This window comes from Tursiops truncatus, chromosome 11 (genome assembly GCF_011762595.2).
Source record: "Tursiops truncatus isolate mTurTru1 chromosome 11, mTurTru1.mat.Y, whole genome shotgun sequence".
Lineage (NCBI taxonomy): Eukaryota > Metazoa > Chordata > Mammalia > Artiodactyla > Delphinidae > Tursiops > Tursiops truncatus.
The window spans coordinates 67,213,146-68,366,578 of NC_047044.1; the positions used below are offsets into that span (position 1 = coordinate 67,213,146).

Here is a 1,153,433-nt window from a genome sequence, read left to right on the forward strand (position 1 = left end):
AGAGGAGTTAATCCAATATTGCCCTAGTCATATGTTTTGTGCTAGGGTGAAAAAGGAAATATATTATTAAATTCACTTTTAGTTTAGAGACTTCTTTAAAGAAAAAAAAAAAGGAAAGGAACAGGATATGACTCCCACAAGCTACAGAAATGGTAAAGTGGCATTTTAACTACCCCTTCCCCATTGTTATGGGAACAACCTAACAGGAGCTGAGCTAAAGGATAATTTATAAATGTCTTAATACTTTGGCATGTGTAATATTTATTAAATGTGTGAATTCAAGTATCTCAATATTCCCTGGTTTTATCATAAACGATTTTTTCTGCAGCCTTTTTATATTTAATTTAAAATTTCAGCAGAGCATAAAGTTTATTTTACTTTATAAAAATTTTTTTTGGGCTGCGTTGGGTCTTCGTTGCTGCTTGCGGGCTTTCTCTAGTTGCGGCGAGCAGGGGCTACTCTTCGTTGTGGTGTGCGGGCTTCTCATTGCAGTGGCCTTTCTTGTTGCGGAGCATGGACTCTAGGTGCGTGGGCTTCAGTAGTTGTGGCGCACAGACTCAGTATTTGTGGGGCTCTAGAACACAGGCTGAGTAGTTGTGGCGCATGGGCTTAGTTGCTCGGTGGCATGTGTGATCTTCCCATACCAGGAATCGAACCTGTGTCATCTGTATTGGCAGGCAGATTCTTAACCACTGCGCCACGAGGGAAGTCCTAAGTTTATTTTGGGGGGGCATTATTTACTATGGTAACTAGCAATTTAGTCTCCAAGAAGGTATTAATTTGAAGTTTTTTCTACATATTTCTCCCATATATAGATTTGGGATTTCATATTAAATCTCCCTAAAGTATATTTTATTTGCTTTTATGAGGAGAGTGAGAAATAGTATGTGCCTGTGCGTGTGTGTATACACACACATACTCAATCTACATCCATATATTTGTATATATTCATCAATCAGTGGGATCAGCAATAAACAAAATGTGGTATGTTTATATTACAGACTACTCTAGAGGATGCAAATGAATACATACAGCAACATGGATGAATCTCAGAAACATGTTGAGTAAAAAACAAGATGCAAAAAAGGAACATTTTTTACAGTATTTACATAAAATTTTTAAATGCGCAAAACTTTGTGTTATGTTTATGCAAGTACAAATATGCATAAAATGCATATCAAAATGCATGGGAATGATAAATATCAAATTAGGATAGTGGCTGTCTCTGAGAGGTGGAAGAGGGGTGCCAGGTGCACAGGATGTGTAACTGTGTTGGTAATATCTGTTTATCGTTTTATTCTGTATATTTCAGATATTTTAAAATAATGCTATCTATTGCTGACATTCAGGTAAATGAATTTACAAATTGACTAAATGTGGGTTTTTTTTTGTTTTTTGGGGTTTTTTTGTCCATGCTGCATGGCATGTGGGATCTTAGTTCCTGACCAGGGATGGAACCTCTGCCTCCTGCAGTGGAAGCTAGGAGTCTTAACCAATGGACTGCCAGGGAAGTCCCGACTAGATGTGTTTTCATTTATATTTCTATACCCAAAACTAAGCCAGTTAGTTTTTACATGCACGTATGGAAGTACCTAGATTTGTGGAAGCAAGGCTTTAAACAAATATACACCGTAACGCCTACAAGGTTTCCATTCCTAATTATGTTTTTAAATAAATACAATACTAGTTAAAGGCAGGTAATAAAAGAAAAAAAAAATGGTCACATGATATCACCACCTTTGGTACTGGTTTTCTTTGCTCTTTGTCAAATGCTTACATATTTTACATTGTTGCAATCACAGTATCATTTTTATTTCTACATTTTGCATAATATTTTATTGTAAACAATGTTTATATTATTATAAGTTTATAAAATTTTAAGGACTAGTAAATATTTCATTGATGTTAGAAATATAGTCTATTTCCTTCTAACTTTTTCACTATTATAGGTGCTGCTGCAATTCATATGGTGTAAGTTATTTTTTAGACTATATTATCAACAGTAGATTTAATGAAGCAAGTTGTGAACTGTTCAAATAATGTAGTTTAGCTGAGGTATAGTTGATGTACAATATTATATAAGTTTCAGGTATACAACATAGTGAGTCATAATTTTTAAAGTTTATATTACATTTATTTTTATTATATATATTGGCTATATTCCCTGTGTTGTACAATATATCCTTGTAGCTTATTTATTTTATACATAGTAGTTTGCACCTCTTAATCCCCTACCCTTATCTTGATTTAACATGTTTTATTGCTTGTCCAAAGGCTGTATCAAAGAACATTCCACTGGCAATGTATGCAATTACTTTTTATTTTTTGATAGATTTATTTTGTTTATTTAATTATTTATTATTTATTTATTTATTGGCTGCATTGGGTCTTCTGTGGCTGTGCACAGGCTTTCTCTATTTGCCAAGGGCTTCTCATTGCGATGGTTTCTCTTGTTGCGGAGCACAGGCTCCAGGCGTGCAGGCTTCAGTAGTTGTGGCACACGAGCTTCAGTAGTTGTGGCTCGTGGGCTCTAGAGCACAGGCTCAGTAGTTGTGGTGCACGGGCTTAGTTGCTCCGCAGCATGTGGGATCTTCCCTGACCAGGACTCAAACCCGTGTCCCCTGCATTGACAGGTGGATTCTTAACCACTGTGCCACCAGGGAAGCCCTGCAATTACTTTTAAAACAACCTTGTTGCCATTGGATATTATCAATTTAATTTTTGCTCTCCATTGTAGTTTTTTATAGGTGTAAAATGGTACATTACTGTTTTAATTTTAATGTCTTTAAATAACTGTGAGGTTAAACTTATGTAGGCATTGCCATTTTCTACATATGTCCTTTGCTCATATATCTCTAGTCCTTTGATCAATTATACATGAGATAAACAGTAAAAAAATATTCATGTATAATTGTTGGAAATCCTTCCACAAATCTTTGCCAATGTTTTTCTCAAAATATTGTTACTTTTTATAGTTTATTTCTTTTCATTTTTAGTATAAAGAATTTTAATATGTATCACTGATGGTTACTTTTATAACCTCTTATATTTGTTCAAAATTCGTATTATTACATCTCCAAATAGTTCCCTACATATATTCCATACATGGGAAAGCACCTCCTCTAGAAAACATCCAAGAACTATTTGAGTTCTTCTGAACATCAACTGAAATGAGTTTTCTTAAATTTCAACTTAATGTATGTCACGTTGGTCCTAGCTCTATTCGCTGGGACATGTTAACTCATCTTCAGATATTCTTCTGGAACCCTCTTCTTCCACTATTAAATTCCTCTAATTCCTTTAATCTGTCTTGAGAAAAAATATCTCAGTGGTTCTCTTCTAGATGTTTTCCTGTTGTTCATGTGCCCGTGTATGTGTCATGCCTAGAACTAAACACCATATTCCAAGAGAAATATCTCCAGCCAGGGACGCACTTGGTTTAGGACCTGAGACTATAAATAAGGAATCCTTAACTGAGCTTTATTTTACAGACAAGAAAAAAATTTTTTTCTCCCAATTCACCAACTGAGCTCTTCTGATATATTTGAAATTCATAAAAACTTTAAAATGCTAAATAAGAGAACATTTATATTCAAATTATATTCTCCCAAGTGTGTTTATGAAATCGTCTTTCTTAGAGCATATTCAGTGCTGTATAAAATCGTGTTCTATTCGATGGTATTTCACTATTCCGTAAAGAATCTAGTAGCATGTATTTTCTACTTCAAATTGAATTTTCCTAGTAATTTGGGCTTTTCGTCTATAGTAAATACATTTATCAGTGTGGGTCTTTGTGCATCATTTCATCATCTCTAAAATATATTCCAAAGGAAGATAGCTTTGCCTTGTTCTGAAGAAAACAACTTGATTTTATTTCAGTAATTTGAATCTTTTTTTTTTTTTTTTTTTTTTTTGCGGTACGCGGGCCTCTCACTGTTGTGGCCTCTCCCGTTGAGGAGCACAGGCTCCGAAACGCGCAGGCTGAACGGCCATGGCTCACGGGCCCAGTCGCTCCGCGGCATGTGGGATCTTCCCAGACCGGGGCATGAACCCGTGTCCCCTGCATCGGCAGGCGGACTCTCAACCACTGCGCCACCAGGGAAGCCCCAGTAATTTGAATCATTTTAACTGTGAAGCAAAGCCAATAGAAACAGAGTCGTATCACCTTGGTGAAATTCTCACTCTACATAGAGTGGGACACCAGTAAATCACTTCATTAAATGATGATTAACAATAAAGATAGTTATTGCATTGGCATATTTGGCCCATGGCTAGCACAGAATAGACTATCAATACTTTTATGCTTTAGATTTTTTTTCAGCTTTATTGAGGTATAATCCACAAAAAAATTGTAATATATTTAAAGAGTATATCATGATGAATTTCAATTTGTATACATTGTGAAAGGATTTCTACCATCTAGTTAATTAACACATTACATTCATTACATATATATATAGAGAGAGAGAGTGTACATTTAAATTTTACTCTGTTAGCAAATTTCAATTATACAGTACAGTGTTATCAACTATAGTCACCATGTTCTACATTAGATACTCAGACCTTATTCATCTTATAGCTGAAAGTTTTTACCTTTTTACCAGCCTCTCCCTATTTCCTCTGTCCCTAACCCCTGGCAACCACTTTCCTACTCTATGTTTTGATGAGTTTGATTTTTTATTTTAGATTCCATATATAAGTGATACAATGCAGTACATGTTTTTCTCTGTCTGGCTTGTTTCACTTAGCATACTGCCCTCTAGGTCCATCCATGTTGTCACAAACTGCAGGATTTCCTTCTTTTTCATGGTTGAATAATATTCCAATATATGTTGGAATATTATACACACACACACACACAAGATCTCTATTCATTCATCTGTTGACAGACATGAAGATTGTTTCTGTATCTTGGCTATTGTGAATAATGCTGCAGTGAACATGGGAATGCAGATATCTCTTTAAGATCCTGATTTCATTTCCTTCAGCTATATACCCAGAAGTCAGATTTCTGGGCCATATGGTTGCTCTACTTCTAAGTTTTTGAGGAAACTCTATACTATTTTCCATAGTGATGGTACCTATTTACATTCCCAACAGTGCACAAGACTTTCATTTTCTCCACATTCTTGCCCAAACGTGTTATCTCTTGTCTTTCTGATGATAGCTATTCTAACGGGTGTGAGGTAATATCTCATTGTAAAATTGATTTGCAATTCCCTGATTATTAGTGAGATAGAGCACCTTTTAGTATACCTGTTGGACATCTGTATACCTTCTTTGGGAAAATGTCTATACAGATCATCTGCTCATTTTTTAAATCAGAATGTTTCTGTTGTTTGCTATTGAGTTGTGTGAGTTCATATATTTTGGATATGAACCCCTTATTATATATATGATGTGCAAATATTTCCTCCCATTCCACAGGTTGCCTTTTCATTATGTTGATTAGTTTCTTTGCTGTGCAGATGCTTTTTAGCTTTATGTAGTCTTACTTATTTATTTTTCCTTTTACTGACTTTGCTGTTGGTTTCAAGTCCAAAAAAATCATTGCCAAAACCAAGGTCATAGCTTATCCCCTTTTGTTTTTCTAGGAGTTTTACAGTTTCAGGAGTTTTACAGTTTTCTTTTTCTCCGAGTTTTACAGTTTCAGGTCTTAAATATAAGACTTTAGTCCATTTTGAGTTGCTTTTTGTGTATGATATAAGATGGTGGTCCTGTTTCATTCTTTTGCATGTGGCTGTCAGGTTTCCCAAAATCATTTATTAAACACACTATCATTTCCCCATGGTTCATTCTTGGCTCCCTTGTCGTATCAATTGACCATACTTCCGTGGGTTTCTTTGTAGGCTCTCTATTTTGTTTCCATTGATCTATGTGTCTACTATTATGCCGTAGATTTAGTATGTCCATGGGAGAATGTGAATTCGGGAGGCTCTTTTCTCCATCTTGGACCAGATTCTGCCTATAGCATCAGGTCTTAGACTAAGGAAGAATGAAAGAAGTTCCAGCTCACATAGAGTCCAGAGAGTTGACTAAAAGTGAGTTTGAGGCCAAAGCCTCGTTTAACGGCCAGAGAGTAAATAGTTGAGGTACACATTCTCTGCTGCAACTGCTCAACTCTGCTATTGTAGAGCTAATATACCAAGGTAAAGCATGTGTTGGAGAGCATAATATATAAGTGAATGAGCGACCATTTTTGGCCAATAGCCCATAGTTTGTCAACCTCTACCCTATGCTATATGAACCAGGGGAAACGTCAACAGCAATATATGTAACCCATTGGGTATTCAGAAATTTGTTGCCCCAAACAGTTGTTCTCTTTCTTATATGTAAACATAGAGAAAATTCATGATCAAAATCCCAAAAGCATTTTATTAAAGCCAAAGTGAAGGCATCACATTTGCTGAATCCACACATAACCCACCTCAATGAAACTTGCCTCCCTCTTCCCTTAGCCCCAAACTCTCTACCTTTTCACCCTAAATCAATGAAAGCTGAGGATCTATGTCCACAGAAAGGCTTCTGCCTTTCCAAAGACCTATAAATGTCTTACTGCTGCACCTGTGAAGACCTCAGGGCTCTAGAAACTGATTCTCAGGGTTCATCAGGCATAAGGGACAGAGCCAACCAAACCCAGCACCCAGGATTTTCTTTCCCTATTTGACATGCAGAGGCAAGTGAGTTTATTTTCCCTAATTTTGGGCTAAGTGCAGTTACCCAGGGAGGTAAGTGGAACCCAGGGAGGCAGACTCAGATATCTTCCCTAGGCCTGACAGCCTAAGTCTGCTCACCTACAAAATGGAGTTAACAATACTGCCTACATTGTAGAGCTTTTGGGAGGATTTAATGAATATTCATAAGTATCTAGCCCAGTACTTAATATAAGTATGCAGTAAGTATATTTTTCTTAATACTTATTATTATTCTCAGGTGCCAAAGAGGCTGGTAGGAGAATCTCACTCTTACCTCCTTTACAAAAAGCCACTAACAGCAACCTAAAGCCACTAGTTTGCTACCAATTATTCTGTTAAATTTTCTTCCCAAGAGATATTCATTTATTCAGATCCTCAAATGAGTCAGTCTTTCCCTGTTAGCAAATATAAGTCATACTTTCTACATTTCTCTTCCTGAGCCCGTTACATTTATTATTATTCAAACACAGAATTTTTCTCTCAGAGCCTAGAGGCGGCTGCAGAATCTAGCTCACCAGGGCTCTGGGAAGCCCAGTCTTGTCCTGGCTCCTCTGGATATGAGGCAGATGTACCAGACGGCTGTCCCATGAGGGCTGCTAATTTAGCCAAAGCCCTGCAGAGAAAGGCTTCAGTTCCTCAGTTCAGAAAAGTTTAGGAAAGACTGCAGAGCAACCTGATTTCTAACTACCAAAACTGTAAGAGAGATAGATTTAGAGTTCTTGAGATCCCTAGAAATAGCATCAGAATGTTCCTCCATTTGAAGCAAATGAAGGCTAAATATCCTTAACATAAGCGCTAAGAAAATATCGCCTCTACTCAGGGCAAGTCCTACCCACTGCCCTCTGAAGTGGTCCATTTACTATCTAGCAGGATCAATACGGGATCCCAAGCCATTACCCCAACTCAAGGACGTGCCAGCACTTACAGGCACCTCTTTTTTAGTCTATGTCCTCAAAGATATCTGCATCTTGGGGTTATTGGAGGAGCAGCAAAATTCCCTTAAATATTCTGAAAGTCGTTAAAAACCAAGAATGTGTTGGACCTGAGTTCACATCCCTGCCCTGTCATTTCCTAACTTAATCATGGTGAAGCTCACTTTCTAAAAAATGGGTATCTATCCTAACATTATTGTCCTATCGACAATAATATCTAACGTGCAAAGTTGTCAAGAAGATTACATTCTTTTACTTATTTGTATGTTATAGTTATAGTCACTGAGATTAGTGGCTTTAACTGGGAAAAGAAAGAAACTCAAAGAAGGTTCACCATAGGACTGAATACACAGCTAATCCTGATATAAATAACTCTGTGAGTTCCCAAACAAAACAAAAGAAATTGAAAGGTACTCCTAAGCTTTAAACCAACTTCTACAGTTACAATGCAAATGATGAGAAATACAAGGAAAGAGTGACGACTCCCACTTTAAAAGCAGGAGCTCTGCCCAGGTCCTGGTCAACTCACAAGCTAGGGTGCCCCTTGGAGGGAGATGTAACAGCTCTCTGGTCTCCTTTCCTGTCGCCTTCTAGATCCTACAGCTGAGGCCAATATATGCCTCCCTGCTGATTGGAGTTTCTTGATCAATCCTAGGAGAATCCGAGGAGATATTTTAAGAGCTTTAGCCCAATTCTCTGGCACTTGACAGCTAATGAGTCTTGCTCCTTATCTGGACCTAAGTTTTGGTTTACTTTTTCCTAAGATGTACAAGTTCCTCTCTTATACCTAAACTCCTATTTCATTAGGTTTGAAACCTTATATAGCTCTTTCAAATCCCCTCCCAAGGACTAGAGTCTGAATGACTGCCTAGAAAGCTGCCCAGTGAACACCAAATTGTTTCATGATATGAATGAGAAAAAAAATTGCATTGCTTTAAGCTGTTGAGATTGTAATGTTGTTTGCTACTGCACTTAGCCTAAATAATACTTAAATTTTCCAGTGGAAATTGGAGACTATGGTTTATCAGTAGGAAGGTAGTCAGCAGATTGAAAATCAGGAAAGCATTGTGTTATGGGAAAGACGTTTGCAAAAATCTGTTGCCAGCAATAATTTGGTAGGCAGATCTTGTGCTTACTGAATTGAAACTCTAGGGAAAGAGGTTAGAAAACAATGTTAGTGCATACAAACTAGTGTTGTCCACATCTGGCACAAGAAAGAAATGAAATGAGCTCCGGAAAAAGTTGGTCACTTTATAAGCAGAAATGAGAGGGAATAGCAAAAAATCTAAAAATGTGGGCCATCAGAGTGTTGGAAATATCTTTGTTTCTAGATCCTAAACTGTAAGTGATGTGATTGAGAAAGGCTTGGAGTAACTAAAAAACTTCTGCTGCTCAAAGTGACTTAAGTCTTGCAGCAAAGATCACACACATTAATAACCATTTTTAGCCACTATTAAATTAGGAAAAAACAATTGGAGGGATCTGGCAATAAAATCAAGCTGATTAGAGACCAACGTCTGGGAAGCATCTTTGGGTATGGTTACAGGCACATGGTACTGATTGCAAGCAAATAGACCTGAAGCTTTGCTCATGAAGAAATTGCATATCACATAAAACCTCGTGGGTGGTCTCAGGGAGCATAAAATAATCATCGGGCAAACAGTGGGCCGACAAAACTCTGCAGCCCCAGGAAGGCACAGCCCACTTCAGATGTGCAAGGAGGATAATAGATAAGGAGGAAGCTCCCAAAGGATAGAGTCAGGGGGCCACAGAGCACAATGTGCAAAAGAGTTTCTTCCAGAGAGCTGATTCAGAAAAGAGTCAAAGATACTCCCCCTGCTCTCTGGGTTTGTCCAGCTGGATTACCTCTGACAGTAACGGCTGTGTCTCCCTGTTTTACCCTTTCCAAACGGAACTATTCTTTATGGTGGATATCAGGGATGGATACTAAGTGCATAGTCACAGGACTATGAGAAACTGTATCTGATAGATTGTAGAGGACATGCATTATCTGAGATCCTGGAAATGAGTGTAATCTATATGTGGGAAAAGGGGAAAGAATGAAAATTTGGTTATCAGAAAGAGCAGGCAATGGTGAAAATGCTAATGTTCAGCAATACACATATTCCCTTTTCTTGGACACATAGAAAAACTACATTTCCCAGCCTCCTTTGCAGTTAGGTATGATCAGGTAATTGAGTTCTAAGTAATGGAAGGTGGGCAGAAGTGAAGTAGTCTAACTCTAGGCATAGTCCACACAGCCTCCTGCAGTGGAGGGCTCCAAGGCCCTAGAAGTAGGTAGAAAACTACAGCCCATAGGCCAAATATGGCTCACTGCCTATTTTTTTTGCATATTTTTATTAAAAGTAACTTTTTCAAAAAAAAAAATCATTAGAAGAGCAGCATTTTTGCAAATCTCTTTTATATCTGACAATAGAAGACAGCTGGATTCTCATGTCAGCTTCGTCATTCAACATGTTTCTTTGGTTGAAGCATATAAAGAAAAGCTGGCCTCATGGTCATGCAGTTGGAAAAGGAACTTCATGAAATTTCTGAAAGGGTTTCAGGTACCCCCAGGAGTCCTCAGACCATATTTTGAGAACCACTGCAGTAAACTATACTGTTTCTCAGTTAGAGACTATATGGCTATTGTATCAGTATTAGACCAAGATATTTTAAACAGGGACTTCGCTGGTGGTCCAGTGGTTAAGACTCAGCACTTCCAATGCAAGGGGGCACAGGTTCAATCCCTGGTCAGGGAACTAAGATCCCACATGACGCATGCACTGCCAAAAAAAAAAAAAAAAACATTTTAAACAAATTGCAAAGGGTGGTAGTAGGGAAGGAAACTTGAATTCTCCCATTAACTCAATTTTAAATATCAATTTTCAATTTAAGTTCAAAAATTGCTCTTAGCCAGCCAAGATTACATATTAGGTTTTTTTAAGTTTACTTTTCCAAACTAAGAAGAGAAAGCAACATGTCATACAGAAAGTTCACATTTGTACAGTGTCTTTACAGTTTACAAAGACTCTTTCTGTATCCACCTGATGCCATTTAATCCTTAGAAGCCACTTGATAGAGGAGGAAAACTTGGAGCAGAGAGGCAACTTTCCCAAGATTGCCGTCAGTAAGCAGGCTTCCTCGTGGCCAAGCGATGTGCTCACAGGACAATTCTGCTCTGTCTCTAATGAACAAACATCTCTCTTGCAAAAGCTGGCTTTCCAACCTGGGAAGAGGGGACTCTTTATTTATGTTCACTTTTTTCACATCTGTACAACAGACAGCATCTGTTCTAGAATCCACCTGGATTTCATTTGACACAGAATATCCATACGATATGGCTGCAGGAACAGCAAACTGGAAAGACAAAGCATAAAAGACACGGGTCTATCTAATTTATAATTAAGGAACAAGAGGGCAAGTCATTAAATGAATAACAGAACAGCTGAGCTTGATGGAAGAATTCTTTTTTTCTAGTGCACATACTTTTGGAATTCCCACTATCTGTTGTCCAACAGACACACCTGCCATGTTTTGAGCCAGCAGGAGAAGCAGTGGAAGTGAAAAGCATGGTCACAGACTCCCCATGCAATGGTGCACTCTTCAGAAGTAGCAGATGCCTGGTTAGCTCAGCATCCTATGGAAAGATCCATAATGTGGTTCCTGCAGATGGCACAGTTATGAGCCACAATATCCCAGGCCCAGAGGGCTACTGCATTTCATTTTTTCACTTCAGTGTGCTGCTTTCCCATGCTGTTGTTGGTGCCACTTGGGATATCCATCACTACTGCCATTTTGGAAACATACCCCCTGTGGTCCTCACTGCCTATTCTTGTACAACCATGAGCAAAAATGGCTTTACATTTTTAAATTACCTTTAAAAATAAGAATAATAATATTCCACAACATTCAAAATTATATATTTGCAATGTAAAGTTTTATTGGAACACATTCACATTCATTTCTATATTGTTTCTGGCCGCTTTCACATTAAGTGGCAGGGTTGAATAGCTACAGCAGAGACCATGTGTGGTGCCCTCACTGCTGCCCCCTGCTGACTCAGTGCATTCTACATTGCAATGATGCAGTTATAACTTGACCACATTTTGACAGCCATCCGTATCACTGTACTGTAACATTTTATTTTATTTTATCCTTTTACTATCAGTGCATATTCATCAGGTGAAAACAAGAAAGGAAGAAAAAAGTGGACTTCATATGGTGCATGTTTGAGGCATACTGGAGTGTGGATTATTTTGTTAACAAATTAGGTGGCAAAGCATTGTTTTTTTATACAATGACCTTTTAGCTGTGGTAAGCAAAATAATACCACCACCCCCCAGATGTCCATATCCTAATTCCTGGAACCTGTGAATATGTTATTTTACATGTCAAAAGGAACTGTATATACATAAAGTAAAAATATTAAGGAAAAAAAGGAACTATGCAGGTGCAACTAATTTAATGGATCTTGAGATAGAGATTTTAAAATTTAATCTAGATACAAGACTTTATTTACAAATATTTAGATTGATAACATTTTGGCACATCAAATGAAGAGCACAGCAGTCTGAATAAATCCTGTCACAAAAACAGTAAGACCCATTGTAAATAATTTTGTAAATCAGGGAATTGCACCTCAAAAAGCCACACAGTCTTTAGTTGTGACAGCTACCTTGTATCCCAATGGGTAACTTTTTCTTTTGTTTTTGTAAATATATACACACACCGGCAAGTCATGGTTCCTGGGGGAGTCCCTTGTGATACAACACTATAAGCAAAATGGAATGCTGTAAATCTTTATCAGAATGTACCAACCTATTCTAGGAATCTTGTTTTCAAAAAAAGACAAACATAAAAATGATGCCACAAATTAACCAAATCCTATTTTCTGCACATTCCACTTTTGGGTTTTATTTAACATTGACTGTATAATATTGTTATTATCACATGTTTACAACCCAGAAAGACATATTTTTTACTTTAGTGTCTGTAAAAAGGGATTTAAAATGTGTAATTTAAACACTACAGCTGACCTGAATGAATTTTATATTATATGCTGATGTTTACCTATCCTACTTCAAACAACTTCTCAATTCCCAGCATAAAGCATGAAGTCAATTAGAAATCAATGAACAGAAGTGAAGAACTTTTTAAAATATAAGTTTGTTGTCTTAAGAAATAAGATTGTTTCCTTTGCAATACAGTATTTTCTCAGTGGCCAAAACACCCAGAGCAAAGTAATAACTTACTTTGTATCAATACAAACACTGAAACACCATTAGAAACACCTTCCCTTTAACAAAACAATTTATGCCAACATGACATATAGTAGCCCCTCATACTAAGAACACAAAGAATATCTTAAGTTATTTCACTGCAGTGTTAAAAGCACACAATTTAAAATCCCTTAACAGCAGCTCTGGCTGTCTGGTTCAGAATCTCATCATTCCAGAAAGGCATTGAGACCATTATTACCCTAGTGGTTCTAATGTAATCACAATGAACATCGTTTTTACAAAGGGAGAAATGGGACAGTCAGTCAGAGGAGGAAATGGGATGATGGAAGCAGATGTTGGAGTGATGTAATTGCTGGCTGGGGCCATGTGCCAAGGAATTTAGGAATCCTCTAGAGACTGTGAAAAAGCAAGATTTGGATTGTCCCATAGATCCTCCAGAAAAATCACAGACTCCCCAATATTTTAATTTTAGCCAGTTAGACTCCCTTTGGATTTTTAACCTCCAGAACTGTAAGATAATAAATTTGTGTTAAGTCAGTAAGTTTGTGGTGTTATAACAGCAATAAGAAACTAATACAATAAGTCTTGATATTACCAAACAGAGCACATATTGAAATATTCCCAACTGACAGGAAAACAATGTCCAGAAAAATTAGAAAATTTAAAACAAAATATCTTATCACAGTAGAATTTCTTCACAAAAGTAAAGAAAAAAATAAGGCTGCAACCTAAATACATTTTCCAGTGACTCATTTTTTAGCCAAGCAAGAAAGCTCTTTACTTCTGGTGAGTTAATTAAATTGTGTTTGATTGAAGCTGAAGAAATGCATCCAGAAAAAATAATTCAAAACTATTACCCTTTTGATGAGAACAGTTGCTCAAAAAGTTAAGGATATTGGAAACAACATGGAGAGTTGACAAAAACATTAATCATAACGTAGATGATTTTGAGAGGTTTGTTTTGGTTCTTGATGAGTAAATGTTACCTATACCACTCAGTTGTTTATTGGATGCCAAGTTTTAAGTTACTTAATCATCTGAGTGGAACAACTACAGGTGAGTACCTTTTCAGAGAAGTTGAAGAAAACATTAATTCAGTACAACCTAAAGTGGAATCTGCTAAGATGTATTACAACCGATGACGGTAAAAATATGTGTGGAACAGAAAAAGGTTCTGTTGGACAAATTCACAAAGTTTGTGAAAAAATAAGGTATTTAAAGCCTATGTTTTTTGGCCTCTCCTGTTGTGGAGCACAGGCTCCGGACGCGCAGGCCCAGCGGCCACGGCTCACGGGCCCAGCCGCTCCACGGCACGTGGGATCTTCCCGGACCGTGGCACGAACCCGCGTCCCCTGCATCGGCAGTTGGACTCTCAACCACTGCGCCACCAGGGAAGCCCCTAGCCTATGGTTTTTAATTGTCTTACTTATGAGCAAAGACTCTGCGGAAAATATTTGAATCTATCATGTGTTATTGAAACAGAAGTGTCAACAGTATATTTCATTTGCTTTCATGGATTTATCCATCTCCAGTTCCATGAATTTTTGTCAGAAATAGAAGCTGGATTTCTTACCCTGCCCTACTACACAGTACTTTGATGGTTTAGCAGTGTTAATTTATTGTCAAAATAAACAGACTCAAAATTAAAAATTTTCTGAACAAGGAAAGCTGTGCTCAGCCACTATCATCAAATACTGAATGACTTTGGAAATCATCTTTTTGCACAGAATTGATAATGCATACTGAATTCAACCTAGAATTTCAAGGCAAAATAGCACTTACATGTGAAACACATACACTGTAGTCATTTCCATAACAACCTAATTTTGTTTGAGCCACAGGTAACCTCAAGCTGCTTTATACACTTTCTGTGGTGTAAATTTAAAACAAAAACCCAAATCTCCATTCCCACACAAATTTGCAGTGATATGCTTTCCCAGCTCAGACTACTGTAACAGCAGTATTTTTGGCATCTCGATGCAAGTACAAAAATTTTCATATTTCATAATCCATATAATTGTTCAATTGAGGAGCTTCCTTCTAATCTTCAATCAGAAGTGATTAGTCTACAATGTAATGATAGGTTAAAAGGCAAGAGAAGAATCTTTTAGAATCCTGAAACTACCTTTCAAGAGATGAATATAGTCAATTAAAATCATACACTCATGGATTGATATCAGTATTGGCAGAACTTATCCAGGTGAAAAGATGAAATAAAAAAATTCAATAGAGACTAGTATTAACTGATGAACATTTGTAGTCATTTTGACCATAGGGAAAGTAATTAAACCTCAATTAAGCAAAATTGTATCCCCCAACAAAATAATTCAATTTTTCTCATTGGTAGGCTTGTATTACAAATAACTATACTCAGTTATCATATTTTGAATTTCATCAAAATAATATTTGCTGAAATTTGTTTTCTCTCTTGTTCAGTAAGCACCTACATAATATCTTTGATTTTGCCTCCTGACTGGCAAAGCCTAATATACTATCTGGCCCTTTACACAAAATGTTTTTTGACTCTGATTTAGGAGAGGTAGAGCAATTAGATACCAGCAAACTACAATACTAATCACTAGATGGAGGGCTGATCACTCAACAGTCAGTTGGATCACTGAATAAGAAATTAACCTTCATTGTCTTAAGCTGCCAAGACTTGTGGGTTGTTTGTTACAACAGCCAGTGTTACTTACCATGACTAAAACAACCTTTTAATTACATGATTGAAATTCACATTTATGGAAACCTCAAAAACCATGAGAATTTCCAGGAAGTACTAAGTCACTTTGGGGAAAAGCTGCAGATGCATTATCTTAGCAAAGTAAATCAGCACAGGGAATTCAACTTTCATTAATTCAGCCAACATTGTTCAAGGCACTGTGAGGAAGGTTATATGCAAGGTTGATTTGAAGTTTCTCTTTGAATTATAAATTCCCACTTATTTTTGAGTTGAGCAATTTAATGCATTTAAATCAATAAATCTTTAGAAGCCAGATGCAATCATTTATTCAATGGAAATCTTCCCCTAGATGAAGAAAGAACATGCGTTTTTGCTTTCCTAAATGAGCAATTTCTCATTCCTTGGAATAACGCTAAACTGTTCCTTGCTTGCAAACTAGAAAAGAGTAAATTTTGAGGTCTGAATAGGACACTACTTTGAAATACCCCCAGAGAGAGCACTAGGCGAACTTCTGTAAGAAAATGCAGCCACCAAATTGTCAATATTTGTCCCAGTTGCATGAAGAACTAGAGAGAGCAAAACACTGAGGAGAGAAATTTTTTTTTTCCCATTTCGCATTGTGAAGTGAAAAACTACCTGAGATGATAAGCATTTCACTTTCTGATTCAGAGTAGAGTCAGGTCCATAAAATTAAATTATATAAGCATGGCTCAATATTTCTTTTTAAATCACATATTTAAAAAATATTTTCTGGTTGTTTAATATGACTGTGTATCCCAGATCTCGTTCTAATCATTCTAATTAATTTTTTCCCAAATGTTCCTAAGCATGAGAATCCCTTAGGGTAAGTGTTTGTTAACACGTCCGTTTTTGTACCCAGAAACAGATTCATTAGGTCAAATGAAGGCCTAAGACTCTGTACTTTCACATATTCACCTTGGAGGTTAAAGTGGATGCCACATATTTTGCATGGGGCTCACTCAGCCTCCATTCTGCCTGCTTAGACTCTCTTGCAGCTAGAGTTCTGGCTGCAAATTAATTCCACTAGTTAGAGTGCAGTTGCAGAAAATTTGGAAGGTGGAAAGCAAGGTGGAAGCTACCTTTCTTCCCCTTTTTGGCTATTTCTTCTCTCAGGCATGGTTGTGGTCATGAGCTTTCTCAGGTAATATTTCAGTATCTGTTGTCCAGTTTTCTGTGTGTTGAACAGTGGCGGTTTCAGAGGTAGTAGCGGTGTCCCTTTTTCCTGGCATAGTTCCAGTGATGACCTATTGTTCTAGAATATTCCTGGAGGCCCAAACAGGAAAGTACCTTTTTATATAACTTCTAACTATTCTGTAAGCATCTAATTCTCTGCATCATGTCAGTTCCTGCTTAAAATACCCAGAGTTGTTTCTGTTTCTTCAACTAAACTGTGACCAATAAAGAATATGACATCAATGTTAACATTATACCACAGTGGGTTCTAGACCAGTACCATTGTTTCTGTCTCTTAGAAACCTATTCTTTTCTCATTGTATAGGAATGTGTTTGTAAGAAAATTCATTAATGGCATCAAGATGCCACTGAGATCCTGGGTTGATATTTGGACAGCAAGTATGATTGCCCACTGATTCCCTACTCCACCTCCCTTCCCAACACAAAGGATCAAGGATCATAGTAAGCCTTTTTACCACTGCTTCTCCAGGTGGGGTCCACCCTTAGGCTGAGACCACAGACCCTTTCTAGAAGAGCAGCAAATGTGATAGATGAGGGAAGAAGACCATCTGAATATAAACTTCATAAGGGCAGAAATTTCTGCTTGTTTTTTTTTGTTCAATATTACAATCCTAACACCTAGAATAGTGCCTGACAGCACTGTTACCTACTAATTACATAATGAATTTTATGAACTGATGAATAGTCAGTAAATATTTGTTGAATGATGAATTAATATAGCACTGTCTAAAGGAGTTATTACTTCTTATCAAGGTAAAACTTCCAGAGACTTGTCTTGCCTCAAGGCTTGAATGGTATATTAGGGCTAAAAAAAAAAAAAGAATATGCAGGGTCTAGAAACAAGCATTGGACCTACATAGTCTGGAATTTTACTTACCAGCCTAAATCTCTGAATACTATGATTTTCACCTCTTTGCATTGCTCACTGGCTGGCCACTCTGTAACCCTATGTCATGTTTCAAATGTTGCTCTGAGCTAGTATTGGTCACTGCCAGTCCATCAAGATATGTCCTGGAAACGACTCTGCTACCTTCTGTTGGAATGCCATGCCTACCTTTGCATGGTTTTGGTTTTCTAAACCCCTTACAATGAAGTGGGTGTTGATGTGATAGCTTGGTCTTAGTAATAAGAACAAAATCTAAGTTATCAAAATCAGCACTCACATTTAGAGTCAAGTTGCCATTAAGTGGCTTAAAATTAAGCCCCAGAACACTGGACTAGTACATACATCCCTCTTGCCTAAGGTCAAGATTGCCCTAAGAAATGGTATGGCTGATGATTGGTGGTGGACATTGAGGTGTAAGAGCTATGAGAAGTAGGTTATACAAGTTGATATAAACTCTGCTGAGGAACATTTTATTTTATTCATTTATATCAGTCCCACTTGCTGATCTTTATCATCAAACATGGAATTCCCAAGGTTTGAATAGAGGGGAGCTTTGGGACAAGAATCCCCAAATAATATTTCATCTAGCTCCATGACTTGTATCTTTCTGCTAGGGTTCCCTCACTCCCATTATCATGCCGTATTCACTCTTTAAAACCATGATCCACCAATGGAAAAAAAACAAAAAACAAAAAAAAACTTAATAACTTTCTGCACAGGTGAGCTATATTGGCATTTAAAAAATTACCTATGATTCTAAGATAAAATTAAACAAGAGGAAAATATAAACTATCTAATTCCCTAAGAACAAACTCCCTTCTAGCCTTTGTAAAGGCCTGATACATTTTCACCTGTCTAATTTGGCTTCCAGCCCTCTTTGATTCTTTCTTCTTTCCACGAGACAGAATGCATCTCTGTCCTCAGATATGCTGATAAATTTCCCAATCTTTTCTCTTTGGCAAAAATATCTTCTGTTCCAGTGAATATTGAAGTTGCTCTTGTACAACTCAATTAGCCTTTCTAAATCACTTAGCCCATATCAGAACAAAAGATTAGATTTTATTTTTATGATTCAGCTTCCAATCACTGTTTGAACTTATCCATTGGTTTAATATAGCAAATATTTGTTGGACTCCTTTCATGGACCAAGCATTATGCAAAGTTCTAGGCATACAAAGATGAGTGGCCACTGCCTTTCCCATCAAAAACTGTCTGTGGTACCATGGACAGAGTCACAAAAACCAACTAAAATGCAAGTCATGATATTACTTGAATTGGAAACTGAATTATCAGAATAATTACCAAATATGGCAGGTTTTGAGCAAAATGAAGGTTGAGATTCTTCTCATAGAACAGAGGACCGGAAACAGCAAAAAGTGACTGGCAACATTTAAATTACAGTGGGACTGGGCTGTACTATTTGTGAGATAGAACTTTTTTCTAAATCAGATTATATCAATTATGAAAGTGGTTCTTTAGTTGTCAAAAAAAAGGAATTGAGTTATAGGTTTATATTCCTTTTAGCCTTCTTTTTAACTTTATTTTTTTTAATTACATACAAAAATTTCTTTTCTTTTGACGGGATACATAACATATAGTAATAATTTTGACAGTGTTATATCAATATTTTTACATTTAATATTAATAATCCAGAGTCAAGGTGATTTTAGATAATTTGCATTTGTTTTAAGTTTTTACAATCTCTTTAATTTCAAATGAGTGACCTATCAATAAAACGATGAACTATAGGTACACAAAGTATTTGAAAGTTAAATTTTAATAACAAATGGGTTCTACTGACCTTATTCTTTCTAAATCTCTAGAGATCAGGAATGCAGTATACAGTCAATTCTGTTAATTTTCATTAAATATTCTTTACACTGTTTAGTATTTTTCTTATTTTCAACAATAGACATTTTTTCATTAAAAAAATCTTATTTTAAAGTAATTCTTACAAATTTTCCTCACATGGGTGCTACATAGTTTCTCTCAGTTTGTCTAACCATAAAACCATTTCACTTGTATTTGACAAGACAAAGGTAAAGGGTTTTGTTACAAGTAGTTGTGAGAATCCATACATTGTTCAAATGTCCTTGAAACTTTTAAACTTGATATCAGCACTTACATAGCATCACTGAAGAATCATGGGAATTATTGAATCCTGCTTCCTCAGTCTCCTGCTGAGACTCAGAAAAGAGAACTGATGTACACAGATAAGATCACATACTTTCTTAGTTTATGACAACAATGGGAATATAACCCAGAAATTTAGGTTTCTATTTTAGGACACTTTTATTATAACACAGCTGTCTTCTTAATTAACTATAAAGTAATAAAAGGTCACTTTTAACATAAAAGTTGTAAGTAAAAAGTTCTTTATACCCCAGATACTTAAATAGATCTGTGATAAATAATGATACAAAATTACAGTTTTATAATTTAGGATATTTAAGAAATTTTCACTTAACATCAGTGTTTGACTTGAATGATAAACAAGGTAGCATGTAGTTTTAAGTCAACATAATACCCTAATAATATATTACAGTAAATATTTTAAATCCATAAGTATTCTTTGAACATGCCTACTTGCAGAGCACTGTCCTAGTTTTCAGGGAAAATGGTTGAGGAGGTTGGAGAGGATTAAAGAAAAGTAAAGGACATCATGTTTCTTTTTTTTTTTTAAATAAAACCTTCAATGTATTAATAGAAGTGGGGGGAAAAACATGATTAAATAAAAGAACTTTCTTACCAATTTTTTTTGTCTTTAAAATTTTTTATTTGCCAAGATATAGTGAGGGAGGGAATCATCCTTAACTTCTCTCTTTCCCTTGCATTTCAATTTCCATTCCAAGTATAAATATTATACCTCTGTCTTTAAAAGAGCTCCAGAATCTGATCACCTCTTATCATCTCTCCCATTATGTAATAAAGAATCTGACTCCATTTTTGGATGTTTGACTGCTTACCCCTCCCTCTTCCCCTTCTGCCCCAGGTGCTCTCCCTCCTTTGGCACCAGGAGAGAGTCAAACCACTCATGGGAACCCTCACTCCAGCCCCGCTCCCTGACCACCCTAAACCCCCAGGCAGTGTAGTCTTCCTGCTCTCTCAGCCATTTTTGGACCATCTTGGGAGGTCTGCCCAGTTCTCTTCACAAAGCCTTGTTATATAAATAATAAACCTTTCCATGCTCCCTCTTAATGCATGTTGGCGGGGATGGGGGATTGCGTGGTAATAATGTCTGACATCTGAGCTCAGTTTTGGACAGGGATGCATCCCGTGGAGAGGCCACAACACATTATAACCCTGGTTTAAGCTACCTCTGCCCCTTGCCTAGAGTATCACAATAACCTACATTTTTGGTCTCCCAACTTCAGCTCTTGTCCCATTTTTGCCTATTTTCCATAGGGTAACCAGGGTAATAACTTAAACATGTAAGTCATGTCTTGTCACTCTTCCATTCCAAATCCTCTAATGGAATCACTTGGAATAAGAGTCAGACTCCTGACCATAGACAATAAGACTTTTTGTGATCTTTCCTTCCCTACTGCTTTTATGACATCATCTCTTACCCTCTTACCATTCCCCCCTTTATCATTCCACTCTGGCTCGCCACGGTGGCCTCCCTGTTGTTTCTCAGACGTGCTAAGCATGGCCTACCTTATTTTCATGTACTGTTCCCTCTGCTGGACTTCAGTTCTCTCCTATTCCTTCTCATAGCCTGGTGGCTACTTCCTTCATATTCTTCATATCTCTGCTCAAATATCACCTTATCACTGTGGACTTCTCTGACCATCTGCATAAAAAATAGAAATTCCCTCACTCTCTAACATTCCCAATCTCTATTTGCACACACCCATATCCCCCCCGACACACACACCCCAGAATACATGGTTTTAAGAATACACTGCTTGGATAACTAAGTAATTATTTAATCCCTCATTCTCCTATAGACACATAAATATACAATGAACATCAAAAGCATTTTTTGACTAGTCCAAATCTCTATTCTCTCTGGGCAAGTAGATAAGGAATAATATACACAATTAAAAAGTTACACTACAAATAACTTAGTGTTGGGACTTCCCTGGTGGCACAGGGCTTAAGAATCCACCTGCCAATGCAGGGGACACGGGTTCGAGCCCTGGTCTGGGAAGATCCCACGTGCCGCGGAGCAACTAAGCCCGTGTGCCACAAGTACTCAGCCTGTGCTCTAGAGCCCACGAGTCACAACTACTGAGCCCATGCACCACAACTACGGAAGCCCATGCACCTGGAGCCAGTGCTCCACAACAAGAGAAGCCACCACATTGAGAAGCCCACGCACCGCAACAAAGAGTAGCCCCTGCTCGCCGCAACTAGAGAAAGTCCGTGCACATCAATGAAAACCCAACACAGCCAAAAATTAATTAATTAATTAATTTTAAAAAAAAAACCTTAGTTTTGTTTCCTGGTCTTATTCTGGACATAACTTTTGCTATCAAAGAATTTCAATTGGTCTGTCACTTCTGCAGGGAATGTGAGGCTACATCTTCAACTGAGAGCCATGAGCTGGTTTTATATTCAGGTGGGAATATAAAGGAGGGAAATAGGAAAAGGAAGATGCTGGAATCAGTTGGTCCTAGTTTACATCAGGCACTGTGGTAATTAAATAGAATGATTATTCTGCCATCTGTTTTCTGAATGCCCCTATGTTTCCCTTCGATTTCTGCCCTGCAATTTATACATGGAAGCGCTATGAATGCTATCTGGGAAGGTACAGCTTATCTCAACTATTTTCTTTTTATCCTATTGAGTTGGCTCAGCATGGCAGTCCTTTGAAGGCAGTGGGAGCCCTGTGTCTGCATCCCTTCCAAATAGATGCACTCTTACTGAAGGCTCAGGAGAGAATGTAGAAATCAGACTCCTCCTCCAACCAAGATGCTTTCCACAGAAAGCTGCATGAAGTAAGGGTCTCACAGGAACTTCCAGGTTTTTACAGTTTAATCTTCTACATGTTTCTTTTGTTAAATCATAATTTAAGAAATAGATTTAAAGCTACTCTTAGATGCAAGAATCAAGGATGTGTGATGCCCTAATAGACCCCATGGTCTATTTATCATATTATAAATATGATACTATATTATAAATATAGTATAAATATTATATATATTTAATAGTATATATATTTAATATATAGTAGATATATAATATACTATATATATACTATATAGTATATACTATATATATTTATATAGTATATACTATATAAATATTACATATTATAAATATGATACTATTGCACTTTAAACTTGTGGCAATTCTGACACTGGATGTGAAGTAAAAACCTGGGTTTCTATCACCCTGCATTTGAATTAGTGACTTTTAATTCATTTTTTCATACTTTGGCTTTGCCTTTATTTGTAACTCTCTTTGTGACACTTAGTATCCTAAGCCTTGTATACTTTTGCTTCTACCATTCTTATCACATTTACCAGGCTGTTAGACGAGCAGCTGGTCTGCATTTTCTTGCCCACTGTTTGCAAGGTAGGGCTTTCCTGAAGCAACATATGAAAATACATAGAACATAAGGGATAATCAATAAATATTAGTTCACTTTCCTCCTCCAACCCACTTTCTTCCTTCATTCCTTATTTACAAAGAGAGGACCTGAAGCCACCCCATACATTATCAGCAGAGGGAATGCATGCATGCATCACTCGCTCAACAGCAATTCCTGGGGGGCTGCTATATGGCAGGACCACACTAGACACTGAGAGAAAGCAATAAACCAAACAGACATGGTTCTTATTCTTATGGAACTAATAGCCTTGCACAGCTGTAAACTTTAAATCAATGATTACTTAACATCCTTCATGATGTTATATGTGATATGACGTGATATGTGATATGACGATAAAAGGGACAACCACCCGGAATCCAAGGAGTGAAAAGGAAGGATGTCCAGACCTAGAAATAGTCCTCCTTTTCTTCTTTCTTCCTCCTTCTTTAGCCAGGGATCCCACACCTGAAATAACTTTAAATCAATGAAACTTTAAATCAATGATTACTTAACATCCTTCATGATGTTATATGTGATATGACGTGATATGTGATATGACGATAAAAGGGACAACCACCCGGAATCCAAGGAGTGAAAAGGAAGGATGTCCAGACCTAGAAATAGTCCTCCTTTTCTTCTTTCTTCCTCCTTCTTTAGCCAGGGATCCCACACCTGAAATAATTGGGCAGGAATGGAAGAATAGGATATAGTACTGTTAGTGTTTACATAAATCAGGTTGTACCTTGCCTCCAGCTCAGACTCAGGCCAAAACCTTGAGTTCCACCCAGTGTCCTTAGGGAGCGGGCACATGGTTGGCTACTTTGAGTTGCCTCTGTCCCCGGGAAGCTCCTGGCAACACACTCTGAGCCAGAATCTCAGGTATCCTTAAAATAGGCAAGCAAAGGATGTCTGAGATGGCAGATGCTCTTGTGTTAATGTCCGTAGAAGATGATGGGGTTGCGTTCTTACCTTATATTTTCTGTGTCCTTAAATCTCCATGTGGCTTTATAACTAAGAAATTGTTCTTGTCATGGCACTTTGCTTTGGAGGATCTTTATATCATAAACATAGAGACATATAAGAGCTGTCTAATATGTGTGGGCAGCCAAAAACGATATCTTGATAATAATCGTTAACTTTTATTAAATACATGCCAAAACATTTCAGACACGATCTCTTGGGGCGTCATTATCCTACTTCATTGAAACCGTGATGCTGTAGCTAGTCAGGATTGGGAGTTTTGAAATTTAATTCAGTCCCTAAGAGCTTAAATATTTCATTTTGAACAGAAGACTTCAAATCCGTATCTCAGAATTGTATTTAATATCAGGGCAATTCTTTTTATCATGTCACCTAAGGCAAGTTATTTAGCCCCTTGGGCAATGGTTCTTACAGTGAAGGGGTTAAACTAGATAAACTCTAAGATTCTTTCCAGTGGCCATCTTTCTCTTTCAAACAGATGAATCCTGCTTTCTACATAGAAGAGAGAATGGTGGTCATAAAGAGTTTTAGATAGTTTGCTTTACCTATTCAAGAGAATACATGAAAACAAAAAGAGAAGCTGATGTTAATAACACCTAGACTGAAGCAGTATTTAGTTTCTTGTTTTTACAAAAATGTTTTCTAATTTCCCATGGATATTCTTTATACCTGATAAGATAGAAACTTCAGAAGTGAAACTCATGTCTTTTCCAATGAATCTAAAATGAAGTCCTAATGAGAGTACGTTCTATTTATATACGGGTGAGAGTAGGGAGGGGAACAGCTTTCCCCTACCACATTGGCAGCAAGCTTCTGAAAAATGACAATTTAGATAAGATTTGTCACCACCATGGATAGATTTCAAACCTCCGGGAAGTTGGAAATGAGTATTGTTCTCCCAACTAGAGCATCAGACCAAGTTCAATTTTCTGCTTTATCCAAGATTTTTGGGTAATCATGAAAAAAAAATCTTTAAAGTTATTCTTGCAAATTTCTCTGCCGCCAAAGAGAGGAAAATAAAATATTTCATGCCGCACCAGAGAGCTGTGAGTACTCATTCTTGTTTGTAAACATTAATCAAATGATAGGCATGGATACCTGCAAAGTATGGTTTCTGTCTAATTTAAAATTGGCCAGATTCTTGACTGAGGTCTGAGTAATGATTACAGCTGGGGTTTGGTGTGTATTCAGTGCCATTCTTCCCTTTGCATTAATTTGGAGCTGGGTGGGAGCTTTAGGGCTTTCGGTGGAAACAGTGCCTATAATGATTTATTTAAATTCTGACCATGCTTTCTAATTATGTAAATATTCAATCACCTCTATTGGTGACTTGACTCTTAAGATGTTGAGAACATTTCCTGTACATAACATTTGGCAGTTTCCTGGCTCCTATGCTTTAAATGCTATGAGAAAGGATGTGTTGCAGGGAAAAAAGAATCAAGCTGAGTGCTTTTCAACAATTCACCATTCTTCTGGGGTGAAAATCCGACACTTACATTCAGAAGTGCTATCCATACATCCAACAATGTTGAAATTGCTTTTGTTCACTGGAAGAGCTGGAGGTGTCATCAGACGCTCTGTGTCTTTGGGGGTGTAACAATTGTGCGGTGGCACATAATGTATCAGCATATTTCCTTGGCCATTCCAGGGCAGGAAGTGTACACCCAGTCTTGACTGAATTCACAGTGGTCAGTTTGGAATGGCCATAACTTTTCATGTGCAATCCCAAGAGAAAAGGACCAAGAGTTAGCAAGCTCTAACTATTTCTCATCATTACATCCTGTTATCACTCACTTCCTCCCAAACCTTCTGACTTCCATCTCTTAAGACTTTCCCCTCTGCTCATCGTATGGCAGCTACACTGGCTTCCTTGTTCCCCCAGACACTGTAAGGCACATACCACCCACTCTCACCCCTACCCTTGGGGCCAGGGCTGCTAACCTTCCAAATACAGCCCAGCTTGCTCCCCACTTCCTGCTGATCTCAAATGCCACTTATCAGAGACATCTTCCCTGACCACCTTCCTCAATAATCCCATTCCCCCCACCCCTTCCTTTGTCTCAAACTCGTTATCTCCCCAACATGGTTTATTTTTCTTCATTTGATAACATTATTTGACATATATTTATCTATCTTTCCTCACTTATTATCCTTTTTCCTTCCACAACAGTTTTCTCAATATGACATTTATTTTTTATTGAAGTATTGTTGATTTACAATGTTGTATTAATTACTGCTGTACAGCAAAGTGATTCAGTCATACATATATACATTCTTTTTTTTAATATTCTTTTCTCTTATGGTTTATCATAGGATATTGAATATAGTTCTGTGCTATACAGGAGGACCTTGTTGTCTGTCCATTCTATATATGAAAGCTTACATCTGCTGACCCCAACCTCTCACTCCACCCCTCCCCCAAACCCCTCCCCTTGGCAACCACCAGTCTGTTCTCTATGTCTGTGATTCTGTTTCATAGGTAGGTTCATTTGTGTCATATTTCAGATTCCATATATAAGTGATATCATATGTTCTTTGTGCAGCCACTGTGGAGAAATGTATGGAGGTTCCTCAGAAAACTGTTTGTTTGTTTTATGTATTTTTTGTCTCTCTCCTTCTACTGTATCCTCAGTGCCTAGAACAATATAGCAGTCATTCAATAAGTGCTTGTTGATTAAATGAGTGATTGAATTATGATTGATAAGATTCTCTTCAACTTAACAATGTGTGAATTGTTACATAAAATAAACAGAAACAAAAAAACCCAACAAAACAAAAATCCACCAGAAAAACTCCCCATAAAATTCCATGCCCCCAAGCTTATCAGCATAACATTCCAGGTTTTCAGCAGCTGGGCTCCCAAATCCTGATATAATCTTAACTTCCACTGCATATTTGTCTCCTGGCTCATGCAACATTTGTTCCACTCCTGAGGAGTATCAGCTGGTCACAGGATACACTCAGCATTCTTCTCACTTTAGATTTTTTTCCAGGTGTATTGTGCATCTCCCTATTTGCCTGATTAAATCTTTTCCTTCTGTGTTAGTTTGCTAAGGCTGCTGTAACCAAGTACCACAAACTCAGTGTCTCAAACAACAGAAATTTGTTGTCTCACAGTTTTGGAGTCTACATGTCTGAAATCAGGTTTCCTCAAGGTTGGTTTCTTCTAAAGGCTGTACGGAAGGGTCTGTTCCAGGCCCTTCTCTCCTAGCTTCTGGTGGTTTATTGTCAGTCTTTGGTGTTCCTTGGCCTCTGCTATATTGCTCTGATCTCTGCCTTTATCTTTACTGGTGTTATCCCTGTGTGCATATCTGTGTCCAAATTTCCTCTTTTTATAATCATATAAATATAATCAATCATATCTATTAGCGGCCTACCCTACTCTAGTATGACCTCATCTTAACTAATTATTTCTGCAGTGACATATCCATATAAGGACACATTCTGAGGTACTGGGGGTTAGAACTTCAACATATGTATTTTTAGGGGATACAGTTCAACCCATAGTACCTTCCTTCAAAGTCTAGAACAAATATCACTTCCTCTAAAATGCTTTCCTGATGCTTGTAGTGGGAGTCCCTCTCCCTTCTGTGTTCCCATTATGTTTTCTTTATATCTGTATTCTTCCTTTGACAATACCTATTTCACTAACTCATTCACTTACCATTCAATTCTTAAGGGTGTTTAGTTTGTCTCTGAGAACATGCAGTAACTGAAATATGCCTTCTGTCCTCTTGGAGCTCTTAGACTAATGATAATGAGATTCTAAACTCCAGAAGGACAGAGATTTTAATCTCCTGGTAAACTTTAGTTGATTTCAATAATTACTCTTTGATTTAATATTGACATGATGGATATATATAAAGAGTCAATGGTATAACAAAGGAGGCTGTTTTCACAGAAGGGACCCTTGCTTTTCTCTGGAAAGGTCAATAGAAATTAGGCTGACCCAGTGGGAAACAACAGAGATTTCCATGAGAAGTGGCAATAATTTGGGGGAGGCATGAAAGAACAAATCATGTTTGGGATGTTACCAGAAATCAAGGACATTGGCAGTGTAGAAGTCAGGGAATCAGATCTTGAGTGTCTTCTGAGTCATAATTAGGAAATCAGAAGTGACTGAATATTGAATACAATTCTTCTTCTCTCCAAATTTGTCTAAAGCCCCCAAATTGAGGGTCATTGTGAAGAGGAGCAACAGACACCTTATTAGATCTTATTAAGATGAGTCCAAAGCACTCTTCCTCCTCTTTTCCCCACCCCTTCTTCCAGCTTATATAAGAATTCAGTTTGTTGAAGAGAGGATTGATAGAGGCAGTGAATCTTATGCTTAGAGGAAAAGTATTTTGCATTTTCTTTCTTCTCTTCATCTCCCCAAACTAGGAGGAATGGAGAGAGATAGAGAGAGAGAGACAGAGAGAATGAATGAGAGAGAGACATTCAGAGAGGCTGAGGGTGCCAGCATTTTATCCCTATGCTGATGCTTGTTCAACTACAGAAACTTTTAGGCTCTTCCCATTGGGGCTGCCAGAGGGGAGAGAATTATTGAGAAACATACATAGACCTGGAGGATGTATATATTTCCTGACCAGAGAACCCTGAGGATGAGAAGTTGGGCAGAGGTCCACATTCAGGCAGCAAGGCTGGGAATAAGGAGAATGTCAGGGCTCTTTTCTCACCTGACATCAGGGTGGCCAAAGGTGAAACAGGAGGGAAACAGGCAGGGCACAACCTTTGAAAGAATGGCATGACATAAACTGATTAGAACCACATGGGCCCAAGATGGTGGACAAGTTGACTTCCACTAGACATTGAGACTTGGTATACTCAAGTTGCTCATTGTAACATATCAGCAACCTAAATGACACACCCACAGGTGCCATGACAGTTCCAAGGCCAACCATAAGGATCAAAAGGTGGGCGGTGGCCCAATTCTTGGAAATCCCTGCCACTTCCTGAAATAGATAGAATATTCCTCCCACTCATTAGCCTATGAAATTACCCACCCCTATAAAAACTGACAACACCATACCCTGGTGCCGCTCTCACCTTCTGAGATGGCCCACACTCTGTCTGTGGAGTATGTTTCTCTCTAAATAAATCCACTTCTTACCTATCACTTTGTCTCTCACAGAATTCTTTCTGTGATAAGACATCAAGAACTTGAGCTTCATTAAGTCCTGAAACCAGGTGTGTGATCTCACTTGGAAGACCATGGGTTTGGGCTGAGTTCGAGTCCTGGCTGCGTGGGTTCAAGTCCCAGTAAGGGTTTTGGCTGGGTTAGAGTCCTGGCATGTGGGTTCAAGTCCCAATCTGACGTGCCCAGTTTCAAAGGTGCCTCATAGATGCTCACCCAAGGGAGAGCTGCTTCCCAGGGTGAGGGTGCCTCAGGGATAAGACACCATGTGATGAGTTTCCAGGGCAAGTGCTGTCAGGCAGGTGGGTGGGGGGCATGGAAGGGTCCAAAACAGGTTCCTGAGAAAATGCTTTACCCACTGTGTGAATTATGTAGTGTGGAGATCCATCTGAGGAGCCCACAAAAATGTTCCACAAGACAGCCAGCATCGGGATGCTGCTACTGGGAGGGCACTGTTGGTGAAGAGAGAATTACATACATCCCTATGTGATTAAAAAGCTTTCACCCAGCCATAAAAAGAAACGAAATTGAGCTATTTGTAATGAGGTGGATAGACCTAGAGTCTGTCATACAGAGTGAAGTAAGTCAGAAAGAAAAAGACAAATACCGTATGCTAACACATATATATGGAATTTAAGAAAAAAAAATGTCATGAAGAACCTAGGGGTAAAGCAGGAATAAAGACGCAGACCTCCTAGAGAACGGACTTGAGGTTATGGGGAGGGGGAAGGGTGAGCTGTGACAGGGCGGGAGAGAGTCATGGGCATATACACACTAACAAACGTAGTAGGGTAGATGGCTAGTGGGAAGCAGCTGCATGGCACAGGGATATTGGCTCGGTGCTTTGTGACGGCCTGGAGGGGTGGGATGGGGAGGGTGGGAGGGAGGGAGACGCAAGAGGGAGGACATATGGGAACATGTGTTTATGTATGACTGATTCGCTTTGTTGTAAAGCAGAAACTAACACACCATTGTAAAGCAATTGTACCCCAATAAAGATGTTAAAAAAAAAAGTGAAAAAAAAAAAAAAGCTTTCACCCCTTGTTTTTCTCAGTCTTTTCACCAGCCCAGATCCTAGAGCTAGAAGCAACAGAATGAGAGGAGAAATTAGAGAAAAACAAAAGAAGAGACAATGCTTCCCCACCCCTTCTCTGCTACAGGATCCCCTAGCTTTGAATTGGGTGCTAAACTGAAATATTAATTCAGACTGGGCTGGATGTGTTTCTCCATCTGAGCTGCAAATCGGTTGTATCATCTGATTCAGTCCATTGGATAAGCCTGTTACACAGAACTTATCTTACAGTGGATGCAAAGATGCTAAATGTTTTCAATCAAGGAGACGTGTACTGAAGTTGTCATCCTGAAAGATAATGCTAGTAAAATTCTACACTTCTTCCACAGCCCAGTTATTACTGACTCAGGTAAGCCTCCTCCTCCATCACCTCAGTCACTTCTCCCTGCTTCTAACATTTACCCATGTAGCAGTATTTGCCTCTCTTTCAGAGAAGCACAGGAGCTGTGCAAACAAAGAAGAGAAAGGGAAATTGCTCCCAGCAGCCTCAGGAGCAGCAGATTACAATCAAGTTGATGTACCCTGCATCTGTGGAATACCTGAATAGACAACGAATCACCCCCAAATTGAGGTGGTAGATTTTGGGAGCAATGACGTATACATTTTTTTCTTTTTTCTCTTTTTGTGAGTGTGTATGTGTATGCTTCTTTGTGTGATTTTTGTCTGTATAGCTTTGCTTTTACCATTTGTCCTAAGGTTCTGTCCGTCCTTTTTTGTTTGTTTGTTTTTTATTATAGTTTTTAGCACTTGTTATCATTGGTAGATTTGGTTTTTGGTTTGGTTGCTCTCTTCTATCCTTTGTTCTTGCTTAATTACTTTTAAAGTTTTTTATTTTTAATAATTATTTTTTTATTTAATAAATTTATTTTATTTTTTCCTTTCTTTCTTTCTTTTTTTCTCCATTTTCATATGAGCTGTGTGGCTGACAGTGTCTTTGTGCTCCAGCCAGGTGTCAGGCCTGTGCCTCTGAGGTGAGAGAGCTGAGTTCAGGACATTGGACCACAAGAAACCTCCCAGCTCTACATAATATCAAATGGTGAAAGCTCTCCCAGAGATCTCCATCTCAATGATAAGCCCCAGCTCCACTCAACAACAAGCAAGCTACAGTGCTGGACACACTATGCCAAACAACTAGCAAGACAGGAACACAACCCCACTAGTTAGTGGAGAGTCTGACTAAAATCATAATAAGGTCACAGACACCCCAAAGTGCACCACCAGACGTGGTACTGTCCACCAGAAAGACAAGATACAGACCCAACCACTAGAACACAGACACTAGTCCCCTCAACCAGGAAGCCTACATAACCCACTGAAACAACCTTAGCCTCTGGGGGCAGACACCAAAAACAATGGGAACTATGAACCTGCAGCCCATGAAAAGGAGACCCCAAACAGAATAAGTTAAGCAAAATGTGAAGACAGAGAAACACACAGCATATGAAGAAGCAAGGTAAATGCCCACTGGGCCAAACAAATTAAGAGGAAATAGACAGTCTACCTGAAAAAGAATTCAGAGTAATAATACTAAAGATGATCCAAAATCTTGGAAATAGAGTGGAGAAAATAAAAGAAATGATTAACAAGGACCTAGAAGAAGTAAAGAGCAAAAAACCAATGATAAACAACACAATAAATGAAATTAAAAATTCTATAGGGCTTCCCTGGTGGCGCAGTGGTTGAGAGTCCTCCTGCCGATGCAGGGGACACGGGTTCATGCCCCAGCCCAGGAAGATCCCACGTGCCATGGAGTGGCTAGGCCCGTGAGCCATGGCCGCTGAGCCTGCGCGTCCGGAGCCTGTGCTCTGCAACGGGAGAGGCCACAACAGTGAGAGGCTCACGTACCACCAAAAAAAAAAAAAATTCTATAGATAGAATTAATAGCAGAATAACTGAGGCAAAAGAATGGATAAGTGACCTGGAAGATAAAATAATGGAAATAACTACTGCAGAGTAGAATAAAGAAAAAAGAATGAAAAGCATTGAGGACAGTCTCAGAGACCTCTGAGACAACATTAAACTCACCAACATTTGAATTATAGGGTTTGCAGAAGAAGAAGAGAAAAAGAAAGGGACTGAGAAAATATTTGAAGAGATTATAGTTGAAAACTTGCTAATATGGGAAATGAAATAATTAATCAAGTCTAGGAAGCACAGAGGGTCCCATACAGGATAAATCCAAGGAGAAACACACCAAGACACATGTCAATCAAACTATCAAAAATTAAATACAAAGAAAAAATATTAAAAGCAGCAAGGGAAAAATAACAAATAACATACAAGGGAAGCCCCATAATGTTAACAGCTGATCTTTCAGCAGAAACTCTGCAAGCCAGAAGGGAGAGTCAGGACATATGTAAAGTGATGAAAGGGAAAAATCTACAACCAATATTACTCTACCCAGCAAGGATCTCATTCAGATTCAATGGAGAAATTAAAAATTTACAGAAAGCAAAAGCTAAGAGAATACAGCACCACCAAACCAGCTTTACAACAAATGCTGAAGGAACTTCTCTAGGCAGGAAACACAAGAGAAGGAAAAGACCTACAATAACAAACCCAAAACAATTAAGAAAATGGTAATAAGAACATACATACCGATACTTACCTTATATGTAAATGGATTCAGTGCTCCAGCCAAAAGACACAGACTGGCTGAATGGATACAAAAACAAGAACCATATATATGCTGTCTACAAGAGACCCACTTCAGACCTAGGGACACATACAGAATGAAAGTGAGGGGATAGAAAAAGATATTCCATGTAAATGGAAATCAAAAGAAAGCTGGAGTAGCAATTCTCATAGCAGACAAAACAGTTTTAAAATAAAGACTTTTACAAGAGACAAAGAAGGACACTACATAATGATCAAGGGATCAATCCAAGAATAAGATATAATAATTGTAAATATTTATGCACCCAACATATGAGCACCTCAATGCATAAGGGAAATGCTAACAGCCATAAAAGGGGAAATTGACAATAACACAATCATAGTAGGGTACTTTAATACCCCACTTTCACCAATGGAAAGAACATCCAAAGTGAAAATAAATAAGGAAACACAAGCTATAAATGATACATTAAACAAGATGGAGTTAATTGATATTTATAGGACCTTCCATCCAAAAATGACAGAATACACTTTCTTCCCAAGTGTTCATGGAACATTCTCCAGGATAGGTCATATCTTGGGTCACATATCAAGCCTTGGTAGATTTAAGAAAATGGAAATCATATCACATATCTTTTCTGACCACAACGCTATGAGATGAGATATCAATTACAGGGAAAAATCTGTAAAACTACAAACACATGGAGGTTAAATAATACACTACTTAATAACCAAGAGATCACTGAAGAAATCAAAATATACCTAGAAACAAATGACAATGAAAACATGATGACCCAAAACATATGGGTTGCAGCAAAAGAAGTTCTAAGAGGGAAGTTTATAACAATACAATCCTATCTCAAAAAACAAGAAACATCTCAAATAAAAAACCTAACCTTACACTTAGTAATTAGAGAAAGAAGAACAAAAAAAACTGCCAAAAGTAGCAGAAGGAAAGAAATCATAAAAATTAGATCAGAAATAATTGGAAAAGAAATGAAGGAAACAATAGCAAAGATCAATAAAACTAAAAGCTGGTTCTTTGAGAAGATAAACAAAATGGATAAACCATTAGCCAGACTCATCAAGAATAAAAGAGAGAAGACATAAATCAATAGAATTAGAAATGAAAAAGGAGAAGTAACAACTGACACTGCAGAAATACAAAGCACCCTAAGTGACTACTACAAGGAACTCTATGCCAATAAAATGGACAACCTGGAAGAAATGGGTAAATTCTTTGAAAAGCACAACCTTCCAAGACTGAACCAGGAAGAAATAGAAAATATAAACAGACCACTCACAAGCACTGAAATTGAAATTATGATTAAAAATCTTCCAACAAACAAAAGCCCAGGACCAGATGGCTTCACAGGTGAATTCTATCAAACATTTAGAGAAGAGCTAACACCTATCCTTCTCAAACTCTTCCAAAATATAGCAGAGGGAGGAACACTCCCAAACTCATTGTATGAGGCCACCATCACCCTTATACCAAAACCAGACAAAGATGTCACAAAGAAAGAAAACTACAGGCCAATATCACTGATGAACATAGATGCAAAAATCCTCAACAAAATACTAGCAAACAGAATCGAACAGCTCATTAAAAGATTCATACATCATGAACAAGTGAGGTTTATCCCAGTAATGCAAGGATTCTTCAGTATACGCAAATCAATCAATGTGATACACCATATTAACAAACTGAAGGATGAAAAGCCATAGGATCATCTCAATCGAGGCAGAGAAAGCTTTTGACAAAATTCAACACCCATTAATGATAAAAACCCTCCAGAGAGTAGGCATAGAGGGAACTTACCTCAATATAATACAGGCCATATATGACAAACCCACAGCCAACATCGTCCTTCACGGTGAAAAACTGAAACCGTTTCCACTAAGATCAGGAAGATGATAAGGTTGCCCACTCTCACCACTATTATTCAACATAGTTTTGGAAGTTTCAGCCACAGCAATCAGAGAAGAAACAGAAATAAAAGGAATCCAAATTGGAAAAAAGAAGTAAAGCTGTCACTGTTTGCAGATGACATGATACTATACATAGAGAATCCTAAAAATGCCACCAGAAAACTACTAGAGCTAATCAATGAATTTGGTAAAGTAGCAGGATACAAAATTAATGCACAGAAATCTTTTCCATTCCTATACAGTAATGATGAGAAATCTGAAAGAGAAATTAAGGAAATACTCTCATTTACCACTGCAACTAAAAGAATCAAATACCTAGGAATAAACCTACCTAAGGAGACAAAAAACTTATATGCAGAAAACTATAAGACACTGATGAAAGAAATTAAATATTATACAAACAGATGGAGAGATATACCATGTTCTTAGATTGGAAGAATCAACATTGTGAAAATTACTATACTACCCAAAGCAATCTACAGATTCAATGAAATCCCTATCACACTACCAATGGCATTTTTCACAGAACTAGAACAAAAAATTTCACACTTTGTGTGGAAACACAAAAGATCCCGAATAGCCAAAGCAATCTTGAGGGAAGAAAATGGAGCTGGAGGCATCAGACTCCCAGACTTCAGACTATACTACAAATCTACAGTAATCAAGACAATTTGGTACTGGCACAAAAACAGAAATATAGATCAATGGAACAGGATAGAAAGCCCAGAGATAAATCCACACATATATGGTCACCTTATGCTTGATAAAGGAGGCAAGTATATACAATGGAGGAAAGACAGCCTCTTCAATAAGTGTTGCTGGGAAAACTGGACAGCTACATGTAAAAGCACGAAATTGCAATACTCCCTAACACCGTATATAAAAACAAACTCAAAATGGATTAAAGACCTAAATATAGGGCCAGACACTGAAACTCTTGGAGGAAAACTTAGGCAGAACACTCTATGACATAAATCACAACAAGATCCTTTTTGACCCACCTCCTAGAGAATAAATAAATAAATAAAAACAAAAACAAATAGGACCTAATGAAACTTAAAACTTTTTGCATAGCAAAGGAAACCATAAACAAGACGAAAAGACAACCCTCAGAATGGGAGAAAATATTTGCAAATGAAGCAACTGGCAAAGGATTAATCTCCAGAATTTATAAGCAGCTCATGCAGCTCAATATCAAAAAAACAATCAACCCAAACCAAAAATGGGCAGAAGACCTAAGTAGACATTTCTCCAAGGAAGATATACAAATTGCCAACAAACACATGAAATAATGCTCTACATCACTAATCATTAGAGAAATGCAAATCAAAACTACAACAAGGTATCACCTCACACCAATCAGAATTGCCATCATCAAAAAATCTATAAACAATAAATGCTAGAGAGGGTGTGAAGAAAAGAGAACGCTCTTGCACCTTTGGTGGGAATGTAAATTGATACAGCCACTATAGAGAACAATATAGAGATTCCTCAAAAAACTGAAAATAGAACTACCATATGACCAAGCAATCCCACTACTGGGCATATACCCAGAGGAAACCATAGTTCATAAAGGGTCATGTACCACAGTGTTCATTGCAGCTCTATTTACAATAGCTAGGACATGGAAGCAACGTTAAGTGTCCATCCACAGATGAATGGATAAGGAAGATGTGGCACGTATATACAGTGGAATATTACTCAGCCATAAAAAGAAATGAAGTTGAGTTATTTGTAGTGAGGTGAATGGACCTAGAGTCTGTCATACAGAGTGAAGTAAATCAGAAAGGGAAAAACAAATACTGTATGCTAACACATATATTTGGCATCTAAAAAAAAAAAAAGGTTCTGAAGAACCTAGGGGGAGGACAGGAATGAAATGAAGACGCAGATGTAGAGAATAGACTTGAGGACACAGGGAGGAGGAAGGGTAAGCTTGGATGAAGTTAGTGAGTGGCATGGACTTATATATTCTACCAAATGTTAAATAGATAGCTAGTGGGAAGAAGCTGCATAGCACAGGGAGAACAGTTCAGTGTTTTGTGACCACCTAGAGGGGCGGGAGAGCGTGAGTGGGAGGGAGGGAGATGGAAGAGGAAAGAGATATGGGGATATATGTATATGTATAGCTGATTCACTTTGTTATAAAGCAGAAACTAACATACCATTGTAAAGCAATTATACTCTAATAAAGATGTTTAAAAAAATACTAAATAAAAAGAAAAAATATACACATAGGCATAACTCGTTTTATTGTGCTTTGACTGATTGCATTGCTTCACAGATATTGCATTTTCTACAAATTTCAGGTCTGTGGCAATCCTACATTTTAAGATGATAATTAGTAACTTTTTGCAATAAAATATTTTAAAATTAAGTTATGGAATTTTTAAGGCATAATTCTATTGTACACAATAGGCTACAGTATAGTGTAAACATAACTTTTATATATATTTGGAAAACAAAACGTCATGTGGCTGGCTTTATTTAGATGTTTGTTTTGTTGGGGTAGTCAGAAACAGAACCTGCAATATCTCCAAGGTCTGCCTGTACATATTTTCTATGACTACACTGTAAATTCCCTGAAAGTGGGAACAATGCTTTATTGGTATTTACATTACTGATTTTATCTAGAGGAGTACTCAACAACTCTTTGTTGCAATTAAAATAATTTTAAATTACCTTTAGTGATTTTGAATTCCAAGGTATCTGATAATTCCCACTTGCTATCTGGAATTTCAGGATTTGCCTTTGTTTATTCTCTTCTGCTGGTCTCAGTCACGTTGTCTTATCTTCTCATGGGTTTTGTTATATCATTGATTCTCTGTGTGGCTTTGGTTTGAAAAAGTACTTCCAGAAATACTTTGAGGTATAAAACAATGTATTCCTCCAGGAGAATTTTTATTTGCTTCTACAGGTACCTGGAGGCATTAATATTCAGGGATCCTTTCACTTCAATTTCAGAATGAGATTTTCTGAGTGATATAGATGGTTTTGTTACCGAACAAAAGTTCGTGTGCCTAATGCACAGTGAAGCCAAATAAGCCGAAACATTGGACTTTGGAGCAAAGAAAGGTTTCTCGTAAGGCCAAGCAAGGAGAACGGGTGGCTCATGCTCAAAAACCGTGAACTCCTTGGTGGTTTGCAGAGAGTTTTTATAGGCAAAATTTGGGGTGAGGGCTGCAAAGTGTGTGACTTTCTTCTGATAGGCTGGTGTTGAAGTAACAGGGCAGGTTTTCCAGGAATATTCTGCTCAGCCTGAAATTACCATCCTCCACCTGGGTGAGGCCCTTTGTTCCTGCAGAAGAACTCAAAGATATTCCCTGAGGAGGAAACAGGACACTGCCCCAAGGCTGAACTATTGTTCTTCGACTTCTCCTCCCTTGTTTCTGCATTCCTTCCCTTCCTTGATTAACAAATGTTTGAATCTGCCCTTTGGAAATCAGGGAAGGGCAAGGAGGCTGAATGAAGCCTATTTCCTACAAACAAGAAATGAGAGACACAGAAAGAATTTTGTGCTCAGGAGGGTCCCACAGTATCCTGTTTGGTTTCATTTTGAAACTAGGCTTCAGTCAGAGAAAGGCTAGTTTACTTCTGGGTCCCCTTTTCTCCTGAGGTATAGCATTTTGGGGTCCCAATCTAAGATACAGCTGATTTAGCAAACTCCAGCTGTGGACCTTTAAGGTTTTGAAAATTTTGTTTAGTCTTCAGCTGTCTCACCAGGATCAGCAAATGTCCCCAGGGCAGAACCAGCCATTCGGGAGGAGTCTCTTTCTCTTGCCAATGCTGACCTGATGTTCCTCACTGTCTGTTATCTCTGAACCTTTAAGCAGCTGATTTTTATCTTGTGTCCATCTTTCCTAGTTGTTCTCAGTGACAGTCCTCAGAGCTGATCCAAATTACTTAGTCCATATTTACTGGATGCTGAATCTTGAAAACCACAATGTTGAACTGACTCAGTGTTCTTTTCTAACTTTAAAAGAATGACCATTGACTTTGGCAGATTTTAAATTAGCCATAGCAGGAATCTTGGATTGTTGCCTGACTACTGGGTAACATTTTGGAAGTTACCAGGAAATGTTAATGAAATATCAGATTCTATGCTTCCAGAGTTCAGCCAAGTGCCTCCTCAACTTCAGAGTGAAACAATAGATTTAAACTTCTATGCAAGTCAGTCTTAATTCCCTATGAATCTGTTTTCATCTTGGGTATGATAAAATGTGAGTAAGAATTAACATTGTGATAACTTAGTTTCCACATAGAATCCACTTATCAAAACAACAGGATATGTGAACAGGTGAAAAGAAATGGAAGAATTATGGCCAGACTCCATGGACAAGGCTTCTTTCTGTGGTGACTTTAAGATTATTTGTCCATTAATTCATCCAGCATTTATCAGAACTCCAAAATGTGTCAGGTGTGATAAGGATTCTGAGAATGGGAAGAAGAATTGAAAAAGAAAGCCATGGTTCCTGTCCTCCCAGCAACCACTTAATGTACTATTACTCTAAGAACATTCCAAAACTTTCCAACACTCATTCAAGAGTGTTTTCTTTGTTCTACTGTCCAGACATATTTGCAGTGGGTCCTGAAATTAACACCTCATGGCAACAAGAAGTTACCGTGTGCTGGGAGCAGTGACTAGGGGGAGGGAGCGAGAAAGAGTTGGCAGTAGGAGCAGGAGGAGAGTTTCCTGCTGTGCTGTTTGGGATGGGGATGGGCAAGGAAGCTAATCTACAAGGTCACACTGAGCCCCAGCTTCCACTCCACTGTTTTTTCTTTGTGTTGAGGGACTACTCCCTGGATGAGAATCCCTTTTTCCTACTTCACCTCCCTTTTCACTGCGACCAAAGCAAAATATCATAATGCGACTTCTGCTCTGATGGATGAGTGGATGTCTGTAATGAGGCCACAGATAAGACATAGCACTGTTCCTGACATTTTTTTTTTTTTTTTTTTTGCGGTACATGGACCTCTCACTGTTGTGGCCTCTCCCGTTGCAGAGCACAGGCTCCGGACGTGCAGGCTTAACGACCATGGCTCACGGGCCCAGCCGCTCCACGGCATGTGGGATCTTCCCAGACCAGGGCACAAACCCGTGTTCCCTGCATCGGCAGGCGGACTCTCAACCACTGCGGCACCAGGGAAGCCCTGTTCCTGACATTTTAATAGATCAGAAGCTTTAATTAAAGCCAAGAGAGAACTGAAATTGTTCAACATCACTACTTTTGCTTACACCTTAGACTTTTTCCAGGAATTCCTGGGAAGAAAGCAACTGTTAGGCCAAGCACACTTCCTAAGTATGAAAGAGAATTAGAAAGTTAAATATACTAGCAAAATGCCATGGAAATTAAGCAAGCTCCTCCTATTAGTTCTTCTTGTGTCTTAAAACCAGGACTATGACCTAGAAGTCACAATGTGTCTCGTCTCTCTCTCTATTGTAAATAATTCAACCAAAATGACACATCTTGGTGAAGTTCAAATATTTATGAATAAGCTGGTTGAACAAACCTGCTTTGAGCTTGGATGTGGAAACTAAAGACAAACTCCAGTGTTGTGATTTGACAGAGTTAGAAAATAAGAAGTGGGAGGATTACAAATGTGAAAGATTTGAGAATTAAAGGGCTAAAATGTGAACGTAAATGCAGCTGTGTTAACACCATTAACACCACAGTAATTCATGTTTCCTGAGGAAGCAAATCTGATTCATTGTAAAATTAATGCAATTGGTTTGCTATTATATTAGGTAGTTAATTAATTAATTAATTGAAATTGAGCTTGGTTGTCCAATTAAATTTTAATTAATACAATAATTGGAAGTAGTCAAAAAAGCATTGCTTACCAGCAGCCCTTTGGGACCTGTTTTTGAACAGATCAAAATGATTGTAATTAGGTGTAGCTAAAGGGCCTGAGGACACCTTGAAAAGTTTATTCTGAAGAGGCTTAAACTCCTTTCCACCTGTAACCTTATTTATATTTATTATTAATTTTCATAGAAAGGTATATTCACAGAGAATAAACTAGCTTTTTTCTCTGCTTGTCTGAAAAAATTCTAAACTTATGGTGAGTAATTAATAGAATTTTCTTATGTTTTATTTAGTTTAGTCTTTCAAATAGGAGCTCATCAATGGATGGCATTGTGTCTATTTACAAGAACCAGTTTGACTAAATTCAGCTTAAATCTGGTTCTTTTTTTCTTTTTTAAGAGGAAATATGTCATCAACTAGATTGGCTGATTTCTTCTTTCCCTTCCTTTCCTTTTTTTTCTCCCTTCCTTCCCTCCTTCCTTCCGCTATGATCAGGCCACCCAAGATAGCTGTTCTCTTGCTCTCCGTACATCCTCTGCTCAAAAAGCCCCTGCCTCACCTATACCCTACTCACATGACAGACCTTCCATCTTTTTTTTTTTAATTGGGGTATAGTTGCTTTACAATGTTGTGTTAGTTTCTGCTGTACAATGAAGTGAATCAGCTATATGTATACATATATCCACTCCCTCTTGGGTCTCCTTCCCACGCCCTCCCCATCCCACTCATCTAGGTCACCCTGGAGCACCAAGCTGAGACCCCTGCGCTATACAGCAGGTTTCCACTAGCTATCTGTTTTACACATGGTAGTGCATATATGTCAATCCCAATCTCCCAATTCATCTCCCCCTTCCCCCCACCCCCCTCACTGTGTCCACACGTCCATTCTCCATGTCTGCGTTTCTATTCCTGCCCTGTAAATAGGTTCATCTGTACCATTTTTCTAGATTCCATATCTTAATCATAGAGCCTAATCAGTAAGTGCCTACTTGCCCCCCGCCCAGCTAGTGATTGTTCTAATCTTTAGATCAGAATGTCTCCACTATGATAGTTTATCAAGGGGGTAGTAAGGTGCGTGCTCCTCTGCTGGTTTCTCTGGTAACCAGTGAGCCAACCTGCCATGTCCTGCCTGCCACCTGCCATACATGGTGGGGTGTCGCTCCAGGACTCTTTTGCTTCCAATGTGTAAGATCCCCTCTCCAAAAATCATTGATGTCTCTGTCACTGTCTCTGGGCTTGCTCTTTCTTTCGTTTTTCTTCCTTTCTTTCTTTCTTTCTTTCTTTCTTTCTTCCTTCCTTCCTCTCTTTCTCTCTACTTCCCTTCCTCACTGCTACTTTGTAGGAAGGTCCTGAGCCTTTCTGTTTATCTGTGTGTGGGGACACACTGATCAAGTGTTTGTTAAACGTAGTTTTTATCAAAGATATTTTATACTCATATAAAACTTACACATATTCTCCTTTAATCCCCACAATTTAATAATACTTAGAGATAATGATTTTTTTCATTTTACAGATGGGAACCTAAGTTTCAGAAAAGCAAAGGATCCAACTCAAGATCAATGGTTACTAAGTAATGGAATTGCTACTATTACAACATGCTTGTCAATATTAACCAACTTTATATGCCATAAAATTACAGAGTAAAATATCTATTAAATGTTTCATGATTATGCCACCTGCACACATGGCAGAGTCTGGTCGGCCTGCAAATATTCTCTTTTCCTCTCACTTCATTGCTCTTTCTTCTATCTTCAGAGGCTAAGAGAACACCAGCATCTCTCCATGTTAGTTAAACTTAGACCCTCCACCAATTCCAGTTTCCAAACACAGAATCCCCTGAAACCCAATCAGAAAAACTCAAAATATTTTAAATGGTTTTCACCCTCTAATTTTACCTGTAAAGTTAGAACATATTTGTTCTAATGTACATTTTCAGCCCTAGGTCAAAACTACATTTTATGTCTCCTATAAGAAGACCTGGGTCCTTAAAATGCTTTTTCCCTGAAACTAAACAAAAGGGTGACACCATCTAAATGTAACTTTAACTTGTAATTTGGTGAATGCACCTATGTTGAACCACATCACCTTGCCCATTATAATTTCATATTTGTACTTGTATAAATGCCCAGAACTAAGCATTTTTTTCATTTAAAAAATATCTAAAGCTATTTTCTTTAACAAGCACATGATCTCTACACCTCTTCCTCTAACCTTTCTGACAATGTTAAAGTTTCCTAACTGGATAGATTTATGAATTTGAAAAATAATCAGTGGGATAGCATGTCCTCCATTAACCTAGGACAAAAATGGTTTATCCATTAAAAACAAAGTCCCAAAAACCTGACAATAACATTCCATGGAAATATTTCTGAAGAGGCAAATACAGTCATTGTTGAAGAGCTGATACAGAAAATAGGGATATGATTTTAAAAATATATTAAAATGTATGTGCACGTACGTGAAAGTAAAAATACATTTAAACATGTTCATGCAGGCTAAAATATATATAACACAATCACATAATGTATATAAATATGCCAGTAGTACTCATTTCCCCTTACATAAGGGGAATATGTTGGCTGATTTCCTTGGTAATAGATTAGAAGATGGAATGTTTTGAGTCTCAGGCTCCTAACTATTGCTTTACTATTATATTTACATTTAATTCTCATTTTTACAATTGGCTAAAACGTTAGTAGAAGAAATGGCTTCAGGAACTGGCAGGTGTCATAGAACCCTGGAATTGCATGGACAAGCAGTGGATGTAAGCAACTGCATATATTACAATTACTTTCTTATTAAAAACCTTAGAAAACTGTGGCTGCAGAAGGAGGTCCTCAAGAGGACATGACTACCAGTTGACCCAAGAGCTGGACCTGGGCAGGGCAATCGGGATCCTCACCACCTCCCTTGGTGTTGGAATGTACATTCTGTCCACCATTCCCACAGTGGGAGCTGCTTTCAAGGGCGCAGCCCTGAAAGAGTAAGGTGTTGTTGAAACCATCTGGATGGTATATGTGACTGAACCCAATTAAGACCTCTATATAAACTTTTAAAATTCTGGCAGGTGAGGGTGGAGAGCTACTCATCTTGTGGCTGCCCAGGACAAGTCTTGTATGTAAATTCCCTTGATTATTAAACTTGCCACCTACCAATCTGGAAAGGTCTGCCTTTTTCTTGGGACTCCCCTTGCCTGCCATATATGGGGACCAGTTTCAGATTTTATCCGGGAAGGACCAAAGGTCTTGACTTGAGAATGTGTTGCCTAATTAAAGGTTGTTGACTAAAGAAAAACAAAAAAACACAACATAAAAAGTGTGAGTTGGGCTTCCCTGGCGGCGCAGTGGTTGACAGTCCGCCTGCCGATGCAGGGGACACAGGTTCGTGCCCCGGTCCGGGAAGATCCCACATGCCGCGTAGCGGCTGGGCCCGTGAGCCGTGGCCACTGAGCCTACGCGTCTGGAGCCTGTGCTCCACAACAGGTGTGAGTCAAGTTTATTCAGTGATTACTGAGGACTATAGCCTGGGAGACAACCACCTCTCAGACAGCTCTGAGAAACTTCAGAAGAGGTAAGGGGGGATGTCAGTATATAGGTGATTTTGGTGAAGAGGGTACATGCAACCAATCTCACATTTCAGGAGAAGGTTGTTGCTAGTCATGAGGAACAGGCATCTTAGTTAATGGTTTTAATGTTTTTCTAAGTATGGGAAGATGCAAGAATCCAGGTTCATAAAAAAATTTCTTCTGAAAATATCTATCTGAAGACCTGTTCTGCCAGTTTTCCCAGAGCACAGAGTGCCTCATTCCTGATCTCTACCCTGAACTCCTTTCAGGCGGTGTTGAAGGTCAGTGACTGCAGTGGTTAATGACTCAATCCTTGTAGAGCTGGATGGCAAGTAACATTCTTTAGCTGGCAAGGTACTTCCCCCATTCCACTCTCCATAGTTCTACATGCTCAGCTGACAGAAGTTAAAATAGAGAAGAACTTAATCTTTGTTTCCAAGGCATCCCCAACTTGTGAGTAGAGAATGAGGTTAATCTTTATAAAGTTATACTTTCTTATTTATAATAATTAAAACATATAATTATTATAAATAAATTTCATTGGCTCTTGCACCCACTTGTAGATTCAGCTCCTGCAATATTCACTCCCAAGTAGTTCTAAGAAATCCAAAGGGCTATCTAATGTGTTCTCACATACAGTTAAGCCCCCTTGGGACTCTGCTATTGCTCCATTAGGTTCCAAAGATCCCTCTGGGCACCATAATCTTCTAGAAAACTCTGCCATTGCTCCCCCAGGCATCATTGCCAATGCACTCAGGTCCACAGTAGATAAATGGGTAGGGGGTGGAACGCCTCTCTTCCCTTGTGTTATAATTTGTCAGAGGGGTCCCCAAGCAGCACTGCCTGTACACCAACATTTTCAGAGCTTTTATGTAAAGCTGCTCTTTCAGTTTTTAGTTATCATATTCTCTCTCTCTAGACATGCATCCGGGATAGAGATGGATCTGAGTGACAGCCATTATGTACTCAAAATGCTCATTCTCTTTCAATGACAAAGCCTTTGTTACAAGTGTGTCATGCCTGCTTCCTTCTTCCCTTTATACGAACATATTTCCAGGAGGCCTCTCAGACCCTGTGAAAAGAGACTTCAGTCAGTGCCATGCCAGAGTGTTCTAGACTTACCAGAATGTCAGCTACACATAGATTGGACTAAAGATGAAATCCTTGCTATAGAAATAAGAACACATTGATGGACTAGTAGAACTGAAAGGGCAGTTGGTGCTCTGATATTGAGTTCAAAAAAAAAAAAGATTAATGGCAATTTCAGAAGAGAGCAACTCAATGCCTAATAGTCATATTCTTTTGGGGAAGAGTGTGAGGGAAAACTACATAACTGGGAGTTAGCTTGGAGTTCCAAAATGGACCCCCTCCCAAACTGAGGATGATAATTCTGGAGATAAAGATCTGGTTTTATCACTTATTGGTTATAAAATCTCTTTTATTTTTAATTTTCTCATCTGTAAAATGGAAGATCCTAATAGAATAAGGAGAAAACTATGGACTTAGACACTTCTCCTCCCTGGACAAAATATATATGAGTATACATATATATATATATATATATATATATATATATATATATATATAAAATTTTCTCTCCTTTCATTTAGTGAAAATGTGTATTTTAAAATTTTTTTAGTGTGAGAATTTAAAAAAACATTTTGTACAGTTTTGTAATATATGAACATCAAGGGCAGGTTGTTTTAATATTTTACAAATACGTCACTTCTACAAAGTCAGGATAAGACAGCCTGAGCCTGAACATAGGTTCCTTTTCACAGAAGTCCTCTGTACCTAATTGCAGCTTTCTTCTGCTGATTCTTCAGAATGACCTGTTTAATGTTGCTCGGGCTCCAGGCCTGAATGAAGTGGGGGGAAGGGGGTCCCATTGATGCTAGTGTATCTCATTGAATTCTCTCTGTTCCTTTGAGGTCCTGAACTGTGCCCTGGGACAGTGGGAGAAACAACTGAGAGTGAAATTATTTGCATTTGCTGAGCACTGTGAGAAATTTTGCCTTTAAGCACTGAATTTCTCAGTCTGATTAAGAAGAACCAGGGATTAAAATGAAGTTCATGGCTCTTCCCTTTGAATTCACTGAATTCTTTCCCTAAAACCCAAACTTTACTCTCATTACTGAGTTGCTGGGCGGATTGGCTTTGTACACTATAAAGCACTATATGAATATTTTTAGAGTAGTCATCATGTGAGATAGAATATCAGAGCTGATTTATTAAGCAGCCATTTATTTCCAAGACTGAGGACCAAAGTCCCAGTGAAGATTGATGTTATGCACCAGAAATGCAATATCTAGTACAATAGCCTGGAGTTAAAAATTAGAATTCCAACAATAGAATCAATTCTCCATTCTTAACAGGTCACCTTAATTAAACCCATAATGATCCAAGAGTCTTTGGGGACTATTTCTCAGCCGCCGTGTCCTGTTTGGCATTGACACAATGATTGCTGCCGTAGAGGCCAGAGATGAATGAAATCACCAAGACAGAATGTCCTCCTCTGTGGTGTCTCCTTTCCAGATGTTCATTGTTCTGTTTTGCTGTTGGAGCTCCTAGGTTCACACTGTGCTACAACAAAAATTACAAATGGGAAGTCCACCCTTCACTGTCCTGCAAACTGCACTCATCATAGGCTACAGAGAAGAGCTGCCTTGTGCCTCCACTGTCTCCACATTAGTGAAACAGCTCTTTAAGGTGTCTTTGGAATTTTGATATGTTCTCCTTTCCTTTGCCCTTAGGAGCGGGGTTAGAAACTTTATGTCCAGCCCAAAATGGCTCTTCCCTTTTGTCGTTAGCTTTTGTTTTCAATAATGGCCCATTTTCCTTTGTCCAAATGTATGAACCTCAGTCCTCTATTCCCTTAGGTTAACATTTTTTCCCCAAGGACATTACTCTCAGTTCCCAAAGCAAATAAACTGATGTCATACTCATTCTCATTAGTCTTTCAGAAGTATTTAGTCAAATCTGGATTCCAGAGAAAAATAAAAAAGACTTACACTGGCAAACTGGGCCTCCCTGCTATAAGCATAGTACCCTAGCCATAAAGTATTGAGAGTCACATGTAGATTCTACACTTTAGGACATTTTTAACAAAAGAGTATGCAACTAGCTGCCGGAGGTTTATTTCTCTTTGCCTAGAAATGGAATGGAGTAGAATCTGTGACTCAATCAGTGAACTATAAACTGGATTTTCACTAAAACATTGGTATTTCACCCCTCAAATAATCCTTGAAGGAAAAATATCACATTTGGAAGAAATGTCTCATCAGTGCATCATTGCTCATTTATTCAAAGATTGTTGTTCAGTATCTACGATGTGTGTGTCAGTCAATGTTCTAGCTGCTGTGTAGAGCAGTGAATAAGACAATAAAGCTCTGGCCTTTGTGGAGCTAAACAAATAAACAAGATAAATCCAGATTGTGATATATGCTGTATAGGAAATTGTTTCAGTCATCTTGGGCTGTCATGACAAAATATCATAGACTGGATGGCTTAAACAAGAGAAATTTATTTCTTCACAGTTCTGGAGTCTGGAAATCTGAGATCAGAAAGCCAGCATGGTCAGGTTCCAGTGTGGGCTCTCTTCTTGGCTTGCAGGTGGCTGATGTTTTACTATGGCCTCACATGGTGGGGGAAGAGGGGGAGAAAGGGAGAGGGGGAGAGAGAGAGAGAGCGTGCAAACTCTCTGTTATATCTTCTTAATAAGGGCACTAATCCAATCATAAGGGACCCACCCTCATGACCTTATGTAAACCTAATTACCTCCCAAAGGCCTTGTCTCCAAATATCATCACACTGGGGACTAGGGCTTCAACATATGAATTTTAGGGAGACAAAATTCAGCCCATAGCAAAGCAGAACAATTGACAACCTTATAAGATGTTCAAGTAGAAGTTATTCTGGACACAGAACAGCAAATACAAAAGCCCTGAATATCTAAAGAGTATAGAAGCCAGAGACAAAGGGGGAAGAGAGGATCTTGGCTTGGAATAGGATGGAGACTCTGGACAGAGAAGGAAGTGGATGAATCAGTAATCAGAACTATCAGGATTTATGGATTAGATGTGGAAGATAAGGGAGAGGAGGAATCAAGGTGATTCCTGAGCTCTTGGATGTACATTAACTCAGAAGGGAATTCCGAGCTTATGACCCAGGAGAGCAAAAGCAACTCTTTATAAACTCAGAAAATTTGTAAACAGTTAACGTAAATGATCCCACAAAGATGCCCAAATAGCTATGGGTTGATCATTCTGAAATATAATAAACGTATCATCAAAATAAGTTCTTATCCAAAATAAGTCTCAGAGACTTTGAGGCTGGTAAAATGAAAACCAAAAGATGGAATGGATCAAAATCAAGTCATGGATCATAAATTCACATAATACATTTTGATTTGCCTTTCGCATATTTATTTCATTTTTATGATATCTATCCATGTGAGAAACAAATTATTTCCACATTAAAATAAACCATGAATAGCCATAATAACTAATATTTATGAAGTGCGTACTTTGTTCTACTTTTTAGGGGTTTCACATGTTATTAATTAACTAGTGCAATTAATTGATCCTTACAACAGTGCTTTCATTAGGCCCACTTTACAGATGGTAGAATTGAGGCACAGTTAGCTGAAATGAACATCATAAGGTGTCACAGCTAATGAGTGGGCAGAGCCAGGATTAAACACAGGAATCTGAAACCAGAGCCCGCCTCACTGTAGTGTCTCATTCATGATTAAGAAGGCTAAAGAGGGTGGGGCAATTAATGGGTTAACTACACGTGTTTGCAGAACTAATGATTTTGGAAAAAAGCATTTGTAAAGATACTTTTATGTACCATGTAGTCCCCAATAAAGCACGCTTCCAAGTGTTTTAAGGTCTTTATAACACGATAAGGACATTTTGAGAGCAATCCAATGAACTGGTCATGAGAAAAACGGACTCCGCACTGTAATTTCTCTCCTGGAGTTTGAACACTGGGCATCATTATCCTCTAGAAGTTGTTTGATCCATTCTACTGACTATGAACTGTTAAAAACATCAATTACTAATATTTACCTGTTTGTGCAAGCTGTCAGCGGATCTATTACTATAAATATCACAATCTGACAAATCGAAAGCAAAATATAATTTATTTCTTCAGTACAGAACTATTTATTGATTTCCTACCCTGTGCCACTTACTGCACTAAGCATTGGGTCCTCTCACAGTTTTAATTGCTCCTTAATAAACACAAGGCTTAGTTTCCAGTTTGGGGTATAGAGAAAGATAATGACTGAATTTTAATATGACAATTTTAGAACCAAAAGTTGCTTTATAACCAATTCATTTTTTTCTCTGCATCATGATACTTTTTTCTGATAATGAGTAATACATCAGTGCCCCTAAAATGATCCAACTGTCTTCAGTGATTTTGCTGAAAGAATATGTTTTCAAAGATGTCATTTATTTGCAGAGAAGGAGGTACTATTAATAGCGTGCTAGTCCAGCATTGCATTTAATGACAGAATAACCTGAGATGAGATTTGGGACACAAACTTTAAAATGTTTCATATAATGGTAACTGGCTTTGTATTCTGAGTGGTGCTCACTAATTAGTGCTACATGTTTCAAAACTTTTCCAGCATCTCATTTTTATAGCATAATAACCTTAGCTTGCTTTTTGTTGGGTAGGTGCCTCTGCTAGTTTTCCTCAACAGACTGTATGGAGTGAGAAAAGTCAACAGCCCATTTTTAACCTCAGTGAGATGAATAAGCCCAGGAAAAGATTCAGTCAAGCTCTGCATCCTCCTGACAGTGAAATACATGTTTTTCCTATTTAGATGCACAGTTTACAAGGAGTAATTGACAGTTTTGCAGAACTTCTCAAGGTTAGACCTTATGGCTCTTTAAGGTCTTACTGAGGATGTTATGAGTGTATCAATAACCACCCTTTCCTGCCAAATTCAATTCCAAGAGCTTTCTATCCTTGAATGTGCTCAATGAATGTTAAGGCTGGCTAAGTAACTGGAAGAAAGTTATTCATCACCTGCAAAGCTGTGTGGTAGTGACTGAACAAAGAGAAATCTGAACACTTTCCACATGTCAAAAAGTGCAAGGTTAGTATGATTGTGTTATTGATTTTAAATACCTGTCAAATGTAGTAATTTTAACCTACTTAATATTGCTGATTGTTGAGAAAGGAATAATGGAGGGTTGGTTTAATCAGAGCTGGAAGTCATTTTTGTGCACTTGAGCATAATGAATTCATATGTACATTCTGGTGAGTATATGGCTTTTGTTACTTTTAAACTTAAGGCAAAACATACTAGTGGAAAATTGCCTTGGAGCAAAAACTGTATTTTATACTGCTTATCATGGTAGGATGCATTTTTATTAAAAATCATGACTCCTACACAGAAGTAGTAGAAGTAGTCCTGGTCTGGAATGTCATTAAAACGAATACTGCTGTACGTAAGCAGATTTGAGAAGAACCACATTTTAGTTCTTTGTTTCATTACTCACTCCTACCTTTCCAAGAAGAATGTCACCTATGTTCTTTTTCTGCCTTTTTCTCACCTAACCTTTCCAGAGCTATATCACTTTAACCACATCTCTACCCATTCCTGCTAAACTCCTTTTTCCAGGAATAAGGACATAAAATTCTACTAATAATCATTACAGAGTGGTTTGCATCTTACAAAGAATATCCTTTGCATTTCTTAATGCAGTTCTTTCAAGTAAGATCCATTTAATTCCAGATGTTCATGTGATGAAACTGAGGCTCAGGACCATTGAGTGCCATTGTCCATGGCCACATACCAATAACCAGCAGAGTGGGAAAAGGAAATATGGGTGCAATAATTATGCTACTCTGAGTATTTCTGCACATGTGGATCTGAACCACTGGTATCTGAATTGTCTGGGTAGTTGTTATAAATGGTGATTTCTGGGCTCCATCCCAGAACTACAGAATCAGAATCTCTTGCAATAGCGCCCATTGAATCTCATTTGAAATAAGTACTATAAGTAATTCCAATGCAATGTATATGCAGTTTAAGCATACTATAGTATCATTGAGCAAATCATCTACATAAGACTGTTGAATGGTTTTATGTTTTGTTTTGTGTGCTTTCACACATTTCATCCTCAGAACAAATCTGGTTGTTGCACAGAACAGGTATTAATTTTCCCACCTCTCTCTTTCCCCTAATGTCTTTTAAGATAAACTGAGACAAGGGGGAAAGTGATTTGCCCAAAGCCACATAGCAAGTCCCAGATTTAAAAGCATTTATGCAATTTAAATATAAAGTGCCATTACCAGAAATCATTTGAGTAAGACTGACTTTTAATGTGAATCTATGTTAGATGTGCTATGGAGGAAAATACTTACGTTTCAGTAATGCTCATTTCTGTGGTGTAGTCTATGCCCATGCAGACACTGAAAATGGAGTGTAGATTTTTAAATTAGGAGCAATGAGCAAATCTTGACAGAAAATGCAACACTGCCCTTTGAGAGCGACTTTCTACTCTAAGTTCTAATTGATTATATTATTTGTTTAGGTCTCCAAAGGTCTAATTAGAGAAAGCAGAGGTAATAAATTCAAAGCCTCTGCAATGGGTCAATAGGAATGTACCCTTTGGTTGTGACTGTTAGATTGAATGATGTTCCTACTAATATGGAAGACATGGTCATTGACTAATGGTCTTCTCTGACTTTTTTTTTTTTTTTGATTATGAAAGGCTTTATTTTTTTAACTTTTCATTTTATATTGGAGTATAGCTGATTAACACTGTTGTGATAGTTTCAGATACACAGCAAAGTGACCCAGCCATACATATACATGTCTCCATTCTCCCCCAAACTCCCCTCGCATCCAGGCTGCCACATGACATTGAGCAGAGTTCCCTATGCTATACAGTAGGTCCTTGTTTGTTATCCATTTTAAATATAGCAGTGTGTACATCATGTTGATTCCAAACTCCCTAACTATCCCTTCTCCCCACCCTTCCCCCTGGGTAACAATAAGTTCATTTTCTAAGTCTGTGAGTCTGTTTCTATTTTGTAAATAAGTTCATTTGTATTTCTTTTTAGATTCTGCATATAAGGGATACCATACAATATTTCTCTTTCTCTGTCTTCACTCAGTATGACAATCTCTTGGTCCATCCATGTTGCTGCAAATGGCATTATTTCATTCGTTTTAATGGCTGAGTGATATTCCATTGTATATATGTACCACATCTTCTTTATCCATTCCATGTTCTGGTGACTGTAAATAGCGCTTCATTGTCCATGTCCTGGTGACTGTAAATAGTGCTGCAATGAACCTTGTGGTGTATGTGTCTTTTTGAATTGTGTTTTCTCTGGGTATATGCCCAGGAGTGGGATTGAAAGGTCATATGGTAGCTCTGCTTTTAGTTTTTTAAGGAACCTCCATACTGTTCTCCATAGTGGCTGTGTCAGTTTACATTCCCACGAACAGCATAGGAGGGTTCCTTTCTCTCCATACCCTCTTCAACATTTAGTGTTTGTGGATTTTTGTTGGTAGCCATTCTGACTGGTGTGAGGTGATACCTCACTGTAGTTTTTATTTGCATGTCTCTAATAATTAGTGATGTTAAACTTCTTTTCATGTGCTTCTTGGCCATCTGCATGTCTTGTTTGGAGAAATGTCTATTTAGGTCTTCTGCCCATTTTTTTGATTGGATTGTTTGTTTTGATGATATTAAGCCTCATGAGTTGCATGTAAATTTTGGAGACTAATCTCTTGTTGGTCACATCATTTGCAAATATTTTCTCCCAATCTGTGGATTGTCTTTTTGTTTTGTTTATGATTTCCTTTGCTGTGCAAAAGCTTTTGAGTTTAATTGGGTCCCTTTTGTGTATTTTTGTTTTTATTTCCATTATTCTGGGAGAGAAATCAAAAAAGATATTGCTGCAATTTATGTTAGACAGTGTTCTTCCTATGTTTTCCTCTATGAGTTTTTTATAGTGCCTGGTCTCACATTTAGGTCTTTAATCCATTTTTGAGCTTATTTTTGTGTATGATGTTAAAGAATGATCTAATTTCATTTTCTTTACATGTAGCTGTCCAGTTTTCCCAGCACCATTTGTTGAAGAGACTGTCTTTCCACCATTGTGTGGTCTTGCCTCCTTTGTTGTAGATAAATTGACCATATGTGAGTGGGTTTATTTCTGGATTTTGTATCCTGTTCTATTGATCAATATTTCTATTTTTAGGCCAGTACCATACTGTTTAGATGACTATAGCTTTAGAGTATAGTTTGAAGTCAGGGAGCCTGATTCCTCCAGAGCCGTTTTTCTTACTCAAGGTTGTTTTGGCTATTTGGGGTCTTTTGTGTCTCCATACAAATTTTAAGATTTTTTTGTTCTAGTTCTGTGAAAAATGCCATTGATAATTTGATAGGGATTGTACTGAATCTGTAGATTGCCTTGGGTAGTATAGTCATTTTGACAATATTGAGTCTTCCAATCCACAAACATGGTATATCTTTCCATCTGTTCATGCCTTCTTCGATTTCTTTCATCAGTGTCTTATAGTTTTCAGAGTACAGGTCTTTTGTCTCCTTAAGTAGGTTTATTCCTAGGTATTTTATTCTTTTTGATGTGATGGCAAATGAGATTGTTTCTTGAGTTTCTCTTTCTGCACTTTCATTGTTAGTGTTTAGAAATGCAACAGATTTCTGTGTGTTAATTTTGTAACCTGCAACTTTACAAAATTCATTGATGAGCTCTAATAGTTTTCCGGTAGTGTCTTTAGGATTTTCTATGTAATATATCATGTCATATGCAAACAGTGGCAGTTTAACTTCTTTTCCAATTTGGATTCTTTTTATTTCTTTTTCTTCTCTGATTGCCAAACTATGTTGAATAAAAGTGGCAAGAGTGGAAATCCTTGTCTTGTTTCTGATCTTAGAGGAAATGCTTTCAGATTTTCACCATTGAGTATAATGTTAGCCATAGGTTTGTCATATATGACCTTTATTATGTTAAGGTATATTCTCTCTATGCTCACTTTCTGGAGAGTTATCATAGATGGGTGTTGAATTTTTTCAAAGGCTTTTTCTGCATCTATTGAGATGATCATATGGTTTTTATTCTTCAATTTGTTGATGTGGTGTATCACACTGGTTTGCAGATATTGAAAAATCCTTGCATCTCTGGGATAAATCCCACTTGATCATGGTGTATGATCCTTTTAAGGTATTGTTTGGTTTGGATCATTAGTATTTTGTCGAGGATTTTTGCATCTATGTTCATCAGTGATATTGGCCTGTAGTTTCTTTCTTTGTGGTATCTTTGTCAGGTTTTGGTATCAGGGTGATGGTGGCCTCATAGAATGAGTTTGGGAGTTTTCCTTCCTCTGCCATTTTTTGGAACAGTTTGAGAAGGATAGGTGTTAGCTCTTTTCTAAACGTTTGATAGAATTCACCCATGAAGCCATCAGGTCCTGGACTTTTGTTTGATGGGAGTTTTTTAATCACAGTTTCAATTTCACTGCTTGTGATTGGCCTGTTCATGTCTTCTATTTCTTCCTTGTTCAGTCTTGGGAGACTGTACCTCTCTAAAAATTTGTCCATTTCTTCCAGGTTGCCCATTTTATTGGCATACAGTTTTTTGTAGTGGTCTCTTATGATCCTTTGTATTTCTGTGGTGTCTGTTGTAACTTCTCCTTTTTCATTTATAATTTTATTGATTTGAGTCCTCTCCCTTTTTTTCTTGATGAGTCTGCCTTTTTTTCTTGATGAGTCTTGTTTATCCTTTAAAAGAACTAGCTTTTAGTTTCATTCATATTTGCTATTGTTTTCTTTGTTTCTATTTCATTTATTTCTGCTGTGATCTTTATGAATTCTTTCCTCCTACTAACTTTAGGTTTTGTTTATTCTTCTTTCTCTAGTTGCTTTAGGTGTAAGGTTAGGTTGTTTATTTGTGATTTTTCTTGTTTCCTGAGGTAATATTTTATTGCTATAAACTTCCCTCTTAGAACTGCTTTTGCTGCATCCCATAGGTTTTGGATCATTGTGCTTTCATTTTATTTGTCTCTAGGTATTTTTTAATTTCCTCTTTGATTTCTTCAGTTATCCATTGGTTGTTTAGGCTCCACGTGTTTGTGTTTTTATAGTTTTTTCTTGTAGTTTATTTCTAATCTCATAGCATTGTGATCGGAAAAGATGTTTGATATAATTTCAGTTTTCTTAAATTTAGCAGGGCTTGCCTTGTGGTCCAGCATGTAGTCAATCCTGGAGAATGTTCTGTGTGCACTTGGGAAGAATGTATATTCTGCTGCTTTGGTATGGAATGCTCTATAAATATCAGTTAAATCTATCTGATCTAGTGTGTCATTGAAGGCCTGCGTTTCCTTATTGATTTTCTATATGGATGCTCTATCCATCGATGAAAGTGGGGTGTTAAAATCCCCCACTATTATTGTGTTACTGTCAATTTCTCACTTTATTGCTGTTAGTATTTGCCTTATATGTTGAGGTGATCCTATGTTAGGTGCATAGATATTTATAATTGTTACGTCTTCTTCTTGGATTGATCCCTTGATCATTATGTAGTTTCCTTCTTTGTCTCTTATAATAGTCTTTATTTTGAAGTCTGTTTTGTCTGATATGAATATTGCTACTCCAGCTTTCTTTTAATTCCCATTTGCATGGAATATCTTCTTCCATCCCCTCACTTTCGGTCTGTATGTGTCCCTAGATCTGAAGTGGATCTCTTGTAGACAGCATATATACAGGTCTTGTTTCTGTATCCATTCAGCCAGTCTCTTTTGTTGACACATTTAATCCATTTACATTTAAGGTAATTATTGATATGTACATTCATTTGCCATTTTCTTAATTGTTTTAGGTTTGTTTTTGTAGGTCTTTTTTCTTCTCTTCCTCTTTTGTTCTCTTCTCTTGTGGTTTGATGACCATCTTTAGTGTTGTGTCTGGCTTGCTTTTTCCTTTTTGTTTGTGTATCTATTGTAATTTTGGGGTTTGCTGTTCCCATGAGGTTTTGATATAGCAGTCTATATATGTACAAGGTTTTTTTAAGTTGCTAGTCTCTTTCCCGCCTAGAGGAGTTCCTTTAGCATTCGTTGCAAAGCTGGCCTAGTGGTGCTGAATTCTCTTAGCTTTTGCTTGTCTGTAAAGCTTTTGATTTCTCTGTCAAATCTGAATGAGAGCCTTGTTAGGTAGAGTATTCTTGGTTGTAGCTTCTTCCCTTTTATCACTTTAAATATACCATGTCACTCCTTTCTGGCTTGAAGAGTTTCTGCTGAGAAACCAGCTGATAACCTTATGGGAGTTCCCTTGTATGTTATTTGTCATATTTCCTATGTTGCTTTTAATATTTTTTCTTTGTCTTTAATTTTTGTCAGCTTATTACTATGTGTCTTGGCATGTTCCTGCTTGGGTTTATCCTGCCTGGGACTCTCTGTGCTTCCTGGACTTGGTTGACTGTTGCCTTTCCCATGTTAGGGAATTTTTCAGATATTATCTCTTCAAATATTTTCTTGGGTCCTTTCTCTCTCTCTTCTCCTTCTGGGACCCCTATAATGCAAATGTTGGAGCATTTAATATTGTCCCAGAGGTCTCTTAGGTTGTCTTCATTTCTTTTCATTCTTTTTTCTTTATTCTGTTCTGCAGCAGTGAATTCCACCATTCTGTCTTCCAGGTAACTTATCTGTTCTTCTGTCTCAGTTATTCTGCTATTGATTCCTTTTAGTGTATTTTTCATTTCAGTTATTGTATTGTTCATCTCTGTTTGTTTATTCCTAACTCTTCTAAGTCTTTGTTAAACATTTCTTGCATTTTCTCAATCTTTGCCTCCATTCTTTTCCCAAGATCCTGGATCATTTTCACTATCATTATTCTGAATCCTTTTTCTGGAAGGTTGCCTATCTCCACTTCATTTAATTGTTTTCCTGGGGTTTTATCTTGTTCCTTCATCTGGTACATAGCCCTCTGCCATTGCACTTTGTCTAACTTTCCGTGATTGTGGTTTTTGTTCTGCTGCAGGGTTGTAGTTCTTCTTGCCTCTGATCTCTGTTCTCTCATGGATGAGGCTGTCTAAGAGCCTTGCACAAGTTTCCTAATGGGAGGGAATGGTGGTAGGTAGAACTGGGTCTTGCTCTGGTGGGCAAGGCAGTGCTCAGTAAAACTTTAATCTGCTTGTCTGCTGATGGGTGGGGCTGTGTTCCTTCCCTGTTAGTTGTTTGGTCTGAGGTGACCTAGCCCTGGAGCCTACAGGCTGTATGGTGGGGCTAATGGCAGCCTCTGGGAGGGCTCATGCCAGTGAGTATGTCCCAGAACTGCTGCTGCCAGTACCTTTTTCCCTGCATTGAGCCACAGCCACTGCCCACCTCTGCAGGAGACCCTCCAACACTAGCAGGTAGGTCTGGCTCAGTCTCCTATAGGGTAACTGCTCCTTTCCCCCAGGTCCTGGTGCACACAAGACTTTGTGTGTACTATCTAAGAATGTAGTCTCTGTTTCCCCCAGTCCCATGGAAGTCCTGCAATCCAATCCCGCTGGCCTTCAAAGTCAAATTCTCTGGGGATTTCTACTCCTGTTGTTGGGCCCCCAGGCTGGGAAGCCTGACGTGGGGCTACCTTCACTCCAGTGGGTGGACTTCTGTGGTATAATTATTCTCCAGTTGGTGGGTCACCCACTGGTAGTTACGGGATTTGATTTTATCGTGATTGCACCCCTTGTACCATCTTATTGTGGCTTCTCCTTTGTCTTTGGATGTGGGATATCTTTTTGGTGAGTTCCAGCATGTTTCTGTCAATGGTTATTCAGCAGTTAGTTGTGATTTCAGTGCTGTCAGAAGAAGAGGTGAGTGCACCACCTTCTACTCTGCCATCTTGAACGAATCTCCTCTTCTCTGACTTTGGTGTCCCTTTTGAGCACTTTTCCATTTGTGGCACTAAGGCTTAAGGAAATCAGTTTGGCATTCACCTAGGATGGTATATTTTATTTTTTGCAGTTAAATTTGGGTGGAATGACATGGCAAATTGCCATTGAAAAAGGCGAATCAAAGATAAAAGACCAAAAAGATTGTGGACGTTATTGGATTGATTAGTAACTCATTCTTCTATCACTTCCTTCTCCTCCATCCCCCAAAGTTATGTCCCCTTCATACAGGGTTCAAGTCCTTGGTCCAATCTGGGGCAACTCTGAAGGGCTCTCCAGCTCTAGAGCTCTCTGTAGGGTTAGCTGAAATTTTTGTTGCAACTTCTTCACAGTTTAATTTCTTCCTGTGCCCCATTCCACTTCACTCACCCCTCATAGGTGTAGGTCTGGAGTACATTCCCCATATACCTCCTGCATGCAAATCTCAGAGTCTCAGAGTCTATTCTCAGAGAACTAATTGTACATCTGGGCTTTTTGAAGACAATTGGTGATAACTTCTCCCAAAGTCTAATAAGAGGTGCTGAGACATCCATGCTGAATATACTTAAAGAGAGCAGAACTAGTCTGTGACCATGAACTCTTATTAAACATTACAGTCTATTTGAAATAAGAATTGAAGAATGATATAAACCTACAGAGGGAATAATTGAACTTTTGCTCTCCTTTCCTGTGGACTACACCTGCTTTTTACTCCAAGTCAAAGAAGGGGAACTAGAAGAGTTTTCAAGTGAGTTTGGGGCTGCCTACACAGAGATACATTTTATTCCCTAGTTGGAAATTACCAGAACTGCAGAATCCTGGGTGATGAGGATACGTTGGTCCCAACAGAACACCATAAGAGAGTTCTTGGGAGAGCTGAACAAGTCATCATCTAAAGTTGAGGCCATATGTTAACATGCTGCTTCCTCTAGGTTTGGAGAAGTTTAAGCTAAGCAGTGTTGTGTAAGCCCTGACAGTTGTTTTTCTTTTTTGTAATGCAAGTTCTTGACGTAAGCTGTGATTGTCCAGGTATCCATTTCAAAAAGGCAGCCATTTCAAAGACAGCTATCTCAAATAAACACATTGACAACCACCCAACTGTATGAAGAGCCAGGCTACCTCCCCAACTGAGGTTCTTTTGTTTTAGAGATCTTGGTTGATTTTGATAGCTTACCATTTGGGCCACTTTTAAAAATTCTCTTCCTAAGCTTTAAATTCCTGCTCTTCTGTTTAAAATTCACCAATAAAGATTGAGCCCTTGAAATCTTAGGCCTGTATCCTCACCCCCAATAAAAACAGAACCCCAGGCCTGCCTGTTACCTCACTGTGTGGTCCCAGGTGTGCTATTATAATTTCCAGATTCTGTAAGTAATAAACGTTTATTTTTTCAAAGTTTCCTGATGGTTGTTACTAAAGATGTGTTATAATCAAAATAAAGAGCATAAGGACTGGTCCAATCATGACATTGGTTATTGATAGGCTGAGACCTGCACAAAACAGGCAAGAAGTTAAAACAGCCTGTATTTTCAGGGAGAAAAGAGAAGTAACAGGTCACAGTGTCAAGTAGGTGTGAGTTTCCATATTCCAGGGGGATGCTGTGGCTGGTAGCTGTGCTATAGCTCTCTTGATGCGGCTTCATTAGTGAAAGGCCAAGTGATATTAATCTAGCAACAAGAGCTGAGGGAGAGGTAAAGGAGGTAAGCTGGCCAGTGCACCCCCCATGTCAGTTTCTGAGCTCTACATCAAGGGTTATTGGACTAGACATATGCATGAGATACCCTGAGGGATTTTCATTGGTCATCTCTTGTATCTGAGCTCTACACTCCCAGTGTTTATTATACTCCTTTCTCTCTGATTCAGTCTCCTCTCCCTTGTTTTTCCTCCCAAAATCACTTTCTTCCAACCCTAATAACTTTTCCTTAATTTCTTCAGGAGAGCAGTTTACTTTTCTCTTTGTCTTACTCCTCATCTATGCCCCAAATTGCCCCCAAAATTATTTAGTTAACCCACCTGTTCTCTAATGTTTTGGATCCAGAACCACTTAAAATATCTGTCAAAATTGCAGAAACTTACAACTCATTTTTATTTATTGTGGATTTTTAAAATTTATTTATTCAAAATTATTTGATTATGATTTCAAGAAAAAAATGTTAGAAAGAGAAGATCCCTTAAATTTAGGAAGTAAAGGGATCCAGTGTTATTGGTTACTCAAGATGATTTGATTACCATAATTAGGTCTTAATTTGGCTGAATTAAATTTCCTGGCATTGAGGGGGAAAAAAAGGGAGAGAGAAGATGGGGGAGTTAAGCATTGACATTCTGGCAGAAGAAAATATTTAAATTTGTCAACAGAGAAACTTTTTTCATAAACTAAACTCAAGCATAAATTTATTTCATGTCATTAAATAAGAGGTGCTATGACTTGCAAAAGATGTATAAATGCTTTCAGAATGGACAGCCCTCATTCTTTAAAGCCAGAGCACATAATATTACATTGTAAGGGCAATGCTGTGGAATAGTGGAAAGCACTTTGGACCTGGAATCAAAGATCTGAGTTTGAATTCTGTAAAAACTTTATAGAAGCTCAGAGCAACATTTTTCTTATCTCTAAAGAATATATTTGTTCATGGGTCTTTTTGTGGAAATAAAATAAATATATATGAAAATGTACATAAGATTGTCTGGCTTAAACTAGAAGATAATTAAGAGTTTTTTAAATTTAATCAGGGAGGAAGAGGAAGATACGGAAATATATTCATCTATCAACTACATATATTTTTCACATTGCATTTAATTTTATTTTTGCATTTTATACATATAATTTTATTTCTCTCAAGAATATTATTCCCATTTTAGAGAGTGAAAAGTGGCTCTTGGATCCTGATTGATCTTGGTCCTTAGAGATCCATAGACATTCAAAAAGAATAAAACAAAACAACAGTGGTAACATTCTTCTTGATTGTTCTTGTAAGGATGTGCTGGTAGCCTCACCTTCTAAGCCAGCAGAGTTTCACAGTGGGCTGAACCCTCTTTACTCCTGAAATTAGAGACTAGTAAGCTTCATAGCTTGGGAGGCAACAGAGCACAGTGTTCTTCTTGGAACCCCAATACAGGATTGACAACTTTCCAAATTAGCCCACAGCAACAGAAACTGCTGTACTCTCACCAGCACACAAGGGAATGCTGCTGCTCAAGGAGGACTAGAAGCTCTTTCTAAGCCCCTGTTGTAAACATATCTATGTGTGGCAACTCCTCTAAGGAAAAGTAAGTGTCCTTAAAGACATTCAATTATAGCCTCTCAAAGGACTGATTTTCAACTTAAATATTTAATAAATGAATTTAAAAAAAGAATTATCATTATTGAGAACCAAAATTGAAGCTTGAGAAACTAAGTAGAAGAAATATTTCAAAATACAGAAAAAAATACAAAGGTATGCAAACCATCAGGGAAGATGTAAAAGACTTGGAGGACAGATTTAATAAACATAACATAGACATATGGGAATTCCAGAAGAAGGTAACGGAGTATATGGAACATAGGTTATAATTTAAAGAAGAAGAAGAGAAGAAGGAAGAGGAGGAGGAGAGGGAATTAATTTCATCTGAGTTAAAGAATGACTTGAGGGCTTCCCTGGTGGCTCAGTGGTTGAGAGTCCGCCTGCCGATGCAGGGGACACGGGTTCATGCCCCGGTCCCGGAAGATCCCACATGCAGCGGAGCAGCTGGGCCCGTGAGCCATGGCCGCTGAGCCTGCGTGTCCGGAGCCTGTGTTCCGCAACGGGAGAGGTCACAACAGTGAGAGGCCTGCGTACCGCAAAAAAAAAAAAAAAAAAAAAAGAATCACTTGAATCTAGAGATTAGAAGGGCTTGCTGAGATCTAGGAAGGAATGGCTGAAAAAAAAAATAACATATACCTAGGCATATTCTGGTAAAGTTTCTGAACTCTAAGAATAAGAGGAAAACATACAAGCTTCCAATAACAATGAAAACCCTTAAAAAGGAAAGCAATTTTGTATCAGACTTCTCAGTAGCAGCAATAAAACTAGACACAGTGGGAAAAAAACCTTACAGACTGATGAGAAGAGAGGACTCCAGCCTAGAAATCTCATATCTGAGCATGATATTCTCCACTAGTTATGATGAAAAATTTGAGGATACACAATTCAAAGAACATGCCATGATACCACCCTGTCAGAGAAAAACCACTCAAGAATAATAGACATTATAAATGAATCAGAATAGAAACTTCAAGATAGGGGAAGTGTAAGAGGAGAGGCATTGGTTATGAGCAAATAGTTCTGCATTTGCATAGTTAAATCTAAATAGTTAACAGTAGAGTGATTGGAAACACACAAAAGGAATACTAAATAAAGATAATTAGAAAGAAGGAACACCCTGCAATCAGGACAATCCCTAAGAGCTGGGTGGCCCAGAACACCTCTATGGTGTGTGATGGGGAGAATAATGGCCCCCCAAAGATGTCCATGTCCTGATCCTTATGAATATGCTGTGTTACATGGCAAGAGGGACTTTGCAAATGTGATTAAATTATGAACCTTGAGATAGGACAATTATTCTAGATTGTCTGAGTGGGCTCAATCTAAGCATATGAGTCATTTCCGTAGAAACTTTCCAAGATATGACCAGTAGGAAGTTTCACTACAGATGAATGGTCAGAAATATGCAACTTCACTGGCTTTGAAGAAGAAGTAAAGGCCCATAAGCCAAGGAATGTGGGAGTCCTATAGAAATTGGAAAATGTAAGGAAATATATTCTTCCCTAGAGCCACCGGAAAGGAACACAGCCCTGCTTATACCTTGATTGTAAGCCTTTGAAATCCATGTTAGACTTCTAACCAACAGAAACTAATACAACACTGTAAATCAACTATACTCCAATAAAAATTTAAAAAAATAAAAAATTTAAAAAAGGAAAAAAACTTGGGAAATTTGTATTTTACTAGGGTAGTTTTCTATAATTGTCTCTGAATTTTATTTAGTATTCCTTTACAGTTCTTTTAAACTCCCCTTATTTCTGGTTCTCCATGATTGGTCCTTAGCTACATTTTCAGTCGCATCTTGCATTAGTCTGCTTCATGCTCATGGCCAAATCCTTAGCAGATTACCAACCCCTTCCACATCATCCTCTTCCTTGAATGTTCTCTTGGCCTTCGTGTTCTGATTGAACTAAGGTTTCCTCTTAAATCATAATTTCCCTCTCAGACAAGAGAAATTCTTGTCCTTCTTGCTCTTTACTGTTATTTCTAGACCATTTCTTCTTCTGTACATCTGTAAAAACCCCAGGTGACATCCTGCAACATTTTTTTTTTGGAGTCCTCTATACCCCATTCTTCCTCATTTCTTGACTATTTTAGCACTTGGCTCCCTGTATTATCTCCAAGGATGCCTTTGCCATAAATATATGACCAACTGTTGAAACTGGGAAGAGTTTCCTCCACCTAGTCCTAAATCTTGGTGATTTCAGTGATCACATGGACGATCCTTCCAATGTCTTGGCCCCTGGGCACCTTAATCTCTTCTTTAATATTCTCATTTTATCAGTACTTATGCCACATTCCCCTTTCATAGGGAATTCTAGGACATGTTAGTGCTGAAAACTGCACAACCTTGGTAATATAAATTTCAACACTCTTTCTCTCTGATTATATTAACTGGCTTACTCTATTATCTAAATTACACAACTTCTGTGACTCTATTCACAGACATATAATCAAATGATCACCTTTACAGTATTTCTCAATTTTTTATATCCTATATTTCCTTATATGCTTACATCCCATATTCTATCACTTTAATTTTCTTTTTGTATACTCTTATCTTTTGTGCCTTTTTCTCCCTGCAACATATCTGTCTGGCAGAAGTCTGTTTAACTCCAACTCTCTGCCTGTTCCCAATCTATACTCACAGTTTATGTCATGGTTGGAGAAAAGACAAACCATTGGGTTGGCCAAAAACTTTGTTCGAGTTTTTCCATAAGATGTTTCCATAACATCTTACAGAAGTCAATATGTTGACTTTTTCTGCTTAAATTCAAACTGAATTTTGTTGTCTGCCAATCTGATAACATTTCCCTAGCCTTTTTCCCATCCTCTCAGAAAACTATGTCACAACTTACCCTCTCTCTTCAGAAGTCTAGCACATTTTGTCCCCTCTTACCTGGTGCTGTTTTCTTTTTCATTGAAAAAAGAAAAAGCACTGAACCAATGAGGCCTTCCACTAGCTCCCACTATACCTACCTACTTCACTAGATCTAAACCCATATACTCTGCCCTCCCACCTTTTACCATGGCTCTGAGGTCACTCTTTCCAACTGTGCTCTAAATACCTCACTCTCTCATCTCTTCAAGAACTTCATCCAGCAATTATCCCTTATCTTTCTTTCTCTACTAAGTCCTGCCTATCAACATACAGCATAAAGTAATAATTCCCATCATAACAATTCTTCTCATGACCCTCATTTCTTTTCCAGTTATGTCTCATTTTTCTGTTCTCCCTTATACCAGAGCTTCACTAAAGAACCACAGAAAATCAGTGTTTCCACTTCCTCCTTTCTCATTCTTTCTAAAACCCACTTTAATCAAGCTTTTATAACTCACCATTCCAACAAAATAGCTCTTGTCAAGGTCATTCATGGCCCCTACCTTGCTAAACCCGATGACCATTCTCAGTCTCCATCTTACCCAACTAATTGGCAGATTCGACACACTGATCAATGTTTCTTGAAAAATTCTCATGATTTAGCTTCTGGGATACCACCCTCTTGATTCTCATACCTCACTGACCATTTATGAGACAGGCCTGCAGACTGGGATGCTTTGCTGCAGAGCTGCAGTGTTGGCACTTGGACACACCTCTCCTCTAGGAACAGAAGACAAAGAAACTGTATGGGACTAAAAATAACTGCGTGCATGTGCAGTTGGGTCAAATTCTGGACCAAAAGATACAAAAAGACAAACCCAACTGCCTTTTCTGAAGGGCTGGGAGCAAAAATTGGGTGTTGGGAGCAAAAGCAGGGTACTGTGCAAGCCCCTTGCACTCAACACCACAAAGGGGTGGGCAGAACACCTAAGCCATCCCTCTGGCCCAACCCCTGGGCACACCCCTACCCTCATAAGGAACCAGCTCGCCTCCCTCAGAGAGCGAACAAGGGAACCTATTCCTTGCCTTCTCTCCCTCCTGCAGCTGGTCCCAATAAAGCCTTGCCTGAATTTCTTGTCTGGCCTCTAGTCAATTTCTATTGATTGGGGAAGGCCAAGAACCCTGGTCAGTATCATTTACACTCAGTCTCCTTTACCAGTTGTACCTAATCCTCCTGACTTCTAAATTTTAGAGTATGCCCAGGCTCAGTGCTAGGATATCTCTCTACACTCACCTGGTGATCTCCTCTCATCTCATAGCATGAAGTAACATCTCTACCCTCACCGTTTCTAAATTTATATCTCAACCTTGGCCCTTTTCCCTGAACTACAGATTCATATACTATTTCATTTGTTAGGACCAAATCCTTGGAGTCATCCTTGACCTCTCTCTTACTCTCACATGACAAATTTAATTTGTTGGTAAAAGTCCTTTCAGCTATTTGAAAAACATATCAAAAACTCAACTGTTTCTTGTTACTCTTCCACAGCTATCTTAGTCCAAATCACCATTACCTCTTGAATGTATTTCAAATGCCTCCTGTTTTCCCTGAATCTGCCTTTGACCCCCGAGATGCACCTGGCAGATGATACTACTCCTTAAAATATCCTCCAAGGTCCTAATCCTTTTTATTTAAAAGTAATCTCACATCACCTGTGAGCTTGCTGGAATTGCAAAGTCTCAGGCCCTATCCCTAGACCAACTGAATCAAAATCTGAAGATTTAATGTGATCTCCAGGTGGTTCATATTGCAGACTAATGAGAACCACAGCCCTGTGAGCTCTGCCCCTCTCCTACCATCCCCATCACTCTCTAGATTTCTTGCCAAGCTCCCCCTTGATCTCCTCCTGGAGTCACTACATCCTTCCTTGTTCATTGCTGTTCTCTGAACGCACCTGTCATGCTCCATCTTCAAGGTCTTGGCGTTAACTCTTCCTTTGTTCTGAAATGTGCTTCCTCCAGATATATGCAGTGATCTTTATTCATGATTCTACTCAAATGTCACCCTTTCAGAGAGGCCCTTGCTGACTACCTCATCTAACAAAGTGACCCAATCCCCCACCCCTAAATTCTCTTTTCTCTTTTCTCAGCTATATATTGCACAGCTGATGTATTATAAATTTATTTGTTTTTCGTATGTCTCTCCACATTAGAATGTAAGATCCATGAAAGCAGGAACTTCATATTGTCTGCTGTGAGAGTGTCCGGTTCTAGCGGGCCATCAATAAAATATTGCTGAATTAATGAATAAATGCAACATGTACCCCAGTCATACCTGATTCTTTGCCATCACCTGTACACTCTATTGGTGCTTCTTCCTCCATCTTCTTCTATTGAAATGCCATCCAGACCTGAAACCTCCACTCAAACACTGTGTCTTCCATTAGGCCTTGTCTAACTTCTCCAGGTGAAAGTAATTTTTCTTTCTTCCTTTGATATTTAACTTTCTATTGTTATGGTAGCACTTACCACATCCTGCCTCATGCTTTGTATATTTAAATTATCAACCATCTTTTTTTATCAGCTTTATTGAGGTAAAAAAAATTACATGTAATAAAATACACACATTGTAAGTTTATAGCTTGAGGAGTTTGACAAATGTATACCCCATCTAACCACTAACTCAGTCAAGATATAGACAATTTCCATCACCACAGAGATATTTGTCATGCCTTTTGCAGTCAGTCCCCCTTGTCCCACTGATTCCTGCATCAAGCAATGACTAATCAAATTTGTATCATTAGAGCTTATTTTGCCAATTCTAGGGCTAGAATAAATCATATAGTACAAACTCTTTAGAATTTGGCTGATTTCACTCAGCATAATATTTGAAATTCATTCATGCTGTTGTGTGTATCAGTAGTTTCTCCTTTTTTATTGCCGAGTAGTATTCAGTTATATAGATATATTATAATTTGTTTATTCATTCACCCACTGATAGACCATTTGGTCACTTCCAGTTTGGGTTATTTATTTATTTGTTTTTTGCGGTACGCAGGCCTCTCACTGTTGTGGCCTCTCCCGTTGTGGAACACAGGCTCCGGACACGCAGGCTCAGCGGCCATGGCTCACGGGCCCAGCCGCTCCACGGCATGTGGGATCTTCCCGGACCGGGGCACGAACCCGTGTCCCCTGCATCGGCAGGCGGACTCTCAACCACTGCGCCACCAGGGAAGCCCCCAGTTTGGGCTATTTTGAATACAGCTCCAGTGAAGATTTATGTGGATGCCTTTGTGGACAAAAGTTTTTATTTATTTTGTGTAAATACCTCAGGGTAGAAGAGGTGGATTTTATGATAAGCATTGTTTATCTATATAAAATAGATAACATGCTTTTAAAAGTGGTTTTATAATTTATACTCCCACCACCAACGTATGAGAGTTTATTTTTCATTTCTTTGATGACTAAAGATGTTGACCATCTTTTCATGCGCTTACTGCTGTTCCTATATCTTCTTTTGAAAAATATCTATTCAAGTCTTTTGCTCATTTAAAAAATTGGTTTGTTTGTCTTCTTATTGTTGAGTTGTAAGAGTCCTTTCTATATTATTTATACTTATATCAATTTATTTTCTTATGTATTTATATATTCTGGATAGAAGTCATTTATTAGAAATTGCAAATATTTTCTCCCATTGTTGCTTGCCTTTTCATTTTCTTAAAATTATCTTTTAAAGAGCAGAAGTTTAAATATCTTTTTTCCTTAGTACTATTTATGGCCTAAAAAAATCTTTGCCTACCTATGTCACCATTTTAAAGTCAAGAATTATTTCTAATTCAAGGCACCGTTTGCAGGTATTCAGTGATGTTTATGTGACTGTTGAATCCAAGATTATGAGAGCTGGAAGAGCATGAATCTAATGCAGCTAATTGTCATCCCAGTTGTTTAGTTGATGATTAAACATATGGGTGGTCAGTTCAAGTCATATGTGACACCATCAAAATGGGATTTCATCTGTCATAATGTTCCCACTAACTGTGATCTTAGCAGCTACTCTTCTGTAGGCACCAAAGAAGCATAAATTCCGTATCAGTCACATAGCTTCAAGAAACAGGAACCAGATCTGCTTGAAGAAAAAATGGATTTATAGAAAGGATATTGAGTAGCTCACAAGACTTGGGAGAGTCTGCTAAAGCAGGATTTGAGAACAGGCAGGAACCCAGAGGTCTTTGGAAGCTGAAAGGCAGGTGGGTTCTAGCATGACTCTTCCTCTGCTAGTGCAGTGGTTCTGCGGACATAATCTCTGTTGAGTACCTCCACCAAACACCTTGACTTCTATGGTCCACCAGCTGGAATAAATTTTAACTCCCTTAATTTCTGCGTTATTTGTTCATAACTCAATATTATAGACAGAAGCATCAAATCCACTGAGGCCTTTTTTGCGTGTTAAGTTGCATTCCATGTGCTGGGGATATACTCACAAACAAAATATATAAAAGTGCTCTCCCTTATGAAGCTTATGGTATTGAAGAAAGTGCAGACAGTAACGATAAATATGATAAATAAACAAATATATAGTAGGATGATGTGCCTGTTACTGGTTTTCTGGAAGTAAGTAGAGGGCATATCTCCTATTTCAGCTTCTGTAATAATCAAAGTGGGCACTTCATCACATATATGCAGATGGGCAGTTCCCAATGTGGGGAAGAAATGGGATGTTGGAGAGGCAAAAAGAAAGAAAGAAAAATATTATAATATGGATATCGTTTAATTTAAAGAATGGATGAATACTTATTATTATTTCACACTTACCCAGTAATATTTATTGACCTCTTTGTTCCAGGTACCATACAAGTCAGCTTCACATATATTATTATTTCATTTTATTCTCTAACTATCTTATAATATCTAAATTACTATCCACCTTTTCTTGAGATAAGGCAACTGGGAGTTCAGAGTAGTTGTCTAGCTTATTTGAGGTTGGACAACAGAATTAATTCCCAAGTCCTTTCATTCTATACTCTGTGTTTCTTTCATTATGCTGTTCTTCTGGTTAAGAGAGGTTTGGTTACTGGAACCTCCAATGATAGGAAGTTTATTGTGTGTTCTACTACCTTCACGTGGTTCCCGTTCCTGACCCTCACACATGATAAAATCCAGAAATGTCCCTAATCCACAGAATGAGCCTTAACCATAGCCTTACCTATGGCCTTCACCAATATTTCAAAATAATAACTGGCCTCTACTGCAGTTCAGGGCTGATTATTTCTACTTCTGGGGATAAGATATCAGAGGAAGAAAAGCAATTATTGCATCTTGCACTGACTGAGGAGGTGCTTCTCAGCCATATCAAGTCAGATCAAAAAGTACATAAAACTGCAAAAAAAAATTACCAGCAAGTAGGAAAGTGTTTCCACTGACCTCAAAAGCACTCAAAGTGTCACTTATCTGGGGGTCACAAGAAGGACCATTATCATTCCTTGCTTTCTTTCATTAAGTGTTTACACTTGGCATTCTATTTGGCAATAAGCTCAAGGTTATGCTGTCAGTGCAAGATCATTAGCTTTACAATTTTTCAAAAAGCGTTTACCTTAGCAAATGTTCATCCCAACCTCAGTGAACATGTTTATGTCCAGGTGTAAATCCTGTTGCTGGAAGATCTGCTTGCTAATTACACTGGCTGCTGTTCTTTATTTCTCTGTGCATGAATTGGGCAGCAGAAATTCATCAGAAACCTTCTCTTCCTGAACGACATTAGCTGAAGATTTTAACATAAGCATGAGTTGTTGTGCCTTGGTAAGCAATTTCCTCCTGCCAGCTGTCCAGGGCCAGGTCTGAGGAGCTGTACCTCTTTCACCGCAGCATCATCAAGGCAATTAGAAAAGGTGACAAACGTCTAGTTATTTTTGGTTAAAGCGGTATCAGTTTGATGTCAGAAAATGTTCAGGCTGATAAATATCTTCCTTTTTTTTTTTTTCTTTCTCTGAATGCTCTTTGAAAAGGAAAGGGGATGTGATTTAGAGGGGAGGTAGAAGGGGTTGGTAGATGAAAATGAGACTTCGAAGAGCAACTAGAGTACGGTGGATACTGTGTTCAGGGCTTACGCTACAAGGGTGACACTGCCCCTACCTTCAAAAAAACCCCCCAAACCACAAAACCCTCAGTCTAGGGGACAGAAGACCATGTAACAACGTAGTTGCAATATATTGCAATACATGTTTATTACTCGGATTGGCTCAGGTGATTATAGAGGCCAACCAGGAAAGCTGATGTAAGGCAGTGGAATAAGGAAAACGGTTAGACTTTGAGTATGTTGGAGTGGCTGCAATGGGGCGTGTGTTAGAAGGTATGGCAAGATGAGAGGGAGGAAGAGTTAAAAAATGTTTCTAGAGTTCCAGGAATAAGAGGGAGGGTCTGAATTACGGCACATTTATCAAGGATGTAGTTGAAGAAACGTATGGTTGTAGAGACTAGGTATGTGGACTGATTGAATGGGTGAAGTTAGGGAAAGCAAATAATCTAGGATAACTTCTACCTTCAAGACTTGAGCATCTGGGTGAACTGTAGGGCCAGTTAACAAATAAAAAATAGATGCAAACTGTTCTAAAGCCAATTTGGCAGATCAGAAGACATCAGCTTATTTGGTAAATATGGTAGCCTCTGGTGGAGCAGAGGTAGGTGGGGTCTAAGCTTTCTCTTCCCCACAACCTTGCTACTAGATGGTGTGCCACTGTGAAAGCCAGTCTTAGGCCAAGTTCTACTAAAAGCCCAAACGTGCTTAGCCAGAAGTCACAAAAACAGTGCCACACTCTGCACAAACCACCTGACTAAGCACCTTGTGGAAAAGGCTTAGGAGAAGTGATTCCAGAACTTTCTGAGAAAAGGGGCAGCCAGGCTTCTGGCCTGGTTGGGTTACAAAGTTCTGTGTGGAGTGGGGGGTTGCCCCACCACTGGCATGTTAGCCTCAGGCTCTTGTCGTGTTCTTACTCCATGTTTGTGCAAATGAAGACTGTAGAACATAGCCAGTCATTTTTCTTGAACACATTCATATCTTTAATAATTTTTTTTTAAGGTTCTAATAGCACTTAGGCTAATTACTTACTCGAGGGTCTTAGATTTTGATAATGGTAATTCAAATATTTAGTAAAAACCCTCGGAGCTTGATTTCTGTTGGGGTACTTGTAATACTAACTAAACCCCCCTGGGGGTGTAGCATGAAATTAACTTGTATAATTGTTTAAAACTTAAAAATACTCCACACTGTTTATGAAGTAAAATTTTAAGTAAATTATCAATATAATAGGAAGGCCTGTGGGAAAGTCTTAGATACAGTAAATGTACAATGTCTTTGGTGACTAAGTGTATACATTTGGCAGGTATTTACATATTTAAATCTAAAGTTAAGGAGCGAGATCTTAGAAATGTAGAATTAGGCATCACTAATACAAAGAGAATTGCTGGAAAATGAGGGACAAAATGAATTGGTCTGAGTAGTATACATATAAGTTAAAAATTCATTTGCATAATCAACCCTGGGTAGATTGATTGATTTCCGTTCCTCATGGATAATAATCAGAATGGTTGCACTCATTGCTTATATTGACTTATAAATCCTCAAAAGTCCCTGTAAGGTAGGTGTTATCATTGTACCTATTGTAGATGAGGGAACCAAGCCACAAATAAGTTAACTTACTTGCCCAACATCTCATCACTACAAAAAAAGCAATGTGATGCCTGTGCCCTTTGTTACTAAAATAAAAATTAATGTCATTTTAGCAACGGAGACAAGGGAGGTGGTTTTACTAGGTGAGTGAAATGTAGGGATTTTCTTTTATTTGTTTATATCTAAAACAGAAAATCAAGTTACTCTCTCTAAATAAAAACTGTTTAAATACTCTGTTCCCGGAAGGCCCAGGCCTGTCTCAGAGCATAATGAAGCTTTTTTCTTTTTTTTTAAAGTTAATTAATTTATTTTGTTTACAATAGTCTTTATGTTTCCTTTTTTGAATGATAATTTTACTGAGTAGAGAATTCTAAGTTGATTTTTTTCTTTCAGCTCTTAAATATTTCACCAGCTTCTTGCTTGCATGGTTTCTGACAAGAAGTCCAATGTAACTTCTATCCTTACTCCTTTTTGGGTAAGACATAATTTTTTTCTCTGCCTTCATTTTACAGTTTTCTCTTTTTCTTTGGTTTTTTCGGCCGTTTGAATGTGACATGCCTATGTATTGATTATTTAGTATTAATCATGCTTGGTATTCTCTAAACTTCCTTTACCTGTAGTTTAGTGTCTGTTACTGATTTTGGAAAATTCTCAGAATTATAAATATTAATACTTCTTCTGTGTTGTCTTCTCTTTCTTCTCCTTCTGGTATTTCAATTACAGAAATGTTATACCTTTTGAAATTATCCCACAGTTCTAGATGTTCTAGTTCTTGAATTTTTATTCTTTTTTTTTCTCTCTTTGCATTTCAGTTAGAAAGTTTCTAGTGACATATCTTCAAGTCCACTTCCTTGGCTGTGTTTAGTCTATTGATAAGCCCACCAAGGCATTCTTCATTTTAATTACAGTTTTTAATCTTTAGCATTTTCTGTTTATTTTATTATATTTTTCATCTCTCTGTTTACAGTACATATCTGTTCTTCTATGTTGTCTACTTTTTCATTAGAGACCTTGGTGTATTAATCATAGTGTGTATATTCCCTAACTGATAATTCTAAAATCTATGCCATCTCTGAATCTAGTTATTATGCTTGCTTTTTCTCCTTAGACTGTGTTTTATTCTTGCCTCATAACATGCCTTGTAATATTTTGTTGAAAGCTGGATATGCATAGGATAATAGGAACTAGTGTGAGGTTTTATGTTAATCTGACTGGGACTTGGGCCATGTTTAATATTTATTGTAGTTGTAGGTGACAGAGGCTTCAGTTTCCTTTAATGTCCTTGTTTGTATATCTTCTCATCTTGGGTTTCCCAAAGAACTGCTTCTTAAATAGAATTTCTATCTTGCAGCTCTTTCAGCTGTTATCCACTATTATTATACTGAAGCCCTGTTGATGTGATGGTAGGGTTTGGCGGGGATGAGAAACGTTCTACAATTTTATGATTGAATCTCAGTCTTTTAGTGGGTCTGTGTCCCTGGGCTGTGACTTTTACAGAGGTTCTAAACTTGCTTTTATCTCTCCATAGGTGAGATGGGAGAGCTAGAAGGAACTGGAGTTGGATAATTGCTCTTCCCTCAGGTGGATGAGGGTCTGGCAAAATTGTTTCTCTTAGAGATTGGGCTTTTGTTATAAAGAATGGATATTTCTCAAAATGATTTATTTTGCCCTCTCCCTGCAAGAAATTGGTGAATTTTTTTCTTGGCTGTTCAGCATGAGAACCTGGGGATTACAAGGAAGTGTGTGGGCCCCCCAAAGACTGGGCCCCCAACAGTTCTTACTCTCAAGCTAGTCTGCACTCAGTCTCTAGCCACTCATCAAAATTATCATTTAAGTATTCTTATCAGTTTTGGGCTCCAGTAGCTTCTAATCCAGATAAGCTGATGTCAGCTGTGTTTGGCTGTGATTCTCTGCATTCACCTGTCTTTCCAACTTTCAGGGTAGCAGTTCGCCCCTGTGACCTCAATTTCTCTGACGAGTCTAAGAAACATTGATTTTCAGTTAGTTCAACTTTTTCATGGTGTAAAGATGGGAACCTCCAAGTTCTTTACATGTTGCAGCTGAGACCAGAACTGTTTTACTTATCCTTTTAAATGATCAACTGCTAATTTTTTCATTTATTTATTATAATACAATTGAGCTTAAGCACTTGGATTAATGATTACAGAAGAACTACTACTGATTGGTTACAAATTGTTTCAGCCTACAATGATGGGATTCTATTAGACTTTCCTTCTACCAACCCCACCCCCCAGCCCCCGCGCCACTTCCTGACTTAAATACCAAAGTCTGTTAAATAACTTCCGGTATGCTCTGTTCAAAATAAGGAAATAGTCAACACTGATGTATGCCTGCAGGTGGCCTTTAAGAGTAATTCAACACAAAGAATGTTGCCACAGATCACTTTACTCTTCAGTGAAATCCTACAACATCAATTTGGGTTTATTGGTGCAATATGGAGACAGAGCACCCAGAGAGAATGGCATTCTGCCAACTAGCTCTCCAGGCTTCCTTTCTCAGTGCCAGTGAGTCCTTCTCCCTGGACCCACATTAGTATTTCCTAGTTCATTCCCTGCCACCCACTCATATATCAGGATGTGATCCTGGAATCATCTGCTTCAGAATTACTTGGGCTATGAGTTTAAAAGTGCGTGTTCTAGATCCTGAGTCAGGATCTTGGGGTTTGGGCTGTAGAATCTGAAAACATAATCCCCTCGTCCTCCTGTTCCACCATCACAACCATAGTTTTTATATTCACTTAAATTTGAATGCCACTGCTCTTAGATTAAACATTTAAGAAACCACTAAGTTAAACTGAGTTTGAATGCACTGCATGCAATTCAAAGGTATCAAGTGGGTATATACTATTACTGTGCTATAAAGAACATGAAGGTGTGATCCATGTCTTTAAAACACTCAGATTTAGTAGGGGGTCAGAATAAAATGACTAATTATGATGCTTATCAAACTTACACACATGTAGTACTAGAAGCAGGAAAGATCACTTCTGAGTAAGGGGATCAGGAAAGATTAGTGGAGGAGGTGAAATTTACATTTAAGCTTTGAAAGGTAAAGAAGGAAAGGTGTGTGTTCTAGGCAGAGGGAACCCCAGGAGCAATAGCAAGGACCTTGGCAATGACCGGCGGGTGTGTGGCAACTGTGCGAGAATTGGGAGGAGGAGATGAAACCAGAAAGTAAACTGGTGACAGTCCTTAAATTCCAATGTAAGAAATTCTGTTTTATTCTTATAAAAGGAAAAGAGGGAGGGGAATTATTGAAGGTTTCTGAACAATGGGTGACACTGAAATATTATGGTAGAAATGTGAAAGGGCAGATCAAGAAGAAAGACAGGTGGCAGTAATTCATGTGATAGACGATAAATAGGTAGTCTGCATGGTAGCCGTGGAGGTAGAGAAAGTATTTGAAGTATATTGGAAAGGTTTAGATTTGCTGCTAGTTTCAATTTATTTTTTTAAAAATTGAGTAATATCAAAGTTGATGCTGAGGTTTCTGGCTTGTGTAAGTAGATGAATGATAACAATAACCAAATGCAAACAGTCTTAAATTGATTGGGTGATGCACCCCTCTTAGATGCTTTCATAGATAAATACAGTCTCTAAAATCTGAGATGATGAAGATTACCTATTATGCGTTAAGGGTAGCATTTCATAATGAAAGCAGGTTCTTAGACAAAATTCTGCCTCCCCCTTAGACATTTATTATTTTCTAAATAGGCATGAAACAGTGCATACAAACTGTCTTGTAATCTTATTGACATTCCATCTCTCTGTGCTCTTAGGTGACAATGCAACTTGCATGAAAGTTTCACCTGAGACAGATTGAACAATACTTTAGAGGCAGAATGTGGTCACTTTTCTAGTAATTATCAGGAAACAGGGATTTTCTGATCCAGTGGCTGGACCCCCACGGGTCCTCTAGGGATTAAGTCTTGAGTGAACTAAGAGTACAATTCGCCGGATTTGCCAGGTTCTTATTCTGCGTTCATCCAAAAATGAGAAGTATCATTAAAATAGCCTCATCACTTAAATATTAATTTCACCAATGAGAGCTCATTTCTGGCATTCATCATACTAACCCCCCTAGAAATGAGATTTCCTTCAAGACCACTTACTGCCTAGAACATAGTTTACACAAACATGCACACATTTGTATCACCCTATGTTGAAGAACTTTGAAGTAAATTTTACATATTATAACAGCAAGATCTGGTATACAAGAAGAGGAATGATTTTAAGGAAGGAAAAATAATTTGCTTATGTAAATCCTGACATTTAAAAAAATATATAGCTGTGCATAATAGGTGGATGTTTGGTCATTAAAAACAATCTCTTTTCAAATTTAATTATTCTTTGCTTTTCTTTGGCACCATGTAAAATCCTCTGCCAACAGAAGTATACAGCAAAAGCTAAAAGCAGTTTTCCACTAGCATTTTTTCTTGGGATCTGCATTTGAGAAAACTGGTTTTCCAAAGGAGTAAAAAAGAAAGATCATATCATAGCAAAAACTGGACAAAGAAATGACACATTCCAACATGTAGGAATTTTGTGTGTTAATTCTCACAGAATGCTGCAGAAAATGAAGCATACAATATGTTTGTAATCCAATTTGATTCAGTGATACTGAGACTTCCCCACCTTAATGCTACAGGATGTTACAGGGAGGGCATGAAAAATAAATTCTGTTTGTAGGGCCGTGGCAAGGGACCACAACGGCACAGGCAAAAAGACAAAATGAGCTGACCTCTACTGGAAGAATCTCTTTGATCTCTCCCTCCATGCCTCCTGCTGTCTTCCCATCATACTACTGGTATGAAATCTGGGTGTAAGCACAGAGCAGGGCTATACATATTGTTGGGGAGGAAGGAATTTTCCTCTACCCTTCTAGGTTCTTCTGGCTGATCATAGAATGAAATTGACATGAGACAGGTTAACAGGAGAAAATCAAACAAAAGTTTAATAACATATGTACATGGGAGAGACTCAGCAAAATTGAGTAACTCACCAAAATGGCCAAAGCTCTCACCTTAAATACCACCTTCAGCTAAAGACAAAAAAGGATGTTTGTTAGGGGTAGTGGTTTGAGACCTCAAAGTGGAGGGAGGCAATTCGCAAGGAGATGAAAAAGCAAACGTTTGCTGGGCCAGGCAGAGACAATGGGACACAGAGTAGACTCTGATCTCTAGGCCCTGCCTAGAGTTTCCTCCACCAAAACTAGCCTATATTCTTTGCAGATATCTCTGGTGATAGCTCTATTCTGGGACAGGCCCTCTGTTCTTTCAGGTAGTTAAGGGTTAGGCCAAAGTTTCTTCCCTGAGTCTTTTGGGCCTTCCTAGTGTTTTCATCTCAAAATACTCTGCAAGCCAAAGAGATAATTTAGGGTAGCAAGCTTTGCTCCCCTAACATAACTATATATCTATAGATTACTTATATGTCCATAAATTTGAATCTGGCTATACTAGTTCTGCGACTTTATCCATGTTTCTGAACTTCTCTTAGCCTCAGTTTCTTAATCTGTAAAAAAGGAGATAATGATTGTGTCTATCACAGAGATTATGTGGGGATCAAGTGAGCTAATGAGTGTGAAGTGCTTAACAAAAGGCCTGGCTCACAGTAAGGGATTCAACACATGTTACTGTCTTCACTGCAGTGCAGTGTTGGGTGAGACTGAACTCAAAACTGTTGTAGCAGCTGTGGTCCTTTGCCATGGCCCTGTTGTTTTTTCCTTTGTTGAGTAGACCCAACAATTTACCCTGTGGCAGCTCTTCTGTGTTTAGGTCATAGGCTGTTGAGTAGTTCTTAGTTACGTAAAGGTAAGGCTGATTTCCCTTGAGGAAGAAAGAGTAGGGCATTGGTCATGGACAAGGGGATACCCTCTTGGTATGTAGAGGAGAGTAAATATGGGGCCCAGAAGCCTTCTGGGAGGAAGAGAGACCTGCATCACCTCTTTGAGGTTTAATATTATCAGCAACTCTATAACGGATTCCCATGCTTTCAGTTAGTTATCTGGCAAGAAGGAACATCAAGGGCCCCAAAGGAGTGTGCACCATATAGGAAGGGAGGGTCTAGGCTCAACTCCAAGTTTAAAAATGCTTTGTGGGCAGGGCTGCTTTCAATACATCATGATACCGAAGCCAAAGGACTCTCAGGACCCAGCATCCTGTCCATTGCATTGTGCTCTGTATAAAAAAATGGCCGTACACTGAGGATAAATAAACTAAAGAGCTTCATTTTGGGAACTTAAAGCGGGGGTGCGGGGGGGGATTCCTCTTGATCCTATCCCTTTTAAAGAGTATAAATTCTTAAGGGAGTCATCTCAGCAGTGTGAATCAACCCCTGTGACTAAAAGGGACCAATTTCCAACAGCAACCACATATGGCAATGAGGATCAGTAATGATAATGGACTAGCAGACCTGGCATATCTCTCAAATGCAGATGGGCTGAGTGACCTGGGGTTAACAGTTGAAGTGAGAACACTTCAGGGAGGTGTTACTGGATTCTGGATAATTTGGGCAAACAAGTTTTAAGAGATTAGTTATGAAAATGAAAGGGATAAAATCATATATTATGTAAAGCTCTCACACCACATACATAGTATTCATCCATCCTTCCATTCATCTATTCATTTATTCATTCATTCATTCATTCATTTATTCATTCATTCATTCAATATGTATTTATTGAAGATGCTATTTAAGATAGAAAGCTTTATAAGACATGCTTTTTGCTATGAAGGGGCCAATAATCCCATCAACCAGACAGGTTTCATGGAGCAGCTCATGAAGGAATATCATTACATTTAATTTGTTACTATCTTTCCAATGAAACATTGCATACTCAGAAAATCCAAATCATCATCTCATCACAGGTGCTGAAATGGTTCACTTTGTGAGTGTATGTGTGTGTGTGTGTGTGTGTGTGCACGCACATGCATGCATGCTTACACAAGCTTTGTGTTTAGAGATTTTGGGGGTGTACAAAATACTTATGCTAATCTACTTGGGTTTAGTGTAGTGACCACTATCTTGGTGTGGAAATTTGTTCTGCAAAACAAAATTAAAGCTCCATAACACACTACTTGGAGAAGAAAACCTCAGAAAGCATGCCATGGTGGGGTCTCCCTCCTCTACCTAGGGAGACAATTCAATATCAGATTTGGCTCCCATGGGAGCACTATTTGTCTTTTCTTCTGATGCCCACACTGGAAGATGTACTTACAGAGACAGCTTGCCTAATCACCTGGTAATGAATATCCATCCCCTGCCACATCAGCCTTTATGGTTCTAGAATAAGTGAATTCCCACCTGTTATGGATTATCGGATATTTCTGCATCTGCTCAATAAGGGTGATATTATTTTAGTGCAGTAAAAACAGGACTGCATCTGTGTATCTGTCTTTGTTTCTTTGCCAGTCTTCTATATTTTGCTTTTCGATCTCAAGATGCTGGAATAAACATGTTCTTTGGATGCAAGAAGACATCTGATCCAATATTCCCTAATTAACGTACTCTCTTAAAAAGCATCTCAATATCCTTAGAAAGTCTTTGAGTACCCAGGCAGAATGAGGAAAGAGCTTACTGCACTTATTTAAGAATTCCTATTCATAGCAGCGTCTCGCTGAAGTATTCTAATCAGCTGTCAGGACAGGCAGGTCTCCCCATCGCTTCTGGACAGCCCCAAGGCTCACAGAAAGATGGTGGAGAGGGTCAGGCTGACATATTGTTTTGCTGTTTTAATGAGCACAAAGTAACTGATTTTGCTGAAAAATCTCTCTGGATTATGACAGACAAAACATCTCTCACAACATGATAGGTTTTCAGTGGGCAGCTCTGGTTTCTTCCTGTAGAGGCTGCCCATCCAGCTTGCTGTTCTAGTTTATCCCTTGTTAATTTTTTTGCCGTGACGACTCAGCCCCAGCAATTCCCCAAAATGCACAAATGCAAGATTAGAAAGCAAAGGCAGAATACGTCATATATATTTTTTTCACCTGGGGTGTCCAGTGGTAGAGGCTGACATCAACTGTTGAGTCATTTTTTCTATTTTGTAGTTTAATTCCTTTTTCATGGTGAATGCTTTCTTGTGAGCATTAACATATGATACAAAGACCTTCACACTTTGTGATCCCTCTCTTTATGTCTTTTCATATGCCTCCACAACCCCTGACTAGCCTGCCAGGCCTCATGCCACAACCTGTAAGTCCATATATATTCCAACCTTGGGTTACTTTTTTCTTCCACACAAAGTATGTGACCAGATAAACCAACCACAGCACTGCGCATTGGGAAGAATTTCTCTTTCCCATGTCTTTCAAGGTCACCCCTGAATGAGCCATATTAGATTTGCTGTTCATATTTAGCTGACTCTCATATACCAAGTCAAGCCATCCATAAACCAAGCTTGAGTTTTTTTCCTATTAGTTGGTCATTTGGGATCTGTCCTATGTCCATACAAGAGATGAGAGAAGTATGCTATTATGATAGATATGGATGCTGTCTTAGTCAGTTCAGGCTGCTATAACAAAAATATCATAGACTGAATGGCTTAAACAACAGACATTTATTTCTTACATTTCTGGAGGCTGAGAAGTCCGAGATCAAGGTACCAGCAGATTTGGTGTCTGGTAAGGACCGGCTTCCAGGTTCATAGACAGCTGTCTTCTTGTAAGATCCTCACGTGTCAGAGAGATTCCACTCTGGGCTCTTTATCTCCTTATAAAAGCACATATCCCACCATGGGGTCTCTACTCCCAAAACCTCATCCAAATCTGATAGCCTCCCAGAGTCCCCACCTCCAAATGCCATCATATTGGGGATTAAGCTTCAGTATATGAATTTGAGGAATTCATATGCAGATGCCATGGCAGGGAGGGGTGGGGTCTGGCCTACCTTCTTACGCCCCTTACTTGTGCTCTTTCCTCCTGCTTGTGCTTGACACCAGATGTATCACTTTCATCTTACAACGAACTGTTGCTGGGCCTACCCAACCTATCACTGGACAATAAGCAATGGAGCTGTATGATCAGATGGTGTCCCATCTCTACCACGGCCTAATACCATGTCAGGAGTTGTTTTACACATATAATTCTCTGCTGCAGATGGCATGGCCTTGCTTCAGAAACCCGGGGGTCTGTGTTGTGACTCTTTCAGTGGGGCATGGCACAAACTCCACTCAGCCTCTTTATTCATCACTGATGCCACCAACACTGTAGGGTCTGCAGATCTTATGATCCAAGTGGTGGCAGAGTTGCTTGCCCCTCATCTTAAACCTGCTTCAGTCCTTTCCTGATCAAGGCTTAAATCCACTTAAATCTAGAAGCCTTTCTCATTGCCTGGTATGTGAACTGGGGCTATATTTCTATATGTGAAATGTAGCTCATCATTAGGCAGTGTTCTTCTTCTCCTTCTCCTTCTCCTTCTCTTCCTTCTCCTCCATCACTGTGTTCTTCTCCTTCTTCCTCTTCTTCTTCTTCTTCAATTCTCTTTTCCTTCTTTTTTTGTGGTAGGAGATGCAAGATACACTAATTTTGAGGAGGATATCTCAGTATGTTCTCAACCACTGGACCCCTGAAAATTTTATGAATGTGTCAGTCCGCTGAATTTTCTCAGGACCCATCATATCTCTTACCAAGACCTTCTGTATGCTAGCCATCTTTTGCTCATTTGGCCCTATAGATATGATATCATTGATAAAATTAGTCAGTGTGAAGTTCTGTAGGACGTCTAGATGATCCAGATTTCTTTGGATGATGTTTTTATTAAGGGCAGGTGAGTTCTCCATGCGTAGCACTGTAAGTAAATATTTTGTTTGATCCATGTGAATGCAAATGGCTTCTGAAACTCCTTTCTGACTGAGATAGAAAATAATGTATTTATGTTGCTGTAGGAAGGGTATGGCCCTGGGCAGGGTGGTTCTGCAGCTGAGGTTGACCAGAGGAGCTGACAGTTAGAGGTGTCTGCTGACAGCATCCCTTGCAGCTGGGCAGCAAGTCCTTTGTAGGACAGCACATCTCCATGTTCATCACAAGTCATTAAGAGGCTTTTTATTGGCATTGTTGGTGTTTTTGCTGCTGTTGCTTTTTTTTTTTTTTTTTTTTTTTTTTTTTAAGGAGTGGACCAGAGCTAGAACTGAGATACAATGATTACATTTCTACTTGCATGTTATCTGTGTATGTAAACCCAGACACATCTACCTCTTTATTTTCCTGTCTCTAGGCTTAGGTTAACTTTCTGAAGAACAGTATATATTTCACTTCATTGTATGAGCTGAAATCTTTGCAGGTAATCTTTCAGTCCTTTTGAAGATCTAAGTTACAAGAGCCTCTTCTGGGGTCTTTAAACTGGATACTCCAACCCACATTTGTTACCATTTCCCTGTTGCAGACAGTGAACTCACAAACTAAGAATCCTAGTTAAAACAAGGCCTGTTTGGTGTGTCATTCTCACACAGGCAGCAGATGAGTAATTTGTCCAATTGTGGAGAAGGGACCTAAAGACAGCAAAGTCAAAGCTAGGTTGATTTAATTATCTTATTGTACTGATGGGGTCTTGACATCCATTCTTTGTCAGAGTGATCTTTTAAAATATGCTATATCTAATGATATTATTTCCTACGTAAAATTCTTTAGAGGTTTCCCATTATCTTGAGAAAAACATGCAAAGTCCTCAGCTTGGTCAAGAAGGCCTAAGCATGATCTGCGCCACCCACCTCTCCCACCTGAGAGAGGAGCTAGAGATACAGGAGTGAGCCTTAAAAACAACTAGAGAGAGAGAGAGAGAGAAATATATGGTAAGTACCCGATTACACAAATAATAACTTAATCAGGCTTAACAAGAAGCACTACCATTACTTCTGGGGTTTTTTTGAAGGTAGCCTGTTGTAAAAGCTAATGCAATCTTTTCTGCCTCAGCCTGGCATTATTCTCTGGCTTTTGTTTTTTGTTTTTGATTTCACAAGAACGTCCTTATATCTGTGGATTCAGCTTTGTTCAGTCACTGTGTGACTCCTACCAACATTTCTCAGTGTCCCGGAAGAGCCATCCTTAGCAGTGAGGTCTGTTCTCATAAGCCAGCTCCTGTTTGGAGTGCGGTGGGCGTTAAGATATTTCTTTTCCCCCTCCTACTCGGTGTGTCTGGTGGGCAGGGTTAAAACACAGCCTGGGCTCTTGTCTGCCTTCCAGCTCTACTGGTATCCTTCCCTGAATCCCACACCACTTAAATATAAGCCAAGTGCCCCAGAAATTGCAAACTGGTCCATCTTCCAGCTCTGGGCCATCCCTGTGCCCCTCCTTGGACCTCTCCCAGGAATGCTGCCTGCATCAAGCTGGACAGATTACTCTGGAACCATGACCACACCGTGACAGATTCAGCAGTGTCTGCTGCCACCCCTCCCCCTCACTGGATCCCTTGGATACAGAGCATTTTCTGCCTTTTTGGACAGCTGCTCCTCGGCCTTTTCAAATGGATGAACCATGCAGGGAAATGAAACCCTTGGCCCTGACTCTTGTTTTCCTCAACGCGCAGACTCATTACCCTGTTTTTTCAGGTTGGGCTGTGACACATATGTAAGCCCTTGGGTTTTAGAAAAACACTTCTCTGCTCTGTCCTTTAGAAAGGACATCAAGGAGTGAGGCTGGTGGTGGAGTGGAGTAGGATACAGCGTACATCCACTGCCTGGAACTAAGAGGTGACTGATGATAAAATGCCAAGGAGGCAGAAGGAGAGGACATGAGGCATCTCCTCCCTGACATTTTGCTCTCCACCACAGCCATCATTCTGCTGGATCTCAGGCTGGTGAGGCTGGCTGGGATACTCACACTTAGACCCCACCCTATTGATTCAGTTAGCGCTGTGTGCCAGTTTTCTCTTCCAGCCCATACAAAACTAATCAAATTAATGGATGCCGCTGCTGGTTCTCACCAAAGGCCATTAAAATATAACTCTTTCATGAATAATTCTGAACATTGACTCAAAGCAGTTGATTACAAGGACTACGTATTTCAAATGGGAGGAATAATTGATGTTTTCAATATGTAAATGGCTTCTAAGGAATTCTGAGATACAAGTTATAGGAGTACTGCTATAATCACAGTTCATCTGAGTTTCAGAGCTCCTGACTTGTGTTTCTTTTCCAATTTTGGCTTCCAGAGAACAACACGTAAAATCCCGCAAACTGTTCCATCATCTCTCTTCAATTTGTGGTGCCCTGCCCCTGGATTCCCTGAGTGCTTTGGATCTGCAGAGAGCTATGAACTGCTCACAAAGTTACATAGAATGAAGTAGTGTATTTCCTTTCTTCTAAGACACAGCGTCTCAGGATACACAGTCAGTCATCATGTCACTGCCTACCCAATATCACAGTAACCTCACCCATGCTAATCTGTAGTAGAAGCAGCTGACCCGTCAGGTGAGGGTCTAGAACCTCTGTCTCAGGATTAGAATATAGACTTCCAGTTGCCGCTCTGATTTGTTTCTCTTCGCTCATGCTTTGTCCTGGTTTGGTTCTTAGCTCCTATCTTGAGCCTCCTTTACTTGAGGAAGAGTTTGTACACATTTTTTGGCTCAACTGTGACGCTCCCTTTCAATTAGATTTTGGTTAACTTTATGTGTCAAGTTGAGGGGGCCTGGGATGCTCAGGTTAAATATTGTATCTGGGTGTGTCTGTAGGAGTGTATCCAGAGGGTATAAGCCCTTGAGTTGGTGGACTCAGTAGATTGCCTTCCCCAGCGTGGTTCGGTATCATCCAATCCACTGACGGCCTGAAGAGAATGGAAGGGCAGAGGAGGGAGGAATCTGTCCCTCCTTCCTTGCTTTACTGATTGAGCTGGAATGTCTCATTTCATCTTCTCCTGTCCCCAGACTGAGATTTGTAGCATCAGCTCCGTTGGTTCTCAGGCCTTCAGACTCACACTGAATTACATCACCACTTTCCTGGGTCTCCAGCTTGCAGAGAGCAGCTGTGGGACTTCTTTGCCTCTATTATCTTTTGAACCAATTCCTCATGATAAATCTTCATATCTGTATGTACATATCTGTAGCGCTTACATCTATATCTCTATATTCTATTGGTTCTGTTTCTCTAGAGAACCCTCACTCCCCAGATCAAATGTAAATAATGACTCTGCCTCCTACCTAACTGAAAGGGTTTGTTTGGCAGAGTTCACACCCCTACAATATTTATCATCAAGGGGATCAGAGAATTTGAGAATATTATGCTACACAAATGAGTCAGTTCTAAGTACATTGCTTCACTACATAGTTATTCAATCAAATTTTACCTCACGTCATCATTATATGCAAGATCAAGGAGTTTATAATTGAACAGGAGGTACAGACATGCAAACCTAAAAAGGAAGAGAATGTTAAAGACGCTTTGATAGATAAAAGGTAGGTCATGTAGGAATACTATGGACGGGCAGTAATTTTCACTTTGGAAGGGGAAGAAAGACTTAAAAGAGATGATAGTTGAGTTAATCCTAGGTGTCATGGTGGAAAAGGGATTCCAAACAGGAGACACTGTGACAATAGCAGAGTTGAGTGGTACAGTGGCTCATTAGGAAAGTAGTAAGTAGTTCAACATGGATGGATGATCAGAATTCTCTGGGCATGGAAGAGTCAGAGAGGGTCCTTAGTGCCAGAGAGGATTCTGCATTTTATGAATGATCCCCAAGTTGATGTTTGTGAGACAGTCACCTATGGAACTTTTAAAACTCAGCTCAGGGCTTCCCTGGTGATGCAGTGGTTGAGAGTCCACCTGCTGATGCACGGGACACAGGTTCGTGCCCTGGTCCGGGAAGATCCCACATGCCACGGAGCGGCTGGGTCCGTGGGCCATGGCCACTGAGCGTGCGCGTCTGGAGCCTGTGCTCCGCAATGGGAGAGGCCACAGCAGTGAGAGGCGCGCGTACCACAAACAAACAAACAAAAACCTCAGCTCAGCTGCTGTTGTATCCTAAAGCCACTGAGTTTGAACTTGCAGATGTGAGACTTGGCTGAGTTTATATTTTTTAAATGCTTCTCTGACTAGAAATTACCCCAATTGTCCCTGTCCTTTGTGGGCAGAGAGCTGAAGGCGTTTCCTAGCATCCCGTGCAGTTAGGCAGACCCCGCAACAGAGTTCTGGCCAACGGCATGCAGAAAGTGATGTATGTCACTTCCAGGTCTCTTCCTAAAACTTTCTGTAAGATTTTACTCACCCTCTCTCTTTCCTCACCAGCCAACTAGATACACAGAAAACTTAGACTCAAGGAACTGCTTGTTGGAATAGGTTGGATCCCCACATGGCTGAATGGAAGGCCAGTCAGTGGACACCCAGTTCAATGGCAACATGAGCAAGAAATGAAATCTTACTGCGTGAAGGCATTGGGAATGTGGAATTGTGCAGAATAATATTAAAAACCACTACTGAGCAATCAGTGGTAACTGAAAAGGTGAAGTAATATGATCAGACTCTGGAAAGATTGTTCGGTAAATGTGTGGAAAATGGATTACACTGGATAAGGGGAGCATTGGGAAGACCAGTTAAGACAACACTGCAGCTATCCTGCAGAGAGACGATGAGATCTCTGCATGGCACTAAGTGATAATGACAGACAGTAGGAGAGAAGACCTGTGAGACACAAAGTAAATACAATCTATTCCCACTGGAAGCCATTTGGATATGTAAATGGCAGGATCTCCCAGCTTTCTGGCATATTTCAAGCTCTAAATACTGCTCTTAAAATTAAGAAACATTATAATTCGTTCAAGGATAATTTTATAGTAATTTCATCGTTATCAAATCTGAATAGTAAGTGTTAGAGTTCCTGATGTGGCCATTGCTCTTTCTCCGATCTTACAAATTTTGTTTCAGTCAAGAGTGACTATTTTAAACTGCAGATCTTTTCTGGTGTTGGTTAGATTGAAGTCAACAGGGCTATCCAGATAAAATAATGAATTCAAGGCAAATAAGCCTATAAGCTGAATGGAAAACCACCATCCTGTTTGAAAATATCATTCTATAAAGCACCATGGCTTGGCCGAGGTGTCAGCTCGATGCCCTGGGATATGGAGGTGGGGTCTTCCTAAAAGGCAAGGTTGGGGTGACACCCTGATTCAGAAATGGCTACCTCAACTGCGTCCAAATACAGCCGGAAGATGCTGAAGGGCAGGGGCTCAGGTGTGTGTGTTGGCTCTCATTTAAATGTGAAGACACAAGCACTTGCACGTCAGGATTTATGAAAGGTGGTGGATTACTGGCATGATGAGAAAGTCCCTATAAGAGAAGCTGGTAAAGCAATCATAAAAGGAAGGAAATAATTGAAGAACTGTAGAGCAGAGGAAACCTTGAGGAATAAGTTTGGCCCAGCAGCTCCAAGGGATTATGGCCATTGATTTCAGACAATTTAGTCACTTGCTTTAAACTAAGGAACATGAACTTCCGTTAAAAGTGAAAAGGGATTACATTGCAGTTTGTAGAGTTCAAAACAACTACAGAGAGAGAGAAAATTGGGAACAAACTGCCTAACCATGTTCAAGGGTGTCTGGAGCTGTTGGTGAAGGCAAGCCCAGTGAGCTCCCTGGAAAGGGGAGCACTGGAGGGAACTGGAGCTCACGTCTGTGATATTACCTTCCAACTGCACGGCTCACTGCAGTTCACAGAATGCGTTCAGATACAGTCTAAGCTGATTCTCTTAAAAAACTCTGTGCGCTATTCCCATTTTGGGGATGAGAAACTAAGGTTCATAGTGTTCAAGGGACATGTTTTCAATATCAGTGCTTGTTTATACCACAGTATAGTTTGCTCACCTTGGTAAAGATTTTAAAAGATAAATTATGGACGATTACTTCAAAATATAGTTGTTTCCAGAGCCCATATTCAAATTATGCTTTCTAAAACTGGCCAATCTCTAATCAATTTTTCCCTAGTTTAAATATTCATACCTACCTATTACTCTTCTGACATCTGCCTGGGGATGTATTCAAAACGTGCAGAGGTCCATTCTTTCCCCTCCCCCCAGAAAAGTGAAACCATGAAAGAAACCAATGCCAATGCTGGAAATTGTATTAGGACAAATCTGTGCTGTGGTTTTATAAATGTAGCTTAAATCAGAACACCTGGCAATGAACGGAATGCTTCTGCCATTTAATTCAGACTTATCTTTTCGATCATATGATTTAACTTGTAAATTGCTTCCAGACAGCTGTTAGAAATTATTTAACTTAGATTCTTGAGAGATAAAAACGGCTAGAAATCAAGCATCTTATGATTTTACAACTGCTCCTCAGGTTATTCTCAACAAAGATCCTGTTTGAAACAGACACTCTAGTTTGGCTGGATCTTTATGAAGGATTGTCATGGAAAATAATGGGGCTTTGGAGTCAGACAAACGCGTTCAAACATTAACTCTGCATTTGCCAGCTTCGTGACCTTGAGCAAGTTAAGAAACCTCTTTGAATCTCAGTTTCATCATCTATAAGGTGAAACTAAGCATACTTACCTTTAATGGTTAATGTGAGGATTAAGTGGGATAATTTGTTTGCACATAGAAAATACTCAAAATGGTATAATATTAATGAGGGTTGAACAAAGATCTAGATAGAGCAAGATATTTATTAAGATGAGGAACATCTATAAATTTGTTTTATTACTGTAGTTCTCAGTTATAAATTATAGTGGTCCTTCTCAATCATGCAGGTTAAGTCCTCAAAATGCCCAATAGCACAATTATTTGGTGTTAAAAAACTTAAGACCTTATGAAAAACTGTGTTGAGGACAGAGCTTTAGAATAAACCTATGAAATACCTTGTATGTGTTTTATATTCTCTGAAGTAAAATAACTGATACTTCACACACAATTAAAATAATATCGGTGGTATTTTACACATGTTAAATTAGTAATAATACTATCTAATTTTGTTTCTCACTAAAATTTTTCAGAATGTCTATTGCAAAATATTTTTATTTACAAGGTGTCGGCTTTTATTTGCTGATAATATGTTAACAGACAGACTCTGCCCTCGTGCGTGTTCTCCCGTTAAGGATGCTGCAGTCTCTCTGAAATGTTGTGTTGATTTTGTCCTTCTCTTCTCGTGTTGCCCACTCTCCCCACACCTACTTCTGTAGTTTGTTTCCCAGGTCCCACACCTTGTCCTCTCCCCGGTCTCACCACACTCCCTGGGGCAGAAGTGGCATAACTTGAGTGCAAGCAAGAATGCTTAAGAAACCAACCAACCAACCTTTTGTGTAACCCCCTCAGTTGTGTTGAACATATGTTTTTGAGTCTCCTGCCTAACAGGTAGGAGTACTGCACTCATGATAACTTTACGTTGAAGCTCCTTTGACAACGTGTCCCTCCTCTCCCTGAAGTTTTAAAGCTCATTTGCACTACAGCTGCCATTTTTCATTTCCAGGTCTTCCTTGCTGCTGCTTCCATCCATTCTCCACCATCTGCCTTACCTTGTCTTTCCATTATAAATATCCACAGCTTTTTCCAATTATCTTCAACAAGAGTGACTTGTGAGCTACAAATACTACATCTCAACTTCTCTAATTGTTCAAATTATAGTACAGTTCTGGTCCAGCCGAAATGGTAGTAAGCCAAACATGTATGACCTCGAGTCTCTTATCTATTTTTGTTCTCATTAATCACAACCCCATGCACACAAACATCTTTAAAAATGAAAATAGGGATCAAGGAGAAAAGTGCCAGTTTATCTGTTGTGAAATGAATTCAATTGCTCTACCCCTCTTAAGGGCAGGGCTGGCTAATATGCTAGAGTTGTGTCCTGAAACACAAAGCTGGAGGAAATCAGGCCAGCTAGAGTGAGAAGCCATTTCACTGTCTGAGGGAAGAAAAGACAATAAAAGCACAAGACCCAGACTGGGGTTGCGTATCCAAGAGTGTTAATTTAAAATAAGGGTCAGTTCACAGTGAGGACAGATAGGTGACAAGCAATGGTGGGGTGCTGAGATTTTGGGTGAATGTCAGATAATACAGTAGCATCATAAGCCATTAGTTATAGGGGCAGCTAAGAGTGGTTTATTAGCGTTACCTTTCTTTTTTAATTTTTGAATTTTATTTATTTTTTTATACAGCATGTTCATATGAGTCATCAATTTTTTCCACATCAGTGTATACATGTCAATCCCAATCTCCCAATTCATCACACCCCCGCCCCCTGCCACTTTCCCCCCTTGGTGTCCATACGTTTGTTCTCTACATCTGTGTCTCAATTTCTGCCCTGCAAACCGGTTCATCTGTACCATTTTTCTAGGTTCCACATATATGCGTTAATATACAATATTTGTTTCTCTCTTTCTGACTTACTTCACTCTGTATGACAGTCTCTAGATCCATCCACGTCTCTACAAATAACCCAATTTCATGCCTTTTTCTGGCTGAGTAATATTCCATCGTATACATGTACTACATCTTCTTTATCCATTTGTCTGTTAATGGGCATTTAGGTTGTGTCCATGACCTGGCTATTGTAAATAGTGCTGCAAAGAATATTGGGGTGCATGTGTTTTTTTGAATTATGGTTTTCTCTGGGTATATGCTCAGTAGTGGGATTGCTGGGTCATATGGTAATTCTATTTTTAGATTTTTAAGGAACCTCCATACTGTTCTCCATAGTGGCTGTATCAATTTACATTCCCACCAACAGTGCAAGAGGGTTCCCTTTCCTCCACACCCTCTCCAGCTTTTGTTGTTTGTAGATTTTCTGATGATGCCCATTCTAACTGGTGTGAGATGGTATCTCATTGTAGTTTTGATTTGCATTTCTCTAATAGTTACAGATGTTGAGCAGCTTTTCATGTGCTTCTTGGCCATCTGTATGTCTTCTTTGGAGAAGTGTCTATTTAGGTCTTCTGCCCATTTTTGGATTGGGTTCTTTGTTTTTTAAATATTGAGCTGCATGAGCTGTTTATATATTTTGGAGATTAATCCTTTGTCCATTGCTTCGTTTGCAAATATGTTCTCCCATTCTGAGGGTTGTCTTTTCATCTTGTTTGTAGTTTCCTTTGCTGTGCAAAAGCTTTGAAGTTTAATTAGGTCCCATTTGTTTATTTTTGTTTTTATTTCCATTACTCTAGGAGGTGGATCAAAAAAGATCTGGCTGTGATTTATGTCAAAGAGTGTTCTTCCTATGTTTTCCTCTAAGAGTTTTACAGAGTCTGGTCTTACATTTAGGTCTCTAATCCATTTTGAGTTTATTTTTGTGTTTAGTGTTAGAGAGTGTTCTAATTTCATTCCTTTATATGTAGCTGTCCAGTTTTCCCAGCACCACTTATTGAAGAGACTGTCTTTTCTCCATTGTATATCCTTGCCTCTTTTGTCATAGTTGAGTTAACCATAGGTGCATGGATTTATCTCTGAAGTTTCTATCCTCTTCCATTGATCTATATTTCTGTTTCTGTGGCAGTACCATATTGTCTTGATTACTGTAGTTTTGTAGTATGGTCTGAAGTCAGGGAGTCTGATTCCTCCAGCTCTGTTTTTTCCCTCAAGACTGCTTTGGCTATTCAGGGTCTATTGTGTTTCCATACAAATTTTAAGATTTTTTGTTCTAGTTCTGGAAAAATGCCATTGGTAATTTGATAGGGATTGCATTGAATCTGTAGATTGCTTTGGGTAATATAGTCGTTTTCACAATATTGATTCTTCCAATCCAAGAACATGGTATATCTCTCCATCTGCTGGTATCATATTTAATTTCTTTCATCAGTGTCTGTTTTCTGCATACAGGTCTTTTGTCTCCCTAGGTAGGTTTATTCCTAGGTATTTTATTCTTTTTGTTGCAGTGGTAAATGGGAGTGTTTCTGTAAACTGTCTTTCAGATTTTTCATCATTAGTGTATAGGAATGCAAGAGATTTCTGTGTTTTAATTTTGTATCCTGCAACTTTACCAAATTCATTGATTAGCTCTAGTAGTTTTCTGGTGGCATCTTGAGGATTCTGTATGTAGAGTAACATGTCATCTGTGAACAGTGACAGTTTTACTTCTTCTTTTCCAATTTGTATTCCTTTTATTTCTTCTTCTCTGATTCCCGTGGCTAGACTTCCAAAACTATGTTGAATAGTGCTGAGAGTGGACATCCTTGTCTTGTTCCTGATCTTAGAGGAAATGCTTTCAGATTTTCACCATTGAGAATGATGTTTGCTGAGGGTTTGTCATATATGTCCTTTAGTATGTTGAGGAAGATTCCCTCTATGTCCACTTTCTGGAGAGTTTTTATCATAAATGGGTGCTGAATTTTGTCAAAAGCTTTTTCTACATGTATTGAAATGAGCATATGGTTTTTCTTCTTCAATTTATTAATATGGTGTATCAGATTGGTTGATTTGCATATACAGAAGAATCCTTGCATCCCTTGGATAAATCCCACTTGATTATGGTGTATGATCCTTTTAATGTGTTTTTGGATTCTGTTTGCTAGTATTTTGTTGAGGTTTTTTGCATCTATATTCATGGGTGATATTGGTCTATAATTTTCTTTTTTTGTAGTATCTCTGTCTGGTTTTGGTATCAGGTTGATGGTGGCCTCATAGAATGAGTTTGGGAGTTTTCCTTCCTCTGCAATTTTTTGGAAGAGTTTGAGAAGGATAGGTGCTAGTTCTTCTCTAAATGTTTGATACAATTCACCTCTGAAGCCATCTGATCCTCGACTTTTGTTTGTTGGAAGATTTTTAATCACAGTTTCAACTTCATTACTTGTGATTGGTCTGTTCATGTTTTCTATTTCTTCCTGGCTATGTCGTGGAATGTTATACCTTTCTAAGAATTTGTCCATTTCTTCCAGGTTGTCCATTTTATTGGCATAGAGTTGCTTGTAGTAGTCTCTTAGGGTGCTTTGTATTTCTGCAGTTGTAATTTCTCCTTTTTTGTTTCTAATTTTACTGATTTGAGTCCTCTCCCTCTTTTTCTTGATGAGAATGGCTAATGGTTTATCAATTTTGTTTATCTTCTCAAAGAACCAGCTTTTAGTTTTATTGATCTCTGCTATTTTTTTCTTTGTTTCTATTTCATTTATTTCTGCTCTGTTCTTTGTGATTTCTTTCTCTCTACTAACTTTGGGTTTTGTTTGTTCTTCTTCCTCTAGTTCCTTTAGGTGTAAGGTTAGATTGTTTATTTGAGATGTTTATTGTTTCTTGAGGTAGGCTTGTATTGCTATAAACTTCCCTCTTAGAACTGCTTCTGCTGCATCCCATAGGTTTTGGATCATTGTTTTTCATTGTCATTTGTCTCTAGGTATTTTTTCATTTCCTGTTTGATTTCTTCAGTGATCTCTTGGTTATTTAGCAACATATTGTTTAGTCTCCATGTCTTTGTGTTTTTTACGTTTTTTTCCCCTGTAATTGATTTCTAATCTCGTAGCCTTGTGGTCAGAAAAGCTGTTTGATATGATTTCAATTTTCTTAAATTTACTGAGGCTTTATTTGTGACCCAAGATGTGATCCATCCTGGAGAATGTTCTGTGAGCACTTGAGAAGAAAGTGTAATCTGCTGTTTTTGGATGGAATGTTCTATAAATATCAATTAAATCTATCTTTTCTATTATGTCATTTAAAGCTTGTGTTTCCTTATTAATTTTCTGTTTGGATGATCTGTGCATTGGTGTAAGTGAGGTATTAAAGTTCCCCACTATTATTGTGTTACTGTCAATTTCCTTTTTTGTAGCTGTTAGCAGTTGCTTTATGTATTGAGGTGCTCCCATGTTGGGTGCATATATATTTATAATTGTTATGTCTTCTTCCTGGATTGATCCCTTGATCATTATGTAGTCTCCTTCCTTGTCTCTTGTAACATTCTTTATTTTAAAGTCTATTTTATCTGATATGAGTATTGCTACACCAGCTTTCTTTTGATTTCCATTTGCATGGAATATCTTTTTCCATCTCCTCACTTTCAGTCTGCATGTGTCCCTAGGTCTGAAGTAGGTCTCTTGTAGACAGCATATGTATGGGTCTTATTTTTGTATCTCTTCAGCGAGCCTGTGTCTTTTGGGTAGAGCATTTAATCCACTCATGTTTAAGGTAATTATCGATATGTATGTTCCTATTACCATTTTCTTAATTGTTTTTGGTTTGTTTTTGTAAGTCCTTTTCTTCTCTTGTGTTTCCCACTTAGAGAAGTTCCTTTAGCCTTTGTTGTAGAGCTGTTTGGTGGTGCTGAATTCTCTTAGCTTTTACTTGTCTGTAAAGCTTTTGATTTCTCCATCAAATCTGAATGAGATCCTTTCCAGGTAGAGGAATGTTGGTTGTAGGTTCTTCCTTTTCATCACTTTAAATATGTCATACCACTCCCTTCTGGCTTGTAGAGTTTCTGCTGAGAAATCAGCTGTTAACCTTATGGGAGTTCTCTTTTATGTTATTTGTCATTTTTCCCTTGTTGCTTTCAATAATTTTTCTTTGTCTTTAATTTTTGCCAGTTTGATTACTCTGTGTCTCAGTGTGTTTCTCCTTGGGTTTATCCTGTATGGGACTCTCTGTGCTTCCTGGACTTGGGTGGCTATTTCCCTTCACATGTTAGGGAAGTTTTTGAGTATAATCTCTTCAAATATTTTCTCTGGTCCTTTCTCTCTCTCTTCTCCTTCAGGGACCCCTATAATGCAAATGTTGTCACGTTTAATGTTGTCCCAGAGGTCTCTTAGGCTGTCTTCGTTTCTTTTCATTCTCTTTTTTAAATTCTGTCCCACAGCAGTGAATTCCACCATTCTGTCTTCCAGGTCACTTATCTGTTCTTCTGCCTCAGTTATTCTGCTATTGATTCCTTCTGGTGTAGTTTTCATTTCTGTTATTGCATTGTTCATCTCTGTTTGTTTGTTCTTTAATTTTTCTAGGTCTTTGTTAAACATTTCTTGCATTTTCTTGATGTTTGCCTCCATTCTTTTTCCAAGGTCCTGGATCATCTTCACTGTCATTATTCTGAATTCTCTTTCTGGAAGGTTGCCTATCTCCACTTCATTTACTTTTTTTTCTGGGTTTTTATCTTGCCCCTTCATCTGGTACATAGCCCTTTGCCTTTTCATCTTGTCTATCTTTATATGAATGTGATTTTTGTTCCACAGGCTGCAGGATTGTAGTTCTTCTTGCTTCTGCTGTCTGCCCTCTGGTGGAAGAGGCTATATAAGAGGTTTGTCAGCATTACCTTTCTCATGTTTTGTTTTGGGTTGTGTTGGGACTCACAGGACAGCCAAAGAATGTAACAGAATTGCTCCAGAGCCCAGTGGTGAGACACGACAGTGCTACTCGCACCTTCAAATCTGAGTGTCTGTGTTGAACAACTTCTTTCCTTGTACTGTCAGCTCATAGTGCTATTGGACACTACTTGTGAAATCCGATGGTATAAAAGTGACAGGAAATTTTTATGCCTGACTGACTCTTAGGACAAATGAGGAGGAAATAATTCTTAGCATTTCTAATAGGATTCACTGATGATTTTAGATGTGCTAGAAGATAAGTGGACAGGATAAGGAGCCACCATGGGGAGATGGGATAACTGACTGTGGCTATATAATTTAAATGAGCACGTGGTGAAAGGATTTATGTCTAGGTATATATTATCAGGCATAAAGTCATAGAGTTTATTTAATTTTCAATTTATACTACTAATGAAGTTCTCTATGATGCCGGTTACTAAAATTGTGTCAAATAAGTACAGATTCTGAACTGCATGAAAGGAAATACTATAATTACTGAACAGTAGATATATAATTGTTTATAGTCTTTAAGCATCACTTCAATTAAGGCATCATATTTGTTATGCTTTCTTTAGAATTTTGGTTAGTAATTTTTTAATCCTCCTTTTAAACTCACCATTTTTCTGAATTTTAAAAATGTTTCTGAATTTACTACACATTTTTTAAGTGTCCTCCATAGTCCAAAAGTTTTGGTATTCATAAAGCTCTGCAGGGTCATAGTCCAGTGACATATGTCTCAGGATCTGAGACTAAACATGGATGGGTGAGATTTTGACTTAGATTTTATTTCATTTTGTAATCTTTAGTTGGAATAGTTGCAAAAGGAATGTGCAATACACAAAAGAGGTAGCAAAAGAAGGAGGGAGACCCACACATAGATAAAAAAGGTCAAGATTGGTCTATACAATTGAATATTGGAAGCCTTTGAAGGATCAAATCTTGTTTGACTATTAACGTGTCATCCCTGGATATTATTCTATTTGATACTAAACTCATGGAAACTTTAAAGACAAATATTCATATCAGCTGATAGCCAATTTCTCTAGTCAATCCTTTGAAATGTATAAGCATAGTGCTCTAAGATTGGTTGGTTGGTTTGTTTTCTATCTTACTTCTGCTGACTAGAATCCTTCATTGAAGCACTTTTTCCTTAAAAGCCACATAAAGATTCTCAAATAATATTTTCATAAGGACTACATACTGATAATAACACCCACTTTCTAAATCAACTTTCATCTTCATTCTACAAGACAATGACTTTCAGAATAAATAAAAATATAGTCCTAAGTGGCATTATTTACTTGTCCCAGAGTCAAAAGTTGAATCATCCACTATGCAAATTTGGTCATGGTCAATGTTCCTACATGTCAGGGATAACATCGTAAGTTTCTTTGTACAGAACGGTCAGTGGGTTACTATAGTGAGCTTGATCTCTGCAATTTTAGTGTCAGAGATCCTTATGATTCTAAGTACCCCATGTGTGGCTATTAAAAGTAAAATAAACAGCAGGGGTATGATTACAATTGCCTAGTAAACAATCATAGAAAGATGTTTATTAAAGCTGACTCTCAAGTGACAGATAAATGCACAGTTCTATTATGTATGCTAAATTTAACATGCTGCAAGCTTAAAAGCAGATAGATCAAAACAATAGAGGTTTTAAAAAATCATAAAGACAAAATACAGCTATGTCAGTATGTGACAGGAAAATAATTTTGCCTTAAAAGTGATCTTCCCCAACCCCCTCAAGGAACATGTAACCACAATTTACGGAACAAAATTAAAGCAAGTTGGGAGCATTCCATTTCTTAGCCTGCTTGGCTCTGAGTTAAAAAAAAAAAATTAATGAACTGTTGTTAAACTAAGATACAATTGATCTCTTCTACTATAAACAAAAAACTACAATACATAATTACTGATGTATAATTCTGATTTATTAATGTGTGATGTTTAGTTCTTAAAAAAAGAAAACAAAAACAACAAAACACACACAAAACAAGCCAGTAAACAGACTCTTTCATGCACATCCTTTTTTCTACCTTACATAGTTCCACAGCATGATTTTTTAGAGGAGTTCCCTTGCTCAGGGTTGGCATATGTTTTTCAATTTTCACTGTCAACAACCATATTTACAGAAAGATGTACAAATATTGTGAATGGTAGGCTGTGCAACCCTCACATAATTAAAACTTCAGTTTCTTGGTTTTCTAGGGCTTTGTGTAAATGCCAATAAATTTGAGAGTTCACCTAACTGTGCATCTTAACCTTTGTTCCCAAAGGTGAAGGGCAGGATTTTTAATCAGGTAGCAATTTACCTTAATTGGGAAAACATAATTAGGTATTATTATCTAATTGCAATTACTGGTTGGAGAAAGTCACATTTCACAAGTAGTGACCCATGATGGATTATCACTCTCCTATTACTGAATTCTGCATCTGTATTTGTGTTTGGCAGACAGCCAATAAAAATTCAAAGGTAATCATAATGCTTCTCTGCAGTCCAGCTGTCAAAGTCACCAGCTCCGCTGCTGAATAAGAAACCGAGACATACTTCCTGAGCCACATCTTGGCTATATCTGTTTCCTGCTCAGACATCAAGTGGAGATCAAAATAATTGTATAAAAAAAACCCATGTGAAGCAGGTTAGAGAACTGTTCCATACTTCGTTTCTGGTACAGTTAAAAAGTTTAATGTCTCAAGGCACCACTATGGTTGAACATCAGATACATGGGTAACCAGCTAATCTACTAGGCTGTAAAGTCAGTAAGTAGCTTGTACAACTGTGAAAAAGCAATCTCTAGAGGACTGTTAGATATACTGTAGGCACAGGTATCATAATACAAATAGAAAACAATGAGTCCTAGAAAAAGCATGTTGAGCACCGTTGTGGCATCATTTGTATTTCTTTACCTAACGCTATGTAAACCTTAACATTTACAAAAGGAAAGACTAACTTTTGAAAGTTACACCCAGGGTTGCTCTTTGTGCTATCCCCCAATAATCGGTTCTAGTTCGTTGGTGTACTTTTAGAAGTCGTTGGATCTGGGTCGCCTCCCCCTGTGGCGCTGGTCGATTCATTTAAGTGCGAGCTCAAGTTCTCCGACGTTAGGTGGGAAGACTTGTAGACGATCTCGTTGAAGTCAGACCTGATGCACACCAAGGGGGGATCATTCAACGGGTCTTCCACTGAGGCCTGGGTGTTTTCTCGCGTGATTCCCATGTCCTTGCTTTGTTCTGATGGGGATTTTCTTTTCATGCGTGTGTAAGTATTGTCTTGATTCTCCATGCCTTGCTCATTTTTCAAAAACCGTCCAAAGAACCAAATGAAGAATCCAAACCACACAAAAGCTATCAGACTTGGCACAAAAGCCAGACACTTGACATCAAGGCTTGCCCCTATGAACCTGCTGTGTAAGAACATGTCTCCCTCAACATAGGTTTTATTAGTCTGAGGGTTGGTGTGATTGGACCGCCATTCCCAGGATAGCTTGGTTCTGTTCAAATCCTTTAGACTCTCTGAGTCTTTCACTGTATATATCTTCTGCCCTGGGCCAATATACTGTCCATATTCATGAGGCTTATAAAATATCTGATTCTTCCACATATTAAGATCCAAAATCAAGACGAGAAAGATAATCCCATAGTTAAACCATTTACCTGCATTAAAAAAGAAATACTGCATATTAGTCAAAGACCTATAAAACTGCAATAGAGTTTTCTCCTACAACATGGAGATACTGGTATTATAGCATAAATTGTTAATATTTTAGACCTGCTAAAAATTTTTTGAGAGTGTTATGCTGCCATTAACTGAATTGGCAATGGGGATTTCCTAAATGGATTCTAGGCATGTGAAAATGTAACTGTAGATCCCAGAGCCAGTAATTTACGGTAACTACACTTTCTAAATTAAGTCTCCTGGTTTTTAAGGCACCACAGTTATACTCAAATTTGGTTCCATGTAGGTTATTCTATAGAACAATTTAATTAAGGTTTAAAAACAAAGTTCTGATGAAATTCTTAAGAAAAGTCCAACGTATGATTGACTATCTCTTACAGTTTTATAATTAAGCCAGGGAAAGAAATAAATCATTTTGCAGTGCAAGCACAGCAGTATATCAATTGAATTCACATTGCTCTTTGTAGGTGACCTGTTGATTAAACTATTAGTTGATGTGATTCAGATCAATAATCCTTGAGCATTCATTTCAAGACTTTAAAAATAATTGCATCAAATTCTCATTGAACAGAATCCATTTGTCAGACATATAAATATAACCATAGCTGTAGAAGACATGATTTGGAGAGACTGTAATTATTATGACTTCTTTGTAGTATTTAAAAATCTTACATAAATAAGGTATTATTTAGAGACATACTACCTAGTGAAACCTTTGCATCTTTAAATGGAAAGAATGTTGAAAAAATTTCAAGGGATACTAGATTCCATTATAATTTTTATTATAATTTATTCCAAGTTTTAGTGTGTCATAATAATATAGTAATACTCAGCTCATAGTTTTGCAAAATTATGTGATATTTATAACAGGTTCTAAAAGTTTTAGTTATAATTATATGTGTTATGTCAAAATTATTTTATTTTGTATTTAAAAATAGTGATAGTGAACATTATTAAGTTAGTGCTTCACATGAGAGATAGGATCTTGGGCAAACTTCTTAAACTAAGATTGGTAAAAATGTATTTTTAAATATGTACTCCAATAGAACACATAGCTCTATAAAAATATAACTTTGTAAGGAGTTTAAGAAAGTATTTTATCATCGTCATTACACATTTTCAATCTCCTATTATATGCAAGGTTGAAGAACTTTAATCCGGGACTGGCTCCCAAACCTACTAGCTATGTGACCTTGGGTTAGTTGTTTAACTTCTCTAAACTCCAATTTCTTTACAAGCAGAAAATAACAGTACTTATTAAGCTGTTAGCATTTCATGAGATTATTAGATACTAAGCACAATGCCTGGTACATAATAGGAACTCAGTAATTGTTACTATTATTATCATCAAAGCCTTGCCTAAGTCATGATAATGTCTTCATTTGCATGGGAAGGTGCAACTTCTTCTCTATGAAGAGAATTTGTATAAATCATATGAAGGGAAATTATAACTCTGCCTGTCCTGAAATCATTCAACTATACAGGGTTTATAATATTTGTAATGGAAGCTCTTGCCTGAATGATTTATTTGGCACACCCAAACTGCAAAGTACGATAGAACATTGGAAACTTTTCCAGATATGATAAAATGTTTATAACATCTGGTACTATTAAGTTCAAACCACTCCTGCCCTCTTGAATCTTCAAAACGAAAACAGAATCAACCATACAACAAATTAAGAAAGCTCAAGCCAGAGAAATTCAAATACAAAGGTGAGCGTCATTACCAAACATTTACTGTGCTCAGAATAGACTCTGTGGAGGGTACCTTAGTAGATGCTGAAGACATATGCTACTGCCTTCTAGGAAGGAACTCATCATCTTATGGGGGAAATAGGAAACAGACATCAACAGATAAATAATAATAAGAGGCCACATTTAAGAGGTGCCAAAGGAGTGATACAAACCATTAATGCTGCAGATGTTGAGAAAACAGAATAAAAACTGAGGGCTAAATTCTGCAGAAAAGATTTTGAAGGAAATAGCAATTCATGTGGTCCCAGAAAGAAAAGCAAGACAGGGAACGGTTTGGAAAATGTTATGTTTCTTTCTAGTATATGCTTTTATTTTGCTGCAGATAGAATAACATACAGAAAAAGATCAGGTAATGTGGAAGAGAGGGTCTGAGGGGAGAGAGAAGGGAAAGAATGGAGAATATCATAGGAAAAAAAGGCCAACCGGAATGAGAGACAGGTGATATATAAAAGTTCAGGGATTATCATTCAGTATCTCGGAGGCACTAATTTGTAGCTTCTGTGATAGAAGCAGTTGGGAGAGGGGCTTTGGATACTTCTTTGTTGTAGAAGATCCATACTTATTCCCTTGTTGTAACCTACACGGGTTATAAAGCCAGACTGGATGGTGAGGGGAAGAGGTCCTTGGACTTGTGTGACTGACCATCACCTTCTTGACTCATAAAGGTCCCTTGGAAAAATGTGTATCCTCTCTTAGTCACTTTTATAAACTCATGAACAGAGCAGTCCTTCATAAAGGGTCCTGTTTCCAGGGTAATGACGTCAGAAACTGAACATTAACAGCATCGTGGAATCAGCGAGGAAAAACAGGAATGCTCATGGAGCTTGGAGAAGGGTGCTTTCCTGGTGGGGAGAAGATGCTCAGGGAATGTTTAATAGTCAAAGGAAAAAAATAAAACCAGAGAATAAAAGTGATAGTGAATGTACAGCGATCAAACTGAAGGAACCCTGAGGATAGAAGGGGATTTTTTCAAATTATTTTCTCTACCCAAGTTGAATGGTGCTGGGTCAGTTTGACCACTAAACTGTCACACTAAAGGATCACATTATGTTGCTTCTCACATGACCTGGTGTCTGAATATTTAGATAGGACGAAGGAGACATGCATTAAGAATGTGTTGCCTGACAGGGATACCATCACCCTGCTGTAACACATCTTTACTGATTTGTGAGAGAGAGTACCATAGTGACAAAAACTGCAGGCTAGACATCAGCAGATGGAGATCTAATACTCATCTTAAATAATACAACCTTGGGTAACTTGTTTAACCTCTCCAGATCTCAGCAATTTTATTTTCAAATTGAGGAAACAGAACTAGATGCCTCCCAGTTCTATGATTCTGTCCTCTTCCCCCAAATCCTTCTACTTATTAACTATTCAATTTTTTGTTCTATGAAATGGAGAATAATACCAACATACCCACTTCAAAGGATTATTGTTAGGATAAAATGAGAGGTTATATTTAAAAGTTCTCTGAAATGTATTGTTTGCCAAAAATGTAGGGTAGTGTTATTTCTGCCATTTCTTCCTTCTACTTCTTCAATCCAGTTAATACAAGATCTTAGTGATAGAAAAGAGAGAGAGAAGAGTGTGTAAGGATTTGTAACAAAGATATATCCTAAATGTTTCAGTTTGGATAAAACAGAATAAATTACTAAGCACTGACATTACTGGGTAGATATCACTGGACTAATTATCCAAGAGGATCCAGTGTATAGTTATATATAAATATGCTTTCTGAATCACCATATTTAACTTGTTAAAAATCCTTAGCAACTGTAATTTGTCTACAGCTTGCAGTAGTATTAGTCCAGAGACAAGGTCTTTTATACACACAAATTTGGAAGCAGATAGATTCTTCCCTCCTCTGCAGACAGATCGTGTAAGAAAGGGCCATTCAGTTGTACTGAATTAGATGACTCTCAAACTCTGACTTTCTTGAGATTGGGAACTGTGCCACTCATTTCCGTATTCCCTAGATCTTAGCTTAGCTTTAGACACGTTAACTCAGAAAATGTCCACTAATCATTACGTAAATGTCTGAGATACTATGTCCAGAAAAATTTCGAGGAGTGAAGTTCTAGTCTTTCAAGTCAAATACACGTGTCGCCATGATCTGGTGAATTCCAGGATACTGCTAAAATAAAATAAAATTAAGATAAAAATAAGATAAAATCTGGAAAATTGGGAAAAACAAAATATTTGTCTCAAAGATTATATTAATTATATATTTCAAGTCTTTCTTCTGGATGTAAAGACAAATTCCTGAAAATCACGTGAGTTTTATTACAAAAATCCTCATCTATGCATAAGTGAACCCAGAATATCTCAGCCTGGACAGGACAGACCAGCTTAGGGACAGCAAGGACTGACAGGCAGTGGGCAAAGCAACCAGGGCCTTGAAGAAGATGAGTTTGGGACAAATAAAAGGGATTGCTGCTTTATGTAGAAGTAAACATAGTTTACTTACATAGTACATTCCTAGAGCTTCACAAATGCGCTGAAAATGGAAATTGCTGCAGGAAAGGTTTAGAAAAGTTCATAACTGAGAGAATAGCAAGAGATCCTTGTGTACTTTGGATAAATTCACGATCCCTGGGGACTGTCATGGTGAAGGGGATGCATTGTATTTCCCTATAACAAGTCCCTTGCTAATTTTGCCAGACAAAATATTCTGCTGGATGGACCACTGGCCTGCCCTCGCCAGCACTTTCCATGATCTGTTTGACACAGGAGAGCTCTTTAAAAAACAATCTTTGGGAACTCATTTGCCAGAAATCAGGCACCTATGGAAATAAAATGAAGGGGTTTTCAGCATTATTTTCCACATTCTCACCATTGTAAAGCACCTGTGCCCTCACGCATCTCAGGAAACTGAAATAGAACACAGACCTACACAGGCTTGTTTACTTCTACATTTTCCATTTTTGCCGAAAGGCTTCCCATGGGTATCATCGTGCCAGCAGTGTGAATTCTCTCCTCACAGATGCACAGGCCTCCCTTCTGGCCTTTCCCCCAACCCTCTCCTAATTTACTCAGATGATGGCCACCAATGGGACACTTCCTTTGTCTGGCTGGGATGACAGATGGCAGAGCTTCCACCGGGATTGGCATTAATAGGACTCATAGGAGCTTCCAAGACTAAATTGAGAGGCCATTCCTCTCTTGAGACTTAGTACATCACATTTTGAATCCATCTTTGCACTCACCTTATAGGTAAAAGGGAAGAGGGCAAAAGAGATAATTACACAGTTGCATTTAGCACTGACTTTTAGGAGAACAATGGAGTTGCGCTGAAAGCACCAATGTGACCGAATCACTAACCATTTATCCCCTTTATTACTGAAGTCAAAATTCCCAGAAAAAAATATTTTAACACACCCTTGGATAGAGATGATTTATTTTTTATAAGCTGTAGCCCAGCTTATAAACTGAAAGCTCAGACATACTGCAGCAAACCATCTGTCAAGGGGGATCCAGATGAGCTAAACAGATGCAACAATTCAAGTTATTTCTGACATGCATAAATAAAACAAGCTAGGAATCAGGATTAAAAAATACTCAAATCATAAAGGCTTTTAGAATGTCAATGGGAACTCATCAGTGTCGGATAACCGTCTACATACAGAGCATTTCATTGGGAGAGAGATTTTTTTATTTTCATTCTTAGATTTCTCTTTCTTGAGGACTCAGCCCAGTAAATAACAGGAAAGAACTCAGAATAGTGGAAAAGTAATTTGAGAGCCCTCTCTCAGGCTACCTAATGTTTGTGAATTAAATAGGAAAGCCAGATTCTGGAGGGATGAAAGGAAAAGCTTTAGGTAAAAATACTGAGAGCTTATTGAGTGCTTACTTCATGGCAGGCAGTGTTTTAAGTGCCTTGTACATATTAATTAATTTCATTCTCACTGCAATCCTATGGGATAAGTACCATTACTGTCCCCATTTAACAGATGAGAAAACTGAACCTCTAAGAGGTTAAAGAGCTTGACAAGGGCCCTGCCACCAGTTAGTAGCAGGGCTGGAACCTATGCACCAAGTCTTTACATTCCATTGCCTCAGCTTGCACTGAACATCTTTTCTAGATCACAGAGAAGTAATAGTTGAGGCCATCAAGCCATCCTTGACCCTGGGAGAACCCCAGCCATTGCTGTCTAGGCTCTTCTGGTGCAGAACAAACACAGACAGAGAAAGCAATAGACAGAGCTATCTGGAGGTCTGCAGGATCCTTTCCTAGCCCTGGCTCCAGCTTCTTCTGGACCTTTTCCCCAGTCATGCTCTGCTTTGGGACCTCCTCTGTCGGCCCCAGCTCTGAACTTTCTAGCTTCTGTCAGGCCCCTACATGTGCCTTTCTCACTGGCTACCCCATTTCTATTGAATTTGCATTCTGCCCCTTGGCTTTTGTTTTAAGAAGTGCATAGAAAATAAATAAAAGCTGAGATGAGAGGAATTCTAACTATAGAAAATGTTTCTCAGTCGCAGTGTTTCTCAAAGTGTGGCTCTCTGGCTGCCTGCGTAGGCAGCATTGGTGGTGCTTCAGAGGATGGCAGATTCTGGGCTCCACCTCCTACCTCAGGCATCTGACTCTGGGTGTGTGGCTGATAGACCTTTCATACAAGCTCTTCAGGTGATTCTCATACACATAAAGTTTGAGAAACCTAGACGGATATAGAGGGTTTCACGCTTAATACTCCCAGGGGTGATTTGCTAACCAAGGAAAGCATTAGGGTCTCTTTACAAAAAGAAGCAGAACTTGAAGGAACCTCTCAAGCTAGCATTTGTAGTTCACTTGGAAATTTGTGGGCTACTAACGACTGAGCATGTTAAAATACATGTAGCACTGTGTTTGGGGGATTTTACCTGGGTTTGCCCAGAAACAACTATCTTACAACATCAGATAAAGTCAAAGGCCTTTCAGGGGAGATGGGTGATACTCCAGAGTGGCTTCAGCAACCTCTTCACCAATTCACAGAACAAAGAGAGCAGCAGAACAAAACAAGAGGGGAAAGTTCTTTTTTCAGCCTCCAAACCTGTCACCATTTTCCTAGAAATTTTTATCTTGGATCTGGGGAAGCACACGACCATCTTACCACAAACTGGATTTAAATAGTTTATGGTGGAGCCCTTCACCCCAAAACCCACATGTATCCTATCTTATTTTGAATTTAAGCCCCTTGAAAGCCTCCCTAGTAGGTCCAGATACCCAATCATTTGCATGGCTCTTCTCAGGGAGACAGCCTGACCTCACCGGTGTCCTCTCAATCAGAAAGGAGCAGTTCTCAATGGTCAGCATCACCCAGGGCAGCTTTACAAAAGTCCCATTCCTTGGCCTTTGCCCAGACCTACTGGGTTGGGACCACTAGGAATGGGGCCCAACAATCTGTATATTTATAAAATTCCTGGATGATATGATAATCAGCATAATTTGGCAAATACTACCCCAAAGCCTTAATTATAATATATTTCCATCTTCTGGAAAACTTTATTAATGTGAAGTCTCTATTGCAAAAACTTAGCTAGCCTTTCCTCCTTTTACATTTTTAGAAAATAATACTTGGTGGGATGAATGTTTTAGTTCAAAGGCACAGGAGGCTTTACCTTGAAAGTAATGATGCTGAATCATCAGAGATTCCTGTGTGCCTGGCTCCCTTCCCAGACACTGAATACAAGTTTTAGTTGTAATTTTGTATTCATATTCTTAAGTAAAGCATTCCAAATTGTGTAAGCTTTGGGAACCACAAAACCTACCCCTGCCCCTGTCTATAAATGGCAGCATATATGACAAAGCTATGCAAAAGCGACCGAAATTAAATATTTTAACAGCTTTATTTTTCTTTCTGGTCGGTGGATTTTCTGAGTCTTCCTCCATTACCCCCTTTTTTAAACCTGATATTTTGCACTCAAACAGTATATTTTTGATAAGGCTTCTGATATTCAGTCAGAGACAATATTAGTGCCACGATGGTCTGAGACAAGAGCTGATAGCAAGAACAGATGGTCCCGTCAAAAGCCCACCCAAAGGGATATGATGATACCACGTGTGTCATAGCTGCTTTAGAAGTCGGAGAGGGTAGCATGCTGCAGAGATTAAGTGGGGACTCTGAAACCACACTATGTGACCTGAACTCAAATTGATTGATTTACCCAGTGAATTTAATAGAAGAGCCTCATTCATTTTGAATAGGAAAAGAAACCTGCTGCATCTTCCCTATTCATGAGCTCATTCTCCAATTTAGGAAGGTTGCCTCATGCTCAAAGCAAAAAACAGCCTTCAAGTTGAGCAAAGGTTTTTTGCAGTACTCAGATGTTCACGTTTTCTGTGCTCAGGCTATTTTTATTCGGCAGCACAGACGGTCGTGTAAGCACAGATTTCTTCAGCAGTTTTTATTATAGCAGGTGTGGGATCCTAGGCCATTGTCCTTAAAACACACACACATTCATTACCTGCATTTGAACAGCTTGAGAACTAATGCCATTCTCTCTTTGTGAACATTCAGCTGACTGCTTCTTGTTATAAGGAGAAAAAGAGGTACAAAACGAAGCTCTGGGAAGCCTTGTTTAGATGAGAATGACTGAGTTGTCATGGAAGAAGATTATAATAAATCATATTCGAGCTACTTCAAGAGCAGGACACATCTGAAAATGGAATAATCTGAGGATCCACAAGAGAATCGCCCGAGACAAACATGAGCCCTGCCACAGCCATAAGTTTTACTCAATCAAATGAGAAGCGGCCCAACTCCCTAAAGGCACATGGTCTGATTGGAGCTCTAGGGTATCACTGTTTTGATCTCAGAAATAAATGAAGAACAAAGCATAAAGAGTATTCACGACGAAAAAATATACTGAGCTGTATGTTGTGAAAAAGAAACCCACCTAATGAACAAAACCGAGGTGTAGTGGTCTGTGGAGGGTGGCAGAGATAGCAAACAATCCATAACAAAGATATGACTCACCTCTGATACTCCTAGGCTAGAACATGAGACCTGACATCACAAGTGGCTGCCCAATGGGGGACCATATCTCTCTGCTCTCCTCAACTCTACGTGGGGCTATCTCACTCGTTATTCCCCATGGAATGTGCATGGAGGTGACATGTTTTATTTCCAGGCCAGGGGGTTAAGAAACAGGCAAACCCTCTTAGTCATTTTCCCCATTCTCATTATTGCCATTTGCCCACTGGATGTTGAAGTTGAAATTGTTAAAGTCACCAGGAATCTAAGTCCCAGAATGATGGTCCACAGCCCCTTGCTGATCTGGAACCGCCTTGCACTGTTACGTGAGTAAAATAAAACCATATTCCTGTAGGCCTCTAAAATGTTACCATTTGCTTTGCCTTTTATAGCAGCTAGCATGACTCTAACTAGGAGACAATCAAATTGTGTTCAAAATTATACCTGTTATGTGAATACGATATTCCTCCTTGAAGATCTTCTGGAAGAAAGGAATCTTGAACTGCATGTGAGGCGTGTGCAAACCAGGAAGATTTACATCGACGTCTCCCATGAAATGTGGGAATTCCCAGTCCTGCCAGAGAAAATCAACATGAAAACATATCTGTGATTTGTTTCATTCCTAAGCAGATAAACACCAAAAATTGACTTTTTATAAGCACCTATTTTAAAATCATTTAAATGCAGCTAGCTGTTGGGTGTATCCGTTTTGTTCTGTGATGGTTGTTTTATGTACATTAGGTAGCGGTATGCAAACAAAATCAAAATTAAGTCATAACTTATATCCTTAGATTGTCTCTTTAATGTGATAATAAGAAACCAATGCAGATTTGATGTGCATCAATACATGTTTCTGTCTTTCTTTCTGGAGACTTGGTCTTAAATTTTTATAGGAAGGAAGTGACCCATATTTTTAAAATATGGGGTAATTTAGTTGTATTTTGTTCCACTACTTTAAAAAAATAAGAACCTTATAATAGCATATTTGTGTAAGAAGACAAAGTAAATAGGATCTAATTCACTTAACCGAGTTCCTTAATTCACATCAAGGGAGCTTTATTAATCATCTCTGCTAGCAACTATATGGAATGGAAAAATGCCAAAGACTCCTGTCCTACCCTCTTGCAATTTAGCATCAATTTGAACCAAACGATGGAGGGCCTGACATACTAGCTTGCGAGATGAACAGTGAATTCATTCCCAAATTGTCATTAGTTATTTCCTTGTTTTCAAGGCAAAATCAGGTGGGATGACTCTCCGTCTCATAAGGAAGGAAAACAGATGCAAATGAAGATATTTTTAGGTGTCTCATCTGCTCTTGGTTTTTGGATAGAGGTACCAAATTAAAGTTCATAATTAGCATGTGAAGAAGAAATACACTAAATAATGAAGAAACCTTTAAGCTGAATCCATATTTTTATTTCTAGTAATGAAATGATCATTAATTAACAGTCCTATACTTAAAGAATATTTTTTAAAAACTTGGATATGAAAAAATAATAAACAAAATATTAATTTAAGATTTCAATCTGCCATCTCAATATAAAAAACTTATTTTTTCCCAAGATTTCTATATATGCAGCTAATAGAGGTGTGTTGATAATAGTGTGCCTGAACATTTTAGGAGTTTCCATGTCCATTCCACCCCCCTCTTTAGTAAAAATTCTGACTAAGGCAGAATAGACCTTAAAGGAAAGGCGAGTATGTGAGTGGTGGTAACCAGGAAAGTTTTCAATGTCTATTAATTTCTTGATCAATGGATCACTTTAAACCACAAATAAGAAATAAATATATAAGAAGAAAATGATGCATTATCATCCCTTTCTATTGGTGTGTACGCAAATTTCTTGTTGGTCTCACCTCTTCTGGTTTTTCAGATTTTAGCAGCAAATAGACATGTAATTTTGGAAATTCAGAAAACCCAAAGCATTGGAGCCAAATGAATTTGGTACATTTTGATCTAAAATATTAGTAGGAAATGGATTGGTAATAATACTTGTGAATGATTGCATTTTATTAAAGTGCATTTGATTTTGTTTTTTTCCCCCACTGATAATATCTTGTTCTTTCTATGTTACTTGAAAGACTCTTGCAAGAGAATTGAAAATGAATTTAGTCTTTTACTAAAATATAACTGACATCTGCCATAAAAAATTTATGCTTGGCAATGGTAACCAGAGAATATTTCACTAGCCCTGGATAAAAAACACAGAGCATGATCAATAGAGAAATTCTCTCTCTTATTTCTTGGTGTAAGTAGGAGTTTAGGATTAACAGATACACACTATTATCTATATAAAATAGATACACAATAATGACCTACTGTATAGCACAGGGAACTATATTCATTACCTTGTAATAACCTATGACGGAAAAGAACCCGAAAAAGAATACCTATATCTGTATCTCTTTCTATATATATATATCTGAATCACTTTTCTGTACACCTGAAACTGACACAACATTGTAAATCAACTACACTTCAATTTTTTTTAAAAAAAGTTAAAAAAAAAAAGGAAGAGAATACATCTTGGTAGTAATTCGGCAAGTGTACTTAGGGTGCCTTCTTTTGGAAAGATGTTCTTAGACTGTTATCATTTAGATTTTCATTTCATGAAATGAAAGCTTTCTACTGGGTATGAAATCGATTTTAGTTTGAAAGTAATCTCTAGAGATTTCTTGTAGACTGGAATCAAAATTTCATTCCCCCCCAAATTGTTCCTCAATTATTTCCCACCTGTACTTGGAGATAGAAAGATGAATTAAGGAAATGGAAAGTAGGGGAAAGAGAAGAGAAAGTCTTACTCTTCATCTAGAAGATGGCATTACTTGTCTTTTTATTTTTTTAAAGAAGGGATCAAGGCAGGGATTTAGGGGGAAAGTGTGAGAAAAGTATCTTATGCCATCTAATAAATTAAAAACAAAGAGAACTACTAAAAGAGATGATACGTAAATTCTCTTAGATTCCCTCCTTATACATTATTTTTTATAATGACCAGATTTTGGTTTTCAAAACTGTCTTCCTTAGTCTTTTAACTCCCTACCCCCATTCTCTCCCTGGTACTCTGATTTCTGTAGTTCAGTTCCTACTCTGTATATTTCTGCAGACTCGTTGAATCAGCATAAATTTTGACCTTGACTTAGAATGGGATGATAATAATAATCATTGCTGGGACTTCCCTGGTGGGCCAGTGGTTAAGGCTTCACCTTCCAGTGCAGGGGGTGTGAGTTCAATCCCTGGTCAGGGAGCTAAGATCCCCACATGCCTCGCTGCCAAAAAACCAAAACATAAAACAGAAGCAATATTGTAACAAATTCAATAAAGACTTTAAAAATGGTTCACATCAAAAAAGTCTTTAAAAAAATAATAACCATTGCTACCACTTGCAATGTGTTTTAGACTCATCTTAATGGGAGCATCTGAGGGTGGTGATACCCCAAGTATTTATATATAGGAGATAGAAGAGGAGAGAGGATGATATTCTGAGTCCCCATCTTCATCTGTCAATCTTACAGGCTTCTTGTGAGGATGGGATAATGCCTGGACAGCAATTAGCACACTGCTGGAGACAGATGGAAGAGACAGAGACAGGCCAGCAAGCAAGGTTGATTTCTGAGCATGATTCCAAGGTCAGGGTTATCCTGAGAGTGAAGCAGAGGAAGCAGATTGGTCTGTTTTCAGGAGGATTGCATCCAAGGCTGCCTCAAGGTCCAGATGAAAAAGGAAAACAGCCATCTTCTCCTTTCTGCCCTCATCCATGGCACAGCACTGGCCTCCTGAGATCTCTGATGGGACTTGGGTCAGAGCTGAGTCCTCCCAGAGGGCACCAGGAGCAGGACCATAGAGAAGGGCACCTCTCTCAAAGAGATGCATGAGGTGGCTTCAAAGAAGGATAGAAGAACAGGAGCAAATTGTGGGTCACACTGTGGCGACACACAAATAACTGTGGGGGACTTGCAGTGTGGTGGGGCTGGCACTGCTACTGTGTAGGCGGGAGCTGGTAAACCAGCAACATGAGAGGCTAAAGGAAACCTGCGGATGCTTGCGGTATAAAGTATCGGGCACTGGCAGTGTTCTAGCATCATCCTAAGCTACAGAGTTACATTACATACAAAATCATCCCCAAATGTTGCTATTATTAATCCATTTTATGGATGAGAAGAATTTGCCTCACAAAGGTTGAATTGTCACAAAATAATGTAGCTGTCATGTGGCAGAGCCAGGGCCAAAGAATACATACTTTCTGCTGGGACATGCAGGCTCTAACCATGAAAAGTGACAACCCTTTTTGTTTTTGACTCAGTAATGGAATTATTTGTACCTGCTGTACCTGTTCTAATAGAGAATCATTGATGACACTCATCACCTGCTCATCTCTCACCCAAAGTCAGTTCCATGAGGGGCTTTAAACTATCCCTCCCTGCCACCACATAAGGTTCTCATATTTTAGCTGACCCTAATTTGAACAAGAAGACCAACTGTAAATTTTTCTCCACTAAGCAACTGCCTCAGTATAGTTGGTTTCCAATCAGACTGCTGAGTAGGGAGATTTGACGAACGGGAGATTACTAGAAACTACTGAGATTCTCTTGGCATGAAATCTATGTATGTATAGTAGTTTCATGCACAGATTGTATGTACATGTTATGAGAGCCATGGCTTCCTTTCCTTCTGCATACTTTTTTTTTAACATATTTACTGGAGTATAATTGCTTTATAATGGTATGTTAGTTTCTGCTTTATAACAAAATGAATCAGCTATACATATATCCCCGTACCTCCTCCTTCTTTCATCTCCCTCCCACCCTCCTTATCCCACACCTCTAGGTGGTCACAAAGCACCAAGCTGATCTCCCTGTGCTATGTGGTTGCTTCCCACTAGCTATCTGTTTACATACCCATCAACAGTGCAAGAGGGTTCCCATTTCTCCACACCCTCTCCAACATTTATTGCATGTAGACTTTTTGATGATGGCCATTCTGACTGGTGTGAGGTGACACCTCATTGAAGTTTTGATTTGCATTTCTCTAATGATTAGTGATGTTGAGCATTCTTTCATGTGTTTGTTGGCAAACTGTATATCCTCTTTGAAGAAAAGTCTGTTTAGGTCTTCTGCCCATTTTTGGATTGGGTTGTTTATTTTTTTAATATTGAGCTGCATGAGCTGCTTGTAAATTTTGGAGATTAATCCTTTGTCAGTTGCTTCCTTTGCAAATACTTTCTCCCATTCTGAGGGTTGTCTTTTCATCTTGTTTATGGTTTCCTTTGCTATGCAAAAGCTTTGAAGTTTCATTAGGTCCCATTTGTTTATTTTTGTTTTTATTTCCATTTCTCTAGGAGGTGGGTCAAAAAGGATCTTGCTGTGATTTATGTCATAGAGTGTTCTGCCTATGTTTTCCTTTAAGAGTTTTAGAGTGTCTGGTCTTATATTTAGGTCTTTAATCTGTTTTGAGTTTACTCTTGTGTATGGTGTTAGGGAGTGTTCTAATGTCATTCTTTTACATGTAGCTGTCCAGTTTTCCCAGCACCAGTTATTGAAGAGGCTGTCTTCTCCCCATTGTATATTCTTGCCTCCTTTATCAAAAATAAGGTGACAGTATGTGCTATCTGGGCTTTCTATCCTGTTCCATTGATCTATATTTCTTTTTTTGTGCCACTACCATACTGTCTTGGTTACTTTAGTATTTGTACTGTAGTCTGAAGTCTGGGAGCCTGATTCCTCCAGATATGTTTTTCTTTCTCAAGATTGCTTTGGCTATTTGGGGTCTCTTGTGCTTCCATAGAAATTGTGAAATTTTTGGTTCTAGTTCTGTGAAAAATGCCAGTGGTAGTTTGAAAGGGATTACATTGAATCTGCAGACTGGTTTGGATAGTATAGTCATTTTCAAATTGTTGATTCTTCCAATCCAAGAACATGGTATATCTCTCCATCTGTTTGTATTATCTTTAATTTCTTTCATCAGTGTATTATAGTTTTCTGCATACAGGTCTTTTGTCTCCTTAGGTAGGTTTATTCCTAGGTATTTGATTCTTTTTGTTTCAATGGTAAATGGGAGTGTTTCCTTAATCTCTCTTTCAGATTGTTCATCATTAGTGTATAGGAATGCAAGAGATTTTTGTGCACTAATTTTGTATCCTGCTACTTTACCAAATTCATTGATTAGCTCTAGTAGTTTTCTGGTAGCTTCTTTAGGATTCTCTATGTATACTATCATGTCATCTGCAAACAGTGACAACTTTACTTCTTCTTTTCTGATTTGGATTCCTTTTATTTCTTTTTCTTCTCTGATTGCCATGGCAAAAACTTCCAGAACTATGTTGAATGATAGTGGTGAGAGTGGACAACCTTGTCTTTCTCCTGATCTTAGAGGAAATGCTTTCAGTTTTTCACCATTGAGAACAATGTTGGCTGTGGGTTTGTCATATATGGCCTTTATTATGTTGAGGTAAGTTCCCTCTATGCCTACTTTCTGGAGGGTTTTTATCATAAATGGGTGGTGAACTTGGCCAAAAGATTCTTCTACATCTATTAAGGTGAACATATGGCTTTTTTCATTCAGTTTGTTAATATGGTGTATCACATTGATTGATTTGTGTATATTAAAGAACTCTTGCATACCTGGGATAAACCCCACTTGATCATGGTGTATCAACCATTTAATGTGCTGTTGGAGTCCATTTGTTAGTATTTTTTTTGAGGATTATTGCATGGTTGTTCATCAGTAATATTGGCCTGTAGTTTTCTTTCTTTGTGACATCTTTGCCTGGTTTTGGTATCATGGTGATGGTGGCCTCGTAGAATGAGTTTGGGAGTGTTCCTCTCTCTGCTATATTTTGGAAGGGTTTGAGAAGGATAGGTGTTAGCTCTTCTCTAAATGTTTGATAGAATTCACCTCTGAAGCCATCTGGTCCTGGGCTTTTGTTTGTTGGAAGATTTTTAATCACAGTCTCAATTTCAGTGCTTGTAATTGGTCTGTTTCTATTTTCTAGGTCTTCCTGGCTCAGTCTCAGAAGGTTGTGATTTTCTAAGAATTTCTCCATTTCTTCCAGGTTGTCCATTTTATTGGCATGTAGTTGCTTGTAGTAATCTCTCATGATCCTTTGTATTTCTGCAGTGTAAGTTGTTACTTCTCCTTTTTCATTTCTAATTCTATTGTTTTGAGTTTTCTCCCTTTTTTTCTTGATGAGTCTGGCTAATGGTTTATCAATTTTGTTCATCTTCTGAAAGAATAAGCTTTCAATTTATTGATCTTTGCTATCGTTTGTTTCATTGCTTTTTCATGTATTTCTAATCTGATCTTTATTATTTCTTTCCTTCTGCTAACTTTGGGGTTTTTTTGTTCTTCTTTCTCTAACTGATTTAAGTGTAAGGTTAGGTTGTTTATTTGAGATGTTTCTTGTTTCTTGAGGTAGGATTGTATTGCTATAAACTTCCTTCTTAGAACTGCTTTTGCAGCATCCCATAGGTTATGGGCCGTTGTGTTTTCACTGTCATTTGTTTCTAGGTATTTTTTGATTTCCTCTTTGATTTCTTCAGTGATCTCTTGGTTATTTAGTAGTGTATTGTTTAGCCTCCATGTGTTTGTATTTTTTACAGATTTTTTCCTGTAATTCATATCTAGTCCTATAGCATTGTGGTCAGAATAGATACTTGGTATGATTTCAATTTTCTTAAATTTACCAAGGCTTGATTTGTGATCCAAGATATGATCTATCCTGGAGAATGTTCCATGAGCCCTTGAGAAGAAAGTGTATTCTGTTGTTTTTGAATGGGATGTCCTATAAATATCAATTAAGTCCATCTTGTTTAATGTATCATTTAAAGCTTGTGTTTCCATATTTATTTTCATTATGGATGATCTGTCCATTGATGAAAGTGGGGTGTTAAAGTCCCCTACTATCATAGTGTTGCTGTTGATTTCCCCTTTTATGGCTGTTAGCATTTTCCTTATGTATTGAGGTACTCTTATGTTGGGTGCATAAATATTTATGTGTTATATCTTCCTCTTGGATTGGTCCCTTTATCATTATGTAGTGTCCTTCTCTGTCTCCTGTAATAGTCTTTATTTAAAAGTCTATTTTGTCTGATATGAGAATTGCTACTCCAGCTTTCTTTTGGTTTCCATTTGCATGGAATATCTTTTTCCATCACCTCACTTTCAGTCTGTATGTGTCCTACATCTGAAGTAGGTCTCTTGTAGACAGCATATATACAGGTCTTGTTTTTGTATCCATTCAGCCAGTCTATGTCTTTTGGTTGGAGCATTGAATCCATTTACATTTGAGGTAGTTATTGATATGTATGTTCCTATTACCAATTTCTTAGTTGTGTTGGGTTTGTTATTGTAGGTCTTTTCCTTCTCTTGTGTTTTCTGCCTAGAGAAGTTCCTTTAGCATTTGTTGTAAAGCTGGTTTGGTGGTGTTTAATTCTCTTAGCTTTTGCTTGTCTGTAAAGGTTTTAATTTCTCCATCAAATCTGAATGAGATCCTTGATGGGTAGAGTAATTTTGGTTGTAGGTTTTTCCCTTTCATCACTTTAAATATGTCCTGCCACTCCCTTCTGGCTTGCAGAGTTTCTGCTGAAAGATCAGCTGTTAACCTTATGGGAATTCCCTTGTATGTTATTTATTGTTTTTCTCTTGCTGTTTTTAATATTTTGTCTTTGTGTTTAATTTTTGATAGTTTGATTAATATGTGTCTTTGGCATGTTTCTCCTTGGATTTATCCTGTATGGGACTCTCTACACTTCTTGGACTTGACTATTTCCTTTCCCATATTAGGGAAGTTTTCAACTATAATCTGTTCAAGTATTTTCTCAGTCCCTTTCATTTTCTCTTCTTCTTCTGGACCCCTATAATTCAAATGTTGGTGATTTTAATGCTGTCCTAGAGGTCTCTAAGACTGTCCTCAATTCTTTTCATTCTTTTTTCTTTATTCTGCTCTGCAGTAGTTATTTCCACTATTTTATATTCTAGGTCACTTATCTGTTTTTCTGCCTCAGTTATTCTGCTACTGATCCCTTCTAGAGAATATTTAATTTCATTTATTGTGTTTGCTCTTTAGTTCTTCTAGGTCCTTGTTAATCATTTCTTTTATTTTCTCCATTCTATTTCCAAGATTTTGGATCATCTTTACTATCATTACTGTGAATTATTTTTCAGGTTGCATGCCTATTTCCTCTTCATTTGTTTGGTCTGGTGGGTTTTTACTTTGCTCCTTCATCTGCTGTGTGTTTCTGTGTCTTCTCATTTTGCTTCACCTACTGTGTTTGGGGTCTCCTTTTCACAGGCTGCAGGTTCGTCGTTCCCATTGTTTGGTGTCTGCCCCCAGTGGGTAAGTTTGGTTCAGTGGGTTGTGTAGGCTTCTTGGTGGAGGGGACTGGTGCCTGTGTTCTGGTGGATGAAACTGGATCTTGTCCTTCTGGTAGGCAGGACCACGTTCGGTGGTGTGTTTTCGGGGTGTCTGTGACCTTATGATTTTAGGTAGCCTCTCTGCTAATGGGTGGGGCTGTGTTCCTCTCTTGCTAGTTGTTTGGCCTAGGGTGTGCAGCATTGTAGCTTTCTGGTTGTTGAGTGGAGCTGGGTCTTAGCTTTGAGATGGAGATTTCTGGGAGAGCTTTCGCCATTTGATATTACATGGAGCTGGGAGGTCTCTGGTGGACCAATGTCCTGAACTCAGCTCTCCCACCTCAGAGGCACAGGCCTGACACCTGGCCGGAGCACCAAGACCCATGGCTCGGAAGAAAAGAGAGAAAAAAAGAAAGAAAAAAATAAAATAGAATAGTTATTAGAATAAAAAGTTATTGAAAATAAAAAAAAATTAAATAATAAAAAGAAAGAAAGACAGAAAGAAGAGAGCAACGGAAACAAAAAAACAAATCCACCAGTGATAACAAGTGCTAAAAGCTATACTAAAATAAAGAAAAAAATGGACAGACAGAATCCTTGGACAAATGGTGAAAGCAATGCTATACAGACAAAATCATACAAAGAAGCATACAGATACACACTCACAAAAAGAGAAAAAGGAAAAAAATATGTATATCTATATATATAAATAAAAAGGAAGAGAGCAACCAAATTAATAAACAAATCTACCAATGATAATAAACTCTAAATTTAAACTAAGATAAACATAAAACCAGAAAAAATTAGATGCAGAAAGCAAACCCCAAGTCTACAGTTGCTCCCAAAGTCCACGGTCTCAATTTTGGGATGATTCATTGTCTATTCAGGTATTCCAGAGATGCAGGGTACATCAAGTTGATTGTGGAGATTTAATCTGCTGCTCCTGAGGCTGCTGGGAGAGATTTCCCTTTCTCTTCTTTGTTCGCATAGCTCCCAGGTTTCAGCTTTGGATTTGGCCACACCTCTGCGTGTAGGTCACCTGAGGGCGTCTGTTCCCACCCAGACAGGATTAAAGGAGCAGCTGATTAAGGGGCTCTGGCTCACTCAGGCCAGGGGGGAGGGAGGGGTACAGAATGCGGGGCTAGCCTGCAGCGGCAGAGGCCAGCGTGACGTTGCACCAGCCTGAGGCGCGCAGTGAGTTCTCCCGGGGAAGTTGTACCTGGATCACGGGACCCTGGCAGTGGAGGGCTGCACAGGCTCCCGGGAGGGTAGGTGTGGATAGTGACCTGTGCTCGCACACAGGCTTCTTGTTGGCTGCAGCAGCAGCCCTAGCATCTCATGACCGTCTCCGGGGTCCACGCTGATAGCCGCAGCTCCTGCCCGTCTCTGGACCTCGTTTAAGCGGTGCTCTGAATCCTCTCTCCTCGCGCACCCCGAAGCAGTGTTCTCTTGCCTCTTAGGCAGGTCCAGATTTTTTCCTGGACTCTCTCCTGTTTAGCTGTGGCGCACTAGCCCCCTTCAGGCTGTGTTCAAGCAGCGAACCCCAGTCCTCTCCCTGGGATCTGACCTCCGAAGCCGGAGCCTCAGCTCCCAGCCCCGCCTGCCCCGGCGGGTGAACAGACAAGCCTCTCGGGCTGGTGAGTGCCGGTCGGCACCGACCCTCTGTGCAGGAATCTCTCCGCTTTGCCTTCTGCACCCCTGTTGCTGCGCTCTCCTCCGTGGCTCTGAAGCTTCCCCCTGTCACCCCCTCATCTCCACCAGTGAAGGGGCTTCCTAGTGTGTGGAAACCTTGCCTCCTTCACAGCTCCCTCCCACTGGTGCAGGTCCCGTCCCTATTCTTTTGTCTCTGTTTTTTCTTTTCCCCTACCCAGGTACGTGGGGGGTTTCTTGCCTTTTGGGAAGTCTGAGGTCTTCTGCCAGCATTCAGTAGGTGTTCTGTAGGAGTTGTTCCACATGTAGATGTATTTCTGATGTATTTGTGGGGAGGAAGGTGATCTCCACATCTTACTCCTCTGCCATCTTGAAGGTCTCCCCGCTGCATACGTTTTATAAATTATATTTTGAAAACCAGATGAAAGTGTTGAATTAAGAGAATTACAAGGCAAGATGTGTTTGGCTACTAAGACCGGGGTACAGGCAGGCTGGTCCTGTGATTGTATATTATAAAATGTTCCTTTACTCTGTTCTTTAAGAAATGTTATCAGTATTCAGTAATTCAAAGCTTCCTTATTACAGTCTGCTATCAAATCTAACAATGCCTTCAGCTGTCTGTCCCATTTGTGACTCAGTGATGTGAGAATGATTTAGGTACATTGTGTCACACACCCTATTGTAGTTCTCATCAGTTTATGGTGATGAACAGAGTTTCAACTTTGTATCTTGCTTCATATAGGAGAAAAAGTTAATTTTTATTCAGAAGGGTATATTTCCCATATAAAAATAAATGAGCAGCACCATGGTATGTATCTACTCCTATTTCTTACGTACAATGGTTTACTTTTGCCTATAGCTATAAAAAATTACATTTGAACACTGATGTGCAAATTGCATTTGGACATGTAATTTGGATGGATGTGACCAAATGTGATTACATCCAAGTGTGGCCCTATTAATCATGGGCCACATCTAGACAGAATTTCAGGACAATGTTAAGTATATAGGCAATATGGTCTCAGGATATCCTCGATTCATCATTTCCCCACATTTTCTCATTGAGACACATGCCTTGGGGCCAAGGAAAAGAACTTGGTACTGTGCAGAGAAACTCAAGCTTGAAACCAACATGGTTTTGAATTCCCCAACTGGCATTCAATTTCCCAAATCAAATGAAGGGACCCCATTTCTATTTAGAGAAGCGTTAAAGCATAAAAATGTAATAACATTGAATACTCTACCCTGCAAAAATGAAACCATGGTATCAGAACAAAAGTCGTATTTTGGAGGCTAAAGACTGGCCACCTGGTTTTTGAGAAATTTAAGACGCATATTATATTATAGTTTAACAAAAAGTATTGATAACCACTTAGAATAGAATGACAATAGATTCCTAAATACCAATAAAATATCAACATTTTTCAATGTAATAATTTGTATATCTCCTCTTTATAGGCATTAGATTATACAGCTTTAAATAATTTCAAAAGCCAACTTTACAGATATGCTTCTTTCTCTTTGTTAATTTCTATTTCTCCTATTCAGAACTGAATTTAGATCCATGAATATCAGAACATCATTCTACCAAAAATGTCCCCAGCTTGTAAAGTGTCCTTAGCTTTTCTATGCTTACCATGTCCTAGCAACAAGATTTTAGATGACAGTGAGCAGTGGTGGCCTGAAGAATTGTACTCATGCTTTGGGTGATATTTTTGTTTCTCATTAAGAATCTCCAGTGCCTGATTTCTTTCAGTAACCCTATGCTTCTCCTAATTAGCAAAACTGCCATGGTGTCACTTAGCTGAATAAATCCTTGGAAATCTTGATATATAGTAGGTGTTGCTCATTTGTTTGTTTATTACCTGCCTCTCCCATTGGAATGTAAACTCCAAGGAGCGTACAGAAATTTTTCCTGTTTTGTTCACTGTTATATTCCCCATATCTGAAGCAGTACTCAGCATATAGTAAGAACTCAAATATTTGTTGAATTGATGAATGGAGCTCTCTGAAAGTTAAAGATAAACAACCATCTCTTTTTGGTTTCATGTAAATGGAATTTAGGTAAACAGAGACAAAAATACTTGTTTTTATAAATAATATTACACGTCAAACTGAGATTCATTATTATGAAAGAAAATTGTTGCTTTATTTTTTCCCTATAAACAAGGTATACTGGAATTACACAGAGAGTAACCTAAAGATAAAGCCATTTGCCAAAGATCACAGAGGAGAAGAGAGTGGATAATGTGAGGAAGAAAGTGGTCAAATGTAAATGTTGTGAGATGAGGCAGTTAATGTTTGGAAAATTAGTAAAAATGCTCATTGGGATGATCCAAGACATACTTTTAGTTACCATATAAATGTAAAGAAGCTTATGAGACACGTCCAACCAAGTCAGAGAACATGAAAAGAGAATGTAAACCAACATGTGATTAAAAAAATATGGAGGATCATTTCCCACAGTGGATGACGCCAGGAAGGTGGTCAAGGCAATGTTGAATATCAGAGACACCCTGCAGTAAATGTGAAGGATGTACTAAAGAGAAAGACCAGCAGCTTACTTCTTAGACGTCTTTTGACAAATATTCTTTTCTTATAAATTATACTCTTATTTTCTCCTAATATTCACTATTGTTTTTTTTTCCCTCAATGGCAAATGAATTCCATAACCTTTTGGAGTTTTCTCTCAGGAGTCACATATGCTATTTAAAAGATTTAAAACCTTTGGGGAAAAATCTTGGCTTTCTGGTTGAAGTAGGCTTTTTTCAACAAGTAGAAGAGACGGCAGATCTCATTCATCATTAAAACAAATCCAAGTCAAACTGTAAATCCTTACTTAAAATGTTTAAAGAAGTTGACAGGTGCTTTTTATGCATTCTAAGATATCGATAAGCTCTCAAAATTGTTGTTGTCTAAACAATCTAATTCATCCTGAAGGCCTATTTTGTAGTGTGGTTTAATGTATTTTCTTCATCAGTAATCTTTCTTACTTGCAAAGGCCAATAGGAATTTTCCTGTCTAATTCTGAAGCCAACATACATCAATGAGATATAAGTAACAGTTTAGTGCCTGTAGAAAAAGCAAATAAGTCAAGAAGTGAGAAGTGAGTGTAGTTTGTTACTTTTAAGAGACTTTACTGTGAGGCTCTGGCAAGATAGCAGTGGGTTGTTAAAGACAAGTTTTTTATATTTAGACAGCTTGAAAGCATCATTATTTTAAGCACCAAGGTGGAAGAGTGTCTGATGAAATGCACTGGGCCTCATTTACAGATGTCCTGCCCTGGCAGACTGATGTGATGGAGCAGAAAATAAAAGTCAGTCTTGTAAGTGTTTACAACTAATAGAAATGCATCATGTGGCATCTAGGAATAATAGGAAATCAATATCCCTCACTAGGGCAATAGAGTTCACCAATATGCAAGGAAAGAGTGCTTGACATTGTAGAGACTCCTACGTGTATATGTGTGTGGAGGTGTGTAGACAAACCATTGACTAGGAGAAGTTGCTGACAACTAAAGATAGTGCAAAGTCTAAGGAAACACAGTGTCATAACTCAATGATAGATCCTTTTGGATAAAGTCTTCCATCCATCATCAAACAACAACTTGACCTACTTTGCACTTCTTAAGAAGAGTGAATATTAGCTACATAATAAACTGATATATTTTTTAATTAAATGAGAACTCCTGATAACTCCTCTTTTCCTAAAGAGGAAAGAGTGAAATCTAGTGGAAGGAAATTTTTAGACAGCATAATTTCATGTTATTTTTCAGACACTGGCTGCGGTTCAATGTCACATAGCCCTTGCTTATTCTGTGCTTTATTGTATTTGGACATTTGGTATAAAATGTCACTGCTCCAGTATCTGTTCTGGCTCTATGCACGCTGCCAGGAATGGTCACATTCAATTGTCTGAATGACTAATTTCTTCTATAGGCTATATAGGAAAATTAATTGCATACTGTCAAAAGAGTAGATATTGTGCTTGGTAAAATTTTTATTTAATATTGAAGTCATTTTTCTCTGTAAAAAATTAATAATAGTGGAGATCAGTGGATAAATGTGATTCAATATAAAAATATTCACTTCACAAACAATAGAGAGGGTATGAAGTTGATCTAAATATCAGATGGGTGGTTGAGGTAAAGGGCCTCTAGTGTTTCTTGCAATAAGTTCATTTCTATTTTCATAATTTTTTGTCAAGAATGTCTCATGGAGCATATATTCTAATAGAAGAGAGACCAGTCAATCAGCAAATAGCAATAAAATATGGTGTCAAATAGAGATAAATGCTTTAAAGGAAATAAAACAGGGTAAGGTGATGGAGAGTGGTGAGTTAGAGGTGGGTGCTAGTTTAGTTAGTCAAAAGAAAGCCTCTTTGAGGATGACCTTTGTATGGAGTGCTGACTGGTATGAAAGAACAAGCTCTGTAAATCTCTGGAGGAGGCTGATCAGCTAGAAGGAAGAGCAAATGCAAAGGCCCTGAGCAGGAAATGAGCTGGGAATGTCCAGAAACAGCAAGGATAGAGTGGCTATAGGAGTGTGAGTGATGTGGAGAGTGGGAGGTTGGCTGTAGGTGGAATAAAGTCCAGTTTAAAGACAACTGTAGTAATTTAGGTGCGAGATGATGGTGGTTAAACAATGGTGGTCAGGTGTTCAGATCAAGATGTATTTTGAAGTGTCGCCAGCTGAGTTTCTGGATTTACCAGTTGCTCCGGCAACTGGTAAATGACAGCATCATTTACCGAGAAGGGAGAATTCGGGGAACCAATAAACTTGTAGCAGATAGGGAGGTGGGTAAGAAATCCAGAGGTCTATTTAGAACACACTATATATCAAGTGGAGGTATTGCACAGGCAGCTGGGAAGCATAAGGGAGGGATCAAGACTGGAGATGTCATGTGGAAGTCACCCATGCACCTACTGATCTAAAACCATGAAGCTGGATGAAATCATCTAGAAAGGGAGTACAGAAAGCCAAGAGAAGAGGGCTGGGGACTGAGCGCTGAGGTACTCTGACATTTGGAAGTTGCAAGAGGCAGTAAGGAAAACAAAGCAAGAATGGTGTATAAGAACAGGAGAAAGTGCATCCTAGAAGCTAGGTGAAAAGTGTCTCAAGAAGGCAGAAGTGGTCAACTTTATTGAATGCAGCTGAAAGTAAGAAGACTGAAAGTTAACCATAGGATTCAGTACTGTAGGAGAGGGGTTACGGGTTTTTTTTTTGGCTGCACTGTGCGGCATCTTTGTTCCCTTACCAGGGATGGAACCTGCACCCCCCACACGGAGTCCTAACCCCTGGACCGCCAGGGAACTCCCAGGAGTTGTTGATCTCGATAAGACCTCCAAGCTCCAGAGGAAGCTGATGTTGGAGACAAAGACCTGACTGCAGTTGGTTCAAGAGAAAATGGGAAGTGAGAAGTAGAGACAATAATTACAGAACTCTTACGAGGAGCTTTGCTGTGAGTGGGAACACAGTAAAGAGGCAGTAACTGGAGAGAGATTATGATTCTGTTAATTTCAAATAAATTTGTTAGTGTCAAATAAAGTCAATTTTGGCAGGATAAGGGACTCTGAGTGGGACCTGAAATTTCCTTTTTATATTTTAAGTAGCTTCTGCAATGGCTAAAGTTAAAAGCTGGTGTGCACCAGGGTGGATGCGCTGATACTTTACAGCGGGTGTCCGTTCTGGTTGATGAATACCTCCACTGTATCAGTAGCTAAATACTTTGACTATCACTGTCTGTGAAGTCAAAATGGCTGTTTTCCTGAAAAAACAAAACAACGCTAGGCTAAGTTAATTGTATCTGGAAAGTAGCAGAGTTTTAGAAACAATAGGCTGGATCCTTGTTGCTCTACCGATGTGATTTCCTTCTGTTTCATCTTTCTCAGTAAAGACAATCACAGAATGTCTGCCTCTGACCCCCACGGACCACCCAGTGATAACACGAACAGAAAGTAAAACCTTTAGAGCAATGTATTTGAACGGCCAGACATCCCAGGCCTTTCTTCAGTGTGTTTTGGGTCAAGAGTGTTCATCCTCTGAGCTCTTGAGAAAAATTATCAACCCTCAAGTAAGAGAGGATAGACTAGGAAAACAAGATATATAGAGACAGGGTGGAGGGATGGGAACAATAAAATACATTTTGTTGCTGGAGAATTATACCGTCAGTGAGATGAAAAGTTTTCTGAACCTAGTTTTAGTCCAGAGGTCAATGGCCAAGAAAAACCTAAAATACATTGTTTTCCTTGTTGGGAACCTATGTGAGAGAGATTCTACCACCCTCAGGATCTTTTTGGGAAACAAGTTTCCAAGCTGGGGTAAAGAAGCCTTACACTCATGTTAGCAGTTGCCTGTCCTTATGCTGACACGATGCATTCAGAAAAGCCCGAGGTGACTACAGTGGGCTTGGTTTATAGAGTCCACATGGCACTTTTAGAGTGAATGTGAAGTCTATATTTCTTGCAGAAGTTTCCAGTAACTCACGCAACTTCCGCATAGGATAGTATCACACTATTATTCAACTAATTCAATACTTATTGAATGCTGACTATAGGCAAAGCATTTATTCTCAAAGAATATCTAATGGCATTAATAAAGAAAGAAATTACACTCTTCCTTTTGCAGATATAGACAGTGATGGTCAGTGAGGTCACTAGATTCTTCCCATATTACCCAACAGACAACTGGTAGAGAAAAGATTAGATGAAATTCAATCAGTACATCTTGAACTGTATTTCACTGCATCTGCCTTATTGAGAATCCTATTTAGGAGAAAGCAAACCCTGTTTAGGAGATTGACTTTATTTTCATATGCTATTCAGACAAAGCAAACCAACATTTATCATAAACTTGCTCTGTGTCAAGAATTTGATCCACTGTAAACCACATGCAAATATATATGGCAAGTGAGCTTCTTCTCATTTTATAAGGAAGTAAACTGAGGCTAAGAGAACAGTCAAGTAGCTTGCCCAATGCTGCCCAATGGGTACCAAAAGGATTGGTTACCAGGTTAGTCTGACTCCAAAGATATTTTTTATACCATACCAAGCTTGTTCATGACTTTTTTTCATTAAGCTCTAATGTTGCAATTATCTTCCCACCTAAAAGCCAACTGTCATGCCAATATGTATTTCCTTTGGATGCTAACTTATCTGTAATGAAAACTTTCCTTTAAGTGGTGTGTTGTAGCTCATCTTGAAATAATGTTGGTACCTGCAGCACACGAAGAAGGAATCCTGTCTCACTTCCACTGCAAAGTGAAATAATGGCAGCGGGTCTATGTTTATCCTGAGAGTCATTGACAAAGCCTGCAAAATATGCAGGTTGAGGTGCCCATTTAACTCTAGATGGTTTATGACCATCTTAGAATTTTTACTGCCAATGCATAGATTTGTCTCTAAACTTAGAATATTTCTAGTAATGAATACTATCTCCCCAACTTCTTTGCACTTCGGTTTTCTCACCCGAGGAAATTTTTCATCATACATAGGCACTCTGATGGCAGACTCCTATATCACTGCAATGGAAAACAGGATGGATTTGGGGATGATTTAGTGCCCACTAGTGTTGGCTATCAAACTTTGCAACTTCCTAAAGAGACAAAACTTTTATGTTTCTTTGGAAGTTGTATGACAGTGAGATTTGTGCTGTTAACACATTGTGGCTGGACATATCATTAAGTGATAAAATTTTGTATTACGTAGGTGACTCGAGGCAGTGCAAAAACATTAGAAAGAGAACTATAAGGACAATATAACAAATATACATTATCCTTATAGTTTTCTTTCTTATGTTTATCTATATACGTATGTATAGTATAATTTTATGTAATGTATATATAAAATATACATATTCCGCATAGTTATCTAAAAAACTATTTTATTTTATCTCAAGTCTTCCTTGTTCTGTATATCAGTGGACTAAGTTACTATGTTACTGGGCACCTTTTACTTCAAGGATTAATTCTTCTTGCTCATAATTATGACAGGTAGAAGATGACACAATTTCCATAAATGTAACATTATTGATAATCTATTCAAAGCCCATCTTGATATTTGATTTTAAATAGAATTATCAGTGTAGACAACATTGAAAAATACATTGGTAATGTTATGAGGATGAAGCTTCACATAACATCTCTGTGTAATATATCAGATTTCTAATGACATGCGTCATATTTAGAAATATTACAAACAATATCCTTAAGCATATGTGGAAACAAAGTAACAGTTAACTTGGGAAGGTGGTAAAAATTATCAGAAAATAATTTTATGGTACCTCAGGATAATATCTCCTAACATGTTTATTTGTAAAAATTGGTAAGCCTATCGTTCTGAAAATTGACTTTTAATGCACAGAGAAGCTACATGAAAGCAATCATAAAAACTAAACATAAAACACAAAATTTTGCCTTCAAGCACTGGATTGTACTTGGTGAGTCATACGTAAATGTGAAATTATTACATTTGCCAGTTGCCAAGGGCTTTGCTTTATGGATATCTGCAACACATAGACATAAATCAATTAATATGCTATTTTTCCTGTATAAACCCAGGTGCACTTGATTCATTACCTCTCACTAGAGGAGAAGTTGGCAAATCAACATCATTATGAAACTGTTCAGGCAATAGATTATCTTCAGAAATTAGTTTTCTGAAAATGGTTCCAAATTGTTTTACAAAGTTATGACTTGCTGACAGATCCCCACCCCCACTCCCAATTCAGAGATACCAGGACTTTTAACGTTGTGTTTCTCTTTTAAATAATAAATCACTCTTTAACATCTACACACCCGTATTAAAAACTTCAACTAATCATGTACCATTTGCTTTTCAATACAGATTCATGATTGCCTTAGCCAGAAATGCAGACTTCTTCATATCTCTTCTTTGGAAACAATACAGATGAAGAATGTTTGGGTGTTTTAATGTAAGCACCTGCAAGAGTTGCTAATTAACTCAGCATCAGTGAAAGATTTCAATTGTACTTTCTGAGGCTCAATTACGTACAATGCGAAAAAATAAATATGAGCATAATTAACAGTTTTTCTATTTTTCTGTTTCAAGTCAGTGGTTTATGATTTAGCATTCCTTCACTGACAATTATATAGCATGATCAATAGTTTACTCATGCTATGGTCCAAAATAAAGATATGCCCTCTAAAGTGATTTAAATGTGAGGAAATGGATTTCTTTTTACTAATATTATCAAATATTCTGCTTGCCACACCTCCAGCTGGGCACTGTAAGTGGTGAACTGTTATGACAACGGCCACTATTCAATGAGCTAAATGAAACAGGCTCCGCACCAGCATAGCTATTTACATACATTTCCTTATTTTATCTTTAAAACTATGGTATGAAGTAGGTTTTCTTTTTCCCATTTTGCAGTTATGGAAACCCAGGTTCAGAGAAGGTACCAGACTTACCCACTATCATACAGGTAATAAGTGGAAGAGTAGGAGCCAAACCCAGGTCTTCCCAGCCTCACACCCGGTGTTCTTTATACCACACTCAGGAAGGTGAGTAGGAATTTAGCATGTCCTGCCTCTAAATGACCTATTACTGTTTTAGTTTAACCATTGTTTTTTCATTGTTGTTTTTGTTTTATTATCTCCCACATTGAGCCCTAAGGGAGCCAATGAGTTGGCCACGATTTTTTCTTTCTTTTCCCTCCTCCCCACTCTGTGATTTCTACAGACATTATTTTCCATTAAAAGTAGACCTTGCTTCCGCCACCACCATTTCTAAGCTAACACTTGTTTTGCTATCCTGGCTGAAAGCTAATCCCCCTCTTTGTTTTTTTTGCCTTTTTTTAAAAGAAATGTATCTTGTCTTTTCCTTTCATGCCACATATTTTATTTACTAAATATTTGTACACACGGCAGTTGGTTGTGTCAGCCCCTTTTCTCCACACCGGCAATACAGTAAGGAACCAGGTAGATCTGGTTCTAGGCTCTGCCTTCATGGGGTTTACAGTTTGAATGTAGCATAAACACAAGAACAGAATAATTTCAGAAAATGATTAGTGCTAAAGAGAAAATAAGTCAAGATGATTGAGTAGCAGAAGCTACTTTAGATAGGGTTAGAGAAGATCTTTTGGTGGATAAAACCTCTCCAGTGAAAGGTACCAGGTACTGTGATATATGCTATGAATGCAACAGGGACCAAAACAAACCAACAGAGTCCCTACTCTCAAGTAGCTTAAGTCTAGAGGGAGCAAAAGATGAAAGACTTAGTGTCAATTAAATGAAATAAGAAGTAATAAGTGCTTTGAAGGAAATAAACTGAAGACTGAGAAAGAGAATAACAAAGTCGCCACTCAGGAAGGCATCTTGGCAGAGATGATACCTGATCTGAGAACTGATGATGGGACTGATCCAGCCACACAAAGAACAGAGGATATTGTGCAAAGCAAGTGCTCAATTCTCTACTTTATGCCAGGTACTCTGCTTGGTCCTAGTGATACAATGATGAACAAAAGCCTATATGCACTATGATTTCTTGGTTCTTATAGTCTAGTGGGTAATTTAGACATGAATCACATAATGATGGAAATAGACCTTGATACTTCTGGGTTAACTTGCATGGCCATGCCCATCCATCACTCACTTAACCATCGCAATGTCACAGTCTTTTGTATACGTAACTCTTCTTGGCTATTTTCTTCAGTGCTGGTGCCAAGGAATCTTCTGTTATAGCTACATGATATACTACTGCATGGTGTTCATTAACTTTTTATATTTATGTGTTGATTATATGCTCTTTGAAGTTACACTTCTTTATGTTTCTCTCAGTCCTCAGCATAATGCTAAATACATAGTAGGAAGTACAAACCATTCATTGTTTAATTATTCATCAATATTTACAAGGTGCTTACAGTGTGCTAGAAACTGTACAAGGCTGTGGGATACCAAAGATATAAATCAGAATTCAAGAAACTCATTCTCTACAGGGGAAATAAACAAGTTAAACAGTACTTGCAGGAAAATATGGAAGTATAATAACAGAGGCATTAAACAGGTCCCCAGTAGGAGTTTCTATTCAAACCTTGAGAGAACAAGTGAATTAACCAATCGTTTCCTATCTTCCATTTGCACAGTAACCACAGGCTATTGAGAGTGTGTAGATCATCACCATGCTGTAGGAATAAGATGGAGCCATACAAATTGCTCACCTTTGCTATAATTTGAGGAGTTACTGGTTTTAAACACAGACCAAATGAACTTTTCCCAGTGAATAATTTTGGTTTATCTAACTTTAGGTTGTCTAATGATCATCATTCACAAGTCCACTTTTTCCCCCCGTTTTATTAAGATATAATTGACATATAGCACTGCGTAAGTTTAAGGTATACAACATAATGATTTGACTTACATATGTCATGATTTGATTACCACAAATTTAGTGAACATCCAACACCTCATATAGATTCAACACTAAAGAAATAGAAAATCTTTTTCCTTGTGAAGAGAACTCTAGGATTTACTCTCTTAACAAATTTCATATATAATGTACAGCAGTATTAATTATCTTTATCATGTTGTACACTGCATCCCTAGTACGTATTTATCTTGTAACTGGAGTTTGTACCTTTTAACTGCCTTCATCTAATTCCTCCTCATCCCCCACCTTTGGTAGCCACAAATCTGATCTCTTTTTCTATGTTTGTTTGTTTGTTTGTTTTTGAAGTGTAGTTGACCTACAAAGCTATGTTTGCTCCTGGCAGACAACATAGTGAGTCCATATTTCTGTACATTTCAAAATGATCACCATAAGTCTAGTCATCATTCCATGTGTTCTCTGTATCTATGACTCTGCTTCTGTAAGTTATGTTTGTTCATTTGTTTTGTTTTTAGATTCTGCGTGTAAGTGAAATCATACTTTGTCATAGACTAATTGCCCATATAAGTGTGAATTCATTTCTGGGTTGTCTATTCTATTCCATTGATCTTTATGTCTGTTTTCCTGCCAGTAACATACTGTTTTCACTACTGTAGCTTTGTACTATAGTTTGAAATAAGGGAATGCTCTTTGTTCTTCTTCCAGCTTTGTTCTTCTTTCTCAAGCTTGTTTTGGCTATTCGAGGTCTTAAACTAATTTGTTCTAGTTCTGTGAAAAGTTCCTTGGTATTTTGATAAGGATTGCAATTACTCTGTGGATTGTCTTGGGTAGTATGGTAATTTTAACAATATTAATTCTCCCAATCCATAAGCACAGTGTATCTTTCCATCTGTTTGTGTCACTTTCAATATCTTTCATCAGTTTTCCAAGTACAGATCTTTTACCTCCTTAGTTAGATTTATTCCCAGGAATTTTATCCCTTTTGATGCAATTGTGAATGGGACTTTCTTAATCTCTCTTTCTGATAGTTCATTTTTAGTGTATAGAAATGCAACAGATTTTTGTATATTAATTTTATATCCTGCAATTTTACCAAATTCATTGGTGAGTTCTAATAGTTTTTTACTCGTGTCTTTAGGATTTTCTATGTATAGCATCATGTCGCCTGCAAACAGTGACACTTTCACTTCTTTTCCAATTTTGATTACTTTAATTTATTTTTCTTGTCTCATTACTGTGGCTAGGACTTCCAATACTATGTTGGATAAAAAGTGGCAAGGGTGGGCATTTTTAGCTTGTTCCTGATCTTCAGGAACTGCTTTCAGCTTTTCACCATTGACTATGATGTTAACTGTAAGGTTGTCATATATGGATTTTATTAGGTTAAGGTATGTTCCCTCTATACCCACTTTGTTTAGAGGATTTATCATAAATAAATGTTGAATTTTGTCAAATGCTTTTCTGCATCTATTGAGATGAGCATATGATTTTTATTCTTTAATTTGTTAAGGTAGTGTAACACATTGATTGATTTGTTGATATTGAAAAATCCTTGCATCCCTGGGATAAATCCCACTTGATCACAGTGTATGATCCTTTTAATGTATTGTTGGATTTGGTTTGCTAATATTTTGTTGAGGATTTCTGTATCTATGTTCATCAGTGATATTGGCCCATAATTTTCTTTTTTTGTGATATCTTTGTCTGGTTTTATTATCAGAGTGATGTCAGCCTTGTAGAAAGAGTTCAGAGGTGTTCTTTCCTCTACAATTTTTTGGAATAGTTTGACTCTTCTCTAAATGTTTGGAAGAACTAACATGTAAATGTCTGGTCCTGGACTTCTGTTTGTTGGGAGGTTTTTTTTTTTAAAATTAATGATTCAATTTCATTATTGGCAATTGGTCTGTTCATATTTTCTATTCCCTCCTGATTCAGTCTTGAGGCAATTACTTTGGTAAATGACTATGGCATAAATCAGATAACCTTATAACAACTCACCACTGAAAACAGCTATGTGCATACCATTTCCCCCAATGCTTCTATAATTAATAAGAAAACTACAATCTTATTTACCTCCTTGAAATGGGACTTCATGTATTGGTATACGCACACATACCTAATTATTTTCAGAGAACATTTGTCCATGTAAATTAAAATGGCAGAGAAATTATCTGTTCTATCCAAGTAAATCTACTTTCCTACATCTGGTACAAATCTGTGTTTTCTATGAGAGTCAACTTTCTCTTTTTTATCTGGTTTCACACTATCAAAGTAATTAAATATAGACATGGTGGAAAATAATATCAAAACACTTGTTTGTGCATAGAAAAATATTGCTTACTTTTCCACTTTTAAAGTGGTTGCTTTGCCAACTTATAAACATAGTAAGTTTTTAGATAGATTTATTTTCTTACTATTTCTTTTTCTGACTTATTCGTTAATTTTGGAGTATGTTTATGTAGACTTGTTTTAACATACTTATACATCCATATTAATTTGATAATTCTACATGTGGAAATCTTTCTGCTAAGGAAATAATTTAAAATATAAAAATCCTTATGCATACAGATAGAGTTTCAATTTACTGTTACTCAATAAAGTGAAAAAGTGGAAACAATCTTATGATAGAAGAGTGAAACAAATTACAGTATATCATTCCATGGAAAATTATACAAGCTTCTCAGAATTAAAACTATGCAAACTTTATGATATATTGTTAAGTTAAAAATACATAATATAAAATTGAATATACACTATAATTCTAAGAGTAATCTTGCATATATACTTTTTTAAAAAACAAACCAAACAAAAAGCTAGCAAAAGATATGAAGATAATATACCAAATTTGTTCTGTATTGCAGTAAAATTACCAATGGTTTAAAAAGCCCTTGCTTTTCAAATTTCTAAAGTGTCATATATTATTTTAATTTTTTAGCTACAAATATTTATAAACACACTCTAGATACTTTCACATTTTTCAGAGCAATTCCTTTTTTTTAATCTCTCTTTAATTCCAACAATTTCTTTCTTTAAACTCTAATCTTATATTGTCTTATAAATCTTGCTTTTATTCAATCTTGCTTTTATTTAGTTTTGGTTGAAGCAATTCCTTTTCAACTCTGGGTTCAAAGGGGATACAATATCACCTGCATCCTCTCAATGTCCCCAGTGCACTGTGAGATTTAATGAGATAACGTCCATGCAGCACTTTATGTTCCTTAGAGAAAGGTGCTGTATAAAAACAATGCATTATAATGATTTATGTTATTATAAAACCACAGAGATATTAGACCTACAATTTAGCACAAGGAGACAGGGTTGGACTCAATCCAAGTTCAGACTGGGCAATGTCCCTTAATGCCAAACTAGAAGGCAGGAGTGGGAGGAAGTTGCTTCCTGCACTGAGAGTACCAAAAGGCAAATGCCCACTTCCTTTCAAGGTTAAAAACAGGATACTTTAGTTTTTATGTACAATCCTCTAAAAATTACAGTGTGCCATTTGTGTTTGCTTGATATACCACTCTCCCTGTCTCTGCTGAGTTCCAACTGAATACATTCACAGTTATTTATGGGAAATAAGTTTCCAGAGCTAGAGTTAAAATTCAGCTATTACTGATTACTCGAAATCATCAGATGATCTGAGGACTGTGTACTAATGAAGAATAACACAACTTCTGAACTGAATTAGAGGCATACAGTACGGCCACCCCTTACTTTATGTACAAATCCCCTAGCCAACCACTCATAAGTGGTCAACCACTTCCAAGCTTTTCTACGGAAGGGACACTTTTACTTCCTAAAAAGAGCTCTGACACTTAGAACGTTCTGCTCTGCATTTAGCCAGATCCTGCCCTCCTATTGTTCTGCTTTCTGAAGCCACACTAAGTGTCCATCCTCTGACTTAGTCATTTCACTATGCTTTTTTATTCATTCATATAGTCAACACTTACTCTGTAGCCATTGTGTAGGCTCCCCGTGAGGCTCTGGGGACACAGAGAATTTTTGATACTTCTCTGTCCTACAGGATCTCACAGTCTAATGGGACACAGACACCAAGATAGGGAAATCATCAGGAACATGGTAAGTGCTAGGTTGCAGGTAGGAAGTAAAGTGTCAAAGGACAGAGATGGGGGAAGAAAGTCATCCTGCCCGAAAGCATTCAAAAAGGCTCCCCAGAGAAGGTGATTTTTGTCCTCCTGTTGAAAAGATGACTAAGATGGCTAAGATTTTTCTAACTAAAGCGAAAGAGCATAAAATAGTTGTGAATGGTCAAGGTTTGTGCAGGGAAGGGTGAGAAGTTCAGTATGGCTGAATCTGAGTGGTAGGAATGAGACTGAGAGGCCAGTACCTGAGGGTTTTATTTCCAATGCTTCCATGATTGGACTTTATACAACATGCAATGGGGCCAACAAGAGATTCTGGAGCTGGTGAATGACATGATCAGACCTGTCCTTAGGAAGATGACTATAGTAATAATGTAGGTAGATTAATGACTAGAGTGGGGAGCATCTTGTGATAAGAAGTTACTGTAAAAGTCTATGGAAGACTTGATGAGGCCAGTGCTAGGAAGGCAGGAGTGAGGTTTGAGAAATTAATGATGGCACTGATGTCAATATATTGGATATGAGAACCAAAGGTGTGGGAGAAGCAAAAGGCAAATCTATTTTCCTTACTTGAGAGACTGAATAGATGGTGACATAATTAACAACAACCACAAAATATAGGAGGCAGAGCAATTTGGGGGAGAATGGTAAGGTCATATAATAGGTTCTGACTGTTAAGTATGAGACTCCTGTGGGATATTCAGGTGGCAGTGTCCAGAAGACAAGTGGAATGTGGGTCTGCAGCTTGGGGAAGAAGTCAATTCTGGAAATAAACTGGAAAAAATATTCCAAATATAATAAACAGAAGAAAATCGTTTATAGGAATTTAGTTGAATACCTAGTGAGGCACTACTGTGATCCCCCTTATCCTATTAATTCTGTTATTTCTTCCTAAGATTCTGCTGACTCCACAAACTCATTCAGAAGACAATACTATACATGTGAAATGGATGGAAGGAGCTTAATTTCACTACACTTTGCGTCTTTATACTTTTAATTTGGGTTTCATTTTGTTGTTGTTTGACAAGTGCAGCTCTTTTCCTTTATCTGCTTTACATGTAATCTGTCCTTCTTTTTCTTATCATATCTTACTCATTTGTCTTCCCCAAGACACCTCCAGAGGAAAAGGAAGTCAAGGCATTTCAAGACCTCTTATTCTTAAAAAATTGCCTCATCATCTCCCCCCACACTGCCACACATACACTAGTACTGGGAAGTTGACCAATGGGTCTCACAATTGCACATGAACTTGGTTCTTGCTTTTACCAAGTAGCATCTGCCTTTTCCATTTTTTTCTTTTCTGACTCACAACAGATATTGACCACAAAAGATATTATTCATGAACTTGCTAGGAAAATGCTGGAAAGACACTGAGGATTCTGATTAGCCTTTGTGAAACTGTCTGCCTCCACTGCTAGAATTACTGGTTTTGCCTCCAACCAATGACTGTTGAAGATGTTTCCAGTTCTGCTTCTTCTTGGGGTCAGGTATCAATTAGGCTGATCCAGCCTCCTGTTGCAGTCATTCTTTCTGTTCTATGAACTCCATTCTTCTGGTGCTATATATAGCCTACTCTATCAAGCTTCTCTATTCCTATAGGATGGATTATTTCCCCAAATCCTCCTCAATCCATCATGCAAATGAACTCTTGGCAAGCCAGTCCCCTAGGGCTCTCCATACATATGTGATCATGTCTGATTCAAGGTAAATACAGATTGGGTGATCCTGGGTAATGCCACATGTCTCAAATGAGTAACCAGGTAGAGTCTATGTAATTTCCAAATAGCCAATGGAAAGGAAGTGTCAAATCAAACAGAACTAAATCTCTTTATGTCTTAGACTTTCATTTTGAGAAGCTCAAAACACTGTCTCATTACTATATTCAAACAGAAACTTGATCATTCTAAAGCAATATCAACCAGAAGATATAGACTTCTAAACAAAAATATAGAGCTGAAAAGGCCAACTTGTATAAGAAAAACTCATTTTTCAAATTATTGTGCATCATTTAATTTTTACAACATCATGCATGAAACTTCAGTTACCTCAGCCTTTGGAAATAGTAATAAAAACAGCACTGTATATCCATTTACTTTGGGTCTGCTGATTTTATTATTTTTAATACTAATAAAAAGTTATATATTATAAGTATGCTGGTCGGATTAATTATAATTTCATGCTTTTTCCAGTGATTATGGTGCTGCACAGAATTTTCAAAAGAACTAGAAGACATAAAATTTCTTCCTATGACATTCTCTTTACAGCTTAATACTACTAAAAATTAATTCTCAAATTAAAAGCAGTTAACTTTCTTTTCAGTAAAATGTTCTTTTTACAGCATTTAGTTATCATGCATATACGTCTGTCTTAAGAAACAAAAGGGGAAAAGGCAAGAAAAGTAAATAAAAATGAAGGGAAGATAAAGCTGTTCACTAGCCTCCTATATGACCCCAATGCAGAGAAGACTTTATTGAGGGCGATTGCTGTGAAATGCAATTTCAGCTTTTTTTATGCCATGGTGATATAGCTACCAATTTCAGTGCTGTGTGGAGAACAGGAACATCATTCTAAAAGCAGTTCTGTTTTCAGAAATCACTTGAGATGAGTTGTCAAAAATACTCTAAAATATATTCTAATTGCTGTAAACTCACTTGAATTTTGACAAATGCAATAGTTTGATTTGAATTTTAAAATAATTTTTATTAAAAATACACAAGCAAAATGTAATTATTATTTTCCCTGTGTGACAAATTAGATTTCTGTACCAGAATCAAAATTTATTTATAGGACTTGAATGAATCAAAAAGTATGTCAGGCAAGTCTTTCCCAGTGAAGATAGGCCAGTCCCAGAAACGAACTATTTTTAGAAGAAATAGAAAATAATACTGAGGATTTTTAAGAAAATATCAATGATATGAGCATACGCTTTGGATAACACTGAGTCAGTTGAAAACATAACCTATTGGTTGGCTACTTCTCTCCATCCTGTATTTCATTTCCTTTCATTGACATTTGAAGCCAGGATCCTCATGACCTTCTTTGGATGCCATCTCTGCTTTTCCTGGCTGAATTAGGAGTACCCTGCATATGGCAAGTTGGCTGATTTTGTCTTTCTCCTCTGCTACATTGCAATAACTTGAAGGCAAGGACTTTGTCTTTTTCATCTTTTATGTCCTTAGCGCCTGATAGAGTTTTGAGAACAGAGTAAGAGGATGGGGAAAAAAAAAAAAAAAAACCAGAAGAGTGGGTGAGTGAGTGAGCGGCTGAGTGAATCTACTCTATAAGGCAGCTGCGTTTTACTAAATTAGGAAAAAAAATGACAGATTAAGCCCTCAGGGGGAGAAGGATGCTACTTCCAAAAGAATGCTCAGCATTTGTCTGGGAACCTCAAGAGTAGATTCCAGAATGTATTCTCACATGGAGTGACATAGACCAGCACCCAGCACTCTGAAGTTGATCTGACAGGAATGTCAGTTGCCATGCTGCGATTAATAATGGAGACATACTACAAGAGCTTAGAAAGCAGCAGCTTGCACTGCTTAAACCAACACACATGAAACAGAGCCTAATTTCCTCCATTACAAATTCTGCCAAAGCACCCAGACGACCTGATTCCAGTTTTCATATCTGTTGAAGTAACTACCTCATTCATATTTTACTGAAAGGGTGGCTTTCTTTTAACATGTGTTTGTAATAAAGAAATTTACTTATTGTTTAAACAACAGAAAATTCGTATAACAGAGGCCCTGAAGAATGAGTTAAATTGATCTATTATCTATTAACTTTTACAGAAAAAAATTAAACATAGGTTTGCAAACGTTTGAAGATATTCCATCATACTTTATGATCTAAGCCTTTGAAAGTGATAAGGAAACATATCATTGATATCAGCCTATAGTATTTTAAGAGGGGCAAACAGTTTGTTTGAACTCCTGTACCAGTGGATCTGTGTTAAAAATGTATATTTGATTAATAATAATAATATAATTTCAGTACTCACTGTGATTGGGAAAGGCTTTCAACCCAAAATTTTGTTTAGTTATCTCACTGGCACAGGACTTTAAACCTGGAAATACAGGTTAGGATGTAAAGGAATCAGCTCTTTAACAAAAGCAACACTCTTTAAGGATGAGAAAAAAGTGAGCTTTGTAGAGAAAAATAAACTCTGGTGGAAGAAGAGGTCCATAGTAATAATCTCAATGCTTTACCCTCAAGCTTCATTCTATGTCTTGAGGCTTTTTAGTTTGGTTCTTCCTGCCATCAGCACACATTGCCGCAAAGATAAAAAAGTCCCCTTTTGTTAATCCAAAAACAAAAACCACAACTGAAACAAAATGCTTTTCCTTTTGCTCTTTTAAATGTAACTAGGTCTAGTATTAACATTCCAAAGAAAACTTAAGAAAAAAATTGAGATACAAACATAAAAAATACAAAAATAATTTATATATATATATATATATATATATATATATATATAGTTTCTATATATAACTATATATACAGTTTCTGAAACTACAGTAATTAATGCCATGACCTACTAGGCACTAAATTTTTTATCTGGTGTGTTCTACCGTAAAGCATGCCTTGGTAATTTCTGAGATGTCCTTATGTTAAATAATGTTCTTGTTTTAAGAAAATCTCCATTAAAAACACTTTTTATAGCCTCCAAACAAATCAACTCCCAAAGGTTCCTCTGGTTTTTTTTTTTGTTATCACAATGCCCACGTAAGATTCTAACTAGAAGCCAAGTCAAGTATTTTCTATTACTCTGTTGGTCCCTGTTTGTGATTAACCCTCTTAATAAAGTATAAATATATCCCTTTGAGGCCATGGTGCTCATTCCTGACTCACTGGATTCTACCCTTACAGAGTCACTTCAATTATTTGACAGTGAGATTCAGATATAGGTATTTTTTAAAAGCTCAGGACATTCTTTTTTTTTTTTAACATCTTTATTGGAGTATAATTGCTTTACAATGGTGTGTTAGTTTCTGCTTTATAACAAAGTGAATCAGCTATACGTATACATATATCCCCATATCTCCTCCCTCTTGCATCTCCCTCCCACCCTCCCTATCCCACCCCTCTAGTTGGATACAAAGCACTGAGCTGATCTCCCTGTGCTATGAGGCTGTTTCCCACTAGCTATCTATTTTACATTTGGTAGTGTATATATGTCCATGCCACCCTCTCACTTCGTCCCAGTTTACCCTTTCCCCTCCCCGTGTCCACAAGTCCATTCTCTATGTCTGCGTCTTTATTCTTGTCCTGCCCCTAGGTTCATCAGAACAATTTTTTTTTTTTTTTTAGATTTCATGTACATGTGTTAGCATACGGTATTTGTTTTTCTCTTTCTGACTTACTTCACTCTGTATGACAGACTCTAGGTCCATCCACCTCGCTACAAATAACTCAATTTCATTTCTTTTTATGGCTAATATTCCATTGTATATATGTGCCACATCTTCTTTATCCATTCATCTGTTGATGGACACTTATGTTAAAAGCTCAGGACACTCTAATGTACAGCTGAATTTGAAACCATTGTTCTAAGAGCTGAATACGGAAACATTTACAGGAAAAATTCTGATGATAGGGATAGCTAATGTTTTCTATTTCTCTGAGTTTTTAAAAATGCTGTCCAGTCACTTTGGTCCCGTGATTACTAACTCTTGTAAGAAAATGATCTCTATTATTAAGCAAAACGCAAAGTTCCCTAAGAGGGAAGCAACATCTTACTTGAAGAATGTCACCACCCTGAATTATTTTGGGAACAGAGCCAGATATAAGAAAATTAATGAATGATGATTGTCTCTTCAGAGCACTTCTATGCTCATACACAGAAGATTTGGGGTTTATGTGGGAGAATTTCCTTCACAACTAAATACATACTTAATGCACACCATCGAAACTGTGAGGTTATGCTGAAAGACAGGAATCATTCAGAGAAACGAATACCTTTTTCCTCTGTGAATACTTAAAACTTAAGTTCCTTTGAACCCAAGAGTACTTGGGAGCACACGAGAGATTTTTATGATTCTATCACAGGTTGTGAGTTTTTCTGAGTTCAAATTTATTTCTACATCTTTGTACCTTAAGTAGAGGTTTAACATGCATGGCTTTGAGATCCTTCCAGAATCTGTAAACTGTGGGGAAAATTTCAAACTTTTAACTTAGAAAACTATTTACCATGGAATAAAATATTAAAGGATAGGTAAGATTGATTTAATTGCAAGACTACACATACACACAGTGTGTGTGTGTGTGTGTGCATGTAAAAATAGACTGGATATAAATCATGATGGAGAAGATTGACAAATAAACAAATTATATTCAGTTGTGTAAGCAAATGCCAAATCAATGTCCTTATCAGACAAAAAGCAATTAAAATTAATTCATTGGCCCCCAAAATGATTTCTTCTCACAAGGCATCCCTCAGAGGGACATTATTTTCAATGATATGCTTATTTAATACACCCATTTGCAAAGGCACAACCGCTTCAGTGAGCTGAAGATTTTACTTATATTTGGCCTGTGGCATCTTTTCCCCTGTGTTGGAAAACTCAGTTAAAATTCACAGAGGCTGTCAACCACAGAGCAGGCACTCAACTCTCAACTGGTCAAGCTGCATTTGACACAGTGAGGAGCAACTCAGCAACACATGCTGAAGCGACACAGCCTAGAAAACAAGGAACCAAGCATGTTCTGCTGCTTCAGACCTCGGCTATCATGCAGTGTGTGCAAGAGTCTAAGAGTCAAATAGACTTATGAGTCCTTCTCCTGTTGAGAAAAGGAAAAAGAGGAAGAGAGAGAGAGAGGGAGACTGAAAGAGAGACTCTGTTGTGTTTTTTGTGTGCTGCATGTTGCCTGTGTATTTTGAAAATGAGATTATGGACAACCACACTCCGTATTTTGAAGCAGAATGACCAAAACCCTATTTACACACTGAATGAGTGAAGGGCATAGAATACGCATCATTGTGCAGGAACTGAAAGTTGTGCGGGTAAAATAATTTAAATCCACCCTGGTGGAATATGGCAAGTGGTATACACCATTACTAAAGCAACATGCCATTTATAAATTAAATACACTGGCAAGCACCTGTCCAAAATAATCATTTCAAGAGCGTAATAAAAGGAGAGCAAAGGAACCAAATAACAGAAGTCTTGTTTCCCAGCTTGGACCTAGACTGAAGTGATGTAAGTTAACTTATTTAAAGATAACCGAATTAAACAAATAAAATGATTTTATTTTTATTGAACAGATAGAATTTTAGAGGAAAGTAATTCAATACTGTAAAAGACACAGTTTCACAGATCTCAATTTCTTCATTTGTTAAAAGAGGAAACCTTAGTAGATGATCTGTAAGGTCCCGTTTACCTTTAAAATATCCTGTTTTTCTACACACAAAATAAATAATCTTAGTAGAGTATAAGGAGCTATCCCTAACAGTAGGGACAGCTATCTACTGTCACTAATTGTCATTTTATTTGCAGAACCATAAAAAAAGAGACTCTAACAGTACCAGGCTCACTATTCAGTATATTTTCAATTTTAAATGTAGAATTAATTAAATCTATACCTACAAAATAACATTAACAATCAGAAAATAAAGTAATAATCATGATATGTTGACTATGTAAATGAATCATAGTTAGCTCTCTGTTCACCTTAATCCCTATAGACTTTTGTACTAGTCTGTCTGATATGTTTTCAGCCCTTCACTATCTGCAAGATATTATAATGCCTATAATATTAATAATAGATACAAGTCATTTAGGATCTGTTTTGTGCTCTTACACTTGACATATTTTATGTTATTTAATCTTCACAGTAATATTATGAAAGTGTGTTTCATCTGTTTTATAAAATTAAGAATATGTAAACTCAGCTCTGAGAGGTAAAATAACCTATTCAAAGTGTCCCTCCCATCTGCTCTGTGACAATTCCAGGAAATGAGTTCAGGTCAGACTGAAGACAAGGTGCTGCGATGGCTCTCTCGCTTTTCCACGTGACAAAGGAACTGAGGGGAACATGCCCTGAAGGAAAGGGAGCCAGTGAAATGAATTGAAATTCAGAGCTAATACAATTCCCTCCAGACGACTCAGCTCAGGTGACTCCACCCAGACAACAGTCCTCCTTTGGTGAGAGCCCTGGGCCTGGATCCATCTCCTTTCCACCATGCCAGGTGCCAAAGGAGCCCCCCTCTCTCCCTTCTGCCCTTCACCCAGCCCTCAAGTCCCAGCTTGCAGCTTGGAAATCCCATTCCCCTCCCAGTTCCCAGCTGGTTGAAATCTCTGGTCTAAAACCCGATTACTGGTTTAATGTGCCCCAATCTGGGCAGGCCCATCCTGCTGGGGACTAAAGATGCAAAATGACAACAAGAGCTGTAAGAGCAAGTAAGCAATAAGATGTCCCGGTGGGAGGCGTGGGGGACCCTGCAATCCAAGTCAGGTCACTTGGAGAACCAGAGACAGAGCCTTGGCCTTTTCCCATCCAGGATCTCCTTCATGGTGTGAGTAGAAAGGCAGGAAAAATGTGGGTTTGCAACCGTGTAACTGCATAATGACACTGCCCACCCACAGGGCTCTGTCCCCAGCAGTGGACCGACAGGCATGCTTAGAGTCACGTATGTATACAACAGCACATATTTCCCTGTCTGTGATCCTTTTTTGACTCCACCAGATTCTGTACCAACCTCAGTCCTTTGGGTGATACACCTCATCTGCCCAAATTCGGCTTGTGCATCCACCTCTTTGCATTACCATGATATTTTAACCTAGGTAGCCGTTTGGTGTTCTGATTATTGCCAGCAGGACTGGCTACATCATTTGTGGAGCTCGGCACAAAGTGAAATGTCAGGTCCCTTGTTCAAAAAGTATTAAAAATTTTGAGAGCCCCGCAGCAGAGCCTTAAACCAAGTGCAGGTCCTCTGCGCATGGGACCCATGTGACTGCACAGGCTGCACACCTATGAAGCTGACCCAGGATGCCTGTTCAGTCTTTACTTGGTGAAAATCATACTCCCAGCTGGCTTTCCTTTGAGGATATGAAAACAATATGATGCCTCTATTATTAAAGATATGTAGAGCAGCAGACATGTGCTTTCCAGCATAACTTTTGGTTCTCAGGTGGCATTAATTAGTTACCTATAGTTCTGTGACATTGTAGTTGTGGTTTTGAATGCAAGCCTGCTTCTCCCTACTTACTTCTCAACTATTATAAGACCTGCTTTAATATTTACTCCCCATCACCCTTGAGCTCAGCATCGACCAACCCAGGCAATCTACCAGTCTGAGCTGCCCTCCCTGTCTGACCCTATCAGGCTTCCAAACTCCCTGCCAGGACCATGGGCTTGGTCCCGACTCATGGTCCACTTCAGTGTCCGCCCAACACACTCAAGGATGATCAGCTTAGTGTCAAGCTCCTCCCACTAAAAATATTATTCCAGAGAGACTGTGACACAGCAGATGCAAAACTGTGGACTTTTTAAGCCAGTCACTATAATATTCTTGTCTATGGATATCATTTACTAATCTTTAACTTTTTTGTTTATTTTAAATTGTGGTTAAATAACATAAAATTGACCATCTTTACCTTTTTTTGTTTGTTTGTTTTTTGCAGTACGCGGGCCTCTCACTGTTTGTGGCGTCTCCCGCTGCCGAGCACAGGTTCCGGACGCGTAGGCTCAGCGGCCATGGCTCACGGGCCCACCCGCTCCGCGGCATGTGGGATCTTCCCAGACCAGGGCACGAACCCGTGTCCCCTGCATTAGCAGGCGGACTCTCAACCACTGCGCCACCAGGGAAGGCCCCATCTTAACCATTTTTAAGTTCAGTAGTGTTAAGTACATTTACTCTGTTGTGTAACCTCATAATCATCCACCTCCAGAACTTTTTTCATCTGCCCAAACTGCAACTCTGTACCCATTAGACAATAACGCCCCATTCTCCCCTCCCCCTAGCAACCACCATTCTACTTTCTGCTTCTATGAATTTGACTACTCCAGTTATCTCACGTAAGTGGAACAATGCAACACTTGTCTTTTGGGGACTGGCTTATGTGATATTAACTTTTGATGTAAATTTTTCAGGTGAGTGTGTAGAACTGAAGGAGAGTCCCAGTTCTAATTAGGGGCAATTAATAGACAGCCACTAACTTTTAGAGAATTTGCTCATCACTGTAGGAAATAAGGCCTGAAAAGGAGAGTTGGATCTTGTCTCTGGGTTGGAAATATTGTCTCTATCACCAATTCCCTCAAGCTGGCTGTCTCTTTTCCTTCACGTCTTCCTTATTTGTCAAAAATGTTAAAATCTTTTGAATTCAAATGTCTCAATCTAAACTTGCAAAGGGTTTTGTTTCTTGGGTTATTATAAAAGAAGAAAAACATCTTTTTGTCTACATACTAATAAAACAAAATCATTCAGGTAAACAGCCTGCAAACTCTTCCATTGTTAGATATTTAATGAGTCATTTTTTTTTTGACTAATCAGCACCTCATTTCTGCTTTCCTTATCCTGAGTTCACCCTTTGTACTAGGAACACTTTGCCTAGATATGCAACTCGTTGCAGGATGGCCTTGATAAATGGTCTGTGTTTGTGTAATTTAGATTAGTTCAGTAATTGTTTGGAACAAAGGCCAGAAATCTTCCCGAGGGTATTAAACATTCACTGTCAGGGCTTGGTGGTCTGTGATGAAGGGAAGGTCGGACCAAAGTTGCTTTACCACCTTTGCCCCAAGGTCACACCTCCTCTTGCTGCCTACAAGCAGCTGTCTGGAATCCATCAGCTGGAAGCTGGCTGAAAAGAACAGGGTTGATTCCCTCAATTTTCCAGGAAGCTGAGATGTAGTAAAGCTGGCTAATCTTCAGAAAAAATCAGAGAGCAAAGCAAAAGCAAAATCGAAAAGGTAGTAAAAGTGGTCCTGTGGCCTTTAGACGTGACAAACATTCTGCTGTGGTTCTGCTTTAAAGAGCTGGTTCCCCAGAATAGCTCTTGAGAGACTAGCTGGCTGACTCCTAGCTTTAAAACTTATTTTAAGTTTGTTTTCTTATATAGAACTATTCCTTTCTTGTCTTTTAAAATATCTGGGGACTCTTACTAACAGTGAGTACAAGATGGATTATGACAGCCTCTAAGAACTCTGAGTTTGTTTTATTTATTTTATTGATGTATAGTTGATTTACAATGTTGTGTTAATGTCTGCTGTACAGCAAAGGGATTCAGACTATATATATATATACACACATTCTTTTTCATATTCTTTTCCATTATGGTTTATCACAGGATACTGAATATAGTTAGTTCCCTGTGCTATACAGTAGGACCTTGCTGTTTATCCATTCTGTATATAATAGTTTGCGTCTGCTATCCCCAAACTCCCAATCCATCCCTCCGCAACCCCCTCTCCCCCTTGGCGGCCGTGAGTCTGTTCTCTACGTCTGTGAGTCTGTAGAATCCCGAGTTTGATCTCTATCCCTTTTGCTCCCCTTACCTGATTGACAGGAGGCTCAGTTCTGAACAGCTCTCACAATGGGAGAACTCACTACCGAACATGGCAGCCTCCTTGGAGAGCCTCACTGCTTAGCATTCTCTTCTTTCATCAATCCCAAATTGTTTCCTTTAATATCCTCCCTGATGCCATCATATCCCTTGAGCCCACAGCCAACATGTTTTCATGCCTTTTCCAGACTCTCTTTCATGAACACTGCTCTAATTTCTATCCCAGTTCCTCATCCAACTACATGACACATCCGGATGCTTGTTCTGGCATGACTGCAAATTCCCTTATGTCACGGTTGCTTTTCCTACAACGTTCTGGCTGGTTCACAGACCAATCTTAGAGGGTAGTGTCTACATCTGAACCCAATCCCAGCCCAGTTCACCCCCTCAGGACACAGCATGACAAACACCAACCCTGTTCTAGATGCTAGGGCTCTTTTGAAATATGAAAATGTTCATGTGGTCAGAAATTCCAACATGCCTATAGGCATATAGATACCTCTAATTCAAAACCAGTCTCCCCCTCCTCCAAGGCCTCTAGCCCACGCCTCCCCACCTCCCCACCAAAGGCAACTATGTGGTATCTCTTGAGAAAACAAATTCTTTACATGCACAGCTGAGTAGTTAGATGGTTAGAGATGAGAGGATGAGCTGTTTCTTCCCCAAGCTTCTTATATTTTTAACAGGAAAGGACCTCATACCTGGAAACTGGCTAAAAAGTGAGCAGGCAGGCTCCCCAGACATTCTAAAACTGAACTGTGGTAATGCTGGCTAACCTTTCCAGAAAAGTAGAAAGCACAGTCAGATCACAGTGTTTATAAATGCAATCCTATGGCCTGTAGATCTGATAGGTAAAAAATGATACATCTTTACTTTGATTGGTTTTTCTTAAGTTATGAGTGAAGTTGAACCTCCTTTAATGGTTATTACCCATTTATATTTATCAACTATCTTTTCATATTTTTACTAATTTTTCACCTTAATATACTTGTTTCATCTAGAAGTGATTTTGCTGTTAATGATTTAGGTTGAGACCCAACTTTATTTTTTTCCAAATACCCAGCCCGTTGTCTCAGGAGTTATTGAATAATCTATCTTTTCCCCACTGATATGAAATATCACCTTCATTTTACATTAAATTATTTCTATATGTATTTTAGCTGTGTTCTAAATCTCTACCCTAATCCAGTGAAGTTCTGTCTATTTCTTTCCTAATGCAGAAATGATTTTAGTTATGGCTTCATGATATATTTTAATATCTGGCTCAGATAGTCATGGCTAATTTTGCATACGTATTTTTTCATTTTAAATGTGGAACTGTCAGGTTCAAAAAAAGTCTTGTTGACTTGGGAATATATATTATAATAACTATATTATACCTATATATATCTTACATATGATTAAGGAAAATTAAAATACTGGTAATATTGAATCTTGCTATTCAAAGCAAAGCATGCTTTTACATGTGTTTTTTCTTATATACTCTAGCAGGAATTTTCAAGGCCTTCTTCACATAAAACTTACACATTTTTATTAATTTTATGGGATCTGGTATATGTTTTGTTGTTTTGGTTGTGCTTATAAATGGGATAACTTCTTTCATTGTATTGTCTAAGTGGTTACTGATTATAGAAAAGCTATTTGATTTCTATATATTAATTTTAAAACCAAATATCTTTCTGAAAACTTTCTAGTAGTGTTTGTGCTGATTCTCTTGGTTTTCTGAGTATATGTCCATATTAACTAAAAACATGATAATTCTGCTTCCTGCTTTATACCTCTGCTTTCTTTCTCTTTTTAAATTTCATTGGCTACTACTTCCAGAGCAATGGGGTAGTAATGTGGCAGATGTTTTAGATCATTTCAATCATGGCTGCTTCACTTTCCTTTTAAAATGACTTATTGCTTGCTAAAGGCTAGGAAACTAAGACAATATTTCCCAGGGTCACTTCAAGCTTGGATTCTACCTGTAATCTATCTCACACTGAGAAGGAGAAGATGTCTCCTCATGGGATATGGAGGGTGGAAGTAAGGCAAACTGGGCTGTGCTTCTGGTCTGCTGATTCTGCAAACCAGGAGCACCGTCACAGAGGTTTTGAGGTTATCTCAACCATACAGAGATCCTGGTCTAATGGCTACTTTTGTAGGTATTGAGAGGTAGTGGGCAGGGCATTCATTTTGCTGCCATAGGTCATACCTGAGATGGTGTGGTCACGGAGCCAGCCGTGGGGTAGTGGCTGCCAGATTTCCCCACTTCATAATCACGACAGTGAGAGCAGCTCTCCTGGCAGGCCAGTTCTAGACTGGCATTCTGGGAGACACACTTGGAATCTAAGCCTAGAGCCTGCTCCACAAACTCTTCCAACAATTTCATAATCAGTTCTGCCATGTGATCATATTTACTTAAACTAGCTAGAATGCCTTCTGTTATCTGCCAACCAACTCTAATGAGAGAACATCCTTATCTTGTTCCTAAGTTGAAAGGAAATGTATTGAGAGTTCTAATATTTAACCATTAAGTATGTTGTTGGCTTTTGAAAGTGTGTGTGCCTGTGTACACAGGTACAAATATATTTGCATAATGCTTTTGAAATTATTCCTTTAATTTCCTCTATATTCATGGTTATTTACTCTTCTCATTTATAATTTTATGGGTTTTTTTCCTCCTCGGTTCCTTTAGTTTCTGGCTTTGAAAGCCAATTTATAGTCAATAAACATCCACTTTTCAACCACTGTTTTAAAAAATATTTTATACATGTTACTTTAAAGACTATTTTCCACCATCTTTTTCATCTGTGTATGTGTGTGTGCGCACGCATATGTGTGTGTTTAAAGGATAGAAGTCACACTTTACTTCTGTTAAACTGCATCTTCTTAGATTTGGCCTAGAGTTTTATAATCCAATATATTATCTATACGTGTCATCTTTTTTTCATCTGTAAATTTGACCAGAATACAATTTATATAATGTACTTAAAAAGAAAGAATTTAAATAGGAGAGGCCTAAAAATAAAAGTCTGCTGCAAACCTTTAGAAGTCACATTAGAGACTGACACTGATTTTTTTAATTAATATATTTTTAAGTCCAATCTTCAATCAGTTCTGAATCCACCAAATTATGCTCACACTTATCCCACATTTCTTCACCTTAATTTAGATCAGGAAATTGTGTTAAATTTCTCAAATAATTCATCAATTTCCTAGAAGGTCAAGATCTGTTTTTAAGAAATAATTATTTCAATAAATTTTTAAAAATATTTCTTATAAAAATATTTTAAAAACAAATTTCTGCAAACTTTAGTTCTAATGTAACATTTATAATATCCCTTAAAATCAAAAATCACTTAGAAAGGTACAACCTTCCAAGACTGAACCAGGAAGAAATAGAAAATATGAACAGACCAATCACAAGCAATGAAATTGAAACTGTGACTAAAAATCTTCCAAAAAACAAAAGCCCAGGACCAGATGGCTTCACAGGTGAATTCTATCAAACACTTAGAGAAGAGCTAACACCCATGCTTCTCAAACTCTTCCAAAAAATTGCAGAGAAAGGAACACTCCTAAACTCATTCTACGAGGCCACCATCACCCTGATACCAAAACCAGACATAGATACTACAAAAACAGAAAATTACAGACCAATATCACTGATGAATATAGATGCAAAAATCCTCAACAAAATACTAGCAAATAGAAGCCAACAACACATTAAAAGCATCATACACTATGATCAAGTGAGATTTATCCCAGGGATGCAAGGATTCTTCAATATGTGCAAATCAATCAATGTGATATACCATATTAACAAACTGAAGAATAAAAACCATATGATCATCTCAATAGATGCAGAAAAAGCTTTTGACAAAATTTAACACACATTTATGATAAAAACTCTCCAGAAAGTGGGCACAGAAGGAACCTACCTCAACATAATAAAGGCCATATACAACAAACCCACAGCGAACATCATTCTCAATGGTGAAAAACTGAAAGCATTTCCTCTCAGATCAGGAAAAAGACAAGGATGTCCACTCTTACCACTATTATTCAACATAGTTTTGGAAGTGCTAGCCACAGCAATCAGAGAAGAAAAAGAAATAAAAGGAATACAAATTGGAAAAGAAGAATTAAAACGGTCACTGTTTGCAGATGACATGATACTATACTTAGAGAATCCTAAAGATGCCACCAGAAGACTAGAGCTAATCAATGAATTTGGTAAAGTTGCAGGATACAAAATTAATGCACAGAAATCTCTTGCATTCCTATACACTAATGATGAAAAATCTGAAAGAGAAATTAAGGAAACACTCCCATTTACCATTGCAACAAAAAGAATAAAATACCTAGGAATAACCTATTTAGGGAGGCAAAAAACCTGTATGCAGAAAACTATAAGACACTGATGAAAGAAATTAAAGATGATACCAACAGATGGAGAGATATACCATGTTCTTGGATTAGAAGAATCAATATTGTGAAAATGACTATACTACTCAAAGCAATCTACAAATTCAATGCAATCCCTATCAAATTACCAATGGCATTTTTTACACAGCTAGAACAAAAAATCTTAAAATTTGTATGGAGATGCAAAAGACCCTGAATAGCCAAAGCAGTCTTGAGGGGAAAAAATGGAGCTGGAGGAATCAGACTCCCTGACTTCAGGCTATACTACCAAGTTGCAGTAATCAAGACAGTATGGTAGTGGCACAAAAAAATAAATATAGATCAATGGAACAGGATAGAAGGCCCAGAGATAAACCCATGCACCTATGGTCAACTAATCTATGACAAAGGAGGCAAGGATATACAATGGAGAAAAGACAGTCTCTTCAATAAGTGGTTCTGGGAAAACTGGACAGCTACATGTAAAAGAATGAAATTAGAACACTCCCTAACACCATACACACAAATAAACTCAAAATGGATTAGAGACCTATATGTAAGACCGGACACTATAAAACTCTTAGAGGAAAGCATAGGAAGAACACTCTTTGACATAAATCACAGCAAGATCTTTTTTGATTCTTCCCCTAGAGTAATGGAAAAAAAAATCAAAAATCAACAGTGCTTCTCCTTCTACTTTAAATATTATCAGCATTTCCCCACCATAGATTAGTGGTTCTTAATCATTCACTGCTGCTTTCTCTGTTCTGTGGTTTGCAAAGGAATGAAATATTGTTAGACTGTACATATTTTCATCAACATTTGATTTATACAATTTTTCACAAAGTAAATATTTTGCATTTCTTAATTCAGTTAATGCCAAAATATTTTGAATGTATATGTGTGTATATAAAGTATATATATATATAATAAATGAAATAAATATGTTTACATATATAGTGAATATATAGTCTATTATAAGACACACTAACAATTAATTTAATAAAAATTTTTTTGAATGAAAAGAATATAGAATTAATGCATTAAATGTATTCACTGACTTTTGAGATGCATTTAGATGTGAAAATGTGCGTGTTAGAACGGCTTGCATGCTGTGACTCTGACTCCTAAGGATCTCTTCCAAGGCTGGTTGTCTTCATCTCTGTCAGAAGATACATTATTTTTCTTTTCAGACAAATATATGATTTGGTCCTTTGGAACTCCTTTGGAGTTCGGTTTTCAGTCCATAGCAGAGGGTGTCACTGAAGGATGGAAGGCATGACTGACCAGAACTGGGATCACCCCTCCATCTCCTTGGACCTCTTTATCCCCTCACAGCAGCTCTGCTACATTCTTACCTTATTAGATGCCACCAGATATTTTCTACAAGTTTCCACAACCACAAAGCCTATCACACACAGCAGAAAGGAATATCAGTTACTGAAGGCATTGAGTTTCAAATAATATTTAAAACATCATTCTTACTTCTCACATGTTTAAATTCATAGCACTAGCCCTGTCAGCAGCTTCAAGTTCTGGGTGTGCAAGAACTGCTCTAGCCAACAGCAGGTCTTGTTGATGAAGTTTACTCAAGTTGTTTTGAATGAATAATTTTGTAACAGATGTAGAGTGCAGCATGAGAGGGGAGGAAGGGCAAGGAAGAAAAATCTAGATTTAAACATTTATAAAATACAGTCATAGAGTAAGTACTCTTACCAACAAGTACTTACCCTATGACTGATATAATGTTTTACATATAAACCTTATTGGGAAAAAAAAAAGCTTTGGTTTAAAAAGAAAAGCCTTTAAAATGTAACTTTCAGGCACTTTTCCAATGCCTAATGGATTGCTTTAAAACATAAAACTAGGAATACAGGAATAATTTTTTTCTGGTATCCAATAAAACTTCGTTAATCACCACAGATCACTAAAAATCAGTAAAATGTCATAAAAGCTTCCATTCCATTTTCCTGCAAACTTAACAATGACACTTCTGGAGTGAATGGTTAGAAAACTGAATGGAATAGACATGTCCTAGAATACAAATTAGTAGTTCACGGCAAATAGGAAATATATGTATGGCTGTACCTATGTATAAAATATATGCATAGCAGTGGTTTTGCTTGCATGAGAACTTTTTATTCCTTACCATCAATTAATTTATTTATTCCTATACTATTTTAAAGGACTCATAGATAAAATTTACTATTACTATTATCCACATTTTATAGACAAAGACAATAAGACGTACAGAGGTTAAGAAACTTGCATAAAATAACAGATTAGTAAATGGGGGATCAGGGTTTGTACCACAGCAAATCTGACTCCAGAATCTGTCTTCTTTAGCACAAATACTACACAGACTCGCCTAAAGCATTCAGCAGTAAATGGTCACATGCATTGTTCTCTGGCCAAAGGGTATGAATCAGCTAACAGAACTCAAGAAATTAAGTTAAATGTGTTGATTGCCATGTCCTAAATTCGCTCTATTTATAGAACACATATCATATCTCTTCTACAGGAAAAAGCAGCCTCTGTAGTAAATACTAATTTCTTGTTTTATTTCTTATACTTGAAATATCTTCCCTTTAAAACTGCAGTGTAAAGTCTATGTGGTTTTAATGGCAAGAATTGTTTCTGGCTTTTTGTATGTAAGCTAAAGTAACATTTATTACTATTTGAGTATTATTCCATGTAAGTATTATAAATTTGGGTTTATCCAGCAAAATCTGACTAATGTTCTTCAATGCTGTTTTGTGGGTTTACAAACATGCATATGTTTTTAACCTAAAAGCAAAAAAGCCTCACCAACAAAAATCTCTACATATTTTCACCAAGATTATGGTAAAAATGTCTTTAGACAATATATACTAAAAAACGGAACTATAGCATTGCTACCATTAGATAAATTTTATCTAAAGTTTTATCATTATCATAATTTTATCATTAAAGTTATGACTTTAATGATATAGATTTGAAATTCAGGAATTCTGCCTTTTAATCCTGAGTCTGCCATTAATTAACTAGAGGACCCTGAACATGTTACTTAACCTCTCTGAGCATCTGTTCTTCCTCTGTAAATGCTGCCCTACCTGGTTGAACTGCTATGATGATCAATGAGATAAAAGAAATGGGCATGAGTTAGATGTTCAGGACATTATTTAAATATAAAATATTATTTTAAAATGACTTTGTTCAGAGCCTTCCTTCTTTTAGACTTACTTCTATCCTAAAAATCTATCCTAAATTTCTAGAAACTTTATTATGAGCATATTAGTTTCATGTTCAATGCCATCAGGGGCCCACATTTCCAAACCCATCAAGTGCACACTCCTCTTGATTTTTTTTTCATTATTAAAATGTTTAAACACAGCTAAATGTAAAGTTAATAAAAACAAAAGAGACGGAGTCTGTGCCAAAGGTGGTATAAATTCTGAATCAGTTGGGTGTTTTCTTTTTCTTTCCTTCTATCCCTTCTTTCCTAATCATTTTCTTCTTTTATTCCCATGCTCTACTTTAAAGAGGAAATGTTCACCTACTTAATTCTAGGCCAAAATCTTTTCTAAATAAGAAAGATAAGTTGTATTTCTTAAATACAATTGACTCAGTCTTACTATTTGCATGATTACTTTCTTTCTCAACCTTCTCCTAACTTGCTTTATTAGCGTTTTTTTTTTAACAAAAGATTCTTAAAATTCTCCGCACATGAAAAGATGCTCAACATCACTAATCATCAGGGAAATGCAAATCAAAACCACAACAAGGTATCACTTCACATCCGTCAGAATGGCTATCATCAAAAGAACACAAATAACAAATATTGGCAAGGATGTGGAGAAAAGGGAACCCTCCTATAGTGTTGGTGGGAATGTAAATTGGTTCAGCCACTGTGGAAAACAGTATGGAGGTTCCTCAAAAAACTAAAAATAGAATTTCCATATGACCCAGCAGTTCCATTGCTGGGTATATATCTGAAAAAACCAGAAACACTAATTGGAAAAGATACATGCACCTCAATATTCATAGCAGCGTTATTTATAATTGCTAAAGTATGGAAGCCCCTAAGTGTTCATCAACAGATGAATGGATAAAGAAGATACGGTGTGTGTGTGTGTGTGTGTGTGTGTGTGTGTGTGTGTGTGTGTATACACACACACAATGGAATACTACTCAGCCATAAAGAAGAAGGAAATTTTCCCATTTGCAGCAACACGGATGGACTTGGAGGGCATTGTGCTAAGTGAAATAAGTCAGACAGAGAAAGACAAATACTGTATGTCGCATCTAAAAAATACAACAAACTAGTGAATAAAGCAAAAAAGAAGCAGACTCACAGGCATAGAGAACAAACTAGTGGTTACCAGTGGGGAGAGGGAAGGAGGGAGGAGCAATGTAAGAGTAGAGGATTAAAAATGAGGGTTACTACGGGATTATATGAAATCATGTGTGTGAAACTTCTGAAAATTGTAAATGGCTCCTTTGATGTACAAGACCCTTCACTGCCTGACTTCCGGCTTCAGTTCCCACAACTAACTACCATGGATCCCGCTGCTCTTTTCAGCCCTGACTGACACACTGTTTCATATTTCAGTCATGACCTGTCCATTCCTTTTCTACTTAGTGAATTCTCTTCCAGTCTTCAAAGCCCCATCTTTTCCATGACCATCATTGGACCCCATGAAGAATTTATGATGCATACCTCATCTTATGATACGCTTTTTTTTTTAAATAAATTTATTTATTTATTTATTTTTGGCTGTGTTGGGTCTTCATTGCTGCGTGCGGGCTTTCTCTAGTTGCGGTGAGCAGGGGATACTCTTCGTTGTGGTGTGAGGGCTTCTCATTGGGTGGCTTCTCTTGTTGCAGAGCACAGGCTGTAGGTGCGCGGGCTTCAGTAGTTTTGGCACGCAGGCTCAGTAGTTGTGGCTGTCAGGCTCTAGAGTGCCAGCTCAGTAGTTGTGGTGCACAGGCTTAGTTGCTCTGCAGCATGTGGGGTCTTCCCAGACCAGGGATCGAACCTGTGTCCCCTGCATTGGCAGGTGGATTCTTAGCCACTGTACCACTAGGGAAGTCCAGTGATGCCATTCTTATATTGTCTGATTTTTGCTTGTTTGTGTTTTAGTCTTTTTTTTAAATTGGAGTATCGTTGCTTTACAATATTGTGTTAGTTTCTGCTGTACAGCAAAGTGAATCAGTTATACGTATACCTATATCCACTCTGTTTTTAGATTTCCTTCCCATTTTGGTCACCACAGATTATTGAGTAGAGTTCCCCGTGCTATACAGTAGGTTCTCATTAGTTACCTATTTTATACATAGTAGTGTATATATGTCAAGCCCAATCTCCCCATTCACCACCCCCCTTACCCCTTGGTAACCATAAGTTTATTCTCTACATCTGTGATGTGTTTTAGTCTTGCACTGCTCACTTAACTATAATCTCCTTAAGGTGAAAGTTCAGCCTATATGGTTTTTCAGAACATTTTTATGGTGCTGAGCACGTAACTGGTGATCTTTTTTCTGACTTAGATGACGCACCAAATATTGTCTCAGCAGCATGGCGCCTATTAAGTGTTGGGCACTGTACCAAGAGCTGAGGCGTGAGGTGGGCACTGTTCACCTCCTCACGGAGAGCATAGTGTGGGGAAGATTCAGTCCTATGTGCACACATTCAGTAAATAGTAGCCAGATTCTTCTTTTAAGGGAGCCTAGGGGAGTGACAATAGCCCAAACCTTAGGTAGTCAGAGCAGGTTTCTCAGAGGAGGTGATGCTCAAGCTAAGAATCCCAGAAAGAATAAGAATCAACCATGTGAACTGGGCACTAATTTAATTTTTCAGCTTCCCAAGATGATTGAGCTAAAAGGGATTTAAAATTGGTCTGAGACCCAGAGCTGCACCCTGACTTTTCAAGCATCTCATTTACAATCATGTTCTCCTAACTCTTAGTTTGGTGGGTTTTCCATTAAGACACATGGTTTTACTCAGTCAAGCTAATGATATGCATAATGCATGCTATTTTCCTAAAGTCAATGAATCCATTCTCTTAATTACACTCCTGGTCAAACATTTGACTTGAAATAAAATGCCCTATATTGAATTCTAGTATTTACTGCAGGTACAATGCTATTGTGTAATTACTAGTCTTTGACTTGGATAGAATCTGTAATAATACTTAAGAAGAAGAATGCTACTGTATTAGGCATTAAGAAAAAGTTTGTCATTAAAGGAGCAATGGAGAGATAGGACACTATCATTTACTACATGCACATTATGTGCCAGCCACGAACAAATCTGTTTTACAGTCTTTAAGAACTGTGTTGAGGTAAATACAATAAAGTCCTTTTACAAATGAGAAAACTGAGATTTCAAATAATTTAAGCAACTCACCTCAGGACAAAGAAGACATATTTGAAACTCAAGCTTATATCCATCCAAAGTCCAATGTCTTTCCCTACATCACCATCTTTACCTAGTTGATTGGTCAGAGAAGTGATCTGTAATCAAGCTTTCCAGACCATGCCACGTCCCCCCTTTTCAATATTCTCATATCTCCTTGTACTTTTCCATAAGAAAAATCACCACAGCTTGTATTTTTGTATTTATTTCTATACTTCATTGATTAATATCTGCTTCTGCCACTAGATTCCAGGTTCCAAAAGGGCAATACCATTTTTATCCACCACACTTTATGCCCAGGGCATGGAATATTGTTGGCATTTAATAAATACTTATCAAACAAATGATGTTTATACCCTGCAGTCTGAAGCAAGAAACTTGGAAGTGGTTGATCAAAGACACTTCCAGTAAGAACAACACAGCCTCAGAGAGGTGAGAGATGTGCAAATTGTCTGAGTTGTTTTTGACAACACAATTGTTATTTATTGGTTTGAAAATATTAAGAAACATTCTAGTAATCTATCACTCATCAATTGTAATAAAAATATATAACGTGATAAAAAACTGTCAACATACGAAGACCTATTTTAAATCTATTAGTATAAGTTTCAGCTGAATAGGTATAGCTTTATATAAAATTATTTTAAAGGTATTTTAAAGTTACAGATATTTAAAATCCTCTGGTATTAGTTAAAACTGTGTATACACACATTCAGATGCTTGACTAGAAATATCAGTATTCAATATAAATTGAATATCAGTATTTCCATAGTGATATAATTCTACATTTGTGTGTGTATGTGTGTGTGTGTGTGTGTGTGTGTGTGTGTGTGTGTGTGTGTGTGTGTAGTTTAATTTTGTTTTTATAAGCCTCCAGATGTAAGCTGATACTGCCTAAAAAAAGTCTTAGGATTATATTGGGGTCTTTTTTTGCTGTACGCGGGCCTCTCACTGTGTGGCCTCTCCTGCTGCGGAGCACAGGCTCCAGACGCGCAGGCTCAGCGCCCATTGCTCACAGGCCCAGCCGCTCTGCGGCGTGTGTGATCTCCCCGGACCGGGGCACGAACCCGCGTCCCCTGCATCTGCAGGCGGACTCTCAACCACTGCGCCACCAGGGAAGCCCTGGGGTCATAATTTTTAACTCAGACTACAACAGGGATCTACAGAACAGTTTCACCAGTGCTCATATTATTACAAAACATTCCAAGGTAGCCTTAAATAAGCAGATTTAGTTTTTGTTTCATTTGGCCCAGTTCTTTGTCTGATACAGAACAATCCGGTATAATGCAGTGAAAGACTGGCTTCATTAGTCTAAATGAGGAGATATTTTTTCCACTTCTGATAAGAAGTGAAATGCTGTGTGCAAACTTATTCCATTTCTGCAAAGTGAAGAAAAGAAGAAAAGGGATAAAATAAAGCATTACATAATTTATTTCTTACAGCAACACTTAGTGGCAGTAATACTGATCCCATCGCATAAATAAGACAAGCTGAAGCCCAGAGAAGTTCCATAACGTATCCAGTGCACCAGGGCTGGTAAGTGACCCATGCAGGGTGTGTCTCCTCTGGGCCTCAGTTTACACACACATAACAGAAAAATAATCAGTGCTTGATTTATGTGATAAATTAATAAGTGTGATGCCTCCAGCACAGAGATGGCACTTGGTAGGCACTCACATAATTATTGAATAAATATTACTTTAATGAGCTAAATTTATTTTTGGAAGCATAGGTAAAACCACTGTGCCCAAGGTGTAAGAATGAAAATTTTCCTTGCCAGTCCAGCCAGTCCATGGGTATGTGTCACTGAGCATTATGGTGGAGCTGGGTGCCCTGAGGGACAGAAGAGTGGCAGCAGGCAGGGATTCAGTCCCCACGCAGCTACTCTCTAGAAGGGAGGGAGCAATCCAGTGTACAAGAAGGGGTATCCAGTACTCTGAGTAGTAAAAAATGTTGAATTCTATAGGAAGCTTAGAAAGGTAGTCAATACTGTCCATTAAATTTCAATGAACCTCACTGTACCACTAATTCATGAACAATTACCCTGTGATCCAAACTGTCAACAGTTAAGCTTAAACTGACAAGAGGTTCCTTCTTAATTGTTTAAAAGCTCTTTAACTTTTTGGCATGCAGGCTGTACATAGATGAAACAAATATGAAACCCTGAGGAGCACTGAAATGGGCTAGAACTTAATGGCTATTAGTGACAGGTTGGCCCCAAAGGGGACTCTTGGCTTATGAAACGGCACTGTTATTAAAACCAACAATGATCTCGGAAGATCTAATATCTCACGTGACAATTTCTGATTTGGCACCACTGGTGCCTTATTTACAGGATAGTGCCTTAGCTCCTGCAGAGATTAGAAAGGCACTTAGATAATCAAGGAGTTTGAATGGTACCACTTATGTGACTCCCGGGCTGCAAAGAAAATGAAAACGAAAAACTTAAAATCAGCATGCCAATAGGGGAAATATTAGAGCTGATTAAAAAGGCCTTTATGTGATCCACAAATCAAATATTGAAGAAGTCACCTCTATACAGAAACTGACCAATTCATAAATGATGTGATTCCAAACTTTGTTTATATATTGGTTCCTGGGCAATCAAAGCATTTGTGGTTCAGACTAGCTGAACCATGTTTTACAACTTAGAGTTTAGTTGAAATATTGTGAGTTTTTAAAAAATGTAAAATAGTAGAAAACAATACTATCACCTAGCAGTAATATAGCAAAATGGAGAGACCCTCTGGCTGCTGCTGTCCAGAGGGAGATTTCCTTCCGTATGTGAGTCTGTGTACACGTGTATTCAATATGTGGATGGTGGTGAGGCAGCAATGTGTCCTCATCCACCCACAAGCTGCCCGTGTACAAAGAATTTCTGTACGTCATGTACTGATAACTGGTTTTTCTTGCCTTATAATTTTTCATAGCTTTAATGAGTATTTAATTAGAATCAAGAGCTTAGACCTGTGCAACACGGTAGCCACTGGCCACATGTGGCTATTGAGCATTTGAAATGGGCACAGTTAGAATTGAGTGAGATATGCTATAAGCAGAAACCACACACTAACGACTTAGTATGAAAAAGGAATGTAAAATATCCCAATAATATTTATACTGATTACATGTTAAAATAATTGTTTTCTAGATATATTGTATTAAAATATATTATTAAAATTAATTTTATACATTTATTTTTTTAAATGTGGCTACTAGAAAACTTAAAATTACATAGATAGTTCACATTGTATTTCTATTGGACAGAGCTATCTTACAACATAGGAGCTTAGGAGGTTAGAGGGCTCCAAATAACGCAGAAATACAAAAAAGTTTATAATTTTAAAGGAAAACAAGAATGGCTCATCATTAGGGAATGCAAATGAAAACTACAATGAGGTAGCACTTTACATTCATTAGGATGGATATTATTTAAAAAAAAAACAGAAAATGACAAGTGTTTGAGAGGATGTGGGAAATTGGAACCCTTGTGCTCTATTGGTGGGAATGGAAAATGGTGCAGTTGCTATGGAAAATGGTATGGCAATTCCTCAAAAGATTAGAATTAAATTTAAATTACAATTACAATATGATATGGCAATTCTATTTGTGAGTATATACACCAAATATTGAAAGCTGGGACACAAGTAGATATTTGTACACCCACGTTCACAGCAGCACTATTCACAATAACCAAAAGGTAGAAGCAACCCAAGTGTCCATGATGGATGAATGCATGAACGAAATGTGGTATATCCAAACAATGGAATATTATTCAGTCTTTTTTTAAAAATTAAATTAAATTAATTTATTTTTTATATAGCAGGTTCTTATTAGTTATCCATTTTATACATATTAGTGTATATATGTCAATCCCAATCTCCCAATTCATCCCACCACCCGCCCCCCCCCCCCCGCCATTTAGTCTTAAAATGGAAGGAAATTCTGACACATGCTACAACATGAATAAATCTTAAAGATACTGTGTTAAGTGAAATGGTCAGTCACAAAAGGTATAATACCATGTGATTCTACTTATATGAGATACGTGGAGAAGTCAAGTTCATAGAGACAGAATGTAGCACCGTGGTTGTCAAGGCCTAGGTTAGGAGAGAATGAGGAGTTACTGTTTAATGAGTACAGAGTTTCAGTTTTCCAACATGAAAAAATTCTGGAGATGGATGGTGGTGATGATTTTGTTTAGAAAAAAATCATTTTGACACTGTTAAAATGGTAAAACATCATTCTGACACTGTTAATCATTCTGACACTGTTAAAATAGTCTTTATTCAGGACTATTGCAATAGGTGTCAAGACCACTGTAATAAAGGAGAGAGATTGGGCTCAACTCTAAACACAGTAGAGACAGCTGGGAATTTACATCTAAGGAACAGAGTGGCTGGGGAAAGGGGGTGCGGCGGTGGTGTCCCTGGGTGGAAAATTACTAAAAGGACACACCAAGGGTAGGGGATTATTACTAAACGACCTTAACAGGATTCTTGCTGAAGGCATGCCAGGTGATCAGATATCCAAGGCTGGGCAGTCACTCCAAGCTGATTTATTATGATATTTGCTACAACTGGGCTCGGCAGGCTTGAGGACAAGGCCCAAGGAGGAGGCCTGGTGGAGAAGAGCTCTCAGAGGAGCCTGACTAGACTCTGGTCACGGAGAGAGCCTTTGTCAAAAGCTCAACAATGTGAATGTACTTCATGTCACAGAGCTGTACACCTAAAAATGGTTAAGTTGGTCAATTTTAGGTTATCATTATTTTACCACAATAAAAAAATTACAAAAAAAACCCACCCCAAGCTATGGCTCATATCTATCATACTTCTCTTTTTCTCACAATCTAAATTTTGAAAACTTCATTTCCATCACCTAATAAGATTAAGGACTTTATCCTTAGGACAAAGTCTCTGTCTTATATCAACATCTTAGTATTTTAAGAAAATTATCTTATTTCTATTGAAAACTTTCTCTTCCAAACTTTTTAGTAACCTTCACTATCCTGGACAATTTCTTCTGAAAATGGTCCAGTTTTACATGGATATTTCTTTTTTTTTAAATTTTATTTTACTTATTTTTTTATATAGCAGGTTGTTATTAATTATCTATTTTATACATATTAGTGTATATATGTCAATCACAATCTCCCAAATCATCCCACCCCTCCCCCCCTGCTTTCCCTCCTTGGTGATCATACATTTGTTCTCTACATCTGTGTCTCTATTTCTGCCTTGCAAACTGGTTCATCTGTACCATTTTTCTAGATTCCACATATATGCATTAATATACAATATTTGTTTTTCTTTCTGACTTTACTCTGTATGACAGTCTCTAGGTCCATCCATGTCTCTACAAATGACCCAATTTCATTCCTTTTTATGGCTGAGTAATATTCCATTGTATATATGTACCACATCTTCTTTATCCATTTGTCTGTTGATGGGCATTTAGGTTGCTTCCATGACCTGGCTATTATAAGTAGTGCTGCAATGAACATGTATCTTTTTGAATTATGGTTTTCTCTGGGTATATGCCCGTTAGGGGGATTGCTGGCTCATATGGTAATTCTATTTTTAGTTTTTTAAGGAACCTCCATGCTACTCTCCATAGTGGCTGTATCAATTTACATTCCCACTGACAGTGCATGAGGGTTCCCTTTTCTCCACACCCTCTCCAGCATTTGTTGTTTTTGTAGATTTTCCGATGATGCCCATTCTAACTGGCATAAGGTGATACCTCATTGTAGTTTTGATTTGCATATCTCTAATAATTAGTGATGTTGAGCAGCTTTTCATGTGCTTCTTGGCCATCTGTATGTCTTCTTTGGAGAAATGTCTTTTTAGGTCCTCTGCCCATTTTTGGATTGAGTTGTTTGTTTTTTTAATATTGAGCAGCATGAGCTGTTTATATATTTTGGAGATTACTCCTTTGTCCATTGATTTGTTTGCAAATATTTTCTCCCATTCTGAGTGTTGCCTTTTTGTCTTGTTTATAGTTTCCTTTGCTGTGCAAAAGCTTTTAAGTTTCATTAGGTCCCATTTGTTTATTTTTGTTTTTATTAGCATTACTCTAGGAGGTGGGTCAAAAAAGATCTTGCTGTGATTTATGTCAAAGAGTCTTCTTCCTATGTTTTCCTCTAAGAGTTTTATAGTGTCATGGTTTTACATTTAGGTCTCTAATCCATTTTGAGTTTATTTTTGTGTATGGTGTTAGGGAGTGTTCTAATTTCATTCTTTCACATGTAGCTGTCCAGTTTTCCCAGCACCACTTATTGAAGAGACTGTCTTTTCTCCATTGTATATCCTTGCTTCTTTTGTCATAGATTAGTTGACCATAGGTGCATGGGTTTATCTCTGGGCTTTCTATCCTGTTCCATTGATGTATATTTCTGCTTTTGTGCCACTACCATATTGTCTTGATTTCTGTAGCTATGTAGTATAGTTTGAAGTCAGGGAGTCTGATTCCTCCAGTTCCGTTTTTTCCCTCAGATTGCTTTGGCTATTCAGGATCTTTTGTGTCTCCATACAAAATTCAAGACTTTTTTGTTCTAGTTCTGTAAAAAATGTCATTGGTAATTTGATAGGGATTGCACTGAATCTGTAGATTGCTTTGGGTAATACAGTCATTTTCATAATATTTATTTTTCCAATCCAAGAATATAGTATATCTTTCCATCTGTTTGTGTCATCTTTGATTTCTTTCATCAGTGTCTAATAGTTTTCTGACTACAGGTCTTTAACCTCCTTGGGTAGCTTTATTCCTAGGTATTTTATACTTCTTGTTGCAATGGTGAATGGGATTGTTTCCTTAAAATCTCTTTCTTATCATTCATTTTTAGTGTATAGGGATGCAAGAGATTTCTGTGCATTAATTTTGTATCTGCTACTTTACCAAATTCATTGGTTAGCTCTAGTAGTTTTCTGGTGGCATCTTTAGGATTATCTATGTGTAGTGTCATGTCATCTGCAAACAGTGACAGTTTTACTTCTTTTCCAATTTGGATTTCTTTTATTTCTTTTTCTTCTCTGATTGCCATGGCTAGGACTTCTAAACTATGGTGAATAATAGTGGTGAGAGTGGACATCCTTATCTTGTTCCTGATCTGAGAGGAAATGCTTTCAGTACTTCACCATTGAGAATGATGTTTTCTGTGGGTTTGTCATATATGGCCTTTCTTATGTTGAGATAGGTTCCCTCTATGCCCACTTTCTGGAGAGTTTTTATCATAAATCGGTGTTGAATTTTGTCAAAAGCTTTTTCTGCATCTATAGAGATGATAGTATGGTTTTTATTCAATTTTTTTAATATGGTGCATCACATTGATTGATTTGCATATATTGAAGAATCCTTGCATCCCTGTGATAAATCTCACTTGATCATAGTGTATGATCCTTTTAATATGTTGTTGGATTCTGTTTCCTAGTATTTTGTTGAGGATTTTTGCATCTATATTCATCAGCAATACTGGTCTGTAATTTTCTTTTTTTGTAGTATCTTTGTCTGGTTTTGGTATCAGGGTGATGGTGGCCTCATAAAATGAGTTTGGGAGTGTTCCTTCCTCTGCAAGTTTTTGGAAGAGTTTGAGAAGGATGGGTGTTAGATCGTCTCTAAATGTTTCATAGAATTCACCTGTGAAGCCATCTGGTTCTGGAGTTTTGTTTGTTGGAAGATTTTTAATCACAGTTTCAATTTCATTACTTGTGATTGGTCTGTTCATCTTTTCTATTTCTTCCTGGTTCAGTCTTGGAAGGTTATACATTTCTAAGAATTTGTCCATTTCTTCCAGGTTGTCCATTTTATTGGCATAGAGTTGCTTGCAGTAGTGGATTAGGACGCTTTGTATTTCTACAGTGTCTGTTGTAACTTTTTTCATTTCTAATTTTATTGATTTGAGTCCTTTCCCTCTTTTTTTTGATGAGTCTGGCTAAAAGGTTATCAATTTTGTCTATCTTCTCAAAGAACCAGCTTTTAGGTTTATTGATCTTTGCTATTGTTGTCTTTGTTTCTATTTCATTTATTTCTGCTCTGATCTTTATGATTTCTTTCCTTCTACTAACTTTGGGTTTGTTTCTTCTTCTTTCTCTAGTTCCTTTAGGTGTAAGGTTAGATTGTTTATATGAGACTTTTCTTGTTTCTTGAGGTAGGATTGTATTTCTATAAACTTCCCTCTTAGAACTGCTTTTGCTGCATCCATAGGTTTTTGATCATTGTGTTTTTGTTGTCATTTGTCTCTAGGTTTTTTTTGTTGTTGTTTTTGTTTTTTGCGGTACGCGGGCCTCTCACTGTTATGGCCTCTCCCATTGCGGAGCACAGGCTCTGGACACGCAGGCTCAATGGCTATGGCTCATGGGCCCAGCCACTCCACGGCATGTGGGACCTTCCAGACCGGGGCACGAACCCATGTCCCCTGCATCGGCAGGCAGATTCTCAACCACTGCGCCACCAGGGAAGCCCTGTCTCTAGGTATTTTATGATTTTCCCAGTGATCTCTTGGTTATTTAGTAACATATTGTTTAGCCTCCATGTGTTTGTGTTTTTTACATTTTTTTCCCCTGTAATTGATTTCTAATCTCATAGCATTGTAGTTGGAAAAGATGCTTGATATGTTTTCAATTTTCTTAAATTTACTGAAGCTTGATTTGTGACCCAAGATGTGATCTATCCTGGAGAATGTTCCGTGTGTGAAGAAAGTGTAATCTGCTGTTTTCAGATGGAATGTCCTATTAATATCAATAAAATCTATCTGGACTATTGTGTCATTTAAAGCTTGTGTTTCCTTATTAATTTTCTGTCTGGATGATCTGTCCATTGGTGTAAGTGAGGTGTTAAAGTCCCCCACTATTATTGTGTTACTGTCTATTTCCTCTTTTATAGCTGTTAGCATTTGCCTTATGTATTGAGGTGCTCATATGTTGGGTGCATATATATTTATAATTGTTATATCCTCTTCTTGCATCGACCCCTTTATCATTCCAGTGTCTTCCTGTTGATGAGTTCTGGTGTCTTCCTGTTGATGATTGTTCAGCAGTTAGTTGTGATTCTTGTGCTCTTGCAAGAGGGAGTGAGCGCACGTCCTTCTACTCCACCATCTCGAACCAATCTCTATGTGATCTTTCTGAACACAGTTCTGGATAACTTGGGCTGATCAGTTCAGACTAGAACTGAATTTATCACCTTCAATATTTTAAATTCCATATTTCTTTTAATACAGCCTTAGTTCCTATTGTTTTTTGGTTTGTTTGTTTTTTGATTTGGCAGCCACAGCATGGTGTTGGTTCAAACTTAGCAATGTTTTCATGCCTGTTGTTACTAAGCTTGTATTCTGTATGTTGGCAGCTTGATTTTTCAAAATCTTACACTTCTTCATAAGTAATTTAAAATTACTTTTGTCCATTGTTTTAGAGGAGTGGTGTCCAAAATATTTTGAACAGTGAAACTCTGAGAGACATTGTATAGGAATCTGCAATAAAACTGAAAGTGTTTGAAGGTGGATAATCTCTTTTCTATTCACTACCGCTTTTATGGCCTTTGACTCCCCCTCAATGGCCCCTGTAGCATATCTGCAGAAGCTAGGGTTCTGGAAATACAATTGTGTCTTGAGATAGCAAGATATATTTTCTTACTTCTGACATCATATCAGCTCCATAAATTCCTTAAGCAACTCACCCTGATTTCAAGAGTCATTGAGAGAAGACATTATTGATGCAACAGGAGACTGTTTATATACTGTATCTTTTAAAAACTATTTCTGACTTTCCCTTTACCTCATATCACTAGGCTTTTTAATGGTCTCTGAACTCCCTGGTAAAGAGAAGATCTTTCTGCTACAGAAGATTCTGGAATTCTCTAGAAACAAATGAGTTGAAATGGTAGAAAAAATTTAGGTGAAGATTGGGAAAAATTGGTCCAAATCCCAAAAAAAGATATCTTTTAGTTATAAATTATAACATCGATTATAACATTTGCTTTGCCTTGGCTAGAATTTGCTGCTGTATCTGGTCTGGGATGATAGTTTTCCAAAAGTAGCTGAACGAATGAACTATAAGAGCTAATAGTTCTCTCATGGAGTCATTGACTTACTGGAAGAATAAAATGCACTGTTCCTTAAAGCTTCAAACTCTTAAGTAGAACTGAGAGTGTTAATAGTGCTGAAATTCTTCGTAGTTTTTATAATCCATGGCAAATGAAGTTAATTCAACTCAATACATATTTATGGAAACTCTTATTGCATCACACTGGTCAAATGGTGGTGATGCTAAGATAAATATGATGTCTCATGCTTTCAAGGAGCTCACAATATAGTGCATGCTGCATTGCTTTGGAACTTGCAAAGAAAATCAGCCTCAGCTAATACAATTAGCATCAAATTTCAAGACGTTCTATAGTCAAAGAATAAAAGTGTTATTAATTCCTTGAGAAAAAGCTCAGGGTTTTGATCAACTAGAGATAATGTCAAACTGCATTTGGATGACAAGTCTACTATTTAGAAATTACTTAGCTGGCTCACTGCTCTACAGAGTAAAACACATTTGTAATCTGTCACAGAAGTTCGGGCTTGGGTCTGGCCATTTAAGTCACTGTGTGTAACACTGAGGAATGCTTTCCTTAATGGGCATTCCATGACAGCTTACTAGCCAACTCTGGAAGTGTGGAGATATGAGATTAAAATATTGAGAGCTTCTGACCTAGCAACTGTGGCATTCTTACTGACTTGGAAATTCAGCGGCACACCACACATACCTGAAAGGAGTGACTCCAAATACAATAATATACTTGAGTAATTTGCTTCTAGAAAAACTACAACTCCTACTTCAAATTGCTGTGTGACAATAAGAAAAAAACCATTTCTACTATACAGTGGAAAGGAAAAATATCCATTAATGGTCACAATAAAATATAAATGTAACAGATGCTAAAATGTGTAACAGGTTCATTATCCCAAGACATTCAGTGATTAACTAGGCACTTTCCCTTTTGTTATGCAAAAACATGCAGCCGCTTTATTGAACATTATAGGGATGCCTAAGCAAGTAAAAATGAGCATGTCTTTCAGTTAACATGCTGTATAACACCAATCAAATTTTCAACAGAAGCATAAACATCTTCCATTTAATCATCTCGGCAAAAATTATGCATTTGGTTCAGAACACAATGCTGCTAGTCTTCTATATAAATAAGGCAAACTTAATGCTTTTCTTTCTTATTTATTCTCTTAAACATAGTTTTATGTCTGAATGCATTATAAATCACTGGAATTTCGATAACTGCTGAAATGTGAATTACATAGTCGCGATGCCCTCTCCAATTTTTAAATATTCACTAAACTTTCCCATTTAATTTTCCTTAATTCTTCTTTTCTGAGATGTTGAGAATTTTAGAAAAAAGGATACATATTTTATTCATCTTCATAGCCCTAATACCTAGCCTATAAAATATTAACTACATATTAATATATGTAAGTGCATATAAATACAACTTTGGGCTTTTCAATGACTTCTTTTCTGGGTAAGGTCACAGTGGTGAGATTCCAGAAAGAGGATCATGTGAGAAACGAACTCCCAAGGATTCTGGCCTGACCAGAGCTCAACATCTGGCTCAGGGCAGAGGGAAGGGGGGTTAGCAGATCAGATAGCTTGTGAAACTCAGATTTGAGAAGGAGGAAAGACTCATGAACCTGTTGAGATTTTGAGAAACATCAAGCCCTCATTTGGGCAGCACATTGGGTGAGTGTGGAAGGGGTGAGGCTGGCAGATGAGGCTGGGATTGTGAGGGCTCTCATAGGACACTGAGTGTTCTCCAAGAGACAACAAAAGCCATAAAGGATTCCAGAGAAGTGACGTGATGAAAGACATTTTGTAAATGGAAATTCACAATGGAAGATGGATTTGATGCCCTGGACTTCAAGATACTGCTCTTAGTACAGCCTTCTGGTACAGCAGAGAATGGTTACATGCTCTGTTCCACTTGACAGTGGAAGAGAGTTAGCATGTTCCTTCCCAAAATCTATGCTTCAAGCTAAATATTGCATTCCTTCCATCATTCCTTTGTCATTCTGGTTCTCTCAGCATCCTGGTTGTTGGCCTTTGGGCATGTTCTCTAGTTTGTCTATGTCTCTTTTGAAACACAGTGCCCACAGCTTAACATAAAAGGCAGAAATCACAGAGGAAAAGATTGATAAATTTCACCAGACCTAAACTGAAAACAGCTACATATTGAACAAACTTAGCCACAAACCAAAATGTGAGTCTTTGATTACCTGTATCAGAATCACATTTGGGCCTTCTAAGATTCAGACTCCAGAATTCTACCCTGACCTTTTATATCATATTTTCTATGAGCAGTGTTTAGGAATTTGCATCAAACATTTATGTGCATACACATACACACACATGCATGCACACATACACAACTACTCCTCACCACACACAGACAAGCTAGGTGATTCTTGGGTAGACCCAAGCTTGACAACAGCTGTTGCAAACAATCTTAATAACAAAACTCAGGACAATATTTATGATACATGTAACAGGAAAAGAAGTAAGATCTTCAAAGTGCAAACAGCAATTACAAGCCAATGAGGAAAATAGTAAGCATCCTAATAAAAAGCTGAGCCACTAATTTATAAAAAGAATAAATATAGGGCTTCCCTGGTGGCGCAGTGGTTGAGAGTCTGCCTGCAGATGCAGGGAACACGGGTTCGTGCCCCGCTCCAGGAAGATCCCACATGCCGCGGAGCGGCTGGTCCCGTGAGCCATGGCCGCTGAGCCTGCGCGTCCGGAGCCTGTGCTCCGCAACGGGAGAGGCCACAAAAAAAAAAAAAAAAAAAAGAAAAAAAGAATAAATATAAATAGACAATAGAGAAGGAAAAAAATGACCATCTTCACTACATGTCTACCATCCCTTACACTCAATTTCGAAGTAGAAAAGCTCTGAAAATAAAGATATTTTCAGCATTCATACAGCAGTAAAATTTAATCTGACTTGAGCTCATTTGGTGGTAAAACCCATCAAGAAGAGAGGGTATTGATAGTCTCTGTATGTCGTACTTAGTGTGGATAGTCATGTTTCACTGCAGAGGGATGCAGAAGGTTTTGTTTGTTTATAGTTGGCTATGCTACCCCAGGCCCCCTGAGGTGGCTGGAGAATGTACAGATCTGTATTATCTTGCTAAAACTCAAAAAGAAATCCAAATTTTAAAAGAGTTGAATTAAAATGATCATGGATAAGTATAATTAAGGAAATGTATATCAAAATGAAATACTCCTTTTTTTGCCAGTCAAGTTGGAAACTATTAATACAAATCCAATATTCTTTGCTGTTGAGGGGGATGGTCACCTTCCAGCACTTATTGTGGAATTATAAATAAAACAACCTCTAGAGGGAAATTAAGCCAAGCATATTAGAAGTCATTATAACATGCAACTCTTTTTACCTAGCAATTCAACTTGTAGGAATTTATCTCAAGAAAATATTCACTGTGTCATGTTCATTGAAGCACCACATATAGTAATAAAATGGAAACAAAGGTTGAACAATAGAGAATCTGTCAATACCATCACTGATAAAATTATAATACATTGATTAAAATAATTTTGTGAAAGAACATGTAATAACGTGGAAAATTTTAATAACATTGTGAAGTGAAAAATCAGGTTATAAAACAATAATAATGTAGAGTATGATTCTGTTTTCAGAAAAATAGATGTAATTATTATCATAAGCTAAAGTCTACAACTAATGATGAATTTATCTGCAATAGTATATTATAAATAATTGTATTTCTTCTTTATTCTGCTCTATCTTTCCAATTTTTTTCAAAAACTTGTAAAGTTTCTGTAATTTAAAAGTCAATACATGAGGAGTGGAGATCAAGAGGGTGGAGTAGAAGGACATGGAGCTCACTTTCCTCCACAAACACATTGAAAATACATCTACATGTGGAACAATTCTCACAGAAAAGTAACTAAAAACTGGCAGATCTCTTACACAACAAAAGCTGCAAGAAAGATTCCCTTACAATTGGGTAGGACCAAAAAAAAAAAAAAACCCATCAGGACAGGACCTCTACCCCTGGGAGGGATCTGTGAAAGAGGAAATGTTCCCTTGCTCTGGGAACCCCCATTGCCAGCTGAGAGGTCTCCCGGGACAGATAGGGAGCTAGAGAGGAGTGTATTCTGCTCACAGGAGTGTGCAGGTGCTGGCTTGCTCACAATCAGGACAGAGAGAGATGGGCACTGATGGCTGCCAGTTGCTGTACTTCCCAGCTGGAAACCAAAGCCAGATGGGGCTGCTGGTACGCACAGTACCTAACTGCTGAAACTCAGGCTCCAGTGACAGTCCCTGAGAGAGGACTCAGTCTAGCTGTGCAGAGACAGCCAGAAGGGCCTAGAGTGTGGTCCCCAGCTGCCATTGTTAATGTGCACAGGGTGGGGTGTGGTTCCACCATAGGAGCCCCAATATCACTCCACACAGGACAGGGCATGGGTCTGCCATTAGAACCCCATTGTCAGCGTGCTCAACAGGGCATGGCTCCAGTGGCAGTAGGCTTTGTGATATCACACGGGATGGAGCAGGGCTGATACCTGAGCCTATCATCAGCTCTACCACAGTAGGGACGGGTCAGAGGGCAGGTCCAGCAGCAGCAGACTTTGTTGGTTTGCACACCAAGTGATGGGCAGCATCAGAATTCCACGTCCCACAGACAGACCCTGTGGAAGAGTACTCAGCCACTCCTTTCCCCACAGGAGCACTCCAGTCTTACCTACCTCACACTGAAGCTTGGAACCAGATCTGGGAGCTTCTATTCCAAGTGGAGAGCTGATCCTACCCCCAACAGAGCTATGACAGCCACAGAACAAAGAGTGCCCAACATCCAGTGCAGGCTCTGGTCACCACAACACCAGTCACACCCCCTATCAAGGTGATAACGGCCAGCACACACTGAGGAAAGACATGGCTGGCATCCATACCAAAAACACTCCTCACACCAAAAATATTGGACTCACACAGTCTACGCAGGGATACTCCCACATAAAAAACAGTCCTGCAAGACGACAGTAGATAACTGTTTCTCCTAAACTCACAAAGACAGAGAAACATACGTAAAACGAAAAAAGCAGAGGAACTACTCCCAATCAAATGAACAAGAGAAATTCCCTGAGAGAACAAAGAATGAAACAGACCTCACCAGTCTACTAGACCCCAGGTTTAAAAAGGAGGTAATAAAATTGCTAAAGGAATTAAGGAAGATTATGGATAAATGCAGATCACTGTAACAAGGAACTAGAAACTATAAAGAGGAATGAATAAATATTAGACAACTCAGTTGCCAAGATAAAAATTGAGCTAAAATCAATGACTAGCAGACTAAGTAATGCAGAAGGATGAATAAGTGATCTGGAAGATAGAATAATGGAAATCACCCAATCAGAACAGCAGACAGAAAGACAAATTAGAAAAAAAGAAAGCAACATATGAGAGCTATGGGACAATATAAATCGTGCCAATCTATGCATAATAGGGGCTCCAGAAGGAGAAGAAAGAGAAAAGAGAATCAAAAATGTATTTGAAGAAATTATGGTTGAAAACTTACCAAAATTCCTTCCTTCCAGGTACAGGAAGCACATAGTGTCCCAAACAAGATGAACCCAAACAGACCCACACCTAGACATATCATAATTAAATTGGCAAAAGTAAAAGATAAAGAAAAGGGACTTCCCTGGTGGTCCAGTGGTTAAGACTCCACGCTCCCAATGCAGGGGGCCTGGGTTCTATCCCTGATTCAGGAACTAAGATCCCACATACTGCAACTAAGCCCATGTGCCGCAACTAGAGGAACCCACATGCCACAATGAAGACCCAACGCAGCCAAAATAAATAAATAAATTAATTAATTAAAAAAGATATAGAGGATTCTACAACAAGAGCCCACAGTATAGCACAGGGAATGCTACTCAATACTCTGTAATAACCTATATGGGAAAAGAATCTGAAAAAGGATAGATATATGTATATGTATAACTTAATCACTTTGCTGTACACCTGAAACTAACACAACATTGTAAATCAACTATATTCTAGTATAAAATAAAAGTTAAAAAATAAATAAATTTAAAAAAGCAAAAAAGAGAAAGGATTCTAAAGGCAGCAAGAGAAAACAAAAAGTCAGTTACAAGGGAGCCCCCATGAGGCTATTTGCTGATTTCTATACAGAAACTTTGCAGGCCAGAAGGGAGTGGCAGGATATATTCAAAGTCCTGAAAGGGAAAAACCTGCAACCCAGGATACTCTACCCAGCAATAATATTATTTAGAATATAAGGAGAAACTAAGAATTTCTCAGACAAGCAAAAACTAAAAGAACACAGCAATACTAAATCTACCCTAAAACAAATATTGAAAGGTCTTCTCGAAATAGAAAATAAGCAAGAATCTATAGGAAAGGTAAGAAGGCAATAGGAAAGGCAAATATATAAAAGGATTGAAGGACTTCCCTGGTGGTGCGGTGGTTAAGAATCCGCCTGCCAATGCAGGGGACATGGGTTCGAGCCCTGGAAGATCCAGGAAGATCCCACATATGGCAGAGCAACTAAGCCCGCGCACCACAACTACTGAGCCTGTGCTCTAGAGCTCACAAGCCACAACTACTGAGCCTGCTTGCCACAACTACTGAAGCCCACACACCTAGAGCCCGTGCTCTGCAACAAGAGAAGCCACTGCAGTGAGAAGCCCGCACACCACAACGAAGAGTATCCCTCGCTTGCTGCAACTAGAGAAAGCCCACACACGGCAATGAAGACCCAACACAGCCAAAAATAAATAACTTAATTAATTAAAAAGAAAAAAACGGATTGAAGATCACTTAAATGCCATACATAGATTAAACCAATCAAAAAATTGTGTAAAAGCAATTATAACTATAATTAACAGCAAAAGGATAAACATGCAGATGTAAAATAGGACATCAAAATCACAAAATGTAGGGGCAAGGAGTAAAAAATATAGATCTTTTAGAATGTGTTTGAACTCACATGACTATCAGTCTAAAGCAAGTAGATACAGTTATGGGTTAACATACTTGAAAATCAGGGTAACCACAAATCATAAATGTACAATAGATTCACAAAAACACAAAAGAAAGAACTTAAGCATAATATAAAATAAAACCATCAAACCACAAAAGGAAAAAAAAGAAGAAAAATACAAAGAACAACTACAAAATCAACTGGAAAACAATGTTTAAAATGGCACGAATACATACTTATCAATAATTACTTTAAATGTCAATGGAAAAAATGCTTCAATAAAGAGACACAGAGTAGCAGATTGGACTAAAAAAGCAAGACCCTGCAATATGCTGCTTATTAGAGACTCACCTTAGAGCAAAAGACATGCATAGATTGAAAGTGAGGGGATGAAAAAAGTTTTTCATGCAAATGGAAATGACTAAAAAAACAGGGGTAGCAATATTCATATCAGACAAAATAGACTTTAAAATAAAGTTCACAAAGAAAGGCAAAGAAGGACACTATATAATGATACAAGAAGAGAGTATTACACTTGTTAACATATATGTACCCAATATAGGAGCACCCAAATATATAAAACAAATACTAACAGACTCAAAGGAAAAATTGACAGGAATACAATAATAGTAAGAGACTTTAATACTCCACTGACATCAATGGACAGATCTTCCAGACAGAAAATCAATAAGGCAGCAGAGATCCTAAATGACACAGTAGAACAGTCGGACTTGATATCTATATGCCACTACATCCAAAAACAACCCAGAATACAGATTTTTTTCAAGTGGCATGGAACATTCTCTAGCATTGACCACATACTAGGGCACAAAACAAGCCTCAACAAATTTAAGAGGATAGAAATTATTTCAAGCATCTTTTCTGAACACAACACTGTGAAACTAGAAATCAACTGCAGAAAGAAAAACAAGAAAAAAAATGATTACATGGAGACTAAACAATATGCTACTAAAAATCCAATGGGTCATTGATGAAATCAAAGAGGAAATCAGAAAATACCTTGAGACAAATGGCAATGAAAACACAACCATACAAAATCTATGGGATGCAACAAAAGCAGTTTTTAGAGGGAAGTTCATAGTGATAACAGGATTTCCTCAAGAAACAAGAAAAAATTCAAATAAACAACTTACCCTACCACCAAAAAAATTACAAAAAGAGGAACAAAAAAGCCCAAGCAGAAGGAAGGCTATAATAAAGATCAGAAGGGAAATAAATAAAATAGAGATCAAAAAACAGTAGAAAATATCAAGAAAACCAAGAGCTGCTATTTTGAAAAGAAAACCAAATAAACAAATGTCTAGGCAGGCTCACCAAGAAGAAAACAGAGAGGACCCAAATAAACAAACTAAAAAATGAAAGAGGAGAAATAACAATCAATACCAGAGAAATATAAAAAATCATAAGAGAATACTATGAATACTATATGGCAACAAATTGGACAACCTAGAAAAAAATGGACAAGTTTCTAGAAACATACAGCTTGCCAAGACTGAGTCAAGGAGAAACAAATAATTTGAGCATACTGATAACTGGAAGTGAAATAGAATCTGTAATTTAAAAAAAAAACTCCTTGCATACAAAAGTCCAGAACCAGATGGCTTCACTGGGAAATTCTACCAAACTTACAAAGAAGAACTTATACCTATCCTTCTCAAAGTACTCCAAAAGACTGAAGAGAAGGGAACATTCCCAAAGTCATTCTATGAAGCCACCATCACCCTGATACCAAAACCAAACAAACACACTACAAAAAAGCAAAATTACAAGCCAATATCTTTGGTGCATATAAATGCAAAGATCCTCAACAAAATATTAGCAGGCTGAATTCAACAATACATAAAAAGGATCATACATCACGATCAAGTGGGATTCATTCCAGGGTTGCAAGGATGGTTCCACATATGCAAATTAACCAACATGATACAGCACATTAACAAAAGGAAAGACAAAACCCACATCATCTCAATAGATGCAGAAAAAGCATTTGATAAAATTCAACATCCATTCATGATAAAAAGTCTCACCAAAGTGGGTATAGAGAGAACGTATCTCAACATAATATGAGCCATTTATGACAAACCAGCATACTCAGTGAAAAGCTGAAAGCCTTTCTGCCACTAACACAATATTGGAAATCAACTTCAATTTAAAGAAAGTCAATACATTTTTAATATAGTACTCCAAACTCAACACAATTCTGCTGAAATGTTCTGACCATGATAAAATAACATGGGGCTATTACCTCTTTCACCCTGGATACTTCTATTAGTACAGTCCAAGTTGACATAATACAAGATGAATTAACAATATATTTATAACTTGGTATACTACAAACAGGATTTTATATAAGGCATAATCATGATAGTGATAAAGACAGTCAGAGTAATAACAATAAAACACCATAGGGAAAGAAATCTAATGACATTACAGGCAACGAGAAGCTATGTTGCCCAAAACACTTCTCCATGGAGGTCCTTTCTTATGTCTCACCTCCTTTTTCTTCCATAATGAGAGGAATGGCTGAAGGATGTGAAAAAATAAAACTCTAATTTTAAAAGATGGGGGTAAGGAGGTACTCAAAATAGCAGTCTGAGATAATATGGGTATTTTCCTTCTCTCTCTAAACATCTTTGAGATTACTGACTTTACACAAAAAAGGGGTAGAGAAAGAGGATGTGCAGCAAGGCATGGAATAATAGAGTGTAACACAAATAGCTCCTGTATGGTTCCAGAGTACAGCAAAAGTCAGAGGCTTTCACTTCATTTAAGGACTAAAGTAAAGATGACAAAAATTAGCAGGAAAAAAGGTGGCACACATCTCACTTAGAAGTACATTTGCAAAAATTGATTCAGCTGTTTATTATAAATAATGCACTGTCACAAAGTGGGATATACTCTAGTGATGTAAGGTGGGTCAAAATAAGAAATCTATTCTTACAGTTTATTGTATTAAGAGTTCAAAGTGTAAAACATACTAAAAGAAAACACATCTGTGATAGTCTCCCATGATATTGAAAAGCTGCCTTATTTTATAAAAATTCACCATAAATTCCTGATAAAACTTAGAAAACACTTTTCTTAATGTGTTAGACACCAACAGCAAAAATGAAACTTAATAGTCAAATGAATATGTAAGGAAAAAAACCTAGAACCTCAATAATAAAATAGGATCACTTTGTCCCAGCTTACACTTCCCCCTCCATGTGTCCTCAAGTCCATGCTCTACATCTGCATCTTTATTCTTGCCCTGCCCCTAGGTTCTTCAGAACTTTTTGTTTGTTTGTTTTTAGATTCCATATATATGTGTTAGCATATGGTATTTGTTTTTCTCTTTCTGACTTACTTCACTCTGTATGACAGACTCTATGTCCATCCACCTCACTACAAATAACTCAATTTCGTTTCCTTTTATGGCTGAGTAATATTCCATTGTATATATGTGCCACATCTTCTTTATCCATTCATCTGTCGATGATGACCACTTAGGTTGCTTCCATGTCCTGGCTATTGTAAATAGAGCTGCAGTGAGCACTGTGGTACATGACTCTTTTTGAATTATGGTTTTCTCAGGGTATATGCCCAGTAGTGGGATTGCTGGGTGAAAGAATGGCATGGACATACATACACTACCAAATGCAAAATAGATAGCTAGTGGGAAGCAGCCACATAGCACAGGGAGATCAGCTCGGTGCTTTGTGACCACCTAGAGGGGTGGGATAGGGAGGGTGGGAGGGAGACGCAAGAGGGAGGAGATATGGGGATATATGTATATGTATAGCTGATTCACTTTGTTATAAAGCAGAAACTAACACATCATTGTAAAGCAATTATACTCCAGTAAAGATGTTAAAAAAAATCAATCAATCAATAAATAAAACAGGATCAGCTCATGAGCTGGATGTTCATAAAGCAATTTTAATATCCATCAAATATCTAGGAGAAGGAAATAAGCTCTAACTAACAATGAAAAAATTGAAACACAGTAAGATATTTTTGACCTTTGGACTAGCAAAAGGTTTAAAAGATCAATAATACCCAATATTAGCAAAGATGTGGAGAAAGATATATTAGTTTCCTATTACTGCTATAAAAAATTACTACAAACTTGGTGACTTAAAACAACACAAATTTGTTATCTTATAGTTTTGGAGGTCAAAAGTTCAAAATGGTTCGCATGGAGCTAAAATCAAGGTGTTGGAAGGGCTGTCTTTGTTCTGGAAGCTCTAGGAAAAATCCATTTCCTTGCCCTTTTCTGATTCTAGATGCTGCCTGCATTGCTTGGCTAATTGGCCTTCTTCCTTTATCTGCAAAGCCAGCAGTGTTGGGCCAAGTCTTTTTCATGCTACCATGTCTCTGGTTCTGCCTCCCTTTTCCTCTTTTAAAGACCTTTATAATTACATTGGGCACTCCAGGGTGTTCTAGGAAAATCTCCCTATTTTAAGGTCAGCTGACTGGAAACGTTAATTCCAGTGTAAACTTAACTTCCCTTTTCCATATACTTTAACATATTTGGAGGTTCCAGGGATTAGGATGTGAATATCTCTGTGTGTGTGTGTGTGTGTGTGTGTGTGTGTGTGTGTGTGTGTGCGCGTGTGTGCGTGTGTGTGTGTGTGTAGTGGTGGGAGGACATTATTCTGCCTACCATGCCAGGTATTTTTAGTCACTGTTGGTGTGTATATATTGTCATAATCTTTCTGGCAGATTGGCTTTGAAACATCCCTGAAGGTTACTGTGCATCATGGGACTATGGTTGTATATTAATTCGATTTGCAAATTCCCTTTTTTAGAGCACAGCTTTAAAACAGATCTCAAAAGAAGTATTGAAACTACTTACACTGGCCCACCTCCATCAAGCTTGGTGGCTGATGCTCTACCCTTTCTGATTTCATAAGCAAGTCACAATCATTCAGAGATGGAAATAATTGTCTAAAACATTCAAAAACATATCAGATTTATTCTTACTGAGAGATGAGGAAGTCAGAAAGCCATTTTAGTGGTGAGATGAAGTGGCTCATGAATTTGAACAGAAAGAGTGAGACTGCTAAACCCTCTAGATCTTTGAGAAGTTCCATTATTCATTTAAGTATTTATCTCATTGGGACCATCTCAGAAAATACACATTGTATTATCAAGAGAACTCTAGAGGTCAAACAGAAAATGTTCTTGAGCTGCTAACCATACAAATGCAGAAAGAAATAACACCTGGACCATGCTGAGGATGATAGGTTTAGTGTCTTCTCCATGACAAGGCTTGTCTGATAAACATCATCAGCTCATTTTATTCTAATCAAATTATGTCCTTTTTATAGTTCATTGTCCTCCAGATCATACAGCTAGAGATTTTTCCAGTTACAACATCTCATTTGATTAGAATCCCTTTTTCAAGTTCTCCCACTTTACCTTGTTAAAATCTACAAATTTTTTCCTCTCTTCATCGAAATAAGCCATAACTTTTTATAATTTTATTATAAAAATTTAGTAAATATATATTTAAATGTATATCTGTCACTAAGTTTGAACCCTTGAGTGATTCTATACTAAGATACAAAACAGACTGATGTTATTATTAATATTATGTGGTACGTAGGTCTCTCACTGTTGTGGCCTCTCCCTTTGCGGAGCACGGGCTCTGGACGCGCAGGTTCAGCGGCCATGGCTCACGGGCCTAGTCGCTCCGCGGCATGTGGGATCTTCCCGAACCGGGGGCACGAACCTGTGTCCCCTGCATAGGAAGGCGGGCTCTCAACCACTGCACCACTAGGGAAGCCCCGATGGTTGCTATTTTTATAAATTAATAAAGTATCATGGACTCTCTATGACTGAATTTAGGATTATGAGCTTTTAAAGTTTTAAAGTGTTAATTTATTTGGTGTCGTTTTCTCACCCATAATAACAGACGGTTTTACTCCTAATGTGAAAGTCAGTTGTAGTTCTCCATCACTCCATCCATAAGGAAGCCCTTCTGGGGGAGTCACCATGTCTCTCCTAACAACAGTGACAGCGTAAGTCAAGGCTTAGTCATAATATTCTTACCACTTTTCCTTCTTTCAGGGATTAGGAAAAGTATAGCAGGTCTGTCATGCTCAGAATCTCTTTCTGATGACTTTTCAATCAGGACTTTTCTAGCCTGTTTCATATTACAGGGAGGAGCAATCATAGCACCAAAATTTCTTATTCTTTTAGCCTCTTTTGTACCTGTCTGTAAGTGGTATGCTAATAGCAGTCGTGGAGGATACCAGTTTCAACTAGGAGAGTCTACCTGAGCAAAAACTGGGCTCAGGGAAACACACAGTATAGTCAGAACAAAGACTATACTCTGGGTCTATGATGGTTGTGTCTTGCAAAATACAAAGAAAATTGAATTAGATGATAAATATTTCTAGAACCTACACCAAATTTAATGTATAAGTTGTCTAATATCAACAAAACCTTAAATAAGCCCTGTAAAAACAAAGGTTTCAACTTCTGATCAATACAAATACAATTCTCACTAGAAAACCTATAAGTAGCTCATACAAGTACACTGACCCCAAAGCCTAAAAAAAAATTACTTTTATTTGCAAATATTATAAATAATTTCATTTAAAACATGTTTATTGAGTCCCAGCAACCTGTCAGTACTGGTCTTGGTACTGGTCTAAGTTTAACCAACATCTGTTGAATATTCTCTGTTTGACCTAACCATTCCACACAGTTCTCACAACTTTTCAGTGAAATAGTTATATACATACAAATGAATAAATGTAATTCAATAGGGGAATAACTGTAATTGAATTTCCATGGACATATAAGAAAAGAAGCACTTAGTTTATCTGAGAGAGGCAGATGAGGCTTCACAGAGAAGATAGCATTTAAGCTGAGGGTTGAAAGATGGCGGAGGGCAACCAAGCATGTGCATTGAGGAGAGGCTCTTGCCTCTCTTGCACTCTTTGCATGTGCAAAGGCCTGTGCCATGAGGAAAGACTTTACCAATTTGGTAATCAATAGGTATTTAAGAATTAATGGAATATAAAATGTAAAGGGTGGGGATCAGGGAGGAAAGGGAAGGTGTCAGCCAGGAATAGGTGAGAAGCAAGGCATGGACTAGATGATAAAAGGCCCAGTATAGCATGGAAATGAATTTCTATTTGAAGAATTTTGAGGATCAAATTTTTATGTTAAAAAGATTATTTTGGAGAAATGGGGTTAGCCTAAAAGAAGCAAAATACTATTGTACTCATGTAAGTGAAAGTTGATGGTACCCTGAACTGAGGAAGAGGTTTATTAAAGGGTCTAAAGGAGAAACAAATTCAAGAGATGTTTAGCAAAAAGAACACATAAGCTTGACTGTTGGCTGGAAGATATGTGAGAGAGAGAGACATATTTTATATTTCCCAATTTTTTTTATTTGAGTGACTGAGTTGATAGCAGTCTGAGGGATTCATGACTGGTTGGTTTTAAACATGATAAACCAGAGAAGCCCATCGAACATCTAGGCAGATATAGCCAGTGGGCAGTTAGATATCCAGGTCTGAAATTCAGCAGAGGCATCTGGACTTGGGAAATATTAGAGAAAGATCAGTCTATAAGGACTGGAAGTCATGGTGGTGGATGAAACTGCCTTGGAAAAATAGCTGGGAAGAAAAGATAAAGAGGCTAGGACAGAACCTCAGAGTATACTGATGTTTAAAGGTAGTAAGAGGAAGGGGATTTGACAAATGGGATTGAAAAGAAAGAGACATACAGTTCGGCTTTGAGCCAGTACAGAGGTAGTTCCATGGAAACCCAAAAACGAAAGAATTTCAAATGTTTAATAATTGAGGCAGTCGTAAGATAAAGCAAATGCCCCCTTGAGATCTTATTTCTACACTTACTCATTACATCCACTAATTTTCATACGTGTGTAATCAAAACGTACCTTGGCCTCTACAACCTTGTCCTTCCCCTGAATCTTGTCCAGAAGCCCATCTTGAATTGAAAAAGCAGGATGGGGCTGGAGGAAAATAATGCCAAAAGGATTGGAGAATATATATTTTAACTGAAATTTTCTTGGGAATCTGGGTATAACATTGCATATGATAGAACAAAACTTTTCTCTCTCTCCCGAGTTCTATTAGCTGTAGCAGCTGCCACCTCTATGTATTCTCTCTTTCTTTTCCCACAACAACTCCTTCCAGCTTCCTGGCTCCTACTGTCCTACTGCATAAGCAGGAACTGCCTCTATGTCCTTGAGTTTCCTAATTTTGCATCCATACCTATCAATCCATTCATTAAAACAAACGATATTCCTTGCTACCTATTCACTTTAGAAGGAATGAAAAGAATTATAAACAACTAATTTACTAATTTTCTTTTTTCTCCCAGACATACTTTTGTGTAGAAATTAATTTTGTTATAAAACTGAGAAATATATACCTCTTTGGTTTCATGCTATTACTATACTTTAGATCTTACTCAACTTGCCAAATAAACGTACGCAGCTATTGAAATCAAACAAAGATTAAATAAATGGTAAGCATCTCAGACATAAATACATTTTCAGCAAAGGGATATTTATAAAATATATTTTCATCAAAAATTAGAGAAAAGTGCACCACATACATATTTGATGTTAACTGTTCAGCTTTTCACAATATGCACCACAGGAATGATTTATTTTTATAGGAGAAATGCAGAATTCTGAACAATTCATCAAATGCAATAAATTCCAAGTACCATCTGGAAATTTGGAATTTTCTTGGGTTTCTTTTATGTATAGCTATCTGAATCGTAGTAACTATAGACATTCACTTATTTCTAGGGCATTACCTTAGAGCAGTGAGCTTCAGAGAAATCACATTTAGGCTAAATAAAAACGCATATTCACAGGCCAAATCCTCTAGTACTTCTGATGTCACTAGCTGTAAGAAGAAGACCCAAGAATCTGCATTTTTAACCGGTTTCTAGGTGACTGTGGTCACAAGAATCATCTGTAATGCTTAATCCCCTGGCACCATTGCACACATATGAAGCCAGAAACTTCTGGCAATCTTCCTATAGCCAGAGAATTCACATATTTTGTAAGAATTTTGGTGATTTTTATGATCAGGTAAGGGTTTGAATCATCCCCTTAGCATACATCTCTTTTAGCATATTATGGCTGCAATGCACTGAGACTCCAAGGTCTTTATATACCACCACATTATTATAGTTTTCTCTAGCTAAGATCAAAAGAAGCCTGAATGATTAATTGTAATGCAAAGCATAACGCTGAAACTTTTTTCCAACCAAATTGTTTTCTTCTATCCAGATTATGTAATTTCAATATGTAAAAATAGCTCACTTCAAGGGCCTTTTTAAGACTATCATAAAAATAACATGGGTCAGGAAAAAATTGTCATGACAGAGATGAGAAAATGGATTCCTAGACATGAAGTGACTTAACCAAGATCACACTCTAAGAAATAGAGCAAAGGAAACCATAAGCAAGACGAAAATACAAACCTCAGGATGAGAGAAAACAGTTGCAAATGAAGCAACTGACAAAGGATTAATCTCCAAAATACACAAACAGCTCATGCAGCTCAATAACAACAACAACAAAAACAACCCAATCAAAAAATAGGCTGAAGACCTAAATAGACATTTCTCCAAAGAAGACATACAGATGGCCAACAAACACATGAAAAGATGCTTAACATCACTAATCATTAGAGAAAGGCAAATCAAAACTACAATGAGATATCACCTCACACCAGTCAGAATGGCCATCATCACAAAATCTACAAATGATACATTCTGGAGAGGGTGTGGAGAAAAGGGAAACCTCATGCATTGTTGGTGGGAATGTAAATTGATACAGCCACTACAGAGAACAGTATGGAGATTCCTTAAAAAACTAAAAATAGAGCTACCATATGACCCAGCAATCCCATTACTGGGCATATACCCAGAGAAAACCATAATTCAAAAAGACACATGCAGCCCAATGTTCACTGAAGAACTATTTACAATAGCCAGGACATGGAAGCAACCTAAATGTCCATCAACAGAGGAATGGATAAAGAGGATGTGGCACATATATACAATGGAATATTACTCAGCCATAAAAAGGAACAAAATTGGGTCATTTGTAGAGACGTGGATGGACCTAGAGACTGTCAGACAGAGTGAAGTAAGACAGAGAAAAACAAATATCGTATATTAACGCATATATGTGGAATCTGAAAAAATTGGCATAGATGATCTCATTTACAAAGCAGAAATAGAGACACAGGTGTAGAGAAAAACATATGGATACCAAGGGGGAAAAGGGGGGGCGGTGGGATGAATTGGGAAATTGGGATTGACATATATACACTATTGATACTATATATAAAATAGATGACTAATGAGAACCTACTGTATAGCACAGGGAACTCTACTCAGTCCTCTGTGGTGACCTAAATGGGAAGTAAATCCAAAAAAGAGGGGATATCTGTATACATATAGCTGATTCACTCTGCTGTACAGTAAAAACTAACACAACATTGTAAATCAATTATACTCCAATAAAATTATTTTTTAAAAAAGAGAAAAGAAATAGAGTCCTGGCTCTAGTCTATTGCAGGAGTGTTCCCTTCATTCACCAAGCTTCCTGCCACATGTCAAGTGCTTTGCTTTGGACATTACTTGTGTATATTACTTAATTTGATATACACAATATTACAAGGTCTGAAAAATGTACGGGCTTTGGAGTCATACAGTTCTGTTTTTTAATCCCCATTCTGCTGAAGCCAGACTCTATCTGTGTACCTTGGGCAATTCCCATCTTCATTTATAAAATTATAGATAATAACAATATGAATCCTGTAGGGGGGTTTGAGAAGATTAAAAAAGATATAGTGTGTCTAGGCATCCAGGTCATAGTAAGTGCTCAGTGAATGCTAGCCTTTTACATTTCTTTCTGCCTCCCTGCTTCCTTGTCTCCCTCCATCTCTGTTTTCTTTTTAGTCCAGTTATGTTTCCATTGCACACTCTGCCCCTCTTCAAAGCTTGTTCCTCATTTCCACTATGAAAGGTTCTCACTATGGTCTCCTAGTATTAGACCCAATCTCTAGTCTAACTAGACTAGACTGGAGTTTGAGCCGCTTGCTGCACAGTATTTCTTGCATGTTCAAATCCAGAGTTAATGGACCTTTGACTTAGAAACTACCTGTCAGATGGTCTCCGCTAGATTTTGATCTCTCAAGCCTGCACCCTTGAAAAGAGCTCCCACTATGGGAAAAGTGGACAGCAGGTATACCAAACACAGGGGAGCAGGGAGAAGTCTTCAAGTATCAGGTCCTGCTTGGGATCAACTGGTGGGGTCACATCCTCTTCATTACCTCCTCCAAAAAAACTTATAAAGCTCTGACCTGAAGTATAATACTCTGTTTGAAACCTGCCCCAGTGAAGCTGAGGGCCTGATGAAATGACCAACCATGTCAGTCTTCGATATTGCACTTTTTTTGTCATGTACAGTTGATGCAATAAGTGGCAACACTACACAAGACATCCAGGGAGAATCGTGATACACACACACAAAGATGGGGTGGAGGCCAGGGCTGGAAAACTCTTTCAGGATGACGATCAAGCACTGATCATTCCACAGCACCTGGAAACAATGCAGCCACTGGAAAAATACTAATTTATGGGAGATCTGTTTTGCTGCCTCAGCATGGCTTTGAAAAAATTACTGCTCATGTGCAATAGTATAGAATTTATATCTTCCCAGTTTTTTAAACACGTTCTAGCTCTTTTTTAAAAAATACCTCAGGGTTTGAAGCATTTAAATGGGGCTAAAATTTGAATGTCTCTATTTTCCGCTCGCTTAACCAAATCTTATAATTCCTTCAAGCTACATTCTCCCCACATTATCCATAAAGACTTCCGTGATCTTTCCTGCTCACAATAATCCCTCATAGAACTTACTGCCTGTTTCAAAATTGTGATCTATTTCATATGCTAAGCAGACTATTAGTTTCATTTTCGAGTGAGTGTATTTGTCACACTAGTACCCATGATTGGATGCTAAATTTTGTTTTGCCTGATAACCCCAATGCTTCCAGCTCACTTATTACCTTCTGCCAAATGTTCCTGATACCTTGGGTCACCTGCCAAGGTCTGTTCTCTGGCATCTCCTGCCCACTTGGCTGGCCTCCGTCAGGCTGCGTGAACATGACTTACCGTGGTAAGTCTGTCTGCTATGTGGAGACCAGTTTCTGGGACCACTAATAAATATATTGATTTATATCTGTATATATATAAATATATAACAGTCTGTCTACCCACTGGACCAACAATGATGTCAGAAGCACAAAACGGTGACAGTAAATAAAGTTGCGATTCAACCTCTAAGACACATATCATGAAGAGAACAGGCATTTATGGTTAATCTAGGAACTATTTAAAGAATTAACCGTTATTCCATGTCAACATGTGGGACCCATAACAGAAATTACCATTACTGCGTTTTCAAATAGGACTGTAGACCTTGCATAAGAAAAATAAAGATGAAAAATAAATGTGAAGAGGAACTTTAAATACTTTGAATAAAGCTATATAAAGTATTCCCAAAGCTGAACAATATGTTAACAATATGTTAAAACTGGTGAACAGACATTTAAACAACCCTTTCTAAGTAACCTGTAAGCAAAACAGTTGAAATAACTTATCCGAAAAATAGATGACCACTTGTCAAAACACTGTGGCTCTTTAATTAAAATAGTTTCACACTTGTTGCTCTGCTCTACGTTCTAAAGGAACTGACTCCACTTTCAAAAATTATGACCTCAAAAGAAGTGCCCTACTAAAGTCAGGTCAACAGAGTTTGAAAATCTACCAAGAGGCATAATGTCTATTTTTTTTTAAACTAGTCAATCTGCTTCTAAGAATGATGCACGAAACAGAAAAAAAAAATTAGATTTTTAGATGTTACACAGTGAGATGTTTGTTGAATGTAATTTTCATCATTATTTCTTCAGTGCATTAAGAATTAATGCACTGAAATATTTTCAGAACTTTTCAGGAAATATCACTTCTCTCTACGTGCTTTCCAACTAGTCCAAAGAGTTCTTTTTAACACTTAACTGAGCATTTTATTCAAATTTTTATTTGGATATTTAATTACTGTGGGATCATACTTCAGTGGATATGACTTAATCTAATAGTATTGATGGTTCATTCTCTTGCTGTTGGTAAACATTTTACTTCTTGAAAAATCTCATGATCTTTGGCTTTCCTGAAATAATGTTATGTTCATTCCTTTGTTCTTTCATTCAGCAAAATATTTATGGTAAAGCTGCAATGTACTGAACATGAGTTAGCTATGGGAATGAAAAAATACATTTCCTCTCCTCGAGCTCACATGTTACAGGGGGAAGGCAGGTATGTAGGTACAAAGATAATAGGCAGGTATATAGATAAATTACAAGAAATTATGAGAAGTATTGAAAGGATGTATCAACAGTGTTTTCACACATGTATTCATGAAAATATGATCCTTGAATCTTTTTTCTTCTCTTTAAAAGCCTCTCTTCTAAAAGATTTCTCTCATCACCTTGAAGCACGTAAAGCTATTATATATATGATGTGCATTTTATCTATATTATGTATCTATTTATATACATAATATACATAAATCTAAGATACACACACACAGACAAGATGATGCGAGAAGCTTTCTAGGGGAGAGGCTGTTAAAGAAAAGGAAGGTTCAAGGATACATATATATGTGCAAAACCTTCCCATAGTTACCTATAAACTCTAGCAATTTAGCTCACAACTGTATCCACCTCCTGGGCACCTTGTTCAGCAGATGCTATCTTGATGCTAGGCTACACTGGTCCAGTTGTGAAGCTGAAGAGTTTTTTAATCTCCTTACACCAATCTGCCAGAGTCCAGTTATGTAAAGCATTTATGAGAAACTTGCCCATAGATATAACTTCATCAGCCTCCGTGGTCATCACCACTGCCTAATCCTGCCACCTGCCCCACACACTGGCTCCTGCACTCGCTCCTGCCTGTATCCATCTTTCTGGCTTCTCACCTCTCCTACTCCGTCTCCTCCTCTCTCTTCCCTCTCTCACTCTCTCTCTTCTTGTCTAGTAAAAAGCCCAGAATGTTCTTTAGCTTATGAAGAGAAACTTCCTTCTTCTAAAGCCTTCATATCAGAAAATAGATCCTGGCAGCGTGGGTTAGTTGAATTTAAAAGTGCGAGGTGGGAATTTTTACTTTCTACCTGAACCATTCATCTAAATAAAGATAGTCTTTCTCAAATGTCTCTACTTTTCTACTCCTATTTATTCTATTAAACTGTGAATTCCTCTCTGCAGCTACAAACTCCTGTGCGGTGTGTCACTGATCTTTGATCTCCCTTCCCCCTGTCCCCTGTCTCCAGCACCGGGTGCAGTGCACACTAGAAATGAATCTGTCAACATTTTCTGAACTTAATGGAACAAAACTCATTCTTACCTTGATGATTACGATACTACTCCCAGCTAGAAAACTTTTCTTGTTCATTGCTCTGCCTTTTCAAATTCTAGCTGCCTGTCCTTCTAATCTAATCTCTTCTCTGAAGCTTTCCCTCACTACGTTGGCTACATGTCTACACTGCTCTCTCTCTCTTTATTTTTGGTGAACTCCTAAGACACATTTTTGTTCTTTACTTACTCTATAACATGTTGTATTTTTAATTCTTATATGTCTTAGGTATATCTTTTCTTCAATCTAGCAGAAAAGATGAGTAGGTGGGATAGAACTGCAAATTAAATACTTATGCAAGGAATTAAAGGAGTATATAAAAGTTAAGTGATGTAATTATAAATATTAAATGAATTTGAGATAAGATTTCCTCAGAGGGAAGTGTTCTGTACAATTTACCTCTTATGTTCTGTAGTAATGTGTGATTTATATGAGTCATGTTATACTTTACTGGCAACTGTTTATGCCTTAGTTCTAGTGAATTTCCTAAAACTACAGAAATATGTGATACAACCAATAGTTTTCACAATAAACATACAAAATTCTATTTAAAATATTCATAAAAATAAATAATTGCACTTTCTCTACAAGTATTCAGAATTGGCCTACTAATTTTGTTAAAATAAAATCTTTACAGCAGTAATATCATATTCTAATGGTTTCTTTTCTTTTTTTTTTTTTTTAACCAAACATTAAAATCTCTTTCAATCATATAAGTTGAATTTTCCTACCATTAGAAAAGCCTAGGGTCTATTGCTTTTAAATCACTTAATTCTAATGAGGGAAAACCTTTCAGTAAAACTACTGCATCCATTTCCACGAAGTTTGCTACTTTTCTATTGTTCTCTTGTCTAAAATATGTGAACATAAAGTGGATTAGATCAGAGTTTAGCTGGTTATGGACTTGTTAGGACATTTGTATTAGATATTTTTAAAAAGCTTGACTATATATGGCTTCTGGGGCTGTTTCCTTAAATTCACTCTCTCACCACATGCACTAGTTCCTTGCACTTCAACATGATGCTCCCAGAGCGGGACAGAGTTTGCATGAGACTCAGTGCTGAAATGCCACTTCTTTATCCTCTATTACTCTGGGCCTATTGCCGCCCTTGTAAGGCTCTGTGCTAGAGAGGCTCCAGGGATATATCATTATAAGCTATGGTTTCTGCTCTATAGAGCAGGAAAAGGTGAAATGCTGATCTGCAGTTCAGGTAAAATGTGCTGCAGGACTTGCAAGGAGGAATTCATCCCCTGGCTTTACTGAGGGCATTGGAATGGTCTTCAATGGTAAAGTGTAAATGAGCAGAGCAGGAGACAGATACAACCTGAGGAGGAAACAGAGGCTCACAGACATCCTGGAATAAGCGTGCTGTGGTTGGGGCCAAGCAACAGCCCTCAGGGCTGGGTAGAGCCAGAGCACAGAAGATATGGGAGAAAACACAGCCAAGGGCAGACCGTGGAGAGCCCTGAGAGAGAGCTCCTAGAGTCTGGACTTCATTCTCGGACAATGGGAGTCACTGACAATATTTTTGGTTGAAAAGTGACATATACAACATGGCATTTCAGCTTGGAAGCTTAGGAAGGTGAGCTGTGTAGGGCGTGTGGGACAAGGGGACATCTGGAGGCAGAAGGTTTCACTGGAAATTATTTTACAATAGTATAGAGGAGAGCCAGGACTGGAATGGTGGCAGAGAAATGAGCAGGGAAGGTATGGCTACAAGAGACGTAACAAACAATGAATCGATAGGCCTGGCTGGCTGACCAGGTGTTGGGGGAGAGAGAAAAGGAGTTAACAGACCTACTTTGGGGGCCCCATTTTCAACTCCTTGTATTAATTTGGTTTTTGAGGCCCAACCTCTCCCCCTTTTTCTCTGGGACTGCTTCACCCCCAGTCAGTTCACAGCTGGATGCAGGACAATCCAGTCCCTGCTATTCCTTCCCTGGAATCCAGAATTAGACCCGACAGCCAAGAGTAGTCTCCCTCTGAGGTGTTGGCTGTGGCCACCTTCTTCTACGTGAACTGGAAAGCTGAAAAAGCTGCTTTACAGTAAGAGAGAAAAAGAAAGCAGAAGTGAAAGAGAAAAAGATGAGAGATGGAGAATAAGAGCTAGGACTGGGTTCCCTGTTACACTTTAGTCTCTGCTTTCATGTGTCCCTAAAATGCTACTGCATCCCTCCTCTTTAATTCTGCAGGCCATCCTTATAATGCAGTAATACATTTCCTTCTTTGATTAAGCTGGCTTGGCAGGGTTATTGTTACCTGTAGCCAAAATGGTCCAAACTGATATATTCCTCAGCAGGGGCCCTCCATCTTCAGTCAACTGGTGCTCTGGCCACTCTGTACACACTTCAGTACTTTACTGACTCCACATTTTCATGCCATTTCCTTCATCTAGAATGCCTTTCCCTTCTAAATCCTGCTGACTCTGCCTGCATAAATCCTGACTATCCTTCCTTCCATCTCTCTTTATGAAGTACTTTTTGAGTGAGTCCATAATATCTGCAAATTTTAATGTTACATTTTCCCACTTCAAGTCCCTGATTTTAGTGAACCTATTGCAAGAATAATTAAAACTATATGAAGAGGGTAAAAGATGGTGGATGGTAGTAGGAAATCAGGAAATTTATGCTCTCACATATACAATTTTTTTTTCACATATATAAATTTAAACAAATTAAAAGATAGGGCTTCCCTGGTGGCGCAGTGGTTGGGAGTCCACCTGCCGATGCAGGGGACACGGGTTCGTGCCCCGGTCCGGGAAGATCCCACATGCCGCGGAGTGGCTGGGCCCGTGAACCATGGCCTCTGAGCCTGCGCATCCGGAGCCTGTACTCCGCAACGGGAGAGGCCACAGCAGTGAGGCTGGCGTACCGCAAAAAAAAAAAAAAAAAAAAAGATAATGGTCTACTTGGCTACTAGTACCTTTGACTTTAAGGTGGGTTCAATGAGGTACCAGTAGGCCACTTGGCCAAAGCAGATATTTTACATATAATAGTATGTTAGTTAGGAGGAGTATTAGATGAAAAAAGATTAAATAGCCTTTAAAAAGTAATGCACGACATTATTGCGTAAGTGCTATAAATTCAGTTTTATAAATATCCAGAGGAGGTCCTATAGCAAGTGAGAGACAGATACGGAACCTTGCCAGTGCTTCCTTACTCAAAGTCCAGGGCTTTCTTCACTATGCTAAACTATCCCATGGGAAATAAAAAAGAAATACATCAATTTTTAGATGAGACAAAGAATTCAATTTCATTTAATTTTTAAAAACAATAACGTATTTTAAATCATCATCTATTAAAATAATAATATACTCTAGGAACCCTCTTGAGCCTCTCACACCTCGGCTATGTTATATACCAAAAAAACCCAAAAACCAAAACAAAGCCATGCCAGATTGTTATTCTCTTTTAAAACACTAACACTAAAACACTTAATCTCTTATAAAGGCCTCTCTTTGCCTGTAGCAATGAGAAAACCAATCTGCTATCCTGTGAAATCTCACATAAATTCAGAACACAATGAAGTTTCCTTTCCCTTCAGCAATGGAGCCTTTGTTCTGGTCACTTACAATGCCTCTGGAGAGGAAAACACAAAATTGCCTTATGAAAGTAATAAGAAAAGGTCTAGCAAATGGATGGGTATTTAATGAACAAGATAAAGTGCCAAGTAATGGTTAATGTCTCTTTTCGCTGGATTCAAAGGAACACCCCTAAGACCCCAAAGCATTCACACCAGAAGATTACACGAGTAGCACTGATAAGCACGATGCCATTGTACAAAGAATCTGTTGCTAAGCAGGGCAGAAATATTGTTTACATGAAAATGGAATGATCTCTGGTGAATACTGAAAGAAAGTGATAATTTCCATAAGCAGAAAAAGCATTTTTATATTATTCCATTTCAACTGCTCTAAAGCCCTAAGTTGCTTTGGCAATCGCTTATCCCTGCTTTGTTGGTTTATATCATCCTCATCTCTGCAGCTTTCCATTTTCTAAATGGCAGGCGTTTTTTTGTTTTGCTTTGTTTTGTTTTTTTCCCTGAAGCTTTGGCAAAAATACCACAACCATTCTGTATGGTTTCCAGGGGCCACCTTTCAATGGTCGTACAATGACTTTTTGGTACCCTTTTCATAAAAGCCCAGTTGGTTTATCCTCTCAGTAAAATTGCTGAAAATATGATCGGAGAAGGCTCCATTTATAGCAACTGTAAACTATGCATTTCTCTAGCTTTATGGAGCCTTTCACTGTATAGTGTTTGTTTACTGAGAACAGAGCATGGAGTGGCTTCAGTGAGAGGAGGAAAATACAAAGCCACTTACCTGCATTACAATAAGGAGGTCAAAGACCAAGATGAAAGAAGCCAGGAAGGCTCTGGAAACTTCATCACTGGGCAAAAATCCCCGATTCAGCTTGTCCCAGCTGATCCAGTCAGTTGTAATGACAAGTACAACCACAGATGTCAGAGTGAAAAGAACCGTCCTGAAAGGAACAAGACACTCAGTAAAAAACATTAGACGTAATAATATAAACAGTGCAGAGTGCATGTGATCTGCTGTATTAAAAGTCTACCCCTTGCCAAGTACCTATCCTAAGGCATAGTCACCAGAGGAAGATGAAAAAAGAAGCAAATTAAGAGCTTTCTTTCAAAAGCAATTAGAAAAAGGTATGACAGCATCTCTTCCAAGATTTTCCCTAAAGGGCAATAAGGTAATGGTTATAGAACAAATAGTTAAACAATAAAATATTACGAATAATCTTGGTTAGTGCAATATATGTCCCCAAAAGAGCATTGGTTGTAACTCTCATTACACATACATTGTTTTACTGAGGGTGGTGAACAAACATATATAGGAACATAAGGCATGTGGGTAAGGAAGTCTTTGGATTCCATGGTTATTCTACAGAAGAGAGGGAAGATAGACTGGTCCCTTCATTATTCCCTAGCCTGATGAGCTCTGTAGAGGAACCACCTCTACGTGCCAACTGTGTAGCCTCTTCTCCTCATGGTACTCATATCATAGATATCTTGTGGCCTAGTGACCTGTCCAGGTCACACCATGTCTAATCCTCCATCCATCGTTATAAGATACTAGGGGCCTGAGATTTTTCTCTTACTTATTTTTGTAGTTCTTGTAAAATCTTACATAATTATATGCAGATGGAGTTCAAAGAATGTTTGTTGAAATTGTAACAATTATCAATTAAGCTTTTTATAGAAATCAAAAAATATTTAAATTAGTCTTTAATATTGACATTCAAAGTAAATCTGAAATCCGGGCAGTGAAAATTCAATCTGCCAGAGAATTGTCCATAATGTTGTAAAGCCTCTGCTTTCAGAGCTATATTTGTATATAGAGATTGTTTTGAATTATAAAAAGGAAAATAAAGAACAACAAATATTTTGAAAATAATTTTAATGTAAAGGAATAAATAAATAAGAGAAAAGAAAAATGGAATAATATGAATCATCCTGGAATTCTCTTAACAATTGAACAGAATAGAAATTTCTAAACTGAAATTTTGGTTTTCCTTTTCACAACTTTTTATCTGGAACAAGTTATACTCTGATAAAATAAGTATAATGAACTCCTCTTTAGATTTTTTCCCCCATGAATAGAAAATATACATTTTTTTTAATTTTGGAAAATAAAATTTTTTTTAAATTTACTTATTTTATTAAAATTGCAGACTCTCAAAAGAATTTGACTCATGATCTCCAAAACATAAATTAAAAATTATCTTTGCTATTGTTTAGAATATCTTTGAGCACTTCCAGAAATTCAAATGGATTAAATGAGCATGGGAGAAATCCAAAATAATTATTAAAATACAAATAGAAAGAAATTGCAAATATTATATAGTCAAACATAAGAATATTGGAATTTTAAACAAAATTTTCTCCAGGTTAAGTTGATTCATTTGTTTTTGTCTTTTTGAGTTTGAGAAACTTCAAGGAAATTTGAATGCAATTACCACAATTTCTTTTGTCAACAAGGAACATAACAACTTCCATGAAGAACAGATAAATATTGACTATTCTTTGAATCTCCTTTTGGTGATAAGGGTACTTCCTCATCACTCTTGGCTTTTCATATGTGTGTTTCACAAGGATGCTATGAATATATATAATTCTTCAGGATGTACTGTATGACCGTACAGGTTGGTAAATGGTTGGGATCCCAATTCTCTCAAGCTCCCCCTTCTTTTCCTCCCCAGCTTCCTTCACAAGGCCCCACACCTTCCTGTTATCCAGCACTACAGGGTGGAGTCTTGGTGAAACATGGGTACTCCAGCACCTCACTCCAACTCTATGGCCAGCATCCATTCTATTGGTTCAAGCCTGTGGTTGACAGGTTAGTTTTTTTTGTTTTGTTTTGTTTTTTTGATTTTTTTGATGTGGACCATTTTTAAAGTCTTTATTAAATTTGTTACAATATTGCTTCTGTTTTTTTTTATATTTTGGTTTTTTGGCCCTGAGCCATGTGGGATCTTAGTTCCCAACCAGGAAAAAATGAACCCATGTCCCCTGTGTTGGAAGGCAAAGTCTTAACCACTGGAATGTCAGGGAAGTCCTAACAGGTTAGTATTTTTAATATCATCCCTGCATTTTCCCCAAGAGCTATGTGGAAACTTCTTTTTGTGAAGACAGATGATTACATTGGAATTCATACTCTAATGTTACTTTGTTGGTCTAAATATGTAAACTGATACTGTAAAATTAAATACTAATGCAGAGGAATATTTTTAGGTGACAAAATCTGAGATTTTGGAATAAGCGTTTGTTGAGCAATCACAAACCTCATCTATTACAAGATTTATAAAGGAGTTATTCTTTTTTAATTTATTTTATTGAAGAATAGTTGATTTACAATGTTGCATTAATTTCTGCTGTACAGCAAACTGATTTAGTTATACATATATATATATATATATATATATATATATATATATATATATATATATATATATATATATATACATTCTTTTTCATATCCTTTTCCATTATGGTTTATCACAGGGTATTGAATATATTTCCTTGGGCTATTCAGTAGGACCTTGTTGTTTATCCATTCTATATATAACTGTTTGCATCTGCTAATCCCAAACTCCCAATTCATCCCTGCCTTACCCCCTCTCCCTTGGCAGCCACAAATCTGTTCAAAGGAGTTATTCTTATTCATGCTAACAATTTCATTGTGAATAAAGTCATTAAAATTAATCATTAAAACTCTTTGGTAATGAGAATTTATCATAAAGCCTGTTGTATAAGAGCTTCCTGAGATCAAATCTGCACCAATTCATGTCTTAGATGTTTGCTTTATTTGATACATTTCATTTATCCAATATATAATAATACTCTTCCTAAGACCTTTTCATAGGTGTTTTCCTGGCTTTATTAAGTACTTCTGTTTTGACAAAGAGTATTGCTACAGATCTTAAGAAAAAGTTACTGGTAATATTTTATTACTCTAAAGAGAAATTAAAGGAGGTATTCTGCCCTATATTTAATATTTAATACTAAAAAAAGAATAAAAATGGCAATCATTAAATATGAATGCATATAGCTCAGAGAAAGCTGTAAAAATGAGTCAAGAGAACGGAAAAAAGAAAAGGAAAAGGGGGACCAAAATACATTAATTGGTCATTCCACCTCCAAAATTATATTCAATGCCTTATCTAGATATAGGTATGGAAGCAAATGTATTGCTTGTGGCTTGTTTTTCTGAGCCACATCTTGTAAAACTGATAGACTTTACCATGCTATGATAATTCAGTTAAAACACCAGTTTAAAAGAACCATGATTCAATTACAAATTACTGTTACAGTCATATGCCACTTGTAATGTGTCAGGGTCTGGTATAAGAGCTTTACACAAAATAGTATAATCCTTACTACAAGTCTACTGTCACTACCTCCAATTTACAAGTGCAGAAACTGAGTCACAGAAAGTTCAAATAACTGGACGTGAGTTAAAGACTTTATACGTTATATAAGATATAAGATGATTCAAACCTAGGCTGACTCATGACAGTATGTGTCACAACCATTGTACGTATTGTCTCTCATAGGAAGCACTTGATTTTACACTCTTGTTACTAGGTCTGTAGCTAAGATTTCACTTATTTTCCATTTTTATTATAAGTATAATGTTGGAAAATTATCATCCAGGAATACTTAATATTGAAAAGTAAAACTCACAGAGACTCTGACAAGGACTGACAGGAAACAGTTAACAGGGATATTTTCATGGCAGTGAAAATGGACCCTCAGGGATGCTACCCATCAATGCAGCACCCTTGGGTTTTTATTTAACCAGAACGGTTGAAAAGATGTTTACTCTGGATCACGATTCTTGGGAGTTTCAGCTTCTCTTTTTAAATAGCATCCAATTAAACAATTATCTGGATTATTTCCTTTCAATATGCAGCCAGCACCAGCAGGACATCCTGGCTCATCAATTCTACTGTCTCTGGTTTCTGGCCACCAGTCAAAGGGAAAGAACTCATACATAATTATCAGCTCGAGTGGTTAGTCTCACTTCCCTGTTTTCAGATTTCTAGTTTGTTTGCTTTTCCTCAATTGTTGCTAATTCCTCTTAGATTAATAGGAATTAGAATGTGAGACCAAGAAAGGATAACAGAGCTTTTTTAATTCACTGCTTCCCAATCTCTGGGCTGAGCTCCTGGGAAGCACAGAGTTGCTAAGAAGTGTGAATTTATATGTGCACTATGAGTTGTCTGTAAAGTGAAAAAATGAAATGTTTCCAGAGAGGTTAGGGGACTCACTCATGTCACACAGACTGCCAGGGACAGAACTACCATGAGAACTAACTCTGAGCAAGGACTTGCCCTGTAGTAAACCACTTTCTCTCTTTTGCTAAAAATCTTCAGATATGCTAATTTTTTTTTTTTTTTTTTTTGCAGTATGTGGGCCTCTCACCGTTGGGGCCTCTCACTGTTGTGGCTTCTCCCGTTGCAGAGCACAGGTTCCGGACGCGCAGGCTCAGCGGCCATGGCTCACGGGCCCAGCTGCTCCACGGCATGTGGGATCTTCCCGGACCGGGGCACGAACCCGTGTCCCCTGCATCGGTAGGCGGACTCTCAACCACTGTGCCACCAGGGAAGCCCATGCTAAAAATTTTAATATCATCTGGATCTCATCTGGGAACATACTTTATAGCCTACCCAAATATCTATTGTGTATGTTGACTGGAAACAGAGTAGTACATATAAATGAATCAAGATAATCCCCCAATTTGGTTTAATTCATAGTCTAAACCACTCTTTCACACTAATTTCTGGATTTTAAAAAATACTGAACTTCTATTTTAAGTAATTAAATTAGTTAATATTGCTTTTCTTCTTCCAATCATAACCACTTTAAGATAGACTTATTGCATAGTTAAACAGCCTGAAATCAGGGATTAAATCAAGAGAGAAAAGAACTGGCATTAGGCTTCGATTATCCACAGAGGGCTAACTCAGTGTTAATTATCACACAATTTCATTTTGATTAAACCAGGCGGCAGGAATGTACAGAATCTCCTAACTAAAAGAATATATGTTGAACCAAACAAAATTGCCAAAATTTGACCATGTTTTATCCTACTAAAAATAGCCATTTCATGTGATTCAAGATAATAAATATGCTTTTATGTGTTTTAATATATTAGCCATTTTTCATGTTCTAAAATGTTTATAATCTTTGATTCCAGTTATGAATATCATATTCCTTTCTGATCTGGCTGCACAATTACTGTGATGGTTACAGGAAGAAAAAATCACTTTAATTTCTTTCTATAATACTTGTGTTAAAATTTCAGAACTCAATCAAAACAAGTCAGATCGTGTTTCATGATTTCTCATAGCAATATAAAAATCTGCAAATCTTATTACAAATGAAAGGTTTAATGTTATCACTACAAAAAAGAATGAATGCACAGATCAAGATAGTAAATTTAGTCTCACAATTAAGTTAGATATAGTCTCATATTTCAAAGTACGAAATACATGAAATGAAATGTGGCATGGCAATAGAATTTTAAATGATTTAATATCATAATTTCTCACCATGTGGTTTAGAGGGAAAAATACAACAAGCAGGCATAAACAGAAGGATGCTTTCCTTCACTTTTCGTTGCAAAACTGAGAGCCAGTTCAAGCATCCAGTTCCATTCTGAATACCAACTACCAGCACAGAGAAGTCACAGATGGCCATGAGAGAATGCTGACACTTTCCGTTTTGCTTGTTTTAATGATCAATGTTGCCATTGCAACTCTGTTAGTAAAACAATCACCACTTGGGTCCTCAAGCCAGTTCATCCTGAAATTCATGAGTTTACTCAGTACTGTAGCCTAGCTGACGAAGTCAAGATCGCTCCTTAGAAGTCTGTAAGGAAATGGTTTTAGTGTCCTTCCAGTTTCCCACTCTTGGGATCAGGAAGCACCAAGGGAACACAAAGGTGATGTTTGCTAAATGACCTAGGGAGGGAGCACAGCTTCTCCATGTGGCTTTCATTAAGTAAATGTCACAGTCAGTTCTTGGCCAACCTGAACACACTTGTTAAGATAGGATCCCTGAGAAAGAAGATGCAGTTATTAACTTGTCTTATTTGTGGCTGCACTGGGATCTGGAGTCTATAAAGGAAATTATTAGACTCTAATGTTGTCCATTAAAATATACCTTTATGTGTTATTTATATCTGTCTATTATTCCATGAAGGAAAGTGATCTGAACATAGCAGGAGCTCAAAAAACACTAAGCAAATTGGAATGAAGAAGGAACTTGGTAACTTGTTCCTGCAAGGGCATGAAAGAGGTGGCTGAAAAAGGCACTTCTGGGTTGGGCCATTTGGCCACACAGATTGTAATTTACGTGGACAGTGTCCTGGCATCCTAATCTATGTAAACAATGTCCCTTGGAGTTCTGCAGTGTCCAACCATCGCAACTTTATGTGGAGCCCTGGCCATTGGCAATCTTGATATAAGAGGTGGAAATGAAATGACCACATTTCTTTTAGTGGCTTTGAATTCTTCTACCTATGTTTGAGTGATGTTAGTTTACTCAGAGGTTCTTAAAAGTAGCTTATTGATACAGAGCAGAGTTAGTCTTGGTCAGGAGAAATCATTTTATTTTCTTTGTGTTTCATAGTTTTAGGGGTGGAATAAAACACATGTTCTAGGAAAAAGTACTTAGTAGACTGCAAAGTCCTTAGGATTTGGGCTGTGTCATTCATTACTGATTATCAATGACCAGCACACTGTTGATATTTAAAAAACAGTATGAATAAATCAATCTATTTAACCTGATGTAGGAAATACTTATCCCTTACCCTTCACCAAGTTCAGATTCTTCTGCAACTCATGGTACTTCCTCCAGTATTTACAGAGCAAAGAAAGAGGCCTGTGCAATGCAAAATTAGGTTGCATGGACTTAATGGGCATGTTAATCCTCTGTGTCTCTTAGCAAACTCACCAGCACAATTTTTCTTCCTAGTGAATTACCTTGTAATTACTAAATAATTCACCAATTCAGTAGGATGAAGCATATGAGATATACTCTACTAATTGTTACCCCAGGTATAAAATATTACCACAAGTTCAGTAATGAAAGTGGTAATAAAGATAAGGGTATAAATAAACGCTCATTAACTACAGATAATGCCAGCAAGAACTATACCCATTATTGTTTATTTAATGAAAATAAAACGATAGCTATGATACTCCAAACATACTTTTGACTTTTCAAAATGCAAAGTAGAAAATTTAAGTTAAACATACCATGTTGCATTTTTTTCCTGTTAAATTTGCTTTTTAAAAAAATAAGAAAAACCAGGATCTTCTGGGGTGAGCAGGACGAAAGTATGCTTTATTTGATTTAAAAAATAGGATGAATTTACATACTGGGTTAAAAATAAAGGTTCAGGTAAAATTTTGCGACTTTGTTGAAGCCAGCCAAGATGTTTACATAAGTCAAACCAAGACCAAAAGTATATTTTCAGTATCATTTCAAATATCTGTTGAAGAAGATGTATCATCAGGAGACTGTCCATTAGGAAGAATGCTTTCAGAACTCTCCACAAGTATCCCTGGAAGAAAGAATCTTTTCAAAGACATTGAGGACATGATATAATGGCTAGGAAAGTAGAGATTATGAACATAAAATACTTTTCTTTTATGAAAGAAGACTACAAAGTAGACTCCAGGAACAGAAAAATTCCCTAAAGTTATGCAAAAATATTTAAAGGAAATAATGTCATGTCACAATGGAAGATCAAAAAATTAATATTAGGCTTCATAAGGGACATGATTCATTCTTGAATTCTAATGGAAAGGATTTTTAAAAACATCTAAAGCTTTATGACCACAGATATATATTTATTTTCTTTTGGGAACCTGTGAAGAATCTTTGATTTATTTATAAATAATTCAGGACCAGCTAGAAAAAATACATCACTCAAAAATAGGGAAAGAGCATGTTGGCACTAGTGATCAGAGGACCAACTTATAAATTTGATTTAATTAAGGATAGATTGTTGGCAATTTAAAAGCACATTATCCACCTTGTCTGGTCAACCCAGTGGAGAATTTTGAAGCTACGTAAAAGTGTAATTTTATCAAGAATTTAGATAGCTCCCTGGTAGAAAAAGCAATTTCAGGTAATGTACAAGATTGAAAAACAGTTGCTTTTTGAAAGAGAAAGTCATATTGTAATGCATGCAAGGGCACAGAGAATTCAAAAAACATTTATTGAGCATATAAGGCACAGACGTAAGTTGAAGGGACATGGGAATGATCTCTGCCCTTAAGGAACTTGTCACCAGCTAAATGATGGCAATATATACAAAACAATCAAACCCGAAGTTAAGCAAAAACCATGATGCTATGGAAGTTTTCAGGAATATCTGATTTATTTTTATTCAGGTATGAAAAGTAGCTAGGACATTTAATGAAATTAGACCTAAAAAATGAGTAGATTGCAATAGTGGAATGGATATTGCAGGCAAAAAACAAATTTGAAAGAAAATATGGAAATGGTAGTGGGTGGTAGTGAAGTATTAGGGAAGAGTGCCAGATGTTTCCAAAGTTTTTAGGTTTTGTGACTAAAAAGATTGTGATGTCACTAACTGAAGTGAGAAATATGAAAGAAACCAGGAATGAAATATTATGAGTCCTGTTTTGAACACTTTGTTGAGTTTAAGGAGCTGGTGGGACATCTATACAGGAATGAATAATAGTCAACTGGAGATAGGAATCTGGGTCAAGGAAAGATCAGGCCCTGAATTTTGATTCATTCAAATACAAGTAATTGTTAAAGACATGACGATTAATAAAATTTTTCAGATAAAAAAAGAAAAAGGAATAAAAAGAACAGAGAAAATCAAGGACAGAGTCTTGAAGATCACCTCTTTTTATGGTATATCCAGAGAAGGCTGGAGGATGACAAGGCCATAGACATATGACATGATATATGAAGAAATCCAAAATAAAATAATATTATAGAAGCCAGAGAGAAAGATAATTTCAGGAATGAATTTGTGGTCAAAACCCCCAAATACTATATAGAGGTTTTATGGGATATAGACTGAAGATGGACCACTGTTGAGCACACTTCTTTCTTTAACACGGCTCCTTTGAAAATTGCAAAATTGGATGTAAATATAGTTTCAGATATTTTCTCTGTAAACTCAGATATGGGCCTAATTCGTGTTCTGCTCCCAGGATCTCTACTAGTAAAGAGGAAGAGACAAATGAGGAAATTATTTGGGTAATCAATTTAAAACCATTTGGTTGCAATTAGCCAAGTAATTGACAATTTTATTAGAGTTTATGCAAATATCACAAGCAAAATCGTTGTTTTGCAGGATGGCTTCAGTCCTGGAGGGAAGTTAAAGCACAGATCGACAAAGAGTAGAATGTAGACAATTGCAGTAATGCATGAATGATATGGTTATAATGATACAGAGGATAAATAAAAAATATATTTGAAAGCAAAAGTAATAGAACTTATGCTAAACCTGGATAGTACTTAATGAAGTAGGGAAGTTGGAAAGAAAGTTGGTTTGAGAACAGACTATGAGATAGCTATTCAGAGAGCTGCAGAAACCTATATTTGCCCTGGTAGTACCCTGGGCCCTGCAAGTGGGCAAAATTCTAAGATGACCTTCAATGATCCTTGACCTTGTACGATCTCTTCCCCTTGAGTCTGGGCAGAACCTATGAATACTGTGAGATATCATTCCTGTGATTATGTTACTTTATATGTCAGAAGGGATATTTACAGACTTAATTAAGATTACTAATCAGTTGGCCTCTGGTTAATCAAATGGGAGATTATCTGGGTGGGCCTAACCTAATCACATGAGCTCTTTAAAAACAGAGAGTTTTTTCTGGCTGGTAGCAGTAGAGGCAGTTGGAGAGATTTGCAGTGTGAGAGGGAGGTTCTCTGTTGTTGAGCTGGAGGGGGTCATGGGACAAGAACATGAGACCCTCTAGGAGCTGAAAGCAGCCCTGGCAGACAGCATGAAAATGGGGATGTCAGTCCTCTAACTACAAGGAACTGAAATCTGCCAACAACAGGAAGGAGCTTGGAAAGGACCCTGTGCTCCAGATGAGAAGGCAGCTGACAACTTGATTAAAGCCTGACCAGAGAATCCAGACACATCTTGCCAGCCCTGACCTACAGACTATAAGAAAATAAATGAGTGGTTTTTTTTTTTAAACACTATGTTTGTGGTGATTTGTTATACAGCAATAGAAAACGAATACAGCTCTAGAAATTTAGGATTCTTGGGATCCTAAAATAATTGCTTATTGGAAATATTTCCAAGCCACATATAGAAATGCTTAGCTCTTGAAATCTGAGATAATTAAGATCAATTAAAATCATTACCTATCCAATCTGGAAAATAAAGCCAGGCTTCTGTGAAACATCTAATCACAGGAAAATGCTCACTGAATTAAAAAACCAAAATTAGCCTTAAAAAAAGTTTTGGTCCAGCTTCTTGTCTTCAAGTGCATAAATAATTGTACAGGGAAGGTTCTATTGATGTCTTTTCTTAAAATGTAACAAGAAAAAACGATGCTTTCAAAGTGCATCCAAGCATATTAAAATGCCACCTAATACCTAAATGCAATTTCTCTTAGTTAAATTTAACTATCCTTGCACTAAAAGGTTATTAGTCAGAATCTACTCCATGAGAAAAACTCTTCATATATTTAAAAAGAAAACCTCGTCAAGGGAAAGAGAAGAACAGGCTTCTGGTCATGGCTTATAGTACTCATTTATGTGCACTCAGAAAAGTCAGTTACCCTCTCAGGATTAATTTCTTATCTCTGAACTGGTGATAATGATTATGATGATGATGAAGAGGAAGTAAATGATGATGATAGCAGTTATAAAGTATTAGGTAGTTATATTACTGCACCCATATACTCAATTCTCAAACCAATCGTATGAGGTAAGTACAATTAATCACCTCGTTTTGCATAAGGAACACTGGACTTTGAGAGATTACGTAATCCAAGATCGCAAATCTATTAAATATGGAGCTTAGGTTTTAAACCCATGTGTCTCTGACTTCAATGCCAAGCTCTTAGCCACTGTGCTATTCTGACTTACCTATTTATGATGTTGTGAGGAATGTATGTGAGATAACTGAAGATTTTAAATATTGTTTTTATAATTTAAAGGTAATACTCCAATCATTCTTTAGTCTTATTTCTCCAAATTATTCAGCAGGTATTCAAGGATAAAGCTACTATGAATTATCTCACTCTCAAGTAGTTAAGGAGATTTTCTTTGAATTATAAGACTTGTGCGTTTTTTTAAAAAATTAGAGGTGATGTGTTTAATACACAAACCCTTATTTCTCATTGATAATGATTTGCTCTGCTTTGTTTGGTAGCATTAAGTTAAAAAAGACTACCCACCCTGGAGCTGGTTGTGTGCTTGCACAGGCACAGAAATATCTGATTTGGCCCAATGCAGACTTGGAAAGTATCATCCATTAACTTAATGAAATTAGGTGATTTTCAAAAATTATCATCATATTATGATTAATTTCAAGAACATTTAAAGGATCTAAGGTGTGTGACTCTCTGGTAGGTAGTTTTCAAAGGGAGGTTTTTTTTTTTTTTTTCTGAAATAAATAAAATTCGGATGAATTAACTCATCCAGTTCAAACTTGTACATTTTCATTATACTTAGTTTACTGGCCCCATTCCCGGTAGCTACAATTTAGACTCTTATCATTCTAACACCATCTATTCCTCATCTAAGAATGAAGGGCTCTAGTGCCATTCTGCCTTCCTTTCCAGCTGAGGGATTTTAGAAGGTCATCCTTTTTTCCTCATTTCCACTGTAAGATGTTTATACTCTTTCCTGGTTCACAGATCTTTTGACACTGGTGATGCCACATGAATTTCACTGTGTGTTTGGTAACAAGATGTTGGGACTGCATGAGCCCAATAAGCACTATTACAGCATACTGGATGGGAACCTTCAAAAGAAATGTCAAACATCTACTCTTATGCTCGTGATAATAGTTCGAACTGTTCATTGTGGGATACAGGAGTCTAAAATGTTGGTACTAGCTGGTGGGAACTCTTTCTTCCTACATTCTTCCCCTTCCAGACCCCAGATGGGCCACCCTCAAGGAGAAGTGAGATGTGTATAGGAGGGGGAAGTGGGAAATGCTGCCATAGAGTTGAAGCTTAACTACAGAACAATGCAATATATATAGAGAAAAAAACTCAGCCATAAAATAGAATGAAATAATGCCATTTGCAGGAACATGGATGGACCTAGAGATTATCATACTAAGTGAAGTAAGTCGGAAAGAGAAAGACAAATACCATATGATATCACTTGTATGTGGAATCTAAAATATGATACAAATGAACTTATTTACAAAACAGAAACAGATATAGAAAACAAATTTATGGTTACCAAAGGGGAAAGAGGGTGGGGGAAGGATAAATTAGTAGTTTGAGATTAGCAGATACAAACTACTATATATAAAATAGATAAACAAAAAGGTCCTACTATATAGCACAGGGAATGATATTCAATATCTTATAAATAAACCATAAATGAAAAGAATTTGAAAAAATGTGTGTATATATATCATATATTTATATATAACTGAATCGCTTTGCTGTACAACAGAAACTAACACAACATTGTAAATCAACTATACTCCAATAAAAAAATTTTAGAAAAAAGAAAAAAGAGAAAAACATGTGAAAAGAAAAACAAAGAAAATTAGTCTTTTAAAATCCCTTCTTTCTAGTACTTAAATGTATGACTTTTGATCCTGAAAGAGTTTTCTGAACCTATCTTATCAAATAGTCTTAATCTATGCTTTGCTTTTCCAGATAAGCCTTGACTAGACCCCTATGCCTGCTTGTGCCAAGCCTCAAATTCTTACCTGTTTATACTTGTTAGGGAAAGTAATTTTTCCTTTTCTACCAATAGCCTTTTTTTCATGGTGCAGTTATGGACTTTTAGCAAACGTTAAACCACAATTAGCTAAGATAAACATCTTTTACACCAAGATGATAAACTGAGTTCTTTTGTTAACCATTCCCAATCCCACTGATGTTTTAGTGATGATCTATAAAAGGAAGTAAACCCATAATAGCAAGGAGAACATGAGTGAGAAAGATTTTGAATTTCCAGAAGAAGGGGATAATTGGATTTAGATATATGTGACACAGAATGAAGGAAGCAGGAGCATAGGTACACACAAAGGCTTAGTAGAGAGGTCTTCATTTCAGTAAGATTCTGGGGAGCTCAAAGCAAGGAGATGGCAGGTATGAAAAGCAGGAAGAGAAGTGCCGTGGTAGAATTCTCTCTATTCTCTTCTCTTACTATCCATGATTTTGGGCAGCTGTTTGAATATGAAAAGAGAGGATCTATCTGACATTGGTACCAGTTACGTGGTCTTCTCTTAATGACAGATTTAATGTTATCACCTTAATTACATGATCAGTCATATTATTTGATTCTTCAGTGAATCAAATTTAAAAATATAGTGTATAATTTAAAAACCATTAGTGGGTTTACAAATGTTGGGCTGAATCAATAGATAAAACATGGAAGGCAATTACAGTTCCAACAATGTGTGTAATTAACCTCAACAGTGTAAAAAAAATATACCTGATAGAAGCTTGGAGGGTGTGGAAGGGCAAAAAAGGCACAGAGAAATATGGAGCCATTACTTAAAGGCAAGAAATAGAAGAACCAACACTAAGAAAATAAATAAGAAATGCTGCAAAGACTGGGCTGAAGGGGCATTAGAAGGTGGTATAGGAGAGTAAATTTCCTATTTTTGATAGTTTGTTGTTATTACTGTTTAAACTTGATACAATTTAAAATTGTTTAGGATTATTTAAGATTAGAAAAACCAGAAGAACCAAATACAGGAAAAGTTTTAAGTGGCCACTTTTGGGAGTGGGCCTAGGGGTGGTAATGGTTTGCTTTTTATTTTATGTCTTTTGGTGCCACTTGAATTTTTGTCTTTACCATAATACATGTATTAGTTACAGGGTAATAACATCACATAACAAACCACAAAGCCATTCTAGTTTAAACATTAGACAGTAGAGACAGAAGAAAACTTGTTTTAGGTATCAGACCTCTATAAAGTTAATATTATTATAAAGCATAGGAGAAAGTTTCCCAATTCATTTAATGTCTGACAAAGTAACAAAATGAAAACTATGGGTCAATCTTAATATGAAATGGTGCTCTTACTAATTAAAGTTCAAGGAAATTAAAATTTAAACCATGAAGAAATACTTCCACACACCTGCTAGTGTGACAAAAATGTAAGTCTGACAATACCAAGTAGTGTTGAGGATATGGAACAGTGTGAACTAAATTATAGTGTTTAAACTGTTATAACCACTTTGGAAAACCATTTAGTGTTATGTAATATAATTGAAAATGCACATACTGTACAAGCCACTTCTGGGTATATACTCTAAAGAAGTTCTTGCAATGCACACTAGAATATTTCTAGCATTACTGATCATAATGACTAACAAAAAGATAACTGGAAGCAACATTAATTCAATGGATAAGTAAATTGCCTTGTATTAATGCAAAGAAACATTCACAGTGATGAAGATGAATAACCCACAGGTACACCAACAACACAGAGGAAACTCACAGATGTAATGTTGAGTAAAAAAAGCAAGGTGTAAAAGAATATATACAATCACATAAAATTCAAAAATGGGTAATCCATAATATATTATTTAGGGATGTTTGTGTAAGTTTGTAAAACTATAAAGAAAATCAAATAAATTATTATTATAAGACATGAATTCTGGTTACCTTAATCTGTTTACCTCACAGAGTAAAGAACTGTAATCTAGGAGGCTGGTGGGTGGTCTGTCCCTATATTTGTTTATTTCTTGACCTAAGTAGTGGGTACTTGGTATACTGTTTGTAGTTTTTGATTCCCTATGATATATGCTGCACAGAGCAACAAAAATGACCTGTTGAACATAATCCAGGTTGTATCACTTGCTTCCTCCAATGGTGTCTCAATTGCACTGGGAATGAAATCCAAAAACCCTGCCTTAGACCTACATGATCTCACCTTGTTTCCATCTCCAGTGTCATCTGGTACCACTTTCACTCTGGCCTGTCCTATGTTCCTGGGTCACACCAAGTTCCTTCCTGCTTTGCAGCCTTTGAATTCCTGTTCTTATCTTTGCTTTCCTGGTTTCTTATACAGTATTCAGCTTAAACCTCAGATAAGTGTTCTCTGAACTCCCAATCAAAACTAGTCACCTAAGCATTCTTTTTCATGTCATCTTATTTTACTTCTTAACAAGCAATCTTCACAAAGCTGATATTTTTTCTCTTGCTGGTTTTTCATTTGTTTGTTCATCAATCCACTATGCCTACAACACATTTTCTGCAATCATACTGCCTGGTTTCTAATTCCAGCTCTGTCACTTTGGGAACCACTTACATTATCTGTACATAACTCATCAGGTTGTTGTTGGGAGGATTAAACAAGGTAATGTTTATAGAATGTTCAAAAATGTTGCTAGCTTTAATATATGGTAGTTACTATTATTTATTTTGGCTCTTTCAGTGAATAACCATATACATGGTTAAATTCAGTATTATATGTATGTATTATATGTAATATATATTATAATATAATGTAATATGTATTATATTATATGTAATATACATATTATAATATATAATGTAATATATATTATATTATAATATATGTAGTAAAACCACATCTTTATATTTTCTCCTTTTGTTGGTTTTATGGTATCTAGAAAAGCATCTGCTTTGTCAGATTTCTGTGGTTCTCTGAGTAGTTTAGTCCACCTGACACACATACACATATGCACTAAAGAACAAAGGTTGCCCATGCTATCATTTACTTCCCTTGCCTCAGTTAGGTGAGACTTCTCCCCTCTCCTTTGCCTTCCCTTACATCTTCTCATCAATGCCATTCTCATCTGAGGGATCTCTGAGTAGGTTTCTCCACTCTACCCCCTGCCAACACACACACATACCCTCCTCTCATAAACACTGTCCTATGTCCCCAGACCCACAGGGTTAAGATAACAGATATTCAGGGGAATAGCACTGCTACTGAGTCATGGTGAAGGTCAATGTTCACATTTGTGCTTGGTGAAGAAAACAAAATGTCATAGAGTGAAGCTTAATTAATAGTTGTAAAATCAAGGAGGTGAGAGAGAACACTGAGAATGGATTCTGAATTTCCAGCTAGTGGGAAATCTTTTAGGCAGAAAACAGAGACAGAAAAAATGAATAAGAAACAGAGGAAAAATAACCTATTCAGAAAACAATATGTTATCTCCTAATCACGCATTAAACTGATAGTTCTATCATATTAACTGTAGCTCATATATATAGATAGTCAATGTTGGCTTGTTTGTAACTATACCAAGAATTCTTTAGAAAGACATGAAACTGAGTAAGTAACATTTTAGAGCCTAAAACAGAGATTCTAATTATTAAGTTGAAATGTTGTAAAACATTAAACAATTCTATTACTTTGAAAATGTTAATGGGATCCTTCAATGAAATAAATTATGAACTATAAGAATATGGCTTGATTACTCTATTTTGTTTTAGCTGGTGAAAGAACATGTGCATTTTCTATTTGTGTTTCTCATGTACAGTACAGAATTTTTCAATTATTTTTCCTTACAAGAAGCATAATGACAAATAATTCCAAAAAAAGATATAGCATCATTGATGGCAGCTCAATCAAATGGCCAATTATCTCCAGGGATAGCCCTCTTATCTAGATGGCAATATCTTGCCTTAAAGGTGCCATATCATCCAAGAAATGCTTAAAATAATAAATGCAGAACGATCCCATATTTTTCTCAATGGCATGAGAAATCATATTAAACAAACAAACAGAGAAGCATTAGAATTCTAAAAAAACTTAATGTTATAGGTGAAAGCAACTCTGAATTTATTTTACCATATCATTAACTTCCCAAATTGAAAGTAATATCTACTTCAACACCAGCCTATTTATTTTATTTTATTTTAATAACATCTTTATTGGAGTATAATTGCTTTACAGTGTTGTGTTAGTTTCTGCTTTATAACAAAGTGAATCAGCTATATGTAAACATATATCCCCATATCCCCCCCCTTACGTCTCCCTCCCACCCTCTGTATCCCACCCTCTAGGTGATCACAAGCACCGAGCTGATCTCCCTGTGCTATGCAGCTGCTTCCCACTAGCTATCTATTTTACATTTGGTAGTGTACATATGTCAATGCTACTCTCTCACTTCATCCCAGCTTACCCTTCCCTCTCCCCATGTCCTCACGTCCATTCTCTATGTCTGTGTCTTTATTCCTGTCCTGCCCCTAGGTTCATCAGAACCATTTTTTTTAATTCCATATATATATATGTGTCAGTATACGGTATTTGTCTTTCCCTTTCTGACTTACTTCACTCTGTATGACAGACTCTAGGTCCATCCACCTCACTAAAAATAACTCAATTACGTTTCTTTTTATGGCTGAGTAATATTCCATTGTATATATGTGCCACATCTTCTTTATCCATTCATCTCTCAATGGACACTTAGGTTGCTTCCATGTCCTGGCTACTGTAAATAGTGCTGCAATGAACATTGTGGCACATGAATCTTTTTCAATTATGGTTTTCTCAAGGTATATGCCCAGTAGTGGGATTACTGGGTATTATGGTAGCTCTATTTTTAGTTTTTTTAGGAACCTCCATACTGTTCTCCATAGTGACTGTATCAATTTACATTCCCACCAGCAGTGCAAGAAGTTTCCCTTTTCTCCACACCCTCTCAAGCATTTATTGTTGGTAGATTTTTTGAGGATGGCCATTCTAACCAGTGTGAGGTGATATCTCATTGTGGTTTTGATTTGCATTTCTCTAATGATTAGTGATGTTGAGCACCTTTTCATGCGTTTGTTGGAGATCTGTATGTCTTCTTTGGAGAAATATCTATTTAGGCCTTCTGCCCATTTTTGGATTGGGTTGTTTGTTTCTTTGATATTGAGCTTCATGAGCTGCTGTAAATTTTGGAGATTAATCCTTCGTCAGTTGGAGATTAATCCTTTGTCAGTTTCTTCATTTGCAAATATTTTCTCCCATTCTGAGGGTTGTCTTTTCATCTTGTTTATGGTTTCCTTTGCTGTGCAAAAGTTTTTAAGTTTCATTAGGTCTCATTTGTTTATTTTTGTTTTCATTTCGATTTCTCTAGGAGGTGGGTCAAAAAGGATCTTGCTGTGATTTATGTCATAGAGTGTTCTGCCTATGTTTTCCTCTAGGAGTTTTATAGTGTCAGGCCCTACATTTAGGTCTTTAATCCATTTTGAGTTTATCCCTGTGCAGGGTGTTAGGAAGCCTCATGTAGCTGTCCAGTTTTCCCAGCACCACTTATTGAAGAAGCTGTCTTCTCTCCATCGTACATTCTGCCTCCTCTATCAAAGATAAGGTGACCATATGTGCGTGGGTTTATCTCTTGGCTTTCTATCCTGTTCCATTGATCTATATTTCTGTCTCTGTGCCAGTAGCATACTATCTTGATCACTGTAGCCCTGTAGTATAGTCTGAAGTCAGGGAGCCTGATTCCTCCGGCTCCATTTTTCTTTCTCAAAACTGCTCTGGACATCCAAGGTCCCTTGTGTTTCCATACAAGTTGTGAAATTTTTTGTTCTAGTTCTGTGAAGAATGCCATTGGTAGTTTTTTTTTTTTGCTTTTTTTTGTGGTACATGGGCCTCTCACTGTTGTGGCCTCTCCCGTTGTGGAGCAGAGGCTCCACACGTGCAGGCTCAGAGGCCATGGGTCATGGGCCTAGCCACTCCGCGGCATGTGGGATCTTCCCGGACTGAGGCATGAACCCGTGTCCCCTGCATCAGCAGGCGGACTCTCAACCACTGCGCCACCAGGGAAGCCCCCCTCCCATTGGTAGTTTGATAGGGATTGCATTGAATCTTTAGATTGCTTTGGGTACTATAGCCATTTTCACAATGTTGATTCTTCCAATCCAAGAACATGATATATCTTTCCATCTGTTTGTATCGTCTTTGATTTCTTTCATCAGTGTCATAGTTTTTGCGTACAGGTCTTTTGCCTCCTTAGGTAGGTTTATTCCTAGGTATTTTATTCTTTTTGTTGCAGTGGTAAATGGGAGTGTTTCCTTAATTTCTCTTTCTGTGTTTTCATTGTTAGTGTATAGGAATGCAAGAGATTTCTGTGCATTTTGTATCCTGCTACTTTACCAAATTAATTGATTAGCTCTAGTAGTTTTCTGGTAGCATCTTTAAGATTCTCTATGTATAGTATCATGTCATCTGCAAACAGTGACAGTTTTACTTTTTCTTTTCTGATTTGGCTTCATTTTATTTCTTTTTCTTCTCTGATTGCCATGGCTAAAACTTCCAAAGCTATGTTGAGTAATAGTGGTGAGAGTGGGGAACTTTGTCTTGTTCCTGATCTTAGATGGAATGGTTTCAGTTTTCACCATTGAGAACGATGTTGGCTGTGGGTTTGTCATATATGGCCTTTATTATGTTGAGGTAGTTTCCCTCTGTGCCTAGTTTCCGGAGAGTTTTTTTCATAAATGGGTGTTGAATTTTGTTGAAAGCTTTTTCTGTAACTATTGAGATTATCATATAGTTTTTATCCTTCAATTTATTAATATGGTGTATCACATTGATTGATTTGCATGTATTGAAGAATCCTTTCATTCCTGGGATAAATGCCACTTAAGCATGACACTGGCCTATTTAAATTAAAGTGTTAACTTATAAATGCCACTACCTCTCCGTGATAGAGCAAAAATCAGAGGTTTATACAAAGCACAATTTCAATAAATAATATTACATAAAAAATAGAGAGCAGGAATTAACACAAATTCTGGTCAAGAAATTTTTCTTACCTAGCTTGCATTCTTAAAGGTAACTGCTTCATTTAGGAAGATAGTAATATTAAAAATGAATCACATTCCATGAAAATAGTGGTATATCATATTAAGTTAACTGCTATAAAATTATACAAAATTGAACACAAACCACATGAAACTTTACTTAGGTGGCTGAGTATGAAGGTATTCATATCTATTACTTTTGTACCTCAGACAAGCTGCCTCCTTCATCTTCCCTCAAACATATGCATTTGTGGAAGCAACAGGAATGAACAGAATTCCCATTCTTCACTGAGTGAATAAAGGATCCCTGCCATCGACATTCAGCCAAAGGAAAAGTGAGTTTTCTTTTTATTTCTATAGTATTATAGCTACAAACAAATAAATCATGTTTATTTGCAAATTTATAGAAATTGGAACACACACATACATACACATTACTTTATATGTTTATGTGTGATAAACTGAAAAATTTGTGGTACAATTCAAATTTTAGAATGTTGAATATAGTCTGTATAATACCTTTTTCTTACTTTTAAGACAGAACTTGTCTTTAGTATCAAAAATGTTCAGGGAAAACCCTGAAGAAGTTGGCACACACCTATATTAATCCTTACAGGTATCTCTCTTACGTAAAGCCCGTATGGATTTTCTTTTAATTGCAAAAACATTGGCTGTTTACGTTCCAGTTCATTAAACAAGGTAGTTTTCCAACTTTGAACAAAGGTCACTATCGTGAAATTTATACTCAAATCAATAGAGAATTACCATAAGGTGATTTTTATAGGATGCAAAGTAAAAAAAATGCTACTCCAGAACTTCTTTCAGATGGGCTTCCTGACTTGCTTTTAATTGAGCTTTACTATAATGCATCTTTCCAAACTCCATTCAAAATGCTGGCACATGTAAAGGTTTTTCAAACATTCCTACTTTTCAATTTATCACTCAACTGGGAAAATTACAGCGGTTTTCTTTACCAGTTAAGTGGCATAATATCAACAGCAGGAGTAATTGAACATCACAGTATCTTCCATCTATGTTCCTATTATTAAATTGGACTGCTTCCTTAAGCTTTATTTTTTAATATGACTTTTTCATATAACAATAATACTCACAAATATCTGCAGCATCAACTTTTTTGAACATAAACCTTTAAGTAAATGAAAATAGGCCAAATCTTTAATGATATCAAAATGCTTTCTAACTAAGATACTAAAAATCCATAATTTTGGTGATATAGGGACCAAAAACTTCAGATTCTTTGCACTTTCCATATTATATTTTGATATTTTGATCAAATGGCATGGAAAATTAGTTTTTGAGTTAGGCAAACATACGTCTGAATCACAACTCGGCTACTTACTAATTATGTGATAATGAGTAAGTTATTTACCCTCTTCGAGCCCTAGTGTCTTCACCTGTGAGAAAAAGATAGTACCTACCCTGATTTCCAAGGGGGATGGGGGGAGAACAAGATGGTGGAGTAGAAGGATGTGGAGCTCATGTGCCCCCAAGAACAGATCAAAAATACACCTACATGTGAAGCAATTCTCGCTGAAAACTGACTTGAGACTGGCAGGGAAACTCTTGTAAATAATACTCAAGGCTGTAAGAAAGATCACACAGAATCAGGTAGGAAGACAAGAGAAGCAATCAGGTGGGACCTGCACCCCTAGGAGGGGCATGTTATATTTAAAGTACTGAAAGGGAAAAGTCTGCAACCTAGGATACCCTACCCAGCAAGATTATCACCAAGAACTGAAGGAGAGAGAAAGAATTTTTTAGGCCAGTGAAATCTAAGAGTTCACCACTATTAAACTACCATAAATGTTAAAGGGTCTTCTCTAATGGAAGAGAAAAGGCTACAAGAAGAAGTCAGTATCTATAGGAAAGAAAAAAATCCCACTAGTAAAGGCAAATATATAGTAAATGCTGGGGATCAACCTTACTAAATAATATAAATGTGTTTCATTTATTTTTTTGCATTTTAATTTATATTTTTTTAAATTTATATTTTAAGAAGGACAGTATACAGTATATTTTTATAACCTGTATATACTTACTGTTCAAAAATATATAAAAATTCCAAGACAAATGAAGAACTCAATTTATTCAATTAATAAGGATACTTGTAGATTAAAGTGTATGCTATATAAATTCTAATATGCAACTCATAAATACAAACCTGAATATTTTTAAAGCAGCTTGTTAAAATTTTTTCTCCCTCTTTTTACTTGTGGAGTCTGATTAAGATGCTTAACCTCAAGATTTATGCCCATCTGCCTCTTCTCCAGCTGCCAGGATCTATAATTTACATATGGTTTCTCACTGTAAAACTAGTGGGGAGTAAGGAAATATGGAAGATAGTTTAAAAAAATGAAACTAAACTCTATCCATGAATTGATATTTGTCTTTTTTTCCTCCTAAACTTTCATAGCCTGAAGTACATATTGTCATGGCAAATAACAATCACTGGAGTAGCCAGCTTTAAAATGAATTCACTCTGAATAGTATTTTCCCCAAATATCAAGTAAGAAATAATGTACAAATTTTGGGGTTTTGTATTTATTGTAGGAGATAATAATGGATGGTATGACCAATGGATTGAAAATAGAGGATATCAGATAAAGCCTACAGAATGGAAAGTTCTTTCTAACTGAAGACCTCTTTTCGATAAGTAACAATTATAGCATCCTTTAGGTACAATTTCTTTTGATATCACATGGCTTCTCATCTAACATTAAAGGAGTTTTTACATCTGTGCACCTGATTACCAAGGCAGGATCTGAGGAAAGGTTTAGACCCCTCTTAGCCAGGAAAGAAGTCAGAAAATCACAAGTGGATCTATAAGGCACAATTTCATAGGAATTCCCCTTGTAAACACAGTGGTGACTACAGATTGCTTAAGAACATGCTTTCTTACCTTTCTCTAACCTATGGATACTTGTGGGATTATTTTGGTGGCCAAGTTGGGTCTTCTGGACAGAAGAACTATGTGCCCTGGAAAAATACCTCAGCTACCACCAGTCCCTACCTTGGCCTATTAAGCTGATAGGGAAGATGCCCCACAGTCAATTTTGAGCAGTGAAGTGAACCAGAATAACCTAGTCGAAGCAGGTATCAACACAATATTCTAAATGTTCTCAAATATCATGTACCTCTGTAATCATTTTCATGTTAGTTTTTTAAAGAAGAAAATGATTTCATAAACAAATGGGTTTCATTATTCAATTCATCAAATATTAGTAGTACTAAATATGGGCAAGGGTATAAATGATTTAATAATGAGTTTTTATAGTATATATTTGGTTTCCAATGCCTTTTTCTCTAAGAAATCATTTTGGTTTGAAGATGCTAATGTTATTTTTAATATGTTTAGTATGCACTGTTATTATTTAATCATTGTATTGATAAATTGATAAATGTGCACAGAAATATCAAAATGCCCATTTCAGTGAATGCCATGATTTATTGTCCCTCAAGTTACATATTTAATTGCATACTAATTGTAGAGCAGCTAAGGTTGGAGAAATCTTGTATAACTGGTTGCCCATAATCATCCTAATCATGATCATCGCCCCCAAAGATGAATACACTTTGACATCTCTCCTGGATAGAAGTCAACATCTTAATAGATTTCCTGGAAAGGCTTGAAATAGAAGAAAGAAAAGCAGTTCACAGTAAAAAAGAAAAAAGAAGCATGGGCTATAAAGACTCTAACTTAGTTTTGAATCCTGACTCAGATACTTAGTCACTCTGTAATATCAGGCAAATTTTTAAGCCATCTCAGATTCAGTTTCCTCCTTTTGAACCTGGGGTTAGTTAATAACTACATCACTGCATGTTGAGAAGAGTAAATGAGTGGATTTATGTAACTCACCCAGTATATTGTAGGAATTCATACTGTAGGCTACCATATTGCATAACTAGAACATTGAGTATAAGGCTTGCCACCTCATAGAAGGACTCAGCTCAGGCCATTAGGAGAGCAGTTCTTCCTCACATGTAATTTAGTAAGCAACAGTGACTTGGACATGAATAGAGAAGCATATTTTCATTCAAATGTTTTGTACACAAAGACAGAAATATAACACAGGCCACATATGTGAGCCACATACATAACATTTAATTTTCTAGTAGCCACATTTAAAAAAAAGTGAAAGGAAATGGTGACATTTATTTTAATAATGTATTTAGCCCAATGTATCTAAATATTATCATTACAACATATAATCCATGTAAACTTAGGGATTTGATATTTTACATTCTTTTTTCTCTTACTAAATCCTTGATATCCATGGTATACTTTACACTTACTGCACATCTCAGGTCAGACTGCCATATTTCACACACTCAGTAGCCACCTGTTGCTGGTGGCCCCCTGTTGAAAAATGCAGACTGATGCAACACCTGGATGAGGGGCTGAACTGATCAATACTAATCTCAACGTTCCAGCAGCCTGTGAGCACAGTCACTACTGCACATTTGCTAATTCTGAGTTTTACATGTGATTCTCAAGGAAATCTATCTTCTTCATCGAGATGCCTTAAAAGAAACATTGACTATTGAATTGTGGAAAGCTTTCCAAGGTAAAATGCAATTGCAAATGTTTTGAACCCATCTTTAATGTTTCTTCAAAAGAGTTTGAATAAATATAGATTCTTTCATCTAACAAGGTTGATTTTTCTCCTCTAAGAATTTAAATAAAAGAAATGTCAAAACACTCTAATCTTTTTTTCCCTGGTGATGCTTTAATGTTAAAAATATTTCCCTAGAATACACACCATATGTCATCAGGGAAGAAGAAAAAAAATTTTTTTATAAGTGAATGAAACTTCATAATCAGTCATGTGAGCGACAAGTCTTTCAAACTATTGAAAGAAATAGAACAGCCATTATTCAATGAGGCCATACCTGTTCATACATTAAAGACAGTAATTGCCTAAGGCTACAAGAGCTAATGTCAAAGCAAAAATATAAACACATACTTTTAAAAACTTAATGGAATGAATAGAGAGCTTCTTTTATGCTTTGGAAGGGTTTGTATTACTGTCTAACATCAAACATGACGGCACAGATGCATTTTGTTCACAAATTTCTACCTAACACTTTAGTACCTACTGAGTTGAAATGAAAGCTAAGCCAAGATAAGAAAATTCCTAGTAAAAAGGTAATTAAGCTTCATGATGAAAAAAAGTAATATTCAAACTATTTTTAATACAATTTATTTATTTTCTTTTTTTATTTTATTGAGGTGTAATTGACAAAAACTGTATATATTTATGGTGTACAATGTGATGTTTTGCTAAACACATAATTGTGGAATGATTACCACAATCAAGCTAATTAACAAATCCTTGACCTCACATAGTTATCCTTTTTATCGTGGTGAGAACATTTAAGATCTACTCTCCTAGCAAATTTCTAGTATACAATACAATATAATTAACTATAGTCATCATGCTGTATATTAGTGGTCCAGAACTTATTCATCCTGCCTAAGTGAAACTTCGTACGCTTTGACAAAATCAATGTCTCTCCATTTCAAATTATGTTTTTTCTTTCTATAATGGTGATAAATATAAATAATCTCCAGGTTTTCTGAATCTTCTTATTTTAAAGATATGGGATACAAATTATTCTAAAGAAGAGGATGAAAACTACCAAAGTTATGACTGAACAGCAATGAGTTAAGAAATGTTATAGCAGAAATAATTTTGGCTCAACTGAAAAACATATGTGCACAACATATACTTTATTTAAAATAGAAACACCATATTTTTCCCCTGGATTTCCTCCTTATTGAGTATTATACCTCTTTGTTCTGAGAAGAAAATGCAAAACAAAAAGTTTACTCTGCATGATGTGTTTTATTTCACTGAGTAGAACGAATGGACTGGGAGTCGAGTGGCATCCAGATTAGAGTGGCTGGTTTAAGAAAGAGGAGAGTCTCATGGGTGTGGAACATCTCCTTCCCCTCTCTTCCAGTGACCTAATACGCGGGCTATTTGAGGGGTCAATGAGGTAGCATGTGTATAAGCATCTGGTATATAATAGACATTTTATAAATCCTTTTTCTTCTATGTGAGGAAGGGTTAATAGGATGGGTAGAGGTCATTTGTTAGGGGCAGCTGGACCGAGTTACAGACCTGGAAAAATGGAAGAGACTAAGCATAGAACAGGGCTGTTTATCTAAATAATGTTCAAGTTACAAACCCTTTTGAAAAAGACTTAAAACCAAACAAATTATCATCACATAATGGGATTGGTAAAAATCAATAGCCTGTAGAAAAAAATTGTGCATCTTTTTAAGATAATGAAAATGCTTTAAAGGCACTGATCATTTAAAACATAACCATTTCTTTTATTATCACAAATAATGCTATTTTCAGAAGCAGAATTCAAATAAAATAAAAGCTCATGTTATTTTACACTTTATAATTGTATCTGTAAATTCTTTTTGGGGGTTGTGACATCATACTAAATTCTAATGCATTATATTACTACTGACCATAACTTTTGGTATAAAATCCAAGAATGCATAGTAATATAAGGCAGTAAAATTCCACATTGTATAAATCTACATCAAAATCCACATGAAACACCCATGTATTATTTATAAGAGTAATTTCATCTTGTGATTTTGATCAAATCATGAGATGAGGCTGAAATGAAATTTAGTTTTAGTGAAATATATGATTGCATATTTCTTCCATTTTTCATATTTAAAAGGTTAAAACATGACATTTTGGGTCCACATTCAATACTAACTGCTTGAAGTATAATAATGAGATTCTATATATCTGACCAACAGAGCTTTAAATACTATAGGTCAGATGTGGCTGCAATTTTTAAAAATGCAGAAATGCAATAAAAAAATCAGAAAAAGGTATGCTATTCCTTTCAAAATATACATGTAGTTTGTTATATATGTACATACATGATATATAAAATTTATATATAAACTTAGGTATATATAAATTATATATACATCTTTATATGTGTGTATATATATGTGCATATAGTGTGTATGTATATATTTGAAAACAAAGTTTTTTCAAAACTGCTGACCACAAATGATGTCCCTAACTAGTGTTTCTGGTACTGTAACTGGAGTTATAAGTGACTGATATGAATAATTTAATATAAAATGCCGTTGGGGATCTGAGGCATTGTCTGGATTGTCTCGCTAAGTCAGGTGATCAACAATTCACTTCACTGAATAACAATCCTGTAGTTATCATCAATATCCAGCAATGTTTAGAATGACAATTGTAAAATATGAAAAGATTGTTTTTCAAAACCTATTTTCCTTTTTAAAATTATGTTCTAATACTCATGAAAGTTACAGAAAAGTACATAATAGAAAATAAAATTACTCTTACAGTAATTTGATGGATGATTTCCTGCCAGTGCTTTGTAATTCTTTGGTTGTATTTCATTCCAGTATTTTCTCTATAGCTATGTGTGCATGCCCATGTGCGTGTATGTACACATGTCCACGTGTATGGACAAAACTGTGGACTACAAAACTGTGATCCTGCCATTTCCAAGTTTGTCTCCTGATTTTACACTAAACTTGTTACACTGGATATTTCTTATCAGAAAACTTTAATATCCTTCAAAAACATTATCTTAGCTAAACAGCTAACATTAAACAATATTCCAAAACACAAACTTATTTAACTTATTTAGACTTGTTATTTGTTTCTAATATGTCAGTATTATAGATCTTAGTCAATCTCTAGTATTTTCTTAAGGTATACTATTACAAGCAGAATAATTACTGAATCAAGGGTATGATTATTTTATGAGTACTTTGCATATTGTAAAAGTTGTTTCTTGGAAACTTGATTCAAATTACACTCTCCACCAGCAGTGTAAGAGAGTGTCTATTTTTATCTTACTCAGTAGAAAGTTAAAAAATATCTAGGCCAGTTTGATGGGTGAAGATGGTATAGTGCAGTTTTCATTTGAATTTCTGTGACTAATAATAAGTTGTTAAATTTACATTTTTAGTAGTCATAATTATGCATTTTCTATAAACTTTGTCTATTTTCACAGTGTTTTCCAAATTGATTGATTCCTTATCTAGTAAGAATATTAATCATCTCCTCTGAAAATAGTTTTCCAGTGTGCCAATCATTTAAAAACTTTTATAACTATTTTCTATCCAAAATATATGTAAGCAAATATACATACATATATATTATGTAGTCAATATAACAATCTTTTCATTTGTGATTTTTTATTTTGATGGTTATAAATTTGTTATGAGGTTACTTAACTATTCACACATAAGCCATTCTAATCAATACTTCTTTTTATTTTTTGTTTCATAGTGGTTATTATTACTTTGCTTGAATTGTTGTTTAGTCTGCCTTTTTTTTTGCCAAATGGGGTAAAGGGAAAGAAATGAGGATCAAACAATTTTTTTCCCAAAAGATCATTTTCTAAGCTTCTCTACTGACAACAAGACCTTTCTTCATGTTTTTGTAATGTTTGCCTTCGATTGTGTCTGTGTGTGTTTGTTGTCAGGGTGCGCAGGGGTGTCAGTATAGCATCGTGGCTTTTATGCACATTCTGAAGTCACAGTGGATGTGTGTGGCTCTTCCACTTATTAGTGTGTGGCCTTAAACAAATTACCTAATCTCTCTCTGCCCAAATGGTCTAAGTGCAAAGTGTGGGTAACAATGTCAGCCTCATACAAATGCTGTGAGAATGGCATGAAGTCAGCATATAAAGCACCTAGAGAATACCGACTTACCAGCTGAATCAATCAAGCCATCAAACAATCCGGTTTCTAATCTCCTGGAGTCCATTACTTAGATTTGTCTTTGGGAAAAGGAGCTCTTTACAACCAACGCTTGAAATTCAGCAATTCTGCCCTTGTGGCTTTCAATTTGGGGAAGTTCATGTAAGTCTACTGCCACCCCCTGCCTCATTATTTGTAGGAGAAAATAATTGCAGCCTTCTTAGCATAGCATTTACAACAGCACCTGGTTCATTCCCCATTTCCAGTCTTTTCTCCATCTCTTGACGTGGTTATGCTCCAGTTTTCTAGCTTCAGTGTGTTGAGTGGATGGCTGCTTCTTGCCTTAAGGTGCCTCCTTAGGGCAGACTGAGCTGTGCATAAATCATAGGAGCCCACATTTTAAGTTGATCCTCCTGAACATCCTTTCCAAATATGGTGAAAATTTCAGCAATGTCTACCCTCATACTTTGATCTTCTTTTTGATTCTGGGGCCAATATCAGACTGCTTTAACTTTTAATTGTATAATTAAAAAATATAATAAATCAGGTCAAATATGTCCTCCTCAACCCACAGATACTCACCATATTCATTAATGTTTGGTTACCAATTTGAAAAAGTAACCATATTGAAATATACAAATGTATCAAACCAACACATTTTACGCTTTGAACTTACACTATATTACATGCCATAATTATCTCAATAAAAAATAATTTAAAAAATTCTCATTCATTTATTTCTTTCCTGTGTTTTGATGGGTAAATTTTCTAAGAAGTAGGAAGGTAATCTTAGACATACCGTTTAAAACCATAGATCAAAAATGCATTGGTTCTTAGACCTTTGTGTTTCAAGCATTGATTTTTTTAAAATTAGAGGCTCAATACAGAGAGGATTGCATTTTTTCTTATCTTTCTCTCTGTCTTTTCTCTCTCTTTCTCTTCTTTCTTAATCATTGTTTTTGTCTTCTTCTCTTTGCTAAGTAATTACTATAACAACAACAACAACAACAACTAGTTGATAATCTTTATTGTTCTCATTTTGCTGGAGAACAATAAGTTTTGTTCTTTCCTGGACAGGGGTAGGTGGGTCTGACATTCCTTAAATGTCTTTAATGCTTACTTTGCGTCAAACACCATTAGGGGCTTTCCACAACCCTGTGGAAAAACTGAGGCTCAGAAGGTTAAATGAGGTGTTCCAGGTCACTCAGCTGAGAAATGCATTCCATCCCAGGGTAAATCAAGCCCGTGTCAACACCCAACTCAAATACTAGGAAGCAATTCTATAATGTAAGGATGAACCAAGGGAAGTAAAAATGAAGAGAAGGAGCCCTAAATATGTAATAGAGATGGAGGAGGACTCCATAAAAAATGGCATTTAAGCTGAATCTTGGGATATGGATAAAGTTAAATAAGTGGAAAAGGGAGGAAGGCCTTCTAGGCAAGGGTGGCGCATGGTGCATATCTCCCCAAAGACGCACATGGAGAGCTTGTGGGCTTGTGAGTAGATGGCAGGCAAGCAGATGTACAGGAAGTCAAAGGATGGAAACAGCAAATGGGGTTGGACCAGATGACGTAAAGCCTTGAACACTATGGTAAGAAGCTATCTTTCTGTTAGTAATGAAGCTGGAGGCAGGGGGCGGTGAGGGTGAGGTAGGGATGATCTCTGGCTGGGTTCTTACCACTGAGATAGGAGAGATTTCTGAAAGTGATCCAGCCCAATCAGCATTTTCAGAAGCTAGTGATGCCTGTTTTACTTTGTTATCTACTAGTCTGTGACCTCAGAAATGTGTGATTGACTTACCTACAGGTGAAGGACTTTAACATCATTTTCTTTAACTCTTGTACACCTAGGGTACAAGAGTCACTAATGAAAAGATTAGTTAGGACTGCTGGTAGATTCAGTGTCAACTAATAAGATTGTTCAATATTTCTAAATATTCAGTGGCCAAGGTTATAAGTTAATTACACCATTTTAAAAAACTACCTTACATATGTGTGAAGGAGCTGTGAAACATTTCCTCGGTGATCTGGGACAGTGGTCAAACTACACTTGGCCGTATGTTGCCATCACAGACCATTAAATGTCAGGTCTCAGGGGAGCTGAATCAATTATCTTATAAGCACCTTTAGGATTTCCTCGGGGTAAGAAAAGCATCCAACCAACGGCCTATGTGCTCTAAATGTCGGGGTCCTAAAAGAAGCTTTGAAAGCAGGGAGCTTTCACAGCTCATAAATTGGCCATGACACATCTGTCAGTAACCACCTTTTAAATGCCTCCCTGGGATTTTAGGTTTCCATTTTAGAAGGCCTGCTTTCATTTTACATCCAGTTAAATTATGGTGATGCTTCAGCCTTTTCCTTTAATAATGTTGTAAATCTATTTCAAAGATGAGTGCCTGGGCTTTGTGGTGCATCCCTCAGAGTTGTCACTCACTCTGCTGCATGGCTCTCATCCCTGTAATGCCAGTTTCCCAGGATCACATTATATGTAACAGGGAAAGAGTAGGGGCATCTACCAGAGTGATCATTCCACTGAGAACTCTCTCAAAACCCTGACCTTTTTGGGATATTCTGCCCATTATATGGATTCTAGTTGTTTGATAATTTCATGTACTGCAGACTTCAGCCTAGAATAATGGGCATCATTATCCAGTTGGAGATCATTAGTAGTGCCCCACATACATTTGAATATAAACCCCCAGAAAAATAAACAAAACAACCTTTCTCTATTAAATATCTTCATGTTCTTTGTAATTAAAAAAAAGACTAGCGCATAGAAGAAAATATTGCCTTATCACTCTGTTGCCTTTTATTCACAAAATCTTTTTTATAGTTGATTTAATCAGTAATATTACAATAGCTCCATTATTCACTAACGGCATAAAGTGCAGCTAGTCACTACCACACAGACTTCTCTTTGTGAGAGGGAAAAGTAATGATCTGAAGATGCAGATTACAGCAATAACATAAGTGAACTGTAATTTGAAGGCCTAAATGCCACTGCTGTGAGCAGAAACAGGAGTTTTGATAATGCTGATACTTTCAATTAAATGGGTTGAAGACTGTCTGGCATAGGCTTAACAGTGCCAAATTTATTCACGAGGCAGTGCTGGGTACCCGAATGCTAATCTCAAACTCCTATTCTCCCTCCTCTCCTGCACTTCTTGAGATGATTAAAAGTAACCACAGTTTCTGAGTGATTGTCAGTCAAAGCTCTGTGCAGGATGCAGTGTACACAGGTCCCAGAAATGTCTTTAGACCATTAAGCATCAGCTCACTGGAAGGTGCTGAATAAATTAAACCAAAAATATAAACCCCAGGTTGATGTGTTTGAACTTCTCAGCAAACATTCTTCATACATATTTAATTGCTCCATTGAGACTGTTATTGTTTGGAGAGGTTCCAGGCATTATTTCCACTCCATTAATTAATAAGCTTTCAGGGTGTCTACTCCTTAACCCAAAATGATTGATTCTATAAATGCCTTCCTACTGACCTGAACGCTAATTGAGTTTGTGTATAGATTAAAAGAAAAAGTGTGTTTTCAGGAATTGTTCAAAATATATTGCTGTCATTTAAATTCCTTGTAGCAGGAGAAAACAGCATGTCTAAATGATGACACTAAACATCTTATCTGAATTGGCTTTTTAAAACACGATGTGCAGCAAACTAAGTTACAGAAACTAGAGAAAAAAAAAGAAGTTGAAACAGATTTTTGAAGGCAAAAGCACACTGTCTTCTTTAAAAGGAGAATAAACATTGTGGATACATTAATAACTTATTCTGCCAACTTCTAGCTCTCCTTCATGTGGTAAATGTATTTATAGTAAGAAAACATAAATCTTGTACTCAGAAACAGAAAGCTAAAACCCAGAATACCTTATTATTTAGTTATACTCAAGAGAGAAAGCTAAATGTTTCATAATATTCTTTTACAAACAAACTTAAAATGGTGAAGTGTACATTACCTTACCAACAAAGTAAAATTTCTACCTTCATACATGGGTCATTAAAGATAAAATATAACTAATTAATTTTAACGTAATGTGGTTCAGCTTGAGAAACTGACCTCATCATTTTCATATTTATTCACCTCTTTGTTATGCTACAGTCTGTGGTCAAATTAAAATTCTTAAACCTCTAGCCTAATATAGAATGAGTGAAAGCAGTTTCTACAAAATGATGCATTAATAATTGTTTTGACCCTGAACATATGAAGTTATAGGAATGCTATGTACCACTGTATCTGTAATACATTTCTTTTAAATGGTCGTTTCCATCTAAAAATGTAAGCTAAATTGAGATTATAGAGAGTCCTGTTTTCCTGATCCTACTACCTTTTCTTCCTAATAATCATTCTAATGTCCACCAAAAGTGCTCCTTTTAGCCCTCTTAACTATCCCATCTAGAGATCTCAGTAGTACTTTCTTAGTTCCCCCTCCCAATTTTTTCCTTAAATAATTAAATTTAAAGAATAAATGGTTTGAATTCATTCGTACTTAGTATTTAATCTGATTTTTTTCACCTGAGAAATATGTAAACTCTTAGATTGTAATAACAGATAAAGTCGCCTCCAGGGTTTCTCAGGCATAGCCTTCTAATTAATTGATCCTGGCCTTAAATCATACAAGATATTAACCTAGAGAACAATTTCTGTATACTCTGTGAAGACATTAGCTCTAATCTGATCTAAATCTGATAATGCCAGCATAAAAAGATAATGTAGATTCTGGAACCAATCCCCTGTAGATACCAAGGGACGATTTTTTATCAAAAGCTAACGGACGGAGGAGACCTTCAAGATGGCGTCAGAGTAAGACGTGGAGATCACCTTTCTCCCCACAGATACATCAGAAATACATCTACATGTGGAACAACTCCTACAGAACACCTAATGAACACTGGCAGAAGACCTCAGACCTCCCAAAAGGCAAAAAACTCCCCACGTACCTGAGTAGGGAAAAAGAAAAAAGAATAAACAGAGACAAAAGGATAGGGACGGGAACTGCACCAGTGGGAGGGAGCTGTGAAGAAGGAAAGGTTTCCACACACTAGGAAGCCCATTTGCAGGTGGAGACTGCGGATGGTGGAGGGGGGAAGCTTTGGAGCCACGGAGGAGAGCACAGCCACAGGGGTGCGGAGGGCAAAGCGGAGAGATTCCAGCACAGAGGATTGGTGCCGACCAGCACTCACCAGCCCGAGAGGCTTGTCTGTTCACCCGCCGGGGCGGGCAGGGGCTGGGAGCTGAGGCTCGGGTTTCGGTCGGATCCCAGGGAGAGGACTGGGGTTGGTGGTGTGAACACAGCCTGAAGGGGGCTAGTGCGCCACAGCTAGCCGGGACGGAGTCCGGGAAAAAGTCTGGACCTGTCTAAGAGGCAAGAGACCATTGTTTCAGGTTGCGCGAGGAGAGGGGATTCAGAGCACCACCTAAACGAGCTCCAGAGACGGGCATGAGATGCTAAGACTTCTGCTGCAGCCACCAAGAAGCCTGTGTGCGATCACAGGCCACTACCCACACCTCCCCTCCTGGGAGCCTGTGCAGCCCGCCACTACCAGGGTCCCGTGATCCAGGGACAACTTTCCTGGGAGATCACACGGTGCGCCTCAGTCTGTTGCAACGTCACGCTGGCCTCTGCCACCACAGGCTCGCCCCACATTCCATGCCCCTCCCTCCCTCCGGCCTGAGTGAGCCAGAGCCCCCTAATCAGCTACTACTTTAAGCCCGTCCTGTCTGAGAGAAGAACAGACGCCCTCAGGCGACCTACACACAGAGGCAGGGCCAAGTCAAAGGTGAACCCCAGGAGCTGTGCGATCAAAGAAGAGAAAGGGAAATCTCTCCCAGCAGCCTCAGGAGCAGTGGATTAAATCTCCACAATCAACTTGATGTACCCTGCATTTGTGGAATACCTGAATAGACAACGAATCATCCCAAAATTGCGGCGGTGGATGTTGGGAGCAACCGTAGACTGGGGGTTTCCTTTCTGCATCAAATTTGTTTCTGGTTTTACGTTTATCTTAGTTTAATATTTATAGTTTATTATCATTGGTAGATTTATTTTTCATTTGGTTGCTCTCTTCCTCCTTTTTTCTTTTTTTTACATATATATATTCTCCTTTTTCTCTTTTTGTGAGTGTGTATGTGTATGCATCTTTGTGTGATTTTGTCTGTATAGCTTTGCTTTAACCATTTGTCCTAGGGTTCTGTCTGTCCATTTTTCTTTTTTTAGTATAGTTTTTGGCACTTGTTAAAATTGGAGGATTTACTTTTTGGTTTTGTTGCTCTCTTCTTTCTTTCTTTTTATATTACCTTTAAAGTTTTTTATTTTTAATAATAATTTTTAATTTCAATAACTTTTATTTTATTTTTTTCTTTCTATTTTTCTTTTTTTCTCCCATTTCTTCAGAGCTGTGTGGCTGACAGGGTCTTTGTGCTCCAGCCAGGTGTCAGACTTGTGCCTCTGAGGTGGGAGAGCCGAGTTCAGGACACTGGTCCACCAGAGACCTCCTGGCTCCACATAATATCAAATGGCAAAAGCTCTCCCAGAGATCTCCATCTCAATGCTAACACCAAGCTCCACTCAAGGAGCAGCAAGCTACAGTGCTGGACATAGTATGCCAAACAACTAGGAAGACAAGAACGCAACTCCACCGATTAGCAGAGAGGCTACCTAAAATCATAATAAGGTCACAAACACCCCAAAACATACCACTGAACGTGGTCCTGCCCACCAAAAAGACAAGATCCAGCCTCATCCACCAGGACACAGACAATGGTCCACACCACCAGGAAGCTGACAAAACCCAATGAAACAACCTTAGGCACTAGGGGCAGAAACCAAAAACAACTGGAACTACAAACCTGCAGCCTGCAAAAAAGGAGACCACAAACACAGTAAGAGAAGCAAAATGAGAAGACAGAGAAACACACAGCATATGAAGGAGCAAGGTAAAAACCCACCAGACCTAATAAATGAAGAGGAAATAGGCAGTCTACCTGAAAAATAATTCAGAATAATGAGAGTAAAGATGATCTAAAATCTTGGAAAGAGAATGGAGAAAATACAAGAAACGTTTAACAAGGACCTGGAAGAACTAAAGAGCAAACAAACAATGATGAACAACACAATAAATGAAATTAAAAATTCTCTAGAAGGAATCAGTAGCAGAATAACTGAGGCAGAAAAACAGATAAGTGACCTGGAAGATAAAATATTGGAAATAACTACTGCAGAGCAGAATAAAGAAAAAAGAATGAAAAGAATTGAGGACAGTCTTAGAGACCTCAGGGACAACATTAAACACACCAACATTCGAATTACAGGGGTCCCAGAAGAAGAAGAGAAAAAGAAAGGGACTGAGAAAATATTTGAAGAGATTATAGTTGACACATCCTTAATATGGGAAAGGAAATAGTCAGTCATGTCCAGGAAGTGAAGAGCGTTCCATACATGACAAATCCAAGGAGAAACATGCCAAGACACATATTAATCAAACTATCAAAAATTAAATACAAAGAAAAAATATTAAAAGCAGCAAGGGAAAAACCACAAATAACATACAAGCATACCCCCATAAGGTTAACAGCTGATCCTTCAGCAAAAACTCTGCAAGCCAGAAGGGAGAGGCAGGACATATTTAAAGTGATGAACGGAAAAAAACTACAACCAAGATTACTCTACCTAGCAAGGATCTCATTCAGATTTGAAGGAGAAATTAAAACGTTTAGAGACAAGCAAAGCTAGGACAATTCAGCACTACCAAACCAGCTTTACAACAAAGTCTAAAGGAACTACTCTAGACAGGAAACACAAGAGAAGGAAAAGACTTACAATAAGAAACAGAAAACAATTAAGAAAATGGAAATAGGAACATACATATTGATAATTACCTTAAATGTACATGGATTAAATTCTCCAACTAAAAGACATAGACTGCTGAATGGATATAAAAACAAGACCTGTATATATGTTGTCTACAAGAGAACCACTTCAGACCTAAGGACACATAGAGACTGAAAATGAGGGGATGGAAGATGATATTCCATGCAAATGGAAATCAAAAGAAAGCTGGAGTAGCAATTCTCATATCAGACAAAATACTTCCAAATAAAGAATATTACAAGAGACAAAGAAGGACACTACATAATGGTCAAGCAATCAATCCAAGAAGAAGATATAACAATTGTAAATATTTATGCACCCAACATAGGAGCACCTCAATACATAAGGCAAATGCTAACAGCCATAAAAGGGGAAATCGACAGTAACACAGTAATATTAGGGGACTCTTACACTCACTTTCACCAATGGAAAGATCATCCAAAATGAAAATAAATAAGGAAACACAAGCTTTAAATGATACATTAAACAAGATGGAGTTAATTGATATTTATAGAACATTCCATCCAGAAACAACAGAATACACTTTCTTCTCAAGTGCTCATGGAACATTCTCCAGGATAGATCATATCTTGGGCCACAAATCAAGCATTGGTAAATCTAAGAAAATTGAAATCAGATCAAGTATCTGTAGAGAAATAACTGAGGACATGGAAGGAGATGTGACCCATGAGCTCTCCCCCTGGCAAGTTGGGTGCATGAGAAAAAGCCAGAACTGCAAACAGTCCTGGCCACTTTGGGCACTGATCCATGAAATGTCCTCAGTATAATCAGAATAATGGCAACACAAGGAAATGTCCTTGTGCTACTTCTGCGCTCAAGGACGAAGCACGGCATATTCTTAAGAAAGCCCATTGTTGCTTGTATAATCAGTAAAAGCATATTTAGCTGCTCTGGCATTTCTGGAATGTTAAGAAAACAAGTCTTAACATGTAAACATAGATAATGCTTCAATAAAAGGCACCACAGCAGGACAAAACAGTGCTGTAGTGCCTGAGCGAGCAGCAGCCCTCTACTGCTGTGTTTTGGCACAATTCATCTCGTGTGATGTACTTACTTTCGGCCCTGACATAAGAAACTGCAACAAGTATCTTTTCTGGCCAAAACTCTATAGGACTAAATATCAATTACAGGAAAGTCTGCAAAAAATACAAACACATGGAGGCTAAAAAATACACTACTAAATAACCAAGAGATCACTGAAGAAATTGAAGAGGAAATCAAAAAGTACCTAGAAACAAATGACAATGAAAACACGAATACTGAAAACCTATGGGAAGTAGCAAAAGCAGTTCTAAGACGGAAGCATATAGCAATACAATCCTACCTGAAGAAACAAGAAATATTCCAAATAAACAACCTAACTTTACACCTAAAGCAATTAGAGAAAGACGAACAAAAATACCCTAAAGTTAGCAGAAGGAAAGAAATCATAAAATTCAGAGCAGAAATAAATGGAAACGAAATGAAGGAAATGATAGATAAGATCAAAAAAACTAAAAGCTGGTTTCTTTGAGAAGAAAAGCAAAATTGATAAACCATTAGCCAGACTCATCAAGAAAAAAGGGAGAAGATTGAAATCAATAGAATTAGAAATGTGAAAGGAGAAGTAACAATTGACAGTGCAGAAATACAAAGGATCATGAGAGATTACTACAAGCAACTACATGCCAATAAAATGCACAACCTGGAAGAAATGGACAAATTCTCAGAAAAGCACAACTTTCTGAGACTGAACCAGGAAGAAATAGAAAATATAAACAGACCAATCACAAGCACTGAAATTGAAACTGTGATTAAAAATCTTCCAACAAAGAAAAGCCCAGGACCAGATGTCTTCACAGGTAAAATCTATCAAATATTTAGAAAAGAGCTAACACCTATCTTTCTCAAAATTTTACAAAATATAGCAGAGGGAGGAACACTCCCAAACTCAGTCTATGAGGCCACCATCACCCTGACACCAAAACCAGAAAAAGATGTTACAAAGAAAGAAAACTACAGGCCAATATCACTGATGAACATAGATGCAAAAATCCTCAACAAAATACTAGCAAACAGACTCCAACAGCACATTAAATGGATGATACACCATAATCAAGTGGGCTTTATCCCAGGAATGCAAGGATCCTTCAAAATATGCAAATCAATCATTGTGATATACCATATTAACAAATTGAAGGAGAAAAACCATATGATCACCTCAATAGATGCAGAAAGACCTTTGACAAAATTCAACACCGATTTTTGATAAAAGCCCTCTAGAAAGCAGGCATAGAGGGAACTTAACTCAAAATAATAAAAGTCATATATCACAAACCCACAGCCAACATCATTCTCAATGGTGAAAAACTGAAATCATTTCCACTAAGATAAGGATCAAGACAAGGATGTCCACTCTCACCATTATTCAACACAGTTATGGAAGTTTTAGCCACAGCAATCAGAGAAGAAAAAGAAATAAAAGGAATCCAAAATGGAAAACAAGAAGTAAAGCTGTCACTGTTTGCAGATGACATGGTACTATACATATAGAATCCTAAAGATGATACCAGAAAAATACTAGAGCTAATCAACAAATTTGGTAAGGTAGCAGGATACAAAATTAATGCACAGAAATTTCTTGCATTCCTATACACTAATGATGAAAAATCTGAAAGAGAAATTAAGGAAACCCTGCAACAACAAAAATAATAAAATACCTAGGAATAAACCTACCTAAGAAGACCAAAGACCTGTATGCAGAAAACTATGAGACAGTAATGAAAGAAATTAAAAATGATAGAAACAGATGGAGAAATATACCATGTTCTTGGATAGGAAGAATCAACATTGTGAAAATGACTATAATACCCAAAGCAATATACAGATTCAATGCAATCCCTATCAAACTACCAATGGCATTTTTCACAGAACTAGAACAAAAAATTTCACAATTTATATGGAAACACAAAAGAACCCGAATAGCCAAAGCAATCTTGAGAAAGAAAAACATAGCAGGAGGAATCAGGCCCCCTGATTTCAGATTATACTACAAAGCTAAAGTAATCAAGACAATATGGTACTGGCACAAAACAAGAAATATAGATCAATGGAACAGGATAAAGCCCAGAGGTAAGCCCACGCACATAGGGTCACCTTATTTTTGATAATCGAGGCAAGAACATACAATGGAGAAAAGACAGTCTCTTCAATAAGTGGTGCTGGGAAAACTGGACAGCTACATGTAAAAGGATGAAATTAGTACACTTCCTAACACCATACACAAAAATAAACTCAAAATGGATTAAAGACCTAAATATAAGGCCAGACACTATAAAGCTCTTAGAGGAAAGCATAGATAGAACACCCTATGACATAAATCACAGCAAGATCTTTTTTGACCCACCTCCTAGAGAAATGGAAATAAAAACAAAAATACACAAATGGGACCTAATGATACTTAAAATCTTTTGCACAGCAAAGGAAACCATAAACAAGATGAAAAGACAACCATCAGAATGGGAGAAAATTGTGTAAATGAGCAACTGACAAAGGATTAGCCTCCAAAATTTACAAGCAACTCATTCAACTCAATATCAAAAAACAAACAACCCAATCCAAAATGGGCAGAAGACTTAATAGAAATTTCTCCAAAGAAGAAAGTATATACAGATTGCCAAAAAACACATGAAAGGATGCTGAACATCACTAATTATTAGAGAAATGCAAATCAAAACTACAATGAGGTATCATCTCACATCAGTCAGAATGGCCATCATCAAAAAATCTATGAACAATAAATGATGGAGAGGGTGTGAAGAAAAGGGAGCCCTTTTGCACTGTGGGTGGGAATGTAAATTGATATAGCCACAATGGAGAACAGAATGGAGGGTCCTTAAAACACTAAAAATAGAACTACCATATGACCCAGCAATCTCACTACTGGGCATATACACTGAGAAAATCATAATTCAAAAAGAGTCATGTACCACAAAGCTCACTGCAGCTCTATTTAAAATAGCCAGGACATGGAAGCAAACTAACTGGCCATCAATGGATGAATGGATAAAGAAGTTGTGGCAAAGGAGTACTACAGGTTGCAGCCTGTGGAACAAACACCACATTCACAGAAAGATAGACTAGATGAAAAGGCAGGGGGCTATGTACCAGATGAAGGAACAAGATAAAACCCCAGGAAAACAACTAAATGAAGTGGAGGCAGGCAACCTTCCAGAAAAAGAATTCAGAATAATGATAGTGAAGATGATCCAGGACCTCGGAAAAAGAACGAAGGCAAAGATCGAGAAACTGCAAGAAATGTTTAACAAAGACCTAGAAGGATCAAAGAACAAACAAACAGAGATGAACAATACAATAACTGAAATGAAAACTACACTAGAAGGAATCAATAGCAGAATTACTGAGGCAGAGGAATGGATTAGTGACCTGAAAGACAGAATGGTGGAATTCACTGCTGTGGAACAGAATAAAGAAAAAGAATGAAAAGAAACGAAGACAGCCTAAGAGACATCTGGGACAACATTAAACACAACAACATGTGCATTATAGGGGTCCCAGAAGGAGAAGAGAGAGAGAGAAAGGACCCGAGAAAATATTTGAAGAGATTATAGTCAAAAACTTCCCTAACATGGGAAAGGAAATAGCCACCCAAGTCCAGGAAGTGCAGTGAGTCCCATACAAGATAAACCCATGGAGAAACACGCTGAGACACAGAGTAATAAAATTGGCAAATATTAAAGAAAAAGAAAAATTATTGAAAGCAGCAAGGGAAAAATGACAACATACAAGGGAACTCTCATAAGGTTAACAGCCGATTTCTCAGCAGAAACTCTACAAGCCAGAAGGGAGTGGCATGATATACTTAAAGTGATGAAAAGGAAGAACCTACAACCAAGATCACTCTACCCGGCAAGGATCTCATTCAGATTCAATAGAGAAATCAAAGGCTTTACAGACAAGCAAAAGCTAAGAGAATTCAGCACCACCAAACCAGCTCTACAACAAATGCTAAAGGAACTTCTCTAAGTGGAAACACAAAAGAAGAAAAGTACCTACAAAAACAAACACAAAACAATTAAGAAAATGGTCACAGAAACATACATATCGATAATTACCTTAAACGTGAATGGATTAAATGCTCTAACCAAAAGACACAGGCTTGCTGAATGGATACAAAAACAAGAACCATATATATGCTGTCTACAAGAGACCCACTTCAGACCTAGGGACACATATAGACTGAAATTGAGGGGATGCAAAAAGATATTCCATGTAAATGGAAATCAAAAGAAAGCTGGAGTAGCTATACTCATATCAGATAAAATAGATTTTAAAATAAAGAATGTTACAAGAGACAAGGAAGGACACTACATAATGATCAAGGGATCAATCCTAGAAGAAGTTATAACAATTATAAATATATATGCACCCAACACAGGAGCACCTCAATACATAAAGCAACTGCTAACAGCTATAAAAGAGGAAATCGACAGTAACACAACAATAGTGGGGGACTTTAACACCTCACTTACACCAATGGACAGATCGTCCCAAATGAAAATAAATAAGGAAACAGAAGTTTTAAATGACACAGTAGACCAGATAGATTTAATTGATATTTATATGACATTCCATCCAAAAACAGCAGATTACACTTTCTTCTCAAGTGCACACGGAACATTCTCCAGGGGTCACAAATCAAGCCTCACGTAAATTTAAGAAAACTGAAATCATATCAAGCATCTTTACTGACCACAACACTATGAGATTAGAGATGAATTACATGGAGAAAACGTAAAAAACACAAAGACATGGAGGCTAAACAATACGTTACTAAATAACCAAGAGATCACTGAGGAAATCAAAGAGGAAATCAAAAAATACCTAGAGACAAATGACAATGAAAACACGACGATCCACAACCTATGGGATGCAGCAAAAGCAGTTCTAATAGGGAAGTTTATAGCTATACAAGCCTACCTCAAGAAACCAAAAACATCTCAAGTAAACTATCTAACCTTACACCTAAAGGAACTAGAGAAAGAAGAACAAACAAAACCCAAAGTTAGCAGAAGGAAAGAAATAATAAAGATCACAGCAGACGTAAATGAATTAGAAACAAAGAAAACAATAGCAAAGAGCAATAAAACTAAAAGCTTGTTCTTTGAGAAGATAAACAAAATTGATAAACCATTGGCCAGACTCATCAAGAAAAACAGGGAGAGGACTCAAATCAATAAAATTAGAACTGAAAAAGGAGAAGTTACAACAGACACCACAGAAATACAAAGCATCCTAAGAGATTATTACAAGCAACTCTATGCCAATAAAGTGGACAACCTGGAAGAAATGGACAAATTCTTAGAAATGTATAACCTTCCAAGACTGAACCAGGAAGAAATAGAAAATATGAACAGACCAATCACAAGTAAAGAAATTGAGACTGTGATTAAAAATCTTCCAACAAACAAAAGCCCAGGACCAGATGGCTTCACAGGTGAATTCTATGAAACATTTATAGAAGAGCTAACACCCATCTTTCTCAAACTCTTCCAAAAAATCGCAGAGGAAGGAACGCTCTCACACTCATTCTATGAGGCCACCATCACCCTGATACCAAAACCAGACAAGACACTACAAAGAAAGAAAACTACAGGCCAATATCACTGATGAAAATAGATGTAAAAATCCTCAACAAAATACTAGCATACAGAATCCAACAGTACTTTAAAAGGATCATACACCATGATCAAGTGGGATTTATCCCAGGGATGCAAGGATTTTTCAATATATGCAATTAATCAATGTGATACACCATATTAACCAATTGAAGAATGAAAACCATATGATCATCTCAATTCAATACCCATTTATAATAAAAACTGTAAAGAAAGTGGGCATAGAATCTTCCTCAACATAATAAAGGCCATATACAACAAACCCACAGCAAACATCATTCTCATTGGTGAAAAACTGAAAGCATTTCCTCTCAGATCAGGAAAGAGACAAGGATGTCCACTCTCAGCACTATTATTCAACATAGTTTTGGAAGCCCTAGCCATGGCAATCAGAGAAGAAAAAGAAATAAAAGGAGTACAAATTGGAAATGAAGAGGTAAAACTGTCACTGTTTGTATTAACATGATACTATACATACAGAATCCTAAGCAGGCCACCAGAAAACTACTAGAGCTAATCAATGAATTTGGTAAAGTAGCAGGATACAAAATTAATGCACAGAAATCTCTTGCATTCCTATACACTAATGATGAACAATCTGAAAGAGAAACTATGGAAACACTCCCATTTACTATTGCACCAAAAAGAATAAAATACCTAGAAATAAACCTACCTAGGGAGGCAAAAGACCTGTATGCAGAAAACTATAAGACATTGATAAAAGAAATTAAAGATGATACCAACAGATGGAGAGATATACCATGTTCTTGGATTGGAAGAATCAATTTTGTGAAAATGACTATACTACCCAAAGCAATGTACAGATTCAATGCAATCCCTATCAAATTACCAATGACATTTTTTACGAAACTAGAACAAATCATCTTAAAATTTGTATGGAGACAAAAAAGACCCTGAATAGTCAAAGCAGTCTTGAAGGAAAAAAACGGAGCTGGAGGAATCAGACCCTCTGACTTCAGATTATACTACAAAGCTACAGTAAACAAGACAATGTGGTACTGGCACAAAAACAGAAATATAGATCAATGGAAAAAGATTGAAAGACCAGAGATAAACCCACACACTTATGGTCAACTGATCTATGACAAAGGAGGCAAAGATATACAATGGAGAAAAGACAGTCTCTTCAGTAAGTGGTACTGGGAAAACTGGACAGCTACATGTAAAAGGATGAAATTAGTACACTTCCTAACACCATACACAAAAATAAACTCAAAATGGATTCGAGACCTAATTGTAAGACCAAACCTATAAAACTCTTAGAGGAAAACATAGGAAGAACACTCTTTGACATAAATCACAGAAAGATCTTTTTTGCTCCACCTTCTAGAGTAATGGAAATAAAAAAAAAATAAACAAATGGGACCTAATGAAACTTCAAAGCTTTTGCACAGCAAAGGAAACCATAAACAAGACACAAAGGCAACCCTCAGAATTGGAGAAAATATTTGCAAACGAATCAACAAAGGATTAATCTCCAAAATATATAAACAGCTCATGCAGCTCAATATTAAAGAAACAAACAACCCAATCCAAAAATGGGCAGAAGACCTAAATAGACATTTCTCCAAAGAAGACATACAGATGGCCAAGAAGCACATGAAAAGCTGCTCAACATCACTAATTATTAGAGAAATGCAAATCAAAACTACAATGAGGTATCACCTCACACCAGTTAGAATGGGCATCATCAGAAAATGTAGAAACAATGAATGCTGGAGAGGGTGTGGAGAAAAGGGAACCCTCTTGCACTGTTGGTGGGAATGTATATTGATTCAGCCACTATGGAGAACAGTTTGGAGATTCCTTAAAAAAACTAAAAATAGAATTACCATGTGATCCAGCAATGCCACTACTGGGCATATACCCAGAGAAAACCATAATTCAAAAAGACACATGTACCCCAACGTTCATTGCAGCTCTATTTACAATAGCCAGGTCATGGAAGCAACCTAAATGCCCATCGACAGATGAATGGATAAAGAAGATGTTGTACATATATACAATGGAATATTACTCGGCCATAAAAGGGAACGAAATTGAATCATTTGTTGAGATGTGGATGGATCTATAGACTGTCATACAGAGTGAAGTAAGTCAGAAAGAGAAAAACAAATATCGTATGTTAACGCATGTACGTGGAACCTAGAAAAATGGTTCAGTGTAACCGGTTTGCAGGGCAGAAGTTGAGACACAGACGTAGACAACAAACGTGTGGACACCAACGGGGGAAAACTGTGGTGGGGTGGGGATGGTAGTATGCTGAATTGGGCGATTGGGATTGACATGTATACACTGATGTGTATGAAATTGATGACTAATAAGAACCTGCAGTATAAAACAACAAACAAACATAAACAACTAATACCAAACTTTCTTTGGGTTATTTGTATGGAAATATGTTAATATAAATGTTTCAGGCATTACATGAAATTTCTAAAAATCTTATATGTTCTGGTATAATGTTATAAGTCATAATTCTAGTTATTACTTTAAAATGTATATCTCAGAAATAACTAAATTTCTTTGTCAATTGCATTATTATGAACTTTCATCACATCTTTAACTGTGGTCATTTTTAAGTCTTTTGTCATTTACAGACAGTTCTGTGTGTACTCTGATGCTTTTGCAAAAGTGTTCCTATAAAAGGGTTTTATCTTCAAGGAATTCATGGAAAAGACTAACAAGTACAGATTTCTGGTAACTGACTATACTGGTGAACTGAATGAATAAGCATTTTCAGAACTCTAATGGAAAACTGATGAATTCGTAAAAGTGCTAACAAAAGATCAAGATGAAAAAAAAATTAATTACGTGGGACTGAGTGAAGTGATGAGGATGATTATAATTTTTGTGACTTTCTGTTTGAATAAAATAAAAAAAAAATTCCCACAAGGACTCAGAGGCAAAAAATATACAAATCAATTTTCACTGCAAAGTAAAGGAGCTGTTACAGTGGAGGATTACTGGACTGAATGTCAACATTATGACATAGTATGAGTGTGTTTCGTGTTTGTTAATTGCAATAATTGTTGCTTTTGTTGTGGTCATCCATTTACAATGCTTGGTGTCAGTTTATTTATCTCTTGTAAAAATAAAATACAGTGTGTGTGTGTGAAAAAAAAATAGACAACGTGAACTTAGCTGGGAAGAGGTAGACATCAAAAAACAGGAGCTAGTACTGTGTTCTAACAGCACAGTGGTGACAGGTAGGAAGAAACGAATAATGAACACAAATGTGAACCAATTCCACCCAGAGTGCCGAAACAGTACTCAAATTTCTCCATTTAATTAACCTGTCAACTAAAAAGATAGGGAATCACTTATTTTTTAGAAAAATAATGACTATGAATACGTAAATAAATTCTAGTGGAGAAATGAAAAAAAAAGGTACTTTGGATGCTTTTATTTGAGACATTAATTAGGGCTGCTTTAACAAAATAAAAATGGTTATTTTAAGCAAAAAAAAAAAAGTTGTGGCACATTTATACAATGGAATATTACTCAGCCATAAAAGGAAACAAAATTGAGTTATTTGTAGTGAGGTCGATGGGCCTAGATTCTGTCATACAGAGTGAAGTAATTCAGAAAGAGAGATACAAATACTGTATGCTAACACATGTATATGGAATCTAAGAAGGAAAAAAAAAGATTCTGAAGAACCTAGGGGCAGGACAGCATTAAAGACACAGACGTAGAGAATGGACTTGAGGAAATGGGGAGGGGGCCATGTAAGCTGGGACAAAGTGAGAGAGTGGCATGGACTTATAAATACTACCAAATGTAAAATAGATAGCTAGTGGGAAGCAGCCGCACAACACAGGGAGATCAGCTCCGTGCTTTGTGACCACCTAGAGGGGTGGGATAGGGAGGGTGGGAGGGAGATGCAAGAGGGAGGAGATATGGGGATATACGTATATGTATAGCTGATTCATTTTGTTATAAAGCAGAAACTAACATACCATTGTAAAGCAATTATTTTCCAATAAAGATGCAAAAAAAAGGTAATGTACAAAAAGATAACAAGAAGAATTCAAAATCAAAGGTCAACACAAGAATATTAAGGACTTCTAATTTCTACAATTATCTGGAGTTGATTGGAAAAATGACTAGATGACTTCAGGAAAATGTTAAATATATCAAAAAAGGGATATCTGTACTATATGCAAAGAAAGAAAAGCAAGGAAGGGAGAGAGCCACTGGTAAAAGAGAATAGTTTCTTAACAAAAATGTCAACAGGATTTTTAAGTATCATAATCTCACTCTAAAATTAAAATATCTATTTTAATTTTCTCTAAAATATATAAAAGAATAGCCAATAAACTTCTGAAAATGAAAAGAAATGGGGACCAGTCCTCCAGATATTAAAATACAAGGTTCCACTAATTAAAACTTTTATGTTTTTTTCAGAGCAGAAATAAATGAAATAGAGACTAAAAAAAACAATAGAAAATATCAATGAAACTAAAAGTTGGTTCTTTCAAAAGATAAGCAAAACTGATAAACCTTTAGCCAGACTCATCAAGAAAAAAAGGAGAGGTCCCCAATCAATAAAGTTAGAAATGAAAAAGGAGAAGTTAACAATGGACATCACAGAAATACAAAGGACCGAGGAGACTACCACAAGTAACTATTTGCCAATAAAATGGACAACCTGAAACAGTTTAGTATTCATAGAAGGATGAAAAATATGCATCACTAGAGAAAATTTTAAAAAGTTCACAGATTAGTCTATAATGTCCATGGTATTTCAAATCTGTGAGAGAAAAGAAGGCTCTGTGAACAAATAATGGTAGGACTACTAGATTGATAACTTAAAAAAAATGGTAGATTTCTCACCTTATAGTCTAAAACAAAAGAAATTCCTGATGGATCAGAGGCTTAAACACAAAGAAATTAAGTCATAAAACTGCCAGAAGAAGGAAAAATAATTTATTTCATAATCTCAGAGCAGGAGAGAACTTCTAATTGTAATACAAATCCTTGAAGCCATAAACAGAAAGATTGATATGTTAAACTACATAAAAATAAAATATTTCTGTAAGGCAAAAAACCCCCCATGAAACCCCCAAAAGCCCACCATTACTAAATAAGAATGAAATTATCAATCCTGTTCAAAATAAGAGGAATATAAATCAAAACTACAAGGACTCACCATTCTTTAATCTATCAAAAGCAAGGATTAAAATTTTTGATAATATGCTGTGTTGGTAAAAATGTCTGATAAAACATAAATTATAAAATAATCTCATGCATTACTGGTGATAGTGAAATTTGGTACAACTTCTAAGAAAAGCATTTCATTAACACCTATCAAAATTAAAAGTGCACATTCCAGTTAGCCCAATAATTACATTTGTAGAGACATATACTGAGTTTCATACAAATGTGAAATAATATATGTTAAAAAGATATTCACTGCAAACATTTGAAGACGTATAAATGTGTAAGGATAGGGGAGTGGTTAAATAAATTATGGTTCATCTATGTTATGTGGAAAGATCTACAAAACATACTATTAAATGAAAAGCATTGCACAGAAGAGTGTCTATAATATACTCTGATAACATTGCTATACAATAAACAAAAAAACAATTAAATATATACATGTGTATATGTATAAAATATAAATGTACTCACATCATTTCTAAAATGATACAAAATATAGTTAGCAATAGATTCTGGGAGAACTGAGTGACTGGGAGATGAGAGTTGGAAAGGATGACAGAAGCCATAGTTGTTGCAAGCTGTTCCCCCTCTTCCATAGGGATAAACATGTTATTATTCCATATGCACTTGGCAACCAAACCAAGAGTAGGAATGTAACTAGTTAGGCCATTAGGATGTAAATGTGAGTCATATGTGCACTCTTGCAAAGTGCCCTTAAAAGAAGAGAGAGAGAAGCATGCTCTTACTTACTCCTTTCCTCTTACTCACAGGCTGAAATGTGAAGAGTCAATCTGGATTTCCAGCACCTACCTTGGCTCATGAGTTAGAATGCTAAAGATTACAGTGCAGCAAAATATAAAAAGGTTGGAAGTCTGCAAATCATGCAGCCCTGGATTGCCCACTTCTGGTGTCTTTCAAGCCACTGTTATTCTCAGGTTTCTGTCACTCTCAGTTTAACATGATCCTAACTAATATAGAGGGAGATTCATTTTGCCCAAATATATTTCACTTAACTTGAATTTTGTTTTATGTGGATGCATTTCCTATTCAAAATAATTTCTATATGTTATTACTTTAAATAAAATCATAGAAAGAACGTTATTTTATCAAACGGAAAGCAGAAATTATCAGTGTCTACTTGGCTTATGTTTTTTGTGACTCAACAAAGATCTTTAAAATTTTGACAAAAGCCCTCAGTTCGAAGTATGAGTGTGCATACACACACATGTGTGTGTATGACTTTATCCCAAGATAACTAAGCATCTGACAAATGAGTTAATGCTGGTATTTTTAACCTGCTTTATAAACTTATGAAAGAAAAAAAAAGCTAAAGATGTGAAGAGCATCAAATGCCCCAATTTCTAAAGTCATATTTTATAGCTTTGAAAACAACATATTGGTAAATTTTATGCCACCCTTTGGAAAATTTCTATAATGGATTATTGAACAGATCAGAACTATTTAGGATAAATATGGAAATCACTGAGAGCAAAAATAGGTTCAAGAAGAGCATATCATACAAATGAACAATTCATGTTTTGATGAGAGGTTGATAAATGAGAGTAATGCAGTGCTAGGGAGCATCTTAACTTCAGTGTATTTGATAACATTTTCTGATGGGACAGTCTGTAATGCTGCAGGTGGAGCTGTAGCTAGTTGAATTATCAGTCCCCAAAAGTGATAAACAGCAAGAGCTATAATGCCTGCCTGGAAGGGAGAGGGCAGTAGTGTCAAGTTGTCAGGTCTGTGTTCAACCTTATCCTGTTCAACATTTTAATTGATTATTTAGATAAACATTTACAGATTTTGCTTACAAAATTTATGACTCATAAAAAATTGAGAAATATAACACCTTGAATGACAAAATCACAATTTAAGAAGACCATGACAAGCTGGAAATGATAATTTAACCTAGAAATAAATAAAAAAATATATTTAACAAGGGCAACTTAAAAATCCTACACTTGGATTTAAAAACGGGGAGGCCTAACTAGTCCCCTCCACCAGGAAGCCTACACAACCCACTGAACCAACTTTAGCCACTGGAGACAGACAAAAAAAAAAACAATGGGAACTATGAACCTGTAGCCTGCACAAAGGAGACCCCAAACAGAGTAAGATAAGCAAAATGAGAAGACAGAAAAACACACAGCAGATGAAGGAGCAAGATAAAAAGCCACCAGACCTAACAACTGAAGAGGAAATAGGCAGTCTACCTGAAAAAGAATTCAGAATAATGATAGTAAAGATGATCCAAAATCTTGGAAATAGAATAGAGAAAATGTAAGAAACATTTAACAAAGACCTAGAAGAACTAAAGATGAAACAATCAATGATGAACAACACAATTAATGAAATTAAAAATACTGTAGATGGGATCAATAGCAGAATAACTGAGGCAGAAGAATGGATAAGTGACCTGGAAGATAAAATAGTGGAAATAACTACTGCAGAGCAGATTAAAGAAAAAAGAATGAAAAGAACTGAGGACAGTCTCAGAGACCTCTGGGACAACATTAAACATTAAGCACCAACATTCGAATTACAGGGGTTCCAGAAGAAGAAGAGAAAAAGAAAGGGACTGAGAAAATATTTGAAGAGATTATAGTTGAAATCTTCCCTGATATGGGAAAGGAAATAGGTAATCAAGTCCAGGAAGCACAGAGGGTCCCATACAGGATAAATCCAAGGAGAAACACGTCAAGACACATATTAATCAAACTATCAAAAATTAAATACAAAGAAAACATATTAAAAGCAGCAAGGGAAAAACAAACAACACAAAAGGGAATCCCCATAAGGTTAACAGCTGATCTTTCAGCAGAAACTCTGCAAGCCACAACGGAGTGGCAGAACATATTGAAAGTGACGAAGGAGAAAAACCTACAACCAAGATTACTCTACCCAGCAAGGATCTCATTCAGATTTGAAGGAGAAATTAAAATCTTTACAGACAAGCAAAAGCTGAGAGAATTCAGCACCACCACACCAGCTTTAAAACAAATGCTAAAGGAACTTCTCTAGGCAAGAAACACAAGCGAAGGAAAAAACCTACAATAACAAACCCGAAACAATTAAGAAAATGGGAATAGGAACATACATATCGATAATTATCTTGAATGTAAATGGATTAAATGTTCCTACCAAAAGACACAGACTGGCTGAATGGATACAAAAACAAGACCCATGTATATGCTGTCTACAAGAGACTCACTTCAGACCTAGAGACACATACAGACTGAAAGTAAGGGGATGGAAAAAGATATTCCATGCAAATGGAAACCAAAAGAAAGTTGGAGTAGCAATTCTCATATCAGAAAAAATAGACTTTAAAATAAAGACTATTAGAACAGACAAAGAAGGACACTACAAAATGATCAAGGGATCGATCCAAGAAGAAGATATAATGATTGTAAATATTTATACACCCAACATAGGAGGGCCTCAGTACATAAGGCAAATACTATCAGCCATAAAAGGGGAAATGACAGTAACACATTCATAGTAGGGGACTTTAATACCCCACTTTCACCAATGGACAGATCATACAAAATGAAAATAAATAAGGAAACACAAGCTTTAAATGATACATTAAACAAGATGGAATTAATTGATATTTATAGGACATTACATCCAAAAACAACAGAATACACATTTTTCTCAAGTGCTCATGAAACATTCTCCAGGATGGATCGTATCTTGGGTCACAAATAAAGCCTTGGTAAATTTAAAAATCATTGAAATTGTATGAAGTATCTTTTCCTACCACAGCGCTATGAGACCAGATATCAATTACAGGAAAAGATTTGTAAAAAATACAAACACATGGAGGCTAAAAAATACACTACTCAAAAATGAAGTGATCACTGAAGAAATCAAAAAATACCTAGAAACAAATGACAATGGAGACAGGATGACCCAAAACCTATGGGATGCAGCAAAAGCAATTCTAAGAGGAAAGTTTATAGCAATACAATCCTACCTTAAGAAATAGGAAACATCTCGAATAAACAACCTGACCTTGCACCTAAAGCAATTAGAGAAAGGAGAACAAAAAACCCCCAAAGTTAGCAGAAGGAAAGAAATCATAAAGATCAGGTCAGAAATAAATGAAAAAGAAATGAAGGAAATGATAACAAAGATTAATAAAACTAAAAGCTGGTTCTTTGAGAAGATAAACAAAATTGATAAACCATTAGCCAGACTCATCAAGAAAAAAAGGGAGAAGACTCAAATCAATAGAATTAGAAATGAAAAAGGAGAAGTAATAACTGACACTACAGAAATACAAAAGATCATGAGAGATTATGACAAGCAACTCTATGCCAATAAAGTGGACACCCTGGAAGAAATGGACAAATTCTTAGAAATGCACAACCTGCCAAGACTGAATCAGGAAGAAATAGAAAATATGAACAGACCAATCACAAGCACTGAAATTGAAACTGTGATTAAAAATCTTCCAACAAACAAAAGCGCAGGACCAGATGGCTTCACAGGCGAATTCTATCAAACATTTAGAGAAGAGCTAACACCTATCCTTCTCAAACTCTTCCAAAACATAGCAGAGGGAGGAACACTCCCAAGCTCATTCTACGAGGACACCATCACCTTGATACCAAAACCAGACAAGGATGTCACAAGGAAAGAAAACTACAGGCCAATATCACTGATGAACATAGATGCAAAAATCCTCAACAAAATACTAGCAAACAGATTCCAACAGCACATTAAAAGGATCATACACCATGATCAAGTGGGGTTTATTCCAGGAATGCAAAGATTCTTCAATATATGCAAATCAATCAACGTGATACACCATATTCACAAATTGAAGGAGAAAAACCATATGATCATCTCAATAGATGCAGAGAAAGCTTTTGACAAAATTCAACACCCATTTATAATAAAAACCATCCAGAAAGTTGGCATAGAGGGAACCTTCCTCAACATAATATATGTCATATATGACAAACCCACAGCCAACATTGTCCTCAATGGTGAAAAACTGAAACCATTTCCACTAAGATCAGGAAGAAGACAAGGTTGCCCACTCTCACCACTCTTATTCAACATAGTATTGGAAGTTTTAGCCACAGCAATCAGAGAAGAAAAGGAAATAAAAGGATCCCAAATTGGAAAAGAAGTAAAGCTGTCACTGTTTATAGATGACATGATACTATACATAGAAATCCTAAAGATGCTACCAGAAAACTACTAGAGCTAATCAATGAATTTGGTAAAGTAGCAGGATACAAAATTAATGCACAGAAATCTCTGGCATTCCTATTCACTAATGATGAACAATCTGAAAGTGAAATCAAGAAAACACTCCCATTTACCATTGCAATAAAAAGAATAAAATATCTAGGAATAAACCTATGTAAGGAGACAAAAGACCTGTATGCAGAAAATTTTAAGACACTGATGTAAGAAATTAAAGATGATACAAATAGTTGGAGAGATATGCCATGTTCTTGGACTGGAAGAATCAATATTGTGAAAATGACTCTACTACCCAAAGCAATCTACAGATTCAATGCAATCCCTATCAAACTACCAATGGCATTTTTCACAGAACTAAAACAAAAATTTTCACAATTTGCCTGGAAACACAAAAGACCCCGAATAGCCAAATCAATCTTGAGAACAAAAAATGGAGCTGGAGGAATCAGGCTCCCTGACTTCAGACTATACTACCAAGCTACAGTCATCAAGACAGTATGGTACTGGCACAAAAACAGAAATATAGATCAATGGAACCAGATAGAAAGCCCAGAGATAGACCCACGCACATATGGTCACCTTATCTTTGATAAAGGAGGCAGGAATGTTCAGTGGAGAAAGAACGGCCTCTTCAATAAGTGGTGCTGGGAAAACTGGACAAGTACATGTAAAAGTATGAGATTAGAACACTCCCTAACACCATTCAGAAAAATAAGCTCAAAATGGATTAAGGACCTAAATGTATGGCCAGAAATTATCAAACTCATAGAGGAAAACATAGGCAGAACACTCTATGACATAAATCACAGCAAGATCCTTTTTTACCCACCTCCTAGAGAAATGGAAATACAAACAAAAATAAACAAATGGGATCTATTGAAACTTCAAAGTTTTTGAATAGCAAAGGAAACCATAAACAAGATCAAAAGACAACCCTCAGAATGGGAGAAAATATTTGCAAATAAAGCAACTGACAAAGGATTAATCTCCAAAATTTATAAGCAGGTCATGCAGCTCAATAACAAAACAACAAACAACCCAATCCAAAAATGAGCAGAAGACCTAAATAGACATTTCTCCAAAGAAGATATACAGATTGCCAACAAACACATGAAAGAATGCTCAACATCATTAATCATTAGAGAAATGTAAGTCAAAACTACAGTGAGATATCATCTCACACCAGTCAGAATGGCCATCATCAAAAAATCTAGAAACAATAAATGCTGGACAGGGTGTGGAGAAAAGGGAATACTCTTGCACTGCTGATGGGAATGTGAATTGGTACAGCCACTATGGAGAACAGTATGGAGGTTCCTTAAAAAACTACAAATAGAACTACCATATGACCCAGCAATCTCACTACTGGGCATATACCCTGAGAAAACCATAATTCAAAAAGAGTCATGTACCAAAGTGTTCATTGCAGCTCTATTTACAATAGCCAGGAGATGGAAACAACCTAGGTGTCCATCATTGGATGAATGGATAAAGAAGATGTGGCACATATATACAATGGAGTATTACTCAGCCATAAAAAGAAATGAAATTGAGTTATTTGTTGTGAGGTGGATGGACCTAGCGTCTGTCATACAGAGTGAAGTAAGTCAGAAAGAGAAAGACAAATATCGTATGCTAACACATATATATGAAATCTAAGAAAAAAAAGTGTCATGAAGAACTAGGGGTAAGACAGGAATAAAGACACAGAAGTACTAGAGAATGGACTTGAGGATATGGGGAAGGGGATGGGTAAGCTGTGACAAAGTGAGAGAGCGGTATGGATATATATACACTACCAAATGTAAAATAGATGGCTAGTGGGAAGCAGCCACATAGCACAGGGAGATCAGCTTGGTGCTTTGTGACCACCTGGATGTGTGGGATAGGGAGAGTGGGAGGGAGGGAGATGCAAGAGGGAGGAGGTATGGACACATATGTATATGTGTAACTGATTCTCTTTGTTATAAAGCAGAAACTAACACACCATTGTAAAGTAATTATACTCCAATAAAGATGTAAATAAATAAATAAAATAAAATACAATAAAATAAAAAGGGGGAGGCCTATATTAATGTCGATATGTGACTTTAAGCTCTATTTGAACACACAGTGGGTCATGACTATCAAAATAATCTAAAGTAACTTCAGGCAGAATTAAAAGTATAATATCTAGGATAAGAGTGATCTAAATGATAAGATCACATGTGGTGCATGATAATCAGTTGAGTGTACTTGTATTAAAATATACCCTAATCAAATTGAGGCCAGCTGAATATGTCAGTAGGATTCGGGATGGAACAAATCCTGTGACTTCACAGATGATAAGGAAAACGTATCTTTGTCTTTAGCTATGATGAGAATTACTGTTGAGAATAGAGTTGCAATTGGGTTGAGTCTTTATAGCCTTATATGTATAAAAGGCCTAGATCCAGTAAAATTGGAAACCACTGCTTGCCTGCTTCCTCCTCCCCACCTTCCTTTTCATCCTCCCTTCCTCAGATGTTTACTGTTACTATTATGTACAACTATATTGGCATTTGAGACACAAAACTCTGTTTTAAATCCCATCATGTACTTATAATCTTTGTAAATAGACTCCACATGGAACTGCTTATTAATGCTTCGCCCTCTTGCCTATGCTTCACTTTCAACTTTTCTTATAAATGCTATGTTGCAAAATATACATATTTCTTCCTACCTGTAATTTCTTCACATTTATTTTTAAAGCAATGTGAAAGTTTAAGCATGTTTCACTGATGAACTCAAACCCATGACCATATATAAAGAATTACTTTCACGGCTGTTTTTTCTCGAGTCTATAAATGAGTTTGAGTGCCCTATTATGGTACAGCATTTTGCATACATCAGTGTTCAATAAATATCTGCAGATATAATTGTTTTTTAGTATGGTTTCAATGAATACAGAAATAATATTTCTGTATGTGTGTATTTAAAATACATAAAGTTATTTCCAAATTATAGTGTTTCTCCTGTGCCCTGAACATGAACATTCATTCATTTATTCAACAGATGTCTACTTAATATCTATTGTATGTCATGATTGTACTCGATAATGATGAATAAATGATTAAAAAATAGCTATACTCACTGCCTTCAAGGAGCTTACTGACTGGTGGGGGTGTATAAACAACTGTAAATTACAACATAGAATATATGTTGTAATAGAGAAGAAAGATATTCTATGAAAGCAAGGAAGGCAATTTAGACAATATTTGAGGGCCTGGGAAGGCTTTACTGAAAAAATGATGTCTATATAAGTCCTAAAGAATATAAAAAATTAAGCAGATGAAGAGTGAGTGTTCTAGGCAGATAAAATTTGAGAGTGCAGCATCAGGAAATAGGGAACTAGGAAATTCAGATCAAACTCTGGCTAAAAAAAGAAAAAAAAAAGAAAGAAACTAAAAAGGCTGGATAAGATATAAAAACCATATTCTTTAAAAGTATCAAAGAGCTAACAAGGTAGTGAGAAGTTACTGGAATAAAATATAAAAGAAGGGTATACCAGAGAGGTAATCTCTTGTCAGTCAAAGTTGGTTTTGTTTGGAAGACATCTTCCATCAATCAATTCTGACTTGACAACCTTGAGCAGTTTGTAATTGAAAATGAAAGCCTAGTTATTCACGAGGGTGGGCACTCTGATAAATCATCCCTGGCTTTAAGTTAGTAACATGAAAGGCTACACCCTAAAGACAGAGTAAACTGTTAATAACATAGCCCTTGCATGGACTCTTATCCCAGCTTTAGTACTTCATTATGGGTAATTCAGGATACTTCAAGCCTTGAACTTGTATTGAGGAAGATCTGAAGTAACTTGTGTAAGAAACAAAAAAATTACTCTGAAGAAAGAAACCATCATTTTAAGCTTCAAATTATGCCTATAAAGCAGTTTTTGTTTTTTTTCTCAAGATACAAAATGTCAGTATAGAGCCAATAATGCCCAGGTATGAAGGAAAACAAGTTACCAAGAGTGAGAACAAACAGAAACAACATAAGCATTCACTCAAAATATTCAGATAGTAGAAGTATCAGACATAGACCATTAAACAACTATGCTTACTAAGTCCCGAGAAATAAAAGTCAAAAAATAAAACTTGAGGCTTAAAATTTCAAGAGTGAAGTAAAAACTAGTAAAATAACATGACAAATTTGGGAAAAAAAACCCAAACTCTCTATATAAAAATAATGACTGAAATTAAGAACAGAATTAACAGAATATTAAAGAGAGAACTAATTAGCTAGACACAAGCTAGAAGAACCTGTTAAGAACATAGCATGGAGAGACAAAGTGGTGATGAAAAAACAGAGGTGAGTGTAAGATAATAGAGGATATAGTGAGAACGTTTAATATGCATTTAATTGGCAACCCAGAGAGAGAAGTGGAAGAGAATAGCATAGTGGCAATATGTGAGAAAAATAGAAATTAAGAAATTATGAAAACTTAGGAATGAAACCAGTCTACTGATTCAATAATGACAAGAATTCCAAGCAAGATATATACATCATTTTATATATAGATATTTAAATCCACATCAAGGCATAGGCGTATCATTTTTCAAAAAGAGAAAGAGAATAAAACCAAAGAGCAAATCTCAAAGGCAGCTACAGAGAAAGGACAGGTTACCTATAAAGGAAATACTTAGAACAGCACCCACATTCTTAATAGAAACAATGGAAACCAAAAGGCAGTTAAATGTTATATTTGAATGATAGATTCAGTATATTAAATGCAAAAAATAATTCCAACCTAGAATTCCATGGTCAGCAGAATGTTCTTCAAGATTATGGTGAAATTAAGACATTTTCAAAAAATGACTGGGGAATATTATAACCTAATAATAGACCTACGTTTAAAGGAATAATAAAGAATTTACTTCAGGCAGAAGTAATGATGGAAAATGATCCCAGGTGGAAGATAATAGATGAAGAACAGAAAAAAGAAAACGAATTGAGGGAAAGGAAAATGCAAATTAAGTCTAGTGCTACACAGACCAAGGACAAAGTTTTCAAACTGTACAGTATTGTTTGGCACAAAGTATTCTCTTTCCTCAACTGCCTCCCCTCATTCCCAAACACAAAGTCAATGCTGTTTATCACCTTGGAGCTGGACTCACACCAAAAGTTATTAATTCCACCCTGCTTGACAGCTATTTTCAGAAAAAGTAATGACTGATTATTAATGCATAGTTCATTTCTCTGGTGGAACACTTAAAATTTAAAAAAAGGTCATATAGGAAAGTTGACTTTTCTTCCTCCTGGTGCTCTGTTCCACGAATTTGCCACATTTAGAGGTTTTTGTGTTAACACCCCCACCATCAGGTTACAGAACAGTTTCCTCACTGCTAGAAACTCCCTGGCTTTCTCTCTGTGGTCACATCCTTCCATCCAGTAGAAGATTTTTAAAGTTTTGGTGCAGAGTTATGTTTCATGGAACCTGTCCCTAAGTCGTCACTTCTAGATCATCGGAGAAGTGTGTTCTCTCTTTTTCTCTCATCTTGGCAGTTTGCTCATATGATCAGCGCCTCTTCCTGAATGTGTTATACAAGTGCCAAATGTCTTCCAAACTAAATGGCATTGGATTGAGTATGATCATCTGACCCAAAGGTCAGGTGTGCAGAACATTTGCTGGTATAGCACTTCTGATCATGGGATCTAGCCAGTTGGAGGTAGCAGTAGCCCAGGGAGGAACCTGAGATCTGGGTTAGATGGATTGATTTCAACCCAGGGAACAGAAGTTGGGAAAAGGACACCCCAGGCTGAAGAAGTGCGTGAGCAAAGCATGAAGGTGGAAATGTTCAAGACACTGGGGAAAGCCATGGCTGTCCACACAGCTGGCGTGAAAGCTATGTGGAGTGGGGAGTGGAGAGTGAGACCCACAGGGATGCCAGAAGAAGGATTTTTATTAACTGATGGTGGGAGAACATTGACTCATTTCTGAGCTGGTGCACATCTGAAATGTGCTTCCAGAAGAATCATTGTGCAGGACAAACCAGGCTTCAGGGACAAGAATACTTGGGACATCCAGAAAAGGATCACGATGATACCACAGCTGCTCCTTTCACTGCTCTGTAGCGAGGGTGAGCTGGATGTTGGTATCTGAATATCATATGATATCCCTTATATGTGGAATCTAATTAAAAATGATACAATGAACTTATTTATAAAACAGAAACAGACTCACAGATCTCAAAATCAAACTTATGGATACCAAAGGGGAAATGTGGTGGTGGGGGGAAGTGATAAATTGGGAGATTGGGATCGACATATACATACTACTATATATAAGATAGATAACAAATAAGGACCTACTGTATATCACAGGGAACTCTACTCAATATTCTGTGGTGACCTATGTGGAAAATAATCTGAAAAAAATGGATATATGTATTGACATATTTATAACTGATTCACTTTGCTGTACACCTGAAACTAACACAACATTGTAAATCAGCTAGACTCTAATAAAAATTTAAAAAAAGAAAAAAGAAAACAAATTGAGAAAAGTGTAAAGATGTTAACATTAGATTTTGATAAGGATTAATTTCTTAAAACTCTTACAGTAATTCTAATAGATTTAAATCTGAGTTTATAACTTTCATATTGATGGGAAAATAAATAAAATAGTGGAAAAATACTGATTCAACCAAAAAAGTACAAAAGGGTAAAAATTAAAGCACAAATTTAGATGATACATTTAAACTCAAATATATCAGCATTTACTGATAAATTCATGGGCCAAATATTCCAGTCAAAAGGAAATAATTATAGATGATACTTTAAAAACATATGTGCACTAAGAGACATCTAAAGATCTAAAATGCTGAAAGTAAACAAATGGAAAAAAGAAGAGAGCAGGTTTTCTATATTAATATCAGAAAAAGCAGACTTTAAAGGCAAAAAGCATTTTCAGATATAAAGAGAATCACTAGAAAATGACAGCAGATATAAGAATTTTTAAATTGCATGCATCATTAAGATGGTCTCAAAATTTAAAATAAATTATTAGCACAGTGTAAAGAAACAGACCCCATAATTTTTTTGGGTAGCCTTAATACGTACATGTAGCTCTTAGTAACTGAAACAAGCAGACAAAAAAAAAAAAAATCAGTAAAAGTATAGAAGAATTGAAAACAATGAATAAACTTGCCCTAAAGGACATAGAGATAACTATGTACTTCCAAAATACAGAATACAAATTTTTAAACACATCAGAAGATTTTCAAAAAGTGACTGTAAACAAATGGTTATAAATATGTCTTGGCATATTTCAATTGATATTACACAAAGTACACACTCTGACCAAAATTCAAAGGTGCTAAAAATCAACAAATAGATAATTTAAAAATATTCATATGTAACTAAAGTAATACTTTATATATAACTAAGTGCATATATTAGAAAAGTTTGCCTGTGAAGTAATGAACTAAGTATTCATCTCAAGATGTTAGAAAAAAACCAGTAAAAAATGTACAAAAAAAGAAAAAAATAAAAGCAGAAATTAATGAAAAAATACAATCAAGAAGATTAACTAAGGAGCATCTAAATACATAAAGCAAATATTAACCGACAGTAATACAATAATAGTAGGGGACTTTAACATCCCACTTATCAATAAGTAGATCAACCAAACAGAAAAATCAATAAGGAAATATTGGCATTAAATGACACAGTAGATCAAATGAACTTAATAGATATAAACAGGACATTTCACCTAAACCAGTAATATACACATTCTTTTCAAGTGCACATGGAACTTTCTCCAGGATAAATGATAAGTTAGGGCACAAAATAAGTTGCAGTAAATTTAAGAACACTGAATTATGTCAAACATTTTTTCCAACCACAAGGCTATGAAACTAGAAATCACCAAAAAGGAAAAAACTGCAAAAAAACACAATCACATCGAGTCTGAACATCATGTTACTAAGCAACCAATGTGTCCTGTAGAAAATCAAAGAGGAAATCAAAAGATACCTGGAGACAAATAAAGATGGAAACACAATGTTCCAAAATCTATGGAATGCAGCAAAGGCAACTCTAAGAGGGATGGTTATAGCATCATGAGCCTACCTTATGAAATAAGAAAAATCTCAAATAATCCAACCATAGGAACTAGAAAAATAAGAACAAATAAAACTCAAAGATAGTAGAATGAAAAAAGTCATAAATATCAGAGCAGAAATAAATGAAATAGAGACCAAAAAGACAATAGAAGAGGTGGATGAAATTAAGAACTGGTTCATTGAAAAGACAAACAAACTTGATAAACCTTTAGTCAGACTCATCAAGAAAAGAAGAGAGAGGGCCCAGATAAATAGAAACAGAAGGAAAGAGAAGAAATTACAACTGACACCACAGATATACAAAATATCATAAGAGATTATTATGAAAAAGTGTACCCTAACAAACTGGACAAACTAGAAGAAATTGATAGATTCCTAGAAACATACAATCTTCCAAAACTGAATTTGGAAGAAATAGAAAATTTGAACAGACCAATTACCAGTAATGAAATTGAATCAGTAATCAAAAAACTCCCAACAAACAAAGGTCCAGGACCAGATGGCTTCACAGGTGAATTCTATCAAATATTTAAAATAAAATTAATATTTATCCTTTTCAAACTATCCCCAAAAAATAAAGCAGGGGAAATTCATTCTCTGAGGTCACCACTACCCTGATACCAAAACCAGACAAAGACAATACCAAAAAAGTAAAGTTATAGGCCAATATCCTTGATGAACATAGATGTAAAAATCCTCAACAACATATTAGCAAACTGAATTCAACAATACATTAAAATGTTTATGTACCATGATCAAGTTGGATTCATTCCAGGGATGCAAAGATGGTTGAATATCTGCAGATCAATTAACGTGATTCAGCACATTAGCAAAATGCAGAATAGAAATCACATAATCACTCAATAGTTTCAGAAAAAGCTTTTGACAAAATTCAACATCCATTTATAATAAAAACTCTCAACAAAGTAGGTACAGAGGAAAGATACCTTAGCAAAATAAAGGCCATATATGACAAATCTACAGCTAACATCATACTCAATAGTGAAAAACTAAAAGCATTTCCTCTAAGATTATGAATAAAACAAGGATGCCCACTCTTGCCATTTTTATTCAACATAGTATTGAAAGTCCTAACCACAGCAATCAGAAAAGAAAATGAAATAAAAGCCATTTAAATTGGAAGGGAAGAAGTAAAAGTGTCACCGTCTGCAGATTACATGATGCTGTATATAGAAAACCCTGTAGACTCTATCAAAAAACTATTAGTACTCATAAACGAAGTTGCAGGATAAAAAAATTAATATACAAAAGTATGTAGTATTTTTAAACACTAATAATGATCTATCAAAAAGAGAAATTAAGAAAACAATCTTATTCATAATTGCATCAAAAAGAATAAAATACATAGAAATAAATCTAACCAAATAGGTGAAAGACCTGTACAGTGAAAACTGAAAGACATTGTTGAAAGAAATTGAAGAAGGCACAAATGGAAAGATACACCGAGCTCATGTATTGGAAGAACTAACATTGTTAAAATGTCCATATCACCAATAGCAATCTACAGATTCAATGCAATCCCTATCAAAATCCCAATGAAACTTTTTACAGAAATAAAACAAAAGATCCTAAAATTTGTATGGAACCACAAAAGACCCAGAATACCAAAGCAATCCTGAAAAAAAAGAACAAAGCTGGAAGTATCATGCTTCCTGACTTCAAATTATTTTACCTCAAGCTGTAGTAATCAAAACAGTATGGTATTGGCAGAAAAACAGCCACATAGACTGATTGAACAGAACTGAGAGCCCAGGAATAAGCCCACCCATACATGGAAAATTAATTTACAACAAAAGAGGAAAGAACATACTCTGCAGAAAACACAGTCTCTTCAAACAGTGGTGTTGGGAAAACTGAATTGCCACATCCAAAAGAATGAAACTAGACTACTGTCTCACACCATAAACAAAAATAAACTCAAAATGGATTAAAGATTTGAATGTGAGGGGGTGGAGTCAAGATGGCAGACTAGGAGGACATGGCATTTGGTGGGTGGAATGTCCTAAAAATATCAGTTAAGTCTATCTGGTCTATTGTGTCATTTAAAGCTTGTGTTTCCTTATTAATTTTTTGTCTTGATCTGTCTATTGGTATAAGTGGGGTGTTAAAGTCCCTCACTATTATTGTTACTGTTGATTTCTCCTTCTGTGGCTGTTAGCATTTGCCTTATGTATTGAGGTGCTCCTATGTGGGGTGCATAAATATTTACAAATGAAGCAACTGACAAAGGATTAATCTCCAAAATATACAAGCAGCATCTGCCGCTCAATATTACAAAAACAAACAACCCAATCCAAAAATGGGCAGAAGACCTAAATAGACATTTCTCCAAAGAAGATATACAGATGGCCAAAAAATATATGAAAAGATGCAAAACATCACTAATTATTAGAGAAATGCAAATCAAAACCACAATGAGGTATCACCTCACACTGGTTAGAATGGCCATCATCAAAAAATCTACAAACAATATATGCTGGAGGGGGTGTGGAGAAAAGGGATCCTCTTGCACTGTTGGTGGGAATGTAAATTGATATAGCCACTACGGAGAGCAGTATGGAGGTTCCTTAAAAAACTACAAATAGAACTACCATACGACCCAGCAATCTCACTACTGGGCATATACCCAGGGAAAACCATAATTCAAAAAGAGACATGTGCTACAGTGTTCATTACACCTCTGTTTACAATAGCCAGGACATGGAAGCAACCTAAATGTCCATCGACAGATGAATGGATAAAGAAGATGTGGCACATGTATACAATGGAATATTAGCCATAAAAAGGAATGAAATTGAGTTATTTGTAGTGAGGTGGATGGACATAGAATCTGTCATACAGAGTGAAGTAAGTCAGAAATAGAAAAACAAATACCATTTGCTAATGCATATATATGGAATTTTAAAAAGTGGTACTGATGAACTTAGTGGCAGGGCAGGAATAAAGACGCAGATGTAGAGAACAGACATGAGGGCATGGCAGGGAAGGGGAAGCTGGGATGAAGTGAGAGAGTAGCACTGACAAATATACTCTAGCAAATGTAAAATGGATGGCTAGTGGGAAGCTGCTGCATTGCACAAGGAGATCAACTCAATGCTTTGTGACAACCTAGAGGGATGGGATAGGGAGGGTGGGAGGGAAGCTCAAGAGAGAGGGGATATGGGAATGGGGATATATGTATACATATAGCTGATTCACTTTGTTGGACAGCAGAAATTAACACAAGCCTGTAAAGCATTTATACTCCAATAAAGCTGTGGGAAAAAAAAAAAAGATTTGAATGTAAGACCTGAAACCATAAAACTTCTAGAAGAAAACATAGATGGTATGCTGTTTGACATTGGTCTTAGCAATATGATTTTGATTCTGTTTCCTCAGGCAAGGGAAACCAAGCAAAAGTAAACCAATGAAACTACATCAAACTAAAAATCCTTTACACAGTGAAGAAAACTATCAACAAAACAAAAAGGCAACCTACTGAATGGGAGAAGATATTTGCAAATTATATATATGATAAGGAGTTAATATCCAAATTATATAAAGAAATTATAGAACTCAATTTCAAAAAAAGCTAACTGATTTAAAAATGGGAAGAGGTCATGAAATGACATTTTTCCAAAGAAGACATACGAATAGCCAATAGAAACAGGAAAAGATGCTCCACATCACCATTCATCAGGAAAGTGCAAATTAAAACCACAACGAGGTATAACCTCACACCTGTCAGATTGGCTATCATCAAAAAGACAACAAGGGTTTCCCTGGTGGTGCAGTGGTTGAGAGTCCGCCTGCCGATGCAGGGGACACGGGTTCGTGCCCCGGTCCGGGAAGATCCCACATGCCGTGGAGCGGCTGGGCCTGTGAGCCACGGCCGCTGAGCCTGAGCGTCCGGAGCCTGTGCTCCGCAACGGGAGAGGCCACAATAGTGAGAGGCCCGTGTACCACAAAAAAAAAAAAAAAAAAGACAACAAATAACAAATATTGGTGAGGATGTGGAGAAAAGAGAACTCTTGTACGCTGTTGGTGGGAATGTAAATTGATGCAGCTATTATGGAAAACAGTATGGCGATTCCTGAAAGAATGAAAAACAAAACTACCATACAATCCAGCAATTCTGTGTCTGGGTATTTAAAAATACCAAAAACACTAATTTGAAATGACATATTCACCCCTACACTTATTGCAGCATTATTTACAATAGCCAAGATATGGGAGCAACCTAAATGCCTTTCCATAGATGAATGATTAAAGAAGATGTAATATATATATATATATATGTGTAGGACTATATATACACACACACACACACAGGACTATATATATATATATATATATATATATATATATATATATATGTAGGACTATTACTAAGCCATAGGAAAGAATGAAATTTTGCCATTTATGACAACATGGATGGACCTAGAGGGTATTGTGTTTAGTGAAATAAGTCACACAGAGAAAGAGAAATACTGTATGATCTCACTCTTACATGGAATCTAAAAAACAAAACAAACAAAACCCAAAACAAAACAGAAACAGACATAGATACAGAGACCAAACGGGTGGTTACAAGACAGGAGGGTGAAAAAGGTGAAGAGGCTTAAGAGATACCAACTTCCAGTTATAAAATAAGTCAGGAGGATATAATATACAGCATAAGTAATATAGTCAATATATTATAATAATTTTGTATGGTGACAGATAATTACTAGACTTATCATGGTGATCATTTTATAATGTATTTGATTGTCAAATCACTATGCTGTACTCCTGAAACATAATACTGTATGTCAACTATACTGCATTAAAAATAGAGGATCAACAAAGACAAGGTTAGTTCTTTGAAAAGACTAATATTGAGAAACAGTAAAGAATGATAAAGAAAAAAATAGATATACATAACTAGTATCAGGAATAAAAAAAATCCATGGCTACAAACCCTGCAGAAGATTAAGAACAAGTTTATGGAAAAATTTGAAAATGTAGACCAAACTGGATAAATGCTGAGATAGGTGTAATTTATCATAACAAACAATACAAAAATTAAAATGTGACTATAAATCAGCCTATAACAATTAAAGAAAATGAATTATCTACAAAGAAAATACTCTTGCAGAAAAGTCTCTAGACTCAAATGCCTTCACTGAGTTCTGCCAAACATTCAAGAAATAAATAATTCCAGTTTTATACAAATGCTTCCCCAAAACAGAAAAATAGTGTATAATCCCCAACTTATTCTACTATGCTAGTATAACCTGGAAATATACACAAGGGCAAGGTAAGAAAAGAAAAATACAGGCCAATAATATATATGAACCTAGATGCAGAAACCCTAAAGAAGTATTAGCAACTGAATTCAATGATATATCATCTCACACCTATCAGAATGGCCATCATCAAAAAGAACACAAATAACAAATGTTGGAGAGGATGTGGAGAAAAGGGAACTCTTGTACACTGTTGGTGGGATTGTAAATTGTTGCAGCCACTATGGAAAACAGTATGGAGGGTTCTTGAAAAACTAAAAATAGAACTACCATATGATCCAGCAATTTCACCCCTGGGTATATATCCAAAAAAACAAAAACAATAATTTGAAAAGATACATGCATCCCAATGTTCATAATAGCATTCTTTACAATTGCCAAGATATGGAAGCAACCTAAGTATCCATCAACAGATGAATGGATAAAGATGTGGTATATATGTACAATGAAATACTATTCAGCCATTAAAAAGAATGGAATTTTGCAGCAACATAGATGGACCTGGAGGACATTATGCTAAGTGAAATAAGTCAGATAGAGAACAACAAATACTCTATGATATCACTTATATGTGGAATCTAAAAAAATACAACAAACTAGTGAATTTTTTTTTAAAAAAGAAGCAGACTCACCAATACAGAGAACAAATTTGTGGTTTTCAACAGGAAGAGTGAAGGGGGAAAGACAATATAGGGGTAGGGGATTAAGAGGTACAAACTATTAGATATAAAATAAGTTACAAGGACATATTGTTATACATTTATTGTATATATTGTTACTAAATTGTATTTATACCAGATCATGCAGGTTATTTTAACATTAGAAAATTAATCAACATACAAGAATGTTCATAAAAGCACTGTTAATAGTGTAAAAAACTTGGAAGCACCCCCAAATGTTTTTCCAAGTGAGAATAAAAATATTGTGTTATATTCACACAATAGAATTTCATTCAGTAGGCAAAAAAAAGAATTATATATACATGCAATATATGGGTAAACTTAAACAATAAAATATTATGTGAAAAAGTGCCACCATGATATCATTTTACATACAAACAAATAAAAAAGATATAATAAAATGTTTTAAAAAGAAAATAAAAGATTTCAGAATTATTTTTTCTTGGGTAGGCAGGGGATGAGATGGAAGTAGGTCATGTAAGTAAATGTCAGTTATTGTGAGTGATGTAGTATTGCTTTGCATGGTAGTGCTAAACATACTTAATGTATTATTAAAAGCAGTTAACTAAAATAATTAAGTGAATACATAATGTGAGCATGAATGAGCCAGAGATGAGACAATGTCCTGACTCAAAAATTATGATTAATCTAATTCCATGTACCTGAGGTTCAAAGGAAAACTTTTAAGAAAAAGAATATAAGAAAATTAATGCAATGTACCACATTAACTGAAAAATATATAATCATATGATTATCTCCACAGGTGCAGAAAATCATTTTATGAAATTCAACATCCATACATAATACAATTCTGACAAAACTAAGAATGGAAAGAAAATTTATTAATCTAATAAAGGCAAACTACAAATAAGCCCACTGCAAATATCATCCCTAATAAAGACATTATCAAAATCAAGAACAACTCAACTCTTCCCACTTCTACTCAAGTGTTGTATTGGTAGCTTTAGCCATCACAGTAAGGCAAGAAAAAGATTAAAAAAGTGCAAGGACTGAAAAAAAGTGAAAACAAAACTATCGTTATTCACGAAAATCCAAATAAATTGAATGTAAATCATTAAAATGTACTAAGAGGACTTAGTAAGCTCGATGGATACAAGATCAATATATAAAATCTAGTTTTATTCCATGTACCAGCAAAAGCTGTCAAATGAAAGTATAAAAATACTATAATTTACAACAGTATCCAAAAGTACCAGGTGCTTTGTAACATCAAAATTATATAATTTGTTGAGAAACATTTTAAAAGACCCAAATAAAGGAAAATGTATCCCTGTTCAAGAACTGGAATTCAAAATTGTTAAAATGTGAATTCTTCACAAGTTGATCTATAGTTTCAGTGAAGTTGTAGTCCAAATTCCAGTTTTCTTGGGGAAATTGACATGCTGATGTAACTAGAGATACTCACTAAACCATGTATAAGGCTTACCAACATAATTATGCGTGAAAGAAGGAAAATATAGAGCATGATTATATAAATTTTAAAAAGGGAAAGAACTAAACCATACTGTTTAGGAATTCACGTGTGATTGGTAAACTATTTTTTTTTAAAAGCAAGGAGGGGCTTCCCTGGTGGCACAGTGGTTGGGAGTCCACCTGCCGGTGTAGGGGACCCGGGTTCTGGCCCTGGTCTGGGAGGGTCCCACATGCCATGGAGCAACTAGGCCCGTGTGCTGCAGCTGCTGGGCCTGTGCTCCGGAGTCCGCAAGCCGCGACTGCTGAGGCCCGCGTGCCTGGAGCCCGTGCTCCGTTGCGAGAGAGGCCACCGCAATGAGAGGCCCGCACACCGCAGCGGAGGGTGGCCCCCGCTCGCCGCAACTAGAGAAGCCCGTGCGCAGCAACGAAGACCCACCGTAGCCAAAATAGATAAATAAACAAACAAACAAACAAATAAATAAATTTATTAAAAAAAAAAAAGAGTAAGGAAATGAAGTCCAAATAGTGGCTAACTTGGCTGTGGAGGGAAGGCGATAAGGAGGGTTTAATATAAAAGAGCTATTGGAGAGTCTCTGGTACGTTGGTGACTTTTTTTTTTTTTTGACTTAGCAGAGGATACACAGGTTTTCACTTTATAATTACTCGTTATATGGTACCTTATGTTTAAGTCTTTTTCTCTGTGTGCGTTTTATTTCACAATTAAAAAAAAAGTTTTAAGTGCTCCAGGCAGAGGGCAAAAAATGCGTAAAGATACAAAGGCAAGCGACAGTGTCAAGTCATGTAGAAATCAAAGACATTCATTATGGCTAGAAGGAAGAGTGCCAAGGGAGTTGAAGGTGGAAAGTGACAAGGGATGAAGTTAAAGAGTCAAACACAATTTCATAAAATCCACTTTGAAATCCTAGTATAGTCTGAAGTCAGGGAGCCTGATTCCTCCAGCTCTTTTTCTTTATCAGGATGGCTTTGGCTATTCAGGGTCTTTTGTGTTTCCGTATAAATTTTAGAATTTTTTGTTCTAGTTCTGTGAGGAGTGCCATTGGTAGTTTGATAGGGATTGCATTAAATCTGTAGATTGCCTTGGGGAGTATATTCATTTTGACAGTATTGATTCTTCCAATCCAAGAACATGGTATATGTTTCCACATGTTTGTGTCATTTCCGATTTCTTTCATCACTGTCTTATAGTTTTCACAGAGGTCTTTTGTCCCCTTAGGAAGGTTTATTCCTAGGTATTTTATTCTTTTTGATGCGATGGTAAGTCGGATTGTTTCCTTGATTTCTTTTTCTAATCTTTCGTCGTAGTGTACAGGAATGCAAAAGATTGTGTATTAATTTTGTATCCTGCAACTTTACCAAATTCACTGATGAGCTCTAATTGTCTTCTGGTAGCCTCTTTAGTATTTTCTATGTATAATACCATGTCATCTGCAAACAGTGACAGTTTTACTTCTTCTTTTCCAATTTGGATTTCTTTTATTTCTTTTTCTTCACTGATTGCCATGGCTAGGACTTCCAAAACTATGTTGAATAATAGTGGTGAGAATGGACATCCTTGTCTTGTTCCTGATCTTAGAGGAAATCCTTTCAGTTTTTCACCATTGAGAATGATGTTTGCTGTGGGTTTGTCATATATGGCATTTATTATGTTGAGGTGGGTTCCCTCTATGCCCACTTTCTGAAGAGTTTTTTTTTATCATAAATGGGTGTTGAATTTTGTCAAAAGCTTTTTCTGCATTTATTGAGATGATCATATGGTGTTTATTCTTTAGTTTGTTAATATGTAAGGCTTACAAATATGTATCACACTGATTGACTTGCATATACTGAAGAATCCTTGCATCCCTGGGATAAATCTCATTTGATCATGGTGTATGATCCTTTTAATGTATTGTTGGATTTGCTTTGAAATCCTATTAAAAAATTTTGGAAGTTATCATAAGAGCCATCTTAAGGGGACCATTGAAAGGCTTTAAACAAGACAGACATTTTATTCTGGCTTTTGAGGGAAGAATAGGTTAAGAAAGGGCAACGATGTAGGCAGGAAATGAGTTAGGTAGCTGTTGTGGTATTTCAGAAGAAAAAGGGTGATAATCTGAACTGGGGAAATGGCAGAAAGGATAGCAAATACTGGACAGATTCCACAGCTACGAAAAGTAAGAATTTTCAGGACTTGCTGAATTATTGGATGTAGCAGTGATGAATAGAAAATAAAAGTAAATTGATGATAGTGGCATTCTGATACAGAAAGAGAGAGAATGAGAGAGAGAGAAACAGAGACAGAGACAGAGAGATGGGGGTGAGAGAGGGAGAGGGAGATGGGAGGTGGGGTGGGAGAGAGGAGAAAAGAGCAGAATAGAGCAGAAAACAGTTCCCTTTGGGAGTCTCTGGGACATTCAAGATGAGATATTCAGTAAACAATAGGGTTAACCAACCATTTGGTATATCTTTATTGGATGTCTGCTGTTCTAGACACTGAGAATATAAGGGTGAAACAACAGAGGCCCTGCTCTTATGAAACTTTCATAAACCTGAAGCTCAGGTAAAAGCCAGATGGAGAAAGAGAATTGAGAGCCACCATTTGCTTTACACTTTGTAATTTTGGAATATGAAAATTCAGTGAATGAAAGTAAATATTTCTATAAAACCATAGCATGTGTTTCAATAAGTTGGCTAAAGAGCAAGCTGAAAGAATAGTTATAGTAGGGCAAGGTGGCATGATTAATTTTTAAACCAAGTTAACTTGATCATGATTCAAAAGAGGGGTATGGGTGTCAGATCCTCTACTTACTAACTACATGATATCAAGCAAGTCATGGGCCACTCTTGTTTCCTCATGTACAAAACCGGGTAATATTACTATTACACAGAGTTGATGTGCTGATTAAATTAGGTAGTATAAAAGCACCTTGCTCAGGTCAGAAGAGTGGCTTGACACTGAATCTGAATCTGGAATGCGGATAATAGGGTGCTTTTAGATGTTGTATGGAAAAGCACATCATTAAACACATGCATGTGACTGAAGAGTTAAGTAGCTCACAAAATTGAACAAAGCAGGATTTCAAAAATGTAAACTTAGTCTGATTTGTGTTGATTTTATAAGTAAATAATTCCATTCATTTGTGTGTTGAATGTGACTCCATATGAAAAGCATTGGAATAAAGAGTAATATTTTCCCCCAATGCTTACAAGTGTAATCTACAATAAAATTTCTTCCAATGTAGTGAACACTTGTTCGATGTTAAAACATTAATTATAGTTCCCAAAGGACGCCTTATAAACAGTGGAGCTGGTGAAAATAGAAGCATATCTATGGTCTCTACCAACTTTACAAAGCAAGGAGGCAAATGTGTGGGAAAGGCTCCCGGGGATTAGAGGGAGTCAAAAGATGGTGTCTAAAAAGTGAAAAGTGGGGAAGGCGGAAATCCAGAAGCGAGTTGCTCCAGATTCCCTGTGCAATGTGCATGAGCTGTGTGGTGTGTCCTTTCCTTGAGCACGGTACATGCATCTGGGTTCAGTAAGCACATGTCCCTCTCTGGCAACTACGTACTAGGAATTGTGACGTTGTCTCAACCTATGGGAGGTCATGGTGGTGTGGCTCCATTCACTCATAAATACAGAGTTTGGGTTTTTTGTTTTGTTTGGTATTGATTCATTTAAGCTAGAATGGTCTACATAAGCTAGGTTGTTTCGTTAGTATCTCTAACATGATGTTTAATAGGTATCTCAACTGAACATTTAATATTTTATTGCTCAAACCAGAAACTTTGGAAGTAACATCTCTTTTCCTTTTCTTTCTCTGATAACCAGCCTTTTTGACATAATAACTTGGGTGTTTAATAGACACACGTGCAAAGAGAAATCTTGATTCTCATCTCCAAATCTGCTCCTCTGCCATTTCCATCTCTAAGTGGCACCATCATCTGCCCACGTGCTCAAGGCCACAAGTTACAAGTCGTCTTCGGATCATCTCTTTCTATGACTCCTCATGTCTATTTTTCCTCTAAGATATATTCTGAATCAATGTTCACCCCTCCATCTCCACCACTAGCATTTTGATGCAAGCCAACATCATGTCTTGCCCAGGTCACTTTTTCATATTGCCTTCCTACAATCCGTTCTGTACACAGTAACTAGAGTAACTATTTTTCAAAACAGACTACAATTTCGCAATGGCTTTCTGCTCTACTCTTTAGGCGACCCCCAGGCTCCAGACCACATCTTGCCCTTTACTGCCTTTTGGAGCTACCTAATCTCGAAGGACTCTCCAACTTTTTCACTCCCTGTAAGCCACACTGGCCTTTTTTCTATTCTTGGAACATGCCAAGCTTGTTCCTATCTCAGGGCTTTTGCATGAACCATTTCCTCTGCATGGAATACTTTCTCCTGGATCTTCATATGGTTGATTCCTTCTTGTCATTCAGTTCTCTAATTAAGTATCCATGGGAATTTCCCTGACCATACAATTTAAAGTGGCCTCTTTGGGTCACCACCCTGTTTTATCTTCTTTATGGCAAAAACCCTTATGGGCTTTTCATTTAATTATTTGCTTGTTTGTTTGGTTTTGCCTGTATAACTCCACCAGAATGTAAACTGCATGTCCTGATACCAGGTATCTTATCTGATCTTTCCCATATCTGTTCAGTTTCTAAACGGTGACTTAACACACAACAGGTAATAAATATTTGCCAAACTAATAAATAACCCCCTCGGGTCTAATATGTCAGCAAATCCTTTCAGTTCTTCCAAAATATATCTAGAATCAAGTTGCCTGAAATGTCCTCTTAATTGGTCTCCTTGCTTCCCTCAGCAGCCAGAGCAATCTTTAAAAATGTAAATGAAATCATATTGTGCATCTGTTTAAAACTCTCCATGGCTTTCCATCTCCCTTAGAATAAAATCTTAACCCCTAAGGTGATCCAGCCTCTGACTGCCTACCAGTGCTCCCATATCACTACCTCGCCTATCCCAACTTCTGGTTTTTGTGTCTCTCCCTAACCCGACTTGTCAATTAAACTTTCTGGATGTTGGGTGCTTCAGTTGTAAAAATAGTATTTCTGGGAAGGCATAAGAAGCTCCACAAATATTTACTGGACATCTGCTGTGTGCCAGGAACTCTGCTGGGCCCTGGGAACAGAAATGTGAACAGCCTTAGTCACTGCCTTTGAGGAGATCAACATGGCAGTAAACAGACCACATTATGGTGCAGTGAAAGCTATAACAGAGGGAAAGCTGGGTGACATGAGGTCAAATGGTGCTGAATCTATTGGCAGAGCCTGGGAAGGCTTCCCAGAAGAGGAGACAAGACTTGAAAGGTCCTTTATCGATTGTAAAGCACACTAGAAATGCAAAGCGTGTAAGTTCGTATTATTGTTCAAATACAGAAGTTAAGTATAAGGTTTGTTTTCAGTAAAGTCTGCTCTGCCTTAACACATGTTTAGGCAGAAAAAGCTGTTTGAGTGAACTGAATTTCTAGCTAACTTGAAAACCCATTTTGTTCCAACTTGCAAATATTTCAAAAATTGAATAGTCCATTGCTTGCTTTCAAAAGTGTAATAGACTAAACATGATTGAATCTTTTCTTTCATGACTGCAAATAATAAAGTGCCCCAGGGTCCTGTTTCTGCAAATCAACCACTGCTGTGACTCTGTAGTGCAAATATTGAATATGTGGAAGACTGGACATAACATGTAATAAGCCAACGGCATCCAGGCCTGAGAAATCACCTTTGCAAAAATCCATGATATTAGGTTATTTTTGCATTATTTAACTCTTTATTACTTTAAAAAAATTCATTGTTTGGGGACTGGGATCGGTTAGGCTGATTTTTATTATATTTATATTATACATGTGTATAAGTTTGCTAGGGCTGCCGTAACAAAGCACTACAAACCAGGTGGCATAAATATCAGAAATTTATTTTCTCTCAAATCTGGAGCCTAGAAGTCCAAGACCAAGGTGCCAGTGGAGCTGGTTTCTTCTGAGGCCTCTCTCCTCTGTCTTCTCCCCGTGTCTTCACATGATCTTCCCTATGTGTATCTGTGACTTAATTTCCTCTTCTTATAGGGACATAAGTCATGTTGGAATATGTCCCACCCTAATGACCTAATTTTAACTTATTACTATTAATTACTTAATTACAGTCACACTTTGAGGTATTGGGGGTTAGGACTTCAAATATGAATTTGGGGGAGACATATTCAGGCCATAAAATGTGTATATGATATTTGTGTATATATACATATATTAAACATGTATTATCAATTTTATATTAAATATATGCATATATACACATATAAAGATGTTCTGAGTTCAATATATTTATTGATTTCACTGGAATTTAAGTGAGGTAAACTCTCCCCACTTCGGGTAGAAGAAAATCTATGATACTAAACTCAGGGGGTCTGCTGGTAGCATATTATATCTTATTTAGAAAAAACCCATTCTATTAATGCTATTTTAAGGGCATTTCAATGACCTTTATCTCTGCCCTCCATCCCGTTCTTATCCAGAAACAGAGCCCACGTCTCAGCCCAGCGCTCACTGACACAGAGAAGATGGCCACAGTACCTGAACAGACTGCAGTTAAGTGCCTAAGGGCAACTTGGCACTATTTTTGCAATGTGACTGGGATAATTCAAATGGATGTCAAATATATATATATATATATTTTAGCTGTACGCGGGCCTCTCACTGTTGTGGCCTCTCCCGTTGCGGAGCACAGGCTCCGGACGCGCAGGCTCAGCGGCCATGGCTCACGGGCCCAGCCGCTCCGCGGCATGTGGGATCTTCCCAGACCGGGGCACGAACCCGTATCCCCTCTATCGGCAGGCGGACTCACAACCACTGCGCCACCCGCGAAGCCCTCAAATATATTTTAATGTAGTTTCCTGGCAGTTTTTAAGCCTGTCATTTCCTTATCGTGGTACTCAAATTTCATTTTATTAAGTACTAAGTTGCTTCATGATACATTACAAGAGAATCCCAGCCAGTATTTTACAAGTGTGAGGAAAAACCTAAAAGTGGTGTGTTCTTTCTCATTTGAGTAAAATAAAGTGTTTCTTTCAACTTATAGTCTTTGTTCCCTTCCCTGCCCCAAATTTACCACTCCACACCAAGACACATGAAAATGCTGCACTGAGAAAGCATAGCATGTAGTGATTCTACTCTACCAAACCTGCAGATATGAATAAAACATGCATATGTTGGGACACGGAGCTCAGCATTCCCATCCCTTATGGATGGAGGGAAGGGTGGAAGCCTGGTGGGACAGGTGACTGCTCTGCCCTAAGCTTCCAGAAAACTCTGGGGAGATGTAAGAAGAGGAGGGCTGAGGGAAACTGAAATGCAGTGGGCCTACAGAGAACAAAGCTATGGTGAAATTCTCCATTTTTCCTACAATGACAGCTGCACTCATTGAGTTATCATAGTGAATCCAATTGCCTCTGGCGTGGTTTGGTTACTAAAAGAATATTCAGAAGCAAGGCCAGCTTCACAAACAAAGGGACTGGGGATCATACTTATACAGTAGGATTTCAGGGGCAAAAATGAAGTTCCCAATGACTTCCAAGTCCTCCTTCACATGCTTTCTAATATTTGAAATTTTGCCAAAGGTAATTTCCTTTTAGATTAAGACTTCATTAAAAAAAAAAATACTTAAAAAATAATTACTCATTCCTGGCTCCCCTTTGTTCTGGACTTCGCACAGGTGAAGGGGGTAGAGAAAGGTTATTGAAGAGTAGGTAGACTTGAGGTGGATGGAACAAAAGAGTCCAATTTAAAGTATTGTACTTTGTGGGTTTTAAGGCAGATTGACAACGATTGAAATCCATAAAGTCCAAGATTGACTTTATCTAGATGTACAGAAAAAAGACAGTCTTTCCTGGGTCAATAAAATAACTGTCATGGACCAAGGATTGCAATCGGTCCACTATATGTTCGTGTGTGCCTGCACGTCTGAGTGTATATGTGTGTGGGCTTATGTGCATTTGTGTGCTAATGTGTATGCACATGCAGGTGTATTGTACCTGTGTGTGTATGTGTAAGGGGGTCAAGGCAAAGACAGACGATAGAAATTGGAATGAAGTTACAGGTATTTTCCTTGAGTAAGAAGGGAGTCTATAAGGGTTAGGGCATAGAGGAAGGAACATTTACCAAAAAAGATGAAAGAATACTAAACTTTGTAAATAGTACAAAGTTATCAAGATATGGGGGAGGTGCGCTGACAGCCAGGGTGATGGATCACATCCCAGGAAGTCCTCATCTTCTGAAAAGGCCCAGCCAATTGGCAGAGTGAGGCAGACAATCATACTTCTCAGAAGCTTCTCTTGGCATTTTTGGTATTTTTGTTTATTATTGACCTAAATTTCTAGTTTTGCATCGGTTTGATTTAGGACCCCCCAAGTCAGCCTATACAACCTATACTTTGCTAAGCTAGTAAATTACAGTGAAACTCTGGTGTGGACAGTAAGAGGCAAGACCCTGAAACTTGTAGAAAACTCATGGTTTATGAAGAAGGGAGTGCTTTGGATTTAAAAAGTGAGTGGCGTATTCTTAGCAGCTAAGGAAGTGCCAATTTGGGGAAAATTAGAATATTTTTTAATAGTGTTTGTTTGGAACCATGTATGAAAAATAAGTGAATTTTAATTTTGGTGGTAAGAAAGACTCTCTCAAATACACGTAGCAACTGAAGGATTGAGCTCCAAATGATGGTCTAGGTAGAAGCCCCCATGAGGAGAGAAGGCCTGGGGTGAAGGCTGAGGGGACTTTGACACAGGTGAAGGGCCCAAGTCATCTATAGGAGCACTGGCACTATAATGCTGGAATAAGGGAAACAGTGCAAAGAAATTCATATGGAGTGGCCTAGGGACCAGGGACTAAATGAAAGTTCAAGGAGATTTTTCAAATTCTCATTTTACAACTTTTCCCCAAAGTTCATAGTTTCAACATCTTCCTGGGTCTACAACCACCATATGTGGTTTACAGAATGAAGTATTCTGAAAAGATTTAAATTCCTAGAAAGTGTAATACAGGGCATTATATTACTGCTTGCATGCAAGACCAGGGCAGAGATGCAATGGGGATTATATTCTGAAACTATTAAGCCAATATATTTTAATCTTTGGTATCCTTGGTGATTCCTAGTTTCTAATATCTCAGGGCTCTTCTATCAAGAGGACTGGATACAGGATGGATATATAATATAAGATAAATTCCTGTCCATGGAAATAGGAGAAATCTGCTCTTCCAGCCATGGAGTATTGGAAATAAAAGAGGGAGAGAAGAAGGATGAGGAGACCAGACTGCAAGTATCTTTTCCCCCTACACCACCAGGGTCCACTTTAAGGAGGAAGTAGTGACATGTAGAAATGCCCAGATGAATAAGAAAGCACTCAAGCACGTCAGGGCTTCTCCGGCTGTAGCCCAAGGAAGGTGGCAGGTCTTTCCCACAAAAGAATGAGATCACAGCTTTAGGGCATTTGTAGAGGGATGGGGCTAGGTATAAAAGATTAAACCCATTCCAGATACCTCCTGGAGAGGACAGCAGAGGCCTGCAGTCAAGACAAAAGGACTGTTGAGACTTAAGCCAGGAGAGGCGAATGGAATTCCTAACTAGAAAAGGACTTAAAAGGTCAGACAGAATCATTTGTACCTCAGCCATCACTGTCCACAGATAAGGCTAAACCAACAACTCCACTGTGGAGATCAGCAAAGATACAGAGACCTTCCTTTCCTCTGTTATCAAGTAAGGCAAGAAAGTCAAGAGGGTGGGTGGGGGAAGGAGATCTGAAAAACTGAACATTAACCCAAAATAGACAGACTTAACTAAATAAGACTGAGTCTTCCAAAAGTGACCATTTAGACCCAAAGCCTCCGAGGTATCACTAACTAGTAATTTAAATTTTTGTGATAATCTCCCATATTTCCAAATCCTAGTAGCTACATGACAGCTTGTAAGGAAGGCATGATCAGTTAGAGATCACAATATATTCAAACTTCTTTGCATACCTACAACACATATATGCTTGAGATATCTCTATACTGAGATGGGAATGATATCAGTAAATAAAACAAAAAAGCCCATAATTAGAATCTTATTCAAAGACTAGATCACTGGCCATATGAAGCCTGTGGCTGCTACCGCCTGAGGTCTATCCAGAAGTAGACATCTTCTCCTATAAACAACTAAAGTTTACTTAACAGTTTGGGAGAAGGCCCCTCAAATTGTTAGAAAAGGGGATAAAGAGCCTTTTCTTCTCTCTTTCTGATCTAATGAAGACATAGAAGTTCAAAAATTGAGCCCCAGTAAATATAAAATGTTTATAATAGGACGGCATGTTAGAGGTGTATGGAGTCTTAATCTATATACTACCAACATGATTCATCACTGATGATATTAAGCTTGAACACAGAGCTGGGGTAATGTTTTCCAGATTTCTCCACTGTAAGGTTACTTTTTGCCCCTTTCCCTACTCTACTCTTTGGAAGCAAGGCACAAACTTCAGCCTATGCTCAATGGGTGAGGAATTAGGCTTCACTATCTTTAAGGGAGGAGTTTCTCCATAAATTATTTAGAATTCTTCTATATGGGAGACTTCTATCTTCTTCTCCATTTATTTATTCAGTCATTTATTTCTATTAGTATGAACTCATGAATATTTATTTGATACTTGACATGCCTCTATCATTTTGGTTTTGAACACTTCCTTAACTTCTGGTACAACAAGATACTCCAGGATCATTTTATATATTCTCTGACCCAGACCTAGAATCAGTCATTTCTCCCAAGTGCCCTGGTTCCTTTTATTGAAGAACAACATTAGAAACCAAGATTTGGGCCCCAGGTGTGTTCTTTGTTACCAGAGTGTCGTTCTGACTAAGCCCTCTCAGGGCACAGAACAGGAAATATATGTATATATTTTCTAACCCATATATACAAATGTACCTAAAATTATTTCTGTAAGTATCCATCTGTCTCTATATTAAGCTAAACATGAGTTTATACTGATGCTTCTGACTCTAATCTAGTATCACATTATTCATGGTGGCCTTCCCCCAACCCGCCTTGCTTATTTCTAACTTTCCTCTTCCACAGTGAGAAATCTGCTTAAAACTATGCACCATTCATTTATTCATTGATCAATCCCAGTATGCACGTGAAGCAGACTCAGAATTGTTAATTCTGACAATTAACCCTTGTCCCCATGAGAAATAACTTTACCCAATAAACACAGTTCTTTATGTCTAGTTCCCTTTTTCTTGGACTTTCATTTCCCAGTCAAAACAGTTTCCCGAAGTTACTTAGATCGGCATCTTTTTTTATCTCCACCTTTCATGTCATTAAATATCCTGCCAAAGCATAGCTTCTAATGGCTGGATGGTGTTCCATAAAACAAGCAAGCTAAAACGAACATTTCCTTACAATGTTACTTTGAGTTGCTTTAATTATTATTCTGAGCACTTCATGTCTGTCCAAACACATAGATAAACTTAGATAAGAAAACTGTCTACCCAGAATCACAGAATTTTAGAATACAAAAAACTTTGGTTATCACCTAGTCTATTCTTGCAATCAATGCTGAAATATTCTCTCTCTGGCAGATATTTTCTGCAGGAATGTTAAATTCACTATTTTCCAAGGAGAAAGGGCCCTCCTTTGACTAGCTGTAATATTTAATATCTTCTCACTTCTAGTGTCCCCTAGTAAAATGCTGTGTTTTTGTTGTGGTTGTTAGTACCAGCTTTTAGGACATCAACTGTAATCTTTATTTTCAACCTTGCAAATATGCTTTAAAGAAATCAAATCCTTGAAACTCCTGAAGATAAAATAAGAAAAACATCAATTGGCTTTTTATATGAGCACTTAAGTGAAGGTTCTGTTAATACGTCATGCTTTATTGGCATATTAAACTACATACTGTGCAACTTCTTCTTACCTAATTCTTGTAATTGAGAAAAAAAAAGATATACAATTACATTAATTTAAATTACACAGAATGTTCTGATTATTACTATTGGCTTATAAGACTTGTTACCTTAACATATCCAATCATCAGCAAGTTCTTTTAGTCAAATTATATCGATTAAAAAAAATAATATAGGGAAGCAATGTGATACAGGAGAAAAAGTATATTAAACTAGGGACCAATAGCCCTGAGTGTTTGTTGCCATAGAGACATTAATTAATTTTGTAACCCTGAATATGTCACTGGACTGACTTTTGTTTCAGTTTCTGTGTCAATCATATGAGGGTATTAGAACATAAGTAGATAAACTCAAAGGATTCTTGGACTTTATTTATTTAGTCAACCCAAATTCATTTGCAAGAAGAAAGAAAGGGTTATAGCAATTTATTTGTGAAAAATGTGGCTAATCATTGTTAACTGTGCCAAATGTCTTAAAATCTTGGAATAAGTGAGGCTGCTCAGTGCAGTATTGTGCAGATTCTGAAATCAGCCTGCCCTCACTCGAATCTCAGCTTTGTTATTCACCAGCTATGTGACCTCTGTAAGCCACAGGTTTTCTTTAAACTGCAGATAATGATGATAATCACCTTTCAGAGTGGTGGTGTGGATCCAATGAAAGGATGACTGTGAACAGCCCAGTCCTGGGCATGCAGGAAGAACTCAACAGATGACAGTCATTTTGGAACAGACTTATAAGGATATTTCAATAGTGAGGCAATGACTGAAAAGGTAATATGGTTGAGAATCTTATAAAAGGGACTTGAAGCTACTGCTAATCCTTCTGTGGAGGTTTGGGCTCCTGTATGGTTCACATATAATACTCTGGGTAGAGTAATAGCTACTCGGAGGGCAAGATCAGATGGTGGTGGATTGATCACCACAGTCTGTCAATAACTCAGACTCACAACTGGAAAGGTAATTGTAGCATGTGCCAAACTCACTCAGAAAGGACTCCATTTCAGCCAGAAATATGGTGGCCCTAACCCCAAAGAATCAGTCAGAGCAGCAAGTGGAAAAAGGTAAAAGGTCCCTGAAATTGTTCAAATGTCTGAAGTGAGGAGATGGTAAAGGATCACAGACCTGTATGTAGGATACCAGACTGTGTTTATGACATCTTCACATTCTGAAAATACTTCTTTTTGGTTTTTTTTAATGTTTAGTACTGGTCTTCTGGGACATTTTGGACTCTATTAACTATGATAATGAGAAACGAAGAATGTGTGTCTTATCATGCTTGGCCCAGGTTTTGGTGATGGTGGCAGGAATGTAAATGAGACAACCCCAAGGGAAGGGCAAGACCCCAAGGGACGAAACTGGGGCTACTTGCACTGATGAGCCCTCCCCACAAGGATGTCCTCCTTCTAGAACAACTCTCTGCTAAAAAAAATATATATATATATCAGAAGGTTCTAGTTTTGTTTACCAAGGAAGATTGTACTCATTTATTCTGGCATCAGAAGTTGAACAAATACTTATTAAATGGTTAGTAGACCCTGGGAATACTGAGCAAAACAAAACATGGTCCCTCCCCTAAACTCACAGTTAGAAGATCATGGTAAGAAAACCACAAAAATGCAGACTTTCTTAGCATAATTGGGAATAAAGCCTAAACTGTAAATCTTAGTCTTTCATTGGAGATTAGAGGACTCTTAAGTATCTTCGACTCAAACCCAGGGGAAACACAGCATTGGGCCAACACTGTTGCTTGTCTAGTTCTGAGTTTGGAGCTTAGTTATGGTCAATAGGCTTTGGCAGTTCCTAAGAGGCAGTCTTATCTTTTCAGGTAAGTCCATGTGTGTAACCCACCTCTCGGTACCCCAGCGCCTCCGAGAACTGTGGGCAATTCCTGCTCTGAAACCCCAGCCCTGTGACAAGACTCTTAATGTAAAAAAAAATCTTTCTTTTTGCCTGGTACCCATTTGGACCCTAGAATACTGACTGTTCCAATCTTCCTATATGAGTGCTCTTGTTACTTCTTGCTTTATCTGAAGGCTCTATTTCTCTGTGCTTCTTCTTAACCTTTGCTTTCTTCAAGGGTCTAATTAGAGCCAACTTCCTCTATGATTATTTCCATGACAACCTTAATCCTCTTTGGTAATGTTCCATTTCCAAATGGAACTCATAGTCAGCATGAGATAATTTTTCACGAACCATCTCATGTTACCTGCCATCCGTTGTACTTATGTGTGTTTTGATTTGCCCAAATCATTTGCATGGATCTTGGGAGCTGAGATCATGATGCAAGTTTTCTCTCTCTTCCACAATTCGAGCCCAAAATGGAGTCTATTTTAGCAGCTTATTGAATGCTTGCTTAAAGTACTGCTGATTCTGAACTACATAAGACAAATATAAGGACAGGTTTAAAGAAGAATGGCAGAGAGCAACATTTATTTCTCAGAAGTTCACTGAGCCAAATAGAATATGTGTTATACTAAGAATATATTCAATTCCTAAATGCGCGTATTATAAAAAAAATATTCATAGTATATGATGTGTTGTCTAAAGCTCATCAAATCTTGAAGGAGTTCTAACATATCTTCATCAATTGATGAAAGTATTTTATTTCAGCACCCATAAAAGAACATACATCTAAAATTTCTAAAGAGGCTTGACAAATAGATGTGTTGCATGTTTCTGTATTGAATATCAAACTAGATGAAAACAAAACAATGTTTTAATTTTTATTATTTCTCTCCCTCTTCATCTAAAGGACATTATTGAGACAACTGGTGAACTTTGAATAAGGTCTGTGAATAAAATAATGTAGTGATGTTAATATTCTGATTTTGGCAACTAGACTGTGTGAGAAAATATCCTTGTTTTAGGAACTAAAACAAAGTATTTACTCTTTGCTAAAGGAAAAGAGTTTTAGGAAGTACAGTGAACTATTTATCCTTTCCTGAAAGAAGGACATTATCTCACATGACTGCAGTCTAATTATCAAAATTAGGAAATTAATATTGAAACATTACATTTACCTAATTATATAGCAAGTGAGAAAGAATGATAAAGCAAATGTCTTAAAAATTTGTCAGCTGGGGAATATGGATGAAAGGTATACAGGAATTCTTTGTACTATTCTTACAACTTTGTAAGCTGGAAATATTTCAAAATAAGAACATCAGATTTGTCATTCAAACCGGTAAAATATTTAAAGTATTATTTATGCTGGACATGCTGTCTTAGTCTGTTTGGACTGCTATAACAAAATACCATCCACAGGCTTACAAACAACAGAAATGTATTTCTCACAGTTCTGGAGTCCGGAATACCCAAGATCAAGACACCAGCAGATTCAGTGTCTGGTGAGAGCCTGCTTCCTGGCTCACTGCCAGCCATCTTCTTGCTGTGTCCCTACTTGGTGGAAGAGGTGAGGGAGCAACCTGGGGCCTCTTTCATGAGGGCACTAACTCCATTCACGAGGCCTCCACTCCTCCACTCTCATGACCTAATCCCCTCTCAGAGGCCTCACCTCCAAATACTGTCACATTGGCGATTAGGTTTCAACCTATGAATTTTGGAGGGACACAAACATTCAGTCTACAGTTTACGCTCGTGTAATACATGTCTCCTACCTCTCAAGTCAGTTAACATTCCTATTTTACCTCTTGAGGCATGTTTTGTTCCAAATTTTGATGTGTAGTTCAGGCATGCCAGATCCTTCCTCCCAACCATGCTTCCTCTCCTTCCATTTCCAAAACTCAGAAGCTTGAAATACTGAACTACAACGGCCTGTACAAAATGAGTGATCATGTAACACATATGTGTTAATTAAACAATGAAGAGAAAGTGCTTTTCTAGAGTATCATTCTGATTCTAAATAAACAATCGAAAGGATGTTCATATACTAGTATTAATTTTATCGAAATGACATTTTACATTTAAGAAAATAGCATAAAGTCTAATACACATATGAGAAAGTTCCACTTCATTGTTTGACTTAAAGAACATCAAAAAAAAGTCAAGAGAATGGAGTTGGGCACCCCCCTGAGGAGTTGCGGCAAAACTCAGATGAGTAAATAGAGGACCCCAAAGGAAAAGTGATTTCCCCAACGTCACGTGGCTGATTGGAACCAAGGCTGCCACTGAGACCTGAACCTCCAGAATTCGCATCTGTGCTTTGGGCTCCCTTACAACAGTCATAAGTTATAAGATCTGGAAAGTCAGCCTCTACCTGTCAGGTGAACAGAGTGGGAGCTAATGCATTTGAGCTACTGCTTTTGAATTCTACCCAAGAGGATGCACACGGCAGGGAGGAAAACCCAGAAAGTGGCTACAGGGGATGCCGTTAGGGCCGGAGCTGAGTGGCGAGGTTGGAATCCTGAAACTGGACATCAGTATCCCACAGCAGGGAACTGTGCTCTGTGGAGACCTGCAGCTTCCTCAGAGAGCTCACACATGTGTCCCACGAGAGATCCAGGCCTTGGACGCCTGCCTACACAAGGCCTCTGTCATCACTCAACGTCACTAAGTAAAAATCAACAACCCGGAGAGAATTCCAATGGATCCCAGTGAAGCAAAAAGACATTTGCTCCGAAAAGGAAGAAAACAATTCCACTCCTAATAGCATCAAGAAGAATAAAATACTTAGGAATAGATCTAACAAAAGAAGTAGAAAATTTGTACAATGAACGTTGTTGAAAGAAATTAAGGAAGACCTAAATAAATGGAGGGACGTCATGTGTTCATGGACCAAAAGGCTTCATACTTTTAAGGGACTTTCTGAATTGATCCACAGATTTAATGCCTTGTGGGTGAGGGCCACGGCCAGGGCTCGCCTGAAGACTGCCCCGTTGGCAGCCCGAAAGGACAGCTCCCAGAAGGCAGAGTCTGGGTCGGAGAAACCAGTGAGAACCGGAAAATATCGGGTAGCAACCAGGGACGGGCAGTGGGACGGTCACTGCTGGGGGAGGGTCAGAGGGCTGGTGCTGGGGGGACGGCCCTGCCCTTGAGCTGGGAGGAGACACGCTCTCATTACACAGTCCTCTGTATTGAGTGGGTTTTGAAACTCTGTGTGTTGGGGGCTTCCCTGAGGGTCCAGTGGTTGAGATTCCATGCTCCCGGTGCAGGGGGTCCAGATTTGATCCCTGGTTGGGGAATTAAGGTCCTGCATGCCGAGATGTGCAGCCAATAAATAAAGATAAATAAATAAATAAATAAATAAATAAATAAATAAATAAATAAAATGGGTGATTAAAAAAAAAGAAACACTTTGGAAAACTTAAAAAAAAAATTCTGTTTGTTGGGCCTTCCCTGGTGGCGCAGTGGTTGAGAATCTGCCTGCCAATGCAGGGGACACGGGTTCGAGCCTTGGTCTGGGAAGATCCCACATGCCACGGAGCAACTAGGCCCGTGAGCCACAACTACTGAGCCTGCGTGTCTGGAGCCTGTGCTCCGCAACAAGAGAGGCCGCGGTAGTGAGAGGCCCGTGCACCGCGATGAAGAGTGGGCCCCGCTTGCTGCAACTAGAGAAAGCCCTCACACAGAAACGAAGACCCAACACAGCCAAAAAAAAAAAAAAATTCTGTGTGTTAATTTCCTTTCCAAAAAACCCTTAAAAAAAATAGACCAAGGAAGGAATCCCCTGGCCATCTGGTGGTTGGGGCTTGGCGCTTTCAGTGTGGGGGGCCGGGTTCAGTCCCTGGTTGGGAAGCTGGGATTCTGTGGGCCGCGCTGTGTGGCCAAAAGAGAAAAAAAAAGAAAAAAAGACCAATGATTGGATTTTTTTCAGTGTGGTATATCCATACCATGAAACATTATTCAGCCTTAAAAAGGGAGGGAAATCCTGACACAGGCTACAACCTGGATGAACTTCGAGGACATTATGCTCAGTGGAATAAACCAGTCACAAAATGACAAGTACTGTGTGATTCCACCTGCATAAGGTACTTAGAATAGTCACATTCATAGAGACAGAAAGTACAAGGGTGGGTGCTGTGGCTGGGAGGAGGGGAAGGGGGAGTTAGTGTTTAATGGGGACAGAGTTTCAGCTGGAGAAGACAGGAAGTTCTGGAGATGGACCATCAGAGCACCACAATGTGAATGTACTCAATGTCACTGAACTGTACATTTAATAGTGGTTAAAATGGTAAATTTCATGTTACGTATATTTTGCCACAAAAGGAAAACACGGACTAATGAAAGATGGACGAGACAACTGCTTTGTCATTCTCTCTGAGTGACTAAGAGAACAATGATGCTGCTGACTGAGACAGGAAGTGGGGGGGAAGGAGCAGGTTTGCGGGAAGATGCAGTCAGCTCTGAGCATCCCTTAGGATGTGTCCGCTGTGTGCGTGTGTGGGCAGGGCTTTGCGCCCGCTGTCACCCACCCTCACAAGGTGGGTGTTCTTGTGTTAGCTTCTTCACAGGGAGCTAACAGGCCTGGGGCCAGGAGGTGACCCCAGGCCTGCCCGTCCCCCGTGCTGTGCTGGGGTTAGGGTGCCAGTGAGCCACCTCTGGGGAGGTGGCAAGCAGACAGGCGGGTGATGTGGAGCTTGCAGGATACAAGACAGAGGATCCAAATTTCCTGAGCTGAGAGCCTGGGAAAGCCACGGGCATGGCTAGGCCCCCAGGAGGGGTGGGAAGAGGAGGAGAAGGACAGAGGCAGCTCTGGAGGAAGACCTACGTTACGACACTCCCCCTGCATGGAAGCTGCTGGCATAGCATCCCCCAGGTCCCCAGGTTGAGGTCTGGGCCTCGCTTAGCACCTAGCCAACAGCTGCCTTGGGGCCTCCACCAGCTGCAGGAGAGGAGCCGGCTCAAAGTGACCTTATTCTAAATCAGGCCGGCTCTACTGCTGGCAGTTGGATCCCTGTCAGCACTCGGGCCTGCACTGGGCTGTGAAGAGCCAGCCTGGAGGAGAGGTAGAGGCTGCACTGCTCTGCGGAGAGCAGGCCATCTTGGCGGAAGCAAAGACCCCAGCAGGCTGAGCCAGCTTGGGAAGACGGACTAGAGGGTGAGGCCTCCTGGTCGACTGGGTTTGTTGGGCTGGGAGCTGGGGGGTCAGGGCGCTGTGCAATTCCCAAGTCACGTGAAAAACTATACACATTTCAAGGAGGGGGCCACTTCCCAGCTCTAAATAATAGAAGCATCCAGAAGGGAGGAACCAGAGGCTTCTGCCAATTGATCTGGAGGCTGGGAAAAGGTCCCGCAGTTATTAATAACCCCTGTGCTCTGGGAACTGATTTCATGCACCAGACAAAGGGATTAAAAAATTGCTCTTGAAGGCAAAGTGGTTTCGGCCAAAGCTCCACTTTCTGTTCTCCCAAGGAATAAGCATTTTTCTCCCCGGGGCACGCTGAGAGCCGATTGGCCTCATGATAAATCTGGTGGGCTGCGAGCTGTGCCACTGACTGGCATTGGTATACTTGTATAACCTCTGTCTTCCTAGTGTTTCTCTGAGGGCGACCCCCAGCTCAGTTTGCTCAGGTAGTGGTGGGGGGGAGGCGCGAAACAGGTGCTTGGGTGGCTTCTGGGAACCAGAGCTGAGGATGTATGCACTCAGGGCTGGAATCCTAGAAGATAGAGACTATGTTAATTCATCCTTGCAAAGTGAGTGCAGTGAACTTCACCTTGTGCAACAGGGATGTTGCAGGGATGTTCACTCCAGGGCTGTCCTTGGGCATGTCTGGGCGCACTCAGCAAGGGGTTACAAATAAATACATGAGAGGCCTGAGGAAACACTGTTAGAAATGATGTTCAGCTCCCTTCACTCACTCACTAACCTGTGTGCAAGCAAGTTTTTTTTTTTTTTTTTTTGGCCGCACCAAGTGGCTTGCGGGATCTCGGTTCCCTGGCCAGGGATCGCGCCTGGGGCCCTGGCGGTGGGAATGCTGAGTCCTGGCTGCTGGACGCCAGGGAATTCCCCTAACTGTGAGGAACTGGACAAGGTCTGTGCTCCCAGACAGGACGCAGTGCCCGTCAAGTTCAGCCACTTTGAAAATGAATATTGAATGAATCGAATGCTGTTGGAATTAATTTTACAGACAACTAACCACTACTTATAACTCCCTTCCTGTGAGGATTTACTTCATCATCTCAGCTAAAGACAAAAGAACTACATCTTTACCTTGCCCCTGCCCTTCTACCGCTGGGGTCCCCAGTCCCCAAAGCAGGGTCAGGAGCAGGTATCCACAGGACAGTCATTTCCTCTGGCCCTGCCACTCGCTCCCTGTTCAATGCTGGTCAGGTCCATGTTTCCTCTGTGAAATCAGTGTGCCCGGTACATTCAAAGGTAAATCCTTCTTTACAATTCCTTTCCTGCAGCCCCTCTGTCTGCTGATGAGAAAGTAGACCGTAGGTTTTCTAATTCTCTCAGAGCCTCCCACCTAGGCTCCCGCGAGAGCCACCCAGTGGGTCTTTTGTCCCTTCAAACTCATTTTCCTTCCTGCAGGAAGAGTGATTTTATTAAAACACAATCTGAAACAGGTAAAATTAAAAAGACTGATGTCAGAGAAAGACAAATATCATATGATATCACTTATATGTGGAATCGAAAATATGATACAAATGAACTTATCCACAAAACAGAAACAGACTCACAGACATAGAGAACAAACTTACGGTTACCGGTGGGGATAGCGAGGGTGGGGAGGGATGGATTGGGAGTTTGGGATTAACATACACACACTACTGTATGTGGAATGGATAACCAACAGGGACCTGCTGTGTAGCACAGGGAACTATATTCAACATCTTGTAATAACTTATAATGGAAAAGAATCTGAAAAAGTATAACTGAATCACTTTACTGTGCACTTGAAACAGCAAAACACTGTAAATCAACTATAATTCAATAAAAATTTTTAAAAAAATGACTGACAGGGCTTCCCTGGTGGCACAGTGGTTGAGAGTCCGCCTGCCGATGCAGGGGACACGGGTTCGTGCCCCGGTCTGGGAAGATCCCACATGTCGCGGAGCGGCTGGGCCCGTGAGCCATGGCTGCTGAGCCTGCGTGTCCGGAGCCTGTGCTCTGCAACGGGAGAGGCCCGTGTACCGCAAAAAAAAAAAAAAAAAAATGACTGACAGACCAAGAGTTGACATGGACGTGGAGGAACTGGAACGCTCACACACTTTAGGTGGGACACAAAATGACCACTTTGGAAAGGAGTTGGGCCGTTTCTTACAAAGTTAAACATACATTTACCATGTGACCCGGCAATCTCTCTCCTGGGTATTTACTGAAGACAAATGAAAACACATTCCTACAAAAACTCATACTATTTTTTTAATAGAATTTTTATCTGTAATAGACAAACACTGGAAACAACCCACACGTCCATCCACTGGTGAACAACCATGGTCATCCACACAATGGAATATGAATTAGCAACTAAAAGGAATGAACTACTGATATGCACATCAAAATGATGAATCTCAAAGGCATTATACAAATGAAAGAACTTAGACATGGAAGACCACATACTGTATAATTTCATTTATATGAAATTACAGAAAAGGCAAAACTATTCTTTCAGAAAACTGATTAGTGGTTGCCCAGGGCTGGGAATGGGGAAGAAGATTGACTGCAAAGGGCACAAAATAACTTTTTTGGGTGATGGTGGTTTTAAAACTGTATACATTTGTCAAAATTCACTGAAATTTCTTACTTAAAATTGGTAAAATTTGTTGTATACAAATTGCACCTGAAGAAAGCTGAGTTTTAAAATACAGGCATAAAACTACTATATATAAAGCAGATAATGGGGTCCTGCTGGATGGCATGGGGAGCTGTGTTCAATGTCCTGTGATGGATCATGATGGAAAAGAGCGTGAAAAGGAATATATATGTGTGTGTGTGTATATATATATATATGTATATGTATAACTGAATCACTTTGCTGAGCACCTGAGGCTGGCACAGCATCATAAGTCAACTATAAAGAGGGAAGACATATGGGAACATATGTTTATGTATGACTGATTCACTTTGTTATAAAGCAGAAACTAACACACCATTGTAAAGCAATTATACCCCAATAAAGATGTTAAAAATAATAATAATAAATAAATAAATTAGTAAGTATTTAAAAAAAAAATAAGTCAACTATACATCAATTTAAAAAACAATAATAATAAATGAAGGCATATAATAATAAAAAAAAAAACCCACAGTCTGCAAAAAAAGTGAAGAAGTGATAGAGGATTGCACAATGTGGAGACTTGACGCAAGATCTGTTAGAAGGCAAGTTCCATCCGGTGAGGCCTGGTGTGGGAAACGGAGCCTCATGCAGTACTCTTCTAAGGCTGTGGTTCTCAGGGCGTCAGGAGAGCTTGGAGAACTTGGCAAAAACACAAAGTCCCAGGCCCTCCCCTACGGTAATGAGCTTGGTCCCCTGTGCTGCTTATGAGGCTCTAGCCTTATCGGACTTCACTTGTTTCATCAAGGTCACCCTGCTTGCCCCCTCAGAGCTTGGCACACGTTCTTTCCTTTGCTGGAATGCTTGAGCAACTTTCTGATTCCCGAGATTGGGTTAAGTCCACCTGCTATGCCCATGGCTTACTGTACTTGCCTTTCATCAGGTATACCACTTTTAAAAAATTTATTTTATTGAGGTATAGTTGATATGCAGTGTTGTGTTGGTTTCCGCTGTGCAGGGGTGATTTGGTTTTACATAAATATGCATTATATTTCCTGTTCTTTTCCATTGTGGTTTATCACAGGATATTATTAATTTGTTTACATTTTGTTTTTGGCTGTGTTGGGTCTTCGTTGTGGTAAGCGGGGGTTGCTCTTCATTGCGGTGCGCGGGCTTCTCATTGCAGTGGCTTCTGTTGTTGCAGAGCACGGGCTTTAGGTGTGCGGGCTTCAGTAGTTGCGGCGTGTGGGCTTCAGTAGTTGTGGCTCCTGGGCTCTGAAGCACAGGCTCAGTAGTTGTGGAGCATGGGCTTAGTTGCTTCGTGGCATGTGGGATCTTCCTGGATCAGGGATCGAACCCGTGTCCCCTGCATTGGCAGGCAGATTCTTGGCCACTGCGCCACCAGGGAAGTCCCTCTCCATGTGTTTTTTTTTTTAATTTAAGTATAGTTGATTTACAATGTTGTGTTAATTAGCACAATGTTATGCTAATCCCAAACTCTCATGTACACTTAAAATTTTGTAAATAAAATTTTATTTTATGTAAATTATATCTCAATAAAGCTGAGTTTTGAAAATGATGGAAAAAAAAGTCAAAGTATTACTTTTCAATTATGTCCTTCCATACCTGCCCACTTTAAATAAAAGATGGCCCACCAAAGTCACCAATGCTTGATTAACCTCCAAAACAGTGCTGGTTTGTGCAGTGGAAGTGTGACACAAGCTGAAATTCAGGAGAACTGATGGCAAGAAACCACCATGGAGTAGAAGAGAAGAGATGACAGTGTAATTGGCAAATAACAAGGTGGAGAGTGAGTGTGGGTAAGTCTTTCAAGAAATGTGACCTGAAGAGGGAGAGAACTGGAAAGGGGTACAGTCCCTGACATTTGTTTCCTTCCTAGAACTTACTGTTATTTATAATTTTTTAAAATTCTTTCTTTCTTTTTTCTATCCTACCAGCAAGCTAGTTGGTAAGATATACAGTAAGTCTTACATGAGGGCAAGAACTAGGTATGTTTCCTATTCACTGTTGCATTCCCAGTAGAATACCTAACACAGTCAACTAATATGAATGATTGAATGAATGTATGAGACAAGCTTGAATTTTTGTTTTTCACTCAATAGCAAAGCTTCGTCCAGCTTACGTATGGAGACATTGGTTCTTGTTTGGCTTCCAGAATGTGGGTTACTCATATGCCCAGCCATTATAATCAGACTATATTTAACCTTTAGGCTAATAAATATACATGTGAGGACAAACTCAGAGTGCCTCATCTGATTTGACACCTGCCTATACATTCTACCTCTAGTTCATCAGAAAGCTTCCTAGGTGCAACAGCAAACATCAAAGCATTTCAGCCTTTAATATGGTTAATGCCTCCATCCCTTCTTCTAAAGAGAGAAGGCACAGGGAGCTCTGGCCGGCAGGGGTGGGGGGAATGTAGGAATAGGATACTCTGAAAACAAGAGCTGGCATTTTGGGACCAGAGCTAATGGGGTGAATTCATATTAGATCTGGGTGATAGCAGCAGTCTGGTACCAGAAAGAAACTGCACATTGATGGGGACTGTCAGAGGCCTCAGCTTGTTTTGGATGAACACTGCCTGCACTCTTCATCTCCCTTAATTTTGATCAGTGGTTCATGAAATAAACAATGATTCATTTCCAGTTGATAATGGTAAAAGAGTTGCCTTGCAGAGAACATCGGCGTATTAGTCACCAGCAATTCTGGTTTGAAAATCGATCAGTTGTGAGTTTCCAACAGTGACTAATGTACCAAAAAACTGAATTGGTGGCTTGCAGATCTCAGCATTGGATGTGAACCATAGTGAATCATGGGCACTAAACAACCAGCTGTACCTTGGTGACACCGAGATGTTTTTCTCGGCCCATTCAATCTACAAAAAGCTGATGGGAGGGATTTAAATAAAGAATGACAGCTCTTCTGATATGATAGTTGTCTCCTGAATAGGAAACCTTAATCCTAATAGGCAGGTTTGACCAAAGCACATAAAAACAAACATGTTTTTAAGGAGGATTTTTATGCTAGCAAAGACATTTTACTCTAAGACACTTGTATTGTGGCCACTTTGTAAATATTTGCAGGATGAAGATAAATATCTCAAAGAATTCTACCAATGGTTACTGGGAGATGTGGGGAAATAGCAAAAGTGAAAATAATATCTGGGCTTTCTAACAGATGGAGTCATAGAAATACTTGGAGTTTTGTTAATATGAAAGATTTGCATTTTTCGTCTATTAGAGATGGTGCGACAGGGGGCACACACTCATGACAAAGAAGGAAAAGACAGGCAGGGTTTCCCACACTGCTGGAATGGATCGAGTCACTAAACTTGGTTAAATGTTGCTTTCTATTCTTCTAGAATTTATTGTTTCTATTTTAATTTTGTGCATTTATACTATTATATATGAACTCAGGGACCTTTGAAAACATGACCTATACTTTAGAAATTTAATAAGTATGACTTAGGTCTCCCAGCTCAGGGGAGTATTCCATTCAACCAATAAATTTAAGACTGAAGAGGAATAACTATGTTCTACCAACAGCTGTTATACAGAAAAACTATGCAGTATCTCCAAGCCTTTATTAAAGGGCATTTTCTTTCAAAGATTCATAAATTGGAGGATTGTTCTTGGACTCAGAGTTGCTATTCCAGGCTTTAGCTATTAGAATGAAGGCCTATAATAGGGAGGTTACTAGTAACTAATGTAACACTGTTTAATTAATCCTTTTTCCTTAAACCTTACTCACCTTTAAGAGATGAGGAAAAGATCCTAAGTTAAAGACCCTCACGGTCAGTGTGGGGCTGACATTGCATTACTGTAGAAACATATCCCACGATTTTTAAATGCACCTTCTAGTTGTAGGTAAAGAACATAATTTGCAACCAAGATGATTTTTTAAAAATACTGAAAATAAATATTTCTAAAAATTTTTCAGAAAAAAATTCATAAGGATTATATATCTTCTTATAAAGCATCAGTTAATCACAAAGTCAAAATACTTTTAATCATCCTTTTATCATCTTCAGTGAAGTCCTCTATCTAAAGAAATTTTCAAAACTGTCCTAGAGTATTATATATTTGAAAGTCCTCACCAAAGTAGTTAATTCAGCAAGAGTGTATTTAATGCTTACTGTGTGCCAGGCACCATGCTAAGTCCTAGGGACACGATAAGTGAGATGCTATCCTGCTCTCAAGTAATGTGATCTGAGCATAAATATGTAGCGAACTTAGCCACCATTTTGATTTTAATGCATTTCTTTAAATTTTTAAAGGTTTTTAAATTTAAAACCCTATGAACTATTTATTCTCTATCTTTCTACTAAAAAATGAGAATAACAAAGAGTGAAATTTCGCCACAGAATTTAATTTAAGAGCCTTTTATTCAGTACCTGGGCAACAAGTAATTCGAAATGACCTCTATCTCTTGGGAGAAAAATGAATATGCTCTGGACAAGACAAATCAATTAATAGCCAAATCAGTAAATACATTTAAAATTTTCCTGGGGATTATTCATGTTTAAATATAGATATCTCTCCAGCCTTCTCTCTCACCTTCTGAATATCCTCCCTGTTCCTATTTCCTCCTGTCCTAATCGTGGGTTGACCCGGTACAAGTCTAGCATCTATCAGCAACATTCTGCAAAAACATTCTTGCCAAGCTCATCACTGATGGTCCTCTTAGAGTGAAATCCCATAGACACTTTGCATTTTGATATTATTTGATATATTGCTAGCATTTGACTATTGACATTGTTATATCTCTTGATATTCTCTCTTCTCTTGGCATCTATGACACACTCTTTTTGGACTTTTCATTCTTTTTGTCCCCTCTTTCTCTGTCTTCTCTCCAGATGCCTCTTCTGCCTGCTCCCAAATAAAAGAGCTCCGTAGGTTTACTCTAGTAGATCTTTTATTTTCACTGTACACCCACTCAAACACCCCATACATGTAGATAATGACATCTACAAAAGTATAAAAATGTAAACCAAGAAATAAATGTTAGTTATATTTCTGTCTCAGACCTCACTCCCTCACTCCTCAGCTTCAGATTCCATATAAGGACCTGCTTACTAGGTATCTCAATTAGTACATCAAGTTCAGCATGCTCAAGCCTGGATTCATTATGCCTCCATTTAAGACTCGGTTCTCCACCAGGATCTCCTGTCTCAGTGAGTAACATAAGCTCCTGTTCAGCTGCTCAAGCCTAACTACTCAACGATACCCTAAACTTCTCCCTCTGCCTCACTCGACATACCTAACCAATCACCATGTTTCTGGCCCCTACTTATCCTGAAATGACACTTCAGCCCTAGCAAAACCATCCCGAGAGCTCACCTTGAACCTACACCTTGGTGGGTATTACCTCCTGCCCCCATATCTCTCACTGGATAGAAAATTATGCTGTCAGAGTCCTTATTTTCTCTCTCAAAGTTGTATTCTCAGCAACATGGAGAGCACCTGGTGCTCATAATACCAGTCATAACATGTCATAATACCAGTTAAAACAACTAACACAATAGTAAGTAGTAAAACCAGGACCGAAAGCCAGGCAACTGGCTTCAGAGTCTGCTTCTAACCACTATTTCATATTGTACTCAGAGCTTAAGTATTTACTTAAATAAGTTAAATGCAAACAAGACTTGCTCTTAATTCAGCAAAATTAAGTCTCGAAGGGCATGGGATTGTGTTAATGCCCAGGCATAAATATACACCTGAGAGTTAAATCCCTCTGGTATAAATACAGAATTTACTTTTTAAATGAAAATCTCTAAATAATATGACAACACATTAATTCAACAAAACAGTAATGCAACATCAATCATCTTTTTAGCCAGAAGTAGGAAACAATATCTAGCAAGAAAACCAGGTGAAGCATATCCTTGGATTGTTCTGCTGAGAAGTAGCCAGATTTAAATGGAGCTTGTTAATTTAGTGCAATGTTTAAAGTTAAGGTGACTGATTCAGTAGGTACAGTTACATGCTTTGGGCTAAAAATGTTCTGCTTTTCCTCACAGAGGCAGCTTTTAATTAAAGAGACATGTTGAGATAGAAGGAAGGCTGAAGGCAAAAAGACAAAATCCATCCAGAGAGAAGATATGGGCTAATTTATTATTTGGGAAGTGAGGAAAAATGCTGTGCATAATCTAGTTGCCCCTGGAACCTTTCATGAATCATTGTCTAATGTAAAAATTCTGTTCATAATGATGATGGGATTATAGAGCATATTAAAATATAATTAGCATCCTCTCTATTAAAAATCAACATGCAGTACTTTTCTAGTTAAAAATGTCAAGTCACAGAACCTTCAAGTTTGATGAAAATTTAAAGTGATTTACTTTTTTCTCATTCATTGTGAAAATCCTGTATAGCATCCCTGAAAGACTATGTAGCCTTGGCAGGAATACTTCCACTGATGGGGATTTCAGCAGTTCATCAGGCAGGCTCATTCAGCACTCAGACACTCTCATTATTAAGGAATTCTTTCATACATGTATCCAAAGCTGCTTGCATGTGACTTAACACTCATTGACTCATATCTTAGTCCATTTGGGCTTTTATGACAAAGTGTCACACACTGGGTGGCTTATATACAACAGATATTTATTTCTCACAATTCTGGAGGCTGGAATTCCAAGATAAAGGCACCAGCATGGTTCTGTTTGGTAAGCGCCTCCTTCCTAATTCATAGTTGGCACCTTCTCTCTGTGTCCTCACATGGTAAAAAGGGCTAGGGGTCTCTGTGAGGTCTTTTTTATAAACTCACTTATCCCATTTCTGAGGGCTCCACCATCATGACCTAAGCACTTTCCAAAGGCCCCACTGCCTAATACCATCACATAGGGCAGTAGGATTTCAACACAGGAATTTTGGAGGGATACAAACATTCAGACTATAGCAGTCCATATTCTGGCCTCAGGAGCAAAGCAGACAGAATTACTCACTCTCCCACACCTTAATCTTACAGTAGAAAATAACATTGTAGAGCTGAAAAGGACCACAAAAAATAACAAAACATCCCTTTTACAGAAAAGAAAATGGAAACTCAAAGTAGTCATACAGGTCACACAGTTGGATATTAGTAGAGCTATTACTAAAACCCTTCTAACTGACATTTCCCCTGATTCTCAGGTCGTTTTTATTAGTTTATTCCATTTATTATTATTATTATCATGTCACTCTTCCACACATGTATGTTCAGACAATAATTGTTTCTCAAAGTGAAATTAAGGAAACACTCCCATTTACCATTGCAACAAAAAGAATCAAATACCTAGGAACAAATCTACCTAAGGAGACAAAAGACCTGTATGCAGAAAACTATAAGACACTGATGAAAGAAATTAAAGATGATACAAACAGATGGAGAGATATACCATGTTCTTGGATTGGAAGAATCAACATTGTGAAAATGACTATACTACCCAAAGCAATCTACAGATTCAATGCAATCCCTATCAAACTACCACTGGCATTTTTCACAGAACTAGAACAAAAAATTTCACAGTTTGTATGGAAACACAAAAGACCCTGAATAGCCAAAGCAATCTTGAGAAAGAAGAATGGAGATGGAGGAATCAGTCTCCCTGAGTTCAGACTATACTACAAAGCTACAGTAATCAAGACAGTATGGTACTGGCACAAAAACAGAAATATAGATCAATGGAACAGAATAGAAAGCCCAGAGATAAACCCACGCACATAGGGTCACCTTACTTTTGATAAAGGAGGCAAGAATATACAATGGAGAAAAGACAGCCTCTTCAATAAGTGGTGCTGGGAAAACTGGATAGCTACATGGAAAAGAATAAAATTAGAACACTCCCTAACAGCATACACAAAAATAAACTCAAAATGGATTAAAGACCTAAATGTAAGGCCTGACACTATAAAACTCTTAGAGGAAAATATAGGCAGAACACTCCATGACATAAATCACAGCAAGATCCTTTTTGACCCACCTCCCAAAGAAATGGAAATAAAAATAAAAATAAATAAATGGGACCAATGAAACTTAAAAGCTTTTGCACAGCAAAGGAAACCATAAACAAGATGAAAAGAAAACCCTCAGAATGGGAGAAAATATTTGCAAATGAAGCAAATGACAAAGGATTAATCTCCAAAATTTACAAGCAGCTCATGCAGCTCAATATCAAAAAAAACAAACAACCCAATCCAAACATGGGCAGAAGATATAAATAGACATTTCTCCAAAGAAGATATACAGATTACCAACAAACACATGAAAGAATGCTCAACATCATTAATCATTAGAGAAATGCAAATCAAAACTACAATGAGATATCACCTCACACCAGTCAGAATAGCCATCATCAAAATACCTACATACAATAAACGCTGGAGAGGGTGTGGAGAAAAGGGAACCCTCTTGCACTATTGGTGGGAATGTAAATTGATATAGCCACTATGCAGAACAGTATGGAGGTTCCTTAAAAAACTACAAAGAGAACTAACATATGACCCAGCAATCCCACTACTGGGCATATACCCTGAGAAAACCATAATTCAAAAAGAGTCATGTACCACAATGTTCATTGCAGCTCTATTTACAATAGCCAGGACATGGAAGCAACCTTAGTGTCCATCAACAGATGAACGGATAAAGAAGATGTGGCACATATATACAATGGAATATTACTCAGCCATAAAAAGAAACAAAATTGAGTTATTTGTAGTGAGGTGGATGGACTTAGAGTCTGTCATACAGAGTGAAGTCAGAAAGAGAAAAACAAATACCGTATGCTAACACATATATATGGAATCTAAAAAAAAAAAAATGGTAATGAAGAACCTAGGGGAAGGATGGGAATAAAGACTCAGACCTACTAGAGAATGTACTTGAGGACACAGGGAGGGGGAAGGGTAAGCTGGGACAAAGCGAGAGAGTGGCATGGACATATATACACCACCAAATGTAAAATAGGTAGCTAGTGGGAAGCAGCCGTATAGCACAGGGAGATCCAGCTCGGTGCTTTGTGACCACCTAGAGGGGTGGGATAGGGAGTGTGGGATGGAGGGAGATGCGAGAGGGAAGAGATATGGGGATATATGTATATGTATAGCTGGTTCACTTTGTTCTAAAGCAGAAACTAACACACCATTGTAAAGCAATTATACTCCCATAAAGATGTTAAAAAAATAAAAATAAAAAAATAAAGAAGTTTCCCCATTAAAAAAAAAAAGACAATAATTGTTTCTTGATTAGCTCTTGAATGGTCAAAGTTAAACAACCTTGTTAGACTTGAATAATAACCATGAAACTCAAAGCAGGAAAACCAGCAGCAGCTCATTTGTTTCTCAGTCAAGAATAAAGTTAATCATGATCAAAAGATGCCCACCCAAATCATGAGAGCACTAGATAAAGTACTTTTAAAAAATATAAATATACTAATCATCAAAAAAACCCCACATAATTTTCACTGTGCAACAGAGTGGAATTGAAGTGGACAGTTGTACACAGATGCACACAGCAATGCACTATGTTTTCCAATTTCCAGGCATCTAAGTAATCACAGACCACAGTTTTTACCAAATGCTTTGCCACTATAATACCTGTATTACCATCTTTCCAGCCTTCATTAGTTTTCTTGCCATTTGCTGTCCAGCCCTCAAGACTAAAATTTCTGCTTTCTGCTGTGACAGCACTCCATTTCCAGGGATCAGTGACTGGATACATCAGGATAGGCTGGTTTATGTTGCAGTATCAAATAATCCCCCAATCTCAATGGCTTACCATTTGCAGAGGTATATTCCTCGCTCACACTACATGTGTTGTAAAGGATGCTGGGCTTATCCAGGTCATTCAGGGAACCTGAATGACAAGTGCTCCAGCTAGACACAGACTTCCACAACGGCTACCTAGAAAGGAGCCCCTTTCAGTGCTTCTCGCTGGCAATTAAATGCTTCTACCTAGAGGTGACACAAGCCTCTTTCACGCACATTTTAATTGGTCTAAGCAAGTCATGTGATCAGAGGGGGCAGAAAGGTACAAACCTCTCGTGTGTCTCCAAGGCAAGGAATTGAATTATCCAGGAAGCCCTAATGACCACGAGCTCTCCCAACTCCTTCCTCCACCAATTCCCCGACTAATCACAGAAGAGTGTCTTCCTTATTTTTTAAAAAGTTGAGCCTTTGGGAAATATCCCAAGATGCTTCCCCTCAAAAGCATATAAATTGTGTCTCTAGAGAGTAAATAAAGTGGGGAGATAGAAGCTAATATAAATATCATACTACTTATTTTTTTTATGTCTACGTTTATGTATACATTTACTTCAGACACAGGTGAGTGAAAAGGGGTATTGGTAGCCCCTCTGGAAAATAGAACAGTATATGGCATTAACCTAGGATTTTGCTTTTAAATTTTTATTCTTTTTAATTAACAAAAGGGCTGGGAATGGGGCTTTGGAAGGGAAGTTCTATAAATAATCTGCCCTTTCCCATTTAGTATTTGCAAATCAACCACAATTTAGTCTCCTCCCAGGCGTAAAGGCCCATGTGTTATAGCAGACTCATCTTTGCACGATTACAGAAAGAAATAGGAACCAGTCTTTCCAATGTAGAGACATCTATCACTAAGAATCAGAAAGAACTTAGCCACACAGTTGCAAATGAAATAGTTTCTGACAGGCATTTGTGAGTTACAGCAGCTACACTTAGGTAAACGTAAGTTTACTACAACAAAATTGCATGTTGTACTGTTTAAACTCATAATCACATTGCAATGTATAAAAGCTTTCCTTTGCAAAATTTCTTCATCACAGATTTATTACACGAATATGTCTCTCCTTAACTAGGGTAAAACCAAAAGAAAATACCTCTTTTTGAGTGGGTGACACATAGTATGTAAATACTATCTTTTATTTCATTTAAAACCTTGCCAATGATTTCTGTATTTTCATCTCCTAGAGCTAAAAAAACAAATGCCCTTTATACTTGCTAAATTCCTTTTATCTGAAGAGTATGAACAAAAAGGGAGATTTTTTGCTTCCCACATAATTTCCATGTTCAATATTTTGCATCAGATTTTTCTCTTTTAAAACCATGAATACTGTTGTCAAGATAATCTAATGGTATGTAATGGATAAAATAGGAAAAAATATGTTCAAAGCGGCATTTAAATTTTCCTCCAGTTGTTTTATGCTCTCCATGATTTGAAATATTACTTCTGAAACATAACAATAAAAATCATCTCTCAAATATATTACCTAATAATCAATAATTTTACAGAAACAATGACTATAAGAATAAGTGTGAATTTTAGTTTGCTCTCCATTTAAGAATATTATCTATTTGTCAGTGACTAATTAAATTATTTTACAACATTCAAAATATGCTTTAGATTATCCATTGGGACTGTGTTATCACATATGTCAAAAATAAACACACTTGTATAAACAGAGATTGGTAATACATAGATTTGAGTAATAACGTTCAAGGAAAATGTACTAAGATGATTAAGAAGAAATCTAGTATGGATTCCTCTCCTCTGAAACAACAATTGCAAATAAGTGTAGCTAATGACAACAATAATAGAGGCATTCAGATATGCATGGCTCATCTTTGCAAATGATATACGTGTGACCTTGGTAACTGGCCACATTGAACAATAATCAATGGGCTGCCTTCGAAGATACATTGAATGATACAAAATATCTGTAAACATAGTAAGTAGATATTTTAAAAGAGAGATAGTCCATAAAGACTTTTAATATTAGAGTTTATCTCCTTTTAAATTATGATTCTTAAAACCCCTGTACAGAATTCTATAGGGTAGAATGATTTCCCAGAATCTCACGTTCTTGTTTAGCACCATTATCTAAACAAGGATTAAGGATAATCATTTAGAATTTGCACACCAATGTATCCTTTGTTTTTCTAGAGACAGTCTAATATAATGCTTAGTAACTGGGGCCCTGAATTCAGAGACCTATGCTTATAATAATAGCACGCACTTACAGGGGTATCAGGATTAAATGAGTAAGTTCTTAGCATAGTGCCTGGAGCAAAACATATCTTCAATGAATACTTGCTAAAATTATAATATTACATATTATTTAGTCAAGCTACATGGGGAACTTACAAACAGGAAACAATACGAAGTAAATGTGCCATAAAATAGGCCACACTTGACTCTGAGGCAAGTTGTGAATAAACATCTACAAAATCATATTCATTTTTACAACGTTATTGAAAAATCTACTTTTTGTTTACTTGCTGTTAATTGAGTTCAAAATGCCATACATCTGAAGCAACATTTAGTAATAGTGCTAAAGCACAAAGATAGCTTAGAGTGTATATTTTCCCCCAAGTACTTAGTGACCATGACTTTTGTAGCTTGTACATGAAAAAAAATCAACCCTCAGAGTTAGATCCAAGAATAAACAGACTTTTTTTTTTTTTCATTTTGAAAGGCAGGTGAACAGAATGCAATTTAGGAAGCACAAGTCATCATCAATTACAAGGCGTCTGGGTGTTAATGTAGATAACTTTTCATACATCGGGTTGAACGGCCTGGTGGAAGTGCCCTTCTTGCTGTCTCTATATTCCTACCATTTCTGTCTAAGCTTCTTCAGATATACATAAATAATGTTGACTCCACAAAAGACAAAGTTCCATAAGACATGGATTGTTTTTTAATTGCAATGATTGGGCTGGAGAGCTAAAGGAAATTATTGGTACAAAAAGAAGTGCCAAAGAGCCAGATGTGGTCTGTAAAGAGCTTCCTTCACTGTATGATTTCTTCAAAGCAAAATTATATCCTGTCAAATACACTGGAAATTCAGTACTCACTGGGGACATTTTTATACCCGATTCCATTGATGAAACTTATAGCTTATTTTTGCTGACTCAAAAACCTACTTACCTCTGGTAAAATCTTATTCGCTTTACTATATCAGTAAATGTATCTCTTGTAAATGTGTATATGCAACAATGTGTAAGCAGAAATTAATTGATAAATAGGATAATGGTTTTCATCGTTTTAATGGAGCACAGTGTGCACTAGATAGAATTCTCTCTAGATAGAATTTTATATATCTAAAGAAAACGAAATCCACTGCAAGTCCTTGTGAATGAGGCAAGACATATGACAATAAATGAAACAATCTCTTACCAGAATAAAATAATCCTAACATTTCCTTTCTTCCAGAAAGCTCTTGCAGATTTTCCCCAATCAGGATAGGGCTTGTCCTGAAGCATCATATCAGTGACCTGAAGCAATGAAAGAAACTTATTTAGCGCTTTCAGAAATCTTCCATTCAGGTTTAAATATGTATATAATTCACATTTTGTTAAGAATAAAATATGTATGTATTTTAACATTAGAATATATGCAGAGATGAAAATTAGAAGAATATACTTCAGTTAAAAGTTTTAACAGTTCATTTGACTTCACATAATGAATGAGCGTATTTAAGGCTGTTCAAAATATCAAATAGTGATATTTTTTAAAGAAACATCAAGATTACCTTATCCAAGGAGTCATCTTTAAGATACTATTAACTTCTCCATAGAAACAAAAACATAATAAATAAAATGTCATATTCTTTTTAAGTTTGTCTAAATCAGAAACTCCAAAATTCAAACATTTCCTCATATGTCTAGATTTTTACCTATATCACTAGTCAAAATATTACCTTCCTTTCTCTCCCTTTTTCCCTTCAATGATGTGTGAGATATAAGACATGAACCCTTTTTATGGCATATTATTCTAATTATCCAGTATTGTTCCAAAAATGTTCCACCTCTTTTTCTCAGGTGCACAAATCCTGCCCGTCTTGGGTAAAGTCACATCACCACTGTGATGTTTTCACCATTCCCTCCAACTGTGGGAGCCTGATTCCTCCAGCTCCATTTTTCTTTCTCAAGATTGCTTTGGCTATTCAGGGTCTTTTTTGTTTCCATACAAACTGTGAAATTTTTTGTTCTAGTTCTGTGAAAAATGCCATTGGTAGTTTGATAGGGATTGCATTGAATCTGTAGAATGCTTTGGGTAGTAGAATCATTTTCACAATGTTGATTCTTCCAATCCAAGAACATGGTATATCTCTCCATCTGTTTGTATCATCTTTAATTTCTTTCATCAGTGTCTTATAGTTTTCTGCATACAGGTCTTTTGTCTCCTTAGGTAGGTTTATTCCTAGGTATTTTATTCTTTTTGTTGCAGTGGTAAATAGGAGTGTTGCCTTAATTTCTCTTTCAGATTTTTCATCATTAGTGTATAGGAATTCAAGAGATTTCTGTGCATTAATTTCGTATCCTGCTACTTTACCAAATTCATTGATTAGCTCTAGCAGTTTTCTGGTAGCATCTTTAGGATTCTCTATGTATAGTATCATGTCATCTGCAAACAGTGACAGCTTTACTTCTTCTTTTCCTATTTGGATTCTTTTTATTTCTTTTTCTCCTCTGATTGCTGTGGCTAAAACTTCCAAAACTATGTTGAATAAGAGTGGTGAGAGTGGGCAACCTTGTCTTGTTCCTGATCTTAGTGGAAATGGTTTCAGTTTTTCACCATTGAGAGCAATGTTGGCTGTGGGTTTGTCATATATGGCCTTTATTATGTTGAGGTAAGTTGCCTCTATGCTTACTTTCTGGAGGGTTTTTATCATAAATGAGTGTTAAATTTTCTCCATCTATTGATATGATCATATGGTTTTTCTCCTTCAATTTGTTAATATGGTGTATCACATTGATTGATTTGTGTATATGGAAGAATCCTTGCATTCCTGGGATAAACCCCACTTGATCACAGTGTATAATCCTTTTAATGTGCTGTTGGATTCTGTTTGCTAGTATTTTGTTGAGGTTTTTGGCATCTATGTTCATCAGTGATATTGGCCTGTAGTTTTTTTTGTGTGTGTCATCTTTGTCTGGTTTTGGTATCAGGGTGATGGTGTCCTTGTAGAATGAGTTTGGGAGTGTTCCTCCCTCTGCTATATTTTGGAAGAGTTTGAGAAGGATAGGTGTTAGCTCTTCTAAATGTTTGATAGAATTTGCCTGAGAAGCCATCTGGTCCTGGGCTTTTGTTTGCTGGAAGATTTTTAATCACAGTTTCAATTTCAATGCTTGTGATTAGTCTGTTTATATTTTCTATTTCTTCCTGGTTCAGTCTCGGAAGGTTGTGCTTTTCTAAGAATGTGTCCATTTCTTCCAGGTTGTCCATTTTATTGGCATAGAGTTGTTTGTAGTAATCTCTCACGATCCTTTGAATTTCTGGGAAATACTTATCATATTTTCTAGAAGGAAGCAATCCGCTGCTATATGACCAATTATCACAGCAGGTTTTGGAAAAATGACATTCAAGGACAAAGGATTTTCTCAGGAAAATAGCAAGATGAGGCAAAAAACATTTTTTCTGATGCCAGACAGCTGGTCTTTTTCACTCCCAGCTCCAACTCTTTAAGTCATACCATCAGATCAATGTCAGGTCACTTGCAGCTAAATTGGCAGGAGCAGAGACAGTCATTAAAGGGATGCATTCAATAAAGAAAAATCCAATTACCTTCTGCATTAGAGAAATCAAATTCATTTCTGGTGTTGGTCAAGGACAGTCTTTGTGGGAATACATGCAGGAAAGGGGGGACTGAGGACAATGCAAAAATATTGCTATGTAGCATAAATACAATGTGAAACTTGTTGATGCTTCACTCCAGGGAAGATTATTAGAATTTGAAATTGCTGGTCTTTCTTTCTAAGCTGGGAGACATTTGTCTAAATCTTTGAGTCTCACAATCCTTCCCTTCTCCTTTCCTCTCTGCTAGGTCTTTGCAAAAAACTTCATTACGCCCCTTATCACATTATGCCTTGTTGGCAGTCTTTCTCAGTAGAATATAAGCTCATCTTGGGGCTTGAGTATAGTACAATCTGAGCAGGAACATGCATGTTGAGATTTAAAAGTCAGTAAATGATCATAAAAGCAAGTGATCTCTACAGCAATCTAAGTGAAAACTTTGCTCCTCTGTGAGTTTAGCCTATATGACATGGTGGTAACAAGGGCAGCAAGAAGATACAATGGCATCGGTAATATCTTGCATTTGCTAGAGAGCTTCATGGATTACAAAGCTCTTAGATGTATTCTTCTTAAGAATTGTTGTAGCAACTTTATAAAATAAGTCATTGTATCCTGCCTTTCGCCCATGGAGAAAGAGAAGTTAGTGAGCAGGGTCACACTTCTAATGTACTGTTATGTGCACCAGCTCTGGGGCCAGCCTCCCTGGCTTCTAATCCAAGTTTTGTCTCTTACTATTTTTTGATTTGGGGCGAAGTAATCAACCACTGTGTCTCAGTTTCTTATTCATCATCTATAGGCACACAATACATGTTAGCAGGTGTTATAATAATTATAGATGTTTATTGTTGATGTCTATCATTCTGCTTCCTGTGACTGTGTTGAATAACTGGATTTGGAGTCAAAGGGATTGACAATCAGTCTCATCTCTTCCATAAAGACAAAACTATCATATATTGAACCGTTAGAAAGTGACAAAGATACAGTACAATGTTAAAATACATTACAGATTAAATTGCTGTGAAAAATCAAAGGGAAGGGAGGTCAGTAGCCCAACTGTACATGTAGGTACTCACATGTAGGTACTACATATAGTTTTATGTTAAGCATGTGATATTAATAAAAAATACTGATTTATTAGGATACAAGGTCATAACATAACAACAATAACAGTAGCTACATAGTGCCTCTCTTGAGATAGCTATTATGCAGTGGAGTATCATTTAAGAGAAATAAGTGCTATGCCATTAATACACGAGCATATACATTAAGGATATTAATGAACAAACATACACATACAATTTTGCAATGCTCTTTTACAACTTTTCTCTATTTAACAATATATCTTGAACATTATTATATTTACATCAGTACCTGTAAAATTATTTAAATAGTTTCTTCTTTGTTTCATCTTCTATCCTACATTCTTATGTGCATTTTACTGTAATATAAAAGGTTTCTATTATTTCTGATTATTATCTTTATAATTAAACTTCATTTAATAGATGTATTTTATTATTTCTGTTGATTTTATTTATTCCCTAGTATGAGCATTGACAAAATTATTTTTCTGCTTCTTCTCCCTCTGCCTTCTCCCCCTCCATCACCCTATTGTACTTATTATATTATTTTTCCTATTAATTTTTTGACTCTTTGAATATATTAAGTCCCTATTTTATTCATCATCTTTAAATGATACCTTTTCCCCTCATCTATAAAAGGTGTGAACTTCAGAATATTATACTTTTTTACACCATATATCATTTCTATGTTGTTATGGTTTGGGAATACCTCTATATTCTGGGCCATAATCAGAAGCCATGCATTTCTTTTGACCTTAGTTCAAATTGCCTCAACAATCTTTTCCAGTACTACTGCTGGAGTTTTTCCACTACTTCCAATGCCTGAACTTTTCTCTATGACATTCTTCCGGAAGATTTGTGAAAACAATGCAGCCTACAACCAAATTGTTTATTTTCTTTACACGTGACCAATAATTAGGCTGAGTATAAAGTTACTGAATCACAACTGTTTTCCTTAGAATTGGAGGCATCGTTTTACTTTCTTAACACTGTTGAGTGATGCCAAGGAGCAGTATCAGAAAACTGGAACCAGAAAATTTTTTTCCACCTTTACAGGTGAATTGATTTTTTTTTTAAATTAATTTATTTTTTTTTTGCGGTACGCGGGCCTCTCACTGCTATGGACTCTCCCGTTGCGGAGCACAGGCTCCGGACGCACAGGCTCAGCGGCCATGGCTCACGGGCCCAGCCGCTCCGCGGCATGTGGGATCTTCCCGGACCGGGGAATGAACCCGTGTCCCCTGCATTGGCAGGCGGACTCTCAACCACTGCGCCACCAGGGAAGCCCCGTGAATTGATTTTTTAATTGCTTGGATGCCCACAGTATTCTCTCTCTCTCTTTTTTTTATTAGTGTAATAATTTTGCTAAGTTTATTGATTGCTGTCACTTTTCTAGGCACAATTTGCCCTTTAAGTCTAAAGATTCTCATGTTTCTTTATTCTATTAAGTCTTTTGGGAATACTTAACCATTACTTTACTTATCCATTTTTTTAGTTCTATTTTTTAGAGACACAATTATGCAGATTCTGGGTTTTTTTCTATCTTCTATGTCTACACCTCTGTTTAACTTTTAATTTCACTCACTCAGTCATATCATATCCCTTACTATGATTTTGGGTGTGTTGACTAATGTTTGTGGAGATTCCAATTTGACCTTTTTTCTCTACATTTTTCTCTTCTGCATTCCTTTCCTGAGCCTACCATCTCTTGTTTCATCTTCTACTGTCTCACACCATCCTCTCTACATTGTTGTATCTTTGCTTTGAAACCTTATTTTATAAAGACAATGATTTCACTAATTTTTTTAATTCACTGGGATATTTTAATCAAAATTTTCCTCTGGCTTGTGGTATCATTTTTCTGGTGGAGGGTTCTTCACCTGTTATTGGATTTTCTTGTTATTTTCTTCCTCTTTTATTCTTAATGACAAAATTCTCATACTGGTCCCTTTGGAATGGATCGCCTTCTGAATGATGTGAGGTTTTCCCTGGACTAGCATTCTGCAAGAGGCTCATGTTGAGGGGTGACAGGGCCCACTCCCAATCAGAACACCCCATCCCCATTATTCCAGGCCTCTCAGGGAGGGCCACCTACTTTGGAGAACTGTTCTTTGGCAACTCGGCCTGAGATCTGTAGTCACCATATGTCCTCTTAGCATTGTCATGAAACATACTTGACAGTCACTACATTTGGCAACCCTCCATCGTGGAACATGCTTCTGATTTAGAGATGTGATTTAGTTAGAATCAGATAAAGTTAAAGATAAAGTTAGAATCTCTGACACTTATATGCCACACTCTTTTAGTTCATTGCCCAAATCTTCCTATTTTAAAATGGAAATTCTGTATTGTTATTTAAAATGATTATTAAAGCCTTTTCATGATGACAGGTATTTTGGGCAATTTTGAGGCCATACCATCAAAAATAATTACTATATCTGTGATATACTTGTCTCCTTGTTTTAATGGTATTCATTAGATGACCTAAATAGCATTCAAAGCTAGTTTTTATTTAATGCTGTTTTAGATTAATGCCTTCCCCAAATACAACTTTATTCAAAATAAAATAATGAAACATAATATGAGATTTTGTAGGTATTTGAACATAAGGTAATTTCAGATTTTCTGAGAGATTATTCTGAAGAAAAGCTTTGCTTCATGTTCAGCATATGTGTAATATAAAAATGTAATTAGGTTATCTGGCTACCTATATTTATTATATAAGTGAATTTTGAAAAAGTGTTTAGTTAATGGAATGATAAGTATTCTGTAAGAGCATTTATAATTTTCATCTCTTAAAGATAATAGTGCTAGGGGCTTCCCTGGTAGCGCAGTGGTTGAGAGTCTGCCTGCCGATGCAGGGAACACGGGTTTGTGTCCTGGTCCGGGAAGATCCAACATGCCGTGGAGCGGCTGGGCCCGTGAGCCATGGCCGCTGGGCCTGCGCGTCCGGAGCCTGTGCTCCGCAACGGGAGAGGCCACAACAGTGAGAGGCCCACATACCGCAAAAAAAAAAAAAAAAGATAATAGTGCTAATAGTTTCCCAATTTAATAGTGTCTTCCATCTCATGAAAATTAGATCAAAATATGCCACCAGCAATGGATGATTTTCATGGATTTCCGCAATTACTTTTTAAACACTTGGATAAAGGTCCTTATATAATTGTTACTATGACCAAGATTTGGTTTTTGTTTTTGTTTTTAGTTCCTTGTCCAGTTAAGAAAGTAAATTGAGATTATTAGTAATGTACTGCCCCACAGCTGCAATATTCTTTTCCTGACTTTATTGATGCCACTTTTATTTAGATTTCATTGAGGCATATCATAGGTACACAGTAACTGTACAGAATTCTTTAGATGGAATTATAAGCCAGTAATTGGCACTTACGAAGAATGAATAGGCAATTAATGCCAAATTTTCAACACCAAGCAAACTCATATTTTGGCAGGTGTTTTGAAATTCCCTATAGTGTTCATTCAGGGACAGGATGGGAAGTTACAAAGTTCCTTTAATTTGTAATAGCAAACTTTACTTTTGAGGGCTTTAGCTGCCCAAAGAATTATGGTTCAGGACACAGTGATTTACCAATAGCCAAAGCCAATACCAAAATGAGTGAATCTTCACATACCCAGGCCAAGAGGATTTAGTTTATCGTTTATCATTATGAATAACATGAGCATGACAGTGAGTAATAAGTCATTGGTCGCAAACCAGGAAATGTCAGCACTTAAGCTGGAGAGGAAGAAAAGATGGTGAGCAGGGCTCTAGTATTTCTTTAAATTGTTCATTTTACTTCTATGCTTCTAAGCAGATTGATGGAAAGTCCTTGTTCATGCTGCAGCCATATATCCCCAAATTCTTCCCAATGTCATCAAAATTATAGTAAGAAGTCTGACTCCATTTTTTTTTTTTTTTTTATATTTGACTGCTGACTACTTTTAAGCTTCACCATCCACTCTTCTCCTTTTGCTCCACATCTGGGTAAATTGATGAGAAAACCCTAGTACTCCTTCCCTTGGCATCATAAGTTGATGAGAAAACCCTAGTACTCCTTCCCTTGGCATCAGCAGGAAGTCCAAACCACGAGCAGGAATTCTCACTCCAGACCCACCCCAAATCCACCATAAAAATCCCATGTCAGTCTCTTTTTCTGACTCCGTCAAGCCATTTTTGGCCCTGTTTGGGAGCCGCCATGCTCTCTGAGAACCTTCATTATGGGAGGAATAAACCTTTTCATACTCTGTTGGTGCAAGTGTGGCATCATCACTGTCAACACTTGAACACATTTGAGATGGGGTCCATCCTACTTCTACAGAACGGTCACAACAATAGCAAACTTGACATCATCATGACAAAGAGAGTTCTTTGTGATTTTTTTCTCAGGTCTACTTTGAGATCCTAACTTTTTGTTATGGAATCTTGACATCTTCTGATACAACATATTCTCATCACCAAACAGCAGTGCAAAAGTCTTCAAATGAACTGAGATACTCCTAAGAGATTGTCAAGGAAACGTCAATGGATTCTTGAAACTCTAGTTCCATGCATCAAAGGCTAATATTATATAAAGACAAAACCTACCTAAGTGACTAAAATGAAAAACAGTAACAACACCAAATGAAGATGAGGGTGTGGAGAAATTGTGGGAGACTATCTCCCATATATTCCAGGAAAGTGAAATGTTACAGAAACTCTGGAAAACAGTTTGGCAGTTTGTTATGAAACTATACATCAATTTCAACACAGTCCAACAGTTGCACCCTTGGGCATTTTTCCTACACAAAAATAAATGTATGATAACACCAACATCTGTACACAAATGTCCATGTCAGCTTTATTAAAAATAGCCCCAAACTGGAAACAATCTAGATATCCTTCAGTTGGTGGATAAATACATGGTTATACATCTGTGTCATGGAATAGTACTTAGCAATGAAAAAGAGCAAACTACTGACACATACAACAATTTGTATGAATTTCCAGAGAATTATGGTGAGTGAAAAAAAAGTCAATCCAAAAGGTCACGTACTTTTCAAATCTATTTAGATTACATTTTGAAAAGACAAAATTTTTGAACTGGAGAACAGATTAGACGTTGCCAGGGGTTAGGAAATAAGGTGTGGCAAAGGTCAGGGGGTGAATATGGTTGTATAAGGCAGAATGAGGGATCCCTGTGGTGATGGAATTGTTCTGTATCCTAACTGTGGTGATGGATACACAAACATACATATGTGATAAAATGGTATAAAACTAAAAACACACATACAACACACATACAAATAAGTACTAGTAAAACTTGAGAAATCTGTATAAGACTGGTGGATTGCTCCAATGTCAATATCCTAGCTGTGATACCGTACTATGAAGTAACAGTGGGGGAATCTGGATAATGGGTGTATGGGATTTCTCTGTAGTATTTCTTACAATAGCACATGACTCAGTTATCTCAAAATAAAAGTGTTAATTGAAATTTTTTAATAAAAAGCTGATGTGGTATAAACCCTTCATACAAAATAGGGAGGAAGTAAAATCTCCCAGCTCTAGCAACAATATCCTGAATGTAAAGGGAGACTCTGTAAAATGCAAAAGATTTAAAGTGGTTGAATTAACCCTGCAAACCTACTCATTATCAGAATATAAGCTCCATGATTGCAGAGATTTTGTATATTTTGTTCACACTCTGTCCCCATCCTCTAGCATTCTATCTAGTATACTATAGGGTCTCAGTAAACATTTATTGAATGAATGAATAAAAGGATAACTGGATGAATGAGTAAACAAAGGAAATCAAGAGGAGCATGGAATGCAGAACAGACCAGTGGGGAAAGCTAGGATAAATAGTATTAGTCCAAAGAGCTCTTTCAGAATTCTCTGTTTAGTGGTGATGGTGGTGCTAATAGCAGCAGTAGCAGTAGTGGTGTTAGGAGTGTAGTACATGGATGGTAGAATATTCCTTTTCCTCCCAACCCCGCCCCTTCACCTCTTGGAAAGGTAGGAAGACACAGGAGGTATACAGTTAAGATTCCAAAGGAGGTAGAAGTGGTCTTTATCAATGTCTGGAAAAATAAAGAAATCAAATACAATTTCAAACAAGGATATTAAGTCTAAGATGCATGCTACTCACATTATCCATGTGCATAATATATTTGCTTTATTATGAATTTATTTATAGATGAACTAAATAAGGACACATAGCAATCCCCTATTTTAAAGACTGAACAGTAGTACAATTTCATATGCTTTTTTTGTGGTGTTGATACATTGTATAACTCTGGGGGGTAGTGTGTGGTGGCCTCTGGACTTGGACAGTACCCAGCCTGTGCATCTTTATGTAGTGGTCCTGTTTTATTGGTATCTCTGCATTCCTTGTAGCATAGCATTATTTTCTTATCCTCCCTTTTTGGTCACTCTATATGGAAACAAAGTCTAAATGCACTTTTTGACACTATGGAAATACTGTACTGTACAGGACAACACATGTAGTTTTTCTCCTATCACTGCCACCTGACCCCCACTACACACACGGACACACACATACAGTCAGTCTTACAGAACAGCACTTCCAGCTGAGTCAAAGAAAGAGCCAATGGTCAACCAGAAAGGATTATGCATACTCACTGAGGTACATTAGCTGAGCATACAATTAAGTAAATGGAAAATACAGATGAAATTTTCCTAAATTACCTAGGGATGCCTTGAATGAATTGCTACAAGAAATATCTGAAAATCACTGGCAAACATCTACTGGTGAACATTAAACTTGGAATGTATTCTACAGCTTTTTAGAAGCACAACCAGGATTTCATAAGGCATGAATATTAATGCACCTGCTTATTATCTCCATTGATAGCCTACACTGCTTTTGTGATATGTTGCACCTTATTGCTGGATCCCTACTGATTTACAAAGAGTCATGGACTGTTTTATTATTAAGTAAGGAGATTGGGCATGTTTCAGTATATAGAAGCACTTAGAAAAAGATACCTGACTTACCTGAATACAGAAATATACACAATCTAAAAGTATCTTCCCAGGCAAGGTCTGCAGAGTTTCAAATAGTGTGTTAACAGATGCAGAATAAATACAATGTGCCCTAGTACAATTTGCTGTCTAGCACTTTGAATTATAATATAGAGTAAATGGAAAGAACTAGAATTATTACTGATTTTGCTGAACAAGAAGCCAGCAGAAAAATATTTAGACTATCTTCTGCCATGTTATTCCTTATGAGTGGCTAAATTATCAAATGATAGTAGCTTAATATTACATGGTTAAGCATTTATTTTTGTTTTGTGGCTTGAAGAAATAAGCAGTTTTCAGCATCTATACTTTCCTTATTTTGTTAACATAGATAAGAGATTGCTACTAGAGAAATTAATTATACAAAATAGGCCATAATATGGTAGCTTTGTGACTGTACATATGAATGGAGGGCCAATACAAAGACATATAAAAGATGCTTTCAGAAATGTGATTATAAGAACCATTATTCACCAAGCAGCCTTAGAACACAGAAAGGGCAAACATCTCCTTAAAGGGAAAATAAATCTCATTTTAAAGATCTCAGCATTCCAGTTTCTGAGTGAAAGGCCTAAAACATGCTAGCTCTAATGACAGAACCAATGGAGTTGGCTCAGTCTCCCAGACCCAGCACCACTATGTAACCTGCCATATCGCTTGCATGATATTTATTAAAATGTTTTAGTCAACTCTGAAAGGTGACAAATCCAAACCTATAGGCCAGTGGGTTGAAAAGAACTGGCTTGTCATTCCTACTGCTAGTAAAAAGCAAGTTCAAGAAAAGGCTGATAAATCAACCATCTGACATAACCACCTTTGTTCTGTTTTCAAAATTTGAGAGATTATCAAGTAAGGCAACCACCAAGTAACATACCTTATAAATTTAAGCATTATTTCTATGTTATATTGGTGTCTGATATAATTATAACACTATGGACTAAATGTTTGGGTGACATAATAGCAAGCTCAGAATTCAAAAGCAGAATCCTAAATATGTATCTTCGCAGTGGGATTATTATTTCAGCATTCAGTGTCTAAAACTAAATATTTTCATTTCAAATACAAGTAAAATATTGGTTTTAGAGCATATTTTAAAAATTAAACCTAGGAAGTTGCTTTAATCAATATGTTTTCTGTCGTTTTGTTAATATTTCACAGACATCTACATATTCAAGATGTTTTGGGCTTCCCTGGTGGCGCAATGGTTGAGAGTCCGCCTACCAATGCAGGGGACATGGGTTCGTGCCCAGGTCCAGGAAGATCCCACATGCCGTGGAGTGGCTAAGCCCGTGAGCCATGGCCGCTGAGCCTGTGCGTCCGGAGCCTGTGCTCCGCAACAGGAGAGGCCACAGCAGTGAGAGGCCCGTGTACCGCAAAAAAAAAAAAAAAAAAAAAAGTTTTTATTAAAATTATTACAATTTTATCTATATCAAAGTGCATATAATGTATATTAAGGCATAAAGAATACAAATAAATATTACAGCATCTTCCACTATGTACCTTGAAAAAAATAGAATAAAAACAAAAACTTTTAAGCCCTCTGTGTACTTATCCCCAGTCAAATTACCTTGGGGTAACCACAATTCTAAATGTTGTATTTTATAATTCCCATTTTCTTGTTTTTCTTTGTGGCTTTATGTCATCTGGATGTAACCACAAATATAATACAATATTATTTAGTTATATATATTTTGTGTATTTGTAGTTAAACAGAATAATTCAGTGTGATTTTCCTGCATCTGGCTTCTTTCACTCATTATTTTTCTGAGATTTATCTAGAATGAAGCATTTAGTTATACCTTTGATCTCCACTGCATCTCTATTGATAATTTCTTTTTCATTTTTTATATGGTTTATTTGTACCTTTTTTCTTTTAATTTTGATTACTCTTGTAAAGATTTGTCAATTTTATTAGGCTTTCAAAATTTCCTTGGTCATTTTAATTTCTCTATAGTACCTTTATTTTTATTATATTAATCTCTGCTCATATTTATTCCTTCCTTCTGTTTTTTAACTGATTCTCCTGTTTTTATTCACCCTAAGATCTTAATGCTGTATACTTAATTTATTCATTTTCAGTGTTTCTTTTTTTTATTGTAAGTATTATGATGGTGGAGTTATCAATTATTAAATTTTGTCAATTTATCCTTTATAAATTTTGAAGGTATGTTATAGGGTACATATTAGTTTAAAATTGTTACACCTTCCTGGTGAATTCATTTTAACCAGTGGTTAACTCTCTTTAACCCTAAAAAGGCTTTATTTTCCCTCCCAAAGGTCTATTTTGCTTGCTATCAATGTAACTACATCAATTTTATTTTGGATACTCTTCCCCTAGTACCTATTTTCCATTCCTTTACTTTCAAAATTTCTTTTTCTTTATATTTGGGGCATGAGTCTTGAAAACACCATGTGGCAGGCAGAATTCGAAGAATGATCCCAAATGACCCTTGCCTAATTGATCCAGTGAATTCTGCCAACAAGCTGAATGAGCTTGGAAGGGGATTCTTCCCCAGACCCTCCAGGTAAGAGCCCAGGATGGTCAAAACTTTGATTTCAGACTTGTGAGATCTGAAACAGAGAACCTAGTGGAGCTCATGCAGACTTCTGACCTACAGAACTGTAAGCTAATGAATGGGTTTTGTGTTAAGCTGCTAAATTTATGATAACTTGTTATGTAGCAACAGAAAATTAATATACAGCATATAGTTTAAAATTGCTTTAAGCTAATCTGTCCATCTTTGTCTTTTAAGAAAGTTACATTAGCTGTGCTTACTAATATAATTTATTTCTACCACTTCATTTTTTACCTCTATTCCTTCAACTTTTCTTTTTTTCCTTCATTTTTGCCTTCTTTCAGATTGATTTTTATTTGCATTTAATTTCTTTCTTTCTTCTGTATTGCTTTCAATGCTATAGTATTTATTTCTATTTACTAAGAATTTGTCCTAGAAATTTTACTTAGTATACATAAATTACTAAAATCTAGTTAATCAGTATCACTACTCTACTCCCAAACAATTCAAAGAACTTATAGTGATTGAATTCTGATCACCCCTTCCCAACTTACATGTAAATTTGTCTAGAATTTTAGTTCCATCTGGCTTTTATTACCACCTGCTTATTTTTAACAAATAAGTCATTATAGTTAATTTTTCACAGTCATTTTTTGCTTATATTTAAAAGCATATTAAACATTTTTTGTCCACAAATCTCTTCTAGCATCTCAGAGTGCCTTTTTAGAATCATTATTCTTATATCTTCATTGTAATGTTGCCTTGAGAAGTTTCTTTAGTGAGTTTGTAAAGATAAAGGTTGTATTACTTTTTTCTGAAAATTTCTACTTGGCTGGTATTGTTACACAAGAGTTTTTATGGGCTTTACTGTTCTAAGAAAATTTTCTTTTAACATATGGAAGATATTCTCCTGGCCTCTTTTGTTGCTGATTAGAAATCGTCAATCTTTCATTTCTTTATAGGTAACTTGTTTTGTTTTCTTGTTACTTTTAAGGTTATTTTTCCTTTGATGATATGTAGTTTCACTTTCACTTGTCTAGGGGTGGAATTTTTTTCCTATTTTGAATTTGTTGTGATTCTGGAAGCTGAAAAATTGTAAAATCTAAGCTTTTTTTTTTTTCCTTCAAATATTGCTTCACCCCATCCTATTTCCACCTTCTGGAATTTTGATTAGATGCACATAAGAACTTGTCACTTCATGTCTCTTACCTTCTTTTAAATATTCTCTATTTCTCTGTACATCACTATGGAAAAATATATTTCAGATGTATTTTATACTTTAATAATTATCTATCTTTGTCTAATATGTTCTTTAACCCCAAAATAATTTTTCATTTCAATCATTATGTATTTTTATTCCTAGAAGTTCTGTTTGGGTCATTTTCAAATTACCCAGTCTTCCATTCCTTAGTTACATTTTCAATTCCTTCTTTATTCATTTGAATATATTATTTGAAAATACATTTTTATGTGCTATATAGAACATTCTAAAAACTAAAATCTGTGTGGGTCTGTTTCTGCTAGTTGTATTTACTGCTGTTACTCATGATACTTATTGTGTCTTTTGTAATTTTTGATTATACAGTCATGTTTATTGGCATTTTATTTATGCAGATATTTTAAGGACAGGTTTGTTAACATCTTCCCTCAGAGAGAATTCATGCTTGGTTCTGTGAAGGGCCTAAGAAAACTTCCAACCTGGGATCACTTTAAAATAAATTCTTAGTGTAAAGTTTATGAACCCGCAGGAGGTGAGAATTTGGGCCATCCACCCACTTGGGGGACAGTTTATGGTTATAAATTCTCAGGGAGACTTCATTTTCTCCTCTCTTCAGAACCCATGACAAGGCAGCCAAGTTTCTAAGGTGTTTCCTTATTTAGGGCAAATTTTTACCAGTCAACTTTCTCACTGAGAGTGAAGTTTTTCCAGGTTCCTGGCTTTTTGTTGACTATTTCTAATTTGACAGTACATCTCATCTGGACCCTCAGTTTTGTCTTCTTTTCCTCACATGAGTGTGAAAAAAAGAGCTCTAAGTCACTAACAATGGGCAGATGCCCTCAGGCCAGTCACTGTCCCTCTCCTTAACTATCTGGGTTTGATTCATATTTTACTTTCGGTCTGTAAGGATATCCTTTATTTTCCAAAAAGAAAAAGACCATGGTTTTGAAAAGATTGCTATTTTTATTTTCTATTTGTTTTATTTAAAAATATGAATATAGTCAAGGTGTTTGTTATTGGAAGGTGGTTGATTTTGTTATTGTTTTTGCTTTTCCCCAGTTATCTAGTTCACCATATTCCCAGTAACAGTTCAATTTTTCCACACCCTTTCTATCACGCTCACTTTAGCAGTGTACAGAACATGATGTTTTAACAAAGATACCAAGTTTTCATCATTAATCCTAGAAAGGCTAGATTCATGTCTAGAAATAATTAATTCTAGAATGAATAAAGATATTCAATAATTTTCAAAGGTGCATAGCCAAATAAACTCATAGGTTCTCTGTTTTGTTTTCCAGTCTACAAGTACAAAGCTGGGTGCACTTGAGAACTGCCTCCCCTCCCCTCACATAACTCATTTCTACCTTAATCTGAAGCAGAGTAGATGCTAATCAAGTTTTCACTTTATATCTTTGGGAGTTTAACACATGTTTATTGACAGCAAATTAACATGCATTTTCTCCATGATCTAGGCATTACTGTGTTCCCAGTTTTGGGAGCAGAGGAGGCTTGATAACTGGTCCAAGGACAGAGTGTGACAGAACCAAGATGCAGAATAAATGCCAGTATGCCCGATTCCAAAGTCCAAGCTGTGAGCCAGTGTGCTCTGTGTCTACTTCATTAATAATATCGATGTTTTATTCCAACAAATAATTTATCATCAATTGAAAATCTTCATTTAACAAATGGTGAAGGAGACACAGAGGAGTTTCATGACATGCACAGAGCAATTTAGCATTTACAGCCAAAGTAGGCCATCTTGTTCTTAATCCTCTTCCCTCACTGACACTTACATTTGGAATATGACAACCCCATTTTCTGAAAACACTGAGCATCCAGTATGTCCTAAGAGACAGAGCAGGAAGCCAAGGGCCAAGCTTCAGATGCAGAGGACCTTGGATGCTATGTGTGGCCCCCTGGCTCTGCTACTGAAGACTCTTCTGCGGGAGTGGGAATGAGGTTGACATGAGATTATTCTTTACAGTTTTATCCCAAACCCACTTCCCCTACTACTGGTCTACTCCGCTAAGATTGAAATTATTATTTGAGGCAATGGTATACAAAGGGGTGTGATTACTACATTAAATCTGAAAAATTAGAAAGAAACATCTTAGAGCCACAATTTAGTGTCAATCTTACCCTTACACATTGCTCTTTATGTGTAAAGCTTATTCTGATCATAAATATACAAATAAAATGTCCTTTATGTTTTATCACATGATTTGGAAAATGTTGACATATTTTATAAGTATTTATTAAATATTTTTCTTTTAAAGGTTTTTGAACCACCACACACTAAATTACTTCTTTACTTATGGGAAAAAAATAAGTTGCTACTTCAACTCAATTTAAAGCAACGGTCAATTTACTAAATACTCACTGACCACTAACCTTGTGACCTCCACTAAGCACTATGATAGTTCATTGACTTGTTTCAGGTTGTTCATCCTTATAATGAGGATGATAAGCCCTGTGTCCCTCACGAGATTGTTGTGGGCCTTGTGGTGGTTAATTTTATGTTACCTTGATTGGGCTAAGGGATGCCCAGATACTTGATGAAACAGTATTTATGAGTGTGTCTGTGAGCGTGCTTCCAGAAGAGATTAATATTTGAATTGGTAGACTGAGTAAAGAAGATAGCCTTTGGACTTAGGGGCATCATCCAATCCATGGAGACCCTGAATAGACCAAAAGGTGGAGGAAAGGTGAATTTGTTCTTTTTGCTCCTGCTGGGGACATCCATCTTCCCCTGTCCTGGGACATCAGCGCTCCTGGTTCTTGGGCCTTCAGGACTCAGACTGGGACTTATACCATTGGATTCCATGTTCTCAAAGTCCTTTGGACTTGGACTTATATCAATGAACCCCTACTCTTAGGCCCTTGGACTCAGACTGAATTATACTGGCTTTCCTGGCTCTCCAGCTCGCAGATGGCAGATCATGGGATTTCTTGGCCTCCAAAATCCCAGGAACCAATTCCTATAATAAATATCCTCATATATATATACATATATCTATATCTAATCTATATCTAAATCTATATCTATATCTATCTATATCTCCTATTGGTTCTGTTTTTCTGGTGAACCTTGACTAATATAGGCCTGGAGCAGAAAATACTATTAAATGATCCAATATGTAAGGTCATTATTGAACAAAGCGAGCATATCAGAGTCCCTGCCTTCAAGGAGTTTAGAACCAGTCAGTAGAAAATCTCAAATCAGTTCAAATGCAGAACAAAACAAAATGTCAGTTGAAGCCATTACAAGTCTACCAACTCTTATCTAAAATTTACTGGGGCCAGATACATTTTAGGATTTAGAATTCTTCAGATTCTAGAAGGGGAACATAGTAGACATAAGTTTAGGAGGTAACACTTCCACAATAAAACATATTCATATTTCTGTAACAAAACACGTGAGTCTTCACACTTGTCAGGGTAAATAAAGAGCACAAAGGGCCTTGTGTCAGTTCAGATCTGGTTTTGCCAAAAATGAAGGCAGGGTAGGTTTTGCCATGAAGTGAGTTGTAAAATTTTTTTTTTTTTTTTTTTTGGCTTTCAAAGCTTTTGAGATTTTGGAATTGTGGATAAAGAGTTATAAATCTCAGACATATGTAACTGAAACAATTATTTATCATCGGGTTCTTACTCAATCTGTTCCTTTCATTTATCCACGGATTTATCTAGTAAATGAATTCTCTTTCTGGTAGAAGCCACAACAGGCAGCAGAATCACCTAAGTAACACTCCTGTCACTTAGTTGCTGAGTCTTACCCCAGGGTAATCGGATCCTATTTGTCTGAATCCAGATCTCAGTATTTTTTCCAAAGTCCTACAAATGATTTTCTATACATCCTTTTTTTGAGAACCACGATTTTAAGAGACAATATCTTTGCTCTATATCTGGTTTAATAGCTCAAGAAAATCAACAAACAAGAATGTTTCATGTTAAATTAAATTTCATGATATTAGAATATCATGAAAGTGGGTTGTCTATTTCATTAAATTCTGTATTTTGAGTGGCCATTTTCTTTATTATTACTTTCCCTAGCTGGACACTTCTACAGTTCACACGGTGTGTACAGCTAGTGTGGATCAATCCTTGGTCTAGAGCTGGTCCTGTTTGTCATCTCTAGTCCTTTAATTGAGCAATTTAATCAGGCATAGGCATAGGTCTATGAAGCTTATTTTGGCGTAGGTCTATGAAGCTCTGTCAGAAAACCATGCTCGGTTGCTATTCATTTAAAAACAGGTAACCCCAGAATTTCACACATTTTCAGCCATCTCATCTAGCACATAGCTCCAAGAATTTAGAAGAAATGATTTAAACTCTGGATTTTTATTCATAAAATAAATCTAATTTTTCTAAAATCACTTCTACATCCCCTTATAGTGATGCAGAGAAGTTAACTTTGGTACCACTTCTAAGTTCTTTCCTTTAAGTTTGAAGAAGAGCAACACATTACTGCTTTTCTTTGCCTATTTAAAGTTTCTGAACCTTTTTCCCTTTCCCTTTTACAAAAGAGATGTTTAAGCATTGCAGGTTGCTGATATTTTTTTGTTGTTCTGAGGAGTAACAAGACAATATATTATTTTTTCTTTCAGGTATAGCATGCTGTCATATCCTTTTGTATATTACAAACAAGTTAATAAATTCATGCTTATGATAACATGAGCCTAAGGTAAATACCTTTATGTCTCAGAATATACTATTGTACAGAAGAAAATCTAACATTCTTTTAGTGTCTGTAGCTTATCAAAACCATTCTCACAAACCTTTATATATTTTTCACAGCGATAAGTAATCCTTTCATACAATACAGAGAAATACCATTTTCTGCAATAGCACTTGACTGAAAGAAAGATTCCCAGCAAACAGATATTTGAAATAAGTATTAAGAATGCAAAACAAATCCATTCCTAATTATGGCAACGAATTGGACATGGGAATCACTCACTCACTTATTCTATTATGAATTCTTAATTCATTAAGAATTATCAATGTGCTAAAGCACTATTTTAGATTCTTGGGCTACATCAATGAAAACAAACAAAAATCATGGTATTTACATTGTAGAAGGAGAAACAAAATTTAAACAATAAACATAAATACGTTACATAGTATATTATAAGGCAATAAGTGACATGGAAAAGAGAAAAACATGAGCATGGTAAGACAGACGGGCATGCCAGGGGAAAGCAGTAGCAGAAGATGGGGATGATTGCAAATGTACTTGGGCTTCGTTGAGAAGGTGGTATTTCAGCAAAATGGACAGCGGGTGGAAGATGCTAACCACAGAGAAGCAGGAGCAAGGAGACTCGTCATTCAAGGCTGCTGGCCTCCTTTTTTTATCCAATGACCTCTGAAGACAAGAGTCAAGAAGTGACTGGTACCTGATGAGTTCTTTGGCCCTCTGGTCACTAGGAATGGCACAATTAGGGCTGAGTTGCTCTAGAAACCATGATAATCTGACATTACTCTCAGATTCTCTTTACCAAGTTAAGGGGTCCTTGAATGGGTTAAGCATTAAGATGTAGTAAGATGGAAAACCAGTACCAGAAAAACAATAAAGAAAAATGAATCAGGATTAGCAGCAAAGGGTCAGCAGAGAAGTAAAGCCAAAGTCGTTTATTAGATGCTCAAACGGAAGATGACTAAAGTTACTGAAAAAGAAAACAGAACCACAGGCCTAAAAGAGGAGCCCAAATCAGGAAGTAAAATCAGATATGGAGATGTAGGTAGTTCACATTGTCCAAGTAATTTAATGTGATCTTTGAGGCCTGGATGTATGCCTTCCTGCTTCATGAGGTGCCCTAACTATTTTACTGTATTTTACATCCCTCTTTCAAATTTGTTCCGAAAGAGGCACTATGGGCAAGTTCTTCCCCCAAACACCAGGTTGGATTCTTTGACTTCATCTCTTAAACCGTTCTCAGAGCCACCTAAAAGCAAGGATTTAATTTCATCAGCTGCCTGTTGAAATAGAAAGCTGGCTATATTGATTCTTCCTTAAACCTAGTGGATAGATCAATACTAAGTAAATCATTGGTTAGAGCTCCATATGAGTCAGTTAGGATCTTAAAAAGCATCTCTCTGCTCAATATGTGTATACTTGCACCCCTTACATAAAGCAGCTCTCTCAAAAAGCAAATACTGATGGTCAAATGGGATTAGTTAAGGGCAGTAGACGATCGATCTTCAAACATTAGGACATAGTACTTTGCCTGAGAAGTTACCCACTTCTTTGGTTTAATTCTATTTATGACTCAAGACCCAGCACAAATACAATATGCCCATTTCCCCCATTAGACTGTGAGCACGTCTAGGTTACAGATCCCAATGTATTCAACCTGAATGCCCCGCACTTTCTTTGGCACATTATATTATTTCAGAAAACATTACTGAGGGCCAAACATTAAAAATATATGGGCTTTGCTCTTCAGGGACTTTCAAATATTTGATAAATGATTAAATGAAAAAAGAAATATTAGGTTAACAGCATTCTCTCTAAAGGGCATAATAGGAGAAAGTACACATAATCAAAATTCCTCTTCTAGCATATAACACAAAATAATATACTTTTGAAAAATAGAAAAATGAGAAGTTTGCTTTGACAAACATACAAATCATAGGAATCAGAGAAAATATTCAAGATCATAATGACCTTGATATTTTTTCCTATTTACTTCTGTCCATCTGGATTAAACTGATATGGGGAAAATAAATATGCAAATATAAAAGTCTGGATGTAATTAAAAAACACATATACATTAAATAGTTTTAAGAAGCCTCCCTAGTGAGAGTCCATCTGTGCAAGAAACTAGTATGTACTAGAAAACTTGACTGCCTTCAGAATTAAATAAGGAGGATGCTTAAATATAAAATTACTGCTGGTTTACTGTAAGATTATTTTCTATATACTCCCAGGTTCTCTCCATTCAAATCGCTCCTGAAGAGAACGTTAGGCATGTTTAAAGATAGGGTACACAGGGAGTGGGAAGGTAAGCTGGGATGAAGTGAGAGAGTGGCATGGACATATATACACTACCAAAGGTAAAATAGATAGCTAGTGGGAAGCAGCCACATAGAACAGGGAGATCAGCTCGGTGCTTTGTGAACACCTAGAGGGGTGGGATAGGGAGAGTGGGAGGGAGATACAAGAGGGAGGGATATGGGGATATATGTACAGCTGATTCACTTTGTTACAAAGCAGAAACTGACACACCACTGTAAAGCAATTATACTCCAATAAAGATGTTGAATAAATAAAATAAAGATAGGGTAATTCCTTCAACCTACAAGAGAACTACTACTGAGTCTTACTCTCATGAATTGAAATTTTAATGTGTTCCAAAGAACTGAGCACAGAGTAGCAGTTATTTGGCAGACTGGCGATGAAATTACTTTTGCTTGCCTAGTGTAAAAGTATCTATCTTTTTTTTTTACAAATTCATAACCTTTTTCCTCTTGGTTTTCTACCACAAAGTTGTTATAAAATGAGGGATGCTAAGGTAGTCCTTCTATTAGGGACAGTAAAATTAATCTTCCTAGATATACAACGTGGCTACTCGAAATTATGTTAAACGGAACAGAGTTCTGAATATTACTAGGTTTTTAAAACATAAGTTTCTTATAGGCTATTATGATAGTAAATCATTCTCCTTGTCACCTACCCTGTTCCACAGGAAAACTGCGTAAGTATGACACAACATATGGGGAGGTTTGACGGTAAGCAATTCACACATGCACGCCTCTCTCTCTCTGCATCTTTTCATGTGCCTTTAACAGCTCAGAGAGAATTTGCTAAGTTGGCTATCAATTAAACAAACAAGTTGTAAAGTGAAGGATACCGCTCTCACTGGACCAACTTTTCTTGGTTTGCTAACCCTAGGTCTCTGTAGGAGAAAATGTTCTGATTGTTCTCATTGAGGCGTAAGGTTCAGCGGGAAGGCAAGTCAACAGGGGTTGCTTGACTCAGCTGTCAGTGCTAGTATTGGAAAGGCTGGGGCTTCCCATGATATCTGAAAGAGCAGATGTCAGAATCCTAACCACACCTCATTATCACGACTCCCAAAAGCCCTTTTCACACAGTGGGGGTTTTGGCAGAGATTCCAGGCAAATCATCTGCTGATCGTTCTGCATTCCTCCTGCCAAAATGCCCTTAGAAGTTCCTACTGGATGTATATCACGCTCTGCTCATATTGCTACAGAACATTCTGGTGACCTGTTTTTAAATTGCTGCTTTGTGTTAGAACAGGTGGTAGGTGGCATGTAAAGAAAAGACACCAATAATAACACTGTAAGAAATTAGGAGCTTATATGTATATATTAGGTAGGTCTGAGAATGAACAAGAGATCTAATAAACTGCTTAATCTCAAACATCAACCAGATTCTTTTTTCCTGTGCATCATGTTACACAGAAGTGGGAAAACCATTAAATAAATGACCCCAAAACCGTTATTTCATACAGCAGACACCCTCTGCCTGATTCAGGGACTAGAGTGCAATACAGTGGCACATGCAACAACAGCTATGTGGACATGCATCCAATAATAGGGGATGCCTGAATGAACAATGACATATTTATACTAACCAAATAATGTAATATAACAATTAACAACAATTCTCTTATATGAGTGGGTAAAATATTACAAATACACCAAAATTTAAACTGTTACTATCTCTACCTGAGGATTATTGGCAATGTTTTGCTTTTTTCATTATGTATTTCTAAGTATACTAAATCCTAGAATCCTATATATAAAAAAATAACAACACAATTAATGGTTAAAAATAGTTCTAATTATGACCACAGGAGTATTTTAATACACTAAAATACAAAAAAAAGTAAGGGTATATAATAAGATAGGGAAGGCAACTAATAGATGTAGAAAGTTATTTTAAATTAAAAATTCCCACCTAGAGGGAATGCTGAGGTTTAATGTATCAATAAATGAATTGGATGATATACAGTTCTATGCTTCAAACCAGTGGCTGACAGGGAACTGGCAGAATAAGTAGACTAGATCAGAAAAAAAGATCAAAGTATATATTAAAGGAATGCAGAAATGGCCTGAATCTTACAAGTTAAAATTAAATAAGGTTAAATATCATTTCTATCATCATAGCTAATAAACAAATTAGACAGAATGGGAGAGGAATGGCTTAACAGTAGCCTATGTGACAAAGTATAGTTGTCAGTACATTCAATATGAAAGAATAAATTGATGGGATTATCAAAAACAAATGTAATCTTGGGCTAAATTACTAGTATATCTAAAACATTAGAGAAGATAGTATAGTTCTTTTCTGGGTTGGCTGGGCCATAGCTGGAGTAATGAATTATATTGCATAATCCACATTTTAAGAGAAATATTGGTAAAGTAGTGACTGGGATATTGAGGCATCTTGAAGTCAAGTCAATTGAGAAATGACTTAAGTTGTAGATGCCTGCCCTGAGAAGAAAATATGTAGGTGAATTATGTCATGTATCTTTAAATATATAATAGGAAAATTTGGTATGTCTGCAACAGTTGGAACAACAATCCCAAAATATAAGCTCAAAAGAAGTGATTTCAGGTCAGTGTAAGGTAAAGCTTTCAAATAGTCAGACTTGTCAAGAGCTAGAAGAGGTTTCCTGTGAGGTAATGAGATCTTTGTCACTGGAGGCATCCAAGTGTATTCTAGACAATTCATTGGCAAAGTTGTAGGTTACAATCCAGTGATAATTGACATTAATAAAATAATCATTACATTCTCTTTCAAAACAGAAAAACTATAATTAAATGGATTATTTGTAACTATAAATTTTAATCAATTCATACCCCAATCAGTCTTCACTTTATAAGTTGTGAATACTGAATTATTAATAACTTTCCTGAGGCATGGTGAATCAGGTGAGGCAAAGATCTAAGAAAAAGAAGTGTGAGGGGTTTCAACCTGAGTATACCCAGCTCATGACCTTTAATGAAATTTGCAACAATCCGTTTCACAGTACCTGCAGAATCATAGCCACAGGCAAATGTAGAATAAAAATAAGTTATAAATAAATAAATATTTCAATTACTGTCCAGGTTTTTGATTATACATGTGGAAAGAGTAGATTGTTTTAAGATTTAGGTGATGGGACGGCCAAGAGAGTGTTCATTTGGCATTGAGCTTTAAATGAGCTATAACAGTAAATCTTTTGTGAAAAGAGGGAAAGGAAGACAGACATTCAACATTTTGCCCAGTATATTTTTGCCCAAAATAGTTGTGTATTGACCATTTTGCCCAAAATATTTGGGTATATTTCTGTTCTAAAGCATTATTTCCCTCCTGAAATGGTCTGTACTGCATTGTAAACAGAATGTTCTTTCCCACAAGAAACCAGCAAGGAATGGGGTTCTTGCTGGAAACGCTACTTGTATCTCTTTAATAGTTTGTAACTCAATTTTTTAAATCTGAGAAATGCAGCTGGGATAACAGGTTGCCAACATGCGTTACCCATGGGCCTTAGTCACATATAACTTTATCCCTTTCCTTTCTGAGTTGGTCCTCCGTTATACTGTACCAGCCCTCATAGCTATTTTTTTTTTTAATATTCTTAACTTGGTCACTCTCTTCCTGTGTTGTTTTATAAAATTCTTTGAGGGCAGCTTTTTAATTATGTTAAGACCATTACATAACATTCTCTCCATCACCAGCTGGAATTCCAGCACTGGGGCAATGAAGAAAGTGAAATGGCCATAGTCAAGTGAAGACCACCTGATTTGAATCTTCCTACAGAATATTTCAAAAGGGAAAATACTTGCTTTTGGCTTAGTAAACCAAAGCTTAAAAAGCTGAAAACAAGTTCTCTGTTCAATAGCTCTTGGAGTCTAGGTTGTTAATCGAACTCTCTTCCTTCCCCCACATATGTAAGGCAGAAATTTAGTCATTCTGAACAAACATGTTTAAGGCCTGTTAGGTGCTAAAATATGTACAAGATGAGGAGATCCATAGATTAACAAATCATAGCTCTTTCCACCGAGGAGTTCACAGTTTAACAGGGATCTCTATGCATGCGATTACTGGTTAACAAAGACTTCCACACTTAAGCACTAATGAGATACCACTTACACATCTCAATTGAACAAGGATATATGGTTCACTCATTCATTCATTCCACAGGTGAATTTACTGAGCACCTACTAGGTGACAAACAGTGTTCTAGGTGCTAGGTATACAGCAAAGAACAAAAAAGATCTTTTTTAAAAAAATCCCAGCTCTAGGTGTGGAGAAAAGAGAACCCTCTTGCACTGTTGGTGGGAATGTAAATTGATACAGCCACTATGGAGAACAGTATGGAGGTTCCTTAAAAAACTATAAATAGAACTAACATACGACCCAGCAATCCCACTACTGGGCATATATCCTGAGAAAACCATAATTCAAAAAGAGACATGTACCACAATGTTCATTGCAGCTCTATTTACAATAGCCAGGACACAGAAGCAACCTAAGTGTCTATCAACAGATGAATAGATAAAGAAGATGTGGCACATATATACAATGGAATATTACTCAGCCATAAAAAGAAACGAAATTGAGTTATTTGTAGTGAGGTGGATGGACCTAGAGTCTGTCATACAGAGTGAAGTAAGTCAGAAAGGGAAAAACAAATATCGTATGTTACACATATATATGGAATCTAAAAAAAAAAAAAGGTTCTGAAGAACCTAGGGGCAGGACAGAAATAAAGACGTAGATGTAGAGAATGGACTTGAGGACACGGGGAGGGGGAAGGGTAAGCTGGGACAAAGTGAGAGAGTGGCATGGACATATATACACTACCAAATGTAAAATAGATAGCTAGTGGGAAGCAGCTGCATAGCACAGGGAGATCAGCTCAGTGCTTTGTGACCACCTAGAGGGGTGGGATAGGGAGGGTGGAAGGGAGATGCAAGAGGGGGAGGATATGGGGATATATGTATACCTATAGCTGATTCACTTTGTTATACAGCAGAAACTAACACAACATTGTAAAGCAATTATACTCCAATAAAGATGTTAAAAAAAAAAATCCCTGCTCTAGCAGAGCTTAAATTCTATTATTCTAGTTAGCCCTACGTGAGGCAAGCACTTTCACTTGCCAATGGTGGAAGCACAAATTAGTAATAATGTTCAAGAAGAACTCTGGAAATATGTATAAGATTAAGCTTCTTTCTTAAAAATCAAACAAATAGACAAAAAAAAAACCTTCCTTAGCTCTACCTCACCCTTGAGCTTCCATGTTTTGTCTCTTCTTTCACAAACTTCTTAATAAATCATTTATACTTGCTGTTCCTTACCGTCGCCTCCCACTTAATCCAACAATCTCCAAGTCATTTCTACATCACAACTCGACTGAACTAATTTCATACACATCACTAAAGACCATCCATTTCAATAAAACCAGTAATCCCTTTCCCAGTATTTTGCTGGCATGATTCTCAGCAACATTTGTCACTGTTGGTCACTCCTTTCTTTAAAAACTGTCTGTCCTTTGATTTATGATATCATTATTCTGATTTACTCCCATCTCTGTTGTCAGCCTTTATTATTCTACCTTCTATAGCTCTACCTCCTTTATCTAACCAAAAATGGTGATGTTCCTTGGGCCTTTATCCTAGGCTATCATGTTCACCTCACTTTATACTCAGGTAAGCCCACCAACTCCCATGACATCTATAATCACCTGTCGGCCACAGATGTCAGAATATGTATCTCCAACATTATACTCTTCCTGAGTAATGGGCCTTCAGGAGTCTTTCAGCCATCTCAACCTCATCATCATAATCTCCATCCCCGCTCCCAAGAAACTCCTCTTTCTCCAATGCTCTTTGTCTCACTGAATGACATGGAAGTCTTCCCAGTTTCATAAGCCAGAAACCAGGGTCATCCTTGGTTTCTCCCTATTCTCAATGCCTACCACTAGTTACCACAAAATCTTGTCAACCCAACCTCCAAAATATCCCTCAAATAATGTTCCCTTCTTTCTGTCTTCACCATAACCACCATCTTCTCTGGCCTGAACTCCTAACTGATATTTCTGCATTGACTCTTCATTTTCTCCAAACCAGTCTCCATTTTCCAGCTAACGTAGTGAGCAAATCTGCTTTAGTAGTTTCTTAAACACTTACAATCCAAGATAATTACCATGGCCTTAAAAAAGCCTTTGAAACCTGCTCCTTCAATCTCTCCAGCTCTATTCCCCCCTTACTACTGCTGCTTCAGCCAGAATCCTGAGACTTTGAGGTCCTTATACTTCTCTGAATCTCTCTTTGGATTTTTTCATTGTGTTGCTTCTCCCTGAGATTCCATATTCCTGCTGCCAATGCCACTCTTCCACCTGAAGACTGATTTTCATTCTTCACATGCCACCACTTAAAAAAAAAAAAAAAAACTGGCCTGACCTCCTCAGTTTAAGCCAGGATTTTCTGACGTGTGATAATCTCATTAAATAAGTTCTGTATAATGCTTATCAAAATGCTTGTCTAAATGCTCAACATGTTTTAATATATATGTTTTTGTTAAATTGCAAACTCTATGAAGGAACAAATCATATGTATCTTGTTTGTAAGTGTATCCCTAGAAACTAATACAGCATTAGTTATAAAATACATATTTAATATATTTTGTTGAATGAAGGAAAAAGGATAAACAAATAACTATATTAAAGGTATTCAAAATTCTGGCCTAAGAAAACTCAAGGTAAAGAAAAATATAATAGGCAAAAATTCGTTGCCATGTTATATATTAAGTCAAAAGAAGTAAACTACTTAAATTACAAAACTCAAAGAATAATAAAGTATATTAGAGAAAAGTTTACAAACTTTTTCTGTAGAGGGTTGGATAGGAAATATTTAGGATTTTTGGTCTATACAGTCTCTGTCACAACTCCTTAACTCTGCCAATGTAGCATAAAAGCAGCCACACACAATATGTAAACAAACGAGTGTGGCTGTATTCCAATAAAACTTTATTTACAAAAACCAACAGTAGGTTGGATTTGGCCCATGGGCCATAGTTCTCTGACCCCTTTATTAAAGTATCTGTATGATGGTACATTTGGCAATCTTTAAAAGTATTTACAAAGTATGTTCAATAACATGCTGTGATCATAATGTCAAGAAAATTGAGACTCTGCAGATTGTACACAGAGATTTAATTAATATGGTTAAAATATTTGCATGGAAAAAAGCCTGAAAATAAATAAACCAAATAATAAAAGCAGTTACCAGTGAGCCATAGAGGTATGGGAAACTGTTTTCCTTTCAAACCTTTCTGAATTTTCTTAAACATTAACCACTTATTTTACATTTATAAATAGATATGAAGTGCATCATTTTAATAATTAGGAAAAAGAAGCATTAAAGCTCTTTAAATGTAAAGAAAATTCACCCATAAAAACTAGAAGATCAAAAAAAAAACACAAAAAAACACACAAAAACTAGAAGATCAAATGGGGAGAATATTTACCTGACTTCTTAATAAATTTTCTGTGCTCAAGATGTATAAAAGAAATTTCAAAGAAAAAAACTGAAACACATAAAAAACTCTAAACTAAATATTTTATAAAAATAAATATTTAAAGTACCAAAACCAAATTGGGATGTTTTGTGCAGAAACTTAACAGATGAAACATTAATATAATTTCCATATTAAGTACTTATAGATGATAGCAAGAAAAATTTTAGTGTTCTAAGTGATCAAAGGATAAATGTCAAAACAGACAATTCATGAAATTACACATATCCCACAAATGTATGGAAAAATGAACATTCTAACTCAAAAGAAGGCAATCAACTAGACATCAGGGAAAATGGCTCCCAACTATAAAATTCCAATGCAAAAACAATTCTAATTTATAGCCTAAGCAAAATACATGAAGTTATTACATTAGTAAAACAAGAACAGGCTACTTAAATGGGGGACAATTTGACAACAGGGAAGATTTTGAAAATTACCAAAACCTACCATATAGGTGGGTGTGCAAAAGTAAAAGAAAAAAATACAGGCAGTGTTATGGATTGAATTGTGTCTCCCTAAAAGATATGTTGAAATCCCTTCCCCTAGTACCTTATTTAGAATGTGACCTTATTTGGAAATAGGGTCTTTGCAGATGTAATTGGTTAAGATGTCCGACTGGAATATGGTGGGCTCTTAATCCAATATGACTGGTGTCTTTCATTAGAAGAGGAGAGAGACAGAGGGAGACAGAGAAGGGCCACTATATAAAGATACAGAAATGCATGGGGGGAAGTCAACCATGTGGAGATGGAGGCACAGATGTTGCCACAAGCCAAAGAATGCCTGGAGCCACCAGAAGCGGGGAAGAGGCAAGAAAAAATTCTCTCCTAGGGTCTTCAAAAGAAGCATGGTACTGCTAAAACCTTGATTTTGGCCTTTTAGCCTCCAAACTTGTGTGAGAATAAATATCTCTTTTTTTAATCCTGCTATTTTGTAGTACTTTGTTATAGCAGCCCTAGGAAACAAATTCAGACGTAAATAACAGAACTGACAACGTTGAAACTACCTATGAAAATTGTCCTCCAGTGGCTTCCACTGTCCCTACCATAAAAGCCATCCTTCTTAACAAAGTCTTCAAGACTCTGTCAGATGTGGCCACTGCTTACCACCCAACTTCATCTCCTAAGCATCTCTGCCTTGCCCACTATGCTCCAGCCACACTAGCCTTCCTTGAGATTCCTGAGTACATCAATGACTTAGCTGTCTCAGGGCTGTACACACACTGTTTCTTCTGCTTGGAACACTCTTACCTCCATTTTCTCTCTGCCTGACTCCTTCTCATACTTCTGGTCTCAGCAAAAATCTTACTGTCTCTGACCATCCCCTTTAAGTTACTGTCCCCTGATATTCTCTCTCATGGTGCTCAGTTTATAAAATAGAGAATATTAGAGTTGGGGGGAGTCTAACATAGACAGAGTAGTCAGAGAGAGCCTTTTGAGAAGGTGATATGTTGACCCACTGACTGAGCAAAACATTTTTATTATAATATTAAATACTATTGCTAAGAAGCATAACTCAGGAGAAATCTCTTAGGAATCAATTTGGCTAACTGTATTAAGAGGCTTAAAAATATGCTCTAAATAAATAAATGGGGAAGAAGGGATAGTTCTTCCTTTCAAAAGAAGTCCAATCAATGAATGTAGAAGGAATGAGGGAAATACAAAATCACCACTAGGCAAACACCACAGTAATAATTGTTTCAGGAAAAATTCACTAATGGATGCTAAAGTTAGTGGCAAAAGTCTGAGGAGAAATAGAACATTTGTGTCATCTCAAAGATATATCTCCAAAGGTTTTTTTGTCAATTACAAAGAGAAAATGTGGAATTCTGTATCAGATCCTGGAACAGAAAAAGACATTGGCAGAGAAACTGATTAAATTCAAATAAGATCTGTATTTAGTTAATAGCGTTGCACCAATGCCAATTTTCTCTTTCATATAATTAAATTATGGTTATATAAGACATTAATATTAGGGGAAGTAGGTTGGAGGATACAAAGTTACACTCTGTATTTTTGCAAAGGTTTTTTCAGTCTAAAATTATTTCCCCCAAAAAAGTTTAAAATAAAAAAAAATTAAGTCACAGGGAAAAGAGTGCATCGATCTATCAGGATGTAAAATTTACTGGTTCTCCCTCCAGAAGGTAGAAAGAAACGTGCTTGGTTCTTTGGCCTAAAATGAACGTGCTTATTTCTACATAGAAACTTCAGTTTTATAAAAAGTTCATCTTAAAAAGAAAAATAGAGTTGGAGGTCTTACATTTCCTGATTTCAAAAATTACTACAAAACTATAGTAATTAAAACAATATGGTACTGGCATAAAGAGAGACATACAGACCAATGGAATAGAATAGAGAGTTCAGAAATAAACCCTTGAATATATGGCCAAGTGATTTTTGACAAGGGAGCCAAGACCACTCAACAGTAAAAGGACAGTCTTTTCAACAAAATAGTGTTGATAGAACTGGATATCCACATGCAGAAGAATGAAGTCACATCCTTTCCTTATATCACATACAAAAATTAACTCAAAATAAATCAAAGACCTAAACATAAAGAGCCAAAATTATTAAATTTTTAGAGGAAAAAATAAGAGAAAATCTTCATGACATTGGATTTGGCAATGATTTCGTGGATGTGACACCTAAAGCACACACAACAAAATGAAAAATAGATAAACTGGACTTCATCTAACTAAATTTAAAACCTTTGTGCATCAAAGGACACTATCAACAGTGAAAAGGAAACTCGTGGAATGGGAGAAAATATTTGCAAATCATATATCTGATAGGGGGTTAATATCTGGAATATATAAAGAACTACGACTAAATAACAGAAAACAAACAATCTGATTAAAAATGGTCAAAGGACTTAAATAGACATTTCGCCAAAGAAGATATACATATAGCCAATAAGCAGATGAAAAGATGCTCAACATCACCAATCATTAGGGAAATTCCAATAAAAACCACAGTAAAATACCTTTTCACATTCAATAGGATGACTATTACTAAAAAAACAAAACAAAACAACACAAAACAAAGCAAAACAGAAAATAACAGCTGTTGGTGAGAATGGAACCCTTGTGCATTGCTGGTGGGAATGTGAAATAGTATGGTCGCTGCTGCGGAAAACAGTATGGTGGTTCTTCAAAAAAATTAACACAGAGTTACAATATGATACAGCAATTCCACTTCTGGAGAGACAACTGAAAGCAGGGATTTCAGGAGATATCTGTACACCAATATTCATAGCCAGATATTAGCCAAAAGGTGGAAACAACCCAAATATCCTTCATTGGATGAATGAACACACAAAAGGTAGTATATGCATGCAGTGGAATAGTATTCAGCCTTAAAAATGAAGGAAATTCTGCTAGATGCTACAACATGGATGAATCTTGAGGACATTATGCTAGGTAAAATAAGCTAGTCACAAAAAGACAAATATTATATGATCCCACTTATATAAGGTACTCAGAGTAGTCAAATTCATAGATACAGCAGGTAGAATGTTTCTTGCCAGGGGCTGGGTGAAGGAGAGAATGGAAGTTATCATTTAATGGATATAGAGTTTCAGTTTGGAAAGATGAAGAAGTGGTGGAGATTAATGGTGATGATGGTTCCACAGGAATGCGAATTAATGCCACTGAACTGTATAATTAAAAATAGTTAACTTTTAATAGTTTAGCATATATGCTTCTAGACATTTTCCATCATGGAAAACTTTCCATGAAGGCATATGTATCCCTAACTCATTTTTTTTAATGGTTGCATTATATTTTCAAATCTGAGCTTATCATAATTTAACTCTTTGACTACTGAGATACACTTGGGTTATTTCCCTCTTTTTGCCCTTATAATCAACATAGTAGTGAAATTCTTGGTATATACACTTTTTTGGCAATGTGCAAGTATTTTCTGTTGCCTAGATTCCTAGGAGTGGAATTGCTGAATTAAAAGATAGTTCACTTAAAATTTTGGTGTGGGATAGTTTCTTTCTTAAAAACTTATAGAAATGCTGAACAATGCCCAACAATGTATGAAAATGACCATTTCCACATGTCTTTGCCAACATTAGATTTTATGACTCTTCGCCCTTGTGGCAGCCTGATGGTATCTCACTGAAAAAAAAAGGGTTAAAATGGTAAATTTTATGTTATGTTTATATTACCACAATAAAAAATTATGTACATATTTGGGGGTTCAAAACTTCTAATTTGGGGAATCTCTAACAAGAAAATAACAAGACAAAATTGAAAAAGCTTCATGCACAACATGCATCATTATTTAGAATAGCACAACACTAGAAAAAGCCTAAATACGTAACAATGAAAAATCCTAATTGAACTAGGTTACAATCATACAGAGCTATGAGGCAGTCATTGCAAGGATTTTGATAACACTGAGTAAATGCTCATGTTAGTGTGCTGAATGATAGAATTTAGAATATAACATTGAAATGTAATTATAATAATTTACAAAGGCATAAACATTTTTAAAGAAAATAAAATATTAACCATGGTTTTCTCAGGTGGTTGGAATGAGTGATTATTTTTTTCTTTTTTCTTTTCCATTGCTTCAGTAACACCCATATATTTCTTGTACAAATAAAATGTTTTGGGAGGATAATCACCACAGCAGCAGGTTCTACAAGGTGGCCCATCAATCCTGCAGATCCAAGATTTTTTTACCTGACTTAGAAATATAGTAACTTAGAAAATAAAAGGACAGTTTGGAATTTTCAAGAGGAGACTAAATAACTTTTCTTTTAGCTCTGACTGTGCAGGGCTCTGAACTACTCACCTATATTATGCATACTATGACCTATATTATGTAATGCAACCTCAGAACTGTGTATCTGTACACATCACTTTCTTTACTCTCCTGGGAAAGAAACTAGGATTCAACAAGGCTACGTAACTTACTCAGTGTCCCACAGATTGGAAGTGGCAGAACTGAAGCCAGAACCCCAAACATCTGATCCCGCAGTTTCTATTTTTTCTACACTATAAATCTCAAATACAATAGGGGCAAGAAGAGTGTGCCTAGGCATCCAAAAAAACTGTATTAGTCTCTAGGGGGGAGGAGACTTTAATATAAGACAAACTTTATAATCCAACAAGACTACAGTGTATTCAGTATTGTTATGCTGCATGATTTGACAGTAGAATCATCTGTGGAGATATTTCCTGTGGTATACAAATTCATGCTTAGTATAACAAGGTACATTTTACTGCATATGATTTTAGATAAAAATCCATAAAGGAAATAAATACTCTAGGAGCTATCCTAGTGTATCCCAAACTTCTGGGAAACTCAAGTAGAAGAAAGATATAAAAATCCTACAAGAGGTGTGGCAATTTTTGTAAGAAGAGTGTTCATTCAACAAACATTTATCAATCAACTACAGGGGGCTAGACACAATACTAGTATGGAATGGAAAATTATAGGCTTTAAGATTTGACAGGCTCTGGGAATATTTTAAGCTATTTCTGTGTTTGATAAGAAGCTTTGTAAATCTGGGTAAGGAGGCTAATTTCAGAGACAAAGTACTTGGAGAATTCTGTGCAGAAGTTGCTCTTAACCATTCAATAAGGAAGATTCCACAGAATGCTTAAATATCAGTGAACATAACAGTCTGACTAGAGGGCTAATAAATATAATCTTTTAACTGCAAGGCTTGTAGCAGCATGACCACTTAAGTAGTAAAACATGTTTATTTTAGAACATTTGATTTGTCCATTTAGAAACAGACCAGTCTTGTGTAATTCACCCCATAAAGACACCTCCCCTAACTGCAAGCATTTTCAATGCTTAGGCTGGCTCTCCCTGGAAGACTCTTCTTAGTAAGAAGATTCAAGTTGACTCTGGTCCAAACACAACGTGAAACTTCATTTCTTCCACAAAATTACTGGTAATACCTCCCCCAAATGTTCATTTTTATAGATTCACTTGAAAAGAAAGTCCAACTGAAGGACTTAGTGCTACTAACCATGAATGTGGTTAAAATGTACCATCCAGACCTTAGTTTAAGCAATTCTCAGAATATTGACAGGGTCACTGTATTGATATCTGCTGCTCCAACTGCCCACCCGACCACAGCTAAGATTGCTAGGCCCTTAATTCAGAAATCCCCTTACTAGGTTTTAGAGCTTAAGGAATCTTCCCAGGTTATTCTCTCCATTTCAAAACTCTTGTTCTATATTCCCATCCTGTTGTCTTTGACCAGGGTTTTTGTCCAGCCCCTCAGAGTGGTGTGGTTCTGTGGCTTTGGTTTACATTTTGACTCCTTGGTGCTGTGTCTCTGGTCTCCCTCATTCCACTGTGTATTCCATGGGCGATGGAGAAGACATTACGCCCAAAACCACCCTAGCTCCTGCCCATGCCCCCAGGAGTCTTGGGAGCCAGTTCAATTAACTTGGGATCCCTCGTGTTTGGGAAGAAAGAAAACAACAGGTTGCTGCAATCTAGGGCTTCAATGCTAAATGAAAACAAGAAAATACTTCAGAAAAAATCCAGTTGACCTGGTATATTATGATGAGTGGCTTTAATAATCCTAAATGCCATTAAAAGATTAGATATGCTTGTCTTAAAGCATAAAAAGTAATCAGGATGCTACCTAGAACGTTAATTTTAGAGCTCCCATTTCTGAATACTAGCAAATCAATGGCAATCCAACAATGCTTGAAATTAGTAGGGTTTGGTGACACTCACCATTTCCTTCTCAGAGGAGTCAGTGAAATAGTTTTTCCAATCATCACTCTAGCTTAAGTAAAATAAATCCAGTTTTTCTCTTTTCATGTTCAATGCTATAAATTCTCACAAATAAAACTGATGACTATCAAAAATCTTTATCACCGTGCTTTCAAAAGTGTCACACATTTACCTATTGCTTCTAACGCAAAGCACGCAAAGGTAAGAATTTATCTACTGACTGATTCTCTTATCTTCTTGTAACTTCAGTGAAAGATCATTTCAGAAATGCAGACTTAGCTAAAGATAGAAAATTCTATACTATTGCTAGATAAATATAGAGCTCATCCTGAAAAAAAATTGGTTTTAGAGCATTTTTAAGCTCCCCATATCCCTAGATGTTACGTTATGGAATCATCTTGTGGACAGAAGTTATTAAGAATGTTTGAAAAGCTTTGGTGAGCAATTTAAAAATGATGCACATACTGCTGAAGAACTTTAATCTTATTTCTTAAGTGTGCTGGTATCTAGACTTCTGTTTAAATGTAGACGTTATGGATTTACTAAATTGTTCTCTTTCTTCCCAAGAAGAAAATGTAAACTTTGCAGGAAGCCATTTCTAAAGTATTTTAGCTGACTTCTTCAAATGGCAATGTCTTCTGTAAGACATGTAAGTGAGCCAGAAAAGAGGGCTGAGGCTGGACGGGAGGTGTCTTTGATCCACAAGCTGGCATAGCAGAAATTAGCCGTACGTATTTACCCAATGCTGCTGACCAGTCAAAATACACAGATAGCATCACTGAAGATTTTTCTAGGGTACAAAAATAACTTGGAAAAGGCTGTTTGTTTGTATTTTAAAATCTATGATTCAATAATTAATTTTGAGAAAGGCAGGTGTATAATACCCATGGAGATGACCACACAACTAAATGCACATTAGTCTTCTTTTATGAAACAGAGGCAAGATGACAGCAGAGATGTTTTCAATGGAACAAGTACACGGGCCTCTGTGTGATCAGTATTCATTCGATCTGACAACTACCATAACCTCATCCATGCATTCAACCATTCCATCTTAATGCCACAGTAAACAGATAGAAGTGGAAGAAAGGAAGAAAAAAAAGAAGAGATAATAGCGATTTGTGAAAGCAGTAATGTTTTGGCAACAAAAGCTTCTGGACCAGGGCAGCTCAAGCAGCCAGTTAATGGCTATGCGTTAGGTCAGATACTGAGGACCTAAGAGATACAGAGAGCGACAGATGATGGAGTAGTTCTAACAGGAAAGATCAGGCTCAAATTCTTTTGTCCAACACCATTCAGTGCTGGGGAGGGAGAAAAACTGCACTGTGAGGGCAGAGTGTCAACTGCCATTCCTGGAGAGATATCAGATGGCCTCATGCAGGGACACTTAGGAAGTGGGGAGAGTGGGACCAGGCAGTAGCAGCCACCCAAAAGTTTGTATGAAGGCCTAAACAAGGGGCATTGTGTCAACTGTCATAGAAGAACTGGATAGGCATTTGAAAGTCAGGGTGGACTGCGAACGCTCTGCTCACACACAGTGCCCAAAGTTGCTATGGTTCTCTTCTTATGTCTCTGACTATTCACTCTGTTTTATTTTTACTTATTTTTATATGTATCAATTGTTGTCTAGAATGTCTATGTTCTCTGGAGCTCCAATACAGCATAATTCCTTTTCTTATTCTTTAAATTCTCTTTCATGGTTTCAAATAATAGAAAAATTTTGATGATTGCCAAATGACAGTCTAGAGCCCGATTTAATTTCTATATCCGGTTGCTGACTCTGCTTCTGTACCCAGATGTCCCATAGATGCCTCAAACCAACATATAGCTGATCTCACCACCTTCCTCACTACATAATTCTCTCCTTCCTGAATTAGGGGCCTTGGTGATGAGGACCTAACAAATCACCTGGCACAACGAAGCATTCAATAAAAATTAATGAATTAATTAACCTACCATAACCATAAATCAATAAGAATAGGGAATAAATATAAAAGGACAACAAACTGAAGGATGGAAACTAAATGATACCACAGTAATAACAATAACTAACATGCAATCAGTCTTCCTATGTGCCAGGCATTTTTCTAAGTGCTTCATCTGCATTAACCCATCTAATCTAGATGCTTATTGAATTTTAACTACTAAGCATTGTGCTAGGGTATATCACACACACACACATTTAGAAATGACAGCATATACAATTCTACTGATTTACTTCACAAAACCCCTGTGAAGTGAGCATTATACACACTCTCCGTTTAAGGAAATGGAAGTAATAAAAAAAATAACAGCTAGCATTTACGACAGCCTACTGAGACCCAAGTTCCACACTAAGTGATTTAACTAATACTGAAACTAAGGCCCAGGTCATGTAACACCTAAGAAATAGGATTGAAATCTGAACCCAGACCTAGGCAAATTCAACATTCTTTCCACTATAAATAAAAAGGGTTAACTTATCTTTATCATTTTTTGTTTATTAAGATAGGGACACATACAACAAACTTCAGCAACATTTTCATCAAAACACAATTACAATCACAAACCTCCAGGGATTAAGTTGCATTTAGATTAAATATTAAGTGGAAAAAAAAACATTTTTGGTGTCACATAAATGAGATGTTACTCAGTATCCGTTAATAAACCCATTGCCCGAGGCTCACGAAACCTCTTGGTTATAATCACTTAATAATTGTGTAATCTTTGGCGTACAACACCTCTATTTCTTCAACTGTAAAATGGGAGTAATAATAAATATATCTAATAGGACTGGGTCTAAATAATTCAGATGATTTAAAACATTTAGAATGGTTCCTGGCACATGGGCTCAATGAATTTTATATGTGATTGTTGTTACTATGGCAACTACAATAATTCCATTAGAATCACCAATCTGAAACCGGGCACGGACAGAATAGCTTTTTAAACAGTAACATGAAATCCAATACTATTCAATAGTAGTATTCCTGAAAAATTATGTACAATTCATTTTTTAAAAAATAAATAGCATTTTTTTCTTAAAATAAGCTTCATTGATGGATTATTTTGCACTGTAACCAATCATTCCTTTCATCATTTATTTTCTAAAATAAAAATTTTAAAAGGTAAGGAAAAATGGAGAAACTTAGATTTTTTAATATATTGACTTTCCACCAGATGAATCATATATATATATGTATATATGTACCTGTATATGGATATATATATATATATATATATACACGTATATATGAGGAAAAAGTACATGACTAAAGTAATTTAAGAGTTACCGCTGATTACAAATTCATGAGCCTTATTCCAGGGAGTAGCTTGGGTATTTACACATTCTCAGTCTTTATTTTGATCCTCAGAACAGCTCGGGAAATGTCATGTTGTTTTCCAGGTTAGTGACAGGGTCCTGCTAATTTACAATCTGCCGCTTCTCTCTCAGCCTTCGTTTGGCCAGGGTTTTTGTGCTTCCTTCCACTCTCTGACTTGAAACTCGGAGCCTGAGGGGAGAGGCACAGTACTGTAAACTGCCTACATTTGTTTCTTTGCCTTCTCTGTCATTTCCACATCAGCACTTTGTTTCTCACCAGGTAATCTGGTAGCTTGGATTCTTTTTCTGAGTCCCTTTTAGTACCTCAAGAACCATCCCACTTAGGTTTATTCTGTTTATGATTTCAACAGAGTCACAAAGTAATTAATAATGACTTTGTCAGCGTTTTTACTTTTAGTGGTATGTTTAGGGAGAACAGGAAATGTATTTGAGGGTATCAAGTGCTAACTCATAGGCGTGCAGAAATTATATGCCTCACAGTTTGACACCAAGTCTTGTGATTATCTGGCTGCACATAATACTCATGAATTTCAAGGATGAATGGGCAAAGCCCATTAAAAATTATGGGCCCACTGTTTAGGAAAAAAAAAAATGCTAACCTGAAAAGTGGGGCTGGCATTCGGCAAGCTTGCAAAAGCACAGCTCTGCAATTGTTTCAGCTTCATTAAGCATTCACACCTTTGCATTCGTTTCAGAAAACTAAACCATCTGACTTTAGTTTTGTTTCTTTAAAAAAAAAAAGAAAGGTTTTTAAAGAGTAAGTAATGTGGTTGGACGCTGCAGTCTGCTGTTCCTGCAGGAAAAGAGAATAAGAGCTCAAGTCCAACAGGCTGGCAAATGTTTCTCAAAGGGAAGGAAAAGCGAAGAAGGCAGAGCTTTTAAGGTGGTAACAGACATTATATCTAAGAGGAGCACTTAGCATTTTGAGGCACGACATGTACCAGCCTTCCACTTCCCATAGCTGTAGTATTTGATGATTAGCAATCATTGCCGCTCACTGCCCCCACTGCTGAAAGGTTATTCCAAGACCTACACAATTCCCTCCACTTCTCTCTCCACTAAATATTTTTCGTTGAACGCCCCCGACTCCCAATCATCCCAATCACCACAGAATTTTCCTGCAGATCCCTGCCCCTCACCAGCGCCGGCCATCACACATGCATCAGCCCAGTCTCTCAGGCCGCTGGCATCTTGTATCCTGCAACCCTCACCACCTTTCTTCTCCGCTTGCCCATTAGCCACAATCTGTCAGCCAGCTGTACCACTGCAAGGAAGCCAGAGAGCAGGGCAGTCACGGACAGCTATTGACAACACAGTCAATAATCACTTTTCCTATTGTGTAGAATCTCTGTAATTGTTTTCAGGCCTTGCTCATTTTTTGTGTGTGTTGAAATGCAATTTAATTTTTACAATAACATTTTTTTTTTTTTTTTTGTGGTACGTGGGCCTCTCACTGCTGTGGCCTCTCCCGTTGTGGAGCACAGGCTCCGGACGCGCAGGCTCAGCGGCCATGGCTCATGGGCCCAGCCGCTCTGCGGCATGTGGGATCTTCCCGGATCGGGGCACGAACCCGTGTCCCCTGCATCGGCAGGCGGACTCTCAACCACTGCGCCACCAGGGAAGCCCTACAATAACATTTTTAAAGTTTGTTATTTTCCATCTATACTCAAACACCCTATACCTAACATTTAAAACTCAACAATATAAAATTAAATTTTTTAAGACGCCATGGCAACCAAAGATGAAATCTGAATTTGAATAAAAGAACTCAGCCTCCCTTAAAATTCTTCTCTTAGCTGGAAAGAATGCTCATATAATTTTATGTGGAGTCTTGTCAAGTGCATTCAAGAAATGTCAAACTATATTTTTAGACGTGGAGTTTGCTTAATCCCATAAGACTCTATCTCGCCTTTATGTTGACAAATGAACAGGACTGAAATATCAGGGATCTGAGCTTCTGTCAAGATCCACTGTGCATCAAAAATTGTTGTTCTTGTGCAGCTGTTTTCTCAAAACTTCCGAATTAAAATCTACACTTATCTTACAATCCCCTGGGTTTTCTATTGAATTCCTTTGTTGTCACACCTTAATTGACTCCAAGCTTTACTTTTATAGACAAGTCAATGAACTGTCGTGGAAACATAACGTGGCAGGAAATCAGATGAGAGCCTCCTGATAATTGTCATTGACTGGGAAAATGTCATCTTTACGCATCTGCTTCTCAAGTTTGCTTCTTGAATGGCATATTTGGCCCAAACCCCCTCCCTTCATATTTTTCTGCATGTAATCCATTTTAGAGACTATAAAATTAGTATTTTAATAAAACCTGTACTTGGACCCTACTAAAATAAACAGGACTAAAAATAAATGGCAAGAAACCTTTTTAAATGAGTGTATTTTTTTGCCTCTAATCTTAGTAGAGGAATTCCAATACTATTTGGAACTCAGAGCCCATCAGGAGAGAAAATTATGAGATAAAGTTTCATGGCAGTTAAAAGTTTAAATATCTACTTTGTGTCAAGACTATATTTTAAAATTCAGCATTTTTCAATACTACTTTTTAACCTCTTATTTTAGTAAATGGGAACTATGATTTACTTACTCAAGATTGTCTTGTCAACCTTTGGAAAGCATAGCTGAGATATAAGCATTTGTTGAAGAATATAAACTTTTCATTGGGAGTTTTCGTCACTAAATATAAACCATATAATTCATGTCTTAATTCCTATAAACAGAGGAGATTCTGGCAAATGACATAACATTAACATCATGTATATTTATAATTCAGAGGGATCTACTTAAAGCTGACTTCATTTTAAAAAAGCATGTCAAATGGTGACTATACAATCTTGATGTTAGTTCAGTTTGGCTGAGCTGTGGGAAGGACAGTATAGTAAAAATTAAAAGATGTTAAAATGAGTAAAAAGTCTTCATTCAGAAAATGCATATTGCAGACTGTATTTTAAGATGTTCTCATTTATGAAACACTACAATTTTTTAAATTAAGTAACATTAACAATAGTAACAATCATAATTCCACATGCTTTATCTTTATCTCACAGCAGTTCAGAGCCATATTCTCTAAGTAATAATTATTAAAAGTAACCCACCCTCTGAGTGAATGGCACCAATACTTAGTAACATTCAGTGAGAAGTAAAGAATCAAATTAAAGCACACGGAGAATTGGGGGAGTGGGTCATTTGCTGGTAGGGGTGGATTGAAAGGAAGTTTACGTAGATGATACTCTATTAGAATAGGCAAAATGATGGCATGACTATTCTTCTCCATCTTATGAGCTGGAAGGAGGTGGGGGGGGTGCCTGTCCTGCTATCTGGAGAGGCAGTCTTCTTGAATAATTTGAGCCAAAGCCAAGGCAGATGGTATTGGTCAGCTTTTCAGCAAGGCTGGTATATATTCAGAGGAGTCTGCTGTGAGTATCAGAAGGAAGCCAAGGCCAAAGTTGCTCTGTAAGAAGCCCAAATCAAGTTCTAGACATACCACTGGAGGCCGGGGAAAACTTACAGAGCACTTACATCACCCTGTGGCAAGGTGTGTGAGACCAGCCCTCTTCTCACCCATTTTGCCTTCATGCCTGCTTCTCTGTTGTATAGTCTCCCAGCAACACAAGATTCCTTCCTTTGATTTCCCATCAGCCTTAATATCAGATGGTTATGACCCCATAGCATATGTCAAAATACTCTCACACCAAACTTCCTGGAATCACCTAAGAGAAATGGCCCCAAACTTGTCTGCATATTAAAACTCTGGAAACCTTTTAAAAATTCCAACACCCAGGTTACAGTCCAGATAATTTAAGTCCCTATCCCTGGGAGTGGGACATAGGCATCAGTGGTCTTTGAAGCTCCCCAGGAGATTCCAATGTAAAGACAAATTTGCAAACCACTGCCTTATGGAATGCAGATAAAAAAATTGATTGGGGCTACCAACTAAACAATAAGCTTGGTTCATTGTACCTATTTAGAAACTGCCTCAGAGCTTTATAAATGTTGAAACCTTAATGATAGTTGCATTCACTTTAAGAACTGCACAATGCATAGTCATTAGGTACCCACCTGCACACCGTTTCCCTATGATGAACCAAAACTAGTCAGTCAACAAATTCGGCATGAGCTCTAGGTCTCTCTGCACCCATGCTGGTAATGGCTAGCTTGACCTCAGTAACAAGCATTTCATTAACACTTCAGAAAGTGTTACTGTGAAAATGTTCTTTGCCCACTTGAGCCTTCACTGTTTGGGTGAGATGAGCACTAAGTGGTACAAGGACTCCGGGTGTTCTCATCAGCTGTGATTAGAGCACAGGGAGTTCTTGTTCCCCTGCATGTCAGTGGCCGTAACCAAGAGGTGTGATTGAGATGTTCTGAAATGGCACCTGCCCAAAGTTCACTCATCACGCCCATCTCTCCACATTCACGTCCTGTGTCAGTCTGCAGCTTAATGAAAGCATGAAGCAGGTGGACAGGGGTCAGAATCTGTACTGAAATTATAGCCTACATCTCATTCCTGGTATTTTTGCACAAAACTGAATTTTTGTTGCCTCTTTGTGGGAATATGCTCTCTGGTCCAACACAGCTACTCCCGACTGCACATCGTTTTATCTCATACCGATGTCTCACAATGTACTAGAGTGGGCTGGCCCTCAGGGCATCGGAATTTGCAACTCCAGTATTTATTATTTATGCAAGTTTAACACAGAAAGCCACCGTCACTCATTAAAACCTCACCACAAATTGACGACTGAGGATACTCAAAGAAGGTGGGGAAGATCTAACTCGACCAAAAGATGTTGTAGGACAACAATTCCCACACAGCCTGAACACTCGCCAACCCAGCAAGTCTTGTGAAGGGCTGGCTAGGGCAAGGCACTTAGGAGACTCCTTTAAAAAGAGGAAATTAACGTTAAATGCAATGATATTAGAACTCCATTTTTACCATATTTAATATATGCTAATGTTTACTCCATCACTCATTTGTTATTTTCCTGTAGGTGTTTAGTGTGTATTTATTAAGTGAATAGATTAATGAATAAGGGACGGAGACCCTCAGAATTGTCTTGGGCTGCTAAAGGTCTGTAACTTCGCAGCATCAAAATTTGGTAAAATATTTTAAAATGACACAGAGAAAACTTATTTGATGAGTTGTATCATGTAAAAATATTTGTGAAAACAAGGTAGTTTGAATGGAAGCAAAAATATGATATCCGCAGAAATATTGGGGCTAAAATACTACTAAAAATAAATTTGCACAGTCATCCATTTAGTAGAATACACTGTTTCACAGGGCTTTTGACACTAGAGAACATATTTTCTCAAAAATATTATGGTCTATATCATCATTTGGAGGTGTCAACAACTTCAGAAAGATACCAATGACACTACCATAGGGACTTTTAGGACTAGGAAAGTAAAGTACATGAACTGGTACCAAGAATAATTATTCTGCTTCTTTATTTGTGTTCATATAATCAAATAAAGGATTTGTAAAATATATATTTGCTTTACTACACATGGGTATATGTTATTTTTGTACTTTAGGAAAAAAATGAATTTTTAAATGGTCTTTGAAAAGACATTTTATATCTCTACCAATATAGTAAATCCAATTTGTTGGTCAATAAATATTTCAACAATTTTATAATTTTAATTATACTTAGTCCCCTTTAATACTGAAAAGCATTGTATAATAAGGTTGTAGAGTAAAGTATAAGGTTACTATATGAATAAATACTCATTTAATGAATAAATGAGTTGAGATATCTAGCATATGGTTACACAGAAAGTTGATTCATTTTGCTAATTTTTTTATTGAAGTGAAATAAGATGCATTGCTTTTTTTTTTTTAATCTGCACTTGGATTTGTCAAAAATCTTTCATTGATTCTGTCACCTCTAGTTGAAATTGAAAATGTCAAATAGAAATTAGGATAATTATAAGATAAGTCAAGGGAAAAAGTACTCAGATCTTGAAAATTATTAGCTTTCATTTTTCTTCCAAAGCTACAGGTTCACAGTATTTTTCATGATATACTTTAAAACCTTTATGAGAGGTGCTATTCTTTTCAGTGAAAACAGATGGCATCTCTCCAGGTTTCCTGTTTCATCTCAAGCACTTGACTCATTTAGGCAATAGTTCTCAAATATATTCTCTGCTTAGCAGTCAAGAACATTCTGGAATTTTTAAGTTGGCACGTGTGGTGTCCTAACTTTCTTTCTGTGAGCCCTGGTCTGTTGCATTAAAGAAACTACTGATGTGAACTTAATCATCTGTTCTATTTGATATCTTCAGAAATGTCAAAGGTCATTTATTTGATATTATACTTAATTAATAAGTTCCATTAGTATTGTATGCACAATTTACTCCTTTCCTTGTGCAATAGTATGTTCACAAAGCTACATAAGATGTTTCACTGAGCAACTTGGTAGACTAGTAAAAGATACTGGAGTCAAGCTCAGGTCTGGGATAAACCTTAGCATATTTTGTCAGTCAAGGCAAACGGAAGTTCTTTATTTCCAAATCAGCCTTCAGATATATAAGAACAGAGAAGAATATATGCCAAACATAGTTTTACTTAATCATTCATTATCAAAATATTCCTTCTGTTCACTCAAATATTTCAGTCTCTTGACTGAATGTAATCATTTTTATAAAGCAACAAAAATAAAACATAAGTACTAGCACTCATGTTATAAATTTCATTTTGATGTTTATAGAACATTTAACTACAAATGCAATGTACACTGTGAATATAAAAATCTTTCTTGGGCCAAACAACTGCTAAAGGATAGCAATTTTATATAAACAAAAAAATTAACACTAAAAAAATCAGGAATTGAAGTATCTATCTTAAAAAGATTATATATTAAAAAAAAAGATTATATAAAGCTAGTTTTTACATTCTTCCAGTCCCAGAAATAAGAGGCTTTCAACCACTTATATTTGTCAAAAGGGAACAGGAAAAAATATCTGAGTTTTCTAAACTTTAAAAGTAATAGTTTGGCAAAGATGTGATGTATTATCATTTAGTAACTAAAAAGATATGCAACTTCCCTCTCCCAACTAATGACAAAATTTGACAAATTTTATTGACACACTGGCAGAAAAAAAGTATCAAACCAACTTCTACAGCTATATTCCATGTCTTGTTGATATCGATGATTAAATATTTCCAAGAAAATTATTTAGCTTGGCAAAATAGCATAGTAGTTGAAAGCACTGAAAATTCTGAAAACTAATTAAAATTTTACACACACACACAACACACACAACACACACCACACACACATGCCACACACACACACACCACACACCACATACACACACCACACACAACACACACATACAACACACAACACACACAAAAACATAAAATAGGGCTTGGCCCACAGGAATAGGCACTAAATAAAACATTTAAAAAAATGTATAAGGGGAATAATCCAACTACTTCTAAAATGACTACAAAAAGAAGCACATAGCTTCTTTTTTGAGGTTCTGAGCTAATATTAACAACTGGTACTCATTTCATTCTATTATTGACTTTCAGAGGAAAGAAATATCAATGTCCCCCCACTTTTATTTAAACTTCAGGCAAATGACTGATAAATGGTGCTTTAAAAGGTGTGGAACATCATGTTAGAAAAATCATAACAAATGTGTGGACCAAAAGGAAACCTGCCTTGAGGAAGTATAAACCAGGTAACAGAATAAAGTGTAATGGAATTGAAAAATGCTAAAACTAAGCTGGGGATGGAAAAGACGAAAAGCGAGCATCTCCTGCCTCTAGTAGGGCTGTCTTTCTATAAGAGATGTGCTTAGTGTCCTTCACATCTTAATGTAGTTCAATCCAATACATAGTTCAATCCAATACACTTCCCTGGTACCTTTCATACACTTAGAATAATATATTGCATAAATTTTTAATAAATGAATATAAATTATATACAATATACCTATAACATACTATGGAATTTCTGATAGAGATTGAGTTTAAGAGAGTTATAGCAGAGACAGAATTTGTGCTTCTATTCCTAAATATCTAATTTCTATACTATAATCTATTTTACTCAGAAATCCTTTTTTTCATATTATATTCTGTTAGGACTTTAAAACTCCAAGATTCCTAAAAATTAAAAGACTCCTGATCACCATTTTTGATGCTATCAGAAAACAGGAGGTTAGACTCTCCTGTCTTATCAATTTTTTAGTAAGAACTTATTATTTTGAAGGAACATGAAACACAATGCTAAAATATTTATAGATACATTAAAATATTTATAGACACAGAAGCAAAATGACCACATTTGGTTCCCTCAAATTTTCTAATGCATAAAAAAGAAATGTAAAAAAATTTCCTCTCTTACGTTCTCTGTTTCAATCAAATAATCAAACGAACTGACAATGTTTTCTGGCAATTATGAATGCCACTCAGTCTAATGTCCTTGGGTTTTCTCAATGTGGTAATCAATGTTGGTGATGTTGGTGTCCCACCCAGATCCCCTTCACTTACTGGTACACTCCGCTCCCCAAGAACATAACACCTGCCCAGTGGGTCAAGCCAAGGAGAGACTACCTGAGACCATATGACTACATCTTTGCTCTCTTCCTTCCCCATCTCTCTCTTGTTTCTCTCCTCTCCTTACAGATTTCCCTGAAGAGCATTTCCTCAATAAACCATGTGCCCCCAAATCTCTGAGACATTCTCTTTTTCTATGGTATCTCACTTAAGAATCTTTATAGAAAGATAGTTTATTACTTATTAAAATGCTTGATCCAGTTTCCAACTTCACTGTATAAAATAGGAAAATGCAATATAAATTTACCAAACATGGGGTTAACTAATCAGAAAGCAGACTGCAACCACGAAATAGCTTCAATGAACAGGCAGAGAAAGAGAGCAAAAGAGAACATCTCAAATTAATGCTGGGCTCTTGGGTCCAGCTCGCATGGTTTAATATCTGATTTGCCCCTTCCATTTGTCATATATACTTGTTTGATGTGTTTGCTAACTATGATCCTTCTATTCAACATTTCACAGTTTAAATGCTCTTCTATTATGAACCTCAGTAAAGCTATTATTGCTACTTTATTACAGATATTAAATCAACTCAATTATGCTCTTTATTCTGTCATTTTGAAATATCAGTGGAAAAGAAATAATTAGAAAATTGGCATTGATCATAATATGAATTGAAAAACTCAATTCCAGACAGAATAACAAACTAGATATGATGTCAGTTATATCCCAGGTTATTGTTCACTGACAAACTTAGCATGTGCAGAACAGTCCACAAAATGGTGACATGTATAACAGAAAACTTTAAACTAAATAAACTATTACTAATTTGGTGAAATGAAAATAGCACAGATAATCACACTCCTTCCTTAGTAAGTGTGAAATAAACATGGGACAATAGAAAAACTCACCAAATTTTAGGTATGTATTTATAATTACAAAATGTATTTCATATTTTCTATATTTAAGCTAGAAGGAATACTTTACTCTTGAATGCTGCAGAAATAGTTCCTCTCTCTATTCTGTTCTAGATTTGTAAATAAATACTAACCCAGAGTATAAATTATTCTCAAGTATACACCATTCTTTAATCCTCTCTGCCTCTGTCCACTGAAGTTTAACCAATTTTCTGTCTTACATAGTACAGTAAAAGCTCTCTGCTTAAGTGGCTAAAGGGATATATCTCAACCTAGTTTCCTTCTGTTGCCCCCAGGAGCAGAACTATGCTCCTGAAAGCAACAATGACCACTCAAGGAATCATCTGCGGGGATCTGAGAGTCTCAATCTTTATTTTGCCAAAGAATGCAAAATTGTACAAAAGGTTACATCACCTTTTAGGAGAATTACATCAACAAAAATGATACAAATGAATGTATTTACAAGATAGAAACAGACTCACAGACATAAAAAACAAACTTTTACAGTTACCAAAGGGGAAAGGACGGGGAGGGATAAATTAGGAGTTTTGGATTAACATACACACACTCCTATACATAAAAAAGATAACCAACAAGGCCCTACTGTATAGCACAGGGAATTATATTCAATATCTTATAATAACTTATAATGGAAAAGAATCTAAAAAAGAATATATATGTCATACTAAGTCAGTCAGACAGAGAAAGACAAATATCATGATATCACTTATATGTGGAATCTAAAAAAAGGGTACCAATGAACTTATCTACAAAACAGAAATAGAGTTACAGATTTAGAAAACAAACTTGTGATTACCAAGGGCATAAGGGGCAGGGGGAGGAATAAATTGGGAGATTGGGATTGCTATATGCACACTACTATATATAAAATAGATAATTAATAAGGACCTTCTGTATAGCACAGGGAACTCTACTGAATACTCTGTAATGGCCTATATGGGAAAGAATCTAAAAAAGAGTGGATATATATATATATAACAGAATCACTTTGCTGTAAGAGAAAGCCACCAGAGCAGGAGGAATCAGGAGATGGAGAAAGGGGATGATGATTAGGTATACATATACAGGAAGTGATTTTTCCCTCTGGTATTAAGTGAGGGGCAGAAGCAAGGGCCATCATGATGTCCTCAGGATCCCCTGTCACCTTAGACCTCAGCAGAGACTGTGACCTCTGTCTTCCACATGGGGGAGGTGGTCAAGCTGGAGCCATGTGCTGTGGAACAGCTGACCCTCCTTGGCTCTTTGCTTAATGGCGCAGAGCATGGGCAAACATGGGGCTACATGGCAATGGTGTCGCATGAGACACCCAGCGTTTTTGCTTTCTGCGTGTGCTCGTGATAGAGCTCGTCTCTGCAACTCTTAACATAAAGGGGCAGCTCAATGATGAATTACCTCACTGGTCATTTTATGTATTTCTTTTATACTAAGTTTTAAAAAGTCTATTTGACAAAAAAATTAGTAACTTGAACCCTGACATATATTTATATCCTTCCATACAAGGCATACCACAGAGCCCGAAAAAGTCAGGACTGCCAGGGAACTGAACCTAGCAGAGCTCGACACTCGGCAGTGTGAGGGTCAAAGATTTTTGTCAGGTTGGTTGATATCAGCCTTGCCTGTGGATCACATCAGTCCTGATGTGCCTTTTAAAACCAAGGAAAAGTTCTGAATTATTTCCACCAAAGAAAAAACCTCTATTTCTGAACTGCATTGAAAGTCACGCTTTTATTGGAAATGTAAATAGTCCGTTGGTTTTCCACAACGGTCACCTTCATGATGAGAATTCTATGGAGAAATGAAGGTCAAAGCTTCCTTAGACTCCTCTCATGAGGAAAACTATTATTTTTTTAAAATGTTATCAATGACACATATGTAGACATATAAATATTTATATGGAAACGTACCGCCTAGTCAGTGAATAGAAATGGGAATAGAAATGATGTGCTCTGGGAATCCTCCCTGGGTGACTGTACTTTCAAATCAGGAGAGAACTGTTTCTTTTGCCATTTCTATCCCTGTGGCTAATGGGGAAAGGTCAGTTTTTCAGATTACATAAGCAGAAAGGGATTTTGATTCTTCTTCAGTTTGCGGAAAGGAACAGATGAGAGGCCCCAAAAGGTTTGCTGGGTTAAACCTATAACATAGTTTTCTTGACCCTCAATCTAGTCCTACTTCTGTGGTATTGGAAGTATTGATTGGAGCAGTAATCTATGGTATAGGAAAAGGTAAAAAGTTATCAGGTTGGTTAGTAGAAAGAGAAGGCATTAAAGCAGTAAATTTAGGAGAAACTCTGAAGGTAAGAGAGATGATGGAGAGAGAGAAAGACTACAGATTGAACTGTGGAATTATTGGTACTCCCCTAAACCATAAGAGTAGGGCAGAAGAGTGCATGGTAAAAATCCAACCAGGAAGGGTTAAAGGTCTTTGGTCAAAGCTGTACTATGCATTTGCCTCTCAATGCTGCCTAGGCATTGGACCCCACCATATGGTTCAAAAGAAAAATAGCCTAATTAAAAATAATAATAATATAACCAATAAATAGGGGCAGAGCTATATATGGCCTAGGAAACACTGTTTTGTGGGAAAGTCTGGGGAGAAGTTGGGTGGAATTGGGTTACAAATAAATAATGATGTCATCATGGGAAATAAAGTGATTTATGCATCAAATGGCTAACTTGAGCCTGAAAACTCCAGAGCAGCTCTTAGGTTTTGTTGGTCTGTTGCTTCTCCCCTGACTTTGGTCAGGATCAGTATCAGGCAGAAGTAAGGAAGCAAAGTACTATACTGGTTTAGTCTGCTCTAGCATGGGCAATAGGAAGGAAACTCCAGATGCTCTGAACCCCATGCCTGGGATAAGGTGGGATTCTCATGCTCCTGGAGCTTCACAGAAGAGACAGGAAGTCTGGGAAGCCTAAGGTTTGGATCAATGACCTGCCTTTGCCATTACTTCAAGGAACTGGGCCCAGTCAAGAGGATGGGGGTCCAAAATCATGAACAATAACAATAAAGCACTTATACCTCCCTTACATGTCAGCATTTTAAGTCCTGCTCTAGGACCACACGTTTAATCGTCACAAAAAACCTGTAGAACCAGTAGGAACTATTAATCCCTTTTAAGAAATGTACAGACTGAGGCTCAAAGGATTGTACATTATTTGTGGAAGGTCAAACCATAGGTGGCAACAGAGAATCCAAATTTCTGAACTCTCGTTCCAGTTCTCTTTTCCATTTTGGTAAGTAGAGCCATCATAAAGTGGAGTCAAAAATCATAATCCACAATTAATGCAGAAATTTCCAAAAGGCATTACCTTAAATTTTAAGGAAATTACAAGCTTAAAGTTCATATATTTCCTTTTAAATAGTTTTTTCCAATGGAAATAGATGAGGCAGCCTGGTCTTAATGTCTGGCTTATTCTCATTGCTATTTCTAATGATTACAAATAAATAACATCTTCAAGTTTCGATTTTAAAGTTAACAAAATGGAATGCATCTGGTAATTTGTTCTGGTAACATTCTAAAATTGAACAGAAGTGGGAGGGAGCTCAAAAACAGGCTAGACAAACTCTTTTATGGTTACTTGATACTCTTGCAGGATGATGACAGTAGTAGCAGTTAAGATATAACTGCTTCCTGTGCCCTGAAAACACCTGTTCTAGGTAAGAAGCAAAACTATCAATAGAAGTGGCAGTAACTGTTGTGAGAATCTCCCTGCAGTATCAGGAACACATCTGTAGTTGCACGTCCCTGACAAATCGTGTTTAGTTTGGGCATCATCTTCCTTTTGATAAGTCCTCTCATTTTCAAGTGAATGAATTTGAGTAAAGCTAATTAGGATTAACTACACTTATGAAAGGTGTCAGGATTGGCTACACTTATGAAAGGTGTCAATGAAGGTCAAAGTGTTCCTTTTTTATGAGAGTCACGCTCTTTGCACTCTGAGACTCTCCTGTAAACTTACAGGACCTAGGGCCTTTAAGCTACATACTGTCTTTAATTAACTCAATGGTTAGAAACAGAAGTTACTCTCCTGGCAGATGAACTCAGCATGAAACATGGTTTGTCTAATTGTTGCAGACGTATAGTAACAAAGACTGATAAGGCACAAAACAGATTAAAACAGACAACTCTCAGAACTCCTTAGTTACCATTAAGTTAGTAGGTTCATTGAGGAAAACAAATGTAGAAAACTATTTTTAAAGTCCTTAAAGAATGTTTCATATGGTCTTTTGAGACAGGCCATACAGTATTTCTTACCTGAAAAGTGTACATGTCAGAAAACAACAAACAATCTTCACAAAATTATTTAGAATTTCACAGGAAAGAATTTTCCACTAATTTTATGAATGTGTATATGTTTGTATGCCACACATATGTGCATATGTATATGTTTTTGTACATACGCATATATATGCATTTTATAAATAAATATATCCTGGTGGACAGTCATTAGTATTAAAATTGTATTGACGTTTTTACCTGAGGTAAACAGATATTGCATATAATCTCTAGATTTGTCCATATTGATGAATTTGTTCCCCTTGAAACAGAGGTAACTATTTTGCTCTAAACCATGAAAAGCAATGCGTATCCAATAAAATCCAACTCACATTAGTTGAGAAAATGAAACTATATCTCTAATCCTTGAGAGGACAGAGGAATGATATAACAAAACAAAGAGCACGGCTGTGTCAAAAAGGGGCTGGAGATCAGGATGCTGGGCTGACTGGCACACGAACAGTTAGAGCTCAGCATTTCCTGTGACTTGTTGCTTGAAAAACCGGGGATAACTGGACTTGGATTATCTAACAAACCAGTTACTGAAATGACTGTACGTTCAAATTTTGTGAAATAAATGAGACTTTCTCATGTTTGAGGGCTCTGCACAAATGTAATAATGCTAACCATGAAAACAAGATCCTTTTTTTTTTTACTTTGGAATGTTATTTGACATGTAACATGAAATAAAATAATTCATGAAGTTATTTGTTAAAAAAAAAAAGTAGTGTGTATCCAACATTATGAACATGTCTTCCATCTGATGTTTGAAATGGGTGAAGTTAAAATTTCTTACCATCCAAGCTGTGACAAAGTCCCCCATCCAGGTCCCTACTGCAGCTAATTTCATGAAACTTTCATTTCGGATGCCCATATAGTCTGTAATGATATACGCTCTGTGGAAACAAACACACAAGACATTGTCCGGACTCAGAGAGCCATACAGTCAAAGCTTTCTGGTTCAGCAACACGCAAAGGGGCTTTTTCCCCTTTCCACAAGCTTTCTTGCTTTCGTCTCATCATCTATGCTTACAAATCTGAAAGGCTAGGAGGAGCTCTGAGGGTGTCTGGGTCAGTTCCAACTAGATTTGAAGACTGACTGTGACTATACCAATTACCACGTGCCTTTTGTTTTTGAGCTATAGGACTGACAATAGCTTTTGGAAAATCAAACAGAAATACTCAGCAAAGGCATCATTTCACACTCACTCAAGTATGAGGAGCGCAGAAACAATTCCTGAATTAGAGTAACTTGAAAGGAAGAGAAGGGTTCACTTTCCTTCAGTTCTGTCGAGTCAGAACTATTGAAAAGGTGCTGGGAATAGGCTTTAGGTATAATATATCTGAATAATGTTCAGAAGAATATCAAGATTAGAGAAAATTTTCCACACAGTGATGTAAAAATTGACTCAAATATACATAGTTTAAATTATTACTTAAATAGCAATAACCAGAAGACTTCATTTCATCACTCTTTTTACATAGCTAATTCTTGTTTTCTTCCTATATAACACCAATTCATATGCCTCACAGCTCAAAGAGAGATTCATAGGTACACCCAATCATTAAGTACAAGTAATGTGACCATGCTTATTGTTTATTAAGCATTTTCATTTTCTTGTTTGATAGTCAAGAAAATTATAAGTATCATTTTTACCATCTTGTAATTTCTCTGAGAAAAACGGGACTCAAAGAGATCACTTAACCTGCTCAATCAATACCACATAACAAATGGATGGTAGCTAGGAACCAAATTTGTCTCTCTCTCTATTTTTAACTCTAAGTTTTTCACTCAGATTTCTTTTACTTTATTTTTTTTTTTAATTTATTGGGGTTAGTTGCTAGGTTTCTTTTCCTTTAAATTTTGTTCCTTTTCTTAAACATGATAATACCTGTACAACTTAGAGTTCCAGTTAAACATGACTCTTCTCAGATTAACTTCATTTTTTAACTTTTTATTTCATATTGGAGTATTAACTTTAAAACAATATTCAGTAGAGAATGATATGTTTGTTAGTTATCTATTGAAACTATGAAGAAGCACATTTTTGAAGTCGCTGAGAATTAAACCATTTCCAATTCAGTTATTTTTTTCCAGAGTTATTTCAGATAGTTTTTTATCCATAACATAAACAGGTATTTACATAGTTTTTTAACAACAAAAACAAACTTATGAATTCTCAAAACAATTCTTTTCCACATGCTTCATTCTTTGGAGGGGCTATGTAAATATCTTGAAGTCTATGGAGGGGCTATGTAAATATATTAAGGTCTCATCTCAAAATTCTGGGTCTCTAATTCCATGCTCTTCCATAATAGCCAAAAAAATTTTAGCTACCATAAATTGCATGCTAGCAATGTTCTAGAGATTGTTATTAGCACTTTGAAAACTGAATCTCCATCAACTTTCATATCAGAAAAGTGAAATCTATTGTTATTCCTGTTTCACAGATATGGAATTAAGGCTTTAGAGAGTTTTTGCAACTTTCTCAAGGTCAAGCATCTAGTAAATGGACAAGATTTGAATCTAAATTTGATTGACTCCCAAATCCAGGCACTTAACCACTGTGCTATACCTTCTTCCTACAAGTGTTAGTAGAGATATAAAAAACACAAAGAATATCTCTGTTCCCCAGTATTTTAGTAAGACAATGACAATCAAGAATTACTTCCTGTGAAGATAATTCATAATAAGAAGTCAAGAGTCACATCCAGAAGCTACAACTCCCCAGAGCTACCATTAGGTTTTGGACTCCACTTATACTGAGTTCATCCATCTAAGCAGTTCTTGGGCAGTGAGCTCAGTGTACTATGGAGTATTAGCTCTGTTAATTGTCCAGCTTTTTCAATGACATCTATTTTGAAGATTTTGTTCAATGATACATCTCTACGTGTCCACTCTGCCAATTAATTCTAGAATACATTGGGCTGGGGTAGAAATTTCTGGCTACATTCTTTGTGGTTGTATAGATGTGTGTAAGAGAAGGCATCATTCTTCTATTTCAGTATCTAAAAATAGGGATGAGATGGTAAGCATGCAACAGACCAATGATCCAGCCAAGAACAACGAAAAGATCTAAACAAAATATAAAAGTCACTCCCAAAATCTGCTTAAAGGCATCTGAGAGCTGATGAAGCAATGAGGACAAGAAAAACCAAGATACCAGATTGGAGAGAATTGTGGAAAAGTTAGCTATACTATATTTTCTCTGGAGACATTAACTGATTCTGTGTGCAAGGCAGGAAGAGGAGGATCTGGGGTTTTCCTGGGCAGAGGGCAGTCTCAGTGGGTTAGAGGGGCAACATTTGAAATTTAAGGAGCCAAGATTCTTGTGAGAAAACAGAGGCCTAGAAGAGAGCATGATACACAGTTGGTTGTCCTTTCAAGACATTTACCAAATTATGAACTTGAACACTGGGGATGCTGAGAGACGAAGCAGAAAGTCTCTGTAAAGTATAGCAGAGGTTTGGCAACTTCACCATGCTGAGGAAACTATTATAGTTCAGAGCCTGCTAGAGAGAATGGCCCAAGATATACAGGGATGTGGCAGGCTAGAGAAAACCAGAGATGGATGGGTCCTTGATGAAGCTGTAAATCAGTCTTTACCCAGTCCATTCCATGACTGAATTAAAGTGATCAGCTTCTATTCTTTCCAACTAATAGAGGAAAGAGTGAACCTTTTCAGGAAGAATAAAGTATCATCTAGATCCTCTATACATTTTTATGTATAAAATCCATCATTCATTCAAAAATCACTAGGATGTTAAGAAAGAGTTTCCCATCACTGAAAACCATGAGAGAAGACAATAGCTAAAACTAGATAATAAGCTCCAGGAGGACTGGGACTTACTTTAGCTATTTTTTTCCTGTTAATTCCCCAGAACCTAGAGCACTGCCTGAAAACAGTAAGTGATCAATAAACATATGCTTAATGTATGAATTAACAAAGTGACCTAAGTTATTCATATTTATTGATATATTACATAGGTAAACCTATGTATATTAAACCTTAGAAACAGCAATAAAGTAAGATTGAATTATGAAGAACTTTACCACAGAGAAAACCATTAAATATGTTTTTTAATTGTTTTGTGTTTTCACTTCTCCAACTACATTTGTATTTCCTTGATTGCAGAATAACTGTCCTGTATTCATCTAGAAAGATATGTTGGCACAAAATAGGGGAATGTCACTCCTCTGTGGCTGTGGGCACATGGTGAGTACTGAGCATGATAATGCAAAGGAGATGGCACAGAGAATTTATGAATTAATTAATATATTTAAAAGTGAAGAGTGATATATATAAAATTTAGTAGTTATTCTAGACATCTCTCCAAAGAAGACATACAGATGACCAACAGGCACATGAAAAGATGTTCAATATCGCTAAATATTAGAGAAATGCAAATCAAAACTACAATGAGGTATCACCTCACACCAGTCAGAATGGCCATCATCAAAAAGTCTACAAATAATAAATGCTGGACGGGGTGTGGAGAAGAGGGAACCCTCCTACACTGTTGGTGGGAATGTAAATTGGTACAGCCACTATGGAGAACAGTATGGAGCTTCTTTAAAAAACTACAAATAGAACTACCATATGACCCAGCAATCCACTCCTGGGCATATATCCAGAGAAAAACATGGTTTGAAAGGATACATACACCGCAATGTTCACTGCAGCGCTGTTTACAATAGCCAAGACATGGAAGCAACTTAATATCCTAAATGGATAAAGATGTGTGTGTGTATATATATATATATATATATATATATACACACAATGGAATACTACTCAACCATTAAAGAGAATGAAATATGCCATTTGCAGCAACATGGATGGACCTGGAGATAATCATGCTAATTAAGTCAGAGAAAGACAAATATAATAGGACATCGCTTATATGCAGAATCTAAAAAAATTGATACAAATGAACTTATTTACAAAACAGAAACAGACTCACAGACATAGAAAACAAACTTATGGTTACCAAAGGGGAAAGGTGGTGAGGGGAGAGATAAATTGGGAGTTTGGGATTAACATATACACACTACTATATATATATATATATATTTTTTTTTTTGCGGTATGCGGGTCTCTCACTGTTGTGGCCTCTCCCGTTGCAGAGCACAGGCTCCGGACGCGCAGGCTCAGAGGCCATGGCTCACGGGTCCAGCCGCTCCGTGGCATGTGGGATCTTCCCCGGGCCGGGGCACGAACCCGTGTCCCCTGCATTGGCAGGCGGACTCTCAACCACTGCGCCACCAGGGAAGCCCTACACTACTATATTTAAAGTAGATAACCAACAGGACCTACTGTGTAGCACAGGGAACTCTGCTCAATAATCTGTAATAACCTGAATGGGAAAAGAATTTGAAAAGGAAGAGATAAATGTATATGTATAAGTGAATCACTTTGCTGTACACCTGAAACTAACACCATATTGTAAATCAACTACTGTCCCACATAAAATAAAAATGTTTTTTAAAATGATATATTGTACCAAAAAAATCAGTAGCTATTCTTAATTTTGCTGTTTTGGACAAATATAAAGAAGAATTACAAATATGCAGACCTGCCATAAAAACTTTCAACCACTAGTTCACTGATTTGCACATTCATTAACATTTAACAATATTTCCTGCTTAGGTTGTAAAGGACAGAGTGTACATATATTTATATCAGCAATTCTGGCCAGTTTGAATATCACATTAGACTCTGAAAATGTGAAGTTGTGGAGTTTATATACACAACAGTTTAAATTTTATTTGCTAGGAGGCACCGTTAAAGTTTTAGTTTCGTTCAGAGTTTTAGCTAATTATTTCAACTAGTCATACATCTTTTGTTTGTTTTGCTTTGAGCTTTAGCTGGCTTTCTATGCTTAGATCTAGAAAGGCTGGCAGTCTTACCAGCCTTCCAGGTAAGTATTTATTGTTAATATTTTCTTTAAAGATTCTAAACGAATTTCTTTTCAAGTTACAACTTCAGTATTTTTTTCTTGAGATTTCAGGCTTAACTGTCAAATCCATAACACATGTGTGTAAACGTCAACAGGATCTTGGAAAGGTTCATAATTATCATAACAACCTGAAAACATGAGCTATTAAGCCTACTGTGCCTAGTGAAACCTATGTGCTAAATGGCCATAAACTAAACAGACTCTAACATGGGCTAAGTAGTCGATGAAATGATAATATAATGAATTGGCCTTACAGGTGAGAGTCTTGAGTACTAGCAACAGAGGCTCCAGTTTACTTCAGTCTATTACTTATATGTAAGTAGATGCAGTTAATGCCAGGTGATTTAGGAGCTGAATCTCTAAAAGTTCGACAAGAGGCAGTAAACACAGATCACCAAACCAGTAAGGATTCATGCTTCACCGAAGACCCATCTGTGGCCAGCTGGATTCATGACGTCACAGCTGTCTCTCTCAGCCATGTTCGGGCAACATAAACAAGACTGGGGGCTTCATACACAAGTAAATCATGGACAAGAAGTTGACTTACCTGCATTAAACACAATGGAACTCAAGCAAAAACTCTAAATGTTCTTAAGGCTTGAGGTGAAAATCTGTCACTATAAAATGCCAGAAATTAAACCTAGATTTATTATATTAACCTTTCTCAATCTTTTCACTTGTAATGAAATGATTAATAGCCTTTAATCCAGTCACTTGTTCAACTGTTATACAAATAACCGCATTTTAGTATTTCTGCTCAAAATAGCTAGTTCTTGACTATTGAAAGACTTTGATAGAGCTCAATACATGTGTATGGACCTTCCAGGCAAGACCTAGGGTATGAAGTACAGAGCAAGATCCATTGGAAGGTGACAAATGCTGCAGACAATTGTTAGAAGGAGGCTGGAGTGATCAAAATTACATCCAGACCTAAAAATGCTTACAGATAAAATACCAACGCAAATTCCCCAACTTTAGTCATTCATTCCCTCTAACTTCTATAAAGAAGACATATATAAGACTATAGATGGAGTTTTCATTGGACAAATCCATCCTGATTGTTAACACATACACTTATCAACTCTTCCTTTCATTTTTGTCTTGCTTAAGCCCATTCAGTGAAATTCGTGTGTAGTAGATACAGAAACCTTACTATAACATCAATTCCTCCCTGTCTTTTACCCTCAACATTTGGTTAACCACTGAGGTTACTTCTGAAAGGGCCTCAAATCTATGCAGTTTTTCTGTTATCACCACTACCAATGTCTTAACTCTGTTCATAATCATCTCTAATCTGAATTACACAATAACCTCCTATTTCCCTGTGATTATCTTCACTTCACTATAGATTCTTTATTGCCACTATGGTAACTTCTGGAGAATTAATATGGTGTACTAGAAGAGCAAGAGTCCTGGAACCAGAAAGTATTAGGTTTGCAAACCACCTCCCCACTTTATGACCTGGGACAAATGAATAACTTGATAATCATCCATTCCCTTATCTGTAGAATGGGGATAAAAATAACTTCCCTTCACAGGGTTTCTTGAGGATTACATGAAATAAAGAATATAGAGCTTCTAGCACAACTATTTCATAATAGGTATGAAAAAAAAATGTTAGATCTCTGACATACGGGCTCACATTTCCAAAATAATGTAGTGGTTCCCAAAAAGCAAAGCATGGATAAGAAGATTCTTCACTCTCTCCAAGCTATCTTATTTTTCAGATTCATATTTCATCTCACAGTCTCCTTTTTTCAGGCCCTCTTCCCCACCATGAAACCAGTGTCACCAACTATCCCACCATTCTATGACGTACCTTAGCATCTTTGCATGCAATGCTCCCATTGTCTGGAATGCCATACCTTTTTTCTGGCCTAAGATTACTAACTAAGCCTGTCCACTGAGAAATCGACTGCTCTTATTCCTATAAGTCACCCCTTCCCCGGAGTTACTGTAACACGTTGAATATACATCTATGTTAAACAAATTTCCCAAAGTCTTCTAATGATTGTCTCACATTGCCCCTTTCTACCACAAGACTTAGTTCATCAAGTGTAAAGAAAATATTTCTTTCATCTAGGCAGCTGAAAATTTTTGTTCGGTGTATAGTATGATTTGGGAATACAAAACTACTTAAATGAATGAAGAAATGAATTAATGAATTAATATAAAAAGATTATTTAGATCATCTGACACCAGGGCCAACTAGGAAGAGAATAAAAGGATAAAGATAAAAACAAGGATTCGCAATATAAGAAAACCACAGATAAATTGTGGGCCATGTAATTAATTATGATGTTCTAACAAAGTTAGAATAGAGTATCACTCTATCATTTTTATACCTCTTCTAGAATAAAAAACTAGAGGGTAGGATATAATCAAATCAAAATAAAGAACCCATTTTTGACTTTCTGCAATCATACACTGGAAATTTAATTAATTTGAATATAAGTTAGTTGGCTAATAATGAAAAAAGTGAAATATTGTAAAATCTCTGCATGGTATCTACTGAATCTTATTGTTTTAAAACAATCCTTTTAAATGAGGCTAGACATCAATCTATAACTTCATGCACCAATTTACTGGCACAAACAGTGAAAGAGCTATATAGCAAAATACATTTATTTTACCCATGTGAAAAAAGAAAGAAAATTTATTTCATCGCCCTTCAAATGTATACTGGCAAATTACATTTGTCGTTTGTCCTATAAAGTCAATGGTGAAGATAACTGCCAAGGAGCAGGATAAAGAAAAAAGAATGAAAAGAATTGAGGACAGTCTCAGAGACCTCTGGGACAACATGAAATTCACCAACATTCGAATTTAGGGGTCTAGAAGAAGAAGAGAAAGAGAAAGGATTTGAGAAAATATTTGAAGAGATCATAGTTGATGACAAAGGATTAATCTCCAAAATTTATAAGCAGCACATGCAGCTCAATAACAAAAAACAAACAACCCAATCCAAAAATGGGCAGAAGACCTAAACAGACATTTCTCCAAAGAAGATATATCAACTGCCAACAAACACATGAAAGGATGCTCAGCATCATTAATCATTAGAGAAATACAAATCAAAACTACAATGAGATATCATCTCACACCAGTCAGAATGGCCATCATCAAAAAATCTAGAAACAATAAATGCTGGAGAGGGTGTGGAGAAAAGGGAACACTCTTGCACTGCTGGTGGGAATGTGAATTCGTACAGCCACTATGGAGAACAGTACAGAGGTTCCTTAAAAAACTACAAATAGAACTACCATATGACCCAGCAGTCCCACTACTGGGCATATACCCTGAGAAAACCATAATTCAAAAAGAGCCATGTACCAAAATGTTCATTGAAGCTCTATTTACAGTGGCCTGGAGATGGAAACAACCTAAGTGTTCATCAACAGATGAATGGATAAAGAAGATGTGGCACATATATACAATGGAATATTACTCATTCATAAAAAGAAACAAAATTGAGCTCTTTGTAATGAGGTGGATGGACCTAGAGTCTGTCATACAGAGTGAAGTAAGTCAGAAAGAAAAGGACAAATACCGTATGCTAACACATATGTATGGAATTTAAGAAAAAAAATGTCATGAAGAACCTAGGGGTAAACCAGGAATAAAGGCACAGACCTACTGGAGAATGGACTTGAGGATATGGGGAGGGGGAAGGGTAAGCTGTGACAAAGCGAGAGAGTGGCATGGACATATATACACTACCAAACATAAAATAGATAGCAAGTGGGAAGCAGCCACATAGCACAGGGAGATCAGCTCGGTTCTTTGTGACCACCTAGAGGAGTGGGATAGGGAGGATGGAAGGGAGGGAGACTCAAGAGGGAAGCGATATGGGAACATATGTATATGTATAACTGATTCACTTTGTTATAAAGCAGAAACTAACACACGATTGTAAAGCAATTATACTCCAATAAAGATGTTAAATAAATAAATTATTGATGGTAAAAAAAAAAAAAAAAGAGATCATAGTTGAAAACTTCCCTAACTTCCCTAACATGGGAAAGGAAATATCCACCCAAGTCCAAGAAGCACAGAGAAACCCATACAGGATAAACCCTAGGAGAAGCACACCAAGACAGATATTAATCAAACCAACAAAAATTAAATTCAGACAAAAAATATTAAAAGCAGCAAGGGAAAAGGAACAAATAACATAAAAGGGAATCCCCATTAGGTTATCAGCTGATTTCTCAGCAGAAACTCAGCAGGCCAGAAGGGAGTGGCAGGATATATTTAAAGTGATGAAAGGGAAAAAACTACAACCAAGGTTATTCTACCCAGGAAGGATCGCATTCAGATTCAACAGAGAAATCAAAAGCTTTACAAATAAGCAAAAGCTAAGAGAATTCAGCACCGCCAAACCAGCTTTACAACAAATACTAAATGAACTTCTCTAGGCTGGAAACACTAGAGAAGAAATATATCCACAAAAACAAACCCAAAACAATTAAGAAGGTAATAGGAACATACGTATCAATAATTACCTTAAATGTAAATGGATTAAATGCTCCCACCAAAAGACACAGACTGGCTGAATGGGTCCAAAAACAAGACCTGTATATAGGCTGTCTACAAGAGACCCACTTCAGACCTAGGGACACACACAGACTGAAAGTGAGGGGATGGAAAAAGATATTTCATGCAAATGGAAAACAAAAGAAAGCTGGAGTAGTAAAACTCATATCAGATGAAATAGACTTTAAAGTAAACACTGTTACAAGAGAAAAGGAAGGACACTACATAATGATCAAGGGATCAATCCAAGAAGAAGATATAACAATTGTAAATATTTATGCACCCAACATAGGAGCACCTCAATACAAAAGGCAAATGTTAACAGCCATGAAAGGGGAAATCGACAGTAACACAATAATAGTGGGGGACTTTAATACCTCACACCAATGGACAGATCATCCAGACAGTAAATTAATAAGGAAACAAGCTTTAAATTACACAATAGACCAGATAGATTTAATTGATATTTATAGGACATTCCATCTGAAAACAGCAGATTACACTTTCTTCTCAAATGTACACGGAACATTCTCCAGGATAGCTCACAACATTCTCCAGGATAGGTCACATCTTGGGTCACAAATCAAGCCTTGGTAAATTTAAGAAAATTGAAATCATATCAAGCATCTTTTCCGACCACAACGCTATGAGATTAGAAATAAATTACAGGGGAAAAAAAGTAAAAAACACTAACACATGGAGGCTAAACAATATGTTACTAAATAACCAAGAGATCACTGAAGAAATCAAAGAGAAAATCAAAAAATACCTAGAGACAAATGACAATGAAAACACGAAAAAGAGGGAATTTTATAGCAATACAATCCTACCCTAAGAAACAAGAAAAATCTCAAAGAAACAATCTATCCTTACACCTAAAGGAACTAGAGAAAGAAGAGCAAACAAAACCCAACGTTAGCTGAAGGAAAGAAATCATAAAGATTAGAGCAGAAATAAACAAAATAGAAACAAAGAAAACAATAGCAAAGAGCAATAAAGACTGGTTCTTTGAGAAGATAAACTAAATTGATAAACTTTTAGCCAGTCTCATCAAGAAACAGAGGGAGAGGACTCAAGTCAATAAAATTAGAAATGAAAAAAGAGAAGGTACAATGGACTCTGCAGAAATACAAAGTATCATAAGAGACTACTACAAGAAACTATATGCCAATAAAATGACAACCTGGAAGAAATGGAAAAATTCTTGGAAAGGTACAACTTTCCAAGACTGAACCAGGAAAAACTATAAAATATAAACAGACAAATCACAAGTAGTGAAATCGAAACTGTAATTAAAAACCTTCCAACAAACAAAAGTCCAGGACCAGACGGCTTCACAGGCAAATTCTATCAAACGTTTAGAGAAGAGCTAACACCTATCCTTCTCAAACTCTTCCAAAAAAATTGCAGAGGGAGGAACACTCCCAAACTCATTCTATGAGGCCACCATCACCCTGATACCAAAACCAGACAAAGATGTCACAGAGAAAGAAAACTACAGGCCAATATCACTGATGAACGTATACACAAAAATCCTCAACAAAATACTAGCATACAGAATCCAACAACACATTAAAAGGATCATAAAACATGATCAAGTGGGATTTATCCCAGGGATGCAAGGATTCTTCAATATATGCAAATCAATCAATGTGATTCACCATATTAACAAATTGAATAACAAACACCATATGATCATCTCAACAGATGCAGAAAGAGCTTCTGACAAAATTCCACACCAATTTATGATCAAAACTCTCCAGAGTGGGCATAGAGGGAACCTACCTCAACATAATAAAGGCCGTATATGACAAACCCACAGCAAACATCATTCTCAATGGTGAAAAACTGAAAGCATTTCCTCTAAGATCAGGAACAGACAAGACAAGGATGTCCACTCTTGCCACTCTTATTCAAAATAGTTTTGGAAGGCAATCAGAAAAGGAAAAAAAATGAAAGGATTATAGGTTGGAAAAGAAGAAGTAAAACCGTCACTTTTGCAGAGGACATGATACTATACATAGAAAATCCTAAAGATGCTACCAGAAAACTACTAGAGCTAATCAATGAATTTGGTAAAGTTGCAGGATACAAAATTAATGCACAGAAATCTCTTGCATTCCTATGCACTAACAACAAAAGATCAGAAAGAGAAATTAAGGAAACAATCCCATTTACCATCGCAAAAAAAAGAATAAATACCTAGGAATAAACTTACCTAAGGAGGCAAAAACTTGTACTCAGAAAACTATAAAACACTGATGAAAGAAATCAAAGATGACACAAATAGATGGAGAAATATACCATGTTCTTGGATTGGAAGAATCAATATTGTGAAAATGATTATACTACCCAAAGCAGTATAAATGTTTTGCAAAGCAGATTGAGAAATAGTGACGGTTTCAACTTTTTCTGTTGTATGAAATCCTTCTGGGGATATTAAGGAAGGAACTAAATTCTGCCTCTGAACCTCAACAATACTCAGGGACTGAAGGCTCAGTATTTCTGGTTGTGAGGGAGAGGAAGGATGGAACTTAAAACAGGAGTTGGAAATCCTGCATGATGAGTAGTTTATGTACTCTCTTCCAGCCAATAAAGCCAGAAAATGACTTTTGTCCCACGAGCTAAGATGAGCATTTGCTACCTGGAGAAGTTCTAGCTGAGAGTTAGACACCTTAACGAGAAGAAAAGCTATAAAAATACACCTTTTATATTAAACGAGTCCCATTACCTAAATACTGTTTATATGGGTTGAAGACAAGTTTCATCTTAAAGAATACTGACCAGCTCTGCCCTCGCCAAAAAAATCATTAACAATTGAAGATCATCTAGTGAAATAAGCAAATTCCCATTGACCACAATCCCCCTCCATACAAGTCTTACTGGTCACAAGCCTTGTTATGCACAGAGACTTTCCAACCATCTTTTACAGCCCACTATTGAAAATGAACTCACTTCATACACTACCATGTATTTGAGGTAAATTTCTAACAAGAAAAAAAGCTCAAAACTAAACAAAAATGAGGTACTCACTCAGAGGAAATAGACAATACAGAGAGCAGAGAAAAAAGTGTCCAGAGAGAATAAAGATATTTTTCAGACATGCAAATTCAATTATATGCTGTCTATAAAAAAATACAGCTAAAACTAACACTACATGAGGGTTGAAAACAGAATAGTAAAAAAGGTTTAAAAGATAACATGCAAACAATAACAAGAAGAAATGTGGTATAGCTATAATAATATCAATCAAGGCAAAATGTATTACTATAAAGTGAGAGAACTTTACTAATGACAAAAGATTCAACCCATCAGGAAGATATAAGGTACCACCAAAATACAGGAATTAAAGTAAATTTATGAAGTGTAAGAAAAAATAGACAAATTCACATATAAAATGTATAAGATATCAACATATTTCTCTCAATAACCAATGAAAGAAGCAGACAAAAATATCAGTGAGGAGATAAAGGATTTGAATAAGATGATTAGCAAACTCTCTAATGTGTGTGTGTGTATATATATAGAGAGAGAGAGAGAAAGAGAGAGAGACTCATACCATATGTACAGAATACACATTCTTTTCATGCAACAGAGAACATTTAGACATCTTGAAAATAAACAAGGCTATAAAGCAAGTCTCAAAAATTTTTAAATGACTGAATTATATAAAGGATATTCTTTGACCATAATGTAACTAGACTATAAATCAATAATAAAAAGATAACTTGACAATCCCCCCAGATCTTTGGAAATGAAGAAATACACTTCAAGTAACATGTGAGTCAAAACTGAAATTTCAGTGGGACAGAGAAAATATTTTGAATTGGCTAGTAATAAAAATATTGTTAGATATACCTAAAATCATGCTTAAACTTTCAATTTTAAACAAATATATTTTAAAAAGAACAAATGCTAAAAATTAATGAATTAAGAATCTTTCTGAAGAAATTAAAGAAGTAGCAAAATACACCCAAAAAGACAAAAATAATAAAAAGTTTTAAAAATAAAATTTAATTAAACAAGTAGCGAGAAAAAATGGAACTATGCAATAGAGAGGATGAACAAAGTTGGTTCTGTGAAGACATAAAATTGATCATTCTCTAGCAAGACTGATCAACATATAAAGAGAGAAGGTACAAGTAACAATTTCTGACAAATAACCATGTCAGAAATGAAAAAGGGGAATTGCTGCAGATCCTGCAGAGGTTAAACAAATAATAAGTGTGCATTTGATGAAATTTAGATGAAATCAACACATATCTAGAAAAACATTTACAAATTACCAAAATGTACATAGGAATCAAAAAGAATTTAAAACAGATCTATTCACAAACTTGAATGTATAATTAGAAACTTCTCCACAGGAAAGTTCCAGGCCCAGATGTGCACATGGGCCAAAGAGAAATGTGCAGGAATGTTTATAGCATCATTATTTGTAATAGCCTGAAAGTGGAAACAGCCAGAATGTCTAGCAACAGAAGAATGGATAGATATATCACGGCACAGCCATACAATGGAGACGATTCAACAACGAAAGTGAACAAATTACTATTATACAAAGCCTGAATGGAGCTCAGAGACTTACATAAAAGAAGCCAGACAAAAATAAAAGAGAACATATTGTATGATTATAAGTATATAAAGCTCAGAAACAGGCAAGACTAAACTACAGTGATTAGGAAAGTATTATAAGTGGTAAAACTACAAAAAAAAGCAAGGAAGCATAGAGCATAAAAGTGAGATAGGGGTTACTTTGGAGAAAGAGAGCTTTATTATAAGGAAAGACAGCCAGAGGGTTTCTGGGGTGCTGGCAATGTTTTGTTCGTTTGTTTGTTTAATACAAATGGTAATAACACGGGTAACACGGGTGTTCACTTAAAAATATTTGATAATAATTACTTTGCAATAATTAAGCTGTATATACGTGTTCTATGTGCTTTTGTATAGGTATGTTATTTCCATATTTTCAAAAAAATTACCAAAAAGAAAGTACTTATTATTATAGGAAATATTAAGACATGGTAGCTATTACTGTCACCTAATAGGAGAAACACTGGGGTTGCAAAAGACCAACACAGTTTTTGGGAGAAAATTATTTTTAGGTTGGATTGGAGAGTACCACAAATGGACGTAGAGGAGCGAGAGAGCTTCCTGAAGGGTGAGTAAGCCTGCTGTGCGGGACCAGTACAATTAGTGAAGGATCCTGGCTAAAGCAAGCACAGTATAAAATAAAAATGAAAGATGAAGCTGAAAACTAATTATGTAGGGAAGGTTACTGAGTACCCACAAGGTAATTTAGCTCCTGTTTCTGAGCCTGTGGACGATTCACATTTGGAATTTAGATTGCTTGAGTTTCTTCCATAAGGCGCTGCATTTTAAACATCTTTCTGCTTTTTAACTAACCATGTTTCTTGGTATCTCTTAATGGAAAAGAGGTGATATCGCCTTATGAAATGCAAGAACTACCAGTTTGACATCCCTTACGCCTGATAAGGTACAGATTAAATCAAGTGCCATTTGAAAGACCCATAAAAATGTATTATCTGCTTCACTGATTTCAAGGGGTGAAGCAGAAAGTCACCTAGAAGCACTTGTTCTCTCGGTTCCTGGAAGAATCACTTGGGTAATTTTCCAGGAGCTCCATGCTGGGGACGTGGAATAGGCAAGGGTGTATTCAACCTCTGAGACTCTGGCAACGCTCTCCAAGATCCCTGACATGCAGAGACAGTCACAGGGGAGAAAATGGGTCCATCTGCTCCTCAAGAGGGGAGGTACAGAGGCTTGTGGAGGACGTGACTGCAGCCCACTGGCAGGAAAGAATCATGAGGCCTCCTCAAACGAAAGCCGTAAGCAAAGTGGTAGCCAAGCTGCTGACTCAGGGGCAGGGATGGGAGAGCTGTTTTCAGCAACAGTGTGACTGATGGGAGCTCTTCTGAACCCAGTCATTCTGAGGTGAGGGATACGCTCATGGCCAACGTTGGGTCTGGGCCAGGGAGGGCACGAAGGCTGAGTGGACAGGAGTGCGTGTAACTATGCAGGTGCGAACTTCAAAAGTCACACTATATGGCAGCGAGACACATGGACAGTAGGAGAATAATCAATAGCTTCCTCTATGGCTCATAGTTGAAAAAGACCCCAGTGACCCCACATTGGACTAGGTAAGGCACTGAATTTAAGGTCAATTGAGTAGGTCAAACTTCAGAAAGGAGACTGGACTCCTTGCTAATGAATGCAGGCAGAGTCTCAAGTCAACAATTAGGCTAAAATAAATCAGGCCACCAACATATGATGCCAGATATTTCTGCACAATCAGCTTAAATCTGTTTGGTGTATATATCATCCTTCACAAACACTGAAAGCAGAGGCCTTGGGTAGGAATTAAAGGTTTGTTTGCCTGGAGATTTCTCTTCAGGCACCTCAGATACAAGGGGCATATCCAACCCTAAAAGAATAGCCACTTAAGACGCCTCCCAGTCTGCAATTTAACTCGAGAGGGTCACCTATTTATTCATTCTTTCAACAATATTGACTGAACACCTCCCATACGGCTGGAACTGTGCGAGGTGCTGGGAATACCAAGATGAGCAAGATGTAGTCATTAGCATTTAGCAAATGAAAAAAGACATGCAAATAAACCAACAGTGCCCTATGTGGAAAATGCTGTACACCAGGGGAGAGGTAGAGACGAGAGACTCCCAGTTCTTTTGACATGAAGGGGAGGGGCCCAGGGAAGAGCAGGCTTCAAGAGGAGGGACAGAGGAAGGAAAATGCGTTTGAAGTAGAACGAAACAGACATACAAACGTAGAGAGGGTTGAAAGCAGCAAGCATGTTAAAGGGAGAAGCAGGGGCAGTTCCGGGCTGCTGTCCAGATGCACAGTGAGACAGGAAGGGAGGCCAGGGAGCGCTGCATCACTGAAGGCTTTGCAGAGCCTTCACAAAGTCTGTCTTTTTAAATACTCACTGATATGGGAACATTAGAACAATAAGCCCCACTCAACTATCCCAACAGCTACCTGAATATTATCGACTTCATGTCTTTAAAATGCTTTCTGGGCTTCCCTGGTGGCGCAGTGGTTGAGAGTCCGTCTGCCGAAGGGGACAGGGGTTCGTGCCCCGGTCCGGGAAGATCCCACATGCCGCAGAGCGGCTGGGCCCGTGAGCCATGGCCGCTGAGCCTGCGTGTCCGGAGCCTGTGCTCCGCAACGGGAGAGGCCACAACAGTGAGAGGCCCGCGTACCGCAAAAAAAAAAAAAAAAAAAAAAAAAAAAAAAAAAGTGCTTTCTATTTAGGAAACTGTTATCAGTCAGGGTACTCCAGAGAAACAGACCAGTAGGAGATAGATAGATAGATAGACAGACAGACAGATAGATAGGTAGATATACAGATAGTTATAGAAAGATGGGCACAAGTACATATACACACACATACATTCACATAAGCAAAAAGATTTCTTTCAAGGAATTAGTTTATGCAGTTGTGGAGCCTGGCAAGCCTGAGATCTGCAGGGCAGGCCAGCAGGTTGGAACTTCTTGGGCAGGAGCTGATGCTGCAATCATAAGGAAGAATTTCTTTTTTCTCTGGGAATCCTGTTTTTGCTCATAAGGCACTTCTACTGACTGGATGAGGTCCCCCACGTTATGGAGAGTAAGATCCTTTACATCAACTCAACTGATTGCAGATGTTCACCATATCTACAAAAGACCTTTACAGCAACACCGAGATTAGTGTTGGATTCAACAGCTGGGTACTAAAGCTTAGCTAAGTTGACACAAAAAACAAACCAGCACAGAAGTCATATTCCCAATTTACATTTAAAGATACACTTGTTTTTACATCCAAAAACTACAACTCCCATCAACACCTGCTACAACATTTTTAAATCCCTATGATTGTAATTTTGGAATTTAACACAGAAGTCCTGTAACGTCGCCTCCACTTTCCCCAATACACGTACACACAAAATACACAAATAGTACCTCATCAAATAGAGATGATGTTTCACACCAATACTCTGAGAAGTCCATACTCATTTAGTCACACCTTAATATTTTATCATTCAAACTGTGAAATTTCACAGTATTTCTGAAATTGTAATTCAATTTCCATGAACGCATATCTGCACCTTAATCTGTAATGAGTTATGTTTTGTTGTTTCAGCACAAGACTCTGTAAGCTCTTCTCCTTCTAGCCTCTTTCTGAGGTTCTTACACTAAAATTATTTTTGCTTCAAGCATCAACTTTTTACTCCTCTGTTTGCAGCTACATGGCAACAGGTAAATTATGTACATTCATGTCCAACATAAAAAGCATTCTTTTGAAACCCCAAGGTATTCACTTTTAGTTCCTCTTGAACATAGAGGTTGTGGTTACATTAGTCATTTTTATTACAGCCTATTTTGTTCATCAAAAATAGACTATCCTTTGAACACACTATCCCTTGTATATAATACAAGAAGCACTTTTTAGTAAGCAGTCATCAGCCTGTGAGAAACACCATAGAATGTTTAACAGCATATAAAATCACTGGCAGCCAGAACCTTGAAGATCAGAAACTATTTTTGGCATCCTGAGAGTTGCAGGGCATCATATAAACACAAGTAGAGGTATCTAACATAGTATCCAGTGCTGCGGGTGCTTAGTGAGTGTATGTTAAATCTGAAGAGAAAGGGAGAGAAATTAATCTTCTGGAGAAACACAACCTCTGATGGGTGAGGAAGGCCTGGAAGTTGATATCAAACCAAACTGAGTATTGTATACATTTATGCTCAGTTATTGAGAGAAAAGCATATATTCATTAAAAATTTGAGGATCACTCATACTCAAACATATACTTTTAGACATCTTTATAGAATCCTTAAGTGACTCATTCCCTGTGAAATTGTGGGTTACAAGGCAGGAGAGGGCATGGGGACACACCTCTCAACCTCTTAACAATGGTTGCCATGTATGTGTCCCAACTACCAGAAACCAGGACGGGGCCTGAGCGATCGGAGTCTGAACTGGGATCCCAAATCTAGGCTTAGCAGATAACTAAGGCCTATTTAAAGATGCTCAGACAATTGAAAAAACCAAATCACCAGCTCCAGGGAGCTGATTTAATGGAAACATGGGCACCAAAGTACAAAATCGGACCATGTCCATAGGCAGGCACGAGGAAAGCTAGTAGCAACTACTGAGCTTAAAAGTAAGCCCTCTGGTATACACATGGTTAACTTTTTTTTTTTTTAACCTCTTTTATTGGAGGATAATTGCTTTACAATGGTGTGTTAGCTGCTGCTGTATAACAAAGTGAATCAGCTATATGTATACATATATCCCCATATCTCCTCCCTCTTGCGTCTCCCTCCCATCCTCCCTATCCCACCCCTCCAGGTGGTCACAGAGCACCGAGCTGATCTCCACGTGGTTAGCTTTTTATCCAGCTCCTGGAGCTGGAGCAAGGGCATGGCAGGAGCGCTACCTACCAAGTGAGCAGAAGATCAGGCCCAAGGGATGCCTCCAGATGAGTATCAGTATCAGAGCCTGGTGAAACTTACCTGATTTTTATAGGCCATGCATAAACTCCCACATGTAAGGAAAACCAGGAAGATGGCACTGTTTACTTAACATTGCCTTGATAAAGTCATCAGTGGCTTTAGTTTGTCTAACAATCCACATGCAAATCAGCTGCCCTCAAAATTTTCCTCGTTGCTGGAAACGAGGAAAATTATTACTTCTACTAATTTGAAGTTCTACTAATTTGAAGTATTTGTTGTCTATTTAACCAACTGTCCCTTTCCCCCTGAACTTGTCTCTTCACAATATGGCTTTACCTGATCTGGGCACACACCTTCAAGGACATCAGGTCATGCACGGCAGCTGTTCCAGCCCCCATCGTCTACCCTCTGCTTTGAGTTTTCCCTCTTCGAGCCTTCCAATCAACATTCTGTTGACTTTAAGCCTGACTCTTCCTCTCCACCCAGACTACTGCTACCTTAAAGAGTCTATCTGGATTTCATTTCCTCTCTTTCCAAGACACTGCTTCCCAGACTTCTCAGCTCCCTTCACCATGGTCCACAGGTGAGCTTGCCCTGCCCATCCTTCAGTCTTGATCAATGCTCAGCTCATTCACAGTCCTGGTTACATCTAGATTCACCTGAGGAACTTTGAAGAACATCATTGCCTGGGCCCCTTCCCAAAAAAGCCTAACTTACGCTGGTGTGGGCTTCAGACATCAGTATTTTTTTTAAATCTCCTGGTGATGCTAACACACAGCCTGACTTGAGAACCACTGCTGTAGCTAAGGCTTCTTTACACTGCTCCTGGTGGTCTGGAAGGCAATTTGGAGCGAGCATCATGGCCACATTGAGCCACAAAGTGTCTCGGGAGTCATTACAAAGGACCATTGTAAAGCAGAATATGCCATAAGAAGCAGAATATAGTCTACGAATCATAAGCACCAAAATGACACATTTAAGTACATTTGGGTAGATCAGGAATGATCAAAGCTGGGACTTATAAAAAGGAAACATTTACAGTCTCCTTACTTCCAACAAAGGACCCTCATTTATTCATTAGACACTGTTCACCAGATTAATAGTCAATCTCATTCAGAAAAACCGTGACCATCCAGCCATCAGGAGACATCTAAACTCTGCTCAGCGTGCTGAAATTCTTTTAGCTGCCCCAATTCCCGATGCCAGCTCATGAAAAAATGATGGAAATATCAAAGAACAATCTGCTTCAGAATCATTGATTTAAAAGCACATAGCATATGATGACATAATTATATCTTTGATGATTAACAAAACCAGAATTTATTTAAATTAGAGACCTTCTGGTTGAAATGAGCTGCAATCATGAAGGGATGTGCCTGGCACACGCTGCATTCAAAGTGGAGCATCAGAAGTGCTATAACCCCACCCTAACTGCTCTTGTTCACTTTGGAGTCAGTTTCCCCCCCCCAAAAACCGAGTAAAGATGGGCAGTTTAATATTACTTTCGTTTCTTTAGAAATTTGGGGAAAGTCTCTTTGCTAATGGCTGAGTTATATTCCCCAATGATGCCTGAGAACAGGAAAAATAAAATGCAAGGATTGTGTTTTAAAACCATAGATGAAAATGAAACTACTTATGACAAAATAAAAATATAGCGAGTTTTGTCCAAAGGGTGTCATACGAATAAACTGTGATGTTTAAAGAAGTGAAAAAGTACTGATACCTGGAAAACGGAGGCTGAAGAAAAAATGCAATGTATATTAATTTTAATAAAATGACATACTGCATAATACTTGAAGAGCTAAGAAAAAAAGAAAAAGTACTTCCTTTCACCAATTCCTACCAGAATTTATGGATGAACAAAATAACATGGTGAACAATCTTTCTATTCCTCTCCTTCTCATACACATAGTAATCTCCACCCATACTGAGTCTCCCTTGCTTTTCTATGTCTGTGAGATTTTGTACATTGATGTTTCCTATCCCTGAAATATCTTCCTTTATCTTTTTCAGCAGTTGAACCTTGCTTATCTTTTGAAATAAAGCTCCAGTATCACTTTCTCTTCCTTGTCCTCTCCCCTACCTTCTACAGCTGAGTTAGGTTTTTCTGTCTTCTAAATCACAGTACTTTTTCCCCTGGTTAATCTAGGCACTTAATAAACTTTTGCTGGCTGAAATAAACTTTTGCTGGTTGAATAATTCTTAAAAAGAAACTTGGGTCATTATTCAATGAGAAAGGAACTGGTCTGAATATAAAATGTTATTATTTTTCATGAATATATTGTCCCCTTTATTTTGTTGCTTTTCTTCTTCTTTTTTTTTTTTTTTTTTTTTTTTGCGGTACGCGGGCCTCTCACTGTTGTGGCCTCTCCCGTTGTGGAGCACAGGCTCCGGATGCGCAGGCTCAGCGGCCATGGCTCACGGGCCCAGCCACTCCGCGGCATGTGGGATCTTCCCGGACCGGGGCACGAACCCGTGTCCCCTACATCGGCAGGTGGACTCTCAACCACTGCGCCACCAGGGAAACCCTGCTTTTCTTCTTTTAAAAAGTTTTATTAATCATAAAGGTAAAAAAAAAGTTCACTATTAAAATAGAAAAAGCATTAGAAATTGAAGGGAAGATGTCATCTGACATTCCATCATTCAGAACAACTACTACAATTTCCTCCAATATATTTTCTACATATTTTCTAAATAAAAGAATCAAGGTGTGAGTAAGGACAAAATGTGGCAGAAGATTAGAGAGATGATAGATAACTAGATAGATAATAATTTATAAAAATAAATTATAAAATGATTATAAACAAGATAACTGATAATCAATACATCCCAATAAATCTATAACTCAAACATATAGTAAGACATTTTACTGATAAGATCTTTTGACTCGAAGAAGCAGGAGGTACTTGAAAGAGTCAGATAGTATCATTCTGACATATATCATGGTGAAGTGAACAGTAATGCCTGACCACAAAGATAAAAACACAAACAGTCTGCATGCCCGATATAGGTGATATTAAAATGATGCTCTAAATTAAGTGGGAGGTTATTCCATAATTCTCTTGTTTTTCTCTCCCTCACTAGTCAAGAGCAAGGCATAGCCTGGTTTTATCTCAAACCCTGATGACTTCAGGATCAGACATTGCAATTGTTCACCATTAGCCAATGCATTGGCAAACCCCAGCAGAGGAACTCTGTCAAGAGTATGTCCAGAAGCCCCAGGACAGAGTGGGTAGACTTTGGGGAAAGAACCAGTTATGGTGCATTTGATTCAACTAATGGATTATGAAGAGTAAAAGGCATTGGGATAGACAGCTGAAGATCAAAAAGGACAATTGCAATGCTATGCAGAAAGTGCTGTAATTAAAAACAAAAAAAATACACTATGGTTCAAGGAAAGGTTCAATGTAGAAATGGCATCAGAACTAGAATTTAATGAATGAGTCCATTTGGGGAAGGCAAGAGGGGTAGTGGGAATTTCAGGTGGAAGAAACAATCTATGCAAGAATAACTCGGCAAGAGAAACCATGATGCATTCAAGGAGCTCAAAGTACTCAGAAACTGAATCCCAAGCTAAGGGTTAATTGATGAAGCAGATCCGAGTCATGAGCGACAACGCTGAAAATACAGGCAGGAACAGAGCTGGAAGAGGGACTTGTGTAAATTTAATCCTCAATGTAAAGGGGGCTTTCAATGATCATAGGTTTGTATGTCAAATGATTCAATTTGTGTTCTATTGATACTAAGCTGATAGCAGCATGGAGACTTGATTGATAGGGCCACAATGAGACGAAATTTGACCAGTTAGGAGGCCGCTGCAATGAGTCAGGTGAAAGATAGGGGCCTAAGGAACCAGCAGCAGAGAGGAGGTGGAGACACAGTCAAAGCTAATAAGGGACAAAATGTCCTCATTTGCAGGATGAAGACAGTAAGAGAAAGGATGGAGTTAAAAGTAACTTCTGTATTTCTGCTTCAGCAACTGAGTGGGTGGTGATGCCATTCATCAAATCAGAAAATACAGGGAAAGAAGCAAACGTGAAGAATACATTCAGTTTTGGAAAAGCTGAGATTTATCTGCTTGTGGAACACTAGAGACATGCTCAATAGGTAGCTGAATATACGAGTCCGTACTGGAGTACAGAGAAGGATGTAAGAGCACTTAGGTAAGAGGTGGAGTTTGCACTTCGCAGTTATAAAAGTGGGTAAAATTCCATAAAGAGAAGAAAGGAACTAAGATCAGAATCCCAAGAACATCAACCTCAAAGGAATTGTAAGGAGAAAAAGAATCCACACTATTTAAAGAGAGGGCTGATCCAGGAACAGGATCTGTCTAGAGACAGAAAAAATTAGGAGTATCGTCAGAATGAAATACAATAAGAAATTCAAGAAAATGGAATATAATAAGAAGTTTTTTTAAGTGAAAATGATTGACAGTATGAAATGTTTAACTGAGGTGAAAAATTAAGAATTGAAATATATCTGTTAAATTTAACATTTAGATCACTGTTGATCTCAGCAAGAACATGCCACGAGTTGAGTAAATATTAGAGTGCAGGGGTCTGATCATATTTAGGAAGAAAGGAAATGGAGACAACGAGTACAGGCATTTATTTTAATTCCAAAAACTTGCCTGTAAAGGGACAGAAAGACACACCGATAATTAGGCCACATAGGCTTAAGGAAAGAGGGAAACACAATTGTGTTACTAACGGAGGGAACTGAATCAGAATGCACGTTATCATGCATCATGGCTATTTTTGTACATGACTCATTTTCTCTACTTAACTCTAAGTTGTTTGACTGCAAAAACACTAACTCAGGCATAGTAGTGGCTCAATAAATGTTACTTAATCAGGGAGTAAATGAATGCGGCAACCAATCAGAAAAATATGAAGAATATAAGGAATATTATAAATGCAACCAGACTTAAAACTTACAGTATAATTATAGATATACAGTATCACAGAATAAAACTGGAGGGGATCATGTACATCTGAGTTTTAGTTCATATGACACCAAAAATAAAAAGTTACATGACTTAGTAAAAAAAATACATAATATTTGGACTTCAGATACTTTTTCTGTAAATTAGAAAGTTGATCAGGAATGACAGAAGCTTTAATTCATCCCGAGTCTGATGGATTGGTCCTAACTGCCTGGCACAGTGTTATGAAGTCTAAGGTTCTGTCTTTACTCAAGGGAGTGGAGGGTTTTCAGGAATCAGCAATGTCACCTATGGGTACAGAAAGAGGAGTGGGTAACACAAGTGCTACATTATTGCCCAACCCTAAAATAGTTCATGTATCCAGCTCTGAAAGGTAAGAAAGATATGTGACTTATGGTCTTTTTCTGAAAATTCATTCAGAATAAAGTTTTAAAAAGAAAATCCTACAGTGTATTAAAGACTGGAGAGATGTTTTATCCATGGTTTGTTTCAGATTTTTTTTATATAAAAACCAAACTAGCACGGCTAGACTATCGAATCTCCATGTAGGAATCTGGGAGTAGCTCATGACGCTCAGTGGATATTCTTTTATTAATCTCAGCAGACTGCTGTGATGGAGGTTAGCAGTAAGTATGATTAGCCTCACTGACCAGACGGGGAAACAAAGCACAGAGAGAATAAATTACTTTTCCCAGGCTACTGAGCAAACCAGAAGTGGATGTGAGAATGGTTTCTTTGGTCCTGCAGATCCAAGACCTGATTTAGGCATATGCTCAAGTATTCGAGAACTGTACAGAGAAAGGTCCTCCTGAGGTTTGGACTCAGTACCTCTGAGTTATAACATTCACCCAATACTATACTAAAAAACAGTCCTAAATGCAGAGGTGAGCCCACTACTTTGAGTTTCTATCTTGCCACAAAGTAGTATAATTTCCATGGCCGCTCATTTGCAAGCACCAGCAGCTACCTCATTCCTGCCTGCCATTAAGCAGAGACATAAGAAGGAAATACGGAAGTGAGAGCTGCCATTTTTCTTTAAAATAGAAACTTAACTAAATAATATGTTCCCTTTGGCACAAGTGATTAGTGGGACAAGTAGGGAGAATGAGAAGATGAACTATTCCTTTTACATTCTATCTGGTGGATGCATTGATCATAGTTCAACACATCTATGAACAAAGATTTAGTCTGTTTTAAAATGTTGAGAAAATTTTACTTATTTTACTAGAAAGTGTCAGAATGAAAAATAAACAAAGTTATAGACCCACATAAACAAATACTGCAAGGGCCTATTTGGCCCCTAGAAGCCAGGTCAGACACTAATGGCCATGTTATTTTTTGCCATGTTATTAAATTGGTTCAGTGTAGGAAATGAGCAACTTTTAGAAGCTCTATCCTACAATGATTGCATACCCTGCCTCCAAAATATGAAGAAAAAATGTTTCATAGATACAATTCTGGCCATCTGTCCACAAAGAAAACAAGACTGTTTTGTGAAATTCATTTTAATATTAACATTTTTTCAAAGGGACTATGTGAATTGGGCAGATGTTCGAAGAGTTTTTGAATTTCTAGTATTTTTTGAATTAAATTTTTAAAAATTGATTGTATTTCTTGACTTTCTTTTATTTTTTGAATTTTTGTAGCTGTTGATACTCTGAGCTCTGGAATCACTGAAACCCGGGTTCAAATCCTCACCCTACAGTTTACCAGCCCTGGGGAATAGGGGAAAGTTTACTTAACAATTCTTCTCTGACTCCTAAAATTTACTCAATATATGTCTGTTTGTTGTTGTTATTGTTTTATTATACCATCATCAACTTTACTGAGAGGTAGACAAGTCATCATTTATCCCGACTGCCATCTAAGGAAGATACCTTAAATTATGAGTGCAGTGTTAGTAGTAAAGTAGCTTAATAAAGAGAAAAGAGATATAAGAGTAACAAGAAAATTTTTACCATATAAGTTCTGTTTTACAAAAGAAAGTCTACATTTCTTTGAATGGGACTAAGCAATCTCAAAATCTGACATAGGAAATTTTCAATCTATAATTAAAACTCATCTTTTATTCCAAAAACAAAATACTCAATATCTATTATTTGTCAATTATTAATTTGGTGTCAGTATTAATTTGTTTTGAATAACCTGTAGAAGAAATTTTCCATACTTCAATTGTACTTTCCCAGATATATAATTGTTATTCACCATAACAACAATATATAATTGTCATTCCAAGCAGCAGACCCACTGGAACAGCTAAGGTATAATAGAAAGAAAATTGGAGTTCAATTTCCAAAAATCTTAGGCTCTGTCACTTATAGTCATGTTTGACCTCAAGCAAGTTATTAACCCTCTTAGAAAACTGTGTCTGCTTTCATATATTTAAAATGAAGATAATAATACAGATCATAGGCCCTTTGTGGGGCTTAAATGAATTAATAAATAAGATAATTTAGTAACACTTAGCAAATGGTACTGGCTCGATAAATATTTGTGACACACACATGAAAAATACAACCTAAACCCTACTTAACTGAAAACATTTAAATGATATAATTTTGATTGAATTGATTGTGTGTGCTCAAAATAATTTTAAAAAATGAAGAAAAGGATAGAGGGAGGGAACACAAAGCTATAATTTAAGTGACTTGATTTTGCTGTTACAGTTAATATATTGACAAATAATTCTACTTTACAGCAGCATTATTTACACTCAGTTCCCAATAACTGTTCCAGGGCAGCTTATGTTTAGAGGCACATGTTGAAATGGTAGTCCAGAGCAGTCATTCATACACTGGAAACTTACACTGCTTACAGTGACCACTGATCCTTTCTCTTATCTTAATTTTCTCTCTTCTACCCTTCAAGAGCTGTGTCAATTTCACTCTTCTCCCTAGAGTTTGTATTGTGAAGCTTTAGTTCTGGGGTTTGCTGGGTCACAATGAACCTGTGATAATGGACACTAGATTGTTCTCTTCAACTATGACATGAGAGTTAGTAAAAAAAAAAAAAAGAAAAGAAAAAAAGGAACAAAATTAAATTACCTTTTAACTTCTAAAGTGCTTAAGGGGAAAATCTAGTAAACACTTAATAAAAAAGTCAAGGATGAGATACTGTCTCTGCTCAGAGAAAAGAGAAATGGTTGTATCAATTCAGCCATATGACTTTCTCACATATAACATGAGCTTTAATATCTGTCACCTCATTGCCATGTGAATTCCAGTAGCAGGTGCTGATCAATCAGCAGGCCGATTGATAGGATTCTAGCATCGGTTAAGTCCATGAAGAGCCAATCTCATAAAAAGATAAGGGGAAATCTGCCCCAAAGACTGAAAATTAAAAACGAATGAAAAGAATAGAAAAAATCATAGAGAAGAAATATGAGGCAATGTTAATGAGAGAAAGACAAAGAAGAATGTCACCATCATCAACAAAAGAAAGAGGGGAAGTCCACACATAAGTAGAAAGATACAACAGCTACAATCTACGGAATCCCAGGGTTAGAAATGGGACATTCAAAGATATTGCTCAAAGGTGAGCAGGGCTCTGTGTTCCTCAGAGCAGTGCTATGATTAATGTCCCTTCCCTTGGACTTCTAACATCAGGCAATGAAGGAACTTTACACTTCCCTGGTCAAATGCACTGTCCAGAAGTTATAGGAAAAAATCTTCTCAAAAGGAAGAGACAGGGAGTTTTGCTGAGGAAAGTATACGGCAGGAGGAAGATCTCAGAAAATAACACTGTCAAAGAAAGTGATCATAAAAACTTTTCTGTCCTCAACTCATTACAGAAATAGAAATTTTCCTTTAATGCAAAGTATTTGTAATGCCAACCAAAAAATAAAATAAACTTGAGATAAGAAGAGGAGAAGAGCAGTGTTTGGACCATTTCTGAAAAACTTTTGCTTATACTGCATACTGGGGCTGGAGGATGGGGTAGAAATATTGGGGAATGGAGGGAGAAAGAGGAGAGAACAAAGAGAAAGAAAAACAGAGAAAGAAACAGAAATAGAAAGACAGAGAGACAGAAAGCCAGAGAGAGACATTCAGAGGGTTTGGATAGGGGCAAAAAGAGACAGACTTACTGAGGGAAAAAGGACTTCATGAGATCTCCTAATTCAGGGCTCCCCAACCCCTGGGCCTGTTAGGAACCGGGCTACACAGCAGGAGGCGAGCGGCAGGTGAGCAAGCGAAGCTTCATCTGTATTTACAGCCGCTCCCCATTGCTCACATTACCGCCTGAGCTCCGCCTCCTGTCAGCATTATGGTGCGTTGTAGTTATTTCATTATATATTACACTGTAATAATAATAGAAATAAAGTGCACAGTAAATGTAACGTGCTTGAATCATCCCAAAACCATCCCCCCCACCTAGGTCTGTGGAAAAATTGTCTTCCACGGTCCCTGGTGCCAAAAAGGTTGGGGACCGCTGCCCTAATCCAATTATCTGCATTCAGCCCACTTCATACCTAAGGTTAGACATAAGAAAATATATCTTTTTAGGTCTATAGATAAACAAATTTTTGGAGTTTCATGAATAAACAATTCTAGAGAGCCAATCCCTTATCTGGGAAATATAAATTTCTTATGGCAAATATAAATCCTACATGCTTTGTTGTGTTTCCTTCTCTGTATTCATAGAGGATGGTCTGAGTTTATCCTCTAGGAAATAATTTTTCACTCTTCTATCTCCCCTTAGGCTTTTTCTTCCCTTGGCTGAATAATTGCTCGTTTACCTGTTTTCCATGGCTCTAATTTTCAAAACTTTTAATTATCTTTATTGGTTTCCTGAGCATCCTCTACAAACCCTCCCGAGCCCACCGCAGAGTTATCTAATAACAGAAGTCACAATGAACATGTATAGATCATCATACAGTGCTTGTAGGAAATTCACCAGTTACACAGGCAGCATTTCCTTCAACCATCACAATCCCTTCTTAATACAGACATTGCAGTTACCCTTATTGTTATCGATGAGGAAAGGCATAAAGAGGTTAAAGGTGTTGGAGACTCCCAGACCGGGAGGGGGACAGACACACGGGCAGGCGCAGTTCAGAGGTATCAGCCCCTGTTAGGGAGGAGAGAAAGGGCATGAGGCAGGGATGGAGAAGGGAAGTCAGACTCAGGGGGCCTGTGTGCCATGGTAAGGACTTTTGTTTTACCCACTGGGCAATGGATGTTTTGAGCAATCTAGTGGAGAATCAGGCTTGTTTTAAGGGGTGACTACTCTGACCACCATTTGTAGTGTGATCTGGAGCTGGTGGGAGAGGCTTGTGCCCAATAATCGGTGAGGATTTTGAGAGTCTCTTGAAACAGACCAGGTGAGAGGTGATGAGTCCCAAACTAAGGCAAACGCTACAGAAATGGAAGATGTGGGCCCACATTCAGGAGCCATTAAAAAACAGAAGCAGAAGAGCCCATGAAAGAGACTGAGAGCAAGCAGTCAAAGAAGCCGGAGGAGTGATAGGAAGAGTGGCACAGAGGCTGCCGAGAAGCTCCAGAACCGGCACTTGGTGGGTCGACACGGTGACCCGAGGGGCTGCTTGTTCTGAGCAGTGAGAGCAGGAGACAAACTGCAGTGGGCTGAGAAGGAAATACTCAGAGATAAAAACTGTACTATCTGGGAGCTTTACGGTGGTGGCAAGGAGTAAGATAAATGTGAGGGAGACTGAAGGGGCAGAGGAGTTTTGCTTTGGGAAAAGTTATAGACAGAAGAGAATAAGCAGAATATGAGCAAAGTATCATCAAGCATTTTATTTTTATGGATGAAAACACATCAGTACTTGGCAATGAGTGAGACTTAGTTAAAAATAGAATGAATCTGGCACTAAAAACTCCTACAATACGCAGTATCTAAGCATTAATATGTACATTAAATCTGAGATGATTAGGATATTTAAATGGAATTTATTGGTCTCTGAATGTACAGATATTTTTATATATTCCAAACTCTCTTACTAGCACTGCCCATACGAAAAAAAAATAACCAGTGTTGCAAATGCAAAGAATAAATCCCAATTCTAACACTATTGGTCATTATATATCATTGCCCCACATATTAGTAGGTAATAGAATGCTAGTGATTCCCATCTGGCATGTTTATGAGGCATGAAATAACCCATGTTTTTAGTTTTTAGCTTCAGCATTGTTTTCAGTACACCACATAATATGAAAGTACCTAGCACTGTGTCCAGCCCATTATAGAGGATAAATGGATTAAGCTAAACTCTGTCACTATCTTTGCAGTCCTGATTCCTTTGCTCAAAAAGAATCATTCAAATTTTAATACAACTTTAAACACTTCCTGAAAGCTTTTGCAGTCTGATTCCGATGTTCCTCTGCAATCTGTAACTAGCGTTCCCCTTAACTCAGTGTCAGGTCATCGTCCTTAGCATTCCCATGGCCATATGCTTGCTCTGCTCCCAATTTGCTATGGCTTCTAGGTCCATTTTAGCCTTTCTACTGATACCAGTTTTGTCTTGGTGGACTTTTTCAAAGTGCTGTTCCATATACATATGGCAAAGTAATATACCATTTCTTTCTCTCCACCAATAGCATTTGACATTGCAGTTCTAACCTCCAGATTTTAAAACAGTATTGTATAGAGTTCTAAGCCAGGATTCCACCAAATTCACCTGCCCACCAGGCTTTAGCTAGCGTCTCTCTAATTTTATCAGGTTCACCATATTTTATGGAAACAGGGTTTACCGCTAGTTTGAAAACAAAACAAAATCAAAACCCTGTTTATTAAAATTTTAAACATCCTCTTGTGTTATTGTTTTTTACAAACCTAAGGAATGGTGAAATAATTAAACAAACATATACGCCAGTACTTATAGCACCCTAAAGAAAAGTGTTCACATTCACATTTCAAATTTGGATGAAAAAGTACAGTGCTAATACTAATCTCTTCAACCAAGTCCACTGTGAATTATAATACTATTTGGTGCATGAAAAGCAAAACACCACTGAGATCTGCATAGGACAATGGTAAAAATAGATATTAGTCATCAGGCACAAATCTATTTAAGTATTTTGTGCTCACAAGTTCTAAAAAATAAGAAGAAAAGAAAAATGCTGATACCAAGAAAAGACATTTTGTGAAAGGATAATTAGTTGCTGCCCTACTTAATGATCTCTTTAGAAAACCGCAGGTAACTTCAGGTTTTCTTTTTTTTCGATATAGCCTGAGGTTGGCTGTGCCAATAACTAAATTACAGCAGACTTCTAAGCAGATGGACTGGAAACAAATGTCAAAAGCAAATTAACACATCACGAGATGACTCTGACCTCTGAACAGTAGATAGACATCTCATAAGATGATGCTCTGGCCCTTTGCCAGCCATACTTGAGGCAGGAGATGTCTGGGATAAGATGAGATCAAGGAATGACACAAGAGAACCACTAAAAGGAAGCAAGAAAGAAGAGCTTACCCATTCTGTCGCTGACTTAAAAGTAGTATCTCTCATTCTGACTTACTTCACTCTGTATGACAGACTCTAGGTCCATCCACCTCACTACAAATAACTCAATTTCGTTTCTTTTTATGGCTGAGTAATATTCCATTGTATATATGTGCCACATCTTCTTTATCCATTCATCTGTTGATGGACACTTGGTTGCTTCCATGTCCTGGCTATTGTAAATAGAGCTGCAATGAACATTTTGGTACATGACTCTTTTTGAATTATGGTTTTCTCAGGGTATATGCCCAGGAGTGGGATTGCTGGGTCGTATGGTAGTTCTATTTGTAGTTTCTTAAGGAAACTCCATACTGTTCTCCATAGTGGCTGTATCAATTTACATTCCCACCAACAGTGCAAGAGTGTTCCCTTTTTTCCACACCCTCTCCAGCATTTACTGATTCTAGATTTTTTGAAGATGGCCATTCTGACCAGTGTGAGATGATATCTCATTGTAGTTTTGATTTGCATTTCTCTAATGATTAATGATGTTGAGCATTCTTTCATGTGTTTGTTGGCAGTCTGTATATCTTCTTTGGAGAAATGTCTATTTAGGTCTTCTGCCCATTTTTGGATTGGGTTGTTTGTTTTTTTGTAATTGAGCTGCATGAGCTGCTTGTAAATTTTGGAGATTAATCCTTTGTCAGCTGTTTCATTGGCAAATATTTTCTCCCATTCTGAGGGTTGTCTTTTGGTCTTGTTTGTGGTTTCCTTTGCTGTGCAAAAGATTTTAAGTTTCATTAGGTCCCATTTGTTTATTTTTATTTCCATCTCTCTAGGAGGTGGGTCAAAAAGGATCTTGCTGTGATTTATGTCATAGAGTGTTCTGCCTATGTTTTCCTCTAAGAGTTTGATAGTGTCTGGTCTTACATTTAGGTCTTTAATCCATTTTGAGTTTATGTTTGTGCATGGTGTTAGGGAGTGTTCTAATTTCATACTTTTACATGTACCTGTCCAGTTTTCCCAGCACCACTTATTGAAGAGGCTGCCTTTTCTCCACTGTATATTCTTGCCTCCTTTATCAAAGATAAGGTGACCATACATGCGTGGGTTTATACCATGTGCTAACACATATATATGGAATCTAAGAAAAACAACAACAACAAAAAGAAAAAACAACAACCCCTAGGTCATGAAGAACCTAGGGGTAAGACAGGAATAAAGACACAGACCTACTAGAGAATGGACTTGAGGATACGGGGAGGGGGAAAGGTAAGCTGTGACAAAGTGACAGAGTGGCATGGACATATACACACTACCAAACATAAAATAAATAGCTAGTGGGAAGCAGCCGCATAGCACAGGGAGATCAGCTCGGTGCTTTGTGACCACCTAGAGGGGTGGGATAGGGAGGGTGGGAGGGAGGGAGACGTAAGAGGGAAGAGATATGGGAACATATGTATATGTATAACTGATTCACTTTGTCATAAAGCAGAAACTAACACACCATTGTAAAGGAATTATACTCCAATAAAGACGTTAAAAAAAGAAAAGTAGTATCTCTCAGACCCATGCTCTATATTGTTTGGAGGAAATGAATAAGACCTATTCCTTCCAGAAGTATTAAGAGAGAAAAAGAACAGCTAATCAGAAATATTGGATATCACCAAATGGCCAAGCTGGCTATTTCTCAAGAGCCTGAGAGATTGATGATAGCATAGGGTTTGGGCCCCAGCCCTCAAGACTCAACAACCTGATTTTGGTAGCACTCTAAGAAGGGCTCCATCCCTTAGGGGTGGACTCACAGTACCCCAATATAACACACAGAATGCTAATGGCCATACCTCAATGATTCTAAGACCTGTGAGAGGGTCAAGGACATTGTCTTCTTGTTCATTCATCACCATGTCCCATGTCTGGTACCTGGTAGGCATTCAATATAGATTTGTGGGCTGAATGAGCTCAATTCACCTTTTTCTATCTTTTCAAGGCTAACCAATGCATATTCTGTGTCAAATTCGTTAATATTCAATCAGGTTACCATAGAACCTGCTGGCCTACATCTGCTCTGACTAAATATGAACTCTCAGGAGGGACAGTCTATATTCCTTATTTCAGAATTCATTATGGATGCATATGTGAACTGTCCTCAAGCACCATAAACACTCTGACCTAGTCCAGATTATTTGTTTGACATAATTCCAATATGGCGACTGGTGAAGATCGAGAAGCCATCTCTAAGTCATGGGAATTATCACCTACTTGGAAGTAAATGGAAACTGTGAGCTGAGTCTTTTCTTCTCTCTTTCTTCTTTATCCCTAGTGCTTCTTCTCCTCAGCTTTCCTTTGAATCTAAGAGCCCACTTTCATTTCTCATTTCTACTCCTGTCCTGACATATACTCACTGTCCAACCTCCATTCTATTCTGCATCTAAGAAATAATTTATATTTCTCATCTCACTTTCCTACTTATTTCCATGTGGTCCCACCAAATTTCTATCTGCAAACCACCCACCCCCTCATTCAAAACCATCTTCAGCATGAACTTCATGCAAGATAACTTCCCAATCCTAGTCATTGAATGAGTTTGCTTATTTTTTCTCAATGTTATTGCCAAGGAATTGTCTGTCTTGAAAAGTCCATACACAAAATGACAGAAAAAAAAATTAAACTGAATAAAGCAAGTAAAAATGTTGATGCTTCAGGATCAGACTCTCATTAAAATGCTGGTATGTGTTTGTGCAATATTTATCTTAGTGGAACACGTATGTATATATACCTATATACATGCAATAGGTAAATGTTAAATAAATAGATATATAACAGACAAATGTTATTCCTTTAACTGCTTACCACATTACAGAAGCAGAAAGAACAGGTTGTAGTGATGTAGTGAGTCTCTTCAGTGCCTGAAGAATATATTTTTTGTCTTACCAGCCCCCACCAAAAAAAAAGTTGATCATCATGATAATATAATAATTAATTAATTAACTATTCTCGATAAGATCACACAACTGCTGTAAAAATGTGACGGTATGTAGATATTAAAGAATGTCACATATTTTCAGACAAATAATATTTATTACTTATTTATAAACTAGTTAAAGTGTCTAACAGAGTTCCTGGCACAGTAGGAATTTTTGAAATTTTAATTCCTTCTCTCTTTTTCTCTTCAACTGAGTATACACTATATATGTACACTTACACATGTGTGCATTTTATTTCCCTGATTCGTTCTGTTCATGAATTGATAATGAGTGAATTTTGAGACAGATCAAAATTCAAAGACCAAAATGAATGCCCACAGGATGGATTTTCTCAGTAATAATGGAATTCCTGATGTATCTTCATAACAAGAATGGGAAGAATTAAATACCTCACAAGAAAGGAAAATTAAAATGGATGTTCCTATCGATTGAATTATGCTCTCTTATCAACCACCTGATCTTGATCTTTGTGCTAGAGATGTCAAAGATAATATTTTAATACTTTTTGCTAATGTATTTCCTTCATCACTCCTTCTGGGGCTTTCTATATAATCAGCAAGCTGGCCAAAATAAAACTTTAGGAAACATTACTATTAATAAATGCAGGCTCCCGGGTAAAGTGTCAAAACATTTCCAAAGGGCCAGATTTTAACCTCCTATTCATTCCACTCACTTCTGTCCAATTACCAAATGCATGCCGTTTTAACCTAGGCACACATTTTTAAAGTTTGACATCATTGACATGCACCACACAGAGATCAGAACTGGGCAGAGGCCCATGACTTACTATGATTTATATTCTGTCATTGAAGCTAATGCATAGTGAATGGTTCAAAATCCTCTTCCCTTTCTCCAGTCCTTTAAATGGAATCAAGCATAGGTACAGTATTAATTTTAAAGTTAACTTACTCTAATTGAATGGCAATGCTTTATTACAGTCATGTATCAAACAAGGACCATAATACATCATAAATGACATAGCTAAAGTAGATCCTTTTATGCTTTGCCTTTCATTCTCCTTGATTTTTTATCCATAAGTGCTTTAAATGCCACCATTAATATATTAATATACTCTGTTAGTAAATTAGTATTACTAAATTACCCCTATACTAGAAATAGCATTCCTAATGATATGCAAACCACTTCATACTTCTTCAAATAGAGGTGTTCTTATATCATAGAAACCCATAGCTAAAGGAATCTTAAGTGGTCATCCAGTCTATATGCCTTCTTTTAAGAAGAATTCATTTTCTTATAGGTATTAAACCTCTTTGTCCCTCAGATAGTTCTCTCTTACTAGCATCCAAGATAAAGTAATGAGTTAGTGATATTTCTTTTTTAAAATGTTTCAGTAAAAAAACACATAGTATGAGAACTATCCTCTTAACAAATTGTTCATTGTATAATACAGTATCATTAACTATAAGCACAATGTTGTACAGAAGATGTCTAGAATATTTTCATCTTGCACAACTGAAACTTTATACCCATTGAACACCAACTCCCATTTTCCCCCTACCCCTAGTCTCCAGCAATCACCATTCTACCTCCTGCTTCTATGGGTTTGACTACTTTATATACCTCATATAACTGGAGTCATGCAGTATTTTTTCCTTCTGTGACTAGCTTATTTCACATGGTGTAATTCCTTCAAGATACATCCATGTTGCTGCGTGATAGGATTTCCTTTTTTAAAGGTTGAATAAAATTCCATTATACATATATATATATCTGTATATGTGTGTGTATATATATAAATATATCTGTATTTGTGTGTGTGTGTGTATATATATATATATATATATATATATATATATATATATCAATGACCATTTACATTACTTCCACATTTTAGCTACTATGAATAATGATACAATGAACATGAGAGTGCAAATATCTCTTCGAGATCCTGATTTTCTTTTGGATATATACCCAGAAGTAGAATTGCTGGAACATATGGTAACTTGTATTATTAATTTTTTGAGAAACCTCCATACTGTTTCCTAGTAGCTCCACTATTTTACATTCCATCAACAGTGCACAGGTTTCCAATTTCTTCACATCCTCACCAACACTTGTTTTTTCTTGTTTTTTGATAATGGTCATCCTAACTATGATGAGGTGATATCTCACTATGAGGTGATATCTCACTATGGTTTTACAGAATGGGACTGTCATAAAAACAGATATAGAGACAAATGGAACAGAATAGAGAGTCCAGGTATAAATCCACACATATGTGGTCAGCTGATCTTCAACAAGGTCACCAAGAATACACATCGGGGAAAGGATAGTCCCTTCAACAAATGGTGTTGGGAAAACTGGATTTCTACATGAGGAAGGAAGGAAGGAGAGAAAGAGAGAAAGAAAAGAAAGAAAGAAAGAAAGAAAGAAAGAAAGAAAGAAAGAAAGAAAGAAATAAAGAAAGAAAGAAATTCGACCCATATCTTACACCATACACAAAAATCAACTCAAAATAAATTAAAATAGAAACTGAAGACCTGAAACTAAAAATGCTAGAAGAAAACATAAGGGAAAGTCTTCATGACATTGATCTTGGCAATGGTGTCTTGGATATGATACCAAAAGCACAGGCAACAAAAGCAAAAATAGACAAATAAGACTACATCAAACTAAAAAGCTTCTGCACAATAAAGGAAACAATCAACAGAGTGAAAAGGCAACCTAAGGAATGGGGAAAAATATTCACAAACCACATATTTGATAAGGGGTTAATTTCCAAAATATATAAGAAACTATTACAGCTAAATAGAAAAAAATCCTAATTTAAAAATGGGCAAAGGTTAATGCTATGGTGGTAATCATTTGTCAACATATAAGAGTATCGGGACTTCCCTGGTGGTCCAGTGGGTGAGACTCTGAGCTCCCAATGCAGGAGGCCCAAGTTCCATTTCTGGTCAGGGAACTAGATCTTGCATGCATGCCACAATTGAGTCCACATGCCACAAGTAAAGATCCTGCATTCTGCAGCTAAGACCAGGCACAGCCAAAATAAATAAATAAATAAATATTTTAAAAAAATATATGTGGATCAAATCAATATGTTGTATACCTTAAACTTACCCAATGTTATATATCAATTATATCTCAATAAAGCTGGAGAAAAAAATGGTCAAAGGACTTGAACAGATATATCTCTAAAGAAGACATAAAAATAGCCAACAGGTATACAAAAAAAAAAAGTTCATCACAGAAATGATATTTTTAAAAAGATCATATTCAATGAAAACAAACTGATTCTCAGTGATGTGGTTGATTTATAACTTCCCAGCAAAAAATAGGAACCTCTTATAGTTGAGTTGAAAATAAAAAATGATTTTTATTCATATCTGTCTGACTTTCACTGTAAACATTAGAACTGACCTAAAACAAAACTGTGAAGCCTGTGCTGACACCTTCCATTTCCCTTGAGAAGTATCCTGGCCTCTATGATTCATTTGTTTATTTACTTATTTATTTTTCTTATGAGTTATCCATTTTATGCACATCAGTGTATACATGTCAATCCCAATCTCCCAATTCATCAGACCAAAACCCTCACCCTTTGCTGCTTGCACCCCTTGGTGTCCAAACGTTTCTTCTCTACTTCTGTGTCTCAATTTCTGCTCTGCAAACTGGTTCATCTGTACCATTTTCTAGGTTCCACATATATGCGTTAATATACGATATTTGTTTTTCTCTTTCTGACTAACTTCACTCTGTATGACAGTCTCTAGATACATCCACATCTCTACAAATGACCCAATTTCGTTCCTTTTTTTGGCTGAGTAATATTCCATTGTATACATATACCACATCTTCTTTATTCATTCGTCTGTCAATGGGCATTTAGGTTGCTTCCATGACCTGGCTATTGTAAATAGTGCTGCACTGAACATTGAGGTGCATGTGTCTTTTTGAATTATGGTTTTCAAATTAGGGTATATGCCCAGTAATGGGATTGCTGGGTCATATGGTAATTCTATTTTTAGTTCTTTAAGGAACCTCCATACTGTTCTCCATAGTGGCTGTATCAATTTACATTCCCACCAACAGTGCAAGAGGGTTCCCTTTTCTCCACACCCTCTCCAGCTTTTGTTGTTTGTAGATTTTCTAATGATGCCCATTCTAACTGGTGTGAGGTGATACCTCATTGTAGTTTGGATTTGCATTTCTCTAATCATTTGTGATGGTGAGCAGCTTTTCATGTGCTTCTTGGCCAACTGTATGTCTTCTTTGGAGAAATGTCTATTTAGGTCTTCTGCCCATTATTGGATTGGGTTGTTTGTTTTTTTAATATTGAGCTGCATGAGCTGTTTATATATTTTGGGATTAATCCTTTGTCCGATGATCCATTTGCAAATATTTCCTCCCATTATGAGGGTTGCCTTTTCTTCCTGTTTATGGTTTCCTTTGCTGTGCAAAAGCTTTTAAGTTTCATTAGGTCCCATTTGTTTATTTTTGTTTTTATTTCCATTACTCTAGGAGGTGAATCAAAAAAGATATTGCTGTGATTTATGTCAAAGAATGTTCTTCCTATGTTTTCCTCTAAGAGTTTTATACTGTCCAGTCTTACATTTAGGTCTCTAATCCATTTTGAGTTTATTTTTGTGTATGGTGTTAGGGAGTGTTCTAAGTTCATTCTTTTACAGGTAGCTGTCCAGTTTTTTCAGCACCACTTTTTGAAGAGACTCTCTTTTCTCCGTTGTATATCCTTGCCTTCTTTGTCATAGATTAGTTGACCACAGGTGCGTGGGTTTATCTCTGGGCTTTCTATGCTGTTCCATTGATCTGTATTTCTGGTTTTGTGCCAGTACCATATTGTCTTGATTACTGTACCTTTGTAGTATAGTCTGAAGTCAGGGACTCTGATTCCTCCAGCTCCGTTTTTATCATGCTCATCTTGAATTTTCAAAGGCTCTCTCCCTCTCCCTGGAACACTTGCCCTCTCTTCTTATCCGCATCTCAGTCTAATTTCTGGTCATCTTTCAGACTGCAATTTAAATGTCACTGCTTCAGTAGAAATTTCCTGCCCCCAACCCTGCTCCAAACTAGGTCAGGTCAATTCTCCTTATTATGGACTTTCAAAGCACTTTTACTCCTCCTTTGCAGCACCTAAAAACATCATAACCACAAAGTTATTTGCTTGTAATGTATGCTCCATGTGCACAGGGGTTATCTTACTCTGTTCATGTCTGTCCCCTGGCTTAGCATTCAAGTTCAATAACTTTAGCAGAAAAAAAAGTGAGAAACTAATACTCAGCCTCTCAGTCTCTACGTGGAAAGTGCTGAAACTCTTCCACACAGCTTGAATTCTCTGGTTTTCTATTGTGTGTGGCTACTTTTGAATGATTTCAACATTTTTGTTCCTGTGAATCGGCTTCCACAATGGTTATTCTATTGGCAATACCACACTCCTATGTGTGGGGTGAAAGGTGATGCAATTTCAATGCCTCTGGGTGTTCAATGCCTCTGGGTGCTCCCTAGGTGGTGATAAAGTAATGTCATCTACATAAGCCAGCATTAAAGCACATCGTCCTCCACCTCCTAGGTGAGTTGATCTCATCATACATCACTCAGGAAAGCCCCCAGTTCTAGGTTTCAAGCCCTTCCTCAATACCTGGGCCATGGGGCTGAGCTTAGCTGCTCACTGTTTTACTCTGAGACAGCAACATCTTGATAGAAGGTGTGAGTGAGAAATATACATCCAGAAATTCTATGATTTTATCAACATGTGAAGAATTCAGAACGCAATAAGGACCTCACAAAGTTGAGCACTTAATCCCACACACTGATATGAGAATGACTTATTTCTATACCTAGCTCTGTGTTATTTTATTATAAAGAGAAGTATCTGACACATATCAGATGCTTCACTGTGATTGGAGTAACCTTTCTTTGCTACCAGTGAATCATGCTAATTCATATTCCAAGATGAGGCATCTGAGCTCAGTATCTCCTGTGTACCTGCGGCAGCTATACTTGCCCCCTCATCAGTTCTACAAATTTCATGGCTTACAATTAATCTCCTCAGACCCCATCTTTGTTGCCAGAGAATGTGGGTATAGTATTGGCAAGGAACAGCTAGCATATCCAAATAGATTGTTATGATACAGCATGAATAAAAACTTATGACTGGACTACATTTATCAGAAATTTTTCCAGGCTAACAGAGAGGGGAGAAAACCTGGTAACATGCAATTTTCAATTGTTTCTGTTTTTCTACTTAAGCTTCTCTTGGGCAAATATAACATCTAGGCTGCTGTCCATTCCAAAGGCTTGAATTTTGGAAAGAATACAAAGTTGATTGTATTCTGCCCTCCATTGTGCCAACTGACTCTGCGATGCTGAGAATAGAAATATTTTCCTTTCTGACCTTAATATCAATCAGTGGACATTGTCAAACTTGACATTTTATTATCCCTTCCTCAGTGGCATGCTGTAAATAGAAACATTCTTGTTATAAATTGGTCTTTGAAGTTTGACATTGTACAAATTACACTGTGTACTGTATTTTATTAAATGGTGAAACTCAGCAGGCTTTCTCTCAGGAGGCCAACCTATGGTACTTTGTTCTCCTAAGAAATGAATGTTATGTTGGCAGGCTAAGCAAGAGGTTTTATCATAACCATTCTGTCAGCAAATAAGTCATAAAATCTTTTCTTAGGATACATGTCAAAGCATTTATCCTGATCTTTAATATATGTCTTAACATAGAGAGCAATACACTACAACTCAGCATGGGCTGGCCTGCACTCAGCAAAGAACCAACACATAAATGCAACGTTAAGAATTAGTACACAAACAAAAAGGCAACAGTATGGAAGTAAAGAGGGATCAAGGGTTTTTTCTTGATTTAAAAAGGTATTTAAGTAAACCACAAATATCCAAATATATGTCATGTTTAAGGTACCAGGAAAGATGTATGGAATACAAAGAATAAGGTTGTCTTCATGGAGCTTATGGTCTAGTTGAGTAAGTATCGGATAAATACATGAAAACAGTAAGAAAAGAAGAAAGTACATGACAAATGACCACTAATCATAATAGATGCTCAAGGACAAGAGTTGGAACACTATGGCTCCTTTATAAATAATTATGACAAGTTATTTGTAGGTGATTTTATTGGAACACAGCCAGACTCACTTTTTAAAATATTATCTAAGACTGCTTTTGTGCTACAACAGCAGAAGTGAGTAGTTGCACCAGAGACCTTATGGCCCACCAAACCTAAAATATTTACTGTCTTTACCGAACAAGTTTGCCAACCCCTGTTCTAGAAGAGATTGCTGTGCGCTGGACTGATAAAGAAGGGGTCAAAGAATGGGTAGAAATCAGTGGAGGGAGGAAATGAGGGAGGAGTACTCTGAGCCAAAGGAACCAAACAAGCAAAAGTGCAGAGGTGGGAATCTGTGGGCTGGAGCAATACAGAGACCCACCTGGCCTACAGTGGTGGGGTGGTTGTTTGAAGAAGTGGTGACCACATGGAAATGGTGGTTTTGAGCTGGGCACAAGAACGACAAAGTACCTAAAGGCCAAGTGAAGAAATGGGACTTTCTCTTCACAGTCAGCAGAAGAGAGCTTTGTTATGATGTTACTGTTTTGTGTGTTTTGCTTTGATTTAGCAGACAAGTAAAACAAATGAAAGATATAGTCTAGAAAATATTACCATTTTATTACCTGTAAAAAGCAGGCATTTTATTTCATCTAACTAGATCAGTTTACTGCAGAGCAAAGAAAATAGTCAAATAGCTTTTTACACCATCTCTATAAAGCCATCCTTCCTTTTCATTCATTTCAAAGAAAATTTAACATTGTTATTTATAGTTTCTTACCCAGCACATACTTGTGTTCCTTACACCTGTGATCCATATTTTCTTCATGTTTATTACTTGAAGAATCAAAGCCCTGAGCAGCAACAGAGATAAAGAATGGTCTTTGATCCTGTCCTTTTTTTGATGTACAGGGTGTATGGTGCTGTCATTTTGATTTGCCCAAAGGTTAAAGCTTAAAGACAGTACAGAAAGTGCAGTCCTCCAAAGAGATAAATACATCAGGGCCATCTCCCAGGCAAACAGTACCTGATATTTTTGCTCCTGGCCATCAGCCATTTGAGTCTAGTGCTGGGGCCTAGGAAAATATTAGCAAGTCTCTCCACGTATCCAGTGACCCTGAGTGGTAGCCCAATTACAAACCATTTGTGCCTACCAGGACTCTCTGAAAAGTACAGGTACATTCTAAGGCAAAAATTTAGGCTCAAGATAGATATAATCCCAGGATCCAACTAACGAAGACCCCCAAATCTGTGGGTTACCCATGAACAAAATCTGCCTTTCAGGTGTCACCCAGCACCAGATAGATGAGACATCACAGGATCTCTCAAAAGTTTAATGGAGACTTCAGCTCTGATTCTAATCGGTCTCATGCTCCAGAGGCTGTGCTGGAACCAGATATAACTCAACTCACCTAGCTTCATGGAGAATTTTCAGGTTACACAAGTTTGGGGGAAATATGTTATAATGGAAAAATCACAGGCTCTGCAGTTGGAAGAATTGAGTTTAATTTTACTCGTTGAGCTCCCTTGAGCCAATCACTTAATTTCCCTGAATATAATTTTTCTTACATGTAAAATGACATAATCATAATCTCACAGTGCTACTGGGGGGAGTCAAATAGAAAACATTTGTTAAATCACATTGCAAACTTCAAGCTAATCTACAAAAATTTCTTGTTACTACCACTTCACATTTTATACAAGCAGTTTCTAAAATATCGTCCAGGGGTACCTGGAAACACCAAGACCCTTTTAGCTCTGCAATAAAACTATTTTTATAACTAACATAAGCTGTTATTTGACTTTTCATTCTGATTAACTCAAGTGTACCAGGGAGTTTTCCTGAGGCTCAGTGGTATATGGTGACATCATCACTCTATCAGTTGATGGAATGGTGTGCTTGTGCACATTTATGTTTTCCAGAATTTTCTAAAATAAACTTTTGGGGTCCTCAATAATTGTTAAGAATGTAAAGGAGTTCTGATATTAAAATGTTTGAGAACTACTGTTTTATAATATAGGTTTAGAGATGCTTAAATGGACTTTATAAGCAAATAAAACACACACTGCTCCTTTGCTAAATATATGTGCAGATTAAAGAGGAAGAAAGAAATATCTTTAAATGTTATACACTTAGGGCTTCCCTGGTGGTGCAGTGGTTAAGAATCTGCCTGCCAATGCAGGGGACACAGGTTCGATCCCTGCTCCGGGGAGATCCCACATGCCGTGGAGCAGCTAAGCCCATGCACCACAACTACTGAGCCTGGCTCTAGAGCCCACGAGCCACAACTACTGAGCCTGTGTGCTGAGACTACTGAAGCCCACGTGCCTAGAGCCCCTGCTCAGCAACAAGAGAAGCCACTGCAATAAGAAGCCCGCACACCGCAAATGAAGAGTAGCCCCCGCTTGCTGCAACTAGAGAAAGCCCACATGCAGCAACGAAGTCCCAACAGATCCAAAAATAAATAAATAAAATAAATAAATTAAAAAAAAATGTTTGGGCTTCCCTGGTGGCGCAGTGGTTGAGAGTCTGCCTGCCGATGCAGGGGACACGGGTTTGTGCCTCGGTCCGGGAAGATCCCACATGCCGCGGAGCGGCTGGGCCCGTGAGCCATGGCCGCTGAGCCTGTGCGTCTGGAGCCTGTGCTCAGCAACAGGAGAGGCCACAACAGTGAGAGGCCCAGGTACCACAGAAAAATAAATAAATAAATAAAATTTTTTTAAAAAATAAAATTTTTTTAAAAAGTATTTTATAGATAAATATAATATGTTGATTAAAAATCTGAGTTACTTTTTGTTGGTAAAATTAGTAACATAATAAGACATAATTTGGAACTAAAGGTATGTATGGCACAGACAAAAGTAAAAAGAGTTAGAATAGGAAGAGATCTATATTAACAATCAATATTATTTATAAAGTCATAATAATATAAATAATACATGTTAATTCAATTAAAATGAGACAAAAGTTGTTGGCCTTGGGAAACAAGACTCAAGAATTGATCTTGGATGGACATATATACACTACCAAACGTAAGGTAGATAGCTAGTGGGAAGCAGCCGCATAGCACAGGGAGGTCAGCTCAGTGCTTTGTGACCAACTAGAGGGGTGGGATAGGGAGGGTGGGAGGGAGGGAGATGCAAGGGGGAAGAGATATGGGAACATATGTATATGTATAACTGATTCACTTTGTTATAAAGTAGAAAGTAACACATCATTGTAAAGCAATTATACCCCAATAAAGATGTTAAAAAAAAAAAAAGAGAATTGATCTGGGGGCTTCCCTAGTGGCGTAGTGGTTGAGAGTCCTCCTGCCGATACAGGGGACACGGGTTCATGCCCCGGTCTGGGAAGATCCCACATGCCGTGGAGCAGCTAGGCCCGTGAGCCATGGCCGCTGAGCCTGAGCGTCCGGAGCCTGTGCTCCGCAACGGGAGAGGCCACAACAGTGAGAGGCTCGCGTACCGCAAAAAAAAAAGACTTGATCTTGGTTGTTGTAATAATAACCCAAAAGTATTGTTTGGCCTCATATACTGTGTTCATGCATTACAATGACAAAACTGAAAACTATTTTTAAAAATTGTCCTTCAATTATTAACAATAGAGAAGACATGGAAACAACTAAGTGTCCATTGATGGATGAATGGATAAAGAAACTGTGGGGTTTATATATATATATATGCACAATGGAATATTATTGAGGCATAAAAAATGAGGAAATCCTACCATTTGCGACAACAAAGACGGATCTTGAAGGCATTATGCTAGGTGAAATAAGCCAGACAGAGAAAGACAAATACTGCATGATCTCACTTATATGTGGAATTAAAAAAAAACTCATAGAAAAAGAGATCAGATTTGTGGTTACCAGTGGGGAGTGGGGGGACTGGAGAAAGGTGGTCAAAAGGTACAAACTCCAAGTCATAAAATAAATATTAGGGATGTAATGTACAACATGATGACTATAGTTAACACTGCTGTATGATATATAGGTAAGTTGTTAAGAGAATAAATCTTGAGTTCTCATTACAAGGAGAAATTTTTTTTCTTTTTTTTTCTTATTCTCTTTTTATTGTACCTGTATGAGATGAGATGATAAGATAATAGCTGAACCTATTGTGGTAATCATTTTACAATATATGTAAATCAAACCATCATGTTGTATGCCTTAAACTTACACAGTGAGGTATGTCAATTGTTTCTCAATAAAACTGGGGGGAAAATTGGGTTTCACTGTTTTGTTTGATATTGTAAGAATCACCAAAATCTCAATTACACAACACAGCTGCCTACAAATGGCCCTCAAACATCTGAACCTCTGATCTATCCAGATAGATTTTTGTTTGTGATTTGAGCCAGAAGCAGAGAATGTCAAACAAGTCTGAATCCAAATAGAATCTGAATATGAAGCCAGAATGGAGAACAAACCTAGCTTTGGAATGGAAAACAGGACCAAAGTAGGATGTAGGCAGAAGTCAAGCGTTGGAAGCAACATCCAGGATACCCCAAGGCAAAGCATTTTAAACATTCAGTACCCTACTGAAATAAGAGTACGGCAGAAACTAGCTCCATTTTCCCCTGCTGTTAGCTTTCTGGATCACTCTTCTTTGTTAAAACTGATGCTTGGGAGTAAATTGTTCTTTAGATGACTTATAGAAGGGAACTTTGGTAAAGGAGAAGAATTCATGCAATTTCGAACTTCATATTGCAGAGTAACCTGAGAGATTATATTGAAATCCATAGAAAAGACTATAATAAAGATTACTTTAGCAGAAAGGTCTGATAAAGATGAGGTCAATAAAAAGGCTAGAATTGGGGCATGCCACAATGGCTTTAGGGAAAATTTAATATCTCTCTCTCTCTCTTTCTCTCGCTCCAAAAACTGTGACTCTGGAAGAAGTTACAATTTTAAAATAACCTCTACTTTATTTCTTCTCTTTCTTCTCTCTGGAAAAGATAGCCACAGGAAGGGGACAAAAATATGTTTACACACTTTAAAATTGTTATATTCAGAAGTAATTAGGCATGGGGATAAAGAAGATCACTTCTCTCTTCCAGTGAGAAGAGAACTTGTATAATTTTGAAGTAGTACAGATTCAGTGAGGTAATATACATGGGCTAAAATGTACTATTTGCAACTATCTTTCACAGGTTAGAAAGCAGCATTTTGCTTTTCCCTAATATATCTTTGTCCATCTATTTTCTGTGTTGTTGAAAATGGACTCTTGAATCCCTGCAAGAGAAAGCTGGAGGTGATCCACTTTTGAAAGTATACTCAGATCAAGCACCCAATGGATAATTTAGTGATAGTGAACCAGAGAATGTGGTTATAACAGAGCCCCCAGAACCACTAGCCACTTTGAAATGATATTGGCCTTATAAATACGATTTTTATTTAAAAGTTCAAGTGAATACATGCTATATTTCTACTGGCTAACCACATTTCTTAAATTTGTGGTTATGACATAAATACACATGGATCCTTTACTATTTAACCAAAACAATATTTATCAAGCATTTATTATCTGTGAAATGAGACAAACTCTCTGTCAAATTAGTTTTCACCTGATTACGGGTAATAATATAAGTCCAAAGGCAGCCCCCCAAAAACTATAAAATAAGAGCTGCTCATATTTAAAATAGAGGTTTAGTAAGGCAGGCTTATGAATTAATAGAAAAACATGGTATACATCAAATTTGTAAATAATATAGAAGCAATATCATTTTCTTCATTGGTAACACTTCATGAACACTAACTCCATGTCAGGCACTGACCTCATTTAACCTTCACAATCACCTTAGACACAGCAATCACTGAATGTAATTTTCAGAAATTCTGCTAATATTAGATGGTACAAAGAAGCAAAAGTCTCAGAGAAGTTCTCCCATATAAAGTTTCCCTACTCCTCAGAAACTGGATTTAAGATGAACTCTCACCCCATTTGGGGAGCACTGGTTTAAATATCTGATGATACCAGCAAAGCAGAGTGCTCTTTTATATAGGAAGCAACAGCATGGAGAATATTTTCAGCACCGAATCCAACACACTCATTGTTATGCTACTGTAAACATATGAAGTCAACGAATAAATTAGACTTAGCATGGAGGCCTGAGATCCAGTGAGAAGCACTGAAAAGAAAAGGTCTTGGGAATTCAAGCCATCTCACCAGGTAGAAAAGGTGAAGTGAATAATTATCCCCGGATAGTGACCTTTTCTGATACAGATGAAGGAAAGAACGAAAAACACCTAACAGGGAAAGCTCATGCTTCAAAAATACACTCTCCTCTTACAGTTGAAATATCACTTTAGAGCACAATTGGATTTTAAAGTTGTATTTTAAATAATTACAATAATTAATATACTAGTGTTTAAGTAGCTTTTATATTGACACTACGTTACCATTGACAATGGCATGATGATATACTACTGGCAAGAGCATTAAAAATAAAAAAGACCTAAAAATATGATAGCTATGACCTAAGTAGTTATCATGCTGAACTTTTTAATTCAATGGATATTGGAAGACTTTTCAAAGTAAAAATGATAATTAATTAACATAAAATAAAAGTGTCAAGCCAAGTTTAGTACTCAGCTTGTCCCAATAATATATATATTAGAATTAAAAGGCTTTAGAATGAAAGATCACTCTTAGTTCTGGGTTTAAAAAACATAAACATATTTCTAATTTATATATATATATATATATATATATATATATATATATGGTTTACTCTATCATCTACCCTTGAATATAATATTTAATCAGAGATGAGCATTCTCTTGTTGGAGACCATTTTAAATAAATAAAAATTATCACTGCTTTACAGAATCCACATAATTTTTTGAAGCTCTGTTGGATTCCAAAATATTTTGCTGGTGTCTTTTGTTGTATTTAAGGGTAATTTTATTTAGGAAAATGTATTTTAATACAAATCAATAAGAAAAAGACAATAACCCAATAGGGAGGGAAAAAATAGACAAAAGGCATGACAAGACACAAGATATTTCATGAATGAAGAAATATGTAAAAGTAATAAAAATATAAAGATGTTCACTCTCATTAGTAATTAGGGAAATGAAAATTAAGACTATAATGAGATCATTTTACACCCAATAGATTGGCACAAATTAAGAATTCTGACAATATCAAGTGCTAGTGAGGATGTGGATCAAATGGAATGTTGCTGGTGATAAACTTGCATAAGTATTTTTAAAAACAATGTGTCATTATATGGTAAAGTCATTATTTGGGTAAACTATGATCTTCCATAGCTTAAACTACTCTTCTTCATTATATGCCCTAGAGAAACTTTTGCAAATGTCAAAAGATGCTTACACTAATATTCATAGCAGCACAGTATAAAATAGGGAGAAAAAACAAACTTGCCCAAATGTCCAATGATAGGATAATGGATAAATAGTTTGTGGTATATTCACACAGTGGAATATTTTACTGCAGAGAAAATGAATGAAATAACACCAGATACAGTATCAGGAACAGAAAATACAAATTACAAAAGAAGTTCAAAGATAAGCAATACTGGCAATCGGGGAGGGGGGGTTATGATACATAAAACCTTTGGGGTGTTTTTTGGCCAAGCTGCGCAACTTGTGAGATCTTAGTTCCCCAACCAGCGATCAAACCCTGGCCCTCAGCAGTGAAAGCACCGAATCCTAACCATGGACCCCCAGGGAATTCCCCATAAAACTATTTTTAAATAAAAGCATGGGAATAATAAAAACAACATTCAAAATAATGTCTGAAGGGATCCAGGATACTAGTGTTCTGATTCTTTATGTGGGCGGTAGTACTCACTATATCATTGTGCTGTATAACATGCCTGCATGTTGAATGCATTATTCTGTATTTGTAAATTGGTATATTTAAATGTCTTTAAAGATTTACATGTAACACCATGTTACATAATTATCATTTCATAGTTGTAATTATTTCTAACTTTCCTCCTTTACTTCCTACAAGTACTTTTACATAACTCATTTTCCCCAACTATATTTTATTGATTAATCATCTATAAATGCTGTGAAAAAAACATAAGAACAGGTAATGTGATATTTACTATTTATTTGTATGAAAAACATTTTATAATGTCTATGGCTACAGCTCTATAGAAAGATTGACTTGAAACAGAAAACCTATAGAAAACAGTAGCTAGAAAACCTATAGAAAATACTTCATACACACTTAGAGGTCATTTAAAGTGGTCAGAAGTGTCAATTAAGTTTCACCTATTCCTAGTGAAAAAACTGAATTTAGACTAAGAGACCCTTAAAAATGTTAATTGTTAAATCCTTTTCTAACACTTACTCAAATTTTCTACATTACCAGAGACCCCATAACTAGCATGCGTACAGTTTTGATTTTATATGAAACAGCGTAAATAAAGATTAATATGGTATCAATGTCATTCTAAGAGAATTATTCTATTTATTTTACATATAACCAAATAGTCATCTTTGTTCAAATGATCTTATATCTCAAATATACAGCTTAAGATTTCGTAAAGAGAAATTAAATAATATTTTAATAGTCTTTACCTAGAAAAGTTTTTCTCATATCCCTGTCTGTTTGAAAAGGTTTTAATAGTTTCTCAGATTAAGATTTATGCAACTAACTCCCTCTCACAGTAACGGTGGCACTGGCTCCAAAACCTCACTGTTATATATGTGACTTATTATATTATGCTGATGTGATTTTATTAATGGAATTGTGAGACACTGTGCTTCTAATTTACACAGCTTCCAGTAAAGAACCTGCTTGATAAGATTAGAGATTTATTTGTTTACTAACTCAGTCAGAAGTTTTGCATTTTGGACTTACTCCAGCCTCAAAAGCAGTCACAAGGGAGTCATTAACTTTAAAAATAATTATAATCAATAATCATGGAAGCCTCAGACTTAGAACCTAGAGAGGTGTCAACAGAAGAAAGCCATTCTACAGCAGAAAGCTAAGATTTATATTCCAAGGCCATCTAACTATTGATTTTTACAAATCAATTTCTTTATGTATAATTGGATGATTACAGATCACAGAAGCTTCTGTCTCTCAGTGAGAATTATCATAGAGATTTGCACATATTTTTAAGACTGCATGGCATAGAAGAACCATAAAAAATGAATTGGGAACAAGAAATGCTAGAACACCATGCATCTAATTAGGATTACATTTAGCTGGGTTAAATCAGGCACAAATATGGTTTGTGATTTCACAAATGTATTGTTTTCAAATTTATGGCCATTAATTGCTTCAGGGACATGACAACTATGACTAAATTCAACAAGTCTTCAAAACTATATATTTACTGGGAACCTACTACGTAACATGAAAATGCCAACACAATCAAACATGTTACAATTATGCATTCATAATATTAGCCCATAAATAATTATGACATAAAGTCCAGTTTAACTATTAAAAACTACTTACCTTTTCATTATACAATTGCAGATCAAGATCAGAAACTAAGTAATTTAGAACAGGAGTTGGCCAACTTTTTCTGTAAAGGGCCAGATAGTAAATATTTTAGGTTTTGTACAGATTCTCCCTGATGCAGCACCTCTACTCCACTATTTCAGCATAAAAGCAGCCACACACGACAGACACTATATAATGGACAATGCATAAATGAATAAGCATGGCTGTAGTCCAATAACACTTTATTTATGGACGTTGAAATTTCATTCATATATACTTTGTGTGTCATGAAATATTATTTTTCTTTTTTTTCAGCCATTTAAAAATGTGAATACATTCCCGTTATTCAAATTTTCTCCTATGATTCTCTAAATATCTTCTTTGTTTAGTTGGTTGATAAAGGTTTTGGTGTTAATATGAAGAGCATCTTCTAGTTGGTTATTACTAGCAACAGCTAGTGCCTGAAGGGCAGTCAGGACTTGAAAAGATAGAGATGGGTTAAGAGCATTCCAGTGAGGGGGACAAACCTCAGTGGCAATCCACATCCTGCACAGATTAGAAGACACATTAGCAATGGAAAAGAGTTTCATTTGTCTAGAGCCAAAGATATACAGAGAGAGCTATTGAAGAATAAGGACAAAGCAAGCAGTAAAAGAACATAACACACTAGGGAGTTTAGGTTTCAGAGGTGGTATAGTATGCTGGTTGAAATCACAGATTCTGGAGTCAAACTGCCCATCTCCTGGCTCTGTCACTTACTAGCTGGGCAACTCTGGCTCTCTCTGTTTCAGTTTCCTCATTGATAAATGGAGATTATGATAATGCTAAACTCATAAGAGTATAGTGAAGATTAAGTAAGTTAAGACATGTAGCACCTGGTGTGGAATACATATTCAATAAATGTTAACTTTAAAAAAAATGAGAAAACCATTCATAGTTGATGGGTCATACCAAAACAGGTGGGATTTGGCCCATGAGCCATAGTTTACTGAACCTGGCTTAGATATAAAGTTATTCTCTTTCAGAAAAGTCTCTTTCTAAAAATTATCATCTTTATGCATGACATTCAAAATAATTTATTGTGTTTCTCATATGGCTTTAAAAGTTCTAAAATGGTATCTTGGACAGAATTACCAAACCAGGATATACTTACAGAAGAACTCCTTTACTGCATTTAATTTGAACTCATTTTTAAAAGTACCTCTCTGAGGATGAAGAATATTGTAGTATCTCCCCTTGGTCTTATAAAATCTTATGTTGAGTTCATCAGATCTGCCTTATTCAAAATATATTGATATATCTTTAAACACAGGAACTGAAACACGTAAAAGCAAAGATATTGTAAGTTGAGTCAAAAATGCCTTCCCTGTGGTTCATCCAATCACTCATACATTCTTGAGTTGCCCACAGAGTACATCCTCTGCCACAAATGACTGACCACAGATGAACCAGCTGTGTGTCATAAATGGTGTTGAAATGAAATATCCAGCTGAGGAGAGTCACTTTTCCTACAATGTTAAAGAGCTCTTTGAGGGGGAAACCTTCAAGATGGCAGAAGAGTAGGACATGGGGATCACCTTCCTTCCCACAAATACAACAGAAATACATCTACATGTGGAACAACTCCTACAGAACACCTACTGAACACTGGCAGAAGACATCAGACTTCCGAAAAGGCAATAAACTCCCCACATACCTGGGTAGGGCAAAAGAAAAAAGAAAAAACAGAGACAAAAGAATAGGGACGGGACCTGCACCTCTGGGAGGGAGCCGTGAAGGAGGAAAAGTTTCCACACACTAGGAAGCCCCTTCACTGGTGGAGATAGGGGGTGGCGGGGGGGAAGCTTTAGAGCCACGGGGGAGAGCGCAGCAACAGGGGTGCAGAGGGCAAAGGGGAGAGACTCCCGCACAGAGGATCGGTGTCGACCAGCAATCACCAGCCCAAGAGGCTTGTCTGCTCACCCGCCGGGGCGGGAGGGGGCTGGGAGCTGAGGCTCGGGCTTCGGTCGGATCGCAGGGAGAGGACCGAGGTTGGTGGCGTGAACACTGCCTGAAGGGGGCTAGAGCGCCACGGCTAGCCGGGAGGGAATCCGTGAAAAAGTCTGGACTGGCCTAAGAGTCAAGAGAACATTGTCTCAGGGTGCATGAGATGAGGGGATTCAGAGCACTGCCTAAATGAGATCCAGAGGCGGGAGCAAGAGCGGCTATCAGCGCAGACCCCAGAGACGGGCATGAGACGCTAAGGCTGCTGCTGCCGCCAAGAAGTCTGTGTGCGAGCACAGGTCACTATCCACACCTCCCCTCCAGGGAGCCTGTGCAGCCCGCCACTGCCAGGGTCCCGGCATCCAGGGACAACTTCCCCGGGAGAACACATGGCGCACCTCAGGCTGGTGCAATGTCACGCCGGCCTCTGCCGCCGCAGGCTCGCCCCGCATTCCGTACCCCTCCCTACCCCCCGGCCTGAGTGAGCCAGAGCCCCTGAAACAGCTGCTCCTTTAACCTTCTCCTGTCTGAGGGAAGAACAGACGCCCTCAGGTGACCTACACGCAGAGGCAGGGCCAAATCCAAAGCTGAACCTCGGGAGCTGAACAAAGAAGACAAAGGGAAATTTCTCCCAGCAGCCTCAGGAGCAGGAGATAAGATGTCCACAATCAACATGATGTACCTGCATCTGTGGAATCCCTGAATAGACAACGAATCATCCCGAAATTGAGGGGGTGGACTTTGGGAGCTTCTTTAGATTGGGGTTTTCTTCCTGCATCTAATTTGTTTCTGGTTTTATGTTATTTTAGTTTAATATTTAGAGTGCATTATCACTGGTAGATTTGTTTACTGATTTGGTTGCCCTCTTCCTTTTTTTAATATATATATAAATACATATATTTTCATTTTTCTCTTTTTGTGAGTGTGTATGTATATGCGTCTTTCCGTGATTTTGTCTGTATAGCTTGGCTTTTACCATTTCTCCTAGGGTTCTTTCCGTTCTGTTCCTTAATTTAGATTTTTTTTTGGTTTCGGTGCTCTCTTTTTTTCTTTGTTTATTACTTTTTAAGTTATCGATTTCTAATAATTTTTAAATTTAATAACTTTATTTTATTTTATTTTAATTATTTATTTATTTATTCTCCCTTTTCTTCTGAGCCGTGTGGCTGAGAGGGTCTTGGTGCTTCGGCCAGGTGTCAGGCCTGTGCCTCTGAGGTGGGAGAGCCGAGTTCAGGACATTGGTCCACAAGAGACCTCCCAGCTGCACATAATATCGAACAGCAAAAGCTCTCCCAGAGATTTCCATCTCAACTCTAAGACACAGCTCCACTCAACAACCAGCAAGCTACAGTGCAGGACACCCTATGCCAAACAACTAGCAAGACAGGAACACAACCCCACCCATTAGCAGAGAGCCTGCCTAAAATCATAAAAAGGTCACAGACATCCCAAAACACACCACCAGACATGGTCCTGCCCACCAGAAAGACAAGATCCAGCCTCATCCACCAGAACACAGGCACTAGTCCCCTCCACCAGGAAGCCTACACAACCCACTGAACCAACCTTAGCCACTGGGGGCAGACACCAAAAACAACAGGAACTACGAACCTGCAGCCTGTGAAAAGGAGACCCCAAACACAGTAAGTTAAGCAAAATGAGAAGACACAGAAACACAAAGCAGATGAAGGAGCAAGGTAAAAACCCACCAAACCAAACAAATCGAGAGGAAATAGGCAGTCTACCTGAAAAAAAATTCAGAGTAATGATAGTAAAGATGATCCAAAATCTTGGAAACAGATTGGAGAAAATACAAGAAATGTTTAACAAGGACATAGAAGAACTAAAGAGCAAACATACAATGATGAACAACACAATAAATGAAATTAAAAATTCTCTAGAAGGAATCAATAGCAGAATAACTGAGGCAGAAGAATGGATAAGTGACCTGGAAGATGAAATAGTGGAAATAACTACCACAGAGCAGAATAAAGAAAAAAGAATGAAAAGAATTGAGGACAGTCTCAGAGACCTCTGGGTAAGAGAATTCAGCACCACCAATCCAGCTTTACAACAAATGCTAAAGGCAATTCTCTAGGCAGGAAACACAAGAGAAGGAAAAGACCTACAATAACAAACCCAAAACAATTAAGAAAATGGTATTAAGAACATACATATTGATAATAACCTTAAAATTAAATGGAATAAGTGCTCCAGCCAAAAGACATAGACTGACTGAATGGATACAAAAATAAGACCTGTATATATGCTGTCTACAAGAGACCCACTTCAGACCTAGGGACACATACAGACTGGAAGTGAGGGGTTGGAAAAGAAATTCCATGCAAATGGAAATCAAAAGAAAGCTGGAGTAGCAATTCTCATATCAGACAAAATAGACTTTAAAATAAAGACTATTACAAGAGACAAAGAAGGATACTACATAATGATCAAGGGATCAATCCAAGAAGTTATAACAAATTTAAATATTTATGCACCCAACAAAGGAGCACCTCAATACATAAGGTAAACGCTAACAGGCATAAAAGGGGCAATCAACAGTAACAAAATAATAGTAGGGGACTTTAAGACTCCACTTTCACTAATGGACAGGTCAACCAAAATGAAAAAAAAAGAAACACAAGCTTTAAATGATACATTAAACAAGATGAACTTAATTGATATTTATAGGACATTCCATCCCAAAACAACAGAATACACTTTCTTCTCAAGTGCTCATGGAACATTCTCCAGGATAGATCATATTGTGGGTCACAAATCAAGCCTTGGTAAATTTAAGAAAATTGAAATCATATCAAGTATCTTTTCCAACCACAAGGCTATGAGACTAGATATCAATACAGGAAAAAAATTGTAAAATACAAACACATGGAGGCTAAACAATACACTACTTAATAACACAGAGGTCACTGCAGAAATCAAAGAGGAAATCCAAAAATACCTAGAAACAAATGACAATCAAAACATGATAACCCAAAACCTATGGGATGCAGCAAAAGCAGTTCTAAGAGGGAAGTTTATAGCAATACAATCCTACCTCAAGAAACAAGAAACATCTCAAATAAAGAACCTAACTGTACACCTAAAGCAACTAGAGAAAGAAGAAGAAAAACCTCCCAAATTTAGCAGAAGGAAAGAAATCATAAAGATCAGATCAGAAATAAATGAAAAAGAAAGGAAGGACACAATAGCAAAGATCAATAAAACTAAAAGCTGGCTCTTTGAGAAGAGAAACAAAATTGATAAACCATTAGCCAGACTCATCAGAAAAAAAGGGAGAAGACTGAAATCAGTAGAATTAGAAATGAAAAAGGACAAGTAACAACTGACACTGCAGAAATACAAAGGATCATGAAAGATTACTACAAGAAACAATATGCCAATAAAATGGAAAACCTGGAAGAAATGGACAAATTCTTAGAAAAGCACCACCTTCTGAGACTGAACCAGGAAGAAATAGAAAATGTAAACAGACCAATCAGAAGCACAGAAATTGAGACTGTGATTAAAAACTTTCCAACAAACAATTGCCCAGGACCAGAGGGCTTCACGGGCAAATTCAATCAAACATTTAGAGCAGAGCTAGCACCTATGCTTCTCAAACTCTTTCACAATGTAGCAGAGGGAAGAACACTCCCAAACTCATTCTACAAGGCCACCAACACCCTGATACCAAAACCAGACAAAGATGTCACAGAGAAAGAAAACCACAGGCTAATATCACGGATGAATATAGATGCAAAAAACCTCAACAAAATACTAGCAAACAGAATCCAACAGCACATTAAAAGGATCACACTCCATGATCAAGTGGGATTTATCCCAGGAATGCAAGGATTCTTCCATATGCACAAATGAATCAATGTGACAAACCATATTAACAAAATGAAGGAGAAAAACCATATGATCATCTCAATAGATGCAGATAAAGCTTCTGACAAAATTCAACACCCAGTTATGATAAAAACTCGCCAGAAAGTAGGCATAGAGGGAACCTACCTCAACATAATAAAGGCCATATATGACAAACCCACAGCCAACATTGTTCTCAAAGTTGAAAAACTGAAACCATTTCCTCTAAGATCAGGAACAAGACAAGGTTGTCCACTCTCACCACTATTATTCAACATAGTTTTGGAAGTTTTAGCCACAGCAATCAGAGAAGAAAAAGAAATAAAAGGAATCCAAATCAGAAAAGAAGAAGTAAAGCTGTCACTGTTTGCAGATGACATGATACTATACATAGAGAATCCTAAAGATGCTACCAGAAAACTGCTAGAGCTAATCAATGAATTTGGTAAAGTAGCAGGATACAAAATTAATGCACAGAAGTCTCTTGCATTCCTATACACTAATGATGAAGAATCTGAAAGAGAAATTAAGGAAACACTCCCATTTACCATTGAAACAAGAAGAATCAAATACTTAGGAATAAAACTCCCTAAGGAGACAAAAGACCTCAATACAGAAAACTATAAGACACTGATGAAAAAAATTAAAGATGATACAAAGAGAGGGAGAGATATACCATGTTCTTGGATTGGAAGAATCAACATTGTGAAAATGACTATACTACCCAAAGCAATCTACAGATTCAATGCAATCCCTATCAAACTACCACTGGCATTTTGCACAGAACTAGAACAAAAAACTTCACAGTCTGTATGGAAACATAAAAGACCCCGAATAGCCAAAGAAATATTGAGAAAGAAAAATGGAGCTGGAGGAATCAAGCTTCCAGACTTCAGACTATACTACAAAGCTACAGTATTCAAGACAGTATGGTACTGGCACAAAAACATAAATATAGATCAATGGAACAGGATAGAAAGCCCAGAGATAAACCCAGGCACATAGGGTCACCTTATTTTTGATAAAGGAAGCAAGAATATACAATGGAGAAAAGACAGCCTCTTCAATAAGTGGTGCTGGGAAAACTGGACAGCTACATGTAAAAGAATGAAATTAGAACACTTCCTAACACCGTAAACAAAAATAAACTCAAAATGGATTAAAGACCTAAATGCAAGGCCAGACTCTATAAAAACTCTTAGAGGAATACATAGGCAGAACACTCTATGACATAAATCACAGCAAGATCCTTTTTGACCCACCTCCTAGAGAAATGGAAATAAAAACAAAAATAATCAAATGGGACCTAATGAAACTTAAAAGCTTTTGCACAGCAAAGGATAACATAAAAAGACAAAAAGAAAACCCTCAGAATGGGCATTTGCAAATGAAGCAGTGATAAAGGAGTAATCTCCAAAATTTACAAGTATCTCATGCAGCTCAATATCAAAAAAACAAACAACCCAATCCAGAAATAGGCAGAAGACCTAAATAGACATTTCTCCAAAGAAGATATATAGACAGCCAACAAACACATGAAAGGATGCTCAACATCACTAATCATTAGAGAAATGCAAATCAAAACTACAATGAGGTATCACCTCACACCAGTCAGAATAGCCATCATCAAAATACCTACATACAATAAACGCTGGAGAGGGTGTGGAGAAAAGGGAACCCTCTTTCACTGTTGGTGGGAATGTAAATTGATACAGCCACTATGGAGAACAGTATGGAGGTTCCTTAAAAAACTAAAAATAGAACTACCATACGACCCAGCAATCCCACTACTGGGCATATACCCTGAGAAAACCGTAATTCAAAAAGAGTCATGTACCACATGCTCATTGCAGCTCTATTTACAATAGCCAGGACATGGAAGCAACCTAAGTGTCCGTCAACAGATGAATAAAGAAGATGTGGCACCTATATATAATGGAATATTACTCAGCCATAAAAAGAAATGAAATTGAGTTATTTGTAGTGAGGTGGATGGACCTAGAGTCTGTCATACAGAGTAAAGTAAGTCAGAAAGAGAAAAACAAATACTGTATGCTAACACATATATATGCAATCAAAAAGAAAAAAAAATGGCTGAAGAACCTAGGGCCATGTCAGGAATAAAGATGCAGTCGTAGAGAATGGACTTGTGGACACAGGGAGTGGGGAGGGTAAGCTGGGACGAAGTGAGAGAGTGGCATGGACATATATACACTACCAAATGTAAAAGAGATAGCCAGTGGGAAGCAGCCGCATAACACAGGAGATCAGCTTGGTGCTTTGTGACCACCTAGAGGCATAGGATAGCGAGGGTGGGAATGAGATGCAAGAGGGAGGGGCTATGGGGATATATGTATACATATAGCTGATTCACTTTGTTATACAGCAGAAACTAACACACCATTGTAAAGCAATTATACTCCAATAAAGATGTTAGAAAAAATGAAATAAAATAAAAATGAAATAGTGCTGTTTGTTTAGTTTGAAATACTCTGCCAAAATCATGAAGCAGTAACATTTTGCCTCTTTTTCAAGGTACAACTGCAAGTGAGATTATCTTAATGTTTCTAAGTTGTTCTTAGAAGGTAACCCTTAATTTAAAAAAAAATGCTTAGAACATAATTTGGTAATTTAGCAGATGGTATTTCAAAATGAGAGCAAAATCCTACAGGAGTCACTCCCTTTGAATCAACATAAAGGTGCAGTGAATTAACCAAGCTCAGGGCTGAAGTGTGATATTGTATTTGGTCACTTAAAGGGCTAGAAAGTGTATAGTTCAAGCCATTGTTCACGTTTGTAAGTAATAAATTTAGCTCGGATCATTCCAAAGTAAGGCCCCCAAAAAGCCTTTTGGTAAATATTCTCACATAGGCTATAAACAAAAATGGTTCATACATTAAATGAAAACAAATCTTTCTAAGTTTTGCAAAAATTCAGAGCAGAGTTCTTGACCTGTTTGCAGCAAGTTGTACCTGTGGAAATGCCAGCTTCAGAGTAGCCTAGTAAAGAAACAGGTTAGGAGGGAGATAAAAGTGTGACTCATTTGAGCAACTGTTCTAATGAACACTTTCCACTGCCTTCAGCAGGTTAAGAATACTAAAGCTTCATTCCTGCTGAGCATGCCTGGATATCTTCTATTTAACTCCCTGGGAACTTGTTGTAATGTCTCCTGATGAGTATAAGACAGTGCTACCTTCTGTAGTTGCCAGCTGGTAGAAGCAAAAACACCTGGGCAAGGTACTTGTTAAATGGCGTATTTCTTCTCCATGGCAGGCACTGCAGACTGAGAAATCTGCTTCTTAGTACGGAGATTTTTTACATACATTGTACAAAGTGTCAAACCAGTAGTTTAATTTAAGTCCCGTCTTTACTTTGGTTCCTAGAAGTGGGTGGTGGATTTTATTTTTGTTGTCATTGTCTCATCCGTTGGGCTAACCATTTTACAGCTTGCTACAGTGAATCCAGGGTCAGCTCTTTATCCATCACTGATCTCAATAACAAAGTTCAACTGCTAAGAAGACAACGCTTTTTAACCATGCATTACCAAAAATCAACATATTTTTGTGGACACGGATTACTCAAATACATTGAGCATTGGCTAATTGGGAATATGTGCTGATTTGCTATCCATATTTAATTCTACTGTATAAATGTAGGCTCACGAACAGAATCCTTCACTTGCATACTAAATGGCCTTCAACTTCATGAGCCATGAGGTGTGAGCAAGAAATAAAAACCTTCCTAAACACCACAGGAATAAGCATTATTATTTTTTATAAAGAAGGGATGAATTAGTAACATTTTTATTGAGTTGGTTTTTTTCCTTGCTTTTTGTGTTCAGATCATGATTTGCTAGAAAGTTATATTGCCTAATATATAATTGAAACACAATTATTCCCAACATTAATTAATAGTAATAAAGGAGGCTCATTTGTCGAGGTAACCTATATGTCACAGAGCACACTAACTCAGAATACAACACAGGTCTTAATTTTATCAACAACCCACCTTTCTCCGATGCCACTTCCTCACTAGTTTTTTTTTTTTTTTTTTTTTTTTTTTGCAGTACGCGGGCCTCTCACTGTTGTGGCCTCTCCCGTTGCGGAGCACAGGCTCTGGACGCACAGGCTCAGCGGCCATGGCTCACGGGCCCAGCCACTCCGCGGCATGTGGGATCCTCCCGGACCGGGGCACGAACCCGTGTCCCCTGCATCGGCAGGCGGACTCTCAACCACTGCGCCACCAGGGAAGCCCCCTCACTAGCTTTTAAAGTACCTCTAGCCCTTTACAAAATCCATTCCAATTATTTCTCAGAGTGTTCAGAAAATTTCTCACCTGTGTTTTTAATACGGTGCCTAAGGAACCACCTGACGTCTGCCATTCTCCCCCTCTTCCTCCCATGATGATGTCAGTTCATTTTTGTGGTGGTGGTGGTGGTTGTGGGTGTATCTGCTGCTTGGCTCTCTGAGGCCCTTTAAAACCTCAGAGGGAACTTTACCAGCACTGCTGGCACTGCCACTGGCACTCGGCCAATGCCAGTCCACCAAGCTATGGTGCCGATGCCATGATGCCAGCACCAACATGGTGGGACCACAGCCCAGTTTTGCTGAAATAAAGAGAAACTTCCCTAATCTTCATGTCGTACTATGTGATGGTGTTTCCATACACGTTTGCCTTGTGCTTCTAATGTCTCCTAGATATCCTCATTTAAAAGAGCACTTTTATTTGCCCACTTCCCACCCACGGCACATGCCCACAGCTAGCTAAACCAACAGACACGGAGAGGAGTGAATACCACACGATGGTCAAGTTCAACGTTCCTTTTTTAATGAATTAAACAGTTTGGGTTAAGCTCATTGCCTGACTCTACCTTCCTGCTGGCATATCCTTTCCTAGGAGGATCCTATGCACCCTAAGATGAAGAAAAATGTCACTATCCCTGTTTTATAAATGAATAAAACAAATTAGAAACAAGACCTGTTACATAATTTGAGGCCTAGTGCAAAATGAAGATGTAAGGCTTCTTGTTCAAAAACTACTACAAATTTCAAGATAGGGATAGCAGAGCATTAAACCAAGGGCAGAGTCCTCCTGAGTACCAGGCCCTGTGTAACTGCATAGACCACACATCCTTGAAGCCAGCCCTGCACAGAGAAGCGAAGTAACTTGCCCAAAGCCACACAGCTACTGCATGCCTGAATAGGGATTTGAAAACAGAGGTCTGACTATAGCCAGCACTATGTTCCCAGATTCAAGGTCACCAGCTCCCCTATTCCTAATGCAACATCACCATCATTCTTCAGGTGCGCTCAGTCTTGACCAAAACCTAATGGGAGAGCACAGCTCAGGTTCAAGATGGGAATCACAAAGTAACCCTAGTCTAGTTTCTTACATAGAGACAAGGTTACCAGTGAGCCACTTGAAGAAATCAGCATTACATATACATATATCCCCTCCCTCTTGGACCTCCCTCCTACCCACCCCCAATCCCACCCATCTAGGTCATCATAGAGCACCGAGCTGAGCTCCCTGTGCTGCACCACAGGTTCCCACTAGCTATCTATTTTACACATGGTAGTGTATTTATGTCAAGCCTAATCTCCCAATTTATCCGACCCTCCCTTCCCCCCACTGTGTCCACACATCAGTTCTCTACGTCTGTGTCTCTATTCCTGCCCTGCAAATAGGTTCATCTGTACCATATTTCTAGATTCCACATATATGCATTAATATACGATATTTTTCTCTTTCTGACTTACTTCACTCTGTATGATAGACTCTAGGTATACATATAGCTGATTCACTTCGTTGTACAGCAGAAACTAACACACACTGTAAAGCAATTATACTCCAATAAAAAAAAGAAAGAAAGAAAAAGAGAAAGGTCTAGCACATTAAAAAAAAGAAATCAGCATTTATCACCATGGAAAAAGCACAAGGCAAGGGTAAATTGAAAACACTCAATTTCTGAGAAAATTGAATGGACCTTTGGAGTAAAGAAGAAATGGACTAGGGCTTCTCTGGTGGCGCAGTGGTTGGGAGTCCGCCTGCCGATGCAGGGGACATGGGTTCGTGCCCCGGTCCGGGAAGATCCCACATGCCGCGGGGCGGCTGGGCCCGTGAGCCATGGCTGCTGAGCCTGCGCATCCGGAGCCTGTGCTCCGCAACGGGAGAGGCCACAACAGTGAGAGGCCCGCGTACCACAAAAAAAAAAAAAAAAAAAAAAAAAAAGAAGAAGAAATGGACTAAGAAAAAATAATGCATGAGTATACATGGATAATAGCTTGCATCCCTTTCCATTTTGTGTTCTAAATTAACTCAGAGTAAGGGATGCTCCCATGTTCTGAAGGATTCCAGGAAAAGAGACTTCAACCTTCATGGAGAGGTTCAGTTTACCTCTTCCTCTGAAATTCTCTTGCTGTTTCTGAGACACTGTGAATTATTTTAAGAATCACAATTTTTACTTAAATGCAGTTATTATATATCTTTCTGCTTTAATACCAGACTGTCAATGTACATTCTGATAAAATCCCAAGTCAGACGGATCTGGAATTAAAGCCTCATTTATATCTATTACTTACTAGCAATGAAGCCTTGAGGAATTTACATCTCTCTGAGCTTTATATCTATGACTGAGTGAGATGATGCCTAACAAATAAGCATTCAATAACTATTTATTTTCATTTCTTTCTTTTATGTTAAACACTTGACTTTTCTCATAGCATTTGCATGGCTGAGGCTTTGTAAGCTTGTTTTTATAGGATCTATGAATTTATTTCTGATATTAACTAAGAAATGACTAATGATGTGTATTTAATAAATAAAAACTATCATTATGCTGCCCATATATTCCAATTTACCCAACCCAAGTTGATACTCATCTCAGCTTAGTTATTAATAAAAATTCCCTTTTTATTCTCAGAAGTGTCCCCTTTTGGATGATAGATTTTATGATCACCCTGGCTATAATGCAACTGGTATAACTTCAAAAGTTGCCAGTCCTCCCATCCCACATATGTTGCTTTTAACAAAAATCGTTTTTGTTTATGACTTTGAATGCAAAATCAGTCAGAGAATACAGAAATCACATTCATTCCTCAACACATGTTTAATTGGCACTTGCTTCCTATAACCCCTGTTAGGCATGAGAAGGCAATAAAAATGAAAAACAAAAGCTCTATCATCATTAGTTTTTTTCTTGTCTTGTATTTTTTTTTCTTGCCTTTCCAAATGGCTCATGGACCAGAAACTATATTAAGAACCATGTTCCTACATTAAAATAATCACACATCCTTTCATTTTCCCTTACAGAAATAATTGTTCTTTTTCTTCTATCGCTTACATTTTCGATGTTTCTCGATTTGTGTAGCTCAAAATAGAGAACTGCACACTGAAGGTCGATTTGCAAATAGAGTCAGAGGGCGGCGTCAAGGGTGGTGTCAGGCTGTGTCTACACCACATGGTCATGGTCAGGAGCGGCTCCCCGGGAGGCCCCTTCCAACAACTCTCCTTGCTTCCATCTCCAACAGCTCTTGGTGCTGCTCTGACGGATCTGGTGCTCATCGCACTGCCTTGCTTTTCATCTTTAAATATAAAGACATTTCTGTGTCCTCACCTATACTATAAGGTCCTCGGGGGCATTTGAAAAACCTCAACAATAACAGTAACTGAAATTTATTAAGTATTAAATATGTGCCAAATGCTTTAGTTATTTACTCTTCAGAAAGAGCCTCTATAGTATACTTTATAGATTTTTAAAAAATGAGACTCAAAGGACAGAAGTAAGTCTTGCCTGGGTTCACCCCACTAACAGGAATCAAAAGCCAGATGTGACCCAGAATCAGTCTGACTCTTAAGTCTATGCTGTTAGCACTGTTCTTCTTTACATGACCTCAAAATACACAGGGTTTTCTGGGCAACAGGCATAGTAATAAATTCTCAAGAGTAATTTATTTATTCATATGTTTAAATAAGCTTATAATACAGAACAGGTAAGCAAATTTTAAAGGTTTCCAACAGGAAACCAAAGACAATGTGGTTTTCTAAATCAGTTCTTTTAACCATAAACTATTTCTCAGCCTAGCACCTGGCACATACCTGACAAACAATAGACACTCAATAAACATTTGTTGAATGAAGGAACAAACTTATATTCAAGACTACAGCCTGGGACTTTTGTTCTCTTTTATTCTTTGTGTTGCCAGGCTGAGCTCTCTATTTAAAATAAAGGCCCTGCTCAGCCTGAGCCCAGCATCAGGTCTGACTGACATCCAGGGGAACTGAACTCTTGGCCTCAAGGCAGATCTGGTGAATTTGGCCAGAGAGGTGAGAACCTATCACAAAAGTAACTCAGAGCCCAGGAACCTAATTCTTGTCAGAAAAAGGCAAGAGACAAAAGATACCTTCTCTACTAAGGATTCAGAAAGAAAGAAGCAATGGGGATGTGAAGTCTGTCAGTGACAGGAGCAGTATTTTTAGCTTCCTCTGAGACTCTCTTCTAGTGTGTCTGGCTGTGTGAGGGAAATAAAAAAAAAATTATAGAATCAAAATAAGGGGGAAAAATAATACACATGGTGTACATTTCCCACACTCTCTCTCTCTCTCTCTCTCTCTCTCTCTCTCTCTCTCTCTCTCTATATATATATATATATATATATATATTTAATTTCTGTAATCTTACCTAGAAAGGGGTTTCTCTGCTTCTTCTATACCTTCTCTAAGTTCTCAAAGTCTTGGAATAAATGGGAAAAGTCTCTATTGGAGAAAATCTGTTTATCTTCATTCGTGAGCAGTGCATCAATCTGTTTTCTCCCAACTCCTGGATGTGAAGCCGGAAGGCTCCTGAATTCTTGGTGCAGTTCTGACTACTGAGTTTCAATTTTGAGCAATATTTCTCTAAATGTCTTTTGCAGAGAACCTGCATTAAAGTCATCTGGATACTTACCAGGTGCGGATTCCCAGACTCTGCCTCACCCCTACTTAACCAGAATCTCTGGTTGGAGCCCAGGAATGTACATTTTAAAAGAAACTCCTTCAACGATTTTCAAGCACATAGATATTTGAGAACCAACCACACTGATCTTGAACCAGGCCACAACAAATCCCATTTATAGTATACCTCTGGTATTACCTGTTTCTGAATTCAGTCCCTGAGACTTCCTAGAATTTTATCACCTTTCCTAATTTTTCCCTAGAGTTCTTTTGTGTGTGTGTGTTTCTTTTTCGCTAGAGTGTTTAGGACGCAGAAAGCTGTTAGTATTTAACTGAGTAAAACATGCTTGGATCTAAAACCTGGTTTTCGACTGCTTATTGGTTGTAACTTTAAGTAATTTAATTAGATTTCAGTTTCTTTACCTGTAAAACAGAAGTAGTAATAAAAATAGTAACATTTCGCACTTTTTTGAAAGGATTAAATGCAGTTTGCATTCTCAGTATCATATATAAGTTAAAATTTCCATTCCTTATAATTTTTTACATTTTTATTCCTAAACTTAGGGCCTTTCTGTGTTTTTTCATAGCCAAGTCGGAGCCTTAGGGCATTAAGTATTTTGGTCCCAAGGTCGCTTGGATAAAACAACATCAGTCTAGTGAAAGGGAAGGGTGAATGCACACCTGGGCAGGAGATGGATCTAAAGCTGAAGAGCTACACCAGCCCCTCTTAGCCGCGTCCACTCTGAGACAGGAGGAAAAATCTCGTCTGACACAGAGCGCAGCTGTTCTGCTTCTCAGAGCCACTTGGAAACCCAGCTTCAGGCACATCTTATAGAAATAGTAAACCACAGATTTAGTCAAGAGACAAAGGGCAATTGTTACCTTTATAAAATAATTATACAATTCATAATATTAATTAAAAGGTACTTCCTTTACAGAGAGAGCTCTTCTGGTGCATTTTAAATGTTTCTGCCAGAAAAACATTCAATCCATGAATTTTCAGCAACTCTTCCACGGGTCACCGGCCACATGGATGACTCTGCCTCTTTCCTCCCCAGAATAATGCTTTTCTTTACTCGTTGGCTTTCTGTGTTGCCTCAAGGAGCTCAGACCTCCTTGGTTCCAGGTAACCAGAAAACAAGCCACAGAGTGATTGTAGTCGCCAAGCCTTCCGAGAGAGCAGGAGCCTTCTAGTAGCCTCTCATTTACTGGAGGAGGCTGGATGCGTATGGTAATGCATCAGCTAGGGAGAGAAGCCAGGCTTTTCATATGATTCCCAAGTTAGGTGCCAGGAAATAATGAATGAGAGTCAGTGACATCTTTTCTTGTCCCTGACCTGTCACTAAACTACCAGTGAGGCAGGCACTTCTGGGTCTTGACTTTCTAATCTTTCCAATGGAGCTTAACACCCCTTCCTTGCCTTCCCCCAAAGGATTACTGTAGGACCCAAATGAGAAAATGTACATCAAAGAGCCTGGTAAATTGATAAAGCAGCAGATAAAATGGTCCGCGATTGTCAGACACTGTAGGTTAACTGACCTAGCACCCATCCCCAACTCCTTTTCCTGCCTCTCCGTAGAGGCCAAGAAAACAAATATTATAATTTTTCATCCTCTCTTACAGAAAGAATAGCCTGTTACACAAAGGTGAAGATTTCCAGGTAGAGGTGGCTAGTGTTGCCTTTCCTTCCTCCTTGTTTCCCTGAACAAAGATGTGATGACTTTGTTCTGTGCTATACTATACAGCCACACTATAACAAGGAGGCAAAGAGCACAAGAGGAAAGCCAGTAGGTGGGGGATGGTAGAAAAGAAAGAGAAAAAGAGCCTGAGTCTATGATGGCAAAATGGAAATGTTGGACCAATTCCAGAAATCTCCTGTATTAAAAGCAAATATAAGAAAATGAATCCCCTATTCATTTAAACTACTATTAGATACGCTGTGTCTTGCAGCCATATGTGTTCCTCACTGAGACAATGATAGAAGCCAGAATAATCCTTTTTAAAACTTAAGTTGGGTCATGTCGCCCCTTTGCTTCTAAACGCCCCCAATGACTCCCTACCTCACTTAGTATAGGCACTCTTCCCAAGGCCCAAAAAGACCCTACACACTCTGCCTCTTGTGAACGCCTGGACCTCATCGCCCGCCATCTTCCCCTGACTAGGTCTACTCCTTGGTCTTGACTCAACACACCAGGTACGCTCCTACCTCAAGCCTTTTTTATTTTCTTTACTGTTTTCTCAGCCTGGAATATACCTCCCATCGATATCTGCCAGGCTCACTCCCTTTCTTTTGCCAGGTCTTTGCTAAAATGTTATCTTTCAGTGAGGCCTTTCTGCTATCCAATATCAAATTGCAAAAAGTCCCCCTGCCTAGCCCTGTTTTACTTATCCACATAACTTTTAAAATTAATACAGATCCCTATATTTCCTAAAAACTATAGGTTTCATTCAAAAAGCTGAGTTAATACCTGAGGGCTTATGCTTTTCTGAGCTGTAAAAAGATTAACACCATTTTTTAAAATTATTATTTATGTCATGACAACATCCAAAACAAAGATTTGAGGCACTTTATAACAAGCCACACGCATAGTAAACCATTACATAAATAAACATAATTAAAAGTCATAAGGAGTAGAGATTTAAATGGCGATTCCCCATTCTACTTATTCTAAACTCTTTGGGTGGGCTCAAATTCCTCTGTAAGAATCAAGAAAAATAATTAATTGTGACAACAAGCTCTCATCACTGCTAGATACCCACGCCAACTTACAAAACTACCTACACCAAATAAATACAGTCCATATTTTTCAAGGCCTGGGGTTTCCTCCATTTAAGCAATGGCTTCAAATAAGAACAGGGGACACAGGTAACTCAAAACAGTTAGCTTGTTTAGTCTGACTCACCAAGTCAGCAGGAAGATAAACAACTCTACAAACAATTCCAGAGAATGCTTAGAACACCATCTTTTGCTTCTAAAACTAAGGCCCATAGCCATAATCTCATTTACTTATTCCTCAAACCCTTGCCAGATGCCTCACCTGATCATTCTTAAAGATCCTAATTGGATCTCAAAACTAATTTACTGTTTACTTCATTTGTATGTGATGTTCTCCTTATAACATCATTACCATGGAGAGAGGGACCACATTACAAAGGTAACAATGTAAATCACTGCCCCACTTTTCAATAGGGAAGAACAAATCTGACTCCATATTGGGTCCATTTCTTTTACTTTAACCTCTCTATTCTATTGCTTTTGCTACAAGTTAAGAATGCTGCCTGTAGTGCGAAATATACAGGATAGTCCATTCTCAAGGCTCTGACTTTAAAGGTATAACACTTGCCCATTTACATAGAGATAAAACATTGCAGAACAGAGAATAACACTTGTCGTCAACAACATTTGTCCTCAACAACATTTGTCCTCTTGCAGGTTTACAGGAACATCATGACCTGACGTACCTGGACAGATGCAAGAATAAAGGATTCTGACACCAAGAAGTCTGCAACAACCAACCACCCCCCTCCCCTTTTAGTATAAAAGAAGCCTGAATTCTAACCAGGTAAGATGGTTCTTTAGGACACTAGTCCACCATCTTCTCGGTCTGCTGGCTTTCCAGATAAAGTCACTATTCCTTGCCCCAACAACTCGTTTCTCACTTTACTGGTCTATCATGTGGCAAGCAGTAAAAACTTGAACTCAGTAACAACTTTACTGAATTTCAGCTACATTTGTTTATCTGCACAAGAGTGGGATTTCTTCTTTATCTCTTTTCTGTTGCTTACCACATGAACTCTTTCTTGATTACAAGGAAAATTTCAGTTCAACACTTTTTATGAAGTTCCCTACCCTGAATGATTTTCTGGAGTTTTATCTTTTCGAAATAAAAAATATAATCCTATAATCATATATATATTTCTCTATGAATTATTTATCCAATATTTTCAAGAAATAATAATGACTGGGTGGCCGAGATGGTATATATAGTAGGAAGACCCTAAGTTTAACTCCTCCCATAGACTCACCAAAATTACCACTATTTACAGAATAACTACTGATGAGCATGACCTGAATTTTAGCAGAAAAGGTCTTCTACAACCAAAGATTAAAAAAAAGAAACACAATAAGCTGGCAGCAAGGGCAGAGACCCAGTATAATCAAGACCCACACCCCTAGGTAGGCAACCCATGAACATGAGGAAAATCACAATTGCTGAGGTTCTCCCCAAGGTGCAAATTGTCTTAGCACTGCATTGGGTTCCCCAGCCTAGTGGTCCTGCACAGGACAGCAGGGACTTGTGTACAGGAGAGCCAGAGGGCTAAAGGAAACAGAGACTCTGCTCTTAGAGGACACATGGAAAATCTCACACACTGTGAGACCCAGTGCATATGCAGTAATCTTAAGGAGCTTGGGTGAGACCCAATTGCTGATCTTGGAGAGCCTCCCAGAGAGGCAGGAGGCAACTGGGACTCCCCATGGGGACACAGACATTGGTGAGAGCCCTTTTGGGGAACTCCTTCTACCACGAGGACACTGGTGCTGGTAAACACTATTTAGGAATCTTCTCTCTAGCTTATTAGTGCGAGGGCTTACCCACCCACCAGCCGGTTGGCACCAGTCATGGGACTCCCCCAGGCTGAGCAGCCAGTCTTGCAGGGACTTAGTTCTGCCCGCCAGCAGGCTGGCAACATCTCTGGGTCCCCTGGGAACTGCTGCCAGCTGCTGCAGGACCTGGTCCCCACCACCAGTGGGCCAGCACCAGTCCCAGGACACCCTGGCCCATGCAGTCATCAAACTGGGACCCAGCTCTGCTCAGCAGCTGGCTAACTTCCAGTCCTGGGCCCCCCAGGTCCTACAGTCAACTGCATTAGGACCCAGACCCACCCACCAGAGGACCAGGAGCTACCACACGAGACAGGGTCTGACAGCCAACCAGGCAGGGCAGCATGCCCATAGTAGTCATTCTCACTACAACAGGAGGCCCACACAGTCCACATAGGGGGCACCCCAAGAGGATGTAGCTCTAGTGACCAGAGGTGAACGTACTGCTGGGCCCCAAAAAATGTCTCCCACATGAGACCCCTTCTACAAGATCAGGAAAGGTAACCAATCTACCTAATACATAGAAATGAAAACAGAAAATTAGCCTAAATGAGGTGACAGAAGAATATGTTCCAAACAAAGAAACAAACTAAAACACCAGAAGAAGAACAAAGTTAAGTGAAAATAAGCTCTACCTGGTAAAGACTTCAAAGTAATGATAATAAAAATGCTCAACAAACTTAGGAGAAAATGGATGAATACGGTGAGAAGCTTAACAAACAGTTAGAAAATATAAAGAAGAACCAAACAGAGCTGAAGAATACAATAGCCAAAATAAAAAGTACACTAGAAGGAATCAATAGCAGATTAGATAATACAGAAAATAGATCGGCAATCTGGAAGATAGAGTAGTGGAAGTCACCCAAACTGAACAGAAAAAAAAAGAGAGTTTTTTTAAAAGGAGGAAAGTTTAAGGGACCTTTGGCACAACATCAAGCATAAAAACATTTGCATTATAGGGATCCCAGAATGAGAAGAGAGAGAGAGAAAAGAGCAGAGAAATTTTGAAGTTCTCTAAAAATTTCTCTAACCTGGGAAAGGAGACAGACATCCAGGTCCAGGAAGCACAGTGTCCCAATTGAGAAGAACCCACAGAGATCCACACCAAGACTCATTGTGATTAAAATGGTAAACATTCAAGATAAAAACTGAAACTTGAAAGAAGCAGGAGAAAGCAGCTAGTTTCATACAAGGGAACTCCCGTAAGACCACCAGTTGACTTTTCAGCAGAAATTCTGCAGGCCAGAATGAAGTGGCATGATATATTTTAAATGATGAAAGGAAAAAAACCTATAACCAAGAACACTATACCAGGCAAGGGTATTCAGATTTGAAGGAGAGATAGAGTTTTACAGAGAAACAAAAGTTAAATGAGCTTAGCACTACTAAACAAGCTTTACAAGTGACTTCTCTAAGCAGAAAAGAAAACAACTAGAAATATGACAATTATGAAAGGAAACATCTCACTGGTAAAGGCAAACATACAGGAAAGGTAGTAGATCAACCACATATAAAGCTAGTAGGAATGTTAAAAGACAAAAGTAGTAAAATCATCTATGTACACAATAAGTACTTAAGGGATACACAAGATAAAAAGATATAAAATATGATGTCAAAACATTACAAAACTGAAAGTTAGTAGAAGGAAGGAAGTAATAAAGATCAGAGTGGGAATAAATGAAACAGAGACTAAAAAAATAGAAAAGATCAATGAAACAAAGGTCTTGTTCTTTAAAAAGATAAACAAATTTGATAAACCTTTAGCCAGACTCAAGAGAAAAAGAGGGCCCAAATAAATAAAATCAGAAATGAAAGAGAAGTTACAACTGACACGACAGAAATATAAAGGATAATAAGAGATTACTATGAACAATTATATGACAACAAAATGGACAACCTAGAAAAATGGATAAATTCTAGAAATGTACAATCTCTAAGACTGAAGCATGAAGAAATAGAAAAAACAGAACAGAACAATTACCAGTAATGAAATTGAATCAGTAATCAAAAAAATTTTTAAAAATAAAAGTCCAGGATGAGACAGTTTCACAGGTGAATTCTACCAAACATTTAAAGAGTTAACACCTATGCTTCTCAAACTATTCGAAACAAATTGAAGAGGAAGGAATGCTTCCAAATTCACTTTATGAGGCCAGCATCACCCTGACACTAAAATCAGACGAACATACCACAAAAGAAAAATTATAGGTCAATATCACTGATGAAGATAGACACAAAAATCTTCAACAAAATATTAAGAAACCAAATTCAACAATTATAAAAAGGGTCATAACATCATGATCTAGTGGGATTTATTTCAGGGACACAAGGATGGTTCAATATCTGAAAATCAATCAATGTGATACACCATATTAACAAATTGAAAAATAAAAATTGTATGATCATCTCAATAGATGCAGAAAAAGCTTTTGACAAAATTAAACATTTATTTATGTTGAAACTCTCAACACAGTGGGTATACAGGGAACATAATACAATAAAAGCTAAATATGGCAAACATACAGCCAACATTATACTCAATAGTGAAGAGATGAAATCATTTCTTCTAACATAAGGAACAAGAAAGGATGCCTAATCTCACCACTTTTTGTAACACAGTTTTGGAAGTCCTAGCCACAGCAGTCAGACAAGAAAAAAATAAATAAAAGGAATCCAAATCAGAAAGAAAGAAGTAAAAGTGTCAGTTTGCAGATGGCATGATACTGTATATAGAAAATCCTAAAGACAATGCCAAAAAAAATTAGAACTAATAAATAAAGTTTCCAGATACAAAATTAATATACATAATCTGTACACTAACAACAAACTATCAGAAATGGAAATTAAAATAATCTCACTTGGGCTTCCCTGGTGGCACAGTGGCTAAGAGTCCGCCTGCCAATGCAGGGGACACAGGTTCATGCCCCGGTCCGGGAAGATCCCACATGCCGCGGAGTGGCTAGGCTCTTGAGCCATGGCCGCTGAGCCTGCGCGTCCGGAGCCTGTGCTCCACAACAGAAGAGGCCACAACAGTGAGAGGCCCGCGTACCGCAAAAAAATAAATAAATAAAAAAAGTAAAAAATCTCATTTACAATTGCATCCAAAAGAATAAAATACCTAAGAATAAATCTAACCAAGGAGGTAAATACCTGTACTGGGAAAACTATAAGACATGGATGAAGGAAACTGAAGACAACACAAAAAAATGGAAAGATAGATCATGCTCATGGATTGGAAGAATTAATATTGCTAAGACAACTATACCCCACATGGCAATCTACAGATACAGGGCAATCACTACCAAAACACCAATAGAATTTTTCATAGAACTAGAACAAGTGATTCTAAAATTTGTATGGTAACACAAAAGACCCCAAATAAGCAAAACAACGTTGAGGAAGAAGAACAAAGCAGGAGGTATCATGATCCCTGACCTCAAAGTATACTACAAAGCTAAAGTAATCAAAAGAATATAGTACTGGCACAAAAACAGCCAGGTAGATCAATGAAACAGAATAGAAATTTCAGAAATAAACCTACAGTTATATGATCAACTAATCTACAAAAAGGCCAAGAATATACAATGAAAATAAGACAACCTCTTCAATAAATGGTGTTGGGAAAACTGGACAGCTACATGCAAAAGAATAAAACTGGACCACTTTCTCACAGCATATACAAAAATAAACTCAAAGTGGATTAAAGATTTAAATGTAAGTCTTGAAACCATAATATTCCTAAAAGAAAACATAGGGAGTACACTCTTTGACATCTGTCATAGCAATATTTTTTTGGATCTGTCTCCTCAGGCAAGGGAAACAAAACTGAAAATAAACAAATGGGGCTACATCAAACTAAAAAGTTTTTTCACAGCTGAGGAAACTATCAACAGAACGAAAAGGCAGCCTACTGAATGGAAGAAGATATCTGCAAACAATTTATCTGATAAGGGGTTAATATCGAAAATATACAGAGAACTCATACAACTCAACACGAAAAAAACTACCAGAGTTAAAGAGGACCTGAATAGACATTTTTTCAGAGACATACAGATGGCCCACAGACACATGAAAACATGCTCAACATCACTAATCATCAGGTAAATGTAATCAAAATCACAATGAACTACCACTTCACACCTGTCAGAGGTCTATTATCAAAAAGACAACAATTAACAACTGTTGGCAAGGATGTGGAGAAAAGGGAACCCTTGTGCACTGCCTCTGGGATTGTAACTTGGTACAACCACTATAGAAAACAGTACAGAGGTTCCTCAAAAAATTAAAAATAATTCCATTTCTGGGCATCTTTTGAAGAAAATAAAAACACTAATTTGAAAAGATACATAACCCCTATATTCATTGTAGCATTATTTACAATAGCCAAGATATGGAAGCAACCTAAGTGTCCATCCATAGATGAATGGTCAAAGAAGACATGGCGTGTATATATATATATATATATATATATATATATATATATATACACAATGAAATATTACTCTGCCATAAAATGAATGCAATATTGCCATTTGGGACAACATGAATGGACCTAGAGGGTATTATATTAAGTGAAATAAGTAAGATGGAGAAAGACAAATATCTTATGATTTCACTTATATGTGGATTCTAAAAATAAAACAAGTGAACAGAACAGAAACAGAGTCAAAGATACAGAGAACAAACAGGTGGTTGCCAGAGTGGAGGGGGGTTGGGGCTTGAGTGAAATAGGTGAGAGAGATTAAGAGGCACAAACTTACAGTTACAAAATAAATGAATTACAGGGATGAAATGTACAACATGAGGAACACAGTAATATTGTAATAACTTTGTATGGTGACAGATGGTAACTACACTTACCGTGATCATTTTGTAATGTATAGAAATATGGAATCACTATATTTTACACCAGGAAATAACATAGTGTTGTAGGTCAATTATACTTCAAATAAATAAATAAATATTTATTGAACTCCAAATATATCCAGAAACTATTCTAGGCACTGAGAATAATGGTGAAAATAACCAAAGCCTCTGCTTCATGGAGTTTATAGTTTACTATTATTATTAATTTTAATCTTTATTTTATCAGGTCATATTACTAAAAGTAACCTAATAGGGACTTTGCAATTGTGCACTAAATTAAGCATAAGCCTCCTACTGCTTAAAACTGAAGAGAGAAACAGTAGTTTATCATATCACATTGAGAATCATACCATTCAGAAGAGAAAATTCTGTTTAAAAAATGGATTCATCACCTGAGTCATTATACATATGACACTGCAAAACATTTCATAAAAGTCTTCACCAACAGACTTACAGAACATGCACACACCTTCCTCAAGGAGCCACTTGACAAAATACCCTTGCAATTTAAATAACTTTAGCACCAATTAGTGGCAGAATCATGGATTTGTTTTTGCTCTAAATTGCAAGCCCTAAACTTTATTGAAATAACAAATTAGCGTGAGCTTCCAAATCCTTTTGCAATTAAAAACACATATATTATGCAAATAGCTAAAGTTTAAATTAACTTAGAATAAACATCAATATTTAAGCAGATGCTCTTTAAACTTTTCTAAAGCAAAACAGAAATAACGTCAACTGATTGACACTGTGTCCTTGCCTTTAAGGAAAAACCTCCACCCAAACTATTTAATTTTGGCTTGACTCCTGAAGTTTGTCATCATCCCTTTTTAGCGAATCACCTCATGCTCTGTGGTTTTCTTTTTTGATCCAGCAAACCATAGGTCTCTCTTCAGAATTGCTTCTCAGTAATCTCTTCAAGGAGATCCCCAAGAGGCCCACAAATTCCACTTGGCATGCAAACATATTAAGAATCTAAGAATCCCCCTAATGCATGAAGATTTTCCCCTAAGAAACAATTTTAAACTTCCTTCCTTCCATCCAATTAATGCCATATTTGAAAGAAGCAAGCCTATTAATTTACAGCCTCTTTGTTGGTTGCCCCTGGCAACCACCATTAGCCACTTTCTTCCCTCAGAGCCATGCATCCTTTACAACATCAGAAAATTGCGTATAATTTTAATTGGCCTTATTACATCTCCCAAGGATGAAATGGAGTAAGAACCATATACAGAGTGAAGAAATAAAACCAGGAGTGACAAGTTTTTATCCTCTTTAACCACATAGAAACTTTATATTTTCAACTGGCAAGTCTGTTGGAGGTTCCTTTGAGCAGTAAGATTGCATACTGAAAAGCAAACTGGCATTGCTAATAAAATATTCAAGGTTATGCAGAGACTAAAAACTGTCAACGAGGGATTTAATGGATCTTCAGCATTCTTTCATACTCCTAAAATTTCCTTCTTGCTTCAAAATAGACATAATTCTATATTGAAGAAATACTAATGTACAGTCCTCATATTTTAGTAAAGAAAATGATAAAAGATTCTTGGAGACAGTATTTGCAGTCTGAGTCTCTTTACGGGTTCTGAGAGCGTTCACTTTCTGTTGGAGGTGGCACCGCATTGTTTCAGTTTCAGCTAAATATTCCGACTGTTCAAGTGAGAAGACATCACGCAGCTCCGACAGCAGGGGCACTGCACCCTTTCATCCATGAGGTGGAGAGTTAGTGCTTTTTAAAAACAAAGTGTTAAAATTATATTTTTAGGATTACATCTTCAGGTCCTTTTAGAAACTGGATCTAGAATTACGATTATCCCACCATTACGGCCACAAGTAAACTTCGGGACATTCTTTCCATTTCAATAACCACTTACAGTTTTTTGTCACAGCATTTATCAAATAAGATTCTCTAGAGGGAGAAACATATTGGCCCAGCTCATCTTTTCTTGCTCAGCCATGGACCATAAGTCACTAAGTAAGTACTGCTTAGCTGTTGCATGTCAGGGGACTCCCATATTCCAATCAGCTGTGGTCCAGGGCAGATTCAGACAATTTGGATAAAACCATGGCTCCCAGGTCCATTCCTTCAGTGGGAACTTTAAACATGAACGTTCCTCTTAGAAGGGACAATGGGTAGAGAAAACGCCATGAAACATTTAAAATAGCCCATAAGAGCAAAATACTGAAGTAGTTAATGGGGGGATTAACCACATTTGGATTATTCCACAAAGGGTAGAGTCTCAGAGACAAAAAAAAGGAGATATTTCATAGATGATATGGACACCTACATAGATACTTTAATTAGATGCCCTAAGACATATACATTTAGTTAGTGGGACTTTCTCTTTTAAGAAAACTGACATATGCCCTCCTGATACAATCTGAAGCAAGCATATAGACCTTCTTACTTAAATATTTCCCTAGACTTTATTCATTTCTACTCCAAATGGCAACATTGCTAGAAAAATTTATAAAACGAATGCAATTCGTGCATTGACAACTATCTGTCTCTGCTGCTTGGCAATCATTTTATTCATTTGTTCACTCAGATGGGCCAAAACACTTGCCTTCCTCAAGCCCAACATTCAACCGTGCTTCCTCACACCTATTTTTGAGTCCATCTAATCTCACTGTACCTTTGATCTCTTGCCCTCTACTACTTCCTTCATCTACCCCATAAATTAATTAATTCAACTATTCTAATCTTAAAGTGACATAAAACAGCCATAACAAATTAAATGCTTATGACTATGAGCCGTCCTCCTTATGAAGTGACTATCTCTGTAATTCACCAACACTGATATAAATCTTACAGGAAAAAACAACTAATAGTACCAACTATATGTTGAATTTTGTCGTTTTACTGAAACGTGTGAGGATAACAGAAGGTGTCATGTCATACAACATATAAATTTTCACTAAAAAAAATCTCCATTAAACACGTCTCTACCTCAGTCTCTTTCCTTGACCCCAGCCACTATATCTTGTCTGCAAATCCTCCCACTAGAAAGAGCTGACTTTCAGAGTAAAACTTTTTTGCTTCCGTATGAAACATAGCCCAGCCAAGCTCCAGCAGCTTCTTCTTAATCATCTTCTCAGAAAAGGTCTTCCAATCTTGCAAAGATATTCTCATATGAGTTGCTAAGAGGATAAAATGCTCTCCATATCATTACCCAAAACCCTCCTCTGACCCCAGACACCAAAGGTCTACTATCATATTTCTCTTTTGCACTGCCCAATTTCCCCAAAGAATATAGGACCTCTGCCTCTGATTTTTAACCACGAACTCCTCCTTAATTCCCATGCAATGAAACTTTTCAACTCTCAGTTGAAACTATTTTCTTGACCTTCACCAAAAATCTCTTAACTACCAAAGCCAATGGGTTTGTCTAATTTTCTTTTTTGTGTACCTTCTCAGAACCACTTAAAACCTTCCTTTTTGAACTCTTGCCTTGGGGATGTAATCATAAAAGCAGAGCTTGAAGTCAGATAATCCTTGGTGTAAATCCAACTTTGCCACTTAAAAACTGCATGGATGATCTGATTTAATAACCAAAACCTCCTCTTCTGTTCTGGAATTTGGCGACAGTTGGGTTGTTATAAAAATAAAGTGAGTTAAAGTCACCGTACAGTGACTGAACCTAGTAGGAGCTAAGTCACCCCCTCCCACTCCGCCCAGCACACTTGACAATCTTCTCTGTTCTCCTTTCTCCTTTTCATTCAGTGACCATTCTTTTTTCTTTTACTGGTTTTGTCTCCTCTGATCTGCTACATGTTAGCATATGCCAGTTAGTTAAGACCTTGTATTTTCCCCTCTGGGTCCTGTCCTCCTCCTCTTCTTCATCTTCTTGTTAGCCTCTCTCTTTTTCTCTCTCTCTCCCCCTCCCTCCATCCATTCACCCCTCCCTCTCTGTATGTCTCTATGTGTGTGTCTCTGAACACACACATATCTCTGAAAACTCACCAACTCTATGGCTTTGACATATACAGCCCTAAACTTTCTCCTGTTACTCCTTCTTCTCTTAAAATCTCCTATGTCTAAAAATGAATCGTCTTCTTATCTCTGAAAACAGCTCCTCTGCAGACAAACTTTTCTCTCTAAATGTTGCCACTGTTCTAGCAAGTAGAATTGTTCAACAACTTCCCAGTGCCTAGAAGACAAAGTCCACAGTCTTCTGGGCATATCATGCTGAAGCCCTCTGCCGTCGGCCTCCAACCTCAGCTGTTCCTCCACTGACCCTCAGAAACACCAAGTGAACCCCTGCTGCTCAGCCTTTGCTCTTGCAGGTCCTCTTGTCTAGAATAATCTCTGCATTTCCCCCAACTTTAACTTACATTCCAAGTCCCTTCAAAGACTAGACCATGTTCTGCCTCTCCCTTGATTCTTCAGTTGTTCCAACTTTCCCCCTGAATGACTGCACTGGTTGTTGTTGATACCACACCTTCTGCACCTCACATGAGTTTCCCTACATAGTTTGGTAAAGGAAAAGATGGGTAATACTACAAGAGAGGAAAAGTGAAATATATATGAAGTCTCTCAGACATTCTAGTCACTGGGCTAGAAGCTTTCACTAATCCTCTCAATACTCCTAAGAGGTAGATACTATTGTTGCATGTGTAATTGTTCCAGGGCTAGGAGCCTCTCTATTTGTCATATTTGGAAATCATTTGATAATACTCACTTTCTCATTTTTTGTTTCAAATTCCCAAGGTACTTGGGATAGTCTATGCCTAAAATGTGTCATAACAGAATTATACAGCTACATATAAGCTATTTTCACTATGTTCTTCTTATTGAGGCTGTCACCATTTAGCCGAGTGAGAGGATGGGTCTCTAACTTTAGTCATAAAGCTGTCACTATGATCCTCATGGACAATTTACAGTGACATGCCCATAGGCATGTTAAGAAGAAGTACATATAAATGTCATAGTCAAATACTTGGTGGCATTTTTTTTTCTGCTTTTTCTGTTGCTGTAATTTTAATGAGCACAGTGCAAGTTCTCATGTGGGACCTGCAATCCATTAGAGAAGGTTGCTGTATACACTATGTAGGTACTTGCCTGTCACAGAGTGATTTGCTGACAAAATGAAAATTATGCCTTATTTCTTCAATGTGACAAGAGGTAAAATGGTGCAAACTTTTGTAAATGACTTACAAAATGATGCCATAACCCATTTACACTGTTTTTTTAAAGTAAGGACCTCCCCAAACAGAAAGAGTCTGATTATCATGTGTTTTTGAACTACTGCAATACTTTTGCTAGCACAAAGGTAGGCAGAATTGTCTCAGAAGATGAGCTTCTCTCCTTATAACAGTGGGGACTCTGAAAAAAATGTGATATATAATTCTTTCACATTTATTTATTTATACATTTTGGCTTTATCTTAAAGTGATTTTGATAAAGTGACAAGAAGGTGGGTGTCAATAAGCCATTTGTTTATAAATGTATCTGTTATTCTAATTTCTTTCTAAACTGTAGATGCTCTGAATAAACTAAAATACATTCTTTCCTTCTTTAGTTCATACAACTGATTCCTCTGATCTGCAAAGCTGACAGAGGAAAATGTACAAAATACATTGACAATACAGTGAACCAAAAAAAAGCTGAAGAAAAGGTTTAAAAGCAGAATCCATATGAGTCTACAACAGCTTCATATCCACAACCGCAGTTTACTGCAATAACTCTGTACATTACAGAAACCACTTCCCTGCTAAAGAAGAAACACTTTTTAGAATGAATGTATCTATGTGGATTTTTTTGAAAATCACCATGACAACTTTTACTCCTTCAGTATATGAATTTAACTGCTTGAAACAATGTAAAGGAAGAAGTATCCCGAAAATAAGATCCAGTGTTCAGTTCATCTTTAAATGGATAGTGGAGAAAAATACAAAAACCCAAGAAATTGATGACATTGGTATTCACAGCATAGCAAAACTGATCCAGGTAATATCGCCTACCAATGTCTTCCTGGGTGACACCTGGTGAAATAGCTTTCTATGGTGATTATAGAAGATCATGTTCAGCGAGAAAACACAGGTTTCAGACTCTGTCATACTGATTTGACTATCTCTTGTTGTATAAGTGAGCTTTCATTTTTTGACTAGAGGCTGCTGAGATTCTTAGCGAATATATTATTTTGAGCAAGTTAAATTATCCAATATCTGATGTCAATAACAAGTATGATGATTGTTCCAGAAAAGAGCACCTCTGTTTCCTACATCTCTATATTGTTGGTTTTCTCCAAATTAAATATTGAATAAAAATAAATAATGAAACACAGCTGCTCTCAAATGGCTTCTTATCAACATAACTGGAATGAAAGAAATGTTTCAGCGATGACTTATTTTTACATAGAATAACCTTGGTTAAATAAAATTGGAAAAACTGGTGAAATCCTGATATTGTGAACTGCAGCCTATATAGGTGCTGGATAGACCAGATTCAGTCACCGGTGCTTAAAATACAGACACCATTTAATGCGAAACAAGTCAGCTTCATGCAAGCTTTGTTATCCGATTTTATCCTGACATATATTTTATATTTTTATTTTTAGATAAATAAACCAAGGAACAGAGAAATATATGGTTTCCCCCACAGTCACACAGCTTATCAATGGCAGAATTAGGCCTAGAGCCTAGATCTCTAAATACTTTGAATAGTGTTCTTCAGGTTGTCCTCAATAATTTAAATGCAATTGACATATTTTGGGACAAATCTTCAGTTTTCTAAACTGTCAGTTGGCCATACAGTTTCTAGCCTTTATCCAAAACACATAATCATAGCACTGGCTTTTTACAGCAAATTTTCTCTCAGAACTTCTGTGACATTATCTGCCACCACATGCTAACTTAGAGGAGAAAATCTTCTACTCTTTCAGAGATACAAGTGGTGTATACACAAAGCAGTTTGTGTTTGGGGAGTTCACAAAGCAGTTATTCGATGATATCCCTTGTTTTCTCCTGAGACCACTTATTCCCCCTCTGATCTGTCATTATCTTGTGTATTTGCAGATTATTTGCCTCCCACTAGAAGTTCCTTAAGAACAAGGCTTATATCTCTGTCTTATTTAGGCATGAATCTCCAGAACTTCAGGACCATAACTGGCACATAGTAGGTGACCAAGAAATTTTTTATTGAATCAGTGATTCATTCAGAAGACACTCTTACCACCTTGGTAATTTAGACACACAGCTTACTTTTCTAATGGGGTCAGGGAATCACACCACACAGCCACCGCCTTAGGTTTAATGCTTCAAAGTAAAATACAAATTTTTAAGCTACAGAAATGCAAGAAACCATCATATAAAGTAATTTCCTTCAAAACTCCTAGGCACAAATAGGTCGAGGTCACTGGCTTTCTCCCAGAGAGTCCGAGATAACTCATAGGCATGAGACTTTCTTTGATCAAGCTCTGGCATCCTTTCCTCCACCCCGCATATAGGCACCTGCTCATGTCTGCTCTGTATATAACAGCTTGTGCCGGCCTTAAGTGCAACCCAAACCTCACTTCACGCTCGGCTCATTCAACCTTCAGGTGACCTAAACGAGGCTGCTACTTCTCTATCCTTGAAACCATGATGTAGGCTCCAATTATAGCTCCACTTTCTGAAGGCAATTTTCCCCACACGTCAAATTTGTGGCTTCCTTCTTGCCTTTGATTCCTGGATTAAGGAATCTGGAAAGGTAATATGTGTCATGCACAGAGTCTGAACCAGGCTGCCTGGTTTAAATTGTGAGGATCCACCATTTATAGCTAAGGAAACGTGAGCAAGTTATAAAACCTCTCTGTATCTCAGTTTCTTGGTCTTCAAAACTGGGATAAGAATACAGCCTGTCCCATAAAGGTATTATGCAGACTTGAAATTCTGTGAAACACATGTACTATATATATTTATATTTATACTTATTTATATTTATATTATACTTATTTATACTTATTCACACATCACTTATTCACACACACATCACTCAGCACAGTGCCTGGCACACAGTGTTAGTTGTTATCAGGCTGAATGGACAACCTATTGTTCATTTTCCCACCTGTGTCAAGCGCTTTTCCACAGATGTCTCATCTGAGTATAAATCTATGTTAATATACAAAAGAGGCAGTCAAGCTCAAGTCCCTGCTATCTGCTAAAGTTGCCACACACTTCTTCAAAGCTGTATTCCAACACCCACAACTGCTATTAACATTCCAAAATTCCTTCCAACTCTCTTTGCAAGTAAGTGTAATTAAGACTTCAAAATACTTAATCTCTAGGAAAAAAGATTAAAATATAAGGTAAAATGTTAGTTTGACAAATGAGAAAGTTTTTATTGGAAACACGTTTCCCAATATGGTATAAACAGGTAGTTTGAGAACTGAGGTTTAAAAAGGATCATTCCCTGATCCTGGGAAAAAAATTAGTGGGACATTTAAAAAAATTTTTTTTAATTTATTTAAAAATGCTTATGAATGTGTATACATGTATGTGTCTTGTAATTCCACTTCTTACAGTTTATCTTAAAATCCTGACTGCTACAAATTTACATATATGGATCACCTTATGACTTTGTTTTAAAGAATAAAAAGCTGGAAACAAGCTGCTAACTAAAGAATGTCACTCGCTACGTGGTTCTACACAAATCAAGTCACTAGCCACTGCAGTTGCTGACCCTCAACACACCCTGAAAGGAGTTCACGGTGGAGATCAGGAATGAGGCACTCTGTGCTCTGGGAAAACTGGCAGAACAGTGCTTCAGATAGACATTTTCAGGAGAAAAATTTTATGAACCTGATTCTTGCATCTTCCCATACTTAGAAAAGCACTAAAATCATTAACTAAGATATCTACTTCTCATGACTAGCAGCAACTTTCTACTGGCATGTGTGCATGGTTGCATGGACCCCCTTCACCAAAATCACATTTATACTGACCTCCGCCCTTACCTCTTCAGAACAGTTTCTGAGAGCTACCTGACAGGCTGTCTCCTGGGCTACAGTCCTCACTAAGACACTGAATGAACTCGTCTCACAGCTTTTACATTGTGTGTTTTCTTTCAGTCAACAAAGCCAAAAGTATAATAATAGGATATACAATTTTTGGATTAAACATGCGATAAATTGCTCTAAGTTTAATAATTAAATTGTATAAAATATTAAAGATGTGGAAATGGTTATAACATACATGAAAAAACAGGAACAAGTACAGTAGGATAAAATTTTTGCTCAAAGAGCATGTGTATATACCTTATTTAAAGTAAATTTATATAGCACTCAATATGTTTCAGACACTGTTCTAAACACTTTACAAACATTAACTAATTTAATATTCTTATCTACCCTTTAAGAAACGTGTTATTATTGTTACCACTTTACAGATGAGGAATATTGAGCACAGAGAGGGAAGCAAATCCTCCTGATGTCACACACTTAGGAAGTGGACATGCCAGGATTTGAACTCAAGGGTTCTGCTCCAGAGTCCATGCTCTTATTCACTAAATTTTTTTCTTAAGATTGATTTTTGACTATCTATGATTTTTGACTATTTATATTTTAAATTTTTCTACAATGAATTTGTATTATTTTTAGGAAAACTGTTCCCAACAACTATATGTTTATTCTTCACCAAAGTGTGTACTTATTTTCATGAAAAAAAAAGTCATAGGTATAAATAATCAGTAGAGAAATAAAAAGGTTTTATTTAATACAGGTTTGTCTAATTTGAATTTTCCTGTCTCTACTTAACAAAATAAAAAGCTTCCTGCTAACTTTTTAAAATTTGTACCACAAATTTATACTTGCCTTATTCTAAGTTGCTTTCTATGTTAACAGTATGAATTTGAATCATACAATCGTCTACCTATTATAAATAAAGTAATAAATATGTTACTGAACCAGGTTTGATTTGCCTGATGTACAGCAGGCCAAACCGCTGAGATGCCTAAGTTTGCATCTAAGAGACGGTTTATTCGCAAGGCAGCTAAGCCAGGAGATAGGAGAATGAGTCTCAGATCTGCCTCCCTGAAAGCGAGGGGCTAGGGGTATTTATGGGATAAAGAATAAAGAAGTGCGGTGGTCTAAAGTGTGGGGAATGTGGGGAGCGTGGGGAAAAGGTGTGGTAATTGCCATTCTGTGCAGGTGTAACTAAGCTACAGGCCTCTGCATGTCCAAAAATAAAGGCGCTTAGCAAGACCTGAGGGCGGAGTTTTCAACCCCCTGACTTCAAAAGGTCACTGAGCAGACTCTTGCGCATGCCCAGCTGGAGGGTCAGAGGTCCTATCCAGTCTTAACCAGCTCAGTTCAGACTAGACATAGCTGACTCCAAGTTCCTGGAAAACAACTCAGGCAAACATCTTATTATGTAGGTGATATGCCCTTTTGAGGACATGCAATTCTTTTGTAGCAACAATTAAAACAACCTTGATTAGTGATGGCAGACGAAATGGATTTGTTTAATGATTACCCTTGATTTCATATGAAGCTCTCTGCTAAATATCTGAGTAGAGTTAACACAGGTTAGCTTATGGTGTGGCTGGTCTGCAGACTACGCTCGTATTTGGCGGCGTGGACAGTTTTTGGAGAACAGGGCAAGTCTACCTCAACAGTCTTATTGTTATCTGAAATATCATTCATCACACAACCTAACTCATAAGCTTAAAAGCTAATGGAAAATTGTGCTCCAAGTGATAACAGATACTTCTGATCTTTAATACATATTTTGCAAAGAATTCCAAAGTTTCCTAATTCTATTTATGACATCTTTTGTGAAATATGACATACGGTTTTTAAGATAACCTGTCCATGCAGCTTTTCACAATTATCATAACCAATGCTTTGACACAGTTCAGTTGAATTTCAAAACTGATTGTTCATATATTCAGGGAGATTTGCAAGAAAATCAATTTCCAGATGATGGAAAAGAGCAGCCTTTCAAGAAGTCTCAGTATGACCCCAAGGTGTTCTTCAAAGTCAAAGCATTTCAGTTGCCTCAGACATCTTTGAAAATTTACAAATTACCAGATAAGTTATCCCTCTCTAACCCTTGATTAAGATTTACAGGCACAAAGATTCTTTCTAAATACAAACCTTTCAAAATAGGAAAATATCTTTCTCAATATATGCTTTGGTACCCAGGGGATCTCCATTCAAACTGGTCCACCAAAGGTAAGACCTTCATGGTGTTTACTGCAAACATTAAAAAGATGTCACTAGTTATCAGGGATGCCATTTTTCAACTAGTGCTTTGATTTGCCTCATTTCCTTTCACTTATGATTACAAAATTCCAAGAACATTTAAAATTATCTCACCCAAATTTAAAGGTCATACTTGTCCTATATGAACTAACATTTACATCAGAATAGTTATGCTGCACTTTCACTGTTAACAGGATATTAAGTGGGATTCTTCCTATCTCACTTTTGGCTGGGACCTTAAACAGTAGGTACCAATAACTCCCAAATTTCAAGGTGGTGGTGTAATAAAAATATATATATTGATCTTTGTCCCAGGTTCCAGACAAAAAGCTTCAGAAATTCTTGGGTTTCCTAAGTCTCTTTGTTTTCCATACAAGCCACTCTGGACGATACCGAAGTTTACGCTTGTGAAGTGACACATGGTGGTGAGAGGGAGGGGTGGGGTATGGCCAGGTAGCTTCTGGAAGGAAAGACTGGTTGCCAGAGAAACCAGCCACAGGATTAGAGGGTTAGAACTTTCAGCTCCACTCCCCAACCTCCAGAGAGGGAAAGGGGACTAGAAATTGAGTTCAATAACGCTGCCAATGAATTACTCAATCATGCCTGTGAAATAAAACCTAGAGAATAACTCTTAACACTGAGGCTTGGAGATCTTCCTGGTTGGAGAACATACTGATGTGCTGGGTAGGTGATGTGCCTGGAGGGTGCATGGAAGCTCTGTGCTCAGGACTCTTCTAGAACTTGCTACTCTAAGTATCAGTCTATCTGGCTGCTCATTTGTATCTTTTATAATAAAATAGTCTTTGTAAGTATAGTACTTTCCTGAGTTCTGTGTCATCCTAGTATATTTTCAGACCTGAAGGGGGATTGTGGAAACTCCTGAATTTGTAGCCAAGTTGGACGGAAGTGCAGGCAGCATTGGAATGGAGGACTTGCAGCTAGCATCTGAAACGAGAACAGTCTTGTGGAACTCAGACCCTTAACCTGTAGGGTGTGTGCTAACTAGGGTAGTTAGAATTGAACTGAATTGAATTGAATTGAATTGAATTGTAGGATGCCCAGTTGGTGTCAGAGACCTCTAAAGAAGGAGGTGATAAAGAACATCTTCTACAACCCTGACCTGAATACCCACATCTGAGGCTGGAGAGACTGAGAGGAGAGGCTGGAAATTATAAGAGCTCTTGGTATTCCTGACAGTTAAGGAGTGATGTTCTTGAACAATAAGCCCTGGGAAAGCAATATCGGAGAGATGCATATGTGTCTCTAGAACTAAGATGATACACTCAGCTGGTATGTGGTCTACAACTGAGAAATCTAACAAGGAAGAGACTCTGGCTGGCTACCTGACCCGACACCCTTGACCAGAGTGGTCCCTGCACTGGGGACAGGCCACAGTTGCAGAACGAGTTGAGCTAAAGTGTTTGTGACTCTTTGCCCTGGGTCAGGGATGGGCCACATTTCAGAGGGCCAACAAGAGTTTTCTTAGATTCTAGCCAATGGAGAGACCATTCTGGGAAATGAGGGTGGAACCAGAATTGTTAGTCAAAGAGATCCACATCAAGGGAACTAGGAGGGAGAAATTTCCAGCTGTGCTGCATGAGGATCTCCAAAGAACTCACAAAAGCACCCACGACTGCCTGGAGAGTGCCGGCAAAGCTGACCATGACAGCTACAGTCAATTATTACTTTTTCTACCCCTTACCTCTTGGCCCTTCCTTTGCTGTAGGAGCCAGAGGCAGCCTAGAAAATTGGGAAAAGAAATCAGAATGCCAGATGATGAAATAAAGAGGCCAACCATTGCATGCAGTCAGCCTGAAGCAGCCTGAGTCAGAAGGAAAGGGGCTTTCACTGAGCACATTGGGAAGTTTGATTACTGCCCCTGACTGTACTGAGCCTACTTCAAGGGGGACTAGAAGTAGCCAAATGAATTTACTTTTACATAAAATATGCCAGAGAAGTCATGTGATATGGCCTTTATTTTATCAAAGGGGATTGGAAAGGGTGAACAAGTCCCACAGAACCGCTGCAAAAAAAAAATGCCTCGAACATTTTGAAGAAAATGAATCATTCAATGAGATAAATATCTTCCTATAACTTTACCAGCATTGTTAATATTTACTGAGTTTTATTATGTGCCACACACATTTAATCTACATGATCACTCTGTGAACTATGGTTACTATTATTTTCATCTTTATATTTGATAAGGAAACTGAAACTTGGGAAAACAAAGTAACTTACCAATATTCCACATCTACTTAGGGGTAGAGCTGGTCTCTGAATCCAGATCGTTTTGACACCAGTGATGGTGCCATTAATTAATGTATCATGTTAGCTTGCCAACTGAATGTAGGTTTTTAAAAATATATTGACAAAATGGATAATGCTGATTAAGTCCATATGATTTCTTTTAAAGTTGCTACTACATACTCAGGTTCAACTGTTTCTCCATTAACTTGAATAATAAATGGGGTGCATGTGGGACACGGCCATTCAGGGACTAATGCCCCCATATTGTCCCCATCTCTGTCTCACCATTGCTTCCATTCACACAGTTGTTAGTTACCATTTTATGCATCTCAACTTCTTTACCAGGATGATATGATTTGCATTGTCAAACAACTTGATCATGGAAAATCTAAATAATGCCCCTAAATGGTTACCTGATTTACCACTTGAGGGGAAATATGTAGTGAAAGAATACATAATGCTCAATTTTCCTCTTACAACATTAGCCCTGCCAGAGCCTAGTTTTACAATAATTTTTAATTATGCTCCCCCAGGCTTCCAGTATATTTTATTATTCATTTCTTCTTGAGAAATGAAAAGAGGCTTGACATTTCTTGCATATATATATAGCATAGTTTTTGCTACTGTTGTTCATTAGAACAAATGTAGATATTATCTATTATTATCGTCATCATCATCATTATTATTATTATCACCCTCTCCAGCATCCAATTGCCATAGCTACTGTGAATTAGGGGGGAGGGTTTGTAACACCTCTGACATTCCACAGGATTTGTCATATTTTGAGACTGCAAGTTCCCCTCAGGATATCAAGGGCATCCGTGTGTACGTCTATGTACATTTCTTTCACCATTCCAGAGCTCCCCACCCTGAACTTTATATGTAGCCTGCGACACCCTTGGGAATCCTTCAAAATGAATGGCTCCACAGTATATAACACATAAAGGGATTATTATTGTTGTCTTCAGTTATTTCAAGTCCCAAGGATCGTAATAAATGAAGGCTCAGGAATAATGAAATAATAAATTTTCATTTAGAAGAAGTAGCAATCTGAATATCCTTAATACATGCCATCACTCTCACTCCTAAACTTCCCAGAACATGGGTGATATTGCCCTTGAATGTCCTCAGGGCTGTCAGTAAGATTAAATCTTCACTCTTTACTGATGTAAATTCTTAACTCAAGGGAATATAAGACATTCTTTGTGAAACAAAAGGTGACAGATTAAAAATGGTTTAAGAAATCACTCTTTAGAACTATATTATTAGCAACAGATCTCTGAATGGTTCTCTTACCAGATTGATAATTCCTTGAGATCATGTACCTAGCAAGTGGGATGCCTCAAAATATGCTTGTGCCATAATATTAGATTTGTAAAAGATTTTAAAGGAGAGACAGAAACAGATTCCCAGAGACAGGGACAAAGGGCTGGGAGAGACAACCAGGAAAGAGATTCATCTACAAATCAACTTTTCAGTACCTCGAGTCTGCTAGGTAGACTGACCTGTTTTACATTCTGACCTGCTGTAGCTGCCATTTGGAAAGTCCCACCTAGCAAACAAAGACTGTGGTCTGGGTTCCCCAACTACCCAGCAGCTTGTTCCCTTGCAGGGCTCCTAGCTTTCCAGTGGTGCCACCACACCTCACTTCCCTTCATTCTGCAGTAGAACTGTGAATTAATGACTGCTGTGCCTTATCTGTCCCTCCACCACCCTGGTTAACCAAATATTGACGGTAGTTAACTTTTCTGTAACATTTGCCAAATAAAACAAAGCTTTATTATTCACTGAGCATTGGTCGTTATTTGCTCTGGAAATTTTTTTATTTGCAAGGTGGCAAAATTTTAAGTTAATTCTTTGGCCTTTCTTTCCAACTGAAAAGCCCATTAACCCAGGCTTTCATTTCAAAGGAGGGCACAAATGATTATGTTTGATGTCACGGTTCTTAAATGGTTTGACTATATTTAAATTTTGTTTCTGTTTTCTTTGTTTTCAATAGTCTTAAAAATATTTTATAAATTTTGAACACAATGTTTTGATTAATCCTTAAAAATATTAAAAATTAGGTATTTCCTAATCTGAATCCCACAATAATAATTTGTAAAACTATAATCATTTATTTTTATTTAATTCTTCAAATTATACTCTGAATATGCGTCAGGGTACAAATCATTTTTACAGGCAATTTGAAATTTTAGATTAATGATTTTGTAGAGTAATAAAAATGTCATTATTTTATTCATGAATACATATAAACTTGTCTATCGGTACTCACACATAACATCACATGCAAAGAAATAAACACATGGATAGGGGTTAACCCAGGGATTCTTCAACCACCATTAAAATTAGGATGGAATTATTCATTGTTTAATATATATTTTCTAATACTGCCCATTCAAATATCAGTACTGTGCCAAGAGCTGTGAAGAATATAAAGACAAACATCATTACATCATTAAATGCCACTCCTAAGAAATACTGATTTGTTGTAATACTGTTTCTGAAAGTGTTATTTTTTTCCAGAAAGAAACATCCCAAATGATGTGTGTTTATATCTCCTATGCTTTGAATGTTAATATGCTCACAGCCATTGACAGCTAGTGTGACAAATACACTTTGCACGGTTTTGGCCAATTGGTATTACTCTACCAAGCTAAAATTTTTCTTAACCAATGCGCATACTACCTTGTTAGGAGTTGAACATGCTTTGAAATATTTATTGTTCAATTAACTCTTTTGCCGTGTATTTGTGTGCAATGAAAACAGTTTTAATCCATAAGAGCTAAAAAAAAAGATCTGCAAGTGACATTACATACCAAAATTTGTCAGATTCTGCTAATACTGTTGTAGAAATGTATAAGAATGTGTATAGCCTTTAATATATATAAAAGAAAAAAGCTGTAAATTAATGACCTAAATATCCTCTCAACAAGTCATAAAACAGTAAAATAAATATGAATAAAATGGAAAAAGAAAATTAACATATGTTAGAGAATAAATTAAAGAAATAGAAAACAAAGAAAAATTATAGAAGATCAACACAGCCAAATGTTGGGTCTTTGGAATGACTATAAAACTGATAATCCCTTGGAAAGACCAATCAAGATTAAGAGAGAAAAAGCAAAGGTAATAATGTTAGGAATAAAAAGGGACATCATTATAAAAATCTATAAATATTAACATTATAAGACTATTAGAACATTTATGATAATGAATTTGAAAATGTAAATAAAATTAATACACTTCTAGAACAGCACAACAAAACTGGCGTAAGGAAAAAAAATTTTTCAACAGTCTTATAACTACTAAAGAAATTAAACCTGTAATTAAAATTTTCTTCCCAACAAAATTTCAAGCCTAGATACTTCATTGGGAAATACCACTAGCATTTAGAGAAAAAAAATAAAGCCATCTTTATACAAACTCTTCCAGAGAATAGGTAAAAAGGGAAACTGTCGCAACTTATTTTGGGTCAGCATAACCTTGATACTAAATTCTGATAAGAAATTGATGCAAAAGGAAAATTAGAAGTCAGTTTCACCTGTGGACATAAACGCAAATATCCTAAACAAAGTCAGCCAACCATACCCAGTAATACATATAATGAATGGAACACTGATCAATTTGGGATTTTTCCCTGAAGGCCTAGCACTTTGGGTTTTATAGTCAATAATCATGTAAGGGATTGGAGACAAAGCCTATGGACTATGAAAACTAGCTAGTAAAACTATACACTCCTGAACAAAGTAAGAATTTTGAAAAAGTAATACCCTCTACAAAATAATGAACTAGAAAATAAAATACACCCTACAAAAGGGAATGAGAGGAAAAAAGTGTACTTGTCTTGAATATGGATGGAGGTGAGGGATTTGAAGACTGAATTCACTATATTTGTGTGGTCAAAAAAATACTCAAGCTGAGATACTGATATCAAGTAATCCAAGGTTGCTAGAGGCTATAGTTATGCATGAAGCAAACTCAAATTCTCTCAGCAGTGAAGCACTTTAAATGCAAAGCTCAAAACAGTCCACGGATTCTAAGTTCAAGTGTATATATTATATTAACATGAGGATGTAAACAACCAGAATACAGAAATAGCAGGAAACAACAACAAAATCAGGCAAAAATTGTTGAAATTATATTCAGTATGTAATCTAATATAAAATAACTATGTTTAATGATATTTGAAGAAACTTTTTGCAAAGATTTTAAGAGATTATTAAAAATAAGTGAATAAACCACAGCAGATTTCCCCTCAAAAAACGAATAGAATTTTAGGGACTGAAAGCTATAATTATAAATGTGAAGAAAAATGAATAAGCTAAAAGGAAAATTATATGTAGCTGAAAGGAGAATCAGTGAAATGGAATATACATATGAAGACATTACTCAGAGGTAGTAAAGAAACTTAATGTGGTCAGAGAACACTGCTTGCATGATACAGATTCTGTGAAGTTTTCTGAGACTTGCTTTATAGCTGACCTATTAAATGGCCAATTTTTGTAAATATTCCATGTGATTTGAGAATACTATATATTCTTACATTATTCAATGGAGTGATCAGTTTTCTTCCAGTAGATCAAGTATCTAATTATGTTGTTCACATACATTTATTTTTTCAGTGTACTTATTTTTCCATGTCTCCTTTTACTTTTGTTAATCATTGTTCTTTGTATTTTGATGCTATATTATTAGGTATGTGACAAAATACTCCTGGCAAGTTTAACATTTTTTGCTACATAGTATATGATCATCTCAATAGATGCAGAATAATCATATCATAAAATTTAACACCCACTCATGGAAAAAAGAAAACAAATTCTTATCTATGAATAAAAGAAAACTTTTTGTCTAACTAAGAAGATATCAAAAAGAAACAAAATCTAAAATCACTCATTGAAAATCAGAAGCAAGACATTTTCCCTTACCACTAAAATTTAATATTGTATTGGAGGTTCATGTGAATGCAATAACAGAGCAATAGGATATAAAATATGTAAGGATTGCAAGTGAAGAAATAAAACTGTCATTATTTACAGATCATAGGATTGTCTACAAAGAAGCCTAGAATTATTCAAATTATGAATAGGTTTTACCCAGTTTGCCAGATATAAGGACATTACGTAAAACTTAAATGCATTCCTATACACCAACAAAAAAAAAGTGTTAGAAAACATAATTTCATAAAGTGAGAAAAGATATTTAGAATAGTCACACAAAACAGAAACAACCTAGACAGTGGTATTCTGGAGTTGGTATATACAGCTTGCAAAAACTCATTGTTAAATTTTCAAGAATTGTGCAAGCCAATTGTTAAGCAAAGCCATTGTTAAAAATTAACTTATATAGGGCTTCCCTGGTGGCGCAGTGGTTGCGAGTCTCCCTGCAGATGCAGGGGACATGGGTTCGTGCCCCGGTCCAGGAAGATCCTACATGCCATGGAGTGGCTAAGCCCGTGAGCCATGGCCGCTGAGCCTGTGCGTCCGGAGCCTGTACTCCCCAACGAGAGAGGCCACAACAGTGAGAGGCCCACGTATCGCAAAACAAAAAATTAAATTATATAAATGTACAATTAAATACTCAGTTATGTTATTAAATTTTACAATTATTTGTATAGCTGATTCACTTTGTCTTACAGCAGAAACTAACACACCATTGTAAAGCAATTATACTCCAATAAAGATGTTAAAAAAATATTTTACAATTATCTATGACCTTGAGTTTATTTACATCTATTGTTTTTGTTTGGTGGGAATACTATAATTTTGTGCTACTTCACATCTCCTCCCAACTCTGCATTCACATTAGTAGCTTGAAATTGGCCATGGTAGGATAATTTACACCATGGAAATTAGCAAGCTCTACAAATCATTCCCCTTCTCCCCTACCCCAGAAGGCCTATTGTTAAACATTTACCAGCATATCACTGAACCATGGAATAAATCTCTCAAAAGATGTTAAAGATCTTCATGGAGGATATTATAAAAATTAATTTATTGAGTACCTACTGTGTACCAGGAACTATTCCAGGAAGTAACTAAACAGATAAAAATCTGCTCTTACTTATATTATATCAAGGAGAAACAATATGTAATATGGGGTTAAACACTATGGGAGTAAAATAAAAGCATTGCAGGAGAGGACAGGGGTTATAATTTTAAGTAGGCTGGACAGGGAAGACCTCACTGAGAAGAAGAAAATTAAAGAACAGAACAAAGAGAGGAAGAAACTAAACAAATGGAAAAGAGCAACACATTCACATGTTACAACCCCAAAATTTGAAACATAGAATTTCACCACAAATTTATCTATATGTGGATTGTGGTACCAATAAAAATCCCAAAAGTTTTTGGTAGAACTTGATAATCTAATTCAAAACTTTATAAGAAAGAGCAAAGGTCCAAGAACAGCCAAGATTTCTGATGAAGAGCAAGGTTGAGAGCTTTTACTTTATTAATAATTTATTATAAAGTTTTTGTAACTAAGATAACATGGCATTAGTAGAGAGTCATAATAAGAGTCCAGAAACAAATCCTCACAAATTTGGAAAATTCATACATGCCAGAGATAGCATTAAAGATTGGCTGGGAAGGGCAGGGGGTACCTAGTATAACTAGTGCTTAGACGAAGAGGTATTCTTATTTAAAAACAAAATGAGCAAACAAAGAAAATTGGATCTGTATCTCACACCATACATAAAAATTAATTTCAAATGTAATAAGAACTTAAATGTGAAAAAAGAAAGCTTTAACGCAGATGTAGAGAATGAACTTGAGGACATGGGGAGGGGGAAGGGTAAACTGGGATGAAGTGAGAGAGTGGCATGGACTTATATATACCAAAGTGAAATAGACAGCTAGTGGGAAGCAGTCTCATAGCACAGGGAGATCAGCTCAGTGCTGTGTGACCACCTAGAGGGGTGGGACAGGGACAGTGGGAGGGAGATGCAAGAGGGAGGAGATATGGGGATATATGTATATGTATAGCTGATTCACTTTGTTATAAAGCAGAAACTAACAACAATTGTAAATCAATTATACTCCAATAAAGATGTTTAAAAAAAAAAGAAAGCTTTAAAATATACAGAAGAAGACATGAGAATATCTTCATGATCTAAGTTTACAGAGGATTTCTTAAACAAGAAATATAAACACAAAATCTGTGGAGAAAAATAGTTAATAAACTCAACTACATTAAAATTAAGAACTTTTGTTCATCAAAAGAACAACCCACAAAGTGAAAAACAAACCACAATAAAACGATATGACAACTGGGATTTGCTTGATGGATGGGGATTGGATTGTGGGTCGAGATACAGATGAAACAAGAGTAACCACACACTGAGGAGGAAATTGATACTGTTGTTGCCGGGCAATGGTTACCTGGGCTCAGGGCACAATCCTCTCTACTTTTGTGTGTTTGAAATGTTTCATAATAAAAGATCTAAAAGGCCACAACTTTGAAGAAATTATTAATGACACATATACCTAGAAAAAAGATTAACCTCCAAAGCATTTGAAGAACTCCTAAAAATTTTAATTAAAAAACTAAAGAATTCAATCACAAAAAAAGGGTGGGGGCAAGAGACATGAAAATTTTCCACAGAAGAATATGAGATATCAATAAGCATAAAACGAGACACTCAACTCCATCTATAGTCAAGGGAATTCAAATTAAAACCCCAAGCAGATGTCATGTTACACCTACCAGGTGGGCAAAAACTTAAAAGTATGATGACAATGTGAATAAATAAGAACTGATCTACAGCTGATAGGAGTGTAAATTGGAACAGTCAATTTGGAGAATAATTTGCTGTTATCTAACAAAGTGGAGATGCCCATAACCTACAACTTACAATTTGACTCCTACTAATATTTGCTATTTGTACATATGTACACAAAGAGATATGTAAAAGAATATTCTTATCAACAATGTTTGAAATGGCAAAAAAACTGCAAACAACCAAAATTTCCACTAAGAACAGAAAGGACAAATTATGTGTGGTATTTTCCTTCAATGTGATACAGCACTGAAAATGAATAAACCTTAGTCATGAACAATATACATCTCAGACAAAATAAGTTGAGTGAAGAAAAGCAAGTCTTGGAAACATACATTATTCATATTAAGTTCCAGAAATGCAAAAATAAATAGTATATTCATTTAAATGCATTTATATGTGATAAAATATGAAGAAAAGCAAACGATTATAAACACAAAATTAATTATGGAAATTTCCCCAGCGTAGGGAGTGGGGGGCAGGGGGTGCCCAGAGAGTGCATCAGGATGTTGCTAAGGTCCTTGTGCTTAAGCGGAGTGGTGGGTAGAGGATTGTTCCTTTCATTATTATTCTTTAAACTTGCAAATATTTTATATACTCTGCTACATGATATGTTTTATATGTTTTATAAAATATAAAAAACATATCATTTTAGGTATGTTTTATAATACCTATATCGATTCTAGAAAGAGTAATATATATAGCAATATTGGTGGGAGAGTAGCTCTCAATGTAAGGTGAGAAGATAATCTCTCTTTTTTTAAATTGGGGTATAGTTGTTTTACCATACTGTGTTAGTTCCTACTGTACAGTGAAGTGAATCAGTCATATGTATACACATATCCCCTCTTTTTTGGATTTCCTTCCCATTTAGGTCACCACAGAGCATTGAGTAGAGTTTCCTGTGCTATACAGGAGGTTCTCATTAGTTACCTATTTTATACATAGTGGCAATACTGTATATATGTCAATCCCAATTTCCCAATTCATCACACCACCACCACTTTCCCCCTTGGTATCCATACCTTTGTTCTCTATGTTTCTATTACTGCTTTGTAAATAAGATCGTCTATACAAATTTTTTCAGATTCCACATATATGCGTTAATATACAATATTTGTTTTACTCTTTCTGACTTCCCTCTGTATGAGTCTCTATGTCCATCCACGTCTCTACAAATGACCCAATTTTGTTCCTTTTATATGGCTGAGTAATATTCTTTTGTATATATGTGCCACATCTTCTTTGTCCATTCATCTGTCGATGGGCATTTAGGTTGCTTCCATGACCTGGCTATTGTAAATAGTGCTGCAATGAACATTGTGGTACATGACACTTTTTGAATTATGGTTTTCTCTGGGTATATGTGCACTAGTGAGATTGCACTAAGGAACCTCCATACTGTTCTCCACAGTGGCTGTATCAATGTGCATTCCCACAAACAGTGCAGGAGGGTTCCCTTTAGTCTGCACTCTGTCCAGCATTAATTGTTTCTAGATTTTCTGAGGATGGCCATTCTGACCAGTGTGAAGTGATACCTCATTATAGTTTTGATTTGCATTTCTCTAATAATTAGTGACATTGAGGATCTTTTCCTGTGCCTCTTGGCCATCTGTAGGTGTTCTTTGGAGAAATGTCTATTTAGGTCTTCTGCCCATTTTTTTGATTGGGTTGTTTGTTTTTAGTTTGATATTGAGCTGCATAAGCTGCATGTATATTTTGGAGATTAATCCTCTGTCAGTGGCTTCATTTGCAAATATTTTCTCCCATTCTCAGGGTTGTCTTTTCATCTTCTTAATGGTTTCCTTTGTTGTGAAAAAGCTTTTAAGTTTAATTAGGTCCTATTTATTTATTTTTGTTTTTATTCTAATTACTCTAGGGGGTGGGACAGAAAAGATCTTGCTGTGATTTATGTCAAAGAGTGTTCTTCCTATGTTTTCCTCTAAGAGTTTTATAGTGTCCTATCTTACATTTAGGTCTTTAATCCATTTTGAGTTTAATTCTGTGTATCATGTTAGGGAGTGTTCTAATTTCATTCTTTTACATGTACCTGTCCAGTTTTCCCAGCACCACTTATTGAAGAGGCTGTCTTTTCTCCTTGTACATTCTTGCCTCTGTTGTCAAAGATAAGGTGACTGTAGGTATGTGGGTTTATCTCTGGGCTTTCTATCCTGTCCCATTGATCTATATTTCTGTTTTTGTGCCAGTACCAGACTGTCTTGATTACTGTAGCCCTGTAGTATAGTCTGAAGTCAGGGAGCCTGATTTCTCCACCTCTGTTTAGCTTTCTCAAGATTACTTTTGCTATTCGAGGTCTTTTGTGTTTCCATACAAGTTGTAAAATTTTTTGTTCTAGTTCTGTGAAAAATGCCATTGGTAATTTGATAGGTATTACATTGAATTTGTAGATTGTTTTGGGTACTAGTCTTTCAATCCAAGAACATGGTATATCTCTCCATCTGTTTGTGTCATCTTTCATTTCTTTCATCAGTGTCTTACAGTTTTCTGAGTACAGGTCATTTACCTCCTTAGGTAGGTTTATTCCTAGGTACTTTATTCTTTTTGTTGCAGTGGTGAACGGGATTGTTTTCTTAATTTCTCTCTCTGATATTTTGTTGTTAGTGTATAGGAGTGCGAGAAATTTCTGTGCATTAATTTTGTATCCTGAAACTTTACCAAATTCATTGATTAGCTCTAGTAGTTTTCTGGTGGCATCTTTAGGACTTTCTATGTATAGTATCATGTCCTTTGTGAACAGTGACAGTTTTCCTTCTTCTTTTCCAATTTGTATTCCTTTTATTTCTTTTTCTCCTCTTCCATGGCTAGGACCTCCAAAACTATGTTGAATAATAGTGGCAAGAGTGGACATCCTCGGTTGGTTCCTGATCTTAGAGAAAATGCTTTCAGCTTTTCACCATTGAGAAGGAGGTTTGCCATATATGGCCTTTATTATGTTGAGGTAAGTTCCCTCTATGCCCACTTTTAGGAGAGTGTTTATAATAAATGGGTGTGGAATTTTGTCAAAAGCTTGTTCTGCATCTACTGAGATGATCATATGGTTTTTATTCTTTAATTTCTTAATATGGTGTATCACACTGATTGATTTGCATATGTTGAAGAATCCTTGCATCCCTGGGATAAATCCCACTTGATCATGGTGTATGATCCTTTTAATGTGCTGTTGGATTCTGTTTGCTAGTATTTTGTTGAGGATTTTGCATCTATGTTCATAAGTGATATTGGTCTGTAATTTCCTTTTTTGTGACATCTTTGTCTGGTTTTGGTATCAGGGTGATGGTGGCCTCGTAGAATGAGTTTGGGAGTGTTTCTTCCTCTGCAGTTTTTTGGAAGAGTTTAAGAAGGATAGGTATTAGCTCTTCTCTAAATATTCGATTGAATTTGGCTGTGAAGCCATCTGGTCCTGGGTGTTTGTTTGTTGGAAGGTTTTTAATCACAGTCTCAATTTCCGTGCTTGTGATTGGTCTATTTATATTTTCGGTTTTTTCCTGTTCTGTCTTGGAAGGTTATAGCTTTCTAAGGAAGTCTCCATTTCTTCCAGGTTGTCCATTTTATTGGCATATAGTTGCTTGAGTTTTCTTATGATCCTTTGTATTTCTGTGGTGTCAGCTGTTACTTCTCCTTTTTCATTTCTAATTTTATTGATTTGAGTCCTCTCCCTCTTTTTCTTGATTAGTCTGATGAAAGGTTTATCAATTTTGTTTATCTTCTCAAAGAACCAGCATTTAGTTTTATTTATCTTTGCTATTGTTTGTTTCTATTTCATTTATTTCTGCTCTTATCTTTATGGTTTCTTTCTTTCCACTAACTTTGGAGTTTTTTTTGTTTTTCTTTCTCTAGCTCATTTAGGTTTAAGGTTAGATTGTTTATTTCAGATTTTTCTTGTTTCTTGAGGTAGGATTGTATTGCTATAAACTTCCCTCTTATAACTGCTTTTGCTGCATCCCATAGGTTTGGGTGATCATGATTTCATTGTCATTTGTCTCTAGGTATTTTCTGATTTCCTCTTTGATTTCTTCAGTGATCTCTTGGTTATTTAGTAGCGTATTGATTAGTTTCCATGTGTTTCTGGTTTTTATAACTTTTTTTTTCCTGTAATGAATTGCTAATTGCATAGCGCTGTGGTCAGAAAAGGTGCTTGATATGATTTCAATTTTCTTAAATTTTCCGAGGCTTGATTTGTGACCCAAGATGTGATCTATCCTGGAGAATGTCCCATGTACACTTGAGAAGAAAGTGTATTCTGCTGCTTTCAGATCGAATGTCCTATAGATATCAATTAAATCTATCTGGTCTATTGTGGCATTTAAAGCTTGTATTTTCTTATGAATTTTCTGTCTGGATGATCTGTCCATTGGTGTAAGTGAGGTATTAAAGTCTCCCACTATTATTGTGTTAGTGTCGATTTCCCCTTTTACGACTGTTAGCATTTGCTTATGTATTGAGGTGCTTCTATGTTGGGTGCATATATATTTATAATGGTTATATCTTTTTCTTGGATTGATCCCTTGATCATTATGTAGTATCCTTCCTTGTCTCTTGTAACAGTCTTTATTTTAAAGTCTACCTTATCTGATATGAGTATTGCTAATCCAGCTTTCTTTTGTTTTCCATTTGCATAGAATACCTTTTTCCATCCCCTCATGTTCAGTCTGTATGTGTCCCTAGGTCTGAAGTGGGTCTCTTGTAGACAGCATATATACGGGTCTTGTTTTTGTATCCACTCAGCCAGTCTGTGTCTTTCGGTTGGAGCATTTAATCCATTCACATTTAAGGCAATTATCAATATGTATGTTCCTATTACCATTTTCTTAACTGTTTTGGCTTTGTTTTTGCAGGTCTTTTTCTTCTCTTGTGTTTCCCACTTAGAGAACTAGTTCCTTTAGCATTTGTTATAGAGCTGGTTTGGTGGTGCTGAATTCCTTTAACGTTTGCTTGTCTGTCAACCTTTTGATTTCTCCGTTGAATCTGAATGAGATCCTTGCTGGGTAGGGTAATCTTGGCTGTAGGTTTTTCCCTTTCATCACTTTAAATATATCCTGGCACTCCCTTCTGGCCTGCAGCATTTCTGCTGAAAAATCAGCTGATAAACATATGGGGATTCCCTCGTATGTTATTCATTGCTTTTCCCTTGCTGCTTTTAATATTTTTTCTTTCATTTTAATTTTTGTTAGTTTGATTAATATGTGTCTTGGCACATTTCTCCTTTGGTTTATCCTGTATGGGACTCTCTGCACTTCCTGGACATGATTGACTATTTCCTTTCCCATGTTAGGGAAGTTTTTGACTATAATCTCTTCAAATACTTTCTCAGACACTTTCTCTTTCTCTTCTTTTTCTGGGACCCCTATAATTCGAATGTTGGTGCGTTTAATGTTGTCCCAGAGATCTCTGAGACTGTATTCAATTCTTTTCATTCTTTTTGGTTTATTATGCTCTGCTGCAGTTATTTCCACCATTCTATCTTCCAGCTCACTTATCCGTTTTACTGCTTCAGTTATTCTGCTGTTGATTCCTTCTACACTATTTTTAATTTCAGTCATTATGTTGTTCATCACTGTTTGTTTGTTCTATTGTTCTTCGAGGTCCTTGTAATGTTTCTTATATTTTCTCCATTCTATTTCCAAGATTTGGGATCACATTTACTCTCATTATTCTGAGTTCTTTTTCAGGTAGATTGCCTATTCCCCCTTCATTGGTTTGGTATGGTGGGTTTTTACCAAGCTCCTTCATCTGCAGGATATTTCTCTGTCTTCTCATTTTGTTTAACCTGCTGTGTTTGGGGTCCCCTTTACACAGGCTTCAGTTTTGTAGTTCCTCTTATTTTGGTGTCTGCCCGCAGTGGGTGAGGTTAGTCCAGTGGCTTGTGTAGGCTTCCTGGCAGGGGGGACTGGTGTCTGCGTTCCAGTGGTTAGAACTGGACCTTGTCCCTCTAATGGGCAGGATCATGTGGTGTGTTTTGGGGTGTCTGTGAGCTTAGTATGAGTTTAGTCAGCCTTTCTGATAATGGATGGGGTTGTGTTCCTGTCTTGCTAGTTGTTTGGCACAGGGTGTCCAGCACTGGAGTTTGCTGGCTGTTGGGTGGAGCCAGGTCTTAGTGTTGAGATGGAGACCTCTGGGAGAGCTCTTGCCAATTAATATTCCCTGGGGCCAGGAGTTCTCTGGTGTTCCAACCTCCTGGACCCAGCTCTGCCACCCCAGAGGCTCAAGCCTGACCCCTGCCAGAGTACCAAGACCCTGAAAGCCACACGGCACAGAAAAAAAGAAAAAAGAAAGACAGAAAATCAACAGACAAACAAAACCTCAAGACAAATGATAAATACAAAACTAAACAGAACCAGACAGAAACACACAAGGAAACACACATACATACAAAAACGGGGGGGGGGGGGGAAGAGAAAACAAAAAAGAAGAGAGCAAAATATAAATGACCTCAAAAACAAAAACAAACAATAAAAACTAAACAAAAACAAAGAGCAAATTGAAAGCAGAAATCAAAGTAAAAAAAGGCAAAGAAAGCATAAAACCGACACACAAAAACGATTAAAAAAAGATAAAAACAAAACAAGAGAAGCAAAAGGAAAAAACACAAAACAGCAAAAAAGTGAAGTAAAAACAGAAAAATATAAAATATAGTTTAAAAAGGTAAGACAAAGCAAAACAAAGGACAAAAACAAGGAAAAAAACACAATATAACCAAGAAAATAGAGAAGAAATAGAAAAAAACAAAATAAAAATATAGTAAAAATAAAAGGATAAAAAACAAAAGAAAAAATTTTAAAAGAATTAAAAGAATAATAAAAAACAACAACAGAACAAAAAGAAACAAAATAATAATAGTAATAATGATAATATTTTCCTGGGCCCTCAGCTGTCAGTGTCCTTGCCACCACATTGAGCCACAGCCATCCCCTGCCAGCCCAGGACGTCCTCCAACACCCCCAGGTAGGTCTCTAGACTTGCTGTAGGGCCAACTCAGACTCTGACCCCCCTCAACCACTGCATGTACTTGACCCCAAAGTCCACAGTTGCTCCCAAAGTGCACAGCCCCAATTGTGGGAACACTCATTGTCTATTCAGATATTCCACAGATGCAGGGTTTACCAATCCTATTTAAGGGATTTAATCCACTGCTCCTGTAGCTGCATGGAGAGATTTCCGTTCCTCTTCTTTGGTGGCACTGTCCTCGGGGTTCGCCTTTGGTTTTGGCCCTACCTCTGTGTGTGGGCCACCCTCAGGCAACTGTTCCCCACCCAGGCCCAGGCAAGAGGGGGCAAAAGCAGAAGCTGATTAGGGCACACTTACTCGTTCAGGCCGGGGAGAGGGATGAATATGGCAGCCACAATTGGGATGTGGTGGAGGGCCTGCAGCGGCAGAGGCTGGCAGGAAGTTGTAACAGCCTGGGGTGTGCTGTGCTGTCTCCCGGGGAACTTGGCCGTGGATGCAGGCCCTTGGCAGTGGTGGGCTGCGCAGTCTCCTGGGAAGGTGTGGGCAGTGACCTGCGCTTGCTCACAGGACCCCTGGTGGCAGTGGTGGCAGTGGCAGGAGCTGCATCCACCTCTGGGGTCCAAGATAGCAGCTGTGGCTCATGCCCACCCCTACAGCTCATGTAGGCAGTGCCCTGCTGTCTGTGAGCACACGGAGAAAGAAGCTCCTATAGCAGGCCCACCCCTCTCCTCACACACCCCCCAACAATGGTCCCCTGCCTCTGCGGCGGGCCCAGGCTTCTTTCTGGACTCCCTCAGCTGTGGCACGCTAACCCCCTCAGGCTGCCTTCATGCAGCCAACCCCAGTCCTCTCCCTGGGGTCTGACCTCTGAAGCCGAAGCCTCAGCACCCAGCCCCCACCTGCCCCAGCAAGCAGACAAGCATCTCAAGATGGGGAGTTCTGGTCGGCACCGATCCCCTGTGCAGGATTCTCTCTGCTTTGCCCTCTGCACCCCTGTTGCTCTGCTCTTCTCTGTGGCTCTGAAGCTCCCCGCCCCCACCCCATCCACGCCAGTGAGGGGGCTTCCTAGTGTGTGAAAACTTTTCCTCCTTCACAGCTCCCTGCCAGAGGCACAGTTCCTGTCCCGATTCCTTTGTCTCTCTTTTTTTCTTTTCTTTTTTCTTTGCCCTGCCCAGTTACATGGAGATTTTCTTGTGTTTTGGAAGTCTGAGGTCTTCTGCCAGCATTCAGTAGATGTTTTGTGGGAGTCGTTCCACATGTAGATGCATTTTTGATGTATCGGTGGGGAAAAGGTGAGCTCTGCATCTTACTCTTCCGCTGTCTTGATGATTCTCGAGATGATAATCTCTGAGAATTGCAATGATCCCTATGATCTAGAAACTTTCGGCTATATTATTAGCACACAAATACCTGTATAGAAGAGTGCAGAGCTAAACCACTGACAGTAAAGAGTTTGAAAACACTCTGTGGGAGAGAATGGGACATGGCCTCCAATTGTGCAGTAAAATACTTGCCATATCTTTCGTCTGATAAAACATAAAGAAAACTCAAGAGAAAATATGCTTCAGGCAACTTCCTTTCAAACTCCACTTTTCCCATAGCACACATGGTGCCACCACTTCCGGTTTAAGGTGGCTGCTCTTGTGGAGTGGACTATGGCAACTCAGGATGTCACTCCAGGAAGCCAGTCAGACGACAGCAATGCTTTGGACATGCCATCAGCTTATGACGTAAGGGATTATGTGTTGCAGAGACCCAGACAGGTGGCCAACAGTGAGGCTTTTAGTTCTGAGGAAGTGCTTTCTGTTTCTTGCTCTTTGGAAGTGGATCCAGCCATGTGGCTGACACGGCCTTGGTGCTCCAGGCTGGTGTCAGGCCTGAGACTCTGATGGGGGAGAGCCAAGTTCAGGACATTGGACCACCATAGACCTCCCGGCCCCACATAATATCAATCGGCAAGAACTCACCCAGAGACCTCCATCTCAATGCTAAGACCCAGCTCCACCCAACAACCAGCAAATTCCAGTGCTGGATGCCCCATGCCAATCAACTAGCAAGACAGGAACATAACCCCACTCATTAGCAGAGATGCTGCCTAAAATCATACTAAGTTCACAAACACCCCAAAACACACCACCAGATGCAGCCCTGCCCACCAGAAAGACAAGATCCAGCCCCACCCACCAGAACACAGGCACCAGTCCCCTCCAACAGGAAGCCTACACAAGTCACTCAACCAACCTCACCCACTGGGGGCAGACAGCAAAAACAATGGAACAACGAACCTGCAGCCTGTGAAATGGGACCCCAAACACACTAAGTTAAACAAAATGAGAAGACACAGAAATATGCAGCAGATGAAGGAGCAAGGTAAAAACCCACTAGACCAAACAAATGAAGAGGGAATAGGGAGTCTACCTGCAAAAGAATTCAGAGTAATGATAATAAAGATGATCCAAAACCTTGGAAATAGAATGGAGAAAATACAAAAAAAGTTTAACAAGGACCTAGAAAGAACTAGACAGCAAACAAACAATGATGAACAACACAACAAATGAAATTTTAAAACCTCTAGAAGGAATAAATAGAAGAATAACTGAGGCAGAAGAATGGATAAGTGACCTGGAAGATAAAACAATGGAAATAACTACTGAAGAGCAGAATAAGGAAAAAAGAATGAAAAGAATTGAGGACAGACTCCGAGATCTCTGGGACAACATTAAACACACCAACATTCAAATTGTAGGGGTCTCAGAAGAAGAGAAATAGAAAGGATCTGATAAAATATTTGAAGAGATTATATTTGAAAACTTCCCTAATATGGGAAAGGAAATAGTCAAGTCTAGGAAGCTCAGAGAGTGCCATACAGGATAAATCCAAGGAGGAACATGCCAAGACAAATATTAAACAAACTATCAAAAATTAAATACAAAGAAAAAATATTAAAAGCAGCAAGGGAAAAGCAACAAATAACATACAAGGGAATTCCCCACAAGGTTATCAGCTGATGTTTCAGCAGAAACTCTGCAAGCCAGAAGGGACTGGCAGTACATATTTAAAGTGATGAAAGGGAAGAACCTACAACCAAGATTACTCTACTGAGAAGGATCTCACTCATTCGACAGAGAAATTAAAACCTTTACAGACAAGCAAAAGTTAAGAGAATTCAGCACCAACAGCTTTACAGCACCAACAGCTTTACAACACCACCAGCTTTTTACAGCACCACCAGTTTTACAACAAACGCTAAAGGAACTTCTCTAGGCAGGAAACACAAGAAAAGGAAAAGACTTACAAAAACAAACCCAAAACAATTAACAAAATGTTAATAGGAACATACATATCGATAATTACCTTAAATGTAAATGGATTAAATGCTCCAACCAAAAGACAACTGGCTGAATGGATACAAAAACAAGACCCACATATATGCTGTTTACAAGAGACCAACTTCAGACCTAGGTACACATACAGACTGAAAGTGATGGGATGGAAAAAGATATTCCTTGCAAATGGAAATCAGAAGAAAGCTGGAGTAGCAATTCTCATATCAGACAAAATAGACTTTAAAACAAAGACTCTTACAAGACACAAAGAAGGACACTACATAATGATCAAGGGATCAATCCAAGAAGAAGATATAATAATTGTAAATACTTATGCACCCAACATAGGAGCACCTCAATACATAAGGCAAATGCTAACAGCCATAAAAGGTGAAGTTGACAGTAACACAATCATAGTAGGGGACTTTAACACCCCACTTTCACCAATGGATAGATCATCCAAAATGAAAATAAATGAGGAAACACAAGCTTTAAATGATACATTAAACAAGATGACTTAACTGATATTTATAGGACATTCCATCCAAAAACAACAGAATACACTTTCTTCTCAAGTGCTAATGGAACATTCTCCAGGATAGATCATATCTTGGGCCACAAATCAAGCCTTAGTAAATATAAGAAAATTGGGGGCTTCCCTGGTGGCGCAGTGGTTGAGAATCTGCCTGCCAATGCAGGAGACACGGGTTCGAGCCCTGGTCTGGGAAGATCCCACATGCCACAGAGCAACTAGCCCCATGAGCCACAATTACTGAGCCTGCGCGTCTGGAGCCTGTGCTCCACAACAGAGAAGCTGCAACAGTGAGAGGCCCATGCGATGAAGAGTGGCCCCCGCTTGCCGCAACAAGAGGACGCCCTCGCACAGAAACGAAGAGCCAACACAGCCATAAATAAATAAATTAATTAATTAATTAAAAAAAAAAGAAAATTGTGTCAAGTATCTTTTCTGATCACAATGCTACGAGACTAGATATCAATTACAGGAAAAAAACCCGTAAAAATTACAAACACATGGAGGCAAAACAATACACTAATTAGTAACCAAGAGACCACTGAAGATATCAAAGAGAAAATCAAAAAATTCCTAGAAACAAATGACAATGAAAACATAACAACCCAAAACCTATGGGTAGCAGCAAAAGCAGTTCTAAGAGGGAATTTCATACCAATATAATCCTACCTCAAGAAGCAAAAAAAACCTCAAATAAACAACCTAAACTTACACCTAAAGCAATTAGAGAAAGAAGAGCAAAAACACCTCAAAGTTAGCAGACAGAAAGAAATCGTAAAGATCAGACCAGAAATAAATGAAAAAGAAATGAAGAAAACAATAGCAGAGATGAATAAATCTAAAAGTTGATTCTTTCAGAAGATAAACAAAATTGATAAACCATTAGCCAGACTCATTAAGAAAAAAAGGAAGAAGACTCAAAACAACAGAATTAGAAAGAAAAAGGACAAGTAACAACTGACACTGCAGAAATACAAAGGATCATGAGAGATTACTACAAGCAACTATATGCCAATAAAATGCACAACCTGGAAGAAATGGACAAATTGTTAGAAAAGCACAACCTTCTGAGACTGAATTAGGAAGAAATAAAAAATATAAGCAGAACAATCACAAGCACTGAAATTAAGGCTGTGATTAAAAATCTTCTAACAAACAAAAGCCCAGGACCAGATGGCTTCACAGGCGAATTCTATCAAACATTTAGAGAAAAGCTAACACCTATCCTTCTCAAACTCTTCCAAAATATCGTAGAGGGAGTAACTCTCCCAAACTCATTCTGCGAGGCCACTGTCACCTTGAAACCAAAACTAGACAAAGATGTCACAAAAAAGAAAACTACAGGCCAATATCACTGAGGAACATAGATGCAAAAGTCCTCAACAAAATACTAGCAAACAGAATCCAACAGCACATTAAAAGATCATATACAATGATCAAGTGGGTTTATCCCAGGAAGGTAAGGATTCTTCAACATATGCAAATCAATCAATGTAATACACCATATTAAAAAACTGAAGGATGAGAACCATATGATACTCTCAATAGATGTAGAAAAATCTTTTGACAAAATTCCACACCCATTTATGATAAACACTCTCCAGAAAGTAGGCATAGAGGGAACCTATCTCAACATATTAAAGGCCATATATGACAAACCCACAGACAACATTGTTCTCAATGGTGAAAAACTGAAAACATTTCCTCTAAGATCAGGAACGAGACAAAGTTGTCTACTCTTACCACTATTATTCAACATAGTTTTAGAAGTTTTAGCCACAGCATTCAGAGAAGAAAAACAAATAAAAGGAATCCAAATTAGAAAGGAAGACGTAAAACTGTCACTGTTTACAAATGGCATGACACTATACATAGAGAATCCTAAAGAGGCTACCAGAAAACTACTAGAACTAATCAATGAATTTGGTAAAGAAGCAGGATACAAAATTAATGCACAGAAAACTCTTGCACTCCTACATACTAATGAGGAAATATCTGAAGAGAAATTAAGAAAACACTCCCATTTACCATGGCAACAGAAAGAATAATGTACCTAGGAATAAACCTACCTAAGGAGACAAAAGACCTGTATGCAGAAAACTATAAGACAGTGATGAAAGAAATTAAATATGAAACAAACAGATGGAGAGATATACCATGTTCTTGGATTGAAAGAATCAACATTGTGAAAATGACTATACTACCCAAAGCTTCAATGTAATCCCTTTAAAATTACCAATGGCATTTTTCACAGAACTAGAACAAAAAATTGCACAATTTGTATGGAAACACAAAAGACCATGAATAGCCAAAACAGTCTTGTGAAAGAAAAACGGAGCTGGAGAAATCAGGCTCCCGGTCTTCAGCCTATACTACAAAGCTACAGTAATCGAGACAGTATGGTACTGGCACAAAAACAGAAATATAGATCAATGTAACAGGATAGAAAGCCCAGAGATAAACCCAGGCACATATGGTCACCTTATTTTTAATAAAGGAGACAAGAATATACAATGGAGAAAAGACAGCCTCTTCAATAAGTGATGCTGGTAGAACTGGACAGCTACATGTAAAAGAATGAAATTAGAACGTGAAGAGATATGGGAACATATGTATATGTATAACTGATTCACTTTGTTATAAAGCAGAAACTAACACACCATTGTAAAGCAATTTTACTCCAATAAAGATGTAAAAAAAGAACACTTCCTAACACCATACAAAAAAATATACTCTAAATGGATTAAAGACCTAAATTTAAGGCTGGACAGTATACAACTCTTAGAGGAAAACATAAGCAAAACACTCTATGACATAAATCACAGCAAGATCCTTTTTGACCCACCTCCTAGAGGAATGGAAATAAAAACAAAAATAAATGAGTGGGACCCAATGAAACTTAAAACACTTTAGCACAGCAAAGGAAACCATAAACAAGATGAAAAGACAACCCTCAGAATGGGAGAAAATATTTGCAAATGAAGCAACTGACAAAGGATTCATCTCCAAAATATACAAGCAGCTCATGCAGCTCAATATCAAAAAAGCAAACAACCCAGTCCAAACATGGGCAGACGACCTAAATAGACATTTCTCCAAAGAAAATATACAGTTTGCCAACAAACACATGAAAGGATGCTCAACATCACTAATTATTGGAGAAATGCAAATCAAAACTAGTGAGTTATCACCTCACACCAGTCAGAATGGCTATCATCAAAAAATCTACAAAGAATAAATGCTGGAGAGGGTGTGGAGAAATGGGAACTCTCTTTGCTGTTGGTGGGAATGTAAATTGATACAGCCATTATGGAGAACTGTATGGAGTTTCCTTAAAAAACTAAAAATAGAACTACCATATGACCCAGTAATCCCATTACTGGGCATATACCCTGAGAAAACCATAATTCAAAAAGAGTCATGTACCAAAATGTTCATTGCAGCTCTATTTACAATAGCCAGGACACAGAAGCAACCTAAGTGTCCATTCGACAGATGAATGGATAAAGAAGATGTGGCACATGTATGCAATGGAATTTTACTCAGCCATAAAAAGAAACAAAATTGAGTTATTTGTAGTGAGGTGGATGGACCTAGAGACTGTCATACAGAGTGAAGTAAGTCAGAAAGAGAAAAACAAATACCGTGTGCTAACGCATATATAGGGAATCAAAAAAAAAAATGGTTCTGATGAACCTAGGGGCAGGGCAGGAATAAAGATGCAGATGTAGAGAACGGACTTGAGGACACGGGGGGGGGGAAGGGTAAACTGGGACGAAGTGAGAGAGTGGCATGGACATATATACACTACCAAATGTAAAATAGATAGCTAGTGGGTAGCAGCCGCATAGCACAGGGAGATCAGCTCGGTGCTTTGTGACCACCTAGATGGGTGGGATAGGGAGGGTGGGCGGGAGATGGATGATGGGGGGATATGGGGATATATGTATACATATAGCTGATTCAGTTTGTTATACAGCAGAAACTAACACAACATTGTAAAGCAATTTATACTCCAATGAAGATGTTAAAAAAAAAAAAGAAAACTCAAGAGACCCTCAACAGTCTCTACAATTGCCAGCTTTACCTTTCTACTGTGATTCTAGTTGTTTTCATCTGTTATCAAATGACATTCACACAGAGGGAATGAATGATCCCATTCTCACCCACCGAAGGTTTTATCAGGCATAGCAGGTTTAGCTCATTGCAAGGCCTCAACACTGTAGCACTGCCAGCAGGTGAAAGTCATCTAAATCTCACCCAGATTGAGAATAATGATAAAGACCATGGACTTTAAAGAAGGAGCATATTTCAGTTTAAAATGCTAAGTTAAGGTAACAGCAATGAATGAGAACAATCAGTTCAGTATTAACCCTGGACTAATGCAGCTGTCTTCTGTCCAGTCTCCCTGCTTCAAGTTTCTTTAATCAGTCCATTCTATGTATATTTCTAGGTAAATATAATACTGTGTCTTAATGATCAGCATATGATTGTTTCCCTCACTAGACCATGTTTCTTGAGTGCTGGAGCAATACTTTATTCATCTTCAAATGCCAGCATCAGGCATATGGTAAACAGTTAATAGATACAAAATGAACAAAATCCTAATCACAATACATAAACATTCATATCCTCAACTCCTCTATTTTCACAGGTGAGAAAATTGAGACCATGAAGACTTCTCAAATACCTAGAGAGTTGTTTTGTTTGAATCTTTATTTTTTTAATATATATAATATAGTACCTTCTTACAAAGTTCATGTTTTTCAAAATGTTAAATAATCATTTAATTTTCTGAATTTTGATTTTATTTTAGTTTGATTTGTTGAATGGATAGCTCTGGTAGGTTTTCAACCACTAAAATGTTATGTGAGCCCTCTCTCTTAGCAATGTTTTTGAGCCCAAGACTAAAGTCTACCATAGCTACCAGAAACAAAATTATGCATCTACAGAATTCTAACATGACTTTAGGAGCAATCACCATAAACCTAACTGCACTTAAAGCCACACATATGTTTTAATTTATTTGGACCAATTTAAAAACAATTATTTATATTGATTATATATATATTATTTTATTATTTATATCTATGATTTAACTCTAATACTAATACAATAACATGAAAAGCCAAATGTTACTGATTTACCTGCGAGGCTGATAAAACCCAGGACAGAACCCCTGTTTTCATGACTCTCTGTGTTTGGCCCCTGTGAATTTCTTTTACTCTCTTATGGTCTCAGCTACTAACATAAGAGTATGTTTGCTGTTTCTTATCCAGCATTTCTAGACATTTGCAGCAGGAGGGTTTCTCCGATGTAAAATCGGTCATAATGTAGTAAGTGGAAGTAGAGGTTTCCCCCACTATCTAAAAGTAGAGGGTTCCTGTGAAACCTTTCGAAAGCTGAAAAAATGCAAAGTGAAGAAGCAGTTACCTTAGGACACATCCTGCTAACGGATGCACAAAATAAATCAAGAAAAAGCACTGATGCTCACAGACACATTTCAAAGCTATGGTGGCTTGATGCTGAGATGCTACCTGCAGTTCCCAGGAAAGGAGTTTGGCAGTGGCTCTCTTGCTGCTTGGGGTGTGTGCTGTCTCCATAATGACTCACTGCAACAAAACAAACCCTAAACCCTATTTTCACTTTCACCTGCCTCATAAAAGCAAGATATTTTTGGTTAGTGAAAACAGGTACCAATGTCAGTCTTTCATTAAGTGAAACTGTGTAAAGGAAACCTTTGAAAACCGGGAAATGGCTTCCCGGAAATGGCCTAGGAAACCTCTTTCCTAAGAAGAAATGAATTTTCCATCTCCTTATTTTTCTCATCTTTCTTTTGTTGAGGTATTTAAAAACGCACACAGTGCTCTAAGATTAACAGCATCAGAGAATGAATGGATAATACTATAATGACAAATGATCTTTGCTGTTGACAAGGTAGACGAGAATCACAAAAAAACAAAATCAGTACATTTCTTTCTCCATTGAACTGAAGAAAACATCAAGCTCTATTAATAGCCTTTGATTCTATCTTGAGAAAATCACCAGCATCCTTAAGCTGAGGCGAGTTGAGAACACCCATTTGGCAGAGCCCCATCCAGTCCATTACCCTTCTCCAATCAAGGAGAGTTACAGTAAAAGCATTTTTATTAGATTCTCTTGTCATCCTTGAAGGAGAAAGAAGAAACTTGGAAGCTGATGTCAAAATATGCTTCTACACTTAGAAAATCCTTTCTGGTGAAGAGATTAAGAGAATTACCCTAAAATCTGGAGACCACTGTTAAGGAAATATTTGGATCCCAATCACGCCACTGCATGAACTTTGGCAAACCACTCCATAATTTTAAGACCTCAGTTATTTCATCTGTTAGCTGAGGAAAATAGCTGAGGGAAATAGGGAAATGCCCTACAGCTATGATTTAGTATGGTTCTATCAAGGACATATTATGGAGACAATCAAAGGATTAATATTCAGAAATGGCATGTTATCACAGAATAAATCTAAATGTGAACACTGATAGATTCATTGATTCATTCACCTCATGCCTATGTTCTAGCCATACAGGCGTGTATGGAAATATATAATATTTTTTAAAAGAACAATAACCTATACCTTGTCAAACTGCTTATTGACAGTAAATAACAGGTATATACTTCAAATAGATATAGAAAACCTAAGAGTGCATTAACATCTAACTCTAGGCCTGACAGAAGGACCCTAGAGGCCTGGATTCACACACAAGTCATCTCTATATTTGAACAGTTTCATTAAAACCACTTGTAAGGCATACTGATTAACAGTATGTTTGAAGTTCTAGAATGTAACCCTCTACCATTCACTCAGTAAGTCACTGTTAAGGAATTTGATTAACAAATTCCTTAGTAATAAATTCCTTAGTAATAAACCAGAGAGATAAAGAAAAATAATGCATGGTATCACTTATATATGGAATCTTAAAAAAAAAAAAAAAGAAAGAAAGTCAAACTCATAGAAACAGAAAGTAGAAAAGTGGTTGCCAGGGGCTAGAAAGTGAGGGAAGTAGGTTGGTAAAAGGGCACAAACTTTCAACTATAAGATGGATAAGGTCTGAAGATCTAATGTACAATATTGGGGACTATAGTTGATAACACTGTATTGTATAATTGAAATTTGCTAAGAGAACAGAACTTAAATGTTTTCAAAAAAAGAAATTTGATTAAAATGTGGCAGGTTGACATCACGTGCCTCCCCATGTGATGCTGTGAGAAGGAAACTTCTCTCAGGTAATATTCCTGACAAATGCACTGCCTGAATCCAATCATGTGGAAACATCAGATAAACCCAAATTTACAGATACTCTACAACATTATTGAACTATCCTCTCTTAAAAGGTCAAGGTTATAAAGAGCTAAGGATTCATTTCATGTTAAAGGAGAATAAAGAGTTATGATATCTAAATGCAATGTGTGATCTTGGCTTGGTTCTTGGACTGGTTAAACAATTGCTATGATAGACGATGGAACTGTTGTCAAAATTTGGATGTGGACTGTGGATTAATCATTAATATCATATCAGTGTTAAGTGTCCTGATCTTTACAATTGGCTCGTCTTTATAAGAAACAACAACAAAAAAATGTCCTTAAAGGGACATTTTAAAAAGGTAAAACTGAAATATTTAGGGGTTTATACATAATAAAAATAGGTATATATAAAGAGAAAATGATTGGGAGAATATGGCAATCATGGTAATAGTGAATCTAGATATCTGGGACTTCTTCTACTATTACAGCAACTTCTTTACAAGTTTTAAATTATGTCAAATAAATGGATAAGAAAATAACTGAATGTCTATTAACCAGTCAAGGATCTGGGAATATAAAAATGTTTCAGGCAGACATGGGGCCCACCTTCATGACTGTAGAGGAGAAACAAATTTTTAAAAAGTAAATATACTATAATTACAAATTGTGGTAGATGCTATGAAGAAAACCCACAGTACTTAAACAAGAAATAATAGAAACAGGTGGAAGGTGGGAACAGTGGGAACCAACGATATAAAAGTCAGGGAGGTGAAAATCTCCCAGAGATCTCCATCTCAACACCAACACCCAGCTTCACTCAACGACCAGCAAGCTACAGTGCTAGACACCGTATGGCAAACAACTAGCAAGACAGGAACACAACCACACCCATTAGCAGAGAGGCTGCCTAAAATCATAATAAGGCCACAGACACCCCAAAACACACCACCAGATGTGGACCTGACACCAGAAAGACAAAATTCAGGCTCATCCACCAGACCACAGGCACTAGTCCCCTCCACCAGGAAGCCTACACACACACTGAACCAACTTTAGCCACTGGGGACAGACATCAAAAACAATGGGAACTACGAACATGCAGCCTGCAAAAAGAAGACCCCAAACACAGTAAGATAAGCAAAATGAGAAGACAGAAAAACATACAGCAGATGAAGGAGCAAGATAAAAACCCACCAGACTGAACAAATGAAGAGGAAATAGGCAGTCTACCTGAAAAAGAATTCAGAATAATGATAGTAAAGATGATCCAAAATCTTGGAAATAGAATAGAGAAAATGCAAGAAACATTTAACAAGGGTCTAGAAGAACTAAAGAGGAAAAAAGCAATGATGAACAACACAATAATGAAATTAAAAATACTCTAGAAGGGATAAGTAGCAGAATAACTGAGGCAGAAGAACGGATCAGTGACCTGGAAGATAAAATATGGAAATAACTACCGCAGAGCAGAATAAAGAAAACAGAATGAAAAGATTTAAGGACAGTCTCAGAGACCTCTGGGACAACAATAAACACACCAACATTAGAATTATAGGGTTCCCAGAAGAAGAAGAGAAAAAGAGAGGGACTGAGAAAATATTTGAAGAGATTATAGTTGAAAACTTCCCTAATATGGGAAAGGAAATACTTAATCAAGTCCAGGAAACACAGAGAGTCCCATACAGGATAAATCCAAGGAGAAACACGCCAAGACACATATTAATCAAACTTTCAAAAACTAAACACAAAGAAAAAATATTAAAAGCAGCAAGGGAGAAACAAAAAATAATACACAAGGGAATCCCCATAAGGTTAACAGCTGATCTTTCAGCAGAAACTCTGCAAGCCAGAAGGGACTGGCAGGACATATTTAAAGTGATGAAGGAGAAAAACCTACAACAAAGATTACTCTACCCAGCAAGGATCTCATTCAGATTTGATGGAGAAATTAAAACCTTTACAGACAAGCAAAAGCTGAGAGAGTTCAGCACCACCAAACCATCTTTACAACAAGTGCTAAAGGAACTTCTCTAGGCAAGAAACACAAGAGAAGGAAAAGACCTACAATAACAAACCTGAAACAATTAAGGAAATGGGAATAGGAACATAATATCGATAATTACCTTAAATGTAAATGGATTAAATGCTCCCACCAAAAGACACAGATTGGCTGAATGGATACAAAAACAAGACCCATATATATGCTGTCTACAAGAGACCCACTTCAGACTTAGGGACACATACAGACTGACAGTGAGGGGATGGAAAAAGATATTCCATGCAAATGGAAACCAAAAGAAAGCTGGAGTAGCAATTCTCATATCAGACAAAATAGACTTTAAAACAAAGACTATCACAAGAGACAAAGAAGGACACTACATAATGATCAAGGGATTGATCCAAGAAGAAGATATAACAATTGTAAATATTTATGCACTCAACATAGGAGCACCTCAATACATAAGGCAAATACTAACAGCCATAAAAGGGGAAATTGACAGTAACACATTCATAGTAGGGGACTTTAACACCCCACTTTCACCAATGGAGAGATCATCCAAAATGAAAATAAATGAGGAAACACAAGCTTTAAATGATACATTAAACAAGATGACTTAACTGATATTTATAGGACATTCCATCCAAAAACAACAGAAGACATATTTTTCTCAAGTGCTCATTGAATATTCTCCAGGATAGATCATATCTTGGGTCACAAATCAAGCCTTGGTAAATTTAAAAAAATTGAAATTGTATCAAGTATCTTTTCCGACCACAACGCTATGAGACTAGATATCAATTATAGGAAAAGATCTGTAAAAAATACAAACACATGGAGGCTAAACAATACACTACTTAATAACAAAGTGATCACTGAAGAAATCAAAGAGGAATTCAAAAAATACCTAGAAAAAAATGACAATCGAGACACGACGACACAAAACCTATCGGAAGCAGCAAAAGCAGTTCTAACAGGGAAGTTTATAGCAATACAATCCTACCTTAAGAAACAGGAAACATCTCGAATAAACAACCTAACCTTGCACCTAAAGCAATAAGAGAAAGAAGAACAAAAAACACCCAAAGTTAGCAGAAGGAAAGAAATCATAAAGATCAGATCAGAAATAAATGAAAAAGAAATGAAAGAAATGATAGCAAATGTCAATAAAACTAAAAGCTGGTTCTTTAAGAAGATAAACAAAATTGATAAACAATTAGCCAGACTCATCAAGAAAAAAAGGGACAAGACTCAAATCAATAGAATTAGAAATGAAAAAGGAGAAGCAACAACTGACACCGCAGAAATACAAAAGATCATGAGAGATTACTACAAGCAACTCTATGCCAATAAAATGGACAACCTGGAAGAAATGGACAAATTCTTAGAAATGCACAACCTGCCAAGACTGAATCAGGAAGAAATAGAAAATATGAACAGACCAATCACAAGCACTGAAATTGAAACTGTGATTAAAACTCTTCCAACAAACAAAAGCCCAGGACCGGGTGGCTTCACAGGCGAATTCTATCAAACATTTAGAGAAGAGCTAACACCTATCCTTCTCAAACTCTTCCAAAACATAGCAGAGGGAAGAACACTCCCAAACTCATTCTACGAGGCCACCATCACCCTGATACCAAAACCAGACAAGGATGTAACAAAGAAAGAAAACTACAGGCCAATATCACTGATGAACATAGATGCTAAAATCCTCAACAAGATACTAGCAAACAGAATCCAACAGCACATTCAAGGGATCATACACCATGACCAAGTGGGTTTTTTTCCAGGAATGCAAGGATTCTTCAATATATGCAAGTCAATCAACATGATACACCATATTAACAAATTGAAGGAGAAAAACCATATGATCATCTCAATAAATGCAGAGAAACTTTCAACAGAATTCAACACCCATTTATGATAAAAACCCTGCAGAAAGTAGGCATAGAGGGAATTTTCCTCAACATAATAAAGGCCATATATGACAAACTCACAGCCAACATCATCCTCAATGGTGAAAAACTGAAACCATTTCCACTAAGATCAGGAACAAGACAAGGTTACCCACTCTCACCACTCTTATTCAACATAGTTTTGGAAGTTTTAGCCACAGCAATCAGAGAAGAAAAGGAAATAAAAGGATTCCAAATCGGAAAAGAAGAAGTAAAGCTGTCACTGTTTGCAGATGACATGACACTATACATAGAGAATCCTAAAGATGCTACCAGAAAACTACTAGAGCTAATCAATGAATTTGGTAAAGTGGCAGGATACAAAATCTCTGGCATTCCTATACACTAATGATGAAAAATCTGAAAGTGAAATCAAGAAAACACTCCCATTTACCATTGCAACAAAAAGAATAAAATAACTAGGAATAAACCTACGTAAGGAGACAAAAGACCTGTATGCAGAAAACTATAAGACACTGATGAAAGAAATTAAAGATGATACAAATAGATGGAGGGATATACCACGTTCTTGGATTGGAAGAATCAACATTGTGAAAATGACTATACTACCTAAAGCAATCTACAGATTCAATGCAATCCCTATCAAACTACCACTGGCATTTTTCACAGAACTAGAAAAAAAATTTCAAAATTTGTATGGAAACACAAAAGACCCCGAAGAGCCAAAGCAATCTTGAGAACGAAAAACGGAGCTGGAGGAATCAGGCTCCCTGACTTCAGACTATACTACAAAGCTACAGTAATCAAGAGAGTATGGTACTGGCACAAAAACAGAAAGATAGATCAATGGAACAGGATAGAAAGCCCAAAGATAAACCCATGCACATATGGTCACCTTATCTTTGATAAAGGAGGCAGGAATGTACAGTGGAGAAAGGACAGCCTCTTCAATAAGTGGTGCTGGGAAAACTGGACAGGTACATGTAAAAGTATGAGATTAGATCACTCCCTAACACCATACACAAAAATAAGCTCAAAATGATTAAATGTAAGGCCAGAAACCATCAAACTCTTAGAGGAAACCATAGGCAGAACACTCTATGACATAAATCACAGCAAGATCCTTTTTGACCCACCTCCTAGAGAAATGGAAATAAAAACAAAAATAAACAAATGGGACCTAATGAAACTTAAAAGCTTTTGCACAACAAAGGAAACCATAAACAAGACCAAAAGACCATCCTCAGAATGGGAGAAAATATTTGCAAATGAAGCAACTGACAAAGGATTAATCTCCAAAATTTACAAGCAGCTCATGCCGCTCAATATCAAATAAACAAACAACCCAATCCAAAAATGGGCATAAGACCTAAATAGATATTTCTACAAAGAAGATATACAGATTGCCAACAAACACATGAAAGAATGCTCAACATCATTAATCATTAGAGAAATGCAAATCAAAACCTCAGTGAGGTATATCACCTCATACCGGTCAGAATGGCCATCATCAAAAAATCTAGAAACAATAAATGCTGGACAGGGTGTGGAGAAAAGGGAACACTCTTGCACTGCTGATGGGAATGTGAATTGGTACAGCCACTATGGAGAACAGTATGGAGTTTCCTTAAGAAACTACAAATAGAACTACCATATGACCCAGTAATCCCATTACTGGGCATATACCCTGAGAAAAACCATAATTCAAAAAGAGTCATGTACCAAAATGTTCATTACAGCTCTATTTACGATAGCCAGGACACGGAAGCAAACTAAGTGTCCATCGACAGATGAATGGATAAAGAAGATGTGGCACATATATACAATGGAATATTACTCAGCCATAAAAAGAAACGAAACTGAGTTATTTGTAGTGAGGTGGATCGACCTAGAGTCTGTCATACAGAGTGAAGTAAGTCAGAAAGAGAAAGACAAATACCATATGCTAACACATATATATGGAAGCTAAGAAAAAAAATGTCATGAAGAACCTAGGGGTAAGACGGGAATAAAGTCGCAGACCTACTAGAGAATGGACTTGAGGATATGGGGAGGGGGAAGGGTAAGCTGTGACAAAGTGAGAGAGTGGCATGGACATATATACACTACCAAACATAAAATAGATAGCAAGTGGGAAGCAGCTGCATAGCACAGGGAGATCAACTCAGTGCTTTGTGACCACCTAAAGGGGTGGGATAGGGAGGGTGGGAGGGAGGGTAACACAAGAGGGAAGAGATATGGGAACATATGTATATGTATAACTGATTCACTTTGTTATAAAGCAGAAACTAACACACCATTGTAAAGCAATTATACTCCAATAAAGATGTAAAAAATAAAAATTAATAAATTAAAAAAATTAAAAAATAAAAAAGTCAGGGAATGTCTTTCTGAGAAAGTGACATACATGCACAGACATATGAAAACCTCAGGAAAAGCAACAAAGGCATATGGGATAGTATGTGTTAAGGTCATGAAGTGGGTCTCTGGTTTTTAATCAGTGTCTACATTTACAAGGAAACACAGGGGAAACAAAAAGTATGGCAGCAGGGAGCCAAAGCTGCAGGAGTACAAAATCTGAATAGCCTATGTATTATCTTGGACATATGGACATGCGTCAAACAAAGTATTGATAATACCACTGTAGACATCTAGAAAATAGCCACAGTGAGGTAAAAGCCCGTACTTCTCATCTGAGTGAAAGAGTTAGAATAATCACAAGGCCAAGAAGTGATAAGTTATAGACTAACAGGGTCGCTTGCTGCAGCCTCACACTAGTCGATATGCTTTACCATGAAAAAGGTGGAAAAGCTTTTTGGTCCCACACTGATTTGTGTTGACAACTAAAGAGTAATCACTCTCCAGAATCATCTTTGAATGGGAAGGACAGGCGACCTGGGCAAGCTGAAATTTCCTCCAAACGCATATGTAAGTGGTCCATGAGGAGATGGATATCCCTTTGATGGTACCTGAATTTCATAATATTTCAGTTAAGAATTGCAGCTGTGCAATGAATTTAAATTTGGAATTATATCACATATGTAATTGACAGAAGATTTGAAATACCATCTGTTATCATATTTAAACTTCAGAAATCTTCTCTAGAAATGTTCCTTTTCTCAAGGAAAGATTCTTTAATACAAATTTAGTAGAATAAAATATGAGGTGTTCCAACAGGCTGCCAGCATCATTTTTGTCCTAAAATACAACATCTGAATTTGCAAATTGTCCCAGCATTTCATTACTAAATGTTCCTAAACTCATGAAAAGTCCTTTCAACACCAATCATTAGAGCAATGAAAAAAGAGGAATTTCTCTCTGCATTCTTGTTTTTTACCTTTAAATAAGTGAATTCAATTCTAACATTTCTCCATATCTTTCATTTACCCTCATTGTCTATTTTCCTAAATTTCCACATGAGTTAAAGTCTCAACTCTGCCTATTTCTATATTAGCAGAAGGAGAAGGCTGACTAGGATGTATATTTATGAAAAGTTAAACAAATCTCAACTTTACCTAGTTCCTTCTTAAATGAAAATCAGTATTGCATGAATCTACACAGTTGCATACTCCTTGCTTATGATGATCAAATGCTCCTAGGCTTTATCTGTTCAACTTGTCTTCTCCCTCATTGTTTGATGATGTTGATGATGATGATGATGAAAAATTAAGTCTTTAATGTATGTCAATATTTTACAGGCATTTCTTCATCTACTCCTTACAACCATTTGAGCATTACAATCTCCATCCTATACAATAGGAAACTAAAGCCTAGCAAAATCAAGTTATTTGTCTAAGGTCATTCACTCATTTAGTTACTATATAGTGAGCCCTATCATATAAGTGGTGGGGCAACCTATTCACCTTTTAGTTGTAACTGGAAATCTAACTAATCTAATCAGTCTATATTTAGGAATGGATAAAGAATATGGGTATATATATATATATATATATATATATATATATATATATATATATACATATTCAAAGGTATGTATGTGTGTGTATATATATATACATTCAAAGATACAATATTTTATACCTATACTGACTAATGGTTAAAGTAATTATCCATATGTTAAGAAAAATCAAGTAGGAAATGTTTGGGTAAGTTTGTCCCTCAATCACCATAATCCCTTGCCTTCTTTTCATCTGTTATTTGTTTTCCCTCCCTCCTTTGCTTCCTCCCTCCCTCTACCCTTCTCTCCCTCCCTTCCTTCCTTGCATTTATTCAGCTGTATCCTGCTTTCTTCCCCAAAAGATTTATAGCATACCTACCTGTCATATAACAGACATTAAATAAACTCCTTGCTTTTGTTTCTTAATAACTTGTTTTCATCAGTGCATGTGGTCAATCTATGCTCTCTAAACCAGTGGTCCCCAACCTTTATGGCCCCAAGGACTGGTTTCGTGGAAGACAATTTTCCCATGGACTTGGTGCGGGGGGATGGTTTCAGGATGATTCAAGTGCATTACATTTATTGTGCATTTTATTTCTATTATTATTACATTGTAATATATAATGAAATAATTATACAACTCACCATAATGCAGAATCAGTGGGAGACCTGAGCTTGTTTTCACTTGCCACTCACTGATAGGGTTTTGATGAGTCTGCAAGCAATTGATTTATTATGGTCTCTGTGCGGTCAAACCTCTCTGCTAATGATAATCTGTATTTGCAGCCACTCCCCAGTGCTAGCATCACTGCCTCAGCTCCACCTCAGATCATCAGGCATTAGATTCTCATAAAGAGCAGCAACCTAGATCCCTCGCATGTGCAGTTCACAGTAGGGTTCATGCTCCTATGAGAATCTAATGCCACCACTGATCTGAGAGAACGTGAAGCTCAGGCAGTAATGCCAGTGATGGGGAGCGGCTGTAAATACAGATGAAGCTTCGTGTGCTTGCCTGCCACTCACCTCCTGCTGTGCAGCCGACTTCCTAACAGGCCAAGGACCGGTGCTGGTCCATGGCCCAGGGGTTGGGGACCCCTGCTCTAAACATTCATCACAGAAATAAACACTGTAAGGTTAAGGAGTGCTCCCTTTCACATCTGCCTATCCAGCAATAATATTTTTATCATATACATTGTCCAGGTCACCTTATTTTTATTTCTTCATTTTCCATCAAAGACATTTCTGTTGCTCAGCATGTAGTCTAAGTAGATGTATGAATTGACTTCATCTTAGCTACATTGTCTTTGCTGTAACCCCCTTAATGCAGTGCACCAGACCAAGTGTACACACCTCCTAATAGCTGCACTTAGCAATATTGTGCATTGGCTCACAAAGAGCAAAAGTTCATTGTGTATTCTGATCCCACTTTACCATGCTAGTCTTCTGGAAAGGGCTTCCCATCCTCATGTGGACAGTTTTAGGAAGACTAAGTAACCTTACTGTTGCTGTTCAAGCACAGTCTCTGCTTTTTTCTGTTAAGAGGACGGGCTTCATCAATCCAACATGATGAAAGGCATTCAGCATCATGTTGCAGCCACTGAACTGTAGTCTGATAATTAATCTGCTTCTATTTTTGTGGTATTTTATTAGATGTCAGAACTCATTGATGTAATTCACTGTCTGGAAATTAAATTAAAACAGGAAGCTTACTTGTTTTTTTTAATCCATCTCTGTACTTGGGTAATATTTTTGTGGTTTAAGTATAATATATGTGAAGACTACATATATATGAACCATGAGAAAGGGACATATGAGAATTATTTTGATCATTTGAGGACATTTTTATTCTTAAATATTATTTCCTTTTAATATTTCATACTATTCACATTTCAGAGTTGTCTTTCACATAAATGCAGAATTATTGCCCAAAGTCTTAATGGATTTTTAGAACTATCACATACTCTGACACATCTTGCTCCTGTAATATGCTCACATGCCTCATGACACCTGTAGATGTCTTATATGATACTTGTACTTCACATATTTTTACCATTGAAACACATACATAATACACATTTATGTCTGCTCACTAGAAATATTTGAATGAGAATTCTTTTGATCCTCAGGGCAACCCTATGAAGGAAGTAGTATTGTTACCCTTATTTGGCAATAAAGAAAATGAGGTTCAGGGAAGTTCCCCTAGGTCACCTAAGTTGTATGGCTAAGATCTGAAGATAGAGTCTATACTCTTAATTACACAGTGCTTTAGAGTTTACCAACTTATTTTATGCCTTTTTTGTCACCTCTGTATTGTCATGAGGTCAATAAAAAGGATTGTAAGTAGTATCATCATTATTTTATAGCTCTGAAACTGAACCTCAGAGAGGCTATGTGTCTTGTCCAAGGTCACACAGTAATAAATAGTCAAGGTTCAAACTCAAGGCTTCTGACTTTAACTCCTTTCACTATATCATGCTGCCTTTATTGTTCACATAAATCAATCAAATTGCTATTTCACACCATGAAGGAATAACAACTATTAGTACATCATTTATATAGATTCATTTTTCTCCATGCCCAGACTAAAGCAAGTCTATCTGGTTCATTGTTTTTAAAAAATATACTCATAGACATACATCAGAGCATATCTGGTAAGTTTGAGGACTTGGGGGTTGATCAAGGAAGAGGCAGAGCCATGAGACGCAGTAACACACAACGTGCTTTATTGGACAGCATGAGAGTTGCTTAAGAGGGGAAGTTCCTCCCAACTACAGACCTTCCAGAAACAGCAGCACCGGCCACCACTCAGAAGGGGAATAGGGCAAGGGACCTCATGGGGCAGGAGAAACTGGAGAGGGGATTTATGTGTCTAGATGATGTTGCTCAGCACCAAGGGGCAGAGTCTCTGGGTCAGAGAACTCCAAAGGGCAAGAGAGTTGGAGGTCTCTCATAGCTAGAGTCTGTCTTACCTACAGTTAGTAGATGTTAGGTGCAGTTTCATGGGTACGTAAAGTAGGCAGGCTCTAAATGGCTAAAAATATGCTTATTGGGGATATATTTAAAGCAACTGAGCTTCCATCATGTGAGCAAAACAAGAAGATACCACATCTGAACTAGGAAGCTGGCTCTCCCTACCAGACACTGAATTTGCCAGTGCCTTGATCTTGGACCTTCCAGCCTCCAGAATGAGACATCAGTTTTTTTTCCTGCCTTTGGACTTGAACTGAAATATCAGCTCTCCTGGGTCTCCAACCTGCCGAGTAGATTGTGGGACTTCTCAGCCTTCATAACTTGCTGTAGCACTGAGCACTGAGCCCCCTGAGGTGAGAAAGGATTGTGTGGCACTGATATGGTTTGAGGATCACCTACAAGGCTCCCCTGTCCCAATATATTTATCCTCAGGATCCCTTCCAGGATGCCACATTACAGTTGACTGTCCTGTCTTCTTGGGTTTCTCTTGGCTGTGACAGTTTCTCAGGCTTTCCTTGTTTTTGAAGATCTTGACATTTTGGAAGAGTACTGGTCAGGAGGAGCTCAAGATGGCAGAGTAGAAGGACCTGGGCACATCCCTTCTTACAGAAACACCAAAACCGCAACTAAACAACCATCAACAGAAAAACACTGGAACCTACCAAAAAAGATACCCTACATCCAAAGACAAAGAAGAAGCCACAAGGAGATGGTAGGAGAGGCGCAATCACGATAAGAGCAAATCCTATACCCACTGGGCGGGAACCCACGGACTGGAGAGCAATTGTACCACAGAGGCCCTCCCGCAGGAGAGAAAGTCCTGAGCCCTGTCAAGCTTCCCATTCTGGGGGTCTAGCAACGGGAGGAGGAGCCCCCAGAGGATCTGGCTTTGAAAGCCAGCAGGGTTTAATCACAGGAAATCCATGGGACTGGGGGAAACAGAGACTCTACTCTTGGAGGGCACACACAAGGTCCTGTGTGCACCAAAACCCAGGGGGGAGGAAAAGCAGTGACCCCATAAGAGACTGGGCCAGACCTACCTGCTAGCATTGGAGGGTCTCCTGCAGAGGCAGTGGGTGGCTGTGGCTCACTGTGGGGACAAAGACACCGGCAGCAGCATTTCTGGGGAGTATTCATTGGCATGAGCCCTCCCAGAAGCTACCATCAGCCCCACCCAACAGCCTGTAGGCTCCAGTGCTGGGACACCTCAGGCCAAACAACCAACAAGGAGGGAACACAGCCCCACCCATCAGCAGACAGTCTGCTTAAAGTTTTCTTGAGCATGGCCCTGCCCATCAGTGGATCAGACAAGACCCACCTCCACTCACCAGTGGAGTCCCTCCCAGCCTTATCCACCCAAGGGCAGACAGCAGAAGCAAGAATTACAACCCTGCAACCTGTGGAACTAAAACCACAATCACAGAAAGTTAGACAAAATGAAATGGCAGAGGAATAAGTCCCAGAGGAAGGAACAAGATGAAACCCCAGAAGAACAACTAAGTGAAGTGTAGATAGGCAACCTACCAGAAAAAGAACTCAGAATAACGATAGTGAAGATGAGCCAAGATCGCTGAAAAAGAATGGAGACAAGGATAGAGAAGATGCAAGAATTGTTTAACAAAGACCTAGAAGAACTAAAGAACAAACAAACAGAGATGAACAATACTTAACTGAAATGAAAAATACACTGGAAGGAATCAATAGCAGAATAACTGAGGCAGAAGAACAAATAAGTGATCTGGAAGACAGAATGGTGGAAATCACTGCCACAGAATGGAATAAAGGAAAAAGAATGAAAACAAGTGAAGACAGTCTAAGAGACTTCTAGGACCATATTAAATGCACCAACATTAGCATTATAGGGGTCCCAGAAGGAGAAAGAGAGAAAGGACCTGAGAAAATATTTGAAGAGATAATAGCTGAAAACTTCCCTAACATGGGAAAGGAAACAGTCACCCAAGTCACCAAGCAGAGAGTCCCAGGAGGATAAACCCAAGGGGGAACACACCGGACACATAGAAAAGCAACTGAATGTATGAGAATTTGATTGATGCCAGCTAACTATCCTAGCCTGCTATGAAGTGAACATAGAAGCCCTTGTTAGACTAATTCGTACACAGATGCCATCTTTGGGTCATTTACATAATAATATACAAATCTCCACTCTAAAGACTGAATGTTAATTAATTTGTGCTGTGGAAAAGAATAATAGTTAAACACATGAGTTTTACTCCTGTTTATATTTTTAACAAACAAGCTCATATGTCCTGCTCTGATTTCAGACTTCGAGTAGAAAGAAATAAATACCTGGGTTTGGCAAGCTTTGTAATTTCTATCACCAACCTCAATAGCACTAGAAATCATGGCATACATTTTTGGTTTAACAAACTGAGGAGTAAACTGAAGAACAATTTTGGATTTTGTCATTTCTATGTATCATAGTCTCCATTGTGTTTTCAGCATTCTCCCAGACGGAGTAGAGATTGTGGACTAAGTTCTAGCTGCTAGCTAATTTTAGCAAACTGCCAACCCCTTAAAAATATCCATAAAATACCCTGACTACTGAGAACTCAAGAATGTCTGTAAAATCACTGGAGTTTAAATGAAAACTCCCTAGTCCCAGGTTTCAATCAGCATTCATAGCCTGGGAGTTTGCCCAGAATTTGAAGCATATTTACTTAAATATTCACACAAAACTTTAGGATTAAAAGGCATAAACGATAATGTTAGGCCAATTCCTTCAATTTATAGATGGGAGTTAATGATGTCCTAAGATCGCAATGGTAGATGGCAGCCAATGATAGAAGTCAGGAGTCTTGAATTCAAAATGAGCTAGAGTTCTACAATGCGTTCTACTATTTATGTGATAAATCTTTCACAGTTGATCTTTGACCAGAGGACGAATATACAGAAGGTAGTATGAGATGTAACACCATGTGTTCTTTTAGAACGTTCATTCTTGTCAGATGGGGCTCCATGTAATTTAAAGACATAAAATAACTTTGATTCACTGACTGTGATATCTGAATACTGCTAACAGAGGAACTTACTATTTTCATTGAAAGAGTTAAGCTGTTTCTCTAGCAGACTCACAGATATAGAGAATAAACTAGTGGTTACCAGTGTGGGGGTGGGGAAGGGCAATATAGGGGTTGGGGAGTGGGAGATATAAACTACTGGGTGTAACATAGGCTCAAGGATGTATTGTACAACATGGAGAATATAACCAATATTTTGTAATAACTGTAAATGGAAAGTAACCTTTAAAAATTGTATTAAAAAATTTTTTTAAAAAGGTGAGCTGTTTCTCTTATCAAAGATATCATAGATCTGATGATTGGATTTGTCCAAAAGACCTGGAATTCTTTAACCCCAGTTTTTTCTTTTTTTATGTGTATATATAAATTTATTTATTTATTTTTGGCTGAGTTGGGTCGTCATTGCTGTGTGCGGGCTTTCTCTAGTTGCAGTGAGTGGGGGCTACTCTTCGTTGCAGTGCCAAAGGCTTCTCATTGAGGTGGCTTCTCTTGTTGTGGAGCAAGGGCTCTAGGCACATGGGCTTCAGTAGTTCTGGCACGTGGGCTCAGTAGTTGTGGCTCGCAGGCTCTAGAGCACAGGCTCAGTAGTTGTGGTGCACTGGCTTAGTTGCTCCACGGCATGTGGGATCTTCCCAGACCAGGGCTCGAAGCCATGTTCCCTGCATTGGCAGGAGGGTTCTTAACCACTGTGCCACCAGGGAAGTCTCCCAGTTTGTTCTTAATTTATTTTTAATAAGTGTAGTTAATAACTGCAAATTTATAAGGAAAAGCTATTACTGACTAAAACATTTCCTATGCTAGAGTGGTGGAGGGATGAAGGATTTCTATTTGCTGAGTATTATCACCATCAGATTCTATCACAATGTGACAACAATCATTCTGTTCAAAGAACAGAACCTTCTTTCTGTTCAAAGAAGCTAGGGGTTACCATACATGGAATGAGGAAACTCAAAGCAGCTTAGGGGGATTCATTATTCATGTTCATAGAACCTTTATTAAAACACTTCCAGAGATATAATTCCATCTTTCAATAATTAGGAATGTATGCAGTATATAAGGCATCACTTGACTAGTTGGTAATCCATAAATATTTATGCTGATTGATGAACCTGCCATTTTAGAGAAATAAAAATTAATCCAAAATTATGTTTATGGACTAAATCATTACATAAAACTTAAAATAATGACCACATTAAACTTGAACTTCTTTGTCTAAATGCCTTTATTCAGAAGAAGATAAAAGAAGAAGATAAGGAGGAGGTGGAGAAATGTACACTGAAGAGAAATGCAGACCAGGTATCGAAAGATCTGGGTCCTGGTCCTGATGCCAGGGCTTATTAACAGTGCAAATGTGAATGAGTCAATATCTTCTCAGAGCGTCGGTTTCTAGGCTGCCTCTCTCTCTGGGGTGCTGTAGGTGAGCATGCTTGGGAAATATAATGGGTCTTCGAGCAGAGAGAACTGCATGTATGCGATCACTGAGGGAAGTCTGACTGCTGTACAGATTTGCCTGAAATGATCTTTACCTCAGGTTTCTGCATGTTTCACATTGTGGGGGAATGATGAGTCTGGTCACACCAGATGAGCTTGCCCCAAGATCTGGAAAAAAATGGCTGCCTTTCATACAGCCCCATGGAAACAACAGTCTTCTATACAGAAATACAATTAAGCAAGCGAAAAACCTCCACAGACAATTAGGATACATGGATCACCTCCTTCCCTGACCTCTGCCCAGAGCTGGGAACCACTGACTTAGATGAAGTCTACTTATGGTTAAGTGCAGCTACAAGAGTGGAGAGTTAATTATCAGGAGTACCTTCTGGATAAAATAATTGATAAGGTCCTTGGAGTTGTTGTTCAAGACATACTATATGCAGTTAGAAGAATTCATAGTAGCAGTAGTCTCCATTTACATAACACCTAATAGAATAAAAAGTACTAATAAAAATAAACTAATAAAAATAGAAGAAGAGTTCATTTCAAAATTCTAAGAATCGTTAACATTTTTATTAAAATAACTGGCTCCAAATTACCGTGGCCATTTCTAATTAAAGTTCTTTCAAATGTATTTCATCTAATATAACCTATTTACCAAAAACTTTAGAAAAGTGTTGAAAATTTGAGTTTTTATTGCGTGCTTACAGTTCCTGCAAATTCAGTAGGTCTAAGATAAAATTTTGACCTTTCCTTAAAGTATACATATTTTCAAATGATCTGAGAGCAAATCCAAAGCTTAAGAAAGAAGAAAATGTAATGAATCTCTTAAATGAAAGTCCTTTCCTCATTCAATCAGCAAAGACTCCTTTTTGGTCTTTTGTAACCATGTTGGAAGTCTAGTTGACTAGCCAGGGTTAGCACAGTTCCACCCATTTTGATGTTTCCTCTCTAAATTCAAGACAAAGGCAGCAAAAGGTTGTGGCTGCATGTCACACAGCAGGAAATGGAGCCCAGCAGAGTGGTCTAGTCACCACAAGCAGCCGGCACGCACCAAACTGAAAGTGAGTAATGCAGGATCCACCAACTAGATAGCCTAATTAAATAACAGTGGGTAATTGCTAATTAGTATGTGACTTACGTAGACAGAAGCACTTAGACTTGTCAAATGTTAAAAAGAACACTGAAAAAGATCAAAGTTCTCTCATTTCAGTGATCTATAAAAATGATGCATCAGAAAGTTGGGGTTTTTTGCCATCATTTGTCTAGCCAAAACACACTGAAAAACTTTTCTCTTTCTAAAACTGATTTCCTCCTTCTATTTAAGGAATAATGTTACTTTTGATGTTGTGAAAGGCTATAAATACTAAAATGAAGCAATATTTTGAAGTGTGTATAGGGTGATAGTGCAGTTCCTATTATTCATTTAAACCCCAGCATATTTGAAATCTAGCCACTACTGATCAGCTGGACACAGTTGGTTCTCACTTCTCACATGTTTATTTTCTGTATATTTAGAAAGCTCTGGTTTCAACCAAAGCCCCTCTATTTAGGCAGTCAGAGTATGCGAATCTACTGTCCATGAAATTCACTGTCCTAGGGGGCTAAGGAGGGGCCGGTAGCATCTGAGAGCTGCTTTTAGAAATTGTGTAAGACTTGCTTCCACAACTGTGAGATTTGGGAGGTTTTTTTTTTTTTTTTTTTGGCGTCTGTAGAAAAAAATACCATCTGTCTCCTCATTACCCTTAAAAAAAAAAAGAGAAAGAAAGGAAAAGAAAAGCTTGACATGGTATACTGATGCCAACCTTTACTTTCAATTATTTATCATCTAAAAAGAACACACACGCAGAAGGTTTCATGAATAATGCTTTCCCCTTTTGTGAAAAGTGTAGGTGGAAATACTTACATGGGCAGATGAGATCGATGCCCATTTTTACTAAACGTTATTTTTTCATAACGTCACCAAACAAACCAACTAAATACCTTTCCTGTCTCCTTGGTGATAGTGACACATGTGCTGCCTTAAAACAAAAACCCATAAACAAAAGATTGCACTCTAAGATCACAACACATTCGCCTGAAAGAGGCTTGCGGATGGAAGGGCTATTGCATAATTTATCAGTGTGTGGCCTGAATACCACCCTCCTCGGAGTGGATGCTTCCTGGGTCTCACTCCACACCTCTGGGAACCTGCATTTTTGACGAGCACTCCCAGGTGATACTGATACAACCTAAATTATGAGGGTGGTTGTGGTGTTTACCATCCAGAGAGGAAGAGCCCCTCTGGACATTCCTCTCATCCACACACCTGCAGACATTTTGCTCACCATTCACCTCCGTCTTCACCCCCATGAGCTCTGAGGAGAAGAAAGAAAACTGATTTTCAACTCTGGCTAAAGAGCAAAGGGAAGCATGGTGTTGTTTCCCATCTAGGTCAAAATAGTCATTTATTGAAGTGTAGACTAATGGAGTGAAAGTCCTAGAGAAAAAAAAAATTGGACATTCCAAAAATAGTCATTAAGTTAGGAGGACAAAAGTCGAAGAGGGAACCATTCCTGGGGCAGAGGAACAGAGGGAATGAGGGGAGACTGCTGTGTCTGTCGGGGTGGTCCTGCGCCCCTGGGAAGTGAGCTGAGTGGAATTCCCAAAACTAGATCTGGAGGAGATGTTTGCTAAAGGAAACCACCCTTGCTAGCTTGAGGCCAGGAGGAAATAACTGCACACATACTGCTGTCTGGACAGCTGGCTGCCCTTTAAGGTAAAGGAAAAAAAGCAACAAATGCTCCTGAAGAGTACCAGGTAGGGAAGCAGAGGTGGCCAGCAGTGGTGGTCATCAGAAAGCAAAGTAGCTTAATCAGGCTCTAGGGAGGCAGAACGCAGTCAACCCAGCCCACCAACAACAGAAGGGAGGGGGGCGCTAGTGCTAGCAATCTAGCTAGTGGGGGCACCCACGGATTAGCGGCTCATGACTGAGTATTTTTGTTCTATCACTTTTCAAGTAGAGATTGCAGCTTTGCAGTATTTCTAAGCCAAGTGGGCTTCTATAATTAAACTGGTCCCCTCGCCGCTCAAAAAACCTCTACATTCTGTTTTTTAAACCCCATTATATATAAATGAGTTGTCTAATTTTATTGGGGCTTTTCTGTTGTTTTGTCATTTTTACTTGGATATAGCAAATAAACCTCAGTTACAATGTGTATTGAACAGACTCTTGGAGGTTAACTTAGGAATATATCACTACTTACTTTATTGGTTCTGTCAGAAAAATGAATTTTGAGTTCCAAAGGAGTAATTTAAAAACAAAATTTTGGAACAGTACATATGGGTAATTGAAAACTTCCTGTACAACTAAATTCAGGCAATAGATCTCCTGAATAGATATCTTTGGTGCAAGTGTTTATCCATAGTGCCCTCTAGCTGCTTTAATTGTCATTTCAACACAGATAAACCAAAAAAAAAAAAAAAAAAAAAAGAGTCCTCTGAGCAAATGCTCCGAGAACAAAGTTCCATATTTGAAATGACTGTATATTAAAAGTCTCAGAACTATACAATCTAAGAAGTTCATATCTGGGAAATACTAGTAAATATCATTGAGTTTATTATACAGTCAAAACTTAATCACTGCTCACTTGGGCATGACACAAAAATATGTTATTTGAGGAATCAATCTAGGCCTCCCTTGGTTTTGTTCTTTTTAATTAAGGACATCTGTATGGACACAATAATGAGCAATTTAAGACAGCCTTTTTTCTGATTTGCATTTTCTATTTTCTTTTTGTTTTTTGAAGTCCAGCTTCCCCTCTTCCAGACGATGCACTATTCCTGGACAGTTCTTATAGCTAGTAACCGAGTGATAACAGCCAGTGGGAGAAAATAATGTTTTCCATGGTAACTTCATCATCTGTGTCTGAAATCTCAAATCTTTGATTTATACATTATTACTGCAGTCACCCAATTTGTTTTTTCTGTACTAAGTTTCTAAGGTTTTTCATGATGCCCCTCAACAAATAAAACCTCCAAAGTGAAGTTAATAATAGAAATTATGGCAGGCTTTGTGCTGTTCTCAGGCTAAACGCAAGATAATTCACCTTAAGCTTAATTATATTATATTATTTTCACATACTTATCACAGTATTTTACAAAACATGGGGGAAAAACAATACAACAAACACAGTTTCTCAAGAAAGATCACAGTAAGGAGAACAAAGAAAATGAAGAAAGAAAGAAAAGAGCCAACATAAAAGCACAACATCAAAGAAAGAAAAAATAATAGTAACCAAGAAATGGAAATACAAGTGTCCATTTTCTTTGCAACATCTAGGTGATTAATCGTAAAGTTTCAAAAGATAAACAACCCGTGGTAATGAGTAGTGTATCATAGCTTTTGATCATGCATTGAGCTACTTATACCTACCAAATCATATAAGGTTACGAAGTTGGCTATAACATACTACAATGGTTTCCAGAGTACTCTCCCAGAACCAGCATCAGCATCACCTGGGAACCCGCTAGAAATTCTCAGGCCCCACCCTAGACCTTCTGAATCTGAACATCTAGGTCTTCTTCACACGTCTTGCAGGTGATTCTGCTGCACACTACAGTTTGAGATCCATTGTGATGGATCAAATATTGACCTTAATTGGAAGCAGAATTCAGAAAACCTGTGATCGAGTTCTGTGATGATTCTGAGCAGTCTGATCTTAGGCATCAGTTTCCTCATCTTTGAAAAGAAGACCGTAATACCCACCTGATACAGGGTGGGTAGTTATAATAAATGCAGGTCCTCAATGGCCCAGGTCTAAGGTCTTCTGTCCACCTTTCTTATTTTCTCATCCTTTCATCCTTCCCATCTCATCTGACTTGTGGACGGAACATGTCCATACCACTGTCAGAGGCAAGGATGGAAAGGATTTTGTTATTCTCTGCATCAGAGTTCCCACTGGAACTCTGTAAGGTTGCCTTGCCCTTCCACCTACCTTGGCCTATCAACCTGCAACATTTTCTGCTCTATGGCCGCTGTGCTCTAGGAATGAAGAGGCTACTGAGCATGGCATCTCACCTCCCTGGCTGTACACAATGATCAAGACACAGAACTTCCCTTCCCTAAGGTCCCCAAATGTGTCTGAGGAGACAGTTTTTCTCCCTGTGCCACTTCCCTGCAAAGCTTGCTGGGTATTCTCAGTAGCCATCAGCAGCAGGTGTCTTACTCTCTTACTTCCAGTGATGGTTAGTTTTATGAGCCACTTGAATAACCCGGTTATTCACACACTATTCTAGGCATTGCTGTGAAGGTATTTTGTAAGTGTGGTTAACATCTACAATCAGCTGACTCTAAGTAAAGGAGATGAGTCTCAGTAATGTATGGTGGCCTCGTCTAATCCATTGAAAGGCCTTAAATGCAAAATTGAGATTTTGCTGAAGAAGAATAAATTCTACTCCATGACAGCAGCATCAGCGCTTGCCTAAGAGTTTCCAGCCTGCCGACCTACTGTACAGATTTCATACTTGCCAGCCCTCACAATCACATGAGCCAATTCCTTGGATCATTTTGTATGTGTGTGTGTATGTGCGTGTGTGTGTGTGTGTGTATTCGTTCCATCCCCTACTGGTTCTGTTTCTATGGAGAACCCTGACTAATATATTTCTCCTCCTACTCTCCCTTCTTTAAACCAAAGAATTTTTATTTTAATATTTCAAAATAGCATCCCATTACATATAAATTATAAGCTGATTCAGTTCTCCTAACCACTGTATGGGATAGATACTTTTATCCTCATTTTGCAGATAAGGGAATGCAGGCTTAGAGAGGTGAAATAATTTGCTAAAGGACAGTCAGCAAGCAAGTGGTTAAGCAGGTGCTGGCTAATCTCCACATCGTTGGTCTTGCCGATTCATTGATACACTCTAAAATTAGTCTTTCTAAAGGCTGTTACTTGGCATAATTTCATCTATCAACTTGACTGGATTATGGGGTGCTCAGATTAAACATTATTTCTCGATATGTCTGTGGGGTTGTTTCCAGATGACACTAGCATCTGAACTGGTGAACTGAGTACAGCAAATGGCCCTCCCCAATGTGAGTGGACATCATCCAATCTGTTGAGGGCCTGAATAGAACAATAAAAGGCAGGCGAAGGGAGAATTTGTTCTCTCAGCCTAACTACTCCAGCTGGGATATCAGGCTGCTGCCCTTGGACTGAGCCTTGTGCCATCAGCCCTCCTGGTTCTCAGGTCTTTGGACTAGGACTGGAATTTAGACAGAAGGCTTTCCAGCTTATAGATGGTAGATCATAAAACTTCCCAGTCTCCTAATTACATTAGCCAATTCCTTAGAATAAATCTCATTTTTTACATATATATAATTTTTCTCATATATCTTATATATAGTTTTCATATATAGATTTCCTATTGGTTCTGTTTCTTTGAAGAACCCCTACTAATATAGCACACCTACATGCTAACACATCTGCAATAACACCATGGCTCCCACAGACATGCTTCTTCAACTTTCCCATTCAGCCTTGCTTGTGATCAGCTAGTTTCCACAACCAGACTTTGCCTTTGTTTTCTAATGCATTTCAATTCTTTGGCTGAATCTAGAGATCTCCATTGACAGCTATACTCTTGGCTGGAGCTCTGACAACATTTCCAGTCCTTGCCTTTCCCTCTGCCAATGTCTAGATTACCTTGTCTCTGTAATTCTTAAGCAGTAATTTAGTTTGGCCAAGTGCCCACCTCCAATCCAACCAAATACAGCCAATGGAATATGGTTAAATGAGAACGTGGTTGCTTCTACAGCAACCACGCAGGCAGTGGAGGACCAGACACAGGAGACAAGATGATGCTAAGCAGAAAATCCCATAGATATCCACTAAATTTATATTTTTAAACCACTTAAATATAAAAATAATGTTTACAAAAAGTTTAATAATATGTTTCAGTGAAAACGGATACATCAAATTTGAGTAAAAATGGATATAAAACTGCATATAGAGTGCAATCTAAACTTTAGAAAATAATATATACTAAAATTATTGTAAGAAAATGCACTAAAATATTAACAGTGTTTTTCATGGGTAAAAGAATCAAATAATTTTCATTTTCATAAAAATGTTTTACTGTATTACATTTTTTTCTTAAACAGGCTTATATTATTACTTATATAATCAGAGGGAAAACAATAAAAGATTTCTGTTGTTATTATTGTTGTTTTAACACTTGTTTCAGATTAAATCCTGCAATACCTGAGACTCAGGTTCATACCCAGCTCAGTTTATAACCCTAGTAACAACCCATGAGCCTGAGACAGAAGTTTTATAAACTCTTTTGTGACTTCTATGGGATTTGTGAAAGTTGTCTTATGTGCTTATTTAAAGACAGAGGGCTTCCCTGGTGGCGCAGTGGTTGAGAGTCCGCCTGCCGATGCAGGGGACACTGGTTCGTGCCCCGGTCCTGGAAGATCTCACATTCCGCGGAGCGGCTGGGCCCGTGAGCCATGGCCGCTGGGCCTGCGTGTCCGGAGCCTGTGCTCCACGGCGGGAAAGGCCACAACAGTGAGAGGCCCGCGTACCGCAAAAAAAAAAAAAAAAAAAAACAGAGCTGCAAGAGGAAGTTTTCAGAGATGACCCATTAAAATCACATAGGTTGCTAATTTCATAATCTGGCTTTTTATCATATTATCATTATTGTTTCTGTGATGTTTGAGTTAATAGTCTACTTTGTTATAGCCTGTGACCTCTGATCATTCAGTATTCTACAGATGATACAAAGTCCAGATCACTAGCTAGACTAGCTAATGAGAAGATAACTAACTACTCTGGGGATGCTTTCATCTTTGAGGGCTATTCTAGCTCTCCAAAGAGTATGGGAAAATAGTTTCAATTTATCTGGTAACAGTAATGTCATTTCCTGTGTAAACACTAAGGCATCTAAAAGGGCCTTTGGAAGATACCAGTTTTTGCAAAAGGTATCTAGTTGGGGGTCGGGGGGAGGCGGAGGGAACCTTATAGGCTTCAGAGTCAAAGTTGAGGTTAAAGGCCAATTTTGCAAGCTGTGTGACCCTCAGCAAATTCCTTAATTTCTGACGCCTCAAATTTCTCACCTATAACAAAGATGCTGCTTCTAACATACAACAGGATTGCTGTATGGACTAAATGAGCTAACACTTGCAGTATACGCATGATGGGCCTGGCACACACTAGGCATGAATCAAAAGTCCATTTTTCTCCTTCAACCCCCATCCTAACCCCTCTCCTCCTCTCCTCTCCCAAGCCCAGCAAAGGCCACGTTTGAACAATCGTGTGCCAGGTAAGTAAACACAAAATGTGATTTCCCTTGAACATATATATTCACTCTAACAAAGGGATAATAGAAACCTTTCAATTACTGAAAAGGAAAAGGAGCATTGAAATGTACTACTAGATAAAAAAGAAAGAAAAATACAAAATGCCAAGACCATGTAGCTATTCCCAATCTCCAAAATCCTGGACTTTACTACTGTTTTGTTGCTGTTGTTTATGTGTATGCTTGTTTGTCTGCTTGCTTTCCAAGCTCTAATCCTGGAAAATAATAAAACTTAATGATTATACAAAAGTTACTCTATGGAAAGAATTTTTATACATCGTTAAATGCTAAATTAAAAATGACCTAGTAAGCTCTCTTTTGTTATAATGAGAAATAGGAATATTAGAAGATAAAGATATATCAAGTCTGTTGAATCATGATATTCCACTGTCACTAAATATTTTGAGGGGTCTATTATTAATAAACACACCTCTGTTCCTCAGAGATACAGCTCATTACCTGATTCTGACTAGAGAAAGTATAGAAATACCAGTGATTCTTGACTTTTGTAACACTATGGGGCCTTTTGGGAATAAAATGGTCTCTCTCCTCAGAGAAAGAGAAATGCATTAACAAACTTTTGCACTTTTTTAATTTCCAGGAGTAATCCCATCCAGAACTCCTATTCGTAGAAGTCCCAATAGACTCGGGTTCATCCCTGGCTTAGATTAAGAATATCTAAATAGGGCTTCCCTGGTGGCGCGGTGGTTGAGAGTCCGCCTGCCGAGGCAGGGGACGTGGGTTTGTGCCCGGGTCCGGGAGGATCCCACATGCCGCGGAGCGGCTGGGCCGCTGAGCCTGCGCGTCCAGAGCCTGTGCTCCGCAACGGGAGAGGCCACAACAGTGAGAGGCCCGCGTACCGCAAAAAAAAAAAAAAGAATATCAAAATATTCTACATTAACATCTCCATTGTCATGAAAAAATACAACAAATCAAACGTTCTCATGATAAAACTAGAGTTTTAAAAGAAAAAAGTTTCTTAACTATAGGTATTTTGAAAAGAATTTCACATACATAATTCTATAAATGTTCTGAGACATAAATATATACATACATAGAGTAATTTATGTTTTCATTTCCCTTCCATTTTCTCCTCAGACCTTTCACCCCTTCCATCTTCTTCAGGGCTCCTTGCTCAATCCCAAATCCTTAACATAAGTTTTAGTGTATATACCAAGTATATATGTGTTCCCCATCATCAGGCTTAGGAAGACAGCTTACATCTCCTTAGTCTATCTCTCAAAAGAGTTAAGAATAGGTTTAATTGAGCTGAGGTATATAATAGTAATAGATATCATTATAATATCCATTGTATAGATGTGTAATGTCTTACAGCTAGGAAGTAGCTAAATTGGGATTACATTCTGGCCCAAAAGCTACAGTTTGAGTAACTGATGCCCTAGAGTTTTATTTGAATGCCTTTTACTCCAGAAAGAAAAATATTCTAGCTCAAGTACTTCCATCTCTGTGCTCCTTTCTCTGCCTTCATAGTCAGGGACAGTCTCCCATTTCTATAACTTTTATCACACTATTTTTCTGAAGCAATTATTTAACAGTTCCACACTGTTGTCTATTATTATTCATTCAACATGCATTTACTGAATATCCACCATGTGCCAAGAATTGGACTCTGGGGAAAGACCAGCAAATAAGACATGGTCCCTGATCTCAAGGCTCTTGAATTTAGAGGTGGAGAGTGAAAAAATGTTATCGTAACCCCATGTGGTAAGTAGATAGGAATGTAGGAATAAAAGTCTTTGAGAGCACCTTAGGGATCAAATTACTTCTTGGTGAAGGTGTATAAACTGAACTTGACAGAAGAGTAGAACAAAGCCTTAGTAAAGGAAGTAAAATAGGGTCAGATGATGGGAAGTGTACCACAGCTCAGGCAAGGAGTGGAATGGGAGCTCAGGCCAGACCTGGAGACCTGCAGACCTGAGACAGCATGCAGAGCTGCCACATTGTCTAAATTTCAGAATGTGGAATTATAAGTTAGAGGACAGGTGTAGTATAAATAAGCCTGAAGAAGCAGTCAGGGGCTGGATCAACAAGGGCGTTATCAGTCATATAAACCAGTTCATACTGAAGTACATGCAGAGCAATGACTTTTAAGATGGTGATTAAGATGCTCAGATTTGTATCTTAAATTCTCTTTTCTTTCGATGTGGGAAAATGGACTGCAAAGGCAGAGGCTGGAAACAGGGAGACCAGTGTGGAGGCTACTGCAGTAATTCAAGTAAGAAGTGATAATGGGCTGATCTAAGGCAATGGGATGGGGAACAAATAAATAAATAAGTAACTTTCTCTCTCTCTCTCTCTCATCTCGTCCATAGAGAATAATAAGAACTGACATTTATTGAACACTTACTACATAGCAGGTTCTCTCCTAAAAGTTTTATGTTTGACTCATTTTGTCCTCAAAACAATTCCTCATTATATAGATGAGGAATTTGAGGTTCAGAAATTAACTTGGCCAAGGTTCTCAAGATCAGAGACATTACCTTATATTTCGTTCATTATATAATATATATAAAAGAAATATATATATATAAATATATATGGTGCCCAATAAATATTTGTGCATTGGTTATTACAATTATTCACCAGTGGAACAAAGTCTCTTGGAAAGAGATGTTTCCATCTCCCAAAGTGCTCAAGCAGAGACTGTGTGATGACTTGTCAAGAATGCTTTGGAACAAAATCCTGCATTTTGTGTAAGCTTCCAGAAAATTTTAAAGCCCCTAATAACACTAACAGTTCAATGACTGTATGATTCAGTGAGTTTAAAGGACGAATACCTGCTAATTAATAGAAAAATCCCTGAGCTTGTAAGAATCTCCATTAGTAAGAAAATTACCACTAATCTCAACCACACTTACAGTCACCATGTTCTCTTCTGGCTACTATTTCTGATGCCATCTTTCAGGGCTCCTTATATGACTGGACAAAAGAAAATACCTACTTATGTGCAGTAAGGACACTTCGATCACACATAGCTCTTTGGAAACCCTATCAATTGTAATAGAGAGAAAGAGATATTTCATTAAATTCCTCTTAGGTCTATTTTAATTTCCTAAAGCACTGGGCATGTAATAATATGCTAATTTTCATGGACAATGTAGCATTTTAGAGTGGAATTAGGAATATGTCTTGAGGAAAGATTGAAAATCTCTCAAGTCCGGGGGACTATGCCTTTATTGCTTTTCTGCTATTAACTTGCTCTGGGACTTCAAGCAAGTCCCTTAAGCCTCTCTCAGCTTCATTTGTACCTCATTTGTAAAATAAGGAATAATGCTTAACAACTACCTCACAGGGATACAGTGAAAAAATAATGAGCTCATATAGACAGGCAAGAGGCTTTGAGATCTCTGGATCAAAGATCCAACACATTAAATCCTAATTAATTTAAATGAATTAAAGATGTATACAAATCCTATTAATGTATACACTTCAGAGGAATGGACTGCGATATTATAAACTTTACAAAAACTTCTACAGTGTGAAGTATAAAAACATTGAAATACAAGATCATTTTCTAAATGCTCACGCCATTTAGATTAAAAGACAGTAGTGTTAAATTTCATCTTCTTCTAAAATTCCAGAGGATAGTGAAATATCTCATGATAGCATTTTAAAAGGAAATGCGGTTACCTTGAAGTCATTTTTGGATGATAAAATGGTTCAAAGTCTAATTTCTGAAGCTGCAAGAGAAAAGACCTCATATTTGCTTGAGCCTCAATACCTACATTTGTCTACATTTCTAATGTGGGTTTAAAGCAGGCAGAGGGTTAACAGCTGCCAGGAATGCTAGCGTTCTAGACTGAGGGGTGATGATCCAGTGCCCTAATACCCTCCATTCCAAGAACTGCCTTTAAGAGCTTTTTTTAAATCAATTTTCTTACAATTAATATTTCCTAAGGCAGATCAACTTCTACATTAGGAAATGCTGGCTTGATTTATGTACTAGGTTAAATCTTACCAAAGGGCATGTTTCCCATTTTGGAGATACAGCCTAAAATGCTATCTGAGAGCAAGTATATAATATAGTCATTGTTTCATTCAAATGTATTGCCTTTAAGGTATTCAGATATAATACAGAAATAAAAATCTTTCTTTAGGAGTCAGGAAATGCCACTGATCCTGAAGATAAAAGAGATTTTAAGATCTAAGCTCACAAATGTAAGTAAATCATTCCATGTTGTCATTTGAGGATGAAATCTTGGGCAGAAACCAAGTAATAATAATAACTATCATCATTATTATTATTGTTATTATTACTACTACTACTACCCGAGAAATAGAGGAGCAGGTTCTATGGAGCCAGAATTTGCTAAAAAGAGCTTTAACATTTTAGAAGGCTTAAGCAGCTAACTGCAGAATCCCCTAACAGAGAGGACAACTGTCCAGAAAAATATATATATTCAGATGAAAAGAGGTCATTAATCTGATTGGAATCTTGTAAGTCAGAGCTGAAATCTCCAATACCCAAATGTTAAGCTACATTCACAGCTATCAACCATTTTTTGAAAAAGGATAGAGAAATCAGCCATGGGTAGAATAAACGGTAGAATGTGGAATAATACTGCAGTTAAAAAAAAATGTAGCAGCAGAGATATTCTAGGCCTCACATTTGTAAAACCAGAACTCAATTTCAAATACAAATGAGTTATCAGGAAAGTATAACTGCAAAACTGCCAGTCAGCCTAATTCCAATTCCAGTAAGGTCTGAATCAAGAGCAGTGACTGGAAAGCAATGAAGAAAATAAACATATGCCCAAGAATAACAAATTCCGAAAACCTGTCCCAGAAATATGAAAAAAAAGTTGGAAGGAATAAAGTCGTGCCATTTGTAAATCTATTGTTAAAATATTTTATGACAACCAAATAATAAAAAATTAGATGCTACATTTTCTATCTTATTAGCACTTGTAGCAGTGTCAGTAAACACCGCACACTGATACCATCCCTCCCTTTCCTCTTGCACCGTAAACACTGTTTATTGGAAAATGATACTTCCCGCTGAGCACCTTGCTCAGAGAAGGTCTTTGAATCCTCTTTAAAACACTGCCCCCACATAGTCACTACCTATCAACTGAAGTTGGTTCTGAGGTGACATCTATTTCCCCATGCCCAACTTAGAAATTCAATGGGGAAAAAAAGTTACTTATAAATAAAAAGTGGTTTTTCATTTATGTGTTAACACTTAACAAACACTAAAATACATACAATAGTTTTGAAAAATGCCAGTTATCATTCAGAGCAACCTCTCATTGACCTCCCAACCTATCCCCCATGCAATTCCCACTGGTAACCACTGTTAAATATTTAGTGCAATTCTTTACAGAACTTCCTAAGGCATTATAATCTCTCATATTTCCTCAAGTCTAAATGTTTTCATTCTAATTTACAACAAGTTAACAATAGCTTTCCTAAAGAAAAACAACAACAGCAAATGAAACACTACCATATTAATGTAGTATAATCATAAATTATAACACTGCCAAGTTTCCGTCATTAAAAATTGAAAAATATGTGACATATATGTAATTTATAAAAGTTAAACCTTGTAACTCACACTCTTCTATCTCTTGTGAAAAGTAATTCTAAACCAAGGGCTAAATAACACAAAGATATATATCTAGACCTCACGTTTGCAAATGCTGCTAGGCATCTGATATATTTTTTTAATCAACAGGTGAGTCTTATGTGCCCTTTTTGTGGAGAACTATTGCCACACAGTATCTTATTTTATTCTTTTATAAGAAGATATTTAACTGAAATTTTTCTATTACAATGTTTCAATTGTTCATGTTTTCCAAAGCACTAATGTCTTTTCCTAAGGCTAAGATTCTAAAAGGGTTTTAACCCAAAAGGAGGGTATTATTTTAGTTGTTACAAAATTAGAATATGGTAACAATATCTCAACAGATTGAAATTGGTGGTTTTCTATGATTAATGGCAGGTATTAAATAGAGTTAAAAACAAGATTCCACCCCATCTGCAAACACTCATAAGTTTTTCTGTCAAATATAGAAATGAATATTAATTTTCAACTTCCTGGAGGAGGCCAAGAAAGACTTATAACTTGCAGATATGACAGAACCCAGAAATGGATAACACTGAATCATCAGAACAGAATGTAGGCTGATAAATGAACTCATTTTTGTTTCCAGAAGATGAATATGTATACTCACCCTAACTTTACAAAAGAGGAAATGCATGTAGTCAGCAAGCATATTAAATGTTCTAACTCATTAGTACCTAAAGTAAAACAAATTAAAATGAGATTCGATTTTTGTCCATTGGATTATTATTCTATAAACTCACCTAGGGCACACAAGACTCCCAAGAAACAAACTAACTAGAAAAATGGAGTGATATCAGTAAGACAGTGGAGTAGGAAGCCCTGAACCCTTCTTCCTCCCTCCATCACCACCAAACACAGTAATTCAGCAACAATTCCCAGAAAAATTACCTTCGTGAGACATCAAGAAACTCATTGGAAGGCTCCTACACATTGGAGAATGCAAAACCAGACTTAATGAAGCCAGTTGGGAGATTCTGGACATCCTCTTGTCAGAGTCCTGTCCCTGGTATAGTGCCATATGATCAGGAAGAAACCCCCTAACACCCAGCTTCATTCAGGAAAGGAAAGGGATCGGTTCATGTGTTGAGCAGGGCCTCCCGAGAAAAATGGCTTCTGTCTTGACTGTTAGAGCTCTGATTCAGCACAAACTAGCCACCCAGGGGAAAACAGAGATGGTGTCTTGGGCTGGTAGGCATCATAGATCTTCCGCCTGCTAAGCACAAGTGAGTGGATGAAAAAATCCCATCTCTATTTCCCCCTGGGGAGGGAAAGAGGTGATCTGTATGTCCAATGACCTAACTTCTCTGGGACCACCTAAAGAACTACCATCTGTCTTGCCAATCTTGGAGCTCCAATGGGGTCTGACACAGTCTAGTAGCTTGGGGGAGAATGAAGGTGACACCTTAGGCTAATAGACACCACAGATCCTCCCCCTTGCTCAACATACCAAAAGCAGATGAAAAATCCCAACTGTCAGATTCCCCTGGGGGAGGGAAAGTTGATCCATACATCCAGTGCCCTAACTTTTCCAGGGATGCCTAAATAATTAGCATTTGTCTTACCAGTTTTGAAGTTTTGACAGGTCAAGCGTCATCTAGCTGAGGGAGAACAGAGACAGCAGTTTGCACTGATAGTTGCTGTAGCTCTTCCCTCCTCCCCAGCTCACCACAGAACAAGTAGACTAAAACAAAAGATGCCTACTTCACCCTCAAAATGGACAGAGTTCATAGAGGCCTCCAGAACTGCTGGCAAGGATGCTTTATGGGTGTCTTTTTCTGTACAAGGCTGCTCTGTGAAGACTGAAATAGGTGTCCGCTTTGTCCAGTGCACAGACACCAACACACAGAGTCAAGAAAAATGAGGAATCAGGCAAAAATATCACAAGCAAAGGAATAAGGTACAGCTTCAGAAACTGACCATAGAGAACAAAAAACTTACATGATTTACCTGATAGATAATTCAAAATAACTGTCATAAAAGTAAACACTGAGGTCAAGAGAACAATGCAGGAACAAAGGGAGAATTTTAACAAAGAGGTGGAAAATATATTTTAAAGTAACCAAACAGAAATCATAGAGCTGAAGGACACAATAATTGAACTAAAAAATTCACCAGAAGGATCCAACAGCAGACTAGAGTAAGCAGAAGAAAGAATTAGTGAACTCAAAGATATATCATTGGAAATAATTAAGTCAAAGGAGCAAAAAGAAAAAAAAAGAATGAAAAAGAGTGAAGAAAGTTTAAGGGATTTATGGGACACCAACAGGTGAACTGTTATACACATTATTAGAGTCCTGTAATGAGAAGAGAGAAAGGACAAGAAAGCTTATTCAAAGTAATAACGGTTGAAAATGTCCCAAGTCTGGGGAAGAAAAAGATAAACCCAAAGATATCCATACTAAGACATAATATAATCAAACTGTCAAAAGTTAAACACAAAGAGAGAATTTTGAAAGCAGCAACAGGAAAGTGACTTTGTCACATACAAGGGAACCACCATAACACTATAAGTGAATTTTTCAACAGAAACACTGCAGGCCAGTAGTGGGATAACCTATTCAAAGTGCTGAAAGAAAAACTGCCAAAAAGAAATGTAAAGAATAAAAATCACATGATTGTCTTATGAGAAAAAACATTTGACAAAATTCATGATGAAAATCTTTCAGTGGGGGGACACAGTTAAGCCCATAACAGTATGGAAGGAGGAAAAAGACTGATTTTAAAATAAAATAAAACTTATGGAAATGAAAAACACAATCTAAAATTTAAACTCCAAGTGGTAGGTTAAACAGCAGAAGTTTAGTTCAAAGTTTTGAGAGGTAATTAGTGAACTGGAAAACATCTGTGGACAATATATAATATGGCACAGAGAGATAGATAGAAAAAGAAGATCTTATTCTTAAGAAGAAATAATTAAGAAGGAAAGAGAATAAGATGAAATGGTACAATTTATGTCTTATTGAAATGCCAGAAAGGATATTATGGAAATGAGGAAGAGACAATATCTACAGTGATAATAGCTGAGAATTTTCCAAAAATAACAAAAGATGTTAATTCTAAAATTTGGGAATCAAAAAAAATTCTAAGCAAGATAAATGAAAAGAAATCCACACTTAGACATATTGCAGGGAAATGCAGAACTTCAAACACAAAATGATCATAAAAGCAGTAATGGAAGTAGAACAATTATTATCTAGAAAAGAATAAAAATTATATAGATGTCAAAAACAATAGATGTAATAGGACAACAGAATAATATCTTCAAAGTGCCAAAGGAAAATAACAGTCATTTGTAATTCCATATCCAGCTACACCTTCATTCAGAAAAAGAAGGCAAACAAACAAGTACATGAATTTATACCAAAAAGTTAATTATAATTACTTCTAAGTACATGAATTGTAGGTGATTTTTGTTTCTTCTTTATACTTTTTGTGTTTTAAAAACTTCTACAGTGAGCCAATGTTGCTTTTAACATCTAATATTTTAACATTAACAATTAACATTAAACAGAAGCAGCCAAGATGATGGGGTAGAAGGACCCTAAGGTCACCTCCTCTCATGAGCACACCAAAATCACAAGTAACTGCAGAACTATTGATGAAAAAGACTGGAACATACCAGAAAATATCTTCTACAACTGAAAACATAAAGAAGGAACTACAACAAGATGGGTAAGAGGGGTGGACTCAAGATATAATCAAATCCCATACACCCTGGGTAGGAGACCCACAAACTGGAGAATAATTATATTACAGAGGTTCTTCCACAGGAGTGTAAGTTCTGAGCCCCATGTCAGGCCTCCCAGTCCAGGGATGCAGCACTGGGAAGGGGAGCCCCTAGAGCATTTGTCTTTGAAGGCCAATGGGACTTGATTGTAGGAGCACCACATGATTGGGGGAAATAGAGACTTTACTCTTAAAGGTTGCACACAAAATCTCACATGCACCAGGACCCACAAGAAAACAGTAATTTGATAGGAGCTTGGGCCAGACCTACCTGCTGGCCTTAGAGGGTCTCCTGGGGAGGCAGGGGCTGGGACAGCTGTGATTCACCCTGGGGACACAGACCCTGGTGGTGAACATATCAGGGAGCATTCATCTGCGTGAGTCCTCCTGGAGGCTGACATCTTGGCACCAAGATCTGGCCCCACCCAACAGCCTGTAGGCTCCCATGCTGGGATGCCTCAGGCCAAACGAAAAACTGGGTGGGGACACAGCCCCACCCATCAGTAGATAGACTGCCTAAAGACTTTCTGAGCCCACAGCTGCCTCTAGACATACTCCTAGACAGAGTGCTGCCCACCAGAGGGCCAAGACCCAGCCTCACCCACCAGGGGGAAGACACCAGAAGCAAGAAAACTAGAGTCCCACAGCCTACAGACCAAGTCTGCAAATGTAGGCCAAACACTACCTTGGGACCAGCTGGCCCCTGGCCCTTGGGTGATGAGAGAGGACAGAACTGCTGGGATGCATAGGATGTCTCCTACAGAAAGCCACTTCTACAAGGTCAAGAAACATAGCTAATCTACCACATACTTAAAAATACAAACAGCAATTTAGAGTAAATGAGGCAACAGGAAATATGTTTCAGATAAAGGAAGATAAAACCCCAGAAGAAAATCTAAGTGCCATGGAGATAGGCAGATGGTCAAAGGACTCAGGAGGAGAATCGATGAACAGAGCAAGAAATTAGTAGTTTTTAACAAAGAATTGGAAAATATAAAGAGAAAGCAAACAGAATTGAAGAATACAATAACTAAATGAAAAATACACTAGAAGGAATCAATAGTAGACTAAATAAGGCAGAAGAATGGATCAGTGAGCTGGAAGACAGAGTAGTGGAAATCACTACCACTGAACAAAGAAAGAAAAAAGAATGAAAAGAAATGAGGACAGTTTAAGAGACCTCTGGGACAACATCAAGTATGCTAATGTTTGCATTATAGGGGTCTCAGAAGGATAAGAGAGAGATACCTAAATACATAATGCAAATATTTACTTGACATAAAAGGAGAAATTGACAGTAATACAATAGTAGTAGGGGACTTTAATACCTACTTAAATCAATGGACAGATCACCCAGACAGAAAATCAATAATAAAACATTAGCCTTAAATGACACATTAGTTGGACTTATTAGATATATATAGAATATTACAACCAAAAGTAGCAGAATACACATTCTTTTCAAATGCACATAGAACATTCTTTAGGATTAATAACATGCAAGACCACAAAAAAAGTCTCAATAAACTTAAGAAGACTGAAATTATATCAAACAGCTTTTCCAACCACTATGCAATGAAACTTAAAGTCAACTACAAAAAAAAATGGCAAAAAAATACAAACACATGAACTCTAAACAACATACTAGGAAACAACCAATGGATCACTGAGGAAATCAAAAAGAAAATCAGAAAGTACCTAGAGAGAAATGAAAATGAAAACACAACATTCCACAATCTATGGGATGCAGCAAAGGCAATTCTAAGAGGGAAGTTTATAGCAATACAGAGCTACCTCAGGAAACTAGAAAAATCTCAAACAATCTAAGCTTACATCTAAAGGAACTAGAAAAAGAAGAACAATCAAAATCCAAAGTTAGTAGAAAGAAGGAAATAATAAAGGTCAGAACAGAAATACAAGAAATAGAGACAAAATAAAATCAGAAATGAAAGAGAAGTGGCAACTGACACCACAGAAATACAAAGGATCATAAGAGATTACTATGAACAATTATATGCCAACTAATTGGACAACCTATAAGAAATGGATAAATTCCAAAAAGCATACAATCTTCTAAGACTGAATCTGGAAGAAATAGAAAATTTGAATAGACTGGTAACTAATAAAGAAATTGAATCAGTATTCAAAAACTCTCAAAAAACCCAGGACCAGACAGATTCATAGATGACTTCTCCCAAACATTTAAATAAGAGTTAAAAATTATCCTTCTCAAACTATCAGAAAAAACTGATGAGGAACTAATGCTTCCAAACTCATTCTAAAAGGCCAGCATCAGTCTAATAACAAAATCAGACAGACACCACAGAAAAAAAAAGAAAAAAAAAAAAGAAAAGAAAAGAAAGAAAGTTACAGGCCAATACATTAAAAGGATCATGCATGATGATCAAGTGGGATTTATCCCAGATGCCAGGATGGTTCAATATCTGTCAATCAATCAATGTGATACACCATATTAACAAAATGAAGAATAAAAATCATTTGTTCCTCTCAACAGATGCAGAAAAAGCTTTTGACAAAATTAAATATATATTTATGTTAAAAACTCTCAACAAAATGGGTATAGAGGGAACATAGCTCAACATAATAAAAGGCATTTATGAAAAGCTTAAGGCTAACATAATACTTAACAGTGAAAAGCTGAAAGTGTTTCCTCTAGCATAAGAAACAAGACAAGGTTGACCACTCTTGCCATTTTTATTCAACATAGTATTGGAAGCCCTAGCCACAGCAATCAGACAAGAAAAACCCAAAAAGGATCAAAATTGGATAGGAAGGAGTAAAACTGTCACTGCTTACAGATGACATGATACTATACATAGAAAATCCTACAGATGCCACCAAAAAACTACTAGAATTCATCAGTGAATTCAGTAAAGTTGCAGGACACAAAATTAATATGCAGAAATCTGTTGCATTTCTATACTCTAATAACAATGCATCAGAAAGAGAAATTAACAAAACAGTCAATTTACAATTGCATCAAAACCATAAAATACCTAGGAATACATGTAACTAAGGAGGTAAAAGACCTGTACTCTGAAAACTATCAGACAATGATGAAAGCAAATGAAGACAACACAAATAAATGGAAAGATATCCCATGTTCATGGTTTGGAAGAAATAATATTGTTAAAATGACCATGCTAAACAAGGCAACCTACAGATTCAATGCAATCCCTATCAAAATACCAATGGCATTTGTCACTGAGCTAGAATAAATAATTCTAAAATGTGTATAGAAAAAAAACCTTGAATAGCTAAAGCAATCTTGAGAAAGAAGAACAAATCTGGAAGCATCACACCCCTGATTTCAAACTATATTACCAAACTTTAGTAATGAAAAACAATATGGTACTGGAACAAAAATGGTCACAAAGATCAATGGAACAGAATAGAAAATCCAGAAATAGACCCACATTCATATGGTCAATTAATCTACAGCAAAGGAGGCAAGAATATACAATGGAAGAAAGACAGCCTCTTCGGTAAATGGTGCTGGGAAAACTGTAAAGCTATATGCAAAAGAATTAAATTGGACCACTTTCTTACATCATATACAAAAGTAAACTCAAAATGGATTAAAGACTTAAATGTAAGACCTAGAACCATATAACTGCTAGAAGAAAACATAGGCAGTAAGCTCTTTGATATCAATCTCAGTAATATTTTTTGGTGGTCTGATTCCTCAGGCAAGGGAAACAAATGAAAAAATAAACAAATGGGACTACATCAAACTAAAAACCTTTTGCATAGGGAAGGAAACCATTAAAAAATAAAAAGGCCCCCTACTGAATGGGAGAAGATATTTGCAAATGGTTTGTATGTTAAGAGGTTAATATCCAAAATATACAAAGAACTCATAAAACTTAATATAAAAGAGACAATCTGATTTAAAAATGGGCAGAGGACCTTAATAGACATTTGTCCAGAAAAGACATACAGATGGCCAACAGGCACATGAAAAGATGCTCAATGTCACTACTTATCAGGGAAATGCCAATAAAATAACAATGAGATATCACCTTACACCTGTTAGAATAGTTATCATCAAAAAAACAACAAATAACGATTGTTGGCAAGGATGTGGAGAAAAGGGAACCCTCACGCACTGTTGGTGGGAATGTAAATTGGTACAGCCACTATGGATAACAGTATAGAGGTTCCTCAAAAAATGAAAAATAGAATTCCCATAGGATCCAGAAATTCCACATCTGGGTATTTACCCGAAAAAAATGAAAACACTAATTTGAAAAGATATATGCACCACTATGTTCACTGCAGCATTATTTACAATAGCCAAAATATGGAACAACCTAGGTGTTCATTCACAGATGAATGGATAAAGAAGATTTCGTACACACACACACACACACACACACAAACACACAGGAATATTATTTAGCCATTAAAAATGAAATCTTACCATTTGTGGCAACACTGATGGATATAGTGGGTATTATGTTAAGTGAATAAGTTACACAAAGAAAAACAAATACCATATGATTTCACTTTTATGTGGAATCTATAAAATAAAACAAATGAACAAACAAAACAAAACAGACTCATAGATATGGTAAACAAACTGGTAGTCACCAGAGCAGAGGGAGTTTGGGGGTTGGGTGAAATAGGTGAAGGGGATTAAAAGGTACAAACTTCCAGTTATAAAATAAATAAGCCACAGGGATGTAATATACAGCATAAGGAATATAGTCAATAATACTCTAATAATTTTGTATAGTGACAGACAGGGACTAGACATTGTGGTGATCATATCATAGTGTATTTAAATGTCAAATCACTATGTTGTACACCTGAAAACTAGCATAATATTGTACATCAACTATACTTCAATTTAAAAATGTTAAGTGGATTTAATAGAAAACTGAATTGATCGTTCATGTTTAAATGATGTATAGTGAAGGGGGTTCTTTGTATTGGGTTGTTTACTGTTCGGTATAACTTTGACTGTAAATAGTAAAAGTATTTCTAATAAAAGTATAATTTCACAAAGTGAAAAAACAAAAACCTAAATAAATATTTAAATATTCATTCAAAGGCTTTTATTCTTGACCCCAAAATGACAATTTAAGACAAGAAGTGGGAGGGTGACTTGGAATTCGGGTGTAATGCAATTAGAACATTGTACTAAAAAATATTATTGAACCAAAAAATTACAGAACTTTCTATTCAAGGTGGCCACACTGGGTCTCTCCTAATGGTTTGTTCTTCCAGCATGGATGAGCCTATTATGTCAGCAGTCAAAAGTATGGCCCAATGAGCCAAAGTAGGAATCCTGCTGGGGTTCCATACTCAGTTAATCTTATTTTGTTTCGGAAATTACCTTCTTTTAATCACCTTCATTTTCAATTTCTATCATTTGTTTACTAACATCTTTTTTTTTAATTTAATGTATCAGGCACTAATTACAAGCTGATTGTTGTTGCTGAATGTTTCCTTCCAAAACAATACTCCAAATACAAAACAATATTTGAAAATAAAATCAATAAGAAATAATCACACCACAATTACATTTCACAAGCACTTTTAAAATGAAAAACTGTCATTTCTTTATTTTTTTATTTTTTTTTGTCATGTCTTTAAAGTTATGCTCTTCACTATAATTTCTTAAATTGGGGGTAATTATCAAAATATATCATGACAAATAAGCTGGCCATTTTGTCTCTCAGTGCTTCTTTGGAATATGCCACATTTTAGAAATATCATCACCTTTTTTTGTCTGAATATTACTCTCATATAAAGATTTGACCTTGTAATTTTCAATGTTTCATTTTTGTCTGAATATTACTTTCATATGAAGATTTGACCTTGTAATTTTCAATGTTTCATTGCAATTTTACTAGCATTTGGGCTATGGCAGAATCCTGCTGTTTTCCTTGCAATAAAATAACTTTAAAATAACTTTCCAGCCCACACTTTACTTGGTGAGCACAGAAGATGACAGCTTTAAAAAATCTCTAATCAATCTATAAAGCACTCTTGTGAATTTCAAGCTACTGTTTGAATTCTTTGCATGCAGAGATTTGTAGGAATTTATGGACATTTTCTTGCTATTGTTTTCTACCACGTGATTTCCAGTTTATTAATTTGCAATCTTTATTCATATTGGGTAAATATGAAAAAATAATCTCAAAGGGAGAAGCTTCAAATAAACCCATCAAGCAGAAACTTATTTCAGTTCAAAGAAACTTCCATTGGAAATGCTCCTATTTTGTTGATATTTCTTTAAAAGTCTCTTTCTCCTCCAACATTTAATGGAAAGGTTCCACTTTGCAAATAAAAGAAGACATTTTAGTATGTGGGATGATTTTAAAATGAACGTCCCATTTTGCATGATTGAAGAAAAATGAGATTAAAAAGAAACAGTAATAGATTGTGATAGAATGCTTTCTCCTCACCTCTTTAAGACACCAAATCTGAGTAACAAATGTTTCAGTTCAAACCAGCGTTGCATCCAAACTATTTCAATGCCTGCTTTGCTCTTTATTGGTTTCTAAAAATGTCTATCAATAAGGGAAATTTATGTTCTAATCTCTTCCACTCCAGAATATCAAATCTTTCCTAAGGTCATGATTTTCTTTAAGTCTCAAAGAAATGTTAGTAGATGCTGATAAAAAGAGATTAGCTGCAGTGGAAAAGGTCAGGTTCTCATCACCTGATTAAAACACTATGTCAATGTAATATAGTAGTCAAGGTACACCTTTCAGATAAATCAGGAATGGGAAATAGTGGTACATTTTTAATCCCCCCTCGTTATGAGCATTCTGGTTTCACATGCTCATGGGAGACCATACGGGCTAATAGAGTGGCTTGAAAGTTTTTTGAAAAGCTATCCATTATAAGAATTTTATTATGCATTGTGAACCAACACATAAAAATAAAGACAGTTTCTAAAACAGTTGATATCATTCATATATATCATTACTTATATTTTCTACTCTATTCTTTCTGTTTTAAACTGATTTTGAGACCATTAGACTTGTTAACTGTGACCTTAGACATGTTATTTACCCTCTCTTAAACTCAGTTTTTTCACTCTGATTCACAAAATTAAATGAGAAGTTCTTGGCACCATGAGCTCTCAATGTATTTTATTCCCTCCTGTCCATACCACTTTTACTTTCTTTAGAGTCTATGCTCATCTTATGTTGACCAAAACCAAAGTTAAAATGCATCAAAAAAATTAAAATAAATGTACACACAAATATGAAAGATGGCTATAGTAACAACTTAATTTGTCACATCTTGTTGCATCCATGACCTTGCACCGCCCACTCCCTCACCAGCATGTGACTTTCTTTGACCAATGAGATATAAGCAAATGTGACACCAACAAAGGCTTAAAAATTGTTTGTTCATTGGACTTGTCTTCCTGCTATTGGGAACTCTCTCTTGCAACTTTTGAAATGCTGCCACCATGTGAATAAGCCTATACAACCCTGCTGGGGACTTATGGTGCAGCCGACAGCAGGAACCAACAGACAAACACGTAAGGTCATCCTAAAACAGACTACAGCTGCATGAGATGGGCAAAAGAACACCCGCTAACCCAACCTGAATTGCTGACCCACAGATAACATGAACAAATTAAATGGCTATTTCATTTAAGCCACTAAATAAGTTGGCTTTAAGCCACTCAATTTTGAGGTGGTTTATTGTGCAGCTTTTTCAAATGCATAGTTATTTTCATCTTTGTAGTAAGATTTTTAAATAAGAATTTGCTTAAAAAGACACATATTAAGAAAATCCTTAACTAGGGGAAATGGGGTCAAAGGACTTTTTTTCCAAAAATTCATGTAGCTCAAGTCCAAAAATTCATGTAGTTCAAGTCTAAACAAAATATATAATACATAAATACTCTCTATTTTCTGATTGGTGATATCACAAGAGAAGTAAAAGAAAGAATATTTTATTCCCAGGTTGCTCCCAAGAGAGATTGCAACTGAGTAATTCGGGGTGTGATTTTTCCTGAAGAAAAGAGGCAGACAAAATAACTTTTGAAAGAAAGTAGAGACCTTTCCCTAGTATGAGCAAAGTGAAAAAATATTACGATGACATTTCAAAAACTTGTCAAGTATATGCACGGAAAAAATAATTATAGTAATGTAAAAAATTAAATCATAATAAATTCACCATCAATTTAAAAAGAGACTTCATCACTGGGCTTCTTAGATACTTTATAGAAACCTGATCAAAATAGGCAATTTTAAAATACGGGCCACACACATGTGTAATCTAAAAAATGATACAAATGAACTTATTTGCCAAACAGAAACAGACTCACAGACATAGAAAACAAATTTAGGGTTACGAAAGGGGAAAGGGGATGGGGGAGGGATAAATTAGGAGTTTGGGATTAGCAGATATAAACTACTCCATATAAAACAGATAAACAACAAGGTTCTACTGTATAGCACAGGGAACTACATTCAATACCTTGTAATAAACTATAATGGAAAAGAATCTGAAAAAGAATATACACATATATGTATAACCGAATCACTTTGCTATACACCAGAAACTAAGACAACATTGAAGTTATAATTCAGTTTTAAAAATTAATTAAAAAAATAAAAAATAAAAAAATGAGTCATAATAAAGTACTTCATGAGAAATTTGGGCAATAAAACACAAATATAGGGTCCAAGCAAAAATAAAAGTACCTTAAACTAACTAACTAACTACAAGACTGTGGATTTAACTATAACTCGATCCAAGGTACTATCTTTTAATGTGTTTAATTAGCAGGGAAATGGCCAGAAAACAAGAGTGTGTGGGTTTCTTGGTTGGATCTATCCTTTCCTATACTTAGTAAAGAGGGTAGTTGTCAAGTCAATGGGTCGATTGAGCCTGTCTAGCAGACCTCTCCCTTTTGTGGAGATGGAGGCATTAGAACGTGATGTGAGTAAACATTCAGTTATGCACATACTCCCCTTTGTTCAGATTCAGACTCACCCTGGATCCCTCTGACAATCTGACTTCCAATATTGCATTCTTCAAGGAAACTACTTAAGCTGACCCAGTTTTCCTGACATTTGGAGTTTTGTCCTAAAGTAATAAATTCACATTCCTACTTATAGATAAAAAGAAAGTGTTATTTACCTGTACAAGTAAAACTAAATACATATAAAATAAATTTTTAAATTGTACAAATTACAAAACTAAAGGTTAATATCTCTTGAAAAGTAGATATTACTTTTCATAGTAGAACCCATTTTTCTCCTCATTTAGACTTCATCTTATGAGGCAATATTTTGCTCTGTTGCAAAAATTAATGTCTCCTTTTTTCTTAACAATCAAGGATTTTGGACTTGGAAAAGACATTAGAGTTCACCAGGTTTAAACAGTCACTCAAAGCAAAAATCTTTTCTGTATTCTCCCTGACAAGTAGTTTATCTAGTAGCTGTTTGAATCCTGGCAGGGAACTAACTCATTGCTCTACCAACAGAACAGTCACTTTAGTTTCAGATGGCTTTAATAGTTAAAAAGCTCTTTCTTATATTAAGCCCAAACTGATTCTCTGTAACTGTGATTCATTCATCTTTCTTTTCTGTCCCTCTGGCATTTAAAAGATTAAGACTATTCCCAATTGTACATGACAGTTCTTCAAGTATTTGAAATAGCGATAACATTCCTGGGACTAAAACCCAGATTTAACAGTTCCTCAAATCAAATAGTCAGAAAATCCTTTATTAGTGTGGTCTGGTCTCCAAATACAAGCAGATGGCCCATAAACCTTTGGGCATATGAACCGAGACCTGATCAAAATGTGTGAGACATGGTCTGATACTGCAGAGTACAAATCTTTTCCTTATTTTGGAAAACAACTCTATGTATTATGGTATTAGCTCTGTTAATAGTCATGACACACTAGTGATTCCCATTCAGCCTCCAGTCAGCTAAAACTTTAAGAGCTTTACTAAACAAACTTCCATTAAGAATATAACCTGTATTTTTCTGGTAGAATCCAAGAGTAGGATCTAAAGTTGCCTCTAATTTTCCTGTTACTTTCAACCCATCACTCTAGTCTATGGAGAAAGGATTCTTAATTCCTTTAGCCAAGTTCCTCAGCCTCTTTACCATCACCCACGCTACTGATAGGCTGACGGGCCAGGGGCAGATCCAGAGCCCAGTGGCACACCATTAGAGATGCTAAGGGTCATCTGGCTATTGGTCTTTTTAACATGTGCTTCTCCATGTCATCCTAAAACCAAAACACTCTCTATATTTTTTCACTATAAGGTAATGAATCGTATCACAAAGGCATTTGGGTTTCCGGCAAAAATCATCTTTGTTTAGTGGAGAATGCAATGTACCCTGAGAGTCTGCTTATGTTTGGTGTTTAAAGGTTGATTTTAAAAAGAAAAGAATCATATTCACACATTATATTACTAATCACCAAATGAATCCTATAATGTAGGTATTACTATTTTTACTTTATAGCTAGGAAAACTCAATGTGGCAAAAACTGCAGGTTCTCTGGAGTCAGACAGCCTGCATTTGAATTCTGACTGTCAAACACAGTATCAGCTACTTAACCTTTGTTAATGGACTAAGATTTTCATGAGCATTAAATAAGATTTTCATGAGCATTAAATAAAATAATACATATAAATCATGTAACACAGTACCTGGAAAATAGTAAGGTTTTGATAAGTATTATCTATAATTATTATAGCCAAAGACAAGAGAGTTAGAAAAGTGGCAGAGTCAGGATTTGAAGCAGAGTTTGACCCCAAATCTATTACAAATATGCATTGTCAAGGACATATAGAACTAATTTTTTCTTATTAGCAAATACAATTAGTCTTCCTGGCCATATCCTTTGATGCAAATAGAAATAAGATTTTGAGACAAATAAAAGGAAGAATGGAAACAAAGACATAGGCCAGTTAGAGATTTTATAGTGACAACTTAAGGACAAAAACCAGGCTAAGAACTGGGTCACAGGATCAAGATGAGTTACAAGATAGATAAGCGGTAGCTCAAGGCAAGACATTCATGAGGTAGCAACAAATTCCTTTGTTGCTAAGTATTTGAGGGCAATGCTGAATGGCATTTTGACTTTGATGGGTTATATAAACTGTTCTGGTCTTTAATACCTCCCTGAACTTCCTGGGCTTTAGATTGCCCCTAAATTTACACTCAGGAGGCTAAATTATTCATTAGCATTACATTTTATTAACAGACACATCCATATTACTAAGGATATAAATCTCAAAAGAAGACACACACATGTTGAACAGATATATTTTTAAAATGTTCAACATCACTAATCATCAGGGAAATGCAAATCAAAATCACAATGAGGTATTACCTCTTTGAGATGTTGGTCCAAGAGCACAAAATTTCAGTTATGCAAGATGAATAAGGTCTAGAGATCTAATGTGTAGCATGGTGACTAAAATCAATAATACTGTATTATATATTTGAAATTTTCCAAAAGACTATGTCTTAAATGTTCTCACCACAGAAAAAAGGTAACTATGTGAGAGGATGGATATGTTAATTAGCTTGATTTTAGGAATCATTTCACAATGTTTACATATATCAAATCATCACATTGTACACCTTAAATATAAACAACTTTTGTCAGTTATAAGTCAGTAAAGCTGGGGAGGAAGAATGTAAAGATACAAAAATACATAATTGTCTACTTTATGCTTGTCTAGTAAAAAAATCTATCTCCATGTTGTAACAAAATTGAGGAGGATGTATTAAATACATGGTAACTGGGATGAAAGACAACAAAAAATGTACATCTGGAACAAGGTAAGGTAAGACAGAGGGACAGATCACAAATTTTGCTTATCTTAGTTATCAGATTAAGAAGACAAAGAGAATTAAGGACAGAAACTCTGTTCTTCTGAGAGAACAGAAAAGAGCATTCTTCTATTATCAGGTATCAGTATTTAAGCACTAAGCACTCTTTTAAAAATATGTTAAAGAATCAAGAACTCAGAAATAGAGTAAGTCCTTCATAAAACTTACTTTTCAAAGAATAATTCCAAGTTACATATTCTTTCATTTTAAACAAACAATAACATCAATATTCTCCTATAAAATAAAAAGTTTTCTGAATAAAATCAAATTTTAAAATGCTAAAGTTTACTTAAGTCTCTAATATTAGGACTCAATCAGAGGTGTACAATCAGGGCTTCTCTAGACACTGAGATTAATGACAAAAGATAGTGAGTGAAATGTCACAGTTCTGTGTCAGGTGAAAAGCCAGGTAGGATGACACAGACAGATCTTTCCAGAGCATAACAAAGGCAGGAAACTCTTCCACCTGTGGCTTAAACTCAAATGACTGAAGGGTATAGAAAAAGTTATTTATTCTATCTAATTAAGCCCTTCTTTCTCTTGCCTGACAACTAGAATAGTTCTGTGGAAAAGACTAGGTCACATACAGTTCTACTACAAACCATAAGAATCCTTGTTTAATATACCTAAGCTGACAAAACTATGCAAAACTGTCTATTTTAGCTTTTCAGATGTCTCAGTACTCAAGCAAACTTCACTACCTTAAAAATAAGAAAGTCACTAAAATTTGGCATATAAAAATGGGTCATAATCTTGACTTAGAAATAGTCAAAGAAGATCACTTGTAGCTTCCTTTAAATAGCAGGCATCCAAAGAAGTATCTCAGTAAGAAGTATACCATCTTGGAAACTAATCCCAAACCAAGGACCCAAGGTTGCCTGAGTAGGCTTGAATGCCAAGCTCTGCAGCAGTAAGCATGTGACAGTCCCAAAGTACATACCATTGCAAAGGGCAGCCAGTCTTGTTTCAGATTTTTCCACTAAATACACTCCAAAGTAGTAACTGGTTTTTAATGTGGAGAGAAAAAAATCGACAACAACAAAACATCATCCTTGAAAGCGTTACATCACTTTACACTGCATGAACACTTTCAAGTCCACCATCTTCATCTCATATGCTCCTCAAAACAGGTCTAAGAGCTATTTTTTCAATCTATAGATATGGAAATTGAAGCTCAAAGACATAAACAGTTTGCCTAAGATCTGACATCTAATAAACAGAGCCAAGACTCAAACTTCCACCATCTTACTGAAAAACTTACATTTGCCCAATTAACTGTCTCCAAATCTCCTAAACCAGCAAGGGCTGTCCATTATTCCAATTCCAAAGTCTTGCCCTCTTGGTTCCTCTATGTATGCTTTCCCTTTTTTAAGAAGAGCAAGAAATATATGGAGAAAAATGTAACTTCCCAGACATGTTTATTTATAATAAAAATTATATTTCTCCATGAAGAAAAAAATGCAAGAGAGCCCAGGAAGATTGTCTTAAATCTTGAATCACTACAGAAAATATCTCAAAGTAAATGCCATATTCATGCTCATGGTGATCAAAATGGCCACAGACAACCATTCTTTTGAACTGCTGCAGTGAGGAGTGCCAGCTGTGGTTATTTGACACATACAGCATTTGAACCTTTGCTGTGCACACATTAACACTATCCCTGATCAAGTAAGCTAAAGCCACACAAAAATCAAAATGAAAAGCTTTTTATGGCTGAGTAATATTCCATTGTATATATGTGCCACATCTTCTTTATCCATTCATCTGTCGATGGACACTTAGGTTGCTTCCGTGTCCTGGCTATTGTAAATAGAGCTGCAATGAACATTTTGGTACATGACTCTTTTTGAATTATTGTTTTCTCAGGGTATATGCCCAGTAGTGGGATTGCTGGGTCATATGGTAGTTCTATTTTTAGATTTTTAAGGAACCTTCATACTGTTCTCCATAGCAGCTGTATCAATTTACATTTCCACCAACAGTGCAAGAGAGTTCCCTTTTCCCCACACCCTCTCCAGCAGTTATTGTTTGTAGATTTTTTGATGATGGCCATTCTGACTGGCGTGAGGTGATACCTCATTGTAGTTTTGATTTGCATTTCTCTAATGATTAATGATGTTCAGCATTCTTTCATGTGTTTGTTGGCAATCTGTATATCTTCTTTGTAGAAATGTCTATTTAGGTCTTCTGTCCATTTTTGGATTGGGTTTTTTGTAATTGAGCTGGATGAGCTGCTTGTAAATTTTGGAGATTAATCCTTTGTCAGTTGCTTCATTTGCAAATATTTTCTCCCATTCTCAGGGTTGTCTTTTTGTCTTCTTTATGGTTTCTTTTGCTGTAAAAAAGCTTTTAAGTTTCATTAGGTCCCATTTGTTTATTTTTGTTTTTATTTCCATTTCTCTAGAAGGTGGGTCTAAAAGGATCTTGCTGTGATTTATGTCATGGAGTGTTCTGCCTATGTTTTCCTCTAAGGGTTTGATAGTTTCTGTCCTTACATTTAGGTCTTTTATACATTTTGAGTTTATTTTTGTGCGTGGTGTTAGGGAGTGTTCTAAATTCATTCTTTTACATGTTGCTATCCAGTTTTCCCAGCACCACTTATTGAAGAGGCTGTCTTTTCTCCATTGTATATTCTTGCTTCCTTTATCAAAGATAAGGTGACCATATGTGCGTGGGTTTATCTCTGGGCTTTCTATCCTCTTCCATTGATCTATATTACTGTTTTTGTGCCAGTACCATACTGTCTTGATGACTGTAGCTTTGTAGTATAGTCTGAAGTCAGGGAGCCTGATTCCTCCAGGTCCGTTTTTCTTTCTCAAGATTTCTTTGGCTATTTGGGGTCTTATACCTGCAATTTGGCACCTTCACACAGATATCAAGGTACTAATGTTAAAAAATCTCTCAATGTTGTAAAAAAGGGTGCATCCATCACTTAACTTAGGGTAAAAACTTTTGGTTGTAAAGCAGCTTTATATTTTTGCCCTATCTGCAAACTCCATGTCATGGAGGAATGCTGACAAAATATGATGAGTGAGCTGAAAAGTTTTGAAAGGCTCACTGAAGCTAAAGAAATAAATAAGTAAAATGCCAGTAGTAAACACAGTTCTATAGACACAACAGTCCTAGAAAAATCATTCAAAACACATATCTCATTAACATGTGATCAGCTTATTATTTCTTGATTGGTAATTTAGTGCCATGGTACTATACCATTGACACATGTATAAGACTTTCCTATATGTGTTGGACATTCATTCTCTGGTAGCAATTTAGGCAATTGATAATTATGTTAATTCTTTCAGTTCACTGTAGTATCATTTAAAATGTCACCTTTATAGGCTGCTAAATAATACATCTTCTGGAAAGAAAATCCAATAAGTCCACTCAATCAACGAATATTTATTTAGTATGTGCCAGGTAGACACCGCAGTAGGGGCCGTTAATACTGCAGCAAAGAAAACAGGCAGAAGAACGTTGGTCTTAAGTGACACATCAGGTCTGATTGAATTAACAGGTACATACAGAACATTCCATTCTAAAACAGCAGACCACATATTCTTTTCACATATACATAGAACATTCTCTAGGATAGATCACAGGCTTTGTCCAAAAAAAGTCTCAATAAATTTAAGAAGATTAAAATCATATCAAGCAACTTTTCTGACCACAATGGTATAAGACTAGAAATCAACTACATGAAAAAACTGCAAAAAAACACAAAAACATGGAGTCTAAACAACATGCTAATAAACAACCAATGGGTCACTCAAGAAATCAAAAAGGAAGTCAAACAATACCTGGAGACAAATGAAAATGAAAACACAACACTCTAAAATCTATGGGACACATTAAAGGCAGTTCTAAGAGGGAAGGTTATAGCAATATAAGCCTACCTCTGAACAAGAAAAATCTTGAATAAACAAACTAAGCTTACATCTAAAGGAACTAGAAAAAGAAGTACAAACAAAACCCAAAGTTAGAAGGAAAGAAACAATAAAGCTCAAAGAAGAAATAAATAAAATAGAGAATATTTTTAAAAAACAGAACAGATCAATGAAATTAAGAGCTGGTTCTTTGAAGAGACAAACAAAATTTATAAACCTTTAGCCAGAGTTATCAAGAAAACAAGAGAGAGAGCCCAAAGAAATAAAAACAGAAATGAAATAGGAGACATGACAACCAAAACAAGAAAAATACAAAGTATCATAAGAGGTTACTACAAACAATTATACTCCAATAAAATAGACAACTTAGAAAAAATGAGTAGTTTCTAGAAATGTACAATTTTCCAAGACTGAATCAGAAAGAAATAGAAAATAGGAACAGACCATTTACCAGTAATGAAATTGAACCAGTAATCAAAAAACTCCCAAAAAATCCAGGACTTTTTTTTTTCCACAGGACAATTCTACAAAACATTTAAAGAAGACTTAACACCTATCTTTCTCAAACAATTCAAAAAAGTTAAAGAGGAAAGAATGCTTCTTAACTCATTCTTCAAGGGTAGCATCAGCCCAATACTAAAGACAAAGACACCACACACACACACACACACACACACACACACACATTTACAAACAATATCACTGATGAACATAGATGTAAAAATCTTCAACAAAATATTAGCAAACCAAATCCAACAATACGTTAAAAGGATCATACACTATAATCAAGTGGGATTTATCCCAGGGATGCAATGATGGTTCAGTATCTGCAAATCAATCAATATGATACACCAAATTTTAAAATAAAGAATAAATATCAGGCTTCCCTGGTGGCGCAGTGGTTGAGAGTCTGCCTGCCAATGCAGGGGACGTGGGTTCGTGCCCCAGTCCGGGAGGATCCCACATGCCACGGAGCGGCTAGGCCTGTGAGCCATGGCTGCTGAGCCTGCGCATCTGGAGCCTGTGCTCCGCAACGGGAGAGGCCACAACAGTGAGAGGCCCGCATACCGCAAAAAAAACAACAAAAAAAGGATAAATATCATATGATCATCTCAATGGATGCAGAAAAAGAGCTTGTGATAAAATTAATATTCATTTATTATAAAAACACTCAATAAAGTGGGTATAGTGGGAACATGACATAATAAAGGCTATATATGACAGAGCCAGCTAAAGCATTTATTCTAACATCAGGAACAAGACAAAAGTGCCCACTCTGGCCACTTTGATTCAACACAGTATAGGAAGTCCTAGCCATAGCAATCAGACAAGAAAATGAAATAAAAGAAATCCAAATTGGAAAGGAAGAAGTAAAATTATCACTGCTTGTAGATGACATGATACTATACATAGAAAATCATAAAGATACCACCAAAAATCTATTAGAACTAACAAATGAATTCAGTAAAATTGCAGAATACAAAATTAATACACAAAAATATGTTTCAGTTCTATACACTAATAAAAAACTATCAGAAAGAGAAAAATAAGAAAACAATTCCATTTACAATTGCTTCAAAAAGAATAAAATACCTAGAAACAAATATAATGAAATAGGTTAAAGATCTGTACTCTGAAAATTATAAGACATTGATGAAAAATACTGAACACATACAAATGGTAAGATATACTGTGCTCATGGATTGGAAGAATTAATATTGATAAAATGACAATACTACCCAAGGCAATCTACAGATTCAATGCAATCCCTATCATAATACCAGAGACATTTTTCACAGAACTACAACAAAGGATTCTAAAATTTGTATGGAACCACAAAGGATTCCAAATAGCCAAAGCAATCTTGATAAAGAAAAAACAGAAGTATCACACTCCCTGATTTCACCTATACTGTATGGTACTGGCATAAAAACAGATCAATGGGACAGAATAGAGAACCCAGAAATAAACCTACACTTACATCGTCAGTTAATCTACAACAAAGAAGACAGGAATGTATAATGGGAAAAAGACAGCCTCTGAAATAAATGTGCTAGTAAAACTGAACAGCTTTGTGCAAAAAATCAGACTGGACTACTTTCTCACACTATATACAAAGATAAACTCAAAATGGATTAAAGATTTAAATGTAAGACCTACAACCATAAAACTCCCGGAAGAAAACCTATGCAGTAAACTCTTAGTAATATTTTTGGTGATTCATGTCCTCAGGCAAGGGAAACAGAAGAAAAAATAAACAAATGGGACTACACTGAACAAAAAAATTTGCACAGTGAAGGAGACTGTCAGCAAAACCAAAAGACAACATACTGAATGGAAGATGGTATTTCCAAATGATATGTTCAATACGGGATTAATTTCCAAAATATACAAAGAACTCATACAACTCAACATTTTTTTAAAAATCTGATTAAAAATTGGGCAGAGGACTTGAATAGACTCTCTTCCCAAAGAAGACACACAGATGGCCAACAGTCACATGAAAAGATGCTCACTCATGAATCAGTAATCATCTGGGAAATGCAAATCAAAACCACAATGAGATACCACCTCACATGTGTCAGAATGGCTATTATCTAAAAGGCAACAAGTAACAAGTGTTGGTGAAAATGTAGAGAAAAATGGACCTTCATTGATGGGAATGTAAATTGGTGCAGCTGCTATGGAAAACAGTATGGAGGTTCCTCAAAAAATGAAAAATAGAACTTCCATATGATCCAGCAATTTCACTTCTGGGAAGCAACCCAAGTGTCTTTCCAGAGATGAATGGATAAAAACGATATGGTATCTATATACACAATGGAATATTACTCAGCCATAAAAAGATGAAGTATTTCCATTTGTCATAGCATGAATGGATCAAGAGGGTACTATGCTAAGTGAAGTAATTCAGACAGAGAAAGACAAATGCCATATGATCTCTCTTCTATGTGGAATCTAAAAAACAAAACAAACAAACAAAACAAAATGAAAACAGACTCAAACAGTTGGTTGCCAGAGGAGAAGGAGGGGTGGATATAGCTAAAGGGGATCAAGAGGTACAAATCTCTAGTTATAAAATTTTAGGGCTTTCCTGGTGGCGCAGTGGTTGAGAGTCCGCCTGCCGATGCAGGGGACACGGGTTCGTGCCCCAGTCCGGGAGGATCCCACATGCCGCGGAGCGGCTGGGCCCGTGAGCCATGGCCGTTGAGCCTGCGCGTCCGGAGCCTGTGCTCCGCAACGGGAGAGGCCACAACACAACAGTGAGAGGCCCATGTACCGCAAAAAAAAAAAAAAAAAAAAAAAAAAATTTTAAAAGTCATGGGGATGCAATATATAGCATAAGGAATATGATCAATAATATTGTAATAACTTTGTATGGGGACAGATGGTTACTAGACTTATCATGGTGATCATTTCATAATGTACACAAATGTCGACAAAGTGCATTTCAGCCTAAAAACAAAACAAAACAAAAATTAAAAATCTACTGCCTTCATAAAACCCATAATTTGACTGGAAATATGTACAGGTAAAAAGGCAATTAAAACACAGTGTGGGAAATGTTATGATGTGGATGATGCATAAAATTATGGGAATATAAAGAAGGAACATTTTACCTGACTTTTAAGTGTTAGGAAGATTTCTCAGAGGAAGTGATGTCTAAGCAGAGATCTGAATAGAGTTAGCCAGAGGTGAGAAAGAGAACGTTCTATTCATAGAACTAAAAGTTCCCTTTGGATGGAACTTAGTCTTTGGGCAAAAGTAACAAAACAGCAAAATAATGAGGTAAGCTGGGGCCATATTATTTTGAGCCTTTAAGCCATGGAAGAACTTGGACTTTATTATGAAAACAATGAAAATCGACTGAAGAGTTGTAAGCAGGGATATCCATGTTTTAGAGGAATCACCATAGTGTGGTGAATGAAAGGGAAGGGGCAGCTGTTGCAGAAATCCAAGGAAGAAACAATAGGGGAGTAGCAGTAAGGACAGACCTAAGTAGATGGATTTGAGAGATATTTAACAGGTAGAATCAAAGACCCTTTGCGATTTATCACATGTAGGAAATAAGCAAAGACAAGAAAGAATGAACAGTACTTAAGTGTCTGGCCTTAGAAACTAGTTAGATAATAGTGCCATTCGCTGTATGGAACAGAGGAGGACATAGAAACCAAGAATATAGAGCATTTCAAGAAGGCAGGAATGATCATAAGTGACAAGTGCGAGAAGGAGAGGTCTAGTAAAATAAAGACTGAGAAGAATACATTAGATGGTTTTACAAGTAGTCGGTAAGCGACCATGTGGAGTTTGGATACACCCCGAACGATGGCAAGATTTACAGCAAAGAGCAAGACTATGAGACAGGTGCGAAAGCCTTTTAGTGGGTGAGAGAATAATCAGCAAGTTGCCAGATGACAGGATGGAAGAATTACAAAGTGAATGCCAGAAGCCTCCAAGGGTTTTTATATGAGAGCAGGGTATAATTTTAAATTGATTCTTGAAGGGATGATAATCAATCTGCAGCACACTAGCAGACATCTATCACAAGGAGTATATTGCTCCTATCTTTTATTAAAACTATTACAGAGAATCTTCTGCTTCATTCGCGAAGTAAAAGGATATTCCCAGGGCTCTGTTGTGCTTTCTTCGATAAGGGATGCTATGACATTACTCGCTGAAGGTGTTTTATCATATCTTTTTATATTTCTGCTTGTAATATCATTCTTACTTCCTGAAGTGAAATTCAAACTCATTTCCTGCTAAAAGGATATACATATAAATCAGTGTGTCACACAAAGCTCACGAGGAAGTGTTAAGTGATTTTAGTAAGAATGATTTGCTCTTGTGCAGGCTGCAGTAAAAAAGGTGCCAAGTCTGGAAATAGTTTTATATACAGGTGCTTTCTCAGGCTTGACTGAAAGAGCATTGCACAATTATTCCTAAATTAAAGTGGTATATGGCACCTGTAATCTGATGACTCGAAGAATTTGCGCTGCTCTGAAGAGAGAAATAGAAAAATCCTGCAGAGTTTTAGCTACCCCTATAGTCAGAATAGGACGAGAAGTCACCTGGATTTAACCTTCCTTCAGCAGGTTTTCAAGCTGAATATATACCTTTTTTGTAACAATACTAAAAAAGAAAAAAAAATAGGTTTTGGACAACAAATCATGGAATTATATAACTAGAAAAAATGTTAAGATGTTACTTGCCAGCTACTTTTTCCTTGCTCACAAGTAGAACTTTACGTCTAAAAGAAACCATCCACCTGCAGAAAAAATTTGACAACCGCCTTTGCTGTGATGCTTGATATTGTTGAAAAAGCCCAATATGTAAGATGCTCTCCTGGGAAACTAATGAGTTCCCCTTGGGTGCCACACCTACAATTAGGTTAGTCCTTAAGACTGGAAATAAAGACCATATTGACACACTTGAAAAGAACCAATTCACTAAAATTCACTAATGTTCTAGTTGCTGTAAGGAAATTGCTAGAAATGTCATTGAGGATGCCATTCTCTATATTTTTAGAGGGTCTTCTCTATGAAAACTCATTGGAAAATTTTCTCTACCGTTTCCATAAGAAAGATTAATAGTGCTTCCCCTAAGTATCCACCGTATGATACAACATATGGTCTCTGTGCCTGATATTACCTGTTGATTATTTGCTAATATTCTATGGGACTGCTCTAAAGTCTCTCCACCATCAACATGAAAGAAGACAGCCAGAAAAACAGAGCTGAAAATAAAAATTAGTGCAGAGAGTGGAGGAAAACATAGGAAAAACTCCCATCCAGCATACACAGATCCCTGTGGCCATTCTGGATGTGTGCGTGTCTAAATATGTATATATATTGCTCTTCTTTCTGAACATTTTCATCACATAGAACTAACTCACTATTTTAAGCACAGTGTATCTGCTGCTAGAAAACAAATTATCCCAAACTGAAGTAATTTAAAATAGTAAACAATTATTATCTCATAGTTTCTGTGGATCAGGAATATGAACACAGTTTAACTGGGTCCTCTGGCTGATGGCCTCTTACAGGCTATAATCACCATGTACGCTGAGGCTATAGTCTTCTCCAGGCTTGATTTGGGGAGGATCTGGTCGCAAGTTCACTTGGCTTGCTATTGGCTATTGGCAGGCCTCAGGTCCTTGCTGGCTGTTGTTGGCAGACGGTTCTTTGCCAAGTGGGCCTCTCCATAAGACAACTCCCAGTGGGGCAGTGTGCTCCCCAGAGTAAGGGTGGCGGGGGTCGGGTAAGGGGATGGGAGGGAAGGGAAGGGAACAGAAGGGAAAGCAAGACAGCAGTCTAATCTTGGAATGAACATCCCATCACTTTTACCATATTCAGTTCATTAGAAGTGAGTCACTACGTTCAACCTACACTCAAGGGGAGGGGAGCACAAGGGCTTGAACACCAGGAGTGGGGATCATTGGGCCCATCTCAGACACTGCCCACGGTTACAGTCATTTTCTCACATTACAGGGACTCTTCTTCACTCTTATTGGGATCTAAGATGAGAAAATGGTGCTTCATTGCTTTGCCCTAAGCAAAAGGGAACTGATTTTGATTTTCCTAAACTATAGCCATGAGTGCAGGAATCAGCCCTTCACCTTGGCCATTCTTTGGTCAATCACTAAGGCCCTTTCTGAGGCTTCACTATGAATGTGGATCCCTATCACTTCGTTTTTGCCTAATAACTCATTCTTCGTACATTTTAACCTGATACAGGTTATTTCTGGAAAAGGTCCAAGAGATCTTTCATCTTAAAATAAGCTCAAATAGCCCAACATTGTGAACAACCCACATAGCCATCAACAAGCAAATGGATAAACACATTGTGGTATACTCATACAAAGAAATACTACTCAGAAATTCAAAGGAAAGATCCGTCAGTGCATGCAACAGCATGGATGAATCTCAATCTTACTGAGTGAAAGAATCCTGACCCCAAAAAAGCACATATTGTATGATTCAAGTTATAAAATTCTAGTAAAAGAAAGCTAAACTATAATGATAGAAAGACGAGTGGTGCCCGGGGATGAAGGTCAGGGTAGGGAAAGGCAGGAGGGTGGTATCAAATCGAAGGCTTTAAGTATGTGCAATTTATTATATGTAATTTTTATACCTCAAGCTATTCTAGAAAATACTGAAAAGATAAAACAATGAAAAGTGGGCACCAATCCAAAACAATAAAACACAATGTAGCTAAAAAGAAGAATTTCATGGTCCTTATTAGAATAGAACTTGACTGCAAATTAGTTACGACTGTCCAGGAACTCAAATACTCAGTGTGCATCAAAGCCAAGATTTTCTTCTAGAACATCCCCGAATGATCTTCTTTCCCTCGTGATCTCTCTGTTATCACCTACTGATTTTAGGTAGGGTAACCATACATTTCAATTAGCCTTGAACATGACAGCTTATGCCTTTTCTCTCATGTTACTATTAATAGCCCTCCCCTTCATTTCCAATAGTGTCCTGGTTTGGATAATAAATTATAAAATCATCCTATTTTTAGGTAATACTGTGTGGGTTTTTTTTTCCTTATTTCTATTCTGTTTTTTATAGGGATTTGTTTAGGGAGCTATAGAGAGTGGAACGGAGGGTATACCCCGTTTCCTCTTCTTTTCTAGTGAGAAAGGTTCAGAGAAGGAAAAATAGAATTGAAAGAGTGAGGTTCTCATTGTCCCATTGTGGACTCTTCCCAGCCTCTTGGTTCTCCAAGCAGTGGTGCACATATGACATACATTTAATAAAAGTGGAAAAGGCTCAGACCATCGGGCAGATTTTGAAAAGATGTATTTAGCAAGGAAAAATAAAACCTACAGAAAACAAAGTAAACTAAATTCACAGAAATATGTGGGCAAGCCTGTTTTGACTGCCTCTTGATCCTTCTGGGCAAATGAGAACTTCCTTGGTAACTGTAAAAGCAGGCAGAGTTATCCACACAGCATAGGGCTCCACTCCAAGCCAATTTACACAGATCACCATTTCTCAGTGCCATTTCTGGGCTATGATGGAAAAGATAATGTAGCTATTCAGCCATGCGATTTACTATCTACCCTGGTTTCAACCAAAATCAGGGAAGAAACATTGCTATGTGCAGTGCTATGCCCAGAAGCTTTCAAGCTCAGACTTAATTTAATTCTTTTATTTTTCTTTTTTAATTTAAATTCTTCCCTTCTCATGACCTCATCCTTTGCCTTTAGCAAACTCCTCCCTTTCCCAGAAGTAGGAGTTGACTTGAACACATATTCTTCTACCTCCAGTTATTACTTCACCCATACTATAACATTACTTGGGAAGGGGGTCCTGTTGCCAGGGAAACCAGAAGGGCTGCATAAGTTCAGCCTCAGTTGGCTCCTTTATTCTAATTGATCAAATTCTGTGTTCTTGACTCATCTCATTTTTGTAGTCATAATAAGGTAAGACACTTCATAATTCCTCTGACTTATTATACATTTTATCCATATCTTCCTAAGATCTCACTGACCTGTGTCTTTTCTCCCGAATTCACTACATTAACTCATTTATTTCTATTAACCAGGGATGCTATTGAAAGTGTTTAGAACAGACTTGGCATGAGAAGTACCTATCAGAATGGATGCATTCACTAAATCAGAATGTATACTAGCTATAGATAAGAACCAAACCAAGGGCATACTAATCACCAATCTAACTAACTTTGATATCTTTCCTTCCTGCTATCAAACAGATTTCTCCTCTGATCAATCATGGCACACTTAACGTCCTGATCGGCCATCTAATATTATCACCATATACAATTGAATAAGTATTAGATTTTGATGAAAAATTCATCTTTGCCTTTTATGTCAAATCACAGGATGATGATTTTTTTTAAAAAAATAGGTTTATATATCTATTCCCTTCATAGGAAGAAAGACACTGTGTGTTAGAAGGTAGAGAAGGCTATTAAAGGTAATGTACATAGGAAGGAGAAGTACAATATATTTGTTACTGAGAAGTAGAAGTAGAGACAGACACTAACCTCTCCTGACTGATACATCTTAGTTTTAAGATCTTTTCATTGGAGCCTCCTATTTAGTGTCCTAATTCTGAGATACCTACTTCTGTGGCTCTCAACATGAAGTCTATAAACTTCCTCATATTGTACACAAAAATTGGGAGGCTGGGGAAGAGGGTACACAGTGATCATTAGACACTCCAAAACTCTTGATGTTATCTCTACTTTGCTGCTGATTCTTCTTTTTTTTTAACTGTGGTTGACTCTTAAGTAATCTATACATTTAGTCTATAACCATGACAGATAATCTCTTGTTGCCAACCTTGACTTGGATCTCCTACTCCTACATTCTTACCTTATCTTTGTAATCCATCATCACTCATTGTCTGGCTATGATTAAATGTGTCTGTAACCTGCTTCCTGAACCAGCTCTGGATACTTCTTTGATCTCAGGGAGATGAGTCTTTAAACTATAACTGGTGATTGGTACCCAAAGGAAGTACTCAAAAAGTGTATTTTTTAATCAATGAGGCCAAGCTCAGAGAAATTAACAGTGTCAATAGCCTGACTTTGTCTGAGACCGTGTTCCTAAGAAACAAGGAGAAATGGCTATTGTGAATTTTATTTTATTTTATTTACTTAGTTTTCGGCCGTGCCATGCTTCATGCGGGATCTTATTTCCCTGACTAGGGATTGAACCCATGCCCCCTGCAATGGAAGCATGGAGTCTTAACCACTGGACCATCAGGAAGTCCCTCTACTGTGAATTTTAATTAAGAACTGTCCCATAGCCTGAGGGTCTAAGTAATAGGTAAATTCCCCGGAAGCAATTCACCAAATGGGTGCACAAATCTAGCTTCTTCACTAGTTTAGGTCAATTTTCATAAACTTACCCTAAACTGACTCCACTGTAGATGGTGTAGTGAAATGATGATTAACACCATCTCTTCTCCAGACACTTAAATTGTTTAAGAAGTTGACTTAGCTTTCTCCTTTTTCTGAACCCTATGTATGTGTTAATTTGATATAATCCCAACATAAATATCACATCTGTTCCTCATTTAACACCTACAAAATCTTACTTATTTCTCAGTTTTATGAATATCCACATATTCAATTACGATGACTTTATAAGGTTCAGTACATACATACTGCTGCATACATACATATGTATGCATGCATACTACATACATACATACTTCTCCCTAGGTAGTTACTCATAACTTTATCATCAGTGAATTATTTTGGGTGCTTAGCTTTAAGTCTACACATCAAACTCTCTAATAAAAGTAAATGACTTAATTAATAAATAGATTTGATTACCTAATAATTAACATTTTATACATATATACATATATGTGTATAATAGTATACTGAATAATATATACTATTATATATAATGTATATTTTATAATATATCAAAAAAACAGAATATATATTAAATATAGTATATGAACAGTCTTGAAGCAAACAAATCCATTAATTTTTTTGCTAAAAGAATATAATCATTTTATATGTGATATATATTTTTTCCTGTTAACTGCACATGATGTTGAATATTTTACACTTTTCAACATACCTGAGAACCGTCCTCCTAATCTTTTAAAATACATATTTTAAGGAGAGAGAATTAAAATATGTAGGCTACAAAATATAAGTCAAAATCTAATACCCCTTTACTTCAAATTTTTTTATATTATTGATCTTTTATTATAAAGGATGTAATATAGTTTTTTTTTAATTAGGTAAGAATATTCATTTAATGTTGCTTTAATCAGGATCTGTCTTTGGGCATCCCATTTCTAAGGAATTTCAATATTGCAATTATTATTATGCTTTTCTGTGTCTTTTGACAGTAACTTAATCCAGTGTATTATGCACATTTGCTTCTCTAGAAAAAAAAAAAAGTAGAGTGTCAGGGTACCCTCATGATAGCCTGAAACAGAGAGATTTCAATGTGATTCTCCCCTTGAGAAGAGCTCAGGCAGGCTTGTTCTTCTCCACCATGAAAAGGTCATTATCCTCTTGCTCTGGTGCAAAAGAGGTTGTAGACATTCTGAACCAAGCTGCCAGAGCAGTGTATATAATTATTCTGCCATTGACATTACTAGAACAGGGAACTTTTTGAATGATGAAATATTTTATCAATAGAACTCTGTTTACTGCTTTTCATCAATCCCTCAAGAATAACTACGGGGTTAATAGATTACAAATGGGATAACTTGTCACAGAAATGTCACTTCTAAGCTAGTGCTGAGTCATCTCTTATTAATTTATTTAACTATACAACTTTTGGTAAACCTTGAACCTTGGGTTATCATATACATCAGTTTTTCATGTCTGGAAAGTATTTATTTCCTGCATGTTCACCACTGAGGAAAAGGAATTGAGAAGGAACCTAAAGATGTTTATTATTATATAGTCTCTAGATGATGGATACACACACAACACACACGCACACACAGAGAGACCACTATGTCATTAATTTACATGATGTCAGCCATAATTCCACCAAATTTTCCCTCTCCTTTCAAAAAGGTCAAAATTAGCAGATAATCATTGAGTAACTTAATATGTGTTTGATTTGCTTTTCTGAATCCTAATGAAATATTTGTTTTCTGTATTTACTTTTCACTGATGAAAAATGAAAGAATAGCTCATGTGCACTCATAAAGATGTGTTCCAATAGCATTTGAGCCAGGTGCTACGTATTCCATGTACTAATTTCACTCCTAAATCAAGTAAATTTAAGATGATGTATGATGTTTTATGGCATAGGAAATTAATACTTATTGAAGACCTACTGGTGCCAGGCATTGATTTGGGCATTTTTTATGAAATTGATAGTAATTATTATAATTGATTATAATGTAGTAAGATCATTGCCATAAATTATGTCATTTCATTACATTAACCAAAGTACTTGTTACTATAACAACTGATATTTAATGAGAGCTAAAGATTTGAGAAGCTAAAATGTTCTCTTATTATAACAGCAACTAGCATTTATCAGGAGCTCGTGGCATGGCAGGAACCACATCAACTGCTTTGCATACATTGTTATCTCTGATTGTCACAACAACAAGAAGGTAGGTACCAATATCCCCATTGTATGCTGGAGGAACTCAGGCTCAGGAAGTAGTTTCCCTAGAGTCACACAGATACAGGGTGTCAGGACAAAAGTCCATGCTGTTTCTACTACACCACATTGCCTTCCATACCAAGCAAAACTAAAGGCAACCCAGATTTTTAGCAATCTTTAATTTAGTTTGTTTCTCCACTTTAGAAGCACGCATTTCCCCCAGATTAATAATAATAATGATGATGCTGATAACACTAATACTAATAAGAACCCTATCACAACGACCAGTTTCTAAAAAAAAAAAAAAAAAAGGAAACTGTTTAACTTTTCTGAGTTATTTTTGCCAGTAAGTAGCTAAGATGGGGCTCCAACCCAGGTATCTCATTCCTGGATCAGAATTCTTCCCCAGTAACAAGCTGATAAACTATTTAATAAGAGAGCTGAAATAAGCAACTATGAACAATGATCACAGAATACCTCCTAAGTGTGTCAAATCAATGTCGATTCTGGACAGATGATAATGTACGCCATAGAGTAATAAGGATGCAACATTGGTTGTGTTTTTCATTAATGTTTTAAAATTTCATCAATGCAGACAACAGTAACAGTAAACCTGTGACAATTTGGGCACACTGCGCTATTTTACCCTTGTACTATCAAAACCAAGTAACGTGCAACCAATAGTATTAAAAGTAGCCACCGGAGCCCTGGTGCTATACTGCCTTTGGCTAAATAAGTTTGTCTGTCTGTCTCTCTCTCTCTCCCCACCTTCCTTTCTCCCTTCCTTTCTTTCTCACCAGCCTCCCTCCTTCCCCTCCTCTCCCCAGTACCCCACTGGGTCAGCCGTCTTGACCAGACTCAGCCATTCACTTCCAGCTTTTCTTCTCATGAGCCCATTCTGGGCAACCAGCTCTGCCCCTTCCTCCCAGCCTTAGTAATTAATTGTGCTATTATTGTGAATTAAACGTACAAGCAAGTCAATGTTTAGCCTAATTAAGAGTGAAGCCAACAAATTATTTAAAGCACCACTCTAGCAAAATTTGCATTCAGCCTTGTATTAGCAGCCAATTAAGCTTTTCAGCCATTGACTCAAGTACTTCCAGGCTTCACTAACACTTACAGCTAGGCTTTCTCCCCACCCCAGCTCCTGAACCCTGCCCCAGGCGTCCATCCTTTACCCATCCCTAAATTTGGTGTTTTATTACATACCACTGAAAGTAACATCCGATCCCTTTTTTCATTTACTACAATTTAAATGGATACATTTGTACTTCAGTTATTTTGTCAGTTTAGGTCATACACAAACTGTATAGTTTAACATTATTAAACACAATTTAAATTTTTTCTTGTCATTTCACAAAATAAATATAGCATCTTTCAAAACAAATTCACAAACATTCCTTCCTTAGAATGAAGCTACCAGTATAAACAGTGGTAGCAGGTCAACCAACTTTGTACTGAAGAGCAAAAGCAAATGAAAATCACAGTTCTTAACAATAAAAACATGTACCAGGGCTCCTATTTCTAGACCAGTGGTGACTAGAAAGAGGAAAAGTTTGATTAAGGAATCTGAAAGCATTAGTGAAGGTTTTAAAAGTAGTGAATTTAGTAAAGAAAAAAGTATGGCCTGGAGTAAAATTTCACCTGATTTTTTTCCATTAAAGAATAATTCAGCTTTGGGCAAAATAACCTGCTGAAACATACATCCCTGACAAGAGAAACTGAAGCTATAAATCAGAGTCTTTTCTGATACAATGTATGGACACACTGTTGGACCAGAGTATGGTCATTCTTTCAAAAAAAAAAAAAAAAACGAGGATAAAAGAGCGACAGGCTAAGGCCTAGGTCAGCTGTACACATGGACTTTACAAAGCATTATTAGATCTTGAACAATTCCATGCAACCTATAGACAAGTAGTCTAGGCCAGTCTCTCACTTGTTTTTCTTATTTTTCTTTGCTTGCTTTTGCTGCCACCTCTGTACTTAAAAGCCATGCATTTTAGATGTTAAGAGAGTGTCCATTGCAAATATTCCCTCCTGTCTCCTCTCCTCAACCGAGCACCCTTATCACATCCCACTCACTGTGCTCACGGCGCTCATTCAGTGAGTGCTCCGTACAAGTTCTTACTAAAACTTATCAGAAAGAAAACAGAAGAGATAGAATTTACTCCATTTTCATTACACTCATCACTTAATTCTTACCTCCATTTTTTTCAGGTCCTGAATATGAATACTAATATTTATTTTTGAAATTGCCTGAATCACTTTGTCTTAATTTCTCAAATTCTGTCCCTGCAATACTTAACACATATTGATATATTAATTAATATTTGTAAAACTCCTCTGGAAAAGGCTTTGTATCTGGAAAAAATAAAACTTTTCTTTGTGATTGACACTAGAAAACATCAGCTTCTTCATATCCTACTCTAAAGAGTATGCACTCTTTGGACACTTATTCTAGTTCATAGAGGAATTTTTATCAGTGAGTCGTGTCTAATTTCCTCAGTGAGAAACACGATATTTATCCTTGTAACACTGGAATAAGTCTATAAACATATAGATGTGTATGTGTGCATACAGATGTTTATATATGCTATTATTTAAACCTGTTTTAGAACATAAAAGGGGGCCAAGCACATCACGAAAGAGGTGCTTATTAGAGAGCTCACTATGTGGATTTCTTAAAAATTGCCATTAAACACTAAGAGAGCAAATATTTCAACACCAAGTTTCAGAAATTCAGGAGGAGGAAGAGTCTTCTTTTCAAAGGAGAGAAAACCTGCCGGTGATAACAATGAAACAGTGATGAAAACATGCCCTTTGCTGCCATCAAGTGGCTGCTTTCAGAATCTTTTTATAAGCCTCAACCACGGTGCAAATGCTTTTCTTTCCCACCGTTTCATTTCTCACACATTACACACATGTTATCCTTTGGGGGACTGGTATATTTGAAAAGACCAAGCAAGCGTTTCCTAAATTAGGGCGTAATACTATGGATGCTAAAATGTTCCATGACTAAGAAGTTCTTCAGAAAGACAACATCAAAAGGGGTTTGAAGTGTCTAAACACTGAAAACCCTTCCCAGCCCTATGTGCCTCACTCAGTTTCTGTCAGTAAAGTCCTCAATCTGGACTTGGGAGCAGAGCTCTCCATTTCTATCCATAAAGAACTTCTAATAGATTGGCTATAAGGCACCTAGTGAACACAGAGGAAATTTTTTAAATTGGAGAGAGATTCATTTAGAATCAATTTTAATCAAGTCCTGTAACTGTAGGGGAAAATGGTTTCGTGTTTCTTTCCTATTTATGTCTCGCTGCCTTGAAGCTTCAGTCCTGTATGTAAACAAGGCACCGTATTGTTGAACCGTGATTACTACATAACACTAATTTTAACTTGGTTGCTTGCTTTGCCCCCTTTTCTTTGAGAATCTTCATTTTTCTCTCCCAAGAGACAGTTAATTAAATACACAGCTGAATGAAAAGAGAAAGGACAATTGCTATTTTTAAAATATGCAAAATGCCACGGCAGCAGCCCCTTCATATTCTGAGACGTCAACAGCATTCATCTCAGAGTATTGGCCCTTTTGATTGGAACATGCATTAATATGATTTTGGTCATGAAAGGAAAAGCCCCAGATAAATCAAAGTGGACAAAAGTTGGAGGGAACTAAATTGCTCTGTATAGGGAAACAGAGGAATTCTGGAAGTTATTTGAGGGTGGGGAGGTACTCCAGAGAGAAGGAGAAACTTGAAACTGGGAGAAGAGAACAGCCAGGGAGACTTGGGCAGGGGGTGGAGGGTTCTAAAGTCCAAAGGAAAATGTACATGAAAACCATAAAAACCACACCTGTGGCTACGAGTTCTTGGAAGATTTTTGTGTTCTACCCAAAGCCCAATCTAAGTCAGACAAGCTTCTTTATGTTCCCTGTGCTAGTGTGTTTTCCATTCCATCCTTTCTCAGTAGCAGTTTGCAGGACCATGTAATGTGGAGGCTTCTGTTTCAATTTCTCACTTATACAAGCCCAGATCCTTGTTTCTGATGCAAATGTGAAAGTTAAAACTCAAGTTCCTCAGTCACTGCCTGAGTGTCACTTCACAGGCTCACTGCCTTGGTGTTCAGATCCTTCTTCATTTTTGGCCTCAGGGTTTTTCCTTATCTTTGGGTAAGCTCAGCTATGCATTTATAAAAAGTCTATCAGGGTTTGGGGAAAACTGGACAGCTACAAGCAAAAAAATCAAACTGGACTACTTTCTCACACCACATAGAAAACTAAACTCAAAATGGATTAAAGACTTAAGTGTAAGACCTGAGACCATAAAACCCCCAGGAGAAAACATAGGCAGTATGCTCCTTTCCATAAGTCTTAGCAATATTTTTTTGGATCTGTCTCCTCAGGCAAGGGAAACGAAAGTGAAAATAAACAAATGGGACTAAATCAAACTAAAAAGCTTTTGCACAGCGAAGGAAACTATCAACAAAATGAAAAGACCATCTACTAAATAGAAGATATTTGCAAACAATACATTGGATAAGGGGTCAATATTCAAAATATACAAAGAACTCATACAGCTCATCATCAAAAGAACAACCAGATTTAAAAGAGGGCAGAGGACCTGAATACACATTTCTCCAGACATACAGATGACTAACAGGCACATGAAAAGATGCTCAACATCACTAATCATCAGGGAAATGCAAATCAAAATCACAATTAGGGGCTTCCCTGGTGGCGCAGTGGTTGGGAGTCTGCCTGCTAATGCAGGGGACGCGGGTTCGTGCCCCGGTCCGGGAGGATTCCACATGCCGCGGAGCGGCTGGGCCCGTGGGCCATGGCCGCTGGGCCTGCGCGTCCGGAGCCTGTGCTCCGCAGCGGGAGAGGCCGCAACAGTGAGAGGCCCGCATACCGCAAAAAAAAGGAAAAAAAAAAGAAAAAAAAAAACTTAAAAAAAAAAATCACAATTAGATGTCACCTCACACCTGTCAGAATGGCTGTCATCAAAAACAACACAAATAACAAGCATTGGGAGGATGTGGAGAAAAGGGAGCCCTCGTGCACTGTTGCTGGGAATGTAAAATGGTGCCACTATAGAAAACAGTATGGAGGCTCCTCAAGAAAAGAAAAATAGGGGCTTCCCTGGTGGCGCAGTGGTTGAGAGTCCGCCTGCCAATGCAGGGGACACGGGTTCATGCCCCGGTCCGGGAAGATCCCACATGCCACGGAGCTGCTGGGCCCGTGAGCCATGGCCGCTGAGCCTGCGCGTCCGGAGCCTGTGCTCCGCAACGGGAGAGGCCACAACGGTGAGAGGCCCGCGTACCGCAAAAAAAAAAAGAAAGAAAAATAGAACTACCATATGATCTAGCAATTTTACTTCTGGGTATTTACCCCCCCAAAATAAAAACACTAATCTGAAAAGATATATGCATCCCTATGTTCACTGCAGCATTATTTACAATAGCTAATATATGGAAATAACCTAAATGTCCATCCATATACGCATGGATAAAGAAGATGTGGCATTACATATACAATTAGTCATTAAAAAAAAAGAAATGAAACGTTGCTATTGCAACAACATGGATGGATCTAGAGGGTATTACACAAAGTGAAATAAGTCAGACAGAGAAAGACAAACACCATATGATCTCACTTTTATGTGCAATCTAAAAAACAAAACAAAGACACAAACAAAACAAAATGAAAAGAGTTATAGATACAGAGAACAAACAGGTTGTTGCCAGAGGGGAGGGAAGTGATGGGGGCGAAATAGGTGAAGGAGATTAAGAGGTATAAACTTCCAGTTATAAAATAAATAAGCCACAGGTATGTAATATTAAGCATAAGGAATATGGTCAATAATATTGTAATAACTTTGTATGGGGTCAGATGGTTACTAAACTTATCATAGTGATATTTCATAATGTGTGCAAATGTCAAATCCCTATACAGTACACCTGAAACTGACATAATATTGTCAATCAACTATATTTCAATCAATCAATCAATGTTAATCGCATCTAAAAAATAAAAATAAGCAATATTAAATGAAGAGGGAAAAGAAGTCTAAGTCTGCATTGTATTTTTCAGCATTCCTGAAGGTTTTGTGGGAGGAGAGGCTTCAGGTTAGCTAGTCTGCCACCTTGCAAAAAGGAAGTTGTTCATAAAATGTCTAGATGTAAAACTCTGCCCAGGATGAGAGCCTTCTCTGCAGCAGAACCCTCACCTACGACCTCACACATCTATGGAAGATGAATTGAGTTCATCTTGGTGACTTAAAGAATAAAGCAGCACTTTGGTGGCAGGAGGTGTGGAGGGAGAATCAAAGGTGAGAGGAGACTTTCCCGAGTGTAGGAAATAGGGATTGTCTTGGTCCCTTCAGCACATCTCTAACTCCTCTCTTTCCCTCTCCATCTCACTGCCTCTCAGCCTGGCTTCCCACAGATGGCTGAAGCCATGAGTGAGTGTACACTTCAGGGCACTCACTGTAATGAGAGCTCCAGGAGCACGCAACTTGACTCTTATCAAGCGAGCTCTGGCTAAAACTATCAGTTCTGATCAGATAAACCCAGGGACTTTGTTCTCGGTAACAAGGGATCAAGGGACTCTGGTTGAGACTAAATTTACAAACAATTCTAAAATTGGGGGGGAAAAGGGAGGGAAAAAAGCAAATCATTCTAGGGAAACTTCTTTTTTTCCTTTCTTAAATCCTAAATCCACTCTCTGTAGGCCTCACGGCTTCTGTTTTGGAAAGGAGTTCTAAAATACATAAACACAAGGCTAGCCATCATAGAAAATCCTTGAAATCCTTTTCAAAATGGTTCTAGACCGATATTCCTAGAAAGATCCACAGACCAGCACAGGTTGAAATCCCCAATGCAAATCAGATTCGGTGTAAAGAAGCCAGAATTCCTCTCTACCACCAGCAATCCTCTGATATAAAACCAGCCTGTTGTCCTTTCTGTACCCTCTGGCTCCATCATTCCCTGCCCTAATCAGGATAGGCCAATGCCTCAGGTAACATGGTGCTTCTACCCCAAAGGCACAGTGGTATCCACCTGCTCTAAGAACTGATTTTCCTCCAGGTTTGCATTTCTACATTAAAGCGCTCACTAGGTCAAATGGCATGTGTTGTAACTGTTGATAATACATCTTTTATAAATGGAGATTTAATTTTTAAATGTGTAGAAATAAACCATTTTCCCCTTGCTTTGGATTTTTCTTTAAAAAGTATAGCACCATCAAAGATGTCCTCTCAAGCAAAAATCCTTTTCAACAAAGATGAGGCATATTGGTGAAGAGTTCGAGTTACATAAGACCATGGAATTTATGTAGTCTGAGAATAAAAGACAATCACCTTCAATTTTACTTAAGACAGATACACATAAATTCTAGACTAACTCTTCTCTTATTTCCTGCACATATCTCCTACTTCTTTCAATTTTCAAATTCAGCTTGAATGATAAAAATACAAAGAAAGGCTAATAGGCATATGGTGATTGAGCAACAGGGTCAACCATCATCAAATGTGTGCTAGCTTAAGAGCAGGCGGTATTACTAGAATTCACTACTCACTAGCTCAACCCCTGCTCTATTACTGCTTAAAATGAGATTTAATTATAATGTAACTTTGGGCAAGTGACAAAACCTCTCTGGTCCTCAGTTTCTTGATCTGTAAAATGGAGATAATAAAAATACCTATTGCAGAGGGTCATTGTGAGGTTTGAAACAATTTGTGTCTCTTACTGAGTGGTCCATAACTGTTAGCTCTCACTAAGGTTAGCTTTGTTATTAGCTGTTGATTGTTTTACAATGTGCCATGGAATATCTATTATTGCATTTAATTTATTATTTTTAATTCTGCTTCTTTCCTGAGAGTAAGCACTTCTGGTTAGCACAGACCTCATTAGCTCCATGTTAAAAAAAAAGTAGAATTAGATGAAAAGTCAACTTCAGAGCAAAGGATATATTTTATGTACATATACTATTTAACATTTTATTTCCAGCAACAGCTTAAAAAGAGTAAGTTTTATATGGATCACTTCCTCTTCTGGTCCCAGAGCTGAGAATGCACAGTTCCTCTCAGAGAGACTTTTGATTGTGTTAGATAAATCCAAGAACACCATTACCTGGTTCCATTATACAGGCACTGTTCCAAGGCTGAGGCTTATTCTGACTGGCCATGGGTTAGAATCTGTAACTCCATCATTTAAAAATAGACCCAGTAGGAATGGCGTCATTTGAAGCCCAAGAAATAATTACAGACAAAGCATTTTAGTAACTTCCTAAAGCCTGAATATTTGATCTGCAATCACATTCTTGAATTTACCACTTGTTAGTATGGACTAAAGTATAAACCTTGTGAAGTACCTGCTTTTCTTTTACTATTCATCTCTTTAATGGTGGGAAGAAAACAATAAAATTTTAATTGAGTTATCCCTCTCAGCACTGAACAGTGGTGGACAAAATCTATACATAACATCAAAATAATTGCACTGTGGAACTGGCCAGCAGTCTTGCCTGGCCTACATTTAGAAGAAAAGGATACGAGCTAGCTTTCCAATCTATTGGAGAGGATAGATCAAAACCTTCTAGAGGAACTACTTCAGTGTACAACAAGTATCTAAAGTGGTTTCTTATTGTCACTAATCTAATTCTTAAAGCTGTCAGTTAAGATATTCTCCTTACATTCTGCCCTTAAAACTTGTAAAGAGCAAACCAAGAACTGGAGAAAGTTAAAAAAAAAATCTACAATCTACTTGTTAGCACACCTTCATGCCATGGTGATTTGATTAGTGATTTGATAAGTATAGATTACAACCTTGGACTTAATACAGGGTGGCCCACTTTTTAAAAGGCCCATTTATAACAAAGCTCTCTCTGTTGGAACTGCCAAGAGAGTTTTAAAAAAAAAAATGCCACCAGTATCAAACACTTTTATTTAGCCACGCATTGTAGAGCAATGTAATTGCAAACCTGGAGAGCTACATCTTAGGACAGTTCTACTGATTGTGTGATTATAAACAAGTCAAGAAGATTTTCTGATTCTCATACTCTCTGTCACTATAATGAAATTACTACCTGCTCTCAAACTACTCCACAGAGAAGACCTAAAGAATAAGGAACACTATATAAGTATTGCAAAGTGCGATAAGCTTCTTGGATAAGAGACTCTAAATGTCTTAAGAAAAATGCACAGATTATCCCTATTAGGGTAGAATATTTGTAACGAAGATTTAGGTTACTACAAACTAAAAAATTATTGAATTCTTACAAGTTTCAAATATAACACTCACCACAGTAGAAAGGGGAAAGACAACCTACCCCATGTTCCCATCCATTAGAAGAATCGTGTTGTATATGTGAGAAAATATGAAGAGAAAGAGAATTGTGCTGAAGAACATTGTCATCCACGATCCATGATCCTCTCGAAACATTTTTAACCGAAGCAACTGACCTGCAATATAAATATTATTGGAAATCAGTGTACACTGTAACTCAAAATCCATACAGCTTTGCTTTATTTTAGTGAATCTCTATTATCTCACAAATACTCTGAAGCCTTTGCCCTAGCACTTGTCTTATGGGTGAAACCACTATCTAATGTCCTTTTTGCTCTTTTGTACATAAATAGTGAAGTCCAAGACAACTCCCATATCATCATCCTAGAGCAAACAATACTAGTATGAGAATCTGGTATACAGAAATCATTCACTAGGCTGGCATGAAAACAAATTAATTAGAACACTATTACCTGCTATTTTTATGTCACAAATATGTTTTTGGTTCATTTACTGAAACTACTTAAGTAAGGCAAATGGTAACGATGTTGCATAAATTCCATATAATTCCCTTTTGCTTCCATAGAGCCATTCCCAGTACTGGCCAGATGATAAAACCAAGTCATACTTCACTTATAAGAAGATCCAGTTGTTAAAGGTACATGAAAACATGGACAGTAAAAATAAAGTTTCTGTCGTAAGAGACAGAAGGCTTAGCATTACTCTTAGCTAAAATATCATAACCACATACAGGCTGGTGCCCAAGTCTGTGGGGTGTGTGGGGCCTGGTGGCGTGTGCATGTGTTATGGAGTTGGTATGGCTCCTAGCAAAACATAATTTCTACCTGATACCTAAAATTCCATTTAGAAAGACAATGGCTAAAATTGGAAAGGATGGCCAATTAATCTATGACAAAGGAGGTAAGAATATACAATGGAGAAAAGACAGTCTCTTCAATAAGTGGTGCTTGGGAAAACTGGACAGCTACATGTAAAAGAATGAAACTAGAACAGTCTCTAACACCATATATAAAAATAAACTCAAAATGGATTAAAGTTCAAAATGTAGGACTGGAAACCCTAAAACTCATAGAGGAAAACACAGGCAGAATACTCTTTGACATAAAATTGTAGCAATATTGTTTTGGATCTGTCCCCTAAAGCAAAGGAAATAAAAGCAAAAATAAACAAATGGGATCTAATTAAGCTTAAAAGCTTTTGCACAGCAAAGTTAACCATCAACAAAACGAAAAGACAACCTACTGGATGGGAGAAAATATTTGCAAATGATATGACGGACAATGAATTAACACCCAAAATATATAAACAGCTCATACAACTCAACATCAAAAAAACACAAACAACCTGATTAAAAAGTGGGCGGAAGGCCTGAATAAACATTTTTCCAAAGAGGACATGCAGATGGCCAACAGGAACATGAAAAGATGCTCAACATCACTAATCATCAAAAAAAGGGAAATGCAAATCAAAACCACAATGACATATCATCTCACACTTGTCACAGTGGCCATCATCAAAAAGAACACAAATAACAAATGTTGGTGAGGATGCAGAGAAAAGGGAACCCCTGTACACTATTGGTGGGAATGTAAATTGGTGCAGCCACTGTGGAAAATAGTATGGAGGTTCCTCAAAAAACTAAAAACAGAACTACCACATGACCCAGCAATTCCACTCTTGGGTATATATCAAAAAAACCCCCCACAAAAACCCTAATTCAAAATGATACATTCACCCCAATATTCATAGCAGCATTACTTACAATTGCCAAGATACTGAAGCAAGTGTCCATCAACAGATGAATGGATAAAGAAGATGTGGTGTATATACACAATGGAATACTACTCAGCCACAAAAAAGAATGAAATTTTGCCATTTGCAACAACATGGATGGACTCAGAGGGTATTATACTAAGTGAAATAAGTCAGACAGAAAGAGAAATACTGTATGATGTCACTTATATGTGGAATCTAAAAACTAAAACAACCTAGTGAATATAACCAAAAAAAAAAAAAAGCAGACTCAGATATAGAGAACAAACTAGTGGTTACCAATGAGGAGAAGGAAAGAGGAGGGGAAATACAGGGGTATGGGATTAAGAGGTACAAACTATTGTGTATAAAATAAGCTACAAGGATATATTGTAAACCACAGGGAATAGGGCCAATATTTTATAATAACTATAAGTGGAGTATAACCTTTAAACATTGTAAAACAGTGTATAATATTGTAACATATAATACTGTACATCAACTATACTTCAATAAAAAAAGAAAAAAAGAATGTTAAAATGCAAATACTTCAAAGAGGAAAATGTATTAAGATGAACACTAAAGTAAAAATTACTAGTATCATAATCAGTCCAGATAAATATTTTGATTTATGATAAAGAGAACTGAGAGCACTAGTATCCTGAAAGGTGAGAAGGATTTAAAAAAAAAAAAAACAGGATTAAGAAAAAAATAAACATAGGTCACCCTGGCTTCTCCTAAGAGAAAGTTTATCTAAATAATGATGAAGGAGATGATTCACATATAGGAACTACAATTCAAATAGGGTAGGCCTGAAACCTTAACAACAAAATTTCTCACTAGAGAAAATATTCCCTTTTTTTGATGATATGTTAAAGGTATGGGGAAAATATGTATATTTCCATCTGTAAATGGTCTCTCTCTAGGGACAGATAGTAGCTCTCATGTAGGCCACTGAGCATAGGAAGAAATCATCTTTTAAGATTTAACTACTAATTTTCCCTTGTCCCTTTCTTTCATTAAAATAGCACTTCAGATTTCATTTGGAAACCAGGCTCACAGAAACACTACCCTAGCTAGAACTTTAAATGGAGCAAAAACGGATTTGGTTACATTATCTGGTTTCTTGGCCTGCACAAGAGAAGCAAAGGACAAATCTGAAAGTCAGGGGGAATGTGAATTATAACTGAAAGAAGAATGTGGAAAATGTTCTACTGAAGCAAAGGATACTAACGCTGCAAATTACAGCCTTACAGAACTTGTTGATTAACTGAATCAATAATTATAGAAAGCCAGGGATTTGCACGTCTCCACACAACACATTGACAGGAATATTATAAATAGATATTTAACACAGAATGCTTGAGAGTAAAAAACCCATGCCATGAATATCTTAAAGCAAGCTGTAGAGAATAATATTTATTCTTTGAACAAATATTTAATGTGTGTTTATTGAGCAAATATTAAATGTGTGCTTACATGCCAGCTGTGGTTCTAGGTGCTGGAGATACAGCTGTGAGCAGGGTAGGAAGTGTTCACAGTCAACCATCATTTGGATATTTAATGAAAATGTGATCTTATTTTAGACTGATTTGACTCAATGTTCCCTTTGCTGCAAGTCCTTCAGCCTTGACCTATTTATTTAATTCAGCAGTTGATATTGAAGAACTGCTAAGACCAGCAATTAGAGTTCTTGGAAAATTTAAATGCGAATTTCTTTCTTAACGTATGCATATGTCAAAAAATTCACTAATGGATGTACTTTAAAAGTCAGATAATAATGCTGGTGAGTTAAGAGTGCTTTGCAAATAAAATACAGTGGGTTAACTGTACATGGCTGAAATAATACAGAGTTAGTAAAATGAGAAATGTGACAGTACCATTTATGCTGTCATTGCCAAACTCATTGCCTGGCACTAATTTCAGTCATTAGAGTCATTAGAACAAAATGGCAGGTTAACACGGCTTGCAATTCACTTGAAACACACAATAAAAGTACTGCAATATATTAAGGCCAGAACTGGTGTGACCTAAATGTTGAGTCAAATCACATTAAAAATTTTTCCCATAAGCTACTTCAACTTAACTCATTGAGTGTCCATCCTAATGATAGAAAGCTGTATACACAGATGGCCATCAGCTGACTCCCCATGCAATCTAATCAAACTAGGAACCTCAGAGTTACCCCAGGATGTCACATGAAAATGCACTATCTCCTCCCCTGCAGTGTGACCATATATTTGGTTTCCCTGGGACATCAGTGGCTTATAACTGTTGTCCTAGAATAATTATTAATAGCGCCCCCTTCCTTTCTGAAGTGCACTGGTTTAGACAATAAGTTATACGCCACCTTTCCTATAGGTCACAGAATTCAGAGTTTTTTTTAACACTTTAGAGGAGTTTCAGGAGATAACTGAGTGAAAACAGTCTTCATAGGTCAACAGAGGTAAAAGACATCACTAGGAGGGGGTACATTTCTGACAAGGTGATAACGACTTTTATTTTAATCATAGATATATTTGTAAATCTGAGTGTATGTTTATGTTACTAATAAAATCTGTCTTGCACTGTATGGACTATAATCTTTGATATGGTCAAGGTAATTGGAAAACAAATCTTAAAACAACCTGAAGCGTCAAGGTGGTACACAAGCCTATATCTGTGTTGGAGGTTAGGGTTGGAGGGCACAGGGATTAATTGTTACGAATGTTGATTAAAGTAAACTGAAATAGCCTAGAACCTCAGAATCTTTCCTGGAGATACAGTAGGTTTAGAACCACTAAGACGTCATAAGTTTCTAACAAGGATAATGACCTAAAAGCATATTTTAAAATATATGATGAGCTCACATATACTGTGGAAGACAGAGGTAGATGAGTGTAAGAGAATTACAGAGAGACTACTTGGTTTCTTGCCTTTTTTGCTGCTGTGTTCTCATCAGCAAAATAATAGAAAGGAACATTTCCTTTGTACCTCACAGCCAGACTTTTATTCTAAGTTCTGGGTTCCTTTTCTTCAGGCATAATTTTCACAAAGAGGCCTTGAACAAAGAAATAAACTAAACAATCTCAGAGGAGAAGGAGTAGAAGTGTTTGTGCTTCCAGGGAAGAGACTAATGTACTCGTGGGAACTTGTTAAGGCAAGATTAAATAGGGTGAGGGTGTCTAGATTCACTGAGGATACAAAGATTTTGGCCTCCAAGGTGACAGAACCTCATTTGGGTTTGATTCCATGGATGCTGGTGAAGGCCAAAGTGTCAAGGGTCATGGCCTTGGAATTCAGGGAAGGAGACTGAACTGGCCCCAAAGGAAGGAGCCAATAGAGCAGCCGCCCACCTTCGTTAGGAACACAGTGACCTGGTTAGGATGGTGGAGGTCATCGAGAGGACGTGACAGCTGGCTGACCCAGGAGTTGGACCTGGGCAATCAGAGGTTCCTCACCCCCTCCCCTGGCCTTGGAATGTACATTCTGCCCACCGCACCTCCAGTGGGACCGTTTTCAAGAAGACAGTCTTGAGAGAGCAATGTGTTATTGAGACCATCTGCACAGAATATGTGACGAACCCAGTTAAGGCCTCTGTATAAACTTTTGACCCTGGTGGGCAGGTATAGAGATCTACTTGTCTTGCAGCCACTCAAGACAAGCCTCATACATAAGTTCATTTGCTTGCTAAACCTACCAATCTGGAGCAGTCTGCCTCATTCTTTGGTCTGTCCTTTCCCTCCAAGAACGGGGCCAGTTTAAGATTTCACCCAGGAAGTTCCTGAGGTTGCAAACCTACACTCTCTTAGGTGGCACCATTGTGCTAAAGAAGAGGCAGAAGACCATCACCCAAGCAGCAATGGGAGAGGGGAAGACAGGTAAATGCAGACTCAAGGATTTGTTTCCAGGACCCCTATAAGCCCTGGGACTGCTTTAAACTTTAGATATAAAAAAGATGATCTAAAATATTACCAATTTTGTACTCTCTGTTCACCTTGATGAGCGGGAAGTCCAAGCAAGATTTATTTAATTTAGAGGGAAATGTATGGCATTTCACATACTACCCTGACCAGGAAATATGAAAGCAGGCATTTTCCTCAAGAGGACGCTAAACTGAAGTTAACACTACTATCCATTAAGTCTTCTGCTGCAAAATATCCTACATATGATGCAGCCCATTATAATGTATACATAATGTGTACATGCAACTACTTAATGTATACATAGATATACATAAGAAACAAATGTAATCTGCAGTTATTTAAAGGAATATATTTAATTTGTTGGGGTCAAAAAGCAGTCAAAATCAGCATAGCAGGCATTTAACATACCAGTAAGAATATTTTCTGTTGCAAATAACAAAAACAATGGTTCCAAATCCTTGCTTTTAATCACTACGGAACACTTGGACTTCAGATGTGCTCCGAAAACAGTGTTACAAAAGATATAAGTAAATATCATTTTTAAATTAAAAAACAAAAATGAAAAATAAAACAAACAAAAAACTAATACCAGCTTAAACTATAAGTCTACAGGCTTCTCATATTTCCTAACAAGGATATTTGTTCCCTGAACAAAAAATAGTTTTCTCCTTACTATAAATGTTTAGAAACTAATGTAGATTTAGTTTAACTAAACAATAATATGACTTCAAGAAAGGCTTTATCCAGCACTCAGACAATATGACCAAGGTTTGATTTATCTGCATTTTCCAGCCCTGTTCCTTCAGGGTGGGGTCCCATCTCAGCCAGCTCCTCCAGCACATTCATACATACTCTTTGTAACCCTAAAATGACTGTAGCAATCCTGACGAATATGTCTTCATTTTTGTCTGGGGAGGAAAGCATGCTGCTTCTGCGCTAGCATTTCTTGAGAAGTCATGTGATTAAATCTACTTGGGCTTGTTTGGGTCCTGAACCAATCACCATAGCCAGAGTTATGAAAAGCAATGATTAACTAAGTCTATGTCACATGCTCCACTCCTAGAGCCAGATGAAATTAGTTCCCTAGCGCTACATTGACCCACAAATGCAAGGCAAGTATGGCAAACAAGTTGAAAAATGTAGAGCCCTAAGATGAAAGGTCCCTGGGTCCTTGAATCACTGCTTGGAACAGAGGTGCCTGCCATGTTTTGGGCTTAAGTGAGCGAGAAATTCAATTGAGATGTAGTCAATTCTATGTTTTGTAGGGTTTTATTACTGTAGTTAGCATTGTCTTACCAGATACAAGATGACCAGTGAATAAAAGGCCCTGAGATGGTAAGAAAAAATGGGGTTAGAAATAGCCCAAGTGAAATCTTTACTTCTTTTTTTTTTTTTAATGTCCCTAGTACTCAGCAAAACACATGGTAAACTATTTATATTGGATGAAATACTGATGGGCAGATTCTAGAAGGAAAATTAAGACCTGTCCTCAAGTCCTCCAAAAGAAAAATTCTACAAGTAAAATATGCAGGAAAACACATCTTGTTGGCAGTGATGTAGTCATCACTCAGACCACTCAATCTCAAAGGCCTAATGCCCAAGACTGTCTAGTTTGCTGTCTACTGTGCGTGCACCACACCTGTCTACAAGCTGCAACACAGTGAGGCCATATTTGTCTTCCTCCCCTGGTGTCCCCATGGCACTGACACATAGAATGTCTTAAATAAATAAATATTTGCCCAATAGATTAAAAAGGAAGGGACACACAAACAAATCAACAAACAATATTCCACTGTATGACTAAAAGCTCTCTGTCTTTGTAAATCTGGTGCCTACCGCACCCACCCTGTGAGCCCTGCTGTTCTTCAAGCTTCACCTCCTCCTCATTTTCTCCCCATAAATTAACTACCTCCTGAGATCTATTCCCTCCTACTCAGCATGAAGCTCCTGTGTCCTTATCAGACTTCCTTTTCTGCAGCACCCTTGTTTCTTGTGCACCCCAGGTTTATTTTATACTTGCCCTTCAAAACCCCAACTCTGATTCAGAGCTACAATTTGTTTTCTCCAATTTCAGTAAACTTCTGTGGAAAAAGCTACACAAATGGGTTGATAAGCTACTACATAATCACGATCCCCAACTTCAGCTGCTACCACAGCACTGCACATTAATACATCCATTTCAAATTTCATCTCAAAACTCCTACTAAGCCTCTTTCACTCTCAGAATATGACCTTAGTCTCAACCTCAAGAAAACATTGCTACTACTAAATATGATTTCCTTCAACCTTCTTCCCACTCACATTCATCCACTTATATACTTTCTCTGTTATTCTTACTTTCTTCTTCTGTTTTTCTTCGTGCTCCTCCCACAAAAGACACCATGTGTACCTTTTTAAAAACATACCCTCCTCTCTCTTGGTGCCTTGCTTCATCATCCATTCTTTCTCTCTTTTGTGTTTTCAATCTCTCCCACTCTCCGGGTTCACTTCCCTCTGCCTCTAAAGCCTCTTAAGTCCATCCTATAAACAAGGCTTTCTTGACCTCATATCCTTGAACTACCATCCGTTCAACTTCCCTTCTCATCCAGACTTCAAGAGAGAGTAAGCTTCGTCAGCCCCACTCACTGAGATCTTACGTGCAATGCAAACACTCTATTGAAATTGTTCTGGCAAATGTTAATGGCCCCCACCATTGCCAAACGCAATAGAAATATACCGGCCTTTAACTTACAGGACATTTCGGCTGCATCTGACACTGCAGTAGCCACTCTGTCCTTTTTGACACTCTACTTCTTTGGCTTCCCTAACACCAAATACTCCTTGTGCTTTTTCCACTTTGTTTATTCTTATCACTTTGGGGGGCATCTCTTCTGCTTGTCACATAAACAATAATGTTCCCCATGGTCTGCCCTCAGTCTTTCTCCTTGTCATACCACTACATGGTCTTGAAATGGAGCAGGACCCTATGGTCCTTGCCCCCCCCCCATGTCCTCAGCCTGCCTTTTGTCTGTGGAAAAACTTTAGCCAGAGAATAAGTTTAATCAGAGAGGCTTCCCTGGTGGCGCAGTGGTTAAGAATCTGCCTGCCAGGGCTTCCCTGGTGGCACAGTGGTTGAGAATCCGTCTGCCGATGCAGGGGACACGGGTTTGTGCCCCAGTCCGGGAAGATCCCACATGCCGTGGAGCGACTAGGCCCGTGAGCCATGGCCGCTGAGCCTGCGCATCCGGAGCCTGTGCTCTGCAGCAGGAGAGGCCACAACAGTGAGAGGCCCGCGCACCTCAAAAAAATAAAAAAAACAATCTGCCTGCCAATACAGGGGACACGGGTTCGAGCACTGGTCCGGGAAGATCCCACATGCCACGGAGCAACTAAGCCCACGTGCCACAACTACTGAGCCTGCGCTCTAGAACCCGCGAGCCACAACTACTGAACCCCTGTGCTGCAACTACTGAAGCCCATGCGCCTAGAGCCCGTGCTCCACAACAAAGAGAAGCCACCGCAACGAGTAGCCCCCACCCGCCACAACTAGAGAAAGTCCACGCGCAGCAATGAAGACCCAACACAGCCAAAAAAAAAAAAAAAGTTAATCAGAGAAGTGAGAAAATGCAGAAACAAAGGAAAACAGTCAAAGGAGACCAAATAATAATAGTTTAATCATTAAGCATAGTCAAGGACCTTTAGTCCCTCCTTAAGGTCTATAGATAGTATTCTGAGCCATATCCTATGAGCTGTTTTGCAGACACTGAAGCCCCCACCAAGTGGAGGAGGATAACTACATGATGACCAAATTGAAGCCATGAAATTGAAGTCATGACATAAGCTGCCACAATTCCGAGAACTGGCCTCAAAGAAATAGGAACAAACCCTGGAACTAAAGATTAACTGTACTTAAAACAACCAAGATGACACTGGTCAAACCACTGATGACCAATTTCAAGATGACTGTCAGAGCTGACTATATTGTTTCTGCATGTAGCCCCCTCCGTCTATAAAAGCTCTTGCCCCCTGATTGTCAAGGGGGGAGTCGGCCTTTGGACAGGCATCTGCCCTACCCGCTGGTTGCCACCCTCCGAAATAAAGCAACCTTTCCTTTCCTACCAACACTTGTCTCTCAAGAACTGGTTTTCAAGCTGCGAGCAGCTGGACCTGGGTTCAGTAACAGTCTCACTCACTCTGTGGGTTTAACACCCAATATCTCCAGCATAGACTTTTCCTCCTGATCTTCAGACTGGAAGAGCCACCTACCCACTGTCCTCCTCGATGTCCTACTGCCAATTCAAACTCAGTATACAAAAAAGAATTCAAAATTTCCACCTCTCGTCCCAACACACAGTATACCCACATCTCCAATCTGACCTTTTCCGTCCCTAAATCCACCCCTACTTCTGACTTTGCCATCTTATCATTTTCAAAATAACTAAAGGTTGGATTCATTCTTGATTCTTGATTCCTACACACCTTCCATTTCAATCAACAGTCTTATTATTTTATAAACTTCCATGCATGCTCTTCTCCCATAATTTGGATTCCCATTGTCTCTTAAATGGGACTGTTGCAACAACCGAACTGGTCTTCCTTACTCCAGCGTCTTTTCCCATCTCAATCCACCCCCAATAAATCTAACTAAAATATAAATATGGTCACATCGTCCCTTCACTTTAAATCTTTCAATGATCACTCTTCTCCTACAGTATAAAATTCAAGTTCCTTATCATGGGATACAAGGCTTGACTTGACCCACATTTACCTCTCCTCTCTCACCACTCCCTACCTTTCACTCTAGTTGCATAAACACTAAACAGGTTGCAGTTTCCTATGTTCATGCTGACCCTCTGCCTGGGATACTCTTCTTCTCCCATCACTCAACTAACACCTATATTTCCTGTGGGCCTTAAAATGTAAGTCAGAGATGAGCTCCTCTACGAAATCATCCTCACTGTTAAATATTTCATATATTGGAGTAATCATCAGAAGAGCTTATAGGATCGATTCTCTCAGGAGGTAGTAAGTTCCCTTCAGGGCAAGCAAGGAGGAATGGGTGCTACTGAAGCCAAGTGTAATGGGTTGGATTACATGATTTTTATGATCCAGTCAAATTTGAGGATTGTAGGGTTTGTTGTATTGGTGAGAGACTAGCTCAAAGTCTGCTAACTCAAAAGACTTTTAGTTTAAAAAAAAAGAAATTAGTCTTACCCGTTATGAGAAACAATATTCTTTCTTATGTCTTATCTGTCATCATATGCCTAATATATAAAATGAACCCAAAGTAACACACTGACAAGATTCTTTAAAGTTAATATTTAACATTTTAAATATTAGAATATGTGACAATTGATATGTCCTATTTCTTATATCTAGAATAGTAAAGTATAAAGTGAAATTGGATCAGAGCACTTGAAAATTAATAGAACTTTACTTCCAATCAGACTAAAATAAGTATATGAAGAATTCATGACTGATTTGTATAAATTTATAGTTTATAAGAACATGATATTTTTTAAGATTTACTAATTTTAAAATGTCAATAAAATAAAAGTAACTAAAATAAGAGAATGATTCCACGGATGGGACACCAACAAAGAAAATTATCTAACAAAACACACCAGAATATCATTAGGGATGAAGGATATTCTAGTTAGACAAACATGGCTTTATATAATAAGTATAAAATGATGAAACTTTTGTACCATAAGGGCCCCATTTCATTAATATTCAGATCAAATCTTGTTATTTCAGTGTACAAAGAGAATTTAAAAACATTGAACAGATGGTTATCATCCCTTATTAGAAGTAGGTGCTTACATAGAAAATGTTTGTGATTCACTGAGTTCGACAGAAAATCAAATATGAAGAATTGAAATATAATTGCATATGATACTAAAAGTATGCATTATAATATGTATTTCAAAAGGTTCTAGAAAGAAAGGAAAATAAGACCACAGTTAGAAACAGCAAAAATTATAGTATTTTCAGATCTAGGGTTTAATGTCAATTTTTAAAAATGTATGTATTACAATAATTTTGAGTAAACTATGTATCCACTAAATAAACAAATATTGACATAAATTATTCTCCACAGGAAAAACAGGAATAAATCTTCCATTTCATTGAGAAAGTCCAAATATTATATTTTACTATTATAATATGGCTCTTTCCACTAGATCATTCTTAGAATTAATTGATTTAAATTGCTTATTATTGCTCAAGAGGAAAAAAACATAACTCCAAAAGGAAATAAAAGGCATTCACTTATTATTATCTGTTACTTTTCCTTTTAAGGAGAAAGGAGCTATTGAATAAAATGAATATTAAATTAACATTACATCTTAGCTTGTAGCCTAAGATAAGATTGTAAGATAAGATTTAGCAGCACACTTAATTCATGCACACATATAATATTATAATAGTCTATAATTTTGATGAAATCAATTTGTTCTTTTTTTCTAGGTATCTACTAAGTGGAATCATATTAAACAGCATTTTTGGAGTCAAAACCCGTCAAAAAAAAAGTAAAAAATAAAATATTTTTGGAAATGATACAGGATGTTATTATCACAATTTTGTATTTTGAAATGGGCGATGGGATAGAAAGTAGAGCTTCCTGTTTTTACACATTAATATCATCACTATTATTATGAAATTTTTACATCATCATTATTATATGGATACCAGCTTTGAAAAATAATAATACTTATACTTTTAAAATAGGTTTTTATGTAGTGTTGGGCATTCTACTGATCCAACTGAAAAAGAAAAGTTAAGTTGTCAAAAGTAATCCCTTGAAGGCTGCTCCATGGTTTCAAGCAATCCTGATCGATCACAAGGTTTGGACACTAGCTCCCTGATCACAGGTGGAGATGGGACGGGAGGGACTGGTCCTCCCACAACCGTAAATACTGGGAAGGAAAAACCAGGCCAAAATTCTGTCATGTCACCCACATTTCCAGTATCCTATCATCTGTATCCATGTATACATGCCTCCTTCCTGCTATCCTGAACTTTGCTTTCATTCACAGCTTTCCACAAGTCCTCTAACTCAGACTGGCTCCTTGTATTTGCAAACTTGTTTTCTCTACCCATTCCATTTATAGATTTACTAAATAAAGATATTAAAAATTCATAACAGTTTCCAAGTTCTGCATATATATGAACAGACTGAAAAATCAATAACTTTTCTAATAAATCAATAACTTTTCTGTAACAGAGGTGAGGTCAAACCATTGCCCCCACGATTTGAGAGGCAGACAAGTGAACACAGGGAGTCACAGCTGACTGCAGCAGAAACTCACAAAAAAAAACTGCCTTGGGAACCAGTGCTGGCATAGGAAGACTTGAACTGTAATTAACGAATTGCTGGAGGGCTTAGTGTGTACAAGACTTAAACTTAAAAACTCCAGAGAAACCTAGCCATAGGAGGGGTAGGAGGGGGGCTCATTTTAAAATGTGCCAGAACACTCTATTCTTCTTTTTTTTTTTTAAATTATTGCTTTACAGTGGTATGTTAGTTTCTGCTGTATAACGAAGTGAATCAGCTATATGTATACATATATCCCCATATCCCCTCCCTCTTACATCTCTCTCCCACCCTCCCTATCCCACCCCTCTAGGGGGACACAAAGTACCGAGTTGATCTCCCTGTGCTATGCAGCTGCTTCCCACTAGCTATCTATTTTACATTTGGTAGTGTATATTACTACTCTCTCACTTTGTCCCAGCTTACCCTTCCCCCTCCCTGTGTCCTCAAGTCCATTCTCTACGTCTGTGTCTTTATTCCTGTCCTGCCCCCATATGGAATCTATTCTTCTTAACAAGGACTGCCCTCAGGAGAAGTTACTTCACCAGACCTAACTTGCTGAATTTCAATCAGAACCTAAGTGATCTGGAGGAAAAGAAATACCCAACTCTAGCCCTCTCTAGCCATCCTCTCCCACCTTAGAGAACCGTGGGGGAACTAAGAAGTACGTGTAAGCCCACAGTCCAGAGGCGTAGGCTCACTAAAACACTGAGGCCTAATCATAGGACTATAGAATGCCTCCTCTTCCCCCACATCTTACCACCATATTACTAAAGGCCTATGTATACCTGGTACATCATGTCCAGTTATCAAGAAAAAAATTACAAGGCATACTCGAAAGCAAAAACAGATTTTGATGTTTATGATAGTAGCTTATATGGAAAATTCTTAATTTTGTTGGTAATAATTTCACAATAAAAATATTCATTTTACACATTTGTTGAACACCTACTATGTGCTTGGCAAGTGTTATATACTATAAATATAATGTAAATATAATATAAATATAATTGTGAAAATACAACAAATGTACATTTTCGTGTATTGCAAAGGAGCAGGAAGCAGGAAGTATAGTAAGCTAAAATTTAAAGGGTACTAGTGAGCAAATTTAAAATTTAGGGTTACTTTAGGGCCAAAGGCCCATAAGAGCACTAAGAAAATGAAATAAAACTAAACCTGGAGATACTGCATATTAGGAACTGAACATGAGTCTCCACAGTAAATCACAATTCTCCAAAGAGTCTAAAGTTGTCCTAAAAGAATAGTGTCTCCTGGATTCCAAACTTGGCAAACCCAAATACATTCTAGAAGAAAACAAGCCTAATTTAAATCCTCAGAATTCCCACAGATTATATTTTTAAAGTATTAGGTCAAAATTAATACTCGCCAAACACAAAAAGAAATGTTACTATGAGTGAGAGTTGACAAAAACAGCAAATAAAATATTTAGACCATACAAGGACTTCAGATATTGGAATTACCAAATATGAAGTATTTAAAATCTGCTGTCTCAACACATGTTAGCATTTCTCTACCTTCTTCAGCATATGAATTACAGTAATAATTTCTGAGATCTTTGTCTACTAATTATGTCAACAGTGTCATTTCTGGCTTTGTTCTATTGATTAATTTTTCTTCCATCATGGGTCATATATTCCTGCATTTTTGCATGCCTGGTAAGTTTTTAATGAATTCCAGACATTATCAATTTTCATCTTCTTGGGTGCTAGATATTTCTGTATTCCTATTAGTACTTTTGAGTTTTGTTCTGAGATGCATTTAAGTTACTTGTAAACAGTTTGATCCTATCGAGTCTTGCTTTTAGACTTTGTTAGGTAGGATCAAAGAAGCCTTTAATCTAGGGCTAATTTTGTCCCACTACCATCGTTCTGAGTACTCTACCTGATGCACCATAAATTCCAGATTTTTCCTCTCTGACTTGTGGAGACACAAACTATTCCTGGCCCTGTGTGAGAGCCAAGGACTTTACCCCTGCTCCTTTTGAGTGGCACCTTGGGTGGCTTCCTCACATGCATATGCTGATCATGACTCAATTGAAGACTCAAGGGAGATCTGAAAAATCTTTGGAGTTATTTCGCTGTGTTCCTCTCTCCTCTCCAGTATTCCGCCCTGTGAAATCTAGCTGTCTTGGCCTCCCCACACACCAAACTCCTTTTCTTCAATTCAAGGAGACACCAGGCTCTGCCTGATTTCCCTCTTCCTGCATTGAAGCCAGGAAATTCTCTCCAAGAGGTAAACTGGAGTAATTGGAGGGCTCACTTATGTAAAAAGACAAAGAGAAGATCTTAAAATCAGTCAGTAAAGGCAGATTTCTTCAAAGTAACAACAACCATACCCATAGAAGATATCCTAACAGTAACAATGGATGTCATAAAACAGTGTTTCAAAGTGCTGAGAGGAAATAACTGTCAACCTAGCAAAGTGTCTATTGTAACAAAGGCAGCTATTTGAAGGCACCAAAGAGCAAACAAGGCAGCCAAGATTGAAGGCCAAGATCCCTGAAAGAGAAATGCATTTAGATAAGTTCTCATTTATTGCTGCTTTCTCCCCTTGGGAGATTTGCTGATTTTCAGAGACCATATGGGAAACTGTGGCTTATAATTTGAGGCAGTCTCACTGGGTGAGAGAGACAGAAATTGAAATTCTGGGCTACCAATGCCACAAGGACACAAGGGACGAACTACCAGAAAAAGGGAAACTCCAAAAGTAAGCCCAAAATTCTAACACAATTTCCTATAGAGTATTTGCTGACATGTAGGTGAGAGGTAATACCAAGCAAAGAATAACTAAGAGAAAAACCCTAAGCATAGGTTTTAGCAGTCTCATGATGTTGAGGAAACAAAACTTGGAATTCAGTATACACCAATTCAGGATACACCAGGAACTCTGAATGAAGTCTAGGATTTCAGATGTGGTACATTAAGGGCTATAACACAACAGTGAGGACAAACCAGAAACAGACTAGCCCAAACAAAGCCTGAAACTCATTTTCTATCTGCATTCCAGAAGAAAATTAAATTTTCCCTGGGAAAGATTATATCATCATGAACCTCTGTAATTCTTCACGTATTATCCTTAATATTCAATTAAAAAAAAGAAGCACACAGGACAAGACAAGAAAAATTACTGAAAACCCAATAGAAAAAAATAGATAATATAAACTCATTAATGATGCACATAGAAGTCAAAATAACTATAATTAATATGTTCAAGAAGTAGATTAAAAGATTATGAATTTTATCAAAGAACTGGAATCTATTTTTTGAAATCAACTGGACGGTCTAAACTAAAAAATAATAACTGAAATTAATAACCAATAGATAAATTTAACAGCAGTTACAATATGTACATACTATATGATTTCACTTATATAAATTTCTAGAAAATGCAAACTAAGCAGAACAGTGGTTGCCCGGAGGTTTGAAGGGATAAGAGAAAGGGATTACAAAAGCTCATGGAGAAACTTTAATCTTGATTGTGGTGATGGTTTCACCGATGTATACATATGTCAAAACTATACACTTAAATATATGTACTTTATTGTATGCCAATTATACTTAAATATATGTACTTTATTGTATGCCAATTATACGTTGATAAAGTTGTTTAAAAAAAAACAATAATTATATTATCTTTTTGGTTTAACACATATGTGGAATTTAAGTTATGACAAAAATAGGGAGTAAATGGAGTTAAAAGCTATAAAGGTCTTGTAAAGTATTGGCAATATTAATTAAAGGTAGACTCTGATTAAGTCAGTGATGTGTTTTACTCTCTAGGGCAGGGTTCCCTAACCCCCAGGCGATGGACCGGTACTGGTCCGTGACCTGTTAGGAACTGCGCCGCACAGCAGGAGGTGAGAGATGGGCAAGCGAAGGAAGCTTCATCTGTATTTACAGCCACTCCCCATCGCTCACATTACTGCCTGAGCTCCGCCTCCTGTCAGATGAGCAGTGGCATTAGATTCTCATAGGAGCTGGAACCCAACTGTGAACTGCGCATGCGAGGGATCTAGTTTGCGCGCTCCTTATGAGAATCTAATGCCTGATGATCTGAGGTGGAGCTGAGGTGGTGATGCTGGCACTAGGGAGCGGCTGCAAAAAGAGATTATCATTAGCAGAGAGGTTTGATTCACAGAGACCATAATAAATCAATAAGTTGAAGACTCATATCAAAACCCTTGTGGCAAGTGACAATTAAGCTGCATCTTACGGAGTAGACTGGATATAAGCAACACACGTTGGGTGTCACTGTCTCCCATCACCCTCAGATGGGACCATCTAGTTGCAGGAAAACAAGGTCAGGGCTCCCACTGATTCTGCATTATGGTGAGTTGTATAATTATTTCATTATATATTACAATGTAATAATAATAGAAATAAAGTGCACAATAAATGTAATGTGCTTGAATCATCCTGAACCATCCCCCACCCCCCAGTCCATGGAAAAACTGTCTTCCATAAAACCGGTCCCTTGTGCCAAAAAGGTTGGGGACCACTGCTCTAGGGTGATCACTGAAAGAATAAAAGTATGTATAAGCAACAAAGAAATAGGGTGGGAAAAAATAAAATACAAACATATTTTATTTATCCAAAGGAAAGCAAAGAGGAGGAAAAAAAGAACTTAGAAAATATTAGACAAATCAAAAGCTAGTCTGTAGCAAAATGATAGATTCAAACATGCATACATTCGTAATTACATAAGTACAAATGGACTAAAAATTGTAATTGAAAGACAATTGTCACAAGGATTTAAAAACTGAAGGAAAAATAAAAATTGAGAGAGTATATCTTCTATATACCTTCAAAAAACTTCTAAAGGTTGTACTTCAAGGAAAATGAAACTGACTCCAGAAATGACCTCAAAAGAAATATCTGAGACAAGAAAGAATGGTGAAAAAATAAACTGATCAACACGCATCAAATCTAAACAAACACTGTTTGTATAAAATAATAAAAATGTTATTGTCTACTTTATGGGGTTAAAAAGAGAACCAGAAGACTTCCCTAGTGGTGCAGTGGTTAAGAATCCACCTACCAACGCAGGGGACACGGGTTTGAGCCCTGGTCCGGGAAGATCCCACATGCCGCGGAGCAACTAAGCCTGTGTGCCACAACTACTGAGCCTGCGAGCCACAACTACTGAGCCCGCATGCCACATACTGAAGCCCACGCGCCTACCTAGGGCCCCTGCTCTGCAACAAGAGAAGCCACCGCAGTGAGAAGCCCATGCACCACAATGAAGAGTAGCCCCTGCTCACCACAACTAGAGAAAGCCCGTGCAGCAATGAAGACCCAACGTAGCCAAAAATAAATAAATTTATAAAAAATAAAAATAAACCAGAATACTCAACAACAATCTCATGTAACTAAGAAAACATTGACCTTAGTTAAAATGTTTTAAGAATTTTTATCATATGGGAGAGGACTAAGACATTGATTAGCTGTACAGTTGCTAGGTTTTTAAATTTTACTTGAAACAGCGATACTTCAAGGATAGCCACTAAAAGAATAGGTATTGAAAGCATAAATTATAAACCAAATGCAGAGGTAGAGGAGGGATAGAAAAGTGAAAGAAACAAACAAATGAACAAAATACAATCACCCTCATCCCCCCTTCCCAAAAAAGTAAAGAAAGAAGAAAAAGGAAAAACTATGTAATAGAAAACACACAAAAAAGTGGGAGAATCAGATCGTAATATAAATGTAATATGTTGATCTTACATAGTACAATAATTGTTAGATAGAAGATAGAAAACTGACAGAGAAATAAAATCAAAGATGTGTGTTTGCAAGAGAAATGTGCAAGAATACAGTAAGGTTGGAAGTAATAGGGTGTAAAAGTATATATCAGACAAAACTAACCAAAAGAAAGCTAGAATGGGTATGAATTCTAGACAAATAGATTTTAAGTGAGAAAATAATATTAGGAACAAAGAGAATAACCACATAATGACAAACATTAAATTCTCCAGGTAGATACAATGATCTTCAAGTTGGCACAATGCATCAAATGAGATAGATTCAAAATATATAAATAAAGTCTGATAGAACTAGAGGGAGAAATTAAGAAACCCACTATCATAGTGTGAGGTTTTAACATCCCTCTGCTATTTACTGATAGGTCATGCAGACGACAAACATTAACAAAGAAATAGAATATCTGAATAATAAAATTAAAACGTGATTTAATGGACTTATATTGAACCCTCCATATAGCAATTAGAGAATACATATTCTCTTCAAACATGCATTGAAAATTTTACACATTAACCATGTATTATGTTACGAAAGAAATCTCAGCAAAATTCAAAGATCAGATATCACACAGACCACATTTCCAGACAAAATACAGTTAGCAATCAGTAACAAAAAGTTAGTGATTTTTATATCTCACAGTTCAGAAATTTTAAAACGTATTTCAAAACAATTCATGCATAAAACAAAAATTTCAACAGAAATGAAGAAATATTTAGAATTGAACAATTTTTAAAATATTCCATATCAAATATATAGAATAAAAAAGAAAGCATTACAAAATGGGAAATTTAGTCATCTATTGCTTATGTTAAAAAAGAAAGCCTGGGCTTCCCTGGTGGCACAGTGGTTGAGAGTCCGCCTGCCAATGCAGGAGACACGGGTTCGTGCCCTGGTCCGGGAAGATCCCACATGCCGCGGAGCGGCTGGGCCCGTGAGCCATGGCCTCTGAGCCTGCGCATCCGGAGCCTGTGCTCCACAACGGGAGAGGCCACAACAGTGAGAGTCCCTCGTACAGCAAAAAAAAAAAAAAAAAAAAAGAAAGCCTGAACATCTATAAACTAAATATCCAACTACTTAAGGAAAAAAGAATAAACTTGTAAGGTGATGTTAAAGACAAGAACAATTATTAATTAAATTGAAGGTAAAAATAAAATACAAAGAATCAACAAAGCCAAAAAAATTTAAGTTTAATAAAACACACAGATGTCTTACTAGATTGATGAAGAAAAAAGGGAGAAGGCAATAAAAAGCACTAGAAATGAAAAAGGTACATAACCACAAACACAACAGGGATCCAAAATGAACAAATTCCTTGAAACATATTTAACTTGCCAAAACTGATTAAAGAAGCATAAAACTTGAATTATTCTAAAACTACTAAAAAGTTCTTCAGTAGTTCAAACATCTTTTTATAAAGAGAATAGCATGCCTAGACAGTTTGATAATGGAGTTCTTTTAAACATTTAAGTAACACATAATTTCAATCTTTCAAAAACTCTTTCCTCTAGGATTTTATAATTCATTAAAATGTCTATTTAAAAGAGTAGATATTGACTATGATGGCTGTTAATTTAAATGTGAAATTCAGATGTTGTTACTTGTTTTCTCAGACATATTCCACAGCTTATGAAAAAAACTTCTCAGAAGAACTTAAGCACTACAGTTCCTGAAATTCTACAGGATAGGAGCTTAGTAGATGCAGCTGGTTGGAAGAGGGAAGAAGAGTGTTGAACCTACAGTTACATAGCACTTTACATAAAATGTAGGAAAATCAATTATCCGTATTTGGGAAGGATATGCCAGGGTGCTTCTCCTGAGTTTCACACTGCCCATTTTGAGTTTAATTATTCCATTAAAGTACCAAAGATACCTTGACAGATGTTTGCAATGAATAATTCCAAGACATACAGAACCAAAGCTGGATTTTTCTCAACATATATTTAATGAGCATATAGGTTAACAATCTTCTAAGTTCAATATTTTTCCAACAAATATTATTTACACAGCTACTAAAAGTACTGGGGATACATATGTTAAACACATGCCATGTTGTGCAGATGGCTGGTTTGAGCCTAAGCTGGGATTCAGACAGGTCTGATGAACTGAAAAGAAAAATTCCTAATAATTTAAATACTTTATTTTCTTGAGGTATTCTAGCTGAGTATAAAATGAAACAGGCAAGACAACACTGTTTCTAAAGCACAGTGGTACATATTATGGTAAAGGTCAGCCTGTGGATCAAGGTCTGAGCCCTGTGAGACACAGAAGCATACTCTTTGGGTACTTAGGAATAAAGTATGTAATTCAGAGATGCAAATAGAAACTTTTTTCCACTCTTGGGTGGAAACTGGTACAAATTTAAAATAAGAAGGATTTCATGGAGTTCATCTTTATTTTAGCAGCTTGAGAGCTTATAATTTTGGGAGTGCTTGGAAACCACAGCATAGGCATGGATCTCAAACGGAGTAGGTTAAAACATGAAGCCATAGCAATGGAGGCACCAGCCTCAACCAGCTTCAACCCCACTCCACCTCCAGGCATTAGACATCAACAGAAGGCACTAGAACAGAATATAGCTTCATCAGCCCATATGATATGCCCCTGGGGACTACAAGAAATAAGTGCTTGAGATTTTAAAGAAGGCTAGAAATTAGAGGCTGCAAAGAGTCAGTGAAATGGTTATGCACATAAATATGATCCTCTAACCCAATTCAATACTTTTAACCAAAACACACATTTGTAAATTGTGATAGCCAAACTCCAAGATGGCTCCTACTGAGTTTCACCTCTTGCTAGTCACTCCTTGTGTAGAATCTTCCCACACTGAACTATGACTGGCCTGTGACCAATAAAATATGGTTGAAGTGACAATGAGTGACTTCCAAGACAAAGTTTGAAAGACACTGCAGTTTCCACCTTGGTTTCTCTCTTGAATTTCTCACTCGAGAGGAATCAGCTGTCATGTCTTGGGGACAATCAAGTCGCCCATGAAAAAAATCCATGTGGTAAGGAACTGAGGGGTCCAGCCAACAGCTAGCACCAACTCGCCATCCACTTGAGAGAGCCATCTTGGTAGAGAACTCCCCAGTCAAGCCTTCACATGCCTGTAGCCCTGGCTGATATATTCATAGCAACTTCATGAGAGATTCCCAAGGCAGAACCAACCAAACTGTTCCCAAATTCCTCCCCCAGAGAAACTGTGTGAGATCCCAAATATTTATTGTTGTTTAAGCCTCTAAAATTTGGGATAATTTGTTACACAGCAATACATAACTCTAGGCTCTGTAATTATTCCGAAAGCTAATAGGAGCCACTTCAGAATGTGAAGCATGGAAATACCAAAACCTAATATGATATATGATTTTTATGATGAAAGACCTGAGATCACAAAATAGAAAATAAAAGTACACTATTCATAGTGTAAATGCTTACTTTATCTTAATAAAGTGTTTGACATTATGGTGACAGAGCAAAAAACCTCTGTGGAAATAACCGTCATAGCATAAAAGCCTTGAGATAATTGAGTAATTTCAAAGGGCAACCTTTGTGGAGAAAATGTCACTAATGATATTTTCTTTGGATCTCTTCTATAATGCACATAATGTGTCATATTTCTTACTATATTTTATACACTATTAGCCAGAGTTTTGATGCATATATTACCAATAAAATAAAAAATATAGGAGTTACTTTAGATCATCAGTGTCTATGCAAACTGAATGAGTAACAATGCATTATAATTTAGATGTTAGGGTTATTTTTTCGTCTTTGAGCATGCAGGCAATATTACTTCCAAGTTTTAATCTACTAATATTTATAATGTATCTCAGATATAAAAAGGATGAACAAGCAAAACAAAGAATCACACCACATTCTGCATTTACAAATTGTATTTACGGAAAAGAGATAAATGTATACAACCCATTAGAATCTACTGTACCACTTTTGCTTGAAATCCTACTCCTACAGAATCCATTATTTTATTTAGTTCTTATATAATAGACACTTATGTAGTGTTATGGTCTTCTAGGCTGTGTTATAGGTATTTTATTAAAGGGTTACTTATGTAGCTTTATTCTAAGCTTTGATGGCTATAATTTAATATTTAATATTTGTATAGTGTAAATTGCTTTCCCATCCTGAACATCACAACTGTTTCTCTTCTATGACTTAATCACTGTTGAATATTACTGACGTTTATTTTCTGTATGAGAGGGCATGAAAAATCTGTGGTTAGAATATTGGTATATTTCAATACCTTCAATTCAAAGAACTATTTGTCCTCAGTGCAGTTCCATGACTATACAAAATGGAATTGACTATTTCTGAAGTACACCAACTTGAAATTATGACAGAAAAATTCTGTTTTTATTCAATCAAGTATGCAAACCAGCAGCTTCAGAGAGATCAGTAGGAAAATCTTTCCAAATATAATCTCATTTGAATTAGTCTCTTGTACAGTCTTAGAAATAGTTATTTGTCGGTGCCTCGGGGAAGTAATAACTTATGATGTGTTGGTGGTGATGAATATTGATATTGTAACAGGCTAGATGCTACAGTGGTTTATCATTAAGACATAAGATAAAACAGTGATACCTATTGTAGGACCACATTGGGAATCATTTGTGTAATTGCCAATGTGTGACCAGATGTTACCATAATTTGCACATCAAATACATAAAAAAAAATTTTTAGGTAGCTTTTAAATGCAAAGTATTACCTGAAATCTCGGCTATTTCTTTTATTACATATGTCAAGATAAATCCATTATAACTGTTCATACCATTTTTTCTAACCACCAAATTATCACAAGATGATTAACACTATTGGGGAATATCTATTCCCTACCCCAGGTTGTTTCCTTCCAGGTAGAAAATACTCCACCAGGTACATTACTTCTCACCTCTCTTCACTTCAGAGGGGAAGTGAGTTATCTGACTGATCCTTCTGGAAGAAGAAAACTGGCATGTATAGCTTAGCATCTTTTCTCGAGAGACCCAGTTTCTCCAAGAGAGCCTGACAAATTCTGCTCTGCTCCTCCAGGGGAGGTGTGTCCATGCAGTGTTGCCTGGGACTGGGAAGCCTACTTAATTCTGGAGGTGAGTGTTAAGAAGTCCTCTTGTCTGCAGATACAAGCTACATTCTCCAGTACATGGTCAGAATAGAGGTAATATCTTGGTCACCATAATATTTATTTCTGTCTTACTTCTTAATTTATTTAGAACTTGGGCAGAGAAGAGGGGTGCTTCTACTCGGGTGTCCTAAAGGACTTAAAAACATCAGTGATTAGAACAACCAAATACTCTACAAAAAGACAAAATGCAACCACCCAGACAATAACCAGCATTTTCATGAATTCCAACTTTTATACTTATATAAACTACCTAAGTTGTTTGAAGTCACAATAAGGAGATTCAAAGAATTTAGGCAAAGGTAAGGTTAATAAATTAACATGGCTTTACCAAGAAAACCTCAAAGCAAAGATGATTTTCAGACCAACTGAAACATAATATTAAGGTGATGTCATGCTAACATAAATTCACCAAATTCATCACCTTAGTGTAATGACTTTGCTTTAAAAAAAATAAAAAATGCAGACATTTAAATCACTAAGTATAATTAAACCAGAAGCACAAATAAGGCTAGATTTGCCTGCTTGTTAATTTCAGTAGCATTCTCTGTTTTCCATCACTATCAGGATGTCATCAAGGATGTCTTATTTTCTAAAATGTCCTTAAGTGCAAACAAAAAAATAGAAATAATTAGATTCATAATCAACCTTTACAGACAACCTTTACAGATGAAGTTACTGCTCCAATCCCTAAATGTACAGCCCTTCCTATTAAGAGAATCCATTGCAAGCATGCTGTCTTCTAACATGAAAGAAAAGGAATGACTAGGAAGTGTTGAGAGAAACCAGTTTGTGAGATATATTTGACTCAGTGTTAAATCCAACGAAAAGACTCCCTATTGTGCTTTTTTCTGGTCCTGCTGACAAGAGGTGCTCTCGTGCAGGCAATTTGGAGAAAAAAAGATTTAAGACTATGTACAGTAGAGTTCACGAAGAAAGGTCACCTTAAGAGCATAAGAGCGGGCATTTGGAAGATGTGTGAAGAACAAGAGGAAAGCAACCAAACAGGAAAAGATGGAAAAGCAGCCAATATAAGAAAGTCATTGAATGGAAAGAATGTCAACTGAGTAAAGAGGTGAAACTCATTTATTCAATGAATATGTGTTGAGCGACTCTCTATGTAGAGCCTAATGTTAACTTCTGTCATGAATGTGAAAACTGTTACTTCCCTCAAGGAACTTGACATTTAGTTGGGGAGATGAGACACACAGTAACAAAATGTAAATAACAAAATATGATTAGATAACACTTGCATTGTTATTTAATATATGATGATAGAGGAAAAAGGGAGAAAGAATGGAAGAAAGAGAGAGTAGAAAAAATAAAACTTTTACTCACTCTTCCTCTTTTCCAAGGTCTTTCACATAATACCTCATTCAAATGTCACAGTAAGCACTAGGTATGACTGCCCCCAATTTACAGATGAGAAAGTAAAGGCTCAGTGAAATTACATAATTTGTCCAAGATTATATAACTAGTAAGTCTAGGATCTAAATGTAGCTCTATCAGATTCCAAATCTTTTTCTCTTTCCACCAAACAATAATTTTTTTAATATAAGAAACTGTATGTAAGGGAAACCAAGCACTGGAAAAGGAGCAAAACACATTGATTCATCTGCATCCACCAAATATTTATTGAATATGTTCTCTGAGTACATGCATGTGCTGGAGGGAAATGATCAGAAAGAAAATCATGTGTCTACATTTTTCAAGCTTCTAGGCTAGAGATAGGTAGTTAGGCAGAGATAGATAGATAGATGGCAGACCAACAAATGCAAATAATACAGAGCTAAGTAGGAAAAGCACAACAGAAAAACCAGAAAAGGCTATAGGGTTCAAATGAGGATAGATCACCTTATTTTAAGAGAATCAATAAAAGCATAATAAAAGATGGAAAGGTGGGCAGGTTTATTATAACTGGAGCCAAAGACTCCAGTTATGGAGGACAGCATGAGTAAAAGATATACAAAGCAAATATAGATCAAGGACTAACAAAAAGCAATAGTGTAAATGAAGTATAAGATACAGGAAGCAGACTGCAGGAAGGAAAGCAAAAAGGTAAATTGGGGTCAGATTGTGGAAGACTTCAAATATCTGGCTAAGTATTATGTTTAATTGTGAACACAATGAATAATTAGGTTTCCAAGCAGAGAAGAGGCATTCTCTGAGTTATGCTTCAGAAGATAAATTTATACAAAGTTATCCACATTGTAAAGAACAGACTTTAAAATGCTATTGAAATAGTACAGGTTTGAAGTGGTATGATGGCAAAAAGAATGAAAAAAGGAGAGGGGTAGGAAGAGGTACAAAGACATTTAAGGGATAAAATCCATAAAATTTGGTAACTGATATCCTCTTGAGTATAAAGGAAAGAGAGGTCAGAGAATGGCTTCAGTGTTTCAAACTCAGGAAACTGGGAAATAGTAATGGCGGTAACAGAGAAGGGAAAGATACAGAGAAGGACAGCTGGGGTAGGGGTGCTGTGGAGGGAAGGAATCAGAGGTCAAATCTGAATCTGCAGTTCTAGTAAAATCTCAAAATGGAGAGGTCCTAAAAGAGATGGAAATATCATGAGTGATGTTGGACCTAGAGATATGAACTCGGCCTGCACGAACCCAGAGCTAATCAGTGAGTTCTTTAGAGTAAATAAAGTCACCGAAAGAGACAGCAACCATTAAGAAAAGAATGGAGAGGAAGACTAGAGATACAACACTAGTGTCTGAATCATAGAAGTTTGAGCTTTTGAATCACAGAAGCAGCTATGTCATGTGGTTCACTTAGTACTTTGTAGGAAACTGGAAGTTAAGAAACCAAAAAAGGAGACCAAAAAAAAAAAAAAAAGCAGAGTAATATAGTAGATAATGTTTACTATGGAAATCAAATAAGAAAACCTCAAGGAGAGTACGGTTAAGACTATCAAATTTTACAGAGATTAAAAGAATGAAGACAGGTCACTTGAGACTGAAGAAAGCATTTCCAGAAGTATGGTGAGAATGTTAAAGTGGCGTTGAGTGGTGGCTAAGGCAGACAGCTGTGGAACTCAGTAGAACACAGGTAATTCCCAGTGTTAAGGAGGCAATCATAGAGGGAATTCTCTGGTGGTCCAGTGGTTAGGACTCCGTGCTTTCACTGCTGAGGACATGGGTTTAATCCCTGGCTGGGGAACTAAGACCCCGCAAGCCATGAGGCACAGCCAAAAAAAAAAAAAAAAAAATTGTGTACAGGAGGCAGGCATAGAGCCAAGAGCAACCCAGACCCACTTCAAGCATTGTACCAAGCAAGTATCAAATTAGTTAAAAAAAAAAAAAAGAAAGAAAGAAAAGGAGAGGGGGGAAAAGTTCAAAGAAGAGGCCTAGAGTCCAGAAAGCATTTATCTTGAAATATAGAATCAGAAGTAGCTTCTAACTAACTACTCAGTTACACAAAGCCATCCAAAAGGGTTAGTATGGTGAAATAACCTTTTGTTTAGGCAGTGATTAATTCTCAGGTGAGGTTGGCACTGAAAAACTTTGCTGGAATTTGGTGACAAGTTAAAAAAGAGAAATTCTTTAAAAAAGGTATTCAAAATTCCTGCAAGAGATGTTCTAAAAATGGAACCAAAAAATATGATTGCTGATGACATAAAAATAACCATCAACTTTCATCAGACTACACCAGATGGAGCCTGCATACACAAAAAGTGCACAGTCACTAACTATAAAAATAAAAAAGAAATGTTTGGGCGAGGACAGACTGAGGTCTCTGGTGAAAGCCGTGATCACAGCACTGCCGGGAGTCCTACAGCACCATGTATGCAATATTTTTGTCAAATAATGTGACTGTGTCTGGCAGTTATGTTCTATCACAGGCTGTGTCCTTGAGGATAAGTGTATTCTGATGCAGTGGAAATAGAAACTGAAGGATTCCCCTACCCACTAGAGAAGAACACTAAGATATCAATCTAACAAACCAGTAAGGATGATTCAATGTCACAGACCGAGAGACTGGAATAGAGATCAGAACAGAAATCTAAATCAACCTCAACCAGCCAAGGTCTAAAATCACAACCTAAGTCTATACAACCAGACCATAAGAAAAGGGCATCGCTGAGATCCCTCACTCCAGCTGCAACATTCTGTGAGTTTATAAATCCTTATAAAATTTCTTGCTTTTTGCCTGATAAAAGTCTAAAAGAAACCTAATGTTAGAAATAAATAAAATAATTGGTTTGAAAATTCACGTAAGAATTATGAACCTTCCTGGTTTTATTTTAGCCCAGGAACTTAAAAAAAAATAAATTAAGCTAAACATTATACACCTACGTTTACGCTATACATAATGAGTAAGGGTGAGGGCTTGGGAAACAGACCACCAAGGCTCGAATCGTGGTTTAGCCACTGCCCACTGTGATGACCTAGAGCCAGCTATGTAACCCTCCCCACCTCTGGTTCTTCATATGCCAAGTGAGGGTACTAATATTAACCACATCTTACGATTTTTCTTAGGGTTGTATTGCAATTTATACATCACTTACCCAAGAGCCTGACACAAAGCATGCCCTCAAGGTGAGTTGTTATTATTGTTTTATCTCTGCATGCAACTCATCACATCTACAACTGGGCATAGAAGGGTCTTACCTAAGTGGTGTCAGATAATCTGAATATGCTCTAGGAGGTTGCAACCCTAACCTGGATCTAACTGTAGCAGGAAAGAAGGATGGACCACGGAGGAATAGCAGAGGGGAGTGTAGGCATTGAATGTAATACTGAAACTGTATCAGCCAGAAGAAGCTTACATCTACTTCAGGACAACAAGAAATCAGAAGGAAGCAGAGGCTCTGCCCAGTATATCTACCTGGCTTATGGTTTAGCCCCTTCAACCCTGGGAAATAGATGAGTCCTGTGATGGAGTAGGAAAGCTGCAATAGATAATCTTTGATTTTTCAGTCCCAGGAGCTGCAGAGAGAGCCCCATCAGGACTTGCAGTTACATATTCCAGCAGCAGTAATGTAACAGCACTTCATTGTGTTTGTCTTTCTGACAATGTAGAAAAATTTATGGACTAAGGTGTTCACATTGGAGTGTTTTAACTAGTAAAAAAGGCAGCATCCTATGAACATCCTAAATGTTCAACCAAATATCAGGGTGCAATAAAGTGAAAAAATCATGCAGCCATTAAGATGCATTTATAAATGATAGTTAATGACCTGGAAGGGATGGAATTATAATAAATATTGAATACACAGTCTAAGTTCATATTTTATAAATACATATTCCCAAGAACACACATCAAAATATTAAGAGTGGTGGTCTCTAGATGAAAGGATTACAAGAGAATTTTTCTTCTTTGAACCTTCCTACATTTTCTAAATTCAATGCAATATTCTTATTTTAGCTGAATAATATAAGCGATATTTTTTTAAGAAAAAAAAATGGTTAACATGGTTTGCATTAAGTCACTGAAAATGTTTGGCAGTGAAGAGCAAACAGCTGGGACAGGGAATCCCTCCCCTCTCTCCATTCCATTTCCCCTTGCACCTGTCTCCCTCCATGCTTTCCCTCTTCTGCTGGCCAAAGAGACCAGTACAATCAGGTGGCCCGAAAACAGAGCTGGGGAGAGGAGAATGAGTTAGTAGTTGCTAGGACTCTACCCTCCCCTTTTTCTTTACCCAGTCCTCACCCTTTCCCTGCCACTATTCACCATCATGGACATGGCAGTTCTTTTTCTAGATCAAATAGGAGAATTGTTAGTGTTAGGGGCAGGAAGTGGCAATGTCTATAGTAGCAACAGAGAAATGTGGTCATATCCTCTCATTAAAAAAAAAAGTCTTTCCTTACCCTCACCTCCTCCTCTACGTGAGGATAATATATACTCAATAAACATTACTGAATTTTTCCCTTCTTTCTTTCTTTCTTTCTTTCTTTTTCTTTCTTTCTTTCTTTCTTTCTTTCTTTTTTCTTTTTCTTTCTTTCAATAATGGAAGCAAACATTCTCTATCCTCCTTTACCTGAGCAGTCATCTAAATTAGGCAATTCTAGGGTTGGTAGACAGCCATTATCCCGGGACTAAGGTGCTATAATCTCTTTTGTGATCAAGCAGGAGTGTTTGGCTATGCAAAGTTATCACTGAAGGGGATGTAGATCAATTAGCATAAGGAGCCACTAAGGTTTGAAGTTAGGGAGATTTATTGGTCCGGGGCAAAGAAGAGTAATAAACGTCTAGAAACAAAATTACCTTGAGGCAAGGAGAGCTATGGCTAATGAACCAGACTCAAAACAAGATGTCCAGGGTCCACAGTAGAGGGACGAATTTGGTCTGTGCTCCATTTCCAGCCACCTGTCACAGTGCCTGGACCATAGGGGGCAATGGCTGGTCACAGGAATATTAACTGAAGGGGAAACCTAAGTGTGAAGCTCCTTTGGTAAATGTCACTGAAGGGTGGGCCAAACCTCCTTCACAGAACAATGGGTAGGACCTGTGCCTTGAGGGCAGTGCAGAACAGGGATACCTGTAGGCCTGAGAGGACCATCACTTAATGCTGACAAGGTGTAGAAGCAGAAAAAGAAATGGCAATAATACGGTTCAAACATCGGTGCTTTGCTTTGGGGATGAAGGCACCCAGACCGTCCCTTTAGAGTATAAGCTGCTGGGGTTCTTGGGCAAATCAAAAGGAGAAGGAAATCCCCAAGGAGATACTGCGTACTTTCTGATATGCAGATCTATAATCGGTTTTAATTCAAATTTGCGGGCTTGGGGAGGTGGTGGTGGTGAATTTACACCACTGAGTATTATCGAGTGATCCATAACTGTTACACTATGAACAAAGTCAAATATGATCAAATCTCTACCCTCTGAAGCTTCCTGCTTCCTCTCCCTTTGATCCCAAAGTTTCCATATACTCAAATACATTTTAGACAGAGCCTCGATTTAAAATTGAATGGATTTCATCAATGAGAGAGAGAAGAAGAAAGATGAGCCACTGCTACTGCCCAATTTCATCAATCCTGGCACCCTTCCATATAGAGATTTATCAGTCCGGGACTGTAAGAGTAACCCACTGTTCCCCATATCTTTCTCTATCGTGCATTTCACCAGAGGCTGAGAGTTCCAGTGGCCGGAACTGTGTCTCTTCTGTCTACTGAATACTTAGCACAGTGCTTGGAACATAGTAGGAGCTCCACAATCACTTGAGAAATGAATGAATTAGTTCATTCAATCACCATATCAGACTTGCAGCAAAGATTAAGGAAGAATAAGAAGTGCTCACAATCTCGAGGAAGAATGAGGAGTGTGTTCATTCTTAAGACACCTTCAGGTATGAGGAGGGGAATAAGGACTGACAGTGAGGAAGAGGAGTAAAAACTAAAGCAGAATCAGAACAAGTTTACTAACGTCATTATTTTCTCCATAGACAAGTGTTGCTAGCACCTAGCCCTCCACACCTATCCTTTCCCTACCCTGCTTCCTGTCCCCCGCTCTCCACACATCGATTATACATCAGGCTGCAGGATCTGGGCTTGCACTTAATTGAATTTATCCCAAGCCTTCTCCTGTGATCCTTTGTCTACCTCAGGATGCACCAGAGAAACAGTGGAAAGGATAAAGCATTTCTACCTTTCACATCTGGATATTTATACCTAACATCCCAAAAACATATGGGAGAATTAAGTCTATTGAAATGCATCAATATAAATGGAAGTCCCCATGATACCTTTTATCGTATTTGACAAGATATAGTTAACATTCTCTCGCCTATAATATTGCTGCTCTCAACTGTATTTCCATAAACAAATAAAAAATTATTTTTCTTTTTACCAAGATGGAAGTGAACAAAGTGCTTAATGAAAAGGAGACATCAAGTTCTCCTTTATTCTCGTATTAAAGTATATTGTGTGACGCTGTGCCTTGCCTAAATCCAATTTATATTGATTTTCTGGAGATAATACAGTCTAGCAGTAATGGCAACTTGTCACACAGTGGCAAAAATGGAAATGACTCATAAACTTCAGAGAACTGGGTGTTAGGATTAAATAGAGTGACAGTTGCACACAGTCAAATATACCTCTAATAGCTTCCTCTGTGTCCAGTTCCTGTGCAAATGCCATTCAAATAGCCCCAGCCTTCTATAAAGAAAAGTCCTTCTCAGTTAGCTCCCTTCCCCTTGGATATAATTAGGTCCTTTATATCACAACATGACAGGACAGACACCTAAGACAAATTTTATTAACCTGTGTGAATATGTGGGCAGTAAAAAGTTTAAAATATGATGATAAAACTATGACTTTTTTATTACTAGACATCATTTCATTTAATATTTATTAAGCATAAGGCACTTTCCCGTGGTGGAGGATGAATCAGAATCAGACACCCAGCTCAATGATTTAAAGTTTGGTACTTATGTCCTTAAAGTCAGGTTATCTAACCGGAGTCCAAGAACAGAAGCTTATAAACCTTATAAACCAGAGTCCAAGCTTTCAGAAGCTTATAAACCTCTTAAAGCAAATGCACTGAGTTATACGTTGGTAAGTCCATTTGGCAGGGTCAGATGTTTGATAGATGCCAAATTTTCAAAAGGATTGGTGGCCCCAATGAGGTTAAGAACCACTGACTTGGGGCTTATAAAAAGTATTGCATCTCTCAAAATATTTCCAGTTGCTCGAAACAGTTTTTGAACTTTTCCTTTGGAATGTTTCAAAGCCTAGGACATCTTTTGTGAAAAATCTCAATGATGCCAAGTCTTCCTTCGAGTGGGCTCTGGTTTTTAAAGTCATCCAAAATCACAGTGTAAAAATATGATAGGTAAATGCTTAAACTGTGAAGTTTATTTCTGGTTGAAATGAAAATATAAAGTAATGAGACTAATTTTCTTGAAGGACATAAAAGGGATTAAAGGCTACATGTTAATTGAAAATCACATGGAAAAGCACCAATAAAGACATCAGCACCTTAAGGACAATATTAACCAAGGTGGGGGGGAATCACATTTTCTTCATTCATTGAACAAATATTTATTGAGTGTCTACCATATACTGGGCATTCTTGTAAGTGTTGAAAATACAGACAAAAATCCCTGCCTTCATGGAGCTTCCATTCTACCATCTTTGTTTAATAATTCATCTAACATACATTGGTCAACTATGAATAAGTATGAATAGAAATAAAATAGAAAAAGTAAAATAGAAATAAAAAGAAATATATTATAGAGAAGATAATATTTGGGTAGAAAACTATTAGTGGCAAAATACAACGTAATGCTTAACATGCTGGTAAAGATATTCGGTAAAAATGAACAGAATCATGGTAACCACAACATATTGTATAGAAATAAAGAAATAAAGGATATTATGTGCTTGATAATTCTAAGAAAATATATCTTCCTGACTATATTCAGTCACCTGATCTAAACAAAAGCAACAGAAAAATTTTAGGTATTTGGGAGTACAGGATCATAAGATAACATGTAGGGAATGAAAAATAGGGTTGTCAACAGAATAGGCTGGGGGCAGAGTTTACTCTCTTCTCTATAAAGTATAAGGAGATGTCAGAGCCAGATCCAGGAGTTCATGGGAAAAGAAAGTTCTTGCTCCAAGACTAAATAACTGTCCTAAATTAAATGAACAAGTTAGTCTTCATCCTTCTCTAATCTGAACACTTCAGGTTATTTCTAACACAATTAAACTACAGATAAAAAGCCCAGACATGATATTTTTCTGGCATTATTCTTTTACACACACACAAATAAAATAGAATAAAAAATTACAAATGGTTTAAATAGTATATGTGAATTGATATAACAGTTGATGAGAGAAATGTAATGGGAGAAAAGTCTGGATCCATGGGGTCGGTCAGGAAGAGAAGCAAAATTATCCTCTGCTCCCCACTCCCCATCAGCATTGCCCACCAACCCTCCCACTGTGTGCCTCAAAAGCTCAATTGGGTACATGTTGAGGATAAGAGAAAGAACAAGGAATCTTCAAGTGTTCTAGCTTAAGTACTAAGAAACTCATCTGATGCCTTTCAGCTGAAGCCACCATTTCAAAGCTTTCTCTGCAAAATTTAGGGAACTAGAAATCTTGAGACTGGACACACACAAACACACACCCTTGTGCTCAAAAAACAGACCTTCTGATATGCAAATATTGAAGCAAATGCTATTTGGAATGAAGAAACTGGAACAATAAGGGACTAAACTGCTTGGTATAATGACATAGAGGAGCTGTTTTTCTTGGATACAGAGAGTATTAGCTGTATGATTGTTTTTCCTTCTTCAGATGGGTAGAGGACCACAGAGATGGAAGCCAAGGTGTTCACCTGGGGGTGATAAATGGTCAACTGGTACAAAAGAGCTGGCCAGGACCTCAGGAGGAAGACTCCCCTGTGAAAGGGCATGGTGAGGACTCTAGCGCTGGTAGTATCAAAATCAGTTTTAACATTTATGCTATAGGCCAACTAATGCACTCATGTAATTTTAGGCCTGAAGTTAAATGTATTTTAATATATGCATGTTGAACTGAAATGTAAACATTTCCCTGGACTGGGTGAAGATTTTTCTTCAGGCCATGGAGATTCAGTGGCAACTCAAAAATCAAATCATTGTCAACAGATCTCTCTGATTCAAACACATTCTGCTATTTGGATTTAAAAACAGAAAAATGCCTTATCTGTCTAGCCATGAATTTTTCCACCAATTTCAATGCTTGTTTCACGCACAAATGAAAGGAATAGTTTCTGAATCTTTTAAAAACCAACTGTCTACATTATAAAATGGTTGCCAGCAATTCCGGGTATACTGAGAAATTCCCATTTAAAAGATGAAGCTATCATTTAAAACACTAATATCATAAAGGATTTTAAAAGTGAATGGTTGTTTTTAAGTAAATAAAATTTCTTTTAGTGAATTATTTAAAGAATCTGGTTTATCCTATGATTTTGAAAAGATTTTTTTTAATCATCCTTTTTAATCTGTGACAGTGCTAAGATTTCTTAGGCAAACCAATTTTAGAAAAATCAAAATGTTTCTTTTCTTAAATTATACCACCTGACAAGATGATCATGCTTTGACTTAGATAAAACGCAATACTCTGTGAATGCACGATCTTTAAATATGATAGTGATAAAGTTAAAGAGTTGAGCTTTGTTTCATTTTGTGGAAGAAAAAGTTAAGACATCAGAAGAATGGTACTTGAGTACATAAAGGAGACATTGAGGCAGAAGTAAACACTCACTCACCCACTTTTGGTGGTAGGAAGATTATAAAGGACAGGATTCCTATTCCAAAAGGTCAGATAATCAGATAACCATGGCTAGGCATATAAATGGCCCAGGCAGAGCTGAGCCGCCAGATAGAGTGTTACTTGGGTTGAATCATCTCCAAGAAAAAAAGCCCACTGGCAGAAACTTTTTTAAAAAAGTGCAGTTATATCAGACATTTTTACATTTTCTCTAATGTCAGAGCTCCTGAAAAGCCCACATCTTAGGCTATAAATGTTCCCTTATCACTAACCTCTTCATCTTGTCTTTATCTAAAAATCCACTTCAATGGGTTATATTTTTTCAAGTATTGTAACAATTAAATGAAATTGAAGGCAGATTATTAGTGCAACACATGAAAATCATTCAAATAAAATTTTCTGCTGCACTGATATTTCCATTTAAGAAAAGTGGGATGACTCATTCCGATGTCTTCTCAGCTAATTTGTATTTTTCTCTGTTCTATATTCAATAGTTCCCTTTTGTATTCAATTGGCCTCATGTCCTCAAAACTCAATATCTTATAAAAGTTCTTATTAAAATACCAGAAGAAGCAGTAATCAGTAATGCTTAGTGACCTTTTCCCAACCAGCACTAGAGAAACCAGATTTTCCTTTTCATAATTTCATGGTATCTACTTTCTTTAACTTGGAGCCAAAAAAACATACTACTTATTCTGAAAAGCACCTGCCAAGTAGCACCAAGAGAGGTCTGATATATATTTTACTCTTGTTCTAAATGTAACTGGACACTACAAAATCAAGTAAATTTCAAGAGTTATTAAAACTGGTAAGAATAAAATTATGAATGTCACAATTTAAAAATTCCATTAATAGCTCATTAGTTTTCCAGAAAAGGTCAACCATAAAATAAAGGTCTTCAATCCTTTAGTCTGTAATTTAGTAGAAATACTTGATTGGTAGCACTTGTTTTTCTATTTAAATTACTGTTGGGCATTTGTCCTTGCTTATCTACTGTTGGGTTTTAATCATTTATCCAGTTTTTCAAGATAATATTGAAATCTTATTTCCCAAATTACAAGCTACTATTTTTATTTAATGTCATTTGAGTAATTAATGGCTTGTTCTCTAATTTATCAATTTAATGTGAGTGTTAAATAGCACTAAATCGAGGCCTGTCTCCTCTGGGTCACCATATATCCATCTAACTTCTTCTAAAACATTGATAGTCACTTTTCAGTGATACTATTGTGGTCTGTCTGGTTCCAATACCCTCTTACCCCCATGTCTCCTTTCTCCACAGTGGGAGCCATTTAATCTCTCCTGGATGTTCAGTCTTATCTCAGGCTTTGGATCAATAGCATCCTCATGAGACGGGAACTTTGGCTCAATACAGGGCACTAGATATCAGGTCAAACTTACTTAGTCCAACTCTGATAACTGATCCTTTGGCAAAGTTTTAACAACTAGGCTTCTGGCTTGTTCCTGAAACCAAGTCCCAATTGATCCTCTTGCTGTGGTAACTGGGTCTCTTGCTCACTTCCCTCTGTGCCTGGTTCTCTGTCTTGATAAAACCATTACATCTGTTCTCTGTGTACCCCAAAGTACTTTCCTGAATGGATTCCCCCCCGGTGTCTGTAGTTATGTCCTGGTCCCACATCCTATCCCATCCTCAACCTCCTCCACTCAGGGGCATGTCTAGTTCCAACTTCCAGATCCCCTAAACTTCCTCTGTTCCAATGGAGTGAACACTGTCTCGCCTGACTCTGTCTCAAGATATACAACAACCAACTGGAAATTCACCAATACCAATGGAATGCATAATTGATCAAAAAGGATTTTTGATAGATTTCTAAACTTATGTAGGTTGAATAATCAATAGTCTTACCAAAGCCATGAAATGTTAACATTATCATTTTCTCTATATATGACATCATTATAACCACATAACAGAAAAAGAAGTACAAATTTTAGACAATGACATAAGAAATGGTACAACATTTGCTGAAAATTGAATCCCGTTCTCTCCTAGGCTCCCCCCAAAAAATGATTAGGCAAAAGGATTAATAATAATTTCATGGAATATATACACTTTTTTCTTTTTGAAACAAATCTTAAGTATGCCTTCAGATGCTTCACTTATTCCTCATAAATCCTTCTAAAAAATTAGTATTTCTGAAATTCCTTTGCTCTCTTATTTTGTACACTAACACAAATTTAACTTTAATTTTCTTAGTGAGGGAAATGGTAAATGCAAATAAGTTAAAGAAGGCCAAATGAATGCTCTACTGTTGAAAAAGAAGGCATCTGGAAAAAAAGGAACTCTTATATGCTACTGGTGGAAATGTAACTTGTTCCATTCTTTTCAGAAAGCTATTGCACAATTTGTTTCCAGATTTTTTAAAAAATTCAATTTATTTTGAACCAATAATTCCCTTTCTAGTGGTCTTCCCTTAAAAAATTCAGATATTGTGACAAAGATTTATACACAAAAATGTTTCATTTATATTAACAGAAAAAAAAATGACCTAAGTAATCAATGTGATTCGCTTTAATAAATTACAGGATAGATATATGTTGGGAAACCATATAGTCTTTTTAAATTATGTTACCTTATAATACTTAATAAAATGGGCAAAATCCAGAATCAAAACTGTAATCTGGTTAGTCAAGAGTGGTGGAATGGCAGATGATTTTAATCTTCTTTCCTCTCTCTCTCTTGCATGAGCATTTGGTTCTATAGTTTTCAAATGCTCTATACTAAGTATGCATTGCTCTTAACTTGGAAAAAAATATAGAGAATATAAAATACTTTAAAAGCATGAGAGTATCTTCAAGTATAATAAAGGATCGAATTGATTTCCCTTTTTAAATAGTTAATAAATTAACAGGGATGGTTCCCAAAAGAGTTGCACTCAGTGCTACAATTTCTTAATCTGCCTCTGTGTGGTGGCTGCTCCTATCCTCAGAACATGGTCCCAGCAGATCTCTAAGGCTGATCTTAAGAAAAACGCATGCAAGCAAATACACCAAAAACACTATGTAAATACCTTATTCAAATGCAATACAAGGTAGCAAGCTCCAGCTGTCTAATCCCACCAGTAGATTTTTACTGCTGTTAGGAGAATCAGACAGTTTGAGAACAGATTGAGAAAACTGTAGGCGGGCTCCAAGTTTCAAAATAAAAACTCACTTTCAATTCTCATCCAAGGGATTAGTGTAAACTCTTACTGAGTGCTACTGATTTTGACCAGCTTTATATTAATATACATATGAGGATAAAACAAATACACATGAATCCTTATGACAAACCTCTTCAGAGATAAGAAAAGTAGTTTGTACAGGTTGCAGATCTACGTGGTGGCAAATCCAGATCTGATGGCCTCCGAAGCTCATTTTCTTTCTAATACACTACTTAGGGCTAATGATCCTGCTAATTCAAGACAGGACAACTAAAGAGAATTATGTATATAAAGTACCTTGCTAGGCACTGAGCAAGTGTTCAATAATGACAGTTATTTTTACAATTGCTGAAAGTTAGTGATTTTTGTACATTCTCTCTTCAAAAAGAATTAATATGTGGGGAAAATGCACCTAAAATGAATTTCAAAGGCTTTCCGTTCATTGAATTTGCTCATTAAGAAAACAAAGCACAATTTCCTATGTGAGTCCAATATGCTGAATTTACTATGTAGTACATTTCTGTTTATTCAGAATGATCAAGAAATAAGGCTGGGGCTTCCCTGGTGGCGCAGTGGTTGAGAATCTGCCTGCCAATGCAGGGTACACGGGCTCGAGCCCTGGTCTGGGAAGATCCCACATGCCGCGGAGCAACTGGGCCCGTGAGCCGCAACTACTGAGCCTGTGCGTCTGGAGCCTGTGCTCCGCAACAAGAAGCCGCGACAGTGAGAGGCCCACGCACCGCGATGAAGAGTGTCCCCCGCTCGCCGCAACTAGAGAAAGCCCTCGCACAGAAACGAAGACCCAACACAGGCAAAAATAAATAAATAAATAAAATTAAAAAAAAAAGAAATAAGGCTGTTTAGCATTGCTACTTCAAAATGCATATATGGGCTACCAGTGTTTTACACAACAAAATCCTCTAACATATACTGAAAATAAGCTGGTCTTTTGATAGTCCAGGAGACGGTTTGGAATCTTTCACAAATCATGGATATAAATTGCCACTGTGCTCTGGACGGAGGACCCATCAGTAAGATATTCAGGAAACTGTGCTCTAGATAATCCGATGTTTACTTCATGCCTTACAAAGCTCTTTGCTATTACGATGCCTTCAACTGGAGCCAAAGGAAATATTTTAGGTTTCTTTATTAAACATGTTCAGGACCAGACTTCAAGCAATATGAGTTTAAACAAAACAGCATAATAATCAGCTGCTCTCACATGGTTGAATTAGGCCTTGTATTGAATTCTCATTAGTCTGAAAAGTACCTGTATGGGGGCAGAGGCTTCATTCTCAAGATCTTTTTGATCTTGCCGTAATGCTTGGTTATCACGTATACTTGATATATACCCATTGACTGGCAGCTGCTCCACGCCAAGTGGAAGATGATTACTGTCTTCTTTAGCTGGACTAAGAGTCTGAAAGTTCTTGAATTAGTCAGATAGGTTGCTCTTCCAACTACCTGTAAGGCCACTTGCATCTTAAAGCCAATCCTACCTTCTGTAGGTCTCAGACTCTCTGGTTCTATTGCAAATGTTAACAAATCAGTTCAGGAGTTGAATTTCAAGAGAAGTGTTGTATAAGAGAAGCAGTCTGTTAGAGCACAAATAACTACTGTGCTGGACATTGTGAACTAAGTTATTCAATACCAACATCACAAGGTGCTCTCACCCATACAGAACTGTTTAGGGGATAGCGTATTAGGTCAGGATCCACACACCGCTTGGACTCTGGAGTCAATATTTTCCTACACCCTAGATATCTAAAATGAATCACAGATAAGATGAAAACAACCTCCTACCCCACAGTCAGATCTAGGCCAGGTCTAGAAATGTGTACTTCAAGTAGGGTTCACTATTATTAATCATGACTCAAGTAGGGTCTATTATCAATCATTATTAATCATAATATATCCTGAAAGTCTAGATTGACACTGAAAGTACCCAGAAGGGCATAAATAAAATTCTAGCTATTTTACTAAGAGAAAAATAACACTATTAAAAGAAAATAAGAAAGTCATGAGGACTCAGACTCATAGGATTAATTTTAAAAGTATACAGTAGCTATATGAACTCATCTGGAGGGAAAGATACAGAATTCCACTTTGACTTGTTGAGTTTCAGATGTCAATAAGCAAACAGTGGAATTTAGGAGAGAAGTCAAGGCTATGAAGTGTGTGTGCGTGTGTGTGTGTGTGTGTGTGCGTGTGAAGTATATTTAATAGTCACCTTCATAGAAATGACAGCTAATACCACGGGAATAGATAAGAACAAGAGAGAAGTATGTGCAAAGGAAACAAAAGCCAAGAGAAAAACCACAGGGAATTCCTATATTTTGTAGTATAAAAAGAAAGGCAAGCACAGAAGGAGATGTCAGGTGAGGGAGGAATTAGAATAATCAATACCTTAAAAGCCAAGGAAAACATACATTTCGAGAACGTGGTCCAGCAGTTTAAAAATGTGGTCAGAGACTGAGGAAGATATGGACTGAGAAAAGATTGAATCTGGTAATGTTTTGGTCAAAGCATTCTGGATTGCAAAAAACACTCAAGCAAAGGAGGATTTATTTAATCATCTGAGAGGCAATCTCATAAAGAAAGAAACTAAAGTGAAGTTCAAATGTAGAGGAATTTGAACTGAGGAACAACTACAGCCAAAGCCACCCTCTCAAGAGTCTCTAATTTTTGTCTTCCCTCTTTGTGTACAGACCAATACGGTCGTTTGACTCAAAAGCAGATTAAATTATAGGGCGAATGTCTACCACAAACTGAAACTTCCCAGTCTTAGTGCAAACTCATTAGAGAATCTGACAAGCTTCAGCTGATAAGCTGTGGTTCAGCTAATGAGTTCATTGCCTTGGGTCATGTGCACACTCCTAGTCCAATCAACAGCAGTAAGGGGAAGTCACATGGGATAATCATGGTCACCAAGGCCATTAGCAGAGGCCATGGACTGAGGCAGAATTCCAAAAGGGTCTATAGGAGGGGAGAACCACAAAAGATGTGTTTGTTTCAGGCAACCTAGGAGTAGCTGATATAATTTAATCAGAGTTCCAAGTTGTTGGGGTACATAAGGCAACCTGGGAGTAGCTGTTATAATTCAGGGGTACATAAGGCAACCTGGGAGTAGCTGTTATAATTCAATCAGTGTTCCAAGTTGTGGGGGTACATATATCATACTAGGTCCTATAAACTGAACCCAAATGTTGCTTCTTCCTCCATGTCAGCAGAGTCGGAGACTCAAAGAAATTGAAGACAACCATACAATTACAAACTGTGAACAATACAAAAACTACTACATAAAGGTGATAAGATGACCAGAGAAATGAAAGTGACTTCATAGAGGAGGTGACATTTTTTTCTGACATCTGAAAATGAGTAGGATTTCAACAAGAGATGAGAAAAGGAAGCGGAAGAGAGATGAGGCCCTATCTAGGAGACACTGTCTCTAACACTGGCTGAGAACCCCTTGAGGGTAAGGAACATTTCCCTCTCACCTTTGTATCTCTAGTGCCCAGTACAGTATCTCACCAAGTAGCATCTCAATCAATATTAATATTTTAATATTAAATGTTAATAAGTATAAATAAGTAAGGGGAAACTAGATGGAAACATCAGCAAAATTATGAGAATGTTTTGGGTCTGTTCACAGGACAAGAATACCCAGTACTTAAAGAGTAGTGACTGGTATAAATGGAAGGGTAGGTTTATGGCCATATTATGCAGGGCCTCTAATGCCTGAGCATTAGATCTCCACATGGTGTAGGAAATATCATTGCCCTGGAAATAAAGAGAATAACTTAAATTATAGGCCCAGATCTGCCAAAAGTTCCCTTGACTGTTCCTCATCTGTAATATGAGGCTGGCAAATTCTTTCCACACACCTCAAACATGGTTGTGAGAATCAAATTTAAAAATGGATGTTAAATAAGGTGTTATTAATCTTCATATCCCCCATAGCACACATCACAGAAGTTTACCCAGTAAATGTTTAAAGACTTTAATTCACCTGTAAACTGTAAAACTATTCAAATGTAAGAAATGTTCAAACCCTACAATTAATCTACCTACTGAATTTAGTAGATATTCAATAATTATTTGTTGAACTGAATTATGTTTTCATTTCAGTATGTATTTTCTAAGAATATTGCCATGTAAGTTCTGTTCAAGAAATGAGCATTGAAAATCAGACAACAGATTAGACACTAGCAATACAAAGATGAACCAGACATTATTTCCTCCCTCAAAGAGTTTTCAATCTAATAAGAGATATGAGACATCTATACAAATACATATAATACCAGAGAACACTATGAAAATAGATATTTGAGTAAAGTACTATGGTGTGATAGGTTCTCCAAAATGGCTGCTATTAATTCCTTTCCTCCCTGTATACACATGTAATTCTCTTGACAAGGAGTAAAGCCTTTCCCCCGTTCCCTTGAATCTGGGCTGGCCTGTGACTGCAGTGAGAAGTATAGTATGATAAAAGTGATGGTATGTCAGTTCCACACCTAACCTTTAGGAAAACTGGCAGCTTCCATCTTGGTCTCTTAGAGGACTCAGGCTCCATGTGAGAGGCTGCCATGCTGTGAGAAACCAAAGCCCTGAAGGGTGAGGCACCAGGTGGAGAGGGAGAAATGCCAAGAAGCACTGAGGTGAGTGAAGTAGCCATCTTGGAAATGGATCCTCCAGTCTCAGCTACTCTAGCTGACGACACATCAGGTGAACCATGTAGCTGCGCCCTTCCTGCATTTCTGACCCACAAATCATGAGCAAAGTAAAACTGGTATTTGAAGCCACAAAGTTTAAGTTAGAGTTGTAGGTGGCAGTAGAGAAGTGAAATGCATGGGAAGAGAAATTAATTCCAAAGTGGAAAATCAGGAAGGATGCATAGAAAAGGAGTTTTGAAGCATAAGTAACATCTGGATGTAAAAGACTAGCTAAAGGGGATCATAATTTTTCACAAGAAGACTTGAGGGCTTCCCTGGTGGCGCAGTGGTTGAGAGTCCGCCTGCCGATGCAGGGGACACAGGTTCGTGCCCCGGTCCGGGAAGATCCCACATGCCGCGGAGCAGCTGGGCCCCGTGAACCATGGCCGCTGAGCCTGCGCGTCCGGAGCCCGTGCTCCACAATGGGAGAGGCCACAACAGTGAGAGGCCCAAGTACCGAAAAAAAAAAAAAAAAAAGAAGACTTGAGTATAAAATGAATTATGGAGGTGAGGAAAATATATCATATTTAATTAATGGCTAGAAACTTAGGTTGATTTAAATATTGAGTATATAAGAGGAAATTTTGAGAAATTTTGGGTGGTTAGGAGATTGGTTCAAGATCAAACGTGCACTGAAGTTCAGAGTAAGGTATCATAACTACATACTGTAGCCATTGGGTGACTGGAGTTCTTAAGCAGTAAAGTGTCATAATACCTTCTCATTATTCCACTGCTCCCACTCTAGTCCAACCCTCCATGACATCTTAAGACTTCTAGAACAGAGTGTTCTTCCACGCTTGCCCTAGTTTTTGACAGCAACTAATACGAACACTTAAAAATATGTTAGATTATGTCACTCACTGTTCCAAAAGCTTTGAGAAATAGTGCAGTTTCTGACAATCTCTCCAAACTTATCTCCTTCCACTCTCTTAGCTGTAGTAATCTTCCACATTCCACTTCAGCTGTAGTAATCTTCTTGCTGTTTTCATCTCTGGGCATTTCACTTGCTATTCCCTCTGCAAAAATCCTCTTTTTAGTCTCTACTAAAATTTCACCTCTTCAGACAGGCCTTCCCTTGTGACTCCATCTGAAACAGTGTCCACCCCATCTCATTAAACTGCTTTATCTCATTAAACTGCTTTATTTTATTTCATAACCTTGATTACCACCTGAAATTGTATTATCCAAGATAGGGATTTTATCTATTTTGCTCACTACTGCATCTCTAGTACCTAACACTGTATTCAATACACTGCAGATATTTAATAAATATTTAGTGAATGAATGAATATCAGAGCTACTCTTTAAGAGGAGTGTGCAGACCAGGGTTAACATAGAGGGCCTAAACTGCCATCCTTAGAAAGGCCTACTTGCAAAGTTGGCCCTTGGCTGGCATGTGGGAATTTGGATTTGGAAATTCTCACCATTCTATAACTAATAAGGCTGTCTCGTTGTACCTAAACTGTTTGTGTAAATAATATGACCATGCTAAAAACATTTCAACTGTATGCTACGTATAAGTGTGATTTCCAAATTTGCATTGTCTCTTAAGTGTGAAATTAAGCCAAATGAGTCAAATTGATATAATTTAAACTCTAGTGCTATGATAAATGAAACTAAATACAAAAGATAGTAAAATAAAATTTGCTTTCATTGTGAATTTAAAAAAATTAAAATTAAAAATAAAAAAATGAAAACATGCTTGTGTTCTGTGTGAAGAACTGCATGTGTTCTGTGTGCCTTCACTGGGAAAGGACTCTGGAAACTTGTGCCTGGTTTCCCCAGGGTTCTGCCTCATGTAGCTTTGCCCCTCATGGATTTTGCTTTGTATTCTTTTGACATAATCACAGCCGTTGAGTACTAATATATACTGTGGCCTGTGAGTCCTGGTGAGTCATCAAAACTGGGGATGGTGTTGGGGACTTCCCATCACAAAGCATATTCTGCCAGCAGCTTATAAGGTAGACTTGAAGACCGAAGTAATTACTGCTAAAGAGGCCCGTTAGGAAAGGGTCTGTTGCAATGGTCCGAGAGAGGCAGGATGGCAGCAGTGGAAGCTAAAAGAGGTAAATGTGTGAGTATAGTTTCCCAGAAAAAATTTTGCAAACTTTCAAGGTAAGACATTGGATTACAAGGAATGAAGGAGAACTAAAGAAGATGAGACACTAGATGCAGACTACTCAGACAATGGAGGAGAAAAATAAGAGAGTGTGGTGGTTTTAGGGTAGCCTGATTATAAAAATATATATATATTAAAGTAAGTGAATATGAGTATACTTTTAGAAAGTTTATAGATTCAAGAGGAATTTCCCAAAGAAAACATTTAAGAGATGGACTTAAGAATGGAAATAAGGACGTATTTAATATAAATGTACGTTATTCTGTGAGCTCAGTGAGGGCAGGGACTTCAGTGTATTTTGTTCTTTGGCATATTCTAAGCACCTAGAAGAGAACCTAACACATCGTATGTACTCGACAAATGGTAAGGAAAGAAGAAAGGTCATATAAAAAACACACAGAGCTTGCAGTATGGAAGAAGGAAATGGAGAGATGTCAAATATGATTATCTCATACCTCTCAGTAAAGTAAGAGGCTATGAGGGGCAGAGGAGGAGGTCCTGGAAGAGAAGAGGCAAGGTCCATGATCACCTCTCTGGACCTCATCTCCTTAAAAAATCATTAAGGAACCAATAAGAGTAACAAAAAGCACTATCTTTCTACCCAGATTTCTTCTTTAGATAAAAAAGTAATAGGAATTTCTAAAATACTTTTAGAATATATATAACATGATACCTAATTGAATTGAACTGAATCAGTGCCTTCTTTAATAATATTCATATGAAAATAATCCTTAGATAAAGTCCTTATCTCTAGGCCTAAAACCTGATGAAAAAAGAAAAGGACACTAGTTTTATCTTAAACCCATCCAGAATGGCTGTACGTACAAATGCTCTTCATGTGAACTGGAGAGAAAAAGTACTTTTACACTGTTTTACACTGCTTGGAGTGAGATTTATTGACAGATTTTCAATAGCGGTCTTAGAGGCAAAACCAACGTGTGGAAACAGTTAACCTAGTATAGAAGTTGCAAAGGGAATTGTTAACATTTGAAAGGAAAACACAGAAAATTAAGCTTCAAACAGTTTATAACTGCTTCGAAAACAGAACACTGAAAATAAATCTGTATTCCTATATTAAATGTGACTTTCCTCCTTTTTCTAAATTACGTATCACCAAAGGTGTCATGGATGCTGGGCTACACCTACCAAGTCCCCCTTCAAAACTGCTTTCTTGGGCTTCCCTGGTGGCGCAGTGGTTGAGAGTCCACTTGCCGATGCACGAGACACGGGTTCGTGCCCCGGTCCGGGGGGATCCCACATGCCGCGGAGCGGCTGGGCCCGTGAGCCATGGCCGCTGAGCCTGCGCGTCCGGAGCCTGTGCTCCGCAACGGGAGAGGCCGCAACAGTGAGAGGCCCGCGTACCGCAAAATGCTTTCTCTTCAGGTGGGAATGCTGTCAGCTGACAGCTCTCAGCTTTCAGCCCTCTCCAAGAATGACCCTTTGCTGAAGAGAGCTGCCTCACCCATCACCAGGGTCATGCTCCCTTCCCAGCTGGCATCCAATGGTTGCCTGGGAGGTGAATGATTCACCCGCTGTCCTAAGAATGAAATGTAAATAGAATCTATGCATTACTTTTTTTTTTTTACAATTTCAGCAAAGTGGTTATTACAGTATATTCCCCCCAAAATTTAGTTTATTTAATAAAAGTGAAATGTGATAAAAGTGAAAAAGCATACATCCTGCTTTCAAAAAAACTGTTCCAGTTCCACCATTAATCCATGTGAGCTTGGACAGCTTAAACTCTTTGATTCCCAGTTTCTTCTTATTAACAGAAAGATAATAGCACCTATCTCATAAAGCTGTTGTAAAGGTAAACTAAGGTGACGTACACAAAAGCATACAGTAACAGCCCAACAAATATCCCTTCTCTTCTCTCCACTCATTAACAATGGGGCAGGAGTTTAGAGTTGCTTTCCCATAACAGCCATGCATTTGCACTGATGATGCAAACTCCTAATAATGAAGAGCATGCGATATGAAACGTGTGTGGTAAACGGATGATGTATCTGATCAATAGGTATGAGAAAGTCGTACTCATAGTATATAGAATCTGATAAATAATAGTAACTTAGCACTTACTGAGCATTTACAACATGCCAGGTACAATGTGGAGTGTTTTATATACTATATTATATTTAATCCTCAAAAAACCACTATGAGGTAGGTATTATGCCCTTTTGCAGGTATGAAACTGGTGATACTCAGAGAAAGCAATTTGTTCAAAGCTACCCATCTGTTAAGTGGTAGAACCAATATTTAACTTAGTTTTTCTGCATATAGATATTTTGTATTGTTCTATAAGATCTCTTTTGCTTCACCCCTCTTCTACAGGTGTGCCCCATACAGAGGCTACCTCTGGCATACCAGCAATACAAAGACACACAGAGCCATCTAAGAGACCACCGCCTGCAGAGCATAGCAGAAAGAAGGAATCTTTAATCCCTGATTTGATCTTCAATCTACTCTTCAATACCACATTCCCTTTGCTTCCAAGCCTAGTCCATGGAATCTGTCTTCTCACCCCTGTCATCCTTGAGTAGACTGACTTTTTCCTGGGTATTGAGGCTACACCAGCCCTCACTCTGATTCCAAATGAATGTAATTTCTGCTACCCCTTCCTGTCCTCCAGGCCTGGCAGTGAGAAGCAGCACATTAGATCTGCTGGAGTCTGAGTGTTTGTCTCTCCTGCAGCTGGGCCCCCTGTTCTGAGCTCTCATGTGTCTCACACCGGCTCAAAGTCCTGGTCACAAAGCAGACTGAACCCTAAGCAGACTCCAGCTGCACCTTTTTAAAAAGCCTATTTAGTTTAGCTTCTTGTAAAAGCCCCTATATTTGCCACCAAAGGTTGCCTTCCAACTATTTAATTTTGCATGATGCTGTTTCAACAACCTGCAACGACTTGTTTCAAGCAGTTTTGTGTACATGGCAGGAAATAGCAGGAAGAAAAGTACATTCTTTATTCTTAGCCTGCATTAATCATTACTGTCCCTAGAGAAAAGCTATTTACAAGATACCAAATAACATTTTCTCCTAGGAAATCTCCTCCTGAGAACTGGATTCTAGCTTTGTTCCAAGCAGTAGTCCTGATTCCTACTTTGGGAAAGAATGACAGCTGGTGCAAGCATTGAACACCTCATTGAAAATAGGTGAGGCCCTTCCATCTCTATCAAGAGCAAGAGAACAGCAAAGGGGGAAGCTGCATCCTGTTCTCTTTGAAGCACTCACGTGTTGACAACAAGCCTACCTGGGCATGGGGCACTTTGTTCTCAAACAGTGTCCTTACAGAGCCCGCCCTGACTAGGACCAATACACACAGAGCTGAATTGTTCACACCAAAAGAGGCCAGGTGGCCACCCTGCTCTCAAGTGACTGTGGTTGCTACTAATCCATGAGGTGTTTCTTGGCTCACTGCCTTGCTTTCACAAATGGGATGGGACAGAAAAACGAAAACAGTAGGAGTGGAGCAAGAACAAAGAGAGACGGTGGAGACAGTTGCTTGGAAGACTCCACTTAAATGGATAATCCCTACAAAAAAAATGTTGTCCTCTTGAAAGGACATGGGTCAAGGTCTCTCATCAACAGAAGCCTTTACTGGAGGCTGTTTCTGGAAATAGAACTGAACAATAGCTATGACTAAAACTAATATTGTAAATTTAAAAGTTGACTTTTTGGGAAAGTGAGTTTGAATGAATTTTTTATTTCATCGAGAATGTATTTATCTAATAAATAAATTAAATACTATGTAATATTAAATAGTGATTTTAAAGTCTGTTCCCACATTGAAATGCATGAAAGCTTTTTAACTAAAAAGCAATAGAGAGCAATAATATTTTCATAAGAATGAAACCATTATTTCACCTCCTTGCTGTCAATATGGGTAACTTTTGGCTCCTTTCTCTAATGCAGTAAGCCAATCTCATGTTTCCTTCTTAGGACAGATTTGGTTGGCTAGTTCCTTGGTTCTGTCTTGTCCTGGTATCTGTGTTATGTTTTCATAGTTTTTAATATTATTGTTGGATTCCGAAGAAGGTAATATGCATAAAACAACCACAATTTTAGAAATGGGCTGCCAGGGACTCCAAATGAAAGGAAAATCCAACTGACCCATTCCCTCATAGCCATTCTTTATATTTAGTCTCTCTTACATCAGCTTAAAAAGGCAACAAATGCTTTGGAGAATTTGGGTTAACTGATTGGCTGGATGTTGCCTCATATCCTAATTGTTTTGCTGGACTTGTTTGTAATTCCAAATCATGAGAAATCTATTCTGTTCTCAGTATTAAGATCTCAGTGGTTTGGCAGTTACTTTTGACAGGCTTTGAATATGAAATGTGATGATAAAAAGATATAAATTGAATAATTCGTCTTTATATGTACACATAATACATCAAGAAGAAACATAAAAAAAAAAACAAGAAATACATGAACCAGACTCTTTCAACAGTTTCCCTTTTTAAAATTTGTGTCTACAAAATAACTAAAATTATTTCTTGAGAATTTAATGACTTGTTTATCTTTTCTCCCTCATTTATCCAATGAAGCTTACTTGTTTGGATCAAATAATTTAAACACCCTCATGTTTTGCAAAGAAAAAAGACAAAAATACAGAACTCTTTTTATAATGAAATACAGAAGTCTCAGTTGGAAATTTGGGGAGGGAAAAAAATAGGTCAAGAACTTGAATGGGAGCTTCATTATTTTTAAAAAGCATACCAAATCAGCATGTTATTACACTGTCTCAAACTAAGCATTGCATAACTAGGAAAAATAAGTCCCAGAACTGAAATGATACCTAGTTGTGAAAGAAGATGCTACAGAAAAGTGGATATCTTTATCATTAGTCTTAGTTTCTTTCTCCAAATATCTGAAATAAATTACTTGCCTATTCCAGGATCTTAAAAACTACAACTGATCGTTGAAATAAACTGCTATAGTCAGTACATTCCACAAGACGGTGCCCTCTCCCTAAGAAGAGCCTCCTTTATATACACAGCTAAACTGCATAATGTTCATACTCACTGACCCAAAGTGAGTTTAAAATCGACTTTCTATAAATGAAACCTCTAAGAAATAAGCAAACTTTTGAAATAATTCTAATGAAATTTTTGATGTGAAACAATGAAAATTAATGCTTCCAGAAAGTGCACATCTCCCTAAATTGCCCTCAAAATCAGGGGTTAAATGAGGGAACTCAATGAAGGGAAGGATCTCAACAATACATCTATACCAAGACTGTTTAGAGCACTACTGTGTAATAGAAATATAATGAGATTCATATGCAATTTTAAATATTCTAGGAACCACAGTCAAAAATCAAAGCAAGAGTGAAATTGATTTTAATAATATATCTTACTTAATCAATATATCCAAAATATCATTTCAACATGTAATCAATATAAAAATTATTAGTAAAATATTTTACATCTTTTTTTGTACTCATCCTGGTGTGTATTTTACTTGTCCAACACATGTCAATTTGTACCAGCCTCACATCAAGTGCTCAATAGTCACATGTGGCCAATGGCTACTAAGGCCCTCACCCAGGTGAAGGATGGTAACTGCAGGCTGAGCACAAGATTCCTGTAGCACCGCCCTGTTACCTCCCCACCAACCAATCTGAAGAAAGTCACATATCCTGTAGCCCTCACCCCAAATCTTTTCTATAAAAACTACTCCCTGGAAACCATCAGGGAGTTCAGGTTTCTTGACACGAGCCATGAGCTGCCCATTCTCCTCACTTGGCCCTGCAATAAAACTTTCTCTGCTCCAAAAAAAAAAAAAAAGAGAGAGAGAGAGAGAGAGAGAGTCTAGAGAATCTAACCTACTTCATTTAGCACCACACTTAATTTCTGATTAAAAAACTAAACATTCAGCCTATATTTATTTGGTCAAATAATATATATAAGCAAAAATGCAAACAGATTTCTTACCCTCCCTACTGACACAAAAGAATTCACAAGTGCTTTTTTGTTATAAATCATATGAAAATAATTGGTCTAAATTCCCTTCATCTCTATAAACTTTGAAGTGGAGCATAACCTATAGATGGAGAATAAAATAAATCCTGGCCTTATTTAATAATATCTGTGTTACTGACATAGCCAGGCATAAAATATATAGGAAGGTATAGCAGACCAAAAAGTCGCATGCTGTCACGTACACAAGATGGGTATTGCATGTCATGATTATAATAATAATGAAAACAAAAAACAAGCATTAAAAAGTGGATTTAACAAGCATCTTCTCATTTTGCGTTTTAGAATTCTCTATTTAACCAGCCCTGCTAGTTAGAATTTTCTAGTCCCAGACAGAAAAAGCATAAATGGCCTATTTATCAATACCGATTCTCTTTCTTCATAATATGCTGTACTTCTACATGAAAAATGGGAAGTTGATACAAAAGCATTCTTAACAAAAATGGAGAGGATTGACTTCTTATTAGGACATAAGAGAAGTCAATCGTTTTCATTTTTGTTAAGAATCCTTTTCAGGACTTAAGGTCCTGAAAGTAGACTGGGTTTTATTTTTCTTGTCAACAGGAGCACAAGTTTAAAAGACAACCTTGTTTCTTTTACAAGATGTGTTCATGAGAGCAGTGAAACACAATCACTTTGAGAACCTGCAGCAGAAAGAGGTCACACACTCTGGCTCAATGGAAAAGTGGCTAAAAGAAAGCACTGCCTCTGGGACTGCAGGTGCGTCTTCAGGGACCCCTGCACCCGGTTCCAAGGCACAACTAACTGGAAGTGGGCAATATAACTTTCCTTAGGAATTGCACATCCAGAAGGAATGGGCACTCACCTGCCATTCCTCATGTTCCCCAGGCTTCTGCAAAGCCTCAACTACTTAATTCTACAAGATAATTTTGAAACTGGACATGAGTGACTGCAGGCTGATTTCCTTTCTGCACAGAAAAAAATAAAAGATAAAAGATAAAAATTTTTAAAAAGTCCTCTAAGTATGTAACATAGTTAGGTATATGTTGTATTCAAGTAGTAGTATTTAGTTCAGGAAGTTATCAAAGTAATAAAAAGGCAAAAAAAAAAAACAAACACCAAGAAAGAAAATAATGCCTTAGAATGGTGTGCAAATTTATAGGAGCTTTTGCATCCCCCTAACTACTTGATCTTCACGAAACTGTAGAATTGAAGGCAGTTATTACTACTTCATTTTATAAATGAGAAAACTAAGACTCAGAAAGCCTCCTACTGAAAGTTGATAAACTAAGGAACATTAAAAAATAAAATGATACTTGAAAAATATTTACCTTCCTTACATATGAATCATTATTCTGTCTTGGTGAAACAGATTTCCTTTCTCAAGGTCTATTACAGCCTTCATGGACACTTTTTCTAGCCAGCCAGAATCACTCTCAATCTTCCTCCAGTAAAGGGAGCCTCCTGGAAGCTCAGCAGCAGCTTCTATAGCACTGTGGCTCTGTGTACCAGCAGGCTCTCAATTATTCAAGATAACACAGAAAGGCCTAGGGATAGATTATCCCAAACGCAGCAGAAACAAATTAGCAGTTATCTGTGTTAGATAAACTTGAATAAGTGAATGTTTTAAACTGTGCATTCTGATAAAGTATACATTGATGAAATCTGCAGAGAGAAGACAGGCTCTCCTTAAAATACAGCAAGTAGGTAAAAGATCATTTAAAATCCAAAGTCTCTGTGGAAAAGCCATAGCCCACATCAAACCCACAATGAGGAGCAGGCAGGAACTGCACTTCTCTGCATGTTAACTAATGATACACTTGCCTCACCCAATAGCTGAACTATATTTATTTACAGTTTTGGGTGCTGCACCAGGACAGCTTGTAAAAGTTTGCTTCAGGAGCGAGACCTTCAAGATGGCGGAAGAGTAAGACGTGGAGATCGCCTTCCTCCCCACAAATACATCAGAAATACATCTACATGTGGAACAACGCCTAGAAAACACCTACTGAACACTGGCAGGAGACCTCAGACCTCCCAAAAGGCAAGAAACTCCCCACGTACCTGGATAGGGCAAAAGAAAAAACAGAGACAAAAGAATAGGGACGGACCTGCACCAGTGGAAGGGAGCTGTGAAGGAGGAAAGGTTTCCACACACCGGGAAGCACCTTAACTGGTGGACACGGTGGGGTGGGCAGAAGGGAAGCTTTAGAGCCATGGAGGAGAGCGCAGCAACGGGTGTGGAGGGCAAAGCGGAGAGATTCCCTCATGGAGGATCACTGCCGACCGGCACTCACCAGCCACAGAGGCTTGTCTGCTCACCCGCCGGAGCGGGCGGGGCTGGGAGCTAAGGCTCGGGCTTCGGTCGGAGCGCAGGGAGAGGACTGGGGTTGGCGGCGTGAACACAGCCTGAAGGGGCTAGAGCGCCACGGCTAGCCGGGAGGGACTCCAGGAAAAACTCTGGACCTGCGGAAGAGGCAAGAGAACACTGTTTCGGGGTGCACGAGGAGAGGGGATTCAGAGTACCGCCTAAACGAGCTCCAGAGACGGGCATGAGCCGCGGCTATAAGCGCAGACCCCAGAGACAGGCATGAGACGCTAAGGCTGCTGCTGCCGCCACCAAGAAGCCTGTGTGTGAGCACAGGTCATATCCCCACCTCCCCTCCCGCGAACCTGTGCAGCCCGCCACTGCCAGGGTCCCGTGATCCAGGGACAACTTCAACGCGAGAACACTCGGCGCGCCTCAGGCTGTTGCAACGTTATGCTGCCCTCTTCCGCCGCAGGCTCGCCCCACACTCCGTATGGCCTGAGTGAGCCAGAGCCCCCCAAGCAGCTGCTCCTTTAACCCTGTCCTGTCTGAGCAGACGCCCTCAGGTGACCTACACGCAGAGGCGGGGCCAAATCCAGAGCTGAATCCGGACAGCTGTGCAAACAAAGAAGAGAAAGGGAAATCTCTCCCAGCAGCCTCAGGAGCAGCGGATTAAATCTGCACAATCAACTTGATGTGCCCTGCATCTGTGGAATACCTGAATAGACAACGAACCATCCCAAATTGAGGAGGTGGACATTGGGAGCAACAATATATATATTATTTTCTTTTTTCTCTTTTTGTGAGTGTGTATGCTTCTTTGTGTGACTTCTTTCTGTATAGCTTTGCTTTTACCATTTATCTTAGGGTTCTGTCTTTTTTTTTTTGTCTTTTTTTTAGTATAGTTTTTAGCGCTTGTTATCATTGTTGGATTTGTTTTTTGGTTTGGTTGCTCTCTTCTTTCTTTCTCTTCTTTATTACTTTTTAATTTTTAATAATTATTTTTTTATTTTAATAACTTTATTTTCTTTCTTTCTTTCTTTCTTTCTTTCTTTCTTTCTTTCTTTTTTTCTCCCTTTTCTTCTGAGCCATGTGGCAGACAGCATCTTGGTTCTCCAGCCGGGTGTCAGGCCTGTGCCTCTGAGGTGGGAGAGCCAAGTTCAGGACATTGGTCCCCCACAGACCTCCCGGCTCCACATAATATCAAACAACGAAAGCTCTCCCAGAAAACTCCATCTCAAACCTAAGACCCAGCTCCACTCAACGAGCAGCAAGCTACAGTGCTGGACACCCTATGCCAAACAACTAGCAAGACAGGAACACAGCCCCATCCATTAGCAGAGAGCCTGCCTAAAATCATGATAAGGTCACAGACACCCCAAAACACACCACAGGATGTGGTCCTGCCCACCAGAAAGACATGATCCAGCCTCATCCACCAGAACACAGGCACCAGTTCCCTCCACCAGGAAGCCTACACAACCCACTGAACCGACCTTAGCCACTGGGGGCAGACACCAAAAACAGTGGGAACTACGAACCTGCAGCCTGTGAAAAGGAGACCCCAAACATAGTAAGTGAAGCAAAATGAGAAGATAGAGAAACACACAGCAGATGAAGGAGCAAGGTAAAAACCCACCAGACCAAACAAATGGAGAGGAAATAGGCAGCCTACCTGAAAAAAGAATTTAGAGTAATGATAGTAAAAATGATCCAAAATCTTGGTAATAGAATGGAGAAAATACAAGGAACATTTAACAAGGACCAAGAAGAACTAAAGAGCAAACAAACAATGATGAACAACACAATAAATGAAATTAAAAATTCTCTAGAAGGAATCAATAGCAGATTAACTGAGGCAGGAGAACGGATAAGTGACCTGAAAGATAAAATAGTGGAAATAACTACCGCAGAGCAGAATAAAGAAAAAAGAATGAAAAGAATTGAGGACCGTCTCAGAGACCTCTGGGACAATATTAAACACACCAACATTTGAATTATAGGGGTCCCAGAAGAAGAAGAGAAAAATAAAGGGACTGAGAAAATATCTGAAGAGATTATAATTGAAAACTTCCCTAATATGGGAAAGGAAATAGTTAATCAAGTCCAGGAAGTGCAGAGAGTCCCATACACGATAAATCCAAGGAGAAATGTGCCAAGACACATATTAATCAAACTATCAAAAATTAAATACAAAGAAAAAATATTAAAAGCAGCAAGGGAAAAACAACAAATAACATACAAGGGAATCCCCATAAGGTTAACAGCTGATCTTTCAGCAGAAACTCTGCAAGCCAGAAGGGAGTGGTAGGACATATTTAAAGTGATGAAAGGGAAAAACCTACAACCAAGATTACTCTACTCAGCAAGGATCTCATTCAGATTTGACAGAAAAATTTAAAACTTTACAGACAAACAAAAGCTAACAGAATTCAGCACCACCAAACCAGCTTTACAACAAATGCTAAAGCAACTTCTCTAGGCAGGGAACACAAAAGAGGGAAAAGACCTACAATAACAAACCCAAAACAATTAAGAAAATGGTAATAGGTACATACCTATCAATAACTACCTTAAATGTAAATGGATTAAATTCTCCAACCACAAGACACAGACTGGCTGAATGGATACAAAAACAAAACCCATGTATATGCTATCTACAAGAGACCCACTTCAGACCTAGGGACATATACAGACTGAAAGTGAGGGGATGGAAAAAGATATTCCATGCCAATGGAAATCAAAAGAAAGCTGGAGTAGCACTTCTCATATCAGACAAAATAGACTTTAAAATAATGACTATTACAAGAGACAAAGAAGGACACTACATAATGATCAAGGGATCAATCCAAGAAGAAGATATAATAATTGTAAATATGCACCCAACAGAGGAGCACCTCAATACATAAGGCAAATGCTAACAGCCATAAAAGGGGAAGTCAACAGTAACACAATCATAGTAGGGGACTTTAACACCACACTTTCACCAATGGACAGATCATCCAAAATGAAATAAATGAGGAAACACAAGCTTTAAATGATACATTAAACAAGATGGACTTAACTGATATTTATATGACATTCCATCCAAAAACAACAGAAGACACATTTTTCTCAAGTGCTCATGGAACATTCTCCAGGATAGATCATATCTTGGGTCACACCTTGGTAAATTTAAGAAAACTGAAATTGTATCAAGCATCTTTTCTGACCACAACGCTATGAGATTAGAAAGCAATTACAGGAAAAATACTGTAAAAAACACAAAAACATGAAGGCTAAACAATATGCTACTAAATAACCAAGAGATCACTAAAGAAATCGAAGATGAAATACAGAAACACATAGAAAAAAATGACAACGAGAACACATGACCCAAAACCTATGGGATGCACCAAAAGCAGTCCTAAGAAAGAAGTTGATAGCAAATTAATCCTACTATATATACTACCAAAAGCAATCTACAGATTCAATGTAATCCTTATCAAACTACCACTGGTATTTTTCACAGAACTAGAACAAAAAATTTCACAATTTTTATGGAAACACAAAAGACCCCGAATAGCCAAAGCAATCTTGAGAAAAAAAAACGGAGCTGGAGGAATCAGGCTCCCTGACTTCAGACTATACTACCAAGTTACAGTCATCAAGACAGTATGGTACTGGCACAAAAACAGAAATATAGATCAATGCAACAGGATAGAGAGCCCAGAGATAAACCCACGCACATATGGTCACCTTATTTTTGATAAAGGAGGCAAGAATGTACAATGGGGAAAAGACAGCCTCTTCAATAAGTGGTGCTGGGAAAACTGGACAGCTACATGTAAAAGAATGAAATTAGAACACTCCCTAACACCATACACAAAAATAAACTCAAAATGGATTAAAGACCTAAATGTAAGGCCAGACCCTATCAAACTCTTAAAGGAAAACATAGGCAGAACACTCCATGACATAAATCACAGCAAGATCCTTTTTGACCCATCTCCTAGAGAAATGGAAATACAAACAAAAATAAACAAATGGGACCTAATGAAACTTAAAGTCTTTTGCACCATAAAACCATAAACATGATGAAAAAACAACCCTAGAATGGGAGAAAATATTTGCAAATGAAGCAACTGACAAAGGATTAATCTACAATATTTAAAAGCAGCTCGTGCAGCTCAATATTAAAAAACAAACAACCCAATCCAGAAATGGACAGAAGACTTAAATAGACATTTCTCCAAAGAAGATATACAGATTGCCAACAAACACATGAAAGAATGCTCAACATCACTAATCATTAGAGAAATGCAAATCAAAACTACAGTCAGGTATCACCTCACACCAGTCAGAATGGCCATCATCAAAAAATCTACAAACAACAAATGCTGGAGAGGGTGTGGAGAAAAGGGAACCCTCTTGCACTGTTGGTGGGAATGTAAATTGATACAGCCACTATGGAGAACAGTATGGAGGTTCCTTAAAAAAATAAAAATAGAACTACCATACGACCCAGCAATCACACTACTGGACATATACCCTGAGAAAACCATAATTCAAAAAGAGTCATGTACCACAATATTCATTGCAGCTCTATTTACAATAGCCAGGACATGGAAACAACCTAAGTGTCCATCGCATGATGAATGGATAAAGAAGATGTGTCACATATATATAGTGGAATATTACTCAGCCATAAAAAGAAACAAAATTGAGTTATTTGTAGTGAGGTAGATGGACCTAGAGTCTGTCATACAGAATGAAGTAAGTCAGAAAGTGAAAAACAAATACCGTATGCTAACACATGTATATGGAATGTAAAAAAAATGTTTATGAAGAACCTAGGGGCAGGACAGGAATAAAGGCACAGACATAGATAATGGACTTGAGGACAAGGGGAGGGGGAAGGGTAAGCTAGGATGAAGTGAGAGAGTGGCATGGACATATATACACTACCAAATGTAAAACAGATAGTTAGTGGGAAGCAGCCGCATAGCACAGGGAGATTAACTCGGTGCTTTGTGACCACCTAGAGGGGTGGGATAGGGAGGGTGGGAGGGAGATGCAAGAGGGAGGAGATATGGGGATATATGTATATGTATAGCTGATTCACTTTGTTATAAAGCAGAAACTAACACACCATTGTAAAGCAATCATACTCCAATAAAGATGTTAAAAAAAAAAGTTTGCTTCAGAGAGATGTGGTACTCCCACTGACTTTACCAATGGGGAGCAATGGGATTATAGAAAGAATTATATACTGATGCATATGGTGGTCACCAATAACCACCATAGAAGCTTTTCATTTCTATTTCACCATCCAATTTCATTGAGTACTTTAAAGTTCTTTGCTTATGAAGTTGTATAAATGCTTTCAAGTTTTTGAATAAAAAATGCTTTAAATTTTATTGATTTTAAAGTTTTAGAAAATATAAGATAAAATCTGCCTTATTCATTAACTTACGTTACCACTAATTTATGACCTATGTTGAATTTATAGCAGAGTTTAAATTCTGAAACTCTTACAAGAGTAGAATAATTTCAACATATGCCATGGATAAAACTATTTATATGTGCAGCTGAAATATAACCATTTAAAAATAATATTAACATTGTAGTGTTCAGACCCCTAGTCTAGTAATATTTAACAAACTCATTCACAAATCAGCATGTATACTAGCATTTATGATTATCATTTATAATTTAACTCAAATATATTTTGTATATTGGCTAATCAAATATAAGTACAGCTTTCCAGGAACTCACTTCAATAGATATTTTCAAAATATCCTTGGTACACATTTATAAACTGATCAACTATTATATTTAAGTTACTGTGTTGTCTGTTCAGAGGCTTTCAATTATCAAACTCTTATCCATGAGAAATAACCAATTTTACTTTCTGAATAAGGTACTCATTTTATGTTTGTTCTTTACATTACTAAAATGTCTCATTTTAAAATGATTTTTCTATAGTACCACACTTTAAAATTTCTAAAACATACAAACGTTTTTTCCTTTTAACACTTACTGCTCTCCCTTACAAAGATGAAATTTCAATCAAAATCTTCATAAATCTGATGAGTTCCCAAAAGCAAAATTTAGTATACCTTATTGTTTCACCCTATTTGATTCTATATTTTTAGCTGCTGCAAAATTTGTTCCTTCCTCTTATTTACTGAAAGTTATAGATAAGTTCTAAAAATAATTTCCTAAATTGATACACTTTTGCTATTTCATTCACTATTTCCTCTTCTGAAAAATTGGTTGTCTGACATGAACCAGGCCAGGATGTAAGCAGACCATTATTTTCAGCGGTCTTTCTGAGGATGATCACCTCGGAGAACATCAATAACTGGAGAAATCCCAATAGTTTAGCTGTTACCTTGCATAAAATAATATACCAATTAAGTTAACTATAAAAGTCATCCCAACTTCAGGGCACATGCATCAAAGCTCTGAAATTCCTCTGGGGACTGTAGGAAGCTCTCTAGTCCAGAAAGCAGTTTGCAGAAAAGTTAGAGTGGTTTGTTAGGGCTGTGATGTTTTTCTTGATTTTTGTTTTTAACTTTTTATTACAAAAGTAAAACTTCCCTATTGTAACATGTGAAACAATAAAAAGATGTATTCACACACACTGCCTAAGATATAGTTTTAAAAACCTGAGTGAAAGGATTTTCACAACTTTCTCTGTGTTCAAACAAATTTAAAAAGTATATAAACATATAAAGTGTGATTATATGTATATATGTGTGCATGTGTTTTGCTTTTTGGTTTTACAAATACAAAATTATACCAGGCACATTACTCTGGAACTTGTACTTCTCCCTTAGCATCATGGACATCACCATGGGTCAATAGACATAGAAAATTTTAATGGCTACATAATACTATGTAGCATGGATGGTCCACATTTTATTCAGCCTTTTTCTTATTTGTGGTCATTCACATTGATTCCAGCTATTTGCTGCTACAAGTCCCATAAATATTTACACATATGTTTACATAAAACCACTTTTATTTCTATAGGATAGATTCTCCCAATTAATGGGTCAAAGATTATAGCTGCTTTTTAATAAACAGATATTTCTTCAAGTTGAAAAATCAAAGTTCATAGGACAAATTAGCAATAAATAACAACTCAAACATTTGTGTATATATATATATATATATATATATATATATATATATACATATACTTTTTTTTTTTTTTTTTTCGGTACGTAGGCCTCTCACTGTTGTGGCCTCTCCCGTTGCGGAGCACAGGCTCGGGACGCGCAGGCTCAGCGGCCATGGCTCACGGGTCCAGCCGCTCCGCGGCACGTGGGATCTTCCCGGACCGGGGCACGAACCTGTGTCCCCTGCATCGGCAGGCGGACTCTCAACAACTGCGCCACCAGGGAAGCCAAAAAAATTTGCATATTTTTTAACTCACAAATTCTGATTCTATGAAAGAAATAATTGAGCAAAGGAGCATAGATTTTTTTCAAAATGCATGTACATGAATATCATTTGGAACTTTATGAAAGAGGAAAATGGGAAATATCCCAAAATTTAAGGAAACTATTGAATTATGTTGGGCACACCCAATGGAACACTAAGCATACACTAAAATTGAGTGTATACTATCCATTAAAATTTTTGAAAATACATGTTTCTTGACAGGGATAGATGTTTCTAAAAATACTGCTCAATAAGAAAGAAAATACTTAACTGAATTTCACTTTTGTAAAATAATTTCAAAGAGAGGGATACTGAGGAAAAAGATATGCCAAAAATAGTTATTTCTCTGGGGTAAGATTAAGTATAATTTTTCACTTCATATTTTTGTTTGTCTAACATCTATCCAAAAAATAGTTATTGTGTATCTATATATCAGGCATTATGCTAAGCACAGTGTTGATAAAGGCAGTAACTTAATGAAAATTACTGTGTGTCTGTGAAAGCAGAAAGAGAACAGACGCACTCAGAAAGGGTAAAGAGAGAGTCTTTAGGAAGTGGAGAGGGCAGGTCAAAAGTTCAAAAAAACACTTGAAATTGTACAATTTAATCTATTACCATGGCCAGTGAGGGTTACTGAGCAAGTAAGCAGTAGAATATTAAGACTCAGATCTTAAGATTCCAACATTCTCACCAATAGAATATAACCAGAAATAATGTGTGCTACTTCCAAGCAGAGGTAGTTAGAAGCAAGAATGCCTTGTCCATCCTCTTGTCCTCTGTCTGGCAGCTGGATATTAATGAGAGGGGTGCCCTTGAAAACCACATCTTGAAGACCAGCCTAAGTTCCTGAATGACCCTAGAGATGAGAGAACACCACCGAAGGAAACTGAGTGGAGAGCCCACACCTGGCTGAGGCCAGCCATGGCAAAGAAGAGGTGGAACACCTAGGGTGGGAGCCAACAGAGGAACCGGTCAAGACCCAGAGAGCCCAATCAGCCAGGGATTACCACCACACCTGAACAATCTAAGAGAAACCAAATCAGGAGTTTTATCAGCGGCCAATCTTTACCATAAATGCCAGTAAGACACACAAGAGCCAGAATGAAAGGGACAAAGCCATGGAGACAGGATGAGCCATTGGACACCATGCAGATCATGAAAGGCACACTCTTCTACCATACCTCAAGATGACATTTTGGAGAGGAAATCTGAAATAATGAGTAATTTACCCAAAGGGAGTAAGTCAATCAAAACTACCCCAGCAAGGTATTGGTGTTTGAACAGACTAAAATTTTAAGCTGTTCAAATTATTCCACATGAGTACATTTACCAAATGGAACTAAAGGCAGAGGCTCCAGCTACACAGTGGATTGGGCCTGTGGACCCATATCATTCTGAAAAAGTAATACATAATAGGAAAGGGAAAAGGGTGAGATATAAAGACAAGGCAAAATGGCCTCACAATTTTTTCCCTTGCTCATTGGTCGCCAAACTCAATAACAGTGTGATAATTTGTCACTCTTCCTTTCAACAACAAATAAAGCAGCCCAACATGTTTTTGTTCTAGGTTCTGTCCCAAATTAGATTTTTTGAATTTTAAGCAGATCCAGGCTCAATCCAGCCAAAGTCATAGTCAGGGGGAAAAGGAAATAAAGAGATTGAGAAATGAATTTATGAAAGAAACTCCGTTAGACATGATCTTGCATGACTTTTAGAATGGAAATGAGAAACACAGAAGCCAAATTGAATTGCTTGAGCTACTGAAGCATAAAGCAGTAACATATCTCAGAAGCTCAGATGTGGAAGGGAGGTCCAAGAGGGAGGGGATATAGGTATGCATATAGCTGATTCACTTCCTTGTACAGCGGAAACTAACACAACATTGTAAAGAAATTTTAATCCAATTTAAAAAAAAAAAAAAACTCAGTCACATCTGGTCCAGGGGTCTGAGCACCCAGGACTATGCATAGTAGGAGACATGCAGCTACTGGACCTCCTGTAAAACTCAGCTTAGGCTTAGCCCTTTCTGCTTATCCTTTTGACCTACCAGTCTCTGACTCTGTTTATACACACCTCATTACCACACCACACACACACACACACATATACACGCACATACATATACCCCACACAGACACACATACACACATCGTTCCCCACCATTCTTTTCAACCCCTTGTCCTGGGTTTTAGCAAATCTTAATGATACAAAGAAACTATTTGTATTTCACTTTTTAAAAATGCATCATTTATAAAATACTTTGGGGTAACTTGTATCTATTAAATGATTGAGGCTAACTTGTATTTCACAGAGGAGAATTAATACAGTCTGTATTAACCAGTTCAGTTCCCTTGGGGATCTCCTATTACTTGAGAAACTAGGAGAGAAAACTTATTAAATATCAAATGTTATTTACTAGCGAGAAAACATAATTCCCACCTGCACCCCCAGAGGGTTTTAGGCTACCCTGGCTTTACTCCATCCCACAAGATCCAATTTGGTATCACCATTACCCTTCCAGAAATTAGAGGTTTGGGTGTGTATTTAGATGGTGATGAAGCCGGTACATTAGATAGTAGCTCAAATTAACTCAACTGATATGTACGGCGTGTTATGAGTGCCAAGTACTAACAAAGGACTTTAACTGAAGAACAAGTCAAATTAAAAAGAACACTAAGAATGCAGGATCAACTATCCAAGAACCTGTTTAGATTAAAACAAAAAGAGGGAATAGAAATTGGGGAAAACAGACAGACTAGATGACGCTATCTTCCAGGATTTAATACTGCTTATACATCTTTTTGAAGCTCTCACCCCGAAAAGAAGAGACAAATTGAAGTTCCATAATACCTTCCTATTTATTGTGATAGAAAAGCAGAATTTTCTCTTCTTTTCACTATTTTCATTCCCTCCTATAAAGTTATAAAGTAAGAAAGTTTAGTTCTACTAGTCCAAAGAAAAAAAACACCAACAATTACAAAGAGGGAGAAACTAGGATAGGAAAAGAAGAGTAAAATAAAGAAATGAAAAGAAGGAAGTCAAAATAGATTAGAGGACAGTGAGTGAAGATATATATGGATTTTTCAGTTCAGATTAATAGTAAGCTATTACAAAATAACAATTATAACTTGGGGGCTGTAACGATAAATAAGTAAAAGATGATTGAAAGAATAAAAAGAAATAAAAAAGGAAACAAGTATATGCAGATAACTTTAAGCTAGAATAAAAAGAATGCAAGAAACAAAATAGCAAAAACTCAAGTACTGATGTTGGGAAAAGGCAAGAGACAAACTCGCAGAATGAAACAGGAAATGACAACAAAAGGTAAGAAATAAAAGCTAACAAAAAAAGATACAGTAAAAATGGGTAGAAACAGTAAAGAAAGAAAAAAACTTTAAAAGATTAAAATGAAAGTGAGCAGCTTATTTCTTTTTTAATGAGATAAAATTAACAAAAATGTTTTCCTGCTTCAGTATAAGTCGCAGATTTTGATTAATATCCATGACAAGCAAAAACAATAGGAAATCCAATCTTTTTATTACATTTGATACAAAAAATAACTGATAAATTAGAGCTTCATCAGAGCTGTGAACATGTGAACGTGCTGGATGAGCGTGATTCATTTATATCATACATTACAGTTAAAAGGTTTCAGATATATGTAAATATACTCTCATATACTAAAGGTTTTGATTAAAGTAGATTCTTAAACAGATAATTAACTTTGTAAATAATTCCTGTGCTGCACAGTACTTGTTCAATGAGCCATCTTATACTGTACTAAGCTTTTTTAAAAGAAAGAAAAGTCAGATTTTCATTCCTTTTCAAACTGAGGGATAACACTCTAAGAATTTAAATCTATAAAGCATTATCATTCCATAAAAAAGGATAAAATGGAAGCAGTTTTCTATCATAAACTGTTGTTGCTATTTTAACTATCACCATATTTAATGACTCTTTCTCTATTTGCAACATCTTTCTGTCTTTCTTAAAGCACTCATTTCTACTGAGCACCCACTTCTTAAAATTTTGTCTCCCATGGCATCTTTGAAGAATTCACTTCTGGTCTTCCTCCATCCTCTTTGACTACTGCCCCTACATTTCAGACTCTGACTTTATAATATTCTATTTCCATATATTTTCCATTGCAGTAAAATACGTCATTTGTATCATCATTTTTCTTTCTCTCTTTGCCAGAAAAGAATCACAAGAAGAAAAGTAGGCTATAATCTATGGATATTATAGAAATGGCATAATGCTTGTAAGGGTATTAAGAATTCAAAGATGGCTAAATTTTACTTCATGACATTATTTCTTTGCACCATGGAGCAAGTCATATACTACTTGACGGTAGAGTGGGGAGGCACATTATTATCTTAAATGCCATTATTTAAAGATGGAAAGATTCAAAATTACCTTTGCAACCGGGGTATTGTCAACAAATCACGCTCAACCTCTTCAAGTAGGTCATATAATGATTTGTAATTTTTCATTCTTGAGTAAGCTAGTTCTCTGGTAACACTTAAACACACACACAGGGACTTCCCTGGTGGTCCAGTGGTAAAGAATCCTCCTTCCAATGCAGGGGACATGGGTTCGATCCCTGGTTGTAGATCCCTGGAACTAAGATCCCACATGCCACAGGGCAACTAAGCCCATGTGCCACAACTACTGAGCCCACGAGCCTCAACTAGAGAGAACTACAGAGCCCACATGCTCTGGAGCTTGGGCACAACAACTAGAGAGAGAAAACCCACACGCCACAGCTAGAGAGAAGCCCACGTACCTCAACAAAAAGATCCCGCATGCCACAACAAAGATCCTGCATGCCACAACGAAGACCCAACACAGCCAAAATAAATAAATAAATGAACAAATGAATGGATAAATAAATATTAAAGAAAGTCAGGATCATTGTTAAAAAAAACCATTTAAAACACACACACGGGGCTTCCCTGGTGGCGCAGTGGTTGAGAATCCACCTGCCAATGCAGGGGACACGGGTTCGTGCCCCGGTCTGGGAGGATCCCACATGCCGCGGAGCGGCTGGGCCCGTGAGCCATGGCCGCTGAGCCTGCGCGTCCCGAGCCTGTGCTCCGCAACGGGAGAGGCCACAACAGTGAGAGGCCCACATACCACAAAAAAAACCCACAAAAAACAAAAACACATACACAACGTAGATAATCAGAAATTCTCAACTAAAAGTTAGCAAATTAGATGCCTAAAATAAAGTATCTTGCCAAAAAAAATTTTCCTGCTTCTTAATACCTGCTGTGTCACTGCATTCTACATTGGCCAAATAGATACAATGCCTTAGTCATAGGTTTTCTATGACAATTTTTTCATTTATTTTTAGAATAGTATCTGTGCTCATAATCACGGTCTGTGCCTGTACTGTTTCCAAGCCAATCCTTGATTACTACAGGATATAAGTCAAAAATGGAAAATGATGAGCCTGCAGTTTGTATATGTAGCAGGTGGTTCTGAAGATACGGGACTTTGAAAAGCCTTACTCACAACTCACCCCATGAAACAGCAGAGACTACTGCATTCATTTACATCAATAGCCTTTGAGCAATTACCATTTATGATTTAGCACAATTACATATTTAATAATTAACAAATATGTTGTCTAAGGAATGAAGGAATTAAGATAGGACCCAGAAAGCTTATCAACTGCTAGCATGCTTTTTTTCTATCAGAACAATATCTGGATGAACTGTTGAAGACCCAGTAAGGCCTCATACTGTGTTCCAAACATAAATAAATGCTTAGAAAAATACCTCCAATTAATCTTTTACGAAACATTAACTTCTTGTTGGCATACATCAATTACAAAATCAAATCAATAAGGCAATCCACTCTCAAGTGCTGCAAAATTGCTCTGTAATAGCAATTGTATTAAATGCTAGTCATTGATGTGCAGCCAAACTAGACATTTTATTCAGAGTTAATTTCTAGTCATAAAAGCACGATACCAGTGAGGATGAAGCTGCAAAGAGGAGGTTCCTTCTTTGCATCATCTAACATAATAGACACCTGCCTTCATTCATTCATCTATTCATGCAATTCATAAAATGCTTATTAAACCCCTACAATATGCAATATGAAAAGGGTTTATACAAAGACAAATCGGGGGCAATATTTGGAATAAATTGTAATGAAGAGATAAGATTTGACATGTAGAGATGCAAGGGAACAGACGGCATGAATTTGAAAGGCAGAAAATGATGAGGCAAGAACAGGGAACAGAAAGCAACACAACTAGGCCTCATATTCCGGATTTTAACAATTGCATTCTACTCTGCATGCAGAAAGAAAATGAGAATACGACACCGATTGATTGATCACAACTTCAGAGTACACATTTGAAAGCATGTTCCAGTTTGCCCACAAATTTCTGACATCTGTGTGCAGAAAACAGCCAGAAGCATTCAGTTCTGTTAAGTATATAGCATATATTGTAGGAGGTAATCATTCCTGAAATTTTTCTTCATCTCTCCATGTCCTTACCACCGTAAACATCTGACAAATACGTTATCATTTCTAAAGTGCTTAGAACAATGCCAGGCACATAACTACTATACAAGTATAAAATAAATTAAACGAATGAATCCTTGATTCTCTCTTTTGCTTAGAGGATAACACCTATAAGTCCTCAAGGCCACAAGAAATGGAGTCATTTAAGCCAGGAAATTTCTTTGTGGATAGATTTTTGATAATGAATTCAATTTATTATATACATATAAAGCTATCCAGATGATTTCTTCTTATGTCGGTTTTGTTAAACTATGTCTATCAAGAAATTTATTTCTCTTGTGGGGTTTGAGGGAATTTATTGGCATAAATAAATTGGCATTCCCTACACTTTTGATCTGTTTAGAATCTGCAGTGACACCCCCTCTTTAATTCTTGGTATTGGTAATTTGTTTTCTATCTTTGCTTCTTGGTCAATCTTAGTCTTATTAATTTTTTCAAAATAATCAACCTTTGGCTTTGTGAATTTTCTCCATTGTTTGTCCTTTTTCTCTTTCCTTTCTGCTTTTCATTATTTTTTCTCCTTTCTACTTACTTTTGGTTCAATTTGCTTTTCTTCTCCTAACCTCTGAAGATGGAAACTTAGAGCAATGATTTAAAACCTTTCTTCTTTTCTAATACAAGCATTTAAATATAAATTTACCACTAAGCATTGCTTTTGTTACATCCCATAAATTTTGATGTTATATCTTCATCATCATTCAGTTAGAAATATTTGCTAATTTCTCTTGTAAATTCTTCCTTGACCATAAGTATTTAGAATTGTGTTTTTAAATTTCCAAATATTTGGGGATTTCCTCTCTGTGTGTATATGTGTTCTGTGTTGTGTGTATTTGTTGTTTATTTCTAATTTAATTCCTCTGTGATCAGAAAACATACTCTGTATAAGTATCTTCTGAAATTCATCTAGACTTGTTGTATAGTAAGTAAATTGTTCCATAGTAAGTAAATTAAATAAATATATAAATCCTTGATTCTCCCTTTTGCTTAAAGAAGAATAAACCTTGGGGAATATTCCATTCCACTTGAAAAGAATGTGTATTATGATGTTTTCTGTTTGATATTAGTTTTAAAATAACCTATATTTTTATTAATTTTTCTGTCTAATTTAATTCTATCAATTACTAAAAGGAAAACAGTAAAATTATACAACAATGTTTATGGATTTGATTTTCCTCTCTTTAATTCTATCAGTTTTACTTTCAGATGTTTTGAACCTCTGTAATCAGGTACATATATATTTATGACTGCTATATATTCTGGATGAATTGAGCCATTCATCATTTTGATATGTCTACCTTGGTTACTTTGTCTGACATTAACATATTCACACCAGTTGTCTTATACTGTTTATGTGATATATTCATTTTCAATCCTGTCAACTTCAATTGCTCTGTCTTCGTAAAGTTTATGTCTTACAAACAGTAAGCATATGCTTGGATCAAGCTTTTTAAATTCAGTCTGACAATCTCTGCCTCTTAATTGTAATGTTTAGGTTTTTTGCATACAATCTAATTATAGATATGTTTGGGTTTAGGTCTACCACTCTGCTGTTTGATTTATCCTTATCCCATCTGTATACTGCTACTCTGCTACTTCTTTCCTGTCTTCTTTTGGCATAATCAAATATTTTTTTAGTTAATTTTAATTTCCTTCCTATTAGATTTCTGATCTATCCTCTTTGTATTATTTTTCAGTGATTGTTCTAAAGATTGCAACATGACTCCTTAACTTATCATAGTTCAAGATTAACATTGTGCCACTTCATAAAAATGAGAATTTTGCCACAGTATAATTCCATTTACCTCCATCCTTTGCGTTATTATTGTCATATATTTTATATCATCATATTTTATAAAGCTTCACAATACAATATTATAAATTTTCCTTTATACATCCAGTTGTCTTTTAAAGAAATTAAGAAAAGGAAAAAATAGTCTTCTAACTTATCCCCATATTTATGATTTCTATTTGCAACAAGAAGTTAGCCATCATTCATACCATTATTCCCCTATATAAAATGTGACTTTATTCTCTAGCTGCTTTCAACATTATCATTTTATCTTTGATTTTCAGCAGTTTGATTATGAAATTGTTAGTGGTCTTCTTCGTATGATCCTCCTTGCCTAAGAACAATGTATAAACACTACTTTAAAGTCTTTGTCTGCTAATTGACTTCTGCGTAATCTAGGTGTCTGTTTCTGTTAACTACTTTTTCTTTGGACTATGGGTCAAATTGTCCAGGGGTTTTGTTTTTGTTTTGTTTTTGCAAATATAATCAATTTTTATTTTATGCTGGACATTATGAATGATACATTGTAGAGACTCTGCATTCTGTTATCTTCCTCTAAAGAGTGTTGATTTCTTGTTCTATCATTCACTTAAATTATTGGCTAATCACCTGGAACTTGTGTAGGCTTGATTTTATACTTGGTTAGGTTGGGTCTGTGCTGGTTTCCTCCTCAGGCCTGGGGCAAATCCCATAGCCCTAGGATATAGCCTTTACTTCTAAGGGACAGCCCTTCTGGAGGTTCAATGAAAAGCCCAAGGTGTTTACCAATCCTTCTAACTTAGTTTGAGTCAAACTCCAAACTGTCTCTCCTGTGGTAGACAGCCAGTAAAATCTCTGTTCAGCTCCTTCAACCTTCCAGCTAGTGCTTTTGTTGGGATTCTTGAAGATTCCACCAAGAATGTACAGCCCAGGGCCAGTCAAGAATTCAAGCAGAGTTTATACATAAAATTTGGAGCACCTACTCTGTGGATATGACTTTTCCAGGATTTCCCTCATTACTTTCCAACTGCTCCATCAGCCCTGAACTGCATATTCTGAGTCCTCAAATCAAAAGAACTGTGGCTTTCTACTGGAGTTTTAGCTGTCACCATGCTTAATGGGCTGGGAAGTACCTTCAGGGTTAAAGCTATATGGATCTCACAAGTATGGCACCCTTTTAACAAGATTGAATCCCCTCCTGTTTCTGCCTTATTTTGGTCATTCTCCAATGGCTCAAAATAGTAGTACTGGGGGAGGAGAAAGGATAAAAAGTTAGAATTTCTATCTGCAGAAGGTTAGTCTGATATAAGCTACTTCATATTACTAGAACTGGAATCCCAAACATACCCAACATGTATTGAATAATGAATATAGATAGGCATTTCAAACTCAATGTGTCCAAAACAGAAACTTGATTTTTCATACCTAAATCTTTTATTCCCCCAATCTCTCTATTGAATAGCAACACAATCCACCCAGTTGCTCAAACACACACACACACACACACACACACACACACACACACACACACACACACACACGATCCATCCTTAAATCTTATGTGTATCACCCACAATTAATCCATCATCAAATCCTATAGGATCAACCTCCAAAATGCATCCTAATTCCATCCACTTCTTCCCATCTCCATACTACCATCCTGAATCAAACCATCATACTCTTTGATAAGGACCAATACAGCAATCTCCTAACTACCAGTTAGAAGTTAGTCTCCCTGTTTTCACTATTTCCCCCATACAGCCATTGTTTTCAGAGCAACCCAAATAATTACTATAAAAATCAGATCATGTCATTTCTCTGCTCAAAGCCCTATGATAGCTTAGTCTTAAAATGAGACAACATTTCTTGACCATGACCTGCCAACTCCTACAACATTAGCTCTTACCTACTTCTTCTTCCTCCTCCCTCTCTAGTCTCCATGAACATCCTTGATGTTTCTCAATCATACCAAAAAGGTTTTCTTTTTGATTTTTGATTTGCTCTTCCTTCAATTTTCAGTGCACTTCTTCCAGATTTTCCCACAGCTAGCTCCCTCTCATCATTCAAGTCTTAGTTCCAATCTAACCTCCTCACCCTATTTAGAGGAGCCTGTATACCGTACTCCAGGCACTTTCGGCCACAGTTCCCTGTCTTGTTTTCTTTATAGAATATAGCATTATTTGAAGTTATCTCTTTTTTAAATTGTGTTTATTTTTAACTTACTATATCAGTCAGGATAAGCCAGGTTATGCCACGACAACAAACAACTCCAAAATCTCAATGACTTTAAAGCACAAAAGTTTATTCCTTTCTCCTACTACACGTCCATTAAGGGTCAGCTAAGAGCTCTACTCCACACTGCCTTCACTCTGGGCCTCAGGTCAATAGAGCAACAACCATCTGGAGCATTGCTGGTTGCTGAGGAAATGAGGAAACAAGACCAGAGTGTCTTGCATGTGCAATCAAATGCTCTAGCTCAGAAGTGCTACACACCACTCCTGCTCACAACTAACCAGTCAGAATTAATTACAAGACCACAAAGTACAATCCCACCATGTTCCAGAGATGTGTGAGACAGAAATATTTGATGAACTGCATGAATGACCACTATTGTTTATATATCCCCACCAGAGCATACAACATATGAGAAAAAGAATCCTGAGTGTCTTCTTGTTTTTATTATTATTCACTGTTGTATCCCCAGTGCCTGGAATTGGGTCTCCCATAAAACAGGCACTCTAGAAATACCTCTTGAATGAATCTCTTTCATTAATCCTTCTTGTATATCTAGGGCTAGAAAATCTAGACTTGCTCAAAGTATTTTGTCTGAAAATCTCCCTCCACCCACTGCTGATAGTTTTCTGAGAAAGAGTAAGAATACTCTTCTTTCATTTTCAATTTGATCTGCCATCTAAAATTCAGCTGTTAAATAAATTCTCTGTCCTGGTTTAAACAAGGATTGTCAAGTGCTTGTGTTTCCAAAATTTAATAAAGGGGACAGTCTAGCAATCTATTTAGGCTCTAAATAGAAGCAGGAAAGCAACCTAGAAATAAATGAATAGGGTCATTTTTCCTGGGGCTAAACTAACAGACTCATGGCTGGGGTTATAATGGGGAAAAAACCTAGGAAGGGCTGTGAACCTCCATCTCTACCACACCCCACCCCCTTATATGGACAGAACATCTATTCATCCCTAGAGAAAGAAAAGATGCTTAAAACTCTATGGGGGAAATGTGAGAGTCAGGACAGACAATTGGGGCTGCCGCCAGGAACGTCTTCCCCACCTCCACTGCTGAAAATACCACTACAGAGTGAATACTGCTAGCGGCAGTGATGGGAACAGGCACAGAGTAGAGTGCCTTTAAAATTTTAAAATCACTTAAAAACCCACCATTAAAAAAGCAGCTTTCTTCCCTTCTATATCCCACTAGAGGGAGGGAGGGAGGTGGGGTGACAACCCCCATAAAAGAGCCATAATGGGGAGTTCAGAAGAGTAAAGAAATTGCCAGAATAAAAATCATTGATTGTGCACTATTTCAGAGTAAACCAAGAAGCAGGGCTCAAGGGCTTCACTAAAACACCGATTTTAAATACAGTATATCTATCTTAGAAACTACATTCTTAAAGTCACGCTGATGTGTTTGTTCATTGGTGTTCCCCTTTTTGCACTTAAGGGAAAAGGACTGTTTACAGTGAGATGCCTGTGATCTTGCCAGCACATCTCAACCCCACTTCCATTTTCATTTCTGCTCACTCTGCTCAGCCACTGGCCTCTTTGCTGTTCATCAAACACTCAAAATACACGAGTGCCTTGGGGCTTGCCCTGCTCTCTTCTGTAGTTTTTCCCCCCAAAAATCTACTTGGATTGCTTCTTCATCTCCTTCAGGCCTTTGCTCAAATGTCATCTTTTCAGAGAGGGAATTCCAGCAACTTCCCAGACCCCTCCCTAGAGTTTTCCTGCTTTATTGTCATGACAGAAGGTATTGCCCTCTGACATAACATGTGATGACTTATTTGTTTATTGTCCATCTTTTCCCACTAAAACATAAGCTCCATCAGGGTAGGAGCTTTGTATTGTTCAATGCTGGATCCCCAGGGCCTAGAAAATGCTCAGTAAATATTTACAGAATGAACAAAATAAAGCCCTATATAATCAAGATTCCTATACTTTGCAAGTGAATTGAGACAAATCAAAGAGCATGATTCAAAGGAGTGGACAAGGGCAAACAGACACTAAGCTTCAAAACAGAAATTCAGTGCCATTAGTGTCTTCACAGCTTTATTTATATCTGTGAGCATAAATCTTTTTTCCCAAAGTGTCTTCTAGTGTTACAAGTAACCAGAATAATATATTCATTTCTTTCAGCAAACTTAGAAAAGAAGGTAGGATGATCTAATGATAATTTAAGTTCCAATCTTAGAAATGGATTGATATATCTTATGTTTGGTAAATGATAGGCATGGACTCAGGAAACTGCAGTACTTGAAATCAAATCTTATTTTTATCAATAAAAGGAGAAGAATAGTGAGTGTGCCTGAACTTCCTTCACACCCTCTCTTCCTTCCTTCCCTGCTACCCCATCCTCATTGCCTCTGCTAAATCAAGCCTTGATCACCTGAGGGCAGGTGCACCCCAGCCACGGAAGCACACCCCCTGCCTCAAGGTCAACTCATCCTGCGTTCATCTTCCTACAACAGTACCTTGATCTTGTCATCCTGTGGTCAAAGATTTAGATTTTCTTCTTTGATTTCACATATTTTAGGGTTTGGGTTTTTTCCCACAACAAGATTGTACTACTTTTGTAATTTAAAATTTGAAAGGGACAGACATGCTCCATGGCTTGCTATCGTTTCCAAAATAAATTTTAAGCTCCTGAACCTGAAACTCAATACTCTCCACAATTTGCCTTGCAGCTTCCCTTTCCCGCCTCAAATCTGCTGATGCAGATTCACATTATACCCCAGAACTATTTGTCCTTTTCCTCCCCACAACTTTGTGCTTGCCATTTCTCCAGCTTAGAATGCCCTCCTTCTCTCTCCAACAGAATCCTACTGGGAGTGCAAGGCAAGGCTCAGATTCAGACTCAGGAACTGTTGTAGAAACAGTGGTCAGATACACAGTATTTGGGAGATGGTGAGTTCACCATTATTAGAGGTGCTCAAATACTGGCTGAAAATATAGCAAGGATGCTCTCACCAACTCCATTCACACTGAGATGCTATGGTTCCCATGAATTCTTGCTCCTATTAAGGAGACTTATTGAACCACTTCTATTGGGAATGACCTCTTGCCCCTTCAGAATAGACTGCCCATCCTGCTTACATGGCAACTATCATATGCTGGCATTGCAGTTATAGTACAGCTGTATTTTCATGTATGTGTCTAATCTCTTAGCTCACTGCAACCTCCTGAAAGACAGTGTCTCATGGCACCTAGCACTGTCCCTTGCAAATGAGAGGTACTTGATGTTTGTCAGTGATGATGCTGAAAAATGGTACAGTTCAAACAGGAATCAATTGGGAAGGACATAAAAGAAAGAGGGAGATAGGTCATGAAGCAGCAAGGCACTGTTTTATATTCTCTCATGAGATGGTCAGTCAGGTACAGTCACAAGAGGAAACACAAAGAGAGACAAAGGAAAATATTTATTATACTCACAGATCCTAGAGAGACATGCCACAGGGAGGCCACACAGGGTCAGAGGTTTGGAGGGCCAAGGAAGCAATCTCAATCAGCCAGGCGGGGTGCAAGAAAGTAAGGACCCGCAGGCCAGTACCTTTACGGGCGGTCAGGGCCACATAATCAAAAGGTGTGATGGATTTGACTGGTGTGTTTGAATGTCACTAGGCCACAGTCAGGGGAGGACAAGAAGGGGAACTTGTGGCAAAGGCCAGTCTCCTCACACTGGTGCACCTGGTCACCTGGGTCAGGTGCTCACAGCCTGTTCATAGGGATGTGGAAGCAGCAGGAAAATATGGAGTTTAAAATTTACAGTACAAACGTTAATTTCCCCGGGCTGCTGGAAGGTAAGTTCAAACTCGCTCTCCCAGGTTTCCGTGTGTACACACTCACCTAACTCTTAGCGGGTCTATCCATTTCGATAGGCGTGTCCTCAAGGACACACAAAGAATCATCACGAGCACAGACAAGCCTAGGGAAATCCTGAAGCGTGATCACATTCCTCTGGAATCCAGGGAAGAAGTAAAGTCCAGCACAGGCTGTGAGATTACTGATGGCTGCCAGGGCAGAGAACACCATGCTGAGATCTTCTGGGTCAGCACCAATGACAGGCTCTGTCCGGGAACTGTACAACTTCTCGCGGGGTCAACTAAATGACTTTCTCTGTCCATAACAGAGGGCTGGTCAGGCAGGAGGTGGTGCCAGAAAAGATCCCTGCACGCAGGCAAAGTGGAGCGAAGCCGTGGGGAGTGGCCTTGCACAACCCAGTCCTGAGGCTCACCGGCTGCCTGTTCCCCATCTGGGATGCCTGAAACGGCACCTGTCTGGGAACCAGGAGGCTTCAGTTTATGTTCCAATTTTACTGCTGGCTATTGTTGTGACCTTGGAGCCAGGCAAATCAACCCTGTACATTTCTATTTACCCATCACTAATAAGTCTGAGTCACAGCCACAATAAAAATACAAATCAAAAACAACAGAACTGCTTCGACTACCACTGATACTCAGAATCAAATATGCAGCTTCAAGTCCACCACCAGAAAGCAACTAGACTTTGTCTTTGGCAAGGCTGTGCACCCCATATTCCAGCCTGACCCCCTGTGCACCCCCAGGTCTTCTAATGGCCTTTTTTCCCCCTTCTATCTGGAATCCTGCAAAGCAACACAGCTACCACATCAGAATGTTCTCCTGCGTTCTCCCATAAACCAACACTCACCCTTCGAAATAGATCTCCCGATGATGCTGACTGTTAACACCCTCCCAAGTAGCGCAGACTTCAAGCCAGTGAAAATACCTGATTCAAGAAATGATTCTAGGTATGAGCATTAATAAAAGAGATAAGAAAACAAACCATGGAAAACTTTTGTCAGTGTCCTTTCAAATCACACTCCTCTCCCACCCAAGACTATTTACCCTATTATTTGAAAAACAAACAAAACTTCTATCAATGTGGTTTTAAATGAACAAGTGATCAAGCACTCTTCGCTTCCAATTTTACTATGTATTGTTTAACCAGCTGGCTAGTTCCACCCTGGCAAGTTATATTTCACTCATCAGTGAAGCGGTTTCTCTTAGCACCGTGTGTGAGGGTCTAGTTGCGGCAATTCCATTTGATAGCTGCTTTCGTAAGAAATTTATGCCATTACCCCCCATAGGTGGGAAATGAGGAGAAGAAGTGGAGGCCAGGATTGGACCTGGAAAGGAAAGAGTACCTTGGCCCCTGAATTGCTCATCTCTACCAAGTACAGTAAAACGTACCGAGAAAGGTACTTGGTTAATAATTGCTTAATTACAATGCTCTAACCTGAGTTAGTTTTATTAAGTCCTCGAGGTATCTTTTTACAGCGTTTGTATCCTCTGTCCTATGAGAACTAGAGCAGCCAGACAGTCCCAGCACACTGGAAGCTGCAGCAGGTGGCCCTTTAGTGTTAATGGCTGCACTGCAAACTAATGAAGGCACCTGATAAACAGGTATGGGAGGAAGCGGCTGTACAGTTGGGGTTTCCAGCTTCACCTTCCTTTCCTGCTCAATGAGAGAGAACATTAAAGTTACAGGAGAAGTTTTTTGTAAAGGGCTACCAAGTTCAGTAACTATTAGACATCAAATTCCCCTTTGAAGAGGGGTGTTCCTTGGGGATTATTTTAATGCTAAATATCATTTTCCCAGCTTACCTTTCCTAACCTCTCATATCAAAAACCTTGCTTTTTTTCTCCCATGTTAAAGGCCACTCCAAGCAATGGTATAACATTTTCTCTAACATGAATTCTGTGGTCACTCTGAGCTCAAAATTATTTTACTCCACATAAAGGAATTATGTGTTGACAATGCAAGCATGTAGAAAAATGAAGATTCTGGCACTGTGTATACATTGGTTGAGAATGAAGATGGTAATAAACATTTAAATAATATCGATCATGAGTATCAAACACTGTATCTTGAGAAGACAAAGCTTAAAACTGTAGATATTCTAAGTATCATTTGACCACATACATAGCATTTGTTCAAGTAATTCCTGCAAAAGGAAGTACTTATCATCTTGAGAATGCAATACTTAAAATAATCAGTTGTTGACAATCACCCTGGGTAATAATAAATATACTATTTTTAATGTACTATAAACTATCAGGATAGTTACTATCAACTATCAGAGTCATTTACACTACTCGGGTATTCAGATCTTAAATTAACACAAAAGGGTCAGATCGTACCCACATCATTGCATTAAAATAATAGTTTTTCCTTCCTAAATATCTGATGAAATCTGTTTCTTCATGTGTTGATCTTCCTGTATCCCCAAGACTATCTTACCCACACTTTCTGGAATGTCTTAAACTTTTCTATTCTAAAATGATAAAATCACATGTGTAGCTCAAACACAAAGAAAAAAAATTCAAACTAGACTTAAAGCTAAGACAATAGAAAACAAACAAGCATTTACCTTTATTAAATCCATTAAATGACAAAACATTGTTGAGTTACTTGGTATTTTATGGGCAACAGCTTTTTGTTTAAATAAAATGAAAGAAAAAAACCCTAGAATTTGTTTCCTCAGATTTCTAGATGTATTGAGAATGCTTTATTTAGAATTTCCTGTTTAAAACTAAAACAGACATAGGTACACAGAAAACAGCAAACTCTTTAATATTTTGCATAATATAAACAAAGAAAAAAACCTTCAACATGTATTTTTCTTTTGTAGATGTCTAGTTATCAGTCAAACCATAATTTTTTAAAAATCACAGCCTTCTAAAAAAGAATTGTGATTTCTATGCAGGTGGATATCTTGGGGGGACCAAAGATTTATATGAAATGTTGCTTATAGTCAAGTACAGGTCCATTATCCAATTACTGTAATTCTGAAATCCGAAAGACTCTATATTTGTAACTGATGTGTTGGTAAGACCTGACCAAACCTGAATTCATTTAGCAGCAAGACCTAAACTGAACTGATTTGAGGCTGTTTATAGCCTTTATACCACTTCATGTGAATACTTATACATATACACATACACATACACATACATATACATTCAGCTACAGATATATCGATGTGTTTGATGATGGAGTATTTCCTCAGTCCCACAGGGCAAGCTACTAAATGTAAGCACATGCACTGACGTCTGAAACATGTCTGGTCTCGAGGTTTGGATAAGAAATGGTGGGCTTGGATTAAGGTACATAAATCCATACTGTGCTGTACTGAGTACTATTCAAGGTAAATGGGCCATTGCCTATGTTCTCATTACCTCAACCCATCATTTACTGAACTCATTATCTTCTCTAACTGGATTCCCCTAATGAGTCTTTCTTTTTTTAATAAGATAATCACTCCCTTAGTCATTCATCCCAATATTCCTAGTCACCCATAATTTCACCTTTACTCTCACCTCCTCACATCTCATCAGCTGTTGAGGCTTCACAAGGTTCCGAGAATCCCCACCCTGATGCCCACTGTACCACCCCTATTCCAGACTGGCCTGAACTATCTCAAGCCCGCATGACTGCACAAGCCTCCAAAAATACTTTCCTACTCTTTTCTACTCCCTTAACCTCTCCCTCTCCAATTCCCTCTAGATTCTGCTTCAAGATTAATCCTGCCATCATCTCCCATCTTGTTCAAATACTTTCCTTGATCCAAATACTGCAGTAGAAGGGAGAAAGACCAAAGTACAAGACTGGCATAAAAAGACAAAGAATTCAGACTCAGCCTACCTCGCTATTGCAACTCTTGCTCTTTCCTAACACAAACCTTTCACTCCAGTCAAAATGAGCATGACCTCCTCAGTTTTCCCCCACTCTAAAAAAAATCTAAACTGTTCTCCTCCTTTGCTCACACCATCTACCTCATGACCTAAAATTTGTAATGAATTCTTTGCACCATATTTGACTATTCTAATCCCACTCATGCTTCAGACTCCCTTACATCCCACGTTGGCAGCAAAGTTTTCTTTCCCCTTCCTGGCCCACCGTGACCTCCCTTCTTGAATTCCCACAACTCTCACAGTCTGTACATTTGATACTTGATGTGCATTTCCTTGTATTGTCAGAGTAATTAATTTTTCATGCATATGCATCTTATCTCTTTAACCAGATTTTAAATTCCTTGAGAGCAGAGACCATGTCTGGTATTTTATAAATGAATAAATGAATACTCTTCTATAGCTTACAATAAAAAGGCAACACTGGCAAAGATAACATGTAAAAGACAAAGGAATATTAATTTATTTATTCATTCAAATTTATCAAATAATACTACATTCCGGGCATTGTTTTAGGCACTGAGGATTAAATGATAAGCAACACAGCACAATCTCTGCCCTTGTGCGGCTTATGGTATGGCTAAGACATGAAACATTAATGAAATAACTAGGCAAATAACTATATACATGAATATATACGTTTCCAAAAAGGAACTATGCAATATTAACAGGTCCAGCATCATTACTATACACTATACCTGTCAGAGCAGTCTAAGTCGGCCTGCCCTTCATCCATGTAAAAAAGAAAAGTGCAACTAATAGAGGCTTTCTGCACATGCTAGAAAACAAAAAGAAATGAAGGGATACAAATAGCAAGAGCAGTCTGTTTGAGAAATACATTTGTCATAATCTTGATGTTCTAATATCCATCCCTAGATAAAGCTATTCAATCAGAAGGCATTATTTAGACCCTGATCACTTTGCCCTTCATAGAATTACTTTCAGTGAATACAATATCACAAATTTCTTTTATGCTTAAAAGTTATACTCTAAACTTTTATGAAAGTTTGCTTTAAAACACAAGAATACGAAATCCATTTCTGCACTTGCCACCTCACCATGCAGTGTGTCTTATACCAAAAAAAAAATTCCTTACCAGAGTTTAGGGCAAGAAATTCTAGAATTTAGTGCAAAGAAAAATTCCCCCATGAAACTTGCAATTTTCATCATTTCTGATATCCAAAGATATGTAATGTATCACATTTCCCCTTTTGCCCTGCCTCCAAGGAAGCTCAAAACCAACACAGTAGCAAAACTCATGAAATCAAAACATATTTGATTCTGTGGTACTCATTTACTATTCCTATTGTATTAAACATAAATGTTTTTGTAAGTCATTTCAATTCTTTTTTTGGAATAAAAATGATTTCTTCAATAAGCTCAAAAAATTAAGTTCCCCTTTCTATGTAAGCCTTATCAGCATAATAATTTTAGATTTCTCTATTCATGGATATCCCAAATGTATAATCCTCCAAAAGGGTAGGATGCATTATTTGAACACACACTTATTTTTTTAAACAATGGAATCATCCAAAAAAGTTGAAAAGAGAGGCACTGGAAAAGTATAAACTGATATTCCAATGGAATCTAATTTTCATAAATCCTGATATAATACTTACCTCAACAAGATTCAGTGTTAAACGTAAAGAAATTTTTTAAAAATGTATTAATTCTCATTTCACATGTGCTCTTAAATTATATTCTGCATTTGGGAAATTTGTGACCAGCCTGAAGTCTTACAAGTTTAGTGCTACTATGTAGGAAAACCAACTCTCTCATTTTATTCCAATCATACAGCACAGGTGAGAGGGGAATAGTTTTAAATGCATTTAATTGTTTCTGTCTCTGATAGAGAGGCATGGACATATATACACTACCAAACATAAGGTAGATAGCTAGTGGGAAGCAGCCGCATAGCACAGGTAGATCAGCTCGGTGCTTTGTGACCGCCTGGAAGGGTGGGATAGGGAGGGTGGGAGGGAGGGAGACGCAAGAGGGAGGGGATATGGGAACATATGTATGTGTATAACTGATTCACTTTGTTATAAAGCAGAAACTAACACACCATTGTAAAGCAATTATACCCCAATAAAGATGCTAAAAAATTTAAAAAAAGCAATTTCCAATTTGCAAGAGTCAGCATTTTTATTTGGGACAAATCCCACTACAAATTATAAATCATGAGAGGGTTTCATGTTGTTAACTAAATAGCCACAGCATTGTAATATTCATGTCTCATAAAAAATAAAATTTATAACCAATGAACTGGATTAAATCAAGTGATCACGGAATCATTCACTCTTCCTCACGCATGCTTTAAAATGGCAATATTGTGTCGTCTTTTTGGAATCTACAAAGAAGAGACTTTCCATAATAAAATAAGTGAGGGAAGACTCAAGTGAATGAAATGAAAGCGGTAGTGGCACTCTATTTAATATTTTTATTTGGCATTTCATTGGAGAATTACAAAAATAAAAAGAAACTGTTTACTTGATCACACAAAATGATTCTGATTATTTTGTAAACCATTCCAATTTCTGTAACAAAAATTTCTGTACTTGTAGTGAACAATCCCACTCCTCTCAACATACATACACCATCATTACCATTACCACCACCTACCACAAACTTGCACCTACAAATTGTTAAAGGTTTAAATAAGGCCTTTTAAAAAAGTGAATTATGGGGCTTCCCTGGTGGTGCAGTGGTTGAGAGTCCGCCTGCCGATGCAGGGGACACGGGTTTGTGCCCCGGTCTGGGAGGATCCCACATGCCGCGGAGCGGCTGGGCCCGTGAGCCATGGCCGCTGGGCCTGCGGGTCCGGAGCCTATGCTCCGCAACGGGAGAGGCCACAACAGTGAGAGGCCCGCGTACCGCAAAAAAAAAAAAAAAAAGTAAGCCATAACTAAATGTGATTTTAGTATAAGAGATAGGACGGCAATAGAATAACTTAGTGAAATGCAGTAATTACAAAACCAAATGATCTGCCCTTATTATTAATATCATTACCTCCACCATATGATTTTCATTCAGTCTTTTATAATATAGGCTGATAACTTTTCTCCAAACTGTATATTTTGGTCTAAGCTTGCCTTAGCTTTCTACCCTGAGCAAGTTTATGGAATGGATTACAGATGCATCCAGCCATTGCTTGTAATGGATATCTATTGTTTTGCCTGCTCAGCACCCTTCGCCCACTTTTGAAAACTGACCGTCTCTCGCTTACCCCCTCCCCTTGACCTCTTCCATCCATATGATTACTATAAACAACACCATGCTTGTTCAATGTTCAGTGGATGGCCCAGCTCACACCCAGTTCCCAGTTATCCTCTGTGTCAATGACCCCCAACTCTCCATTTAACTTCAGCGCCCACTCTCTAAAGAACACACCCTAGTTGGGAATCACCACTAAAGAATGCCTATACTTCTGTTCCAACACGCCATCTAACCACACCCATCAGTCCGTTCCCTCCTCTTACTCCCGTTTCACCTGTTCCGTTTCATCCAAATCTTCAGGCCCTTGCTCACTCCTCCGAAACCACTGTTTTCCTCACCTCCTTTCCACACCCAGCCAGAACCCCCTACTAATCAAATCAATACCTCTTTTACTAGAACTCTCCATTGATTTTCCATCCTTTGTTTCCAGTACAGCAAGCCTGAGTATTCCCCGACCAGGTGAATCACTCCAATTCTGTTCCAGGTGACTGAGCTCTCACAGAGAAAGCTGCTCCACTATTCAGATTGGTATCGTTCAAATTTATAGCGACTAACCACCTCAGCCCTCGGTGATCATCAGTAACCCTTTCATTTGTCCTAGTCAGTTCACATCTATATTCCCTAGAGTAGCTCTTCCGAAGTTGGACCACTTTCTTAAGCCCCTTGCTCATCGATCCCTCCATCTTTATCTTTAGCTCTTCCTTCCTCGTAGTGAAATAGAAATCACCAGGTGGGAGCACACTCACCTCTCTACTCCTCCAACTCAAATGTACTAGAGTACCAACCTTGATCTCACTCATGACTATTTCTGAGGAACCAGGGTGTCTCCTCCTGTCCTCTCTAAGGCCACTGTTTGTGGCCTGTGTCCTAAGTCACAGACCAAAGCAACCTTCAGAGATGCTGTCTTCCTTCTATATCTTTACCTGCACTTCAGTCTAGCTTCTTCCCCATGACAAGCAGATCAATTAATCTCACTCCTCAAATAAAATCACCATCATCAAAAATAACAAGAGGGGCTTCCCTGGTGGTGCAGTGGTTGAGAGTCCGCCTGCCGATGCAGGGAACACGGGTTCGTGCCCCGGTCCGGGAGAATCCCACATGCCACGGAGCGGCTGGGCCCGTGAGCCATGGCCGCTGAGCCTGCGCATCCGGAGCCTGTGCTCCGCAATGGAAGAGGCCACAACAGTGAGAGGCCCGCGTACCGCAAAAAATAAAAATAAAAAAATAACAAGAAAAACAAAATCTCCCCTTAGCCTTTTTTCCATGTATAGCTACTTCCCATTTCCTTCTTCCATTTCCTCATCAAATTTCTTGAAACTACATATTTTATAATATAAAATATGTACATTTTATATGTTTATGCAATAGAAACAGATGGCAACAGTTTGAGGAGTAGAGATTGAGAAGAATATATATATAATGTTATGTGTATGTATGCATATATATTTGTTGTTTATTCCCTAAACCATTGCCATCTGTTTCTCACCAAACTTCTAGACTGAAAAAACCCACACTAGGTCACCTATGATCTTATAATTGCTAAATTCAAAGTTTCATTGCTAAGTTCTCTCCCTAATTGACCCAGTAGCATTTAAAACTTTCTTTCTCCCCATAGCATTTATCACCTCTTTGCATTTTATACATTTACTTGTTTAGAACCTTTCTTCCTCCTGTAGGATGTGTTTATGAGGGCAGATACCCTGCTTTTTTGATTCGATGTCTAGAATAGTGCCTGGCATAATAAGTAACCAATGAATTTGTTGAATAAATTGCACCCACCTCCTGGCCAAAATCGATTGGGCCAGAGGTAGGAACCACACCCAACCTGGGTCAACTTCGTTTAAATCTAAGAGTTTAAGCTTGGGACCAAGAGTCAAGCCAGTCTGTCTAAGTGGATGTAAACTGATCTTCAGTGTGAAAGGAGAATAAAGCAGATATGAGAGAGAAGTCGAGACAAAAACATCCTGGTAGAATTCAAGCCCCTGGTTCCATTATCCCATTTATCAAAACAAATTCTACTCTTGGTCTCTGTGAAATATCCCAATACCCGTATAGTAAGTTACCTTTTAAACTTAACCAAATTTAGTCTCTTTTTCTGTTGCTTACTACCAAGAGATTCCTTACTATAATAGTGTTCTGTGGTTGATCAGGCTCAAAATAAACATTCTAAAGCCAATGTTCAAAAACAAAAAAAAAAGGAAAGAGAGAAATGAGGGGAAAAAGTTAAGAGTTCCTGTTCTAATTCCCTGAATGAACAATATGTGTAAATATATGGGCAATGGTTAACTTACTTTAATGAGAATGTGGTGTGATATGGAAGCATTCTCTTTATGATTTACAAACCTTTTATGATATCATACTTAGGTACTACTTATGGGAAAAGAGCTATTTACATGTCTTCTTTAAATAAGATTACACATACAATCATGTTAGATGTAACACCATTTTATAAAATTAAGTTTAGAACTAATTTTACCTCATGCTAATATTCCTAAGGCCATAGAAAAGTACACCATTAAACACAGAACAGTTGAAGAACCAGAGCTACAACAGCACATAACTAATTAAGGCTGGAAGGCAAACTGAAATGCATTCTAAACTGGCAGTTAGAAATAACAAAGCTCTATCCTGGAATATAGAATTAAATAATTATCTGCATTACATTTCATGGGTACTTACCAAACAAACGCTGATGGAACAGAAATTTGCCAGCTATTAGTCCTATGAGAATGGCAAGGAGCCATAGAAGTACCTTCAAAAGCCTCCAGCCAACTTCTCTAGGGTACTTATTTGTTACAAATGAAAAACAGTTTCCAACAACAATAACGTTGGCTTCTGTTTGGCTATGAGAAACTGGGTCCTCCGCAAATATTAAGAAGTTAAAGAAGATCACCAAGTAAGCCACAATCAACCGAGACCAGGGATGCTGGAAATAATAACGGAAGTCTTTACCCATCCTTCAAAACTTCAATTCCGTAGTTTACCTGCATAAGAAAAGATACACAGGGTTAGAGCAGAAAAACAAGTAGTCTCTGTCTTCCTGTTATCTGTTCAGATTTATAACAGCTCAATAGAGAGGTATTTGGAAAAGACCTGTTCCTATTTATGGCACCAAGACAAGCCTGAGATTGAGGATTGTCCCTTCCCCATCATCTCGTCATACCTCTGATCTATGGGGATTTAGGAAAGAAGGAGAGTATTGGAAAGAGTAGCGGGAGAGGGAGGGACATGAGAGGGCAGATCATGGTCCAAAATTGGGATGATGACTGAAACCATAGGTAAAAATCATCTCAGGAGGCAATATACAGCAAAAAAAAAAAATAATGCAACACTCTTCCTATTTTAGATTATCCTTTTTATGTTACAATCATAATACATATCATTTAAAAATTAAAGCAATGTAGAGGTAAACTGAGGACATATTAACAAAATATAAACATCCTCCTGGGCTTCCCTGATGGCGCAATGGTTAAGAATCCGCCTGCCAATTCTGGAGACACGGGTTTGAGCCCTGGTCTGGGAAGAACCCATGTGCCGTGGAGCAACTAAGCCCTGAGCCCTAGAGCCCGTACTCTGCAACAAGAGAAGCCACTGCAATGAGAAGCCCGCGCACCGCGCCCGCAACAAGAGAAAGCCCGTGGGCAGCAATGAAGATCCAACGCAGCCAAAAATAAATAAATGTATTGATTTATTTATTAAAAACAAAAAATCCTCCTCTGACCAAACCCCTCTCCTCAGAGTTAAGGTCCCTTAATAATTTGATGGATATACTTTCAGACCTTTTCTTTTTTTTTTTTTCACATTGACAAAAATGTGTGTGTGTGTGGGCTTTTACAAAAATGTTCACAGTCTACTTGCCAAATAATTTCAACACAGAATATGGTTCATGAAATAGCTAAGTCTATGGCAGAGTAGTTGCATGTAGGAGAGCTTTTAGGCAACTCTGCTTGTGGGAAGTGAAGAGGAAGGGGAAGATTTCACAGAGGAGGACATACCCAAATTGGAGGTTGGGGGATCAGTAGGATTTTTTCCCCAGTGAAGGAGGCAAGGATGCTCAATCTAGGCATGTGCAAAGGCACAGAGGCATTGCAAAATATGTGATATGCCTAAAGGGCCAGGCCCTAACGTGGATGTACACTTTGAATACAGAAGCTTTCCTAAAATGCTGATGTCCAGGCCCCACCCCCTAAGTCTTGCTCAGCTCCTCTCTCTTTCCTCTTTGGGAGCCAGCCTGCCCATAGGAACACAAGCCTGTCTAGGTCCATCAGGTGTGGGACTGGGTGATTCAGTCTATCTAATTCTGGGGTTCAGTTTTGGTGAGCCCATTTGGTGCTCAGACTAAGCTATAGTTCTTTTTTTCCCCTGCAAGAAAGCTGATTAAATCTGGGGTAATAATAATAATAATGAAATTCTCATTTTACATGTGGCTAAAAATACAGAGAGCAAGTCAAAAACCTGAAGTAACTGGAAGTCAATGGAAGATCTGAGGATAGGCTCCAAGGCTGGCTCCCAAGTTCCAGTCCAGCATTCTGGGCTGATGAATGTCAAGTAAACCCACTATCTAAGCTAATGAAGACCTGGCTTAGCTATTTTAGAAAAGCTACGTAAACACACAAAACAACTGGCAGTAAAATTTAGCACAACAAATAGTTACTGTGCCTTGGATTCTAAACCTTCTAAGCAATTACAAGTCCTTTGTGATCTTCATGAATACTCCAAAATATCTGTTCCCAGCATCTGTAGCCCAGATCGCTAAGGAATGGTGATTTTTTTTTTTTTTTTTAATGTGAGGTTCATCACCCAAAGACCTGTGTGGTTCTCACACCAAAGAGAGCAGAGAAAGTGATGAAGAAGAAAACACATCATGCATTTTCACAGTATTCAATAGGCTAGAAGGCCAGAATGGGTCAGCTGTCAACTTGATTTTATGCAACATCTTTGAAAATGTCGAAAGACCACTATTAGAAGAGAATACATAGAAATACCTCAAGGCCAATGAGTCTTGAAGCAGGAGTAGTTCCTACATGCCCATCAGAACTGGACAGGGGTGTCAGTTAACAAGTTAACAGGTTTCTACATTGCTTCTCCTACCAGTGAGGAATTCTGGTGTAATTGTCCCACCACCTCCCTTCCCCACCCACACACAAGCAAGGCAGCAGGATTTAGAACACTGACTACATATAACCTTGATTGTTTTTTAAATAAATGCTTTGTGGAGAGTTGGCACATACTTATTTTATTGTTGCTGTTGTTAACTTCAGAACCTTGCTTTGTGGGCTATGTAATGTCCACATGTCCAAACTGAATTACAACATTCAAACAATTTGGAGACAGCTGTTCCTCTCCAATATTTATATTGTTTCAAGAGAGAGAGCTATAGTACTGAAAACAATCCTGCCCTAGTAGAGATCCTAATTCCCACAGCATGCTGTGAATGCTACTATCATTCCCATGTTACAGGTAGGAAAACAAAGGAGCAGAGCAGGTGCTGCCTACGTAATTTGCATATCTAGCGAGTGGAAGAGCCAGCACTTCAATCAAAATCCATTCCTAGCCCTTGATCTAATATACCACAACAAAGCCGGAAGTGTTTGTTGCAATAAATAGTTCCCATCGTGTTTACAGCTTAGTCTTCATCTCCCCTAACTAGATTCAGTGACTTAGACACTAGCTTAGTGAACAGGATCATTTGGTCTTTTTATTTTATGCTAAACGTGGTTATTTATTCTTGCCTCATACACTAAAGGGAAGCGACGTCTTCTAGAGGGCCCCAAATTTCCAAACCTACATCATAACTTAAACAACACCTGTGCTTATCTCCGCTTCCTGACTTCGTACACAAGGTTGCCAAAAGTTTGCCAAGTGATCTCGGCCTGTTATCCAGAGCACCAAAACTGCTTTCCTCTCTGGAGTTCCCATAAGGCATCCTGATGATCAGTACAACCATTTGGTGACTCTAATGTTAACAATCCAGGATTGAGGTGGTTCAAATTGACAATGCTCCACTGTGTACACAGTCTAAAAATGTTTTTTAATTTTTTAAAATTCAATTCTGCTACCACAGTTGAGCTTTTATCATAAACAAATGTGCTTTTGTCGTAGCTCTTAGCAGATCACAGTGAAATGATTTGTTTTTTATGTGTTTGTCTCCCTCACTAGAACACAAAGTCCCCAGAGAAGGGGCTGTTTACTTTCAGAGCAAGCAAAGTGCTGAGCTCATAGTGGGTAATCAGTAAGCACCTAGTGGATAAGCTGAGCGGAGATCAGTCCCCTCATTTAGGTGAGACGAGAAGGCAGAGCAATCTGCCATTCCTTCCACTAAGGGAAGAGAAGAACAGCTGAGTCCAAAGACTGCAAGGATGACTCAGCCAGGAACAAGCACTGACACACCCCATGCCCACCCCTACAGTTCTTACCTCATTTCAGCCCCAGGTTCTGCACTGTTATCATTATTACTAAGGCTAACATTTATTCAGGACTTAGCATATAGCCCACACCATGCTAATGAGCTTTACAGACATCTCATTTAAATTTCATAGCAGTCCAATGAAGAGATAATCTATTGTAAGCAACGTTGAAGCTGAGTTTAGTAACTTGCATGACAGAACAAAACAAGCCTATGTCACAGCCAGCATTCACATCCCAGCTACGTGGCTTCAACATTCTATGCTACACCTTCCCCACGCGAAGACAGACATTCCAAAATCTTGCCCTTTTCATGTTGTGTATAAAGTTCCTAATAATAAAGCCCACTGATATAAAAGATTCAAAGTACTTGTAGGATAAATGAGTCTACTTTTACTATTCAAACTGACTCGGTAGCATGATCAGAAAGAACTGGGATTCCTCGAATTTTTTCCTTCTTTGAGCATCAGTATAAGTAGTTGAGTCGATCTGATTGTCCTTTTGCGACGCATCACTGATATTCATTCTGTGATTTTCCAACTCTGCTTGGGGAGAACACTGCACCTCTGAGAACTAGACTAATTCACACCATTCAATTCTCTCTCCTGATAATATCATCATTAGGTAGATGCCCCCAGCAATACCTTGGAAGCCTCTGCTTTTTCACCTAATAGCAGTGACAAAGATGATGGTTAACTACAGGCTGAAACTTTATATACTGTCTGATAATCCACAGGCCTTCAGTCATGGTTTCCAACTCTAGAGGGACTATTATTTAGAGTAGATATTAGAAATGTCATGCATTTTACTACAAGCCAGTATTTCACCTGGTACTAAAGGCGAAGAATGGAAAAATGGAAGGTAGGGTAATTACACTCAAGTTGGGAAGATCAGCTGAGCAAAGGCACAGGAAAGGCTATCTGGGACAGGCACAGAGATGTATCAGTAGTTCTGTGGGGCTGGAACATAGAGCACTTGGGAGTATCCTGGGAGAGTTAAGGATAATTTGGGGCCAGTTCAAGGAAGATTATACAAAAGTACTGTTCTGTATTTTACTGAGTAGACACTATGGATTCAAAGTTTTCAGATCCGAAACTGTTTGGAGCAGGGTTTTAAAAAGATTTCTCTGCCAGCTTGGAAAATGATCCACTGGTATGAGGCGTGATGAAAATGGCGAGACTAGTTTGGAGGCACCTCCAACAGTTTACGTAAAAGATAAGCACGTCCTGGACCTGGACAACATCGATACCTTAATAATTGTTGTAATAATTTGTTTGATTACACCAAGAGTACCCTGCCTTCCTTACTTATTTTACAAATAAGTGAAAATACTCAAGGACTTCAGGAGTATGAATTTCATGTTTTCTCAGCAGGAACCCTGGCTCAGGTGATACTTTTTGCATAATGACAAGTATCCTCAAGATAGAGCGTATCACTTCTATTTTAAAAAATTTATGAATGCATATGGCAAAGTCCTTGAAGAACTAATAAAATATGCTATACAAAATACACTGTTACTAGCCAAGTAAAACTCCCTCAGAGCCCAGCTCTGCTAACGTAGGTCTTAGCATCTAGTGATACCTAACCAGGTAATAACATCGTTTTCATTGTGGAGCACTGTTCTAGGATAAAAAAAGAATTTCTCCAAAGTTTTTGAAGCTCCCTGGTATTTATGTCTGAAAATTCACCTGTAACCCTTCTTAGCTCTTGTCAAAGGGCTTATTAAAGATGACTGCGCCTGTCTCTGCCAAGAGTGTGAACTTTATTCCAGCACCTTGAGTCTAATTTCCTAAAGCATAATGTTTAAAAAGACTTCTTGTGCTTTACTTTTTGCAGTATGCACTTTGTGCAGCAGACAGCTGTGTGTTGGACACTTCTTGGCTGTATTAGTACAAGACAAAGTTAAAGGGTATTTTCTTCAGTTACCTAGCTATAGTATTATGCTAATGTATGTAAAGTTCCTTGCAGTTAACAGAACACTTTTTACAATCATTTCATTTAATCCCTAGGAAATCATCGCTTTTAAAATTGCCTATCAAAAGGGCAGACAGAACTTTAAATTATTGAATACTGTTTCCTTAAAAGATAAATAACGATAGCCTATGTTTATGTCACATTTTACCTCTTAGTGTTCTTAATGGGTGAAATCACACCTTTAGAATGACTTTATAGAAATGATCAAAGGAATCAGGAAGGCAAAACAAATGGCAGTGAGAGGAATATGGTCCAGTTCTACCTGACCCTGCTACTCACTAGCTCCGTGACCTTGAGGGAATCCCTAACCGCCCTGAGATTCCATTTCTTCACCAGCAGAATCCTAATGCAAGTACTTTCCTCATAGGGTTGTAGTGAAGACTAAAGGAGATTTCATTTGTAAAGTGCCTGGTCACTTTCAGGAACTTCCTACCCTGAGGACCACTATTAAAATACAAGTGTCTCTTGGTCATTCCCATTAAACATGAGCATGAAAATAATATCAACTCTATATTACATTTACTGAGTGCTTTTCACATGTTACTCTCAGTGTCAAAGGATTTTAATATAACAACATAAAGGATGAATATCTTCCTTAATTTACAAATATTGAAAATGAGGCTCAGAGAGGTCAAGCTACTTGTCTAAAATCATACACAGAAAGTGGTGAAGTCCACTTTTTGTTAATTCCATGCTAATTCCATAATCTCTTCATTCATTTGTTCACGATTTACCAATTGCCTATTTGTGCCAGGCACTGGCCTATGTGGGAAGGTTACTAACAGACCACACCCCTGTTGCCCTGCATCTTAGAGTCTCAACTGAGGGAAACAGACATTAAACAGAGAAAAATGAAACACACAGTATTTTAGAAAGTTATAAGTTGCTGGAGAAAATTAAAACAGGAGAAAGTTAATAGGGGGTGTCAGGAGTGAGGGAAGTTGAAGAAGCCCTCACTATAAGGTGACAATTGCCCAGGCATGAAAGAAGGAAGCGAGGCAAGCAGATATCTGGGGAAAGAGTGATCCAGACAGAGGGAACTCCCAATTGTAAAGGCCTGTGCTGGGTGCATTAGTGCATTTAAGGAACAGCCAGGAGTCTAGTGTGACTGGACAGGGTGTGGGTGCAGAGGAGTATGAAAGGACTCGAGGTCTGGGAGGCAGCATCACCATCAGGCCTTGAGGCCATCCTACCATGTGGGCTTCACCCTGTGGGAGATGGGCAGCAGAGAGTCAGGCAATCTGACCACTCTGCCTGATGCTTGGAAATTTATCAGATTCTGGGTACATTTAAAAAGAAGAGATGACAAGATGTACTGATAGACTGGATGTGGACACGGCCTGGCAAACCCCAGAATGGATTTGCCATTTCCTGAGATGGGAATGCATTTCTTGAGATGAACACTGTTGGAGCAGACAGGCAACATAATAACAACTAACATTTTGTAGTGCTTTTTATGTGCTGGGCTCTTGGCAAGCATTTTTCATGCATTATTTCAATTAACATTTAGACCAAACCTTTGGATTCACCAGTGAAGAAATAGAGATTTTAAAAGGTTATAATTTGCCCAAGGTCATACACCTACCAATTGGCAGAAGCAGAGAGAACTATCTCTTTATTACCCCAAAGTCAATACTCTTAATTACTGTGTATTCCCTACCCTGAAAAGTATAACACCTAATAAATTTCCAATGGGGAGGGAGCAAGGGTAAGAATTAGGTGATGATGTGCGCCTAGTAGGCACTCAATAAATCTTTGCTGATGGATGAGTAAATGAAAAACTGTGTGATGACGGTTGGATAACAGACCAGTCCTGGGTGAGAAAAAAGCACTGAATATTCCATTCCAGACAGAACAGACTCTGGATAATGGAATATCCAAGTCTGTAAAATGAGAAATGTCAGAAGGTGAGAAAACCTCAGGACCAGTCCTGAGGTAAGGATAGGTCTTAGTTTACTATCTTGAATTGTTCGACGAAAAGGCAGGCAGGCATGAGGGGATGACACACAGTATTTTTATGTAATGCAAATGCTTAATACAGGTTTTAAAAATACAAACAGCGGTAATAACAGAAGTAAAATTGGAACTTCTTACTTTTAGTGCAATGCAAGAGACCATACAGCCTTTTAAATAAGAATCAACCTTTTAAGTCAATCAATGAAACCACCATAAGTGGCTCTGTACAAATACCAGGATTGTATTTGTGGTATCCTAGCTAATTCAGAGGATCGCATCCATAAATCACTTCCTAGACTTTCTCTTCACATAGTTTCAACCTTTAAATTATGTTCTTCCCTTGTTATTGTCCTTCAGTCTTTGGCATAACAAAGCACTGAACCCATGCAAGTGTTTAAAATAGAAAACATGAAAGCAAAGCAGTTCAGGGGTTCTCTCTGAACTAACACATTAGCCAACTTTCCATCAAAATGGCAAGATTTTGATCAAAATGTCCTTTTCATGTCCTAAAGTTGAAAAATAATCACCAATGAATTCTTTAAAAATATTTAGACTTCCTTTTCATTACATGTGTTGATGATAAAAAATTAATTGCCATGCTCATATTCTAAACACAACACCAAATAAAGTAACAGTTAATGAATAAAATAAAATTCATTCATATCTGAAATTGCTTTTAATTGACTGACAGTTTTAAGAAGCAAATTAAGTACAACAAACAAGTACTGGTTTCTGATCACAAGGATCAGGTGAAGGTGGGATGGGGTGGGAATAAATATGAGGCAAAATGTCAAAATCCATAATTACCTTTAAAGTACAAAGATTGGGGGAGAAGGAATAGAGCTGGAAAGTATAAGCATGGCAAAAATTCAATACTTTACAACAAAAATTGCTTTTACAGGGATTCTACTACACTTTACATTCAATAAATTGGAAGAACTTTTTTTCTGAAGACAAAACAAAACCCTGAAATCTTCCTGGAAGTCCTTCTCTGGATTTCAAACAACATATCATTTATAACTAGGGGGAAAATACATTTATTCAAATACATTTATTCAACATACTTTTACTCGAAAAAAAAAATGTTGCTCATGAGACTTCTACCTACACATAAATACTAAAATAAGCATGTAATGTTTACGAGCATCTCTCTCTCATACACGCACACTCGTTTATTGTTCCACAGCGAGTAGAATGAATAAGGGCAGCCAGAGTGGACCCACATGAGTCAAACACACTTGTGGGCCTCTGGCATTTTCAAAAATAGGACTCGACAAATAGCTTTATTAATCACGATGAAGACAGTAAACACCCAAACACTGAAGTTTTGTGGGGTTTGGAGGGGTTTGTTTTTTAAGGCGAACACTCCTGAACTACAACCTGTTAATTTAATTAACGAACAATACTGGGGCTTTTACTCTGTTCGCATCCTAGGAACCCCTGAAGCGAGGAAAGTTCACCGTCCGTCCTGGCGACGACACTCACCCTCGGATCCCGGTAGTTTGAGGGCCCCCCGCCCCCGCGCCGCCCCGAGCCCCGAGCCCTCCCCTAGCCCTCCTCCTCCTCCTTTTGCTGGAGGGCAGGTGCGCGCCCCCCTCCCGGGCACTGCACTGCCCCTCGGCGCGCCGACCCCGGGAAGGGAGGAGAGGAGTCGCTGGGCAGCGGGCCGGGGGACGCGGCCGGGGCCGCAGTCGCGGGCAGGACGAGGAGGCGGCGCGGCTGCGGGCGGCCGGACCGCGAGGGCTCCGCCGCAGCGGGACCGAGCGGCGGGGGAGGCGCGCGCGGCCGCCCGGGCCGCGTACTCACCAAGGGGGCCGCGCGGGCTCGGGGCGTCCGCACTCGGGAGACCCGGTGGAGCGCAGCCCTCCGCCGCGCCCGCGGCCTCGCTGGGAAGCGCGGCGAGACGGGCCGGCGGCGTCGCTGCCACCGCAGCTGTCACCGAGCTATAAATACCGGCTCGGCCCACACCCGTCGCCGCCTACGCCGGGGGCCCTCCGCAAAGTCCGCCGGCCGCGGGCCGGGCAGCGGGAGCGCGAGGGCAACAGCGCCGAGCAGACTGCGCCGGCTCCAGCTGTGCGGCAGCTTCCGCAGCTGGAGGCATGGCCTCCCGCCGCCCCCGCCCCTGCCCTCCCGCTCCCTCCTCTCGGGCCCGCGCCGCGGCCCGACTCCAGCCCGCGGGTCTTGCGCCGCAGCCGAGCTGCCCGGGCCGGGCCCTCCTCTGCAGAGCCGGTGGCGGCGGCGACGGGCGGGGACCGACTTCGGTACCCGGAGGGGTAGGGGGTGGCGGCCGGGGGCGGCAGGGCTTCAGCCTAGCCTGTCAACAGCAGCCCCTTCTTCCCGGGGGGAATCGGCCGACTTCTTATAAAACCCACCATCCTGCGGGCAACCAATGAGGTTCCCAGGTGGAATGTCCTCTAAGAGCTGCAAACTTTCTAACGCGGTCGGGTCACAGGGCATCCTTCCTGCTTTTGTCTATTGGTGGCGTGGAGGGCTGGGGGTGGGAAGAGACAGAGCCCGCGACGATCTGAGAAGTCTGAAACTTACTTTCCAGCCTGTCTAACTTACACAAAACATATGCTCATATATTCACACATGTACACACTTTTATAAGCACAAACACATTCATACACACTTAGAAGTGAGCTGCATATGTATACACACATATATAAATGCATACATGCATTTATGCACACATATATACGGAAGCACACAGGAGCACAATTTTTAACCTTTTTGCAGCCTGAAGCTCTCAATAAACTATAATTCTATAGTGCTCAAGTGATTCCTTTGCAGCATGCAGGAGGAAGACCCTCTGACCACGTTTAACAGGTTCCTTTCTTCCTGTTGTAGCGTCTTTTCCATTATATATGTGTGTGGCCTTGTCTCCATCCACACCCAATAACAACTGCTACCTCAATTTACAGGTTGCTTATAATGTATTAAAAACGGCTATCCGGCATACTGATATTCCATGCTAACAGAAGTGACCGCTAGTTTGTATAGTCAAATGGAAAATGGGATAATTCATACCTACTTAACAGTAGCAAACTTAGGAGGAGAACAGTCTCTCTCCTGGACTGGCAGCATGATTCAGGAATAAATTGGGTAGCAACGGGGAGAGCTGAGATGTCAGCAGATTTTGAGATGGTACAGAGAGAGCCATTCCCAAGTCCTGCAGTGTAGCTAGTGTACACAGGGATCGTTGGGAGTCCACTGCCATACTTCTCACTAGTTTGACATTTGTTCTACTTCTAAGAATGACCGCATATATCTACATTGTAGTCACAGTTTGTGATCATCTTATGGAACTCTCAGCATAGTGAAGCTTTCACAAGTTTTCCCAGAAAGTTATTTCCTATGCTAGGACTTTGTACATTTTACTGTGACATTTCTTACATTTGCTGTACTTTTTTACAACTTCTTTTTATCCCCCACTAAACAATAAACTCTTTGAGGGCAGAGACTAAATCTTACTCACCATTGCATCCTCAATACCTACCATAATGAGTTATAGTAATGGCTCAATAAATAGCAGATTAATTCCACAGTTTAACTATTAGAGTCTACTGTGGTTTTGTAACTGTAATCAGGATTATTTTACAAAAAATTATTAAACCATGTAACTAATTAACATAAGTTCCATATGCTATATATATATTTTTTTAACTGTAGATTTACAATATTATATTACTTTCAGATGTGCAGCATAGTGATTCAGTATTTTTATAGATTATATTCCAGTCAAAGTTATTATAAGATAATGGCTATATTTCCCTGTGGTGTACAATATATATTTGTAGCTTATTTATTTTATACATAGTAGTTTGTAGCTCTTAATTCCCTACCCAATGTTGCCCCTCCCCCCACCCCTCTCCCCACTGGTAACCAGTAGTTTTTTCTGTATATCCGTGAGTCTTTGTTATATTCATCCATTTGCTTTATTTTTTAAATTCCATGTATAAGTGATAACATACAATATTTGTCTTTGTCTTTGACTTATTTCACTAAACATAATACCCTTCCAGATCCACCCATGTTGTTGCAAATGGCAGAACTTTATTCTTTTTTATGGCTGAGTAGTATTCCATTATATATATATATATATATATATATATATATATATATATATGTACACATACTACATCTTCTTTACCTGTTGATGGACACTTAGGTTGCTTCCATATCTTGGCTATTGTAAATAATTCTGCAATGAACATTGAGGTGCATGTATCTTTTCAAATTTGTGTTTTTGTTTTCTTCAGATGTATACCCAGGAGTGGGATTACTGGATCATATGGTAGTTTTATTTTTTGTTTTCTGAGGAATCTCCATAATGTTTACCATAGTGGCTGCACCAATTTACATTCCCACTGACAGTGTACTAGGCTTCCCTTTTCTCCACCTCTTCACCATATGCTATATTTTCCTTATGTCATCATTTAAAGCAAAGAATCTTCAATCAGTTAAAACTGGAAAATATTAAAGCTTCAAAAATTGTACAGCATAATACTGAGGACTGTGGGTTCTTAACTATCACCCCCTCCCCCAAAAAAATAAAACAAAGCAAAACAAAAGACACTTTTCCTGTTCCTGAAAGACAGTGTGTACAACACATTGTATTTCAAAGGATATTGGGGTAAAAATCATTGAGCAGCTTCTCTTCTGTCTACTTGAAAAATAGAACTCACTCCACTCCATGATTGGTTGAATTACTCTGGTATCTACTAGAGTGAATTTCAGTTAATCAGAACTGAAATGTCTGGCCTCAGTTACATGGTACTCATTACCCTACCTTTAGATCCCTGCCTTCTTAACTTATGGTCAGGCTTCCTTTAATAATAATTTTAAGAATAAACTTAACCAATGCTTACTATTTGTTCTTAATTTAGAGACCTCAAGTTTTAAAGAATACAGTTCTCCAGGACCACTTCAAGGCAAAATATTGAAATGAGCAGGATTTTCTTCAATATCAATGCTCCCTTTTTACCACTGACCAAGAAGCTTGTGCTCTTTGCTTCAATAGCCATCCATGATCTCCAGTTCACCCCTGTCTAATAGCCAGACAGGAGAATAGCCTTTACACTTGATCCTTGTCACAATAACATGTAGTGATAAAAACTTGATTTATGGAAGACTTATTGTGCACCAGGCCCATTTCATGTATTAAAATGTTTAATCTCTGCAACAGACCTGTGAGATGCTGCAGTTAGTTTCACTTCTATGTTTGCCTTTGAGGAAAGAGACAAGCAGAGACTGAGCAGTTCATGCAGGATCTCTCGACTAGCCAGAGTGGTGGAGTAAGGATCAGAAACCAGGCAGTGTGTCTCGCCAGCCCACATTTTAACCTCTCATCTTATATGTCCCCCCTGTGTACCTCAAAAAGGATGTGGGTATTACAGTTAGGAGACCTGGAATAGGAATATGGGTGTGAATTCTGGTCCCATCACAACCCTAGCTGCAACTCTGAGCAAATTGCTACTATAAGATTACCGTAAGAATCCCTAGGTCTTCTTTTCTTCACCATTAAAGTGGTGAGATGTTACACCTGGACATGGACTTATGGGCCCAAGATAGGTCTTTTGGCCTGTTCAAGGACAGATCCTATTCAGGATTTAGGCTACTGTTCTCCCTATTCTCCAGTCTCTTTCCATCCCAGTTGCCACCTACCACACAGAACTACTGGGAATTTCAAGTGCCTTAATGTGTGTAAGACACCTATAGAATGCCAGGTACATGATAGGCTCTCAATAAAGGCCATTCTTCCTTCCCATCAAACCTATGTTCTATGAAAACTTTCCTCCAGACCAAAATCTTTTGGTCCAGTGCACAGATGGTGACTGTTTACTCACAGAAATTAACTATTTTTCTAGTGTTGGTCAGCAGTGTTTGAAAACGGTATTATAGATAGGAGCCCCAAGAAGAAACCAAGATGGCAGAGCTGCATATCTTGCACTCATCCCATCCATATTTTAACCCAGACAACTCCATTTCTTTTCTTTATAGGCAGTAAACTGACCACAGTTTCAGACAATGTCAGGGCAATGATATAAATAGTTTAAGTAGGAAACTCTCAAATGCCACTATCCAGTCTTCTACCTACTCTACTTCCACATACAGAGCCAACCCTGCAGACAGACAGGCTTAAAATATGTCTTGTTTATATATAATTCCTTTGTACAGTCTGACCCAAGAGGGCAGAAATTAGAAGTAACCACATGAGATGATGTTCTTCTGTTTGCTTCATCTATCCCAGTAGATTAATAATACAGTTATACTCTGTATTTTAAAAAAAGGAAAAGACAGGCTCAATATACACTTCAAAATTTGGTGAAAACTTTGATCATGACCAAACTGTATGCTCTCTAAATGGCCCTTTGAAAGCAAGAGGAAACTATAGGCGGAAGTATCAGTAGTCTGTATCAAGTCTATCAGGAAACCCTTTCATCAGTGATTTGATGTACTCCAAGCAAAATCATTTTTAACTTCCAACAGGTCAACCAAGATGATGCTTATTGCACACTCCAAATATAAACAGCATAATTCCCTTGTTTCCAAAGAGGCAAGAATAGAAATTTGAAACTGATCCATAATTTTCTTCTGGTATTTAAAGGTCAATGACTCTATTGCCAGGATTTTCCTCAGCAGACGTAATTGTAAATGTCGAGCCCCACTGTACCCAGAATACACTGATATATTTTATAAATTTATTTATTTTTGGCTGTGTTGGGTCTTCGTTGCTGTGCACGGGCTTTCTCTAGCTGCATTGCTGTGCGTGGGCTTCTCATTGCGGTGGCTTCTTTGTTGCGGAGCGCGGGCTCTAGGCTCGCGGGCTCCAGTAGTTGTGGCTCGCGGGCTCTACAGTACAGGCTCAGTAGTTGTGGCGCACGGGCTTAGTTGCTCCGCGGCATGTGGGATCTTCCCGGACCAGGGCTTGAACCCGTGTCCCCTGCATTGGCATGCAGATTCTTAACCATTGCGCCACCAGGCAAGTCCCTGATATATTTTAGTTAGTCCACATGTCCTGAATTTTGCTTGGGGAAAGATCATTACATGTCTACTGCTTGGAATATTAGAGCCTGTGCTCTGAAATCCTGGTTCTGCACAGATAGTGGCAATGTGATATTAAGCAAATTACTTAGTACTTGCCTCACAGGTTGTTAGAGGGATTAAATAATGTGTGTTTTACTTTTAACATTTGGCGTCATTCATATTAAATTCTCCATAAATATTCTTTTTATTATCATAATTATTTATCTCATCCCTGCCCTGCTTATATTTCCACAGAGTTTCTTTTACCAAATGACTGATTCGCCTAGCCTCCATTTCAACCTATAAATGGCCGGGCAAAGGGATTTTTCTGTACAGTTTTTAAAACAAAGGAGTCATGCAAACAAAGCCTGGACTAGCAGTCATAGCAAAAGTAGAGCTGCCACATACTTGGTGGCCAGCATCAGCCCTGACTCACCCCTGTCCTGAAGAATCTGCATAAATGCAACAGTTCCTTCAAAGAACCATTTCTGTTATGATGACAGAGAGGGGCAATTGTTTCACTGGCCACTCCCTTCAGTTCTTTTTACTGCCTCTACTTGCTCTGTGCTCTGCCTCTCACCCACTCTTGCAAATACAAGAGACCCTAAGAACTGACCAGTGCCTCACTCCCAAGAAGCAGCACTTGACTGAGATTGGGGATGACTTCATCCACAGGAATGCAACTGCTGGCTTTAAATGGCAAATTTGCCTTTGGGCAGTTTTGAGCTGACCTTCGCTTTCTTCCTGCTTGATTCTCCTAAAACAAATGGTCTTTTTTTTTCTTCTTCAGACTGTTTGCAACAGACCCGCTTTGACAGGTTTCATAGACCTAGCCCAAGGGGGAGAAGCTTGATTTGAGAGCCTTCAAAACTCTTGATTTCATATAAAGTACCAAATATACCACCCAATCTATAAACATATCCAAAGCAGCTAGCCCATCAAAGCACTGCAAGGTGCTGAGGTTTCAAAGACAAACACAGCATGTCTGTTTCCTCAGGAAACTCCATGATCTAAATGAGCAGACAAGAGATAAATTATAATCACCATAAACAGTAATAAAAGGTGACATGTGATCAAGGCCAAATGCATTTTACTGACCATAAGAGCTATAGAAATCTGAAATGGAGAAAAAAAACTATCCTTAGTAATTGCTGTATTAACCAAATGGAAGACGGTGCTTGAAGCAAACTTTAAAGGATAAGGAGAATTTAGATAAGCAGCAAAGGGAGAAAGAAGAAATTCCAGGCAAAGGGGAGCAGCACAGAAACAATGCTCATTCCCCATAAGGTTCTCAATCAATACATGCTGAAGCAGGGGAGAAAGAGAGGGAAGACCAGTAGGAGAGAAAGTGGGAGGAGGGGATGAAGAGAAGAAGCTCAAAGGATCAGGAATGTTATGGTCCATTCACAGGAGCAGATTGTAGGGGATAGTGAATTATGTCTTTGGAGAAGTAAGGAAAGCCAGATTATTGAAAATGTACTTTTCAGTTTTACCTATTTTAGCACTAAGGGACTCAGGGCAGGCGGATAATAAGAGAAATAATTAGCACCAGGAATTTTTTAAAAAAATAAGAAATGAAAATGATTTGTATTTGACGACAATGGCCCTGTTTTTATGTAGCCATGAAATAAAAAACAGTAGCCTGACTCTACCCATAGACCAGAAGGGCTGTTCTCCCTGCCTCCCCTAAGGGTTAGGGGGAGCCATCTTCCCCATCCTCCACTTTTTCAATTTATGAAAAAATAAAAAGGGGCTTCAAAAGCCTTTTTCTCAGTGCCTGGGGCCCCCTCCTCCATCAGAACTGCTCAACCCAGAAGCCTGGCTCACCCACTCTTCCAAATTTTAGAAAGTAATTAAAATGATGTCTCTGGGCTTCGCTGGTGGCGCAGTGGTTGAGAGTCCACATGCCGATGCAGGGGACACGGGTTCGTGCCCCGGTCTGGGAAGATCCCACATGCCGCGGAGCGGCTGGGCCCATGAGCCGTGGCCACAGAGCCTGCGCGTCCGGACCCTGTGCTCCACAACGGGAGAGGTCACAACAGTGAAAGGTCCGCGTACCGCAAAAAAAAAAAAAAGATGTCTCTGCAAATAGTGACAGGGAAAAGTGTCACTGTTTTAAGATGATATGATCGTCATTTAACCCTGGTCAATTCACTCATCTTTGTGTTTCTGTTTCCTCATTTGTAAAATGAAGATAATAATGGTATCTAGGATATAGATTTGTTGGGAATAAATGAGTCAAAATGTGTTAAGTGGCATAGAATATTACCTGTGAAATAGCAGATACAACATCCAATATTATGTTACATGCTATTAATATTACTGAAGACAAGTGAAACTCTAAATAATACGCCTAAACCTTTGTTAAAAGGAATAAGTGGTTTTTTTAAGTTTTACCATGTGGGATTTTTACGTAGCCTTCTATTCTGTTTTCTTAAATATTTAACTAAATTCTATTCCTAGTTAATATAAATAAATAAATAAAATAAAGATGACATGATACTTTATATAGAGAACCCTAAAGTCTCCACCCAAAAACTATTAGAGTAAATGAATTCAGTAAGGTTGCAAGATATGAGATTAATATACAGTAACCTGTTGAAAATCTATACACCAATAATGAAATATCAGAAAGAGAAAGTAAAAAAAAAAATCATAATAAACTTAACCAAGGATATGAAAGATCTATACTCTGAAAACTACAAACATTGATGAAAGATAATGAAGATGATACAAAGAAATCTAAAGATATCCTATGCTCTTGGATTGGAAGAATTAATATTGCTGAAATGGCCATATTGCCCAAAGCAATCCATAGATTTAATGCAATCCCTATCAAAATACCCATGATGTTTGTCACAGAACTAGAACAAATAATCCTAAAATTCATATGGAACCACAAACGACCTCAAATTGCCAAAGCAATCTTGAGAAAAAAGAGCAAAGCTGGAGGCATAACCCTCCCAGACATCAGAATATACTACAAAGTTACAGTAGCAAAACAGTGTAGTATTGGCACAAAAACAGATACGTAGATCAAGCAAACAGAATAGAGAGCCCAGAAATAAACCCACACACCTCTGTCAATTTATCTATGACAAAGTAGGTGAGAATATACAATGGAAAAAAGACAGTCTCTTCAAGTAGTGCTGGAAAAACTGGAGAGACACATAATGAGATTAGAACATTCCCTCACACCATATACAAAAATAAACTCAAAATGGTTTAAAGACCTAAATGTAAGAATGAAAACCATGAAACTCCTAGGAGAAAACATAGACAGAACATTATTTGTCATAGATTGTAGCAACATTTTTTGAATCAGTCTCCTAAGGCAAGGGAAACAAAAGCAAAAATCAACAAATGGGACCTAATTAAACTTAAAAGCTTTCACACAGCAAAGGAAACCATTAACAAAATGAAAAGACAACCTACAGAATGGGAGAAAATATTTGCAAATGATGTGACTGACAAGGGGTTAATATCTAAAATATATAGACAGCTCACACAATTCAATATCAAAAAAATAAACCACCCAAGCAAACAATGAGCAGAAGACCTGAATAGACATTTTCTAAAGAAGACATAGAGATTGCTAACAGGCACATGAAAAGATGTTCAACATCGCTAATTGTTAGAGAAATGCAAATCAAAACCACAAAGAGACATCACCTCACACCTGTAAGAATGGCTATTACCAAAAAGTCTACAAATAACACCTGTTGGAGAGGATGCAAAGAAAAAATAACCCTTGTACACCGTTGGTGCAGCCGCTATGGAAAACAGTATGGATGTTCCTCAAAAAACTGAAAATAGAACTACTACCACATGATCCAGTAATTCCACTCCTGGGTATATATCTGAAGAAAATGAAGACATTAACTCAAAAAGATACATGCACCCCAATGTTCATAGCAGCATTATTTATAATAGCCAAGACTTGGATACAAACTTAGTGTTCATCAACAGATGATTGGACTAAGAAGATGTAGTGTACATACACAGTGGAATATTAGCCATAAAAAAAGAATGAAATTCTGCAATTTGCAGCAATATGGATGGACCTAGAAGATATTATACTTAGTGAAATAAGTCAGACAGAGAAAGACAAATACTGTATGATATCACTTATATGTGGAATCAAAAAAAAATACAAATGAATATATATACAAAACAGAAACAGACTCACAGACATAGAAAACAAACTTGTGGCTACCAAAGGGGAGAGGGAAGGGGAAAGGACAAATTAAGGGTATGGGATTAACACACAAACTACTATACATAAAATAGATAAGCAACAAGGATATTCTTTATAGCACAGGGAATTATAATCATTATCTTGTAATAACCTTTAATGGAGTATAATCTGCAAAAATACTGAATCACTATGTAGTGCACGTGAAACTAATATAATACTGTAAATCAACTATACTTCAATAAAAATTAATTAATTAAAAAAAAAGGGTGAGTCTCACAGAGAGCATTATCTTCTTATAGTGAGTTAGGTATTATAATACTTAACTTCAAAATATTGTGGACTAATTTATCTACGGCACAATCCACATCCTCCTGTCCACAAGTAAGCAAATATCTCCTGTCTTCACTGTGTTCGTTTCCTAGGCTGCTATGACAAATCACCACAAATGGTGGCTTAAAACAGACACTGACAGTTCTGGGGGTCAGAAGTCTGAAGTCAAGGTGACATCGGGGCCTTCTCCCCGCAAAGAGTATAGGAGAGAGCCCTCTCCTGCCCCTTCCAGCTTCTGGAGGCTCCTGGTGTCCCTCAGCTTGATATGTGCATCACCCCAGTCTTCATGTCACCTTCTCTTCTGTCTCTGTGTCCAAATCTCCCCCTCCTTTTTCTTATAAAGATACAGTCATTGGATTTAGGACCCACCGCAAATCCAGCACGATTTCATCTCAAGATCCTTACTTAACTAATTACATCTATAAAGAACTTATTTTCAAATACAATCATGTTCTGAGTTACCAAGGGAAGATGAATCTTGGGGGGACACTATTCAACTTATTACATTTGCATTCACCAATAAGCAAGTATCCCCCGTCCAAATGTCATGATTTTACTTACAGTACTGGGTTACTCCTCCAATACAGGGTAAAAAACACATGGGAGAAGTCATTTACTTAATGATAAAGTGTTTTTTTGTAAATATTCCTCTGAGTAATGTTATCCAAATCTCTCACATTATGACTCCAGCACTGTACAGCCCCGGGTCTTTATTTTGCTTCTATTTGCAGAGGTATATTAGCCCTCTGAATGCCGAAGTGTTGCATGTTATTTAAGCTTCCATTCCAAAACTTAAAACCATCATTTTCAGGAAGCTCTACTGTGTCAGACACTTCCAGCGATGCGGTGTTGAAAATAAATAAAGCCCATGCTCTCGTATAGTTTATTTTAGTGATTGCATAGATAGTAAACACAAAATGCATAATGATATAATTTCTGGTAGTGAGACATGCTATTAAGAAAAGTAAGTAGAGGTGGGAGGGGCAAATTAGGGGTATGGAATTAAGAGATACAAACTACTATGTATAAAATAGATAAGCAACAAGAATATATTGTATAGCACAGGGAATTATCTTATAATAACTTTTAATGGAGTATAATCAGAAAAACACTGAATCACTATGCTGTACACCTGAAACTAATATAATATTGTAAGTCCACTATACTTCAATAAAAAAAAAAGGATAAATAAATAAATAAAAGTAGGTAGAATCAGAGCATGGAGAAAGATATGGAAATTTTAGAAAGGGTGGCCAGGGCAGGTTTCTCTTGAGGGACACTTGTGCAGAATAATTAAGCTAGCTCCTTGCTGCCACAATCTTATATCTATTTCCTTCATTGCATTTTTACTAGAGGTGCTAAATAGTCCACATACTACATTAAACATAATAAAATTCCTGCAATGTAATCACAGTTCTTCATGTCAGAGGGGTTTTCTGGTCATTGTATTGACAGTCAAGCATAGATCGATGCATCTGTGGTGTATATATTCACAATCACTGCACTATTCCAGGCACTATTCTATATGCAGGCAGATACAGAAAATACACAACAAAAATCCCCAGTATCAGGTAGCTCCCCTAGAATAGGGTTTGCATCCCAGCATTAGACATGAAAACAGAAAACTGAGGTTTGATCCCCAGCTCTCTTACTTCTCTCTTACTCTTAGAAAATCACTTTGTGTTTCGAAGCCTCGGTTTCCAAGTGTGTAACGTAAAGAAATTGGACTAGACAATCTCTGAATGCCCTTCTGACTCTAGCACTCCATTGTTTTAGAGTAGGCGGCAACCTGATTTATCATACCATAGTTAAATATGATTTCATTCAGGAAGCCATCCATATCCCTGGAATCATGAGTAGAAAATAATAGCAGGGATCCTAGATCCCAGGGTCTGTAGATAGGTGGGTGGTATGATTGTGGGGAAAAGATGACATTATCTATTTTGAAGCAGAGGTCGCAGTCAGCAGATGGAACGACGGGGAGCAGATTTAGCTTCAGGGGGTATGGAGCTGGCAAAAACTAGACAGAGAATTCAGTGGCTTCAAGAAAAGATTGAATCAATACATGTGAAACACTTAGAAGAGTGCCTGGTACAGAGTAAACCTCAATAAATAAAGCTGTTATTATTGTTGTCTTGTCCCAGAAGAACTGGATTACACTTAGAAAGCCAAGGTAGGATAACTGAGCAGACGCGGCAAAGCTTGGATAGGAAAGCAGCTGCTTGGTGGGCATGCTGGTGCCCACCGTATACCCCTTACACCCTGAATGCTAGTCCCCACCCATCAAAGGTGCAAATGCAGATTTCTGGCTTGGGAAACTAAGTTGATGATGATGCATTTCAATGAAATAAAAAATATGTCTGTATGCAGGCTTTGGAAGAAAATAATACACTTGGACTCAGACAGTAAGTCTGAGATATCCAGGTAAAGATGGTGGAGATTTCCAGCAGGCAGTTGTGTATACAGATCTATAACTTAGGCAAGAAACTAGGGCTGAAATAACAGATGTGCCAGCCATCAGTATCCATCATGAGTCAGTGTTTCTAAAGTGTGGTCTCCAGACCATCTGTGTTACAGTAAACTAAGGTGGATGTTAAGAGCAAATTCTAGAACCCATCTACTGAATCAGAATCTCCTGCAGTGTGTTTAGTAATTTCTATTTTAATAAGCTTCTGAGTTATTCTTGTGCACATTTAAGTTGGAGAAACACAGGTAGAGGGAACTATTGAAGTTATGGCTCTGTTGATGAAGTTGCATAAGAGAATGTAGGAGAAAAGGCAGCCAGGGAAGCCTTGTTGATACGGCCCTGCAGCACTTGGAATTCCATCACTTCATGCCACCTATTAAGTGAGTAGGGCTCAACATCAACTTTACATTAGGGTAATCTGATGCTTGGGACGCATCCCAGACCAATGAAATCCATCTCTCTTAGAGGGAATGAGGCAGGTCCTTTCCCTCCAGAGTCCCAGATAGATGCCTTATACCAAAGCTTACAAAGTGGTGGCAATTTGGCCTGTGGAATTATTTTCTTTGACCTCACACTACTTCAAAGCTCTAACTTGGGGACTTCCCTGGAGGTCCAGTGGTTAGGACTCTGAGCTTCCACTATAGGGAGTGCGGGTTCATCCCTGGTTGGGGAACTAAAATCTCACGTGCCGTGCGGCGAGGCCAAAAAAGCAAAGCAAAACAAACAAACAAAAAACTCTAACTTAGTTGCAAATATTTAAAAACCAACAGATTTCACATTAAAAAAAAAATGAATTTCTAGCTTCTCATGAAAACCTGAAGAACTGGCTTTGCTGGACTTACATTCTTGATTGGCAAAACAGCTGCCCCAAAATGGCCTTCTGCAGTCATTTGAGTTACATACCTGGACCCTTGACCGCTGAAGATATTAGAGGCCTATAACGCACTCTATCAAGGGGCTTTATCCTCTCAGCTTCCCCCACCCCCTGCATCCCAATCTCCCTAGCCTCTTGTCACAGATTTCAAAGTCCCCCTGAGCACGGCACATAGATGGGGAAATCATGTGAAACGGGCCCTACCTCACCTGCTGGTTTTATCCTCTGATTCAAAGCACACTTCTTGGAGACGTAGTTGCCAGCATCTCAGGTCACATGGCGAGAACTGGGGCAGTTGCCCTGGAAGCAGCACTCACCTCAGGCCAAGGTGAAGTCCGACACCGATATGGATACTATTGCATTCTACCAGCAGGGCTAGGCTCCCTGCTACCACAAATCAGCTGGACACCTGGGTTCCCTGGAATGAACCCTGGCAAGCCTCTTACTGCAGTGAAATCACTCTTCTTTGGGAGGGAGCAGCGCTGGTTTGTTTAACCAGAGAGCTTCCTTAGGTCTGTGGAGGGCTCGGTTTGGTGAGAGGAATTTGAGAAGCATGTTCCTCCCTGTAATAATGAACTTTCTAGAGCCTCTTGTTTCCCTTATATCCACAGATATTAGCTAATGGATTGGTCGTTATTTTTGAAAATAGCAATGCTAGACCTTTGCATGTAATTTTTAGTGTTTTAGTGCTGGGAGAATATATATATTAATGTAAGCAATTTGTCACTTAAAACTGCTAAGCTGGCACAAAGTGTTTTCTCTCTACAATAACAGGGGAAAACTTGAAAATCAGCATTTGAACTGATGCGGAAAGTGTTTCAGTTAATTTATTGTTAGCACACAAAAATTAAAAATAAAACTCACTCATACAATTTTGTCTGAGATAGTTTTCAGCCTTATTCAAAAGAATATTCTTGACCATCTCATCTCTTACCTTGAGTGAATGTGTAGTATAAGGAAAACATAGTAGATGTTTTGGAGTTGGATAGACAGGCCTGGGTTCAAATAGTATTTTGCTACATACTCTATCTAAAACAGATATCCTTGTCTAAAATATCTGGCTAATAATATGTAAGTTATGGAACACAGGAAGGATTAAACAAAATAGTAAAACATCTGGTATATCCTTGTACATTTTCTACTCCTTCTTTTTAAGTTTCATTTCCATGGGTAACAGCTTTAGTGAAAGGCCTCACATTTTTACCAAAATAATTCCTATATGAATGTTTCACCAAAATTTTAATGGAGAAACTCATGAACCCCTTTGGGTCCATGACTTTTACTCAGTACCTCTTATGTATGTTATATGTTTCAATTTGTACAATAGAATTCTCTGTAGAGAAAAAGATTTTCAAATTTCAATGGATCACCACTTCAAACAATATTTAATTCATTCTTTTAGCAACTATTTACTGTGTACTGTACTGTAGGAACAACTAAGATAGCATTATCCTGCTTATCTTATGGAGAAAAAGACCAGATACATATCATTCTATCACAACATAGAAACTGAGGAACTAGTATCCTATGAACCACTAGATTTGCCTAGAGACATAGAAGGAGCCACAGAAGTAGTAACAGGCGATAGTATAAGATTACTAGGAAAAGAATTTTATCATTACGAATAGAGCATGTTTTAATGGCATTTTACTTGTATATTATTTTATGTTAATTTGCGTTCTTCTCTGTGAATGCATAGGTTGCTCTGTGTATGAATGCCTTGTCCCCAAATAGATTTACTGCATTTAAGGGAGAGAAATCCAGGGAACTTATAAAAAAGATTCCCTCATTTCCAAAGTATCATTATATCATATAACTTTTTCATAAAATATTTGTAAAACATAATAAAAACGTTAAAGAGCTCTTTAGACCTTTAATGATGTTATAAATACTAAGTTATAGCCATTTTTAAAATTATTAAAGTTAGTTTTGTCATGTAACTGACTTATGTTACAATATTATCATTACTGAACAAGCAGTAATCATGAATTTACTTGAATCTGCAAAACCAAAGTTTCTAATACTTCATATGAGTTCCTCTGCGGGATTTAACAGCAAGAAAATAAACATCTTGTTTTAATGTGGGTGTGGTTATCAGGGTTCACACAATAGCTAAGTGACTATCTTTCTGAAACTGGTCTCTCACAGAAGTCAACTCACATTTGCGCCTTAGTAGAGATACACATAAGCCCGTAGGTTGAACCTTGGGTGCCCATAGAGAAGTCTTGAAATCTTGAATATCAGTTCCATATCCACAAATGCCCAGAGCTCCTAAAGTTTATGGAAAGACATTGAGACCCATCATCTTTTACTTCTTTGTAGTCGTCCCCATGAAAGACACAAACAGAATCATGGTAGGCCCACACCCACATGGGCACACCTATAGCTTGTTCACCCTGAGTGGTCTTCTTCTATACTCTCATGGCTGACACTCAAGAAATACACAAAATAAAATAAATTACTATAAAAATGTATCTTCCTTGAGGAGGTCCAAATCCCTGCCCTTCCCCACTAAAGAAACACAATGATTTAATAATTCAGTACTCTTGCAAATAATCACATTTGAAATACAACAAAAGGAGAATTAAAAGGGGAATCAGGAAAGGTGGGTTTTAGTTAGCTCTGCCACTGCCAATCTGTTTTTGTTTTTGTTTTTGTTTTTGCGGTACGCGGGCCTCTCACTGTTGTGGCCTCTCCCGTTGCGGAGCACAGGCTCCGGACGCGCAGGCTCAGCGGCCATGGCTCACGGGCCCAGCCGCTCCGCGGCATGTGGGATCTTCGCGGACCGGGGCACGAACCCGTGTCCCCTACATCGGCAGGCGGACGCTCAACCACTGCGCCACCAGGGAAGCCCTGCCACTACCCATCTGTATCACCTTGGATAATTCATTAATCTCTGTGCCTTCAGGGCCTAATGCACCCAAGGTTTATACTCCATGTACTTACGTGTAATTTTACGAATACACACACACAAGATTTCTTCACGTGAACAATAACGGTACTGGACACAGATAATTAAGCCTATTTAATCCCTAAGATTCTAGTTATAAATAATTTATACCGAGTGGTAATAAACGCAAATTTTATTCATTTTGTGTCTTAAAACTGCTCATAGATAAATTGACAGGTTTGGTAAAGATTTAAATCACTTATTTGTCTCTGTATGTTTGAGACTAATTGTCTTATACCTATGAGAGAACAGTGCTCTTCCTCCCGATGTCTTTTGATTATGAGGACAATAACATGGGCAAGATGCAGATTCTGCACATCTGCAGAATAACGAATGCTTGTTGCTTATTTTTCTACAGCAATGCATTGGCTCTGCATTGATTCCTTTAATTACATACTGGTAAGGACTAGAGAGCTGGAATATCTGAAAAACATAGGCTTTTTTTTTTTTTCTTTTTCTGATTTTATCTTACCATATTTATGCAACTGCCTTTATCTGGGAAATATAAGCTTAGATCTTTTCCATACAGAAAAGGACCACAAAATGATTAGAATGGCAATACAACTCTTTCTAGAATTCAGCATCAGCCTACAGAGTTATGTGCTGTAACGAGGCATATTGCAATTTAACCACCCCATCACAACTAGGATGATAGAGAAAATCAATGCTGTTGGGTCAAACATCCCTTCTGAAATATCATAAGGGGAAATGCAATACTACTCCGAGAAACAAGATAGGGAAGTTCAGCTTACAGTGGAGTCTGCCACCAATCAAGCTTTAGAATTGAAAATCAGAAGAACCTGCAATAAATAGAAAGACTCCGAGACAGGTAGAGGCCCCTATTCTTTTCTTCCTTGACCATAGTTAAGAAGCAAGAAAACAAGTAAAAGCTTGGCATAGACTGTGTCTACACCACATCATAGGAAGTGAATGATTAGGTCAACAAACAACTGGTTCAACAAGGCCTCCTCCCTCCCATTTATTTAGTGACTTAATCAGTAGCTGTGAACTAGTGCTGCCTCTCCCTCTGCAATTCAGAATCTTTGGCTTCATGTTAACCCCGTGTTCTCAATTTATGCAGTCCATCGTGGAGAATTATGGAAACCCCATCAGTTTCACTAGAGTGATGTGATACTGAGAGGTATTTCAAGTTGAAAGAACAAGGAAGGAAAAGGAAAGTGATGAAAAGAAATCAAGAGTGGAGAGGTATTATGAAGATATGTAGTTCTTTAACATATTATGGACATATACATCCCTCTAATCGCTTTTTCTCACTCCGTCAAAAAATATATCAAAATCTGACCTGAGCCCATAAGGGTGATATTAAAATGTTAAGATTAAGAGAACTGATACAAAATTAAAAAGTAAGAGAAGGCTAAGATGGGGATGGGGGAGTGCAGATTCCTTATAAATTAGAAAAACATTTGTTGAAAAGTTCATTTTATTTTCCAGTAAATGGAATGTTAAAAAAATGTCAGCAGTTACTTTTATGTACTTTCTATTCTCCACAAGAAACTTGATTCACTCAGACACCTAGAACTAATCATACATAAATGGGTAGATGTGAGAATCTATTTGTATAAACTTACTTGCAAGTTTTAAAGTGCATATAGGAAAAGAACCAAAGTCCTTTTTAAAAATAACACTCTGAAGGTGTGCTTAAGATTCTACAAACTCATGAGAGAGGCATCTTTGAAAAGCAAGACCTTATTCCCCCAGTTTTTTGAGCTGCTAAGTAAGTGCAATCATATAACTGTTCTACCACTAAGAACACATTTTCAAGAAGATAAATCAAAAGTGGCCATAACATTTCTTTGCTTCTACTATTTTTTTTAAAAAATAGCATAATCACTCATGAGGTAAACTGAGAAGCAGCTCTAAATTTAGATCATGAAACTAACCTCTCTGAAGAATAAAGCTCTTATGTTTGCATTAATATAGCTGATATAAGTAAATTTTATGCTAGTGGGAAATAAAGAAATAATTCAGTGTAAGCCTGAGCTTAGAAAAAAACATGCTTTTATATATTCTGCATCGATGCTAAGTGGAATCAACCCATTTAATGACTGTTCCATCCAAAATACTCCAGGACAATGATGTTTATATACTAACATAATTTATAGTCTGAAAAATAAAAGTTCTTTTTTAAAAAAACTCCAAAGAATGGTGTAGGTCCTTGTCAGTTGACTCTAACATATTTAAATAGTTTCCACTGCCTTTAGGAAGAGTGGAAGCGTTCCTTAGTTGCTGTCTAGATTTATGAAAATCCTAAACCCATTCCAGTCATTTAAGGCCATAATTCAAATTTTGCTCTTGTCAAATCAGGACTCCAAAAACAATAAAAAATAAACAAATGTACGTATTCTTCCCCATCATACAACAAAGGGAATATCTCCTAAATCACCCTCAATTCTGCCCCCAAGAGGAATTTTTATTCAACAATTAAGTTTTAAACATAACTCTTACTAACAGGAATATATTTCCCTTATCAGCCTGTTATCCTTTCAGGTAAGGCCAATGCCTTGGACAGAGATCCATAAAGATTACTTTCTGAGAGTAGATTAACAGTCACACTTCCTACACAAATTGCTTTTCCTAGCAATTTAAATTATATGAAGTTTTATTCAATTCCATCATTTATTCTTATTTTTAAAGAGCATATTTGAACCAATATTTGTATTCATTTACTTGCTGACTTTTCGAAGGCCCTTTATCTGCTCGAATGCTCCAGATCCAGTGTGCTCCTTGACAACTGAAAGGGTTAGGGAAGCTAGGATATTTCTGTATTCTTACACAGCTCCTAGTGTCCAAGTAACTTCAATTTATTTTAAATTCTTCATGGACTTCAGGTTGTGTGAAATTTTAGTTACACCCTTTTGCAATAAAATTAATATGTATCAGATGTCAGAGAAAATAATGTTAGCATCACATCATAGTTTGGGTCTCAAGCAGTTTATTTTCAGTAACTTCAACAATATTAATATATCACTGTAAAGAACTCTTTAGTTCATGATAGATAAGTCATTTTTAAAAAGTAATAATCATAATGCAGTTAATATCAGGAGACTAAGAAATGTGGAGGATTCTGCTTGAATCAAATGGCCAGAATGACTCACTGGTATATGATAGCTAAGTCTTTTCTTTCTTTGCATCGAGTTCCTAAATTCGGGGTTCACCAAAATCCCTGTTCCCTCAGATACTCTTTTATCTCAATCATCTCTCCAGAGTTTTAGATTGTCGTGGGTAGTGCGCAGGAGGCAAATGTAAGAAGAGAGAACTGTGGGATGACAATGCGTGTAATGGAGCAGAACATACGGCCCACTAGTGTCCCTCACCATCCAAACAGCATTTTGTCTCCCTCCTCTCTTTCCCCCAATATGACAGTCCCAGATGACTGCTCAAATGCCATTTGAAGTGGTAGCCCCAGGCTTTGAGTTTAAAATTCTTTATAACCTGCACACAAAACCAGTATTTTTAAAAAAATTTTCACAACACAGAAACATCCTACAATAGTAGGAGGCCTACTCAACGTACAAGAATATGCAAACAAGCAGGTATTTCATTTAGGCACTCTGAAATTTGACACCCTAAAATCTGAAGCCATAAACAGTTGAAAAGTACAACACACATTTAGGTGGCAAACTAAATAAATGGAGAGCTTTATTCCCACTTTCTCTTGAGTTGCCCTCCTGGCCATGTGCATAACCAGCTATCTGGTCTCTTGATTTATCATTGTCCTCTACGTTCAAAATGATACTGCTGATGGCTGGCTGTTGTTTTGCATGTGTGAAAGTGTGGCAAAAAGATGGCTGCAGTGACCAGCAGTTCTGTCCATCAGGCATATGCAGGAAGGCAGCCATTTGGTTTACGGCTGTTGCAGCAATCTCCACAGCGTGTTACTGTTTATGGCTTTAGGCTCTTCACCTTGCATGCTACTTGACACCTTAACTCCAAACAAGTGACCTACTTTTCACTTCATGATCTGCTGTTGCTGTTTCCTGGCATTTTAGAGCCAGGCTGCCTCATTTGAAAACATACCTCTGTGTATCCTTTTAACACCTCTCCTGTGTCTTCAGCAATTCGCTCTGCTTCAGTTCCTCAGACAGCTGATACTTGCGTATTCTAGTGTCAGAACTGAGACAACTGGTGTGGGTGAGAGGTGGGGAAAGACTTCTGACTCACTAAATGTCTCTCACAACCTGTCATATGCCTTGTAATTCTTATTATTGCTAAGGCACTGTCAATTTACATCCACATTTAAAATGTGAAAGGTCCCCATAAATGATATACGGAAAGGATAACCAATAATACCATAATAGTCACTATATCTTTTTTTTTTTTTTTTTTTTTTTTTTTTTTTTTGCGGTACGCGGGCCTCTCACTGTTGTGGCCTCTCCCGTTGCGGAGCACAGGCGCTGGACGCGCAGGCTCAGCAGCCATAGCTCACGGGCCCAGCCGCTCCGCGGCATGTGGGATCTTCCCGGACTGGGGCACGAACCCGTGTCCCCTGCATCGGCAGGCGGACTCTCAACCACCGCGCCACCAGGGAAGCCCAGTCACTATATCTTTAACATCTACTCTGATCTAGCCACTGTATGTCATTGTCCTTAAAACCCAAAAACTCCTGCAAGGAGTTATTACTGTCTTGTATCCATTATACAGATGAAGAAAGTGAGATTAGGTAACTTTTTCAGGATGGAAGATTTTCTAGCAAGTGACAGGGTGAGATTCAAACCCAGGACTGTCTGACCCCAAAGCTCAAGGCTGCCACAGTGTATGTTGATAATGCAGAGGGATGGCCTTGGTCAGTCATTCACACTGAGCACAGGAGCTGGGATGCTCCGTAAATGTTTGATGAATCCGTGAATGAGCACCTTGCTGTGAATTAGTTTACCAGACTGGCTTCCGGTTACCTGGCAGGTATTCTTAACAACTGAGAGCCTGGACAAGTTTGCTGTGGTAGGAGGAATGAAAGGTACAGTCTAGAGCAGAGGGCCCAGCACCGGCAGGCTGGGGTGAGACACCACCCAGAGAAACCAGGGAAGAATCACAAAATTACTGTAATGTTAGAAGGACAGCAGTGAGGAGAATGGAAAGAAAAAACCCAGCAAGATAAGAAAGTACCAAAACAACTCGGGGATCTATTGTTGCTCAAAGATGACTATGCTGCTCTCACCCCTTCTTTACCCGCTTTAACGCCTCACATAAAACATCACACAGCTAGGCGGTCATGGATGTGAGAGTAGAACCCAGAGCTTCTCCCACTGGGAAATACAGCCTCCCATCTGCACATTCAGACTTTAAATTCTTAGAAGTGCAATTTACCTCACTTTGAGCTGTATTTTTCTCAGGCTCATTACCCATTCTCTCAAATGTATTTCTATCCAGACTTGAACTGTAGAACAGAAAGATCTACATCCTTTTGAACACTGTATGATCAGGCCACCCAAGATGGCTGTTCTCTTGCTCTCTGTACATCCCTGCTCCACCAGTCCCTGCCTCACCTACACCCTACTCACATGACTGACCTTCTCTCTTAATCATAGAGCCTAATCAGTAAATGCCTACATACTTGCCCTGCCCCAGCTAGTGATTGTTCTAATCTTTAGATCAGAACAATTCCTCTATGATAGCTTATCAAAGGGGAGGTGAGGGGCCCCCGCTCCCCTGCTGGTTTCCCTGGTAACAGAAGAGCCAACTTGACGTCAGTTCCCCCTATAACTTCGCCCCCTCCCCAGTAGCGAAGACGGCTGCCATGTCCTGCCTGCCATCTGTGGTGCGGTGTTGCTCCAGGACCTCGCCTCAGACACGTAAGCCCTCCTCCCCACCATCCGTTAAACCATAGACGGTTCTGTCGCTGACTCTAGGCTCTTCAGTCTTGAGGCTGGGCAAGTACAGGGCTTGCAGTGCTGTGGGGTGCAGCCCACAACACTTATTCTAGCGCCATTATAAACATCTAAGATGAGCCGCAACAATAAGAATATACCTGAGGATCCCCTGGGGAGTCTCTCCCTCTGTTCCACTTCACTGTTAACGAGCTAGGATAGTGACATGGAAAACACCAGGGCACTGACAATGGCTGTGGGGCGGAGGAAAGAAGGAGGGAGGAAAGACGGGATGGGAGGGAGGGAAGAAAAACAATCTTTAAAAACAAACAGGATCAAAGTTAAAGTGGATTGGAGGTTATCGTGTCTAGAGCCAGGGAAAGTGAACTGTGATTTAACTGGACCTGTGTGTTGTCCTGTGAAAGAATGGTTCAGGAAGAAACAACAGCCAATGAGTAAGGGCTGTGAAATGAGTTTCTTTGAGAGGGAGCCTAATGAACCCTGGCAAAAGAAATGGACTGATGTGGGCTGATGTGGGCTGCCACAGCAGAGAGCTACTGCATAAAGGAATAAGCTGTGCTTTATTTCTGAGGAAGGAAAAAAAAGAAGAGTTCAGGATGTGAAAGGTGAAAAGGAAAAACAGTTCAGAAAACTTGAATGAAACCCAGCACCCAGCATCATCGGGAAGACTGGTAAAAGTATTATTATGAGTAGTAGGTAGGTGTATGGACCCACTGAGCCAGTGAGTTACATGACTCCAAGCAGCACAGTTCTAATAGTGAGGCCAAATGGAACTGGACCTGGGAGGTGAGTGGCAGATTCAGCTTGCTCTTAATGAGAGAGACCAGCCTAGTCCTAGGATCAAAGTAAACTGGTTTAATAAGATTGATCAGGGAACTCCCTGGCAGTCCAGTGGTTAGGACACGGCACTCTCACTGCCGAGGGCCCGGGTTCAATCCCTGGTTGGGGAACTAAGATCCCACAAGCCGTGCAGTGTGGCCAGGAAAAAAAAAAAAAAAAAAGGATTGATCAGAATTGCCAAGTGAAAAGGCTAGTGATGAACTGGGAGGTAGAAATGAGAAGTACATGGAGGAATCCATTAACTAGTGAAAACTTTGCCAACCTGATAACTGAATAGCAAGCACAAAAGTAAGAATTTGCCATTTCTTTCTCTGGTATATCAATATATCCTTCACTTTCCTTTTACTGTAGTAAATCCAAGGAGCACATGATTTGTATTAAAATGTGCTGCATTGCAGTGAGTAAAGAGAAAGAAAAGGTGAGACGAGTCTCCATGCTCCTGAGGAGTCCTTGGTCACATTCCGCTCAATTCTCCAACAAGCTTGACTCTCTACTGACAACAGGTCAGACATAACTGACATGACACACCAGAGAGAAATTGTTCCTAAGAGTTTTCTCTTTTAGGAGCTGTCTCTGAGAACTCATTTAAGAGAGAACAGATAAAATAATGTCCAGTCTAAGGCAGTAGGTAACAAAGAAGGAGGTACAAACCAGGATTGTAAGATGACATCATAAATTCAGAGAGGGAATATTGATACCTGTTTACAATGCTATTTGGCAAAGCTAGGCAACAAACAGACTCCTAAATATTTTTTCAAGACAGTGAAGACTCTTTGAGTTCCTAAATAACATTGAATCAATATTTAGGAAAATGTTGAAATTCAAAAAATATATGCCAAATGTTGCAGTTATTATAGAAGTGAGTCTTGCTAAAGTTTAAAAATGGTTTTTTAAAGAATAGAGAAACATTTATATATTTTGTAAGATCTACAGTATTTCTAAATCTGATAAAGAATGCATATTTATCTGCTTTTGTACAAAGGAATATTTTTACGTCTAGGAGGATTTGCTTCTCTTATTTAGCAAAGTTAAAGGAAAACTTTGATGCTTTCTATCTTGTGATTACAGGGAATGTAGAATACCAACTAGCTGTGATTTCACCTTTAAAACTACATGTAACCCTTGCTAACCAAATTCTCGCTCATTGTTATCCAAAATTCAGAAACCAAAGGGATTTGGATAACAACACCTCTCATTTTACAAACCTGCTATCCTGGGTCTCTATGAACTAAACGGAACAGTTTTGGTGAAACAAAATCTCTCACTTATGAAATATATGTGGCTGCTAATAACGGAGACTGGAAATAATAGTGGCTTAAATAGGATGGAAGATGTTTTTCTTTTTTTTTTAATATTTAAATATTTATTTATTTTTTGGGTTGCACCGGATCTTAGTTGCGGCTCCAGGATTCCTTAGTTGCGGCTCACGGCCTCCTTAGTTGCAGCACATGGGCTCCTTAGTTGTGGCATGCGAACTCTTAGTTGTGACATGAATGTGGGATCCAGTTCCCTGACCAGGGATTGAACCCAGGCCACCTGCATTGGGAGCGCGGAATCTTATCCACTGCGCTACCACAGAAGTCCCAGAAGATGTTTTGCTTACATGTAAAGGAAGTCTGAAGGTAGGCATGCCAGGTCTGATATGAGAGAGAGATTCCCCTCTGTCTTTCTTTTCCACTCTCCAGATTTGTGGCTTTTCTCATCAAGGTTGCCTCAGGTCTAAGACAGCAGCTAAAACTTCAGCCCTCACATCCTCATCCTAGTAGGAAACAGGAGAAGTGGGAAATTAAAAAGGGTCCTCACCAGCTATTTAGCCTTTTTTTAAGGAGCCTTCAAGACTCACCTAACAGCTTTTCCATCTCATTGGCCAGAATTTAATCACAAGGTCACATCAAGCTGCAAGTGAGGTAGAATTGCAAACTTTTATCTGGGTACCTTGCCATACCAAATAAAATCTGAGCTTTCTTATTAAGAAAGAAGAATATTGTGTAGTACCCACCAGTCTCACCGAAAGCTATTAAAAATACATATGATTCAATATAATTATTCAATGACTTTTGAACATTCCCTTTCCTGGAATTCATTGTACTACTGTGCCCATCATTAACATATAAAATGTAAGTTAACTCCTTTACTGGCACATCCCTAAATAAAAGTCACCACATGAATCTAGTCTACCCCTAAAAAGCAGAATAGGATACACTGAAGCTTTGTTAAGAGCTTGTTAAGGAGCTGTACTTAGTAAAATGTTAATCCGTTTTGGATCCCAACAATGAAATTATGGTTTTCAGACACCTCCAAAGGGTAGTTTAGGATGAGCGTGAAGGGGCCTTAACCCTCCCATAATCTTGCTCAGCTGTAACTCCACCCCCCCTCAATTATTTGATATGAATGGTTTTCTCAAGTTTATCTCACACACAGATGCACATACACAAGCACAAAACCCCCTGCTAGGTTAGCTCAGCTTCACAACCCCTTGCACTGCTTTCAAACTAGACTGCAGATTCCAGCCCTAAATTCCTCTAATATGGAAATGCTGAAGTTGCCTCTGTTGTGACTACAAAAATACTTAAAGGACATAGAAGGTTGTCCCCCATTTTGGACTTAGTATTAGAGAGGCTTTCTCATGCGTGCTCTTAAAATGTTAGGTGAGCTTAGTTGTGAATTAGAATCCCTAGAAAAGACAAAGAAACAGGGAAGGAAAGAGTAGTGTATTTTCAAAGTAGTTTGCAAATACCCCCATTAGCCATTGAAACCATCCTACTCACATGAAGACATTAGAGATAATGAGAATGAGGTTCAAGATCCTGTTGCCAAGACACTTCTCCAAAGCAGGGTGAAAAAATCCCACTTTAAATAATGCATGAAAAAGCTGGTTGCCTTGTGCTTTCCTGCACTTTGATTCCAATATGCATCCTTGTCATTATAAACAGCTCTTTTGAACCAAAGCGTTCACTGTTTCATTAGAAAGTACATATCACTTAAGATTACTTCAGCCCAGATTTCACTCAGGTAGAGTAACAAAGCGATATTATTTGCTGGAACTGATCTTTAACCCAAACTGCTCTGTTTCCTTGGTGATTCACTCAAACACACAGAGCCTCACTGAAATGGAAGAATCTTCTGTGGTATACTCTATTGTGTTAAAAGTTACAGCAATATTGCCAGGTGTTTATTACAGATTGTTGGGGGTTATAATTACATGCATATAAAAAGTTGCTTAATCCATTTTTTTTTTTTAATGACCAAGGGTTATTGTTCTTATTTGATGCTTTATAACTCTAATGTAAATGAGACAAAGCAGTTAACAGTGATACTGTGGTTTTATGAACCTACATAAGAAACCAACATTGGATCATTGATTTTGATGTTTGGAAATTCAATCTAACTTTACTTGCTCTGTTTTTAATGACATTATTTTGAAACACACTGTATGTTTCATACTGTATGCTTCAAAAATACAGTATTGTGTTGAACTTAATTCCAACTAGCAGATATGAAGCCTAACATACACTGAGCACCTAATACATGTCAAAAGCTTTATAAAATCGTATCTCACTTGATGTCCATGACAATCATGAGACATCATATTGACATAAGAGAAAACTGAGACTCAGGTTAAAAATTTTTGTTCAGGGACATATAGCTTCTACACGGCTTTTTATCCTGTAACAGGGTTTGTTCTTTATGAAAGCCTAAAGCAAATAGTGCAGCTCTTTATAATAAATTATCTCACAAAGTAAAGAAGAAATGATTGCTTCCATCAAGTTTCTCATTCAGACACAAGGTGGATGAATGATTCTGTATGTTTTATGTGTATACCCATTATATACAAATGTGTACTACTTACATTAATGCTGTACACACTGTATTTTCTTCCATTGTATAAAAACTTTATGGAGGATGTGAGTTTTTATTTTTCATTATTTTTTAACATCTTTATTGGAGTATAATTGCTCCACAATGGTGTGTTAGTTTCTGCTTTATAACAAAGTGAAACAGCTATACATATACATATATCCACATATCTCCTCCCTTTTGCGTCTCCCTCCCACCCTCCCTATCCCATCCCTCTAGGTGGTCACAAAGCACCGAGCTGATCTCCCTGTGCTATGCGGCTGCTTCCCACTAACTATCTATTTTACACTTGGTAGTGTATATATGTCCATGCCACTCTCTCACTTCGTCCCAGCTTCCCCTTCCCCTTCCCCGTGTCCTCAAGTCCATTCTCTAGTAGGTCTGCGTCGTTATTCCTGTCCTGTCTCTAGATTCTTCAGAACCATATTTTTTTCTTTTTTTAGATTCCATATATATGTGTTAGCATATGGTATTTGTTTTTCGCTTTCTGACTTACTTCACTCTGTATGACAGACTCTAGGTCCATCCACCTCATTACAAATAACTCAATTTCGTTTCTTTTTATGGCTGAGTAATATTCCACTATATATATGTGCCACATCTTCTTTACCCATTCATCCGTCGATGGACACTTAACGTTGCATCCATGTCCTGGCTATTGTAAATAGAGCTGCAATGAACATTGTGGTACATGACTCTTTTGGAATTATGGTTACCTCAGGGTATATGCCCAGTAGCAGGATTACTGATAGTTCTATTTTTAGCTTTTTAAGGAACCTCCTTACTGTTCTCCATAAAGGCTGTATCAATTTACATTCCCACTAACAGTGCAAGAGTGTTCCCTTTTCTCCACACGCTCTCCAGCATTTATTGTTTGTAGATTTTTTGATGATGGCCATTCTACTGGTGTGTAGTTTTGATTTGCATTTCTCTAATGATTAGTGATGTTGAGCATTCTTTCATGTGTTTGTTGGCAGTCTGTATATCTTCTTTGGAGAAATGTCTATTTAGGTGTTCTGCCATTTTTGGATTGGTTTTTTTTTTTTTTTTTTTTTTTTGATATTGAGCTGCTTGAGCTACTTGTAAATTTTGGAGATTAATCCTTTGTCAGTTGCTTCATTTGCAAATATTTTCTCCCATTCTGAGGGTGGTCCTTTCATCTTGTTTATGGTTTCCTTTGCTATGCAAAAGCTTTTATGTTTCATTAGGTCCCATTTGCTTATTTTTGTTTTTATTTCCATTTCTCTAGGAGGTCGGTCAAAAATTAACCAGCCATAAAACGAAAAAAATTGAGGTATTTGTAATAAGGTAGATGGACCTAGAGTCTGTCATAGAGTGAAGTAAGTCAGAAAGAGAAAGACAAATACCGTATGCTAACACATATATATGGAATTTAAGAAAAAATAAATGTTATGAAGAACCTAGGGGTAAGACAGGAATAAAGACACAGACCTACTAGAGAATGGACTTGAGGATATGGGGAAGGGTAAGGGTAAGCTGTGACAAAGTGAGAGAGTGGCATGAACATATATACACTACCAAACGTAAAAGAGATAGCTAGTGGGAAGCAGCCGCACAGCGCAGGGAGATCAGCTTGGTGCTTTGTGACCACCTAGAGGGGTGGGATAGGGAGGGTGGGAGGGAGGGAGACCCAAGAGGGAAAACATATGTGAACATATGTATATGTATAGCTGATTCACTTTGTTATAAAGCAGAAACTAGAACACCACTGTAAAGCAATTATACTCCAATAAAGATGTAAAAAAAATAAATAAATAAAAGGATCTTGCGGTGATTTATGTCATAGAGAGTTCTGCCTATGTTTTCCTCGAAGAGTTTGATACTGTCTGGCTTCAAATTTAGGTCTTTAATCCATTTTGAGTTTATTTTTGTGTATGGTGTTAGGGAGTGTTCTAATTTCATTCTTTTACATGTAGCTGTCCAGTTTTCCCACCACCAATTATTGAAGAGGCTGTCTTTTCTCCATTGTATATTCTTGCCTCCTTTATCAAAAATGTGACCATATGAGAGTGGGTTTATCTCTGGGCTTTCTATCCTGTTCCATTGATCTATATTTCTGTTTTTGTGCCAGAACCATACTGTCTTGATTACTGTAGTTTTGTAGTATAGTCTGAAGTCAGGGAGACTGATTCCTCCAGCTCCGTTTTTCTTTCTCAAGATTGCTTTGGCTATTCGGGGTCTTTTGTGTTTCCATACAAATTGTGAAATTTTTTGTTCTAGTTCTGTGAAAAATGCCAGTGGTAGTTTGATAGGGATTGCATTGAATCTGTAGATTGCTTTGGGTAGTATAGTCATTTTCACAATGTTGAGTCTTCCAAACCAAGAACATGTTATATCTCTCCTTCTGTTTGTATCATCTTTAATTTCTTTCATTGGTGTCTTATAGTTTTCTGCATACTTTTGTTTTTTGTCTCCTTAGGTAGGTTTATTCCTAGATATTTTATTCTTTTTGTTGCAGTGGTAAATGGGAGTGATTCCTTTCAGATTTTTCATCATTAGTGTATAGGAATGCAAGAGATTTCTGTGCATTAATTTTGTATCCTGCTACTTTACCAAATTCATTGATTAGCTCTAGTAGTTTTCTGGTAGCATCCATAAGATTCTCTATGTATAGTATCATGTCATCTGCAAACAGTGACAACTTTAATTCTTCTTTTCCGATTTGGATTCCTTTTATTTCTTTTTCTTCTCTGCTGTGGCTAAAACTTCCAAAACTATGTTGAATAAGAGTGGTGAGAGTGGGCAACCTTGTCTTCTTCCTGATCTTAGTGGAAATGGTTTCAGTTTTTCCATTGAGAACGATGTTGGCTGTGGGTTTGTCATATATGGTCTTTATTATGTTGAGGTAAGTTTCCTCTTTGCCTACTTTCTGGAGGGTTTTTTTCATAAATCAGGGTTGAATTTTGTTAAAAGCCTTCTCTGTATCTACTGAGATGATCATATGGTTTTCTCTTTCAATTTGTTAACATGGTGTATCACATTGATTGATTTGCGTATATGGAATAATCCTTGCATTCCTGAGATAAACCCCTTTGATCATGGTGTATGATCCTTTTAATGTGCTGTTGGATTCTGTTTGCTAGTATTTTGTTGAGGACTTTTGCAGCTATGTTCATCAGTGATATTGACCTGTAGATTTCTTTCTTTGTGACATCCTTTTCTGGGTTTAGTATCAGGGCAATGGTAACCTCGTACAATGAGTTTGGGAGTGTTCCTCCTTCTGCTATATTTTGGAAGAGTTTGAGAAGGATAAGTGTTAGCTCTTCTCTAAATATTTGATAGAATTTGCCTGTGAAGCCAGCTGGTCCTAGGCTTTTGTTTGTTGGAAAATTTTTAATCACAGTTTCAATTTCAGTGCTTATGATTGGTCTATTTATATTTTCTATTTCTTCCTGGTTCAGTCTTGGAAGGTTGTGCTTTTCTAAGAATTTGTCCACTTCTTCCAGGTTGTCCATTTTATTGGCATATAGTTGCTTGTAGTAATCTCTCATGAGCCTTTGTATTTCTGCAGTGTCAGTTGTTACTGCTCCTTTTTCATTTCTAATTCTATTGATTTGAGTCTTGTCCCTTTCTTTCCTGATGAGTATGGCTAATGGTTTATCAATTTTGTTTATCTTCTTAAATAACCATCTTTTAGTTTTATTGGTCTTTGCTACTGTTTCCTTTATCTCTTTTCATTTATTTGTGATCTGATCTTTATGATTTCTTTCCTTCTGCTAACATTGGGTTATTTTTGTTCTTTAATTGCCTTAGGTATAAGGTTAGGTTGTTTATTTGAGGTGTTTCTTCTTTCTTGAGGTAGGATTGTATTACTATAAACTTCCCTTTTAGAACTGCTTTTGCCGCATCCCATAGGTTTTGGGTCATCGTGTTTTGTCATTTGTTTCTAGGTATTTTTTTATTTCCTCTTTGATTTCTGCAGTGATCTCTTTGTTATTAAGTAGTGTATTGTTTAGCCTCCATGTATTGTATTTCTTACAGACTTTTTCCTGTAATTGATATTTAGAACTATAGCGTTGTGGTCAGAAAAGATACTTGATATGATTTTAATTTTCTTAAATTTACCAAGGCTTGATTTGTGACTGAAGATATGATCTATCCTGGAGAAGGTTCCATGAGCACTTGAGAAGAAAGTGTATTCTGTTGTTTTTGGATGGAATGTCCTATAAATATCAGTTAAGTCCATCTTGTTTAATGCTTCATTTAAAGCTTGTGTTTCCTTTTTTATTTTCATTTTGGATGATCTGTCCATTGGTGAAAGTGGGGTGTTAAAGTCCCCACTATGATTGTGTTACTGTCGATTTCCCCTTTTATGGCTGTTAGTATTTGCCTTATGTATTGAGGTGCTCCTATGTTGGGTGCATAAATATTTACAATTGTTATATCTTTTTCTTGGATTGATCCTTTGATCATTATGCAGTGTCCTTCTTTGTCTCCTGTAATAGTCTTTATTTTAAAGTCTACCTTGTCTGATATGAGAATTGCTACTCCAGCTTTCTTTTGATTTCCATTTGCATACAATTTCTTTTTCCATCCCCTCACTTTCAGTCTATATGTGTCCCTAGGTCTGAACTGGGTCTCTTGTAGACAGCATATATACGGGTCTTGCTTTTGTATCCATTCAGCCAGTCTATGCCTTTTGGTTGGAGCATTTAATCCATTTACATTTAAGGTAATTATCGATATGTATGTTCCTAATACTATTTTCTTAATTGTTTGGGGTTTGTTATCGTAGGTCTTTTCTTTCTCTTGTGTTTTCTGCCTAGAGAAGTTCCTTTAGGATTTGTTGTATAGCTGGTTTGGTGGTGCTGAATTCTCTTAGCTCTTGCTTGTCTGTAAAGGTTTTAATTTCTCTGTTGAATCTGAATGAGATCCTTGCTGGGTAGAGTAATCTTGGTTGTAGGTTTTTCCCTTTCATCACTTTAAATATGTCCTACCACTCCCTTCTGGCTTGCAGAGTTTCTGCTGAAATATCAGCTGTTAACCTTATGGGGATTCCCTTATGTGTTATTTGTTGTCTTTCCTTTGCTGTTTTTAATATTTCTTCTTCGTATTTAATTTTTGATAGTTTGATTAATATGTGTCTTGGTGTGTTTCTCCTTTGATTTATCCTGTGTGGGACTCTCTGCGCTTCTTAGACTTGTTAACTATTTCCTTTCCCATATTAGGGAAGTTTTCAACTATAATCTCTTCAAATATTTTCTCAGTCCCTTTCTTTTTCTCTTCTTTTTCTGGGACCCCTATAATTCGAATGTTGGTGCGTTTAATGTTGTCCCAGAGGTCTCTGAGACTGTCCTCAATTCTTTTCATTCTTGTTTATTTATTCTACTCTGCGGTAGTTATTTCCACTATTTTATCTTCCAGGTCACTTATCTATTCTTCTGCCTCAGTTATTCTGCTATTGATTACTTCTAGAGAATTTTTAATTTCATTTATTGTGTTGTTCATCATTGTTTGTTTGTTCTTTAGTTTTTCTACGTCCTTGTTAAACGTTTTTTGTATTTTCTCCATTCTATTTTCAAGATTTTGGATCATCTTTACTATCATTACTCTGAATTCTTTTTCAGGTAGACTGCCTATTTCCTCTTCATTTGTTTGGCCTGGTGGGTTTTTACCTTGCTCCTTCATCTGCTGTGTGTTTCTGTATCTTTTCATTTTGCTTAACTTACCGTGTTTGGGGTCTCCTTTTCGCAGACTGCAGGTTCGTAGTTCCAGTTGTTTTTGGTGTCTGCCCCCAGTGGCTAAGGTCGGTTCAGTGGGTTGTGTAGGCTTCCTGGTGGAGGGGACTGGTGCCTGTATTCTGGTGGATGAGGCTGGATCTTGTCTTTCTGGTGGGCAGGACCATGTCTGGTTGTGTGTTTTGGGGTTTCTGTGACCTTATTATGGTTTTAGGCAGGCTCTCAGCTAATGGATGGGGCTGTGTTCCTGTCTTGCTAGTTGTTTGGCATAGGGTGTCCAGCACTGTAGCTTGCTGCTCGTTGAGTGGAGCTGGGTCTTAGCGTTGAGATCGAGACCTCTGGGAGAGCTTTTGCCATTTGATATTACATGGAGCCAGGAGGTCTCTAGTGGACCAATGTGCTGAACTCGGCTCTCCCACCTCAGAGGCACAGGCCTGATATCCGGTCGGAACAACAAGACCCTGTCAGCCACATGGCTCAGAAGAAGAGGGAGAAAATCAGAAAGAAAGTAAATAAATAAACAAAATAAAGTTATTAAAATAACAAATAATTATTAAAATTTTTAAAAAATAAAAATTAATAAATAAAAGAAAGAAGAGAAAAACCAAACCAAACACTAAATCCATCAATGATAAGTGCTAAAAAGTATATTAAAAAAAAAAAAAAAAAGTACAGACAGAACCCTAGGACAAATGGTAAAAGCAAAGCTATACAGACAAAATCACACAAAGAAGCATACACATTCACACTCACAAAAAGAGCAAAAGGAAAAAAATATATGTATCGTTGTTCCCAAAGTCCCTCACCTCAATTTTGGGATAATTTGTTGTCTATTCACGTATTCCACAGATACAGGGTACATTAAGTTGATTGTGAAGATTTAATCCGCTGCTTCTGAGGCTGCTGGGAGAAATTTCCCTTTCTCTTCTTTGTTCTCACAGCTCCTGGGTTCAGCTTTGGATTTGGCCCTGCCTCTGTGTGTAGGTCACCTGAGGGCATCCTTTCCGGCCCAGACAGGATGGGGTTAAAGGAGCAGCTGATTCGGGGGTTCTAGCTCGCTCAGGCCGTGGGGGGAGGGAGGGGTACGGAGGCGGGGCGAGCCTGCGGCGGCAGAGGCCGCCGTGACGTTGCACCAGCCTGAGGCGCGCTGTGCATTCTCCCGGGGAAGTTGGCCCTGGATCACAGGACCCTGGCAATGGCCGGCTGCACAGGTTCCCGGGAAGGGAGGTGTGGATCGTGACCTGTGCTTGCTCACAGGCTTCTTGGCGGCAGCAGCAGCCTTAGCGTCTCAAGCCTGTCTCTGGGGTCCGTGCTGATAGCCGTGGCTCGCGCCCGTCTCTGGAGCTCTTTTAGGCGGTGCTCTGAATCCCCTGTCCTCGCGCACCCCGAAACAATGGTCTCTTGCCTCTTAGGCAGGTCCAGACTTTTTCCCGGACTCCCTCCTGGCTAGCTGTGGCGCACTAGCCCCGTTCAGGCTGTGTTCATGCCGCCAACCCCAGTCCTCTCCCTGTGATCTGACCTCTGAAGCCCGAGCCTCTTCTCCCAGCCCCCGCCCACTCCGGCGGGTGAGCAGACATGCTTCTTGGAATGGGGAGTGCTGGTCGTCAGTGATTCTCTGTGCAGGAATCTCTGCTTTGCCCTTGCACCCCTGTTGCTGCACTCTCTTCCATGGCTCTGAAGCTTCTCCCCCGCCACCCCCCGTCTCCATCAGTGAAGGGGCTTCCTAGTGTGTGAAAACTTTTCCTCCTTCACAGTTCCCTCCCACTGGTGCAGGTCCCATCCCTATTCTTTTGTCTCTGTTTTTTCTTTTGCACTACCCGGGTATGTGGGGAGTTTCTTACCTTTTGGGAAGTCTGAGGTCTTCTACCAGCGTTCAGTAGGTGTTTTGTAGGAGTTGTTCCACAGGTAGATGTATTTCTGATGTATCTGTGGAGAGGAAGGTGATATCCACGTCTCACTCCTCCGCCATCTTGAAGCTACCTTGGATGTGAGTTTTTCAATGTCATTATTTGACAATTGACCAGACAGATCTAGGTCAGAAGTACTAAACTACAAGTTGATAGTTCAGATATGACCTGCAGTCATGGCTTTTATTTTTCTTTTCTTTTCTCACTCATTGGGATTTAAAAAAATTTAAACAGAGATTTTACATAAAATCCCAATTTCTGAGTTTATTTGAAAATCAGAAGATTGGTTGCCCAGGCCCAGACTCCCATGGAGCTGGAGTTGAGTAGTAGCAGCTCCCTTTAGATTGAGCCTGTGGCCCATCCGGGTACTGCAGCCTCCATCTCTCACCTTTATTCATTTATGTTATTTAACTGCCCTTGGGATGCAGTTGATTTGTGACTTCTGAGGTTCTAAGCACCAGCTCCGCCAAATTGTAAAACGTATAAATTCTAAGACTATTTTTCAGATCCAAGATCCATCTCCCCTCCTACGGTAATTGCCTTTCATTCATGGAGCAGTGTGCACTGGGTAAACCAGCCAACTTGGCCAAGGATGATTTGATACCTGAGCCAAGCAGGGTCAATCATATGCTCTCCTAGGAATTTGGAACTTAGAAACAACTATTCAATCTCTGCATATGGCTAGAACTATGACAGTCAATTGGGAAGGTAAGGTGGCCATGTTCTGTCATTTTGAGTGCACAAGCAGAGAGATCCTGTTAGGAGAGAGAGAGAAAAAGAGAGAAGCAGAAATGAAGTCAGGCTCTTGGGATACATGAGATTCTCCTGTTATTTGCATACATTGGCTTAAAATGGTTTCCGTCTCTTGTAAACACCTGCCCTAGCCTTAAAAGCTGCTGACTTCCTCTCTCTATCCCTCAGGTTTTCAAATCTCTGAAAGTTAAAAAATAAAACCTGATAATACATCATTCAGCCTGTCAGATGGGATTATATTGGTGCTCAAATAAGTCTACCTGTGTTCTTTCAAAATTTTAAACCATTATACAAATCAAAGGTACTATTATTATGACAGTTCTGACAAATGTTTAACATCTGGAGACATAATAGATGAGGAAAAGTGGGAAAATATTCATGCTTAGAGCAGAGGATTCATACATATAAATTATAGGAATAAGAATACATAATTTGATAGGGCCGACAATAAGGTGCCACTGTTTTACATCAGTTTTTAAAGAAAGAGGTAGGGTGAGAGGAGGCAATTTTTATAACTGTCTGAGTAGTCACCGCTAAAAACATAAAAATAGTTACCATAAAAATAAAGGTTTTTTAAAGAAAAATCTTACAATGCAGATTTTTCAAAAGAAATTTGGTTGAATTGCATAAACTAATTGGAACTGTTTCCAAACAGTTGTTTTACTGAGTGGATATACAATCATTTAAATTACCAAAGAATCATACAGTTTGATAACTTAAAAAAGCATTCTTGGAAAACTGTTCAGCATCCTTATTTTGCAGTTCCACTGAGGATAAGCGACTTATCAACATTCATTTCCACATGTAAAATAAAAGTCATCAAGATCTTTTAAATTCCACAAATGTTTACAGAGCACTGTGATCATGATTATATCCCCAATTTGAGAAACAGTGTATTGAATGGAAGAACAAATGAATAAATAAGTAATAAATACATGTGAGATGCAAAAAGGAGCAAGATAAAGTCCTTGATATCAAGGATTACACAGTCTAATAGGAAGACTGCAGTAAGTTCAAGTACATCTATGACTACAGAAAAGAGTAAGAGAGGTGCTAGAACAGACACACAAAATGCTAAAGGCATTTAAAGAAACAAGACTTCTTACATATTTGACACTGAAAAAAGGTTTCATGGAAGTTGATATGGCTCCAAAGGATGGGTTAACTATTAAAAGGCAGAGACAGCAGAAAAGTGCTGGGTGTATAGTTAGGGAGTAAGGAGTTGTCTTCCAGATCAGTAAAACAGCATAAGACAGTGCAGTGTAGTTTGATTGGGGCATAGGGCACAGTTAGGAAAGACATGGCAGAGGGCCTTGGGTGCCAGGCTGATGAGCTTGGACCATATTCTGTAGGTAGGGGGAGGCACTGAGAGTCAGCATGTGGAGGATTGACCAGTCAAAGAGCATTTCAGGAAATGAACTTGACAGCTGAGCATGGATTTGTTCATATGGGGTCAATATAGAAAATAATATAAGGTAAGGTAAGAAGAGTAGAGCAACAAGACACAAAAAAGGGAACCCGAAGATGTTTTGCTTCTGAAAGTAAAATGGTTGAATCTATAAGATTTGGAAAATAATCAGATGTGAGGATTTGAAAGAGGTATAAGTGAGGGACTGGGTAAATGGGATACTTTATTCTTTTTTAACATTAATTGCCTATTCTGTCTTCTTTTTCTTTTTTTTAAACATTAATCGCCTACTTCATTGAACTTTGCTAGGTAATTGACAAGAGTGGTTCACTGAATATAGATTGGATATGGAAGAGTTCAGCCTCAAAGTTCCAAATTTGAGCAATTTAATTACGATCTATGTTAATTTTGTATCTGATACATGCGATGTGGTTAATATAAGCAAGGCCTCCCAGGTCTGGAGTCAGCTGTGTAGCAGGTTAGAAGGACCTGTTTTTAAGTGATGATATCACATTGAGAAACACTGAAGTCTAGAGTAGGTCTAGTTGGATGAAGATATAATGAATTCATTTTTCACATGTCGACGAATGAGGTAAAGAAGACAGAGAAGGAGTTAAAGGGTATTAGTCAGGGTTCTCCAGAGAAACAGAATCAACGGGATGTGTGTATATTCAGAAAGAGAGACTTATTTTAAGCAAATGGCTTAGGCAACTGTGGAGACTTGACGAGTCCAAAATCTGATGGGGTAATCCCGCAGACTGGAGACTCAGGGAAGAGTTTCAATTCAATTCAAAAGGCAGTCTGCTGGCAGAATTTGTTCTTGCTCTAGAGAGTTCTGTCTTTGTTCTAGTAAGGTCTTCAACTAATTAGAAGAGGCCCATCCACATTGTGGAGGACAATCAGCTTTACTCAAAGTCTACCATCTTAAACTTTAATCTCATCCCCAAAACACCCTCACAGTAACATCCAGAGTAATGTACAACAATAATACTCTGGACACTGTGAGCCAAGTTAAGAGGGGGATCAGTTTAGTGCAGTGTCAAAGAAGAGAAAAAGGAGTATGTCAAGAAGAAGCAACGATCAAGAGTATCAAAAGCCTCAAACATCTGTAGCAGGTTGATGGTTGAATGGTGACACTCCAGAAGATATGTCCACATCCTAATTTTGGAACCTGTGAATGTTACTTTATTTGGAAAAAGGTTCTTTGCAGATGCAATTAAGTTAAGGATATTGAAATGAAGAGATCATCCTGGATTATCTGATTGGGTCTTAAATCCAATGACAAGCGTCCTTATGAAAGTAAGGCAGGGGAAGATTTGAGACCCCCCAGACGAGGAAGAAGCAATGTGACCGTAGAGGCAGAGATTGGAGTGGTGTGGCCACAAATCAAGAAATGCCAACAGCCACTAGAAGCTGGAAGAAGTAAGGAAAGATTCTCCCTTAGAGCCTTCAGAGGGATGGCAGCTATGATTTTGGACTTCTGGCCTTTAGAACTGTGAGAGAATAAATTTCTGTTGTTTTAGGCCACCCACTTTGTGCTAATTTGTTAATTAGCAGCTACAGGAAACTAATAAAAACATCTGAGAATAATAGAATCGATTTTGCTATCAAGAAGGAAGACATTGGTCATATTCAAGAAAATGCTTTCAACAGAGCGGTATGGAGAAAGCCATATACAAAGGTTCTAAGACAGAGGTTTACAAACTTTCTCAGTTCATGGAGTCTTTCATAACTCAGTGATTTTTTCATAGTATTCCTAAGTCAAAAGAAACACTTAATAGTTCAGTTTATTAAGTAGTCAGTTCCAAGCAACTTAATCAGTATTTATGTACTAGCAACTTAGATGCTGTTTGAAAAGTAATACATAAAAATTGAAAGAAAAATATTTGATTTTATTTTTAAATAATCAGTTACTTACTAACGGGATGCATGCACCTGTTACACACCACAGAACTTCCTAAATTATGGAATTAGATAAGATGCTAGCCACTGTCATTTCCTGTTCAACACTGATTTTTGCCCTGTAATTGCTTTTATCACAGCAACCACTGAATATCCAGCTTTTCAAAGATATGACATTATGAAAAGCAACGTAGAGCGATCTAATGTTGAAACTATTAACTATCCCAAGCTAATATTTTGTGTGGTATCAGAAAGACATCAAGTACTACTGTGTTTCCCTCAGAATTGTGTAATATACCCCAGGCGCTCCTATGAGTTCACTGTGCCTGGGGCATCTCTGCACACAGTTTGGAAACCATGGATTGAAGGAGTAAGAGGTGAGAAACTGTAGATGATATTTATAAGACATTTAGCAGAAACTTAGGGAAGGAAAGCTAGAAGATATTCAAAAGATTAGGAAAGATATTCTAAAGTTAAGGGGAGAAACAACAAAAATAAAATATATTGGACAAAATCAAAATTAAATATTTCTGTGCATCAAAAGACACAACAGAATGAAAGGGAAAACTACAAAATGGGAGAAAATACTTGCAAATCATATATCTGGTCAATATCCAGAATATATAAAGTACTCCTACAACTTAACGTCAAAACAAACAACCCAATTTAAAAATGACTTGAATAGACATTTCTCCAAAGAAGATATACAAAAGGCCAACAAATATATAAAAAGATGGTCAACATCACTTATCATTAGGGAAATGTAAATAAAACCCACAATGAGATACCACCTCACGTCCATTAGGATGACCACTATAAAAACAAATCAAAAAGAAAATAACAAGTGTTGGCAAGGATGTGGAGAAACTAGAACCTTGTGCACTGTTGGTGGGATTGTAAAATGGTGAAGCTACTATGGAAAACAGTATGGAGTTTCCTCAAAAACATTAAAACAGAATTACCATACGATCTAGCAATTCCACTTCCAGGCATATACCCAAAAGAATTGAAAGCAGTGACTCAGTTAATTGTACACCCATGTTCATAGCAGTATTATTCAGAATACTGAGGTTGGAAGCAACCTGAGTGCCCATGATGGATGAATGGATAAATAAAATGTGGTATATACATACACTGGAATATTATCTAGCCTTTAAAAGGAAGGAAATTCTACATGCTACAGATGGATGAAACTTGAGGACATTATGCCAAGTGAAATGAGCCAGTCAGAAAAAGACAAATACTGTATGATTCCACTTACGTGAGGTACTAAGAGTAGTCAAATTCATAGAAACAGATATAGAATGTTGTTTGCCAGGACCTGGAGGTTGGGTTGGAATGGAAAGTTATTTAATGTTAATATAAAGTTTTAATTTTGCAAGAGGCAAAGAGTCTTGGAGAGTGGTTGCATGTATTTAACACTACTGAATTGAACACTTAAAAATGGTTGAGATGGTAAATTTTTTGTTATGTGTATTTTAACACAGTATTTTAAAAAGATAAGGTGAGCAGTCATATGATTGGGATCAAATTAAAGATGTAAGTGCAAGAGATTAACCAAATAAACAGGATTTCTATCATAATCTGTTCTCTTAAATAGGTAAAATATATGCACCACTAGCACTATTTATACTCAATAAACTATTTCTCTAAAGTTAGTACAATGATCTAATCTGAAATGAACATCAGGCATAATAAATTAGTGAGATTTAAGTGTATGGTCAATATCAACCAGAAACATTTGCATAAAACAATATCCTATGAAAGCATCAAGAACCCATTTGTTGCACATACGAAAATACAGTAAAATAGAGGAAATTATTTAACTATATGTAGAAATGTTGATGGACAGTAAAAAAGATCATTTTGGCCATGCTGTTCACATCTTAGCAAACATTTTCCCTTCTCAGATTTCCTGTTTTGCTAGAGGAAGTTTGCTGTTTCATAAACAATGCACCCAAGCCCCTTGCAGTTTTAAGTCAAACTACTGTACTGGCAGAAAATAAGCATTTTCTGGTGGATGCCGTGGTGGTCTTATCCAACCTACCTGGACTTTCCTCCTCTCCAGGGCTGAACACACCGGGGTCTTTTCTAAGCATGAATATGGGAGAATTATTTTTTTCTCATCAGTACTTTTGAGTAGTGCCAACCTCCTTAAGCAATTTTCCCTAGTCACAATAACATCAATCAGTCAGAAAATTGCAGATGAACTCTCTGTGCTCAACAATGCTATCAAAACCGGTAAATTAGGGTGAACTGTTGTGTCAGGAAGAATTTGGTTAGCATGAAACACCTCCCTACATTTCTTAAATCCAAACAAGTTATAAAACTCATATTACATTTTGCTTATTCCAGAATATGAGGAAGTGTTTGAGAAATAAGGCTGAAGTAACAAGAAACAGGGCATAGCAACGTTGTTTGCTGTGACCCTCGTAAAGAAATCAATTACCCAGCGGCTAGTTAACTAATTAAAAATACATTGCATTTGAAGAGTGATTTTGTTAACTTGCATTTATATTATTGGCCTGTTCAGAGTATTTGTTGATAATCAGATTGTACTTTTGTATACTTGTCAGTTCAAGGCCCTAAAAACAAAAGACCCAGCTTTCCACCTAGGAAACTATAATCTAAGAGTCCTAGAAAAGTAGTACAAAAATAACTACTAAAATTATCCTTAGAAAGGGAAATACATGCTCATAAAAGCAGAAAATGAAAAATAATTTTTAATAACAACTGCTGTTACCTTACAAATTCATCCTTACGAATGAATCTTGAGTAATTACCTGATTAAAGAATAAACCGCCAACCTGAAGCAGAGCAGTATTATAGTTTGCAATGATAGAACTGACCACAGAGGAGTACTCAAGTCAGTTAATCTCACTCTCAGTGGCTGTCTCTTTTTGGAATGAAGAGAAAGGAAAACCTGGTGTCTAAATGTGCCCAAGTAAAGAAAGGATAGTTAACAGTCTGAGATAAACTTAATTTAAAAGCGTGGGGGATTTTCATGGGAGACTGCCTATCTATTAATTCTTTTTATAAAAAAGGGGCGGGGAGTGACCGTTTACATTAAATTGTATAGACTGCAGGAAGAGTAAACCAAAAAGGATATCATGCACATCTTTTTAAAGCTGAAAACGTGTGTTCAGTAAAACGTTCATTTCTGTTTTTGAGCAACGTTTTTGCTGAACCAGTGAAAGGCGGTGTCGGCAGGGTCACTGGAGGGCAGACCCCAGAGGGCAAAGCCATCCTGCCGGGCAGCAGTGTTTCACCGTGGTGGAGGGGGAGAAACGGCGGCAAAAAACGTGAACTGTGACCCCCGGCAGAGAGCTGAAGCTGCGGGCCGGGGGTCTGGACCTGCAGTCCGGCTGCGCCAAGACTGCACGGGTGTCAGGAGGCAGGCAGCGAGAGCGACGGGGCCGCGCGAGGACGCCGCTGGCCTCGCGGGGCGGGGGCGGGGCGGGGCGGGTCGCAGGCTGATGACGCGGCGGGGCTGGTGGAGTAGCCGCCACTTCCTGGAGCCGCCGGCCGGGGCCGCTCGCAGCACTCAGCGCCGGAGCCGGGAGCCCGCGGCCGCCGCCATGTCCCATCAGACCGGCATCCAAGGTAACGGCGCCGGCGCTGCCTGCGGGGAAGGGACTCTTGGGAGGCCCCCGGCGAGCCGGGCGGGCGGCGGGATGGGCAGGGCCGGAGTCGGTCCCGGAGCACAGGGAGTCGGTCTCGGGGACGAGCCGGGCCTCTGCGCCTCTCCGCGCTCTCGTGTCCCGGGCGCTCCCGGCCTGCCACCCTCCCAGCCCGGGCCGGCCGCCGCCACGTTGCCGATGGACCCGAAATTCGCCGGAGCGAAGGAAATGGCTTTCCGCGGCGGCCGGGGTGAAGGGGGCGTGCCTGCCGCCGCCGCCGCCGCCGTTAGCCCAACTTTCCCCTTTTTTATCGGACTGGGAAGACCTGGAACCGTGGAGGCGACTGGGGCTCTTTTTGCTGTCGAGAGACGGGCGAATTTTCTTTTTCACGGTCCAACTTTAGAGTTGTTACAAGATTTGGATTATGAAAAGAAAGATGCGGGAATCTTTCATTTCCAGTAAGGGTGCTTCCCAAACTCTTCCACATTTTCTTCCAAAATTGGAACATCAACACCGTTGTCTGTATCTTGAGTATGAGGCGTCTTGGTTGTTCTTAGATACTACCCAGGGAACTGAAAAGTCTGATCTGTATGGTTGCGTTTAATCGTCCCGGGCAGGCAGTTGAATGTGCAATTATAATTCACCTGTATTATTTCCTGGTTTGAAAATGGGCGGTCTGAAAGCGCTCACCTCATCAGAATCAAATATGTCCCGGGTTACTCGCGATCACTTAACGAGTTGTAATGTAAACACAAGCTCCTCCTGTTAATGGACAAAGAATCTTTTCCCCAGATAAACGTCTAATTGTGTTTTGTTCTTAAGGGCCTTTGACACCACCCCACACCTCCTCCTGCACGCACAAACACAAGCAAAACAGTCGCAAATCTAAAAGCATTGTTTTGTCTGCGTTAGTTTTGATATATATAATTATTGACTTTCATGCTTGAGCGTTATAGCAAGCACTACTAAACAGTGGTTCTTGTTCTCAATATACAACTCAAGAATAAAATTAGAACGAAATTGAAGCTTTAATAGCACAAGGGATAGGTTATTAAATATATATTTGCTCAGTGAGATTACTCCAGGTTTTTAAGAAATATGAATTAGAGAAGTATGACCAGAAGTACGAGCTTGAATGAATTGTCTTTTTCTTTAATCAGGATAGGGTGTTTGACATTAATTGTTGTTTTTAAAGGTGAAAATGTAAAAATGAATTGATGAAGGAGGTGTGTTTGTTTATTATAAGCTTGAAATTGGACCAGAAGAGAGTGAAAGCAGGTTTTCAGCATTTTTCAAACAAGCAATAAAGGTGTTTTTCAAAATTGTGATTTGTGATTATTGGGTTTGAGAAACTTTAATATATTCATTCCCAGTGTAAATTTCTGCTATGGAATTATCTAGGTAAAACAGGTTAGAATTAATATACTTTTAAAATATGTTTATGTTTCTTAGCTGTATACAATGTCTACTGTTACACCTTTTAATTTTTGTAATTTAAATTACTGATGAGAGAATACTGCATCTTCAAGATGTTTTCTTTGTATTACATTTCATTTTTTCCCTATTCAAGTAGCATCAGAAAGTATTAATACGTAAGTATTAAAAATAGGTTTACTTTTCTGTATCTTTTTCCACAGCAAGTGAGGATGTTAAAGATATTTTTGCCAGAGCAAGAAATGGAAAATACAGACTTCTGAAGATATCGATTGAAAATGGTTAGTTAAGCATTTTTAAACGTTGTTTGTCCTTGGATTATTGGCTGTTGTATTTTTAAACTTCTAAATCATTGTCAGTGATTTGGACTATTAATAAATGTGAAGCAGGTTCAGGGCTCGCCTTTAGTTAACTTGGCTCCTCTACATTTTGGACATGTCCTACGGGCCCCTGCTTACTTTACCTTCTGCATTCTGTAGTTGACTCTCACGGAAACAAAAAGATGTTGTTTTTGGTGTGACATCTTCCTCTTACACTTTTTGTGTCTCAGTTTCTGTACCACAGTTTGTATCTAATATCAGTGCTTGCATCTCTGGAATGAAAATCAGTAACAGGTGATTATCCCACACAAAAGAAAAGTTACTTGTGAATTGTTATTCAGTAAAGTTAGTTTTGAGGTAGAAAGGAAGGATTTTAAACTCTCCCGTTTTCTCAACCTGATTGCAGTGTATGCTGCAGAAATGATTCCCCTTTCTTGTTATGGGAAAAAGTTCTGAGTGTAACAGACTATAAATCGATACCTTCAAAATAAAGCTGTACGTAGGGAAATTCACTGGGTGGGAGAGTCTTTTAATTCAGCTGGTTTGAGTGTGAATAATTAATATTATAACTAATTAATCTCAAATGAATATGTTAAAATATTCCATTGACCTAATTTCTTAAATACCTTAAATATTTTGCTTTGGAAAAATACCTTGTTCTTTCATAAACTGGAAGTAAATCTAATTTGCATTCCATTTTCTCTTATATATTAAAAATACCAAAATAGTTTGAAAAATAGGCAGTTGTTCTACATACGTTAACACACTCAACAAGAATAAACATATACTGGAAAGCAGCATATTTTAGAATATCACTATTTTCTGGTTTTATTTTTGTTTTGAGAAAATTTTTTAAATAAGGAAATTATGAATAAATAACAATACCTCCCTCTCTTCTTAAATTATTAACTGCTAACATTTTTATCATATTTGCTTCAAGCCTTTTGTAATTTAATGTTGTTGTAATATAATATAAGAACATTCGCTTTAAACAGTTTTACTTCCTGACCTTCTCCTGAGACAACTATGTTAGGAACCTTATTTTTGTTCAATCTGTTTTTTATATGTATCCCTAAATAACATATAGTGCTGTTTAGAGTTTTTAAGTTCACATAAACTGACATCTTTTTCTGCATCATTCCTTTTCCTGTAAACATTGCTTTTATAATTAGTTTTGATAGAGGCTCACTAATTCTTTTTAAATATGAATAGAATTGTATAATATGATTATGCCACATATTATATGTCCATTCTCTTATTGATGAATATTTAGGCTATTTTCAGTTTCCACTGTTATTTTATAGTGCTGCAGTGAACACCTTGGTATATATGTGCAAGAGATTCTCTATGCAGAGTACATTAGCAGTTTCACTTGATTCGCCCAATAATGCCTCAAAGTGGCTGTACCAATTTGTTTCTGGACAAATATTAAAATTTGTAGCATTATGGCCAAATAGGAGCTAAACCTGTTTTTATTTAGTATTTCTTAACTGTACAATTCAGTGTTTAATTTCAGAAATTATACCTTTGAGCGGTAGGACACTTAGTTAAATATATTTTGTTGATAATTTATAGCATAAATATTTGGACAATAGAATATAATCACCCTCTCTTCAGCCATCCAACTCAACTATTTATAATCATTTTTGTACGTTCCTTTCTTGTGTTTATAACATTATTTTAACTATGCTAGTTATAATTTTTATATCTGTTTTTAATATTGCTTTATATTATATTTATTTTCTGTGTTACAACCTTTGCCCTTTCTATATTTTGATGTGAATAATAGCAATTAAGAACTAACTATTAATTTGTTCTTCTATTCTTCATTATTCTACCATTTGGCATTTTAAACCATTTATATATCTTTTAAAAATTGTTCTTCATAGAGAAACTTGTGGTTGGAGCGTGTAGGCAGCCTTTAGATTCCTGGGATAAGGATTATGATTCCTTTGTTTTACCCCTGTTGGAGGACAAACAACCGTGCTACGTATTATTCAGGTTAGATTCTCAGAATGCCCAGGGATATGAATGGATATTCATTGCGTGGTCTCCAGACCATTCTCATGTAAGTAATTTTTTGGTTACTTATTTAACATTAAAAGCTAGAAAATTTTTTTCTGAAATATTCCTAGGCCAAGAGAAAGTTAAGAAGCAACAGTCATATCTCATAGATGGGAATGATCATGGAAAAAATCCTTGTGATTGGTAATGTAGAATCAGGGGTAATGTACTTAGATTCAGAAATCTTGACCTTGATTGAAATCAGTAGAATTATTATTGATTTTAAATTGAAAAATTTGTGGCAATTATAAATGACTCTGTGGACCTCTGAAGAATGAAGGTTACTATTTTGAGAGTAATAATTGAAATAATTCTTATAGAACTAACTGAACATTTTATTAAATATTCTTAATAGCTACCATTCAAGTGATGGGCATGCACACAAACAAGTATTTCTCTTAGGAGAGTTAGTAGACTGATTAATAGAATAAAATAAAAAGCTAGTATATGGATACTGCTCAATATTTTAAAAATTAATTCTCTTGTTTATTGTAGAAAAATAATTTTAAAAGTTATGTAGATATCATTCTCAAAAGTCATCACTTCCTATTTAATTCTGTATATGCTGTCTGAAAGAAATACTGGATTTGCCAGTACAAAATTATGAAATGATTTCTATTGGTTGGCAGTTATCTTTAGTAGTTTTCCATAGATGCTATCATACTCTTTAATAATAGTATATACTGTAGTTCTTTTCTACTTTGTCCCTCATAGAATGGTTTATGCCATAGTTATGCCACGAATATTTGATTCTTAAACAACTAAATAAGTAGCGTCTGACCTAGACTTGTTTTGAGTAAAATGTCATTATCAAGTTTACTTCATTTCAGTGATTTTAAAATAGTGTTTTAAGTAGTTTTTTTAATTCCTGAATTCATTTTATACTTTGACAAAAATGAATGATTTTCTAAAATTTAGTTTTTTTCTACTTTTCAAAAAATGTGACTTATAAATTGAAGTCTTCCTTAGTAGCTGTTGATATTTTAGATGCTGATGTTATGATGGTTATTTGTATATACATATTTTAACATGTTATAGTCAACGGACTTCAGCTTTGTCACAGTTTAATTTCTTTTTAATGTGCTTGAAGATTTTCATACATTTATAAAGTGCTTTCTTTTGTAATGATAGTTTTCATCTATAAACTTATAAGTAAACTTTCACAATTACTAGGTTCGTCAAAAAATGTTGTATGCAGCAACAAGAGCAACTCTGAAAAAGGAGTTTGGAGGTGGCCACATTAAAGATGAAGTGTTTGGAACAGTAAAGGTACAAAACTTATACTTTTATGTAGATTCTGCATGTTGCACCGAGGTAATGGGATAGTTAATGTGAATTATGACTGGTGAATTGGTAAACATAAAGAATAAGAGAAAATATTACGTTTCATATGATATGCAAGTTAACTGAAACATCATACTTACACTTTTAAAATATGTTGGAATCTCCTCTGTTAGTCTTCAAACACTAGAATATCCCTTGGAGATCATTTAGTTCAACCTCTCATTTAGTTCAACCTTTTCATTTTAACGATGTGGAGATAGGCTCAGAAAAATGAGAGACTACTTAAAAGAGATAGTAGGTTTTAGATATTTTGGATGTTTACACTTATGCTGTGGAAGCAATAGCTGTATTAATTGAACTAGAACATTGAGGCAGGTAAATTGATTGATAATTAATTGGGGTAATTGTTGATTAATAAATTTAGTTATGATTAAGAATTTACTCCATTATAAAATTTGTATGGTAAATACATGTATATAGATATACTCCCAAATTAAGAAAATTACAGTGTATTTTTTCAACAGGTTTTTTGTTTTTTAGAGCTTTTACTGTGATTCAGGGAGTAATGTATTCTGGTGGATAGAGCACGAGACTAGATGGGTATCCTTTGCTTATTCACATCAGTTGTGAAGTGGCCTGGTTTCTCAATTCTATTCTCAGTCTTCCAAACCACAAAATTTTGATGAGAAGTAAACTTCTTTGGAATATTTTTTATTTTAAATAAGAACTGTAATTATTTTCTATGAATAATTGTAGAGAAATTATATAATTCATTACAGTACAGAATTCAGAATCTGAATATGTTGATTATTGAATAACTATGGGGCAGGCTTCCCCAGGTTAATTATAATTGTCCTATAGACTTGAAGCATGATCAGGTTTGTCATGTGGCTGGCGTTACCACCATCACACTCACAAAAGATCTAATAATTGTAAAGCTTTAGGAAATGAAGTGTAGCTAATCCCCTTAAAACTTTTGAAACCTGTAGAATAGAATTTTTTTTTAAAAAAAGAAGTAATAAAATTATTGTTACTGTTTATTTTTAGTTAAAATATTTTCTGTTAAATTAATGATTTTGTTTTCCTAAAGTAGCCTCACAACTAGTAACAGTCAGTTTCTGTGCTCACAGGAAGATGTGTCATTACATGGATATAAGAAATATTTGCTGTCACAGTCTTCTCCTGCCCCACTGACTGCAGCTGAAGAAGAATTACGACAGATTAAAATTAATGAGGTATTATTACCATTTTGAAACCTTGCAAGATTCTAAGTGATTAAAAATATTGTATTTTTAATTAATCGATGAAGAGGTAACTAGAGAATAAATAAGTTAGATAGCTTACATTTATTCTGTTCAGTTTAGAGACAAGACTGACAAGACTGTGCTCAATGTGTCTTCAGGAAAAAGTTAAAAGTGAATATTAAACTTCATGTCAGTTTCATAAATAGCTTTCTCCTGTCTTTATAATGTAGGTTATAGATTAGTAATCTTCCTGTGAGAAGTACAACTGTTTTTAACTTTGTACTTTGAATACTAAATATCAATAAATGGGAAAAGTATGTGTTACCCATGTAGTGTGAGGGATATTATATCTAATGAGGTTGCCTGAAGGTTTGTTTTGTTATTTCAGAGAATACTGACGACTAAAGAGAGTAAAACATAAATGCTGTAGTGTGTTTAGGATTTCTAGAGGCTCTATAAATTAACTTCTATGGACATTACTTGGATGGGTGTGTGCCTATATATAGATATATATGGGAGATGGTTATTTGAGTACTTGTTTAGCATATTAGAGTCAATAAATTTCATCCATATTATAGTTTATCATATTTCTAATGTGTTTACTGCAGCAATTCTAAGTTAGAATAGCTACTGTATTTCTAACGGAATTTTATAGAAAAGAACAAGTAGCAGAAACTACTATTCACTTGTCTGAGTAACAGACTAATAAGAATCAGTCTGAAAAGTGATTGAATATTATTTAATATTGACCTGATAGCAAGGATCTATCTTTATATTATTTTAACTCAAGTTATTTGAGTATGGATTTTTACGTGGTTTTTTTTTTTTTTTACAAGTTTGATAGTTTGTTTTATTCCTTGCAATCAGAACCCAGAGGATCTTATTGGGGTATGCATTTGCATATGTTCTATGATGTTTTCATTATACAATACCATTTATGCTGTAGAATCTCCATTCATTTTTTTTTAAAGTAAAATTTCTATTTGACTTTGTTGCAACACTGCAAATGAGACCCTATACTATGCTGTCATTTACTGAGTATAAAAGTCTTAAATATGTGCATTGAAAGCTTTCTTGACGTACTCTTCTCTTCTTCCGATACGTGCACACCCATGTTCTTAGTAATGAAAGCTCTAAGTGTGGAACTTCTGCAGTAGTATAATTTGTTGAGCTGTGTTGTGTCTTTGTATATTGTTTGTACTCCTTTCAACTCAGTGCATGGTGTTTGTGTTGCATTTTATGTCTAGCAGAACAAAGTAAAGTTCTATGCATATTATATTTATATCACACTGTTCATAAATTTTATCAAGTAAAACTTTGTAATTAAAAGTGTAATCTGAAGACACTTCTGAGAGCTTACGTAGCTCATGGCAATTGTGCCAAACCAAACATATAAGCAAAGCCCCACTAACATTGCACACTCAACTCAGATGTTCACTTCCGGCATTTTCATCAAAATGTGGCATACACTCTGCATGTTGACAAAGTGCTAGCAGAACCTGAAACAAATGTGAAAATTATTTGCTTTTTAAGTTCATAGTGTTTTAATTGTTAATTTTAATTATATTAAAATGGGCAAGGGTGGAATGACCCTCACTCTGTAGAGGTTGGGTTTTCTTCTCTTTGCCATCTGACACTGCTAAATGCTAAACTTCATCGGTAAATTGAATCTGTCATACTAGGTACAAACTGACGTGAGTGTGGACACTAAGCATCAAACACTACAAGGAGTAGCATTTCCTATTTCTCGAGAAGCTTTTCAGGCTTTGGAAAAATTGAATAACAGACAGCTCAACTATGTGCAGTTGGTAAGAGATATAATGATTGTTATGAAATGGCTTCACTTTTTGGTATCTATGGCTTGTATAAGGTTTGTTTTTAATGGATTTTAAATCTTTTTATTTGCTTCCTTTTTATTTTTTATTCATTTTTTTTTAAACTACAAAAGCAATATATATTCACTGTGGAAAAAGTGAAATTGTGTAAGTTTCCCCTTGTCTCCTGGTTTTTTAATTTATAAATTTTAAATTTCTGTGTATCTGTCTTAATAAATGCATTTTGTTTCTTATTGACAGGAAATAGATATAAAAAATGAAATTATAATTTTGGCCAACACAATAAATACAGAACTAAAAGATTTGCCAAAGAGGATTCCCAGAGATTCAGCACGTTATCATTTCTTTCTGTATAAACATTCCCATGAAGGAGACTATTTGGAGTCTATAGGTATATGATACTTTTTTTTTTAACGTAATACTTTGTTTGCTGATTGATATTTCATCACTATATTCTTTCTTATTTCTTGGCCAGAGGGCTTAGTTGTAGCTTTATGAGGTTTAGTGTGTGCTTTAATTGATATGCTGCTAATTGGATTTATTATTATTTTAATTTAGTTTTTATTTATTCAATGCCTGGATACACATGCAGTATAAGAGAACGGATGCTGTATTCTAGCTGCAAGAGCCCTCTGCTAGAGATTGTAGAAAGACAACTACAAATGGATGTCATTAGAAAGGTAATTACCTATCTATTTATTTATCTAATTTATTTTATCTAATTTATCTTATTAATATATTTAATACCTACCTATTTTTAATTTTTCAGTTTTTGTTACATTTTTATTGTCTTTCGTGTAGTTCGTGATGTATTGTGGTTTATAAATGAAAGTTTTTTTTTCTTATTCTCATCATAAATCCTTAGGAACTCCTCTAAGTGCTTGAGGACGGCCTATCATGACCCCAGTCTCCCTGTAGATCTGTATTCTCTAATGTGTAGCCACAAGCTACATGTGGCTATTTAAATTTAAATATATATAAAAATTAAACGAAATTTAAAATTCAGTTCCTTAAAAGCACCAGCCACATTTCAAGTGCTCATTTTAGCCACATGTGGCCAATGGCACTGTGTTGGATGGTGCAGAATTTAGAGAACATTTCCATATTGCAGGAAGTTTTGCTGGATGGTGCTACTCAAGCTGCATACTTGTGATTGTCTCAAGACTTTATTAATAAGGAACTACAGTCTCTATTTATAACTGAACCATGGGGTGGTTGAGAATCTTTCCAGTTGTTGGGAAAGGAGAGAATGGGCATAAACATGAATTTTGGGAGCTACGTTTCCTTAAATTTATTTTCTTAAATGCAGGTGAGGCATGGGAAAAGATATGGTTTATTCTTGAGCCCTTCAACTCTTAAAACACAGGTCCTTACAAATTACCAGTGTTTTAGGTACTGAGCCCTTTAAGAGCTTTTTAAGTTCTTAAGAATCACTTTCTATAGCAGGGGCTGGCTGACTTTTTCTACCAGAAGACCAGATAGTAAATATTTTAGGCTTTGCCAGGCCACATATGGTCTTTGTCACATATTCTTCTTTGTTTTATTATTTTGTTTGTTTTTACAATCCTTTAAAAATGTAAAACACTCTCTTAACTTGAGCAGATTTGGCCTGCAGGCCATCGTTCACCAGCCCGTGTTATAGAGTGATTTCAAGTGACCCAAGTGATGAAAGGACCATGAGTAATGTTTCTTGAAAATATGTAGTGTACCAAAGCAGAACAACTTAAGAATATAGTGGTGATTCCTACTGTACTACTTTTAAACATTAGTTAAATTGGAGAAGAAAGAGAGAACCAAATAGAAAATGAGTATAGCTAATTATATATTCAAGCAACTCATTTAGCTCCCTCCTCCTCCCCCCAAATAAGATGAAAGTGAACTATTTTCACATGGTCCTTGGTTCTCTCTTGCTGGAATGAGTATTATGCACTTATTGGTAAGCGTTTACACCTGAAAACTGGCTCATTGCTTGTATTAGGTTTTTTTTTTTTAACATCTTTATTGGAGTATAATTGCTTTACAATGGTGTGTTAGTTTCTGCTTCACAACAAAACGAATCAGTTATATATATACATATGTTGCCATATCTCTTCCCGCTTGCGTCTCCCTCCCTCCCACCCTCCCTATCCCACCCCTCCAGGCTGTCACAAAGCACCGAGCTGATCTCCCTGTGCTATGCGGCTGCTTCCCACTAGCTATCTACCTTATGTTTGGTAGTGTATATATGTCCATGCCTCTCTCGCGCTTTGTCACAGTTTACCCTTCCCCCTCCCCATATCCTCAAGTCCATTCTCTAGTAAGTGTGTGTCTTTATTCCTGTTTTACCCCTAGGTTCTTCATGACATTTTTTTTTTCTTAATTTCCATATATATGTGTTAGCATACAGTATTTGTCTCTCTCTTTCTAACTTCACTCTGTATGACAGACTCTAGGTCTATGCACCTCATTACAAATAGCTCAATTTCGTTTCTTTTTATGGCTGAGTAATATTCCATTGTATATATGTGCCACATCCTCTTTATCCAAATCTGTATTAGGTTTTGAATGTTGTGTTTTCTCACATTGCATCACACTTTGCTAATTTTATCTCTTACAGATCGAGATAGACAATGGGGATGAGTTGACTGCAGACTTCCTTTATGAAGAAGTACACCCCAAGCAGCATGCACATAAACAAAGTTTTGCAAAACCAAAAGGTCCTTCAGGAAAAAGAGGAATTCGAAGACTAATTAGGGGTCCAGCTGAAACTGAAGCCACTACTGATTAAAATTATTACAATACTAGTTTTTTTAAAAGTCCAGCTTTTAGTACAGGAGAACTGAAATCATTCCACGTTGATGTATAGTAGGGGAAAAAATTGTACTTTTTGAAAATCAGCACTTTTCACTTCTGTGTGTTTTTAAATTAATGTTATAGAAGACTCATGATTTCTATTTTTGAGTTAAAGCTAGAAAAGGGTTTGACATAATGATGTTTAATTTCATCACAGTTTTCATAGAGTGATGATTCCACACTTTCACATAGTTCTTAAAATTTTATAGAGTTGGGCCAATTCCAGAAAATCTAAAGTAAGATACAATTCTTATTACTCTTCGGTGATACATCACTTTTTTTTCTTCAAGGGAGAGAGGAAGACCTTAAAATATTCATTCCACTTAATGAATATGTTAAGGACCAGATTAGATTATTTTCTAAGCTGAAAACTTCATGTGCCTAGGAAAAGGTGCTCTGAAGAGCAGTGCTCACTCAGACTGTGAGATCATGTCTACAACTTTTAGAAACAGTGCTTTATTGCAGCAGTCTTTTCTATTTGACTTTTTCATTTTTTAAATGGCATTAAAATTTCAGAAAATCAACTCACTCTGAAACATTAAGGGTACCAGATATATACTTCAGGATTTCTGATGATGTTGAAAGACACATTGAAACTGCTTTAGTAAATGCTCTTTCTAGTGCTTTAAAAATTTTCCATTTCAAAAGTAAGTCATTTCATTATAGGTAGTGTGAGACCAAATATTTATGTCCAGTTGAATATTAAATTAATATCATTCAAAAGCAAACAAAACTAAAGTCGACAATATTGAAAAAGTTTTAAACCGATTGATTTCTCTCTAAAACCATATATTTATAGGCAAATATTCAGATTTAACAAAATTATTTTAAAGTCCTAGTACTCATCAGCCTAACACAGATAAACAAATCTTGTTTCAATTTATATCTTATTTCAAAACACAGTTAACATGGGCTTCCCTGGTGGCGCAGTGGTTGGGAGTCCGCCTGCCGATGCAGGGGACACGGGTTCGTGCCCCAGTCCAGGAAGATCCCACATGCCGCAGAGCAGCTGGGCCCGTGAGCCATGGTCCCTGAGCCTGCGTGTCCGGAGCCTGTGCTCCGCAACGGGAGAGGCCACAGCAGTGAGAAGCCCGCATACCGCAAAAAAGGAAAAAAAAAAAAAAAAAAAAAAAAAAAAACACAGTTAACTGTTTTCTACAGCTTTGCATTTTCAATTACAACCTACAGAGATTTTGAGCCTCCTTTTCTCTGATACTTGAAATAGAGGGAGCTAGAAAACTTCACCATGTTTAATCTGATAAACCTGCTGCAAGAGCCATAATTTAGAGGACTTTTCTAAACGAACTGTGGGGATCCGGGATTTAGAATTTCTTGATCTAAACTTTATGCTGCATAGAACAGATACCAGAAATGTACATTTCATAGTATAAAATATGAAACACTCATTTTTACACTTTATTATCTAAGGTAATATATGCACCTTTCAGAAATTCAATGTGTGTTCAACTAAAAGCATGTTAGAATAATTATGAGTTGACAGATTTTTTTGTTTTCTAGAATTAAGAGTGTGTGGGGTTTTGTTTGTTTACAAATAATCAGACTATAATGCAAAATAATTGACGGTAATGTTGCACTTGTTTATGAAAGATGTAGTTTAAGTTTTTCCGTGGGTGCACACATAGACACACATACACACAAACTACTGCATTGAGAATCCTGGAGCTGTGTTGTCGACCATAGGCCAAGCTGCTGAAGCTGTTATTTTCGGTCAGGAAGAAAGTTAACCTGTCATGAAGGTATAAAATAATTTAGTAGTGAATGTTTTTCTCTACCATCCATGTGCAATTATGCTCTTAAACTCTATTACACTACATGAAAGTAAGTGGACATTCCAGAATATAGATGTGATTATATAATCTTAAACTAATTATTATTAAACCAATGATTGTTGAAAATCAATGATGCATTTGTTATAGAGTATAACTCATCGTTTATGTTTTAGGTGATGTCATCATAACAATAGAAGGTGAATAAAGTATTCCCAGTGAATTTATATAGCAGTGAAGAATTACATGCCTTCTGTGGACATTTTATAAGTGCGTTTTATATTGCAATAAAATTTTTTTCTCTAAATTGTGTACTAAGTTGGTTTTCTAGTATAACCTTGTTTTTTTTTTTTTTTTTTGGATAAGTCTGCATAATGCAATACCTGGTGATAGGTTAGATAGCCCACTCATCTATTTGTTAATTAACCTATCTAAATCAAAAAGGATTTTAAATAGTTTGAAACCTAAGCAAGTTGTGTCAATAGAGTGCTTTCGTAGATTAGAACTTTTCCACTACTGCAGCAGTAATGGAAACGTCATGAGTTAGTTCCTACTGTGATAGCAGCAACCCAGTACAATAGGGTGACCGACATACTTGACAGTAAGCTGTTAAAAGACATTCACCCAGCAAATACTGAGTGCATTCCAGTTTGCAATTCAGTATCAAATTGATCCTTTTTATTAGAGCTATATTACAAGATGGATGTCTTTGGTAGCAGTTTCACCAAGACAGAACTGTCCTTAAAAGGTATGATTTTGAGAACTATTTTAAAAAGTTAAATTCTTTATGGCATTTCTACTCAGAACTAAAATCATGTGCCTGAGGTTCATATTGTAGTTTGGTATAAATCCTTTCACACGTTTTCTTTGCATATACAACCATATGTTATGAGGATTGGAGTTTTTTTTTAAGTACTGATTCTGGGGCTTCATCTCCAGAGATTTTGATGAGTAAGTGGGCCCAGGAGTCACATAGTAACACAGATGATTCATGTGTAGCCATGACTGGGTACAGTTTGTCTTAAATGATATAAAGTGAGGGTTTCCCCCCGTTCAGTCAACAAACTTTCTAAGTATTCCTGTATATTGGTCTATAGTGGTTACAATGAAAGGTAACATCTCATAGAAAAAAATGTAGCCCTCACTCTTGCCCACTAACTTCTGCATGACTTGGCCCATGGCTATCTCCACCTCCCTTGATCAGTCTGCTGCAGCTCAGCTGCTGGCTGGACCTCTGAAGGACCAGGCACACTGCTGCCTCAGGAACGCTGAGTGTACTGTTCTCACACTGGCTTCCTCTACCCCAATATCTACGTGTCTTCCTCCCTCAATGCAGGTCTCTGCTCAAGTGTACTCCCTGTCCTCTCACCTTAATCTGCTTTATTTTTCCTCAAAGCACTTAGGAATTATATATCTATGTATATATATTGGTTGTCTCCTCCACTAAAATACAAGTTTGATGGAGGAAAGAGACTTGGTTTTATTCACTGATGCATCCTCAGCACCTGGAACAGTGTCTCGGACATAGTGGATATTTTATTTGTTGAATAAATAAAAGAATGAGATTTTACCTTTCCTTGGACAGTGGGGAAGGGAGCACATTGAAGCAGTGGTAGGTTCAGGACAGAGGCTCTGGCCTCTGCTGCTGTATTTCTGGGCAGAGCAAACATCACTAGCACTGACACAACCTCTTGCCCTCGGAAGATTATAGGTTCTACCCCAGGAGACTCCAGTACTGACTCATTCCTGAGCAGCAAGTGTCTTCCCGTGGGGATCCTCATTCAGCTGACTCTGTTCTGGAAAGACCAAAGGCTAAGTTCTACTCAATGGCTAATGCTGATCCACTACCATCTGCATTTGCTAGAATCCAGTCTGGCGGTAGTGCCTTATAAACCTCCGGACGCTTAACAGGAAGAGGTGCTTTTCTGAGGTGTGGGGGGGGAGTATATTTTATTTACATTTTAAAAATCTGATAACTAATATCTTTTCCTCCTTTTCAGCCCCAGAGACTTGGGAACGGAAAGAACAGGAACTTCAAAAACCTACTTCTCACACAGAAGCACACACCACCATGGCTTACACCAGCAAAGGAAGAGAAAGAGGTCTGAACCTCCCTCTGAAGGATCCTCCAGGTCTGGGGGAGGGGGAGGGAAGAGGGAGGGGTCGAGGGATGGGTCTCTTAAGAAAAGGACAGGGCTTCCTTGGTGGCGCAGTTGTTGAGAGTCCGCCTGCCGATGCAGGGGACGCGGGTTCGTGCCCCGGTCCGGGAAGAGCCCACATGCCGCGGAGCGGCTGGGCCCGTGAGCCATGGCCACTGGGCCTGCGCGTCCGAAGCCTGTGCTCCGCAACGGGAGAGGCCACAACAGTGAGAGGCCCGCGTACCGCAAAAAAGAAAAAAGGAAAGGGACAGAGAGAGGGCAAGTCAGTTTGAAGGGGTTGGAAAGTTCTTCGTGGCCCCTCCCCTCCTCTTCCTTCCTATGTTACCTCCTGTGCTGGTTTCCCTGTGCCCCCTCCACATTCATGCCTTCAGGAATGGGGGTTAAATTAATTTCTTATTCTCCTATTATCAAGCTGTATGGATAAGAGCACATGGATCATATTTTTGCACACGTGTGTGTGTGTGTGGGTGTGAGAGAGAGAGAGAGAGAGAGAGAGAGAGAGATGCTGTCACTTCCTGGCTATATGACTGAATCAGTTATGTATTGCTACCATACTAATGCATGACCAATTACCCCCAGATGTAGGGGTTTAAAACAGCAATTATTTTCTACATGTCTCCGGTTGGCTGACCTCTCTCACATCTGTGGTCTGCTGGCAGGTTGGCTGGTCTGGGATGACCTCATCTGAGATGACTTTTCTCTGCTGAGCATGGTTTCAGCAGCAGCATGTTAGCCCTGGCTTGTTCTCATGGCAGTGGCAGCGTCCCATGACAGAGAAAGTGAAAAGTGGTGCACAGGGGCTCTGGAGGCCCAGGCTTGGAACTGAAACGTCACTTTTCCTGCAGTCTGTTGACCACAGCAAATTACAAGGCCATTCTGGATATAAGGACTAGGGAAATGAAATTTACCTCTTGATGGGAAGAATTACAAAACCATATTGTAAAGGGCATGGATCTAGGGAAGAGTGGAGAATTGCAATCTAACACAATGAACATAAGGGAGAAGTTACTTAAATTTGGGGGCATCAATTTCCTCAATAAGAAAAAAATGGGACCTACATTATAGAGCTCTAAAATGTGATCATGCCCTTTAACATAATGCTTGGCATTAACAGTTAGCCCAGCAAATGACAGAGAAGATGATTATGATCAATATGATGACAGAGAGCATAGTAAAGGTTTACAGGCTGATGTCAGATGCCTGAGTTAAAATTCCAGCTTTGCAATTTAATAGCTGCATAATCTTGGGCAAGTTACTTCACTTCAATTTCCTCATTTATAAAATGTGAATAATAATGTCATCAGATTCATAGGATTGTTATGAGAGATAAGTTAATATAGGGGAAGCATTTTGAATAGTCCTTAAATTATGTAATAAAAACAGTGCAACATATAATTTTTTAAAATTATAAGTTTATAAATTAATGTACATAACATTATTATTATTAATTATTCTTGGGATACTGTGGGAACACAGAGGAGAGGCACCTACTTCTGCATGGGGAATCAGAAAAGACTGTGGAGTGGATACCAGCATTGAATTTTAAAAAACTGTTATGAGTTTGCCGGGTGGACAGCAGAGGGAAGAGCATTCAAAGCGGAATAGAAAGATGGACGACCGTATGCCCAGATACACAGATGTCATGTTCAAGAAATTCCAGGAAGTGCAGTTGTTTGGGAGAAAGGTATATATTTCAGACTGGTTGGCTAAAGATGAGAACTACAAGAATCTATCCATATGCATATGGATGATATTTGAAACTCCATAAGTAGATAAGATACAAAGGTCTAGAAAGAAGAGTATCCAGGATAGAATCAATATTATTCTACTTAAACTAGGAAAATATCGGGTAATTCAGATCAAACCTTTCCCTGAGGAAAACTAGGGGAAAAATTCTGCTCAAAGGCATCAGTGTGCTACTAAGGTAGTGATGAAATATAGAACCAAGATATGGGAGAAAACATAAATCCAAAGCGATGAACCCAGTATGTAGGGCTACTACTTCCTTGGGACCATTTGCCAGTTCTGGGAGAAGCTATGAACAGATGTGTACACGTATTTTTTTAGTACCTGTGTTCAGTTCTTTTGGATACACACCCAGGAGTGGAATTGCTGTGTCATTGGTAATTCTATGTTTAACTTTGTGAAGAGCTACCAATCTATTTTCCACAATGGCTGCACCATTTATATTCCCATCAGCAATGTACAAAGTTCCCAATTTCCCCACATCCTCACCAATATTTGTAATAGCTATAGGGGTATCTCATTGTGGTTTTGATTTGTATTTCCCTAATGACTAATGCTGCTGAGCACCTTTTCATGTGCTTATTGGCCATTTGTATATCTTCCTTGGAGAAATTTCTATTCAAATGCTTTGCCTATTTTGAAATTATTTTTATTATTGCCTGTAACAGTGTTTTGTATATTCTGGATAGTAGATTCTAATCACATATTATTTTCACATATGCCATTCTATTGATTGTCTTTTCACTTTCTTGGGTGACGTCCTTTGATACACAAAAGTTTAGAATTTTGGTGAAGTCCAATTTATCCTTTTTTTTCTTTCTGTTTTTTCTGTACTCTTGGTGTCAGATTTAAGAAACAGTTGCCTAATCCAGGGTCACAAATATTTACACCTGTTTTCTTTTAAGAGTTTTGTAATTTTAGCTCTTACCTTTAGGTATTTCACCCATTTTGAGTTAATTTTTGTATATGATGTGAGGTAAGGGTCCTACTCATTCTTTTCCAGGTAGATATCCAATTGTCCCAGCACCATCTATTGAAAAAACCATTCTTTCCTCCATGGAATGGTCTTGGCAAACGATTGACCATATATGTAAGAGTTTAGTTCTGGACTTTCAATTCTATGTCATTGATCTATATGTCTGTCCTTATGCCAGCATCACACTGTTTTGATTACTGTATTTTCATAACTGGGAAATGTGAGTCCTCAACTTTGTACTTCTTTTTTAAATAATATTTTGGCTATTCTTGGCTATTCTATATGATACTAATGGGGGGGAGGGGGTGTTTGTTTTATTTTGTTTTAGATGGCCTTTATCAGATTGAGGAAGTTAAGTTACCTTCTATTCTTAATTGGTGAGTGTTGGATTTTGTCAAATGCTTTCTCTATTGATGTAATCATGTGGGTTTTGTCTTTTATTCTATTTAAATGGTGTTTTATAGTCACTGATTTTTGTATGCTGAACCAACTTTGCATTTCTGGGATACATTCTACTTGGTTTTGGTATGTAATCCTATTTATATGTTGCTGGATTCAGCTTGCTAGAATTCTGGGGGGAAATTTTTGTGTCTACTTTGGGCACTGCTTTTGCTGCATGAGTTTTGTTGTGTGTTTTTCATTCCTCTCAAAGTATTTTATAATTTGCCTCATGATTCCTTATTTACTCATTGGCTATTTAAGAGTGTTTTGTTTAATTTACACATATTGGTGAATTCCCCAAATTTCCTTCTGTTATTAATTTCTAATTTCATTCTCCTGTGGTTGGAATACATGCTTTGTAACATTTAAATATTTTGAAATTCATTGAGATTTGTCCTATTTTCTGGAACCTGTAAATGCTCTGGATGTGCAGGCTCAGCGGCCATGGCTCATGGGCCCAGCCACTCCATGGCATGTGGAATCTTCCTGGACCGGGGCATGAACCCGTGTCCCCTGCATCGGCAGGTGGACTCTCAACCACTGCGCCACCAGGGAAGCCCGTTTTGGAAGATTTTTAATCGCAATTTCAATTGCATTACTTGTGATTAGTCTGTTCATATTTTCTATTTCTTCCTGGTTCAGTCTTGGAAGGTTGCACCTTTCTTAAAATTTTTCCATTTCTTCCAAGTTGTCCATTTTATTGGCATAGAGTTGCTTGTAGTAGTCTCTTATGATTTTTTGTATTTCTGTGGTGTCAGTTGTAACTTCTCCTTTTTAATTTCTAATTTTACTGATTTGAGTCCTCTCCCTCTTTTTCTTGATGAGTCTGGCTAAAGGTTTACCTATTTTGTTTATCTTTTCAAAGAACCAGCTTTTAGTTTCATTAATTTTTGCTACTGTTTTCTTCACTTCTATTTCATTTATTTCTGCTCTGATTTTTGTGATTTCTTTACTTCTACTAGCTTTGGGTTTTGTTTGTTCTTTCTCCAGTCGCTTTAGGTGTAAGGTTAGGTTGTTTGAGATTTTTCTTTTTTCTTGAGGTAGGATTAATTTGCTGTCAAGTTTCTTAGGACTGCTTTTGGTGCATCCCATAGGTTTTGGGTCATGTGTTCTCACTGTCATTTGTTTCTATGTGTTTTTGATTTCCTCTTTGATTTCTTGAGTGATCTCTTTGTTATTTAGTAGCATATTGTTTAGTCTCCATATGTTTGTGTTTTTTATTGTTTGCTTTTTTTTTTTTTTTTTTTGCAGGCAGACTCTCAACCACTGCACCACCAGGGAAGCCCACTGTTTGTGTTTTTTACACTATTTTTCCTGTAATTGCTTTCTAATTTCATAGCGTTGTGGTCAGAAAATATGCTTGATACAATTTAAATTTTCTTAAGTTTACCGAGGCTTGATTTGTGACCCAAGATGTGATCTATCCTGGAGAATGTTCCATGAGCACTTGAGAAGAAAGTGTATTCTGTTGTTTTTGCATGGAATGTCCTACAAATATCAATTAAGTGCATCTTGTTTAATGTCATTTAAAGCTTGTGTTTTCTTATATATTTTCAGTTTGGATGATCTGTCCATTGGTGAAAATGGGGTGTTAAAGTCCCCTACTATGATTGTGTTATGGTCGATTTCCCCTTTTATGGCTGTTAGCATTTGCATTATGTATTGAGGTGCTCCTATGTTGGGTGCATAAATATTTACAATTGTTATATCTTCTGTTTGGATTGATCCCTTGATCATTACATAGTGTCCTTCCTTATCTCTTGTAACAGTCTTTATTTTAAAGTCTATTTTGTCTGATATAAGTATTGCTACTCCAGCTTACTTTTCATTTCCATTTGCATGGAATATATTCTTCCATCCCCTCACTTTCAGTCTATATGTGTCTCTAGGTCTGAAGTGGGTCTCTTGGAGATAGCATATATATGAGTCTTGTTTTTGTTTCTATTCAATCAGTCCGTGTCTGTTGGTTGGAACATTTATGCCATTTGCATTTAAGGTAATTATCGATATGTATGTTCCTATTACCATTGTCTTTATTGTTTTGGGTTTGTTTTTGTAGGTCTTTTTTTTTTTTCTCTTGTGTTTCCTACCTAGAGAAGTTCCTTTAGCATTTGTTGTAAGGCTGATTTGGTGGTGCTGAATTCTCTTAGCTTTTGCTTGCTTGTAAAGCTTTTGATTTCTCTGTCAGATCTGAATGAGATCCTTGCTGGGTGGAGTAATCTTGGTTATAGGTTTTTCCCTTTCATTCCTTTAATTATATCCTGCCACTCCCTTCTGGCCTGCAGAGTTTCTGCTGAAAGATCAGCTGATAACTTTATGGGGATTCCCTTGTATGTTATTTTTTCCTTTTTCCTTGCTGCTTTCAATGTTTTTCTTTGAATTTAATTTTTGTTAGTTTAATTAATATGTGCTTTGGTGTGTTTCTCCTTGCATTTATCCTGTATGGGACTCTCTGTGCTTCCTGAGCTTGGATGGCTATTTCCTTTCCCATGTTATGGGGTTTTTGACTGTAATCTCATCAGATATTTTCTCAGACCCTTTCTCTTTGTCTTCTTCTTCTGGGACACATAATTCAAATGTTGGTTCATTTAATGTTGTCTCAGAGGTCTCTGAGACTGTCCTCATTTCTTTTCATTCTTTTTTTTTTTTTTTCTGTACGCGTGCCTCTCACTGTTGTGGCTTCTCCCGTTGTGGAGCACAGGCTCCGGACGCGCAGGCTCAGTGGCCATGGCTCATGGGCCCAGCTGCTCCGCGGCATTTGGGATCCTCCCGGAATGGGGCACGAACCCGTGTCCCCTACATCGGCAGGCGGACTCTCAACCACTGTGCCACCAGGGAAGCCCTCTTTTCATTCTTTTTTAATTATTCTGCTCCTTGGCAGTCATTTCCACCATTCTGTCTTCCAGCTCACTTATTAATTCTTCTGTCTCAGTTATTTTGCTATTGATTCCTTCTAGTGTATTTTTCATTTCATTCATTGTGTTGTCCATCACTGTTTGTTTTTTAGTTCTTCTAGGTCCTTGTTAATCATTTCTCATATTTTCTCGATCCATGCCACAGGCCATTAAATTCTGCCTTGAGGAAACAGTGAAAAGAGCCTGTACACTATTCTCCTCAGAACTTTAGTCAAGTCCTGCTCAGCTGCAAGCTGAGGGCAACCCCCCTGCTGTTCATTCCTAGAGTTAAGTGAGTCACACAAGTTCAAGGGTCCACGATGCATCACACACCATCAGGCATGAAACCGTGTGGAATCTTGCTTTGGAATCTTGGATTGACTGTATTGTGGCTCTCAAAAGAGTTAAGGTACAGTCTTATCCTGAGAGAGAAGCCATGCCTAATTTTGGAAAGTCTGATATCAATTCCATTTGATGGAATGGAAACATCTACCAAATTATACTGTGAAATTTTCAAAATCAATGAAACAGGTTACTCATTAAAAAATTTTTAATATGGTTTGGTCACAGCCCATAACCACAGCTACATCCATGGCATTTTACATATATGCTTTTATTTCAAGTAATAGTTAACTCACGGGCCACCCCACGCCACCAGGGAAGCCCCATTATATTTTATTTAAAAAAATTTTTTTAATAATTTTATTTTATTTGGCCATGCCACGGGGCATGGGATCTTAGTTCCCCAACCAGGGATCGAACCCGTGTCCCTTGCATTGGGAGCATGGAGTTTTAACCACTGGACCACCAGGGAAGTCCCTCATTATATTTTAAAATAACATTATTATTTTCAGGGTTATAAGCCATACTGTGCCTCAAATTATGTGAGTTCCTGTTGAGATTAATGTGACCAAGTCATTTTATTTATTTTGCTTTTCAACTAGCAAATGTTTTTTGCTTAAATGCTTAGTTTATAAAGGTGATTTGAAAACAGTACTATCTCTGTTTCCCAAGAAAGCATTTAGGAAGGTCTAAACAGTACAATATAGAGGATGATCATCTTCTACTATAGCTCACTCTACATACTCTTGTTTTGAGTGTGTTAATGAAAGAACTAATGATACCAAGATTATTGAATGAATGAATAATTGCAGATACTTGGTATTGTGGACAGAACCTGTGAACATGATGGGGTATCCCTGTTGGAGAATCATCATGAGAATATCTGTATTCATTTTCTATTGCTGCATAAAAAATTACCACAAACTTGGTGGCTTATAGCAACTTATTTATTATCTCACAGTTCTGCATGTCCAGGCACAGAAGTCCATGTTTGCTACTGAGGTTCTCACAAGGCCGAAATTTAGGTGTCAGTGGGGGCTATGGTATCATCTGAAGTTTGGAGCACTCTTTTAAGCTAATTTAGGTTGTTGGAAGAATTCAGTTTCTTGAGGCTGTACAACGAAGGTTCCAATTTTGTCTTGCTGGCTGATAGCTGGAAGGTAGCTTTCATCTCCTAAAGTCCACCCATAGATCTTAGCCAATGTGGCCTTCCTACAACATGGTAGCTTACCTCAAGGCCTACAGGAGAATCTCTCAGACTTCTTGTAAGCTCTTCTAAGCTCACCTTATTAGGTCCAGCCCCCAAAGCAGCATCTCCTTATTGACAGTCAAAGTCAGCTGATGAGGGACTATAACTGCATCTGCAAATGCTTTCAAATTTCCCATATAACATAATCTAACAATGGCCATATCATCATGGGAGTATCATCAGGGCATAACTGGCTTATGGTGAATGATTGCTTAAAATAGCACACTGTGAACATGACCCTATAAACAAATGACTGTAATAGGATTTTATAATCATTTATGTAAACATTAAATTTTATATCACTTTACAAGTTACAAAGTGCCTGTACATATTCTGCATCACTTGATTTTCATGACTACCTGTCAGAGAGGCACAGTAGATAATTAGTCCAACGTTACAGGTGAAAAAACCAAGGTTCAAAGCAGCTAAGAGGTTGCCCAAAGCTTTACAGAAAATTAGTAGTGGAGTCAGGCTTCAGCCCAGGGTCTTTTCACCCTATAGTTCAGTCCTCTTTTTTGTTAATTCTGAGTTTTCATACTGTGTTTGGTAAGGTTCCAAGGAGATCTCAGGGATTACGGTAAGACCTCAGAGTGAAAGCAGGGCTAAGTGTTGCTACAGTGGCTCTACTTTTGTTTGTTCTATATATTGGGGCTTCTACACAAGCTTTAATAACCACTGCACTTCATCATGCTGCCTTGTCAAAGGTAAAGAAGAATGCTTACAAAAAAATCTTAGTTTAAAAAATGATTTAGATAGCTGTATATAAAAACCCAAGAGTCTATTCCAGTAAAGTTTTAAGAAGCTGTGATTTCTTGCAGCAGTTGTTGAACCTTTTATAAAGAAAGAAAGATAGAAAAAACAAAAGAACCACATTAAATAGTTGGTTTGAAATGTACACTTAGGAAAAAATGACAAACCCCACCTCCTTCACTTTTTAAATATATGTAAAAAAAATTACCTTCTTAATGTCTGGTCTTTTATTTTTCTTTTCATGCAGACATTGACTGGCAACAGAGTACATAGTTTCAATGGAAGTGGGATCAATGTCATTCATCTTCGTATCAATATAATCTTCAATTGTCTTTTCTTCATCTTCAATTTCTTCTTTAATATCCAGCTTTAAGACAAATGTTAAAACTTTGAGTGTCAAATAAAAGGGAAACAAATCAGATAAATTTATAAATGTATTTATAAATAAATAATATTTATATTATAATTAACCTATATTATCAATTATATTATAAAAGAATACATTTAAATTATTTAATCTACATCATAATAACATTTACTCTTAGTTTACTATCTACCGTTGTAACCTTATTAAGAATTGAAGACATCTAGGAGAAGCTCTATTTATTTACTTACTTATGCATACATATATACCTCCCTCCTAGAAACTTTCAGCCATTTGCCTTTTTTTTTTTTTTTTTTGCGGTACGCGGGGCTCTCACTGTTGTGGCCTCTCACGTTGTGGAGCACAGGTTCTGGACGTGCAGGCTCAGTGGCCATGGCTCATGGGCCCAGCCGCTCCGCGGCATGTGGGATCGGGGCACGAACCCGTGTCCCCTGCATCGTCAGGTTGACTCTCAACCACTGCGCCACCAGGGAAACCCGCCTATTGGTTTTTGTATTTATGTGTCTGAGCTAATTGCTCTCATGTACTCAGCAGTATTTACTGGCGGCCAGCACAAGGAGGTCTGCTTCTTTGCTGTGCTTCTGATGACGCAATTCCAGCTTCTGAATGCAGAGCCCCTCCCTGCACAGGCACACTTCTCTATGTGTACTCACACTGTTGAATCAAAGAGAAAGAGCGAGGAAGAGAAAGGGGGCAGGGCCACGATGAACAGATAATCAATCGGGAGAGAGGTGGAGGACTAGAATGGTGTAGTGGGTTGAGCGGTAGCCCCCAAAAGATATGTCCAAGTCCTAATCCCCAGAACCTGTGAATGTGACTGTATTTGGAGAAAAGGTCTTTGCAGATGTAATTAAGCTAAGCATTTTGAGATGAGATCATCCTGGATTACCCAGGTGGGCCCTAAATCCAATGACAAGCATCTGTTTAAGAGACAGAAAGAAGAAAAAAAAAAGACACAAAGGAGAAGACAATGTGATCACAGAGGCAGAAATTGGAGGGATGTGCATACAAGTCAAGGAATGTCAACAGCCCCTGGAAGCTGGAAGAGGCAAGGGAAGACTCTCCCCTAGAGTCTCCAGAGGGAATGTAGCCCTGACAAAATTTTTATTTCAGACTTCTGGCTTCCAGAACTATGAGAGAATAAATTTGTCATTTAAAACCCTACTTTGCAGTAACTTTTTCCTCCTATATTTTCCACCTACACACTTTCTCTGTATAATCCAATCAACACGCAAAGCTTTGGCATGCCTGTACACGAACAGCTCAAAAATTGTAACTCCAGCCCAGGCTTCTTTCCTGACCTCCAAGAACCAATGGGACAGAGGATTTTATTTCTTTGATAAGACAAAATTTCACTATGTGCTACTGTAAAATATTATGAAATATTACAAAAATATTAACTTTTCACAACTATGTTTTATAAATATATTTTAATGTGAAATACTATATAGCATGTAATATTCATTACTACATATCCAGGAACCCATGGAAAGCTTTGTAATATATAGTTTTATAAGGGACACTTGTAGCAATATGGTAATATAGAGATATTATGGTATTTCTTAAAAGTATGGCACCAAGCCTTTGAGCAAATATATTATACCTTTTGACTTTCTAATCCTCATTCTAGGGGAATAATCTGGTATACACATGTTGTCTGAATTTGTCACACTGGCTTGTTCCATTAGAACACATAAATTAGAATAAAGTCAGTGTAGTTATTTAACTAATTTTAAGAAAAACTTATATATAGTACTAGGTATTTCTGTAAGTCTTTAATTTTATTAGAAGACTCTCCAAGTTCTTAAAATTTAATATATAGAAAAAAAAGGCATGGCATAATTTTCCTATAGTTTTAGCATTCAGTTAGTCTATTTATATAATTGTCAATGAATGCCTAATATAACACACAGGTAAAATTTTCTATGATAACTTTATTAAAAAATACTCCATAATAGAAATGGATAAAGAATTTTATTAGCAATTCTATTCTGATATAAATTTCAAAGGAAGCAAATGTTGCTTTTCCTCTCTGCTATTAGTAATCACCATGAAAGTAACAAAATAAACATATACTGGAGGAGACCTCATAAATCATATAGCCCTATTGTGATTTTAGACACAAAGAAACTAGAACATAGAATATATGTGTCTTTTCCAAGCTTCACAAATATTTCAAGGCAGAGCTGAGATTAGAAATATTTGATGCTCTTTCCATATGCCACTACGTAATTGCCAACAGAAAGACTGCCAATAGAAAATGACATTTCTAGATACCAAATTTACCCACAGAAATTTAGATTCTAAATGCATATAGAAAAGGACTGGAAAAAATGAAATCTTTCAATTACCAATAACTGAGGTTCACGGTGTTCATCCACAGCTGGAAGTCCAGTTATTATTTCTAGTAAAACCTAAGAAGAAAGTAAAATCCATTAATATGACTCGAGACAACATATAGAAACTAGAAGGAACATAACTGATTATGAAATCTGATGAACAATTTCCACACACTGCATGATGCCCTTTAGGCATGAAAGCGGAAAGAACACGAGCTGTGGTCCTTTCTGACCACTCTTTCTTCCGGGATACCTCGGATCCCGCCCATACCCACAAGCAGTTCTTTTCTACTGGCAACTTACTAAACAATCAGCACCCCCTCAACATGTGTTCTGGACACTGCTTTTCCTGTCTTGCAGAGGATTTTTCACAAGAATAATTTTCTCTGGTTCTTAGGAGAATATTATTTTCTAAACCTCAGGCATATCCTAGAACCCTGTGCCTTAACTTCACAGTACTATGAAGATAAATATCCGTAAATGAAACACATATGAATAAATAAGATAAAGAAGCACCCAGTTTCTCCAACCACTCCCATCCACTCCTCATACCATCATAAAAGTTATTAGGAACAGACTGGTAGATCAGAAAATGCCAAAGCATATTTCCTTCAAAAAATATTTCATTTTTAAAACATGACATTAAAGTGCATACTGTATGACACAATTTGTTTTAGGCATTAATTCAAGTTTCATATTAATTCATGTGGCAAAAAATTATTTCATGCAGTAATTTCAGAAATCAATTTAAAAGTTTTACAAATTCAGAGTAGTTTTTATAACTTTCTCATTTAACTAGAGGTTAAAGTGAACAATTTTAATCTTTATGTAAGAGAGCTAAGCAACACAGATGTATTCAAAATATTCTATTTCAATTTCACAAGTACAGCCAGAATGATTATTGTTACTAATTATATATATATTATTTTACATGTGTGTGTATGTGTGTGTGTGTGTGTGTGTGTGTGTGTGTGTGTACATATATATATATGAAACTTACCACACCAAAGCTGTAGATGTCAGATTTGGCTGTTATTTCTCCTCGCAAAGCTTCTGGTGCCATATAAGCTGTTGTTCCCACAATTCTGCTTGTCAGGACTGTTTGGGCAAACTTCTCAGAAGCCCGTGCAAGCCCAAAGTCAGATATTTTGGCTGTAAAGTCTTCGTCTAGTAAGATATTTGCACTGAAAAAAAGTTTTTCTTTTCAAGCAAATCAAATAGTTCCTTAGGTAGGCACATGAATGTTTGTATTTATACAGTATCCCACTTTATAATATACATCATAAAAGCCTGAAATTTGTGTAAATAAATGAGAATTTCAGATTAAAGCTAAAGAGAAATAAAATTGTCTTCTTTTCCTTATTGTTTCTTGAGGGAAAATCTAAGGAGAATAAAAGTGAAATAAAGCTGTTGATATTAGTGAGAGATATTTTTATTATTTCACAAATAATTTATTACAAGGTAACTTCCCTCAAAGTGTCCTAAAGCACCCTTCTTAATTCCTTTCCTAAAATATCCCAATTCATTTAAAAACAAATTTTCAACTAAAGTTTCTTAATTATTTATTTCATTTCTTGGGGGGTATTATCTGAAATCTTTTGAAGAGGAAAGAATATGGCTAAAAGACCTTCATTCATTCATTTTATGCATGTGCTCCTACACTCATACTTTCATTCAACAAAACTTTATTGAGGACCCCCAATGTTTTACAGTATTTAAGCTCAGGGCTGGGCATGGGGGCTATCTTCGAATTTTATCTGTAACAAAGGTATAGGAATAATTTTTTAAAATCCAGTAAGTATTCATAATGGTGATATTAGGCACAAAATGCTGAAAGAACAACCATGTGTCTGGAAGAACTGCAGAAAATTCCAAGTAGAAGGTGAAAAGAGTGCATAGTCTTGAAGGACTGTTACAAGTTGAGGTTAAAAGAAGGAAAGAAAGGCATCTCAGACAAATGGAGCAACATGAACACAGTGAAGAAAACAAAAAACATATGATCAATTTGAAGAAACTGGTGTCAGTGGAACATGAGGAGAGCTTGAACTTTATCCTGTGAGCAGCAGGATACCAGCTAATGGGTTCATAGTAGGGAATTGATGTTATCAGACTTGATTTTTAGGACCACAACCTGTCAGTATAGTACTGCATAGATGAGAACTGGTACAGACTGGTTAAAGGATGACCAGGAAAGTTTGTAATAAAGCAAACAAGAGATAGATAGAGTGTAAATAAAGGCTGGGGAGAAAAAGGAGGTGCAAATTTTGAGGCACACTCAATAGAACTTTGTAATTTGTATGATATGGGGAATGAGAAAGTCTTTAGCTTGGGAGACAGGATGAATACTGACTTCATTTGATTAGGAAAGAAATACAGAAGGAAGAACTTGTGTTAGAAGAGGAATGAGTGATTTCTGACATGTTGACTTACGGGCTGCTGTGGGACATCTCGGTGGGGTGATTTGGTCTGTAAACACTGAAAATATAGGACTGGAGGCTAATGATACCGATTTGAGAGTTGCCCACATAGAGGTAGAAGTTAAAGTCAATATATCACTCAGCAAGAATATGTAGGATGAACCAAAGAGACGATGAGGTAAGAACACACCAACTGGAATACACCAATGTGTAAGGGATGGGAGATGGTGTCTCTTCTCTTATCTGAGGCTAGTCCCTCTACTTGGACTCCTTTCTACATTCTCAGGAACCTTATGCTATAAATTATCTCATTTCTCTTTTCTGTTCTATCACCTCCTTCTTCCCATAGACACAAAAACATGCTTTAGTCTCTGCCATCTTAAAAAAAAAACTTCCTGAATGACACACTAATTTCCAGTTATCCCTCTTCATGGGCTAAACGTCTTATCAGACTGTCTATACTCACCTCTCAGTTCTCTCGCTCCCATTCTCTGCTCAACTACAACCTGAATTCTGACCCAATTACTACATGGAAGTAGGTCTCCATTAAGTCACTAATGACCTTCATGGCACTAATCAAATGCCTCATTTAAAAAAATTTTTTTAAAATGCCACATTTTTCAGTCCTTATCCTGACCTCTAAAAAAGCAATTGACACTTTTGACTAGTCCTTCTAGGGAAACTCTCTTTCCTTGTTCTCAGGGATACCACACTCTCCTGGTTTTCAGCTTACTTGCAATACTTTCTTAGATTCCTTTCTAGACTCATTCTCTTCTACTTGGCCATTAAGTCTTGAATTTCCTCAGTACTAAATCTTGGGAACTTTTCCTAATCTAGTTCTCTCTTAAAGTGAAGACAACCATATGATAGCTCTTCAATTAACACCCATATGCAAGTAATACACAAATTGATGTCTTCAGCTCAGACTTCTTTCAGCTCCAACATGTACATCACACTGATTAACATCTCTACTCACTTCTATATCTTAAAGGAACCTCTAACACAACATGCACAAAAGAGAACTCACATTTTCCACCCCCAACCTGGTCCTCTTTCAGTGCTTTCTCTATAAGTGAATCATGTCACAATCATTCCAGAATTCAGTTCTGGAAGCCATAAATCCTGGTGTCACTCCTGATATGTCACTCTCCCTGATGCCCCTGCAGCCAAGAATCAGCAAGACTTGCCATCTTAAGCTCTCAAATCTGTTCACGTCTCTTCATATGAACTGCTACCACCAAGCCTTCTATGATAGGCTCCAAGCTACCCCTTCTTACAAACCATTCTCTACACTCAAGTCAAAGTGATATTCTCAAAACTTAAAAGTGGTGCCACATTCTTACTTACAATTTTTCAATGGCATCTGATTACACCTGTGATAAATTAATGTCCTTATTTTGGTCTATTAGGTCCTACAGGGATTAGCTCTCTGCCTACTTCCATAATTTTATATTACATCAATCACCCCTTGAATTTCCGCACTTCAGTCATTTATTTCACTTCCTGTAATTCTTCATGCTCCCACGTTCCCTTTCAACACTGGTCTCACATATGTGGTTCCTTCTTCCTAGAATGTTCTTTCCCCATTTTCTATGGCTGCCCTCAAATTGTGCCTACTTATTTCCTGTTCATTCTTTGGATCTCAGCTTAAATATCATTTCCTCAGGGAACTCTTCTTTATACTAATACTATAGACTACACACTAAAGTTCTGTTATTATTTTGTGATTATTTGATTGCTGTCAGATGCTACAAATGCTACTTTTGCTAACTATACCATCTACAGTACCTATCATGTCGTGTGTTCAACTAATATTTGTTAACTAACTAAATACATAACAAGAAAGATAACTGAACTGCACCCGTGGAGGATAAAAGTGATTCAGAAAAGAGCAGTGATCCAGAAAATAAGAAGGAAAATAATCTTGACATAGCAAAAATGGTCAAGAAGAACAGAAAAAACATACTATTCTTTTTAAAAAGGTAAATTAGGATGAATGCTGGAAATAGGTCACTGGGTTTGAAATAAGGCAGATTACAGACATCCTTAGTGAGGAGAGCTTTCACGGAGTGCTCCAGGTTAAGACGTGCATGTGAATAGTGAATAGAAAGAGTGAGAGAAAATTATTCTTTAAGAGAGTTTTCCTAAAGCTTTGTAAAGGTAGCATTTACCTTTTAATATCTCTATGAATATGATGGTTTTCATGTAAATAACTGAGGCCGTTAGCTGCACCCTGAGCAATCTTGCATCTTATGCACCAAGAGAGTGGTGGAGTATCATCCTTATGAAGTAAGAAACAAACCAATTAAAAAAAAAGAGGAGGATAAAAAAAATCTATGACAATATACAATACGATTTTTTCTAAGCAGCTACTGACAATTATATTACATTGCTAAGAATTTCCAAATATCACTTTTTAAGTTGTTAAAAAATAATCTCTAAATAAGATCAAATGGGGATTAGTATTTCTTATTTAACAATAAAATTATATAAGAGCATCTTCAAAGTCTAGCCTTGACTGATATTTTTACATTTTAGATTATCACCTGCTAGGCAATTCCAGTTGTTTACATACCAACTGTATAGTTTTCACAGACCAGGAAAAATATTAAGACTAATACAGTTTAAATGATCCTGTCACGAAGTAAATATCAGTATTCCAACACAGAAACATAAAACCTAACAATGTGATGAACAAACATCTTACCAAGCAAGACAGTCTGTCTAGCAATGAACCATTGGGCATGTAAACATACACTAAGCAGAGGTCATCTCCATCACTTGAGAAACCAAGTAGTTCTACTAAGTTTTCATGTTGACACCTGTGACAAATAATTTTCCACTCAAAATTATTATGATACATACATATATTTAGCTGTAGGTTACAAGTTATTCAATTTAGAGCTTTAAAAAAAAAGCAAGAAATAATTATATGCTATATATCACTGTAATATGATACATATGTTTCTAACATCTTTATATATGTTTATTATAACTGCTTATAATTTTCTGCAAACAGTTCTCCTTTCAGTCAATATTAATCAACATTAGAAGCAAAACTGCTTTTGATTTTATAGCAAAAGCTCAATAATTCAGATCATTGGTACTTGTAATAGTTTGGTTAAGAACTAGGCTGATGTTTACCTTTGTTTTGTATAATTTTCAATGATAGCACAAACAAGATTTCAAGAAGTGTGTTGAAACTTGTATGACAATCCTTTCAAGAATTCTTTAACACATCCAAAGCACTGATTTATAGACATCTGATTTTTAATTACATCTAATTCATATATTTTTGATCTTTAATCATGTCTGATTATTTACAACCTAATTTGAGTTTCTTTATATACTTGAGAGTAATAAAACTAAATAGAGCTGAAGTATAACAAAACTGCAGGCATCTGTGACACAGCAGAAAGAAACCTGGGTTCAAAGTCCTAAGTTTAAAGTCCAGTTCTGCCACCTCCTGGAAATGTGACCTCTCACAAGTTAACAGCCTCACTGAGCCTCAGCAACTTTACCTGGTAAATGTGGATAATAATACTTATTATGTAACATGAATGCTGTGAGAATTAAATGAGCAAATATATATGAGAGCCCAGAAATATTTTATGAAGTGCAAATTAAGACAGTAAGTGCTCCATTTTCCACCAAATTGGCACATTTTAAAAATGAGTAGGGCTTTCCTGGTGGCGCAGTGGTTGAGAGTCCGCCTGCCAATGCAGGCGACACAGGTTCGTGCCTCGGTCCGGGAGGATCCCACATGCCGCGGAGCGGCTGGGCCCGTGAGCCATGGCTGCTGAGCCTGCACGTCCAGAGCCTGTGCTCCGCAACGGGAGAGGCCACAACAGTGAGAGCCCCGTGTACCGCAAAAAAAAAAAAAAAAAAAAAGAGTAGATAACATTTGCTGAATTTATACTAACAAGGCACTGCGGTAAGTGATTTACCTGCTTTGTTTTATTTAATCCTTACAATAACTTAATGAAGTATTTCATTATTAAAATAATTATCCCATTTTACAGATGAGAAAACTAATGAATAGACAGTTAAGAAACTTGGTTAAGTTAAGAATGAATAGACTTCGTCTTGCGAGACCACTGGAATCACAACTAACTGCTGAACAATCAATGACAGGAAGATACTGGAATGCACCAAAAAAGATACCCCATGTCCAAAGACAAAGGAGAAGCTGCAATGAGATGGTAGGAGGGGCGCAATCACAATAATATCAAATCCCATAACTGCTGGGTGGGTGACTCACAAACTGGAGAACACTTATAGCACAGATCCACCCACTGGAGTGAAGGTTCTGAGCCCCATGTCAGGTTTCCCAACCTGGGGGTCCGGCGACAGGAGGAGGAATTCCTAGAGAATCAGACTTTGAAGGCTAGCGGAATTTGACTCAGGACTTCAACAGGACTGGAGGAAACAGAGACTCCACTCTTGGAGGGCACACAAAAAGTAGTGTGTGCATCAGAACCCAGGGGGAAGGAGCAGTGACCCCATAGGAGGCTGAACAAGACCTATCTGCTAGTGTTGGAGGGTCTCCTGCAGAGGCAGGGGGTGACTGTGGCTCACCATGAGGACAAGGACACTGGCAGCAGGAGTTCTGGGAAGGACTCCTTGACGTGAGCCCTCCCAGAGTCTGCCATTAGCCCCACCAAAGAGCTGGGTAGGCTCTAGTGCTGGGTCGCTGCAGGCCAAACAACCAACAGGGAGGGAATCCAGCCCCACACATCAGCAGACAAGCGGATTAAAGTTTTACTGAGCTCTGCCCACCACCAGTCCCTCCCATCAGGAAGCTTGCACAAGCCTCTTAGATAGCTTCATCCACCAGAGGGCAGACAGCAGAAGCAAGAACTACAATTTCGCAGCCTGTGGAAGGAAAACCACATTCACAGAAAGACAGACAAAATCAAAAGGCAGAGGACTTTGTACCAGATGAAGGAACAAGATAAAACCCCAGAAAAACAACTAAATGAAGTGGAGATAGGCAACCGTCCAGAAAAAAAGTTCAGAATAATGATAGTGAAGATGATTCAGGACCTTGGAAAAAGAATGGAGGCAAAGATCGAGAAGATGCAAGAAATGTTTAACAAACACCTAGAAAAATTAAAGAACAAACACCTAGAAGAATTAAAGAACAAACAAACAGAGATGAACAATACAATAACTGAAATGAAAACTACACTTGAAGGAATCAATAGCAGAATAACTGAGGCAGAAGAATGGATAAGTGACCTGGAAGACAGAATGGTGGAATTCACTGCCGCAGAACAGAATAAAGAAAAAAGAATGAAAAGAAATGAAGACAGCTAAGAGACCTCTGGGACAATATTAAATGCAACAACATTCGCATTATAGGGGACCCAGAAGGAGAAGAGAGAGAGAAAGGACCCGAGAAAATATTTGAAGAGATTATAGTTGAAAACTTCCCTAACACGGGAAAGGAAATTGCCACCTAAGTCCAGGAAGCACAGACAGTCCCAGGCAGGATAAACCCAAGGAGAAACACACCGAGACATATAGTAATCAAACTGAAAAAAAGTAAAGAAAAAGAAAAATTATTCAAAGCAACAAGGGAAAAATGACAAATAACATACAAGGGAACTCCCATAAGGTTAACAGCTGACTTCTTAGCTACAAGCCAGAAGGGAGTAGCACGATATATTTAAAGTGATGAAAGGGAAGAATCTACAACCAAGATTACTCCACCCGGCAAGGATCTCATTCAGATTCAATGGAGAAATCAAAAGCTTTACAGACAAGCAAAAGCTAACAGAATTCAGCACCACCAAACCAGCTCTACAAAAAATGCTAAAGGAACTTCTCTAAGTGGGAAACACAAGAGAAGAAAAGGACCTACAAAAACAAACCATAACAGTTATGAAAACGGTAATAGGAACGTACGTGTCGATAATTACCTTAAACGTGAATGGATTAAATGCTCCAACCAAAAGACACAGGCTCAAAGAATGTATACAAAAACAAGACCCATATATATGCTGTCTACGCTCTTCAGACCTAGGGACACATACAGACTGAAAGTGATGGAGGAAGATATTCCATGCAAATGGAAATCAAAAGAAAGCTGGTGTAGCAATACTCATATCAGATAAAATAGACTTTAAAATAAAGAATGTTACAAGAGACAAGGAAGGACACTACATAATGATCAAGGGATCAATCCAAGAAGAAGATATAACAATTATAAGTATATATGCATCCAACCTAGGAGCACCTCAATACAGCTGTAACAGCTATAAAAGAGGAAACTGACAGTAACACAATAATAATGGGGGACTTTAACATCTCACATACACCAATGGACAGATCATCCAGACAGAAAATTTATAAGGAAACACAAGCTTTAAATGACAAAATAGACCAGATAACATCTCACATACACCAATGGACAGATCATCCAGACAGAAAATTAATAAGGAAACACAAGCTTTAAATGACACAATAGAACAGATAAATTTACTTGAAATTTATAGGACATTCCATCGAAAAAGAGCAGAATATACTTTCTTCTCAAGTGCACATGGAATATTCTCCAAAATAGATCACATCTTGGGTCACAAATCAAGCCTCAGTAAATTTAAGAAAATTGAAATGATATCAAGCATCTTTTCTGACCACAATGCTATTAGATTAGAAATCAATTACAGGGAAAAAATGTAAAAAACAAACATATGGAAGCTAAACAATACGTTACTAAATAACCAAGAGATCACTGAAGAAATCAACATGGAAATCAAAACATACCTAGAGACAAATTACAAGGAAAACACGATGATCCAAAACCTATGGGATGCAGCAAAAGCAGTTCTAAGAAAGAAGTTTATAGCAATACAAGCCTACCTCAAGAAGCAAGAAAAATCTCAAATAAACAGTCTAACCTTACACCTAAAGGAACTAGAGAAAGAAGAACAAGCAAAACCCAAAGTTAGTAAAAGGAAAGAAATCATAAAGATCAGAGCAGAAATAAATGAAATAGAAACAAAGAAAACCACAGCAAAGATCAATGAAACTAAAAACTGATTCTTTGAGAAGATAAACAAAATTGATAAACCTTTAGCCAGACTGATCAAGAAAAAGAGGGAGAGGACTCAAATCAATAAAATTAGAAATGAAAAAGGAGAAGTTGCAAAGAACACCGCTTAAATACAAAGCATCATAAGAGACTACTAGAAGCAACTCTATGCCAATAAAATGGACAACCCGGAAGAAATGGACAAATTCTTAGAAACGTATAACCTTCCAAGACTGAACCAGGAGGAAACAGAAAATATGAACAGACCAATCACAAGTAATGAAATTAAAACTGTAATTAAAAATCTTCCAACAAACAAAAGTCCAGGACCAGATGGCTTCACAGGTGAATGCTATCAAACATTCAAAGAAGAGCTAACACCCATCCTTCTCAAATTCTTCCAAAAAATTTCAGAGGAAGGAACACTGCCAAACTCATTCTATGAGGCCACCATCACCCTGATACCAAAACCAGACAAAGATACTACAAAAAAAGAAAATTACAGACCAATATCACTGATGAATATAGATGCAAAAATCCTCAACAAAATACTAGCAAATAGAATCCAACAACACATTAAAAGGATCATACACCATGATCAAGTGGGATTTATCCCAGGGATGAAAGGATTCTTCAATATATTCAAATCAATGAATGTGATACACCATATTAACTAATTGAAGAAGAAAAACCATACGATCTCTCAATAGATGCAGAAAAAGCTTCTGAAAAAATTCAACACCCATTTATGATAAAAACTCTCCAGAAAGTGTGCATAGAGGGAACATACCACAACATAATAAAGGCCGTATATGACAAACCCACAGCAAACATCATTCTCAATGGTGAAAAACTGAAAGCATTTCCTCTAAGATCAGGAACAAGACAAGGACGTCTACTCTCGGCACTACTATTCAACATAGTTTTGGAAGTCCTAGCCATGGCAATCAGAGAAGAAAAAGAAGTAAATGGAATACAAATTGGAAAAGAAGAAGTAAAACTGTCACTGTTTGCAGTTGACTTGATACTATACATAGAGAATCCTAAAGATGCCACCAGAAAACTACTAGAGCTAATCAATGAATTTGGTAAAGTTGCAGGATACACAATTAATGCACAGTAATCTCTTGCTTTCCTATACACTCACAACAAAAGATCAGAAAAAGAAATTAAGGAAACATTCCCAGTTACCACTGCAACAGAATAAAATACCTAGAAATAAACCTACCTAGGGAGACAAAAGACCTGTATGCAGAAAACTATAAGACTCTGATGAAAGAAATCAAGGATGACACAAACAGATGGAGAGATATACCATGTTCTTGGACTGGAAGAATCAATATTGTGAAGATGAGTATACTACCCAAAGCAATTTACAGATTCAATACAATCCCTATCAAATTACCAGTGGCATTTTTTACATAACTAGAACAAAATATCTTAAAATTTGTATGGAGACACAAAGGACCCTGAATAGCCAAAGCAGTCTTGAGGGAAAAAAAGGGAATCAGACCCCCTGACTTCAGACTATACTACAAAGCTACAGTAATCAATACAATATGGTACTGGCACAAAAACAGAAATATAGATCAATCATACAGGATAGAAAGCCCAGAGATAAACCCACGTACCTATGGTCACATACTCTATGACAAAGGAGGCAACAATATACAATGGAGAAAAGACAGTCTCTTCAATAAGTGGTGCTGGGAAAACTGGGCAGCTACGTGTAAAAGAATGAAATTAGAACACTCCCTAACACCATACACAAAAATAAACTCAAAATGGATTCGAGACCTAAATGTAAGACCGGACATTATAAAACTCTTGGAGGAAAACATAGGAAGAACACTCTGACATAAATCACAGCAAGATCTTTTTTGACCCACCTCCTAGAGTAATGGAAATTAAAACAAAAATAAACAAATGGGACCTAATGAAACTTAAAAGCTTTTGCAAAGCAAAGGAAACTACAAACAACACGAAAAGACAACCCCCAGAATGGGAGCAAATATTTGCAAATGAATCAACCGACAAAAGATTAATCTCCAAAATATATAAACAGCTCATGCAGCTCAATATTAAAAAAACAAACAACGTAAGCCAAAAATGGGCAGAAGACATTCTCCCATTTCTCTTTGGAGAAAGAGACAGTTCTCCAAAGAAGACATACAGATGGCCAAGCAGCACATGAAAAGCTGCTCAACATCACTAATTATTAGAGAAATGCAAATCAAAACTACAATGAGATATCACCTCACACCAGTTAGAATGGGCAACATCAGAAAATCTACAAACAACAAATGCTGGAGAGGGTGTGGAGAAAAGGGAACCCTCTTGCACTGTTGGTGGGAATGTAAATTGATACAGCCACTATGGAGAACAGTATGGAGGTTCCTTAAAAAACTAAAAATAGAATTATCATATGACACAGCAATCCCACTACTGGGCATATACCTAGAGAAAACCATAATTCAAAAAGAAACATGCACCCCAATGTTCATTGCAGCACTATTTACAATAGCCAGGTCATGGAAGTAACCTAAATGCCCATTGACAGATGAATGGATAAAGAAGATGTGGTACATATATACAATGGAATATTACTCAGCCATAAAAAGGAAGAGATGTGGATGTAGAGATGTGAGATGGATCTAGAGACTGTCACACAGATTGAAGTAAGTCAGAAATTGAAGAACAAATATCGTATATTAACGCATATATGTGGATCCTAGAAAAATGGTACAGATGAACCGGTTTGCAGGACAGAAATAGAGATACAGATGTAGAGAACAAACGTATGGACACCAAGGAGGGGAAAGTGGAGGAGGGTGGGTAGTGGTGGTGGGATGAATTGGGAGATTCGGATTGACATATATACACTAATATGCATAAAATAGATAACTAATAAGAACTTGCTGTATAAAAAAATAAATAAAATTAAATTAAAAAGAAAAGAATGAATAGAGAGGTAAGAAACTTGGCCAAGGTTATTCTGCTAGCAAGGTCCAGAGATTGGTACTTATCAAAAAATAGCAGTAATATTTAATGGTGGTGAGGTAGCAGTGAAGTCTGAAATTGTAATAAATTGGTGGTAGAAGTATAAATTATAACTTATCTACAAAGCCATTTGGACAAATACTTAGAAAGTCTTTAAAAAGTTCTTCTTCTAGGACTGTCTCCAGATGAAATAAGCAGATTTGTATTTAAAGGTTTATGTACAAAGAGATTTAAAGGAGCTTTAATAGGTTATATTGAAAATTAGAAACAAACCTAGAAGGGTAATGTTAAATAAAATATAATCCTTATATATGCTAGAATGTTATACAATAATTTTAAATGTTTTAAAATTATTTGTAATGACATGGGAAAAACGCTACACACTCATCATGAAGCAAGTACATCACAATACTAGCAGTGGTTATCTCTGAGTGATATATTTAAGAGATGACTTTTATTATTTAAAAATATTTTCCTGATTATCCATTTTGAACAAGTTACTTTCAGGAGGGGTTAGGGGTATGAAGAACAAATCCTGAACAGAAGGCTTTTTAGTTTTTTCAGTGTGCATTATTTTTACTGTGAATGAATTAATTCCAATCTATTCTTTCTTTCTTGAAGTTAAGCAACTAGAATTGGTGATTTATAGCAATGGGTCTAATGAGAATAAATTGGTAAATCCCATTAAGGTTTTATATCAAAAGCTCAAGTTCTGGAGTCAGACAGATCCGGATTTGAAATCCACATATTTATTGTTTATGTGGCCTTGAGCAAAGTTTTTAATGTTTCTAAATCTCAGTGGAAAAAAGTGTGTGGGTGTGGGGGGTGTTATAACAATTGTTAATACATTGCAGTTTCTGGTCTATTGTACACACTCAAGTATCAATCACTATAATTATTGAATAAATTTCCTAATTTATTTCTCCTTCTCTTCCTGATAATGTCCAACAATTTTCAAACATACTGAGTCAATGCCTTCTAAACATTCTTACATGTAACACTTCCCTGGCTTATGGTGTTAACTTATATCAAAGGGACTATTTGTCATATATATATATATATTTACACATATATGCACATACATATTATATCTACAATTTATCTCTTGTGAACTTTGGGAGCAGAAAACACAATAATGGAAGTTAGTTGAAATTCCGTGTAATTTTCCCATGATTTAGAATAACGACTGCTGTTTAATCTACACACATACGAAAGAGTATATGCAGTCACAGAATTGTAGAGTCAAAGTTCTTTCAAGTTCTCTAAACTATTTTAATTTACATATTTGAAAATATCACTAGTTCATGGCACACTCTAGGTAAGAAACAGGTCCCTTACTCCTTGTCCTGCTTTTTCCCACAGTACCACACTGCCAGATTAACTTACTTTGCCATTACTTTTATTTCTTGATCAAACTGTTGTTTCAGTTCTTCAGTACTAATGTCAACCATCTGAAAAAATAAAATAATATACAGTATAATACAATACAATAACCCCAAGTCTCCTAAAGCTAAAAGGGGCACACGAGATCGTCTGGCTGATTCTGCTTTCTTTAAAATAGTAAGGCATCATTCTCCCCATTTTATAGAACAACTGAGAACTAGAAATATTATCAATTTGCTCAAGGTCTCATGGCTGGTGAGTGGAAGGAGGAAAACCTTATAAACCATGTAACTACATAAACCTCACTGAGTCATTGTGGGAACAAAATGAAATAATATGAGACTTCACTGAATAAACATTCTGGAAAAAAAATTAAATGTAATACAAAACATAAGCAAATTTGAAGGCAAAAAGAAAAACAAGACCTGCAAAAGTATTTGCAACATATATGACAAAGGGTGACTATTGTAAAAATATGTATTGTATTGGTATTTTTAGAATATAATAATAGATTTAAAATATAACAGATCAATAAGTAAATGGTAAACACTCTAATAGAAATGGGAACAAAGGACATAGGTAAGAATTAGGAAAAGGTTTTCTTATTGTATATTTTCTTTTTTTTTTTTTGCGGTACGCGGGCCTCTCACTGTTGTGGCCTCTCCCGCTGCGGAGCACAGGCTCCAGACATGCAGGCTCAGTGGCCGTGGCTCACAGGCCCAGCCGCTCTGCAGCATGTGGGATCTTCCCAGACCGGGGCATGAACCCGTGTCCCCTGTAAAGGCAGGCGGACTCTCAACCACTGCGCCACCAGGGAAGCCCATTGTATATTTTCTAAACTTTATTTTTAAATGAGAAAAGTAATACAAGGAAGCTATTTTTACAAAATTTTTTGAGAATCTTACCATTTTAATATTGATCATGCATGAAGCACTGTGTAGAGTTCAGCTTCTCTATTTTGTGAATCTCCCCAAATTATATGTAATTATGTAATTAATTATATGTATAACTACATTTTTTATAGGGACAGAGTCCGTAGCTTTCAACAAATTTTTAAATGTTAAGAACTGCCAGCTTAGAATGATGTTTATTTAAAGAAAATACACACTGAAATCATATATTTCCTAAAGATTAATTTAAAATTTATTATATAACACACTAAGAAGCAACTCTTCTCTAATTCTTTGTCTTCCTGAAAGTATAACTTACTGCTGCAAGCTTCTTCACTGCTACAGTCCTGTTGTTCACATAGCCTTTATACACAACTCCAAATCCTCCCTCTCCCATCTTGTTACCACCAACAGAAAGGGGTCGTTCATCAAAGTTATTTGTGACATCCTTCAATTCATAATATGAAAAACTGTGAAAACCTATAATGTCAATAGAATAAGAAAAAAAGGGCTTCAGTAAAAAAGAAACTGGTTTTAATAACTTCAGTATTTTCTCAATTTGGATATTTCATACATATGCAAATATTTACAATTTTGTATTAGGTACAGTGGAAGAGAGTAAAACCATTTTTAAAATACAAATTTTAAGGTTTACCTTGAGAATTCTGTTTGGTGGTCCTCCACTTAAAACTCTAGTCACTTATTTTCTTTATAAAATGACCCTTTTAAGTTATGTAAATATTCACTTTTTTTTTTCATAGCTTCTGTGGTTGTTCATATATCCTATTGCCTCTACTCACTTATAACACTGACTAATACAATGAAGATGGCGCTTAATAAATCAGGGGAAAAAAACAACCACAAAAGAGCTATTACCAGAGTGCACAAACAAAAGGAGAGATTGATTTTAAAGCAGTGATGGTCTTAATAACAAACCCACTAGTGTAAAGCACTGCAAATGTTACTTACGTGTATCAGTAACTTCTAAACTTCTATTTTCTGGACACGAGGAGTCAGGTGGCGTATAGTTTTGTTCAGTATTCTCATCAGATATCACAGGTGTCCTGTCTTTGCCATAGAGGGGCATATGTTTCTGCTGAACTGTTACAGTAACTTTAGAAGGCAGTGTATTAATAGTTTTGGGAACAGCATCTAACAAATGAAATAAGATACAAGTTGTCATTCCATTAGAAAAAGTGTTTGTGAAAAAGGTAAATTAGGAACTTGGTTCACTTAACATCATTCCAGTTTCTACACATTAGCCCCACATTTTCACAGCACTACACAAGAAGCTACCTAGTAAGAATTTGTAAATTTTGATAAGGATGGGTAAGGCAGTGTTTCCAAAAAGTGGTTCATAAGCCACCTGCAACAGAAGGACTGAAGTAGTTGTTTAAAAACTTAGATCTTGAACCTAATTCAAGAATTCTGATAATGAGGTCTAGAGTACAGCCTGGGAAGCTACATGTTTAACAAGAACTCCAGGGGATTCTTATGCCCTCTGAAGGGTGAGTACCACTGGTGTACATGGCATCAAAGGGAGAAAAAGTAGCTTATGAGGAAGGCAACTAGACACCAGCCCACTGGAACACAATGCAAGGAATTCACGATCACAGAGTCCCATCAGAGTGGAAGTTGAGGGTGAAAAAAGGCAAGAGTTTTTTCTCATCATTCTAAACTTCTTACTGGCACAAAACCACCTGACTTTAATGGTGGGATGAGACTCAATCCTGAAGCCTCCATTTCCTTAGCAGCAAGTCTGCAGTGTCTGGCGTGCTTGCTAAAGAGTTGGGGAGAGTTGAAAGAATGAAAAGGAGTCTTAAATGTAAGGCTCATCTACTATGAGAAAAAAGTAAGAGTCAGAAGAAATGTTCCTATTTCTGCTACTTGTCTTTCCACCCTAATTATTGATACCCTAGACAGGCTCAGTTTACCTGGTAGCAAAAGACTTGCAGGGGCAAAAAACTCATTTTGGACCAAAAGATCCACGAGATCACCAACTGTGCAATTTGTGGTGCCCCAGTCAAACAGTAATTCACAAGTGGGACTTTTTCCAGTTTGAAGTAATGCTTCAAATCTCCTTAAAGTAAGTCAAAGAGAAACAAGATTAGTATGTAAACAGAGTTAACATGTAAATAGGAATTATTCCCCCCAGCAGCACCCCCCCGCCCCGTCTAGTCCCGAGCACTTCCTACAATACAGCAAGAGAATCAGCAAGGATTACAGAGAACAGGAAAGATAGGCAGAAGGAAAAAAGATGCTGAAGAGGATGATAAGTTGACAGACACTGTGTACTTACAGTGGGCTACAGGGTGCACACACATCGACCCATTTAACTCTCGAAAACACTATGAATATCATACTAATTTACCAAACAGCAAGCGTGAGAGGTAAAGTAAGCAGCCTACAGCCACACTGTCCATAAACTGTATACAAATTGAGATTCAAATTCAGATCTCACTTGACAGAAGGGTATACTCTCAACCTACTAAGCTATATTACTTCCCTACATGACATACTCACTCTGTTAGCCATATGATTTTTAATAAACCAGCCTGCTTAAAGAAATAGAATATACACAAACTTGGAGAATTATCCCAAGTTAAGAAATGGTTTTATTTCTATAGTTAAGAAATATAGTTCTTAACTATATTTCAGTTAAATTGAGGGAAAAACACAGAGCAGTTTTTCATTCAAAATTTCTTTAATAACTAGTTTTGAAAGTAACATTTAAAAACTTGAACAACTTGGCTTTTCCTGAAATTTTTTTATTTCAAAAAATTTCAAACCTACAGAAAAGTTGAAAGAATAATACCACGAACAGCCATCTGCTCTTCATCTAGATTCACCAAATGACCAATGGATAACATTTTGCCATGTTTGTGCTCTCACCCTCTCCATCTCTGTGTCTGTGTGCTCACTTTACAGAGTGTAGTTCAGATGCCTTGTAGAATTCACACAGTCTAGATTTGTCTGACTACTCTCTCACGATTAAATTCAGGTGAAAACATGTTGGTAAGAACAGTACAGAGATGACAATGTGTCCTTTGCACTGCATCACATCTGGAGGCACATAATTGCAGTTTGTACCATTATTGATGACACCAGTTTGATTACCTGGTTAAGGAGGGGTACTTCAGATTTTTTCTCTATAAAACTACCTTTCCCCTTTGCAATTCATAAATAACCTGTGGATAATACTTTGAAATCGTGTGCGTATCTTGTTCACTAACAGCCTTTCACCTTGTGATTTTAGCACTCGCTGACGAGCCCTCCGTAATCAATTACTCACTGGTAGTTGTAAATTGGTAACTTTTTAGTTCTATCATTCTTTCAATAATTATGTGCTGCCATTATTCTGTAAAGAAGAGTCTTTTCTCCTCACTACCACTCCCTCGACTATGCTCTCAAAGTGTTAGATAGTTAATATCAACAAATTGTCTATAAAAATGGTTTTCAAGGTTTAAACTTAAGTTTCTTCCAAGTAATTTAAGATGCTCATCCTTCATATGAGAAAACGTTTCCTGAAAGGACTAGTATGGGAGCTAAGGCTTCAGGTTTTTTTCAGGTTAATGCTGAAAATCACAAATAAATTTCTTTTCCCCTTGCTTCCAAAGACAGATTTTGACATAGGTTTGGGCTGAAATAACTGGCAAAAATAACATGTGTACTTATATCTTACCCTTAATCAAGCAGAGACAAATAGAAAGATGGAAATTATCTGAAGGTAGTGTTGAAAAATCCTGGCTAAGAAGTCTATTCATAGATGTGTACATGTACAAGCAACTTTAAAATGTCACATTTGAAGCATTCCTAAAATATACTGTTAAAGCGAATTAGAGACTCACACACTTTTAGGCTCCAGAATTTTACTACAGATTCTTAAAATATTCTTATGTTACTTCACTCTGGAAATGACAGGTATGAGGCAGAGTGAACTAGGCTCAGCTTGCCAAACAGAAATTTAGAGTAAAAGTTGGAATCTTGATTTTAACCTCAAAAACTTATTTGCAATATCACAATATTGACCTAGCTGATATACTGGAGAATGAAGCAAAAATTGCAAAAAAAAAAAAGGGGGTGTGTATGATTTATTACCATTATCTCCCCTAGAGAGAGGTTTATTTTCTGAACTGCAGCAGTAGACAGTATTTGTACCTATTAATCATTCTAGATTGTGATGTAAGAATTTAAAAAGAATTTTACGTTACCTTATGTGAAACTGATTGTATCTATCATCACCAGATGGTTTTTTAATAGCAACTGCTAACTTCTTCCATCCTTCTTGAGGATCAATAAAATCTGACAGCTTTCTAATTAGTCCAAGATTGAGGCAGCGCACATATGTTGATGCTGTTATGGGTTTGTTCATCTTTTATTCCTAAAATACGGAAAATTCTCATTAAAATTTTACAGTAGCTTTAGCGATGATATCTGTAAGCTTATACATCACACTTTGCTCTAACTTATTAAATGTTGGGAACTCATTACACCATAATAAACGAACACTCCGAAGCCAGGTAGTTGCTATTTTCATCTTTCTCCATCTCTAAATATCAATAAAAAAATTACAGGATTATTTTTGTTCCGGCACTAACATTTTCCAAGTGAAATTTACACAAGGGAGCAAAAAGTTTACTTTTTCAGAAAAATTTATGTAAACATATTCAGGAATCAAATCTATTAAGAAAAAAGTTTTCAATTTAAAATATTTTTCTCAGTCCGTATTTATTTACTATTAAACATTTATACAACACTCTTTGGTGGAAGTAAAAACAAGTGTCTTGAAATAATTTGTACAGCATTAAAAGATATGGTCTATCCACTGACTTTTTACATAACATGTTCTTCCTTGGTGCAGCCACGATTTCTGAATCCATCAGACCTGCCTGATGACAATTCATTCCCTACTAAGGCAAACCCTGTGGTTTACCACCTAACTACTCTCTAGACAGAACTTTTATTTCCTCAGTCCCCCTTTTCTTCTGCTACTCCACCCTGGAGAGCTGTAGCCGGGGATAAATCTCACAGTTTTACTTGTACACCAGCACTGCTGAATACAGCTGTGGAGAACCAGGTAACTGAGCAGACTGGTATAAGTACAAATTTAGGGGACCCTTTTCCATCGGGCCTTCAACACTGCTGTTAGTCCTTTCACTTGTCTTTGCTCATCCTCCCTGGTGACTATTTCACACCTTTAGCTCTGTCCATGTGGTTTTATTTGATCTCCATCTCCCTCATTCTCAGCAGGTGGTCACCTTTCCTTCTAATTAATCAAAACAAATAGATCTAGATATTCTTCTGTCAATTACTCTCCTGCTCCCCTACATATCTTTATTTTTAAAGTGTAATATAATTAATTTTTGGAATAAAGAATAGATTCATGTGGTATGAAATTCAGACGTTACAGAAGAGTAAGAAGCAAAAAGTCTCCCTGTGTCTTGTGCCTCTTGTATTAGCATTCTCTTCTCTTTGGCCTTCTTTGACCACAGCTAGGTAGGTCCATCTACTCTCAACTTAATTACCTTTCATCACTGCACAATGTATTTGTAATCATATATTTATTTGTTTAGTTGTTTACTAATGGTCTACTCCATTAGACTACAAGCTCCATGAATTCAGGGTCTATGCTCATTTTATTCACTAATATGTAACTAATTACTAGCGCTTTGTAGATATTGGTGTTGTTAAGGGTTAGGAATGAATGAATTTCTTGCCCAGGACCATGCTAGGTGGTTTATATATTTCACTTAATCCTCACAGTGACTAAGGCCGTTTTATCATCTCTATTTCACAAAGGTCGTAAGTGAAAGAGCTAGGTCTTGAACCATATCTGACTCCAAAATTCATGCCATATGTCCCTGTTTCTCTAACTCAATGCATTGTTCATGTCATTCTCTTTTCTAGAAAGACCAGTCCTTTCATTCATTCATAAACTCAATAAACATATATGTCAGGCTTTGTGCTAAGTGATGGGAGCTACAAAGAAGAGAAAAGTCTTTGTTTTCAAGCTTCTCAGTCTAGCAGGGGGTGCTAACAATTACAATGAGAATAAATGTTACAAGAAGTGTGAGCAGAGTGTTACTGGGGCCCAGAGAAGAGGCATCAAGGGAGGCAGTCTGAAGGAGGTATGCCAAGACAGATTTGGGGGGTGAGAGGTTGGAAGGATGAGTGAAAAGCAATGGGGATAAACCCAAAAGGAAATTCCAGGCAGCAGGAATAGCATGGGAGAGCATGGGTTAGGCAAGTAGTTTGTTAGGGCTGGACCACAGGACGCATGTCATTAAAAGATGAGATTGGAGAGGTAGGCAGGACCAAGTCATCATGTGCCTCATATTCTATGACAAGGGGTTTAAACTTTATACTAAAAGTTACAGGGGAGCCAATGCAGGATTTTAAGGAAAAGTGGTATGTGATCTTATGTGGTTAAGTGGATTCCTCTGGATGAAACACTGAAGGAATGTATATTAAGGCAAAGAGAACAGTTTGAAAATTTTGCAATAATCTAGAAATGAAGGCCTGAAGAAAGAAGTATACGGTTGGGTAATGGGGAAGAAAAACCTCCAAAGGTGTAGGAGGCCAAATCAAAGTAATTTCAGGATATTAGAGGGAAAGGAGACTGAGGGAAACAAAGAAGCTGATTCCTGCCTCTTTCAGCTTGGGTAATTATGTAGATGATAGAGGAAATAATGTGTTCAGTCCTGGTCATGTTAAATGTGAAATATCTACCTCTGGCACCACCTAGGGGAGTTGGCACTAAGTAGCTCAATATATGGTCTGGAGCTTAGGAGACAGGTTCAGGAATACTCATATATTCATACATGAATAGTTGGTTGAAACAACAAGAAATATAAGCCTGTCTATTAGGAGTATATAGAATGTGAAGGAACGAAGGAAAAAAAGAAACTTTTAAAAGTACTGATGCGTCATGGAGGTAAGTAGAGAACCAGGGCAGTAGAATACCAGAGATTTCTAGAATTAGCCATAGGTTGGTATAAAAGACCCAGAGAGGTCGAAAAAATACTGATGGGTAACCAGAAGGCCTTTGGGTGACTTAACTGTTTTAGTGGAGCAATGAGTACATGGTAGAAATGCATTTTCCAGGAAGCCTGGCTATGAAGGGAAGGAGAAAGGAAGAAAGGATGAAAGAAAGAAAAAAAAGAGGAAAGAAAAGGAGCAGCTCTCAAACTATGTACCCTTTACATGCTTAAAAATTGCTGTGGACTCCAAAGAGCTTTTGTTTATGTTGGTTATATTGCCAATATTTACCATGTTAGAAACTGACACTGAGAAATTGAAAAATTACTTATTCATTAATTCATTTTAAATAATAATAAATGTACTACATGTTAGCATACATAATATATTTTAATAAAAACTATATTTCCCCCCAAAATATGAGTGAAATTTTTTTATAGTTTTGCAAATCTCTTTAATTTTTAGCTTAATAGAAGACAGCTGGATTCTAATATCTGCTTCTGCATTCAGTCTGCGGCAATGTATCATTTGGGTTAATGTATATGAAGAAAGTCCAGGTTCACACAGACATACAGTTGGAAAGGGAGCAGTATTTTAACAGCCATTTCACAAAGTAGTAGTTTTCTTTGACGTTATACTAAAACTTGATAAGTGACAATTTCCTGAAAGTTAGCTGCAGTGTGGAATCTGAAACCATATCAATGAACTTTGTCACATTAAAATCCATGGCACTCTGAATGAATCTTTTATTCATACGTGATTTCGACCGTATGAACCTCTTGAAAGAGACTCAGAGACCCCAACCACCCTCTGGGAACTGCTGGTTTAAGGTTTAAGACAAAACTTGGTTGAAGATATGAAACGGATAGTAAACAGAGGTGAAGGGGTCAACCCTGAATAGAAGAAAACCTCTTCTTCTGAATCTAACAGGAGGGAAGCAGAGGTTTGGACACAGATATATTTGAAGCAAGAGGGAGAATTCCTATACAATGTTATTTTCTCTGTGAAGCAGGAGGTGAGGTCATCCAGGGCTAGGTTAAGAATCGCTCAAGCACCTTGAGGGCCACCTGGTAAATGCCTACCATTCCTTCGAGCTCAACACAAAAGGCACTACTGGCTTTTCCTGACAGTCATCTCTTTTGCTCCAAACTGTCACCTGGTTATTCTTCTATTATAACAATGATCGTATTTTATTATTTATTGGTCTGCCTTCTCTCCTAGATGGTGTGCTCTCCTGGGCAGGGACCCAACCAAATTCAGCTTCAGCAGCTACTCAGAATATTTGTGCCGAATGCCAGAAGGCTGATTTTTTAAATTAACAAATCACATCTGCCTATAGATTTTACAGTTGCTACATTCACACTACTTTTTCTTATTTACTTATATTTCTCTCCATTGTTAAGAAGTACAATGTGATTGACAAAGCTAGTAAAGGTAGAACTGCTTAGTAATCCTAAAAGCTAGAGCTAAAATACAAAGAACTGAGAATAAGAGCAGTCTATCTGAAGAAGAGGGATAAATTCTGTAACTCTCCTGCATCCAGATTTCTAACAAAGGTGATAGCGTAGGGATGCCAGAAAAGGAAGGCCTTCTAACAACTCCTCCTTGTATTAAAGTCTGGAAGTTCTAAACTTCAAAATTTAAAATGTTACTTAAAACATACATCCATCTATCACCACCAACACATATTTGGAAGAACATACACCAAAATATTAACCGTGGTTATCTCTTGATGGTGATTTTTATGGTGGTTTTGTTTTCATTTACTTTTCTGCATTTTCTGTAATGAAAATAAATGATATGTGCAGAAAAAAATTAAAAAGTGTCGCCTCTTTCAAAGTATTCAAGATTTTACTTTAGTACATTTAGGATTAATAGAAGTGGAACAGGATATATTGCTTACAAATAAATAAATATATTCATGACTATTTTCTCATACCATTAATTCTCATGGTAAAGAAAATCCATTCATATTTTCACACTAGACAACTCAGCCAAGAATACGAGGTAAGGTGATCATTGAGAAATAATACTAAAATGAGTATCTGCTTGTGGAACCCAGTGCCTTCCCACCTGCATGCACATTCTCAAACAAAGTACAGTTCAAAATAGAAATTCAAAAAATTCATATGAAATGCATTAATAAAGTTTTAAGGTTGTGCTTCACTAACAGTCTGATCAGAGGAAGAGAGTGTAGAGGGGTGGATGGAAGATGGACTTTGAGGTTGCCTGGGCCTGGGTTCTAATGTAGCTCTTCCACAAGCCAACTGTGACCAGAGTCAATAACTCAGTTTCTCTGGACTTTGGTTTCTTCATCTGAAAAACAGAGATGCTCTTACCTAAGAGTTGCTGTATAGATTTTAAATTAACAAACACCTGATTCTATCAATAATAAGTGATCAAAGAAAATGTAGCAATGACTATTGTATAGCAGAAGTTATTCTTATGTCACATTTAAAAAAAAAGAAATGTGCAGAATTGTATTTAAGCTCAATTTTCAGAATAGCAGTGAAGGACAACTGAAAGAATGGAACTAATAGGTCTGAGAACATAGCTAAGCTTTTCATGGTGAGTGTTATTTTATCAAGCATAGTATTTTTAAAATACTTATAACCTTCCTAAAATACATCATCTACGCATGCTTTCTTAAGCAAAATATTCTAGATATTTTTGGACAACTCAATATCATCATTAAGAACAAAAGCTCATGATACCTTCTAGACCTAATTAATTATATAGGGCTGCCCTTCTTAAATAGGATATGTGCTGGTATTCCATAAATTAAACATCACATACCATTCTCAAACATTGATTTATCTCAATGGTAAGTATTTAAACATCTTGGATATATTTTTTAAAAGACAAAATATTATACATTCATCAAATATTTACTGAGTCTCTATTTGGTGCTGGATATTGATCCAGGTCCCTGGAGATAAAGCATAAGTTAAGTAAGAAAAAAAAAAAACTGAATTCATGGAGCTTATATTCTAATAGAGAAAGACAGGTAATAAGCATTTGCTTTATAGTGCATTAGATGGTGTCAAGTGGAATGGAAAAAAATAAACTGAGAAAGGGTTTTAATTTTAAATAGGGTAGTCAAAGTAGCCCTCAATAAGAAGGTGCCGTTTGATTAAAGGTTTGAAGGAATGAGAAAGCTAGCCACTGGGATATCTGTGGGAAAGGTTTCTGGGCAAAAGAAATCGTAAATGCAAGGGTCTGGAGTGGGTCCACTGAAAAACAGCAAGGAGACAATAAGACTGGAGAAGAGGGGGCAGGAAAGTAGAATAGATGAGAGAGGTAATGGGGCCAGGTCTCCTCGGGCCCTCATAGCCTTTGGATTGACTTTATCTTCTGAGGGAGATGAAAAGACAGTGGAGGTTTTGAGAAGAGGAGAGACACACTCTCTACTCATGTCTTAAGAGGACACCGGCGACTGCTGCTGAGAATAAAGGATATTAAAGTAAGGGCAGAGAAGCAGGAAGAGACCAATTAGTTCAGTACATCAATAATCCAGGTGGAGGTGCTGGAGGCTTGGATCGGAGAGGTAGCAAAGAAGGTAGAAGTCCTAGGATGATGGATATTTTCTGAGGTAAAGCACACAGGATCCTGTGTGCTGATGTGAAGGGTGAGAAGATGGCACCTTTACTGAGATGGAGAAGCCTGTGGCAGGAGCGAGTTTAGCCTGGAAGCTCAGGAGCTCTGTTTGGACAGGTCGGAAGCAAACTTCAAATGAATGTTTAGTGTGCAAACAGAAGAATTAAGGAAATCTGAACTTTCTGACATATCTCTTCAAGGATTACCCCCAGAAAGGGAAAGGGCAATTCTTAATATTCTCCGCTTAGGGCTCCTTGGGCAGACACGTTTTTGAGGCACTAAGAGAGCCATTTGTTCCCATTCTAAATGGCTAAAATGCTTTCTGAGGTCTGCTTTTCATCCCTTCGTTCCCTCTCTTGTTTCCAGGCTGTCTGTACACTTTTCCTATCTGATAAGTTACTGACAACCCCGCTCCACTTTCCAAGTTCCTGGAAGCCTGACAGAGAATCTTGGGGGGGCTTCGGAATGCTTTCCACGCGGCGAGCCTCTCCGCCGGGTGCTGGTCTTACTTCCTGGTTCTCAGGAAAAGATATTTCATTTCGTAAACGGGTTCTCGGAACACACCGCCCGGGAGTTGAGAAATTCCAGGCGCGGTCTGACCGAGCCACCAGGTGACGTCTCTTCTCGCCCCACGGTCCTCCACAGGTACCACTAACTTTCTGATCCCCAGGGACCCACCCACGTCTTCATCCTGGAGCAATTGCTGCCCACGCAACCTACTTCCTCTCTACCTTTTCTCACTTGGGCTGAAGATAGGCGATTTTCCTTCCGAACCGTCCCTCCACAACCCTGGGGCAGAGGGGCCGAGGCCGGGACGCGGACCTCGGACACCTCGCGGAGAAGGTGGCGCGCACGGCCGGAATCCCTTACCTGCCCAGGCGCTGGGAGCGGGGGGCGGGCGGGGCGCCGCGGGGCTGAGCCAGCGGTCGAGGAACCCGGGCCCTAGGGACGGCTGGGGCAGGCTCAACCCGTCAGGCCCCGCCCAGGCCCGCCCCGTCCCCACCCCCGTCCCGCCCTCTTCCTCTTTGTGCCTCTAGGCGGCTCCACACCGTGAGAAATTCCGGGCCTCTTTTAAGGCTCTTCTTTAAGTGGGAGCCTGGCCCTTTAAATAGTCCGTGTCGGAGGCCATTTTTAAGGCTTCCGGTCATGCGCACAGCGTAGTTCAGAGGAATGCCTTCACCTGGACGTAAGGTAGGCCGGGTTGAGTTTCTTGCGCCAAGTGGGGCTTGTGTATGGGTCGATGACAAGATAGGCATTGGGACCCTGCCCTTTCGTCCCCAAGAGGAGGGCGACCTGAGCTAGTATCGCGCCTTGGGGTAGGCGGGGCTGGGGGAGGAGAAGAAGCCGGTGGAGCTGCTGGCTGTATCCCGGGTACTTTTCAATGCGCCTGAAGGCTACGCAGCAGGGGACGTTAGTCCTGCTGGTTGGTGGCAGAAGTAGGAGTGAGTTAGGCGGAGCAACGGCAGTGGAAGGAACTGGAGGCGCTACTGGCCTTTTTTTTAACACCCTCCGAGACTCTGCCCTTAGCCAGCACTTTCCCAGCTTCGGGTCAGCCAGACTACCCCCTTTCTGCCCCGCAAGCTCTTCAACGCATCTGTTGTCTGGGAACACTGCACGTGTGTGCTTAACTCCACGTGGGTTCCTTGGCGGCCTTTCAGCACGGTTCCACTCTTACTGAGATGCTTGGTTGTAATAATTCCCTCATCATTGTATTCTCCTCAGGTTGTTCTACCTATGCCACTAGCTTAGAATGTCTTCATATCTTCTTCCTTTTACTGGGTAAAGAGTAGGTCATTTTTCTTTCCAAGACCAATCCAGCAGCTGAGCTTTTGATCACGTCTCATTGCTTTCCAACTCTTCAAACTCTTCATCAGATTCATCCTGTGCAGTGCTACCAGTCATCTTACTAAAACATCTTTTTGGATTGTGTCATTTTCCTATTCAAACACCTCCAGTGGCCATCCATTGACCACTCAGTGGATGCTAAGTCCCTGACAAGGTGTTCAGTATCTTACCTTGTTCGGCACTAATCCAGCTGTATTTTCCAGAACTGTACTAGAAAACACTTTCTCCTACTGCTCTGTATCTGGACTCTTCAGTTTTCTCTAACACATTGCGTATGTTGTTTGTGCATCACTTATGATAGGTCTTTGACTCATTTCTGCCTCCTGAACTGTTTTGAAGACTTGGCCACTTCTTGCGTATGCCTTTACTGATTATTCTAGACAAAAGTGATTTTTTCTTTCTTCCTTTTCACTCTTACAGCTCTTTATTTGTACTAGCTGTTTCGTTTATTCAACAGTCAGTATTGATTATGTGCTTGACACTGTTCTAATTGTGAGATAATCAGTGAATAAGGCTGACAAGGTTCTTGTTCTCATGGAGCAAACATTCTAGTTGGGGGAGGTATACAATAAATAGTGAAGAAAATTATTAGACAGAAATGCTATGCAGAAAATTAAATAGGATTTTGTGAAAAATAGTGGCTTGCTGGTTCCTCTGGATTATTGGTCAAGGAAGACCTCTTTGAGGATGTTATTGAGGAAGTACTGATTTAATCAACAGGAACAGTTGGCACAAAGGAACTGAAGAAGGCCAGTGAAGCTGGAGTGTAGTGGATAATGGGAAAAAGGTACAAGATAAATTTGGAGAATAGACAGAGTCCAGGATCTTAGAAGTCTTCGGAAGCCAGGGTAAGTAATTTGGATTTTATTATAAATGTGATTAGAGGGTTTAAAAAGGGGTTGTGATATGATTTAATTTACCTTTTAAATCATCATTCTGGCTACTCTGTGGAGAGCAGACTATAGTGGACTAGTAATAGAAGCAGAGATTAGAGACCTTCACAGTGTATAAGAATTTCTGGAATGGAAGTCCTAAAGTAGAGGTGACAAAAGGACAGCAGGAATAATCAGAGAGCCGGATGCTTAAAGGTGATGCAACTTTTGGTGATGAGAAAGTCAAAGCTATGACCGAGATGAAGTGGAAGTGGTGTGAGGTTGAGATTGAGGAACTGAGGGACTGCGATGTTAAATGGATGATCCATATGGATGGTCATGGAGGTCATGCTGGATAGTAGATTTTAAGCCTGGTATTAAAGTCATCAGTGAATGAAGAAGAATTGTCATGGGACCAGAGAGAGTATGGCAGCAAATAGTATAGCCTGATGGCATGAACTTCAAAGGAAATGGGATTTGGGGAGGTAGAGGAGGAAGAAATGGTTTGGAAGTAGCAGTGGCAAACATAGAAAATATTTACAACCTCCAGATCCCAAGGTGGGTATGAAAGGAAAAATAGCCTTCACATGAGAGGGCTACAGAAGAAGCAGCTTGGGGAAAATAGCCAGGTTTCATTAGGGCAAGAAACTGGGGAGACTGTGCAGGAAATAAAGGAATGAGGGAAAATAAATATATCCTATATATTCCCTAGGAATTTAGGATATAGAGAATTTGCTGTGATTTCTACATGACATATTAGAAAGGATGGTGTGGAGGTGGTTTTCTAAATTGGTTCAGATTAGTAGAATACACTGTAGAAATGGGGTGAAGGTCCAGATGATGAATTTCCTGGAGAGTGTGGTTAACACAAAGAACGGAGTAGTACTGGTCCCCTGAGCATTTTATTTTTCCTGAATCTCCCATCTGGTAGCCATGGGTTGTGTGAAGAATGAGTGAAGTTGGCTTCAAGAAGGTTTGTAAAGGTTTTTTTCTCTCTAATGCCAGAGAGAGATGGTTGGAATTTTTCTCTGGGCCAGCCGCAAAAGTTTGTATCTGTAAAAGTTTGTATCTGGCTTTCAAGAAGGTTTAAGGTCTAGGGTTAATTTAAGCCTACCTAGAAACCTAATCACATTGCAAGTTGGTTTTAGAACTTCATTTATCTATCAATTTGGACTATTTCTTCCTGTCTTCTCCTCATCCCTTCTTCCATCCCTATCTCTTCATATATAAATATCTAGCTACAGATTCTCTGGAATTAGCTGGAAATTTTAGTTTTCAAGGATAGAGTTCAGACAAATCATTGTAAACAGGCGTATGTTCTAGTCTCTTCTTTGTAAGCCTACAGATGGTATTTTAAAAGTGAACTTGAAACTTAACCCATTTTAATCCTGGAATTTTAATAGATGGAAGCCTGGAGTGGGTGAAGAGTCAAGGTGCAAATCACCAGATATCTCGGTATAAGAGAGTCAAAATACACATGATATATAGAAATAAATTAGATTAGTAATGTCTTTTAAGGGGACTCAGGATTGGAAGGGAGAAGGAGAAGGAGAATTAAATAAATCTTTCAAACCTATTTCTTTTTTTGTTATCCAGAATTTTTCTTTCTGGTAGTTGACCACCTCTCTGTTTCTTTTATAGGCATTGTTATTTGAGAATGGAAGAGGATACAGATTTTAGAATCAGGTTTAGTTCTCTGTGTTTCATTACAGATCACGTGGGATTTCATGGCACCATAAAAAGCTCACCAAGTGACTTTGTTGTTATTGAGATTGATGAACAGGGACAGTTAGTTAATAAAGCCAGTGATGAACCTATTCACAAGGTTAATAAAATACTACCTGGGCCAAATAATTTGGCCAAAAAAACAAACCTAGATCCTCAAAATTTATCCTTTGAAGAGAGAAGCAATCAAGAAGTCAATACTTTGGCTGGGTGCTCTGGTGATGACCAGAATTATGAGCCTGGTTCAGAAAAGGAAGATACTATCGAAGATGGAACTTCCAAAGGTGAAGAAGAAAACATTGATGTGTTAGGATCCTTGTTAGATGAAAAAACTAATGAATTACTGAATCGGTTTGCCTGTGATGTAAAAGAGAAGTGGAATTCTAACACTGAACTAATTGGACCATCTTCTGAATTCTCATTAGGCAGAATCCTTGACAAAAACCAGAGGGCTATTTTGCATAGTGCTATTAGGCAGAAATTTCCTTTTTTAATAACTGTAGGAAAAAACAGTGAAATTGTTGTAAAACCAAATCTTGAGTATAAAGAACTCTGTCACTTGGTATCTGAAGAAGAAGCATTTGACTTTTTTAAATATTTGGATGCAAAGAAAGAAAATTCCAAATTTACCTTTAAACCTGATATAAACAAAGATCACCGAAAGGCTGTCCACCATTTTATCAACAAAAAGTTTGGAAATCTTGTGGAAACCAAATCTTTTCCTGAACCGAATTATAGTGCTGATAATCCAAAGGTAATGATAACAGTAAGATTTCGGGAAAAGGCACACAAGCCCAGGAAAAGATTTCTTCATGGATGCCAGGAAAGAAGAGTTATATACACAGGTAATTTAATACATCGTTATTATTTTCTTAGATAAATTAGTTAAAGTTGCGTGAAAGCTGAATAATTTCAAATGAATTAAATAGCCTTGTCCAGAGAGATATTGGAAACAATATATGGGTCCTGTTTTTTAATGGAAGGGAAAGTCTTTCAAAATACACTGGTTGTAAAAATTAACCTTATTGGGGCTTCCCTGGTGGCCCAGTGGTTGAGAGTCAGCCTGCCGACGCAGGGGACACGGGTTCGTGCCCCGGTCTGGGAAGATCCCACATGCCGCGGAGCGGCTAGGCCCGTGAGCCATGGCCGCTGAGCCTGCGCATCCGGAGCCTGTGCTCCGCAACGGGAGAGGCCACAACAGTGAGAGGCCCGTGTACTGCAAAAAAAAAAACTAACCTTATTGATGAAAGTATCTTTAACACAGATACTTATAGTTAACGTAGTCACAAATGTATAAAGTTGAAGCAGTTACTTTGCATTGAAGTAAGTGTTGTGGGGATGAATCTTGATTTCATATTTTGAGAGTTATCTTAATTAAAATTAAGTATTTGGAGAGAAGTAGAATATGTTTGCTGTGCTTGGGGAAGTGAAGAGAATACCTTGTAATCTAAAACAGCTGGACTTAACTGCCCAAGGTACGGAACCTGCAAACTTACTTCCTTTGGCTGTCAGTCTTTTAGAGAAGAGATTCTCAGATTTTAGCATGCATTATAATCACCAAAAGGGCTTGTTGAGAGAGATCTCTGAGCCCTATTCTCAGATTTTCTGATTTAGAATGTTTGGGGTAGGTCTTTCACAGATTCCCAGGTGATCCTTTTTCTGCTGGTCTGGGGACCACATTTTGAGAATCACTGTCTTAGGGAATATATTCACTTTCTAGGATGGAGTGGAACTGATAAAATCTCACTCTGCAAGTTTGGCTGACCAGGTTTAATTGGCCTGTATCCTACGTGAAGGATGGCAAGTGTTTCAGATGGTCCTGTTTTATAAGTAAACAGCACAGCATTTAAAATATAAACAGCAACTCAGATTTGCACAAATGTGTGTATCTGGCACAGAAACAATGTACTATGTAGGAAACTCTGTGATGTAAGTGAAAAGAGTTTGGACCTTGGAGCTATGTGGGTTTTATTTTACGTTATGACTTTAGTTCATAAAAAGATCTATGAACTTTTTAATATCTTTGGGACTTAGTTTCCATAAATGTAAAACTGGAAAGAATAATACCATGGGCAAGTTACTTAACAATTCATAACTTTTGGTTGTACTTTAAAAATGGGGTAGTAGTAAAGCCTAATTCACAATGATACTCTAAGGATTAGATGAAATAATGAATGCAAATGTTTAGTATGTAATCGTTTTTCAAATGTTGGTGTCTTCTGTCTTGGAAATTTGTCCAGTTGTATGACTTACCTTTTCATGAAAAAGCTGCTAGTATAGGAGTTGACACGTGAGGCATGCAATAAATGTTAACAGATAAATCTGTTTTGAAGGAAAAACAAAACTAGTTTTACACGTGGGGAGAGAATTGCTGATCAGTGTTTTAAGCAGGTGTAGATTTTGTACGACTTGAAATTCTAACAGTATTTGAATTAATGAACCAAAAAATTGTGGAAAGTTTTATATATTAGTTTAAATTAGTTTTACCAAAACTATGAATAATTGGAGAGACATGTTCAAGAGACGAATTGATGGTTCACCAGAAGATAGTATGAAGATACTGGGATACCTATAAGTACAAGAACAAAGAAAAAGACAAAGATAAACTTTGCTTATCCCAGATATTGCTTAGGCCAGCCTTTTGTAAGAACAAACATGGTTCATATAAAAAAATTCCTTAATAAGTAGACCTACCTAAAAAATAGAACACTTATAAAAACCTTTTATTTTTATTTTTAATTGTTATAAAATATACATAACATAAACTTTACCATTTAAACCATATTTAAGTGTACAGTTTAATGGCATTAAGTACATTCACGTTGTTGTACAACTATCACTGCCATCCATCTCCAGACTCTTTTCATCTCCTCAGACTGAAACTGTATGTCTGTTAGACAATAACTCTCTATTCCCTTCTCCCCTAGCCTCTCCTCTAGGTATCTCATATAAGTGGAATCATACAACTTTTGTTCTTTTGTGATTGGCTTATTTCACCTAGCTTATGGTTTATAAGGTTTACGTGTGTGTGTGTTAGAATTTCTTTACTGTGTTAGAATTTCTTTACTTTTTAAGGCTGAATAATATTCTGTTGTATGTATACATACATCTTGTTATTTTGTTTATCCATTCATCTGCCAGTGGACACAGTTGCTTCCATCTTTTGGCTATCGTGAATAATGCGGCTATGAACATGGCTATATTGGTTTAAGTTCCTGTTTTCAGTTCTTTTGGGTATATACCCAAAAATGGAATTGCTGGATAATAAGGTAATTCTATGTTTAATTTTTAGAGGTAGTGGTATACTGTTTTCTTAGACACTTTTTTGAAGAAGGAATTGTATGAAAAATTTAAGCGTCCAATGACATTTTCATTTTAGGTATTGCATTTATAAGCTCTAGAAGTTTTATTTGGTTCTTTCTTAGGTCCTCAATTTCTTGTTATGTTCATGTTTTCCTATAATCTTTGAGCCTTTTTTTTTTTATTTTTTTAATTTATTTTTGTCTGCGTTGAGTCTTTGTTGCTGCGCACGGGCTTTCTCTAGTTGCTGCGAGTGGGGGCTACTCTTCCTTGCAGTGGGTGGGCTTCTTATTGCGGTGGCTTCTCTTGTTGCGGAGCATGGGCTCTAGGCACATGGGCTTCAGTAGTTGTGGCACGTGGGCTCAGTAGTTGTGGCTCACGGGCTCTAGAGCGCAGTTCGAGCCTATTTTTAATGGGTCTTTAAAAATATTTGTCTGCTAATTTCATATCTGTTGTTTCTGGATCTGTTTCTATTGACTGACTTTTATTTGGCTCATGGGTCATATTTTCCTGTTTCTTTGCATGTCCAGTACTAGTTTTTGGAGGTCAAACATTGTGTGTTATCTTGTTGAGTGTCTGGATTTTGTTGTCTTGTTTTAGAGAGTGTTGAACATGCTCTAGCAGGTAGGAAGTAGTTTGCAGATCCATCTGAGGCTTCATCTTGAATTTTATTAATGGAGGTCCAGAGTAGGCTTTACGCTAGTGCTGTCATACAGCTCTACTATGTATTTAAGGAGCCTATCCATACTGGACCTGATAGAGAGGAAAACTACTAGAATTTGAGCTGATGTTTTAATGGGATGAGTCTTTGGGGCATTGGGAAAGAACGAGTATATTTTGAATGGGGGTGGGACATAAAGTATTAGAGCCAGAAGGTAGATTCTCAGTATCTGAGAAGACTCTCAGTGGCTGGTGTGACGAATGGAACATGACAGAAGTGATGGTGTGTGATGTCTAAGGCTAGGTCATAAAAGGTATTGCCCTTTTTGCGCACAGTTCTTGGATGGCTCACTTTGGGGTAAGCTAGCTACCAGACTTTAGGGCTATTAAAGCAGCTCTTTGGAGAGGAACTGAGGCCTTCCGCCAATAGCCAGTACCAACTTGCCAGCCATGTGAGTGAGTGAACCCCTTGGAAATGGATCCTCCAACTCCTGTCAGGAGTTTTGAGTAACTGCAGCCCTAGCCACATTGTGCTGCAACCTCCTGAGAGAGCCTGAGCTAGAACCCACCAAACCACGGTGCTCTTGAATTCCTGCTCCAGAGAAGTTCTGAGAGATAAGTGAACATTGTAAGCCAGTAGGGTTTGGGGCAACTTGTTACACAACACTAGATAAATGATATGTAACATTTAATTCTAGGCATACAGATTACTAATCAGCAAGGAACTCAAGGGGTCACCTATGCAGATTTCTGGAACACGTTCTCTTACTCTGCTCTATGAATTCCAGCCCACTGGGCCTTCTTGAACTCCAGCTTCAGCAAGACCACTGTGCTCTACTTGGATTCCTCCTCCCTGGCCCAGAAAGTACCCCTAGTTAGAAAACCATGTGTTGTTTTTTTTTTTTTTGCGGTACGCGGCCTCTCACTGTTGTGGCCTCTCCCGTTGCGGAGCACAGGCTCCGGACGCGCAGGCTCAGCAGCCATGGCTCACGGGCCCAGCCGCTCCGCGGCATGTGGGATCCTCCCAGACCGGGGCACTAACCCGTGTCCCCTGCATCGGCGGGTGGACTCTCAACCACTGCGCCACCAGGGAAGCCCAAAACCATGGTATTTTAAGACTCACCTCGTTTGTTTTGCTTTTCCTTTTGGATCACAGTTCTGTGATGCCTTTAGTCCAGGGTCCAAAGACAGGTGTTTCATATGTTTTGTCTAGTTTTCTGTTTGTTTACAGTGGGAGTTCAAGGTTGGTACCAATTATTCCAACATGGTGCTAGAAGTGGAAATCTCTAAAATTGAATTTTAAAATTTAGCATAGTTGATTTTCTTTTCCAATACTTCATTTGTTCCAAGTAATTAAGAAAATGTTATAAATCTTATAAATTCAACATAAATTTGGTGATGTTTACATTTTCTTATATGTGCCAATATTATTTACTAACTTAATGAGATTTCAGTGTAAGAAAGACAAGTTTAAATCAATTAGACATTTTTAATTGGAATTACTTGAGTTTCATTACCTTAAACATTCCAAGTGCATAAGACATTCATTAACACAAATACTAAAAACCGTGAATTTGATCGTCTTAAATATTTCTATTCTAAATTCTGTATCTTCATGGATAAAATATACCTATGCACTAAGGCTAATCAGCAACAAACTGATATAATCTCAAACAATTTGGAGGCTCCTTCTTAGATGGCTGAGCTTGCCTAATGACCTGTGAGTGACATGCCTAGATTGTCAGGGACAGATTTGACACATTGAACTCTAGTTATCAAACACATGTACTTTAAAACTTTAAGTGTTGCTCTCCTAGCCTTCTTACTTTATATAATACACTTTCTTGGTCTGTTTTTCACAGTTTGTACCTCCTAGCCAGGCTGATGCAACACTTTTAAGATATTTTAGTGGTGTCTAATTCCGTAGATTTGGTATATTTGAAAGACTACTATATTTTTTCACATTATTACTAATTGATTCTCAAATGTTTCGTTCCAGGACTAGTATAGCTCTTATAAATTACTGTGAACCCCAAACAGCTTTTGTTTATGTGTTAATTGTATTTAACCTATTAGCAATTTAAAATGAATTTTAAAAGATATGAATTTATTTAAAATAATCTATTTTATTCATCGATGAAGGTGGTCAAAAGGTACAAACTCCCAGTGATAAATAAGTCCTGGGATATAATGTACAGCATTGTGACTACAGTTAATAATACTGTGTTATATATTTGAAAGTTGCTAAAGGAGTAGATCTTACCAGTTCTTATCACAAGGAAAAAAAATTTGTAGTGATCATTTCACAATATGTACAAATATTGAAGCATTATTGCTGATTTTAAAAACTTTTTCATAAATGTATGTTTTTCTTCATATTTTTGAGACTTGCTATTTTCATGTTTTTTGAGGTTATTTATATAGAGATCTAAAGAACATACAGATCTTTCCCTTTCTTTTAAACAGTGTGATTTCTAAAGTGTAGATATTACAAGCTTTTGTTTAGCTATTTCATATGTTCAGAGATAGATAGGTAAATTTCACATCCTTCTACTTCCTGAGTCACATGTACGTTAAATGTTCATTTTTCTTAGAGCACTCCTCAGAGAGACCCGTGTAGCTGCAGATGACAGTTACAAGAGGTGAACAAAATAGAAATTATTCTGCAGAAAACTTTGAATTTCCTTTTCATGATTTGAGGGAAAAGGGCAGTACTTTGAAGCATCTTATATGTATATGGTGAACTGAGGATTGAGGTATTTTGTTACTGTCAATGTTGGCAGGTTATATAGGCCAACAAGTTGGGGGGCTGTTTTGGTGGCCGTTACTGCACTTGTTCCTCCTTCCTCTTCTGCACCCTCACTCCTACTCTCTCATCTAGTAGACATTTGAAGCAGCTAGCATGAAGCAAGTATGGTTTTATTTCCTGGTTTGCTGGCCTGGAACTCCCAGTCCGTGGGGTGCACAACTTAAAGAGATAAATTATAACATGGTGTTCAGTGTCACAATATAGATAATGACAGCTAGTGGAGACATGCAGATTTAAGTAATTAACTTCCTGTAAAGTTCATTTATTCATCCATTCAATAAATACTTGAATACTTACTATGTGTTAGGCTGAAGATATAATGGTCAATAAGATAGGGCTTCCCTGGTGGCGCAGTGGTTGAGAGTTCGCCTGCCAATGCAGGGGACACGGGTGCGTGCCCCGGTCCGGGAGGATCCCACATGCCATGGAGCGGCTGTGCCTGTGAGCCATGGCCACTGAACTTGCGCATCCGGAGCCTGTGCTCCGCAACGGGAGAGGCCAAGGCAGTGAGAGGCCCGCTTACTGCAAAAACAAAAACAAGACAAACGTGATTGCTGCTGTGGCCATTGGGTCTTGAAGCATGAATAGAAGTATGGCAAATAGTAAATGGAGGGAGCACATGAAGGCTCTAGTCCATCCAAGGATTGTGAGGAGTTCTCTGTGTTAGGATTATAGGTTATATGAATGGGAGTGACACATGCGGAGACTGGAAGGGTAGATTAGGGCTAATGTGACTGGGGCCAGTATGAGCGTCAGATCAGGGAATTTGGATTTTTTTTTTTTTTCTGTAAGCCTTTAATGAGCCCACTAGAATTTTAAAAATGAGCGCTGAAATCCATGAGGTTTTGTATTTTACTGGTTGTATTTTGATTAAAAAGTACTCATTATTTAAATTAGTGATTTGATTCATTATAATGATCTGTCAGTCTGCTAAGAATGTAATTGATGTATGTTAGCTGCTTTTTTTGTAACAGGGGATTGTTTTTGTTTCAGCCTTTACCCTACGAAAAGAAAATCTGGAAATGTTTGAAGCAGTTGGTTTTTTAGCTATCAAACTTGGAGTGATTCCTTCGGATTTTAGTTATGCAGGACTTAAAGACAAGAAAGCCATCACTTATCAAGCAATGGTTGTTAGAAAAGTGACACCAGAGAGGTAATAAGATGTTACTTTAAAGGACAGACTTTATTTTCTTATTGCATCAAAAACTCAGAATAATACTGGGAGCATATTAATCTCACTATCATTAGTAATTGATTACAGGCTTACTCAGCACATATTCTGCATTAATAGTATAATTAGCTTCTAAATAGAGTTTTGTTGTTGAACAAAACAAAACTCTATTTAGAACTCTAAACTCTATTTAGAAACAAAACTCTATTGAACAACAAAACAAAACTCTATTTAGAAGATAATACATGTTTATTTAGAAGATAGTACATGTATTATTTAGAAGATAATACGTGTATTTAGAAGATAGTACATGTATTATTTAGAAGATAATACGTGTATTTAGAAGAAATACATGTTTATTATAGAAGATTTAGAAAATAGAATAAAAAAGAAATTAAATGTCACTAAAAGTTCTCTTACTCAGAAATAACCACAATAACACTTTGATCCATTTCCTTCCAGTCTTTTTTCAAATACTGTGCTACATACAGATGCTACAAAGCCATTTTTTACATATGTGAAAATCGCACTGTGTGTGTAATTTATATTTTACTTATAAAAATAATTAGTGTTCTTAATGAAAATTTATGTCATGAAATATTTCAGAGTCATGTTCATTATACAGACTAATTTATTTAACATTCTTCTGTTTTGGGACATAGAAATTTATTCCAGTTTTTCACTGTAAATACTACTGTGATTAATATGATTGTACTTAAATCTGTGCCTTGTGGATACTTTCCTCAAGATAAAGTTCAGAAAGTTGAATCATTGAACCATAATTCTGCCTAACTTGATGTAATATTGATATATTAATCTTTAGTCATCAGATGTTTAAGTATTCACTACTTGCAGGTAGATGTTTCAAAGTTCTTATATGTGGGACAAAAAAAAATTGTTTGTGATTTTGTCTTTGTGGTCAAGAAGTGCAGTATAGTAAGAGAGAATGACTTTAGATGTTAAAAGGTATTTAGATGTTAAAAATTAGTTTTTAACCATCAAAGACAAAACAAGTTATTAGTTTCTAGGAGGAGCAGGTACTTTGATTTGGCTTATGGGTAGGGGATTTTAATTACCCATCAACTAACAGTAAGATTTTAGCAGATGCAGAAAATCTGAAGATAGTTTAGAGGGGCAGTAAGCTAAAAAGTCTGCCTAATAAAGCAGATAGTTCCTGTAAGGACTACAGAAAATATGATGTAAAGAAGAATTTCCATCAGTTCTTATAGGATCTTAAAAGTTAGGCTAAGACAATTGGAATCTATTATTTAGATGTTGGTGAAAAATTGAAAATTTGAATAAGGAAGTGTTCAGAGCAGAATTTTAGGAAAATCCTCTGGCACTAGTGGTTTTTTGGTAACATTGGAGAAAGAGAGACTGAGGAGGAAAGGAGCAAAGTCTAAGGACAGGAAGAGCAGAGAACAGTTAAGAGGTTCTATCCCTTGAACTAAGAAGTCAGAAGGCTACATAGAGTAGTAGCATTAGGTATATGTGTTCCAGTTCTTAAAATAACTCTTAATATATTCCTATGATAAAGGATTTTTAGTGTACATTTGTTAAAATAAATGAAAGATGTGTTTTTGAAATAGTTCCCCCAATTTTTGTTTTAGTATTCTGATATAAGTGGTTGTCTGCCAACTGTCATTTAAACTTTATTTAAACTAATTTTTTGACATTTTTAACATAATTTTTTAATGTTTAAGCATTTAAACTAATTTTTTAAATGTAAGATTTAACTGAGTCTATATGATTTATCATTTATAGGTTGAAAAATATTGAAAAAGAAATTGAAAAGAAAAGAATGAATGTGTTTAATATTCGGTCTGTAGATGATTCCCTTAGACTCGGTCAGCTCAAAGGAAATCACTTTGATATTGTCATCAGAAATTTAAAAAATCAAATAAATGATTCTGCAAACCTGAGAGAGAGAATTTTGGAGGCAGTAGAAAATGTTAAGGTAAGAAAACTGCACTTTTTAAAAAATAAATTTATTTTTGGCTTAGTTGGGTCTTAGTTGCTGTACGCGGGATCTTTCATTGCGGCATGTGGGCTTCTCTCAAGTTGTGGCGCGTGAGCTCTAGAGTGCGCAGGCTCTCTAGTTGTGGTGAGCGGGCTTAGTTTCCCCACAGCAGGTGGGACCTTAGTTCCCCAACCAGGGATCAAACCTGTGTCCCGTGCATTGGAAGGCGGATTCTTAACCACTGGACTACCAAGGATGTCCCCAAACTGCACTTTAAAATAGAGTTTTATAGGAAAATCTTTATAGTCCCTTCCTTTACATTGAGATAAGAAGGGAAATTTTTCTTTTTCTTTTGTACCTTTTCTTTTTATTGCATGTATAATTATTTTTTAAAATGATAATTAGGGCCATTTGACTTATTTTTTTATTTTTCTTCTTAGTACATATTTTTGTATTGAAAAAACACAACTTTAGTGTAATAAAAAAAAATTGTATAGTGTTCCTCAGTGTGGGGGTAAAAACTATCTGTATAAAAAGACAGATTGTTTTGTTTTGTTTTGTTTTTAGTATCTGTCATATAGAGTAGTATTTCAGGCAAAGAGATTAATTTTGGGGGGAACTTTGTCTAGTAATTCTTTTCAGAAATCTTTGGCAAATAGTTTTTATATTACTTTTCAGAATCTTTTTTCTCTTCAGTCTAATTTTGAATTTTGTTTCAGTGTATACAAATGATAAATCATATACATATTGTCTTACAGTAAAAAAATTACTTACCGTAAGTTTTTAAATAACATTTGCCAGGCATCTAAATATGCACATACAACCATAGCCTTCATTCTGATCATGTAGACTATGGGTTCAGCAAACTTTTTTCTGTAAAGGGCCAGATAATAAATATTTGTGGTTTTGTAGGCATATGGTCTCTGTTGCAGGTACTCTACTGCTGTTGTGTGGAAGCATCCATGGACAATATGTAAATGAATGAGCATGGCCATGTTCTAATAAAACCTTGTTTACAGAAACAGGTGTTGGGCCAGATTTGACTTGTGGGCCAGTTAATAGCTTGCTAACTCCTGATCTAGACCCATAATGCTCAACCTGGGGTGCTTTTAAAACATTTCAGCAGTCTGTCTCTTCTCCCAAACCAATTAAATAAGAACATTTGGGGGCTTCCCTGGTGGCGCAGTGGTTGAGAGTCTGCCTGCCAATGCAGGGGACACGGGTTCGTGCCCCAGTCCGGGAAGATCCCACATGCCGCGGAGTGGCTGGGCCCGTGAGCCGTGGCCACTGAGCCTGTGCATCCAGAGCCTGTGCTCCGCAACGGGAGAGGCCACAACTGTGAGAGGCCCACGTACTGCAAAAAAAAAAAAAAAAAAATACATTTGGGGATGCAGCTTAGGCATTAGCATTTAAAAAAAAAACTCCCTAAGTGATTCTTCTCTACAGCTAACACTGAGAAACACATGTGCATATTGCCATGTGCATATTGCCAATTACAAGATTCTTTTATTGAAATAAATACAACAAGAAAGACTTGATTACATATTCCGACACAATAATTGTATTTATTTATCTTAGTTTGGGGCTATAACAAAGAACCATAGACTGGGTGATTTTTAAACAAGAGAAAATTACTTCTTATAGTTCTGGAGGCTGGAAGCCTAAGATCAGGGTTCCTGCCTGGTCTTCTTATTGTATTCACACACTGCAGAAATAGAGTGGGCTAGTTCTACCACCATTTCTTATAAGGGCACTAATCCTATTCATGAGGGCTCTATCCTCATGACCTAATTACCTCCCCAAATCCCCACCTCCAAACACCATCAGATTGGAGGTTAGGATTTCAACATATGACTTTTGGTGGCTCACAGGCATGCGGTCCATAACAATATACTTTTTTGTGTGTGTGTGGTAAGCGGGCCTCTCACTGTTGTGGCCTCTCCCGTTGCGGAGCACAGGCTCCGGACGCACAGGCCCAGCGGCCATGGCTCACGGGCCCAGCCGCTCCGCAGCATGCGGGATCCTCCCAGACCAGGGCACGAACCCGTGTCCCCTGCATCGGCAGGCGGACTCGCAACCACTGCGCCACCAGGGAAGCCCAACAATATACTTTTAATTAATTGATTTTTTTTTGTATTTATAGAATAAAGGGTTTGTGAATTACTATGGACCACAGAGATTTGGGATGGGAAGGAAAGTTCACACAGACCAAATTGGATTGGCTTTGCTGAAGAGTGAAATGGTATGGATTCTTTAAAAGTATGGACTTAGCTGTTTTGTCAGTTGTCCTTACTACATAAGCCTGCTCCTTGCTTTCTTAACCCAGCATATAAAGGCAGCTATACCACCACATACATATACCATACATTACATCATGTTTATTGAGCAGCCACTATATTCTTGGTATCACATTATAACAAAGCAAACTGTATGTGATGCCCCTTGTATTTAATACCTGCTTGAGACTAACAGGGACTTGACCAGCGTTCATCAAATTCTTAGTGAGCTGAATAGAGGATTTTGAGAAAGTTAAACCCTGATTTGAGAAATCTGGTATCAGATACTACGCAAGATAGGAATTCACCCAATGGCAGAGACCAAGAGGAACAGCAAAGTTGAAAAAGAAAATCTGGCTAGTTTCAAATGAAACTAAAAATGCATGTCACAAATAAGCCACATTTGCCCAATTATTATATTATATATTTTTAAAATGTATATTACATATATATAATTACATATTATATATACACATATATTTTCACACTGATTACAGTATACATAATAGAGAAAAACCACAAAACTATGAAAATTGTATATTTGAGCAAATGCAGTATTATTCATATAATAGTGTCATGCTTACTCATTTGTGTTCTGATATGTTTTCTTGAGTGGAAGAGAAAGGAACAGTAAAAGCACTTGTGAGAAGCATTGTGCATGTGAACATCATCTTACACATGGAAATAAGGTTGACAGCTGGTGATGTAGACCACATCTGCAAAACTGCAGTCAGTCTGGGCTTAACATTGCAGAGGGAGTTTAGCAAGTGGGATATAACTGATATGATAAAGGGTCTAGAAACTGTATTGATGAGAAATGATTAACTGAAAGTGTTTCTTCAGTCTAGAAAACTCTGAAGAGGAAATTAACTTAAAGTATTGGAAATTTTGTCATATGGAAGAATTTAATAGTTAGGGGTCTGAAGAATGCATCATGTGTTCTGTTTGAGTTCTGCCAGTTGTCTAATATGTCACTATAGGCAGGTTAATTAATTTTCCCAGCCTCGGTTTTCTTATCTGTAAAATGGACATAATACGTATTTTACAAGATGTTCGTGAGAAGTAAATGAGATAACTTTTGTGAAAGCACCTAGCGTAGTGTCAGGCTCATAGTAAGATGAATGTTCAAAAATATGATTAGACTGTTAATTGTCTGGTTTTAACAGTGGTAGAAATTCAGGGGGCCAAGTTTTGGCCTAGTGTAAGAAAGACTTTTCTAAGAGTTGTCCAAAGAAATGGGCTTCCTCCTCCGCCATGCCCCACCCCAAGAACTGGAAATTCCTCTTGCTATCATTACATTTAAACAAAAGCTGGCTGGCTACCCCTTCAATGGCTACCTCTTTCAAACTTCATATTCCATGCTCCTAATTATTTGTAAACTTGCTAGACTATTGGTTATCAATTATTGCTGTGGAACAAATTACCCCAAAACTTAGTGTATTAAAACCACAAGCATTTATCGTCTCACTATTTCTGAGGATCAGGAATCTGGGAGCAGCTTAGCTGGGCATTTTTGCATCAGGGTCTCTCACGCATTTGCAGTTATCTATCAGCCTGGGTGGTCTCTGAAAACTTGAGTGGGTACCAAGGATCTACATCCAAGATCACTCTCATGGTTGTTGGCAGGAACCTTGAGTTTCTTGACATAGTGGTACTCGTGGCATGGCTTCCCCCGGAGAGAGGAGTCCAAGAGCACAAAAGAGAGAGAGAGAGACAGAGACCGCAACAGAGAGAGAGAGGAAGACCACAACAGAAACCTCATGGATAACCAACAAGGACCTACTGTATAGCACAGAGAACTCTGCTCAATATTATGGAATAACCTAAATGGGGAAAGAATTTGAAAAAGAATAGATACATGTATATGTATAGCTGTATCACTTTGCTGTACACCTGAAACTGTCACAACATTGTTAGTCAACTGTACTCTGACATAAAATAAAAAGTTAAAAAAAAGTAGGGTCATATATCTCGGTTTTTTTTTTTTTTTTTTTTTTTGCGGTACGCGGGCCTCTCACTGTTGTGGCCTCTGCCGTTGCGGAGCACAGGCTCTGAATGTGCAGGCTCAGCGGCCTATGGCTCACGGGCCCAGCCACTCCGCGGCATGTGGGATCTTCCCGGACTGGGGCATGAACCCGTGTCCCCTGCATCGGCAGGCGGACTCTCAACCACTGCGCCACCAGGGAAGCCCGGTCATATATCTCTTGACACGCTCTCTTTGCTAAAGGAAATAGAATATTCCTTCAGAGAAATGAAATGAGAAAAAAATTGTAGTTTGGTAAAATGGAGGGGAGTAATTCCTTTTCAGAGGATACAGTTTTTAGCCTCATTAAAGTTCTTTAAAAATACAGCATTTATTCCTTTCTTCATTCATTCATACTCAATAAATATTCATTGAATAAAAAAAGAAAAAAGAAACTTCAGTGTCTTTCATAGCCTAACCTTGGGAGGGACAGACCTTCACTACTTCCGTATTCCACGGTTATGCAGGCCAACCCTGATGAGTGTGGGAGAGGACTGCCCAGGCGTGAGCACCAAGTGCTTGAGACCATTGGGGCTGTTTTAGAGGCTGGCTCCCACAGCTGGAAAGGCAGATTTTTTTTTTCCTTTTGCTTGAATTACGCCCTCCCCAACCTTTACATTCCTTATGTCTCAGTTTAAATTCTCATCCCATTACCCAAGAATTAGTGAATTCCCCTTATCTTGTGACTGCACAGCCTCCTAGACTTCCCATCTCAGGTTTGATTACATTTTATAATTATTGCTTATTTAATCTTTTCCAGTAAACAGAGACCACAAGTCTCTTGCTCAACACTCTACCCCTGGTGTCTCCACAGTGCCTAGCACATGGCAGATGCTTAATAGTATTTGTTTGAATGAATGAATAATGTTAACAGAAGAATGAGTGGGAGATTAGGTTGCTTGACCGATTTTAAGATCCTTTCCGGGCTTCCCTGGTGGCGCAGTGGTTGAGAGTCTGCCTGCTGATGCAGGGGACACGGGTTCGTGCCCCGGTCCGGGAAGATCCCACATGCTGTGGAGCGGCTAGGCCTGTGAGCCATGGCCGCTGAGTCTGCACGTCCGGAACCTGTGCTCCGCAACGGGAGAGGCCACAACAGTGAGAGGCCCGCATACCTCAAAAAAAAAAAAAAAAAAAAAAGATCCTTTCCTACTCTAAGGCACATACTTAGAAATAAGTTGTGCTGGAGACAGTGATAAAATATAGGAACTAGTAGATACCTTTTTTTTTTTTAAAGGAGCTTCTTTTAATCTATTTAGGTTTTAAAAGAAAACATTAAAGTTGACAATTTTTAAAAATGACTTTGGCAATTATTTTTAAGACCACAGAATTCTGAGACTTGAGAACATAAATGAAATTAGTGGCTTGCCATTCCCCTATGCTTGTTCCTTCCCTTATTTTTGTTGTGTATTTTTGTTGGCTAAGTCTGAGTTTTATGTCATCACTTAATACTTCTGTTCATAGTTCGATGATAGAGGCAAAGAATGACAGAAGAACTGTGGAAGTGGTGGGGGAGCACTTTTCCAGTCCATAATATTTTAAACCTCTGTATCAGTTTGCTTTGTACAGGAGGTTAATTCTAAATTTAACATTGTTTAACTTTTGAACACTTAAAGACAAAATTGCCACGTAAAATATCATGTTAAATGCTTATTCTTGTTCCTTTGTTAAATGTCTGGCATTTGTTAGATGTCAGACAGTTTGTACCTTTTTAAAAAAAAGTAAGTAATTTTTCATTTTCGTTTAACACATGTTTGCTTGTTTGGTTTTTAAAGGTGAAGGCTGTACAGTTATTTCTTACACCAGAAGAATTGGATGATCCTGTAAATAGAGCAAAGAAATATTTTCTTCAAACTGGTACTTAAAAAGTTTCTTTACCCCATACATAACCATGCAGATACATAATATAGGTGTTATGTCAGCAGGAGGGCATTCATTACAACATAAATGTGATAAGAAATAGACTGTAATATATTGTATATTTAAGCATTTTTATTACGTGCCCTAGGCACTCCATTTTTTGCCAGATCTCTGGGATTTTTGTCTGTTCTAATTCTTGCTTGGGGGTAGGGGTGAGGGAAAAGATGCTTTCTGAGTTTTTCTTGGCCTAAATCCTCGAAGGATTTAGGTATTGATGGAAGTATAATTCACTACAATCAGAGGAGACTGAAAAAATAAACTAAATAAAAGTACATTTGTTATATCTGATACTTTGTGCATTGTTTTTGATCTAGTTGCCATTTAGCCCTGATTGCTGATTTTGCAAACTTTAGCCCAATATATGTAGAATGCTTAATGAGAAGCACTAAAAAAAAGTTGTTACGAGTGTGGGTTCTAGAGTCAATCTACGTGGGTTTAGCTCTCAACTTTAGTACTTCCCAGCTGTACAGTCTTGTGCAGTCATTTAGTTTCATTCTTTTAGTTTCTTCATCTGCAAACTGAAGCTAATAATGGTACCTAAAAGACTGTCATGAGATTTAAATAAGATAATAGATATAATGCTTTTAATATAGTGCCTGGCACGTTCTGAATACTGAATAAATATTACTTGTATCTAAACAATAACGGCAACCGTAGCATTTTAGAGTCATTCAAATATATGATCGACATATACGTGCATATTGAATTTCACTTACAATGAAATAAAGGACATCAGTTTTCAAATATCTCCATTCATTGTTTTAAATTATGTACATATTACCTATATGTAATGATTCATAGGAGAAAAATATTTTTATGCCACACCAGAATCTGTAAATAGTGTGAGCATTTCAAATTGTTATAAGTAATCTAAGTAATACTAAGGAAAATTCAAAATTGCATCTATTGTAGGGTCCTGAGAAAATAATTTCCTTTTGGCAGTGATTCTTAAACTTTAGTGTGCTTAAGAAGCCTGGTGCATTTATTAAAATGCTGAATCCAAGGCCCTCCCTGAATAAGCATCTTTGCCATGGAGTCCAGTAACCTAGTTTTAAAAAGCATCCTACTAGCAAGACCTAATAGTACACTTGAAGGATCCAGATGTCAACCCTTTCTTATTCAAAAAATTCTGTGTAAAACGTCTATAACAGCTCTTTAAAAATCTCTAAGCTCAGGGGTTTATGTAATGCTTTAAAAAAAAAAAAGTCCTCTAAATAACTGCAAATTAGTTTATTTCCATCCTGAAGTTGGAGTTACTAATGTTGTGCTCTTTTTAAAGCAGGGAAAGTGATTGAGCCATATGATTAATGATCTTTATTAAAACCAACAAACAAAACACCTCTTCAAGTGTAGCTCTGGTTTATAGTTGGTGCTGAGCATCATCTTCATATTCAGGTTCCCAGGGTAGCTCAGTTCATTTAGAGAGCGTGGTAAAGGTCTTAATAACTGGCCTTTAAATAAAAGTGACTAACTGATCTTCGCTTTATTCAGAGGATGCTAAAGGCACACTTTCACTGATGCCTGAATTCAAAGTTCGGGAGAGAGCATTGTTGGAGTCCTTGCATCGCTTTGGCGTGACAGAGGAGGGCTGTATCCAGGCGTGGTTCTCTTTCCCCCATTCCATGCGCATATTCTATGTTCATGCATATAGCAGCAAAATCTGGAATGAGGCAGTATCTTACAGACTTGCAACCTATGGATCAAGAGTGGTGGAGGGTGATTTGGTCTGTTTGGATGAAGATATTGATGATGAGCATTTACCAAGTAGTAAAGTAAGTGTCATTTCATCAAGAGTAATTACCACACCAGGAATACTAATTTTCAGAAGCCCTTATTTTAGAAACAATTTAAAACTAAACATGCTCTTCTTTTTTTTTTTTTAACTTATATTTGCTCATCTCCTGCTTCTACTCTGCTGTCAGCTGACGCTTAACATGCTATTGAATGGAAAAATAAAAATAGTGGTATGAAATGAAAGTTACAAAGATATTAAACCTTCCTTTAAAGAACACATTCTTTAGAATAAGATTTTTATAATAATGGTATATAGAGTATGTAATGTCATGTGCGTTTCTTTTATATAGGTGTGATTTTACAACTTGCTTTTTTCCCTCTTAACAGTATCTTAGAGGCATTTATATTAATGAAATATAATTTTGTATTGTAAAAATTGATCCTTCCATTTCCTCCCCATCCAACTAGTATTTTTATAGTATTTTAATCTCTGTGGGATTGAACTAAATAATGAAATTTAATTCCGTAAATCACGTAAGGAAATTTATTTTATAGTATTGTAATGCAAAAAGAGCAGACTATTCTCCATCATTAATTCAATCTCACAAGTATATTTTAAAATTTAATGAAGGGATTTGAGTAAGATGCTTTTGTATATAACATCATAAAATCATTGACCTTTAGAGGACAAAAAGATTTTAGAGACCCTCTTTTCTAATTCCCATTTTATAGAAATTAAATTGAGACCCAGGCTGGAGAGGAGACAGATTAAGTGACATAGGTAGCACTTAATCTGTTGTCTGATTCCTAGCCCAGATTAGTCTCTACTAGAGAAATTGTGGAGTGTAGAAAAGGTGTCAGCATCTAGAGATAGGGCATGGCCCAGTTTTTCAAAAATGGAGAGAAATAGACTGAACTTTCCATAAAGGAAGCTTGTTCTAAATTAATGGCAGAGTTCTAGATGTATGAATTAAGGATTTTTTTGGTTTCAAGTGATGGAAACCCACCTCAGACTAACTTAAGGAAAACAGACAGGAGTTTCTTGGCCCTCATAACTAAAAGCGCATGATTGATTCAGGCATAGCTGTATCAAGGGGCTTAAGCAGTGTCCTGAATCATCCGTCTCGTTTGCTTTATCTTACAGCTCTGCTTTCCTCTCTGTTAGATCCATTCTCAGTTTCTTCTCCAGAAAAGAGGGCGTTTCTTTCCCAACAGTTTGAATCAAAGCCATGGAATTGAGCCTCAGTGGCTAGGAATGGCTTGGCTTGGGTCACATGTCCCCAGACCAGTTATTGTGGACTGGAGTATATGATTGGCAAAACCTGTGTTCCAAGGGCTCCTTCCTGGAACCATCCCATCCAAACCACATTTAAGAACTGGGAGGAAAGCTCCCAGGAAAACGCAGGTGCACTACCAGAAAAGAGAGAGTAAAGGCTGAGTGATGAGTGAGCCAGAACAAAGATGTCTGCTTTACTATTCTATTAAATGAATGGCTTATGAATATTTAGATAAAGTGATCACTAAGAGCATAAATCATTAAGAATGGTCATTTAACTGAGACACAGACTCTGAAATTGTGTAAGAAAAGATCTAGCAGCATCGTAGGTTTTATTTTATCTCATATGAGTGGAAGAAGAGATATGTCAGTTGATTCCATTTTGATAAATAATGAAAAAAAGCACAAGTTTTTTAGCACCTTTCAGAAAACATGTCCGTTTAAATATTACCTAGGCAACACATTATTTAGTAGGTCAGCCATTTCTAATTCAGATTTTCAGAAATTAAAGGTTACTTTGACAAAATATAACAATAATCTCTGAAATGCATGTGTCTTATACGACTTCTTTGTTCCATGTAACATTTGCACGGATAGTTTTGTGATCAGGATTGAATCTGCTTTTCTTTCAGGAGATGTAGTAGAAAAGAGAATATTTTCTCCTTTACGTTTTGCAGAGTTTCCTTTTATTAGCAGCAAAAAGTGTCTATATTTTTAAGATCAATCATTTATACTTTATTAGTTAGCACTGAGAAAAGAAAAGGCAGGAACTGGAGTCTCAAGACGTAAAATATGTATAACTGAATCACTTTGCTGTACACCTGAAACTAACACAGCATTGTTAATCAACTCTGCTCCAATATAAAATAAAAAGTTAAAGAAAAAAACCAAAATAAAACCAAAAAAAGACATAAAATAAGAAAAGGAAAAAGACAAACTAATATTTCTGATAAATGGTATATAGAACATGTCATGTGCATCTACATTAAAAATTGTAGGAAACTGAGTCCCCTTTTGATAGAATTACTAGGACTACCTATATATCTTAATTTCAAGTGACTTGGCAGATTGTCGTATAGTTTTTTTGTGAACAAGATGGAGAAATGTGAGTTAGACCATGAGAATGGTGAATTCATCTTTGCAGAGCAGCCATACAGCAAAATCATGTTCGTTAATTTATTGATTGATATCAAGCTGGAGGGAGTTCTCTAAAGACAAAACATGGTACTCTGTACTTGACCATGTTTGTTCAGTATTTTCATAAATTACTTAAATTGCAGCATTGTAGGTATGCTTATGAATTTATGAAAGACAAAAAGCTGGAAGTAATGATGCAAGAGAGATCATAGCCCCATGTATTTGGTCAGATCACATCTGGAGTGTTATGTCCATTTCTGAGTGCAGCAGTTAAAATGGGTTATTTACATGTAAACAAACCAATAAACCCAAAATGGAAAAACAAAAAAGGAGAGACATTATTGATAAGAGTAGGGAGAATTGGGAAAGCAAGCAGGTTTAGAGAAGATCTAGACATTATATTATATGATGAATGCTTTAGGAAAATGAGGCTGTTGTAATCCTCATGGAATGATGACAGCTGCCTTTATACTTGAGTTTTCATGTGCCCGAGAAATCAGAATTATTCTCTGTCCTAGAGCAACATTTCTCAAACATAGCTTATCACTCACCTCTTTTTTTTTTGCCTCGTATGTGTGACACCTATTACTAGTCTATGAAACGCATTTTGAGAAGCACTACTTCTCATAGATTATTATGACATTTTTTAGGGACAGAGGTTGGGTGGTCTCACAGAGGCAGATTCTTGATTCAGCATAGTAAGAAAAAACAACTTTGCAGTTTAGAAAAAGATCGTTGGTAACTGAGGTGAATGTGTTGTTTCAGAGTGTTAGCTGCCCAACATTCTCCGTGTATTTCCATGGAGTTATCAGGGTTTAAAGCAGGAAGAATCATTCTAATTTTTAAGTAGTCTACTCCTCTGGAAAGAAATTGTGAAAAGGTCTTGTTTGGGTATGTGTACATTCAGCTAAGGAGTCAAATTGTACATAACAGAGTTAGGGAAAATTGAGGGAATTTGGAACATTTGAAAATCATCTGTATTTTCATCATGTTTTTAAAAAATAGGTTCATCTAGTAACTGAAGAAGAGGAATCAGCTAATACATATGCAATACATCAGGTAAACGTGCTTAAAAATTAGTATCATTTAGATCTAAATGTACACATTGTGCCCAAAAGACAATATATATTAACCAGTTCCCTTCCTTGCTCCTTTTTTTACCACTTTTAATTCAGTTATAATTTATATAATAAAATTCACTCTTCTCAGTTTACAGTTCTGCAAGTTTTGATATACATATAAAGTCATATGACCACCACAAAAATCAAGATAAAGAACAGTTTCATGTCTCCCCCAAACTTCCTGTGCCCCTTTGTAGTCACCCCCCACCCCTGCCCCAGCCCTGACTCAGCTCTTTTCTGTTCTATGGTTTTGCCTTTGAAAGAGTATCATAGAAATGGAATCATATAGTTCATGGCCTTTTGTGTCTGGCTTCTTTCAGTGAGCATAACGAATATGAAATTCAGTCACGTTGTGTGTATTTGAGTTTTTTACCTTGTTCCTTTTTCTGACTACCTTTTGGCTGTGTTGGGTCTTCCTTGCTGTGTGCGGCTTTTCTCTAGTTGTGGCGAGCGGGGTCTACTCTTCGTTGCGGTGCACGGGCTTCTCATTGCAGTGGCTTCTCATTGCGGAGCACAGGCTCAAGGCACGTGGGCTTCAGTAGTTGTGGCACGTGGCTCGGTAGTTGTGGTTTGTGGGCTCTAGAGCGCAGGCTCAGTAGTTGTGGCTCATGGGCTTAGTTGCTCCACGGCATGTGGGATCTTCCCGGACCGGGGCTCGAACCCATGTCCCCTGCATTGGCAGGCGGATTCTTAACCACTGTGCCACCAGAGAAGCCCCATGTTTTTAAATAAGTAAGAGAAATGTAAAATTATCAGCCAAAATACCAGTTACGTGATTGAGTAGTAAAGGTTATTCTTTGTGTTCCAGAAAGAATATGCATTTAGGATTGTATAACTGCACAAAGATGAAGTCTGTTGGCTAATTAAGTGTACCTCAACTTCTTGTTTCATCTCTTCTACATTAACAGCAGTTTGTTTAATAATATCCGACTTGAGTTGGTTGCCTTGGTAATTGAGTCTTTTTTTTTTTTAGATATACCACGTAAACACAATATTTATTTAGTTAGTTATTATCATTATTTATTTATTTTTGGCTGCACTGGGTCTTTGTCGCAGTGTGTGGGCTTCTCTAGTTGTGGCATGAGGGTTCCAGAGTGCGTGGGCTCTGTAGTTTGTGACACGAGGGCTCTCTTGTTGAGGCATGCAAGCTTGGTAGTTGTGGCGTGGGCTTAGTTGCTCTGCGGCATGTGGGATCTTAGTTCCCCGACCAGGAATCGAACCTGTGTCTCTTACATTGGAAGGCGGATTCTTAACCACTGGACCACCAGGGAAGTCCTTTAAGAGTCCTTCTTGATTTTAGTTGGCTCTTCTCTTTTCTGGGCAGCGTTAAAAAGAATCAAAGTAGTATAATACTCAATAGCATGTTTTAGGCTGATTGTAATGTTGATACCCCGAGTCTGTTTTTACAGATCCAGGTCCCAGTCATGAAAGTAAATTTAAAATATGATCAAATGTTTTTCCGAAGCCTGTTTCACGTATCTTTTATTTTCCCTTTCATCGCACAGGTGGTTCTTCCAGTGCTTGGATACAATATTCAGTACCCAAAGAACAAACTAGGGAAGTGGTACCAGGAAGTACTCAGCAGAGATGGACTACAGACATGTAGATTTAAAATACCTACTCTGAAACTGAATGTTCCAGGATGCTATAGAAAGATTTTGAAACATCCCTGTAATCTCTCATACCAACTAATAGAAGAACATGATATTGATGTCACGAAGGAAGGTTCCCACATCGATGAAGCAACTTTATCTCTTTTGATCTCTTTTGATCTTGACGCTTCGTGTTATGCTACCGTTTGTCTGAGGGAAATAATGAAGCATGACTTTTAAAACTGATCCCCTTAATATAATCATGTATGTGCCACTTTTTAAAGGAAAGGGAGCTAAAGTTTCTTGGGCATCTACCATGTGCTAGGAGCATTATAACTGTTATCTCCTTTAATTACACAACATCCTGATGAAGTAGGAATTTGATACTTACATTCCAGAGGACGGATAGCTAGTAAGTGGCAGCATCTGAGTTGAAGACTCCAAAGCCTTTGTTCTTTCTATTATCTAATATCTCAGTGACCTTTAGTCTGTGCTATAAAAGTTAGTCTTTCTGGACTGTTAGGAGCATATAATACTGCAGGATGACATTAAAGAAGATAACATTAAAGAAAAACATTTTTGGAGTAATGTTTATATCCTCAAGCTCCTTGCTTAGAACGTAGATGAAACTAGGTTGTAATGAAAACAAGGTTGGAAAGATAGATGAAGCATTTTGTTAATTATTGCCATTCTCTCCTATTTTTGAAATTATTGATCAGAACAGTACATTAGGAAAATATAATCCCTCTATTTATGATAGCTACCCCAGGGTAGTTTACCCCTTTATGAGGTAAATAATCTTTGATGAAGATTGAAATAAAATTTTTCCTACAGTTTCTTTATCTTGACATATATTGACCCTCCACTTTTTTGTTATTTTTGTTCTGTCATCTAAAGCATAAATTTTTAGAGTCAGGCTGATCTGTGCTCAGACTCCAGCTCTGACGCTTACTAGTGACTGAGTGTTATTGATTCTCTTTGAGGCTCATTTAAGGAATCAAGATAGCACCAGTCTCATAAGCAGCAAACAATAGAATTATCTCCACCTTTTTACGTTGCTGGAGGAAGAAATACATTTTACCCATTTCGAAAATTCTGTATTTGTTGGTTTAACTACCCCACATCACAAACTATCCTTATCTACTTTACGTCAGGTACATTTGGGGGGAAATGGGATATACTGATTGGGAAAATCTGAGCATTCTTTTATTGCTGGTAGCACTACATAATGACTTAAAAAGCTGTCAAGAGTATTATATATTAGTAATGTGGCACTTTTATATACTTAAGTCAGTCAAACCATTTTGGGTATATTAGCATAAGGAAATAAAATTCCAAAGAAGGAAAAAAACTGTTTGCAATGCAAAATTTGCTTAGTGCAGTATTCCTATATATATAGAAAGAAATTAGAAACAGTTTGGAAGTCCAGCATTAGCTAACTAAAAGTAAAATGAGATGTAACAACTTGATGGCAAAACATTTAGTTATTAAAGTTGATGATGAAGGTTTTAGGTATGTGAGAAAATGTTGCCCCACAAAACCACGTATATATATATTTAACCATATATATAAAACACAAATGCAGTATATACACTGCATGCAGCTTTTACACAGGAGAGGCACTTTAGCATAGTGATTAAAAGCTTAGATACTGGGGACAGACTCCCCTAGTTTGAAGCTTGCCTCTGCCACTTAGAGCAGTGTGGCCTTGGACAAGTTGTTTAAGCTTTGTGGGTTTCAGTTTCAACATCTATAAAACAGGGATGATAATAAACCTACCTCTTAGGATTATTGTGATGATTTGCCGAGTTAATATATGTAAAGCAGCTTAGAAACGTGCCTAGCATTTAGTGATTGTTAAATCAATGTCCACAGATGCAAGTTAGGAAGGGAACAGAAAAAAATGAAAATGCCATTCTGTTAAGATCGTAGAATGTTTGGAAATTTTTTAATACTAGAAAGTTCCTCTTTTGTCTTTATATATTTTAATAATAAACAAATTCAGGACACAAAACTTTCAGATTGTGGTACCATGGATTTTAAAAATTACTTTTATTGCCTTAATATTTTATCGAAAATGAAATGATGCTATATTAAATAGTAAAAAAATTTAGAAATGATGTTTTAACTTTATTTTATATGATAAATTATATCCTATAAATGTAATCAGAAAGTGAATTACTAAATAATTAAATCCCAGTTTTCTTTTAATCATTGGGTAGCAATTAGAAAATACGAAATCATTAAAAATGTGCCATCATTGATAGTATTTTCTTTGCCTGTAGATGGCACTATAATTTTAGGTATCTTTCTAATTTATTTATTTAGTACTTTGGCCCTGTGTAAAGAAAGGTATCACTAAAGTTATTTCAGGTCACCATAAAATGTACTCAGATACTGTTCATGTGAAAAATTATTTTATATACTAATAATATTTGCCACGTTAATTTTTTTTTTTTTTCAGTAAGGACTTGAATAGACTTTGGACCAAATGATGAGCAGTCACCTAAGTTTTTGCAGTTTTTCTGGAGCATTTCAGGCTTTCAGAAGAAGAATCTTTGGATTAGCTTTAATTTTCAGCGTTGCATTTGAAACTGAGCAATAGTGCCTCAGGATTACTAAGGTAAAACAAATGGAGGTCTTTTTATTAAGATAAAAACACTTGGACTTTTGTAAGTTGTAATAAACTGAAGTCATATGCAACTTTGATCCAAGTAACATTTTTTCTGAGTGTTGTGCCACTCCTCTCATTGTAATCCATGTACCCACCCTGTAGGTGGGTAGTGTTTTACCTGTTTTTGCAAATGAGAAAATATTTGAGTGGTTTACTGACCTATTCAAGGTCAAACAAGATGCTATTTGGGAACTTGATTATGCTTCCTAGAGCAGTACTGCTTTCATCTACCTAATATTTGCCTTCTGAAAACAAAATTTTTGGTTAATAATTTCTATTTCTACCAACTTATTTCTTGATATCGATTAATAGGCATATTGGAGCAGGTCTTGAGAGAAACGAGATTCCTTTTGAAGTTTTGAAACCAAAATAAAAGCAAAGGAGATCATTTAGGAAATTTCCAAAGCATTTTGCGGTATTTTCCAGGACATTTTGGGACTTGTATCTCAATGATGGGCAACATCATTATAGGTTATAGAGGGTTACTTTAGATGATACCTGGTACAATATTAAATATCATTGAAAAAGTACAGTGAGAGGATTGTTTATCCCCCCCCATACTCTTTTAATCTCTTAATCAACCATTCTGTTTAAGACAAGGAGAAAGCTGGCTGAAATGAGTTTACGTATGTCACTTGCTGGATTTACCTTTTTAACAGAGATTGTGCAGGCCTGAGGCTCAGGAATACCAGCAAGCAACAATATCTAATTAGAATTTCATAATACTGCTTTGTTTTATTGAGTTTATTTTTCTAGTTACCTTTTTTATGGCAAATAATCTTGGTTTTCAACTTATGTGATGTTTCTTGCAAAAATAAATTTTAAAATGAGGAACTCAGTGTAAAGGTAATAAGGAACTACTAGTATAGATATAACAGTAATTATGACAGCAGTACATGAATGATTGAAGTTTGGGAAATAGTGAGAGTGCCTGAACTCAGAGAGTGCCTCTACCACTGCAGTAGGGTGTCCCTTTAGTAACCCACTGAATTTCTCTGTTGTGATCTCAGGTGTGAAGTAATGTTAGTAATCATTTTTCAGTCCAGGACTGTACTGCATCAAACAAAATAATGAAAAATACACAAATGCAAGATACTATGAACACAAGTACTAATGATCACATGCCATATCTTAAAATTTCACTGATAGGGATTTTCTTTTAGAAAATCTTATGAAACACCAAGAACAGTGCCCAGCACCTAGTAAATTCTCGATAAGTGTCAGCTTGTGTTATTATAGTTAATATTACTTTACTGTACTCTCTGATGAAAGTTTTACAGTTGAATGGTTAATGAATTTCCCTTGAGATCTGATCTGACTCTATCTTAGCATAAAGTAATTACAGTTCAGCACACTTTTATTTATTTTTTTGTAAGTGGAAAGAACTATGTATTTCTAAATCTGGGAATTCAGCAGTTCATTCAAATTTAGATCTTTAAGAACTATCTAGGTCAGTGTGCCTCAATATTTTCCACCTGGGAACTACCCTTAAGAGACCAAGAAGAAACGAAGCTGCATATAACAGTGCAGAATTTTCTTGTGTTAATGTCAGGATAGGAGAAGAGGTTGGAGGGAGACATAGGGAGTAAGAGAAATAGGACTTTTCATTTTTTTCTTTATTTACTTCTGAAATGTTTGGGTATTTAAATAAGAATACATTTGTATATTAATTTTGCAATTAATTAAAGAATACTGAAGCTTCAGAGAGGGTAAGGGAAGGGAACTGATGGATTATGATTGCATTTTTTTCAGAATGGTTCTGGTGGGTCATGCCAACATATTGCCAGAGAGAGAAATTTCTGCATTGTACATTTTAACAGTACTAATGGCGGTTAATATAAGTAAGGTTTAGTACCTGTGCTATGGATTTTGCTTTCAGATTCAGAAAGATTCTTACAAATAGCTTGATGTCTCATGGTACTGTTTTAATCTTTTTTTTCCTAAGCCCTTCTGCTTTACATATTTCTGATAAGCCACAAAGCAATGCCAAATATATGACATAATAATCCACAGACATTTGAGTGCCCCTAAGTTAAAGGCACTCTGTAAGATGCTATGGGGAAAGACAAACAGATAATATCCCTGACTTTGAGGGATTAACAGTGTTATGTCCTTGAAGATATCATTTTATTTGAAATGCCGTCTGGAAAAAGAGTATACAGACCACTAGATGGCGAAGGGAAAAACAAGCAGCGTCTTTGCATTTCACTTACGGCTCACTGTATGACGAATAATAGATTTCTTGACCTCTCAGCACCTCATTCTGAATCTTTAAGTGATACCTATATTAGCATCTCCACGCATTTTGAGATCTCCTCTTAAAATATGCTTTGAAGTATTCAGTCTAAATGCTTCTTTCTCGAAAGCTATTGTTTAAAGAATGGGAAATGGTGTTAGCAGAGTTAATCTTGTGTAATTTCAGTGTGGGTTGTCAGGAATACCTTTAAGTAAAGAAAATGACTCTAATCTTCTTAAGCAATTCGTTTTCTCAGCAACTGGGAGGCAGGAGCTAATTTACTCTGCCTGTGTACACAGGCCTGTCTTATTAAAGGAAAATTTTACTCAGAGAGAGAAGTCACAATACCCATGAAATTATTTATATTTAGACATTGGAAAATGTGGCAAAATATAAGAAACATTAAATTGTCTTTTCTGTATCAGTTTCCTTCCTAAATACCCAACTCAATTACCAATATTTTCTGTTACAAAGAGGAAATTTAATCATGGAGTTGAAACAAGAGCTATTTGGTTGTTTTTAAAGGGAGGAGAACAAAGAGCTGGTCACTCACTCCTTAGCTGAGGGTGTTTGAGCAGCAAGATGGGTGGAGAGTGGAGAGGGTTAGGGACTTAGTTCTTTATGCTTTGATTCCAAGTCACCCTTTTCTGATAAGCCTTAGTGGCATTTTCTTAGACTGGTTATGTCAGGATTCTGAAGCTTTCACTACAATAGGGTGTTAATCTTAGCTGATTATTGTTCCCATCCCCACCCCTGGTCATAAAGGACTAGTGTTCTTTTCTGGAAAGGGAAGATGAAGACTCGTTCTATAAATAACCTTTATAGTTTCTTTAGGTTATAATAAAATGTGGTGGGGTTTTTTTTTGCATATGATTTTCAAAAGGAAACTAATTTTTCCATAAAATATCTTAAGGGAAATCTAATAGATTTTATGATATATAAATAATAGCAATGCACTTTTCATATTTAGGAACCCATAGAAGAACCAGGAAGCAGTTATTCTGAATTCAAAGAACATTCTTCCAAGGCATTGAAAGAGAAAACTTTAATTTCAAAGTGAAGCATTTGATGGTTGTGTTTTTAATGTACATATTCTCTCTCGTTTTGATTGTTGTGATAATTTTCTAACTGACTGCCCCCATTCTTCACTCTAACTGGTCTATCTTTGTATATGTACTCATGTCAGTTACTGCTCCCCCCCCCACCAAAAAAAAAGTAGAAATCTGATCCTGTCATTGTGTTGAGACCATATAACATTTCAGGGGCTTCCCAGTACCTATGGAATGAAAGTCCAGATTCCTAAACACAGCACATGTAGACATGTACAGCATGGTTTCAGATTATCTTCCAAATGTCATCTGCCTCTTACTCTCTAATACATACCTTTTGGTTAAGTTCTGTTTGCTCCTTGCCAAATATAGCAAGTTTTCCCATGTTTTGTACCTCAACCTCCCATTCTCCATGGCAGAAAGTCCTCTCTGTTTAGGTTAAATAAATGTCTTGTCTGTGAAATCTGTGTTCTCATAACACTCATACTGTTCATATCATGTTATACTTATTTGATTGAATATCTGGCTCATCTACTACTAACTATTTAAGGGCATTCTTCTTTATACCTCAGATACCCATCAGTGCCTGACATGTAGTAGGCTTAAAAATGCTGAATGAATACCACAAACACACCATAGTAAAGTTACTTGGTAAATATATGTATCTCAGCAAAGTTCTAAAATAGCCTTTTACCCTCACAGAAAGTTTAGAGTATTAGAATTGGAACTCATTATAATGCCTTTCCACTTTTACATGAATTGCCAAAATAATTTTAATGGTTTCATCTTTGTCATCACTACCTGAAAAATGCCTACTTTTGATTGAAATATTAAATGCATTGTAGAATTTCACTTAACAACTCAGAACAAGCTGTCAGGGAATATAACCATTCTCATGTTACAAATGAAGATTCTAGGGCTTGAAGAGGTTAAGTAGCGCTTACCCTAGGTTGCAAAGAGAGTTTACCCTAGCTCTTTTTGTTTTCAAGGCCCATGGTGATAACTACTTTGCTCTGCTGATTCCTAATGCAAAATGCCTCAGTTCACTTTGGTTAACTAGTCATTATTTAATTTCTGCCCATCTCTGAATTTACCTGTATATTTCTAGTACTTTATGACATTAAGGCAACCTGGGGGAAGACTCACTAAGTGACAAAATGATAATGGCTGTTAATCATTGAGCACTATGTGCTTAGCATTTTACATCTTACCAATAAGCACTTACCTATGGGATAAGTACCATTACTTTTATTTTATAGGTGAGGACACAGAGATAGAGTACAATTAAGAACCTTGAGAAGGGTGAAACACGGAGCCAGAGCTGAAACTCAGATGCTTTTTCTTACAGAATCCAGAGACTCTTAAGCCATGAACTTGGTTTGAAATTAAGTGGTAGTGACTCCGGTCATGTCACAGAGCCAACACAAATGTTCTCTTGAGCAAGTTGCATTCATCCCAGGTTTCCCATACATGTTCAAAGACAGTAAGCAGCACAGAAAAAAAAAAAAGCAAGGCATCATGAATAAGTGTCAGCAAAAACAAAAGACAATATAAATAGACCTGCAGGACTTCAGAATAATAGACATGGACTTCATGTTAACTATTTTTAAAGAAGTAAGAGATGACCTTGAAAATCTGCAGGGAACAAGAAGCTACAACACAATCTAGTATATTTGAAAAAGAACCAACAGACTTTCTAGAAGTGAAAATGTAGTAATCAAAACTTAAAACTCATGAGTTTAATAACATTACACAAAATTGAAAGCAAATTAGTAAGTTGGGCCCAAAAAAATCCAGAAAGGAGCAATGAGATTTAAAAAAATTACAGAGATGAGACACGGAGGATAGAGTGAGAAAATTCAAAATACATTTAATTAGAATCTGAAGGAAAGGAGAAAGAATAAGGTAAAGGCAATAGTTGAACAGATAGTGGCTGAGAGTTATCTGGAACTAATAAGACACTAAAATACAGATTTCAGAAGTCCAATGAATCCCCAGTAGTGTAAATAATAATAAAGCCAGATTGAGATACATCATAGTGAATATGCAGCACATCAGTAATAAAAAGAAAAATCTTAAAAGCAGCTGGGTAAAGATTATTCTCAGGGTGTGTGATAGCTTACTCTCCAGAGCAACAATGGAATATAATGAAATAATTGAGAAAGTTTACAACTAAGTATTGACTCTCACCAGAGGAAATTAGAACAAAAACAAGCTTCAGGCAGAAGGTAGAGGATCTCAAATCAAAAGCCTAAGGTGGAGGAATGAATGATGAACAGGAAAAGTGGTAAATATGTGGCTAATATAAACAAACATTGCCTTGATAAAATGATAATATCCGCAATATCTTGTGGGTTAAATAAGGATGATAAATTAAAACATAGCACCTGGGAGGGGACTAAAAGGGGTTAATGATCTAAGGTGGTATTAGCTGTAAAAATGGATAAACATTGATTAATTTTAATCTTTGATAAATTGGAATGGTGTGGTATAATATCTATAATACTAAAAGAATGAAAACGGTTATAACATCCAAACTTGGTGCAGGATGATTGCTCTAACAGTGTGTTCCCTGCAGGTTAGAGTTTTGTGATTAGTTTGATATACTTGATAAAAGACATTTGATTCAATACAAGAATCATTTCCATTGTCATGAAAAATTTTAACATTGAATATTTCAAGAAGAATAGGAAGAGCTAGCTTCTTCAAACATAATTTGTAAATTTTGTGTTGTAAATTTTGAATGATTGTAAAAAAAAGATTTAAAATTTTTCCCACAAAATTTTATGCAGTTATGTATATATAGTATTTACTATTTTCTAGGCATTGTCACAAACACTTATTCTCTTAATGATAAGTTTTGACCAGGAGGTGTGCAGATGTTGCTATTTCACACACAAAATCCATGATTAAAACATTATGGTCAGAGAAGCAAGCTCAAATTTCTTATTAAAATTTTGAAAATACTTTATTTTGAAACTTCATATGTATTCAGTATTTAATATCTTCCATAGTAGGTCTGTTTTATTTTTCTTATCATAATTATATAAAAGCAATATTGTTTTTCACTAACTCATACCCCTGAATTCTTTCCAGCCTACATTAGTGTGATACAAATATCATTTTCTGCATGTGAGGGAAGAGGCTGGAGAACACTACATTATATAGAGCCAGATAGAGTGGAGGAGAGTATGATCATTCTGCATTCTGCATTTTTAAGACTATATTAAAAACAAAAAAATATTAGAAAATACATGCATAATAAATATGACTACTCATATTTATTTCCTTGTGTGTTTCTCCTTTACTTTTCTTTCTTTTTTGTTCATGCCCCCATGCTCTCAGTCTGCATTTGACAACTGGCTTGATCAGTTCCATAGCCACAAAAAGTCATAAGTAGTTGGCTTCATAAAATACTTCTGTGACCTTTGTACTGATGGTTTCTAGTGTTCCCAGAAGAAAACTCACTAGGAGCCAGCCTTCAACTTCAATGCCTACTCTAATTTCACAGTGAAATATATCCTTGTACTTATAACCCCCTCCTTGCTCATCTAACTCTGCTAGGTATTCTTCTCCATGTTTTAATGCTCCAAGGAAAACTGGGGGGCTATCTTAGAATTTTCTCTGCCTATTTCTGGAGTGTTAGAATGCTTATTTTTATCATACAGTCACTTTCTAGGTGACAAATCAAGTAAAGTATTTTGGCAATCAGCTTAATTGCTCTAGTAATTGCAGTGGAATAGAATTTCTCCTAATAGGAGCTATTAGGAAATATTCCACATGTGTTTAATAAGACAAATTAGAGAACTTAACATTTAAATCCTTGGTTACTGTTTTTATAATTGAGTTTAATGTCATCCAAGAGACAATAAGTCTTATAAGTCTTAAACTTAGGTCTCTGGTCTAAACACCTTCAGGTGACTTGTGATATGAATGTGGTTGTGCAAGTGGGCTTTTACCCCTTTTCCTGAATGGAAATCATATAAGAGCAATAAGGAAAACAGCATTTTTTTTTAAACCAGCAAACAATATGATAAGCAAATTTTAAGTGCATGTAAGAACTGCCAAGAGCAGCTGAGACCTGAAAAAGGTTGCATGGTAGGATGTGGGGAAAAAAGTGGCAAGAGGGTTCAGTAACAGCAGATCTCAGAAGCAGCAAGAAAGGCTTTTCCTAAATATGACAGGTCTACCCTGAAGAGAAAATTTTGGTAGGTAAGGCTGGTGGCAAAAACACTGCCAAACGTGGTTTGAGGCCAAACGAAGCATCTCAAATAATGATGTTGTATTTGTAGGAAACAGAAGAGAGCATCTTTGAGTTATAAATCATGGAAGATTATCCCGGCCTCTCCCGCCTAACCAAGAACCTCCTGCAAATAGCTGGCCCAGGAAAATTCAAGTCATTCAACAATGAGTAGCAAAGGAAACTGGCACACTCTCAACACAAAGATAAACATGTGGGGAAAAAAGATAAAGTTGTGGAAAAGAGCAGCAAAATTTACCAACAGCCTGCAAAAAGGTGACCATGAAGATAAAAATTGTGACACGCTTTTATTTTATTTTTTGGTAAAGAAATCACTTCTGTGAAAGAAGACAAAGAAATGGAAGAAGAAAGAAAACGTAGGAAATATAACACAAGATAAAGGAGGGAGGAGAGGAAACCTGAGACAGCAGATTTCAAGAAAGGTGCAGAAGACAGAACCATCAGAGAAATGAAGATGAAATTGAAGCAAGCACAAAAAGCAGTAGACAATGAGAATACAAGGGACGAAAAAGGTAAGGAGAACGAAATTGAACTCTCCTAAATATTTGAAGATTTAAACACACACACACACACACACACACACACACAAGAAATCACAAAATATTAATGGTTAGGATGTAAAAGGATATAAAAGACCTTTGTGTTTGTGGAAACAAGAAAATCTGGGACAAAATAAAAATTATACTTTTCTATGGAATTATAAAATAGTCTTGGATGCAAGGAAGGCATGATGGACTGAGTACTGGGGTGAGATGAGTTCTTCATAGTTAGCAGAGAACCATGTTAGCTTCCATATCTGAGGGTAGGTAAACACACCCTAACTAAAACTGGGCCAGTTGCAAAGCAACTCAACTCCTAGAGAGAATCAGAATAAACAGCTTTCCTTTCCAACAGCCAAATTAGGAAGACACTTGTACTGTTTGGGAAATAATTAAAATAATACTGATCCTTTATGCTTAATGTTGGCAATGAAATTTAAAACAATAAAACATTCAATGAAGCAAGAAAATGTGATCCATAATGAAGAGTAAACTTAATAGTGAAATATAGAACAGTTTCTCTTAAGATCAGAAAACAGGCAATGATGTCTGCACTCATCAATTCTGTTAGAGGTTCTAGCCACTAGGGTAAAGCAAGGAAAAGAAATTAAATGCATAAAGTTCGGAAAGGAAAAATTAAATTTTTATCTTTGGAAGACAATGTGATTTTATACATAGAAAATACAAAGGAATCTACAAGAAGAACAAAACAAACAGCTGGAACTAATAAATGATTTTAGCCAGTTCACAAACTACAAAGTCAATGTACAAAAGTCAACTTTATTTCTATATAATAGGGATGAATAATTGAACAATGGTATTTTAAAAACAATACTATTTACAATAGCATAAAACATGAAATATTTAGGAACATACTTAACAAAAGCTTACATGTCCTCTATACCATTGACACTAAAACATTTCTGGGAGAAGGAAAAAAAAAAACCTAAGAAAATTGAGACAGATATGCTGTTCATTGCCTGGAAGACTCAATATTGTTAAGATGTCAGTTCACCCCAAATCGGTATGTATATTTAATTAAATAACAAAACACAGCCAACTGTTTGTGTGAAAAATGGTACAAATGACTTGGAAAACTATTTAGCAGTTTTTCATATATTTAAACATACCCTACCATATGACTCAGCAATCCTATTCCTAAGTATTTATTTATCAAAGGTTAATGAAAAATACATCCACAAAAAGTGTACAAAATGTTGTACAAAAATGTTCACAGTGACTTTATTTATTTATTTCAGCAACTGGAAACCACCCAAACGTCTATAAAAGGAAAATGGATGAAGAGATGGTGGTGTATTCAGGCAATAAAAGAAAAAATTTAAGATACATGCAACGGCATGATGAATATCAAAAATATTGTATTGCATGAGGGAAGCCAGGAACAAAAAGAGGACATGTGCTGTGATTCCATTTATATGAAATTCAAAAAAGGCAAAATAAATTGTGGTAATAAAAATCAGAACGGTTGTTGCTTCAGTGTGTATGTGTGTACGGTGGGGGCAGAAGCAAGGGGAGTTGGATCTAAGGGCCGGAGGGGAAATTTTTGGGTGAAGGAAATATTCTACGTCTTGTTTGGGATGGGGTAAATGGATTTATAAATTTGTTAAAACTTGTTAGACTGTGTACACTTAAGATCTGTATATTTCACTGTAGGTAGATTATACTTGAATAAAATATTATAACGCGTCTGTGGTAGCCATGGAACTCTTTCACTCAGATATTCCTTCAAAAATGACCCTGCGGGGCTTCCCTGGTGGCTCAGTGGTTCAGAGTCCGCCTGCCGATGCAGGGGACACAGGATCGTGCCCTGGTCCGGGAAGATCCCACAAGCCGAGCGGCTGGGCCTGCGCGTCTGGAGCCTGTGCTCCGCAACGGGAGAGGCCACAACAGGGAGAGGCCCGCATACCGCCAAAAAAAAAAAAAAAAAAAAAAGACCCTGCCATATGGCGTGCTGTTAGCCTATAACCTCCAGCTGTAGCGTCTTCAGAATGTGCTGCAGCACTGGAGCTGACATGTTCTCTCTGCAACTCCAGCCAGTGGCTTGTTATGACATGGGTAGCAGAGCCTGGACGTTCTGCCCAAGGAGAGACCCCTCAATGGACAGTCTTTGCTCTAGAGCTCTTGCTCCAGACTGGCCATAATGTTTTCAGAGCTGCACTAGTCTGAGGCTCTTGCTACCCAGCTGTCCTTGCTTTCTCCTCTCTTTTCTCAAGTTTCTCACCCATACCAGGGTCCAAATGCTTTTCCATCCTCCTTCTGCTTCGTCTCGCCTTTAGTTTCACAGGCATTATTCTTAGTGATCTCTTGCATGTCTAACTCCGTCTTGGCTTTGGACACAAACTTTCAATTAGAAAATAATCTGGGATAGAAATGAGAACCGAAATATGTCATATCAATACATTTATACTGGCTTAATTCCAGAAAGGTGTTTTTTTTCCAGAAAGAAATCACTTTTTATGCCTTTATGCTATATGCAACAAGTTCATCTAAAACAAATATATCTAATGGTTGAATATAAGGCTGTGAATAAAGGCAAATGCAAACAGAGAGTGGAAGTCATGGTCTTAATATCAAATTAGGAGGAATTTAAGCCAAAACACATCAAGAGGAGGAAATATTCATTTTGACAGCTCGAAGAGACATTTCAGATACAGATGACTTTAAAGGCATCTGACAAACTTAAGGATGAGGAGAGTAAGAGGAAATTTCCCCTGAAACAAATATTTGAACATGTGAATCGTTCTGTAGTTAATTTAATTTAGTAAACCTATGTGGATGAGCCAAAAATATTAATTTATTTCATATATTCTTGTATCTAGTTCTCTCTTCAAAAAGTTATTTTTCTTTACTAACCAAAATATATGTTCTGTCTGAGAAACTTTATAACATCTTTTTAAATAGTTATTGATAATAATTTCCAAAGTAATTCAAATCCCTTCCTAGCATTTATCTCAGTTGAAACTTTATAAATTTATTTCTGTGATTACTTGCTTAATGTCTCTCTCACCATGCAATGAGATCCATGAAGGCAGGAACATTACTTTTTGTTGATTGGTTGGTTTACTTGTTTTATTACTGTATCCTCCACATCTTGCACAGTGTCTGGCACATAGTAGGTACTTAACAATTCTTATGAATGAATAAATGAACATAACAATAATATCAGTATAATTTCTTTTGAAGGACTACAGCTAAATTTATTCCTTCTAGATGCAAGTCTTTCTGGAAGTAGAGAGATGCTGTGCTCACTCATGGATTCATCTATTCATTCAACAAATATTTATTTACATGGCAGACACTATGCCAAGCATGGAATACACAGTGATAATAGGTGTATTTTTTATTTATAATTAAATAATTATATTTAATTATATAATAATATAATTCCTGCCCTTGAGCTCACAGCCTGGTTGGTAACTGCTTAAGAACTTATTAATTCTCTACTTCTAATATTTTATGTACAACTATAATTATATATTTGTAATAGTACTGTATCAGAGAGCTCTCCTAAGCTCTTTTCTTATTTGATTCTCAAAGCACAGATATAAAGAAACAGATATTAAAAAGTTATGCTTTGTATAGATTAGCTCATTTCATTTAAAAATATTTATTGAGTGCCTACTATGTTTCAGGAACTTTTCTAGGAGCTGGAAAGAGCAATGAATAAGACAGAAGGACCCTTCTTAGTGGCAGGTGGCAAACAATAAAGAAGCAAAAAAGTATATTTTAATAGTGTTACAGAAGAAATGAATCAAGTGATGCAATTAGAGAATGAAGATAGGGAATTTAAGGAAAGACTCTCTGAGGTGGTGATACTGAAATTAAGAAGTGAAGAGTTAGATCAGACATTTGAAAGTCATGGGAAAGCCATCAAATGGAGCGCCAAGTCCAAGGCAATGAGCAGGATGTGAGCTTGGCATATTCAAGGGGGAAAAAGGCTGGTGTTATTGGGGCAATGGGTTACGGGTATGAGGTAAGATTCAGGACGATATGAGCCAGATCCCACAGGGCCCTACAGGCCATGGATTCTATTCTGCATGCATTGAGAAGCTAATGGGAATTCATATAATTTACTTAGCATGGGTACTCACAGATGAGGATTTCTTTCTTTTTTTTTTTTTTTTTTGCGGCACGCAGGCCTCGCACTGTTGTGGCCTCTCCCATTGCGGAGCACAGGCTCCGGACGCGCAGGCCGAGCAGCCGTGACTCACGGGCCCGGCCGCTCCGCGGCATGTGGGATCTTCCCGGACTGGGGGCACGAACCCGTGTCCCCTGCATCGGCAGGCGGACTCTCTACCACTGTGCCACCAGGGAAGCCCACAGATGAGGATTTCTTAGCAAGTATAAAGTAAGCAAATTGTGCTTAAACCTGATTTCAAAGAAAATGTGGACTCAGTTGAAAGTGATTATCTTACAATCAGCTGGGGAGTTTCCCTTACACCGGTGAATCACCGAGACCTGAGCATATCATTCCTTAGGATAATTTTTGAGAAGACTTCTTGTCAGGAGGAAAAGGATGTAATCAGAGTTTTTGAGTTTGTGGGTAAAGCCAGGGATCTTGGAGAAATCAGGGGAAATAGGAAGCCCAAAGAGAGATGCTGAACTTACTACTAAAAAGGCAGGTGTGGGCTTAAGCAATTCACTGGAAAAATAAAGAAGTGATCTCATGTGCACCCCAAGTTTATGTGGCAATTTGTAAATGTTACAGACGCCACCAGAATTTTGGCTTGTCTGTGGGATCAAAACAGTTTATGGCATGCAAAGTTACATGAATTATTTGAGATTTAGTAGCTCCTTTATGGTCACAGAAACAGGCTAGCTCCAGAGTTTGTGTTCTTATCCACTATTATTTTATTTTTTTGGACTATCCATTAAATTTCTTTTTAATGCTGTTGTCTTTATTTAGCATACCGTTTTTATCAGATTTTGGTTTCTGGTTAAGTACATTCTAATTTCAGTCATTTTTGCCACTGCTCAAACAGTAGCTAATGAGTTGTTTTAATAACGTATGTTCTATGTATTGAATGAATGTGCATTTGAAGCTGTTATTTCTTAGTACACAGGGTTGCTCCACTTGAGAACCCTCCATAAAGACTGTCTGTTGTACTCATTTGATATTTGATTTTTCTTTTTTTTTGGCTGCCGAGACTCCATTGCCCTTTCCTAATGGCACTCTGATTTGCTCTTTCCAAATTAGCTATCTTTTGCTGTGTGCAGTATTGACATGATGGAAATCCAAGTGCTTGATTTGCTTCTACCAAAACCAGAGAAGTTTGTTGGCTATTCCTGCCAAATACTTCCTCTAACCTTCCCCAGTAGTGTCAACAGTAAGGTAAGTGACTTAAATATGACTAATCAATTGCTCTCCTGGGATGCTGACACTTGAGTGAGGTAATGAGAGATAGAAGAAACTGTTGTTTATATCTGATCAGCTGTGGTCACATGGGATTGGGAAGACCTTCTGGGGTTGTCTGGTTCCACTTTTTCCAACCTTGTTGTTCAGCGATCCCTTAGGGCATGTAAGCTGCTCATATCATTATGTTTTCTTTTGACTTAAATTAGCCAGGTTTGGTTTCTGTTGCTTGTTACTAAAGAATCCTAAATAATACATGAATCATGCCAAGGCCTATCTTAACTTCCCATTCCCTCAAATAAATCCTCTAAGGATATAAGTCCCACTAGGAATATAGATAGCTAAGCTGATAATGAAATGCTCATCACGGTTTTAATAGTGGAATGTATTACTCCTGCCAGATGCTGTTTGCATTTTCATAAGAAATGCTTTAATGGAAGAAATGTTTTGGAAATAACGTGGTAGGGTCTTACCCCAAAGTTGTCCAGGGACGACTTGAACAATATTTCTCACATTTCTAGCACAATAGACAGCATTCCCAGTTGACACTTTTGGTAGGAGTCAAAAGGGCGAAGAAGAGGGATGAAGAGAGCAGGAATTGTTCTAGACCTGTGCTGCCTAAGAGCACCTTAAAGGTCTTGTAAGTTAAGCACACTTTCCTTTTCTCTTATGTATTTTATATCTGTGTTTCCACTTTGAGTTTCAACTTAGAGTTTTCAAAATTCCCACAAAATAAGTAGATGATACAATGTAGTTTTTATACTTAGTCGGACCATGTTGTGGAAAGATTTATCAGTTTTTTCAATAGTATAAAAAAAGTCCTAAGATTTGATTTTTCTCTTTCTAAATTTTTTCAAGGCCAATGAAAACAAGCATTTATGAAACTGAATATAATTTTATTAAACCTTAAGTCTAAAATAAGCATTAAAATCAGGAAGCAATATTTTAAAATAAGGTTATTTCTTAATAGTATTATTTTGCCTGTATTTATTTTGGCTTACATTTTCTTTTATTGTTTTTTGGTCTCTGGTTAGCATATAGTGTACTACAGTCATTTATTTTAAACATCCCTCAAATAGCGAATAGTAGATTGTTTCATATTATTCTGTATGTTCTATAGCCAATATATTCTATATATTGGAGTTGTATCATTATTTGCAGCTTATTTTCTTCTGTTTCAATGACATGTAAGCAGCATTTAAAATTTCTATTACATTTTAATTTTTTAGCTCTTTAACATAGATGGACTAAGTAATCTGAATATCTGTGCTTTATATTTTTAGCCTTATTATTTTGCTGTTTTCTTCTATTCTTATTCCTCATTTTGATTAGCCAATTCCAATCATCCTAATAAGCATGACTCAAGTCTTTTCTCTTCCAGAAGTTCTTCTAAGAATGTTCCAGCATAAACCGCCGTATCTCTAACATTCATCTAACATGGATCATGGGTTCCTTTGTGATCATTTTTTTGTTGTCTTATTATTTAACATTCCACATATTTCCCCCTCAACTAGATTGCAAATTCTCTGAAATCAGGGACTGAGGCAGTACAGCTAAGTATTTTAGGATCACATACTTTCTAGCTGGATTGCTTTGGGTGAATCCTTGCACTCTCACTGTTTCCCTGTGGGCATAAGAAAACTTCTCTAAGCAGTTTCCTCTTCTGCTTAAAACTATTGTAAAATAAACGTCCACTCCTATTTTTCAATAATAAGTATCATTTACATAGCACTTTAGCACAATTTATTGGATTTAATCTTGATAATATTCTATTAAATATGTGTTACTATCCTCACTTTATAGACAAAGATCCTTTTGCTCAAAGAAGAGAGAATCTTGCATAAGATGATAATGTATGAAGTGGAACAAAGGCTTGACCCTAAGGGCGTTCATCTACACCACAGTTCTTTGCACATTGATGGTATTAAATTAGGTGATTGATGAGTTTTCTCTTGCTTAAAATCTTTTCCTACTTGGGCTTTTCTTACATGTAAACAGCTGTTAATTTCTTTGAATTTCTCCCTGTTCATTTCCCTGCAAACTTCCCTCTTCCTACCTCAAGACTTTTAAGAACAGGAGAGGGTTAATTTTGTATCAGCTAGCATTTTGCTATGTCTAATCAGACTCTGATATTAATTTGAAATTTCCTGCTTGACTTGAAAAGTCATTTTGTACTTTCCAACCTCATCTCTTGATCACCTTGCTGTGACTGCAGAGCTGAGTCACTCTTTTATGTTCACTGCTCCATCGCTTACTTCCTTTCTTCCCCTCAAGCCATTACATCTGTCCTTCCTTACAAAATATGTTTCTTGTTGGTTGAATCTGTTTTTAATTCCAGTCTTCAATCATCCTTCATTGCCTGGAGTACTTACAGCTTGTCCGAAAGCCCATTTGTAATTTTACCCCTTTACTTTAGATTTTTTCTTCTCTTTCTTTTTTCCTTTTAGGAATCTTGCTCTATTGATTTTCTTATAGTATTGTCCCTTTATCTATTGCTTGTTCAAACTTTACTCTTTTTCTCTGCTCACTATAGCAGAATGAGTTGAAATTTATCTGTTCGTAATCACACACATATTGTTAGAGTTCACTCTGTAACTATGTAGATTGAAAAAAAAACCCTACCTCTGCCTCTTTTTTATCAATCTAAATTTTAAAAACTAGGATTTTATTTTGTTTTGAAGATGATGGAATTTCAGGAGCAGGTAAAATTTGGGTAAGATAGAAATTTCTATGAAAACTTGGATAGACTACAATCCTACATTGGGATAAATAAGCTGATTTTGGCATAAATGTGTGGTTCAGTGTCTGTAAAAGATTTGAGACTCTCTCTCTCTGTCTCTGTCTCTCTCTGTCTCTGTCTCTGTCTCTCTCTCTGTTGATGTAGGAAACTCATGATACTGCCTATCTCTGTATATGGATTGATTTTTTTCTCACAGTAGGATGAAAACACAGTGGATGTGATGATCCAAGGTGCCTCAGCCTCTTGGGTTTTCCCTTTCATGGTTTAGCTATCAGGCCTAGAGCCTAAAAGAAAAAAACTCCATATTCTTACATTTGAAACCAAATGTCGTATTTCAGGTTCCCAATAATATACATAGTTTATGCATTATGCTTGAGAAAGTACAAAACTAGTCAGCAATACTTAATTCTACCAGATGAAGAACGTCGTACCAGGGTCTTCACTAAATTGGCCCACCCCTTGATTTTAAGGGATCCTAATTTGACAACTGATGTGATCTTGTATTTGATAAAACTCTATCAAGCTCATAAATTAGCTTGAGAAAGTCTAACATATCTGGAGTTTGGATCCCTATATCAAGAATTTCCTAATTCTTCAATTCTCTCACTCCTTCTTCCCAGCCAAGGGTATTTGAAGTTTCAGGCCAGTCTCTTGCTGTAAGATATATTCTAGCCCTGGGTTAAACATATGGGGAGCCCTAAACCTACAGACTCCCTGGCTCAATGATAAACCTCGTTTTTACTGTTGATTACCCATGCCTGTTTGCTCAGAGCCTTCTAATGGGAACCTAAGCCCTTGCTGCTAAGCTATTTGGCTTGAGTTTCTGATCTTGTATTGCCCAGAATCTCTAATCTTTGGTCTCGGTCTTCTAGCAGAGCTTCAGATCAACCCTGATTCCTGATTTACTGATTTCTAATCAGGGTGCAAGGTACTTGCCAACTCCAGCCTTTGCTAATTTTCTTGACCTGGATATTTGCCTGCTTAGATCTTCTTTAGTCACAACCTTAACAACTCTTATGGCCACATTCCTAGTTCTGCCTCTGTAACCTCCATCCTTTTTTATTTCAATCTAAACTCTGGCTAAATACCCTGGTTAGTCATTCTGCAACTTGCACATTATGTGTACAGAGAAATACTGTCTTTCTCAAAGACAGTATATTATATTTGATTACAGCTTTGCAATGTAATCAAATATAACACCAAGTAGTAAATCAAAAGAATGATGAATGCTCATGTGTCAACACACTTTGTCAAATGAATTAATACATTAAATTATTTACAATTACGAAAGAGGAATGTAACTATCGGAATTTTCATTCAACATATGAATTGAAATGGCTTAAATAGCCTCACTGTACTATTACCTCAGGCTTTCAACAGATCTTGCTAAGGCTGATTTATTTTTAGTTATAAGTTAAAAAGGGCAAAATGTAATAGTTTCTATTTCAATAATGAAACAAAGATTTCTTTTTAAAGATAAAAATGCAATGCCCTGGTAGAGAATTGTCTTATTTATATGTATAAGAATAAATCAGCATGGGAAATAATACAAAGAAGAAGTTTAATACATGTTGATCAAATAAATGAATAAATGGGTCAACCAACCATACTATTTATTTTTCATGGCTTGTTCTTAGATCTGATTATTTTATTTATTCCAATATATCTGGTTTCTTTCCTCAAAAGTTATGATGCAGCTAAATTATTGGACAATTGATAACAAGGTGATTTTAAAAACTCGTATCTGATTGGAATTTATGTGCAGAGTTTAACTTCCCAAAACAGGTCTGAGGAAGTTTTTACATTGAATGTGTTTGCTGCTTTTTCTGTATCTAGCAGTAGTAAATTCAGGTATGCCTTATTTGCTATCAGGTATAAATACAAATTCATTACCATTATAAACCTTGTAAGTAGTGTACAAAAATTGTTTATCTGTACTGAGATTTTAATATGACATACATGCTAGAGAGAGATCTTAGTACTTGGCACAAATGTCCAAGAAAATTAGCTGGTGCAGTATTATATATCAGATATGGTAAAGTTCAGTTGCCAGTAACAGAAACGCAAAATAACAATGGTTTAAATAAGTGAGCAATTTATTTACTTCTCAAGTAAAATTCCAAAATGGACAGTGCAATGCTGTAGAAGAGATTTATCCCACAAAGTCCTTGGGAACCAGATTCTTCCTATCTTGTTTTGTAATACACAGATTTCCATTCCCAAGGTCTACTCATGGTCCAAACTGGCTGCCTCACCCACATTTTTAAGGCAGAAGGGAAAAAAGGACCAATAAAGGAGCAAAAGGTGTGGGCCAACTATTTGTAAAGAAACTTACATGTTATTAGCTAGAATTCAGTCATATACCACATCAAGCAACAAGGGAGACCAGGAAATGTAGCTCATATTCTGGGCGTCCATAAGTCCAACTGAAATGTCAGAAGCTCTTTAACTATGGAAGAAGGAGAGGACATTGAATGGGCAACAAGGATTCTCTAACACCATATGTGAGTTACTTTAGGTTAAGGATGCCCTGGAAACAGTAAAGATTGAAATATTTAATTACTTTGATTAGTCACTGGAGATTATTGCAAGGGCATCATAAATTTTTAATATAAAAATTACAATGTGTTTACATATTATAACCTACTATGCATCTTGCCAATTTTACCATTGAAATATACTTGGAATAAGACATAGAAAAAAAATGTAAGTAGTAAAAATAAAACATTAGCCATAAGTTCTAACTGTTAATTTACCAAACCAGGTCAAATATAAAGAATTGTTCAAGGTTATCTGAAGTTAAAGTAAACCTTCTTAGTAAAGTAGTATTTTAGTAATTTTATATTCCTACGTTATTACTTTGAGTGTGGAAAAGAAAAAGAGAACAGAATAGCTGCTTGAAACAGATCAGCTGAACTAGAAATCCTGATGAACACCATTTAACAGAAGGTCAGGACTAGTTGGGCTAGTATCAAAGAGAATTAGGAGAAGGTGTTGCATATATATACACAGTGGAATACTATTCAGTCATTAAAAAATGTAATTTTGCCATTTACAACAGCATAGATGGACCTGGAGGGTATTATGCTTAGTGAAATAAGTCAGAGAAAGACAAATATTGTAAGTTATCACTTATATGTGGAATCTAAAAAATAAAACAAACTAGTGAATAAAAAAAAAGAAACAGACTCATAGATATAGAGAACAAGTTAGTGGTTACCAGAGGGGAGAAGAAAGCAGGGAGGGGCAAGATAGGGGTAGGGGATTAGAGGTACAGACTACTATGTACAAAATAAATAAACTACAAGGATATATTGTACATCACAAGAAATATAACCAATATTTTACAACAACTTTAAATAGAGTATAATCTCTAAAAATGTTGTATCACTATGTTGTACACCTGAAACTAATATAATATTGTAAATCAACTATACCTCAATTAAAACACAAAAAGAATTAGGAAGGCATAAACATGTTGCAGACCAATCTTTGCAATAAATACTGAACATAACAATGTTAGATTTTGCATTTCTTTGCTATTTGCATATTTTGATTGAATAAATTATAAAATGAGGAAGAAATGTCCAGAACCTTATATTCTATGTAAGCTTAAAGAGAATAGAAAAATGTGCTACACTCTTCTTTCCCCCCCAGAAGCACTCTGCTCGATTTATATTTTACTTTGTGGAGGAGAGCTTAGAGTTTTTTTTTTAATGCTTTTTCACTTGAAAAGACTGAATTCTCTAAGGTTACTTTCCAACAGATGTCATTTATTAAATGGTTATGTTTTCTCATTAATCTTAGCATTTTTCTCCTCTGTCATGCTATGAGAATGTAACCAAAATAAAACTTTAGGGATAGTTTGAGGCATGTACTGCCCACTCTCTTCCTTTCTTTGCCTCTGGAAACAGCTGTGTTTTAGAACAAGGGGGGGATGATAATACAAAGAGGGCTTTCTTGGTCTCTTCCTCTACCATCGCTAGGAATTTATAATGTTGGTATGTGTTTTGTAGTACACAAGTATTATTTGTTGGTCATTAACATTTTGTGCAATAAAATTAGGCTTCTCCCCAAATGCGCCAAGTCCTAATCACTGGACCACCAGGGAATTCCCTAAAAAGCATATGTAATATGGGAGGGAGGGGGTTCTTCTTTAAGAATTGGAATAAAAAGTATCTTTACAAGCTTAAAACAAGTGAACAAGTGGCCACGTTGATTGGGCCGCTTCCGGGATCTTGGCGGTGGCGAGAGGCCCTGAAGTGTCTTTAGCTTCCTGGTAAGTTTGCCTCTGCTTGCTCTACAGTGTTTATATATACTTTGTGGTGTTTTTGCCATTGATTTGTGTTACATTTCACCTGGTCCCCCATTTGACTTAACAGACTTTTCGTGGATTTGTTATTTCACAGAATAGAAGTTGGGCAGTTTGGCCCAGGCTTAGGACTGTTCCTGCAGAGCCTGTTTTGGTCCATGTGTTGGAACCTAGAAACTGCCCTTTTGTTTTCTCTCTAATAAGAGATCATAAGATGTTTTTGGTAGGGTTAGAGTTTCCTTTTTTTTTTTTTTTGGAAGGAGAATGATTAATGAATTTTCTTCTCGTAAAGAACCGTGATAAATTTTGTCCCTTCATTCTGTATGCATTGATTATCCAGTGTAAACAAAATATTTCAAGCAGAAATCCAAATGCCATGAAATGTATTGACTATAATCCGTGTACAACTTCTGTGAGCACCCATCAGCTAGATTAGGAAATACAAAGTTGGGCGTGTTTCTGTGTGTGGATGTATATGATAATTTTGTCAGATTAACCAGCAGGGATTTTCACTTAGAAAACAGAATTTCTTAGCACCTTATATATATAGATTATTAAAATACATAATTTAACTATAAAGAAATGGGATTAATTTTTAGATAAATATACTCATATTTTAAAATAAATCTTTTTCCCCTTTAGTGGATTTATTTTGGGAAGTTATATGCTTATTCCTACATTATTGAATTACTTGTTTTGGAATTTCCTATAGAATTTGTTTTATAAATACATTGTATTTGTGTATAAATATGTACATACATATACACAAACACACACAAAGTTTTGTCTCTTGCATGACCTATGTGAAAAAATTTACAAAACTGTTGTTGTATTTATTTATGTGGGAAGATGAAAGGGTAAAATAAAGAGAAACAGCATATGCATGGATAGGAAGACTCAATATTGTCAGCATGCCATTTAATTAAGTGCAATTCCAAGCCTTGTTTTGGAGCATTTTACTTTGGAATTTGAAAATTAAAAAAAGATTTTAAAGTGCATTTAGGAAAAAAAATCATGCAAAAATAGCCAGGAAAATTTTCAAAATTAGAGTAATAACCAGAGAATTTATCCTGTCATTAACATATATTTTAATATATTGACATAATACTTCAGCAATTAACATGTATTATATGAATATGTATTATGTACTTAAGTGGTATTGTATTGGTGTCAGACTAGGCAAGTCAATGGGAAATGAGCCCAGGTATCTGTTGTGATTCAGTATATGGATACAGTACACATAAAATCATTGGGCAGGGTCACAAAATAATAACAGCATTTACAGGGCATTCATCATATACCAGATGCTGCTCTAATCACTTGACACATATTATTTAATCCTCACCTCACAATAACCTTGTGAAGTTGTACTGGGACTATTTTATAGATGTTGAAACTAAGAGAGATAAAGTAACTTGCCAAAGTTCTTACAGTTGATAGGTGGAGGCGAGTTTTGAACCCAGGCAATGTGGCTCCCAACCCAAGCTCTTAAACATCATGCATTGTTACCCACAGTGCCCTTTGCCAATTATAGATGCTAGTTATTTTAAAGCATTGTTGGTATACCAAGAAAAACATATTTTAAGATTTTTTTTCACTTTTTAAATTGCATTCTTTAATTACCAATGAGACTGAACTTCTAAAATATCTGATATTTTAGTTTCTTTTTTGGTGAATTGTCTGCTTCTCCTGATATGTTCGACTTTCACTTATTGATTTATAAGAATTCTTCATGTATTGAGAATATGAACCTTCATCTGTCACATATACAGCAGCCATATTCAACTCCATTTATTTCCTATAATATAGAAATCCAATTATTTCCTATCTTGCCCCTGTTTCATCAACTGTATTGTTTTCACTCTTCCTGCAGAACTCTTACTCTTCAGGACCTCAGTTTATGTTTAAACGCTGAAACCCTGGACGGTGAGAGCCTCCTCTTCTAGGCAACCCAAACACCCTGTACTTCCCTTTCTTACACACAAATCAACTTTTATTTACTTCTCTGAAGTATATCCATTTTAGTAGAGGGTAGATTATCTGAGTCTAAGCATCTTGTCAATCTTGTATACTTCTTGCCTTTGCCAAGGAAATCAAGGCTCTGGCTGACTTTCCCCTTGGTCTATTGTGCCTCCTGACCAACACTGGTATTCTCCCCTGTGACTCTGCGTGGTGTGTGGTAACCCCCCTCTCTGTGAATATAATAAACTTCCTTCCAAGCCTCATTTTGTTTCTTCTCGTGGCCACACTGTCTTTATCATACCATATACAACATGTACATTCTTAGAACACTATCTGTAGAGCTAGGGACGTGCTTGGCACTCAATACTTGAGGAATAAATACAGATGGCCATTTGGGAAGATGTATAAAAGTTCCACCTTCGACCTAGTAATTTCTTTTCCAGAAATTTTTTTTTAGATTTTTAAAAAATGAAGTATAGTTGATTTACAATATTGGGTTAGTTTCAGGTGTACGGCAAAGTGATTCAGTTATACATATATAGAGATACTTTTTGCCAATTAGTTTTCCATTATAGATATTGAATATAGCTCCCTGTGCTATACAGAAAATCCTTGCTGTTTATGTCATATATGGTAGTGTGTATCTGTTAATCCCATACTCCTAATTTATCCCTCCTCCCTTTCCCCTTTGGTAACCATAAGTTTGTTTTCTATGTCTGTAGGTTTGTTTCTGTTTTATAAATAAGTTTATTTGTATTGTTTTTTAGATTCCACAAATATTTTAAAAAGAAATAACTGGACAAGTGTACAAAGATTTATGTCTGAGGTAGCTTATTACTTCATAGTGGTAATAGTAAAAGAAAATCTGAACCGCGCAACTCTCTAACAAAGAATTGATTAAATAAGTTGTGGTAAAACCAAGAATGGAATTCTATGCAGCAACTAATATTAATTTGTATTAATGTTTTTATCTATTAATATAAATATTAATATATATTAATATGGAAAGATGTTAATAACATATTTAAAATTTAAAAATAGGTTATAATAATATTAACAATAATAATGATACACTTAAATAACTTTTACTACTTTTTACAAGAGACTATGTGTGGCTTGATAATATTTTCATAAACATATACTTACATAGAAAAATGTCTGGATATGTCATTTACCAAGCAGCTCATTATTGACTAGGATGAGAGATAGTTTTCCTTAAAAACTCTTTTTTCTATAATGAATATGTAAAATCAACAGGACTGTACAATACCAGATAGATTTAATATTTTAAAAGAGATGGGAGTTATCTAGGGGTGAGTACAATGGATAAGGTAGATAATGCTATATTGTGTGTAATTATACAACAGTAAGGTTGATTTTCCTGGTGACTTGTAAAGTGATTCTAAAGACATTTCCAAGATTGGAGTTCCAAAAATACATTGAGCGAGGGCAGTATAGTGGTAATGAGTGTTCTTCCTCCAGAAAGGCCACTTCAAAAAACAGCTTTTACTTGAATAAGTAAATGTTGCTATGGTTGTTAAAAAAGATTCATTTTTAAAGTAATGCCCTCATATAGCATAACAGCGGGTGTATTATATTATACTGATGCACTAAAATTTATCAACACTGCAATGTACTGAAGGTAGGATGAATGGAACGATGGCTACCAAAGATATCATGTGCTAATCCCTGGAACCTATGAATGTTACCTTATATGGAAAAAGGGAGATAGGGAGGTTATCCTGGATTATCTAGATAGGCCCTAAATGCCATCACAAGTGACCTTATAAGAGAGAGGTAGAAGGACCTTTGACATGAAAGAGAAGACAGTGTGACCATGGAGGCAAAGATTAAAATGATGTGGCCACAAGATGATGTCAACATCCACCAGATGATGGAAAAGAGAAAGGATTCTCCTCTAGAGGCTCCTGAGGGAGTATGGTCTTGCTGAAATGTTCATTTAAGACCTCTAGACTCCAGAACTACAAGAAAATAAATTTTGGCTGTCTTAAGCCATAAGGTTTCTGGTAATTTGTTATAGCAGTTGTAAGAAACTAATATAGTACTAGCTATACATTCATGATATTGGAATCTGGCTTATTTTCATTCTTTGAACAACATTCTAGTGAAACACGAAACAAAGCTAATTCATGTTTTAAAAAATGTAAACTAATGCTACTAGTTTAGTTATATATTATTTAAATAGAGATATAATTCACATACCATAAAATTCACCTTTTTAAAAAATATAAAATTCAGGGAGTTTAAGTATATTCACCAAGTTATAGAACCATCACCACTATCAAATTCCGGAATATCATCATCATCCTCCTCCAAACAAACCATATACCCATTTTAGCCATCACTCCCAATCTGTCCCTCATCCCAGACCCTGGCAATCACTAATCTTCTCTTTGTCTGTATGAATTTACCTTTTCTGAACATTTGATATATTGAATCATATCGATACAATATGTGGCTTTTTGTTTCTGGCTTCTTTCACTTAGCATAATGCTTTCAAGGTTTCAACATGTTTCCATGTTGTAGCATATTTCAGTTTCACATTTCACTTTATTCTTTTTTGTGAATGAATAATATTTCATTGTATGGATATATCACATTTTGTTTATCCATTCCATCAGCTAATGAACATTTGGATTAGTTCTACTTTTTGGTTATTATGAACAATGCTTCTGTAAACGTTCATCTGTAAGATTTTGTGTAGACATATGCTTTCATTTCTCTTGGTTGTATACCTAGGAGTGGAATTGCTGGAGCATGTGGTAACTCTATATTTAACTTTTTGAGGAAATGCCAAACTTTTCCACAGTAGCTGCACATTTTATATTTCCACTAGCAACGTATAAGTGTTCAATTTCTTTACATCTTTGCCACTACTTACTATCTCTCTTTTTGATACTCATTCTAGCAGATATGCTGTACTTCATTGTGGTTTCAATTTGTATTTCTCTAATGATTAATGATGTTGACCAGTATTCTATGTGCTTGTTGGCCATTTATATATTTTCTTTGGTGAAATGTCTATTCAGATCATTTGCCCCCCTTTTTTTGGATGATTTGTCTTCTTATTTTTGAGTTGTAAGTGTTCTTTATATTCTAGATACAAACCCCTTATGAGATATATGATTTACAAATATTTTCTTCCATTCTATGGGTTGTCTTTTAACTTTCTTGATAGTGTCTTTTGAGCATGTAAGTTTTTAACTTTTATGAAGTCCAGTATATCTGGTTTTTGAAAAATTTTATTTCATTGCTTGTGCTTTTGGTGTCATGTCTAGGAAATTGATGCCTAATTCAAGGTCACAATGATTTGTGCTTCCGTTTTCTTCTAAGAGTTGTATACTTTTAGTGCTTACATTTGGTTCTTTGATGAATTTTGTGTTAATTTTTGAATATGATGTAAGGTAGGGATCTAACTTCATTCTTTTGCATATGGATATCCAGTTGTCCCAGCACAATTTTTTGAAAAGACTACTCTTTCCCCATTGAGTTTTCTTGGCAACTTTGCCAAAAATCAGTCCATGTAAGGGTTTATTTTTCGACTCTGTATTCTATTCCAGTGATGTATGTCTAACTTTATGCCAGCACCACACTGTCTTGATTATTGTAAATTTGTAGTAAGTTTAAAATCAGGAAGTGTGAGTTCTCCAACTTGGTTCTTCTTTTCCAAGATTGTTTTGTCTATCATGGGTCTCTTGCATTTCCATATACATTTTAGAATCATCATGTCTACTTATTCCATAGAGCCAGCTGGGGATTTTCCTAAGCATTACATTGAATCTGTAGATCAATATGGGGAGTATTGCATCTTGACAATATCAAGTCTTCCAATCCATGAACAAAAGCTATCTTTCTATTTTTTTAGGTCTTTAATACGTCTCAATGTTTTCTAGTTTTCAGTACACCCCTTGCTTTTCCTTTTTAAAATTCATTCCTAAGTATTTTGTTATTTTTTATAATATCATAATTGCAATGGTATCTGTTTTCTTAGTGTGTAAGTTGTGAGTTATTTGATGAACAGTTTTCATAGGTTTTGATTACCTAGTATTTTAACTGTTACGATTCTATGAAAAAAATAACATCACAACTTCAAAATAGACAATTTTATGTGAAAGGCCAGCCAGACTATTTTGACATTATTCTCTTGCTACTTATATGCGAAGCTCAAACTTCATCATCTTTTTTTCTGCCTTCCTGACTCTTGCCGTATCTGCATGCCATTTAATATATTTTTAAAAATATAATCACTTTTTAAACTGAAATAAATTTATCTAAAAGGAAATTTTATATCAAAGATTTAGGGAGAAAATACATAAGTCATTTCTAATATGTACTGCTATAAATATATTATTATTAAAATGTTCTTTTATATACTACCTAAAATTATTTTTATGTAATCACAAGTTTACTACTCTTTGGGAATCTCTGCTATAACCAGCTTAATTTACTGGATGAAATAGTTTTCCTAAAATTTATTTTATGGTGGCTAGGTTATCCCTTTCTGACATGAAGCAGAGATTTAGAGTCATTATCGGAATACCTAGGCAAAAGACAGAAGTAATTCCTCCAGTTCTTGATTTTTCTTTCCTAAGGAATAGCTAAAGGATATATATCAGTTAGTGATACTCTCATGAATAAAATCTGCTCTCATTCAATGCTCCATGGATTACATCATGCTGCTATCTGATAAATATAAATAATTTCCTTCTAGAGGGTAGAGACTGTGTATTTAACTTGCTTCATACAGCATGCAGCATAACATTATGTTCATTTCACTTAATAAATGCAAGTTGATGATATAATGCATTTGTTAATCACCAATCATCCTGAAAAATAATGATGTCCCCAGAGCTGATGGGTACACCCCAGAGTTTTCTTATTGAGGGTGGAACATTATGAGAGGCCTCCACTTAAAAGGAAACAGTAGAAAAACTGTTCAGCTTTTCAACAAAAAGAGGGAGCTTTTGTCCTTGATAATTAAATTTCTTTTCAAAGCTAAGAATTACCTGAATGTTTTACTTGGCGAATAACAATATTTATTTAAATAAAAATTTAAAGCATTTCATCCAGAAAAGAAAACACTTCATCTCTGGATTTTTAAACGACTTTTCAATAGAAACCAGGCCACAGGATCCTTGGTGTGAAGAATTAGTTAAGGGTTAAGAGGTAGGGAAACAGACTCTTGGCTATCTCTTGATGCAAGCATGTTCAGATATTTAGAGAAACACCAAAATTAGCCTTATTTCACTTCTCTGTCTACCTGCAAGCAGTCCTGCCTCAAATTCCTAGTTCAGGGTCTGTGAAGCTAGAGACAATCTTCAAGAGGGAAAGGACTTTTCTTATCGTTATTGCCATAGTCTAGCAATGCAAGAGCTAAGAGTAGTTGTATTCTGACTAGCTACTACTAGAAATACATGATTCACGTAATTTGATTTTGAGCATAAAATTTCCTAGATGTTGCTCTTTGGAAGAAAAAGAATCAGTGCAGCCGAAGAAAGGTAGGAGGGTATCATTTTTAAAAAACGCACAGGAGTATTTAGGAAGTATTTATAATCTAATACAGATTGTGAATTACTTTATAGACTGGTACCATGTTGCTATAGCCCTGCAACATATACCTGAAATGAATTATAGTGGTTTTTAATTTACTTTTTCATTTTATTAAAGAAACAATGAGAGCCTTTCTCCTAAGAGTAGTTTATTGTACTGTGTCATGACCTGCATCTTTCCCACTTATAAAATGTATGTTCCTGTATGTGTTTTGATTTCATTGTATCCTTGATTGAAGAGTTGTTATCTTGATTAAAATGATGATAGGACATCTATCTGACTGGTAATCTAAATAGAAATTCCTACCCAAATGTGACAGGAAACTTCTTGATCAAATGCCCAGACTAAAAGTAATGTAATTATTTGTCTTCCTGTTTAAAATGCCCTTTATATTTCAAGATGTTTGGAAACTTGAATGCAGAGTTTAGGATTAATCAAACAGTCAGTATTCCCAAATCCTTAAATATCTATAAGGCTATAAATTTAGGTTGTTTGTTCTTTTAAAGCCAGAGAAGTTTGATTATAGCATCAAAATATAAAGTCTGGAGGATGAATTATTTTGCAAGAGTAAAATAAAACTAGATCTACATTTTATTTCTTAGATTTTTTATTTTTTAGAATAGGAAATACATAAGCAGAGAGATCTGTGTGTTTTAAGTAATAGAAAGTTAAAGTGAATGGCTAAAACATCTAAGGTCAGGCTTCTTGGTGCTGAGAAGACTCAGCCCTTTTGCCAGTACACATATACACTTTTGCTTTGATACAGTCAAGGTTGTTGGTTTAAATAACTTCCCTTCCCCATCTTGTGTCTCTTAGGAATTGGGCACAACAAATCCAGCCCTCATGTACATTTGTCACCCTCCTTCCCTGCCTCTTTGTCCCTCCCCTTCCTGCCAATGACTTGGATTCTCACTCCTTGTTGAAGTCACAGCTCCCCTTGTTTGTAGACCCAAACTAAGACAAGCCCCCCCTCACACTTATTTGCCATAAAAATATGTATATAAATTAGAATTTAGTGTTTTTTTATGTCCTGTGACCATACAGATTTTAAGTAAAAAATTTCTGAATTGTTATCATTATGATTTTTATGAATACAAAAATAATAAAAAATGTACATATGTTTTGATAATGAATGGTAAATATAAAAATAAACTTTTATTGGTAATATATGTCTTAATGAGATGAAAATTGGGCCAGTTTCCCTAATTTAGATTATGTATCTGTGGATGATTATCCATGCTAAGGGTATTTCCTGAAACAATATACTATAGTAGGATTAGGATGGATGAGAATTATGTTTTCCCTTGTAAGGGGGAAAATGGCTATCATGAAAGGGAATGTGGGCAAGAAAAACTTGCCTCTTTATCAAAGGTATTTTCTCAGGTAGAGTCTTGGGACATTTTAGAGTCCTTATGCAAATTGCTTACCTAAAATATATCTATGAAGTTTAGAGTGATGCCACTACAAGCCAAGGAGTGACAGCAGCCACCAGCATAAGTAGTATATACCGAGGTATAAGCTTAGCCCAAGCCTCAGGCTCTCTACTAGAGGCTAAGGACTTTCTTAGATACAGAAATCCCTATGTCAAACTCAGCTCATTGCTTGCAGAATTCTGATTCCAAGGTATCTGGTAACAACCAAGAGACCTGGAGCATATTCCAGAGAATGTAGATTTTCTTCTAGCTATACCAGAGGCTTTGGAATTGTATATGAACTAAATTAATTTAGAGGCAATAGCCATAGATTTAGCGATATTAGTTCATCTTAGAGACGTTTATAATCTTTAAACCGATTCTATAATTAATACCCTAATTGAGAAATTTAGCTCCAAAGTAAAATTTTCGAAATGCTCTATTTCTCTGACAGTTTCCCAGAGTGAATCTACTTTGTGTTTTCCTTGTCCTGATATTTATCATTGTCGTTTTCCGTTTTTAACTTGGAAGCTTCAGAGAAGGAAGAAATTAATAATTAATCACAACCCATGACCCAGAACTAATAGCTGTTAACATTTGGCTTTTTTGTGTTTTTGTCTTTTCTCTATGTGTAGTCTTTAAAAAGATTATATAAGTAACCTAGAGTATCAGTTTCCTGTGGCTGCTGTAACAAATTACCACATACTGGGTGACTTAAAACAATAGAAATTTATTCTATCCTAGTTCTGGAGGACCTATGTCTGAAATCAGTTTTACTGGGCCAAAATATAAGATATTTTCAGTTCCATGCTCCCATTGGATGTTATCAGAGAGAGTCCATTCCTTGCCTCTTCTAGCTTCTGGTGGGGGCTGCTATTGCTTGGCTTGTGGCTGTATCTCTCCAGTCTTCAAAGTCAACACCTTCAAATCTCTCTGTTCTGTCTTCCTATTGCCTTCTTCTCTGTGCATCTGTGTCAAATCTCTTCTACCACTCTGTTATAAACATACTTGTGATTGCATTTAGAACTCATCCAGATAATGCAAGATAATCGCTTTATCTCAAAATCTTTAGTTCATTCATACCTACAAAATCCTTTTTATATAAAAGAACATTTTTAGGTTCTGGGATTAGAATCTGATATCTTTGATGGGGGGGTGACATTTTCAGCCTACAACATGTATGAGTATATAGTCCATTTAAATTAGGATGTTGCAGATAGAGCTAAAATCCCACTTGATGTCTGCTCCCAGTTCCAGCCCTCTCTACACTCCCTAGGAGTCATCACCATGTTTAGTTTGTTATCTTTCTAGTACTTTTAAGAACCTTTTACCTTTCCATACATGTACATCCATAGAAAATGTGTGGCATTGTTTTTGTGTGGGTGTGTATACGTAAGCCCCAAAATGTTAACAAGCTATTCTGGTCATTTTTGCAACTTAGCTTATTTTTACTCAAAATGTTTTTGGGATAAAGTTGCATTGATATACTTAAAAACACTATTTTTTTAAATTACAGCATTTCATCTTAAATATTACCACATTTAATCTATTCCCTAATTTATGGATGTTTATTTCTATTTTTTGCTATTATATGCAATATCCTGGTACAGGCATCCTTCTGTATGGACTTGTATTACTGAAAGTGTATGAAAGAAGAGCTTTCCCTACAACCTGACCTATACTTCACGTTCTCAGATATTTTACATTTTGTTCAGGTTATTAATATATCTAGGCCTTATTTGTGTGTATTATTGAGATAAAATTATAATTTTATTTTTCCATTTTGTTAGCCAATTTTCAAACATTACATATTAACTGTTCCACACTTTCCCATTTGCCTCTTCTGTCACACAGCAGGTTATTTTATATGCATAAGTCTGCTTATTGTGTCTTCATTCTATATAGTGAAATAAGTTTTATATTAAGCCATTCTATTTACCTTTCTCCACAGCACTTGTCTACACTTAACTTGCTCATTTGTTCATGATCTCTTTCCTGCCACTGTAATATAAATTCTATTGATTTGTTCACCTTTGCCTCCCAGCACATAGAATAATACCTGGCACATAGTAGATGCTCAAAAAACATTTATTGAGTAAATTTTTTTAATGGCTAGCTTATACAGTCATTTTCAGTGATATTTCTTTGATATATTATTACCTCTGTATGTGTAGTGTGTGCCTCTGTGGGTGTGTCACTAGATATATAATATAGGTAAAATATCTAGCCTTTAATTATACCTGAGAACTGCTTCATAATGTTGGGAGACATGTTGTTCTTTATGAGTCTCATGTTTCTGCATATCTTGTGAGCAGAGACACTGAGTGCCTTTGTTTAATACTATATTTTTGAGGATTTTTTACACCAGAGGTGGACCATGGATCAATTTGGCTTGCCATCTGTTGTTGTAAATAAAGTTTTATTAGAATTCACCATATCCATTTGTTTACATATTGTCTGTTTCTGCTTTTACACTACAATAGCGACAGTAGAGTAATTGCAACAGAGACCATATGGCCTGCAAAGCCTAACATATTTACTATCTGTCCCTTTACAAAAAATTTGCTGACGCATGTATAGCAAATAGCCTTGGAAGATAGAAACAGTATCTCCCTTCAAAGCAAAAGGCACATTTGTTTGTTGTCCGATATAACAAATATGTCATTCTTTCAACGTTCAGGATTCCAGTCCTGTAATGTAACCTAGTACACGTGCAGACATCACTGGCTCTCTGTACATCAACCTGTGGGGATGGGGCTCAGGGACACAGCACAAATGCTGATACTCAGGCCACTCTATTGCGGTGACTAATAAACTTTCCTTTGTTTCTGACTCCAGAGATTCCTGTCTTCTACAAACATCCAGGAAACTGCGGCAGGCTGATTTATTAGCTTGCAAGTAGAGTAAAATCTCTGACATTTCACAGTTTTTGACCATAATATCTACCAGACTTTTATTTCCAAAATTTAAAACTAGTGTATCTGTTGGCTGCAGAAAAATGCTCGATTAGCCTATAGCAAGCTACTTAAAATATCATCATTGTGACATAACAACTACCATTAAAATGCCTTTGGAAATTTCTGTGTCTGATCTACTCTGCCACATTTTCTTGAAGGTTTTTTTTATATCAACATCACAAAGGTAAGGACACATCTCAGATATGCTAGATCTTCTTTAACAATGTATAGTGTAACTGTAATTTGTGATTTTTCTTTTCTTTTTGGCCTTAGATATATTTTTAATCTGTACTTCATAGGCGGACAAAAGGCTCACTACCTCCTAACAGACTTTTTATCTGGCCCCATTTGCACTGTTCTAATATCCTAGGAATTCTTGAGTAATGCATATTTACTCTATGTGGTGTCATTATTGATCTTCTTGGTTCTTAATTCTATTTTTTAAAACTGTCATCATATCCAGGATCTCACAGATGTTCTGCTTTTTCATCCTCCACTCTCTCCCTGAGACATCTGTAAATTCATTATATATTTTCAAGATTTGAAGAGATTACTTATTGGGAGAAAATCACTATTTTTGGTAAATCATTAGCTTGTTAATGAACTCTTGAACAATTAATCTAAAATTCCACAATTAAAGAACATGACCATATTCTATGATAAATATGACAGTATTCATAGCTCAAAGAGCATAAATAAACACAGAAGAGATCCTTCAGCCTCAGGTAAAAGCAAGTTCTGCCTGAAGTCTAAAATAGAAGAAAAACAAACCAATAAATTTTTACATTGAAGTTGTTGGATGAAAGATATAAAAATAAGGTTTATATTATCTAAAGACAAGCTCATTTTTATAAAAAGGCTATAAGAAACTCTTTTACACACACATTTTTTATTAATCCCACCGTATACTTTATATCCTTTTAAAATAGTTGAAATGATCTCCCATAGTCAAAACAAAGTTGTCAGTGTGTTAGTCCATTTACAGCATGTTTTCAGAAAGATAATGGGTCACAGATGATGACATGAATCCTCATGAACTATTTTCTTATAAAAAGAGTTCATGACCCTTCAAGATAAGTGATATTATCATGCAAATAAGGAATAGAGAAGGAGACCCTATTTCAAAAATAAATTTTCATCTATTTTGACATTTAAATGGAATCACATTTTTCTGATAATAGATTTTTTTTAAAGACAGAAACCAACATCTAACATGATTATAGATGTTTAAATTAATGTGAAGAATGTGTTCCAAATGAGATGAAGGAGATGAAATTATCCTTGTTCTTTTAGCAACATCAAAAATGGTTGTAAGAAATTTGTTTCTTAGTTTTTCTTAGGACTGTGTGACCTTGAGCTAGCCAGCCATTGTACTTTCTTTATTTCCAAAAAATATACTTAGATTAATAATCAGTGAGAAGAAGATTCTTGGAGGCTTTAAAATATAATAGATAATTATACTTTGTCAGTAAGCGTTGCTGTATAGGTCAGCTTATGACTATCTGTCTTTCATAACAGCTACATGTCAAGGTTAACCATGGGCCATTATTATGACTCCTTAGAGATTTGGTCACTATTCGTGATTTTACCTTTCCACTTTATAACTTTCCAATCCTTTCTTTAATATTAACTTCCTCTTTTCTAATAGCTTTCCTGGAAGTTGGTGGATCTGTTCTATTTCTTCCTTGTTTCCCCCAGCTATGGCAAAGGTTGCAGATATTATTAAGCTTTAATTTCTTTGCTGCCTGGACTGTCTGGAAATTCAACCATCTTTTCTTCACACAAGCCAAACCCAGTTTCATCAATGACAGCTTGGCCACATGCCGAGGTCTTGCTTTTAGTCATTCTTGCCTGGTTATTTATTATAAAGTATGTATCACACATAGTCATTAGGAAAATATTATCAGTTGTAAAGACTGAAAGCTATAATAAATTTTAAAATGTGGCAGTGAAGAATCTGATTGCTTACTGACTAAAACTAGAAAAAAAAAATATCGTCATGACCCATAAGTCAGAATAAGATAATGGAACTGGTGGGGTTTCTGATAGGACTATTAAATTATTTGTTAAGTTTATATAAAAACCAATCTGATACACACAATTCGATGATTAGATATTTTTGTAAACTCCATTTACAGTTGATGAGCCTAAGTTTTAAGATAAATGTGTTGTTCTAGGAAATAGACCTGGTGAGTTACAGAGAGGATCTCAAACTCTAGTACTTAACTTCTCTACAACAACAGGAGAAAAGATGAGGGAGAAAGGCAATCAAATGTTCTGTACACAGGAGAAAAGAGGAGGAGAAGATATTCACATTTCACGTAATTCCCCAGTTTTTTCCTTTTCTATTTGGCCAGAAAGTATCTTTTACTATTCCAAATTATTGCTAAAATTATTTGAGGAGGATGGAGGGTGGTTTCATGCTTTTCTATCCATCTCCATTAGAATAGATTAATTTATTACAGTTGTTACTTCAGTTTAGCCATTTTGGAAGAACTTAAGAGTTTGTTGGCGGTTGAGAACTGAGAAAGTCAATTTTAATAGGAAACAGGGATTTGCCTTGGAGGGAGTTGTGGTGTGGTGACTGGAAAGAATGGGAGAGAGAAGAGTGTTGGAGTTGAAAAGGTATGAAAAGGAGCCCTAGATAAATTTAGCCCATTCTCTTCTGTGCTAAGGGCCAGACAAGAAAGCTGGGACGGAAGTAAGGCAAGGCTAGGGTTAGCAAAATGATACTCTGATTCAATTTTCTTTCCTGCCTCATTCATCTTATCCTGCTTTCAGAAAGCCATTGTCAAAAGCTAGGATTTCATGGTGGAGCCCTTCTGTTCATGTCAGTTAAGAGAGCAATCTGTTGCGGTTAAGATTGACAGGGGTGAACTGAAGTGGGTGGGGAGGCAGAGGTAGTAGATGCCTCTTGTGCTTTGTTCTATCATTAATGGGAAACAGACATTCCAAACACCTCTTGTAAATGCTCAAATCTACCTCAATCAGACACTGTAAGCACTATTATGGCATCCTTTTTTCTGTCTTTATCTTATGAGTATGTGGACCTTTTTAAAAAAAGGCACCAGTATTTTTACAACATGCTTCATTCTACTAAGACTTATCTGAATTGAAATTACTGAGTTCCTTCTTAGGATCCAGTTAGGTGCCAATGCACACATTTGCCCATATCTGAATTGAAATTACTGAGTTCCTTCTTAGGATCCAGTTATGTGCCAATGCACACATTTGCCCTTCATAGACCCATTCTTTTACAGTGACTTAAAGAGCTTAAAGGGCAGCTGGGTATTTTATATATAAAGAGAGAATTCTTTATAAGAATGTCCTCATATTTGGTGAAGAAATTTTACCTAAACTGAAATACAATGAAGGAGTTACAGATTCTATTTCAATTTAATAACATGTCCTTTAAAACATGAAGATTTAGTTAAAAGCCTAGCTATTCCTTTCCAAGTAGAATAACCTTTCTACAAAAGTTCCTTTTCATTCATGAGTTCTTTCCTACTTAGAAAGTTTTCGTGCCTTAATGATTTATATTCACTCAATGATAGGATTATATAAGAACTAGAGATAAAGTCAGCTAAAGAATAAAGAATGTAATTTTTTGTTAGACATCTTTAAAATATTTTTAGAAAGATGAAGTAATTTAAAATAAATATTCTAAATTTTGGTGTTTAGTGTTCTCCAATTTTGTGGTGGACCACATCATTAATCAATAGGCTGTAAATTATGAGATGAGTCAATGACTGCACATGTGGGATTATAATCTGTAGAAAAATAGTAACTGAAATGATTTATTTGGATGAATGCAACATATATTTCACTATTTTGTAAATTTCTACAGTTTGATTTAGATAATGATTTCAGGGAATTTACCAGAGTCCTTTATCTTAAGTTTACAGATGTGAAACCGAACAGGACCCTGCAGAACCTTTATGGGGACAGACCCCTGTTTCCCCTGCCTCTTGTTTGTAGAAAACTTTAGCCTCCTAGACCTTCCCTGAGTTCCACAGAGAAAATTTAATCAGAGAAGTGAGAAAATGCAGAAACAAAGGAAAGCAGTCAAGGAAGACAAAATAATAATAGTTTAGCCATAAAACAAAGTCAAGGACCTTTAGTTCCTCCTCGAGAACTGTAGATAATATCCTGAGCCACATCCCTGAGTCGTTTTGCAGATACTAAAAAATCCCCACCAGGTAGAAGCTAACTGCATGATGACCATATGCACATAGCCACCAGACTGGCTGGAGTCTGAGGACTGATAATGTTGACTCCCAAAATACCACCCTGTTACCTCACTACCAGCCAGTTAGAAGAATGTCCACAGGCTGATCAGGTACCATGCAATCCCCTCCCTCACTTTGTCTTTATAAACCTTTCCCTGAAAGCCATCTGGAAGTTCAAGTCTTTTGAACATTAGCTGCCCGTTATCCTTGTTTGGACTTGCAATAAATGCTGTACTTTCCTTCACCACAACCTAGTATCAGTAGATTGGTTTTGCTGCAGTTCAGGCGAGCAGACCCAGGTTTGTTTTGGTAACATGATTATTTGCATATAACATTTGCTTCTTAATCTGAGGACACATTTGGACTTTAAAATGTACTAACAGTTTATAGTGAGGTGAGTAGCTCACTGTAATCCAACACAAGTGTTTGACAAATGCAAAAACTGCTCAACTTTTTCCCCCAAAGGGCAAGTTAATTTAAATACTTTCCTGATACTTAGAAAAGTCCTAATTTTCTACCACATTTGTCAGGTCTCTCATGGACCATATTCTTTACTTTCCCTTTAATTATTGACTTGTATATCCATGTGTTGTTTAATTCAGGCCAAAGTGACTACAAAGGAAAGGCTTTGGGCTATTAGGTGGAGATTACAATTGTGTTCTTACTTCAGGTGTAGAAAGGGCCAATTGTGAGTTTTTTCTGGAAAGAATCTATCCCAGCCTCTGTGCTGTGTATGAGGTTGGAGCCATAGTGGTTAGCTGGTTTTCCTTCAAGGGTCTGAGAGAAAGAGTAACAGATAGCTTACTAGCCTTGCTCAAAAGATGAGCAAGACAGGGGTTAAATTTGTAGCTATTTCTGATTTTGAATATTGCTATTTATTTTAAGAATAGTAATACAACACATTAAGATGCATTTAAAATCATTTAGAATGTTTCAATTCAATGGTAGGTGGAGTTGGAAGCAATTCTAATTAATTCATTTTCAGGCAAATTAACTGAATTAGAATTTCTGATAACATAAATTAACTTTTTGGACTTTTAAAATTTTGGGTAGTAAGTGCATTTGCAGTAAAATAGTAGGCAATATTCAACCAACCTAAAAAGTACAATGTTCCTTTAAAGCTTTAGCACAGAAATTGTGGATATGGAAATTATTTTGATAAAAAAAATATTGCATATCTTAAAAAGTTGAACAGAGTATCTACTTAGAAATATATTATCAGAGGAGGAAGGCTCCAAAGAAACACAGTGATTAGAAAACCAGGAGAGATCATTGTCAAGGTGGTCAAGGGAGTAAAGTTTGGAGAAACAGTGCAAGTGGACCGTTTTAATGCAGCAGAAAGTTCCAGTAAAGTGAAGACTGAGAAGGTTACATTGCATCTGGCAATTTGGGGTTTATTGGTGACCTTTCTGAAAGCAGTTCGAGTGGAATGGTACAGTTGGAGATCAGGTTGCTGAGGCTGCAAGACAAAATGGGACATGAGAAATTAGCAGTGGAAGATTAGGTTCATTTTTCAAGTCCGGGTGGTTAAAGGAAGGCACTAGGAAATGACAGGGTTGAGGAGGAGTTTTGAGGGAGAAAGGCAATCAAATGTTCTGTACACAGGAGAGAAAAGCCCACGGTCAGGAGAGAAGGTAAAAAGAAAGGAGAAGAGATCAATAAATTCTTACTGAAGCCCCGAATTCCTTTATTCTATTAGTACAAATGGAGTTACACCAAGAAGCACTTCTTTTTGAACTCTGTTTAAAGTTCAAAATCAGGACAAGGTAAAAATAATTTCTAAAAATTATAAAAGTGTATTTGTGTCTAAAGTTTATTGATGATGCATACTTTCCCAAGGTATTTTTAAAAATCTATTTCCATCATTCTTTTTCCTTATCAAATTTCATCCAGTTGGAAAGTGTTTCTTATTTCCTATTTGGAGAAGATTTTGGGTAAGATTAATATTTCTTAAATGCTTAGTAAAATTCACCAATAGCCACCTGTGACTAGATTTTTCTTTGTGGGAGGATTTTTATTATTATTCAATTCATGTAAAGATACAGAAATATATGTATATTTACAAACATAGGACTCTTCAAAGTTTCTATTTCTTCTTTGTCAGTGTTGATAAGTTGTGTTTTTCCAGAAACTTGTCTATCTCATTTAAAATTTAAAATTAATTGGCATTTTTGATAATTTTTATTGCCTTCAAATATTGGTAGGAGGGCTTCCCTGGTGACGCAGTGGTTGAGAGTCCACCTGCCGATGCAGGGGACACGGGTTTGTGCCCTGGTCTGGGAAGATCCCACATGCCATGGAGCGGCTGGGCCCGTGAGCCATGGCCGCTGAGCATCCAGAGCCTGTGCTCCGCAACGGGAGAGGCCACAACAGTGAGAGGCCCGCGTACCGCAAAAAAAAAAAAATATATATATATATATATATATATATATATATATATACGTAGGAAATATGAATCATAGGCAATTTGTACCTTTTTGTCTTTTTCCTTGGTCAGTCTTCTCAGAGATTTACAAATTTTATTAGTCTCTTCAAAGAATTAAACTTTTGGTTTTGTTGACTATATTTCACTGATTTCTGCTCTTATCTTTATTATTTCCTTTCTTCTACTTTCTTTGGGTTTAATTTGTTTTTCTTTTCCTAACTTCCTAAGATGGATACTTAGATAATCTATTTCAACCTTTATTCTTTTCTAATATAAGCATTTAAAGACAAACTTTCCTTTAAGCACAGCTCTACTTGCATAGCACAAGTTTGAAATATCATATATTCATTATGATTCAGCTCAAAATATTTTTTAATTCAGATCTTTCTTATTCAACTCATGGGCTATTTAGCAGTGTATTCCTAAGTTTCAAAACATTTGAGGTTTTAAAAATGGTATTTTTGGTATTGATTTCGAGCTCAGACCTACTGTAGTAATCAAACTTCTCCCTGTTAATTCAGTCATTTTAAATTTGTTGAGATTTGCTCTGTTACTTAGCATATGCTATTTCTGGTAAATGTTTTATGTACACTTAAAAGTAATGTATATTCTGAAGTTTGGGGTGAGGTGTTATACGTATGCTAATTTGGTCAATTTTGATAATTGTGTTATTCAAATTGTCTATGTCTTCACTGTGTGTGTGTGTGTGTGTGTGTGTGTGTGTGTGTGTGAGAGTGTGTCCTTGTTCTGTCAATTGCTGAGGTAAGTGTATTAAAATCTACCTTTATGCTTACATATTTGTCTGTTTCTCCTTTCAGTTTTTATCAAATTTTGCTTTATATACTTTGAGGCTGTGTTACTACGTGCGTACAAATTTGAGTTTTACATTTTGTTTGGTGGATTGACTCTTCCACCATAATGAAATGCCTCTATTTCTAGTAACAGTTCTGCCTTAAATTTTACTGTGTGATATAGCTATATAAGTATAGCTGTGTAAGTATATTGCTTCTTACAGTTTATGTGATATATCTTTATGTACTTAAAAATAAACATTTTTGGATCTTTATGTCTTGATGTGTCTCTTGTAAGCATATAGTTGTTATTTAATTCATTCTAGTGATCTTTGATTTATAATTGCGGTATTTAGTTCTTTTCCATTAAGATAATTATTGGTATATTTAGCTTAAATCTATTTTTTATTTATTTTCTTGTATTTTATTTTCCCTTTTCTCTCCTTTCCTTCTTTCTTTAGGGTTAATCAGGTAATTGTTATTGTTCCATTTTTTTAAAATCTCAGGCTGTAAGGAGCAAAAGGATGAGAAATTATACTCAGTTATACTTTGTGTACTTTCATGGAATCACTTTTTCTTGTTCCTATATTTTAAAATAGACTTTGTAAAAATAAAGCTGTCTATTTTGCTCAGAGTTTCTGAGAAGTTATTTTGGACAGTTCATTATAGCATTTTCTAGTACGTTTATGTGAAATCAGGGAAGGTTATTTTTTGGATCACGTTTCAAAAGGGTCATGTCAAACAGGTAGGGAGTTGTGGCAGAAGTAAAGTATGCAGATTTTACCTTTGATTTGTCTTGAAAGTGAGAGGAGATTATGATTGTTTGATTGTTGTCAATGAATCATTAAGATCAGCATTCCTCTTATAGGAAAAGTCTGCCTCAAATCAATAGGATAAAAAAGTAAAGAAACAAAAAAAGAAGTTAAAATAACTACTGTGTTAGTTCTGAAGTAAATAATTATGGAATAATGTGCATATAACTACCTCAACATGTAAAGGATCAGTTGCTCCTTTAAATACTTCAGAGGTGGATACATAATTATTGGGTATCTTAGTTCCTGTTTTCTCTATTAAACAGTATAAGGACAATGCAACAAATACAGAAGGCTTTTTGTTGTTGTTGTTGTTTCAGTACTTTTTCCTATGAGACTGGGCAAATTTCTAAAAATATTGGTATCTATTTTAGCAGGGTAACTAAATATCACTGCATATTAAAATTTTGATTCAGTCTGTCAATGTGCTTGGACTGCAGAAGATAATTATGAGATAAACTGAAACCTTGATTTTATGTTGTTTGTGGGCCTCTGAAATTTCCAGTTTTTGTCATAAATCATCTAATGCAGTTGAAGCAAATTGAATTTGGATTGTAATTCAAGCGTTTTACCACCTAACTTTAAATTTGGCTTTAATTTCCTCACCTGTTGGTTAAGAGTTCATAAAATGTTTGCATGTGGCTATTTCTGGGAAGTGAAGTGCCTCCAGTGTGTTTTACAGTTTCACCAGAACCAGAAACTCTGCATCCTGGGGAAATTTTCATTCTACTGATGGTGAAGAAAAACAATGATATAAATATAGATGACTTTCCCTCCTCTGTGTTCCTTTATCCCATCCCCAAATGAATCCAAACAACATAAACTGACTAAACTCTTCTAAATAGATGAAATATGTTAAGAATGATAAACCAAGCAGGATAAAAAAAATCTCTAAGCACCACTATAGGTACCTGATAGACACTTATCTAGCACTTACCATGCGCCAGACCTTGAGCTAAACATTTTCAAATGTTAACTCGTTTTGAGTATCATAACACCCCTAAAAGGTAGATACTGTTATTATTCCTCACAGTTTCCACATGAGGAAATGTAGGTATTGAGAGGTTGAGAAACACAGCGAAGGTCACAAAACCTCTAGCAATGGAGCTGGGATTCCAACTCTCCCATGAGTTTCTAACTGCCTAATTGTGCTGCATCTCAGTAAATGATGATGAATTTATTGATTATTTTAAGTAATACCTGATGACCTGGTGAATCTGTATTTATAGTGAGTGCTTTACAATTAGTGTGTAGCCTCCTGGCCTGTCTCCCTCATTAGGTGGTAAGAAATGTGAGGAAAGAAATATTATCTGATTTATCTTTGTATTCTCTGAGTTTTTTTTAGCAAACCACACCATAAGCATTCAACCATCTGTACTCTAAACGGAGTCTTATTTGCAGGTGAATGAATAGTCCCTCATTATAAACCTCATATTGCCCTGAATTAGGCCTTTAACTTCTCAGATTGCCTGGTTGCCCAGCAGTTAGATTCAATGTAAGGTCACTGCATTGAACATCTCCAGGAGGTGTCACTCACATTGTATACGTGGCACACAGAGTGCAAATATTACTAAAAATGTATAAATATATAACATAATAGCTTATTTTAAGGCATTCCTATATGTAATTACTTTTTGAACAGCTGTCAATTTGGGAATCTATGTTTTATTATGTATCAAAAAGTAGAACTTATTCATCCAACATTTTTCCTATACTATGTGGTTTTTGCACAAACTTAGAAAATACTGTTTCACATGGGAATGCTGACCATAAATAGAAAGAAAAATCTATTCTATTTTATTGGGCATATTCTGGGAAAACAGAAAGTCCAAGCCATATGCCACGGAGCGGCTGGGCCCGTGAGCCATGGCCGCTGAGCCTGCGCTTCCGGAGCCTGTGCTCCGCAGCGGGAGAGGCCATGACAGTGAAAGGCCCGAGAACCGCAAAAAAAAAAAAAAAAAAAAAAAAAAAAAAAAAAGGACTAGTAGGATTTTAAAAAGTAAAAGGGGAAAGAGAAGTCTTTCTAGGTGGGAGGAAGAGCGTGAGCAGAGGCACAAAGGAATGGGCTCATCATAGATCACGCCAGTGCCAGTGGGGGCTTTACCAGCTTAAGTGGAATGGGTCTTACAGAAGAGTGAAAAAATGTTGATTTCATAAGAAAGGACAAAATTAAATGGGTCTAGAAAGTTAGGCCGCAGAGTTAGACTGTGAATTGTGATGAATGACATGTGTAGATATTGGAGGAGCAGAGTGATTTTACATAATTTCTTTAGCATATGTATTTATTGAGTACTACAGTGTGTCAGACACCGTGCAGAGTCCCTTTAAGGAGAGGATATGTCAGATGTAGTCAGTGCTGCTAAATGTTTAACAACTGGCTCCCTGGGGGAAAATGATCCCCGATTCGTAGTATTCACTGACTACTGTGGTATCAGTGCCCCTGCTATGGCCAGTTTCAAGCTATTCACACAGAATTCAGAGTTGAGAAGAGATGAGCACAATCTGGTCTCGCCAGCTGGTGCAAACCAGCTCCAGCCCACCCCTGGATAATCCCAGCTCTCATGACTCTTAAAAGTGATGTCTTTGCAAGAGTCATCTAGCAATATTGCTGAGGGTAACTTGTCAGAGGAAGGGCACCGCAGCCCAGCCAACTGGCTGTTTGCTGTATCCAGGCACAAAGCAATATGCAGAAGTGGCAGCAATGGAAATGGGGAGAAAAAGGTGGATAATGGAATCACTTCTAAAGGAAGAAATGGCTGGATTTGGAAACAACTGTGGGTGAGAAAGGGAAAGTCAAAGATTGACTTCAGAGCATTGAATTCAGGAGACTGGGAGAACTATTATTAGAAACAGAATGATTGGCATATTAGCTGTCCCAACGCTCCACTCCTGTGCCCTTTCACCTCAGCAGCTGAGGCTCTTTCACTTCTTTTTTTGGCTTAATCCTATCCCAGGCTCTGGGACTAATCTTGGCCTACGCAAAGGAAGTTCTTAAAAACTTTATGAGAAGCAGCTGTGTGATAAAATGAACTCGACCAAGTCCTGGGTTCAGGAACTGAAGGTTTGGTTTCAAATTCTGGCTTTACTACTTGCTAGCAATGTGGCCTTGGACAGTTTGCTTCCAACTATTAGCCTTTAGTTTCCTCATCTGAAAAAGTAGGATCATTATGATTAACATTTCACTTTCATATATACTATCTCATTTAATCCTCAAGACAATCCTATTCAGGTATTATTAATGCCCCATATTCCTCATGATGAAAATACAAGTTAGAGGACTTAGGACCCATAGCTAATGACAGAAACAGGAATCCTCCAGGTGTTTTGACTGCAAATGTATTTAATGACAGTTACAATTTTTTTAAATCCTGACTACAGGCCAGGGATTTTATATGTGCTAAGTGCTCTACTTATATTACCCCCATTAATCTCACCATCACATTGTGAGCTACAATCTCTATATAAAGAAGTTGAGGTTTAGAACTGAAGTAAATTGCCCACATTCAGAAAGCTATTAAGTAGTGAAATCCATGTGCTCTCCGTGACACACTAGTTCTCTTACTCTTTTTTAAGGGATGGTATATCCGATGTTGTAATAAAAGTATTTGCCAAAGTTAACCCCACTGTGGATTTCATTTTGTTATTAAATCTCATTTGAGTTAATCATTCACAATTATTACAAATACGTAAAAAGTACAAATAGAGTTCAATCACCATATTTTAATAGTCATATCTTTACTGCTCTAGATCAAAGTATAGTATTGTATTTTTAGAACATATTTTAATCATATTATTTTAATTAGAAGGATGAATGAACAATTAGGGTTTATAATTTAAATTAACATTCATTTGATAATGCAGTAATGATTTTAGGCGTATGATTATTTTGCATTTTTAAATGTATATTGCAGACAGAATTTTACATTTTATAAAAAATATTTATGTATTTCTAGGAGCTATGAAAGTGACCATCATTTAAGAAATTTGGAAAACTGTTTCCACAAACCAAGAAATAAATTTAAATGACACAATTAGTAGATAGATTCAATTTCTTTCAAAGAAAGTATTTCTGGGAAGTTCCTGAGGAAAATACCATCTGACCAAAGGCCATTCAAACTGCTGGGATGCAAGGACAAACCTAAACTATTTCAGGAAATTATATTTAAGTTGCTTAATTATCAGATCTTCCTATAACTCCAATTAAACATAAATCCAAGAAGTGTGTCCAATTATTAGGTTATACAGTTAAGTCTTTTTGTAAAATTACAAATTATTGGAAATAAACAAATAAGCTAGGCAAATTTCTTCCTTTCCTTGGGACATTGGACAAAATTGCTCTATGATGTAATACCAAATTTGTAATGTGTCCTTTGAAAATTCAACCTATATACTGTTATACCAATGCCTTTACTTAGAAATATGTTTTAATTTTGCCCTTGAAATAGTTTTATTAGATCTATTTGGCCAGAGATAATAAAAACTTCTGATGGATATATAGAAGTGTTAATATAGCATGCTTTACTTCCTAGATATCTCCTTGCAAAATATTGCTAGAAAAAGAAATCATTCCAATATACTTGCATGGTTTCCTGTGTGTTTGATCAAATTAGAGAAACAGATGGTGATCTTCCAATGGTTTTGTGTTATGGATCTTGGTGTCTACATAAAGCTGCAACTCTCTTTACCAAGTCAGCTCTCTCTTCTGGTCCAGAAGATACTCTGCTGGGTTTTCTTTCATATGTGTTCTTCTAGATTTTCCATCAGTAAACAATCCTCTAATTTATTTGACAGAATCCATTGATATAATATCTTCCTTTTAAAAATCACACAAATAATGTCATTAAACAACAGATTATAGAAATCATACAGAATGCTATCATTAAAAATAATCTAATTGTTTTAACCTCCCATAATTCCTTTTGAGATTATTTAAATCTAAACTGAATATTCTTCAGGCCCCTAAACCCAATTTCTGAAATTGTCATCTTAACTTGTATTCTAAAATATTTCCCTAAATAGTATTTTCTCAGGAATTTAAACACAAGAACCTATGAAACCCACAAAATTTTATCATTCTGACCTCTACCCATTTCTCAGTTTGGGTTCCCAGGAACTCAAAAGAGATTAGTATGGGGGATATTTATTAGGGAGTATTCTTCTAGGAAGAAGGGATGTGACAGAAGCAGACGTGGGCAGAGAAACAAGTTGAGCTATGATATGGTCCTAATGAGGGTCTCAGCCGACACTTGCAGGGGGGAGGCTCTGGAACTGAGGTGGTCCTTCAGATTATCCTGAGTTGGGGCAAGGAGGCTAGACTTTACACTCCGTATAGATTAGTCACTGGATGTGGACTGACCTTGTAATGAGAAATGACCTTGGGGGGAGGCAATTTTTTAAGCCAAGTCATGCCACCTAAAGAGGGCTGTTTTCAGGCTCCACTCTCAGTGGCTCTGTTCTTATTTATTTTGACTTGATTTTGTTAGAGACCAATTTCCCCCCACCCCGCCCTCACTGATGTTCAGTGAGAGTGAAGATAATCCAAGCAAGTGGTCTATTACTTCAACTCATGGCATTTTTGAATTGGAGTTCTTTGATGGCATTCACAGGTTTGGTGTAACTTTCCTCCAATAACACATGTGTATATTCATGGTTGGATTGACACTTAAGAAATAAAGGAAAACTCAAGATGGGAATGTAAAATATCAGTATATGCAGTTTATTCTATCACCATAAAATTCTAGACTCCCATACACTGAGAAAGAATGGAGTATAAGATGGAGAAGCTTTTTTTTTTTTTTAACAAGATAAACTCATAACAGGATGTCAAGTGAGATTTTTCCCATTTTCCTTGAATTTCTGCTAAGGCCAAAAGCTAAGATGAAGAGCTCCTAAATCCCTCTATCCTACATTCAAGGAGCTTCTGGAAGTCAAGATTAGCCACCTTCCTGCAGGTCTTACTTAATTAGCTAGAGTACCCATAACCACCTTCATCTCCTGTCCCAGCAGTTAAAGTAAAAATAGGCCAAAGAGAGAACAAGAGTCATCAGTCTCTTGATGAGAGTGGTGTCCATGGAGAGAGGCTGAGAGGAAGGGGCTGTTCCCAATCCTCAGTATCAAGGGGAAGTGTTCTGAGATAATCATCTATAAAAGATTAATGACGGGGCTTCCCTGGTGGCGCAGTGTTTGAGAGTCTGCCTGCCGATGCAGGGAACACGGGTTCATGCCCCAGGCCGGGAAGATCCCACATGCCACGGAGCGGCTGGGCCCGTGAGCCATGGCCGCTGAGACTTGCGCGTCCGGAACCTGTGCTCTGCGACGGGAGAGGCCACAACAGTGAAAGGCCCGTGTACCACAAAAAAAAAAAAGATTAATGATGTAGCAAGGAGGAGGAACTGAAATCTTTTTTCTCCTCGTTGTTAATAGGTTGTAAATAATTTTGCTGATTTGCTTCTGGACTACCTGAGCAGGGAAAGGGAAAATTAGAGAGAGATCTGGGGCTTCTGGGGGCATGAGACCCTCACTCTTACTTGTTGGCCTGGCAAGCATAGACGAATTTCTCACAGAAGAGGGCTGGTCTTGGCCTGGGTTGCTGCTGTTTCCCCTGGATCAAGAACTCAGCAGTGGGAGGCTGTAGACAGGCTTCCGTTGGTGGGGGTTGAGGAGTGAATAAGAGGACAAAATGGAGCTGACCTCCTGCTTCAGGGAACTATTCAATAGTAAGGACCCTGGCAGAGCCAGGATTTGGATACCTGCCACACTGAGGTCACTGACAGTCAGTGTTTAGCAGTTAAGAGTGACATCTCCAAAGAAAGGACTGCTATGGGCTGTCATGTAAGGGTTCAGTAAACCAGGCACTTTAGATGTTGCGCTGCCTTCCTCGATTCTGAAAGTTGAGCTAGTGTGGGTCCCCCTCTGGGAAAGCAAGTATTACCAGGAAATTCTATTGATCCAGGGTGATCTTCTATTTTGTTGCTTCTTACTTTGCCAAGTAGAGCTGAGTCTATAACTAGAAGGTTCTTCATGACTGTAATTGGAGAATTGCAGTTGATTGCCTGACTTTATATAATATTCTGCCTTACTAATTGTGTGATCTTGGGCAATTTAGTGAATATTCCTGTGCCCCAGTTTCCTTATCTGTTATTTGGGAGTAATAAAAATGCTATATTATACAGTTGTTGTGAGGTTGAAGAGCACACAGTTCATGCAGATCATTCAGCATAAGGCCTGGGATGTTGTATGTCCTCAATAAATGTTTACTGTTAATGAGTAGGGTTATGTCTTGTCATTTCATTGTTTGATATTGAACTCTGCCATGAATCTGTAGCTCAAGTGGTTGGAACTCTGTTGACATCCTACCTTCTAAAGGTAATTGAAGCTTTTGTCTGCATTCCCAGCCATTGGTGAAGTTTCTGATTCAAACTAAATTCCTGGTATTGCCATTTTCTTGGCTTAGACTAACGAGTCTCAAAAATCAGGGTACTTAAAGAGCATTTGGGGGTCAATTCTAAAAATACACATCTTCATAACTTCATTCATAGAAATTCTGATTCAGTAGATCTGGTGTGGAGCTCATAAGGTCATCTGTAGATCACAGTTCCATAAATACTGGCCTAGAGTAGTATTGTAGAATTCTATTTGTGGGATCACTCATCATCCAGCACACACTTAGATATTGATATTGGCCTAGAATCAACAAATATTTATTGAGCATCTACTATATGCCAGGCACTTTTACAAGCATTCAAACTACAGTCATAAATAAGATAACATCCCTACTCCCAAGTAGTTCCCAGTGGACTGGGAGAGACTAAGTCAATCAGCACTTATAAAAGAACACAACGTACTGTTCTACCTGCAAAAAGTCTATTTCTTCCCCTTTTGTCCTATTAACTTATACTTATCAAATTCCCTTCCCTGATCTTCTTAATTAGTTCAAATACCCATATTTTATTCTCTCGCAATACCATGTCTCTTTTTTGTAATGGTTATTATTGTTGTAATTTTTCCTTTTGTGGTGCTTATTCAATTTTCTTTCTTTTATACTTGACTGCTCCTCAGCACAGAACTTGTCTGTATTTACTTACCTTTATATTCCAAGCACCTAAAGTTCAATAATTATTGATTGATTGAATGAACATATGAATGGGATAAATTCTGTGATAGGAGTAAATGAAGGGTAAAACAGAAGTACATAGGAAAGAGACCAGGACCAGTCTTAGAAGGTCAGAGACAATCCATCAGAGAAAGCGCTAGCAAACTGCAATGTGAGGAATGAACAAAAGTGAGATGTGTGAATATCATGGGTTTTGGTCTGTGGGACAGAGACTCAAATATCTGGCTGTCATGAGCCTGTAGATAGTTATTGAAGCCACAGAAGTGAAGAATATTACTTAGGGAGAGTGCATGGTATGATAGGTGAAAAAAAAAAAAAAAAAGCCAAGGACAGACTTCTGAGATGTTAAGAAATATCATCACCCCTCAAGTTAATGGATTTCTTCTTTTAATATATCTTATTCTAACAGACAACTCTCATTGTAGCCAAATTTTTTCATGAGTAGCCATGTTTACAGACGTTCTTACTTATTTAGTATGAAAGTGTGTTTGAAAATCTGATCAACAGATTTACGTATTAAAAAGTGGAGTCCATTTCCAGGGAGCCAGAAAACAAAAGCTTTCTAACAATGGCTTGTTCAGGCTTTGCCTCCTTTGGAGGCAGGTGGAATCATTTATGAGTGAGAATGTTCACAGGCCCCAGGCAAGAGTCCTCCAGGCATTTTCCCTCCTAACTCTCTCTGCCTGACCCTAGGCCAGGTAATCACAAACAGTTGACTTTGAGACTTCTAAACATGACTATGTGGACGGCTGGAATAGCTTTTGGGAAAGTTTTTTTTTTTTAAATTTTATTTTATTTTGCGGTATGCGGGCCTCTCACTGTTGTGGCCTCTCCCGTTGCGGAGCACAGGCTCTGGGCACGCAGGCTCAGCGGCCATGGCTCATGGGCCCAGCCGCTCTGCGGCATGTGGGATCTTCCCGGATCGGGGCATGAACCCGTGTCCCCTGCATCGGCAGGCGGACTCTCAACCACTGCACCACCAGGGAAGCCCTGGGAAATATTTTTGATTTCAGTTTCTAATCCAATGGAAATGAAGGAAGGGCTCATCCAATGCATGTGACTCCCTCCCATCTTTCCCCCTCACCCCACTGACCTCCCTAATGTGTCATCTGTCATCCCCAACAACCCATCACCTTCCACAACTGCAGGAAGAGTGGGAATGAAGATGATAAGGTAAGGCCAGAGATGGGGTGAGAAGGAAACTCTGGCTGGGGGAAGGGACTTGAACTTAGGCCCAAGACCCCAAATAAGTAAGCAAAATATAGATTCCTGTGGGTGGGCTCTGAAAATCAGGAAACCAGGGGGTTCCTTCTGCCAAACGCTCCTCTACAATTCCCCTACAAATGAACTGTTTAGTGGTGTCAACGTATTATATATGAAAATACTTTTGTGTGAACTGAAACTGTGTTAAGCACAGGCTATGGTCCTGGGCATTTTTGGATACTGAAGACAAGGTCCTTCCTCCAGGAGTTCACAGTCCAGTTGTGAGACAATCCATGTGTAACCAAAGTGCCCTTTACACTAGACACTGCATATAAGCCACTCTCAGCTGAATCCACCCCACCCCCCGTAGACGTGCTTTGTATGGCGCCTCATAGTGTTTTAATAAAATCATAAATCCATTGGCTTCAGAGTTTTCACATGAACATTTCTGGGTTTTCTGAAACAAATCAGAAAGGCTGGCATTTCTAGGTGAAAACACTTCTTCTGGCAAAAACAAGCAGCTGCCCCTTTTAGATGAGGCAGGCCCTCCAGTGCTCATCACTCAGGTAATATAACTGTTTAGGGTTCTGAGTTTGTAACACCTACTCTGTTCTTCGTGGGCTATAAATACTATTCTCCAGCCTGTCCGCAGGCTGCAGCATTTTAGCGCTTTCAAGCAGCAAGCGCAAAGGCCCAATCTTTTCCTCTCCAAGTCTCCAGTTCCTCTTAGCATAGTTCTGGGGTCTTCTAGTTTTCGAAGTATCCTGGGGCCTCCTTGCAGGCCAGGTAACTAACTTGTTCCACACCTGAGTGTGGCAACTTCTCAGAAAATTCCTCAAAACCAAAAACACTTTTATAGTATGTTTCTGACAGGACCATGGCACTGCTAGGCAAACATTTACATACCTAAGGGAAATGATGTAAGTGGTTCTCCACAGAATAAGGAAGATCTATCTCTTTCAAGTAATTTATCCTTTGGCTAGAATAATGGGGCCCATGGCCCCTATTCTTTCATCACTATGGAGACCACTTAACTAGTGCTCACAAAACAAAGTTGCCTATTTATTCTGTGGTGGGTAACACCACCAATAGGATTCTTTGCTTCACGTTTGCAACACAATGAAAAAACAATTGCAACACAATGAAAAAAATATTACAAAGATATGAGCCTGGTAGTTGAAGTTTATTTAACAAATTTTAATAGACTCAATGACCCAATTAATATTAAAATAGTGAACATTTTCTCTGACGATTGGCACATTTGAACATTAAAACTTATGCAAACTTGCCTGAAAAAGATATAGCATTCGAAAATCTAATGTAATTTAAAGTCCTTATACTCCAGCCATTTGCCAGAGCCTGGTTTTTCATGGCTAGGCAAGACACACTTTCTTTTTTCTGACATTAGAAAGTACCAGCATGAAGGGATACGCGTCTTTTTGGTTCTTGTTTCATAATACAGTATTACATGATAATAGAGCTGAGTCTTTAAAGATCATCTAGTAGAATCAAAGTATTTCATTTTTGCACATTAAACCCTTGACAGACGTTTTTAGATCCAGTTGTATTCAACTAGTTTCCATTATGTTACTAGGCTTTGATCTAGAAGATTCCTTATCTGTGGTCTACATAAAATGAATTAAAAACCATTGCCTTTCATCTCCTGAAGCAATATGTGTGACTCACTTGCTTAACCCTGCTTCTTTTTAGATGATGTGTTGTTCCTCTCAGTGGTTCCTGGTAAGAATTCTTTTTTCTTGATGAACCAGTTCCTTTATCTGTTTCTACAAAAGGGCCGGCAGATGTCACTTCACATTTGTCAAGCCTAAAGCACATAATCTTTTTAGCATGGGATATTTTACAATATCTTCCTGGGACTTTCTCTTTACCATCTTACTCCTCCAAATTTCTAAGTAAGTGAACTATGTGATCAGGAAACATTGGCAAACTTTGGGAAGAGAGCACAAACTCTATATCTCATTTCCATATACAGGGGACATTCAGTGACTAATTTGGGACAGTTCACTCAATTGTCTGGCTTAACTGTATAGTTTCAGAACTTAGGGCAGCCATATTTAAAATTTAACCACAAACTTTACAAGATTTAGATATTTAAGTCACTATCTTCATGTTACTTTAAGGACAGTATAAGGATGACTATAACACAGTTGATATTTCTGTAAGGCAGTACTTAATGGTATTTAAGACATTCTCTCTCATGGTGGCATTAAAGGAGAGAAGCTGAAAAATAATTTCCCTTGCCTTTGGACATAGTACCATTCTTCTGTTATTCAATATTTAATCTAACCATTATTAAAATCAGTTTAAAACATATAGTTAATACTTTAACTGCTCCCTGGGAGAATATGTAATTTATTCACAAGCAATTAAAAAAATATATTTCCTAGAAAGCCAAAATAGTTTGAAAGAATTCTGTAGTTTAAAGTTTAAAATTAGTTCTGCTTTAAATATTATAGTAATATGTTCCAAATATCATGTTGACTTCTTCATATGATTGTGCTTTTTTTAAAACAAAAGCTTCAAAGCCAATTGTTTCATCAAATAAACAGTGCAACAAATGGAAACAGTACATTGGTTGTGACTTTGAAATAACAAATTGATCAATCTATTTTTTTCTATAATCACTATATGTGTAATATAGTTTCACTCTGTCACTGCTAACCATTTCTATGTACAAAATGTTAAAGGAAACATAAAAATCTTATTTTTGAAGTTATTTTGAACTTGATTATAATAGGAATGACGTATTAGCACAGCTTGTATTAAGTACTAACAACCTAAAATTAACCAATATGAACCTGAAATGGACACCAATGAAAAAGGTATAAAAACTGAATTCCTAGAAAATTCTAGGAATTTTGGCTGCATCTCCCCTGAGGTTGTTGTTACTGCTTTCATAATTAAGTTATGGCTATTTCTTATCAAGCCTTAGCTGAAAGTAAAATTTCCTGATCAAGTTATTAATTACTAAATGTAAGGAAATGCTGACAGCCCATAATTTAATCATTACAGAAGTAATAGTTCTGCTATAATTAAAGGCTAGTCTAATCCAACAATTCTATAAAATTTGCTTAGTTTAATTTCAAAAGCATGCTTATAGTGTGGTTTGTTTGATTAGAAAAGCTTTCTTTGTTTTGCTCTAGTGAAATTTAAATCTCTCTCTCAGGAATTACCAACATATAAGACGTTAGAATGTAAGGCAAAGTTTGTTAAAACCCTCAGAGTCAGAAAATTTAAGATATCTACAAGTATTTGGGCTACTGAGATTTGCTGAATGAAGCTTTCTATATGATCTCTTCTTTTCTACAGTGGTATAGTCATTACTAAATAAGGCTTTCTTGAAGTTGATGAAATTTCCTATAAACAGATTATCCTGTGCCTTTTTGTAAGGGTCCATTTTATTGCAGTCAAGTCAACTGCTATTAATTTAGTCCAAGGTATTTATTTATATTCCATTATATTATCCAAATAGTTTTAATGAGTTAATAACTTTTAACATGTTTGAGAGAAAACTGTCCTTACATGTATGAAATACAAAATTATTTGAGATTCATTTTGTATGAATCATTTAACTGATTATTCCCTGTGCTTTGCCAACCTTCCAGGACTTTTCTAATTGACGGGCTAGATTACCATGTTCACATGCTTCTGCATACTTCAGTTCTCACCTTCCTTCCAAACATTCAGCATTAAGAAGTAGCACAGGGCTTCCCTGGTGGCGCGGTGGTTGGGAGTCCGCCTGCCGATGCAGGGGACACGGGTTCGTGCTCCGGTCTGGGAGGATCCCACGTGCTGCGGAGCGGCTGGGCCCGTGAGCCATGGCCGCTGGGCCTGCGCGTGCGGAGCCTGTGCTGCGCAGAAAGAAGCAGCACAGATTTTTGTGAGCACGTGGGGTCCAACCTTCCAGGAGAGCAAGTGCTTGGACTGGTATAATTCTAAGTGGAAGTGGAGTGGCTGGGCCTGGGTTAATACTACTCTTAAATGTTCCCAAACCCCCTGAAACCAGTCCTGAAAGTTTCATGGGGCACTTGCGGACTCTTAATTCAGGATTGCCACTTTTACAAGGGAGCTGACAATTTATCTCATTTTTCTATGAGGACAGAGGAAGTGTTGTTATGTGTGGTCAGTGTCCAGTGGAATAAAATCCCTAGATTGGCCTAACCAGTGCTCTGAATCTCAATCCTGGAGACAAGGAGAGTTGTGGTGAGCCTCAGGAAGGCTACTGAAATGACTAAGCTATTAGACTTTCCTTTCTCTGGGCAGACTCTGATGTTCCTTCTGGGGTGAGTAGGGATGTTGACACACATTTGACATTAGTCTTTGTATAGTATACTCTCTTCACAACCACATTATATGTGTACCATGATACACACACACATATATATACATGACATATATTTTTATATTAATTAGTAGACTATATATGTAAATATACTACAAGAATATTCACTTAGGGAAAAAAATGCTTCTGGATAAAAATGTCAGACTAGCCTAAATATTAAGTAGTTTTAAAAAATTGTTGCTGTTGTCAAAAATGGATGTGTCATTTTTATTGTACAAAATAAATATGTATGACAGAGAGAAAGAGAGAGAACAAGGGGGAAGGAGGAAAGCAGAGAGGAAAGGTGAGAGAGAGGGATTATGTGCCAACTACATTTGTACATGTAGAATCCAACAATGTCACAACCTGAAAGGGTATTCATGACCCTTTAATCCAACCCCTTTATTTTATGCTTGAGGCAAAAAAGAAACTCCAGTGATTTATGATCTGGTTTTATCTTTCATTCTCTCTGAATTTATCAATTTGAGAACATTTCAGGGACTAGGAGAGTAGAAATGGTATAAGAAGATTGAGCAAAGCAAATTGAGGAGACTTGTTACAGCTGAATGACCGTTGCAATTCAGCGATAAGTGCTCATATATCTATATTAACATTGCCTGTATTTAATGCTCTTGTCTCATGGTCTCCTTTGGATGACAAGCTTAGTTACAGCAGAGGAAAAGCCTTTCCTAGAACCTGTGGACCTATTCTGTGCAGTGCTGCATCCAGCCCAGCCAAATGATGATTCCAGAGTGAGGGAGAAACAAAGATCTTGTAGGAAACCAAGAACAAAGAGTCTACCTTTTGGGAATTGTTTTTAAAACACGCTTCTACTTCTAAGCTTCTGTGAATTTTCTTTCAACTTCTCCTTCACTTACCTTCTTCCCCCCTTTTCCTTTCATATTTTCCATCAAAACCCTGTTTATTTTTCAATGCGCAATGCAAATGCCAATTCTTTGTGATATTTGTTCAAATGCTCCTAAATAGATTTTATTGTATTGCCTTGTATTGTTCTCATTATTTGCATGTCTGTCTCATCTATTAGGTTACAGAGCTGCCTCGGGAACTAATGGGTGATTTAAAGGCAGGGTTCTGGTAGGTGGTGTAGGTGGACTTAAGACCCTTTAGGTTTTATGTCATATATCGTGAAGAACCAATACAGTTTCTTTGATATAACTGTTCAGCTGCTGAAGACCAAAGTTTAAAGATCACTACCAACAGTTTTAATTACTGAAAGGATTATTCTACTAATTTCTATAATATGGCAACCTTGGAATGAACAGGTTTCCAGTAAATGAATAAATCTGTAGTTATCCAATCAGATAAGTTAAAAGAACTCTATTGCATTTTAGCTTAAAACACAACGAATACACTCAGTATTACTGCTTGAACACCAGACTTTCTCAAATGTTAAACTGGGAGAAAGACAGACCCTCAAATGTTGGGAGCGGCAGGAGAAGAGAAAGACTCAGGGCCCCTGGAATTGATTTATGAAGAAGGGTGGTGAGATTTTATGGAGTGGAAACTAACAGATGGTACATACTTTTTTTTTTCTTCCTTCCCACAATCACCCCTCCCTGAGCTCCTTCTGGAATATACATTCTGTACTGGCACAAAGGCCAAAAGCTCTTTGGAAGCTCTGCTGGAGTCACACACAATGATGACTCTCGGTCTCCCCAGTCTCCAGATTCATACTTGTGGGTATTGTGGATGATGACTTTTTTCTTCTTCTTACAAAACTGTCTTACCAGACATAATTTAGCAGAGGCTTGGGGAGTCACAGGTGTGCTTTTGAAACTTATAGTCTAGACAGAAAGTATAAAAACATTAGTCAACCTCTTCAAATTCATTTAAATGAATCATGAGTTGATTTCCTCCAAATCCATTTAACAAACATCAGTCACTAATATTTTTCATTCTTTTAAGAACCAGGCTTGGTTGAAAAAAACATTCTTTTAGAAACCAAGTATGTTTAAAAAAAACTTATTTATATTTCAACCTGCTTAAACATTTCACTAAAGTAAAAGGGAGCTTATAAAATATGTACTTGGCTCCTTAAAGTTCTTGACTTAATTTAATTTTGTTTAAAATGTAAAACAGATTTCTAAACATATAGTACTACTGAACCTGGCACTTGAGTGTAAAAGGGCTTTAACTGTCATCTAATCTAACCATCTTCCAATGTGAGAATCATATAATAATACATAATAGGGAATTCCCTGGCAGACCAGTGGTTAGGGCTCTGCGCTTCTACTGCAAGGGGCATGTGTTCCTGGCCAGGGAACTAAGATCCTGTAAGACCCGTGCCATGGCCAAAAAGAAAAAAACATAGTAATGTAAATAAATAACTGATTTTTTGGATAAGCTCAGATATTTCAAGGAACCCAAGTACTTTGGCTTTAAAACAAAATACCAAAAAGTAACTTTTAAACAAAAATTATTAAAGTTAATTATTAAGTATTAGAATACTTTTTGATATTCCACACCATACTTTTATAGGCAAAAAATTCACCTCCAGATTCTTCATTCTGATACAGAATAATGAAGTATTTTCAACTTCACCTAAGTAAATCTGCCAATGTCGTCTCAGACAAACCTGCTAATATTTTGCTGCGTATATTTGCATGTGTTCTTTTCACTGACAATTCTCACCTCCTCAGACAAGGTTCACTAATAAGCTTTTTTCCCCTTGACTGAGAAAGTCCTTGAATTGAATTATTTTCCTCTTCCATGTTAGTTCATCAGGCCTGAAGAAGCAAACGGCATTCCCTTTGCCACCGTCAATACACAACTTCTCTTTTTTTGAGGTTTATACCATTTCCTTTTATTATTTTCTTCCCATTGTCAGCAACACCATCTATTAACTTCTAGGACCATCTCTTTCCTTCCACAGTGATTTAAGTAGTTAGATCATGATGTACTTATCGTCTCCACTTTATATATAGTACATTGGAGTCTCGCCATCTCCAATGATTTACATGTCCATCCCATTTTTCCCATCCAGCTACATAGAGCCTGAATAATTCTTGTTTGGATTAATGTGGAATTTGCCTCTCCTCTAATTCTCGCTGATTAGTCCTAAATTCTGCAGCTTCTCCAAATCTTTACACAGGTCTGTTGCATTTCTACCTTCATTTTTAAATCTTAAACTCTAAAAGTAACATTTCTGACCCCATGTGCGTTATCTTTCTAATCTTGGGACCTACTGAACCTGCGCTGAGTACTCATTGATTCTTGAATCCTTCGACTTCCCTTAATTCTGTCATTTTATCATCTCTTTAATTCCTTCTTTCTTTTTACAGCCTGCTTCCTATGGCCAGCTATGTCAGTCAGACATTTACAACTTCTCTAAAATTCCCAGTCAGATCCTAACTTTTCCTTTTTTCAGTTTGCACTTGCCAGATGGCAATCATTGAGAGTCAGAACCTGACTGACAAATTCCATCTATTTGTGTTGTTTAACTTCAATTATCTAATCCTTTCATTTAATTAGTATGGATTGAGAAGATACTACATGAGCCAGCAACTGTGCTGAGTCCTAGCTATGGAAAGAATTCAATTCAATTCTTGCCTCTAAGGAGGTAACAACCCAGTAAGGAAAATAGCCACAAAGAAATAATTTCTACCCATGAAGTATGCTAGACTGTAGATAGGTTCAATATTCAATTAAAGTATAGAGGAAAGAACAAGAAATAATTCTGCCTGAGTTTACAGGAAGTCTTCAGAGAAAAAAACGTATAATTTTTTCAGTGTCTTGAGTGATGAGGTATATTTTCTTGTGTGCTCAGAAAGGTTGAAGTGCTGGGGAGAGGAGGAATGGCCATGCCAATGAGGTTGAACCTTGTGACAAGAATGTAAAGTGTGGAGGGAATGCCCTGTGGTCCAATGGTTAGGACTTGGTGCTTTCACTGCCATGGGCCCGGGGTTCAACCCCTGTTTGGGGAACTAAGATCCCACAAGAGACGTGGCACAGTCAAAAAAAAAAAAAAAAAGAATGTAAAGTGTGGAAATGCAGAGCGGGTTACAAACCTGGCGTGAAGATGATCAAAAGAAGATAATAAGAGAGAATAATAAAAAGACTGAATTGAGTAACATTGAGAAGGTATTTGTGCACAGGAGTTTAAAATTTATTTTACAAGGCAGAATTCCCAGGCTGAGTTCTATGATCAATAGTTTCCCATGTTTTCTACTGTGAAAAAAGGTCTTTGTGATTATATACATTGGGAAAATTTTATAATACTGAAACCCTTCTGAAGTATTCATAATTCACATTCACATAGTAAAAGTTCTGAAATTTCTGTATGAATAAGCTATTTAATTTTGTTTAACCCAGGGTCTTCTAATACAAGCAGATATGATTCTCCTTCCTCTGAATCCCTCCTTGTTGCTTTAATGGTATCCATTTGAGTAGGGCAAACTCTTGGCATCTGAGCATTTTGAAGGAGACTTAAAAGTTGGTGGCAGGGCTTCCCTGGTGGCGCAGTGGTTGAGAGTCTGCCTGCTAATGCAGGGGACACGGGTTCGAGCCCTGGTCTGGGAAGATCCCACATGCTGCGGAGCAACTGGGCCTGTGAGCCACAACTACTGAGCCTGCGCGTCTAGAGCCTATGCTCTGCAACAAGAGAGGCCGCGATAGTGAGAGGCCTGCGCACCGCGATGAAGAGTGGCCCCCACTTGCCACAACCAGAGAAAACCCTTGCACAGAGACGAAGACCCAACACAGCCAAAAATAAAAATTACTAAACTCCTACCCCCAACATCTTAAAAAAAAAAAAGTTCGTGGCATATAATATTTGCTGAGGTATCATTTTGAATTGTGAGTGCTTCAAGGCTGATGTGTGAGCATGAGTCATTGGGCAGGTAAGGAAGTCTAGACAGGCATGCAGAATCTGCACACCTCAGTGCAACAGTGCTGCTCCCCATGATGCCTTATTGTATTTAATTGTCAAAACAACACCGCAACACTTGTATTATTATATCCATTTTAGCTAGGAGGTCACTGATGAAATTATATTCTGGTATTTGGGGATTGCAAACATCTTTGGGCATATGTGTCTTAATTTCAAGATCTACCATATTTGTTTTGTCTCTTATGCTAGCTTGCATGCTTTTTGTAGTCAAGGCTGCATTTGACGGCTCCATCCTTTTTTTTGCTTTACTATCTAAATTTTATTTGTTTTTTAAAAATTTATTTTATTGAAGTATAGTTGATTTACTATGTTGGCCCTCAGTATATGAATTTTGGGAGGACACAATTCAACCCATAACACAATTCCAATGATAACCTTGGATAAGAATAGCAGGAATTGGAAGATGAATTCATTTAATACTTATTTATTGAATTCCATTTATATACCAGACATCAAACTAAGTAAAGATATATCTTCAAGGGTCTTACGGTCTCTTGGATGAGATAGATAAGTAAGTAATTAATGACAGCACAATGTATTCAGAGTCATAATAATAATTTACAAAGTATTAGCTAAGACAAGAAGAATGAAGAAAGGCATCAGTGAGGAGATCACTTTAAGGTAGAGTTTTAGATGATATGAGGAAGCTTGGAAGATGAAATTGGGAAGAAAACTCTAGCCAAGGAAACAATAAGGGTTATTTTGAGTAATGTCAATTTGTTTAGTGTGAAGTGCATGTTGGAAGTAAAAGATGAAAAGCTTGAAAGTTAGGTAAGGAGCCTACCAAGAAGTTCATGCAAATGAGAACCACTGAATCATTTTAAGTAGAGAAGTGACATATAAGGATCACCGTGAAGGCTGTTTCAAGGATAGCTTGGAAAGGAATAAAGCAGGAGTCAAGGAGACACGGGTAAGAAAACATTGCACTAGTCAGATGAGAGAACATGAGGTCATTGATGAAGACTGTAGCAGATGGAGAATAAGGTATGGAGAAGAGAGGACCTAATATGGTGGAGTTGACAAGACTTAGGGAGCAAAGTGTGGAATCAGGTGGTTGTTTAGATGACGCCTATATCTCTGAATTGAGCAATTAGGTGGATAGGTTGGTATTAAATAAGATAGGAGACACAAGAACCAAGATTTGGAGATAAAGATAATTAATCCAGTTCTGAACATATTGAGTTTGAGATGTTTGTGTTGCATCCAAATGGAGATGTGTAGTAGAGAGTAATAATACTTATTAAGTAGATCAGGGAGAGATCAGGAGTAGAGATAAAATCTGGCAGTCATCAGCATACATGTTCATTCACTCATACAGCAAACATGTATTGATTGCCTACTAGATATCAAACACTGTGTCTTGGTGAGTATTAAAGCTAGGATATTGGATTCAGATATCCTAGTAAAAACATGAAATAAATATAACAGGCTCTGGGAAACACCAACATAAGAAAAGTAACAGAGAAAGAGGAATGGATAAAGTGGATTTGGAATGAGCAGTAAAAAAGTTAAGAATTCAAAAACTGGAAGATATCAAGAAGGAAGAGATTGTTTAACAGTATCAAATTCCATCGTAAGACAACTTTGATAAGGACTTTAAGGACTTGAATGGGTCAGAGTTTTGCCAGGAAACAGCTGGCTCCTTCAAATGGGGTAATTATGAAGTGTGTGTGTGTGTGTGTGTGTGTGTGTGTGTGTCTGTGTGTCTGTGTGTCTCTGTGTCTGAGAGAGAGAGAGAAGAGAATGAGAGAGAGATTGAGAGATTCAGCTGTAGAAGAGGACCTCCTGACGTATACCTCCCATACATATACATATATACGGGCCTCCTACAGTGCCTCCCATTGACAAAACTCAACTGGTTGCCAGAAGAAAAAAGAGCAGTTGAGGTAGTTTATCTAAGTCAGCTTCCCTGAGCAACAAGCAAAATGGAAAAGAATGGAGAGTAAAACTGGTGAGGTAAATGGAGAATATCCTGCTCAGGTTTTAAAAGAGATCATTATATTTGGCAAGTTGGTGATCAAGGGTATTGTGAGAGGAGCTTCGTGGAATGAAGGTAGAAGCCAGCTCACAGTAGGCTGGGGGGTTAATTAGAAGTGTGAAGTGTAGATACATCCGTAGGCTTTCAAAATGCTTAACTGAGAAAGGAAGGGAAGAAACAAGTCTTAGCTTCATGAAGATGCAGTGCTGATGTAGAGTTAAGATGGAAGAGATTTGGTGATATATTTAGGCTGAGTGAAAAGAGTGAGGAGATGCATATATGATAAGGCAATATCTAAGGGGACATGAGGGAGTGGGGCCCAGAATAGGAGGAAGGAGGTACTTTTGACCTCCTCTGGGCAAGGTGCCATATTTATGAGATGGATACATGAAAATATATTAGAAAAGGGGCAATGGAAATCTTGGACAGTATGATGGTCCCATGGATGGCTGTGGTTACCTCCTTGGAATGCTTAGCACCCAGACTGATATGGCCACTGGGGTCCCCAGTGGTGACAAGTGCTGTAAACCTTATCTACTGCTCAGCTCAGGTCTGCTTTTGCACAGACACAATTTTCAAAACCTCATCCTTGAGGGACGTCCCCGGGAAAAAGTCAATGATCTCAGACTCCTTGATGGGCAGAGAGATGCAACTACTTTTTCTATTTTAGATGCTGCTCAATTATCTGCTTTTCTCTATGCTTCTGTTCTCTCTCTCTCTCTCTCTCTCTCTCTCTCTCTCTCTCTCTCTCCTTCTCTCAAAATTATCTTTGGTTATTTTTCTTACTCATGATCCAAATGGATATTCTAACCCTTGGGTCCACTTGACCTTCCAACGTCACAGCTCATCACCACCTGGCATTTTCTTCCGTATCTATTATTTTCAGCTTTCCAAGGTAAATCTGATTGACTTAGCTGTACTTTTTCTCTGTAATCTTTATACCAAGTTATGATATAGACATCTGGTGGACTTAATGTTGTGTTACCTTAGCATTAATTGTTGACACCTATCTAGCTTTCTATGGGATGGAGAGGTAGAAGTATAGGGTCCATTGTTCCCTCAGCAAAAACTGTGAGCAACAGAAGATCCTCCTAGGGGGGAAGTCTGACTAGAATAGGCATTTCACAGCACCATTTTTTAAAAGCAGAATTTAAATTTCTGCTTCAATTCATCTGTTTTACTCCCTGAACAGTGGTCTTCTTTAATTTACTAATGCTCGTATTAACAAACTTTGGTTGAATTTGATAGTACATTTTCAGGCTTGGTGCTTATGGTACATACTTTCTAATTCACCTCAATTTTATATGCTGAGCAACTTGAATTAAAATGATCATATTCAGAAAATCTCTGTGTAGTCAAAGCCATAAATGTGTAAGATTTTGTTACTAAAAAATAGTAATGTAGCATTGTAGACAGTAACATGGAAATTCAAACAGCCTAGCATATATTTATAGTTGGCAGGGCACACTGGATCTCTTTCTGCCTCACTTAACTCTAGAATTAAGATTTGAACCTGATCCCCTCATCCTTGAGTTTATCTACCTCTTTTCAAGAAAACAAATAATTTCTGTCTAAAGTTAATTATAATTTACATGCAGTAAATTTACCAAATTGCTTCCAGATCTGCACATTTTTTTTAAAGAAGCAGACTAGAAAGAAATATTTGTTCTTCAAAAAGAATATTTGTGTTTGTCTAAATGTACATTTACTTTAGCTACATATATTCAGTTAGTTTCCTTTATGGTTGAAAATGGTGCCTAGAGAAACTTGAAAGAATTAGAATGGACATTGCTTTCTGCAATTACCTTATAGGAATGCAAATTCATTTGTGAAAACTGGCAAAAACATAACTTTCTGGGAAAGTTTTTTGTTATGACCAAAAGAAGAAAAGGAAAATAATCTCCTGTTTCAATACTGATTGATTGCCAGTGGCTGACTTAGGGCTGTGTTGAGAAAAAAATTTGAGAATGGAGGGAGTGGGTTATAGGGAACTGTTCCTTAATGATCTCTGCTATATGTATGGAATGGGTGCTGTGCTTCCCATCCCAATATTAATGCCATATCAGAAATAGGTGAGGGGCTTCCCTGGTGGCGCAGCGGTTGAGAGTCCGCCTGCCGATGCAGGGAACACGGGTTTGTGTCCCGGTCCGGGAAGATCCCACATGCTGAGGAGCGGCTGGGCCCATGAGCCATGGCCGCTGAACCTGCATGTCCAGAACCTGTGCTCCGCAACAGGAGAGGCCACAACAGGGAGAGGCCCGTGTACCACAAAAAAAAAAAAAAAAAAAAAAAAAAAAAGAAAAAAAGAAATAGGTGAGGAGCATTTCTACTAAAAGCAAGCATGTTTGTAACAAAATTTGGAATAGGAAAAAAGCATGTATGACTGTATGTATATACTCTCATGTACGACTACATATGATTCTCTGATCCACTTAGATATAGGCTATCCAATAAGTTACCAGAGGCATTTGACGTGGGAAAAGCATACTGTCATTTCTCTGATTTCCACTCCTGGGGACTATTTGGACATGAGGACAATAGGGCCTTGTGTTGCTCCTTTCCCAAGTACAGAGCCAAAATGGGACTCCTAATAACATAACAAGACCCCAAATGCAAAGGAAAAATAGCCTTTTTAGATAAGGGAGGGTAGAGTGATAAGAAGCTGTAGAATGGGTCCTGAAGTTCATGTACTATCAGATCTGAGACACAAGTTGAAGAAAGGAAACTTACATTGTCATCTATAAGAAATAAGCAGGAATGTGATGTTGGGTGGGTGGGTGGGGTAGCAGAAAAGAGAATATGGGAGAGAGAAAAGAGAGAGACCAGGCACCATGTCAAGGGCCTGCAACTCTTAAATGTAGTCAGTAGAGACTTCCTGATTGTGGGGTGGTAGAAGAATTTTTAGCAACGGTGGTTCTAGCTTTCCATTCTATGATGTGATGTAAACTCTCTTTATCTTTATCTTCACAAACAATCAGTGTAAAACCACCAGTACATTTTGGGGGTGGGGAGAGCTTGTTTATGTAAGCTCTGTAAAAAACCCGACACTGTAGCTATTTCAAAAATTGCTCTTAGTCCTAATTTGGTCCACCATTCACATTGCTGCAGATCACCTCCTTGGAAAACTTAGATTTCTGTTTCTTGCCATATGGTGCAATTGTCACACTTTCCCAATATTCCCCACAGAATCCCTTTACACAAGACTAAACAGGTATGGCAGACTATTTTTTCTTTTATTTGTGTACCTACTATAGACTGTACTAACTTCTAAGAAATATTTTTTCCTCCAACCCACTTAAAAATAAGTATGCATGTTTGTACATTATGTTCACTACTATGCTCCCCATGATTGAAAACAGTTTTTGAAACATAGTAGGTGTTCAATAAATATACGTTGAATAAAAAGCAAGTAAAAATTTTATAAAATAAGTTACTTTTATTACATGTGACACAATTGGATATAATCTAGACTAATCACTTACACACTTAATTTTTAAAATACGAATCAACAATCACTAAATCGAGTATATGACCCACAAGTGGTCATGATCCACTGTTTGAGAAACATTGATTTGAACAATAAGGATAGGATTTCTGGGTCCAGCATGGTTATGTAAGCCAACCGTAGCCCATATATTCTACTAATTACAACTAAAATACTAGGAAAAAAGACTAATAGAGGACTCTTAAAAATAAACAAAAGTAAGAGGAATGGAGTCAAAGAGAAGGCGCAGGTATGTTTCCCACTTACTTTTCCCTTTTATGCTTTGCCCCAAGGGTGGACCCCAGTCACAGAACAGCAAGTCATGGAGTGGATGCATGAGGGGCTAACACTTAAATAGAAAGCCCATCTTTATAATCAGAAAAACCAGCAAAGGAGGCTCTGGGGGCTAGAGAGTGAAGAGAGATTCTCAGAGCAGAGAGAGCCAGAGAAGAGGATCCCTTACCTCTGTGTATAAATCTGCAGATATCTTGGGCTCATTTTTTTTTTTATTATTGTGGACTGGCTCAAGCAAACAGCAAAAGTGTTTTTTAGAACTGAACCAAGATTTGAACCACCACACGCAAAAAGTGAGGCAGAATTTGTGGTCTGAACCTAACCATCCTGATTGCCTGCTAAATAAAAATCATCGTGCTTCAGAGGATTATAACAGGAACTAGAGTCCATTGTATAATGGACATTCACAATATTCATTATACAATCCAAAATTATTCAGCATACAACCAGGAAAACGTGGACAATTATCAAGGGAAAAGATCAACAGATGCTAAGTATTAAAATTATTAGACAAAGATTTTAAAGCAGCTATTATAGCTATGTTTTATGAAAAAAGGAAAACATAATTGAAATGAATAAAAGATAGAATTTGCCAGCAGAGAAATAGAAACTATAAAAAAGAATTAAATGGAAAGTTTAGAAATTAAAAATTAGAATCTCTAAATTAAAAAAAAAAATTCCCTTCGTGAGCTCCATGGCAGAATGTAGAAGACAGAGGAGTTTGAAAATAGGGAAGTAAATATTATGCAATTTGAAGAACAGAGAGGAAAAAAATAAAGCAAAACATCTGTGACAATATCAAAATGTCACACATCCATGCGATTGGAGTTCCAGAAGGAGAGAAAAATGAGAATGGAGCAGTACGTAAACGTTTTTGAAGAAATAATGGCTGGAAATTTTACAAATTTTGGAAAAGATAAAAATGTACATATTTAATAAGCTCAGCAAACCCCTAAACAAGATAAACTCAAAGAAAATAAAACTTAAACACATCATACTCAACTGCAGGAAAGTAAAAAAAAAAAATTTAATCTTATAAGTAGGTAAACAAGAATGACACAGTTCATATAAGGAATAATGATTTGAGTGATGGAAGTTTTCTCATAAATAACATGAGGTCAGAGGTGAGGAGTGGCCAAGATGGTAGAGTAGGAAGACCCTGAGCTTACCTTCTCTCAAGGTCAAACCAAAATTACAACAGAGAAACTATTGATGAAAAAAATCAGAAGACTAGGGAAAAAGATCTTTTACAAGTAAAGATATAAAGAAGAAACCATAGTGAGATGGGCAGGAGGGGCAGAGACACAGTATAGTCAAGACTCATACTCCTGGGTGGGTGACCCAGAAACTGGAGAATAATTTCAATTGCAGAGGTTCTCCCCAAGGAGTGAGGGGTCTGAGCCCCACTTTGGGCCCCTCAGCCTGGGGGTCCTGCACTGGGAAAATGAGCTCTCAGAATGTGTGACTTTGAAGCCAGTAGGGCTTACTTTTGGGAGAGCCAGAGGGCTGTAGGAAATAGAAACTCCACTCTTAAAAGGTGTACAGGGCAGAAGCAGTAATTTGAAAGGAGCCTGGGTCACACCCACCTGATGATCTTGGAGAATGCCAGAGACCCTGGCAGCAGCCCTCCTGGGGAGCTCGTTCTACTACTAGGACACTGGTACTGGAAAGTGCTATTTTGGAATCCTCCTCTAGCTTATTAGCACTGAGACCTGGCCCCACCCACCAGCCTGTTGACCTAGAACTGGGATGCCTCAGTCCCAGAAGCTAGCCGAGGGGGACATAGCCCCCACTGATCAGCAGGCCAGCTGCCTTTGGACCCCCTGAATCTCCAGCAACTCTGGTACCCCGCCCCACCCACCAGTGGGTTGATACCAGTTCCAGAACCCCCAGGGCCTTGCAGCCAGAGATCCTGGGACCTGGCTCCACCCACCAATAAGCCATCACTAGCCTTAGGACCACCTGAACCCTGACCCCACCCAACAATGGGCAGACAGCAAATCCAGGACACTCAGGGCCCTGTAACCAGATACCCCAGGATACAGTTCCACTCACCAGTGGGCCAGGACTGACCCCAGGACCTGTCTCACCAACCAGTGGGCTGGCACTAGCCCCAGAGTCCTCTGGGCACCAGACACACACAACAGCAGATGGACACCAGCTTTAGAACCACTGCAGCCCCACAGCCTGCCATGTCAGGACCCAGTATACCCACCAGTAGGCCAACACCTTGGACACTTTGGGCCACACAACTAGCTGTGTCAGGAACTTGTCCTGTCTACCAGTGGGCTGACACCAGATTTGGGACACACAGCCTGGAAGCCAGTCACACCACCAGGAGCCGGCACTAGTCACAGGGCCCCCTGACTCTCTGCAGCCAATGACCTCATGACCCAGCCCCACCCACCAGCAGCTCCACACAAGGCAAGGCCTGGCAAGTAACCAGACAGGGGCCAGCAACATCTGTCAAATCACCACAGTCAGCCCACCACAACAGAAGTGTCCATGCAGCCCACATAAGAGGCACCTCTAGAGCATGTAGCTCTGGTGACCAAGGGGGAGGCTGCTGTTGGGACAAATAGGATGTCTCCTACAAAAGGCCACATCTCCAAGATCAGGAAACATAGTCAACCTACCAAATACATAGAAATAAAAACAGTGAATTAGGCAAAAAGAGACAACAGAGAAATATGTTCCAAACAAAGAAGCAGGAGTAAGTGGAGTGATGCTAGGCAATTTACCCAATAAAAAGTTCAAGATAATGATCAGAAATATACTCATAAACCTCAGGAGAAGAAAGGATGAACACACTAAGAAGTTTAACAAAAAGAAAATATAAAGAAGAGCAAAACAGAGCTGAAGAATATAATAACTGAAATAAAAATACATTAGATGGAATCAACAGTAGATTTAGATGATACAGAGGAACAGATCAGCAAACTGGAAGACAGAGTAGTGGAAATCACTGAATCTGTAAAGAAGAAAGAAAAAGATTTAAAAAAATGAAGATAGTTCCACAGACCTCTGGGACAACATCAACATGATTAACATTTACATTATAGGGGTCCCAGAAGGAGAAGAGAAAAGGGGCAGAGAACATATTTTAAGACATAACAGCTGAAAACTTCCCTAACCTGGGAAAGAAAACAGACATCCAGGTCCAGGAAGCACAGAGAGTCCCAAACAGGATCAACCCAAAGAGGACCACATCAAGACACATTGTAATTAAAATGACAAAACTAAAGGTAAAGAGATGGGAAAACAACAGATTACATACAAGGGAACCCCTGCCTCTAAGGCTATCAGCTGACATTTCACAGAAACTCTGCAGGCCAGAAGGGAGTGACATGATATATTTAAAGTAATGAAAGGGAAAAACCTACAACCAAGAATACTCTACCCAGTATGGCTATTATTCAGATTTGAAGAAGAGATCAAAAGTTTTACAGACAAGCAAATGCTAACAGAGTTCAATACCACAAAACCTGCTTTACAAAAGTGTTAAAAGGACTTGTCTAAGCAGAAAAGAAAAGATCACAGCTTTAGGAATATGAAAATTACAAAACAAAAATCTCATTGGTAAAGGTAAACATACAGTAAAAGTAGTAGATAAACCAATAATAAAGTTACTAGGAAGGTTAAAAGACAAAAGGAGTAAAATCATCTCTGTCCACAATAAGTAGTTAAGGGATACACAAAATAAAAATATGTGAAATATGATGTCAAAAACAGTAAATGGAAGGGGAGGAAAATGCAGGGTTTTTAAAATGCATTCAGACTTAAGGCATACACGCATACACACACACACACACACACATACATATATACATCATGGTAACAACAAACCACATATCTATAACAGGTATATACACAATAAAGAGAAAAGAATCCAAACATGACACTAAAGAGGGTCATCAAATCACAAGGAAAGAGAGCAAAAGAAGAAGAAAGCAACAGAAAAGAACTATAAAAACAACCCACAAACAATTAACAAAATGGAAATATGTAAGTACCTATCAATAGTTATGTTAAATGTTAATGGACTAAGTGCTCAATCAAAAGATAGCTGAATGGATACAGAATGAAAGTGAGGGGATAGAAAAAGGTATTCCATGCAAATGAAAATAAAAAGAAGGCAAGGGTGTTTATATCAGATAAAATAGACTTGAAAACAAAGATTATAATGAAAGACAAAGAAGAACATTACATACTGATCAAGGGATCAATCTAATAAAAAGATTAGCAATTGTAAATGTATATGCAGCCAACATAAGGACACCTAAATACATAAAGCAAATATTAACAGACATAAAGGGAGAAATTGACAGTAACACAATAGTAGTTCAAAACCCTCAAGAACATTAGCAAATTGAATCTAACAACATATAAAAAAGATTACGCACGACAGCCAAGGAGGATTTATCTCAGGTATGCAAGTCTAGTCTAACATTTGAAAATAAATTAATGTAATCCATCATGTAACAGACTGAAAAAGAAAAATCACATGATTATATGGAATAGATGCAGAAAAAGCATTTGGTAAAATCCAACAACCATTCATGATAAAAACTTTCGGCAAAATAGGAAGAGAGGGAAGCTTCTACCTTAAAAAGAATATCTACAAAAAGCCTGCAGCTAACATCATACTTAATCGGCAGAAATGTGAAGCTATCCTGCTAAATTCAGGAAGAAAGCAAGGATGTTCCTATCATCACTGCATTTCTATATCATACTGAAATAAAAACCATACAGAATGGGAAGGAAGAAATAAAAGTCTTTGTAGATGACATGATTGTTTATGTAGAAAATCCAAAAGAATTGATAAAAACAACAAATCAAAACAATTGATGGAACTAATAAGTGATTATAGCAGAAGTTGTAGGATAAAAGGTTAATGTACAAAAGTCATTCAGTTTTCTACATACTGGCAATGAACAAGTGGAATTTGGGATTAAAAACACATTACCATTTACATTACCTTTCCCCAAAATGATATATTTAGGTATAAATCTAACAAAATATGTACAAGGTCTATATGAGGAAAACTACAAAACTCTCATGAAATATATCAAAGAAGAACTAAATAAATGGAGAGATATTTCATGGTCATGGATAGTAAGACATAATATTGTCAAGATGTCAGTTCTTACCAGCTTGATCTAGAGATTCAACAGAATCCCAATCAAAATCCAAATAAGTTATTTTGTGGATACAAACAGACTGATTCTAAAGTTTGTATGGAGAAGCAAAAGACCCAGAATAGCCAACTCAATATTGAAGGAGAAGAACAAAGTCGGAGGTCTGCCACTAGGAAACTTCAAAACTTAACAATAAAGCTGCAATAATCGAGACAAAAAGGACAAACAGATCAGTGGAACAGAAGAGAGAGCATAGAAATACACTCCCTTAAACATAGGCAACTGATACCTGACAAAGGAGCAAAGGCAAAAAAAAAATTGAACAAAAATATTCTTTCAACAAATTATGCTGGAGCAACTGAGCATCCACATGCAAAAAGTCAATCTAGATACAAACCTTACACCCTTCATAAAAGTTAACTCAAAAGGGATCATAGACTTAAATGTAAAATGCAAAACTATAAAACCTCTAGAAGGTAACATAGGAGAAAATCTAGATGATCTTGGGTATGATGATGCCTTTTAAGATACAACACGAGACATGATTCATGAAATAAATAATTGATAAATTGGACTCATTGAAAATAAAATCTTCTGCTCTGCAAAAGACAATATCAAGATAATTAGAAGACAGGCCAGACACTGGGAGAAAATATTTGCAAAAGACACATCTGGTAAAGAAAGTACTATTATTCAAAATATGTAAAGGCGGAGATCAAGATGGTAGAGTAAAAAGATGTGGAGCTCACCTCCTCAAACGAACATATCACAAATGCATCAACATGTGGAATAATCCTTACTGAAAACCAACCAGAAACTGGCAGAAGAACCCTTATACAACCAAGGCTGTAAGAAAGATATACACGGAATTGAGTAGGAAGGGAAGAAAAGCGATCAGGTAGGGACATGTGCCCCTGGTAGGAATAGGGAGATTACATGAGCAGACACCCATTCTGGGCAGTGAGCCAGTTGAGCCACAGATTGGGCATCCCAATCCTGGGATCTAATGTAGAGGGACAAGTCCCCTTGGCTGTTTGAAGGACTGCTGGGTCAGACAGAAAGGCTGGAAAAACCTGGACTCTGCTCATAAGGAGAGAGGTCTGCCATAGCAGTTGCTGGGTTTCCTGTGACTGCCACACTGCACACCTTAGCCCAAGCTGAGCAAATGCTCCAATCCTGATCTCTCCATGCCACAGTGTGGTACTAGATCTGGGTCAGCTAGAAGCAGGAAAAAGACTCGACTGTGGGATGCAGAGGTGACCTGGTCCTGGGGTGGAGCTGGGGGTGGGGCAGCAGCCATTTTTGGAACTTAAGCAGCACCACAGAAGCTGCCAAGATCTCTGACAGTGACCACTGTGCCACAGCTAACCTCCTGACACATGCTGAGAGTCCATGAGGGTCCCTGCCACCCCTGTGAAGCAGTTCCACAACAGGGCGGGGGTGGCAGAGGCAGGGGGCAGTGACTGGCTGTGAGATACAAAGGGGGCTCGCACCCAAGGCTGTGTCTGAATGGAACTACAGATGCCTACACAAGCAGTGCATTGGACCTCCGTCTGTGCAGGGACCCCACTTGCTTCAACACTCCTCTCCTCTGGGACAAATATCCTGGTATGGGGATAGGGGAAATACACAACACAAGGGAACAAAACTAGCTTGAGCCTGACACTCAAGGCTTCTGCTCCAGCAGCTTGGGATTGGACTCCACCTCTGATGGTCAGTGATGGCCACTAAGCAGAGAGGAAGTCCTGCCTCACACCCACCATCAGCATTAGCCCTTCCAACCCTAGCCACACCACTTACCAAGGTGATAGCTGCCAGCACAAACTGAGGGAAACATAACTGGTGTCCATGTCAGATCCAGCCTTCCCACCAAACGTCTGTATTGGGACACTCGCATATAAGAACACCCCTTCAAGACTGTGATAGGTAACTGTTTCATCTACAGTCATAGAGGCAGAGAATGTTAACAGCAGCTCCACAGGGAAATTCTACCAAACATATAAAGAAGAACTAATACCTATGCTTCTCAAACTATTCCAAAAATTGAAGAGGACGGAACACTCCCAAATTCATTCTACAAGGCCACTATTACCCTGACATCAAAACCAGACAAAGACACTACAAAAAACCAAAATTACAGACCAACATAATTGATGAATGTAGATGCAAAAATCCTCAACAAAATATTAGCAAACCGAATCCGACAATGTATAAAAAGGATCACACACCATGATCAAGTTGGATTAACTCCTGGGACGCAAGGATGGTTAAACATTCACAAATGAATCAATGTAATATACCACATTAACAAAAGGAAAGATAAAAATTACATGATCATCTCAATAGATGCAGAAAAAGCATTTGCAAAATACATTGATTCATGATTAAAAACTCTCATCAAAGTGGGTATAGAGGGAACATATTTCAACATAATAAAGGCCATTTATGACAAACCCACTACTAGCATCATACTTAACAGTGAAAAGCTGAGAGCCTTTCCTCTAAATTCAGGAGCAAGACAAGGATGCCCACTCATGCCAATTCTATTTAACATGTTATTGGAAGTCTTAGCCACAGCAATCAGATAAGACAAAGGAATAAAATGCATCCAAATTGTAATTGAAGGAGTAAAACTGTCACCATTTGAGGTGACATGATACTTTGTATAGAAAACCCTGAAGTCTCCACCCAAAAACTATTTGAACTAATAAATGAATTCAGAAAAGTTGCAGGATACAGCATTAGTATACAGAAATATGTTGCTTTTCCATACACTAATGATAAACTACCAGAAAGAGAAATTTTAAAAAAAATTCCTTTTAAAATTGCATCAAAAAGAATAAAATACCTAGGAATAAACTTAACCAATGAGGTGAAAGATCTAGGCTCTGAAAACTATCAAACAGTGATGAAAGAAATTGAAGACGATACAAAGAAATGGAAAGGTATCCCTTGCTCTTGGATTTGAAGAATTACTATTGTTAAATGGCCATACTGCCCAGGACAATCTACAGATTTAATGCAATCTCTATCAAAATACTCATGACATTTTTCACAGAACTATAACAAATAATCTTGTTTTTTTTTTAATTATTTTTTTAAACCCCACATTTATTTATTTATTTATTTTGGCTGTGTTGGGTCTTCGTTTCTGTGTGAGGTGGCAAGCGGGGGCCACTCTTCATCGTGGTGCGTGGGCCTCTCACTATCGCGGCCTCTCTTGTTGCAGAGCACAGGCTCCAGACGCGCAGGCTCAGTAGTTGTGGCTCACGGGCACAGTTGCTCCCGTGGCATGTGGGATCTTCCCAGACCAGGGCTCGAACCCGTGTCCCTTGCATTAGCAGGCAGATTCTCAACCACTGCACCAACAGGGAAGCCCAATAATCTTAAAATTTATATGGAACTACAAAAGACCTAGAATTGCCAAAGCAATCTTGAGAAAAATACCCAAAGCTGGATGTATCATGCTCCCTGACTTCAGGCCATACTACAAAGCCACAGTAATCAAAACAGCCTGGTACTGGCACAAAAACAGATACATTGATCAATGAAACAGAATAGAGAGCTCAGAAATAAACCCATGCATCTGTGGTCAATTAATATATGACAAAGGAGGCAAGAATATACAATGGAGAAAAGACAGTCTCTTCAACAAGTGGTGCTGGGAAAACTGGACAGCTACATGTAAAACAATAAGATTAGAACATTTCCTCACACCATGCACAAAAATAAACTCAAAATGAACTAAAGTCCTAAGTGTAAGACCTAAAACCATAAAAATCCTAGAAGAGAACATAGGAAGAACACTCTTTGACATAAATTGTGTTTTTTGATATGTCTCCAAAGACAAAAGAAATAAAAGCAAAAATAAATGAATGGGACCTAATTAAACTTAAAAGCTTTTGCACAGCAAAGGAAACCATTGACAAAATGAAAAGACAACCTATGGGATGGGAGAAAATATTTGCAAATGATATTACAGACAAGAGGTTAATGTCCGAAATATATAAAAAGCTCACACAACTCAACAACAAAAAACAAACAACCCAATCAAAAAATGGGCAGAAGACTTGAATAGACATTTTTCTAAAGAAGACATACAGATGGCTAACAGGCATATGAAAATGTGCTAAACATCACTAATTGTTAGAGAAATGCAAATCAAAACAATGAGATATCACCTCACACCTGTCAGAATGGCTAACATAAAAAAGTCTACAAATAACAACTGTAGGAGAGGATGTGGAGAAAAGGGATTCATTGTACACTGTTGGAGAGAATGTAATTGGTGCAGCTGCTTTGGTAAAAAGTATGGTAGTTCCTCATAAAACTAATATTTGAACTACTATATGATTCAGCAATTCTATTCCTGGGTATATATCTGAAAAAAATGAAAACACTAATTCAGAAAGATCATGCACCCCAATGTTCATAGCAGCACTGTTCACAATAGCCAAGATGTGAAAGCAACCCAAGTGCCCACCAACAAATGAATGGATAAAGAAGATGTGGTATATATATACATAATGGAATATTATTCAACTAAAAAAAGAATGAAATTCCATCACTTGCAGCAGTGTAGATGGAACTAGAGAATATTATGTTTAGTGAAATAAGACAGAGAAAGACAAATACTTATGATATCATTTATTTGTGGAATCTGAAAAATAACACAAATGAATGTATATGCAAAACAGAAACAGACTCACAGATATAGAAAACAAACTAGTGGTTACCAGTGGGGAGAGGGAAGACGGGTGGGGCACATTAGGGGTATGGGATTAGAAAATATAAACCACTATGTATAAAATAGATAAGCCAAAGGGATATATTGTATAGCACAGGGAATTATAGCCATTATCTTATAATAATTTTAATGGAGTATAATCTGGAAAAATACTGAATCACTCTGCTTTACATCTGAAATTAATATAATATTGTAAATCAACTATACTTTAATAAAAAAGAAAATATACAAAGAATTCTTAGGGCTTCCCTGGTGGCGCAGTGGTTGAGAGTCCACCTGCCGATGCAGGGGACACAGGTTCATGCCCCGGTCCGGGAAGATCCCACATGCTGCGGAGCGGCATGGCCGCTGAGCCATGGCTGCTGAGCCTGCGCGTCCGGAGCCTGTGCTCCGCAATGGGAAAGGCCACAACTGTGAGAGGCCTGCGTACCGCAAAACAAAAACAAAAACAAAACAAAACAAAAAAGAGTTATTAAAACTCAACAGTAAGAAAACAAACAACCCTATTAAAAATGGGCAAAAGACCTGAATAGACAATTACCAATGAAGGTATACAGATGGCAAATAAGCATATGAAATGCTCTTCAACATCGTATGTCATTTGGGAATTGCAAATTTAAACAAGAATGAGATACTATTACATACCTATTAGAATGGCCAAAATCCAAAACACTGACACCACCAAATGCTGACAAGGATATGGAGCAGCAGAAATTCTCATCCATTGCTGGTGGGAATGCAAAATGGTACAGCCACTTCAGAAGACAGTTTGGCAGTTTCATACAAAAGTAAATATACTTTTACCATATAATCCAGCAACTATGCTCTTTGGTATTTACCCTAGGAGTTGAAACTTACATCTACACGATTCTGCACACAGATGTTTATAGGAACTTTATTCATAATTGCTAAAACTTGGAAGCTATTGAGATGTCCTTCAGTAGGTGAATGGATAAACTGTGGTACATCCAGACTATGAAATATTATTTAATACTAAAAAGAAATAACCTTTCAAGACATGAAAAAACATGGAGGAAACAAATTCATATTAGTGAGTGAAAGAAGCCAATCTAAAAACGTTACATACTACACAATTCCAACTATATGACACTCTAGAAAAGGTAAAATTATGGTGACAGTAAGTCTTTCATGAGAGACACACAAAAATTCTTAGCAAATATTAGTAAATTAAGTCTAACAATTGATAAAAAGGATAAGACATTAGATCAAATAGAACTTGTCGCATGAATGAAAGGCTAGTTAATATTTTAAAAAAACATCAATAGGGCTTCCCTGGTGGTGCAGTGGTTGAGAGTCCGCCTGACGATGCAGGGGACACGGGTTCGTGCCCCGGTCCGGGAAGATCCCACATGCCGTGGAGCGGCTGGGCCCGTGAGCCATGGCCATCCAGAGCCTGTGCTCCGCAACGGGAGAGGACACGACAGTGAGAGGCCCGCGTACCGCAAACAAACAAACAAAAAATCAATAAACAAAATTCATCATATTAACAGAATAAAGGAGAAAATCCATACGACCCTTTTAATTAGTGCCAAAGGAGCCTTTGACAATATTCAACATACATTCATGATAGTCTCAGAACTAGGAATGGTAAGGAGCTTTATCAAATGAATAAAGAGTATCAACAAAAAAGCCTACAGCTTAACATCATCTTTAATGGTGAAAAACTGAACTGTTTCCCCCTGGGATTGGTAGCAAACCGACATAGTCTGCTTTTACCACTTCTGTTCATCGTTAGAGTAGGGTCCTAGCCATTGAAAAAAGACAGAATAAAGAAATAAAAGACTGAAAAAGCTGAAAACAAAAAAGTAAATCTGTCCCTATTTGCAAATACTATCATTATCTATGCAGCAAATTCAAGGAGGTCAACAAAATATTTCCTAGAATTTACAAATGAATTTAGCAATGTCATAGGATGCAAAGTTCATATGCAAAAGTCAATTGTATTCTTACATATTGAAGCAAAAAATTGAAAAACAAAATTTTAACAATCCATTCTGAATAGTATCCAGAAAAACCCCAAATTAAAACATAAGATATCTAGGAATAAATCTAATAGAAAATGTTCGACCTTTACACTGAAAATGACAGACGTTTCTGAGAAAAATTAAAGAAACGCTATATAAATGGAGAGATATAATAAAGACTCATTATTCTTCAGATGACCAATATTCTTAAGATCCCCAAACTGATTTATAAAATCAATGAAATCCCAATCAAAATTCCAGGGGTTTTTTTTGTAGAAATTAACAACGTTTTCATAAAACTTCCATGGAAATGCAAAGAATCTAGAAGAAACAAAGCAGTAAAAAAGAAGAAAGTTGGAAGATTTACCCCAGTAAATTTCAAGGCTTACTATAAAGTAATAGTTTGCTATTGGTGATAAAATAGACACACACATAAGTAGAACAAAAGAGAGTCTGAATGGGAAAAAAATCATCAAACTTACTCTACATCATACATAAACATTAGTTGAAAAACAATCTAAATATGAAATCTAAAATGATAAAATTTCTATAAGGAAATATAGGAGAAAACATCTTGAGTTAGGCAGAGATTTCTTAATTAGAACATAAAAACTTGAGTCATAAAAGAAAAAATTGATAAATTGGATTTCATCAAAATTTAAAACTTTGCTCTTCAAAACACACAATTAAGGGAATTCCTTGCTGGTCCAGTGGTTAGGGCTCTGTGCTTCCACTGCAGAGGGCACGGATTGAATTCCTGTTCAGGGGAACTGAGATCACACAAGCTGAGCAGCGTGGCCTAAATAAATAAATAAACAAATAAACAAAATTTGTTAAAAAAACCACACAGGGCTTCCCTGGTGACACAGTGGTTGAGAGTCCGCCTGCCGATGCATGGGACACGGGTTCGTGCCCCGGTCCGGGAAGATCCCACATGCCGTGGATTGGCTGGGCCCGTGAGCCATGGCCGCTGAGCCTGCGCATCCGGAGCCTGTGCTCCACAACGGGAGAGGCCACAGCAGTGAGAGGCCCGCGTACCGCAAAAAAAGAACCAAACAAACAAAAACACACACACACACAATTAAGAAAATCAAAAGGCAAACCACAAACTGGTAGAAATTATTTTTTGCAACATGTATCAGACAATGAACTTGTATCCAGAATATATAAAGAACTGCTTCAAGTAAATAATAGGACAAACATCCTAATGGAATATGATATGCTGGAAGTTATTAGTCATCAGGGAAATGCAAATTAAAACCACAATGAGAACCCACACATAAAAATGTCTAAGATTTTAAAAACTGACCCAAACTGGAACCAACCCAAATGCCTATCAAAGGAATGGATCCACAATTTTCTGTATAGTCAGACAATGGATACTACTCAGCAATAAAAAGGAAGATATTATCAATACACATAACCACACTGGTGAGTCACAAAATCATTATGCTGTGTGAAAACACCTGGGTAAAATAAAGTACATGGTCTATGATTCCATTTATGTAATATCCTAGAAAATGCAAACTAATTTATAGGGATAGAAAGATCAATGATTGCCTAGGGACTATATGAAGGGAGAGATGGATTACCAAGGGGCACATGAAAACTTTTGGAGGTGATGGAAATGTTTTTCTTGATTGTAGTGAGGGTTCACAGGTGTATACTTATGTCAAAACTGATTAAATTATAAACTTTAAATATATGAAGATTTACCTCACTTATACCTTAATATAGTTAAAAAATAAAAAAATATGGATGGACATTCTCTATAGTTCTATACCAAGCAAAAGCAAACTTTGTTTCTCCCTTAAAAAAACAAAATAGAACTTGACTCTAAAACACTAATTTGACTTTACTCCCCTAAAAAATACATGTGTGTGTATTCCTCCCTAATATAAATATACATATTTAATGTTTTTTATGTACATTAAATAGTAAGCTTCATGGGAGATAAGAACCATAACATTTGTATCTCTGTCTTCCATTGGTCTTGTGCAGTGACAGTTATGGGCTTTTAATGCCTTTTTATGAAAACATCTTTTATTAGACTAAAAAAAGTTGGGACAGATTATCCTACCTTTTCTGTTTAAGCTCTACTGAAGAGTGTTGAAAAGACCAAAAATGCATAAAGCACACATTAAGATGAAGAGAGAATGGAGAATTATCCAGAAGCATATCAATAAAACAAAAATATATCTCTGCTAAGAAGACCATCAGTGTACTCTCAGGACGTAAATGTATAAAAGCCTTTCAACTGAAACATCACACACACACACACACACACACACACACACACACACACACACACACACATCACTTTTATCTTTGCAATAAATGAAAAGGAGAATCATAAATTGGAGACCCCTCACACTGTATTTAAAAGCAACCTACAATTAACTTTAAAACAGTTACTTTATCCAGACTAACTGAAGGGTAAAAGCTTTGAAAAAACTCAGCTGTTCCAGTCAGTGCTTTCATGCATTTAAGTAATGGGTCATGCTTAGAGAAGCTCTATTTCCTACCCTACACCAAGAAAAGCTGTGTTAGGCTGCAACTTTAAACCCTACCCCCAGCATGTTCGTTAAGTTTGAATTCCAGTTGACGATCTCTCAGTCACTTGAAATTTTCCCCTAAAATTTTTTTTTGCTCTCCTTTGGCTGATGGTCTCCAAATACAAACTCCTGAAGAAACCCTATAGCAGAAAAATTTCCTCCTAATGCTGACTCGGGAGAAATGTTCCTTGTTGTTTGTTGATTTTCTAACTCCTCTGGGTGGCAGTGGAGAGGCTGAAGCTACTGAATTTGTCTCAGAACAGAGGGTATTTGTATACAGTTTTATGTTATACAGTACATCAGACACTTCAAATTCCAAAGTGTTGTTATAATTGTTAAATAATACATCACTGAAATTTGTCTTAATGTAGAACATTCCAGTCCTCCACAAACATTTATGAGCTCCATTTTTCTTCTGCTTATTAAACAACAATCTTCCTGGCACATACACAGTACTGTGCATCCTAGCCAAATAAATCACGGTCAGATGAAATTAATTAATATTAATGCATATTTCATGCAAGGTTGCAAACAAGTTTAATACCCACCTTCTATAAATAAGATCATTTCATGTTAGCATGTGAAACTTCAGTCATCTTGACGTTTTGAGTCTCAATTCATTTAAACATAGATTTGTTAAGGTAGCATGCATTTTGATTGCTGTTAGATCTAGTGATGTGATACCCAGAGGCGATTTTGCACCTGTGGAAAGGATTACCAATAGTTTTGCCTTGCCAACAGTTACCACTCTGGAATAGCGTGAAATACTGCAGTTCACTCTGTGTGAACACAATCGTTATACTGAGCTGCCTTGTAAGGAACTGTGATCTTTGAACTCTGGGAGTTGCTTAGGCGCCTCAGAAATGAAAGAGCAGTTAAGTGGGAAGGTTTTAAAATCGGCATTGCAAAATAATTTTCCTAAAATGATTACCCTGAAAGAAAAAAAGGGAGGAGGAGCACCCTTTCCATTCAATTCTCATTCTTCTGAGATTCAAGAATGAGATTATAAAATTAAAAACTAAATTTTTGTATCACACTGTAAGCATCTAGTTTGGAGTTAGTAACAGAACTCTCTCACTGATATTTTTTATTTTTTCGGCTCCCCTCAGTTAGGTAGAAAGTATGAGAAAAAGCAAGTAATACGGTCAGTGCTTGTGGATTTGCCACCAAGCACTTCTGTGAAACGGAACAGAGAACATTTGCCTCTCCAGTGAGTCCTCCTAAGAATCCGCATTATCTCCCCAAAACACACGCTTATGTTCTGTGGAGTCCCAAGTTCAGTGCTGAAATTCAGCTGAATTACCAGAGGAGGTTCTCATCTGCCAGTGGGAAAATACTATTTGTCTTAGAACACTCATAGACCACAAGCATGGCAGGAATTTGTCAGTTAAACTGATCTCATTTATTCATTTTTTAAAAAGCTGTATTTATTCCATCAAGCAGTTTGGAACTATTTCATCCTACTCTTCACTCTACCCTCCTTCATATTCCTCATTTTTCTATGTATTTATTTTATTTAAACCCCACTGTTTTTTTCTTTGAAATCATTTTCATGATGAACTGTGGAGCAAAGGATGTTGAGAGGTGGAAGGGGCTTTAAAATAAAGATCTTCTAATCCAATGTTCTCATTTCACAGTTGAAGAAATGAGGGTTCAAGACGTGAAGCTACTCATCTAGTATTGCTAGAGGGTTGCAGAGCCCAGGACTATCTCTCTGATTCCCCAACTTGTAGTTAGTGCTCTTTCTGTCTTTCCTTACTTGCTCTCAAGACACATAATCTCTCCTTTTTGGGGGGGTGGGGTATTTGAGCTAAGTTTTTACATTGGCAGTCTTAACGTGGTATAATGGAAAGGCATCAGTAATTCTGCTTGAAGCAACATTTCTTCACTGCTGGCCAGTATGCAGGGAATTTCCACCATTAGATCATCAAAAAAAGAATGTCTACTGTTTCTTATGAATGGACGTTGGTTCCAACACAAAGATTTGCCCTATTGAAAACTCCTACAGTGATTTTGGCAAAATGGATATTCTATCCCTTGATCCTTACCCTTTGACATTCATTAATCCCAACTCATCTCATCAGATACAAGGAAAATTACAGTCACCCTTTCTTAGGACACTGGTCACGAATCTCAAAGAATGTACAAGGGAATTTCTGATATTATACTTCCTAAGTGTTTAGATTGCACAATTGTTCTAAACAAAGAGATACTGTATTAATGGTTCAGAAGTAATTGGGAGGAAGGAAGGAAGGAAAGAAGGAAGGAAAGAAAGATAAGAAGAATGAAAAAACTGATGGGAAAAAAGGAAGAAAGTCTAAATACCATTAATTGTTACAGGCTTGAGGTTTTCCTAACCTGAGTATGGCCAAGATGACAAGTTCTATGGGCAGATAGAGCCAGATAAGATTTGTCCAAACTAATAAAGGAGCTCAGAAATGAAACACATTTTCATTAGATTATTAAAGGAGATTCTCTTGAGTCCATAAGAATAAAGGGATTGGAATAAGGGTCTTTCTAATATAATAGTAGCCATATAGAGTGCATAGAGAACTCATGAGTTTTAACCACTGCTAGAAGTTGCCCTTATCTGGTCCATCAGTGTCTTCTGGTCATAAATGGGCTTAGGATTCCTCATTCCTCCACCACTTTAGCATAGGTGGAATGGCAGGCATAGATTCCTTTTATTTATTTGTTTGTTTGTTTATTTATTTGTAATTGTAACAAATCAAAATTTTCCAATTTAGTGTCTTTAAAACTTTACCCTTATGTGTGTATAGATACAATGTTGTCACCCATGGTGAATAGAGTGATAGATTCTGGAATCACTGTATAAGAATAGAATAATAGGTTATGCTGATTTTGTTTTTTCTATGTTTTTTATATACATGTATATTTTATTGAGATATAATTGACTTATACGGCACTGTATAAGTTTAAGGTGTATAACATAGTGATTTGACTTACATACATTATGGAAGGATTACCACAATAGGTTTAGTGAACATCCATCACCTCGTATAGATACAATATTAAAGAAATAGGAAATATACCAGGATTGATGGTATCGGGGGTGTGGTAAAGGAGGGGGAGGGGGTCAGGATCTTCAGTTTTGCTCTTGATAACTGGATGAATGGTGATGACATTCACTGGACAGAGTACACTGAATAAAGAAGCACACAGGGAAGGACTCATTCAGATTTAGAGATGAAAAGTAGGACAGATGTGGGAGATTTGGCAAGTAGCTGCATATACGGTTCTGGAGCCCAAATGAGAGGACTGGGTTGAAGAGAAGATTCAGTTTAGTGACGCAACTGAAGCCATGAGAACAGAAGCTACTCCCTATGGAGAGTGTGAGGTCGAGAATTAATGAGGATTGAAGGCTGAAATCTTGAGAATACCTACATGAATGGGATACTCGGAGAAAAATGCACATTTGATTTCTATGGTGACAAATTTTTACCTGTTGAATCACAAAATAGTAACTATATTATATATTCACACTGTTTGCTCCCCCATACTTTGATCCTTTTAAAACTAATACTCAATATTTCAATAAGTACCAAATGACTCTATTCCTGTAAGTATATGCAGCACCATCATCACAAACACCAAAATCAAAGCTCTAAGGGCTAGACAGAGTTCATCTGATTTGCCTCCCACCCCGGATTGGTGACATACATGTGTGGGCTGTTATCTTGTCAGCTTTCACAATGTCTCTGCAGTAGGTGTCAAAACAGCAATCAGGTAAGCTGATTATGGACCTCGACATACCTGACATTCTTCGCCCAAGCACATGGGTTTATTCTTCTTTCCTTCATTCTTCATCGGTGCTTCTGTATCTTCAAAAACTTAACAAAAATATTTCAAGGACATGTAGCATTTATAAGATGTTGACTGACCAACAGCAATAAAGTTAAAAGTAATGAGGATTCCTATGAGTTATGCTGTTTTTAAGGAAGCATTAATGACTGATATAAACTGAGCTACTATTAAATCCATGTGGGCAGTTTGAATACTTTAAAAGAAGATAATGGAGAAGGGGGAAAAGACAGTGAAAGTAAATTAAAAGAAATAGGAGTAAGTAAAGGTGCACTGTGTCAACTATCAAGTATTGTTTGGTTATACCTTGAGAGTTAAAACACATTTTATTTCTCTCATATTTTAAAAATTTTTATGTGTTATGTTTACTCTATAGATTTAATGCAGTGTTAGAAGGCTGGTCTCTGCTATTGCCATGGAGGTGTGCCAGTGAAATAGAATATTATCTTAAGATTAAAAAGACATTTTCTTTATTTATTTTACGTCCACAATCAGGGAAGAATACACTTGTAGCCCCTTACTGCCACATACTGAGGATCACTGCCATGCACAGAACTGTAGCCATTCACATCAGTTTGGAGGATCCCAGGGCCACTAGAGCAAAGTGCATTCTCTCAAATTGGAAGCAGAAGTAAAGAGTTCCACTGAGTAAATTCATGTTCCATATTTAATCTAAAAAACAAGATGCAAGGCTTCCCTGGTGGCGCAGTGGTTGAGAGTCCGCCTGACGATGCAGGGGACACGGGTTTGTGCCCGGTCCGGGAAGATCCCACATGCCACGGAGCGGCTGGGCCCGTGAGCCATGGCCGCTGAGCCTGCGCGTCCGGAGCCTGTGCTCCCGCAACGGGAGAGGCCGCAGCAGTGAAAGGCCCACGTATCGAAAAAAAAAAAAAAAAAAAAAGATGCAAATTGATTCCGGATCCAAGGGGGAAAAGATCATAGTCACGTCACAAAATGTCTGTGACTGGATAGCTCTTCTCAATCTTTGGTCGTAGCATAGCCAGTTTGATGTTGTCCAGACCATTTCCCCTGTCCACAACTTTGTCTATGCTGTGACAGCTGTGCCTGTGTACCTCGAGCAAAGAGCAAAGGACTGAAAGATAAGAAAGAGAAACACTTGCTTACGAATGTCCTGTTTTAAAGCTTGGGGGTCAGGACACAATTGTACTGCGCCTGTCATGGGGCCTTGTGGACAATGGCACCCAGAAAAATGCTCTGTGTTTCTAATGACATAGCCAGTGTGACACTTCTGAGCATCATATACACATTTTTTTAAGTTGGAATAAGTTTTCCTGTTATACCTCAGGATCACTAGATATCTCAGTATCACTAGAAGCTTTTATCTTAAAAGAAATTTTCTTTTATTTCCAGAGCATTTATAATTACCAAATAATTGTTTTAAAGGTTGTTTAGTAGTTTCCTCAGTGTACAGTAGGTCATTATTTACTGTTTTTTAAACAGATTGAAAAATGTATATTATGTTGAGATAAAAACTTTCTGTATAAGTAAATAAATCTTATCTAAAATGGTTTAATTGTGTATTCTTTATTTCCATATTGTGGAAGAGAAATTTTAGCTCTAAATAAGTAGTGGTAGTATCTTTAACTCTGACTTTAAGGTACTTTCTCAGAGTATTTTGTCACTTTTGGAAATTGAGTGGATTTTGTTGTTGTTTTTGCAGTTACATTGTTACAGTTTCTTTGGCAAAGGCCAACTTATTCCACTCATCTTTGCCCAGAGCATCTTGATGTGGCAGCAGCTGTTCTGCTTAGAAGCTGGTGTGATTTGTGTTCTGGGTTCAACCCATCTTTGTTTTAGGGAGGTACAATTTGGCCTATTAAAAAATAGTTTTTTACATTTGATATGTGTCCGTGTAAAGGGAAGATCCTCATCCACTCCTCTGTGGAATTCTGGGAGAATGAGGCATACTTAACATTATTTTCCAAATCTCCTATGTGAACAAGTATATCGATGAAATAGACATCTTTCATCACCACAGATTTTTGTCCATTATTTTGCATTTCTGTTCCATTTTGCACAGTACTATTTGAAGTCGTTTATAGGTGAGATGTTTGTAAAATACAGAACTTGTTCACCAAATCAGCTAAGAGGAAAACTTTAGGGATTTCTGTATGATTTAAAACACAGACTTGATTTTTATTTTAAAAATGGCAATCACTGTATAGTGACAATACATACTTTCAAAACCCGTCCTAACAAAGCTGTACTTGACTGTTACGGCACATGCAGATTGCTTTAGTGATGAATATGCCTTTTGTAAACTCAGTATGCACATGGTAGCAAATAGCATCTCAAATTTAGGGAAATTATAAATTTATCTTTATGTCTTCAATGGAAAATAGAGAGGGACAAATATTTTCATCATTTAATAAAAGAAAAAGATGAAACATAAGTGTGCGTAATCCATGCAAAATCATATCAGTAAGCATGGCCTTCTTGATGCTACCTTTGTGCTTCCTTTCTGGACGTGGCAAGTATTAACCACCTTCTGATCTGTCATGGTGCCCCATGGATGAACAACTGAATGACCCTCTTCTCATATCCTTTTCACTTTAATATCTTTTTGTTTTTTAAAGTGAATATACAATTTATTTAACATTCAAACTTCATTAAGACATGTGCAATATGGCAATTTTACTGGGGTAAACGTTTAACCCTATCTAGGATGATTGCTTGCTGGGGCTTAGCAACAGGGTCCAGTTCACACTTAGCACTAATTAAATACTTTATTGAATAAATATAATACCAAACAAAATGCATTCAAATGCTTTCTAAAAAAATCAATTTTAAAGGTCTTTCTGCGGGCTTCCCTGGTGGCACAGTGGTTGAGAGTCCATCTGCCGATGCAGGGGACACAGGTTCGTAACCCAGTCCGGGAGGATCCCACATGCCGCGGAGCGGCTGGGCCCGTGAGCCATGGCCGCTGAGCCTGCATGTCCGGAACCTGTGCTCCACAACGGGAGAGGCCACAACAGTGAGAGGCCCGCATACCGCAAAAAAAAAAAATAAATAAATAAAGGCCTTTCTAGTCAGGCTAATGACAAACATAATAAAGGCAGATATGCTAGTTTAACATAATTGGCTGATTTTATACAGCACTTATATCTTTTAGTCCACAAGTATATTATTAAATGATAGAGAACATCTAATATGACCATTTCTACAGAACTAGGAAATAAATTTCTAAGAAAGAAAGATTTTACAGACCCCATCTTTTATACCCACCCCAACAGTCTAACTCTAAAGAGGATAAAGCCAACGACTTTCCTCACAAGAGCTCACGACTAATGTTGCTTTGCTATCAAAATCTGTATTTCTGATCCGCTATGAGCATTGAGACAAGATTCAAATATTCCCAAAGAAAGAAGCACAATGCACGTTGTGATCGCCTATCAGCAACAGCGAGGACTGCATTCAAAACTATCTCATCCCAGGAATTAAATAAGGTCAGCCACATTCATTGGCATTTCCTCCACTGTAGTATTGTAGAAAGTATCAGTGTCATGAAGAATCCTCTTGCCTTCTTCAGTAACAAAGTTTACAGCCACACCTTTCCTCCCAAATCGACCCGCTCTGCCAATTTCGCTCTTTATTCAGACAGTGTGCTGTTTCACTTATGATTCCACGTCCTAAATTACATCGCCGTTTCTGAGTGCCATCTCGTCATCAACTGCTGCTATCGACCCCAACAAGTCGGTAGTGATCAGAACACAGCTTGACCCTGATCAGAATTCCCTCATGATAACATCTCTTTCCTTCTGGTCCATGTCACCATGCAGAGCAGAAACTGAAATCCCTGGCATGCATTTTCTCAGTGAGCCAGTCCACCTTATGCCTTGTGTTGAGAAAAATAACAGCCTGTGTAATCGTCAGTGTCTCGTACAAGTCACAAAGTGTATCCAACTTCCATTCCTCTCTTTCAACATTAATATAATACTGTTTAATTTCTTCAAGGGTCAATTCTTCCTTTTTCACCAGAATTCGAATGGGATCTCTCATGAATTTTTTGGTCACTTCCAACACACCTGTTGGCATTATGGCAGAAAGCAACACCACCTGAATACTTGTATTTAATTTTTGGAAAATCTCATAGATTTGATCCTTAAACCCTCGGCTCAGCATTTCATCTGCTTCATCCAAAACAAACATTCTGATCCATTTTGGAGAAAGGTATCTTCTGTTTAACATATCAAACACTCTCCCTGGTGTACCAACAACAATATGTGGTGCTTCAGCCTGAAGTTTTTGCATTTCATTTCGAACGTTGGCTCCACCAATGCAGGCATGACAAATTGCTCCCATATAGTCTCCAAGTGCCAGAATTACCTTTTGGATCTGTGGAGTCAGTTCTCTGGTGGGGGCCAATACTAGTGCTTGGGTCTCCTTGAACTCAATCTCCAACTGTTGCAGGGTGGAAATAGCAAATATGGCTGTCTTGCCAGTACCTGACGGAGCTTGAGCAATCGCATCATACCCTTTAATACATGGGCTAATAGCTCTCTGCTGAATAGCTGATGGCTTCTCAAAACCATAAGCATAGATGCCTCGAAGAAGAGACTCCTTTAAATTCATATCATCAAAGTTATCACAATCTCATTCCTGTTGCTCTCGATGACACCATCGGGCTCCGTTCCCTCTGGGCCGCCGTGTTCTCTGTTATAATCCGCGGAGCTACCAGACATGATCCAATGAACCACTCAGTGCCTGACTGGAAAGCTAATACCTTTTTACTTCTATGTTAATATTCTGTCTATATGCTCCAGATTATAATTATATTTTAAAAGGGATTTTGCCTAAATTGGGCAGCTAATCTATAAAGAACAATATATAAGATGTCTATAAGCTATTTTTGCTGTTTATACCAGTGGGTACAAAAATCTAATTGCAAGGAAAGTTGCAGTTAAACATCACTCAAATATGAAGCACTGTGGGGCAAATATATTATGCATTGTACATCAATCTGCACATATGTACCCAAACCAAATCCTTGCTCTGCATCAGACATTTAATCATATTACCAGCATTTATAGCTATCTGAAATTACTGCATTTACTTGTCGATTTATTATTTGTCTCCCATCATGACTATGTAAATTCCAGGAGAGTAGGGGCTTCTGATGGTTTTTTCCATTGCTGTATCCCAGGTGCTGTAGCTCCAACATTTGACACAGACAAGATACCCAGTAAATATCAGTTGAATGGATAAATAAATGAATAAATGAACGAATGAATACTGTGTATCAGGATCTGCATCTGGGGCCTGGAAGGTACCCTAGATCTTCCTTCTAAACATTTTATTTTATAGTTGGAAAAATGGAGTTTGAAGGAGAAAAAGTAGTTTGCAGCAAGCTACTTGGGATTATTAATAGCACACCTGGGACTAAAATATGGTCTCTTAACTCCTGGTCTAGTGTACTTTGAAATGCAATTCAACTTGATATGAATGGTGGTGATTTTTTATATGGAAATGGTAGAAATTCCTTCTGCAATTGGTTCAAGTAGAGATCCTAATTAGAATACATCATAATAATTAGAAATGACTGTGTACGAATAGAAGTATATGAAGAATAGGTGAATAAAAATACAAATTTGCATGTACAGTCTAATAACAACTATGTACAACGTATCTATGTCAATTAATAAGAGCCAGTGGATGTAAGTGGTTATAAGTTGAAATAGATTTGACTTTTTCTATAAAATTAAAATTAATGAAGGATCATTCTTATTTTAACTCTTAGAAATTCTGCTTCTTGCTTCTTTTTAGAGAGTGTTAGCTTCTGGCATTGTTTTAAACATTGCTTGGAATTATTTGTCTTTTATTCAAAGACTTTGTATCACAATATAAATGTCCACATACAACTCTGCTTCTAATGTCTTCTGATAAATCAGTCCCTGGCCTCTTTGAAATCCCGAGTCTGTTATTTCTTCTATCTTTCCTGTGCAGACACCTCACCACTCCAAAAGAAATATATTGTTCTTATACTTTTTAAAATATTAATTTACATTTTTACAGGAATGGATCATTAAAAATATAGCTTTACAGATAGCTTACAATCACTGATGATAGGTAAGCTGGAAGGAAAATACTCCTTAATATTCCATGAGGTAGAAGAAAAACTTTCCACAGTGTAATGACCAAGTCTTTCCACAGTGTAACAATGGAGAGAACTTTCACGTGGAAGTAGTATCCTATTCTGAGCTTACTCCCAGACTCCTATCAGTTAAAATGTCTTGACTTTGAACCTTTGTCATACAGTTCATTAGCAGACCTTTTTAATATGTTTCAAATGGGTTGGAAACCTAGTATAGTATTGTAGTGTACAGGTTAAAATTCAATAAGAAATACCAAGGAAAGTATCAGTTCTATATCATTTTCTTTGATTTTCACTTTTTGAATGTTTGAACTAAGTCAGTATTTTGAAAGTAAATCCTTGAAGGGTCCTGTGCTGACAGGACAAAGTGCAAATTCTTCCAAATGTACCTGCTGTGTTGGTTTCCCTCTGCGCCTCATTCTCTCCCCTGGGACCTCGTTTGCCTTAACCCAGCAGGACTCATGATCTTTCCACTCTCCCTGACACTGCTCATGTGTTTTCTCTGCTTAAAACCCTCTTCTACTGTTTCCATGTGTGCCTCTCTTTTAATACCCAGTTAAAATATCACCTCTATCATACCATTGTTTTCTAACTTCTCTCTGTTCCCCATAGAATATTTGTAACTTCCTTCCTTACCACGTAGTATTGTGTATTTACCTCTGATCACATTGTGCAGTGATTGAAAAAATGTTTGTCTACCCCAGTAACAGATTCAATAATTCTGTTTGAATCAGAAACTGAGACTTCTGTTTCTCCAGGGTCTAGAATAATACCTGGCACCCAGTAGTATCTCAATAATTATTCAGTGAGTCATGGCACATGAAGGAATTCATTAGCAACATGAAACAAATGGTTTATAATTTGTATTAATTTGCTAAATGTGAAAAACGTGGTGAATACAGAGATTCCCCCCATATGACTTAAATAGTAGTATTTAGGAAAACAGTAAAAACATTTGAGCCATATGAAAGGCCAAGAAAAAAATTAACATTGTTTCAACTTTGCACATTTAAGCATAATAAACACATGCTATGATTTAGCAGCTTAAAATTAGGTGAAAAATTAGACAGCACACAAGCATATGTTCTTATGAGAAACCCTGGAAAATTGTTAGAACTCACTAGCCTCAAAATTTTAGTATATATATATTTTTTACAGTAGGAATAAAGTTCAAGGGCAGTTGGTTTCAGTTTATTTGAAATAACATAGACTATTCAAGGATATCTCTTGGTAGATCCAAAATTGGAATACAAATGGGATTTTGCTACAGTTAGTTTATAGAGTGTCTGTTTGTCTTATTTCGTTGAACTTTTCCTCACTCAATACCTCTCTGTCTTTTCCACTCCATTTCCCACTCCCTGAATAGATGAATTTCTTTCCTTTTCGCATATGTGCTCAATATGGAAACAGTAATTATTTTTTTCCTGATATATGTAACATGATATATAAGGATATGTATTCATATACATACATATATGTTTGTACACATACATGCCTGTGAATTGAATAGCTTTCTTTATCGAGTACACAAAGTTTGTGTCAAGAGAATATTATACTAAATCTCATTTCTTTCTTTTTTTTTTTTTGGCCACACGAGCATCTTGTGGGATCTTAGTTCCCCGACCAGGGATGGAACCCGGGCAGCGGCAGTGGAAGCACAAACTCCTAACCACTGGACAGCCAGGGAATTCGCATCATTTCTTTCTTATAATTCCCCTTCAAGAAAGGTATTAGCCCCATTTCACAAACCAAGGCTCAGAGATAACCTCCGTCAGGAGGTGCATTGAATAGGCAATGGAATGTCTGACTGAACTTTTCAATTTTTTTTTAACTAGGGAAGAATCCTTTAAAAGTTGCTCACAGTTCTCTCCATCTAGAGGTGGAGCTGCAAGTCACCAGTGGAAGAGACTTTGATTTGGTGGTGGAGGTTATGGGAATCACCAGAAACAAAGCTTAAGTTGCACAAGTGTAAGACGAATACCACCTAATGTTCCTGGAGGAAACAGTGAAGCAACCATGAACTTGAAAGCAAATGCTTCCTCTGAGATGTTAGAGCTTCTATTTAGTACTAAATACTTGGTAATTTTTAGCAGGACTATTCCACACTGAAGACAGAATGTCTCTTCCATCTCATCAAGTCTGCTTTTAAGATGCCAAATGTCTAAAAATATTGATTATTCTTGAGAGGGGGGTGTGTGTTTGCATGTGTGTGTGTGTGTGTGTATGTCAGAGAGAGAAAAAAGAGATGGAGAGAGAGAGAGAGAGAGAATTCTCTTTTCGCTTAGACACTGCCATTACAAGGTCATGAGACTAGACTGCAGCAGAAAAGTGCAGACCTGATTTCTTCATCTTACTGTAGGAAAAGCTAACAAAATAACCAGGCTACACATCGCATGACACTAACATCACTTCACTTTGGTATCCTATGCAGGGTGTTATTTAAGACTAATTTAGCTGCCTTTGGGAACCCTGCTGGATTGCCCACTGTCATTCCCTTCTCTGGGCCATGGGGCCCAAGCACGCTTGGTGAGTGCAGGAGGGGGTTTTCTGCCTGAAGAACTGTGTGTTCCCACTGTCATGTTCTCATCGGGGCTTTGAGGAGGGGAAGGCAGAGGCAGAGGCAGAAACAGAAGCTGGGTGCGGAGCTATGTGGAGCTAGGAATTTGAACTCTTCCTCCTTTGTCTAGTACTGTGGATGGTTAATCTAGGTACTGAAGGTGACATTGACATCTAGAGTTTCCAATTGGTGGGTGGAAGTAAAAGGAGGTGTGTTGACCTTGGCCACCTCTATTGCTGGGTCCATACTTCGATTACTCCAGGGTATCAATAATTTCAGCAGAGACTTAGCTGTGCCTACCATGGAGTGGGAACAGGATGATATGAGTACAACCCGGCAGAGTACTTGGGAGGCAAAAGGAGGTGACCTGCAAAACTCTGGAGCATGGGAGGTCCTGTGTGAGGGGCAAACACAAATTTGCAGGACATGTTAGCATTGCTTAGTGTGATGACTTTACATTGTGTCAACTCAGCTGATCTAAAATAACATTTCCTAGAATTCCCTTTTCTGCATGTTTTGAGGTTAGAATTGACCAAAGAGAAATTCTTGTGTGATTTGAAAGGCACACATGAAGCGGCAGTGACTGCTCTGAAGGGTCAGTGGAGGGTGCCAGGCACTGGTGAAGCTGGTGTGCATTGTTGCTGATCTGCTGGCCCAAAGTGTTGGTGTGGGGTCACAGCTGGTCTGCAGCCTCTCCGGCTCCCCGCATGTCTTCCTTCAGCTTCTTAGAGTCCTGGGCCAGGCAGGTGTGCAGCTCTGTGGAGAAGGGGATGAGCCCCTTCTTCGGGTCACCTGCATCTTAAGTTTGGAGACAGTGGGAGACAGATGTGAGGTCTAGTGTGTACCTGTGGCTTCCAGTTTGTCCTTTTGGGTACCATTTTGCCCTCACGTAGTCCCATTTCACACCCAGACTTGCGGCACTGTTGACCTATAGTGACTCCAGGCCTATTACCAGAGGCACAAAGGTCTTCCATTAACTTCTTCATCAGCTCCCACAATTTCATAAGGACTAATCCCTATACAAAAATTCCCTTATTCTAGGAACTTCCCTGGTGGTCCAGTGGGTAATAATGTGAATGTCTGCAGTTAGAAAGAATGATTAATACACTTATGAATCATGATTCTATTATTGTTCCCTTTGAAGGGTAATCATTTATCGTCTTAAATAGGACTATATATGTGTCAATAACGTCCAATGATAAGCCAGGGACATACTGCAAATCCACTTGATATTTCAGCATAATTATCAAGTTCAAATTCAAATATGCTATAATTTAAATAGTCACTAATTACTCCAGCTAAAGATTTTAGTCCAAACCTACAGATGATTAGTGTTCTGTCCCATTCAGTGTTTTTTCTTAAAGTGCCACCACTCTTGTTTTATTGACTGAAGCAAATGAGACAGCTTTGATTAAGTTCACAGATAATCATTCTGTATGTCCAAGAGTAGGAAGAGATCTAGAAATACTGGCATGCATCAGTAATATTTATCAATTAAGTTCTAGTTCTCCTAGGTCTTGATCAGTCCCTCCACACATCCTATCAGCTTAAAAACACATTCTCTATGCCAGGCACTGTATCAGATGCTAGGGACATAATTATGGGTAAAAAAGACATAGCCCCTGCCTCCAAGATGTTCACTACCTGGAGATATCGACCTCTCGCAACCCTTTAAACTAGCCAGTTTGACCATTCATCACCATGACTGGCAGCGAAAAATAAGACTCAGAAAGCGACATCTGTTGAGATCATTTTTCCATGCCTCTGCTCTGGCTCTTGACTCCCAGGATTTCGAATCCCTGGCTCCACACTCTTGGATTCCAAACCTGCTTCTGCTTCTCCCATCTGTTTGGGGACTGTTGATTTTTCAGCTCACTGGATTTCAATTTCTCATCGTGCTTTGCTTCTTCCTTGTCTCTAACATCTTCTGAAGACTTTTCCGGTTCTGCCCTAGGGAATCCAAAGGATAGGTCAGCCCCAACCTCTCTCCTTGCTGAGGGAGTGGGATTTCAGGTAAGTGAGGACACAGAGGTGAAATACAGATTTGTAATATAAGGAAACAAGTGCTATACTATTTATGTATGAAGTGTTACAAATTCATCAATGGTGATGTAATCAGCATCGTAAAGTGTGACCCCCATCGACTTCCTGCTCCTATAGCTATATATCTATATTTGCACTCTGTTATTCTTCCATTCATCCTACAAATATTTATTATGCAACCACCATATGCCACCCACATACATTCCTTTCCTCCATCGTACAGATGCCTCTTCTGCTGTTTCAGGCTACCACCCAGGCTTTGGAGACGCAATATATAACAGTGATTAAGCAAGTAGAGTTAATCTGCCTGGGTTCAAGTCTTGACTCACGCTGTTGTCTGCCTTAGTTTCTTCATCCATAAAATGAGGACAATCATAACACTTACCGCCCAGGAGTATTGTTAAGGTTAAGGCAAATAATGCATTGAAGCCCTACCCTAGTGTCTGGAATGGTTAGGTAAATACTCAGTGTGTGTAACTGTTATTATCATGAATGATCCCATCCTTTCATCTGCTATAAGACCAGTTTTTCATTTTGCCATATTTTCAATCTTCTTTTATCTGTTCCTTTTACCCCATATAGTTACAAATACATGCTCCTGTCTCATATATCAGTAAATGTCCTCAATTCTATATATCTCTCTAGATTTTAGATCATGCTCTGATCATTCTCTTTTCCTTTAGAATCAGAATGCTTGGAGTATTGACACTATTTTTTTAAATTTCCTTACATTCAGTTCACTTTCCAGCCCCTTCAATCATGCTACCACCCTTGACTTAAAAAAAAAAACCTATTAATTTCCAGACCCAAAGATCATGTTGATCCTCTTTAATTTGACTTATTACACCCTTCCTGAAACTTCTTCTTTCTTTGGCTTTGGCACTGTGCTCTTTCTGGTCTTCTTCCACATTTTGAACCATTTCTTCTCAGCCACTTTTGCAGACTCCTCCCATTCACAGACAATTGGTTAGAGAATTCTGCCATTTCTACATTCTGAACACCTCTTGTATCTTTCCCTTCTACTCTTTTCACACCATAGTTGCTTTGGCCCAGATCTTTATTATATCTTATCTGTATCATTGCAATAGCCTTCAAGTTGGTCATGCGGCTTAGTTTCTTGACCCTACTCCATATTTCTTCTACAGTAGTGATTTTTCTAAAATACAAATGTAATACATTTTACATTTCCCAGGCCAAAGCAGTGTGGAGACAAAAAATGTGCACAACATCAATATTAAAATAGTATTTCTCCTCCCCAAAACTCATAAGCCAGTCTAATCATGAGAAAAACATCAGAAAAATTCCAGTAGAGTGGAGTCCTGCAATATACCTGGCTAGTCCTCCTCAAAACTGTTAAGGTCATTGAAAATAAGGAAAGTCTGAGAAAATGTCACAGCTAAGAGGAGCCTAAAGAGACAGACAAATAATGTAATTCTGGATGGTATCCTGGATGGTATTGTAGAATAGAAAAAGGTCGTTGGGTAAATACTAAGGAAATCTGAACAAACTATGGCCTTTTGTTAATAATCATATATCAATACTGGTTAATTAATTGTAATAAATGTACTGTATTGATGTAAGGTGTTCATAATAGGGGAAACTGTGGTGGGAACTCTGCACTACCTGCTCAATTTTTCTGTAAATCTAACCTGTTCTGAAGAATAAGGTTTATTATTAAAAAATAGAGTTTGTTACAGAAAAAAACAGATGAGAGAAATAGGATCAACAGATAAGGATTACAACAAATATAAAAGGATTAATTATCGCCTTCCAAAGACAGACACTTTTGAATTGGGTAAAGTCAAGCTAACGAGTTAATAAAAAACTAACAAAAATAATCAGTTAAACACTATTCTGAAGAGACACTTATAATTTTTAAAAAAGTTGAAAATGAAGTTGAAATATAACATATGTCAGACAAATTCTAATCTATATTTAACAAATTCTAACAAAATACAGAAACATCAAATGAGGGGAAGAAGATGTACTCTTGGGAAACTTTTTATTTTTACAAAATATATTACACATTTAGCTCACTATTTGTCCGATTTTTTTTTTTTTTTTTTTTTTTTTTTTTGTGGTACACGGGCCTCTCACTGTTGTGGCCTCTCCCATTGTGGAGCACAGGCTCAGCGGCCATGGCTCACGGGCCCAGCCGCTCCGCGGCATGTGTGATCTTCCTGGACTGGGGCACCAACCCATGTCCCCTGCATCGGCAGGCGGACTCTCAACCACTGTGCCACCAGGGAAGACCTTGTCAGATTTTGAAAAATACATTATTTAGGAGATTTTGAATGTAGGCATAAAAATGGGACTTTGTTTAGAGTGTTTGTGCATGTGTGCACACACATGTTGGTGGTTTTGGTGTCTAGTATCTTATAATGATTGAGCAGTTTTCTATCTACAATGACTACTTTAGAAGAGTTTACATAACATAGGACATATTAGTTCCTCTGGGTCAGAATATATTTTTAAATATACTTTTTGTTCCCTCTGTAGTATTGGATTTTCAGTTTTACAGCCTTGTTTTTGCTATAAACATTACTCATTTATATTTGTATGTTTAAGTATATGTTAGATATTCAAGTTTATATAGATATATAGTTATAAATGAGCAAAGTTTATATATTTTAAGCATCGAGTTTGCTAGATTTTTAAATATATTATAAAAAAGTCTAAAGGAGCAGTGAAAAAAAATAGTGTTTGTCTTTTTATTTCACTGACCCCCTCCCCATTGAGACCTTCTAGACCCTTCAGATTCTCCTCCAAACATGGGAGCCTGGGAGGCTGGTGCTGATCCGTGTGTGCTCTCAAGAAATCTTTTTGTCATCTGCTCTTTTTCTTCTCTCTTGTTCTGGCTCCTAAAGAAAAAAGAGAATAATGTTTTCTGTTGAAAGATCTGGAGTCTTCGCCAGGGCACCGATGCCAATGCTGGTGTCCAATGTTTAAGGCGCCAAGGTCCTTGCAAAGCAGCCAGTACATTTCTTCCTGCCAAATCTGCTGACTCTAGTGCTGTTGGTTTGATGATATTGTCTTGGGATCTGAGATTCTCATGGGAATCTTGTGAAACAGTCCTTTTAGATTCCTTGCCTGTTACTACAGTTCTTTCTTCTTGGGGCTCAGGCATCAATCTATAGGGACTGGAATTAAGGATAATCAGAGCTGCCAACACCGTGTTGCTAAGCTTAGAGCCACGGCTCTTGCATCACTGACTTTAAGAAACCTAGGAACTCTTCTTACCGATTGACTTATCTTCCAGGATGTTTCTTGATCACTCATGCAAACAGACTGCTGAGGGCCTGGGCCACTTAGCCCTCAAAAGCTGTCCAGGCATTTCTGAATCTGAAGAAGAAAACAGCACAGGCTCAAGTTACATAAATATGATCATGTTGTTGTGCTGTTTAGAATTCTTCAGTGCCTCCTTGTTGCAACTTCCCGTGGCCTTATGTGGCACTCTCCTATCCTGGTTTAGTACCTCTCTCCAGGCTCAGCTGGAGACAAACCCTACCCCAACCCTCTAGCCCAGCAACATTGAACTATCTTAAGCAACACATTTCATAACTTTGCCAGGCTTCTCATGTCTGCATGCTTTACCCATGAGGTCCAGAAGTAGCATACCATCATTTTGTATTTTCACCACTGTAATACTCCTTTGTATTAGTTATCTATTGATGTTTAACAAATTATCCCCAAACCTAGTGGCTTAAAACAATGAACCCTTATTATATCACAGTTTCTGTGGGTCAGGAATCTGGGCATGGCTCAGCTGGGTTCTTTAACCCAGGTTTTTTTTATAAGGTTACAATCAAGGTGTTGGTCAGAGCAGTGGTCTCATATGAAGGTTCAACTGGGGGAAGGTCCTCTTTGAAGCTCCCTGACTTTAGTGTTGACCAGTTCAGGTCTACGTAGTCTGATGGGCTGAGGGCCTCAGTTCTTCACTGGCTATTGACCACTGGCCTCTTTCAGTTCTTTGTTACGTGGACCTCATAGGTACCTCACAACATGGTAACTGGTTTCCATCGAAGCGAGTAAGACAGCAAGAGAGGATGAGCAGAGGGAAAACAGAATCTTTCGTAATCTAATCACGAGGATTACTCTACTTTAACTCCTTTAAAGTGATAGGATATATCGCTTTTGCTGTATTCTGTTTGTGAGAAGCAAGTCACTAGGCTCAGCCCACATTCAGATGGAGGGGATTATCCAAGGCCTGGAACGCCCAGGCTGGGGTCACTGAGAATGCTCTGTGGTTGGCCGGTGGAGGCAATAACTCCACCCATAACTGGTTCGCACGTCCAGACTGATGACACCACACATGCACCAAGATGCCACAACAGTATTTACTACTCACATAATGGGTCTTTCTGAAGAAAGTAGGGCAGGCATAAAAGCCAGTCTGGAATGTCTTGAGAGAAGAGAGAAGCCAGTGGCTTTAGCTTTTATTGTGGTGAGGAGGTGGGACCTTGGTGAGGATTCCCACGGGAATGGGGTTTGGATGGTCTAAACTTTTTCACCAGCACCAATGGATGGAGCCCCAAGGCTTTCTCACTGTCTTGCTCTGATATGGGGAAAATGGAAAGGGGGAGAATAGGATGTGAGTGCTGTCAGGGGTCAACCAGCAAAATGAAATTGGAGACAGACTCCTTGTTACAAGGGGCTAGTTTAGAGGCGGTCTACCATATCCACTGTCATATAATTGCTTATTTACTTGTTTGCCTTTTACAAGATAAAGAATGTATTTTAATCTGTCTTTATGCTCTCAGCCCTTAGTGCAGTGCCTGGCATATCATGGTCACTCAATAAATGTTGGCTGAATGAATAACTGAATGACTGACTAGATGGTCTCTCCCTCCCCTCTTGATCATTATTTATCCCCTGTTGTATACCTATTGATTTGTCATAGAACTGACACACCAAGTGGCATTTATTTCTTTTCAGAACTGTATCCTTTACTAGTCTGAAAGCTCACTGAAAACAAGAATTTGTCTTGTTATAAACATTTGTGCCCTCAGTATCTAGTATGATATCACACACAGATGTTCAGTTAGTGTTGCATGAAGAGTTCAGTCAATTCTACTAAGGAGAAAGGAATAAGAAAAACATTGAAAACAGAGAGAATATTTTAATCTGGATCTTGAAGAATAAATAAAAGCTTGACAGGAAGGGACACAGGGTTGGGGAGGCTTTAGACAGAGAATAATCTAGACACACTAAGTAGCAGTAGCAAAGACAATGAATTACAAAAAAATCATGGTGTAGTAGTAGGATTGAGCTGGTTGGAGATGTGGCTAAAAAGGAGGCTCACATCCAGGTTGTGAAACTTTGTAGGCTAGATTAAGTAGCATGGAACTTCTCTCTAAGATAACGGGGAGTAATTTAAGATGTTTTAAAACTTGGGTGCAGTTTTTATTTTATTTTAAAATTTTATTTATTTATTTATTATTGGCTGCGTTGGGTCTTCATTGCTGCGTGGGCTTTTCTCTAGTTGCGGCGAGTGGGGGCTGCTCTTCCTTGCAGTGCATGGGCTTCTTATTGCAGTGGCTTCTCTCGTTGCTGAGCACGGGCTCTAGGCACGTGGGCTTCAGTAGTTGTAGCACGTGGGCTCAGTAGTTGTGGCACAGAGGCTCAGTAGTTGTGGCACACGGGCTCAGTAGTTGTGGCACACGGGCTCAGTATTTGCGGCTCACAGGCCCTAGAGTGCAGGCTCAGTAGTTGTGGCTCACAGGCTTAGTTGCTCCGCGGCATGTGGGATCTTCCAGGACCAGGGCTTGAACCCGTGTCCCCTGCATTGACAGGCAGGTTCTTAACCACTGTGCCACCAGGGAAGTCCCTGCAGTTTTTAATGTAAGCAAATCTATTTTAGAAAACAATTCTGATGGCGGAGTAGAATGGATTTGAGTAGGGAGTGATCTGGAATCAATCAGGGGTGGGAAATGGGTGGTTTCATTGGGACAAAATGAACTCTACCTGGAAGAAATCAGAGTGTAGGTAGAAGGTAAGCTTCAGCATTCTGAGTGATGCTGAGAGGAATCCAGAGCGCTGAGATTTGCAAGGTATGGAAAGCTGAGAAAATTCCATTGAAAGGATTGTGAGGATGTATAGACAATAGAGATAAAGACAATGGAAGAATCAACCAGAGAAAGACATTAACTCTGATTATCTTGATAATTGATCAGTTGGTATCTGCAATAAGAACTTTAGCTCACTTTCAGTTTTGGACACATATAAGACTAATGAAAGAAAAAAAAGTGAGAAAAAAATATCATGCCCAAAGCATTACAATGGATACAGAAAATAGTTTTTCCTGTGTCCATGAGACTAACTTCATAGACATATATTATCTCTCTAATACTCTTTCTTTTATTCTAAAGGAATTATTTCATATTTCTCAAGTCAAGTCTCAAAACTATTTTCTAATATGGAATTTCATAGCCTAAGCTTTGTGTTCAGAGAAGAATGTTGCAGTTGTTACAGGCTAGATTATTTTCCTGGGCAATTCTGAAAAGGAGAAATAGACATGTTTCACGTCTTTGGTATTCCTAGCTTAAGTTGGAATCTGAAAGCATTGTGGTTAGAATCCGCGGTCCTATACACAGTAAGGGTCACCTTTGACTAGTGAGGCAGAAAACAGGTCACAGGACAAAGAGGTGCCCATAAGCTCTGTTTTTACATTCCTATAGCCCTTCCAAAGAGCAGCCTAAGAATTCTGCATGGAATTTGCTTTCCACAGATTTTTAGTGTTTTAGAGCTGGCATAATTTCATATTTCACCATTTTAGTAGGACCTTTCACATACTTTCAGTTGTAATTTTACTATTGGATGATTAATATTACAAATGCAAAGTAACAAAATGCTTTTCTGAATTCAGTAAGCCTTTTAAATGAATTTATATTTTATTAAGTGCAATAGTATCTGCACACATTTGAAGCATTAGTATCACATGTGTTAGTAGTATTTATTCAGTTGTACGTATGATTTATCTGAACCTTTTTAGTAACTCCATTACCCTGAATAGGTTTTTGACCCACAGGTTAGAAACTGATTTGGTCCAACTTCCTTACTTCACAGATGAGGGGACAAATGATTTAGAACAGGTCATTTACATGAATTGCTTAAGGTCACAAAGGGTTCTAAGGTCGGGGTAGAACCTATAACTCCTGACCTTTAGACCAATTAATATGAGTCCAAAATAGCCAAAAGCATTAGACTTATTAACACAAAGGCAAAATTCAGTTATAATGTGTATGCTAAATGGCCTGATGTATCGATTCTAATCTTCAGAAGGTGCTCCCAGACTCTGAACTTCCTGGCATATATGACAAATCATATTGGGCCCTCTATTACTCTTGAAAGTTAAAAATTATTTTCCTGATTTTCATTATTTGAAACAAACTATACACGGAGTTTAAAAATCTAGGTATGAGAGAGTCTATCTGCTTATCTATATATGCCCGAGCACTTGGTACTGTGGTTCAGTTTCTTTCACATTCATTTTTCCCCTTTGAGAGTAGGAAAGAGGGAATAAAGAAAGTAAAAGCCAGAATGGCTCAGCTTGCAGGAAGAGGAGCTAAAAAGGGGCAGAGGGTAGACGTTTGAGATGCTCAACGTGTGTGCGGATAGCTGTGTCCCACTGATTCCGTTGGAGGAGTGTATTTGAAGTGGCATAATAATTAGGCTCAAAAATTTACCCTCAGTGTGTCCTTTAAAGAAAAGGCTTGGGTTGAACCTTGGGATAGTTCATTTCAATGATTTTTAGGCCTCTGTAGAATGCAGCTGCAGAAGAGAAATCTCAAGAAAACTGGTTTTCTCCCTTTTGAGACCTAATATTGCATATTTTCGGATTAACCAGAGTGTTGGTGAAAACCACTTCCCTTTAAATTTCATATCAGTTATTTATGCTTTATGATTAAACCATTACTATCAAAACCACAGCATAAAATTATAATTAGGCCTCTTTTTTCTGAACTTACACATGTCTTAAAAACCTTATTATTATAAGATATAGTATCTGCAGACAGAAATGTAAAGTTATCATACCCAGATTCTAAACTCTGTGTGTTATTCCTTTCAAATAACGAAAACCAGGAAACTGATAATGACATTGCAGAATTAAAATACAGATAGTTGGGCTTCCCTGGTGGCGCAGTGATTGAGAGGCTGCCTGCCGATGCAAGGGATACGGGTTCTTGCCCCAGTCCGGGAGTATCCTGCATGCCGCGGAGCGGCTGGGCCCGTGAGCCATGACTGCTGAGCCTGCGTGTCTGGAGCCTGTGCTCCGCAATGGGAGAGGCCACAACAGTGAGAGGCCCGCGTACCGCAAAAATAAATAAATAAATAAATTAATTAAATAAAATATATCACTTCTTTCATTAAATATATCAAATATTTTTCTTTCCTTGATTTGTGGATGGGTTTTGCAATAAGTTTGATTCCAATAAATAAATGTTTGGATGCTATTTCTTTAGAGCAAAGTTAACATATAATCTAATGTATAACAGACACTCAGTACTGTCAATCAAAAAGATCTTAAATATTTTTAAGGGAGATGGATTTCAACAAAGAGCCACTTGCTGACACTTAAGCACTTTAGAAGTGTATGAGAGTATAATGTTATGTTCTGGTATGGAGCCAGAATGTTTTATTTTCTCACCAACATTTTATTTCCCTGAACTCTAAAAGAAGTGACAGGTTATTTTGTCTGTAATGGTGGTTATTTTCAACTTCAAAAACTTTTCTGTGATCTTAAAACCTTATAATTTGTTCATAGTTACAAGTTAATACAGGCACAGAGCAGCATCTGTATGTAATTTTAGCTGAGAGATAGAGTGGGAACTTTTAGTCCTTCCAAACTTATTTCATCAGACATGCATTGTCTAGGACAAGTTTGCTGCAAGCATAATACTGAGTTAGCTTAAGTCCGATTTGTTGGAAATGTGGACATTTATGCATCTTTAGGGGGGTCTTAGCAGTGTCCCCCATCAGGCTTGTTCTCTGTTATATGGACAACCAGGAATGAGGGCAGGAAGGAAGGAAACACTGTACAAAAGCTCCCTCCGCCAGGCTCTGTAGTAGTGCTTTCTCCTACTCTACATCCCTTAAGTCTGCGTAAAAACTCACCTCTCCACTACAACTTTTCAGGTATTCCTTTGCTGGGCATTGCCATGATACTCCGTTTTGGGGTCTACCCTTCCTAGACAGTGACTGGCCTACTCTGGCTTTCTCCCTTCCTCTCTCTCCCTTCAGGCATTTTCCAGCAGCTTAGCTGTGGCTTTCTGGAGATGCAGGACTTAACAGAAAGTAGTCTGAGGAGAGAAAAAAAAAAGAGTGTTGTGGGCAAGGTTCTTCAAATCACACAGAGACTAGTTCTGCTTTCATGTAAGAAATAAATCCCATGGATAGTGCTGTGGAAGTGAGGGGTAAAAAAAATTTCAAAAAGAAAACAAAAAGGAGTTTATTTGAAAAGAAGGCAAAGAAGAAAAGGAGTGACTGCAGTGTTTTGTTGAAGTCTCAATTATAAAGTATATGGAGTTAGGAGGCACCAAATTTTGTAATAAAGTTAAATTTGGAGACAGTCTATTATTTACATGATCTTAGGATAAATGTGGGCAATGTCAATTTAAAGATTACAAGCTGGAGAGAAATGATAGGAATTGTATCCATTTTTTAAAACTATCTGCCTTATTATATACAGTCTTTACACTTGCAATTGTGCCCAACTTAAAAAAAAAAATAAAGCAAGTCTTCCCTGATAGATTATTAGACAAATTGATTAGGTAACACTTTGGATGGAGTAGCTTCTCTGTAGACGTCTAAAAGTGAGTCTTTATCACTTAAAAACAAAACTAGGGACTCTGCATGTTATTTTCCATGCAAGGTTCTTGTCCTGGCAGTAAGGACAGGGACTGCAGTGCTTTCTGGTGGCAGCAGAAGGCTGGCAGTGAAAAGTATGTAACAATGCCTCTGTTATCTGTTTCCAATTCTTGCAGCATAGAGCTGGAATCCAGAAAATGTGCCGCCTTGAATAATTCAGCTTTCAAATCTCTTGGTGTTCATGACAATTTTGATTTACTTTTCCTTAACATTTTATTCTTTGCTTAGTTTTCATCCCCAGTTTTTCTTTTTTCTTTTTTTTAAAATTCCTCTGGCTTAAGTTCTTTGATTTTTAGATTCAGTACGATGATCTCCTTTAGAAATATTAAGCAAGGCTATCTAGTCAGAAACAGGATATACAAAGAAAGATATATGAGAAAAATCAAAAACAACTTCTAAAATAAGAAGTTAGCCTGAATTTTACAGAGCTTTATGATTTTATAATGACTCTCTTACCCCACTCTAATGTTCTAGGAGAGCTTTAGAGCTCACTTCTTACCCGGAATCTCCTTTGTAGATAACAAGCTTGACATGCTTTAAATATTTATAGTGGGACCCCAGAGTGTTACAGAAAACAAGGCAGCTTCCAGCATATGGACTATGAAGCCAGAATCTTCATTAGTGTCACACATGGTGATAGAGTGGAAATAAACAGTCTAAAACAGACAAGTCTGGCGAGGCTGGATCAGCTAAAGGATGAGAAACATTCACATGTGTCCTCCCAATATGTGTTTGTGTTTTCTTCTGATTTAAAAAATAATTTTTGTTTAAACAGCAGGAAAATGTTAATAAAGAAAAGGTACACTGAAAAATATAATTACTATCTTCCTAATAAAGCTTGTATTTTCTTTCTCTACTCTCTGTCTGCCTCTCTCTCTCTCTGTCTCTCTGTCTCTGTCTCTGTCTCTGTCTCTGTCTCTCTCTCTCTCTCACACACACACACACACACACACACACACACACACACACACCCGAGCTTGTCTTTGCTGGCCTTCATTCTCTCCTCCTCCCCACTGGCTTTCTCCACACGACCGTGAACATGGCTGCAAGCAGCAGCTCCAATGTTGTAAACATGGTAGTTTCGCCACTGTGAGGAAAGACAGGGTCCCTGCTTCTGTATGTAACATGTCTATGGAAAAATGCTGATTAACCAGAGTTTGAGTCTTGTGCCAATCCTTCACACCAGTCCCTGTTGCTAAAACGATGGGACCATTTGAATGGCAAGCCTGGTTCGTGTGACCATGACTGGCAACCTCACTAATGTCAAAAGTTAGAGCAGGGGAGGACAAGGTCTGCCAAAGAAGAGGTTGCATTTACTAGAGGAAGGGGAAAGGGGCATGTTCAACCAATAGAGATACAGGTGTCTACTCTATGGAAAGTTAAGGATACAGTGAGAATTGCCAGACACACTGTTTTGCAAGATCTGATGAGATCTTTCACAGAAGACGGCAACATCCTTATTGATGCAATAGACATTTATTAAGTGTCTCCAACTGTAACCCTTGACATGCAGTTTCTCCCGTCCTGGGACATAGGAGTGAGAAGTAGGTGATACTCAAATCCAAACCCCTTTCCCTGGTGGAGTGGTTTACACATGCTTCTTGTGACTTTAGAGTGTCCCCCTGCAGCCACAAGAGGTTGTTTCTCTAATTCCAAATTAATTCTCTAATTCATTAGAGGCCACTGCTACTGACACTACACAATATCAGTTAGGGCTGCCCTGCTGATCTCCTTTCCTCTGTGCCTGTGCACACACTGAGCCCACACACTTTGTTACTTGGCCTCTCACCGCACCCATAGGGACAGACCGAATCATGACTCGGGGTTTGTCATCTTCCCTCTGACACCATGCCCATATCCTCATGCCTGTCAATACTTTCTTTTTTTCCCCATCACTTTCATCTTCAGCTGAGGTAAGAAATAGCCTTCTTCTCTCCAATGAAATAACTCTTAACTGGCTCCCAAGTAGCATCCTTTGTACTGCCCTAGAGATAAAAACCCTTTCTTAGGCTCAATTTCTTAAAGTTCTTCACCTGAGGCTCCTAAACTCAGTTGTTGGGAGCTGATACTGCTTACTATGAATCCCTCAAGTTCTGTCCCTGGCACACTTCTGCTGGTGCCTCAGGACTGGATCCTACCACCTCTACCCTGCTCACTCAGGTTCAACTAAAAACCATACTCCTCATAGGTCAGGAGGTTTGCTTGACTCTGGACTTGTTCAAGGGTCTCAGTCACTTCTCTTTCAAGCAGACTCCTTGAACTTGCATGCAACTAGAATCTTCCAAGTCCTTCTTGTTTTATTTCTTGATATATTGAAATTGAGAGTGGATGTACATTTTGGGCTTTTGTCATGCACCCTTGCTACATGGCTAGCTCTAATATGAAACAGAATGAAATAAGATCAAAACCAAAAGAATACAGAAAAGGTCAGGAGAATACAGACCAAGGACTAACTGATTCCAACTGGGGGAATCAGGTAACAATTTAAGAAGACGTGATATTTGAGCTGAGCTTTGAAGGGTGGGTTGGATTTTGATTGGGGTTATGGAAGCATTTCAGCTTGAGAGACAGAGTTGTGACATCCATAGTGAGTTTGGGGAAATGAAAGTACACATCCACAGAACTTTGGGGGACTAAAATGTATTCTCAGAAATCAATTAAATTTTTTCCCTTCATAGTGGGTCCAAATATAAGTCAAACCACTCATATGTTGAAAAATGAATACAGAAAAAAGATTATTGAATCCCTTCCATGAATACTGAAGAGTTCAGTCTTAACTGGGAGGGAGGGAGTATTATGAAAGGGCCAGAGCAAGGAAGTAATATTTTTTTGAAAAATATTTTTGAAAGCAAAGTAAATGTTGGATAAAGAACTGCTAGACTGAAGATAAGACGACCAGTTAAGAAACTACTGTGGATTGAGAGTGACCAGTTTATTAAGTAGCCTGAATTCAGAGGGAATAAATCAGGAAATAATTTTGGAGGTCAGGTAGAGGGAAAGGGCTGCTCTTCTCTGACTGATGCTGCTGTTGTTACCTCGGCAGCTGGTGCTTCCTGTAGGGCAGATGTCCGAATGCTTCTCTTCCTGTTGGAGGCTCTTCTGTGTCTCCCCTGAGACCCACCCCCAAAGGTCTCAGCACCTCCATATTGTACCATCCCCTGTCAGGAGTGATACTTTTTCCAGCTCACTCTTCAGGGCAACCTTCAGCTTTTCAAGCTTCTGTCCTGGAGGCAGACCCCCCCCCCATAGTATTTTCTGTTGGATACTCTTCCCCCACCAGACAACTCTCTTAGGCTAGGATCTGCCTTACTTCAGTGACATTTGTGTGGCCCACCAGAACTGGGCTCTGCCTCCAGGTCTGCCAAACTCTGGAAATGCAAGCTGCCTTTCCCACTACCCCTCCCTCTTCTCTCTACTCACCTAGCCGCCAAAGGCAACTGCAGCCAGATGCCACCTCCAAACTGCTCCAGGTGCATCTCATACCTAGACTCTCTGCCCTCCAAACACCAGGGGTTCATTAGGTTCTCTCAAGGACTCTTCTACTTCACTCCTGTATTATCCCTGGATGAGCCAAGGGGTTTGTTGACTTTCCCTATGAGTATGCCACCCCCACCAAACTATCCAAAGATTCCTCTTTGCCCCTATCACTAGGAATTCATCCTAATAACCCCCTTAGAGGGAACTTCTCTCTAATGAATCTCTATCCTTATCTTCCATAGGCTATTAGAAATGATGGCTTCTGGAACAGTTGGTAAGTCCTGTTATGATAGGTCCTTTATAGAGGTCCTATTTAACATTCTTTTATATTCATAAATGTGAATACGAATGAAAGGTTCTCAGTAGGAACTGCCAAGATCCAAGTTTGGAGTCTGCCATTTCCTAAGTATATGACAGGAACACTCAGTACTTCACTTCCCTGAACTGGAAAAATGGGGTGCTAATTGTACCTATCTTCGGTGATACAATACTGTGAAAATTAAATGAATAATATATCTAAAGAGCTTAGGTTATTGCTTGACCATAGTCTTATACGGTCTCTGCTTCTTGTTGCTCTCACATCACAATAGTGGGGTAATAGTGAAGATTCTTATGACAGGATTTCTCTCAAATATCTGAGTTAAAAATATGTTCTCTAAGTGATGAATTACGATAGATCCACTTTAGTTTGGTCAAAAGTGTTAAGATAAAAAATGGATCCAGTCACTCAGCTAAGGGCAAATTTTTTTCATTGAGTCAATGAACTGGGGTCAGGTAAAATTTTCAAATACTAGGAATTAATGTATCAGGGCTTATGGCTTTGAAGAATGGGTAACAGATTATTGGGCTGGAGATGAAGAGACCTGAGTTCTACTCATGGATCAACAATTAACAGTGTGTGAATACAGGCAACTCACTTAATTCCCTGGGCCTTGGTTTTCACATTTGACAAAGGAAGGGTTGCACTGGACGGGAAGATAGCACGGTGAAGAGAGCGGACTCTGGTGACAGAGAGAACTAAACCCATATGAGCTCTGCTGTTTACCAGATCTGTACTCATGAGCAAATTATTTCACCTCTATGAGCAAATTATTTCACCTCTATGTGCAAAACGAGGATATTAATAGTGCCCGCCTCCCAGGGTTGTCGTGAAGATTAGAGAATTCATCTAAGTGCTGAGCCCAGAACATGGTACATAATAAGCATCCCAGAATATTACTTTAATAATGACTACCTACTATTATTTCCAGTTTCATGATTAAGTCCATGGATCATCCACTGAGGCTATGAAATTTGTATCTGTACTGATCATGTTTCCTGAGGTCACCCTTCTGTTTTTTGGCTACTGTCTCCTTCTACTGTTCTCCTGACACATGAATTAAATACGATCTCCTTTTAGTAAGTGTACTTGGGTCTCTTTTAAACACATAGTCTTTAGTAATAAACTGAAAGTACATTTATGTCTTTCCACATGTAATTTGCCAGTAAGCAATCTACCTTTCTTTTACTTTATACTTATTTCTTTTGGTCTGGAAGACAAGTGGCCAGTGTTCTATTTTCACAGTAGACTGAAGATATCCATCCATTTAGCATTGATTTCAGTAAATATTTATAACATATTGTCTGCTATGTGCTTGGCCCTGTTAGGTCCTTGGACACAATGTCAGAAAGGCATGATCTCTGGCCTCAAATAGGTTTACAGTGACTAATACCTAGAAATATGACAGATCTTGGGTGCCCTGTGGAAGCTGGAGTATGCATGTATTTAAATTGGTCTTTAAGGTGGCAAAAGTAATTTCTACTAGGTGGTATAGTCTTAGGAATACTTTAGAAGGCTGTTTTATTTTCCCTCAATATTTCTTCTTCTAGGTGACTAGGTCCTGCTGAAGAAAATGGCCTAAACATGGGTCTGGTGTCACTACAAACTCTCCAACCTTAGGTGGCTTCTCAATGCTTCTTGGCTATCCTTCAATATTTCCCCCAGCATCTCCCTTTGTGGCTTCATCAGGACCAAAACCTTCCTTTCAGACCTTCTCCACTTATCTGACACCTCTCATCCGCTGCCCTGTCCTTCCTTTTCAGAAAGTGACTTACTTACCTCACAGAGAAAGTCGAAATCTGAAAGTGGAATTCCTCAACTTCCTGCCACTACACTGACATATTCACCTGGGTTGTAACCCACCCTTTAGCAGCCGGGTACCTCTTTCTGCCCAAGGCCAGGCCATCCATTCTTTCACAGGATCCCATCCTTGCCTCTTTCTTCTCTCAATCTTCAACTGTTCACTGTCTCCTGGCTCCATCCTATCAGGTTTTAAATGTACTCAAGACACTTGTCTTTAAAAAGTTTAGAAAACACAAGCCCTTTTCAAACATGCGTCTCTCAGATGCCACTCTATCTATATAACGAAGCTGTTTGAACTTCATTCTGAGCTCACTGTCTGCGCCCCCTCCGCCCTGGTTCACATTGATCCTACTCCCGTTTCATATCAACAGCTCCATGAAGGCTGTCGATGATTTCGTTTTTGTGAAATCCAATAGGTATTTATCTCTCATTTTATTTGACTTTCTCCCCTTCTTACTTGACTACACCTGTCCTTCTGGAAATACGTTGGTTCTTAAGTAATCTAATTTTGATTCCTATTTCAACATTCTGTCCTGATTCTTTAAGACAGCATCTTGAAATGAACCCTCCTAATAGCTCTTTTTCCAATTCCAGCTGTGATTAAACAATCCCACAGAGGTGGGCATATCTCTATCCTTGTTCCTATATTAAGAAGAGATATGGGGCAGAGGAGGGAGATTGAAAGAGAGAGACTGAAAGAGAGAGAGGGGAGAGACAGAGAGAGAGACAGAGAGAGAGAACGAGAGAGAGATGATAGATGTTTCCAATATGCTTTGAGAAATGCTGGGCCAAGTTTTGAGAGGAGAGGCTGGTGGGGATCTGTGGTTACACAACACTCAGGGACCACTCTGGAAAAAAGAAAACCCTGAGTATTGTTTTAACTCAAAATAGAGACAAAGTGAGAGGGGATTTAAATAAGTTCACATGTGGGGCTTTGTAATAATAAGTGCAGAACCGTGCCTGCCAGTTCTCACTGATTAGTCATAGATGTGGTTTCCATGGTGATTTCACACCTAGGCTGAGCTCCCCACCCTGCTCCTCCTACCTTCACTGGAGCTTACATTAGGTGAGACAAACCACAAGAATAATTAATAAATATTTCAATGCTTTAAGGTCTGATCCAGATCCTGGAAAGCTACTGTCAAAAATAGATAACTTAGCTTACCATTCCTTATTTTGTATTCACTCAGGGAAATGGGGATCTAGGTAATTTCCAGATTTCCAACTTCATATGCCTCATGTTCAGCGGGCATGTTAGAATTTTTGTTTCCTTCTGGAAGAATGGAGAAAACATGACAGTAAGAGATGATATCTGGTCCGCATTTCAGCAACTTTTCTATTTTGCATACTACAAATTTTGTGTGTTCTCAGCATCACCTCAAAAGTAAAGGAAAGTTAGAATAGCACCTATTGTATTTATCTAAGACCACATAAGTGAAAAAAGGCTATGTAAGGCATTCCTTAGGCAGATGTAGTATACGTTCAAAGTGATTTCTAAGAGTTCACTTAATTTAGCTATGCCAGACTGAAGATGGTTTTATCTTTAAATTATATACATTGAATAATTTTGGTCAAGCAAATCACGTGGTAGATAGATGATTAGATAGAGAGGTTATGCTCACAGTTCCAAAAATAAGAATGTTTTCATTTATAATATTAATTAAACAAAAGAGTATATTTGTTTTACTGTACTATGTGACAGGGACCATTACTTTTTCTTAAAACAGATTGAAATTCTTTTTAAGAATTTTTCTTAGAGTCACTAAAAAAAAAAATTTAAGGTCCTCAGTGGAGGCCTTGAAATGTATTTGAGTTTTGAATACATTCACTATGCAACTGAGAGTAAGTCTGGTAAATAAATATGCAGCTTGGGCAATGGGTTAACACAAAGTATGCAGCAATAAAATAGGTAAAGTGATTTTCTCATATGGCTTATAACTGGGCTCTGAAACACACTTTTCCAACCATTTTTCCTGCACCTGCAAATAAAATTAGGAAAAAGCAAACAATCGAAAAACAATATAAAATTATGCTGGCTTCAAAGCGTCTTTCTTACTTTAATTTTCTGGAAAAACTACATGCCTTTACATGAAATATATTTTTGGTCTCAGTTTACACAGGTGAGTATATGAAGTAATGGAGACCCTGCATTTCTGTTGAGTCCATTTCAGTTTTTATCACCCTAATAGCTGAGGAATTCTTTCTATATTTGTGTGCAGTGTAAAAGGATGGAACTAAAAAAATCAGTGTCCATAAATCTTACCTCTATAGAATATCTCAAAAATGGCCGTGCAATGCCTACTTTTCTCTCTAACCTGTTTGTGAAACTTGGTTGACTACATGCAATTCATTTGAGCTGCATAAACCTCCATTGGATGCCAAAATATTGATTTCAGCTTTTAGTTCCCACCCTATTTTGTTTCATAAAGGAATAAAACATTTCTTCAAATTCCTGTGATATATCCCAAAGTGCATCATCCATTTTTGCTACCCTCCCTTTAAAATAAAGATCCGATATCCATATTGACCTTTTTCAGTCCACAAACTCTTCCACTCTCTGGTGATTGTGTGTTTTTTATACTTTATTTCAAATCATAAAATTACAGCGACATAAAATGTTAGGCTTGTAAATGGTCACAGAAATGATCCAGTCCAGTCTTCATAATTTATCAGTAAGAAAACACATTGAGACCGCAAAAGTAAGAGTAAGTAAGAGATTTGACATATTTGTTTTTTGGTGTGACAATGTCCTTGAGTATCAGTCTGACTAGTCCATATTTTTATAAAATAAATGGCTATAATATTTGAAAAATGTAATGTATGTTGAAACAAAACGGCACAGGTGAATTTTTGTTTGGTGTCATATTCTCCTGAGTGAAGGCATTTACTTGGCTCTTTGCAAACACACCAGTAGAGTCTTATATTTAAACTGCTCAGTCATCATCATGTTAGCCAGGCACCTCCCGAGCTAGAACAGAGTTGTATTATTAGCTCCTCCCATTGCTTCCAGAGTTTTGTAATTCAAGCTGGACTGGGAAAGAGCACTCCTTTCTTCTTCTGTCCTTGGAATGATGCCATCCTTTCCTTCATTTGTTTGCTGAGGCTCCTTGCCTTATTTTCACCCCATCCTGGTGGCATTCCACCTTATTTGGCATTCAGTCATGTCACTGGGGTAAACTTCAAGACTGCCTCCCGTGTATTCTGATCCTCTGCCTGGCGAAAAAGTCTACTGGTTATATGCCACAGTGTCCAATTCCAATTTAACACCTCCTTAGAGGAAAGTTATTCTTGCTTTTTCTAAATGTATTATATCTTTGCCTTAGTGTAGAATTTTAAATAAATCTTAGTGATAATAATTTTTCCTGACCTTTTCTATCCCTAATAGATTGCTAGAATTTTGTCTCAGTAGCAAAATGAAATGAACAATATATTACTTATTTAATACTTTGTCTAGAAGGAAGCATTTTGTCTATATGGATCCTAGACCATAAACGATCAAGAACTTCTTTTCAAGAATAATTGACAGAAAACCAATTTTCAGGAGCAAGACACATCAGTTCATTATATTTTGCAGAATTCCAAATATAAAGGCCATTTAAACAGAAACGATTGTGTAATTGTTTGGAAAAACTTACATCCTTTTTTTTTTTTTTTTTTTTTTTTTTGCGGTAGACGGGCCCCTCAGTGTTGTGGCCTCTCCCGTTGCGGAGCACAGGCTCCGGACGCACAGGTTCAGCGGCCATGGCTCACGGGCACAGCCGCTCCGCGGCATGTGGCTGGACCGGGGCACGAACCCGCGTCCCCTACATCGGCAGGCGGACTTTCAACCACTGCGCCACCAGGGAAGCCCAAAACTTATATCCTTTTAAAGCAGTTGATACTTCCAATTATATTTCATTTTCACGGACTATTATCATTACTCTCTATAGAAATTTAATTGACGTATTCAATGTGAATCCATTGTGTCAAAAATACTTCTATCAAATAATCCTATAATATTTGTGCAACCAACAGGTTATGAACCTTAATATGCAGAATAGTATAAAAGGTAAAAAAGTAACATTTTAGATGTAAAATAATGATTAGACCCATCAGAATTCTACATTCTCTTGGGTAAAAGTACATCATGGCTTAAAAGAAAACCTGTGAATTATTTACGAATCCCTCAAAATCAGAGGAAAGTTATTATATTTCCTTTTTTCCCTTCCCTCCCCCTCTCTCTCTCACTTCTCCCTTTCTTTCTTTCTCTCTCCCCCTTTCTTTCTTTCTTCCTTCCTTCCTCCCTCCCTCTCTCTCTCTTTCTTTTCTTTCTTTTTCTTTCTTTCTTTCTTTCTTTCTTTCTTTCTTTCTTTCTTTCTTTCTTTCTTTCTTTCTTTCTCTCTCCCTTTCTTTCTTTCTTTCTTTCTTTATCTCCCTTCTTTCTTTCCCTACTTTCTTCCTTTTTTAAGTCATGAGTTAAATACCATGCAGTTAGCAATGTATTTTAATAAAATAAAAATGTTCTTCGGAGGGATGTATACCCCTCTTTCTTTCCTTTTTTGTTGTTGTGTTGAACCTTTCTTTCCTTTCTTATTTTTAAAAGAAAAATTGAATAAGTAGTTAAGTGACTGACAATAGCCATGGAAGATATTTTGTTAGAATTTTCTTGACATTTTTGTCTTGTGAGATTCTAGTTATAGGTTCTGGTTATTGGATTAAGTTGTGTCTGGAAATAAATATTTACCTCAAAAGATTATTTTAATATTTAATACCTGAAGTTCTCTTAAACTTTTTCCATATAGTAAAGAAATAGTGGTGTTTTTTTCATAGGAAGTACTTTAAAAATGTTTATTATGTTATTACATGCACATATACACAGAAAAATGATACATATCATTATGATATGAAAATACACAAGACTGCAGATGTAAGAAATTTCACACACCACCTCTTCAACTAGAACATAGATCAAGAAACAAAATGGTATCAGCATCTTAGAAGCTCACTCATCTTTATTCCAATCTCTATTATCCCCACCCTAAGAATTAGCCACTTCTAATAAAATCGAGCAGTTTTGCCTGCTTTTGTATATTGCATATAGATTGAGTCATTTTATATGCACTATATATTTTTTGGGGGGGCTCTAAGTCTTTCTCTAAATAATATTTTTTGTGAGATTCATTTATGTTGTTGCATGCGGCTATAGATTATATGTTCTCGGTCTGTCTAGCATTCCACTGTGGGCATATATCACAATCTATTGATCTATTTTACTGTTGATTGATGATTACGACTGTAATGAGATTTGAGCTAGTATGAAGAATACAGTCTACTCTTAAAAAGTATGGAATTTGAGACCAAAGAGATTTGAGTCTAACTTGATGTGTGATCTGGGGTGATTTACCTAATTTCTCTTGGGGGGAATGCATAAATTAAACGAGGTAACCTTTCTAAAGTCTCTTGTACAGTGCCTGGTATGTCCAAGGAATTCCATAAGTGGTAGCTATAATTGCCCATGTGGAGAAATGCTTGATTTAAATGGCATAGATTAGCTTATTCATGACATTTTCACCTGGTAGGGAAGGAGAAAGGAAGAGAGACAAATAATGTGAATATCGTAATGGGTCTAGTCTAGTATAATGAAAAAACTTTGGTGTCAGAAAGGGTTTGTAGATATCCAGTTAGTTACTTAGATACTGTGTAACATTTACCTTCTATAAAATGAAGGAAATAATGTTCTTTACTGAACACTGTAAAGATTATAATGACATAAAATACATATCTCGTACATTTTCCCGCTCCTTTAAAACAGGAAAAAATAGCCCTATTCTTAGAACATTGTTTCCAAAAAGTTAGAGCAGGTTGAAAAATAAAATATCACATTGCAAATACTACTTTGAGTGACAAACATTCTGTGATGGAAATGAAGTATCTACTTTGCCTGCAGTCGGCAGTCAGATAGCCAGTTAAACAGGTGCAGATCTATTTTCTGTTATTTGTATGAAGGTAGGCATAGCTCCTAAGGTAAAGATGCATTCAGAGCTGCAGTGTAATTGGAATGACTCTAAATTACAGTGCACTGAAGGTAACCACTAAACAGACAAGTGTGGGTCAAGTCCATTTTTGTTTTGTTTAGAGTAACAGTAGGATTAATTTAGAAAAACAACATGAGAAGTCTGTAATTCTGTGATGAATAAAATGACACTTGTGAGCAAGGGGTACAAAAGAAGGGGATAGATTGTGGAAGAATTACCATTACAGAGCTGGGTAATTTCCTTGGCAAAAGTAAGAAACTCTCCTTCCTTGGACAAGATTGTTCCACATTTGATACAAAAGTATGGAGGTCTGTCATGAGAGGTCAACTCAAAGCAAACAGAATTTTCATTGTTGTGAGCTCACAGGAGAAAGGGCAGCCAGGGACTAAATTGAGAGTGTATTCCTTTGTGTTCGTGAAGAGTTACCCATATAATTCCTTTACTTTTTATACTCATATTCTTTCTCTCCCTTGGTTGGATTTCAACAATATCTGACCACTTCCACTTCATTTTTTTTTTTTCCATACTGGTTATAGGGAGAAACAGTTATGTAACCTGCAAATCAAACAGGTGGATTTGGGAAATGAGGAAGGAGTTCTGAAATGATGACTGCTTTCTGTTGCCATTGAGGTTTATCCAATTTAACAGACACAAGATGACTCAACTGGATTCAGAGCTACAATAATTGCTGAGGAAGATAACTGTGGATACATGGGGTCATTTGGATATTATAAACAAAAGACATATGAATACTGTGAAACTACCAGCAGAAAGTCTCATAAAAACAATGACCCAGGGGCAGATCCAAGTTTCATGGGGCTTGACATTTATATAATTTTGGGGGGCCCTTTATACAAAATTAAGTACAAAAATGAATACTGAAATGAAAAAAGTCACAATAAGTTACTGGAACTTTGGAGACTGAGATCCTTTTTTCTCTGGCAACTGCCAGAAATTCTCACCCAGAAGTGTTTGCTGATTGCAACCTCACCTTTGCTTTCCCCTCCAACACTGAAACTCACAACAACCCCCCGGGTGCACAGGGGTACTTGCAAATGAGGCCTGGCCATTAAGCTTCCCTGGTAGCATCCTCTGCCTACAAGAATTTTCCGCTGTAGCTTACTTTATCTTGTTTGAGAAGCCTAAAATTACCGTGAAACATGACAGAAACTTTCCTTCTGATGCTTGCCATTTCATTGTAAGAACTAAAACCTCGCACACCTATCCCCTATCTGGACCTCGGCCGCGCAACTTGTATCAGTCCTAGGTTTTACGGGTACCGGGATGGTGTCCAACTGGGCCTCGGGCTACTCACCACGCTGCACGCCCACAGCCGGAGCCTGCGGCGACCGCACTCCGCTTGCGGCTAGGGGCTGGGGGCGGGCAGCGCGCCGGAGGGCGAGCCCGGGCCGCGCCTCCAGCTGATTGGCCGGGCCCGGCCCCTGGGGGCGGGCTCTCCCCCCCAGCTCGCCAGGCCCGGGGTGGCTATATTGGCACCGTTCCTGCTAGGTCGGGTCGCTTCCTCGCGCTGGGCTGGACGCAAGGAGAGGGCTTCTGAGGGCTGTGCGGGCGCAGGAAGCGGAGCGAGGCTGCCGACTGCGAGCCGGAGGCTGCGGGGCTGCAGTGCGATGAAGCAGTGGCTCAGCGAGCGGAGGCTGGCGGTGTGGCGCGACGGGCCGGCCCGGGGCCGGGGCTGCTGCTCCGGAGGCTGCTGAGGCGCCGCGGCTGCCGGCGCGGAGAGCGGCAGGCGAGAGGGAGGAGAGGCAGCGGAGCGTGGGGAAGCCGGCGGGGCGGCAGGCGTCTCTGGTTGGCCTCCCCGGTCGGGATCCCCCCGGTGGAACCATGCGGGTGGCCAAGTGGCTGACGGGGCTGCTCTACCAGCTCTCGCTCTTCATCACCAGGTCTTGGGAAGTTCACTTCCACCCCAGGCAGGGTAAGGTCACCGCGGGGCGCCTTCAGCAGCGTGGTGGGGCGCGTGCCCGAGTGGGACGGGCGGACGGAGGCGGGGGGAGCGGTTCTGCCCGCTGGGGGACCCTGGCCCAGCCGGGACTCTCGGGACTCCGGGATCAGTCAGCCCCAAGCATCCCCGGAGGTTGCGGCTGCGCGGTGTTTCGAGGAATCGCGCGCGGGGCACACGTTTCCCTCCGGGGACCACGCGGCGGGGACGCGTGGAGCAGGGTGGCGCGGGCGCCCGCGGGGCACGAGTTGGCGGCGGCAGGGGGGCGAAGAGGGGCGCGAGAAGGAGGTGCTGCTGAGGGCCCTGAGTGTCAGGGTCCCTGTTTGGGGAGGGTGGAGCGAATCGGGGTTGTGGGAAAGCAGGCAGGCACACTCACAGAGCGCACGTGTGTGTGTGTGCGCGCGCGCTCGCCAGCGTGTGTTCTTCCGTCGCGCCCCGCCGGGGGTTTGGGGACCTGGGGCCTCGGCTCTCTGGCTGGGACGTTTGGTTGAAGAAGTTCGGCGCTGGGGAGTTGGAAACGGGTAGGGGCTCAACGGCCTTTTCGCTGTGGTTGCAGAAGCCTTGGTGAGGACACTGGCCTCCTACGAAGTGGTGACCCCCGCGCGGGTCAATGAGTTCGGCGAAGTGTTCCCAAAGAGCCACCACTTCAGCCGGAGGAAGCGCAGCGCCGAGGCGCTGGAGCCCACGCCGTTCAGGACCCACTACCGAATCCGCGCCTACGGCCAGGTCTTCCAGCTGAACCTGAGCGCCGACGCGGCCTTCCTGGCTGCCGGCTACACCGAGGTGCACTTGGGAGCCCCTGCGCTCCGGGTTGAGGAGCGCCGCACGGCGCCCCCAGACCTGCGCCACTGCTTCTACCGCGGCCAGGTCAATGCTCGGGAGGATCACACAGCCGTCTTCAGCCTTTGTGGAGGCTTGGTAAGCGCGCTCGGGTCCCTTGGCATTTTCTTGGGATCCATCCTTGCTTGTTCAGGGAGCCGGGCATTGGCTTTTCCCGAATGGGCGGTTGGTTGACCTAAGAGATCAGAGTGGGCCACCAGAGGGATTAACACCTAGATGAACCCAAGCCAGAGGCCACTCCTTTCTTGCAGTGGGGAGAAGGGTTTGGAGGATCAGCATGTCTCTCCCTGCTGGGCAAAATTGACCCTTCTGTGCAAAGCTGCAAGAAAGAGTGTCAGATGCTGAGCTAGTCAGGGAGGTGGGGAGTGGCTTTCTGCTACAAAGGAAGTGTGGTTTCCAGCAGGACAGCAGCCTCCTTCATTCAGACACACCCATTCTGGACCATCTATTAAGGCAGACTCCCCTGAAGTTACTTAAATTTATTCCTTGAATGAAGAATGATAGAATGAATAGAGAATGAATAAATGAAAAGGTTTGAAAACAAAGAGTTTTTGTTTGTTTTTTTGTTTTGTTTGGGTTTTTTTTGCTACTACGGGGATGGCCATTAATCTGTGAAGTACAGGATGGGGAAAAGGTTGAATATGCCAGTTTAAAATGCACTGCACTTAAAAATGTAGAGCATCTACAAAGATCTGGTGCCAGCAAATGAGAAATGATCATTAGAGTGACGAGTAAAGGATGTGGATTTTGTGAAAACCTCATTGCGGAGAGAGGAAATGAAATAAAATATTGGGTTCTATGTGTTTTATTTGTTTCTCTCCCTCTAAAACAGAGGTTCTAAACTTTTTTTTTTTTTTTTGCCATCAACTTTTCAGCATTCTAGGGGAAACCCAGGGCCTCCTCTCAGCATAATTTAAATGTGTAAAATAGCATACACGTTATTTAATTGGCTTCCTTTTAAATACTAACAGTAATCAAATGTTACAAGTATTAGAATTTGTGGTGTCATAATACATCCTTCTTTATTAATGCGTTAAATAATATCTATTGGGGAGGGGACTACTTACTTCTATACTTTTGTAGTGGTAATGAGAATAAACAATCCGGATAGTTTTGTATTACATTACATTAGAGTTGAAGTAGCTATTATTTTATTGCCAACAAAGTCACAATGTCTGTGGTTTTACCTACAATCATAATTGAAGGAAATGTTATGTATCAGAGGTTAGGGAAAATACAGATGTCTTTCTCATCCAAGTTCATGGAACCTCTGGTTGAGAACACTTACATTAAAACATATATGAACTCACTTTATCATTAACTCCTCTGATACATACGTGTTCAAGAAGAAACAACTAAGAATTTGGCTACAGGATTCTTTCCAAGTATACTAGCTTTTGTTGGGCAAATTTTAGATGAGTTTCAGAACACCAACATTGTTTACTCTTTGATGAAGTAGAAAATTGATAACAGTTCTTTCTAGGCCAAATGTAATACTTCCTTTCAGGGTAATTGGTGTAAGATGTCTTCCTGGGTGTGAGTATTGGTCATTACTAAGTAGATTTGGAACACCTCTTTGTTCTTTTTTCTGCTATTATCTTGATATATATATGTACGTATACATATATATATATATATATATATATATATATATACGCCTTGGACAGTTTTCTTTTCGGCTGTAGATAAGTGTAAAATGCAACATCAGAATGGTAGAAACACACTAATATTTACACAGCCATCTACACATCAAAGGAAAGAAAAATATTCTCTTTTCTAGAACCTTTCAAAATGTTTAATTTGTCTAGAAAATTCTAGATTTACTACCACAAATTTGTCATGGTCAGTATGTTTTCTTGATTTAGTATTTAAGGCATGGAAAAAATTCCAGATGGGAAGCATTATTAGGAGTGATGTTTCTGCTCATGTTGATTCATAATTTTTGTGTAGTTCAAATTATTATTCAATATCTCCTTTTTGAAATCAAAAAACAGTTGGAAATGTTTTAAAGTCATAACAGGAGTTCATCCTTTTGCTGTCACTGTGTCAATTTGGATATAATTGTTTAGTTATCATGCATTATTAATTTGATTTATGTATGTACTTTGCTTTTGGTAGACTTACTGATATTATCAGAGTTTGAGTTAACATCTAAAAACATATTTTCGTACCTATGTAACTCAGCTTTATCTCCATTTCTCTGTATGTGTAGGGCTGCGTTGAGGATATCAGTCACAGCAGAGATAGAAAGTTTCCAGTAATACAGCACATAACTAGAGGTATCAGGATCTAAAAATCTTTTAGAAGTATGATCAGGACCCATTATAAGTCTAAATCACTGATGAGATTAGTGACATTTCTTTGATTTTTCTCCCTTGTGATATTAGCACTATAACGGATATTAGCTGTATATTTATGATTTTTTTATTTCTACCTTGACTCTATCCTTAGCACTCTTTAGAATAATAGTTTCATCAAATGGTGGAACTTCTGGTAGGTTTTAGAGTCCATTTATTATTATATCAGATTCCTGTTTTTTAGTCTCAGATTAATCTTTAGATCCAGATAAAGTTGTGTTACTCACAACCTGGACCAGCTGAGTTTTTGCAGATCCTCCTCGATACAATGCCCAAGATGTCAGTAATGCTCACTTCCAGCCCTGCTCCTACTGCTTCCCAGCTCATCTTTGTGACTTTGCATGTGTGCGCCTGTGATGATTCAGCTTTGATTTTTGTCAGTCCTTTAAACACTAAAGTTGAGATTTACTGAAGGATTTTTAGAGCCAGTCCTATTGAAGTTCTCTTTTGCTAGTTGCTCTTTGCTTTTAGTTTTGCTTTTAATCGTGAATGGATGTTGTACTTAATCAGATGCTTTTCCTGAATATATTGAATGAGTGTGTGACTTCCTCATTTTTTTTCTGCTAATGTTCATTGTCATGGCTGGATTCAAGCAAATGTTGACCATTGACGAAAACTGACCTCATACAGAGCAGCAAAGTGTTCTGAGGCCTCTGTATTGTTTGGGAGGAAGGTGGGGAAATCATACTGTCCTCCAGTTCCTCTAGCCTCCGATGTCCTTTGTGCCTCAGTCTCCTTGCATTTTTTGGCACCAGCCGCTGAATTCTGGGCCTGAGAACTTGTGACTTTTCTTTGCTCAGTTGGGGCTCACTGACTCTTTCCTATCTGGGCTCTCTCTGTTGCTGCGTATCCCTCTGAGTTCTGGATGCAACACCTAGTTGGCTTCTTCATGTGCAGCCTTCAACGCAGGGCCACTTAGCTCCTGCTGCAGTGCTCTCTCCACATAAGGTGGTTTGCTGATGCCATTGGTAATCTTCCAGACCCCTCTAAGGCTCTGAGACCCTTCATGGCATATGAAAGTCTAGGGGGACTTGATCCCTCCCTTCGCCAAACTCTGCCACACCTCTATTTCAGTGAGTGCGTGTGTGTGTGGGGGGGGGGAGGGCGGGGCTTGTAGAGGTCCGTCCCTTGAGTCCCACATAGCATGCTAAAGCACTTCTCTTGGCAGTCCTCCTAAACTATGTAACATGCCTTCTGCCTCCAGGGCCTTAAACCCTCAGTGGAGAAGTCAGTGCACATACATCTTCCCAGCCGTATCCATTGCCTCCATTGTTCTTTTCTTCCTGGAATCCACTGAGTTCCCCTTTCATATCTCATTCATTTGAGCTGTTCCCCTTCCATCTTCCCATTTGAGGTAGCATCTACCTTTCCTTTCTCTGGTGGCTACTGAGGAATGTGACTTTTAAAGGAAGGGAATACAAACCAAGTTACTACTTTCCAAATATCTCTGTACATACAACCATTTAAAAAAATTGACACCACAACATACTTATTGATTTCATTCAGTTGCTAGTGTTGCATTAACCTCAAACATATAAACTAACGTTTTCTTTTAATTTCTACGCAGCTACTTTTTTTCCCCACTTCTAGAAGTCTTAGTATTTATGTGTTTTTCTCTGTCACTAAACCACTGAACCATGACTTGTATTGTTTAGTTTTCTTAAGTGTTTTGGGCCCAAGAACCAGAGGGGCTGAGTCTGCCAGAAATTTTCTTTGTTTCCTGTGGGTATAACTTTTGCTTTTATTTCTTTTTTTTTTTTTTTTTTGCGGTACGCGGGCCTCTCACTGTTGTGGCCTCTCGCGTTTTGGAGCACAGGCTCCGGACGCGCAGGCTCAGCGGCCATGGCTCACGGGCCAGCCGCTCCGCGCCATGTGAGATCTTCCTGGTCTGGGGCATGAACCCGTGTCCCCTGCATCGGCAGGCGGACTCTCAACCACTGCGCCACCAGGGAAGCCCTACTTTTGCTTTTCTAATCTTTCTTTCTCTGTAACTTTTCTTTCTTCTAAGTGTAAGTATTTATCACATAATTCAAACATTTCTGATTATTTATTTTGACATTTCTAAAATCTATAGTAGATATGAAAATAGAGCCAAATCATAAATTTACCTATATGTAATATAATGGCTAATCAAACTCTGTTTTTAGTTCATTGATAAAGTCACAGAATATATAGTTATCAGGCGTTAATATCTCTAGATTCAACTCTAAACTTTGTTTTCATGGCCATATTATCTATTTTCTCATGATGTTGATACACTCTTGCCAAAGTAGAGGTCAGTATTCCATAAGTTGTAATATTTGGGGCATATCCTTGTCAGAATGGCATATGTAAATTGTACGGAGGCTATTCCCAACAACCCCTGTCGCTCTACCAGCTCTCTTACATTACCTGGTTGGGTTCCCTTCTTCCAAAGGCCCTCAGGGACTAACCCGACTGCCTAGACAATTAGCTTCACTGTTTCTTGGTGGGATTTGAATCAATGCAGTCTTTTTGGTTGAAAGAAACAGTTTCCAGATGTCATAAAACCAGACATTGCATCTGGCTTATACAGTATTCTCACGGAGCAGTGGCTGTGTGTACTTTTTTGAAGTTTCTCATGTGAACCATTCTGTGGCATGTCAGGCACTAATGCCCTCTGATGACTGATTATTTAGGTGCTGTAGTACCTCCACGTTCAGACAGGAAATAAATGTATGGAAACTATCAGTAGTGTCTTTACCGGTTTTTGTCTTCTTAGAAAACTTTATTTTTTAAACTTCCTATTTGCTCAGAAGTCACATAGCCTCAGGTCATTACACATGCCATTCTGTATTCATATTTTTTTGTTGGAAAACTCATAAGGATCCCTGTTAGTTATTCCTATACTTAGTCAAATACTCAAGCAACACTAGGGAGAATTTCTTAGGCCTCTACCTTTAACATTCGCGTGTTAGCCTAGGTCCTCCACGAAGCAGATAGTAAGGTGGAATTAAATGTGCAAAGAGTTTAATAGGGGAAGTGTCTGTGTTAGAAAAAAGGAGCGAGCAGTGGAGTCTGAAACAGGTGAAGAGAGGATGAAAATGTTGGGTAGAAGCATCCCAGGCTTCCGGGCAGTCTAAGCAGGGTTCAGCAAAGCACCCCTCAAGCCAGATTTGCCTGGGACAACGGTGCCTTGCCTCCTAAGAATGAGTTTCCTCTTCATATCCTTGCCACACTCAGTTACTGTCTGGAGTGGTGCATGGGAGATATGGCTGGGGCACACGCACGGGTGGATCTCAAAACCTGGAGTGGGGGTCCTTGGTCAGTTATGCTCAGCATTCTCAGGGCCACCACATAGTGACCCCGGGCACATGTACACACACTCAGTGAAAATAGTCTTTTAAATACTGTTAACAGAGGCATACAAGGAGTGCTGGGTGAACTTTGAGGAAGGAGGGAGGAAGAGTGTTATGAGACCTGGGCTGGAGGAGGCTTCTCAGCTGGACTTTGAGGGATGAATAAACATTTGGGGATGTGAAAATTCAAGGGCTTCTTGTGGGTCTCTGCAGCTGAAGAGTAGGCTGCATTAGGAGGTGAGGGTGAAAGGTAAGGTTGAAGTCGGATTAAGGCCTGGAATGTACTGCGAAAGCGTGAAGGCTTAGACTGTAGATGGTGGGTTAGTTTGATGTGTTGGGAGGGGTCTGCCCTTATGCACCATGGTGCAAGGAGCAGGGGAGGCAGCGAGGTGCTGAGGAGATCACCACTGCAGTAAGGAAGAGCAGGGAGTGGGAGCCGCAGGAAGCAATGTGGTTGCAGTGGCGAGAAGAGTTGGGTCCCTGTGGAAGGTGCACTATGAGACCAGTGGTTCTCAACTGGGGCAGTTTTGTCCCCCCGGGGAACATTTGTCAGAGTCTGGGGACACTTGGTTGTCACAGCTGTGCAGGGGGCAAGGGAAGCTACTGGCATCGGGTGGGTAGAGGCCAGGGATGTTGCTAAACATCCAACAATGCCCAGAATAGCCTCCTACAATGAAGAATTATCAAAATGTCAGTAGTGCTGAAGTTAAGCCACCTTGTAGGAGACCCATTAGAATTTTGGACCAGAAGAACAGACAACCAAAATGGTTCTAATGACTCTGACTTAAATGACTGAGTGATCCTGTAGCCATTAACCAGGAAAGTTAATAACAGGAGAGGTGCCAAGAAAGAGATACTTATTCTAGAAACATTTGTTTGATTCTCTCATAGGTTTACTTTAATCTTCATAATGGTTTGAATTTATATTTACTCTTCTTTTTGTCTAGAATGTCCTTTGCCTTAAACTCCTACTCATCTTTCCAGATCCATCCTGAGCCTTCTTTTCTTTGTCCCATCTTCTCTACAAAGAGCTGACCAGGTTGTATACATATATCTTTGTCAAGTAATATTGCTTTATAACATTTTGACAATATATCATGAACATCTTTCCATTATATACCTACAGAGTTGTTCTTTATCATTTCTTACTGTTTTAAATTTCTAATTGTTATAATGACTTTGGGCTTTATGTCTCTGCAGATGTTTTAGTAAGAGGATGGCAGAGGCTGTCCTGAGAACCACTACCTGGACCCCACAGGTCAAAGAAACGTGGCCATTTCTTTGACAGTTCTCTCCACTTTTAGTGAGTTCATGTGACCTCAAATATACCTCAGTGCCTACAAAAAAGAGAAATGTTACAGAATTCACTCCTTGTTAGTGATGTTGCTGGGACACTATTTATGTAGCTGAATCATTTGGCTGCACGAATCTCGGGTAGATGAGTCCAGAGTCTGTCTTATTTTCTTGATCCTCATGGGTAGGATCTCATGTGGTGAGAGAGCAGTGTCTTTTTAGGTGAGTATCAGCAATGTTTCCTCTCACATTTATGCTGGAGATCTGGAATTGCCCTGTGGAATGGGGAATAAAGAATGCTACTAGAGGAGAGAAGACTCTCTTTTCAAAAACTTTGCAATGAATCTTCTGCTTTAGGCTTCTGTGGCCAATTACATATTCTTCATATCATCGATTCATTCATTCAATGTGTGCTTATGTATAATACGCTATTTCCTAGGTGTGGTCAGTGGTGTTATAATGAGGAACTGTCAGGGGAAAATATCTTTTGCATTGAACAGAGTACCCTAAAATAAAGATGAATCTCAGAGTTAATCTTCATGACCTTTTATTACATAACACTTACCCTCTGCTTAGGGTAAAAAAGGGTAGCTGTAACATTTGTGTTTTTAGTGGAGACTTTTCCATCCTATATCAAACTATACTCACTTTCAAAACAGTTACTGACATCATTTTAACACACATTGTCTTTCTAAGGAAGTTAGGTAGATAGAATTATTTGTTTTGTTTTATAAGTCATGGAACTGAGGTTTGAGATATGAAGTGGCTTGCCCAAGATTCCATGAGTGCAGACCCAGGACTCATACTCAGGCTTTCTTATTACAAAGAGCATCAAACTGATTCTAATACGACATATGATTAAAGATTGAGAAACTAAACATTTTAGTCTTCATGGTAGTAATTACCAGTGATTCAGTCCTTAAATGAAAATCCAATTTTATTAATAGTTGAGAGCAATCTGTTACTAAAATAAATTCTCAGTATTGGCTCTAAATAATTGCCTTGTTTAATAGTACCTTTATTTTGAACTAGTTCTATAGCCGCCAGTGCTTATGTGATAACTGTAAATGATTTGGGAAAAGAGTCCAAATGGTTTACATTTTGTGCTTGTTGTTTTTACCCTTTAATAAAATCTGAGAGTACATTATTATTGGTGGCTATAATACATGTGTTTACCATGTATTTAGGGAAAAGTACATGAATGAATGTCAAAATACTGAAATAAGAACAGTTTGGAAAAACTATTGTATAAAAATTCTCTAAACATAAAAATTTTGACCTATGAGAGTAAATTGGAACCAGTTGCATAATCACTTGCTGCCTTGGCAAATGGACGATCATTGCTTCAAGTAAATGGGAACCCTTTGCCCAAGTGAAAACTAGTTATGCTACTTTTAATAGTCATCAAAAGAAAGACTTTGGAATTTGATTGGCATTTCTCATGAATCAAATTGCAGTGCCCCTCCGCAGATAGGCAGGTTGCTAAAAATATGGCATGATCTAAATATAATTCTACGAACCACCTGTTTTATTAAGTCCTCCAATGCCTTACGAGGTTCCTTTCCAAGTTGAAAAAAAAAATTAAGTGCTTCCTTAGGAGCCTTTAGGCAAAGCTCTAATTTTTTTATTTTTTGAAGAGAAAGTCCTCTGCAGTGGGGTGGCTTATAGAAAAATGGCTGGAAGCAAAATGCTTTTAAGTCCTTCATTGATAAATACGGGCAAACCCCTTTGAGGACAAATTATTTTTTCTTGAAATTACTCTTTTAAGCATGAGGTTTTGTTGAAGAAAAGGCCTCTGAGTTATAAAGGCAGTATTATTAGCAGGCTAGAGTGTTCTAGCATGACTAAAGGAAGTGCTGATGGACTCGAAACAACTATATTCATCTTTCACGTGAGAGTGCAGGTTGGACCCATGTGTGGGTTTATTGGAACATTATCATAGAAGTACCCCATAGTCAGAGTTTGATCCAAAAGGTATATAAAAAAAGTTTTCAAGGTATAGATATTTACAGTATTGTTTGGGGAAAGTGTGACATTATTCAAAATCGTTTTGGGATGAGTAACAAGCTGCCTCATTCCTGTTTGTATCTTTTACCAGGATGCTATCACATTTCTTCTGCTCAGCATGCTTTTTAAAAAAGGTAGAAAGTGATTTTTTCCCATGGGTCCATTTACTCAAGTTTCAAAAGTAGTCTTTGTTACCTCTAAGTATAGTTAATTATTTTTTCTGGGAAAGCAAAGCTGGAATTTTGGTATGTATTGAAAATAAGGGATTTGTAGTTATATTTGGAAAATAAACACTGGTAGAATGAATGAAATATGCTAGAGTATAGTATACTTCTAAGAAATAGATGAATTCTTTATAAATTTTTCTATTTTACAGACTAGAATTTCAGTATATCTGATGGAATTTCCTTAATTTTTAAGCCTTTTAAAAATGTGTAATCCTGGGGCTTCCCTGGTGGCGCAGTGGTTGGGAATCCGCCTGCCGATGCAGGGGACACGGGTTCGTGCCCCGGTCTGGGAAGATCCCACATGCTGTGGAGCGGCTGGGCCCGTGAGCCATGGCCGCTGGGCCTGCGCGTCCGGAGCCTGTGCTCCGCAACGGGGGAGGCCAAAACGGTGAGAGGCCCGCGTACCGCAAAAAAAAAAAAAAAAAAAAAAAAAAAAAAAAAAAAAAAGTGTAATCCTAATATACTAGCACATTATGTAACCAAGAGCACCTACACATTTTACTTTTCAGCATTAAAAGAAAACAAAATCATGTAACTATATCTCAGACAAGTCCCTAAACTATTGTAACTTAAGAATATTAGAGGGAAAAAAAAAGGATTACTAAAGGGTATATGGGGGGAAAATCAGGTACTTTACCATGTTACCAAAATGTTTATTTCGGGCTTCCCTGGTGGTGCAGTGGTTAAGAATCTGCCTGCCAATGCAGGGGACATGGGCTTGAGCCCTGGTCCGGGAAGATCCCACATGCCATGGAGCAACTAAGCCCGTGAGCCACAACTACTGAAGCCCGTGTGCCTAGAGCCCGGGCTCCGCACCAAGAGAAACCACCACAATGAGAAGCCCGCGCACCGCAACGAAGAGCAGCCCCTGCTCGCTGCAACTAGAGAAAGCCCACGTGAAGCAACGAAGACCCAACACAGCCAAAAATAAAATAAATAGATAAATTTATTTAAAAAAATGTTTATTTCTACAGATATGTGTTGAGTGCCTGCTACGTCTCAGGCAATGTTTTAGGTTTGGGAACTGTAAAAATAGTAAAGCCTTTGGTACCTTTAAGGAGAGGTTGATGTGGTAATAATTATGAATGTAAAGAAGAATTTATGACTATAATTGCCCTAATCATTTAAACAGCTTGCAGTGACTATTCAGTTAAAACAGTGATTTACATATGCTCTTTACAATGGAATTTAAAGCAACAATTTCAAAGTTATTATCCCTAAATAATTTAAAGATAATTAAGAAATGAAAATGAAGCCTCATTCACTAAAACTGTGCTTATCATAGCATCCATAATTTAGTTATTCATTTCTGAATTGGTTTTTCACAGAAATACGCTTCTCTAAGTGGAAACTTGCCAAGTTTTACATGTAGGTAAATGTACCTTTGTGTATTTGGAGGCGTGGTGAGTGCTTTCCAGTGTCAAGCATAATGAGTGCAGCCTGCCCCTACCTGTTGAGCTTCTGCTGTGTATCCCCTTGTTGGCAAAGTTTCAGCCTCACTGTTCTCTGTCACTTGAACCTGCCAAGCTTTCCCCGTCACTGGGCCTTTCAGTCACCGCTCTTCTGTTTGCAGTGTTCTCCCAGAGTTTTCCATGGCTCCCCCCTCGTTATTCTAGCCTCAGCCTAGAGTGCCTCCCCCCACGCTCTGGGATTCTCTGTCTCCTTGCCTTATTTTCTTTATTGTACTTATTACCACCAGGCATATTACATCTTTATTATCTGTCTTTTCCCATGTAAGTATGAATTCTTGGAGGGCAGGGATTTCGTCATGCTCACCTCTGGATCTCTAGCCCCTAGAACTCTGCCTACTCATTAAGTAGTTTTCAGCTGTCTTGTAGGGTTTATCAGAATTGGCGTATGATCACTAGCACAGTGCATTGGGTTAAGGCACGAACTGTGGAGCCAGCCTAACTGGGGTCACATCTTGGTCCTGTCACTTACTAGGTGTAAGCCTTGGACAAGGTACTTAACCTCACTGTTCCTCATTCATCTCACCTGTAAAGTGGGGATAATAATAACTTACCTCAGTTATTATTAGGTGGAAATAAATTATAAGTGTATAGGAATGATGTCTGCTGTATAGATCCGAGTTAGCTATTGAAATTATGATTAATGCCTACCCTCACCAAACTAGAGAAAGAGATTTATTGATCAGAGCTGACCATTTGAGGGATTCTTTCCACTCTCTTGACTACCAGTGGGTGCAAGTTCTTTCTGTTTCATCCCTTGCTGTCTTAGCAGCTGCACAAAGATATTATTTAATCTTCTGAAGTTATTGCTTTGACTATCCTTCCTCCTCCCATTTCTCTTCAAACCTCTTGATAATTCACCAATGGAGCCCTTCTCAGAATGTTTTCAAGTGCCTAAGATAAATTACAAAATCAACCAATTTTATTGAAATACAGTTATCAGGATATTAAAAATAATTATGTAAAATTTTACCTATTATCACATTAAATAAGATCTAATGGCAGATCTAATAACACAATTGTTGAGCATAAACAATATTTTGAGATCTCAAACATCTTCACGTGATGAAAATATCTGCTCTCCACTGGCAACATCACTGGGATTTGTTGCCTACATTCACAGTTGAAGAAAATTCTAACTTTCAGTTATAGGTTCATGGTAATAAAAATGCAATTTTTTTCTCACCTGCTTATGGACTCTTTTTATTATAACATCCCTACATTCAAGAGTTCATATTCTAGCTCCAGCTTGTGTGTCCAGATTTGTCCTACTTCTCTGCTCAACATAACCTGAGTTTACAAAAAGTAGGAAATAATCTCTTTCTTGGTTTAACAGATATTTATTGTGTACCACACTGGCTGTGTGTCAGGTACTGTATAAGGCAATGTAAATTCAGGGCTAGGTCTCTTCCTGTATGAAGCCTGTCTAATGAGGGAGAACAGTTATAAATAGCAAACGAATATATAAATACAACATTGTAAGTGCTCTGAAGAAGTCAAACAGTAGTAAACTCTAAAAAAGTAATTATTTTCAGGATTAGGGGTAGGGATGTGGTTACCTAGTTAGCTGGTAAAGGAAAAACTTTCTGGGTAGCTGCTCTTTGAAGCTGAGACTTGAACAATGAGATGGAGTCCACCAGACAGGGGGCTGTGGCAGGAATGTGAGGTGAAGGGTGGGAATTGGGAACAGTGTATATGAAGTACCTGAAGTGAAAAGGATGCTATACCTAGTCCATCCTGAATCCATCTGCTTTCTCCCACCTCTACCTGTACTGTTTCTAATGAATCCTTCTAGCATTTCTTCCAGGCAAATAGAAATATTTAGGTTTTTTTTCCTTCCTTTATTACACAATGGTAGTATACTATACATCCTGTTTTACAGTTTTATATTTTGGTATAATAATTGTATTGGAGGTCTTTCCATGTCACTACATAAAATGTTTATTCTTTTTTGTCTATAACAACAAGATATTCCATTATATGGTTATACCATAGTTTATGTAAATATACTTTAACAATGGACTATTGAATTGGTTCCAATATTTTGCTGTTAAAAACAGTGCTTTAGTTAGTAACCTTAATTATGTTAGCTCAACATGTGTGGAAATGTACAGTATCTGTTGGATAAATTTTCAAAAGGGGAATTGCTGTGTTAAAGAACAAACACATTTGTAGTTGCCATAGATATTGCTAAATGCTTTGCACTGTGATTGCACTAATTTACATTTTCAACGGCTGTGTATCAGAGTGCCCATTTTTCCACAGACACATTTGAAGTATGTTATAAAACATTTAGAATTTTGCCAGTCTCATAGGTGAAAATGGTTTCTCAGTTTAGTATTAATTTCTGTTCTTCCTGAGTGAAGTTTAACATTTTTTTAATGGGTTTTGAGTCATGGTTAGAATGACCTTCCCTATTCCAAAGTGAAAGGGGCATTCTCTCATGTTACCTTCTAGTGCTGTTACAGTTTTATTTCAAAAGTTTACATCACTGACCCTTTGGAATTTAGTCTGTGTGGGATGTATCCAAATTATTTTGTCCAGATGTCCACATGTCACAATCTATTTATTCAATATACTCTTTCCTCATTGATTTGAGATGCAGTCTATATACTAATAATACTAAGTCCTGTGGTTTAGGATTTATTGCTTGCCTTTCTTTTCAGTTCATTGGTCCGTTGGTCTCCTCACATGCCAGCATTGGAGTATTTAACTAATGTGGCTTTGTAATATTTTAACATCTTATAGTGCTAGTCCCACCTCACTGTTTTCTTATAATTATCTTGGTGATTTCTTTTTTCTGTATGTGCTTTGGAAGCAGTTTACATGTTAAAAAATCTGTTGGTATTTTTTTGAGATCTTGTTATATAGAGGAACATGGCAAGTGGTTTCTAAGTTCTCTTCCTTTGTTCTCCAGTAGACCTGACAAATTTGTTTTATTCCTGGGCATTTAACCTTTTTTTTGTAAATTGGATTGCTTCTTCCATAGTATCTTCTCACTGTTTTTTATACACATGAATATTATTGAAGCCTGTGTATTTTCTCACTGAATTCACTTAGTTCTTATAGTAGTTTTTCAGTTAGTTCTTATTTGTTAAGGTATACACGGATGTTACCTATGAAGATGAAAGTTTTAACTCTTCCTTTCCAATTTTATGTTTCTAATCTTTTACCTAATTCTGTTGTCTAGGACAGGTGATACTGGGCATCCTTATATTCCTGATCTAAGTCGGAATGCCTTGCATGTATCTTTGTTATGCATGATACTGTCTTTGGGCTGTGATAGAGTTTATCTTGTTAAGGGAGCATCTACCTATTTATATTTTATTGATATTTTTAAGATCAAGAATGTTTGGTGATTTTTTTCAAAAGACGTGATTTTTTTTCCATTTGTGTAAGTGGTGATGATGAATTAAGATTTCCAATATTGAGCCATAGTTACATTCTTATGATAAACTTCACCTCGTCGTATATTTTTCACACATTACTGACTTTTGTTTGTTAATACAGTTTCAGACTTTTAGCTTGATATTCATATGTGAGCTTGTCCTGTATTTGTTTTGTTTTTCTGGGTGGTTGTTTTGTTTTGTGCTGTCTTTACCAGGCTTTGCTATATGTTTGCACTAGCTTCATAAAAATAACTTGGATTTTTTTTCATTTTTGGGAACAGTTCAAATAACAATGGAATTATCTGCTCTTTCAAGGTTTGGTGGAATTCCTCTATGAAATCATCAAGGCCAGGAGTTTTTGTGATGTAACTCTGACATCTTTTTCTGTTGTTTGGTAGAAAAGGGGTCTGTTTGGATTTTTAACATTTCTGGAGTCATTTTGGTAAATATTATTTTCCCAGAAAATTATCTCTATCATAAGTTCTCCCTCTCACTGTCTGTTTTTCTGCTTTCCTTAGGCATTCGCATCTGGTAATCTTTCTCTTCCAACTGCTATACCATCACTGTCACCATAATTCAGGTTTTGTTACCTCTCTTCTGGGCTATAGCCTCTATCTTATAACTGCTAGTATTCTACCATACAGTGTCACTAGATTAAATTCCATGTCTTACAGTCTTATTCATTCCTTTAATATATGTTATCCAATATCCGCTATGTGGTAGGCATGACAGACATGCAGAGAAGAATACAGTCAAAGCTCTACTCTCATGGACTTATATGTTGGTGGATGGTATCAGACAAGAAACAAATATAAATAATAATCTCTCAGGTAGTGATAAGCATTATGGAGAAAAATGAAACTGGATAGTGGGGATAGACGTAGGAGGCTGGGTAACATTTTTAAATAGGGTCATGAATGTTGAGTAGGGACCTGAAACAAGTGATAGTGGGAGTGATCAGGGAAAAAAGTGCTTGAGGCAGGTTTAGAAAGTGCAAAGGTCCTGAGGTGAGAGAATATTTGTCATGTTTGAGGAATAGCCAAGACATCAGGAATGGAGCTGTAGAATGAGCCAAGGTAGAATGGGAGAAGGTGAAGTCAGAACTGTTGGTCATCTGTGTGCTTGGAGGGGCCGGGTGGTGCAAAGGGGTGGGCAGATCACGCAGGACATTGTGGACCATGGTAAGGAATTTGAATCTTACTGAATGACGTGAAAAGTCATGTTACTTTTTTGTATTTGTTTTTTTGATTTGAGAGCAACGTGATCTAGACTTAAAAATTACTGTGACTCCTCTGTAGAGACAATAGAGGGCTATTGATTTAGTTCAGAAAGGAGAGAAAGTTAGGTTAGATCATGGGTGTAGTGATAAAATTTGGGAGAAGTGGTTGGATTTCAGTTATACCTTGAAGGTTGAGCCATTTACATTTGCAGATGAATTGAATGTGGGATTTGAGAGAGACCCATCCTTGGTTTCTAAGGATTTTTGTCCTAACTATCTGAATAATACTGTTGCCATTTACTGAGGAGGGAGCATTGAAGAAATAGCAGGTTTGGACTGAAAAGAAAGAGTTTGTCTTTGGACATGTTGAGGTTGAGAATGCTACTAGGAAGTGTCAAAAAAGCAAGTTGGATGTTGGATTCTGGAATTCAGGAGACAGGTCTTTGACAAAACTCCTCAATGGCTCCCCATTGCTTACAAATTCTAAATTGCTAGCGTCACATTCAAGATCTTTTATCTGACCCCAGCCTTCCTTTTAAGTCTTGTCTCACTCTATTACCTTACATAGACCAAGCCAAAGAGGCTTTCTTACTTCTAGAATGTGCTAAGCCTTTGGCCATTTTAATGCCTTTGCCTATGCTATTCTTTATACCTGGAATACCTGTCATTTCACCTTGGTTTACTGGAATATTATCCAGTCTCCGTGACTTTATACATAAGAAGGAGAAGTGAGCCAGGAAAGAAACATCATGTTTAGTTGATGCCATTTAGTGAATGAACTCCTGGCTGTCTTGTTTCTGTGCTCTCACGTTAACCTGTGGCACAGCGTGCTTTCTCTGCTTAGTGACAGAAGAAAATTAATTTTTATTTTCTTTATTTCCAGATGGGAACATTTAAAGCACATGATGGTGAATATTTCTTAGAACCTATAATGAAGGCAGATGGGAGTGAACATGAAGATGATCATAACAAGCTACATCTTATATACAGACAGGAATTAAAGAGGAACTATTTCCTGCAGTCTCACAAGCCTTGTGAAGTTTCAGGTAAACTATGAAGTAAAACTCTTTACAGTAAAAATATGATACTATTTAAATCTTTTTCAGGTTAGAATTTACATATTTTCCTTAAATATTGATATATATGATATTTTAAATAAATTTTCTTGACCTGTAAGGATCCATTAGAAATTATCTGTAGAGAATTTTGTTGTAGACTAAATTTGAATCCAAAAATGTGTTCAGTAGAGTTGACCCTTGAACAGCATGTTGGATAGGGGCACTGACGCCCTCACAGTTGGAAATACATGTATAACTTTATAGTCAGCCCTCCTTATATTCAGTTCTCCATCCATGGATTCAAACAGCCATGGTCATGTAGTACTGTAGTACAAATTTAGTGAAAAAAACTCACATAAGTGGACCCGTGCAATTCTAACCCGTGTTGTTCAAGGGTCCACTGTATCCGAGATTTGTAGCAAAAAATCAGAAAACTTTTATTTCAGTCTGTTAGTCACAGTAGTATGATTTTTCTCAGCAGAATTTTACATGATTAAAAAAACTGAACCTAAGTAACAATAACATGTTGCTCGATTTTGCATGCTTTTAAATTTGCATGAAGGAAGCATTGCAGATCATTTTCTGGGACTTCTTTGCTTAGCATTGTTTCTGAGGTTCATCTACATGGGTACATGTAGCAGCTGTTCATTTTCATTGCTGAGTATATCACGGTTCACATATCCATTTTCCTGTTGATGAGCTTTTGGGTTATTTGCAGTTTTTTGCTATTATAAACAATGCTGCTGTGAAATTTTTTGTCCTCATCTCCTGTGTTTGAGTTTTTCCAAAGTATACACACATAGATACTAGAGAATTCCACATTGTTTTGCAAAGTGGTTTTTATCAGTTTATATTTTCAGCAATATATGAGAGAGATGTGTTTTTTTTCATTATTTCCTATAAAATTCAGACTAATGATTTATCATAGATCGGAATCTAGGAATTGCCAGTTTCTATAAAGTGTAAGTCTCTTGCTAGTAGAATACTTGTACATTGCATAGAAGTTGTATTAAGAGTTGTGTCCATATATGTACATGAATCTTCACTGTATCATTTTGTCACTCTGTCACCCTATGAAGAATGGAGAAAAGCACCTGCAGTTATCATCAAAGTACAAAATCTAGACAAAAGAGTGGGATTAGAAAGGATTTATTTGAGATTGTAGGTGTCCATAAACTATAGTTCCAAACACTGCGATGCCATCTGTTTTGGGATATAATGATATGTAGGCCTTTGAAGGTTTTCCCTGGGAATGCACTTCTTAACCTTTGCTATTATAGGAGTGCCATTTTGGAGTGGTTCTCACTGTGTCTAAGGCCGTGTTTTAAATCTATTGACACAATAGATGCCTTTCTTATGCTTTTAATATGAGCATAAGGGTTTCATTTTTGTGGCTTCAAAGAAAACACAAATGGGTACAGCTCCACAATAGAATTCTACAGAAGGCAGCTTATGCTTGTTCTGATCTACCATTCAGGAGCAGCTTGTTTAATGAATTGTTTAGCTTCTTAAGAAGAAAGCCACCAAGTAGACACTCTGAATGCATAAATGTTTCACATAATGATATGCAAGGTTTTGCATTCACAATCAGTGTTCATTATCAGAAAGAGAATGGTTCAAGAAAAGCCAGGCCCTTTTGTTTAAAAAACCAAAAAACTTATACTAAGTTAGATTTATTATTTATTTAAAGCTACAAATAACAAGCAAGTAGAAAGCTATGGGATTTACTTTTAATCATGATATTATTTCCCACATTTATCTACTAAAATGTTAAAAGTAGTATCATTCTTTTCAGTTCTTAAATTACCTACATTTTTAGGTATAATTGACATGCATATTTTTAATCGCTAAAAAAGGCAATCAATTAGTGGCCTAAATACTTACCTGTTAATCATCATCTTGTTAGTAAAAATGGAGAGTTATAAATGTAATTAGTAAAATGTTATCAAAGGCTTTTTTCTTCTTCCCCAGTTCACACATTGTTGTTCAGAAATACTTGCAGAATCTTACGTATTCTAAAGGTAAACCTTCATTCAGGAGAATTCTTCAAATAGGTAGGCCTAAAGATTTAGCGCTTGAACCAAAAGGATTAATTGGAAAAGGAAAGGTCATTTTCCCCCCATATTTCTATTGATTTTAATTCATTACAACCCTAAAATGTTGTAATTCATAGTGACTTCTGCCTTGATGAATTAGATTAAGTTGTTTTTAACATCAGATTTCACCATGTGCCTTGAGGCCATACGAATTATATTTGGTAGCCAAACCTAAGCCTTTGTGGATGCCAGGTTCCCAGGTAGACATCAGACTTAGTCTAAGTAAAATCCAGTGGAAATAGCAAAACAAGCCCATAAAACCCATGAAATGAACAAACAACCACATAGTAACAAAATTAAAACCCAAGGGAGAGGGAAGCCCTGAAAAGCCTGACAGGAATGAAAATAAACCTCTGGATTCTGTTAAGTATGGTTCTGCTGTTGTTTATCCTCCAAGGCGGATCAGAGCTGGTCTGTGTTCTTCAAGGGACCCGGTGAGCCTGGCTCCCTTTCTCCCATTGCAAATTTATTCATTGAGTCCTTATTATATATAAAGGGGGGAACTGGGTAAGACTTGAGTGTTTCTCTTCATTTAGGTTCTCCGAGCCCAATGGGTACAAAAGAACACAAAAACAGAAAAATTGCAAAACTGAGCGGAGGCTGCCCTACCTGTGTTAGGAGCAGATCAAGCGGCTGAGCAACAAAAATTGCCCTGGGTTTCACCAAGGAGGTGACATTTAAACCATTTAATTTTCACTGTGAAGGATTTATCGTTATTTTCTAAGAAAAAAAAAAAAAAGGAGGATGGGCTTATATTAAAACGTCTGCGGGATTTGTTTTAGTTAAGTATGCTAAGAAGATAGACATAGAGATAACTGCCTTTGAAAGAAGAGTTTATTACTTACGGTCCCCAAGAGATGGGGACATGCCCCCCTGGGTCTCATGGAAAAGCACCCAGCTTGGTCAGGAGGTGAAGGAGGGAGGGAAAAGCATGGGCAAAGGCTTTGTTTCTGCAGTGATGGGAAGTTGTTACACAGGGTGTCTCCTGTTGGGCAGGAAGTGAACCACTGATCACAATTTGTGGTTTGTGGTCGGAAGGTTCGTAATACGGTTTCAGTGTGCTTGTTGAAAGCTGGACTGTGGCGGACATATAAACATCTTTGGCTGTTAGTTTGGTCCTGTGATTAATGCCAACTCATCAGTTACAAAAACTACAGCAGTTGGTTAGGACAGACCTCTAGATAAGGGGGAATAATATTTGTGTCCTCAGCGTCCTGATGCGTGTGAAGGAGAGTGTAGGTGGTAAGGGAAGATGAGGCCGTGAAGGCACACAGGCTGACCGAAAGGGCTCCAGGGTCTTGTAGGCTATTCCATAAGCCCTGGGGAAATGAAGAACTTCCAAAACAGAGACATCCTCTCTTATAACGTATTACTCAGCTGGCAGATTATTGTTAAAGATAACTTTGGATTTGAATAAGAAAAGACTGAAGGCAGAAAGACGGAATCCAAGAAAGCAGCTCTCTTGTCAACAAAGGACATGTCAAACAAGTAAAGTGCACATAAAGAATAAATTAAAGATGATTTCCTTAACGCATTTCCTTCAATTTTGATGGTATGGTAAAGATTTTTTTTTGTGAGTGATCAATTTGGATATTTCTGTGAATGTCTGAGAATTGTCTTCTTAATAAAATTATATTTAGATATAGATGATTTCCCTTTCCTTTAAAGATAATTAATCGGCATGTGTTTGGGGAAACCCAGAGGTATCTTTAGTGTCAGCAGAAGCCACGGTTCACTTAGTAAGCTGGGAGTCAGGGAACAGAGTTCTACTTCTGGCTCTCTAACTGACTTTGAGACCTTAACCTCTCTGGGTCTTAACCTAGAGTAGGTAGTGAATGGCCGATGAATTTAATGGTTCCTATTTAAGTCAAGTTTAGGAGTTTCTATCTTAGACACCTCACAGATACAGGAACGCAGTTACCAGAAATGAGTGAAGTGAGGTGTCATTAGGACGTTGAGGTGTCCTTAGGGCAGTGGAATAGACATGCTTCTTGCAAAAGGTGCATTGGAAGTGTGGGACCATTATTACCAGATCCTTTGTATCTTACAAAGAAGCTGAAAATCTAAGATTTTTTTTAAGTGGGGGAAAAAGTTAGAAACATGAGAGCTGAATTTGGCCTGTTGGCTGCCAGTTTGCAATCGTTTAATGATTTCTAAGGTTCCTGACATTTATAACATTTTATAAATTTGTGGGTAGAGAAGGAGGTGCCATTAATCTAGGAAGAGAGGATTGTAAATACGGCCGTGACAATGGCCAATATTTTGAACTAATAACTTGTTAATGGTATTTTTAAGAGTCAGCTCAAGCTTCTAAATATTTATAGAACTGACTATAGAGATGTTACTGATTTGCCCACCCTTTATTAAAACTACTCTCTCAAAGATCTCTTATGAGCTTCTACTTGCCAAAAGCAATCATCTCTCTCAGGCTTACTGTTACGTCATTTGGGGGGATTATTTCTCACTCTTGATCAACTTTGGCTTCTCTGACACACTTTGCGTCCATCTTTGCTGCTTTTCTTTCTTACCTTTCTTCCCATTTCAGTTCCTGGTCGTTGTTACTTTACCATCTTCTAAGGTAAACATTTTTTAAAAGTGCTCTTCTTGGCTACCAGTTTACACCATTTCTTATATAGTCTGTGATTTTTTGTACTTCTCTAATTTTAACTACTAACTTAAACGTTAGAGAACTTAAAAATGTTTATATTCAGCTCGTCTTGAGATGAAATCTCAGGTTTACAACTGCGTGATGCTGATGTTTTCTTGGATGTCCCAGCGGCATCTTAGACTCAATACATCTAAATCCGAAGCCATTCTCTCTTCTATCTTGCTCTTCACCTGCACCCCCAAAAGAAGCCTTTATTCTTTCGGTGTCCAAATTTATGTTTAAATCAAGCACATGCTGTAGTGGAAACTTAACAAGTATTGCTTTTTAAAGCCTTATTCAATTAACTAGAAAAGACTGATTTATATTTGAATAACAAATTATTTGCCTCACCCACTCAGGTTTTCCTGTTTTGCTTTATTTGTTCATCAGTATTCTAAAGTGCATGGAGGTAGTGTACTATTTTCCTAAGTGGCTATTCTTCAGTCTTATTGAACTAGTAATGTTCTTAAGTTAAATTTCATCCCAAACCAAAGAAATATCCTAAACTGTGAAATTTGACCTATTAAGATTTTGAGACTGTGAATGCTATGGAATAGAAGATACATATATATGGTTCTGTGCTTTTCAAAGCACTCTTCATAGTCATATGTCACTGATCCTTAGAGTAATTCTGAGCTATAATCATCCTCAACTTATGCATGTTTTCTGTGAGGGGAAGACCTCGTGGTGCTGTGACAATTGTTTGTTCCACACGCACAGGGTTATTTTATTAGCTGACCTGTTCTGCCAGTTGTGTGCTCTGCTTTGCCATGATTGTGAAATGCGTGTGTATTTAAGAATGCATTCCAAGGGGAAGAATCAGTCTGCTATACTTGATGCTTATTTTGTGTTGCATTATTAGGCCTGTGGCAATTCCCAGAGCTTTGAAGTCCTATTTCATGTGTGAAGTCTTGTGTTATCTAGTTTTACTTATAGTGAAGTTAATGATTCCCACATTGGGTGAATTGTGTGAAATGGGCAAATGAGGAAGGGAACCAGTATGTTAGGAACCAGAAGGTATGTTTATCCAGTCTGTCAGGTGTATTTTGAAAGGCATATATCACTATAGGTAACTGAAATCCTCTATATTTTAACTGTGGTAACAATAGTTCTTTCCAGGAAGGACTACCCGAAAACTACATACTCTTTAGAATTAAACAGTTTTTAAAAATCTTCCTTTCTCTGTATTGGGATTACATATTTCATACTATATCCTTAAACTGGAGAATGTCTTGCTGGTAGAAATAATGATTCATTCTTCTAGTTTTGAAGCATAGTTTTTTTTCTTGATGTTGTTTCTGTACTAGCTTGGGAATGAATGGGGAGAATTGTGATTCTTGAGGTAGAAGAGAAACTATTATAGTTATGACCCCTGATTGGAGAGTAAGCTACATCAGAGTCTTAAATATAATAGTGCCAAACCACTTCTCATATTTCTGTTAAGATTTGATTACATCTCACTGTAAAATTTGAGCTTCTTGTTTGTTGCTAGGAATCCTGATGTCAACTTGTTCTGGTTCATGTGTTCATGAAATCTACTGTTGAGGTGGGAATGAGATTATTAATCCTTCTTTGAAATGTACTGTGCATGTGTGTTTCTCTTCCACCTTCATTAAGAACTTTTCCGTCTTTGCTTTAGATTGGTCTACTCCTTGTTTTGAAATTCCTTGTAGGGATTTTAGTCACTTTGCAACTTGGTAAATTTTCTATGTGTTTTAACTTGACAGTAATATAAGCCTCACTGCTAGAATTGGATACATCTCCATTTTCCCTTTCTTACAGCAGTGCTTGTTCTTCAGTGATCTGTCTACCACCTTGTATTTTCTTTGGCTTCTTTCATACTTAATCACATGTTCTTTAAGAAGTTTTCTCATTAATGTTTCCTGTACAATGAGATGTGTCTCCTCAAATTTTTTTTTAAAAAAATCCCTTTGCTCTAAGTAGAAGTTTATTTAGATGCTCTTCACTTACAGAGATAAAAATGTGAATGGAGTCATTAGTTTTTAGCTCTTTTACTAATTGTATCTTATTACAGGTTCTTGCTTTACTAAAAATTGCTATTCATTTTACTTATAATTAGCATCTTATTCATTCTCCTGTGGTTAATGTACCTACTCATGATTTTGTAAGACTAAGAACACAGGCTTTTGAATGTCCCATAGAATGTCTCACAATTTAGGGGCTACTCTATTTATTCTGCACATAATTAACACTGTCTTGCATTGTTTTAAAATTTCTTATGTGCTCTGTTATCCTACCTCTCAGTTTTAAGATTCTTTGTTTATGCTCCTTAAAGTAAAAGGTTACATTTTATTTCCTTATTTACATTCCTCACAGCAACTAATACTATTGAAATATATTATGCATATAATAAATGCTGTGTAAATAGTTGAGGAATTGTTAGTACTAAAATAACCGCTTGCAGGTAGGCGTGTAAGATGAGGTTCATTCAGAAGATGATTTGGGGCCTCATAGAAAGAGAACCTAACTCAGATATGGAAGTCATGGAAGCTTACTGGAGAAAATAACTCATTATCTGAGACTCAAAAGAAGAGTAGGGATTAGTAGGGATTAGTCAGGGAGAGAGTGAGAAGTATTTCATATGGAAGCAACAGCATGTATAAACACCTGGAGATGAGGCAGTACTAGAGCCATGTGGGAACTATAAGTAATTAGTAAAAACTGTGGGATGCCAGGAGCTGGTGAGATGACCTGATGCTGGGGAGGTCAGCAGGGGAAAGTTCGTGAAGGTCAGTGTAAACCTGGATTAGGTGTTTGGGCTTTAACTCAGCACCCATCCAGTAGATATTGGGAGTCGTCTCCCCCAGTAGTTCAAACAAAGTTCCCGGTATAGGGTCTGATTATTTTGTTTGACCTGACTTGGCCTGAGTTAATTGCTGTTATTGGAGACAGAGCTGTAATCAGCCACACCCACCCTGGTGGTGGGGTCAGATCACTGTAACTGTAACTATAGACTAAGTGGATGGACAGGGATAGATACCCAAAGAGAAATTGGGGACGGTTGTAAGAAGTTAGGTGAATAAATGCTGGGTAGAGAAAACCATAACATGCAGAAACACGGGATGGACATTTGTGATATTGGGGTTAGAAAAATTGTGTTTGACGAGCTTTTGAGCACTGCAAAAAGAGATGCCAACCACTGATAAATACAGAATGAAGGGGTTATTTCTGACATTAATGGGTTAGTAGCTGAACTTCATGTTGAAAGACATAGAATGTGTAGAGGACTGAGTTATTAATAGCTAAAATACAGGCTATGGTACAAGAAAGAGAACTGGTAATATTATTCTTAGTGTAACACTGTCCAGAATTTTCAGTTACCTCATTTTTTCCACTGTCAGAAAATTCAATAATTTCACATATATTCTAGCAAACTTGGATTATCTGACCACACCTCTGTTTTTTATTTTGGGGTTGGAGAGAAGAAAGACTAGGCTAATATTCAGGTTGTGACTTTCAAAATTGGTGCCACAAGAAAATAGAAGAAATTTCTGAATTGTTTATCTTTTACTGTAGTAGTATATCCACTGCTAGCCCTAGAGGACTCGGTTTATAGTTCAGCTGGAAAGAGAAAATGTATGGTGTAGGGTCAATAAATAAAAAGCCTGCCCTTTCTGTTTCCCATCTCGTGGTGTGCCAGGAGAAGAAAGGACAATAAAAAAGCAAGAAGAGTGTCGTCGTGAAGTGTGTGTGGGCAGGTTTTCCCTGCTCCACGTTCTGGGGTGGGGTTGAATTTAATAAGTGGAGAAGAAGGCTGACTGCTAAGAGGAGACTCAGGTCCTTGTTCTACATCAATAACTCTGGAGGATGAGGTCTCAATTTTACCCTAACATGGGTTTGTTTATTCATTTGTTCATTCATTTATAAAATATTTATTGAGTACCTCCTTCACTGAAGCTACAAAGGTGCTGGGGCTGCATAACACGTACCATGACCAGCCTGTACAAGTACAGTTGCTGTGAGGGAGGGGGAGACGGTAGTAGGAGATGAAGCCAGCGTGGTAGTGGGAGGCTAGATCCTATAGTTGTAGGTGGATCCAGGTTGTGGGGCCTGAAGATTAAACAAAGGGCGGGGGGGGGGTGCTTCTTTAAGAAAAATAATAGAGAAATTATGAATGCAAAATTTCTAGGGTTCCTTCAAGGTCTTCGAAAGGGACTTCATAAGTGAGAGGTCAGAAGTTAACCTGTTTTAGGTTCATGGTGAACCCACCTCAACCTGTAGGACATTGTAAGTCACAGTAATGGCTTTGGCTTTAACTTTAACAGTGGAAACCACTGTAGGAGTTTGAACGTAGGAGTGACCTGATCAGCCTACGTTTTAAAGGGATCACTCAGATTGTTGTAAGGAATGCTGTAAGGCTAGCAGAAGGGCAGAAGCAAAGAGGGTTAGAGGCTATTGCAGTAATCATGTTGCTAAATGATGTCTTGAATTAGGGTGATAGCCATGAAGTTAGTGAGAAGTGGCCACATACTCTGTACATTTTAATTAATTAATTAATTAATTAATTAAACATTTTTATTGGAGTATAATTGCTTTACAATGGTGTGTTAGTTTCTGCTTTATAACAAAGTGAATCAGCTATACATATACATATATTCCCCATATCCCCTCCCTCTTGCATCTCCCTCCCTCCCACCCTCCCTATCCCACCCCTCTAGGCAGTCACAAAGCATCGAGCTAATCTCTCTGTGTTATGCGGCTGCTCCCCACTAGCTATCGATTTTACGTTTGGTAGTGTATATGTCCATGCCACTCTCAGTTTCTCCCAGCTTACCCTACCCCCTCCCCGTGTCCTCAAGTCCATTCTCTAGTAGGTCTGCATCTTTATTCCCATCCTGCCCCTAGGTTCTTCATGACCATTTTTTTTTTTTTTTAGATTCCATATATATGTGTTAGCATACGGTATTTGTTTTTCTCTTTCTGACTTAACTTCATTCTGTATGACAGACTTTAGGTCTATCCACCTCACTACAGATAACTCACTTTTGTTTATTTTTATGGCTGAGTAATATTCCATTGTATACATGTGCCACATCTTCTTTATTCATTCATCTGTGGATGGACACTTAGGTTGCTTCCATGTCCTGGCTATTGTAAATAGAGCTGCAGTGAACACTGTGGTACATGACTCTTTTTGAATTATGGTTTTCTCAGGGTATATGCCCAGTACTGGGATTGCTAGGTCGTACGGTAGTTCTATTTTTAATTTTTTAAGGAACCTCCATACTGTTCTCCATAGTGGCTGTATCAATTTACATTCCCACCAACAGTGCAGGAGGATTCCCTTTTCTCCACACCCTCTCCAGCATTTATTGTTTGTAGATTCTTTGATGATAGCCATTCTGACTGGTGTGAGATGATATCTCATTGAGTTTTGATTTGCATTTCTCTAATGATTAATGATGTTGAACATTCTTTCATGTGTTTGTTGGCAATCTGTATATCTTCTTTGGAGAAATGTCTGTTTACGTCTTCTGCCCATTTTTGGATTGGGTTGTTTGTTTTTTTGATATTGAGCTGCATGAGCTGCTTGTAAATTTTGGAGATTAATCCTTTGTCAGTTGCTTCATTTGCAAATATTTTCTCCCATTCAGAGGGTTGTCTTTTCATCTTGTTTATGGTTTCCTTTGCCGTACAAAAGCTTTTAAGTTTAATTAGGTCCCATTTGTTTATTTTTGTTTTTATTGCCATTTCTCTAGGAGGTGGGTCAAAACGGATCTTGCTATGATTTATGTCATAGAGTGTTCTGCCTATGTTTTCCTCTAAGAGTTTGACAGTGTCTGGCCATACATTTAGGTCTTTAATCCATTTTGAGTTTATTTTTGTGTATGGTGCTAGGGAGTGTTCTAATTTCATTCTTTTATATGAAGCTGTCCAGTTTTCCCAGCACCACTTATCGAAGAGGTTGTCTTTTCTCCATTGTATATTCTTGTCTCCTTTATCAAAGATAAGGTGACCATATGTGCGTGGGTTTATCTCTGGGCTTTCTATCCTGTTCCATTGATCTATATTTCTGTTTTTGTGCCAGTACCATACTGTCTAGATTACTGTAGTTTTGTAGTATACTCTGAAGTCAGGGAGCCTGATTCCTCCAGCTCCGTTTTTCTTTCTCAAGATTTCTTTGGCTATTTGGGGTCTTTTGTGTTTCCATACAAATTGTGAAATTTTTTGTTCTAGTTCTGTGAAAAATGCCAGTGGTAGTTTGATAGGGATTGCATTGAATCTGTAGATTGCTTTGGGTAGTATAGCCATTTTCGCAATGTTGATTCTTCCAGTCCAAGAACATGGTATATCTCTCCATTTGTATCATCTTTAATTTCTTTCATCAGTGTGTTATAGTTTTCTGCATACAGGTCTTTTGTCTCCTTAGGTAGGTTTATTCCTAGGTATTTTATTCTTTTTGTTGCAGTGGTAAATGGGAGTGTTTCCTTAATTTCAACTTCAGGTTTTTCATCATTAGTGTATAGGAATGCAAGAGATTTCTGTGCATTAATTTTGTGTCCTGCTACTTTACCAAATTCATTGATTAACTCTAGTGGTTTTCTGGTAGCATCTTTAGGATTCTCTATGTATAGTATCATGTCATCTGCAAAGTGTGACAGTTTTACTTCTTTTTCGATTTGGATTCCTTTTATTTCTTTTTCTTCTGTGACTGCTGTGGCTAAAACTTTGAAACTATGTTGAATAAAAGTGGTGACAGTGGGCAGCCTTGTCCTGTTCCTGATCTTAGTGTAAATGGTTTCAGTTTCTCACCATTGAGAACAATGTTGGCTGTGGGTTTGTCATATATGGCCTTTATTATGTTGAGGTAACTTCTCTCTATGACTACTTTCTGGAGTGTTTTTATCATAAATAGGTGTTGAATTTTGTCGAAAGCTTTTTCTGCATCTATTGAGATGATCATATGGTTTTTATTCTTCAGTTTGTTAAGATTGTGTATCACAATGATTGATTTGCGTATATTGAAGAATCCTTGCATTCCTGGGATAAACCCCACTTGATCATGGTATGTGATCCTTTTAATGTGCTGTTGTATTCTGTTTGCTAGTATTTTGTTGAGGATTTTTGCATCTATGTTCATCCGTGATGTTGGCCTGTAGTTTTCTTTCTTTGTGACATCTTTGTCTGGTTTTGGTATCAGGGTGGGCTCGTAGAATGAGTTTGGGAGTGTTCCTCCCTGTGCTGTATTTTGGAAGCGTTTGAGAAAGATAGGTGTTAGCCCTTCTCTAAATGTTTGTTAGAATTTGCCTGTGAAACCATCTGTTCCTGGGCTTTTGTTTGTTGGAAGATTTTTAATCACAGTTTCAATTTCAGTGCTTGTGATTGGTCTGTTTGTATTTTCTATTTCTTCCTGGTTCAGTCTCAGAAGGTTGTGCTTTTCTAAGAATTTGTCCATTTTTTCCAGGTTGTCCATTTTATTGGCATAGAGTTGCTTGTGGTAATCTCTCATGATCCTTTGTGTTTCTGCAGTGTCAGTTGTTACTTCTCCTTTTTCATTTCTAATTCTATTGATTTGAGTCTTCTTTTTTTCTTGATGAGTCTGGCTAATCAATTTTGTTTATCTTCTCAAAGAACCAGCTTTTAGTTTTATTTATGTTTGTTATTGTTTCCTTCATTTCTTTTTCATTTATTTCTGATCTAATCTTTACAATTTCTCTCCTTCTGCTAAGTTGGGGTTTTTTTGTTCTTCTTTCTCTAATTGCTTTAGGTGTAAGTTTAGGTTGTTTATTTGAGATGTTTCTTGTTTCTTAAGGTAGGATGGTGTTGCTATAAACTTCCCTCTTAGAACTGCTTTTGCTGCATCCCATAGGTTTTGTGTCGTCATGTTTTCATTGTCATTTGTTTCTAGGTGTTTTTTGATTTCCTCTTTGATTTCTTCAGTGATCTCTTGGTTATGAAGTAGTGTATTGTTTAGCCTCCACGTGTTTGTATTTTTTATGGATTTTTTCCTGAAGTTGATATTCAGTCTCATAGTGTTGTGGTCGGAAAAGTTACTTGATACAATTTCAATTTTCTTAAATTTACGAAGGCTTGATTTGTGACCCAAGATATGATCTATCCCGGAGAATGTTCCATGAGCACTTGAGAAGAAAGTGTATTCAATTGTTTTTGGATGGAGTGTCCTATAAATATCAATTAAGTCCATCTTGTTTAATGTATCATTTAAGGCTTGTGTTTCCTTATTTATTTTCATTTTGGATGATCTGTCCATTGGTGAAAGTGGGGTGTTAAAAGTCCTCTACTATGATTGTGTTACTGTCAATTTCCCCTTTTATGGCTGTTAGTATTTGCCTTATATATTGAGGTGCTCCTATGTTGGGTGCATAAATATTTACAATTGTTATATCTTCTTGGATTGATCCCTTTATCATTATGTAGTGTCCTTCTTTTTCTCTTGTGATAGTTTTTGTTTTAAAGTCTGTTTTGTCAGATATGAGAATTTCTACTCCAGCTTTCTTTTAGTTTCCATTTGCATGGAATATCTTTTTTCATCCCCTCACTTTCAGTCTGTATGTGTCCCTATATCTGAGTGGGTCTCTTGTAGACAGCATATATACGGGTATTGCGTTTGTATCCATTCAGCCAGTCTATGTCTTTTGGTTGGAGCATTTAATCCATTTACATTTAAGGTTATTATTGATATGTATGTTCTTATTACCATTTTCTTAATTGTTTTGGGTTTGTTAATGTATGTGTTTTCCTTCTCTTGTGTTTCTTGCCTAGAGAAGTTCCTTTAGCATTTGTTGTAAAGCTGGTTTGGTGGTGCTGAATTCTCTTAGCTTTTGCTTGTCTGCAAAGGTTTTAATTTCTCCGTCGAATCTGAATGAGTTCCTTGCTGGGTAGAGTAATCTTCGTTGTAGGTGTTTCCCTTTCATCCCTTTAAATATGTCCTGCCACTCCCTTCTGGCTTGCAGAGTTTCTGCTGAAAGATCAGCTGTTAACCTTATGGGGATTTCCTTGTATGTTATTTGTTGTTTTTCCCTTGCTGCTTTTAATATTTTTTCTATTTAATTTTTGATGGTTTGATTAATATGTGTCTTGGTGTTTTTATCCTTGTATTTATCCTGTATGGGGCTCTCTGCACTTCCTGGACTTGATTAACTATTTCCTTTCCCATATTAGGGAAGTTTTCAACTCTAATTTCTTCAAATATTTTCTTAGTCTCTTTCTTTTTCTCTTCTGGGACCCCTATGATTCGAATGTTGGTGTGTTTAATATTGTCCCAGAATTCTCTGAGACTGTCCTCAATTCTTTTCATTCTTTTTTCTTTATTTTGCTCTGCAGTAGTTATTCCCACTATTTTTTCTTCCAGATTACTTACCTGTTTTTCTACCTCAGTTATTCTGCTATTGATTCTTTCTAGAGAGTTTTAAATTTCATTTATTGTGTTGTTCATCATTGTTTGTTTGCTCTTTAGTTCTTCTAGGTCCTTGTTAAACGTTTCTTGTATGTTCTCCATTCTGTTTCCAAGATTTTTGATCATCTTTACTATCATTACTCTGAATTCTTTTTCAGGTAGACTGCCTATTTCCTCTTCATTTGTTTGGTCTGATGGGTTTTTACCTTGCTCCTTCGTCTGCTGTGTGTTTCTCTGTCTTCTCATTTTGCTTAACATACTGTGTTTGGGGGCTCCTTTTCACAGGCTGCAGGTTCGTAGTTCCCGTTGTTTTTGGTGTCTGCCCTCAGTGGCTAAGGTTGGTTCATTGGGTTGTGTAGGCTTATTGGTGGAGGGGACTAGTGCACGTGTTCTAGTGGATGAGGCTGGATCTTGTCTTTGTGGTGGGCAGGTCTGTGTCCGGTGTTGTGTTTTGTGGTGTCTGTGACCTTATTATGATTTTAGGCAGCCTTTGTGCTAATGGGTTGGGTTGTGTTCCTTTCTTGCTAGTTGTGTGTCAGTGCTTGCTAGTGTCCTGCATTGTAGCTTGCTGGTCGTTGATTGGAGCTGGGTGTTGGTGTTGAGATGGAGATCTCTGGGAGATTTTAGCCATTTGATATTACGTGGAGCCAGGAGGTCTCTGGTGGACCAATGTCCTGAACTCGGCTTTCCCACCTCAGAGGCACAAGCCTGACACCTGGCCGTAGCACCAAGACCCTGTCATCCTCATGGCTCAGAATAAAAGGGAGAAAAAAAGAAAAAAAATAAAGTTATAAAAATAAATATTAAAAATAAAAATATTAAAAAGTAAAGAAAAAAAAGAAAGAAGAGACCAAACAAACCAAAAAACAAACCCAGCAATGATAACAAGCACTAAAAACTATACTAAAAAAATAAAAAATAAAACAGACATACAGAACCCTAGGACACATGGTAAAAGCAAAGCTATACAGGCAAAATCACACAAGGAAGCATATACATACACACTCACAAAAAGAGAAAAAGGAAAAAAAAAATATATATATATCATTGCTCCCAAATTCCACCGCCTTAATTTGGGATGATTCGTTGTCTATTCAGGTATTCCACAGATAAAGGCTACATCAAGTTGGTTGTGGAGATTTAATCCGCTGCTCCTGAGGCTGCTGGGAGAATTTTCCCTTTCTCTTCTTTGTTGGCACAGCTCCTGGGGTTCCGCTTTGGATTTGGACCTGCCTCTGCATGTAGGTCGCCTGAGGGCATCTGTTCCCCCTCTCAGGCAGGATGGGGTTAAAGGAGCAGCTGATTTGGGGGCTCTGGCTCACTCAGGCCGGGGGGAGGGAGGGGTATGGATGCGGGGCGAGCCTGCGGTGGCAGAGGCTAGTGTGACGTTGCACCAGCCTGTGGCGCGCCGTTGAGTTCTCCCGGGGAACTTGTCCCTGGATCATGGGACCCTGGCAGTGGTGGGCTGCACAGGTTCCCTGGAAGAGAGGTGTGGATAGTGACCTGCGCTTGCACACAGGCTTCTTGGTGGCGGCAGCAGCAGCCTTAGCGTCTCATGCCCGTCTCTGGGGTCCGCGGTGTTAGCTGCGGCTCACGCCAGTCTCTGGAGCTTGTTTAGGCGGTGCTCTGAATCCCCTCTCCTCACGCACCAGGAAACAAAGAGGGAAGGAAAAGTCTCTTGCCTCTTCGGCAGGTCCAGACTTTTTCCCAGACTCCCTCCCGGCTAGCTCTGGCGCACTAGCCTCCTTCAGGCTGTGTTCATGCCGCCAACCCCAGTCCTCTCCCTGTGCTCCAACCGAAACCCGAGCCTCAGCTCCCAGCCCCCCCGCCCGCCTCGGCGGGGGAGCAGACAAGCCTCTCGGGCTGGTGAGTGCTGGTCAGCACCGATCCTCTGTGTGGGAATCTCTCCACTTTGCCCTCCGCACCCCTGTTGCTGTGCTCTCCTCCGCGGCTCCGAAGCTCCCCCCCTCTGCCACCCGCAGTCTCCGCCCGCGAAGGGGCTTCCAGTGTGCGGAAACCTTTCCTCCTTCACAGCTCCCTCCCGCAGGTGCAGGTCCCGTCCCCATTCTTTTGTCTCTGTTTTTTCTTTTGTCCTACCCATGTATGTTGGGAGTTTCTTGCCTTTTGGGAGGTCTGAGGTCTTCTGCTAGCGTTCAGTAGGTGTTCTGTAGTTGTTGTTCCACGTGTAGATGTATTTCTGATGTATTTGTGGGGAAGAAGGTGATCTCCATGTCTTGTCCGCCATGTTGAGGGTCTCACTCTGTATGTTTTGTCAAGCTGATAGGTGGGTTGAGTGTGAGGGTTGACAGTAAAAATTGTCACAGATAATTCTATGTTTGTCTGTTTGTTTTGCCTGAACAAATGGAAGGATGGAGTTGTCACTTGCTAAGATGGGGAAGTCTGAGGGAACCACAGGTTAGGAGGGAATAACAGGAATTAGGTTTTAGATATTTTGAATTTAAGGTGCCAATTAGGTATCCAAAGGGAGAATAGTCAGGTAGGCAAGAGAAAATATGAGTTGGGAGCTCAGTAGGGGAATCAGAGCTTGGGATAATAATTTGGGAGTCATACCATAAATTATATTGAAAGATAAGTTTGTGTGAAATTGCATAGGGAATGGATTAGAAGGAGAAGAGAAAACGTCCGAGGACTGTACTATATGGGGCATGTCGATTTTTAGCAGTTGGGGAGATGAGGAGAAAACTAGGAAGACTGAAAAGTAGAGGCCAGGGTGATAATTAAAGAGAACCCTGAGGAACGTGTGCCCCAAAGCCAAGTGAAAAAAATTTTCAAAAGGTAGGACTGATTAATTAGCTAAATGATGCTGAGAATTCAAAGAACATGAAGATTTAGAACTGATTATTGGATTTTGCAAAGTAGAGATGATTGGTGACCCTAACTGTTGTGCTGACTGGAATGGGTTCCAGAATATTTTCAGGAATAAAACTCATAAAATTAAGGTATTATTAAGGAGACTTAGATGAACTATCTTTAGGCTTTCCTTGTTGAGGACTAATCCTGTCAATGGTGAAAACCTTCATAGAAAAGATGATATATTAAACTTTGGAATGTAGCATAAAATAAAATAAAATAAAAGATGAAATAAAATAAATCTTTGAAATTAAGAGCTCAATATATCAATTTCAAACTTTGATTTATTCCTTTTGTCAAAATCCAGAAATAGTGGACTTAATAAAACTACCAAAAGCAGTGTAAATAAGTTTATTTTGTGTAAAAGTTAATTGAGATGTTTCATAGAAATTGAAAACATTTAGCATAACATTTATTCTGAAAAGTGTCCTTATATGTCCATCTGTTTTGCATAGTATTTTTTCTTCCATTGGTTCTTATATCTGTTGTTGTGCCAACACCAAAAACAATGTTGCTAAAAATAGTCCTAAAAATAGTATAGCTCTATTATAAGTCTTGAAATGTGGTAGGACAAGTCCTTGATATATGTAAATTACCCTTTACATTTCCATATATGTATTTTAGAATCAACTTGTTGGTTTCCACAAAAGGAAAAAAAGGGATTTTGATTGGATTTAATTGCATCAATAGGTCAATTTGGAACAGTGACATCTTTCTAATATTGTCTTCTAATCCATCAGTATGGCATATCCCTATATTCTTGCTTAATTTCCCATTTAATATTTTATAGATTTATTTGTAGAGGTCTTGTGTCTTTGTTTTCTTCCTGGGTATTTCATCAGTTTTGACACTATTGTAAATGGTATAATTTTTAAAATTTCATTTTATAATTATTGTACATAAAAATGCAGGCAAACATTATGTTGATCTTTATTTTTTTATTTTTAAAATTTATTTTATTTTTGGCTGCATTGGGTCTTTGTTGCTGCGTGTGGGGTTTCTCTAGTTGTGGCAAGCAGGGGCTGCTCTTCATTGCAGTGCATGGGCTTCTCATTGTGGTGGCTTCTCTTGTTGCAGAGCATGGGCTCTAGGCACACAGGCTTCAGTAGTTGTGGCACATGGGCTCAGTAGTTGTGGCTCATAGGCTCTGGAGCACAGGCTCAGTAGTTGTGGCGCACAGGCTTAGTTGCTCCGCGGCATGAGGGATCTTCCTGGACCAGGGCTCGGACCCATGTCCCCTGCATTGGCAGGTGGATTCTTAACCACTGCACCACCGGGGAAGTCCCTGTATTGATCTTATATTTAACAACTGTGCTCATATATTCTAATAGTTTATCTGTTCATACTTTTGGGTTTTGTACATGAACAATCATATAAGACAGTTTTATTTCTTCCTTTGAAAGATTATTTCAACATTTTATTTCTTTTCTTGCCTTAATGCACTGGCTAGGATTTCTAGAACAATGTTGAATGGAAATGGCAATGATGAAAATCCTTGCCTCATCACCAATTTTGGAATGAAAGCTTTTTTTTTTTTTTGTGGTACGCGGGCCTCTCACTGTTGTGGCCTTCCCCATTGCGGAGCACAGGCTCCGGACGCGCAGGCTCAGCGGCCATGGCTCACGAGCCCAGCCACTCCGCGGCATGTGGGATCTTCCCGGAACGGGGTGGAATGAAAGCTTTTGACCTGTTCTGATGTGTACAATGTTTACAACAAAATGTATGTTTTTCTTAGGAAGAAAAATCAATTTTTATCTGATTAAGAAAGTTCCCCTGAACACCTGCTTTATTAAGAACTTTTATTATAAATGGATATTGAATTTTATCAAAACATTTTATGCTGCATGTACCAAGGTGATCATATTTTCCCCCTTTGTTCAGTTATTTGATTCTCAAATGGCAAGTCTGGCTTGGGTTCTTATCAGACTAGGTTTGCTAATATTTTCTTTAGACTTTCTTCATCTATGTTCATGAATGAATATGGTTAAGTTTTCCATGGAAAAGAGCAAGCAATATGAGGGCCTATTGAAAAGAATGGTTAAAATGATGGACCATGGAATATGAGCTGTATAATCATTTTTGTTTTATACACTTGATATTCTTTTAGATTTACTCAGCAGGTAAAGGAGAGAAGTCAATAAATCAATAGGTTTGTGGAGAGCAATAAATGTAAAATTTTCTGTCTGAAGTATTAGATTACTAATCAGCCAGATAGCTCATTTTACAGTTTTATTTTGGTCTACCAAACACATGACTTAACTGCAGATGCTTAGTGAAGTAAATTTTTATCTTTGGCTTGCTACTGTTGAGTCACATTATGCTTTCCTCATGAAGAGGGTGCAAGATTCTAATTATTTGCAATTAAAATCCAATTCAGAATTGCAGCATTCAAAAGCAGCTCTGCTTAAAGACATTGAGACATGAGACTGGGCTGCTCTCACAATGAGTACAAATGTAGGGGAAAACTGCACAAGGATGGGCCATGTTCTTGGCTGGTCTCAGCCTGTGTTCCACTATTTGTGAAGATCATTACTTCCAGAATGAAAGTTGGGCCAATGGCCAGGTCAGTGACAGATACACTGTTTCATGTGGAGAACATCCAGATCTCTGGATCTACCCCAAGAAGGCTTCTTTCTTGGGCTTTTCTTCCTTGGAAGAGAGTCAGAAAACTGAAGAGAAAAACTCCCTTCCCACTCTGATCTGTCAGGCTGCAGTTTGCAACTTCTTTTGCATAAATACAAATGTACCTGGATGTTACAGTCACTTCCTTGTGTAAGATTGATGGAAACATTCTTTCAGAAAGTGGTGATTTGTTAAATTCTGAGGTGTAGCATGAAATAAAATACCTGCTTGAAGATATGAGTTCAATCTATCTAATTTCAAAGTTGGATTTTTTCCCACTTTTGTCAAAAACTAAAAATACGGACTTAATAGAAGCTTTTACAAAAGCAATGTGAGTAAAAACTGATTCCATAATATCTATTAAGAGATCACATAAAATTTTAATTTTTAACATTTTATATTCATTTAATGACTATCTTTTAATTATATCTCTGAGTTTTTCAGTGTTATATTTACTTTGGAAAACACCTTTAATATTCCTTATTTTAAAAAATCTTTCAAGCAAATATTAACGTTTCAAAGAATATTTCATATAAGAATTCTGTTTTCAGTCAAAGCTGTTTCAGGAATTTTAGAGTCAGGAGAAGTAGATATATAGTTTAAGAAATAAATTGTAATGACCAGAGTAGCATTGGAATAAAGAATGAGTTTAAGTATAACCTTAGATTACATTTTAGATTTTTATGAGTTATAACTTTATTTTCCAAAAATATCCAAGACATAAATTATAGTTAATAACACAAAAGGAAGTGCTCATCTAGGATTTTAATGAGTTACTTAGTAATAGTGTAGAAAATAGTATTATATCAATACTTGAATTGATAGAGCAAATAGGGCGTAATGCTGATATAAGTGCCTACTTTGAACTAAGTTTGCACTTTGGGAGGTGTTTTAGAATGCTTAGTTAGTACTTAAAATTACCTCAAAGAAGTTCTGGAATGATTCCGCATGAATCAGATTGTCAGATAATATGGGAAAACTGAGCTCTAGGAGCAACTCATGCAAAGTTTGAAAAACAGAGGGAGTTATGTTATCTACTGTTAAATAATAGTAAGTGGATATGGTTTAGGAGTGGCTTGCCATGAAGGCTCATCTGAAAACAAGAAGATAAGATTGATAAGGTAGAGTTCCGTACTGGTGTCCATTTTAATAGTGTTATGCTATATTCTAATTTTAGCAGCCATGCACCCTTGCAAAATAAACTCACTACATATCAATGTGATATGTAGTGTTCAGCATGAATTCTGAATAACTAATTTTTCTTTAAAGAATGAAATGGTACATTTCATTTACATGTTCAGTTCCTAGGGTATAAATTTAACTCATTGATAAGATTTTCAAACACCTTTTTAAGCAGTAATGGAGTAGGAGTTTGGAATATCACATTGTTTTACATGTAATTGTAAACCTAAATTCTTCTGATATCTGTGTTGGTTGGTTAGTTTGTCTTAGTCTCACTTTGCTTAGAATTTCTGATAAGGGATAGGATTTGGAGATGCGAAAAGGCACAAAATGCAAAGGGCAATACAAGTGTTCCTCTTTTATAACCATCAAGTGTAGAGGTTGGGATGCCAAAAGCTGGAAAGAGACAACTGGTGTGTATTCCTTTCCATTAAAAAAAACCTTAAAGGTTTTGAATTTATGAATGAATATGTGCCTGTTTTCAACTCTTTTAAAAAATTTTTTTTATTTTTTGTGGTTTGTGGGCCTCTCACTGTTGTGGCCTCTCCCGTTGCGGAGCATAGGCTCCGGACGCGCAGCCTCAGTGGCCATGGCTCACGGGCCCAGCCACTCCGCAGCATGTGGGATCTTCCCGGACCGGGGCACGAACCCGTGTCCCCTGCATTGACAGGCGGACTCTCAACCACTGTGCCACCAGGGAAGCCCTCAACTCTTTTTTTTTTTTTAATTAATTAATTTATTTGACTGCACCAGGTCTTAGTTGCAGCATGCGGGATCTTTAGTTGCAGCATGCGGGATCTTTAGTTGCAGCATGCGCAGGATCTTTAGCTGTGGCATGCGAACTCTTAGTTGCAGCATGTGGGATCTAATTCCCTGAGCAGGGATTGAGCCTGAGCCCCCTGCATTGGGAGCGTCGAGTCTTAGCCACTGGACCACCAGGGAAGTCCCTCAGCTCTTGATCTATGCAAGAATCCTTGATCAGCTTTTTAGGGAAATTGTCTTCTACACCTTTAGAGTAAGCCCCTAGGGTTGACTTCTTGAGAATATGGAAGAAGAAAGGGTATTTACTCTGTAATATTTGACCAGTGTGCCCTTTGCCCTGTCAGCACACATAGCAGAAGGAACTAGAATTTCTTGCTGGATATAGGATTAATGTGAGTAATTTGGGGGTTTCCAGTGCCCTCTTTTCTTCTCGCTGAGGGCCAGTAGAGTAAAATGACAGTACCAGGTCTGTCTCAAGTCTATGCAAGTTCGAGCTAAATCCCTTTATATCCAAATCTTGGCTCAACTCTATGATTCTGTAATACAAAGAAGACTAGACCCCGTATTTTCATTATGACTAGCTAGTTCCTCTTTTAATTTTGTAGGAGGCAGGATTTTCCATTATGACCTTGGTTACTAAATTCTTAACATTCTGCATATATTACCCACATATGACTTTTAGAAGTGTCATGTGATGTGGAATTCAGGTGTAATAATTGATATTGAGGAAATATGAATTCATCTCTTTGTTATGCCACTTATTTAGTTGGTGGCTGTTGAAATTTTATGTAACCCGTGTCACATCTCTGTTTTAAAAAGTGTACTGTAATAGTAGCTGATTCAGGGGTGCAATGAGGACTAATGACGTAATGATTCTTTTATATTTCAGGTTTCAGCTGGCCCCAGGCAAGTCCATAATCTTCTGCATATTTATTATTAGTAGGTGGAGTTCTAATTATTAACTTGTGAACTGCTTTTAAATAAAGCACTATAAAATATTTCATAATCTAAGTGCCATAATTCTATAATAGTGGTTGAGATTTCTAATATTGACAAATCAGAGAGCTATAGATTTGTATAAGTTTTTATGTTATGGAATATTACTATTAAAAAATATGTTCTGGAATTATATTTATAAGCTATGTTAGCATGGGCAGTTTACTTGACTGTTCCTCACTTTCTTCATATATAAAGTGAAGATAATCACAATACCTACCTTATAAAGTTATTGTTAATAATAAGAGATAATTTATGTGAAATGTACAAGTACCTGGTACATTGTAAGCAGTCACTGAGTATTATGTTTGCCATTATTGCTGCTAGTAGTATTAATAATAAAACTCAATAGGGTTGCAACATAGGACATTTAGTAGATCCAGAAAACAGTTTAAACCATGAGAAAATATAATTTAGATTTCACAGTATACCTGCTATGATCATCCTTTATTTCAAGGCACACCCAGTTCTTTGAGCTGGGAGTGCTACTGGGTATTTAACAGGTAGTTTGAAATGTTGATGGTCTAGAATAAGCTTCATTTGATTTCATGCCATCATTTTTTAAATGGATGGTTAGGTGCTATTGGAGAAGTATAAAATTTGTTTACTCATCTGGTCAAATACAGAGCATGAGTATCAATTCCAGCCTCAGCCCAGAGACTGGAGTAAATGTTGTACTTGATATTAGGAGAGTCAAAGGCAATCTCTCTTGTCTTTGAATTGCTGCTGCACTTCATGATTAGTATTACCCCTTCTCTGATGTTCTGGTCTGATAACTCTTTTGTCTTGTTCCTCAGTGTATTCCTTTCTTCTGTCTCTCTCCATCTGTCTTCCTTTTCTCCATCTCACCTCCAACTTTCTATCATCCTCATTTTCTTTCTCTTAATCCTTTTCCCTTCTTTCCATGAATATTTGTTGAGCACATACAAAGGGCAGAACACATTACCCAGTAGTGTTCCCAGGCTTTAGGGAGGGTATAGCTTGATGGTAGTGGGGATGACTGTGTTTAGTGGTAGGCTGATGGGGAGGGGCTTGGACTTCATCTTATGGGCAATGAGGATCCATTGTAATTTCTTGAATAAGGGTGAGATAAAAGAGATGTTTCTAAAAATTAATCTTTTTGGATACCAATGAAGGATGAATGGGAGGGAGAAGAGATTGAAGATGGTGGGACCGTTTGAAGACTCTTTGATTCTTATTTTGCATTTATGATTCCAGCAGTGTTGCTCTAAAGTGAGAAAGACCTGAATGAAGTTAGAGGCAACAATATTGTTGCCAACAGGAGCAACACAGGGAGCATTTTGAAGGAGAAGTGGCAAAACTTGGTGACCAGATGCAAAGGGTAAAGGAAGGATAGGAAGAACGCAATGGTGGTGTACAGTTTAGTGTCAGTATAGTATTTGGAAGTTATTGCTCACATTAATACAAATGGGGAAACAGGGAATGGGAAAAGAAAATTCCCTCATTTTTATATATTTTGAGTATGAGGTACCAGTAAGACATTCAAGTCAAATTATGGGCTTCTAATTTCATTATTTGAGAAATTTTTTAGTAGTTTATACTCTTATAGATTATAACTTAATCTTCTTGCATTCTAGAATACACTATGCTGTTTTAAGGGTTATATTCACTGATGTAATTTTAAGTATTTTATGTTCTAGTAAGTAGATTGTCATTGTTGCATGATGTTTGAGATGTGGTGGTTTGGTCTAAATTAGTTTTGGGTCACAATACACTTGTTATTAATAAAGGACAAGACGTTGTTTAAACATTTGAGTCAATGGAACATAGAAAGACAAGCATTGCATAGAAATGATGTAATTGAATTGGCAAATGAGCTTTGAATAATGCCCATTTATTTAGGGTATTTGGAAAGGTTACATTATCATTATTTGTTATACTGCTTAAGTATAAATATCAGAAAAAAGATAATGAGATAAAACATTTATCCTATAAAATAGTTATAGATACTGTTTTAAAAAATAATATTGTAATTAAAATAAACAGTAAACAAATTCATTGTAATGATTTAAAGGGCACTGAGATTTAATGAAAGAATTTAATAGTTGTTCAGTCACACCTATCCATATGACCAGTGCTAAAAGTTTGAGGTGTATATTTCTATATCTTTTTGGCTCATTTTATAAAATTTTATGAGTATATATCAATATTTTGTGAAAGTTTGTTTTCACAAAAATGAGAACATACTATTCATATTGTTCTGCCACTTACACATTTTACTTAAAAATGCATCATGAACATCCTTCCTTATAAAAACACATAGACCTCATTCTTTATTTTTCACAGCTGCATAACATTCTGTTGTTGAATTATTCCTGTGCTGAGGATTCTTGGTTTTAAAAGTTTTAAATTGCGTCTCTTGTTTTTTTTTAGTTACCAGCCATTTGTCTTTGCAAAATTATATTTGCAAAATCAAATCAAAACAATAGTGAAGAAAACTTTCTCCCTAATATTCATTCTGTATATTTCATTTTATTGTCTTACTGCTTTAGCATTACCAAAACAATACTGTATGATAGTGATGAGAGCTGTCCTATTATTTTAACGGCAGTTAGTTTTGTAAATTACTGTTTGTTAAGAACTTGTTAATAATATAATGCAAGTCATGAAGATATGAACCAATACGAAATATAGGACTTGGACAACAACTTATACATGGCCACACAGTTCTGCTGTCACCCACCCTCTCATTCATCCACCTACCTCCCCTCACTTGAGGCATCATTCTGAATGTCATGTTTGTCATTGCTTTGCTTTAATGTAGTGTTATTACATCCATAGATATTTCTTAAAGTATATATCTTTTAGCTTTTAAGCTATATAAAAATACATTGTATTTAATTTTTTCCACTTTTGTCACTTATAGTGACAAAATAGATGCATACTGTTGTGTGTTGAACTATGAAATTAGATTTCTTCTAAATTATTCAATGATTTTGACAGAGTCCTCTAGAATATTCTTATCATTATTTCATTTGCTATAGAGATTAAACTCTTGAGATCTGTACTGATAACACTGTATTTGTTGTTAAATTATGGTTTTCTTTCTTTTTTCCTTTAACCTTCATTGTCAAGCAGTATGTTTTAGGTGTTAAAACCACTGACTCTGGAGCCAGAGCCCCAGGATTTAAATCTTAGATGTGCTACTTATTAGTTACATAGGGCTGGATTTTACCAACCCAATTCTATAAAGCTTTTGCTTTTTGATAGGCAAATTTAAACTACCTTTATTATGATATGAACTGTTTAGTTAGTTTTGTCTGTTTTCATTTTCAGCTTTATCAATGATTAACTGTTTATGTGAGTTCTGTAATCTGTTTATATTGTAGATTCCTCATTTATAAAATGGGATTAACAATAGTACTTATTTTGTATGCCACTATTAAATTAGTTAATACAAATAAATTTGTCAGAAATGTACAGCTGATCCTTGAACAAGGTGGGGGTTTGGGGTGCTGACCCCCGCTCAGTGGAAAATCCACATATATCTTTATAGTTGGCTCTCCATATCTGTGGTTCTGCACCCGTGGATTCAACCAACTGCAGGTCATAGTACTATAGTACCTATTTATTGAAAAACATCCACGTATAAGTGGACCCACACAGCTCATACCCATGTTGTTCAAGGCTCTTCTGTACTCGGCTTATAATAACCAATATATTGTGTTATTTGTATTTCATATTAATGATATTCTGATTTCTTTTTTCTCCATTTCCTTACTTTTGCTGAGTTTTCTTAAGTCATCCCCCACCCTTTTGAAATTAGAAGTTCTACTGAGTATCTTTTTCCTTTGGTGATGTGGTTATTTTAACACTTGTATATACACACACCTGATACTTGCTGATATTAAAAGTAAATAATAATTATATCCTTTTTTGCACGAAACTATGTGACCTATCCCAGTTCCTTCTTGCCCCACTGAAATTTTCCAAAGTGAATATGCCACTTTTCACCATCTCCAGCAGTATACGAGAGGTTCATGGTAATAACATTATATTACCATGCCTTGTTATTTTCAATATTTTTCATTTTAGCCATTTGGGAGGGTAAATAGTCAAGTTTCATTCTGCTTTAATATGCATTTCCCTGATTATCGATAAATTTTTGGCACTGTTTTCATATATTTATTGCCTTTGACTTTTGTCTTTTTTGAGGTATTCAACTCTCCTATTTTTGTCTTATTTCTTATTTGCAGTGGTTGATTATATAATCTGCATATAAGCCCTTTATTTATTTACTTTTTTAATAGATCTTTATTAGAGTATAATTGCTTAGCAATACTGTGTTAGTTTCTGTTGTACAACAAAGTGAATCAGCTATATGTATACATAATATCCCCATATCCCCTCCCTCTTGAGCGTCCCTCCCACCCTCCCTGTCCCACCCCTCTAGGTCATCGCAAAGCACCAAGCTGATTTCTCTGTGCTATGCTGCTGCTTCCCACTAGCTAACTATTTTACATTCAGTAGTGTATATATGTCGATGCTACTCTCATTTTGCCCCAGCTTCCCTCTCTTCCCCTGTGTCCTCAGTCCATTCTCTATGTCTATGTCTTTATTCCTGTCCTGCCCCTAGGTTCTTCAGAAACATTTTTTTTTTTAGATTCCATATATATGTATTAGCCTATGGTATTCGTTTTTCTCTTTCTGACTTACTTCACTCTGTATGACAGAATCTAAGTACATCCACTGCACTACAAATAACTCAATTTTGTTTCTTTCTATGGCTGAGTAATATTTCATTGTATGTATGTGCCACATCTTCTTTATCCATTCATCTGTAGGTGGACATTTAGGTTGCTTCCATGTTCTGGCTATTGTAAATAGTGCTGCAGTGAACATTGTGGGTGGTACATGTCTCTTTTTGAATTACGGTTTTCTCAGGGTATATGCCCAGTAGTGGGATTGCTGGGTCATATGGTAGTTCTATTTTTAATTTTTTAAGGAACCTCCATACTGTTCTCCATAGTGGTTGTATCAATTTACATTCCTACTAACAGTGCAGGAGGGTTCCTTTTTTCACCATACCTTTTCCAGCATTTATTTTTTCTAGACTTTTTGATAATGGCCATTCTGACCAGTGTGAGGTGATATCTCATTGTAGTTTTGATTTTCATTTCTCTGATAATTAGTGATGTTGAGCATCTTTTCATGTGCCTCTTGGCCATCTGTATGTCTTCTTTGGTGAAATGTCTATTTAGATCTTCCACCCATTTTTTAATTGAATTGTTTGTTTTTTTGATATTGAGCTTCATGAGCTGTTTGTATATTTTGGAGATTAATCCTTTGTCCGTTGTTTCAAGGAGCTGTTTGTATGTTTTGGAGATTAATCCTTTGTCCGTTGTTTCATTTGCAAATATTTTCTTCTATTCTGAGGGTTGTCTTTTAATCTTGTTTATGGTTTCCTTTGCTGTGCAAAAGCTTTTAAGCTTAATTAGGTCCCATTTGTTTATTTTTGTTTTTATTTCCATTACTCTAGAAGGTGGGTCAAAAAAGATCTTGCTGTGGTTTATGTCAAAGAGTGTTTTTCCTATGTTTTTCTCTGAGGTTTATAGTGTCTGGTCTTACATTTAAGTCTGTAATCCATTTGGAGTTTATTTTTGTGTATGGTGTTAGGTAGTGTTCTAATTTCATTCTTTTACATGTAGCTGTCCAGTTTTCCCAGCACCAATTATTGAAGAGTTTGTCTCTTCTCCTTTGTATGTTCTTGCCTCCTTTGTCATATATTAGCTGACCATATATGCGTGGGTTTATCTCTGGGCTTTCTATCCTGTATGATTGATCTATATTTCTGTTTTTGTGCCAGTACCATATTGTCTTGATTGCTATAGCTTTGTAGTATAGTTTGAGGTTGGGGGGTTTGATTCCTCCAGCTCCATTTTTCTTTATCAAAATTGCTTTGGCTATTCGGGGTCTTTTTTGTTTCCTTACGAATTGTAAAATTTTTTGTTTTAGTCCTGTGAAAAATGCCGTTGGTAGTTTGATAGGGATTGCATTGAATCTGTAGATTGCTTTGGGTAGTAGAGTCGTTTTCACAATGTTGATTCTTCCAATCCAAGAACATGGTATATTTTTCCATCTGTTTATATCATCTGGTGATTTCTTTTATCAGTGTTTTAGAGTTTTCTGGGTACAAGTCTTTTGCTTCCTTAGGTAGGTTTATTCCTAGGTATTTTATTCTTTTTGTTGCAGTGTTAAATGAGATTGATTCCTTAATTTCTTTTTCTGATTTTTCATCATTCGTGTATAGGAATGCCAGAGATTTCTGTGCATTAATTTTGTATCCTGAAACGTTATCAAATTCATTGATTAGTTCTAGTTATTTTCTGGTGGCATTTTTAGGATTATCCATGTATAATATCATGTCATCTGCGAACAGTGACAGTTTTACTTCTTCTTTTCCAATCTGTATTGCTTTTATTTCTTTTTCTTCTCTGATTGCCATGGCTAGGACTTCCAAAACTATGTTGAATAAGAGTGGGGAGAGTGGACCTCCTTGTCTTGTTCCTGATCTTAGTGGAAATGCTTTCAGATTTTCACCATTGAGTATGATGTTTGCTGTGGGTTTGTCATATATGGCCTTTATTATGTTGAGGTAGGTTCCCTCTGTGCCCATTTTCTAGAGAGTTTTTATCGTAAATGGGTGTTGAATTTTGTCAAAAGCTTTGTCTGCATCTATTGAGATGATCATATTTTTTTCCCTTGATTTGTTGTTATGGTGTATCACATTGATTGATTTGCATATATTGAAGAATCCTTGCATTCCTGGGGTAAACCCCACTTGACCATGGTGTGTGATCCTTTTAATATGTTGTTGGATTCTGTTTGCTAGTATTTTGTTCAGGATTTTTGCGTCTATGTTCATCAGTGATATTGGTCTACAATTTTCTTTTTTTGTGATATCTTTTTCTGGTTTTGGTATCAGGGTGATGGTGGCTTCATAGAATGAATTTGGGAGTGTTCATCACTCTGCAATTTTTGGAAGAGTTTGAGAGGGATCGGTGTTAGCTCTTCTCTAAATGTTTGATAGAATTCACCTGTGAAGCCATCTGGTCCTGAGCTTTTGTTTGTTGGAATATTTTTAATTACAGTTTCAATTTCATTACTTTTGATAGGTCTGTTTATATTTTCTAATTCTTCCTGGTTCAATCTTGGAAAATTGTACCTTTCCAAGAATTTGTCCATTTCTTCGTGGTTGTCCGTTTTATTGGCATATAGTTGTTTGTAGTAGTCTCTTATAATCCTTTGTATTTCTGCAGTGTCAGTTGTGATTTCTCCTTTTTCATTTCTAATTTTATTGATTTGCTCTCCCTTTTTTTCTTGATGTGTCTGGCTAATGGTTTATCAATTTTTTTTATCTTCTCAAAGGACCAGCTTTTAGTTTTATTGATATTTGCTATTGTTTTCTTTGTTTCTATTTCATTTATTTCTGCTCTGATCTTTATGATTTATTTCCTTCTACTGACTTTGTGTTTTGTTTGTTCTTCTTTCTCTAGTTGCTTTAAGTGTAAGGTTAGATTGTTTATTTGAGATTCTTCTTGTTTCTTGTTATGAGATTGAATTGCTATGAACTTCCCTCTTAGAACTGCTTTTTCTGTGTCCCATAGGTTTTGGGTCGTTGTGGTTTTGTTTCATTTGTTTCTACGTATTTTTTTATTTCTTCTTTGATTTCTTCAGTGATCTCTTGGTTATTTAGTAGCGCACTGTTTAGCCTCTGTGTATTTGTGGTTTTTACAGTGTGTTTCCTCTAATTAATTTCCAATCTCATAGTGTGTGGTCAGAAAAGATGCTTGATACGATTTTAATTTTCTTAAATTTTCCAGGGCTTGATTTGTGGCCTAAGATATGATCTATCCTGGAGAATGTTCCATGAGCACTTGAGAAGAAAGTGTATTCTGTTGTTTTTGGATGGAATGTCCTATAGATAGCAATTAAGTTCATCTGGTCTAATGTGTCACTTAAAGCTTGTGTTTCCTTATTAATTTTATGTTTGGATGATCTGCCCATTGGTAAAAGTGGGGTGTTAAAGTCCCCTACTATTATTGTGTTACTGTCGATTTCTCCTTTCATGGTTGTTAGCATTTGCCTTATGTATTGAGGTGCTCCTATGTTGGGTGCATAAACACTTATAACTGTTATATCTTCTTCTTGGATTGATCCCTTGATCATTATTAGTTTCCTTTCTTATCTCTTGTAACAGTCTTTATTGTAAAGTCTATTTTATCTGATATGAGTATTGCTTCTGCAGCTTTCTTTTGATTTCCATTTGCATGGAATATCTTTTTCCATCCTTTCACTTTGAAGTGGGTCTCTTGTAGACAGCATATATGTGGGTCTTGTTTTTGTATCTATTCAGCCAGTCTGTGTCTTTTGGTTGGGGCATTTAATCCGTTTACGTTCAAGGTTTTTATCAATATGTATGTTCCTATTTCCATTTTCTTGATTGTTTTGGGTTTGTTTTTGTGAGTCTTTTTCTTCTCTTGTGTTTCCCTCCTAGAGAAGTTTCTTTCGCATTTGTTGTAAAGCTGGTTTGATGGTCTTGCTTGTCTGAAAATCTTTTGATTTCTCCATCAAATCTGAGTGAGATCCTTGATGGGTAGAGTAATCTTGGTTGTAGATTTTTTCCCTTTCATCACTTTAAGTATATCCTGCCATTCCCTTCTGGCCTGCAGAGCTTCTGCTGAAAAATCAGCTGATACCTTATGGGGATTCTTTTGTATGTTATTTTTTTGTTTTTCCCTTGCTGCTTTTAATATTTTTTCTTTCAATTTAATTTTTGTTAGTTTGATTAATATGTGCTTTGGTGTGTTTCTCCTAGGGTTTATCCTGTATGGGACTCACTGTGTTTCCTGCACTTGGGTGACTATTTCCTTTCCCATGTTAGGGAAGTTTTCTACTATAATCTCTTCAAATATTTTCTCAGACCCTTTCTTCTTCTTTTCTTCTTCTGGGACCCCATAATTCGAATGTTGGTGCATTTAGTGTGTCCCAGAGGTCTCTTAGATTGTCTTCAATTCTTTCTCTTTTTTTTCTTTGTTCTGCTCCTCGCCAGATATTTCCACCATTTTGTCTTTCCGCTCACTTATTCATTCTTCTGCCTCAGTTATTCTGTTATTGATTCCTTCTAGTGTATTTTTCATTTCAGTTATTGTGCTGTCCATCTCTGTTTGCTTGTTCTTTAGTTCTTCTAGATCTTTGTTAAACATTTCTTGTATTTTCTCAATCTGTGCCTCCATTCTTTTTCTGAGATTCTGGATCATCTTTACTATCATTACTCTGAATTCTTTTTCAGCAGATCGCCTATTTCTTCTTCATTTATTTTGTCTTACAGGTTTTTACCTTGCTCCTTCATGTGTGACTTATTTTTTGCTGTCTCATTTTATTTTTTCCTTTTTTTTATGAGTGGGATTGTGTTCCTGTCTTAATGGTTGTTTGGCCTGAGGCTTCGAACCCTGGAGTGTGTAGGCTGTTGAGTAGAGCTGGGCCTTCGTGCTGTGATGAGGACCTCTGGGAGACCTCACTCCGATGAATATTCCCTGGGGTCTGAGGTTCTCTGGTAGTCCAGTGGTTTGGACTTGGAGCTCCCACTACAGGAGCTTCTGCCCGACCCCCAGCTCGTGAATCAAGATCCCGCAAGCCATGCGGGGGTGCAAAATTATCCAGCTATGTTAGAAAAAATATAAAAATAAAAATATATATGAAACAACAACTGGAAGGTAAAACAGAACCGCAATAGTAAAAAGGAAGAGGAGGAAAATGAAAAAGTTGAAAAGGCCTTGGCTGTGGAGGGCAGGGCCTAAGCAGGGGTGAGGTTTGGGCATATGCTTAGTACCCACAGGGCTAGAAATGGCAGGGTGGGTTGGGGTGTGGGGGTTGGGGCTTAGGCTCAACGGGGTGGGTTGGGGTGTGGGGGTTGGGGCTTAGGCTCAATGGAACAGAAGAGGCCCAGGTGTGCCCCCCATCCCTGGTCTCAGAGGGCGGGGGACCCCACCAGGGAGGCCAGTAGACTTCTTGGGCTCAAGTGGGTGGGGAAAATGCCCTCAGCTCCTCTCCTGCTCCTCCTGTCCTGGAGGATCCCTCCCATCTGCCTCTCCTGATCTCCCTGGCTGCCCTCCTATGCTCTCAGGACCCATGTGGCCTGGAGGGGGCTTTGGAGGGTGGGGGACTGGCCTGGGAACTCAACAGGCTCCCCATGCCCAAACACCCTCCACTCCTTTCCTGCTCCTCTGGTCCCGGAGGGACCCTCCTGCCTGCCTCTCCTGTTCTCTCCTGTCCTCCCTTCTATGCCCCCAAGACCAACCCAGGCCAGAGGGGACCTCTGAGGGCGGAGAACCGGGCCCGAGAGCCGGGCAGACTTCCCCAGCTGATTGGGCAAGGGAGATGCTGGGTCTGTTCCCCCCAGTCTGAGCCCCTGAGGGTCCCTCCAGGCATGAGAACCCCTCCCCCCTCTCAGTCATCCCTCAGGGGCACCAGTTCTGTCTGGCCTCCACTTCTCCTCCCTGCTCAGTGCCCCCACGTCCTACCAGTTTGCTTGGGGGTTCTTCCTGTCTCCTTGGGTGTCGGAGTCTCCTACCAGCATCCGGCAGGCACCCTAATTGTGGGGAGATGTAAACTCTGCGTCTTTCCACACTGCCATCTTGACTCCTCAAGCCCTTTTATATTTATTGCAGATACCTTCTCCTACTCCCATAGTGGTAAACACAAATTCAAAGTCTTAACTTACTCAAATGAATAGTCTTTATGGTTAGTATTTTTTGTGTCCTAAAGAGTCCTGTTTTAAAAATAAAAACCAGATCTTGAAGATATTCTGATATATCGTCATTTAAAATCCTCATAAAACATGTTTGGGATCTTTCTCTTTTTTTTTTTTAATTCTTAGAAAAGTATTTGAGAAAGTAGAGCTATTTCTTCTTTAAATGTTTAATCATATTTACTGGTGAAGCCCTTTGAGACTGGATTTTGATTAGAGTTCAATTTTTTTAAAGTTATGTGGCTATTAGGCTTTCTAATTCTTTATGGGTCAGTTTTGATGTTGTATTTTTTTCAGAAATGTTCTAGAAAACATTTCTGAATTTTTTTGCATCAAGCTGTTTATAATGTCTTCTTACTGTTTACAGGATCCTGATATTTGCTATTTTTTCCTTTTTCAATTGATTAATTACTCCAGAATTGAATTTAAAATTTATATATTCTTTTGTGCTAGAGACTTTCTTTTTTCTGTGCTATATTACTATATCCAGTGTTTTCATTCCAGTTTGGAATTCTGTTTGTTTCTTTCATTATTTCAGCCTGCAAAGAACCACCTATTCTAACTTACTATCAGTCTGACTCCTTCAAGACATAGTGCTTCATCAAATGTGTTGTTTAACTTACTACTAGCCAGTGAGATGTTTGATTTCTTAGCACTCAGGCTGGACAGACTTTGGGGGCTATCTCAGGTAGTGAGATATTGACAGGCCCTGGTAACTAACCATTCAACTTTGTTTCTATGATTTTGACTATTTTAGATACCTTGTAAGTGGAATTATACAGGATTTATATTTTTGTGGCTGGCTTATTTTTAGTTAGCATACTATCCTCAAGGTTCGTCCATGTCAGAGCATGAAATAATTTCCTTTTTTAAGGCTGAATAATCCATTTTATACATATACCACATTTCATTTATACATTTATCTATCAATAGATATTTGGGTTGCTTCCACCCTTTGGCTGTTGTGAATAATGCTACAATGAACATGGATGTGCAACTATTACTTCAAGACCCTGTTTTTAATTTGTTTGGATATATACTGAGATGTAGAATTGCTGGATCATATGGTAGTTCTATATGTAAATTTTTAAAGTACTTTTATACTGTTACCCGTAGCGGTTGCTCCATTTTATAATCTTACCAACAGTTCACAAAGGTTCCAATTTCTCCATATCCTCATTGACACTTATTTTCTGTTTTTTTTTTTTAAATAGTTGCCATCCTAATGGGTGTGAAATTATATCTGTTTGTAGTTTTGATTTGCATTTCTCTAATGATAAGTGATGTTGAGCATCTTTTTTTATATGCTTGTTGTCCATTTTTATATTCTCTTTGGTAAAATGTCTATTCAAGTCCTTTTACCATTTAAGAAATCAGGTTATTTTTATTGAGTTGTAAGAGTTTATATACATATATATATATATTTTTTTTTTCTGTATATTACCTGCTTAACTCCTTATCAGATATGATTTGCAAATATCTTCTCCCATTCAATAGGTTGCATTTTCACTCTGTGGATTGTGTTCTTTAATGCACATACATTTTAAAGTTTGTAGTCGTATTTGTCTATTTTTTGCATTTATTGCCTGTGCTTTGGTGTCACATCCAAATCATCATTGCCAAACCAGCTGTCATGAAGCTTTTCCTCTGTTTTCTTTTAGGAGTTTCAAAGTTTTACGTCTTTCTTTCAGATCTTAATCCATTTTGAGTTAATTTTTTTTTTTTTTTTTTTTTTGTGATATGCGGCCTCTCACTGTTGTGGCCTCTCCCGTTGCAGAGCACAGGCTCTGGACGCGCAGGCTCAGCGGCCATGGCTCACAGGCCCAGCCACTCTGTGGCATGTGGGATCTTCCCGGACCGGGGCACAAACCCGTGTCCTCTGCATCGGCAGGCGGCCTCTCAACCACTGCGCCACCAGGGAAGCCCTTGAGTTAATTTTTATATATGTTGTAAGATAAGGTCCAGTTTCATTCTTCTATATGGAGATATCTAGTTTTCCAACACCATTCGTTGAGGAGCCTGTTCTTTCCCCATGGAGTGTCCTTGGCACCCTTGTCAAAGATCATTTGACCATATATGTGAGGGTTTATTTCTTGGTTCTTTATTCTGTTCCATTGGTCATGCTATGGACATTCTTATACAAGTGTTTTGTGGACATATATTTTCCCTCTCTTAGGTATGTATCTAGGAGTGTAATTGCAGGGCCGTTGGGTACATGTGTAACTTAACTTAGAAACTGCCAGATAGTTTTCCAAAGTGGCTGTACCAACACTTGGTATTATCAGTCTTTTAAGTTTTAGCCGTTTTGGTAAGGTTGAGTCACTTTTTTTGTCTTTTGGTTGAATTGTTATTTAAGAACAAATTTGAGGTAACTTTAAGTGCTTCAATATGTGTTCATTTATTTTTTCTCTTCCCACGAGAGTGTAAGCCTTATTAGATGCTGTTTGCTCCTCAGTTTCTAAATGTTTGCTGACATAGAGTAGGTACTCAATGAAAGTTTATTTTGAATGAATGAAGTGGATGAAAAAATAAAACAAAACATGAATATTTAGCTTCTTTCTGATATATCTGAGATTTGTATTCATCAGATATATCTGGGATCTTCTCCAGGGTCTAATAATTCGTCATGGATATTTTGGTGGTTGAATCACCCTAGGAAAAGTATGGCAGGACAAAGTTTTAGGAATGTATATTCAGTTTGCCAGATTCCCACAATCTCCCACTGAGATAAATTTTAAAACTTAAGAGCATAGTAACATTAAAAGGCAGGATGGTTTTAAGAATTAGAAAAAGTAGTTCATCTGTGGAAACATTGTTCAAGGACTTTTGTTTCTTTTTTACAACCATAGGATTGCTGCTAATTTTAAGTGAAATGAATTATTTCTGTAATATAGTTTTATATTTTGTCTAATCCTTATAGTACAACTAAATCTTCATTGTTGTGGTATTGATGATTTGCCTTACGAGCTATTCAGGACCTTATATTCCTTCTTGCCTGATGTCTTTGGTCCACTTTTCTGTTCTAAATAGTTTCACTAAACAATTATAAGAGAAAAATAAGAAAGAGAGTAGAGGAATAAATTTAAAGAGAAGGAAAGAGGACAAACACTCATGCTGCCTGTGAATTTTTTTCCATTAGCACAAATAAGAATTTAGAAGTGACTTTTATAAATGCATAGGACTTCAAGTAGTTGCCATAATAATCCCTAAGGTTTCAGCAGTTTTAACACTGTATTTATATATACAGAAATGTAATAAAAATAATCAGGTATTTCATATACTCAAGTATTATACAATTTATATCAACCTTTGACTTTCTGGGTTTGAAAAGCCGTCTATTGTTATATGGGTTCATTTTCTGTTGGTGCTCTTCACATGCTGTATAACAAAAAATATGTTTCTTTTCTGTATTTTATGAAGTTTCATCCTACAAAATACTTCTCTGTAATGAGAGTAGATGCAATCAGTGGCTTGAGGACCTAATTTACCTACTGAAAAAAACATAAGTTCTCCTTGATTTGTTTTTATTTTCTGCCCAGTGGTTAATATATATTTTGAATAGTCATAGCTGTTAAAATAAGACTTACATACAGTTTTGTTAGTGCAATCTATGAAAATGTGAACATTATATTACTGTGAGTAGTAACGCTTATGATAATATGGTATAACACTTTAAAATAATTTCTTTTTGTCCTTTTATTTCATATTGGAAGCAGGTGTGTAAGTATTCAATATTTTTGGTTATTCTATTCTGTGCAGTATTTTGAGTCACCTCCAACTTAATGACTCCACATTGTTGTATTCTTCCCCCACCAGAAAGTCAAATAAAGAAAACCACTTTACCCTTTCATAACTACAGCGACATGAATGAAGATCTTAATATAAAGGAGGAAATGGTTTTAGGAGACTCTTCAAAAAATATATCATTGAAAGATGAAAGAAGTCAATTACATTCCAGGAAAAAACGTTTTTTATCGTATCCAAGATATGTGGAAGTTATGGTTACAGCTGATGCTAAAATGGTTCATCATCATGGACAGAATTTGCAGCACTACGTACTAACTCTAATGTCAATTGTAAGTAAACTTAACGGGTCCTTTGTATTTTCTAAGGTGTTTAACATAATATTTTCTCACATTTAATTAAAATGTTTTCCCGAACTTTAGATGTAAGCAAATTGTCTATATTTAAGCCAAAAATATTTCCTTGAAATTTAGTTTAAATAGATGTATATAGCAAGTATCCCATTCTGTTACTTGGACAGTTTTCTAAAAAATCTAAAATCTTTGAAACAAGCCACTTACAGAAATTGCTTGAATCTTTACTTCATCACATGAATGGCTTCTGCCCCCTAGTGACAGGGAAGATCTTAGTAGAACTGATCTTTTGCCCTTTGAATCTGAATTTTTAAACCTTATCTTATTTCTGCACAGAAGGAGGGGATACTAATTTTACTACTACTGCATTCGCCAACTCAAATTGGGACACATGATATTTTAAGTTATAAAAGTATTATGGCAATAAAAGGATAACCTGTTACTAATAGAGCTGCTTTAGCAAATTTGGGGTGTAAGATCACAGTAGTTATAAGCGCTTTTGAGCTGATGTTAATATCTCTTTGAGCAATGGTGGTGCCAGTATCGTTAGAACAGAATTCTAGTGCCAGTAAAGAACACCGGTTCTGTGTTAGTGGTAGCACGCTATGTCCTATATACATGCACGTATATAGGCACCCATATACATATATACACACATATATCTACTGTCTGGGACATTGCTGGATTAAGTCCTGCTGTTTTGAAGTAATTACTAAAAGTACCTCTTTCATTCTCAGGAGTGTCTTGGTTTAGTTGATGAATTATATGGTCCCCTGTTTATACACATCCAGGATATTGGAACACATCTCATGGCTAGAAGTATCTCTGTTCACAGGTAGGGAATTCAGGCCTACTTGGTGGATAAAACTTGACCAGGACACATATATAGGCTATTATAAATCTCCTTTAACAAGAACTCGCCAGTTACGTTCATTGTGACTTAAAGATCCTAAGACTTTGTTATTTTCCTTACGTATAACATTTTATCTTAAATTCTTATAAGTGCTAAGAATACATGATCTCTGCTGCCTAAACACAGTATCTGGTATGAAATGGTCACTCATTAGTTAGTTAAAGAATGAGTAAATAAGTGATTAAAGTGATACTTTTTTCAAAATAAATGACATTGTAACAGACAAAAACCAGAGATGATCCAAAATGATTTTCCTAAATTTGTACAGTATAGATGTCTTTTGTTTACTTGAGTTGAATTTTTAAAATGACAACAGAGCTATACATACAGATTTATTCTGATGACTTTTTAACTTCCGAATCTGAAGTAGTTATCTAGATGTATAATTATCTAGATATGGGTGTGGCATGCTCATTATGAAGGGATTCTAATGAGAACATTGACATGGAGGATGTTGATTGATATGTAGGAAATTATATCAATTATATGGAACAGTGTGGGATAAGCTTGGCAATTTTAAATGGTTAAAGCAGATACTCATTAAGAAAACTGGGGAGGGGATAGAGATACTGAAGGAAAATATTAGATTTTATAAATGCAACAGGTTTTGTAGCATGTTAAGTGACAACTCCCATATCAGTGCTTTGGAAGTAATGACTAGAAGAAGTCAAGGAGCACAAGAGTAATTTTCAAATAGCTCTCAAATACAGTTTTGGTGATGATGCCATCCTCTGAAAAGTTTTGTCATCTGTATTTTACATAAAAATCAATGTAATCACTGTTTAGAAGATATTGTGATGTACCTTGTGTCCATGGGAGTTTTAAAGCCAGAGTTCATCAAGGACAAAGCCAACATTCTGACTTCATGGAAAGTAAATCTGCTTCTGAGATTGCTTGAAACAGAAGACCAGTGCATGCACATACCATTTCCTAGATTTTTAGTCCCACTAGGAGAGCCAAATTCAGTTTAGACGAGATGTTTGTAGATGTAGTCAGTTGGTTTGTGTTAAGCTTTCATTCACAGGGAGATACTGCCACAGGTTGAGGAATAGGGGAACATTCCAAATACAGATGGGGCAGGAGGAAAATTTCAGGAGGGTAAATCTCTCTTTTGAGGTAGTCTTGGTTTTATATATACTTTCTTTCCTCCTCAGAGGCCGAATTTCAGATGACTTCAAATTACCTGGGGTTTTTGCTCTCTTTATTCTTTTTCTCTTCTGTTGAATGTTTAGATAAGGATGCAGGAAAGTCAGCAGATTTTCTGTCAGGTTCTGGATAGTTATTGTTATTTTATTAGTGAAAAAAAGAGGTCATAGCTATATTTGTAGATGTAAACCATGTTAAAGGTGAATGGAAACTTGGAGAAAGAGTTGACAGACTCTTGTTTTGGGACTTTGTTACTTTTAGTATTAAAAGTCTCATGTCTCTGGAAATCCCTTAGTCCTGAGCAAACTGGGACAGTTGGTCACACTACACAGAGATAGTCAAATCTAATCCAATTTGTTTTATCTCCACTTGTGAAGTCCATTTCCAAAATTGCTCTAAAGAAGTAAGAGGAATACTATCTCCACATAAATGTCCCCAGATGTTTCCAGTTGAAGAAGAAGGCATTCAAGTTTTGCATATTTTGTCCTAATTTTTTTTTTTTTTTTTTGCGCGGTATGTGGGCCTCTCACTGTTGTGGCCTGTCCCGTTGCGGAGCACAGGCTCTGGACGTGCAGGCTCAGCGGCCATGGCTCAGGGGCCCAGCCACTCCGCGGCATGTGGGATCTTCCCGGACTGGGGCACAAACCCGTGTCCCCTGCATTGGCAGGCGGACTCTCAACTACTGCGCCACCAGGGAAGCCCTTTGTCCTAATTTTTAAAAAGGCATTAACTGCATTTCAAGCACACACTTGAGATATTGGTAATGTTTTTTGGTCATAGTAATTTAGGAAAAAGACATGAATACGTGATTTGGACTTGGAATATGATTGAGAGCCATTTAAAGAAAAGTTCAAAGTGATGAAAGAGTTTCTGTGTTGAGCTCCAGATATAGTGGGAAAAACTGCTGAATGCTTTCAGCATTGAGCAGATCGATTACACACGTAATTTAGAAAGAGGATGATCTACACTTACTCATCCTGTACAAAGTAAACAATTATGCTCTCTTCTCAAACTTTTCCTTTGCTTTCAACAGTTTAAAAATATCTGAGTGCAGTGATATAGAAATAGTGTGTGTGATTTAATTCACCTTTTAGAGTGCTTTACTCATGTTGCAAAAATAACTTAGTGATCTCTATTCAAAGAGTTTCTGGAAATAACATTAAAATTAGCTGGGAAGAGCACATATGTGGTGTATAGTATATCTAATGAAAAAAGTGTGTGTTAAATGAGCAAAGATGTTCAATTATTTGCTATTCCAAAAATTTTATCCTTAGAAAATTTGGGTGACATGATCAGGTTAAAATGTAATTTTACATGCATTATTATTTTTTCAACAGATTTATTTTGATATGCAATGACTTACTGTTTAATTAATCTTGGAAATACTTACTGTGTCAGAAAACTCCACATTCCTTCGGGTTTACAAAGTTTTGACTTGATGCTATTCACCTTGCTACAGATTTAATAATGTAAATTTCAAAAGCATCATTTGATTCTCAGGAATTAGCCCTATTTATTAAAACACAATTGCTATTAGAGACATTTATCAACTAGAAAGCCTAACCTACATTACACTGACTTAATATCATTGCTTTCAATTCTTTGAGTTGCTTTTACTGATGTTATTTAGGATGGGGAAAATTTTCAAACACACTAAAATAAAAGCTAATGATTTATTTTCGTACTTTATGTTCAACCATTTATGTTACCTTTCCCTTCAACTCAGTGCTCTACCTGTTCTTAATTCTTTGCACATATTTACTTTGTGCATATGCAGAATGTCATTTTCTAACTTAAAAACGAAAACATCTTTCTAATAAGAGTAATGGTCTCTGTAAGCAAAATGTGTTCACTTTGTTAAAATCAGTTCTTTACAGATGACTTTGAAGGTGAAGGTGGTCAGAGGGTACAAATATACAGTTATAAGATAAATTACTCCTGGGGATGTAATGTACAGCATGATGACTACAGTTAACAATGCTGTATTGTATATTTGAAAGTTGCTAAGAGAGTAGATCTGAAAAGTTCTTATCATAACCAAAAAAATTGCAACTATGCATGGTGATAGATGTTAACCAAACTTATTGTAGTGGTTATTTTGCAATATGTACATATATCAAATCATTGTACACCTAAAACTAATACAATGATATATGTCAATTATCTTAATTTTAAAAAATGGCTAAAATAATAAAGAAGGTAGTCTCTAAACATGCCATGTATGAACATTTGCTGAAGCACTATTTGGAAATTATTTCAAAATAGTTGGTCAGTTACTAGCGACATAATTTGTTTCATGCTTTGCATGAACTTTATTTTGCCTAGGATTTTCTTAAACTATTTAAACAATTCATACCATTTCTTTTCCTTTTGCTAATTATGAATTAATGTTTACTATTTTATGAGACCTACTATAAAGCAATATGAATTCTATATGCCAGGGAAACAAATACTTAAAGAATAAAAGATTGGGGGATTGGTTCAAGATGGAAGAGTAGAAGGACATGCACTCACTCTCTCTTGCGGGAGCACCAGAATCACAACTAACTGCTGAACAATCATCGACAGGAAGACACTGGAACTCAACAAAAGAGATACCCCACATCCAAAGACAAAGGAGAAGCCACAATGAGCTGGTAAGAGGGGCACAATCAAAATAAAACTGCTGGGTGGGTGACTGACAAACTGGAGAACACTTAATACCACAGAAGTCCACCAACTGGAGTGAAGACTCTGAGCCCCATGTCAGGCTTCCCAACCTGGGGGTCCGGAAATGGGAGAAGAATTCCTAGAGAATCAGACTTTGAAGGCTAGGAGGATTTGACTGCAGGACTTCGACAGGACTGGGGGAAACAGAGACTCCACTCTTGGAGGGCACACACAAAGTAGTGTGAGCATCGGGACCCAGGGGAAGGAGCAGTGACCCCATAGGAGACTGAACAAGACCTACCTGCTCTTGTTGGAGGGTCTCCTGCAGAGGCGTGGGGGTGGCTGTGGCTCACTGTGAGAACAAGGACACTGGCAGCAGAAGTTCTGGGAAGTACTTCTTGGCATGAACCCTCCCAGAGTCCACCATTAGCCCCACCAAAGAGCTGGGTAAGCTCCAGTGTTGTCCTCAGGCCAAACCAACAGGGAGGGAACCCAGCCCCACCCATCAGCAGACAAGCAGATTAAACTTTTACTGAGCTCTGCCCACCAGAGAAACAGCCAGCTCCACCCACCACCAGTCCCTCCCATCAGGAAACTTGCACAAGCCTCTTAGATAGCCTCATCCACCAGAGGGCAGACAGCAGAAGCAAGAAGAACTACAATCCTGCAGCCTCTGGAACAAAAAACACATTCACAAAAAGATAGACAACATGAAAAGGCAGAGGACTATGTACCAGGCAAAGGAACAAGATAAAACCCCAGAAGAACAACTAAATGAAGTGGAGATAGGCAACCTTGCAGAAAAAGAATTCAGAATAATGATAGTGAAGATGATCCAGGACCTCGGAAAAAGAATGGAGGCAAAGATTGAGAAGATGCAAGAAATGTTTAACAAAAACCTAGAAGAATTAAAGAACAAACACCTAGAAGAATTAAAGAACAAACAAACAGAGATGAACAATACAATAACTGAAATGAAAACTACACTAGAGGGAATCAATAGCAGAATAACTGAGGCAGAAGAATGGAGAAGTGACCTGAAAGGCAAAATGGTGGAATTCACTGCCACGGAACAGAATAAGGAAAAAAGAATGAAAAGAAATGAAGACAGTCTAAGAGACCTTTGGGACAACATTAAACGCAACAACATTCACATTATAGGGGTCCCAGAAGGAGAAGAGAGAGAGAAAGGACCTGAGCAAATATTTGAAGAGATTATAGTCGAAAACTTCCCTAACATGGGAAAGGAAATAGCCACCAAAGTCCAGGAAGTGCAGAGAGTCCCAGGCAGGATAAACCCAAGGAGAAACACATGGAGACACATAGTAATCAAATTGACAAAAATTAAAGACAAAAATTATTCAAAGCAACAAGGGAAAAATGGCAAATAACATACAAGGGAACCCCTATAAAATTAACAGCTGATTTCTCAGCAGAAACTCTACAAGCCAGAAGGGAATGGCATGATATATTTAAAATGATGAAAGGGAATAACCTACAACCAAGGTTACTCTACCCAGCAAGGACCTCATTCAGATTCAACAGAGAAATAAAAAGCTTTACAGACAAGCAAAAGCTAAGAGAATTCAGCACCACCAAACCAGCTCTACAACAAATGCTAAAGGAACTTCTCTAAGTGGGAAACACAAGAGATGAAAAGGACCTGCAAAAACAAACCCATAACAATTAAGAAAATGGTCATAGGAACATACATGTCGATAATTACCTTAAACCTGAATGGATTAAATGCTCCAACCAAAAGACACAGTCTCGCTGAATGGATACAAAAACAAGACCCATATATATGCTGTCTACAAGAGACCCACTACAGACCTAGGGACGCGTACAGACTGAAAGTGAGGGGATGGAAAAACACATTCTGTGCAAATGGAAATCAAAAGAAAGCTGGAGTAGCAATACTCATATCAGATAAAATCGAGTTTAAAATAAAGAATGTTACAAGAGACAAGGAAGGACACTACATAATGATCAAGGGATCAATCCAAGAAGAAGATATAACAATTATAGATATATATGCACCCAACATAGGAGCACTTCAATACATAAGGCAACTGCTAACAGCTATAAAAGAGGAAATCAACAGTAACACAATAATAGTGGGGGACTTTAACACCTCACTTACACCAATGGACAGATCATCCAGACAGAGAATTAATAAGGAAACACAAGCTTTAAATGACACAATAGATCAGCTAGATGTAATTGATATTTATAGGACATTCCATCCAAAAACAGCAGATTACACTTTTTTTTCAAGTGCACATGGAACATTCTCCAGGATAGATCACATCTTGGATCACAAATAAAACCTTAGTAAATTAAGAAAATTGAAATCATATCAAGCATCTTTTCTGACCACAACACTATGAGATTAGAAATGAATTACAGGGAAAAAAACGTAAAAAAACATAAAGACATGGAGGCTAAACAATACGTTACTAAATACCCAAGCTCACTGAAGAAATCAAAGAGGAAATCAGAAAATACCTGGAGACAAATTACAATGTAAACATGATGATCCAAAATCTGTGGATGCAGCAACAGCAGTTCTAAGAGGGAAGTTTATAGAAATACAAGCCTACCTTAAGAAACAAGAAAAATCTCAAACAATCTAACCTTACACCTAAAGGAACTAGAGAAAGAAGAACAAACAAAACTCAAAGTTAGCTGAAGGAAAGAAATCATAAAGATCAGAGCAGAAATAAATGAAATAGAAACAAAGAAAACAATAGATCAATAAAACTAAAAGCTTGTTCTTGGAGAAGATAAACAAAACTGATAAACCATTAGCCAGACTCATCAAGAAAAAGAGGGAGAGGACTCAAATCAGTAAAATTAGAAATGAAAAAGGAGAAGTTATAACAGAAACTGCAGTAATACACACCATCCTGAGACTACTACAAGCAACTCTATGCCAATAAAATGGACAACCTGGAAGAAATGGACAAATCCTTACAGCGGTATAACCTTCCAAGGATGAACCAGGAAGAAATAGAAAATATGAACAGACCAATCACCAGTAATGAAATTGAAACTGTGATTAAAAATCTTCCAACAAACAAAAGTAAAGGACCAGTTGACTTCACAGGTGACCTCTATCAAACATTTAGAGAAGAGCAAATACCCATGCTTCTCAAACTCTTCCAAAAAATTGAAGAGGAAGGAACACTCCCAACTCATTCCGTGAGGCCACCATCACCCTGATATCAAAACCAGAGAAGGATACTACAAAAAAGAAAATTACAGACCAATATCACTGATGAATATAGATGCAAAAATCCTCAACAAAATCCTAGGAGACAGAATCCAACAACACATTAAAAGGATCATGCACCATGATCAAGTGGGATTTATCCGAGGGATGCAAGGATTCTTCAATATACACAAATCAATCACTGTGATACACCATATTAACAAATTGAATAAAACCATATGATCATCTCAATAGATGCAGAAAAAGCTTTTGACAAAATTCAACACCCATTTATGATAAAAAATCTCCAGAAAGTGGTCATAGAGGGAACCTACCTCAACATAATAAAGGCCATATATGACAAACCCACAGGAAATATCATTGTCAATGGTGAAAAACTGAAAGTATTTCCTCGAAGATCAGTAACAAGACAAAGGTGCCCACTTTCACCACTCTTATTCAACATAGTTTGGAAGTTTTACCACAGCAATGAGAGAAGAAAAAGAAATAAAAGGAATACAAATTGGAAAAGAAGTAAAACTGTCACTGTTTGCAGATGACATGATACTATACATAGAGAATCCTAAAGATGCCACCAGAAAACTCCTAGAGCTAATCAATGAATCTGGTAAAGTTGCAGGATACAGAATTAATGCACAGAAATCTCTTGCATTCCTATACACAAATGGTGAAAAATCTGAAAGAGAAATTAAGGAAACACTCCCATTTACCATTGCAACAAACAGAACAAAATACCTAGGAATAAACCTACCTAAGGAGACAAAAGGCCTGTATGCAGAAAACTATAAGACACTGCTGAAAGAAATTAAAGATGATACAAATAGATGGAGAGAAATACCGTGTTCTTGGATTGGAAGAATCAATATTGTGAAAATGACTATACTGCCGAAAGCAATCTACAGATTCAATGCAATCCCTATCAAACTACCAATGGCAATTTTTACGGAACTAGAACAAAAAATCTTAAAATTTGTATGGAGACACAAAAGACCCCGAATAGCCAAAGAAGTCTTAAGGGAAAAAACCGGAGCTGGCGGAATCAGACTCCCTGACTTCAGACTATACTACAAAGCTACAGTAATCAAGGCAATATGGTAATGGCACAAAAACAGAAATATAGGTTAATGGAACAGGATAGAAAGCCCAGAGATAAACCCACGCACCTGTGGTCAACTAATCTATGACAAAGCAGGCAAGAATGGAGAAATGACAGTCTCTTCAATAAGTGGTGCTGGGAAAACCAGACAGCTACATGTAAAAGAATGAAATTAGAACACTCCCTAACACCATACACAAAAATAAACTCAAAATGGATTAGAGAACTAAATGTAAGAGTGGACAGTATAAAACTCTTAGAGGAAAACATAGGAAGGACACTCTGACATAAATCACAGCAAGATCTCTTTTTGATCCACCAACTAGAGTAATGGAAATAAAAGCAAAAATAACCAAATGGGATCTAATGATACTTAAAAGTTTTTACAGGGCTTCCCTGGTTGCGCAGTGGTTGAGAGTCCGCCTGCCGATGCAGGGGACACAGGTTTGTGCCCCGGTCCGGGAGGATCCCACATGCCGCGGAGCAGCTGGGCCCATGAGCCGTGGTCGCTGGGCCTGCGCGTTCGGATCCTGTGCTCCGCAGCGGGAGAGGCCGCAACAGTGAGAGGCCCACGTACCACAAAAAACAAAAAAAACCACAAAACAAACAAAAAAATGGGCAGAAGACCTAAATAGACATTTCTCCAAAGAAGACATACAGATGGCCAAGAAACACATGAAACCCTCTCAACATCACTAATTGTTAGAGAAATGCAAATCAAAACTACGGGGAGTTATCACCTCACACCAGTTAGAATGGGCATCATCAGAAAATCTACAAACAACAAATGCTGGAGAGGGTGTGGAGAAAAGGGAACCCTCTTGCACTGTTGGTGAGAATGTAAATTGATACAGCCACTATGGAGAACAGTATGGAGGTTCCTTAAAAAACTAAAAATAGAATTATCATATGACCCAGCAATCGCACTACTGGGCATATACCCAGAAAAAAACATAATTCAAAAAGACACATGCACCCCAATGTTCATTGCAGCACTATTGACAATAGCCAGGTCATGGAAGGAACCTAAGTGTCCATTCACAGATGAATGGATAAAGAAGATGTGATACATGTGTACAATGGAATATTACTCAGCCATAAAAAGGAATGAAACTGGGTCATTTGTAGAGATGTGGATGGATCTAGAGACTATCATACAGACTGAAGTAAGTCAGAAAGAGAAAAACAAATATCGTACATTAACTCATATGTGGAACCTAGAAAAATGGTACAGATGAACCAGTTTGCAGGACAGAAATAGAGACACAGATGTAGAGAACAAACGTATGGACATTAAGGGGGAACTGGTGGTGGGGGTGGTAGTGGGATAAATTGGGAGGTTGGGATTGACAGATACACACTAATATGTATAAAATGGATACCTAATAAGAACCTGCTGTATAAAAAAATAAATGAAATAAAAATTTTTTAAAAGATAAAAAAAGAATAAAAGATTGAATACATTTTAACTGGATCAATAAAAGTTCTAATATATAGCACTCTAAAGTGGAGTGATTACAGTAAAATTTAACAATATTCCATGATTTTATAAAACAAAAGCTACCTTACAAATCTAATCTAGCAGTTCCTACAGTGTAGTCTGGGATGCGATACTCGTCCTTCGGCATGTTCCATGAAAGGGAAGAGAGGACTTGGCCAAGTAGTTGTGTGAGATGCTGCATGTAATACCTCTCTTGTAGATTTAATATTTATGCATATATGTTAGCCTATTCAAGACTCCATGAAGGCATCTGTTTAATTTTTTTACTCAACTTTTCTCAAACTGTGGAATGATTTTGTTCTTTAAAACCAACGTTCTCACACCCCTTCCCCAACAGCATCTGGTAAATACTAATCCGGCACACCAGGGCACTGTGACGGAGGGTGCTCAGTGCCTCAGTGTAGTTGTGGTATTGAGCCAAAAAGTAGATACATCCATTTCTAGAGTTAGACAACGGGCTTGTAACTGATAAGAGCTAGAACTAAAACCCAGGTCTCCTGACTATGTAGGACTTCTGAGGCCATGCTCAAGTGACTATAGCAGGACAGTGTCAGGGGCTAGGGCATGAACCACATCAGGGTTCTGAAATAACTTTTGTACCAAGAGCTAATTAGGAAATACTTAGGGTAGAATGCTGAAGCTCCATAAGATCAGATAAAGTAGTCAGAGCTGAAGCTAGACTGCCTTGGATGGAAATTGTTCTGTTGCTTACCAGCCACCTAACCTTGAGTCCGTTACTTAACTTCTCTGTACCTTAGTTTTCTCATCCGTAAAATGGATACAATAGTTTCTAGCTCATAGGATTTGTTGTGAGAATTACTAAATGAATTAATACATTTAAACTTAGATCACATCACAAACATAGTAAACATTCAGTAAATATTATTTCTAGTTATGTGTTTATGAGGAAGTAGCAAACATGGATACCCTACCATTATGGTGACCTAATATGGGGTGGTACTTTTAGGAATAAGAGAAGCATGTTGTGCATGCTAACTGGGAAAGCCTCTGAAGTAACACGTGGGCCTTCTGGTCATTCATCTGCCTGATTCACAATTCAGCTTAATTGAATAGTTATTCAATAAAAGCACCTCTGAATATCCAAATATTATAAAAGGTATGTATGTATAGAGTGTGAGCACATAGATTATAAAGGTCAGTACATAAAACAATAGGAGGTGCATACAATTAAATGAGCAAGATGACCTTGTTTTTATTTTATTTTTTTTTTGCGGTACGCGGGCCTCTCACTGTTGTGGCCTCTCCCGTTGCGGAGCACAGGCTCTGGACGCGCAGGCTCAGCGGCCATGGCTCACGGGCCCAGCCGCTCCGTGGCATGTGGGATCTTCCCAGACCGGGGCACAAACCCGTGTCCCCTGCATCGGCAGGCGGACTCTCAACCACTGCGCCACCAGGGAAGCCCCCTATATTTATTTTTATGGTGTATTGTGAACACATAAATTGTGGATTGTGACACAGAATGTAGTGAATTTTTTGCTGAATCATCTAGAACAGTATTTTCCAAGCTCTAATGCGTGTTCAGATCACTTGAGGATCTTGTTAAAATATAGATTCTGACTCACCTGTCCAGGGTGGGGCCTGAGATTCCTTATTTCTAATCAGCTCTAGGTGATACAAATGCTGCTGATCAATGAGTGAATCTCAGTAGCAAGATTTAAGATACTGTTTCTCAAACTTGGCTTCACATTGGAATCATTAAAAAGCCAGGGAATTTTAAAAGATGCTGATGCCTGGGTCACAATCCTTAAGATTCTGATTTAATTGATAAGGGATGTGGCGTGAGCTTAGGGATTTGTGAAAAGCTCCCTAGGAGATTCCAGTGTGCAGCTAAATTGGAGAATTGATGCTCTGGCTCAGACTGGTTTCAATTTACTTTTTGAGAAAAGGTGTTCATTTTAGGCATCTAATCTTATATTTTTTTCCTTGCAGGTTGCAGCGATCTACAAGGACTCAAGTATTGGAAATCTTATAAATATAGTAATTGTAAAATTAGTTATAATTCATGATGAACAGGTAAGAAACAGTTCTAAAAGTAGTAATCCTAGCTGTAGTAGGCTCTTAGTGGGAATATATAGAGAGATCATTAAAACCCTTATTAGAAATGAGATATTTTAAAAATGTATATTACAAAACTTGATTTGAAAAGGAGTGGGGTTAACTTTTTCTGTCGTGATGGAAACAAAATGGAATGACAACAGAGGAAGTAACAAAAATTAATAAACAATTTAAAAATTTAAGGTTGAAAACATTGAGGTATTCACTTTTATAATCCTACTGTTGAAAGATTTAAAATATAGTAATTTTCAGAAGTTAGCTTTTCAATCCCAAATTTTGGAAGGTCTAATTTTTGTGTTTTGATCACAGTGTTTTAAGTATTGCTGAAATATGTTTTAGATATGAGGGAGAGATGATACCACTTCTTCCTTTGCCTGTGAAAATGCTATTTAATGAATTGCATAAACATTGACAGGCTTGGAAGGAAAAAGGCCATGAATGTTTTGACGTAATGTTAAATTGCTAATTTTTTGTGTGTAGGAAGGACCAGTCATCAGTTTTAATGCGGCTACCACGTTACGCAACTTCTGTTTATGGCAGCAAACTCAGAATGTTCTAGATGATGCCCACCCATCCCACCATGATACTGCTGTTCTTATCACTAGGTACAGTTCTAGAAATAACGCTTGCAATGAAATTGTTTATCCTTTATCTCCTGCGTGATCACCAGTACTTCTTCTTACGATAATTCTTTATCGATAATACATAGAAACGTTCTGTGAGAACTTGTATTACAAAAGATACCATTGAATGAAAGCATTCTGTTTTTTTCAGACCAGAACACTGGCCTGATTCCTTAGGAAATTAGCAACGTTAGGTTGCTAAGTAATGGTTTGACATAAACAAGATAATTTCCTTATTATATTAGTGACAGAGTAAGAATTAGGAAAATTACTTGGAAATTAATATAGTTATGGAACTGAGAACATGTTTTGTTTCTTCCCTAACTTGACCTTTAAATCGCTTGTAAAAGAAAGCCTTTGAATTTATTTTGGATGCCCTATACTTAAAAATATCTATCTGCTCCTTGTTTTGATGCTCAACGCATGACGTAATTACCGGGCTGCTTTTGCTAGGGTTTTTCTCAAACCTATTTATTTATATGCAGCTGCTGCTATTATAAAATGAGTATCCATTTTACATGTACCACTATACATTGTTAATTCACATCTTTGTTTCAGCAACGGTCATGCTACCAGAATATTTAGATCCTGAGTTTGTTGTTTGTTTCGGTTGGTTGCTTGGCCAAGGGGGAAAAATCTTTTACTTGAGGGTCAGACTCAGAGAAATTTTGGCTTTCTAGAACCCTGAAATGAAAACCTTTAGTCCATGTAAAACAGCTGACGGATTGTCCATGTGCTTTATTTCTTTTCTAAACTAAAACAGAATTGACTCAAATTTATACAGAGTATTCTATTACCAATCCATGGTACTGCCCTGGGTTATAGTTAGAGGCCAAGCAGCAAAGACTGAAGATAAAAGATTAATGATGGGAGGGAGGAAAAGGGCTGTAAGAGGAGACCATGAGGAAGGAGACTAGAGAACTGTCATAATGAATGTTTAAGGACTAAATAATTTAAGAAGGAAAAAATTTAAGCAACTTGGTAACATCTGAGAACATCATTATTTTGCAGCTGAGAATAATAGCTGAAGTTCATAAAGGCATTGAAACATCAAGAGTATATTACATATACTACTGCATAAATAAAGGCAGAGAGGAGAAAAATACACTTAGAAAGCTTTTCATTGAACTTGGTTAAACTTCAGCTGTTCACAGCAATCACTTTTATATAGCACCTATTGCTTATTGATATGCAAAAATGGTGTATTACTCTAGGTTTAGGGTAATAGTCATGTCATAGTTAAAGCTTCTTTATCTTTGTTTTGACATGTTGCAAAAATATTTTCTGAAAATGCTTCAAAATCTTTTGTTTTAAGGGAAGACATTTGTGGAGCTAGAGAGAAATGTGACACATTAGGTAAGTTATTTGGTAAATAAAATATAGCTTGTATAATTGTTTACTGAATTATTTAAAATGATGTTTCGATTATCTTCCTTTTAATTTACACAATCATTTTGATTATTAATAATGGTTAGTGTCACTATTATTTGATTCTGCTCTAAGTTTTAAAGAATAATAAGAGCTAATATTTATGTACCAATTAATTTCTAAATATCAAGTGCTATGCAGAGCTTGGCATTTTAAAGTGTTTTATTGTGTAATATTTGATCCATACAAAATAGTACATAAAAACTTATATGCAAATTTAAAGCAAAAAAAAAAAAAAGAGTAGTCATGAATCCACCACCAGATTTAAGAATTAGAAATTTATCGGTACTGTTCTATGGCCTGTGCTAAGTCCTTATTCTCTCCCTTGCACTTACCCAAGAGGTAACCAATAGCATGAATTTTGTATGTGGCAGTTCCTTCCATCTTTTGAAAAATAGTTTTATTGTATATGTATATATTCCTAAAAGAAATTGCTTGATTATGCTTATTTTTGAGCTTTAGTTCGTGCATTTTCACTGCTGTACAATATTTCATCCACAGTTCACATATCTATATCCTGTCAGTGAATATTTGGGCTGATTCCAGCTGTTTTCTATTATGAACTTTATCATAAGAGCTAAGGTATATTCCTATGGTTAGAATTGCATGCCACTAAATGTGCTTATGTTTAACTTTATAAGAAATACCAAATTATTTTCTAAAGTGGTACCAATTTATACTTTTAATCAATAGTGTATAAGCATTCGTTTTGATTATGTCACTATTAATACCAGGATCTTCAAATTTCTCATTTTTGCCAATCTAAATTTAATATATTTCATTATAGCAATAATTTTCAGTTCCCTGGTCACTAATGAGTTTGGACGTCTTTTTATACATTTACTGGTCATTTATATTTCCTTTTTGGAGAGGAATGAAAGAAATGAAGAAAACATTGCCTTATTTTTCTGCTGTGGTATTTTTCATTTTCTTACTGCCTTTTAATGTTCTTTATAACTTCTTGATACCAAACCCTTTTTGGTTTATATGTATTGTAAATATCTGTTAATAATTTGTTCCTTAGTGTTAATTGTTTTGTGTGTGTGAAAATGTATGCTGTAGCTGAATTTATAACTTTAGGTTTAGCAATTTTGTATCTTATTAAAGAAATTATAGCCTTCTGAGCCTTCTGTAGCTCAAAAGTCTGAGTGTATTATCCTGTTTCCTTGTAAATATTTAAAAATTTGTCTTTTCACATTTAAATCTCTAAACCATTTGGCATAATTTTTTTGATGTGGTATCACATAGGGATCTAGTTTTGTAAGTTCCTTTTCTCTGTGAATGTCCAGTTTCCTCAGATCACGCATTGACTAGTTTACCTCCTTTCATTAGAATCTGCAATGCCGTATATAAAGTTTCTGTTTGCACTGGTATGTGCAAATCATCCCGCTGTTTCATTAATCAATACTTTTTATTTAGTCCATGTGCCAATTTCACATTAGTTCAAATTTTATAGCTATATAATAAATCATCATAATTCATAGGATATATAACTCCATCTAATTTTCTTCAAGAGTATTTTGGCTATTCTTGGACCTTTACTCTTCCATAAAAATTTTAGACAAGCATGTCAAGTAATTATAAAACAATTATCTGTCTATTTATGAAGGTCTTTTAAAAATTTCTTTCAGTAGTATATAATATTTTCTTTCAAAGCTGGTCATGCACAACTTTCATTTACCTCTTTTATTAGTGTATGGTCTATGATGTTGATTGAGAGAAATGCATTAGATTATTTGGATTATTGATTTTAAATCTAGCCACCTGATTCATTACTCTAACTAATCCTTATAATTTACCTGTGGATATTTATATCACTTGTGAATTATGGCTATTATTCCCCCTCTTCTTCAATCCTTATAACTTTCTCTCGTTTTTCTCTTTTTCTTTCTTTTGTCTTAAAGCAAGACAAAAACCTTGTCGAATGTTGAATAGAAATGATGATGGTAGCCTTTTATCCTGGATTTTGAAAGGAATAATATTTGACATAGGTTCTTGGCAGATAAACTTATCATCATAGTTTTCTGAGACTTAAAAAATGTATGCTTTTTTATTAAAAAATTTTGCAGATATTGAAATCATACAATTAATTTAATCCTGTGAATTCCTTTTATGAGTTTTGTAACACTAAACCAAACTTGATCAAGGTTTTTCCTTTTTTTTTTAAACACACTACTAGATTCCATTCCATGCATATATTTTCAGGAGTGAAATGATCTTCCTTTGATTATATTTGTCTAATTTTGATACCAAGGTTTTATTCACCATACAGAATTTGTTGGAAGTGTATTATTTCTTTTCCCATTCTCTGGAAGATTTTATATAATGTTGGAATGATCTATATCTTGAAAGCATGGGAGATCCCACCTAGAAAACCATCTGGGTTTCATCTTTCCTTGTGGAAAGATATTTAACTATTTGATTTTTCCAACGGTAATCAGACTTTTAAAAAAATCTTTTTGAAGGTATTTTAAAAAGTATGTTTTTCTAGATATCTGACCATTTCTTTTAGTAGTAGTAAAATTAATTAGCTTAAATTATTCTCATAGCACTTTCTTTTAAGTTCTGTCAATAGCTATACTTCTGCCTTGTTTTATTTCTGATATTATCTATTTACACTTCTTTATAATGGCCCAATTTCACTGGAATATTGTCTATTGCATTTGTCTTTTTAAAGGATCAACTCTTTGCTTTCAATCTCATTTTTATTTCATTAATTTCTGCTCTCTCTCTCCTTTTCTTTCCAATTTACTCATGCTGTTCTATTTATAATGTAAACTGCCTGTTAGCTCAATAACATCCAGGATTTTTTCTTTTCTAATTTTATTGTTTAAGACTATTGACTTACTTCAAGGTATCATTTTATTGTGTCTCACAAATTTTGATAGGTATTTATCATATCATTTAAAATTCTAAATTCTAAGTATGTATAAATTCATCATGATTTCTTTTTTGACTTATAATTTAGAAATGCATTTAAAATTTTATGAATATATTCAAACTTACTGTTTTTTGTTTATTAAATTCTAATTTAATTTCACTGTAGTTGGAGAACATGATCTATACGATACCCATTCTTTGAAATCTTTTGGTATTACCTGTATGGTCTATTATGTGGTCAGTTAAAAAAAATGTTTCAGGTATGTTTAAACAGAATGTACATTCTTTAACTATGGTATACAGGTTTCTATATGCCTGTTAAATCAAACTTGCCGATTATCTTATTCAAATCAACTGTATATTTACTAATTTTTTGCTTACTAGGTCACTTACTTGAAACATGAATGTATCTCTGTTACTCTATCCCTTTTCAATTTTACATTATAATTTTTACAATTACAGTATTCAAATTTTTTGTTTCATCTATTTTCAGGCTAACTTATTAGGCATATGTAAGTTTGAATTGAACCTTTTACAATTGTGCAGTGACTTTTTTTTATCTCTAATAATGCTTTTGAAAGAAAATAAAGTCAGTATAGCTTTATGTTTAAAGTGCTGTGTCTGGCAATACTATAGTAGCCAAACTTTTTCTTTTTTTTTAGGTCTCTGAAGTCTTTTTTTTTTTTTTCACATCTTTATTGGAGTATTATTGCTTTACAATGGTGTGTTAGTTTCTGCTTTATAACAAAGTGAATCAGTTATACATATACATATGTTCCCATATGTCCTCCCTCTTACATCTTCCTCCCACCCTCCCTATCCCACCACTCTAGGTGGTCACATAGCACTGAGCTGATCTCCCTGTGCTATGCGGCTGCTTCCCACTAGCTATCTATTTTACGTTTGGTAATGTATATATGTCCATGCCACTCTCTCACTTTGTCACAGCTTACCCTTCCCCCTCCCCATATCCTCAAGTCCATTCTCTAGTAGGACTGTGTCTTTATTCCCGTCTTACCCCTAGGTTCTTCATGACATTTTTTTTTCTTAGATTCCATATATATGTGTTAGCATACGGTATTTGTCTTTCTCTTCTCTTTCTGACTTACTTCACTCTGTATGACAGACTCTAGCTCGATCCACCTCACTACAAATAACTTAATTTCATTTCTTTTATGGCTGAGTAATATTCCTTTGTATATATGTGCCACATCTTCTTTATCCATACATCCAATGATGGACACTTAGGTCGCTTCCATCTCCTGGCTATTGTAAATAGAGCTGCAATGAACATTTTGGTACATGACTCTTTTTGAATTATGCTTTTCTCAGGGTATATGCCCAGTAGTGGGATTGCTGGGTCATATGGTAGTTCTATTTGTAGTTTTTTAAGGAACCTGCATACTGTTCTCCATAGTGGCTGTACCAATTCACATTCCCACCAACAGTGCACACCCTCTCCAGCAATTATTGTTTCTAGATTTTTTGATGATGGCCATTCTGACCGGTGTGAGATGATATCTCATTGTAGTTTTGATTTGCATTTCTCTAATGATTAATGATGTTGAGCATTCTTTCATGTGTTTGTTGGCAATCTGTATATCTTCTCTGGAGAAATGTCTATTTAGGTCTTCTGCCCATTTTTGGATTGGGTTGTTTTTTTTTGTTATTGAGCTGCATGAGCTGCTTGTATGTTTTGGAGATTAATCCTTTGTGTCAGTTGTTTCATTTGCAAATATTTTCTCCCATTCTGAGGGTTGTCTTTTGGTCTTCTTTATGGTTTCCTTTGCTGTGCAAAAGCTTTGAAGTTTCGTTAGGTCCCATTTGTTTATTTTTATTGCCATTTTTCTAGGAGGTGGGTCAAAACGGATCTTGCTGTGATTTATGTCATAGAGTGTTCTGCCTATGTTTTCCTCTAAGAGTTTGACAGTTTCTGGCCTTACATTTAGGTCTTTAATCCATTTTGAGCTTATTTTTGTGTATGGTGTTAGGGAGTGTTCTAATCTCATACTTCTACATGTACCTGTCCAGTTTTCCCAGCACCACTTATTGAAGAGGCTGTCCTTTCTCCACTGTATATTCCTGCCTCCTTTATCAAAGATAAGGTGACCATATGTGCGTGGGTTTATCTCTGGGCTTTCTGTCCAATTCCATTGATCTATCTTTCTGTTTTTGTGCCAGTACCATATTGTCTTGATTACTATAGCTTTGTAGTATAGTCTGAAGTCAGGTAGTCTGATTCCGCCAACTCTGTTTTTTTCCCTCAACACTGCTTTGGCTATTCGGGGTCTTTTGTGTCTCCATACAAATTTTAAGATTTTTTGTTCTAGTTCTATAAAAATTGCCATTGGTAATTTGATAGGGATTGCACTGAATCTGTAGATTGCTTTCGGTAGTATAGTCATTTTCACAATATTGATTCTTCCAATCCAAGAACATGATATATCTCTCCATCTATTTGTATCATCTTTAATTTCTTTCATCAGTGTCTTATAATTTTCTGCATACAGGTCTTTTGTCTACTTAGGTAGGTTTATTCCTAGATATTTTATTCTTTTTGTTGCAGTGGTAAATGGGAGTGTTTTCTTAATTTCACTTTCAGATTTCTCATCATTAGTGTATAGGAATGCAAGAGATTTCTGTGCATTAATTTTGTATCCTGCTACTTTACCAAATTCATTGATTAGCTCTAGTAGTTTTCTGGTAGCATCTTTAGGATTCTCTATGTATAGTATCATGTCATCTGCAAACAGTGACAGCTTTACTTCTTCTTTTCCAATTTGGATTCCTTTTATTTCCTTTTCTTCTCTGATTGCTGTGGCTAAAACTTCCAAAACTATGTTGAATAAGAGTGGTGAGAGTGGGCAACCTTGTCTTGTTCCTATCTTAGTGGAAATGCTTTCAGTTTTTCACCATTGAGGATGATGTTGGCTGTGGGTTTGTCATTTATGGCCTTTATTATGTTGAGGGAAGTTCCCTCTATACCTATTTTCTGCAGGGTTTTTATGATAAATGGGTGTTGAATTTTGTCAAAAGCTTTTTCTGCGTCTATTGAGATGATCATATGGTTTTTCTCCTTCAATTACTTAATATGGTGTATCACAGTGATTGATTTGTGTATATTGAAGAATCCTTGCATTCCTGGAATAAACCCCACTTGATCATGGTGTATGATCCTTTTAATGTGCTGTTGGATTCTGTTTGCTAGTATTTTGTTGAGGATTTTTGCGTCTATGTTCATCAGTGATATTGGCCTGTAATTTTCTTTCTTTGTGACATCCTTGTCTGGTTTTGGTATCAGAGTGATGGTGGCCTCATAGAATGAGTTTGGGAGTGTTCCTCCCTCTGCTATGTTTTGGAAGAGTTTGAGAAGGATAGGTGTTAGCTCTTCTCTAAATGTTTGATAGAATTCACCTGTGAAGTCATCTGGTCCTGGGCTTTTGTTTGTTGGAATATTTTTAATCACAATTTCAATTTCAGTGCTTGTGATTGGCCTGTTCATATTTTATATTTCTTCCTGATTCAGTCTCAGAAGGTTGTGCTTTTCTAAGAATTTGTCCCTTTCTTCCAGGTTGTCCATGTTATTGACATAGAGTTGCTTGCAGTGATCTCTCATGATCTTTTGTATTTCTGCAATGTCAGTTTTACTTCTCCTTTTTCATTTCTAATTCTACTGATTTGAGTCTTCTCCCTTTTTTTCTTGATGAGTCTGGCTAATGTTTATCAATTTTGTTTATCTTCTCAAAGAACCAGCTTTTAGTTTTATTGATCTTTGCTATTGTTTCCTTCATTTCTTTTTCATTTATTTCTGTTCTGATATTTATGATTTCTTTCCTTCTGCTAACTTTGGGGTTTTCTTGTTCTTCTTTCTCTAATTGCTTTAGGTGGAAGTTTAGATTGTTTTTTCGAGATGTTTCCTGTTTCTTAAGGTAGGGTTGTATTGCTATAAACTTCCCTCTTAGAACTGCGTTTGCTGCATCCCATAGGTTTTGGTCGTCGTGTCTCCATTGTCATTTGTTTCTAGGTATTTTTTAATTTCCTCTTTGATTTCTTCAGTGATCACTTCGTTATTAAGTAGTGTATTGTTTTGCCTCGATGTGTTTGTATTTTTTACAGATCTTTTCCTGTAATTGCTATCTAGTCTCATAGCGTGGTCAGAAAAGATACTTGATACAATTTCAGTTTTCTTAAATTTAGCAAGGCTTGGTTTGTGACCCAAGATGTGATCTATCCTGGAGAATGTTCCATGAGCACTTGAGAAAAATGTTTCTTCTGTTGTTTTTGGATGGAATGTCCTATAAATATCAATTAACTCCATCTTGTTTAATGTATCATTTAAAGCTTGTGTTTCCTTATTGATTTTCATTTTGGATGATCTGTCCATTGGTGAAAGTGGAGTGTTAAAGTCCCCTACTATGAATGTGTTACTGTCGATTTTCCCTCTTATGGCTGTTAGTATTTGCCTTATGTATTGAGGTGCTCCTGATTTGATGGAGAAATTAAAACCTTTACAGACAAGCAAAAGCTGAGAGAGTTCAGCACCACCAAACCAGCTTTACAACAAATGCTAAAGGAACTTCTCTAGGCAAGAAACACAAGAGAAGGAAAAGGCCTACAATAACAAACCCAAAACAATTAAGAATATGGGAATAGGAACATACATATCAATAATTACCTTAAATGTAAATGGATTAAATGCTTCAACCAAAAGGCATAGACTGGCTGAATGGATATAAAAACAAGACCCATATATATGCTGTCTACAAGAGACCCACTTCATACTTAGGGACACATACAGACTGAAAGTGAGGGGATGGAAAAAGATATTCCATGCAAATGGAAATCAAAAGAAAGCTGGAGTAGCAATTCTCATATCAGACAAAATAGACTTTAAAATAAAGTCTAGTACAAGAGACAAAGAAGGACACTACATAATGATCAAGGGATCAATCCAAGAAGAAGATATAACAATTGTAAATATTTATGCACCCAACTTTTTCTTGTTTAGTATTTGCTAGATATCTTTTCCTTCAATTTTCCAATGTCCTGTTACTTCAGGTGTTTTTATTGGAAACAACATATAATTGGATTTAAAAAATAACATCCATAATAATGTCTGTTTAACTACCAACGTTAGTCCATGTACATTTATTATAATTATTTTCCATGCTTTTATTTCTTTTTGTCTTCATGCTTTATTCAAACATCTCTAACATGCATTTTATTATTTTTCTCTTGGCTGCATCTAATCTGATATTTCACCTGTCCTCTGAATTTTCCAGTTCAACATAAGTTTTTCAATTTAAAATATCCTAGTTAGTTCTTATTCAAAATCTGTGTGTTCATTTTGTTTACATTCTTTTTATATTTGCTTATATTTGTAATTGCCTTTCATGTTTACTGACACATTTATTTGGAGTAATTTTATATACCATCTTTGACAATTCCCATATCCTAAACATTTGATAACCAAATATGTGATTTCTGCTAACTTTCTCTTATGCTGACTTGTTGTTTTGTATGTTTGGTGATCTCTGATCATAAGCTCATATTTACTTAATATTAATCCATAAGGTTAGTGGTGGACCACTTAAAAAGTGTGTGCTTTCCTCTAGAGAGCGTTTTCAGTTGTTTTTGCTGTAATCCAAAGGGTGTTACTAACCAAGGTCCCTGACTTAAGGCAGAGAATTCAGAACCAGATCCTGTACCTTGAAACTTCCTATAGCAAGCTCTGGATCATATTGCTTTTATCAGTATTATCCCTCAGAGTAATTCCTATCCCTACTATTCATTGCTTACCAATTAGAATTTAGCCCATGGTATAAATGTTTATATGTATGTATGCATGCGTGCATAGGTATGAGATGGGCAGGGAGAGAATATATGTTAGGTTTTGGAGGTGTGGGGATTTGATAGTTCTTGTACACTGTGAGGTCAGTATTCATTAAAAAAGTACTTTTTAATACTGGACTTGTTTCTTTGTGGTAGGAGGACTGTCTAGAAACTCTAATCTTCCACAAATGTGGAAACAGACACCTGCTACTCTAATTTTTACAACAGACCCCATTCTCTTCTCCTTGCAAACTATTCTCTGACTTTGTAGACATATTTTATGAGTCAATCATCTAAGAAGAATCCATTGAATACGTTATATTTCTTATATTATCTATGCCTAGTTGTCACATCTTTATACTAAAAGTTAAGTATGAATATGTCAGCCATATCTTACTATTTTTTAATGATTTAATGTTAGACATTCTGGGCTATTCATGTAGAAGTGGGTGGTGTGGTCCCCATTCTTTTTTTTGCAGTTTTCAGCCACTCCTGTGCACATAAATCATAGTGATATCTAGAAACATAGAATGTGAAAATAAAAGTATTCCTATTATCCTTTAAGTCAAGAGTAATGGTGATGATAATGATAGCTGATATATTTGAGTGCCTACTATGTATCATACACTATATTAAGGTTAACATGATTGGACTTATTTAGTCTTCACAACAAACCTATGAAGTAAGACCTATAATTTCAATTTTATAAATGAGGATAATTTGCCCAAGGCTACATAGTGTGTATTAATACAAGATTTAGTATTTTTTTCCCATCTAAAATATGTGGAAAAAAATAACAAGCTAAGAATAGTTTTTTTTAACATCTTTATTGTAATATAATTTCTTCACAATGTTGTGTTACTTTCTGCTGTATAACAAAGTGAATCAGCTATATGTATACATATATCCTCATTTCCCCTCCCTCCCTCATTTCCCCTCCCATCTCCCTCCCACCCTCCCTATCCCACCCCACCAGGTGGTCACAAAACATCGAGCTGATCTCCCTGTGCAATGCAGCTGCTTCCCACTAGCTATCTATTTTACATTTAGTAGTGTATATATGTCAATACTACTCTCTCACTTCATCCCAGCTTACCCTTCCCCCTCCCTGTGTCCTCAAGTCCATTCTCTATGTCTGTCTGCATCTTTATTCCTGTCCTGCCTCTAGGTACATCAGAACCATTTTTTTTTTTTAGATTCCATATATATGTGTTAGCATATGGTATTTGTTTTTCTCTTTCTGATTTACTTCACTCTGTATGACAGACTCTGTGGCCATCCATTTCATTTCTTTTATGGCTGAGTAATATTCTATTGTGTATATGTGCCACATCTTCTTTATCAATTCATCTGTTGATGGACACTCAGGTTGCTTCCATGTCCTGGCTATTGTAGATACTGCTGCAGTGAACTTTGGGATACATGTCTCTTTTTGAATTATGGTCTCCTCAGGGTATATGCCCAGTAGTGGGATTGGTGGGTCATATGGTAATTCTATTTTTAGTTTTGTAAGGAACCTCCATTAGTGGCTGTATCAATTTACATTCCCACCAACAGTACAAGAGGGTTGCCTTTTCTCTACACCCTCTCCAGTATTTATTGTTTGTAGAGATTTTGATAATGGCCATTCTGACCGGAGTGAGGTGATACCTCATTGTAGTTTTGATTTGCATTTCCCTAATGATTAGTGATGTGGAGCATCTTTTCATGTGTTTGTTGGCAATCTGTATATCTTCTCTGGAGAAACATATATTTAGGTCTTCTGCCCATATTGGATTGGGCTGTTAGCTTTTTTGATTTTGAGCTGCATGAGCTGCTTGTATATTTTAGAGATTACTCCTTTGTCAGTTGCTTCATTTCCAAATATTTTCTCCCATTCTGAGATTTGTCTTTTGGTCTTTTTTATGGTTTCCTTTGCTATGCAAAACTTTTAAGTTTCATTAGGTCCCATTTGTTTATTTTTGTTTTTATTTCCATTTCTCTAGGAGGTGGGTCAAAAAGGATCTTGCTATGATTTGTGTCATAGATTATTCTGCCTATGTTTCCTCTAAGAGTTTGATGGTGTCTGGCCTTACATTTAGGTCTTTAATCCATTTTGAGTTTATTTTTGTATATGGCATTAGGGAGTGTTCTAATTTCATTCTTTTACATGTAGCTGTCCATTTTTCCCAGCACCACTTATTGAAGAGGCTGTCTTTTCTCCACTGTATATTCTTGTCTCCTTTATCAAAGATAAGGTGACCATATGTGTGTGGGTTTTCTCTGGGCTTTCTGTCCTGTTCCATTGATCTATATTTCTGTTTTTGTGCTGGTACCATACTGTCTTGATTACTGTCGCTTTGTAGTATAGTCTGAAGTCAGGGAGCCAGATTCCTCCCGCTCTGTTTTTCTGTCTCAAGATTGCTTTGGCTATTCGCAGTCTTTTGTGTTTCCATACAAATTGTGAAATTTTTTGTTCTAGCCCTGTGAAAAATGCCATTGGTAGTTTGATAGGGATTGCGTGGAATCTGTATATTGCTATGGGTATTGTAGTCATTTTCACAATGTTGATTCTTCCAATCCAAGAACATGGTATATCTTTCCATCTGTTTGTATCATGTTTAATTTCTTTCATCAGTGTCTCATAGTTTCCTGTTTCTTAAGGTAGGATTGTATTTCTATAAACTTCCCTCTTAGAACTGCTTTTGCTGCATCCTATAGGTTTTGGGTCATCGTGTTTTCATTGTCATTTGTTTCTAGGTATTTTTTGATTTCCTCTTTGATTTCTTCAGTGATCTGTTGGTTGTTTAATAGCATATCATTTAGCCTCCATGTGTTTGTATTTTTTACAGTTTTTTCCCTGTAATTGATATCTAGTCTCATAGCATTGTGGTTGGAAAAGGTAGTTCGTACGATTTCAGTTTTCTTAAATTTATCAAGGGTTTATTAGACCCAAGATATGATCTATCCTGGAGAATGTTCCATCAGCATTTGACTAGAAAGTGTATTCTGTTGTTTTTGGATGGAATGTCCTATAAATATCAGTTAAGCCCATCTTGTTTAATGTGTCATTTAAAGCTTGTGTTTCCTTATTTATTTTCCTTTTGGATGATCTGTCCTTTGGTGAAAGTGGGATGTTAAAGTCCCCTACTATTATTGTGTTACTGTCAATTTCCCCTTTTATGGCTGTTAGCATTTGCCTTATGTATTGAGGTGCTCCTATGTTGGGTGCATAAATATTTACAATTGTTATGTCTTCTCTTGGATTGATCCCTTTATCATTATGTAGTGTCCTTCTTTGTCTCTTGCTATAGTCTTTACTTTTAAGTCTACTTTGTCTGATATAAGAATTGCTACTCCAGCTATCTTTTGATTTCAATTTACATGGAATATATTTTTCCATCCCCTCACTTTCAGTCTATATATGTCCCTAGGTCTGAAGTGGGTCTCTTGTAGACAGCATGTATATGGGTCTTTTTTTTGTATCCATTCAGCCAGTCTGTGTCTTTGTTTGGAGCATTTAATCCATTTACATTTAAGGTAATTATTAATATGTACTTTCATATTACCATTTTCTTAAATGTTTTGGGTTTGTTTTTGTAGATATTTTCCTTCTCTTGTGTTTCCTGCCTAGAGAAGTTCCTTTAGCATTTGTTGTAAAGCTGATTTCATGGTGCTGAATTCTCTTCACTTTTGCTTGTCTCTAAAGGTTTTAATTTCTCCATCGAATCTGAATAAGATCCTTTCTGGGTAGAGTAATCTTGGTTGTAGGTTTTTCCCTTTCATCACTTTAAATATGTCCTGCCACTCCCTTCTGGTTTGCAGAGTTTCTGCTGAAAGATCAGCTCTTAACCTTATGGGGATTCCCTTGTATGTTATTAGTTGCTTTTCCCTTGCTGCTTTTAATATTTTTTCTTTGTATTTAATTTTTGATAGTTTGGTTAATATGTGTCTTGGCATGTTTCTCCTTGGATTTATCCTGTATGGGACTCCCTGTGCTTCCAGGACTTGATTGACTATTTCCTTTCCCATGTTAGGGAAGTTTTCAACTATAAGCTCTTCAAATATATTCTCAGACCCTTTCTTTTTCTCTTCTTCTTCTGGGACCCCTGTAATTCGAATGTTGGTGCATTTACTATTGTCCCAGAGGTCTCTGAGACTGTCCTCGATTCTTTTCATTCTTTTTTCTTTATTCTGCTCTGTGGTAGTTATTTCCACTATTTTATCTTCCAGGTCACTTATCCGTTCTTCTGCCTCAGTTATTCTGCTATTGATTCCTTCTAGAGAATTTTTAATTTCATTTATTGTGTTGTTCATCATTGTTTGTTTGCTCTTTAGTTCATCTAGGTCCTTGTTAAATGTTTCTTGTATTTTCTCCATTCTATTTCCAAGTATTTGGATTATCTTTACTATCATTACTCTGAATTCTTTTTCAGGTAGACTGCTTATTTCCTCTTCATTTGTTTGGTCTAGTGGGTTTTTTCCTTGCTCCTTCATCTGCTGCTTATTTCTCTGTCTTCTCATTTTGTTTAACCTACTGTGTTTGGGGTCTCCTTTTTCCAGGCTACAGGTTTGTAGTTTCTGTTGTTTTTTGTATCTGCCCCCAGTGGGTGAGGTTGGTTCAGTGGCTTGTGTAGGCTTGGTGGAGAGGACTGGTGCCTGTGTTCTGGTGGGTGGGGCTGGATGTTTTCTTTCTGGTGGGCAGGCCCACATCTGGTGGTATGTTTTGGGGTGTCTGTGAACTTAGTATGATTTTAGGCAACCTCTTTGCTAATGGGTGGGGTTGTGTTCCTGTCTTGCTAGTTGATTGGCATGGGGCCTCCATCACTGGAGCTTGCTGGCTGTTGGGTGGAGCTGGGTCTTAGCATTGAGACGGAGATCTCTGGGACAGCTCTCACTGATTGTTATTACATGGGGCCAGGAGGTCTCTGGTGGTCCAATGTCCTGAACTCGGCTCTCCCACATCAGGGGCTCAGCCCTGGCCCCAGGCTGGAGCACCAAGTCCCTGTCAGCCACACGGATGTTTTACAGGGTCTTTCTCCACCCAGGGACTCAGCCAGGATTTTAGGCAATGGGTTCTGAGACCAAAAAGTGCCTCTATTTGGGAACTTGCAGAACATGGCATAGGAGAGAATTCAATATTTTCTTGGAGTTGGATTTGCTTTCTTATACTTCTCCCATTGCCCCCCAAGATCCTCCCCTGAGTAGCTGCTGCTCCTTTATTCTTACCTCCTCAATTGAACACACCCTAAGGATAGTTCTTAATGACAAATACAAGATGTTGGTAATAATTACTAGGTTTCCTGCTCATTTATCCTTTTGCAAGTACTGTTGCCTTAGTCTCTGAGCATGTTTTACAAAGTATGTTAAAAAATGGTTTTTATTCTTTAACATGATGGATTGGTGACTCTGTGTAGCTTCTTACACTTCCAAACATGGGGAATCTGTGTCAGATTCGGGCCTGTGCTGCTTTATTCTATCTCTGCCCAGTTTTAGAGAACCCTTGATCAACATCAGTGAATCTAGGCACAAACCCTCAGCCGGCTGCTTGGTACCATAAGGCTATACATTCACTTTGATTTTTGTTGGTCTTGCCTATGGAGATATTTGATCATGGTCTCTAATCATATGCAATGCATATTTTTACAGATATGTCATGTGACTAAAATGTTCAGTTTAGAATATATCTATCTTTAAGCATGTAACATAAAGTTTAGGTGGTAATGGAGTCAATATTGTGTTCCAAATACACAGCCCTGAAAATGAATACACTGGAATTGAGCCACTAGGCAAATTGAAAATACTAATGAAGGCAAGGGAATGCCAGCATATTCATGAAAGAAATGTGTTCAGTTTATTCTGACATTTATGACTAAAAGAATACATAGGAAGAGGGAGCTAAAACACAGTAGCTAATATAAGTATTTATTTTATATTAAGAAATTTCTAAATGTAAAACTTTACAGTAAGAAACTGGTTATTTTACATATGATAATCTTTTTTAATGAAAGGAATCATTGTAGGAGAGCAGATAAATTTGCAGGCAAATATTGAAGGCTAGCAATAGCAAAAACCATTGTATTATGTTGAAAAGTAAAATGAAATGCTACCTTGGTTGATGATGGAGTAGGATTATTATAATAAACATCTATTTTGAATTTCTTTTTCTAGACTAAAAGACTATATCAGTTGTAACTATTGCTGTCTTTGGTGTCCAACCAGTTCATGGTGTCTTCTTCTTTCAGCAGCAATTCGAGTTGCAGAGTTGCACATTGTTATTTAAATGAGTGACTAGATCTTGACATGTGATACATTTCCCATTGCTGAAGTGGTTACAAAATCAAGTGCTTCCAGTGATTATATTATTATCATGTTTTATTTAGCACATATTAAATTCAGGCACTATTCTAAGCATTTAACATATTTTTACTCATTTAATTATCATATGGTAATTGAATAATTGTATGCTGCTTCAAAACTTTAAAAAATAAAAGAAAATTTATAATTTATATTGTTCTGTGCTATTTTCTTTATTAGTGCTATTACCAATTTAAACATTTATTACCTTTCCTATTACGCACACTAACGTGGCCTAAAACTTCATTCTTCCTGTAATAAATTTTTAAATTTATTTTTCTGTTTTTTAAAAAACTGTTTGCCTGTCCCATATTTTGGATTATTTTCTTCAGTGAAAGAATCCAAGAATTTGCTGAAAAGATTTCAACTACAGACAAAACATTCTGTTCTTTTTTCTTTACCTTTCAAAACGTTCATGCAATATTAACAGTCAACTGCATTCATTTCTAAGTAGTAATGCCAACGATAAATGCTTTAGTGCTTTCTTTATGATTCTGGTATTTCCCATTTTGTTGAAATACAAACATGAAATTTTTCAGGTTTAGCAGAATTAGGTACCCTGTGTGATCCTTTACGGAGCTGCTCTATTAGTGAAGAAAATGGACTCAGTGCTGCCTTTACCATAGCCCACGAGCTTGGGCATGTGTAAGTACCTTCTGTCACCTCAGTAACGTGCCTTCTATATACCATTGCACAAATGTCTAAAATTCCATCTTCAATTGAGTAATTAGCACCTTTATATCTTTATAAAGTATTAGTAGCATAATTTTCACCCCTGAAATTCTAACTCTGGCTCTTTTGTGATCTATGTTAGGTCAGACAGGCTGCACAGATCAACAGACTAAGCAAAGAACTAGAGCTTGGGAATTCTTTTATTTCATTTACTGTATTGGATTACATGACAAGCACTTCTGGCCTCTATCCCTTGTTATCCTATACATGACCAGGTACTGTGCTCTACCATCTTATGGGAGGGCCTGCAGGGGCCCCTGGTTCTGGGGAACTCCCCCAAATATTTGTAGTACCAATTCATTTCCTGCTTTTATAGCTCAGAGCCCCAGCAGAAGATGTGGCCTGTGGGAATTTCTTAATTACTAAAAGATTTTTTTAAAAATTTCCTCCCATTTCCATAGTTTTCTTGTTTGTTTGTTTTTTGTTTTTTAATTTGAGATTCTCCTATCTGTTCCTGCATTATTAAAAATTCTACTGGGGTTTTATGCTCTAAGAATGTGGAGGCTGTGATTTCCCATGATACCCTTGGGGCTCCCAGAGAAAATCAGAAACCCCTCTGAAACTCATCCCCTGAAAAATGATCCCAAATGTACCCCCAGTACTCCTTTGATTTCTTGGTTATCTGCTAATAAGGAATTGAGGCTAGAGTTGCCTCTCTTGACTACATTTTCTTTTCCTGGTCATGGCTTAACGTCATTAGAGTATTCAGCTGGAATAATTTCACGTGGAGATTGTTTTTATTAGACTAGTGCCTCTTCAGTTCCCTTTAGCATGGTTATATCTCATGACCATCCACAAGATGCACACTCAGATTTTTATATTGTTTGTTGAAGTCGGGGCAGATCAGGAACCTGCCTGAGGTACATCATGCGTTGCAACATCTGGAAAGCACTGATTTCTGGTTACTACTGGTGCTAACTAGGAGAAGAGTGTTCTTGCAGAGGGTACCATCTTAGACATTTATTTTCTTCCTGAGAAACTCTTTAGGTGTCTTTAGAATATAGGTAAGTAGTTTAATTACAATACTGATTTATGTACACATTTTGACAGGCAAGGATCTGAATCAAGTGGTTTCTTCTAAATGTGAGTTTTTACTGGGGTCCTCAAAAGAATGTGTAGGATTTGTTGCTGACCAGCTAATCATTTAATAGCATTGCTCTTATTGTGAAGATTTGGTTGCCCTTTAGGAATATTTTTATTATTCCAGTTCAATCAAATCATCACTTATTGATTATAAACCAGAAAGAGCACTTAGGCTCTTTCATATGAAATAGATGGAAAATATAGAGTGATACGAAATTAAAGAAGTGCTTTTTGTGGTTTTTTTTGATACTGTAGCGATAGTCAATGGTCTGGAATTTAGTGTGGTAGAGCCTTCACCTAATCTTTCCCCACGCATCTCCTAGGGTATGTGTGTTGGAGACTACAGTTATTTTTATGTTAATGCTAAGTCCATATTGTGATGAAGTGAGCCAGAATCCAAATATTTTAATTGTTTAAATTCAAATACCAAGTCAACAGACTGTGCTACTGATCAAAGTTATAATCTACTGTTTCTTAGACATCATGTGCTTCTAAACATGAAGGTCACCCTAGCATTACAATACTTTATGGAGAGATCAAGAGTACAAATCCTGATGTAATCAGATTTATCTGCATTTTAGATTATACTTTAAATATAAGAGATCTGTTTCTAATGTTGTATACATATTTTAATATTCTTTTTTAAGTGTTTATTTTTATTTTTAGATTTAATGTTCCACACGATGATAGTTTTAAATGTAAGGAAACTGGAATTAAACATCAGTATCATGTAATGGCTCCAACTTTAAATTACCACACAAGTCCTTGGACCTGGTCAAAATGTAGTCAGAAATACATCACTGAATTCCTAGAGTAAGTGATTTTGTGTTACTTTAGTTAAATAATTGAACATGTATTAGATTGTGAAATTTGAAACTTGTATGTTCTTTTAGAGTGGTTCAATCTCTGTTGAGTTTTTTATTGTTTAAGCTTACTTTCACTGTACAAATGGATGTTTAAAAACAAAATAATTTTATTTCATTCTTAACTAATATTTTTGGTGTGCGGGGGGGGCAGTTCAGATCTAGCTATCATGTTTTTTTTTATTTGGGCTCTCTGTTATGGGAAAAACTTATTTTAGGGGGAGACTTAATGGGAATCAAAGCTTCCTTGTGTGTGTTTGAATTTTTTCAGAAGCTACTAGGTAATAGTTTAAGAGGAGTTTAGTTCAAGTTTGAGGTGCCCTTGAAGGGCAATGAATAGCTAAAGTCAAACTATGAATATTACAAATAGTTCTCTGAAGGGATATGGAATCTCTAGGTTTACCTGTTCTTTGGAGGCTCTTCCCAGCTCTGAAGACAGGAGGCAGATCCAGATTGTTCTTGCCTTGCCTCTTCAACTCCTACCAGGTTTCTCTGCTTCCCAACTTCTTATCCAAATGGTATTTCTATCCTACTTACTGAAACTTGTTCAAAAGGCAAGGCCAAGCTCTTATAAACAAAATACTGTTTGATTTTTTTCTACTACATATTCTAATCACCAATTTATGCAGTTTTAGTTACCTATCTATACGAGAACTACAGGAATAAATGAAACCATGTTTTGGAATATATGTGTATAAATATATCCCTTAATTATAATCAGCAGTGATTATTTATCCTTGTATGGGAACTTGATTTGAAAGCACAATACACAGTTGCTGATCTCTACATGATTGCATATAGCTTTGTTCAATTGCTGACTGAGGTATTGATTAAAAATACCAGTGGGTGTGCTTATTTTTGGAAGGGGATAATATGATTCTAGCCAAAGGGTATTTTAAAAATTACATGTTCATTTTTGGGACAAAATTTAATTTGCCCTCTAGCTGTAAAAAATCCCCCCCCCAAGATATTTCTTCTAATTATTTCCATTGAATAAATTGCTGCTTTTAACCCAATTAGAATGGCTGAACATTTTCACAAAGTTTTCTGCAGACTATCTATCGTGTGACACACTAGGAATAGCACATACACATTTTCACCACTATTTACCACTTTTCTAACTCCTTCAAGATATTATATCATATACTTTAATAGCAATTTGCAAGGTAAACACTACCACTCTCAATTTACAGATGAGGAGACTTAGGCTCAGGGAGACTAAATAACTTGTTCACACCATGCATTCTGGGAAGTGATGAGACCCAAATGCAAACTCCCAAAGCTGACATTATTGACTCTGCTTTATATTCTTTTCCTAAAAAAAACTCTTTGAGATGGAGACCACATAACACTTTTGGAAATTCCTTTGTTTTGTTGTCACTTAGAGCTATCAATGTACTTTCTCAGATGATCTGAAAACTTTACTTTTTACATTTCGACAATTTGGACATTAGATATAGGGCATTGCTATCGGATAGCAAAGCAGACCAAAAGTGTAGTGTGATCAAAACAGGAATGTATGTTTCAAACATGATATTGTGATGAATTTTTGTTTATTTGTTATTCTTTTTAAAAAATGTTTACCTTTTAAGGCAGTTGTGGGGATCAAATGAGAACAAACACATAAACTGTCCTTTATAAACTGAGGTTTTCATACTGACTTTCATGTGAGTTGGTTTTTAAATTATGAAAAAATATTGATAGTTTCTTTGAAAGTGCAGAGCTATAGAAAATGTGATAAAGAATCTTATACTGAAATGCATCCATATGTATTCACAGTACTTTGTTTTCTGTCATTGTTACAGTACTGGTCATGGGGAATGCCTCCTTGACAAACCAAATGGAAGAATATACGATCTGTCTTCACAACTTCCTGGATCAGTGTATGACGTGAACAAGCAATGTGAACTTATGTTTGGTCCTGGATCACAAGTGTGTCCCTATTTGGTAAGAAAAATTATGTCCTTTTGTTTGAAAACTACCATAAAGTAGTAGTTTGACTACATTTTGAAATGTACATTTATTCTCTTGGACAGACAGTGTACTGAATATATATTAAAAATTTTTAAGGATTAGAAAAACTTAGTGTTTGTCAGGAAAAGGTTTAAAAAAGTATCCCCAGTCAGAAAACAAGAGTCACAGAGAGGTTGCTGAAAATTAAAAGCATTCAAATAGTTATTTTCAAATGATGTTGTTTTGTGGGTGGGAGAAGAAAATATAAGTGTTTTGATAATGAATTGTATTAAAGGCTCCAGGAATCTCAGAGACTACATTTTAATTTATACAGATTTGAATCCAAAGGAATGAAATTTGGCTCTTGTTGTTTAGTTTTCATTAAACCATTACTCTATAATTTATTTTGAGGATTTTTCACAGGTTAGATGCTTTAAATTTCCACCGAAATAGCTGAGTTAACATTTTTACTGAATCTATAACCAAGTTTTTACCTTATCTTGAGGGTAAATTAAATTTAAGATTTAGTTTGAATAAACGTCACTACTTTGGTGAATCCATGCCTTTCTTTTCCAAGCAGAATACTCATTCCATTTTCTTCATTCCTGTATAAAACTTTGCCAAATTGCTTACTATACTACTCGACTGTGAGGATCATTGGACCAGGAATCCAGCCTTATTTATTCATTTAAGTATCCCCAGGGTGCAGTTCAGGGTCTGCCACATAATAGGCACCAGAAAATAAGTGCTTACTGCATGTTGAATGAATGAATAAATGAATGTGTGAAGGAATGTATGAATAAATGAATGAATGAAAGTTACTTAACAGTGAGCACAGGGACATACAAAGCATATTCCATACAGTGAATAATATTCCTAAAATCTTAAATTTATAATCACAAATTTTATAAGCTTTTAAACATCTACTTTGGAGGGGGGAAGATTTACCTTAATTTTTTGTTATAAAAGATACATTTCTTTCCTACCTGACTTAGGTACTGAATGAACTTTGAATTTAAATTTAGAAACAGAAAGGGATTATCTTGGGTATAGCTCCTGTGAGCCTCTGTGAATTTTCGTATCTTGTGAAAACTTCAGAACGCTTTGTTCAAAAGTTGAAAGTATGCATTATATTCACAAAATAGGAAACCAGTATACATTATACAATATTTCTATGCACATTATTCATACATTCCACTGTTGGATCAAAAGGGACTTTTGGAAACTCCTTGTGAATGACATTTAACAACAAAAAGTCCTTTAGAAAAATGTCTTGCAAAGAGAGAAAAATGTCCCACATAATTTTGAATACTTCTACTCCAAGACATCTCTTCCATTGTTCAGTGTTTGATGATAATCCAAAAGTTTTTAAAAATGAAATCTTGCCATTTTATGTGTTTAGAGGAAAATCGATGACTTGGACTGACTTAGCAAATATTTTTTTACTGATTATTTCCCGCTCTGACCATGAAACCAGGAAGTACCTAGGATCAGCTTATAAACCAATGCATGATACTGAATTGATTCCGTGGTTACAGTGTTATTTTCACTCTTGCTTGCGTGCCTTTTCTTACTCTGCAGAAACAATGCAGGCGTCTCTGGTGCACGAGTGCAGAAGGAGTTCACAAGGGCTGTCGCACTCAACACATGCCACTGGCAGATGGAACAAACTGTGGTCCTGGGATGGTAGGTTTTCTCGAAGGGTGAGTCTTATATCAAGAGATTATCCAAGGAGGCGATTGCTCTGCGTTTCAGCATTCTTCCTTTTCGCTGTCAACTTTTGTTCTGCTAGTTGAATTAATGTTTTTGTCTTACTTGTTTGATGTAGTATGTTGTCAAGTGAATTAAAATTTTACTCTTTTTTTCAAGATCTAGCAGATGGATATTATAGTTACATAATAACATGGATATTTAGTTATCTAAGCATATTATAGTCTTGTTATTAAAAATGAGTCTAGCCATAGATATTACAGCAAATCCCCCAAATTCAAGGATGTTACCATTGTATACGTTTTATCCTAAAAATTCAGATAAGTATAATTGAAAGTTTTAAGTGGCTTCTTCAGATCTTTATTGGTGTTAATGTTTAAAATACATTGTACTGCAAGATAAACTGCCTACCATACTACATCTTTGCCATTCTAGCATCAGTCATGAACTTATCTAAATCTGCCAACATGATGTCAAGTGATAGGTTCACCAAGATAATGAAATGTGGTATATTACATTGATTGATTTGCGGATATTGAACGATTGAATCCTTGGGATAAATCCCACTTGATCATGGTGTATGATCCTTTTAATGTATTGTGGAATTCAGTTTGCTAATATTTTGTTGAAGATTTTTGCATCTATGTTCATCAGTGATACTGGTCTGTAATTTTCTTTTTTTGTGACATCTTTGTCTGGTTTTGGTATCAATGTGATGCTGACCTTGTAGAATGAATTCGGAAGCATTCCTTCCTCTGTAATTTTTTGGAATAGTGTGAGAAGAATAAGTGTTAACTCTTCTCTAAATGTTTGGTAGAATTCACTTGTGAAGCCCTTTGGCCCTGGACTTTCATTAGTTGGGAGTTTTTTAAATTACTGATTCAATTTCATTACTAGTGAACTTCATGTGCTGGTGTTTTTATATTTTCTTTTTCTTCCTGGGATTTAGTCTTGAGAGATTGTATATTTCTAGGAATTTGTCCATTTCTTCTAGGTTGTCCATTTTATTGGCATATAATCATTTATAGTAATTTCTTAGGATCCCTTGTGTTTCTGTGGTGTCAGTTGTAACTTCTCCTATTTCATTTCTGATTTTATTGATTTTAGCCCTTTCTCTTTTTTTTCTTGATGGGTCTGAATAAATCAATTTTGTTTATCTTTTCAAAGAACCAGCTCTTAGTTTCATTGATCTTTTCTATTATTTTTTTGTAACTATTTTATTAATTTCTTCTCTGGCCTTTATGATTTCTTTCCTTCTACTAACATTGAATTTTGTTTGTTCTTTTTACCCTACTTCCTTTAGGTATAAGGTTAAGTTGTTTACTTGAGATTTTTCTTGTTTCCTGAGGTAGGCTCGTGTTGTTACAAACGTTCCCCTTAGAGCTGCATTTGCTACGTTCCATAGATTTTGGATTGTTGTGTTTTTATTTTCATTTGTCTCTAGGTATTTTTTATTTCTTCAGTGACCCATTGGTTGTTTAGTAGCATGTTGTTTAGCCTCCACATATTTGTGTATTTTACAATATTTTTCTTGTAGTTGATTTCAGGTCTCATAGGATTGTGGTCAGAAAAGATGCTTGATATGATTTCAGTCATCTTGGTCTTGTTGGTTGCCAGGTTCTGCCTTGTGCGGAGGCTGCTGGCCACTTGTGGGTATGGCTGGGTCCTGGTGTGGCTGGCTGCATGGTTAGGAGAGGCCTGGTCCTGGTGCTAGCTCACTGGTGGGTGGGGCTGGATCCCAGGACAGCTGGCTGTGGGGCCATGGTGCTTCCCAGGGATGGTGTCTGTGGGGTCCAGGGAGTCCAGGCACTCGTACCTGCCCATTAGTGGGTAAATCTGGTCCCAGGGCTAGTGGTGGCCCATGGTGGGTGGAGCTGGGTTCTGGGGTCTCTAACTTTGGGGCTTGGGGGTCCTAGAGCTGTTCAGTTTGCTGGTAGGTGGGCTACGGCCCAGGAAGTCCTAGGGCTAGTGCTGGTCCATTGGTGTGCCGAATCTGGTCCAGGACCATGGCTGCAGGGCCCTGTTCGTCCCAGAGTCCATGTAGGCCAGCAGGTGGCGGGGCCAGGGCCCAGGGGGTACCAGGGCTGATTCCTGCCCCCTGGTGGGTGGAGCTTTGTCTGATGGCCGGCTGCAAGTCTCTGGGGATCTAGGGGCTGGGCGTTCCAGGACTGGTGCCAGCAGGCTGGTGAGTGGGGCCAGGTCCTGATGCTAATAAGCTAGCAGGAGGATTAAAAATGGTGCTTGCCAGTACCAGTGTCCTTGTGGTAGGATGAGCTCCCTAAAATGTCTTCTGCCAGAGTCTCTGTTTCCAGGGTGAGTCCCAGTTGCTTTCTCCCTCTCTGGGAGCCTCTCCAAGATCAGCAAGTGGGTCTGACCCAGGCTTCTTTCAAATTCCTGCTTCTTCCCTGGGTCTTGGAGCATATGAGATTTTTTTGTGTGCCTTTTTAAGAGTGGAGTCTCTGTTTCCTACAGCCCTCTGGCTCTCTTGCAAGTAAGCCTTGCTGGCCTTCAAAGCCAGACATTGTGGGGCTCGTCTGCCCAGTGTAGGACTCCCAGTCCGGGGAGCCTGATGTGGGTTTTGGACCTCTGGGTCCTTGGGGAGAACCTCTGCAATTGTAATTATCCTCTCGATTGTGGGTTGCCTACCCAGGGGTGTGGGTCTTAACTATACTATGTTCTCTCCTACCCATCTCGTTGTGGTTCCTTCTTTATATCTGTAGTTATAGATCTTTTCTGCTAGTCTTCAGGTCATTCTCATTGATAGTTGCTCTGTAAATAGTTGCAATTTTTGTGTGCCCATGGGAGGAGATGAGCTCAGGGTCTACCATCTTTGCCCCATCTCCTGTGTGTTCTTGATTTTAAGTAAATGAAACTATACAGTGTAGTCTGTCTTGGCAAGGAACAAGTGGGTCAAGCTGCTTTTTCTCAACATAATGTTTTGGAGTTTCATTCAAATTGTTGTGTGCATCCGTACTTCATTCCTTTATGTTGAAGTGTAATTCAGCTGCACCGTAATTTGTTTACCATTTTCCTGTTGATGGATATTTGGGTCATTACCAGTTTTTGGCTTTTATGAATAAAGCTGCTGTGAGCATCCTTGTATAAGTCTTCTTGTGGACATATGTTGCATTTCTCTTGAGTAAATACCTAGAGTAGAATTCCTGGGTCATAGGGTAGGTGTGTGTTTAACTTCATAAGAAAGTACCAAACAATTTTCCAAAGTATGTGAACCATTTTAGACCTACCAAGCAATGTAAATATGAAAGTTTGAGTTGCTTTGCATTCCTTGCCAATTTTTGATAGTGTTAGCCTTAACAAAACTTTAGCCATTCTAGATGGGTGCAAAATAGAATTTCATTGTGATTTTAACTTGCCTTATCCTGATTATCATCAATCTTGAGCATCTTTTCATTTGCTTATTAGCCACTTAAATATTCCCCCGGTGATACGGTATGGCGGGCATGGGTTTGCTGGAATTCAGGTAAATATGATGAGATACTGAAACCTACTATAAAGCCCATGTAGATTAAAGGTAGAGGTGGCATTTGGGATAAAATGTGGATCATGATAGGTATAAATTCCCTTTTAAAAAAAATCAATTAAAAACAGTGAGCCCCTATGCATTAGCCATTTTCAGTATTAAATGGACCTGTTATTAAAGGAAAATTTAAACAAATATTCTATAATTTGACCTTAACACTCTCCTCTAGTTCCTTTATCTTATGACTATCTTATGTGTGAGATATCTGTTAAATGCTTTTGGTAGTAAATCTGTTTGCATGAAGACATGCTGAACCCATCTGATGATGAGTTAATTTTACTACATGGTGAATAGTATAACATTCTTTTTCATGCTTTGATCTCTCAGAAATACATAAATAAATAAGGAACATGCAAGGAATCTTTAAATGTTTCTGGAAGATGCCCACAAAATTTATATGCACATAGTATATTCTATTCTGAGAGTTTGTTTTTGTTCACTTTTATAATGGCTTTCTCATATTGAATAATTTGTTCCAATGGAGGGCACAAAGCATTTTTCTCTGCTAATAATCTTGGTTATAGGATTAATTCATTCAACAAAAATGTATCAAGGACCTACTACATGTCAGATACTATTCTAGGCACTCAGGATACATCAGTGAACAAAAGAGAAAAGATCCTTGTCCCCCCTGGAGCTTGTATTCTAGTGAAGACTGGAGTATTATGAACAATATAATAGTACCATGAATGAGAGAAATACAGCAGAGGAAAGATTGAAGTTGTGTGGTAGGAGAGGGCAGATTGCATTTTAAACTATGGTGGTCAAGGTCGATCTTATGTGAAGTTGCCTAATGAGCTGTTTTTTTTGTTTTTTTTTCTTTTAAAGGGACTTCATTTTATTTTATTTATTTATTATTTTTGCGGTACACGGGCCTCTCACTGTTGTGGCCTCTCCCATTGCGGAGCACAGGCTGCGGACGCGCAGGCCCAGTGGCCATGGCTCACGGGCCCAGCCGCTCCGCAGCATGTGGGATCCTCCCGGACCGGGGCACGAACCCATGTCCCCTGCATCGGCAGGCGGACTCTCAACCACTGCGCCACCAGGGAAGCCCATGAGCTGTTTTAAAGGAAGTGAGGGAGTTAGCTTTGAGGACATCCCAGGGGAGTGAGCTCCAGGAAAAGGGAATGGCCAAACTCCTAAGTCTGGAGTACTGCTGGAGTATTCAAGGAAGAGCAAGGAAGACATTTTGGCTGGAGTGGAGTGAAGAGAGAGAGAGATGTATGGGAAGTTACTGGAAGAACTTGCAGGCCATTGTGAGAATGTTGTATAACTCAGAGTGAGATAATTGAAGGATTTGAGCAGAGTCACCTAATTTGACTTAATTTTTAAACTAAGTTAAAAAAGGATCATGACCATTCTGACAACTGTTGAGGCTAAACTGTAAGGGCCAAGAGTAGAAACAGAGGAGATGTACTCAGGGAGCTGTTGAAATAATGGAGATGAGAGATGCAGGTGGCTGAAACCAGGTGATGATTAGAACTCAACTTTGTGTATGGTTTTGAAGGAACTAGAGCATTTGCTAATGTGTTAGATATGGAATGTTAGAGGAAGAAGAGATAAGATGACTAGGTTTTTAGCTGATCAAATGAGTCAACTCAGCAGATTTTGAGGGGCCAAGGCAAGAGTTCAGTGTTGATGCGCTATAGTTAAAGTGGCTACTAGACATTCAAATGAAGGTGAGGAAGCAGCTGTCTATGGAGTCTGGAGTTCAGGAGAGAGATCTGGACTGAGAATGACTGTCAATAAAGAAGAATAAAGGACTACAATCTGAGCCTGGGGACATTAAGAGGTCAAAAAGAAGAAGAAATAGCAAAAGAAACGCAAAAGAGAAATCATTAAAGAGAAAAGAAAACCAAGAGTGTGCCAAGTCCTGGAAACCAAGAGAAGAAAAAATGTATCAAAGAAGAATGATCAGCTGTGTCACATACTGTGTCACATAAATCAATGAAGGCAGAGACTGAGAACTGGCCATTCATCATAGTGTCCTGGAGGCCATTGGTGATGTACACATGAGCAGGTTCATGGACGATGGAATAATGAGAGAGAATAGACAGAGTTAGACAATAAACGTAGACAACTCTTTCAAGGAAAAACAGATCAATAACTGGTGAAGAAAACGAGATCTAAGAAAAATTCGTTGTTGTTGTTGTTAAAGTGGGAGAAACAAGAGTATGTTTGGAAGTTAAAGAGCATGAGTGGAGTGCTTCTCAAACTATCTCTCATAAAGGACCAGTCTTCTCTTTTAAACAGTTCTGGTCATTTATAAGCATACTCTTGCACAAAATGATAAAAATGAATGAAAAAAGACATTCAAAGTGTAAGCCAGTTTTTTTCTGTGGAAAACAAAATGGTGGTTCTTCAAAAAGATTAAAAATAGAAATAGATGACCCAACACAAACACTTCTGGGTATATATCCAAAAGAATTGAAAACACGGGTCTCTGAGAGATATTCACACACCCGTATTCAGAGTTGCATTATTCACAATAGCCAAGAGATGGGAGCAACACAAGTGTCCGTCAGCGGATGAATGGATAACGAAAATGTGATATATATGTACAATGCAGTATTATTCAGTCTTCAAAGGAAGGAAGTCCTGACGCATGCTACAACATGGATTAACCTTGAGGACATGATGCTAAGTGAAATAAGCCCATCCTAGAAAGACAAATACTGTGCGATTTCAATCATGTGAGATATACAGAGCAGTCACATTCATAGAAACAGAGTAGAATGGTGGTTGCCAGGGTCTGGGAGGAGGGGAGGATGGGGAGTTACTGCTTAATGGGTCCAGAGTTTCAGCTTGGAGAAGAGCTCTGTTTATAGATGGCGGTGGTTGCGCACCAATGTGAATGTTCTTTATCCCACTGAACTGTGCACTTGAAAATGGTTGAGAGTAAATTTCGTTATGTGTATTTTAGCACAGTTAAAAATAGAACTAATATAAGCTAATTTTAAAATTATTAACTTTAATAAACGCAATTACTCTGTCAAAATCTTCTGAAAGTTTCTGAACGCTTACTCTCAACTTCTGTATACCTCTGCTCCCTACTGACAGTGACTAGTTCAAAGCCTGCCATCCGTGCATGGACCGTGTTTTGATTAGCTTTCATGTAGTAGTGCCTGGAGCAGTGATGATGTAGGAGAGATGGGAGAACTGCTGGAGTGGTGTTTGGAGTAGCGAGAAGAGATGAGATGAGGGGCACAGTGGAGGGATCGACTTTGGATTTTTCATGTATACTAATTGGCAGGAAGGTTGGGTACTGGGCACAGATGCTTTTGGGTGGGTAGAAGGGATGGTGGGAGATTTTGGGCAGATTCTTTTGTACGTTTCTGCTTTCTTGATGAAAGCAAGGAACGAAGTGGTCTTTGAGACTTTGAATGAGATAGAGCTGAAAGTTAGCTTAAGGCATGGGAGAGTGATAGATATCTTTGCATAAAAATAGAAGCATGGACAAATACCACGTTAACAAATATTTGTTTGCTTCTTTTTCAAAAATATTTTTCATTATACTATTTAAGTTTTCCCCATATGTGTAGGTCTTCCCTCTCCAATGAGACTATAGATCTCATAGGCAAGGTAAATTTCCTATTCATTTTTGCATTCTGTCGATCTTTTTACAGTTACTCAGTAGATACTCAGGAAATATTCACAGAGTGGTGTCACGTGTAATCTCATTTCTGAATTGATGACATTTTGCTTAAAATTGTGTACCTATTTTTCTACTGATCTCTGTGCTATTGTTATTATTACTACGATGTCCCAATGAGATAATGCATGAATCATTTCTTTTTGTTTTATTTTTATAGCATTGCCACCATGGGCTATGTGTAAACAAAGAAATGGACACACGTCCTGTAGATGGCGATTGGGGACCGTGGGGACCTTACAGTTCTTGTTCAAGAACATGTGGAGGTGGAATCAAAAGCACAACCAGGCTCTGTAATCGGCCCGAGTATGTCCTTTTTATGTCACTGTAAATTAAGATTATCTCAAGGCACCAGAAAGTAAACATCAATTTCATTCACTTCTAAAACTGGAGGTCAGTCTGTAAGTTTCTGAGATTCAGAAAACTTCTGGAGTACTTTAAGCCATGTTACTTTATATCTTGGTAGATTCAGACCTTAAACAAAAAAGTAAATTAAAATAGTCTTGAGAATTTGAATCAAGACCAAGCCATTTTCTTTCTTTTTTGATCTGGTGTAAATTTGAGGAATAGTTGTCAATAATGATGGTAATATAATGGCAGTTTTACTTTTACTGTGCTTCCGTTGGAAGATCCTGGCCCCTTTCGACTATGTTTTGGCTTTCCTGGATAAAATATGTAGTTTTGTTACCGTATGTTTACTGTTTGGTATAATCTGTCATGTCATATTTTCTTTCTCTTCTTTTCATGTTATAGATGCTTCAGTGTCTTTAGTTTGAATAAGAACTGAAGCATAGGTCCTGCTCACCAAACTATTTAAAAGAACTTAGGGATTCCATAAAAATTTAAAAATAATGTTTCTGTTATTATATGTTATATATATGAAGACTTTTTAATGCAGAAATGTGACATACTTTGAATAAAATCCGACTTAGTTTATTTGAATTTTTGAAAAGCTAAATTATGCTGAAAGTCTTCATATTAAAAGAAAAACACTGACAAAAGAGTTTTTATGTTCCAGCATAAGTTGATATAGCGATAGATGGCTATAGATTGATACCATGAAACTCTTTGAACAGAGTGATAAGTAGGATATACACAACAAAGAGGCGTATATACTTCTTTTAAAATTTAACATGTTATCATCTTCCTTTCTGATCATCTTTGGCTCACTCTGTGTGTCTCCACACCTCCAAAATGAAGAAACCCTTTTTTGAGGTTTTAAAACAAATCCCCATCATTACTTAGCTCCTTGTTAGTTAATCTAGTCGTGAATAAGACATCATTTCTGCCCTCCAGGCCACAGTGTCCATGTTAAAATATATTTTCTACAGTTTCATTAACCACAGAATTGCTTCACAACCACGTTACATACTTCTGTTAAAAACGAAAAGTGTGAGTGGGACATCAGTGGTTTTCCAGATCCTGGAAAGGAATGGAAGAGTTTTAGAAGTAAATGGCAGAAATAATCTTGTACTGATGTGCTTTACAATGTAATGAATTTGACTAGGCCAAGAAACGGAGGAAAGTACTGTGTGGGCCGCAGGATGAAATTTCGATCATGTAACACTGATTCATGTCCAAAAGGCAAGCAGGACTTTCGTGAGAAGCAGTGCTCTGATTTTGATGGTAAACATTTCAACATCCATGGTCTGTCCCCTAATGTGAGGTGGCTTCCAAAATATAGTGGGAGTAAGTAATTAGAATTTTTTTTAATGTAAAAATTTTTGAGACATAGGAACACATAGCTGTGTTATCGTACACCCAGAATTGGACTTTTTCTTACAGTTGCCATGAAAGATCGTTGTAAACTGTATTGTCGTGTGGCTGGAACCACTAACTTCTACCAGTTGAAGGACAGGGTTGCCGATGGTACTCCTTGTGGAACTGAAACAAATGACATCTGTGTTCAAGGTCTGTGTCGGGTAAGTAAACTTACTACATTTAAAATGACTTTCAGAATACTATTTTCCTTCTATAACTCTAACCAAGTATTGCTTCTATGACTTCAGATACGTTCTTGCGAATTCAGCGCAGCATCCTTGGTTGCTACCGGGCTGCCTATTCCTAGGCCATTCTCCGGCATTAGGAGTGACTCATGAAGCAGTAAGATGAGTTTGCTGGTTTTGTTTTGCCTATGGCACTTAAAATCAAGATGAAAGATGAGGTCAGCTTCCTAAAAAGATAGAATGTATTAGGACCCAAGGGTTGTAAAGTCCTTTTGCTACTTCGAACATGACCCTTCTGTGGTGACATTTTCCCCCTCAGTGTTAGAAGCAGTGATATCCTCCCTCCCTCTCTCCATTCTCTTACTTCTTACAGACGTTCAGCAAACTTTTACCGAATACCTGCTAGATGTCACATACCGTTCTAGTCACCAAGATGAAAGAATGGAACAGAGCACCTGCCGCCAATGTGGACACAGATTTGTGGGGGAGATAGGCACACACACAATTAGAATGCAGTGCTATGGGCTCATCTGCAAGGTGGCATGGGGACGATGTAGGAGGAGTGTCTTGTTCTGTGGGGAAGTGGGTAAAGGATTTGGGGAATGCTCTTGGAGGGTGTGAGTCTGGAGCTAATTATCAGGGTAAGTAGGTTTAGAAAGGTGAAGAAGTAAGGGGCCAGGGGTAGAGGTAGCTACCAGCTGATGGTGGTTATATGAAATTTTTTCCTGAAGTTCTTGGAAATACAAGGATTTAGAGTTAAGCAAGAGATGTGATTCGATTTGCATGTCAGAATCTTCAGAATGTACTGGATTGTCAGGAAATTGGAGTTAGGTAGGCCATTTAGCAGGATTCTAGGTGAGAGCAGATGAGCCCCTGAATCAAAGCATGCAAGTTGCAGATGGTGATCTTAAAAATGGATGGTGAGTTTGAGAACTAGGATAGTGAATACTGTCTAAAGAATACAAATGTCATCTTGTGAACTCATTCCTTTCATTAAGTGGAACTTAATAGGACCAATTTCTTCTCCCTATAACCAAACATCTATTACCAGTTACCTAGGTGAGAAAGGCCTCGCACCCAAAGGGCTAATGAGATGTTCAGAGAAACTTAAATTACACTTTGGGAATAGATTAAATACTAGAAAAAGGGTACTTGGTGGCCTTAAAAACTGGTTTTATTTAAATTAACAGCAGAGAGTCAAATACCATGAAAAAATATGACAAGTATCTGAACATAAAGATTCATGTTACTTTCAGAAAATATCTGGATGAAATTTTCGAAATATTTGCCTTGTGAGTAAAAAGTCATGAGGCTTATGAATTTTTCTTACTTTCCTGATCACTAAATTTAAAGGAATATTCTAAAGAACTAAACGTTACTGCAATGTATGCAGAGGACACCATCTGTGTGGAGAAGAGCTGCACTTGTTCTTTCAAAGCCCTAGAACAAACCATGTATACTTTCACCTTTATTTATTTATTTATTCATTCTTTTTCATAATCACTGTTTATTATGCTAGGTATTAATTTTAAAGAAGTAAATTGTTTCTCTCAAAAGTGCTCATTTAATTCCCAGAGTTCTAAGGTCATGAGTGAAAAACGTGAATCATGAAAGACATCTTTTTGGAGTTATTGTAATGTGTTACTTTTTGTCCCTTTTGAATTACATGACTTTAAAGAGTGATTTTCAAATGACGGACGTGGGAATCACTGTCAGTGTTTGTTACAATTTGGATTCCTAGGTTTTTACCTCCAAGGATTTTAATTCAGAAAATCTGGGAATCTGTCTTTTTAAATCCCACGCCATGTGATTTTGATGCAGGAAGTATGTGGATGACCCTTTAAAAAACATTGCTTTTTCAACCATGTGAACAGATGTGTGAAAATACTGGTGTACAAACAAGATCAGTATTCTGAAAAAACCCTGTGTATTGAATCTCCTATTAATTGAAAGAATATTTTTGAAAAGAACTTTGTTTATAAAGCACCATGCTTGTCATTAGTCCTTTTTATGACGTTCATTGTAATTATTGTATTTTGAAGCAAGCTGGCTGTGATCACGTATTAAATTCCAAGGCCAGGAGAGACAGATGTGGAGTGTGTGGTGGGGATAACTCCTCATGCAGGACAATGGCAGGTGCCTTCAACAGTGCCCATTATGGTGAGCTGTGCAGTTCTTTCTAATTTTCTCTTTGGGTATAATGGAGTATATAATGGAGTATATAATGAAGGAATAATAGTAATGGCTCGTTATTGTTTTGTCTATTCTGTACCTTAGTTCATAATGATTAATTAAATCTTATACCAGATGTATCATTGAATTAATGAATACATTAATTAATTAATGAATAACCTGCTTTAAGACAAATCTGATCCTTAAAAATTTGTTAGGTGCATTTATTAGAGTAAATGTGGTGCAGCTTGACAATGGTGTGTGAATAGTCCCCCAGTTAAAGAAATGTTTTTACTGCTCTTCCTGTAATTTGTATTGTATTTATTTATAATTTTTCTAGGAAATTCGCTTTCAATTATTTTTAATCATTTGAACCACATTTTTTTGTGCGTGACCTGGCCTATCTACTGTGTTTCATATTGATGATATATTGAAACTGATTGAAGGTGAAGGATGAAACCATTAACTTCAGTGCTAATCTGGAATTAGTGTTACATTTGATTTTTCGGGAAGTATCTGGATTACAGATATAATTGATGTTTGGCCACGGTTTCATTTTTCTTCAAAATTATGAGAATACAATATGTCAGACATTTTCCATTAAATTTTCTGAGAAAACTTTTTCTTTTTATGGTAATAAAAAGCAGCCTTTTAAAACTTTCCTTGCAAAATAAAAATGTATTTTTTATTACAGCTTTATTGTTCAGCTTTAAATTGTATTCACATATTTTTGAACATAGTTGTTTAAGTTAGTAAGAATTCAGTTAAAGCAGTATAATTTAAAACACAATTTATATTTTTATCTATATGAAAAGCATAGTACATTTCATACTCTGGTCGTGCTTATGAATCTGAGTTACTAGATAATTTGACATTATTTTTCTAGTTATTATGATTCATTATTTCACGGGAGCCGTAAATATTTGATCCCCTTTTGTAACCAATGGCACACATTTATCAAAGTCTGGTCTGTATTCACTGAAAAACTTTTTTTTTTTCTGTGTAAAACCACATGCACCAAATTATGATCATATATTTAACCTTGACAAAATTGTACTATGACTTGATCAGTTTGCAAACGGAAAAAGATCTTAAACTCATGTGCAGGGGTCTGAATAGCGTTTGTCACATTACTGCCCCCTGGTGGTAGCCTTCATTTTGTCACATTTGCAATGCCTAGGAACGCTTTCTTGAAAAAATAGCAAAGACATAAAATAGTGGAGCTGGTAGGGATATTTTATAGTGAAAAAATCATGAGTCAAAATTATTTTTGTAGGCTTATAACCTACACCCAATATGCATATAGTGTATACAGAATCATCAGATCATTTATCACTTTACGTTTAAATGTGATATCTTAAAGAGATATAAATAAATGAGGCTGCTCTAAAAACATGCAAGGTAATTTCATATCAAGGTTTCAAACGTAAGCTCTTTGAAAACTTCCTTTTCTTAAGTTCATTCTATATTTATCAAGTCAGTACATACGAAAAATTTTAACTCCTTTTATGTATTAAATAAAAGAGGAAAATCCTAAAAAGGGAAAGGAAAAACTTAGAATAATATCACTAGAGCAAAATTAATTGTTGACTTAAAACCTGAGAGTATTCGGAAAACTGTGACATGAGTGGTCTTAGTGCAGGAGAAACGTTGCTTCTTGTTTAATGTATATTTGATATAGTGTTTCCTCATCTTTTGAGAAGTGCCAGTGTTGTTGAATTCGGTCTCATAAAACAGAAACATTTTCATTTCTCTTGAGTAAACTTTTTACTTTTCTCTTGACAATTTGTTAGTAGACTTTACAAAATAATGTAAAATTTGGGGGGTAGCTGTAGGGATTCTTGCTTACACTAGAACCTAAAAGCTTAAGAAAAATGTTTCTCTTTAACTTTCATTATTTTGCTGTTCACTGAGTCTGTGTACACATATAGCAATGACCAACTATTTTTATATCTCCTGGACTTGTGAATAGCATTTAGAATTTTTTTCCTCATTAGGAAGTATAAGATGTAAAAGTATTGGTCAAATTTTAAAATGAGTATGTGTGCTAAATAGTTCAGGAGCTAAAATACTAGTTTCATTCTTATTCTATATTCAGAATTTTAGAAGTAAGAGTAATTAAGAAATGTACTTTAAGAATCCCAGACTGTGTATTTCTAGACAACAACCACTTTTTCTTAATCCTTAGTAATTTATATAAGACACTGATTCAAAAAGAATAAGCACGATATCATCTTTCAAAGATAAAATGAAACTAAGTCTGCTATGCTATTCAGATTTTTCTTTCAGCGGTACTAGCCTCCTGGCCATTCTGCTTTTTGTGAAAGTTAACATGTGTAAACTTCTATTGCAGGTTATAATGTCGTTGTAAAGATTCCCCCAGGAGCAACAAACATTGATATTCTTCAGCACAGCTATTCTGGAAAACCAGAAGATGACAATTACCTGGGTAAACGTTTTTAGTTAAACAGCAGCCAGTATGTGGTTCGTGTGCAATTTCACAGAGGTCTGTGGGTGCTGTAAATTCTTGGAAGGCAAGAAGAGCCCCTTGAACAAACATGCAATTTCAGTTCACACTGAGCTTAAGTCATCTGACTCCCTATGCGTGATTTCTTTTTGAGCTACACACCATATCCTATCTTAAAAATCCTTAACTAAATTCTGGAAAGTAAATTAAACTTTTTCTCCCATGAGGGTGTTTTAGAAAACCAGAGGTTATATTCAGTTAAAGTTGTGTGTGTATTTAGAATAAAATCCTCTATCCTTCTATCTTTATCTAAAGTTAATTATAGACCTCTTTGGGGTTAAATGTTTTAAAGAATTTTCTTAAATGTCTTTACCATGTAGCAAAAGTCTTTAAATACAACTTTTACAAAGCTCTTATGTTACAGAAAGGCAGAAAGAACTATGGTTTCATATTTTTAGATGTTAATGAGTATAGTTATAGTATATTGTCCTTTAGCTAATTCTAGAGTATAAATTTCAGTTGTTGTTTATTTTTGGAAATTAGCTTTTAGGCTTAAAGAATTTCACTTAGGCCCAGAGATGAAAAGAATGCTTTACAAACCTTTTCTTTGTGTCTGATAAATACCTTAATATTGACTAATTCGTAATTCACCAAACTGGTGATGCAAAGCTGATAATGAGAAAGTACCTGCTTCACATTAATGAAATGTGAAGTATTGGCCCAAGTAATCAACTCTTCTAACTTGAAATCTGAATATATAATGAACAGCTTATCTCAAGAATTATATTTGGCATTATAGAGTCAATTGTAAAGAGAACGACTGCTGAAGAGATGCAGGTTTTCCTTTTGGGATGATGAAAAAGTTTTAGAACTAAGTAGAGGTGGTGGTTATACAACATTGTGAATGTACTAAGTGCTATCAAATTCTTCAGTCGAAAATGGTTAATTCTATGTTGTGTCAATTTCACCTCTATAAAAAATGCAAAAATTTTCCAAAGAAAATCAAATGTAAATGTTTTAACGTTTTACATTTAGTTGCAATTCTTTTTCTTTTGCATATACATAGATATATGCTACCATATTGTAGATAATTTCATATGTCTCTCTTAGGATCCAAATATAGATATTTGGGTTCTGCCCAAGTTTAAAAATTGGAAATGTTCACCAATAAAGTATCACTATACTTTGTAAAAGAACTACTAATGGAAATATCAAAATCTAAATTGGAGTGAGCAAAATAAACATGTGAAGTCATTAGAAAGGACTTGTAAAATATTTATATTTATGAAATTTGCTTTGGTAACTAAAAATAATGAAATGTATACAATTTTTCTCAGTAAAGTTTTATTTCCCTTAGTTTTAATGTAACTGGTAGTCCCTTAAATAGGCCTATCCACTTCTGATAATGTCCAGATTTTCATTTTATAGGATAAATGTGGAACTTTATTTGTTCTTCATTGAATTCAGTGTAATGTATAAAGACAATCACCATAGTCCATACAGACACAGGAACACCAAATGTCTTTGGCAGTAATCCCTTCATGGTTGCTTTGAGGTGTGTAGTATTTAGTAAGTTTAATCATAGGTAATTTGTATGCTTTGGGTGGGGTTCCCTGGAAGACCAAACAAATGTTTTCCAAAACAGTTATTCCACTGAGAAGTAAAGCAGCAAAAATATATTTTATTAATATGGAGTTTTTATTAGTGCAAAATTTAAAATATCATATATCCTCTTGAAAGTTAAAAAAAAGCACCGTGCTTTTTTACAGTTTATACACTTTTACAAACACTTTCCAAATTTGATTCCGATTAAAAGCCTGTGAGGTAAGAATTTTTATTATTCCTGTTATGCAATTAGGAAGCAAGTAGTTTATCCAAGATCACATAGTAATTAATTGGAACAACTTGAATTTAAACCAGTTGTTCTAATACCAAATTCTGTGGTCTTTTTACTACCACATCACTGTGGACACCATGTACTTTTTGCGTTTAAAAAGTAACAACAACAAAAAATAAATAAAAAATAAATAAAAAGTAACAAATCGTGAATACATATTGTTACATACTCTATTATATACATATGTAAATATTAGTATATAGATAGACAAACAGATACATATTTGATAGGCTGATATTAATACCTGTCATTGGGGAAAAAGAGAGAATAAGAAAGGGTAAGAACAGAGAGGGAGGTCAGAGGATTCTGAAAAGCAGCAGTCACTCACGTATGCATGAGCAGTGATGAACGCCTTGCCATGAAGAAGATCCAGATGTTTACAGAGAGAGGAGTGGAGAGGCATGGCCTTTTAGAACGTTGACGCTAGAGTGTTGAAGCTTTGTACATTTTTTCCAAGATAAGCATTAACGGAATGCTGCAGCGGTCTGGCTGCCCTTTCTTTCCTCACCATGGATGACCAGGATTGATTTAGCTGATCTGTCTGCAGGCCCGTGCATGACTTCTTTCTGTTTTCCCACTTCTTGCGTGTCTCTCCCAGAGCTGCACACCTTGTGGAACATGACCTTCTCGGAAGGAAAAACTATGGGATGAATTTATTTTCATGTCTTTGGCTGATGTGCTGAAGTTTCCCTGCATATGGCTTAGATACCGCTTTACAGTAAAATAAAGTTTATTTCCTCCATATTAATTTATATTCTCTAATTTCAAAAAAAGGATGTGAATTGTAAAAGTTAAAAATGCTTCTGTACCATTGACTGGTTTTGCTATTTCATGAGTACTCTCCTTCTACAGCATTATCAGACACTCAAGGGAATTTTCTTTTGAATGGGAATTTTGTTGTAAGTATGTCCAAAAAAGAAATCAACGTACAAGGAGCTATTTTTGAATACAGTGGTTCAAACAACTCGATTGAAAGAATTAATAGTACTGATCGGCTGGAAGAAGAACTTCTTTTGCAGGTAAATTCTCAGTAGTCGTTAATAAGATAGTTTTAATCGTGTTAGTAAAGTATGATGCTTAAGTGCTTTGCATTTATTATTAAACATAAAAATTATATCTTTTAAGAGTATATCTTTTATGAATTAATGGTATGCTCCTTTGTATTTTTATTGAGGTTTTATGTGTGGGTAATCTCTACAACCCTGATGTACGTTATTCCTTCAATATCCCCATGGAAGAGAAGAGTGATCTGTTCACGTGGGACCCATATGGACCATGGCAAGACTGTACAAAAATGTGTCAAGGTACACTGGTATTAAATGAAAGAGACAAAAGTTCAGCTCTGCATGCTGGTATAATCTGGGGTGCTCTTGAGTCTGACTGCCTGTGGAATCCACGCATGTACACCACACAGACATACAGAGGTTTTCTGTCTTTTTTCTCTTCCTGCTTTTCTCCCCACTTATTCTTTGGTTCTTATACTTAACAGCCTCCCTTATCTCTACCCTTTTCAACGTTCTCCATCACTGCTTCTTCCCTATCATGTCCTCGTTCTCTTTCTCGCTGTCACAGAAGGGTTCTCTAACTGGGACTCTGTTTCCCGGTGAAATACCCACCCTCTTGTCCTTTCCCCTCAACACACTTTCCCAGCCACCCATCTCCCTCTTTTAGTGTTGGGGTGTCAACATTCTCTCATTCTTTTATTTCCCTTCTCTGACCACAAGGAAATGTGTTTGTACTGATGGATGGGTAACTGAAAGGAATATAGAGGGAGATGGAAAAACAGCGAAATTTGTAGTAGAGAAAGCAAATGAAGAGACTGGTGTCTTTGGGCAATCTGTAATTACGAATACCTAGTTGTGTGATGCTACATTTGTGCAAATCAGTAAGTGTTTATTGAGAGGCTACTTTGTTTTGGATTATTAGGACCCTGATTTGCATTAAAGCTTTAAAGTCATATGGATGAAACAGAGGCATGCGTAGGTCATCTTAGTTTTAAATGGTAAATGCAATGCTACAGGTATGCACAGAGAAGACCCCAGGAAAGATGGAGGGGGCAGTTTGAGGAGGTGAAACGGGAAAATACAGGGAAGTTTGTATAGAATGGAAAGGTAGTTCTGATGGGGACTAGAGACAAGTTTTGGCAATTAGGGGAGCAGTGAGTCAGAAGAGAGGCAGATCAGAACAGTATGGAAAAGAGCTGAGAGAAGGTAGGTGGCCAGAGGCAGTGATCACAGATGATGGAAACATGCGGGACATTTTAACAAACTGACCTCAAGGTGCCAAAGAAATTGTGGTATCCCGTTCAGAAAAAGGCACAGACTTCGTCCTGTGGTGTCGGGACAGGGGTGCCTGGATGATAGCGTGGAAACAGGCATTCCTGTTTGAGCAGTGTCTCCGGGGAGGGAGACTGAAGTAGATGATGCCAGGCTGACTGGGACAACGCTGTAAGTAGGAACAAAGCTTTAGGAACACAGGAGATGGAGGAATTCATTTTGACGAAAGACCCTGGTTATGCTTTATAGAAGAGAATTTCGGTTTGGGGAGCTGGGACAAGCATTCCAGCATAACTGGGTAAGCTGGTCTCTGGCAGTGGATATGGGGAGCTAGAAGAAATCTAAGTAACAGTTGAGTGAAAGAACATTCTAAAATGTGGGGAACACACCAAATAAAAAATAACAAGATCCAAATGAAAGGTGGGACGAGGCATTTTGAGATAGTTTGGAAGTCTGAACCAGGAGAGCTCTCTTGTGTGCCAGAGGAAAGGAGCTATTAAATCAATTGCCACAACGTATACTATGATTATAGTTCCTTTGATGTGTGTGTGTAACTTTTGGGTTTCTTTAAAGTGAAGTTACTTCAGTTTTGTTTACTTGTTTCCTGTGTACTGAAAATGGTCAGTCCCCCAACTTTTTGTGAGTGCTATAAATTTTGTCTTGGTATCTTGAAGCACATTATTCAATGTATCAGTTTCAATTTTCCTTTATTTTTCCTCATCTGTTGCTCCTGTGGCCCTCTTCTCTCCTGCTCTAACTTGGCCGTGTTGCTTTTCAGGCCTGTTGCACGGCTGTCATCATGCACTTTCCCTTTTTTATGTATTTGATTCCCTGTGTTCTAAATCCTATGAATTCCTCTTTTTATTTCCTCCATTGCAGGGAACATATCTGTCAGTACTTTCCTGAGAAAGAGAGGCAGGTTTTTGGAATTCTTTTTCTCTCTGAAAATAGCATTATTCTATTCGCGCCTTGGATTGATAGCTTGGCTCATATAAAATTCTAAACTAGACTGTTTTCCTTTAGAATGTTGAAAATCTTGTTTTCTGGCTCATTTTCTGATTTCCCGTGCTTGGATATGACACTTCCTGATGTGGAAGTTTTGTTTCTCCCCACCTTAATTCTGGTGGTGTGGAATATCAGGACAATGTGCGTTGGTGCGGCTTTTTTATTTGTCTCTTTTCCTAGGTAATGAGGATGCATTCCAATCGGGAAACATAGATTCTTTGACTTGAGAAGTTTTGTGCATGATTTCTTTGATAATTTCTTCATGTTAAATTTTCTCTTCTGTCTTTGTAAAATTTGTATTGTCTGGATATCCAGCCTCCTGGACTGATCTCTCATCTCCTAATTTCCTCTCCAAATGTACCTTGTTTTCTTAATGTTTCTTCTCAACAGCTTGCTTTTGTTTCATGGATGCAATACCCATGTCCTTGAGAGTATTAATCTTAGTCTTGTAAGTTTCTTCTGCCCCCTGACATATCTATTTCATCTTAGTTCTGTTTTGCTTCTGCTTCTTTTGGCCTCTTTTGTGTGAGTGACTTTCCTAAAGTGTCTGCTGATCCTTTGCTGTTTGTTCATATTTAAGACTAAAGTACCAACTGAAAGTCCTGTGTGGGTTAGATAAGTCAACCCTCATTATAGAGTAATTGGATCTCTAAGTAGTCCTTTCTTGTGTCACTGGGGGAGAAGCCCCAAATGTCATTGTCATTTGACCTTTTTTCTTGGGCTGAAGAGTTTTCCAAGAGAGGAGTTCTCCCATCTTCTGATGGTCAGTTAGGGGATGGGAGAAACCGTAAAAATTGGCTTGGAGCCAGAGGGAAATGGAGGGAGAGCCCAGTGGGCCTGGGTCTCATCATTCAGTATGGGACTTTTACTGAATACCCCTATTTTTAGTACAACTTCCCTTTTTAGTACAACTCCCTAACTTCCCTCAGCTGCTGTGTCTGTGCCCTCAAGTTCACCTTCTCTAGAGCTTTGCTGTCCAATATGGTAGCCACTAGCCACATGTGGCTAGCCCATTGAAATGTGGTGTAAGTGTGAAATGCACAATGAATTCTATAGACTTAGTATGAAAAAAGAATGTAAAATACATCATCAATAATGTTTACATTGCTATCAGGTGGAAATGATCCTATTTGGATATTATCTTGGATACTTCTATCTTTTTACTTCTTAATGTCACTACAAGACAATGTAAACTTACATGTGGTTCACGTCATGTTTTTATTGGGCAGTGCTGCTCTCGACGAGAAGGTAGGAGTCTGACCAATCTTCATAAATAGAGTTCAGTCACTTCTCCATTTTTTCAGGCCTACCCCTCACACATTCACCTCTTTAGAGGAAACTGGTGTTTTTGACTCCTGGACTTTGCTTGGATTCTGTGGCATGAATGGTTTGTTTCTTACTTTCTTCCTCCACGACCTTAGATTTCAGCTTCCTTGGCTCTATTACAATAGTTATTTCCATCTTCTTTTCATATTCAGAATTTCCTTTTCTTGCCTACTGTGTTTCCTTCTTTATACTTTTTGCTTTTTGTTCCTTGAGGTTTTTGCCTTTTCAAAATTCTTTATAGTTACCTCAGATGGTATTTAGGAAGGAGCAGAGATAAACATGCATGTTCATGTTTAACTAACTGAAAGTATACAGTTGAACTTGGATAAAACAGAAATTTGATCATGGCACTGATGGCTTAAACTTATTCCTGTCTCCTCATTGCAGAAAGTGCAAAGTTCAGTCTACTCTGGCCCCTGTGGCTTCTCTTAGTTTGCTTTTGCTGTGATTATGCCCCATACAAACAACCGCCAAATCTCAATGACTTAGAACAATAAAGGTTTATTTCTCGCTCATACTATGTGTTGGCTGCTAATTGGCTCTGACTCTTCTCCAGCTTGGTATCTGCATCCGTGTCATTTTTCAAAAATATTAATAGACTTTATTGTTTTAAAGAAGTTTTAGGTTTAGGGCTTACCTGGTGGCGCAGTGGTTGAGAGTCCACCTGCTGATGCAGGGGACACGGGTTCGTGCCCCGGTCCGGGAAGATCCCACATACAACGGAGCGGCTGGGCCCGTGAGCCATGGCCACTGAGCCTGCGTGTCCAGAGCCTGTGCTCCGCAACGGGAGAGGCCACAACAGTGAGAGGCCCGCGTACCGCAAAAAAAAAAAAAAAGTTTTAGGTTTATAGAAAAGTTAACAGAAAGTACAGAAAATTTTCATATTCCCCCTTCTTCCATACCCTCCCTCCCCAGTTCCCCTATTATTATCATCTTGCGTTTGTGTTGCACATTTATTACAATTGATCCATTATTATTAACTAAAGTCTGTCTGTGCTGCCTTTTTCATTCATGATTCCAGGCTGAAAGATCAGCCCCATCTGGGAAAGGCTGTTTTAGAGACGGAGGGAAAAGGGAAGGAGAGTTGGCAGAAGCATACCGTGGCTTTTAGAGCTTCTGCTTGGAACTGGAATAGGTCACATCCCCTTACAGGTGGTTGTCATAAGCCTGATGTCAATGGGCAGCGAAGTCTGCTCCTCCTATAGGAAGTTATAGTAACACTGTAGCAAGTGGAGACTGTAATTTTGTTACAGGGAAAAGGGAAGCAAATAATGGGGAACAGGGGTGTAGTATATCATGTATTGTGTATCCTGTATCATGTATCGTCAGCACTGACCCTGGCCGTTCAGTTCTCTATTAGCAACACTTCAATACAGCTATAATAAATTTCTTTCTACTCCACACCTGTCCCACCTTCCCTTATGTCTCTCTACTAAGCAAACTCCTCAGTGTTTCAGGATTCAGCTTGCTTATTGCAGAAAGTCATTCCTGACTAGATCAATATGCTAGCCTATTTGTATGCTATGCTGGAATTTTTTTTTTTTTTTTTGCTTTCTTAGCATAATCCTTCAGGCTATTAGCAGAAGTAAATGATTATGCAACATCTCCTTATGTGAATTTTCCTTTAATTTTAAATTTTCATTTGGCTTTGGCCAAGGTCTTCATAGAAGAAAAATTATCTGTGTACGTAAGAGTGATCATATGGTAGTGTCTGATCAAAGATGTGACCACTTACCACTTCCATTGTTGGTGACTGAAAGGTGCAATACAGACTGTGAACTAAGGTAAGTAAAAGAGAAATAATGTATAATGTAACCAGGTTAAAATCAGTAAGTGAGGTAAGATGTAAACATCTAGTGTAGTGCCTCTCACAGGGTGGACGTGTAATTAATGTCTATCCTTTGCCCCTTCGGTTAAAAAACTTTAGACTCACTAACTTACTGTGAAACTCGGCAGTTGGTTTGAGTTTTTTATTCATAGTATTTGCTGAATTCCAGAATAGAGGCCTCAATATTTTGTGTAAGAAATCGAATCAAATTTGTCTGTAAAATAAATACAGGAAAACTCTAATCTGAAAACCTATGGTTTAAAGATCTGAAACAATACATTTTGTAGCACTATCCTATAATTCTCATTGAACTCATGAACGAATAAACTTTTAAAGTTTGAGGATTAATCAATAAATTGATTTCTACATCTTATCAGTATTTTGTCCGTTAAACATTAGGAACATGATCCTAGATCATGGCAGAAAGTTTGTTCTTCTAAAATTTTTGTTATTTGATTATCTGTGATGGGTCTTAGAGTGAAGCTAAGAGCAATAACCCCCATGTAGCAGGTGACAGTCAACTTTCAGGGATGGCCAGAACCTCTTTGACTCAGCAAGGATGAGAATTTTTATATATTTATAGTGGTATTTGAAGGCCTATAGTGAAAGGCTAATGACAGAACAGCCTGTACAAGGTGCATCCTCTACATTGCAGTAGAGTGAAGCACAGTGAAACCCTTGAGGTGCAGGTGGGATGGAAAGGCACTCCATGAATTCTCTTATCTGCTGTACTAGTGCACTCATATTGTCTGAGAGATTGCTAGACTGTAATTGAGATAATGTGGCCCAAACTGGCAGACTTTACTTGTGGAAAAAAGTGTTTTCCCTGGAAACATGTCTAAAAATAGATTACTTGAGTTAATGAGAAAATGTGATATGCCTTACAAAAACCAAGTTTACCAACTTGTAAAGGCTTTATCTTTATTGATGTAGTCATATTCCCAGATATTCCCTGATCCTCCGTCAAATAAAGGTTGCATAGGGAGGCACTCCCTGATGATGAGTCAAATATATTCAGTTGTAGTCTTAAATCTTCTACTACGTAACTGAGCAATCTTGATCTCAACTAGTTGTTTTCAAAGGTCTAGCGGGAGGCGTGGGGTTCCTAGGACCTCCAAAGCTGCCTCCAAGTGCCTGTATAGCTGGTTCCCTACCTCCGTCTTTAACCAGACACTCCATGTTTATGTATTTGGAGTGCAAGTTAGATTTTATTTGGAAAAAAGTAAGATTTCTGACAAGTCAGGTGTTCATACCATTTGAATGTACAGCACCTCTGGTCTTCATTTTCTCATCTATAGAATGAAAGTTTGGGCTCTGATGTCTAAGAAGTTTTCATCCCTAAATCAATGATACATCAGATATTTTTAGGTAGCTTGTCCATTAATTGCAACAAAATTTTAAAGATGAGTGATATGCGTGAGTTTCTCTGAATCCTTTTTTTAAATTGTGTTCGTTGGCACACCTCCTAAGTGTAATAGCATCATTTTTTGAAGGTGGTACATCATTGGCAAAAGTGAATGTTCATCCCTTTGTGGTCAAGGATATAAGTCATTGGACGTCCACTGTATGAAGTATTCCATTCATAAAGGACATACTGTTCCAGTAGATGACCACTACTGTGGTGACCAGCTTAAACCTCCGACCCGAGAACCCTGCCATGGTGACTGTGTCTTAACAAGGTGGCATTATTCAGAATGGTCCCAGGTACAAAGAAAAAGATTGCTTAAGAAAAGTTGCTCCTTTTTTTTTTACCTCTAATTAAATATTTGTCACTCTAGAGTTTTGTTAAAATTTTAATTTTGTGTCCATTTGTCACCACTTTTCTTTTTTTAATCAGTGTTCCAGGAGTTGTGGAGGAGGGGAGAGGTCTCGAGAATCTTACTGTATAAATAACTTTGGCCACCGTCTTGCTGACAGAGAATGCCAGGAACTTCCCCGAGTGACAACTGAGAATTGCAATGAATTTTCCTGTCCCAGTTGGGCCACTAGTGAGTGGAGTGAGGTAACATTAAACCCATGAGGCTTAGAATTGTTATAACATTGTGTAGGAGAGCTTTACAATCGAAGGCTATATAATTCAAAAAAATTTTCAATTTATTTTATCATGTGGTAAATAACTTTATCAAGGTAGTTAAAACATTTAAAAATGGTTCGTTCTTTAACTGTTTACAATATCTGGCCAACAATGACATACTGATGTTTAACCTATAACCACTTTCATAGTGTCCACAGTAGGCTGAGATATACGCTTGTTCTAAGGTTAGTTTTGTACCTTTGTTTCTGGAACAAACAAACCTTTGCACTGGGATTTGGGCAGCAGAAGTTTGGGATGGCTGATTTTACCCCGTGTATATCTCTGATTTTTCTGAGGAGTGAAGGGAAAATGTCCTTAGGAATGGTCTTTCAGCTGTATTTGAATATGCAAATTGATCATTCATTATATATTTTGTAGGTATATGTGCTGACTAATACTGAAAATAATGGTCAGTTGTATTCTTACAGTGTCTTGTTACATGTGGAAAAGGAACAAGGCAGCGGCAGGTGTGGTGTCAACTGAATGAAGATCACTTGAGTGATGGCTTCTGTGATCCAAGCACCAAACCTGAGTCTCTGAGACCATGTGAGCTTCATGCATGTGCTTCCTGGCAAATAGGACCATGGGGTTCTGTGAGTATATGATAAGGGTTTTCTACTCTAATCCATCATTACAGAATAACACAGAAGTTGTGGTGTATTCACTCTTTAGTGGCTGCATCTAAATTTGGGTGTTTTTTTGGAAAAAGATTCCTGAAATGTAAATCCCTACCTGCACAATTTTGTCAGTACTGCTAACGTTGCTGTGGTAAATATTCTAGCTTTGCTTTTTAATTCAGTTTTGTTAAGCAAAATGCTACAAATTTTATGTTTTCACGAGGAACCATGTTCAGTATCCTGTAATAAACCATAATGGAAAATAATATGAAAAAGAATATATATATAAATAACTGAATCACTTTGCTATACACCAGAAACTAACATAATGTTGTAAATCAACTATACTTCAATAAAAATTTTTTTATGCTTTCATCAGCTTTATTTAAACTATAGACATTTTCATGTTCGGTGTCTAAATTATTATCTTTACTGTATTTAGAGTAGGCATTGTTAGGAAGTTTTGCCAAACAGGCGGCTAGGAATCTGCTGGATGAGGGTGGGCAGCTTATTATCCTACACAGGTTGCCACAGTTGCTGGGAAACCTTCTCTCATCTGCCCTTTAACTCTGTCCTATGCTCTTCCTTTATCTCTTTGAAATTTACTTAGCGTATTGAATGACATGCATGCACCAGGTCGATTTTGAAAAGTATTTAGTTTCTCTAAACTGTATTGACTCTGCCTCCAAAATATCAGGCTTCTATTGATATTTTTACATGATAACTTTAAAGATATAATAATTGTCCATTTTAACTTCACTATTTTATTAGTATCTCCATAAATTTGAATAAAGGTGTGTGTTGATTCAATTTGCTCATTTTAAGTCTAGAATCTGGTATAAAAGACTAATAAAAATATCTACTGAAAGTATATTCTTAACTGTCTATTTACAAAGAAAATTAAGTTTATGTGATTTTTGAACAATGGTGTTTGGTATCTGCTTATATTCTTTCAGTGCACAGCCACCTGTGGACACGGGTACCAGATGCGTGCTGTGAAATGTGTCAATGAGCTACTTAGTGCACTGCTAGATGATAGAGTGTGCCATGGAGCTAGTCGCCCAAGTGACAGGCAGGTAAAGGACACCTCTTCATGGATTATAAACAAAAATGTTTGATACAGGAGGATTATTGATATGTTAAAATTATTTCCATACGTATATTTTCCACTTAAACTTCTATGCCTTAAAAATGTATGTGGGTGACTTTCCTGGTGGTCCAGTGGCAAAGGCTCCGTGCTCCCAATGCAGGGGGCCTGGGTTCGATCCCTGGTTAGGGAAGTAGATCCCGCATGCTGCAACTAAGACCTGGCGCAGCCAAAAAAATAAATAAATAAGTATATTTTACAAAAGGTGTGTGGGCATCAGAAAGTATATTGTTCTTGGTTTTGCCAGCTTTATTGATGCCTTTTTTTTACTCTTTATCTGCCATTGGATCACTCATTTAACTTATATTTCCATCCTTTGAACTGCAGAAGGCTGAACCTCTAAAGCGTGTCGTACTGCCTAAGGGAGCATCCTGTGTTCATTCAGGAGGTCTCAGCTTAGTGGTATTTTTGAAGGACTATTACTCTTTTCTTTTCAACCATCAGGCAGAATGATCCAAACTTTAGCCTTCAGAGTCATACTATCCACTTCTAGCCCTTAATAGTATTTTGTACATTTTTTTTTTTTTTTTGCAGTACGCGGGCCTCTCACTGCTGTGGCTTTTCCTGTTGCGGAGCACAGGCTCCGGATGCGCAGGCTCAGCGGCCATGGCTCACGGGCCCAGCCGCTCCGCGGCATGTGGGATCTTCCCGGACCGGGGCGACCGGGGCACGAACCCGCATCCCCTGCATCGGCAGGCGGACTCTCAACCACTGCGCCACCAGGGAAGCCCATATTTTGTACTTTTGAGAAATATAAACCTTTACATCGCTTCTTTGTAGTTTAGAGTGCAAATGTTCTTTACTTATATATGTGGAGGATGAAATGAAGTATAGGATTTAGTATAAAGCAGAATGTTAGTTAATTCATTGATGTTTTGTGAGACCCATTTTTCTTTTGAACAGGACTGTATTGTTACACCTTGCCCAATTATCCCTAAAATTGGGGCCACTTCATTACCAGCCCTCCCCATGGGAAAGATAGCACAATGGCGATATGGTTCTTGGACCCCAGTAAGTGAATTCCTTTCAGAGGTACAGTGTTTCTACTATGGAGCCTTTCAGACATCCACAGAATAGTTGCTACAGATTTGCCAAATTAATGTATGCATTCATTCTCAGGTATTTTGATGAATATAAGGTTTAGAATTAGATAATTTAATGACTAAATCCTCTTCTGCCTTTCAAGAGCTCTGTGTCTCTGGGAAGAAATTTAAGTTTTCTAGCTCTATTTTCTGATCTACCAAATGGGGATGATAATATTTATTGATTATTTTTTTAATGTTTATTTTATTTTTTTTTACAGCAGGTTCTTATTAGTTATCTATTTTATACATATTAGCGTATACATTTCAATCCCAATCTCCCAATTCATCCCACCACCACCCCCCCACTTTACCCCCTTGGTGTCCATACGTTTGTTCTCTACATCTGTGTCTCTATTTCTGCCTTGGAAACCAGTTCAGGGGATGATAATATTTATGTCCCAGGTTGTTATGAGAAGCAGATGTGATGCTTTTTATCAGCCTTTATTTAAACTACCACATATTCATGTTGTTTTTCTAAACTGAAGGCTTTAATCTATTCGGAGTATATACTCGCTTTAGTATATATGAAAATATATACTAAATATATGAAAGATATATGAAAATATATGAAAGATACATTTTTAAGTTTCACATATTCTCTGAATATTTTAATTATGAGAGTCTATCTACTCTATTACCTAGGTCTTCAAAAGTTATCTTAAATGATATCTTAAGATTCTCTTACATAAAATATTTTCTGTTCTTTTTTAAATTTTGGCAATCAACTAATCAATATTCCTAGAAGCTGAGTATTTTGTTTCATTACCACAAATATCTGATTTGTGAAATTTATTTTCTAAACTCATTGGGATATTCACTGCCCTGTCTTTGACTCAGAAATGATGCCAGGTGATAGTATTTATAATTTAACTTTTTTCAATAAACTTGAGGTTTAGAAATTTGAACAACAGCCAAGTGTAAGGGATGTGGAAATGTCCTGTATAACTCCTTGGTATTATTCAATTTTTTTAGTGCTCTGTGTCTTGTGGAAGAGGGAATCAAGCCCGCTATGTAAGCTGTCGTGATGCTCACGATGGAATAGCAGATGAATCATATTGTGCCCACTTACCCCGACCAGCTGAAATAGCTGTCTGTTTTAGCCCTTGTGGAGAGTGGCAAACAGGGAATTGGTCCCCTGTAAGTATTTTTGTGTGAAAAAAATGAAATGAAAAATTTAAATATAATACTTGCTATTTGAGATAATGTAGTTTATTGGCTGAATTTGTGATCAGTGTTCAGCTTCCTGTGGCCATGGAAAAACAACTCGACAAGTTTTATGCATCAACTATCATCAGCCAATTAATGAGAATTACTGTGACCCTGAAGTCCGCCCTGTGATAGAGCAAGAATGTAACCTGGCAGCCTGCCCTCCCACATACAGCCACTTTCCGAGTTCCTCTGAGCAGCCAAGCCATTTACCAGGCAGGAATTTTCCATTAACTCACAAACCAGAAGATAATCAAAATCAGGGGGTCCATCCATCAATCAGAGGAAACCAGTGGAGAACAGGACCATGGGGATCAGTAAGCCCTCTTTATTGAGTTATACTAATTCTGTAATTTTGTTATGTTGTATGGCCTTTTAACAGATATGTGTGTAATGACATCGAATGCTTTTAATGCTAAATTTTTCTGAAGATCAGTAGTTTAAATCTTAAAAGGATTAAGCAATTTTTGATGCAGATTACAATTCCCCAGAGTTCTTATTGAATTATACAGTAATGTGATATTATGATTACAGAGGAATGCACTTGAAAACAATCTCAGAGTTTATTATAGTAAAAATAAAAGAAAATCTTTTAAGTGTTAAGACTACCAGTGTTTATGAAGAAAAAAGCCCCCAAAACCCAGAAATTACTCTGATAGCAGTGCAGTAAGCTGGAATAAAATCATGATTACTAGAAAAGGTACAACTGTGGTTCATATTTTATATGAGAGTAAAGATACCAAATAAAGAAAAACAATGTGAAAGTTTAGTAACTTAACATTATCTTTTGGTTTTTTTCCTTCCTAGTGAGACCTGAAAACTTTAATTCCTTTTTACTTAACACTTAGGACAAGGGTGAATTTCCTTTTGCAAGCTTTAAAACTTCACCTTTCCATCAACAAATTCTAATGAAACCCCTAGTTAAAACCCAAGTGTTGGTTATGTTGGGTTAAATAAAACACATTATGTATTAAAAAAAAAAACCCAAGTGTTTTTTTGACAGATATTCTTGATTCAAATTATTATTCCAATGAGGGGGGTTTTAACGTGGAGAGCTTGAATTTGAGTCAAAGTACTGATTTTTTGTGGGGTTTTTTTGATGTAATTTTGTGCCATGGAATCTGCAGTTTGTGTGTTCCTGTGTTCCATCCTTTTCAGTGCTCTAGCAGTTGTGCTGGAGGTATTCAGCGTAGAGCTGTGGTTTGCCAGGATGAAAATGGACAAAGTGCCAGTTACTGCAATGCAGCCTCCAAACCCCCAGAATCAAAGCACTGTGATTCGGGGCCTTGTCCACGGTGGAGCTACGGAAGCTGGGGAGAAGTAAGTCATACTATCTCCTAAACTTGTGGAGATTATGACATCTCCCAAGACTGAAAGTTAAGCACTTCATATTGTTACTGTTGGATAATCTTACTTCACTGTCCTACAGAGAAAAGATTTTTTTTTAATTGAGTCAGTAAAAATATGTTCTTTTAATAGACATTGTGTCATGGTATAAATCACTCATTCATGATAGGAAATATATACTCCAGATTTTTAACAGAATCCTTTGTGCTAGCCAATAGGTCTGTGACCTACTAAAACCTCTCTAAAAGTAGTATATTATTGTTTTAATTTCTTAGAAAATTAGACAGATATAGACAATTAGAGTGATATATAGGCATGTTTATATCCTTCTATCCATATCAAATGAAGGCTGAACCATTCATTTGGTGAATCTTTTAAATGGAGAGCTGTCAGTTATTGAGTGCTTTCTTCATGTCCTGGCATTCTTTTAGGCACTGGGATTATGAAGATAGTTTTAAAAATGGTTATAATGAATACTAACTCCACCTATATTATGCATGAGAAAGAAGAAAGACTTACATTGGCTTTGGATGAATAAAACAAACTGCCTAATTTAATTAGTCAGATATTTTTGCTGAATGATTTTAGTACATATTTTCTCTCCATAAGGAGTTTGGAAATCATTGTTTAAAGATACACTCTGACCAGGTGCTAATAAATAGCAAGTACCTCTTTAAAATGTACTTTTACTATTTTCCAAACTGAAAGTAACTTTTTAATTTCTGAGTTAAATCTCATAGTGAAAATTCAAATAAAATGAAAAATTGTGAAAAGATAAGAACTTTTAACATTTGATACATTTCCTGCCAGACTTTTGTTCTGTGTGGGTTCCAGAAATAGGTTCATACTATACATGCCACTTTGCCATCTGCTGTTTTCATGTAATATATATATACTGAACATCTTTCTATGTTCATAAATTTTGATCTCCCTTATTAGCTTTCATGGCTACACAGTCATCTTTTGATAGGATACCATACATTATGTAGTTAATACCTACTACAGTACCAATTCTCAAAATTTTGTCTTTTTTAAAAAAATTATAGAACTAAAACTTTGATTTATTTTTTACCCAGGAAGAAATGTTGAGAACTATAAGGATTCTTATATTTCTTATATAAGAATATAAATATATTCTTATATATTTCTTATAATTATAAGATTATAAGAAAGGATAACTAAATTCTAGCAATACTGATTATGTACTCAACATTGAATAAAGCAATATAATATTCTTTTTGAAGCCACATAGTTTTGATTTTTCTTCTTATTTTTAGTGTACACAAACATGTGGAGGAGGAATAAAATCACGATTCGTAATATGTCTATTTCCCAATGGCCAAATGTCACGAGAGCAAAACTGTGAAATCTTAAACAAGCCACCTAGTGTGGTACAATGTCATGTGCATGCTTGCCCTGATGATGTATCATGGCATCGGGGACCATGGAAATCGGTACGATAGTATTCTTATTTTTATCCTTCTGTTTTGTTTTGTTTTTCTATGTTCCTTTTACTTTAATTTCCTCTCTTCATAAATTGTGATGCACACATTTTATCTTCTGATTTTTTTTAAAGTAGACCATTGGCCCTCTTGGCTTGATAGTTTGAAAGAAGAATCATTCAATTTCAAGTACTGTAATATATACATATATATATATAATAGTTTTATATGTATTTATTTTTTTATAAGTGAATTTTGAACCGTAGCACTATTCTAATGGCAGTATCTTTCTTCAGTACACCTTTGGCTTGCCCACAAATTAACTGGAAATATTTTACTATTTACATTTGTACATAATGTTAACATTGTGCTTATAACAATGGCGAGTTAAGGCTGTGTCTTGTTTGAGTATATAACTGTTTGTGGCTTTTGTCTGTCAATGTCCAATAACTGATCTAAAAGCAAGTAACATTCTTGTTTTTATCATTGTTAAACTTAGTATTTTGTTTGGAAATGTGAAAATTATTGTATTAAAAAATATAGAGAAATTTACTTACACAAAGTAAATTAATTGTTTACAGTTTGTCACATACATCATGGAAAAGTATGATTTATATAGTAGTTTATAAGAATATTCATTTCTTCCACTGTGTGGAGTTACTGTGTTTTGAACTGTTTTAATTTTTTATTGTTTTTGGAGCCATAGACAAAATTCATAAATATTTATGAATGATTAATTTCCTCTAGTATTTTTCAAATATCAGGCTTTGAAGAATAATTAATATATAAATATATTGAAATTAGCATTTTGGTCACTTTTGATATTTTAAATCATGAACAACTAAGTATACTTCTCTCAGGTGAAAAACTGATTGGAGTCTATAATCTATTTATAATTAAATTTATAAAGTTAAACAGTTCTTTATTTGGAAAATAATTATAACTCTGGTTTTATATCCAACCCTGATGTGTACACTTGTTTTACTTCACCCAAGTCAAAGCTTTATGATGAAATGTAAACCTGTTTCAATTCATGCTATTTGAAGAACAGGTCAAGTTCCAGTTCAGGCTGAAATTCATCTTTAGAGTCAGTGTGACTGATACAAAACAACAGAACATTTTAACTTTATAGGAGGATCTTAAAGTTAAATGGCTGCATTAGAAGTAGAGAGCCATTACTTTTCAGGAACTAACAAAAAACGTATTTTGCTATGGAAAGCAATAATTATTAAGCAATACTTAATAATATGTTCACTGACCATCTGCTATATCCTAGGTACTGTGCTACAGGAATAATAAAGACATATTTCTTACCCCTATGGAGTTTACAGTTTAGTTGGAGAGATGTGAAGTACTGTAGGAACTCACTATAAAGATATTTTTTGTTAGTCATTTTAGATTGGAAATTCACTTTCTCCTTACTATATCTCTGTTACATTTTCTTTCATTTTATTGGTTTAATTTGCAAGCCTAGTTCTTAATAAGACTTAATCCATAGATTGCCTTCTTGGAATTTTGCCTCAATTAGGAAAGCAGACACGAAGGTTTTATTTTCCCCACTCGTTCATGAATTCATTAATTCACGAAGCATTAGACATTTACTTATGTCTCCTGCTTTGTGCTAGATATTGAAGTTCCTAAAATTAAGTGCTTTTGAATCAGATTTTCTATTTCAGGGGTCAGCAAACTATGAAATCTGACCCATTGCCTATTTTTGTAAATAAGTTTTATTGGAACACAGTCATGCACAACTTTTTATGTATTATCTATGGCTGCTTTTGCACTACAAAGCAGAGTTCATTAGTTGCAATAGAGACTGGCCCTCAAAGCCTGAAATATTTACTGTTTGGTCCTTTCTGGGGAAAGCTTGTTGACTCCTGTTCTATTTAATAACATTATAAAACTTTTTAAATTTAATGTAAAATGTACTTAAAGTTATAGCATATTACAATTGCAAATATTCATTTGGGGTCAGATGTTTTTGATCCTTTAACATTTTAAAATACCTTAATGTTTATCAATCTTCTCTACATATTCACTGTAATATTCACATAATTTGTCCCCAGCTTTATTGAGATATATATGGTCTTATTGTATAAGTTTAAGGTGTACAACATCACACAATGTTTCTTGTATTGGAATAATATCTAATACTACATTCCAATATATTTGTGTCATGTTATTTTTTTGTATGTAAATGATGTCATAAGTGAAAAACCTGAATGTTCATTAAAGACCCTGTGTAGAGGTAACTTTTTTCAACCTCACAAAAAACAAATGACCAAGAAAACAATAACCACAAATTAAAAAATAGTAGGACAAAAATATAAAAGTCTTCAATTATTTAATACATGTCTGTTCCACAAAGGAGTTCATTGACTAATTCAGTCTTTGCACTAGGAAAGAACTATAATTTTTTTGATAAATTGAGGATAAAAATTTAAAAATCACAGTAGATGTATATATCAGAATTTTTATAAACTTTATTTATTAACTTTTTATAGGTATAAAGTAAATATATATCATTAGAGTACCTGGATTTCTTATTATATGAAGAATTTTATTCCTTAAATTAGCCTTTTATATTAAAAGGGTTTAAGTGATCTGAAGTTTTGTTGTTAAAACCAGATATAACCCTTTACCTCTTTCAGTGTTGTTGCATATTAGCCAAATTTCAGAATACCTCTAATTAACATATCAGGTTGATATTCTTTCATGTACAACTTTAATTTCAGATCCTATTTACTAGGTTAGAAAATTAAGAAATGTATGTATATATATACATGTGTGTGTGTGTGTATATATATATATATACACATATATGAGTGACATGAAATCTTAAACACTTTTCATTTTAAAGCAAAATTAAAATACCAAGTGCTAAATCATTAAAATGTAACTAGGAAAAAAGTTGCAAATATACATTTAAATTTTCTCCTTGTTGGAAACCTTGTGTTGTAATAATTTATAAGCATGATTAAAGAAAGGAATAAATAAATCTTAACATATGTCTGTTAATTTAATGACTGCATTTTTGTGATTAGTCAATGTGAAATGATTGTATTTTAACCCTTGCTTATTAATGATGTGTTGTGGCTTTGTGCTTTGCATAATTCACATGTATGTTATATTTTTATTCCTTGGATCAATACCTAAAATGTTTTAAGTCACTGAACAGATCCTGTATTATAATGAATGCCTCTTTTCTTTTGATGTATTTTTCTTAAATAACAAATTGTTAATTTTTCTTATTAAACATTTAATTGTTGAATAGTATACGTTTTCATAATTTTACTGAGTATATGTATAAGCTACTGCTATTTTTCAGATAATCCTATTAGAAACTAACATTGGTATTTAAAAATAAGATTTATTGTTGGCTATCAATTTTTAAATACTAGAAATTTTAATATTCTTTTCATATGTTATAAATAATGAATAAAAATTTGTGATGTAAGCAAATTCATTTAGTAAGTTAACAATAGATGTGCTCTTGCCCAGGGTAGTCTTTAAAAGATGAGTAAAAGTTTTATTTTTCCTTTATATTGTAAGGGACACTACATGTAACATAAACTTCTACAAATGCTCTTTAAAGAAATTTATATTAACTTATCTTTATTTCCCCCTAAACCTCATTTAAGTGACTTATTTTCCTAGAATATTCCTACATAAAATGAATATTTTTTTATTCCCTACATAAAATGAATTCATGTTGGGTAAGAAAATGATGTGTATTCTATTGTGTTCTGGGGTTAATAATGATCACACAGAGGTAAAGAGAGTATTTTTCCCATTCAAGATTGTTCTTTCCTCTAAAAATGAGAAAATTATTTTTTTAAAAAGGAAAGCTTGATACTTGAACCCTCTTGATGCTAGTCCTTTTCCCCAAGTGTCTCTTTTTAAAATAATACCCTCCTGTAGCATTGTGTTAAAAAATATATATATATGTGTATATATATATAGAGAGAGAGAGAGAGAGAGCACTAAATTTCTAATATGATACAACAGAATGTGACAAATAGAGGCGCTTTCAGAAATGAGCATGGGGTAGCCATACACACCTAGTAAATCTGCAGTTTGTCAATTTAACAGTTTTGTGTAACAAAAGAGCACTGAGGGACTGAGCAGAGGGGTCAGGCAGCCTCTTAAACTGTAGCTCCCACTCAAGGTGGAATGTACTCGGGAAGGAACTTGTTACTGGCTCCACTGCTCCTAAGACCAGAATCAGCCAGGGGAACAAGGTAATGTGTGGGGAAATGGTTTCAAGAAACTGTCCATTCTTTGTAAAGTGGAGTGTTCAGTAAAACAATTTATAGTAATCAGTTATTTTCGCAAATTTGGAAAAGACACACGCAAGTATAGCAACAGACTGGAAATCTATTTTATTTCCAATTTATCATAGAAATCTGTTGAAATAATGTTTCCATTTATTATATTGCCATATCATTCTACGGTACATTCGTCAACTCTCCCCCAAATTATGAGCATCCCCTACATGTTCGGCATTGTGTTAGTCACTAGACGTAAATCAGGCACAATCCCTGTGTACAAGGAGTTTGCAGTTTAGTGGTGAAGGTACCAGATAAACAGATGATTAGAAGCAGAATGGGATTCCTATCTTATTTCAGTAACAACTTTGTGATTTATAATATTAAAGACTCATAATATCGGGGGCTCAATAGATTATAATTATCCAAGAATTGGTAATAAGAATTGTATTTGAAAGCATAGTAATTATTCCAGTAGATCCTTCTAGAAAGCCTTAACTAGCAGGAGGTATTCCATTATAACCTGGCTAGAGATGAGTGGCGTCCAAGTCTCTGTGCTAGAAGAATAGGTTAGTTTTTGCCTAATCGCAGCATCTTTTTCTTTTGTCTGTGTGTGTGCATAAATTTCATGAATCACCGAAAGGGAGAATGTAGACTGATTTATAGTTTGCCCTAGATATGATGCTTTGAAAATAATTTTGGAGATACAAATGGACCTTGCAGGTTTGAAATGTGTGACTTAGGAAAAATTTAAGGAGATAATCTAATGATGAGAATGTAAAAAAAGATACTTGTAAGTGTGTTTGGTTGAGTGAAGTTAGAATGTAGAGTTTAAAATAACTCTAAAAAACATGTCAACGTGAAATGGTGATACTGCTATATTTTTCTTTATATGAAGAAAATGGATGATCATGTTTCCATTGTAATTCTATTTTCCCAGGCATAATGCTTCAGAATGTTTAAGAATTTCTGGAAATAGATTTTTAGATGTTTTAGAAGAACAGTCTCAGTATTCTACAATATCTATATGCTGTATGAGATATACAGGCATTGTTAATATTAGTGCATTTATTAGATCCCTAATTTTTTGTTATAATTTTGTGTCAACTTTCGGTAGACTGAGAATCAGATTTTAGTTCCTATATAATTACAACAGAGTCAAACATTAACACTTTAAAGAGTCTATTTGACATTTTCTAGACAATTTCTAATTTTTAATTATATGTACATTTCTCAGTAAAATATTTTGATCACATACCCTTATATATTATTATATATCTATACATTGCAAGCATAAACTAATATATAAATGTGATTTATAGAACATATAAATTTAAAAGGATAAGATGAATATTAAATACATTTTTAATTTTATGGATAATAAAGTTTTTCTCTCAGTGAACTATTATTGTACTCATCTCATGTTTAAAAAGTGGTAGAATGTTTCATTAGTTTGAAAACCTTGTTTTAGTACTGTTAGAGCAATTCAAAAGTCTGGTTTATTCCAATATGTGATTTCAGTAGCTTCCATAGCTGAAGAAATTACTTTGCTAAATGCATACCTCCATATAGCAAAGTTTATCACTGGATGTTCCTGTTATAAACTAGTCATTGATTTTAAATCATCGGATCATACCAGTTATTTTAAAAATTTTTATTGAAAATTGACGAATTCCATTTTCCATTCTGTCATTTGCTTCTTGAAAAGTACTGGAAGGGGTTATATCTTTATATTTTAACAAATACTGTTAAAACAGTGAAACTTTGAAAGATTTGGAAGCAATTTAAACATATTAGAAAATCTTGCTCCAAAGTTTTAAAAATACACTGGAGAATTTTTATCGTTGGCATACTTATGGTAACAAAGTCCCATAACACTAGAAACACTTCCAAACATTTCAAAATGTTCTCTCCTTAGAAGGATTTCCCAAAAGCAGTTCCTTTCTCATCCAATCTTAAATGTTTCCTTTATCTTAAAGGAGAGATTATAAGTCTATTTAAGTGACAGGTGTAACATTTTAATCCTTATCATAGAAAAAATCAGCAAATTTGGAACAAACCTCTTTTCATAATAGAAAAATTAATAATTCATCTTCATGATCCCATTTGGTAATTTGAACACAATCAGCAAAACTCTGTGGCTTAAAACTGAAAAACCAGCAGGAGCAGTGTGTCATGGCACTCATCTGATTATAGTGTTATGAGTTGATACATGTACTGTAATCTGTTCATCTTCCTAAGTGGGTGTGTGTGAAGTGTGGTGGGTACACTGAAAGTGAGTGGCAAGTGATGATCTCCCTGCCAGGATACCTAATGTATTATATGCATTACATATCAGGCTGACATATAACCCCATATAGTAAAGCTTATTTTCTTACTTTAGATGAAAACAAATGTGAACAGAGACTATTAAAAAATATTTTTGGTACTCCATTGAATCACCTTGCCTCTGAGATATACTTGAGACTTAACGGTTCAGTAACATCTCTAAAACCTTATACGTTACACAGTAAAGATTGGAATTATGTAATTTGTTTTCATAGACACCATCATCTGCTTCTTGGTTGTACTCCCCTACCCACATGATTGGGTAAACTTAAACTCACCAATGTACCTAAATCTAGTAGGCTATATCTAGGAAGGTACTCTATCATGTCCTATTGTGATATGACCTTTGTACTAAAACCCTGGTATCATATAATATGCATTATATGACATTCATATATTTGTGAAAGTTAAATGATGTATTACAAAGTTTTTGGTAGATCACATAACAAATTCTTCTCTATCAGTTGTAACTGAGCTCTAAGGTGATCCTCTAAGACTGCTCTGAGCTATTTTCAATCTCCCTGAACTTTTGACATTTTGCAGTTGTGACCCAGGGAAACTCAGAGACTTTGGAGGTAACTATGAAGGGAATGGTGGCCACTGAGCTCCCAAAAATTAATCCCCATCAATCCATTCAAGGTTATTAAGAGCCCATCTGTAACAGACACTGGGCTAAGAAAGCTAAAGATGAATAAGAATGACATACTGTGCTCAAAAGATTCACAGTCCAGGGAAAAGTAAATATATACACAAATCACAAGGCAGAAATGGATGTCATGGAAAGTCAGAAAATGTGCATCCAGTTGGAGAAACGTAGGGCTTTATCAAGAAGGCATAAGCCTTGATGGGTAGATAGGATTTGAGTGGGAAAGGAGGAACCAGGTTGGAGATCACGCTGAGCAAAACCAGAGGCCAGAAAAAGTAGTTATTTGACTAGTGTAGGTTGGTTTGTGAGAGACAAGGGGCAAGAATAAAGTTAGAAATATGAATTGAGCCATAGCAAGGAGGACCAATAAGTATCATGCTTAAGAGAATTTAAAAATGGAAAAATTCTTTAAGTTTGTTAAAAAACATTGAATTTTTTGGAGTGGGAACACAGCAGTGTTTTAGGAAGATTCATAGGCAATTCTCATCATAAATTATAAACACATTGAAAATATCAGAGACTGGAGATGAGAAGTCCAAGAGGGGACTCTTCTAAAAGTTTAGAGTGATGATTTAGGGACTGTTCAGTTACTCAGCAAGTATTTATGGATTACAACACTCGAATTGTAATGGAGTAGAATAAGCTGGTAGAGGAGAGATTCATGGGACTATTTTTTGCAAATGGGAGGAAAAGATGTATAAGAGAACATCTTGTCAAGTACTGTATTGTCAAGATAATAAAGTTGAGAAAAGTCATGTTGGATAATTTTGAGATAAATTAAGTTTGGGCTTGAAGAGAGTAAAAAGTTTGGGCAATGAGTCAAGAATTTACTATGCTTACAAACTGCAGATTGAGCGGCCCATTTGATGGTGTATAACTTGGCTTTGTATTAGTTTCACGTAAGAGAATATAATCTTGACTTCACCAAGAGAAATGTAAATTTTCATTTACCAAAAGAGTTTGAAGCAATATCATTATTCCTAAGCCTACTGAAACTTTTAATAGTAAGTCTATTCTAGATCTTGTGATTAAGAGTTGTGGTGTTAGAATGCCTACGTTTGAGTTAAAACTGCTATTATTTAACTGAGTGACTTTTGGAAAGTTACTGAACATTTCGAAGATTTTGTTTCATAGAATATAATAATAGTGCCTACCGAAAGAGGACACTTTTTAGTATTAAATGGACAATGGGTAAAGTGATTAGCATAGGGCCTGTTACTTAAAGACTCAATGTATTTTGCTTTTTATTATCACTTATCCAATAATAAGTACTAACTCTTTCCTCAAAAAGCTAAAAATCCAAACGCAGTAGATAAGTATAACACATTGAACAATCTGCAACAAGATCTACTGAAGCAAAAATACTCTAGTGTAAGAAAGAAATCAATTCGGACTAGAGTTTGGCTTCTTCTTCATACTTTTAGAAATGTGACATTCAGCAATACTTTCAATCATAAAGGTACAATTCAGTGAATTTTAGTGAACACACCTGAGTAGCCAACACCCAGACCAAGAACAGCACCCCAGAAATTTCCCCACATACCCCTTGCAATCACTATACCCCCCAAAGCTACCCATATTCTGACATCAAATATCACTGATAAGTCTGCCTGTCTTTGGACTTTATATAATGGAACTTAGAGAATTTGTTTGTGAGAGTCACAATATGACATTTGTGTGATTCATTCATGTTGCATGTAATTGTAGTTTCTTATTACATTCTAGTACTGTATGAATAAATTTGTTGTGTGAATAAATTAATGAATTTATATGAATATTCTCCAGTTGGCAAGCAATTGGAGTTGTTTTTAATTTGGGATATACAAATAATGCTGTTATGAACATCTCTCACACATGTTTTTGGTGAACATGTATATGCACATCTGTTGGGTAGGTAGACAGGAGTTGAATCTTGGTTAATGCTTAGGTTCTGGTTTAGTAAATACTGACAGACAGTTTTCTGAAGGATTGTATGGGAATTACAGTTGCTCCACATCCTTCCCAACACTTGATATTATCAGACTTTAAAATTTATAATCTTCATGGATTTCTCTTAAGTTATTCATTCAGTAGATATTTACATAGCAGTTCGTGTGTGTTAACGATGGTTGCATAGTACTTGGTGTGGAGGATAAAAACACGAATGTATCATGAGATAGAAGATATTACATATTACAGCTGGATAAAAAAAGACTAAAGCAACAACAAATTAATACATTTAAAGAGATGACTATCATCATTTTTGAGACAAACGTTTCTTTTAATGTGATATTTATTAATAGCAGGAAATATGATTCTAACCTAGTTCCAAAATATAAATAAAAACAGAATTGAAAATACTGTGGCAAGCAGTCAGACTTCTGGGGAAGAGAACTTTGGTGAAATTATTAAAATTCTCAAAAAAAGGCTTGCCCAAAGTAGAACCATTTTTATTTCTAGCCTGTAATTTTTTCAGGGTATAAATATATTCACAAAAGTATTTCTTCTTATAGTAGACTTTACCCATCATAAACAAATGCAAACATAATAATATTCAATAGGTAGAACCAGAAAGCATTTTGTGTGATTAAAGATTAATCACTCTGGGATATCATTAAAGATAGTGTGAGAATTAAAATGTGCAAATTGTACCGTGTAAATGGTGATGTGTGCTCTGTGAGAATATATTCTTTATAGGAGAGTGAAAGAATAAAAGGAACTTTTTACTGCCACACTAATAAAAAATGACTCCATATTCTACCACCAGAGTTTGCATCCTTCCATCTGAGGGAAGCCTTTTTACTGTTTATTCATGGGCCTTAGGAATATTTTCAGATCTGGGAATAGGGAAGATAATCAGGCCTGGCTCCTCTCACATCAGTGGACATTTCTTCAGCATCCAGGCTCCAAAGAACAGTAGGAGCTCATATGGGCTCCAGTCTCCAAGTCAGCATTTCGTTGCTAAAATTGGCAAGATCTTAATTTTAGATGAAACCAGGAGATGTTTCTCATCTCTGCTGATCCACAAGGCACCCCATAGAATCAGTAAAACAACAACAAAAATCTTGGAGAAAGAGATCTAAATTACATGAAGCTTTCTTTTCTATGTAATTTTGGTAGAATTAAGGGCCATTCAACTCTACCTCATTCAGATAACATAAACTGCATATTTAAGTGATGTTTGTTTGTATGTATTTGCTCGTTTTTTTTCTACATAACATTTTTCATTCAGTAAACATTTATAGATGTGGTTTCTGACCTTATTAAGTTTAGAATTCTCATTTATTTTTTATTTCAGCATCTTTAATGTGTGGGCATATTTTGGTAGAAAGTCTAGTTATTTTTGTTGATGCATAATTTATACATGAAAATCATCCTAATATCCAAATTTCTATTATGTTAACAAGGATATGGTATTTATTTAGATATAATTAAATAGGCCATTTAAGATTATGGTTTATATTGAGGAGAGCTTTGGAGACGTTTTTTGTATTTCATGAAATTAAACATTGTCTTCAAGTTTTTATGCCTGTGTCACTCTCAAACTATGAGGATTTTTTAGTTATTTTTAAGTCAAAATGTGGAGAAAACTTGTACATAAAACTCACTTCCTTATTGACTGGGAAAATGTTTCCATGTATATATATATTAATACTTAGGAAAACTCTAGAGAAGTTTTTAAAAGAGAAATTAGTTGGAAAGATTTTAGCTGTGGCTATGATAATGAAAAGCAGATTCTTTTTTGAAAGCTATTTTGTCAGAAACTAAAATTTATAAGTCTGGGAATAACTTCATGATTTCATTCAGATACCTATGTCATAGTGAATGAGGCAATATAAAACTATAAGATTTATTTGAAATTTCTTAGGAAGTAAAGGATGGCATATTCTCCTACCAATGGATGTCCTGTAATTCAGGTGTGCAGGAATTTGGATTTTCTGGTTTGAGTAAATAATACAGCTTTAAAAATAAACCCATAAATATATATCTAAAAAGTTAAATTATTGTGATTCTTGAAATGTTTTAAAAATACTGTTTTCTTACATTTTTTTGGTATTATACCTTTAAAATTGGGAGAGACTTTCAATTTCCTCTTTCCTATCCTTCTACACAAAGCATAGATTATTTACTAAGTTTCTCATCTGAATTATACACAGTTTCTATGTTGATGAACCTTTCTAAAGTTGGAGACCATACATAACATAATCCACTTCTTTTTAGGAAAATTATATGACTGCCCTTCTGTATTTTGAGGTAAAATTGATATATATGGAATATTCCTCTGTAACTCTCATTCTGCACCTTGAAGTAAGAATACATCAAATTCCTCCTCTACAGAGCAAATACTTGAAGGCAGCTATTTTTCTGTTTTCCTGGTTAAATATATTTATTTTGTTCAACTCTTTAATCATTGTAATCACCTTTTTTTACTTCTCTCTCAAAATCTAACATCTAGAATTTCATTCATTAGCAAAAATGGTCTAACTGTAAAAAGAATATTGCCACCCTTGATATGAACACTGAGCCCAATATAATCAATATTGCATCAAATTTCAGTTCCTAGTGGTCACCTAGTTTTTTTTATACTGATCTTACATCAGTATAAGCCTAATATGTATGGTATATGATACTGTTATTAATCATTTTATTTTTCCTTAGCAGTAGATATTTTTAAGTAAAAGTATAGAACTTCTATTTTTTTCTCTAGTAGTTTGCATTCGTATAGTTTTTATTTAAATTCTCATATTTGACTTTTAAATAAATCCTTCCAACTTTATGTCATAAGTAAATTGGGAAGCGTGCATTTCATGTCTTCATAAAGTAATTAATAGTCTCCTCCATACCCAGGTGGATCCAGAGCTCAAGCACATACCTCTAGAGAGAGCTCACCCAGTTTGGCATTGATCTCCATTAATGAACTAAATATCATCAATTACAGTTTTGAATATAGTCTTATTAATGTAACACATGTACATAGTTAAAAAAATAAGTGATGCTAAAATGCTGATAAAGAAAAAAAGCTATCTCCTGTTGCAGTCTTTCCTAACCCAGAATTAATCTTTAAATCCTTTTATCTATGTCTTCTGATACGTAATTCCTTATTCCCGAACAGGCTTACTTTGCTATTTATTGATGCATCAAAAAAAAAATTACCTATTGACTTCCTTTTATAGAGGTTGACTATTTAATTCCTAAATGGACTGCTAATTCTACAATCCTATCTTCAAAATAAATCTTGATTCAGTCAACAGTTAGTGTTCCTTACGTCACTGTGAAGCCAAGTAGTGTACTTTGAAGCACTGTGCTCCTTTTTGAAAAATTAATTAATTAATTAATTTTTTGGCTGCGTTGGGTCTTCGTTGCTGCATGCAGCCTTTCTCTAGTTGCAGTGAACGGGGGCTACTCTTCACTGTGGTGCGCGGGCTTCTCCTTGTGGTGGCTTCTCTTGCTGCGGAGCACAGGCTCTAGGCGTGCGGGCTCAGTAGTTGTTGCGCACGGGGCTTACTTGCTTTGCAGCATGTGGGATCTTTCTGAACCAGGGCTACGAACCTGTGTCCCCTGCATTGGCAGGTAGATTCTTAGCCACTGCGCCACCAAGGAGGTCCCTAAAGCACTGCTCCTTTCTTGCACAACTCTGATTTTCCTAGAGTTAGTAACTGCTTCCTTTAAAAATTTGCTTAGTTTTTCTTTGAATGTTCCAATTATTATTTTTTCTCTCAAGTGCTTGAACACGTATATAAAATCTCTATGAATGTTTTTTTCTAAATGCTCAGATATTTCTCTTTCCTAGACTCCTCCCAGAGCCCCCTGACCCCCAGTCATCCTCTTCTGATCTGGCCAGGACAAACAACCTTGCTGACCATTCTCTAATCCTGTGAAGCCTTTCACTCAGTTTTGATTATGATGACTTTTTCTTGCATCACATGTTTTTTTTTTTTTTTAATTTACTCTTGCATATGAAAACACTTTTCCCTGTATCTTCTGGAAAGATGATAAATGGGAGGTACATTTTTCCTTTTGTGCAAATCTGAAAATGTCTTTGGTCAGTCCTCATATTTCATTGATAATTTGGCTGGTTTTAGAATTCTGGCTTGAAAATAATTTCCCTCAGAATTTTTAAGGGATTATCTTATCCTCTAGCATTCTGAGATGTCTGGTGATTCTGACTCCTCATTTGTTGTAGGTGCCTTTGTCTTCATGTCTGTGTCACTGAAGCTTTTGGTATCCTTGTCCCTGTTGTTCTGATATTGCATGATAAAGTGACTTAGTGTTTGTGTGTGTTTAAAATTCAGTTTGTTAGGCATTCTATAGGCCCTTTCATTAAGGAGACTTGTGCTGAGAAAATCAACTTTGTTATTTCTTGGATAATATCTATGCAACTATTTTCATTGTTCTTTCTTGAACTCTTTCTAGTTGTATATTAGAATTCTTGATCCTCTAATTCTCTTATTTTCTGTCTCTGTCATTTGATTTTACTTGATGGGAAACTTTGTCAGTGTATAAACCATCTCTTGAATTATTTATGTTATTACATATTGAATTATCCAAAGCCTTTTCTTGCATTCTAATTGCTTTGGGGTCATAGTATTCTATTCTTCTTTTGCCCATATAGCATCTAGTCTCTCTCTCTCTCATATTAATTACTGTTTTTTTGAGGGGAGATTCTCTCTTGATGGTCTCCTTATCCTTTGGACCCTTTCTTTGGGTAAGGGTGGGAGTGGTTTTCTGGTTTTCCTATGGAAGTCTTTTCTTTCAAAAGTTGATAATTTTCTGCAGCTCATATTTAAGAGTAAGGCACTAGAGAATTGATATGAAACTGCGTTTGGATAGCATCTAGTGACTGATGATATTCCCTGTAAGTCAATAGTTTAAGGTCTTTTCTCTTGGAGACACTGTTTCTCAGAGAAGAACGCTTGAACCCCCTGCCAGTGAGCAAGAGTACTCTGGGCAGAGAGATTAAGGGTCAAGAGTTGAATGGGTAGAATTCCCTTATTCTTCCTCCAGCATCCCCAACTCTGGAACTCCTGCAATTTAATTTCTCCAAAGAATAAACCCCTCATCTGCCTAAAGAGGAGTTGAGGAGAGGTAGCCCTTCTTGTTGCATCCAGGTGCTAAGTGGTTCAGAGGTCTTGTAGGTACAAGGTTGTCTTGCTTCACATTGGTCTTTTCTCTTCTTTGCATCTTCCAGTCTGTTTTATTGGCTTTGACTTTGTGGGTTGAAAAAAAAATCAAGGAGGGAGGGGGAAATGAACACATATGATCACTCCATCATTTTTAACGGAAACTGGTTAGGTTTTTGTTGGGGTTTTTTTTGACCATATGTCTATTCACCTCCTATTCTTTCTCTTCTTTCTCTCCACTCTGAAATAACTTGAAGTATGTCTGATGAGTTTTTCAGCATCTAGGTAAACAGAATTTTTTTACAGAGGGAACAAGATAGGGTCTTACCTGAATTCCCTTGAGGTGGTTACCCTCCTTCTCTCACTACTGAATGAGCTACAAATGTATGAGTGTTGAACCATGCCCCTATTCCATTCAAGTGTTTAATAGAGAAACCCACACCATGGATTGTATTTTCACTACCTTTTTTAAAATTTATTTACTGAGGATTTGGGAAAGGAAGAAAAAGACAGGGGAACGGAGGTTTAATATGACTTTAGAGTATTGTGTCAAGCACTGTTTTAGGTTCATTCATCCATTATCACCTTTAATCTCACAACTACCCTGAGGTGTAGGTGTTATTATTGCCAGTTTATGATGAGAAAACTGAGGACTAGGAAGGTTAAGACCTAGCCCAAGGCTGTTCAACTGCTGACAATTGAGGTTCAAGTGTAGGTCTCTGATTCCAAATCCCATGCCCTTTTTATTATTCTATCTTCCACTCCCCAGTAGTAAAAACTATAAAACCCTGCCTTAAATTTTAACATAAATAATCTTTATCTGATTAATATAATTTTAAAGTTAGCTTAAGTTCACTGAAAAATTAATCCCGAAAACATTTTTGCCTCACAACTTTTATTGCATATGATAAATAGACATAAATAGGTGCAGTGGGTATCGCTCCTTTAATTTCAACTCTGACTTTTCCCTTATCAAAGCCTTCATAGAGCTCATTTTTTATTTCTCATCTGAGAGTTCTCTGTGCATATTCCTTTTCAGATCTTTATAACCCTACTTGAAAGCAAACTTCTTGGCTTTACTTCTGTTAACTCCCACAGCTAGCATGAAAACATTTGTAGAAACTTGAAATGGTAAATCCTGCTATTCTGTTGGCACTTGATTTTAAGAATTTTGTAAATGTTACCATAGTAAGTAATGCCTTGAAAGTCAATCTATTTTTTTAAAGGTATGCTTTAGTTATTTTTCTGATCTCTTTACCTTTTTATGGTCTACCCACACTGAATAGTTTTCTGCTTTGTTCCATCCAGGAAAGCAGATGCTCATGGTTCTGAATGCAGCTCCCAGGGGTTAAAATGTGGGTTTTTATCACAGAACGTGCCATACCATCTAACAAAAGTAACGTCCCAGTTGTTGTGATTTGTATAAAGACATCAAGAAAAAGTAAATGCACAATAATGGCCCCTAAAGAATTGTTAAAATTAGACAAGAGTTATATTATTCTCATATTGAGAGTAACAGTTTTTTTCCTGATACCATGTAATTGTTAAGATTTATGTTAGTGAGTCAATAAAATCTCTGAACAGGAACTCTTTAGATGAGATTTTACAGAGGCGTCTGAAATGTTCATTACTCCTTTGTAATGCACATACACTATACTATTAGACAGAAAGTTAAAAGAATAATCTACAAGCTTTAAACTAATGCCAGTTTTTCCTGAGCAATTTTATTTGCTACAAATAGTGCTTACATTTGAATTAGACTTACATTTACTGTTGCTTCTAGCAAAATAAACCTGAGTTCTGTAACTCATGTTTGCAGGTTTATAGGGATTGTTTATCAAATCTTATTATTGAAGAAAATGAATCCAATAATTGAGTATTTTAGTTATCATATACTGGGGTGATTTTTATCCCAATTTCCTAATATTTATGTGTGGAAAACAGTATATGATAAGTGAAATTTTCTGTATAAAGTACTTGCATGAGTTATTGCAATTTTGCTTCAGGTTTTATATTTGAAAGTGAAAATAATCACAACATTTTTCCATAGCCATAACTATATTATAGTAAATTATCTTTAAATATTACTTGCAATTTAATTAGCCAGATAAATTATACATGAGATAATTGTGTTGCATTGACTAGCTTAGAACTGTAAGTCCATTTTGTGTGTGTATGTAAATATATACATATATACCCCCCCAAAAAATTTTAGAACATGAAATAGAAATCAAAATATTATAATTTTTACAATAATATAAATGTAGTGAAAGTTTACTGGATATGTTTGTTATTAAGCATATATTTCTTTGTCCTTTAAGTTGAGACTCAAACATCTTTGCAAATGAATCTGACTTGAAAAATTTTAAATGTCTAAATTTGCAGATTTTAAATATAATCAGATACAATGCAACTGAATGAAATATTTCAGTAGTACGTATTCTAAAAACCAAATGCAGTCTTGCATAGTCAAAGGGTGTCTGTAACAGGTTAAAAAGGAAATATTCAAACTCCATTAAACTTTAAAACTCTTAAGTATAATCTTTCAGGAAATACTATGAATGGGGTCCCTGTTGATAAGATTTAGTATCTTACTCCTTACTGCACATATGCATTGAATTAAAGGAACAGTAGCAGTACTATATTTACAGAGTTGACACTCTACTCTTAATATGCATATTTTTGTCTTTTTTTGCTTCTCTTTAAACAGAGAGATACCCTACTCTACTATACTCTGGCTGTTTTGCTGTAACTACTTTAATGTTTTACTTCTCTAATAGTTTTGGAGCTCAATTTAAAATAGTATTCCACCATTGTAAGGAATGCCCTTAATTACAAAGTATTAATAGTTGTATAAAACTCATAGCTAAGATTTTTCTATAGTGGGGCTTTTCTCTTAGATAGATAGTTATCGTTGTCTTCCTGAAATTTAAAAAAAACATGCTGTTCCTGGGGTTTAGATGTAGTCTGTTTGTTTGATTAGCCTCTTTACTTTATTTAGAGAATGTTATAATAGGCTTCTTAAAAATCAGAAAGAAAAAAAGAAACATACATATCCATGAATGCATACACACAATAGTGTTTTATTCCATAGAATATCTAACTTCTAGACTGTTTTGGCCTGAAACTCTATTATTTCCCTTTGTAATATGTCATTTCATAGACAATTTTTTTGTTTCATAAGAGTGCTGTAAAGACATTTAACATCATCACCAAAACATAGTTTAAAAAAATTCTCTGGCAAAATAGCTATGATCAAAAATTTTCCATGAAAAATTTAAAATTTAACTTTACTATAGAAGCATACAACTGTTTAGTTTTGAAAAGTTCAAAACAAAGATAAATAATACATGTTCCTATAATGAGAAATTCATTGATACTTTTGGAATATTCATAAAGACAAAGAAAACGACAACTAATCCTCTCAAATTATTTCCAAGTACATGATTATGTTTTAGCTACTATGATACGTTTGTGTTTAAATCAAAACCTCTCCATTTTTTTCATTGTAAATTGATGCTTCTTATTCAGTTGCACCTGTCTTGATGGAAAGCATTTCTGGTTTGTAGTGAGAAGGTATATTTGGACTTAGATTTGTAACGTGAAATGATTGCATTTCTGTGAGTTTAGCTCTCCTAAAACAAAAAGACTGTGTGAACCCCTTTGTCACTTGATAGCAGGTTTTCCTTGGTTGTCTTAGCTAATACCTGTCATACAGTAAGCAATAGGATGGACATGACTCCCAGCCATCCAGTTGTGAGCTTTCACATTTTCAACAGATGACTGTGGACCTTGCTGTCAGGAAACAGAGATAATGTGACATCTAGAAATAAAGTAAAAATTCATTTCTTCATTAGGTTGTTTGATGACTTAATGATTATGTTTCGAAAAACAACCAGAAGATTCCAAAGATTCTGAAAAGCAAAGTGAAATTGATTAATAGTAACTCACTTATTTTTATTCAGTTTTGTATTTTCTTGTTAGTCATTTTTTGCATAACAACATTAGAAAACTAAAATTAAGTCAAGTTATGCTATTTCTGATAGCTGAAAAACTAAATGTCATTATTTTTAACTATCCCTGAAATGGTTTGTGATAAACCATAATATAGAATAAAATGTTGACAATGGTATTATCAAATTTTGATAATACTTGTTTAATGTTAAATATTTTCCTTATCAGCAAATGAAGAGGAATGTTAAGGAAGCTGTAGTTTTATTGCTACAAGATACTTTTAGTTCTGACTAATTGACCTTGAACGACTAACTGACCCTGCTGACTTTAAACAATGGGGTCATTGCCAAATTTACTGATTGAAGTCCATTTAGAGAACTGGAAATTATTTAGGCTATATATTGAATTAATTAGGAAATTTTAAATAAAAAACCGAGAATCTATGTGAATTGCTAAGTTTTTCTGTAAAACCTGTGCTTTCACTGATTGGTTGCTTATCTTGATAATCATTAAAAATATTTAATGTAGAACTTATAGTTGATGTTATAGCTCTTTTCTAATATTAAGTGTTTCTAATAATAATTTTCTAATATAAAATGTCAACTATTAGTTTTAGTACTTATTCTTAGAGTTATTTAGCTAAAGTTTACGTGAGGAACATAGAAACAAAAATATACTCCTTCATCCATAGATGACACTATGCAGTGGCAAGTGAAATAGACATTTCTAGCCAAATTTCTAGTCTAGCTACTTTTTTTTTGCCTAGCTACTTTTCTAGTCAAACTTAATTAAAATAGATCCCACGAATAATTAATTCTTACTCTTAACTTTGACTTCACTTGTTTTTCAGTAGACCAAACTTTAGGTTCTTTTCTTTTTTACTCCGGTTTTCAAAGAGCTAGCTAAGGGATCTTTATAGCTAAAATTGAGGCTGACCATTACTATGTAATTTAAGCATTAAATTTAAAATATACCATCTAAAATCAGCTAAGGTAGCACCAGTGAAATAGTTATTATTTTAGGAGAACTATGGTTCATGGTACAATGGTACAATTATTTCTTCTTTTGAGAAGAAGAATGGTTCATAACACGTTAAATTAGGAACAAGTGATTCTGGGGTTCTTTCTACTTTTCATGATTTCCTGTAATAAGTCTGTTCCCAGTAGAATTTATAGTCTAGCAGGGAAAAGAAACAGGGGAAGAGGTAACCAGGTATTGAGGTATAAAAGCTCTGTAAGAGCCACACCTAATCTAGCCTGGACTGATATCCTCCAGCAGCCAAAGGAGGCTTTGCAGAGGGAATGAGATTTAAAACTCAGCACTGAAAAATATGTAGGGATTGAAATGGAAGGAGAGTGCTGGGACTGGAGGACATGACATGTGCAAATGTCGTGAGCTGGGAATGAGCAGAGTGTTTTCCAGGAAACAATATTCTCTCTCTATGTCATCTTCCCATTCGCTTTTACATTATGGGAGACATTTTCATGGTTGTCCTTCATATAATTAACATTAAGTTTTGTAGGATTCTTTTTATTCTTTATTAATTTTAATATTTTTTACATTTTGCTATAGCATTATAAATTCTTTAGAGTTTTTTAAGTTTGGCCCCTTCTCTCATTTAAAAAATTCCTTTCTCCTTACCTTTACCCAGACATTTATATGAAATAGTTATTCTTTTACTAATATTACGTATGAAAAATAGAGGTTGAGTGAGATTAAAGAACTTACATACAGTTACCCAGTTTGTTGTCAGTAAAAGGCAGTTTATACATGACAACGGTATAGTGTAACAGTTACTTTTCAGGTCTATTTTATTGTTAATTAGGGTACATACTAATTCTCCCAATATCAGTATGTTTCCCACTACTTTCAGAGAGGATAGAGACCCAATCACCATTACAGTTTATGAAAGTCTAACACACACGCACAAACTCCACAGTTTTCCATTTTCTAGAACTGGAGCTAGGTAAACTTCATTTCCTTGTTTTATTTTGTCTTGCAATTTAAGTTTCTAGAATTAAATTAACAACAAGTTTCTCACAAATTGTCAATTCATTCATTCTTCTATAGTATCCTTATATGCAAACAAAGCAATAATCCACACTTCCAATATCAGAAGTAATCATTCTGTAATTATGTACAACTTCATTTGAAAAATGAGAATAGACTTGTTCCAAAGTTAATCATGTGAAAATGGACTCATTAATTCCAACTGTCCATCTTGAGATTGAATGTGCCAGTCAACCTGCACAGTTCTGGATATTCTATTCTATTTTTAGGGCCTGCAAATTCTACATTTGCTTTGAACGCCCTGTTTTCCTTAAATAGGCACGTGTCTTCACCTAATTTATAAGAATAGTCAATTCAGATTACTTACATTTAATGTCACCACTTCCTATAGCTATTGCTCCCTAGTATTCATGGAAAAATCTCAGAAAGGGTTAGTTAGTAAGACTGTCAACTAAGGATGACAGAGATGATTTTAAAGAAAAACAAACTTTGACGACAATGCTGGAAATAAATTTTACAGTTAATCAAAAAATGGTACAGATGAACCAGTTTGCAAGGCAGAAATAGAGATACAGATATAGAGAATAAACGTATGGACACCAAGGGGGGAAAGAGGGATGGGGTGTTGGTGGTGGTGGTGGGATGAATTGGGAGATTGGGATTGACATGTATACACTGATACGTGTAAAACAGATGAATAAGAACCTGCTATGTAAAAAATAAAATAAAGTTCAAAAAAATTATACAGTTAATAAAACCTCAAGGGAATAAGATGGTATTAGGGATATAAAATAGAGAAAAACAAAAATGAAAAGAATTACTGGGGTCCCAGAGCAAAGAATGACCATGTTTGGGTTTTTCTACCAAATAAGCTATTTTGTGGAAACTTTACAACTCAGAATGTATTGTGGTTTGAGAGAAGGAAGGTAACATTTCACTAGTTATTTACTCTATGACTGCTTCGTTCCAACCAAAACATAATTCTTTGCATAATGTGTTCTCTTTTACTTAAATGCCCACATGGAATTCATCAGACATGATAAAATAATGTACTTATTCCTTTTCAGATCTTGGGGAAAGAGAGTGCTACTTTAAAAGTGTAACGAAAGCATAATTTACTTTGCAATTCTTTGATTTTATACATTTTGTCTATCTTTCCTAGAAGACTTTGAGTTTAATATCCAATAAATATATTTCATGGAAAAGTAAACTTTTAATAAATTATTTTAGAGTTTAATAAAAACAAATAACTGCTTGCACCAAGAATCAACATCAATTAATCAGCTGATATTTATCGTACCTTCCACTTTGTGGGTGACGTGGGTGATCTAAAAGGTCCTTGACCTCTAGAAGTTTGGATAAAGTATGTGACAAAAATAGAAAATGATGAAGTGCCAAAAACAGAGACAGAAGAGTTCAGAGAAGTGAAAGATTGATATGTATTCACCTTAGACATGGGATGGACTTAGAGCTTTAAGGATAAGTACTATTTAGAAAGCACCAGGGCAAGTGATTAGTCGAAGTAAAAGGAAATAATATGAATCAGGTACTGTGGTGAGTGAAAATGTCACCCTAAAGAGAAAGTAATTATGTTATACGTTAGTAGAGCAAAGGTTGCGTGTTGAAAAGAAACAGAATATTGTGCTAGAAAGGGATGTTGACTGAAATTTGGTGAATCAAGAAAGCAAGGAAGAGGTTTGTTTTCATATTGTATTAAGGACAACAGAGATTCATTGTCAGTTCTTGAAAAAAATAAAGAAGCAATATGTTTAAAATTATGTTTAACACTAGTCTTGGTTACAGATTAGAATAACAAAGTAGAGAAAGAATAAAAGGTGACTTCCAGTTAGATGAGGAGAGGCTATTCAGTTTTGTGAGAAACAGTCCTCACTTTGGTAGTGAACTGTAATGTCCCAGTTTACATTCCACTCACAAATGCTGCTTATAGAGGAAATGCATTGTTCAATTCTAAAGTAGAATCTTTAATGTCTCTTCTTGTGTTAGTTTCATAAATGAATTGGTCATTCTTATCAGAAATATCAACAATTTACTGCATGTTTACTGCACGATTCTTGGATTCTTGGCACTGATAAAAGAACTATGAGAATTTTGCAAAACAGAGACACATGGGCATTAGATAAGGCACATCAAACAAATATACAAGACCATCTGTCTTTGTCCATCAGCAAAACTACATCTTCAAGACTGAGTTTAAGTATCACCTCTCCCTGAGTGCTTACCAAATATCCCATAAAGAAATGACTATTTTTCACTATTTTCTTAATTCAATAATATTTTATTGTATTGTCTTAATGGTTTTTACTGTCTTGTATTTTTATTCTGATCTTTATTGAATTTAATATTATTTAAGATGTACTCTGGCATTATTCATTTAATAGATGGTGTCATTTAGATTATAAACACTTTGAGGATAAGTCAAGGCAAAAGATGGTTAATGAATCTATATTTATATGCTACTCTTGGTATATGGCAAAAACTCAATAATATTCATAGAGTAAATAAAATAGTAAACATTTTTCCATCTTCCATAAGTACTACTGGGCTCATATCATGAGTATTCACAATAATGATTACTTTTTACAAGGGACTATCAGGGAGAGTAATAAATCCTCCTTTGTTCAAAAAGTCACAGTTTAAAAGTTAGAAAAAATACACAACCAAGGAGAAAAACATTCTTGTATGTGTGAACATGCATGTATACTCCCAGATAATATACGCCTGGTACTCAATAGTATGTGATTTTTTAGTATAAACTATGTTATACTCTTTGAAAAATAAACAATGTAGTCAAGAAACAGGCAGGGAAGTGCCCAAGATAAGAGACCAAGAGGAGTAGAGCATAAAGGTAGATCTGAAAGGGAAGGTCAGTAGTAGGAAAGATGATATCGAGCACATTCAGAATGAAACAATGCCATTTGCAGCAACATGGATGGACCTAGAGATTATCATATTAAGTGAAGTAAGCCAGACAAAGACAAATATCATATGATATTGCTTATTTGTGGAATCTGAAAAAAAAAAGATACAAATGAACTTATTTCCAAAAAGAAATAGACTCACAGACATAGAAAACAAATTTATGGTTACCAAAGGGGGAAGTGGGGGGACGGATGAATTAGGAAGCTGTGATTAATGTTTACATACTACTATATATAACATAGATAACCAACAGGACCTACTGTATAGCACAGGGAAGTATACTCAATATTTTGTAATATCCTATAAGGAAAAAGAATATGAAAAAGAAAATATATATACATACATATGTCTCTCTCCCTCTCTCTCTCTCTCTCTCTCTCTCTCTCTCTATATATATATATATATATATATATATATATATATCTGAATTGCTGTGCTATAAGCCTGAAGCTAACACAGTATTGTAAATCAACTACACTTCAATACAAAAATAAAAAATAAAAAAAATAGCAGGAAAGAATGTACATGTAATACAGTTTATCAAGACCCGTTAACAATTCACACTGAATTAAAGTGTGTTCTAAGTGGCATGTAAAGCTGTAGGTGTTAACAAGAAGAGAACATCTCAGATATGGTAATGTCTTAAAAATCAAGGTACCAAGTTAAATTAATTCCCCACACAAATGGGATATAGTATTGCAGATAACATATAAAGGTAAATTATCCCCAAACTATTCATTTTTTTAATTTAAAATATTTTAAACATCTAATACTCTATATTAATCACTCTTTGAACTCATAATATACATAAAATGCATAATATATTATCTAATGTTCTCAGAACTCAGTATATGTTTCTAAATGAAACCATATGTAACCAGCTGTCTCAGAGGAATGAGAGGAGTTATCTGGAATCCGTGTCTTCTTTGCTTAACTTTTCCCTGGTACATATATCATGCTGAAAATTGTCAACATCCTCAGAGTATATGAAGGAAAATGGTAGAAGAGGAAGCTAATATTCACCGAAGATGTACCCTATGTAAAAGGACTGGATTAGATATCTCATTTTCTTTATCTTATGTTAATCTTCATAATAAACCTCTAATATTGGTGTCATTATCATCACTTTATAATGAAGAAACTGAGGTTTGGCCAGGGGATGAAATATACTCAAAGTCACCCAAATAGTAAGTGGCAGAGCTGGTATTCAATGCCAGAGCCCAAGCCCTTCCTCTCCTCTGCACTGGAATTGCTTATAAAATGGCAACTGGCTGAAAAAGGAAGTCTGATCACTGTTTTACATATATCCTTACAGAGATTTTAGGTAGTTTGTTTTTCACTAAATATTTTGGAGGGTTGATGATGGGGACATACAGTTGCCAGATGGAAGTGAAAAACAAACCTGAACTGAATTGCGCTTTAAAAAATTAATTTTATACTTTCTCATAGTTTCCTACATTGAGAGATTTTTGTTTTGTTTTGTTTTTGACATCCAAAGCACAGTTTGCACTATGGCAAGACATATGAGGTTAAAAATTGAATAGGTGGCGACCATACAAAATCGAAAGCAAGTTTTATTGAAATATGTGTGATAACAGGAGTTAGCTGCAGATAGTCTTTAACCTCAAAAGATCTAAAGCACTTATGTGCCAGAAGAGTGCTTGGTATATGGTAGACAATCAATACTTTTTTGAAGAATAAATGGATACCTTATCATATCAATATCAGTGATGGTCGAGGGCAGATTGGCAAATTTTAAATTCTCTCATTAGAAATATCAAAGTATATCTTCATGAAATATCAAAGCGATGATGTTTTGATTGCTTCATTTTACACTTCTTGCAGATAAACTTTAATTAGTAAAGATAAAATGAATCAAGTGCATTCATATTTATTTTCCAGTGCTCAGCTCCTTGTGGTAAAGGTTTAAAGTACCGTGAGGTGATTTGCGTTGACCAATTCCATGGGAAATTAGAAGAAAAATATTGCAGTCATCTACAGAAACCTCAAACTCATAAAGCTTGTAGATCTGTCAGATGCCCTTCATGGAAAGCCAAAAAATGGAATGAGGTATGTAAGATGTTTTATGATTATATATGTATTTTTGCATTTACAGAGAAAATCTTAATTCATTCTGTATGCTTTCAATAACCTTGAAAGTTTTACTCTACTAAATGTGTTTTATTCTATTACACAATTTTTTTGCACTATGCTCTGAATTAATATTGTACAGTGTTAACACGTTTGCTAAGTTCATAGCTTAATAACAAATTAGTCTTTTTTTTTTTAAACATCTTTATTGGGGTATAATTGCTTTACAATGGTGTGTTAGTTTCTGCTTTATAACAAAGTGAATCAGTTATACATATACATATGTTCCCATATCTCTTCCCTCTTGCGTCTCCCTCCCTCCCACCCTCCCTGTCCCACCCCTCCAGGCGGTCACAAAGCACAGAGCCGATATCCCTGTGCCATGCGGCTGCTTCCCACTAGCTATCTACCTTACGTTTGTTAGTGTGTATATGTCCATGACTCTCTCTCGCCCTGTCACAGCTCACCCTTCCCCCTCCCCATATCCTCAAGTCCGTTCTCCAGTAGGTCTGTGTCTTTATTCCTGTCTTATCCCTAGGTTCTTCATGACATTTTTTTTTCTTCTTAAATTCCATATATATGTGTTAGCATACGGTATTTGTCTTTTTCTTTCTGACTTACTTCACTCTGTATGACAGGCTCTAGGTCTATCCACCTCATTACAAATAGCTCAATTTCGTTTCTTTTTATGGCTGAGTAATATTCCATTGTATATATGTGCCACATCTTCTTTATCCATTCATCCGATGATGGGCACTTAGGTTGTTTCCATCTCCGGGCTGTTGTAAGTAGAACTGCAATGAACATTTTGGTACATGACTCTTTTTGAATTTTGGTTTTCTCAGGGTATATGCCCAGTAGTAGGATTGCTGGATCATATGGTACTTCTATTTGTAGTTTTTTAAGGAACCTCCATACTGTTCTCCATAGTGGCTGAACCAATTCACATTCCCACCAGCAGTGCAAGATTGTTCCCTTTTCTCCACACCCTCTCCAGCATTTATTGTTTCTAGATTTTTTGATGATGGCCATTCTGACTGGTGTGAGATGATATCTCATTGTAGTTTAGATTTGCATTTCTCTAATGATTAATGATGTTGAGCGTTCTTTCATGTGTTTGTTGGCAGTCTGTATATCTTCTTTGGAGAAATGTCTATTTAGGTCTTCTGCCCATTTTTGGATTGGGTTGTTTGTTTTTTTGTTATTGAGCTGCATGAGCTGCTTGTAAATTTTGGAGATTAATCCTTTGTCAGTTGCTTCATTTGCAAATATTTTCTCCCATTCTGAGGATTGTCTTTTGGTCTTTTTTATGGTTTCCTTTGCTGTGCAAAAGCTTTGAAGTTTCATTAGGTCCCATTTGTTTATTTTTGTTTTTATTTCCATTACTCTAGGAGGTGGGTCAGAAAGGATCTTGCTGTGATTTATGTCATAGAGTGTTCTGCTTATGTTTTCCTCTAAGAGTTTGAGAGTTTCTGGCCTTACATTTAGGTCTTTAATCCATTTTGAGCTTATTTTTGTGTATAGTGTTAGGGACTGATCTAATCTCATACTTTCACATGTACCTGTCCAGTTTTCCCAGCACCACTTATTGAAGAGGCTGTCCTTTCTCCACTGTACATTCCTGCCACCTTTATCAAAGATAAGGTGTCCATATGTGTGTGGGTTTATCTCTGGGCTTTCTATCCTGTTCCATTGATCTATCTTTCTGTTTTTGTGCCAGTACCATACTGTCTTGATTACTGTAGCTTTGTAGTATAGTCTGAAGTCAGGGAGCCTGATTCCTCCAGCTCTTTTTTTCATTCTCAAGATTGCTTTGACTATTCGGGGTCTTTTGTGTTTCCATACAAATTGCAAATTTTTTTGTTCTAGTTCTGTGAAAAATGCCAGTGGTAGTTTGATAGGGATTGCATTGAATCTATAGATTGCTTTGGGTAGTAGGGTCATTTTCACAATGTTTATTCTTCCAATCCAAGAACATGGTTTGTCTCTCCATCTATTTGTATCATCTTTAATTTCTTTCATCAGTGTCTTATAATTTTCTGCATACAGGTCTTTTGTCTCCTTAGGTAGGTTTATTCCTAGATATTTTATTCTTTTTGTTGCAGTGGTAAATGGGAGTGCTTTCTTGATTTCACTTTCAGATTTTTTATCATTAGTATATAGGAATGCCAGAGATTTCTGTGCATTAATTTTGTATCCTGCTACTTTACCAAATTCATTGATTAGCTCTAGTAGTTTTCTGGTAGCATCTTTAGGATTCTCTATGTATAGTATCATGTCATCTGCAAACAGTGACAGCTTTACTTCTTTTCCGATTTGGATTCCTTTTATTTCCTTTTCTTCTCTGATTGCTGTGGCTAAAACTTCCAAAACTATGTTGAATAAGAGTGGTGAGAGTGGGCAACCTTGTCTTGTTCCTGATCTTAGTGGAAATGGTTTCAGTTTTTCACCATTGAGGATGATGTTGGCTGTGGGCTTGTCATATATGGCCTTTATTATGTTGAGAAAAGTGCCCTCTATGCCTACTTTCTGCAGGGTTTTTATGATAAATGGGTGTTGAATTTTGTCAAAAGCTTTTTCTGCATCTATTGAGATGATCATATGGTTTTTCTCCTTCATTTTGTTAATATGGTTTATCACATTGATAGATTTGCATATATTGAAGAATCCTTGCATTCCTGGAATAAACCCCACTTGATCATGTTGTATGATCCTTTTAATGTGCTGTTGGATTCTGTTTGCTAGTACTTTGTTGAGGATTTTTGCATCTATGTTAATCAGTGATATTGGCCTGTAGTTTTCTTTCTTTGTGACATCCTTGTCTGGTTTTGGTATAAAGGTGATGGTGGCCTCGTAGAAGGAATTTGGGAGTGTTCCTCCCTCTGCTATATTTTGGAAGAGTTTGAGAAGAATAGGTGTTAGCTCTTCTCTAAATGTTTGATAGAATTCGCCTGTGAAGCCATCTGGTCCTGGGCTTTTGTTTGTTGGAAGATTGTTAATCACAGTTTCAATTTCAGTGCTTGTGATTGGTCTGTTCATATTTTCTATTTCTTCCTGATTCAGTCTTGGCAGGTTGTGCATTTCTAAGAATTTGTCCATTTCTTCCAGATTGTCCATTTTATTGGCATAGAGTTGCTTGTAGTAATCTCTCATGATCTTTTTCATTTCTGCAGTGTCAGTTGTTACCTCTCGTTTTTCATTTCTAATTCTATTGATGTGAATCTTCTCCCTTTTTTTCTTGATGAGTCTGGCTGGTGGTTTATCTATTTTGTTTATCTTCTCAAAGAACCAGCTTTTAGTTTTATTGATCTTTGCTATTGTTTCCTTCATTTCTTTTTCATTTATTTCTGATCTGATTTTTATGATTTCTTTCCTTCTGCTAGCTTTGGGGTTTTTTTGTTCTTCTTTTTCTAATTGCTTGAGGTGCAAGGTTAGGTTGTTTATTCGAGATGTTTCCTGCTTCTTAAGGTGGGCTTGTATTGCTATAAACTTCCCCCTTAGAACTGCTTTTGCTGCATCCCATAGGTTTTGGGTCGTTGTGTCTCCATTGTCATTTGTTTCTAGGTATTTTTTAATTTCCTCTTTGATTTCTTCAGTGATCACTTCATTATTAAGTAGTGTATTGTTTAGCCTCCATGTGTTTGTATTTTTTACAGATCTTTTCCTGTAATTGATATCTAGTCTCATGGTGTTGTGGTCAGAAAAGATACTTGATACAATTTCAATTTTCTTAAATTTACGAAGGCTTGATTTGTGACTCAAGATATGATCTATCCCGGAGAATGTTCCATGAGCACTTGAGAAGAAAGTGTGTTCTATTGTTTTTGGATGGAGTGTCCTATAAATATCAATTAAGTCCATCTTGTTTAATGTATCATTTAACGCTTGTGTTTCCTTATTTATTTTCATTTTGGATGATCTGTCCATTGGTGAAAGTGGAGTGTTAAAGTCCCCTACTATGAATGTGTTACTGTCGATTTCCCCTTTTATGGCTGTTAGCATTTGCCTTATGTATTGAGGTGCTCCTATGTTGGCTGCATAAATATTTACAATTGTTATATCTTCTTCTTGGATCGATCCGTTGATCATTATGTTGTGTCCTTCATTGTCTCTTCTAATAGTCCTTATTTTAAAGTCTATTTTGTCTGATATGAGAATTGCTACTCCAGCTTTCTTTTGGTTTCCATTTGCATGGAATATCTTTTTCCATCCCCTTACTTTCAGTCTGTATGTGTCTCTAGGTCTGAAGTGGGTCTCTTGTAGACAGCATATATAAAGGTCTTTTTTTTGTATCCATTCAGCCAATCTGTGTCTTTTGGTGGGAGCATTTAGTCCATTTACATTTAAGGTAATTATCGATATGTATGTTCCTATTCCCATTTTCTAAATTGTTTTGGGTTCGTTATTGTAGGTCTTTTCCTTCTCTTGTGTTTCTTGCCTAGAGAAGTTCCTTTAGCATTTGTTGTAAAGCTGGTTTGGTGGTGCTGAACTCTCTCAGCTCTTGCTTGTCTGTAAAGGTTTTAATTTCTCCATCAAATCTGAATGAGATCCTTGCTGAGTAGAGTAGTCTTTGTTGCAGGTTTTTCTCCTTCATCACTTTCAGTATGTCCTGCCACTCCCTTCTGGCTTGTAGGGTTTCTGCTGAGAGATCAGCTGTTAACCTTATGAGGATTCCCTTGTGTGTTTTTTGTTGTTTTTCCCTTGCTGCTTTTAATATGCTTTCTTTGTATTTAATTTTTGACAGTTTGATTAATATGTGTCTTGGCGTATTTCGCCTTGGATTTATCCTGTATGGGACTCTCTGTGCTTCCTGGACTTGATTAACTATTTCCTTTCCCATGTTAGGGAAGTTTTCAACTATAGTCTCTTCAAATATTTTCTCAGTCCCTTTCTTTTTCTCTTCTTCTTCTGGAACCCCTATAATTCGAATGTTGGTGTGTTTAATGTTGTCCCAGAGGTCTCTGAGACTGTCCTCAGTTCTTTTCATTCTTTTCTCTTTATTCTGCACTGCAGTAGTTATTTCCACTATTTTATCTTCCTGGTCACTTATCCATTCTTCTGCCTCAGTTATTCTGCTATTGATCCCATCTAGAGTACTTTTAATTTCTTTTATTGTGTTGGTCATCATTGCTTGTTTCATCTTTATTTCTTCTAGGTCCTTGTTAACTGTTTCTTGCATTTTGTCCATTCTATTTCCAAGGTTTTGGATCATCCGTACTATCATTATTCTGAATTCTTTTTCAGGTAGATTGCCTATTTCCTCTTCATTTGTTAGGTCTGGTGCATTTTTATCTTGCTCCTTCATCTGCTGTGTGTTTTTCTGTCTTCTCATTTTGCTTATCTTACTGTGTTTGGGGTCTCCTTTTTGCAGGATGCAGGTTCGTAGTTCCTGCTGTTTTTGATGTCTGTCTCCAGTGGCTAAGGTTGGTTCAGTGGGTTGTGTAGGCTTCCTGGTGGAGGGGACTAGTGCCTGTGTTGTGGTGGATGAGGCTGGATCTTGGCTCTCTAGTGGGCAGGTTCACGTCTGGTGGTGTGTTTTGGGGTGTCTGTGAACTTATTATGATTTTAGGCAGCCTCTCTGCTAATGGGTGGGGTTGTGTTCCTGTTTTACTAGTTGTTTGGCATAGGTTGTCCAGCACTGTAGCTTGCTGGTCGTTGAGGGAAACTGGGTGCTGGTGTTAAGATAGAGGTTTCTGGGAGATTTCCGCCATTTGATATTATGTGGAGCTGGGACGTCTCTTGTTTACCAGTGTCCTGAAGTTGGCTCTCCCACCTCAGAGGCGGAGCCCTGACTTCTGGCTGGAGCACCAAGAGCCTTTCATCCACACGGCTCCTCAATTTGGAATGAATCATTGTCTATTCATGTATTCCACAGATGCAGGGTACATCAAGTTGATTGTGGAGATTTAATCCGCTGTTTCTGAGGCTGCTCATCAAATTAGTCTTTTGTGTTTTTTTTTGTGGTTGTAAACTTTACAAGAAATTCTGTTACTGAATACTAGGGAGGCTACTGATGATTATAATATTATTCCAGGTGACCTAACAGTAAAATATACCTGATGAGGTGTTTAGTAACTGTCTTGCTTCCACACTTAAGTCTTGGATTTGAGCTGAGTTTGCAACTTGGAAAAGGGACTGGTAAGTTCCAGACGGATCATGATTGGAGATGGTTTAAGAGTCAGGGAAATGACAGAACTAGGGAGCACAGATGGTCTAAGGCCAGAGAGTGGACACACTTGGAAAGACTCAGCAAAAATGAAGCTGCTGCGGAGATGAGACCAAGGCTGAAAACTCAGTTTATAAAAGAAGGGTGATGGATACTTGCTCTGGCACACTCAGGGAAGTAAGCTCCAGATCTAAACTGGGAAAGCCATATATTTGAATGTGATTGTCCAGCAAAGACCAGCCTGGGAAGTATTAAGGAGGAAAAAGCCAGAAATGAAGCCAGAAATGATAACTAGAATAATTTCCTGAGGCCTGATTTCAGTGGGGCTAGGCTTTCAGCAAAGCTATCTGGCTGCTCTCAGCAGTATCTCAGGATACTTATCCGTGTCTTAGAGGAGCTAGTCCTACGATGGGAAAAAGAGCTCATCTTCTGCTGATGGAACTTCCTTGTCTCTGTCTGATGCTGGAGCTATGTTAGGAAGGTAGGGGTTCAGACAGGAGCTAGAAGTGGGGTTTCCCTGGGCCTCTAAGTTTTCATCCTTCACTCCGTGAGATCAGATCCTTGGTGGCAGAGCACCAGCTTTTAAAGTGACAGTGTCAGCGCATCATTATTTTTGAATAAAAAGCTCCCAAATTGAGTGAGCATCTCAGGTTTCTGTGTAGAAGAGTTAGCCTCTGTCAAGTGTTAGTGTGTTGAGAATTGTGGTTCATCTTTGACTGAAAACTAGGGGCAAACATGTCTCTGTTTTTCTTCTCAAAGCAAAACATATATATCTGAGCACTTACTTCTACCCTGAATTTTGGTACAGTAAATAAAATTAATTTTGTGGTTTAGCAGAGACCATTATTTAAAAGATATCCCATTAACCTGTTTTATTTAGTGAATGCCACTACTACCTACTAAGTCGTTCAAAACAGAAACACTGAGTCCATCCTGTCTCCCCTGACCCCTCAGTTAGTTATCCCCTAGCTTCTCTCAATGACAGCAGGCAGGAGACGCTGGTGGATGGGACTGGAGGCAGGAGAGACTCTGCTTTTTGGCCACCAGCATCCCTTTTGATCCCCAGGATTCTTTTGCTGCCTTGAAGCTGCTGCAGCTGCTGTGGTTGCTATTCATGAGGAACACTTCCTGACCCTTGACCTCCAGCTCCACAACAGTGAATCAATCATGGGTGCTAACAACTTGTCCTTGGCTTGCCACCAACTCTGAAATTATATAAGATTCACTAAAGGGATGTATTTCAGGGGTTTCTAAGATACAGATATGAATATGTAAAGACTATAAAAAACACAGATGCTTTTGTACCGCGTCGGCTTTTTTTCTTTGAATTGGTTTTCCTTGTCATAGAAATTAGCTTCATACACCCACACAGTCCCCAAAACTCTGCCAGAAACAAATGACCACTAGTAAAGTCGCTGGCTTTGATTTATTCTATAAAAAGTACCCACATGAAGTTAACAATTGCAGGCTGTCAGTGAGCTGCATATAATAATATATTCAACAGAAGTGTAATTTCAGAGGTAGTTACAGGATAATCACTGGTTGCTACTTTGTTCCAACTGCATAAATTGTAAAATTGCTTTACTAGAATCCCTCACTATAATTTCATTTTATTACTATTTTACATTGTACCTCTAATGGAAAGACTTATTTGGCAAACTGTGACCACAGAGGTGCTCAAATGAGTTTTGAAGTTAACACTCTTCATTTGGTATTTGATATCATTTTTTTTAATGAAAGGATTTAGTAATGCATTTTAATGACTCCAGCCAAACAGGAACAAACATTGCTATATAGAGTCCTTTGTCCCTAGGATCCAGATGTATACGTTTAGAGGCAAAATAAATACTGGAATCATTTAAAACGAAAAATGCCTCATCCTCTTATTTCTGGAACCAGGCTTTTTGTTTTTGTTTTCACCTAATTTTACCTATTTGGGAATACCAGCTTCACTTGTAAATTCAAGTTTTTAAGGCTAGCATGGGGTGTTAGCATCCTCATGGTCTCATGCTTAGTTCAGTGCCATCCAAACGTAGTTTTTATACTCAGAAAAAAAAAAAAATCATCCAGAATTCTCACCTCCCCTTGATCATGGCAAACTTGCCGGACAGCTTAGAAAGATACTTGAAGAATCTCAGGCAACCCTATTGAATCTAGAGCCTCGTGATAGCAGCCACTTACTTGGTCCCTCTTTTCAGGGACCCATTATTTTCTTTGTAGTATTTTATGATCAGAGTTGGAACCAAATGTGATATGAGTTCCAAAATCTCACAAGTCTACCGGCTAGTGCCCCCCTTTTCCAAAACACCTAATGTGAAAAAAATTTTTTTGGAAACTATTTGCTAAATGCTGACATGGTTAAGTGATTTTGTATTTCTGTAATTCCATATTTTCTATATTTCCAAAATACATATATAAATCATATTTGATTTAAATATTTTATTTCAAATATAGTCATATTTGAAAAAAAATGTGATGTATACATATATATCTTTTTTTTTTTTTTTTTTTTTTTTTTTTTTTTTTTTTTGCGATACGCGGGTCTCTCACTGTTGTGGCCTTTCCCGTTGCGGAGCACAGGCTCCGGATGCGCAGGCTCAGCGGCCATGGCTCACGGGCCCACCCGCTCCGCGGCATGTGGGATCTTCCCGGACCGGGGCACGAACGCGTGTCCCCTGCAACGGCAGGCGGACTCTCAACCACTGCGCCACCAGGGAAGCCCATATATATCTTTTATAATCTAAAAAGATAGTAAATCTTAAGTCCCCACAGCCCCTGACCAAGAATGCAGAGCCTCTTCATCTTTACACCCAGGTTAAGTGAGTTTTCTTCCAGGAAGACAGGCTGAGGCCAAGGTCAGAGAGGATGTCTTTTTGTTCTGGGGCTGGATGAGCTATGCTTCTCAATCTTTTCTAGCTAGTGCCAGCAATTCTGCTTTTGAATTTCTATGCTGCCTGTTAACTCTCTTCCTTTATCATCTTTCTTGATACTTAAGATGGTCTATCTTTGAGTGGGCTGAGATGACTAATACTCTTTGGTTTGAGGCATGTGTTGAGAAACTTTTCAAGGCAAAAATATTTGTATCTCTGTAAGAAAAGTGAAAAAAAATGGGAATAGGACGGAAGCAGCAAGGGACAGTCAGTTCCTGACACTGCTGAGAGACTTCTGTATTCTTCCCAACTGTAGGTATTCATTATGCAGATGAGGAAACAACAGCTTACAGGGGTTAAGTACTGAACAGCTTGTGCAGGTCACAGGCCAGGAAGTGATGGGGGCGGGGGGGTGAGCATTTGAACACTTGTCTGAGTCTTCCCTATTGTAGTTGCTGTCATAATTATTTTATAGTTATCATTTTACATGAGCTCATCTTTATACTTCCTTAGCAATGTCTTTTACTTCCTTAGCAATGTATCTCCCCTCTTACAAGGCATCTGAAGTCAACAATTGCAGAATGTCACTGGATGACACATAACAACGCATTCAACAGAAACGTAGTTCCTATGTTGTGTTGAGTTCATTACAGGCTTATTTATATATAAAAACCTGTTGCATAAATTTAAGATATATATGGATTTTACATATCTTAGGAAAATAACTGAGGGTTTAATTGATCATGTATTGAATATGGTGTAGTTGCTTAAATCACTAGCAACATATTAGGCTACATTAATACATGAAGCGTGTTCAAAATTTTGCACTAATAAATTCTGGTCAGATTTTTGGAGCAGTACCTATTCTGAGACCCACACTGTAAGAAAAGTCTTGACAAATTACCAAATCCCCAGAGAAGCCCAATTGAATTGTTATAACTATTCTGTATCAGTTCCACTGTGTTCTGTTGCAAGTAGGAAAAGTACTGATTGTTAGTGGCTCGAACTCAAAGTCATTTATTCTTTACAAAACAAGACCAGAAGGTCACTAGATTTAAGTTTGATTCAGTAGCTCCACAATGGCAGGGTGCTGGATGGGCATTTCTGTGATTCTGTTGATCAACCCTAATGGTCATAAAATAGCTGCTCCCTTTCCAGACCTCACACCTTTATACTTTCTCACATGAAAGTAAGTATGAATTTGTTCTATGTTGATGAGGACAGGTTCTAGACAGTGGGTAAAGTTTACGGAAGAATATTTCAGCTCAATATAGGAGGGTGTTTGCTAAAACTTCAGAGTCACCCAAAAATGAAATGATTGCTTTCAGGATACAGTGAACTTACTCATACTGAGGCTGTGGAAGTATGGGTAGGTTTGATATTCATTCATTCACTACTGCTGTAAAATGGATTTCAGGATGGAAGAGGAATTGGAATTAGATATTCCTAGAGTCTTTTCTAACTCAAAATCCTGTACTACTGCTAATACTACTGCTACAGTATTGATGAATTTGAAATAAACTATAGTTACAAATAACTGACTATAATAAAATCAAAACCTTAATCCATTAACAAGAAATTATAAATAATGCATCAAGAAAGGACTTTACTATTACATTTTAAATAATTTTTTTATTAAATAGCAGAGTGAGTTAGCCTTAATGAACCCATTTGGCAATGCATGTTCTAACATTTCTTCATCTCTGCTCTACAGTAGCTAAAACAGCTACAGTACCTGTGGATTGGCTAAAACTTACCTTCTCCACTTCCACTGTCAAGTTTTTAAAGCACCAGGCTATGCAGTGTTGTAGTACATGTACGCATGAATAGGAAATTTGGCTGACTTTTCCTCTCTGAGTTAAATTATGCAGTGGTGGTCAGTTAGTGCCTTCCAATCAATTATTTGTGTCATACTCGTAATGATAGACTCGCATTGCCTTCATTTGAGTTACTTGGATTTTTAAAGAAAGATAAAATTTAACATGCTTATAAAAATGTGGTTCAATAAAGCTGTTGAATAAGGGTGACTACTCTGGAGTTACAGCTGTACCTTGGGAGGTCATTCTAATAAGTCGCTGGACATAAGAGTGAGTTATCATGTCTTCACAGCATCCGCAGCCCGTAAGAGGAGCTGATGGGCAAAGACGATAAGTTAGGCTTTGGAAATGTTGAATTTGAGGTGCCTTTGACATATCTATGTAGAAAATACATGAAAAGTCTTGTCAATACATGAAAAATTCCTTGTAAATACATGAAAATATAAATGGAGAGCTCAGAATTATGATCAAGGCTGGAGAGAACAGATTTAGAAATTATTGGGACATAGAAGAAATTGCTCAGGAAGAGCTCAGAGGGTATAAAGAGAAGCAAGTTATAAAGAGAACCCTGGGAGACGCTAACATTTAAAGGCTAAACAGAGAAAATAGAGTCAGTTAAGGACTACAAGAGGAGAGTACCTGGAACCAGAGGGGATTTCAATCACAGAGGCCAGAAAGGCTCAACAGAATGTGGTCACTGGTGCTGACAGTGTCAGTGAGATTAACTAAGAAAAGACTTGAAAATTGTCTCTTGGACTTGGCAGTTAGGGTTATCGATGACATGAGGCTAAGAAATACTTCATTTAAGCAAAGAATTCTCTCCTCTGTTCAAATCTGAAATCACATCAGTTTACTCTTTTGTACTCTTAGCTCTAAAAAATGCTGAAAAACAAAAGTTACTTGTGTTCTTCCAAGCAGTAGTCCAGTTTTTTTTTCTTTTGAGGGTGAGGTCCATTATAGTAGCCCCCTATGGTGTCAGTGGACTCTTCTAAATGCATGCTGTGGTCAGAGAATCAGTCAGCCACTGTGGATTATTGAACTGTAGAAAACGCTATTTATCAACTTCTTGCTAAATTGTGTTTTGTGAAATTTATTTTCAGGATTTTTTTTTCAGGTTTAGAAGTAGGAATTTTTCTGAATATGGTTTATATTTGTGAAATTATTACTGGAAAATGTTTGCAGGAGCCTTATTTTATAGACTAAACATTTCACCAAAGGTTCAGATAAGTTAAACTACAACCTGACATCTTAGTCTGCTTAATATTGTGCCCTGCACAAAATACATATTAAGTTATTATTATCTCCATACAAAGGAGCCATGTCTTTTTTGTGAAAACATTCAATGAGCTGTCAAAATTCAACTGCTAAAGCATAAGATGAGGGTCAATATAAGTAAGCAATGTAGATATGCATAATATTCTTTGTAAGTTAAAAAAATATAAAAATCCTCTTTTAAGTCAGTGGTTGCCGCTTATACACACAAGACAGAAAACTAAATCTAAAGGTACCGCTAGAGTAAAACTGTTGCAAGAGTTTATAAGAGGAACTTGAGTCTAACAGGTGAACTAAGTCCTTAGGTTTTGTGGGCTTTAAGTGTTTTAAAATTCATGGTGAAACCATATTCTGCAGAGACATATTTACTGTTAGAGAAAAAAGCGACCACTGACTCTGTGAATCCTGCAGAAACAGAGACCTTAATGAAAAACCTGAAGTTTCACCCTTACACTGTCATAGTTGCGAACAGCCATGAGGCCCCATGTAACACTCAATATGACCTCCAATCCCTTCTGGAATAACGAAGAGTATAAAAACCAAGCTCACAAATTAAATAAATACCCTCAGACGTTCTGCCTACTTTATTAATGTTGGCATCCTAGCTCTTGGTGGTGGTCAGGCTCTGCTGTTTTATGGCTTGGCCTTGCAGAGTTGAGAAAACCCTGAGAAGTTGCCAAGTCCTTCTCCATCCCGTGGAGGCAGCACGGGGAGAGCTCAAAGGCTGCAGTCAGAAAGAGGTGGGCTTAAACCTGCTTCGCCACTGACTTCACGTAGCAGCTCAGGCAAATGACTTAACAACTCTTAGCTAAGTCCCGGGCCCTCAGCCCTGGTGCCTCCTTTGAAGAGCTGTTGCGAGGAATAAATGTGTGGGACATGTTCTGTGAAATTTTACAAATAACACAAAACCTTCTTTGTACAGATAAGACAAGTGAGAGGAGAGGCTAAGACAAGGTTGTCTAAGTAAACTGTAAGCTTACACGATCAGTTTCCCAAAACACCTCTCCACTGAAATACAATCACGAGTCAACAAATCAGCAAATGTTTGGATCCCCAAGCTGTAATAGGGACGGCAGGTATAAAGATGGATAGAACCCAAACTTGGAAATTATTGTTGCTTTGAGGGAGATTATGAATACAGTGTAATTTCGATATTTAAATAATGTTCAAAAGCAATGTAGTAGTAGAATAGTTTGTGTGGTAAATTTTATAGATATTAAGTATGTTTAAGTCAGAAGAGAGAGCTATCAATTCGGACGGAGTATCTGGTCATAGTTTCTACAAGACTTGAATAGGTATTGCAAAATAAAGAACATCTATTTGTATACTTGTATAGGTGCTCCAGACCAGGCAATGTTAAAAATACTTCTTGCATGTATTTTCTATCTAATGCATGGTATAATTTTGCTCTACTTTGCGATTTTTACATAATTTTATATTTGTTAGTTAATTATTCCAATCGTTTGGGTTTCTTCATAGTGCTCTGTGACCTGTGGCTCTGGAGTTCAGCAAAGGGATGTGTACTGCAGACTGCGAGGTGTTGGTCGGGTGGCAGAAGAAAAGTGTGATCAGTCCACACGGCCTTATTTTCAGAGACAATGTTGGCGTCAGGACTGCATACAGTACCATTGGGTGGCGGGAGAGTGGCTGGATGTGAGTATTGTCAAGTACACTTTCAGACAACCCTTCAGTGAAAGAATGTGTTCTTCATTTCGTCATTGTATTTCTAGTGTTCAACGTCATGTAAGAAAAGAGAGACACATCGGCAAGTGAAGTGCGTGGGTGCACAAAACACGCAAGTGAATGAAAGTTTCTGCGATCCTTCAACCAGACCTCTTGCAGTCAGAAAGTGCAGAAACCCTCCCTGCAAGTATATTGTGGTAACGGGAAACTCATCACAGGTAAGGCAAAGAAAGGAAGTTGAGAATTTTCGCTCCTGGAAAACACAGCTGAGTTTCAAATTTGACCCAGTTGAAACTGGGTCTAAATTTGAACATGGGAGCAGATGATGGTGTGCATATCAATCTAAGGGATAAAATCGCTGGCAGTTGGATGGTGCAAATAGAATAATAGCGACATGTATGTTAAACTCTGGTGCAGTTCTGAAGCGGTGACAACTTTGAAACCGACTACCAGGGACGGTTTGGCATCTGTCCCTGCATAGTTGGCTGCTTTAAAAAATTTTTCTCTTCCGGTTTTATTGAGATATAATTGACGCACAACCCTGTATAAGTGTAAGGGGTACAGCATATATCTCTGTCATCATCCATATATCTATCTATCTATCTAACTATATCTATCATCTATCTATCTATCTATCTATCTATCTATCATCTATCTATCTATCTATCTATCTATCATCTATCTATTGCTTTTTTATTCATCTGTTTATGGAAACTTAGGTTGCTTCCATATCTTGAATGTTGTAATCAATGCTGCAATAAATATTGGGGTGTATATATCTTTTTGAGTTAGTGTTTTTGTTTTCTTCAGGAAAATATCCAGAAGTGGAATTTTGCTGGATCATATGGTAATTCCCATTCACAATTTTTTGAGGAAACGCCATAATATTTTCCATAGTGGCTGTACCAATTTATATGCCCACCAGCAGTGCAGGAGGGTTCTCTTTTCTCTATATCCTTGCCAGCACTTGTTTGTTTGTTGTCTTTTTGATTATAGCCATTCTGACAGGTATGAGGTGATATCACAGTTTTTATTTGAAATTCCTTGATGATTAGTAATGTTGAGTATTTTTACGTGTCTGTTGGCCATCTGTATGTCTTCCTTGGAAAAATATTCAGATCCTCTGCCCATTTTTAAACTGAATTGTTTGCTTTTTTTTGATATTCAGTTGTGTGAGTCCTTTATATATTTTGGATATTAACCCCTTATCCGATATATCATTGCAAATATATTGTCCCATTCAGTAGGCTGTCTTTTCACTTTTTTGATAGTTTCCTTTGCTGTGCCAAAGGTTTTTATTGTGATGTGGTCTCATTTGTTTGTTTTCGCTTTTGTTGCCCTTGCCTGAGGAGATGTATACAAGAAAATACTGCTAAGATTGGTGTGAAAGAGCGTATTACCTAGGTTTTCTTCCAGGAGTTTTAGGGTTTCAGACCTTACATTTAAATCTTTAGTCATTTTGAGTTTATTTTTGTATATGGTGTAAGGAAAGCATCCAGTTTTATTCTTTAGCACATAGCTGTTGAGTTTTCCAAATGCCATTTATCAATGAGACTGTCTTTTCCCCATTGTATATTCCTAGCTTTGTGTTGTAGATTAATTGACCATATAAGCATGGGTTTATTTCTGGGATCTCTATTCTGTACCATTCAGCTATGTTTCTGTTTTTGTGCCAGTATCATACAGTTTTGTTTACTATAGATTTATAATACAGTTTGAAATCCAAGAGCATGGTAACTCCAGCTTTAGGGTTTTTTGGGTTTTTTTCTGTTTGTTTTTTTTCTTAAGATTGCTTTGGCTATTCCAGGCCTTTTGTGGTTCCATTCAAATTTTTGGATTCTTTGTTCTAGTTCTGTGAAAAATGCCACTGGTATTTTGATAGGAATTGCATTAAATCTATAGATTGCTTTGGGTAGTGTGGACATTTTAACAGTATTAATTCTTCCAATCCATGAGCATGGTGTATGTTTCCATTTACTTGTGTCATCTTCAATTCTTTCATCAATGTCTTATAGTTTGCAGAGTACAGGTCTTTCACCTCCTTGGTTAAATTTATTCCTAGGTATTTTATTCCTTTTGATGCAATTGTAAATAGAATGGTTTTTAAAATTTTTCTTTCTGATAGTTTGTTGTTAGTGTATAGAAATGCAACAGATTTCTGTGTATTGATTTTGTATCCTACAACTTTAGTGAATTCATTCATTAGTTCCAATAGTTCTTTGGTGGAGTCTTTAGGGTTTTCTATATATAATATCATGTAATCTGCAAATGGTTACAGTTTTGCTTCTTCCTTTCCAATTTGAACATCTTTTATCTCTTTTTCTTGTCTGACTGCTGTAGCTAGAACTTCCAAAACTATGTTGAATAAAAGTGGTGAGAGTGGTATCTTTGACTTGTTCTTGATCTTAGAAGAAGGCTTAGAGGAAAAGCTTTCAACTTGTCATCACTGAGTGTGATGTTAGCTGTGGGTTTGTCATATATAACCTTTATTATATTGAGGTATGTTCCCTGTACTATTGAAATAATCATATGACTTTTATCCTTCATTTTCTTAATGTGGTATATCACGTTGATTGATTTGTGGACATTGAACCATCCTTGCATCCCTGGACTAAATCCCACTTGAATTTGGTTTGCTAATATTTTGTTGAGGACTTTTGCATCTATGTTCATCAGTGATATTGACCTGTATTTGTGTGTGTGTGTGTGTGTGTGTGTGTGTGTGTGTGTGTATGTGTGTGTGTGAGATATCTTTGTCTAGTTTTGGTATCAGGGTAATGCTGGCCTTGTAGAATGAATTTGGAAGTGTTCCTTCATTGGCAATTTTTTGGACTATTTTGAGAAGGATAGGTGTTGACTTTTCTCTAAATTTTTGATAGAACTCACCTGTGAAGCCATCAGGTCCTGGACTTTCGTTCGCTGGGAGTTTTTAAATCACAGTTTCAATTTCAGTGCATGTGATTGGTCTGTTCATATTTTCTATTTCTTCCTGGTTCAGTCTTGGGAGATTGAACATTTATAGAAATTTATCCATGTCTTCTAGATTATCTAATTAGTTGGCATATAATTGTTAGCAGTAATCTTTTATAATCCTTGTATTTCTGTGGTGTCAGCTGTAACTTTTTCTCTTGCATTTTCACTTTCTTGATAGTGTCTTTTGTGCACCGATGTATTTAATTTTGATGACGTCAAATTTATTTTTTCTGTTCATTTGTACTTTAGGTATCATTTCTAAGAAACTATTGCCCATCCAAGGTTACAAAGGTTCACACTTATATTTTGTTCTAAGAATTTTGTAATTTTAGCTGATACGTTTAGGTCTGTAATCCACTTTGTATTAATTTTTGTATATGATGTGAAGTGGGGTCCAACTTTATCCTTTTGCATGTGGCTATCCAGATGTTCCAACACAATTTTTGGAAAAAACTGTTCTTTCCTCATTGAATTATCTATTACTGAAGAGTTATTTTTGAACTCTGAATTCAGTTCCCTGATCTATGTGCCTATCCTTATATCGTTACCACATAGTCTTGGTCTTATAGTAAGGTAGTTTTATAGTAAGTGTTGAAATCAGGAAGTGTGAGAGAACCAATTTTGCTTTTCCTTTTCAAGATTATTTGCTTGTGCTGTGTCCCTTACATTCCTATATAAATTTTAGGATCAACTTGTCATATTCTGGGTAAACTCCAGCTAGGATTTTATTAGAGATTACGTTGAATCTTGATCAGTTTGGGGAATGTTGCCATCTTAATAATGTCTTCCAATCCGTGAATTGACATGTCTTTCCATTTATTTAGGTCTTATTAATTTATTTCAAGGATGCTTTATAGTTTATAGTTTTCATTGTACAAATCTTACACTTTTTTGGTTAATTTTGTTCCTAAAAATTTTATTAATCTTTTATGCTCCTGAAAATGAAATTATACTCTTAATTTCATTTTCTGCTTGTCCGTTCATAATGTGTAGAGATAGAATTGATTTTTGTATGTTAAACACATTTATTGAGCACAGTTCTTTTTTTGTGTGGATTACTTAGCATTTTCTATATACAGAAGTATATCATTTGCAAATCCAGGTAGTTTTATTTCTTCCTTTAAATCTGGGTGCCTTTTACTTCATTTCTTCCCTAGTTTCCCTGGCTAGAAACTCCAAAACAATGTTGAGTAGAAGTGGTAAAAACAGATATCCTTCTCTTTAGAGGAAAACTTTCAATGTTCATAATTGAATAGGTTAGCTATGGATTTTTTTGTAGATTCTCTTTATTATACCCTCCTATTCTTAGTTTGCTTGGTGTTTGTATAATGAAAATGTGTCAGTTTGTCAAATGCTTTTTTTGCATCTCTTAAGATGCTCATGTGGTCTTTATGAGTCTATTTGTATGATGTATTCCATTGATTGATTTCACATGTTGAAACAATGTTACATTCCTGGGATAAATCTTACTTTGTCATGGTGTATGATCCTTTTTATTTGCTTCTGGGATTGTTTTGCTAGTGTTCTGTTGAGGATTTTTACATCTATATTCACAAGAGATATTGGTCTGTAGTTTTCGTTCCTTGTTATGTCTGCCTAGTTTTGGTATGAGGGAAATACTGGCCTCATATGACAAATTAGGAAGTGTTCTTTTCTATTCTATCTTTTGGAAGTATTTTGGAGGGGGAGGGTGCTAATTCTTTAAACTTTGGGGGGAGTTCACCAATGAAGGCTCTGGTCCTGGGTTTTTATTTGTGTGAGGTTTTTTGTTTATTAATTCCATCTCTTTACTTGTTATAGGTCTACATAGATACACAGATTTCTACACATGTTCTCCCATCTTCCCAGAGTTTGTTGTTACTGCTGTTTGTTGTTGTTTGTTTGTTTGTTCAGTGACTTTTCTGAACTAACTGTAAAGTCTGTATTCTTTGTCTCATGTGATCACTAAAGTCTCTATCTGATTAGTTTTCAACTAATGACTGGGTAGTGATTTCCTGAGATACTTGGAACCAGTAATCTCCAGTCTTTGCCAAGAGGCTCTGTGTGCATGTGTGGGCATCTTCAACACTAGATGAGGCAGTTGACAACTCTTCCTTAACCTTAACTTCCTGCTTGAGCAGAGCCTTGACATCAGCCAGAAATGAGAGTGTAGGTACTTCTCAGATATTTCCTAAGCTTGCACACAGCCCTAGACATGTGCAAACCTTATGTATGTCCATGGCCTTCTAGTTATCTATGACTCTGTTGGAGTTTTTAAAGCCCCTGTGGACATCTCCTTTCCAAGCTTTTCCTTTTAAGCTTTTCTTGGTAGCCCATTGCTTGCCTGACTGTTATCCACTTCCTCTGGAAGCTGCGAAGTTAAACAATAGCCTTTAATTGTGTTAAAAAATGCCTCCAAGGAGAAGGCTTTTAGCACTGGGCAAGTGCTGGGTAAAGTCAAATAGAGACTTGCAAGTGAGGTCTTTCAGAAAACCACTAAACAGTTCAAATAATGACAGTTCTCTGGAAATGAGGCTTAGAAAGATGTCCAATCCCTCTGGTGGCTTCCATGCTTTTGTTTTTCAGTATGTTTGCAGGGCTATTGATTTTCAATCCTCCTATAGAGCTAAAGAGGGGGAATGGGAATAGGGCAAACTAAAACACACAAAGCTCACTGTTCTTACTGAGATTTAGCCTTATTTCTTTAATAAATGCTTCCCGGATTGCTGCAAGCCTTTGGTTAATTTACAGAGCTCTGAAAAAGTTGATTTTCACAAGTTTTGTCAGTTTTCTCATTGCCTTTATAGAAGAGCACGTTTTCAGATGTCCTTGCTCTGCTGTTTTCACCGATGTCACTCACCCCTTGGGGTCTGCTTTGATAGATGGATATTTCTCCTCATCATAGGTTATATTTTCCTGCCTCTTTGCATGCCAGTTAATTTTTTATTGCATGCCATGCATTATGAATTTTACTTTGTTGGCTACTGGATAGTTTTTATTTCTATACGTATATTTTGAGCTTTGTTCCAGAATGCAGTTATTTTGTCTGTAAGAAGTGTGATCTTTTCTTGTCTTGCTCTTAAGATTTTTTATGGGAGACCAGTTCATTGTTTAGTCTAGAGTTAGCTATTCCCCTCTACTGTGGCAAGACCCCTTTGAGTACTCTACCTATTGCTGCATGTATATAAGATTTTCCAGTCTGAATGAAGGGAACAGACACTATATTTGGTCCTGTGTGAGTGCCAGATACAGTGATTCATATGTCATTTATTTACTTAAAAATACTTATTTATTTATGTTGCACCAGGTCTTATTTGAGGCACACGATATCTTTGTTGGGGCATGTGAGATCTTTAGTTGCAGCATATGGGATCTTTCAGTTGTGGCATGAGGACTTCTTAGTTGCGGCATGCGGACTTTTAGTTGTAGCATGCGTGCGGGATCTAGTTCCCCGGCCAGGGATCGAACCTGGGCCCCCTGCATGGGAGCATGGAGTCTTACCCACTAGACCACCAGGGACGTCCCCATATGTCTTTTAATCGGTCCATGCCTTGGCCTCAGTTGGAGTCCTCACATGTTTGCACTGGTCAGAACTCTGCTGTCCCCTTGGGATCCCTTTCCTTGTTCCAAAACCTGGAAACTCTCTCAAGACATTAAGCTGGAGCAATTATAGGGTCACTTTGTTTGTTTCCGTCTCCCAGGGAATCACTGTCCTTTATTGCCTAATGTCCAGTGTCTTAAGAGCCATTGTTTAATCAATACATATTTTGTTCAAGTGTTTTTTTTGTTTTAGGTCAGATGGTAACTCTATTCCTTGTTACTCCTTTTTGTTGGAGTCAGAAATCTATTTGCCCATTCTTTTCTCTGGATCGTTAATTTATATCTAAATCACTTACCTAGTCTAGTCAAATGGTAGTACACATCACATTGTATGTATAGAGATAAATATATGCTAAACTTATATAGAGTTACAAGTACATTAAGACTAATAAATGTCCTTTATTTCAGGTAAGAATGCTTGATATGTTTCATTTCTCCAAAGCTCTGCTTATCAGGAGATAAATTTTCATTCAGTTAAGCTATTCTTTGTAGTGTGACCAAGAAAACAGAAAACAAACAAAGGAACAAACAGAAAAAACATAGGCACTGAATATAGACAATCTATCCTGCATCTGGATCCTTTCCATCCTGGTACAACTCTGTGAAAGTTGCCTAATACCTCTGAACATTTGTTTACCCATCTGTAAATGAGGCTAATAATAGGATTGTTGTGGGGATACCATAACATAGTATATATTAAGCACCTGGAAAGTAGTGGTGCTTAACCCTGGTTAAGTTTAAGAGCATCTTCTTCTCCCTTCGTAACATTGTATTTTTCAGTGTGCAGGTAACTGTGGATTTAGTTACCGACAAAGGATTTCATATTGCATTGGGATCCGATCTACTGAGAAATATAAACTTCATGAGCTGTGGCCTATAGACTATCAAGAATGCCCTGTGCTGCCTTCCCCTCAGGTTTACAAATGCAATTTTAGAACCTGTTTGCATATGGCCACTTGGAAAGTTGGAAAATGGAGCAAGGTCAGTTTATAATTATGAATTTAAAATCTTCTGAATGAGACTTTCTAGTTGTGGGATGCCTACTATTCTGCACTTCTAACTAGATATCAGAGTTGTCTCATACCCCTATTGTCTAACAATCACTTTACCAGTTATTTATCAGTTATCATCTCTTTTTCTAAGTTTGCTATAACCTGCCTTAAGCAGGGACCATAATTAATACTTGTTTCTTTTCCTCAGAGCACCTGGCACAGTGGCTTGCATTTTGAGTAGATGCTTAAGCAATACTTATTGGTTAAGTGAAAAAGTAAATAAATCTAATGTATGAGTAATACAGGTTATTTGCACCATATTCCATTTCCAATTTAATTGATAGAAAGCAAGTAAATATTGCTTTGCAAACAGCATACAACAATGAGTAAAAACTCAGTAGTCTGAATAACCATCATTAATTAATATTTATCAGGTATTAACAATATACTGCTGAGCTAACGATACAAAATAAATGGAAAGGAGCCAGTAACTGAGAAAGAATAGATTCAGTTTCTTAAGGATTAGCCCCACCTGTGACTCTCTAGCCTCCAGGATATTTTTGTGTCTGCAGAAATTCTAGCCATTATTGATCATCAGTTTGTTCCAAAAGGACCTAGCTTGAAAGGAGGAGATATGTATTTACTGGCCTTATTATCCATTATATACTTTACCTTCAAATTTTACTCTGTTCACAGTGCTCTGTGACTTGTGGAGTTGGGGTAATGGAGAGAAGAGTGGAATGCATAGCTGACAATGGTTGGTCCAGTGACTTATGTTTAAAGAGTTTAAAACCAGATGCTCAAAAGAAATGTTATGTCCATGACTGTAAGTACTAGACTTCAAAAATCTAGAACCTAAGTGTTCCTCAGAAGTTTTAATTAAAATCTGAAAATAAATATTTAGAGTAGTCATACACTCCACAAAATGAAAGGTCTGTTTTTTTCAGAATATAACAATATTGGTGTAATTGAGTTAAATTCATGTTGTGTCTGTAATTTGTTCATTGTTGATAAGTTGTACTCACTTGTCCTTGAAGGTAAAACATTTACCAGCTGTAAAGAAATCCAAGTGAAAAACAACATTACCAAAGATGGTGACTATTACCTTAACATTAAAGGAAGAATAATAAAGGTATTATGAAGACAGCTCCTATTTGATTTTAGCATTGACTGTTGACTTTGAAAAAATCTTTTCTAGATCTTTGCATTTTCTCTTTAGATCTATTGTGCTGGCATGCACTTGCAGAACCCCAAGGAATATATATCATTGGTCAAAGGTGAAGAAGACAACTTTTCTGAAGTGTATGGCTTTAGGTATATGCTGTGTTTTGCCTTATCTGTGCATTTTCATGGTCCTTCAAGAGAATTAGAAGTTCCAGAGTTCAGAGTGGTACTTGAATAGCTCCCAGTGTGACAAGTAATTTAGAAACAGGTAGATATATTATGACCTAAGCCAGATGTTGTCCATGCCTGTTCAATAATAAAGATTTGAGCATTAACATGTACTCACAGAGAGACTGACTAAGAAGGATACTATGGGTGAGCAGTGAGACAACAGAGGAGGGAAGAATTTAAGACCTGAGTGTATTTTCATAGAAATCAAATTAATTCCAGTAATAAAAGCTAGGAGAACTACAGCTGAATTATTTTTCCACAAACTGGTCTTGAATTTCCCATTGATCATTTTGTATTTCTTTGACATTTAACTTGTTGAGTGATTTTCATTTCTTTCACATTTAACCTGTTGACCCTAAAATATTGAAGAGTGTGTCTTTTACCTTCCCACCTCCAAAGTTTACCATTTATCTGCATTATGGTCTAATAATGATATCTAATACTAAAATATTTTAATGTTGTTACAGACTGCAAAATCCATATGAATGTCCTTTTAATGGAAGCAGGAGGCAAGACTGTGAGTGTAAAAATGACTACTTGGCTGCTGGACACACTGTTTTCAGCAAAATAAGAATTGATCTTAATTCCATGCAAATTAAAAGTAAGTGCTGAATCTCTATTTGTAAAATGAAAAGTACCTGTTTGCTAATGCAAGTGTAACAATATACTATATGGTATATGTGGTAGCTAGGGTATAGAGAAGGGCCTAGCATTGTACAATAATTACTTAGAATTCTTTTTAAAAAGTTATTAGCTACATAGTTCCAGTGCAATGATACAAACCATGGGAACCCTTAATAAAAATGTAGTGGTAATGACACTGTCATTAGTAAAGATAGTAAGGTTACTGTCACAGTAAAGATCCTGCCCTTCCAAGATATAACAATCTACCTTAAAATCCTCAATTACATTAAAAATAAGGAAGTTAATATCCTCAATGTAGTTGTATAAGCTTTTTTGCAAGGGCTTAAAGTAATAATTAACATTAGCTTCAGGTGACAGTTTGTCTAGTATTTTCTTATACTTTATCTCATTTGATCTTTTTAACAACCCTATACTAGATAAGGCAAAATTTCATCACATTGTTGCAAGTGATGAAATTAAGATGCACTTATAGAATTAAGTGATTGGCCCAATTCATAGTTAGTAACTGGCATTGCAGGGAGATAAAGTCCCACTCACAGATCCCAGATTATGGACCTGCTGCCTTTCTAGGAAGTAATTTATAGTACAGTCAAGTTAAAGTAAATATACTTTATGAAACCTAACATACACTGAGCATCAGACAGTCTGCCCTCCTGAAAATTACATAGTGACATGAAAATGCAAAGAAGTTCATTTCAGAAGCAGAAACTCTAAATCACAATTGAATCACCAGTGCCTAGCACAGTACCTAAACCACAAAAAGAAACAAAACAATGTTTGTTGAGACAGTGAATGCATGAATACATAATCTCTAAATCAGTCATATGACGGTGAACTATTATTGTCAGTAATAGTGGCTACCATTTACTGAACACCCACAATTACTGCTGTGGGGAAGTGTTATAATGCTTTGGTTATGATCATAGACTCTGGAGTTAGATTGCTGGGTGTAAATTCTCTGCATCCAGTTACCAGTCATAATAAGATGGCTCTCAGGTTTTTTTCTTTCTTTTTTTCTGCTTTCTTTCCTTTTTTTTTTTTTTCCGGTTAGGATTAAGAGATAATACTTGTAACATATCTAGTAAATGCCTTGCGAGTAGTAGGTGTTCTATAAACAATGGTTATTATTTAATAATATATGTTGTGTCAGCATTGCTGAGTACATAATGGGCATTTGGGAACTTATTTGCTGTTTAGCAAGCTTTTATCTTTCATCAATTTATCAAACCTGACATTTTGCCAGGCATTGGACTGGGCTCTGAAGATACAATGTTAAATGTATACATTTTCCACTTGCTTTCTCTTTTCCTTCCTCATACTTGTGTGCCAAAAACCCAGTCTTGATTAAATTAAACCTTTCACCTACTCTGCACTTGCACCATGAATCTTGCATGTGGCAAGTAATACACAGCCCTCCTGACTGATCTTACTTTAAATGCATGACTCTTGAGCTTGCACGGACCCTGGTTCATTCCTCCCCAACTCTTCTCAACGTCTGACTCACAGCTTCTCCTCTGGCTTCAAACTTCAAAATTTTCTAATACCTCCACTCCAGTCACTCATTGCTGATGACCTAAACCTTGACCTATAGACTTTGCCTTCTCTCCTGGTCACTGTGGATGAACTATTTCTGCTGCCATCTGAGGCAACCCCTTCTACTTGTGCTCTGAGCTCCTTGCTTTGTACCAACTCAGGACCATTATTTCAGCAAACTTTCCTTTTTCTCTTACATCACCAATTCTTCTTCCATTTCTTTAACTCCAATGACAAATTCTTGATTTTCATTTCATTTGATCCATCTGCAGTCTTTGGTTTCCAGGACTTCTCACTCTCATCATTTGGCTCCTGTCTTGGTCACTCTTTCTCCCATCTTTCTCACTGTTTCTCAACTTGGCTAGTTACTCTTCATTTTATACAACACTGAGTATTGAAGAACTTCAGGACTCAGTCATTCCCTTAAGGATCTCTTTCAACTTATAGATTTCAAATACCATCTATTAAATGACAGTCCCAAATGTATATCCCTAATTCAGACTGCTTCCCTGAATTCCAAGATTCAACTCCCTACTCCGCATATCCACATGAAATCTAATATGTGTCTGACAATGTATCCAAGACTGAACTTTCATTTTTTTTTAATTGGAGTATAATTGCTTTGCCATGTTGTGTTAGTTTCTGCTGTACAATGAAGTGAATCAGTGATATGTATACCTATGCCCTTCCCTCTTGGACCTCCCTCCCACCCCCCCCATCCCACCCATCTAGGTTATCACAGAGCACTGAGCTGAGCTTCCTGTGCTTTATAGCAGGTTCCCACTAGCTATCTATTTTACACATGGTAGTGCATATATGTCATTCCTAATCCCACAGTTTGTCCCACCCTCCCCTTCCCCCACTGCATCCACATGTTCATTCTGCATCTCTATTCCTGCCCTGGAAATAGGTTCATCTGTACCCTTTTTCTAGATTCTACATATATGCGTTAATATATGATATTTATTTTTCTCTTTCTGACTTACTTCACTCTGTATGACAGACTCTAGGTCCATTCACAACTCTACGAAGGAACCAGTCCTTCTACCCAAATTTTTACCATTTCAGTAAATGGCAACTATCAACTTCTAGTTACTCTTGCTAAAACATAGCAATGTCTTTAACTCCTCCCTTTATCTCACACCTATGTGCCATCCATCATCAAATTCTGTCAGGTGAATCATTAACATACATGCTGCTATGCACTGTATTGTGTCCTGCATAATTCATATGATGAAGCCCTAATCCCCAATGTGACAGTGTTTGGTCCTGGGGAGATAATTAGGTCTAGATTAGTTCATGAGGGTAGGGCCATAATTGTAAGATGAATGCCATTATGAAAAAAAGAGGAAAAGACACCAGGACTCTCTTTCTCTGCCATGTGAAAACACAGGAAGAAGACGATCTCCAAGCCAGGAAGGGAGGCTCTCACCAGAACTTGACCGTGTTTGCACCTGCACTTCTTTTGTTTAAGCCCCCCAGTCTGTGATAGTTTGTTAGGGCAGCTTGAGCTAAGACACATGCAAAATCCCACTTTGCCATTATCTCATTTGCTATAACCGTGGGCCAAGTCTATATCATTTTTTTTCACCTGGATTCTTATGCTTACTGACTGGTATTCCTGTTTATTCTGGTAGCACTCAGGTTCCTTTTCACCTTTTCCCCAACTCCTGACCTAGATTCTCTTCTCAATAGAGAATCCAGAGTGATCCCTTAAAACGTAAGCCATGTCTTGTCTTATACATTATCTCATTTCATCTTTTTAATAACCCCAACCTCTGCTCAAAACTCTCCAAACATCTCCCATCTAACTCATAACAGAATTAAAAATCCTGCCGATGGTCAATAAAACTCAATAAGACCTTCCCACCTCCATTACCTTTCTGCTCCTTCCCTCCACACTCCTCCCTTGCATGATCTGGTTCAGACACATTTGTCCCTTTGCTGTTTCTTGAATACATCAAGCATGCCCTCCACCCCTCCTTAAGGCCTTTGCACTTTCTGTTCTATCTGCCTAGAATGATTGTCTTTTGGGTTTACCCCTCAGTTTCTTCCTGGTCTCTGCTTAAATACACCTTCCCAATAAGTTCATCCTGGACCCTCTCCACTCCAAAACTCCGTTTCTTCTCATTCTTTTCCTGCTTTTTTTAAAATTTTTTTCTATAGCATTGATCACCTACAACATATGATAGTATCTACTCTATTACTTGTTTCTCTCTGGTAGCACTCAGGTTCCATCGGCCCCTATGTCATCCACTATTGTGCTCTTACAGTACTTATGATAATGCCCAATACGCAATAGGTTCTAAAGAAATATTTGCTGAATAGAAGTCAACTTTCCTCAAGAAACTATCTTAAGGAAATCTTGAAGACAAATTTGAATTAACCAAAGTGAGGAGAAGGAGTTTCAGGAGGAGACATCATGAACACAGCATGAAATGGTGAAGCATTTTGGTTCCACTAGAGAATAAGGAGTAGTCTAGTTTTGTCTAAGCATAAATTGAATGGAGGTTGGGGGATAGCCGCTTATTAAAGAAGTTCCCAGAAAGCAGATCATGAAGAACAACGTGTACTAAACTATACAACTGAATTTATCTTTTAAGTTATGGGGACCTTTGGGGTAAAAGTATAAACAGGGGAGGGAACAGGCTCAGTTGGAGAGAGAGCAAATTGTATCCATGAAGATATTTAGGAAGCTAATATAATAGTTCAGATAGAAGGTGATAAGGACCTAAATTAGGGACTTGGTTCAGAACAGAGAACCTGAGAAAAATATTAAAGAGGTACACTCCATGATTTTCCAACAGATGGAATATGGGGATTTGTGGCATGGAATATTTAGAAAGAGTTCCAAAATAACTGGGTAGATGCTGATATAGTTCAATGAGATGAGAAATATAGCAGGGGGAATATGTTTGGAGAAAAATATAATGCATTTAGCTTTGGACATGTTAAGCGAGAGCTATCTGTGGGTTATCCAGGGAATGATGGAGGAGATAATAGCAAAGGCTAATTTGAAAACTGTGTCAGTTTGCCCAGCCTAACCCTAAGTACCATGCATAAGCAATGGTGTGCGGATAAATGTTTAACAACCAGCTCTTAACAATCAGGAAAAAAAAAGTTTGATTTGTAGGTTTTGCCAGTTTCCATGGGGTATATATTCCCACCATGGCCAATTTTAAGCTACCAACATGAGCTCATTATGCATGGAGTTGGGAAGAGACACACACAATTGGTTCTCATGATTTGGTACAAGCTGACTCTGGCACACCATGGAAGGCCTGCTGGCTTTGGAAGCTGCCCTTGGAGATATGATAAATATTTCCAGAAATGCTACCTTTGGGGATTGCCTCTAGGGGACTGGCGTCATCATGAGGGCATGCAGTGATCTTGCAGTCCTCCTGAAAGATATTTGAAACAACATTAGCAGAGGTGAGAGCCACCGACTGCATGAGCATTAGTTGGGATGTTACTTAAGTGATTCAAGCATGAATAAGTGATTGTACCAGCTAACCTTTAGGGTTCCTCCCAACCTATTTTTGAGCCAATGACTCTTTCTTTCTGATACTTTATATGGAATCCCCAGCATTGTTGCCAGTCAAGAAATTTTGCTAATAACAATAGCAAAAGTAAGATTAGAAAGAATGAAATAGTAATAGAAGAAATCAAAGAAAATGGCACACTTTTTACCTTCATGTTTTTGAATTCTCTAAATGAATTGATATGCATACTCTCTATAAGTACATATATGTTGCTTTATCATAATTTATCTTTAACTAATGTTTTTTCCTCTGTAATTTTGCTCCTTATGCCACTTTATCTATTTTAGATATTCACTATGATGTAAAATACGATAGAGCATTTATTTAGCTTTTAAAACATATGGATTAGTTACAGATGTCCCTGTCATATTTTAGAGCAATTTATGAGGTGAACATTTTTATATTAAGTAAAAATTTGAGAGCCTGATCTATATTATGTACTACAATTGTGCAACATTTTTGCTTAAAATTTTGGATTAGTTATATGAATGTATTTAAGAATGTAATATGAAGATTGCATGTTTTGCAATGAAGATGTGAAAACATACAATGTCTCAGTGCTAAAGAATTTCATTTATTATTTTCTAGCTACAGACCTTCTTTTTGCCCAGACAGTATTTGGAAATGCAGTTCCATTTGCCACAGCTGGAGATTGCTATAGTGCAGCCAGATGCCCACAGGTATTTCATAGTTGATTATTTTTTCTCGCTGAGTAAAGTTAATACTGTTTCTCTTCATTCACTTTCTTGACCAAAATACTGCAAGAAACATAAGTAAATAGAAAATGCAAACTTCTGACGTGAAATTCATTTCAAAGGTTATAGATAAACTTTGGAGGAAAAGCATCTTTACCAGTACCAGGTTTGTGTGAAGGGTGTAATAATAAGAATTTTAAATTGTTTAGATCCTGTTTCTCCTTCCATGATGCTTTATCACTGTCAATCTTTCGACTTAGTCCATAGAAATGAATGGACATAAGTTACAAGGTAAAGGAATGGATCACAAACATGTGACTTTCATACACTGCTGCTAACAACAGTTATATTAGCTGTTTGGGCCTGTAACATTCTCAGAATAACTTTCTATTACTGTGAAATAATACATTTCCATGTATTTATTCTTGTTTTTATCCTTTCTTTCGCAGAGTTCTCTTTGCACACCCTTTTATGTCATTTTTGAGCTTTCCAGTACAAAGTGTGCTTCCTAGAAGAAATTTGCTGTCTCATTTTTTTAACATAGGATTTTATAAATTCTGTGTGAATAACATTTTTTATGATAAGATACAGAGACATAAGCTAGGTGAATATACCATTATTAGGTAGATTTATAGATTAATGAAAAATCCTGCCCAGGAGATAGTAATTATAATAATGATTTCATTTTGAAGAGAACTAGCTAAAGGGTTTGCCATAGCCCTCTCTTCTAAGAATTTCTCATTCACAGTTTTCATCCTATGACATAGAAAGTATGCTTATGCTAAAAAGAGAGGGCATTTTCTGTATTAGAGAAGGACACTTAAAGGAGTTCAAAAGACACTAGAACTACAGGCTGAAATGAATATGAAAGAAGTTAACTGGAATAAATATATAAATCTTAGGTCCATAAATGCAAGTAGAACCTGGCAATGTCATATAAAAAGACCTAGGTGTTTTATTCAACCACCATGAGTTCAATATAACTAGTGTAGATCAAGTAGTAATTTCTTTTTTCTTTTTTTTTCATATTGAGTTATTTTTATTGGCTGGCATAATACAAGGATTATTTTCCTCTTCACGGAACAAAATGTGATACCACATTTCTTTACAATTAAATTAAGGCTAAAGAACAACAAAGACATTATGATTCATATGATGCATTGGAAACATATTGTCTGTGCTCCACTTGAGCAGAGGGTAGAATGCCTTTACTTTGTTTCTTTATGAAATGCCAGGTTTTCAGGGCAAATCCTATTAAGGGGTTTTAGTTCCTGCCTGATATTTTGCTTCTCTGCCAGCTGCCACTGCATTGGAGATGCCTCAGGATTGTTCAGCCCATGGTTGGACTTGATTTAGAAATTAAAACTACCAAATTGGGGAAATGTGTCCATTCATTCTTTCTCATCTATTTATCCATCCAATATCTATCATATCTATAATATTATATGGCCCACGTACCGAAAAAAAAAAATTTCTGTCTGGGAAAGATAAATTTTTAATCTATCTAGGAGTAGAAGGTGACAATCAGGAAAAAAAGGAAGGTTTAAATTTCATTATGTTAGGAAAATGAAGAAGGTAGCCAGGAAAATGGTGGGAGGTTATGATAACTACTATTAAATATGTAAGGAGCTCCATGAAAGAGGAGTGACTTCAGTATGTGTTACTCAAGGAGACGTTAATAGGGCAGATTCCAGCTCAAGATAAAGAAGACTTTTGACAAGGAGAATTGCCCAAGAAGAGACCACCCCCCCAAAAAAAAATCCGAGGCCTCAACAAATCACTAATTTTTGCCAATATTTTTGTAAATTGATCTTGTATTCTGCAACCTTGCTGAATTCATTTATTAGTTGTAATAGTTTTTTATTGGATTCCCCGGGATATTCTATATACATAGTAATGTCACACACAAATAATTTTACTTCTTCCTTTGCAATCTGGATGCCTTTTATTTCTTTACCTTGCCTCATTACACTAGCTAAAACTTCCAGGATAGTGTTGAGTAGAAGTGACAAGAGTGGACATCCTTGTCCTATTCTTGATTTCAGAGGGAAAGCATTCAGTCCTTCATCATTGAGTGTGTTAGCTATGAGTTTTGTAGATGCCTTTGATTAGATTGAGGAAGTGCCCTTCTTTTCCTAATTGAAGTGGTGTTATCATGACTGTTGGATTTTGTCAAATGCTCCTTCTGCATCTGTTGTGATGATCCTGTGGTTCTTGTCCATTACCATTGTGATATGGTGTATCACACAGCTTGATTTTTTTTTTTTTTTTTTTTTTTTTTTGCGTTACGCGGGCCTCTCACCATTGTGGCCTCTCCCGTTGCGGAGCACAGGCTGCGGACGCGCAGGCTCAGAGGCCATTGCTCACAGGCCCAGAGGCCATGGCTCACAGGCCCAGCCGCTCCGCGGCATGTGGGATCCTCCTGGACCGGGGCATGAACCCGCATCCCTTGCATCGGCAGGCGGACTCTCAACCACTGCGCCACCAGGGAAGCCCACTGATTGATTTTTGTATGTTGAAACAATCTTGCATTCCTGGGGAAATCCCACTTGGTCATGAGGTCTAATCCTTTTTATATGTTGCTAGATTTTCCTCTGTATTCAGAAGAGATATTGGCCTATCATTTTCTTTTTTTGTGATGTCTTTTTCTGGTTTTGGTATCAGGGAAGTACTGGCTCCATAGAATAAATTGGGAAGTGGTCCCTCCTCTTCTACTTTTTCGGAAGAGTTTGTGAAAAATTAATGTTTGGTAGGATTCACCAGCAAAGCCATCTGAGCTCAGACTTTTCTTTGTGAAAGTTGTTTTATTTACTAATTCAGTCTCTTTACTTACTGTAGATCTTTTCAGATTTTCTACTTCTTCTTGAGTCTGTTTTGGTAAGCTTATGTTTTTTGTGTTTGCTTTTAGGAATTTGTCTATTTCACCAAAGTTATCTAATTGGTTGGCATGTAATTGTATGTAATATTCCATATAATCCTTTATATTCCTGTGAGATTCACAATCACGTCCCCTCTTTGATTCCTGATTTTAGAGCTTTGAGTCTCCTCTCTCTTTTCTTGGTCTGTCAATTTTGTTCTTTTCAAAAATCCAACTTTTGATTTTATTGATTTTCTCTGTTATTTTTCTCTTCTTTGTTTCATCAATTTCCACTCTATTCATCATCATTTCTTTCCTTCTGCTTGCTTTAGATTTAATTTGCTCTCCTTTTTTTCAGTGCTTTAGGTGGAAGGTTAGGTCATTGGTATGAGATCTTTTTTCTCTTTTAATATAGGCATTAGCAACTGTAAATTTTCCTTTAAGCACTTCTTTTGCAGCATCCCTGAAGTTTTGGTATGTTGTGAATTCATTTTCATTCATCTTAAAGTATCTTCTATTATCACTTGTGGTGTCTCATTTGACTCACTGGTTATTTAGGAGTGTGGTGTTTAAGTCCCATGTATTTGTGAATTTCCCACATTTCCTTCTGTTATTGATTTCTACTTTCATTCCATTGTGGTTGGAAAACACACTTTGTATTATTCAATCTTTTAAAATTTATTGAGGCTTGTTTTATACATAGCATATGGCTATCCTGGAAAATGTTCAATATGTGCTTGGAAAGAATGTGTGTTCTGTTGTTGTTGGGTGAAGTGTTCTGTAGATGTCTGTCAGGCCTTGTTGGTTGAAAGTATTGTTCAACTCTTCCATTACCTTGTTGATCTTCTGCCTAGTTATTCTATCTATGGAAACTTTGCAGCTATTATTGCTGAATTGTCTGCTTCTCACTTCAATCCTTTTGTTTCATTTATTTTGTATTAGATTTATTTACCTTGTGATTTTGTTGTACATGACTGTATGCTGTAATTGTCATAATATCCTGATATAGTGACCCTTATATCATTATAAAATGTTCTTCTTTATCTGTAGTACCATTTTGTTTTGTTTTGTTTTAAAGTCTAATTTATCTGATATTAGAATGGCTACTCAGGCTGCTTATAGTACATGGTATATATGTTTTCATCCCATTTGCTTTTAACCTATATATTTTTGGATCCTAAAAGTGTCTCCTACAGGGAGTACCTTGTTGAATCTCTGCCTTTTGATTGGATTGCTTAATGTTGTAACTGATATGTCTGGATTTATCTTTGCCATTTTACTTTTTGTTTTTATAGGTCTTGTATTGTTTTTGTCTCTTCTTTACTGCTTTTTTTATTCAGTGAACATTTTCTAGTGTAACATTTTAATTTCCTTAATAATTTTCTCACTATATTTTAAATTGCTTTCTTAATGGTTGCTCTAGGGCTTACAATGTACATCTTAACTCTACTCCAGAATCTTCTCCAGAATTATACTACCTAATTGCAGTGACATATAGAAACATTACTCCTATATATACTCTTTTTCCTCTTCCCTTTTTTTGTTTTTCTTTTGCAGTACGTGGGCCTCTCACTGTTGTGCCCTCTCCCATTGCGGAGCACAGGCTCCGGACGCACAGGCTCAGCGGCCATGGCTCACGGGCCCAGCCGCTCCACGGCATGTGGGATCTTACCGGACCGGGGCACGAACCCGTGTCCCCCGCATCGGCAGGCAGACTCTCAACCACTGCGCCACCAGGGAAGCCCTCTTCTTCCCTTTTTTTGTTGTTATATTTGTTGTCCATATACCTACCTGTGTAACAAACCACAATACATTTTTATAGTGTTACTTTATATAATTTTATATCTTTTAGAGATAAGAAATGAGAGAACTTATATTTCATTGAGTTTTTTACATGAGCCTTTTTATTTAGCATTTCTAGTTCTCTTCATTTCTTCCTGTGGTTCTGAGTTATCAGCTGCTGTCATTTAATTACTGCAAAATAGCTTTGCTTCCATCTGCTTTATTTGTGGCATTATTATCAAATATACTACATTTCTATATTATACTGGTCAGTAGTATAATTACATACATATTGGTTTATATAATTGCTTTTTAAACAAGAGAATAAAGAAAAAGAAATATGCAATTATAGTGTCTTTTATGATTACTACAATTACCTCTACTAGTACGCTTTGGTTGTTTTGTATTGTCTGATGTCACTTGACTTCAGCCTGAAAAACTTCCTTTAGTATGTCTAATAATAACTAGTATGTCTGCTAATAACAAATCCTCTCAGTTTTGTCTATCTGAGAATGTCTTTATTTTGCATTCATTCTTGAGAGATTGATTTTCTAGAAAATTATTTTACAGTTTTTATTTTTCAGCACTTTAAATATGCCATCCCACTGTCCTCTGGCTTCTAGAACTCAGCTATTTATCTTACTGGGATTCCCACATATGTGATCATTTTTCTCTTGATGCTTTCAGTTTTTTTGTTTTTTTTTTTTTGACTTTCAGCGTCTTTACTGTGACATATCTGGATGTAGATCTCTTTGTGTCTCCTTAACTTGGAGTCTGTTGAGCTTCTTAGATGTGTAGGTTAATGCATTTCATGAAATTTAGACAGTTTTCAGCCATTATTTCTTCAAATATATTTTCTGCTCTATTTGGTACTTCCATCATGCATATGTTGGTGCACTTAATGGCGTCCCTTTATTTCTCTGAGGCTTTATTCATTTTTTCTTCATTCTTTTTTCTATTTTTCAGATTGTTTCATCACTATTGATATCTTTTCAAGTTTGCTGATTATTCTGCCAGCTCAAATCTACTGATCGATCTGCTCTAGTGAATTTATTATTTTGGTTATTGTACTTTTAAACTCCTGAAGTTGTCCTTTGGCTCTTTTTATAAATATAATTTTTATTTCTTTATTGACAGTCTCTCTTTGATGAGACATTATTATCATACCTTCCTTTACTTTTTTAAACACAGTTTTCTGTAGTTCTTTGGGCATATTTATAATAGGTACTTTGAAGTCTTTATCTGCTTAGCCTGACATCTGAAACCTCTCAAAGGCAGTTTCTGTTGCCTTTTCCCCTGTATATGAGTCATCCTTTCCAGTTTCTTTGCATGTTTCACAATTTTTTGTTGAAAACTGGGCATTTTAGATAAGATATTTTAGCAACTGTGGATACTAAGTTTCCCCTTCCCTCTAGGATTTGTTGTTTGCTTGCTTATGTATTTGTTTAGCTCTTTGGCTGGGCTATTTCAGGGACATCTATTTCCCCTGTGGTGTGCAGCCTTTAATGTCACTCCTCAGAGGGCTCAGCCTTGGACATGTACACTGTCACCCCAATCCTCCTGGAATGACAGTGTTTTTAGTTGGCCTGTCTTTGATGAAGTTTCTAGATGGCCTGCCTCTACTGATATCACACTCAGCTCTTAGCTTCCACTAATTAGTATATGATCACTTTGTTCTTTCAGTAACATCCTGGAGGCATAAATTACTACATGGTCTGATCCAATTAAACTCAGGCCCCTTGGCCAGGGTAGTCTTATAGGTCAGTCTTTGAGGTCAGGTCAGACTTCAAGAGGAGCTCTTCTTGGCTGTCTCTTTCCCTGGTTTTCTCTGATAAACTGAGCTTTGACCTACCATTTGGCTTCTTGCTCTCATCCAGTTACCCCCATCCTCCTCTTAACTGCACACCACTAAAATCTTATTTTCAATATGCCCTTTAGGCTTAAATTTCCCCATGTTCAGTCCCAAATAAGCTCAGTCTCCTTAGGAAAAGCTATGGAATTTTCTGTTCTTACAGATTGATTTTCCCCCAAGGAAGGACCTTTGCACCAATTCTGTGGATTGAGTGGGTAGAACCCACCTTGCAGAGTAACATCCCCCATCTATAAGCAGAATGCTGGGTAATGGCAACATCCCCTGGTCTTCTTGGCTTGCCTTGCTCAGCATGGAACTTCTGCCCTACCAGTGATTTTGAGTGGGACTGACTCAGGCCTTGTGTTCTTGGGCTGCCATGCCTGGGACAGATCTTCTGATCTATGAGCAGGGACTGAGTGGTGGAAGGGAGCTTCAGAATCTCCGCCATTCTTGCCTCTAAGACAGCTTCAGCAACACAGAGCTGGGTGAGATGAGGAGTGCTGGTGTCCCCCAACCCCCGCCGCCCCCCACACACCCTAGGAGAAAGCTTAGCCCTAGCAGAGAGCTGGGGGAAATACAGTCCTGTGTTCGTAGCTGCACCCACGAAGAGTAGAACTGTCATCTTGCTGAGGTGGGGAAGAGAGGACAGGTCATGGTTCAGATGTCACAGATGCTTACTGTTCTTACCTAGATTTCATAGATTTTCCCGAATAAATGTTTCTCCATTTTTTTGTATAGCCTTAGGACAATTTCAAGAGACTTGAAATGGTTTTGTATTTTATATATTTTTTATATTTGAAATTAAACATTTTATTTTGAGGTAACTGTTGACTGACATGTAGTTCTAAGGAATAATACAGAGATCCCATGTACCCAGTTTCCCCAAATGGTAACATCTTGCATGATTATAGTATAATATCACAACTAGGATATTGACATTTCTACATCAATATACAGAACATTTTTATCACCACAAGAACTTTATTTTTTTTAATTTAATTTAATTTAATATTTGGCTGCATTGGGTGTTCATTGCTGTGTGCGGGCTTTCTCTAGTTGCAGCAAGTGAGGGCTACTCTTCATTGCGTTGCACAGGGTTCTCATTGTGGTGGCTTCTCTTGTTGCGGAGCACAGGCTCTAGGCACGCAGGCTTCAGTAATTGTGGCATGCAGGCTCAGTAGTTGTGGCTCTCAGGCTCTAGAGTGCAGGCTCAGTAGTTGTGGCGCATGGGCTTAGTTGCTCCACGGCATGTGCGATCTTCCCGGACCAGGGATCGAATCCGTATCCCCTGCACTGGCAAGTGGATTCTTAACCACTGCGCCATCAGGGAAGCCCCACAAGAACTTTTATAATGACAACTACTTCCCTCCTACCACCAGCCTCACTTTATCCTCTAGCAACCACTAATCTAGCCTTCATTTCCATAATTTTTGTCTTTTCAAAGATGTTATATAGGTGGAATCATACTAGTATGTATGTCTAGAACTAGCATTATTTTGAAGAGTGGTGATAGTGGACATGCTTTAACTGCTTCTGATCTTAGGGGGAAAGCATTCAGTCTTTCACCATTAACTGTAATGTTAGCTATAGATTTTTGGTAAGTGTTCTTTATCAAGTTGAAGGAAGTTCCCCTCTATTCCTATTTTTCTCTGTTGTTTCACTGAAGAAAGAGTCCACAGGTCTCCTCAAAAGCCATTCCAAATGTGCTCCCTCTATTGGCTATATTTTTTAAGGTACACAGCTTTGCAGAGGAATCTCAGGTTCTCATTCAATCTTTGAGCCTGGTTAGCTCTATTCATGTCCATTCTTCTCCTTCCCTGCTTCGCTCATGTTGGCCTACCAGATGATTGGTCTCCCTGCAAAACGGTGACTCTCTGACCTACATCTTTTATTTAGTTCTCTTCCCAGGACTATGCTTTTCCTGATGAACTCCCCCTTCTGAAGTCTTACACTATGTCTCTTTGAACAGTTGTTCTAAGGTCAAGGATGTGTATTCTAAAACTTTTAGCACTTTAAACAATCTTTTCTTTCACATATGGATATTTAAAATAGCTTTTCCATTTTGACCCTTTTAAATGGAGATTATTCAGTCTCCAATGACCAACCCATGTCAAGACTGGTCAACTTTGTCCAACAATCCATATTCCTTCTAATCAATGCCTTCTGGTCATATACTTGATATGATTAGAAAGAAGTAAATTAGAAAGAAGTAAATGCCACCTAGAGATGTGAAGAGTGTGCTACAAGGTACTATTACCTCGGAAAGGTCATGACATTCTGGTAATCTGGTCCTTTTCATTACATGTTGAATTGAATAAATCTGGTCAATGAGACATCAACAAAATTCACAGGAGACTGATATACAAATAAGTAATATAACTGTCAAGTGGAATCAAAACTCCTTTTATCTCATTAGTAAACTTTGCTTATAGAAAATATCTTAACAGAAAACTAATTATTATAAACAGTATATTTCTCAATGAGCATGAAATCAGAATAAGAGATCTTAGCACAATCAAGTTTTTAAATGATAAAACATATTTTCAGTAATTTCTAACTCCATTACTCCAATTTTTATGTAACCCCATTTTTCCCTACAATATCTTAAGAAAAGTACATAGTTATAAACTGGGTAACCCCAATTTACAGTTGGAGAAACAGACACTCTGTGTCAACAACCTGTACAAGATCCTTGAGGAAGTCAGAGGTAGCCCCAGTGTAGTAATAAAATGCTCCTCTCTGCTAGTCAAGGTGAGATGGCTCTTCCACTTAGTTTGCATTTCTGGAATGCAAAGCTCTATTTCCAAAATTAGATGTTATTGGGCATAGGTATGTGCTGTCAAAAAAAGGTATGCCCATTTTTTTCAGTCTGTATTCAAGTGCCTGAAGTTACTGTTACCAAAAATACAAACTGTCAAGTATTCTTGAAGCTATTCTGTCAAATATATAAACCAGATTCTGTGTTAAGTTATATAAGATTTGCATGAATACTCTCCAGATGTTTGATGTCACAGAAAGAACTTATTCTGTTGTTTGGGATTCCTCAAAACCATATTCTCTTTGTTTGCATATGACAGGGCACCCCGGGACATGAATGCTAAAAAGAAAATGGACACATATGGCACTCTCTAGGGAAAATAAACTTTGCCACATTGTAATATAAGATGAAGTTAAGGAGTGTGATGTGACTTTAGAATATATATATATATATATATATATACCTCAAAAGTGAAGTAAAATGTTCGGTACTTTTCACAGAGCCATAAAAAAAAAACCAAAAACGCAATGTGTATCTCTTTAGCTGTTTTGTAATTAATGTTGATTACATGAGAGCAAGAGAAATAACCAATGCCAGAGGATCATGGCCAGCATCCATTTTAAGTATTCAGAGCCAGTTTTTACATATTTTGAACGTGTATTCTTTATTATCAGACTGCAGAGTTTGATATATATGCGTAAGATCTACCCTTTTATTTATATTGTTTAGATCATCTCTCTCCTTATTTTTGCCTGCTTGATCTATTTTGTTATTAAAAGTGGTATATTAAAATTTCCTATGATTAGGATGTTTCTACCTATGTCTCCTTTCATCTCTTGTAGTTTTGTTTCATAAAAGTTGCTGTGTTTGGGCTTCCCTGGTGGCGCAGTGGTTGAGTGTCCGCCTGCCGATGCAGGGGACGCCGGTTCGTGCCCCGGTACGGGAAGATCCCACATGCCGCGGAGCGGCTGGGCCCGTGAGCCATGGCCGCTGAGCCTGCGTGTCCGGAGCCTGTGCTCTACAATGGGAGAGGCCACAACAGTGAGGGGCCCGCATACCGCGATAAAAAAGAAAAAAAGTTGCTGTGTTATTTGATGCATAATACTCACATATTACGTCTTCATTGTGGATTATGGTTTTTAGCACTTCTTTGTCATGTTTTCCTGATTTCATACTTGAATTCTATTCTACCTTATCAGGATTTGCTACCCCTGTTCTCTATGTACATTTTCCTGGTATACTTTTGCACATGCTTTTAGTTTTGGCCTTTATGAGTCACTTTAAGTGTGTCTATTACATATAGCATGTACTTGGGTTTTGTTTGCAAGTCAATTGGAAATTTTTTTCTTTAAATAGGTGTTATATTCATTCACATCTTAAGGTGAAAAAAACACAATAAAATTGCCTTTATTAGTATACAGTTTTAACATACATACAGATTCATGTTACTTTACCATAATCTGAATATAGTATAGGTCCCTCACATTTCCTCCATGGAGTCAGTTCCTCCCTCCCACCTAACTCCTGGTACACACTGATCTTTTTTCTGTTGCTTTAGTTTTGCATTTTCTGAGATGACATAGATATGTGTTATAAATGGAATCACACAATATGTAACCTTTTGAGATTGACTTCCTTCACTCAACATAATGCCTTTGAGGTCCATCTGTGTTTTTGCATGTGTCAATAATTTTTTCTTCCTTATTTCTGAGCATTATTCCATCAAATGGATGTCATACAGCTGTCCTACAGTTTGTTCATTTGTTGGAAGAAAATGAGTTGTTTATAGTTTTTGGAGATTATGAATAGAGCTGAGATGCACATTTGCATACAGGTTTTTGTGTGAACGTACATTTTCATTTCTCTGGGATAAATGCCTATGAGTGAAATTGTAGGGTCACATGATATGTGTATGTTTAACTTTATAGGAAACTGCTAAACTGTTTGATACAGTGGCTGTACCGTTTTTTATTCCCACCAGCAAAGATTAAATTTCTAGTTGATTAGCTTCCTTGCCAGCACTTAGTATTGTCAAGTTTTTTGTTTGTTTTCCCATCTTCTGTGGTAGCTCAATGTAGTTTTAATTTACATTCCACTAATGGATAATAATGTTAAGTATCTTTCATATGCTTATTTTCCATGTATATACTCTTTGGTGAAGTGTATGCCCAAGTCTTTTGCTCATTTTTAAAATTAGGTTGTTTGTTTCCTTATTGTTCCTTACTGTTTAGTTTTGAGGGTTTTTTACATAGTCTGGTTACAAGTCTTTTGTTGTATATAACATTTCCAAGTCTTTTTCTCCTGGTCTGGACCTTATCTTTTCTTTCTCTTAATTGTCTTACACAGAGTGGAAGTTTTAAATTTTAATGAAGTCAAATTTATCATTTTTTTCTTTTGTGGGTTGTACATTTAATGTCATATTTAAGAGCCTTTGACTTACTCCAGGTTACAAAGATTTTCTTCTATGTGTTCTTAAAAATTTTTTTATAGTTCTATGCTTTACATCTAGACCTATGACTGATTTTGAACTAATTTTTTATGAAGTTGGAAGGGTTTTGCCTATAGACATCCAGTTGTCTTAACACCATTTGTTGAAAAGACAGTGCTTTCTCCAGTAAATTGCCTTTCCGCCTTTGTCAAAAATCAATTGGAGGGGACTTTTCTGGTGGTCCAGTGGTTAAGAATCTACACTTCCAATGCAGGGGCATGGCTTCGATTTCTGGTTGAGGAACTAAGATCCCATATGCCACGTGGTGAGGCCAAAAAAAAAAAAAAAAAAAAAATATATATATATATATATATATATATATATATATATATTGCACATATTTATGTGGGTCTATTTCTGACTCTGTCTTCTGTTCCATTTATCTACATGTCTCTCTCTTCACCAACACAGCACTGTCTTGGTTATGATAGCTTTATTATAATAAGTGTTAAAACAAGGTAGTGTGGGTCCTTCAAATTTATTTTTTTTCAAACTTGTTTTAATTTCTTTGTCTTTTGATATAAATTTTAGAATCATTTCTCTTATTGGAATTGCATTAGATCTATAGATCCCATTCATAATAAAATATGTGGAACAAACTTTAATATTGTAAAACCTAATGATATAATGGGCACATATGAACCAACCAGTCAATCAAAGAAGTGGAACATTAAAACTTGCATCTATTTCTGTGCTTTCCCTCTGCCTTGTATCCATAACTACTTTTTCCTTTGATGCAGCTAATTACTCAAGGGCAGACATTCCAATCTGTTGAATTCTTAGGTCTTCTGAATCACCTTACCTTCCACTTGTGATTTGGCTGTTAGAATTTTACTTCTTACGATGGCCTCTTCTAAAAAATGTCGAGAGTACAAGAGGAGATAAACTTCATACTACTTCAAAAAATCATATTTTTTAGTTGATACTATGTTGAACTAATTTTTCAAGTTAAATATTAGGTTAAAGGAGGTTTAAATTTTAATCTTAAATAAAGTAATGGAATTGAAATAAGTAATTAATTCAATTATTCAATCATTTATTACTTCTAAAGTTCCATAGGAATGTACCAGTACCTTTCTTATGGCACCTATAATTCTCTACATTGCATCACATTTATTTATGTGTATATCAGATTTAGTTTCCTCCATTTTATTAAAATATAATTGTCATTAAACATTGTATTAGTTTAAGATGTACAACATAATTATTTGACTATGTATATATTGAAAAATTATTACCACAATGGTTTTAGTTAACATCCATCACCTCACATAGTTACAATATTTTCTTTCTTGTGATGAGAACTTTTAAGATCTATTCTCTTAGCAACTTTCAAATATACAATACAGTATACTTAACTATAGTTACCATATTGCACATTAATCCCCAGGATTTATTTATCTTGTAAAACACCCTCACCCGTTTCCCCCTTCAGCTCCTACCTCTGGCAACCACCAATCTGTGCTTCACTTCTCAAACCTAGAGCAAAACCTCTCTCTGTATTGCAGTAGTGCTTCATACCAAGTCTGCCACTCAGTTAATTTCAAACAAATGAGTGAAGTGTATTTTTACCTCTGTCAATATCATCCCAGAGTTCAGTTGAATTGTTTTGCCATTTCTTTGAGATTGTATTATGTAGCTTTTGAACAAGGACTAAAGATGTAAACAAAGATCATGAAAATTAGTCTGGAGAAATGAAGCAGCAGATATTTCTAGACCCAACTCATTGTGTTAATGACCACCTAAGTCTCTCAGTACTGTAGTCAGTTGGATTTTTGTCTTTCCTTTCCAGCTGAATGCTTCCAAGCAACCTTGAGCAGGGAGGTAAAGAATAAATGGAAGTGTAAACTATTAGGTTGTGAAAACATTGCATTCCCCCAACTGGGGCACTCAGTAAGTGGTTAGCCACAGGAAACCTACACCACAGAATATAGTTCCATTTCTTTTATTTGGTGAGAGGCCTATTTATGAGTTAAGGTGGGATGAAGGTATTCAGTGCAAAACCTGTATGAGATGACTAAGTATTAACCAGTAGACTATATCCTTAGAATTGCTTCTTCTCATTCAAATATTCACTAATATAAAATTCTGATGTGTGTAGCGTTAGTGTCATTCATTATCACGAGCATGAAGAGTTTAGCTGTGTATTTGTGTATTAACTTTTACAATGCTAAAATTTAATATTTATAATGTTGCACTTCATTCATCCATTTAAAAACACTTACTGAGTGCCTAGGCCTTCTTTTGGACTCTAGGAATACAGCAATGAAGCACACATACAGGTCATATTCTAAATTTCATAACCAAATGACGTATATAACAATTAATTTTCTTTGAAATTTATCTAAAACAAATTATTTCTATTTTGGGGAAAATTCTCCATATATTATCATTGTATTATAAATGTATTTGAATCTCTATTTTGATTTTAAATAAGAAGTATATAAGATTCCTAAGAAATCTAACTTAATAAACTAAACTGATACATAATTTTTTAGCAGTTGTAATAATTCATATTATAAATATATTTGAAATCTATTTAGTTTGCTTTCATGACAAGATAATATTTTCATTGACATAACATAATCTTTAATGTTTTATCACTGTCTTGCTCAAGATTCCTGAGTCTTAGGCCATAGGATATTGTGATGTGATCTAAGATTGTCCTAATATCACTCTAAATCTGTATGTATATTAAACATTGGCAGTAGGCTTAATTAGCTTTCATTAAGTACAGCTTTTCAGTGTATAATTCTGTACTGCAAGATCGTATACATGTGCCACAAATTTTACCAATTTTAGTTAGGCACTTTCTTAATTAACAGATATTTAAAGTTTATTTTTAAATAAATTTATTTATTTTATTTATTTAATTTTGGCTGTGTTGGGTCTTCGTTGCTGCATACGGGCTTCTCATTGTGGTGGCTTCTCTTGCTGCAGTGCACGGGCTCTAGCGTGCAGGCTCAGTAGTTGTGGCGCACAGGCTTAGTTGCTCCGCGGCATGTGGGATCTTCTTGGACCAGGTATTGAACCCGTGTCCCCTGCATTGGCAGGCGGATTCTCAACCACTGCGCCACCAGGGAAGCCCTAAAGTTTAATTTTTAGCAGAGATAGTCTGGAATATTTTGACATGAAACTGGTTCTTGTGTCTTGAAAATAACTCGATCATAAAGCCACTAGGGGGCTCACATACCATGTGTGTAAATCATGTGGAATCAGACGTCCACATAACACTTCTGGGCTCTTAAAAGCACATGATAGCTGGGGCAATAATATCACATTCAGTAGTTTTGTGTGGTAGGTTAAAAAGTAACATTCTTAACGCAAAAGGTAAGGGCACAGTAACAGAAGATTCTAGGAAATACATTAAACAGGTGTAACTTAGGGAAATTAGCAACGAGGGGTCAAAAATTGAAACTGGAGAAATGTTAAAGTCTGGTTGGTATCAATCCCTGTGAACACCCATTCTGACTGGACTTGCTGTTGCTACAGGAGCATAAGCTCTAGCTGTCAACCCTAGAGTCCTAGTGTTGGACAGAATTACTTTTGCACAAATAACATTATCTGGTATTATTTCAGTTGTCTCTTGTAATTGAGAAGACTTATTTGTAATCAATTTAAAAAGTCTTTAGCCTGTTCATTTTCTTTAGTGTAAGGTTGTATCAATATTCTTTCATTTTCTAAAGAAAGAATCTTGAAAACCAATTCGAGTCCTTTCTTACATAATTCCAATTCAGGTGTTTCCAGCAAAGTGGATGCTTAAATATTTTATGAATTCCATCTATTTTTATTTTGTTTTGTTTTCAATCCAGGGACAATTCAGCATTAATTTGGCTGGAACTGGAATGAAGATATCCAGTACAGCAAAGTGGCTTGCTCAGGGCAGTTATGCCTCTGTCATCATTCACAGATCACAAGTAAGTCCTGCTGGACCAAAAAATCTGTCTGAAATACTTCTGTGCTGTGAACTAGCATTAAAGGTCCTCTACTTTAAATTTAGAGTTATATGAAGTTAATGACTAATGCGTTATTGCATATGATGGGCTATATTACATATAATGAAATATAACATTAATTTATGAAATTATGGAATTGGGTTCATTTTTATTCATGTGCTTATGTAGGTTTTATATACATACACATTCATGTTTAGCCTACATATATCTGAACATGAAATCAAATGCCAGAGCATATAGATTGAAGTAGCTCAAGTTTGGGGTCGATGGCTTGAAATGCAGGTACTTCAAAAAGAGGTAGTGCTTTTAGCTATATTCTAATTATTAAAGGTTTGTAGGTTTTAATATTTCAAAGTGAGAGGTAACTTTTTGGTTTATTTACCTCACTACTTTGATTTAGTGATGGAGCTGAGGTTGGAGCCATTTGTCATTTAACAAATATCCTTTATAGGTTCTTCAAGAATTAGGAATATTTTTTATGGTTGTATGCATATTTTCCTCTGTCTACCTTTATCTAGAGAACATTGGCATTTGGTTTTTACCTATTGCACATGTATTATCTAAAGTAGAATCCATTTAATTTTGATGCTGGTGTGGCGTACTAGCACATACTCTTTATGAGATGGCTCCTAGTACTTGGAGTTCCCATGTCTTAGATAACATGATTCTATCTATAGTAAATCAGGATCTACATTGTAAGTGTCCTCACCTATATTGCACATAAATCAGCACCATCAACAACCCCCTGCCCACTCTAAGGTTTTATCATTTTTCTTTCTTTTGATAAAAGTGACTTCTGTTACACTCCTATTTATATGAATACTACTTATAAATGAAATTCAATTTTCTAATAATCAGAGACTAAAACATTATGTTTCTGAATATTATGAAATTGTGTTTCAATTTATAATTAAAGAATTTAAATTTTTATTATTTCTATCATATGGGCAAGCAGTAGGCTTTTTAAAAATGGCTATTTCTAAATATTTATTTGGCAAATTTTGGTCTAATCCCTTTTGGTAGAAGAATGGAAATAAATTAATTACCTAGTTAAAGTATATTCTGAGCAAGTAGAAAATGTAGAGAGTGCAATGAGATATTCTGACTTTATACAGTTTTTAGGTATCTTTTGGTTAAATGAGATCTGGCTGAGGGCAGCAGTAAAAATGAATATTTAGTAGAATCATTACTTTTGCTTCTATTTAAGTTCTATTCTAAAGATTATTTATTTGTTTATTTAATTGAGAGTTTCTCCCTCAATCAAAAATTTTGCACATGAAGGTATTTCCTGAGATCTATTGCCTGGTGTGAAAATGAGACTTGTGAAACCCAAATGTACTTACGGAAATGCACACATATTTTCATTTCCCATTAAATTTAAGCAAGATTAGGGGTTTACTTATACGATCCGTTTGCGAACAGGAATGTATATAAATTGGAATTTTTACTGCCATTCCTTTCTCTGTTTACTCAGACTCTCTAGAGTTTAGAAAGCTTTTGAAAGGAGAGGCAACTTCAAAAGCCCCCAATCTCAAAATATTCTTCATCCTCAAAAGTTCCAGGAACCCAAAGTTTCCTTCTCTACCCTCCTTCCTTAGATTAAAAAAACAAAAACAAAGCAAAACTTACCTTTTCTAGAAACTACAGGAGTTCAAGCTATTTTTGCTTTATCCTATCAAAATGCCTTTTGACTTTTGGACCTAAAGATGGAAGACAGTTTGGAAAGAAAATCTAGCATGTCCTGACCACCTTCTTCACCAGCCATTCCTCAGTAAGCAGCTCTGCTTTCCTAAAAAAAAGAAGAATCTCCCTTTTTAGTCCTTATCTAATTATAATTCCTGCTTTCAGTCCAGTTTTATTCCCCGCCCCCCCCCATTTTATCACCTTCTAAATATTTTCTTCAGGCTGTGTTTCTAATGCTTCCAGGATATATTTGAGGTTAATATGGCTTGGATTCAGTTAAGGTCAAGTTTGCATACTATCTTTTTTTTAGTCTGTGAGAATCTTATATAAAATCATGGCAATGCTGGACAACAGATTGGGAGAGGTTTTAATAAACTCACTGAAGCAAATAGATATCTTGTTGAAAAATAAGTGGGTTGAGATGAATTGTCTAAATTAGAGTGTGGTTTATAATCATTAAGTAGATAATATGAATCTCACATTATCTAATTCCCATGACCACAAATTTCAACTAATCCTGAAATGGCATGACCTTTGACCTCAAGTGTAATTGTTGTATGAAACCTTGGCTAATTATTTCAACCGCATGATTCAAAGCATTTGCTTTTTCTGCCCTGTGCATGCAGATACTAGCTTGTAACAGATTCTCCTGTATCTCTTCCTCTTCCTATTTTCAGGATGGAACCAAAGTCTACGGCAGATGTGGAGGGTTCTGTGGAAAGTGTATTCCTCACATGACTACTGGTCTCCCAATTCAAGTAATATGAACATTCAGAAGTGGGAAGTATGTCCCAAAGAGGAGACATTCTCTGGAAACTGCAAATAGCTGGTGCTTGTTTCTTTACCCTTCCCTTCCTGAGATTTCCATGTCTAAAATGTCTGTGCCTTTTTTTCAGGGTGCTCATCAGAGAGTCACATCACTGCTTAATTTTTCAAGGGCTTCAAAATAAACTGAACGATATGTGATTCTAATCTGGATCCTTAAAAGTATATAGTAATTTATGGTAGGGTACACAGGGATGCTTGCATTATACCAAGATAGTATTGCTGTTAACAGCTTGGACTGGACCACAATTACCTTATGCCTATAAACACACATGTAAATCTCTGCTCTGGTATCCTACTGTACAATGAATGTTTATTCTACTTGTTAAAATGGAGCAAGTAAAAATTAGGAAAATGAACTTATTTAAAACTGCGATAAACATATTGAATCTGTCAGGTGAATAGCAAATCAATAGTCACATCAAAAAAGTACATAGCCATTATACTTTCTACTGATACAGCTTAGATACTTTGTTTTATGTTTCCTTTAATTTTTAATTGTGCATTATGGTGCTTGAAAAAAATCATCCTAAAATATGGTATAATTTTGTATTTAAAATATATGCTTTGGTTAAATACTAAATATGAAATTTTGTGGGAATAATACAGAAGAAGATATGATATAGTAGAATTTGACTTAAAACACCTACCTCTAATTTGATTGTACTTATAAGAACAATACATTGTTTTTATAATGTGTATATTCTATCATGTCTTTATAGATCTTATATATGTATATGTCTACTCTTAAAAAATTAATTTTCTCACAGTTAAGTACTGTATTTTATTAATCAAGTAGAAAAGTAAGAATTATTGACATGTTGAAGATCCTATTTTGGTAAACATAAAATTATGTTTACATTTGCAAAATTTTTATTAGAGACGTTCAAGTTATTTCATATCTGAGGTATCTCAAAGCCAGAACATAAAAGATAGTATAAAAATTAACTGTTCATGGACAAATTCTCAGGTATTAAGAGATTTTTTTCAGGTGAATAATTTGTGTATTATATAATAATGTGATTTTAAAAGAATCATAGACAAATAATATTTTTCTATGGCAACCTACTTTATAAACCAAGAAAACTGAATCTACTAATAGATTTTTGCCAGTAAATAGTAGTGTACTAGTTTTGCCCACAAAGTTTTTCTTTTTCAAAGATTTATTAGGGGTATATCGTACCATATAAGGTACTAAAGCAATTTTGTGCCAATGTGGTTAGATAAACATTTAGGGATCTCTGTATCAGAAAAGAAGTATTTTGCACTATGTGCCTGAAACCAGTTACAAACATTATTACAAAATGTGTAACATTTTCTAGAAATGTTTTTATTCATAAGTAAAATCTTATAATTTATAAACATTTAAGTAATAAACATGTTTGTGTGATATATTAGGACTTTGTTTTCATTTTCCTTTCAGGTTAAAGAAAAAAAAAAGAATTCTTCACCAAAAAGTCTCTAACTCTAAAATCACTACAGAAATTCTAAAAAGATTTTATTCAAATTGTTGCAGCTGGGATGGAAACAGCTCCTATCCAGTGTATACCCTTCTCATGGAAATAATGGGCAGGAGGCTGACAAAAATTTGCAATGACTTCAAAAGCTTCTGTTCATAGAAGGGGTACCCATGTATACTCATATTCAATTGGTCAACTTAAATCGCATGACCAAATCCTAGTCAATGGGGCAGGGAAATATACTACCTCTACAGTGCAGGATGGCCAGACATATGGAAATGAGTGAGGACTCACAATCCTCTCCCAAGGGAGGGAGTAGATCCTTTTGAGCAATAATATGTTTCATCCATCCATCTTAAACTTCCCTAGAAATTGCCAAATTACTACTTTCTAAAGGGGTTAAATCAAGTTACATTACCACTGGCAGGGTGTAAAAAGTTTAGAGTATCCACATCCTCAGTGACATGTGAAATTTTTTTCTGATCTTATGGGGCAGAGCATAGTATTTCATTGTTTGAATTTATATTTATTTAATTACTAGGTTGGATGAAGATCCTTTCATATATTTTTTGCTATTAGGTTCCTTTTTCTGAGAATTGCGTTTTTATTTTTTGTTCACTTTACCTCTCCCGTCCTCCACCTTTCCTGCCTTTCCCCACCCTCTAAACTCCACCCCCCAATAAAAAAAACAAAAAAGGAAAGAAACAAACATATAAGGGAGTCAGTTTTATGTGAATGTGATTTAAAACATTTGAGGATCTCTTATCACAAAGCATGCTTTTTGCACTGTACCTTAGTTACAAATATTACTATGCAGTGTATAGTAGTTTTCTATACCTGTTTATCATTTAAAGTGAAGCACCCTCTACATCTATTTTATCTATTTTTCCTACTCCTTAAGGGGAAAAGCTTTCCCTGATCATATCAAAGGCCAATCTGCCCATCTCTGCTCTTGACTTCCTCCCACTCTGAATTACCCAAGGCCTTTCTCCGCAGATTATTCTCTCTCCTTTTCCTTTCTCTCTCTACTGGCTCCTTTTTTTTCATCCGGAAACCGTGTTCACCTCTCTTATATTTTAAAACAAAAATATGTCCTCCTCTGCCACCCCTATTCACTCTCTCTTCCTTTCACTGTCAAACTTCCTAAGAGAAACAGCTATCCTCATGATCTCTTCATCTTTACCTTTCATTCAAGCGTTGGTCCATTATAACGTGGTTTCCAGCCCTCAATATTTCATCGATACTACTTTCGCTAAAATCACAAATGAATTCCTAATTGCCAAGCACAATTATATATTTTGAGTTATTTTCCTTTTGATGTTTGAATAGCGTTTGGCAAGGGTGAGGGAGCGTTCCATGAAATATTATGACAATAGCTGAAAGTATTGTCTATCATGGTACATACTTATCTGCACTTGAAAATAATGTATATTCTGCAGTAATTTTGTATAGGTTTTATGTAAGTAAATTATGTCAAGTTAGATTTTCATATTATTCAAATATTTTCTGTATCTTTTTTCTAATTGCAGTATCAATTACTGAGGGATACAGTTTTTCTAATTGTAGTGTCAGTTATTATAGTAGTGTTATAACTGTAGAGTATTAATATATAATAATAACTGTAGTGTCCATTATTATATATTATATTATATATTGAGATATTTTTCTAATTGTAGAGTCAATTTTTTAAAATTATATTACTGAAAATGATCACTTATTGATTAAATTATTCTATTCTATTAATAGGATGTTAATATTCTATTAGTCTTACAAATGTTAAATTCTTCAACTACAATTGTGAATTTGTCTATTTCTCCTTTTAATTCTGCCAGATTTTTTCATGAATTTAGAAACTCTGTTATTAGATACATACATGTTTATGAGTGTTATGTCTTCAATGAATTGACCCTCTTTATGAAATATTCTTATATCTCTAGTGATACTTATTGCCTTAAAGTCTACATTGGTATTAAAAAAACTATCTCAACTTTCTTTTAATTAGTGTTTGCATGATATATCTTTTGCCATCCTTTATTTTTAACCAGCACATATCTTTAAATTTTCTTTTATAAATAGCATAGAATCGTTCTGTGTTTTTTCATTTTTCAATCCAGTTCAGCAATCTGTTTTTTTCTTGAAGAATTTAAGACCATTTACAATTAATGCAATTATTGATATGGTTGAATTTAAGTCTACCTTCTTGTTATTTGTCTTTTATTTGTCTCATACATTCTTTCTTCCATTGTTCCTCCTTTTCTGCCTTCTTTTGAGTTGTTTAGTTTCGTATTCAATTTTATATTCTCTTTTTATGTTGGCGTCTTTGTTTTATTTTTTTAACGTTTGCCCCAGGGATTAACCTATCTTATCCCACACTTTCTCTACCTTGCATAAGATTATTTCACATTATTCTACACTTTAAATGCTTACATTTCTCTCAAGTATTAGCTCAATATGACCTCCTCCATCAAGATTTTTGTGGACCATTCTGCCAGGAACACTTTATTTTTAACTTCTCATGTATTCTATTCCTTTCTTACATCACTTATTATTTATACTTAGTATTTGATTAGGGTTTTGAACACTCACTCTATCTGCTCTCCAAGACAGTTATTTGAGTGGAAACTGACACTGGCTTAGCCACTATTTTGTGCTTGATATTGAGAGATTAAATTAGATATGGATACTTTACTCCTTATCTAATTTAATCTTTACAACAATCTTATGAAACCTCACCATTTTACACATCATTTTATGTAACAGCAGAAACATTTAGCATAGTACATATATGTCCATACATAAAACCTTTCTTTTTATTCTACTGTATTCTTTGCTTAAGAACAGAAACTATGTTTATTCTCTTCTGAATCCCTCACAGCAACTATCAGTGTTGAATATAGCATAGATTTAATATTTTCTTGTCAATTAATTAAAATATTCAGCAATTCAAATCCACATGAAAATATATGAAAAAATCTATTTGAACTATAATTTACAGATTTTTGGTGGGATTGATGTTTTAAAAAAAGTGAAGAGTCATTCCAAAAATATGTTCAGGAAGATACAGGGATTCCAGGAGTGATCAATCATGTTCCACTGTGGAATTTGGGAGGCCAGCCTAGAAGTAACCAATAGCCATCATATTTTTTCTCATGGAATAGGCCATGTAGGTCTGCTTTAATTTATATATTTTAAATTATTTTAAAAATACTTAACACTACGAATATTGATGGAAATATAAGAGAGTAACATAATTAACAGTCAATTTTGTAGTAACAGCTTATTCACCATTGAGTGTAGGCTTGAGAAATACAAAACTATTTTTATAATGTCTCAATAGTAACAAAAAAGAATAGAATTGATGTTTTATTTTACTCTTCCTTATGTCACTCATCAGGTAGGCTATATCTTGGCTATTAAATATAGCTATTAGTCAACATTGGTGATTGCATCAACTTCTAATTTTTAAACATGATTATTCTTTTCAAACATAGAAGACTTACAGTTTTTCTTGTTAATTTTTTTCTAACAAGTTAGCTCATATCTTTTAGCTGACAAGTGTCTAATTAAATGTTTTGCTTAAAGGTAAATAATAAGATCCAATTAATGCATTACTTTTGTTACATTTTTTTAAGATAACATGATTATTTTTGTTACACTTATCCTATTTCCTTCTGTAATGACTCATCTCCTTTATTTGAAATGTGAAAAATTATTTACAACTGACAACAGTGGCATCTGCTGGCCACTCTTAACTATTTTGCAGCGTGATAAAGAAAAAATGTCAAATTAATTTTCCTCTGCAATTTTCTGAAGAGCTTGAGAAGCAACTGCTTGCAATGGAGTAGGTGAACAGTCTTTGAGTTCTCTTTAACCCAGTTGAACACTGTTACCTATATCCTTATCAGATCCATATCTGTATCTCTGTCATACAAACATGCATGTGTTCTTTTCACTACTTCAATCTGAGAATATTCTTAACAATACAGAATCTTCCTTGGCTTCCAGGAGCCAAAGAAGTTGTTTTTAATGCAATAATTTTTTTGGAGAAACTTTATGCTACAAAAAGAGGAAACTCAGGATGAGAGCAAGGGTTCGGGGACACCTCAGATTTCTAGACCAGGCTCTAATATTAACAAATAGCGTTAACATTAAACTTTAGGTTTGTTTCCTCAGCTGTAAAATAAGGGATTTAAAATAAATAATTTCCAAGGTACTTTTCAACTCTAAATGTTTATATGTGTAAATTGTGTCTGGTGACTTAGTTGGCAGTTTATTCAGTTTGCATTTATCTGACTATACCTTCATATTTTTAAACTTCATCTATAAAAATTTACAGAATTAAAACTTACAAAAACCTGCAAGAATAGTACAAGTAGCTATCATATGTCCTTCAGCTGGATTCACTAATTTTTAACATTTTACCACGTTTGTTATATAAATAAAACTATTTGACATTTAATTGTGAGTAAAAAACACAGTTCTAGAAGGGGGTAGATCACTACTCTTTCACTTTTACTACACAGAAGCTGTTCAGTTTATGAAACAAAGCAAAGATAGGTTCTGTTCACAGTATTTCATAGTTAAGAAGACCTGAGTTTTTAATGTACTCTGCCATTTTGTATCTTTCCAGTGTCATAACAAAACACACAATCTCAACCTCAGTATTGTAAATTGTAAAATGGATAGAAGAAAAATTGCATTGCTTGCCCTCCTAACATAAAAATTGTGAGAGTAAATGAGTTTATGTTTGTGAATATCTTTGAATGGTAGAAAGTGCCAAATTAGCTACATTCCCTCATTTTAAATACAGAAAATAGCTTCGAAAGCACTATAGTGAGTAGACGGCAGGTTCTGAGGGTCTACACTCCAGTTCTGCTGCTTATGTAAGCTCTGTGACCTTGGGAAAATCACTAGATCTTCCTGAACATCATGGTTGCAATTATAAATCTGAGCTGTTTATAGTATCTTTCTCACTTTGTGGCTGAAAATATTAATCTGTAAAATTTTGGTACGAGGTCAGGCTCTTAAATTGGGTTCAGTTTTTTTGGCTTAAAATTTTTTTATCGTGGTAAAATACACATTGCACAATATTTACCACCTTAACCATTAAAAAAATACACAGTTTAGTGATACTCGGTGCATTCATATTTTGTGCAACCATTGCCACCATTCATCTCCAGAACTCTTTTCATCTTGCAAAACTGAAACATTGTACCCATTAAACAATAACTCCCTATTTAAGGTTCATCCATGTTGTAGCATGTGTCAGAATTTCCTTCCCTTTTTAAGGCTAATGATATTCCATTGTATATACCATATATTGCTTATCCATTCAGCTGTCAATGGACATTGGGTTACTATCATGTTTGTTATTGTGAATAATGCTGGTATCAACATGGATATACAAGAATTTCTTTGAGACCCTGCTTTCAATTCTTTTAGTGTGTACCCAGAAGTGGAATTGCTGATAATATGGTAGTTCTGTGTTTATTTTTTTGAGGACCCATCATATTGTTTCATACTGTTTTCCATGAACAGTACAAATTTCCAATATTTCCAAATTTCCAATTTCTCCATATCTTCTTCAACGGTGGTTATTTTTAATGATTTTGATAGTAGCCATACTAATGGGTGTGAGGTGCTATCTCATTGTGGTTTTGATTTGCGTTTTCCTAATGGTTAGTAATTTTGGCAGTTTTTTCATTTGCTTATTAGCCATTCATATATCTTCTTTGGAGAAATGTCTATTCAAGTCCTTTGCCTGTTTTTTAATTAGGTTATTTGTTTTTGTTGTTGTTGTTGAGTTTTTTTCTGGATATTAGTCCTTTATTTGCAAATATTTTTTCCTGTTGCATAGTTTGCATCAATGTTCATAGTGTATTTGTCTATAGTTTTCTTGTAGTGTCTTTGGCTTTGGTGTCAGAAGAATGCTGGCCTTAGAGAATGAGGAGCTAGAAGTTAGGAAGTGTTCTCTCCTCTTCAAATATTTTTTGAAGTTTGAGAAAGATTGGTGTTTGTTAGTTCTTCTTTAAATGTTTGATGGAATTCACAAGTGAAGCCATTAGGTTCAGGGATTTTATTTGTTGAAATGTTTTTGATTACTGATTCAATCTCCTAACTGGTTATCAGTCTAATCAGGTTTTCTACATCTTTGTGACTCAGTCATGTCAAGTTTTGTGTTTCTCAGATTTGTCCGTTTCATCTAAGTTATCCAAGTTATCCAAGTTTGATCCACACAGTTGTTCATAGTACTCTTTTATAATCCTTTCTGTTGTCTGTATTTATTATTGGTTGTAGTGTCTCCACTTTCATTTCTGATTTTAGTTATTTGATTCTACTCTCTTTTTCTTAGTCAATCCAACTAAAAGTTTTCAATTTCATTCATATTTTCAAAGAATCAACTTTTGATTTTTTTTTATTTTTCTCTATTGTTTTTCTGTTATTTATTTCATTTATCTCTGCTCTAATCCTTATTATTTTCTTCCTTCTGCTAGTTTTATTTTTAGTTGGTTCTTCTTTTTCTAGTTCTTTAAGTTGCAGAGTTAGGTTGTTGATTTGAGATATTTCTTCTTTTCTAATGTGTTTATAAATTTCCTCCTTAACATTGCTTTTGCTATGTCCCATAAGTTTTGATATTGTGTGTCTTCATTTTAATTCATCTCTAAGTATTTTCTAATTTCCCTTGTGATTTCTTCTTTGATACATTTGTTGTTTAAGAGTGTGTTGTCTAATTTCCATGAATTTGTGCATTTTCCAGTTTTAGTTCTATTTTGATTTCTAACTTCATCTTGTTGTGGTCATAAAAGATATTCTGTATGATATCTATCTTATTAAACCTATGTAGACTTAATTTGTGGCCTAACATATGGTCCTTGCTGGAAGATGTCCCATGTGAAGTTGAGAAGAATGTGTGTTCTGTTGTTGTTAGATAGAGTGTTCAGTATATGTCTGTTAGATTTAGTCAGGTTATTGTGTAATAAGTTCTCCATTTCCTTACTTCTGTCTGATAGTTCTATCTGCTATTGAGAGTAGAGCATTGGAGTCTCCAACTATTATTGTGGAAATGTCTATTTCTCCCTTCGATTTTGTCCATTTATGCTTCATATATATATATATATATATATATATATATATATATTTTTAGCGGTACGCGGGCCTCTCACTGTTGTGGCCTCTCCCGTTGCAGAGCACAGGCTCCGGATGCGCAGGTTCAGTGGCCATGGCTCACAGGCCCAGCTGCTCCGCGGCATGTGGGATCTTCCCGGACCAGGGCACGAACCCGTGTTCCCTGCATCGGCAGGCAGACTCTCAACCACTGCGCCACCAGGGAAGCCCTGCTTCATATATATTGATTGTCTGTTACTAGGTGTATAAATGTTTCTAATTATTATATTTTTGATGTATTGAAACTCATTAATATATGAAGTTTTTCTTTGTCTCTTATACCTTTTTTTAATTTAAAGTCTATTTTGTCTATTAGTATAGCTTTTCCTGCTGTCTTTTGTTTAGTATTTGCATGAAATATTATTTTTCATCTTTTTACTTTCAACCTATTTGTGTCTTCAGACTAAAGTGAGTCTCTTATAGACAGCATATAGTTGACATGACAGCATATGATGTTTTTTTATCTATTCTTCCAATCTCTATCTTTTGATTGGAGAGTTTAATTCACATACATTTAGAGTAATTACTGATAAGTACTTACTTCTGTTATTTGCTATTTGTTTTCTATATGCCTTATGGTGCTTTTTGTGTCCCTTATTTCCTAAATTCCTATCTTCTTTTGTGTTTAGTCAATTTTTTTAATAAAATATTTTAATTCCCTTCTTATTTCCTTTTTTCGATATTCTGTAACTATTCTCTTTGTGGTTACCATGGGGATTACATTTAATATTCTAAAGTTTCAACACTCTAATTTGAATTTATACTAGCTTAACTTCAATAACATTCAAACGCTCTGTTCCTTTACAGCTCCTTCCGATGTCTTTCAGTTATTGATGTCGCAAAAGTACATCTTATACCTTGTGTGACCTAAAACATAAACCAGTAATTGATTTTCATAATACATTAGTCTTAAATCATGTAGAAAACAAAAAGTGGAGTTACAAACTAATTCTACAGTAATATAAGCTTTTATAATGAATCATTTATTTACCTTTATTGACATCTTTATTTCTTCTTATAGCTAAGTTACTAGCTGGTGTTCTTTCATTTCAATCTTGAGGACTACTCAGTAGCAGTTTTTTAGCAGTGCAGGTCTAGTGGTAACAAGATTCCCTTATCTTTTGTTTATCTGGAAATGTCTTAATCTGCCTCACTTTAGAAGGACAGTTTTGCCAGGTATAGGAGTCTTGGCTAACAGCTTTTTTTTTTCTCTTAACACTTTGAATATATTAGCCCACCGCCTTCTGAACTTCAAAGTTTCTGATGACAAATCTGTCCAAAATCTTATCAAGGATCACTTGAATGTGATGAATTGATTCTCTCTTGCTGCTTTCAATATTCTTTCCTTGTTTTTGGCATTGGACAGTTTGATTATAATGCGTGTCAGTGTGGGTCTCTTTTAGTTCATCTTCTTGGAGTTCATTGAGCTTATTGTATACTTTTGTTCATGTCTCTCATCAGATTTGGGAAGTTTCTGGCCATTATTTCTCCAGATAACTTCACTGTCCCTTTCTCTCTTCTTCTTCTGGGACTCCCGCAGTTCATATGGTTGTCTGTTTGATGGTGTGCCACAGGTCCCTTAGGCTCTGTTCACATTTTTTCAAGTGTTTTTCCTTCTATTTCTCAGACTTGATAATTTCAATTGTCCTGTCTTCAAGTTCATGGGTTATTTTACCTACTCAAATCTGCCCTTGAATTTCCCTCATGTATTTTACTTTTCAATCGTTGTATTTTCAACTCTAGAATTTTTTTTAAATTTTCTTTTCAAGTTTTCTCTGTCTTTATTGATATTTCCATTTTTTCATACATCATTTTCTTAACTTTATGTCTTCTTTTAGTTCTTTGAGCATCTTTCAGACAGTTGTTCTAAAGTCTTTATCTAGTAGATCTGCCATCTATTCTTTTTCAGGGGCAGTTTTGTTGGTTTATTTTTCCCCAATGAATTGTTCATACCTTCCTGTGTTTTTTGGTGTGTTTTGTGACTTTTTGTTGAAAATGGGACATTTAAATTTAATTATGTGGATTCTGGTAATCAGATTCTCCCCTTTTCACAGGGTTTGCTTTTTGTTGTTTCTCTCTTGGCTTTGACTGTTATAGGCTGTCTCTGTGTCAACGATAAACCTGGGTATAAGTTTAAAGTCTTCTCAGATCTTTCTTGAGCCTGTGCCTTTCCTTAACCACGCACAGTGACTTTATAAATTCGAAAGCAATTGCTCTTGAATGTCTTTGTCTTTAATGTCTGGCTTCTAAAAGGAGAAAAGTAAAGAAGGGAAAAAGATCTGACCCTTTAAATCTCCTGGAAGTTGCTTCAGCCTGAGGGTGAGGGACTTGCAATGGTGGGTGTGTATGTGGGGATGTGTTTAACACTGACTGCCTGCTTCCAAGTCTGTATTGTCATGATCAGAGGCAGCTCTCAGTGAACAGAACAAAGATCCCCAAATTTTCAGGACAGGTCCTTATTGCCCACCCTGGATTCCTCAAGCTGAGTGCAAGCTGTTGCAGAAACATATCCATGGCTGTCTGCCTTGGGACTTGGGAGTGGGTGCTGTTGAACTAAAAGGTGAAATTGACTAAAATTCATCACAGTTTACTGTCCAAGCCTTCCCCTGGAAGTTGCAAAGCTTCAGTAGATGCCAGAGGTCCAAAATGGTTCTGCCAGTACAATTGTTTTCTAGGCGGGGAAACAGATTCTTGATGATTACTACTATGCCATTTTCCCAGAATCCTCTCTCCAATAAGTTTTTAAAATGTTAGCTGTAATTACCACTTTTATCATGACCCATGGGATCATGTATAATACTTTTGTGAACTAGTTTTAAAGTATACAAACATGTTATATGTGTTGAAAGATGGGGGTGGGTACTTCTTTGGAAACCTAGGGTTTCAGGGATAATGCAGGGGCTTTTTACTTTAAAATGTTTTATTCAGTTTTTAAAGGTTACGTTCCATTTACAGTTATTACAAAATGTTAACTATATTTCCTGTATTGTGCAATACATCAATGAGCCTTACACCCAATAGTTGTACTTCCCACTCCCCTAACCGCTATATTGCTCCTCTTCCCTGCCTACTGGTAACCACTAGTTTTTTCTCTGTATCTGTGAGTCTGCTTGTTTTTTGTTATATTCACTAACATGTATTTTTTTAGATTCCGCATATAAGTGGTATCATACAGTTTTTGTCTTTCTCTGACTTATTTCACGTAGCATAATGCCCTCCAAGCCCATCTATATTGCTGAAAATTTCATTCTTTTTTTATGACTAAGTAGTATATATATACCACAGCTTCTTTATCCATTCACCTGTAGATTGGCACTTAGGTTGCTTCTATATCTCGGCAATTGTAAATAATGCTGCTATGAACATTGGGGTGTGTGTATCTTTTTAAATTAGTGTTTTTGTTGTTTTCAGATATATACCCAGGAGTGAAATTGCTGGGTCAGGTGGTAGTTCTATGTTCAGTTTTTTGAGAAACCTCCATACTGTTTTCCACAGTGGCTACACCAATTTACATTCCCACCAACAGTGTATGATGGTTCAAGAGGGCAGATCTTATGTTAAACATTCTTATCACAAATAATAATAATAATAAAAAGAGCAGAAGGAAACTTTTGGATCTGATGGGTATGTTTATGGCATAGATCGGGGTGATGATTTCACTGACGTATTCTTATTTCCAAACTCAACAAGCTGCGTACATTAAATGTGTACAGCTTTTTCTATGTCAGTCACACACCTCAATAAGCGGTTTTAAAAATGAGTTTAAACACCAAGCTTTTATTTTCATTCCAAAACAGCCTAAAATAAGAAAATAAAAAGCACTGATAAATGCACTGAAGAATGATCCAAATCACACAAAAGTGAGTTGTTTCCTCTTTGATATAGTAAGCCACAGTCAGTAGAGGATGCTGTTGCATCTTTTATAAAGTGCTCTTTCAAAGACAGCTGTGACCCTCTACTTAGGGCAGGAAGGGAAAATGAAAGTGAGTCGCAGAGATGGGGACTGCCTGGTGAATATGATTCACCCAATTTGACTTCCTGCTGGGCAAAACAGCAAGGACTGAAAAAGCTAAGAAAATGCGGGGGAAATTATAAGCAGATGGAGGCTTTGCTGCCAAAGCTCTCCTGAGAGCAATACTCAAAGGTGATTTCAAAGACCAGGAAACTATATAATTGAGCAGTGTACACCACTATCTCCCTCAATATGTGATTTAGTCATCATGAGAGTTGACCATTCCTGGATTTCTGGAAGCTTGACCTTAATTAAACAAAGTTGCTCTAACGTAGGACATGGGTTAGGACTATTTTGATTTACTTCATTGCTTTTTGACTTTTTGGCAAGGTCAAGTGTGTGCACTATGGTTTGCAGCATTTACCCTATTGGCCCAGACTGTAGATTTCTTTCATTTATGCATGGAGATGTATTTTGGAATATGATTGCAAAAAATAATAGAAGCCACTAACACAGGCATTTGAATAGGGCTGAAAGACCCTCAAGGTGGCAAAATTATATGGTCATAAAAAGTGCAGGAGCAGGTAACTACTGGCCAGGACTGTGTACCAGTTCGACTCTTCTCTAGTTGGCAATGTGATTCCCAACAAGTTGTTTTGTCTCTCTGAACCTCAGTCTCTTTATTTATAAATTATTTGCCATAATGGCTTGCATATAGTAAGCCTTCAATATGTGTTAGTGTTATTTATAAATTGTTTCCATTGTCATATTTGATTTTCATAACAGTTATGAGGTGGGTGAACAAAATATTCTTGTCCCCACTTTAGAGATGAAAAAAAGGGGATTTGGAGAGCTTGAGTTGCATGCAGACATCCCCATGCCTAATGAGAGAGAGGGATTACGATTCTGCTTTGTCTGAAGTCAAAGGTCACACTCTTTTTTTGTAATCTACTTCAGTGCTTCTGGTGCAATCATGAGGGTCATCCATGAATCCTGGTGAAATGCAGCTTCCAATTCAGTGGGACTGCAGGTTGGGGCCTGAGGTCCTGCATTTCAGGCCTGCTCTGAGGTGGCCAGTGGGCCAGCAGCATCTCCTGGGAGCTGATTAGAAATAAGAATCTTGACTCTAGATCCACCAAATCTGAATCTGCATTTTAACAAGATCCCCGAAAGATTAATTTGTTAAAGTTTAAAAAGCACTGATTTAGAGCAGGAGACAGCAAATTTTTTCTGTAAGTGATCAGATAATAAATATTTTAGGCTTTGCAATCTTTGGTGATTCTCTTGTACCTTAAAGTCTCAGACGCTCAGGTTTAATCCACACTTTACTCTTCCATGAGGGCAGAGTGGTGTCTGATGAATTTAGGTCTCACTAGGGACCCATGAGTAATTCTTTTTCTCTGGACAAGTTCTGTGAACGTCAGGGTTTCTCAATTTTTGCCTGAAAACAAGATACCTTCTAGTGGAAAAAACACCTATGTCAGTGGCGACTGAAATTCCAGCTGAGTGAAATGTCTGACTCCATGTGAGGTTTAACCACCATTTTTGGATGCTTCTTTGTAAACTTGTTAAGTACACCATAAATATCCTAAAACAAGAATTTTAAATGACAGTGCTCCTAAGAACAATGTGGGGCTTTTGATTGAATGCAGATGGGATCTTCCACAAAAGACGATTGGAAGTTCTGGGTAAGAGCCAGGAATCTTCCTTAGAAGCCTGTTGCCCAGGTGATTTGAAGCAGGGAGACCTCGGGACACCGTGGCCTGAGCCAACCAAGCCGCACCTGGATGTGGCACTGCTGATAGAAGAGCTTCAGTGAAGTCTCAAGAAGAATTGACGGTGCAATTTCAAATGATGTTCTTTTGAATTCATGATATCTCAACAAGTTTTACATTGATTACATGTTGAAATGACATTCTTGGATTTACTGGGCTATTAAAAATTTTTTAAAATCATGTCCTTTTATTTTGGTGACTGAATCAGATTTCCCCCCATGTTATCCGACATGGCTGGATGTGTCCTCTAGAGGCCATGATAAATCTGTATCAGGTCCAAGGTACTGTTACAGCAATGGTTCTCAAACCTTTTGTTTCAGGACCTCTTTAAACTCTTAAAAATTGGTGACGACTCCTAAGAGCTTTTATTTAGAGGAGTTATATCTACTGATACTCTATATTTATATATCAGAAATAAAACTGAGAACTTTAAAAATATTTATTAATTTACTATAAAATAAGTTTAATAAGCCATTACATGTTAATGTAAGTTATATAGTCTTATAAAAAATAACTATATTCTCCAAAACAAAGCACTGTTATTGAGAAAAATGGCATGGGTTTATGTTTTATAAACATCTTTAACGTCTGGCTCAAGAGGAGACACCTGGATCCTTACATCTGCTTCTGCATTTAGTCTTTTGTGATGTAACACACCATGGGAGACTCCACAGTAAACCTGTGAGGCAATAAGAATGATATTAATATCTTAGTATTATTATGAAGATAGTTTTGACCTCATGGACTCTAAAAACCTCATGGAGGCTCCCCAGGGTTCCCTAGACAACACTTTGAGAATCACTGCTTAGAACAATGCTTAAACCAGGATTTCAGAGGCTGAGGAATAAAAGCCCAAACTCTTTATCTTAGCATTCTCAGACCTTCAAAATCTGGCTCCAACCATCCTTTCAGATACTTATCTCCCATTTCTCTACTACCTGAACTGTGTAGTTAAACCAATTGCTATTAATCTTCTAGTTTATTTTTCTACCCTTGGGTTTCTGCTCCTGTATTCTTGTGTCTCTGCTTATTTTAGTTCCTCTCTCCAGGTCACCCTCTGTTAAATCTACTGTATCCTTATTGTATCAAAGATAAGATTTTCAAATCTGAACTTTCTCTATTCAGAATAAGTTGCCTTTTCAGAAATATCTTTCTAGCTTTGCTCCCACTGCTGTTGGGTTAAACAGTGTCCTTAAATATTGATTTTTATGATAATCACTTCAGTGTAATTCTATTTCCCCTCACTAAACTGAAAGTTCTTTGCGGATGCCTTTGTATACCAATCACAGAGCAGGTTTTTTTCTTTCTGAATGTGATTGCTAGTAGTATTTTAATGAATGAATAAAGGAAGCATAATGATTTTTTATATTAAGATGGAACTATATAAAAAGTATCTTAAATAACGTTTCCCCCAAAACAGTCAAACCTTTTACATAATTTCTATAAAATGTTAGAATTTCAAAAAATAGAACGAATCATAAGATATGAATGAATTCACAATACTTATATAGAATCAAAGTTGATGGTTTATTATTTAAAATGTTACTTAATTCTTAAGATTACATTCATCATATGGCAAGAGATGATGAGCTAAAAAGTGGAGCTAACTTCACCTGTGCTTTAGCAGAAATTTGGAAACAATTTTTATAGAAATATTTTATATAGGAATTATAAATAATTTTAGATGAAACCTACAATGTGTCATTTGGAAAGCCACCATATAGTTCATGGTGGTTTTCTTTTTATTCAAACCATACAACCAACATGTTTGCAGCCAATGTCATATGTTTATGTATATTTCTCCACATGCCTGAGGAAGAGATAGAGTCTCTTTATCTGTTTGGTAGTATCATCCATTAGGCTGTCAGTCTGAAAAGTAACAGTTCTAAACATATTTGAAACAACGAAATATTCCCTTAGCAGGTAGCAGAAAGGAAGAATGAAGTTCCCATCTTCCATAATGTTACTATCCCTCCGTATTATACCCTATTATAAGATTTACAATCGTAAACTTTCAAACTAAAATTTTCTGTGAACAGAATATTTTAAACTAAAACATTTGAAACTTTGAGCTCTTTTCCCATGGTTAAACTACAAGAAAAAACAGAATCTACACTTAACTGTTCATTCAATCCAGCTAAACTTCTTTTAAAAAGTCCACACTGTAATTTTCTCTTAGAGTGGAGAAAACTCGGACCTTCCGCAGACCAAGATTTAATGCTCTGCTTCAAATTTTTGGCAAGTTAGTACACATTTCTAGACTGTTCCTTCATTAGTTCAAAAAAAAAAAAAAGGCGGCAATATTTACCTTGCAAAATTTTGATCACTTATTCAAATGATAATAGTTATGATTTCTGCGGCATTTTGTATGCAGTCTTATGTAAGACATACGACAAACATATGTGATAAGCAGAGTGATTTTCTTTCTCTTTTTTTTATTTTGTGTGTGTGTGTGTTTTTTTTTTTTTTTTTTTCGCAGTACGCGGGCCTCTCACTGTTGTGGCCTCTCCTGTTGCGGAGCACAGGCTCCGGTCACGCAGGCCCAGCGGCCGTGGCTCACGGGCCCAGCCGCTCTGCGGCATGTGAGATCCTCCCGGACCGGGGCACGAACCCGTGTCCCCTGCATCGGCAGGCGGACTCTCAACCACTGCGCCACCAGGGAAGCCCTTCCCTTCTTATAGGAATGGTTTTTAAACAATTTTGTTCCCTTTTAGTTGAGACGTAATTTATATAAAATAATGTCCACAGATTTTTAAGTGTTCAGTTAAATGTGATTTGACAAATTTTTACACCCAGTAACCAACACTCCTATCAAGGTAAGCAATCTATGGGAAACTTGATTTTAATTAACTTGCTTAAGGCTACATAATTAATTGTTGAGCTGGGATTTGAACCTAGGCAGTCTGGTTTCAGAGTCCATACCCTTGACCTTGTTTATCCTCAGCTGCTTTTCAGTTTAATCCTGGAGAATAGAGATAGAGAGTGCGGGATTTAAAATTATGCATATCACAACATATATATTGTTTTATTTACATAATTTACATGTATTAAGTACAGACTACACAGCTTCAATTAGCTATTAATTTTCCCATGTTAAAAATCAGATTTACTGATTTAAATAGTTTTATTTTTTCTTATGTAGATACAACCCAAATAGCTTATATCAGATTATTCAATGATGGGAGAAGGACTTCCTGCTACAATCTCTTTCAACTATATTATTAATATTTCAAGCTTGAGCCCTTCGTGCTTGTTTTCCCCAACTTCAAGTCCACATCGGTCTATGACGGCCAATGATAAGTGCTTGTTGGAAACTCATATGACTCACAGTTTTATAGAACATGACAGTTGATCCTTTGCAGGCGATAGAGAAAGGAGTTTAGCTGATGCAGAAATAAATGTTTCTCTGCATCATTTATTGTTTCTCACTGATGTTCTTTTGTTCCAAATGAGATTTAAAAGATCATTTTACCAACTTTCATCATTTACTTATTTATACTTTAAAACTAAGGGTCTTCACTTTGAACAGTTTTATTTAGGGTGGGGCTGTTTCTGGGAAGGATTTGAAAGAAATGTAAAGTATCCAACTACATGAGTAATAAGCATGACCTCATAACGTGAGAACCTGAAGATAACAACACAATGGCACTTTGGATTTGGGTTATGTTATCCTTCTGAGGCTCTGAAAGCACTTTGTGGACAAATACTGAATTTTTATACTTTAAGGTTGACTGTAAATTAAGATAAACATTTTATGCTGCTTTGTGGAATATTTTGTACTTGCTCCAAATTATCTCTCTCTGTACAATGGCTTTGAAGCTAACAAAGAAAAGGCAAGGAGGAGGTTGACTTTGGTCCAAGCAATCATTACAGGTAATCTGAATATCCCCCCCACTACCGAATATTGCAGAAACATGGTGAAAACCAGTGAAAAAGGGAGAGAAAAGGTCCCTACACTAGAAAATCTGTACACAATTTGTCATCAACTTATTTTTGATCATTTATGTGACTCACTCTTTTATTTATTTACCAATGTTTATTTTATTATTCTTTGTTGAGCAAAATGTGCTTAATAAGTGTATATTTTACCAGATAGTACAAATAGGTCCCTGACTTCGAAATTTTACATTTTAGCAGTGGGGATACCCAAATCAATATAATGTTGGACAGAATTTAGGAAGCACCAAAAGACAAGTTAAATCTACATAACAGGAAGATGTAGAGGAGGCAAACTCATGAGATCTTGTTGGAGCATAAAAGAAGTTTTCATGAAAGAGGCAGCATTTAAATGGTAACTTGAATCACGGGTAGGATTTCTAAAGCAGATGTTTAAAGGGAAAATGACTAAGTATAACTTGGACAAAGGGCAAGTAGTGCTGATTTTCGGGGTATGTTAATGGAGCACTAAATAGTCTGGTTTGCATGAAGCATAAGCAATACGAATCATAAAACAAGAAATAACTTGGGACAAAAACTTGACATTCAATTGTGGCAAAAAGCCATGGAAGAATTCTAACTGGAAATTAGTATCATTAGAGCTGTGCCTACCAATGTTTAGTCTACAGAGAAGTCTAGTGGGATGTGCAGGAGAGACTAGTGATGTTGGAATCACCCTGGAGTAACCAAACTAAAGTGGTGGCCATGGAAAGAAAAAGACAGAAGATCCAAGCAAACTGCAGAAATGGAATCAATGGGATGTGTCAGCTGAATGCACAAAGAAGGAGAAGACTAAAAGAAGGTTTAAGAGATAACTGAGTCTTCCACTTTGGTGGGATGCTATGGCAAACCAATGTCCCTACTGTAACAACTAGAAAAGCTGGATAATTTTTTTTAAACCCTATTTTTAAAGGCGTCAGAACAGCTAAGTAAGCATTATTAGAACAACTGAAATCCCAAAGAGGAGGAAGCTTCCTGAGCTGAGCGGAAGATCTCTAGCTGTTTTCTTTGTTTCTGCTTGGAGATTTTGCTGATTCTGAGCATGGCCACAGGCAAACTTTGGAGTTTCCCAAGCAGAGAGAGCCCCCGCTGGGGAAAATAGAGATCAGCAAAGCTGTTGGCTTATGGGTCTGGTGTGACAAGTTAGAAAATTGAGATGACTCAAATTCACTTTTTTTTTTCCCCAGAGCATATTTGCTAAATTCTGCTCTGTTTAGAAGGCCAGGAGCTAGTCCTAAAGGCCTTAAAGGCAGAATGAATGCATCCTAGTGTTGTAGGGCTGAGGAAACAGAGACCAGCCTCCAAGAATTCCACAGGCCTCCGCCTTAAGACATTTGACAGATTTAGAAGGATGTCTGGAAACTCTGAAGAGCAGAGCTAGGTCTCATTCAGGTTTGAGGTGACAGAGGTCTGTCAGGCTTCCATCCTAGGCCATGCCTTAGGAAAAAGGAAAGACCCAAAGGGAGGAGAATGGGGCAGAGGAACAGGAGTTGTCTTATGTTGTGTTGAAATGGCCAGGCCTTTACAACTTGCTCAATCCCCAAATGCATGCAGCACTGGACAAAGCAGGGAGACTTGGGGTGCAGTGCTCCCCTGCAGTTGAGGCAGACCCTGAGGGAGCTGACAATGGAGGCAGTCTGCTGGTAACGCTCCCTACGGCAGGGCAACAGGCCTTTCTTGAAGATGTGGGAGATATATGTGCATGTCTATCAGCAAATGGACTACATAGTTCAAGTGAAAGAATAAGCTTGTCAGACTGGATAAAGAGCCAAAGATTATTACAGGCAGTTTACAAGAGGCCTCTTAAATACAAGTACACAGAAAGTTCAAAAAGACAATGAAAGGGAAAAAAAACTATACCTTACAAACACTAACCAAAAGAAAGCTGATGTGACTATTCCTATAAAAGAAAATGTAAACTTTAAGGCATGGAACATTATTGAAGATTAAGAAGGATATTTCATAATGATATCGGCCAGTAAAATCTGGATGCATCCAATTATAGTTTCAAAAGAAAGGAACAGACAAATTTGCAGTCTTAGTGGGAGACTCTAACACACCTTTCTCAACTGGATCTGGAAGATACGGAAGATGTAATGAACACGCATAGAATGTAACTTCCAACAGCAACATAACCACATTTTTTTCAAGAACACATGGTACATTTATCGAAATAAAATCAGATGAAAACTCTAGCAATGAAAAGCATGGTAACAGGAAAGAGGAATGCCTTTGATGGGCCCACTGGCAGACTCAACAAGCTAAGGAAAGCATAAGAGGACATGAAGACAGGTCAAAAGATATCACCCAAACTGAAACACAAAGAGAAAAAAAAGACTGAAAAGAATAGAATAGAGCGTTCAAAAGCTGTAGGACATTATCAGTCAGTCTAATAATATCGAATGGTAGGCCAGAAGCAGAAGAGAGAATTGAACTAAAACTGTATTCCTTGACAAACTGTTCTTCGTCAGCTGAACGGTAATTTTGTGAGTTATTAATTAGATTTTTAAACTAAGGTAGTGTTTATGAATTTCACTGTGTATTTAATAATGAGATTGGCCTATAGTTTTCTCTCTCTTCCCTCCCCTTTCTCTCTCTGCCTCTCTCTATTTATATCTCTTTCACTGTCTCTCTGTCCCTTCCTCTTTCATTGGTACTATATCAAGTTTTGGTAATAAGGTGTCTGGTTTGATAAATGAACTAAGAATCTTTACATCCTATTACTATAGTCAGGGAAAGATCCAGTATATCCTGAAATTACCTGTTCTTAAGATTAGAGAAAAATCAGCTGTGAAACCTTCTTGTATTTGCGCCCTAATTATGATGGAAGAACTTTCATAACATTGGTATGTGCTTGCTTTTACTCAGGGTTGTTTGCATAATAAACCAACCTAAAAGTCGAAGATTTAACAGCCATGTTTTATTCCTACAGGTCTTCAGATTATCTGTAACAGCTCTGCTCGTCTGCACTGACCTTGCTTATTTGTCTACAGACTGATTTCTGCTGGGCTTTGCTGGCATCTCTGTACCATCTTCCTTGGAGAGGTGGCTATAGAGGTATATCCTTTTTTTTTTCCAAGAATAATTTTTATTTTATTTCAAATACCTTCTAAACAAATGGAATATGACACAACAGAACTTGTTTTTATATGACTATCTCTGAATCAGAACCTCTATATACATGATAAAATCAAAGAAGTTGCAGACAAATCAGAAATTCTAACTTTGAAACAAAACTAGAACTTGCTATCATTAGACTGCAAATTCTTAAACAACTGAAAAAAAAATCTCCCCTAAGTTATCAAATAAGAGGAATTATTTAAAAATTAATGAGCCAAAGAAAAATATTTGGAACTAGCTTATAATTATTTTTCTTATTTTTCTCCATATCCTTTTCATGGCTGTGTCAGAGGCAAAGAGAGAGGGCAGAAACACCTGAAGCCTCTGAAAGGTTAGACTCAGACAGGCATACTCGCCCTTCATCCATATATTATTGGTTAAAGAAAATCTTATGGTCAAGTGCAAAGTCAAGAGGTAAAAAAATACATAATGACCAGGGTATAGATATACGTAGAGTAAGGAAACTGCCACACATTTTAAATCCCTTTGGTTTATGCAAGCATTCTACCTCTTCTGTGGTCAATTTTTATATTTTGCAAAGAAATCATCAATTTCCTCTGGGTCTTAAAAATGCCTATTATAGATTGTAGATGATATTCTTTCCTAACTCTCATAGTATTAACTGTATTATGTCTTCTCATTTCTAAACTTGTATGATTTTTCTTTCTGCATATTTCCCTTAATCAAGCTTGCTAGAAATTGTTGTTTTCTAACTGGCCTTCTCAAATAATGCAATTGAGTATATCTATAATTTCTTAAATATTTTCATTCCTATTTTTCATTTTCCAAGATTTGATATTGATTTTTGTCTATGTATTTTCTTTTGGTTGATTTTGCTAGTCTTTCCCTAATTTTTACACTGTATTCCTTCCTTAAATTTGATACAGTTTTAGCTGTCTCTGGAGATTTTGGTATAATGTTTTCTTTTTTCTGTGTATAGTTTTGTAATTTTTGTTTTTAGCTTGTGATTTAGAGTTTCTTTAGAAAGATAATTCTTAATTTCCCTATTGTACCATATAATCAAGTCTCCCCATTACCTGTTTATATTTTATTTAATTGATTTATGATAAAAAACGTAGTCTGTAAAATCTCTACTATTTTGATTTCATCTAGGTTTGTTTGTGACGAAATAATGAACTGACTTTGCATCTATACCAGTAAAATTTTAAAACTGTCAATTGTCTAATATTTGCAAGCAACATCTTTCTCTCTCATGCCCACTCTCTTCATACACATGCATGTACACATACACATGCACCTATACATTAAAGGGAGGAGATTGGTTTTTAAAAATATTTTGTTATAACTTTTTTCCTAGTCTCCTACTTTTTTCCTAATCTCCTATTCTCAAGTCTTTTAAGAGGGGAATTAATCTTGATCACTTTTAATTTTCTAAATAATATATTTGATCTTATTTCTGCTCTCTGTGTATTCTGTGTACTTGACTTTGTTATTTAAAAAAAAAATTCCAGTTGTTAATTTAGAAGTGAATTCTGCTGTCTATTCTACTAACAGTTACAATTTATCATGTTTGTTACAATGAGGTAATGGTGTTATTGACTGAGAGATGTCAAGAGAAGTGGATGTCAAATGTCTTCAATGACAAAAGCTAAGGAATGTGAATGATATCACTCACAAGGAGGGAAGATTCTACCAGCCAGGAGAAGCTCCTTTTGTAATTCTCACAAGGGCTTTCTTCCTTGATCTCCCTCACATCTGGCTGTCCTGAAAACTGGCCTGCTCATCAGAAGAAAGTGGCTGATATAAACAATTCCAGCACATTCCAGAATGTTTACTGAGATATTGGGCAAAACAAAGATCAATTTCCCCAAAACCCAGAGTACTCCTCAACAGACTCAGGCTTCAGCTTGTCTGAAGACTGTTCTTGTAACCCATTCCAGGACCCCAAATGACATCTGTGTCAACTCAGCAACACTTTTCTTCTCTTTTTCTTTCCTTCTTTTCCTTTTTCTTTCTTTCCTTCTTTGGTTCTTAGTTTCCTTATTATCTTTCACTTCTCAACCAGAATTATAAGGAAGAGGATATATCAATTAAACATATCAAAATATTTGATCATTGTTATTAATGAAATGATTTGTTCTCTGAACCTTCTCTACTTTTAGTAGACATTGGGCATCGATCCCTTCACTCTCATCAGTAGGTATGACTTTTCTCGAGTGTACTTTATATTTTTTGTTTTTGGAAAGCATCCTCACTGACATGTAGCCTATCACAAGCTGAACTGATTCCAATTAGCTCCCGTTTCCCAGAAGTTCATAAGTCATGCTGCTACTTCCAATTAGAGTGTCTTTTTTACTTTGCGATAATGTAAGAACTTATTAATACATTTCCCCTCTTTCCACTAAATATGCCTGTCTTAAAATAGACATATCAAACAATGTGTTCAAATTAGTGTTTTCCCCAATTTTGAATTCTCCATTTCCCTTTACAATAACGCTGGAGTTGCACGTAAGTGTGCTGTTTCCATTAAGTGTGCTAATTTTGTATGAAAAGTAAAAAGGAAATCCCAACCCTCTCCAAGGGCACTCCAAACACTACGCAAGAACAGAATGCATGATAGCTCAGAGATCATCCAGTTCAATAGGCAAGGGATATGAAATGGACATTAGACACAAATAAAACTCTTCAGATTTTACCTAAGCCTCTCTCCTTCTAGCTTTTCATGTTCATAGTTATTAAAGTCATTTTAAAATTTTATCTCAAGCAGTTTTAGTAGTGTGCTCTAGTTTCTTAAAGACTTTTAGACAATTGTAGGCATAATTATTAAGAATACTGTAATCATCAGTATGTCTCAGTCCAATCAAAACCAATTAAGAAAGAATGCTAGAAAACATAATCCAATTGACATCAAGAAATGTCAGCAATGTTTATAACTTTGCCCAGAGTTCAAAGCAAGGCAATTTCTTTAGGTCACAATATTTTTATGTTCTTGTGTTCCATCAGAAGCAGCTCATAAAAGATGCTAGAATGTTTAGATTGTGTACAGCTGTGAATGATACCACCCACAGAGAGCAAGGCTCTGACCAGGTGTGAGAAATTCCTTGTAAAGGGTTGGGTCCTGAACGCCCACCACCCTTCCTGACCAGCCTGTTCTGCAGACTCTGGCTACATGCCTGCAATGAAGGTCAATTTCCCAGAAACACCTTTCCTTTTTTGATGCTTGTGATCAAACACATATTTCTCCACTCTTCAACAAAAATAAGATACTGACCCACTGCCCAACACACGAAGGCATTCTTATTCCCAGCTGTGCATCTCCTCATCAAGATAAGACCTTTGGCACATTTTTATTTTCCCACACTCCCTCATTGAGGTAGGAGAACTTTATTTTACTTCTGCCATCTTACCCAGCCCCACCTCACTAATTCCCAGATCTTACTAAAACAGCCCAAGTTTTTAATTCCAACCTACTATTAGTTTCCCCTTTGAGTATATATTTCAAGTATCATTAGTAAAGTGCTTGAACAGTGTCGAGCACAGAGTAAGTACTGTAGAACCGTATTATATTCGTATAGAACTGCAAATTATCTTTATTTTAACCTACAGGTAAAAAAAAAATTAAAAATAATTATTGATGGCTGATTTGTAACTTGTGTGACCTCCCTGATTACCTGTGTGATTTTGGATACTCCAGGATAATGGCCCTGGCAGTGACCTGTTTCATTCTGAAACTGTTGGGAAATCTAGAGTATGTCTAAGAGGTATAATCCATTTGTTACTCATACTCAAGGGAAAATGACTTTTCTGATGAGGTCTAGTTAAGAATTCAAGGCATCATCAGTGTAAAGGAAATGGAAATGCAAATAAGGGCCCTGAGAAATTCAGTGTTTTTTATGAGTGGAAATAAGACATATAAAAATTTTAATTAAATAAAGATTCCCTTTAGTTGTTAAGTTGTAGAATGTAGAAAATTCTCTGTGACATATCCCTGCTGTTTTATCAGCACGACTGTCTCATAGAGTGGGATATTAGGATAAAATCCTAAGCAAATATTTACACTATTTCAAGAACAACTCTAAGTCAGTTGTTGGAGGAAAATGGATGATGTCAAGGAAGGAAAGAAATGTAGATTTCTGTAACCTGTCTCTGCCATAATGGGTAGAGATTTGAGAATGAAAGAGGGATTCAAAACCTGCTCAGTTAGGAAGTTATATCAAAGGTATGCTACTGGCTTTGTGGGTGGCCCATTAAAAGAGAAGAAAACAGGGGAAATAGAGATAAGTAGCAGAGAAAAAAATACATTTAGGAGGGAGAAGTAAAAGTTTACAAAATAAATACGCAATGAGTAAGTTGGTTGAATCCACCAAATAAAAAGAGAGATTAAAATTGACTTCAAGAGGAAACTTGACAGAGCGGCTCTACACCTAAATCAGAGCTAAAGGTTCAGGGCAGCATGAGAAAATAGATCCTGTGCAACTTCCTAAAACTCTCTGCAGTCAAACCTATACAGCTTCCCTCCTATTCTTTTTTTTGTTTTTTTTTTTTTTTTTGAGTCTTATGAAAACAATGACCAGGAGTTTATTACTTTGAACTTTACCATTTGATGACCATACTGATGAAGGAAAGAACGTAATATCATGACAACATAAATAATTATTGGAATCTAGATGTTCAAGAATGACCATCACTGAATAATTGAGAGAAAATAGTCATGTCGGACTCACCAGAAATTAAGGGAGTTGTCTTTAGTGGGGTAGAGATGGTATGTCAAACAAATCCAAGATGAATTCATGGATTTGATGGTGTCTTTGTAGTTTGGAAGAACAGATTTTTAGGTAGGGAGTTCTATTTCTTGGAGTGCTGGACTAAGACCCTACTAGAAACAAAATCTGCAGGAAAATTTAAAACCTGGAAGTAACACATAAAACAGTTACCTGAAGGTACTGGGCAGTGAGGGGAAGATAGACCTGATGGGGAGTCTATGCTCACTTGAAGGAGGGAACAGAGGGCATTCTCTTTAAGTAAATTTCCCTCTCTGCAGCTCTTATCCTGAGCTAAGTGCAGTCCAGGAGATACACACAGAAGGAGTTGGGGCTCATGTGGAAAGACCCAGACCTTCTGGCCAGTGAAATTAGAAACATGTAGCCACAAAAGCTGATCCACTGAAGAGACTGGGTAAACCTCACAAGGATAAGAGCCAAAATGTGGATCCCCAGATTCTTTCTGCCTACATTTTTGACTGACACGTGAACAATGCATGCGTGAAGCAGAGCCAAAGGCAGCCCAGCTAAAGGCAAAAGACCTGAACTGAGATGAGAGAGGCCATTCAAGAAATCCAGCAGTGTTTGAAGTTCAAGCCTAGTGGAGAAAATTATTCGCTAAAAGCAAATGTTCATCAGGGAAAAAGAACAGAATTCATAATCCCCACAACTTAAAATTCATAAAGCCCAGGATACACTGAAGATTACCCAAAATGTGAAAAACCAAGGAAAAAACACATTTTCAAGAGAAAAAGAATTCATCCAGTCTGAACCTAAGATGAATTACATGTTGAAATTTTCAGACAAGGATTTTAAAGTGATATTATAACTATCCTCAATAAAGTAAAATAAAACAAAACCCAAAACAGAAGAAAACCTGAAAGACATGTTTTCAGGGGGTAAAAGTCTCAATGGAGAAATGGAAATTCAGCCAAAAAAAAAAAAAAAAAAAAGAGAGAACCAAATGGAAATTTTAGAACTGAAAAATAAACTATGAAATAAAGATGACTTAAACAAGTGGAGGGATGTTTTCATGAATTGCAAGACCATGTTCATGAATTGGAAGATTCAATTTTGTTAACCTGGCAATCTTCCTTAAACCAATATGTAGATTCAATGCAATCCTACTCAAAATCTGAACAAGCATTTTTAAAGAAATTGATAAGCCAATTAAAAATTTCATGTGGAAATTCAAAGAACCCAGAATTCTCTAGGTCAGTGGGATTACACATGTTATCTACTGATGGAACTATATAATTCCTAGCAAGAAGAGAACAGCACCATGCCATTTACCCAGCAACTCAGCTATCCAGAGAAAAGCAGATGACATATAACAAAATGTCTTTGTGGAGGAATAAAACAGCTATGCAAGTCTCCTGCTGTTAAGTCCGAAACATGTTGACATAGACAGAATACAGAGTTTTAAGTGAGTGTGTGAGTGTGTGTGTGTGTGTGTGTGTGTGTGTGTGTGTGTGTGTGTATTTGATGGAACATCAAGTCCATGACAGGATCCTCAGATAAAAAAGGGTTTCAGTGTCTACTATGGTTGGGAAATAATTCACACCTCATCATCTCTGGAGATTCGCTGTGCCTAGTTAACTGAGCCACGGCTCTGAGATTTACTGCAAGTCCAAGCCTATTTAACATTATCTTTCAGTATACACAATTTGAGAAAATTATTTGGATAATATAGAAAATTAAGATTACTCATGTAAATGTCTTGATCAATTATTGTCTACTGGTGGCATTCAGTTCTTCTTAGGAGGGATAAAACAGCAAAACAGGGGCAGTGAGACTGTTGCTGGAAGTGAACATCTTAAAAGAATAGCCATCATCTAGCCACCCCCTAATTAAAGAAAAAAAGAAAATGAATTCTTCACAGTCCAATAGGTACCAAAAACATGCATGTCATACTACTTAGTAAGATAGAATTACTAATAAAATGATCATAATGGCCATAATAGAGAAAAATTGATATTATACTCATTCTACATATTGAATAAATTTCCAAGTGGTATTAATTCTACCATTAAAATGTCTTTAGGGCTTCCCTGGTGGCGTAGTGGTTGAGAGTCCGCCTGCCGATGCAGGGGACACGGGTTCGTGCCCCGGTCCGGGATGATCCCACATGCCGTGGAGCGGCTGGGCCCGTGAGCCATGGCCGCTGAGGCTGTGCATCCGGAGCCTGTGCTCCGCAACGGGAGAGGCCACAACAGTGAGAGGCCCGCGTACCGCAAAAAAAAAAGTCTTTAGTATTTGCTCTTTCCTCTCCATGTTTAACATGTCTTCTCTGGTTCTTGCCCTCATTGTTATTACCTTACTGAAAACACAAAAAGGGTTAAAAAGATAGATACTAGAATGCCTGCAGGTAACATTTAAAAGAGTTTGGACAGATAAAATCTTAAAATAATTTAATGATATCTTTCTAAGATTTCTTGGGATTTGAGCTCCTTTATAACATTTAGCAGAAAAACATTTGCTCTCATTTACTTAAATTGGTTCTCATTTTAATTTCTTAATCTGCATGAAGTTTCTCAGGATCAGTAAGTAATTCAAACTCTGGAAGGTCAGAATAATTGAATCATCTGCCCTGAATGGTCCACCTAAAAAGAGAAGACTTTGCACGGAAATGAGTAATTTAGTAGTGGAGAAAAGGAAATATTAAATTTTGATATATATTGCATATTCAAGGATATCAGCCTTAATTCCCATGGCCAATGTCCAGAAGAACAGTAGTAGCCTATCAAATGCACATTGGGTTTAATTGGTTACTCCATTAAAAAAATATTATTGACTGCTGCATGTCATGATAACATGATGTTCAATTAGATCTTTCTTCAGCTTATATTTTTTCAGACTGCATTTCTAATAATTTTAGTCACACTTCATAGGCTGGTCCACCTTGCCCCTAAAATGATTTTTACTTTTTCTAGCACATTTTCCAGTATCATTACATTTTTCTTGAGTAAGCCAGCTATTTCACTGTTTCTCAGGGAACAAGCCAAGGACTGCCTACATCAGAAACATCTGGAGTCTTGTTAAAATTGTACACTTCTAGGCCCAGCCAAAGGCTGTTGGAGAACGTGTATTTACAGTAAACACATTAGATGGTATTTACACCCACTAAAATTTGGGAACCACTGAACTATTGGATGATGCTGAAGGCGCAACGAGACCCAGACCACTGACCTTCACTTGTTTAGACAAGCAAAATAGTGGCTGTCCTTTTCTTCATCCAAGGCAGAGTTTCTAGTTCTTGAGAGTCAAATAACAGAGAGTTAAGGCTCTGGATCAGTTTTAGAGTAAGGCTGTCAGTTAAAACACAGGATGCCAGGTCAATATAAATTTCAGATAAACAGCAAATAATTAGTATATGTAGGTCCCAAATTCTGCATGGGATGTACTTATATTAAAAATTATTTGCTGTTTATCTGAAATTCAAAATACTGGTTGTCTTATATATGTATCAGTTAAATTTTTATTTTATTTTTTAAATTTATTTATTTATTCTTGGCTGCATTGGGTCTTCATTGCTGCATGTGGGCTTTCTCTAGTTGCGGGGAGCGGGGGCTACTCTTCATCGCATTGTGTGGGCTTCTATTGCGGTGGTTTCTCTTGTTGCAGAGCACGGGCTCTAGGGCTCGTGGGCTTCAGTAGTTGTGGCTCAAGGGCTTGATTGCTCCGCACCATATGGGATCTTCCTGGAACCAGGGCTTGAACCCATGGCCCCTGCATTGGCAGGCAGATTCTTAACCACTGCACCACCAGGGAACCCCTCATGTGTATACTATCAGACGCTGTCTATAGTGTCTGGCATATATTAAAATCTCAGTAAGATGTAGCTTTTATTGTTATTGCTGTTGCTAATAGTACATTGATATAATATAGTAATATACAAGTTAAAGGGATGGTCTAAGCCTATTTAACAAATATTGTCTGTTAGAAATTAACAATATATTTTTAGATAGCACATTAATGGAGTTTACAAATCAGCATGTTCAATATTCCACTTTCTGTTCACTACCATCTTCTTATGTTTGGTTCTTTACCATCATTGTATCACTAATTTAGGAACAAAGTGTGTGACTCGATGTATTTTTCACTCAAGACTCCCTCTTGTGGTTGTTTTACAATTGCTTCCGAAAATCTAAGCAGTATGCCACTTATTTTTCTTTTTAAAAAATATTTGCTAAAATCTTTAACATAAATTGAGATAAGTTCATTATATTTTTCTGTATCAGACAGCATTTCAATAATTAAAATTAATATTGTCAATGTATTTCATTCCAACTAAACGTGTATGCATATGTTTTTAGTTTCTCCTTTTCCTGTTCACTTAAAAAATCATTTTGGGGGCTTCCCTGGTGGCGCAGTGGTTGAGAGTCCGCCTGCCGATGCAGGGGACACGGGTTCGTGCCCCGGTCCGGGAAGATCCCACATGCCGCGGAGCGGCTGGGCCCGTGAGCCATGGTCGCTGAGCCTGCGCATCCGGAGCCTGTGCTCTGCAACGGGAGAGGCCGCACCAGTGAGAGACCTGCGTATCGCAAAAAAAAAATAATAATAATAATAAAATTTTTGTTGAAATAATTATTTTTTATAAATCATTATGATGAATATTGGAAGTTATACAGAATCTTGGTATCTTATAAGTAAGGAATGAGTATGCCATGCAGTCTCATATGTCAACTAATTTGTTCATTTTTGAGGAAGTTTCCTACAAAGTAATTGTTTGTCTACAGGCAAATGGGTAAACGTGGGGTTTAATTTTGCAATAAGACATACTTTTGAAGTGCTTTTGTAGGCCTAGGCAGTATTTTGGGGACTTAGTTATTTACAATGAGTGTATTTTTTCTAGAAAAGCACATTTTACGTTCTAAATTATTATATATTTCTGAGTATAGACATAGAAATAACTCAAAATCAATATAAATCTCAAACATATAATGTTGAAAGAAATAAGAGTTGCAGAATTAAATGTAAAAGATGATACTAATATATGTGTGTAAAACAAGCAAGTCAATACTACACAATATTGATGGATGTATTTAGGATATAGTAAGGGTACAAAGCCATGTGAGGAAATGATACCCACCAAACGTGGAACGATGTTGACCTTCATATATGTCATGAGCAGAGGTGGACTGAGTTCAAAGTGGGTGGCATGATGAGCTTAATCATATCTGTTCTACTTTATGTTTCAAAAAAATAGAGAGATCTGAAGCAGATATGGCAAAATATTGAGATTTAATAAGGCTAGTGTTGATTATATACAGATATTCATTATGTCATTATGTAAAATTTTCTGCATGCTTGGAATATTCCATTTATAATGAGATGGGCAGAATTCTTGGTCACTGTCTCCCATCACACTCACATCTCATTGGCCAGGAGCTGGATAACCAAGCCACGGAGGGGTCATGGTGGGGAAGTAGCCCCTTGATGGGAGTCTAGAGACAAACACACCAACACGTGGGCTTCAGAGAGGCTGCTCAGGCACAGTAGGGAGAAGTCTGTGACTAATCTAGTTATTCTGCTTGGTGACTCAGAAATCTTAGAGTGAATGGTGTGTGTGTGTGTGTGTGTGTGTGTGTGTGTGTGTGTGTGTTGGGGTGGACCAAAGAAGAGAATTTGGGACACATGTTTATGGAAGCAGGATGAAGTGATGATGGTCCTGTGATACCAAGAAGAAGTTAAGACTACCTGGGCCTAAAATTTCCACATGGAACCCCCTTGGGAATGGTGACACCATCAGATGGACTATAATGTATTGTTCTTATTTTTCACATGGGAGAACTGGCTCTTTCTCCTACAAACCTAACGTTGTCCAAATGGGTAGTATAAAAGGATGACTTAAGATATGGTCCTGTTTTCCCTGGTAGAGCTCACAGTTCAAGGTTAGGGACTGACAAGAAAACAAGCCATTGTCATCCAGTTCTGTAGGTGTTGTTCTGGCGGGCATGGCGACAAGCAGGTGTTGGGAAAAATCTTTGCATCAACATATAGTGCATGATTTTTCCTGTGACTCACAGCAGTATTTTACTTCGGAAATCCACGAATTTTATTTCTCTGCTAGTAGCCTTCAGTCTTTATTCTTAACGCTATACTCCAAGTAAAAATAGACTGAGAATAAAATAATCAAGTCAGAAAATTTGAACAGACACTTTTAAGAAGTTTATACAAAATATAATTTAACTTAAAAAGTTTCCTCTTGAGAATATATAACTCTTCAGGTAATTTTTAGCCCTTCAAGTTACGATGTTACCATATATCCATGGCAATAAAAAACACATTTTGTTTTACAGTATGAACTTCTTTCTAACACTGCTTCTTGTATTAATTTCACGTCTATGAGATAAATGAAAAGGACTTTTCACTTCTTCATAATCTTATTCTCTTTTCATTGTTTTCCTGTTATATTTCTCTGTACATATGATGACACAAAATATGTAATTCTCAAAATTATGTTAAACAAGTGCTGCATATATGTAGTAGAAAGATTTTACAATTTTTGAAGACATGTAAAATCTTATCAAAGTTATCTGCTTTTAGACACAGTGTAAAATACTTTAATTACATGGGGAAAAATTCTAACAGCCAATTCTACCTTTTAATCTCCTGCTTTCATCACATGGCTTAAGCTAATGATGGCTGAGTTATCAGAGCAGAGGTTAAAAGGATGGACTACTCCAAGTTGTCTTCTTTGTGTCTTGAACATTGTAAGTCACCCATGATTCTCAATATGATTTATTGGGTTGACAAGAAAACAAAACAAAACATTTCTTCAGAGTCCACACTTGTGTAAATAAAGTGTAGCATTTCAGTCCTACGGATATCTCTGTGTCTTGGATTCTTTTAAACAAACCCTTTAAAGGAGTTGTTTTAGGATTTTCATCAAAACAAGAGTACCTTCTAAACAAAGTGTGTAGTTACTTTGAAGGGCTGCTCTAAGATTTTAAAGGGATTTTCTTGAAGGCAAGACCTGGGGAGAGGAAATGGAGCATTTGAGATGCAAAAATCTTGGCAGATATAGTGTGAAAATAAGTATTATTTATACCACCTATTAGAAAAATTTATTTGAATGAATTTTGCTTTAAAAGTAAATTATTTTATCCAGGTAGCACATAATGTGAATGTTTCTTAATTGGATTAAGCTAAAGAGTTAGAATAAAAATGAATAAAGAAATGAATTAGCAAAATTCCCTGTTAGCCTTTTTCCTGAGGCACACTTCCCAAACTTCAGGGTCATCATCCCCATAAAACAAATTATAGGAATCTCTAGAAATCTCTGTGACCTTGAGTCTCAGATTTGTCATTTTATATTCTGTGCTTTTTGTATCATGCAGAGGAAAACATCTTTTGGGAATCATTTGGCCACTGATATATACTATAGAAGTGTCCGTTTTGGAACTTCCCTGGTGGTGCAGTGGTTAAGAATCAGCCTGCCAATGTAGGGGACGTGGGTTCGATCCCTGGTCCGGAAAGATCCCACGAGCAGGGGAGCAACTAAGCCTGTGTGCCACAACTGCTGAAGCCCTTGCGCCTAGAGCCCATGTTCCACAACAAAAGAAGCCACTTCAACGAGAAGCCCTCGCGCTGCAATGAAGAGCAGCCCCTGCTTGCCACAACTAGAGAAAGTCCGCACGCAGCCAAAAAAAAAAAAAAAAAAAAGAGAGAAGTCTCAGTTTTGTTTCAATACAAACTTTTTTTATAGGAAAAGAAAAGGACGTTAGTCTGTCTTAGCCGAGGAAGGAAACTTGACAAAGACAGCAGCTGTGTTCTTTCATGGAGCTCTCTTTTCTAGTGTTATTAGCTTTACACATAATAGCAATTTTGATAGTTATAGACAAACCAGAAAAATATCTCTAGTCTTTAATTTCACAAAAGACAGTACTACCTGACAATATTTTTATGAATAAATAAGGTGGTTTTCTTTTGTACAATGAAGTTTATTTTATAAGACCATAACTTCATAGGCCCATATTGGTTTTGTTTATCCTGGCTCTGGAGAAGGGGCCTGTGCTCTGTTCCTGATAAATTTCCCCTTGTTTTCAGTTATGACAGATATTCCTTTGAATATGGTGTATGAAAATGTTCTAGCATCAAACCAAGGATATCTAACCTTATTTATGTCTGTATTCTGTCCTTAAACACAAACAGCTGTGCACACATACATCTGTCTCACGTCTGACCAAGTACTGCTGTCCAGGACTTCATATACACAAATAAATGTTCCCTGTTTTATGGGAAATTGTGGCTGGCACAGCAGGAGTTTCAAAACCCACATGCATTTTTCAAATCTTACTTGCACAAACAAAAAGAGGAAAAATACAGACTAGCCAGGTTTGGAATTGCTGACTTTAGTGTGAGTACAGAATGGCTGAAGAATCCCTATTTTGACCAAAAAAAAAAAAAGTAAAGAGAGCATGTATAAAAAAATTACAGTTTTTCAAATCTTTTAGAGCCTAAGTTATGCCTTGGTAAAGAAAAAGCAATTCTAAAGTCTTCATTAGGACTGCTTTCTGTATGACCCTGGAAAAGCAACTTACTGACTGATCATTAGTAAGAGCAGATGAGCAAAATCTTTGATAAATTTCTTGGTTCCATTATTAAATACTTTGAGAAGTCACAGGCCAAGCAGAGATTTAAGAAGTTCCTCATTCTGATGATAAGATTAGGAGATATGTTTACTTTATTTCATTCATTATGTTTGTGTGTGTTACCTAATTTTCTATAATGAACACGAACCACTTTTATAATCAGTTTAAAAAGTTATTAAAAAATAATTTCCGGGCTTCCCTGGTGGCACAGTGGTTGAGAGTCCACCTGCCGATGCAGGGGACACGGGTTCGTTCCCCGGACCGGGAGGATCCCACGTGCCGCGGAGCGGCTGGGCCCGTGAGCCATGGCCACTGAGCCTGCGCGTTTGGAGCCTGTGCTCCGCAACGGAGAGGCCACAACAGTGAGAGGCCCGTGTAACGCAAAAAAAAAAAAAAAAAAAAAAAATTCCCATTTTGCCTTGAGGTTGATAAGTCAAACTATATTAAAGGTTATGGATAGCTTTTTAAAAAATACATATATTATCATATTAGTATACTTAAAAAAAATGTTTTGTTCATTGTTTCATCTTATCTGGAAAAAAAGAGTCACCCTACCCTGGAGAATTAATTTCAAAATGAAATGAAAATGAAAGCAAGTGGCAGAATATATTGCAACCAATGGAGAAGCCAAGAAAAGCTCCTGGAAAATGCTACCAAGTTTGTGATCTTTGGCATACTTCCAGTTATGTGATAGAATATGGCTCTGTTTTGTTTGGGATACTCATTTATAAATTAATTTGTCTATACCTGTTAAAGTCAAGTAACATATCTAAGGAAATTTGAAGTCTTTCTTAAGAATTCATAAACTTTTTCTATTCTGATTGCCAGTTCAAGATGACAGATAGAAAACATGTGTTCAACTTACCTTCCTCTTCAACCCAATTAAATTACAGAAAAAGGTGTACTAAAGAAAATAATTGCATAACAGCACAGGGCCATCAGTGGTCCAGAGACTATGAGGAATCCCAACTGAAAGATGGATGTGAAACTGAAATTTTTCTGAAGAATTAACCAGTGGGAACTCACTCTTCCTGATAGAGCCTCTAACATGTCTGTTTGGGACAGTCATGGGAAGAATGAGAAGGTTGTAATTTGGTTAAAGGACTGCCTGCTTAAGAACAGGGAATGATTAAAGACAAACCCAATCTGACTCCAACCCCAACTTTCATGGGTGCAAAGATCTTAAGAGCAAGCTAAACAAACCTCTTTGAAAAGGGATTAAAATCTATGTGAGGGGAGGGCAAGGTGGTTAGTGGGGTTGGTGGGGGTTGCTGATTCCACTCCTTCCACTTGCCAGCTCCCAGCCCATACTGTGCAGAAGAAAGCTTGCCAGCTGAACACTTGAGAACATCCAACTCTGGAGAAAACAGAGATAATTCGGAAGAAAGGGTAATGTGTATCTGTGCATGTGTAGTGATAATTTTTAATATATAGATCCTGAAAGAGGAAGAATCTTCTTCCTTTAAGATTTCAAGCCATAACTAAGCAGACTTGGAGAGACCAGCTCCAGAGCTTCCACCAGTGAAACAAGACCCAACCTCAAATATCCCCCTTATGTAATTAATGTTATCTTTATGAAAATAATTTGATTAGAAGTACATTTCAAAGCAGAAATAGAGACACAGACATAGAGAACAAATGTCTCTACCAAGGGGGAAGGGAGGGTGGTGGGATTAATTGGTAGGCTGGGATTGACATATATACACTACACAGATAATTAATGAGAACCCACTGTATAGCACAGGGAACTCTACTCAGTGCTCTGTGGTGACTTAAATGGGAAAGAAATCCAAAAAAGAGGGGATATATGTATACGTATATGTATGGCTGATTCACTTTGCTGCACAGCAGAAACTGACACAGCAGTGTAAAACGACTATACTCCAATAAAAAAAAACCCAACAAAAAAAACAAACAAAAAACAAAACCAAAATAGATAATTGACAATGTCTATATAAAATAAGCTATGAACACAAACATTTAGGTTCTCTCCTTCCCCAAGAACATGAACCTTAAAGCAAGACTGCCTGAGTTCAAATTCTATTTTAACCACATACTAGCTGAGTGACCTTAGAGAAGGAGCTTAAACTCTCTGTCCTTAGTGTCCTCATCTTTGATTAACTGTAATAAGTGCACACACAACATGGATATTTGTGAGGATTGGATGAGCTAATATAAAGTACTTATAGATCAGACCCTGGCCCATAGTACTCACTATGTAAGCATCTACTATTGAGATTATTATTACGAAGAAAAGGAAGAAGTTGATACAAATATTAGGGAAATTTTTGAAGGATATGAAATACAAAACAAAATCTTCACTTGCATGAAAATTTAAGTATTTCTTTTTGATAAAATACAGGTGGGGTGAGATTAAAACACAGCATTAGGAACTAACTTGCAACTCTTTTCTCTGAGGAATAGCAAAACAAGGAAGAAATAAATCAAGAAGATCTTTATATATAGCACCTGAGTCATCTGCCTAAATTAGATGAGTTGAGACCTGGACATGCAGGAGGCCACAGGCAGTTGAAAGCCAGATCATTTGGCTTAGTTTTATGGTTATATTCTAATGTTATTTATTCTTCCACTCATTCATCCATTCATTCAGCAAATGTATGGTGAGTCTCTACAGTGTGTTAGGCACTATGCAAAACACTGAGCTTACCACACAGAACTTACAATCTAATGAGGGAGTTAGACATTACAGAAAACATACTTATTACAAATGATAAGTATTATGAAGGAAAGAATAGGACATAGTAGTAATGAAAACTGTGTTTACTGGTGCAGGGATAGACAAAACAGTGGGACGACATAGAATAAAAAACCGAATCCACACATCTTTGGAAACTTGATAAATATCAGGTCTAGCTTTATCAATGGATGGATAAAGGAAAGACTGTTCAATATATTTTATCAGAATAGTTTGTTATCCAGATTGGGAAAAAATGGAATCATATTAGTACCTCTTACAATATATAAAATAAATTCTAGGAGATTGGTGGCCAAAGTGTGAAGAAAGCAAAACTTTGATACTAGAAATAGAATAAAAATTTAAATATATATATATTTATGACCTTTATATAGGAGGCATTTCTTAGGTCACAAAGATCATAGATCATAAAAAAATCAATAAGATGACAATATAAAAACATGAATTTTTAGTACAATCTATAAAGTTCTTATATCTAGAAAATATAAATACATAACAAAAAACTATAAATACATAAAAAAATGAAAAACAATGCAATAAAAAATGGTCAAATCTCACTAATAGACAATTCAGAAAAAAAATGAAAGAACAACCCAAAAGGAGATCTTAGAGAGCTTTGGAATCTTCTGATTATCTTGTAAACAAAGTCATCTCTCACCATCAATGGTTATTCTTACCAACATACGTGGGAAAAGATGTTTAACCTCATTAGTGTCTCTCTAGCCTCAGGCCACCAGGAACATACCTAAAATTGAACGATTTGGGTTCTTACTTGTTGCACTGGAGGAGAACACTCACTATGGTGAACTGAGAGGCATCTCAGTGAGAGAGGGTCAGAGAGAACTTGTTATGGATTGAGGCTTCTGTAGATGCTATGGGGGAGGATGTAAGAAGTGGGGCTTTGCTCTGAATGGGATGTTATTTGGAAGTGGAGTAACTGTATGATTATTTTGTTAAACCTTATATAGAAGGAGGGAAGTCTAGGATGAGTCTAAAGCTGTAATTAGTAAAGGAGAAGTAGTCATTCATATTAGCCAGGAGAAAGGAATGTTTGGTCATTTTTGTTGTTTGAATTCATGTTTCTGTCTAGATTCAGAGACAATTACATAGTACTCCTGGTTTTTGTCCTGATCTATCACAGTCACAGAATGGCCTTGTTTGATGTTGATGTTTTATGAAATTGTTATTGTTTAACTTGAGAACAGCACCAAGTTATAATTATTTACAATAGGAAAAAATTGAAAACAACCTAAATGTCCATCAGCAGGAGAAAATGAGCTTAAAACAATAAGGAACATTAAGGAACATACCAACCCAAAATGGGGGATCTTCAAGATGGCAGCAGAGTAAGACATGGAGATCACCTTCCTCCCCACAAATACATCAAAAATACATCTACATATGGAACAACTCCTACAGAACACCTACTGAATGTTGGCAGAAGACTTCAGACTTCCCAAAAGGCAAGAAAATCCCCACGTACCTGGGTAGGGCAAAAGAAAAAAGAAAAAACAAAGACAAAAGAATAGGGATGGTACCTGCACATCTGGGAGGGATCTGTGAAGGAGGAAAAGTCTCCACACACTAGGAAGCCCCTTCACTGGCAGAGACGGGGGTTGGCGGGAGAGAAGTTTCAGAGCCATGGAGGAGAGTGCAGCAACAGAGGTGCAGAGGGCAAAGCGGAGAGATTCCCACACAGAGAATCAGTGCCAACCAGCACTCACCTGCCTGATAGGTTGTCTGCTCACCCACTGGGGCAGGTGGGGGCTGGGAGTTGAGGCTTGGGCTTCGGAGGTCAGATCCCAGGGAGAGGACTGGGGTGTGCTACGTGAACACAGCCTGAAGGAGGCTAGTGCATCACAGCTAGCTGGGAAGGAGTCCAGGAAAAAGTATGGACCTGCCTAAGAGGCAAGAGACCATTGTTTTGGGGTGTGTGAGGAGAGAGGATTCCTTCCCTGTCTGCCCACAGAAGGCAGAGCACCACCTAAACAAGCTCCAGAGATGGCTGCGAGCTGTGGCTATCAGCTCAGACACCAGAGATGGGCATGGAACACTAATGCTACTGCTACAGTCACCAAGAATCCTGTGTGCAAGCACAGGTCACTATCCACACGTGCCTGCTCCCCCACCCTCCGGAGTCTGTGCAGTTTTCCACTGCCAGGGTCCTGTGATCCAGGGACAACTTCCCTGGAGAACACACGGCGCGCCTCAGGCTGTTGCAAATTCATGTCAGCCTCTGCCGCCGCAGGCTCACCCAGCATTCGAATTATAACTGCCATACCCTTTCCTCCCCCTGACATGAGTGAGCCAGAGACCCCTAATCAACTGTTGCTTTAAACCCATCATGTCTGGGTGGGAACAGAAGGCTGAGGGCAACCTACATGCAGAGGTGGGGCCAAAACCAAAGCTGAACCCCAGGAGCTGTGCAAAAAAAGAAGAGAAAGGGGAATCTATCCCAGCAGCCTCAGAAGCAGTGGATTAAATCTTCACAATCAACTTGATGTACCCTGCATCTGTGGAATACCTGAATAGAAAACAAATGTTCCCAAATTGAGGCAGTGGACTTTGGGAACAATTGCAAACTGGGGTTTGCTGCCTGCGACAGAATGTTTCTGATTTTTATGTTTATCTTAGTATAGTTTTTAGCACTTGTTATCATTAGTGGATTTGTTTATGGGTTTGGTTGCTCTCCTTTTTTTAATTACTTTTTTATTTTAATAATTTTAAAAAATTATATTTATTTATTTTTAAAAATTTATTCATGTTTTAGTTTTTAGTTTTTTTCTTTCTTTTCTTCTGAGCTGTGTGGCAGACAGGGTCTGGGTGCTCTGGCCTGGTGTCAGGCCTCAGACTCTGACGTAGGAGAGCCAAGTTCAGGACACTGGACCACCAGACACCTCCCAGCCTCACATAATACCAATCAGTGTGAGATCTCCCAGAGATCTCTGTTTCAGCACTAAGACCCAGCTCTACCCAACTGCCAGCAAGCAATAGTGCTGGACACCCCATGCCAACAACTTACAAGACAGGAACACAACCCCACCTGTTAGTAGAAAGGCTGCCTAAAATCATATTAAGCTCACAGACACCACAAAACACACCATCGGACGCTGTCCTGCCCACCAGAAAGGCAAGATCCAGACTCATCCACCTGAATACAGGCACTAGTCCCCTCCACCACGAAGCCTACACAAGCCACTGAACCAACCTTACCAACTGGGGGCAGACACAAAAACAATGGGAACTATGAACCTGCAGCCTTCGAAAAGGAGACCCCAAACACAGTAAGTTAAGCAAAATGAGAAGACAGAGAAATATGCAGCAGATGAAGGAGCAAGGTAAAAACCCACCAGAACAAACAAATGAGGAGGAAATAAGCAGTCTACCTAAAAAAGAATTCAGAGTTACGATAGTAAATATGATCCAAAATCTTGGAAATAGAATGGAGAAAATACAAGAAACATTTAACAAGGAACTAGAAGAACTAAAGAGCAAACAAACAATGATGAACAACAAAATAAATGAAATTAAAAATTCTCTAGAAGGAATCAATAGCAGAATAACTGAGGCAGAAGAACGGATAAGTGACCTGGAAATAACTACTGCTGAGCAGAATAAAGAAAAAGGAGTGAAAAGAATTGAGAACAGCCTCAGAGACCTCTGGGACAACATTAAACTCAACAACATTCAAAATATAGGGGTCCCAGAAGAAGAGAAAAAGAAAGGGTCTGAGAAAATATTTGAAGAGATTATAGTTGAAAACTTCCCTAACATGGGAAAGGAAATAGTCAATCAAGTCCAGGAAGTGCAGAGAGTCCCATACAGGATAAACCACAGGAAAAACAAGCCAAGACATATATTAATCAAACTATCAAAAATTAAATACAAAGAAAAACGATTAAAAGCAGCAAGGGAAAATCAACAAATAACACATAAGGGAATCCCAAAAAGGTTAACAGCTGATCTTTCAGCAGAAATGCTGAAAACCAGAAGGGAATGGCAGGACACATTTAAAATGATGAAAGGGAAAAGCCTACAACAAAGATTACTCTACCTAGCAAGGATCTCATTCAGATTCAACAGAGAAATTAAAACCTTTACAGACAAGCCAAAATTAAGAGAATTCAGCAGCACCAAACCAGCTTTACAACAAATGCTAAAGGAACTTCTCTAAGCAGGAAACACAAGAGAAGGAAAAGACCTACAAAAAGAAACCCAAAACAATTGAGAAATGGTAATAGGAACATACATATCAATAATTACCTTAAATGTAAATGGATTAAATGCTCCAACCAAAAGACATAGACTGGTTGAATGGATACAAAAACAAGACCCGTATATGTACTGTCTACAAGAGACCCACTTCAGACCTAAGAACACATATAGACTGTGTGAAAACATAAAGGTCAGATTAGAAATAAATGAAAAAGAAGTGAAGGAAACAATAGCAAAGATCAATAAAACTAAATGCTGCTTCTTTGAGAAGGTAAACAAAATTGATAGGCCACTGGTCAGACTTTAATAAAAAAAAAGGAGAAGACTCAAATCAACAGAATTAGAAATGAAAAAGGAGAAGTAACAACTGACACTGCAGAAATACAAAGAATCATGAGAGATTACTACAAGCAACTATATGCCAATAAAATGGACAACCTGGAAAAAATGGAGAAATTCTAAGAAAAGCACACCCTTCCATGACTGAACCAGGAAGGAATAGAAAATATAAATAGACCAATCAAAAGCACTGAAATTGAAACTCTGATTAAAAATCTTCCAACAAACAAAAGCCTAGGGCCAGATGGCTTCACAGACGAATTCTATCAAACATTTAGAGAAGAGCTAACACTTATCATTCTCAAACTCTTCCAAAATATAGCAGAGGGAGGAACACTCCCAAACTCATTCTACAATGCCACCATCACCCTGATACTAAAACCAGACAAAGATGTCACCAAAAAAGAAAACTAGAGGCCAATGTCACTGAAAAACATAGATGCAAAAGTCCTCAAAAAAATACTGGCAAATAGAATCCAACAGCAAATTAAAAGGATCATACACCATGATCAAGTGGGGTTTATCCCAGGAATGCAAGGATTTTTCAATATATTCAAATCAAACAATGTGTTACATTATATTGACAGTTGAAGAATAAAAACCACATGATAATCTAAATAGATGAAGAAAAAGGTTTGACAAAATTCAGCATCCATTTATGATAAAAACTCTCCAGAAAGTAGGCATAGAGGGAACTTACCTCAACATAATAAAGGCCATATATGACAAACCTCCAGCCAACATCACTCTCCATGGTGAAAAACTGAAACCATTTCCTTCAAAATCAGGAACAAGACAATGTTGCCCACTCTCACCACTTCAACATAGTTTTGGACGTTTTAGCCACAGGAATCAGAGAAGAAAAAGAAATGCAAGGAATCCAAATCAGAAAAGAAGAAATAAAGCTGTCACTGTTTGCAGATGACATGATACTATACATAGAGAATCCTAAAGATGCTACCAGAATACTACTAGAGCTAATCAATGCATTTGGTAAAGTAGCAGGATACAAAATTAATGCACAGAAGTCTTTGGCATTCCTATACACTAACGATAAAAAATCTACATACAGATGGAGAGATATACCATGTTCTTGGATTGGAAGTATCAATATTGTGAAAATGACTGTACTGCCCAAAGCAATCTACAGATTCAATGCAATCCCTATCAAACTACCAATGGCATTTTTCACAGAACTAGAACAAAAAATTTCACAAATTGTATGGAAACACAAAAAACCCCAAATCGCCAAAGCAATCTTACAAAAAAATAACTGAGCTGAAGTAATAATCCTCCCTGACTTCAGACTATACTACAAAGCTACAGTAATCAAGACAGTATGGTACTGGCACAAAAACAGAGAGTTAGATCAATGGAACTGGATGGAAAGTCCAGAGATAAACCCACACACATATGGTCACCTTATCTTTGACAAAGGAGGCAAGAATATACAATGGAGAAAAGATAGCCTTGGGGCGTCCCTGGTTGCGCAGTGGTTGAGAATCCACCTGCTGATGCAGGGGACATGGGTTCGTGCCCCGGTCCGGGAAGATCCCACATGCCACGGAGCGGCTGGGCCCGTGAGCTGTGGTCGCTGGGCCTGCGTGTCTGGAGCCTGTGCTCCACAACAGGAGAGGCCACAACAGTGAGAGACCTGAGTACCACAAAAAAAAAAAGAAAAAAAACAGCCTCTTCAATAAGTGGTGCTGGAAAAATTGGGTAGCTACATGTAAAGGAACGAAATTAGGACACTTCCTAACACCATAACAAAAATAAACTCAAAATAGATTAAAGACCTAAATGGAAGGCCAGACACTATAAAACTCTTAGAGGAAAACATAGGCAGAACACTCTACAACATAAATCACAGCAAGATCCTTTTTGACCCACCTCCTAGAGAAATGGAAATAAAAACAAAAATAAACAAATGAGACCTAATGAAACTTAAAACCTTTTGCATAGCAAAGGAAACCATAAACAACATGAAAAGACAACCCTCAGAATGGGAGAAAATATTTGCAAATGAAACAATGGACAAAGGATTAATCTCCAAAATATACAAGCAACTCAACATCAAAAAAACAAACAACTCAATCCAAAAATGCACAGAAGATCTAAATAGACTTTTCTCTAAAGAAGCTATACAGATTTCCAACAAACACATGAAAGGATGCCTAACATCACTAATCATTACAGAAATGCAAATGAAAACTACAATGAGGTTTCACCTCACACTGGTCAGAATGGCCATCATCAAAAAATCTACAAACAATAAATTCTGGAGAGGGTGTGGAGAAAAGGGAACCCTCTTGCACTGTTGGTGGGAATGTAAATTGATACAGCCACTATGGAGAACATTTTGGAGGTTCCTTAAAAAACTAAAATTAGAACTACCATATGGCCCAGCAATCCCACTCCTGGGCATATACCCTGAGAAAACCATAATTCAATAAGAGTCATGCACCACAATGTTCATTGCAGCACTATTTACAATAGCCAGGACATGGAAGCAACCTAAGTGTCCATCGACAGATGAATGGATAAAGAAGATGTGGCACATATATACAATGGAATATTACTCAGCCATAAAAAGGAACAAAACTGAGTTATTTGTAGTGAGGTAGATGGACTTAGTGACTGTTATACAGAGTGAAGTAAGTCAGAAAGAGAAAAACAAATACTGAATGCTAACACATATATATGGAATCTAAAAAAAAAAAAGTGGTTCTGATGAACCTAAGGGTAGGACAGGAATAAAGATGCAGATGTAGATCATGGACTTGAGGACATGGGGAGGGGAAAGGGTAAGCTGGGAGAAAGTGAGAGAGTAGCGTTGACATATATATGCTACCAAATGTAAAATAGATAGCTAGTGGGAAGCAGCTGCATAGCATAGGGAGATTAGCTTGGTGTTTTGTGACCACCTAGAGGGGTGGGAAAAGGAGGGTGGGAGGGAGATGCAAGAGGGAGGGGATAGGGTGATATATATATACATATAGCTGATTCACTTTGTTGTACAGCAGCAACTAACACAACATTGTAAAGCAATTATACTCCAATAAAGATGTTAAAAAAAAACACATCAATAAAAAAAAAAGAACATACTAACCAAATTATACATTCAATATATAATTTTTTTAATGTACAAAAAATTATATATACAGAACAGACTTTTTCAAAACATACAAAAGATACAATGTATTTTTTTTTTGGTCCCCTCCCCCACAACAATGTATTTTTAATGAATATACCATTTGTAATGAAAGTATAACGTATTTATGGATATTGTAAGCTACAAATTTAAGATAGTAGTTACATCTGTGAGGGAAAGAAAGTGAACTGAAGAAAGTATACACTGTGGGCTTGAACAATCTGAAACATTTAAAAAAACCTTGAACAATTATGGTGAAAATGCCAAAATTTGAAGAATTTGGGTTATAGGTGAATGGGTGATTATTTATTATTCTTTATATTTGATGCTTGATATTTTTCATAATTATAGAAAATCAAATCATAGTTTGAGAAACTTACATGCCAAAATTTTTTGGAATTTTTCTTTTTCATCCTTTGCTTGCCTGGAGAAAATCCACTCACATGTGCCTGTTGTGAAAGTTGGAATCACTCAGAAAATATCCTCGTAAGAGGGGTCTGTCCAATTTACGCCAGCATTAAACGCAGACTTTAGAGAGAATTTATGTAGAATGAGTTTGCTGCTAGTTTTTGAAGTTCCTGAAGGAAAAAAAAAGAACAAGAAGGGGAGGAGGAGTAAGCAAAAGGGAGGAATGTTGGGGGAAAATCCTATAATCTAAAAAGTTTGGTAAATTGACAGAAATCATAGTTGAGTTATGCAAGCCTTGTAGAATTACAACTAACACATCCTGTTTATTTCATTACCAGTTAGAAATGCCCCACAGGGAGAATTTTAATGTGGTTTAGGACCCTTGTAAGAATGATCTGAATGATCAAATTAAGGCAGGAAGATGGAATGTTAAGAATTCATCTGGTCTTCTCTATTTGCTGGGTTTGGTCCATCTGGTAATAACCTACCAACATGTATTTTCAGAAAGCAGGAAAAGACATGAAAATAAGCTCTAGTGACAGAAAACAGTATTTTAAAAGTTCTAATGAAAAGTTTTTCATGACATTTGTTAAAGATGGTAAGGAAACGTTTCTTCAAGAGGGGCAACTGCAGTGGGAGTTTTGCAGTTGGAAAGAGACATTGGGGCTCAACTCAATTTGAGAAGAGTGAATGGAGATTTATAGCCAAGGAGCAGGGTGGTGGCGGGGGGCGGGGGGTCAATGGATGGAAAATTGCTAAGTAAATATCAAGTCTAAGGTGATTCTGGCTAACATGACTTGACAAAATTCTTGCTGAAGATAGGCCAGATTAACAAAATATTAAGGGAAGGGATTTTCATTCATTTGACTCAGCAGGATTTTTGCTAAAACTGGACTAAGCAGGCCAAAGGCATAGCCCAAGGGCAGGACCTAGACAAAAAGACAACTCAGAAGAGACTGACTGAAGGTAGGTCAAGGAGAACATTTTCATCAAATGTTAGTACATGAGGGTGTGGCTAGATCTTGGGAAGAAATGGTGTTAGGGCTTGGAGCATTTGGGGTAGAATAAAATAAATTATCAAGTCTAAACTTTGCAGCATGGCCGGCAAGGCTGTTTATTGTCTGGCCATGATTCCAGGATTTAACCTTCTAGCCAACAGCTCCAATAACTGAAAAGGAATAAAAACATTACCAATGAAGGACCTCATTGCCCAGTAGTATGTAGCCACCTGCATCTTAGGTAGAACTTTTAAAATTAAGGTGACATTCTGTTGTGAAACTCTCATGGTAAAACCCTGATGGGAGAAGAAATAATTTGCAACTCTAGACTTCAGCATTTGCAGTGGGAAACAAGCAAACAACGACCATTGTTTCTTTCACTTTGTGGCTCTAGTCATCAGCAGCTATAATAAAAAATTGAAGGTATTGTGGTCATGGAAAAGATGCTTCTATGAGTTCTGCTGCTTTATAACAACCTAGGAGGAATGTCTGAAAGACTGCTCAGTGTGGCGCTACCACACTGAGTAGTGTGGCTGAACTCTTGACATCATATAGTGGAAAACTCTTAACTCCACCCACACTGGTGGAGCTGAAAAGTATCTGCGACAGAGAGATGTTTACAGTTCATGGAGAAAGAAGAAGTGCAGACAGTAGTCAAATTATTTGCACATCTGTTTGATCTCTCTATCCTATAAATGTGTGTGTGTGTGGAGTGGTCAACGTGAGGATTCTGGATTCAGACTGAAGTCAGAATTCGAATCCAGCCCCTTCACATATTAGCTGTGTGACTCCGGACAAGTTACTGTACAGTGCCTCAGTTTCCTCGTTATAAAATGAGATGATAGGATCATTATAATATAATTGTCATAATGTTGTGGGTTTTTTTGCTTTCTTTGTTTTTTTTTTTGTGGCATGCGGGCCTCTCACTGTTGAGGCCTCTCCCGTTGCGGAGCACAGGCTCCAGACACGCAGGCTCAGTTGGCCATGGCTCACGGGCCTAGCTGCTCTGAGGCATGTGGGATCTTCCCGGACCGGGGCACGAACCCGTGTCCCCTGCATCGGCAGGTGGACTCTCAACCACTGCACAACCAGGGAAGCCCCATAATGTTGTTTTGAGAACCAAATAAAATTAAAAATTTTTAGAGCTTAGCCCAGAGTTTAACACAGAAAGAAGTTAAAAATATTAACCATTATTACCACTACTTTTATTATTATAATTTGTTCTTTTAGCTCCACAGCCTACCACACTATTTTGTGCGTAATTTACACTTAACAAGTTTTGTTAAATTAATTCCAAAAGCAAAATCATAATTGTCTTTTAAGTTTCTGGCTGAGTCTAGATAGAGACCAATGATCGAGACACCCCTCCCCCCTTTAGTAAATCATGGTGCCACTGCTCATGATATGTTAGCTGGGACATAAAGAAGGCTGACAATGGTGGCTACTTAATCTCCTCCAACAGTCCAATGGCTGGTTTGGGTGATATATGGCAGCACCTGGATAAGCCTCCAGCCTGCAATACAATGAAGTTTAAATAGCCAAAAGGTAGCATTTTCCAAGTTGGGTGCTGCAAACACCTGGTGAAGAATTATAATTTTATCAGGAGATTTGAGAAGGGCCTAAGGATGTATTCAGTCATTTTGAGAAATCATGATAAAGTCTTCACTTGGAATCTTCTTAAAGATAAGCAATCTTGGTCACAGCCCATGGCAAAAGTGTATCTTCAAGACATTACACATTCTAGCATATGGTGCATTTGTTTATGGAATTGTCAATATTCAAATGGACTCTAGTCCTCCAGACTGTCCTATCCCAGCAGCAGAACAGAGAAAAGCAAATCCTAAACAAACCTCTTCTGAGAGATGAGCTATGTAAAAAATGTGAAGCAAAGTCATTTATTTAATATGATAGGAGGATTTGAAAGCTGAATGGAACAAATGTCACAGTCCAAAGTATGAAAAAGAGCCATGGCCAAAAACAACCTAAAAATAACAAGTCATCAGAGAATGAAAATTTGGGAGGGAAGTATAGAAGGTCCAGCATACTTCCAGCAGTCCATAACTTATCAAGACGGAGATCTTTTAGAGGGTGGAGGATGTACCTTGAATGCCTAAGCACCATCCTTGGCTTCTAACCCAGGAATTACTTAATCTGCAAGCTAGAAGGATTCAGTGATTACTAAAATTGACTGTTATTCACTGAGAAGTACAGCGAGATGGTGAATGTTGTGGTCTCAGGATCCCGGCAGTATGGGTTTAAATCCTGGCTCTGCAGATTGCTGGCTGTGTAAGGATAGCTTCTTAAATTTCCTGTGCCTCCTTTTGCTCAGCTAAATGGGAATAATGGAATACACCTACGTTATAGACATCTCAGAGTGTCTTGTTTGGCATAGAGTAAGTACTCAATATTAGTCTTTATTATCATCATCATCCAGGAAAATCAAGAAGTTCTACAGTACTCTAGGTATATAATACTGCAATTTTTAAAAATCAGTATTTACCTAGGAGGTTTTCAAAACAGTCTTGGAGGCTAATGTTCTGAGCTACCTACCTGTGTCTCTCACTGTGATTCCATATGTAACTGGCTTTTGTCCCAATTAATTTGACATTTATACATGTATTTTTTACTCTAAAAATTAAGTCAAATATCCAAACAAACAAGGTATCTTCAAACCACTCATGGTGGAATAGTCATGGTGGAATAGACTAATTGTGTCAGGTTATTTTGTCTCACTGTTTTTTTTGGAAGTTCTGATATTCTTCAGGTTCATAATTGTTAGAAACTTAACATTATTCTGGGTCTTATATTGGGTATGGAAGTGTGTCCAGCCCAGAAAAACCTTTTTAAAATTTCAGACCTTTCACGAGTCTTCAATGTGAGCTCTGTTGATAAAAGATGACATTTATGGGGAATTAATGTTGTTTTAACAGAAGCTTTCAGTTCTTGCCTTATTTCCTCTCTCCCTTCCCCCAGTTCCTGAATGTGGAATCTCCTAATGGGCTCTTTAGCAGGCTTTGGCCTGTTCAAGTAGCTGAGCCAAGTCTGACTGCGGCAGGAAGTAACGTCAGCCAAGTCTTCTGAGGGGGCTTCACATTGAGTCATGCTGGAGGCCAGCCTAGTGTACTGGGCCAAAGGGGTCCCAGGGAGTCTGGGTGTCACTTCTGGGCCTTTCCCTCTTCCCTCCCATCGTCTCCTGTGTTAGTTCAGGCTTCTGCCTCTTACTCCACTCCACAGAACATTCTGCCAAAAAACCAGAGACTTAGAAGTCTTATAATCCCTGCCAGTACGTTTATGTTAATGAATATATTGCTGTAATATGCTATACTAGATGATAAACCTATCTCATGTTTTGTGTGTGTGTGTGTGTGTGTGTGTGTGTGTGTGTGTGTGTGTCTAGGGATGAGGGCATTGAAAAAAAACTAGAAAACATGAATGGCTAAAGAAAGTTTGAGTCTTTGGTTTGATTTGAAATAGGCTTATCAGGACATACATCTGACTTCTCATGAGTGGGATGATATAATAGCCAAAAAATGATAACCATATTTGATTTCATGTGGACCTGTTTTTCTCTCTGGAATAGCTGACAGTCTTTTTGTAAATTTATTTTATTGACGTATAGTTGATTTACAGTGTTGTGTTAGTTTCTGCCGTATGGCAAAGTGATTCAGTTATACATATATACACATTCTTTTTCATATTATTTTCCATTATGGTTTATCAAAGGATATTGAATATAGTTCCCTGTGCTATACAGTAGGACCTTGTTGTTTATCCACTCTATACATAATAATCTGCATCTGCTAATCCCAAACTCCCAATCCATCCCCCACTACTCCCACTCCCCACTGGCAACTACAAGTCTGTTCTCTATGTCTGTGAGTCTGTTTCTGTTTCGTAGATAAGTTCATTTGTGTCATATTTTGGATTCCACATATAAGTGATATCATATGGTATTTAGCTTTCTTTTTCTGGCTTACTTAGTATGATAATCTCTTAAGTCCATCCAAGTTGCTGCAAATGGCATTATTTCATTCTTTTTATGGCTGAGTAGTATTGCATTGTATACATATGCCACATCTTCTATATTCATTCAACTGTAGATGGACATTTCAGTTGTTTCCACGCCTTGGCTTGGAATAGCTGACAATTTGACACCAATATAAAATTTCCTGAAATCTTTCTGAGCATTCACTATTAATGCCATATTCAGGACATTCATCATTTCCTCAGCTTCGTTTGCTTATTTATTGAGCATGTCCTCTATGCCAGGCACTGGGGAAATAAGAGTGAGTGAAGTTAGCAGCACCTACATTATGGAGCCCAGAGTGATGGAGAAAGTGCTACTGAAATACAGAATAGGACTGTACAGGAGACAGTCTGTACAGGAGACATTTCCCACACTAAGGCTTGGAGGATGAATGAAAGAATCATCTGCTCATTCAGTGGATATTTATTGAGCATCCGTTTGTGCTTGGTACTATGCTGGTGCTGGGGGATAGAGTCTTGAAGAAAAACATCCAACACCCCTGACCTCATAGTGCTTATAGTCTAGTGATGGGATAATAATAATTAATAATAATAATAATAATAGCATAGGTTTTTTGCGGTACATGGGCCTCTCACTGCTGTGGCCTCTCCCATTGTGGAGCACAGACTCCGGACGTGCAGGCTCAGTGGCCATGGCTCACGGGCCCAGCCACTCTGCGGCATGTGTGATCTTCCCGGACCGGGGCACGAACCCATGTCCCCTGCATTAGCAGGTGGACTCTCAACCAATGTGCCACCAAGGAAGCCCATAGCATAGGTATTTTTGATGGAGTTAAAGACTATGGAGAAAAATAAAGCAGGAAAGAGGGAACAGGTGTTCATGGGTGGATACAACAGAGGTAAGCTGTCCAGGGAAGGGTTAACTGAAGGGAATTGGAGTAGCTACTGAGGGAGGAGAAGGAGTGGGCCTCATGCTGGTCTGAGGGAAGAGTGCTCAAGGCAGAGGGATGCCTGCAACAGACCTGGCATTTTGGAGGAGCAGTGAGGAGACCAGCATTACTGGAGCAGAGCACAAGATAAGGCAATAGTAGGCCATGAGGTCAGAGAGGTAATGGGGGACCAGACTGTGAAGGGCCCTTTGGGTCATTTGCAGTTAAGTTTGGCTTTGAGCTGGAAAGACATTGGGATTGACATGGTGTAACTTGTACCCTTACAAGGTCACTGTGACTGCTGCTGATAAGAGATCGGAGGAAGCAAAGCCTGCAAATACAGTGTTTGAATGCCTATTGCCTGTCAGGGTCTGTAATGGGAACCCTGCCCTCAGGACCTAACCAGCTAGTCACAGGAGAGAAACTTGAACTGGTTTGGTAAATAGTTGAATGTCCAATGATTGATATTGATTTTTGCTCATGCTGGGGTCCTTGTTCCTGATTCTGGCTTAGGGATCCACCTCTTTCCCACTCTCTGACCATGTGGTTTGATGGCCCCCATTGCCCAATTAAGAGATGGAGTTGTAACCTAAGCCTAAGCCAGTGAGCAGAGTCCATCCCTCTAGCACAAGTTCAAGCATGAGCGGGTAACTCAAACTCATCAATGAAGCCCCAATCCAAGTGGGCCTTTGTGCATCGTGACACTCTTCTGGGATGGATATGAAAGGTCTGGATCTTCTGTGGCCATCTTTAGCTATATAGGAACTGGCCATGAAACCATACCAGTCTGTGATTTGCGTGTATGTTTTGCTTGCTTAAGTTTTGGGAGAACATATGCTTTTTATTTTTAAAGTCAAACTTTTATTAATTTTCCCATGGTCTTCAACAAAATAGCAAGCTTTTTAAAAGTTTCTTCATGCTCAAATGGTGCTCATTGCCAAATAGCATAGTGTTGAGTAGAAGTAAAACTAACAAACGACAAGGAAGATTTCAAGAAATTCTGTTTTACTGGGACAAAAACAGTAAAAAACAGTAAAAAATCATTGTAATATTGACTATACCTCAGAGGGACTAAAAGTAAGAAAAAGAATTCAAAAGCTTCAGAGAGAAGATCCAGAATACACAAATATGAAAACTGCTTTGAAATCATGAAGTGCCCTCGTTGACTAACTCAGAACACAGAAGGAAGAGTTTGTGCCTCTACTATAATGTGGAATTTTTGAAGATACTTTAAAAAAAAATCATTTTAATGACTAACCTTCCAAAACAGTTCCTAGTCTGGGACTAGCATTTGATTGCAACTGAACAAATTTAAGCTAAAATAAAGGGATTTATTTAACTATTTTCCTCATTCAAATACACATCAACATTGCAGAAGCACAAGTTCATTTATGCCTGCTATGTTTTAACTTTGCCAACAGCTCTTTTTAAAATTGTTGAGTAAAATTTCAACATAACACACTATACACATATGCAATATATGTTGCAGAAATGAGACTTTCTTAATACTAATTATTAAGTACCTTTTAAATGTCAGAAATTTTTGCACATACGTTTCCTAATTCTCATAAAAAATCTTCAAAATTTGTATTATATTTCTTTTTTTCCATAAGAATTAAAATTGAGGCATAGCGAAGTTCGTGAATTGCCTAGTGTCAAACAGCTGGCAAATGGGAGATTTGGAGGAGGTGTTTTGGCCAGGCGCTGCATTACACACTTTACATGTATTACTTCATTTAATCTTTACAGCAGCCCTTTAAAGATGAGGACATTTAAAAGGAGATTCAATAAAGATAGTGGCAGGATTCACCCCAGGACTAACTTTAGAATTTATAATCTTAGCAGTATATGGTTTACTGTCTTTTTAAATGACTGAATTCCCCACTTGAGAGTATTTCTGAAGCTCAAAATAGGTTGTACCTGGTGTCTTATATGCTAATTTTCAAAGAAGTGCGAGATGATTATTCTTCATCCAAAAGTTCAAACTTAGACCTACAGAGAGAGTCTTTCCTACATCTCTTATGAAGAGCTCTCGCTTTAAAAATTAGTGTGTGCCAACTTTCAAGTTATTAGTATGTCAAGGCTCAACAGTCTTCAGATCTTTCCCTTTTCCACAAAACACTTTTTAAATAGTCTGATACTTGGCTGTACATGTAGAGGTTCATACTGCAGGCATGGTCTTGAAATTACTCTTATTCTCACAAATTACTAATTATGTGACTTTGGTCGATTAGGCAACCTCTCAGGTATAAAAGAAATTCTTACCACTGTAAAGGATAATGTAACTAAACCTATTTCCCATTTGTCAGTTTCATGGTTTAACAACACAGTAAAAGTGAGAAAATATAGTATCAAATTCATTGCATGGAATTATTTCACTGATAATATCAATAAAAAAGAGAAAATAAATCTAATATCAATAAAAAAGAGAAAATAAATCTAACCAGGGAAGCTTTGTCTCTTAAAAACCATTGAAGATATTTAGAAGTTTGTTTTGGACTTATACATTTTGTGTAAATCCTCAAAAGAAATAATAGAAATTAAGTAATCATATTAAACAGTATGTATTTATTTTTAGCAAGAACTAAGTTTATTAGTATTTGTGTCTAACAGTTTCCAGATGGCCTACTTGTACATGATATAGGAATAAATTTTAAACTCTTAATAAATTGAAGGACAAGGTAGAAGTATTCAAAAATATTTTTATCAGAGATGTTCTTTTTCTAAGATGCACTTAAGATTTTTAAATTATTGAGTATATTTGATGCATTCCTGAGACAATCCAGATCAGAAGATGTATTGCAGTTGAAGTATTTTCTGATTTGTGTTTTATTTTATCCATTTGCTGAAAATTTGGAACCCAAATTTGGAGTCTCAACTTTAATATACATTCTTAACTGGGTGTCTTCCTTAGTCATGCTTTCTCTTTCCTATCAAAATCTGTTTGCCATATAGGACCAATAAACAAATTCATAAGAGTTCAAGTAAAAGAAAATTTAATAGTCTACCATTAGGTTTCATATTACCTAGGGATCAGAAGTCTTAAAGCTAACAAAAGAAATAATAATTGTGGAATTTCAGGAATTATACATTACTTCTACAAATGTTTATTGAAACCCTAGTAAATCCTAAGAATGAATGCAGTGGCTAAGAGCACAGATTCTGGAGCCAGGCTGTCTGGGTGAAAGTTCAGGCTCCACACTTGCCCTCTGCGGGTGACCTACAGCAAGTTACCTGATTCTCTTGCTCCTGTTTTCTCACCTGTAAAATGGGGATAATAATAATATTATCTCATGCATATTGAAGATAGTTGAGATTGAATGAATTAATGTAATTAAAAGATTGAGAATAGTACTCTAGCCACATTATGAGGGTTACATTGTTAGTGAGTATGATTATCATTATTACAATGAACCAGCCATGGTCATTGCCCTCATAGTGCTAAGGAGAGGCACTTTACAGTGAAGAATTGATATCCATTAAAAATTATTATGTTCCAAGTACAATACGACCATTTTATTTTTCTTATATTATTGAATTCTCATAATAACTATTTTGAGGAAGATTTTACTCTTTCAGTTTAAAGGTGAGAACATTGACGCTTACAAGCGATATAATAATTTTGCTAAGGGCTCAACTAGCAAGTGATGAAACGAGAATTCAAATCAAAGTTCTATTATTTCACCACAGCAGGATGATCATTTAGAGAAAATACATCAATCATTTAATAGGAAGACAGTATAAATGGCAGTTAAAAGAACAGACTGAAGACACATGGTGAGGATTTGAATTCTGCCTTTTCCTCTTCCGAAGTATTGATATTAGTCCTTGGGTAATTTGGTTAACTTCTCTGTGCTTCAGCTTTCCCACCTATAAAATGATTATAGTAAATTCCTCAAAACAGAGTTAATATAAAGAATAAACGAGATAAAATATACCCAGTGCTTGATTTGTACTAAGTGCTCATTGTTACTTGATTCATTTAATTGAAGACTGTAAGTAGTTGTCTATTCTGCTTTCTCACTTCACGTTCCTGACTGTCAAAGCCAAGTTTCTAGAAATTCTGATGCAGAATGAGAGGATGACTTGGCTAATTTAAGAGAATTAGACTTCCATCATTTAGTTATCTATAAAGACTAGAACATTCTAGGCAGGGCTGATATTCAGCTGAGGAGCACCACTACAAACATACTAGCCATTAAAATATTGAAATACAGGGCTTCCATACCAGATGGTGAATGATTTAAGATCTTGAGCCCATGTGCTACCTAATAAGCTGCATAGTAGTGCGGGCTGGTGAGGGTGACCCTCAGCAGCTGCAGTGTAGACTGAGATGGATGCTGGCAGAAGCACCTGCAGCCCATCTCCTGCTCTGGAATGGCCCAGCATAGACGAGGGTGGTAAGGCACGTGACAGGGCAGACAGTAGTGATGACAGAGATGTTGGTGTGGGTTGAGGTGCAGACTGTTTGGATCTAGGCACCGCCTGCCCTGCTTCATGCTGGCAGCAGCAGAGAACCAGCTTAACCCTAATACCTTCAACTGAATGTGGAAAAATCAGGCTTTCTATGTCCAATTGTAGTTCAGATAGGGACATCTTTTAACTGATGACAATAGCGTCAAAGAGCACATCAATTATTCCTAAAATTCAAGAAATGGTTTAGAATTTATTAGAATGAGTTGATGAAGTAGTGGCACTACAACTTCTATCATTTGGTAAACAATTCTATATTATCTATATCAGTTTATTTGGAAAATAAGCGGGATTATGATTTTTTTTGATTTGTTAATTGGTTTCTATACTAAATTTTTATTTCCAGTTGTTAACTATGTTTAATTACATGTAATTATAGGCATTAGACCATGTACAAGAGCAGTGATGTCTCACATAGGTTTTTAAAATATATTTCAACAAAAAATGATGGAATAATGTCTCACAAATAACTCAAGACTTTAACTGTTTCCTAGGCAATTTGCAGACACAGTGTATAAAAAGGAATAAAGGAGGGTGGGGAAATCTGTTAGCCTCACAAAATATTCTAAAAATCACAGTGAAGAGCTGATAGTGAGTTTATTTTAAAAAATGTCACATTACTCTCTTTTGTCTGATAATACTATTTCCTCCTTTTCCAGTTCACTTTCTTTGGTTATTAGTTTCCTCTACTGTTTCTGAGAAGCATCTGCAGCTCCAAAGTGGTTAAATTCCCCATTCTGGGTAGACAAATTTGTACTCTCTCGATTGTAATATCAGAAAATGTATCATCATAAGAAGACATCAGACTCAGCACTAGAGTGATCCAGTTTTCTGAACCTAAATTTGAACACATGGTCAGACCATGCTTCCTCAGTTCATCAAATACCTATTTAGGTCTACCACATGCTGTTCCCAAGGGATGCAACCATGGCAAGAATGCGTCCACCCTCATGGAATTTAGTCTAATCTGGAGGTCAGGTTACTAATCAGTAACACTATACTGTAGTAATTGCTACAAAGGTAGAAATAAGGAAGACGGTCCTCTATCCCTTGCGAGAAGGGAATCAAATTTGAGGAGACTCTTATTCCTCAAAGAATAAGAGTCCTGGAAGAAAAAGCAGTTCCTTAGCAAGGTAGTATTATGGCTGGGGGAAGGGCATTCTCCGGCAACCCAGATACACAGCAATTTCTCTATTGAAAGAACATATCTGCCACATGACTGGACAATTTAACATTCTCCAGGTATATACAACTTGAAAGAAAATAATTTCATTTGGAAGCCTTGGGATCTGATCCATCTTGATGTTTTGTTGCGCTTTATCAAAGTGCATTGGCTCTCCTAGTTGTAGGAAGACTTCAGCATATTGTTACACCTGAAGGAGCTTCAGATGAATGAAGAAAGCGACTTTGACTTTTTGGTTGTTAATATAAATACTAACTTTGCTTCATTTGTGGGACCAACCTCTTTAATGTGTCTTGGGTTGGTTACTGAGGATTTTGTCAGTAGGCTATTTTTGGAAATCTGCTCGGGGTTAAATCACAGCAATTACAAGCTTGAGATAAAAGGAGCCACGTGTATACAGAGGCTTCTTAAAGACCCAGCCAGCCTTCATTTCCTTTCACAATGGGAGGCTTTGGGCCTCTACTGACTAGGATGAACCACAGCAAAACAATATCTTCGTGTGTGGGTTTTAAAAATAAACTGAAGTGATTTGTATGCACAAATGGCATCTTAGAAAAAAGAATGTAGAAAAGCCAAGTTGAAAAAGAAAACAAACAATACTTGAAATTCTCCTCTTTTCTCTTCCAACAGGTTTTCTTTCTTAGAACTGTTGTCTGGAAAGCTCATCTATTATAATATCGCCTGCTGAGCAGTTCAACCACCCTAGGTATTGCTCTGGGATTCTAATGATATTATTATAAGTAGTAAGATAGATAGGCTATAATCTGGGGTCTTTGCAAGGATAACTAAACGTCTCCAGCCTTTTAAAACTAAACGCAGAGAATATGCATTTGTTATCTTGGCTACATTACTGACAACATAAACGATTCTTTAGAGACTTGAAAGCTGGGGTCAGCCATGTCAACTTGCATTTTAGGAGAGTTTAATCAACTGACTAATAGCACAAAAGAATATATCCACTCACTTGAGGTTTCATTTGCATAGTTTATCAGTAGGAGATTTTTCTGGTAATTTGCATACTTTCCTGCTCTCACAATTAGGATAATTAGGAGAAATCATCAAACTCTATAAACAATGGCTACCAGCTAAATCTAAGTATAGAAGGGAAATTAGAATTTATGTAGACCACTGTTATTAATAAATATATATTTTAAATTATATAATTACTAGTCAGCAGAAATTGACCAAGTTATACAGGCTTCATATTTTAAATTATTTAGATTTTATAATGATCTCTAAATAAAATCAGTAATCCTAATAACTTACGGATAGTAAATTATTAGGTCAAGAAACTAGTTAAAATACACTTTATATTCAAATTAAGTTTGCATCTCAACGTGCTTTTTACTTATAGGAATCTCCAAGTACATGAAAAGTTACAATGACAAGGATTTTATGTTAAAATGATATATTTATAGAGGATAGTACTGCGTAATACTAAAATATCTGATTAAAGAACAAAATTTTCAGCCAAATGTCAATGCTCTGACAAACAAATGAATATTTCTCCAAATATATAGATAATTAAGTTTAAAATCATCAAATACTTTCTTTGGAATAGTTTTAAGGTAACATATAAGGACTTTAAAAGTCAATCCACCTTTAAGATTCTGCTACCGTCTCTGATGTTCTGAAGTAGTCCTAAAACTAGGAGAGCAAAGGTACTTTGATAAAAACTAAACAAAAGATCAAGATGGATCAGATCTTAAGGCTTTCAAATGATTTTTTTTTCTTTTAAGGTGCATATACCTGGAGAATGTTAAATTGTCCAGTCGTGTGGCAAATTATGTTGTCAAAAAGATTCAAACTTTTATGTCTCTGTTGGCCCAGACTGCCCTTCCCACAATCCTAACAATTGTCTGCTAAGGAAATGCTTCATCTTCCAAGGCTGGGCTAAGAGATTTGACTCCTTTCCCCACACAAAATAGATGTTCTCTTTCTTCTTGTCTCCTTTGTAGCAATTATTGCATTGTAACAATGTAACTAGGATATTGTTTCTTCCAGCACTGACTTTATAAAATCACTGCAGTTATAAAATAAAAGATTTTATTAGGCTTCTTCAAGTCCAAGAAACACAGGAGCATGAAAAAAATATTTTTGTTATGACCTTTTATGCACTTTTGAGTAGATCAAACAGAAAATTGAATTTTGACTTAGCACAAGCTTTCTTTAAAAATATGTTCAAGGATACAATTGAGGAGTTAAAATTACTTTAGAAAACCTGAAAAAGTAGAAATGACGCATCCAAAGATTTGTTTTCCTTTATTAAAATGTATAAAATAAAGCTAATTTTATTGTTATTTGTTCATTATTATTCTTTTTTAAAATTTAGGTAAAATTGGTGCATAATATTATATTAGTTTCAGGTATACAACATAATAATTCGATATCTGTATACACTACAGAGTGATCACCACAATAAGTCTGGTTACCATTTGTCATTATAGAACTGACCCATCACCCTTTTCACCTATTCCATACCACCCCTCCCTTTACCACCCCTCCCCTCTGATAACCACCTATCTGTTCTCTGTATCTATGAGTTTAGTTTAGTTTTGTTCATTTGTTTTGTTTTTATGATTCCATATATAAGTGAAATCATATGGTACTAATCTTTCTCTGATTACTTGTTTCACTTAGCATAAGACCCTCGAGATCCATCCATGTTGTTGCAAATGGCAAGGTTTCCTTCTTTTTTATGGCTGAGTAGTACTCCACTGTGTATATATACCGCTTCTTCTTTATCCATTCATCCATCAGTGGATGTTTTTATATCTTTGCAATTGTAAATAGTGCTGCAACAAATATTGGGGTGCAAATATCTTTTTGAATTAGTGTTTTTGTTTTCTTCAGATAAATTCCCAGAAGTGGAACAGCTGATTGTAAGACAGTTCTATTTAAAATTTTTAAAGGAAACTCCATATTGTTTTCCATAGTGGCTGTACCAATTTACATTTCCACCAGCCTCATAGGAAGTTTTCATTTCCTCCACAACCTCTCCAACATTTGCTATTTCTGGAAACCATCAAGAAATCCTACGGAATGGGAGAAGATATTTGAAAATCATATATCCATTAAGGGGTTAATATAAAAAATACATAAAGAACTCATACAACTTAATAACAAAAAAAACCCCTGAATAATCTGATTAAAAAGTGAGCAGAGGATCTGAATAGACATTTCTCCAAAGAAGACATAGAGGGCTTTCCTGGCGGTGCAGTGGTTGGGAATCCACCTGCCAATGTAGGGGACACGGGTTCGAGCCCTGGTCCAGGAAGATCCCACGTGCCGGGGAGCAACTAAGCACGTGTGCCACAACTACTGAGCCCGTGTGCCACAACTACTGAAACCTGTGCTCCTAGAGCCTGTGCTCCACAACAAGAGAAGCCACTGCAATGAGAAGCCTGTGCACCACAACAAAGAGTAGTCCCCATTCGCTGCAACTAGAGAAAGCCCAGGCACAGCAACGAAGAGCCAACATAGCCAAAACTAAATAAATAAGAATAAATAAATTTATATTAAAAAAAAGAAGACATAGAGATGACCAACAAGCACACGAAAAGATGCTCAACATCACTAATTATTAGAGAAATGCAACTCAAAACCACGATGAGATATCACCTCACACCTGTCAGAATGGCTTTTATTAAATAGAGCTAATTTTGAAAGAATAATTATAAACATTTCTTGTAATTTTTGTTTCAAAATGGAAATATTTGATGGGGTCACTAAATGTATAAAATCTTCATATAAAATCACCAGGATTAAGATATTTTATTTCAAGTCTACCTGATTTAAAAAAAAAACAAACTCAAAAGTAAGCGTAGAAATGCCTTTTGAAAATGAAATAGAACTCTTTATTTGCCCTCACACAGTTTGCTTCCTTCGAGTCTTCCAGTCTCAGTAAATTGTTGATGTCCTACTCAGTTGCTGAAGCCAAACTCCAGGAAGCGTCTCTGATCCCTCCCTTTCCTCACCGTCCATGCAATATGATGTTCCATTTGCTCCACGCACTTTTCTCAAGATCTAGTTGGTTCCTTGTTGACGTTCAGCTCTCAGTCCAAAGGGAGCACTTCCTGATGGTCTCAACTAAATTAGTGCCCCAGCTCTTCACACTCACTCTAGAGCATCAGATCACATCCCTCTGTTCTACTTTCCTCAGAGTCCTCAGCACCATCTGGAATTTATGTTGCTCCTTGCTGTGCTTATTTTTTCTATCTTCTCCTCCAGACTTTAAGCCTTCAAAGGCAGAGACCTTTTCCTTCCTGTTCTCCCCAGTGTTCCAGTACTTAATACAATGCTTGCGCATAATGTACACTGAAAAATATATTTCAAATGAATATTTTGAGAACAGACTTTTAAACATTTATTTCATTCAAGAAATACCTCATTTGTGCCTAGTATTATATGAGGCAAAGGTAAGGGATATGTATATATATATATTTTTTTTTTCTTTTGTGGTATGTGGGCCTCTCACTGCTGTGGCCTCTCCCGTTGCGGAGCACCTCCGGACGCACAGGCTCAGCGGCCATGGCTCACGGGCCCAGCTGCCCCGCGGCATGTGGGATCTTCCCGGACCGGGGCACGAACCCGTGTCCCCGGCAGGCGGACTCTCAACCACTGTGCCACCAGGGAAGCCCAAGGGACATATATTGAAAGAAAAACATTTTATCACTTTCTACTAACCTGATAAAATAAGACAACTTGGCATTCTTCCCTGTCCCTCCCCCCCACCCCCAATGCCCAATTCCCACCTCTCTCTCTCTCTCTCTCTCTCTCTCAGGGATCTTAATCACAGGACAAGAGAATGGCAAAATGGGAATAGACAGACTACAGGAGGCAGACAGGTTTGTGACTTCCAAACTGTGTAAACTTAGACTACTTGTTTAGACTCATAGATGTTGTGTATCTTCACTTGAAAAACAGGAATAACTTTTTCTACATTACTGGTTGTTGTGAAAACTGAATGTAAAAGTGAATGTATGTAATAAATATCTTAGCACATTACTGGCTTTCAATAAATGTGAGCTTTTATTACTTCATGAGATGATCGGAGGTCAGTCATGCCCCAAGCCAATTTTCTTTTGAATAGCGCTTGTGTAAGACCAGTTTTTGAGAGGACAATTGGCAACTAGCAAGCATACTAAAATACAATATGTATCATATTTTTAATGGTCTGATTCCTTTCCTTTCCTTAAGAATAAAGCAAGAGATAATTACGACTCCAGTTCCTGTTGCTTCCTGAGGTGGCTGCCAAATTCCACGGCAGGCCTGGAGGCAGCAGTCTGTCAGTAATGGCCTGAGTGAGTAATAAGATGCAGTAACATCAGAAGCATTGGGCATCATCTCAGAGTTAGGCGGTGTGAGGTCAAATGGCTGCCTGAGAAGGTAGCATCAGTGGATCCAAAGCAGAGACAAAGAAAAATAGCCAAGTTCTTCCACCCAAGAGGAAATATGAAGGATATCAGACTGTATGTTATTAAAACGTAGTCTGGAGCCGAAAGGATGTGTCTCTGAGGCCAAGAACCCACCAAATATGGGAGCTTACACAATATAATATATTTTATCATGAATAATGAAATATCTGACAAGACTAATTTTATTTATTGCTTGATAGATAACATTTCCTTACTTAAAACTAGTGATAAGTTAGGTGCTTTGGCCAAAGGATCTAAAGCAATCTCAGTTCCATTTTTACTTAGGCTTAAATCATCCTTTCTTTTACTTCATTCCCTGATTAGAACTTTTAACAACACAATTATGTCGAGCACATACGGTCACCAAGTCTGATCGAGGCACCAACACCCAAAGGCGTGTATATGTGCATGAATGTGATATTTCCTATAGTTGCTGCTCTGACCCTATTACACATGGGACCTAAATCCTCTTCCCCTATAGGTAACTGAGATAATCAGAGGCAAACCTGCTCTTTTCATCTCTAACCGGGCCTGTAGCAGAGCTTGGGGCCCATCATTTTTGAGATGTTACAGGGAAATGTGGGATTCTGTTCTTAGCTGAAATGGCCTAACGCTGGGTTATCTCTGATTGACTAAACCCAGTAGAAATTTTCAGTTTAAGAAATAATCCAGGTCTACTTCAGACTGGATCTAATTGGAGTCTAGATTGGACTTGGTTTCTTAGAGCTACCTTATATCTTTCTTGGCACCACCCCAGAAATGTAAGGAAGCCTCCTATATATTAGAGGAGTCAATATGACTCCAGCAGAAACAAATTCCTTTAAGCTTTTTAGACTGATTTATACCCCCAAATTCCCAAATGTAATGACAGAGGAGGCAAGTTTAAAATACTTTCAGCCACATGGGAATCATCTATAATTATACTGTCAAATATGGTAGCTACTAACTATATATATATATATATATATATATATATATATATATATATATCCAATGGAATATTACTCAGCCATAAAAAAGAATGAAATAGTTCCATTTGCAGCAACATGGATGGACCTAGAGATTATCATACTAAGTGAAGTAAGTTAGACAGAGAAAGACAAATACCATATGATATCACTTATATGTGGAATCTAAAAAGAAAATGATACAAATGAACTTATTTACAAAGTAGAAATAGACTCACAGACATAGAAAACAAACTTATGGTAACTGAAGGGGATAGCAGAGTGAGGGGGAAGGATAAATTAGGAGTTCGGGATTAACATATACACACTACTACATATAAAAGAGGTAAACAAGGACCTACTGTATAGCACAGGGAACTATACTCAATATTTTGTCATAACCTATAAGGGAAATAATCTGAAAAAGAAAATATATGTATATATAAGTATAACTGAATCACTTTGCTATACACTTGGAACTAACACACATTGTAAATTAACTAAACTTCAATAAAAAAGGAAAAAATCATGTTAAAAACTATAAAAAATAAATTTTAAATTAATTTAAATTAAATGAAATTTAAAAATTCAGTTCTTCTGTTACACAGAGTTCAATAGCCACATGTCCATGTATTAACACAGATATAGAACATTTCCATAAGAGCACTACTTGGTTTCCCAAGCTAAGTTTGGGAATCACTGCTTGGTTTCCCAAGTTTGCTGTAGACTTCAGAGTTAGTGTATCTTGTGAGAGCCCAGTAATCATGTGTTGAATGGTTGAATAAATGATCTCTCTATTTTCTATACATGCTTAAGCACCTGTTGCCTCTTCTCTAACGCTCATCAGGCTTGTAAATACTTATGCAACATCTATCATCTCCGCTAAACATGGAGCTCTGTGAAGGCAAGCACTGTGTCTGTCTAGTTTATTATTGTATCCCCAGCATCTAACACAGTGCCTGGAACAAAGTTATTGTGCAAGAAATATTTGTTGAATGAAGTAATGAAAGAATGGATTCTAACTTTCTATATATCACTCATGGATAAAAGTGCCACAGATAAAAATGGGGTTTATGTGAGGACTAAATGAAATAGTGTAAATAAAGTACCTGACAGATGCCTGATATATAATAGGTGCTCAAACACTATTTCCTCTCTTGTTCTCTGATTAATAGAAGCCTGGGTCACTTGGATCCACAGGTCACAGAGACTTCTGGTCAAGCCAATAATTTCCTTAGTTCTTAGCTTTGTGCTTCCTTCCCTTTGATCAAAAGTTTGGCTTAAGTTATTAACTACAAGGGAAAAAGATTAGAGTTCAGTTCTGTTATCTGGCACTAAGGCAGCAGGTCTCCAAGGGAACAAAGTACCAACTCAGAGCAGTAAATTTCATAATTCATCCTGGAAATCTCTTCAAGACTAAAAGTCTGTCCTTTGACCAACCATCCAGTTAGTTCAGCCTTCTCTTCTCCTATCAGAATTCTGAATGCAAAACTATACCATAATTAAGCGTTGAAACCATTCCTAGAGATTCCTAGACATGAATTAGTACTGCAGGGGCAATTGGAGGGAGAAATTTGGAATGAATTGTCCTTTAGGATGAGCATTTAAAGTCTTTTTCTTTGTTCTTGCTTTGTGCTTTCAACTTTCCCCTAAAGTGCTGCCTCTGGACATTTTAGAGGTGAGGATGGATGGCACACTTTTGTTTAGCTTAGAGGTAGTTACTAGAAAAGCCAGTTTTAAAATGTACAAAGTAAAAAAGGGAAAGGAAAAGACCCTGAGTGTTCTCCAGGGTGTTTCTAAATATTATGGGGTATAACTTTTTTTGTGGAAAACTTTTTAGCCATCTGCTAACAGATATTAGTAAAAGTAGAGACTGTGCTGAAAAATAAAGTGTCGGATTGTCCTTTGCAGAAAGTTAATAAAAAGAAGGAAGTGAAAGACTGCTCATTATTTTTAATGACCCCACTTTCCAGCAGAGCGCCTGTATCTCTCTGCCTTTACTTTCTGCCTTCTTTCAGTTCATTATAACACACTAAGCGACTCCTTAGAATGACGGCTTTGTTCTAAAGCACAGAGCTCATCAAGAGGCTCACAGTCCCAGGCTGACTGGTTGCTACTCACAGGTCCAGAGCCAAGGTGATGATGCAAAGATGAGCCTAGAACATTGTCCACAGAACAGTCACCAACCCTGAATGCCCTGGACTTCCTTTTGAGTATGTCCGCTTTGTTACGGGAAGTCAGCTCTCAAATGCTTCATTGTGTTTGGTGGGTGATGCAAGTTTCAGCCATCCATAAAAGGAGTGGTTACCAAAGTGGTCCCTCTTACTTTGGTAAACCAGGAGGCGTTATGGTGTGGCTAGGAGTAGGCTTTGTTTCTGAAAAGTCCATATACATACATGAAATTTTATACCCACTTGCCCTCCTAGTTTTATTAGCTCATATACACTATTTGAATGAATAAACTTTTGCTGTACATTTAGAGTAGGTAGTTTTCTGTACTAATATCCTTAGCTATCAGTGGCCTTACATCTCCCAGATAAATTATGGAAAGATGGATAATAAATTCATGATTAATGAGGCAAAAAGTAGTAAGTAATCCTTCATTTCACTATGATGCTAAAAGAAGGTAAACTCTTTAATCTAGGCATGTGTATGTTTCATACAGCAGTAAAACAATGTCAGCCCACAGATACAAAATAAGGATAAACACACACACACGCAGAAGGAATGAAAAGTTAACTCTAAACTCTATATTGGGTATACCTGCTGTCTTTGTTAGATTTTTTTTTTTAACATTATTTCTCTCTCCAAATAAGGGCTAATCTGGCTGTGCTTTGGAAAGACCTTTGAACTTTGTATTCAGAAGTCCTTGCGTTTTGAAAAAGAGATAAGTGCTCTGGAGAGTGCCTGAGATGGACAAGTGACACCAGACTCTTGACTGTGGGCTTGGAGCTGGAAATGAAGCAGGAACATTTTCTCTGAATTTAATGGGGCTGGGTCCCTTTAACATCCTTCAGGCAAAATTGTTCGAGATTTACCTGTTTATAAACTCAAGAACTGGAGTGACACTCTGCAGGTTTATTTGTGTTTCCATGTGAGCATATGTGTTTTTTAAACAAAATAAATGGGTCTTTTTACCAAAAGTATTCAGGCTCCCTCATACCCTTAAAAAAGCCTTTCTAGAAATAATGTATATGTTTATTCATTAGCTGTCAGGCGCTTCTGGGCTCTGTACCCACACACACAGGTTGTTTAATGTGAAGTTTAATAACATTTATGAAGAACCAAGCTGGGGACTATCTTGGTGGAGAAAAATCCATACTGACAAAACATATGATTTTGCTCGTCTTCATCCAGGAGTGGAAAAGCCTGACTAGGATTGCCCTGCTTTATCTAGACACTGCCATGCTACTGATAAAAAAAATAATAAAAATAATGCACTTTACTGCCATGCTAGAAACAAAGAATGAACCCAGCCAGCCAATTTGAAAGAAAAATTAACATATTTTAGTTTTCCCCAAATCCCAGTAGAGATTCAGTTTCAGCTATTTTTAACCTCTCCTCAAATGATTTAACTTTGTTGTTTCCTAAGATCTAGAGTTGTTTGATCTGTTTAGTTTGCAAGAGGCAAAGCTGATAAGCTGCTGAGCAGACAACTAATTAGGAAAGAAAGAGTTCATTGGATTGCAGGCGAAATAACAAAATGAACGAAGGAAAGAAGGCAAGTGTTCTCAATTGTCATCAACTGGGCTCTACTATGTGGAGGGAGTTACCTAAGTCATTTCCACAACACCAGGCCAGCTGTAATTAACTTATTATTAGAATCCATAGGAAAATCATCAAACATGGCCATGACAACTCATTCTAGAATGGGTGGTGTGAGAGGGGTAGGGATGGCTAAGTGGAACTGTGAGAAAAAGTAGGACAACACCTAGCCTTAGTGGGTGAAGAAATACCATTTAGGGTGGTTCATTAGTTAATCACATTGATGGCTAAACTATCTATTAAGGGTTACTAACTGAGATGAGTAACTGCATTTCCATTTTAGAATGATAGTCTTTCCTGAGCCTGGTGGTATAGGTATACAATTTTCTAAGTCTGTGTATTTTTGTGTATGTGCTCAGGGGAGTGATTTGAGGAGAAGGTAGGGGGAAGAAAGAAACAGTTTCTATTGCATAAATCTCTGCTTGGAATCATAGTATTTAAACAGGTAAAAATTATTAACAGTATATTGAGATACATTATCATCTTGAAGACTCAGCTGCTCATTTATAAAAGGCAATTTTAAGCAACTCATGGCCCAGTTATGAGCATTGAATAAGAGTATATGTGTAAAGAACATTTTATTATCTCATTAGGAACAAATAAATATTAATTCCTTTTTTTTTACTCTCCACCCTGAGACCTACCCGAATAGCCATCCTTTTCTGCCTTCTATCTAGGATGAAACAAACGAGAAAACAATCCAGTTAGCTACTGAATAGGAGAACTAAATGCTTACTCTACCTGTACCTGAATATATAAAGAGGGTTGGGGTAGGGTAAAATGATGACAAAACATGTATTTAGCAGATGATTGGTATTCAGTTTAGTTTCCTATCTATTCTACTCCAATTATTTTGGGTGCCCTAGGGTGGCACAATAGGGACACAGTACTAATAATAAACCCAGCTTTGGACTAAAAATAACTTAAACAGCTCTGCCTCTTTCATTCTTTTTCTTGTCAAGTCTATTGAGCTAATTAGTTTAGAGCATGAACATGGAGAGAGAATTCCTAAAAACAGATAATGTCATTAAGAGCCTTGGAGAAATACTCTACCGTAATTTGCTTTCCAGATAAATTTTTTATATAGGTATATAAGAACTATTGCTCAATTATAATAAAATTCCTATGGCATTACACTCTCTATGGTAATCAGTGTGAGCTCATTCTGGCCCACATGTTACTGCAATGAATACCACAGTGTCGTGATGAAGAGTCAGACAAGGCAGAGAAACAGATGATATAGGTAACCAGGAAGCCAAAACTGAGAGCAGAGAAGCTAAAGACCACAACAGGTTTCGACTGAGAAAAAGGGGGGAGGCTGGGGTCTTGTGCAATGAAACCTCCTTGTACTTTAAATCTCACTTCCTGAAAATGTTGCAATACCATTTTCATCTCTCAAAGAGTCAAGTCTGGGTAAGAAAGGAGTAAATGGAAATTGCAGAAAGATGGTTTTCTTTCTGGAACAATATAAAAATTTTGGCTGCCTTTTCTGGCAGAGAAATGTTGAATTATATATCTTTTTCGTATAATATATGGCCCTTCTATGAGATAAGTCTTTAGGGAAATGAGCCAATATCCTTTCCCACCCTTACAAGCTGTCAGATTATTTTATTTGTTTTGCAAATTTGAATTTGCTAGAAGTTATCTGTTGAGATGGGCCAAATAGAAGAAATCAAAGTAGTGTACCACACGCAATCTCAATCAACTTAACGTGAATGCAATTTTTCACGGACTCGAGACTGCCATTTTCCAAATCTCATTCATCAGTGGTCAAAACAACTTAAGGCTATTTGGTTTAATTTTATCTGATAAACAAGGTCAGGTCTGGACCGCACCTTAAAGAGAGTTCTTAAGGAAAACAATTAACCCAGAAAGTAATGATGTTAAATAAGTTTCACCTTTCCCAGGCAAGTTGACCCCATAGAGAGGATATTTGATGAATGAAACAGTTCTGGATCCTGGTTCATTTTTTCTTGTTAAAAACTCCAAGCGTCTGTGCTCTTTCTACCATTTTTTTGCAAAATCATCTGAAACTAATTCCAAGTGGCTACCCATATTCAAACATCAGAAAATTTTATATTCTCTGCACTGTTGGCTCCTTGCTGTTGTATAAATGATATGCTGCCTTTTTCTGTCTATAATTCCTGCCTCTAACTTTTATACTAAAATGCTCCCCAGAAAGCTCCTCACATACAGTAGACAGTCTCTGAGTTATTCTGTCAATAATGGTGTAAAGTTGATCAGCAAGTTACTTTTCTATTAATACCTGACTGTTAATAGTAAGGTTGTGCATTAATTGAAGACTTGTGACTAGAAATCTTATTGCATTTAAACCATTAGTTATATCTTAAAGATTTGTCTGCAGTTTGGCTTATTTATCACTGTAGCTCCTAGAGATAGGCCTGCCATATCATTTGGATCTCAATAAATATTGGGAGAGTAAATGAATACATTGTTGAGAGGTTATAAATCCACCAACTTTATATAAAATGTTAACTGTTTCTTGAATTACCCTCAAATTTGTAAGTGCCTTTTCCTACAAAAATGAATTATATAGGGCTACTACCTCGATGACCTTACAGTTTAGAGAGAAAAAACTTAAATAGATAAATAATAAAACCACCAGCAGCAAGTTGACATTAGAGAAAGATTAAAGATCGTGTTATGGAAGTTCAGAAGAAATTATGATCATCTAAGAGAAACAAGAAAGCTTCTGAAAGGATGTAGTTTATGAATAGAGCCTTGAAAAATAGGTAAGATTTTGTGTGGTGAGAAGGGCTATAATAATGTATAGCATAGACTCTAGAGCTGGGCTTCTGGGTTCAAATTCCAGCTCCATCTAGTAAATTTAGCCACTACCATGGATGAAGTTACTCAACCACTCTGGGTAAGATAGTGATGGTTTAACAGGTTCTGTTTTTTAGGGTAGTTGTGAAGATATTCCTAGTTACTGAATGGAATTTCCTGATAAAGGCACAACATCAGATTCAATTCTGGTGACCAGTGATCTAGTTCTCAGACCTTCTTTAGTGAAATTGAAACTGCACTCCTTCCTGGATGGGACTAGAAGCTAGCCACACCACAGAATGGGACTTGAACCCACAGTCCCTGACTTAGGAGGAGACTCAAACCCACTGTCTTTTTTAGCACAGGCTCCGGACGCGTAGGCTCAGCGGCCATGGCTCACGGGCCCAGCCGCTCCGCAGCATGTGGGATCTTCCCGGACCGGGCCACGAACCCATGTCCCCTGAATCAGCAGGCGGACTCTCAACCACTGTGCCACCAGGGAAGCCCAAACCCACTGTCTTTTAATTGAAACCACTCACCTGGTCTCAGGACTTACTGAAGCTCAGGTTCTTTTGTCTTGTCGTAGAAAGAATTCAGTGTGAGGCAAAGAGGCAGGCAAAGAGTGAGTTTATTAGCATAGGATGCTTGTGAAGATACAAGCAGGCCAGCAAGGGAGCACAGTAGCCCTGAGAACAGAGAGGGCTACATTTTTATGATCAAAGAAAAAGTGGGGAGGGGAGAAGACCACCTTCTTCCTCGTTCTTGGGTAGACATCAAGGTTTACATCATTAGTTCCTCCTTTGACCCTATATGGTCCAACCGGGACTATCATGGCGCTATTTAAATCATATGTATATTAGCAGAAGGGTGGTAACATATACTAAAATATGGTAATCATCTCAGGTTTCAGTACAATGTCCCTTTCATCTAGTTTCTTTCCCCTTTCGCCTATATTCCTGTCTTGGCTACATGCAGAAATGCTACTCTTTAAGGACCAGTAACTCCCTTACTTCATGTAACAAGATTCAGACCCCATATCTATTGTCTTGTACTTTAAGTACATATGTAGATTGCTGCTTGGTTACTGGATTCTTTCCTTGAGTGGTCGTTAGCTTACAACTGTCTCCCAAACTCTCTTAAAATTCCCTTTCTGTCTTTAATCTCCTATGGGGATTTCTAAGCTAACTATTTAATTATGCTACTCTATCCGTATCAAACTGGGATATGGAAAGTATTCAGACAGCATCATTCACAGCATATGGAGAAGGAAATGGACATCAGATCATCCTTGAACATGTGATCCTAGACTCTGCAAAGAGCTTCAGCCACCTATTGAGGGACTCTCTTCCTAGACTCAGTGTGGACCAACCCAGTCCTTTAGCAGTATATCTACCACCTGGTGGAAGTCACTACAAGGTTTGCAGTGGCCGTAGCACTAAGGTACCACATATGGCAATCAGCACACTTGACAAAATTGTAAAATCCTGGTGGAGTGCGTGATAAGAGTTGAGGGTCTAGATTCTTACACTTAGAAACCTGTGCTGCTCTTGCAAAAATCCCTCTCATAAACATAACTTCCCTTCCTGCCTTCAGGAAATGTTTTACACAGGATGTGATGGATTTATGGTGAAGACTATCTCATTTGAGATTCTAGGAGGCAACAGTACAGAGCCCAATGCTTTCTTACTCAGGAGCTGCAATTGAAATGGCCTAAGATTCCTGACACTTACCAGAGCATTCTTTATTATCCTCATTGAGGGTAGCATTGAATTTCTTCTGATCTAAGGTCTTTCTATCCTGAAATCTCTACTCCAATTTGGTCTTTCAGATGAAGCACAAAGACTTATGTACATTTTGCCTGGCTCAGTACCTCTTGAGGAAAATAGTAGGGCTATAGAAACGGTAAGTAAATGTTCTTTACAATTCATAGGCCTATAGTATGTCTGTTTGTGCAGCTCCAACACTGAGCAGCAATATGAGGAATTATTGGCTCCAAACAATAGGTATATTTGTGTTGCTTTTCCTTCAGTTGTAAAGAAAAGTGAAAACCAGACCATTATTATTTACAGATTTAACTCTCTGGGAAACTAGAACTTGCTTACAATGCAGTAGTTTCAGTCAAAATGAAAATGAATCTCATTTTAAAAGTTAGGTTTACTTGAATTCAATGTACCCTCTGAGATTTAAAAAAAATGGATTAAAACTGGTATCAATGTGTTATAAAGGCTATCATTCTAACTTGTAAGAAAAGCTGTGTTCACTTTAAAATTCATTATCCTCTAATAAATTCCTCTCAATGAGCTATATCATATATTTATACATCAAATTTTCAAAGAAGGAAGACAAATAACTTATATTATTAGAGATGGCTGATTTGGTTTCCTGACACTAAAGAGAGAAAATCCTTTGATTACTAAAACTGCTTTACTTTTAAGTGGACAAGAGAGGGCACTCATGTATTTCATATATAATTGTACATAACTTTTTCAGTTGTTAAAGGATTGACTTTAATAATCCTTAATGCATTTTTAAAGGGATTGAAAAAATGTAAAAATAATCTATAACATTGCTACGACATATCATTTTTATAAATAAAAGCAAGCAGGAAAAGATAATTTTTGGAAGTTTACTATGCACATCACTTTAAAGGGATTTTGACTAGCAAATTCAAATAAGAACAAACATAAAAATCCTTTTCTACTGAACTTGATTTTAATTCAATCTGAAATAAGCAAACATTTAAAACTAATGCTAATTATTCAAAAAGAATGAGAAAGACTTCTTTCAAATCAAAAGTAGGCACATGCTAGATTTGGACGTGAAAAGATGTCCTCTGACTGATAACAGGGAGTCAAAATTGCCAAAATTTATAACTGAAAACAACGGAACGGTCTCAACTCAGTTCCAAGGAGAAGCCTGTTCCCTTTTCAAGGGAATGCCAACCTAATGCCTCCCTTGAACCAGCCCACCAAAAGGAGGCTGGAGCCCAGAAGAACAGCAGTGCTTCAGGCCAGGAGAAAGGTGAGAGGCAGAGCCTTCTCTGAGTTCCTGATGTAGCTGTCACTTCTGGCCCCCAGCACCACTCTGTTCCACGTCCAGACCACCTTCCTGCAGAGGGTCATAGAGCTTTGCATCTGAGTGGATGCTTACATTTATCCTGAAATCTTTTAGCCATCAAGTGTTAAATATAAAATCCTGGTAAAAGTCTTCAGATTTTTCTGGTGGACCTCAGAAGAAAAGGAACCCGGGGACAGCATCTTTATCCAAAGATCAAAATGGGGTGCAAACAGCAAGAAATAATCAGAAACTTCAAAGCAAAGGAAGAAATCAGAATTTTTTTTCTTCTAAAGCTAAGGGATTAGTCATTATAATCTTTTCCACGAGTATTTGGTTCAGGGTTGGAGAAGTCATAACTTTTGCTGCCTTCAAATATTCTAATGTTTTTATGTTCTTTAAGTTTTGCCTCTTATAACATAAAACACTCCAAACCACAGGGAAGCAGCACTGTCTCCCCAGTCAATTGCAAGTTTTTCATCAAGACAGAGAGCTTTGCTGAGAAACAGACACATTTGTGAATTTGATCATGTTACTCATCGATCCTTACACGATTCTCTTCAGTTGTCCAATTGTCGTAATAGCAGCTATTACTTCTGACACATTATCAATGGGAAATGAGGATTCAGGACAAAAAGAGGCAGTAGTGATGTGAAAGCAAGATCCATTTATTCATTCAGGCTTACAACAATGGGCAGTTGGAAACAGTGACCAAATGAAAGGAAAGAAGTGACTCAACTCTTATTGAGAGAGCTTACTGAATGTTCAGCAAACACACAGGATCAAGAAAAGAAGAGATCGCAAAAAGAGATGAAACAGAATCCCCATGATACACTCTGTGGCCACCATTCTCAAACTTTTGGTCTCAGAACCCCTTTACACTCTTAAAAATTATTAAGAACCCTAAAGAGCTTATGTGGCTTCTATCTGTCTGTATATATTATATTAGAAATTAAAACAGAAAAAAGTAAAATATTTATTAACTTATTTTTAAAATAACAGTAATAAACATTTTCTTATGCAGAATAACTATATTCCCCCCCAAATTACAGTTGCCCCTTGAACAATGATGGTTTGAACTGCACAGGTCCACTTACACACAGATACTTTTCAATAGTAAACACTAAAGTAATACACAGTCTGGTTGGTTGAATCCACAGATGCAGAGGAACTACAGATATGGAGGGCCGACTATAAATTATACTGAGGATTAACCTCCACATTGTTCAAAGATCAACTGTAGCTATGAGAGTACAATTGTTTTACATTTTTGAACATCTTTTAAAGGTCTGGGTTAATAGAGTGGGATTATCATATCTGCATCTTTATTAAACCCATTGTGATCTGTGATTTTGGTTGCAGTATATGAAGAAAATCTGGTCTCACACAGTTGGAAAAAGGAGAAGCATTTTAATGGCTATTTTAGATCATTGTGAATATCCTTCCTTAACACTACATCAAACTTCAAAAAGTGGTTGTTTCTTAAAGATTAATTGTCCTATTGAATCTGAAACCATATTCATGAGCTGTTTTGCAGTCTGTTACATTGGCCCGTCTATACCTTGAATGTATTTTTTATGCATAATTTTTGTAACATCATGATTTGTTATTTGGAACATACTGGTTCATTCTTTTATGTAGATTTCCCAAATGTACAGTGGAAAACTTCACTGTACACTTATGAGAAAATGAGCTATTACAAGCGAATTGTGTACCAGTATTATTGAAAAAATTATGTGACTTCATGAACTCTCTGAAAATATCTCAGGGAACCCCAGAGGCCCACACTCTTGGAGCACAGCTGCTGAATGGCACTTTTTTTCTCCATAGAATTTAAGTTCATTTGTGGCCCTTTTTACACTTTCAGGTACCTCACTATCACCATTTTGACGTTTTGATTCACCATGTATGCTTTTTCTCATTTCAGAATCTTTGCTAACTTCTACTCAGGCTTTACTAAAGTTTTAGTTTAGATGCTACTTTTTCTAAGAATTTTACTTTAACTTTCCTTAATCTGAGATAGATGCTCTGTCCTATAGCCATTAATCAAAACAAAGACTTGTTTATTTTCTGAAATTTCTAAATAAATTAAAACCCCTATCAGGCAAGAATCATGACTGTCTGAATTAGTATGTGAATTATGTTTTTAATAAATCTGTTTTTTTCATTTTAAAGAATAATAACCAAGAAACAACACTATGGGAGTAGAGGTAAAGAGGTGATTTTCTGCTGCATTAAATTCTACTTCCTTTGGTCTGCTACGGGACTCTTGCTATACCCAAGTATGTTATGTGGGATCTTCTCTTCGTCGGCAAAGGTAATCTCTCTGTTAAATCTTCCCATTCTTCAAGGCACTGGTCAAGTTATACTTCCTTTAAAAAAAAAGCAAAAAGTGTTCCTGACCACTTCTTGAGTATATGTTCATTAAATTGAACAGGACTGTGTCCCAAGTAATGTGTATTTTTTGGAGACATCTGATTGTGTAAGTGACAGTTGCAAGTGACAGAAATCCAATTCAAAACGTCTTAAGTAAAAGGGAAATTTATCGGCTCGTACAAATACTAAGTCCGTGTGTGGAGATGTTTGCATTTAAGCCTGATTAAATCCAGAAGCTAAAACAATAATAGAAGCTTATCCATCTCTTGGATCTATCTAAACATCTATTTGTTTTTTCATCTCTCTTACCGTTGGCCTTATTCTCTCATACCTTTACTCAGAATCTCAAGGAAGCTCAGGTCTCTATGCTTATAGCCTACAATCCACAAGGAATAGATTCACTCTCTCTCCAGCATCTACATTTGGAATGTCAGTGGAAGCACTCTGATTAGCTCAGCTTAGTTCATGTGACCATCCCTTAGACCAATCATTATAGATAAAATATTGGAGTACCAAGGTTGAATAACCCCCAGTCCTACGACTCTCACTACTGTCATTCCCAGTCTAGCCATAACCAAATGAGATGGGGATGGTACGGAAGCCTAACAGAAATTAAGATGCTAGACAGAAAAAGTTTATAAATATCAACTATGTCAGGGTTCACAGATTTCTTTGCAATAAAACCGATTTGTATTTGGTCAAGGCAAGAAGTATTTAAAATTGGATATAAAGAAAACATTTTATGTCTGGGTTACTAGATAGGAAAAATATTGGTTACTTAGGGAGAAAATATTATTTCCTCTTTAAAAAATAACTATTTTATAATTTGGAAATAACTAGATTATAATTTGGAAGAGAAGATACATGTATTTTATCAACATATTAGCTGTGGATTGTAGGCATATCATTTACTGTTTCAGAATTTCAGTTTCAGTAAAATTAAGGAATTTTAAATTATATTTTCTCTTATTGTTCTAGGGAGAGAATTCAATATTGTATTTGAAGTACCTAAAATGGACTTGACACGTAGCAGTTACTTCATACATGTTAGATCCATTATTCTCTACAACATTATTATTTTCCTATCCTCTTTTCCCTCCTCTCTACTGCAGAAGATGAGGCATAAACTGGCCAGCTTTAGGATATTAATGGTCCAAATATGCCTGTCTCCTCCTGTACTGTTCACTCTTGCTCTAAATCAGTGCTTTTTAACCTAGGTTACACATTAAAAATCCTGATGTGCAGCTGCACCCTAGACAAATTAAAGTCACAATCCGGGATGGGGTCTCAAAAGCAGTACTTTGGTAATTCCCCATGAGATTCCAGCATATTGCCAAGTCTGAGAGCCATCTCTCTCAATTCTTCAATTCTTTTTGTGTATTATACACGTATTAATGGTACGCTGTGTTGTTAATACTTACCAAGTTTTGAGTTATTTCTGTATTCAGCATGTCTTTTATTTTCTGTATTCTGATGCTTTGACATCTGGGGCCTTGCTGACCCTGGAGGGACTGTCTCTCCCAGGTTTAGCCAATTCCTACCGATGGTAAAGAACACACCTGCAAGAGTGCTTTTCAAATGCAAACCAACCAATCCAGGGTCCACACTCCAACCACTTCCTTTATCAGTTTCTCACACTCCAGCCACTATCCACCTGCTCTAATCAGCACTGGGCCAGGTACCAGACAACTAGTGACAGCTCCTGTGTCTTAAATATCCTAAAATTATCCAAACTAGCTAACCTAAGCCTCCCTGTTCCTTCCCACAGGAGCCACAATAAAGCCTCTCACCCAGTTTCCCCTCTTCCTGCCAGGTCACCGATTCTTCTCCATGTGGCCCCCATGACCTTGCATGACTTTTCTGTGTGAGAAGTGGGAGTAACAAACTATCTTTTCAGTGGCAATCATCCCCTGATCTGTTGGCCTTACTATGCCTCAAATTTCTATTAATAGACAGTTGACCCCTGGACAACACTGGGATTAGAAACACAGATCCTAAAATCCATGTATAACTTTACAGTCTGCTCTCCCGTATCCGCCATTCCACATTCGCGGATTCACCCAACCTCAGATCCTGTAGTACTGTCGTATTTACTATTGAAAAAAATCTGCGTATAAGTGGATCCTCGCAGTTCAGATCCGTGTTATTCAAGGGTCAACTGTACTATCTTTTTTTTTTTTTTTTTGCGGTACACGGGTCTCTCACTGTTGTGGCCTCTCCCGTTGCGGAGCACAGGCTCCGGACGCGCAGGCTCAGCGGCCATGGCTCACGGGCCCAGCCGCTCCACGGCATGTGGGATCTTCCCGGACCGGGGGCACGAACCCGTGCCCCCTGCATCGGCAGGCGGACCCTCAACTACTGCGCTACCAGGGAAGCCCAACTGTACTATCTTTTAAAAGAGTTTCTCTCAAACAGACTGTAAGTACTTTGAGGGAAGAGAATACCTTTTACATTTTCTTAGTATCCTCATAGTACTTAATTTAGTGTGGTCAGTGTTAGTTTTTCAATAAATGCTTGCTACTTGGCTCAATTTAGGACTTATGGATTTAGGATATTATTGTGTTAAATTGATATAAATCACTGGAAAAGCCCAAATAGTTACTTAAACAATGTGAATTGCAATCTACTATAGCTCTTCAGAAAAACTGGTCTAAGACCATGTAAAAGATTAAGATTAGAGGTTTCTAATTAACTCTGTCTGGTTCTTCCCTTTATATCTCTCATTCGTGTTCAAAAAAAAAAAAAAAAAAAGCCCAAACTAGGCTCATGATTTGATGTTTTAATAGCTTTTTAGAAACGGGTTCTCACCTGCTTTGAAAACCATATACATGAAGCCAAGAACAGGTTAAAACCTGGTCACCTTATTAATACCTTTAGTGGGGGCCAAAGTCAAGTTAGGATTTAGTCATCTCATAACTACCTTATTTAGGTACCTCCGATTTAGTAGCCAGGCAAGGTATTAATGAGGTGACTGAGTTTTAATCCACTTCTGATGCAAGCAAAGGCACAATATTTAAGGCAAATTATGACATATTGTGAAAAATCCCCATTAGACATCAGTAATGGAACCCAACCAGAGAAATAGTTTGGTTGCAAGATTGTTAAGAATAATATTAATGCCTTCTTACCACGTTTCATACGTAAAGCAGTGTTTTGCTGTGTTATGTCATTTCATGCACACAACAACTCTGTATGAGAGGTTCTATTATTATCATCATTTGACAGGTGGAGACACTGAAACTCAGAGAGGTTAAGTAACTTATCCAAGGTCACACAGCAAATAATTGGCAGAAATTGTCTGCCTTCCTTTAGTGGCGTCATTCTCCATTGCCCCTTCCCCAGCCCTGGCTTATTGTTTTGAGAAGACTCCCCAGGTGATTTTTATGCACAGCTGGACATGAAATGTACTGAACTTTGGCAGTGCTTTATAAACTGGGGGTCATGACATATTTGTGTGTAATGAAGTCAATTTGGTGGTCTGCAGCAGCCATACCAAAATTAAACAGAATAAAATAGAAATTATCAAAGTTCATTATCTGCAGTAAAGGTAAATATTTTTACATGAAGCTTTTGCTTTAGTTTTATATATGTATGTACAGGATCTGGATGAACATGAATTTCTTGCTTCGATTATGGGTTCAAAACCATTTGAAAAACACTAGTTTGGGGTTATGAATTAGCAGCAGAGGCTGAAGAAGAGCAGAATGCACTGCTTTTGGAGGAGAGGTCTGTATTGTTGGAAGTACCTCCCTAACCAGTGTCTCCTTGGGGAATCTTTGATGAGGGGCAAGGAGGCAATTAAGAGCTGCAGGAATAGGACAGGCTTCTGTAGTAGAAACAGCCTTGTAAGAAAAAAATGCCTCACTCATTTGTCCTTTAAATGTAGAAAGCCTCATGGTTTTTGTGGTTACATTTCTCAGCTTGTTACGCTGGAAGTTTTTCAGCTAACATGGCTCATGTAGAGACATGTGACTTTGATTTTTACGTGATAAACCTGAGGGAGTCTGCATAGAGCAGGCTTGCTATGAGTTACACTCTAATCCTCTTGTGGCAACAGACAAGATGTTTCCTTATTTTTGCAGCTGCCACTGACTCTGGTTTGGACCAGACCACTATCAGCTGCAGAACTGACACAACTATAATTTTTAATACTAATAAAACTAATATGGTTCAAGAAGTTAGGCAAAGTAAGTTGTACCAAATGTTACAGTTTTGTTTTTTCTGAATAATATTTCTTGGTACTTTGGGAAGTTGGGCTCACTTTGAGCTTTACTTCAAGGAGTTTCTTTGAATTATTCCCATTTATTTTTTAAAATTAATTAATTAATTTATTTTTGGCTGGGTTGGGTCTTTATTGCTGCGCACGGGCTTTCTCTAGCTGCAGCGAGCTGGAGCTACTCTTCCTTGCGTCTCATGGGCTTCTCATTGCGGTGGCTTCTCCTGCTGTGGAGCACGGGCTCTAGGCATGTGGGCTTCAGTAGTTGTGGCACGTGGGCTCAGTAGTTGCAGGTCTCAGACTCTAGAGCACAGGTTCAGTAGTTGTGGCTCTGCATTGGCAGGTGGATTCTTAACCACTGTGCCACCAGGGAAGTCCCTGAATTATTCCCATGTAGAAAGAACAAAGCTGAACTCGTAGAACCTGACATACAAGCCCACACTGTCAAACTTGCAGTCTAACAAGATCGCTGTTACTTTAAAACAAAACAAAACAATTGCCAAATGCCTTTTATTTACCTCTTCTTAGGAGAAAGAAGAAAATTAAAAGAATTAAAAGTGGTTTGTATAAAATGGATAAGCAACAAGGATTTACTGTATAGCACTATATTAAATATCTTGGAATAACCTATAATGGAAAATCATCTGAAAAAATGTGAATAATTGAATCACTTTGCTGTACACCTGAAACTAACACAATATTGTAAATCAACTGTACTTCAATTAAAAAAAGAAAAAAAAAACACCAGCAAGCTTATAAAAAAGAATTAAAAGTGATGTTGGGTAAATATCACTATTGGTGTCTTCCTAGAGGCTCTATTGCAAGTTCTATAGACATGCTGCCCATACTTTCTCATCTTGCCAAAAAGTGTCTTCTCTTCTAGCTTGGTGCATTCACAGGCCCCCAAGACTGCCTGCACATGTCTATTCTGACTTACTCATTTTATTAATACTGGTGACTAGAACACTTCTTGTTTCCCCAGCAATGTTTCTCCAATGCTACCCATCAAATTGAGGTTTTCAAGTGGAGCCATGACAGGCAAAATATGACATCTTATTCTCGTATTTTGAAAATTGTTATTAAACTCTGGACATTTGGTTAAGGATTGCAGCAGTCAGAATTAGCCTGATCTCTTCTCAGAATCCTTCCTACCCCATCCCAGATGACACCATAAAATCACTGAAGATCTTTATATTATTTATTCCATTCAAATTGTGTTCAAGTTCTACTAGATTATCATGTACTCATTTCAGTTTATTTTTTATTGTATTATGGTCTCCGACATACTCATACACAATCGCACACAAGTAGAATGAGGCTCAACAGCTACCTGATAGCTAAGGCCAGTAATTTTTAGTTCCAAAAAATATATTAAAATCCTTATAAAGTGCTTTTTCTACCATTTCTCTCTTCCTCCTTTTGATTTAAACATTCTTAATAAAGATTCAAAATATAATACATTTTAAAGCAATAATAATTCCTTTGTTAGCAAAAAATTAATTAAAACATACCAAGTTTTCCAATTTTTATCAAAATTTCAGGTGTCAAAATACCCAATAATAATAGCCAAAATTCTCTGAACAATTCGCCTGTCAGTGTGTGGATGGGATTGACCCCATTTGGAGCATCTACTGTGGTTGCTGCTATAAGTGTGTTATATAGAATTATGAATGCCAACATGAAAGAAAAAAGAGTAAGATAAGCTTACTTCTCAAGGCTTGTTATTGGAGAGCCATGCAACACTTCCTATTTTTAAGTGGAGGTCAGCCCATGTATTGATAAATGATCTTGTTGAATGTAACAAATTGTGCTAGAAGTTTCAATTAAATTGAATACATTTAGACCAACCCCTCTGCAAACGTGCTCCCTACACCATCATTACCAAAAATGTGATCTGTCCATTCATTAAAACTTTATAAAATATGTATTTATTGAGATTATACTATATGCTTTTCTCTATACCAGAAACAAAGATATAAGCATGAAACTAAATTGGAATATAATGTGTGCTGTTAGAAATAAAACTTAATAACAAAACAAAAAACTAAAACTAAAACCACAAAAGAACTCTGTGTGTATCAGGAATCCAAGACAAAAGAAGGAAATCGAGTAGTGTATTTCCGCCCTAATTATGGAGTACAATCTGCTGATAGCTACATAATTCTATTGAATTTGCTCCTCCATTGTAAAATTCATCCTTGAATGTTGCCCAGTATATCTATATTGCATGCATAACTCTGAAACAGTACTTACCATACAATATCATAATTGCTTTTTTATTTAATTTTCTAGTTTCTTAAGAGAGAGATTATATTGCACCCTATTAATCTTTGTATCCAGTGTCTGGTACATAATAGGTACTCAATTAATGGGTATTTTCTAGTCAAATAATGAGCTCAAACCAGCACACATACACATATATACAAATACATTACATTATACATATGTATGTAAATATGCAAATACATACTTATATAATACCATATAAGTTTCTAAGAATGAGATAGCCCATCAAAGGCATTGCCCCACCAGAAATTAAATGTGTGTGTGTGTGTTTGTGTGTGTGTGTGTGTGTGTGTGTGCGTGCGCATGCTTCCTTCTCAAAGAGAAAAGCTACCAGTGATACCAAGGTGCAAGGAAGGGCAGGAAATAACTTGGGGGTTGCTGAAGGCAGTGTCCCTTTGAAGAGGAGTTCTAATAGTTCTGGGAATGAGAGATGGCCCCAGTGGAATGCGTGTGGTTGCCAGAAAGAAAAGGAGTATGAGGATTCTATTTCCCATGAGTGGTAGCTGCTGCAAATTTGAACTGAAAGAGGTGAGTGCTAAAATCTGCAACTTGGGAGCTCATGTGTGGGGCACCCTTTACGAATTTACAAGGAAATGGAATCATCCCTCACAGCAGTAGACAAGTACTGTCTGTCAGGATGTCTAGGAGAATAAAACAGCACATGGTAGTGAGAAATAAAGAAATGGTGGCTTGCTCAGATTGCTGTGGTCTTGTTGTCAGTAAAATGAAGTGAGCCTTTTACAACAGCCTCTAGAGTTTTTAGACAATTAACAAGTGGGTACAATACTGGACTTCCTGCTAATAGGGCATATAAGGACCAAAGAAATTTAAAAAATAAAAGGACTGTGATTGTACTTATAACTAAAAGTATGAAGCTATTCATATTGGATATAAGTGTATGTGTGTGTGTGTGTGTGTGTGTGTGTGTGTGTGGATGGGTGTGTGTGTGCGTATTTAACTTTAGTTACCAGTCAGAAATATACAAATAAATTTTGTGATTCATAATTTCACTTGAAGCAAGAAAGAAAGATAGTTTCAAAAATGTCTTTCTATATCATATTCGTGAGGAAGGTGAAAAAATTTTATGGCTAAATGTGGATTTTTAAGAAGACTGGAGTCTTACTTTCTGTAGGAATTGCTGAATCATCACTCATCTACTTGAGAAAAGTTAATCGTTTTGTCAGAGCAGAGAGCAGGTAGAGGAAGCCTGCAGTTTGCTGGGAATCTTATTTCCCTGAGACAGAAGGAAGTTAAAGAGCTTATGGTCTTCAGTACATTTGACATTTCAAGAAACTTCTAATAAAAGAGGAAGCAATTAATCTGTGAAAATCATTTCATAGAAAGAAAAGCACTTAGATTTTTCTCGGGGAAAAAAATAGTTGTCAGACTCAACAGTAAATGGTCTGTGGATGAAATACACCTGAGCAGGGAGGGAAAAGAAGGGGAGAACTGGGAACAAGTGGTCAAAGGAGAGTGCTAAGGCCACAGCAGCTGGAGACCAGGAGGCTGGACGGAAGAGTCTGAGGCAGCAGAGCGATGCCCACGACACTCTCTCCAAGGAAGGGAACTGCGAGATAATGTCAACTGAACAAAACATTATCATTATAGCCAACTGCTGCCTACGAAAAGCCAAGGCAAACAGATGTCTACATCCCAGAGTAAAACAACCATCTTGAGTCTTATTCCCATTTTCACTCTCCTGTTAATTCTGTCCTATGAAATGAGAGGTAATAAGGGTGACATGTTCAATAACTATTTCAGAGAAAGTGAAATATTTACAAAAAATGAGTTCTGGGCTTCCCTGGTGGCGCAGTGGTTGAGAGTCTGCCTGCCGATGCAGGGGACACGGGTTCGTGCCCCGGTCCGGGAGAACCCACATGCCGCGGAGCGGCTGGGCCCGTGAGCCGTGGCCGCTGAGCCTGCGCGTCCGGAGCCTGTGCTCCGCAACGGGAGAGGCCGCAGCAGTGAGAGGCCCGCGTACCGCAAAAAAAAAAAAAAAGAGTGCTGATGGGGCATATTCCTCTAAGTAACACACGGGCAGTACTCAGCAATAGGGCATAGACTCAGTCAAGGGCATTTGAACTGAATCAACAGATCACTAAATGTTTATTGAGTTACGTAGTGAGATGGGGAATGGGCTAAGGTAAAATCCCATCTCTGTTCATTATACTCACACTGTACTTCCTAAATATTTTCAACATTCACTCTCTAACTTTGTTTTTCTTTTTCAAAATTGTTTGAAAAAGAGCTATCCTATGTTCTTCACACTTCCCTCTGTATGTATGTATGTATGTATGCATGAATTTATATTGAAGTACAGTTGATTTACAATATTATATTAGTTTCAGGTGTATAACATAATAATTCAATATTTTTATAATTATACTCTATTTAAAGTTAGTGTAAAATAATGGCTATATTTCTCTATGTTGTATAATATATCCTGTTGATTATTTGCTTTATGCATAGGACTTTGTATCTCCTAATCTCATATCCCTATCTTGCACTTCCCCACTTTCCCTTCCCTAGTGGTAACCACTAGTTTGTTTTCTTTATCTGTGAGTCTATTTCTGCTTTGTTACATACATTTTTTGTTTTATTTTTAAGATTCCACATACAAATAATAATGTAGCATATTTGTCTTTCTCTGACTTATTTCATTAAGCATAATACTCTCGAACCATCCACGTTGTTGCAAATGGCAGAATTCCATTCTTTTTCATGGCTGAGTAGTATTCCATTTTATATACATTTATACGCATATATATATATATATATATATATATATATATATATATATATGTCACGTTTTCTTTATCCATTAATCTGCTGATGTACATTTATGTTGCTTCCCTATCTTGGCTTCCATGTAGATAATGCTGCTATGACATTGGGGTCCATGTGTCTTTTCAAATTAGTGTTTTGTTCTCTTCAGTTATATACACAGAAGTTGTAGGAATTGCTAAATCATATGGCAGTTCTATTTTTAGTTTTTTGAGCAAACTTCCTACTGTTTTTCATATTGGCTGCACTAACTTACATTTCCACCAAAAGTGAACAAAGGTTCCCTTTTCTCCACATCCTCGCCAACATTTGTTATTTGTGGTTTTTTTTTTTTTTTTGGCGGTACGCGGGCCTCTCACAGTTGTGTCATCTCCTGTTGCGGAGCACAGGCTCTGGATGCGCAGGCTCAGCGGCCATGGCTCACAGGCCCAGCCACTTGGCGGCATGTGGGATCTTCCCGGACCGGGGCACGAACCCGTGTCCCCTGCATCGGCAGGCGGACTCTCAACCACTGTGCCACCAGGGAAGCTCTTGTGGTTTTTTGATGATAACCATTTTGACAGGTGTAAGATGATATCTCTTTGTGGTTTTAATTTGCATTTCTCTGATAATTAGCAATATTGAGCACCTTCTCATGTGCCTGTTGGCCATCTGTATGTCTCCTTTGTAAAAATGTCTATTCAGATCTTCTGCCCATTTTTAAATTGGTTTTATTTTTTTTTGATGTTGAGCTGTATAAGCTGTTTATATATTTTAGATATTAATCCCTTATTGGTCATATTAGTTGCAAACATTTTCTCCCATTCAATAGACTGTTTTTTCATTTTATTGATGGTCTCCTTTGCTGTGAAAAAGCTTTTAAGTTTAATTAGGTCCTATTTGTTTATTTTTGCCTTTTTTCCTTTTTCCTTAGGAGACAGATCCAAAAAATTATTGTCACAATTTATGTCAAAGTGTTCTGCCTATGTTCTCTTCTAGAAGTTTTATGGTTTCACGTCTCACTTTTAAGTCTTTAACCCATTTTGAGTTTATTTTTGTATATGATGTGAGGAATGGTTGTAACTCATTCTTTTTTTTTTTTTTTTTTTTGCGGTACATAGGCCTCTCTCTGTTGTGGTCTCTCCCGTTGCGGAGCACAGGCTCCGGACGCGCAAGTTCAGTGGCCATGGCTCATGGACCCAGCCGCTCCACGGCATGTGGGATCTTCCCAGACTGGGGCACGAACCCGTGTCCCCTCCATCGGCAGGTGGACTCTCAACCACTGCACCACCAGGGAAGCCCTAACTCATTCTTTTACATTTAGTTTTTTAGTTTTCTCAGCACCACTTATTGAAGAGGCTGTCTTCTCCATTGTATATTCTTGCTTTTATTATTGAAGTTTAATTGTCCATAAGTGTGGGATTTTTTCTGGGTTCTCTATTCCATTCCATTGATCTATGTGTCTGTTCTTGTGCAGAACCATATTGTTTTGATTACTGTAGCTTTGTAGTATATAGTCTGATGTCAGGGAGTGTGACACCTTCAGCTTCTTTCTTTTTGCTCAAGATAGCTTTGGCAATTGGGGTCTTTGATGATTCCACATAAATTTTAGGATTATTTGTTCTAGTTCTGTGAAAAATGTCATGAGTATTGCATTAAATGTGTAGACTTCTTTGGATAGTATGGCCATTTTAACAATATTAATTCTTCCAATCCAAGAGCAAGGGCTATCTTTTCACTTCTTTGTATCATCTTCAATTTCATTCATCAATGTTTTATAATTTTCAGAGTATAAGTATTTCACCTCGTTGGTTAAGTTTATTCCTAGATATTTTGTTCTTTTTGGTAAGATTTTAAATGAGATTTTTGTTGTTTTGCTTTTGCTTTTGGATAGTTCATTAATACTGTATAGCAAAGAAACAGGTTTCTGTATATTAATCTTGTATCCTGTAACTTTACTGAATTCCTTTATTAGTTCTAAACAGTTTTTTGGTGGAGACTTTAGGGTTTTCTATATATACATAGTATCATATCATCTGCAAATAGTGACAGTTTTATTTCTTCCCTTCTAATTTAGATGTCTTTTATTTCTTTTTCTTGTCTGATTACTATGGATGGGACTTATAATATTAGGTTAAATAGAAGTGGTGGGCATAGAAATGTGGACATCCTTGTCTTGTTCCTGTTTTTAGAAGAAGAGCTTTGAGTTTTGCACTGTTGAGTATGATGTTAGTTCTGCGTATGTCATAAATGACTTTTATTATGTTGTGATATGTTTCCTTTGTAACAACTTTGATGAGAGCTTATCATAAATGGATGCTGAATTTTGTCAAATGCTTTTTCTGTGTCTATTGAGATGATTGTGTGATTTTCATCCTTCCTTTTGTTAATGTGGTGTATCACATTGATGTGCAAATATTGAGCCATCCTTGCACCCCTGGAATAGATCCCACTTGATCAAAATGTATGATCCTTTTTCCATACTGTTGAAATCAGTTTGCTAATATTCTGCTTAGGATTTTTACACCTGTATTCATCAAAGGTATTGGCCAGCAATTTTCTTTTTTTGTAGTGTCTTTGTCTGGTTTTTGTATCAGGGTAAAGGTGGCCTCATAGAATGAATTTGCAAATTATTCTTCCTCTTCAATTTTTTTGGAATAGTTTGAGAAGGGTAGGTATTATTTCTTTATATGTTTGGTAGAATTCCCCAATAAAGCTGTCTGGTCGTGAACTTTTATTTGCTGGGAGTTTTTAAATTACAAATTCAATTTTACTACTAGTGATTGGTCTGTTCAGATTGTCTGTTTCTTCCTGATTCAGTCTTGGCAGATTGTATGTTTCTAGAAATTTGTCCATTTCTTATAGGTTGTCCAATTTGTTGGCTTATATCTGTTCATAGTATTCTCATAATTTTTTGCATCTCTGTGCTACTGATTGTTATTTTTCCTCTTTCATTTCTTATTTCATTTGAGTCCCCTCTCTTTTCTTCTTAATGAGCCTGGCTAAAGGTTTATCATTTTTTTTTTATCTTTTAAAAATCAGCTTTTTGTTTCATTAATCTAATCTATTGTGTTCTTTTGGTCTTTATTTTATTTATTTCCTCGCTGATCTTTATTACTTCCTTCCTTCTGCCTATTGGGCTTTGTTTGTTCTTCTTTTTCCACTTCTTTTAAATGTTAAGTTAGGTTGCTTATTTGAGATTTTCGTTTGTTTGTTTCTTGAGGTAGGCCTCTATAGCTATAAACTTCCATCTTAGAACTGCTTTTGCTATATCCCATAGATTTCGGAAAGTTGTGTTTCCATTTTCATTTGTCTTGGGGTATTTTCTGATTTCTTCTTTGATTTCTTTATTGACCCACTGATTTTTTAGGGGCATGTTGTTTAGTCTCCACGTTTGGTTTTTTTCCCATTTTTTTCTTTCTGTAGTTGATTTCTAGTTTCATACTGTTGTGGTCAGAAAAAAATTATAAATTTTGAGACTTGTTTTGTGGTCTAGTGTGTTATCTATCCTGGAGAATGTTCCATGTGCACTTGAAAAGAATATGTATTCTGCCGTTTTTGGATGTAATGTCCTGTAGATATCTATTAAGTCCAATAATCATTTGGACTTATCATTTGTATCATTTAAGACCACACTGTTTCCTTATTGATTTTATGTCTGAATTAAGTGAGGTATCAAAGTCCCCTATTATTATTGTATTATTGTCAATTTCTCCCTTTATGTCTGTTAATATTTGCTTTATATATTTAGGTGCTCCTATATTGGGTGCATATATGTTAATGAATGTAATATCTTCTTCTTGTATTGATCCCTTTATCATTATATAATGCCTTTCTTTGTCTTTTGTTATAACCTTTGTTTTAAAGTCTATTTTGTTTGATATGAGTATTGCTACTCCTGCTTTCTTGTTTCCATTTGCATGAAATATTTTTTTCCATCCCCTCATGTTCAGCCTGCATGTGTCTTTACCTCTGACATGCGTGTCTTGTAAGCAATATATAGATCGATCTTGGTTTTTTCTTTTAATTCAATCAGCCTATATCTTTAGATTGGAGCATTTAGTTCATTGACATTTAAAGTAATTATTGATAGGTATGTAGTTATTGCCATTTCACTACTTGTTTTCTTGTTTGTTTTTGTAGTTCTTCTGTGTTTTTTTCTTTTTTTTGTTTTTTTCTTTGTGGTTTCATGATTTTCTATAGTGTCATGCTTGTGTTCCCTTATCTCCAGTTTTTGTGTATCTTTTGTAGGTTTTTGATTTGTGGTTACCATGGGGTTTATATATGTTGACCTATAACTATATCTACTTGTTTTAAACAGGTAGTTCTGCAAGTTCAAGTGCATTCTAAGAGATCTACATTTTATACTCCCCTCCTCCACATTTTGCATTGTTTTATGTCATATTTTACAACATCTTGTTTATCTCTTTACTGTTTAATGTACTTATAGTTGATTTTACCATTTTTTGTCTTTTGATATTCATACTTGCTTATTTATGTGGTTGATCCTCAGCCTTTACTATGTATTTGTCTTCAGTAGTGGGATTTTTTTCCTTTGCTCTAGATTCTTATCTCTTGTTTTAACCTTTTCTTTCCCACTTAGAGAAGTTCCTTTTCTTCTTTTAGGGTAGGTTTAGTTGATAAACTCTTTTAGTTTTTGATTGTCTGAGAATTTCTTTCTCTTTTCTTAAATTCTAAATGATAATCCTGCCTGGTAGAGTATCCTAGGTTCCAGGTTTTCCCTTTCAGCACTTTGAATATATCATGCCACTCCCTTTGGCCTGCAAAGTTTCTGCAAAGAAGTCAGCTGATAGCCTTGTGGTGGTTTCCTTGAATATGACTCTTTGTTTTTTTCTTGCTGCCTTTAGAATTCTCTCTTTAACTTTTGCCATTTTAATTATGATATGTCTTGGTGTGGGTCTGGGTTCATCTTGTTTGGGACCTTCTGTGCCTCCTGTACATGAATATGTTTCCTTCTTCAAGTTTGGGAAGTTTTCATCCATAATTTTATCAAGTACATTTTCAACCTTCATCTCTCCCTCTTCTCCTTCTGGGACCCCTATAATGTGAATG

The 1,153,433-nt window shown here is 37.2% G+C and overlaps 5 protein-coding genes, 1 non-coding gene and 2 pseudogenes across 44 annotated transcripts; 4 read left to right on the forward strand and 4 right to left on the reverse strand.

Moving 5' to 3' along the window:
* Positions 1-11,103: 11,103 nt before the first annotated feature.
* On the reverse strand, positions 11,104-11,433 carry LOC101336199 (E3 ubiquitin-protein ligase RBX1 pseudogene; annotated as a pseudogene).
* An 85,649-nt stretch (positions 11,434-97,082) lies between these two features.
* Positions 97,083-628,772, reverse strand: TMEM117 (transmembrane protein 117). 8 transcript variants are annotated; one of them, XM_033866885.2, is made up of 9 exons: positions 628,502-628,772; positions 619,313-619,344; positions 534,177-534,309; positions 349,541-349,640; positions 296,198-296,295; positions 192,122-192,281; positions 181,237-181,311; positions 107,998-108,127; positions 97,083-98,823 (listed from the first exon to the last, which is right to left on the reverse strand). In XM_033866885.2, the coding sequence occupies exons 2-9, from the start codon at positions 619,314-619,316 to the stop codon at positions 98,174-98,176; spliced, it is 1,350 nt and encodes a 449-aa protein (XP_033722776.1). In that variant the 5' UTR covers positions 619,317-619,344; positions 628,502-628,772; the 3' UTR covers positions 97,083-98,173. The 8 variants fall into 8 exon arrangements, with proteins under 8 accessions (XP_033722776.1, XP_033722774.1, XP_033722775.1 ...); XM_033866883.2 differs by having other exon boundaries at positions 619,040-619,344; positions 628,502-628,771; XM_033866884.2 differs by lacking the exon at positions 181,237-181,311 and having other exon boundaries at positions 619,040-619,344; positions 628,502-628,769.
* Positions 628,773-651,266: 22,494 nt separating this feature from the next.
* On the forward strand, positions 651,267-651,339 carry TRNAE-CUC (transfer RNA glutamic acid (anticodon CUC)). Its single transcript has one exon. It is a non-coding gene; the product is annotated as a tRNA-Glu (tRNA).
* An 18,898-nt stretch (positions 651,340-670,237) lies between these two features.
* TWF1 (twinfilin actin binding protein 1) lies at positions 670,238-692,658 on the forward strand. 12 transcript variants are annotated; one of them, XR_012324444.1, is made up of 13 exons: positions 670,238-670,359; positions 672,014-672,091; positions 674,020-674,198; positions 675,368-675,463; positions 676,609-676,713; positions 678,405-678,530; positions 678,798-678,948; positions 679,116-679,237; positions 681,154-683,446; positions 684,881-685,093; positions 685,177-687,019; positions 688,386-688,434; positions 689,750-692,658. XR_012324444.1 is itself a non-coding variant. In XM_019934589.3 (9 exons), the coding sequence occupies exons 1-9, from the start codon at positions 670,335-670,337 to the stop codon at positions 681,322-681,324; spliced, it is 1,053 nt and encodes a 350-aa protein (XP_019790148.1). In that variant the 5' UTR covers positions 670,238-670,334; the 3' UTR covers positions 681,325-683,483. The 12 variants fall into 12 exon arrangements, 1 of the variants encoding a protein (XP_019790148.1); XR_012324446.1 differs by having other exon boundaries at positions 685,177-685,278; XR_012324440.1 differs by having other exon boundaries at positions 685,177-688,434.
* A 5-nt stretch (positions 692,659-692,663) lies between these two features.
* IRAK4 (interleukin 1 receptor associated kinase 4) lies at positions 692,664-722,760 on the reverse strand. Of its 4 annotated transcripts, none has more exons than XM_019934595.3 (12): positions 722,632-722,760; positions 715,398-715,567; positions 713,121-713,263; positions 712,156-712,338; positions 711,506-711,666; positions 710,300-710,364; positions 701,582-701,696; positions 701,046-701,155; positions 697,458-697,641; positions 696,470-696,532; positions 693,942-694,100; positions 692,664-693,813 (listed from the first exon to the last, which is right to left on the reverse strand). In XM_019934595.3, exons 2-12 carry the CDS (start codon positions 715,556-715,558, stop codon positions 693,778-693,780), a joined length of 1,380 nt encoding a protein of 459 aa, XP_019790154.1. In that variant the 5' UTR covers positions 715,559-715,567; positions 722,632-722,760; the 3' UTR covers positions 692,664-693,777. The 4 variants fall into 4 exon arrangements, with proteins under 4 accessions (XP_019790154.1, XP_019790153.1, XP_019790155.1 ...); XM_019934594.3 differs by having other exon boundaries at positions 713,121-713,266; XM_019934596.3 differs by lacking the exons at positions 701,046-701,155; positions 701,582-701,696 and having other exon boundaries at positions 713,121-713,266.
* Positions 722,761-722,826: 66 nt separating this feature from the next.
* PUS7L (pseudouridine synthase 7 like) lies at positions 722,827-761,647 on the forward strand. Of its 11 annotated transcripts, none has more exons than XM_073788793.1 (13): positions 722,827-722,952; positions 724,327-724,454; positions 726,120-727,048; positions 733,966-734,125; positions 735,908-736,100; positions 738,247-738,345; positions 742,175-742,256; positions 743,811-744,091; positions 747,472-747,525; positions 749,093-749,443; positions 751,644-751,802; positions 755,060-759,911; positions 761,198-761,647. In XM_073788793.1, exons 3-10 carry the CDS (start codon positions 726,136-726,138, stop codon positions 749,417-749,419), a joined length of 2,109 nt encoding a protein of 702 aa, XP_073644894.1. In that variant the 5' UTR covers positions 722,827-722,952; positions 724,327-724,454; positions 726,120-726,135; the 3' UTR covers positions 749,420-749,443; positions 751,644-751,802; positions 755,060-759,911; positions 761,198-761,647. The 11 variants fall into 11 exon arrangements, with proteins under 11 accessions (XP_073644894.1, XP_073644895.1, XP_073644896.1 ...); XM_073788791.1 differs by having other exon boundaries at positions 722,828-722,952; positions 749,093-749,591; XM_019934590.2 differs by having other exon boundaries at positions 722,828-722,952; positions 749,093-751,802.
* A 76,512-nt stretch (positions 761,648-838,159) lies between these two features.
* Positions 838,160-839,796, reverse strand: LOC117314106 (eukaryotic initiation factor 4A-II pseudogene; annotated as a pseudogene).
* Positions 839,797-868,792: 28,996 nt separating this feature from the next.
* On the forward strand, positions 868,793-1,063,631 carry ADAMTS20 (ADAM metallopeptidase with thrombospondin type 1 motif 20). 8 transcript variants are annotated; one of them, XM_073788800.1, is made up of 39 exons: positions 868,794-869,218; positions 869,799-870,160; positions 886,244-886,406; positions 923,561-923,820; positions 936,332-936,415; positions 936,938-937,062; positions 938,396-938,436; positions 954,096-954,201; positions 956,038-956,184; positions 958,040-958,181; positions 959,769-959,873; positions 967,251-967,396; positions 968,598-968,779; positions 968,876-969,012; positions 971,079-971,196; positions 973,562-973,657; positions 976,425-976,591; positions 976,747-976,876; positions 981,837-981,963; positions 983,501-983,711; positions 983,845-984,009; positions 984,510-984,674; positions 985,655-985,774; positions 986,749-986,877; positions 987,903-988,067; positions 988,163-988,453; positions 989,295-989,456; positions 990,761-990,937; positions 1,016,074-1,016,241; positions 1,029,867-1,030,040; positions 1,030,118-1,030,288; positions 1,037,403-1,037,603; positions 1,038,311-1,038,440; positions 1,038,652-1,038,746; positions 1,038,834-1,038,928; positions 1,039,477-1,039,610; positions 1,045,318-1,045,409; positions 1,060,974-1,061,078; positions 1,063,478-1,063,631. In XM_073788800.1, exons 1-39 carry the CDS (start codon positions 869,128-869,130, stop codon positions 1,063,565-1,063,567), a joined length of 5,769 nt encoding a protein of 1,922 aa, XP_073644901.1. In that variant the 5' UTR covers positions 868,794-869,127; the 3' UTR covers positions 1,063,568-1,063,631. The 8 variants fall into 8 exon arrangements, with proteins under 8 accessions (XP_073644904.1, XP_073644905.1, XP_073644906.1 ...); XM_073788801.1 differs by having other exon boundaries at positions 968,598-968,716; XM_033866900.2 differs by having other exon boundaries at positions 868,795-869,218; positions 986,749-986,856.
* Positions 1,063,632-1,153,433: the final 89,802 nt, after the last annotated feature.

Excerpts from the sequence above, each read along its gene's own strand:
- ADAMTS20 (XM_073788800.1), top strand. The coding sequence starts at position 869,128 with ATGCGGGTGGCCAAGTGGCTGACGGGGCTGCTCTACCAGCTCTCGCTC. Across the intron at positions 959,874-967,250 it reads CAAACTGTGGTCCTGGGATG|CATTGCCACCATGGGCTATG; the intron begins GTAGGTTTTCTC and ends TTATTTTTATAG. Across the intron at positions 973,658-976,424 it reads AGAAGATGACAATTACCTGG|CATTATCAGACACTCAAGGG; the intron begins GTAAACGTTTTT and ends CTCCTTCTACAG.
- IRAK4 (XM_019934594.3), bottom strand. The coding sequence starts at position 715,558 with ATGAACAAACCCATAACAGCATCAACATATGTGCGCTGCCTCAATCTT. Across the intron at positions 696,533-697,457 it reads ACATCTACAGCTTTGGTGTG|GTTTTACTAGAAATAATAAC; the intron begins GTAAGTTTCATA and ends CTTTCTTCTTAG. Across the intron at positions 694,101-696,469 it reads ACCGTGAACCTCAGTTATTG|CTGGATATTAAAGAAGAAAT; the intron begins GTAATTGAAAGA and ends TTTGTCTTAAAG.
- TWF1 (XM_019934589.3), top strand. The coding sequence starts at position 670,335 with ATGTCCCATCAGACCGGCATCCAAG. Across the intron at positions 672,092-674,019 it reads GAAGATATCGATTGAAAATG|AGAAACTTGTGGTTGGAGCG; the intron begins GTTAGTTAAGCA and ends TGTTCTTCATAG. Across the intron at positions 678,949-679,115 it reads AGACTATTTGGAGTCTATAG|TTTTTATTTATTCAATGCCT; the intron begins GTATATGATACT and ends ATTTTAATTTAG.
- PUS7L (XM_073788793.1), top strand. The coding sequence starts at position 726,136 with ATGGAAGAGGATACAGATTTTAGAATCAGGTTTAGTTCTCTGTGTTTC. Across the intron at positions 738,346-742,174 it reads CTTTGCTGAAGAGTGAAATG|GTGAAGGCTGTACAGTTATT; the intron begins GTATGGATTCTT and ends TGGTTTTTAAAG. Across the intron at positions 742,257-743,810 it reads GAAATATTTTCTTCAAACTG|AGGATGCTAAAGGCACACTT; the intron begins GTACTTAAAAAG and ends CGCTTTATTCAG.
- TMEM117 (XM_033866883.2), bottom strand. The coding sequence starts at position 619,316 with ATGGGTAAAGACTTCCGTTATTATTTCCAGCATCCCTGGTCTCGGTTG. Across the intron at positions 296,296-349,540 it reads ACTTTGTCACAGCTTGGATG|GTCACTGATATGATGCTTCA; the intron begins GTAAGAAATTTT and ends TCATTGCTTCAG. Across the intron at positions 192,282-296,197 it reads GTTAGGATTATTTTATTCTG|GACGGTTCTTTTCACTCTGA; the intron begins GTAAGAGATTGT and ends TGTTCCTTTCAG.